At 36.8% G+C, this 1,153,433-nt stretch overlaps 6 protein-coding genes, 3 long non-coding RNA genes, 1 other non-coding gene and 1 pseudogene across 33 annotated transcripts; 5 read left to right on the forward strand and 6 right to left on the reverse strand.

Annotated features, from left to right (window-relative positions):
• The first annotated feature begins 33,274 nt into the window (after positions 1-33,274).
• Positions 33,275-547,798, forward strand: LOC105484596 (hemicentin 1). Of its 10 annotated transcripts, XM_024793711.2 has the most exons (111): positions 33,275-33,617; positions 34,587-34,639; positions 35,849-35,955; positions 39,825-39,930; positions 87,572-87,778; positions 199,397-199,467; positions 217,682-217,840; positions 218,926-219,048; positions 269,043-269,214; positions 271,800-271,906; positions 282,438-282,558; positions 283,452-283,715; positions 285,243-285,387; positions 288,725-288,846; positions 294,058-294,333; positions 309,236-309,377; positions 310,482-310,609; positions 312,849-312,962; positions 317,702-317,860; positions 325,786-325,980; positions 328,954-329,049; positions 330,255-330,382; positions 332,447-332,591; positions 335,939-336,051; positions 337,711-337,870; positions 338,486-338,654; positions 341,392-341,519; positions 342,991-343,263; positions 345,605-345,700; positions 348,222-348,416; positions 349,448-349,578; positions 349,744-349,891; positions 351,869-351,995; positions 354,850-355,004; positions 370,190-370,468; positions 370,989-371,270; positions 371,997-372,105; positions 373,212-373,381; positions 374,580-374,740; positions 378,107-378,230; positions 397,379-397,480; positions 398,279-398,455; positions 399,172-399,323; positions 400,452-400,575; positions 405,131-405,306; positions 408,195-408,291; positions 412,429-412,551; positions 413,300-413,461; positions 414,846-415,127; positions 418,314-418,481; positions 423,032-423,145; positions 423,708-423,794; positions 426,302-426,493; positions 428,904-429,077; positions 430,755-430,868; positions 431,694-431,839; positions 435,788-435,938; positions 437,473-437,667; positions 439,143-439,256; positions 442,173-442,360; positions 443,831-443,927; positions 447,180-447,341; positions 448,085-448,198; positions 448,309-448,511; positions 448,796-448,877; positions 449,018-449,149; positions 449,499-449,648; positions 451,663-451,822; positions 454,016-454,140; positions 454,369-454,552; positions 455,162-455,259; positions 456,134-456,412; positions 464,102-464,298; positions 467,482-467,563; positions 468,878-469,014; positions 472,972-473,113; positions 474,134-474,278; positions 474,975-475,102; positions 475,414-475,570; positions 477,163-477,284; positions 477,619-477,783; positions 479,355-479,462; positions 479,911-480,048; positions 480,184-480,318; positions 481,291-481,560; positions 483,952-484,142; positions 486,376-486,589; positions 488,197-488,331; positions 488,703-488,893; positions 490,513-490,594; positions 494,262-494,531; positions 495,096-495,266; positions 495,400-495,570; positions 507,751-507,921; positions 508,112-508,282; positions 508,978-509,148; positions 509,319-509,489; positions 514,922-515,071; positions 515,361-515,498; positions 516,497-516,618; positions 517,448-517,685; positions 522,522-522,584; positions 523,599-523,718; positions 524,202-524,336; positions 528,569-528,682; positions 529,232-529,357; positions 531,662-531,790; positions 535,384-535,734; positions 539,104-539,223; positions 544,777-544,903; positions 546,367-547,798. In XM_024793711.2, the coding sequence occupies exons 5-111, from the start codon at positions 87,664-87,666 to the stop codon at positions 546,731-546,733; spliced, it is 16,761 nt and encodes a 5,586-aa protein (XP_024649479.2). In that variant the 5' UTR covers positions 33,275-33,617; positions 34,587-34,639; positions 35,849-35,955; positions 39,825-39,930; positions 87,572-87,663; the 3' UTR covers positions 546,734-547,798. The 10 variants fall into 10 exon arrangements, with proteins under 10 accessions (XP_024649479.2, XP_024649476.2, XP_024649481.2 ...); XM_024793708.2 differs by having other exon boundaries at positions 33,275-34,639; XM_024793713.2 differs by lacking the exon at positions 87,572-87,778 and having other exon boundaries at positions 33,275-34,639.
• Positions 72,485-72,601, forward strand: LOC112427239 (U6atac minor spliceosomal RNA; annotated as a pseudogene).
• Positions 276,883-306,442, reverse strand: LOC139357969 (uncharacterized). 3 transcript variants are annotated; one of them, XR_011612103.1, is made up of 4 exons: positions 306,264-306,442; positions 301,615-301,707; positions 287,445-287,562; positions 276,883-277,017 (listed from the first exon to the last, which is right to left on the reverse strand). It is a non-coding gene; the product is annotated as an uncharacterized lncRNA (long non-coding RNA). The 3 variants fall into 3 exon arrangements; XR_011612102.1 differs by having other exon boundaries at positions 306,252-306,333; XR_011612104.1 differs by lacking the exon at positions 301,615-301,707.
• Positions 506,289-578,055, reverse strand: LOC139357968 (uncharacterized). Its single transcript, XR_011612097.1, has 4 exons — positions 576,719-578,055; positions 533,769-533,848; positions 513,732-513,844; positions 506,289-506,358 (listed from the first exon to the last, which is right to left on the reverse strand). It is a non-coding gene; the product is annotated as an uncharacterized lncRNA (long non-coding RNA).
• Positions 578,056-611,121: 33,066 nt separating this feature from the next.
• LOC105484599 (proteoglycan 4) lies at positions 611,122-656,864 on the forward strand. Of its 5 annotated transcripts, none has more exons than XM_011746411.2 (13): positions 611,122-611,263; positions 640,130-640,235; positions 643,340-643,462; positions 644,844-644,963; positions 647,352-647,501; positions 648,036-648,164; positions 649,551-652,229; positions 652,885-652,962; positions 654,082-654,218; positions 654,484-654,640; positions 655,206-655,403; positions 655,808-655,933; positions 656,729-656,864. In XM_011746411.2, the coding sequence occupies exons 2-13, from the start codon at positions 640,160-640,162 to the stop codon at positions 656,824-656,826; spliced, it is 4,071 nt and encodes a 1,356-aa protein (XP_011744713.2). In that variant the 5' UTR covers positions 611,122-611,263; positions 640,130-640,159; the 3' UTR covers positions 656,827-656,864. The 5 variants fall into 5 exon arrangements, with proteins under 5 accessions (XP_011744713.2, XP_011744718.2, XP_011744715.2 ...); XM_011746412.3 differs by lacking the exon at positions 611,122-611,263 and adding an exon at positions 639,498-639,576; XM_011746416.3 differs by lacking the exon at positions 648,036-648,164.
• LOC112427258 (U6 spliceosomal RNA) lies at positions 654,858-654,965 on the reverse strand. Its single transcript, XR_003018766.1, has one exon. It is a non-coding gene; the product is annotated as a U6 spliceosomal RNA (small nuclear RNA).
• Positions 656,865-656,873: 9 nt separating the features above from the next.
• Positions 656,874-719,410, reverse strand: LOC105484598 (translocated promoter region, nuclear basket protein). 3 transcript variants are annotated; one of them, XM_011746409.3, is made up of 52 exons: positions 719,272-719,410; positions 718,592-718,900; positions 716,749-716,853; positions 713,479-713,552; positions 710,401-710,497; positions 705,886-705,989; positions 705,381-705,545; positions 704,833-704,925; positions 704,332-704,412; positions 704,165-704,252; positions 703,296-703,436; positions 702,812-702,903; positions 702,336-702,533; positions 701,056-701,163; positions 699,901-700,127; positions 698,798-698,961; positions 698,139-698,272; positions 697,914-698,062; positions 696,197-696,359; positions 694,489-694,623; positions 693,843-693,983; positions 692,718-692,883; positions 690,089-690,255; positions 688,943-689,095; positions 688,390-688,506; positions 687,181-687,384; positions 686,726-686,910; positions 686,150-686,297; positions 684,068-684,205; positions 683,844-683,975; positions 682,434-682,564; positions 680,791-681,001; positions 679,770-679,913; positions 679,262-679,460; positions 678,095-678,300; positions 677,823-677,884; positions 677,084-677,292; positions 675,872-676,144; positions 674,916-675,064; positions 674,226-674,309; positions 670,242-670,442; positions 669,251-669,382; positions 668,912-669,002; positions 666,757-666,941; positions 665,581-665,649; positions 665,377-665,471; positions 663,382-663,488; positions 661,813-661,908; positions 661,527-661,683; positions 660,551-660,669; positions 657,688-657,783; positions 656,874-657,074 (listed from the first exon to the last, which is right to left on the reverse strand). In XM_011746409.3, exons 1-52 carry the CDS (start codon positions 719,339-719,341, stop codon positions 657,019-657,021), a joined length of 7,320 nt encoding a protein of 2,439 aa, XP_011744711.2. In that variant the 5' UTR covers positions 719,342-719,410; the 3' UTR covers positions 656,874-657,018. The 3 variants fall into 3 exon arrangements, 2 of the variants coding, with proteins under 2 accessions (XP_011744711.2, XP_011744712.2); XR_989070.3 differs by lacking the exon at positions 656,874-657,074 and adding an exon at positions 659,418-659,518 and having other exon boundaries at positions 719,272-719,405; XM_011746410.3 differs by lacking the exons at positions 656,874-657,074; positions 657,688-657,783; positions 660,551-660,669; ... (1 more) ...; positions 661,813-661,908; positions 663,382-663,488 and adding an exon at positions 663,521-664,239 and having other exon boundaries at positions 719,272-719,406.
• A 49-nt stretch (positions 719,411-719,459) lies between these two features.
• Positions 719,460-761,898, forward strand: ODR4 (odr-4 GPCR localization factor homolog). Of its 5 annotated transcripts, none has more exons than XR_011612118.1 (14): positions 719,460-719,687; positions 723,204-723,321; positions 726,222-726,356; positions 729,155-729,250; positions 731,256-731,362; positions 732,416-732,452; positions 733,542-733,682; positions 734,528-734,623; positions 736,615-736,683; positions 740,781-740,909; positions 741,431-741,519; positions 749,064-749,251; positions 754,724-754,806; positions 760,410-760,520. XR_011612118.1 is itself a non-coding variant. In XM_071077284.1 (14 exons), exons 2-14 carry the CDS (start codon positions 723,223-723,225, stop codon positions 761,739-761,741), a joined length of 1,365 nt encoding a protein of 454 aa, XP_070933385.1. In that variant the 5' UTR covers positions 719,465-719,687; positions 723,204-723,222; the 3' UTR covers positions 761,742-761,898. The 5 variants fall into 5 exon arrangements, 3 of the variants coding, with proteins under 3 accessions (XP_070933392.1, XP_070933385.1, XP_070933395.1); XM_071077284.1 differs by lacking the exon at positions 754,724-754,806 and adding an exon at positions 761,674-761,898 and having other exon boundaries at positions 719,465-719,687; XR_011612119.1 differs by lacking the exon at positions 754,724-754,806 and having other exon boundaries at positions 719,463-719,687; positions 741,431-741,520; positions 749,066-749,251.
• A 24,004-nt stretch (positions 761,899-785,902) lies between these two features.
• LOC105484601 (phosducin) lies at positions 785,903-791,935 on the reverse strand. 2 transcript variants are annotated; one of them, XM_011746423.3, is made up of 3 exons: positions 791,857-791,935; positions 788,858-789,009; positions 785,903-786,853 (listed from the first exon to the last, which is right to left on the reverse strand). In XM_011746423.3, the coding sequence occupies exons 1-3, from the start codon at positions 791,915-791,917 to the stop codon at positions 786,326-786,328; spliced, it is 741 nt and encodes a 246-aa protein (XP_011744725.1). In that variant the 5' UTR covers positions 791,918-791,935; the 3' UTR covers positions 785,903-786,325. The 2 variants fall into 2 exon arrangements, with proteins under 2 accessions (XP_011744725.1, XP_011744727.1); XM_011746425.2 differs by lacking the exon at positions 791,857-791,935 and adding an exon at positions 791,066-791,199.
• Positions 791,936-792,345: 410 nt separating this feature from the next.
• LOC139357978 (uncharacterized) lies at positions 792,346-920,051 on the forward strand. Its single transcript, XR_011612127.1, has 3 exons — positions 792,346-793,728; positions 915,302-915,488; positions 915,937-920,051. It is a non-coding gene; the product is annotated as an uncharacterized lncRNA (long non-coding RNA).
• Positions 920,052-1,033,572: 113,521 nt separating this feature from the next.
• Positions 1,033,573-1,043,570, reverse strand: LOC105484600 (prostaglandin-endoperoxide synthase 2). 2 transcript variants are annotated; one of them, XM_011746422.3, is made up of 11 exons: positions 1,042,783-1,043,570; positions 1,042,318-1,042,537; positions 1,041,408-1,041,524; positions 1,041,144-1,041,287; positions 1,040,346-1,040,489; positions 1,039,737-1,039,918; positions 1,038,622-1,038,705; positions 1,038,252-1,038,498; positions 1,037,684-1,037,970; positions 1,037,036-1,037,183; positions 1,033,573-1,036,549 (listed from the first exon to the last, which is right to left on the reverse strand). In XM_011746422.3, exons 2-11 carry the CDS (start codon positions 1,042,367-1,042,369, stop codon positions 1,036,140-1,036,142), a joined length of 1,815 nt encoding a protein of 604 aa, XP_011744724.1. In that variant the 5' UTR covers positions 1,042,370-1,042,537; positions 1,042,783-1,043,570; the 3' UTR covers positions 1,033,573-1,036,139. The 2 variants fall into 2 exon arrangements, with proteins under 2 accessions (XP_011744724.1, XP_070933418.1); XM_071077317.1 differs by lacking the exon at positions 1,042,783-1,043,570 and having other exon boundaries at positions 1,042,318-1,042,587.
• Between the last annotated feature and the right edge of the window lie 109,863 nt (positions 1,043,571-1,153,433).

Consider the following 1,153,433-nt stretch of genomic DNA (forward strand, 5'->3'; position numbering starts at 1 on the left):
CTCACAGGTAGCAGCCCTCAGAGAAAATAAATGGACAATGTTTCTTTTGGATCTTTAAGAGATGTCACTCTCTCAGTTAATCTTTCCTAGATCTGGACTAGGGAAGGCCTGGCTGCGTTAATGCAGATTGTCTAATGATGCAAATTTCCCCCACAAAAGACAGCTTTGCAGGGCCATTTCTATTTACTGACCCTCTGACAGCTATCACAAAATATGTCAAAGAAATATATTTGGGGCTGAAATATTTTTATTTCCTTTAGCTGCCATGGGAGCCTGGATGAGAAAGCAATTCATCTTGAAATGGAGATTGCTAAATGTGAGCCTTAGAGAGGATGGATGTCTGAGTATGTCCGGAATTAGTGGGTTCTTGGTCTCGCTGACTTCAAGAATGAAGCCGCAGACCCTCACAGTGAATGTTACAGCTCTTAAAGATGGTGTGTCCAGAGTTTTTTCCTTCAGGCGTTCAGATGTGTCTGGAGCTTCTTCCTTCTGGTGGGTTCGTGGTCTCGCTGACAGGAGTGAAGCTGCAGACCTTCATGGTGAGTGTTACAGCTCTTAAAGCCAGCATGTCTGGAGTTGTTCATTCTTCCCAGTGGGTTTGTGGTCTCACTGGCTTCAGGAGTAAAGCCACAGACCTTTACAGTGTTACAGCTCTTAAAAGCAGCGTGGACCCAAAAGGTGAGCAGCAGCAATATTTATTGTAAAGAGCAAAAGATTAAAGCTTCCACAGCTTGGAAGGGGACCCAGGCAGGTTGCCCCTGGCTGGCTCCCGCAGCCTGGTTTTATTCACTTATCTGGCCCCACCCACATCCTGCTGATTGGTCCGTTTTACAGAGAGATGATCAGTCCGTTTTACAGACAGCTGATTGGTCCGTTTTGACAGGGTGCTGATTGGTGCATTTACAATCCTCTAGCTAGACATAAAAGTTCTCCAAGTCCCCACTAGATTAGCTAGACACAGAGCACTGATTGGTGCTTTTACAAACCTTGAGCTAGACACAGAGTACCGATTGGTGCGTTTACAATCCCTTAGCTAGACATAAAGGTTCTCCAAGTCCCCACTAGACCCAGGAGCCCAGCTGGCTTCACCTAGTGGATCCCAAGCTGGGGTTGCAGGCAGAGCTGCCCGCCAGTCCCAGCCCTGCGCTGGCATTCCTGAGCCCTTGGGTGGTCAATGGGACCCGGCGCTGCTGCGGCACGGGGCAGCTGCGCTCGTCAGGGAGGCTCAGGCCTTGCAGGAGCCCCTGGTGGTGGGAGGGGATTTCGGGCATGGCCGGCTGCAGGTTCAGAGTCCTGTCCTGCGAGGAGTCAGCTGAGGCCCTGCGAGAATTCAAGCACAGCGCCTGCCGGCCAGCACTGCTGGGGGAGCTGGCACACCCTCTGCAACTGCTGGCCTGGGTACTAAGCCCCTCATTGCCCTGTGCCGGCGGCACCGGACAGCTGCTCCCAGTGCGGCCGATGAGCACGCACCCCCGCCCGCCAGAACTCACGCTGGCCTGCGATCACCATGCGCAGCCTCGTTTCCACCAGCGCCTTTCCAGCCATACCTCCCTGCAAGCAGAGGGCCCTGGCTCTGGCCTAGGGCAGCCCAGAGAGGGGCTCCCACAGTGCCATGGCGGGCTGAAGGCCAGAGTGGACTCCAAAGCCGAGGAGGCGCTGAGAGCTAGGGCTGCTAGCATGTTGTCACCTCTCATGAGCAGAGCCTTGAATCACATGCTGGGGAGGTAGAGTTTGGAAGGAGGAAGGCATGATGCTATGAGAACAGGGTACTTCTGGGGAGTGGTCAGGGGAGAGTGGCTAGAGAAAGAGGTGGACATAGTGAAGGGCCATGAGTTTTGAACTTTGGACTTCCTTCTGTAGATAGGAGTCTTCAGAGAAAGTAGCATAATCACAGCCAGGTGCCACTTGGAATTTTACGAGTGAGGCATCCAAGCATTTGTTCAATGCTTGTAAACCAACCTCAATGTAGGAGTGGATTCATAAACTGATTTACACACTTAGATAATGGGTTATTATGAGTCAGTTATTTCTCAGAGACTGAAAAAGTTCTTAGTAACTGAAACCCTTTGCCTCAGGACATAGGAAGGGCGGGATAAAAGTAATCAGGCTTAGAATGTTTCTCACCAAGACCAGTTTGAGCAAGATTAGACATTTTAATAGTCACATCTTCTCTCTTCAGGGCAGCTGCAGCAGCATAGCAAAACTCAGATGTGAGTGCCAGGGTCTGTTTGAAGCTTCCTCATCAGCTGTGAACTATTTGGCAAGCCACTTGACTTCTTTGATTCTCAATTCCTCTGTCTATAAAATGAGGTATATACTCATACCTATTTGTCTCAGAGGTGGTTGTGAGGATTAAACAAAATTAAATGAACTAATATAAGCATTTTTTGGATGTCATAAAATATCGCGAGAAGTATGGGGTTATGGTTATGACTATCAAAAGTAGAAGTCTAACTGATTATAAAAATACCAATAATGATTATTATTTATTGAAGATGTGTTTTATGCTGGCACTATTCTAAATTCTTTACATATGTGATCTCATTTGTCCTTATAGTAATCCTATAGGGGAGGATTTTACAGAGAAGGAAACTAAGGCTTGACAAGGCTGAACAATTCATGAGCAATAGAGCCAGAAATCAGAAGTCATACTTTCCTGACTACGAGCCTGGGCTTTTAATCACTACTTTTCCAATCAATCTTTTATATTCCTTTCTTTGTTTTTTTTTATTATTTCTTTATTTTTATAGATAGGTCTTACCTATATTGCCCAGACTGGTCTTGAACCCTTGAGCTCAAGTGATTTTCCCACCGTGGCTTCCTAAGTTGAATCTATCTTTTCAAAATACTTGTTTTTTACTTTAAAGTTTAGGCAACTGACAAAAAATTATCAACACACGATAGTTGCAGAATTACTAGGCTAAAGTTTATCGTGTTCCTTCTCACTACCAGAACTAGGAATCTAGAGATAGAAAATGTGATCCCTTGCTTTTTTTCTTATATACAAACAAAAGCTATTGTTGTTGACTACAAATAAAATACGCTATGAGTTTTGTTGTCAAAATATGACTTGAGGAATAGTTTAATATGAAAGTCATTTCTTTTTTTAGGGAGGCAAAACCACACCGTCTTTCCAATTATGTTATCTATAATTTTGTCCTTTAATGACAACACTGTTTAAGAAGAATAGAGCAGAGAAAGCCTGGAATACTGTTCCTCACCTCCTATTCCAACATTAAAGATCCATCTTCCCTTGAAGAATGAATAAAGAGGACACAGTTTGTTACTTTCAGGTCCAAGAGATACTGAGAAAACTAAAATAGGGGCAGCTGTGTTTCCATAATGTTGTTGACTATTCAAAGGGGCTATATAAATTGAGCTTTTACTCCAATAGTGTTGAAGTTTTAAAAAGGGGTGGACTATAATTAGTTATACATACACCATATTAGAAACCCTGATTTGGTCTAATTATTAAAGGGGTTAAATCAAACCCAGTGTCTGTTCTATGTTGATGGAAACCTTGCTGCATCTCTAGGATATAATCTCAGTGGCTTTCATCCCATCTTTCTCTAACTGGGTGTCAGTGCCCTAGCAATGACCTTGGGTGCTGGAATAGACATAGGTCTCCCCCACACATGGTTTTACTGCTAGGCAGTAGATGGCAGAATTGAGCTTGGCTTTTGTAGTTGCCTTTCTTCTCACTTGCCTTCATTGGTGAAGTTGAAGTACTCTTAAGCTACTTGTTAAAATAGCTTTTTTTTTTTTTTTTAAATCACAAATAATTCTATGTGTCTGTTTTATTCCACTTGAATCTCATACATTGCATACCATATAATGCTTTTTTTAAAAAAAGCTTATAGGAACTATACTTCATTTCTGCCTCTTGTTCCAAGGTTTTCTAATCTCAAAAGAACATCACCCTCATTTTAATACTTTTTTACCTCTATTTTCTGCTATCCAATGTTATTAAAGCTTTCTTTTATCCTCTTCCCCATCATTTAAAAATTTTTTAAAAATCAACACTAGATTTTTTCTTTTATGTCCTTCAGATTATTTAGACAACTCTACTGGTCTTAAGACTATTATAAAAATTCCTCTCTCCACAGCATGGGAGAATTGTCAAAGAAGGCAGGATCCTCTTTTGATGTAGTAAGTTTGTGCAAAAGTAATTGCGGTGTTTGCTATTTCAAGGCAAAAAGACACAATTACTTTTGCACCAATCTAATAAATGTGGGCTTTGATAAAGCTGCTGTTTTAAGGGACATACAACTTGAAACCATGAAGTGGCCCTCAGGACAAAATTTAGGGGTTGATTGAGAAAGAACAAATGGAAAGTTTGTGAAAGCAGAACTCTTCAAGTAGGATATTTTGTTTAAAGATGGGAGTGTTATGGGAAAAGGCAGAAGTCAATAGACTCAACCCTATTATTGAAGACTGAAAAGAACATATATTTTTTAAAAATCTACCATTGAAGTCGTTTAGGAAAAATGACTGTGAGCTGCAAACCCCCAAAAGGAAAGAACGAACTGAGAGGAATACCTCTGCAAGAACATGTTGAGATGACTAGGGTACAAATTGGGCCTAAAATTCAATGTATATTCTGGAGAGACTAGATAAACACTTAGTACTTTAGCATTAGTAGAACTAAAAGAAGACACTTAAATCAGCTTAGCATGGAAGTAGACTGCAAAAGTTCAGCCTTGAGTAAATTAAAATAGTCAATTGTTTTACTTACTTATACATAATATGTACCCTGTATTTCTCCATGCTAATAGATAATATGATTTTTGCAATTTATCTGCCCTATGAAACATTTTATGAAAGATCTCGGGTAGGAAGGTTATTTAAGAGGGGAAAAAAAAAGCAAAAGGTACTGATATCAAGGTGGGGATAGCCAAAAAACTAGAGAGCCTTTCCTGTGAGACTGCCCAAGACTTTTTTCTTTTCTTTTTTCGTTTCTTTTCCTTCCTCTTCCCCTTCCCCATCCTCTTCCCCTTCCCCTTCCCTTCCCTTCCTCTTTCGAGACATAACCGAGTCTTATTCTGTTACCTAGGCTGGAGTGCAGTGGCATGATCTCAGCTCACTGTAACCTCCACCTCCTGCGTTCAAGTGCTTCTCCTGCCTCAGCCTTCTGGGTAGCTGGGATTACAGGCGTGCGCCACCACACCTAGCTAATTTTTTGTCTTTTTTTGTAGAGACAGGGTTTTACCATGTTGGCCAGGCTGTTCTTGAACTCCTGACTTCAAGTGATCAACCTGCCTTAGCCTCCCAAAGTGCTGGGATTATAGGCATGAGCCACCGTGCCAAGCCCAAGACCTATTTCTTTGCAATAATTTACACAGTAAAATCCAAGATTAACACTTGAATTATTCCAATGCCTTCCTTCCATTTTTCCTTCCTTCCTCCTTTTATTCCTTCCTCACTCCTTTTCTTCTTTCCTTCCTTTCTTTTTGTTCTTTCTCTTCTTCCTTTCTCTCCTCCCTCACTCCTGTCCTTCCTCCCTTCTTTCCCCTTTCCTTTTCCCTTCCCTTTCCTTCTTTTCTTTCTCCCCTCTTTCCTTCTTCCTTTCCTTTTTTTCCCCTCAAAAAAATTTTAAAAAGGTTTAGTGGCACTCATGTACTATTAAAAAAATGATAAAGATTGTGAGGAAGAAAAGGTCCATGAACACTATTTTAAATGCCATGTCTTAATATCAGTTTCCCTTGTTATTTGCCTAGCCAGTCTTTGGCAGGGAAATAGCAGTCATTTTCCTAAGCCTATATTTAACAGACACCTGATAACTCTGTATAGTACTTGCTGATAGGAACTAAAGTAAACAAGAGTGGCTCATAGCACTGTTGTCATTTCCACTCTACTGAGTCTATGCGGGTATGGAGATAGAAAGAATGTGACTTGATTGGAAAGGAATTGGTTGTTGAATGAGAGGTTAAACTATGTTCTATAACTTTTAATCCTATATGCAAAGCCTTTTAAATAATTTGGAAATAATATTACAAAGGAACAATTTAACCTAAGTTAGCTGTACTTTACCGTTACTTTTTAAGAGAGAAGAATCAGTAGAGCTACATTTTCCTGGCTTTCCAAAATGTCGATTTCAAAACTGTTAGTTCAGAAGTGTTCAACTTTTGCTGCCCGTTGGAATTAACCAGAGAGTTGTAAAAGGACATTGATGCCTGGGCTGTACCTCCTGGAGGTTCTGATTTGATCAATCCAAGGGAACGCCTGGGCAGTAGATTTTTAAAAGCTCCACAGGTAATTCCAAGTTGGGAACCATCGGTAGCTGGAGTAGAAGATATTTATTAAGTAATGGCACAAAATGAGGTTTGGGACAAACTTTGTATATCAAGTGAAGAAATTTATCCTGTAGGTAATGGTCAACCTTTGGGGTAGACAGATAAGTGCCATAATTTTGTTAGTTTTTAAAGTGGATTGATGTGGGGATCATTGAACAGCAGGCTTCAAATGTTGCCCCCAGAGTTCATGATCCTGCAGTTTGCAGGCTTGCTCTCATTCTTGCAATCACTTTTCACATTTTGATTCTGTCTTCCCTCCCTTGTCTTTTAAACTCAGGTGGTCTTGTTAGTATGCCTTACTATGGCATCTCCTTCAAGGATGATTTGTTCTATTCAGGATGTTCTCTAAGTTATACCATTAAAGAAGTTTCCTAAACCTCAATAATTGTTTGACAGTAAAGGTAAAGCCTTAAGTCTATTTAGTCTCTAAGACTCTTCAGTTTTGAATACATATGTGTGTGTGTGTGTGTGTGTGTGTGTGTATGTATATATTTATCCTACTTTTTTGGAAACATGTTGCTCTTTCAAATAACCTGAAACTGACTCCTTTTCAAGAAGATACAGTGAACAGATTTTTATTTTACATGAGGAAATTTATGGTTCATAAACTGGAAAATCAAATGACATTGATTTTATCAAATACATTACAATGAGAATCACCTTTAAAAAACAACTACTCTACTTAATTTAAGCCTTGAGAGAGTCCTCATTGCCAGGACCAGGGACTTCCTTAAGAAGTACTGGTTTAATAAATGTGTCAGAAAAAATTATAAAAGTCTTTGAAATGAGCAAAAATACTACTAAGTGTCTTTTCAATAGAATGCTGTGCTTTGTCTAGTATATCCTCCAGAGTTATTTGAGTCTATAAAGGTCTATATCTTTCATTGTTTTGAATCCATTTTACAACTCTCTAAATTGAAAAAAATGGATAGTATTGCAAATTATTTTGTTCAGTGGAAATGAAAATGAACTTCATCCATCCTGTAAAAGGCATCTTTAATAGATGTAAATTCGTTTTCAGCATTTCTGATGGCCTCACAGATCAGGAGTCTGCAAGGCCACTCTCAGGCTTCATGCACTAAAAGGACTCACAGGACTCAGAAAAAGCTGTCATACTCGTGTTTATGGTTTATTAGAGTGAAAGACTACAGATTAGAGTCAGCAAAAGGAAAAGGTGGATAGGGCAGAGTCTAGGAGAAACAGGGCACAAGCTTCCAGTTGGCCTCTCCCAAAGGTGTTGCATGAACAGCACTTAATTATCTCAGTAACAATGTGACACACATGTAAATTTTTCTATCCTATGAATCTCATCTGAGCCTTGGTGTCCAAGGATTTTTATTGGGGTTAGTGGCAAAGGCATGTAGCGGCTACAGGACAACATTAGCTACTCAGTCTCCAACCTCCAGAGGGCAGTGTGGTTCAACAACTGATGCAGTGTGGTTCAACAACTTAGACCTACAAAAGCACTCCAGGCAGGTGGGAGATTTCAAGAGAGCTCAGAGGTCACCTCCTGGATGTCAGCCAGGGAGCAGTCCTTTTTCTTGGAATGTGCAGGGTTTGAGTAACCCAAGATTGCTGTGTTAACCTTTTCCCGAACACCTATATGCATATGTTTGTCTGTTCTTTGGATTCTCCATTGAACTGGGTAGTGCTGTTACTGTTTTTGCCTTCCTAGTTCCTCATTAATGGGCTAAAATAAATCTTTGACACATTTATGTTTGCATATGAGTCATTATTTTACTTTTTTTTTTTTTTTTTTGAGGCAGGGTCTCACTCTGGGTCAGGCTGGAGTGTAGTGGTGCGATCCCGGCTCATTGCAGCCTCGACCTCGTGGGCTCAAGTGATTGCCCCGCCTCATTTTTTGATTTTCTGTAGAGAAGAGATCTCACTAAGTTGCCCAGGCTGGTATTGAACTCCTGGACTTAAGTGATTCTCCCTCCTTGACCTCTTAAAGTACTGAGATTACAGGCATGTGCCACCATGCCCAGCAATTTTACCTTTTTTCTTAAAAGTTAACCTTTAACAAATATATGAGCATAAAAATTGCTAATTTTTTTTGCTTATTTCTCCTGCCTACCTCCTTTCTTTCTGCTCCCTCTCCCCTTCTCCTTTCTCCCTTTCTCCTCATCCCCTTCTCCCCTCCCCTCCACACCCCCCCATCCCTGCATCCCTCTGTCCCTTCCTTCCTGCTTTTCTTTTTTCTTTTCTTTTGTTTTTCTCTCTCCCTCCCTCTCTCTCTTTCTCTCTCTCTTTCTCCTTCCTTCCTTCCTTCCTTCCTTCCTTCCTTCCTTCCTTCCTTCCATCCATCCATCCATAAATGAATGTATATTTGCCAGTTAGGGTACATGGGAATGCTGAAACTTAGTGTATGCCCTTATTTCACATTTCCCTTATCAACGTGAAAAGTTATCTGTGACTAAGTGCTCTTGCACATCTATACTGAATTATAGTTTAGAGAGACCGTTCATAGATGCTGCCTCATCTGTCTTTCTGTCTGTCCTATTGAGGCAAACAGATGATGGGTTTGCTTTTGCAGATAGTGAAATGGAGTTCAGAGTCGTAAGTATTTTGTCCAAAGTTTCCAACTGAAAAGGAGTCAGACTTCTTCTTGCTAGGTACACATACTCAGCAGCTTTCTAGTGTTTACCTGAATGTCCTGCAGCCATCACAAATTTAATGGACAAAATGGAAAATTTTCTCTTTCTCTGTCCTTCTTCCCAATTTCTTTCTGCTCCAGTTTTTAATCATCTATTAAATAGCACTTCCTACTTAGTTGCTTAAACCACAAACCTGGGAGCATTCCCTGACTACCCTTTCTTTCTCTCTTACTTCCCATATCCAGTCTATTACCAAGTCATTTGGATTCTGTCTTTACAATCATATCTCTACTCCATCTCCTTCTTTCCATCTCCACTGTGTCCACTCTAGGTCCAGACACCGGGTTCTTCTGTAGTTTTTCTTTTCTTTTTTTTTTTTTTTTTTTTTAATCTTTAATTTGTTTCCATACTGCAACCAGAGTGCTCTTTTACTAAAAATAAATCTCATCGTTATATTTTAAATCCTTCCATGCCACAATAACTGACGGCCTGATATGCTCAAAAGTCCGTGTGGTTTACTTCTTCAACTCTCCTCCCTCTTTCTGTCTACCATGTTCTAGCCCATGAACCTCTGTGTTCCTCAAACATGCCAAGCTTGTTTCAGCTTCAAAGCCTTTGCCATGCTGTTTTCTCTGACTGAATATTCCTCCCCGCTGCTCTTCGTCACCCAGTTGCCTGGCTAACTCATGTCCATCCTTCAGTTTCAATGTCACTTCCTCAGAGAGGCTTTCCTTAAACCCTCCAATTCAGTGTAAGTACCTCCTGTCATTTTCTAATTACACCCTGTAATTTTCCTTGTGGTACTTACTGTAATTGTAATTAAATATACTTTTGTTTCATGTTCCACGAGCTCCATGAAGGCAACAATTAAGTCTGTTTTGTCCACAACAAAACAGACTCCCAGTGATAGGCCCAGAAACTATAAAGTTAGAAAAGGGCTTGGCATACAGTAGGTACTTAATACATCTTTTTTGGAAGAATGAAAGCAAAACTTCTCATTCCAAATTCAGGGATGTTTTCCTGATGTTATACTGCCTTTCTGAGTAGCCCTTTTCACATTTTTACTATCTCTTCTTCAGTTTTCCTTTTATAAATTTAATTTTTTCTACCCCAAGTAAATTATAAATAACTCTTTGATCATTAATATTTTCAACTACTTGCATTAAATGTTTGAAAATGACCATGCCCTAAAAGGTTGTTAAGTCAGTGAAGGATGTTTGAGGGTCTTATTTTTGTTTTTTTTAAGACAGAATCTTGCTCTGTCACCCTGGCTGGAGTGCAGTGGCATGATCTCGGCTCCCTGCAACCCCCGCCTCCAGGGTTCGAGCAATTTTCCTGCCTCAGCCTCCCGAGTAGCTAGGATTAAAGGCATCCACCACCGAGGCTGGCTAATTTTTGTATTTTTAGTAGAGACAGGGTTTCACCATGTTGGCCAGGCTGGTCTCGAACTCCTGACCTCGTGATCCGCCCGCCTCGGCCTCCCAAAGTGCTGGGATTACAGGTGTGAGCCATCTCGCCTGACCCCAAGGTTCTTATTCTTAAGGTATTAAATACTAGTCCATATTGGACATTCCCATTTTCCATACAATCCTGTTTTCTTCCTTTATTGCCTCAGTGGAGTCTATGCTTTTCAAATATCTGCCAATTGGCCTTTCTACACAAAACAATTCCCTTCATTTCAAATTTATTTTAATTTGAGGTTGAAGGTGACCATTTTTTCTCTAACCTAGGCTGAATTAAAAATTATAGATAGGTAAGTGATGCAGACAGTAGCCCCCCACATAGAGGAGGCTTGGTAATAGTGAGAGCTACCATTTCTTAAGGAGAGGCTCTGTGACAAACATAAGATATACATACATCATCTCCAACCCTCACAACAATCTTGGAATAGAGGTGTTATTATTTTTATTTGCTTTAAGTTATTTTCTGCTGTGTAACACTCACCCAGTCCCCAGTTTCCAATTTAGCAGCTTAAACAACACACATTCTTAAAACTCACAGCTTCTGTGGGTCAGAAATGCAGGCCCTGCTTAGCTGGGTCCTCTGCTTCGAGGTCCTCCACAAAGCTGCACTGAAGATGTGGGCTGATGCTGCAGCCATCTCAAGGCTCAATTATGGAAGGTCCACTTCCAAGCTTTCAGTAAATTGTATTTCCATCTTATGTGGCTCTTGGCAGACCTCAGTTCATTACTGGCTATTGGTCAGAGACATTAGTGTGTGTGTGTATGAGAGAGAGAGAGAGAGAGAGAGAGAGAGAGAGAGAGAGGCAGCACTAGATGGAAGTTACATTACTTATGTGACCTAAGCTTGCAGGTGATAGCTCACCACTTTTGCCACATTCTATTCATTAGAAGCAATGTACTAGGTTCGACCCACCCACACTGGTAGGGAATTACACAAGGGCATGAATACCAGAAGGTATGCATTGGGGGCTATCTTAGAGGTTGCCCACAACATACTTGGACAGAAAAAAAAGAAAAGAGGTGCAGTTAAATTGATCAATGATGAGGCTGGAATTCAAGCCTAAATCCATCAGATCCAGGACCCTCATTCCTTCAATTGCATTTTGAAGTCTTATGGTGTTCAAAAAATGATTGTTGTTGAAGATGAGTCTAACATCACAAATTGATGCCATAAAATAAAACCAGGTATTTTTCATACCTATAGACTAAACTTGTAGGCCATTCATTTAATAATGGCCTACATTTGTTCTGAAGAAATACCGGGTTAGTTCATCAATATAGGAGAGAAACATGGGCAACAATGCAGAGGGTGCAACCTAAGAGTGGTGGGTGGTGTTGTGAGTGACAGACATAGCTAATGATTACTGTAGGATCATAGAAGACTGACACAGCTTCTACCCAAATAAACAGTAAATATAGTCGGGGTTGTTGGCCTAAGTAATCAAGTATCTAATAATTCCATAGGTTCCTGCTTGGTGTAGAAATAAGTCTCTCAGGCCTAAGATTATTTATTTATTTTTCTTTTTTACATAATTAAAAAAAATTTCTGTAGAGATGGAGTGTTGCTACATTGCACAGGCTAGTCTCGAACTCCTGGGCTCAGGTGATCTTCCTGCTTTGGCATCCCAAAATGTTGGGATTACAGGCATGAGCCCCTGCACCCTACCTAAGATTATTTCATTTATTTCTATTTTTTTCTGTTCAATTGTTGAGTGCTGTCCATTCTGTATTTTCTGTACTCCAACTCTTTAGATAGATAATAGAGTCACCCTTGCATATTCCCCCCTTACTTTTCTTTTAACCTGTGTTCGATTCATTCAGAACCTTTTTTTTAAGCCTGTGTTCAGATTCACTGTGTTCAATTTCCGCCTTTACTCAGGCAGAAAAAAAGGTCAATTAAAAAATCTTTGGGCCGGGCGTGGTGGCTCATGCCTGTAATCCCAGCACTTTGGGAAGCTGAGGCAGGCCGATCACCGGAGGTCAGGAGTTCAAGACCAGCCTGGTCAATATGGTGAAACCCTGTCTCTACTAAAAATATAAAAATTAGCTGGGCATGGTGGCACACGCTTGTAATCACATCTACTTGAGAGGCTGAGGCAGGAGAATTGCTTGAGCCTGGGAGATGGAGGTTGCAGTGAGCCGAGATCATACCACTGCACTCCAGTCTGGGTGACAGAGCGAGACTCTGACTCAAAATAATAATAATAATAACAACAATAACAACAAAATGTCTTTGGGTGCTGACCACTGGAGATAACAAGGAATGACAGGGCCTATCACCATCCCTTCTGTCCTTGACTTCTATCCCAACTTCTGTCCCTCTGCTTCTGCACTCCCAGAGGCTCCAGAGGAGACAGGCTGTAGCAACTGCCAGGCTCTTCTTCCTGCAAGCATTTATGGCTTGAACTCAAGATTTTCGAGGGCTTTAAATCCTAATTGTAAAGGTTATTCTTCATATCATTAAAGCTAGTGCTGAAACAAAATGGGCATAACATTGCTTGATGTCCACTAACGGGTCATCGACTGTCATGGAAAGCTGGGTGTTGTGTTATTCTTTAGAATCTGGGGATGAGAATCTGAATAGACTAGCATTTTGTAGTTCACATACTTTCTCCTAACCCTTTCTTAGAGCAAAAATGAAAAAAGGGGGAAGTATATTTTTTAAGTGAATAATATTCTTCTCTACATGTAAAAAATCTTGGGAAATATGCTATTTAGAATATATGGATTCTGTCTTCTTGACGCTTCTATGAATTCATTACAGGTCACAGAATATAATTCACTCTGCATGAAACTTAGAGAACAGCTTGGTCTTCATAATAACCCTTCCAAGGTGCTCTCTCAATGTCAAATTGCAAAGAAAATGCTCTTATCAGATCCGTTGAATGTTTCTACATTAGAGAAATAGAAGAAAGGCCAAGGATTTTATGCTAATCTCCTGTTTAAATCTCATCTAGAAGAAATAACTTATGTGTAAGTGAAAAGAAAATTAGCACCTTTTCTCGATAAGTGTCAAAGTACATGAGCCCTTTGTTAGAATAAAGTCTAGGGAAACAAGATAACCATAGTCAGCTTGATGGCAGGTAACCAGCCCTGTGTAATTTGGCTTTCTTTGAGATTTCCTTTTACATAAGTGCTAAAAACCAAACCAAAACAAAAAAACTCCTGGCAATTGTGCAACTGAATTGCCAGTGTCTTTCTTTCTTAGACAAGAATGACTTCTTATTCATGTGACAGTCATGAATAAGAAGAGAATACACTCTGGTACACTTAACTCCCTTGAGGGCACTTGAACAAATAGCTCTACAGATCATTAAGTTGAGTTCAAAGAACATGTTTCTCCCTCAACTCAGTAACACATATAGTGGTATCTGTGATGTGGTCAGCCGATGGTCCATAGATGTTTTACAATTCTCAGGGTTGGCCTTAATATAATTTATATCACAAAAAGTCCAGAACTTCTCTACTGACCAAAGTTCTTAAAAGACAACAGCAGCACTGTAAAAATTGTGGTGTCTGATCTTTTCATCTGGAAGGCACACATGGTATTTATATGCCTTACTGAAACTGCCCCAATGGAATCAAAGAATTTTAGAGCCAGAAGGAAATTTAGACATATAGTCAAAAATGGTGATGTTTCTAAAGAAATAATCTTTTAAAATCCCATAGTTCTTAGGTGAACCTGCCATTCTATTGAATAGTGGTGAAGCCCAGCTGGACTCAGAAGGATTCTAGTTATGGGTACAGAAATAAATCTTGGGTGATTTAGGCAGAAAAAAAAAAGATTGACAACTCACAGCTCACATCTCCAGGAAGGTTAGAGAGCCAGGATCAGAAAGGAGTTGAAAGAAGGGATTGCTGGGCTGCAGGCAGCACCATATTTCAGAGCCAGTCCTGTGAGGTCACTGGTGTAACTCTCACAGACCTCTGGACGCTGTTGGGTAGATAATGCTGGTGGCACTGCCCCCCTTGGAGAATGAATGTGTCAGTCAAGGCTGCCTCTGCCACCAACATGATGGATTCCCCCGTGTCTCTGCTTGTAGTGTCATGATATCCCAATTTGAAAGATGTAGCTTATTGGGAGATCCGGTTACCAGGGGCTCAGGGAAGTGAGTATCTAGCTTTATACAGAGGGACATTCTTTAAACATATGAAGAGGGTTTAGATCATTGGAAATAATAAAAAAAATTGATAAATGTCCAGTATTCAGGTCCCTTGTCTTGCAGTTTTCCCGAACTTCACTTCATGGTTTTATATATAGTTCATTCAACATAAGTTTATTGAGAGGCTAGAGGATTCTGAGAATATAACCATGAATTAGGTACTTCCTGTTCTTCAGGATCTTATAGATACTCAGCCCTGTAAAGAGATAAATCATAATAAAACAGAAAGAATGTAGTAATAGAGGTATGAGCCAATGGTCCAACAAAGTAAATTCCTCCCTAATCTAGTAAATAGACTATATTCTTCCAGTTACCCAGGAAATTAAATTATTCTACAATAATTTTCTAGGTTAAATAAATTATATAGTTATTTGTCTGCTTGGTAGTAGTTTAGGAGTTCTCACACACACACACACACACACACACACACACACACACACACCCAGAGGGACAGGTATTGTGTTCTTATTGGAAATCAACTTACCATTTTCATGCCTGGTAAAATAAACATTATTATTTTTCTCTTTTTGTCCAATAAACATTTAACAAATGAAAATACTGGATTGTAGTGAATTTTGCTTGGTTTGAAAATATAAATTTGGATTTAATTTATTCTTATCTTGAAATTTAACAATAAAGGTTAAAAGTAATCTATTTCACTTATTCTTTTCTTTCTTTCTGTACAAAGATATGTACGTAATAAAGTTTTCATCAATTGTGGTCTTTGCTCAGACATTTATATTAGAAATAATAAGATCAGACATGTTTTTAATATACTGAAAGGAAATACGTTTTATTTGCTGAAGGCCCATGGGAAAATTGTGAAAGGAAGTTTGTTTTCAGTTCCACTGCGCACGGACCCTGTCGCGCTTTTAAAAGCCTTTCCAGGCCAGTCGCGGTGGCTCACGCCTGTAATCCCACCACTTTGGGAGGCCGAGGAGGGCGGATCACGAGGTCAGGAGATCGAGACCATCCCATCCCGGCTCACACAGTGAAACCCCGTCTCTACTAAAAATACAAAAAACTAGCTGGGCGTGATGGCAGGCGCCTGTAGTCCCAGCTACTCGGGAGGCTGAGGCAGGAGAATGGCGTGAACCCGGAAGGCGGAGCTTGCAGTGAGCCGAGATCGTGCCACTGCACTCCAGCCTGGGCGACAGAGCGAGACTCAGTCTCAAAAAAAAAAAAATTAGTCAGGCGTGGTGGTGGGCACCTGTAGTCCCAGGTACTCAGGAAGCTGAGGCAGGAGAATGGTGTGAACCCGGGAGGCAGAGCTTGCAGTGAGCCGAGATCTCACCACTGCACCCCAGCCTGGGCAACAGAGCAAGACTCTGTCTCAAAAAACAACAACAACAACAACAACAACAAAACCTTTCCCTCCCGCCAGGCACCACTCCCTTGTGCTCTGTGTCCTGGGCTTGACTGCAATGGCACAGGCTGGAGTAGCTCCAGGGCTCCTCCTTTCTGTGCTGTTTGCTGCTGTTTCTACCATCATTTTTCTTTAACCAATTTTGTATTTTTTCCCCTGGGTTTGGTTCCAGGTGGCACTTAGCTGAACTAATATAGATGGATAAATAGATAACTTTTTCTAGAGACAGGGTCTCACTATGTTGCTCAGGCTGGTCTTGAACTCCTGGGCTCGAGTTATCCTCCCATCTCACTCTCCTGAGTAGCTGGGACTACAGGTGAGCGCCACTGTATCCATGAACTGATAAACATTAATTTTGTAATGAATGAAAGGGGACTAGAGGGGAGCTGAAGAAATTATGCTCCATGTCCTTTGATGTCCTTCGTTCTCTCTTCTAAATATATATATATATATATATATATATATATATTTTTTTTTTTTTTTTTTTTTTTTTTTTTCTTGAGATGGAGTCTCGCTCTTTTTGCCCAGGCTGGGGTTCAATGGTACGATCTTGGCTCACTGTGACCTCCGCCTCCCGGGTTCAAGTGATTCTCCTACCTCAGCATCCCGAGTAGCTGGGATTACAGGCACCCGCCACGATGCCCAACTAATTTTTTGTATTTTCAGTAGAGAGAGGGTTTCACTATATTGGCCAGGCTGGTCTCAAACTCCTGACCTCAGGCGATCCACCCTTCTCGGCCTCCCAAAGTACTGGGATTACAGGCGTGAGCCACCCCACCCCACCGTCTTCTAACAATTATTGTTACCATATACTGAATGTTTCTGACAGGCTGCTGAACTCTTTATAATCCTCACACCAACATTTGTAGGCAAGTATTAACAGTAGTGTTTCCATTTTACAGAGTCATGAACATTATATGACTTCTTTAAAATCACACATATGTTACTGGGATTTAAATTTAGATCAGTATGATCACAAAGTGATGTATTTCTGTTAAGAAATAACTTCATTCCTGCAAACTCGTGTGCTTTCCCTCTAATTTAAGATTATTCATAATAAACTCTGTGTCTGTATATTTTCTTTTCTTTTCTGGGGTTTTAAGTTTCCCTCTTTTCATTCATTTTGCAGAACTGTTTTCATTCATTTGTTTCTTCTTTTACTTTATAATTCCTTTCCTTGCTATCTGTAATAGTAAACCATGCACCAAATTTGAGGTAGCTGTGGGTAGATCAATTTAGTTTTATACATAGGCAGTGGCCTGCATGTCCTGGATGCAAAAATGAATCAAAACAAAATGAAACTGCCCCAAAAAACCCCTAGTGTATGTAAAAGTATAAGAAGATAGGCTGGCTAGGGCTCTCATAACAAATTATTGTAAACAGCGTGGCTTAAAACAACTGAAATTTATTCCCTCACAGTTCTGGAGATGGTTTGAAATCAAGGTGTTGACAGGGCCAGACTTCCTCTGAAGGCTCTAGGGAAGAATCTTTCTTTGCTTCTTCTTAGTTTCTTGAGGTTCCTTAGCCTCTGACATTCCTTGGACTATAGATTCATCAGTACAGTCTTTGCCTTTGTTGTTACATGGCCCTGTGTGTGTGTCTCTGTGTTTCTTCTCTTCTTCTTGTAAGGAAGTCAGTCACTTTGGATTAAGGGCCCATGCTACTCCAGTATGACCTCATCTTAACTAATTTTATCTGCAATTACATTTATTTTCAAATAAGATCACATTCTGAGGTTCTAGGGGTTAGGACTTCAACATATCTTTTGAGGGGACACAATTCAACACATAACAAACAGCCTGCTACCAGTTAAGTTAACATTAATTTTCCTTCTTGTGATTCCTTAGAGGTTTGAGTTTGTGCTGTCATTTAAAAAAAAGTGTGAAAAGTAGCCATAATATATAATTATATGGAGAATAATGTAGGTAGGCCTTGAAAAATTATTTAATGAGCATCTAATTGTGCCTGGAGCTAGGCATTATGGAAGATATAAGAGTAGTAAAATCACACCATTGTTAGAAAAGCAAATTCTCAGGATCTAGCACAGATCAAATGAATCCGAGTCCGCATTTTAGGAAGAGCCTAGACTGCAAGGATCAAAATGGCTGGGTAGCTTCACTGACAGCAGGGCAGCTGTTCTTAAACTCTGTCGCAATTTAGGAGAGTCATGATGGCTGGGCTGCACCCCATGAAAATTAAATAAAAATTTCTGGGACTGGGATCCAGGCAACAGTATTAAAAAACAAAAATAAAACCCTATATGCAGTTACAATGTTGCTTCTCAAATTATAAAGTACATACAAATCACCTGGGATCTTGCTAAAATGCAGATTCTGATTCATTAGGTCTGGGTGGACCCTAAGAACTTGCATTTTTAACCAGTTCCCAGGTGATGCTGTTGTAATTTTATTTATCTTGTATTCTCCACAATGTCTAGTTCCAAGCACAAGTAGATGCTAATTAAATATTTTTTGAAAGGCAAAATTTTCTAATTTCAGAATTAGTAAATATTTCAGATATAAAGGAAGAATTACGCTTCACAATGTTTAATTTGGAAGTACTTCAAAGGAAAAAAAATTTTTTTCTCCTACTTGAGGAAGGCAAAAACACTTCAAACAAAATGTCTTTTGTTTTCTCAGGATTCTCTATGAGAAAATAGACTCAATAAGAGATAACAGCTTGGGTTGTTTTTCTGTTCCTCTTACACAGTTGCTTCAAGTTTCATTATTAGGTTCCCTGGGTACAACACTCAAGAATCATTCCCAGACTGTGTTAAGTTCCTGCAGAGTGATTATTTCATTACAAGCGATGTATACAGATTCATGGCTTGATAAACAATAGATCTCCCAGAACTCTCTATTACGGTTCACACCAGTAATGTATTGTTTTCTGTTTCATAGGAAATACATCCCAGATTTGTCCGAGAGATGCTGTTTAGGATAAGAGGTATGTGATTTCTCAGTCCCCAGTCAAAGTTTAAAGTGTTTGACTTGATTTAAAACCATTCTTCTTTAAAACAGAATCCATTGCAGACAATTTCAGATATTTGTTCTTAGACATTCTAGGAGTAAGACTATAAAACAAACTATTCTGTAGATGTGGCTTATCATTCTTACTTCCCTTATCCTCTTTGCTGTAAACCTCCACACACTTTTTTTTTTTTTTTCCCCCAAGAGACTTGGTGTTGCTGTTTTGTCCAGGTTGGTCTTGAACTCCTGGGCTCAAGAGATCCTCCCTCCTCAGTTTCTGGAGTAGCTGGGACTACAGGCGTATACCACTTTGTGGTTGATTTTTTCCTATTCTCTTTTTTAAAGATGTTTTTTACCTCTGCCTTAGAGCAAGGATGGTATAATTCATCTGGTTTTATAACAAATGCAAACCAGATACAATAATAATCTACTCAGCCCTATGTGTTCAAATGCAGTTTGCACTCAGCACTGCACTAGATGTCCCTGCCCTCCATTCCTCCCTCTGTTTTCCCCTCCATCCCTTGGGCATTTGTCCAAGTCCACATTATTCTATTTGATTGTCTGGGTATTGATATGTGTTATCTATATGTTCTAGGTACTGAGCCCAGGGCTAAGTATACTGTGATGAATAAAACACACCATTCCCTAAAACCTTCCTTAGTTTTCTCTTTTGTTGAACTCCTCAGGTATTTTTAGTGAGTACAATGACATTTAGGATTAAATTGCTCTCTAATTTTTCTCCTGTGATCTATTTTTGACTTGCTAAGTAGATCAAAGGCTTATCGAAGATTTTGCATTGGTAATATTCACAAAGAAAATGTATATCTGAACTGCTGAAGAGGCTCTGGAAAAGTATAGGAGCACCTGTCATAACTTCTAGGGTCATGGAAGACTTAGGAGAGGACATCTAAGCTAAGTAGGATGAGTAGGATGTAATCAGGTGAAGAGTAAAAGTGGGGAAAAGGCTGGCAGAGTGTAGGATCCCATTCCATATTCAAGAAGTGGTTTTGCAAAGAGAAGATAAAGTATAGCATGTTTATTTTTTATTTTTATTTTTATTTTTTTGAGATGGAGTCTTGCTCTGTCACCCAGGCTGGAGTGCAGTGGCGCAATCTCGGCTGACTGCAAACTCCACCTCCTGGGTTCACGCCATTCTCCTGCCTCAGCCTCCCAAGTAGCTGGAACTACAGGTGCCCACCACCACGCCCAGCTAATTTTTTATATTTTTAGGAGAGATGGGGTTTCACCGTGTTAGCCAGGATGGTCTCGATCTCCTGATCTCGTGATACACCCACCTCAGCCTCCCAAAGTGGTGGGATTACAGGCGTGAGCCAACGCACCCGGCCAAAGTATAGCATGTTTAAAAGATGTGTAGGTACTTCAGAATCACCAAACACAAACTGCAAGGGGGTAGACATGGAGAATGAGGTACACCATGAAAAATATATAGGGACAATACAAAAGAGCAAGATGAAGGGTCAACATTGTGCTATAGAAACAAAATTCGCTAAAGTAAGTTTTCTGGTTTTGTCAGTGACTTTACAGGGCTGTGAGATAGAGGAGGTCAATGCTAGTTGGAGCAGTATGCAAAGCAGAGATGGCCTTAAATTGCAGAGTGCTTTGGATAGCCAGAGAGGAGGAGGGATCCACTTCAGGCTGCGAAGACCCCCTGAACAAATGCCTAGTGGTTGGCAGTCATGTTTGATGGGCCTGCCTGAAACAAGGATTTCTCCTCAAAGGTAAATGAGATACAAATTTACCCAATGGTACCTCATAATAACTGAAGCAGGAAAACAAAACATGTTCCTCAAGTCCCCACTCAAGCAGCCATTTGCTAGAACACAAAATTATCTGCATCCAAATGCCAGTTTTCTTGAGTCACTGAATATGCTTTCTTTGCCTTTTCATTATTTCTTAATAATAATCATATACCACTGACATCATTTATATCCAAGTTTGCAGTTAAATAGATCAATTGATGAGTTGTACAAAGAATAGTGTGTTCTATACTGAAATAACTAGCAATGATCTTATCTTCAGAGTATATCATCATCTATTTGGTTCTCAAAAATATTGTCATCATCATCATCATTATAATTACTTTATTAATTCCTTTAGCTACTATTTTTTAAAGTTCTTTTTATGTTCCAAGCACTGTGGTAAGTGCTTTACAAACTATAAGAGACATAAAGCTTTTCTGTGTGTCTAACATCCCTTCCTTCTTTCAGAAATAATGTCTTTTGTTGGGAACAGGCCCCCAAAATCTAGCCATAAACTGGCCCCAAAATTGGCCATAAACAGAATCTCTGCAGCACTGTGACATGTTCATGATGGCCATAACACCCACGCTGGAAGGTTGTGGGTTTACTGAAATGAGGGCAAGGAACACCTGGCCCGCCCAGGGCGGAAAACCATTTAAAGGCGTTCTTAAACCACAAACAACAGCATGAGCGATCTGTGCCTTAAGGGCATGTTCCTGCTGCAGATAACTAGCCACACCCACCCCTTTATTTCAGCCCATCGCTTTGTTTCCCATAAGGGATACTTTTAATTAGTAGAATATCTATAGAAACAATGCTAATGACTGGTTTGCTGTTAATAAATATGTGGGTAAATCTCTGTTCAGGGCTCTCAGCTCTGAAGGCTGTGAGACCCCTGATTTCCCACTTCACACCTCTATGTTTCTGTATGTGTGTCTTTAATTCCTCTAGTGCCACTGGGTTAGGTTTTCCCCGACCGAGCTGGTCTTGGCAAGTAGTGTCCATCGTGGGAGCTCAAATCCGGGTCGAAGGGTCACTGGAGTGACAGTTGGAGAACGTGGAACTAGCTAGAGGACACCTGAGTACTCTTAAAGCAATCCTTGTGGTGAGTAAGAAGGGGAGCTCAGAAGTATCAGAGTAACAATGAGACAAGTGTGGGATCTGGTTCGTTCCACCTTGGAACATTTTCACACTAATGATGAAGAAGGAGGAGAGTATAATGAAGTAAAAGAAGAGGTTACAGAGCAGGTTTGTTTGCCAGCTAACGCTAAAGTGGCAAAGGAGGGAGAAGTTCATCTTTACCCTTCTGCACCCCCTCATTATTATTTTGAAGAAAAAGAGTGGCCTGACCCTCCAGATCTTTATTTTCCGGAGGACACTGGGTGAAAAGTAGTTGCCCCAGTGACTGTTCGAGCAGCGACTTGAGCGACCGCTCTTAGTTCTATTCAGGCAGGAATTCAGCAAGCTAGATGAGAGGGTGATTTAGAGGTTTGGCAGTTCCCTGTTAGAATACACCCCCCCAGATCAACAGGGAACTATTATAGCTATATTTGAGCCTTTTCCTTTTAAATTACTCAAAGAATTTAAACAAGCTATTCATACTAAAAAAAAATATGTAGAAAATATCAGCAAGTCAGGCCACCAGATAAGGAAGAAAAGAAAACTGCTGAGCCTGAAATATGTCCAAAATGTAAAAAAGGAAATCATTAGGCTAATCAGTGTCACTCTAAGTTTGATAAAGATGGGAACCTGATTTCAGGAAATGCCATGAGGGGCCCGTCCCGGGCCCATTCTAAACTGGGGCATTTTCAGCTCATGCTATTTGCTCACCCCTGTACAATGTCTGTCTTCCGCCACAGCCCGTAGTGCTGCGGTAGATTTATACTGCACAAAACCTGTGAGCCTTCTGCCTGGGGAACTCCTGCAAAAGGTCCCAACAGGAGCCTGTGGACCCTTGCCAGCAGGGACGATAGGATTACTTTTAGGAAGGTCTAGTTTAAGTTTAAAAGGGGTACAAATATATACAGGAGTCATTGATTCAGATTCCAATGGGGAAATTCAAATTGTTATATCTACTTCTGTTCCCTGGAAAGCAGAGCCAGGAGATCGCATAGCACAGTCCTGATTGTGCCATATGTGGGGATGGGAAAAAGTGAAATTAAACGAACAGGAGGATTTGGAAGCACAAATAAACAAGGCAAAGCAGCTTATTGGGTAAATCAAATTGCTGATAAATGTCCTACCTGTGAAATAACTATTCAGGGAAAGAAATTTAAAGGTTTGGTAGATAAAGGAGCGGACATTTCAATCATTTCTCTACAGCACTGGCTGTCCGTGTGGACAATTCAACTTGCTCAATTTAACATAGTTGGAATTGGTAAAGCCCCTGAAGTATATCAAGGTGGTTACATTTTGCATTGTAAAGGGCCCAATGGACAACCTAGGACCATTCAACTAATTATAACTTCTGTACCTATAAATTTATGGGGGAGAGATTTATTACAACAATGGGGGGCACGAGTTCTAATTCCAGAACAATTATATAGCCCTCAGTGTCAACATACAATGCATGAACTGGGGTATGTCCCTGGTATGGGACTAGAAAAATATTTGCAAGGTTTGAAAGAACTGCTTCAAGTGAAAAGACAAAGTTCCCATCAAAGATTAGGATATCATTTTGATGGTGGCCATTGTTAAGGCTCCAGAACCTTTAACAGATAAGCCAATTTGGATAGAACAATGGCAGCTAAGTAAAGAGAAACTGGAGGCTTTAGAGAAATTAGTTACTGAACAATTAGAAAATAGGCACATAGCTCCAACATTTTCCCCTTGGAATTCTCCAGTTTTCGTAATTAAGAAAAAAGTAGGTAAATGGAGAATGTTAACTGACTTAAGAGCCATCAATTCAGTTATACAACTTATAGGAGCATTACAGCCAGGATTGCCTTCTCCTGCTATAATTCCAAAAAATTGGCCTTTAATAGTGGTAGATTTAAAAGACTGTTTCTTTACTATCCCCTTAGCTGAGCAAGACTGTGAACGGTTTGCATTTACAGTTCCTGCAGTAAACAACCTGCAGCCTGCTAAGCGTTTTCATTGTTTTACAGATGGGTCTAGTCATGGTAAAGCTTCTTATTCTGGATCAAAAGGTAAAGTTTTCCAGACGCCATATACTTCAGCTCAAAAAGCAGAGCTTGTAGCTGTAATTGAGGTATTGACTGCTTTTGATATGCATATTAATGTGATTTCTGATTCTTCATACGTGGTTCATTCCACACAGTTAATTAAAAATGCTCAGTTATGATTTCATACAGATAAACAACTAACGACAAAAACAAAAAAGGGGGAGAAACAAGGATTATGGGACAGCTCATACACAGTTGAATCTAGCATTATTAACTTTAAATTTTTGAACCTGCCCAAATGCCAGATGTTATCAGCAGCTAAACAGCATCTACAGAAACCAGCTGCAAAGACAGAAGCAGAACAACTGATTTGGTGGAGAGATCCGATAACAAAAAGTTGGGAAGTAGGTAAAATAATAACTTGGGGTAGAGGTTATGCTTGTTTCTCCAGGCGAAAATCAACAGCTGATTTGGATACCACCAAGACACCTGAAACCTTATCATGAGCCAGATGCAGAGGAAGATATTCCGGGAGGATCCTGAGGACTCCCTGGTTGCAGCCATGTCGAGACTGACACTGAGGAGGATCCCAGCTGTCATGAGCAACACCCGTTGAACACAGCCACCCACCTGGGGACAGATCAAGAAGCTGTCACAGATGGCAGAAGAAAACCTGAGGAAAGTGGGACCGCCAGTCACAATGAGTAATTTAATGGTAGCTATGATAGTAGTTATCACCACTGCCGTAAGTATTCCTTCAATAAGGGCTGACGCAGAGAACAATTATACTTATTGGGAATATTTATCAATCTTAGCTGGCAATAATGCCTAGATGTAATCACTCTATGACACAGTTACACATGCTTTCTGATCTCAGTATTTACCATAATAAATCTGCTCCTATAATTGAGGCATACCGCCCTCGAAAACCTATTGGTAAACAAAATTGAACCTGGCCAGAAAAAAAGAACGTACTTGTTTAGGAAGATTTCACTGCAGAACAGGCAGAGGTGCTGCACAACAATTCTTATGGAATCATTATTAATTGGTCCACTGAGGGTATGTTTAGCTTGAATTGCACTCTTAGTCTGCATGCCATGGCCACACTATGTTCAGCTGATCTGAACAAAATGGTCAGAGGGTAGAAATGATAAGTACAGCAAAAGTTCCTATTATTTGGAACCATGGCAGTATAGTGGCACCTCAACCTCAAATGATATGGCGTTTTGTAGGAGCTAAATATAAGGATTTGTGGAAACTATTAATAGCTCTTAATCAGATCAAAATTTGGAAAAGAATAAAAAAGCATCTAGAAAGACACTCTACAAACTTGTCTTTGGATATTGCAAAATTAAAAGAACAAATATTTAAAGCTTCCCAGGCATACCTGACCTTAATGCCGAGAACTGGAGTGCTTAAAAGGAGCTGCAGACAGATTGGCAGCTAGTAACCCATTTAAATGGATAAAAACACTTGGAAGCTCTGTGATTTCAATGATGATTGTGCTTTTAATATGTATTGTTTGTCTTTGTATAGTCTGCAGATGTAGATCCTGACTCCTGCGAGAAGTAGCTCACTATGACAGAGCTGCCTTTGCTTTTATTGCTTTGCAAATCAAGGAAAGGGGACGTGTTTGGAACAGGCCCCCAAACTCTGGCCATAAACTGGCCCCAAAACTTGCCATAAACAAAATCTCTGAGGCACTGTGACATGTTCATGATGGCCATAATGCCCACGCTGGAAGGTTGTGGGTTTATCAGAATGAGGGCAAGGAACATCTGGCCCACCCAGGACGGAAAACCGTGTAAAGGCGTTCTTAAACCACAAACAATAGCACGAGCAATCTGTGCCTTAAGGGCATGTTCCTGCTGCAGATAACTAGCCATACCCACCCCTTTATTTTGGCCCATCCCTTTGTTTCCCATAAGGGATACTTTTAGTTAATCAAATATCTATAGAAACAATGCTAATGACTGGCTTGCTGTTAATAAATATGTAGGTAAATCTCTGTTCTGGGCTCTCAGCTCTGAAGTCTAGGAAACCCTGATTTCCCACTTCACACCTCTATATTTCTGTGTGTGTGTCTTTAATTCCTCTAGCACTGCTGGGTTCAGTTCTCCCCAACCGAGCTGGTCTCAGCAGTCAGTTTTTTTTTTTGTTTTTTTTTTTTTTTTTTTTTTTTTTTGCTTTTTAGAGACCAGCTCTTTCTTATTCTCACTCTATGCAGTCAGCTCCATGCATTTACAGTTTTACCATTCTCTCTCTCCAGGTTTTATAACGTTGGTAGTCATAGGAGAGCACAGGATGCAGGCCTGGCTTCAGTGGACACACGTCCTAAGGTGGTCTGATCCATACTGAGGCCTGCACTTTTGCTGGAGCTATTGGAAAAGAGGTCCCTGGGTATAAGAGCCATTTAAACCCGGAACTGACTGGGCCTACCTGGTACCATGAGAAGAAAATCTGCCTGCCATTGAAGTTAACACATAAGAAAGTAGAGCCAGGAGATGGAGACAAGGCAATAGCATCCTCAAGATATTAAATTCTGAAGCTGGCTGTTCCTGAAGAGAGTATATATCTGGGTCTTTCAGCTATGTGATCCAATGTATGTCTCTTTATCTCTACTAAACTACTTTGAGTTGGGCTTTTGTTCTTGGCTATTGAAACGGGCAGAACCATTATATGACTAAAAAGCTCCTGTTCTTAACTACCAGTATCTCCAAGGATACTGGAGAAATGCTGGTGAAATAACGTGGGTAAATTTAAAAAGGAATCCCTCTTCACCTACACCCAAGTTTCGTGAGCTTCTTTAAGGGTACATTTTCCATAAGGAATGTGTTTAGTATTGCAGCTTAGCAATGTGTTAGTTCGTCCATACAAAAGAAAGTAGCACTTATTTCCTTGTGGTCAAGGTCAATAACGTGACATGAACAGCTGCTGAAGGTGCTGATGAGCTATTCATGGATCCCCTGCGCTCCTGCCAGTACTATTTCAGTCCTAATAGGGGTGATCAAGGGTTTGAGGCACCCTCACAATATAAGCCCCAGCCAAGGGAGGGTCCTAGCTCTTCTCATTTGAAAATGGTAACCAAGCACTTCTCACTACTAGATGGGAAGCCTATCAATAACAAAAAATAGTTTTACTTAATTATAGGCGGGCTTGAATTTGATGAAATGGCCCCTTCCGGTGGTTAGAGCAACTGCTGTGGTCGCCTTCCTCCTTAAGGTGGGAGACCTAAAATGAACCTTACTTAGTCTGTCGCTTGTAAAGCCCACTGTTCTCTGAAGTTTACCGCGTTGGTAAAATCTGCACAACTTAGACTGCGGTGACAGCTGTATAACCACAACGTTCAAGAAATCCTCGGTGCGAATGACTTCTAAATATTGGATGGATTGCCTTACATTCTGGGAGTGTTACTTTCACACTCATTTATAAGGGAAAGCTCATAAAATAAGTTTCTCAGGAGTATACATTAATAAGAACAAAACAACCCTAACACAGCAGACTAATTTATCAATGTTTAATCTGTCTTGTAAAATAGCAAGATTAAAATGGAGGTACTGTCACAGAAGATCAAAACATGTAGGCTCCTCGAAGTCCCTGCACATTTGGCCTAAATGCTTCCTAGCTTGTTTTTAAATCAGCTGGTGTGAATGAGAAGTTATTTTTAAAAATCGAACAGAGTGCCCTGCACTAGAGAGAGACAACCTGTATGTTGGCTGAACATTGTTCTAGTGCTCGCTAGGGAAAGTTACCTGAAATTAGTAATAGAAAGAAAAGAATCCATTATGGATACTAAGAATAATTATTCTTCTCTCTCTTAAATTTCATGAGACTTAAAATGTGATTCTACAGTTTTTGACGTGATTCATTAAAATATTTTCAGAAATATTTTTTTTGTTTGAAATGGAGTCTCTGTTGCCCAGGCTGAGAGTGCAGTGGCATGATCTCAGCTACCTGCAACCTCCACCTCCCAGGTTTAAGCTATTCTTCTGCCTCAGTCCCCCGAGTAGCTGGGATTACAGGCATGCACCACCATGCCTGGCTAATTTTTTGTATTTTTAGTAGAGACAGGTTTCACCATGTTGGCAAGGTTGGTCTCGAACTCCTGACCTCAAATGATCCACACTCCTTGGCCTCCCAAAGTGCTAGGATTACAGGCATGAGTCACTGTGTCTGGCCCAGAAATATTTTAACTTACCACTCTGGTGTCAGATTCACAGGAGCCAATGCATACAAAATTATTTATTTCTTTTGAAAAATAATTCTGTAGAGATCATTGCAATGTTGAGTTCTTGATCTTTAAATCCTTTTCTTGTTCTAAAATTTTAGATGGGCATTGCTAACGGGAGAGATACAGTTCACACCAAATAGATACCATTGATCCTTCTCTTTTTAAAGTGTTCTTCTGACTTTGAGATTCCCCATCCCACCTCCCCCTACTTTGCTGTCCCTCCATTCTCAGCAAGCATCTTAAACATTGTTTATCCCCCATCCTCTGTCTTTGGCCGTCTTCTCATTATATACCCTCCTTCTGAGTGTTCTCATCCAAACTCATGACTCTATTTACTGTCCATCTACTGCGGTTTCCTAAATTAATATTGCTATTTAAAATTGAGCTGTACCCTGACCTTCGGAGCTATACATAAAATGGGCTGCCCAACATCTTCCTGAATGTCCCATAAGGATTCAATTTCAGTATAGCAAAACTGAACTTAATATGTCTTCTCTCTGAATTTAGTTCCAGTTCATTTCATGGTCTCAAAACCCCATATCTGGGAAACACACCAGAATCTTTCCTTACCTTCTTCCACAACCAACCAGTTACTATACACTATAATATTTACCTTTTTGGCATTTCTGGTATTTGTCTTCTCCTTACCATCTTCACTGATGTTACCCTCATTCAGGCACTTACCTGGACTATTATAAGAGATTCTACTTTCAACTGAACCTACGCATTGTAGCCAGAGTTGCTTTTCCAAAATGCAAATCAAATCATGCTCTTCCCCACCCTCCACTTTTTTTTTGAGACAGAGTCTCATTCTGTCAAGCAATTCTCCTGCCTCAGCCTCCTGAGTAGCTGGGATTACAGGCAGGCGCCACCACGCCTGCTAATTTTTGTATTTTTAGTAGAGACAGAGTTTGACCATGTTGACCAGGCCAATTCCCAACCTCGGGTGATCTGCCTGCCTTGGCCTCCCAATGTGTTGGTATTAGAGGTGTGAGCCACTGTGCCCAGCCTATGTTCTTCCCCTTTTAAGACACTTCAGAGTTTGTTTTTTTTTTTTTGGAAGCATAAATTTAAATCCCCTGATGCATCATACGTGATCCTCCACATCTGACTACTGACCACCTGTCTATATCAGTTGTCTATTTCTCAGATAATACTATGTAACCAACAACCACAAAATCTCAAGGACATATTTAAGAAACATTTATTATTCCCTCGTCTAGGCTGGTCTACTGTGGACTCTGCTTGAGCTTGACTGGAGTTGCTCTTATGTCTGGAGGTTGGCTGGCCTTGGCTTGTCTAGAGTAGACTTAGCTGGAATAACTGGGGCAACCTGGCTCTGCTCTATGTGTTCCTTGTCCTCTGGCTGACTAACCTGGGCGTGGTTTATGGGGATGACAGAGGTGCAAGAGAGAGCATAAGCAAAAATATACAAAGTTTCTTGATGCCTAGGTTCAGAATTGGCGCATGGTGATGTTTGCTAAGTTGTATCAGCCAAAGGAAGTCCTAAGACTGGCTCAGATTCAAGGGTTCGGGTGACAGATTCTGCCTCCAATTAGGGGAACTGCAAAGTCACATGACAATGGGTTGACTACAGGAAGTGTGGGAGAATTAGAGTTTTTATTGCACTGTCCATCATATATTTCAAGAAAGCTTCCACTTTCTTCCTTCCTCAGAACAAACAAGGAACAAAGAAACTCTCCACTGAAATTTTCAAATTTCATTACAGATAATACAAGGAAAAGGAGAAAATGTCAAAGGAACTGTAATTTCAACACCCTTGTAGAGAAAAGAATGTACCTATGGAGGGAAAAAAATGTACAGGGTACTATGAGAAAATAAACATTAGGAGAATAGAAAAGAGGCATTGGGAATTGAAAATATGATGGCAAAATAAGAAATTCAGTGAAAAGTTTGGAAGACAGAATTGAGGCATTTCCTGGAAAGCAGAACAAAAGAAAAAAAAAACACTAAGAAATAAAAAGTCAGTTCAAAAATATTTAAATCTGATTAATAAAGTTTTTAATTTTAATTTTAATTTTTCTTGATACAGAGTTTTGCTCTTGTTGCCCAGGCTGCAGTGCAATGGCGCGATCTCGTCTCACCGCAACGTCCGCTTCCTGGGTTTAAGCGATTCTCCTGCTTCAGCCTCCTGAGGAGCTGAGATTACAGGCACCTGCCATTACACCTGGCTAATTTTTGTATTTTTTAGTAGACACAGGGTTTCACGTTTCACCATGTTGGCCAGCCTGGTCGCAAACTTCTGACATCGGGTGATCCGCCTCCCTCCACCACCCAAAGTGCTGGATTACAGGCATGAGCCATTGCACGTGGCCCTTGATTAATAAAAGTTTTAAATAAGGAAAGGCAATTATTTAAAAAATAAGAAAATGCAGATGCCCAGGGTTTGCCACTGGAGAGATCTGATTCAGAAGGTCAGTAAATTGAATTAATACATTAATTTTGTATCTTTCCTTCAGCTTATTTGAAACACCGAATATGAAACACAGACAAAGTAGAACTTCAGAACTGATGAACTATTATTAGAAGTGGTTTGATTTGAAAATGTGGAAGCCGATTGTGGGAAGAGAGCATAAGGATGGAGATAACTATGTTTAAAACTTATTTTGAAAGTAGACAACAGCTAACATTAGTGTTCCGTGATGACGGGAAGTGGAGACAATGCAGCTGCTAAATGAGTCCCTTTAAATATTGACATGACTGACTCTAGTGTGACATGTTTAGTAGGAAGTGGAAGAGGAAGTAAAAATAGACCAAAGCAAACATTTGCTCAAGATAGATGAAGAGCGATACATCCTCTCTGTGCCCCTCCACCCCTACGAAAACATGGCCCTAAGCTTCTGACAAGTTTTTTTCTCACGTTTCTGTTGTTATGGTCATGGTCATGATTTAGCACATTCTAGTGACTTTCATATGTGCTCCTCTGTCTGACCAAATTCTAGATAAATGTTTTATGTTTACATTGTCACAACTCTTCAGGAATGAAGATTACTCTCTGCCTTCATTAGAGACCGAAAATAAATATTAAGCAGTAGAATCTTTTTCGGCATTACTTTAAAAGCGCAATCTCAAGGGGTCTCAGTTTTAAAGATGATGGAATTATGTATAGACTTCTACAAAGTAAATGGGAGAAATGGAGGCAACTGCTTAGGTTCCTGAGGACAGATATTGTTTTTCTGAAAGTTTTAGGTAGTTGAAGAGACAGTCAATAAGTTCTGAGGCAGTTGGATGATAGCTCTGTTCTCTACTGTGTCTTTCATGCATGATGTGGATGAAAATTCCTGTAGAGAAATTGAAAAACAGAGGAATGAACAGAACTTGAAAGAAGTTTCTTTTATCTCTCTTTTAATAAGTGAAAAGAATGGGCTATGACAGTTAACTCACTCAAACTATATAGGATGTTAGGCAAGCAATTTTTCTATGTAAAGTAACTGAATTCATTGCATCTCAATTTCTATTGTCTGAGAAAATATTTCTAGAGGCATGTTAGGTAGGATTTGCAGAAAGTTGGTAAACACTTTAAGAAGGGTTCACTTATTTCTCTGTCTCTTCTCACTGTGCTGACTAGATACATTTAGAATTAGATTGCATTAAAAATTTTTAAATTTTTAAATTTTTAAAAATTTTTAAAATTTTAAAAATTATGATTTTCTACTTGACTTTCTGCTTCATCTTTCTAAAACTGCGTGTTTTATTTAAAACTAAGTCCCTAAAAATGAACAATGTGCTGGTGGGGGTATCCGTTCTTCTGCCTAAGCGCACCTTCGTGAGGAATGATAGGAATAAACCCTGAGAATATATAGGAAGTGCTGTTCTAAAATGAAATCATAAAACTTACACAGAATTACAAGCAAGCAGCAGCTGTGTCCCTCTCCTTGCTTGAAGGAGAGGTAAATGGTTCTGAAATACAGGCAGAATTCTGGCTTACATCTTGGCACTTTCAGGAGTTGCGGTATGGAGGAAAAAGCAGAGTTGATGTGAATTATTTGAATTTTGCTAACTGGGATAGGCTGGGGAAGGTGTGTCATAGTGAGATTAGTAGCATAGACTTTGAAACTTGACCAACTTAGATTTGAATTGTAATAGGCTCTATCTTCTAGAGCTGGTGTAAATAAGGTGCTTAGCACAGTGTAGTATGCAGCAAGCACTGAATAAATGGCACCTCTATTCACAAGGGAGCAGATACAGACGTGAAGTAATCTGATGTTAACTGGTGGAGTCCTCCTGTCGTCCACCCTCAGCATCTCATTTCACAGTATATGAAATGCCATCTTAAGTTTTAATTTCTTCACATCTTAAAGCCTTTTTAATATTCCAAAAGTCAATTTTAAAAGGTTCTGGATCTCTTCTTATCATTAGCTAGTATAAATAGAGGTCAGTTTAATTTTCTACTGTGTATTTTAAATGATCAAAATAACAATTCATTTTATTAATAATTATTAAAAGTACCTATATTTTTGGAAAGTATGCATCCAAGATAAGCTCATTAGGAATTACCTTGTGTCACAGTGTTTCTCAAATTGTGTTTCACTTTATTATAGCGTCTATGATATCTGCTTTGTAAAAAAAAAAAAAAGATGCCATAATCTAATAAGGTTGACATATGCATACCTGAAGACTCACAATGCACATCAGGCCTGAAACTATTCTATAGAAAAGAAACATTTGCTTAATCTAGAATTTTCCAAACCAATTTGACCAGAGACTACTTTTGTCAGACAACATCTGTTAATATGCCAGAGCTACATTGTGGTTTAAGACTGCACTCTAGTTTAAGAGATTATTTTCCAAACTTAATAGTTAACTGGGAACGTCAGACTCTTTAGGAACAGATCATAGATTAGGCACTTGTAACAAGCGCATAGCAGAGAGGATCCTAAACAGGAAGGCAAGAGGATGATGGTGAACTATATCCTACATAGAAAGAGTAGAGAAGAGATTCATGCAACCATTAGTCTACTTCTAGTTTAGTTACATGCTAGCCACTGACCTGTGTCTACCTCAAATCAGTGAACCTATCTGCTCCCCAGTTTTTTTCTCCATCAAATGTCAGGGGGCAAGGTGAGATACCTTCTAGGGTCCCATCTAGATCAGCTATCCTAGTCTTTAACTATTTGTTTTGAAAAAGAGTATGGTATTTTTACTTTGGTGGAAGTAGTGGAGGTGTACATTTATGTTATCTTTATAGAGGTCTATTTGTTTTCTTTCAGGAAACCTAGATTGTCTTATACATCAGTGAAAAATTTTGATATAAAGAATTTTAGTCTTTTTGTATAGTTTGAAGAATACTCTTTATTATAACTCAAAGTTTCCATTCAAATATGTTTTATTAAAGCAAAGACTGAATTAATTTAGGTTTTTTTTTAAGTAATGGGAGTTATTTTAGGTGGACCAGATCAACTCATGATTTCATTGTTTCTTCTTTTGTGTCCACTTGGCTTACGGGCAAACAAACAGAATGAATCTTTAAACAATGGAAGAATTAGAAGATACCTCATGTTCAGTGGCTAACTGGAATTACTCCATAAACCAACAATTGTATTTCACTAATGTGTTCACTGTTGACTCAGGTTATCACGGTCTTGGAGAGGGATTGTTGTATTTTCACACAACCAGCCCTGCATGTCAGGTGGTTAGCTTTTGTTTTGAGATGAGCTGTAGAGGATTCAGAAGCTTTATGGACTTAATAGCCATAAAGTGGGTTGGCTGACAAAGGTGCAGAATAAAAAGAGAGATCTAGAGGGCATTACTAACTTCTGAATAAAAGGTATGCATATCACTGGATTTTTAAAGTAGCAGGTGATCATGAGTTACTGTTTTTAAACTTGCTCACTTTTGCCTTACATAGGGGAGGTATTCTGGTAAAATCCATGGTTACATGGTAAAATAATTATTCATCCATTAAAGCAATTCCAATGATACCATTTTGGACATAAAGCATACCAATACTGTTTGTAGCCAAATTTAATAATGATACTACAAGAATTATTTTTTCTACCCAACAACTGTTTTTTGTTTTTTTATGTTTTTGTTTTTTTGTCTCTTTTCCCTCCTTTCAATTCCTGGCATGGGGGAGAGAATACTTTCTATAAAACTGAAGTCTTTTCTCAAGACAACATGATTATACAGAACATTAGGTCTTCGTTTTTACCAAACAGGAAGTGCTTTGAACTTGTATGATAACATGTCAGCATTTATTTTTGATGAACATCTCAAGAATATGAAATTGATTTGAATTAAAAATTATTAAATATGTTTCATTTAATACTCATCCTTTGGAGCTGTAGTCAGACTGGAGAAATGAACTCTAATAATCTTTAAATCTGTTAAATCACTTTATTAATCTTCATCTTTTAATTTAATTGATATGTTTATTGTCTTTTAATATCCAGAAAGATAACCATTTCTTACCTCGGTGAAAGGACATTAGGATTAGATACCTCACTGGCTGAGTTTAGAGAAGTGATAGTTATCTTTAAGTGACAACAAGTGTATAGCTCACAATAGAAGAATTCATATTTCCTAAGATTTTTAAAGAAGTACTGCTCAATTTAGCAAAATTGTTACAGTTTTACAATTTTACCTCTTCTCTTTTTAGGTGTTAAATTGCATTTGGACTTTCATGGCTAAACAAAACAAATATTTCAAGAGGTAAGAAGGTACATGATGAACACACTTCCTTAGTTAAATGAAAATAAAGGAGTTTTAAAGAGGAAAATTGAACTAACCAAGAGGAAATAAGATCTAAGGAAAATCTAGATCTCAGACACAAAGGAAATCTCTATCTTTTAAAAAATTCCAAGAGGCTTGCACTTATACCAAGCTTTTGAGTTGAGAATAAAGGCCAAATGCAATAAGTTAAAAAACAAAAAACAAAAAACAAAAAAACAGTTGGAAATGTTTAAGGAAATACATGGAGACATATCCTTCAATCCGGATATGAACTTGGAAATTTAATATGAAGTTTGTATTACTAAATGTACAATTATAAAAGGGAGGATGTGCAGTGGCCTACAATTTTCTGTACATAGCCTTGGACTTTGGGGAATAGAAGATTCATGTTTGTGTCCTGGTTCTCCATTCATGAGTTTTGTCACCATGTACAAATCATGTCATCTGAGCAGCCTTAGCTTCCTCATCTGCAAAGGGACAGGACTATCAATTATTGCACTGACCTCTAAGACTATTTTCACCTTATTATTTTATAATTCCATGATTTTTATGGGTAGTTTTTCTCTAGATAGCATTTTTCTGAGATCCAATTGGATCCTTTGAGGTAAAATATTTTTGCACTTAAAATAGCATATGGCATCGTTTCAATTACCTGAAGAGACAGAAAAAGGTTTATTGCAACTTTAGGAAGCCTTATTTTTAATTATCCTGAAATTTTGAGACATTGACTATTACTAGACACAGGCCAGATTAGGAACTGGGGCTTATTAACATTTTGCTCTTCTGAAAGTTTTATCATTAAATCATTTTTTGAGGAAATTTCAAGTAACATGGTTAAAATTCTCAGAGAAAAACAGAAATGAAAATGAGTAAGATCAACATCAAACCACCACTATTCATCCTGATAAATACCTTATAGTTCCAAAAATTCTCACAAACCGTTTCATAGATTTGGGCCTTGATCCCATCACCATTCCAGGAAAAAACAAATACCTACGTGAAGCAACTTGGTAACTTAGTCATAACTCTTAAGATAGCTCTTGCGTTAGGGAAGCTCAAGTGTGAAAAGACAATGAGGATTTCCTTTCATTTGGCAGGACAAATAGGATTATAGAGTAAATCCATTGAAGAGGAAGAGAAACAAGCCACCTTGACCCTGACTGAACTTCCTTATGTGATTCCCTCCAGGGGTGAGGAGAATGAGCTGACAGATTCTCAGTAACGCAGCCAAGGATGTGAAGAGGCAGGTCCAGAGCTCGCTGGAAGGACCAACTGTGCACACTCACGTTGGCAAGGTAATGAGTGGGAAGACAATACGTGCTCCAAAGCATCAAGTGGCCTTGCTGTCCCTCTAAGCTTCTTCCTCTATTATATAACATCCTAACAAGGCTTTAATGAGAACCCAAATAGCATTTTATTTAGCTGTGAACTGTAAACGACTTGGATACACTCTCCACTGGCAAAGTAAAATAACAGTTTTTATTACACCTGTGGTATAGATGGAAGGATAATGTAGCCAAATGAAAATCTAAAACAATTGATTGTTTCTGCAGGAAGTCTTTTGCTATGATTTGCCCCAAATACGCAACTTGATGGCTCAGCTTCACTCCCTTTCCCTTCTTTGGCTCATGAGATTCAAAGAGCTCTAGAATGTTAAGGAGAGTCAGAAGGAACAGGAGAGGAAATAGAGCAGTAAAAAGAAGAAAAGGTGCTAGATTTTATACAACCTGGGCAATCAGGACAGAAGTTTCTAAGGCTTACTGCTTCAAATACTCCTCAAGGATCAAACTAATTAAATCAAACAATGTAAAAGGGAGGACAGTCATATTCATTCATTCATCATTTGTTAAGTTAGTCAACAAATGAATGTTTTATTGCCCACTCTGTTCTTGCTACAGCCTAGAGGTGAACTTGTGTCCAAGAATCTTTCCTTCCTCTATGAACAGGTTCAGCTCCTCGCCTGCCCTCCCCCTTGGGCTCAGACACCTGAAGGACACACTTCCCTGCAGGCACTGCTACCTCTGCCCATCTTCCCAGGCTGGCTTCCTGAATGCCACTGGCTCTTCTTATCCGTTCACTGAATCTTTGCTCCTACCCTTGGTTTGGGTCCCTTTCTTGTCTTCATTATTTCCTGTAGCTTAACAACTAGCTGAGCAACCCCTGGCAAACATAATCTTCAAAATTCTGTTCTTTCCTTCTCTAACACTCTCGTGCTTATGAAGGCTCTCTTTCACCATGAGGTCACAGGGCCCTGGCACAGTGCTTAGTACACATTAAGCACCTACTGTATGTTTATTGAATAAATGAATGAGAGCTTTAGAGTCTCTTTGGCTCCTTCTACCCTTTCCCTGAGCCATAGATGTCACTTCCCCTCTGCTGTCACCTATAGCAACCAGTCTCCCCCACAGACTCACTTCCTTTATACTTTCAGCTCCCGAATCCCAGCTGAGCCAAGGCCCGGGCTTTACCTTCCCTGGGAGAAGAGATCAGACCTCTACCCTTCCAAATATCTGACCATTCATCTGGCAGATAATGGAACACCCTGACTGATTTCCTTGAGTTGGCTGTGTTAAAATAGCTTAAAAATTTCTGTGCAACAGAACTCTCTTGAGTAAATGTGAGGTTCAGACCCACCAGTGTTTGTGGCAATTATTCTGAACTGTTTTCCTTTAGTTAACCTGCTCTCATTTCCATCCTTCCCCTCACTTCCCAGATCTTACTTGCTCAGCATTCCAGGTACCCTTTTAATCTGATCCCTTGGAGCTAGTGTTTCTTACCTCTGATTCCTGATTTATGGCTCCCTCTTGTGGATATTGGCTTGGGTTTGCTCCACCAATGTATTCAGTTGAATTCATCTGAACAGCCGCTTCCCAAGAAAGGAGAGGTTTGAATAATTATAATATAATGGTATAGTAATTATGATACAACAGAAATATGGCTAAGGTATATTACACATAAGGAAGGCCTAAGTCTGTCTGGGAGAGTCAGGTTAGCTATACAGAATTGTGAATTGGAAGGAAAAGTGGGAGGTTTCCAGGCAGACAAAAGGAAAAGATTGTTGGGTCATAGGCACAATACTCTTTGGTAATTAGGGTAATGGGGCCAGGCAAAAGGGGAGTCCAAGACAGAGTTCAAGCCAGGTTTCTGACTTCAGCAACTAGGTGCTAGCCCCATGTTAGAGAAGGCTGCAAGTTAGGAGTTGATAGGCACTTATCTTGGTTTAATACGATACTTCATAGATAATGGAAATTACTACTAATACTATAAATTACTAGCCTTAAATATTTTGAACACATAGTTGAATATTTATAAATATCATTTACATTCAGGTAGTTGATAAAAATATTATTTTGGCCACCACTAAAAGAGTTTTTCCAATCTTTTTTTTTTTTTTTTTTTTTTTGTTCTGTAGACCTCCTCTGTGGTCATCCAAAAACATTGATCAAGATACATATTTTGGCTTTAATGTACTCTTAGAATAGTGAAACTATATATGGATGCTCTTGTACAATATAGGCTTTTAGTATTTGACCCTGCTTCATTAGTCCAAACTTATGAGATTCATTCACTTGTTCATTTCGTAAGAATGTGTTCGGCTTCTTCGAGGTGCATGCCCTGTGTAATACATGATGGTGACGAGCATGTAAAACTGGGCTTATCGAGTGCAGCTGTACTGGAAAATGTGCAATAGTGATCCTGCCTTCTGCTTTGTTATGCTTTATGAATGGTTAATAACTTTTGCAAAGCATAGTTTACCTTAACATTTATGGAATTAAATGTGTTGAAGGATAGCTCTAGCTATTGGGCTGTGCCATCACTGAGCAAGATTTTCATAGGTTCTGAAATATTGTCATTGCAGCGGCACCAATAAAATTAAGTTCAAAGTTGTGGTAAGTGAGCAAAGTGAGTTAAGTGTGTATTCTTTGAAAATACTCTTTATTTGATGTGAACTCTTCTTGACAGACAATGTAATTTTACTCAAAATTGAGGTAGGTAATCTACCTTGAAGAAAACAATGCCACAAAACTAGAGCATATTATTCATCTTACCTTATCATGAGGTTGATTTGTTTATCTGTACTTAATTTGGGATTGGGAGAGGGTGAGTAGGGACCCATGTCACCCACTTACTTACTTAAACTTGTCAGAATTTACAACTTTCATATCATTAGTAGAACAAATAGTATGCATATATATTTTGCTTTTAACTTTTTTAAAATGGAAATAAGCCTCAGGGAAGAAACAAAAGTTGTTTTATCCTCAGCTAACTTAATATTTGACTTATATTGGCCTCACAACCATTTAAAATATCAATGCATTTAATTTCATTTATGAATACAGTATGTAAAACGAACAAACAAATGCTAGATTACTACAAGGATACTAACTTTGTTGTTTATTTCAACTGGATCCTAAAGGGAATAATAACAAGAAAATAATTTTATGTGTGTGTGCACATGTGCATAGCCATTTTTTCCTGGGCTTTTATGGAGACCCCAAAGAAAGAAGACAGTTGTTAATAGGGAGCATATGGTACCCAGCACAGTGTCTCTCACACAGTGGGGGACTCAGTAAATGTATGCTGAGCCAGTGGAATTGCATCTGTCAGATCATTTTGGTTAGTAGAGAAGGCAGCTACCAAGCTTCCCTTCTGCTGAAATTAATGTTGCTTTCATTGAAATCTGATTTTCATAGCCTTTGGTTTTTCATTTGCAGAGATGATGTCCAGTGTCTATTTTTTCACCAGGCATTGTAATTGTAGCTGATGAAAAGAATGATTAGACAGACACACACAGTCCTTGCCCTTAAATGGCTGTCTCATTGGGGTGATATAGACCAACAGGGGAAAAATGATGTAATGATGGAATGAGTCAAATGACTAGGAAAGCAAGCAGGCCCCTTGAGTTCCAGAGAATGGGCCTGGGAGTATGGAGCCCAGAAAAGACTTGATGGAGGGCAGGAGTCCAAATGCATCTTGACGTTTTTCTTTTGTTCCTTTTTAAAAATCTTTTGTAATGGAAATTTTCAAACGTATACGAAGTAGAGAGATAATTTAACAGCTATCCACACATAACCAATCTTGTTTTATCTATACTTCCTCACTCCCTACAACCCCCAATAGGCTATTTTATTTTAATTAATTTAAAGGAATTTATTTCTTACAGTTCTAGAGCCTGAGAAATCCAAGGTCAAAGGGTCACATCTAATGAAAGCCTTCTTGCTGGTGGGGACGCTGCAGAGTCCTGAGTTGGTCCAAGGGAGTATCATATGGTAAGGCGGCTGAGCATGCTGCTGTGTTAGCTCAGGTCTCTCTTCTCTCTTTTCTTTGATGACATGAAACAGAGTCTTGCTACATTGCCCAGCCTGGACTTGAACTCCTGGACTCAAATGATCCTCCTGCCTCAGCCTCCTGAGTAGCTGAGACCACAGGTGCATGCCATAGAGCCCAGCTAAACAGAATATTTTAAATCCAATTTCAGACTGCATATTATTTCATCCATAAGTATTTTAGTGTGTATCCATAAAAGATCAAGACTCTCATTTTTACTAAAAAACATAATTACAATACTGTTATCTCACCTAGAAATAACAATTTCTTAATATTTTCAAATATCCAGTAAGATTCAAGTTTCTTCTGTTGTTTCATGATTTTTTAAAAGGTAGTGTGCTTGAAACAAGATTTAAACAAGGTCCACACCCTACTGTTTGTTACTATGATATCAGAGTGTGTTTTGAATAGCATGAAGAACTATCCAAGGAATGTATGCCCTATGTAGGCAGGTGCTTATTTTGTGTTTTGTTCACTGTTTCGTTATTGTTGTTGTCATCATTGTTTACTGTTTTGGTTACTCATAACCTAGAACAGTGCTTACCACATAATAGGTGCTCAATAAATGTTTGTTGTATGAAAGGATGAATAAAAGAATGAGGTAGGGAGGCATTTCAAGCTGAGGGAGCAGTGTGAGTGTGAAGGTCTGAAGGCCTGTGAGATCACAATGCATCTGCAGAACAATCCATTACGTGTATGGCTGGAGCATAGAATTTAGGTGATAGCTTAGGACATGTGACTGAACCTAATTCGAGACCAGCTCATCCAGTGCTAAGCAGACTGATTTGGAACTTCTGAAGAATTTTCAGGAGAGGAGTGACATGATCAGATTTGCATTTTGGAAAGATTGTGGTTTCAAGTTGTGCCTGAGAGACCGAGAGATCCCTTGTAGATGGTGTCACATTCAAAACAACACCAATCAGGCAATGAAAATTAATTCAAGGGAATTTAAATGTTTATCGCAATGTCCCAAGTAAATTTCTTGCTATGTCGCCCATGCTGGAGTGCTGTGGTGCGATCTTGGCTCACTGCAACCTACAACTCCCAGGTTCAAGTGATTCTCAAACCTCAGCCTCCTGAGTAGCTGGGACTGCAGGCACACACCACCATGCCCAGATAATTTTTGTGTTTTTGGTAGAGACAGGGTTTCGCCATGTTGGTCAGGCTAGTCTCAAACTCCTGATATCAGGTGATCTGCCTGCCTCGGCCTCCCAGACTAATGGGATTACATGGGTGAGCCACCTTTCTTATCATAGTAAACCTCTTGAAATTTTCTCTCCCACATCTCTCTCCTGCCGAAATCTGTCCTGTGAACTTCATTCATATGTGCTGTCTTGAATTCTTCACCTTTTATCCTTTGCTCATCTATTTTGTATTCCTGCTTCTGGCCAGTAGTTCTCTAATAGAAATCCAGATAAACTTCAGGCTTTTCCCATTTCCTCTTGGCCCATCAGGCCAGATGGAAGTATTGTCAACTGAATGGGGGCAGGATGAAAGTTATATAGTAATGTCCATTCTTTGTCACTCTTACATGATGCAAACTTCCATAGATCCTACAGCATCTATTTGGATGATGGTGAGATTCTGCCCAGTGCTGTTTCCAAGAGTGCAAATCCTAATTATTACAGTTGAAATTGGTTTTTCTCCTTTTTCTGCTGGAACACAGTTCTGCCACATACTTCAAAATTCCATCATCAGTGCCTTGACAATGTGTACAGTTAATTGGAATGCCAATGCCACTGTTTAAGACTCCAAATTTTGCCTGGGTGCTTCATATACAGTAGGCAGCATTCTGGGGCTTTTTGTTGAATGCAGGTCCTCAGTGAAAAACTGCTGGGCGGGAGGGGAGACAATGTGAAAAGATGTGGGGCTGGAAGCCACCAGGGGACTGCAGAAAGCTGATTTCTTGTAGAATTCAGATTTTAGAAATGCATAAAAGTATATCCTCTTGGGATTAAATTGAAGACTGGATTGCTTTGGGTGAAATTTAGAGTAGCTGGTGGCAGTATAGTGATTATACATTCTAAGCCAGTCATTTTAGATTTGTGTACATATTTTAGAGTCTACTAATTTGCATAGAAGTATTGAAATCTTGATACTTTTAGAATTTCATTTAAGCAGCATGAGCTTCCCAGAAGAAACCATTATAGACCAATTATGATGGCTTTTTTTCTCCCAAGTAGCTGCTGTCATACTATCTTTGCTTTTATTGGATTTCTTTTGAAAGTTTATTTAGAAACACACTTCTTTTGAAAAAGCCTTGGGGAGAACTCATGTACTAAAAATATTCTGAGTATCACTGTGAAAGACACCAAAAATGTCCTCTAATAAATTGCTACAAGGAAGGTTTCTTTATATGTAGAATTAGGACAAACTTGAATTGCTTCAATGTGGTAAATTGTTAAAATGAACTTTTTGTAGTTCAGTTGAAATTTAAAAGACTTTTCTCAAATGAATGTTTAAGGAAACAGATGGGTAAAGTGCTAGGAGTTTTAAAAACTTATGTTCCCATAAAATAAAAGAGAGCATGAGTTTCACTGCTTGCTTTCTGCTGCCAAAAATTCCCTTTTCCATTCTAAAAAGGTATCAATATTCAAACTACTAGCAGTTACTTCTTAAATTTATATTAATCCAGGGCACAGTTCATTAAAAAATGATGTGAAACAGACCAGTGATAAGCCTTGTTGACATACTGAGCAATTCCATCAATGAAGCAAAAATTCTAGCAGATTAATGAATTGTTAGCACCAGCTACCATCTATTTTCTCTCACAATTTCATAGATGACCAAAGTAACTTGTACAAAGTCAGTGGCAAAGTGGACACTAGAACTTCATTCCTTCCATCCCTCAGAGCAGTGCTTTCTTTTCCTTTTTTGTGATATTAGGCTCCCACATGCTTTGCTTTGCTTTTCAAGTAAGTGTTCAAAATACATTAAGATTTGTCAGTTTTCAAAAGGTCAGAATGTGAAAGGAGTTGCAGGACATCTCAAGGAACTTGAATTTTATCCTAAAGATGATAGGAGTTGCTGATCACATTTGTATTTTAGAAAGTTTATTTTCTACACCTCACTATTCTTTGCTTGTGTAATTTATGTCTTCTCTCAATCTCTAATTCTTGTTACTTTTATATTATCTTGCAGGATAAATTATAGAATTGCCAATTGTATCATGTGGAAGTGTGGGTTCAGACTTCCTACATTTAGATTTTAGACATGCTTGTAGCATATGTGTATACTTATAGCTTTGAAGTTCTTTCTTCTATTGAGGAGGAAATAAATTGCAGAATGGCATATAGCTTCTGGCAAGAATACCATTTCAACTGCATTTTTGGAGCAAGGATTTTTTTTCCCTGAGTCTGGTGCAAATTATGAATCCTAACACTGGATTTATTTTTATAGAAAACACAATTTATCTTAAAAACTACTGTTAACAGCCGTGAAAGCTAAGGCCAAATATTAATGCACAGTGTTTCAATGAAAAGCACTCTATCTTCCCAACTTTCAGCAAAATTTTGTGTAATCCATTGAATAGTTTTTTTCTCAGCTTTACTGAATTAACAAATAATAAATTGTGTATATTTAAGATGTACACCTTGATGTTTCTATATATATCTACATCGTGAAAATAAAGCTAATTAACATACCGATCACTTCACGTAGTTACTATTTCCTTCCTTCCTTCCTCCCTTCCTCCCTTCCTTCCTTCCTTCCTTCCTTCCTTCCTTCCTTCCTTCCTTCCTTCCTTCCTTCCCTCTCTCCCTCCTTCCCTCCCTCCCTTCCTTCCTCTCTTTTCTTTTCTCTTCTCCTTTCTTTCTTTTCCCTTCCTTCCTTCCTTCCTTCCTTCCTTCCTTCCTTCCTTCCTTCCTTCCTTCTTTTCTTTTCTTTTCTTTTCTTTTCTTTTTTCTTTTCTTTTCTTTTCTTTTCTTTTCTTTTCTTTCTTTCTTTCTTTCTTTCTTTCTTTCTTTCTTTCTTTTTCTTTCCTTCCTTCCCTTCCTTCCTTCTTTTCTTTTCCTTCCTTCCTTCCTTCTTTTCCTTCCTTCCTTCCTTCCTTCCTTCCTTCCTTCCTTCCTTCCTTCCTTCCTTCCTTCCTTCCTTCCTTCCTTCCTTCCTTTCTCTTTCTTTCTCTTTCTTTCTCTTTCTTTCTTTCTTTCTTTCTTTCTTTCTTTCTTTCTTTCTTTCTTTCTTTCTCTTTTTTCTTTTATCTCTCTCTATTCTTTTTCTTTCTTTCTTTCAAAAGTTTAATGTTGTTAGTGATAATAATGGAAAGTTGATGAGGAATTCTGGTCTAACAGATGCTGGACTTTCCTGAAGTCAAGAGGTTTCATGCCAACTTTCTAAGTTAAGACAGGTGATATCACCCTTCTTCCGTTGTTTTTTTCACTCTAGATTGTATTCAAATTGGCAAGCCCCAGGAAAAATATAATCATTATAATTAATCCTCCTCTACCATTTATTTTCATTGATCAAATCAATGTAAATCTGAAAAGAGCTATCTAAAGTAAAACAAACACTATACTATGAACTTTATGTACATTCTCTTCAACAACATAGAAATACACATACTAAACTCAGTGTAAAAGAAAAAGAGGGGATTCCGTGCCAGATATCAAATATCTGCATCCAAATTCATGATAGAGTCTTTAAAACAGAGGAATTTAATTCTCAACCTAGGGTATTATTGACATTTGGGCAGCACAATTCTTTTTTATGTGAGAGGTCACCCAAAGGCAGGAAGTTTAGCATCTTAGACCCCTGACCACCAGGTGCCCACAGTACCCATCAGTCAGCAATGTGACTCCCTCCCTCACCTCTGACATTTCCAAATGCCCACCAGAGCGGTAGCTCCATCTATGTGGAGACTAGATGATAATCATCCTCCCTTTACTCAAATTTCACTCCTAAAATAAGAGAAATTATTTTAACCTTTTTGACCAAGACAAAATTTTGGACCAACCTACTTGACTAACCAAATGAATGGAACACTTTAGGCTGCCTCATGAATGAAGGCGGCTGACAGTGATACACACCCCACTCCCTTCCCTGCCACTAACATGAAATAGAGCAGTGCATCCGTATAGTGCTGTAACATAGCTACAATACAGCAGGAATTGCTTGGAGTTTTTATCAGAATAGAGATTTTAATCCAGTAGGTTTGGACCAGGGCCAGTACCTGCATTTTTACTTGCCAGTGAACAGGTGACAACTTGAATCACATTTATCTGGAGTGATCCTGTAAAATCACTCCAGATAAATGTGATTCAAGTTGTCACCTGTTCACTGCCTTAGAAGATTTTAACTCCAGGAAAACTCTTATAGACCCACTGGCAATAAAATTCCCTATAATAACAGCATGCAGAATACAAGAAAGGTTCTCGTAGAAGTTGAGAGCAATATTAGAGGAAGTAAAGCAGTGGTTTTATGTTAGGTATAAGTCTTTTGAATAAAACAAGCACTATGCTATGAACTTTATGTACATTATCTTCAACAACATAGAACTATACATATTAAATTCAGTGTATAAGAAAAAGAGAGGATTCTGTGCCAGCTATCAAATATCTTCATCCAAATTCATGATAGAGGCTTTAAAACAGAGGAATTTAATTCTCAACCTAGAGTATCTTGGCAGTGGCTCAGGGCTCAGCTGTACCTTAAGGGAGAGAAAATAAACAGCCTGATCCCTTGGGAGTGCCACAGTTTTGGGGACTTGTGTATCACCTTCAAAAGATAGGAACCATGGGAATCCTCTCACCACAGGAATAAATTGAAAGGGAGAGGAGGAGAAGTGGCCTTCTGAACTGTCGTGGAGAGGAAGTCCATGTTCGTGAACACATCTTTCCCTCTGTCTCCTGGGCTCAATCGATCCTCCTGCCTCAGTCTCCTGAGTAGGTGGGACTACAGGTGTATGCCACTATGCCTAGCTTCTGTTTTTACTGAGATTGCTTTCAATAATGAAGAGTCTAATTAGAATATATATGGCTAGGATTTATTGTCATTCTTGGCTGATCTTCTATAGAGGGAAGGCGTTGTATAAAACCAATTAAAAATGACAGCATACTTCCTGTAACAACCTCCCATAACTCCTCATTCGCAGGGATGGCAAACTTGAGGAAAGAGGTGAAGTTTGTCTTTAGTGTCTCATTCCCTCTTTACCTACTCTGTTTTGCACCCCTCCCTCTTCTGCCACATAGGCCTACTAAGGAAGGGTTTCGATCATAATCCCAAAAGACACAATTCCAAACAGCATAATTCTGAATGTTGAAATCCCAAAAGTTCAAAATCCCTAAGCAGAAGATGGTAAAATTTTAATAGGGAATGTTCATGTCAATGTATATATAGAATCACAGAAGAATTTCCCAAGGAGCAGCACCATATAGAAAATGAATGTAAATGTATTCTCCAAGGAGAGTCTTCTCTTAAAAGAAAAAAGCAGGTATTTATTGTGATGCCAGACTTCAAAATATAGTTAATAATCATGAAAGTTGGCCAACTCTTATGGACTATCTCCCTGCAATTGCCCGTAATCTATTCCTGTAATTCACTTTTTCATATGTCAAATTCTGTTTTTAATTTCTTTTTCTTGGCTGGGCATGGTGGCTCACACCTGTAATCCCAGCACTTTGGGAGGCTGAGGGAGGTGGATTTCTTGAGGTCAGGAGTTCAAGAGCAGCCTGACCAACATGGTGAAACCCCATCTCTACCAAAAATACAAAAATTAGCAGGGTGTGATGGCTGGCACCTGTAATCCCAGCTACTCAGGAGGCTGATGCAGAACAATTGCTTGAACCCAGGAGGTGGAGATTGCAGTGAGCCAAGATCGCACCATTGCACTCCAGCCAGGGTGACAGAGTGAGACTCTGTCTCAAAAAAAAAAAAAAAAAAAAAAAAAAAAAAAAAAAAATCTTTTTCTTTTTTGTTTTTTTCCACTAAATTGTCAATTTTTTTTTTTTATCATTCTATATGCTATGTATTTCATGTTCACATCATTTCGAATACTGGAGGGATAAACTGTGTAGAATTTTTAGAGACTTCTGATTCATTTCATGCATTTTTTAAAAAATTGACTCCATGAAAGTGTGTTATAATGTGTGTTACAAGTGTGTTAAATTGACTCCATGAAAGTGTGTTATAATGTTCACTTTGCAGATAAGCATTGTGCATGTATGTAAAAACATTGAAACTTTCTCAATAAATGAGTTTATTCTCAATAAATGATTGTAAACTAGTTTACAGTCCTGCCAACAGTGTAAAAGTGTTCCTACTTCTCCACATCCTCTCCAGCACCTGTTGTTTCCTGACTTTTTAATGATCACCATTCTAACTGGTGTGAGATGGTATCTCATTGTGGTTTTGATTTGCATTTCTCTGATGGCTAGTGATGATGAGCATTTTTTCATGTGTCTGTTGGCTGCATAAGTGTCTTCTTTTGAGAAATATCTGTTCATATCCTTTGCCCACTTTTTGATGGGGTTGTTTGTTTTTTTCTTGTAAATTTGTTTGAGTTCTTTGTAGGTTCTGGATATTAGCCCTTTGTCAGATGAGTAGATTGCAAAAATTTTCTCCCATTCTGTAGTTTGCCTGTTCACTCTGATGGTAGTTTCTTTTGCTGCGTGGAAGCTCTTTAGTTTAATTAGATCCCATTTGTCAATTTTGGCTTTTGTTGCCATTGCTTTTGGTGTTTTAGACATGAAATCCTTGCCCATGCCTATGTCCTGAATGGTATTGCCTAGGTTTCTTCTAAGGTTTTTATGGTTTTAGGTCTAACATTTGAATCTCTAATCCATCTTGAATTAATTTTTGTATAAGGTGTAAGGAAGGGATCCAGTTTCAGTTTTCTACTTATGGCTAGCCAGTTTTCCCAGCACCATTTATTAAATAGGGAATCCTTTCCCCATTTCTTGTTTTTGTCAGGTTTGTCAAAGATCAGATAGTTGTAGATGTGTGGTATTATTTCTGAGGTCTCTGTTCTGTTCCATTGGTCTATATCTCTGTTTTGGTACCAATACCATGCTGTTTTGGTTACTGCAGCCTTGTAGTATAGTTTGAAGTCAGGTAGCATGATGCCTCCAGCTTTGTTCTTTTGGCTTAAGATTGTCTTGGCAACGCGGGCTCTCTTTTGGTTCCATATGAACTTTAAAGTTGTTTTTTCCAGTTCTGTGAAGTAAGTCATTGGTTGCTTAATGGGGATGGCATTGAATCTATCCATTACCTTGGGCAGTATGGCCATTTTCACGATATTGATTCTTCCTATCCATGAGCATGGAATGTTCTTCCATTTGTTTGTGTCTTCTTTTATTTCAGTGAGCAGTGGTTTGTAGTTCTCCTTGAAGAGGTCCTTCACATCCCTTGTAAGTTGGATTCCTAGGTATTTTATTCTCTTTGAAGCAATTGTGAATGGGAGTTCATTCATGATTTGGCTCTCTGTTTGTCTGTTATTGGTATTAGAATGCCTGTGATTTTTGCACATTGATTTTGTATCCTGAGACTTTATTGAAGTTGCTTATCAGCTTAAGGAGATTTTGGGCTGAGATGATGGGGTTTTCTAGATATACAATCATGTCATCTGCAAACAGGAACAATTTGACTTCCTCTTTTCCTAATTGAATACCCTTTATTTCTTTGTCCTGCCTAATTGCCCTGGCCAGAACTTCCAACACTATGTTGAATAGGAGTGGTGAGAGAGGGCATCCCTGTCTTGCGTCAGTTTTCAAAGGGAATGATTCCAGTTTTTGCCCATTCAGTATGATATTAGTTGTGGGTTTGTCATAAATAGCTCTTATTATTTTGTGATATGTTCCATCAATACCAAATTTATTGAGAGTTTTTAGCATGAAGGGCTGTTGAATTTTGTCAAAGGCCTTTTCTGCATCTATTGAGATAATCATGTGGTTTTTTTCTTTGGTTCTGTTTATATGCTGGATTACATTTATTGATTTGCATATGTTGAACCAGCCTTGCATCCCAGGGATGAAGCTCACTTGATCATGGTGGATAAGCTTTTTATGTGCTGCTGGATTTAGTTTGCCAGTATTTTATTGAGGATTTTTGCATCGATGTTCATCAGGGATATTGGTCTAAAATTCTCTTTATTTGTTTTGTCTCTGCCAGGCTTTGGTATCAGTATGATTCTGGCCTCATAAAATGAGTTAGGGAGGATTCCCTCTTTTTCTATTGATGGAATAGTTTCAGAAGGAATGGTACCAGCTCCTCCTTGTACCTCTGGTAGAATTTGGCTGTGAATCCATCTGGTCCTGGACTTTTTTTGGTGGGTAGGCTATTAATTATTGCTTCAATTCCAGAGCCTGTTATTGGTCTATTCAGGGATTAAACTTCTTTCTGGTTTAGTCTTGGGAGACTATATGTGTCCAGGAATTTATCCATTTCTTCTAGGTTTTCTAGTTTATTTGCGTAGAGTTTATTTTCCAGAATTATATTTTTGGGATTTTGATTTTTAAGGATTTCAACATGTGGGATTATGACATTTGAGATGGTATCTTTCAGGATTATGATTATAATAAATTCCTCCCCAGGGAAGATCCTCAGTCCTATGTTTCCAGAAGTTTGTTCTTAGCTAGTTCTTTTGTAATCCTCATTGGCGTCTTACCTAGAAAACATTTTCCTCTGGGAAATATTTATTCAAGTGGTTCCCGAGAACTGATAAGCCTTTATCACACAAAAATGAAATATCAAATGATGAGTTCAGATACCCATGTGAATGGATCTTTTGGGCCATCTATTTAGCAGCTTCAAAACAAAACAAAGTGCCACTCTGAAGGCTGATTGTGCGACCATGTGGGTTTGAAATTCATCTAAATCATGTCAAAGTATGGAAGGGACCTTCAACAATTATGTGATCCATCTATAGGTTTTCAGGCATATCAATATTTTGACATCTGAAAAAATGATATTTTTTATTTGCACAAATTTCCACTAAAGAAGGTTACAATGAATAACTAAGCTATTTCATCACAACAAGTTACAATGTACCATCATCTCTCTCTCACCTGGGCTATAACAGTAATGCCCTAAACTGCACTGACTCTTGTTACCATTCTTGCCATTCCTTCCCCCTTTTATTTTATACTCCCCTACACCCAGTAACCTATTTGGCACATTGAAGCCCAAATGATCTTTTAAAAATGCGAGTTAGATCATGCCAATTCTCTTCTTCAAATCCTTTGGTGGCTTCTCATCCTTCCTAGGATGAAAACGCATATGGTTGACAAGACACTCCGTGATCCTGACTTAGCCATCCTTCCTCCTCACTCTCACCTCCAGCATCTCTGGTCTTTAGTATCTTCCAATGTGCCATCATGTTCCTGTCACTTTATGGCCTTTCCATAGCATCTGAGTGCTTTTATCTGTGCTGCTCCAACCCCCAGTGTCCCTGTGTTACTTAACCTGTATTTTTGGTCCATTGCACCTATCACTCTTTCTCTTTGTTTATATATTTGTGTGCTTATTTGATTAATGTTTGTTTTCCCAACTAGACTATAAAGCTCCATGAAGTAAGGCCTTTGGGCTCTTCGACTCACCAGTATATCCCCAGTGTCACAGAAAGAGTCACATAGTAAGCTCACAGTGAATATTTGCCTAATATATGAATGAGCTATCCCTTTTATCAGCAAACATGTTTCATGCATTAAGTTGAGCCCATTTCCAATTATTAGAAGAGATGGAGAATTGCTATTCACTTTCTTCTAGTTCTGTCTTTGCTTTGGGATGCAATATACTGTTACTTTGGTGAAAATGCACAGATGTCTCATTAACAATGAAATTGGGCAGTATACATTAATTTAAATATCATTAGTTTAGTTAACAGGTGTTGTTAATTTTATTCTTTTTTAAGTTAATTAGTTATTCTTTGTGTTCAAATTCTGATTTGGTGGTTATTGGAAAGGGTTAACTCCACTACATAAGAGCTTTAGTGTTATTCAAATTTTTCCTTGCTAGAAGAAAAAGTTCAGTTTTTGTTGTTGTTGTTTGTTTTTGGTGTAAACAGCAGCATACAGAAATAAAGCAGCAAGGGACATCTTAATAAATGTTAGAATAAACTTTAAAATGACAATAAAGAAATGGGAATTAGGGATAGGTTTCAAGAAAGAACAAGGGATCTTACGAGAGTTATTTATTTGAAAGGAGAAAGACTGTTCTTTAAGTTGTATCAATCTGTTTTCATTTAATCTAAATCCAAAACAAATACAGATTGTATCCTGACTAAACTTTCTCCCATGACTAGATCTCAGAAAGTATTGCCTACATGTGACCATTTTTCTAATAGTGTATGTAATCTTAAAAATAGTAATCATTTATGAGGTACCATATGCCAGACACCTACATAGAATACTTTATTTGGTTCTCAGTGACAGATATGATTATTATTTCACATTCTAGAAGTAAGGAAACTGTGGTTCAGGGAGGTTAACCAATTTGCCCAGACTCATGACTTTGGGCAGATCCAGATTCAAATCCCAAGTTTTGCTGATTGTGAGCCCTATGCTCCTAACTCTTTTGTCTTATTTCCTCTTTAAAATGAGATCCTAACATTTGCTAAAATTTAAGATGTTTTCCCATTTTCACAGGCAAATTACTTAGAGCAGTGGTTCTCCAAATGTAGTCTTCAGATCAGCAGAATCAGCAACACCTAGGAATTTACTAGAAATGTTAATTTTCTGACCTAGCACCAAATTTACCGAATTAGAGACTGGGGGGTGAGAGTGGGATGGGCACAGCAATTTGCATTTTGAGGAGCCCTCCGTGTGATTCTGATGCATGCACAATTTGAGTACCGCTACCTAAATGGAAAATTGAACAGCCCCTATTGCCATCTAAGCTAGTAACTGATCATCTGGCCCCTTGCATTCCAGGGGTCACTTTTGGATAATGTTTCTCACTCACTCACGTTCCTCTGCAAATCAGTAATGGTGATCTGAACGCTTCCTACAGATTTTTGTTTTGAGCCGGTGTTGCTATTTTTGCAAAGGCTCTGCTGGAACTCCTGATCCTCCCGCCTCAGCCTCCCCAGTAGCTGAAACTACAGGCCTGTGTCATTGCACCCGGCTCAAGGATAGATTTTTATTTGTTTGTTTTGTTTTTAGAGATAGGGTCTTTCAACGTCGCCCACGCTGTTTCTACAGATTTTGTTTTGGTTTAATATGGTGTCACATAAACTTACACTGGTTAAGTAAACAGGCAACATTTGAACTAAATTTAACTTCAATGTTGTGGTGGTCTGCAAAAGGTCATTGTGCTTCTTGGTTAACATTTTCATGTTTCTCCACTTCTGCTTTCGTCCAGAACAGGAAGCGGAAGTTCTAAACTACTGCGGAGTCGTCTCTTGGTATTTCCGGCCTCGCTGAGACCAGAAAGTAGCGGAAGGGACAAATGTTTCTTGTTAGAGTCCCAATTTGATTTCTAAATCAAGGTGTACAGGATCAAAGGTCTCTTAAGTGCAGATCTCAAACTTTGATCGTTATGTAAATAAGCAACTTGAAACTCTCCTTCACCACTTGTAACACAGGCAGGTGACTGAATGAGATCAATCAGAGCTGAGGAACGAGGGGAAATTTCCACCTAATAGCCGAGAGCAACAATACTTGAGTTTGTGCTTGCCTTCCCTTTTAATTTTCTAAGGTATAGGTGATCAAAACTCTTAATAAATTGAAGATTGAAGGTCTTAGAATCTGAGTAAGCTAAGAGGATATACAGTTTCCACAAATGAATTCTTTCATTACAATAAAAAATAACAGAGGAACTTTAAGGCATTCGTTCGCTGCCAAGAATTTCAGCTGAGGTTGTGGGTGGCGGAAGAGGGTAGTTAATTTAATTAACTTCTGTTTTGTGATCTCTGAATAAAGGCACCTGGAAGTAGAAGCAGAGAGAAAAGATCGTACCATGTTTTCTATCTGTTATTTAGCTTGGATTTTCTGTTTCGATAGTTGGTTGTTTCTATAGGGAAGAATACTTATTCACACTGAAAGAAAGCAAAAGAAATGGATTTTTTAAAAAAAATAATGAAACTTCTAGATGAGTAAACCCGGAGGATAGTTTGTGAATTAAATAAATGTGTTTGGTGTATAATCAGGGAAACTGATAAAACCCATTCATCTAAAAAGAAGGTGAAAGTTTTCGGCTGTCACCAGGGTCTAACTTGGTAAGTCAGTCCCATTATCACATACCAATGAAATAAAACTAGAGGCGTGTTTTATTCATTCGATTTAGAATCTTTAGAACCACTAGTCCAGTAGTGCTGTCAGGTTAAAGGATTAGTTGTTCAATATAAACCATATATTTGGACTAAAATAATCACATTAGCCTTTGTTAAATGTACTCATGATGAAGTGATATAACAATAGTGTTCTCCCTACTTGAGATTTAAAGCTTGAAATTTCTAATATGATCAATGTCTCCACTTTGCTGTCTGACATAGTACTGCTTAAACCTTCCTCAAATACTTGTATGCCATATATGTTTCTAATCTATATACAATACTACTGATATATAAGCACTGTGTTTTCTTCTAGCTTAAAATAATAAGTCAATTTCCTTAGGATAGGTACAACTCTAACCTTAGATAAGAAGTTTTGGATTCTAAATTGAGCCCTGCTGTGAAAACTAATCTTTGCTTTAGATCTCCACCTTGTGGTTACATGTTTAAAATGTAAATTCTTGTGATTTTATGATCCTGGCTTATAGATTCTTTCAAAAAGAAAGGTAGAATGGATGAACATTTTCTGACAATAACTTGAGACTTATGACTGGATATTTAGAAATTTATAATTCAGATTCAGTGCACTTCAGAATGTTTTCTCTCTGAGACCCTTGTTTACCACTTTTTATTCAACTACCTTGAAAAATTGGTTTTGGGTTTCTTAAGGATTGAAGAGGCTTTTAGAGATCATCTTTTGGATTAGTGCTAGTACAGCAGGAGCTAATAGGAGGAACCTCATTAGCATATCTTTAGTAAACTTGAATGAAGGGAACATATGGGTTTAGAACTTACCACTTCAGAACATTGAGGAAATCTGTAAGAAATACTCCAACATTTCCCTACCACCGTGTGTTTTTTAAAAAAAAAAAGAAAAGAAGAAATACCCCAACATGGGGTTTACATTGGTCCAAGAAAAGAAGACAGGTTTCAACTATAACATCCTGTGACTTCATTTTCTAAGTTTCCTCATCACAATATAGAAAAGCTATATGATGTCCGCTGGGTATACAGCAGTGCTCTGTGTAGCTTAAAGAACATGTAGTTCCAGCATGAAGTCCTGCAAGAGTGGGCCTGGTGTGCTGTGTGAGAATCAACTCTAGAGCTCTTTGGATTTATATGAGACTTGATTTACAGAATTTAGTTACAAAGCACAATAATATTTTATTATGTTCATTTGTTTATATATTGTCTTTTTTTTTTTAACATTCAACAACAAATATTGGTGACTCCACCTTAAAAACAGACTCAGAATCTACAAACTTCTTGTAATTTCCTCTTTCACAGCAACCAGCTTTATCCTATTAGAACATGAATCAGATTACTGTTACTCCCCTGCTTAAAAACAGGGATTTTCCCTCACTCAGAGGAAAAGCCTACGTTCTCATGGTGGCCATCAAGACCCACTCTAACTGGCCTGTGTTCCCACTCCAACCTCAACTCCTCTATCACCCGTCCTCCTTCTGCTGCAGCTACATGGCCTCCTCGGTGGTCTTGGTACATAAAGGCCTTTGAATTACAGTTCAGTCGACTTGGAATACTCTCCTTCCATACACTCACATGGTGTGCTCCCTCCCTCCTTCAGGGTTAGTCAAAACTCATACTTCTTTCTGGCCACCCACCTAAAATTGCAACACTCCTCCTACACTTACAATCCTACTTGACTGCTTTACTTTCTAAGCTTTATCCCACATACTATACATTTTTCTTATGTGTCTCATGTATCATCTGTCTTCTCCCCTACCATGTAAGCGCCACAAATAGTGATTATGCTTGTGTTTTTCACTCTTACTTCTCAGCCCTCACAACAGTGCCTGGCTCAATAAACAAATATTTGCCAAGTGAATGACTGTCTCACCCATTACATCTTTAAGTCCCTTAGGGCCATGTCTTGTTTGCATTTCTAGCACCTAGCATAGTGGCTGGCATTTAAAAGAGTTTAAATAAATGTTTGCTGGTTAAACGAATCACTGTTGAAGTACCCTCTTAAGGACTGCCAACATATTGTACATATAAATATGAGATGATTGTATTTATTCTTACTGATTTTAAATATTATTTAATATTTTAAATATCATTTAAAAATCTTAAAATCATCTTGGCTACATTTCATTTTTTTTTATTCATTTGATTATTGAGTCACTCTTATTTGAGTACTTAAGACTGTTCGTTTGAAAACTTTTTCTTCTCTTTCTTTTTTTTTTCTTTTCTTTTTTTTTTTTTTGATGGGGCCTTGCTCTGTCACCCAGACTGGTGGCAATGGGGCTATCATAGCTCACTGCAGCCTTGAACTCCTGGGCTCAAGTAATCCTCCTTCCTTAGTCTCTAGTAGCTAGTACTGTAGGCACATGCTACCATGCTTGGCTAAATTTTTTTGGTTTTGCTTTTGCAGAGATGGGTCTCTCTATGTCGCTCAGGCTGGCCTCAAACTCCTGGCCTCAAGCGAACAATTCTCCTGCCTTGGCCTCCCAAAGTGCTGGAATTATAGACACAAGCCACCATGTCCAGCCAAAAACTTCATTCTTAAATATTATTTAAGACTTCTTCCCGTTCCTTTCCTTGACACTATCTACAAGGTGATCTGAAATTTGATGTATGTCGATTTTTGTTTTCTTTTTAAGACAGGGTCATGTTCTATTGCCCATGCTGGAGGGTGGTGGCACCATCATGGCTCACTGCAGCCATGACCTCCCAGACTAAAGCAATCCTTCCACCTCGCCCTCCCAAGTAGCTGGGACCGCAGGTGCATGCCACCATGCCTGGCCAATTTATTTTTTATTTTAAAATTTTTTGTAGAGATAGGGCCTCCCTGTGTCACTCAGGCTGGTCTTGAACTACTGGTCTCAAGCAATCCTCCTACCTTGGTCTCCCAAAATGATGGGATTACAGGTGTTCAGCCTTTCTCTCTCTCTCTATTTTTTATAAAAATAAATTTTATTGTATATATTTGTGGTTTATACCGTGTTATAGGATATATACAGATAGCAAAATGCTTACTATAGTGAAACAAATGAACATATCTATCATTTTACATAGTTTTTTTTGTGTGTGATAAGAGCAATTAAAATCTACTTATTTAGCAAAAATCCCAAATACCATGCAATTTAATTAACAGAAATCCTCATGTTATACATTAGATTTCTAGGCTTCATCCTACGTATTTACTACTTTGTATCTTTTGACCTATATCTTCTTTTATCCCCCACTGCTGTCCTTGGTAACCACTGTTTTATTCTCTGTCTCTTATACTTGACCTTGTTTTCTTTTCTTTTTTTTTTTTAAGGTTCCACATATAAGTGAGATCATGCAATATTTTTCTTTCTGTGTTTGGCTTATTTCACTTAGCATAATGTCATCCAGGTCTATCAATGTTGTGGCAAATGCAGGATATCCTTCTTTGTAAAGGTTGAATAATATTCTTCTGTGTGTGTCTCTCTGTGTGTGTGTCTGTGTGTGTGTTTGGCATATTTTCTTTTTTTTTTTTTTTTTTCTTTCTTTCTTTTTTTTTTTTTTTTTGAGATGTAGTCTCGTTCTTTCACCCAGGCTGGAGTGAAGTGGCATGATCTCAGCTCATTGCACCCTCTGCCTTCTGAGTTCAAGTGTTTCTCCTGCTTCAGCCTCCTGAGTAGCTGGGACTACAGGCATGTGGTACACTTTCTTTATCCATTCCTCTTTTTGACAGACATTTAGGTTGTTTCCAGATCATGGCTACTGCGAATAATGCTGCAAAAAATATGGATATCTTTATGAAGTGGTGACTTCATCTCCTTTGGATATATACCCAGAAGAGGGATTGCTGGGTTATATGGTAGTTCCATTTTTAATTTATTTTGGAACTTCTATACTGTTTTCAACAATGGCTCTACCAATCTACATTCCCAATAACACTGAACTAGGGTTCCCTTTTCTCTACACCCTCAGCGACATTTGTTATTTCTTGTTTTTTTGATAATAGCTACCTTAGTGAGTGTGAGATCATATCTCATGGTGTTTTTAATTTGCATTCCTTAATGATGTTTCCCCAGTGATTAGTGATGTTGACCACCTTCTCATATATTTGTTGATCATTTGTATGCCTTCTCTGGAGAAATGTCTGTTCAGGTCCTTTGCCCATTTTAAAATAAGGTTATTTGTTGTTTTTCTGTTGAATTGTTAGAGTTCTCTATAAATTTTGGGTATCAACCCCTCATCAGCTATGTGGTTTGCAAATATTTTTTTCCCAATCCATAGATTGCCTTTTCATTTTGTTGTTGTTACCTAAATGGACAGATACCCTGTATATATGGATTGAAATAATTAATATTATTAAAATCTTCCTACTACCCCCCAAAATATAGATTTAACACAGTGCCTATCAAAATTCCCATGGCATTCTTCTGAAGTAGATAAAACAATCTTAAAGTTTGCACAGAACCTCAAATAATCCTGAAGAACCACAACAATACTGAGAAAGAAAAACAAACTTAAAGTCACTGCACTTCCAGAATGTAAATTATATTACAAAACTATAATACTCAAAACTGTATGGTACTGGCATAAGAACAGAGACATAGACCAATGGAACAGAGAGTACAGGGCCCAGAAACAAATCCAAACATATATGGTCAATTTATTTTTAACAAAGCCTCTAAGAGGACACAATGGGGAAATGATAATCCTGTCAATAAATGGTGCTGGGAAAACTGGATTTCCACAAGCAAAAGTGTGAAATTAAAGCCTTATCTTACACTATATACAAAAATGAACTCAAAATGGATAAAAGACCTAGATGTAAGACCTGACACCATAAAACTATAATACAACATAGGGAAAAGTTCCTTGACATTTGCCTTGGCAATGATTTTTTGACTATCACACCAAAAACCTAGGCTACAACAGCAAAAATAAATAAATGGGATTATGTGCACTTTTTATACACTCTTTCTTTTTTTCTCTTCCCTTTGGAACTTCCCTCCCACCTCTCCTCAGACCCTAGGTTCCTATGTGTCCTCACAGTGCCTGCTGGAGGCAACTCAGTGGAAAGGGAGAGCAAGCTTCTCAGTAGCTACAGCTACTGATGACACCTGTAGTTTACAGCATTGTTTCTCAGACTTTCATATGCATATGAAACCCCTACTGGTCTTGACAAAATGCAGATTCTGATTCAGGAGGTTGATGGGTGGGGCCTGAGACTCTGCACTGCCAGTAATTCCAAGGTGATGCTGATACTGCCTTTTGGAGGGTCAGACTTGAATAGCAAGTGATAGAGGAGTCCTCTCCTTATTCAGGTTTAGCCTGTCTCTGTCTGCTGCTGCTAGCCTTTGCTGATATAGTAGTCTCTGTTTAGGGACTATAGGTGGCTTTTAGGGGTCACTGTTCATCTTTATTTTGACATCTTTATTGCTGCCAAGAGGAAAAGTTCTAAACTCTTCTCTGGGTCAGGCTGTCTGGGTATCCCCTGATGTTCCCGCTCTTCTGCTAATCTCTGTACACCTTCATATGAAGTCAAAGGAATGAGAGGAGTGATACTGTATTATATATCCTCTAAGGGTCATGGAAAACTGGGATGGGTGGGGTTTTCCCTGTTTTCTTCCTAGATACATCACAAAACAATCCCATCAATCCTTGCAGATGTAGTTTCCTACTTCTGGGATCTCTTAGTCTAGGAATAGATGTTAAGTAACCCTCCCTTCTTCCCCAGATTGGGAAGCAGAATGTAAAGGCAAACATACTACATGCTTTTTTGCTGAGAATGCTCTTTATTCAAGGATGGCCTCAACAAGCCTGGCTCCTGAGCCAGGATGAATGTGAACTTGTGGTCTCTACAGTCTAGTGTGGATCTTGCCAGAAAATAATGCCCATTCCTGCAGCCACCTTTAAGGATTTTCTCAGAGCTTCTTTCACTTGCCTTCTGGAAAGAAAATCTCCCACTACCTCCCCAGTAGAAGGTGGGGTAATAGCACTCTTTTCACAGACATTTGCTCCTCAAAACCATACATGACGATTTCTCTCAGTCTTTTTATAAGACCTGGCAGTGCCCTCACCCCATGACCTTTGCTTTCATTTGTTGCTCCTCCTTTTTCTCTTTGTTTCTCTCTGGCTTCAGCCTGGACTTAAAACTGGGTCCAAGGAGCAGAGATGCTTCCTTGGTCCTCTGCCCCAAGAATGAAGTAATACCTCATCACCCCTTCTCTCACCTACTGATATTTTCCTCCTTTCTCTCCATACAAGTGATGTGAGCTCTGCCCTTCTTCCTCCAATCCAGTTCCAAATGACAAAGTGCCACCACTTTCCCTGGCTCAGAACCTACATTTACTAAAATTCAAATCCTTACTGTCACCACCACCAACCCATAGTCATCAGTTCTGCATCACCTAGAGCCTGACTCTCCAACTGCAGTCTCACTCCAAGATTTTGCACAGGTTGGTGCTAGTTATGTCCTGCTCTGAAACCTTTCAATAGCTTCCCCTTACCCAAATCCAGAATAAAGCCCAACTTTAAATCTACTGCTAGGATTATGCTTGTCCCTTCCCCAGTGCCGAGACCAGCTCGGGGAGACCCTAACCCAGCGGCACCAGAGGAATTAAAGACCCACACACAGAAATATAGAGGTGTGAAGTAGGAAATCAGGGGTCTCACAGCCTTCAGAGCTGAGAGCCCTGAACAGAAATTTACCCACATATTTATTAACAGCAAACCAGTCACTAGCATTGTTTCTATAGATATTAAATTAACTAAAAGTATCCCTTATGGGAAACGAAGGGATGGGCTGAATTAAAGGAATAGGTTGGGCTAGTTAACTGCAGCAGGAGCATGTTCTTAAGGCACAGATTGCTCATGCTATTGTCTGTGGTTTAAGAATGTCTTTAAGCGGTTTCCACCCTGGGCGGGCTAGGTGTTCCTTGCCCTCATTCCCGTAAACCCACAACCTTCCAGTGTGGGCGTTATGGCCATCATGACCATGTCACAGTGCTGCAGAGATTCTGTTTATGGCCAGTTTTGGGGCCAGTTTATGGCCAGATTTTTGGGGGCCTGCTCCCAACACCCAGCCCTCTCCCACTCCCTTTAGGGCCTCCATGACACTCCATCAAAAGAAGGTCTGGCACACAAGACAGTTGAATAAAGGGATGGATTTTTAAAGATTATGATCAGTACTCTCTGGGGTTTGGTGGTGGCAGGGATTATGCCAAACACTGGTAGGAAATTGGAATGTAGAACATATGAGGTGTCTTCTACCCTCAGTTCTGGACTTAAGACTTAGACAGTATTGCGGGATGGCAGGAAAGATCACATTCTATATGCTAGCACAGTTAAATAAATAAACCGGAGCAACCCAGCTCTCTCTCTTCTCATTTTCCCCTCCTCTCCCAGAGATGAGCCAGAAGATACAGCTTGTGACAGGTATGGGGGTAGAGTGGAAATGCAGATGAGAGGTTCCAGAGCTTTGCTGTGATCTATTAAAGAGGAGTGTAAAGAGAGCATAGACTTTAGGTCAAAAAATACTCCCTGCCTTGTCATTTGAAAGCTTTGTAGCTGTGGGCAAGTAACTAAACTTCCTGTCTTGTTTTCTTATCTGATAAATGGAGAAAATAATTTTTATCTTTCATGGTTGTTAACCAAGTATGGAAATATTAACTTAAATGCTCATGTACTTAATATCTGACTCATAGTGAGTGCTCAATAAGAGGTAAATATTCAACAAATTGTAGTATTGTCATTTTTACCCCTGTTTTTATGATTTTGAAGTTTTATTTTAGTCTTAAAATCTAAATGTCCTTTGGACACAATGCACTTAAGAGAGATTTTTTTTCTCCCCTCACAACAGTAGTAAGTTCCATAATAGAGTCAGGCATTGGAGAGTGATAAATTACTGATACACTGTTAAATGAAAATATCTGTACAGTAACCAAAGCTGAAATGTTACCAACGTTAAGCTTAGAGTTATTTATTTTGGACTTTGGACAACAATTTTATGAATCAATTTATAAAATTGGGCAATTCTTAGCTAACATTAATTTCACATTTCTTGAGATCTTATGCTTAATGCTTACATTTTAAAAATTGAAACTCAAATCAACTTCTAAAAGTCCACACCACTCACATTTTTCAGGGTCTATAAACAATAATACATCGTTGAATTAACGTTAATACTGACATTATACAAACATTATTTTGAAACATTTATTTCAACTGAAGAGACTTTACAGTTTGCTTAGGGAACATTCTTCTTCAATAGTTCAACCCTAATCCTCTCTTATTGTCATCCTATATAATTGTCAATGCAAACATTTAGCTTAGTGACTTAAAAAAATATTATGAAAAGCCTCAGACAGGTATGTAGTGTTTTCCATTTGCAGCTAATAAAATATTATAAATGTATTATTAAATCTTTGTACACTCATGAAACAGAATTATTGTGACAGGCAAAATTTAATTTCAATTCTAGACAGAGTATCTTGAATTTATAAGCAAGTTGCACTGAATCAAAAAGAGCATACACAGTTTTGAAGATAGAGTTTAAAACATAATCATGCAAAATTTTTCTTCAGCTCAGAAGTCTTACCGTATCTTGACTGTAACATTGAAAGCAACTACTGCTTATTGAGTGAAAACTACATACCAGTTACCGTATCAGGCAGTTTAAATAACTTAACCATTTAATCTTTAAAATATACGCTATAAATAGCATCTTTGTTCTCATTTTACAGATGAGGAAGCTGAGGGTCTACAAGTTTAATTGATTTGCCCAAAGTTATAGGGCTTGTAAGCGTCAGAGCTGGGATTCATGCCTCTAAAGCCTACTAGCAGTGCCAGTAAATGGAAAATATAGGCTAGATCTAGCTACCCCTGCAACTAACTGAATATCTTTCATTTGAGTAGACAATGAAAATTAGTGCTGGAAGAGAGAATTAATTCAAGTCTTCATTTTATAAGAGGCAAAGTAACATGCCCCAAACCAGACAACTAGTTATTGGTAAAGCTCTGATTAAGACCCTTAAAACTTGCTTCATTTGGTGTTCTTTTTCTGTTCTGTCTGTTAGACAAAAGGAGTTACCAGCATGAGTAGATCTATCACAGGACATGGTCCTTTCTTCTTAAGTCAAATGAGCTGACCCTGTGGACATCCTCTGGCAATTATTTTCCTCACATTACTTCAGGAATATATTATTTTATGTAATGTGTCCTCTGAAAAAGCTGTCTGTAAGTCATAAAATGGAACTTGCTAAATGGAACACCAGCAAGTTTCACTTAGAGTCTTAGAATCCTACTAGGCCTGCTGCTTTATTCCTCGGATAAGGAAATCCTATCCGAGTGAGATGAATAGGTTTCTCTAAGGTGGCACGTTACTAATAGTGCCAAAGTCTTGCTTAATGTACCACACTACTTTAAGCATTTGTGTTGAGAAAAAGAAAAGTTTGGAGAATTAGGGAGTTTTGCTCCTTCAAAGGCCTTTTATGAATTATTTTGTACAGTAGAGAATCCTTCTGTGAAGAGAATAACTTTCCCTTTTATACCTTTTCTGTTCTTCCTATTTTGAATCTATGGAATTCATCATATACCTCATCTTTTTTGTCCATGAAAATATGCCTCATTTGACTTCGAATAATTCACACAATAATAAATTCACATTAGAACTGTCCACACCTTTGTTTCTTCTAAATTTTGAGGATGTAAGCCTTTGATAATTCACATAACTTATTAAGCAGAAATCTGGCTCCAAGTGTTGCCAAATGGTGACTACGTGGATGAGTATGACATGTTAACAAGGTGCAAGATGGCCTAAACCTACAAGCCCATTCCTTCAGAGTCCACCTTTGTTGTTTATTTCCCCTGGTGGCAGGAAAACTGGAATGAAACTGTATCTCGTGTGTGTGACGCTAGCCAGACATTGTGTGCGTGTGGTAACAGGAGCCTTATCTCTCAGACCATTAATAAGGATTGGAAGAAGCAAAGAAAGGGAAGCCAATAGCAATTGTTAGAGTGATTTTTGAATTCATTACTAACACAGCTGTATAAGAGACTTTAGAGCTTCAGCCAACTTATCTTGCTGCGGCAAGTGGCAGTCGTACTTGCTCATGCCACACAAGAATGCCCAGGTATGAGAAAACACATATAAAAGGCTGGTATAAGAGATTAATTAGAAAGTGATCATTCATGTTGCTAAATAATTTTTCACTTCGTAAAATATTAACTGTGGTAATTAGTTTTTCTACTAAGCTTTCTCAAGGCTGCTAACATAATTTTAAGAAAATGAAAACCATGAGTTGCATGCAAATATAAAATAAACATGACAAAGATTTTATTCAGCTCATTTATTAAAGAAGGAATCAGCAAGATGTTTATGCTGGTTTCAAAAGCATTTGAGGACTTAGGCATTTATAAGCAATTTAATAAAAGAATGTCGGGATAAGATTGCTGCACTGCATTAGAAAATTCTGGTTAATATCCTACAGGGCAGTAAATCATTACCTTTGGGATAATCTATTCAACAAACCAGACTTTATTTTCATTTTTACTGGACAAAAATCTACAAGTTTCATGGTAATGTCACTAAGTTTGAGGCTTTTAATCAGTAGTACATAGTAAATCAAATTATATTTTCCTAGATAATCCCTTGGATAATCCCTCGGGTGAATCTTAAACCCATAAAATATTGGAAAGAACCTGCAATCTACTTTTTTGTTTCTTCCTTTTTTCAATTTTGGATGCTTTTCCTTATCAGGGCATTGAAGACCTTTAAAAAATTAATTATGTGCTTTTTTAGTAATATAGGTATTATATAAATATGTAATAGCCATCTGGGGGAAATCAAATTATTGGATAAAAATAAGAGTTGTATACAGAATGACAAGTACTTAGAGGAATCCTTTGAGATGAGACAATATGGACTGAAGCCCTCTTGGATTTACTGCTACTATTTATTGAATGCTTACTGTGTGTTGGCTGTCACATTAGGTGCTTTATAAACACTATCTCTAATGATTCTGGAAATAATTCTTTAATGATAACTGAAGATCTGGGAGTCAGATAACTTACCTGAGGTCATACAGTTACTGAGTATAAGACCCATGGCCCAAACCCTGACTGTTGAACTCTAAAGCTTGTGTTAACTTCTGTGCTCTGCCACTTCTCACCATATCACTACAGGGGTAAGAATCTTACAAATTTGCATATTTAATTTTAAGCATAAATATTGACCCTTAATACTTGTTTCAGTATCAAACCTGGAGCTGATATTTAATGGAGATTTACCGATTGCTAGACACTGTGCTAGTGCCTTGCCCTAGCTATTGTATTTAATCATGCCAACAACCCCATGAGGGGGATCGAAAAGCACTATTAGTTGCAGGTTATGACAAAACACAATGACATTTAACTAAAGCACTATTTACTGTATTTAAAAATTCTCCAAGTATCTTATGTCATGTTGTATCTATAAAAGAGAGTCTCTTTCTCTCTCATAGTTTACAATTCGAGAGAGACTATGTAAAAGTGAGAACATATTGACATATATAAAACTATGTAAATATGAAACAGAAACATAGATTAAACAGAGATGTAAATCATGTACTATTAAAAGTTTTCCTAAAAGATTGTGAATGTTTCATAGAAAAAAAATGTATCAATGGTACCTTCTATCTTTTGGGAAATCATGAGCTTGCTTTATTATGATGGTGCAGCGAACAGTTGAATAATTTGGACTCTATGACTCCCGGCCCTAAATTCAGAAGTGGAGTTATATACCCCAATTTTTTTTATTTTTTAAAAAAACCTCTAGTCAGGAGATATTTTGGTAGGACAGAAGACCACAAATTTGTCATAATATTCTTATTTTATTTTCTATTTTTACTGTAGTGGGTAATCCCCAAATGACTATTGTGGAGTTACTCTATCACCATCTCCTTCCTACATTTTTTCCGAGGGAAGGCTGGAATTAATGGATTAAGATATGTAGACATCTATGGTGTTCTGGGAAGCCGAGCACGTCTGATATAAGGCATGTGAGGTTTAAATGCATGCATGTATTAGATGTGTTGTCTAGCCTTTCTAGTCCACTAACTATAAACTACATATCTATCTTATGTGTCTACTGGTGTGGAAACTTTACTGTATGAGAATTTGGAGAATCTTAGAGTCAGGAGAGATCTTTAGAGATCATCACATCCAAATGCTCTTTTGAAGAAGATATTTGTTTCACAACATTGCTGATGTACAGTTGTCCATTCAGTCATAGGGAACTAGCTATCCCTCCTTGGGCTCTTTATGACTTACAGTATATTTGTTTCCTGGAGCTGCCATAACAAATTCCCACAAACTGGGTGACTTAGAACAACAGAAATTTATTATCTCACAGTTCTGGAGGCTAGAAGTTTGAAATCAAGGTTTGGTAGGGTCACGTTACCGTGAACACCTGTAGGGGAGGATCTTTCCTTGCTTCTTCAAACTTCTGATAGCCCCAGGTTTTCCCTAGTTTATGGTAGCATAGCTCCAATCTCTGCCTCCCTCTCAACAGAGCGTTCTTCCTGAGTGTCTATCTCTTCATGTGGTCATCTTTTCTTCTCGTAAGACCATCTGTCATATTGAATTAAGGGCCCACCCTAATGACCTCCTCTTAATTTGTTTACATCTGCAAAGACTTCATTTCCAAATAAGGTCACGTTACAGGAACCACAGGTTAGGGCTGCAACGTTTGCTTTTGGAGGTCACAATTCAATCCATAACACTCAGTATAACCAGAAGAGCTAAGAGATTTGCCTGAATATATTTGATTACTTATGCCCCTATTTTTGGCTTTTTGGCTAAGAATCTTCCATATCGTCTCAGGCTTGAAGCCCAACCCATCATTCTCTCTTTGTGACTTTTATCTGCCTGACCTGGTTTTGTAGGAAGATCTCAGACCCTCACAGATCAGCCATAATCCAGACCCACCTTCACTTGGCCATTCTAGGAAGCTTGTTCTATTGTTGGATAGGTTAAATTGTTTAAAGTTTGCTTTTGTCTTTGGTCAAAATCTGAGTCACAGTACTTTCCACTCTTTGGTATGAACTATTTTTTTTTCCCTTGTAGTAACACAAAAACAACACATCTATTCTTAAAAATAATGTCATATTTTTGTTGCGCTTCAGATTGCGAAGAGATTTCACATTATTTGATTAAATCTCAACAAAAATTTCTTGTAAATTAACATGCAATAAATTGTCTGTGATCTTACAATCTTTGAGCTATGAAACTTGAATTCCTCTCAAAGTCATCTGACTCCAGGGCTAGGTTTTTACATTGTACCTGCATTGTAGTTCTCTTCCTTGCCACACTCTTCTAAATATTTGACCAAGCACGTATATAGACTACCTTCTAGTAGTCCCATTCTCACAGACACACCCAAGGTAAATTCATACAAATACTCCAGGAGACCTACGTTAGAATGCTCACAGTAGCTCTATTCACATTAGCAAAAACCTATGACAGCCTAATATCCCATTGACAGGAGAGTAGATGATCACCTATTGTCTATTGATTCAATGAAATAGTATTTAGCAGTCAAAACTATTAAAAAACAAGGATAGATATTACAAATATAATATTAAGTTAAATATAAGTTCCAAAAGAATACATTAAATGTGATACTTTTTAAATAAAGCCAGAAAAACTTAAAATGAAAAATATACTTTTAAGCTTATACGGAGATGAGATCAAACTATATACAATGAAAGGAAGGGATAGATAATCATAGGATTCAAGACGGTAGTTACTTTAGGTTGAGTGAGACAGGAAAATGCAGTGGTGCTGACTGCGTGTTGGTCTTCAGTTATTATTGCTGTATAAGAAACCAGCCAAAACTTAGTGCCATAAAATAACCATTTAATTATTTTCACAGATTCACTGAGTCAGGGATTTAGACAAGGAACTATGGGGATAACTTGTGTTTGCTCCATGATGTCACTGCCGCAGCGGGGAGGACTTGAAGCATAAGACTGACTAGAACCATCTGGAGATGTCTAGCAGTTGATGCTGACTGATGGCTGGAATGCCTATGTGTGGCCTCTCCACATAGATTTTCAGGGTGGGCTAGTTTGAGCTTCCTCACAGAATGATGGTTAGATTTTAAGAGTGAGTATCCCTGGAGAGAAAGGCAGAAGGGCATGGCATCTTTATGATCTACCTTTTGCAAACTCTGTTGGTCAAGGCAGTTACAATGGTCCTTTCAGTTTCAAGAGGAGGGTACATAAGCCCCATTATTCAGTGGGTAGGGGTCATTGTCACATTGTAAGAAGGGCATGTGGGATGGGAGTCATCTCTGTGGTCTCTGCCAGAAGTGGAAGTAAGTTATTGTCAAAGTTTTGGTTTTTTGTTGGGTGGTGGGTTCATGGGATCTTATTGCATTATCGAAAATAGACATCAAATAATCATATAAAAATAAGTTAAAACATTCATGGATCAGTGATGAGAATGTGTCTTAAACCAACGATTATGATTATTATATTTTGGTGTCCTTGAAGTCCAATAGAAACCTGAAGGTTAATATTCATCTCCTTTACTTTGTGCCCCAGCTTTCTTAAATGTTCTTCATACGATGGGCCTTTAGACCCTCTCATCATCTTGGTCAGGCTCCTCTCAAAGTTCTCCAGTTAGTCAACATTTCTCTTAAAGAATCACACCAGAGGGCAAAGATGGATTATGTCTATTCTATCAGTGGACTATTTGCTTTTATAATCTGTATATAATATGGCTTTTAATATTAAAATTTATACTCACTTTTTAGTACTCATATCATGGCTTGTACTGAGTTATGGTCAGTTGAAAACTCCTGCATTATTTTTCAAGCCATATCATACTATAGTTTTTATACCATTGAGTCCAGATTTTCTCATCTTAAGTTTTCAGATTGTTTTCATGAGTCTCAATATAGTCATTTACATTTATCCTTGTAAAACTTCAAATGGATTATTTTCAGTTCATTTTTCTGAACTTTGACATAAATTAGAATCTCTATTTTGTTATCTAGCATATTGACTGTCCTTACCACTCTTGTAATATTCACAAATTTGATTAGCATGCTGATTATGTTTTGATCTAAGTTGATCAGGACAGGGCAAAGAACAGAATCCTGGTGAGGTTAACCTGACATGATTTGTTTTTAGTGAATCCAGGCTCTCTTTTAAAGAGACCAAAATTTATCAACTTATTTCTGTTTTCGATGGAATGTAGATGCTATATTTGCCAGGGTTTTAAGAACCTATTTAAATTGATTTCCTTCCTTCCTTCCTTCCTTCCTTCCTTCCTTCCTTCCTTCCTTCCTTCCTTCCTTCCTTCCTCCCTTCCTTCCTTCCTTCCTTCCTTCCTTCCTTCCTTCCTTCCTTCCTTCCTTTGCTCCTTCGCTCCTTCCCTCCTTCCCTCCTTCCCTCCTTCCCTCCTTCATGTTACAGAACCTATACTAGGTGCTGCCAGTCATAAAGTGAATAAGATGTAGTCTTTAACTTGAAAGATCTACTTGTGTTTCTGCTGTTTTCCACCCCTTTGAAAATCAGGGCTTTGCCTATCTTTGGCCTTCTGGCACAGCTCCATTATTTCCATAAAAGTGCTGACAGAAGAGTCAGATTTATGAATGTCATATTGAAAAAATGAGGACAGGGTGAGAGGGCAAGAAATTACCACCTTACACAGAAAAGTCTTTGTGAAGGACATAGAATTTCAGGATGTCTTAAAACACCTGATGAATTTTGTTTAAATCTTGACTGAAGTTTGTTAGATTTGACATATACAGTAGTAGAATTCAGAACAAATTATTAGCTTGTCCCAAACTGTATAGTAAATGTGAACATTTTTACTGCTGCTAGAATAAATCTTAGCATGAGAGGACTATTAGCATGCAACTCACACTAAAACTAGTTTTCTTTTTAAAAAAATAACCTTACTAAAATTTTCACTTGAAGTTTTATTTTGATATTTTGTATGTACACACAATGCTAGGGTAAAAAAAGCTGGAAACAGTGCCTCAGGTATTGAAAAGACAAAGTATACAAATTTTATTGTAGAACTCACCTTTTTTTTTCAAAGCAGTAACTTTTTAATGCCTAGTTGTGTTCCATTATTGTGGTAATAAATCTATAGGCATAAGAAATTGGGATTTTACTAGAAGTAAGCCAAGTGTAACTTTTTTCCAAAACTAGGTTGCTAAAATTGTCATTTGATGATTAAGACGGACCTCATTTTACCATTGTTAGTCTTTTCAACCAAAATGTTGCCCATAATGCTCTGTGTGTGTGTGTGTGTGTGTGTGTGTGTGTCTGTGCACATTTTACTGCCACTGCTTTACTTGTCAACCTCTTATCCCTTGCTAACAGTTTCTGTCTTCTTTCAGGGTGAAAAAGGGGAAAAATACACATTTTTCAGTTTTCTGTTGTTTCTTTTTTCTTTTCTTTTGAGACAGGGTCTTGCTCTGTTACCCAGGCTGGAGTGCAGTGGCACAATCTCACCTCACCGTAGCCTCTGCCTCCCAGACTCAAGCAATCCTCCCACCTCAGCCACTGGAGTAGCTGGGACCACAGGTGTGCGCCACCACACCCAGCTAATTTTTGCACTTTTTAAGATGGGATTTTACCATGTTGTCCAGGCTGGTCTCAAACTCCTGGGCTCAAGCGATCTGTCCTCATTGGCATCCCAAAATGCTGGGATTACAGGTGTGAGCCACCATGCCGGGCCCTGTTGTTTCTCTTCTCAGATAATTTATTATTAGCCAAATTGAAGGTGGTAAGATGCATTAGATTTGGGATGGCTTGAGTGACAGGGTTGTTTTCCTTAGGGCTTCTTAGAAGAGAATCCTTAGAGAGATTCTTAAGAAAAAAGAAACAGAAGTCATATCAAGAAGATAGAAATGATGAGGTTGTAAACATTATTGCCACACATTCAAGAATATTTCTTTTTTTTTTTTTTTTTTGTTTGTTTTTTGAGACGGAGTCTCGCTCTGTCGCCCAGGCTGGAGTGCAGTGGCGCGATCTCGGCTCACTGCAAGCTCCGCCTCCTGGGTTTACCATTCTCCTGCCTCAGCCTCCTGAGTAGCTGGGACTACAGGCGCCCGCCACCGCGCCCGGCTAAATTTTTGTATTTTTAGTAGAGACGGGGTTTCACCGTGGTCTCGATCTCCTGACCTTGTGATCCACCCGCCTCGGCCTCCCAAAGTGCTGGGATTACAGGCGTGAGCCACCGCGCCCAGCCAAGAATATTTCTTCAGTTACTATGTAAGTTAGCCCTGGACTGACTTCTTTACCTCCAGAAAAGGTACACTCTTAATATTATTATTTTTCTCTGTTTTTGTGGGAGAAGAGCTTGGGCAAGTGCGAGGAACAGAGGCAGAGGAGGGAGAAGCACTGAAGAAGGGGAAAGGATAAAGGTGGCGGTAGGATGCCTTGTATAATTAGAGGGAGGCTTGGGTAGGAGCTTAAATGAGATTTCTTATTAAATTCTGTGATTGAAGACAATTTTGGGGAACAGCATTAGTGATTTTGGTCAATACAATGTGCTATTTTGGTGTTGGGCATGATAAAACAAATTCAGACTTTCTGTGACGCTCTTTCTCTCTATCTGTGCTATGCTGGAGAAGGGAGATGGACAATGGCTCTCAACTGGCTGCTTTAATTGGCTAATGGGAAGGTGAAGTAAGAAAAGTAGTAGAGAAGGCAAATTATAATCAGTTCATTTATAAATTATTATTTATTAAAATTAAATCACTACTGTACTTTCTTTTTGGACACAGCATGAGCTTATAAACTTAAAGATGACCATTGCTTCCTGACCATTGCTTCCCTAAAAGCCTCTTCTAGGAGTCCATCCATATACTTATTGTTAGTATGTGAAATGTTCACTAATATGATGGCAGTATATTTTCTGTTTTATAACCTTCTCTTTTCAAGCAATTTGTCATCTGTTGCCTGCTACTATTTGTACTTCTCTTCCCCATGTTTTATTTCTACTTTATTTAGTCTTTAGCTTACCTCTAGAAGTCTTCCATTGTTGAGATTTTTAAGATAAGAAACAATTATTCATTTATTTCCACTGAAAATTGATCTAAATGGGTACCTGTCTACAGTCAATTTTCTTTACCCCCTTTCTGAGTGAATTCATGTGAGAATCTGTTGAAAGTGTGAACCTTTTCTTCATAAGAATATACCTCTATAATTTTACATAAGTTTCAGGGAGATAAATTTCCCTTAAAGGTACAGGGATCCCAAATTAATAACACTTTTGTGGGGGATGGCAAGGGTAAGAATGGATTATATTGTTAATGTCTACACACGTGTTTAAGGTCTAGACAGGAAAAACAGCAGATAGGTATTACATGTCTTTGCACAGATCATTTCTTGATGGTGTGGGAGCTTCTTTAATTAAAATATGGTAGGGACAGCTGGCCACCAGCTAGCACTGGCAATGCAACAAGAATGTCAATAAATGCATCACAGAAAAAAACTTATGGGCACAGCTGTTTCTAATGGAGACTGTGAGTCTGTACCCCTATAGATGAGAGCTTCAATTTTTCCATTCCAGTAACACTTGCTGTAGCATCCTTAATGTTGAAAATAAACTGAGAACTTCACCAGAATTGTTAAAAATACCACCATGGGCATTTAGTCTTTGTAAAACCTTGGAAAAGTAGTTAATTCTGAACAACTCACCACATGTCTTATTGTGAGTCACTGAGAAAGCAAAAAAATGAACACTACTTATGACTTGGTTGTCTCCTTTAACTAGTAGACCACAATTCCGTTGGCAACAGGAGAGGGCTTGCTTCCAAGATGCAACGTCCAAAGTGGAGGGCAGGGAGCACTAGTGAGCATGTAATGACAGTTCCCAAGGAGAACACGGGATGCAGTGCATCCTAGGGTGGGGCTGGGAAAGATCCCAGGACAAGTCAGAACTCACGATGTCTGGTTTTATTCTGTACATTTGGCAGCTCCCCTTTTTTCCTCCCTCAGTTTCCTTAGCTTTAAGGAAAGTGGGGGCTAATGTGAGCTTGCAGTGAGAGAATATAGATCAGTGTTTTGAAGTCTGTGAATCGTTAATCTAATGGAAAGTGTTGTAATTTTCCACTTTTACTTAATTGGAAAATGATGGTAAATAAAGTAAATTCCCCTACTTCTTTTCCTAGTGTTGGTAACCTTTTCTGAAGTCAATAGAAGCTCTTTTGAAGCAGGCAAAATATGGGAGCTTGGACGTACATATTCTGGTGGGGGAAAAACAGGTTTGAAAATTTGAACAAATAGTGTAACTACCACAAATTCTTTCTTCTCAAAATGGATCTGAGCCAATTTTGTTCTGTAGTACTGATTGAAAAGAAAGAAATTAGCAATGTACCTGAAAGGAAAGGGAAGATAATTAAATGTTTCAATACTCATTATGTGCCAGGCACATTCTCAAATACTTTACATATTTTATCTTATATAATTTGTATAACAACACAAGAAGAAAGCTGCAGTTCAGAGAGATTAGGTGGCTTTCCTTTCACACAGCTGGGTATCAAAGCTAGGATTTAAATCTATCTGTCCCACTCAAAAGCATCTGCTCTTCCTACCATACCATACTGCATTCTACCCTAAGCATTTTATTGGGAAATAGGCTTAATCTAATTAAGCATGGTGAATGGAATAGACCACTTCATTTATCCACTCAATAAGCTTTCCTTAAATATGTATTATATACAGGGCACTGCTAAGTATTAGGTATACAAAGAATAAGAGAGCACTCACTCTCAAGGAGCTTAAGATCAAAGCTTCTTCTATCCATCCATATTTACCAGCAAAGAGAAACTCATTACATAATGATAGAAGCAACTCCAAACCATGATTCAAATCTTTTTAATTAGCAAGGAGCTTTATTCATAAAGCCTCTCAAACTGAGAGTTTATCAAATATCCTGGGATAGTCATGTCCCCAAATTTCATGCCACATCTGAGACTTTAACTGGAGTGAATTCATATACCACAATGGTTAAAAAAAAAAAAAGAGAGAGAGGCATAATTGTCTACTATATGCTCTGATAAGGACTACTTAAAAATTTCAGAGCTATCTAGTTTGTAGAAGCCTGGAGAGTCTTGGAGAATTAGATTCAGATTCAATTAAATGATATTAAGATATCCCTGAATTTTAAACTGCTGTGCTGTGAGACAATGCCTTTACATCACGTGGGTAGAGCTATATTTTTTAAAGTATTTATTTTGGTTGGTGCTAATGAGATATTTATCTCCCTTTCCCAGACATTTTGGACTTTGTTTCAGAAGAAATTCCAAATGTTACTTACAAGAAGCAAACTCTAATCTCTTAATGTTAAAATGTACCACAAGAGAATGAGGAATAAGCTACAAATAGCAAAACACAATGCTTTCTACTTGAGGAATCTGCCAGCAGAGGGCAATATTAGTTTTCACACTCCTAATACCTCTACTGATTTTAAACCGTTAAGTATAAAATAGCTATTTGGTAGAAATCTTAGGCTATAAAGTATTTTTGTTTCTGGCAGATACGAGCAGGAACATAGTAGAAGCGAAGATAAACTATGGTGTTGAGTATTAGAATTCCAACATCTCTGATAAATATTAAGCTTATTTATTTTCATTGCTATGAAAACTCTAGACATTTGCTGGTTATAATTCAGCTGGAGGGTTACCATCTCTTTATGGTATGTCCCTATTCTCCAGCACACAGAAAGTTTTCAGTGACTATTCATTGAATAACTTATAAGTAAATAAATGCTGATCCAATAGATATGTGTGTATGGGGTTGGGTGGAGGCCAAGGGTAGGATGAAAACTTCTTACACTCTCCTCTCATTTAGAATGCAATCATTTCTGTGCATGCCTTCTTTGAATGTTTCAGATAGCACTTTGGAAAGTGATTTTTGGTCTTTCCAGCAATTTTAGAGTAACCTTAAATCAATGAATTTAATCACCATAGCTTAGATTAGTAAAAGATGAAAGCTATTGCTGAACTTTCCATAGGAGAGTTCCAAGGCTTACTTAATATTGGTAAGGATATTTGGCTAGACTGGATTTATGAAAAGTAAGATTATGAAAATTAAAATATTATTTATCAAGTGCTGATTGAATTAAACAAGCCACTTGACAGAACTAAAGTCAGAAAGACTCAAATTGATATTTTTAGGCTGAATTAAAAGGAGAGATACAATATAAATTGTGAGTGAGTCCATATGTGTCTGCTCAGTATCTATGTATCTTATTTTCTCAATTTTGGTATGCAGTTATTATTATTTCACCTACATAGGATGTTAGCAACTATGTTGGCAGTTTGAATTAGTTGGCATTATGCCAGATTTTTGTTTCAACATCTGTTAAATGCATTTCTAAATCTATACTCTGTTTCACCATATAGATAAATATTTAACATGAGGGAATGGACTTTGGGGATGACTGAATGAGTCTTATGTTTCCAATAATTCATTATACATTTGTTTTTAGAAACTCCACCTTAAGGCAAAAACTACAGGTCTAGTGGGAAGAAACCTTCTTCTGTGTACTCTTGATGTTTAGGTTTTTGGCCAGACTAAAAGTCGCAGTAAAAGAAATTTGCAGAGATGCCTTAAATATAGTACTGCAAATCCTCTACTGGAAGATGTGAGATTAGTTGCAGTGTGCGTGGAAGGATTTTTCTGAAATTTGCCCATCAAATCTCGGCACAGTTTTCCCATCAGAGTCATTTAGAGTAGCACTTTCTTTGCTCTGCTCAGGATTCTTTGCCTGGGTTAATAAGGTCAAGTTCCATAAGAAAATAACAACATGATCTACCATCAGTAACGCATTCTGTTTAGGTAATTTTGGGTGGGAATGTTTGGGTTTATGCTGATGTAGGCACACTCTTGTTCCGCGTTGACTAACAGCTGCAAGGCAACAAGCTAGTATTGAGCTGGAGTTTGTCATCAAATGTAATCAAACGAAGTGATCCACATTTTAATGACTTTAGCCTCGTTAGCAAACTCTTCTGATTAAAGCAGTTGCAATTTATTATGTTAATAGATAAATTTTTTGAAAAAAGTATGAATCTCTTCTACTCCCAGTGTTTCAGTAATTTAATGCTATACTTTTGAAGCCTTGACTTAGTGGCAATAATTTGCCGTATGGCCATAAGCAACAACAGCAGTATTGTTTTAGGGCACATTTCCAATGTTTATTTGTGCTATGTAGTGCCTTTAGTTTGATTTCCCATAGGACTGACAGAATTTCTTTTAGATGTTTTGTCTTCTAAGTGTAAGACTTTATTCCAAGGGTAAAATACACTTATGAATGTGAAAGTTGTCAGAATCAAAATGGAGTCACTTGTGTTGTCAAAAGCCCTGACAAATAGATCCAGGGAAGCTTATGAAGGGAGGGTTCTCATGCACAAATGCCAGATTAAAAAAAAACTATCACAAAAGACTGCAAAAATTTCAACCTTGCAAAAGGCCATAATAGCCTTACACACACAAAAAATTCTTCGTTGAGGACATCTGCCCATTAACTGCCTGTCCAGTCTTGAACTGGTGATACCCTAGTTATTTATTGATCTTTGCAGCAAGAATAATTACCTCAAAAATTATGTAATTCTCTTCATTTTTCCTTTAAAAATTTTTGTCTTCCTTTACCTCCCTGAATACACCCTGAATACACACATATTTATTATGACATGCCTATTCCCATTGCAATGCCCTATTCTTGAATAAATATTATTTTCTTTTAGAGAGCCTCTTTCTGTCTGTTATTTAGGTTGACATAAATTTTGATGGATTATTTAATTCACTTCATTGTGTAGATGACAAATGACTATAAAAATAATTTGTATTTCTTGATATGATCATATTTATGCCTCTTTAAAAATGATTTGGTGGCTACTTTTTACAACTTATTTATTTAATTGTATATAAACTTGAACTTTACAATAGTTTCAGGTTTATAAAAAAGTTATGAAGATAGAACAGAGAGCTACCATATATGCTACACCCAGTTTCCAGTATGGCTAACATCTTATATTGGTATGGTACATTTGTTATAACTAATGAACCAGTATTAAACATTATCATCAACTAAACTCCATACTTTATTCATGTTTCCTCAGCTATACCTTTTCTGTTCCAATATTCTATCCAGGATACATTACACATTAGGCTTCTCTAGATTATGACAAGAAATCTTGAGGGGATTCCTGAAAGGAAGGCCACAGATGCTATTCTCATCACATGATATCAAGAGTACATGCTATTGACATGACTTATCCCTGTTGTTAAACTTGATCATCTGGTGGAGGTAGTGTTTGACAGGTTTCTCCTCTGTAAAGTTATTTTCTACCTTTCTTTACTGTATTCTTTGGGAGCAAGACATCATGTGCAGCCCACACATCCTCCATCTCATTGAAGTGGGAATATGATATATACTATTTTGAATTCTTCTGCTTGGGAGATTTGTCTATATTTCTTTATTTATTTACTCAACTTATATCCTTATGGACTCAGCGTATTTATTTTATATTTTGAGTTTTAATTTAATATTATTTTATTTATTTTGTTGCTTAAATTGTTACAGCTTTGTTCACTGGGCATTCTTTTAACTGGCAGCTGTATCTAACATATCCCACCATTGTGTGCATTGTGCTTTACATTTTTATGTTTTGCATTTCCTTCATTTTCGGCCACAATAAAATGCTCATCTTATATATTCCTTGTCCCAGTCTCAGAATCTAGGAATTTATGCAAAGAATCCTGGTTTCTTTTATGGGAAATTGGCATTAGAAATCAGTATTTGATGTATTTTGAAGTCAAGCTGGTAAAAAGAAAAATCAATATTTGGGCACTAATTGTGCTCATTGCCATTGAGATGTCATTAATTTTAGTCCATCTCAGCTGACAGAGCAAGAATATACATGTGTATGCTAAATATATATACATATATCTATGAGTATTTATTAATATATACTCATGTTATTCTGCATTAAGTCAAACATGAGTTCATGCTGATGTGACCAATTCTACTCCATCACCAAAGGATCACTCTATCCTTCTGGGGACTTGTTACTTAAAAATATAAATATATTTTTTAACTCAGTGTAGGCTGAAAATAAAAAGGAGAGAAAGAAAGAAGACTGGTGTTTATGATGTATTCTACTATTTCTCCAGAGCAACCTGGAATTATTTACTGCCTTTTGATTAGTATGGTTTAAATGGACTAAGCTATTTTTTAAGTAAAGACAGAAGGCCTGGACACAGTTTATTATTATTGAAGCCAAAACTTTTCTTCTTTCATTAATTGGTATGGAAAAAAAGTATGTGAAAGATTGCGACCAGCTCTAGTTTTTCTGTAAACAGAACAAGAAGAAAGAGGCTAAAATTGCGTTAGAAGAAATGTAAGGGAAAACATTGTGCTATAGAGAGTTACTGAATGTTAGAATGTAAGATAAGAAGAGAAATTGGTGACTGTTCCTTAAAACTAGGATGGATTCCTACTTGTCTAGAATAGTAGGTGTTTTTCTGATTTTCAAAATTCTTTTTCTTCTCTGAATTCTGGGATTTTCCCATGTATAATTAAAGCCTTTGCCTAGGAAAATCCCTACTTTGAAGATATGAGAAGGAGATCTGAAAAAGGAGAAAAAAAGAATAGATTATACCTACTACCCAACCTGTACTCTAATATCTTTTCATATTCTTCAACATCAAGTAAATCCATGTTAGCATATTGATCTGCCCCTTTTTCAAGCTCCTTATGTTTAATGAAATCTGGTCATAGGCATGAATGGATGTTTCCTTTTCATAAGCAGATGAGTGCCTAGATATTTACAACTTCATACTATGTTTTTTAAAAAAAGCTTTTTGAGGCCGGGCGCGGTGGCTCAAGCCTGTAATCCCAGCACTTTGGGAGGCCGAGACGGGCGGATCATGAGGTCAGGAGATCGAGACCATCCTGGCTAACACGGTGAAACCCCATCTCTACTAAAAATACAAAAAACTAGCCGGGCGAGGTGGCGGGAGCCTGTAGTCCCAGCTACTCGGGAGGCTGAGGCAGGAGAATGGCGTAAACCCGGGAGGCGGAGCTTGCAGTGAGCTGAGATCCGGCCACTGCACTCCAGCCTGGGCGCAAAGCGAGACTCCGTCTCAAAAAAAAAAAAAAAAAGAAAAAGCTTTTTGATATTTTAAAAACTACATTCTGCTAAATTGTCCTCACTTCTTTCATTACCTATCTGGAAGTAAGTAATGATGTTTCACCTAAACAAAATGATTTAAACAATGATTTTGGACTTAGAATGATTACCTTTCTCTACAGAACATTTATTTTACTAGGAATATCATATTTAGGCTAATAATAAAATTATTTTGCATGGTGGCAATGGAGTGTATTAGAAAGAGTCCTCCAAGACCTGAGTTTTACTCCTGCCTGATAGTACTACATGCCATGGAAGTGATCTTGGATAAATTGCTTGTCATTCTGAGTTTAGTTTGCTCATCTTTGAGATGGTTGTAGGAATACTTATCTTACAAGGTCGTTATGAATATTAAATGTGTTTGTGAGTTCACTCATGTGCTAAGAATATGCTTAAAGTTGTTGTGCATGGAGACGCGTGCCTAGCTATGGGGTATGGGGAGTTGGGGCAGAGGTGGAAGAGTTACTTGAGCCAAGGAGTTTGAGACCAGCCTGGGAAATACAGCAAGATCCTGCATCTGAAAACATATATGTATGTATGTATATATGTGTGTGTATATGTATATACACACACACAAAAAATATGCTTAAAGTACTCAGATGGCAGTTATTATGGTTATCATTATTAATCATAATGAATTCAGCAACTCATCAAAGAAACATTATTGAGTTCCTACTGTATAAAAATGAATAAAACACTATGTGTTTATAAAAATGAATAAAACACAGTCCTTATTTCCAAGGAGTTCATGGCATTGGAGGAAAAATATGAAATTACTTTGAATTTGTAAATAAGAGAGAAAGCTCAGAAAAATACTCATGAGCAGGAAAAGCTCATTCAAGAACAAATAATGCTTCATGGATAATTCACAAAGCAAAAGAACCCAAAACTCTGTCGTTTTTTTTCCTGAAAAGATCAATATAATTATAATGTATATATCATATTAATGATGAAAGTTTGCAATATACTATAAAGTAATTGTATATTTCAAAGTTTAAAAATTTTCAATTTTACTCTAAAGTCATAGGGAAAATGTAGACTAAAGGCAAAAGAAGGAGAATAAAAGTGAAGAGGAGAAGAATGAGCTGTGAGAACTTGAACAGATGACTTAACCTCTTTGTGTTAATTTCATCTTTTATTTCCTCTTCTATGAAATGGGGATCATTCTATTAGCTATCTTATAGTTTTAGAATGAGAATTAAAGGGGATAGTGCGTTAATACATATAAAGCACTTAAGGCTGGGTGCGGTAGCTCACGCCTATAATTCCAGCACTTTGGGAGGCTGAGGTGGGCCAATTACTTGAGGTCAGGCATTTGAGACTGACCTGGCCAACATGATGAAACCCCATCTCTACTAAAAATACAAAAATTAGCTGGGCATGGTGGCATACGCCTGTAGTCCCAGCTACTTGGGAGGCTGAGGCACGAGAATCACTTGAACCTGGGAGGTGGTTGCAGTGAGCCAAGATAATGCCACTGCACTCCAGCCTGGGCAACAGAGTGAGACTCTGTATCAAAAAATATATATATCATATATATCTGGTAAGGTGCAAGAGTGATCATCACAAGCTCGAAATATACTTCTGCACTGTCTCAAATTTTTTTTGTGAGATCTTAGACAAGTCATCCTCTGGGCCTCAGTTTTCTCTCTGTATAAGATCCTAGAGTAGAAGAACGATCTTTAAAATTTTTTCCAGCTTTTGAATTGGGGTAAAGGAGCAGAAGAGACTGGGTGTGAGAGTTGCCTGGGCCCTGACTTTATGGAGATAGCAGCTACCTGTGAGAGTAATGGGGACGTTTGAGAGGACATCTCGAGAAGGGTCATTGAGAATAAATTTTAATTTCTTCTATCTTTGTTTCAGAAAATGAAGCAGAGATATTTTTGGTTCTAGTCTCTATTCCTCATTAAGCATTTAGTTAGAGTTTACAAGACTTTTCCTCAAGTAGTATGAGAACAGCCTGAAGGTCTTAATCTTTATTTGGGGGTATGTAAGCTGGGATGGAGAGCTGAGGTCCTTGTAGAGAGGGCCACAACTGATAAACAATTCAGAATCACAAGTCCTAGAAAACTAGGGCCCCAGCTGAGCCTAAAGAGTGGCTCCTTTTGGATAAGCTACCAGACCCATGTTTTCTATGTCCTCTTGGATTTGTTGTGAGCCAGTTTTCTCTTCTGAGGCAGCATGCTTCCTGTTTTATGATGGAAATGTTGCCTATATAAGGAGTAAAAGACCAGGCCCTTGGTGCTTTTCCCTCTTCTGCTTGTTCGCCTAGCTGACCAAAGGCTTCCTGGCTTCATTAAAAAAAAGTAAGAGGCTGAGTATTACATTCCCCGAAGTATGCCATGAGAGTTATTCTGTGCTTTTTTTCTCTTTAGTACCAAAGGAGAATAAGAATGTAAACATCTGTTTTATATAAACTAATTCCAGACTTAAACTTGATTAGTATAAGAGAATATTCTATGTGATTAGTTTTCCAGTTATAACATGATGACTTTCTGTCCTTTTATTGCCTTCTTAAAGGAGAAAAGAGAAGAACAAATAATCTTTCTTTTTTTTAAAGTGTCATAGAATTGCCAAGTATAACCATTATGGTTGGTGCAAAAGTACTGTACTTTAAAGTCAATGGCAATAGCAAGTTACTTGCCCTGTAGAAATATACTAAAGTAAACATAAAATAATGGTGGGCCTCGTTACGTAGAGAACAAGACATTTTGGGAAGGATCGTTGAGAATAACATCAAACCATTTAGTGATTTGCAGGAGGCAGTTTACAACAAAGTGGTGTTTTTGCATACTGCTTTATAGCAATCATCTTCACAACCCTTATTAATTCAAAGTTTTTCTGAACTAGGCTTTATCAGGCCCAGTGTGATGAATGCTTCCAATTAAACAATCACTTAAAATATTTAAACAGTAAGCACAGTCTTATCTTCTCCAGAGCAGGTAGAAGAATTTCAAGGGAGAAAACTGAATTGGAGAGAGGATTTTAGCAATGACATTATTGGAAATGTGCTGGACTACAGAAAAAAACAATGTTACCTTTTCCTTTGCCTCATTCCCCCATCCCTACCATCCAATGTAACATTAATGATGAGAATCTATGTTAGGAGACTTTTGAGAATAATTCGGTGATTGTATCATGAAACTAGAAATGTCCCATAATCTGCTACATGTTGCTGCAAAGTCCAGCATTGCGTATGTAAACTTTAGAAGAGGGAACTCCCTTCTCTGCTTTCATTTCCTCCCTCTTAGGACTTCTAAGATCAAAGATAGGTATCAGTTCCTGATAAACTGAAAAGGTCTTTTACTTTTCTCTTTTCTCCCTGTCTCTGTCCCCATAGCCTTTAAAGAGTATTTTTGGTTTGTGCTTCTTTGGAGCTACCTATGCAGCTCTTTTCATAAAAAGCAACTGAAAATTACCAAATCACGTTGATCTTGAATTCATGTCACTTTTTGCATTATCCATTACTATTATTTTAGTTCACCTCCTTGTACTTATAGCCAGAAGGCTGCTTTGCAAAGTAGTGAACAGCAGAGGCTCTGGAGTGAGATTGCTTGGGTTCAAGTCTTGGCTCTACTGCTTGCTAGCACAGAATTTAGGCAAATTGCTTAACTCTCCAAGTCTCAGTTTCCTTAGATGAAGAATGTCATCAATATTATTATTGCAACCTACTCCTATTTTTGTTTTGTTTTTTTTTTCCAATTTATTTCCCTTATTCCATCTCTCACACATCCAGTGGTTTTGTAATGAATAACTCCTTTTACTCTTCAGCTTAAAGTCCTTTGGTGTCTTTAGGATATAATCCAAGCCTTTACAACTGGTTTCAAGGCTGCAAATGATCTATGCTCGGCTCCCTTTTGTACTTTCTCCACACTTGAACCTTACCTGTAGTCCTATAAATGGGCCATGTCCCTTCACTCCCAACCCCAACTGAGGCCTGGTAAGTTTCTACATATTCTACACTTACTTGAGATGCCATATTTTCTGGAACACCTTCCCTGATTTGCCTTTCCTGAGAGAGATGTCTGCCCTATTCGCTTCCTAAGACTGCTAGGTTTCATTTTTCAGGACATTCTTAAGCTGTTTGCTGAGCCCTACAAAACTGTAAGTGCCTTGAGGGCAGGGACTGAGTTTTCTCTCTCTAGTACATAGTATAATCCCTGGCTAAATAACAGGTATTCCAGAAATTTCTTGAGGAATGAATAAGTAAACAACTGAGTACAGTTTGGGGTTAAGAGACAATAGAGGGTTCAGGTTATTAACTATGCCATTTTTATGGATTTTAATTACTCTATCTGTCAAATAAGGGGTAATATTGGATAATACCCAATAATTACTTGTATTAGTTCAGTTTATTGGATACTTGTTATTCACCACTTCATATATTGTTATTCCTGAGTAATACTTTCACTTAAGCTTCACTATTGTTTTTTATCCCAACCCCTCCTACTCTTTTATCCCAACCCCTCCTACTCTCATCCTGGTCTGGGCCCTTTTCCTAACTGAATCATGTTCTCTTGATTTATATTCTTGGTATTCTCAGCTGACTGCTTGTCAAAATCTAATTTCAGGGGTTCATTTATTCTAAAGTGTAAGTAAGATTTCCATCCAGGGACTACTTTGTCCCAGAAAGCTACATTTTAATATAAGACTAAACTTTATTGAAAAGGAATAAGAGACCCTCCTGTGTCCCAAGTCATACATTCATCAATATATGAGACTTAAGAGATGGATTTGAGATTATGGAAGATATAAGTCTATTTCTACATATATACATATGCACGTAAAAATGCCATTTAGGTATTAGATGTTCCTTTTTTCTTTCCCAACTATGGCACCTTGTGGATCTTAAATACATTCATAAGTGCTATCACCCACTTGATGGTAGTGAAGCTACAAAAGACCTACAAGCAATCAACTTGATAATGTACTATTATATTGGCTATCCTTTCTTCCTTACTTCATTACCTCTACCCCTCATGCCTGTACCCTGGGGTCACACTCCAAACCATCTCTAGTCAGACTAGAAAACCCCATGATTCATAGAGTACTTGGCAGAGTATACAGAAGGGTCTTTTCTCAGTAGTGGAAATACTTAGGCATAGACTGAATACTGCTTTGGTTTCACCTAACAAATTTTAAAAGCAAACCCTAAAAGGATCAAACTGTTTCTAAGCAACTTAATTCTGTCCCAGAATAAAGCTCAAGCATATTGATGGGAATACAAAGATATCCTTGTTATCCTAACAAGGTTAAATTCACTATGTCTGATAGGTAGTCAAGGATTATGAGGTCTGAAAAGACAAGAAAATACAATCCATAACAAGTAGGAGTACTGACCAATTGAAACTGATCCAGAACTGACACAGATATTAAAATGATCAAATGCACACATTAAAGTTATTATAACTGTGTTCTATCTATTTATACACTTAAAGGGAGAAAAGGAATACATAAAACAGATCCAAATTAAACCTCTAGAGTTGAAAACTACAATGCCTGAGATGAAAAATATATTGGACGAGGCAATTGGCAGATTGAATAGTGGAGAGGTAAAGGTTAATGAACTTGAAGAAATAGCTATGGAAACTATAAAAAATGAAGCATAGTGATCAAAGAAAACAATATTTAAAAAAATGAACAGAGCATCAGTGCACTGTGGAAGAACTTTAAGTAGCTTCATATATGTGTAATTGGGGCCCCTAAAGGAAAGGAGGTTGAAGACAGAAAAAATAATGGCCTCAAATGTCCAAATTTGATGAAAACAGATGGAAGAAGTACAAGAAATATGAGGGGAGCCACATCAATGCACATCATAATCAAATTGCTCAAAAACAGTAACAATAAAAAAAACTCTTAACATCAAGAGAAAAGAGACATTGTTTATATAGAACAAGTAAGTACAAAGATGATAGAGATTTTATTTTTATTGGAAACAATACAAGCAAGAAGACAAATGGAAGTGCTAAAACAAAAACAAAAACTTGTCTACCTAGAATTCTTTACTCTGCAAAAAAAAAAAAAAAAAAAAAAAAAAAAAAAAAAAAAAAAGAAAAAAATCTTTGAAAAACCAAGTGAAATAAAAACTTTTCCAAACATACAAAAGTGAAAGAATTTGTCTCTAGTAGAACTGCATTACTGGAATTATTAAAGAAAGTCTCTCAGGGAGAAGGAAAATGATACCAGCTGGAAATCTGGATCTACACAAAGAAATGAACAGCACAAAAAGTGATAACTACATGGGTAAATATGCTAAATTCTTCTTATTTAGATCTCTTTAAAAGATAACTGACTCCTTATGCAAAAAAAAACAATGTAATATGGGATTTAAAATATAGTAATATGCAACAAAAATGGATGACAAAAGTAGTAAAAAAGTCAGGAAGGGAGAAATGGATGTATACTAGTCTACGGTTCTTATACATGAAGTGGTATAACACTGCATGAAGAAAGGCTGGTAAATATGTATACTATAAAGTGTAAAGCAACCACTAAAATAAACAGTCTTAGCTAATAAACTAGCAATGGAAATAAAATGGAATCATAAAAAATATTCAAAAAGAAGGCAAGAAAAAGGAACAAAGAATAGATGGGACAAATAGGAACACATATCATGATGGCAGATTTAAACTCAACCATATCCATAATCGCATTGAGTGTAAAACGTCTAAGCACACAAATTAAAAGGCAGAGATTATTAGACTGGATGAAAAAGTAAGACCCAATTTTAGGGTGACTACCTAAAATATACTTTAAATATAAAGAAAAAAATAAGTTAAAGGTGAAAGGATGGAAAATGATACACCATGCAACACTAATCAAAAGAAAGTTGGAGTGTTAATATCAGACAAAGTATATTTTGGAACAAAGAATACTACCAGGGACAATGAAGGCAACTTCATAATGATAAAGGCGTCAATTCATCAAGAGGACATAATAATCCTAAATGCTTATGTAACTAACCACAGAGTTTCAAATACATGAGCTAAAACTCATAGAACTGCAAGAAGAAATACACAAATCCTCAATTATCAGAGATTTCAATGCCACTTTCAACAACTGATAGAACAAACAGGCAGAAATCACTAAGGATATAGAAGATTGGAACATTATTAAACAACTGGACCTAATTAACATTTACAGAACATTCTACCCAATAGCATTCTTTTCAAGTGCACACGGACCACTTACAGATCATTTAATCCTTAATAGGTGGAAGCTATCATTATTCCCATTTACAATTGAGTAAACACAGGTCTGGAAAAGTTTGGTAACCTTCTGAAGGTCACACAGTTAAATGTCACAGCTGGGCTTTGAACCCAGGGTATCTGACCCAGAACTCTTAATCACTAGGCTCTGTGGCCTCCCTTGAGCACCTGGAATAGCTCAGGTCTCTGTGACTTAGAATGAAATCCTTTTTAAATAAACAACAGAATGGGAGACTCAAATAGCATTCTCTAAATACTGCTTGGAAAGGAAGTACCTTCCCCCTTTCCTCTCATATTCCCACTCAGCCCAAATGGCCTGTCTGCTTCCTTTAAGTGACATGACTTATCGGTATCATAAACTCGGGTTCCACAGCCGCTGGGGCTGAAAAGAGACGACAGTTGTAGACTACAAAAGGTTGGTGGGAGCTGACTCTTTCTCAGGCTGCATCCCCGTCGGATGGGCGGTCTAATATACATCCAAACAGAAATCAAGATGCCTGTTTGCCCCTCTTTAAATGCTGGGATCTGGACAACAACTCCTTTTCCAGGAAGGAAATGTGTTTTTATTCAAATGACACAAAGAATCGTTAGTTCATGGTAGACTTTCTTTGCTTATCCTCTTATCTCTGTTATTAGTACTGTATAGCAATCACAACACGGAAAAACGTTGGCCTCTCTTCAGGGTGAGGTTTCCTTCTTGACTGGCAAGAAAATGCCATAGAGGGGAGCACCTTTCTAATGGATCTTTGGCTGAGACCTGAGACATGACTGTTCTAGCGGAGGAAATCTGAAACGGGGATATTATTCTGCCTTACTATGCTGCGTGTAGGATTCAAACTGCTCAGCAAATGTGAATCTTCATAATACAATTAAACAATCAATTTTCTCTTTGAATGCAATGTCTCACTCTTTCCCCACACCTCTCCCGCCCCTCCTCCTTGTCCTTTCTACGGGGCTTCCATCCTGTATTCACATTCCCCCCTACAATTAGTGACTACCCAGTTCTTGTCTCTCATTTCCCTCATCAGCCCCTTTCCTCTTCCTGGGCGTCTTGCCCCTACAGCGTTCTCCTCCCTCCCTTCCTCGCAGTCCACGGTCTCTGAGGAGATCAAAGAGCCATAGTGTGGCTGCCTCCCAGCTGAGATAATTTTCCAGCTCCCCCTCCTGGCTGGGCCGAGTTGTGGGCTGAGAGGTAGGAGGCTGGGCTGGGGCGTCTTGACTTCTGTGGGGAATTAGGAAAGAAGTATCCGAAGCTGCGTTGTACACGATAGAAAAACAAAATTCCCTTTGTGCTAGTGTGGTGTCCCTCGGTTTGGGTCTTTGCCACACATTCTTGAAAGCCATTGTTTACACTAGGGTTTTGCAGGTTAGGAACGGTGCCGGTGGGAACCGAGCTGACACTGCAAGCGCTTCCCTGGCACTGAATTGACCCTACAATCAGTTGAGGGGAAAGTCACCCTCCAGGGGGGCCTCCAGAGCAAAGGAGGGAGGACGGCAACTGGCCAATCAGGAGGCGAGGCCGAGACAGGCTTCCCCTCGTCGCTCGTGAGCTGCAAACAGTGGAAAGTTGGGAACCTCAGTCGCCGGCCCAGGCGGAGAGCAGCGGCGGCGGCGAGGGCAGCGGGACTCCGGCCGCGGCGCCGCAGGCTCAGAGTTGCCCCCGGGGCATGGACCCGGCGCGCCGCCAGCACTCCGCCACAGGCTGTCCAGGGCCCGCGGGCAGATAGCCGTCCAGCAGGAAGCCGCATCCAGACAAAAGCTGCCGCATCCTTGCCCTGCCCAGCCCCTGGAGGGATTCGAGTTTGGTGCTTGTCCCCGTCTGATTCTCAGCGCCAAACTTTTTGCTAGTTCAGAGATTCCAAGAGTCTGATGAGTTACTCTGAGAGGAAACCCCCTGCCTGTTGTTGAGGAGGACTAAGCACAGTGCTTAGGCGCTCAGGGGGAAAAGAAGTGGAAAAAAAAGAAAATGATTTCCAGGGAAGTTGTCCATACAGTATTCCTGTTTGCTCTTCTTTATTCTTCCCTAGCTCAAGATCCGAGCCCCCAGTCAGAGATCAGAGCTGAGGAAATTCCCGAGGGGGCCTCCACGTTGGCTTTTGTGTTTGATGTGACTGGTTCTATGTATGATGATTTAGTTCAGGTGATTGAAGGGGCTTCCAAAATTTTGGAGACATCTTTGAAAAGACCTAAGAGACCTCTTTTCAACTTTGCGTTGGTGCCTTTCCATGATCCAGGTAAGGGAAATATTTATACTTTGTCTTTGCTCTGTGTCATGATTACATTATTTCTTATGCTGTGAATGAAATTGTTTGTCAGGAAGTTTCAAAACCATTTTTAAAAAAACGTGCAGCTGAATATAGTTGTAACAAAGAATTGCTTGCTGGCGTCTGGGTTTGCTCATTGATACCTACTTAAATCTCAGCCCTGGTGGAGATGGCTTGTTTAGGGAACTTGTAGAGTGGTCCTCAAACCTGGAAATGTGGAGTTATGAAAAACAAAACCAAAAATCTTGGGCAACGGCATCAAAATCACTTAACTCACTTAGATTTTAGAACTAAAGCATGTTTAATTACGAAGGCAGACTTGGACACGAATTTATAGCAGCAAAGCTTTAGGGGTTAACATCCGGATTGAAAGCACACTCTGAGGATAACTCTCATTTAAGAGGGGAAAAAACCTGTTGTATGAGGCACAAGGAAGCCTGTAAGTAGTAACTACTGGTGGAACTGAAGACATGAAAAGAAAAGAGAGAAACCAATCATTTCTTAACTGAATCTATTCATCTTTGCACCCGGGCATCATTAGATAGGTTCACGGATGGGTATAAACATTACATCCGTGTCTCCTGCAGTAGAACTGCATGTAATTCGGAATGTCTGTGCTTTTTAAAGGTAGTTGAAGCGAAATAACTTCATTTTTTCCCTAAAGCCATGGGTTTCAGCGGCTCCACTGTAATATGATCCTATTTACTTTTTTCAGTTTCTCTTTAAAGTAGCACCTCTCTGTGAGGCTTATAGGAGCCCTCATTGCCATAGCTGAGGGTAGCCTTGCAAGGGGAGCCCTGGGGCTGGCAGTCTAATGTCCACCTGAGTTTCATTAGCACAAGTTGCTGCCCAGTTAAAGAAATAAAGCAGTGGTTTCTTAACAGCCCACCCCCACTGTTCTCCCACACTTTTCCTGCTTTTGAAATTCTCCCTTCACGAGAAGAACTTGACACAACCTCTTCACAATGAGAGTGTGATATCGGCAATCTCGAATTCTTTCCTGTGCATTTAGCAAAGGTATATAAGTTCATATTATTGGTAGGTATTAAATGTGGCAGGTTTTAACTATTAAACAATGGCACTGGGAGAAATTTAAAGAGAAATAGAACTCTCGGATTTTCATGCTCTTCAAATGATGAAAGCAATCTGTCCTCTTCTGGGATATGTAATATATGTATACACACATACACATACATACATCACATATATGTAATTACACATATTTGTAATTTCTACATTAGTTAAACATGAAATATTTATATTTAAATAAAGAATGATTATTTACTGTGTTTACTGTCTTAGTAAGACACGTCATATGTTGTGATTTTCAATGTATTAAATGTCAAGATGCCAACTGTGATGCAGTTTGAGGTTTTTGTTATTTCGGGATACCTTGAATATGTTTCTTCTATATGGATGAATCTGAAGTTAGCTAAAAAATGAAGTAAAATTTTGTTTTTTCTCTAACACTACGATTTGCTTTTCACCAAAGAACTCTTATGAAATTATATTGCCGTAAACAGAATACAAAAATTGCCCCAAGTTATAAATGGCTACTGGACTATCCTGATATTTTGAAGTGATATGAAAAATTATTGGAATGAATTGTATTGTGGTGCCCTGCTTTTAAGTTGTTACCAAATGGTAAAGTTTGTGTATTGTTGTAGTTGACTTTCCTGTAGTTTAGCAATCATGATTTAAAGTGGGGGGAAACTTGACATGCTAATAACAGATGAATGAATAAATTAGAGCTTTTCTAATATGAGAAAATGGTTAATTTAAATTGGTTTCAAAAACTTAATTGTGTATATAATTAAAAAGAATTATTAATTCTGTTTACATTGTGATTCAAAGTAGAGAGAAGTGGCCAAATGTTTATGTTATGTAAGGCTGTTTAAAATATAATATTTTTCAAGATAAAGAGAGAAATTGAAGTTAAAACATACTGTTAACATTAGTATTTACTTTACTAGATTGTGGTACTTTATTTGTGTGATATCTTTCCTCTGTGTGTGTATGTGGGTATAATTCTTAAGAGTTTTTGGCCTCTTTGTGTTTTTTTTTTTTTTTTTTTTAAGACAGGGTCTCACTCTGTCACCTAGGCTGGAGTACAGTGGCACTATCACGGCTCACTGCAGCCTCAACCTCCTAGGCTCAAGCAGTCCTCTCACCTCAGCCTCCCAAGTAGATGGGGCTACAGGCACATGCCACCACACTTGACTATTTTATTCGCAGAGACAGGGGTTCCACTATGTTGCCCAGGTTGGTCTTGAACTCCTGGTCTCAAGTGATTCTCCTGCCTTGGCCTCCCAAAGTGCTGGGATTATAGGCATGGGCATCTTGGAATGACAGGAAGGACCTTAAATGGGAATTGGCTGTCTTAGTGAGTGACATTAGAAAAGTACATTTACTGTTTGAGTGTTAATATCATCAACTATATAAATTGACAGAATTCTATGTGAATATCTCTAAGGTCTCTTCTAATTGTGACAGTTAATGACTCTGTTTTACATATGGTTGTTTTCATAGTCCCTAACACATATTCCTATGGTTGAGTGACACAACCAACATGGAAAGAAATAACGTATGGGATTTAATATGATTATATAATAATCTTGAATGCTTATAAGCCCTTTGACATCTATCACATTTAGCTAGATGAAATAATGGATACATTCTGGGATATATTCTATGTCTTTTGATATAAACCTTTAGATCTTTGCAGATGTTTGCTTTGGAGCCCTGCATTACAGTTTAGAGCAAGGTGTGTGTTTGCAGATGGAGTAAATTTAAAACACATGGAACACATAGGTGTAGAGGAGGCAGGATGTCTAACAAGTTGAAAATGAAATAAGACCATTCAGAATACGTGCATGTAAGAAGCACTGTGTTGAACTAGCAGCACATGTGTCTAGAGTAGGAGGAGGTACCAGAGATGACCAGGGGTCATGGAAAGGTGGGCCAACCTTTTGATTTTGATGTAACTTAACTATGGTTAAGATGGATTTTCCACTTTCACAATCACAATCACAGTTAATGTATTGATTTTTAATGGTTTTGTTGAGATGTAATCCCCTTACCATACAATTCATCCACTTAAAATGTACAATTTGATGTTTTTAATATATTTACAGATAGGTGCAAACATTGCGACAGTCCATTGTAGACATCTTTATTACCACAAAACCAAATCCCATACCCTTCAGCTATCAGTCCCCTATACCCCAATCATCTTCCCCTCAGTCCTGGCCAGCCACTAATCTATTTTTTTGCTTCTATAGATTTTTCTGTTCTGGACTTTTATACAAGTAGAATCATATTCTATAAGGTCTTTTATGACTGGCTTCTTTCACTTTAGCATAACATTTTCAACATTCATCCATGTTGTAGCATGTATTAGCACTTCATTCCCCTTTTTATAGCCAAATAATATTCCATTGAATGATACACCACATTTTGTTTATCTGTTAGTCCATGATGGATATTTGAGTTGTTTCCACCTTTTGAAACATTATTGTGAACAATGCTCCCATACATATTCATGTACAAGTTTCTGTGTAGACAGTTGTTTTCATTTCTTTTGGGTATATACCTGGAAGTGGAATTGCTGGGTCATAGGAACTCTATGTTTAATTGTTTGAGAAACTGCCAAGCTGTTTTCCAAAGCAGCTGTACCATTTTATATTCCCACTAGCAGTGTGTGAGCAGTTCCGATTTCTTCACATCCTCAATATATTACGATTATTATCATTATTTGAAAAATGCACATGTTCTTTGTTATATCACGTAGATTTATAAGGCTCTTATTACTTATAGTTAAAATAATTTAAAAAAATAGAAAGTAAACTCATTCCGGAGATTATTCTCTTTATGTAGCATACAACTTCTTTTTTTCTTCCAACTTTCATTTTAGATTCAGGGGCCACATGTGCAGCCTTGTTACATGGGTAAATTGTGTGTCACTGGGGTTTGGTGTACAAATGATTTCATCATCCAGGTAGTGAGCGTAGTACCTGATAGCTTTTCAATTCTCAGCCTCCTCATATCCTCTCATCTCAAGTAAGTTCCAGTGTCTGTCTACCTCTTTGTGTACATGTGTACTCAGTGTTTAGCCCCTACTTATAAATGAAAACATATGGCATTTGGTTTTCTGTTCCTGCATTAATATGCTTAGGATAATGGCCTCCAGCTGTATCCATGTTACCGAAAAGGACATGATTTCACTCTTTCTTATGACTGTGTAGTATTCCATGGGGTATCTGTACCATATTTTCTTTGTCTAGTCCATCATTAATGGGCATCTAGGTTGATTCCATGTCTTTGCTAGTGCAACATGCTGTTATTGAAATTTTTGATTCTTATGTATTAATTTTTACTGTGCTTTTTACATAACACTCAAAATGTATTCCTCTCTTCCTTGAAATACAACGTTGAGGAGGGCTGATCATCTCTCTTTCACTATAGCTTCTTTTATCACTCACTCTCTTATATCCCCTCCTCTCTTTAAGGCAGGTACCAGAGACAGGAGGAGAGAGAACAGGACAGTGTTTTAATGAGTTACTTCATAGAAAGAAAACTCTTTTTTTCTTCTCTTTCACAATTGTGTCTCCACTTTCTTCCCAGGATATCTTATGTGAGTCTTCATGCATGCATTCATTCATTCACTCACCTGTGTTTCAGACCTTGCTTCACATGAAAGGGAGTAAAACAGATAAAAGCTCCTACATTCATGAGCTTACATTCTATTGCAGGGGTGGGGAGTGACACAGGCAATAAAGAAAACAATTAAAATATATATGGTATTTTTGATGATGATAATTGGTATGGAGAAAATAAAAAGCAGGAAAAGGGATGGGGAGTTTGAGGTGGATTGAAGGTGTTGGGATTTTAAATATGGTCATTAGGGAAATCCTCAGTTGAAAAGTTACATTTGATCAAAGACTTGAAGGAGGTGAGAGAGGGAGAAATGAGGATATCTATGGAAAGAATGTTACAGGTGGAGAAACAATAAATGAAAAACTCTCCTGATAAGAGCATCCTGACATGTTCAGGGAACAGTGAAAAGACCAGGGTCTGGAACACAATGAGTGATAGGAAGAAGTTAGAGGGTGAAGTCAGAAATATGTTAAAGTCATTTCAGGAAAGGGCTCGTAGTCCATTGTGACTTTGGCTTTTACTCTGAGTGAGATGGGTTGCCATTTTAGGGTTCTGAACATAGAAGTGGCATGATCTGACTTATGCATCTACATAATCATTCTGTTGTTTGAGAATAGTTGGAACAGAGCAAGGACAGAAACAGGGAGAATAGACGGGACACTATTGTATAATTCAGACAAAACAAGATGGCATATCTTGCATGAAGTTGGTGGCTGTGGGAGGTGTGAGAAATAATTGGATTTTCTGTATATTTTGAAGATGAATCCAAAAGGATTTAATGAAGAACTGGATGTGAGGTCTTAGAAAAATAAAGAAGACAAGACAGGTTCTGAGGATTTGGCTTGAATGATGCTATGGTTTGGATGTGGTTTTTCCATGCCAAAAATTTTATGTGGAAATTTGATACCCAATGTGTCAGTGTTGGGAGGTAGGACCTAGTAGGAAGTGTTTAGGTAGATCCCTCATGGACAGGTTAATGTCTTCCCTTGAGGGCAAGTTCTTGCTCTTACGTGAATAAATTAGTTCCTTTTAAGAGTAAGTTGATTGAGGGGGGGGGGTGGGGAGGAGCTCAGTGTTTCACACCTGTAATCCCAGCACTTTGAGAGACTGAGGCAGACAGATTGCTTGAGGTCAACAGTTCAAGACCAGCCTGGCCAACATGGTGAAACCCTGTCTCCACTAAAAATACAAAATTAGCTGGGTATGGTGGCACGTGCCCGTAGTCTCAGCTCCTTGGGAAGCTGAGGCAGGAAAATCGCTTGAACCCTGGAGGCAGAGGTTACAGTGAGCTGAGATTGGACCATTGCACTTAAGCCTGGGCAATAGAGCAGACTCCATCTCAAAAAAAAGAAAAAAAAAAAAAAAAGAGCAAGTTGTTTAAAAAGAGTCTGGCTTCCTTGGTTTTTCTCTCTTGCTGCTTCTCTTGCCATGTGATCTCTTTGCAATGCCCCACCTCCCTTCCATCATCCACTATGAGTGGAAGCAGCATGAGGCCCTCACCAGTTGCAGCTGCCCAATTTTGAACTTTCCAGTCACCAGAATCATGAGCCCAATACACCATTTTTCTTTAAAAATTACCTAGCCTAAAGCATTCTGTTATAACTACAGTGAATGGACTAAGACAAGTGAATAGAAGTGTAGCTTGGCCTTTCACTGAGATGGAGAAGAATGAGCAAGAAGCAGGTTTGATAAAGGGTGGTAGGATGAAGTTTTGATTTTTAGGTGTTAAAGTCTGAGATGCCTTTTGATACTCAAGTAGAGATAAGAAGATAGTTGGATATGTGAGATTTAAGTTCCAGGGGAGATGTCTTGGGATCCAAAGACATACATGTAGATGATATTTAGGACAATTAGACTAGACAAGATCATTAAGGGGGACTGACTATAAATGAAGAAGAGAAGAGGTCTGAGAACCTAGCCCTGGGTCTCCAAGGTTTAGCAGTCAGATAGATGAGGATGAATCAGCAAAGCAGCCCAAGAGATTGAACTCAGGGTAGGAGGAGAAGAGTATGTTATACTAGAAATCAAGGAACTGTTTCAAAGAAGAACTAATTGGTCACTTAAAAGGAGGATCAAGAATTGGCTAATCAGTTTAGCAATGTGGAAGTCACTGGTGACTCAACAAGAACAGTTTCACGGAGGAGATGGGAGTGAAAGCTTGTTTGGAGAGAATTCAAAGAGAATGGGAAAAGAGGATTTGGAAATCTTTGTAATTGTATTGCTGCGTCCAACTACTGGAACAGTTGCTTTGTTCAGAGGCTAAAATTGAACTTAGTTTTGATAAACGATTCAACCAGTATTTTATGAAATACAAATAAAAATAAAAAGAACATCCAGTTTGGAACAGAAGACTTGTGTTCTTTTCCTTATTCTTTTCACTTCAGCAAATCATTTAACCTTGCTCGAGTCTCTGTTTCTCCACCTAAAAAATTAGTGCATTGGTAGGTTATTATCAAAGTTCATGATTTACATCATTATAATATAGAGAAAAGTAAGCGACTATAAAGAGGTTCAAAGTAGCAAGGACTTGATTCATTGGGAGAAATATTGGCATTATATATCTTTGTATATAAAAATTTTCATTTTAATACAGTTCATCAGCCTTCAATAACTTGGTATAGTTTGACTGTACCTACACAGTGTTAAGAAAATCCTCCAGGATTTTTTTTTTGGTAAAATGATTCTCTTAGAATATTTTTCTGAGTGATAGCAAGATCATTTGAAACCATAATGAATAGAAAGATTTTGACATGGAAGATATTACACATTTGGACCTTGACAACCTATGCACATCTATATGAACTGAACTTCAAATTGAAATGTTGTCAGTTTCAATATATATAGGAAAAAGAACCAAAAAGTTAGTCTCTGTGCCTCTCGCACATCCTACAGGAAGGAGGATTTTCATGAGCAAAATGATTGGTCTGTTATGTCCAAGAGAAATTCAACTGAACGGAATGCACTAAACTTTAAGAGTTAGAGACTTTGGACAAGGGCAACTCTTCTTTCTTAGGATAATAAATATTTCAACTTTGGTGAGTGAGTCTTATGTCACTGGATGTCTCCTGAGGATATGTAGAGGTGTTTTGCTATGCATAACAAATACTTTCTCTTAAAGTATAGGGACCAAAGTTTGGTAAATCAGATATTTTAAATGTGTTAGGGATGTTTCCCATTTAACAGAATCCTCTGTGACTCCAAGAAATGAAGTATTCCCCGCCCCCCTTGTTGATTAGTTAAGGAATAGCCTTCTACTTTATTGTTGATAAATCAGAATTTGACATTGCTTATGATTTGTTTCTGATCACACAGACAATAACCATTCTTGATGATCTTTATAATTTTGCTTACTCATCTTTCTCCCTGACTAGACATTAAGCTCCAAAAGACTACTTGATTCACCTTACAGCCACACAATAGACACTCAAGAAATGTTTCATGAATGAATGAATGAATGCTGCAGACAAAAACTGATAATTTCTCTGGGTATTTTTATCCTGCCTTTCATATCTATGATTTTACTTTTTAACTCATAAGTAGAAGAATACATTTTACAATATAATAATTTGCTAATTAGGCCTTTTTGGTGATAATATATTTCCCATCCAAGCTTGAATATGAAATGGAAGGATAATTATGACCCAGATAATGCCTGACTGAGTCTTGGGTAGTGATTGAATGTTTCTAAAGCAGGTGATTTTGTTGGGGATTTAAATGCAGTCTGGAATGTTTCAGCTGTATGCTATAAGGCAGTCTGCCTACCTTCCAGTTTTAACTGGACTGACTGAAGGAGTGTTAGAACAATTAAACTGATTTCCAAGGAGCACTGTGCAACCAGAGGACCCGTGTTGTAGGTCTTCTCACAAATCTACGGGGATTCTCAACCTTGGTTTTTGTGGTTTCTGATAATCCCATGAGGAGTCTTCATCACTGTGGAGAATAGGAAAAATTTAAAAATGGACTTATGTCAACTATAAGATGTCATGCTATCAGTGTTTCCTACCTTAGTGATGCTACTGTGGTTAAGTAAAACATTATGTGTGAAAGTCATTTAAAAGTACCATAGAACAAATGGTGTTGCTGTAACTTATTTGTCTATAAATATTGAATAGGTACTGGAAGGAAGGCAATTATCAAGGAAAATAGTACAACACTTATATAGTCAGACTAATAAAATAAATAGAAAAAGATTCTACTCGATGACTGTTAACCTATAGGCAAAGGATGATTCAAACTAGTTCAGTTATATAACTATTCTAATATATTTCCATATATTCAGTGCTTTGAGAAGCATGTATGCTTTACTATATTATCCCTTTGAGCCCTAGGCTCAATTGGAGCCTCATAATTGGAAAACTAGCAAGAGAATCTAAAACGTCAAAGATATGCCATTAGATCCATTCATTCATTCAGTTATTTAGTCTGTCAATTACAGACTTCTTACCATTTGTCAGGGACTATGCTAGATGCTCTTGATTCAACTCTATGAGAAATAGGGCAAGATAAATTACATTATACAATACTATGCTACCTTTTATAGCAGTAGGAAGCATAGGGTGCTGTGCAGACCTGGAGCAGTGCACCTGATCCTGAATTAAGATGGTGGTGGTAGCAAAGGTTTTCTGGAAGAGTTGTGGCCTGGACTGAAATCTGAAGAAAGTGCATGAATAAAAGCAGTTTAATCAAGCATTGAGGAGTTTGGATTTCATCCTGAAAGCTATCAGGAGCCTGGAAGGATTATAAGTAAGGAGTGACATGATTGGGTTTTTATTTTAGATCTCTATCTCCTGGATGGATTGGAACAAGGGAATCCTGAGAGCTGGGAGATGAAATGTGAGGCCATCACAGTTCAGGGGGAAACATTGAGGGGACTTGGGTGTAGAGATAAGGGGATAGATTTCTGAGCTATTAAGAATGTCCAATGGACTGGACATGGTCCTAAGAATGTAAAAAAAAAAAAAAAAAGAGAGAAATATAATTGCCTTTTGGAGGTTAAAATTTGAAATTAGCATATGATGGAAGAAAAAGATATGCAAAGTTAGCTTTAAGACACAACGTTACTCCCAGGCCAGTAAGTGCTGATAGCAAGCTCCTTATACATTAACTTATCCAAGATAAAATGTCAACCTAAAGTTTAGGGAATCGGCAATGAAAAAGAGAGTCACAGAAACAGACTTAAGCAGTGTACAGCCAAGTTCTAACTAGGGTTCAGGATGTTAGTTCATTCTATACTTGAATAACCAGCCCACGCATCAGCAGTCTTTCTAACTGTGGTGATAGACTGTTTATCCTTATAAATATGTAATGATGTCATTACATATTTGGATCATAATATTAACTCTCCTTTTTCTGGTTGAATGCTCACCAAATAGCCTCCTGCAAATGTAACCTCATGCACTTTCCTTATGGGGAGAGAAGGCTGTAGTCAGACTGGCACATACATCAGGTTCACCAGGCAGTTATATTTCTCATTGTTAACTCATATTTTGGCACACTAGTCATATCCATCAGTCTCTTTTGTTTAAAATATTCTGACAGTGTCAAGTTCAAGTTTCTGAATTTGCAAGTCCAAGAGCCAGTCCTTGATCAATGATGGTGAATTTATCAAAGTCTCTCTGTGTGGATCTGTTTGGGTGGCCTGTCTGTCTCCAGGTATCACTCCTCAGCATTTCCAACTGTCAGTGTTAGTATGACTAGTGCCAAGTAGCTGTTCTGTCCACTTGAAACTTACATAGATGACAACTGAAGCCATCGGAATAAATGAGATCATCCAAGGAGAGAGTGCAGACTGAGAAAAGGAAGGAGACAGGATAGAACTTAGAGAACACAGTCATTTAAAAGAAGACAGAAAAAGAGAAGTTCATTATGGACTCTGGAAAAGGGAGTCCAGGAAGACAGGGAGAAAAACAGGAATGAGTAGTGTTTGGAAATCTAAAAAGTTGTTAGTTCTAAGCAGGAGAAGTTGTCAACTCCGTGCATTTATAGAGTTACTGAAAATAAAGGGTAAACAATATGGAGCTAATTAGGACAGTTTTACTGGAGTTGTGGAGCTTCCATAGAAGACTAAAATGATGATTTAAGAAAATGGAGTTGGTGAGTACAGTATGTTTCTTTCATGAAAGAAAAGCATAGGCCCTGGAATCTGAGGTTTGGTTTGGAAGTCTGACTCCACCAATTACTTGCTGTGTGATCTTAAGTTCTTTGTGCTTCTATTTCAGTAAGCCCAAGAAGACAGGGCATACTCCTAGGGCTGCCATAGCAAGCTATCACAAAATGTGTGACTTAAACAGTAGAAATTTATTGTCTCACAGTTCTAAAGGCTGGAAGTCCAAAATCAAGATGTTGGTAGGGTAATGAAGGCTGTGAGGACAAATCTGTTTCATGCCTCTTCCCTAACTTCTGGTGGTTTGCTGGCAATCTTTAGCGTTCCTTGGCTTGTAGATACATCACCCTAATCTCTGCCTTTGTCTTCACATGGTGTTCTCTTTGTGTGCTGTGTCAGATTTTCCTTTTCCTTTTTTTTTTTTTTTTTTTTGTGAGAGTCTCGCTCTGTTGCCCAGGCTACAATGCAATGGCGTGATCTCAGCTCACCGCAACTTCTGCCTCCCAGGTTCTAGCGATTCTCCCTGCCTCAGCCTCCCAAGTAGCTGGGATTACAGATGCCCGCCACCATGTCCAGCTAAGTTTTTGTATTTTTGGTAGAGGTGGGGTTTCGCCATGTTGGCCAGGCTTGTCTCAAACTCCTGACCTCAGGCGATCCGCCCGCCTGGGCTTCCCAAAGTGTTGGGATTACAGGCGTGAGCCACCGCAACTGGCCAAATTTTCCTTTTTTGTGAGGACACCAGTCATATTGGATTAGCAGCCCACGATACTCCAATGTGGTCGCCTCTTAATTACATCTGCAAAGACTATTTACAAAGAAGGTCACATTCTGAGGTGCTGGAGGATAGGACTTTAACATATGAATTTTTGGAGGACATAATTCAACTCACAGCAGATCACTTAGCAATTAACATTAAAAAACCAAAAGTGTAATTCTTTTACTAGGAAAACTCTGTTCTAAAATTTCGGATCAGAATGCTTGCATTAGGGATTATCATAGACTCTAAACTCTGATCTCTTTTATTTGATAGGGACAGAGTTCTCAGTGGCAGTTATGGAGACAGGCATTAATGTTTGAGGTGCTATTTAAGTCCTCAAAATAATTTGTATTGTTAAAAACCTGTTACTTTTTTTTTTTTGGAGACAGAGTTTTACTTCATCACCCAGGCTGGAGTGCAGTGGCATGATCTTGGCTCACTGCAACCTCCACCTCCTTGGTTCAAGCAATTCTCATGACTTAGCCTCCCAAGTTGCTGGACCTACAGGTGCATGCTACCATACCTGGCTAATTTTTTGTGGTTTTGATACAGACGGGGTTTCACCATGTTGGCCAGATTGGTCTCGAACTCCTGACCTCAAGTGATCCACCTGCCTTGGCCTGCCAAAGTGCTGGGATTATAGGCAAGAGCCAACGCACCTGGCTCTGTTACTTTTAAGCATGCATTTAATAAAGTTGTATTTAATCTTTTGTTGGTGATGTTGAGATATTTAATTTTGAGATGGGGAAAATTACATGGAGCTAGGAATTCTGGGAATTATGTATGGGTTCTAAAATATTTTGACATTGTATACTCCCAGCTTTCTTTTCTTCAAAACGTTAAACACTAAATGGAGCAATTTTTCCATTAGCACCATGTCTCTGAGAACTTCGCTTTAAGCACTGTTTTATAGCAGGTGGAAGGAATTCCTTGATGTTCTCAGGCTGTAAGGCATGCTGATTACCACCAAAAGTGCTTCAGGGTAACCTTTATGCTCTTGCCAAGTTCTGACAGGGAGAGAGTGAAGTGAGAAGCATGGGTGATGGGGAGGAGATAAATACAAGAAAGGGTACTTAAAATTTTTTTTCTTTTTTTTTTTTTTTTTACAAATAGAAGGTCAAGAAAATACATTATTTCACTAAGTAATAGAGAACAAAATTTTAAAAAGATATTGTGCTATCTGGAATTTCAGTTTTTAAAATTCAAAGCAAAATCTGTTATGCTTTTTGTTTAGCTCCTTATTTTCACTTCAAAGCCTTTTACTAGAGCACACAGAAAACCTCATTTCTATTGTTTTCATATTCCCCAGAGGGTCTTCCCTGCTCTTCTTAGGTGAACATGCTCACCACCTCCTTGATCAGGTCATCACACTTTTGCCTTGAAGTTTTCTCTCCAGCCACACCCTATGTTGGAATGTCCCCTATGTGTAGGACAATGTCTCACTCATAATCAAAAGAGTTTCCAAAATTTCACATCTCCCAAGGAACTTTCCTGGAATATTAGAAAAGTGTCATTCTTTTTAATATTGAGATCCCTTTCTATATTTATTGTATTTCATGGACTTAATTTGTGCCTTTGATAATATTATCCCTTCTTAATCCTTCTACATCATAATGAAAATTAACAAGGGATTTGATTTATTTTGACAAAGTAAAATTTAGTAGAGTTAGAATAGCATAGGTTTTGAGTGAATGGATTCTAATATCAAATAGATCAGCATTTGATTATTAGTAAGTTACTAACTTCTTAAAGCCTTAGTTTCCTTATCATTAAAGTGAGTATCAGTAAAGTGAGAATAACAGTCATACTTCCTTTGCAGAATTGTTATAAGGCTTAGAAGAAAAAATCCATGTAAAGCTTTTGGTGCAAAAGCTGACACAAACCCAAGAGTGTCCTATAAGGGAAATAACACTCGACTTCAAGAGTCAAAACACTTGAGTACTGGCTCTGTATCTGGGCAGATAACTAGACTCTTAGAACCTCAGTTTCTTTCTGCAGAAAATAAGGATAAAACCAGTTTTGTGTACTGATAAATGTTAAATCTCTGGCTCTGGAGTTTGGGGTAGGGAGAGGGTTTTATTTGTAGCATTTGCCAGTTTGTATAATGTTGTTACTCCTCCATGGCCAATTTCAAACACCAACATGAAGCCTGGATGTAGAGTTGGGAAAAGGTGTGCACAATCATCTCTCATTCACCACCTAAAATTCCCTCCACAAAGAAGGATATTTATGTTTCAGTGAGTCTGTGTACTATTTATGAAAGGACTTAGTGTAATTGTCATTCACAAAATGTTAGTTTAATTGTGCTTGGAAAAGTCTATTACAAGGGTAGAGTTAGTGAGAGTAGAATTAGTTCTGTGATGGAGAAAGCAGATTGAGTGTTTTCTTTTGCATGATGGTTTTGGGAAGTTTCAACATTAAATGCCCAGTGAGGCTAGGCAGGCAACACCAATACAGAAGCGGGACAAGGAGAAACCTACTGCCTGCTTAAATCTTCATGGGGCATCTAATAGGTACGTCACATTGATCATCAACCCTCCCCACCCTACATGTGTCTTCTCCAGTGTTCCCCATCTCAGTACAGGCGCCAGATTTTCTTACTTATTTAGGAGAAGGCCCTTTGAGACCTCCTGTTCTCCTCTCTTTCTTTCACACCCCGCATCTGATCCCTCCACAAATTATTTTCGCTCTGCCTTCAAGATCATTTTAAATTTGACCAGTTCTCATCTCCCTCTACGGGTACTCCTCTAGCCTGAGCCACTTTAACTGGTCTCGCTGCTGTTTTCCCCAGAGTTGTCAGAAGGATCCTTTTAAAGTGAAAGAAAGATGTAATTATTCCCAGCTTCCTTTTCTGATGTCCTTATTCACATTACTTTTAGCATATTGGCCTCATTATTGTTTCTTACATGTCAGGCACTGTTCCTCTCCAGAGCCATTGCCCTTGCTGTTCCCTCTTTCCTCAGACCCTTGATTTGCATGACTGGCACATCACTTCATATGGCTCTTGGCTAAAAGTCACCTCCTAAGGGAAGCTTTCCCTGACTACCCATCTAACATAGTTCTGCACATGAGTCTGTCTTGTTAACTTGCTTTATTTTTCTTTATAGAATTTAGCACTGGTTGTCTTTAAAGATGATGTGAATTGGTTCATTTAAGTTCTATCTTCCTGACTATATATAAACTCCATGAGGGCAGGAACTTAATTTTCATGACTGTATTTGGTAGAGCCTCATGTAAGTTTCCTGGCATACAGAAGGCACTCAATAAAGTGAGTGCCTTCTTTTATTTAAAGAAAGAATGAATTTTTTTGTATTCTTTTTGTACTAAAAAAAAAAGTTCTAATCATTTTCTGTAGAGTTCTACCTATGTCCAAAAGATCAAACTTTTTATGTTGCTCAAATATTCTCTTTATCAGTTATTGCATAATTGATCTATCAGGTTTTTAAAAAAGTTATATTAAATGTTCCCATTACGATTATGGTTTTGTTAATTTCTCTTTATAATTCCAGTCAATTTTGGGCATAAAGGCCATGTTGGTAGGTACGTACTGGCTAAGGATTTTTGTATCTTTCTAGTGAATTGTTCATTTTATATTTAAATATATGGCCATTTTAATCTCTAATAGTACTATTTGCCTTTAAATGCACTTTGCTTGGTATTAATAATACTGTTCCATATCTGATTGGTATTTATCAAATACATTTTCCCTTCCTTTATTTTCAAACCATTTTTATAGTCAAATTTAATCCTGTTACTTTTATTGTGATTTTTAATATAGACTTATTTCTATGATCTTATTTTATGTTTTCTGTTTACTGTGATTTTTGTTGATCTTTCCCCCTCTTTTCCTACTGTTGAGTTTTTTTAAAATTCTGTTTTTCCTCCTGCTGTTGGCTTAGAAATTACACATTGCATCTTTCTCTTTTAAAAATGCTTATCCTTGATTTGGTTGTCTTGAAGTTAATCACTGTTTTTATGCTTCTGTGTAGCATAAGGACCTTAGGGGGCTTTATTCTGATCACCTTCCTCCTACTCTCTGTAGTATGGTTATTTCACTTTGTTTTTATTTATTTTTTATTTATTTTTTATTTATTTTATTTTATTTTATTTTTTTTTTGAGACGGAGTCTCGCTCTGTCTCTCAGGCTGGAGTGCAGTGGCGCGATCTCGGCTCACTGCAAGCTCCGCCTCCCAGGTTCCCGCCATTCTCCTGCCTCAGCCTCCCGAGTAGCTGGGACTACAGGCGCCCACAACCGCGCCTGGCTAATTTTTTTTTTTGTATTTTTAGTAGAGACGGGGTTTCACCGTGGTCTCGATCTCCTGACCTTGTGATCCGCCCGCCTCGGCCTCCCAAAGTGCTGGGATTACAGGCGTGAGCCACCGCGCCCGGCCCTTCACTTTGTTTTTAAACACACCCAAATTAGTCATTTTGTTTACATAGTCAGTGTTTCCTTAGATTTAACTTGTCTCTTGATTTCTTTACTCATTGTTGCTTCTAGCTCCCTACTCCTTCATTTTGGATTCTTATTGCCCCACCAACCCTATGCATTCTTTACATTCTCTAGTAGTTTTTTCAGGGATGACATACAAGTAGGATATCCTTTTGGTCTTTATTTGAGAATCTATGTGTACTTCTTTCTTGATTAGTAGTTTAGTTAGGTGTAAAATTCTATATCTAACTTAGCCCATGGACGATAGCATTTTATTGTTTTCTGACTTCTTTTGTTGTTGTCTTCTCTCAGTCTAATTTTTGTCCCTGTTCAGGTAAGCTGTGTTTTCTCTGTGGTTATTTTAAAATTATCTCTGTCTTCCTATTTCTGCAGTGCCTTTTTCAGTGTCTAAGCATAGTTCTGATTTTGTCTTTCCTGACTGGAACCTGGTTTGCCTCCCCAACTCACTCAGATTTTTATTAAATTCTGGACAATTCTTGTCTTTCAGTTATTTCCTCTCCACACTGTCTGTAATCTCCCCTTCATAAAACCTTGTTGAGTGTATTTTAGATCTTCTCATTCTCTAAGCCTTTTTACCTTTCATATTTTCTGTTTTTTTCTCTTTGCTGAATTTGCGGTGATTTCCTCAAATCTTTCATACGTTTCTCTTCAGTTCTGTCCAATTTACTCTTTAAGCCATCCATTGAGTTTTCAATTTCAATGATCATAGTTTTTTTTTTTTTTTCAGAAGATTCATTTGGTTCCTTTTCAAATCTGCTTATTTTATTTTTTTTATAATATGCTCTATATTACTAGAGTCTCATATTGTTCTATTATTTCTACTTCTTACGGTGGTACAAATTCTCCCATCTATTTGGTCTACTAATTCTCTGTCATTGTGGTTTATTTCCTTGTGTGGTTGCTAATTGCCTCCTGTCAGTGCATCTTGAACAGGGAGTCTGGTGCACCTTGGCTTGTGCACTACTAATCTTTCTACAGAAGGGTTTGCATTTGCTTTTGTTGGGATTCCAAAATTAGCCTGTGGACTAATTTTTGGGCTTTGGAGTCCAGTACCATACAGCTAGTATAACCTCTATTATCTGTTACATGTTTCTGGCTTAGGGTTTCAATTTCTGTCAGGAGATTTTTTTGACAGATGGCAAGCTTTCTTGACAGTTTTTTTTGAGTTAGTGAGAGGAATTCTTCCTTGTTTTACTGATAGGGCTCAGCTTTATAAAAGAGTACTCTATTGTAGCTCTCTAACCCAAAAATGCTGATACCATAAAAATCATGCCCACATGGACATTAACACTTTAAAATAATCAAATCCTATGTCAGGATTTTTGTGCTGCTGTGGTGACAATTGAAGTTTATTTCTGTTTTGAGCTTCTTTTTTATTTTGGGCATTGAGATATTTCCCCTTATTCTTACCACTCCATCGTAACTATTTATTAAAAAGGAAATTCTGTATTTTGCTCAGTGTTTCTATTTTGGAGGAAGACTGTCTTCCATGTCAACTTAATCTGTCATGTTACTGAAAGGTCACTTCTCATATCATCACACATTTCCTTGCCTCTATATTCTTTCCTTATGTCCAGATTGCTCCCTTTCAAACACAGGTCTTTCTCATAGTAAAATATTTGCTTACACAGAAAACTGTAGGCCCAGGTGATTTCTCAGAAGATCTTTACCAAGTATTCAAGGAAAAATAATTATAACTGTACTGAACTACTTCCTGGCAATAGAAAAAAAGTAATACTTCCCATTAGGCTAGCATAACCCGGGTACCAAATATCTGATATGAATGTTACAAGAAATAAAAATTATAGTTCAACTTCCTTTAGAAACCTAGAGGCAAAAATTCCCAATTCAATATTAGCAAACCAATTCAGCAATATATAAAAAGGAGCAGATGTAATGACCAGGTTGTTTTTATCCCAAGAATAAAAAGATTAGTTTAACACTAGAAAACAAATAATTATACTAGTAGATAAAAAAAGAAAAATCATATGATCATCTAAATAGTTACATAAATAGTATTTTATATAATTATATATTCATTTATTAGCAAACAAATAAGCAACTCTTACCCAACTAGGAATATACAATAACTTCTCTAATCTAAAAATAATTCCTCAAAAAACTCAAAAATAGTCATCATATTTGATGGTTAAACTAAACTTTTTCCCTTTGGAATTGCAATGAAGATAAAAAAATAGCATAAAGGAAGTTTAACTCTGGTGTATCTATACCAATGGCTCAGTTTTCATTTCCAATATTACTTGTGACTTCTGTTTTTCTTATGATTAGTCTAGATCAGTGTTTCTATTGGGAGGAAACTGCTTTGGTTTTATTGATCATCTCCAATTTTTTGTTTTCTGTTTTATTAATTTGTGGCCCTATTTTTATTATTTTTAAGATTCTCCTTTGCTTAGTTGTCTTCTCTTGTTCTTTTCTAACTTTAAAATTTATATGTTTCTTTTTACTTTCTAATGCAGATATTTGAAACCTTTTAATTTTGTCGTACATTTGTTTTCATGAGCCACTTTAGTCCATCTTAGAGTTTTGATCTCTTGTACTTTTGTCTTCATCTGATTCTAAATACTTTGTAATGTCTACTTTAACTATTTCTTATTTAAGACTGTGTTTTTTTAACGAGAATGAGATATCAGCTTACACCTATAAGGATGGCTACTATTAAAAAGATGAAAGATAAGTCTTGATAAGGATGTGGTGGATAGGGAACCCTTGTACATTGTTGGTGGGAATGTAAATTAGTACAGCCATTATGGAAAACTGTGGAGATTCCTCAAAAAACTAAAAATAGAATTACCATATGATCCAGCAATCACACTTCTGGGTATATATCCTAAGGACTTGAAATCAGTATGTAGAAGAGATATCTGCACTCTCATGGTCATTGCAGTGTTATTCACAATAGCCAACATATAGAATCAATCTGTGTCCATGGATGGATGAATGGATAAAGAGATGTGGTATATGTGCACTATGAAATACTATTCGATCTTGAAAAGAAAGGAAATTTTGACATTCGTGACAACATGGATGAACCTGGAAGACATTATGCTAAGTGAAATAAGGCACAGAAAGATAAATATGACATGTTTTCACTTATATGTAGAGTCGAAAGCAATCAAATTCGTAGGAGCAGAGAGTAGAACGGTGGTCACCAGAGACTCGGGAGTGGGAGGAATGGGAAGATGTTGGTGAAAGGGTACAATGCTTCAATTAAAAGGAATAAGTAAGTATTTGAAAAAAAAAGTCTTCAATGCTTAATCAATCAGACCATTCTAAGTTAAATTATTTGCCTTAAAAGTTTCCATTTTAATAAATCTTTGGTTTAAAAAAGTGATCTTTGCTTTCCAAACATACACGTATTTTTTTTTTAATTGTTGAGACTTCTTTGGTCAACCAGTTTGATCAATTATTGTTTTTTAAATATTTCGAGTGTGTTTGAAAAGCATAGGTATCCTCCACTTGTTGGATGTATAATTCTTTATATATATTTTAGACCAAGTTGTTAATTATATTGTAAAGAGAGGTGATATAACAATAGTTAAGAAATTTGAGACCAGCTTGAGCAACATGGCTAAACTCCATCTCTTTAGAAAATACAAATTAACCAGGCATGGTGGTGGACGCCTGTAGTCCCAGCCTCTTGGGAGGCTGAGACAGGAGAATTGCTTGAGCTTAGGAGACAGAGGTTGCAGTGAGTCATAATTGTGGCATTGCACTCCAGTGGGCAACAGAATGAGACCCTGTCTCAAAAAATAATAAAAGAAAAAACAATAGTTAAGAACATAGGTTATGGAGTAGACTATCTGTGTTTTAATCCTTGTTCTGCTGCTTACTAGTTCTGTTAATATGAGCATTACTTCTCTATTGTCAGTTTCTTTGTGTGTAAAATGTAGATAATGTTAGTACCTTCTCATAGAGTTTTTTTTTGGTTAAATCAATTAATATATCAAATGCTTAGAATAGCTCCTGGAATATTAGTCTATATTGCTATTATTCAAATCCATATTTCTAATTATTTTTATTTTCTTGTGCTATCAGTTTGTGATAGAGATATATTGAAATCACTCACTATAATCTGTTTTTCTCCTTATACTTTGGTCCATCTTTCATTCTCTATGTTGTAAATCTAGATGTGTACATTTAAAATTATTACATCTACTTGGTATATTTATACAATTTTGTTATTGCATGGTAACATCTTTCTTAATCCAAGTGCCTTTGTGGAGATTAGAAAAAGCCACACGTTGTGGGGCAGGCAGATTGGCCGAAGGCTGATTCAGGGGATTGTCCAGAATGGCTCAGGGATATCTAGACCAAGCAGCATCACCATCGGTCAGATCTTATCTGGAAGGCTGCCATTCACTGGTTTTCCACCTGAGAGTGCGGCTAGGCCTCATGGTGTAGTGCTGGGGTAGGCTCCAGAACTCCTCCTCAGCCACTGTGAGACCCTTGTGAGCTGCTTGGGCATTTCTGTATGAAGCTGGGAAACCTGGAGAAAAAGTCTCAAGTATTACTCCATCAGCTAACTGAGGAGAACACAACTGCTCTAAAAACCACATCTGGAGTTCAGGTGTGGGCTGAGGACTGTGACAGACCAGGGCAGCCATACCTGATGAGGGTGAGAAGGGATTAGGAATTTCCATTATTCTTTGGGATGGGATGGGGAAGGGAATTCCAGAAAGCTGGGAATGGGAGTAAAGGGGCCACCTATGAGTGGAGCAAAGGAGAACCAAAGTTCTATTCCCAGTGTTACAGCCTTAGAAAGCGTGGGCTCTTTTTGAAATCTTTCAGCTTGAGGTCTCCCTATGTTGCCCAGGCTGGAGTGCAGTGGCTGTTTACAGTTGTAATCATGGTGCACTGAAGCCTCAAGTTCCTAAGCTAAAGCAGGTCTCCTGCCTCAGCCTCCTGAGTAGCTGGCACTATAGGTGCATGCCAACTGTACCTGGCTTTTTGGGCTCTTACGGAATATTAGATCTACAGGATGGGCGAAAAGCACTCACAAATGAAGGATTGACAGTGGAAGTCAATAAGACTGTGTGAATGGATTTAGAATCTGGAGAGATTATTTAAACCAATTTTTTAAATAGGATAACCATGGTGAAATTTTGGGAGAAGAGATAGTTGTTAAAGGCTGTAGCCAGTTCAGTTTCTTACTATTCCCCTTTATACATGTATTTTCTAGTCAAACTGAGTGATGTCTGTTTCCTGTTCATGCCTTTTCTGCCATTGTGTCTTTGCATTCACCTTTCTCATTGTCCCAGGGAAAGACAGGAGATCAAAAAAGGACACATGCTTTGAGTTAGGTGAACCCGGGTCTGGAACTGTTCTTTCCTAGTCATTTGATCTTGGGCAATTTAACACATTTTCTCCTAATTTGACCTCAGCGTAAAACAAACAAACAAACAAAAAAAAAAAACAAAAAGAAAAAAAAAAAAGAAGGTATGATAATAATATCTTTCTCTATAAGTTGTAGTGAAGATTAAATGAAGAAGTTTACAGACATAGCAAGTGACCAATAAATATTAATTCGTTTTCCCTTTTCTCTCCTTAGGAAATATTTTCTACCAATATTCTACCAATATTCATCTACCCATAGTCTAAATGGTAGGATATTTGCACTCTTTCCCTACCAGTCTTCTAAATGGTCAAGTCAAACTGTTTTCAACACACACACATATAATCAGAAGTTTTGCTCCTTCTAACTTCAAAATGGACTTGGAAGCTGTCCATTTCTCTTAGTTTCTGCTATTGCCCAGACACTATCATTTCTTTTACTTCTGTGATAACTTTCCACTTGGTCTCTGCTGCTCTTTTTCCATCCACATAATAATCATGGCAGTCTTTTAAAAATGAATATAAATCTCATCATCTGTAAATTAGAAACCTTCCAGCAGCTTCCCATAGATTTATTTTATTTTATTTTATTTTTGAGACAAAGTTTCACTCATGTTGCCCAGGCTGGAGAGCAGTGGCATGATCTCAGCTCACTGCAACCTCCGCCTCCTGGGTTCAAGCGATTCTCCAGCCTCAGCCTCCCGAGTAGCTGGTATTACAGGTGCCTGCCACCATGCCTGGCTAATTTTTGTATATTTAGTAGAGACAGAGTTTCATCTTGTTGACCAGGCTGGTCTTGAACTTCTGACCTCAAGTGATCCACCTCCCTCAGCCTCCCAAAGTGCTGGGATTACAGGCGTGAGCCACTGCGCCCAGCCAGATTTTAAATAAAATATAAATTTCTTCCTATGGCCTGTAAGAGCCTGTGAGATCTGGCCCGATTGCTTCTCTGTGCCCTCTCCTTCTATCCTTCCCCTCTTCAATACATTTCATCTTCCTATGAATGCCTATTATATGCAGCTCATTCTCCTTTCAAGACCTTGGCTTTATTCTCTCTGCTGAGAATGTTTTCAGGTCTCAGCTAAAATGCTTGAACTTCAAAGAGATCTTTCTTGGCCGCTTTATCTGAAGTTGCCTCCTGCTGCCCCTAATTGTTCTCCATCAGATTACCCTATTTTAATTTATTCAAAAACAATTGTCATTATTACTCAAAGACCAATTATTATTATAATATTTTCATGTATATGCTTATTTATTGTTTTCTTCCCCTAAAGTGTAAGTTTCATCTATCTTAATCAACTGAGATATGTTTCTAACTCTTTAAATGATATCTGATACATGGGAAAATGCCAAAATATATTGGCACAATGCATGAATGGTGTTTTCTTCATGAAACCTTTCAGAGTACTCCCATTATAGGTAATTCTTCCCTCCTTGGAGTCCCCAGTGTGTTTAATTTCCATTTCTTACTGTATTGTCATGTTCCTTGGATTTTGGTTATTCATAGATATTCTTATACATCCTCTACTCCACTGCAGGGTGCTGGAGTACAGAATTGAAGGTAAAGTGTTCGATAATTGGTTGAATTGACGAATCAAGTAAAAATGATAAAAAAAAAAAATCAACCTTATTTAAAATACAGATAGAAGAGGCAGTGCTGAAAGTGTCTGCTGCCTGACTCACCAGCACTTCTCAACACGTCTTGGCAGCCATGTCGTTTGGATGGTAACTAGGCTTGTTGGAGGATATGTACATTTTTCAGGATCGTCTTCAACATGCCCATGCCATTTTCTCAGCCCCTTTAGGTTTGTAAAATGAATTCACTCTTTATTCACTTATGCACTCAAGAAAACTGCCAGCAAATGACTTTTAAAAGAATTATTTAACTTTATAGCAGTTGTCCTTTTGAAGCCAGGGGATTACAATTTCCATTCTTGATGACATTCATGATTTAAAACCTCTTCCAGGCCAGGTGTGGTGGCTCATACCTGTAATCCCAGCAATTTGGAGACTGAGCTGGGTGGCTCACTTGAGCTCAGGAGTTCGAGACCAGCTTGGGCGACATGGCAAAACCCTGTCTCTACAAAAAATACAAAAATTAGCTGGGCATGGTTGCACACACCTGTAGTCCCAGCCACTCGGAAGGCTGAGGTGAGATAATTGCTTGAGCCTGGGAGGTGGAGCCTGCAGTGAGCCTTGATCACACCACTGCATTCTAGCCTGGGCAACAGAGAGAGACCCTGTCACAAACAAATAAACAAACAAACAAACACAAAAAACCAGAAACAAACAGAAACTCTTTTATTGTCTTCCTGCTATTCCTCCTTTTTTTCTTCCTCTTTCTTTTCCTCATATTTTTCTTCCTCTTTCCATTCTTCTTTTTCCTTTTTAAAAAATTAATTTTTGACTCAATAGAGAGTCAAAATGTATTAGGCATCTTCATGCAGTTTTTTAAAAAATTAGTTCCTGTAACAAATCTGTGACTTAGTTGTTATTTCTTTCATTTTGTAGAGGAAGGTCAGAGAGGTTAAATAGCTCATCCAAGACCTTCTCAGGTGGTGGATTCAAACCTGGGTATTCCTGCTAATGTCAGGCTAACTCTCTAGTGTTCCTTGGAACTATATTAATAGATAGAACAGAAATACTTCTGCAGGTGATGGTTGAAGATTTAGAAGCACAAATTACATCTGTTCCTGAAAAGCTATAGCTGTACTAGAAGAAAAATGTAGACATATAAACATAACTTGGCTGGAACCTGTTTTTTGTACTGTCTGTGATTATAAACACTTGAGAATGTTGTCCTTCCCCTATTTCCTTCTTGCCATATGAACACATTTTCACTGTTTTAACTGTATCAGTAATGTGAGTACACTGCACAGATGGGGAGAATTGTGGAAAGGTCAGTCATATGGCTGTTGAACTTTCCTTCCCTCGCCGCCTTTCCTGTGATGTTTCCTGGAATGTTAAGACAGGGACATTATCATGAATTGGTGATTCTATTAGATTCTATCCTGACCAAAGCATGAAGGGTCATAAGTAAAGGGAATCCTTTTGCATATGTTCTGTATAGATTTAGGGAGATTTAATAGAAATAATAGACTTCAAAAGAGATGATTTTGAGCAGCTATCCTTTAAGGTCAGGATGGCACCAGTTTTTTTAAGTGTTTGAAGAACAAAATTGGAAAACTATGCTTTTATTGCAAATGCTTAAGTAATATTTTAACCTAAATTTAAATTCACTAACTTGTGAAGTTTGAAAGTCATGAAATATAATTTATTCATCTTTCTATCTCTATCCTTTATCTTACTACATGGCAATAGTAGGAATTCAATACATTTTTTAAAATTGACTGATGAAATAACATTGTTTTAGTATCTTTGGTATGGACTTTTGTCTCTAACCTGCTAATGTCATCCCATGATTTTGTTAGTGTGAAATGCTTTTCACTACATGTCATGGACAATGTAATGGGATCGTGAATATGGACAACTCTTAAACATTATAAGTAATAAAGCACAGAAGAGTAAAATGATACTGAATGCACTGAATCAGGCCATTATTAATAATACCAATTGTTACTGTACTATAATGATGAGAAAATAACAAATGATGGAATTCTAGTTGATATTCAGAAGTAATTCTTTTCTTCTTTTTTTTAGAGCTTCACATTGGTGAGCAAAGTCATGTTTTGGGGTATGATATTGCCAATTTCTTCATTTACTGGTGGGAATAGGATATGGACTAGATGTGAGGAAATACTTGCCCAGGTGGTAAGCTGGAACAGGCATTTCTTTTGTGGAGTTATGGTGCAAAGTTGTATAAATAGTCCAGAAAAGAAACCAAGTTCAAACACCTAGAAGGTGTAAGAATTGAGTGGTTTTGTCTAGGAGCCAGTCATCAAGTTGGATAGAGAGTATTCCAACAGCCGACCCAAGTCAAAAAGTCTCAAAGGTAATGCACAGTGGAAGTCAGTGAAGGAGAATCCAGGGAGTAATTCTAGAGTCATTGAGCCCAGGTAGTTGTAAGTGGAGAACATGTCTGACAATGGGGAGTGGGCTTGCAGGGTTACAGCAACAGTTCCTCAACATGGAAGAATAGACCCATGGTGTGGAGGCAGAGCCATTGTTTGATAATAATTCACTTTTTTTTTAACATGTATTTATTCATTGAATATTTATTGAGTGCCTGCTCTATGTCTCATACTGTATTCTGTGCACAGAATGCAACAATTAATGAGACAGACAAGGTCCTTTCCCTTATGGAGCATACAGTGTGTGGAAGGTAACGTCAAGAAAATTGGAATTATAGTATAGTATTAATATGATACATCATATTATAGAATGTGGAAAATCCGGGTTTCATGGAAGTAATACTAATAAGTAATGCTGTTTGAACAGTTACTATGCATCAGGCACCATTCTTAGTGCTTTATATGCGTTAACAAATTTAATCCTCATGACGACTTTACAAAGTATTATTATTATTATTTACATTTCGTGTATGAGGAAATAGAGTCTCAGGAAGGTGAAGTTTTACTGTCAGGTTCTCGTGACTAGTACATGGTAGATCCAAGATTTGAAACCAGTTCGTCTCCAAAATCTGAAGCTGTAATCATTATATTCTCTTATTTTCCTATTGTTTATTAATTTCTCCACTTCCAGTGGAAAGTGAGTATGAGGCTAGGACAAGGAGCTGGGAAGTTTCCCCAAGCAGAGGTATTGTAGTAAGACCTGGGGGAAGGGGCACAGGTGTAGTTGGGGAGAATGGAAGTAGTGGTAGCAGGAATTAAGAATGGAGACAGAGGTAACATGTTCAAGACTCAAAGGCAAAAAGGAGATGGTGAAGTGGGAGAGCAGTCAGACACTCAAGTTGGGAGGTGGTAGAGCTTTTTTGTTGTTGTTGTTTGTTTTTGGTTGAGGTGTGAGCTTCTTCTGAGGCCCAATGTAGATGTGCTAAAGATGGTTAGACTTGTGATCTTATTAATAGTCAAATATCTGTCTCCTGAGACCCTACCTGCCCATCCCATTTTCCTTGTCACATTCTTTAGTTTGTATGTGTCTGCAGTCAAAACCTTTTCTCCATGGGCCTGTTAACTTCAAGTGGTATTACAGTGGTATCTCAACTCTTTCACTTTTCATTTTTACTGCTGCCTGTTTACTGGTACTTTCACTGTTTATTAATTTCACCATCAAAGAGTCAGACAAGTAAAGTAAATGAAACATTGCTAAAATGACAACTGTCTTTTATCTAGACTAGGAAACCATTTTATGGTTTAGGAAGTAGATACTATATAAAAATCAAGATTACTATATGAAAGTGTATGAAACATGACTAAACACAACTCTGGTTTGTCTACACAGGTAAATCATTTTGATGGTATACGACATAAATACTTTGGCACAAAACAGAATTTTGGGATAATTTATCCGTGGTTTCTGACCATAATTTTTAGATTAATTTTTAAGATTTTATTAATAGTAATCTAATTAATCCCCCCAGGTGCTAAGTTTAAGTATAAGAGAAAGCATAACGCTAAATATGGAATCATATTTTAAACTGGTATCCATCTTTAAAACTGACCATGTACATAGGATAAGTTTCTGGATCGTCACCCTGTTTAAACAAGCTTGCAGCAGGCATTCCAGCTTTACTAGTTAGGGAACAAAAAGAATTTCTGTGTAGGATACTTTGTGCGATTTGCACTCGAGGGAAAAAAGAGGTGAAGAGTATTTTAGAACAATGGTTTTCTCTGTTTCTATGAGAAGACTTACACTCTAGTTTATATTTCAATTTTGCCTGGAAAGGAATAACTGACATTGTCATTACTTTTCAAAGGGGGCTGCCTTGATAAGTTTTAAGATCTCCATATATTTTTTAAATGAATGGCAATCATTTGTTTTAATTAAGTTGTATTTTCAGCAAGGCAAGCTTTGCTGATGTCATATAGAACTTTCATTTACACTTCATTAGTGTTTATTTGAGTGCCTATCCTCCGGGTACTTGTAACTTGTATTAAGGTGCTCAAAATATGACTTGGATACTGCTGTAATAAAATAAACTGAACAAAATTTGTGCTTGTGTTATTTTAGCTTGATCTTGAAACTTTAGCTCTGATAGTCATGGTTCCCAATAAATAAGAAAAGTGGGGAAGCCAGAAGTAATCATGCCATCAGTTTAGGAATAGACTCATCAGAGGAGAAAGAAATTTTACCCATCTTAGTGATGAAGTCAGGCAGAGAGGCTAACAAGATAGGATAGATGAATTTCAGCAGTGTTGACCATAACCCAAAGATATGTAGTTAAGTGAATCAGTTTTGACACTGTCCCTGATAATAAAAGTGTCAACAATATCCTAAAGGAATAAAACACCCTGGTGTCCTAAATTGAAAGCTTTTAGTGTGGAAGAGATTTAGATGTTGGTTAAGAGCACAGGTCCCAGGTATTTTAACACTGATGATGTTTATGCAAAACTCTCAGACTTTTAAAGGATCTTTGTTCTTCTGTCCAATGTTAGTGTCCATGTCCTTCTTGCCTCCCTCAAATCACAGAAGTTTTTCCCTTGGCTAACTTATTTGTTTCTTTCTTTATACTCACAGCTATCATAACCCAAAGGTTAAGGAACAGGGTTAGGGGCGTGAGAAGAACAGAGATCTGTCCTCTGAGTGAGATTGTCTGGAAAAGGGCAGCATTGATTCCAGGAGTACCTAGGCCCCAAAACCCAGGACACTGGTAAATTGATCATGCCTGGAGAGATTCTGTTTTCTGCAGCAAAATGTGAGGGAGAGCTGATACCAGATCTGGGTGCAAACGCACAGAGGCAAATGGCGACATTGAAGCAGACACCGGAGAACCAGCTCTGGGGCCGCCAGAGACAGGCTGACAACCACAAGGTGAACTTAGGCCTAAGGGAAAATTCCAAGGGTGAAGTTTGGGGTCAAGGGCTGGCAGAAATTACAGGGAAACAAAGGCAGATTTCAAAAATGAGGATTTAGTTGCTGGAAGGATCCACTTGAGGGAGGATCTAAGCTGAAGTTTGAGACAAAAATGATTTTATCTAAAATGATATATTTTACCAGTGTTTCTACTCTTTGCTGCAAGATGGCTCCTCATATTAATTAGCTTTTGGAATAAGTTCATGGTAGTTTTTCCAGGAGCTTCACAGTATCTTTTCCTAAATGCCTGGTTAAAAATAAAGAGCTACTTTACATTTTAATGCTGGCTCTGTTATAATATATTGTAGAAGGAAAGAAATTTTTATTTCTTAAAAATAAATATTCTGCCTGATGCTCTTGTATATTATCTCATTTAACACTCACAATTTTGGCATGGGGTAGGTACTTTTATGTCTGTTTTACAGATTAGAAAGGTAAGGCTCTGAGAAATGCTGTAAATCACCTAAAGTCACTTACACATAGCTCTCTGTTATCCAATTACTCATGTTCTAAGTTTTATGTGCTATAACATTTCTAACATTCTTACTAAATAAAAGTTTAAATTATATGAGACAGTCTCACCTAATAGGAGGAACATGTGTATATAATTGATTGTGCAAGTTGTTTGTTCAGGTCAAAAAGAGAAAATATGTTCTAGGACCCAGGAACTGTTAACTCTGTGATAGAGTCTGTAAAGATATAGGTCCTCATTCTTCATGGGAAGGGAGCCAGTTCCTGAATGAAAAACAAATGTGTACAATTAAGAATAGTTTACAACTCTCTTAACCAACTTGAATTAACTCATGGGATTATATAAAGTAAATTCAGGAGAGAGAATTACTTGTTAATGGACATTTTGAGAAGAGAAGCCTATATTATTTACTACTAGTTTGCATGGTGAAATGGAGGGTGAAGGAGAAAAAAGTTGTGCATGTTGAGGGTATGTTTCAACAAGACAAATAAGTTAAGTAAAGAGTTTGAAAAATTCATAGCTGAAGGATCCATAACCAGTATTTCTGTAAGAAGTTAGGGTTATAGTGGTTAATATTTCAAGTGGTGTTTTTAAAGCAACTACTACACTTTATATAGAATTCTTATCTGATGCTATTTTTTTAGGAAGAGTTGGATTATTGTTTTGACCCATATTGATATTTACTGTGCTCCTCAAGATTGTAGCATGGATTTTCTTTTGAGTATCACTCTGTCAGGCAGTATCCATAAATTATCCCTTTTATCATGCTTTCTGACTTATGGATCTAATATTAACTTAAAAACAGGTAATATAAATATATAGTTACTGGAACTTTATCCTTGGGTGGTTAAGTTTCTTCCTGGTCTCTTATTCACTTACTGAGGTGTGGCTATACTTAGTACTGACAACCTCCAGTGATCTTAACATGAATGAACCACATGAAATGAGAGCTCAAGAGTATATTTGAATAAAGTCTATATGAAATAGTAAGTAATTTCATATAAATAAATTTAATTACAGTGTTTAATTTTAATGAGAACAGATAGAGCAACAACATGTAATATTTTTTAAACTTATAATGATACTTCTTAGAGGTGTCAATCTGTCACATGCTCAGACCTTTCTAAGTGACTCCTTGCCATTCATAGGCAATGCCTGAAGAGCGTCCCTATGCAGCCTTACTTTCTTCTAACTCACCCTCCCGCATCCTGCTGCACCGCAACTGATTGCATGGGGAGAGTGACCTACTGCAAGGGCAGGGAATTAATGGACTCAGTAATCTGTGACTTGGCGTGGTACCAAATGACAATCTGGACTAGTCAGATTCCATTTTTAGAATTTAAATTGGGAAAGATGGACATAATTAAGTATATAATGGGTGATTAATCAACTCTTAAGATTGGAAAGGAATAAACCACAGAGTAAAGACAGTCAGGAGAGGCATACTGAGTCTATTCTATGAGGTTATGGTAAACTAAAGTTATAAGGAGGTGATGCTATATATCTTAAATATATCTTAAAGATATATATCTTATATATATCTTAAAAGCATGAAAGAGGGAGAAGGAGAGAGAGAAAGAAGAAAGAGAGAGTTAAAAAGGAATTTAGTAGTGGGAAGCAAAATTAGACATATACAAGGAAGTGTAAATACGGAAATATGATTTATTTAAGATGGGTGAGTGATAGTAATAATCATAATACTATGATAGTAATAATCATAGCTGATATTGCCAAGTGCTTGCTCAGTACTAGGTACTATTTGAAGCATTTCACATCTTTTATTTCATTTAATCTTCTCAGCAAAACTCTTGAGGTAAATACTACCAGTATCCCTGTTTCACAGATTAGGTAGCTAAGTCACCAAGATGAGGAAACCAAGGCATAAGGAGGCATGATAACATGTCTGAGTTCATATATCCAGTAGTTGGGTAATTAGGACCAGAATCTGAGTAATTTAACTTGAGACTTCATTCTTGAACAATAATGCAGTAGGGCAATGGTTCTCAAAAGGTGGTCCCTGGACCAGCAGCATCAGCATTAACTGGGAACTTAGTATAAATGCTAGTTATCAGGCTTTACTTAAGAAACTGGATGGGGACCAGCAATCTGTATTTCAATCTATATGATCCTTATTTTCTCTTAAGTTGGAGAACTCTTAAGGTAGGGCAAAGACCAGTCTTCTGCTGTTCTGGATCTTCTTATCTCTATGTGGTCCAATGTAAAAAGCTCCTCCTCTTCCTGTGATCTGGATTGTTCAGCTACTCCTGGGGTTCTGTGTACCCATATCCTTATAACTACCTCCAGGTATTTAAGGTAGCTTGAGTTATGTTTGTGATTTGCAATTAAAATATATAATTAAAACAAACACTTTAGACAACTGGAATATGTTCGCTTTAATAGAGCTTATTAAACCAAAGCAAAGTTCTATTTCTGGAAACATGGTAAACTAGGATAGTCAGAACAACCTTGCTACTGAAAACCACCAAAAAATTTTTTGATGAATACTTGTATAATCTTAAAAGCATGAGAACGATGAAAAATAACAAGGAATTGCCTGGTCAAAATCTCAGAAGAAAATGAGAACTCAGAGGTTGGGGGAACACTGAAGCTGCTTCTGTCTGAGGACATTAGCCAGTTGCATAACCTGGCCAACCTGAGTCCAAGGCCTACCCATGGTAGGGGTTTTAAGAGGGGACATACTCCCTGCATGAAGCTGAGATTCCAAGGGCTATACCTCAGGATAATGAGTAAACTCTCCTGGCCCTCTCAGGAAACTGCTTGATTCATTTTAGTGCTTAGCAGAAGATGGCCCCAAAATCAAACCAAATGAAATAAACACATCTTTGAGCAAAGAAGTTTTAGCCAATCACTGGTGTTTTCAAGGACTCATTGCTTAAATACACCTTCCCTAGGCAGTTAACACAGAGCTAGGTGTGGATTTAGTTTAAGGTTGTTCTGAACAGGTGGTACTTTTGTGTGTGTGTAGCAGAAGGAAATGCCAGTCCTAAGCCTCCAAGAATTCCAAAATAGTTCCATGAATAACTTGGGCAGATCACAGTCAAATTTAAGCAAGCATACAAGGAATCTAGGAACCCAGGATAAGAACCAGCAGAAACAACCAACCACTGAAATAGAACCACACAACTTAAGGTTTTATAATTGTCAGACAGATTATACAACAAAACCCTCGCTTTAAAGAAATAAGACAAGCTTCAAAATGTTTTAAGGGAATAAGAAACTAAAGTCCTAGCACATTTGAGAAAAAATAGAATTCAGAGAAATCGTTAAAAAAAAAAGAAAAGAATTAAACCAAGGGACTGATAACAAAGGCTCAATGTGTTTCATACTCAGAATAACCTTGTTTATTTTTTGATAAGAGTAGATTTTGTGAAATGTATTTTGTGCAGTTAATTTTAGATTCAAATTTATTTGAAATTAGTGAATAACATACTTCAGTTAATATTTGCATTCTAGATTGTCAATATATAAAGGTAATTTAAAGTACATTAAACTTACATTAAGTTTATATTTCAATGTCTGCATCCAACTGAGAGATTGATTTAGATAGTGATTTGTGAGCTCTCCAATAATTGAGCAAAGGCATAATATTGATCTCAATTATCTGAATATGTCATGAACACTTATGAGTTTTGAGAGTAAATATTTCAGCTAAATGGTGTCAGTTTTCCATTTTAGTTTTCAACTTCAATTAAAGTGTTTAGAGGGAATAAGTAACTTTGGAAGCAATGCAAAGATAAGACAATAGTGACAATTTTACAAGTATGCAAGTAGAAAGTTTCTCGGTTCCACTAGCGTATAACTGATTTAAAAGTAACACAATCTTGGTTCCCCAGAGAATAATTTTAATGTTCAGGATTCGTAAAATTTATAACTGAGGCTTCGTGTGTGGAAAGGAAAGAACCACTGTGTTTTAACAATGTGAATAAAGGTATCTGCAAATGTTGGATATGTGCTATCCAGTTCATCCCTAGAGATGCTAATTATTCTTTAAGAATGTGGTAATGAGGTGAAACATACTGTTTGCCAGCAGGCATAATAGATCATATTTCATATCACTCATTTAAACCAGGGCATTAATTTTCATTACAAGATAAAGTCAGTGATAGAAACAGAGGCAAACTATGGGGAATGACAAGTTTAGCAAGTATAGGCAATAAGCCACACAATAGTTGGCTCTTGAAATGCTGATCTCATTTACTTGCAGCCAGACTTGTTGAAAGATGGCTATCAGAAGAAAAACAAAAATCCCCTCTGTGGTGCAATATTAATGTTAATAGCCCTTAGCAAGGAAAAAACATGAAGTTCAAGTTAACTGCCATAAAGGATAATTCCTTTGAATGCAACATGAAGCCAGAGAGGGAAAATATAGTTTCTACTTTTTGCATTATTATTAATCCTCAACATACATTTACTAAACACCTATCATGTCAAAATATTGAGAAAGAAGCCCACTTTGTCCAGAAGGCTTATAATTGGTATAACCAAGGGCCAGGGTGATTCTCATAGGTGACAGTAAGTTGGCTTCTTAGATTTAATGAATATTTTCGTGTTTTGATTTGCATTTTATCTTTTTCCTCCTCTATGTATTTCAGTCATAGATTAGAAGATGGGCTGGAAAAAAGTAATAATTTTTAGAGGAGATGGCTGATTTGTTTGGCAGGAAAGCATGTAGAAACAGGTGGGAGAAGGTGGCTTAATCCCCATTGTCATGTCCTCTGAGAAGAGACAAAGCAGAAACAAAAGGTAGGCAAACCCCAAGATTCAAGGATCAAGAGAGTGCATATCCATATGCTGCATCTGCCACCTGAATGAATGAGTAAACAAAGACACTTAAGGAATGTGTTCTACAAGTTGATGCAAAACTTAGTATATCTAAGGCATAAGGAATTTAGGGCAAGTTAATCACATACTCTTAAAGTCAAGATGGCCAGTATGGTTTGACTGGGTGCGGTGGCTCACACCTGTGATCCTAGCACTTTGGGAGGCTGAGGTGGGAGGATCACTTGAGCACAGGAGTTCAAGACTAGCCTGGACAACATAGTGAGACCCTGTCTCTATTTATTTAAAATTGTATTAATAATAATAATATAAAAATGGGCCTGGAATCAGAAGATATGAAGTTAAGTATCCTATCTGTTACTCACTTTTTGACCTAGAACAAAATATTTATTAAGATTATTTATTATTATTTATTAACAAAATAATCATTAAGATTATCTTCTGATAGAAAAGATGAAAAGAGATATAATTTACAAAATATCTGGTACATAGCAGGTTAAAATCCTAAAAGGAAATATGAAAATATTTGTTTCTACATTATATGACAGTTGTATGAATTAGAATTTTAAATATTTGATTTGAGGGACATTTTATACAATACCTCCTTTAATATCATTTTGACCAAGAATGCCCTTTCTAAATACTTTGGGAATAGGGAGACTTTTTGTGTTGCATTTTAAGACTTTATAATAGGCCAGGTACAGTGGCTCACACCTGTAATCCCTGCACTTTGGAAGGCTGAGGTGGGAGGATCACTTGAGCCCAGGAGTTTAAGACCAGCCTGAGCAACATGTCAGGACTCCATCTTTACAAAAAATGAAAAAATTAGCTGAGCATGATGGCATGCACCTGTTGTCCCAGCTACTCAGAAAGTTGAGATGGGAAGACTGCTTGAGCCCAGGAAGTCAAGGCACAGTGGGCCGTGACTGTGCCACTGCATACCAGCCTGGGTGACAGAGTGAAACCCTGTCTCAAAAAAGGAAAAAAAAAGACGTTATAATATATGTTTGGATAAACGGATAGCCTAATTGATGAGAAACATTTTGCCTATCATATAAAAAGAAAAATGGCAGGGAGAGAAGAGTTTGGATTGTTAAAAATGTATATGGGCAGCTATATTAGTTAGCTTTTGTTGTGTAACAAATTATTCCAAAACTTAAATGGTGGTTGTTTAAGACAACCACCATTTCATATGGCTCCTGGTTCTGTTGGTCAAAATTTTCAGCTGGGCAGTTCTTCTGATCTTGTCTGGTTTTACTGATGATGCCTGTGTGATAAGCTGCTGAGTCAGGTAAGCCCTGGCTCTAGGATGACCTCAGCTGGGGTTTCTTACTCCATTTCTTGTGGGCTCCCATCATCACAGATGCTAACTTAGGCTTTTTTACATAGTGGCTAGCACGATTCTAAGAGAGCAAGGGGAAGTGTGCAAATCCTCTTAAGGTCTGTTCTTGGAACTGGCATACCATCCCTTTCATCATATTCTGTTGGTCAAAACAAGTAAAAAGACCAGTCCAGAGTCAAAGGGAGGGGAGATAGACTTTGCCTCTTGATGAGAGGCAAAGTTACATTTCAAAGGGTATGCATTTAGACAGTTCAAGCTATTTTTGCAATCTCCTACAGTAGGGAAGTGAGTTCTAGTAGATTTTATAATGTGGAGAGTGAACTACAAGAGACAGATTCCACCAAATCTCAAAAACATCACCACTGTCTCTATAGAGAAAGGACTGAAAGGGTAATGTGAAGCTTGAAAGGAACTGTGTTTGTGATGAATACTGAAGAGAGGAACAAACGAGGATTTAGACTTTTTCGGAGAGAGTATCTATTAAAGCTATTCTCAGCAAAAAGTAAATAATTTAGCTTTTAACTTTAAATTAGATAAAGTGTTGAAAACCACAATTTGGTAATTGCAATATAGAAAATATAAAGTGCGCTGTATCAATGTTTTTTAAAAAAGAGAAAGGGAACACATAAAGAAAAAGATCCAGATTCTGTTGAAAAATATAAAGATGACATATGGCTAGCTATGATTTTCTTGTCCTGAAGAAAAATGGAGCTTTTGTTTTATAATGCAGTAGCTCCATCTTAGACTACCTAAATGTAAACAGGAGTTTCTGAGAAACCTGATTTTTTTTTCTTTCTTTTTTTTTTTTTTTGCACTTGTAAATAGGGTGAGGGTCAGCGGAGAAGTAATGTCTCTTCAGCCCAATAAACTGTATCTAAGATATGGCAGTGTGAGAATACGCCTTAATCTGTTTCAACATTTATGCTTTTTATGTACCCATCACTAATATTCGCTTGCTTCCTCTATGGAGCAGTCATTTAGCTGGAACTATCATTTGATTCCAGCTGGCTGGGCAGGAAACAAAAATAAAATTGATGTTTAAGTGCAGTGCCTTATTAAGGCAGTGTTTGTGGTCACCAGATTATTAGTGAAAGGTAGGACTGTCATGCCACACCCAGTGCTCGCACTAGCTTTTTTCTCTTTCTTGGGGCCTATTGCAGTTTTGTCATTACAGGTAAAAGCTGGGTCCTGGGATGTTCCTGGAATATGAAGCTAAAAAAGAGCCTAAGGGACAGAGAGGACAGGACCATGTTGTAGCGTTGTTATTCAAATCCCATTTTTAGATATAGGATTTAGCAATGTGTTATCAGGGCACTAATTATGTCTTTTTAATGTTTGAGAGATTGGTTTTATGTGTGCTAAAAATTAGGAAGTCCTTGAAACTAGAGCATTCCAGAATACTGTACCGTACCCTTGCATCGTGGCCAACAGGCTAATGCAATTAAGGTTCTCTACAAAGGACAGGAGGGGTCAGTAAGGTTTGGCAGATAACCACAGGTGCTGTTCACCCTGATCAAAGTAAGCTGTTAGACACTGGGGCTTTCAACATGAGCATGAAATATAACCTGTTCATTATTTGGTGTGAAGTATGAGGAGGGATTTGGTTAGGCTCTAGGAATGCACATATGTAACAGGCCCTCTAAATCATGCAGAGAGTTGGGAATTATCATCCCTCTTAATGTTTTGATGATTTGGTAGGTGTTGTAGCTGACTTTTTGTTACACTGCTCTTCACCTTTTGGACTTAAGCTATTTGACTGTTAAGTAAACTTTTATTAACATTTCATAAGAGAAATGCATTTTTCAGATACTTTGGATAGTTATTAGAGATAAATATATTTAATTGACTGATTGGATTTAGTCACTGATTGGATTTGTACCACATTATTAAAATTTGGTACAGATATTCAAATGAGTTCAAGTCAATCCGTTTCAAGACCCATACTTAGAGCTGTCCTATTAGGTTCCAAGCATGGTGGCAGAATCTGTTGATACAGATAGAGGTAATTCATCACCTTTAGTAGCTCATGATCTTGCTATGCAGACTCACAAATAAAGCTATAATTTGATACATTATGTGCTTCAATTAGAATTGTAGTTTTATAAATGATATAGTGCTACAGCTGTTACAGTAATTAATTTTCTCATGGGGAGAATAGAAGTAACCAAAAATGAAATAATGCATGAGAAGTTTGGAGGACCCAAAGAAGGATGAAGATTTAAGAGTGTGAGGCCACTCAAGGCAGTGGACTTAACACAAACAAGTTACCGATGTTTTGACACATCTTGTTTGAGGAACAACAAGTAATCTAGAATGGCTAAAGAATACAATAAGCAAGGTGGCTGGAGTTGGAGCCATAGTAGTGGGCAAGAGATAAGTCATTAAGGGCTTTATATAACAGGCTGAAGATTTTCCGTTTAGTTCTGTGAGTGATGAAGAACCATAAAATAGTTTTAAGTTGGGGAGTGATTAGATCAGATTTGTCCTTTAAAAGATAACTGTCAAAACTGGAGGAAAGCCTAGGAAGCAACAAACAGTGAGGAAGTAACCCCTGAGATATGTAGGTGACAGTGGAAATGGAGAGAAGAGAACAAATTCATGGAGTGCTTCATAGTAGTAGTGCTAGGAGTTGCGGATAATTGAACATGGGTAATGAACTTCATCTTGAACTTCATGAACTTCAACTTGATTGAAGTATCAAGACGAGGCCAGGGTTCTTAGTTTAGTTTGGGCCATTGAATATCTAGACAGTTATATGTTCATATTGGGTATTCAGAAGAAGAAATATATTTCTGGAGGTGTGGAGTAGAAAAGAATTTTGGTTTTGGACATCATAGTGGTAACTACTGATTGCTTACCCAACATTTATTTCTTATCTTCTCTATTAAGGGAAGATGACTGTTGTAGTCCATTTGTGCTGCTATAACAGAATGCCACAGACTGGGTTGTTTATAAGGAACAACAATTTTATTTTATGACAGTTCTCGAGGCTAGGAAGTCCAAGGTCAAGGTGCTGGCATCTGGTTGGTAAGAGTCTTCCTTCTGTTTTCTCACATGGCAGAAGGTAGAAGGGCCCACAGAGATGAATGTTTCCTTACATGGCAGAAGAGCAAAAGAGTGAGCTCGTTCTCATAAGCTCTTTTTATAGTGGCATTAATTCATTCACGAGGGCTCTGCTTTCATGACATAAATACCTCCCCAAAAGCCCCACCTCCCAACACTGTTGCACTGGAAATTGTTTCCAACACATGAATTTTGGGGGACACATTCAGACCATAGCAATGACCCTCATTTATATTCTAAGGATAGATCATGGTTAGTGTATGCCAGTGATTCTCCGTTGGGAGTGATTTCACCCTCCAGGAGACATTTGGCATTGGCTGGAGACATTTTTGGTTATCACAAGTGGGGAGTGCTACTGGCATGTAGGATGTAGATGCCAGGCATACTACTAAAAATACTGCAATGCATAGAATAACCCTCCACAACAAAGAATTATCTAGTTCCAAATGTCAGTACTTCAAAGACTGAAAAACCTTGATCTAAGCTAACTATGGTAATCTCATTTCATTTGCCAATCATTGATTTAGGAATGAGCATGGGCCTAATTTCATAGAACTTTTGTAAAGTTTTTCTCTTAAAGTAAGTGATACACTTATTTTTATGAATGATGTTATATCTGCACATGACATGTAGAAGTGTTGCATCTATCTTTTCATCAGCTTGAGGATGAAGCCAGAATGTAGAGGAGGGCAGAACCAAGGAAAATGCAGACAACAGGATTCAGAGCTTTGATGTACATTTTAACTGTGCCTGCAGCCTGTTCTATGTCTTGTTACATGGGGCTATAAATCTACTTATGGTCTAAGATAGAATGAGTAGAGTTTTCCTATTACTGGTAACCTAAAGCATCCTAACTGATACTGCCATGTTGAATTGCTTGTGGATGATTCAAAATGGTGGTGTTAAGTAAAGTATAGAACATGTAACATTAGAGCTTAGCAAAAAGGTTACAATTTGAGTTAGAGCTGTAAAAGATTTCATAGAGAGGTGACAGGTGCGTTATGGAACTGGTGATCTAGTCCAATCAGATTGGAGAGCAAGAAGAAAATTCAGTAGAAGTAGAATTTTACAATATAGCTCTTAAATTATGAGTGTGCAAATAAGAAAATGTAATGAAAGCCTTGTTGCAAGGATTCAGAAAAGCTATGCATGGAGCTCAGTGAGTGATATGATGTGATAGAGACAACTTGCTGTCTACTGAAAAGTTGTGCTTTTTGTTCTGTACTATAGAATAATTACCAGGACGTAGATCCTCAGCCAGAAACTACCTTTCCAGATCCCCTATCCTCAAGAAAGTCTAATGAAAAATAATTTGTTTTTTTAAAGCTTGGGGGAGTTGAACATATATCCTAAGTGGAAGGAGAAACAAGACTTTGTAGAAGAACATTGATGAAAGAAATAGAAGATGTCATTGATGGGATGGCTTTGGAATAGACGTGAAGGGCTGCATTTAAATTTACTTAAGAAGGATATAACTTTGGAAAGGAAAAGCAACTCTAACACCAGTTTATCTACTACAGGAGGAAAGAACGCATATGATATAAATAAAGAAGAGGGCAGTTAAAGGAGTTCATGGCTAACTTTTTTTCCCCCCCTGGCAGTGTCTGTTGAAAATGAGGGACTCTGGTGCTTCGTCTGAAAATGGCTGACTAACTGCTTTTAGGCAATGGAGAAGAGCAGCAGAGGAGAGATAAACAAATGAATTGCTGAGCTGTTGGAGTTGAATCTCATAAATTTGTGATGGATCAAAATTAGCATATATGTGTAATCCCCCGTGGAATGCACAGCAACCCTTGAAATAGTTTTGTTAATGCAAGCTTGGAGTTTGGAAGGAAGAGTGGAATACATTAATTGGTAAAGTAGTAACTAAAAAAAATGCTGGTCAGAATGTTGATGAAATTGTTGAGCATCACATTGTCAGTAGGAATGCATTCATATGACTTTGGAAACTTAGGGTATTGAAGAAAATATTGGAAATTGAGAGTGGTTAGAATAAATCATTAGACATCCATATGTCTTTCAGGGATAAAGCTTAGAGGTAGGTGAACACTTAATTAAAATGAGAGTGATGTGGGATAAAGTATGATTGACATCAAAAGGTCACTTCTTGGATGTCTCTTGTGTCACTAAATCATCCCATTTTGAAATAGAAATGAAATTACCAAAATTCACCCACTTTGCAGATGAACAATCTGAGGTTCGGAGATGCTAAGGGCAGAGTGAATTCTCAAGGTCAGGTAGCTTTTTAGTGACTAAACTGAGATTATCACTTGTATATTTTTGTTCTTAGCTGAATGTGCTCTTTTTTGAGCAGTTCTAGAGTATGTGAAAGACAGAGACTTCATAAAAACTTCAAGAATAAATAAGAAGAGAAATAAGCCAGCCCATCATCATAGCACACACCTCTAGTTCCAGCTACTTGGGAGACTGAAGCAGGAGGATCACTTGAGCCCAGAAGTTCGAGACTATAGTGTGCTATAATCATGCCTGTGAATAGCCACTGCACTCCAGTTTGGGCAACATAGTGAGTCCTGTCTCTTAAAAAAAAAAGAAAAAAAAAAAAAGGAATGAGTGAGTCTCTTCAATTAAACAAGTATAAATGCCTCACTGAACTGGGAACTATTTTGAAAATATTTTTCTATCATATTATGGAAGTTCTAGGAGGTTGGTCACATATAAACAGGCTGGCTCCTATGGTTTGGGAGGAACATACTTTGCAGGGAATCTGGATGAAAGCCAGGTAGGGCAGTTGTTTAGGAGTCAAATAACAGGGTGATAAAAAGTCACTGGAGGGAAACAAAAAGGGATTTGATGTAACTAATTGATTGTGAATGCAGCCTGAAGCATGTGAATTGGGGAAGACCTTCACAGTCCGCTGACTAAATATGTGCTTTTTAATCAAGAGGTTAGTGTTTCTGTGAGTCCTGTTTCTCTTTTGAAAGGGGCTTATTCATTGGGGGAGTTATTGGGAACATGTGTTTATTGGGCTGGAGTAGGGAAAGCTTTAACATTGTTGAAAGAGGTCAGCCCTGTTACTCAACCTCTGCTGTACCCTATGGTAATTGACAATGCTCTAATAGGAGCAGGCTGCAGAGAGAAGTGCTATCTCCCTTTAGGGTTACATTGACTGTTCTATATGTTGAAATGTAAAGCTATGAAGTCTGAGGTTTTTTTTATATGTGACCCAAATCATGGCTCAGAGGGTGTGGTTTACTAGGTGATAAGCCATTGGCATTTCCTATTCATTTATTAGTATTTCCTATTTTATGTATTTCCTATTTATTTTTATTAGATCTAGTTTATTATTTTCATATTTAAATTTTTTGTAAACTCCAGTTTTCTTAGATATTTTTATGAATCTTTAAATTGTCTCTCTTGTGAAATTAATAATTGGAGAGCACAGATGTCTTTCTGCATTTTGATTAGATAGCTTGTTTTTAGCGACCATATGCTATCTTCACTCCTTGCATGGAATGTTTGTTTCTGTCATTAAATTTTCCCACCCCTGGGTAAGTGAGGAACATGCCCTTCAGGTGGTGATTAACTTTAAGTATTAACAATAATTGTATAGGATGTGTGTGTGTGTGTGTGTATTCAGTCTTTACTCAATGAAAATAGCCATGTTGTAATATGGAGTAAATACAAATCTCTTTTTTAGTAATTACATTCTTGTTACTTTCTCTGTAATAAAAAAAATATTCCTAAGGATGACGCTGGCTTCATTGGGTTTCTGCTGGGGATAAATTGTTTTGAAAGCTTGGTAAAATAAATGGGGTCATTGTGAGAGTGGGAAAAATATATGTGCTTTTAGCATCACAGATGCTTCATTTATTATGGGATAACAGAAAGCATGATTACATAAAAATGCATAATATGAATGGGATTTATGTTGCCCTATAAGTGGTTGCCTGTTTCAGATGTTTGTGTTTCTATGATCTCCTTCCTGATGGAATATTCACTTTTTATAAGATTTTACAGATTTTCTTTCAGTAATTGCTGCTTTCATTTCATTAATTACATTTTGTTATATTATTTATTGTTAAGAATATAATTGCCTTTAAAAGTATGGTTTGCTCATAGCCAATTAAACCATAAATACAAGAGACAGTGCAGTCATGCAGCAGGTCTTACTCTTATGACTTACTGTTCAAGTGTAAAAGTGAGTTCGCTAGATCCATACAGGACAATACTTATTATTATAGTCTTATTTTGCATAATTTTCAATACCCGGAAGCTGCTACAAGTTCCAGCGCCTTTTCCAATCCTTAATTTCTGCTTTTCTCCATTGGCTAGTTATGTGATAAGGACACAGAGAGATAATAATGAAGAGTGTAGATAAAAATTTCTTGCTATCTCCTCTCCATCTTCCCCTGTTCATTTCCCCTGTTCAAAGGCATCAATGCAGAATATTTTATCCTCTTATACTTCTATAAGGTATCATTCAATACATTCAATAGCTCACTCTCCAGAATCTTAGAGTCTTGCTACAAAGCAATCTGCAATTTCAAATGTTTGACACAATGTTAAAGTAGGATTATTGGGATCTCAGTATGCACAACTGTGGTGCACTTTTCTTTCTTTTTTTTTTCTCTCTCTCTCTTTTTCTCTCTCTCTCTCTCTCTTTTTTTTCTGAGATGGAGTCTTGCTCTGTTGCCAGGCCAGAGTGCAGTGGTGCAATCTCGGCTCACTGCCACCTCTACCTCCTGGCTTCAAGCGATTCTCCTGCCTCAGTCTCCTGAGTAGCTGGGACTACAGGTGTGCGCCACCACACCCAGCTAATTTTTGTATTTTTAGTAGAGACAGGGTTTCACCATGTTGGTAAGAATGGTCTTGATCTCTTGACCTTATGATCCGCTGGCCTCAGCCTCCTGCCGGGATTACAGGCATGAGCCACTGTGCCTGGTCCACTGTGCTTTCTTTACATTTTATTTAAGTTAGACGTAGGCAGTTCTCTTATCCTCCAATTGGTTGTGATATGGTCTAAGTGAATTCTTGCTTCCACCCTTTTTGAGGCATATTTGCCATGTTCTTAACTGCCTTTCCAGGACTGGGTATATTTGGGTATTCAATATGCTTTTCTTGTCCTGACATTATGATTACAGGGGAGAGCAGAACTTGAAAGGGGTTGTGGCTGGCTATGGCAGTGGATGGACTAATCTGTTTGCCTAAAGGCCATTGAAAACAAAATGAGCTAGGGTTTCCTCCCCTAATTGGGGAACTTTCTTACTCCTTTGGGTTTCAGGTCTTCTTCCAGAGTCAAGATGAACTCCCAGAACCTTCACTGCTCTCAAAGATAATTGGCCCTAAGTGTTCACTTGCCCTGATTAATCCCAGCAGCTCTTAGTCGGTGAGGGACTCCTGACTCCTTTTAGTCAGTGAGGAACAAACTGTGGATTTTGGACACGGTGTATAGTTCACAGAGGTATGGGGACTTCCATAGAGAACCTCTGTGTGTTTCTCTCTGAAGGTTTCCCATTTCCTTGGAAAATTGTGTCTTATTTTCTCTTTCATTTTTTTCTTTTTCTTTTTTTTTTTTTTTTTTTGCCTCTTTATTGCTGGAAATGGAGTGGGTTGGCTTTGATAGTTCTGCTTTTTCATCTTAGCTTTCTTCCTAGACAGGAAAACATGAGCTGGACAGACTTGGTGGAAATTTCTGAACCTGTGACATACTGTCATGGTAGGGAGGCCTATTTGTCTGTTGGGGATTTCTACATCTTTCCCTTGCTTTGTCTGCTTATCCTCTCAGTCTACTTCTTGTCTTTATTTATTTTGTGTCTTAAATAATTAATCATGGTATCAATTACATGTTGTACCATGTACCATGTACAGATCTTAAGTGTATGTTTTGATGAATTTGACAGATGTATATACCATGTAAGCCCAGAATTTTCCCTTTATGCCCCTTCTCTGCCAATCCTACCAACACGTAGGCAGCCATTGTTCTGATATCTGTCATGGATATGTTTGGCATATAAGTGAAATCATAGAGAATGTACTCATTTGTTCCTGACTTTTTTCACTTACTTCAATGTTTTGCATGTAACAATTTCTTTTTAATTATTACGTAATATTCCATTGTATAAATATACCATAGTTTGTTTATCTATCTTCCTGTTAATGAACATTTTGATTGCTTCTGGCTTTGGGATTATGGACATTCTCGTACAAGTCTTTTTGGGGACATGTTTTCATTTCTCTTGGATAAATATCTGAGAATACAGTTGCTTGGAAATAGGTAGACAGGTGTTGCTCAGGCTGCTTCTTTAAAATAAATTGATGACATTAGTGGAAAATTTGGGATTTTGTCCATTCACCTCTCTTCCTTACTTCTGTGGTGTATGTAGGAGTAGGATGTGTTTGAGATAACTGTACACCTTCTAGAATCTTCACTTTCTCTTTTCTGGTGACCATTTCTTAAAAAGATAGTGACATTAAGATTGTGCCTCCTACTTAATTTGATTGCTGTATTTTTCTTGGTCAGTTTTAATCTATTTTTTTCTTTTGTTAGGCTTGTGGGAAGGAAGAGTCTCTGCTCAGTTTCAAACTGCTAATTTTCCCTGGAAGTCCAATTTATAACAGACAAAATATTGAAAATTGTTTGAATAATTCAGCTTCCTTTTCTCCATCCATGTTTTATATATATTTCTCAAAGCAGCCATATGTTTTAAAATCAAATTTGGCTTCATTCTGCCATCTTGTCCCAGAACTCCAACAATTCTGTTTTGAAGGCCAAATAGGAAACATTTTTCTTCAGTGTGACAAATGTAATGTGATCCTGTTTGTGGCTGATAGCAGACTCTCTGTCTTTAAAAATCAAACATGTCATTGACATGAACAAATCCCGGGACAATTCTGGGAAATAGTCATTTTCTTTAGTGGGATATTTTAAAAACGCATGGATCATGCTGCTCGCTTAGGGGACTTTGAGTGATTTTGCTTACTCCACTTAGAAACGACATTGCCTACTGGATAGAAGTCTGTTATATAAATTGAGTGACCTGGTACCTAATCTTGTCTCCATTTACCAGCTATCACTGGCAAATCATACTGAGATCCATAATCAGTAAAATACTGCATGTATATCTCAGGGAATAGAGATTAACAAAACAATGTTTGTAAGACATTGTGAGATATTTTAGAAGAAGAATGCATTGTGATTTTATAACATCGTGACGATGTTGTTGTTTATCAGGCTCCAAGGAGGCCTCTTTTAGTTTCCAAATTGAAGGCCCAGAAATCCTTTTCCCTAACATGAGGTTTTCCATGGAAATGCAGAAAACAGTGTTTGGAACTTACATTTACATAGTACATATTCTTCCATGTTCTCTCTGCATGCCCATTACTTTGTATTTAACCTTCCTGTTTTCCCATTAATGTTGATTACGCTTTTCTTCTGTCATTTATGTCTTTGCAGGGAGCTCGTTATTTGGCCAATAAGAAATCTGATTTTGTTTTAGGATGAAAATATATATAGGCAAAGGGAGGCTGGGCTTTGGATTAAAATTGGCATCTTGGCTTTGTTGCCTCATCTGGAGTTCTCTAGCATCTTGACTTTCTTTGACTTCCTTGGAAATCTGTCCTATGGTTTAGACTGGGTCCAGCAGTTGCAATGGATCATTGTGCAGACCTTTGCTAGTTGCAAATACCCTCTTAAAAATGTATTTAACCACAGATTTCAGTCCGCAAATTATTAATGTTAAAACTATTTGAAGAGGAACACATTTCCAGATATAAAGCCAACATGAAACTATTACATAAATCAAATATGGCAGAACTAAATTAAAACTGTTGCATTTTTCCCAGTCTCTAGGTTTTGGGCATGCTAGCGGCCTAATTTCCCATCTGTGGTTAGTGTTATCATATCCTATACTATGTGTCACCCCAATGCTACATCTGCCAACATTTCATAGGGAGACTTTTTACCTCCCATACTTGTTAAAAATTACATGTGCAATGACGGGACATACTTTTTTGACTTACTTCTGTTAACATGAGATAACTTTGTTTTTCACCATTTTCTCTTTATTTTTCTCCATTTTAATGTAATTTAGTAAGCTAAAATATGTTCCTTTAAATTTGAACCTATGAGGTGAATGTGTTTATCTGTGTGCATTTGTGTATGTCAGAGTGAGAAAGAGAAAATTGTTTGAAGTGGTATGATTGTGTGTGTGTGTGTGTGTGTGTGTTTTAATGAACAATGGGCCTGAAAGGCAGACAGAAAATATATAAATCTTCTGGGATACCCTCTGTATCAGGAATGAGAAGAATTAGATTAAGGCTGGGGTTGATGGTGGCAGAGAATGCCCTTCATAAGCTGCTTTAAACTCCAGCATGGCTTGGTCTTTTACTCTGGGCTGGGAGAGTGGGAATCAGCAGGCGCATGCCATACTCAATCAGAGTCTGGAGAGATTGGCAGAAGCACACCCAGTGCCCAGAGACGCCAGTTGACTGAAGCTCGTGGCATGCTAAGATTGCAAAATCCACACTGCCTATTGTCTGAGAGCTCATCGGGAAGTATGTTGGGAAGGAAGTCACCAGTGTGGGAACAAGCAAGAGAGAAAATCATAAAAATCCTTAGCACTTTCATTGTCATCTTCCAGCTCCCCATCTTCCAGCAAGTCCTTATGCTCTTTATGACTGAAAGCTTGAGGTTAACAAAATGCTGAAATCTATTTTACCTATGTATCTCAGGGTATAAGGAGCAAATGCTGGAAATGAGAGAAGGAAGGAAACTAACATCCGTTGTGTAACTCTGTGAGGCAGTTTTATTTATTTTCCCATTTTTATGATACTTTTTTCTATATTTCTATATTTATTTTTACCATATTACAGATACCAAGGTAAAGCTCAGAGAGGTCAGATAACTTAGTAAAGGTCAAAAATCAGGTAGGCAGTAGCTATAATTGAGGCCCAGTTGCTTAGATTCCGAATGTATGCTTGGGTTAAAATATACTAAATCTTTATCTTCTACCCATCCACCCCCAAATACTGATACCCAGACAGTAGCAGGTCTGTCTAAATTAAAAATCACTTTAGCTTACTCTCTCCTGCAGCTCATGACCCAGCAAATTAAATTATATTTATTTTAGGCTAATAATTTGGTGAGTTTGAAATGTATGCTGTTATCTTCTATTTTGATTTTTGGTTTTGAAATACTTCAAGGATTATTTGAAAGTTTTGGCATTTCTCTTATGCCAATGCAGCAGACACAAAGAGGACATAGCTTCATTTATGCATTTATTTAAGTGGCATTATAAAATTGTCAATTCAACACATCTGTAGTATATGTACGGTGTTATGCCCAACCGTCTCCTCCTTCTTACAAAGACAACAAGAAAACTGAGATAGTAAAAATTAATATTACATTAGAATACCTTATAGTTTCTTTTTATTTTGTGGAACATGTAAAACATGTGGAACTTGAAATAGAAAAGATGTACTGTTGACAGATAAATGCAGAGATTAGCTTTTAAATCATAGACATTTTAACCTATGCATGAGGTTTGGTTGCAGTTTTGCCATGTCGTTTAAATTAGCTCCATAGCCTAGAGGGGGCTTTTACAGGAAGCCATTGTAATTTTCATCCCTTAGACCCTGGCATTTTCATGAGCTGAAGTTAAGTGTCTCAAGGGATAATAGAATATCACTGAAACATTTCCTGAGCTCGCTTGAGCTGTACCTTGGTATGTCCAAGTCTGTTCTTAGAAGAACAGAGCTTTTGTTTCATTTTGTGAGGACATGAGGTTGTCCCCAAGTGCAATTTTTCTTTTTAATGGATTTTTTCTCAAGATTATATTCAGAAAAAAGAGTTTAATTTATTCAGTAAAAATGTCCCATACTGAGTTTGAAGAAATCATGAGAATTTGATTATTATTTGCCTTCTAGTACCTATGTAATAAAGTAACAAATTTAAAATATTTGACTAACCCAAAGTTTTCTGAGAAATTACAAAATAAGGTAAAGCTTTATAGGCATTTTGAGATAAAGAAATAAAAACATTTTAACTACACTTGTTTTTATTAAAATTTCCAAAGACTTGTACATTACTTTTATAAAATTAAAATTCACATGTAGTATTTGTCACTACTTTCCCACCACTGAAATCTATAAAGCAATAAAAAAGCAGTCATAAACAATGGTACCTTATTGAGTATTAATGTGACTTGAAAGACATCTATTTTATGTTCCTAGCTTTGGCAGTTGGGTGAATGGATTTTCTGTTAGTTAAGAGAAGGAATAAGGGTGGAAGGGAGGTAGTGTGAGGAAGTAGTGAGCTGTAAGCAGCTTGTCAAGTTTCAGGTGGTTTGTGAGCACTCACTAGGAATCACAGAGACCCTGGCACAAGCAGGTTCAGGGAGGTTTAACATGACATGGTATTCACACCTCACTATAGCTCAAGTAACACCAATGTGCCTTCTAATTACCGTATTCTCACTATGATATAATGAAGAATGTTTGATTATGTTAATTAGAAAGCGTGTCACGCACATTTATCACTTTGTGATTTTTTATGTCAGAAATATCATTGTAAATTTTATGCAACAAAAATACTATCATAAATTTTATCTAAATTATGCCACAGATGCCGCAGATTGTGGTAACAATCTGATGAATGACATATGACATATGAATGAAGAATAATACTTTCTCTACCGCGTTTCTCAGTGAAGGCCATTTCTGTGATTTTTGTTGCTGTGATTACATTAGATGTACCTTGTGATGATCTTTCAGTAATTCTAGTGCCTCTGCCCTAGGTGTTTTCAGAGGCAGTTTGATTATCTCTTAGATACTATAGGCTCAGGCAAACAGCCTCTTTGCTAGTGTCAGAGATAATCTCAAAGTTTACCACTTACTGGTGCAGTCAGTTACTGTACTTTCTCCCCCCATCTCTGGGCTGAAACTGCTAAGAACTATAGATGCCACCTAAATCTTTCTGTTTAAAAGAGCTTCAGTACTTGGTGTTTGTCAGATCTCACCTTCCCAGAAGATCTGTTCCTGTTCCATTCCTCTAAGACACTCTCCTTCAGTTAGTCTTGGTTGTCACTTGCAAACAGTCTGTCCTGTCATTTGTGAAACACACAGACACACACCCTACTTACCGCAAAGAAATAGTGTCCTGACCAAACCAAAAATAGTGAGAACAAAAACTTGTTGCTACAACTAACAAGCCCTTCAAACTACTTTAAAATATGCATGCTTTCATTGTCAAATTTATTGAAAGCACACATTTAACCTATTCGAAATTTCCACTTCCTAATCAACCCTTCCTGTATTCCTTGTAATAAAGCTACTATTCTCCAACTGTTGCCAACAACATGCTTGTTGCCAAAGCAAACAGTGATTTTGTCAGTCTCATTTTTCTTCTCTTTTCCATAGACTGTGATGCTACCACTGCTCTGTTCTTAAAACATTGTCTTTTATGCTTGGTTTTCATATCACTGCTTTATCCTGACTAATAGAAGGAACAGGACTTTGAGGTCAGACAGACACAGTTGTGACTCTTACTATCCGCATATGGGCACCTTATTTAACTGCTGTGCCTCCAGATCATGAGGCACCAAAGGAAAAGTGGAGAGGAGAGACGTTTGATGTCACATGGCCTAGAGCACTGTTTGTCAATGGGGCCTTGTTGGCATTTTGGGTGGAACAAGTTTTCTTTATGAGGGACTCTACTAAGCATTGCAGGATGTTTGGCATCCCTGGCCTCCAGGCACTAATTGCTGATTACATCCCCCATTATGCCAACCAAAAATACCCCACACATTCTCCAATGTTCTCTCCAGAGTGATACTGCCCTGGGTTGAGAGGCAACTGTAGGTTATGATTAACTTTTTCTTCCAAGAGTCCTTAGCATGATGTATAAGCCTTAACTTATTTATTTATTTGTTTATTTGTGAGAGACTAGTGGTGTATATAAGGTTCAGCATACTTTACTTCCATTACCCATGTTACAAAATGTGCACCTCCTGTATTACCCTATGTAAACTTTTCCAAACTTTTTTTTTCTTCACTTCCAAGCCTCTAACTTTATGGATGTGGAACTGTTGTACCTAAAAAGTTCCCAGTCATACTTTGGATTCAGCTTAGAGTTAAATTTATAGACACCTAGGTATCAGAGCTTCCTACCATGGGCTCCCTGACTACCTACATTTCACATTGAAATGCACAGCTCATTTTCATGTTTATCTTTCTCAGTACACTTGAGAACAGAGATAACCAGTTTGTTCATGCCTATTACAGTGTCTGGTGCATAGTAGGCCCTGAATAAATATTTGCTGTTACGTGAATAAAATAAACTGGAAGGAAAGTATGGTAAGATTCAGAAATATTTTTAGGTTGAAAGGAAGTAGAAAAGTTTGTGTTAACTGACCATGAACATTGTAGACTGATGTGGGTTACACTGAAAACTAAATTATTCTACTTACATAAAAAATTTGACTGGGCATGGCAGCTCACACTTGTAATCCCAGCACTTTGGGAGGATGAGGCGGGCAGATCACTTGAGGCCAGGAGTTTGAGACCAGCCTGACCAACATGGTGAAACCCCGTCTCTACTAAAAATACAGAAAAATCAGCTGGGTGTGGTGGCAGGCTTCTGTGGTCCCAGCTACTCAGGAGGCTGAGGCAGGAGAATCACTTGAACCCAGGAGGCAGAGGTTGCAGTGAGCCGAGATTGTGCCACTGCATTCCAGCCTGGGCAACAGAGCTACTCCGTTTCAAAAATAAACAAACAAACAGGAGTACTCAGGAAGATTAAATTAGTCATTATTTCTTCATATATTCAAATTGAGTGATATAATTTTTAATACCTTATAAATGTGTAGGATAATCTTAAATAGCTTAAGCAAACCCATATAAATTCTGAGCTTGCAATAGGTGTCATTTGCTCCAGGATATGCTTCACCAGGTGTAGGCCACCAGGAAATTGAAAGTACTGGTGGGTAGATGGATTAATTTAATTAACATTCATCAAATGCCTACTATCTTCCAGGCAATGAAGGTAGAGAGATAAATGAGACAATAAATCTTGCCCTCAAGAAACTCGCCATCTGGAAAAGGAAAAAGACATGAATAATAACTATAATAAATATTCAAAAGAATATAGAGGTCATTTTAGAAGGATAACTCTGAAGGTAGTATGGTGATAAGAATGGTTATCTTACCTTGTAAGGGGCCGTCACCATGCTAGTAACAACAATTATTTTTACTTGAATAGACCACATAGCATTCTTCAATTTTCTAGCCACAAACTGTATTCCCAATCACAGACTTATGGTAAGTGAAATATAAAGTTTTAATGGACTAACATAAATCATTCACAGCTATAAAGAAAACTGTTCAAAGCATCCTGCTAGTTTTTATTGGTGGCTTAGTCCTATTATCTTTTTAGTAGAAAATAGTTTTCCCAGAATGTCCAGGACAGGAACTATTTGAATTAATCATATGTTTGGTATTTAAATGTCTTAGCTCCAAAAAGACACAATGTCAAAAAATAAATTTGACCTATTCAGCCCCAGAATCTTCTTTGTGCATTTAAAAAAAAAAATAAAAATAAAAATTTAAAATTCATTATATGGATTAAGGAATAACATTTATCATATATGATTTTTCATAGTTAAAGCTCTGAAAGTGATTATTACCTACTAAGATATAGAAATGACAGAACGGTTCCTACTGAGGAGTTTCCAGTTAGCTCACAATCACTTCTTGGCCTCCTTGTGACTGTACCTCACATTTGTATTTCATGGTTGAGGCTGCTGTGATGTCACCTACCAATTACTAGTAGGTCTACAATTACCACCCCCACCCCACATTACAGCAAACTGTACCAAAATTATTTAAGTTAAGGAATTCTAAAAATGGGTGATTATTAATATATTGTTTTATAACAATTTTTAAATTGTGATTAGTAATGCAGTTCTACAGCAATGCTTTCAGTCTCTAGACTCAAGAATAAACTGTCTAGTGTATAAGAGGAACCATCATTTCATTGGAAAAACAACTTATAGACAGTTACAGTTTCAACACCTTTTGTTTTGGTTTTGTGTAGATACATTTAGGTTGCTACAGTTGAAGTTAATTCTAGCATGGCTCTGATAGATCTTACAGTTCTTTTTTTTATTATTTTTTTAATTTATTTATTATTATTATACTTTAAGTTGTAGGGTACATGTGCATAACGTGCAGGTTTGTTACATATGTATACTTGTGCCATGTTGCTGTGCTGCACCCATCAATTCGTCATTTACATCAGGTATAACTCCCAATGCAATCCCTCCCCCCTCCCCCCTCCCCATGATAGGCCCAGGTGCGTGATGTTCCCCTTCCCGAGTCCAAGTGATCTCATTGTTCAGTTCCCACCTATGAGTGAGAACATGCGGTGTTTGGTTTTCTGTTCTTGTGATAGTTTGCTAAGAATGATGGTTTCCAGCTGCATCCATGTCCCTACAAAGGACACAAACTCATCCTTTTTGATGGCTGCATAGTATTCCATGGTGTATATGTGCCACATTTTCTTAATCCAATCTGTCACTGATGGACATTTGGGTTGATTCCAAGTCTTTGCTATTGTGAATAGTGCTGCAATAAACATCCGTGTGCATGTGTCTTTATAGCAGCATAATTTATAATCCTTTGGGTATATACCCAGTAATGGGATGGCTGGGTCATATGGTACATCTAGTTCTAGATCCTTGAGGAATCGCCATACTGTTTTCCATAATGGTTGAACTAGTTTACAATCCCACCAACAGTGTAAAAGTGTTCCTATTTCTCCACATCCTCTCCAACACCTGTTGTTTCCTGACTTTTTAATGATCGCCATTCTAACTGGTGTGAGATGGTATCTCATTGTGGTTTTGATTTGCATTTCTCTGATGGCCAGTGATGATGAGCATTTTTTCATGTGTCTGTTGGCTGTATGAATGTCTTCTTTTGAGAAATGTCTGTTCATATCCTTTGCCCACTTTTTGATGGGGTTGTTTGTTTTTTTCTTGTAAATTTGTTTGAGTTCTTTGTAGGTTCTGGATATTAGCCCTTTGTCAGATGAGTAGATTGCAAAAATTTTCTCCCATTCTGTAGGTTGCCTGTTCACTCTGATGGTAGTTTCTTTTGCTGTGCAGAAGCTCTTTAGTTTAATGAGATCCCATTTGTCAATTTTGGCTTTTGCTGCCGTTGCTTTTGGTGTTTTAGACATGAAGTCTTTGCCCATGCCTATGTCCTGAATGGTACTACCTAGGTTTTCCTCTAGGATTTTTATGGTATTAGGTCTAACATTTAAGTCTCTAATCCATCTTGAATTAATTTTCGTATAAGGAGTAAGGAAAGGATCCAGTTTCAGCTTTCTACTTATGGCTAGCCAATTTTCCCAGCACCATTTATTAAATAGGGAATCCTTTCCCCATTTCTTGTTTCTCTCAGGTTTGTCAAAGATCAAATGGCTGTAGATGTGTGGTATTATTTCTGAGGACTCTGTTCTGTTCCATTGGTCTATATCTCTGTTTTGGTACCAGTACCAGGCTGTTTTGGTTACTGTAGCCTTGTAGTATAGTTTGAAGTCAGGTGGCGTGATGCCTCCAGCTTTGTTCTTTTGACTTAGGATTGTCTTGGAGATGCGGGCTCTTTTTTGGTTCCATATGAACTTTAAAGCAGTTTTTTCCAGTTCTGTGAAGAAACACATTGGTAGCTTGATGGGGATGGCATTGAATCTATAAATTACCTTGGGCAGTATGGCCATTTTCACGATATTGATTCTTCCTATCCATGAGCATGGTATGTTCTTCCATTTGTTTGTGTCCTCTTTGATTTCACTGAGCAGTGGTTTGTAGTTCTCCTTGAAGAGGTCCTTTACATCCCTTGTAAGTTGGATTCCTAGGTATTTTATTCTCTTTGAAGCAATTGTGAATGGAAGTTGATTCCTGATTTGGCTCTCTGTTTGTCTGTTACTGGTGTATAAGAATGCTTGTGATTTTTGCACATTAATTTTGTATCCTGAGACTTTGCTGAAGTTGCTTATCAGCTTAAGGAGATTTTGGGCTGAGACAATGGGGTTTTCTAAATATACAATCATGTCATCTGCAAAGAGGGACAATTTGACTTCTTCTTTTCCTAACTGAATACCCTTGATTTCTTTCTCTTGCCTGATTGCCCTAGCCAGAACTTCCAACACTATGTTGAATAGGAGTGGTGAGAGAGGGCATCCCTGTCTTGTGCCAGTTTTCAAAGGGAATTTTTCCAGTTTTTGCCCATTCAGTATGATATTGGCTGTGGGTTTGTCATCAATAGCTCTTATTATTTTGAGGTACGTTCCATCAATACCGAATTTATTGAGCGTTTTTAGCATGAAGGGCTGTTGAATTTTGTCAAAAGCCTTTTCTGCATCTATTGAGATAATCATGTGGTTCTTGTCTTTGGTTCTGTTTATATGCTGGATTATGTTTATTGATTTGCGAATGTTGAACCAGCCTTGCATCCCAGGGATGAAGCCCACTTGATCATGGTGGATAAGCTTTTTGATGTGTTGCTGAATCCGGTTTGCCAGTATTTTATTGAGGATTTTTGCATCGATGTTCATCAGGGATATTGGTCTAAAATTCTCTTTTTTTGTTGTGTCTCTGCCAGGCTTTGGTATCAGGATGATGTTGGCCTCATAAAATGAGTTAGGGAGGATTCCCTCTTTTTCTATTGATTGGAATAGTTTCAGAAGGAATGGTACCAACTCCTCCTTGTACCTCTGGTAGAATTCAGCTGTGAATCCATCTGGTCCTGGACTTTTTTTGGTTGGTAGGCTATTAATTATTGCCTCAATTTCAGAGCCTGCTATTGGTCTATTCAGGGATTCAACTTCTTCCTCGTTTAGTCTTGGGAGAGTGTAAGTGTCCAGGAAATTATCCATTTCTTCTAGATTTTCCAGTTTATTTGCGTAGAGGTGTTTATAGTATTCTCTGATGGTAGTTTGTATTTCTGTGGGGTCGGTGGTGATATCCCCTTTATCATTTTTAATTGCGTCAATTTGATTCTTCTCTCTTTTCTTCTTTATTAGTCTTGCTAGTGGTCTGTCAATTTTGTTGATCTTTTCAAAAAACCAACTCCTGGATTCATTGATTTTTTGGAGTGTTTTTTGTGTCTCTATCTCCTTCAGTTCTGCTCTGATCTTAGTTATTTCTTGCCTTCTGCTAGCTTTTGAATGTGTTTGCTCTTGCTTCTCTAGTTCTTTTAATTGCGATGTTAGAGTGTCAATTTTAGATCTTTCCTGCTTTCTCTTGTGGGCATTTAGTGCTATAAATTTCCCTCTACACACTGCTTTAAATGTGTCCCAGAGATTCTGGTATGTTGTATCTTTGTTCTCATTGGTTTCAAAGAACATCTTTATTTCTGCCTTCATTTCGTTATGTACCCAGTAGTCATTCAGGAGCAGTTTGTTCAGTTTCCATGTAGTTGAGCGGTTTTGATTGAGTTTCATAGTCCTGAGTTCTAGTTTGATTGCACTGTGGTCTGAGAGACAGTTTGTTATAATTTCTGTTCTTGTACATTTGCTGAGGAGTGCTTTACTTCCAATTACGTGGTCAATTTTGGAGTAAGTACGATGTGGTGCTGAGAAGAATGTATATTCTGTTGATTTGGGGTGGAGAGTTCTATAGATGTCTATTAGGTCTGCTTGCTGCAGAGATGAGTTCAATTCCTGGATATCCTTGTTAACTTTCTGTCTCGTTGATCTGTCTAATGTTGACAGTGGAGTGTTGAAGTCTCCCATTATTATTGTATGGGAGTCTAAGTCTCTTTGTAAGTCTCTAAGGACTTGCTTGATGAATCTGGGTGCTCCTGTATTGGGTGCATATATATTTAGGATAGTTAGCTCTTCCTGTTGAATTGATCCCTTTACCATTATGTAATGGCCTTCTTTGTCTCTTTTGATCTTTGATGGTTTAAAGTCTGTTTTATCAGAGACTAGTATTGCAACCTCCGCTTTTTTTTGTTCTCCATTTGCTTGGTAAATCTTCCTCCATCCCTTTATTTTGAGCCTATGTATGTCTCTGCGTGTGAGATGGGTCTCCTGAATACAGCAGACTGATGGGTCTTGACTCTTTATCCAGTTTGCCAGTCTGTGTCTTTTAATTGGAGCATTTAGCCCATTTACATTTAAGGTTAATATTGTTATGTGTGAACTTGATCCTGCCATTATGATATTAACTGGTTATTTTGCTTGTTAGTTGATGCAGTTTCTTCCTAGCCTTGATGGTCTTTACATTTTGGCATGTTTTTGCAATGGCTGGTACCGGTTGTTCCTTTCCATGTTTAGTGCTTCCTTCAGGGTCTCTTGTAAGGCAGGCCTAGTGGTGACAAAATCTCTAAGCATTTGCTTATCTGTAAAGGATTTTATTTCTCCTTCACTTATGAAACTTAGTTTGGCTGGATATGAAATTCTGGGTTGAAAATTCTTTTCTTTAAGAATGTTGAATATTGGCCCCCACTCTCTTCTGGCTTGGAGAGTTTCTGCCGAGAGATCTGCTGTTAGTCTGATGGGCTTCCCTTTGTGGTAACTCGACCTTTCTCTCTGGCTGCCCTTAAGATTTTTTCCTTCATTTCAACTTTGGTGAATCTGGCAATTATGTGTCTTGGAGTTGCTCTTCTCGAGGAGTATCTTTGTGGCGTTCTCTGTATTTCCTGGATTTGAATGTTGGCCTGCCCTACTAGGTTGGGGAAGTTCTCCTGGATGATATCCTGAAGAGTGTTTTCCAACTTGGTTCCATCTTCCCCCTCACTTTCAGACACCCCAATCAGACGTAGATTTGGTCTTTTTACATAATCCCATACTTCTTGCAGGCTTTGTTCATTTCTTTTTCTTCTTTTTTCTTTTGGTTTCTCTTCTGGCTTCATTTCATTCATTTGATCCTCAATCGCTGATACTCTTTCTTCCAGTTGATCGAGTCGGTTACTGAAGCTTGTGCATTTGTCACATATTTCTCGTGTCATGGTTTTCATCTCTTTCATTTCGTTTATGACCTTCTCTGCATTAATTACTCTAGCCATCAATTCTTCCACTTTTTTTTCAAGATTTTTAGTTTCTTTGCCCTGGGTACGTAATTCCTCCTTTAGCTCTGAGAAATTTGATGGACTGAAGCCTTCTTCTCTCATCTCGTCAAAGTCATTCTCCGTCCAGCTTTGATCCATTGCTGGCGATGAGCTGCGCTCCTTTGCTGGGGGAGATGTGCTCTTATTTTTTGAATTTCCAGCTTTTCTGCCCTGCTTTTTCCCCATCTTTGTGGTTTTATCTGCCTCTGGTCTTTGATGATGGTGATGTACTGATGGGGTTTTGGTGTAGGTGTCCTTCCTGTTTGAAAGTTTTCCTTCTAACAGTCAGGACCCTCAGCTGTAGGTCTGTTGGAGATTGCTTGAGGTCCACTCCAGACCCTGTTTGCCTGGGTATCAGCAGCAGAGGCTGCAGAAGATAGAATATTTCTGAACAGCGAGTGTATCTGTCTGATTCTTGCTTTGGAAGCTTCCTCTCAGGGGTGTACTCCACCCTGTGAGGTGTAGGGTGTCAGACTGACCCTGGTGGGGTATGTCTCCCAGTTAGGCTACTCAGGGGTCAGGGACCCACTTGAGCAGGGAGTCTGTCCCTTCTCTGTCCGTGTTGGGAGATCCACTGCTCTCTTCAAAGCTGTCAGACAGAGTCGTTTGCATCTGGAGAGGTTTCCGCTGAGTTTGTTATTGTTTACTGTGCCCTGTCCCCAGAGGTGGAGTCTACAGAGACAGGCAGGTTTCCTTGAGCTGCTGTGAGCTCCACCCAGTTCGAGCTTCCCAGTGGCTTTGTTTACCTACTTAAGTCTCAGCAATGGCGGGCGCCCCTCCCCCAGCCTCGCTGCTGCCTTGCCGGTGGATCACAGACTGCTGTGCTAGCAATGAGGGAGGCTCCGTGGGTATAGGACTCTCCCGGCCAGGTGTGGGATATGATCTCCTGGTGTGCCTGTTTGCTTAAAGCGCAGTATTGGGGTGGGAGTTACCCGATTTTCCAGGTGTTGTGTGTCTCAGTTCCCCTGGCTAGGAAAAGGGATTCCCTTCCCCCTTGCGCTTCCCAGGTGAGGCAATGCCTCGCCCTGCTTCAGCTCTCGCTGGTCGGGCTGCAGCAGCTGACCAGCACCGATCGTCCGGCACTCCCCAGTGAGATGAACCCAGTACCTCAGTTGAAAATGCAGAAATCACCGGTCTTCTGTGTCGCTCGCGCTGGGAGTTGGAGACTGGAGCTGTTCCTATTCGGCCATCTTGCTCCGCCCCCCGATCTTACAGTTCTTGATACAGTGGTACTATATTTTTTTTCTATTGTTGCTGTAATAAATTACCATGAATTTAGAGGCTTTAAATAATACTTACTTATTATCTTACAGTTCTAAAGCACAGAAGGTCAAATATCAAGGTGCCAACAGGGATGCTTACCTTCTGGAGGCTGGAGGGGTGAATCCATGTCCTTGCCTTTTCCAGCTTTCAGATGTCACTTGCATTCCTTGGTTCATGGTTCCTTCCTTGCTTCATGCTGGCTTCTGCTGCTATTGTTAAATCTTCTCTGACTCGACCTTCTTGCCTCCCTCTTGTAAGGTCTCTTGTGATGACTTTGGTCCCACTTAAATAATCCAGGATAATCTCCTCAAGATCCTTAATTTAATCATATTGGCAAAGTCCCTTTTGCCATATAAAGTTACATATTCATAGGTTCTGGGGGTTAGGATGTGGACATCTTTGGGAGGCCATTATTCTGCCTATCATAATTACCTTAATATAGAAGTGCCTAAGTCATTGAGTTGTTTTAACTAACATTTTAAATGCTGATTAAAGTCAAAAGACAATGTCAAATATTTAAATTTGTGATTTTTAAAACAGGAGATGGGGAGGCATTTAAAGAGTCATCCAGGGTTTTCAGGGGGCATTTTTCAAATAATATATGCTTCCAGGGAGATTCTGATATACTTCCTTTAGAGGTAAAAGTTGCACTGCTCAGTTGAGAATACTGGAATGCCATATGCAGATGAACTATATGAAGACCTAAAAAACAACTCACAGTTCAGAACCATTGAGTTGAATTTTTACTAAGAACTATCAGAAAGTTGAGGGATTAACTGGATTTAGATACGTTATACCCATGTATTCCAAATGCTAATAATTTCTGACTTTAATGGCATTAATTTTTCACTGCCAGTGCTGTTACTTGATTTCTGGAAAACTTCTTGATAAGTAGACAACTCTGGGAAATGTTAAGATTTGTTTCAATTATCCGGTGTTTTATCTCTATTTGATAGATTCTTTTGCCATTTTGGTTTTCATCTTCTAAAAGGAAAAAAACAAACTTTTAAAATACTTTGTTGAAAATAGCAAGAACATCCTAACAAGTCTGTAACACAGCTACATTCTCAAGCCCCAATTATGAATTTAGCTAAGTTTTATTGAATGTGTATACTATATTTGTATTTGTCAGGGTTCTCTAGAGGGACAGAACTAAGAGGATAGATTATATATATATATATGTGTGTGTGTGTTATATATAAATATATAAAAATATATAAATTTATATATAATTTATGTATAAATATATAATATAATTTGCCTGCTTTATATTCTAGCTGGGCTGGCAGCTGATTAGGTGGTACCCACCCAGATTAAGTATGGGTCTGCCTGGTCTGCCTTTCCCAGCCCACTGACTCAGACCTTAATATCCTTTGGTAACACCCTCGCAGACACACCCAGGATCAATACTTTGCATCCTTCAATCCAATCAAGTTGACATTCAGTATTAACCATCACAACATTGATTTTAAAAAACTGTTGTGATAATATTGCCAAAATATGACTTTTATGAAGAAAATGAAAGTAGTGCCACTGTATTTGTACATTCTCTGTATATTTGGAGTAGAAATTTTTAGATTAGAACCTCAGCTTTTGGAATATTTATATCAGCTCTGGAATCATTTACTTTCCCAGTTAAGGTCCACTGTCTATTTCTGGGAGCAGTTAAAAGTCTTGGTTTTCCATTGAAGGAACTATGCACGTTATGTTGCATTAGGAAGAAGTAAAAGTACCTAAATAAGTGAACTACACACTGGCTTTCACAAAAATTATTCTACAACTGAGTGTCTAATAGTAGAGTTTTAAAGGTAGAGTGGTCATAGTTGAGCTTGTGAAATTTCTTTCCCATAGTAATTGGCCACTAGCTGACAGAAGCTATAGTGCCTTTGATTTACTTGTAACTTTCTGTTGCCAACCCAAATATTTCAGTTTCCTAACTGTCCAAGAAATGTACATTTTTATCTTTTTACTTCATATAATCATTGAGTCCTAAAAAAATAAAGAGTCATTTTAAATTATCTTCCCAAGAGAAACCTTTTTTTCCCAAGAGCTGCATGTTGAGTTGGTTGTATTACAAATCATCAATTTCTGACTGTTGAAATGGCACACAAAATTTGGTGCCCTCATGCCAAGGACGCAACTCAAGAAATCGTGATGAGTGTTTGGGTGCCAAATTCTACTTTACTACTTCTCATAGGAATGTCCTGAGTGTGGGGATGTTTTCTGATTGTTTCAAGTTCTCAGAAAAAGACATGGCCTCTGTTTACACTGGTAGGTCATGAAGAGGAGCACGTCTAGGATATAAAAAAGACTTTTCTCACCTCCAGAATGCTAGAAAGCAGCAGCTTAAAGAATCAAGGTCTTGGGATTTCCCTTTTAAATTGCAACACTGATTTCTTCCTCTTAATGGATTTTAATAAAATATACTAAGTAATTTCAATGATGAAGGCCAAGGATCTTGTCTCTCTTGTTCACTGTTACATCACAAGGTCTAACACATATTACATAGCAGATACATGCTAAAAGTTTGTTGATCAATGAAATGAATAACCTTGTGGTGCCTGCTATAGCTATGCTACCTTATTATTTTTTAAATTTTACTTTACAGATTTAGGGGGTAAAGTGAAGTTTTGCTAACATGGATGTATAATGTAGTGATAAAGCCTGGGCTATTAGTGTAACCATCATCTTAATAGTATATATCAGTGGTCCTCAAACTTTTTGGCACCAGGGACCGATTTTGTGGAAGACAGTTTTTCCATGGACAGTGGAAGAATGCAGTTTGAGGATGAAACTGTTCTACCTCAGAACACTGGGTATTAGTTAGATTCTCATAAGGAGTGAACAACCTAGCTCCCCTCCATGCACAGTTCACAATAGGGTTTGTGCTCCTAGGAGAATCTAATTCTCTCATTGATGTGACAGGAGGTAATGCTGCTTACCTCCTGCTGTGTGGCCCAGTTCCTAAGAGGCCACGGACTGGTATGGGTCCACGGTCTGGGGGTTGAGGACCCCCGGTGTACATTGTGCCCATTAGGTATTTTCTCATCCCTTACCCCTGTTCCACCTTCCCACCTTTCTCAGTGTCCACTGTCTATTATTCTACTCTCTATGTCCATGTGAACATATTATTTAGCTTCCACTTATAAATGAGAATCTGACTTTCTGTTTCTGAGTAATTTCACTTACGATAAGGGCCTCCAGTTCCATCTATGTTGCCACAAAAGACATAATTTAATTCTTTTATGGCTGAGTCGTGTATGTGTGTGTGTGTATGTGTGTGTATATATATACACTCACATATATACCCTTTACACATACATATGTACACACACTGCGTTTTCTTTATCTAGTCGACTATTGATGTACAATTAAGTTGATTCCATATCTTTCCTATTGGGAATAGTGTTGCAATAAACATGAGTGCAGATACCCTTTTGATATAATGATCCCTTTTCCTTTGGGAAGGTACCCAGAAGTGGGATTGCAGGATCAAATGGTAGATCTATTATTAGTTCTTTGAAAAATCTCCGTACTCTTTTCCATAGACGTTGTACGACTTTACATTTCCACCAGTAGTGTATACATGTTTCCTTTTCTCTGCATTCTCGATAACATCTGTTATTTATTGACTTTTTAATAATAATCATTCTGACTGGTGTAAGATGGTATCTCATTGTGGTTCTAATTTGTGTTTCTCTGATGATAGGTGATGTTAAGCTTCTTTTCATGTTTGTTGGCCATTTGTATGTCTTCATTTGCAAAATATCTGTTCATGTCCTTTGCCCGTTTTTGTTAATGGGGTTGTTTTTTTCTTGTTGAGTTGTTTGAATTCCTTGTATGTTCTGGATATTAGTCCTTTGTCAGATGCATACTTTGCAAATATTTTCTTCCATTCTAAAAGTTGCCTTTTTTTGTTTTTCGGTTTGTTTTGAGACTGGGTCTTGCTCTGTTGCCCAGGATACAGTGCAGTGGCACAAATCTCAGATCATTGTAACCTCAAACTTCTGGGCTTAAGCAGTCTTTCTACTTCAGCTTTCTGATTAGCTGGGACAGGTGTGTGCTACCACATCTGGCTAATTTAAAAAAAATTTTTTTTTGTAGAGATGCAGTCTCACTATATTGCCCAGGCTGGTCTTGAACTCCTGGCCTCAAGCAGTCCTCCTACCTTGGCCTCCCAAAGTGCTGAGATTCAAAGTTAATATTGATATGTAAGGTTTTGTTCCTGTCATAATGTTAATTGTTACCTGGTTGCTTTATAGTCTCATTTACGTAATTGCTTTATAAGACTTGTTTTATACTTTTATGTTTTGTTTTTTTTTTAAATAATGGTGGGTATTGACCTTTAATTTCAATGTTTAGACCTTTTTTGTGCATTTCTTCTAGGACCAGTCTGGTGGTGATGAGTTTCTTTAGCATTTACTTGTCTGGGAAAGGCTTTATTTCCCCTTCATTTGTGAAGCCTAGTTTAGCAGGATACAACATTCATGGCTGACAGTTTTTTTATTTAAGAATTTTGGGAATAAGACCCTAATCTCTTCTACCTCATAAAGTGTCTGCTTAGAAGTCTAGGTTAGTCTGATAGGGTTTCCTTTATAGGCAATTAGATGCTTTTCTCTTGCTGACTTTAGGCTGATGACTCTATGTCTTGCTCAAGTACTTCTTTCAATGTGTTTTCCTGAAGTTCTTTAACCTCTTAGATCTGGGTGTCTAAATCTCTAGCAAGACTTGGGAAGTTTTCTTCAACTCTTTTCTCAGATATGTTTTACAAACTCTTTACTTTTTCTTCTCCCTCAGGAATACCTCTGACTCCTAGATTTGAACATTTTACATAATCCCATGCTACTTGAAGTCTTTGTTCATTTTAACAAATTTTTTTTTCTTTATATTTGTTTGGATTAATTCAAAAGACCTGCCTTCAGGCTCTGAGATTCTTTCTTCTGCTTGTTCTAGTCTATTGTTAACACTTTCAACTGTATTTTGTATTTCCTTCAATGAATTTTTTGTTTCTAGAAGTTCTGGGGTTTTAAATATGTCTATCTCATTGGTATATTTTTCCTTCATGTTCTAAATTGTTATTTTGATTTCTTTGTGTTGGTTTTCAACTTTCTCTTGGATCTCATTGAGCTTTTTGAAAATCAACAGTTTGAATTCTTTATCTGATATTACAAGAATTTCATTTTGATTAGGATCTACTACCAGAGAGTTAGTGTGAACCTTTGGGGTGTTGTAACACTTTTTCATACTTTCAGAATTGTTTCTTTGGTTCCTTATCATCTGCTTATACTGTTTCTTATTTTGGAATTTAATTTCATTTAGATAAAACTTTTTTCTCCCTTTTTAGGATGTGACTATAATATATGTTGTTCAGGGTCTGTTGGCTTTGGTTCTAAGGGTGCTTTTGGTGGCAAAGTATCTGTATAAATTCCTTGGTTATAGATAGCTTCAGTGTGGTCACTTTCTTCAAATGCTGGTTGTAGTTGGAATATACTCAGCATGTGTGCAGGCTCATCGTCTCCTGCAGAGCTGGGTTGGTGGAAGTCTTAAGGAGCTTATCTTGTCCCCAAGTGCTATGCATTTGTGTCAGCGGATTTTATATGGAATTGTGCAGGTTAACCTCCAGGCCAGTAGAGGAGGAAACTCTCTGACCTTAGGCAGTGGGCTGGTCTGTGGGATGCCCAATGGCTTGGACTCCACTCTCAGCCCCAGAGTGGGGGTGAAGTTAGTTGGAGCTGGACTAGGAAGGCTTACTTTCAGATCTCCCAATGGCAGACACAAGAACCAGCCCTGATCGTGGCGGGAGTGGGGGCAAAAGTGCAGGAATGTTGTAGACTCTATGATTTCTTAAGTTATGAATACCCTTGGTGTGGTAGCTTTCTTAAATGCCTGGTGTAGTGGCAGGTAGGTCAGTGAGCTCAGGGCCTGCTGAGTAGCTGGGGTGTTTAGGGGCATGCTGGTAGCTGAGGTTTCACAAAACTTTTCTCCCACCCAAGCACCATGCAATTGTGCCAGCAGATGTTATAATGGGCTGTGCAGGTGACCTCCTGGCCAGTAGGCAGCTCTTACAAGAGAGGCAGCTGTGGTAGTGCAATGGGGTTTATGCTTGACCTTTATTAACCAGAAATAATGTCTCAGGTGATGGGTGGGGCTATGGAACTCCCGGGAGTCCCTGTCCCATGTTCTACCACTGAGGTGGGTATCAGGGGCAAAGCTGGATAAGGTTGGGTTGGGCACACCATTTGCAGATTCCCCAGTGACGGGTACAAGTACCAACCCAGATGGGGTCAAAAGGCAGTTCTCAGGCTGCTGGGGCAATGTTCTAGGGGAGCAGCAAAGGTGCCTCTACCATGCCAAAGAGCCCACATGGAGAAAGAGGGGCGGCCCAGGCTCCACAGCTTACAAGGTGATAGTGGGACCCACTTAGCTCCCATGCACTTGATCGTGGCGTCTCTCACCTATCATTTGCTGTTGTCCAGAAGTTTATCCTAGCTCCAGCAATCTCAGGCAAGCAGGCTGCATTGTCTCCCTCTTTGCTTTCAGTGCTTCCCTTTACTTCTCTGTTGGATTCCAGTGTTCTCCCTGAGATGATCTAGTTGAAGTGTGTGTGAATATCTACTCACTATTTTGGTTCCTCTGTGTGGGAGAGGTGTGTGCTAGCTGCATCTAGTCAGTCATCTTGAACCCCTTCATCATGATCATCTTATTTTAACTACATGTTGGAAATCATCCAGTCATCTGTTTAGTCTTTCGCATTTCCAAGCTATAATTTCCCCCTCTGTAAATATGACTAATTATATTTTATATAATATTTTATTTTACAGGTTGTTTTGAAGATTAGTGATAAGCACCTAATACATAGGAAACACTTATTAAATGGTAGGAAATATTATAAATAATTATAAATGGAACAACTTCAACTTCAATTTCATGTTTAACTTGTTTTGCAAGTGAATTAGATCTTTCACTAAAAATATGTCTATTATTTGAATTAACCATACCCAGTTTATGAATTGTCTTAGTATTTATGAACTGTTATGCTAAAGAGAAAATAAGTGCACCTACTATAGAAAAAATATTTGGCCGTCTATGAAACATGAATATCTGATAGCATTTCCTCTGTCTTATATTTGTGGAAAATAAAAGTATTTAAAAATATGTGTCGGCCGGGCGTGGTGGCTCAAGCCTGTAATCCCAGCACTTTGGGAGGCCGAGACGGGCGGATCACGAGGTCGGGAGATGGAGACCATCCTGGCTAAAACGGTGAAACCCCGTCTCTACTAAAAAAATACAAAAAACTAGCCGGGCGAGGTGGCGGGCGCCTGTAGTCCCAGCTACTCCGGAGGCTGAGGCAGGAGAATGGCGTAAACCCGGGAGGCGGAGCTTGCAGTGAGCTGAGATCCGGCCACTGCACGCCAGCCCGGGCTACAGAGCAAGACTCCGTCTCAAAAAAAAAAAAAAAAAAAAAAAAAAAAAAAAAAAAAAAAAAAAAAAGTGTCAGCTAAGAAAGTAAAGCACTGTTTTTAATAATTTTCTTAAAGAAGTGTTTGTACTCTTCTTGGGTCAGTACTCTGATCTTGGCAGCTTTTAAAAAGTTGTACAAAGCAAAAGATGAGGTGCTTTGGATATATCTGAAAACAAAACAAAACTACAACAATGAACAAGCACGGTGCCACAATACCTGATATAATGCCTGTACACAAGAGATGCTTCATTTGTTTTCAGTTAAATTGAGTAGAAAAACAAATGAAAGAAAAAAATTAAATAATACTGCTATGAAAGACTTGCATAGTTAAGATTTGGTCAATAATTCAGATTTATTCGTGTTAGTGATGAGTGCCGAAACAGAAAGAAGTTAGTGGGCTAAGATATTATCACTTGTGTGCTAAGAAAAATAAGTGCTCTGGGAAAAAAATCACAGCCCAAATGATTAGATCCATCCTTCTTCCATTTATTTCATGAGATATCCAACAACCACAAGTTGTTCTAACTGTTCAGGGCTCTAGGTTTCTAGTTTGGTCATTTGCTCCTTTATTCAGCAAACACTGAGCTTCTGCAACATGCTAGGCACTCACTTGGCCCTGAAATGATTGAAAAGCAAAACCATATGAAGTCCCTTCTGTCTTTGGCTAACAGTCTTGTGGAGAGACAAAAATTGATTAAACAGTCAAATTAAACAGTTGAAAATGTAATTGCAACTTAGAGAGTATGAACTAGTTGAATGATTCAGGCAAGAATTTCCTAAGGGGAGTGAAGGCTGAATTAAATGACAAGTAGGAATAACAATTAATCAGAGGAAAAGTAGAGGGAAGAACAATCTAGGGGATGGAAGAGGGGAAAGGTCCTATGAAATAAAAGTGTGCAAGGCAAGTAAGAGAAACTAAAAGGTATGGAGGGAGTTAAGGATGGCTGGAGGCATAGGTGGAAACCAGACCATGCAAGGCATTGTTGTCCATGCTTAGGAGTTTCAGCTTTATCCTATGAGCAATAAAAAGTCATTGGAAGGATTTAATTGGTAGATTATATAATCATGTTTATGTCCCAGAAAACATACTTTGGTTCCCTGTAGGGAATGGATTAGAGAGGAATTAATAGTGAATGATGGAAGAAATGTTAGGGGCTCTTTACATACCCTAGGTTCTCTAAGAGATAAAAAGGACTAAGGTTGTGGTTGAGGAGATGAGAAAAAGTAGCGAAGTTCAAGAGCTATTTAATGGGTAAAATCGATAAGATTTAGTGATGGTTTGGGTATGGGAGGAGTGAGGCTAGGCATGGGGTGAATAATGTCAACATCTAAGTTTTTGGATTGTGCAATTGGATGAACATAGGTACTTTTCATAGATATGGGAGCCAGTAGAAAATAAACAGATTGGAGGGTAGAGGTGAAATGATAAATTTTTGTTTTGACACATCAAACTACAGATGATTTAGGGACATTTCGGTACAAATGTAGACGAGACATCTTGATATAAGAGATTCTGCGAAATTTGCCTTAGACTAGAATCACCATTGCATAGGTTTTAACAGAGGCCCACTGGCATGGTTGAAATGACCTAGGTAAAGTATAGTACAATGGCCTAAGAATAGGCCCTTAGGAGGTGTAGAATCCTTATTTGCCGAGTAAAGAGGAAAGAGCATACAACTGAAAGACCCAGAATGAAGGATGAGAGAAAACCAAGACAATGTTATATCAAGGCCACCAAGGAAAGAGAGTGTTTTAAGAATGAGGGAGTGGTGCCAAATGCTGTTGAGAGATCATGTGAGATGGAGACTGAAAAGTGCTTATTTGACTTAGTGTCATAAAGGTAATTGACTTGACTCAGGGTTGTTTTGGTGATGTGTTGGGAGAGAAGCCAGATTTAACTAAAATTGAGATTTGGTGGAAATGAAGAAATAGTGATCACAGATAAATATTTGGGCAAGTTGTTTATAAGGGGGAGGAGAAAGATGGAATGATAGTGAAAGAGAATAAGGGTTCGGAACAGGGAAGTGTTTCATTGTTTTGTTTTTGTGTTTTATAAATTGTAGAAACTTGAAAGGTTTAAAAGCTATGGAAAAGAGGGAGCATTTAGATATATGCAATAGGGAGATAGAACATTCCAGAAAAATAAAGCTCCTACTGCATATTTTTTCTCTTTGGCTCCTAGAATCTGAATGCTTATTTGCACAAATCTATGCATAGAGGATTGTCAGAATTCTCTGTGAACTTCTTGAGTCTCCCTCAAAATAACCTTCACACAAGAAAAATATCTTTTTTATTAAATGCCTCCACTAAAATTAGCAGAACCAAAAAAAGAAAAAAAAAAAAAAAGGAGGAAATTACTTTGGGGAGTAAATATGGTGAGATTGAAAAAAAAAAAAAAAGGAAAGATAAGGTCCTTTAAACTTACTTTAACCTTCATAAACACCTTAAATATATAGCTTTGACATTTTTATGACTACAGTTTCATTACAAACTCTCATCATAATAACTTAAGTCTATAGAAGCAAAGATGAATATTTATCTGTGGAATTCAAGTAACATCTGGTCATTTAAACTGAAAGAACCATTATTTTTTCTTCAATAGCATTTTTTCTCCCAGTTTTACTTTCCAAAAGGATTTGTGGTGAGGGAAAAAAGGGAGTTGAAAAGTAAATCTCTAACAAAAGATGTTCTTTCAACATTTAAAACATGAGACAGAAAAAGGATGAGGGAAAAGCACACTTTTGAATACTTAGTACCTGTTTAGGAATAGGGAAGTGGGATTAGGTAGAATTCTAGTTGTTCTTAAATTTCCTTATACTTCAGATACTACTTTTCATGCTAAAAATTTCTTTTCAATTTCTGTTAAAACCTTCTTATCCTCTCCTGACAACTTGTGTAAATTTAGGTAAGCCAACCCTTCAGTTTTGTCATCTGTAAGACAAAGGCATTGGAAGAGATTATATCCAAGTTGCCTTGCTGATCAAATATTCCAGGATTCTGCAAACTTTAGTCATTGCTTTTTGGCTATCACTCAATTGCTATCCTCAGAACGCATCTTCTTGGATCCTTTAGTTATCTGTCAACAAAAATAAATTATTTGTCTTTATTTTTGAAATATTCCTCTTACAGCCCCAGATGCATGAATTGGTACAGAAAAGAGACATATTTTTTTATTCATCTCTTTTCATACCTTCTAAATCAACCATTACAAAGAGTTTACTAGTCAGATTTTTAAAATTTTTTCATTTAAAAATTGAAATGCCTAAAGAGGGTGTTTTATATACTCTATGTTTTCAAAGTATAATTTTAGTTTTCCAAGCTAGTAACACTAACAAATTGCAAAGTTAATCACACAATTACCCATAGAGTATTACAAAAATGGTATTAACAAATCCTTAATTTGTATGTCTGCTTACTGAAACATTGACTGCTTTGCACATTATAACTGCAGTCATCGTGATTCTAGTGTTTGTTGGGTTGTGGTCTGTTTGACAGTCGTCTGGAATGTTTATTACCTAAACTCAAATAACTAGATCTTTTTCTTCTGAATACCTTCAGAGTGCTTCACCGACTAAAGGAAAAGGAAGCCTCATTTACTTTAAATTAATACTACAACTTCATTTCCTGCAAGATCTCAGGAGTGATCATGGAATCCCACAACTCAAAGTCTCTATGAATTTTTTTAGTAGTGTGAATTTTTAAAAACAGGTTTAGGACTTTCAACTCAAAGCTTTTAGGTTTTTTTTTAAAATGAGTTCTTTTAGCACCAACCAGATCTTCTACCTCTCCTTCCAACCATTACTTCATTTTGTGTCTGTTTTTCACACTTTTAGGACATTTCTTAAATGTGTCCTTACTTTGACCTGATTCTGCGGAAATTCTTATTCATGTCTTAATTGTTTCCTGTCATGGCTATAGTAGTTCCTTCTTTATAGTCTTCCTAAATCCTTGCTCTTTAAACTTCAGAGGGGGCTTAGAATGTTATGACGAGACTACAGATTCCTGCTGTTAGAAAGTAATGTGCTTTGTGTTGAAGTAATGTTTGTTGACCTAGTTTAAAAAAAAAAAACTATACTATTTCTCTATTGACTTGTTGTAGTAGTTTGGTTTAAAAATGGATGAGATTAGCATTTGGAAGGAATTGTACACCTGACAGATTCTATTGGAAAATGTATCTTGAACCATTTTAATTAAGTTTTTAGTGGGGAAAAATTATTCTGATGGCACATTTTCCTTACATTGATGGCAGTCTTTTATTTAAGTTTCAGTTACCTAACATTAGACTGGGACCATGAGAAAAGCTTGTGAAATACAATCACATTTTAAAAAAATTCTAAAGACATTAAAATACTTTCCACAGTTATAAGTACAGTATAATTTGTAACATTTTAAATTTCATTTCCCAAAATATTTTTTATTGATACGGCAGCCCCCAGACATGCTTATGAAATGGACAAGTGACAGTTTTGTATCCCCATCCTCTAATTATCAAGTGCAGAGGCCAAAAAGTTCAAATATCTTCCCTCTGGAAATTGTAAAAATTTTGTCGTTACATAATAACATTTAGGTAGAAATGACAATGTGGTGTGTGTGTGAAATGAAAGTGACTATCATATATAATTTGACTGGTATTTCTGAGCTTTATGGGAATTATAGTTGAGTTTTTGTCATATCTCATTATTAATAAAGGACAAAACAGGAATACATGTATTCTATATCCCTCAAAAATATTTAGGCAAAGTTACTTTTGTGAAACATTTTAACCATATGATCTTTTTGCAAATTTATTCTGGAAAGCAGGATTTTGCTGTAGCATATGTGCTATATCTCTCCCTCCCTCTCTCTGTCACTGCCTCTCTCTACCGCATATGTCTAACCCTGGCCCATGCTGCACAAAAGATACTTCTGACAGTTGTGTGAGCAGCACAGCATGTCAGCCTTGTGTCCTGCTCCTATACTGGTAGAGTAAATACTTGAGCTGATTCTGGTGCAGACAAAATATGCACTCTAATCATTACCATTTGGTGCCACATTCATGGTTAGGGCATGGTTCATTTTCCTTTTTTTTTTTTTTTTTACATGGAGCTAAAAAAGATCCTATCATTTTCATTCCTAGGGAAAATATTTCTCATTGTGGAAGAGTCATTCTAGCTTAAGAAATTATGAGCTTATTGTAGAGTGAATCCAAGCATGTACAAACTTCACATAATAATAATAACAATAGGTAACTTTTATTGAGAGCTTGTTACATATTATAGTTCTAAGTTCTTTAATTTGTTAACTCATTTAAATGTACAATAACTCTACAAAGTAGTTCTATTTTTACCCCCATTTCATAGATGAGGAAACTGTCACTAAGGATTAAATGCCTGAACAACTAAGAGACAGAAATGGGATTCAAGCACACTCTGACTCTAGAGCCCACATTCTTAAGCAGTAGTCTCTACTTCCTCCAGTATGTAGGGAGTGCTTTTCTCAGATTTACTTTGTATGTTTATGAGGCCTAACAGGAAAGTTTTATCCAGCAACAAATGCTGGATTTGGTGGCACACACTTATAGTCTTAAGCTACTCAGGAGGCTGAGGTAGGAGGATTGCTTGAGCCCAGGAGGTCAAGGCTGTCGTAAGTTGTGTGATCATGCCATTTCACTGTAGCCTGGGCAACAGAGTAAGACCCTGTCTCAAAAAAAAAAAAAAGAAAAAAGACATAAGACATCACTTAAAACTCAGCAAGTTGTCTTTGATTTTTTTCTTTGTTATCTTTGATTTGATCCATTTTCGAACCAAGCATCTCTCATGTACGATGGCATTGCATCTTGCTTCTTTTACCTTTACAAACTGGTTTGCATTTTAGAAAGAGCCTTTTTGAGTTTCAAAATTAAATGTAACCCGCTACAAAGTTTTGTACTGATGTATTATTATGAAAGAATTTATAAAATGCCCACTCTGTTTTCACTATATTTAATTTATTTAATGTGGCTTAATGTAGGCATTATGTGGAGAAGGTTAAATTAGTCTTGTTATGAAAGGCTTTCCATCCTCATTTCCTGTCTTATACATTTTTTCTTAACATTTCGTTTAATGACACAGTTGAAGTTGTTCTCAATGATTGAAAATCTGTAAAATTACACCTTTGACTTTGATGTAACTTTAACTCTCAAGAATTTGGGATTATAGTAGTAATTAGTAAAAGGGATAATGTTTAAAGTTTTAGCTCCTTGTGTGTTGAAGATTATACTAAAAAAGCAGTTTTCTGTTAAATAAATTTCCTATTTAAACTAAGAACATTCAAAACCCTGAATATGAAGACTTTTAACATTTCAGTGTGATGATTTCCTGTTGAAGGTTACTTAGTCCTTAAAAATAGAGTTACATTTTGGCACTGAAGAGTCAATATTCGGACTTTTTCTATGCTGTCACTTAATTTCCCAATAATTAATTACATGTAATATTTTGGAGCAACTTAGCTGTTACCCAGCCTACATAGTTCAATAGATGGGCTTCTCTTAACATGCAGAATAAATCTGATTGAGGAAAGCAAACTAGCATATTCACACATGTACTCACACAAATACTCAAGAACACATTCATACATATACACATATGGTCATATGCGGTAATATACACACGAATATACATAAACATGCACATATTAGCATACACACATATGCTCATGGGTTCATGCATACTTATTTGAAAGTAAGGCTAGTTCTAGCCAAAAGGCTTCTTTTGTATTACTTTGTTTTGGTGTTATGATTCAAAAACTCCTTTAAGCCTTCCAATGTTATTTATAATTTGTGAGAATAAGCCTTGCATTCCTATCTTTAGTATCACTTATTTCATGTTTATGAATTTTATATCTTTAGAGTGGATTCTTTCTGCAAAATTCTTTTATGATAATACTTTTTTTCCTTGCAGTCTGAAAGATAAGAGATAACAAATTAAGTGGTATAACTTTACTAATTTTCTAAAAAGTAAATAGCTTGAAAACTATTATGTTCAGAAAACAAGTGACAGGAATATTCTCTTTTTGAAATATTTAAGGTGTGGAACTTTCTGTTCTAATTTCTGAAGGTAGAGATACAGTTCTGCTTCATATTGAAATTTCTAAATAATTAAAAAAAAATTAACTTAAAAGTCACACCAGCCTGGGCAATATAGTGAGACCCCTGTCTCTACAAAAAGTTAAAAACAAACAAACAAACAAACAAAATCCTGTAATCCAAGCATTTTGGGAGGCTAAGATGGGTGTATCACTTGAGGCCAGGAGTTTAAGACCAGCCTGGCCAATATGGTGAAGCCCTGTCTTTACTAAAAATACAAAAAATTAGCCAGGTGTGGTGGTGTGTGCCTATAATCCCAGCTACTCAGGAGGCTGAGGCACGAGAATCCCTTGAACCCCGAAAGCAGAGGTTGCAGATAGCTGAGATCGTGCCACTGCACTCCAGCCTAGGTGACAGAGTAAAATTCTGTCTCAAAAAAAAAAAAATAAATAAAATAGCTGGGCATGGTGGTGCATGCCTGTCATCCTAACTATTCCAGAGGCTGAGGTGGGAGTATCACTTGAGCCCAGAAAGTTGAGGCTGCAATGAGGTGTGATCACGCTACTGCACTACAGCCTGGGCAACAGAGCGAGACTTTGATCCAGCAAAGTTACTTAAACCCAACAATTTATCTTTGATTTGTTTTTTGTTATTGTTTTATTACAGACTATTTATTAAAATTATGAATGGATTTTAGTACTTAGTATAGGATTTTCTTTTTGTGGCAATAAACCTACAGCTGTATTTTATATTATATTTTGATGTTTGCAATTTGATAAACTACATGGATAAGGGAATCCTTCAAAGTGAATTCTACTTCCTTTTCTCTTAAGACATCTGAATAAGAGGTTAACTGTTCTGTTTTCTTTGTGGCTCAATATTTATTTCTTTGACTATTAATAATATGATGGCATCCAACATGGATCTTTGGGCAACTCTTACAACAAGAGTCAAAAAAGTATTCAGAAGGGAAATAGCAATAGGCAGTATGTAATGGATTAGCTGTTTGGAATGGAGAACTATTAATTTATAACAGACCACTTGTTCAAGGTTGCTTTACCCACCCTCCTTTGTGATCCGGAGCCAGAGGATCCAAATGGGTAATTACCTTTTGTCAAATTATATTTCGACTTACCTAATGATAGTATTCGGTGTAATACTTTTCTCCCAAAGGACATATAAGCACTTTATTAACGTCTCTTTCATTCCTAACATATGTCTAAGAATGAGAAAGAGGCCAAGTATTTTCCTTCACCATAGTAAAAACCCCATTTTACAGACAGGGCTGGAGACTAAGGTCGTTTTCTGGAAAACAGATTTTGGCAGTTTTCTCCAAGAATTTCAACTTTGAAATAACTCTCTCTTAATATACTTTATTAGAATCTTTGAGATATTGTAATTAATAAAATATGTTTTCTTTGTCTCCATTCCATTAACAATGAATTTGTATACGCACACACATACATGTGATTATATATACGTCACTAGAATTCCTGGGCATTATATGTACCATAACATAATATGTGCATATGTATATACATGTGATTACATATATATATCACTAGAAATTTCTAGGCATTATATATATATAATTAATATTTCCGAAATTCCTACTATGCATCTTGTAGTCAGTAAAGTGATGAAGACAGGAAAACAGTGTTGAAAAAAGGTGATCCTAGACCTTGTACAGTGGCACTCCTGGAAATAATAGTAAGTAGTATCCTCACATACTTTTTAATATATAGATATGATATAGTATGATATAACATGCTTTTTGATAATATGGGATCAGCCAGGGAGGAGGTACTTCAAAAGTATTTAGGTCTGGTCTACACTTACCAGATTTAGTGATTTATTTTGTCACTACTGCCACTCTGAAAGGTTTAAGACACTTTTTGAAACAATTCAAATTCTCATCACTACCTAGTGAAAACTCCAAAATGTTTGTTGTAGGGTTTAGGTCATCCTTTTAGTACTGTTTTTCTTTTGGGTATCAATATTATTCTGTATTTTGGGATCTCTTTGGCCCCACTTATTAGTCTTTTTTAGTGAAATGATTAAAGGTGAGGAAATAAACTAATAAACAAACCGATCATTGCCACCCTTCTTAGGAATTATTGGTAACTGCAAAATAATCTTTTAATACTTTGGTTATATCTCTACAAAACAGGAGAGAGTCAAACTTATTTGAGCCTTCATCACACTATTAAACAGAATGAGGGGGAGACATATTCTGCGATTAAATGATCCAATCTAGTCTCTTGCCTCTGTCATTTTTTCCATTGATCAGTGAGTTCTTAGCTTTAATAGGGAAAATGTGTTATAGCTAAGTTTAGTTTCCCTTAATGATTGGGACAATTTTGCATTTTGCATACAGACCCTGGGAAGAGATTGAAGTGAAACTTGTCAAATATAATCAATAAATATTTTAAGTTTAAAAGGAAAAAGATTATTCCACCCAATAAAAAGATGCACAGATATCACATTAATGACTGAAAGTGAAACTCAGTTATAAGAAAAGCTGCATGAATGTTTTACTTTTTGAGTATTTTTTCTGATATGACAGTGAATACTTGAACATAGGTAGTTTTGCACATGACATTAAGATGAATCCAAACTGCTGCATGTAGTAAAATGGACTCGATTTAATCCCACAATCAGTTTATGTACAACATTAAATATGTTCCTAAAGAGGGACAACTAAATAAATATCAACACTGTGTGTGTGTGTGTACGTGTGTGTGTGTGTATCTCACATGTGCACAGCACGGGAAGACCACAAATTCTTCCCATAATGATTAAAATTTATAAAGTGCCTGGAAAATAAAAGTTGTATAAAAATGTTAATCTGAAATATTAGATATATAAGCTTATTTACAGTAAATCAGTAAATTTCATTTTTCAAAGTTCGGCTGGGTGATGGTTTTACAAAAAAATTCAGACATTTCAACATTGCTTATGGAAAACATTTGGCAATTCTGTTAGCAAAGAACAGTGTCAAAAATCTAAACATTTTTCCTTCAACATCTGCATTTGCTTATTAAAAAACAAACCCATCCCACACCCCCAGTGTCTCAAACAAGTTAAGTTTGCACGAAATGTTTTTCATTTGTCCTGATATTCAATCTGAAATTTTTTGTGTATCTGAGAGTTTTAGTCTCTTTATTTCATTTCTACATGTCTTTACATATAGGATTTAAGATAGGAGTGGTCTTACAGAATTTTGAGAAAAACGCTTTAAAAAAGTCATTGTATGCTCTCATTTTGAAAAACAAAGGCTATTAGAGGGAGAGGGCAGATTCTCTTACACAGCCTCCACAAAGAAATGTGTGCCCGCCCTCCACTGGTGCTCCATTAACTGAACTTAATACATTGATTTAGGGCTGTGATATGTACTGTTCTCCACATCACAGTCTACTTGAAACAGGTGATTCTCATAAAAGTGCGAGGACCAGCCTGGGCAACACAGTGAGACCTCATCTCTATTAAAAAGAATTTGAAAGTTAGCCAGATACAGTGGCATTTGCCTGTAAGTCCCAGCTGCTTGGGAGGCTGAGGTGGGAAGGATTGCTTAGGCACAGGAGGTTGAGCTATGATCACACCACTGTGCTCCAGCCTGGGTGACAGAGTAAGACCCTGTCTCTTGAAAAAGAAAAAAAAAAAAAAAAGGGTGTGTGGATTTGTTGGTATAACCCATTTTTCTCTGGATCTGGTTTTTAAGCTAGGAGACTGGAAAGAAAGAAAAGGCAATCTTCTTTCTCTTTCCCTTTCTCTAAAAGAAAAAATACACATATGTATATACATATGCATGTGCCTTCATAGGATTGTTTTAGCAAAAAGATTAAATGAAATCCTGAACATATTGAACTAACCTAACTATGGACCTTCTTTCTTGACATTATTTTTGCACATTTTTCTTTTTAGTACACTTTAGATATTTTGAGATTGTCTCCATTAATGAGGTGAACTACTTTCTAGGGCATTTTGTTAAGAATTGTGATGTTGTAGAAAACTGGAGACAGACATTAGCAATGTTTATGAAGATAATTTCCTTTCAACTTAAGGCAGATCCTCTCAATTAGAGTTTTAGAGTACTCAGCTTTAACTTACCCAGTCAGCTAATCTCTAGGTAGCATATAGTTTTTGCAGATGGCCAACATTAAAAGTTTGTATCTGCTTAATAGTATGTTGTTGATTTGTTTTTAGGGCAAGATATAAGTGATGATAAAAAGGAAGCAGATTGCTTCTGTGGCCTGTCTAGGTTATTTGACTGATTTCCTATTGATAAATATCTTTTACTGAAACATTGATTTTAGTGTTATTTTGACATGCTTGATTGAGAAATGTAACACATTCAAATCAACGGAAAATACTTACACAAGAGACTGCATCATCTTAAAAGCTACTTGATTTGAAAAAAATGAATATGATTTTGACTTACTGGTCCTGTTTCTTTAACAAAGTGTCATATGCAACTCTAAGAAAAATTAAATGGATTTCTTATTTGAAATGCCTTTTAGCTTTTTCACATTCTCTGGTTATCTATTGGTTATATAACACATAATATTTGGGATCTGAGAAGTGAAAATTGTAAGTATGATCTGCTTCACATGTACAAAGCCCACCTCTTATGAGTTTTTAAAGGTAAATATTTAGCACAGATATTAGACTTTTGAAACAGTTTATATGTTTGTATATTAAGTGAGAATAATTGAATACTGAATAATTGAGAGAAAGTATTAAAAATGATTCTAGCAATTTAGTTATCCAGCAGGTTGCTTTCTGGTTCTTAAATTATCTCAATATTTACACTTGCTTGGAATATATATACATATGTTTGCAAACCACTCCCCCACATTCCCCTCATTGATATGCATCATTCTCAATAAGATGGAAATGAGACCTAACTTTTTTATGTAAAGGAGAAAATATATAGCATAAAGCTTCCAAATTTATAATACTGTTGTTTTACAAAGATAACTATTATAAGTTTTCTCTACACATGTACATGAGTACAGTTTTCACATGTTTTCTCACAAGAGTACTTCCTGATTGTATCTGATTGAAGTGATAGTGACTACCTAAATAGATACTTGTTCAACTTTTGTTCCTTGGCTGCACTGTAAACTCCATGTCTGGCTTACTCAGTTCTGCTTTTCAGAGCCTAACATGGAACTTGGCCCCATAATAGTTGTTCAATTAATATTGTACATCAATGAATGAATAAGTATACTTACATAACTTTGGCTTCTTTTTTTTTTTTTTTTGAGACGGAGTCTGGCTCTGTTGCCCGGGCTGGAGTGCAGTGGCCGGATCTCAGCTCACTGCAAGCTCTGCCTCCCGGGTTTACGCCATTCTCCTGCCTCAGCCTCCCGAGTAGCTGGGACTACAGGCGCCCGCCGCCTCGCCCGGCTAGTTTTTTGTATTTTTTAGTAGAGATGGGGTTTCACCATGTTCGCCAGGATGGTCTCGATTTCCTGACCTAGTGATCCGCCCGTCTCAGCCTCCCAAAGTGCTGGGATTACAGGCTTGAGCCACCGCGCCCGGCCTAACTTTGGTTTCTTAAAATAAGAAAATAGCTGCATGGAAACAGGGTAAATTAATGTAATCACTGAGGTTTTGTTTGACTACCTAGTTAAAATATAAAAATAGAAACCAATTATATTGCCATTCCTTAAATTTGTTTGGTCATCAAAAGCAAATGGAATAGGTTGTGAACTGTATTTTCTTGAAGAGGAACAGTATAATGTCAGTGTAATTCCTATATAATTATACTTCTGGGAAAATTTTAAGTGAAATCAAATTCTGATTACTCTTGTAAAATATACTGCTGTAGGAGGCTTTAGGTCAGCTTTGAATAAGCATAAATTTAGTAACACTAGCCTCTAAAAGGTTTATATAACATATGGATCTGGCAATTCCAGCAGGTGGAGCTGTATCCAATGCTGAATAACATGGCCTCTTTCTAAAGGGTTGACTTGTGGTAGAATCAAAATCCTGGTAGAAACTTTTATAAGGAATTTTACATATCATGGTATTAAGCACACATCTTAAATTCTGCATGTAATAGAACCATAATTTATAGTTTAATAGAACATTTCTGACTTGTTTTCACTTATTTTTACTTGTGTTTGCTGTCACAGAAATAATTTTGCTGTAATACATTTTACTTACCTTAAATGTATGCTAACAAAATACACACACCAGAGACTGGAACAGAGGTAACTGAAAAGTCAAGTTTAGACTCATCTTGGGGAAAGAGTGAAAAAATGATGAGTGAATGAATAGGATATGGAGTTCACTTAAAGGCAACAGATAAATTATAGTGGGTTTTTAATGCATTAGTTCATGTAAGCATGTTTGGCTTACATATCCCTTCTACACTTAGTATTGCATATTTTGTCTGAGCGATTGGAATTCGAAAAAGTAAAACAAAGTTTTAGATATGAATAGTCAAGTTTAACCTCTTATTTGAAGAGAGATACAGAACCTAACAACTTGAAAATAGAAGAGGCCTTCACAATCAAGTCTTCTTTCTTCCCTTAAAACAATACTTGTATGCGCTACTCTTTTGAAGCAATTGCTGATGGATGATAGTCCCTGACTTAAATTTTTATTCCCTTGCCTTTCAAATAGATTACATTTTTTTTTCTGGAACATCTGTGTACTATAAAATTAAAAATTGTGCTAGAAACATAGTTGGTGGGATACTTCCCAATGTATACTGGTTTTCACGAGCCATTAAAATTTAATAACAGACAAACAAAGTTGAAGTCTTCTGAGAAATTACTCATAGTTCTACTAAGGTATAATGAAAGATGAATATCTGCTTTCATGCTCCTTTTCTTACTAAAACAATAACTTAACTTAGTCAGTAGAAGATAAATTTCATGTCTGGTGATATTTAGTCAGTTGGTCACTGGGGAGTTACTTAGTAATGAAGCCATCCACTTTATATTTCCTATTTGATGTTTCTCAGGAGGTTATCTTTTGATTATTTTATTGCACTTGATATTTATTTTATTTTTATTTTTATTTTGTTTGAGATGGAGTATCACTCTGTAGCCCAGGCTGGAGTACAGTGGCACGATCTCAGCTCACTGCAACCTCAACCTCCTGGGTTCAAGCGATTCTCCTGCCTCAGCCTCCGAAGTAGCTGGGACTACAGGCACACACCACCATGCCCGGCTAATTTTTGTATTTTTAGTAGAGATGGGGTTTCACTATGTTAGCCAAGCTGGTCTTAAACTCCTGACCTGAAGTGATCTACCCGCCTTGGCCTCCCAAAGTGCTGGGATTACAGGCATGCGCTACTTGTGCCTAGCCGAACTTTTTATGTAAGTAGAATAATTTAGGGGTTATGGAGGGTAAGAAAAATCAGTGTTCTTTGGTGAAAAAGAGAAAGTGAACAATGTCTGCTTAGAAAAGAAAAATATGTTTGAAGTCAATGGCAAATAGAGCTTATACTTCAATGCTTTTACATGTATAATGGTGGATCACTCAAATATACTAATTACATAATTTTGAAGAACCATATCCTGGGAACGATGTAATCAACTTGTAAAACATATTGTTTGACACAGACTGTGAGGGGATGAAGCATGGACCACTTTAATGTTTGAAATGTGATGAGAAATTTGTCATCCTAAAGTTTAGTTTTTTATATAGAAAGTTCTATGTCAGTTGTTTACAAGTCGAATAAGTTACTCTTATTTTCTTTTCATTAATAGCATTGTAAGTGTCTAGAATCACTTAGGATTCTTATAAGTGGCTACCATATTATCTCATCCATGCTGCCTATAAAGTACTTAAACATAGAAGGTACTCCAGGAAGATTTGCTGAATGAAAGAATGCATTTATATTGAATAGGAATTTTCAATTCTCCACTTCTATTATGTATATTATGTGCTGTGGAGATAATTTTGATATTTAGTGTTAAAAGCATCAGACCAAGAGTTCTAGGTCTTAATATCAACACTAGCAGTTTTGGCTGGCTATGCAACCTAGAAAAAAAAGGACTGATCTTAGTATATTCAGCAACACATTAGTGACAATGATATTGAGTAAGTTTCCTCTAATTTTGAAAATACATGTACACTAATTTATGAAAGTAAATATAACTGACAGTAGTGCCATTAGGCTGCTAGAATTACTTGTTAAAATATTTACTATATTGCTGAACATCAATTTGATTTGTTTGTTACTATAATTTAAAATACTGTGTACTCCATACCTTGGTGATGCTGTTTTTCTTTAGCAATATTATACCCCATGAGTAACATTGCTACCCACTTAGTAATGTCATACCCATTATTTGTGTAATGAATAGGCCCATGGTCAGAATCCAGGCAAGAATTCATGGACTAAGTTTGATATAGGCAAAACTTGGGACCAGTAGACTACGGAATTATTTTGCCTCAGCCAGAAAAATTCCATTTTGTTTCCTGCTTAAGACAGAACATGTAGCATAATCATGGAACTTTCACTTACTATCTGGTCAGAATGGAAGACTGAGGGACTCAGAGGAAGAACAAATTATAGGCAGTTACTAACACAGATCCACCAATCCATGTGCTGAGCTGACTTTGTAAAATGGCCAGTGATACCTCCTTTTACCACACTATTGTTTGAAAAGCAGTCACTGTGTGTTGAAGTACTCAGGCGACTAGTCTTTGTACTTTTGGAGATGTTTGTAATATTTAAATGGAAAGGAGGTTTCCAGAATTCCATAGCTTGATCACAGCTTTCAAATCTCTTGTATGCTCATCCCATTGTGATTTCCCAATGTATATCAATGTATTGGATATAGGAAAGGAGATTAGAACAATTTGTTTATATACACTGTGCCCATGACAGAATAAATTTTAAATAATGATGTATAATGTTTTTATGCTAATGTCAGCTGTATCTGATTAGCAATAAAGGCAGCTTGGAACATAACATGGAAAAAACAGTGGTCTGTATTGGGTAACATCCTAGCAAAGAAAATGACTCAGAACTAATGCCCCAATGTGGGGGTAAGGCATTTAAATACATCTTGTTTTAGGATTTTATGGATTTGGAAGCTCCCTTAGGAGAAGCACCTGGAATTGGATACTTTCTTGGGTCTATCTGAGGGGAAGCTGGGGGACAGAAAGAAGTAGAAAGTGGCAAGGACTTCAACTGTGATTACTGCATGGTTTGATGGCTGACCATAGCACATTCTTGATGCTGTGGCCTGGACTTCTTTTTGGTCTATTGCTTAGGCCTCTCTCCATATCCCATTGGAAACTCCATGAGGGCAGGGATTGCTCTGTTGTTTTTTGTTTGCCTTCCACTGTATCTTCAGTGTCTTGAACAGGGCCCGGCACATAGTGGAAGCTCAGTAAATATTTGCAAGTAAATACTAATGAGTTTGCTTACAGATTATTCTGTGCAAGGTGCTTTAGTAGGTATGATGGTAGAAACAGAGATGAACGAGAAACTCTTCATTCTTCAGCTCACCCAGAGTCCAGCAGGGATGACATGCTGTGTATACAAAAGACAAGTAGCATATCCCCAATGGCCGTAGGTCCACATGATAAATAAAGTCATTCTAATGGGGAAGGAAGTGGAACTACAGAACTCCTTGAGGTAAGGGACAGTCAACTTGGCCTTTAAGGATATGTGGGCAGCAATAGACAGCAGTGGAAAGGGGTGCCTCCAGGTTGATGGGAGAGTTGGAGCAAAGACAGGGGTAGAAACTTTGGGACCTGAGTGCATAGCAATAAGCAGAGAGATTGGGCCCAGGGTGGGGTATGTGAGGGGACAAGTTGGAAAGAAGGCTGAAGAGAAAGGCTGGGGCCAGTTTACGGAGGGGCAGCAATGACATGATAAAGCAGTGAAGAATTTATATAGAATTAGAAATTTGTGCATACTTAAGGATCATGAACAATGCTTAATTCTAAATTTTGAAAGTCACTGGCCACAGTTTATACTTTTTAGCTTATTACATAGTTTCAAGAATTGTTGATTTGATTGTTTTTAGCATTTACCAAAGCCTATGAAATATCTCCAATATATTTATTAAAAGAGGTGTGAGAATGGCCCTGACTTTCATTAGTGTGTGTACAGTCAAATTTTGAAACAGTATAAAAAGACTGAGAAAAGCCTAAAAATCGCCAGTCTGTGTAGAGCACAAAAAGCTGTTTTGGCTCATAGGATCTCAGCAGATAGAAGGCAATGTAGTCAGGCTTAAATACTTTTAGTCCTTTACAGCTACTATGTTTTCTCTCATATTGGTGCTTTTACCCATACTGTTTTCCTCTTTCATTCCTCCATTCCTCTACCAACTGTCTATCTCCTGCATTTGGCTAAGCCCAACTCCTTCTTCAAAACTTATATTATTTATTATTTGTTCTGGACTTGTCCAGAAGCCTTCCTTAGACTTCCCCACCTTTATGAGGCAGGGCACACCTCTATCTGCACCTAGATATATTTTCTTTATATATTTTTTTACTGCAACATAATTTTCTTTGCTTTTAAGAATGGATAAATCAATCATTCCAAGCCTCACTATAGCATCCTTGAAATTGATCACCTAAGTTGCCCCTAAATACTTCACATGACAGTGTGGGCTTATCACATAACACTTTTAATTGTTAGAAAATTCTTCATTGTGTTGAGTTGAAATCTGTTTGTTTCCTTCACCTATCAATTTAAGTTATTTTTTTTTTCCTAAATGGCATGGATGTAAGTGTTCAGAGATTATTAGCTTCTTATCACTATTTGTATGAATATTGGTTTCCAGATTAAGACACCTCAAAACTTGGTAGCCTTTCTATGGATCCATTTGGTCACTTTTTTCTTTTAAAATGTGTAATTTTATATAATTTTTCACATGTGAATTGAATAGAACTGAATATAGTTAATTCTTATCTTCTTTGATACAATATATATTTTTATTAACCCTGAGATTTTGGGCTTTTTTGGTAGTGATCTCACATTATTGACTGATGTAATGCTTGCAATTGGCTAGTCTAAATATGTTTTTCATAAGAATTAAAATGATATGTGCCCAATAACTACAGTTAGATGAATAAATGAATGGCACTAGCTTACCACCATTCTGTACCGTCAAAAACTTAAGTATGGAATGTAAAACTTATCCTAACTAAATCCAATTTTTTACATTTGGAAACTTATTTACCTTTTCTTTCTTTTTTTTTTTTTCCTGAAATCAAACTAACTTATGTGGTTCCTTGATCTGTTACCTGGAAGCCACGCCTGTAATCCCAGCACTTTGGGAGGCTGAGGCGGGTGCATCACAAGGTCAGGAGTTCGAGACCAGCCTGGCCAACATGATGAAACCCCGTCTCGACTAAAAGTACAAAAATTAGTTGGGTATGGTGGTGGGCACCTGTAACCCCAGCTAATCAGGAGGCTGAGGTAGGAGAATCACTTGAAATGAGAAGGCAGAGGTTGTGGTGAGTCGAGATTGCGCCACTGCACTCCAGCCTGGGCAACAAGAGCAAAACTCCGTCTCAAAAAAAAAAAAAAAAAAAAGGACCTGCTGTTAGCTTGATATATTTTGTTTTCATTCACAAGTAACTATGTCTTTATGTCTTTTTCTAAACATTCAGGACAATTGTAGGCATTTTCTTGATTTTAAAATTAAGTTTACCAACCAAACTATGCTTTCCAATATTTGCTACTCTTTTCCCTCTTTTGAGAAACATATTTTTTCCTATTTATCACTTTTTGTTACATTTTCTTGTTGTCCATGAGTTCTCCGATATTACATAAATCTGTGTCCTTCTCTATGTTTTTTCAGGAACTAAAACCTAGGTATAGTCAGAAATTGGAGAAAAATATCTCATTCAAATTGTCCAGGTATTCTTGTGGTCTTTTTAAATGATTTTGCACCTGCTTCTTTGATTACAGTAGTTTTCCTATAACTCTTTAAAGCCTTTCTTCTTAAATATTTTACTTAAAAAATTCATATTTGTTGTTTGGAAATAATTAGAGAAAGAAACAGTCTTATAAGAAATTTCCCCAAATATTTGAAAACATGAGGAGTCCAAAACAAATGAGGGAATTTTATAGAACCACTGGGTATTTCCATGGTGGAAAAGGCAATAAAACAATTCAATATTATGAACCCCAACCAACATTCTGAAATGTAGTTTTATTTCCCATTTATTAATAATGTATCGTGCCATATAGCATGTTTAACATGACCTCTTAAAGGCATGGCAAGTCACAGGAGAAGAAAAAGAAAGCCTAGAGAAGGTGCAGGAAGTAGATAAAGTGAGTAGCAGGAAGGAAAAAAGCACAATGAAGTATGATAAGGGGGCAAAAGGTTTGGAGAACCACTGCCAATGACCCTGACAAATATGTGCATGCTATTTGCTTTTGATTGGGAACTGTCAGCAGGAGAAAGTGTCTAAATATGTTTTTCATAAGAATTAAAATGATGTATGCCCAGTAACTACACATAACTACACAAAGTAATCTCTGAGGTTACTTTGTCTTTATACTGCAAGAAACATGGATCCTAAATAGATTAGCCTTTTTCATTTCTTCTGGACCACTTCACTGAAGGATACCAACTCCATATTTGTTATACAAGGGCATTAAAGCTATCAGGTCGTAAGGTATTTGGGATTGGATTTTGCTGTATCCATTTTATTACCTAAGGCATTCCTCAGTCATGTTTTTTTAAAACTGGGTCTTCAAATTAACAAGCTGAGACAGCCCCAAATAATAGATGTTTTTAGTTGGTAGAATAGTTCATCAATGAATCTAGATCAAACTATTTATAATAGACGTGAAAGACATGGTTCCTAGTGATTTCAATCTCAAATTAATTTTCCTCTGAACATAAAATTGTTTTCTGGTACTCAATAAGGTTATACATAGTAAATTTTAAGACAGTCTAAAAATATATTTAAACTTGTGGTGCATTTTAGTCTTGGAAGCTTTGGGATTTAAAGGATTGGTATGATTAAAATCAAGCTGAAGGCCATTAGCTAAAAGCATCTGTCATCAGAGAGTACTTTATGGGAAACAATGTCGATAGAATATGTAATATTTTAGTGGTGTATAGCAATATTTTATGTCTGCAAAGCACTTGCCATAAACTACAAGTGAAATGGACCATCTACCTCTACTGCCTTCAGAGGAATAAAGATATTTGCTTAGGTAGATATTAGAACACTCATTTTAATATGTGGATTTTGAATACAGACATTTTCTTCATGAGTTCTAATCATCTAATTTTAAACATTTAGAAATCAGACACCTTTACTGCTGAAAACATTACCTGTAATATATATATATGTACATGTAATATATATATATACACACACACACACATATATATGCTTATAAATCACAGGATGTGCTGTTGCTGTAATATATTTTGTCAACTTTAAAGCAAAAACTTAGAGATGGTTGAGAGTCAGTAAGAGCACAAATGTCTTCATACAGATATTTTTGTGTACCTTTTTGGGACATGTACACCCCTCTGTAAAGACCACCAGTATAAAGGATTGCATTCTCTAGTATAACTTAACCAAAGGTACATACATTGAGAACAATTCTGAAGAAGTTAGCTCTAAGTTTTGATTTCTCTTGTTTAAAGAAAACAACTATATGTCATTAGGTGTTGACATATGTTTAATGCAAAGGAAATGAGTTATCTTATGGGTAGAAAGGTTTAGGAAACTCATACTCATATTCTGTCATATAATAATAGATGACAGCTTAAGGGTAGCGTATTATAATCTCTACTGAGTTGCCAACGGTGATGGCCAATTTCTTATCACTAGCATGTAACTCTTGGAATTAAATCATGTAACTCTTACAATGTAATTCATATATCACATATATGAAAGTCTGATGACAATTATACTTGTGTATGTGTACACTACGTTTCAGCTCTGGTTTGGCTCTACTTTTTAGCCTTGCTGAGAGGTATGGGGCCAATGTTGTATCTTACTTTTTGAGCCAAGGAAGACTTTAGAGCAAGGCCTGTCCATGGGTTCTCTTCTGCTTGGTCAACTTGGAAAAAGGCTCAGTAAAGCCAAGAAGGCTGGCACTGGGGAAGTGCCTTGGCAAGCAGTGGTGACTCTGTAGGCATGAGAGATACTGTGCCTTACCCTGGAAAGTAAAGCTAATACCTGTTAATTGCTTTGCTCTTAAAAAAAAAAAAAAGCTTTATAACAATAGAAGAAGCTTAAATGAATATTGCTAAGTGAAAGAAGCCAATCTGAAAAGGCTATGTACTGTATGATTCCAACTACATAATTTTTGGGAAAAGGGAAAACTGTGGAGACAGTAAAAAGATCAGTGGTTGCCAGGGTTTGAGAGGAATGAACAGGTGGAACACAGAGGATTATTGGGGCAATGAAATTACTCCATGTGGTACTATAATGGTAGGTACATGTCACTATACCTTTGTCCAAACCCATACAATGTACAACACCAAGAGAGGGAGCCCTAAGGAAAACGATAGACTTTAGTTGATAATGATGTGTCAATGTAGGTTCATCAGTTGTAACAAATGTACCACTCTGGTGGGGGATGTTGACAATGGTGGAAGCTGTAGGGTGGGATGAGCAGGAGGTACCTGGGAATCTCTGTTCCTTCATCCCAATTTTGTTCTGAACCTAAAACTTCTCTGAAAAATAGTCTTAAAACATAAAATAAGCTTTATGTTCTCCATCTTTCCAGGAAACTAGGAGGTCCCCAAAACATCCAAACTGAGTGTTCAAGCTCCTGCCTGCCTGATCAACACTCTTATACTAACTTGAAGGGGTTGATAATGTTCATGTTCATGTAAATTAAATCAACTCCTTCCTCACACAGCTACATTAAAGTATTTGATTAAGTCTATGACTTCTAAGAGCACATTCTGGCTGCCAGTAAATGTTTTGAAATAAAAGGTTAAATTTAAAATTTTTTCTATTATTATTTTGTTGAATCTCAATTTTAGTGAGATTCAAGGGCACAGTAGTTGTCTGGAAGGAGTTAATGCATCCAAAGTAAGTAGTTTTGCTGAGAATATAGGCTTTCTCATTTATGACTTTATATTTCAAAACTTGGTAGTGTTTTTCTCAGGAAAACATCCCTGTTATGGGCAGGAAGTATCTTATTTGACAGAGAATACTTCAGATTCGGGATTTTTTGTTTGTTTATACTCCTTGTAGAAAACTTAGAAACTATATAAAATATGAATAACCAAACAAAATTAGCAAAATTTGAACAATCTCACTGTTAAAATTTGATAATATTTCACTTGTCTCTTCTTTCACTCTCCCTTCCTTTCACTTATCTCACTCATTTTGTTTCAAATGAAAGTTATATGGGATATTTTATATTTTACTTTTTTCAGCCATTATATCATGAGTATTTCCCCAAGGAATGAATACCAATAACATTATTGGTAAAATGTCACATATGGACCCAAATTTATTTCATTAACTCCTACTGACTATTAAATAACTTATTCCCTTTAAACTGGAAATTTTGAATAGATATGATAATTTCTCCAGAGCAATGCATTCTTGAGAGAGATCATTTTCTGGAAAAAGATAGTTCTTTTTCATAATCAACAGCAAAATTTTAAATATCTGTATGCTGATATTTTCATGAGCTCTCTGAAATATCCAAGGCAAACATGTAAAACAACTGTGAAAGTGTAGGCACCATTGTGGTGTTTAAGGTAAAGTGGTTTTTAAGGTAAAGTGTAAATAATGTTAATTTCATGGTAATAAATATTGATCGTTTTTCTATTATTTTTGATTTGGATGTCTCAATTGATTGCAAGTTTGATGTTGCCTCAGTTTACTATAGACTTCTGGCAAAGATGCTTATTTTCATGACCAGTCGGTCATGAGCTTCCCAAGTGGCCATCACTTGGCTTTGTGGTTTTAGTGAAATCCAAGTCAGCTCATTGAGCTGTTCACATGACTGAATGCCAGAAGATAGACATGAAATACAATATCCTGTTCTGGAAAAATAAACCACCCAAAGGACCTGTGTGTCTTTCCTTATTTCTTTTTATTTCTAACTTAAGACCTAAATTTAAAGAAGCAGCAGCATTTTGAATTCAGAACTGAAACAATACAGACTTCTAGAAATGAATAATTAAATTACCTAGTTTCATAGTGCAGTCAAGTGTGTTATATTTGTGTTGCTTTTCTAATGTGCGACTACTTCTATTTTTTATTTCTTTCAAACATATCTGAGCACTTTAGAACTATCAGCAAGTAGATTTTTGTTTGTTTATTTTATCACCATCATCACCATTCTGTGGGGAACTGACATGGCATATCTCTGATAGAAATGGGAGTCTATTTAAAAATATTCTGTGCTTACTGTGAGACTTAGATAATAGGATATTTTTATTAACTCACATGTCCTGAGTACTTGGCTTTATGCTTCAGCTTGTTTAATACTCTGAATAACCCTGAGAAGGTCTAGTCTAAAGATGAGGAATCTGAGGCTAAAAGAGTTTAAGTAAGTTGCCAAAATGGTTTAAGATGCTAGCAAGTGGTTGATTAAGATTGGAGCTCAAGCTGTCTCCTTCAAAGGCCATGTGTATAACCACTAAACTTATTGCCCCAGACAAAAGCAATCTCCTCTTTCTTTAAACTCTTGTGGCTTAAGAGAGCAAAGAGTGCAAAGAGAGTTTGTACCACATGTATCTCACACAGTCTGTCATTAATTTTGTTATGTTTACCCTCTGACTAAATTGTAGGCTTTTTGGGATCAGAGAATTCTCAAATTGTGTAACCCAATAAAGTACACCCTCTCTGCAAGCTACACAATGCCTTCTGATAAGATACTAATAAACACTCAAGTATTAACATCCTACTATGGTCTAAACTCTGGTTAGACTGTTGGGATGAATGGATACTATGTTGGTTGTAAGCATAACCACAATTGAAACTATAAAGACTTTTGGAGTTTTCATGGGGAAGAGGCTCACTTTTATTGCATATCTACTATATGTATTACTTTACATACTTTGTCCCATTCAGTTCTTAGCAATCTGTCAGAATCTTACAGATAAATAAACTGAGCTTCAGAGAGATTAAATAACTTGCCATAGTAACTACCAAAACCAGTACTGGTATTCATGTTTGTTTTATTCAATAGCCTGTGTTTTTTTCAAACGTTTTTATTCCATCAGAGCAATATATTTATTTTGTTAAAACACTAAAATAGTGTAGAAATCTTTCTGAGCAAGAGTTAACGCTAAGGTTAATGCTATTATTGTGGCCAAAGATAGAGAAATGAATAAGTGGAGCTTTGATATCTCATGATTACTATAATGGCTGATGTACTCCTCAAGGAAAGAGTTTTATTGTCATTATTATATTAGATTTTAATGTAATAGAAAGTAAAAACAAGAAGTTGTTCAGAATGTTATTAAGACTCAATAAATACTTACTGAACATCTATGTGTTAGGAGCTATGCTAGTTGTTTACACATATATTAGCCAGACAGAAACACTAAGGAGGGGTACTTCCAAGTGTATTTTACACAAAGGCAAACACCAAAGCTCAGAGAGTTAAGTAACTTGTCCAAATTCACACCACTAATAATGTAGAACTAGTATAATAACCAAGTTCTTCACTTTAAATATAGTGCTTTTTATATTATGTCTGGTTTTAGTGCTATCTTTAGGGGATAACTTTAAAAAAATTTAATAAAACCTCATTTTGAAAGAAGGAATGATTTGTGCAGTGCTTTCTTTGTTTCAGATGCCAAGAAAGTATGGTAGCAAGTGCTAACTTCTATTTGTAAAAGTGTCTGAAATATTGTGAGTCGGGAGTTTTTATAAATGTAGCAAGCTCAAAAAGTACATGAAATAATGATAATCAATTCTGCCCAAAACAAAGAATTTGTAATCTTACTCTCAAATTGTTTGTCACTTGAATTCTTGTCTGTTTGTTATTATATTTATGTTACATTTACTCAAAGTTTGTATTTTAGGTAGGGGGTGTATCAACATTCTTAATCTTTGTCAAATTCATTGGCAGGCAAATTTATAGTAGTGTTTGGTCAGTTGCTTAGGGGACAAAACCAAACAGCATATTGATTGTGTTATGTTGGGCTTTGTGGTTTTACAGCTTAGGAAGTCCAGTTCTTGTTTAATAGCATGCAACCATTTCTGTTCTAAAAGGTTTTTCTCTTACATATTGCTAGTGGTTTAAAAAAGTATTTGGAGGAGACGAAATAAATTTAGAATCCAAAACAAAGAAATAATACAGTCTAATCAGGAATTATTTTGTTTCTCTAAAAGTTAAATATTTAAAAGTTATCTTGGGAGAATGAGAATTTATTTCAGTGGGGTTCAGAGTAAAGACAAATCTGGGCTGTGCTATTCATTTGTAAAACGAAGATAATACCCAACTTGCAGGGCTATTTTGAGGCATATACAATAAAATAGTTTTATGTGTGTTTACAGTGCCAGATACAAAGTAGATGGCTATTATTGTTTCCTTGTATTTCCGACTCAATTCCTAAATGTATAAAATATATGGATTTTGAGAATATTTGATTGTTAAGACTAAAAATTAAAGAATTTAGGATAGAATATCTGATTTGAATGTGGTAGTTTAAAGTCACATTATCACCTCATCTTTCCAGAAATTATCCAAAGCAACAAGGTGAATGAAAAACAGAAATTTAAACAACCATATTTGGTGAAGCTAAAAGACTGCTAAACTCCAGATCCTCCAAAAGGAGGAATGTCTTCCCAAGGCAGTAGACATTGTAGATTAGGATGGGGAGATGGAAAACAGTGGAGCCAGTCCAACAGCTGTGCAGCTACGAGAGAGCCATTTATGAAGATGAGGGATACACACTGAGATGCAATTTCTGAGCTCTATTATTATAACAGGACAAACTAAGTGCACCAACTTTCTCAGACCTAGTTGGTTCTGAGCAGTGAAAAACATGGGCCAACCACATGAAAACATAGACCAGTCTTCATTGGTTGAGCAAACAGCCAGTCTTCATTGTAGTAGAGAAAAGATAGCTTGCATTAAGAAAACCATCTCAGCTGCCATGTCCATTGTTTGAGGAAGTGTAAAAAGGAAATAAATACACAATCAAAATCCTATATCATAAGAAAAATTGCTCTTAGCCTGGAATATGTCTCTGTACCCTTCCCCACCCACATGAACTTCCAACAAATAGCTGATATAGAAAAAACGCACCAGTTTCAATACTATATGATACAAAAAAGGATTAGCCTAAGATCTTTTTTAAAAAAATTGCTTGGTAGGCCAAGGTGGGTGGATCATGAGGTCAGGAAATTGAGACCATCCTGGCTAACACGGTGAATCCCTGTCTCTACTAAAAATACAAAAAATTAGCCAGGCCTGGTGGCGGGTGCCTGTAGTCTCAGCTACTGGGGAGGCTGAGGCAGGAGAATGGCTTGAACCCGGGAGGCGGAGCCTGCGGTGAACCGAGATCTCGCCACTGCACTCCAGCCTGGGCGACAGAGCAAGACTCCGTCTCAAAAAAAAAAAAAAAAGAAAAGAAAAGGAAAAATTGCAAGAAAAATATGAGGACATGAAGAAGGAAACCAAAAGCTCAGGAGAAAATAATAGCAAAACAAAGCAAAATAGTGTGCCCATGAAAGACAAAAATTGTTACTGAACATTGTGCTATGAATTTTAAAATAAAGGAAAACAAAACTTTAAAGAAGTAAGTGTGTTTATGAAGGATGAATGCAAATAAAAAATAAAAGAACTCAGAGAAGAGATGGTAGGTGAAGAGTGGTCTCAAAGAAATGGACAGAAAAAATAAAACCACCACAGAAATCAAGGAAAAGTTGACAGGAGCACAAGAAAGAATACCACTGCTGAAATATAGCAAAGACCTTGAGAGAGGATGGATATGAGGAAAGTGAGCAAAATGAAAGAGAAATTTAACAAGAGTTTTAAAAGATTAGAAAGAAAATGATAGGTAGCTATAGAAGACAGGCAAAGGAAATCAAGCATGCACATTTTTGGAGTCACAAATAAAAATGAAAATTATGTCACAAAATAAATATTTAAAGATATAAATTAAGATAATTTCCATAAGTTGAGGAAGACTTAAATTTACATGTTGAAAAACCATACTAAATCCAATGGAAATTGCCCCAGAGCCATAAACCTAAAAACATATCCAAGTAAAATTCAGAGATAATGAAAGACTCCCTTGGGTGGCCAAGAAGGATGTCTCTTGTAGAAGAAATAGATTAATGTGATCTTGAACTACTTTAGAACACATTGAATGCTACAAGATAATGGAACAAAATCTACGTGTTGAATGTGACTCAAGAATTTTATAACCAGCAAAAATGTTGTTCAAATACAGAGGCAATAGCAAACAATTTTGAACATGCACAACTTAGGGAATATTGTTTGCATGAGATATCAGGAAATTTTTAGAAGAAAAATCAAACAAGAGGTGTCTAAAAAATCTACAACAAAAATACTAACCATGAGCATTGGATTTATGCAATTGTTTGAGAGTAACATAAATATGGGGATTAGGGTAACAGAACAGACTGTAATGCAAATCATACTGACAATAAAAGTAATAAGCCTTCTAAAAATGGAGAAAACAGGGAAAGAAAGTGGAAGTATCATAAATACATGTATTTTAAATGCAAATTAAAAGTAAGTGAAGGTCATGGTCTTGATGTTAAACAAAACAAAAATAGCATTTTATAAAGATTGAGACATTCACAGTGAAAATACAGCAGTGAAATGTATCTGTATACTAACAGCATAACATCAACATTCATAGAACAAAACAATAACAGAAGATATAGAAACAGATTAGAGTAAGAGACTTGAATTTTCTTCCATAGTTGATGACAGATCAAGAAGACAAAAATATCTACATCTATAGAAGACCTGGTTAATGTAATAAATACACATCTAACTGGTATATGAAACATTGTTTCCTGAAAACACAATACTTCTTTTCAAGTAGCCATGGAGTGTTAACAAGAGCCAATCACATATAGTACCACAAGGAAAAGTGCACTCATCACAATGAAATAAAACTAGAAATTAATAACAAGGGAGGTGAATTTTTTTAAAACTTCATCAAATTTAAAAATCTCTCTAAAACTCATGTCAAACAGGAAACCCAACCTAAAATTTGTAAAATTTAGAAAACAAAGGTAATATAAACACAACATATCAGAATCTATGGGTTGTAGATAAAACTCTCAGAAGAAAAGTATACACTTAGTACTCTGAGTAGTGTATTAGGAAGTTAGAAGAAAACAATAGAATCAACCTATGCAAAGCAAAATGAAATAATAAAGCAGAAATAAATGAATTAGTTTAGAGATAAAAGAAGTACTTCTACTTTGGGAAACTAAACTATTAGTTAATAAAATAAAATGTACAGGGCACAAATACATCATGTAAAAAAGGATGATAGGGAGACTATCTTGAAATGCTGGAAATTTAGTCATAAAAGATTTTGTTTACTAAAGGTGAACAATTTGAAAAAATTGAATAAAATGGTTAAATTTCTTTGGAGAGAAAATTTTCTAAAATTTCCAAAGCATACAGAAAATACAATTGAAGGCTGGGCATGGTGGCTCACACCTGTAACCCCAGTACTTTGTTGCGTGTTTTTTTTTTTTTTTCTAAAAAAATTTTTTAGAAAAAATTTTTTTTTCTAAAAAAAAAAAAAAAGGGATACATGTACAGAATGTACAGGCTTGTTCCATGGTATACGTGTGCCATGGTGGTTTACTGCACCTATTGACCTGTCTGTCCTCTAAGTTCCCTCCCCTCACCCCCCATCCCCCCAACAGACCGTGGTGTGTGTTGTTCCCCCCGCTGTGTCCATTCGTTCTCAATATTCAGCTCCCACTTATGAATGAGAATATGTGGTGTTTGGTTTTCTGTTCCTGTGTTAGTTTGCTAAGGACGATGGCTTGCACCTTCATCCATGTGCCTGCAAAGGATATGATCTCATTCCTTTTTATGGCTGCATAGTATTCCATGGTGTATATGTGCCACATTTTCTTTATCCAGTCTGTCATTGATGGGCATTTGGGTTAATTCCATGTATTTGCTATTGTAAATAGTGCTGCAATAAACATATATGTGCATATGTATAGTAGAATGATTTATAATCCTTTGGGTATCTACTCAGTAATGGGATTGCTGGGGCAAATGGTATTTCTGGTTCTAGATCCTTGAGGAATCACCATACTGTCTTCCACAATTGTTGAACACTCCCACCAACAGTGTAAAAGCGTTCCTATTTCTCCACAGCCTTGCCAGAATCTATTGTTTCCTGACTTTTTAGTAATCACCATTCTGACTGGTGTAAGATGGTATCTCGTTGCGGTTTTGATTTGCATTTAGCTGATAATTAGTCATGTTGAGCTTTTTTTTCATGTATTTTTTGGCTGCATAAATGTCTTTTGAGAAATGTCTATTCATATCCTTTGCCCACTTTTTTATAGAGTTTTTTTTTTCTTGTAAATATGTTTAAGTTCCTTGTAAATCCTGGATATTAGACCTTTGTCAGATGGGTAGATTGCAAAAATTTTCTCTCATTCTGTAGATTACCTGCTCACTCTGATGATAGTTTCTTTTGCTTTGCAGAAGCCCTTTAGTTTAATTAGATTCCATTTGTCAATTTTGGCTTTAGTTGCAATTGCTTTTGTCATTTTTGTCATGAAGCCTTTGCCTGTGCCTATGTCCTGAATGGTTTTACCTAGGTTTTCTTCTAGGGTTTTTTATGGTTTTGGGTTTTACCTTGAAGTCTTTAATCCATCTTGAGTTAATTTTTGTATAAGGTGTAAGGAAGGAGTTCAATTTCAGTTTTCTGCATATGGCTAGCTGGTTTTCCCAGCACCATTTACTGGATAGGAGATCCTTTCCACATTGCTTATTTTTGTCAGACTTGCCAAAGAGCAGATGGTTGTAGATGTGTGTGGTGTTATCTCTGTTCTGCTCCATTGGTCTATATGTCTGTTTTGGTACCACTACCATGCTGTTTTGTGTAACCCCAGCACTTTGGGAGCCTGGGCAGATCGCTTGAGCCCAGGAGTTCGAGACTACACTGGGCCACATGGCATACCCTGTCTCTACAAAAAAATACAAAAATTGGCCAGGCGTGGTGGTGCATGCCTGTAGTCTGAGCTACTGGGGAGGCTGAGGTGGGAGGATCTGTTGAGCTAAGGAGGTGGAGGTTGCAGTGAACTGAGATCATGCCACTACACTCCAGCCTGGGTGACAGAGCTGGATGGAAAAATAATAAGCATGAATGGATGACAGAGCAAGACTCCAACTCAAAAGAAAAAAAAATAGTGGCTATATTGACTGAAAAAAACAAAACATAAATCTATGCCCCCACTATCATCAAAAGCACAAAGCCCTGATGGTTTTATTAGGGAATTGTACCAAAACTTCAAAAACTTGATAATGTTAATAATGTTTAAACTCTTTCAGGGAGGTGGTAAATGATGTGAGCATGATATTGACATTAAAATTTAATAAAAATTTCACTTCAAAGAAAACTTTAGATCTTTTATTTTCATGTTCATGCAAATAATTGCAAAAATTCTAAGTAAAATGTTGCCAAACAGAATTTAGCACATGTTAAAAGAATAAACATTCTGATCAAAGGTGTTATTTCAGGGGCATGATGATAGGTCAGTCAAAGGAAATTATTAACATTATATCTAAGGGAAGAGCACATGATTATATTAATGTATATATAAGGCATTTAACAAGATTAGTGTTAAGGCCTGATTTAATTTAAAGAAAAACCCCAAACCTATTAACTCAACAGGGAATAGATATATATTTTCATAACCTGATAAAATGTATCTGTTTCAATCTCAAATCCAGTATTATCCTTAGTGGGGAAACACTAGAAGCACCTGATAATTTTAGGAACAAAACAGTAACTCCATTCTCACTACATTAAACATTGTTCAGGAGTACTAGCCAATGCAATTAGATAAAAGAAAGAAATTAGAGATATAAAAGTAGAAAAACATTTAGAACATCTATGATTGTGTACCTGAAAAGCTGAGAAGTCTTAGAAACAGTAAACAACTCTGTACAGTGGTGAATGAAAAAAATATTAAAAAGTCAATAGCTTTTATATATACAAAAATACAACCATTCAGAACATATAATGGAAGAAATACCCCAATTCAAAACATCTACAAGAAAGATAAAGTAACTAGCCATAAATTTACCAAGAAATGTGCAAACACACGCCTGTAGTCCCAGCTACTCGGGAGGCTGAGGCAGGAGAATGGCGTGAACCCGGGAGGCGGAGCTTGCAGTGAGCTGAGATCTGGCCACTGCATTCCAGCCTGGGCGACTGAGCGAGACTCCGTCTCAAAAAATAAATAAATAAATAAATAAATAAATAAATAAATAAATAAATAAAAATAAAATCTTAAATAAAAACCCTTCTAAGATTCCTCCCAAAATATTACAATAATTGGAATAATACACTATAGAAAGCCTCAACATCTTGTCAGTTTCTCCTAATTGATTGTATAAATTTAATGTGACATCTGCAAAAGTACAGACAGGATATTTTTGGATATAGACAGGCTGATCTAAAGTTGATATGGGCTGGGCGTGGTGGCTCACGCCTGTAATCCCAGCACTTTGGGAGGTGGAGGCAGGTGGATCTCTTGAGGTCAGGAGTTCAAGACCAGCCTGGCCAACACGGTGAATTTTGTCTCTACTAAAAATTTTGGTCTCTACTAAAATACAAAAATTAGCTGGGCGTGGTGGCACATGCTTGTAATCCCAGTTACTCGGGGAGCTGATGTGGGAGAATTGCTTGAACCCACGAGGCAGAGGCTGCAGTAAGCCGAGATCACACTACTGCACTTCAGCCTGGGCGACAGAGTGAGACTCCGTCTCAAAACAACAACAACAACAACAACAAAAAGATAAAGTTGATATGGAAAAATAATAAGCATGAATGGCCAGAAAAATTTAGCAAAAGGGGAGTAATGATGTGGGACTAGTTTTACTAGATATTAAAACATATTACTAAGCCTCAGTTATTAAGACAATTTGGTTCTAAGTATGAAGGGAAAGAGTAGTGGATTAGTATATAGAATACATATGTGAATCATAGTGGTTTGTAATGTCAATGGAAGAAATGAGTTTTTCCATAAGTAATGAGGAGCCAACTGGGTAGCCGTCTGGAAAAAAAGAGGTTCCATACCTTATACCTTAAACTAGGATAAATTCCAAATGCATCATAAATGTAAATGTACATCATAAACCATAAATATACTTGAAGACATCATGAGAGAATTCTGTGCAACTTTAGAGGGAAGAAAGCTTTCTCAACTGTGATAAGAATCAGGAAACCACAAGAAATAGGTTAATAAATTTTACTTACTACCTAAAAGAAAGCTATTTCCACATGGCCAAAATTGCTATAAGAAACATCAAACTGGAGGAAATTTTTTGCAACTTTATCACAGACAAAACCCAATTTACTTGATATATAAAGAGCATCTACAAATTGGCACAAAATACCCAACAACCCAGTACAAGTGGACACAGACTGTAGACATTCATTTTATATGAGAGAAATACAATAGATATCTTCCATTGTTATAGTAAGCACCCCCTCTTCTCATTATTTCTGTCTCAGTAGCCTGCTTATTTCTATAGTAGCATTTATTTCAACTTGTTATTTTGTCTCTTTCCTTGTTTTATTCTTCGTTTTCTCTCCAAGATTGTGAATTTATTGGAGAAAAGGATTATATCTTTTTCTTCTGCAGTTGTGCCAAGCACAGTGCTATCAAATATGAAGCATCTGGTAATGTTTGATTCTATTCCAGGTTGTTCTCTTCCACCACCAGAAAAATACCTTCTAAATAGTGTTCCTTATCACTTTTATCAAACATATTCAGCTTTTTTATACTAAACTGTGTAGATGGGCAGACATTTACATAATTAAGAAGGCATCATATAAATTCACCAAGTAACTGGGCTGTATACAATGTGAACTGTCTAATTAGGCTTTAAGTAGTCAACTTCAAGTACAGTTCATGATTAGTTAGCAGGGACTTAAAAATTATTTGTTGAATTAAAACGTATCAGAAGTAGTGTGTTTGCCAGTAAAGATCTTAAATTTTTTTAGTTGATTTTTTGGCAGAGTCTTCATTAATAACTTCTTCAGAGTTTTGAACTCAATTTCAATTGCTTTGAATTTTCTTCATTCTTTCATCTCTCTTTCATTTTTATGACTAAATACCATGATGAGATTCATAGGCAGCATTTGAGATAATATATGAATGACTTCAAATGTTCTATTAATGTCTGTTATTTCTCTCATACTTTTTAGGATTAAGTACCATAATTATATATATTTTAAGGGATTTTATAGTACTTAGTATTTTCTTTTTCTTAATTTTTTTCCTGACAGCCATACTGTTTTCCAATTTCTTCATACATCACATTTTTCATTTTCTTAATTATTGCTTCAATGTTAGCCTCTTCTAAATTTGAATATTTATTTATCTGTGTATTTCTTATTATACACACATATACATAAACGTATTTATATTTTCTGTTTTGCAAATTAAACTACAGATTTTTTAACACAGAGACTGCACTTTATCTCATCTATAAATTGCTGTAGTGACTATTTTAAAGTAGTGATTTGTGTATATTGTTCAAAATTGTCTCTTTCTATAGCTTTACTGTCATTAAACAGTGAGGGTCACTGTCTAAGTGCTGGAGATTCAAAATGTCACAGTTGCTATCATCGGAGCAGTTTATAATCTAGTTTGGGAGAATGCATAAGTGAATATAGCTATCTACTGTTGCATAAAAAATATTCCAAAACTTAGTGCTATTTAATGCAATAAACATTTATTATTTGCCAGTTTTTATGGGCCAGGAGCCCTAGCACTACTGAGCTGGGTCCTCTGGCTCAGAGTCTCTTACAAGTCTATAATTAAGATACTGATTAGACCTTGTGATCCTTGCAAAACTTGACTGAAAAAGGATCCACTTCCAAGTTACTCATATGGTTGTTGGCAGGATTGAGTTCCTCTTGAGCTGTTGGACTGAGGGCCTCAGGTACATATCGGCTGCCCTCTGTTTCTTGTTATATGGGTCTCCGTAGGGTAACAGGGTAGCTCACATGGCTGGTTCACATGACTGATTTTCATCAGAGAGCAAGACAGGGCATGCAAGACAGAAACTAAGTTCTCTTTATAATTTAATCTTGATAGTGACATCTCATCATCTTTGCCCTATCCTTTTTTTAGAAGCAGGGCACTAGGTCCAGCCTATAGCCAAGAGGAGAGGATTACACAAGGGTATGCATACCAGGACATGGGGATAATTGGAGGCCATTTTAGAGGATGCTTACCACATTTGATAAATACTGAACAGGCAGCTAAGACATATCCTTAAGAGAAATTAGTTGAGTTAGCTCTAATTCAGAAGAGTGAGACATTCAGGAGGCTTTCCAAAACAAATTGAGACCCAAGTTGAATCTTGAAGTAAGATGTGATAAGTAAATGGGGAAAACAGCCTCTTATATAGAAAAAAATATAAACAAAAATGTAGAGATGGGCATTTTTCTAGATTACTTTGGGAACAATGACAGATAACATAACTTGACAGTAGTATTTTCATCTCCTTTTCAGTGTCTGCTAGTTGTTATGAATGGATGTCTGTAAAACACAGGTCAATTATTGCATTTTGGTTTGAGTACAGATCATACAACAAAGAAACAATCTCTGCCTTTTAGAGTTCAGGTTTTAAAGAGAAGAATTGATATAATCAGTTAACAAGAATGTGCTTCAGAGTGAAGAGGAGAAGCATGGGAATTGGGAGCCAGAGGTATTGAAACCCTGTGTGTGATATCGGTTGGTATGGGCGCACTGATCACAGTGATACCAGATAATGCCACAGAATGCTCTTGTTTCTCTTCTATAGTTTTTAGAAAGTTTTGGATATGTGCCACAGCTCATTGGTATTTGTGTGGAGACACTTGCCTCTCTCTGCAACTGCCTCAGTGCATTGGTGACTTGTAAGGGGAGGGAGTGGGATGGCTCAAATGTGGATGCTTTCCTATTATGTGTAAGCATAATGTATGTGTTCTGTCTTAGGCTGAAATGCCTTTGGAGAAGATTCAAACTGGAACAAAATAATTAAGTTCATTGACCTTAAAGAGACTAGGATAATTTCTAAATCTAAGATGCTTTTAGTTACCAACTAAAGTGGAGACTCTGAACTTGTTCATACTAGAAGTATTTAAATGTAAAATGGGCATTTACACTGATGATGCAGTATTATTTTCAGTATTTACAATTATATTGGATATTTCATATTTTAAATATTTATTCTATGAAGAGAAAAAAGCAAGACAGATATTTGTATGTATAATTGCAACAGTATATAGAGAAAATATAAATAATACACAGAAAAAAAGAACCAAAATTTGGCTGTGGTGGAGTTCAGTGTTAGAAGTCTGAACAGTGTTTCATTTCATTCAATGAAAAGGAATTCTTGTATATTCAATAAAGGCTAACAGTAGGAAGATGACATTGCCAAGACTTGTGTACTTGAAAGAGATGAAAGCTTGAAGTGAGAGGATTGAAAAAGAATACCATATCCAGACAATGACTGTTTTGATTAGACTCGAAATACTTAAAATATTTCATCTCACAATATTAACAAATAATGTCTTAAATTAATGCTTTCCTTGTTATCTTGCCTAATGCTCAGAAATACTTCTGTACTTTTTTTCCAGTGACCATTTTAAACAAATTAATAACCACACAGCCAAAATTCATGAACACATCAAGCTTGTATGTGATCAGGTGAAATTCCTTTTTTTTCTTAGATTATGTAACAGTACAATAAGTTGAAAATTTAGAAAAATAAAAAATACTCATTCTATTAGTTTCAAACATTAATTTTTACTCTGGTGTTACCTTTCAGCACTTGTCCTTATGTACATGTGTCTTTGCAAATAATTGCAATTAAAGTATATATACAATTCTGTGTTTTGTCTTTTTATTTATTATATAATAAACATTGGCTTATTTTTCTCCATTGAACAATAATTTAATTGATGCCTAATATTATTTAGAGAATTATGTTTTTAATCATTTCTCCATTTTGACTTTATTGATATTCTGAAAATGTCCGTGTCATTTTATTTCCAGTGAATTATAACAAAGAGCGAAATGACTTTATCATAAGATACTTTTATTTAGACCTTTATTTTAGGTTCAGGGGTACATGTGAAGGTTTGTTTTTAGGTAAATGGCATGTAGTGGGTGTACAGATTATTTCACCACCCAGGTGATAAGCATAGTACCCAATAGGTAGTTTTTCAGTCCTCACCCTCTTCCCACCCTCCGCCTTCAAGTAGACCTGGTGTCTATTCTTACCTTCTTGGTGTCCATATGTATTCAGTGTTTAGCTCCCACTTGTAAGTGAGAGCATTTAGTACTTGGTTTCTGTTTCTTTGTTAGTTTGCTTAGGATAATGGCCTCTAGCTCCATCCATGTTGCTATAAAAGACATGATCTTGTCCTTTTTTAATGACTGCATGGTATTCTATGGTGTATGTTCCATGGTGTGTGTGTGTGTGTGTGTGTGTGTGTGTGTGTATCTCTCACATTTTCTTTATTCAGTCTACTGTTGATGGGCATTTAGGTTGATTTCATGTCTCGGCAATTGTGAATAGTGCTGTAATGAACATATGTGTATCACAAAATACTTTGAAGGCTTGTAATAGATGTAACTGTAGTAAATTTCACAGATGTTGTAACCATTCACAATCTTACCAACACTACAAATATTCCAGGTTTATCATGACACTAGTTTGATTAATAATCTTTCAAAAAAGTTTTCTTTCTTTAAATTTGCTGAAGTTTGCATCTCTTTCACTATGACTAAATGTGACCTTGCTCCTGTTGTTTTTTTGCTTTTTTAAGAATTTTCCTTTCATGTAGTGTTTGGTATTTTATTTTTTTCTTATGAAGTTGAATAATCTCTTCAGATATCATAGGTTTTAATCTATTTTAATTGTTTATAAAAATGCTGCTGAATCTGGTTTTATATATTTCAGATTTTAATTTTTTTTGCTATATTTATATCTGTCAGTATTTTCCTTTGTGATCTCTTATATTGCTTTGAAAGGTAGAATGTTATTTTTATATAGATCTGATATATATTCTTTTATATAAACATGGTTTTTCTCTCTTCGTTAAAAAAAAAACAACAGATTTTTCAGTAGAGAGTACTATTTAACCCAATGTCATGATAAATTGGAACAACATACTATTGTTAGGATAATACGGTAAATGGTTCCTCTTTCAGTATTCTTAATCTGGTTTGTATTTGTCTTTCCTGGCCAGCTGTAGGCACCATCTGGGATCAGCCAGGAAACAGGAATTATATAATTTGAGTGAATCTACATACCAGTCAAATGCTCTGTTATTTGCATTTTAAAACTAGCATTGCACACAATGAAGGATAGTAAAACTCTTGCTAGTAAGTTAAGCCAGACTTCAGAGAGCTGGCACCTAGAAGAGAAGATCCTCTAGGCTTGGAGCCTGAGAGGGAGGTCCCTGGGCATCTGGATACTTCTTAGGCAAATGCAGACCCATGTGGGCACCAGAAGGTTCTTCCTCACGAGATAGGCTGTGCTTCACCTCTAGGCAGCCTGGGTTGCCAGTTTCCCCTTCCCACCAGCACAAGCCCTAGGCTCTGTGCTCTTTACAGATCCATTTGAAGCAGACATCCCCTCTTTCCATGGGCCAGCCACCCCAACTCTTGACAGACAGGCGACCCCCAGGGATCTTTAAGCCTCAGCGCTGAGGTGTGCTTGGTAGCTGGATTGGAAGTGAATGAAAAGCTTGCCCCACTGAGACTTGCCCTCTGGCTTCTACTAGTGTGTTATGGTGCTGCCAGCCTGGAGAGGGGTTTGCCACCTCCATGCCCCACTCAAAGATGGTGCTGGGCATTATACCCCCCAGTCTTTTCTGTTCCCATATACAGGTTCCTATTGGGGCAGAAGGTGACAGCCTGGGCCCGGCGCGGTGGCTCAAGCCTGTAATCCCAGCACTTTGGGAGGCCGAGACGGGTGGATCACGAGGTCAGGAGATCGAGACCATCCTGGCTAACGCGGTGAAACCCCGTCTCTACTAAAAAAAATACAAAAAACTAGCCGGGCGAGGTGGCGGACGCCTGTAGTCCCAGCTACTCGGGAGGCTGAGGCAGGAGAATGGCGTGAACCCGGGAGGCGGAGCTTGCAGTGAGCTGAGATCCGGCCACTGCACTCCAGCCTGGGCGGCAGAGCGAGACTCAGTCTCAAAGAAAAAAAAAAAAAAAAAAAAAAAAGAAGGTGACAGCCTGTAGGAACAGAGATGGGGCTACTGAGTAGGGCCTGGGCATCTAGAAGTGGGAGAGCAGGTAGCAGAGAATCTTGTGGTGGTGGGAGGTGGGACCATCCGTGAGCCAAGGTCAATCATCCCATTAAACTTCACTTACAAAACACAAATCCAAAAGAAAAAAAAAATTCCCTACAGTGACTGCAAAGCATTAGACCCCAAGGTGAAGCCCCGTTGAAAGCAGGACCTTGTCATAAATCCATGCAGCTGGTTCTTAAATTTGTAAGACACACCCAGATATTTCTGACTTTTATAATCGAGACTCCTTTCTTTAAGAGTATTTGTTTGCTTATACTTTCTTCTGGCAATTTGAACTCTGCTAAGTGTGTATACTGCCTGTTTGTTGAATGAATTGAAGCAAGTATTTAGGGAATACACATATTATATACACCCAGACATCTATCATACTTTTAGCAATGTCTCTGATTCCCCTATTTTTGTGAATAAAATGTTTGCTTCATAAATATGGTTTTGTTTTCTCTGAAAACACAGTCAAAGTGCTGCATACATTTGTTTGGTGGTTGTGGAAACAACCAAAGCTGAAGTTAGGTCTATTCTCCCAACATTTGGAAATTTCAACAATATTAATGATTCCTTTCTAAGGACTTGCAAACAGACTTTTTTCTTCTTCATCAACATTTTACCTCTCCCTTCATAATTTTTTATTTTCTTTATCCCTAACTAATGACTAGATTTATTTGGAAGAATATTAATGTTAAGGAATTGTCTAAGAGCAATTAAAACTTTGAAATGAATTACAGTATTCTTAAAATTTAAAGCACATATCCCAATAAGAATTATTTCAATTCAAAAATATTCTTGAAGATGGTATTTATTTTCTTTTTGTTTGCTTTCAGCGTATAAAACATTGGAAATGTTGGAAAGCTTGATAACATTGGAAAGCTTGTTAATGAAATCTTGTTAAATAGCATGACTTAAAATATATGTTCTCTTGTATCTCTGATTATGCCTTATCAGTGCATAGGTGTATTTTAATGTTAAAAATGTCATCTTACATTTAGGATTACATGTAAAACTGAGAGTCTGAACTTTGTTGGCCATAAAAATCCCATGACTGTTTTTTTGCAAGAGAGCTTTCTGCTGCTCTGGCCAAAGTCATCTAAGCAATAACATCCTACTCTATATACCTCAAAGCCCTGTGTTCATTATTAAGGAGTTCTTCTTTGCTTCTTGTTCTAAACATCTGTGTAACATTGCTGAATTTATGTTAACAATTTTTTCTACATCTCATTCAGCAGTCCGTAAAGCGAAATGATCCATGCATTATACATATACTATGTGCAATTTTGTTCAATGCATATATTTAAGGCTATCATGCCTCTTATTGTTAAGTGGATAATCCCTTTGGAAGTGGAACAGAATGCTATTTAAGCCATATTAGATAATATGCTGTGCATGAATTCACTGATTTTATAAAATACACAAAATACGTCATTTTATTGTCTGTGTTTGTCGATTAGATGAAGATCATTTAAAAATGGTGCTGGACAGCAACATTATAATTGAGTAAGGATGGAGAAATATGGAACGCATGTATTGTAGATAAATTGAAAACAGTAAGAGTAGATATAATAATCTGATTTTTTGCAGTATCCTAAAGCAGAAAACATAATTTATTATTTTTTTAATTCAGAAAACATCCCCAATGCTTTGAATATGTATATTTATACTAACATCTTTGCACATAAAGGACATTATAATCGATTTGTCTTACATTAAGTGACTAAGAGTAGAATTTTTAGAAATTGGGAGGGACATGTTGACTTTCAGCTCATGAATGGCATTTTAAGGAGGCCACTTCCCCATGCCTAGGATTTCTTTGTTCTTTTGTCACCCTCTATTAATTTGGTGTTCGCTTCATATTCCAACTCATACCCTGTCTCTTCCTGGATGCCTTCATGGTGTATTTTCCTACAACTCATGGATTTCACTATCCTCTTTGGACACAGAAAATTTACTGTCTTCTTGTATCTGTACTACTTGGCTCTTCTCAGATGCTGGTTTAGCTTTCTTTTAACTTAGCTTGCTGTTTTTAAAGTTTTCAACTGTATTTCAATTGTGGCAGATAATCTGATTTATATATTTCTTAGCTTCTTCTATAATGCCTTGAAAATATTGATTAGTTCATAATGCAGCTCAGGGGGTTCTTGTTTTAGCTTTTCATATATTTATTCATGTATATCAATATAAAGTTAAGAACAATATATTTTTAAAAAAAACAAAAAAATTGGGAAAATGGCTATTAAATTATATCTAGGCAGTGTTTAGACCCCAGAAGGCAGCAGTAAATATTCCTCTCATTATCAAGGAACCGCTTTGAGTAAAGAAAAACTACAAGTAGCAGAAGTCTGTTAGTGGAAAGGAAAAAGGAAGTGAGAGGCTGGATATTGATCTTGCCAAATGAAGCAGTGAAAGAAAATATTACATTGTGAATTTCTTTCCATTATTTTCTTAAGTACAACCCAGCAACTCAGATTAAGAGAACAATAGCTGAGATGCTGGAAATAAATCCAACCCATCTGATAAATCCCTAGGAAATGGGAAATAATAAAATTACTGAAAAGAGAAAAGACTTCCTTAGAGTTTCAGACATTATTTTTTTTAAAATAAAAAATGGTCTCTGAAGCACAAAAAAATTGTTTATTTTTGTATAATACATGTTGCCTTACTGTTTTTTAAAAAATAAGTTATATATGAAAAATTGTATCAGTTTTCTGTATCATCTTTACTTGATTAAACTAAAGAATAAACCATTCTGGTTACATAGGAAATTGAAATTTTTTCAGTTGATTAATCAGTGTCCTCACTGATCTTTAGCATGGTCTTTAGCTATAGCATTGAGGCTCCATGATGTAGTGATAAAGCAAGAAATAAAGAATCTGAAGGCCTAGGTTTAATCTTTATTCTTTTTATTGTCATTCTCCTCCTTCCTCCTATATTCAAGCACTTACTGGAAATCTGAATGTATACTGAGGCAGTTAATCCCCTCAAGGTGTTGACAGTCAAGTGAGGTATGAATAAAGCAATCAGGCAATCAATAGTATCATATGGTAGATGCTGGCTATCATGTCGCTGGCACTTGGTATAGTGGTAGCCCTTAAAGAGGCTGGGCCACTTTGGCTAATCACTTAAGCTTCTATTGTCTATATACTTATATCCTACCTACTCTATGAGGTTGTTATAAGACTTAAAGTGGGTCAGCATGTGTTATAGAGTATTGTGAATTATACAAGTTATTGCAAATATAGATAGTGATATGTAATAACTTATTTGATACAAGATGTGAATACCTTGTGAACTTGATATATAGAACTTAAAAAGAAATCAGTGTGAATAAATAACTTTTGTTTTAACTAATTTGAAATCCAGAACTTTCACATCCTTTTTTAAATCTCCGTTGGTTCTTTCTGGAAAAAAAAGTCTCTATCAATTAGTGCTTTTACACTACCTTTTCCACACTTTTATTTCTGCCCTTACTACGTCATACTATAATTACATATCTACATTTTAATCTCACTAGACTGGTGAGACTTTGAGGACAGGGTTCATGTTCATTCATCTTTGTCACCAGTGGCAACTGCAAACAGTAGGTGTTCAACGTCTTTTTGTTAAATAGATTTGAGAGGCAATTTTCTAGCGAAGTTGCTTAGTGTGGTTGATTATAGTATTTACAAGGCAAGAGGGATATTCAGTCTATTAAAAAGTATTCACCCAGCCAGCCTGGGCAATATAGTGAGACCTTGTCTCCAAAAAATATGAAAAAATGAGCCAGGCATGGTGACTCATACCTGTGGTCGCAGCTACTTGGGAGGCTGAGGCAGGAGGATTGCTTGAGCTTTGGGAGGTCAAGGCTGCAGTGAGCTGTGATCATGCCATTGCACTCCAGCCTGGGCAACATAATGAGACCCTGTCTCAACAAAAAATAAAAAAATTGGCTGGGCATGGTAGCTCATACCTGTGGTCCCAGCTACTTGGGAGGCTGAAGCAGGAGGATCACTTGATCCTTGGGAGGGCAAGGCTGCAGTAAGCTATGACAGTGCCACTGCACTCCAGCCTGGGTGACAGAGCAAGACCCTGTCTTAAAACAACAACAACAACAACAACAACAACAAATAACTTTAAAAAAATATAGGCATGTGACAACAAAGAATGCTGGGTACTGTGTGTATCATATTAAAATTCTGGACTCCAAAGAAGCTCATCCTGCCCATAGTCCAGAGGAAAGGAGAAGGATGTTAGTCTTGATATAATTCACAGAATGGAGATGTTGGAAAACAGGGAAAGTTAGCAAGCTGCATAGGTCACTCAACATAAAATATGTTATCAGATATCTTCACCTCTTTCTTCACTACCAAAGTTTTTCAATTTTATTGTCTCTGGACCTCAAGTTTTCTTGTCTGTGGGGTAAGGGGCTTGAACCAAACAATCTTTAATGCCCTTTCTAGATCTATATTTATATTTGAGATTGATGGTTATTTTCTTTTTTATGCGTGAGTTTTCTTTGTAAACAACTAGATAAAATAAAAGGAGTAACGTAGAAATGATCTCTGCATTTTGTTAAATATACAACTCTATTGTTTCCACTTCCTGTTATAACAATGTTATCAGGACGACCGTAAAGCAAATTAGAGAAAAGGCAAAATATTAAAAAAGATAAGGTTTAAGTCAGGCCTTATAGACTTGACAGGTACATGGGCAGGAGAAAGACAAAGGGGACAGTGATGGAAATGGTAAGCAAGTGCAATAGCTTCAAAGTTTGAAGTTTGTAGTGAGGGCCTGGATTACCTTTGAGAGTTCCCGTTTAATTCTATAAGCCCTGAAGGACCATGTTCAGGCAGGAAGAGAGGACAAAGTTGTACCTGCTGAATGTCATCAAAGGCTTGGCAGGGGATGAAACCAGCATGAGTGAAAAGGAAGAAAAGAGGAAATTGCTAATGACACAGCTGGCACAGGGCTCTGTTATGTGAAAAGAAAGACTGGAATGGAAGCAAGTTCTGAAAGGGAGGAGGGCTGATTTTGCCAAATAGTCATATCATTCAATTAAAATGAATTGGAAAGGATGCTTACAGCTGGAGGGATAGGACAGCTCAGCAAGCTGTTACCTCTCCTGAGTATGTTTCATAACTGATAAAGATTTATCTCAGCTGTCCAGTATGGTTTGCAAAAATATAATGAGCTTTAAGAAAGGTTTCCTATCTTTGTTGAAAACAGGTGGATATTTGAGAGTCTCTGGTTAACTAAAATGAAGGCTAATTGGTCCTCTTATTTTAATAGCATCCCTTGATCCCCACTCTTGAAGAGCAGGCATATATTCACAGATATTTTTTATTACTATAGGGAATGTCCTTGCATGTTTACACTCTTTATTATTATATAATTGTTTTTTTCTAGTATTCTTTGTATTTCTTTCTACTTCTTGAATTTTAAATTCTTAGATTATTTCAGTATTATGCAATGTGGGAATATAGAAGCTTGGCTTGACAATGCTACTGACAATTTATATGTCAGGGTGTAACTGCCTGGCATATTCTTTGCTGTTTTGCATTCCTTTGCAAAGTATGCCTTTGTTTAGTCTTGAGGGAGTAGGCTTCTCCCATTTTCCATATACTTGGGACGTGGTTAATGATGATTTTGCTTTGTATGGAATGCAGATGTTTGCGTTTTCACAGTTTCTCCAATTGCTTCTCCACTCCTTTTGCAAAATGCAAAGTGTCTAATCTATAGTGAAGGATTGAGGCATTTTTTCCTGTTATTTCTAAGAAAAATTACATGGGTTATGGCAGACAAATTGTACCTCCCTTCCAATTTGTCTCATTTACTTTTAAAATACTACAGTCTGTTTTTGTACCATATGTAGCTTGTTATGGAAGGTTTGGCTAATTAAGTATTGTTCTTTGGAGTTATAAGCTCTTTTTTGAGCAGTATGCCTTTAAAGCTAGAAAACATTTTGTAAAAGCTAAATGTTAAGTATCTTTATAATTTTGCATTGTAGTTGCACATTATAGTTTCGAATGAGTCTATACCTTCATTATATAAGATAGGAAGCTTTTCATCCACCCTGAGAATTTAAGATGATATATATAAGCTCATAGTACCCAGATGAATTTTAATACCATTACTTAAATACATGGATTCTCTCTGGGGAAAGTAATTGATACCCATAAATGGCCACTTTTAGTTTATCTATGTTAAGAATTGATTTATTTTTTAAAGAGAATAAGCTCGTGATTGAACTGTTTACTTTAGACATGCTGGGTCCAACCAAAAATACGAATATAGATGTATATACAGATTTCCAAGTTAACCTATGATATCTGGGATCCTTCTATTCACCTGACTTATGATCTAAGTCTTGGCTCTCCAGGGAAGGCAGTGGCCCCACATTTTCCTGTTGGAAGAAGTAGTTTTGTGTAGTACATCTGGGCAGTTGTGAGGATGGCCACAACCCTGAAGGTAGTTATGGTCAAAGCCAGCTCAGGAGAATGGCGATAGCCAGGTTCAGCCACCCCAGCCTTGAGAAAAAAAGTTATAGGGACTATTTCCTGCACTGTTAATGTCCTTGCAACTACATGTCTCCAAATTCTTTTTCTTTCTTTCTTTCTTTTTTTTTTTTTGAGACGGAGTCTCACTGTCTCCCAGGCTGGAGTGCAGTGGCATGAACTCGGCTCACTGCAACCTCCACTCCCGAATAGCTGGGACTATAGACATGTGCTACCATGCCCGGCTAGTTTTTTTATATTTTTTAGTAGAGATGGGGTTTCACCATGTTGGTCAGGCTGGTCTTGAACTCCTGACGTCAGATGATCTGCCCGCCTTGAACTCCCAAAGTGCTGAGATTACAGGTGTGAGCCACCGCATCTGGCCACATCTCCAAATTCTTAAAAACCTATGGGATAGGCAGTGAATGTTCACTTTTTTCTTTTTTTGTTTAGCACCAAACTTTTTATTTTGAATGAGTTAAGACTTACAGAAAGGTTGCAAACAAATTTTCACTTTAAAGTTGGGGAAACTGAATTATGGATGAATAAGTGATTCATCTAAATTCTAACAACAAAGTGGTGCTTAATAAATATTTACTGACTGGTGAGAGTAAGAAAGAACTGGAACTGTGCTCTCCTGATTCTTTGTCCTGTGACTATTTTACTCCTCCTTGCATTTCCTATGGTTAAAAATTTACCCTTTTAGATATGCATACTTTACAGTAAATTATAAGTTACTCCTTGGTAGCTACACATTGAGAAAGAGTATTTGGTATTTTACTATTTCTTATTAATAAGTAACCATGTAGTGCACAGTGAAAAGCCATCCATAAACACAATGAAGTCTTTAATGCCATTGATTACTATTTATTGACCTATGTCATTTTTATCTTCACAGAAATTGGCCCAGTGACAATTACCACAGATCCCAAGAAATTTCAATATGAACTCAGAGAACTATATGTTCAGGTGAGTGCTTGCTTTCAGTGTTCTCTTGGTGGAATGGAAAATCACCAGCCTTTAGCTGATTATCTTTATTTTTTAAATCTAAAAGAAATAATTGTTGGCTTTTTAAGGGACCCCATAATTGCCATACCCCCCAGCCCTCCACCTGAGTCCAGAATGAATTGAACAATAGATACAGAAATAGGACAGATGGGATTTGAAATATCACCAGTTAGTTACTCCCTATGGCTGGTTTATACTATCACGGCAGAGTTGAGTAATTGTGGCAGACTGGTCCCTTTAAGGAAAAAGTTTGCTGACCCCTGCTCTAGATAAGTCTTTTTGCTTAGAAATATAAGGAAGAGTTAATAATTATTTTCCCACAAAATTAATGGCATAACTAAGGTAATTTTGATATTCTGTGCTGCTGTAAGTCAGCCATATGAAATGTTTGATTGTACACATAACTTGGTTATTAGAGAAGATGGATCACATTGGTTTAAATGTTATTCTGAAAACAGAACTTAGAGGTAAAGTTGCTATGCACCTTTTGGTGCTGAATTTATTCATTTAAAAAATGTGCTTCTCTGAGGCTATTTCACTATACTACCTTCTGTGGTCTCTGCCCCTGTTATCTTCAGACTTTTTGGCCACTCTCCATCATTCATTTCTGATATTGGTACCTGCCTCATTGGCTGCCTTTTCTCTCCAGGGGTGCCATTATTGTGAGTGACTTCAACATTTATGAGAATGACCTAGTCAGAATAGTCCCTTTTCAGTTCCTTGAGCTACTAGTTATCTTCGATGACCTTTTCCTTACTCTGTCTTAGTCATCTATTTCCACAAACATCCAAACATCCCCTAGATCTTGTTATCATGTTTCCTCTCTCAGATAATTCAGACATCTTTATCAACAATTACCTGTGCACTGAGCGGGTTGGTGCAACTTTTTACACTACAACAATTCCCTTATCCTCAGCAAGCACTGCAGTCCACTGACCCCTGCACTGTCTCCCAGGTCATCAGATTTCTTATTTTTTCACTTCTTCTAATCTAGCTCAGAGTTTTTTAAATCATTTAAAACACTGCTTTTTCTCCTTTGTCCATTGCCTTTCTATTCAAAAGGCATAATCTCATTCCTGAATGACCTCAACTGTCTGCATTCTTCATGCTTGTCCACAAATGGCGAAATGTTGAAGTTTCACAACATGACGCTTTGATTCTCTGGTGAATTCATAGCCACCTAACTCAAATGGACTCTTAATACTCCCATGATGTTACTATGTTTCTTTGATCAATAAAATCTGCCTTTCTTCTCAATGACAATTGCAAATCTTATTCACTCTCCTTTAACCTTTATCTCACCACCCTTTTACTACTGGTTATTTCAGCAGATGATCTATTCTGAGAGAGTGACCTCGTTTTCACACGTAGTCACAAACAAAGGAAGCCCTCTGCTTCCTCGTATGTAACATATAACCCATTTCCATCCAGCACCTATCCTATCCTTATTCACTTGATCTAAATTCCTTGACTTTCTTGGGATTTAACGCTATCAAACTGTTTCTTTCAACTGTTAAAGAGTTCCCATTGAGGCTGGGCACAGTAGCTCATGCCTGTAATCCCAGTGCTGGTTTGGGAGGCAAAGGTAGGAGGATTATTTGAGGCCAGGAGTTTGAGACCAGCCTGGGCACATAGTGAGACCGTGTCTCTAAAAAACAAACAAACAAAAAAATCAGCCAGGCATGGTGGTGCATGCCTGTAGTCCCAGCTACTTGAAAAGGTGAGGGTGAAGGATCACTTGAGCCCCAAAGTTTGAGGCTACAATGAACTATTATCATACCGTTGCACGACAGTGTGGGTGACAGAGTGAGACCCTGTCTCCAAAAGAAAGCCAAAAAGGAGTTTTCATTGACTTTTAAATATATATGTTCAAGTCTCAAAAAACATACACACAAATCCCAACAAACAAAACCATAAAAAGCAAAACGAAATAAAAAAACAAAAAGTTTCTGTATTTTTCTCAAGTCCTCTTATCAATAATTTCTATTCTCTCAATTCCCTCAATGCCAACCACATTGTCTATGTTCACTGCTATCATTTCCTTACTCCCATCTCTGCCAGTCACTCTTCAATCTATTTCAAACTAGTTCCCATTCCTCCCACTGCATCAAAGTATCATTAGTTAGTGACCAGTGATATCCATTTTGCTAAATGCAATGGAAATGTTCCAGTCCTCATCATAATGGATAGACATCTCTGTAGTGTTTGACAACATTGGACTCTCCCTTCTGCTTGACACACTTCATTCCCTCATCCATGTTTCATTTTTTAATCTCATTTTTCCTACTCAACTTCTTAGGAAACTTCATTTCCTTCCACTTGGCCATTGAATATTGGTGTTCCTCAAGGTTTTGAAACTGGCTCCTTTCTGTTTCCTCATTTTCTATCCTCTCCTTAGGTAAAGTCATCCCTACCATGTAAATATGCTTTAGCCTTGACCTCTTTCCTGAGGAACAGACCCTCTTTTCAGTCTCTTGGATGTCACAATGGCCTTCTAAAATGAAATTCATGAATGTTATTTTTCCAGTACCCTAAATTTAGTGCTTAATCCTTGGCTTTTGTCTCCTCTTTGTTACCTTTGTGAGTGATGTTATAGTATTCTGGTTACCCAGACAAATATCTGGATAGTTCATTAATACACCCTGCGCTTTTACCCCTTATAGTCGGTCCAACTGTTATTAAGTGTTGTTTGTAACTTTCTAAATACCTTTTAAATCAATTGGCTCCTCTCCATTTCTTTTGACACCATCTGAGTCCCAATTACCATATCTTAAGTCTAAATGAATGCAAAAAGCTTCTAAGGGATTTTCTTGCATTTATTCTTGCTTCTATTTTCCAGGCCTAGCTTCTCTACTCTGCAGACAAAGGGATCTCAGAATACAGCTCTGAAAGTTTCTGCCTTGTACCATGTCTACTTGACTCTTTACCCCCACCTCATCAAATTCTTCCTATGTTTCTGGGTTCTGAGTGACCTGAGACCTTCCTACCTTTCGTTCCCATCTGGTGCCACTCTTTCTCCCAGGCTCTGTACTCTGCTGCAGGGGCCTTGAATAGAGCCTCCCCATATCTGTATCCCCACCCATCTCCTCAGGGCATTTTTGCACATGCTGTTCTTGCACAGAAAGTTCCTGTCCTTCAGTCTGCCCTCATTTCCACACTCCCTTAACCTAGTTTAAAATCCTGTATTCAAAGTCTCGTCTTGAATAATACCACTTCCTCAGAGAATCCTGCCCTATTTTCTCAGCTGTGTCATTTCTCACTACCTTTCTCTGTCATAAAGCAGTTGGGAGTTCACATTGAAGGACTGTGTATAATTTAGCTTATTAAATACCCCAGTAATAGGACTGGCATATAGAACCTGTTCACTTTTTAATAAATGAATGAATGAATGAATATACCAGAATATACAGATTAACAGAGTCCAAATCAGAGTTTGAAGTATAATACTTTCATGGATTCACTGTTGGATAAATGACTTGATTCAGATTTGCACATAGTAATAAGCATAATTGAGGCATAGGGTATAAAACTGGAAGTTTGGCATTCCAAATGTGTATTCAAGGGTGATTCTATTTTGTGCATGTCTCCATTTGTAAATTATATACTAAATTGAATTATATTTGATGAATATGTAAGTAGATTTATATAATTATCTCTTGACTATTTTTCTCTTTTACTGAATTTTTTTTGACCTTTTTTTCACCAACAGTCTTCCTTTTCCTTTCTCTTATACCATGGCATTTTTTCAGTCATTATTTTGCTACTTATTTACTATTAACTTTTCTCTCCCTCAATGTAGAAAATTCTTTGCCACTTTGGATGTCCAAATTCTCTGAAAAAAATTTCCATAGAAATTTATATTATATTCATGGATCTTGGAAATTAGAAATTGCATTGTTCTGGTTGTTTAAATGCTTTCATGTACCCTTATTGTGCTGAGTTCCTGATGACAAAAGCCCTGTAGCTCGTATTAGCCTGTGCTTCATCTGGAAGATAAACCAGTGTCTGCAGTAAACTTTCAATAGCTGTTGAATAAATGAGTGCCATTTGAGGTGGCTTCTTTTAAAAATGTACATTTAACAGTAAAACTGTATCAAATATTATTTAAACTTCACTTGATGGTACAGAAAATACCCCAAAAACCTAACTATCAGTTTTTATTACATTATAGATAATCAGAAGGGCCAAGTAATGGGGATTTCTAGCAGATAGAATGTCAGAAAGGCATTTACTGTATTCATTTTTTTTCCTCTGTGAGAATACAACTAGACAATATTCTTGAAAATCTGGCCAGAATGAAAATACCTACATTGTCAATGAGACCTGGCACAGGCTTCCTGATTATCTGCCTCTCCCCTTCTTTTGTTCTGAAGGATCTATAGGGAGTGCCCTGATCCTCCTTGCTCTGTTTGACTCCAGGGTGAAGGATCCTGATTCCTGACTCATACTGCATGACTGCCTCTCCAGAGGTCTCCCTCCACCCTCTGGAATTGAATATGATACAGACACTCTGTAAGATTATGTAATTTTACCTCTGTTCAGAAAAATAGTTTTTCTTTCTTTCTCCCATGCAATAAAAGCTGGGGTCTATTTCTCTGTAGGTTTCCCCTGGACAGGTTGTATCTTATGAGATTTTCTTTTTTCTTTTTTTCCCCTTTTTTGCACTTTCATAGGATCCAAAAGCATGCTTAATTAGAAAAACCAGCAAGGGAAAAAATCAAATATTTACTTTTTCCCTTCATTCAACATTAGGCATTGTTACAGGCATTGGGAATACCATGGAAGTGTTTTTGCTTTCAAAGATTTTAGTGAATTATTCGGTCTTAAATCAGTGACAAAAAATTTAAAGGTTAAATATGTCATCACTTAATACTACCCTAAAGCATATATTTTGTTCAGTGTTTACTTATAGAATATTATTTCATTAATCAGTTTGAGAAACCTCACAAATTTCATAAAATTTTAGTATGAGATACAAAATTCTGTTTTATGTATGATTTTCAAACCCTTCTTCAGTTAATTCCCTTTCTACCATTTTTAGTAACTCCCCCAAAATCACTGATATCAAGAGCAACAAGTATTGTTATCCTATTAAACTAACGTGAACTTTAAAAAAAGACTTTTAAAAATATTCCTTTCATATTTAAATTGGTTTTGAAAACAAGAGAAGTGAATTCAGTTTGAAGTGCATTAATCATCCATTCACATTACAGCAGGCTCGACTATTTTTCTTCCAGAGATATGGAATTAACTTGAGAAAAAGCAATCTAAAATTTTCCAGGAAAAAATCAGCAAAAAATTATTACACTTAATTTATTAAATTTATACCATTAATTTCATTTTCCTTTATCCTATTTCATCTGGAACACAGAGAAGTAACTTGAAAACAACTGTGCTTTCTCTCTGGGGAAAAGAAGGAAAGACAAATGACAACAAATGGTATTCAAATCACACAGAGCTTTGGAAATTAATATCCTTGTAAATATGCAGTGCAAAGACTTGCTTCGGGACACATTCTTTATAAGAAACTATAAAGCTTGTTGAGTTTTAGAAAATGGTATTGGCAGTGATATGCTTTCAAGCCTTTTATCCAAATGTTTTAAAGAACAAAAAGTACATTAGTCAAACATTCAAAGTGTAAACACACACACACATACACACAACCCCTCAAAACACCAATATATTTCTACAATAATGAGATTACAATGCCAACTTTTGTATACATTGTTGATACCCAAATCGAAAGCTTCACACATAATTTAAGTTTCCTTAGTAAAGTCTTTTAATAAAATAGGCTTTTTAAAAAAGTAGGAATATGATTAAAAATATCTGGAAAAGTATTGTCACATAGCAACATGATAGAGTTATGAAGAAGATAGGGTGAGGTCCAGAAGAATAAATAGGTTTAAACTTTGGAAGGTTAAGGTTAGGCGGAAAAGAATGTTTTGCTATAAAAGAACAGTTGATAGAATTAACTGCCTAAGGAGAATATGAAATACCCTGGCCAGAAAGGCAAAGACTGCTAAAAAGAGGAGAACAAAATAATGCTGATTTTAGAAGTATAATTTACTATGCCAATTTGGTATATATACTTTAATTTCTAGTATTTAAAAAATGCTATCGTGTAAAACTGTAACTTTAATTTCTAGATAGAGAATTCTTCCATATGAATTTTTAAAAATCAAACATATATGGCTAGAAAAATGAAGAAAGCAAATAAATTTTAAAAATGAACCAAAAAAGGAAAGAAAAGGCATTATATGTCAGCATGGACATAGATATAATGTAGAGCTATCAGAGGTTTGATTTTCATTTTTGGACATGGTTAGACATGATTCAACTTAGAAAAGCAGTTTTAATTTCCATTGAAGTTTTCATGATATGCAGTTTCTTACAAATACCACACACACACACACACACACACACACACACACACACACATACACACACACACACACATACACACATACACACACATACACACACATACACACACACACATACACACATACACACACACATACACACACACACATACACACACACATACACACACACACACACACACACATACACACATACACACACACACATACACACACACACATACACACACACACACACACACACACATACACACACACACACACTTTAAAGGAGGACTGGCTTGTATTTAATTTAGGGAAGAAAGTATGATAAGGCATCTAACTCATAGTATGTACAAACTTTTAAGCAGAACAGTGGCCCAAAGTACAAGCTCAATAAATGTTATCTATTGCTACTACTAGCTCTAGTACTCCAAAGTTCTTTAAAGGGAAGTAATTCCCAAATATTTATGTCATAAATGAGCAACAGTTTTGGAATATGTGCCTTGCAAAAGGTTTTGTAAGTGTTTTAAAATCATTTTCTCAATTTATACCCACATAAATATTACTATTTCTTTTTACAAATGAGGAATCATAAGCTTTTTGATATTAGGTAACATGTCTTACACAGGTCACAAAAATAGCAAGTAGCAAAGCTGATCTCAAAACTGGAGGTATTTAATGCCAAACCCAGTTTCCTTTATTGCTCTGCTACTTTCCTTCTAAATATCTGTTTAAACAACCTTATTGATCTAATCAAGTTAACATATTTATTTATATAATTTCTCTTTGTATGTTACAAAGTAGGAAAGAATTAAAGACAGATGTATGTCTAGGGCTGATCTCATCCTCCACAAAATGAATTTATTTCTTAAATGTTTTTACTTCATTCCTATCTCCAATCGCTTTGAGTAATTGGCCCACCAAAAATTACCAAGTAGCAAATGACAAAGTTAATAATAAAATCACTGGTTTTCCTCAGCAAATTTTCTTGGTACTAAGTATGATAAGCTTATTTAAGCTCATGCACACTTTGGAGAGAAACAAGAACAAAATATTTTTAAGATATTGAAAGGTACCGTGTGTACTGTAGGTACATTCATAGGTAGTGTTTTGATTGTTTTTATTTTTATGTTGAAACTTCTTTGGGCCCGAATGAAGCATCTATTAAAACTTTACTTTGCACTTCGAGTTTTCTATTAGAGTTTCTGCTAGAGTGAAGAATTCTCTGAGGGACAAACAGTCCTATATCCCCAGAGAACAAGGAATAGAGACTGCGACAAGACGGTGGAGGACAGGAATGGGAATGTTTGGCCCTTTTTTAGGTATCCATTTTGGTACCCTATCCAGAAGCAAATACGTGGTTGATTTTGTGATCTTTTGTGTAAACTCCAAAGGACAAAGAATATTGAAGCCTATTTTGACTGTTGGATTGCTTTTTCAAAATGGAATATACAGGTGGTTAGAGTGGGGTGGATATGGATTATAATGGGAAATTTCTTGAATTTCTCTTCAAAGTGTGCATCTATGGGAATATCCTTAAGGGTAAATATATGAGTCATTGCGTGGTAAATATGGCAGATTCCTGTGGCCAAATTACGTTTAAGAGAAAGAATACATTAACCTATGATGCCTGGATTCAATCCACATGTGCTACTTAGGCAAGCAACAGATTGTTCTGTTCCCCACAATAAGTACTAAATCTGATTTTGTTAGTTTTTAGGTGATGGTAAGGATGGAGATCAAAACAGTTTTCTTGGGAGAATGTTCCTTGACCTACAGCCAGGATTCCTAGAGAAAACTATAAATCTCATTTTTTTCAGAGTTGCTAGCAGCTGCAGTAAAAATACAAACTCATTTTCAGTGAAATGGACATAAAGGAAAATTGGAGTTTTTTCTCTATCCAAACTGGGTAGGAGCAGTTAGTTCTCAGGAAGCATCTTTTTTATTCCTAGACCTTTAAAAAAAATTTCAGGAGAACTGAGGAGTCTCAGTATTGGAATTGATTTTGAATATCATTTGTCCGGTTACCCCATCAGATGTTAGAATGCCTTCCAGCAACCTGTCAATACCCCAGACCTGAGTAACACTAGTTAAAGATTTGATAGCACTGGACTTTGTCGCCAGATGAAACCTGGGGGCCTCCTCTGGAGCAATGTCTGGGGAGCGTCTTTTAATGCTGGAGGCTGATTTCAGCTTTCTTTGGCAGGCATATTACATTATTGAATATTGGTTCCATCATCAGCTAAGTCCCCCAGGTTTCCTTATATAAATGTTTAAACTAGGTCTCTGTCCTTTTATATTCATGGTGATTTTTTAAAAATCCTGATTTATTTGCTCTATCATATATGTAGTCATCTCCTTTAAGATCTTATTTCATCATTTTTTAAATGGCTACTAAAAAAATGTAAAATTTGCGTATCTCAAACTTTCTCATAATATGATGTCTTTGTAAATCATAATGATTTTATTAGTAAAAATGCATTTTTCCATTTTGCCAAGAGAGGAAATAACACAAGCAGTATAAATATATTTTTACCACATTAAATAAGGAGTCACGGCATTACAATCTTCATTAACTAGGTAATAACAAAGATAATACCAAATGTGCTAGATGGCATACAGAATCCATATGTGAGTGTTGGAGCAGAAGAAAGAGAGAAATTTCTATGGCTAGGTAGAGTCTTGACTAGCAGAGAGGAAAAACAGAGAAGGGTCACAGGAGAGGAAGAACTGGGAGCAAGACGGTCTGCTCAGAGCAAGTATATGTATGGTGAATGCTTCCTCCTTCAATAAGCAAATGATGATTTGCTAGTAGGACCTTCTTAGACCCTGTCCCTGCCCGCTCTGGCTTTTGCTCCCTAAGCAAACAAGAGAGCCACTTGTTAGGTGGGACCAAGAATCCATTCCAACCAGGGCAATGGCAGTGTCTTAATTTTGAAGGTCACATTAAAAAGATACCGAATCCTCACGCTCAGGAGGCCGAGGCGGGCGGATCACGAGGTCAGGAGATCGAGACCATCCTGGCTAAAAGAGTGAAACCCCATCTTTCTACTAAAAATACAAAAAAATTAGCTGGGTGTGGTGGCGGGCGCCTGTAGTCCCAGCTATTGGGGAGGCTGAAGCAGGAGAATGGCCTAAACCTGGGAGGCGGAGCTTGCAGTGAGCCGAGATTGTGCCACTGCACTCCAGCCTGGGAGACAGAGCAAGACTCTGTCTCAAAAAAAAAAAAAAAAAAAAAAAGATACCCAATCCTTGAATGGGGGTAAGAAAGAATTCTCTAAGAAGCTGAGAAGAGGATGATTACTGAAGGGTGACTGAGAATACCAAGATATAATTTGTTAGTTTCCAATTTTTGCCTACGGTTAACCCTGTCTACTTCTACATGTCTTCTGATAAGTAGAAGGTATTTTTGTTATTTTTTTTTCTTGATTGACTCCATCCTATTTTCCTCTTCAAAGGACCACTCACTGTGCATTATAACTCATGTGAATTATGAAGTTTTTGATATTTTTTAAAGTATTAGGTACAACATTTTCTAATTTACTCATCAAATATTGAGTGCCTGGTACATAGTGCAGTTTTTATAAATATTTTATTTGAAGGGAACTGAACCTCCTCTGAAGACCCAACAAAACATATCCCCTGAAGACCTACCAAAGCTCTACCTCCCTTAAATGAAGGTCCAACGAGTGGAAAGATCAGTTCCTGATGAGTTAAATCCTTACCAGTGACAGGTGATAATCTGAAAGCATGGACATTGTTGTGATTGTTACCTTTACTGTGCCTGGAATTGTGGTCAGCAGTTCTTTGATGCTTTGATTTGGATTTCACCTTCTTTGAGCTTGTTTGGTGATCAATGAATGTGTAGCAAAGAGCAGCATAATTTGACTGCCTGGGATGTAACATCTTTTATTTTGATTTTGGAGATTTGAGGTTTGGGCTCTGCAATATTCTGATTGTCTCTCAGTACATCCCTGCAATATATTCTACAAGTAATAAAAGCCAGCACATGTCACTGACAAACTCTGTAATTATTCTAATTTATTTTATACTTGCTTTGATGCAACTGTAAATTAGACTCGATGTAATTTAATGGTTTTCACATATACATCCTATTTTCTTGGTAAAAGAATTGCACAACTGTATTTTAAGAAAGAGAACTGAGAGTTGTAAAATTGTGTTCAGCTTTAGACTGGGTGCAGTGGCTCACGCCTGTAATCCCAGCACTTTGGGAGGCTCAGGTGGGTGGATTATCTGAGGTCACGAGTTTGCGACCAGCCTGGCCAACATGGTAAAACTCTGTTTCTACTAAAAATACAAAAATTAGCTGGGCGTGGTGTTAGGTGCCTGTAATCCCAGCTACTCTCGAGGTTGAGGCAGGAGAATCTCTTGAGCACCAGAGGTGGAGGTTGCAGTGAGCAAGATCATGCCACTGCACTCCAGCCTGGGTGACAGAGCTAGACCCTGTCTCAACAAAAAAAAGAAAAAACAAAGAAAAAAAATGTTTTTTGTTCAGCTTGAAACTGAGTTTCATATCTAAATTTTATAGGTGAGGGATAGATTACACAAATAAGACATTTCATGCATAGGGGTTCCATGTGAAAAGGATACAGTCTGACTTTGAAACTAAGTGCAAACTTTAGTAGGTTATACTCATGTTAGAATAAGGGTAAATATTGTAATGCTAATGAGAATTATTTTGGACTTAGTCATGAGCCTATAAAAAGTTTCAATTTTTTATTGCTTAGAGTTAGGCACTTGGAAAACAATTGATATAAAAAAGAGTTCAATGAAAAGATGAGAAGAATTGAAATAGGTTGATTAGAAGATAAATGATAAGGCATGGGAACATGCTTGCTCTGAGATTAACATTCTTGGGTCTCTCTGATCCATCATTTGATGTACATTGTCCCATTAGGATTTGAACAGGGACTTCATTTTTTTCCCACTCCTCTCACAGTTTAAAAGTTCAGTTTATTCCAGTGCCACTCCTACACTGTCTTGTATTTAGAAATGACAGCATGATAATCTGTGTTTTAATACTCCCTTGAATGATAAGATTTCTATCCATTCTTATTTAATCTTGCTTTTCAGGAATTCATTTTGTGAACATAATTATCACTGTAACTCTGAAGTTACAGTTTGTTAAAAAAAATTTTTTATTCCAGGAGCAACATTTACTGTGAAAGTGCACATGCTTCTGTTTTTTTAGTACACGTTTTTCTATCTGAAACGTCTTTGGCAGTTTAATAAATTGTAGGCATCAGTAGAATTATAAAGATAAAATGTCAATCAAAATATTGAGCAGGACTGTGCATACTGATACTAATTATCTATATTTCAAGGTTCAAATAAAAGCACGGGTTAACAAAGTCAGACCCTTTCTAAAATGCATTTAGGGAGCTAATTCTATGCATTATACAGTTCTTCTCCATTATAACTTTCATTTGTGTGTGTGTGTGTGTGTGTGTGTGTGTGTGTGTGTGCGCGCGCACGCACATGTTTCTGTGGTTTTAGGAAATATATTTACATAGCTATGTTGGTTTTATCCTGTTAATTATTAATCCTGATGGTACGCCAGGACAGAGAGGGGTGTGGGGGAGAGATCTAACATAGGGAGAGTTAGCTTTATACACTTGTACTTTTAGAAGGTTTAGTTCTGGAATTATATTACTTGAAATGGGATGGGCTAGGCTTAAGTCAAGCTCAGGCTGAGTATGTTAAGTGTGCCTAGAATATGTCAAGATTGCTTTGAAAATCTTTCACCCATTTACTCACTAGTCATTTATCCATTCATTCGTCAAACAACAATGGAACACTTACTAAGTACTCCAAAAAACAGAGATCTAGTAGGAGGAAATATAAATTATAATACATCTTATTGAATACCACAAAAGAATAAACAATATTCTGTAGGTGTCTAGAAGAATGGGAATTTTCTTCCTCTGATTATACAGTGTCCCATAAAGCTACTTGCTTATAGTCACAGAAGTTCCAGAAGGTAATAAAATACCTCATGGGAGTTTGCATGAATTTTCAGGCCAGGAATAATTGAGTTCAAATCTCTGCTTTTTCACTTACTAGTTGTGTGACCCTGAAAAAGGATTTTCAAAATGAGTCAATAAAACATGTTAAAAGTGATGTTTACCTTATCCACTGATATAAAAAATAAATAACATAATGTTTGTGACAATACTCTCTCAGCACTTGGCTCAGAGTAGACATTTATTGAATTAACACAGGTAGAGTGTCTTATTACCAAGAAAAGTGCTGATTAAATCAATAAGAGCTTTTATAGAATTAAATTCTTCAGTTGTAAATTCTTCCATCATAAATGTTTATGGATTATGATTTTACATTTTTTCTATTTGGTATTCAGGTCAAAAACTGCTACAGACTTTTAAAGGACTTAATTAATTAGTTAATTTATTTTTTTTGAGACAAGGTCTTACTCTGTAGCCCAGGCTGGAGTGCAGTGGCACAATCACAGTTCACTGCAGCCTCCACTTACCCAGCCCTCTGAGTAGCTGGGATCACATACCAGCTGTGTGCCACCACACCCCACACCCAGCTAATTTTTTTTTTTTTTTTAAGAGATGGGGATTTTCTCTGTTGCAAGGCTAGTCTTAAGCTCCTAGTCTTAAGAGATCTGCCCTCTTTGGCCTTACAAACTGCTGAGATTACAGATATGAGTCACCATGCCTGGCAATTAACAGTCTAAAATGAAGTCTACATAAGTCAATTAAATGTATCATTCTAAAGTAGTACTATCCAACAAATAATGTGAGCTACGTATATAATTTCAAAAGCAGTTGAAATTAATTTCAATAATTTATTTATTTAACTGAATATATCCAAAATATTTCAATATGTCATCAATATAAAAATTAGCATTGCTTTAGTTTTTTAATTTAAATTTTAATTAAAATAAAATTTAAAAATTCAGTTTCTCATTTTTACTAGCCACATTTCAAGTGCTTAGTAACCACATGAGGCTAGGTAGTGGCTACTGTGTTAGTGCAGAGGTAAAGCATTTCTTTCATAGATCATTTTATTTATTATTATTATTTTGAGATGGAGTCTCACTCTGTCACCCAGTCTGGAGTGCAGTGGCGCGATCTTGGCTCACTGCAACCTCCACCTCCTGGGTTCAAGTAATTCTCCTGCCTCAGCCTCCTGAGTAGCTGGGACTAGGGGCATGTCGCCATGTCTGGCAATTTTTTTTTTTTTTTTTTTTTTTGTATTTTAGTAGAGACGGGTTTTCACCATGTAGCCCAGGCTGGTCGCGAACTCCTAAACTCAGGCAGTCTGCGCACCTCAGCCTCCCAAAGTGCTGGGATTACAGGTATGAGCCACTGCACCTGGCCTCATAGATCATTTTAATGGCCACTTATGATTTAAAATTATTAGGAAACCAAACTCAAATATCAGATAGGGAGCTTTTATAACAAGATAATACTGTATGTTAACTTCTTTTGGAAAAAGAATGAACTTACTTTTCTTTTCAGGACCTTCTATCCACAATGAGATAGACACATAGCTTTATTAAGATATGAATTACTAGTTAACATTTACTTTTAATTTTCAGTTAGCTAGAAGCAGAAAGGTAATAATTTAAATATACTGTATTACTTTGGGAAGAGTTTTATTCCTGAGAACACTTAAAATCAATATGATTACAATATAATCTGTGTTTGCAGATTATATTGCAAATGTAAAATTTGGGGCAGAACAGTCATTTTTATTATAAAGAATACATTGATTTCCATAGCAGGCAAAACATAATTAAGCTAGATAGAGCACTCCTAAAGGATGTATAAACACATCCAATCTTGGCTTCTGACATGTGTGAGTCAAAGTGTTTCTTTTTTAAACATTTATTTTATTTTTTAAGAGATAGCTTGCTATGTTGCCCAGGCTGGATGGGAATTCCTGGTTTCAAGGGATCCTCCCACCTCAGCCGCCCAAGTAACTGGGACAACAGGCATCTGCTACCATGCCTGGTTTAAAATGTTCTTTTTCCTTGACATTCTCCAATTTTCCTGGCTGCTTTGAGACTTTTTGTTAGTTCTTTCATAAAAGTTAAAGAATTCATTTTAGAGTACATGATATTATATAAGTCCAATAAATAAAACGATATTTGTGAAATTCTCTGTGGGGTTTTAGTTGTGTCAGCTCACCACGCTCTTTCCTTTGATTATTAACCACTATGAAGCCTCACATACATAAAGCTCCAGTGTTTCACAAAGTGGCTTTTTTATTTCAGGAAAATAAGGTGGTTCTAATACTTACAGAAAAGGTTGTGGACCATCTTGATTTTATTAATATGTGGTTAAACTGCTTTATTCAAATTTATAGGCTGAAAAATGTTTATAGTCTTAGGGACCCTATTTCAGTACATGATTTTTTTAGAGCTGCATTCAATTTTAGGTGGAGCCTGAAGTTCTGGGGAGATTCCAATCAGGCAAATTCATCTGGAGTCCCTTTCAAGGATTCTAGTGGTCTCTACAGTCTACTCCTGGGTAATGTTTCAGGATTCCTAGGGAAGTAGGCATCTATAGGTCCTCTTAGGGCAAATTTATACCTAAGTCAAATGGCTCAGAGAGGGTCTCTCCCTCAATAACGGGACAAGGTTTATCATTCCTTCTATTCCTAATATGTGCCTCTAGATCTTTCTTAGCTGTCCTCATGTTTGGCCTGTAGACAGAAAACTTCTCCTAGTGTGTTGGTATACACGTGACAATTAGTAAAAGACGTTAATCTCTCCTTAGAATTATACTACCATGGAGTTGTATTGTGTACTTGGCCACTCAACAAATGCTTGTAGAATGGATAAATTATATTGTGGTTCACACTCGGGTGCACAGTGTCAAGTGCAGCTGAGAAATGTTTTTCTTTAAACTTCTGAATATACAATAGGAATTTAAATTTTTTTGAGCATCCCAGAATATCCATTACAAATTATACAAAATTGGCTGCAAGTAAAGATTATTTCTATCCAATATACCAAAATTACTAACATGTCTGTCTATTTCCCACTTTCCAATTACATAAATTTTCATTTAGGGTCATTGTTGCATGATAACCCTCCAAATAACTGTTATGCAAAGGAAATATGTTAAGTACCACTAAAGTGTAAAGCAGAGTAGAATACATCTGAAGAATGAGGAAGCACATTTGACTGGAAACAAAGCTTTAAAGAGGGGAAGGCATATTATCTCAACCATTGTGAGATAATAGTTCAATTTGAAAAATATTTAGTCAGTGATGACTTTAAGCCAGAAATGTGCTATGAACTGAAGATTCAAGGACTCAGCAAAGCACAGTTTCTTGCCATCAATGAGCTTATACAATAATGGAAGAATTTAGGCATGCATGTTTTGTTGAGAAGTGTTTGATGGTAGAGATAGAACAGTAGAAAGACTACTTGAATGAAAATTGTTATGGCATTAAGGCATAAAGCCAGGGAAATATTAAAAGAAGAGAAAGTAATCTCAGCTTAAAGGGAGCAATTTGTGGAGAAGGGGCAACAGGAGATAGAAAGTTAGAAAGATTATTTGATCCAACACAAGTAGTGAAATATTTTAAGGAGGAACGTGATGTATATAGCTTTTTACTGCAGGCAAAATAAAGTGGAAGGAAAAGCAGAAAATCAGATAGGAGTCTGTACATGTATAAAATTCGTGTTAAGAAAAGTGACTAGTAGGAGGTGAAGAGAAAGGGAAGGGACAGATTTAAGTCGAATGAATGACCACTGATTAGATGAAAGTAGAAGGAGGAGTCAAAAATGACTCAGGTTTTGAAACTAAATATGCAGATAGTACTGTAAACAAAATAGGGATGACAAAGCAGAAAATATGAGTTCTGTTTTAGATGCACTAAATTGGAGATGCCTATAGAACACCCAGGAATAGAGGTCTAACAAGAAATTGAAAATGTAAAATTAGAACTTGAGAGATAAGTATGGTCAAAAGATACAAATATATAAGTTGTTGAGAGCGGTGTGATTTGTTAAACTAAATGCCTCGAAAATGCATATAAGTGATAGAAGGTAGGAGATAAGTTCTGCAAAAAGAGAAAGGACTGCTAACTCAATAAAATTTTGGGGAATCTATTGCTGGTATATTTTCCAAAGTGAAGATCTGGCTCCTACATCTGCTAGCCCCATGCAATTAAGAAAGTGACCTAATATTTAACGAGTCTCTCAGTTTTAGAGTCATTTTTTTAACAGCTGATGCTCTGTTTCAACCTATTTAACAAATAATACTCAAAGACTGTAAGTTTTGATTGGGATCCAGTACAAGAAAAGATTCTCTACTTCATCCAGGCTAGCTACATTGTAAACTATTCTAATACTTGGTTCTTATGACCCTGATTAGATCTATGGTATTCATGGTATCTGTATCAGAATATGAGACTGTTGGAGCCTGGCGAAAGACCCAATAGGAAAATCAAATAGGATTTCCAGAGTTTAATGATAAAGCCTTACTCCTTTCATGGAATAACCATTTTCTTTCTGAGAAAGAGCTCTTACTTGTTGGACTCTGCTGCCATAAAGCCCACATGATCCCAAGCTGCCCTGCTTTTTATGTGATTGCTTATTCTAGGCCTTGAACTCCTTCAGGACAGGATATTTTAGCTTATTTGTTGGATGACCAAATCTTAGCCAGGTGTTCAGCAATTATTAATCGCTCAAATTATATTGATCAAAAGTCCATTCCCTTGGCCCTATAGTTATTGCTATCAGTCTGTCTGTCTGTTTGTCTATCTATCTACCATTTATGATGGAGAAGTAAAATTGGAAGGAGCACTAATATTTCAACAGCAGAGAAATGGTTGACTAAAGTATAGAATATAGACATAATAGAATGTTATTCCATTATTCAAACCTGTGGTTTTAAACAATGCTGATGACATGGAACCAAACAGGATGTAATTCTAAAATATAATGCATAAAACTGTAAATACAGCAAGCTCACAATTTCATGTACAAATCCACATCATTATGAAGGAAATAAACATGACAAGAATTCCTCTGAGGATGGGAACAGTTTTTGCTTAGGAATACATATTGAGCCTATTCAAGTAGAAAATAAAACACACAGATCATGGGTTAATAGGAAAATGAAACAGAGTCAGAGTGAAAAGAATGACAAACAGAATGCATTTTATGTCAGATAGTCAGGGAAAGTTTCTCTGACAGGTACGAAGTGAGCAGAAGTTTGAAGGAGTATAGAGACATGCCATGCTGGAAAGATTTAGTAAAGAGTGTGATGGAGTAGAGAGATCACCTTGATTAGTTCCCAGGTAAGTAGTTGGCCTTAGCCATGGGTGCACAGCCATGAGTGCAAGCAAGTGGTTCACGATTAAGGCAGGCATCTGGCTGCTTCTGCAGGTAGGTTAACAGGTATTGTGGTGGGAGCTTAAAAACATTCTCTTCTAATTGCTCCTGTCTTCTCAATACAATAAGCAAGGTCATCAAATAAGAATGAGAAAAAGTAAGAGAAGAGGGGGTATATGAGATCATCATGTAAGAGAGGGGAGAGTAAATAGACATTTAATTTTGAACTTATATAGCTATTAGTTTGTGTGTTTTGGGTGAATTTCTAACTTATCCCTAAGTAAGCATTTTTCTAGTTCATATCACTTTACATCTCTTCCATCCCTTCTTGAACAAAGTGCCAAACTGCCAGAAAATAAAAGTGAAAACTTGCTCAGTTCTAAAACTCCCAAAGTACCTTGTTATAACCAAAATATTCAATTGTTTTTGCTGATGAGGTAATTGAATTTTTCTCTCCACTCAACAGGGTGGTGGTGATTGTCCAGAAATGAGTATCGGAGCTATAAAAATTGCCTTGGAAATTTCTCTTCCTGGTTCTTTCATCTATGTTTTCACTGATGCTCGGTCCAAAGATTACCGGCTCACCCATGAGGTTCTGCAACTTATCCAACAGAAACAGTCACAAGTGAGTAAGAATCAATCCCAACATACTGCATTATGTCTAAATGCAGTAAGTAAGAGATTGCCTATCTTCTTTGACTATTCCATATGTGGTCAATAACAAAAATTATGACTATCCACATGTATGTTCTCCAATATGTATATGTCATCTAATTTAAACATATTAAACATATATGTGATATTTATACATAGCATATGAATGCCTTGTTTTTCAGTATGGAGAAGACATGATTGGGGATTAATTAAGGTACTTGTTACCGTTTTTTCCTTATAACTGACAAAACATAGGCCTAACCAAAAAAGGCTTATATTCCAATGTTATCTCTGACGTGGAATCATGTCTGAGTCAGAGTTATTCTCTGTATCAGCTATTGCTGCATGACAAACTTTTCAAACACTCAATGGTCTAAAACAATAAGCATTTCTTTCTCACATGTTCACAGAGCTCAGTTGATCTAGGCCAGGCTTGCTCACTGGTGTGTCTGGGGAATAGTATGGGTTTTGCTTATCTAAGCTTGACTGTCAGGAGACCTGGTTTTGCCTCATAGTTGTCTTACCCTCTTTTTGAGACCAGTAAGTTAGTTTAGGCATGTCCGTCTCATGGCCATGGCAGAAACACTTGAGAGCAAATGGAAATACATAAGCCCTTTTGGGTCTCAGCCCAGACCTTGTAGAATGTCATTTTTGCCTCATGGTATAGGCCAAAGGAAGTTACATGGACAAGCTTAGATTCAAAGATGACAAAATAAGCTCTACCTCTTTTATAAGAAGAAATTCAGAATCTTTTGACAGAGTGATACAGGGAGGGGTGAGGAATTGAGGCCATTCTGTGATCTAGCATAGTCATGGTCTCATTTCTACTTCTACAGCTTTTAGCCTACACTTCTGAAATAGAAATCACTATGTTCCTATCTGAGTTCACTATTAAACAGAGTATAAAATCAATAATTATATATACACACATATACACACACACACTCACATATTCTACTTGCCTAGTAATGTGTTAACACAATAGGTACTCGATACATTTTTTTAATTTCTGGAAACTCTTAACACTTTGATTTTTTTTTTTTTTTTTAATCATAGGTGGTATTCGTACTGACTGGGGATTGTGATGACAGGACCCATATTGGATATAAAGTCTATGAAGAAATTGCCTCTACAAGTTCCGGTCAAGTGTTCCATCTGGACAAAAAACAAGTTAATGAGGTCAGTTTAATAAAAGGAGTCTACTTTATTACCAGCTGCCTTATCAAAATCGGTTAGGCCAGCCTAATTATGACAGATTTGATTTCAAAAACAATTTTAACAAAAAGGTATTACTCCTAGGCCACAGTTCAATAAAGGCATTGAATAATGTGAAGTAATGTAGATATATTTAATGTTAATTTTTAGATTGTATTACTTATAGCAACAAACTGTTAAATTTAATTTAACTGTTTAATTTTATGGGAATCAAAAATTTTTGTTGTTCAGTAAGGTCAATTTGTGTTTGTGATGAATAACTTTCATATGACTATTAAAATGAGGCTTAACTGGTTACTGAAGTAGAATGTGAAAAAGTTAATTACTGAGCAAAATTCTAATGTAAGAAAATTTAGTATTTTCATTTTTTTTTTGAGACGGAGTCTAACTCTGTCACCCAGGCTGGAATGCAGTGGCCCGATCCCAGCTCACTGCAAGCTCCGCCTCCCGGGTTTACGCCATTCTCCTGCCTCAGCCTCCCGAGTAGCTGGGACTACAGGCGCCCGCCACCTCACCCGGCTAGTTTTTTGTATTTTTTTAGTAGAGACGGGGTTTCACCGTATTAGCCAGGATGGTCTTGATCTCCTGACCTTGTGATCCGCCCGTCTCGGCCTCCCAAAGTGCTGGGATTAGAGGCTTGAGCCACCGTGCCCGGCCAGTATTTTCTTGAAAATTACTTTAGATAGGTTTAATTGTCATATTTTTTTTTTTTTTTTTTGAGACGGAGTCTCACTCTGTCGCCCAGGCTGGAGTGCAGTGGCACAATCTCAGCTCACTGCAAGCTCTGCCTCCCGGGTTCATGACATTCTCCTGCCTCAGCCTCCCGAGTAGCTGGGACTACAGGTGCCAACCACCATGCCTGGCTAATGTTTTTGTATTTTTAGTAGAGACAGGGTTTCACCATGTTAGCCAGGATGATCTCGATCTCCTGACCTCGTGATCTGCCTGCCTCGGCCTCCCAAAGTGCTGGGATTGATTACAGGCATGAGCCACCGTGCCCGGCCCATAATTTCTTCTTTGTCCATTTTGCTGTCTTTCCTTGGCCTCACTCAAGATAATGACATTATTTTAAACCGGTTTATATATTTGGCTCTCATTTAAGTTTCTAGGAACATACCAATACAAAGATAAAGGTATTTTAAAATTTATTTTATTTTTTGTTTAGTCCTATTTTTTTTTTAAGTGCTGGGGTACATGTGCAAGATATACAGCTTTGTTACATAGGTAAACGTGTGCCATGGCGTAATTCACATTTGATTCCTGTGGTTACCGTATCTCTACAAGTTCTATTAATTTCATGACAGACTCCTTTGTGTCTTAAATGAAATGGTTCACTAGTTCTCTTATAGCTTAAGAGTTCTTATTATATCAAGGTAGAACTAATAGGACATTACAAATTTCTAGAGGAAGCAATCTAGTGAAAAATTTTTAATCAACATATTGAAATATATAGATCTGTAAAATTAATCTAAAAAATGTATTCTTGGAAGAAACAGCTTTAGAGAGGGTTATGGCTTGATTTTAGATTGTGTCCACTCTAGTAACTCAGAAATTCCTGGGCAGGGTCTAATGACTACACAGCGAGCCCTCAACAGTTAATTTGCATCAATGTTTGCATGAGAATTTGGGAACCTGGGAAGAAAGGGTTTGGGGAACAGTGCAGGGCTGTCTCAGACACTGGGTTCCTTGCCCTATCCCATATACTGTACTTGAACCTAAAGAAGGAAAAGCTGCTGATAGAAATTGTCTTCAACATGGAATTCTGTAAGACTCTAGGGTATAGTGAGCAGCATTAAATGGGACTTAAGTGAGGAAGAGTATCATTTTCTCTTACATCAGCTTGTACATCACTTACTTAGAGTTTTGTGAGGTTCTGGGTGGGAGGTGGTGTTGGTGTGCAGTGGAGAGAGATAGTGTCGGGGTCAGTATGCTGAGTATGCCATGCCTAGTGGACATGGCCATTTTTAGCAGAAGTACTATAAAAGAGGCAAGAAGACACATGGCTGGCATCTAAGCTTTTGAAAGAATAGTTGCTCTATGGGACCTGTTTGTGTGTTTGTGAATAGTCAGACACCACCTAGAGATTCCCAAAACAGGCTGAGCACAGTGGCTCACACATAATCCCAGCACTTTGGGAGGCCGAGGCAGGTGGATCATGAGGTCAGGAGTTCGACACCAGCCTGGCCAACGTGGTGAAACCCTGTCTCTACTAAAAATACAAAAATTAGCTGGGCATGGTGGCACGCACCTGTAGTCCCAGCTACTCGGGAGGCTGAGGCAGGAGAATCGCTTGAATCTGGGAGGTGGAGGTTGCAGTGAGGCGAGACCACACCACTGCACTCCAGTCTGGGCAACAGAGTGAGACTCCATCTTAAAAAAAAAAAAAATCCCTCAAACAAATGGGGTTAAATTTAAGGAGAACCATAGGACTTTATTAGTAGTGGGTTTCAGAGCCAGATAAACAACAATGACGACAAAAAAAAAAAAAGTGTGTCCTGGGAATGTGACTCCATTTATGTCCATATAACCAAGGAAAATTGAGTTACATAAAATTGAAATAATATAGTGCGTTAAATGGAGAAACTAAGCCCTATAGAGAAACTATAAGCCCTAGAACCTTTATTAAATGGCATGTGATATTGTTTGGCTGTGTTTCCCCCCACCACCCCCCAATCAGTTCTCATCTTGAATTGTAATTCCCATAATCCCCACATGTCATTGGAGGGACCTCACTGGAGTTGATTAGATTATGGGAGTGGTTCCCCCATGCTTTTCTCATGATAGCAAGTGGAGTTCTCATAAGATCTGATGGTTGTATAAGGGGCCTTTCCCTGCTTCACTCAGCACTTCTCTCTCCTGCCACTAAGAAGGATGTGTTTTCTTCCCCTTCTGTCATGATTGTAAATTTTCTAAGGCCTCCCCAGCCATGCAGAACTGTGAGTCAATTAAACCTCTTTCCTTTATAAATTACCCAGTCTTGGGCAGTTCTTTATAGCTACGTGAGAAAGGACTAATACAGCATGATATTATACATAATTTTTATAGTTCTAATAATTTTTAATAATTCTGACAATTACCAGATACTTTGTAAGAATAATAATTTATAAACATTTGGTGTAAATTCAGAAAATTTTATAAATATGAATATATTACAGAAACTTCAACCCACTGGCTTGTTGTTAGTGTTTCTCTCCTGGATCAGCAACTGATAATGTAATCTTTAAATTTAGCTTTAGCAGAATAGCACTAGAAAGAAGCATTGCTAAAGTTGTCCATTTTTATAAACTAGAGTTTGATGCTGACAATAGGGCTGAGCCTTTATTTATCTATCCATCATAGCAATTCTTACCACCTCGCTAATTGATGCAGGAAAGGATGTTTCATTTACTTTGGGCTAATGAGACCAAAGGAGTTTTAGCTAGGAGTATCTTGGATGAAGTCAACAATCAAACCCATCCTACTGCTAAACCATCAGAGTTCAGGACATTATCTTTTTGTTCAAGCCAATTTGAGTTGAGTATTCAGTTACCTTAAAGTAAATGCATCCTAAATGATAAAACTTGTATATTTCTTTGTGACATGGGATCTGTGAGTCCCAGTTTCCCTGTTTGTAAAATGGAGACAATAGAATTATCCTTTTCAGAAATTTGCTCTAAGGTTAAGTGAGATAATGCACTTAAATGTTCCACACAAGGTCTGGCACAGAGCAGTGCCCAATAAATATTCACTAGTGTTATTATAACACTGGTAGTGTTGGTATTATGCTTTTAAAGTGAGGAAAATTGTGCCATCATGTTTGCTAGAAATTAGATGCCTGATTGTTACTGGGAAATAAATCTGAGTAGGAGAATCCAGGAAGAGGTTGGACGGTTTTCAATGTGTGTGAAAAAAAAAATATTGTGAAGCTCCTATTGGAACTGTATAAGTCAATATATTCCTTAAAGAAAGCTACCACCATGGAAGATTTTGTTAATAGGAAGCATTGTGACAGTGTTAAAATTGGATTTGCAAAATTTTGGCATGTAATTTAGTCATTTCTTTTTTCTCACTGTTCCAAATTATTCTATTATGTAAACATTACAAACTCTAGGGAAAATAGATGCTATACTGGAATCTTCACATTTAATAGACACAAGAACTGCAGGGAAGCCACACATGCACTGAGTCCTTTCATTTTACTCAAGACTTTTCATCTACTGTTTCTAAAGGAAAGTGTAGTGTTATATTTTACTCTCTTAACCTATTTAATCAGTTTCTTAACCTGGGGGATATATTTTATATCAACTCTCTCTTGAGCTAAAGTAAAGTTTTTACTGTGTTCTGTTTTTTCTTTTTTTTTTTTTTTAAAGAACAATGATTAAGTAGAAAATCTAGGACTCTTTCATCTTTATTTAACATAAAAGGGAAACCAAAGTGAAGAAATTATTTGGCCAAGCATCAGTGGTCTATAAATCACTGTATGGTATTACATTTTGGAAACGCAATTTACAATACATCTCAAGGATGTCCTTAATTCACCTTTGAATACAGACAAAGAACTAAACTATTGCAGTGTTACTCCTTTATTTATATGCTGGGTGCGTTGTCAGTTGATTTAATTAATGCTTCCTTTTGGTGTAAGAAAAAGTCCAAGCTGGAAATCTCAAAGTTTCTTACAGATGCTATATCCCTGTGTCAAAGAAGCTAACACAAAAGACCCGCTGTTATTTAGATAATTCGCTTGTCCTGAGCTTCCCTATCCTTTTTCCCACCTCCCCCAACTCATGTCCTGTAACATTCCCTTCCCTTGAAAAAATCTTACCAGCCTGTTTTATTGGTCTGATTCCAATAGATGCTAACATTACAATAAAAACATTTCTTTTTTTTATTTTTTAAAGTTTTGTGGGTGCATAGTAGGTGTATATATTTATGGGTCCATGAGATGTTTTGATACAGGCATGCAATATGAAATAAGCACATTATGGAGAATGGGGTATCCATCTTCTCAAGCAGGTATCTTTGAGTTACAAACAACCCAATTACACTCTTTAAGTTGTTTTCAAATGTACAATTAAGCAATAAATAGCATTTCAATAAATAATTAGTTCTGTAATTATCTATTACAGAGCCAGGGTATCAGTAACTGAAGCTCTATAACAATGGAACCAGGGGAATATGTACCCAACCCCTTCCTATTTCCTGGTGCCTTTCATTTTCGCAAATCCAACTGGAACCAAGGAGCCCTGTTGAGGCATTCCATAAAAGTCAGCATCCCAGGCTGCGGTCACGTCTGTAATCCCAGCACTTTGGGAGGCCGAGGCAGGCGGATTACGAGGTCAAGAGATTGAGACCATCCTGACCAACATGGCAAAATCCCATCTCTACTAAAATACAAAAATTAGCCAGGCATGGTGGCATGCACCTGTAGTCCCAGCTACTGGGGAGGCTGAGGCAGGAGAATCGCTTGAGCCCCCAGGAGGCAGAAGTTGCAGTGAGCCGAGATCGCGCCACTGCACTCCAGTGTGGGTGACAGAGCGAGACTCTGTCTCAAAAAAAAAAAAAAAAAAAAAAAAATCGGCATCCCAGGGTGCAAAGTCAGATGGAAATGATTATTAGAGAATGAAGCTGGAGGGGCAAGCAGAAAACATTCAGCACAAGCAGTATTGTGTGGTAGTGAAGACTAATGCTCTGGGACCATGGCACATATCCCAGTCATATGACCTTAGATATTTTCTGTGTGGCAGTTTCCTTATCTGTAAATGGAGAGAATGATAGTTCCTACTTCATAGTGTTGTTGGGTTTAGAACATATCGATAACTATTAACTGCTATTATTTTTATTTAGTGATACATGCTAGTCAAAATGTTCTAGTGATCTTTTTTGGTTTTCTAATAGGAAGAGGAGAGTTGAGCTTACTAGGTATTTCAAAGGAAATAAACTGAACCCAGGAAAATAAAGTGACAATTTGCAACACATCCATGAAAAATTCAAATCCTGGCAACAAAAAGCCTCATAGATTAGAGAGTACTGGACTTATTTCTCTTGTTAGTTTTTTCCCTGAGTTCAATACTTATATTAGAAAAAACGGTAAACTTTGCTGGAGTATGAATTTGGCATAGCCTCTTCCTGCTATTTTGGCTAATGGCCATTTAGGACTAGACTTTAGACCATTTAGGACTAGACTTTAGCTTTCTGCATATGGCTCAATGATGAGACTCTGAAACTTGGGGTTTTGGACAATTAGTGCTCTAAAATGAGGTATCTGCCATTTTGTTTTTTCCCCATTCCCGAGTTTCACTCCAGAAATTATTCTAAAAGCAAAACCTTACTGCTGACCTTGAAAATAAGTAGAAACAGGTGTTTCCTCTGAAATTTGAAAATGTATCAGGGACAACTATAATGTTCTAGAGAGCTACAGGAAATGTGTGGAAACAATGTGTAAATGTTTCCACTTATCCCTTCTTTGAATTCACCTGTGGAAAATAGAATGGAGATGTTCAGAGCCGATTCTTTAAAATAAATGTATGTCTCCACATCCACAAACACAACAGAAAAGGAATGCATCCCTGAACTTCAGTTTCAGTGGAATGCTTTCTTTCTCTTTTTTTGTGCTAAGATTGACATGTTATCTGTATGAGTATGTGCTAGGAATGCTAATGTTCCAGTCACATAGTTACCTTTTCACTCCCAGGCACCTGGGAGTGCTTATAGGTCACGAATATACTTAAATGAAGCCATGTGTACTCCATGTTTCCATTTGTTTAGATAAAATAAAACATGAAGTCCTAAATTGCTTAAAAATTATCTTTGCCTGTAGGTTTCTGAGCATGTGAACAGTTTTTGTAATGACATTTAAAGAGTACAAATATTTCTCACAAATGTTGGGGGGAAGGATGGATGGAGATGACTGCTCTCAACAGAATATCATTTAGAAAAAATATACCAGAAGTCAAGCAGAGCTCTCCTGCAGTCTGAAACAGCAGGGGATGGGACCAGATATGGGATGGGGAGTGGGGAATACATGATTTAAAAGGATAAACCCTGCAAAATGAGAGTGCCTATCTTTCATTTCATGATTTTGTATATGGGCTCTGGGAACTGTTTTGAAGCACTAGTTATAAACTGCAGCAATACATTCTGCAATGTGCAGTGGGATCATCTCTATACAACAGAACTCATTGCCTGTGAAATGTAAGTTTCAGTATGAAAGTATTATCCCATAAGACAACCATGGTATCTGATCCATAATATAAAAATCAGAAAACAGAATGGACATCACTCATTAAAGCTTCTTCCTAAAATACCAAAAAAGCACAGAAGACCTATCTTTAAGGAGAAAGAAGCTTATATAAATGCTTCAAGGAATATTTCTTAGAAAAGAAGGAAATGTTACTTAAGGATAAACACTAGCCAATAAGTTGGATGCTTTTCAACAGGACCAAATCAGATAGAAAAAGAAATAAACCTATTTGTTTAGCTGACTCTATTTTGATTAGAAGCTAAATAAAATATCAAGTTTGACTATGAGATGTTAGAGATAACTGAATCAGTCAATTACCTGCATAGCTAATTCTGGGTTTGTAAAAATCTTAACTACCAAAAAGTTACTGTGTCAACCTCAAAGTCTTTGAAAAATCTCAAGAAAAATCCACACTGTCTCGAAAGAGAGTACCTTTTCTCCCCATTTGGTCTTTGTTTTTACTGGAGTTGTGGTGGCAACTAAAGATTTGAATTGAGAAAAATAGTCCCAAATGCTTGATATTTAAAACTGAAACAACTTGTTAGCCTTTGAAATTGCTGACTGTGATCTCTTGAAGAGTTTACCCATTGGGAACTGCAAAGGAACACAAGGGAACATAAAAAAATTGCATCAATGATGAGACAAATAAAATTCTATTGAGCAGTTTTCAACAGCCGCAACAATTTGGATATTTCCTTTCGTATTTTATATATTTAATTTTAAGATATTCCTTTTCAAGTTTTTTTTTGTTAAAAAGCACCTATGATTGAATAATAAGCAACTAATTCTCAGAAAGTAGAAAAATGCAAACGGTTTGTTATTACATCTTTTCTGCTGAACAAGAATTGCCTGCTGCCCTTACATTTATGTAATTGAGGGGAAAACACAATAGTATTATTTCTTTAATAATGATAATTGAATAATTTGGGCCAAATTGCCTCTTGTTAATCTCTAGACATAGAAGATCTTATATAATTATATAACTTATGTAACTTACTTTTCATAATTACCTACCCAGGAACTCCATTACATAATTACTATTAATCTGAAAGAAAAAATTGTAACTTTTGTACCAAACACAGCAGGTACATACTGTTTTAAAGTAGGAAACTCTTGGTTATTATCTCTAGCAGAAATAATTGTATCAATTAAAGATAATTTAAACCTTTGGAAAAAACATGAATTTTTTTTAAAGCAATTTAAACCATTTAGTATACAAAGTATGAAGAAAACTGAAGGTCTTATTTTAAATATTTCTGTATATTATGAACCAATGGATGGCTTTGAAAACAGTGAGCTTATCTAATGAAGCAGTAAGCAGTTCCATGAAAATATTAAGTTGCAAATGCCATTTAAATACCAAGCATATATCGTGATTTGTCATTGCTTGCATTTGGTTCAACCTAAAAATATTTATCAAGGACCATCTGGTTTTGGCTTCTGATTCTGCAATAGCAAAGGGGAGATGAAAGAGTTAAGAGTCAAAGTAAGGGAAGTTTTATTTGAGAAATTTCCTTATGACCCAGGATAAATAAATGGAAACAGAGTCCATGCTTCGTATATTTTCCAGGTTTCCTTATGCATTCCAAGAGTGAATTGACTGTAATAGGGTTATAAAAGCAAAATCTTTTGAGAGATGGTATGAGCTACTTTTGAGAGCTCCATTGTAATATTTTGGTCATGATTTGGCTTTGTGACAAAAATTACAAATGGTTTTCTCTTTCTTGTTGCAGACCCCAGAAGAAAAATGTACTTTAAAGTAATATACCATAAAATTTAAACAGCTTTGGTATGAGTGATTGAATGAAGAGAAAGGAAAAAAAAATTCAGAATTCTAGTCATAATTTTAAATAGACACAAGAAACTTATGTACTTTAAAATATGATTGTTGGGTTATTTCATTAACTTCTTTTTATTATGAACTTAGGAAAAAGACACATGATATAGTTAAACCATTTAAAATTTGAGTATCGGTGCCATCTGCTGAAAGGAAGAAAGTCTTCAGGAACTAGTGAATGCATTTGTGAAAATTTGGCCATTATTTATTCAAATAATATTTATTAAATTAACAAATTAATGCAATAATATAATATACAATAAATTTAAATAATATATTAATAAAAACAAGTAAAATTATTAATTTGAACAGTGTTTCTTAAAAGTATATGTCTGGTAAGATTGCAGTTTAAAAATATATTCATTTACATTTATGTATGCATATTTCTAGACAAATGAAAAAGTCATACCTAAAAATGTTGATAATGGCAATCACTGGATAGTATGATTATGGATAATTTTAGTATTTTTTCTTTTATGTCTTATCTTATTGTTTACTGCGTAGGTATTATTTTTAAAATAAAGAAAAATAGTGAAGACATTTCTACTAACAAAAAAAATTTCAAACACACCTCATATACTCTTGTTACAGGTTTATAAGCAAGACTGTATGCTATGAGCTGTGATGATGTAAGAACAAATCAGACATAGATATGATGTCTCAAGATGCCAGATTTTGGAATCTCTGAGGAGAGGGATCAAGTCTCCCCTGTCCAGAAGCAAAATCATGAACCAAATTCTACTTTCTGTTTTGCTTCTTCCTTAAGTACAGGCCTTCCCTTCTTCACTCAATTAGAACTGTTCTCTTCACGTATTACAATAACTGTTGCCTCAGTCCTCATTTCCTTGTGTAAAATTTGACACTATTGATCATTTTGCTTTTTTGAAACCTCTTGCCCTGAGTATCTGTGATATGATGTTCTCTCCTGACAGATCTCTATTCCTTCTCTGCCTCCTTTACTGATACTTCTTACTCCTCTTATCCCAGATGTATTTCCCAATTTTGGCTAACCTCTGTTCTTACTCTATCTCTTGATATTACGATTCAATTATTCCTTTGTTTCTGGTCATAACTCCTTTCCTTAAGTCATCTAGTTATCTACTTAAATGCCTCTTTCTCCTGATAGCATTATTTAAAAGAACACCCCTCATTTTCTGTCCTATTCACATTATCCTACTTTTTTTTATTACTTTGATGGGGGCACATGTACAGGTTTGTTACCTGGAGATATTGCATAATGGTGAGGTTTGGGTTTCTAGAGTACCTAACACCCAAGTAGTGAACATATACCCAGTAGATAATTTTTCAACCCTCGCCACCACCCTACCCACATTTGTAGTCCCAAGTATCTATTATTCCCCTCAGTATGTTCATGTGCACCTATTGTTTAGTTCCTGCTCACAAGTGAGAACATACAGTATTTTATTTTCTGTTCTTGAGTTATTTAACTTAAGATAATGGCCTCCAATTCCCTCCACGTTGCTGTAGATGACATGATTTCACTCTTTTTTTATGGCAGAATAGTATTCTACGGGGTATATACACCACATTTTCTTTATTCAGTCATCCATTGATGAACACTGTGGTTTATTCCATGACTTTTTTCAATAGTGCTATGATAAACACAGGAGTGCAGGTGTCTTTTTGGTATAACAATTTTTTTTCCTTTCAGTAGATATGCAGTAGCGGGTTTGCTGGGTCAAATGGTAGTACTGTTTTTAGTTCTCTGCAATATTTCCATATTGTTTTCTGTAGAGGTTGCACTAATTTACATTCCCACAAATAGCGTGTAAGCATTCTCTTTTCTCTGCATCTTTGCCAACATCTGCTCTTTTTTGACTTTTTAGTAATAGCCTTTCTGACTGGTCAAAAATGGGATCTTGTTTTGGTTTTAGTTCACATTTCTCTGATGATTAGTAATGATGAACATTTTTTTCACATGTTTGTTGGCCACTTGTATATCTTTGGAGAACTATCTGTTCATATCCTTTGCCCACATTTTAATGTGCCCACTTTTGTTTTTTGTTTTTCTTGTTGAGTTGTTTATTTCTAGATTCTGGATGTTAGTCCTTTGTCAGATATATCATTTGCAAATATTCTCCCTTTCTCTTGGTTTTCTGTTTACTCCACTGGTTATTTCTTTTGCTCTGCAGGAGGTATTTTGTTTAAGTCCCATTTATCTATTTTTGGGTTTTTACATTTGCTTTTGAGGTCTTCAGTCAGAAATTCTTTGCCTAGATCAAGGTCTAGAAGAGCTTTTCCTAAGTTTTCTTCTAGAATTTCTATAGTTTCAGCTCTTACATTTAAGTATTTAACCCATCTTGAGTTAATTTTTGCATATTGTAAAAGATACAAAGGTTCTAATTTCATTCTTCTGCATATGGCTATCCAGTTTTCCCAGGACTATTTATTAAATAGAGTGTCCTCTCTCCATTGTATATTTTTGTTGACTTTGTTGAAGATCAGTTGGCATGTGGCTTAATTTCTGGATTCTCTATTCTATTTCATTGATCTATAGATTTTTTTTTTTAACCAGTACCACGCTCGCCTTTTTGTATGATTTGAAGTCAGGTAATGTGATGCCTCTGGTTTTGTTCTTTTTGTTTAGGATTACTTTGGTCATAAGGCTCTGTTTTGGTTCAATATTAATTTCAGTATTTTTTTTCTAATTCTCTGAAAAATAACATTGGTAGTTGGATAGAAATTACATTGAATCTGCATATTGCTTTGGGCATTATGGGCATTTTAACAATATTGATTATTCTAATCTATGAGCACAGGATGATTTTTGATTTGTTTATGTCATCTATAATTTCTTTCATCAGTATTTTGTAATTCTTCTTGTAGAAATCTTTCACCTCCTTGGTTAAATATATTCTTAGGTATTTTACTTTTTGTATGGCTATTTTTTCCTTTTCTTGACTTTTATTTTAGGTTCAGAGGTACATATGCAGGTTTGTATAAGCAAATTTGTGTCACAGGGTTTTGGTATACAGATTATTTTGTCACCTAGGTACTAAGCATAGTATCTGATAGTTATTTTTCCTAATCCTCTCTCTGCTCACTCCCTCCTCCCTCAAGTAGGCCCTAGTGTCTGTTGTTCACCTCTTTGTCCCCATTGGTTCTCATTATTTAGCTCCCACTTATAAGTCAGAACATGCAGTATTTGTTTTTCTGTTGAATGGCTATTGTAATTGAGATAGAATTCTTCATTTGGTTCTCATCTTAAATGTTACTGATGAATAGAAATGCTACTGATTTTTGTACATTGATCTCATATTCTGAAATCTTGAAACTTCACTGAAGTTGCTTATCAAGTCTACGAGTCTTTTAGAGTTTTCTAGGCATAAGATTATGTGATCAGCAAACAGAGGTAATTTAACTTCTTTTCTAATTTGGATGCTTTTCATTGTTTAATCTTCATTGATTGTTCTGGCTGGGACTTTCAGCACTATGTTAAATAGGAGTGCTGAGTGAGCATCCTTATTTTGTTCCAGTTCTTAGCGGGAATGCTTCCAACTTTCCCCCATTCAGTATGATGTTACCTGTGGGTTTGTTGCATATGGTTTTTATTGATTTGAGGTATGTTCCTTGGATGCCTAGTTTGTTGAGGGCTTTTATCATGGAGGGATTTTGGATTTTGTCAAATGCTTTTTCTGCATCTGTGAGATGACCATATGGTTATTGTCTTTAATTCTGTTTGTTTATGTATTTAGAGATTTGTGGATGTTGAACCATCTTTGCATCCCTGGAATAAGACCCACATGATTGTGATATATTATCTTTTTGGTGTGCTGTTAGATTTGATTTGCTAATATTTTGTAGATGATTTTGGGGTCTGTATTCAACACCATTATCTACTTCATTTTTACAATACTTCTATCTAATATTATATTACATATCCTTTGTCTTTGCCTAAAACAGTGTTTGATATTTGGCATGTATTTAATTAATAGTTACTAACTAAATGTTTTGAATGAATGGATCTTACTGCTTTCCTTTTTACTCTGTGCAGATGATGTCCAAGTCTTCAGCCCTGATTGCTTCTTCAGCTATCATCCTGTATTCAGACTGCCCTTTGGTCATCTTAATCTGACTATTCTCCCAATACCTGTAAGATAGAAGCTCCTCATTGGACATGTTCTTTTTTAGTATTCCTCTTTGCTCTTGATATTACCACAAGTCTTGCTGTTATCCAGGCTCAAGTGTCCTGAGTCATCCTCTTTTCATTTGCTGTCCACATTTAGTTAGTTGGTAAAATGCTTTCCATTCTATATTCATAATTGCTGTCCCAGTCAACCAATCCTTTCCTTTCCTAGTATCTTGCTTAGTCTCTGACCATATGGCCTTTTGTTTTGTTTGAGACAGGGTCTTACTCTGTTGCCCAGGCTAGAGTGGAGTGGTGTGATCACTGCTCACTGCAGACTCGACCTCCCAGGCCCAAGCAATTCTCCCACCTCAACCTCCTGAGTAGTTAGGATTACAGGTGTGCACCACCATGCCCAGCTAATTGTTAAATTTTTTATAGAGAGAGAATCTTCCTATGTTGCCTCGGCTGGTTTCAAACTCTTGGGTTCAAGCAATTCTTCCACTTTGGCCTCCCAAAGTGCTGGGATTAGAGGTGTGAATCACCTTGCCTGACCCATGTGATCTTTTGACTGTCTCCTTACCATTATCTCATTTATTTATATTTTTAATATTAAGTCAGTAATTCACTCATTTATTTATATATTCATTCCATAAAATTGTTGAGGCCTACTTACTATGTGTTAGACTTTAAGGATTCAATATTGAGCAAAAGTAGATATAGGGCAGGTTCTTATAGTGCAAAAGTGTTGTAGAGGAAGCATCTGAGTAAAGAGGCTGGAGGATTTGCAGATTGTTGTGAGAAAGTAAGGTGTCTGGAGCAACCCCAGTTGATGGCAAGTTCATTGGTTGCCTTGGGAATGTGTGGGCAAAATGGAGCAGTGAGGAGGGTTAGAAGAGTTGAGGAGGTCATTGACAGGTCAACGAGTTGGATAGGTCATCTATCTGAATGTGAAAATCACTGTAGTGACAATAAGACTTGCTATGGAGAGACAGTGAGCCAGGAAACAGAGTCTTCAATAAATGAGGAAACAGTGGTGAGGCAGCAATAAAGTGAGATGGTACAAGTCTAAAAGGAGCAGAGCTGTATCCATTGTGGAGCAGGCAGGAGTGAGGAATGAAAAGGCTGCGCTAGGTTCAATCTCTAAGATATATGGGGTGCAGGATAATGAATAACTTTCATCAAAAAGAGTTGTTGGAGATAAGACTAGCCTGGATGAGGGATATATTTTCCTTGGTGTTAGAAGGTATCTTGAGTTTTCAGTAAAGATTTGGCACAAGGAGTCCAACAATGGAATGGACATTTTGGAAGTCACAAAGAAGCACTTTGGTCTAGAAGAATCCATAAAAACTTAGGTTGATGGAAAAAAAGGATAGAACATAAAGCAAAAGTCAAAAAGGAGATTGATAATTGCAGGTAATTCCATACTAGGGGATGGCCAAATTTAATGTAGATGTGAATCATGGTAGGTCCAGTTATAATGTTTTTTGTTTGTTTTTTTTGTTTGTTTAACTTTCACTGATATATCATGCTTTTTCCTATGAGACTTTAAATGGGCTCTTCCTTACTCCTGGAAAACTTTCCAGCACCTGTTGCAATAACCAACCACCAACTAAATTTGAGAAAGTTGCCTGACCTTTGTCCTTCTCTCTTCATATTATCATGTTGTATAATAATAACAGTGCATTTGCTGTTCTAGGCTGTAAACTCCACAAGAGAAAGACCTGCTTCTGTGTTTAATTTTTAATATTTCTGCTGCCTACCAGAGTGCCAGGCATATAGTAGATTTCTAGATACATAATATTTGTTGAATGAATGTTTGAAGGAATGAAATAGGGGAATGAAGTTGGGATTTGGACCAGAAGAATCTGGAGTAAAATCTCAGTTCTACTGCTATGTGTTAGTTGTAATAACCCCCATGTAAATGGAAGAAGAAAGGAGTTGTCTTTCTGACAGCTTTATCATGTGCAGGGTGACCTTGTGTCCAAATATAATGACATCCACCCCTTGAGGGAGGGAGCGCGCAGGTGAGCATGTGCAGGAGCCGGAGTCAGGGCTTTTGGGCACCAGCAGGAGCAAAATCTTTGCGGCAGCATCGAGCCAGGGATGTCTGTGACTCCCAAAGTCCCAGAAGACCTATGAAGTGAAGCATATTTTATGAATTTTTTCATCTGATGCCATCACCTTGGGCTTTCAACCATGCGAAATAATTATTTATAATGTATTCAACTCTTCAAATATTATAAGAAGAAAATTTTTGCTCATATTTGACAAAATCAAGGCCTAAAAATGTATTCTTTATTTATAGCTGGTGAGGGAGAGCATTTACAAAGATGGCAAAAGGTAGAGTCCTCCATCATAGCTGCCTCTTGAATTCTTGCTCGTTTAGCTGTGCTGTTGGCAGATGGCTTACATGTTAACAGTTCAGCGGGCCCTTTGCCATTTTGCGTGAGGTGGCTGCCCTCTACCAGCGAGGGCAAAGGACCAGTGTGACAGCCTTTTGTATCTGCACTTGTGGCTCCAGAGCTCTTGTTCGGCATCCAGGAAAAATGAGGTTGCATGAACAAAATGAAGGATGGTAAATGTGGGGGATTTTGTTGCTGATGAAAGTGGCTCTCAGTGGGAAGGGGAGCTGAAAAGAGGATGGGATGGGAAAGCAATCTTCCCCTGAAGTCTGGCCATCTCTGATCAAATTCTTCTCCAAAGTTATGCTGTCAAACTGTCCCCCTGAAGTCAAGCTTTTACTCTCTGATGTCTAGGCATAGTCCCCAGTGTCCAGCTTCTTCTCCTCTCTGCCAGCTGAGTCTGGGGTCTTTATAGGCACAGGATGGGGTGGGCTGGAGCCATGCATGGTTTAGGAAAGGACAACATTCCAGTGGGAAAACAGGGATATAAGTTCTCACTTTGGCCTGCAGTTTCAGGCTTTTTGGCTTGAGGGTGGGACTTTTGCTGGGGACCTGCCCTGTTCTGCCTGGAATTTCTCTCCCTCTTGCCCCTATCACAGTGTCCATCATTTTTATTAGAAATATAGAATAAGACATAATGCTGAACATATGAATTTAGACAAAGTCATTTATGAATCCAGTCTGCAATATTAAACAGAATAAAGTTCATTTTCAGGTGACGTTTCAAAAGTAAGCTCAGAAGAAATAGCCAGTTTTTATAAAATAAAATCCCATTTGTACTCACATCCAAACTTGTTCTGAATATTTTTCCAGCTTCAAAATTATTTTAAGAAGTCTCTTAGTGTTTTCTCATTTTGGATTTTCCCTGTACTTCCTCTTTTAGATGGGGCCTGGAAGTTGAAATTCTGAATTTCATAAGATAATTTTTCTTTTAGAAATGTCTAGCCTAAACAGATGTAGAAAGGACTAGCATCCAAATGGAAAACTATTCATTTTGTATTTGAAGATCTATCAGTCTTAATAACTTTTTTTGAGAAAATTACATTTATTTTTGTTTTAGAAGATTAGTATATAAGAGTTATTTTAAAGGGCACATAAACTTACGGGGCTAGCTGCATTGACCATAGTAGACTTTACAGATAATCATTGATTTATATGCAGTTATGGAATGAAGCAATGCTAATGAAACTCACATGGAGCATTCACAGCTTATTGTTGCCTACCTGATAGAATACTGAGGAAATTAATGTGTTGTCAAATAAATGAATGTGGTTTTTTTTTTAGTTTTAATGTTATTGTTTGATTATGCAGCTAAGTGATTTTAAACAGAGCTCTGGAGAGTTTGTTTGGGGTAGATCTTGGAACAGTTTGGCTTTTACCTGTTTTACATTTTTTTCCGTGTACTATTTGATTTGACAAAAGTGTCCTGTTTTTTAAAAAAAGTTTGAAAAGCATTGATATGGGTTAATTGCCACAGAAAAATGAAATTGTTTGGAATTCATTTATGTAAAGCCATAAACCTGGAAGTCACCATTTTCCCACTTCAGAAATTATAATATAAAGAATGATAAAAATAATACTTAGCTTTTAGGATGGAAATAGCAAGTGAAGCATATTTTATGAATTTTTTCATCTGATGCCATCACCTTGGGCTTTCAACCATGAAAAATAATTATTTATAATGTATTCAACTCTTTGAAGATTATAAGAAGACAATTTTTGCTCATATTTGACAAAAATCAAGACCTAAAAATGTATTCTTTATTTATAGCTGGTGAGGGAGAGCATTTACAAAGATGGCAAAAGGTAGAGTCCTCCATCATAGCTGCCTCTTAAATTCTTGTACCTACTTGAATCTATCTTTTCTTTCATTATACTCTCTTATTTCTCTGATCTCTATTTTAGTGCCAGATTGTGAGCTCCTGAGGGCAGGGAGGACAAAGGTTTTGCTTTAAATGCTTGTAATAATTTACCCTAAAGTAATGTTCAATTACTATGCTTTTGAATAATGAAAAGAATGAGTGAGTGAATACAATATATACATATGTATGTGTTTGTGTGTCTTTCACTTCATTATAAACACAAAGAAAGAATACTTATGACATTTATCTTTGTATTCTTGTTGATATAAATCAGATTTCAATACATGCTAATATACTCACAAAATACTTTCTACAAGTATTATTTGGCTGCATGATCTAAAATGCATTCATATTAAGTGTGCATTTTGACAAATGTATATGCTTATGTATTCCACTACAATTATGATACAGAACATTTCCACCACCCTTGAAACTTCCCTTATGCCCCTTTTCACTCACTTCTGCTCCCTGTCATTCAGCCTGTTGACCACTGATTTGTTTTCCTTCAGTTGATTGATTTAGTCTTTTAAAAATTTCATATAAATGGAAATTTTTGGTCTAGATTTTTAAATTGAGTATAATGTTTTTGAAATTTACCCAAGTTATTGTGTGTATCATTAGTTTATTCCATTTTACTTAGTGCATTTGACTTTATGGATATACCACACTTTGTTTATCCATTTCCCTGTTGTTGGATATTGGAATTGTTTCTAGTGCTTATTTACTTTGGATAAAGCTCCTATGAACATTGCTGTATGGTTCCTTGTGCATTTTCAATTTCTAAAATTTAGCCATTCTAATGTATTTTAATTTCATTGTGATTTTCATTTGGATTCCCCTCATAAGTAATGTTATTAGTTGCTAGTTAAATCATTTCTGTCATTTCAGGATTTGTTTCAATTGACTAGATATAGGTCATGATTTTTTTTTTTTTTTGCTTTTTAATATGTCTAGTGATTTTGGATTCTAGGCTAGATATTAGTTATTGTTGAGTATTGGATTTTGTTGTATTCATTTAAAAATCATTGGACTTGTATGACAGAGAGTGGGTTACTTATAGATTTGGTTGATCCTTTGAGGCTTTAGAAAGTTATTATAGAATGAGTTTTAAAAATACTTTTATTCCATGGTTAACTTAGTTCTACTTATAAGATGTGGCCCTTTTTTTTTTTTAATTTATTTACTATTATTATACTTTAAGAACTAGGGTACATGTGCATAACGTGCAGGTTTGTTACATATGTATACTTGTGCCATGTTGGTGTGCTGCACCCATCAACTCGTCAGCACCCATCAACTCGTCATTTACATCAGCTATAACTCCCAATGCAATCCCTCCTCCCTCCCCCCTCCCCATGATAGGCCCCGGTGTGTGATGTTCCCCTTCCCGAGTCCAAGTGATCTCATTGTTCAGTTCCCACCTATGAGTGAGAACATGCGGTGTTTGGTTTTCTGTTCTTGTGATAGTTTGCTAAGAATGATGGTTTCCAGCTGCATCCATGTCCCTACAAAGGACACAAACTCATCCTTTTTTATGGCTGCATAGTATTCCATGGTGTATATGTGCCACATTTTCTTAATTCAGTCTGCCACTGATGGACATTTGGGTTGATTCCAAGTCTTTGCTACTGTGAATAGTGCCGCAATAAACATACATGTGCATGTGACTTTATAGCGGCATGATTTATAATCCTTTGGGTATATACCCAGTAATGGGATGGCTGGGTCATATGGTACATCTAGTTCTAGATCCTTGAGGAATCGCCATACTGTTTTCCATAATGGTTGAACTAGTTTAGAATCCCACCAACAGTGTAAAAGTGTTCCTATTTCTCCACATCCTCTCCAGCACCTGTTGTTTCCTGACTTTTCAATGATTGCCATTCTAACTGGTGTGAGATGGTATCTCATTGTGGTTTTGATTTGCATTTCTCTGATGGCCAGCGATGATGAGCATTTTTTCATGTGTCTGTTGGCTGTATGAATGTCTTCTTTTGAGAAATGTCTGTTCATATACTTTGCCCACTTTTGGATGGGGTTGTTTGTTTTGTTCTTGTAAATTTGTGTGAGTTCTTTGTAGGTTCTGGATATTAGCCCTTTGTCAGATGAGTAGATTGCAAAAATTTTCTCCCATTCTGTAGGTTGCCTGTTCACTCTGATGGTAGTTTCTTTTGCTGTGCAGAAGCTCTTTAGTTTAATGAGATCCCATTTGTCAATTTTGGCTTTTGCTGCCGTTGCTTTTGGTGTTTTAGACATGAAGTCTTTGCCCATGCCTATGTCCTGAATGGTAGTACCTAGGTTTTCCTCTAGGATTTTTATGGTATTAGGTCTCACATTTAAGTCTCTAATCCATCTTGAATTAATTTTCGTATAAGGAGTAAGGAAAGGATCCAGTTTCAGCTTTCTACTTATGGCTAGCCAATTTTCCCAGCACCATTTATTAAATAGGGAATCCTTTCCCCATTTCTTGTTTCTCTCAGGTTTGTCAAAGATCAGATGGCTGTAGATGTGTGGTATTATTTCTGAGGACTCTGTTCTGTTCCATTGGTCTATATCTCTGTTTTGGTACCAGTACCATGCTGTTTTGGTTACTGTAGCCTTGTAGTATAGTTTGAAGTCAGGTAGCGTGATGCCTCCAGCTTTGTTCTTTTGACTTAGGATTGTCTTGGAGATGCGGGCTCTTTTTTGGTTCCACATGAACTTTAAAGCAGTTTTTTCCAATTCTGTGAAGAAACTCATTGGTAGCTTGATGGGGATGGCATTGAATCTATAAATTACCTTGGGCAGTATGGCCATTTTCACGATATTGATTCTTCCTATCCATGAGCATGGTATGTTCTTCCATTTGTTTGTGTCCTCTTTGATTTCACTGAGCAGTGGTATGTAGTTCTCCTTGAAGAGGTCCTTTACATCCCTTGTAAGTTGGATTCCTAGGTATTTTATTCTCTTTGAAGCAATTGTGAATGGAAGTTCATTCATGATTTGGCTCTCTGTTTGTCTGTTACTGGTGTATAAGAATGCTTGTGATTTTTGCACATTAATTTTGTATCCTGAGACTTTGCTGAAGTTGCTTATCAGCTTAAGGAGATTTTGGGCTGAGACAATGGGGTTTTCTAAATATACAATCATGTCATCTGCAAAGATGGACAGTTTGACTTCTTCTTTTCCTAACTGAATACCCTTGATTTCTTTCTCTTGCCTAATTGCCCTAGCCAGAACTTCCAACACTATGTTGAATAGGAGTGGTGAGAGAGGGCATCCCTGTCTTGTGCCAGTTTTCAAAGGGAATTTTTCCAGTTTTTGCCCATTCAGTATGATATTGGCTGTGGGTTTGTCATAAATAGCTCTTATTATTTTGAGGTACGTTCCATCAATACCGAATTTATTGAGCGTTTTTAGCATGAAGGGCTGTTGAATTTTGTCAAAAGCCTTTTCTGCATCTATTGAGATAATCATGTGGTTCTTGTCTTTGGTTCTGTTTATATGCTGGATTATGTTTATTGATTTGCGAGTGTTGAACCAGCCTTGCATCCCAGGGATGAAGCCCACTTGATCATGGTGGATAAGCTTTTTGATGTGCTGCTGAATCCGGTTTGCCAGTATTTTATTGAGGATTTTTGCATCGATGTTCATCAGGGATATTGGTCTAAAATTCTCTTTTTTTGTTGTGTCTCTGCCAGGCTTTGGTATCAGGATGATGTTGGCCTCATAAAATGAGTTAGGGAGGATTCCCTCTTTTTCTATTGATTGGAATAGTTTCAGAAGGAATGGTACCAGCTCCTCCTTGTACCTCTGGTAGAATTCAGCTGTGAATCCATCTGGTCCTGGACTTTTTTTGGTTGGTAGGCTATTAATTATTGCCTCAATTTCAGAGCCTGCTATTGGTCTATTAAGGGATTCAACTTCCTCCTGGTTTAGTCTTGGAAGAGTGTAAGTGTCCAGGAAATTATCCATTTCTTCTAGATTTTCCAGTTTATTTGCGTAGAGGTGTTTATAGTATTCTCTGATGGTAATTTGTATTTCTGTGGGGTCGGTGGTGATATCCCCTTTATCATTTTTAATTGCGTCGCTTTGATTTTTCTCTCTTTTCTTCTTTATTAGTCTTGCTAGTGGTCTGTCAATTTTGTTGATCTTTTCAAAAAACCAACTCCTGGATTCATTGATTTTTTGGAGGGTTTTTTGTGTCTCTATCTCCTTCAGTTCTGCTCTGATCTTAGTTATTTCTTTCTTTCTGCTAGCTTTCGAATGTGTTTGCTCTTGCTTCTCTATTTCTTTTAATTGCGATGTTAGAGTGTCAATTTTAGATCTTTCCTGCTTTCTCTTGTGGGCATTTAGTGCTATAAATTTCCCTCTACACACTACTTTAAATGTGTCCCAGAGATTCTGGTATGTTGTATCTTTGTTCTCATTGGTTTCAAAGAACATCTTTATTTCTGCCTTCATTTCGTTATGTACCCAGTAGTCATGCAGGAGCAGGTTGTTCAGTTTCCATGTAGTTGAGCTTTTTTGATTGAGTTTCTTAGTCCTGAGTTCTAGTTTGATTGCACTGTGGTCTGAGAGACAGTTTGTTATAATTTCTGTTCTTGTACATTTGCTGAGGAGTGCTTTACTTCCAATTACGTGGTCAATTTTGGAGTAAGTATGATGTGGTGCTGAGAAGAATGTATATTCTGTTGATTTGGGGTGGAGAGTTCTATAGATGTCTATTACGTCTGCTTGCTGCAGAGATGAGTTCAATTCCTGGATATCCTTGTTAACTTTCTGTCTCGTTGATCTGTCTAATGTTGACAGTGGAGTGTTGAAGTCTCCCATTATTATTGTATGGGAGTCTAAGTCTCTTTGTTAGTCTCTAAGGACTTGCTTTATGAATCTGGGTGCTCCTGTATTGGGTGCATATATATTTAGGATAGTTAGCTCTTCTCGTTGAATTGATCCCTTTACCATTATGTAATGGCCTTCTTTGTCTCTTTTGATCTTTGATGGTTTAAAGTCTGTTTTATCAGCGACTAGTATTGCAACCCCTGCTTTTTTTTGTTCTCCATTTGCTTGGTAAATCTTCCTCCATCCCTTTATTTTGAGCCTATGTATGTCTCTGCGTGTGAGATGGGTCTCCTGAATACAGCAGACTGATGGGTCTTGACTCTTTATCCAGTTTGCCAGTCTATGTCTTTTAATTGGAGCATTTAGTCCATTTACATTTAAGGTTAATATTGTTATGTGTGAACTTGATCCTGCCATTATGATATTAACTGGTTATTTTGCTCGTTAGTTGATGCAGTTTCTTCCTAGCCTCGATGGTCTTTACATGTTGGCATGTTTTTGCAATGGCTGGTACCGGTTGTTCCTTTCCATGTTTAGTGCTTCTTTCAGGGTCTCTTGTAAGGCAGGCCTAGTGGTGACAAAATCTCTAAGCATTTGCTTATCTGTAAAGGATTTTATTTCTCCTTCACTTATGAAACTCAGTTTGGCTGGATATGAAATTCTGGGTTGAAAATTCTTTTCTTTAAGAATGTTGAATATTGGCCCCCACTCTCTTCTGGCTTGGAGAGTTTCTGCCGAGAGATCTGCTGTTAGTCTGATGGGCTTCCCTTTGTGGGTAACCTGACCTTTCTCTCTGGCTGCCCTTAAGATGTTTTCCTTCATTTAACTTTGGTGAATCTGGCAATTATGTGTCTTGGAGTTGCTCTTCTCGAGGAGTATCTTTGTGGCGTTCTCTGTATTTCCTGAATTTGAATGTTGGCCTGCCGTACTAGGTTGGGGAAGTTCTCCTGGATGATATCCTGAAGAGTGTTTTCCAACTTGGTTCCATCTTCCCCCTCACTTTCAGGCACCCCAATCAGACGTAGATTTGGTCTTTTTACATAATCCCATACTTCTTGCAGGCTTTGTTAATTTCTTTTTCTTCTTTTTTCTTTTGGTTTCTCTTCTCGCTTCATTTCATTCATTTGATCCTCAATCGCTGATACTCTTTCTTCCAGTTGATCGAGTCGGTTACTGAAGCTTGTGCATTTGTCACGTATTTCTCGTGTCATGGTTTTCATCTCTTTCATTTCGTTTATGACCTTCTCTGCATTAATTACTCTAGCCATCAATTCTTCCACTTTTTTTTCAAGATTTTTAGTTTCTTTGCGCTGGGTACGTAATTCCTCCTTTAGCTCTGAGAAGTTTGATGGACTGAAGCCTTCTTCTCTCATCTCATCAAAGTCATTCTCCGTCCAGCTTTGATCCGTTGCTGGTGATGAGCTGCGCTCCTTTGCCGGGGGAGATGCGCTCTTATTTTTTGAATTTCCAGCTTTTCTGCCCTGCTTTTTCCCCATCTTTGTGGTTTTATCTGCCTCTGGTCTTTGATGATGGTGATGTACTGATGGGGTTTTGGTGTAGGTGTCCTTCCTGTTTGATAGTTTTCCTTCTAACAGTCAGGACCCTCAGCTGTAGGTCTGTTGGAGATTGCTTGAGGTCCACTCCAGACCCTGTTTGCCTCAGTTGAAAATGCAGAAATCACCGGTCTTCTGTGTCGCTCGCGCTGGGAGTCGGAGACTTGAGCTGTTCCTATTCGGCCATCTTGCTCCGCCCCAAGATGTGGCCCTTTTGTGGCCTCTTCTAATTTCAGCATGTATTCAATGAGGTCTCATTATTTCAATGAGGCTGAAAAGAACTCATGTAATTACTGGTCCTGTGTGAACTCTAGGAATTTTTATCTTATTTGTATCAAGTAATTTTTCCATTGTAGAAAGTGGTTCTCTCTTAACCTCCTGGGGCTTACCTTTTGCATACACAGATTGTTATTTAGACAAAGAATCAAAAGGCTCCCTATGCAGATATCTGGATGCTCTTGTCTTCATAGCTCCCTTTTCTCTATAATTCTGCCCTTAAAAATCTAACTGCTTCAGCTTCCCCCAACTCAGATTTCTGTCTTTTTAACTGAATTATAATTCCAGGCTGGAAATTGCCTCCAGCTAGAAATCCTGAGCTCATCTCACTTTTTTGTCATCTCTCAAGGGTAACAATCCTATTCTATCTGTTACACCTAAAAAAAGTTACCTCTATATTTTGCCTAATGGCTTTAGTTATTTGTAGGAGGGCAGTTTCTAACTTGGCAGTCCCTCATGAAACAAAATTGGTTTGAAAGTGTCTGAAACAGGTTACTAAGTCATTCAATCAAACACTGTCACTTGTTTGGGAAAGCTGATCACACTTTGTGAGGAATATTTTATAAAGGACCCAAGGGGCACTAAAGGAGAAAAGTGCAAAGAGCATGATATCTCAAAATCAGAGCAGTTTTACTTTATTGTATCATATATTGATTATTCTGAAAAAAAGTCTTAAAGAATGGCATTGGTCATATCAAAGGATTGAACATTATTGATTTTGGAGACACAAATATGATTGTTTTGTATAAACTGGTAAAATAGTATAACTACAAATAACAGAAGACCTATACTCTTAAAATGTTATGAAGTTGAGCATTAATAATTAAAAAGAAAAATCACACTAATATATCTTTCAGAATGGTTCATAATGCCATCCTTGGACATGCCTTCATTTTATGTTTTTCTTTGGTAGTGGTCCTTGTTTGTCATGAGAACTGTGAAAAGTTGGAGAATTTCAGAGGAGCAGAAATTATTAAAGGAATTAAGAATTCAGTATATTAGAAACAAATTAGTCATTATTCTTAAGAATGAAGATACATTACTAAGTTACTTCATAAAGGTACTGTACAGAAAAGGATAGATAATATCTCTACAAACTCATACAAGGAGGTACAATAGCTAGTTTGCCCATATAAAGGCATACAGACATAAAGACCATGATTATATGGTTTTTGAAAATCATTAGGCAGAATAGGAACAGCTCCAGCCTCCAGCTCCTAGTGTGAGTGACATAGAAAACGGGTGATTTCTGCATTTTCAACTGAGGTACCGGGTTCATTTTACTGGGGTGTTTTGGACAGTTGATGCTGATCCACAGGTGCAGCCTGACCAGTGAGAGCTGAAGCAGGGTGAGACATCTCCTCACCTGGGAAGTGCAAGGGGGAAGGGAATTCCTTTTCCTAGCCAAGGGAAATTGAGACACAAAATACCTGGAAAATCCAGTAACTCCCACCCTGATACTGTGCTTTACCAAGGGTCTTAGCAAACGGCACACCAGGAGATTATATCCCACATCTGGCCCAGAGGTTCCTATGCCCACAGAGCCTCCCTCATTGCTAGCAGAGCAGTCAGAGATCTAACTGCAAGGCGGCATTGAGGCTGGGGGAGGGGCGCCTGCCATTGCCGAGGCTTAAGTAGATAAAAAAAGCTGCCAGGAAGCTCGAATTGGGTGGAGCACACCACAGCTCAAGGAGGCCTGCTTGCCTCTGTAGCCTCCTCCTCTGGGGACAGGGCATAGCTAAACAAAAAGCAGCAGAAACCTCTGCAGATGTAAAAGTCCCTGGCTGACAGCTTTGAAGAGAGCAGTGGATCTCCCAGCACAGAGGTTGAGATCTGAGAACAACTGACAGCCTGCCTGCTCAAATGGGTCCTAACTGGGAGACATCCCCCTACTAGGTGCAGAGTGACACATCACACCTCACACGGCTGGGTACACCCTGAGACGAAGCTTCCAGAGCAAGAATGAGACAGCAACACTCGCTGTTCAGCAATATTCTGTCTTCTGCAGCCTCTGCTGCTGATACCCAGGCAAAAAACGGTCTGGAGTGGACCTCAAGCAAACTCCAACAGACCTGCAGCTGAGGGTCCTGAATGTTAGAAGGAAAACTAACAAACAGAAAGGATACCCACACCAACACCCCATCAGTACATCACCATCATCAAACACCAAAGGCAGATAAAACCACAAAGAAGGGGAAAAAGTAGTGCAGAAAAGCTGGAAATTCAAAAAATCAGAGCGCATCTCCCCGTCCAAATGCAGCTCATCGCCAGCAACAGAACAAAGCTGGACAGAGAATGACTTTGACGAGTTGAGAGAAGAAGGCTTCAATCGATCAAATTTCTCAGAGCTAAAGGAGGAACTACGTAACCAGCGCAAAGAAACTAAAAACCTTGAAAAAAGAATGGATGAATGGATAACTAGAATAATCAATGCAGAGAAGACCTTAAAAGAACTGATGAAGATGAAAACCATGACACGAGAACTACGTGACAAATGCACAAGCTTCAGTAACCTACTCGATCAACTGGAAGGAAGATTATCAGTGATTGAAGATCAAATGAATGAAATGAAGTGAGAAGAGAAATGCAGACAAAAAAGAGTAAAAAGAAATGAACAAAGCCTCCAAGATATATGGGATTATGTGAAAAGACCAAATCTACGTCTGATTGGTATGACTGAAAGTGATGGGGAAAATGGAACCAACTTGGAAAACACTCTGCAGGATATCATCCAGGAGAACTTCCCCAACCTAGTACGGCAGGCCAACATTCAAATTCAGGAAATACAGAGAACGCCACAAAGATACTCCTCGAGAAGAGCAACTCCAAGACACATAATTGTCAGAGTCACCAAAGTTAAATGAAGGAAAAAATCTTAAGGGCAGCCGGAGAGAAAGGTCGGGTTACCCACAAAGGGAAGCCCATCAGACTAACAGCAGATCTCTCGGCAGAAACTCTCCAAGCCAGAAGAGAGTGGGGGCCAATATTCAACATTCTTAAAGAAAAGAATTTTCAACCCAGAATTTCATATCCAGCCAAACTAAGTTTCATAAGTGAAGGAGAAATAAAATCCTTTACAGACAAGCAAATGCTGAGAGATTTTGTCACAACCAGGCCTGCCCTACAAGAGATCCTGAAGGAAGCACTAAACATGGAAAGGAACAACATGTACCAGCCATTGCAAAAACATTTCAAAATGTAAAGTCCATCAATGCTAGGAAGAAACTGCATCAACTAACGAGCAAAATAACTAGCTAATATCATGATGACAGGATCAAGTTCACACATAACAATATTAACCTTAAATGTAAGTGGATTAAATGGTCCAATTAAAAGACACAGACTGGCAAATTGGTTAAAGAGTCAAGACCCATCAGTTCGCTATATTCAGGAGACCCATCTCACATGCAGAGACACACATAGGCTCAAAATAAAGGGGTGGAGGAAGATCTACCAAGCAAATGGAAAACAAAAAAAAAGCAGGGGGTGCAATCCTAGTCTCTGATAAAACAGACTTTAAACCATCAAAAATCAAAAGAGACAAGGCCATTACATAATGGTAAAGGGATCAATTCATCAGGAAGAGCTAACTATCCTAAATATATGTGCACCCAATACAGGAGCACCCAGATTCATAAAGCAAGTCCTTAGAGACTTACAAAGAGACTTAGACTACCATACAATAATAATGGGAGACTTTAACACCCCACTGTCAACATTAGACAGATCAATGAGACAGGAAGTTAACAAGGATATCCAGGAATTGAACTCTACTCTGCACCAAGTGGACCTAATAGACATCTACAGAACTCTCCACCCCAAATCAACAGAATATACATTCTTCTCAGCACCATGTCACACTTATTCCAAAATTGACTACATAGTTGAAAGTAAAGCACTCCTCAGCAAATGTACAAGAACAGAAATTATAACAAACTGTCTCTCAGACCACAGTGCAATCAAACTAGAACTCAGGACTAAGAAACTCAATCAAAACCGCTCAACTACATGGAAACTGAACAACCTGCTCCTGAATGACTACTGGGTACATAACGAAATGAAGGCAGAAATAAAGATGTTATTTGAAACCGTTGAGAAGAAAGATACAACATACCAGAATCTCTGGGACACATTTAAAGCAGTGTGTAGAGGGAAATTTATAGCACTAAATGCCCACAAGAGAAAGCAGGAAAGATCTAAAATTGACACTCTAACATCGCAATTAAAAGAACTAGAGAAGCAAGAGTAAACACATTCAAAGGCTAGCAGAAGGCAAGACATAACTAAGATCAGAGCAGAAGTGAAGGAGATAGAGACACAAAACCCTCCAAAAGATCAATGAATCCAGGAGCTGGTTTTTTGAAAAGATCAACAAAATTGGTAGACCGCAAGCAAGACTAATAAAGAAGAAAAGAGAGAAGAATCAAATAGATGCAATAAAAAATGATAAAGAGGATATCACCACTGACCCCCACAAAATACAGACTGCCATCAGAGAATACTATAAACACCTCTACACAAATAAACTAGAAAACCTAGAAGAAATGGATAGTTTTCTGGACACTTACACTCTTCCAAGACTAAACAAGGAAGAAGTTGAACCCCTGAATAGACCAATAGCAGGCTCTGAAATTGAGGCAATAATTAATAGCCTACCAACCAAAAAAAGTCCAGGACCAGATGGATTCACAGCTGAATTCTACCAGAGGTACAAGGAGGAGCTGGTACCATTCCTTCTGAAACTATTCCAATCAATAGAAAAAGAGGGAATCCTCCCTAACTCATTTTATGAGGCCAACATCATCCTGATACCAAAGCCTGGCAGAGGCACAACAAAAAAAGAGAATTTTAGACCAATATCCCTGATGAACATTGATGTAAAAATCCTCAATAAAATACTGGCAAACCGGATTCAGCAGCACATCAAAAAGCTTATCCACTATGATCAAGTGGGCTTCATCCCTGGGATGCAAGGCTGGTTCAACATTCGCAAATCAATAAACATAATCCAGCATATAAACAGAACCAAAGACAAGAACCACATGATTATCTCAATAGATGCAGAAAAGGCTTTTGACAAAATTCAACAGCCCTTCATGCTAAAAACGCTCAATAAATTCGGTATTGATGGAACGTACCTCAAAATAATAAGAGCTATTTATGACAAACCCACAGCCAATATCATACTGAATGGGCAAAAACTGGAAAAATTCCCTTTGAAAACTGGCACAAGACAGGGATGCCCTCTCTCACCACTCCTATTCAACATAGTGTTGGAAGTTCTGGCTAGGGCAATTAGGCAAGAGAAAGAAATCAAGGGTATTCAATTAGGAAAAGAAGAAGTCAAACTGTCCATCTTTGCAGATGACATGATTGTATATTTAGAAAACCCCATTGTCTCAGCCCAAAATCTCCTTAAGCTGATAAGCAACTTCAGCAAAGTCTCAGGATACAAAATTAATGTGCAAAAATCACAAGCATTCTTATACACCAGTAACAGACAAACAGAGAGCCAAATCATGAATGAACTTCCATTCACAATTGCTTCAAAGAGAATAAAATACCTAGGAATCCAACTTACAAGGGATGTAAAGGACCTCTTCAAGGAGAACTACAAACCACTGCTCAGTGAAATCAAAGAGGACACAAACAAATGGAAGAACATACCATGCTCATGGATAGGAAGAATCAATATCGTGAAAATGGCCATACTGCCCAAGGTAATTTATAGATTCAATGCCATCCCCATCAAGCTACCAATGAGTTTCTTCACAGAATTGGAAAAAACTGCTTTAAAGTTCATGTGGAACCAAAAAAGAGCCCGCATCTCCAAGACAATCCTAAGTCAAAAGAACAAAGCTGGAGGCATCACGCTACCTGACTTCAAACTATACTACAAGGCTACAGTAACCAAAACAGCATGGTACTGGTACCAAAACAGAGATATAGACCAATGGAACAGAACAGAGTCCTCAGAAATAATACCACACATCTACAGCCATCTGATCTTTGACAAACCTGAGAGAAACAAGAAATGGGGAAAGGATTCCCTATTTAATAAATGGTGCTGGGAAAATTGGCTAGCCATAAGTAGAAAGCTGAAACTGGATCCTTTCCTTACTCCTTATACGAAAATTAATTCAAGATGGATTAGAGACTTAAATGTTAGACCTAATACCATAAAAACCCTAGAAGAAAACCTAGGTACTACCATTCAGGACATAGGCATGGGCAAAGACTTCATGTCTAAAACACCAAAAGCAATGGCAGCAAAAGCCAAAATTGACAAATGGGATCTCATTAAACTAAAGAGCTTCTGCACAGCAAAAGAAACTACCATCAGAGTGAACAGGCAACCTACAGAATGGGAGAAAATTTTTGCAATCTACTCATCTGACAAAGGGCTAATATCCAGAACCTACAAAGAACTCAAACAAATTTACAAGAACAAAACAAACAACCCCATCAAAAAGTGGGCAAAGGATATGAACAGACATTTCTCAAAAAGAAGACATTCATACAGCCAACAGATACATGAAAAAATGCTCATCATCGCTGGCCATCAGAGAAATGCAAATCAAAACCACAATGAGATACCATCTCACACCAGTTAGAATGGCAATCATTAAAAAGTCAGGAAACAACAGGTGCTGGAGAGGATGTGGAGAAATAGGAACACTTTTACACTGTTGGTGGGATTGTAAACTAGTTCAACCATTATGGAAAACAGTATGGCGATTCCTCAAGGATCTAGAACTAGATGTACCATATGACCCAGCCATCCCATTACTGGGTATATACCCAAAGGATTATAAATCATGCCGCTATAAAGTCACATGCACACGTATGTTTATTGCGGCACTATTCACAGTAGCAAAGACTTGGAATCAACCCAAATGTCCATCAGTGGCAGACTGAATTAAGAAAATGTGGCACATATACACCATGGAATACTATGCAGCCATAAAAAAGGATGAGTTTGTGTCCTTTGTAGGGACATGGATGCAGCTGGAAACCATCATTCTTAGCAAACTATCACAAGAACAGAAAACCAAACACCGCATGTTCTCACTCATAGGTGGGAACTGAACAATGAGATCACTTGGACTCGGGAAGGGGAACATCACACACCGGGGCCTATAATGGGGAGGGGGGAGGGAGGAGGGATTGCACTGGGAGTTATAGCTGATGTAAATGACGAGTTGATGGGTGCTGACGAGTTGATGGGTGCAGCACAGCAACGTGGCACAAGTATACATATGTAACAAACCTGCACGTTATGCACACGTACCCTACAACTTAAAGTATAATAATAAAAAAAAAAGACACACGCACATGTATGTTTATTGCGGCACTATTCACAATAGCAAAGACTTGGGATCAACCCAAATGTCCATCAGTGACAGACTGGATTAAGAAAATGTGGCACATATACACCATGGAATACTATGCAGCCATAAAAATGGATGAATTTGTGCCCTTTGTAGGGACATGGATGCAGCTGAAAACCATCATTCACAACAAACTATCGCAAGAACAGAAAACCAAGCACCGCATGTTCTCACTCATAGGTGGGAATTGAACAATGAGATCACTTGGACACAGGAAGGGGAACATCACACACCGGGGCCTATTGTGGGGAGGGATAGCATTAGGAGATATACCTAATGGAAATGACGAGTTAATGGGTACAGCACACCAACATGGCACATGTATACATATGTAACAAACCTGCACATTGTGCTCATGTACCCTAGAACTTAAAGTATAATAATAATAAAAAAAGATAATGCTAATTAACAAGCAAAAAAGAAAAATCATTAGGCAACATTTATATCCATTGAGAATTATAGTTGAAGCAGAGAACTGAATAATACGATCCCATTATTTTCTGAAATTATCATGTTACATATGTAAATATTAAGTATTTCCTTATTACCTGTGTTAAAAATTACTTTAGTGACAAATTTCCTGAAGTTTTTTTTTTTCCTTTTCTCTAAACCACTAGTATGATTGCACTACATGTCACTATAGTAAGGGAGTATATTTCTATATTCAGTCCTCTGAATTAGCTTTCTTAAGGTATAGGCTTACTGCTTATTGCTCTGTTACTGAGATTTATAAACATCACTGTATGTCTATAACTAGGTGAATCAGAAGATTTTGGAGAAGTAGATAATTTGATTTCCCAGTGCCAGACACATTATCTCATTTAGTTATCTATCCTGAATAAAGGAGGCATAGCGGCCAGTCATCTACCAGCAATCCATAAAACTTCCAAGGAAAAATTGATTCCAGTTGTCTTTTTTGCTATGTCAGTAATACTATGCTTTTCATAGTATTATGGCTCAAAGGAATGATTCTATGGCATGCATATGATACCAAATTTGATTTAAAAGTAGTCTCTTTACAATTTTGTAGTCATTCTATAAGGATTCACCAACTGGTAATCTGCTTTTTTAAATTAGAAAAAGTGTCCAAATGCTTATTGTGTCCCTGAGAGTCTGTCTAAAGACAGATAAGGATCATTTACATAACTCAGTGATGAAGACTACATAGATTTTGTACCATCTGTCTCTCTTTTTTTCTGCTCTGGTTATTGTTTTCTTCCAATAGAACATGCAGGGCTCAGAGCTTCAAACACTTACAGCCTTTATACTGCATGTTCTACTGGAAGAAAAAGAAAAAGAGATGGGGGCAGTAGGTGGAAACAGAGAAACAGAGGAACAGCAGAAAAGAAAAGCCCAATTGTGTATGTGCTGGAATGACTAATAGTCATGTCTAATTTAAATGAAGTAAACATCCAACATATGTAGTTAAGTAGGTGAATACCTAAGAGGTTCCTTGATTAGGTGTTTAAGAAACTTAGGTCTTGAGAAACTTGAAGATAAAGCTACGATGCATCTCCTTTGAAAAGGTTGGGGATGCTTGTTTCTCATTATAAGTCTTTTTAATTCATCTCTTACTTGCACAAAATGTATTCAGAGATAAAAATATATATTCAAATTTTCTCATCTTAAATGTTTAACAAAAAAGAAAAAGCATGTAGTTTTTTATTTTTTAGAAAATTGTGTTCACCACATCAAATTTAGTTTTATATATGAATGTATCATAAAGATATATTATGGAAAATTTTATTTAATGCACTCTAATGTCAGCTCTCTTGCCCAAGTCTTCATCACTTCACACCTGGGTTACTGCAATAATTTATTCTTTCTTGACTGCTACTTTTCCCTACCCAATCCAGTAAGATAAGCTTCCTCAAATATCACTTTCATCATGCCCTGCCCCTGTTTGAAAAACCAATTCTACTGCCAGTTGAATGGTGTCCAAATAGTTCTTGTTGTAATTCCAGCCCTTCTATAATCTGGCCTGGCCTTGCCATCCAAATGTATCTCCAGGTATTTCCTAATACTCCATTCCCCACTCTAATTAGGCTATCTTTTGTCCGCCCCTACACAGTGTTGGGTACTTTGCTGCCTCAGCACTTCTGCTTCTTTAACCTGAAGTAACCTCACTTTTTAGCTTTTAACTTCTTTCCTTTCCATCTTTCAAGGGCCATCTTTTGTCCCTCTTAATATATAAGTCCTACAAGCACCTACCTGCCATGTGTATACTTTCCTAGTCTGACTTCCTAGTAAGTCCGCAGTACTTAACTATTTCTGTAGAAAATGTGTTATGACACATTTTCTCATCCATACTAAGCAACATTTTTTAAACAGTGAAACAATTCAATGGCTCCTAAATGAAATTTATTTTACAATCAGTGGCATATTATATAGGTTGATTGGAAGTGTTTTTCCTTTCTAACTCGCACAGAAAATAATGGTGCATTTTAGAATTTATGACATGTTAAGAGTTGGAAAATCAGTGTGTACTGTATTAACATATTTATATTAGCAATTAATATTAACAATTATTTATTGTTTCCTAATGGTTTTCTGAGTGTCTGATATATTGCCCAGCATCATTGTAAATTTTGCTACCATGAAAACCTTTTTTTTCCATCTTACTCCCTTAGAATACACTACAGCATCAGATATGTACTTGAGCTTCTTTGATTCAATTAGTGAAACTTTTAATTAAATTAAACTTGACAAATATAAGAAACATGCTTGTTTAGAAAAGTGCTTTTATGAATTATTGTTATTTTCTTTTATTTTAAAATTTTCATTGAAGTATTATATACATACAGAAAAGTACATGTAAGCATACAGCTTAATACATTTTCACAAACTCAACGTATCCTGGGTAGCTAGCACTCAGACTGAGAAACAGTACATTACCAGGACTCCACAAAATTGTCCTTCATACTGTTTTCTGGTCACATGGTTTATCATTATACTGGCATCAAAAAACATAGATTACAAAAAATCAGCCGGACGTGGTGGCGGGTGCCTGTAGTCCCAGCTACTCTGGAGGCTAAAGCAGGAGAATGGCGTGAACCCGCGAGGCGGAGCTTGCCGTGAGCCGAGATCGCACCACTGCACTCCAGCCTGGGCAGCAGAGTGAGACTCCATCTCAAAATAAATAAATAAAATAAAATAAAATAAAATAAAATAAATAAAATAAATAGATTAGTTTGGCAAGTTGTGTCCTTCGTATAAATGAAATCATACAGTATACTTCAGTTGCTTCTTTTGTTCAACATTCTGTTTGTGAGATTCAGGCACATCATTGCATGTGGTTGTAGATTGTTCATTCTCATTGATGTATAGTATTCTATTTTGTGAATATACCACAGTCTATTTCTCCTTTCCACTGTTGATATATACATGGGTAATTTCCAGTTTTGATCTAATGCAAATAGCATTGTTCCAAACATTCTAGGACATTTGATTTGTTATACAAATGTACTAATTTTTCTTGGATATGTATCTAGAAGTGGGAAAGATGGATCACTGCGCATGATTGTTCATCTTTAGCAGATGCCATGTAACCTTTTTCCAAAGTTGTTTCCATTTATATTCCCCTCACTTGTTTGTAAGAATCCTGACTGTTCTACCGCTGCACCAACATTTGGTGTTTTCTGTCTTTTTCATTTTAGCCACTCTAGTAGATGTGTATTGTATGATTATTTTATTTAATTTTTTGTATAGGTTTAGAAGAGCTTCCAACAAGGTTTTTGGATTTTCTTTGAGAAGTATGGTCACAGTTATAGAAGACAAGTGCTTTCGATTGAGCTATAGGATTCACATGAAAATAATTACTGAAGCTATTACCATTACTCATTTTTGTTTTTTTTCCTGACACTGTAGTTTGGGTAGTTTCTGGCAATATCTTTCTGTTGATATTTAACTACAATTACTTTTGGCTTTGTGGAAATCTACTGACCGTTTTATTTAGTCTCCAGAGTTATCCATTTGACTCTCCTGACTTCCGAGTCACAGAATTATGCTAATTCCTGGAAGTTGGGGGTGATTTAACAATTTGTTGGTTACTTTCTTAGATTAATATTATTTATTTTTTGTTTACACATATTTACAATTACTACTAGCATTGTTTATTGGGAAATAAAGTTAGAAAGAAAGCATTTGAGCCTTACCGATGCTGCAACTATCTATTGTAACTATATCTTGCAAGTAAAAGCCATGGTTTAAAATCTTTGCATTAAATCCCTAATGAATTAATAGTTCTGATTGATTTTTTGTATCTTCCAAGATATTTTGTGGGTTTTGAGTATTAGATAATTATCCTATACTTCCATTTCTTTATCCTGTGATTGCTGAGAGCAATACTGTGGTCATTTTTTCTTGGCAATATTCTTTCCTACTCGGGAATGTTCAGGCCAAGACATTTGGTCTCTTACTGAATCATAAAGCTGTATTTCTTAATTATTCTAAAATTAAAGGTGCTGACTTCAGTATATTTAATTCCAGAAGTTTGTACAGAGTGTGTGGCTAATTACAATAATAATTAATTATGACTCAGAAATAAGAAAGATCTATTCCCTTCTGTCTGTCACAATGTTTCATTTACAAAACAAGGCCTTAGAAAATCACCAAGGGATCAGTGCAATAGTTTTATGGAACCATGATGAATTTCCAAGTATTTCTTTTGCGGTCTGGAAACTCAAAGTGCTGAGTACAACCAGGCAGTGATGGGGTGCATGTTAAGAGCCTCATACTGAATGAGCATGTGTAAGACCTTTCTTACATTGTCATTGGGTAAAGAATATATAGTGTTAGGATTTGCCTTTTTCCTTGGTAAGCAAGACACTGATTAGTTCATAACTTATAAATTGCTGCATTTGGTATGTTCCCTAACTCCAACCTCAAGTATATTGTTATAGTCTCATTTAATCAATTTTTTTTTTTTTGGCGACAGTCTCGCTGTGTCACCCAGGCTGGAGTGCAGTGGGGCAATCTCAGTTCACTGCAAGCTCCCCCTCCCGGATTCATGCCATTCTCCTGCCTCAGCCTCCCAAGCAGCTGGGACTACAGGTGCCCGCCACCACACCCGGCTAATTTGTTTTTGTATTTTTAGTAGAGACAGGGTTTAACCATGTTAGCCAGGATGGTCTCGAGCTCCTGACCTCATGATCTGCCCACCTCAGCCTCCCCAAGTGCTGGGGTTACAGCCGTGAGCCACCGTGCCTGGCTAGTCTCATTTAATAATTCTAAAATATGCTTCAGGACATGAACTCTTTTTAATGTCTTTTGCATTTCCAAATGTCTACTAGATGGGTGAGTACCTAGTATTAATAATATGTATTGAAATAAGGGTAAACATTATATGTATAGTATAATAAGCCTGTGTGTAAGAACACACAAAAACTCATACATGTACACCCATATACATATGGAAAGAAAGACCAAAATATAGAAGACAATTATTTGCAGGTAGTACAATAATGTGTTATTTTTTCTATGATTCTTTATTTTACATTTTTACATAGCATTTATTACTATTATGATAAAACATTTAAAAACAAAATTTGAAACAGAAAAGGTAATATAAAATAATGTATTTCATTTGTCCTAAGCAGAGAAACAAAGTTCGTTGGAATTGATGCCTCAAAACTTTGGTCAAGCTGAATCTCAGTGTTAAACAATCAGTAGAGGAACTGGCATTCTCCTAATTGTTCTAATATATGGATGGGTCTAACAGTCATGAACAGAATAGTTTTGCAAACCTCTATTGTGAAGGAATCCAAAATGAATGAGTGTACCTACTATTTGATTTGTGGGTATACCATAACTTAAGAGTTTTCTTCTCAATAGTTTTTTAAAAAATATGATCATCCATAATCAGTTATAACATTTTGTTTGAAGTAAATTTCAAATATACCTTGATGGTGTTTTAATTTTCTATTTTCCTTTGAATTGGCAAAGTATTGATTCTTTAAGGTGATGCCTCATGAACCAACTTTCCTTTTGTAATTCTGGCCATAGTTAAATGGCATCATCATTCCTTTTGCTTCTCAAGCTAGGAAGCTGAGTCATTCTAGACTTTTTCTTCTTTTTCATATCTCGGTTTAAATTGTCACCTAGGGAACATTGAATCTAAGATATCTTTGGAATCTATTTTCTCTTCTTCATTTCCACTACTTTTCTTTATTTTTTCTATTCTATTCTAACTGCCTATTCTAACTGCCACATTATTGATCGTTTATTTATTTTTTGCCTGTTCTAGCTGCCACATTACAGATCATTCTGCTTACAGCCTTTCCCTCCAAATCCCTCCACCACATTCGTCCAGTAGGATCCTTCTTAAATACAAACTTGATGTAACATCCTGTTTCTGAACTCTTTCAATGGCTTCCATAGATCTTCAGGGTAAGATGTGCCATCCAGCACAGCATGTGAGGACCGCCACATACTTCCAAATTCTTCCTACCCTCATCACTTACCACTGTACACACACACACCAGCCATGACACACTTTAGTATCTTTTGTGATATGGCTGATTATATTGGCTTTGAACATGTTATTTCTTCTGTCCCACATGTTCTCCCTCTCCTCATCCATTTGCATCCTGCTCATCCTTCAATTTTCAATCTCAAGTATGCCTGGTCACCTTTCCAGATAAAAACAAACCAGATTTGACCATTTTCTCTGCCTTTATACCTGACATACATTTTCTATTATTTATTTACATGTCTTCCCCACTAGACTATAAACCCCTAAAATAGTTTAGCTACTCTTGATCCCTGAAAGATGTTCTCTCTCCTATTATTAGCTAGCTTTTAAGAGATAAGGTCCCCCCTCTTGATATTTAACTCATCTGCTCCCCTCTAGACTGACTGTTTGCATTTACTTTTCCTTGTTATGCATGTTAAAGATTACAGGAAACTAATTACCTATCCACCCCACCCACACCTCCAGTTGATCCTATAAAATGGAGGAAATAAGCAGATTTTTTCAATAGGGATTATAACAGTATTAATGGCAAAACTGAATTGCAAAATAGAAAGGATCTTCTGTTTCACACCTTATTTCATATTTACCCAACAACACTCAGACATAGGCACTGAAGCTGGAAAGTGGTGGACCTCCCCCTGTAGAGGGCACTTTCACCTGTGGGCGTAATACAGAGAACAGAACATGGATGGGGCTGGGATTCTAAAAGTTAATTAGGCCTAATGAGAGACAGAGACAAAATCACTGTGGGGAGTGACTCTTCTCCCAGGTAATCTGGGGCAATAAATTCACTAAGGTTGAACTGTTCACTCCATTACTTCCAGAGTGAGGAGATCAGAACCCTGTCTATTGTCTGAAAAAGAATGAAGGCTTGGAAATTTGCTAAGAGCAAAAGTAACAATACCAATTACACTATAAAGAGATGTTTTTTTTTAACTAGAAAGATACCTATTTTAATAGAAGTACCACATACATCAAGGGAGATGGGTCCTAGCTTATAGCGGTCTCAGTGATGATCAGGGTCTCAATGAACCCTGGTCCTAATTCCACAGAATGCTTTTGTAGATCCTGAATCCAAGCAACAAATCCTAGATTTCAGCACAGGAAGGAACTCAGAAGCAAGTATTCGGATGACAAGAAGGTCCACAGAGCCTGCTCTCGAGAGGTATACATATCTAGTTTAGTTCATTTTAGAGATTTTGTAGAACCTAATGCCAGTTACTTTAAATGGCCCTTGTTCATTTACTCAACAGTTAAGTCTAAGAATGTTATTGTATCTACAGCTACTGAAAAGTGAAGAAGATATTGAAACTCACTGTTGACTGGTCTTCAGACAGCTAAAAAACATCGGACATTGATGGTCGCCATTTGATTGGTGTGGTAAATGGGTTGCAATCAATGTGTCATCCAAAGAATGGAAGTGAATGCAGATCGATTAAAGGCAACAAAACTTAAGCTTCAGGGCCCTTCTTTTGTGTGGACCCCTTCCAAGGCTCTAAAAAGGGTAATAAAAATGTGTTCACAGAGTTACAAATTGAGGGGGAATTTGGCAGAAGTAAGATATTTAAGCTATGATAAGACCATTATATTCTTCGACTTCAACTTCTCCTCTGGTACACGTTCCTTAGTGTTCAGTGACACTGGGGAGATCTTCGCTATTGTTTTGGACCCAAATTTCTATCAATACTACAAACACAAGTATAGCTATATGTGAAGTTGAAAGTTTTGAAGCTTCCTGGAAAAGAATAAAAATTATCTTTCTGTTATTTCTGTAGAGAATATAAATATTACAACTTTTTTGTCATAGTAGCAGACATTCAAAGATTATATAGCCAAAAATCCAGCAAAAAAAATGCCACAGACTCTTGTCAGATGTTAACAAAATTGTTCTTAATTTCTAGATTTTGTGAGATTTGCAGTATTTGTTGGCTTTTAACAATTTGAAGTTTATGTGAACTATTTTCTTACTTGAGGAAACTCTTCATAATTTCATATTTTCTAAGGACTTCCCAGTTGTGTAAGCTTGAGGCCCACACAACCCAGATCTGCCACTGAAGAAAAGGCATTTTGGAGAACATTTATGTTCTATTATCTTTTGCTGAGACTTCTCTCTGTTGCCCTCCAGTTGGAGATACAGAACAGTTCTGTTCAGAAACACCGTTTAGCAGTAGTAAAACAGAGAGGAGATGTTATCCTAGTTTCTGTTGGCAAATCCCAAATGAATGAGTGTTCCAATTTGGCACTATAAGTTACTATAGGCAGGCAACATACTTTGTCACCTTTGTGTATCTAGCACAGAACCCACTATTTGGTGAAACCATACTTAAATGTTCATTGACTTAATATGAAACCCCTTTACAGGCCATACATCTGTCTCATTCTTGAGTTGTTAATATATGTATTGTGATAATTAGATTTAAAATAAATAGAAACAATATTTATTTCAAAGATCCTAACAAGCCTATGGGTTGGATGCTTTTTTCTTTTCCTTTTTTTCCTCCTCTCTTCCTCAACGTGCTGAAAATGTCCTCCTGCCTCTGTTTCTTCTTTACTTTCAAACTCTCCCTTTCTCAGGCATCTAGATCACCATTTGGTACACTGATGAGTCTGACTTTCTCTGATTTAATCCATTGCTTTCATTTATTTCCAAAATTTGGATTCTTGCTTTACTTTTTTCTTTTCTCATAGGATTTCTAAGATTTGTACAGTTGTTTCCAACTACCATCTCTGGAGTGATGATTTAGTTGTGAGAGCTAATAAAGTTTTGCCGTAATTTATTAAAGATGTCTGGCAACTGCTGAATATTCACCTATATTATTGCTAACGTTACCAGTAAAATCAAGGTTGTTATATAAATCGAAAAGTCCTTTATAAAGATTACAGGGGATCTGGAAAGAGTTAGTGTTAGTGAGATTTTTGTGCGTGGTGCCAGATTTTAAAAACCATATAATGTTGCATTTTTACCATCTCTATAAAGTATTTCTGAATAATTTTAGTCCACATAGATGGCTCATCTTTTTGACTGCCTGAAGGAAATATTGCCACTAGCATTTATGCCTCATGGAACGTCTGAAATGATTGGACCTTTGAAATCCTCCAATTTATCTGCATATCCAATGCACTATTATATGCTCTATTATATGACATTTGAATGTATACTTCCTAAAGCTCCTTGTTTTTGAAGAGATTATTAGTGTATTAGGAGACTATTTGGAAATACGGAGAATATGATGAGATCTTGAGAACTTCACTTTAGGATCAAGACATAATCAGAGTAGAGATATACAAAAGGTTCCTTTTATTGGCCGAAAGGCCCAGAAATTGATGAAACTTGCCTAAAATTTGATTGAATACCTTAAAGTATCTAAAGAGTATGTCAATCCAAATGAGTGCAAACCAACAGGAAAGCTTAAGAACAATTAAGTCATGAAGATAAATGTTGGTAGTTCCCATCCAACTTCTGTCTGAAAGTAAGGGAGCCTCAACCAGCACTTCTATTGGGAAATTGATTTAATCAAGAAAATTCTATTAAATGTTTAATGCATCTAAATCACTTCATCTGTATTATTTCTAAACCCAATAAGCACATGACAGGATAATGGATTTATATTCTAAATGGGAGTTGCATCTTAAGCCAGGACATAATTTGTTAATTGTGTAGTTAAAATTATACTCAAAATATGTTGAATCACCTTTAAATGATTATGACCTAGGCCCTTAGCAGCACAAAATCTATAATGTATTTCTTTCCTTCTCTCCCCAACTCTCTCTCTCTTTCTTCTTCCCTTCCTTATTTCCTTCTTTTTTCTTTCTTTTTCTGGGCCACTTGGAGTCGAAGTTTCTTTCAAAGGTAGAAATGAAGGGTAATGGAGGTACAAAGAAATTCACCCCATGTTATAATGTAACAATAGTTAAGAGAATAGGATTTAGAGTCCTGTGCCTTTTTTGAGTTTTATACTTACTAGAAATCTGTAATTTACTGAAAAAGTAAATATTAGTATTTATAGAATATAGAAAAAAAATGAACGAGGTAAAATTTGTAACATTCTTAGCATGGAGCTTAGCATATAAGTGCTGTTTAAATGGTAGCCATCAAAGCAACCATCCAGTTATGCTTTAGTTTCCAGCATCACTTTGCCTCCAGATGCCAATGGGGTAGTCAATGATTCTTCTTTACTGACATTAAAAGCCTTTGGGTTCAATACATATGTATCTGTATGAAAGAATAAGTTCTCCCCAAAATAGACCTAATCCCAGTTGAAATTAAGTGCCTAAACCTAAAAACCAGATCCTAGACCCTACTAAATTGTTCTTTGAAATGAGGTCTATATTTTGAGGTCTTTTGGGAAGGATTTTTCTAACCTTTATATATGCTAGAAGGAACTAATAGGATTTCTACATGTCAAGTATAAACCAGACAATTTTGTATTTTTATGTCCTTCCAGTATATGTTGGTGGTGGGAAGAGCAGATTAGAACATATAAGGATCTACTTTCCTTAGTAACTAAAAATTAAAAATTATTTTAGTACTCTGTAATACTTTAGTTCATAGTTTCTTCTTCTCTTAACTTTTTATTTAATAACTATAAAAACAACTTGGAAGGAGCCTATATCCACTTATGAATTGAGGAATCCTTTGCAGTGTGAATTATTTCATGCTCTAACTTATCTATTTTAAAAAAGATATTCAGATACTTTTTTTATAAATTTTTTTTTGTTTTAGAAATGTAAAAGACTTCTATGGAAGAGAGGATACCTCTGTAAAGTTGTTTTCTAAACTGTCCCTCCCATCTCCCTTTGAAAATCTGACCAAACTATGACCCTTCCTCCCATGTACTGTGTCCATATATATATATATATCTATATAATTTTGCAAATGATTTTGGGGATTTCATAGATGACCCTGAAGCCATTCATGGAATCCAGATTAGTCATTTCAAACATATGTGCAATAGTGTTTTATGTAACTACTATACCTGCATACCTTATTAAATGAGTGAGTGTGTATGCATATATGGATAGGTAAATAAATAAAGGATATGAATGAGGAGAAAAAGTCAGAGCTAGGCACCTGTAATATCAATAATGCTTATGTGCCTCCCTAACTAGGAGTTGTTTTTGTTACTCATAGCCTAAGTATAGTTTGAAGTTTTTCCTGCTTTCCGGGTAGCCAGCGATAAGACCATAACTGGCATATATGTATGTACATATATATATCTACGTGTATGTATGTATGCATATGAATGTATGTATGTGTGTTTTTATAGCTTTTTTTCCTTTTAAAACTAGCAAGTTTCAATGGAACAACTGAACTCACTGAGATTTGGCCATTCTAAAATAGACAGGTATTTAGTTGATTAAGGAAAAAAAAAATGTGAAACAAGCAAGCAAAAAAACCAAGCAAACAAAAAAAGATTCAGTGAGAGACATGAATGATAAAAGTAAATTTTCTATATTTGTATTATTTTAAATAAAACATTTTTCTGGCAAGCTAAATTTCCTCTCTCATTTGTAACACATTGAAATTCTGACACAATAATTTTATGAAGATAAATTAATGAAATATACCTTGACACTTTAAAATAAAACTAACAGGAATGATTTCACTGTTCAGAAATGTCTAAAGTGTGCTTTTATTTTTTCAGCTGTTGTGTATTATAAAACTTTCATCATGTAGAAGGTGTGGACGTTTTACACAAGTTTTGGGTGCTCACTGAGTTGAAATTGAGAGTTACTCTTTTCACTAATCCCCTCTAGAGTCCCCACTGAGCCCAGATTTTCTAATGCCATTCCAATTTCTAAGCTCCTCCAACCCATATTCTCTGTATAAACTGAGTAAAAGTTTAGTTCCAGCAGAAAGTCTTTTTTAAAAAATCCTGTAAATTATTTCTTATTTTGCATGAGCGTTTATGGCTATACAACACATCAACAGCCACACTTATTTATGAGCACTTACTATTGTTAAAACTCACTATAGACTTTTCCAAATTAAATAGGCACACAACACCCAAAGAGTAATATAAATGGATATTATCAGGGGAAGATCCTCTCAAAAAGTCTCAAGTGGTGATATTTTTTGGTGGATTTGCTAAATCTACCAACCATGACACTGGATTTGTCAGCCTCTGAGTGGATCCATCCTCAGGAATAGACTTGAACTAACTAAACTTAGAAGAGTGCTGTATAAAAATCTGAATGCCAGCTCATTCATCTACCATGAGAAATCTAATTGCTTGGAAGCCTAGAACACTTATGTTGGCACAAGTGATACATTTGCCATCTATAGGCACATGTACAAAGAGTAAATCATCATCCAAAATTTGCCAGCATCAGAACAAGGGGAGACTTGCTCCCAGGCTCTTTTCTGAGCCATTATATGTGGATGTTTAAGTTTATTTTCACAGGATGATGTATATCTTCTTTTGTCTACGTTCTTGTGGACAGGGCCTGCAAGGGGATTCATGGCTTTAAATTCCATTAGATCAGTGACCTGAATCTTTCAAATGAACGTCAGATTCAAATCTCTGAATTCCTCCTTCATATTCCCACCTGGATGCTCAGTAAATGCTTAGTGACTTCAAAGCAAAATTGGAAGCATGGGTTCCATGCTATACTGCAGGATAGGAATGAATTTGAACACAGAGAGATGGACTCTACTGGTTATCCAGATGGGCATCTCTCTTAGCCAGGTCAGAGGTTTGTAAAGCCTGCCATTGCTATAATGTAGGGTTTACTACAAAACGATTGTCTTGGAAAAGTAGCAAATCTTTTTCATATCAAATACAATATAGATTTAAAGGCTTTAATATTTTTATATAGTGTAACTCTTAACAATTTGCTGCCAAAATGGTGATAAAAATATACAGCTAATCTATTCATTATGTGTGGCATGCTATTTCATTTTAAAAACACCTGCATTGAATTTTTGTTTTTCACTAGCTATTATTTCAGATTCACTCTTGAAAACTGTCAATTTTTTTTTCCTAATGCTAACTCAGAAAATAGAAAGTGAAAGACAAGATTATGGGACCAACAGGCAAGTGCTGCCTTCTTATTAGTTGTGTGTCTTATGAACTTTGGCATGTTTCACTCGTTTTTATTCATCTGTAAAATGGAAATAAGTGTAGCTATGTACCTGTGCAAATGGCGGTTGTGAGGATCATTGTAAGACTTTTAGAAGTATCCAACATCTAATAAGCACTGCTGTGTGCTTACTGGTGTTAGTGTTAATTTTACACAATTTTTTTTCTAGATCAGGCTTCACTTGTCAGGTGGATGCATTTACACCTAATCAACTTTCTTTTTTTTTTTTTTTTTTTTGAGACGGAGTCTTGCTCTGTAGCCCGGGCTGGAGTGCAGTGGCCGGATCTCAGCTCACTGCAAGCTCCGCCTCCCGGGTTTACGCCATTCTCCTGCCTCAGCCTCCGGAGTAGCTGGGACTACAGGCGCCCGCCACCTCGCCCGGCTAGTTTTTTTTTTTTTTTGTATTTTTAGTAGAGACGGGGTTTCACGGTGTTAGCCAGGATGGTCTCGATCTCCTGACCTCGTGATCCGCCCGTCTCGGCCTCCCAAAGTGCTGGGATTACAGGCTTGAGCCACCGCGCCCGGCCTACACCTAATCAACTTTCTACCATCACTGAGCTGGAAAAATCTCTATCAAGTGTGACTGAGAAAAATGCATGAATTTTTGCATTTCTTAAAAACTGGCTTAATTATGTGACATTTTCAGCATTTAAAAATCCTAAGCTAAACAACTAAATAAAATAAAAATTCAATACAATGTGATGTTCACATTTAAAACCATGCGTACAGGTTTTAACTATTCAGCTTCAATGCAGAAAATTCAGTGCTGAGAAAGGACTGTCACAAATGCACACAGGGCCAAAATACTGTCTTTTAGCACACATTTAACTCCAGGTAAAGACCTGATTTAAAATTCTTCCCTCCCTTCCATTTTCTCTCTCTCTTGTCCTTTTCTTTCTTCTTTTATCTCTCCCTCCCACACATATTTAATTAAGGAATCTGCTATATTTCATGTACTATATTAGGTTCAGGAACTATAGTAGCAAACAAATCAGCTATGGTCTCTGCCCTCATAGAACTTACAATTTAGAAGGAAAGATGGATAAAAAGTAATAACAGCAACCACAAAATACAAATAAAGGCATAATTGAGAACTGTATTGAACACCTCACCATACTTCCCCTTTCTTGCCAGGAAGACAAAGGATGTCCTGGGGAAATTCATTCAGATGTAATGCATAACATAAGAAATGCTCTTCCAAACAAAGCTATTCTTCAAGTTCGGTTCATGAATATGTATGCAAAAATTGACTTCACTTCTATTCCTACTGTCTTAACATTCATAATAATGTGTGCTGGTTTTGTGCTTTAAAACTGTAATTGTATCTTATTTTAGAGTTGAGTAGATATATTTTTAAGTATTGGTTGTAGCATGGACCGCAAAATCTTTAAACTATGAGAGTACACAAGGGACTTACGTAAAAATATAACTGTTGAGCCAGAATCCAATTTGTTAGATGTTTTAAAGGTACAAGAACTCTGAAATATCAGTTTTTTCATCTATCAAATTAAGGAGGTGGATTAGATGGTCTCGGAGGCCCTTTGTAGATATAAACTGTTACAAATTGTCAGAGAACCATTTTTACATTAAAACTTTTAATGTACTGTATAAACAGTTATCTAGGGATTTAAAAAAGCTTTTGTGTTGATAAAAATGCATAATTTTTAGGCTCTCACATTATTCTAGTTTTATTCTTTCTTCTTTATAATAGAAGATGATTTCTAATCTCATGAGAACATTTCTCATAGTTAGACAATTAGAGATTTTTAATTTTCTTGTGTCTGGCACTCTAAGAAGCCAAAAACCTCACTTATGGTACATTCTGTAGCTTGCAGTGATCTACTTTTATTCACATATTGGTAGTATCTGTATTTTCTAATAAAACAAGTTGCATCTGTTTTCAATTTGATTTTTCTTATAAGTAGATAAAAAAAAGTGATTTGAGACTATTGACAGAAGTCTGCACTATGTCTTTCCCAACAAGTAATATTATGATACATGGTAATCCCTTTGTGAAAGCCTCATAAATGTTGATGAATTGGAAGCATTATTAAGAGTAAACCAAAGCCCGCTTATATTCTGTACCATTTGAACACACTTGCTTCACAAACATGCAGCCAAATTAGGAAGGCTTCCATTTTCCTATGAATACTCAAGACTTGGGGACCTTCATGTGTAACTAACAGACAACAAGATAGCTTTCCAGCAATATATCATAACCTCTCTGCATTGGGTTTGAAGGAAAGATATATTTGTGGAGCCACCCAGGCATAGACTATAAATTTAATGAAGGATGTATGTAAAAAATGACTTCCATCTTTATTAATGCCATTTCATTTCATTATTAAACTTGAAACATCTCACAATTCCTAGTGGTACTTGTTTTCTATTTTTTTTTCTTTTCTATTGAGAATCATTTATGACCAGATTATGTGTCTTGTCCTTAAAACAGATATTCTGTCCATTTGTTTAATTTCTCTTCTTTGCCCTCTTCAGTCTCTATATCAGACATTATCCTCAAAATTATTATCAGTTAAATTTATCAAATGCTTTCTGAGGACCAACAACAATCCTTTCTTTTTTTCTTTTCTTTTCTTTTTTTTTTTTTTTAGTTAGGCAGACCCTTACAGCCTTGTTTTATGTTGACATAAAAATGTCAACACTCTGATTACTAAAATATGTGTTCTATGTATGGTCAATGTTAGTTACAGTCAGTCTGGTCTCTAGTCATATGGACGGATTTGATAAGCAGAGTGATCCATACCCTTCTCTTCAAGCATGATAGATCATTAAGAACCCATTTTTCAAAAATGGCATCTGCTTCATTAAACAAATATGTTTTATTTCATATGTAAAATTCCATGTTCTTTGTAAGGTTAAATTTTGGGGAAATACGTCATATGATTTATGGGGTAATTAGTTGTATTAAATTTTGTTTTTTTGCTCAATTCATCCGTGATGACACTACAGATTTTTCTTTTTAAAATATCATTTCAGTGTGTCACTCCTCTGCTTGAAGCCCTTTAGTCATTTTCATGGGATCTCTAGGATGAAATCCAAATGTCATAGCCTGACTTAAAATTACCATCCATTGTCTGGTCCTGACACAGACTTCCAGCCTCATCTTCTTTTTTATCTGAGCACTTCACTGCAGCCAGATGTAGTCACTCATGTTCCCAACATATTTGGAGTACTTCTGTCTCTGTCTCAGTGTTCTTGCTCAGATTCTCTCTTCTGTCTGGTTTGAATTTGCCTCTTTCGTTATTTACAGAAAACTTTTCTGTCTTTCATAGTCAGATTACTTTACTTTGCCTGTGATGTCATTGCTGAAACACTTCAGCAATGGCCAAAACAACTAGGGGAAGGGAAGGGAATTTAGCTGGGGAGGGAGAAAGCTAAGATTATATAAGTATGTGGACTGTGAAAACACTGTGATGTGGCATTACTGTGTGGAAGTACTGTGAGGGCATTTTATGTACATTTTTTCAACAGCATTTCTTGTATTATGAATTTCTTTTATTTAATAAGAATATAAGTATTATTACCATTATGACCAGTTTCATTGACATTAGTATATACACACCTTTATCATGTATAGAGCACAATACTTTGTTTTGGATACACAAAGAAATAGGAGATACGGTTTTTGATACTGGAGCAAGGACAGGAATTTTTATGAAAAATATAAGAAATGCAAAACATTCGGGAAATCTGAGTCCTAATGACTAAAAATGTGGTAATCAATACTTAGTACCTGGAAAAGTATCTTGAACAATAAACATTTATTTTATGATGAATGTGATTGCTTCATATTGTTATGTGATAAGTCTTAGATGCTTCCCTTATCCTTAGAGGGAAAGAAAAGGAAAAACAATAAAAGAATACTTTTCACAGAAAATAAAAATGTTGCACAGTATTTATTGCTTGGTTACTTGATATGTGACCACCTATACTGAAATTTCAAAAAATGTTTTTGTTTAATCATTAATAGCTTGACTTTAGCTTACTATCCAGCTCTGTTCAGTGTCTTATGCCTCATTACAAAAGAAAATTTTCATAGTGATATGCAGTCTTAAGGGATACATAAACCAGAGAAAGATGAGGTGATCAAAGGTTATCGTGACTTAAAATTGTAAGATCATCCAAGGAGTACCTGTACAGACATGCAGTATTTGTCTAAAGGGAAATTGTTAGTACAGAAACTTTCTATGGATTCAAAGTTTTTCTTGTTCACAATGAGGCATTAACACCTTTTTATAACCCAATTTCTTAATGATTTTTAAAGACTATTTTTCAAGAATACACTACTTGGTATTAAATCCTAACCTGAAATATTTTTCTATTCTCTTTAATGCAGTGCTTTTCCCATTATATTGTTACTTATTCACTTTATTATAAAAATGACTATTTTAGTGACATTGCAATTATTTTTCTATAATTAGTATGCTGTAATATAATACACTATATATAATTACAGTATAATACAATAATTAATATGCCCAATTTAGTTAAATTGGATTTGATAATTTGCTAAGTGGATTTCTTTTACAAATTGCATCTGGAAGAAATAAAATCTGGAAAGAAAGAATAGAAGAAGGGATTGCACATGTTAGCACTACTGTGTTTTTAAATAGGTTCTTATCTCTTGAGACATAGCAAACTGTCAGTAATATCTCTGCGTGTCTCCCCTCACTGATTTTGTAGTCTCATTTCGAATGTATTATTCAAGATAGAAAACTTGAAATTTGAACATGGGTTAAACCAGCATTTTGTTTTGAATCTACACTAACCAGAATTAGAAAGAGTCCTATCTTCAGTAATGACTGAAATAAATTTCACACTAGTCCAGGATGTGCCGGAGTCATTTGATTACCCAAAGTACCTGAAACAGCAATGATATAAAACTGCGAATGTTTTCTGATAACACTTACACTTCTCTTTTTCTCTTATAGGTATTAAAATGGGTAGAAGAAGCAGTACAGGCCTCCAAAGTTCACCTCTTATCCACAGATCATTTGGAACAGGCTGTAAATACTTGGAGAATTCCTTTTGATCCCAGCCTAAAAGAGGTCACTGTGTCTTTGAGTGGACCTTCTCCAGTGATTGAAATTCGCAATCCTTTAGGTGAGATATATCAACCATCACATAATAAAATACAAAATACATAGAGGGTAAAATACTTTTCACACACTTGTTTTTGTCAAGTTAATGCCAACTTCATGAATAAATTCAATAAATTCGGATGTGGCTAAGGAAGGTGTTTAAAAAATGTAACATTTTGAAAGTGCTAGCTATTGTTGAATTAACATAAGATCCAAAAAGGTAAAACTTCTCATATTTAAGCAGATCACATTTAGTAAATTAATTATATTTAAATGATACAAAATAAAAATATTTAAATAAAATCTGAAAGTTTATATGAGGAGATATTTTACAGTAACTTATTCTGTCAAATTCAGTATTTTACATTATTTTTAAATGACTCACACCGAATAACTCTTAAAATAACTAATTTTCCACTCTATTATTTTCTTGATAAATTTTAATTTTACAGAAGATATTTGTTAAAAACCAAATTTATATTCTTAGTAAAGGGAACTTTTAATTCACTTTGCCTCTTTACTTAAGTATATTTTATAACCATATGATTTGTTTGGTACAATTGCTAGTTGATAACTACAATAAGATTTACATCGAATAGCAATCTAGTAAAGACAGAAATCTTTAATCTTTTCTTAATATTTTCATTTAGAAATTTTTTAACCTAATATTTGCAAAATAGTTATATTTCCACCGTGGCTTTAGTTGTGTATTTTTTCTCTGTATTTATAAATAGAGAGGAGGATAACTGGTTTTCTTACTTTGTCTTAGAAGAAAATAACTAATTTCCAAAAGAAAACAACCTATGAAATTGTTCTCAGAGGCCACAAACACATTAAAATTTACAAGACAAATACAATGTCTTTCTCAAGACTTCTACAAGTTTGACCTTATAAATGGATTTTCCTGTTGAAGTAGCATTCTACTCCAATAACATCCATGTTACCGAGGAAAGAGTTGTGTTTTCTACTACCTGGAGACTCAGAGTACCTGTACCCATTGCATTATTTTTCTACTACTTTAAAAAGTCATTGGGCATACAATGATTGTAAAACTTTTGATTCAAACATAGGATGCTTATAACTTCTTTCTTTCCTTCTTTCCTCCCTCCCTTCCTTCCTTCCTTCCTTCCTTCCTTCCTTCCTTCCTTCCTTCCTTCCTTCCTTCCTTACTTCCTTACTTCCTTCCTTCCTTCCTTCCTTCCTTCCTTCCTTCCTTCCTTCCTTCCTTTCTTTCTTTCTTTCTTTCTTCTTCTTTCTTTCTTTCTTTCTTTCTTTCTTTCTTTCTTTCTTTCTTTCTTTCTTTCTTTCTTTCTTTCTTTCTTTCTCTTTCTTTCTTTCTTTCTTTCTTTCTTTCTTTCTTTCTTTCTTTCTTTCTTTCTTTCTTTCTTTCTTTCTTTCTTTCTTTCTTTCTTTCTTTCTTTCTTTCTTTCTTTCTTTCTTTCTTTCTTTCTCTTCCTTCCTTCCTTCCTTCCTTCCTTCCTTCCTTTCTTTCCTTCTCTTTCTTTTTCTTCTTTTTCTTTCTTTTTTCTTTTTTGACATGGCGTCTTGCTCTGTTGCCCAGGCTGGAGTGCAGTAGCATGACCTCAGCTCATTGCAACCTCCGCCTCCTGGGTTCAAGTGATTCTCCTGCCTCAGCCTCCTGAGTAGCTGGGATTACAGGTGCACACCACCACACCTGGCTAATTTTTGTATTTTTAGTAGAGACGGAGTTTCACCATGTTGGTCAGGCTGTTTTCGAAATCCTTACCTTGTGATCTGCCCACCTCAGCCTCCCAGAGTGTTGGGATTACAGGCATGAGCCACCACACCTGGCCTAACTTATTTCTTTATATAACTAGAGAAGTAGTCCATGGGAAAGTCAAGAGTGAGGTGAAAAACTGAACTGTGGCTTAATTCCAAATTTGCTTTTCCTCTTTTCTAAGTTCCAACTATTGGACACTTTAGATAAATGTCAGGTCAGTAGGCGATGGTATCGTGCTACTTCATTACACTGCCTCCTTTAATTATTCCTATGACAGATAAAAGCCTTCTCCTGTGCTTCATGGGAAACCGGTTAAGGTTTTACACTTTGTGTAAAGATGCCCAGGGCTCTCATGTTAGTAATACTTTGATTGCTCTCCAGAATGACATTTATTCTGGTTTGCTGTGTTTGCCATCTATTTAATCTAAATATCTCTAGTGACTCTGTGTAACTTTTTTGATAACCGTAGTAGTTACTATTTAGGCTGGCTTCGGAAATATGATTACAGTCTGCTAATTGTTATTCTAATTTGATGATCAAATCAGCATAACAAATAGTAATCTGTTATTTCAGTTTCTAATGCCTGGACACCCTAAAATTAAGTATATTTTAGAAATAAATAAAATAATGTTTTGAGTTATGGGTATAAGTGTCAATCAGGTCATAGATACTGGAAATTGAATGTGTTTTAGCCACAGTATAGAAAATAAAGGCTCTTTGGGTTAGTTTGCAGCACACTTTAGTAAAACATGTGCCAGTGTTATTTGAAATTTGATCATGCTCTTAGTTTTGTGTAGTGTTAAATTAGCTAATATACATAGCTGAGAGAAGGATTGTGCTTGTTACCTTTATGTTCTGTCTTTCAGGGAAGCTGATCAAAAAGGGATTTGGCCTGAATGAGCTATTAAATATCCATAACTCTGCCAAAGTAGTGAATGTGAAAGAGCCAGAGGCTGGAATGTGGACAGTGAAGGTACTGTTACTTCACAAAGTTTGTTTATTATTTTATTTTGAAGTTGGCATGTTTCGTGAAGTATACACAGTGGTTTTTTTAAACATAAACTCTTGCTATCGTGGAGAGTGCTTGTAATAAAAAGCAATGTACATAGGTGTTTGTAGGAGGTGTCTTGATCACATGAATTTGGTAGTTTTCAGTTTGAGGACCATGAACATCATCATTGCCACATGATACACTTACAATTCTCAGATAGTTTTCCTATCATCAAATCTGTAGATTTATTTTATTATCTACTTCATGCTTACAAAATAATCAGAGATGGAGCCAACAGAGAATAACGGTTAGAGCCATAGGCTGTGTTGTGAAACTGCCTGGGTTTGGATCTTAACACCACGCCTTCACAGCTGCACTGCCTGGGGAACAGAACTTCTCTGTGCATGGCTTTCCTTCTCTGTCATGTGGGGATGGTAGTCACAGTCCTTTACTTTACAGAATTGGTCTGAGGATTAAATTAATATGATACAGCTGAAATAGTATTGTTTCTGTTTCAAAGCAAGCATTCAAGTGCTGTGTTGGCTTTTTTTATTTGGTGGATTTCTATTCATTTTTTTTCTTTAGCACAATGTGGTATTTGTATCCTAAACTTAAGTGGTATATATTTCCTTTAAGAAAGCATTGTATTTTGGCAGTATGGAGGAAAAAAATACACTCAAAATTCAAGATACCATAAATCAGAGATCTAGCTCTGCCGCAGATTCTGTGTGTGTCCCACTGTGGCAGATGCCCTGAGTGACTTGCCCATATTTCTCAGGCTTTTCAGCATACTTCCCGATCTAGTATCTGCATTTCTGTGTCTTCAGAGGTTTTTTCCTAGAACAGGAAAAGGTTGTTCTGCTGAGGAATTAACACCCCTCAGGAGCAGCTATTTAGCACCTGAAGGGAACACACTCCAGGTGTCCACTGTGGGAAAAGGCTTAAAACACACCCTTTGAGGGCCTCTTCCCATTCCTGCATTATCTCCCCTCTTGCTATTAGCATTCTTTCCAGCTGTCAAATAAACAACTTGCTCTAGAATCTTTCTGAAGATATCCTGTACATTGTTTACTCTTTCATTGTCTTTTTTTAACATAAAAAATTGAATTAATGGTATCATAATTCAAATGATAGAGCTGCTGTGAAAGTATGTGTAGCTGATATACTGTAGAAATTCAAGGAGCCATTTTTCATGCCAGTTTTTTTTTTAAAGAATATCTCTATTAATGTCCCCAGTTTAAAGAATGAATGTTTACCTTGTAAATCGATTCAAATCCTAAGATACTAGTTTTTTATTCTCAGAACTCTAAGCCCTGCAGGAAAAATAGAAACTCTTGTATAGATTATTTCAAGGTGGATAATATAAGGGTATAGGTGAAAAGGCATGTGAAAGAAAATCTGGTAATTTCTTAATGAATGGGCCAGAAACGACCCTACCTGCCTGTTTTTTTCCACCCAGTTCCTTGCACATAGTGCCTAGTATTTATTGAGTGTATTAGATTGACGAATTGTTTTGCTGCTACAATGTTTTAAATAAATGTGGCCAAATTTTATGTAATGGTTATTTTGACTAACTTGCCAAAAATATCACTAGCATTGAGCATTGAGTCTGACTTTTTGTGACCACAGTAGGAAGGAATTACAAGTGTCGAGTCTCTTCATCCCTCAAATACTTTAATTTAAGCATGACTTAGCCAACAGTATCTTGAGCTAGCAAGTCCACTGGAATAATTTTTTCTTGCTTTCTGAATATTGGCCTTAAGTAATCCATTATTGACTGTGAAATACATGCACGTGATGCCATTCTTCCATGTTAGTAGCAATTTATTGTGCAGTACTTGTACCTATTTCCAGGTGATTTGGATTGCTACCAGTGGTATTTCCTCTAGTAAAACTCTTGCCTAGAGGAGGGATATTGCATGTCTGTTATTTTACCTTGTGCCTCACACAAGTATTCATTCAGTCATCCATTCAATAAACATTTACTGACTGCTCTTGGCCATGTTCTGTGCTACTTACTTAATGGACATGAAGCACATTTTAATTGATAATTGGAACAGAGAAGTAATGAGGATTAGTTTTATGAGTGAGCAGAGGCTTTGATCAGGTGAGGAGGTGACGAGAACTCTGTTTAGACAAGTCTCTAAGCTCAGTCTCCTATAATTAAGGGAACAATAAAAAGACACAGTATCTATTATCATTTTATCTTAAATTTTTATCTAGCCCTCACCAAAAGAGCCTCCAGCTCTGATTTACAGTATTTCTAGTGTAGGATTAGTGCTTACAATAAGAAAACAAAGAGTAAGCATTATAATGAAACTGAAAAATAATAAACTTATTTTGCTTCTATATGAAATACCAAAAGAATGTATCAGGTTGATGCAAAGGAAATTGAACTGAATCTGATGACATAAAATCTGTTGACTTTGGATTTCCCTTTTGGATGTCTGATGAATGATAAATGTTTTACATGTGCACTTTCTCAAGATGGGAAATGTCTGAGATTAGATAGTGTATCCCTGGTGCTATCTCCCATGCGCTCGACTATCTGGAAAAGATCTGCTCTATCACTAAAATTAATAGTGGCTTTTTGAATGTTTCACATACAGTTTTTATCCCAAATATGGAGAACGATCTATTACTCAACATTACCATGGTATTCAAGGACCACCCAATTGAGCCTTAAGCCAGTCTTTCTAGTTATCTTCTATCACTTGTTTTTACATTCTTATCATATATAATTTTGTACTGTCTCTCTCCCCCCACCACATTCTCTTACCCCATGCTTTCTTCCAAGCTTTTCCTTCCCTTTATAATGCCTTTTCTTCCATTCTGACTTATAACTATCCCACAGAGTTCACCTCAAATAACAAAACTTTCATCAAACTTTGTCAGATGTTTTTTCCTTAAAATGCTCTTTTCTCTCTGGCTTTCTATTAAATTTTTCTGCACTTCCCTTTTGGATTAATTTCTCCCTTGTCATTTTTATTTCTATAAATATTTTCTGTCTCTCTTTTTCTATAGATCAGATTTTGCCACTAGTATATGCCACAGTGCCTGAGAAAGAACTACATAAATATTTATGAATAAAAATTAATACATTTATTCTGAGGATATCCAGGGAAGTAGGCAGAAGAACTGGTTTAGTTAGCCTATAGTGGAGGTGCTAGCATGGAACACTAATACGTTTAATGATTTAAAATGATAAGAGAGTGGCAGTTTCTTTTCTTTTGTGATTTTTCTGGTAAGTACTTTACTGTTCCGTCTTAGGGCACTTTCACTAAGCAGAGATAATGAGTCAACTCATTTGTATAATTCACATAAACACTCAAATGTTTTAGGTTTCCTCTGATGCAGGTAAAGCATGTTAAAAAGAAGTAACTGGAAATAACATAAAGTTTTATTAAAAACAGAAGAGAAGATTGTTTTATGCTCCTAAATTTCCATTTGTAGGAAAGCTACAGATCATGGATCTTATTTCTGAGAAGCAATATGTTTTTTCCATTCAGCAACTAATATAGAGTATTAGAATGTAACCACAGAAACTCTTGAGCCAAATTTTGTCCTCTGCTTTTTAAAGGAAACTCCCTGCAAAGACATTAGATAATTGTCAGCACCCAATGGGTTTAGGTGGTACAAATGTTTATATTAGTCTAGGATCATCAGTGTGATCATTTAATTTAACATATCCCCTGGGATATGTTTCTATTAAGTATATTTGGATAAACTGTCTTTAGATAATCTCCCAAGTACAGAAAGGCATGTACCCAACCACATAATTATACTGAGATTCTGAGACTAGTAGAAATATTTTGGTTTTGGATAGTTACGTTGGTAGCCAGAGCCTACTAATGCATTTTCTACAGGGTAAGGATATTTTAAAAATCCTACTCAAGTGGCATAAGCTTGTTTAGGAATCATAATTAAATCAACCTCAAGTCTGAAAGGACCACACATGAAGATTATTATGCTGGCCTCCTATTAGTCTTTCCTGGTGACTCTTATGAATAAGCCTGTAGTTTATACAAGGTGTGTTAAGTAAATAGATTAGGTGTAGCATTAGTGTTTTGGGTCAGGGGAATGTTTGATAATAGATTTTTCCTGGATAATTTTCCAGTTTTTTGGCCTGTCAATATCAGACTGTCAACTAAATAGAATGCTTCCTTTATAAAAAAGATATGTGTACACTTAGGTACACATGCATTTGGGTATATGTAAATTTATATGCATATGTGTGTGCATATATGTGTGTGTGTGTGTGTGTGTGTATTTAAGCAGAATTTATGTTTTGAATACATTTCCTTATCACACATTTCTCCAAGCGCATAATGCCCAACAAAATAATGGTATTTAAATCTAGCTTCCATGATTGTGTCTTTGTCTGACACAATGCCTAACTCACAGTAGGTTCTTAATAAATATTTTATTGGAACCATCTATTCTTTAATTTGGAAAGAATTTAAAACTTAAGAGCAAATTTTGAAAAGAGGTGGACATCTATTTGAATTCAAGATTCATTACTTAATGTCTTTTTGTTCGTGGAGAAATTACTTAACCTCTCTAAGTCTGAGGAAAGTGGGGTAAAATAATGGCTACTCAATATTGTCATGGTTAAATGAGATATTGGTAAAGTGCTTCAGCAGTTTCTGATTCATGAATTAGTTGTTGCTAATAATGTTGGCACATGAATTCTGACAGGTTAATTAGTTATTCTTTTGAATATATGTAAATCATACATTGTATCTTTACTTTCCTTTAATGCACATATACTTGAATTTTTCTTTAGTTTTTGTGTTTGTCTTACTTTGGGCACATTTACCATTTTATAAAACATTGAAACTCTGTTGGAGAGAGAAAAACCATCTCTATCAATCAAATTTTAATTCAATTTATAAAAGGTAAGGTTTCATATTTAGTGCTAGGAGGAATTCTCACTGGCTTAGTACAAGAAGGTTAATTCCTCACTAATGTTCTGTGTTCCATGGGGTCTGGTAGAGTATTCTGCTTCACAGTCACTCAGGAACCCAAGCTGATGGTGGCTCTACCATAATTTAGAACATGCAGCATCTTCAGTCACTTAATGAGGGAAAAACCTGGAGGATGTGGCAGTGAATAAATAAAAAGAAATTTGTTACTTTTGTCTCATCCCAGAAGCGACACATTTCACTCCCTTATTACCCAGTAGGCAAGCTGTTATTGTGGCCTAATGGTATACTAGAGCTGGCTCATAACGACTCCTGGAGAGTCAATGATACATTTCTCTTCTAGCTCTGTGTTCAGCAACATCATGTTGGGAGCTAGCAATCAGCTATGATGGGAACATTTACACCACAGAAATTGAAAAATGACAAAAATTAGGGTTTTTTTTTGTTAGAGAGGAATTTATTAGTACCTCACTGACCTGACTTTTCCTAACTGAAAGGGTACTCAGAAATGTAGAATGGCAAAGAAATAGTTGGAGAATGTTATTGTTTTATATGCCATAGGGTGTAAATCTACCCAGGAATTATGTTATTCCAAAATACCATGCACAGACTTAGGTACCTGAGAAAGACATTGAACTTGGAATAATTGCCATTTAAGTTGCTATCTATACCTAGATAAATATCATTCTTTTGAGCCTCTGTTTCTTTGTAGTTCCATAAAATTATCTTTGGATATAATAGGGTTTTAAGAGATAATGTGTGAACATACCTAGCATAATGCATCTAGAAACATTTAGTGAATTCTTGATGAGTATGGCATTAGCTGGTCTGAGGAAAATCTAAGAAAAAACATCAACACTAGGTGCATGGATGGTTTTCATGTCATTTATTAAACCTACAAAACCTACATTTATCACATGCCTCCTGAGTGACATTCTGTGGTGATGAATATGAAATAGTTACTGCCTTGAAGGGACTTTCAATGTAGGCAGGCATTTAACACGCCTTTGCCTTTAAACTAAGAAGTAAATCCATCTGCAGTAGAGCTGACCAGGAAGATCTGAGCTGAGATCTCAGAGGAGCAAGTAATTTTCCGCTGGAGCTCTCCATGGTGCTTGTTCCATTGTCCTTCAGCCTGTCCTGCTCCTTCATTCTTGGTAGTCTCACTCCAATTCAGAAACCTAGACTCTGGTTCACTCTGCTCCTTCTTTTCCCTTACTGTATTGTAGGTCAAGGCTACCTATTTACAACTTTAGGATACCAATATGTATCTCTGTATGAGGGTTCTCCAGAGGGACAGAAATAATAGGATACATACATATATGAAAGGGAGCTTATTAGGAAGAACTGGCTCACACAATCTCAAGTCAAAGTCCCACAATAGGCCATCTGCAAGCTGGGGAAGAAAGAAGCCAGTAGTGACTCAGTCCATGTCCAAAACCCTCAAAAGCAGGGAAGCCAACAGTGATGCCTTGAGTCTGACCAAAGGCCCGAGAGCCCCTTGGACTCAGTGGTATAAGTCCAAGAGTCCAAAGGCCGAAGAACCTGGAGTCTGTTGTCCAAGGGCAGGAGGAATGGAAGAAAGCATCCATCATGGGAGAAAGACAAAAGCCAGAAGACTCAGCAAGCCAGCTTATCCCACCTTCTTCCACTTGCTTTGTTCCAGTCGTGCTGGCAGCCAACTAGATAGTGCCCACCCACATTGAGGGGGGTCTTCCTCCCCCAGTACATTGACTCAAATGTCAGTCTCCTTTGGCAACACCCTCACAGATGCACCCAGAAAGAATACTTTACCAGCTCTTTAGGTATCCTTCAATCCAATCAAGTTGATACCTAATTTTAACTATCACATCTAGTGTAACCTCGTCTTTGCCATACCGTGACCTTACCTCACATCCGCTCACACTGCAGCAGCCTGTGTATTCCTGACTCAGACCCCTTCACAACTTAATGAACGTGATGCTACTCATTGAGAGGAGTAATGTGGCTCATTTTGTACGTTTAGAAATTTTATGAATAAATTGACTTTGAAACACAACTCTTCCTAGCTCAGATAAATCCTGTTCAACATCTGATATCTAGAAAGTTTCCTGTTATGCTCTGAGCCTGAATGCTGCTGCTAGATTACCCTCTTATCTACAGAAGCCATGAGGTTAGGGTAACTCTGCAGGAGTAAAAGTTCAAGACATTATGTAGTGGAAAGGTGCTTTTTGGAGCCATATTCTAATTTTAATATAACCCACAGGTTGAATCTAGATGATATAAAAGACCAAATAGAAAGACATTAAGACAGTAATTTTGACCTCACTAATTTTATGACATATATTTATATAATTTTATTACATTTATTAAAAATGTATTAAAATGGCTAAAATAATTTGGAAGAGAAGGGAAGGGAAAAAATACGGCTGGACCTCCTCTTTGCTTGACTCAGTTACAGAATTAGTTTAGTTTTCTTTGCCCCTCCAAGACCTTCATGTCATTTAGTTCTCCTCTAACCTCATCAGGTTCGTAACTCACGAGACTCCAAAGTCTTCTCCCAACACTCCTGCAGTTTCCTAAAAGCTTTCTTGCTTATGGTCTCATTGCCTTCTGATTATTTGTGTTGATTATAACCTTTTGTACTTTGATGTAGGGCAAAACTCAGCCCCTTCAAAATATCAAAAGAAATCTATCAATAGCAAGCATTTTGTGAATATGGTAGATTTGCTCGTAGATTTGGGGTCTATGTCATAAAGCACCTTATGCTTTTCCTGCTCTTTCCTCGGCCACCACCCCCTCGCCTCCCCATTACATTTCTCTGCTTCTTTTTTCTGGATAGTCCCAGATGTTCCATATAACTCTCCTCCTATTGTGTAAAGCAGTTCAGCATATTTCAACATTTACCCTCAAACCAGCATAATTAAATTCATTGAGATCATCATGAGAAACGCATGGGGTAGCTGTAGAGTTTGGTTTCTGGAGCTTCACCGAGTTCAGACTCCAGCTTTGCCACCTGCTGTATCTGTTACTTTGAGCAAGTCACTTAACCTCTCTGATCCATGAAGTGAAGGTGATAATAATACTCTCTCACGGGGACTTTTGTGAGGATTAAAAGTGAGAATTTGTATAAAAAATGAAGCTTTATATATAGTGTGTGCATTTTGTGCATGTTAGTGCTTTTTTCTCCTCCCTTTTCCATTTATTGGTGGGTTATACCCTCATTATACATAAAACCTGTTTGTTTCTTTTACACTGATGTTTTTTAAAGGGAGCTTAGATAAGAAAGAGATGAAAACAATAGCTTACTTTAATAGATATCAAACTATTGGTGCTTTCTCATGAAGAAATTTATGTGGTGTTTAGTGTGCCTAAAATACTGTTCAAGTATTAGAATTCTTTTAAGAGAATAATTAAATAATGATAAATGCATGAATTAACATCAGAGGCTATTTTAATACTAAACTATTTTAAAAACTTTAAATTAGCTCATTTTTTTTTCTTTTTATTGTATATTTTAACCACAGTGTTAGTTTATTTGGGATGTCCTTTGTTTCCATTACCCTGATTAGCCCAGAGTTGTATTAATTGCATATAAAAATGGACTCACTTGAAGATATCTTTTATTTACAAACACTTTTAAATTCATTGAAGACATTCTCACTGTCTACAGTATAGTATAGACACATGAAATTAAGATATTTTGTTATTTATTACTCTTCATATTTTAGCAGAGCAATATACTCTTCATATTTGTTCAGAGAATAGTAAACCTATATTCTTACTTTTGCATACTTTATTACTTGGTGTGGTCTTTGAAGGATCAAAGTTAATTTATATTACATTAATTTTATATAATTTATAAGGGGCTCCCTGTTCATCAAATCTGCTTTAACGTGTTATTTAGTAGTAGAGGTTAGCATATTTTCAAACATCTGTATAATTTCTGGGTTTTTTTTCACTCAGCTATTAAGCACCACATTTTTAAAAACCACCTTTGTTAGTTGATTTATGCATAGAACACTTGGCAGATGATTAGCACTTGATAGCAGGCATTTGGAAAATTACGTGTTAAATTTGTCCTTAGTAACCTCAACAGCTGTTTCATCATAAGGGACTTTCTGAGGAGCAAGGCAACTAACAGTGATATATGATGTTAGTGAAAAAATAAAAATTAACTCATTGTAATATCAAACATTCTGATTGACTTACATGAAATTAGTAGGTGATAGTGTCTTCGATAAAGCTCTACATTATCTAAAGAAATTGACATTAGAATTACCAAAGTTTTATATAACCCTATGGGGAATCCCTGATTTAAAATTGATAGTTTCCTTTTTAAATTTATTATGTGGAATTCATAATGTATTCATTGAGAAATAATGGAATAAGGGTGGTACTAAGATCCCTACACTTACACATATAATCTTTTGTAACCTTTATGCAAATGAGCAATAGTAACTAGCTGCATCATTTATGCTAAGAATATAGCAGCAGCTTTCATGATGATGTGTTTTTTTCTTCTTTCTCCCCTTCATTTTACTACCCTTTGAGTTCTTGAGATTCTGCTCAATAAGGAAGGAACATGGTAGCAACAGGGACAGATCTTCTCTTCCTTCTTCTCCACATTGCTAAATAACAAGGAGTAGCAGTGATTCAGGGAATATGGCATAGTTTGCACAGCTCTGGAAGTGGCCCACTGGTAACCATGGTGTGAATTCATCTGGCTGTCCACCAGGTTAAAATGTATATATGCAAATCTGGCTGTCTACCAGATTAAAATTTATATATATACACACTTCAGTGCATTCTGTCATTGCTATAATACCTCAATATGTGCCTTCTCAGTGTTGAGTTTGAGATTGATAATTGGTACATTAGTGTTATGTGAAGTTTTTCTTTCACTCCCATCTCCTACTTCTACTTAAATGCTGGAATTATGTGGTCATTTTATTTTGAGACAGAATCTTGGTAACCTATGTAATAAAATAATGGTGAACTCTTGTTCATAAGTCTTAGGTGGTTTTTGATATGCAAATTCCTAGACTGCCCTGACCTAATGTTCTGATTCAGTAAATCTGGACTGGAACTAAGGACTTTGTATTTTTAATAAATGCTGAGGACCTTTGCTGGAACACTGCTGAGCTGAGGGTGCCAGGTTGCCCACATCTGGAAAATGGTCAGCTCTATTGCTTGCACTCGCTGTAATGTCCTAGAATTGAACTTGGATGTATTTGTGGAAGATTTCCATATTTGCTAAACATCTACTATGTTAACAATAGTGACCAAAACAAAGATCCATTCCCTCATGGAGCTTTTACAGATTTATTTCCAGCCCATTCATTAGTGACTAAACACTTGTATCTTTTATCATTAGGCATGAAATATATGACTGAATGGTTTTTTAAAGCTGTCCCCATGGGGTATGTATTACAAAACTTGCATTTAAAATATAGAATCATATTTATGTTGAGAACATCCGGATCAGAGCCTCAGTTTTTGGACATCAATCCTAATTAAATATTGTGCAGTTTCCATACTGGCGAGGGTTGCATACGACCAGCATACTGGATCAACTGCTGACCAGGTTTGTCATTAAACATTTTCAGACCTCAAGCAGTGGAAGGCACTCTGTTCGCATTACTGGCCTTAGTACTATTGATTTCCGAGCTGGCTTTTCTCGAAAGCCTACCCTGGACTTCAAAAAAACAGTCAGCAGACCAGTGCAAGGTTTGTATGTGCATATTATTTAAATTGACATAATAGCTATCCAAATGAAAAATATTTCTCAGACTGTCTATAATTTTATAATTTTGTAGTATTCAATAAAATTGAGAAGCATAGCTTTAAATGTGACTATTCTCTTGGCCTAGTCACTTTCTCAAAACGTAATCCCAAGACCACTGATATCAAAATCGCTGAGGGTGCTTGTTAAAAATTAAGATTCCTGGACCTTACTCCAGATCTCCTGTCATGGAAGGTAGGGCCCAGGAATATGGACTTCAGTGAGCACCTCAGTTGATTCTTACACTTACTAAATTTTGAGAATTACTAACCCAGATCTTGAGATTTTTTTCTTACCAAAACCTATAAATTACCTATTGTCAAGGTAAAATGTGTATATATAGCTGAAAAATTAAACACATTACATATCATTGTATTTCAAAGATAAAGTTATTGATTTTTAAACCTTGTCCTCCTCTTATTTTATTCATACATTAAGATTTATAGTTTTCTAGCTGAAAAGAAGCTTAACTATAATGTAACAGTTAAAATTTGGGGGAGGTTATTGTTCATTTATTTTTATTGCTGCATTTCCTGGAAAGATACAAAATAATTTATCTTTAAAAGTATTCATGTGATCAAACATTATATAAAGTTCTCACAATTCTAATTTTTTTAACATGTAAACATAGTTAAAATACTATAAAAGTAATTTCTTAGGATTTCCTAAGTTTCTCTGGTCATGCATAAACGGTCTTTTATGTAGAAACAATTCTGCAACTGATCCAGAATTTGTAGGCATCCTTATGGTACTCATATATTATTATCATGCAAATACTTATTTGGTATATAACTTCAATTGCATGTTTCTTATAAATGATAAAATCTTTCTCTTGTAGGAATACCTACCTATGTGCTGCTCAATACTTCTGGAATTTCCACTCCAGCTAGAATAGATCTTCTTGAACTTTTGAGTATCTCAGGAAGTTCTCTTAAGACTATTCCTGTTAAATATTACCCAGATCGAAAACCTTATGGCATATGGAATATTTCTGACTTTGTACCACCAAATGAAGCTTTCTTTCTCAAAGTAACAGGCTATGATGAGGATGATTACCTCTTCCAGAGAGTATCAAGTGTTTCCTTTTCTAGTATTGTCCCAGGTAAGACATCATTTTATTCAACATTGGAATATTGACAGTTTAAGGGGGTGATGTTGTCCCATAGGTAAATAATGGACTATAAAATAAAAAGTATTATCTTCATATTATTACTGCATCACCAAATTGATGAACATTTACATGTAGGGCAATACAGTTTTTCTTAGCTGTTAAATAGCACATCCAAAGTTTCATGTTAAGTCTCACTGATTGCAGATCTGAGAATTTTGATTAGTCAGTGTAAGAGCTGGAACTGGAAAATTCTCGTACTCTCTTTCCCTCTAAAAAAAGCCTGGGGCATATATTTGCTTAAACTATCTAAATTGGCTAAATGTATACATACAATTGTCAGAAACTTTCTGCTCCATAGATGGTGGTTCATAGTAAACAACAGGTGATCACTGCCTTTATTTGTCTAGTTGGTTAGTTAGCTAGTTAATTGTACATTTGCTACTACATAGAGAGGAGATTACAGATTAGATATTATATGGAAGCATCAGCTAGCATTTCAGCTTAGCTGTACTTGAGCTATTTTTCAAGGCTCATGACTGAACTCTGACCCAATCTTTTTTTTTCTTTGAGACAGAGTCTTGCTCTGTCGCCCAAGCCAAGGTGCAGTGGCGTAATTTTGGCTCATTGCAAGCTCTACCTCCCGGGTTCATGCCATTCTCCTGCCTCAGCCTCCTGAGTAGCTGGGACTACAGGTGCCTGCCACCTCTCCTGGCTAATTCTTTGTATTTTTAGTAGAGACAGGTTTCACCGTATTAGCCAGGATGGTCTCGATCTCTTGACCTCGTGATCTGCCCGCCTTGGCCTCCCAAAGTGCTGGGATAACAGGCATGAGTCATCGCGCCCGGCCAGAACTCTGACCCAATCTTTAGGACTGTAGCTTGAACCATAGACTGACAGAGATATAAGATTGCTTATAAAATTGTACTATTAGGTGGAGGGACAAAAATTTATCATTTATACATAAGACAGTGATTTGGGAAATTCAGGAACAATTCTATAGCTTTTGTTTAATAGTTGTAGAGTGGTGAGAATAGAACCAACCTCAATATTTCCTCATATACAATATTCAAAGTTGGCTTAGCTCCTAATTTGAATGCTACAAAATCTGATGGATTCCTAAAAGTCATTTTTTACGTTTATTTTGGAAAAACAATTTGATTCTGAGATATGTGGGTTCTTATGTTTTTGAAATAAAAACATATTCTAGAATTGATGTATTATTACTTATTTGGTAGCAGTTTTTCTATCTTGGTGGTACAAAACAATACTGTGTCTTAAAAACTGTGGAGTCTTAGATTCAATGAATACTGTAGTAAGGGGCTTATAAAGATATCCAGAAATCAACCAGCTTTGAACAAATAAAGATAGAAAAAGTAATTTTTAGTGATCTGGGTTAATTGGAATGCAGAGGATTTACTGGAATAATTTAAGTATAAAGATTTTGAATGGATTAAGAGGCAGTACTTAACATCATTGTAACCTTTTTGCTTATGTTTTTTGTTTTTGTTTTTTTCCCAGATGCTCCCAAAGTTACAATGCCTGAGAAAACCCCAGGATACTATCTGCAGCCTGGCCAAATTCCCTGCTCTGTTGACAGTCTTTTGCCCTTTATCTTGAGCTTTGTCAGAAATGGAGTCACACTTGGAGTAGACCAGTATTTGAAGTAGGTACATGTTTCTGTCAGTAATAAGATTCAGTATTAAACATGTAAATATAAATAGCCTATTATTGCAATGTACTTTTTCACTGGAAATTCTCACTTGCTACATAGTCTGGAATATAGCAGGGAACAAAATGGAGACAAATCTGTGCCGTTGTGGAGCTTATATTGTCATAGAGGGAGACAGTAAACAGAAGATAAATATAATAATATAATAAATACTGGAACATATTCAAATGTTGACTCCTGTGTTATAGAATCTGAATGTTTCGTAATTTGATGGTCTGTTGTTAAGACAAATACAGAATTATGAAAATGACATTAAGTACAAAATCTTGAAAGGAGACTTTGCAAATGAGAGGTCCTGAAGCTTTAGCTTTATTGGCTTCATGGTAAAAGTGTTTCTGAATCTGATTTAAAGTATTATGATAAGTGAATCTGGTAAGCATACAGCAGGTTAGTTGGGTTGAATAATGCTGGTAGGTGGAGTGGATGTAGCATTGGCCAATTTGAAAGCCTAAAATTCAGAGTAAGGGGCATTGGAGCAAAGACATAAAGATGCCAAGAAAGGTGATCAACAAGGTATCCAGAGAAGAGTATTCAAACACCAGGAAGAGCAAGTGCAAATGCATGAAGGCTGGAGTGGACTGGGCATGTGGGAAGGACAGACAGAAGGAGGCCAGTATGGCTGAAGCCCATTGAGCCAGGAGGAGAAAGGGAGCAGAGAAGGTCAGAGAGGCACGGTCTGTGCTGCAGGTGGGGTGACAGGTGGCTCACAGCAGGTGTGGCGCCTGCATATAACAATCAGCAGGAGCGGGCTAGAGGGCACCAGCTTTTCCTTGTGAAGTTGGGTAACTTTTTTAGACAAATGCAAGTAATTTAATGATAAAAACTAAGTAAACCTTGAAAACTGGAGAAAAACGATTTCTGCAAAGTGTTGCCTTTTAACTTACTGTGAAACAACGTTTTGGGAAAATCTCTAGGAATTATTGTTTTATCAGACTTTTATACTATTAATTCAATATCAACATAACTTCCATAAGATGTTAAATGTTTGACAGTCTCAGCTTATACAATCACTTTATGGCAACTTATTTTAATCAAAAATTTATGGCAGGAATGTTCATCAGAACTAGGACATTTTCTACTCTTTAAAGATTAAACTGTATTATTTCCTGCCCCTTACATAGTATATCTTAATGATTTATTTAGCTGTGTATTTAATAACCAGCCACATAATTGACCAGGATATAAAACGATGAAGCTACATAACTAGCTGGTGAAATCAAATAATTCTGTTTTATGTTTAAACAGTAACATTTTTCAAAGACACTTGAAATTCTTTAGAAACATTAATTCATTAATTCCACACAATTCCTGGGAGGTAAGCCACGAGAATTCTTTTTCTCATTTTTCCAGCTCTGTGGCCCAGAGATATGACATGTTTTGCTGACATGTATTAAGCTCTTTGGATGTGAGAAGTTAGAGACAAAATTAGGTATGAGTGATGATAGACTGATACTCTAATTCTGATTCACTCTCATGTCCCTACCCTAGATTTCCTAATAACATGAAACATGTGACTTAATGTTTGTTTATGTCAGTCACTTTGGTCACCAGGGAATGTAAGGGAGAATCCGTTTGCATTAGCAGCAGGGTGCATTTTTATTTGACATGTTCTTTTCCCTATTCCAAAATCTACCCTTCAAAACTTTTTTTATTATGTCCACATAGTGCTTAATGTCAACTGAGAAGGCTCCATGAAAATGAGAATTATTTTCATGTAACATTCCATAATCAAGAAAGGAACAACTGTAAAGAACATTCTTCAAGCATTTAGTAAACTGGTTGTATGTCTTTGGACAAATTACTTGTCCTTTCTCTATCTCAACTTTCATTTTTAAAAAGGGATTTAGGACTCAAAGAATCTTCAGTTTCTGTTCTAAAATTTCCATCAATCTGTTCTTTATTAATCCTAATATATGCTCAGCTTTTAAGTAGGCTCTGAAGAAAACACCAAAGATGTATGTATTCCAAACCCCTACCTTCCTGAAACTTACCAGTACCTCCTAGATGATGACATTTACAAATTTGTACTTAGTATACTCCTGTTAAGCCTCGAAGATACAGCTTACATGATCAGTATGGTATGGAGTCAAGTGGTATTCTGCTTTCATTCTGAAAGTGACAAGAAGAACCACTGGCATGTAGTTAGTGCCTACAGAATTGAAAGGAAACAATGTTTAACTAAAGTGAATTTTCTCAGCTACTAAAACACATGGAACAATTACCTTGCTTTGTTTCTCACTTTCCTAAGGCACAGAAACCTGTTTTAACTTTTTCTTACAAACTCCAGTTGTACCAAATAGGAGTTAAGAGCTCAGTAAGTTCTTCTTGGTTTCTGATGATAAGTATGGTGTGTTTGGATGGGGAGAGATCTGGAGATATCACCATAAGGTATCATATTTTATACCACTTTCAGAATTCAGTGGAAAATCTCTTGTCTGCAGTGGGCTTTTTACCTTATCTGTATCTTGATTTTTTTAAGGTTATAAGTAGCTACAGATGATACAGGAGAAAAATTATGAAAACATTTTTGACATTTCAGCCACACTTTAAAACAGGACAATGCCTATTTTTGTAGATCATTGAGCTCTTTGAAACAAAGATTAAATATCTATTATTAAGACACTTCCAGAAAATGAGAAATAATTTGAACAGTGTTAGAGGACAAAGAATAAATATTTATTAAATGAATGAGTACATAATATAGTAGAGGGATTTTTTTTTTAGAGTTTAACTATAAAACTGATCATTTGTTTTCATTTCTCATTGTGTATGTAGGTTGAACGATATATGGCCTATCGCCCCATGTGGAGCTTATCTAAAAGAAAGTTAAGGAGAATGTATCTTCTTAGAATCAAAAAGTAGATTTCCTGCCTTCAAATTTGTATATTGCCTAATTAAATTGCTTTGTGTAAGATTCCTACTGACATGACCAAAAACTGGAAAAAATAAAAGGAGAGAGGATTAATGAGTATTTCTTTGCCAGCTCTGTTATCTTATATTTTGACATAGCTACAAAATATATCCCTAAATAAATTTTCAACCTCTATAATTATTGTTTATGTTGTGTCTTTTGCTCAGAGTAGAAAAGCCTCATGTTCTAGTAAAATATAAACGGTGTGTCATTTTAAGTTAAAAAGAACCCTGCAGTTTTATCAGTTTATTTTATTTACATTGTTCTTTTGAATGAAACTTCAAGAAAAATAGTGAATCATTGCTTTCAACTTGGTCTTATTTTGTAGTAACTAAAAGTTTTCCATTATCTTCCCTCCAGAGAATCTGCCAGTGTGAACTTAGATATTGAAAAGGTCACTTTGTCTGACGAAGGTTTCTATGAGTGCATCGCTGTCAGCAGTGCAGGTACTGGACGGGCACAGACATTTTTTGATGTATCAGGTAATTACCACTAATTTCTTTGCAGTTGCCCAAGTATTAATGCAGCTGTGGAAATGGGATGTTTGTTAACCAGTTTGTGTTTATACAGTTGTCTTTATGATTATTTTATTATTGTCTATCTCTCCACTGAATGGAGAACTCAAATCCTGGCTTCACCATGTATCAGATACATGACCCTCCTTGGGCTAATTATTTAAGGATAATAATTATGCCTTGGTTTCCCTAACTATAAAAAAAGCATAACAACAAGAACAGTCTATATTTCATGGGAAACAGTGAGTATTAAATGATATGTAATATATGCAAGGCACTTAGAAGAGAGCCTGCCACATAGAAACACTTCATAGACATTAGTGATTATTATTATTGTTGTTATCATTATTGTCGGGGACTAAGGAATAGTTTTTGAAATGATCATATAGCATTTTCCCGTGAGAAAATAAAATTTAAGTGAAGGATCTATTCTGATCAAAACAAGGTTAAATGTTCACTCTTCCTCTCCCATATTCATAATGAGCAGAGCATTTTTATGAGTAGATTCTGATATTTAAATTAAAGATAATAATGAAAACGATTATATTCTAAGAACACAGGACCTCAGTGGCTACAATATTCGCACTAAGAAGGGTAGAAGTAGTGCTAATTATTTTGCATTCAGATAGTATGTTTCCTATGAATAGATGGGAGATATAGTTCATATTATTTTATAAGGTAAAATACATTAAAGTGAAAAAAATAATTTTTCCTCTCATCTCACCTAATTTTTAGGGGATAAAAGACTACCATTTATAATCAATGATCAGGATTAAGTCATTTTCTTGGTGTTTATCTATAATGGAAAACTTTGTTTAGGCTGAATGATTTTCTACCTGCCTTGTGGACTAGTGTTGCTATGTGTTTAATTGTAACCTATTCTGACCTATATATTGCTGCTGTTGAATTTGTTACAATGTCTATATTTGCTTTTAGTACTGGGGTGCATTTTCTTCAGACAAGTTAAGACAAAAGAAGCTTATAATTATAGGTATATCATATATTTAGAAGTCTAGGATTTGTTGTTTGCTATCAGTAATTTCAAAACCTTAAAGCAGAAGCATGCAAGTCAGACAAGCATGTTCTTCTTGCAGTTAAACTATTTGTATTCTGTTACTGCTAGAAAACGTTTGTCTTCTGAAACAATTTAGCAAGTTGACATACATCACAAACTATTCATTTTTTCATGTTCAATAATTACAAAAAGCATTGGAGTTATGTCAACATTCCTCAGCTTCTGGGAAAACAAATACTTGAACACTTGAGTATTTTTCCCAGCAATACTTTTTAAGAGAAGGACAACAAGGAAAGAGGTTTGAGTGAGTTGATTCAGACATCTTGCATAAATAACTGGGAAGTGCCAGGAAGAACTTGTGAACTGACTGTCATGAATTGGGCTTGACAGTGTCAGGAACTTCCATATGTGTATTCTACACATGTCCTTCTAGTAGCCGTCTGTGATCTGTGCCAGCCAGGCAATGGAATAACTAGGAAATTGTACTGTGCCCGAGCTGACTTTCAGGAATTGTTTTCCACTCAGTCAATTTAAAAAGAATAGGGCAGAAACGGTGATGGCAAGGGCAATGACTGTAACAGCAGAAGTCACAAGTGAGTGCCCCTTTGAACTTGAAAGAGTGGACTTTTTGTTTTCTGGGTTAGCTGTTGCCTAATACGCCAGTCTTTAAGCTCCACCCACTTCCGAATTTCCCCTAGCCTAGGCTGAGGTCCCAGCTCAGCCACCGCACTGTAACTAATTATCAGCATACTGGAATCAGGTGCAAATTCACAGGATAATTAGATCTTATATTTTTTAAAGGGGTATTAGGAAGCAAAGCATTATTGAACACTAATATTCTCATGCCATTATGGATATTATTTTATTTTATAAAGTCAAGGAACACCCAAGAGCAGTTTAAAGAAATGCCCAAGTTCTACCAATATGTCGCCTCAGTTTTTGCCAGCACTTTTTTACTAGTTGACATGTTTGAGGACTTTTGGTTCATTTGAAATGTTGGTTATTGGGTTATTGATTGTTTTAAATGCACAATAGGTGTAGAAAGCATTGTTCTTCTCTTTTATTGAATATAAACACACAGAATCAAATGAGTGAAACTGCAGAAGCATGAAAAACTTATTCTTTTCAAATTACATTTGGTAGTTTGGTTTGATACTAAGTTATATTAATTATCTGTACTGAATTGTTTTACTAACACAATGACCTTCACCCAACACACACACACACACACACACACACACACACACACACACACACACACAGAGTACTAAAATTCTGAGTTTAGGTAAAAATCTGAAGAGAGAAAACTTGTCAAGGGCATGTCAGTGACAGGAAACCTTAAATTATAATTACAGAATATTCTTTTAGAAAGGCTAAGATTTGGAAATAATCTTACACCACCTTATCATTTTATAGCTAATGAAACAGAACCCAGAGGAAGCAGGTGACCTGTTTATGATCAAATGGGTAGATAGGTCGTAAGATGTAGATTCCTGGCCTCCTGATTCTCAGTCTCATGGTCCTAATGTCCCAAGCCTACGCTTGTCACTGTTCCTCCCTGATTATTGAGGTTTCCTTTCTGCTACCCTAATCCCAGCCTGCTTTCACTCAGGAATGGCTGCCCTTTGTACTCCTAGAACAGGTTATTTCTGATAATCCATAATCTTGGCCTCCTTCACAAACTGCTGTAATTCTCCCTCATCATTCCCCTATTCCTACCAAATTTATTCACATATGTCTAAATATTTCCATGTGTATAATATTTATTGTCTTGAAGTATTTATGCAGTGGTGGTGTCGTATGTCATTATTTCAAATCTCATCTGCTCATGTATGTTATTAGAAAGTTGGCAGGTACTTATTTGAATTTATATTCTAAGAGAAACTAGTATCTGGGGTGGAGTTTGTATGCAAGAGGGTTTTTGGAGAGTTCTCTAGGGAAAAGCACCTGTAAGGGAATGAGGGAAGTGGAAGAAGAGGAACTGAGCTACAGTTGCAGCAAGGGCCTACAGGCAGCTCTGGAGCTGGGAGGGCCCTGAATTGAGCGAGGAGAGCTAGGTCTTTCTTCCTTCATTAAGAAGTAATTGGATGTGAGCAGCACTGGAAAGGGGTGTCTAACCTTCAGCATGTTTGTTTCATAGGGATCTGAGAGCTAGAAGGAGTCTTTATGATAAATTAATCATCTTATTTTTCAGATAGAAAAACTAAACTATTAATATCACTAAATTGACTTATCTAAAGTCACACAACTAATTAGGGGTAGAACTAGGTGGCCTATTATTACCAAATTTAGCAAATTAAAAACACAGGATGCCCAGTTAAATTTGAATATCACATATGTGTGACCCAAATATTACACAAGGCATACTTGTACTGAAATATTATTGTATTTGTATCTGAAATTCAGATTTAACAAAGTGTCCTGCATTTTATCTGTGAACCCTAGCCAGACTCCAATCAAAGCTTCCTTTGTCCTGTATTCTTTCCAATGTATTCACTAGCTATTTTCATAAGAGATTTAAAAAATAACAAAATAATAAAACATTTTTTTAACTTAAAATAGCATATACTACTTAGAAACAGTTTGGAAAACAATGATAAATATAACAAAATATGGAAAACACACATATTATATCACTCAAAGATAACCACTGTGGTTTTGGTATACTTGTTTTCAGTCTCCATTCTAGGCTTATTATATTAATCTGCACTCATACATAGTTTTAAATAGCACGGGGATAAAGTTTGATCTTGAATATTTGACACACTTTCATATTAAACTAAAACAGACACATGAATTTCTAGCTAGCATAGATCACTGCAGTTTTTATTGCGGCATTATTTATAATGTATTGCTACAGGAGATCTTTTTTTTTTTTTTTTGAGATGGAGTCTGGCTCTGTTGCCCAGGCTGGAGTGCAGTGGCCGGATCTCAGCTCACTGCAAGCCCCGCCTCCTGGGTTCACACCATTCTCCTGCCTCAGCCTCCCGAGTAGCTGGGAGTACAGGCTCCCGCCACCTCGCCCGGCTAATTTTTTTTGTATTTTAGTAGAGACGGGGTTTCACCGTGTTAGCCAGGATGGTCTCGATCTCCTGACTTCGTGATCCGCCTATCTCGGCCTCCCAAAGTGCTGGGATTACAGGCTTGAGCCACCGCGCCCGGGGATCATTTTAAAGCATTTGAGCAGAGACAGCTTTGGAGAGAGAATTTAGATTCACTCTCAAAACTAACTAGAGCTAACTCAGGAAAAGGAAACCAAACACCGCATGTTCTCACTCATAAGTAGGAGTTGAACAATGGGAACACATGCACAGGGAGGGGAACAACACACACCAGGGCCTGTTGGGGGGTGGGGGGCAAGGGGAGGCAACTTAGAGGACAGGTCAATAGGTGTAGCAAACCACCATGGCACACGTACACCTATGTGACAAACCTGCATGTTCTGCACATGTACCCCGGAACTTAAAGTAAAATAATAAAAAGAACCAATGAACTAGAGAAATGTGATTTTCTGCAAAAATGTTGGTTAAATATTTAATTAGTAATTGGCCTTTGACCATATCTGAAACACATGCATTACTCAATGCCTTTTGCGTATATGGCTCTGTGTACAATTTTATTAATGGTCTGTTCCTACTGTTCACCTGAACTTCATAAATCAAACTGTTCCCCATTTTTGCTTGAACATTTATCTTACTCTTCTATTGTCCTATGTCTTCTTAATGAGACTGTAACTCCCCTGAAAGATGATACTGTCATTTTCATGTTTACTATCCTTTGTGTGCTATTTTCTTTACAATGCTAAATATATATTTTTAAAATTTAAAAGTTCGCAAATGCTACTTTCATCAATAAAAACTTGGCCTCATTTTGCAATCCTAAATCAGTCAAGTTATACTCTTTTGCCATGCCTCTTTGACTCTCATGTCTATAATTTGGCTTGAGTATCCTTTGGTATGTAATTGTGTACTACTTTCTAAAGCATCCTTTCAGTGATAATTTTGGGGGGGCTCATAGTCATATGCATTAATGGAGTAAGTTCTGTTGCACTGCATCTTTCCTACTGGATATTCAATACATCCTTATTCAGTTTTTAAACCACATCTGTAAGTGAGCAAAATGGCTTTTAGATCTCTTGATTTGAATTTTTTGATTTCACACAGAACCGCCTCCAGTCATCCAAGTGCCTAGCAATGTTACAGTCACTCCTGGAGAGACAGCAGTGTTAACATGTCTCATCATCAGCGCAGTGGATTACAATCTAACCTGGCAGAGGAATGACAGAGATGTCAGACTGGCAGAGCCAGCAAGAATTAGGACCTTGACTAATCTGTCATTGGAGCTGAAGAGTGTGAAATTCAACGATGCTGGAGAGTATCTTTGTATGGTTTCTAGTGAAGGTGGATCATCAGCCGCTTCAGTTTTCCTCACAGTGCAAGGTACAGTGCTTTTGGTAACTTCTGAATTATGACATCTTTCTGTCTTCTTTTTTTAAAATTTTTGTCCTCCCAAGTTGGCTATTTGAGAGTGAGAGTATCTACCCAAATAATTATCGTTTTGAGTGATGGAATGCTTAAGCGTATTCAGTGGTCTATGGCCAAGAAAACTGGAAACTAAAACATCACTAACAAATAGGAAACTTTAATACAATCATAACTAATCATAGTGGTTGAAGATGTTTATTTTAAGACAATATAAAAATTGTCTCTGGATAATTTAATAGTTTTAAATTCTTTAATCCATCTTGTGGATTTTTTACAAAGCATACTAATTAATAATTGGTCAAAAAACAATTTCTTCCCAATTTAAGTACTGTGTTATTGCATACATAACTAATTTACCTTTCGTTGTGAAATTGTGTGGTAATTCTCACTAATACCTTTAAAATAAAGGTTTAAGATGCGTCTCATCTTGGTGAAATTTTATTGAAACATAAGCAGAGTTGTTTTTAACATTATTTGTCTTACACACTCATGTACACACACAAGTGCCTATTGAAAATAAACTAATTGTGAGCCAATTTTGAATTATATATTCATAGATTACATGTTCCAATAGTTGAAAATGAATTTATGAGCAATGTGGTTAATGGCTACTAAATATATATTGTTCAGGATCATCAAATGACGAGGAGAAACCACTCCAAAGTTTCTCTTTCAGTGGAAACATATTTGGCTTCTAAATGTCTATAGACCAGCTGGGAGTCTTAATGTAATGAAAAAATTACTGTTGGCAGTTTTTCACTGTTAAGCTGAAAGGTTCAGTTACTGCCTCAGCAGAATATTTTATTTCAGTTCCTTGATGTGGGAGACTGATTGCACCAGAATTGGGTCTATTTGATTGTGGTATTAGAAACAATTTTATAACATGCCTGAAGTAACAGTCTCAGGTAACTTTTTAGCAAGGTTACCTAAGAAAATGACCATTGAGCTTCAAGGCTAACTCTTAGTATGTTATTAATGACAGAAAAGCGAAACTACCATGAGAATGAACAAAATGGTTGACATCTGATTATAGTTTTCTCCCTGGCAGTTGAAATATATGCTGCAATCAGAATGTGTGTCTTTTGTTAGTTGATCTGGGGAATCCTTTAGGGAAATGTTGCTTTTGTAAATGGTTCACCACATTTCCACATGAAACTGCCTAGATAATATGAGTCGATCCAAGTTCTAGCAACTTGGGTTACTAGAACTCTGGAACTATTTTACCGAACTGATTGTTTCGGATAAAATAAGTGCTAATGGACTTCTGAAATTTGATCTTGGTTCTTTATTTGAAGTCCCTTAGAATGAGATTGTAAACAAATCAGAGCCTTCCTTGTTTCTCCAAGTTAACATTACAGTCCATAATTTTTCTGTTTAGTTCATTAGAGCGGTGATTCTCAAACTTCCATGAGTAAGGAATTACCCAAGGACTTTTTTAAAAATGCATATTTCTAACCCCACATCAAGCGATGTTTTTTCTATAGGTCTGGTGTGTGACCTGGGAATCTGCATTTTAATAGCCTTCTCAAGTAATTCCATGGACATTTTCTGAAAACAGCATATATATCCATTCTACAGAATGAACCATATGATCTAGAAATGTGTATCTTTAAGGGAAGCCCTTGACTCTCTTCTTTCTAGTAAAATAAAGCCATTATTATCCAACAATTTACAAAGTGCTGAGGTAAAATGTTATATAATACACAAAACATAAATATAAAAACTGTATGACAGTACATCATTACTGGGTAATCTGTATTAGTGGTGTAAATCTGTCTAGAGGTGTTATTTTATGGCCTGTCTAGTTGGCCTTGAGTTTGAGGGGCCAATTTTGATGATAAAGGATGTTTCAAAAATCTAACAAAAATATACTCTAGAATTGATAGTACTGCTCAGTAAAAATAAGAGACTTTTGCTAATTGTACTTACCTAAGTGTATTATTTTATGGTTGAATGCACTATTGGAAAGCTATGGGTATTTGATGAAGTAAACTGCCATACCTAAAGGTAAAGTTTATGATAATATGAGAGCTGATAAACTATTGGCATTAAATCTTACATTACAAATTAATTTCACTTTAATGCAGTTAAATCTTTTTAAAAGCAGAAATAACAAATAGTTTTAGAAAACTTAAAAGACAAAATAATACTTGGATTGAATACTTTAGGAATAGTTTTCTTGTTTAAAGGGGAATCAGCAGCTTAATTCACAGCCTCATTTATGTTGTTATACTTCCACTGGTATGTTTGGGAACTATTTCTATCTGGAATACTTTTAAGAGTTAAAAATCTAGATTTTACAAGTTTTTTGTAGTAATTTTACAAAATATAATTAGCAAGAATTTTCTTCTTTAAGATAGTATATGTCTAGTATTGCAGCCTTTCTTTACCTGACAATAAATTATATATAAAGTCTTCAAAAAGACAAAGCTAAAGAATACTATAAACTAGCAGCAATTAACAGCAGCAAAAATCCTAGGAGGAATTTTATATGTATTACATATAAAGATTTTTTTCTTATATAAATATGTATATAGAATATTTATCTATATTTTAAGATCACTGGAATGAAAATCTTAACAGTGCTCCATCCTTTTTCTGTTCACATGAAAATAGGAAGTATCTTTGTCCTTGTTTTATAGTTTGCTCCAAAAAGAAAATGTTACTCTTTGAAGAAGCCAGAATGCTATTTTCTCATACTAGCTCTAACTATTCAGTTAGGAAACTAGCAGGATAGTAAATGAGCAGGCAACCTGGTCCCAGGTAGAAAATTGTAACCTTGGATATATGTAACCTGTGATGTATGTTTCCCACCAATGAAAGTATTTGAAAGCAAGAGAAACATCGATACGAGTGTCAGTTAGGAATTTTAGAAACAGATGGTTGCAGAGGGGAGCATCACATCTCAGCCAAAAGAGCTCCATAGATGAGGACTGGGCAAGGAGCCATGTACGTCAGACTCTCACTTAGCTGCAGAGCTGAAAAGGGGGTTCAGCTCCTCCAGAACAGAAGCAGAGTGAGAATGAAGTCAAGTCCATCCAAACACTTTGTTAAAAGACACTAGTTTTGGATGAATGTCACTTCATTTGAAGATGAATAAACAGAAAACTATTGAAATAAATAAAACAGTAGGGGGGAAATGAAGCATAGGACTTAAGTAGAAATGCTGAGGAACAAAACAAGGCAGGCAGGGAATACTTACAAGAAATGGACGCTTTGAAAGCAGCTTATTCTAGAGACAAGGGGAAAAAGTATTTGGTCTGCCCATTATCTTTCAAAAAGACTTCACTTCTTTTAGATGACAGTGTATATTCATACGGTATCTTAGTCTGTTTTTTTTGCTGCTGTAACAGAATCCCTGAGACTGGGTAATTTATAATGAACAGAAATTTATTGGCTCACAGTGCTGAAGGCTAGGAGGTCCAAGATCAAGACTGGGGCATCTAGTGAAGCCCTTCTTCCTGCGTCATCACATGGTAGAGGGCAGAAAGACAAAGAAAGCAAAAGAGCACATCTACTCCTGTGAGCTTTTTAATTAAGGGTATTAATGTTTTCATGTGGGCAGAAACCTAAACATCTCTCATGAGGCCTCATCTCCCAATGCTGTTACATTGGAGATTAAGTTTTCAGCACACAAATTCAGGGAGACACATTCAAACCATAACATAAGGCAAGAACCGGCTAAGACAAAAGGACAATAATAAGTGGAATGGGCTGAACACAGTGACTCATGCCTGTAATCCCAGCACTTTGGGAGGCTGAGGCAGGCAGATCATGAGGTCAGGATATTGAGACTATCCTGGCTAACATGGTGAAACCCTGTCTCTACTAAAAATACCAAAAATTAACCAGGTATGATGGCACACATCTGTAGTCCCAGCTACTTGGGAAGCTGAGGCAGGAGACTCTCTTGAACCTGGGAGGCGGAGGTTGCTGTGAGCTGAGATCACACCACTGCACTCCAGCCTGGGCAACAGAGCGAGACTCCATCTCCATAATAATGATAATAATAGTAATAATAATAAGTGGAATGGAAGAAGTCAGAAAAGATTTGATTTTTAAAATGCAATATTTTAGTGCAAATATGTAATAGAGGCACTGAAGAGCAGAATTTATACTATGTAAAAAATCATGGATGTGGTGCATAAATTTGAGAAGTCTTTCAGAATATTGAGGAAAAGAACTAACAGTTGAATAATATGATTTTTAAGTGGAAATAAAAAAATAAGTTTAATCTAAAATTTATAGGAGTTTAGGAAACAAAGACAATTGAAACTAAAGAAATAGTCCGAGATATAATTGAAGAAAACTGTTCTAGGGAGAAAAAGTTGTCTTGAGTGAGTAGATTAACCAAGGTAAATGAAGGGAGAACTTCATCTAGACACATCCTGGCTGAATTTGAAATTACTAGTAGGAACAATCTACTCATTCCCCATAAGCATATGACTAAACCCATTGTAAACCGAAAGATAAAATCAGATTTGTGTCTGACTTCTTATGCTAGAAGCTAGAAGATAATTGCAGTGGATATTTGTCATAATTTTGCTCTTAGGGTCTGAATACTTTCCCTAATTTGGGGAGGAATTATTTATTATCTTGGTGGGAAGCAGAAAACAAGGGAGGTCAGATAATTCATTTTCCTTATTCCCTAGATCACATGACCCACAGCCAGCCACTAATATGCTCCCAGTGGGACTTTCACTCTTGCCAAGACCATGAACACTGAAAAAATTCTAATTTTGGCAGCATTATGGAATTTAGAGTCCAACAGCAGAAGCAAATGTCCCAGTGGCCCTTCACCATCACTTTAACAGACTGATGTTGGCTGGGTTCTCAGCGGTCTAGCCACACCATTTCTATCTGATATCCAGTTTCCTTTTGATTCTGTACCTCAGGAAAAATTTTCCCAATGAATTCCTTTTCTACTTAAGTCAGCCAACCTGGTTTCTGTTGTTTGCAATTGAGAATTCCAACTGACACAATAATAAGAAAGATGCAAGTAGTTTAAAAAAAAAATGGAATCCAAGAATTTAATCCAGTTAAGTTGTCTTTCCTATAAAAAGCCATCAAAAGGACATTCTCAAATGTCCAACAGTTCAAGAAAAATGCCAAATATATAGCTTTCTTAAAATGATTTATTAAAAATGCAACTTAACGGCTTGAAGTAGATCTTAAAAAGGAAAAACAAAAAAATCCAAATTGGAGAAGCCATGGTATGAAGAACTGGTGAACTTCCCTCAGTGACTATTATCAAGCTCATTACCAACTCATCAAAAAAGCCTTGGGAGGCAAAGCTAACCTCAGAAACTATGACTGTTTGAATCAGCCACACTGATGAGCATGTGAGAATGTGAATGAGTTGATATGCTTACTTCATTATGAGAATTCCTTACCACGAGGATAATGATATCCTTAGACACAGGAAATTCCCCAGGAAAGGAATACCCTGAAGCAGGGTTTACCATAAGACTCAGAAGTCCAGCTATGCAAACAAACAAATGGAAGCCAACACTGCTATGCTAGGAGAAAAAAGATAACTAGATTGATATATACCAAATGTGTACATGATTGTTTGGGGGCAGCAGAACTATAAGTGACTTTTTGACTTGTAGTTTTTTTGTTTTTCCGTTTTAAGATCTACTTCAGGCAGTTAACTTGCATTTTTCATAAATCATTTCATGCTTTTCTGTACTTGAAAAAATACTTAAAAGAAATGGATTATTTTTAAACTTTGTGTAAATAGAATTTAAATTTTCCTAAATGCTCACATTAATTTTATTAGAGGATTGAATTATGTATGAGTAATTTGTTCTCTTTGTTTTCTAGATATTGAGAATGTGCTTTATCACTTTCATATTTAATATAATTGAAAAAATAAATGTTTAAAAATAAGAAATAACTAAGAACATAAATTAACAAATAATGCCTCTCAAAAAGAAAAGCAACAGTATTTAAGATAAAAATAGATTTTAGGTCAATTTTATAAGAAGAAACATCTCCTATCTGCTTTATATAAATGGAAGTATAGATTATAAAGTAAGGATCTAGTGATATATTCCCTTAAATATTAAAAAGTTGAGTTCTAAAAAGTTTATTTTGGAGAAAAAATAATTCTTTCCAAGGTTTATTTGTAGGCAGCTCCTAGTTCTGTTAGGTATAAGGATACGACAGCAGTTCCATCATTGCATGTTGAGTGGTATAAGTTCTTTTCAGTAGAGCGGTATAAGTTCTTTTCAGTAGAATGGTAAAAGTGCTTTTTAGTAGAAACAACTGAGGAATGGTATCATCTTATGCCACAAAATTGTTGCTTTTTAAAATGACTTAAAGCTTATTTAAATATGTTTATCAGAAAAACCAGCCCCCAATATTTCAACATAGGTTCTTTCTATTTTCCCTAAGTGTCGGCTGGTCTGAGAAATAAAGAGACAGGGTACGAAGAGAAGAATTTTACAGCTGGGCTTCTGGGGGTGACATCACATATTGGTAGGACCATGATGACCCCTGAGCTGCAAAACCAGCAAGTTTTTATTACGGATTTCAAAAGAGGAGGGGCTGTACGAATAGGGATTAGGTCACAGAGATTACATGCTTCAAAGGGCAAAGCAAGACCACAAGGCAAGGGCAAAATTAGAATTACTGATGAGGGTCTATGTTCAGCTGTGCACGTATCATCTTGATAAACATCTTAAACAACAGAAAACAGGATTCAAGATCAGAGAACTGGTCTGACCTCAAATTCACCAGGGCAGGAATTTTTCCCCACCCTGATGAGCCTAAGGGTACTGCAGCAGACCAGGATGTATTTCAGTCCTTATCTTAACCGCATAAGACAGACACTCCCAGAGTGTCCATTTATAGACCTCCCCCCAGGCATGCTATTCTTTTCCTAGGTTCTTAATATTTAATATTCCTTGCTAGGAGAAGAATTTAGTGATATCTCGCCTACTTGCACATTCATTTATAGGCTGTCTGTAAGAAGAAAAATATGGCTCTATTTTGCCCGACCCCTCAGGCAGTCAGACCTTATGGTTATCTTCCCTTGCTCCCTGAAAATCACTGTAGAGATGGGGTTTCACCATGCTGGCCAGGCTCATCTCGAACTCCTGACCTCATGATCTGCCCACCTCGGCCTCCCAAAGTGCTAGGATTACAGGTGTGAGCCACCGCACCTAGCCCTCTGAACACTTTTTAAAGAGTATGAGATGTATTTAAAAATGGTAAGTACATAGAATTTACCTGAAGACCTTTGGTGTTGAGATGATGACCTCACTTGGTCTTCAGAATGGATTACTTATAACTGTTCCACTTGTTGGGAAGTTTATCTCATATCTATAACATTTCAGAAGTTATTCTGCATATTTTAAAAATCTATTTGGTACTTAACAAGCATCCACCACATGGAATTATTTCTAAATTAAAAAGTATCATAAAGCAGTCAGACTTAAAATGTCAAGTTAGATCATCTGATTCTACAAACATTCATATTTGAAAGCTTAAGGATCTGGAATTTTGTAGGACTGTGTTACAGAGTAAGTCCTTTAAATTCTTTCTGAACCAAAATGGGGTCTATGAAAAGGAATAAATGTGGAATTTCAACTGATAACTAAATTAGGTTTTTCTATAGGAAAAATTGGGTATTCACTTAATTTATCTGCCAAATGTAATCTACCATCTCCATAGTTAGGGGCAAGTTTCTGGTATAAAACATTCCAATTTCATGCAATAACATGTATGAATGAATATCATGTTTCAGTTACTTTTGCCTTTCATCCAAGGAATCTGTGTACTATAAAGATGTTAGAGTACTTTAATTTTAGATGAAGAGAATGCTCTCTAAAACTTAAAAGAGAGAAATGTTAAAGGGTCTCTAAATAGAACTTAGAAGGAAAGACTAAAAAATTAGACTTATTTAGATTATAAAAGGAACAAAAAAAGGCCGGGTGCAGTGGCTCATGCCTATAATCTCTGCACTTTGGGAGGCAAAACAGGCAGATCACATGAGGTCAGGAGTTCAAGACCAGCTTGACCAACATGGCGAAACTCCATCTCTACTGAAAATGCAGAAATCAGCCAGGCCTGGTGGCACGTGCCTGTAATCTCAGCTACTCAGGAGGATGAGGCAGGAGAATCGCTTGAACCCAGGAGGCGGAGGTTATGGTGAGCTGAGATTGTGCCACTGCACTCCAGCCTTGGCGACAGAGCAAGACTCCATCTCAAACAAAAACCAAAACCAAACAAAAGTAAAAAAGGATGACTTAATAAGTAATTCAAGTGTATAAGAGAATTGTTATGAAGAAGCGATACACTGTGGACATTTTAATTTTCAGCAAAAATAGACTATGTGAAAATGTGTATTAAGCCAAACCTGGTGGCTTTAAGTGAGCTGGTGGAAAAGATGTCTAAGTGTTGGAAAGGCTAAATGATAGAATGCAGTAGCAGGGAAAACAATACTCCTTTCTCAGTGTTTTGACTCCTGGGAAGAGAGACCAAATGAGCAATTAGCAAGCATATCAACCCACTAAATTATTTAAAGAAAGCTACCAACTAACATTTTTTTTAAATTTTGGGAGTTGATAGCATACTTTACTTCATCTAATCCTCACAGACTGCTATTATTTACTATGGTCAATTTCAATTTACAGCACTTCTAAATGTGTAAGTTTTTTTTCCACACCAACAACCAAATCTCCAACTCTCTAGGCCCCAACTGGGTGCCCATGAATTTAATTCAATTCAGAAATCAACTCATTTAGCATGAGACCCCACAGGTTAAGGGCTTAATCCCACCAAACTGCACCTACTTTAAATGCCAGTCACAAGCCCTGGGCTTCCTATGCTTCTGATCAAACAGGCACACAGCTTCACACCATCCTCCAGGAACCTCTATGTGTTCAGCTATTCTCTGCATGTTTAGCTATTTTAGAAGCTCTCCAAACTCTGGCTTTTTTGTTTTTGGTTTTTAAGGAGATGTCCTTCTGTAGACATGATTGATGACATCACGGGCCATCAGTGATCATCTCTGCCTTCATCTCCTCTCCCTTCCCTGGATTTTGAGGGTGGGATTGAAAGTTCCATCCTGCCTTGGTCTTTCTGGTGATTAGCCCCATCCTGAAGCCATCTGGGTACCACCAGTCACCAATTAGCATGCAAAATAAACTTTTATCACTACCGAGATTCAAAGGATGTTAGGAGCTATATGTCAGGAAATGGGACAAAGCAAAATATATATTTCACAATATCACATTGTCATTTTTTAAACCCATAGTGCCTTGCACAGAGGGAAAATGCATAATTGCACCCAATAGATGTATAATTTCTTAATTGCTGAATGAACCTCAATGTAACAATAACACTATAGGGAAGTCTTGGTCATTACCCTTATCTGTCATGTTTCCATGTTAACTTCAATGGGTTATTTGAATCGCATCAGCAGTTTGAAATGTCATTATGTGAGTACTTTCTTTTCCAGTTGCAACACAAGCCAGCATATTACTGCTTGCATTTAAAACCATATTTTAGAACAAAATCTGGTAATTATCTCACGAAAAATTTATAGTTGTTATTTTTAAAATATTGTTTATATTATTAATTCACCCCAATTTAGAAATAAAATCATGTGAGTGACTTTTGCAAAATTTTACAAAATAGGCTAAAGCAATTTGTCACTGTTAAGTTGATACAGTGGCTGCTTAATTTTCAAATGCTTATACTGCTTCTGAGTAAAGCTTACATAAGTGTGGGAGAGAAGGGGAAGTTTTTACATATATAGTAGGAGTTTAAGGTTTTAAGATTGTTTTCCTATTTACCTGACAACATAAATAGTTTTCTGTTGATTCCACTGGTTGTTCCCTTATGAGGAGGATTTTTAAGGCTGGGGACCAACCCAGGAGTCCTTGTTCAATTTGAGTATATCTAGTGTGTAGCTGACGTCTCCTCCGTAATCACATGTTGTGACATAGAAATCAAAGTGCCAGACAAAGCCTCATTTTCTCCTTGATGTTATTTCTGTATGAACATGAGAAGTATTAATTTGTCTTCTGTGGTATCAGGAAAGGGTAGATGTCTGTCATTAATTAGGCCATGTCACCAGAGAGAACATTGCAACAAAAAAGGAAATATTTCTCAAGATGGTTGATGAAGTCAGTATTTAATGATGAGAATTACTTCACTAAGTATGAAAATAATATTATAACCACATGCTTGTTATATTATCATACTCTTTTTAACATGTGCCACGTGACATGGTAAGTAACACGCTTTTTCCATCAGTAAAACAGAGGAAAAAATCTAATTTTATCTATTTTATTGAAATTTGTAGTAAATTTTAAGTATCTAGAAATATTTCAGATTTCAGAAGAATTAAATAAGATATAACAAATATTGTTTTTAAATAGGATATATAATCTTTTTTTTTTTGAGACAGGGTCTCATTCACATCTAAGCTGGAGTTCAGTGGTGCAATCTTGGCTCACTGCAACTTTTGGCTCACTGCAACCTTCAGCTCACTGCAACCTCTGCCTCCTGGGCCGAGGTGATCCTCCTACCTCAGTCTGCCAAGTAGTAGCTGGGATACAGTTGTGCACCACTATGCCAGGCTAATTTTTGTATTTTTAGTAGAGAGAGGTTTTTACCCTGTTGCTCAGGCTGGTCTTGAACTCCTGGGTTCAAGTGATTCCCCCACCTTGGCCTCCCAAAATGCTGGGATTACAGGCGTGAGCCACCGTGCACAGGCTGAAATAGGGTATATAATCTAAATGGAGTATGTAAGTGTGAGGATTGTGTTGATCAACTTTCATTTGTAAATGTCTAGATAGTACATATGCACAGATGTATTTTAAATGCTATAGTACTTTATTTGGTCATTCTTTGTCACACTTTGCTATATAGAGGAATACTACTAATAATAGCAAAAGTTACATCATGCCTACTACATGCCAGGCATTGTTCTAAGTGTTTTATGTATATTAACCTAGCTAATCCATAATAATGCCATGAGGTAGGTACTATTATTTCCCATTAAGTTACGGACAGAAACCATGGAGCAAGCAATGTCTGCATTTGAATTCCAGCTCCACCTTTGAGTGACTGGGCAAATTATTTAACCATTTTGAGTCATAGTTTATTTGTAAAATGGCAGTAACACTTACTATATAGTGTTAGTGTGGAAAATAAATGATTGGTCTAGAGTTAGATACCTGGCATGTAATAGGCACTGACGGAAGGAAAGCACCACTTTCCTATTTCAATGAACTGACTACTAGAAAGAGATTTAGTTCCTAATTTTGCATAATATACTTTATAGTGTCTGTGAGATCTTTGAAGACATAAAGTATCTGAAACATAGTCAGTACTCAGTAATGTTTGTTGGCTGAAAAAATGAAAACACATAGAAATTTGCCCAAGTATTCTAAATATACTAGTGGTGATAAATATTGCTAATTGTGACTTAGGTAATTAAATCATTTGCAATATCTAATTAATTTGTTGGTGGTAATTAAATAACCTTAAATAAAAAGTCCTTAGATATTTTCTCTGAGAAATTTCCTACCGGAGGCTTAAGAGCAACAAATCAGACCCAGCTGACAGGAAATATGTCTCCTGAGCTTGAAGATAGTGTTGGCAGTTTCCAAGAGAATTAGGTGAGATTTTTTCTTCCCTAGTCTTTGTAGGCAGTGAGATAGCTGTTTTCATGGCCGCTTACACTTCATTTTTGCAAATCTTACCATTAATAGTGTATTAAGATACCCAATTCTTAAAGTAGTGTTGGTTTTTATTTTATATTTATATTTAATTCTTCTAAATTATTGATAGGAAATTACAAAAACATGTATTTTGCTTTTGTTATAATTAAAAAATAAAAAGCAAATTAATACCTTGCCACTTACTAGAGTGCTGTGTTCCCAATGCTTTGGCTATCAAAAGCAAGTTGTTCTTGATGATGATGGTGTTGGTTGCTCATGGTGGTGGTGGTGATGATAATGGTGATAATGATGATGGTGGTGATATGAGATTGGAAATCTCAAGTAAAAATGGATTACTTCTCTCCAAAACCTAAAATTGAACTCCGGACTTATAAATCCAACATTAGTACTATGTATTTTTCCTATCCGAATGGGGTTTTACATTGCAAATAAAGAGATGCAGATTCAGTTTGTTAGTTGGCAAATGATGTTACTCCGTTGATGGAGTTGAACTGTGGTTCTTCACTTCCATGTTCTTGCTCCATTGAAACTATTTCATTAAAGTAAGGAGGTTTTTCTAGGAATTAAAAAATTAGCAGTTGAAGTAACTATAGTGAGATCTATTATACCATTATTTAACCTGATTAAGTAAAGGCTAATTCATTTTGACCATTTTTATTCAACTGTTATTTGGTGGAAATCTAATTTTGCTCCTCTGAATTTGTTCATGTTCTTTCTAAGTATCTTATCAGCAGGAATATTCTTTTTTTTTTAATTTAATTTAATTAATTAATTTATTTTTTGTGAGGAGTTTCACTCTTGTTGCCCAGGCTGGAGTGCAGTGGCATGATCTTGGCTCACTGCAACCTCCACCTCCCAGGTTCAAGCGATTCTCCTGCCTCAGCCTCCTGAGTAGCTGGGATTACAGGCATATGCCACCACGCCTGGCTAAGTTTTGTATTTTTAGTAGAGACCGAGTTTCTCCGTGTTGGTCAGGCTGGTCTCAAACTCTCAAACTCAGGTGATCCACCGGCCTCTGCCTCCCAAAGCATTGGGATTATAGGCGTGAGCCACCATGCCCAGCAATCAGCAGGAATGTTCTAAGGGAATGGTAAATTTCTCACCTCCTGTGGTATGATGTCATCCCATCTGTGTGTTGCACACAGACTTATTTCATGACCCTGAGTAGCACCCTATATCCAGGCTGTATTTGCTCAATGACCTCTTAGCTCTCTGCATCCTGGTTTGGGTAACTGGCTTATTTTTACTTTGATATCTGAACTACAGAGCCTACCAGTGGGATTCTTGCTGGGAGAGATGCCAGGCCTTTTCTGGCAGACTATGTTGGAAGACACCAAGTTTGGACAAAAATTCTGAGAGTTTCTTGAATCTTTGCAGCAATTCCATGTCAATAGCTAGACACGAGAAACATTTTAGGAAGATGGGAATGAATAAATGTGCACTTCAATATATTCCAAAGAGAAAGAACTGTTCATTTTTTCCCCCTTATCCCCTGAAGATTATCTGCAACATCCCTACAGCATGTGCAGTCCTTCAGAATTTCAGAATTGATGGACTCCAGATGGAATCACAATTTGAACTTACTGGCCATAGTCAGTCTGCCCTTGACCTCACACATTTCTCTAGCCCTATGCTCACCATCAAGAATCCGTGGAATAATGGGGCTATCAACCAAATTCATGGACTGGAAAAAATCCTGCAAACATTAACTTCAAAGACTGGATCATAATTTGAAAAACACAATGTAAACAGGAAAAAAAGAGGAGGGGGACAATTGTAAGCTGCTAGCAATTAGGCACTAATTAACTTCCTTCAGTTGTGTAGCTGCTGCCACCCAGCAGTACCATTTGTATCTCTTTCACATGTATAGAGATTCCCCAAGCTAATGGTTCCTTAGTGAAACTAAGCCACAATTTGCAGACCAACTTACAGGAAAGATATATCATAAATATATTCACATCTAACTGACTAACTGAATTCCTCAATTTTATTTATAGTAAAAACCAAATTAAATGGAAAGCAGACAGCATGCCTGTTAGAGTCATCTGTGTGTCCCTGCAAGTTAGCACAGTGCCTGGCACATAATAATTGTGCAAAAAACAGATGTCATTGAATGAATTTATTTATTTCTGTTAATACTCATGAAATCTGACTGTTTCAAACACTGGAAATTAATTTACTTTTGTTTACCTTATTGAGTGGTGGATATTTACATTAGGAGTTACTTAATATCTCTTTGATGGTACCTTCTTTGAAGATTAATTCTTATTGTGTAGCAACATAGATGTAAAACATGTAATCTATTAAGACAAATATATCAACATCCCAGAATTATCTCAGAGAATTGTTTTCTTTTTGATGATAAATTCCTGATTTAGTGTTTCATTTTCAAAAGTCGTTTTCCTGTCATAGAAGTGTAATGAAACAGAAAGTTTGAATAACTGATATTTTTTGTTAAGTTGAGGTCCTGTGGATGCACGGACATGAGTCAAATGACCAGTGTAGCAGGATCTTGGGAGGGACTGGCAGAGATTACAATTCAGAGCCAGGTTACAGTTGAGGAAACTGCATTCCATCAAAAGTTTTAAGTGTCTTTTATATACAAGCCACTGCATGATATACAAGGGATGTTAAATGCTATAGAATGTAATAGAATATGGAATAATATGAGTACATGGTTTCTGACCTTAACAAAGTTACGATCAAATAAATAAAAATAGAAAGATCAAGTTGAACAAAGCAGACAGCATAGTCAGGACAAGCTGTGGCTCCAATCCTACATTCGTTGTCTAGAAAGAGCCAAAAGTTCTATCTAGAGACTTTGCCTTGGAACAGGTTCATAGAGAAGTATCAGATTAGTGGCACAAACTGTAGGTTGGCTAGGGGAAGCAAGCCAGCAAGGGGCTTCATGGTAACCAGTGGAAACACAACAATATAACATCGGGATCAAATTCATTTAACTTTCAAAGAGAGTTTTACTTCCTTTATTTTCATTACCACTGGTTTCTTTCCTGACATATCTATGATGTGGGTCATCCATAGAGGAAGGCAATGAAGGTGTGGTGGTGAAAAACCTACAAATCTGCTAACATAGGAAGCTTCTAACATCAAGATAAATTGGCAATTTTTCTACATACATATACTTTTATTTGCAGAACCACCCAAAGTCACTGTGATGCCCAAGAATCAGTCTTTCACAGGAGGGTCTGAGGTCTCCATCATGTGTTCTGCGACAGGTTATCCCAAACCAAAGATCGCCTGGACCGTTAATGATATGTTTATTGTGGGTTCACACAGGTACTGGGTTTGTATCATGTTCTTTGTTTTTATTGAGTGAGGAAAACTGATGAGACTTCTAGACCAAACTAATATGACCAAATCCCTAATATTAAGGGAAGTTTGACCAACATACGTAGCTTTACATTTTCTAAACAGGCTGTGAATGTCAAAAATAATATAAATGATGACTTTATAAAGTTTGAGGTTATTAAGTCTTGAATTCGATAGCTGGGACCAAGTGCTTCCCAATACTTTGAGTTGCAAACATAGCACCAAAACAGTTTAACTTGAGTAATTGAAATGAGGATAATAAACTTTTTGTGAGGTAAAATAACATATAGTTTTAACAAATCCATTAAAGACATTGTCCTGGATTTAAGAGAAGAGAGAGATCAAGAACAGACCAGTAGCTCTAATTAAAATGTGTACAGACATTCTTTGTAATTACTTCCATTTTTGCCAAACTATTGTGGGAAGTATTTAATTCCACTGGGTGCTTTTTAAAGGCATTGAATCCACTCATGCTCCTAGAGTATAATAAACACGTGGAATATAAACAACAAAGTATCCAGCCATGGGGCTTCCATTACTCTGGGTTTGGCAGTGAAGAAGTCATAGGTATTATCCAGCAAGTTGAGTCAGAGTCTATTCCTAGACTCCTCACAGACTCACTGTGTGACATGAGACATTACATCTCTGGAGTTTTCATTTTGAAGAACCGTCTAGTATAGCAATTCACCACATGGAGCAAGATTGCCTGGGTGCAAATTCCAGTTCTTCCATTTACTAACTCTGGCTTTGGGTGAGTTCTGTAACCTCTTTGCTCACCTGTAAAACAGAGATATTCATAGTATTTAACTCATTAGGGTATTAGGAAAATTTTAGATGTAAATAAAAGTAAAGTTTCTAGAGCAGTGACTGGCATGTATCCAACAGTGGGTACATGATATTATTATTATTGCATTTCCGCTTATAAAATAATGATGTTAACCATTTCTGCAATCAACACCAAAAATATAACTCTAAAACATTTGAAAATATTTTAAAGGAAAGCACTGTATTATCTTGATATTACTATTATGGTATTTTCAATTTTATATTCTTTTTGTTTTTTATTCATAGGTATAGGATGACCTCAGATGGTACCTTATTTATCAAAAATGCAGGTCCCAAAGATGCAGGGATCTATGGTTGCCTAGCGAGTAATTCAGCTGGAACAGATAAACAGAGTTCTACTCTCAGATACATTGGCAAGTATAATCACTTTAAAAGGCAATTAAAATAGGATGAATATCACATCAAGCAATGCAAAAGTACTGTTTTGAAAAATTGATATTAGTATTGTATACATAGTATTATACTTTATTCATTCACACACTGATTGGAGCAAACATTGTAAATAATTTAAGTTAAAATTTCATAGAGTGAAAAGCTTCATTAGTCAACAGAAATCAAGGAAGCTTCCAGGTTAATGGAATAATTTCATATTGTCCACAAAGTTCTGTCTTTCCACTGTTCATCTGTTCTCTGCAATATTTTACTTTTAAATTAATAAATTCTATATCCTTTCTAGCTTAACTTCCATTTTATAATTTCTACTTATATTCAAAACTGTATATAATATAATTTTTACTTTTTATCTTCAATTTCCCCCTCCAAACTTAAACATTTATTGGAAGCGTACTCTATGAAAATTATCCTATAGAATATTTCTATTTAATTTTGTCTGTCTTAGTCAAATAAAGGATAAAGGTATCATATACTCAGATCCAGGTTATAAATTGTGAATAATCAATTGCTAGCAATCCACCCTTTCATTCATTCTTATTCAGTCTCATTCATAGTAAGATAATGAAACTGTCAGTAGAGAAGAAAGGATTCAAAAGAGATAATAAAAATAGAGAATTGTACTTGAAGGTATAGGTGAGGGAGAGAACAAAAATGTCACAAGTATTGAATTGAGAGTCTAGAAAGAAGTGGTCTCATTTATAGAAATAAAGAAGGCACATGGTGAATACGTTTAGATGGAAAGTGAGCTCAGATTTGGAGATAAGTGAATTAAAAATGTTCACAGAATACCCCAGTGTAGAGGGAAAAACAGTTGGGAATGTGGAACAAGTGACTGAAACCGAATTCTACTTCCATTGTGAAAACAAATTTTGGTTCATTCACATAGAAGCCTTAATGTTAAACATTTATTTTAACTTATTAAGCACCTCTAGAGATGCAGCATGCAAACTGCTGTGCTGGAGACTGTGGAGTGTAAAATTTTAAAAATGTATGTCATGTAGCCTTTACTTTTCAAGAATTTACACAATGGGGGTGGATATATATAGGAATATAACAAGGCAGACAGACAAATACTACAGTGGGAGGTTGGCAGAGGGAAAGATTAATTCAGACTGAGGAATTAGCAAAGATTTCTCAAAGGAGACAGGATTTAGGCTCAGTCTGGAGGAATGAGTGGGATTTGAAGGATTGTGGCAAAGGGCATTTTACAAAGAGGAAATAGCTTTGGGAAAGGCAAAGAAGATAGAAAAGTAAAATTCTGTTGTGTTTTGGACTATCAGTGAAGCTCTGTACCTTGTGATAAGTGAGGAAGTGTAACGGAGGGTAAGGCTAAAAAAAAAAGCTATGCACCCATTTATGATTTTTGAAAGAGATTCTATGGAATTTTGAAAGCAGTGGGAATCACTGAAGGTATTCTAGCAGAAAAATTACATGATCTGTGAGAAGTTAACTTAGCTTTGTTTAAAAATACCTCAGCTGAAGCTAGGAAGTCCTAAAATATCTCGTTAAGACAAAATGTGTGAGTAAACTGAACCATTAGGCAAGCAAGTGAAGCAAACAGAGTGAAGAACAGAAATTTAGAGAATGTCTGTATTTAGCATCACAGGAAAAAGAAGGGTCAAAACCAGGAGACTCTTTTTTGTAAATGCAAATTTTAGGCTTGGACTGCAAATATCTTCCTGTAGTTAGACATGAATATCCTTAAAATGATGTAGAAAATGTTAACAAATTCATCTACAGTTATATCATCCTCAAGTCTTAATTTAGCTGTCGGTCTTACCATTATCCCTCTTTTGACTATATTTTTCTTAGAATTATTCCTCTCTCTGTTCTTGTAGTATTGTTTCTCTAAGATGTATTCTGATTTCTAAGATGTTTCTTTCCTTAAATAACTCTTTTTCTTAAAGAACTTTCAATTAGTTTTGTAATTTTTTTGGAGTTTGTTTTATCATAATTATTTTTTGTTTTAGTCATTATTTTTTTCCTGATATAATTTCTATGACCTTGATAAGTGATCTTTTTATCACATATACATATGTGCATGTGCATTACAAGAGTTTCTTTTGATTTATAAATATTGAAATGGCCACAAGCACATAAATTCTGATAGATTTTTAAATTGGTTCATTTAGTAAACATAAACAAAACCCATCTGGTCTTGTGCTAAATGTTGGCTATTTGCGTGTTTGTTTTTTTCAGAAGCCCCTAAGTTGATAGTAGTTCAGAGCGAGCTCCTGGTTGCCCTTGGGGATATAACCGTTATGGAATGCAAAACTTCTGGTATTCCTCCACCTCAAGTTAAATGGTTCAAAGGTACATTTCTTCAGTATGTTTGTGTCTGGTTCACTTAGTTTTGTTTTCTTTTTTAAAAAATGATTTGTTAAAACTTTGTGTTGGTGTGTGACTTAGCAGCCCCATAAAATGTGTTTATGATCTCACTGGAGACAATAGTTCAAAATGCTCAACTCTGAATTTCAGGATTTGACATCTGGTATGGATTACAGGACTGTGAAAATCAAAGCAGGAAAAGTTCGCCTTTGCTAATCCAGCTGAACATTCTCTTTATTAGTTTAGGATTGTTTCCTGAAGAAAATTATCCAAGAATACTCAGTTCACATTTAAAATAACTCCACTGATTTTAGTTCACTTTTCTTAGAGATGATGGCTCTCACTATTAAAAAGTTTTCTAGATTCACAAGGGCACTTTCTATAAAGTGTTCAACTAAAGATACACATTGAAGCTTACAGATAGTTGAAAGACAAATGTATTTATTGATAGGTCAGCTACATCATACATGGTAAATGCTTGTCTCAATTATAGAAATTATCTTTCTATAGTTGTGTCATAAAGATTGCACCTCTGTGATTCCATAATGAAATAATAGTTATATGCCACTTGACCTTGATGAGAATACACTTGGATCCTGGTTCAGGCTCAGATGCTGACAGTAGATATCTGTGTAAAAAGCCCTGCTTCTGCTTCTGTTTCAGTTCTTCCAATTACGGGAAAAAGGAAAAAAATCCTGCAAACACCCTAACAGGGAGGTTGCTAGGATTATTGAGATACTGTTTGCAAAATACTTTTTAATCTTCAGATGAAAAGTGTTAAATAATACAAAACACTATTGTTATGATTCTGTTTGTTAAATCACAAACATTTCCATAGCAACAGGTTGATGTCATAATCACAAAATTAGGAATTCACCTCAAGTTCAAACTCTTAGGGAACATGAGGTGAAAAAGAAAGGCTTTATGTAGAAAATAAATAGTTTTAAATAATATAAATCAAAAGCAAGGTGGAAGCTAGGAAGTAATGCCATTTTCCTGGTTGTCCATACTGAAAGGATTTGTAGTTTTCATGTTTTCTCTGATAAGAAGGCATTTCTGAATTTGCTCCTTAATCAGGTTTATGTTGGTTAACATAAACTAATTTTACTTTCTTAAAATACTTAAATTTTTGAATTGCCAAAGAAATAAGTACCGATTTCAAATTTACATTATAATTAAATATATCAAGAAAATATGTTATAGAGATAGTATTTCTTTATTTTAAATGTCATTCAATAGTTTATCATGAAAATAAAAATTCAAAAAAGTAATGGTAATGCCAACTTCTATATACGTGTATATAGCAGAATCTCACAAAAAGTATTTTATTCTCCCAAACTGGGACTGTGCTCCTGAATCAATTAGTCTTCATGCCTGTCTTAAACCCACAAATAGCTTGGAAACTAAAGAGGAGATAGAGAACTATGTACCCACCACATGAGAGATTCTAGAATTTACTCTCTGTTCCTTCTGTCAACTATAGATATTACCACTCAGTGAGTTCAATAATATATCATTTTGCTGTCCAAGTTATGAACCAACAGAGATAGAATATGGGCATTTGATACATTGTAAGACATGTTCCCTGGGTTCATCAATAATAGGCAGAGCTGCCCTGACCTCCAGGATCAGGTCAACTAACATACCCTCCTAAGTCACAGGCAGACAATTTATGCATAAACAGAGCAGAGTTAGGAAGACCAAGAACAAATCTAGGGGACAAACTCCTGTGAATGCAAACTGGCCTCAAAATGGAGGGGGTTAGGAGCAGGTGGGCTTTCCAGTCCCCTCTCTGCTGAGAACAAGACACCAGGAAGGTTGGGAAAATGCTACCTTATGGAAACCATAGGGGTGAGGAGGAAGAGTTCCTGCCTTCACCATAAGAATCTGTTTTTCCTCATACCTTCCTTGAGGTGATTCTGATTGAATAAAGTATGTGTTTGAAAGAAAAAAATGAACAAACTGTATTCCAGTCAGACCATCAGAGAAAAGGAATTCCATAAGCACAAATGCTCTCTGAAATTTTAGATCTTTTATTTTTAGAAATGAGCAACATAAAGTGGATTCAAAGGAAAATCAAAACAATATTGAAATCTTATAAAAAGAACATGTATGGTAAAATATTAAAGAAATTAGATTTATTCATTTAGATCTGTTGTTCTTAAAATGTGTTTTGGAGACTTCCCACAATTGTTTTAGGGGATTCATGAGATCAAAACTATTTTCATAATAATACTAAGATGTTGCCTTTTTCATTCTTATTGTCTCAAAAGTGAATAATGGAGTTTCTAGAGGCTATGTGATATCCAATAGAGTCAGTGGAGAAGCAAATGTGAGCTTCGGCCGTCTTGTATTATGCTACATGAGAGATTATAGAGATTTGCAAAAATGGGAAACACTGCCACTCTTCTCACTAAATTTCTCATGTTTTGAAAATACAATTTTAAAAATATAATCATTATACTAAAATGTCAGGCGTTTATTAAAAATAAGTGAATGCATATTTTTAAATATCTCAGTTTTATTTGTAAAATGATATATATATGTGTGTATATATATAGTATAGATAAATATAATCTACATAAAAATTCACCAGGGTACCCATTAATTTTTAAGAGTACACTTAAGAAGTTTTTAAACAAACGTTTTTTATAACTACTTACTTATCAATTATTTGAAAGGATCTTATACCAGAGATAATGATCTGTCCTTTAGTCTTTATATCCACAGAAGCCAGGATTGAATTTAAACTGCAGCAAAAAGAGAACTCTCCTCAATGGTAATGACTGTTAATCCTAGAATATATTGTCAGTAAAGTTTATATATTTTACTATGTATAACATTCTTCTGGTCTTACCTAATATTAAAAGTAAATAGGCCGGGCGTGGTGGCTCACGCCTGTAATCCCAGCATTTTGGGAGGCTGACGTGGGCGGATCATGAGGTCAGGAGATCAAGACCATCCTGGCTAACACAGTGAAACCCCGTCTCTGCTAAAAAATGCAAAAAAATTAGCCGGACGTGGTGGCGGGCACCTGTAGTCCCTGTTACTCAGGAGGCTGGGGCAGGAAAATGGCATGAACCCAGGAGGCGGAGCTTGCAGTGAGCTGAGATCGTGCCACTGGACTCCAACCTCGTGGACAGAGTAAGACTCCATCTCAAAAAAAAAAAAAAAAAGAAAAAAAAAAGAAAAAAAAAGTAACTAATCACTATTTTACTTCCATCTGAAAGGTTCTGTATTTATAGCTCCTCAATAATTTGATGAGTAACTTTTCAGTAGAAATCAGGAAAGGAGAATCTATCAAAATGTGATTAAAATAGAAACTTAATTGAACTAATGTTTTCCAATTTATATTTTGTTTCTTGACTGCTATTCTTTAAACATTTTTATTCTGATAGAAAGCTACTAGAAAAAAAAGGTCGTTATCCTGTTAATGTCCTCTGACACTTACAGAAGATATATAAGGGAAAAGTAAATTTCAAAAATCTGAATGCATTTTAGTCCAAACATTTTAATAGTTGATGAACAGTGGGGTCACATTGCATCCTCCCATGGTGTGAGGAAAGTTTATGTCAACATCATCTGCTTTTATTTATAAAAATTTCTCAGAGGCACATCAACACAGCTTTAGTTACTGCTCTCATTTTCACGTGGTATGTAGTAGCAGCTTAAAAGGATGATTGAGGTTTTAAATATTGGAATGCTGAAAAATACTTTGTTTTAGGCACTGACAGTTGGTTGCTGATGTAATTTTTTTTTTTCAAATTTAGACCTCTCGTGACCTCCTTGCCTTTGAAAATTATATAAATGGAAAGGGAATTGTCCATTTGTTGCCCCGAGTCTGTTGACTATTGCTGTTTGCAGTGTCCTAGAGAATTTTAGTACTAGCTCCTGAGTTGTGTTTGCTTCTTAGAAGCTAAGACAGTTACTTCCATGGTCCTCAGGCCAAGGTCAGATGGCTGGTGTATGACATTTTGGAGAATACCTTTTCAGGCTTGACATCTGGGAATACTATGAAACTCTAAGAACAATGGCTCTCAAAGCTCCTGGAAGTTTTTAAGATCCTGACATGTTTGATGTCACCCTTTACAAAAACAAACAAAAGAGATGTGGACACTGAGCTGGCACTAAACATCCAGTATTATGTACAGTACTATGTATTTTTTTATGATAGTGGTCATCCTGATTAATTCCATTCTTTGGAAAGGAGATGCCCTGGAGGAGGAGGAGGGGGAGCATAAGGAAAAGCCTAACATAAATCATAGCTTTGTTGAGGCATCTTCTGCCTTCAAATAAAAGTCATTCTCGGGAAATTCAAGGCACTGGTCATTAGCTGAAATAAAATTCCTCTGGTCTCTCAAACATCTACTGAGTAACCAAATGCATCCTGCCACAAAGATGGTAGAAACCTCCTTTCAACCTTCATTTCCGCACTCCCTTCTTACCTAAGCCTTGGTTGTGACTCCCAGGCTTTCCCAGTTCTAGCTTCAAAGAGCTCCTTATTTTTTATTTAGTTGCACATACAGATATAAATAGAAAATATTCATACACAGTTTATTACAGGTCTGGATTTTAGACTGTAGAAAGTGTCTTTGTTGTGCCAAACACTTGTGTTTAAAAACTTTGCAATCAACTTTATTCAGAAGTTTTGAAATTAAACCAATAACTGCATAAACAATTTTAATACTTTAGTATTTAATATTCTCCCCTTTGTTTTGACCTAGGAGATCTTGAGTTGAGGCCCTCAACATTCCTCATTATTGACCCTCTCTTGGGACTTTTGAAGATTCAAGAAACACAAGATCTGGATGCTGGTGATTATACCTGTGTAGCCATCAATGAGGCTGGAAGAGCAACTGGCAAGATAACTCTGGATGTTGGCTGTAAGCCTCCAGATCTTACAGGCCAATTTGTTTTGAAATTCATCTGTTATTTTTCATGTTTAATAACCTTGAAATGATTTGGTAGAATTATTCATCAGAATGGCAAAATTAGAGGGTGCATTTCAGATTAATATCATAACAGTAGTTGGCATTTACAAGGTGCTTTCTTTCTTTTTTTTTTTTTTTTTTTGATACAGAGTCTCACTCTCACCCAGGCTGGAGTGCAGTGGTGCTATCTCGGCTCACTGTAACCTCTGCACCCCATGTTCAAGCAATTCTCCTGCCTCAGCCTCCTGAGTAGTTGATATTGCAGGCGCCTGCCACCATGCCCAGCTTTTTTTTTTTTTGTATTTTTAGTAGAGGCAGGGTTTCACCATGTTGGCCAGGCTGATCTTGAACTCCTGACCTCGTGATCCACCCGCCTCAGCCTCCCAAAGTGCTGAGATTACAAGCGTGAGCCACCGCACCGGGCCACTTTCTATGTACCATTTGCTATGTCAAAAACTTTTATATGGAGAGATCCTAAAATTATCTCCTTTTTATAGATAAGGAAACTGAGGCTTATAAAGGCTAAGCAACTTGATCAGGGTTACAGAGTTAGGGAGGGGCAGAACCTGGATATTTGAACTCAAGTTGCCATTTCCCTACCAAGAGTCATCCATTCTGCCACCAAATTTCTAAGTATCAACGTTTGGAGGCCAGCAATTCTACTTTGGCCCTAGACCACAGTTTGAAGATGTTGATGACAGCAAAGGTATCAGATTGTGCTTTTACTTAAAAAAAAATCCAATAGTAATTACTCTTCAGTGTATAAAATAAAGTACTACAAAAACATGTCAATCATAAAATGAAGATACAGTGCATGCAAGGCAACCAATATATGGGTTACTCAAGAAGTTTGGTCCTCCCTTCTTCTTTTTTTTTTTTTTTTTTTTTTTTTTTTTTGAGACGGAGTCTCGCTCTGTCGCCCAGGCTGGGGTGCAGTGGCCGGATCTCAGCTCACTGCAAGCTCCACCTCCCGGGTTTACGCCATTCTCCTGCCTCAGCCTCCTGAGTAGCTGGGACTACAGGCGCCCGCCACCTCGCCCGGCTAGTTTTTTGTATTTTTTAGTAGAGACGGGGTTTCACCGTGTTAGCCAGAATGGTCTCGATCTCCTGACCTCGTGATCCACCCGTCTCGGCCTCCCAAAATGCTGGGATTACAGGCTTGAGCCACCGCGCCCGGCTGGTCCTCCCTTCTTTTTGTCTACCTAATGTCTCTCTTAAAGAATAAATACCTTCACATTGTGGTCAGATATAACAGAGTTCACTTTGTATGAAATGTAATCTGGCATTTAATTTTTAAGACAATTTAACATTTGTGTCACTTAGAACTTATAAAATACGACATTGCATTCAATTTTCCTATATTTTCACTTGTATATGATGATATTATTCATGCCAGACTGTTTTTGTAAAGCCAAAGTTAGAACTGTAAAGAAAATGCTTTTTGTTTTTCTTAGAATACAGTAACACAAAACATTTTAGTTCTACTGTTTTAAGTCTTTCAATGAAAATTATGCCCTGCTAAACTTGATATTTGTTTCGTGTAAGCTAAATTTTTGCTTTCTGGGATCTTTTATGATCCCCTTGCCCCTGAGCTGTCTGGTGAACACTCTGCATTCTTAGTGATTATGCCCTGGGGGAGAATCAACAAAGCTGGAAATGACCACAAAGACCACTATAGAATCTGTCTAGGACACTGTAAGACGTGTTTGAACCATGACTAAACTCTGTGGTTATTAAGAAAAATGCCTTGAAAATAAGATTGGAACCTTGGGTGGAGGGTAGCTCTGAATCTACTAGCCAGCAGGATGTAAAACACAGTAAAGCTTTTAGAAATATAAGGCCCAAATAAAGAGGGTCACTACATAGAGAATTCTTGTTTACAAGAAATATACTGAGTACAACATTTTAATTCTCAACATTTTCTAGTTCTACTTCTACCTCCTTCCTGCACAGATATTTTATGTTTATTCAACATTCTGTTAGACTTGTCTAGCTCTAGAAGAAGAAACAGTTTCAGTAATTTTTCCCAGCAAAAAGGTAATTGCACCCTCAGTCCCCTGAAAGTTTGTAGAAATCCTAAGAATCTTTTGCACAGGCTTCTTTGCTTACTTGCTGCCTTCTTGATAATCCCTTTTAGCTTCTGGAATTTCCAGATTCCTTCTTCTGTCCAGTGATACACCATATAAGGGTTCACGCTATCTGTACTGGGGTGACTTGCATTGGATTAGGAAACATCCTAACAAATGTTTCATATTTATACTTTATTTCTTGAACAGAAGTGAATTTTGTTTTATCTTCACTTATACTCGAAATCTTCATTCCCCGTGACCCTTTCTAAAACAATGGCTTTTTCAACTTTTATTCCAGTAATTGTCCTGACAGAACCATCAACATAAGCCAAATTATTTGTTTATTGTAACCTTGACCATTGTTCACAATTGCCAAAAAACTTAGTATTAAAGTCAGTACCATTCATGTTTCTGTTTTGCATTAACTATTACCATATTCGCTGTTAGATCTTTCTCATTGTAGCTCACAATGTTAGGAGTTGCTTCATTTTTGAGGTTTGCTTGTCATCGATGCTACCTTAGCTTCTTACCTACTGCCTGGTCTTCTCATTTGCCTTGTTTTGTGATACCAGTACCTATATTCTTTGACCTTCAGCTTGTTTTCTTGAATAACAAAGGTTGAATAGACCTTGTCTGTTCACATCACACTGTGGTTACATATTCTAGCAGATGTAATATGTAAATGCCAAGAACCATGCAAATCACAGTTGTAGTGATAATTATAGTTATCACTATTAGGTTTAAAGGTAAACACACATGAAATCAAAACTTTCCCCAGAACTTATATAGTGGTTAAGTAAGTGGTGGACTCTGACAGAGAATGGGTTTTCTGCCTAACTTTTCTCATCTATAAAATAATGATCTAAGTGGTACCTACCTCATTGGTTGGTTGTAAAGATAAAACGAGATATCATCATAGCGTACACCTAGCATATCAGCTGCTATTGCTGTTCCCCTAAAGCTGTTTAATGAAACATGTATCATGTAAATGAATATTAACTTCACACCTTAAGTGGCCATTATGATTCTTTGAACCTTGAAAAATCATATGGAAATGCCTATATAATAGCAGCTTAGTATTTAAGATTAAGCATTGGGATTTTAATGTGAAAGTCACTGTTTCAGCTTAACTTTTTAAAGAAAGGGCTTGACACAAGTTAAGTATTAAGCTTAGTAGTGCATAAAATTGTTCATTTGAGTTCCAAAACTATTGGGCATAAATTTAAGTAGCTATGACTTAGGAAGAAAAACATGCTTTTATCCATATCATTTGAACTTTCAGGTTGTTTTTGTGGGCATATTACTTCATATCAACAATACTAGATCAAAAAAATAATGAAAAGGCTATTTAATATGATTTTTGAGTTCTAGCTTCTTGTAGTGAATGCCCTTTTTTCTATTACTTATTATCATGGTTTTAAATTATGGACATTTCAGGTCAACAGGGAAAGTTACCAATGATTTTTATCCTTTGTAAAAAGGGATAGTGAATTGTGAAGTCATTTGGAAGGAAAGAGGACTGGCTACATCAAACAAAAAGTTGGCTTAGCAGTGATTTTATTTGTAGCATTCCATACCACACAGGGTTTGAGTCTTAGACTGTGGTTTCATGCTTTGTGGTTTGGTGGAACCAAAACAATGTGTCCAGTCATTTTAGGAAAGAAAATCTCTGACTAAAATAATGCAAGAGTCACCATATGGAGTACATATATTTAATTGTCCCTAAGGGAACTAGAATAATTTTATGGAATAATTTTTGGAGCAAGATGGTCAATCTGTTTCTGATTTTTGTATTTGCAGAATAATGTGTGTACACAACCATATCTATATGTAAGTTACAGAAAAGTTATACTGTGGCATTAACCCTGTGCAGATCTCAAGATGCTTGCAAACAAATACTTAGGATCTCAGAGGATCAAACATCATCCTAACAGACTCTATGAAGAAGAAGCCAAAATTGAAATTAACCATTGATACATTAACCACAGAAATTAACCTAGATATATTAAACTGCAGTTGAGAGTAAGTTAACTCTACAATTTTTTTTTTTTTTTTTTTTTTTTTTTTGAGATGGAGTCTCGCTATGCCGCCCAGGCTGGAGTGCAGTGGCCGGATCTCAGCTCACTGCAAGCTCCGCCTCCTGGGTTCACGCCATTCTCCTGCCTCAGCCTCCCGAGTAGCTGGGACTACAGGCGCCTGCCACCTCGCCCAGCTAGTTTTTTGTATTTTTTAGTAGAGACGGGGTTTCACTGTATTAGCCAGGATGGTCTTGATCTCCTGACCTCATGATCCGCCCGTCTCGGCCTCCCAAAGTGCTGGGATTACAGGCTTGAGCCACCGCGCCCAGCCTTACAATATTTTTAATGAAAGTTTATATCTGAATGATTATTATATACTAAATGATTAGTAAAGATCATCTCTTTTAACAACATAAGGTAGGAAATGTTATGCCTTTCTTGTTGATGGGGATATTTTAACTGGAGGAGGTAAAATCATTTTCTCAAGCTTAGAGTTGCCATTTGAAGCCACTTAGTGTGCTCTTCACCTCTCTAAGCAAACAGCCTCCTCTGTAGAAGCACCATACATGGTAGTACACTCACTGCTGTTCTCCTTTCCCTTAGTTTCATTAATGTATTTACCATCTACCCACTGTAATTCACTTGGAGTTCATGTTGGCTACATTCAGGAGTAGGAAGTATTTAAAAAGCTTCTTGGCTGTGTTAGGAGTTGCTTCATTTTTGAGGTTTGCTTGCCATTGATGCTGCCTTGGCTGCTTACCTAGTGCCTGGTATTCTCATTTGCATTGTTTTGTGATACCAGTACATATATTCTTTGACCTTGTGCTTGTTTTGTGCATGATGCTGTTCTCAAAGCTGCTTTTATGACGGATGACTTCTCCGGTCTTAACTGAGTTTTGTTGGTACAGGTTGAGGTTTGCTTACCCTTTTTTATTCCAGTTTGCTCTTGGCTTTCTTAGTTCTGAAAATTGAAATCTGCCATCATTTTCACTGATGCCTGTGTTGTAATGTGTCAGTAAACTGGGTTTTCTTCCAAGTACTTGGTTGATTCCAGGCTTCTGCATATCTTCATGCTGTTCTGGAATTTATTTTCTGTCCATCACTGCATTTACCTGCCCATGCTCTGAGCCTAACGTATCTGGAAACTTTTAAACTTAACTTCCATTTTTCAGAACAGCCACCTGCTTTAGAATAAATGACTTCCATTTATCCAGAGAAAAGTAACTAGGTCTTAGACACTTTGTATATTAGTCTGTTCTCACACTGCTATAAAGAAATCCCAAAGACTGGGTAATTTATGAAGAAAAGAGGTTTAATTGGTTCACCGTTCTGCAGGCTCCACAGAAGGCATGGCTAGGGAGGACTCAGGAAACTTAAAATCATGGCAGAAGGCAAAAGGGAAGCAGGCACATCTTACATGGCCAGAGCAGAAGGAATAGAGCAAAGGCGGAGGTGCTACACACTTTTAAATCACCAGATCTCATGAGAATTCACTCACTATCCCGAGAACAGCAAGGGGGCAATCTGCCCCCATGATCCAATCACCTCCCACCAGGTCCCTCCTCCAAAATTGGGGATTACAATTCGACATGAGATTTGGGCAGGGACACAGATCCAAACCATATCACTTAGAATAAGCAAGCTATGAGCTATTCTATTAACTATGTTTAAAATATGTTTATTTTGCCTATTATTTTTATAAGTCAAATTCCCATATAGATGGATTAAGAAAAATATAAACACTGATACACCATTTATTTATAAAATCATATTGTTCAATTGTGGTATTTAACCTAATTTAATTTGTTTGGGTTCAATAAATAAATAAGAGGGCTTCTGAAATTGCCATGTGAAAGTTCAATGTACTGGGTCAAGGTTGTTATATACACTTATGCACCAGACACACACACACACACAAACACACACTGGGTTATTACTGAAGTGTTGTCATACTGATTCAAAAATTCATTCACAAATATCCAGTGGCCATGAATAACGCACAAAGTACTATGTTAGCTGCTGTAAAAGATAAAAATATGGTTACAAATATAAACTCTCTAGGAAATAAAAAACAAACATAGTATAACAACAGGTTGAATGTGGTGATTGCTATGAGAATGGTAGAGAGTGAGTTCTCTGAAACTTTAGAGAGGGAAGAAATCATGCTCATCTCAACTGGTAAGAGATGGCGTCATAGAGGAGGGGGCCTTTTAAACCAGATTAAAAGATTGCCAATATTTCAACAGCTAGAGATCAATAGCAGACATTACACTTATGGGAGGTGGTAATAACAAGGTACTGATAAGAGAAAGGTCAGTCCTTGTTTGGAGAAGAACAAGGGATGCTGATTGCCCAGGTAGTAACATTTATAAGGGGAAATAATAGGAGATGAGGCTGCAGAGTTGGAGGAGGTTCTTTAACCTATGCTAAAAACCACTAATGCTGCTGAAGAGACAACTGTACATCAAATCCAGAATTCCCATGGGAAGACAAGTGATCTCTGTAAGAATATTTATGAGCCTGCTAACTAGTATGACTATGAGTAGTTGTGAGAAGCCATAGAAAAGGGGAAGTTAATATAATAGCAAAGAATGGTGACTCCAAAGTTGAATTGACTTGGCTTTTAATCCTGCTTCCATAATTCAACTCCATGTGACACTTAGCAAATTAGCTATCTGTGTTTCAGTTTCTTCATCTATAACATCAGAGTAATAACAATATCTACCCCATAGAGATATTGTGAAGATTAAATGAGATAAATGATGGACAGCACTTAACACAACCTCTGACTCTGTAAGTGATAATTATCACTTCTAACCAAGATTTAACCTTGACTTTATCAAGGAGCCTTCCCTAGGGTACACCTCTTAGAGTCCTGTATGAGCAGGTTTCATCCATTGCCTCCAGAAGTACCCTCTGTAGTTCTCCTTACCTGATGTCTCATCACCCATAGGTTTCTAGGATGTATTGAGAGCCTCATCTATTTGAACTTGCTGACAGTATCCTCCCTAAACAGGATTCCTATGTTTGCCAAGATGTGCCTCTGATGTATTTCTATGTCTTCCTCCCTGATCTCTGTGGTTACCTGAATTATGTGGATATCTGTAGCCTCTTATCTATAATTTTTATAGTTTCTGAATCATTTCTTAATTCTAAGACATTAAACTCTCCCTATTCTCTTTTTATCAAATACTACATTCTGTTACTTTAATTTGTATTATTTATTCTCAAATTTAAATTTCTCTAATTCAAAAATGTGAAAGGTATGAGAAGCAAGAATATGATCTTGAACAAGGATATAATTTAGGAGTAAACAGTGTTAGCTTGTTATATAGTGATTATGAAAGAATGAACTCTGGTATAAATTAATTTAAAAATTCAACCAAAGGAGCAAGTTATGGAAAGTGTCAAAAATATCTTATTATAAGGCCCACTTATGTATAAGATAGTCTTAAAGTTTGAGCAATTTGACAGAAACTAAAATCGAAAACAAATTTTTAGAATGAAACATTCTCTTTATTTAAGGTAATTATAATTTGAACTCCCACTCTTTTTATCATCTATCACTTTAAGGAAATGGTTGGGCTTCTAAGTGTCTCTCTTCATTTATAAAGCAAAAAAGAAACACTCACTGTTTTTATGTAAGAGAGGAATATCAACGGGGTAAATTTACAATATAATATGAACAATAATTCAAATTAAATCAGTTGACAGTTTAATATTTAAGTTTATGTTTAATATACCTGGATAATATACCAATGACTTTTTTGTTGTTTGTAATATCTTCCAGCACCTCCAGTTTTCATACAAGAACCTGCTGACGTGTCTATGGAAATTGGCTCAAATGTGACATTACCTTGTTACGTTCAGGGTTATCCAGAACCAACAATCAAATGGCGAAGATTAGACAACATGCCGATTTTCTCAAGACCTTTTTCAGTTAGTTCCATCAGCCAACTAAGAACAGGAGCTCTCTTTATTTTAAGTAGGTTGAAGGAAATATATTTTGTATGAATATGTACTTTTATATTGTACATTTATGTTTTATACATAGGTATTGCTATTTAAAATAATATATTAATCTTGCCAACACATTTTATGTTCATTGCCTTTTACTTTGAAATAGTACTGGCATTTTATATTTGGGAATTATCATAAATGAGTTATATTTTATTCAAATGTATGTCATTAATTTATCGTAAAGGCTCATGAAACAATATGACTTCTTCATCCCTTACCATTTCTTATTGCAAATAGAGTCACCTGAGCCTCTACATAGATAAGTGGTCACATTACCTTGATTCTTGAAACAATTGTTGTATAGAAAGGTAAAATATTACTATTAGTTTACTTATTTTGTCCAACAGTACATAACAACATAGGGATGCGTTGGAAACTCCTTTATTAAAAGCTGTATCTGCCTGAAGCAAAAGATCCCTGCCACCCCCACAAAAGCCAAATACTTTCTCATCTAAATATTTTATAAGCTATTCAGTATTCAGATATTTGGAAGCACCTTCTATTTTTTCAAATAATGCTAAGAATAATTGCATGGTGTTACCACAGGAGGAAAAGCATTTAGATAATGAATTGCATTTTTAAAAATAATGGGATGTTTGGGGTATTTTATAGAAAGCTTTCAATCAGTTACTGCTAAGTTAATTATTTTGTTTTTATATTTTGGGTGGGCACATGTTCTCATTCTGTTGCCCAGGCTGGAGTGCGGTGGCATGAACTTGGCTCACTGCAAACTCCACCTCGCAGGTTCAAGCAGTTCTCCTTCTTCAGCCTCCCGAGTAACTGGGATTACAGGTGTGAACCACCACACCCAGCTAATTTTTGTATTTTTGGTAGAGATGGGTTTTACCATGTTGGCCAGGGTGGTCTCGAACTCTTGACTTCAAATGATCCACCCACCTCGTCTTCCCAAAGTACTGGGATTACAGTTGTGAACCACCATGCCTGGCCCAAGTTTATTAACAGTATTAAATGTACATTGGCCACTTAAACTTCTAGATATCAATTACATTGTCTACTAACAAGTGCTTCAGTGTTCAGCTCTGTGGTGAACTCTATGGTGGACAGAGTCAGATATAGAGTCCCTCACCCAGGTAGTTTGCAGTCTGTTCTCTGAGTGGATGCCCATAAAAGGAGCTACTGGGAAACACACATCAGATTGGGTCAGATTGTGCATGACTTGAATGTCCAGGTGAAAAAAATGGATTTGATGAACTAGAAGTTAGAGAGCCCCATTTCAAGTTTGATAGGCAGGAAAAGGTACATGAAAGTACTGTTTCAGAACAACACTGCTACAAGGTAGGAAGAGAGATGAGAGAAAGGGAACATTGAAAAGCTCAAAGAGTGATGATGAGAAACATCATCAGTGATGATGATAAAAAGTGAGACCTGAAAACAAATTAATTAAAGGAGATGAAAGGAAAGGAAGAATAAAAGAGCTCAATATCTTGAGCAACAGTTGCCTAATTGTCAAAATTAAATTGTCTGAAAGGAAATTAGTGATTAGAAACTTGATTCTCATGGTATGTTGTTTTTCTGCACAAATTAGCCCAAGAATTCGGAATACAAAAAATATCCTGGGTAGAACTAATGTATGATTTATTAATCGGGTGGTTTGCTGAATTTTTATTTCCAAATGAGTGTCTGCTATTTAGAGTGGATGCTGACTTAGTTTACCAGATGCAGTTCTACAATTAGATGCATATGGTTAGCAGAGGAGTGGAATCTTTGTCATGGTTCTTTATCTGAGATAATATGGAACTATTCATACTGGAAAGCTGTACTTCTCTCTGTTCAAATCTTATCAATAGATTAAACTGCTTATTTTGGGTCATATATTTACAAGGTTACACTCATTCCCCTATTTAAAATTCTCTCCTTCCTTCCTGATTGCTCACAAGACAAAACCATGCTCTTGAGAAGGTACCAGCCCACCTCTTCAACTTCAGTCTCCTGACTATCCCCACACAACCTATAGCTCAGTAGTCCCCATCCTCATGGCTCCAATACCCTCTTTAATTACAAATATTTTGTAATATCATTTTATTATCTGGAAAAATTTTATATATTTGATCTAACTACATAAAAAATTATGTTAATATCTAACACATACAAATGAAAAATGAGGGAAAGTAATTTATATTAAAATAATGTATATTTCATTATGTAAATACTCTGGCATTGTCTGCACAATATGAAGATACATTTATGTGACATCATTATGAATTCAATAGCTCAAATGCAGGCTCACGCAGGAGTATAGGATTGATGACTCAAAAACTCCAAGCTGGTGAAGTGATTTTCTAAGATGATGTGCAGTTATTATTAAAGTTCTGCCTTCTGTGCATACAGAATTAGATTGTAGACTCATGTAGTTACAAACAAAGTTATGAAATACACACAGTTCAGTTGGAGCTTCAAAATCGTGCTGGACTTGGGAAAATTGTTTCTTTGCGAATCTGCCCCATGTATCGTCTCTCTAGTTTTTACCCACTGAATGCCAGCAGACTTCTCCAGTCATTGCATCAACTAAAAAATCTCCCCTGCAAGCTTCTAACAGGGTGGTGGTGCAGAGTTCATTGATGGTGCAGCTTTCCATTCTTTGTACGGGCCATGATTTTTCTAGTCATGCTCTTGCTTTTGTAATCTATTAGATTTGGACTGCCCTTCCTCTATTCTACTCACTCAGATATTACCTCAGTGTGAATCCTTCTCCAATCACCTTCATGCAGTCACTTCTGTCTCTGTTTCCAGAACTCACTGTCTGAAACTCTTTGTTAGTACTTATTTCACTGTGGTGTGACTGATGGTTTCTGTGTATGTCCCCTCCTCTACCAGAAGGCAGTGCACACTTTCCATCCACAGATCTCAGCACTGTTTCTGGCACGTAGTTAATGCTCCATAGATGGTATTGGATGAGTAAATGAGTTCTTCCTTTTAGACTTATGGGCAAGCGATAAAGGAACCTATATTTGTGAAGCTGAAAACCAGTTTGGGAAGATCCAGTCAGAGACAACAATAACAGTGACCGGACTTGGTAAGATCAATTGAATGTCTACATACCACGGTCTTCAAAATCATCAGACCTCTTTTACTATGTCATCTCTTGCCTGTGCCACTTAAAAAAAAAGGATAAATAACTAATTACTAGACCAACCTTCCCTTCCCTACCACATTTCATATTTCTTAGAATGTTAGTCCTGGAAATAACCTTAGAGATTATCTGCTCCAAAATGAAGGGCAATATAAATAAATTGTTTTAAATCTAAATATGAATACACACATGCACACGCACACACACACACACACACACACACACACACACACACATATTAGAGTCGTAGTCTTTTCTGATTCCCTTTTTACATTTGTTATTTTAGTCAACATGGAATTATTTTTGTGTATGATAGGTAAAAGTATAATATCATTTATTTCCAAGTAGTAAGACATTTGACGCAATATGCATTATTGAATATTATCTTCCCACTGACTAAAATACCCATTTGATCACATAGTAAGTTTATGTCCCCATGTCTAGTCCTCAGAATTCTATTTCTGAAATAGTACTACATTGCTTAAATTATTATAGCATTTAATGTGTTTTTATATCTGTCAGTACACGTTTCTCATTAATAACCTTTTACACAGTTTTAAAAATATGTCTTCATTTGTCTATGTATAAATTTTCCAAGTAAAATCTCTTAGGGATTTTACTTTATGTTAAATTTATTCATTAATTCTTAGAGAAGGGCATATTTACAATACTCCTTTACCATTCCATCTAAGAGAGTCAACCTCGTATTATTTGCTTGAGCTATTACAACAGCATCCTTATTGATCCCATTTCTTCCAGTGTACTTAGTTTTCAGATTAATATTTCCCCCAGAAATGATCCTGATGATTCCACTTTTCCATTTATAAATGTTTTCAGTTACTCTCCATTTGTCTACTGAATATATTGCAAATATCTTGGCTTGACATTTCAGGCCTTCCATGTCATAAGCATTCCTTTTTACCTTCTTTACTTCTACACTAATGTATTACCTATCCTTTTGCATTCCCCCTACTTAGAAGGAGACTTTAATTTTTACTTTCAAAATCATACCCATTTTCATGTAAATATTTTGTTTCTGAAAACTCAAATTTTTATAGCATAACTCATAGTCTTTGGGGCCTGTAAAGTGGTTTACCTTTCTTTTGGGTGAAATAGAGTTGAAAGTGCCTGTACTGTCTCTAATTTAGTTGCTCCACTTATTGGAATCAGCCCTTCAGTGGCCAATGTTATTGAAGGACAGCAGCTTACTTTGCCCTGTACTCTGTTAGCTGGAAATCCCATTCCAGAACGTCGGTGGATTAAGAATTCAGCTATGGTAAGAACATTTTAAATGCATGCATTCACATTCCTAATTTTCCTTTCTTTTTTTTTCCCCCCTTTGAGATGGAGTTTTGTTCTGTCGCCTAGGCTGGAGTGCAGTAGTGGGATCTAGGCTCACTGCAACCTCTGCCTCACAGGTTCAAGGGATTCTCATGCCTCAGCCCCCAGAGTAGCAGGATTACAGGTGCCTACCACCATGGCCAGCTAATTTTTGTATTTTTTAGCAGAGATGGGGTTTCACCACGTTGGCCAGGCTGGTCTCAAACTCCTGACCTCAAGTGATCCATCCACCTTGGCCTCTCAAACTGCTGGGATTACAGGTGTGAATCACCACACCTGGCCCACATTCCTAATTTTCTTGAGTAACAAGTAATGTATTCCAGTCACCAAAAGTATCAATTTAATAAATATACAAAAATATGTTTTTATAAGTATACCAAAGCTTTTCTTTATTATTAACATTTTTGTTATTCATATTATTTTGACATTAATGAAATGGAGAAATAGTGTAATTTTCATAATTTTATATTAAATTCAGTGTCACTAGTGAACTTTTTTCAGAATATAGAAGAACTGAAGCAAATATTGTTATTTTCATAGCACTTAAATATTTTTGTGCTCTTCTTTTTAGTACATTATTAAACGTTAATATTCCCATAAAATTCTTCCATTTTGTATATCAGTCTTTATTATTATTAGCTTTAAACATATCTTTCATTATGAACTATATAAAAATGTAGATATATATTGTCATTGTTTTTCAGTGTAAATTTTTTTATGAAAGGATGCGAAAAATGTTTACAGTTCTATGAAATTTTTTCTGTAAATAAGCTATCTATGGAAATAAATTTTCTTCTGGTTCAGAGCATTTTTCTTTCCATTTTCCAGAATATTGGGACTCACTCTCTTGCAGTACTCATTAGAAGTGAATATGCTGAACCCAGGAGGTAGAGGTTGCAGTGAGCCGAGATCGCGCCACTGCCCTCCAGCCTGGGTGAGAGAGCAAGACTCCGTCTCAAAAAATAAAATGAATTGACTCCATCTAAGAAGATGTAAAATTTCATATTTGCATAAAAACCTGAGAAAAAATAGCAAACCTCACTTAAAAACAAATGCCCTTGTAGAATGATAGTATTTGAGCACACAAGTATCTTCACACAAGTATTGTTCAAGAAATAAGAAATAACAATTAAGAGAGACTGTAATTAGAGTCTCAAGAAATATACAAGAAGTATATTTTTGTATATTTACTTCTTACTCAAGAAAATTAGGAATGTGGGCCAGGTGTGGTGATTCACACCTGTAATCCCAGCACTTTGAGAGGCCAAGGTGGATGGATCACTTGAGGTCAGGAGTTTGAGACCAGCCTGGCCAACATGGTGAAACCCCATCATGTGTGCTCAAATACTATCATTCTACAAGGGCATTTATTTTTAAGCAAGGTTTGCTAATTTTTTCTCAGGTTTTTATGCAAATAAAAAGCAGTGTAGGTGGATGATACAGATTTACAGGCGATCATTCTTAACTGAAAATATTACCAGACTTCCCTGACACAATTCATATATCACATATTGTCCACTAATATTTGTATCTGTTACCTAACAAGGGCGGATGTTGAGATTAAGTCCTTCTCCCTTGGTGTAAATAAGGGCCTATGTGCCAAAATAAAAATATCAAATGGCTTGCTAGTGGTAATAAGGCCTTCTTGGAAAAGAACAAGTTAAGCCAAAAGTAAAAATTATAGTGAAATTTGGATTTTGATTGATGACAAAATTTACAGGAACATTAAGCAAGTCATATCTGTATCTTTCTTTTTTTAGCTTGTGCTTAACTCTCTGATAAATATTAATAGGTATAATATTTGGAGGTATATCAGGATTAAATTATACAGTCACACTCTTGGTAACATTTATGCTCATCATTTTTCACTTAAGGACATTAAAATATTTTGTGTATAGACTTTTAGTAACCCGATTAAAAAAAAAAAAAGATTCTTTTTGACTCTCACAACTCCTTTCTTTTTAAATAAAAATTTCCTTTTTTTTTTTTTCCCTTTAAGTTGCTCCAAAATCCTTACATCACTGTGCGCAGTGATGGGAGCCTCCATATTGAAAGAGTTCAGCTTCAGGATGGTGGTGAATATACTTGTGTGGCCAGTAACGTTGCTGGGACAAATAACAAAACTACCTCTGTGGTTGTGCATGGTAAGAGACACACCCAATGTTATTGTTTTCAAACTGTGTACAAAGTAGTTGTTCCTATATTTTAATCAAATAACTCTGTTCCTCTAATTACAGTCTCTCTTAATTGTTATTTCTTATTTCTTGAACAATATCTACATTGTTAATGTTGTTTCCAGATTTCCCTTTTTTATGTACACAAAAAGACATTCTTGGGAGTCACCAGCTGAGTCTGGCCAAGGGCTTTTGTAAGTGGTTTCTTAATTGTTAAAAGTGACCTCGGCTCTCAAAGAATTATGTTTAAAAATACATTTTAATTTCAGACAAGCTGAACTCATTATACCCTCCAGATTGCCTTTTTTTTTTTTTGGATTGTGCAACAAGCATATCCTTACTAATGACCCCTTTGTGTTTGAGCTAGAAATGACCTAAGCTTTTCTAAAGGTCACCTCATGTGCTCCAATCTTCTTGCATGTTAAATAACTTAAAGGTCACAAATAAGAAAATCCAGAAACAATCTTTTTCCATTCGTGACTAACAGTAACCAGCTTTTTACATCTCAGTAATTGACAGCTTCATAGTTTAAGAAATTGTCATAACTTTTTTGTATACTTGCTTTAAAGACTGCAACACTACTTTTAAAAAAAAAAAACAAAATCAAAAACAAAAAAACCATTGCATTAAAAATAGCTTCGTGTACAGAGCTGAATATCTGAGGGAAGAAAGTAGCACAAAATACTTATTTTTAGTAGTTGATTTATTCTTTATTTAGAGTGTGAATTGGAGAGTCCAGTAGTTTTCCAATTCTGTTTGGTCTGTTGACAATATCACTGAATGCAGACTATTTTCTTCTATTTTGCCTGCTTCTCTTAAACAGCCTCTTCCACCTTTCTCAGTTTTACATTAAGTATCCACCAACATCACCATAGATATTCTTGAAGAAATATTATTTTGAAGAAATACTAAAGCAACACTAAATTAGTTATAACCTAGAGGAATAAATGCATACTGACAGATTGGATATGGTTGTGTAACTATTTTTCAAGAAGACCAGACCATAGATTTCCTGAACAGTGCTTATAGACTGGTTTGAGAATCTAGTGTAGAAATGCCCTCATGTTCTCCCTATCTGGCTTCTAGTGACTGCCTAGAATATTGTGTTGAATAGGATTCTGAGGCTGAATTTCACTTGAAAAAATGACAGAATTAATTTTGATGTCTTTCTTGTCAGAGGGGCGAGGATACCGACAAACCAATGATATGGTATATTGTGATACAAGCAGTTTTAATATTAAAAATTAAGAGATCATTTCACAGCATTCATTGGTCCATTTTAGTCCAAAATGAGTAACTAATTTAGTCAATAGAGTTAAAAAATTAGTGCAGCCATTTGCCATTAACTAAATCTAGCGGCCATTTAGCAGATGGATGTGATGCAGCCTAGCAGCTCTCTATACTTCTGTATTTATGTTAATTAGCAGGACCGTTCCTTCATCATTCTGTGTCTCCATTTTTAAGAATACTCATTAAAGGCTGTCAATCCAGTTCTTAAAATAATGAATGAATACAAGTATAAATGTAAATTAAAATGACAAAACAGTTTAATTGTCATATTGGTTTATATAGATTGACAATCTGAAAAGAAACTTCTCTTCCACACCCAAATGTCAACAGATTTCAAAACTGTTGCCTAAATTTGCCACTTTTCTTTATTGCTGTCAAACTCAATATGTTTGTATCAAAATGGCTTATTCCATGTTGCCACAAATTGACAGCATAGTTGAAAGATGAATATCCCATGATTAGTCTGAAAACTAAATTTCTTGCTTTAGAGAGTAGCCTGGCATTGTTGTTTAGGGCTGGGGATTTGCTGCCAATTCTTTAAGAAGAAATTATCTAAAGAGTAAACCCAGCCATAGGAAAATATGAGTATGTAGCATATCTAATCTAAGCCCCCCAAGGAATGTTTTTGCACTGAGTTTTCTGGTGTCTCTAGTTCTAAAAAACTTCTCCAGAGTAGTTATGATAATCCTTGAAAAATCTGATTTTAAGGAAGAGAAATGATGAGTGATTGAGCTCCTGGGAGCAGTTCCAGTCTCATCTTTCCAGAGGATGGAAAGGAAATGCATGTTATAGATTGGGCTTTTATTGTCTTCTTCTCACTATGTTAGGAACTTTCATATATGCAAGCTTCTTTAATCAAAATCACCATTTTAAGAACATTGAGTATTGATAATTTCTGTTTGTGAGAGTTGGTTCTGATTATGATTTACACAGAATGGAGGGCACTTTTCTTTTCCTTTTGCTTCTACTCATGTTAATTCTTCAGTTGCTTTCTAAAGTCAAAGATATGTTATTCTCCTTACTGAAAAATATCGAGTTAGAGTCCTTTTAGTCTTTTAAACATAAAATACTTGACTGGGCATGGTGGCTTATGCCTGTAATCCCAGCACTTTTGGAGGCCATGGCAGGAGGATCATGTGAGCCCAGGAGTTCAAGACCAGCCTGGGTAACACAGCAAGACCCCGTCTTAAAAAAATACATACATACATACATACAATAAAAAATACACTCTTTTTTTTTTTTTTTTTTTTTTTTTTGAGATGGAGTCTCTCTGTGTCTCCCAGGCTGGAGTGCAGTGGCGTGATCTCGGCTCACTGCAAGCTCCGCCTCCTGGGTTCACGCCATTCTCCCGCCTCAGCCTCCCAAGTAGCTGAGACTACAGGCGCCCGCCACCACGCCCGGCTAGTTTTTTGTATTTTTAGTAGAGACGGGGTTTCACCATGTTAGCCAGGATAGTCTCGATCTCCTGACCTCGTGATCCACCCGCCTCGGCCTATAGTTTTACCATTGAATTCTTCTTAACAAAACAAATCTTTTTATCTAGGTTAAATGTAGTAGCTCACTAAGTGATTCCTGAGTATAGATAGATATTTAATAAGCAGTAGCTAAAGAGCCCATTTCTCTGAATGTACGCTTATGTCAGCTTATTGCAGCTTAATGAATAAAGGACAGTGATTGGAGATTCACATTAAATGTGTAGCTCTTAGAGTGCAATTCCGTCTTGGGTTTCCAGCAAAACAAAATGAATTTTCTTCAGTCCTCTCTTATTTTTGTCAGGAAAGTCAGCTTATTAGACATCACTTACTACTTGATTTTAAGTTTTTATTTCATTTTTCAGATCATAACTACTTTATTGACTTTGTTTAGCACACTCCTTTACAGAGATTATCCTACATTTTTATCATAAAATGTTAAATAATTGCTCATTTTTACAAACATTAATGTTATATTGAAAATGTTCAACTTTAAATAATGATGTTAAATGGAAGAACAGGTGCTCAGATTCCAAATCCTACTTACCTTTTCAGTTCTGCCAACCATTCAGCATGGGCAGCAGATACTCAGTACAATTGAAGGCATTCCAGTAACTTTACCATGCAAAGCAAGTGGAATTCCAAAACCGTCTGTCATCTGGTCCAAGGTAAATAATACATCTAGTCATATTTCCTGAAGAGCAGAGTGTGAAGTTTACCTGCAGGTTATCCCAGGTCTTGAGCAGGAGGCTGGGGGAGTGAGGCATGGAAAGAAGATAAGTTAATAAAGGGTTTCCTCTGTGGCTGTACAGACATGCTGGGAACTCTCCAAGAAACCGTACAGATGCACCTCAGAAGGCTCTCTTGGATGTACAGGAAGTGGAGCATTTATACATGACATATTCCCTCCATTCCCCAGTGAAGCTTACACTGCTGCACTTCCTGGCTGTGGCCTTCTGGGGCTTTGGATAAAGCCCTGGTCCAAAAAAAAAAAAGAAACAAACAAAAGAAAAAACATAAGTGCAAGAAGGATGACCCTGGTGGATCATGTGGAGCTGTCCACTAGAGCTGCGCTGAAATTAAGAGGGAAGAGGGCTTAGGGATGTGGCACGGGATAAAAAGGATCTGCTATAAGATGTAAAGTGCTTAGAAATGTTCCGGGCACACAGTCTGTGCTATAGACATGTTCACTGTAATGTTTCTAATACCATTCAAGTCTCAAGTAGGTGATTTCACTAAAGACCTTTTAAGGTTCCTTCTAAATGATATGACTGCATGGATTTTCTTATTTATAAAGTTCTATGGTGTAGTCACCATTTCTATGGGTGACTAAAAATTGTAAGACACATACACAAACTAATTTATTCCCCTCTATATCCCTGTTATGTTGTTCAGCTTTTACTTGTATTCTTGCAGTGAAGAAAAACCCATTTCCTGAAGAAGTCCTTTCATCCTTGAACAGCCACAAAGATGGCACATTTTCTGTAAATGTATTTGAATCCAGCAAATATAAAGTAATGACATGCTAATGAAGTATGGCATTTGTATAATTAGCACTACTAGTGTTTTGCCATACCATCTAGTTTTATCTATCTAACAATCTCTGAAATATGGAGAAGTTGGTGTTGACATTTGTAAATAAATTAAAAGGTTAACTTTTTTTTTTTATTCTGGACAGAAAAGTCACAGCGGTAAAGCTAATCCCTGAACTGCACAGTAGCCAGCACTGAGTAGAAGTTTAATGCATTTTAAGGAAGATGCAAAAGTGAAATATTTCCATGTTGACCTCTGTGCTGTGGTCAAGCACAGAGGTTAAGAACGTGGTCTCTAGAGCCTGGCTGCTGGGTTTCAACCCCAGCTCTACCACTGAGGGGCTTTGTGATCTTGGGCAAATTCCTTTACTCCCCTCTCCCATGCTTTGATACTCGAAACTGTAAAATGAGTGTTGTGGTAGTTGCTATTCATAAGACTGTTGTGAGTGTTAAAATGGTTAATTCAGGTAAACTGCTCAAAACAGAGCCTGGCATAGCATAAGCATTCACTGTTCCATCCTTACCATTACTGTTATTCTCTGCCTTCTTAAGTAGCTCTGGAATGAAGATGACATGATTTGATATGGAGAAATACCACTTTTAGTACTTTTATTTGTCTAATGTTTCTTATAAATAACTTTTTTCAAGTTAGCATTTTAAAATTTACTCTATTCCCCCGTTGGAGATGTTTTTTTCTCTCTATTCCTCTTCTAGACATTGTCACTCTTTTATGATCTTAAAAAAAAAAAAAAAAAAAAAAAAAAAAAACCCTTTGCTTTTTGCTGTGTTTTTCAGAAAGGAGAGCTGATTTCAACCAGCAGTGCTAAATTTTCAGCAGGGGCTGATGGCAGTCTGTATGTGGTGTCACCTGGGGGAGAGGAAAGTGGCGAGTATGTCTGCACCGCCACCAACGCAGCCGGCTATGCCAAAAGGAAAGTGCAACTGACAGTCTATGGTGAGAGCTGGTGGAGGAATGGTTTTTATTGACATTGTCTATCTGTGCCAAAACTCACAGTTCTTTCCCCAGTACTGTTACCAGATGCATGTACCCCTAAAGTGAATTGCTCCCCCAAGTTGATATATTTGTTTACAGAAATGCATTTTTTACTGCCAACCAAAATCACTTCTACTTAGACTCTGATTTTAAGGAATGCAATTGTATAGTCTTTCGGAAAATTTTTATGGTATTTTCCCAAGAAGTATGCTTATTGCACCCAACCCTCTTCAGTAACACCAGTTAGTTAACACTCCTAGCAAAGCCAAACCTCAGCTATGTCTTGGGTAGGAGTCTGCCTTGAGGGTTTACTTTTACAGATGGTAGACTCTGAGAGGGCATTGAAGCCGATCTCTTCATTGTGTTCTAAAAGGAATTACTGACTAGAGAAATTTTTTCATCATTTTTCTTTTAGTTCTCACAATAAATGTATTAATGGAAAGTTTTAGCTTATGTCCTGAACAGCATCTTTTTATAAATTACTTAAGAACATTAGTAGTCCACATTTTAATGTAAATTAAACTGTGCTTTGTTTTCAATATACTATTTCCCTTCCAAAACATGTGTTTATTTTAGTAAGGCCCAGAGTGTTTGGAGATCAACGAGGACTGTCCCAGGATAAGCCTGTTGAGATCTCCGTCCTTGCAGGGGAAGAGGTAACACTTCCATGTGAAGTGAAGAGCTTACCTCCACCCATAATTACTTGGGCCAAAGAAACCCAGCTCATCTCACCGTTCTCTCCAAGGTAGGAGATCTGGGATGAATTGCAACACATGAAAACATAATCAACCTCTTGGGACAGATGGCCATGCCTATTCAGGTTATCAAATGTCTCAAAAAATCACTTTTAAAATTGAGATAATGCACATGTACATCTGAGTCTACAAGAAGTATTTATAACATCTGAATCATGCTTCTGACATCTTTAATGTCAGAAATGCTAACATTCAGCTTTGCCATAATTTTCCCCTGGTGCATTTTATAAGGTAGTTATTAAAATGGAGCAGAATTGTATAAGATTCCTGTTAGCCCAATGTGTAAACACACATAGAATTCCATTAATCCCATAAGAGCAATAAAATACAATAGGCACACTCTAATGTCTAGGATTTGGCTTTCATTGGATGATTTTGTAAGTCTTCTTGCTTAAATCCTTATACAAATATGAGCACATTGAGACAATGTACTGTATTTGATAGGCTAAGTGACGTAACAAGAAGAATACTGGAGCTTTGAAAGCACAACCTTCGTTGCCAACCAGCTATGAGTTTATATTTATCTCTTCCACTTAAAGTTTGCCTGAAACCTTTGAAAATTTTTAAGGGGTCTCTCTGAACCTCATATTTCCTATTTATAAAATGGGGATGATACTTATCTGAGAGGATTATGTAAGATAATGTACATTTCACATTCATTGTCTCTAGTTCTTGTTTACTATTTTAACCCAACATCAAGGCAAAAGTTACTGGTGAAATAAGAATTAGTCACTAGACTATAATTAACTTTCTATTAGAATCATTGATATATAATTATGAAGACATAAATTCATGCTAGTGTCATTTCCCTACTGCCAGTGAAGGAAAACAATTAAGAAGGACTTTATATAATTTTACTATTTGAAAAAATTTTCTTTGAATGTTTTTGAGTAAAAAATTATAGTAATACAGATCAGAAAGTTTTATTGTTCCCTTCCACAGTCGCAATTTCTTCTCCCTCTTCCCAGGGGCAAACACTGCCACAAACTTGGTAGGCATTCTACACATACATCCTTAAACAATGTAGATTACTGTTTTCTGTGTTTTCCATTTTGTTTTGTGTGTCTGTTTTCAATTTGCTATTGTAAAAAATAGTATATTATTATTTTATTAGTTGCTTTATTAAGTCAACATTTGTCTACTATTATACATAGGGATTCCATTTATTCATTTTAACTCCTACATGCATATTCTACATTTTATTTTTTCATTCCTTTATTTATGGACATTCTAGTTTGTTTATTCTTTCTATTTTTTTTGTTTGTTTTTAAAACAAGGCTTTTCAGTGAATAGCTTTGTATATTTCTCTTTGTATACTTATGCATGACTTTCTTTAGGACCTACATACAGAGCTACAATTCCTGATCAAAGCAAACTCCTGCTTCCAGCTTCATAGGCATTGCTAAATTGCTTTCCAAAGGGACAGTATTGATTATCCATCCACCAGCAGAATATGGGTGTACTTGTGTCCATGTTCTAATTAGCGCATGGTATTGACTGACTTAGGAATTTTTGCCAGTTGATGGGTGTAAAATGGTATCTTGTGATTGTTTTAATTTTCATGTGATTGACTTCAAGTGAACTGAGAATCTTTTTATGTGTTTGTTGGCCATTTGTGGTATTGAATAACCTATAAATCTGTTGCACAGTTTTCTGGTGACTTGTCTTTCTCTTATTGAATGTAGAAATTTGGTCTTTATTTTTGATAATAATCTTTTGTCTTTTATATGTGTTGAAAATATCTTCTCTCAGTCTATTGCTGTGGTGTCAAGTTTATGTGTGGTGCGTTTTGTTGTACAGAAGGTTTCAGTTTTTAAGGAGCACAATGTATTAATCTGTTCTTTTTCAGATGTGTACTTTTTGTATCTTAACATGAAGCAGATTATAAACATAACCTTCAGTGTTTAATTCTAATATTTTAAGTTTTGTTTTTCACATTTTGGACTTCAATCTATCTGAATTTTAAATTTTGTAAGTAATATCACGTAGTGCTCTCATTTTATATCTTTATTTTTCCATTTGAAAAGTCAGTTGCACAACATCACTTTGAATAGTCAATACGTTCCTTACTTTTTGTGATATAACCTCTGATGTTACATATTACATGTTGAGTTCTCAAATATGCTGAGGTCTTTCTGGAGGACTCTGTCCTTAACTGTTTATTCATTTGCATGTCTCTGGGCCAATAGCCCTATTCATTTGACTTATCTGTGTAAGAAATCTTGGTATTAGGTAGGTGTACCTGGCCTCCACTACCTTTAAAACTATTTTAACACAATGCAATAAATTTTTATATGTAGGTCTGGCTCACCCAGCTGCATTGCTACTCAAAAGGAGGAATATATTCAACTATTTTTGAGAACATATATATCTTCTTTTTCCTTTACTTTAACAATGTAGAAAATAATAACAAATTGCTGAAAATAAATTCAAAGTTAACTCAAATACACATTTGCTTTGTAGAGCAGAAAGATGTACAATTATTTGGCAATTTCAGACCATTAAGATTTAAAAGTAAAATAAAACTGTTTTTCTGTTTGCGGGAACATCATACACAAGATAATTATGAAAAGTCCTGGCTTTTAAGGTGTATAGATAGACATTGCAGATGGGAAAATGATTGTAAAAACTACTTGCAGAGTAGTAATTTCATACTGAAGTGTAGCTGCATAGGGGATATTTAAATTCGCCTGTTCCATGGTCTACTATATGGTTTCTTTCTTTTAGACACACGTTCCTCCCTTCTGGTTCAATGAAGATCACTGAAACCCGCATTACAGATAGTGGGATGTATCTTTGTGTTGCCACAAATATTGCTGGGAACGTGACTCAAGCTGTCAAATTAAATGTCCATGGTGAGTTTTGAAATGAGAGCATATGACAACCCTGTGGACTGGCCACAAGAAAACCCATAATCCTAGTTTATTCGATAGCTAATTTCCAAATTGTTTATGGAGTAATTAAAGAAAACATTCTCTAAAATCTGAGACTTGTGATTTTCTTTCATTTACTCTGAAAAGTTTTTCTGCTATTTATAAACAATCTTTTGTTTCTTCCTTTATCAAATAAACTATATTAAATTTTTGGATCTCGATTTTTCTAAAGGTCAGCAGTCACTTATTGCTATTATTGTTGATATATGGTAGAAAGAAAATGTGTTTAAGCTGGTAACATTTTATAGAAGCTAATACAAATTTTTAAATAATAATTTAGTAGTATTTAAATGATCATGTTCAATATTTAAAGATCTCAGCAACTGAAAAAATTCTGTTTTCTAGGACTCTTTGACTACACCTCCCTAGTTAGTTTGCTTTATTCCTCCAATCCACACAGTCCATCCAGTTCTTCATTCATTCAACACACTGAGTGCATACTCTACACCAGGCATTGTTTAGATGAACGATATTCAAATATCAGAAGAAATTAGCTCAGATAGTATTGATCTGATTTCACTCTCAGATGATCAGGACAATTGTGTCCGCATTGATTATGGGGTGTGAAGTCATATAAGAGTCCTGTCATTTACTAGCTCTAGGGCATCAGGCATATTCACTAACCTTTCTTATCTTTAGTTTTCTCTTTCATAAAATGATGATAATACTATCATCAAATATATAAGGTTCTTGTTAGTGACAACCTTTAGAAAGTGTTCATTAAATATTAAGTTAAAGAATGTATGGTGCATTAATTATAATTATATCCTTGTGGCTCAACTTGATTCTACAGTGCACAATGCAAGTATGTGGAAATCAGGAATCCTTTTCTGGTATTTTGATAAACTACTGCATTTAAATTTCTAAAGGAAGTTGATAAAAGGAAGAGATAGAGGCTCTTTGTGGTTTTCTTATCTGAAATTAGCAAAGGCTTTCATGAGAAACTTTTCTTATTGTCTGATCCTTCTACAAAGAGAACAGAAACTGAATACATGGAGAGAAATGCTTTTTAACCCTTATAGAAATTACCTGGATTGCCTTTTAAGAGAGTTTTTAACCTCAAATTATTCACAAATTAAAAGATGCTTAACATTTTAAAATGCTTGCTGTTCCTCAAGTTTGGAACTAAGAGTTTTATATTTATTATTTCCTGTAATCCTTGCAATGTACTGGGATTACAGGCTATTTTCCCTGGATTATCAAGGAAACAGGCCTCAGGAAGTTTACTGACTTATCCTAGATCACCTAGCTAGTGAATGGTCCGAGCCTAGGTCCAAATCTTGAAATTGTTTCACTTTTCCATGCTGCCTGTTGATAAGGAGCTCTCATTTAAAGTGAGTAAAGGAAGGAATTTGTAAAAGTTGGATTATTAATACCCAATTATTATTTCTAGTTCCTCCAAAGATACAGCGTGGACCTAAACATCTCAAAGTCCAAGTTGGTCAAAGAGTGGATATTCCATGTAATGCTCAAGGGACCCCTCTTCCTGTAATCACCTGGTCCAAAGGTGGAAGCACCATGCTGGTTGATGGAGTGCAGCATGTTAGCAATCCAGACGGAACTTTAAGCATCGACCAAGCCATGCCCTCAGATGCTGGCATATATACTTGTGTTGCTACTAACATAGCAGGCACTGATGAAACAGAGATAACGCTACATGTCCAAGGTGATTTTTGACACAGGAAAATATATGTATATGGGGTGGGGAGTGAGGGAAAAGCCCTAGAGCTAAATAGATTATCTTGGATAATCTTAAATTACTTCAGAAAGAGCTCTATATAACTTTTGTTACTCTTTGAAAGGAGAACCATTCCCAAAAGAAGTGAAACATACCATTTCTAAATCTGCATCAATTTTTGTATGCTTACTTTTGAAACAAAGTTGCCATGGATCATGTAGATAACAGAAACAATCCTAGATGATGCTCCACCCACTATTTTTGGTTTGGAAGACATTGCGGGAAGAGTGAATTAGAGTAGATTGTCACCTCACAGTGCTGGGGTGCACTCAAAATAGAGCCCTACGAAATCTAGATCCACTACTTCTCTATTAATACTGTATTTGCTTTGAAGATTTAAAGATCAGTGTTTACGTATTCAAGCAACAAATATTGATTGAGCTCTTGCCAGTCATCTGTCATATTCTAGATGGTGATGAGAAAGTAGTAACAAAGGCAAAACCCCTGCTTTCATGAGCTGTTCTAGTGTGAGTAGATGGAAAACAGACCAACATATAAACAAGAAATACAGATTATGAAAAGTGCTTTGTAGGAAGTTAAAATAAGGCAATGGTCCTGAGAGTTGCCTACTTTAGATTCAACTATCAAGCAGGACTTCTCTGAGGAGGTGATCTTTAGAGTGAGATCCTCTGGACTGGAAAGAACCGGCCACATGGAAATCAGGGGGAAGAACATTCTTGTCAGAGGGAATACTAGTACAAAGACAAGAAGAAAAGATAAGCAGGTATGGCACTTAGCACAGTATTAGATAGTTCTTAGTGCTGTACTGAGTATTAGTATTAATTAGTACTAATACTGTTCTAAGTATTAGTACAGTACTAAGGTACCTGACCCATTGCCAGGTTTGTTGGATGGTTGGCTAGGACACTAATGGAGAAGTTTTCGGGTTCATTCCACAAACTTTATTGGGTATTCATGTTTATAGTTGAATGGGAAAGATAATAATTCATGAAATAATCTCATGATTACATAACTAAACATTGGTTAGTGCCCTTATGAAATGGTGGAAGGCTCTATATAAGCTTTTAACAAAAAGACAAATCACAGAAGGCTTCCCTTGGGGTAGGGACATGTCAGTTGAGATTTGAAGGGTAGGTAGAAGTGAGGGGCAGCCCTTCCAAGAGAATGTGAAGAGAACTTTCCAGGAAAAGGACATAGAATATGAAGAGAAGGGCATGTAATATTTTGGGGACACTGGAATCAGTCATCGTCAATGAAGGCCAGCTAGCTGCATTCCAGACTGAGGACTGAGTAATATGTGATGAAACTGGAGATGTGGTCATGGGTCAGGTTATCCAAGACCTAGGAAACCAGACTAATAAAGTTAGACTTTATTCTAAATGCGATAAAAAGACTTTAAGAAGTCATAGTTGGGAAAGTGATGTGGCTGATTTCCAGTTTTAAAATCACTCATTTGGGAGGGAATCATTCAGCTATAGAAGATAAGGGAAACTAGTATAGACTAGTATAGTAGCCCAGGTAAAAGATGGCGGTAGTTAGAATGGGGAAAAGAAGGGAATGGGCTAAAAAATAATTAGGAAAGGAAATACTCAGGACATGGTGATGGATTGGATATGAGACTGAAGGAGATAGAGTTCTCAAGAATAACTCCCAAATTTCTTCATACAATGAATGGATGATGAAGCTTTTCAGAGACATGAGATGCACTGACAGGGGGCACTTTGGAAAGAACAGGTCTGAAACTTTATCTTATAGACAAGATGAGTACAAGTAATGATTTGAATTAGATAAGTCAGCGATGAGATTTGTATTTCAGAGAGAGTATTCTGGGGACTGTGCAGAATATCAATCTAAAGGGGAACATGTTTGAGAAAAGGATCCCTATAAGAAGTCTATTGGAATAGTCTGGTAAGAGAAAATAAGGGTTGAAAATAAGCAATGGTCTTAAACATAGAGAGGAAGACACAGATATGCGAACATATATGGTACTATATGATTAGATATGGAGGCCAAACTTAAGGGAGAAAGAAAAATGACTGGGTGGACCATAATGCCTTCATTGAGGGAATAAGGGAAATAGAACAGGATTGCGGGAAGCATAATATAACGAATGTTGTTCGGAGAATTTTCAGTTTAAGGCGCTGTGTCACATCTAGGTAGAAATGTTTGGCAGCTGGAAATAGGAATCATATTTAAAAGAAGAATCAGCAGAGATAGCAGCTCATCAGTGCAGGTGGTTCATTGTGCCTTAGGAGAGTTTGAAATTGCTCAAATAAAGCCTGTGATAAAGCATTTATTTTCCTAATAGAACCACCCACAGTGGAAGATCTAGAACCTCCATATAACACTCCATTCCAAGAAAGAGTGGCCAATCAACGCATTGCATTTCCATGTCCTGCAAAAGGTATGTAATACTCAAAGATATAGGCATTGGCATAATGTTATATTGTTTCAGAATGCTATATTGAACCCAAATTGCCATCCTTATAAAATTCCACATCAATCCTTGGTACAACATTTGAGCATAGTAGAAACTAACCCATCTTTTGGATAACAACTCTTTGAATAAATATTTTTTTTTCTTTCAGGTATTTTATTTCTTTTAATGTAAAGACTTTCCATTCTTTCAAACTTGCCTAGTCTCACATGTTTTCCAGGTAGTTCAGATCCTTCCTGCTACTTCTTATTTCATTCTTTTTTTTTATTTTTTAGCAGGTTTTCTCTTTACAATGTGATAGCTGGAGCTATTCAAAATATTCCAGATTTATCTCAACCTGGCAGAGGTATAATTAGGACTATTCCTTTGTTTGTTCTGGACACTTATGAAAACCTCTTTTCCTAGATCTCCTCTCAACTGTTAATTCTAGGACCAGATTGTAAATTGTCACTTGGAGGCTTATTCAAGCCCTTCTTTTCCTTGGATTTCTGGGCTTTCTATCCTACCATGTTTTCTGCCAGGAGATTGATATTATTTCTCCTCAGGGGAATATGAAAAGGACTGTCACTTTCACCCTAACTCTGCTGAGTAGGTAATCAAGAACATCCTCTCTCAAGCGTGTATTCATCAGCAGTGATTCAAAGCAGGTTTGTAGCAGTTCTGGCAAAGTCCAAGCAGTAGTCTTTCTGTAACCTCCTGAGGGCCTCCAGATGGCTAGTACCATTTGTGCCCCCTCATGTGCCTTTTAGCAGTTATTCCTGGGCGGCAGCAACTGAAGGTCTTCATGGCTGTCTCTGTTTCTCTGGCAAGCTTTTCAATCGCAGCAGTCGCTGTCACCAATGATTACTTTATTTTCTACCAATATTAAAAGAAAAATATCTTTAGCAAGCTTTCCAGATACCTAAAGAATTAACAATAACTATTCCAAGAGTCGCTGAGAATTAGGGAGGTGAAGCCTGGAGAGGAGGCCTTCTTTAGAAGGGTTTAAGTTCAGGGAAGTACTATGACTGCTCACTCCCACTGGACCCGCTGGTGGCCCTGTTGCTTCTTGTTCCCCTCTGGATTCCTGACTCCCAAGCTAATTTCTTGTTTTGACTTCCCTTTTCCACCTAGAAAAACATGTCTTCCTTACTTCTTCATTTTCACCTGGAATATAGTGCTTGAATTCATTTAAAGTTACTAGACATCTTTTTCATTATCTTTTATTTTGAATTTCATCTCACTCATGATTGTTCTATCATTTAAAAATTAAAGATAATGCAACTTCTTTCTTTTGTTTGTTCATTTACATTTTTATTACCTCAACAAATATTAATTAAGTAGTCTGATTAAAATTCATGAAGGAATGACTGGGACGAAAGGAAATGATTACAGCCTCCTTTTTTCTTGACAACATGCACAGGCAACTAGAATCCGTCAGTTTAACCTTTTTGTTCTCATCAGTCGACATTATACTATGAGCACAATTAAATAGGCCAGTCTTTAATTTTTTTCCATAAATATAATTTTCATAGTCACTGTTTAAGCCTTTAATTCAATTTAAGTGTAGCTTCAATGACATATTCTATGTATTTCTGCTATTCTTTTATATATATCCTGGGTTATATATTCATCCTTTAATATTTTACTATCATTTAATACAGGATTATTAACAATGTCTTCTGTAGTCATGTAATTTTTATTTAATGTGTTTTCTTCTTCTTATAGAGATTAAATAATTTTTTTAAATGCTTAGAATAATACCTGGCAAAATGTTTGCTAAATAAATACATCGTTAGTATAGATTTAATGTTTACTTATTTCCAATATTCCTTTTGATTCTATTATACACTCAAAGATTGTTGTATCATTTTTTTTCTCCAAGAGTACATAATTTCCATTCATTCTGTTAGTCATAAATGAATCCAGGAAAGCTATTTGTCTCACTACTTTCTCAACTACCATTTCAAGAATTGAGCTATTATCCTTTGTTTAACAGAATGAGATCTCCAAAAGATGCATGAACAGTAGAGTTTCCTCATCTCTACAATATCAGGCCTTTTTAAAAAAGGGAATTATAAAACATCATGTCTCCACATCATGTATACACTCTGTTTGGTTGGCAATCTTCATGTTGTATTTCTGTGACAGTGTCTTATTTTTGCTCTGTCTTTATTTCACCCTAAAACTCTCCCCACATCCAGTCCGTAGGATTAATATAGTTCCTGCCCCACCAACAAAGCACTGTGAACTCACTAGGAAAATGCTTTACTTACTATCATCTGAATGTTTAGATAAAAACAACTTTGTTCAAACTTTACCATAGGTCTCTTAAGACCCACTGGGATTTAGAGGCATTAACTAACATAATCTCTTCATATTTCCATACCAGGAGAAATATCTTGAAATTATTGTCATAAGAAAAACTTTATTTCTCTTTGATATATTTGATATTTAATAATTTCTGATTTTGTGGTAAAATATCACAAGACTCTAATTTCTTATTTAGGTACCCCTAAACCAACCATCAAATGGTTACACAATGGTAGAGAATTGACAGGCAGAGAGCCTGGCATTTCTATCTTGGAAGATGGCACCTTGCTGGTTATTGCTTCTGTTACACCCTATGACAATGGGGAGTACATCTGTGTGGCAGTCAATGAAGCTGGAACTACAGAAAGAAAATATAACCTCAAAGTCCATGGTAAATATTGCTAAAATCATGTAACTGACTACGTTTGTCAGTCTCCCGTTCTTAAATGTTTAAATTATTCTCTCAGTGTGGTATCATTTAATATTAATGTGAATAGCAGTAGTACCAAACAGAAATCTGGTGGTCTGATTGAATTTATTATTGGATTTAAACTTTCATGTAATTTTGTATTGTGACTTTACATCATTCAAAATTCAAATGGTAGAAAAAGATACATGATAAAAAGTCTCCTGACCCTGAGCTGAGCCATCTACTTATCCTCTATTTGGGATAAAGGAAAGTTATCTCTGTGTGTGTGTGTGTGTGTGTGTGTGTGTGTGTGTGAGTGTGTGTGTCAGAGATATTTTATGAATATACAAATACAATGTTTTATCCTCTTTTTATTTATAAAATGTACACATATAATAGAACATTATATTCACATTTTTCACCTTCTCTGTCTCATTAAACAATCTATCTTGGATTTTATTTAATGTTCCTAACTCTATAGCATCTCATTGTATACATACACATTTATTTGATCTTCCTCTATTAATGATGAGCATGTAGATTATTAACAGTTGTTTTTATTAACCTTTAATGAAAATACTGTATATATGCCATTTTGCATAAGTGAAAGTGTATATATATTTTAAAATTTGATGAATATTGGTTTCTTTAGACACTGGGCAATATTCGCCCTCATCAACAAAGTAATGAGTCTCATGTGACTTAATTAAGACCCCATAAGCTTATATTTTGATTAATATGTGGAATAAAAGTAGATTCTCCCTTAAGCTTATCCCAAATTTCATCCTAAATTTAAAACCTTGAAATAATAAAGTAAAAATCCAATAAGGGTTGTTATTATGAATACATTGGTCAAAACTTTTTAATTTTGTAACAAAGCGTATGCTTAAATATGTCTAGCTTTTCTAGCCATCAAATATTTCAGAATTTGCTGTATAAAGGCCATTATGAATAATCTCTATAAATAATATTTATTATAAAACTACCTAGCTATGACTCCTCTCTTTTTGCAGTTCCTCCAGTAATTAAAGATAAAGAACAAGTTACAAATGTGTCAGTGTTGTTAAATCAGCTGACCAATCTCTTTTGTGAAGTGGAAGGCACTCCGTCTCCCATCATTATGTGGTATAAAGATAATGTCCAGGTAAATAGAGTCATCCAAATATGTGTAATTCCTTGCCTCTGCATCTGAAGTAAGTTGTTCAGATGTTCATTTCTTACTACTAATAAAATAAACTTTCTACTTCATTTTTTAATTATGCATTTTTATTAGGATTGGAAATAACACTGACCATTTTGGCCCTTAAAGGTGACTGAAAGCAGCACTGTTCAGATTGTGAACAATGGGAAGATACTGAAGTTCTTCAAAGCCACTCCAGAGGATGCAGGAAGATACTCCTGCAAAGCAATTAATATTGCAGGCACTTCTCAGAAGTACTTTAACATTGATGTGCTTGGTAAGAAATAACATCCTTTTAAAAAACTACAATTCAGAGGCATTTCTTACCTAAAATAGAGCTGACTATATGAAAAAGAGAAAAAGATAAATTGACAGAAAAAAAATATAGTTTCATTCTATTATTTTTGTCCTTATTATTTGTTAATCAGAACCATATGATATAGAAATTTTGAAGATTTTCATTATTTATAATAGAGAGATGCCTTTGAATCATATATACAATAGTATCAAATACTCAAAAGCGGTACTGCTATATTGTGTAAAATAAGAAATTATTACTCTTGTCAATTTCTCTGGTTAAGTAGGCAGGATATTCTTTGGGAAGTGGCTACAACAGGGTGATGCAGAATATATCACATTCATGCTGTGTACATCCTGAAGCTGCTAGGCTGTACTTGAACAGAAGGTAGTAAATCCCCTTTCCTCTGCATTCTAATTGACTCTTGTAACTAAGTCAGTCCTGATTCTAATTAAGTAGGTAGCAGCTGTAATAAATTAGGATGTGAGACATTTTAATGGTAATCATAAATTTAAAATTCTATAATTTTAGTTTGTGAAATTATATTTGCCATTTAAAGTTCACTTTGTGAAAAAATGACTTTCTCCATTTTCAATATTTTGCTCCTTACAATGGGCACATAATTTGTAAGTCTTGAGTAGAAGTGAGGTGGAGGAATGATACTGCATAAAAATTATATTCATAAACTGCTATAACATAAAAATAATTCCTCCCATTAGGCTTCTCAAAGCCTGAAATTTTTCTTTCCACAAAATCACCATTATTATATTTAAGTATAAGTTATAAAAACAAACTAAGAAATCATTGTTATCATGAGTCTTATTGACATTATTTCTCCTGGTACTCATCTGCTCCCTTGACTTAATTCCATCTGCGTGCTGATGACTCCCAAATTTTTATCTCCAATTCAGACTTCTTCCCTGAGCCTAGGGATAGATAGCTAATTTTCTCCGTAGTATTGTGACTTGAATATCTTAGTTTTATATCAAACAAAGAGGTCCCAGTGAAAGCCAGTTCCAGATGCCTTCAAGATCCCCATTCTAGGGACGGATACCTCCATCCACTCACTTGCTTATTCCGGAACTTCCAGGTTCTCACTACTACCTTCTCCCCAACATTTCAAATCTATACATTTCCTGTTATGTCTACTTCCTAATTCTTTGGTGATCTACGTCTTTTCATCCTTCTGTGAAAGTCTATCATCATTCATGAGCTGAATTAATGTAATAGCCTAAGGTCTCACCTGAATCCACTTCTTGCTACTGTAATTCATTCTTCACTTAAAAGCATGTGGTCTTAAAACACAAATATGATTACACCCCACTCCTCCCCTACTGAAATCCTTTAGTGGTTGGTCATTTTTCTGAGGATGAAGACCAAACACTTTAACATGGTGTGAAGGGGGATGACTAGACCGAGAAGTATCCAGAAGCTCTTTAATAAGCTTGATAATCCCAAGAATAAAAACTAGCACATTATTTTTCATGTTATATTGCATACCAAATTTACCATCTTAGTTGTTTAAAAGACAAAGGTAATATATTTCAAGTAACACAACAGTATATGTAGAATTTGAACATTATAAGAGTGATGTTAATTGTCATTCATTATCCAAAATGTATCGCGGTAGCAAATTACATTATATAAGCATCACTGATCACTTACATTCTAAGCTACTTTTGCGTATGAGTTTAATACACCCAAAAATGAATCCTATACTATCATAATTCTTGCAGGTAATTGTCTTGCTAGCAAATATTTTATAAATATGTTTCTACATTTAAATTTATCGTTTGGGTACACAGAAATGATATGAAAAAGTGTTGTTGTGTGGTATTTTATGTTTGACATTAAGATCTTGTTGAAATACTATAGAAATCATTGACTGCTTTCTAACCCCATGCCTGCTCTTTTTGCTGAGTAACAGAGTTTCATAATACACTGTCTTTGTTCAAGTTCCACCCACCATAATAGGTACCAACTTCCCAAATGAAGTCTCAGTTGTCCTCAGCCATGACGTCGCCCTTGAATGCCAGGTCAAAGGCACTCCCTTTCCTGATATTCATTGGTTCAAAGACGGCAAGTGAGTGTCTTTTCTATATTTGTTGCAAGGGTTCAATTGATAGGAAAAAGATGTATAAAAATGCATGTGGACTTTCTCCCTCTTAATTATTTTATTACATAGAATATTATTAAATGAGCATACAGGAAAAACAATATTGCTCAAAAACTAGTCTAAAAGTCTTGTAATATTTTTCATTCTTATGGATTCAAAGCTCCCTATAAATGTTGGGAATTCATTTTAGAAACACAGAGAAACTCAAATTTAATATACACTAAATATCCTCTGTCTAAAGGCTAACAGTGAAAAATACAAGATCCAAATGTGAGATGATTTTCTCTTTACATGGAATTTACTTTTTAAAAAGGAAAATGTTTTTATGACAGTGAGATGAATACTAAGCTAGTTCTGTGTACCGGCAAAAAGGAACTACAGATGTTTCTCCAACTCCAGATCTCAAGGGCTGCTGAGGTGTGCCTACATAGAAGTGGCTGCAGTGGTCTGTATTGGTTGTGAGAATTTATTTCTCAAATGGTGGTTACAGTTTGTGTTTTACAGTTTCTGGGAGCAGATATCTAAGGCCTAAGTAGAAAATAGTCAAGATTTTTGGTATATAAAATAAAAGATTGTATTCAAGCTTTTTATAAATCACTAATAAATACAAACAGCAACAGAGAAAATATATGGAGGATATGAACAGACAAAGTATACTAAGGCAATAAACATATTAAAAGATACCATCAATAATTTGATGAATAATAAAATTTTGTTATTTACAGGTCATATAGGCAAAAACATAAAGGTTTGAAATTATCAAGTGTTGACTAGAGTATGGGAAATCAAGATATAGTGCTCTGACAGGGAAGATGTAAATTAGTACCTTAAAAGGCAACTTGTTGATATCTATTAAAATTTGATGCACATACACTGTGATGCAGTATCCCGGAGATGGAAGTAGTCATGCATATCCACAGAGAGGCTTGTATATTGATATTCACTGCGACACTGTGACGGCAAAAAAGTGAAAGCTGGCTAAAACCCAACATTGGGAGAATAGGTAGATACTTTATGGCATAGTCATATTATGGAACACTGTGCATCAATTAAAAATAGTAAGATCAAGCTATGTGTACCAAAAATATCTCCATACCTATTATAGAGTGAAAGAAAAGCAGAACAATAACCTGATACCATTGATATATTAAAACTTTAGATATCTTTGGGAGTATATTTATAAATATTTTTGTTTATAAATGTTTATAAACAATTTTAATTGTTTAAATTGTTTATAAATATAAAACAAAAACAAAAATATTTATAATTTTGTTAAAAACAAAAATGTTCATAAATGTAAAAAATGTGGAAGAATACAAATCAAACTGATAAAGAGAAGTCTCGAAAGCAGACTCACATTAGGGGTCATAGACCAAGGAGAATTTTTCTCATCATAATGCTTTTTTGTTTAAAATTTTTTGTCACTTGCACAATTAACAATCAATAAAAGTTTCAAAGTTACTTAAATTTGAGTAGCATATTATCAAGTATTTCTTTAAAAACTTAAAATGCAGCCAGGTGCGGTGGCTTATGCCTGTAATCCCAGCACTTTGGGAGGCTGAGGCAGGTGTATCACCTGAGGTCAGGAGTTTGAGACCAGCCTGGCAAACATGGTGAAACCCTGTCTCTACTAAAACTGCAAAAATTAGCTGGGTGTGGTGGCAGGCACCTGTAATCCCAGCTACTTGGGAGGGTAAGGCAGGAGAACTGCTTGAACCTAGGAGGCAGAGGTTACAGTGAGCCAAGCTAGCTCCATAGAACTACATCCTGGGCGACAAGAGCGAGACTTCGTCTCAAAGAAAAAAAAAAAAAACAAAACTTAAAATGCACTAAATAAAGGTACTTTATTCTCTTAACTTTTGAGAGCTATATACAAAGTGTCATACTAAGAAATAATGAAATATACTACCATAGGAAGTGAAATGTTTGTCATTTAATTTTGTAGTGTCTTATGAATCTTACTAGTGTCTTGTGAATATGGCAATGCATTTAATTAATCATTATGTGGCTAAGTCTTTGCAACTTCTAAAAAACTAGCTATGGATATTCCTGAAAACGACTGATGGACTTCAAAGGCATGAGTCTTAGGATATCATAGACTTTAACAACCAAATTTTAAAATAAATCTGCTGCCAATTACATAAACTGAGCATTTTATAGTGTTCAGCAAATGACTCTGTATAGTAGAAAAAGACTTCCTTGACAACCATATACGAGCTTCTTTGACATAAATATCTTTCAATATTTATAATTATGTAAGCGTTTGTATTTATTACAATATTTATTTTTAGAGAAGTTGGCATAATTATTGCCTCCAGTAAAAATAACCATTCATGATATTGTGAATACTCTTCTAGATATTATAATGATATTATTTTAAAATAATATTATTTGGTCCAAAGTTCCTATACTGTAATGTTTAAAACTCTTAATTATTCTTTTCCAGATAATGTTAGAAATTTTAGCTATGCAAACCAAAAAATAAAATTAAAAAAACTAAAAAATGAATAAGAATGGATGAATGAATAAAACAAATAATGACACTGCTGGATTTCTATTAATATTGTTACATAATTTAAGTTTGAAATGGAGAAACTTTTCGTCTCAAAGAGATATTTATGATTATCTAACTTCCGTTAGAAAAGTGGTTTAAAACTTTCATTCTTCTGAACAGGAGTGCTAATCATATCGTTTTATGTTTTAAATGAACTTTCACTTGTATTTTTAACTTGTACTAATGATTTTTGTTGTGATAAATAAGAAATATGGAAAACTGAAAATAGACCCATGGAATAATAAAATAAAATTTTATTTTTTCTAGGCCTTTATTTTTGGGTGATCCTAATGTTGAACTTCTAGACAGAGGACAAGTCTTACATTTGAAGAATGCACGGAGAAGTGACAAAGGGCGCTACCAATGTACTGTGTCTAATGCAGCTGGCAAACAAGCCAAGGATATAAAACTAACTATCTATAGTAAGTGTGATTTTCTTATGCTTTTTATTGTCAGCTCTCATTTTAAGTTGAAAAGCAGGGTTTACTCTACTGGTAACTACTCTCTTGTTTAATACTGAATAATTTGGAATACTACATACTTCAAGAGAAGAAGGAGCCTATCTTCATGTGTTTTAAAAGGCTAGAATATTGGATCAAATTTTAATGCCTTTTTAAATTAAATATGGATTTCTTCAAAGGATCTAGTGATTTTTATATAATCTCACTTAAAGAGAGCAAGAATTTCCCAATTGGTTAGCATATACACAAACCAAATGTCTGCATCTTTGAAAGGAACAGAACAAACTTCAAAACGTATAGAAATTTATGAAATAGAACAAAGTTGATGATATGCAGACAATTCAATTATTCTATTTTAATTCCACCATGGCCTTTATCCTGACCATGTGATTATCTTTTAAATACCTTATGTGTTTGTGCTACTATTTTCTCCCAGCTATGTCCCTACCAAATATATGTAGCTCTTTTTTCCCTAACATTATCAGCCTCTTCTGAGGAATGTGATTGCCGAATTCATTTTAATTTTTACCCGTGGAGTCAGAGGTAGGCACATGAATATTCTGTCTCTAGCACAAAGATTTATACAATAGAAAGGAATAGAGCTCAATAGACCTGTAGTGCTCACTGCACTGTCTTCTGTCTTTCCATGGTGTATGATGCTCAAGGAAAGTTCAGATATCTCTTAGAATGTCTCCTCTTACGATCTTCCCAATTAAAAGCAGTCACCTACTTACTGTCTTGTTTTCACGGCACACGTCACTATCTGATATTTGATTGCTTAATTATAGGTTTATTTACTTATGATCTATTTCTTTCCCAGGAATTTAAACTCGATAAGAGCAGACTTTTGTTTTGCATGTTCCCTCCTTTAATGTCTGATACATAGCAAGTCTCAAGAAATATTTGCTAAATGAATGAATGGTCTAGTGTTACGCTGTCTAATATGGTAGCCACAAGCCACGTGAGGTTATTGAGTGCTTGAAATGTAGCTAGTCCAAACTAAGATGCACTGTTATAAAATATACACCAGATATCAAATAATATTTTGGATATATTGGGCAAAGTAAAATGTATTATTAAAATTAATTTCCTCTGTTACTTTCCATATTTTTTAATGTGGCTATTAAAAAATTTAAAATTACATATGTGAGTTTGCATTGTATTTCTATTGGACAATACAGATTGAATAATTAATAAGAGCTTGTGTTGAGGCCCAACCACTGCCACTGACTAGCTTTGTGACTGTGGATAAATTTCCTAAACCCTCTGGGCTTCAGTTTTCTCAGTCTTAAAATGGGGATAATAATAGCACCTATGCAGTAAGTGTTATTGTGAAGATCAAATGCTAGATACTTTACATGGATTATTGAGCTTATACTAAGAACCCAATAAATGTTATTCATTTATCATTACCTAATTAGTGATTGTATCTTCTTAAAACTTAATGTAGATATAGAATCTAGCTTGATTTCTATATAATTTAATTGCTTTCCAAATCTACCTTTTTAAATGTTACTGTCTTCATGCAAAGTTCAAATAGCTTTCTTGAATCAAAGAAATTATATTTAATGCAGGCTTTTAAATCATTTGTATCTATAAATAAAAGCCTTTGGAAGAAATTAGTCATGAAAAGACATGTTCTCTAAAAAAGAATAACATTGCTGAAAGATTAACTATACAAGCATCCAAGTTAAACAGAAGTACTATTGGTACCATTGGCTTCCCACCAGAGCCAGGCATTTAAACAATAGGTGCAATATTTTTCCCAAGCTGTTGAGTAGCCTTCTCTGCCCTATTGTATTTTTGCCAGGATCTGTGATGAATACATTTTGGTGATTCAATAAGACTCTTATTTCCATGGGACTTGGGTTCTTTCATTTCAGATCCTCTTGTTCACTCTTGATGAGTGAACACTCATCACTCTTGTTCACTCTTGTTCACTCTTGATGCCCCCAAGCACCCAGAAAAGTGGGCTCTATAATAATTAAACCTTCTGGGATTGTCTGAGATAAAAGGCATTATAATATAGCGAAGTTTTGAGTATTATAATTCAGGAAATAGTGCCATTTCCTCCTTATCAATGCTCACCTGCATCTCTTAAGCTTAAATTTATTTCACTTGTGAAAATGCTTTTGTTCTTAAAATGGAAAAAAAAAGTAAAACAGGTATCATGCTTTGGCTAACTGTGAAGAATATGTATGTAGATTTCAGATTGAGAGTGTGTTTCATACTACAGTTGATTCATTCCTTTTCCTTACTTACACACTGATATGAGAATGAAGCAGGTGGGTTCATACACTTGCAAGGTATAAATGAACATTGTGCCTGAAAAAGGAAAGAAACTGAGACAAAATACAAGAAAAAAATAAAAGAGATGGCAGATAAAAAAGAAAAAGAAGAATGTCAAAGAGGGAAAAAAGTAAATGAAGTTTTTTTTTTTTTTTTAATACTTTAAGTTCTAGGGTACATGTGCACAATGTGCAGGTTTGTTACATATGTATACATGTGCCATGTTGGTGTGCTGCACCCATTAACTCATCATTTACATTACGTATATCTCCTAATGCTATCCCTTCCCCCGATCCCCTCTCCACAATAGGACCCGGTGTGTGATGTTCCCCTTCCTGTGTCCAAGTGACCTCATTGTTCAGTTCCCACCTATGAGTGAGAACATGCCATATTTGGTTTTCCATTCTTGTGATAGTTTGCTGAGAATGATGGTTTCCAGCTGCATCCATGTCCCTACAAAGGACACAAACTCATCCTTTTTTATGGCTGCATAGTATTCCATGGTGTATATATGCCACATTTTCTTAATCCAGTCTGTCACTGATGAACATTTGGGTTGATTCCAAGTCTTTGCTAATGTGGAAACATACATGTGCATGTGTCCTTATAGCAGCATGATTTATAATCCTTTGGGTGTATCCCCAGTAATGGGATGGTCGGGTCAAATGGTATTTCTAGTTCTAGATCCTTGAGGAATCGCCACACTGTCTTCCACAATGGTTGAACTAGTTTACAGGCCCACCAACAGTGTAAAAGTGTTCCTATTTCTCCACATCCTCTCCAGCACCTGTGGTTTCCTGATTTTTTAATGACTGCCATTCTAACTGATGTGAGATGGTATCTCATTGTGGTTTTGATTTGCATTTCTCTGATGGCGAGTGATGATGAGCATTTTTTCATGTGTCTGTTGGCTGTATGAATGTCTTTTTTTGAAGTGTCTGTTCATATCCTTTGCCCACTTTTTGATGGGGTTGTTTGTTTTTTTCTTGTAAATTTGATTGAATTCTTTATAGGTTCTTCCCCAGCCTCGCTGCTACCTTGCAGTTAGATCTCAGACTGCTGTGCTAGCAATTCGGGAGGCTCTGTGGATGTGGGACCCTCTGGGCCAGGTGTGGGATATAATCTCCTGGTGTGCCATTTGCTAAGACCCTTGGTAAAGCGCGGTATTAGGGTGTGAGTTACCCGATTTTCCAGGTGTTGTGTGTCTCAAATTCCTTTGGCTAGGAAAAGGAATTCCCTTCCTCCTTGTACTTCCCAGGTGAGGTGATGCATTGCCCTGCTTCAGCTCCCGCTGGTCGGGCTGTACCCGCGGACCAGCGCCAACTGTCTGACATGCCCCAGTCAGATGAACCTGGTACCTCAGTTGAAAATGCAGAAATCATCCGTCTTCTGCGTTGCTCATGCTGGGAGCTGGAGGCTGGAGCTGTTCCTATTCCATAAATGAAGTTTTAATATCCTATCAGGAGATTGTGCAGATTTACTAGTAGTTCTGAGGCAAAGATTTGTAAGCGGAGGTCCATGGATGAGTTTTGGAGGTTTCAGAGCTTCCCTAAGTCAGCAGTCCCCAACCATTTTGGCACCAGGGTCAGTTTTGTGGAATGAAACTGTTCCACTGCACATCATCAGTCATTAGTTGGATTCTCATGAGAAGCCCGTAAAATAGGGTCTGTGCTCCTATGAGAATCTGATGCCCTCATCGAGCTGACAGGAGACAGAGCTCAGGTGGTAATGCTTGCTCGTCCATCACCTCCTGCTATAGGGCCCAGTTCCTAACAGGCCAAGGATCCGAACGCTTCCATGGCCCAGGTGTTGGGAACTCCTGCCCTCAATTATATATAAGTCTTAGAGTGATCCGCACCAAGATAGCTGAATAGGAACAGCTCCAGCCTCCAGCTCCCAGCATGAGCAACACAGAAGACAGGTGATTTCTGCATTTCCAACTGAGATACTGGGTTCATCTCACTGGGGCGTGTTGGACAGTGGGTACAGGACAGTGGGTGCAGCCCAATAAGTGAGAGCTGAAGCAGGGTGAGGCACCTGAGAAGTTCAAGGGGGAAGGGAATTCACTTTCCTAGCCAAGGGAAACCATGACACACAACACCTGGAAAATCAGGTCACTCCCACCCTAATACTGCGCTGTACCAAGGGTCTTAGCAAACGGCATACCAGATTATATCCCGCACCTGGCTCAGAGGGTCCCACGCCCACAGAGCCTCCATTATTGCTAGCACAGCAGTCTGAGATCTAACTGCAAGGCAGCAGCAAGGCTGAGGGAGGGGTGCCCGACATTGCTGAGGCTTTAGTAGGTAAACAAAGTGACCAGGAAGCTCGAACTGCGTGGAGCCCAGTGCAGCTCAAGGAGGCCAGCCTACCTCTGTAGACTCCACCTCTGGGGACAGGGCATAGCCAAACAAAAGGCAGCAGAAACCTCTGCAGATGTAAATGTCCCTGTCTGACAGCTTTGAAGAGAGTAGTGGTTTTCCCAGCATGGAGTTTGAGATCTGAGAATGGACAGATTGTCTGTTCAAGTGGGTCCCTGACCCCTGAGTAGCCTAACTGGGAGACATCCTCCACTAGGGGCAGACTGACACCTCACACCTCACATGGCTGGGTACACCTCTGAGACGAAGCTTCCAGAGGAACGATCATACAGCAACATTTGCTGTTCAGCAATGTTCACTCTCTGCAGCCTCCACTGCTGATACCCAGACAATCAGGGTCTGGAGTGGACCTTGAGCAAACTCCAACAGACCTGTAGCTGAGGTTCCTGACTGTTAGAAGGAAAAATAACAAACATAAAGGAAATCCACACCAAAACTCCATTTGTATGTCACCATCATCAAAGACCAAAGGTAAATTAAAACCACAAAGATGGGGAAAAAGCAGTACAGAAAAGCTGGAAATTCTAAAAATCAGAGTGCTTCTACCCCTCCAAAGGAATGCAGCTCCTCACCAGCAATGGGACCAAGCTGGACGGAGAATTAATTTGATGAGTTGAGAGAAGAAGACTTCAGACAATCAAACTTCTCTGAGCTAAAGGAGGAATTATGAACCCAGCACAAAGAAACTAAACACCTTGAAAAAAGATTTGATGAAGGGCTAACTAGAATAACCAATGCAGAGAAGTCCTTAAACGAACTGATAGAGATGAAAACCATGACACGAGAACTACGTGACAAATGCACAAGCTTCGGTAACTGACTCAATCAACTGGAAGAAAGGGTATCAGTGATTGCAGATCAAATGAATGAAATGAAGTGAGAAGAGAAGTTTAGAGAAAGAAGAGTAAAAAGAAATGAACAAAATCTCCAAGAAACATGGGACTATGTGAAAAGACCAAATCTACATCTGATTGGGGTACCTGAAAGTGACGGGGAGAATGGAACCAAGTTGGAAAACACTCTGCAGGATATTGTCCAGGAGAACTTCCCCAACCTGGCAAGGCAGGCCAACATTCAAATTCAGGAAATACAGAAAATGCCACAAAGATACTCCCCAAGAAGAGCAACTCCAAGACACATAATATCAGATTCACCAAAGTTGAAATGAAGGAAAAAATGTTAAGGGCAGCCAGAGAGAAAGGTCAGGTTACACACAAAGGGAAGCCCTTCAGACTAACAGTGGATCTCTCAGCAAAAACTCTACAAGCAGAAGAGAGTGGGGCCAATATTCAATTCTTAAAAAAAGAATTTACAACACAGAATTTAATATCCAGCCAAACTAAGTTTCATAAGTGAAGGAGATATAAAATTCTTTACAGACAAGCAAATGCTGAGAGATTTTGTCACCACCAGACCTGCCCTACAAGAGATCCTGAAGGAAGCATTAAACATGGAAAGTAACAACCGGTACCAACCACTGCAAAAACATGCCAAAATGTAAAGACCATTGATGTTAGGAAGAAACTGCATCAACTAATGAGCAAAATAACCAGCTAACATCACAATGACAGGATAAAATTTACATATAACAATATTAACCTTTAATGTAAATGGGCTAAATGCTCCAGTATAAAGACACAGGTTGCCAAATTGGATAAAGAGTCAAGACCAATCAATTTGCTGTATCCTGGAGACTGATCTCAAGTGCAGAGACACACATAGGCTCAAAATAAAGGGATGGAGGAAGATCTACCAAGCAAATGGAAAACAAAAAAAGGCAAGGGTTGCATTCCTAGTCTCTGATAAAACAGACTTTAAACCAACAAAGATCAAAAGACACAAAGAAGGCCATTACATAATGGTAAAGGGATCAATTCAACAGAAGAGCTAACTATCCTAAACATATATGCACCCAATACAGGAGCACCTAGATTCATAAAGCAAGTCCTTAGAGACTTACAAAGAGACTTAGACTCTCACACAGTAATAATGGGAGACTTAAACACCCCACTGTCAAGATGAGAAGGATCAACGAGACAGAAAGTTAACAAGGATATCCAGGAATTGAACACAACTCTGCACCAAGCAGACCTAACAGACATCTACAGAACTCTCCACCCCAAATCAACAGAATATACATTCTTCCCTGCACCACATCGCACTTATTCCAAAAGTGACTACATAATTGGAAGTAAAGCACTCCTGGCAAATGTAAAAGAATAGAAATTATAACAAACTGTCTCTCAGACCACAGTGCAATCAAACTAGAACTCAGGATTAAGAAACTCAATCAAAACTGCTCAACTACATGGAAACTGAACGACCTGCTCCTGAAGGACTATTGGGTACATAACGAAATGAAGGCAGAAACAAAGATGTTCTTTGAAACCAAAGAGAACAAAGATACAACATACCAGAATCTCTGGGACACATTTAAAGCAGTGTGTAGAGGGAAATTTAAAGCACTAAATGCCCACAAGAGAAAGCAGGAAAGATCTAAAATGGACGCTCTAACATCACAATTAAAAGAACTAGAAAAGCAAGAGCAAACACATTCAAAAGCTAGCAGAAGGCAAGAAATAACTAAGATCAGAGCAGAAGTGAAGGAGATAGAGACACAAAAAACCCTTAGAAAAATCAATTAATCCAGGAGCTGGTTTTTTGAAAAGATCAGCAAAATTGGTAGACCACTAGCAAGACTAATAAAGAAGACAAGAGAAAAGAATCAATAGACGCAATATAAAATGAAAAAGGGTATATCACCACTGACCCCCCAGAAATACAAACTACCATCAGAGAATACTTTAAACACCTCTACACAAATAAACTAGAAAACCTAGAAGAAATGGATAAATTCCTGGACACATACACTCGCCCAAGACTAAACCAGGAAGAAGTTGAATCCCTGAATAGAACAATAACAGGTTCTGAAATTGAGGCAATAATTAATGGCCTACAAACCAAAAAAAAGTCCAGGACCAGACGGATTCACAGCTGAATTCTACCAGAGGTACAAGGAGGACCTGGCACCATTCCTTCTGAAATTATTCCAATCAATAGAAAAAGAGAGAATCCTCCCTAACTCATTTTATGAGGCCAGCATCATCCTGATACCAAAGCTTGGCAAAGACACAACAGAAAAAAAACAGAATTTTAGACCAATATCCCTGATGAACATCGATGGGAGAATCCTCAATAAAATACTGGCAAACCAAATCCAGCAGCACATCAAAAAGCTGATCCACCATGATCAAATGGGCTTCATCCCTGGGATGCAAGGCTGGTTCAACATACGCAAATCAATAAACATAATCCAGCATATAAACAGACCAAAGACAAAAACCACAGGATTATCTCAATAGATTCAGAAAAGGCCTTTGACAAAATTCAACAGCCCTTCATGCTAAAAGCTCTCAATAAATTTGATATTGATGGAACATATCTCAAAATAATAAGAGCTATTGATGACAAACCCACAGCCAATATCATACTGAATGGGCAAAAACTGGAAGCATTCCCCTTGAAAACTGGCACAAGACAGGGATGCCCTCTGTCAGCACTCCTACTCAGCATAGTGTTCGAAATTCTGGCCAGGGCAATCAGGCAAGAGAAAGAAATAAAGGGTATTCAGTTAGGAAAAGAGGAAGTCAAATTGTCCCTCTTTGCAGATGACATGATTGTATATTTAGAAAACCCCATTGTCTCAGCCCAAAATGTCCTTAAGCTGATAAGCAACTTCAGCAAAGTCTCAGGATACAAAATTAATGTGCAAAAATCACAAGCATTCGTATACACCAGTAACAGACAAACAGAGAGCCAAATCATGAATGAACTTCCATTCACAATTGCTTCAAAGAGAATAAAATACCTAGGAATCCAACTTACAAGGGATGTGAAAGACCTCTTCAAGGAGAGCTACAAACCACTGTTCAATGAAATAAAAGAGGACACAAATAAATGGAAGAACATACCATGCTCATGGATAGGAAGAATCAATATCATGAAAATGGCCATACTGCCCAAGGTAATTTATAGATTCAATGCCATCCCCATGAAGCTACCAATGACTTACTTCACAGAACTGGAAAAACTACTTTAAAGTTCATATGGAACCCAAAAAGAGCCTGCATTGCCAAGACAGTCCTAAGCCAAAAGAACAAAGCTGGAGGCATCATGCTACCTGACTTAAAACTATACTACAAAGCTACAGTAACCAAAACAGCATGATACTGGTACCAAAACAGAGATAGAGACCAATGAAACAGAACAGAGCCTTCAGAAATAATATCACACATCTAGAACCATCTGATCTTTGAGAAACCTGACAAAAACAAGAAATGGCTAACGGATTCCCTATTTAATAAATGGTGATGGGAAAACTGACTAGCCATAAGCAGAAAGCTGAAACTGGATCTCTTCCTTACGCCTTATACAAAAATTAATTCAAGATGGATTCGAGACTTAAATGTTAGACCTAAAATCATAAAAACCTTAGAAGAAAACCTAGGCAGTACCATTCAGGACATAGGCATGAGCAAGGACTTCATGTCTAAAACACCAAAAGCAACGGCAGCAAAAGCCAAAATTGACAAATGGGATCTCATTAAACTAAAGAGCTTCTGCACAGCAAAAGAAACTACCATCAGAGTGAACAGGCAACCTACAGAATGGGAGAAAATTTTAGCAATCTACTCATCAGACAAAGGGCTAATGTCCAGAACCTACAAAGAACTCAAACAAATTTACAAGAAAAAAAGAACCCCATCAAAAAGTGGGCAAAGAATATGAACAGACACTTCTCAAAGGAAGACATTTATGCAGCCAACAGACACATGAAAAAGTGATAATCATCACTAGCCATCAGAGAAATGCAAATCAAACCACAATGAGATACCATCTCACACCAGTTAGAATGGCGATCATTAAAAAGTCAGGAAACAACAAGTGCTGGAGAGGATGTGGAGAAATACAAACACTTTTACACTGTTGGTGGGCCTGTAAACTAGTTCAACCATTGTGGAAGACAGTGTGGTGAGTCGTCAAGGATATAGAACTAGAAATACCATTTGGCTCCGCCATCCCATTACTGGGTATATACCCAAAGGATTATAAATCATGCTACTGTAAAGACACATGCACACGTATGTTTATTGTGGCACTATTCACAATAGCAAAGACTTGGAACCAACCGAAATGTCCATCAATGACAGACTGGATTAAGAAAATGTGGCACATATACACCATGGAATACTATGCAGCCACAAAAAAGGATTAATTCATGTCCTTTGTAGAGACATGGATGCAGCTGGAAGCCATCGTTCTCAGCAAACTATCGCAAGAACAGAAAACCAAACACTGCGTGTTCTCACTCATAGGTTGAAATTGAATAATGAGAACACTTTGACACAGGAGGGGGAACATCTCACACTGGGGCCTGTTGTGGGGAGGCAGGAGGGGAAGGGATAGCATTAGGAGATATACCTAATGTAAATGACAAGTTAATGGGTGCAGCACACCAACATGGCACATGTATACATATGTAACAAACCTGCACATTGTGCACACGTACCCTAGAACTTAAAGTATAATAAATAAGAAAAAAAGTCTTGGAGTGTGTGTGTGTGTGTGTGTGTGTCTGTGTGTGTCTGTGTGTATGCATGTGTAAGTGGGGGGTACATGGGCGTATCTATACATGCATATATATGCACATATATGTACAGTTTAATGGGCAGTGTATTCATAATTTTTATTTGTATTCCCTTCTCCCAAATGGAAGTTTAGTTCTCTGGCAAATACGTATGCATTACAATGAAACAGGAAGTGAAATATTTATGTAATTGTCAAATTTAAGCAGTGGATACTATGTTATTATACCATCAATTACAAATATTCTTTGAGTAATTTTTCTCGTTTTCATAAATACAGAGTTTTAAAGTAGACCCTTTCTGATACAAATAATATTCCTTTCTAAAGCATTCACAAAATATGTGGATTTGTCTGAACCTGTGTTCTTGGTTTCATTAATATATTATCCATCTACTTAGGCTAGCCAATGATTTACACAATTTGAGCCAAAGTTTGATAGGCATTTATAGATTAACATACAATATAAATAATCTCAATCAAAATTAAAATTTAAAGCATGAGTAAAATGCTCTTTCTTAGGATTTCAAAATAGTAGCTTGAATTTGTGTTAATTAATTACGTATAGCAGGACTTGGCAAACCTTTTTTATAAAGGGCAATATAGTAAATATTTTAGGCTTTGCAGACCATTAGGCAAAATCAAGGAGATAATATAGATACTTATACAATTAGAGAGAAACATATTTCTACAAAATTGTTTGTTCGTGAAATTCCATTTATTTGATAGTTTTTTTAATTATAAACTTTTCATAATACAAGTCTACTAATGAGAAAAATAGTTATTTTGTGGGGAAACATTTCACTTAATTGAAATTTGAAGTTAGTATTCTCTATCATCAAAATCAATTGCAAATGTTCATCTGCTACTGGTAGTTTGTTTTGTTTGTTTTTTTTTTTTCCTGAGAGGGACTCTCGCTGTCACCCAGGCTGGAGTGCAGTGGCGTGATCTCGGCTCACTGCAACCTCCACCTCTTGGGTTCAAGCAATTCTCCTGCCTCAGCTTCCCGAGTAGCTGGGATTACAGGTGCCCGCCACCATGCCCAGGTAATTTTTTGCATTTTTATTAGAGATGGCATTTCACTGTGTTAGCCAGGATGGTCTCGAACTCCTGACCTTGTGATCTGCCCGCCTCAGCCTGCCAAGTGCTGGGATTACAGGTGTGAGCCATCGCGCCCAGCCTACTTTTGATTTTTAATGAGATTTTTCCTATTTCATCTTTGAAAATGTCTCTTCATACAGATAAGTACTGCCTAGTACTGATATCATTTCACAGGCATATTTTAATTGTGCATATTCATTGCTTGGAAGCCATTTACAGAATGTTATTATATTCTTCTTTTGATATTTGACTGCGAATTAATAAATTCTAGGTGAAGGTTAGGTGGAAAGCCCTCATTTTCAAAGATAACTAGATTTTGAATGCGAAAATTTTCTTTGCATTTGCCTCAAGGTGTGACACCCTGCTAGAACTGTAGTTAAAGCTCAGAAAATATATCCACTACACATTTGTGGAGGAATCTAGATCTCACTTTTTGCTTGAACTTTTGGCAGCATGGAGAATGTATAAAACTGCTTGACATGTGACTAAAACAACACAGTAACTACCATGGTATATATTTTGCGTATATGTACTTTTTTGGTCTGGTAATTTGGGGTTGGACTCATTTTGAAACACTATCAAGTTTACAGCAAAACCTAATTTCCAAAAGCATTCAGTATTCGATAAGAGTGTTTAAGAATGATTCTTTTTATTGAGAAAGAAGTTCAGTCTCAGCCCTGAGCTCAAAAAAAGTGCAATGAAACTTCATCACCACTAATGCATTGACCTGCTGTGTGGTAAGGCAAGTCAGGATATTCAGTTCGACTTCTGACAAAAAGTCATAGAACTGATGATGTTTATATGAGAGCAAACAAAGTATAGCATTTAACACTACTGGTTCAATGACACCTGAATCTTTTACACGAAGTGCCTGCTGGGGAATAATACAATGAAAAAACATAGATTTTTTTAAACACTTTACATTGTAATAAGCTTTGTAAACTTGTCTAAGCCTGTTTTTTGCTTCACGTATATTTTTACCAACACCAATTGTAACAAATCTTAGCAGATTCCACTTCAGGTTGTAATAAATTAGTGTTTTTTTCAACTTTTCTGAAAATATTTTTGTCTGTTGTTTCTCAGACTGCTCTAAGAGGCGAATTCTTCAGTGTATGTTTTTGTTTTTGTTTTTGTTTACACTTTCATTGGTTCCTCAAATAAACAAGAACAGGTGAGCAGTGTCAGTAACATCTGTCAACTTGTCAAAAGCCAAGAATACTATTGAATAAAAAGTTGTCTTAAAAAAATTTGACTATTGATGTTGCTCCCAGTGTTCTCAACTCTTCAAGCAATTATTTTCACTAAGAATAATTTAACACATTCTAAGTAAGAATCTTTAACACATTTATTTTCTTTAGACACGTTTCTTTTGCCTCTGAAATCATGTCTGATTTAATTAAATCACCATTGGTAAATGGCTTTCCTTGGTTGGCTAACAAATAAGCCTCTCAGAAATTTAGTTTGGTTGTAGCCTTATTTTGGATTATTTTTGTGAAGAAATTTGCTATGATAAAACATTTCATTTTATGTTTTCTAATTTTTCAAACTCTTGATTTTTAAAATTGGGAATATTTTGATGGCTGCTTAGTCTAGTGATTATTAGAATAGGTATAGTGTTACAAAATAAACACAGTATTTTGCCCTTTAATTTGATAAAATACTCCGCACTGTGCTGTGTCTTAAAAATGAGATATTTTACTATCTTTTCTTGTTCTGACATAAGGAGTATTCACTGCTGATAAAATTAAATCAAATATCACGGTATGGTGATATACATAGCACTAAAAATGCTATCAAGTTGTAACTATGCCACCAAAATTTACAGTAAGCTGAACAGCAGCAGAAGCAATGTGAACACCATATTGGTTTTTGCTTTAACTCTTTACTCTGCTACTGTTGAGTAAAAGCCTTAGACAATATGTAAATGAATGAATGTGACTATATCCCAGTAAAACTCTATGGACACTAAAGTTTGAGTTTCATATAATTTTCAGATGTCACAAAATGTTATTATTTTGATTTTTTTTCAACAATTAAAAAATGTAAAAGCCATTCTTAGCTTAGCATCTCCTGGCCTGTGGGCCACAGTTGACTGACCCCTGATATTTATAGTAAGCCTCCTGAGAGAAAAATGATTCTATCATCGAATTCACCTCAAAGTATAGTAGATCTTGCCTTAAGTTATGTGAGAGAAAAAAATGTGTACATGAATGTTTGTCAGTATGGACTGGTTCTAAGAATGATTACCAGAAAATATTAAGGTACTCTACTCAGCATCCAGATCTTGTTTTCTAATATCCTTGCTTTCTAATATCCATTAAAAGGGACCAGGCTCCTTGGAGAAATAGTTAAGTCTGGAGCTAGGGCAGGGAATACACAAGATGATCCTGGAGCATGTAGTAAGGCTGGAAAGTAAGGAAGTAAGTGCAAATAATAAAACAAAATAAAATAGTGAGGGTATATTGAAGGGACTTAAGAGGCAACTGAAAGACCTCCCAATAGCCCAAACTGGATAAATAATGTAGTATTGGATGTAAACCAAGGCATATAAGTTTTTATGAGTCCATATTGATAAAAATAAGTGATTGACTCAATAAATAAAACGAGAAGAAGAGACACATCTTCATAGAGAAGAATTATAATTAAATTATGTAGGTAGTCTCCTCTCATAGAAGTAGAACATAACTCCTCACTTCATTTGTATGGGCTGGAATAAGGACTCCCTTCAAAGGAAAGAGGAGGAAAAAGAGTAACTTTACAGTAGAGAAATATGGCAAACACTACCTTAGCCAGGTTACCAAAGGTACATGCTATCAACATAACTTAGCACATTTCTCAGTGATAAATCATGTTGATAGCATGTACGTTTGGTAGCATATGATGAAAATGGCACTTTACCTATATGGTCTCCCTCTCAAAACCCATAATCCCAGCTTAACCATGAGAAAAACATTCTATCAAGTATGCTATTCTAAAACTTTATTAAGATTATATTGATACTCAAATTCATACACATGCCATTTGATTTCTTTTAAATTATTGCGATGATAGCATGATCCTAGAATGACCATATTCAGAATTTGCAGCAGAGACCGAGTGACTTGAGTTGTTTTTACAGCAGTACAGCCCTTATGTAGTGTGAGAGGCCAGACATGTGGTTGCTGAATTGTAGGAGATACACATGTAGACAACTGGATGAGTAAAGTTGAGTGAATGGAGTCTTGGCAGTACCCACCACCCCCCAAAAAAGAAAAAAATAGCAAGAAGCAAATATTGAAGACTCCGCAGCTATTATGAATAGCTGGTTCTGATAGCACTTAGACCTTTAGTATTTCTTGGGGAGAGGGCATACAGTTGTACCACATGTGACATTTTTGCTCCCTTGGTCTGATTTGAAACTTGCTGTGTCTACTTTGAGTGGGGTTTTATTTTGTTTTGCTTTGTTGGTTAAACATAACTATCTTAGTTATTCTAATATGATCTCTTGAACCTAAATGACTCCCTGAAATGGAATCTGTGACTTTCTGTTTTTACTGAAATCTGAAACCCAAACGGGGAATGATAAAGATGGTTTTGACAATACAGGAAACTCATTATCAGGAGATAAACCACAGACTTCCCAATTGTCTTTAATTTACTTTAAATGCATTGTATAAACATCTATAGCATTTACGATTTTGATGAAGATGCTGAAACTTAGATGACTTGTTTTTGTTCTGAAATCCTTTGTAGTTCCACCTAGTATTAAAGGAGGAAATGTCACCTCAGACATATCAGTATTGATCAACAGCATTATTAAACTGGAATGTGAAACACGGGGACTTCCAATGCCTGCCATTACTTGGTATAAGGACGGGCAGCCAATTATGTCCAGCTCACAAGCACTTTATATTGATAAAGGACAATATCTTCATATTCCTCGAGCACAGGTCTCTGATTCAGCAACATATATGTGTCATGTAGTGAATGTTGCTGGAACTGCTGAAAAATCATTCCATGTGGATGTCTATGGTAAGGAACAACATTTGCTTTAATTATATACCTTTCTACCTATGCTTTCTAATATGCAAATATCCAATTTATTCACTAATAATCCTTGGTGGGTTTGTCTTTTTCAATATACATGGATAGGAATTGGAAGAATTTGTTCCATGATTTGAAAAAATATTTTTAAAACCTAAGGTTAGCAAGAGGGTGTCCATTCATTCAACTAACCTTTGCCATGGCACTTGGAGCATCTAGACAATTTGGTTGTTACTGAAAAGGCAAAGTAGTTGTTGGGACTAAGATCATTCTCTACTATTGGTCTTTTATAAGCCGGACAGTCCAGAGTTTCCAGAATAATTAGGACAGTTACAGATTAGCTGAACCAATAAATTCTTTCCTCAATAGCTTAGAGGGAGACAGGCATACAGATAGATTTTAATGGTCAAACTTTATGAGAAAAAACAAAAACTCTTCTTTATTTCATTAGAATGTATTTTGTGACCACACAAATAATTGCCTGAAATGTTGCTATGTTTCTCCCTAGTTCCTCCAATGATTGAAGGTGACTTGGCCATGCCTTTGAATAAGCAAGTAGTTATTGCTCATTCTCTGACACTGGAATGCAAAGCTGCTGGAAACCCTTCTCCCATTCTCACCTGGTTGAAAGATGGTGTACCTGTGAAAGCTAATGACAATATCCACATAGAAGCTGGTGGGAAGAAACTCGAAATCATGAGTGCCCAAGAAATTGATCAGGGACAGTACATATGCGTGGCTACCAGTGTGGCAGGAGAAAAGGAAATCAAATATGAAGTTGATGTCTTGGGTAAATAAGGATGCCACTGCCTTGGTTCTCAGATTCATAGCAAAACCTGATTAGTTTGTTAAATGTTTTTGTTGTTCGTGCAATAATAAAACAATTAAAAGAAGGTATAGTCCTCTGTGCAACTGTGGATTGCACATTACCAAGGGGTGGATTTGTCACCAGAGTCTCAGGATCTAGAATCTTACATAAATCTTCCACTAGTTTTGATAGGTATACTTGATATTTGCAAGTGCATAGATACATTTTTACGTCTATGACAATGTCTAATCGCAGTGAGCAACAACATGGTCTTTTGCCATAAACACTGTGCCAGGTAACAGGAAACCTAGTCTCTGGGCCGTGGAAAGTCATCTTACAACCTTGAAACCCAGTATCTTTATCTATAAATTTAAGGCTTTTGAATAGATGCCCAATTTTGGGAGTTTCTTTCTCTTGTGCTTATGAAAATAAACAGTATAAAATATGAATCAACTTTATATTCACCTGGCATCAGTGGTACCATAGTACTAGATGGAGGAATAGCTATGATATGTAAAAAGTATGTTTATTGATCCTGACAAGTGTTTACTGTAAAATGTATTTAAAATGCATTTCAAGTCCCCTTCGTGTATCAAACTACTATCATACTTATCAACCTTCTGAACTGCTATGTATTATTGCTTCATGTGATGGTGTGTTTCTTGTTGTATACATTTCTTTGTGTGTTACATTCCTGTTGTTTTCTAGCGCCACCAGCTATAGAAGGAGGAGATGAAACATCTTACTTCATTGTGATGGTTAATAACTTACTGGAGCTAGATTGTCATGTGACAGGCTCTCCCCCACCAACTATCATGTAAGGGTTTTGGTATGTCTTCTAAATACCGCTTTTTGTTTTGAGTGTTTTAGAGGTATCTTGAAAGCTGTTCTGTACCATTAAAAAGGATTGTATGAAATTGTATTCTTTATATTCCTCTTTTAAGACATACTCTATCTATATACAAGGCAATGTCTACTTGATAGTCAAAAGGCACCTAAATTTGCTCAGTTAGAGGAATTGCATTGTATGGACTTAGAAATTACATATTTTGAGGAATTCCATTGTATGGTCTAGAAATTACATATTTAGTTCGCAGAGACAGTCTATTAAGCAGTATTGTCAGACTCTCCTGAGGTACTGAAATGTTTGACAGACTACTAAATAAAAAGAAGTATACCAGACATATTAGGTAAACAGAGAAAGTTAACATGAGTATGTGTTTACCAATTCTTTTTTTCTTATTCTTTAATTTTCAAAGCATGTATTAAATACTTAGCTTTTGTTTCCAAGTCACAATGGGATATGCAGAAGAAGAGTTAGTCAGTGAAGGAAATGAAATATGTTCACACATGATTATAAAACTAACTGGAATGTATAGAAATGTAAAAATATAATGCTATATGATTTCAAAGTTTTGTTTACAGTTGTTTTAAGATTGTGTATGTTTTGCTGGTTATTAAACATTGAAGAGGGTAATATTTAGGAGCACTTGTCTCTTTTCTAATTAATTTGTTTTTCTAATTTTAAATTTTTTTGTACATAGTGGGTGTATATATTTATGGGTTATATGAGATATTTTGGTTCAGGTATGCATACATAATAATCATGTCATGGTAAATGGGATATCCATCACCTCAAGCATTTATGCGTTGTATTGCAAACAATCCAATACTTCTCCCTTTTTTGTAGCCTAAAATTAGTAGAAGAATAAAGAACTCAACACATAATTATTGGGTTCCAGCAATATGCCAACCTCTATGTTAGGCCAGGTTTCCTTTTTGTTTCTCTTTTTCATTTACAATTTATTTTACAGAGTAAGCAACTAGGAAATTAGACAAATATACAATAGAAACTTTATATATCTTCTAGGATACGATTGACTTAAAATATTTATCCAGACTTCCTTTTGCCTTTTTCTATAGGTGGCTGAAGGATGGTCAGTTAATTGATGAAAGGGATGGATTTAAGATATTGTTAAATGGACGCAAACTGGTTATTGCTCAGGCTCAAGTGTCAGACACAGGCCTTTATCGGTGCATGGCAACAAATACTGCTGGAGACCACAAGAAGGAATTTGAAGTGACTGTTCATGGTATGCTGAATGAGAGACAGGAGCTTTGCATTTTAAATTAATTTATGCATTGTTTTATTATCTAACTCAGAATTGTAGCTCAATAATGTGAATAAATCCTGAGTTGTGGAAGGTAGTGTAAAGGATATGAATTTCAGTTGTATAATGACAGATTTTTTTAGTTACTTTATTGACCCAGAGACTCAACCAAGATGTATCATGTGAACACATGCAGACAGTAGCCAAAATAATTCTGGGAAATAAATAAATAAATAAATGTAGACAGAATTTAAATGTTAGGAAGTGTGTTCTACATAGAATGCCAAGGTCTGAGGAATTAGACCAAATAAGATAGAAGAGGCATGGAACAACTTCCAAGTAAAGAGGTTATGTAAGCGTTTAAGGTTTTAGCCAAAGCAAGAGGGATGGTGAATACAGTAGTTTGCAGAAATGGTGGCTGAAGATGTAATTGAAGGATCTGAGGGACATAAGTACATTCACAAAACTGGCACATTAGGAGTATAACCATTACTCTAATGACAGAAGCAACCCTCTGCCAGGGTATTGTGTGTCTCACTTGCTGGCAGAACTTGGGAAGGGAGTACTGGAACGAGAAACTGGACAGCCACTTGGAAACCACAAGGAGTGTCTATGAATGTCAACTTTATTCTCCCTCTGTCTCTGTAGACTGCTGTTTTCTTGATTTTTAGCCCATATCCCATGATGGAATATAGATAACCCTGTTTTTCAGTCTCAGTCCCAATTCCTGAGGGAGGAAATCTGGCAGGCCCAATTTAAATAAAGTTACCACTCCACATTCAATCATCCTTGCAGGGGGCAGAGTCATGCAGTATAAATATGGCTAGAAATCCACCTTGATTTAATGAAGTTGTCCTAGAGAAAGGGAGGGTCATTATAGATTAGTAAAACCCATCAAAAGACATAAGCCAAATATACATGTGGATTACGGTAGCCATAAATACATTTTACTTATTCTTTGGAGATTTAAAAATCCATAGTTAAGAAGTAACTAATCTATAAAGTTGCTAAAAAATTAGAAATTAAATGCATGGAATGAAAGTATTTCATTGTTTGTTAAAATAGGGATTTGCTTTTTTTTTTTTCCTGAATTTTAAGGTTTCAGGTTCTTGCATACAGATTTTTAAGTTCGACCCCACTGATTATGGTTTCATTCCCTCTCCCGCTTCCTTAAATATAGTTCCTCCAACAATCAAGTCCTCAGGCCTTTCTGAGAGAGTTGTGGTAAAATACAAGCCTGTCACCTTGCAGTGCATAGCTAATGGGATTCCAAATCCTTCCATTACATGGTTAAAAGATGACCAACCTGTGAACACTGCCCAAGGAAACCTTAAAGTAAGTGTAAGTATTACTCAGCCTAAACTGGGAAAGCTACATAGATCTTCCTGGAAATATCAAATTATTCTTTCTTAACTGTAGATTTTCCTGTTAGACAGATTTTGCAGAAAATTTATTAAAAATATCCATTTTTCTTAGAGTTTTTAAGAATTTAACTTAATATTTTGATTTGAAGAATGGAATTAAAGACTAACTTTAACAATGATACTGATTTTAAGATAGTGGTCATTATTTATACTATTTTGATTTATGCCTAATTTAGCTGTTAAAAAACCGGTGTTTCACAGATGAACGATGTTCATCACTAATAAGCCAAAAATGTTCACCATTGAGTTAAATTAAGATAAAGTCATATTTACGTAAATGTAGGTAAAATAAGTCTTGAAAAATATTTTTAGGAATTAGTTTATAAGCTTCAAGAGGTCAAAGACTCAATTTTTTAAAAAGTGAATAAGTTCACATTTTTATCCTTCATAGTGAGTATAGTCCCTGGCATATAACTGTATCTCAGTACATTTATCTCAGTTGTTAAATTAGTAGATTGATGATAGATAGATGATAGATTTCAAATCTGGATAATCTAAAGGATGCATTTGAAATAAGAATTAATAGATTTTGCTAATAGGGTCAAGTTAATTAACTAATGTGGGCTTGAATTTTACTCGTGAGTTTTCCCTAATGAGAGATATGTTATGTTCCTTTTTTAGTAGAAGTGAATACTGTAGTAGTAGTGAATATCTGTTAATTTTTAATTCCTATTCCAAATCCAATGGAAATAATCTCACATCTTTGTGCAAGTGAAAGATTCAGTTTTTAGCCTTCGGCCATAGTGAAGGTAAACAATTGTTTACCTGGGAGACAGGTATTTATTGTGTTATCATACAAAAGTAGGATTGCAAACCATAATGAATGATTTTAAGAGAAAACCTAGAGGTGTAAGAACATATCATGAGAAAAGCAAAGACTTCTAGAATGAGAAAAATTTATGGGAAAAGCCCTGAGTAGAGTTCAGAAGACTTATAGAAGTTAAATGGGTGAATTAATGAAATAGAACTGAGTAGAGTGGTTCAAGAATATGTGCATGGGCAAACAAAGCAAAGGTGAGCATGGCACCTCTTAAGGACCAGCAAGCCAGTGGACTGAGGAAGAGACCAAGGGAGAGGTGGTATTAAAGACTGGAGACTAGGTAGGAGGTACTTAAGTACAGTTAATGATTTTATTTTTACTTTAAGGCAATGAGAGACCTTTGAAGAGTTTTAAGAGAGGAGTGACATGATCAGGTTTGCATTTTAATATAGTTATCCAGACCCATTCCAAAGAATAAATTGGAGGAGCCAATGATAGATATGTAGAAACCAATCAGAAACTAGTTACATTTGTCTAGGAGAGAGAAAAGATAGAAATTGAGACTCATATGCTGGTCATGCAGATGAGGATACTTGGATAGATTGGTGAGGTATTTATTAGTTAAATCACTGGGGGTTGATGAAGGACTCTGTGAAAAGTGAAGGAGAGGGATGTGTCAAGGAAGACTCCTAGGATTCCAACGTATACAACTGTATGGCTAGTATTGCCATACAGTGAGTTTAAGAGACTGGAGGGGGACAAGTGTTGCCATATAGTGAGTTTAAGAGACTGGAGGGGGACAAGTTTGAGGTGAGAAAACTGATTTGAGTTTTAGATTTTAGGTGGCTAAGGTGACTATGAGATCAACTAGTGGAGATGTCATTGAATATATGGTCTTGGAGCTCGAAGGAGAGTTCTGGCTGGACATATTGGCATATCAATGATATTTGAAACCATGGGCATGGATGAGTTAATCCAAGGAGAGAGTAAAGGGTAAGAAGAAAAAGGAGAGAGGACTGACCTAATTCAGCCTTAAAAAATTATGGCATTTAAAGACCATGTAATATAATAGTCCCGACATGAATATAAATGTATGAATGTTTGCTTAACATGTTTATAACAGTACGAATGGAGAATAGGTTAAGTGGGAGTTTACATGGGAGAGTTTGGAGAGATCATTTGGGGTCAGAATGTGGTGAGCCTGGAGGGCTATGCTGAGTTCAGATTTCATTCTGGGAAAGGTGGAGAGCCATGAATGAACTTTGATGGGAAACTAGTTAAAGGATCAAATTTGAATTTTAAACAAATTATTCTGGCAACAATATGCAAGATAGATTAACAGTTGGGGAGGTTGGAGACACTGGAACATCAGTTAAGAAGCTATTATAATCCCACAGTGGCTGTGGAAATGGAAAACAGGCGATCTGAGAAACATATAGTGGCATAATTAATAGGATTCAAAGTAGGCTCCAAAACCTAGATGACTGGAAAAATAGTGGGTGCCATTAAACAAGACTGGGAACATGCAATCAGAAGTAGACTTCAGAAATACAAGGAAAAATATATGAGCTTAATTTTGTGCAAGTGAATTTGACGTTAAATTTGATGTACTAACCTGTTCAGCAGATTGCTGGAAGGACACATGTAGAGCTCAGGAGAGAAAGTGAGGCTATCCTGTAAATTTAGGAAGCATTAAAGTTTTTCACTGATGCCATGAGTTTAGATAAAAACTATCAGACAGCTATGTTCCTTGGGTGTGGAACAGGAAAAGGAAGCAGATTCTGGAAAGTAATCTCCTAAGAAAGTCAGAGAATTAGAACTGAGGGAATGCTTATTTTTTAACACCCAGAAGGTAGAGAGTTTCAAGGAGTTGGTAGTCAACCACTCCAAATGTTATAGATGGTGGAGGAGAGTATGAGCTTACTACCTAGGCTGATGGATATTGTGACTGGAAGTTACTAGTAACCTCTGAATAGTATGTTTCAAAGAATAACCTCTGAATCACAAGTTTCAAAATGGCAGAGACCAGTTGCAGTGGGTTTAAGAGGGAAATTGGGAAAAATAGGAAGAAATTTATCTGCATTTCCATTATCCATATTTTATAATTTTATTGTTTTTTTGGCTCTCATGACCATTTAATAAAAAGTCATTGTTTTAAAACTATTTATGAATTGTTACATAAATGTGGCCAGTTTTTTTTTTTCAAATAGCTTAACTTTTCATCACATACTTCATAGTTCAGTGCTAAAGTCTTTTATTCACTATGACTATACCAGTAAGCTGGCCTTAGGTTATTTTATTTTGTGTTTTCCAATGAATAAGAAAAGGCTTTCCAATCAAACTAATCTATTGTCTTGTGCATGATGATGTGAACTTGCTCTAGTCTATCAAGAGTTTATTAAGATATTGGCATGAAAATATTGTTAGGTATTATACATTTAAATGAAATTTTCTGTCTCAGTGAATGTTTTCAAATCCAAGTATAAACTACAAAAATCATCTGTGCTTTCTGCTCCCAATTAGATACAGTCTTCTGGTCGAGTTCTACAAATTGCCAAAACCCTGTTGGAAGATGCTGGCAGATACACATGTGTGGCTACCAATGCAGCTGGAGAAACACAACAGCACATTCAACTGCATGTTCATGGTAATGTAATTTCTACATCTTAACAAAAGAATATTTGTATGACTTTTTAAAAAATAGTGGGCTCATTTTTATTGAATTACAGTATGAAAGAAACAGGTGTTTATTTTATTAGCCTGTATTAAAAAAAAAACCTAGTTTTTTTCTTACATTATTGTAATTATCATTGCTCATGTTAGGATCTTCAGTTTTCAGGTTGTCAAATAGGACATACTGGAGCTCATAATTAAATACACCATCCTGTATTTTAAGTTATCTGTATTCTGTTAACTTATAGCTTTCTACAGATAACTTTTGTTGAAAAGACAGAAGTTGGCAGCATTATTTCTTAATCTTGTCTGCGATTTTCTTGCCTGCCTATAAGAAGGATTTCGTGAGTAGAAGCCATCTTTGGCTCAGGATCTTCTCCAATGTGCTGTAATAAAAAGTCTGGGTGGCCATGGAGTACCTCAATAAAATCATAGCTTCACAGTAAACTTGAAAGACTACATAACCTTGAATATACCACTTCAGATCTCTAGAGGCTCATCAGAAAAGGCCAATAATTAGAGGCTTGAACTTTCCTAATTTAGCCAGAATATTTGCAGAAAACTGTTCAAGATTTTAATGTACACGTTATTCATTTTCTCTAATTCACATGATTTATTGTTCAGCCCTTTATTAATTTATTCATTCATATATTCACTTCACATTTACCAAGCAATTAAATGTAGAATAATGTCCTAGCACCTAGCTTAATTCCAGGTGTATAGTAGGCAGTCAAAAATATTTAACAAATAAAAGAGTAAATAGTAGGTGAATGAAAAAGTTTTCGTTGGATATTGAATTCATCTAATTTGCTTCTTTGCACATTTTCTTCCATTTGAATCAACCAGTTAAAAAGATTCAAATCATCAGTTTCCTAAATGTTTCCAATAAATCAATTTATTCTTTTCCCAGTCCCTGAAATATGAATGCCTAACTTAGGGATGTCTGCATACATACCGTAACATACATAACCGCATAAACCATGTGGGTCTTTATTCTTTCACTGAATTGTTAGTTGGGAGACCAATATCTGAATGTAATCATTTTACAATTGGCTGACCTTGCTAGTGGGGTTAGGGGACAGGCTGACCCTGCTCTATTGTAAGTTGCCTTGCATTTGCTTCGTTCCCCATAAGGCCATTATCTCTTCCTAGGGCTCTTTTACAGCTGTCTCCAGCATCTACTCAGACTTACACTTCCATCTGAGAGTATGCTTGTGCGGGGGTTCTCTCTTCTTTCTTATTTCCCTACCCTGAGGCTCCTTCTCTTCTCCTTCTACAAGCTGTTTACCTTCCTTCTCCCATCAAGTTAAGTTCCTGTCTGGTCTCTGTTACTGGCTAAGAGGAAACAGTTAAGTGGGATACAATGGCATGATGCAATCATCTTACGCACTTAGGAGTCAGGCCAACTTTGGTTTAAATGCTATGCTAAACATGATACATGTTACCTTGAGTAAACTACTTAATTTCTATGAGTATCTGACTTCCATAGTGATTTTGGGGTTTAGAGATGATAGGTGTAAAACATCTCCCACTTCATAGACACTAAATAAATGGTAGCAGCTAGCTTTGCTGACTTCTACTTCTTGAGGTGTTTTAAAAAAGGAGGATGTTTTGTTCTCTAGACTGTTTTAAAATGCTTAAATGAATGCTCTATAATAGCAGCCTCCAATCTTTTTGGCACCAGGAACCAGTTTCTTGGAAGACAATTTTTCCACAGACTAGGGAGAGGGATGGTTTCAGGATTATCCAAGTGCATTACACTTATTGGGCACTTTATTTCTATTATTATTACATTGTAATATATAATGATATAATTATACAACTCACCATAATGTAGAATCAGTGGGAGCCCTGAGCTTGTTTTCCTGCAACTAGACGGTCCCATCTGGGGTGATGGGAGACAGTGACAGATCATCAGGCATTAGATTCTCATAATGAATACGCAACCCAGATTCCTTGCAGGCACGGTTGACAATAGGGTTCGTACTCCTGTGAGAATCTAGTGCTGCTGCTGATCTGACAGGAGGCAGCACTCAGGTGGTAATGCTTGCTCTCCTGCCACTCACCTCCTGCTATGTAGCCCAGTACCTAACAGACCATCAACTGGTATCAGTCTGTGGCCCAGGGCTGGGGACCCCTGCTGTATAATAAAGAATAGAGTGTATGTCTCCAGTCCTGGAAGAATCTGCCTAGAACAGATGCTCTAAAATTTCAATATTCTTAAAAGACATGTGAGTTACATATTAAAAATACAGCTTCCTAGGCCTAGTCCCAGATCTCCTGAAACAGCACCTCTAATATAGGTGGTCTGTGAGCCAGTATTTGGTAAAACATTGGCCTAGACACTAAAGACAGTCCTAAAGACTTGCCAGTATAGTCAAGACTGACTGAAAACCAGCGTCTGTGAGAGAAATCAAGCATCCCATCAAATAAAGAGCAACAACAGAAGAGAAAAAGCATAATTGATACCTAAGAAGGCACAAGTCTGTAAACTTGAATATTATAACAAAATGTTGGTTGACAGAGATGCAATTAGGGTGCACATCTACATGGAAAATCATCAAAGAGAAGGGGGCAGACTGGTAAACATATGAGTTAATGCAAAAAGAAAGAGAAGCAGAACGTTAGTCATTTTAAGAGCTTATTAAAAATTGCTTAATCAGAGGGAGAATATAAAACTACCTTCCTGATACAAATCACAGGATAGAGGTAAGGTATGGTAGTAGCTTAAAACATTTCAACTAATATGATCATGGCTTGTGTACATAGCAGTTCATCTCCCTGAAGGGAGAATAAATGCTGAAGTGCACTTCTAATCTGATACTAATTGTGATCAGCCTGGAAAAAAGCAGTTGACTGAGTGCATGTGATGGGAATCTAGAAATCTAGACAGAAAACTGGCATTTTGACATTCGTGACAATAACATCACATTGGACACATAAGGCTGCAAACCTGACTCTGTCCTCTTCAATACTTGTATTAATGACTTTACTGATAACTGGAAATGTTAAAAAATGTAGGAATTTCTAAGAGACTGGTTGATGATAGACTTCAAAAATACCTCAGTGGTTAAAATGACAAGTTAATATAATGTGGAAAACTATGCACGAATGGGATGTGAAAAGCATGGCTTAAAAGACACCATGCATTGAAGTACTTGAGTATTTGAATTTGGATTTGGTTTGTTCCAATTACTGTAGATATGACAATTTAGTTTCATAAAAAAGTTAATGAAACTTAGCAGTCAATAGCAGAAGTTACAGTAGGAGGAAGAGGAGAGGAACTAGCCCCATTAATACTCTTGCTCTTTGAATGCTCCCAAAGTATTGCATACAATTCTTATTCTATGTATTTAAAAAGGCATTACAAAACCTATAGGGAAGCAATCCTCATTTAATTAGGTTCAGTTATTAATTTATCAGCCATCCCTATAGTTACTTTTTAAGTTAGAATTTTTTGTTTTTATTTTTGTTTTTAGAGACAAAGTCTCACTCTGTCACCCAAGTTGGAGTGCAGTGGCATGATCATGGCTCATTACAGCCTGAATCTCCCTGGGCTCAGGTGATCTTCCCACCTCAGACTCCCTAGTAGGGAGGACTACAAGCAAATGTCGCCATGCCTGGCTAACTTTTGTACTTTTTGTAGAGATGGGATTTCACCATGTTGCCCAGGCTGGTCTTGAACTCCTGGGCTCAAGACGTCTGCCGACCTCGGCCTTCCAAAGTGTTGGGATTACAGGTGTGAGCCACCATGCCCAGCCCAGGTTTTTTTTTTTAATCCCAATCTTTATTGAAGGGTAACAGATTCAGCAAATGTTCATTTACTACAGTTGTCATCCAGAAATGTCTAATCCTAAAATATTCAGTGTTTCAATTGTTTAATGTTTTCCTTTCTTATAAAAATATCTTAGATACTACCATTCTTCTTAATCATAGCAAAAGTTGTTTCTAAAAGCTATAGTAAGGGTGCCTGGTCTCCTGGACTAGGAGACCACGTCATGATCAAGAGAAGAGGAACATTCTCATGGGGTTTTCCAGAAGGGGGTGTTCTGTCATTTATAAAGGGCAGGAGCCCTCAGTAGGTGGTCTTTTGGATCATCAAAGTTTAATAATTCTGGAAGTTTTTATTCCCTAGACCAAACTATGAAATTATATCTAAACCTCATTTATTTGCCAAGTGCGACAGATGTTTCCACAAACAAATGATTATTTGGAGTCTAATAGTCCAAGCATTCATTTTATCTGCACACAATTATTTCCCAGGAAAAAAATCAACCAAGGTGAAGCACCAGAAAAAGTAAAATATTGTTGCTTCAAATTTCCTTTTCTATATTGCCAGTTAATAACTGCAGGATAAAAACACACATTCCTCATCTGTAAAATGGGAAGGATAGAGAGAGTGCACCACAGTTATGGAGGTTATGTGAGGATCAGATGAAAGATTACATGTGAAAATCTTAGCCTGGTGCCTGGTTCCTAGTCAGCATCTGTAAATGACAACATAAAGGCTGTCTGGCAAAACACATATTTGATTTCTGGCCCTTCTCACTGCACCATTTTGATAAATATCTGTAAAGTCCCTCCTGCCTTTACTCTTGGCCAGGAACTCTCTTGGGTCTGTATTAGTTGTCTGGTAAAAACATTAGTAGAGCACTCCTTATTTTTATTTTATTTTTTAAAAAGTATTTGCTTGGCTAACATCTGCTAACACCCACTCAAAAATGGTTCCTCTATCGTTTCTGTGTTTTGTTTAATAGCTCAAATGTAGCTTAAAGGAGACTTGGGATTGTTGTAGGGAACCTTTTTCTTTTTTCATGGATAACTTCAGTTCAGGACTCTATGATTTTCTTGGTATAGATTAATTTATTCCTCCCTATTTCATAATTTCACTAGATAGAGAATATTAACTCACCAAAATTACATTTAGATCACTTATATAATACCTGAAATTTAACCAGGATTTGAAAGACTCTATTCATGACCTGAGTGATTGAAGGAATAGGCAAAATCTAGCACACAATGTGTCAAGAAGAAGGTATTGTAGTTTCACCATGATATGTACATGTGGCTTTTGGAAAAAGGAAAAAATACCCAGCAAATTGAATGGAATTCAACCTTCTTCTTGGAGAATGCCGACATCTTATTATTAAAATAAGATCATAAGATATTGTTACCTTATTGCTACTCTATCTAGAACAGTGTTTTCCTAAATTTCAAGACTATGCATTTCAATGCTAGAAGGGAGCAGTGGAATTTATATTTGTATTTACTTTTTTTTTTGTTTTGTTCCAAACATTTATTTATACATAGACACTTCCAAAATACTTTTAAGATAAATGCATAATTTTTTTATTATTATTTTTATTTATTTATTATTATTATTATTATACTTTAAGTTCTAGGGTACATGTGCATAACGTGCAGGTTTGTTACATATGTATACTTGTGTCATGTTGCTGTGCAGCACCCATCAACTCGTCAGCACCCATCAACTCGTCATTTACATCAGGTATAACTCCCAATGCAATCCCTCCACCCTCCCCCTTCCCCATGATAGGCCCTGGTGTGTGATATTCCCCTTCCCGAGTCCAAGTGATCTCATTGTTCAGTTCCCACCTATGAGTGAGAACATGCGGTGCTTGGTTTTCTGTTCTTGTGATAGTTTGCTAAGAATGATGGTTTCCAGCTGCATCCATGTCCCTACAAAGGACACAAATTCATCCTTTTTTATGGCTGCATAGTATTCCATGGTGTATATGTGCCACATTTTCTTAATCCATTCTGTCACTGATGGACATTTGGGTTGATTCCAAGTCTTTGCTATTGTGAATAGTGCCGCAATGAACATACGTGTGCATATGTCTTTATAGCAGCATGATTTATAATCCTTTGGGTATATACCCAGTAATGGGATGGCTGGGTCATATGGTACATCTAGTTCTAGATCCTTGAGGAATCGCCATACTGTTTTCCATAATGGTTGAACTAGTTTAGAATCCCACCAACAGTGTAAAAGTGTTCCTATTTCTCCACATCCTCTCCAGCACCTGTTGTTTCCTGACTTTTTAATGATTGCCATTCTAACTGGTGTGAGATGGCATCTCATTGTGGTTTTGATAAGCATTTCTCTGATGGCCAGCGATGATGAGCATTTTTTCATGTATCTGTTGGCTGTATGAATGTCTTCTTTTGAGAAATGTCTGTTCATATCCTTTGCCCACTTTTTGATGGGGTTGTTTGTTTTTTTCTTGTAAATTTGTTTGAGTTCTTTGTAGGTTCTGGATATTAGCCCTTTGTCAGATGAGTAGATTGCAAAAATTTTCTCCCATTCTGTAGGTTGCCTGTTCACTCTGATGGTAGTTTCTTTTGCTGTGCAGAAGCTCTTTAGTTTAATGAGATCCCATTTGTCAATTTTGGCTTTTGCTGCCGTTGCTTTTGGTGTTTTAGACATGAAGTCTTTGCCCATGCCTATGTCCTGAATGGTACTACCTAGGTTTTCTTCTAAGGTTTTTATGGTATTAGGTCTAACATTTAAGTCTCTAATCCATCTTGAATTAATTTTCATATAAGGAGTAAGGAGAGGATGCAGTTTCAGCTTTCTACTTATGGCTAGCCAATTTTCCCAGCACCATTTATTAAATAGGGAATCCTTTCCCCATTTTTTGTTTCTCTCAGGTTTGTCAAAGATCAGATGGCTGTAGATGTGTGGTATTATTTCTGAGGACTCTGTTCTGTTCCATTGGTCTATATCTCTGTTTTGGTACCAGTACCATGCTGTTTTGGTTACTGTAGCCTTGTAGTATAGTTTGAAGTCAAAACAAATATACAACATACCAGAATCTCTGGGACACATTTAAAGCAGTGTATAGAGGGAAATTTATAGCACTAAATGCCCACAAGAGAAAGCAGGAAAGATCTACAATTGACACTCTAACATCACAATTAAAAGAACTAGAGAAGCAAGAGCAAACGCATTCAAAAGCTAGCAGAAGGCAAGAAATAACTAAGATCAGAGCAGAACTGAAGGAGATAGAGACACAAAAAACCCTCCAAAAAATCAATGAATCCAGGAGTTGGTTTTTTGAAAAGATCAACAAAATTGACAGACCACTAGCAAGACTAATAAAGAAGAAAAGAGAGAAGAATCAAATAGACGCAATAAAAAATGATAGAGGATATCACCACCGACCCCACAGAAATACAAACTAACATCAGAGAATACTATAAACACCTCTATGCAAATAAACTAGAAAATCTAGAAGAAATGGATAATTTCCTGGACACTTACACTCTTCCAAGACTAAACCAGGAAGAAGTTGAATCCCTGAATAGACCAATAGCAGGCTCTGAAATTGAGGCAATAATTAATAGCCTACCAATGAAAAAAAGTCCAGGACCAGATGGATTCACAGCCAAATTCTACCAGAGGTACAAGGAGGAGCTGGTACCATTCCTTCTGAAACTATTCCAATCAATAGAAAAAGAGGGAATCCTCCCTAACTCATTTTATGAAGCCAACATCATCCTGATACCAAAGCCTGGCAGAGACACAACAAAAAAAGAGAATTTTAGACCAATCTCCCTGATGAACATCGATGCAAAAATCCTCAATAAAATACTAGCAAACCGGATTCAGCAGCACATCAAAAAGCTTATCCACCATGATCAAGTGGGCTTCATCCCTGGGATGCAAGGCTGGTTCAACATTCGCAAATCAATAAACATAATCTAGCATATAAACAGAACCAAAGACAAGAACCACATGATTATCTCAATAGATGCAGAAAAGGCTTTTGACAAAATTCAACAGCCCTTCATGCTAAAAACGCTCAATAAATTCGGTATTGATGGAACGTACCTCAAAATAATAAGAGCTATTGATGACAAACCCACAGCCAATATCATACTGAATGGGCAAAAACTGGAAAAATTCCCTTTGAAAACTGGCGCAAGACAGGGATGCCCTCTCTCACCACTCCTATTCAACATAGTGTTGGAAGTTCTGGCTAGGGCAATTAGGCAAGAGAAAGAAATCAAGGGTATTCAGTTAGGAAAAGAAGAAGTCAAATTGTCCCTCTTTGCAGATGACATGATTGTATATTTAGAAAACCCCATTGTCTCAGCCCAAAATCTCCTTAAGCTGATAAGCAACTTCAGCAAAGTCTCAGGATACAAAATTAATGTGCAAAAATCACAAGCATTCTTATACACCAGTAACAGACAAACAGAGAGCCAAATCAGGAATGAACTTCCATTCACAATTGCTTCGAAGAGAATAAAATATCTAGGAATCCAACTTGCAAGGGATGTAAAGGACCTCTTCAAGGAGAACTACAAACGACTGCTCAGTGAAATAAAAGAGGACACAAACAAATGGAAGAACATACCATGCTCATGGATAGGAAGAATCAATATCGTGAAAATGGCCATACTGCCCAAGGTTATTTATAGATTCAATGCCATCCCCATCAAGCTACCAATGAGTTTCTTCACAGAATTGGAAAAAACTGCTTTAAAGTTCATATGGAACCAAAAAAGAGCCCACATCTCCAAGACAATCCGAAGTCAAAAGAACAAAGCTGGAGGCATCACGCTACCTGTATTTACTTTTAACCTCAAAATGAGAAATCAGGCTATACCCAAAGAGCTTCTCTGTACAAGGCCTTTAGTCATTAGCTTTCCTCTTTTAGTTACTGAATTATGTTTTGACATTTCTAAAGCATATATATATTTTTTGAGACGGAGTCTCACACTGTTGCCTGGGCTGGAGTATAATGGCGCGATCTTGGCTCACTACAACTTCCACCTCCCGGGTTCAAGTGATTCTCCTGCCTCAGCCTCCTGAGTAGCTGGGGTTATGGGCACTTGCCACCACTCCTGGCTAATTTTTTGTCTTTTTAGTAGAGATGGGGTTTCACTATGTTGGCCAGGCTGGTCTCGAACTCCTGACCTCATGATCCATCCACCTCGGCCTTCCAAAGTTCTGGGATTACAGGCGTGAGCCACTGCACCTGGCCTAAAGCGTGTGTTTCATATGGAAACTACCTTGAGGGCATCTGAAACAATTAGCGAAGATAACATCTTTATGTTTGCTATATCTGGCTGTGAAGACTTAATAGAAGCCTTTTAGAAAAAAAAAAAATGCCTAGCAATAATTTTTATCTCTAATTATTTGGAGTAGAAAAGCAATTGGCTTATTTTTTTTCAACCCTCTGAGGCTATAAATTAAAATAATGTTGAAATACAATGAGCGTCAAATCAGACTATCTGATTTATTATGAGATTTTTGTAGGTCAGTTATGGGTGCTTCTTTTTTTTTTTTTTTTGAGACGGAGTCTCGCTGTGTCTCCCAGGCTGGAGTGCAGTGGCGTGATCTCGGCTCACTGCAAGCTCCGCCTCCCGGGTTCATGCCATTCTCCCGCCTCAGCCTCCCGAGTAGCTGAGACTACAGGCGCCCGCCACCACGCCCGGCTAGTTTTTTGTATAGTTTTTTGTATTTTTAGTAGAGACGGGGTTTCACCGTGTTAGCCAGGATAGTCTCGATCTCCTGACCTCGTGATCCACCCGCCTCGGCCTCCCAAAGTGCTAGGATTACAGGCTTGAGCCACCGCGCCCGGCCTATGGGTGCTTCTTGATCCCAATTGTTTCTTGAGTTGCACATTAAAAATTCTGAGCTCGTTATTCACAAAGAGATCACAGATATAATTCACACACTAGAAAAGTCATCCTTTTAGAGTATACAATTCAGTCAATTTCAGTAGTTTGCATCTTTCTAAGATTGTTTTTGTTTTATCTAAGTTATCTAATTTGTCGGCATACAACTGTTTGTAATCTTTTCCTACAGTTTTTTTTTTTTAATTATTATTTTTGTAAGATTGGTAGTAACGATCCCTCTTTCATTTCTGTTTATAGTAATTAGGTCTTCTCGCTTTTGTTTTTCGTAGTCAGTATAGCTGAAGTCTTTTTGATTTTGTTGATCTTTTCCAAGAATCAGCTTTTGGTTTTGATAATTTTCTCTATTGTTTTTCTATTCTCTATTTAATTTGTATATGCTCTAATTTTTTGTTTGTTTGTTTTTTCCTTTTGCTTACTTAGGGTAGAGTTTACTCTTCTTTTTTTCTGGTTTTAAGGTAGAATGTTAGGTTATCAATTTGAGATCTTATTTTTTAATGTGCATGTTTGCAGCTACAAATCAGTCTAAGCTCTTCTTTATGTACATCCCACAAGTTCTGGCATGTTGTTTTTGTTTTCATTCCTCTCAAAATGTTATCTATCATGTGATTTCTTCTTTGACCAATAGTTATTTAGGAGTGTGATACTTCATTTTCACATATTTGTGAAGTTCCCAAATTTTGTTTTATTATTGGTTCCTAAATTTCACTGTGCTGGAGAACATATACTGTAAGATTATAGTCCTTTTAAATGTATCAAGAGTTGTCTTATAGTCTTATATATAGTCTATCTTTGAGAATAGGACATGTGGACTTGAGAAGAATGTGTTTTCTGGTGGAGTAGTCTATGTGTGCCAGTTGCATTATAGGTTGTACAAGTCTTCTATCTTTTTATTGATTTTCTGTGTAGTTGTTGTATCCACTATGGAAAGTGGGATATCGAAGTCTCTAACTTTTGTTGTTGTATTGTCTGTTTCTCCCTTTGAGTTTGTCCATTTTTGTTCCATGTATATTGGGGATCTGTTGTTATGTACATATATATTTATAATTGGTATATCCTGATGAATTAACCTTTTGTATTATTGTTTTTAAAGTCCTACTTTGTTGCCAGTAACAGTTTTTGTTGAAGTCTATTTTGTGTGATGTTAGTATAGCCCCTTCAGTTCTTTTTCCATTACTGTTTGCATCATATATTGTTTTCCACCTTTTTACTTTCAATTTATTTGTCTTCAAATCTAAAGTGTGCTATTATAGGCAACATAGAGTTGGAATTTTTAAAAAATCCATTCTGCCAATCTCTGCCTTTTGATTGGAGCATTTAATCCATTTATATTTAATTTAACTACTGATGTGGTAGAGTTTATATCTGTCATTGGTTATACATTTCAATATTTATTATGTCATTTTTTGTTTTTCTCTTTCTCCATTGCTGACATTTTCTTGGGTGCCATTTTATTTACCTTATTGATTCTTTTACTTTTTTTGAGTTTTATTTTTAGTAGTTTTCCTGAGTATTATAATTAGAATCTTAATTAATATAGTATTTGGATACTTCAATAGTATACAAAAATTTTGTTCCTAATTAGCTCTCTCTGTTTCCCCTCTTTTATGCCATTATTATTAAACAAATTACATTTTAAAGTGCCCATTATTGCTTTATATTATCATCTTTTAAATCAATAGGAGAAAAAATGAGTTATGAGCAAAATATACAGTTTTTTACATCTTACACATTTACCTATGTAGTTACCTCTACCAGTGAACTTTATTCTTTTGTGTATACTAGATTTATTGTTTCATTTCAACTTGAAGAACTCCTTTTAGTATTCCTCACAGAACAGTGGTCTAGCAATGAATTCTAGAAAGAATTCAATTTTTGTTCTAGAAATATCTTAATTTCTTCTTAATTTTAAAAGACAGATTTTCTGCATATGAAATTCTTGATTGGTCGTTATTTTCTTTCAGCACTTTGGCTATGTCATCCTACTACCTTCTGGCATTTGTCTTTTTTGATGAGAAATTGGCTGTTGGTTGTATTGAGGATCTTTGCACATAAGTCACTTCTCTCTTACTGCTTTCAAGATTCTTAGCTGTTGGTTTTAAACAGTTTGGTTTTGATGTCTTGGTGGGGACTTCTTTGAGTTTATCTAACTTAGAATTTTTTAAACTTCTTAGATATATAGCTTGATGCTTTTCTTCAAATTTGGGAATGTTTCAGTTATTACCTTTTAAGGCATTCTTTCTGTACCTTTCTCTTTCCTCTCTCCTCTGGTACTCACATTATGTTTGATGGTGTTTCCACAAGTCGTAGAGGCTCTATTCACTTTTCTTTCTTCTTTTTTCTTTGATTCTAAAATTGGATTATCTCAACTGATCAATCTTCAAATTTGTTGATTTCTTTCTTCTTCCAGCTTCCAGCTTTCTTCTTCCAGGTGTTGAGTCTTTATTACACTTTAGAATCTTTATTTGGCTTTTAAAAGTAATTTCTGTCTCTTGATTAATATCTATATTTAATGATAATTCAGCTACTTTTCTTTGGTTCTTTATACATGGTTTCCTGTAATTCTTGGAACATTCAGTCATCCCTCAATATCCACAGGGGATTGATTCTAGGACCCCACATGGATACCAAAATTTGTTGATGCTCAAGTTCCTTATATTAAATTGTATAGTTCTGACAAAGGGCTAATATCCAGAACCTACAAAGAACTCAAACAAATTTACAAGAAAAAAACAAACAACCCCATCAAAAAGTGGGCAAAGGAAATGCAAATCAAAATCAAAATGAGATACCATCTCACACCAGTTAGAATGGCAATCATTAAAAAATCAGGAAACAACAGGTGCTGGAGAGCATGTGGAGAAATAGGAACACTTTTACACTGTTGGTGGGACTGTAAACTAGTTCAACTATTGTGGAAAACAATGTGGCGATTCCTCAAGGATCTAGAACTAGAAATACCATTTGACCCAGCCATCCCATTACTGGGTATATACCCAAAGGATTATAAATCATGCTGCTATAAAGACACATGCGCACGTATGTTTATTGCAGCACTATTCACAACAGCAAAGACTTGGAATCAACCCAAATGTCCATCAGTGACAGACTGGATTAAGAAAATGTGGCACATATACACCATGGAATACTATGCAGCCATAAAAAAGGATGAGTTTGTGTCCTTTGTAGGGACATGGATGCAGCTGGAAGCCATCATTCTCAGCAAACTATTGCAAGAACAGAAAACCAAACACCGCATGTTCTCACTCATAGGTGGGAATTGAACAATGAGATCACTTGGACACAGGAAGGGGAACATCACACACTGGGGCCTATTGTGGGGAGTGGGGAGGGGAGAGGGATAGCATTAGGAGATATACCTAATGTAAATGACAAGTTAATGGGTGCAGCACACCAATATGGCACATGTATACATATGTAACAAACCTGCACATTGTGCACATGTACCCTAGAACTGAAAGTATAGTAATAATAATAATAATAATAATAAAAAGCAGCACATCTAAAAAAATTTGTATAGTATTTGTTGCAAAAATAATAAATGGGACCAATTAAATCTAAAACCTTCTGCATAACAAAAGAAATAATCAGCAGAGTTAACAGACAACCCACAGAGTGGGAAAAAATTTTAGCAAACTATGCATCTGGCAAAGGACCAAAATTTAGAATTTACAAGGAACTCAAGTAGATCAGCAAGAAAAAAGAAATAATCCTATCAAAAAGTGGTCAAAGGATATGAATAGACAACAAAGATATACAGGCAGCCAACCATTTTTAATATATGAAAAAAAGCTCGACATCACTCATCATTAGGGAAATGCAAATTGAAACCACAATGAGATACCACCTTACTCCTGCAAGAGTGGCTGATATGGTTTCACTGTGTACCCACCCAAATCTCACCCTGAATCATAGTTCCCATAATTTCTATGTGTTGTGGGAGGGACCCAATGGGAGGTAATTGAATCATGGGAGTAAGTTCTCATGAGATCTAATGGTCTTATAAGGGACTTTTCCCCACCTTTGCTCTGCACTATTCCTTGCTGCTACCATGTGAAGAAGAATGTGTTTGCTTCCCCTTCAGCCATGATTATAAACTTCCTGGGGCCTCCCCAGCCATGCTGAACTGTGAGTCAATGAAACCTCTTTCCTTTATAAATTACCCAGTCTTGGGTATGTCTTTATTAGCAGCATGAGAATGAACTAACACAATGACCATAAGTAAAAAGCAAAAAAAAAAAAAAAAAAAAAAAGATGTGCTGTGGATGCAGTGAAAGGGAACACTTATACACTGCTGGTGGGAATGTAAATTAGTACAACCACTATGGAGAACAGTATGAAGATTCCTTAAGGAACCAAAAGTAGAATACCATTCAACCCGGCAATCTCACTACTGGGTATTTATCCAAAAGAAAAAAAGTCGTTATATGAAAAAGACACGTGCACATGCATGTTTACAGCAGCACAATTCGCAATTGCAAAGATATGGAACCAACCTAAGTGCCCATCAACCAGAGTGGATAAAGAAAATGTGATAAATAAATATATATATAATATATATATTATATATATTATATATATGTACACACACACACCATGGAAACTACTCAGCCATAAAAAGGAATGAAATAATGTCTTTTGCAGCAACTTGGATGGAGTTGGAGGCCATTATTCTAAGTGAAGTAACCCAGGAATAGAAAATCAAATATTGTATGTTCTCACTTATAAGTAGGAGCTAAGCCATGAGGATGCAAAGGCATAAGAATGATATAATGCACTTTGGAGATTCAGGGGGAAGTGTGACGGGGGATGAGGGATAAAAGACTACATATTGGGTACAGCATATACTGTTCGAGTGATGGGTGTACTAAAATCTCAAATCACCACTGAAGAACTTATCCATGTAACCAACACCACCTGTACCCCAAAAACTATTGAGATAAACATTAAATTGTATAGTATTTGTGTATACACATCCTCTTATATAGTTTATTGTCTCTAGATTACTTAATTCCCAATACAGCATGAATGCTATGTAATTAGTAGTTATACTACATTTTTTATTTGTATTAATTTTTATTGTTGTATTGTTATTTTTTATTTAAAAAATTTCCAATCTGTGGTTGATTGGCACTGCAGATAGGGAGGGCTAATTGTATTTAAAATAGCAGATTTAAAGTTTTTGCCTAGTAAATCCAATATCTAGGTTCTAAGTTTCCTGATGGACAGTTTCTATGCTGCTTCTTTTTCTATGTATGAGCAATGCTATCTTGTGATTTTTGTTGAAAAAGTAGGTATTTTAAATAATATAATGTGGCAACTCTGAAAATCATATCCTTCTCTCCTCATGATTTTTATTGTTATTGTTTTTTGTTGCTGGTTTTCATTGTTGTGTCTTGATTCATTAGTGAGTAGGCAGAATACTGGCATCCTCCCAAATTTTCATATCCTAATCCTTGAACCTGTTAATATGTTAGGTTACATCATAAAGGGGAATTAAGGTTGTTAATCATTTGACCTTAAAATAGGAAGATAATACCTAATTATCTGGATGAACCCAATGTAATCATAAGGATCATTAAATGTGGAAAAGGGAAGCAGCATATCAGAGTGATATAATGTGAGAAGAAGGCTCCACTCACATCCTCACATGGCCTGCCCATTGCTGGCTTTGAAGATGGAGGAAATGGCCTGTAGAAGTTGGAAAAGGCAAGGGAACAGATTCTCCTCTAGAGCCTCCAGAAGGGAATTCAGCTCTGCTAACACCTTAATATTAACCCAGTCAGGCCATGTTAGACTTCTGACCTAAAAAACTGTAAGATAAATTTGTATTGTTTAAGCTACCAAGTTTGAGGTAATTTGTTTTAGAAACATAAGGAAACGAACTTTTCTATATAAATTCTATGAAGTCTGTTTATACAGACTTTACCCCTGGGGAAAAGGTTTGCACTGACAGAACATTGAGTCTGGTTAAATAAAGAAAAATCTTGCAAATAGGAACTTTCACAGAAAGGCCAGACAGGTCAAATAATGACAGTTCTCTCAGAATGGTACTTTCGGGTAGCTTGAAACCTATTGTACTTCCTTCAGTGTCTGCTAGGCTGCTTTTTTCACTGCAATTATTGGACTATTTGTTTTCAAGTTTGAGCTGGAGAGAGGGTGACAGGGGTAGGTCAGTTAAAATGCCACAAAACTCACTGTTTTAAATGAAATTTAGCTACTTATTTTTTAATAAATACTTTTTGGATTTTTGCAAGTCTTTGGTTAATTTCCCAAGTTCTGAAAAGGTTGATTTTGACAATGTTTCCAATGTTTTTGTTTCTTTACTGGAGGAGTAGATTTTTTGAGTCCTTAGTCTGGCATTCTTGCTGACATCCAATCTTTCTTAAAGTTCTCTAGTGAAGTGAGAAATTGCCAACCCATTCCATAGCTCTGTATTTCTTATTCCCATCGTAGTGTTTTATTGTAGCAGCTACATAGTCTGTCAAATTCTTCAATGAGCACTTCAGTCCAGAAGGCTTCAAGTATTTAAAAAGCTGTTTTGAAGGAATGTGCCATGGACTGATCATTCTTCCTTTTTTCTTTTCCAGTTGGAAAAGTTAGATAGCCATATTTAGAGGTCTTGTGTCCTTAAATACTGTGTTGATAATCAGAATTCAGTGCAGAAAACAGAAGCATTCTAGGCATTTCAAACAGGCAGGGTTAATACATGGAATTAAATGAATACAAAAGTAATTGTAAGAGTGAAGGAGGGGTGGTTCTAGGGTGAGCCTTTAGGAAAAACTCCCAGGACAAAAGAGATTTGACCCAAAGGACATCTACTTCTGAAAACAGACTTTATTTTAGACTTTTCAAAAATCAACTTTGAGTGTTATTATCTTCTTTGATTTTGTTTGTTTTCTGCTTTTATATTTATTATTTATTTCTAGCCTGTTTTGGTTTATTGTATTGGTCTTTTAAATTCTGGGTTGAGTGCTTAGGACTTTTTTCCATTATTTCTTGTTTTTCATATATGTTAATTATGGCTTTAGATTTTCTTTAAGTACTGTACTGCTTTAGTGACATCCTACAGGTTTTAACATTAATCAATTTCACTTTACGTTTTTCTAAACTTATACTCTTATTTTAATTTCATCTTTAATGAGATTTTCCCCATGTAGATAACTTTGTATTTTTGTTGTTGATTTACATTTTGTAGTTTTTTAAAATTGTGATTATAAAACACCTTATTGATATTTTGTGGGCTAATATTTCATTTTGAAAATATTCCATTGTCATTTAAAAAACATATATATTCTTTGGTAACTACAAATCCCCAAACACACACATACACATATGCATACATAATCTGGATGGGTACTTTATTTTTCATATTCTTTACAACTGTATTTTTTGTTTCACTACACAGCCAGTTTCTGAGGAAGACATATTAAAATACACCACTTTTAGAGTTTTTGAATTTTTCTTGCTTTCTAACAATTTTTGCTTTGTTATTCAATGCATAAGGTATTGTCATTATAAAATATTATTCATTAATTGTAACATGTTAATATAAAGCATGCTGTTTTGTCATGTTTAATAATTTTTGCTTTGTATATTTATCAGAAATTGATGTCAAATTATTGTATATCTTTGTCTAGCTCCTTATTGTAACGTTTTTGTGGGTTTTTATTTGTGCTCCTTATCCACTTAGATATTTTAATTAAAAAATAGTTTTAACCCATTGTATTAGTCCATTTTCATGCTGCCGATAGAGACATACCCAAGAATGGGCAATCTAGAAAACAAAGAGGTTTAATGGACTCACAGTTCCACATAGCTGGGGAGGTCTCACAATCATGGCAGAAGGCATAAGGCACATCTCACATGGTGGCAGACAAGAGAAGAGAATTAGAGCCAAGGCAATCTGACGGATCTAAAACCATCAGATCCCATGAGATTTATTCACTACCATGAGAACAGTATGGGGGAACCGCCCCCGTGATTCAGTTATCTACCAGTGGGGACCCTCCAAGCCAAAATTCAAGATGAGATTTGGGTGGGGACATAGCCAAACCTTGTCACCCACACAAGTTGTTTTTTTGTTTGTTTTTTGTTTGTTTGTTTGTTTGTTTGTTTGTTGAGGTGGAGTTTCACTCTTGTTGCCCAGGTTGGAGTGCAATGGCATGATCTCAGCTCACTGCAACCTCCACCTCCCACTTTCAAGTGATTCTCCTGTGTCAGCCTCCCAAGTAGCTGGGATTACAGGCACCCACCACTATGTCTGGCTAATTTTTTGTATTTTTAGTAGAGACGGGGTTTCACCATGTTGGCCAGGCTGGTCTCAAACTCCTCACCTGTGATTCGCCTGCCTCAGCCTCCCGAAGTGCTGGGATTACAGGCATGAGCCACCACACCCGGCCACCCATACAAGTATTAACGTGTCAAAAAGTCACTATTTTAAGTGTCAAAAAAATTCTATTAAACAATTAAATGAACTCATTCATATTTATATATTTGATTTTATTTCTGCCATCTTACTTCTATTTTTTCTTGTTTTCTTTCCTTCTTTCCCCCTTTCCCGTTTTTGGTAGATTAATGGATTGATGGATTTATTGATAGTAAGTGGGTTGAGGGTCTCTAGTGCATTGAATTAGTTAAATGTAGCAAATTCTTAAAATATGTTTTTCTCTGTCAACTTCAGATACTAATTTACAACATCTTTTTCAAACAAGACAGAACTTTTAATTCCCTTGTAATTTTCTTATCCTGGTATGCCTCTCACACTCCTTGAGATATTGTTGAAAACATGGAATTAATGTTCCAAGTTATTTCTTTTATATTACGCCTCTCAGACTTCACGAATTCCTACTTTCCAACTGTGGTAAATAACAGATCATCCTTATCAGTAATTACTTAAAGTTGAAAATGTACTTTTCTGTTTTATTTTGTGAATAACTTAAGTTTAAATTTTATATCAAAGGAAAAAAGCTGCCAAAAAACACACAAAAATTACTCTGCTTTTCCTGAAATAGCTTAAGACAGTGGTATCCAAAGATAAAGTAAGATATTTTGAGATGTTGATTTCTTCTTCACTGGAAGAGTTCAAATTTAGTAGACTAATTACTTCTTGGTAAAGATAATTACTTACCAAATCAATCAGATTAAGTACAATAAAAAATCTTTCTTTAACTTTTTTTACTCCTCTACTAATCTATATAATTCTAAGGATTTTCCTATCTGGACACAGAGAAATGTGTGATCCAGAAAACTTATTTAGATTTTTTTAAATCTTGTTCTTCAATCTATTTAATAGTATACTTTTATTCCAAATAGGTCAGTGTATATATGTGAAAAAAAGAAGAAAGGAAGAAAAATTATAATTTTAATTGAGCAAACAATTTCAGCTTAAATATTCTACTTATAAGTATCTGTTTGGGCCTCTTGCAGAACCACCTAGTCTGGAAGATGCAGGGAAGATGCTGAATGAGACTGTGGTGGTGAGCAACCCTGTACAGCTGGAGTGTAAGGCAGCTGGAAATCCTGTGCCTGGTATGTTTACTTGTGGACTCTATAACTTAATATTTTAAGATTTCTGGGAATAACTGAAACTGGTTTTGAGCATAATATACTAATTACTCATAAAGAACAGGTTATAGAATACATTTCATGGGTGAAACATTGATAAGAATATTATCAGTTAGATAAAATTTTTGAATTTTTATTGCCTTTAACTGCATGAAACAATTTATTTAAAAAATATAGAAATATGTGAATACCTTAATCATCTTATTGTCAGTATTGTGGCCACAAGACCCACATGGTGGTTTATATCCATTTATGCTGAAACTTTTTTTTAACTTAAAAGCATCTTAATGAAGCTACATCAAATTGTCATTCTAATGAGACTACAACTTTGTTTTGTATATTCCCACCACTGGTAGATTATTCATATGAATCAGTAACAACATACATTTTTGAGGTCAATAATGTGTATGGTATTTGGTTTGGTTAGGCATATAGCCAACATTTTATGGATGAGAGGAAACATACAACAACAACAAAAAAATAGATAAGTTGAAAGTTTGCTCTTAAATAATACTGATATATTAGAGATACTAAAGAATATCTTTCTTCTAAATTCATTTTCAGGACTCACTGACTTGGCTCTTGGTGTTTTTCTAAGGGTTACCTTCTCTAAAATCAAAGCTAAAGAGATGATTACTTAAACAGATTAAATTCAGATGATAAGTATAAGAATAAAGTAATTGCGACTTAGCTAAGATACAACTTAGTATATTTAATTAAAAAAAATTTTACATAGATCATCTTCTCCCCTTCTTCTTTCAGTTATTACATGGTACAAAGATAATCGTCTACTCTCAGGTTCCACCAGCATGACTTTCTTGAACAGAGGACAGATCATTGATATCGAAAGTGCCCAGATCTCAGATGCTGGCATATATAAATGCATGGCCATCAACTCAGCTGGAGCTACAGAGTTATTTTACAGTCTGCAAGTTCATGGTTAGTGCCACTTCACCTAGATTCATTCTGGGGTAAAGAAGCATTCAAAATGATTAAGTGCTTCTATAAAATTTTTGTGTAAGTATTTAACAGAGTGTGTTATTGTCATCTTTATGTAAGGGCATAGTGTTCTAAAACTTATAAATGTGCTTATTCCTGATTCCTATTAAAATGCTCAATTTCCACATGCTGTTGACTTAAGTTTGCTTTCAATGAGTTGTTGAAATAGTCATTGATACTGTTAGCTAACGACAAAATCACTGCTTGTAAATGCTCTCTAAAAGAATCATAGGTATTAGTGAAATGTTTCTGAGTGATTATCTCTAATAATGCTTTTAAGAGGAGTTGGTAGTTAACATACTACAGTGGATGCAGTGAAGGGGGGTACACATGTGTGTTCCTGCACACACACATACACAAGCCTAGAAATCAATAAATAAAATTCCACTCTGGTATAAAAAACTGATTTCTTAAACAAACTGGCAAAACTTGTTTTTCCTTATCTGTGAAATGGAGAAATTGATACTTGCTCGATTTATCTCACAGGATGGCTGTGATTAGATCTTAAATAAGAGAGGTGAAAGAACTTACCAAAAAACAAGTAAACAAACCCTCCAATAAGAACACAATATTGTAGACATTACATGTAGTTTTCGTCATTTGAGATCACAAATCCTGTGATATTAACATGTCTTACCTTCATTTGTTTTTTTCAGTGGCCCCATCAATTTCTGGCAGCAATAACATGGTGGCAGTGGTGGTTAATAACCCGGTGAGGTTAGAATGTGAAGCCAGAGGTATTCCTGCCCCAAGTCTGACCTGGTTGAAAGATGGGAGTCCTGTTTCTAGTTTTTCTAATGGAATACAGGTACCTTCATTCATTTCTTTGGTGACATTTACCACCTGATTATTCAGTACAGGAAGTACACACGTAAAACTGTTGAAGAGATTTAGAGAACAAGGATTAATAGATACTATTTTTTAAGTACACATATGCAGCCATAAAATCCATGGACACATAACTGGGATCCCCAAATAATTCATTAAAAGCTCACTGTTTCTAAGAGTTCCCTTATCTTACTTTTAGGTGTTATATTTTGACCATTTGTTTTAGATATTTGTTGTTTTCTACCTGCCCCACTCCACTTTCTGCTACTACCACAATAGATACTTTACACAAAGAAATGTTAATCAACAAAACAGGAATTTTCTGGTAGAATTTAGGTTTAAATGTCTTCAAATAGTTATGAATCAGAGACTACACGGAGCATATATACTTCTACAAAAACATCAAGTAATATAATAAGAAAAAATATAATGTAAACATCATGAGAAGTAAAATTTGAGTCCTAGAAAAATTTTAAATGCATTATATTGAGTCAAAATTAAAAATATAGAAGTGCATGTATACCTAGTTTAATTTTTATCTTGTCTAACAGAAAGCATAGTTCTCCTAACATTCTACTTCTTCAGGTTTTCTTGCAAATCTAATGCTTTCAAAATTTGGGATCATAGAACATCCAGAGTTAATGTCAGTATTTTAGAAATACGACTGAATCCATGGGATGAAGGATAATCAATGTAGCTTATTAATTAATTTGGCTACTACTTTGTTGTTAATTTCAGTTTCTTACCTTTTTACCCAAAGAAAAATTAGAAAGAGAATTAGTGCCTTTTATTCCAACTCATGTTTCTCCCCTGGCATCTTTCTCTCTGTTTGTAGTGCGTATGGATGAAAGTTGACTTTCATCTGATGCCGTATGTAAAGACTTATTTTCGGTAGTCATTACCAAATTTAATTCTAGCCTCTTACATTCTTCCACTGAGAAGATGAAAAGAGTATTATATGATGTTTGCCTACTTAAAAATATCCAAGGGAAAATCTTCCTAAAAGGCAAATGTTAACTGACTAACCTCAAAAAAATAAGAGAAAACATCTATTACACCTACCATTCTCAGAGACATATTGGTTATTCAGCATTCTTATCATTAATAGGTTCTCTCTGGTGGTCGAATCCTAGCATTGACCAGTGCACAAATCAGTGACACAGGAAGGTACACCTGCGTGGCAGTGAATGCTGCTGGAGAAAAACAAAGGGACATTGACCTCCGAGTATATGGTGAGACATTTTAGTAATTAATTTTGCTCTGATAGACATGTGTTTGGGTCCTAAAATCATTGAGAAAGTTAAGAGAAGTTGTTGACAATAAAGAACAATGAACCTTAGAAATGATATTACAGGATCAATTCAAATCAGATTCTCTTTCTGTCTTATATCTGACTTTGGACGATTTTCCTTTTTTAAAGTTCTGAGAAAGTAAAATGCACACAGCCAGCATGTAGGGTGTTGGTTTTATAGAGTACTCTGAAAACCATGACTGTGGATAGCAGCTCTGCCATTTAGAAGAGATAATCTTCTCATTGAAGCAAGTATCTGTTCAAGTAGCTCTCTTCATTCATTCTACTCAAAGCCATGCTTTTATTACTTTCTAATTATTTGTAATCAGCATATTTGTGATCAATACTATGTTTGTGCATTAAGGGCTCTTTGAGAAGCAAAAAGTTAATATAAATGTAGGCAAAATTTAAGTTTTTCCCACTCTCAATGCTGCCCACAATGATCACAAAAGGAAATATCCGATCCCATCACAGCAAAAGAGCCCCAGAAGAAAGTTGGGGCCTCTTGATCTCCGTTTATGTATTATGCTTGTCTATCCACATTCCAGTATACCTTTACATTCAGAACTCTTTTAGACTTTTTTTCTGTGGCTTATTTGCATTATATTTCTTAGTTCACGGAATAATGAAATTATTTCTTTTATGACCTCTTGAAGAGTTTCTGTTTAATGCAGAATGCAAGCCTTCTCCTTAAAGTCCTACCTCACTTCCAAATAATTCATTCCTTTCTGAAATATATTACCTTTTTAAAAAATTTTACCTCCAGACAATGTGGACCATGTTGTCTTCTCTTATATGTTTGCCAATGTAAATGTAATGATCACAACTAACATATATTGTTACATAATGTTTTCGTAAAAAGACCCCTTGTTATGGATATCATACATATTTAATGAAAGTAAAAGTTTTAGTTGGCATCGGTACACTACCAAAGGGTTCTCTATGCTCTTTCTTTTTTGTTGCTATTGCAATTGACATGAGTTCACATCCAGCCTCCAGATTTGCTTAGGTATTTGAGGTAACAGGTCTATAATGCCCAACCCCAGGAATTTTAACTCCTTCCCTGAATTGAGTCGCTTTTATGCTTTATGAAGAACTGGAAAGTTTCCATTCTAAAATATCCTTTGAGACTGATTCATCAATTAATCAAGTGTGTAACACAGTAGTTCTTCAGTCATTAGGAAGCAAGCAGAGGGGTGACATTGGTCTTGACAGGGTTTTAGTCAACACAGAAATCTGAGATGGTCTCCTTACATTTCTACACTGGCTAGTGTCAAGAATGAACCTGGGAGATGATAAAGAGTTGATATTTTCCAGGAATTACAGAAACATGCATCACTATTCCTTATCATTTGCTAAGATACTTCTATACTACTTTCTTAGGCTGAAAATCAGTATCTTTCTCTGATATAAAAGTCAAGTGGCTAGCTGATATATATGTTTGGGAATGTTTATATGTGTTAAGCCATTGAAATACACATGCAGCAAGCTGCTGAAAAAGTATAAAAGTAAAACAGGTTTTTAATCTAAAATCAGTGTCCAATCTGTATTTCACTATTAGTATTATTTCCATAAATTTTATTTTTATATTTGTAGTAGTAACCTTGGTGATGTGTGTCTAATTAGAGCCTAATGAATGTTAATTCCCAGAGATAAATCACCTTCAGATTTACACTGGGGGGTGTGGTGGTGTTGGGGGATGGAATAGGAGAAGTAGATAGTAGGCAAAGTAGCTTTTCCTACAATTATGAGTAGTTCATTAAAATTTTTCTCCCTGGTATAATTCAGAGTATGTTTTGCCATACCCTGAGATATTGAAACAAGAGAATTGAGTTTTTAAAAGATTTGGATTCATATAGTACCTTTTCTTTAAACTTAAGCTTAGAGAACTTTCCTGGAGATCATACATTCTTCAGCTTCCCAGCAATGACAACCCTATGACAAGTCTGATTTTAGTAATTAAATTTAACAAACATAACGCTTAGGATGAGAAACAGGTCCAGAACACATCCCTTCCTAAGCAACATAACCACAAAGCAAAATAGGGATAACATCTAAGGAAGCTGAGGATCTACAGGGTAGAACCCTTGTTCTCTTCTCAGACTAAACAAAAAGTTGGAAATGAGAGACAGGACAAAAAAAAAATACATGTTTTGGTAATATATATCCTCGGCTATAATTAGATTTGCTTCAGTTTTTATCCCTTAAACAAATACTCCATTGTTTTTGCATTTTTCCCTCTCATTTAAAAAATCTGGTTTCCTTTTGAACTTGATTCAACTCATTTAGTGTAAAAAAGAAAGTAACTGAAGGAAAATATATTTGGAAATGAATTAGCATTCTGTAGTCTTGAATTGTTTCCGACTTTCACTTCTGCAGTCATAATGAACTCATGCTGTTTTGTAGATTCTACAAATAATCTAAGACAAACATTTTTATACAGTTATGGTACTTTTTTATTCAATGAGGCCAAACTTTACCTAAAATTATTTGCAAGATGTGAAATCAGCTGTTCTATTTAGGGCTTCCTGAGTGCTAGGACTTGTGAATCTGTTTTCATGGCATCTTTAGAAAGTGGCACTAATTAGGCCGGGCTCAGTGGCTCACGCCTATAATCCCAGCACTTTGGGAGGCCAAGGCAGGTGGATCGCCTGAGGTCAGGAGTTCGAGACCGGCCTGGTCAACATGGTGAAACCCCGTCTCTACTAAAAATACAAAAAAAAAAAAAAAAAAAATTAGCCAGTTGTGGTGGCACATGCCTGCAATCCCAGCTATTTGGGAGGCTGAGGCAAGAGAATTGCTTGAACCTGGGAGGCAGAGGTTGCAGTGAGCCGAGACTGTGCCATTGTACTCCAGCCTGGGCAACAAGAGCGAAACACCTTCTCAAAAAAAAAAAAAAAAAAAAAAAAAAAAGGAAAGAAAGTGGCACTAATTGTGCTCACTTTGCTATTTTTATAGTAGTTTTAATCTCAGACTAATCATGTATCTTTTATTGAATGTGTCACACATCAACAATGTCAGTGTTTTCTGTTTCTCAGATTACTTTAAACTTATCAAGAGCCAGATGTCTGTGTGTACTACTAAATTTAGCAGAAGGAACATCATGAATCTCTGCACAAATGCTCCATTGGTCAGTCTCAGCCATTGTGCAGTGTGTTTCTTCCTTCAGCATCAATTTCTTTGAGTTTAACATAAGTCCTGCACCCCAAAACAGCGCATGAAAGTGCTCTTTAGTTCATACCCTTTCCCTCTGTAGCAGACATAGTAACAGAGAAACCTCATGGTTACAGAGGCACAATACTACTACTATAGTCAAAGTCTATTGCCTTCTTTATCTTGCCACATGCTGATGGAGTATCAAGCCTGAAACAATGGCTGATAAACGATAATAATATTTTTACCACAAAAATCTTGTTTCTACCAAAACATTTTAGTACAACTTAACCTTTTTTTTGTAGTTAAAAAAAAAATGCTACAAATATGGCAAATTTTCTATAGCCCTGCATAGTGATGGGATTTTGTGATAAATGGCCAAGGAAATTCCCCTCTGTGCTTTGTTGGAGTGGCCTTTTATAACAGGCCTGATTTCATCATTAGTTTGTGTTTCTGAATAATTATATATACAGGCCTAAAAGAGTCTTTGAGAAGTTATGGAGCCCACCCTCTCATTCTTGGCAGGACTGTACCTAAACCATCTAAGATAAATGATTGTTTACTGTATTCTTTAATACACCCAAGGGAAAGAGGTTTCTTAAACTTTTCAGAAAACACATTTCAGCATCTAAGGAGCTTTATATAGCCAGGGAATCCTAATTTTAATCTCATTAAAATTTCTACTTATTTCCTCTTATGCAATTGTGAGTATGTTGTGCAGCTGGTCATTGAATTGATTTGTTCTTTATTCTGTCACCATGGAAAACCAAAAAGAACACTAAACTGCAAGTCAGGAGGCTCCTAACTTTACCACCAATTAACCATATTATTTTGCACAAGCTATTATCTGACACCAATTTTATGTTTTGCACACTGAGAGATGGGACTGGATGAGCTCTATGATATCCTCCAACTATTTTTTAATGTTGCCTCTGTGACTATGACATCTACTTCTTTTGCAAAAATTACAAATAAATATTGGAGGTGTATTCACTCTTAGCTTATTGTTTCTAAAATATTTCATGAGTGATTTGTTACTTTGAAAACCTTACGCAGTAACATCTAGTTCTAAAAGTTTCTTATTTGGGCACTTGATGAGAACTTCCCATTCTAAACGTTTTTTAAATAAAAAGTGAGAAGCATTGTTCAACAAGAATACATTAATCAGTGATTTACTAGTACTTGATTCTGAACCAAGTGATGCAAAAGGGTATGTTAGAATGATTGTGATCCTACATCTTAAAAGAACCAATAAAGGTATTCAGTATATGTCCTGATAATGAATGAATATAAATAGTGTGCTGGCCTGTTTTATCCTGAAAGAAAACCCATCTTTCATGTAGTTCCACCAAATATTATGGGAGAAGAACAGAATGTCTCTGTCCTCATTAGCCAAGCTGTGGAGTTACTATGTCAAAGCGATGCTATTCCCCCACCTACTCTTACTTGGTTAAAAGACGGCCACCCCTTGCTGAAGAAACCAGGCCTCAGTATATCTGAAAATGGAAGTGTGTTAAAGGTAAGGATATGGATTCATTTATTTTATCTTATGTTATTGTAAGTTCATGGTTTTGGTACTACCCCTATTTAGCGTGCCTGTCTTTCACAAGTGTTGGACTAATTTTCTCTTACAAAATTCTAGGAACCCTTTTATTGATGAGGTTTGTAATATTTTTAAATTTTGTGCTTAGTGAGATTCAATTATTTGTCATCCATATCCAGAAACGATCTCAAAAAATGCTTCCAGGAAAATATCATAGAAATAATCCAAGGTGTGCCTCACCTTCAGTCTTCCAGCCAATCACCAAGTGCCCATTTTAGGTGCTCTGGACAAAGATGCAAAAAGTCATGGTGGTTCACACCTGATCCCAACACTTTGGGAGGCCAAGGTGGGCAGATCACTTAAGGTCAGGAGTTCAAGAGCAGCCCGGTCAACATGGTGAAACCCTGTCTTTACTAAAAATACAAAAATTAGCCTGGCATGGTGGCATGCACCTGTAATCTCAGCTACTTGGGAGGCTGAGGCAAGACAGCTGCCTGAACCCGGGAGGTACAGGTTGCAGTGAGCTGAGATCACACCACTGCACTCCAGCCTGGGTGACAGAGCAAGACTTTGTCTCAAAAAAAAAAAAAAAAAAAGAAAAGAAATGCAAACAAGCATGACACACTTCATGTCCTTGATGTCTTCCAACCTCATGTAAATACATAAAAAATTAACAATTTAGTTGAAAAATGCAACGAATACTATAGTCTGAGTCAATTACCAAGTGGATGATACAGATAATACATTTTGGGGGGTGGCAAAAGATGAGGCTCTCATTGCCAGGATTAGTCTTAAAAGACTACTTAGTGTTTTAGAGGTAGATGAGATAAAAGGCAAGGGAAGCAAGTCGGGTAGTTTGGCTCAAGCAGAGAATTTAACAAAGTGAATATTTGGAAATAATGTTGAAAAGGTTGATTTGAATGAAATAAAGTGTGACATTGAAAGTCAGCCTAAGGAATTCGGATTCAGGAGGACAGAAGACTGCCAAATGTTTATAACATCCTGATAATAACCCAACTGAGAAATCAAAAGACCAGCTAAGTAATCTGCCTACAGTTACTGAAAGACAGAAATTGGATTAGAACACTGGGAGTATGGCTTCAGAACCCGTGCTACTAACCACCACATAGCCTCTTGCTAAAGGAAGGTTTATTACTGATAAACAAAGAGTCTTGAGAAATAGATGGCAGACAGTAAGCTGGGCAGCTTACCTAAGGAAGACAGAAGCATGGGGTTGAGTGAAAGGGAGCGTGAAGGAGTATGTTAGAGGCAGAGGATGGAGATCTTGGGTATTATGATTGTATAACAACGGAGCTGGGTGAGAAAGGAAAGACCAGAATCACTGATGAAAAAAAGAGGGATGAACTAATTGAACTACACAAGAAAAAAAGAAGAAGAAGAAGAAGAAAAGTCATTGTCCATTCGCAGGGGCAGAGCCTAGCATTCTAGAAAGCATGCGGTAAAATTCCCAAACCTTAACTCTGACGAAATGACGGAGGTAGACAATTGCATAAATGCAAATCTCAGTGAGTACAGAAGTTTGTCCCATTGAGGGGTTTAGGGAGATCAGAGAAATGAAAACTTTTTTGGAATGCAATTCTTATTAGTCAGTTAAAAGTATCTTACCTACGTACTACCATTCACACACATCTCTAACAAAATCAAGTAATAGAATATTGCCATTTTGTTTTACCTGGTACACACTAGGTGCTCAATAAATATTAATCCCTCCTCTCTATTATTCCCTCCCCGACTCTTTCTATGAGACATGCAGGCCTGTGCATACTGACCTTAAGGACTTGGAACCCCAGATTTGAGTGAGCCTGCCACGAATTATGTGACTCTGAGCAATTTAGATATCTTAATTGATTGAGTTTCCTTATCTGTAAAATGAGGAGGTTGGATTTTATTTCCTCTTTCAAGTCTAATATTCTTAGGTTTTCCATGTGTTCTTTTAGCTAATTCCATCTCTATTGTTCACACCAATTGATTAATAAATGTTTATTGACTGCCTTCTGTGCACCCCTCTAAGCGAAATACTTCAAATGATCACTCTTACGTCAGTGATCATTGAATGTTTTAGAAATTATTGATTGCAAACTTAGTTGGCAATAAGTCACATACTGCTTGTTGTATCTTTTGTATTATCTTGTATTATTATATATTATTTATTATTAAATTCTTTTTTATGTTCACATCCTTTATATTCTCAATTAGATCGCAAACTTAAATCAGAAACCATATGTGACATTATATCTGTTTATGTCTTCTACCTACAGTACCTAGTACAAGTGCTGTAATAACTGCAAATGGTTAATGGATGAATGAGCATTGATGCATGTTGTACATAAATACATGAAAAATATTTACTGATACTAATTCATCTACCAAGCAACAAACTGGGTACTAGGAGAATGAGGCTAATGTAATATAATACTTAGCTTAAAGAAGCTTACAGACCCAGCATGGGAGAAAGATATATTACTGGTCTCAAGAATAAGGCTGTTATTTTACTGGACAGTTTCCTGGATGTATAAGGATTTCATATTTTAAAGTCTTAAATTACTTCCACAGAAATTGTACCTTTTCATTATTTTTTTCTGAATTATATTTAAAAAGCTGTTCTAGACCCTCAACCCCTAATATAAACCAGATTAAAATAAGGTATGGCATAGATGAAAATGGTTGAACCTTGTTGTGTTGAAACTGGGTGATGGGCATATAGCCATTTATATTGCTATTTTCTCTATTTTTGATATCTTTGTAAATCTTCAGAATAAAAATAATAGATCACAAGTAGTATTAATTTAAAAAACCTCAAGTGAAATAGAAAGTGTGATTTCAAAGGATGATTTTGTTTTCAGATTGAAGATGCTCAGGTTCAAGACACTGGTCGTTACACTTGTGAAGCAACAAATGTTGCTGGAAAAACTGAAAAAAATTACAATGTCAATATTTGGGGTAAGTGTAATCAGCTCTTGAAAGCAAATGATGCAGGCTGTGGTTTTTGTGTCACTTAAAATGACATTCATCCATGTAACTAAAACTGATTATAATAGGTAGATGAACAACAATTAGTACGTTTACATGGTTCTGAACTGTCCTGGGTATCAGTTCGTATGACTACTTCGAGAGCAACTCTAGATGAACTTTCTTGTAACTTTGATGTTGAAGGATTCTCCTCATCTGCCTGAGTAACATGCCCTTTGTCTTCCACAGCCAGCGTCTCGTAATGATTGGGCCTTCTCTAGTAACTAGTGGTGGGCTCGTCAATGGAAAGAAAATAAGTCAAAAAGCCAAATTATATATGTGAACTGTGTGTGTATGTGAGAGAAAGAACACAGGTGCTTGCGTGGTGGGAGATAGGATTACTATGATAATCAGGGAGAAAAGCTATTCTCAGTTGAAATTTTACCGTTTGTTACTAATTAAGGTAATTCTTATAGTCACAACTTGAGCCTCAGCTGTGGCTATCAGCTAAAAAGCATTCCCATTTCCAGCATATTCACCTGTATTTCGCATACTTTAAAAAACTCATTTATAATGTACTCATTTGTGTGGTGGGAGATTAGATTACTATAATAACCAGGGAGAAAAGCTATTCTCAGCTGAAATTTTACCATTTGTTACTAATTAAGATAATTCTTACAGTCACAACTTTTGCTTCAGCTGTGGCTGTCAGCTAAAAACCATTCCCATTTCCAGTACATTCACCTGTATTTTACATACTTTAAAAAACTCATAACTTAATAAGCCCTCTTCATTTTGATTGTATTTGTTTAAACTTTTTAATTATTGAAATTATAAGCTGAATTTACCTTTGATTTATAGTTTATTCACAAACATTTTTTAAATAAAAGTAAAACTGGATGAAATAACTTTATTCCAATGGAGAAGAAATACTCTTTAAAATTTTGAAAGCATGCACTGATGTAGAAAATGACTTATTAATAAATGACTATCATTGTTAAAAAACCCTCCAGGCAGGTTATGAGAAACGCTATTATACACCCTGTAAAATTTACTATTAAATAGTAAAAGTTACTATATGGTAAATTTATTTCATTATATACCACTTATATGTCGTTAACTTCTGTTCCTGCCTCTTTTTACCCATTTTCCCTCTCCATTTTCCCTTCCCTTCCATCCTCATTTCTTTCAAATGGGAAAAATATTTATTATTTATATCTAGTTCATTTATTTAATAATTTAATATTTTTATCTAGTTCCAAATATGGACAAGACACTAGACTAAGTGTTATCAAGTAAAGATGACAAAAAAGAAAAAAGAAAAATTAGGAGTGATGATCAATTAGAAACTGAGGTGAAGAATTCCTTTTTCATATGTGATATTTGAGGTACCTGTGGACTATGTGAAGCTGTCCACCCTGCAGCCAGAAATACAAGTCTATCATTTAGGGGAGATAAGAGTGAAAAACATAAGGTTGCAGACATAACTATATAGGTAGCAGATGAAATCACTTGGAGAAGGTAAAAAGAATGTATACAGAAGAGTACTAGATAGGATGGCTCTCAGGTGTACCATATAAGAAGAGAGCTAGTAAAAGAAACTCTAGATAAGAAACTGAGAAGGAAGAGCCTGAGAGGTCGGAGGAGAACCCAGTAAAAAAATGTATCATGGAAACTATTGACAATGTTGTTCTCAGAAGAACACAAGTAAGTTTGATATGGATGAATGGATGAGTGAATGAGTAATATTACATATTGCAGAGAATTCAAATTAAACTAAAAAATATAGTTTACAAATATGCAGACCAGTACCTCTTAAAGAAAAGCAATGTAATAGTGGAAAGCAGGATGCAGTAGGTATAAGAATGAATAAGGGAGAAAGTTGAGACATCAAAGATAGATTAACTAAAAAAAATACTTATATGCTTCCATCTTCTAGGCGCTATGCCATGTGTGGACATAGAGCAATTAGTGAGAAAGACAATGATGTTGCTCTCACAGAACTTATAGTTGGCTGGTGGAGAAATTTCTTTAAATAGTCAAAATTAAAATTAAACCTCCTAAGAGCTATCATAGGTGGTTATGTAGAAAAGCATATGAGAAATGTTTAACTGAGCCCTTAAGGATGCTCAGGCATTAACTCTGAAGAGGGTAAAAGCAATGCAAAGCTCTGGAGAATACTGTCTGTATTCAATGAGCTTAATATTCTTCACTATGGAGCCTAGTGTGATGCGAGGAGAGAGAGGAGATATTAGGTAAAAAGGTAAAAATAGGCATATTGAAGAAGGCCTCTTAAATCAATTTAAAACATATAGATTTGATTCTAAAGGTGATAGAATAAACTAAAGAGATTTTAAAAAGGACCGGATGCTCAGGTCTGTATTTTAGAAGAAAGCAGACATATTTAATAAATTGAATCAACATGGTTCAGTTGATTAGATGAAGTTTGGAAACAAGAAGAGTAAAGGATGGATGTCTGTGTGGCTTAGCCGACTGGGCCGTGAGGATAATAGTGTCCTTTTCTCAGAGAAGGAACAAAGAGGGCTCAGTTCAGTTTTGGACAAGTCAAATTTGACAATGCTTCTAAGGCATCCAACTTGAGATGTTAAGTAGTTAGTTGGATATAAAAGTCTAGACCTCAGAGAGGGTCTCCATTACAGATATAGATTTTCAAATATTTGTATTAATGAGAAGCCCTGGGGGTAGAGAAGGGTAGAGTTTAGAATGGAGATCATAAATTTATAGTAGTGACAATCTATGCAATTGTGTCATTTTCTTTTGGAACTTTCAGTTTGTGGTATCAGTGACAGAGTAAACTGTAGGATTCATCCAGAGTAAGGGTATTGACAAATAAGAAGGGCAAAGGTACAAGGCAGTTGAGAATATTGACAAAGGAACAGTTGAAATTATTAATTATGAAATCTACTCTGAGTAGAGAAGTCGGTAAACAGAAGAATAGGCAGCTGGATAGGGGGACTTCTGAGAAATGAAAACACTTGAGATTCAATTAAGTCAATGGGAATTGACTTGAGAATTGGGAATAATTGAGAGCAAAAAGAACAGAGAAGTTGTCAGAAAGAGGCCTAAATTTATAAACTTACAGGAGGAATGTTCTAGATGATGGGAAGAGCCATGGTATGGCTTCTGATGGAAAATGGGATGGGTATATCAATAACTGAGTAGACAGGGTATTTAGACTGGTTATACATGTGGATGTTGGGTTCATACAGAGTGATGGTAGGACTTAGTTTGAAAAGTATAAGAACACAGACTGTTCAGTGAATAAAGGAAGAATGACAGGTTTACAGATGGGATTTAAAAAAAGAGAGAGAGAGAGAAAAATAAATTGGTTATATGAGCCTCAAAGGAATAGAGGCTTTTACATGGGATGGTTGAACAATGACCGGAAGCCGCACTAGGGGTGCAAGAGGATTCTCCCACTCCTCAACTCTCAGGAGTTTGGAAGAACAAGCCATCTACCAGCTGACAGTCCTGCAGCCAAAGAAGTGTCCTCAAGGAGAGTTCAGCCAGCAACTGCAGATTCCAGCGCCTTTGAGAAAATCTTGGGTAGTCAGTATTCACTTTGAAGGTTCCAGGGTGAAGCTGTAGGCCACTAGAGAAGCAGACTGTGCAATCTGAAATAGGTAATATGTCCTTTCTTTAGACAAAACCCCTTGCCTCTGTTCTTTAGAATATGTTATATGCCTTATGTTTCCTGTTCTGTTCACTATTTGAGATATCAAAGCTAGCCAGGCAACAGTGACTGGGCTAAGTTTAAACTTGGTAGGTACTTTAGCTTTTTGATGCAAGGTATCTAAATATCTTGCATCAAATATACATTTTATAATAGCTAAATATATGAGATAACATATTTTGTAAGTTATGATAAAGTAGCTTCTCTTTATGCCATTCTGAATATTTTGATAAATTTCTATCTGTGTACATGGGAAGTCTGCTATTAGCTATTTATGCTACATCTTACAGGTGACTTTTAATTTGATGTTGATGTCAACCTCATATGCCAATTTCTTCATTATGTCATTTGAGTAGAAGCCTTTTATCTTACATGTAAACTGTTAGGAAAATTCTATATGAAATGAGTGGAAAAATATTTTTATTTTTTTCCAGTCCCCCCAAATATTGGTGGTTCTGATGAACTTACTCAACTTACAGTCATTGAAGGGAATCTCATTAGTCTGTTGTGTGAATCAAGTGGTATTCCACCCCCAAATCTCATTTGGAAGAAGAAAGGTCAGTTTTCATCCTTGAAATTTATAAAATTAAATGAAAATAGAAGATGGATATTGACTTTGTTTGACAAATGTGTTAGATTATAAACAAATTTTCCTGGAATTTGCATACTAAATGCTAGACAGCAAAATTGCTTTATATTAAATGTGCAACATGTGATCCTTCTACACTACCCAGCTGAAATTTTTTTAAGACTGTTAACTCCTCCCTAGAAAAAAAAAAAATTCTGCATTGATTGATTATTTTTGAATCAAATGCATTATAGGGCAGCTATAAACATTGAGAATGCACCATTCAGGAACTACATTTTCTTCTTTAAAATAAGTTTTAAACTTCCTGGGTGATTGGTTCAGTCATACCCCAAACCTCAGCATCACACAATACATCCATGTAATAAACCTGCACCTGTACCTCCTGAATATAAAATAAAAGTTGATATTATTAAAAAGTAACATTTTTTCTCTGTGACAGTTTTCAATGTACATTAAGAATGAATTCTGTGTTTGACCAGATTTTCAATTTATTTATCAACAGCTCCTTAAGCCCACTAAGTAGCAGAAAGATCATTTAAATTTTTAGTTCATTTAAATATTAGTGCTCCTTCATTTTACATACTAGGGCAGGATTATTTTACAGTGTCATTTGCCTTTTATATACTTGAACTAAGTAAACAAGTATCATATTTAGTAATGTATACAAAATGCTTTACATTTCTGCCTCATATTCTGCCATTTGGACTTCTTTGCAGGCTCTCCAGTGCTGACTGACTCCATGGGGCGAGTTAGAATTTTATCTGGGGGCAGGCAATTACAAATTTCAATTGCTGAAAAGTCTGATGCGGCACTCTATTCATGTGTGGCATCGAATGTTGCTGGAACTGCAAAGAAAGAATACAGTCTGCAAGTTTACAGTAAGTTGTTGATTAGCCAGGCTTTGGCACAATTTTCTTTTAAATCTTTTCATCCTTCTCATTTACTTTATAAAATATCTTTAATATTCATTCAAAATGGTACGGTTGTAACTATCATATGACACACACATTTAAATTGTGCTGACATAACTGGAGAGCAATTACTTCCTTCTGGCTGTTATTCGGCATTACAGCTGTCCACTCTGCATTAGGTCACCAATGACAGAACATCAGTGTGGCTGTAATTTGTTGGGGGCAGATAGTGGACACATGGAGGGGGAAGGGAGAGCATTTTACCATAGGGGATATTTACAATATGTGAAAACATTTTATTTTAAAGATTATTTTACTTGTATAAGATCTTAGAGTGCTTAAGATAGTTGTATACTCATTTAATATTCACATGAGCTGTTATATAAGACAAAACTGTCGCCTCCATTTTGTGTACGTGGAAATTTAAGCTCCGAGAGGTTTTGTTGGTTGAACAAGGTCATGTGGCTTGTGTGTGGTAGGACTGACACTAGAACATCGGATTACTGACACGGGCCTACTTTTCTTTCCACACATATATGTATTAGAATTGATCTAATTTTTGTTCCTAGCATCAATGACACGTGAATTCAGCTTCAAACAACAGAATAAATGGCTATAAGTGGCTTAACCAAGTAAAGGTTTATGTTCTCACATAATAAGAAGGCAGAGGTTAGCATTAATCACTGGAGTTGGTCAGCGGCTTAATTGTGTCAGCATAGGAGCTCTGGCATTCTACTGATCCCTCCTTCATGGTCTCAAGATGGTAGCTGTTATTGTGGTATCAATTCCACGTGGAAGGCAGGAGGAAGGGAAAGGGCTGGTATCTTTCCCTTTTGTTAGGAGAGCAAAATTTTCCCCAAAATCCGCAGCAGACCTCTGTTTAGGTTTTACAGGCCTAAATTCATTCATGTGGTTACCCCAGTTTCCCAACAAGACTGAGAAACCATCTCAGCTTTTCCAACTCATACTGTAAAAGGGAGAAGGAAGAAAGGAGTTAATAACAGACATTGGGTTGTAAGCTAGGCTACTGTATCTGTTTTAAATGACTACTAGGAAGACTTATGTAAAGCAGGGCTACAAGTGATAAGTTCAAATATTTGTATAGCTTCTCAAAAGTGGGAAGTTAGTGAACTGTGTCAATAGCTTCATTTTAGGTAGGAACCCACTTAAAACATTGGAGAAGAATTCCACCTCTCAGCATAACATCATGTCTGTTAGTCCTGGGTCTTTTCTTTAGTTGTTTATATTTTAACATAAAAATATATTTAAGTTTGGCTGATGAAAATTCCTATGTAAGACTTGAAACAAACATTTCCTATTTTGTTTCTTTTAATCTTCCTCCAACCCTCAGTTAGACCGACCATAACCAACAGTGGCAGCCACCCTACTGAAATTATTGTGACCCGAGGGAAGAGTATCTCCTTGGAGTGTGAGGTGCAGGGTATTCCTCCACCAACAGTGAGTTGGATGAAAGATGGCCGCCCCTTGATCAAGGCAAAGGGAGTGGAAATACTGGATGAAGGTCACATCCTTCAGCTGAAGAACATTCATGTATCTGACACAGGCCGTTATGTGTGTGTTGCTGTGAATGTAGCAGGAATGACTGACAAAAAATATGACTTAAGTGTCCATGGTAAGTAGAAAGAAGCTCAATATGTTCATTTACTGGCTAATATAATCTAACATCCTGGATGGGAGATATAGGCCCCAAGTTATGAAAGTCATTTATTTATAATCCATCATTTTAAACATATATACCTTTTCCCCAGGTCAGTCTCATTTATCCTTCTATACCTGACCTCACATTATTTACCTTGCTGAAATAAGCACATATTAGATATTCTTTAAGGAAAGCACACAGTAAAGTAGAAAATTGTTGTCTTCAAATGCTTTTGGTCTGATGCTGTCCCAAGTAAAATCTCTATTTTATGTTTTCCAAATTAGCTGACTTAACTGGATTTGTATAAAGGTAAGTGCCTTAGAATTTACTGACTCATCATCAGTTAGACATGAGTTATACTGAAGTCAGCTTTAATATTCCAACTCTAATGAGTCATAAATGTCAATAAGAATAGAGCAAACATTGTAAAAGTGTTCCTATTTCTCCACATCCTCTCCAGCACCTGTTGTTTCCTGACTTTTTAATGATTGCCATTCTAACTGGTGTGAGATGGTATCTCATTGTGGTTTTGATTTGCATTTCTCTGATGGCCAGGGATGACGAGCATTTTTTCATGTGTCTGTTGGTTGTATGAATGTCTTCTTTTGAGAAATGTCTGTTCAAATGCTTTGCCCACTTTTTGATGGGGTTGTTTGTTTTTTTCTTGTAAATTTGTTTGAGTTCTTTGTAGGTTCTGGATGTTAGCCCTTTGTCAGATGAGTAGATTGCAAAAATTTTCTCCCATTCTGTAGGTTGCCTGTTCACTCTAATGGTAGTTTCTTTTGCTGTGCAGAAGCTCTTTAGTTTAATGAGATCCCATTTGTCAATTTTGGCTTTTGTTGCCATTGCTTTTGGTGTTTTAGACATGAAGTCCTTGCCCATGCCTATGTCCTGAATGGTATTACTTAGGTTTTCTTCTAAGGTTTTTATGGTATTAGGTCTAACATTTAAGTCTCTAATCCATCTTGAATTAATTTTCATATAAGGAGTAAGGAGAGGATGCAGTTTCAGCTTTCTACTTATGGCTAGCCAATTTTCCCAGCACCATTTATTAAATAGGGAATTCTGTCTTCATTTCTTGTTTTTGTCAGGTTTGTCAAAGATCAGATGGCTGTAGATGTGTGGTATTATTTCTGAGGGCTCTGTTCTGTTCCATTGGTCTATATCTCTGTTTTGGTACCAGTACCACACTGTTTTGGTTACTGTAGCCTTGTAGTATAGTTTGAAGTCAGGTAGCGTGATGCCTCCAGCTTTGTTCTTTTGACTTAGGATTGTCTTGGCAATGCGGGCTCTTTTTTGGTTCCATATGAACTTTAAAGCAGTTTTTTCCAATTCTGTGAAGAAAGTTGTTGGTAGCTTGATTTGGGATGACATTGAATCTATGGTGGGATTGTAAACTAGTTCAACCATTGTGGAAAACAGTATGGCAATTCCTCAAGGATCTAGAACTAGAAATACCATATGACCCAGCCATCCCATTACTGGGTATATACCCAAAGGATTATAAATCATGCTACTATAGAGACACATGCACACGTATGTTTATTGCAGCACTATTCACAATAGCAAAGACTTAGAATCAACCCAGATTTCCATCAGTGACAGACTGGATTAAGAAAATGTGGCACATATACACCATGGAATACTATGCAGCCATGAAAAAGGATGAGTTCATGTCCTTTGTAGGGACATGGATGCAGCTGGAAACCATCATTCTGAGCGAACTATCACAAGAACAGAAAGCCAAACACCGCATGTTCTCACTCATAGGTGGGAATTGAACAGTGAGATCTCTTGGGCACAGGAAGGGGAAACTCACACACCGGGGCCTATTGGTGGGGGGGAGGGATGGCATTGGGAGTTATACCTGATGTAAATGACGAGTTGATGGGTGCTGACGAGTTGATGGGTGCAGCACACCGACATGGCATATATATACCTATGTAACAAACCTGCATGTTGTTCACATGTACCCTAGAACTTAAAGTATAATAATAATAAAAAGAATAGACCAAACATACACATACATAGGGACAATGACTTAGATGTGTACATTTTGAACTATAATTTTTATAGCTATAGAAACAATGGTAAATTTAATGGACACAGATCTTGTAACTTGCCCTCAGTTAAGACACACATGAAGTTCAGTGTTAATATCCTGTAGTTTGCAGCCAATGTTTGTGCCAAAGCTATAGGAATCACAACACAATAGGGAAGATGAATTAATCTTAAGTACTTTTTTGTTGGATTACTCTTAATTTTTAGGATTAGATGATTGATTTTTTTAGGAAATCTCTATATGTAGGTTATAAATCCGTATCACAAATTTGCAAGAAAAGATGAGTGATTCATATTCACAGTAGCAAAGACATACAATCAGCCTAGGTGCTGATTAATAAATGGTGGATTGGATAAAGAAAATATGGTACATATGCACCATGGAATACTACACAGCCAAAACTCATGTCCTTTGCAGCAACATGAATGTAGCTGGAGGCTGTAATCATCAGTGAATTCATGGAGGAACGGAAAATCAGATGCCCCATATTCTCACTTATAAGTGGGAACTAAATATTGAGTACCCAAAGACATAAACATGGCAATAGTAGACACAGGGGACTATTGAAGGGGAAGGAGGAAAGGAGGCAGGGGTTCAAAAACTAACTCTTGGGTTCTATGCTTACCACCTAGGTGACAGGATCAATCATACCCCAAGCCTCAGCATCACAGAATATACCCATGTAACAAACCTGCACATGTATCCCCTTAGTCTAAAATGGAAGTTTAAATTGCAATTAAAAAAAAAGGGGGGGGTGAGTGACTCATACAAAATCACTCACCACTATTGGAATAACAATATGAAAATAATTTACTGCTAAGATTGAGGAAGAAGTGACATTTTTACTTCCAGGAATATCTCTCTCTCTCTCTCTCTCTCTCTCTCTCTCTCACACACACACACACACACACACACACACACACACACAGAACTGGTTGTTGTGATTGCTTATTTTGCTTACTGTTAATCAGAAAATGGAAGTCTTATTAACCATACACTGTTTAGGATTTGATGTTTGATATACAACATCAGGTATATCAAATGTATAGCAGGCAACTAATATTTCCATTCCCCATTTGTTTTATTTTGTCTTACAGCTCCTCCAAGCATCATAGGAAACCACAGGTCACCTGAAAATATCAGTGTGGTAGAAAAGAACTCAGTATCCTTGACTTGTGAAGCTTCTGGAATTCCCCTGCCTTCCATAACCTGGCTTAAAGATGGATGGCCTGTCAGCCTTAGCAATTCTGTGAGGATTCTCTCAGGTATTAGAAATTCTGGTAGCCTTATAATCTTGTAAGCTTCATGAGGCTACAATTTCTCCTTAATTTCAAGTTTCTCAGTGTTTTTATTGTTTTATTTTTTTTAACCTAGCTGCTTACTATAATACTCACTAATCATATTAAGAAAAAAATATTTGAAAGGACGTAAGAAGCTATATGAAAATGGGAAATCTCCGAATATCTCTAGACCCCTTTTAAAAACAAATCTTGGCACTTGTTGATTACTTCAGTCATGGGATGTCAAAGCATTCATGCTACAATGAGCATCAACCAACTTGAAAAGAATTACAGGAAGTGCTGAAATTGAATCCAAAGTCTACAGTGAATCCTAGAATATAAAATACCTCTATATCCAAATATTAATATTTCAACGTATTCATGACTAATCTCAGTTTACATTTCTAAAATGGGATAGTTTCCTATGAGCTAAGACTTTATTGTCAAGAGATATTGATCATATTCCTCATATAATTTTGTGGGAAAATCCAAATAGCTTGTCATTTGTGGATCAATATAAGCGTAGAGAGAGATTTTTAAGGCAAGCCGCATAAATCTGCACTTGGCCCATTTTAGTAATGACTTGGATACAGACTAAGATAATCTTGCCAAGTGTTTGGTTAATAAAAAGCTTAGATACTTAGAAAAATACCTAATGTGTGATTGAAGGCTTCCAAATTCAAACACACCTCATGCTGGAACTTTTGGGTTAAACCTAACAAGATGAAGGTTAAGTAAGGCTCGTGATGACCCTCTATATAATTACTAATTATGCTAGTTTATGATCTCTTTGCACTTACAGTCAAACCAGTGATGAGATTATGATGAAGTATAGCTTCAGCACTCTTAATATGAAAAGATGTCTGAATTGTGTTAGTTTCTCAGTATGCTTTAAAATACGATGTGATTATCCCGACAACAAATGCAATATTTTGCCACATCAATAAACTATATTTTCTCCAATAAGAAAAGCAGGAGATATTTTGCACTATAAACTTAGCAGAACTTATTAGAAAGACAAGAAGAAAGGCTTAATGACAGTATTTTCAGAGAAAAATATGATGGGAAATTATCACATAATGATTAATATATCTGTATTTAACCTGGAGAAACATTTTGTGGTATATTTAGTATATAATCCAAAGTAAATTTAAATATTTGATGAGCCATGGTGTAGAAAGGATTATGTTGTTTTTTTCTAGTTCCAGAGGTTAAAAGTAATGTCAGTATATGGAAGATTCTAGGGACAGATTTGTATCTGAATATAAACAACTTAACAGATACTTAGCTTGCTTAAAGTCAAGATGAGCTACTTTACGTGGCAGTAAGCTCCCTTCACCTAAATGTGCTCAAAATTTACCACTACTGAAGGCATATTCAGAAAAGATTCTTTCCTAGTGCTGGAATTAAGTCTAAAAAACCTAAGTTCCACTTGTTTCTTCCCAATCTTGGTTTATAACTGATAGGAGCTTGACGAAGAATGTACATTGCTATTAACCACATTTATTGTCTATAATACTCACTATATTTATGACCTCAGACTAGTTACTTAACTTTGCTAACTTCAGTTTGATCACTTGTAAAGTGATAATAATATTTGCTTCAGGGTTTTTGTAAGGATGAAATGAGATCTCTAAAACAGTTAACACAGCACTTGCTTCTATGGAAGCATCCAATACCTGTTTCTTGTTATTGTCATAGACAACCTGGTAAAAGATTTGTGGTCTGTCTGTCCTGGGAAACTTTCCTATGTCCTTACTATGATGTTTTTACTTTGACAGGACTCTCAGTCTCTGTTGATCTTAAGAAATACATACTAATGCTGGGAGGTGGAGCTTGCAGTGAGCCAAAGTCACGCCATTCCACTCCAGCCTGTGCTACAGAGCGAGACTCTGTCTCAGAAAAAAAAAAAAAAAGAAAAAAAGAAAAAGAAAATACACACACACACACACACACACACACACACTAATGGCAAAGATTGTATTAATATGTGGTTACCAAAGCCTAAACGCATTATCTTCTTGGCTTGAAATTATATTTATCTTTCTGGCTTTTTAAAAAATGTTCAATTGCTAAGAAAGTAGAGACTCTTATTAAATATAGTAAGTGTAGCAGAGCTCCTGGAAGTGAAAAAGGCAAGCTAAAGTGATGTGCTCTAGTTTGTTACAAATTTACAGAAGTGGTGTTTTGGTTTTATCTATCTTTGTTGTGCTTGACTAGCAGCTGGAGATCCCTGAGTGAACACATGATAAGTATTTCACCTTGTGGTGCTGCCAAATGAGTTATTCAGTTTTACAATCTGAACATGTTGCGTTGTGCAATAGATAAATGAGAATCAAATGAATGGCATATGACTTGCTTGGTCTTCAGTCTCCTGTACATGCCTATTTCATTAATATTAGTCCTCCTGAGAATTTAAGTATAGCTTTTCTAAAAGCAGTACTTTGATGAAGACCCTATCATGGTTATGAAGTTATCTGCCAGAAACAGATAACTGCTATAAAAATTTAATAGGTACAAGAAACGTCTCCATATAATTTACTGTCAGAACCCATTTTTGGTTTTCACTGGATTAAGTGAGAAGGCCACAAAACCAAGAGAAAAGGAAGATCATGAAACTTATGAGGCTGAGGTTTGTAGAGCCAGCAGTGATTCATAAAAGTTGTATTGCTTTAGTATTCTCAACTGGAATCATATTATGATCTCACTAATCTGAAGTGGCAGTGAGTGCTTGAATCCTTCCCTAATTGATATAAGTTTTTAAAGCACTTTTACTTCTTAAGTAAACATAATTTCTGTTTACTAATTCAATTGGGGAAAAAAGGCTAGATTCAGGTAATTAGCTTTGTTTGTCTAAATAAGATACTACTAAGTTCACCTTTCAGTAGGTTGAGGATGGGAAAGTTGCTTATAGAAAAAGTTTAATGTCAGCTTGTGTTTACATAAACAGAAAACAGATTGAATACTCCTGGGAAACCAGACCCAGGTGAATATTTACATGAAAATTTCATGTTAACCATTACACTGTTTTTAGTTCAAATTCAGGGTGCTAAGCAAAAATATACCAGCTAGAAAATTATTACACAATCCAATAAATGAACTACTTCTTTTGTTGGACCTTACTCCTCAAATGGTGCCCAGGACTTTGTTCTCTCAGTGTCTCTTAGTTCTCCACAGGTTTTGTTTCATCTTATTTGTTGACTCTTCTGCCTTTATCTTTAAGAGTTTCCCTCCAAATTACACCCCCAGTATATCAGAGTTTCACTTTCAGTCTACTTGCATTTCTTAGATGAATATTTCTTCAAACAAAATGTTACATAGATGTTCAAAGTACAAAAAGAAACAAAAGCAGTGTATCACTAGTGCGTGAAGTAACCCCATAACATTTTATATAAATGTAGGATTCCATGAAGCTCAATTGAAAGCTGGTAGTCTTCATTCTCCTATCTTCCTTATATTAGGTTGGTGCATAAGTAATTGTGGTTTTTGCCATTGAAAGTAATGGTAATGTATTGATGTCACCCAAATCTGGGTGTCTGGTCTGGTTATCTTTCTGACATTCCCATATTATATGTTCAATGGAAAACTAAGACTATTTTTCCAATCGTCTGATCACAGTTGTCTTTCTAAGCACAAATTGGATCATGATCCCTGTTTGTTTATACACTCCATAGTCTTTCGTGAACACAATAAAATCTAAATTCCTTAGCACAGCATTCACAGGTCCACACAATCTGGCCGTACTCCATCAAGCCTCATCTCTTACCATTTTCTCCACCTGCTCTGCTTTTGGTACCACTTCTCACACCGACTTTCTACCTCTGTCTCTTCATTAGCATCCGTATTAGTCTGTTTTCATACGACTATAAAGAAATATTTGAGATTGAGTAATTTATAAAGGTGAGAGGTTTAATTGACTTACATTCTGCATGGCTGGGGAGGCCTCAGGAAACTTACAATCATGGCAGAAGGGGAAGCAGGCACCTTCTTCACAAGACGGCAGAAGAGAGAGTATGTGAAGGGAAGACCTGTCAAATGCTTATGAAACTATCAGATCTCATAGCAACTCACTCACTATCATGAGAACAGCATGGGGGAAACCATTCCCGTGATCCAGTCACCTCCCACCAAGTCCCTCCCTTGACATGTGGGGATTATGGGGATTACAATTCGAGATGACACTTGGGTGGGGTCACAGAGCCAAACCATATCAGCATCTCTCAACTTGTGTGTAAAGTATACTTACCTTTTAAGATCATATTCAAACATCACCTTCTCTGTGAAACAACATTTCTTGCTTGCTGTCATCTAACATTATATATTTTTTTAATCTATTGAACTAGAAGATTTTTCTGAGTTATTTTGTTTTATACAGGTTTAAAATGTGATTTTTGTAAAAGCTTGAAATAAATTCACTTTAAGGGCCTCTAAAGCGTACAGATTAAATTTTTACCTAAATTGAGCATCACTTGGATGGCTTATAAAGTTTCATTTTTCTTTTTAAGTCATCTTAAAAAGATGGTTTGCTTCTGCAGGAGGCAGGATGCTACGGCTGATGCAGACCAGAATGGAAGATGCTGGCCAATATACTTGTGTTGTAAGGAATGCAGCTGGTGAAGAAAGAAAAATCTTTGGGCTTTCAGTATTAGGTACCTATATAGTTTGCAATATCTAGGAAAAAACTTTAATTGCCTTAAATCCTGGAAGCAGAGTTAAAATTTATTTACCACTTGATCTCATACCTGTGTTATTTAGACCCTGGACTGTGACTCTTGGCAAGAATTCAATATTAGAATTGTTTGGAGGCAATCAGGCAATTGTTTGGAGGAATTAAAATGCCTGTTTTAATTCACAATTGCTCAACAATATTCTGAGAGGCTGAATGACTTGTTCAATGTGAATGCATATTAGAGTTATAGTAGAAGAAATAAAAGTCAAATAAATATTCCTGGTGATTTGTTGACATATTTTTATGCAGACTTTATAATTTACATTACAATAAAATTCATTATAATTGGATTTGTGACATATAACTTTAAAAGTAGACTTAATCAAAATAATATTATGACATTCTAGCAGTCAGATAATGAATGTGGATTGGGGGATTTGTTTTGAAGGTTATGACTTAATAAAACCATACATAAATACCTATAAAACAGCAACCTTGCTGTTAAGAGCTGTTATTTTGTTGTTGTTGTTGTTGTTTTTCAGTACCACCTCATATTTTGGGTGAAAATACATTGGAAGATGTGAAGGTAAAAGAGAAACAGAGTGTTACGCTGACTTGTGAAGTGACAGGTATGGGGCTCAGCTCTCAGACTTTTGATGCTCCCCCCATTCACTGATAGTCATTGTCTCCACTATATATCTTATTAAATTTTTAAAATATATTTAGGGGGTATAAGTGCAGTTTTGTTACATGGATATATTGAATACTGGTGAAGTCTCAGTGATGGTAAACATTACCCAAGTAGTGTGTATTTTACCTATTAGGTAATTTCTCATCTCTCAACCCCTCTCCCACCCCCGCACCCTTCCTAGTCCCCAAGGTCTATTATTTCACTCTTTGTGTGCTAAGTAATTTATACACATTACTTAGCTCCCATTTGTAAGTTAGAACATATGGTATTTGACTTTTTGTTTCTGAGTTACTCCAGTTAAGATAAAGGCCTCCAGTTCCATTCATATTGCTGCAAAAATATGATTTCATTCTTTTTATGGATAGGTAGCATTTCATGGTGTGTACATATATATATGTGTGTGTATACAGATACGTATCTTTGCTATTGTGAATAGTGCTATGGTAAACATACTAGTGAAGGTATCTTTTTGTTATGATTTATTTTCCTTTGGATAGATACTGAGTCCCACTATATATTATTAATCAGTTGAGAAAAAGTCCAGCTACTATAATTGGCATTTGAAATTGAATTCTAGTTCAGTATAGCTGGCAGAAATGTAGGAGGAAACCTTTCAAATTCTGTGGAGACAAAAAGGAGATACCAACAAGAAAGGAAGAAAGAAAGAGTGAGGGGCGGGGAGGAAGAAAGGGAGGGAGGGAGGAAGGGAAGGAAGAAAGAAAAAGAAGGAAGGAAGAAAGAAACAAACTGGTCTTTTCTTTCAGTTCAATAAATCATTCTTTTTTGAAAAATTATTCTGCTTCTACTTATATGTATGTTTATCTTGCCCTACCTTTTTAAATTTTTGTTTCCTTCCCTGTGTTTGTGCCTTCCTTTCCTTTTCCTGTTTACTTAAATTTCATTTCAAAGAAATGGGTAGGAGTTTTGGTGAAAGAATGGCATTATTTCATAGTGGGGATTTTCCAAGAACAATATTGTTACTTTTTGTTAGCATGTTTGAATATTACAAAGGGAATATAGACTAGGAAAAATAAAAATTCTAATACCAGTTTCACCATCTTTACCAGTAAATTGATTTCTTGCGTATAATCAAAATAAACACATCTCTAAGAGCATATTTTCAAGGCTGTCTTTTTATTGTAGATGGCCTTGCAGTTTTAAAGTAACAATGAAAGTAGCCCATAACATTTTATGGAAAGCCAGAGTTTTAAGGAAGATTCAATGAGTTTCTTATTTCATTGTTTGTCTGCCTTATGTGAGCAATAAATTTAAATAAGCAGAGAGGGGAATGTTTCCATTTTAAGAAAAGCAGATATAAAGAGTGTGATATTACTTACCCTGTTAATTTTTTCCTAGAAATAATGTAGTAATTAACAACAGTTGCATAGATAACCATTGCCTAAATTTTATAAAATCCTGTCTTCAAGCTAGTATATCATCCTAGCCCTCTTTCCTAACATAACTTGCTTTTATGGTTTTAAAATTTTCAAAGAGTATTTGAATAACTTAAAGCTTAATATTTAACATAGATCTCATTTGAAAACAAAAATACAGGATCTCTTCCTAGAGGCTGTAAATATCAAAGAATGATTAATATATTTATATGTCTACTGATCTGTTCAATATTCTACCATCTGTCTATGATAGAATCCTGGTATGGACTCAAAATATCTGCTTGTTGAATTAAAGGTTTTGCTTTTTTACAGCTTTTTATCAAAAATATAAAATCTTTTTAAAAATTTTTATATGAGGCTGGGTGCAGTGGCTCATGCCTGTAATCTCAGCACTTTGGGAGGCCAAGACGAGCAGATCACAAGGTCAGGAGATCGAGACTATCCTGGCTAACACGGTGAAACCCCGTCTCTACTAAAAATACAAAAAAATTAGCTGGATGCGGTGGCGGGCGCCTATAGTCCCAGCTACTCAGGAGGCTGAGGCAGGAGAATGGCGTGAACCCAGGAGGCAGAGCTTGCTGTGAGCCGAGATTGCACCACTGCACTCCAGCCTGGGTGACAGAGAGAGACTTTGTCTCAAAAAAAAAAAAATTATATGACTACAAAGGTGTTCATGAATAATACTTTTAATAAAAATGAATGCTGCATTATTTTAAAACTGTACTATCAAAATGCTTAGTTGTAATAGTCTAAAAAATAGCATAAATTTAGTTATTTAGTTAAACATGAAGGTCAGTTTAGAATCATTTCACTTATAGATGAACACTAACATACATTTGAAAATGATTTATAATCTATGCATATTTTTAAAGTCAGTACGATCTTATTATAAAATAAGTTAGTTTGCATCGTTATTTTTCAGTGAATGGATACTGCAGTGTTTTACATGTGGGATATGTAGGAAGACAAATGAGTGAAAGCCTCCTCTTTCGAAGTTTATGCATTGTATACATGTCACTATCAGCCGACTCTCAGAAATGGCTTTTTACAGGGAATCCAGTGCCAGAAATTACATGGCACAAAGATGGGCAGCTCCTCCAAGAAGATGAAGCCCATCACATTATGTCTGGTGGCCGTTTTCTTCAAATTCCCAATGCCCAGGTGTCACACACTGGAAGATATACATGTTTGGCTTCCAGTCCAGCTGGCGACAAGAGCAGGAGCTTCAGTCTTAATGTATTTGGTAGGCGTGGGCTTTTCTTCATATCTTAAAGAATCTGACTTGACTGTAGGCTACATTTTTCTTTTCTTTCTCTGTTCAAATAATGTTTCCATCATAGAATTTCCTCGTGGAAGGAGGACCAGTGCTTGTGTACATTTACTATTTTTCCTAAATTAATTTATAAATTCATTTGTCATGTATGGAGTACCTACTATGTTCTAGGCACAGTGTTTTGTGCTAGGGACACAACTCTGAATAAGGTAGACTAATCAGTAGTAAAGGATAAAGATATGTTGGTCAAAGAGAAGCTGGTAAACAGTGATTGGGTCTCAACCTGAGATATTCTATCCTTTTTTTTGTGAGACTTTGCCATTATTGGAAATGGCCATATTATAGTCTTTGTGGACTAAGAGTGATAAAATAACTGTATGTTGATATATTCAGTTCTTATGTCTCAGGAAATACATTAAAATAGATTTTTAACTTGTGCTCACTTTTTGAAATTTGTACCACTTAAATTTATTGTATTAGATTCCTAGTATCAAATAATTCTACTAAAATCAACTGACCTATATGTGAGTATGAAAATTTATATAGTTGTTTGTTTTTATAGTTATTGGTAATACCACTTAAGGAGTACAAAGATACTACCATAGATAGAAACTTCTCATATTGAACACAGGCCTCAAGGAGCTCATAGTCTAATTAAGTAGCAGAGATATATGTGCAAGAAAAATTAAATCAAAATACCAGATACTGTATAAGTGTCAATATTGTATTGTGTATAAGTGTATAAATTGATAATTATAAATGTCATAAGTGTATAAGTGTATAAATTGACATACAGTATCTGGTATTATATATATGTTCATTCATTCGTTCATTCATTGAAGACTGAGGGGTCTAGATCTGAATCAAAGCCCTTCTCCACCAACTTCATAAAGTAGAGGCTATTTAAGTGCATGTGTTTGCAACTTCCAATCTACCCAGCCAAAAATTCAGTGCCTTTACCCTTTCTTTTCTCAGAGGATAAATTATCCTTCTTGTTCACAGTTACTCCTTGCACTTACACCCTCCACCCTGTATCTTTCCACCGTCTGCCTTACTTGCAGCTTCACCATCTACTGTCTCCACCACTTCATATTTTAACCATGCCCAGATATCTATACTTGCTGTCCTACTGAAAACAGGCTTTGTCTGACACTACTCTGGCAAGCACTTCCCTTTTGCTAGGTCCAGCAAATATCTTGCAGTCCCAATTTTAATGTTTTGTACATTTTGATCTCTTTTTCCTTCACAATGTTCTTTCCCAGTTATCCTTGCATATCTTTGTTTGCTCCCTTTCTCTGCCCTTTATGGAAGCTTGAGCCACCTCTTAAATACTGGGTTCCCTGGTGTTCTGTCCTTACTTCACTACTTGTGTTACTCTAGATATTCTCTTCAAGTAATAGAATTCATTCCCAGATGTTTAATCATCTTTTATACACAAGAAACTTTTAAAAATGTATACCTGTAACCCAGATCTTTCTTGCAATGTTTGAATTCCTATATAGAGTTACTTGTTGGGCATTTCCACCTGAAATTCCCATAAGCACTTAAAATACAAGATATTCAGAACTGAACAAACTATTTTCCCTTCCTAAATGATCAAATCTTTCTACATTTTATATTTTTATGTTACTTCTCTACAGTTTAGTTCCTAAGCAAGCAAACCGGAAGTTATATTTGACTTCAGTTTCCTTTAGCCCCCAGTTTCCATAATCAAGTCTTGTCAGAAATGCCCTAATTCTTTCTTTACTTTCTCCTTCTACTTTATACCTTCCTTTAATGCTCTAGTTCAGTTCCTCATTATCTTTTATAAAACAAAGTACCTGTCTCAGCTATCCTTGCTTCCAATATTGATCCACTTCAGTTCATCCTCTTGATACACCCTGCTTGCCCCTCATTGCTTACAATTTAATACTACCATGCTCCCAATATGTTCCCTCTTACTAGTCTCTCTGCTTTCACCTGGTAACTACCACTGATCATTTAAGGTTCACTTTAAATCCTCTTCCTCCTTTAAGAGGCCTTCTCTAATGAGACTCTTCACACCACATACCTCAAACTGGACTGAATGCTAACTCATTTCCAAAAAAACCTCCATTTACCTTGCACCAACATTCCCATTATTGTCCTTAATATATTATGTTCTTTTATGTGTTATGGTTCCTTTTTTATGTGTCATCTCCTCCATTACCCTATGAGTTTTTTGAGGGGTCACTCTCTTTTGTGTATAATAATAATAATCATCATCATCATCATCATCATCATTGTTTTCTGTAACTGCTAGGGAATGACATTATAAAAATACATATAATGGAAATTTAGAAATGCACAAATATACAAATTTCTACATATATTTCTTCAATCAAATTCTCATCTTTTTCAGTATCTCCTACAATTGCTGGTGTAGGTAGTGATGGCAGTCCTGAAGATGTCACTGTCATCCTTAACAGCCCCACATCTTTGGTCTGTGAAGCTTATTCGTATCCTCCAGCTACCATCACCTGGTTTAAGGATGGCACTCCTTTAGAGTCTAACCGAAATATTCGTATTCTTCCAGGTAATTCATTTGCTTCAGATGCCCAAGGTGCATCTGTGTCATCCACTATTCTAGAAAAGGCGAATCATTAGTTACTTTTCATAAAAACACCTCTGTTTTGTTGGTCGTGTTATGTTCTGTGCAGCCTGGTTCCTAATAGGCCACAGGACGGTACCAGTCCATGGCTTGGGGATTGGGACCCCTGCTGTAAAGTACTGAAAATTACTTTTTAAAAGATCAGAAAAATACCTAAGTTAAAAGGCAAATAAATAAATGCCACAAAGTAATTAACTGCTAAAATATATTATAATGTGAATGCCGAAAAGGGTAGAAATTCACTCGTGATTAAATATTAACTCTCCTTCAAAGTTCAGTTCAAAGTGAGAGAGTTTGTTCCTCTTTACCGCATGGAAATAGATAATGCAAATAGAAAGAAAAAGGATTATTGCTGGCTTTAAGAGACTGACAGTCTTATGTTGAGGAGAGGTAATATGTGCAAAGAGTTGATTAAGAATATGAATCTGTGAAAAATCATGGATTCTGAATACTCAGGTATGGTAAATAGGGAGTGAGTTTTATAACAATTCAAATGAAGAAGCTGGGTGCCGTGGCTCACGCCTGTAATCCCAGCACTTTGGGAGGCCGAGGTGGGCAGATCACGAGGTCAGGAGATCGAGACCATCCTGGCTAACACAGTGAAATGCTATCCCTACTAAAAAAAATACAAAAAATTGGCCAGGCATGGTGCACATGCCTGTAGTCCCAGCTACTCAGGAGGTTGAGGCAGGAGAATCTCTTGAACCCGGGAGGCAGAGGTTGCAGTAAGCCGAGATCGCACCACTGCACTCCAGGCTGGGAGACAGAGCAAAACTCAGTCTCAAAAAAAAAAAAAAAAAAAAAAAAAAAGGAAGAAAAAAATAAAGAAAACTGACTTCAAATGAAGAAATGGCCACTGTGGGCTGAAGTGGTCAGAAAAAGCTTTGTTGCTTAGTCAGAACTTGATGAGACTTTAAAGAAAATTCTAGAATTTAGTTGACTGGAAATGAGTTAGGAGAGGTTTCAGATCCATCAGGGTAACCAGGGTGGGAAAAGTACAAAGTGAGAATGGCCTAGCCCTGTGCAATAGAATTCTCACCCACTCCCCGAAACTTGATAGAAATATTGTGTGTACGTATGTTGGCGGAGGGGCAGGAAATAAGATCAGCAAGAAAAGCTGGAGTCATGTTTTGAATGCCTGAAATAAGAATTAAGAGTTTTTACTTTATATATTGGTCAATTGAGAACGACTGAAAATGTTTAAGGAGGACAGTACCAAAATAAAAACTTTGCTTCAGCACAATTAATTTCTCCTGTAGGCTAGGTAGATCAGAGGAAAAGATGATTACGGCAGAAACCTATTTATGAAGAGGATAAAAGACCTTATGAAGGACCTTAGCTGGAGTGGTGTACAAAGGCATGGCAGGTGCAAATGATCATGAGAGTCATCACCACAGAGCACCACTGGGGACTCAGCAGCTGTCCTCAGATACCATGCAATCCCCATCAGTATTGTAATTTATCTTACATCATATGTCCATCACAGAATTGTCATATGTAAGAAGAAATATGTTAACAAGAAGACGTAAACCCCCGATAGCCTGTGTGTACTCCGCTGTCACTGTGATTTTAGAGATTCTTTGATGTTCCGTGATTTTACAGGAGGCAGAACTCTGCAGATCCTCAATGCACAGAAGGACAATGCTGGAAGATACTCTTGTGTAGCCACGAATGAGGCTGGAGAAATGATAAAGCACTATGAAGTGAAAGTGTACAGTAAGTTCTGAAAGAATACTATGTTTCATAGCTTCTCCATTTTTCTCTTTCAATCCTGTTTTTCATTGTGGGTTCATAATTATTTATACTCATCATTAAAGACTTGTTTGTACAGCTTACTTTATTAAGGATGGAAGTTGAATTAAGCATTGTGTCTATGGCCTCAATTGCTTAAAGATGTGAAGAGCCCACTAAATCTGCTCATTACTCTCTTGTTGGAGACTTTGTCAGTGGCATTTCTTTAAGTTTCTCTGTTTTTCCTTCTGAATTACCCTCTGGGTTGAGGTATAGTACTTTCATGTACAAAACTGTTGTTAGACGCATATGTTCTAATCAACAGCCCAAGATGAGATCATTAGTGATTTTGAGCTATTCCAATGTACATTGACCTATAAATAAAAGGCAAAGCTAACACTGCCATTAATAGGACTCATATTTCAGGATTTTGCTTTTGTGTTTGTAAAGGAAGAGTATCTTTCTGATTATCTTTTGTTCTTTGACTTGGTTCCCTTAATGACCAATAAAATACATTTTATGGATCATGTTCAGACTATGTCTGTGGAACTGGAACAAATGAGGCTAACTGTTCTGTAAAGGACATTAGCTTTATTGGCAGTATTATAATGATAAAGGGAGAAAGATTTCCCATTCCATCTTGCATTTGAACACTCTTTCATGTTAACTTAGATACTTAATGAAAGATCAGCATAGAATGCCTCTGTTATTTCCTTGTTTTCTTGATAAGTAATCCTCAGTGTGATTTCTGTGGTATTCCATGTATTGAAAATAACCAATGTCTAACTCTTTAATATTTATTTTACGCAGTCCCACCCATAATCAATAAAGGGGACCTTTGGGGGCCAGGTCTTTCCCCTAAAGAAGTGAAGATCAAAGTAAACAACACTCTGACCTTGGAATGTGAAGCTTATGCAATTCCTTCTGCCTCCCTCAGCTGGTACAAGGATGGACAGGCCAGTCACAACTTTTTTCATTTGCTAATGATTTCTTAAAGACTAAAATAGTCAATTGAAAAGAAATAATAAAATAGACACAGGTGACTGAGAGAATCACTGTGATCTTAAAACTAGCAAATTCCATGCTCCTAGAATCTAAAACTGAAAAAAAAAACCCAACCAACCTGAACAATGTTCAACAATTTTAGCATTATTCCATCACTGGAAAGACTGCACAGTAATTTTTGTATATATTAGCAGTTTTCTATAAAAATCTGGCCACCCTCACACTGGAGAATTTAGGGAAACCAGGTTTTTGTTTTGTTTTGTTTTGTTTTGTTTTTTGCTGTTGTTATTTTGCAGTTTTACAGAATAAGTAAACTTGGTAAAGAACCAACACATAAATGGTGCTATCCCAGGTGAGAATGACAGGTATAACATGGGTACTAAATTTACTAAAGTTACTCAGATATTCTTTAAGTATCTTTAACTCTTTTACAAAAGGTATATTTTTAAATATTCCAAAATAAAGAAAAAAAACTAAAAGAGATGATGACGTTCCCAGTACAGTTAACTGGGAACAGAGAAGCTTTAAATAAAAGATCGTTCAATTCTGTAATCTGGTTTTCAGGCCACACATCCTTATTTCTCATTCAACTTATATTCTTCCGTGTGTGTTTTAAAGACATATGTGCTGTTGATCTTAGACCAAAATAGATTTTTAAGCAGCTGTTAACACCGTACTTAATACAGATGTGAAACAGCTAAGCTGCTGTTCATTCTGTTTTACACATAATCAACCAAATGGTCAAATTCCAGTTGTAGAAGTTCACATCATAATCATGATTTAAGATGCAAGAAAGATAAAGCTTTATTTTTTCAGATCTCAGATGGATTTTGCAATCCTGGCAGCTAGAAAAAAAGTCATCTCTTATAAAATAAGCAAGTTTCATCTGGAAGCCATTACAAAAGGGAAAATATAGAATTCCCACTATGCTCTGTTTATAGTTTCTTTTCTGACTACAAGCACACTTCATAGTACAATATCGATTCTTTATGAATTTACTTGGAAACAAATAATCCTTTCTCCTTTGAAATATTATTTTATTTTTAATCTTTTCTAAAGTTGTTTCATTCCTTATAGTTACGACATATGCTCACGTGTACACGAACACATACACACATTAAAAACTGGATAAAGACTAAAAGTGCACAGGAAATTAGGCATTTTTGTCTTATTTTTGAAAATTTCATTATAAATAGCTAAATTACAGCTTCAAGTTCAGGCTTCGAAATTGACCCAATTATGATGCTTTACACTGCTAGATTTTTTAGAGTTTGCAATTGGTCTCCTAGAATGTGAACAAAAAAGTACTATTTTAAAATTTATTTTCCATATTCATTCTCCTGTTATTTCAGTCTTCAGATAAGCAACACTACTTAAGTAGTGTTTTCAAGAAAACAAACACAATATATATTGACAGACATTAAAAACTGGACAAAGTATTGGCCACATTAAGTTTTGAAAGAATCTTGAGTTTTATTTATTCATACCCTGAAGTTTTTCTTTTAGCAAAGGAAATTTAAATTATGCTACTTTTATAGATAAGTGATACAATGTTAATAATGATTAATTGCATTCTGAATTATTTGTTGAGCATCTCCTATTTGTCAGACGCTGTTTTAGATGCAGGAATATAGCTATGAAAGAAACAGACACAAAGTTCTACTCATGTGAAGTTTAGGAAGGCGAAAACTAAACCAAACCAATAAAGACATAATGTGTCAGGTGGGACAGGTATCATGGAGAAAACTCAATATGAGAGAAGGAAACCAAGAGTGAAGAGTGTGATGTCTTACTTAAATAGAGAAGACCTCACTGATAATGTGACATTTAAACAGAAACCCAAAGAAAGTGAAGGAAGCAGACATAAAATAATAGAGGGCAAAATATTCCAAAGTAGAGAGCATAGCAAGGGCAAAGGCCCTGAGGCATTTAGGCTGAAGTGCAGTGATTGATGGGAATAGAAGATGTGAGCAGAAGACTAATGGAGAGCCGGATCATGCCACCCCGTGTGCCAGTTGGTCTTTATTCTGATGGAAAGCCAACTGGGAAATTTTGAACACAAGAATGATATGACATAATCTGACTTAAGGTTTTAAGCAGATTGCATTTCTTTCTGTACTTGGAGAATAAAGGTCCAATTATGAAGTTATTGCAATGGTTATTGCAATTGCATCTCCACCAAAAGAGTGATGGTTGTTGCTTGGACCAAGGTGGTAGAAGGATGTGTGGGATGTGTAGGAAGGAGATTAAAGATAAGTCCAAGATAAGTGAGAGTAGATAGAGAAGAGGTCTAAGGATTAAGCCTCAGGGTACTCCTTTAAAGGTTAGGGAGTGTAGTGTCCCAAAAGATAAGTGAAAAAGGTACTTCAAAATGAACACAAGTTAAACTGTGTTAAATGATACTGATCAGGTAAAATAAGTACTTAGAATTTTCCAACAAATTTAGCAACATGAATGTCATTGGTGACCTTGACAAAGTCTTTTTGATCAAGAAGAAAGAGTGAAAGTCTGATTGTAACATATCAAGAAATGATGGAAGGAAAAAACTGAAGGAAAGTAATTGGAGAACACAAGTGTAGAAAACATTTTTAAGTCATTTGGCTACAAAGTGCAGTGGAAAATGTAGAGGTGGGCTGCAGCAAGAGAGGTTTTTGTTTTTGTTTTTGTTTTAGGTTGAAATCATCCAGTGGAAAGAAACAAGTTAATGATGATGTAGGTGAGAGAAACGCAGTTGCTGGAGGGATGTCCTTGAGTAGACCAGCAAATTCTCAGAATGGGCAGAAACTGATTTTAACCAGTTCAGGTTTTGCCAGGGGAGTAAAATAAAGGGAGAGGAGTCAAGGGAGTTGAGAGTTTATACAAGGAATGATTATCATGACAGAACTTCTCTGGGTAAGAAGGGAAGAGAGGTTAGGAGGAGACTGAGTGACAGTGAAAATATTGCAAGATCAATGGATTGTGGGGCTCCCATGGGATTAAAAAAGAAAAAAAAACTTAGAGAAAATTAGTAATAATAGAAAATTAGGAAGTGGTAGTCAGCAGATGAGAGCTTGAAAGTGAGATTATGAAGGAGCGCAGTTATTGGTAATTATAAGGTCTAGGTATGACTCTCCTATTTAGTGGCTGAGAAAGGGTGAGGGACAAGAAAATTAAAAGAAGGAGATCAAGGAGGTAAGAGAACACAGCATTGGAATCACCAAGAATTATGAGAAGAGTATCATTAGAAGGAATGACACTGAGCCTGGAGCTAAAATTTTCAATGAATGAGGGGGAATTTAGTATAAATGAAAATGTTGAGAAGATGGGAAATATTCTATTAACTATATGTAATGTTATTGATAATACATCATAATACAAATATATGTAAGTTAATATCCTATTTTATAGTAATAATTTCAATAAAACATAATATAAATATCTTTAGGTTAAAATTTTTTATTTATAAAGTAATAATGTTTCGAATAAAAAATAATTTAGGTCAAATCAGATTATACTAATGTGCTCAATCTTTCATAAAGAAATTCTAACCTTTTCTACAAAATTATAAAAGACATGCTTTTTAAATATTACATGAGATCAGTGAAAAATATTTTCCAACATGAATACATGTGGTAACTAAGAACACATATTTATCATAAAAAATGTATAAATGCATCATGCACAAATGCCTGGTACAAATATAAACTATAACTGTGGCAATTTTCAATAAATAAAAATTTGATTAGTCAAAAACAATGAGTTTAATCAAAGTAAATCAATTATTTTGATTAAACTATTGTGAATGTTCTGCATACAATTTTATTTTCATTTATTTAAAAAATCACAAACTATCAATTGCATGGCCTCTTAGAGGATTCATTATAGCACTTAATGCTAACATTGTTATAATTGAATCACAGCCCCTTAAATCCGATGATCATGTTAATATTGCTGCGAATGGACACACACTTCAAATAAAGGAGGCTCAAATATCAGACACTGGACGATATACTTGTGTAGCATCTAACATTGCAGGTGAAGATGAGTTGGATTTTGATGTGAATATACAAGGTAATACTAATATGCTTATTGTATATAATGTAATTTATATGATCTTTCAAAGTAAAAGAAAAGAGATTTGACTTATTTTAAACAGTGTTTTTTTTCTGTTAACAATATAAATTCATGATTGAAAATTTAGACTTGGGAATTAAAGAAGGAAATAATCCCATCATTCAGGATTGCCCCTGTTATTTTTATGTGTTTCCTTCTTGTATTTTAAAATATATACCTGTTTTACAAAGTTGGGGTCACATAATACAGATTTCTGTGTTGCATTAGCATTCCCTTAATTTTATATCGTGAAGTTTTAAAAACAGCATTTACATGAAAGGCAGGAAAGTAGTACAGTATGGAATTCAGAGTAATAAAAAACTATCTGTCCACTACCAGGCATATTATCTGAGTGATGAAATAATATGTACACCAAACCCCCACAACATGCAATTTACCCACATAACAAACCAGCACATGTACCCTGTGAACATAAAATGAAAGTTGGAAGAAATAAATAAGTAAATGTAAAAATAAAAACAAGCAAACAACAAAACAAAACAGACTTGGAATTGAATGATGATTATGGCTTCTAAAAGCTTTGTGACTTGGTAAAGTAACCTAAATTTTAAGACTGTTTCCTCAGTTTTAACATGACTGTCTTGTAGAATTTCAGCGAATACTAAATGAGATAAAGTATATAAAGCTCTTAGCAAAATGATTGAGAAATGATACCTGCTATTATTATTGTTTATGTTGTTACTGTTGATGTTGCTATATTTGATATGATTTGTAATAATTATGTCTTTCACCAGTTGAATATCCAAAAACTATTTAACCAGACTCCTACTGTTGAATGTCTGGGTTGTTTATAAGCTTTCACCACTCATAAATAATACTGCACTGAACATCTTTATACATAAAACTTTTGGACATCTTTTATTTTTCATAATTTTCTAAGAATGGAAATTTTAGGTTAAATGTTATGTACTTTTTTCTGTGATAAATTTTATGTTATGCACTCTTTTAATGCTTTTGATGTGCAGGCAAATTGCCTTCCATAAACTTCATACTTGTAACCAGAAAAGTATGAAAATTCCTATTATTTTTGTTAATGGAATTTTTAATCCTGATTGCATAATTTCTTTTGCCTTCTTAGTAAGCCAAATCACTGTGAAATGCTCTCAATTGAGCCAGTATTTTTTAATGGTTTCTCAAAATTAGTCTTTCCTGCTGTGTATCATTTAGCAATGCTCCTTTCTGAGAGTGAGCCCCTTTATTGTCTAAGTGCCAGAGCCCTTTAACAGGGAGAGCAAAGCATGAGAACAGCATTCTGAGCCTCATATTTCTTGTTCTTCCACATGAGAACCAGCTCTGACTTTCGTCTACTACTTTTTTGGCTAAGGACTAGAGTTGGTAATGGTGTCAGTACTTGAAATTATTTTCACATTGTCTAATCTATTGCTTTTACAAATCACTCTGGTGAAAACACATCCAAGATCTTTGTTTAAGCATTCATATGTGACTGACATTTAATGCGTTTCCTCCATAGTTCCTCCAAGTTTTCAGAAACTCTGGGAAATAGGAAACATGCTAGATACCGGCAGGAGTGGTGAAGCCAAAGATGTGATCATCAACAATCCCATTTCTCTTTACTGTGAGACAAATGCTGCTCCCCCTCCTACACTGACATGGTACAAAGATGGCCACCCTCTGACCTCAAGTGATAAAGTATTGATTTTGCCAGGTAAAGATTGCTACCAAAAGGGTGAAAAGCTGACTCTCTGCCAAATGTGTTTCCTCTCATGTATTAGATGAATTAAATTGGTTGAGTCTCTGGCCAAGTAATTTAACTGGCAGGCTGCTGAATGCCGCTGGCATCCACATAGCTTCAATCTAGAATAAATAGTCTTGGTTGAGAATTAGACAGTAGAAGAGCATAGCTTAGTAAACTTTTCAGATCTACTACACATCACTCTATCAACACAACAAAGTCCTTTGGCTTCCTTGTGCCTCCATTTCTCCATTAGTGCAATAAGATAATCAGTTTGGTTTATATATATTATTAACATAAATGCTAATATATATTTACAGATCACTACTACTCAGTTTATTAAATGCACCTAACATAAATAGGGAAGAATATTAGTTTCAAATATTTAAATTGTTACCTGGTTTATTGATAGCAAAGATGTTTAAACTGTTATGGAGTAATATTTTCAAGGCTTCTATTTAATTTTAACAAGCATTCAAATATACAGGGCTTGTCAAAATTCATCAGATTGTACACTTTCGGTCAGTGCATTAAGTAATTGAATGTAAATTTGACCTCAATGAAATAAAAGATATCCTGAAAATAAAAATGAAAAGAGACTAAGTAGACATGGCAACTCTAATATGTGATTCTAAATTAGATCTGGGTTTGGGCAAAATGGCTGTAAAAAACATTATTGCAACAATAATGAAATATGATTATGGACTGTGGATTCAATAGTAGTTTTGATTTTAAATTTTCTGTTTTTAATCGTAACACGGTTATATAAGGGATTACCCTTGTTGTTATGAAATACGGATTTATGAGTATTTTAGGGGTGAAAGGGCACCATGTCTCCAACTTACTCTTGAATGGTTCAGAAAAAGATTATATACATATGACAGAGAGAGATAAAGCAAATGGAGTGAAATATAAATAATTAGTGAACATGAGTAAAAGTCTTTACATAATTATTGCAACTTTTCTCTAAATTTGAAATTATGTCTACATGACGTTTAAAAATACACAGCTATCCTCATAAGAACGTATGTAAAATAGTACACTTTATACTTTTACATCTTTGGATATTGCTTTCTCAAACAAGTACTTGCAGCAAATGGTGTAAACTTATATTAAAAGTGTTCAAAACAATAAAAGCAAGAAGTTACTACATAGTAACATTGCCTAGGAAACATGATGAAGCACATAGAGTAGCAGTCTCCCTTCTAGGAAAATCTACATGAGCTATTCATTTCTCAGGAGATCCGATTCATATGTTGGGTCACTTTTTAATAATGCAGTGTTTGTTGTAAAAGTGGTATCTGAGATTAAAACTGAACCATTGGATGAAACAGGAACCTTGAAAGAAAATGTAAGGCAGTCATTAGACCAGAAAATTTGTATCTTTGTTTATGGCTTGTGTTCACTCTAAGATTAGAGAAGTAAACATAGTGGGGTATTATTTTCAGGAGGGCGAGTGTTGCAGATTCCTCGGGCTAAAGTAGAAGATGCTGGGAGATACACATGTGTGGCTGTTAATGAGGCTGGAGAAGATTCCCTTCAGTATGATGTCCGTGTACTCGGTGAGTTTTTCTTTTGTTTATTGTTCATTCTTTTACTGAAAAGTATTTTTGAGTAACTAATGTTTGCAGGATGTTACACTAAGCTCTTTGAGACTATAAAGATAACCAGAAACTAACTGATAGTTCTCCGAAGGAGGTAATTATCTTCTACATATTGACAGCACATTAGTCAGGACTCTTGAAGTATTAAGAAACAAATTGACTTAAATAAAAAAAAAAAAAAAAAGAATTAATAGACTTATGAATCAGGAAAGTCCCAAAACAGAGCTGGCTACAGTCATGTCTGACTTCTGTCGTTCAAAAAAGGTCAACAGACTTTACCTGTCTCTTGACTCTGCTTTTCTTTATTCATGTCACTCTTAGGGAGGGGGATCCCCTTGGATAGCAAGGTGGCCTCTAGCAGCTCTAGGCTTGCATCCTGCTAGTTCCACATTCAAATGAAAAGTTTTTCTCCTAGTATTTACAACTGAAGCCCTAGAATTGAATTTCCATGGTTTTCATTGGTCAAGTGTGAATCACTTATCCATCCAAAGCCAATTACAGAGAGCAAGAGGTTGCAATGTTCTGATTGATAAGGTATAGTTCATGTGTTCATCCTTGAACCAGATCACCATCTGAATACATGAACAGAGAGTTGAAGAAGTATTGTTCCCGTAAGGGAAAAGATAAGTGACATAACAGTTAACATAGATGACAATTAAAAATCAGTGCTGACGATGTCAAGGACACTGAAGGAATATCTTGGACCACCTGGCTTAACTTGACCTTGTCAGATTCACAACTATGCCATATGTCCTGCTTGGGGTCAGCTTCCAGCCCCAGCTCTAGTTGTGTTTAGCAGCTCTCTCAGCAGCAGCTTTCTCACACTAGCTCTCTTACACTGTCCGCCTTTATCTTGGCTTTTTGCTCCACCTCTGTGGCTCCTCTCAGCAGCCAGCTCCCATGCATAGCTGTATGGCTGGCCTGCAAGGCCAGCTCTCTCTTGCAGTGTTAGCAGCTTAACTCTTTCTCTCTGGGGATGAGCTGGTTCCTGCCTGCCTTAAGGGAGCCTGACTCTCCCTTACAGTAGTCTCTCTCTCTCTGGGCGCCTGCAAGCCATGTCAAGCCATGCTATGCCATACCAAACCGAGCCCTGAGCACAGTGCCACAGGGCAGCTATACCTACTATAGACAATAGTGGCTCAGAGCCAAGTATGAACTTACACAAACACTTGTATAACAAGTGGAGGTGTGTGCCCGCACATCAATCTCGCTGTGTCATGCAGGCCTGGATGTCTGCCTCCACCTATTCCTTGACCAAACACATCCATGTACCTTACAGACCTAAATTTGGAAAGAGTTTAATTTAGGGTGAGTAGAAGGAGTTGATAATATAGGTAGGGAAACACTGCGATTCAGTGAAATTGAAATGAAACTATGGGATTGGATGGTCAAGGGTAGATGTTCATGCCTCAGGCTGTTATTTTCAATTAGGAAGTTAGCGAACAAGTTGGAGATGAGTTTAGAAGGTAGAACAAAGAAAGAACAACTAACTGACCCCCAAATTCTGAATTAGGGCTGTTTCATGTTCTGCTGCTCATCTCCTAGGTGCATGGACGGCCACTGAGAACAATTCTGAGTGGTATAACCCAACTGGTAGGGTGTGGCAGCTGGAGCAGGTGGAAGCAAAGAGCTGAGGTGGGGGCCTCTGCATGTCAGTGCCTGAATCTCCTACCCCTCCTAATGCTTCAGCTCTTGATTAGTTTTCTTGATGTTGGGTAGTGATAGTCTCATTTAATCTAAAACTCAAGTTTATTATTTATTAATCTGCAGTTCAAATTATATATTTTACATTATCTGTAGCATAGTAAAAATCAATCATGTAGCTTTGAATGTGAAAGTATGCATTCAAAATAACATTAAAATTCTATTATGTGCTTTGTGGCATTGAGTATTTTCTTTACAGACTTTCAGTTTAGTTGTTGGAAACCCAGATACCATAAGATAGCATCTACATCAAACTTGCAGTCTTTACTGATTGCTAAAGATAAGGCATATTTTTTAAGTGGGAGAAAAATAACCAAGCTTTCAAAACAAAAATGATTATTTATTTTAAAAATCAATTTCTACTTTTACCAAGGCAGTCAACATGTGTCCCTAGTTCATTTAACATTTTCATTTTTGAAATTCTATGGGTAACATGATTTTTCATAACTAATGTGTAGCTGGATTATACAGTATTATTTTAAGCAAGAATGAACACATGTAGAAAAATCTAGAGTGAGACTTCTCAAACTTTAGCATACATAAAGATCACCTGGAAAGCTTGTTAAGACACAGATTTATTGGCCCTTCCTCAGAGATGCCTATTGAAGTTAGTTGGCGCCCAAGAATTTGCATTTTTAATCAAACTCCCAGGCGATGCTGATGCTGATACCACCAGTGCTGAAGCTGGGAAACACACTTTGAATCGCCCAGGCAATTCCATTCCGAATAAGGCCAAATCTGAACTTTTCAAATACACTTTAAAGGGTATAATTTATCTGTCCCCTCTGGATAACCATATAGACTTAAATATCTATTTATACAGATGCTTCTTATATGTATGCTTGAAAACCCAGAAGGTGTAGTGGGAGGGGCTGAGAGAGAAGTAAAAGATATATTGGAGAAGAATTGAGATTGGGCTAAATGGGAATGATACTATCTGAGGGATTAGTCTAGCATAAGTGAAGAGAGGGAAGAGAATAAACTCAAATTCAAATACTGTTTTCACCACCCCAATTTATTAGTATAAAATGTTACCTGGGGATCATGGTTTCTCCTTCAAGTTTTGCTTCTCTATTATTATACCAAACTTTTTAAAGCTGTCAGAAAATTAGAATAATTTAGAAAAGACTGTTGCCCATTTTTTATACCTTTGTTACAATCCTTTGTTAGTGCCACCAATTATCAAGGGAGCAAATAGTGATCTCCCTGCAGAGGTCACCGTGCTGGTGAACAAGAGTGCACTGATGGAGTGTTTATCCAGTGGCAGCCCAGCGCCAAGGAATTCCTGGCAGAAAGATGGACAGCCCTTGCTAGAAGATGACCATCATAAATTTCTATCTAATGGACGAATTCTGCAGGTAAAAGTAAAGATCTAATTTTAAAAAGAGCTATTTGACTTTGCATTTTGTAATAATTGTTTTTGACTTTTAAAAATAATGTTATTAGCTTATAAATATTATATTTGTAAAAATAACCAACCATCAAAGGTATATGAAATAAAATTTTTCCTCCTCATTCTATTCCCACTACCAGAGATTACCACCATTAATAGTTTTGTGTGGCTTTTTCCAGAAATGTTCTACACACACACACACACACACACACACACCTCAATTGACTACAATATGGTCTTTGTGGTAAAAATTGTATTATAAACAAATCATTATTGCAATCCTTTCCATTATATATTTCAGGTGGTAAAATTCTAAATGGTAGAAAGTTCCCTATAGATGTAAATTTGTATATAGGCAAAATGTTGACAATAGTAAAATTTATGAAGATCACATAAATATCCTGGATTGTCATTTACCAGTGGTGTGTCCATATTCTTCTTTTCACATGTCCTGAAAGAAAGGCACTTATAGAAATAATACCAGTTCTTTTGTTAGGATACAATCTGATAAATTACTTTTGAGCAAAATAAATACTATTCTGTTGGCTCAAGAATCCAAACATAACCATCAGTGTACCCAACATAGGACATATCTCATGGAATTCCTTATTCAAAAGAGAATGAGGTTTATTACCTATAAATAACCTTAAATTTTCAAAGTATCTTCTAAATATTGTGACTGTTTCCATGTGATAAGAATATAGCCTCTACCAAATACTTCAATGGTTCTGTGTCCAAGTCCAAAAGATATATAGATGGATAGAAATTTCTATGTAATAAAATGAAGAAAACATAATTGTTATATTAGCTGCATAAAACAAACCACTCCAGAACTTAATGACTTGAAACAATAAGCATTTATTTAGCTCACAAGCCAGCTGGTTTGCTAGATGATTCTTCCGGATGTGGCCTTGGCTGACTTTGCACACATATCTGGGACCTCAGTTGCAGTAACCTGTGATGATTCCTCCCATGATCTCCACCCTCCAGCAGGCTAACCCTGACTTCCTCACATGGTGCTGGAAGGATTCCAAAAGAGTAAGCAAAAGTGAATAGGCCTCAGTTTTGAAATGACTGTCACTTCCATCACGTTCTGTTGACCAAAACCGGTCATAAGAGCAACAAATTCTACTTCCTGATGGGAGGGGTGTCAAAGTCACAATGCCAGAGGCAGAGAGAGGCAAATGGGAGAATAATTTGGGACATTTTTTCTAGTCAATATCCCACAAATATGTATAGAATTTTTCCTGATTAGAAATCTTAGTAAATATTTATTTGATTTACCTAATAAAAGCTAGCATAGGCACTAGTATGTACAACACTTTTTTCTATCTGGTATTAAGTAGAAATAATATATATTATTCTAAAAAATAGGAAAATATGACAAGTTGCTTTATTCAAAATTTCATTTGGAATTTCTTCATTTTTCCCTTAGATTCTGAATACTCAAATAATAGATATCGGCAGGTATGTGTGTGTTGCTGAGAACACAGCTGGGAGTGCCAAAAAATATTTTAACCTCAATGTTAATGGTAAGAACTCAGTTCCAAAACCATCTGTTAGGGTATGCCTGGAAAAGCAGAAAATTTCTGTTTTAGATTATGTAGGCTTATTTTGTGTTTTTTAACTTACACAATGTGAGGAGCCTGTCCTCATTCAATCCCCTCTCTTCTTTCTTTCCATGATGGCTAGTATGATTTATAAAGTATAAAACTTCCAGGAAGACAGTTTTTATATTACTTCAGTCTCTCAAGAGACAATAATTACTCCTGCATATTTGAAAGGAAAAACAGAATTTAAAATATTAATGATTACAAGTTTATAAAGTTACAAGCAAATACAGGTCTTCTACTCATAAAAATGTATCCACTAGTCCTGATTGAGACTGGTTTCTGTCCTTAAGTGCAGAATTCATGTTGAGCTATGTCCTCTAGTAACTAATATACTCCCTGGAGAAGAAAAAGTACTTTGTGGAGTTAAATAATTCCTTTAAAACTACCAGCACACCTAAATGATTCATCAGACTCTTAAATACATGCTAGACACTCCATAAATACCATTTTTTGCTAAAAAACAAAGTAGTTGAATATCTACTGCAAAAGAGTAGTTTTTATTTTGTGAGATGCTGGTGCTTCCAGAATATTAAATTGGAAATGGTGAATAATCATTATAAAAGATCTCCTTTACATAGGTAATACACACATAGAATTCCAGCTCATTTTGGAAGTAACTGAAATTTGAAATGTCACAAAAAATTTCTGCCTTCAAAAGGACTTTTATGTAGCATGATAAATATTCTTCTTTGGTGTGATATGTAGTGAGTATTGGTATCTAGCAGTATTTGGTGTTTGTGTAACAGATATTTGAAACACTTTTATCTTTGTAATTCCAGTACTTAGCACAGTGAGTAACACACTGTAGATACTTAATAAGTGTCTTTGAAGTTTTTTGAATGGATAATCTAACCAGAGCAGGAACACATGTGTTATGAATTCTCAGGAAGAATGAATTAAACAAACAGAATCATTGTGAAAGCACACATTCTAATCTGTAAAGTGCAGTAAATATTGGAAAACAAAATACTGATTGGTTTTCCTGATTGCTCAAGGCAAAATTCATTTTTCCTTCTCTATGACAAAAAAGCATCTTGTAAATACCCCAATTGTAGCAGTTCCATATGTTGCCTTGTGTTGTCTTCATATATCTGTATCTTTGCCTCTATCCCATAACTTTATTGTAAGTGCTCTAGGCAGATGGTCATATCTTACTTATCTTGGTCTCCGTAAACCTAGAATGGTGTCTATAGTTGTGGTAGTTGCTAACTAAATGTTTTCTGCATGTTTAGTATATATTTTTCATAATCGTTGTCTTTTTGCAATGTGCAGTAGAAACACCTGAAGTGGGACAGTGACTTGTGAGGAAGTAATCACTAGTGTTTTACTACTAAGGATTGGAGTTCAGGAATGTGTTTCTTCTTTTACCAGTTAATGATGTTTTCAGTTCCTGACGGCAATCAGGAACTCATTATTTAAATATTGGAAAATTTATTTGAGGGGAAATAACGTAAATTATTTTCATGCAAAACAATACCATTTGTTATCTCCCTCTACAACTATGCTTGCTTCCTTTGTACTCCTTCAGTCTGTTGGTATCTTAGGTTTTAGCTCTTTTCACTCTCTCATAGCCAGCTTAATTTTTGTGGAACAGTGTTTCAATCACTTCTCTTAGCCCATGGCTTCTCATCACTCTTGCTCAGGAAAAGCTCAAATCTGCATATAACAACAAGGACAACAAACTGACTGCTTGAAACCTACCAGGTGCCGTGCCAAATGTTTTATATAGTTTATTTCACTTCATTATCTCAGTAACCATATGTGCTCAGTAACCATTTTATGCCTCCCTTGGAGGTGAAAAAGGCAAACGAGGCTCAATGAGATTAAGTAACATACTCAAAGTTACACAGCTTGCAAATGCTGCACCAGGATTTTAATGCAGGCAATTTTATTCCATAAGTTTTATACCTGCTTCTCTCTAATACCTCTCACTAAATTCCACATCTGTACGCTACCTGCACTTAGGTGGCTCACCATGGCTGAAGGAAATCTTGAAGTCAGGAATATTGATGTCATTGTAAATTCATAGTACCAGCTTGAACTGAGCTCTCCATGCTGATTACGACTTGTCGTTTTGTCTCTACACTATAGTGATTCTCTTAAACCTTCACGCCCTCCTCAAAAATATCAAGTGGCCACTGTCTTGTTCTGCTCAGGCTGCTTTAACAAGACCAGACACTGTGTAGCTTAAAGAACAGAAATTCATTTTCTCAAAGTTCTGGTGGCCGGAAAGTCCACAATCAAGGTACTGACAGGGTTCGGTGTCTGGAGAAGGCTCTCCACCTGGCTTGCAGACACCTGCTGTGTCTTCACGTGGCCTCACATAGCCTTTCTTCTGAGCATGCTTGGTGAGAGACAGCCAGTTCTCTGGTGGCTCTTCTTAAAGGACACTAATCCTAAGGAATCATTTGACTTTAATTGCTTCCTTAAAGGCCTCATCTTCAAATACAGCCACACTGGGACTTAGGGCTGCAACATATGAATTTGCCGGGACAGAAACAGTCAGTTCATAACAGCCCCCTCTCACTTTCTCTCAGTAAATATTAACACTTTCACCTTCTCTTTTGCAGGGAAAAGAGAAAGCATATTCTAGAAATCCACCTCAAATTCCTACCATCAAATTAAGAGTACGGACCACATCTGTTCCTGCCATTTCTTTCTTCCTTCTTGTTAAGATAAGAGAAATGCATTGCTCTACCTTCCAAAGGCCAAGGTCTAACCTGACTCTAGATCCCTGCCCCATTATCTCCTTAAAAAACCCACCATCTCCTCCTGTCTCTTTAATATTGAAATTCTCACTATTATCTCCTTCTCTACAGCACTTAAGTAAAAATAAAATATTACAAGATTATTCAAATATACTTAATAAAAAGCACATTAGGTCTCCTTTGTACATTTACAAAATTATCTTAGCAATTGTCAACTATGTTTTACAAATAAAATGCAGAGTAATTCTGTCTGAAAATTCTGGTGCTCTCTTTCAATTGGGAAGAATAAACTCCAGCGTGAGTTTGATGAAGTCATTAGGGAATTCTAAGACAGCCAGCTAGATAATGAATAGAATCATTAACTCAGTCCTTTAGCAGAGTATAGTGGTTGGATTTATATTTAGTAAATGGGAATATATGTTGATAACACCTGCTTTCACTTTTAATACATTTACTATTATAGTTCCTCCAAGTGTCATTGGTCCTAAATCTGAAAATCTTACTGTCGTGGTGAACAATTTCATCTCTTTGACCTGTGAGGTCTCTGGTTTTCCACCTCCTGACCTCAGCTGGCTCAAGAATGAACAGCCCATCAAGCTGAACACAAATGCTCTCATTGTGCCTGGTAAGGAACTTCTTATTATAAAGTAGGCAAAATTTTCTCATCTTTATTTTAATACACATGGCATTTCAAATTAGTCTCTTTCCAAACTTTTTTCGTGCTTCGTTTATTTATTCACAGTAAATGCCTCTCTTTGCTCATTTGGGGTCATTAAGATTGTGTAGACTTCTCTGATTTTAGTGGGAATGTACAAATAACAAAGTCTCCTTCAAGAAATGATACAATTTAGAAAGAGAACAGCTTTGAATGGCCTAGTAATACCAAGTGGTAGATGGCAAATAGTACTTTCATTGGATACATCTGCTGGTTGTTTAAATCAATCCTAAAGTTCCTTAAGGATAGATGATAGACTAGATAGATAGATAGATAGATAGATAGATAGATAGATAGATAGGAAGGACACCTCAGCGTTTTGGGAAATTTAAACCTAGAAAACACTTCTTAACATATTTTGACCATAGTACAATTACTGTTTGCTCACCAGAGCCTGTATCAAACAGTTTTACTGTCCATGTTTGGATGCTGCAGAGAAAAATTCTATGAATTTCTTCCTGTATAAGGAACTATGTGAATAATAAAGGAAAGATCAAAGAAAACTGATCCAATCATTTTATTTTAAATAGGAAGGCTTCTCTATAAATTTTACTCTAAGGGGAAGGATATATGTTGCTATTTATCTGATTGGTAAAATAGTTGTTAGAACAACCTGTATACCACTCTACAATTTGCATTCTATTTGCCTACAGGTGGTCGAACTCTACAAATTATTCGGGCCAAGGTATCAGATGGTGGTGAATACACTTGTATAGCTATCAATCAAGCTGGCGAAAGCAAGAAAAAATTTTCTCTGACTGTTTATGGTTTGTTTTTATTCTCTTCATAAAATTCTTTTATTTTAAAACTGGTATTCAGTATTTTCTATCTGAGCACCTTAATGAAAAAAAAAAATCCTTCTGTTTTCTTCCCTCAGTGCCCCCGAGCATTAAAGACCATGACAGTGAATCTCTTTCTGTAGTTAATGTAAGAGAGGGAACTTCTGTGTCTTTGGAGTGCGAGTCGAACGCTGTCCCACCTCCAGTCATCACTTGGTATAAGAATGGGCGGATGATAACAGAGTCTACTCATGTGGAGATTTTAGCCGATGGACAAATGCTACACATTAAGAAAGCTGAGGTGCATCTTTTATTCTTGTTTGAGTGTCATGACACCTTGGTGGGGCGGTGGAAAAGATGCTTGGAAGTTGCACTTTCCCTTTTACTACAGTGAAAAATGATTTTCATTAAAAAAACATAGCGAATACCATTGACTATTTTTATAAAAAATAGCAAGATTGCAGAAGGCAATTAGAACTGGGGCACTGAGCATACAGATGACTGATGATTTAGTCTAAATGCAAACAGTATGATTGGTCATCTATAACTTAATGGAGCACATACAATAGTATCTTTTTCTTTTAGGTATCTGACACAGGCCAGTATGTATGTAGAGCTATAAATGTAGCAGGACGGGATGATAAAAATTTCCACCTCAATGTATATGGTGAGCATTTGCCTCTAATACAACTCTTTTTCCCCCAGATATGCAAATGAAAGAAAGTGTTCCAAATTAGCTTAATGAGGACAAATAATTTTCTTCTGTTTTTTTTTGTTGTTGTTGTTGTCGTCGTTGTTTTTTTACAGTGCCACCCAGTATTGAAGGACCTGAAAGAGAAGTGATTGTGGAGACAATCAGCAATCCTGTGATGTTAACATGTGATGCCACTGGGATCCCACCTCCCACGATAGCATGGTTAAAGAACCACAAGCACATAGGTAAGTCAACCATGCATTTTTGTGTGTGTGTGTTTTTTTCTTTTACTCTTAATTCACTAGACTTTTAAAATAGCACATTTTAAGTACCATGCTCATAGGGGTGTTTAGTTCAAGAAGCCTAATGCACTGAAATACAAATTTACAAAATAGACTCATTGTAAAATGATTAATCATTTTATAAAGAATTTTTTTCTTTTTTTAAAAAGACTCATTTAAAATGAAAGTACACTCGGAGAACTGTTAAGAAATACATTTATCACATAAAGCAAGACATTTTATCATGAATTTTAGAGATGTTGCAGTTTAAAGGTTTTTTAAATGTTTTATTGTGCTTTGTTTCTACCTCTAGAAAATTCTGACTCACTAGAAGTTCATATTTTGTCTGGAGGTAGCAAACTCCAGATTGCCCGGTCCCAGCGTTCAGATAGTGGAAACTATACATGTATTGCCTCAAATATGGAGGGAAGAGCCCAGAAATATTACTTTCTTTCAATTCAAGGTATGTATTGTCCACCGTGATCTATCTTCAATTTCTTTGTTATTCCATGTATAGTACAAAATCCACATTTAAAGGGATCAGTAGTAATTGATTCAACATATCTTTAGATCATCAAAAACTATCATCAGTTTTCTGTCTTGTATTTACCAGTAGATTCTGTTTTCATGGAAATGGACATAAACGTGGAAAAAAGAATAGTGGAAATTTGGTAATCTCTACTTTTTCCAATTTTCCATTTCCACTTCCATTATTATCTTTCTATAGAATATATTCTACGGAGTTATACTTATTTTAAACTGGTATAATTTATTTTGATGCTAAGCTTATAGATCTGTTCTCATTGGTATAGATAAGATTTAATTCACAAAGAAGTTGTACTATGATCTGACCATAGGTAAATTAGGTAAATTTGAATGAATGATGAATCTTATACTATTTTAAGATGATAATAAGGAGCAGTTCATCAAATATTTAATTAATGCCTACTATGTTCCAACATAGTATTAAGCATTTCAGGGACAAGTTGTTTTCTTTTGATTTTCAGTAAACCCTTTGATTATTACATTTGGCTCAGTATTGAAACTGAAATGAAGGTCTAACTTGAAACTAAGTTGAAATACTTTTTATTCCAGTCTTATTAGGGAAATAATTTCTCATAAATTATGAATTCTATTATGAATATTATGTATCTGTTGTGTGCTCTGCTAAAGATAGCTCCAAAAAAATACAATTAGAAGAATTAATTTCACAGCTATCAGTAGGTCTTTCTGTGATGATTAGTGATGCTTTGGGATTTCAGAAGCTAAAGGAAAAACAGCTAGTTAGAGATTCAGTATCAGAAGTTGCATATTTAATTATGTTTAATGCATTAATAATAACAGATGCTAATCATGAGATATGTGGTAGAACTAAACATTTTACTAGATATTTATATACTTTATTATGTCTTAGAACTAGAAATAATATATGTATATAGGACCTAGTCCAGTGCTTGTCATATATTAGATACTCATTGTAGGATGTCTCTTATTACTAATGTTCTTATTGACTCAACTTCTTTAATACTCTAAATTCTGCAAATGTGGTATAATTATTATTTTCTGAATGACTAAAATTAGATTTATAGAGATTATTCAGTGATGTGCTGGTAAATGTTTAAGAATTGTCTCTCCAGACAAAAAGATTATGATTTGTAGCCAATTGTTTGCCAGTGTCCATGGTATAAATATTCCCACCATGATCTAATATATACAAGATTTCAACCTACCAAAGGGATGTTACTGAACACAGAGTGGGGAAAACATGTACAAAATTGGCTTTGTGACCTGGTGTGAACTACTTTCTGCACATCACTATGATCATATAGAATAGAAATTCAAACATGTTTCTATCTGATACCATTGGCAGTATTTTTATTACACAATATTTCTCAGTGAAATCAAAGTGAAAACCAAAGATGGCTAGAAAAAGAAAATAGAAACTATTGCCTCTTCAGAACTACAATAAACCTATCAATTTTTCAGAATAAATAATAATTAAATTCAATAATGGAGAAAGAAATAACCAACTTAGATACTTTCCTCAGATCTTTATGCCAAGGTTTTATAAGACAGAGTCTATAAGTCTAGCGAATTAAGAGCAAAAGAAAAACACACACACAAAAAATGCATGGCTGCCTTACCTATGTGCTTGTGGTTCTTTAACTGTACTATCCATTGAGGATTTAATCTAAGAGTGATTTAATTTGGCCAGAAAGGGTGATCACGAGGTAGCTCTATCACTAACCTCTATGACTAAATAATTATATCAACTTACAAATGCACCAGAAATATTGAAGAGTTCCTTTATCTTCATCATTTAAAAGTAATTCATGAAGATAACAATAGTTTGATCTTGAACCATAATCTACAAAGAATATGAACTAGAAATGGCATATTGTTTTATGACTCTGTTATATTTATTAGAATTTATATCCTGTGTCTTGTTAATGAAATTCCTAATTATTTCTCCAAAGTTCCTCCAAGTGTTGCTGGTGCTGAAATTCCAAGTGATGTCAGTGTCCTTCTAGGAGAAAATGTTGAGCTGGTCTGCAATGCAAATGGCATTCCTACTCCAGTTATTCAATGGCTTAAAGATGGAAAGCCCGTAGCTAGTGGTGAAACAGAAAGAATCCGGTATGTTTAAAAATAACCTTCCATTATAAATTGTAAGGCCTTCTGCAATGCTTTATGCTTCAAATTTCACATGAATAATAATACCAAATTCCATCCCATTGGAACTTAGCTATCATTATATTCACAACGAAACAGAAAACTTTTGAGAACTGGACATAGACATTCTCCTTAGAGAATCACTCAGAATTGTGTATGTTTCTTATCTGTTAACTCTGTAATGTTAATTAACTCATTAACTTTGACTAACTTTAATTAACTCATTAACTGTAATGTTAACTGTTGCTGATTTTGTTCTTGTAATTTCAGAATGGTTATACTAAAGCCCATGCCATAAAAATAATTAGTGCTTTCCTGCAAATGCCAAACCAACTTTATCTCACAAATGATTCATCAATAATTCTAGATATGATTTTGTATGCTGAAACAACCAAACTGTGTACATGCTATACTAATTGGCTCCTTTTGAGAAAAGATACAATAATGTCATAACTGTTATAGTGGTTTGTTCAGATGCCATTTTCAGCTGACACTTGTTACCCATGCAACAAACCACATAGACTTGGACATGCTATCCTGATTGGCTCATTTTGAGAAAATATACGATAATGTCATAACTCTCATAATGGTTTGTCCAAATCCCATTTTCAGCTGGCACTTGTTACCCATGCCACAAACCACATAGAGATGGAATAATAATGTGGTAAGGGCCTCCTCCTACTTTCAACAACAAATTCCTTTGGAAGGACAATCTGGAATTTGATATTATACTAGATTTTTCATCACAAAATTCCATTACCTACACCAGATTAATTATATGCATAAGTAGGCATTAACTACATGTATTGTAGACTTTAACATTTTGGACCAATATGTAAATTTAAGGGTTTGGAGTATATTTTCTGGTCAATAAATTGAATATATATAATTTAAAGAGATAAATGTTATTTTCTTTGTATTCATTGTGTATTAAAATTTCTAGTCTTTTAGAGGATACATTTTAACTTTTATTTCTCTGGTGTGAACATTTTTGAGTAAATAACAAGTATTTAATTATTTTGTTAAATCAGCTGGTATTTGCCATATTTCAGACCAAGTACATATTCGATGGCATCTAAAGATTTTATAAGGGATATAAAGATAAGATCTTTTATATATGGATATCTTTTATATAAGATAGTATTTGTAGCTAGGAATTTGGAGTCTATCATTCCTTCTCCTACATTAACATTCTAAATTTACTTATTCTTATATCTTTATTATTCATTCATTCCATAATATGTATAGATTTGTATACATATTATATACATATATATATTGTATACATATTGTATACTATCAACTACAATAGTTTTTCCAAAGTCAGTGTACTACTTTTTTTGATCACGGCAACTTGCTTTTTGCTTATTAATTTAATTAAACTCATGCAATTTAAAAAATTTTAGTTTGAAAAAAAAACACAACTATATCCAAGATAATAACATAGCTCTCAATAAACATTTAATAACAAAATATAATAGAAATGGAGCTTTTACTTTTGACACAGGGTGATTCTAATGAAATCACTATCGTACAACTGTAGATGGCAATTTAATCTCTACCAAAAACACAGGAAATTTTGATTTGGAATTAATGGTGTGTGAAAACAACCAATAATGAAATAACCTTAGCTCAGAGATCTTTAATTATCTCATTGTACATTTATTTTTTACTATTATGTAATTCAAAAGAAAAGCTTTATTTAGCAACTTGTAGAAAAAATGTTTGCAAAATATAAACACATATATTGTTGTCACAATTTAAATGATCCTGTTCTGTTTTTATTAAGGTATTGTTTATAACTAGATTTTTATGTGTAATTTTTTCAGTTTCTCATTGTCTGTAACAGTCTTCAACTTTCATGCCAGAATTTTGTATAACATGAATTCGAACCTTATTTTGATAACTAAGAATACAGTATTCTATCTCTGAGAAAAACATGTCTTTGCCTGTGATTTGAATAGAGAAGTATTCCTGATTTTGTTCGTTTTCTTTTTTCTCATAAGGAAGTGGTGGATATGAGACTCACTACTGTAGAATTTCAGTTGGTTGCTTGAATTTTCCATCACTTTCAGCAACTGATTTTTAATAGGCTTTCATGTACTTAGTGCAATAGATTCAAACTCATTTCAGCCCCTGTTACGATCTTTTCCATAGTGTGAGCGCAAATGGCAGCACATTAAACATTTATGGAGCTCTTACGTCTGACACGGGGAAATACACATGTGTTGCTACTAATCCCGCTGGAGAAGAAGACCGAATTTTTAACTTGAATGTCTTTGGTAAATATGAAATATCCCCCTCTTTGGATAATGCTGCCTTAAAGAATCTACCAGTAGAAGTGAAGGTCCAGTAGCAGGTGTCTGGAGCATTTCGTTTTAAATTTGATCCCTCCGTTATTTCCTTTTGGGATACAATTTTGAAATGAGAGCAATTGTAGTTGAAATTATTTGAACTAGTAATACATAATACATCCATTTTCCCTTTCCCTCACTTTCTCCTCGACACAGTTACACCTACAATTAGGGGTAATAAAGATGAAGCAGAGAAACTAATGACTTTAGTGGATACCTCAATAAATATTGAATGCAGAGCCACAGGGACACCTCCACCACAGATAAACTGGCTGAAGAATGGACTTCCTCTGCCTCTCTCCTCCCATATCCGGTTACTGGCAGCAGGACAAGTTATCAGGTCAGCTTTTATTGTGTCTGATTTCCTAAACAGATGAAGTAACTGTGATTGTAGACTTTTCCTTCATTTAAACAGTGTTGAAGAAATGTTTTTTTCTAAGCCTTTACAGTTTTTTTCCCCTTTAAGTATATTTTTAGTAGAGGGAGGACAACAAATATACACTTGAAATGATTTTTTTAATCCTTATTTAATTGCTTTCATTTTTTAATAAATGTGTAAAGTGTTCTTTTATAGACAGGTTTGTTATCACATATGTATTTCCAGGAATTACTGTTTTAGCTAAAACTTTATGTGGCAAGGTAGTAGGAAGATGCCTACTATGATAATGTGATTTTCATGTTAGCAGCACTCTCTATTAATATATATTTGAAAAATATTCACCTCTTAAATTGTGCTATATTTCCAGTGGTTTATTGTCATTGCCTAATCAGCTTTGTAGAATAAATTGCATTTGAGGCCCCTATATTTTGTGATGGATGGCTATAAGCCTCATAATTAAAATTTCCCAACATAAATTACCACCTATAGCCTATTTATAAATCATAACTATTTTATGTGTATTTGTTGCATGGGATCACGTGATGAAATGTTGGATCAATTGTTCCTCAGGATTGTGAGAGCTCAGGTGTCTGATGCCGCTGTGTATACTTGTGTGGCCGCCAACAGAGCTGGGGTGGATAATAAGCATTACAGTCTTCAAGTGTTTGGTATGTGTCACAGAAATGACCCTATTACTTTACTATGTCAAGTATTAAGCAACAGACTTATCTTCAGAAACTGACTTCCTCAGAGATTTAGAAATCTGATTTTATCAAAAAGGATTAGTGAAATAGGATCTTACTGACTAGAGAATGTATTTTCTTCCAAAGGGTCCATATTATTGGACCATACTGTCTGTCTGTCAAAATACTCTACTGATCTAGAAATTTGCAATAAATCAAGTCTAATTTTTTGAAATAGCATTTCAATCCAGACATGACACCAGTCTTTTCACGTAAAGAAAAAGTGAAAACTTTTCTAACAATATTAGCAGCTTGTTTAGAGTATTCAAACTATGAATGGATGTATGTGAATATATGCATGTGTGTGTATGTATATATATGGAGAGAACACAATACCTTCCATTTCGGAAATACTGAAGTTTGCTGATCCACATTTCTCAATCCCCAAGAGCACCTCATTTAAGTAACTCTTTATTATAATCTACAAATGACTTACTCTATAACTTGATATTATTTTATTTATACTGTATAAAGTAGTTAAAAGAATACTACTAAAACTATTATATACATTACAACAAATTAAAGAGATGGACCAAAGAAGTTGAAAAATCACCAAAATTTAAAACACATTGTGTGTTCTGTAAGAAAACAATTTTTAAGTTTTATTACTAATATTTGGAAGGTTAATAATTAGCATACCTAATAGATATTTTTATTGTAAAGTCCTTAATTACACAATTTTAAAGTATATATTTTTATCAACCACAGAAACATTATAGAATTATTCAAATGTTTTAATTTAAATTGATCTCAAACTCCAATAGACATCCAAATTTTGCCCATGTTGTTTTCTATGTAGCCCCACCAAATATGGACAATTCAATGGGGACAGAGGAAATCACAATTCTCAAAGGCAGTTCCACCTCTATGGCATGCATTACACATGGAACCCCAGCTCCCAGTATGGCCTGGCTTAGAGATAGCCAGCCTCTGGGGCTTGATGCCCATCTGACAGTCAGCACCCATGGAATGGTCCTGCAGCTCCTCAAAGCAGAGACTGAAGATTCGGGAAAGTACACCTGCATTGCCTCAAATGAAGCTGGAGAAGTCAGCAAGCACTTTATCCTCAAGGTCTTAGGTATGTAAACATTGTGGTCAATGTAGAATAACTGGAAAATAAGTGATAGTGAATATTTAGTAAAAAAGTATAATTCTTAGAATCAGTTGCGATGAGACAATTTTTTGAACAAATTTTATTGCATTTTTATTTTATAATTCACTTTGACTTACTCTCATCTGAAGCATGTTAAATTTAAATTGTATTCTTTATCTGTCTGAAGAGATGAAAACTCCAGCTCATAAAACATTATTCATTGATAAAATCTTATAACCCATTGATAAGTAGCTTTTTAAACTTTTGCCAAGAATTGAAACCACATCTGATTATAGAAATTTGATGAAAAAGCATAATATGGATACTATTATATATTATCCCAGCCTTTAAATAATCCAGTCTAGAGATTATAGCTGGAATAATCATTTCAAATAGTCTAGTTCTATTTATTCTTATGTGCATTTAAATACTTAAAATATGTATTCCAATGTTCTCAATGCAACAGTTTAAAGAGAAAACACTTTTCTTTGAAGTAAAAAATGTTAACCTCCGAAGACAAAGGAAGATAATGAAATGAATTATTTCAATAACCAAGACCTTTTGGCATTTTGTTCGATTTTTTCACTATGAAGCAAGTGAGACCCCATGCTCCTTACATAGCAGAAAATACACCCTACAGAGAAGAGCAGAAGTAATTTTGGCAAAAGTCTTGGTTTGGTGGAAGTTAGCATATGTGTCAGAGTGTGTCATAATCTTTCTCAGAGCACCTATTAAAATTTAATTATTTGTGTAACCCTAAAATTCTGCTTCATCCCTAGTTAAGCTTTATGAGGGCAGATGTCTTCTTATTGCTGCATTCCCAGTGCTTAGCATGACATTTAATACATTAGAGATTATTAATGTGCTATTTGTTGGATTAAATTGAACCAAATTAGTTACTTTCCAGATGGATTAAAGGGAGTTTCGTCTGTAGAGGGAAACAGAACAATGATTCTCTGGAGTAGATGCTACTTCCATAGAATGGAAGCTGAGAGTAAAGGAAGTTCTCCAGGATATTTAGAGGCAAAAGAAAACTACAACCCAATATCCCTTTTCAATATAGTTGCAAAAATCCTCAACAAAATACTAGCAAACCAGATTCGACAGTATATTGAAAAGATCATTCACTCTGATCAAGTGGGTTGCATTCCAGGGATGCAAGGATGTTTTAACATACACAATCAATAAATGTGATACATCACGTTAACAGATAGGACAAAAATCATATGATCATTTCAATAGATGCAAAAAAAGCATTTGACAAAATTCAACATTCCTTCATGAGAAAGACGCTCAACAAATTAGGGATAGAAGATACATACCTCAACACAATAAAGACTGCTTATGATAAATCCACAGCTAACATCACACTAAACAGGAAAAAGTCGAAAGCCTTTCTCCTATAAGGTCTAGCACAAGATAAGGATGCCCACTTTCTCTACTTCTATTAGACATAGTATTGAAGTCCTAGCTAGAGCAACCAGGCAAAAAAATAAAAGACATCCAAATTTGAAAGAAGTAAGTCAAATGCTCTGTTTGCAGACAGCATAGTTTTATATATAGAAAACCTCTAAAGACTACAGCAAAAACTCTTAGAAATGATAAACAAATTCAGTAAAGTTGCAGGATACAAAATCAACATACAAAAGTCAGTAGCATTTCTATTTGCCAACAGCAAATTATCTGAAAAAGAAATCAAGAAAATAATCCCATTTACTGTCAGCCCTTCATATGTGTTGGTTCCACATCTGTGGATTCAAACAACTGCATATCAAAAATATAATATTCATTGGATGTGGAATCCGTGGATACCAAGGGCCAACTTTGTATCTATGGGTTTCTCAAGGCCTGCTGCCAGGCTTAATTAAGCATCTGCAGATTTTGGTATTCACAGAGGGTCTGAAACCAATCCTCTGGAGATACTGAGATACAATAGCTATCCAAAAAAAAAAAAAAAAGATACGTAAGAATAAATTTAAACATCAGTGAAAGAAATTGAAAGGAAACAAATAAATGGAAAGATATTTCATGTTTATGGGTTGGAAGAATTAATACTATTAAAATGGCCATACTCTCAAAACAATGAGATTCAATGCAATTTCTATGAAAATACCATTGACATTCTTCACTGAATAAGAAAAAAAAAAAACCTAAAATTTGTATGGAACCACAAAAGACTCTAAATAACCAAAGCAGTCTTGAGTACAAAGCTTAAGGCATCAGACTACCTAACTTAAAAATATGCTACAAAGCTGTATTAATCAAAACAGCATGCTATTGGCATAAAAACAGACAGATAGACCAATTAAGCAGAATAAGGAGCTCAGAAATAAATTCATGCATCTACAGCCACCTGATTTTTGACAAAGGTCCCAAGAACACATACGGGGAAAGGATAGTCTCTTCAATAAATAGTGCTGGGAAAATTGGGATGCCCACATGCAGAAATATGAAACTGGACCTCTATCTTTCACTGTATACAAAAAACAACTCAAAATGGATTAAAGAGTTAAATGTAAGTCCCCAACTACGAAACTACTAGACGAAAACACAGAGGAAATACTTCATGATACTGGACTTGGCAAGGAGTTTTCTGGATAAGACCTCAAAAGCATTGGCAACAAAAGCAAAAATAGACAAATGGTATTATATCAAAGAAAAAGCCTCTGCACAGCTAAGGAAACATTCGATAAAGTGAAGAGACAACCTACAGAATGGGAGAAAATATTTCAAACTATACCTCTGATAAGGGGTTAATATCCAATATATATAAGGGACTTAATAGCAAAAAATGAAAGAGCACAATTTTAAAATGGACAAAAACCTCAGCAGACATTTCTCAAAAGAAGACATGTAAATGGCCAACAGGTATATGAAGAAAGCCTCAACATTACTAATCATCAAAGAAAGGCAAATCAAAACCACAATGAGATATCACCTCACTCTAGTGAGGATGGGTATTACCAAAAAGACAAGAGGTAACAAGGGTTGGCAAGGATGTGGAGAAAAGGGAACACCTGCACACTGTTGGTGGGACTGTAAATCAGTATAGCCATTATGAAAAACAGATTCCTAAAAAAATTAAAAATAGAACTACCATATGGTTCAGAAATCCCACTACTGGATATATATATATATATATATATCCATCCAAAGGAAATGAAATTGGTATGTCAAATAAATCCACGTTTATCACAGCACTATTCACAACAGACAAGATATGTAATCAACCTAAATGTTCAACTATGGATGAATGAATAAAGACAATGTAGTAGATATACACAATGGAGTACTATTCAGCCATAAAAAAGAGTAAAATTCTGTCATTTATGACAACATGGACGAACCTGGAGAACATTAAACTATGTGAAATTAGCCAGGCACAGAAAGAAAATACCACATGGTTTCACTCATGTGAAATTTTAAAAAGTTGATCTCATAGAAGTAGTGAATAGGACAGTGGTTACCAAAGACAAGGGAGATGGGGAGTTGGTCAATGGGTACAGTTACAATTAGAAAGGAAGAATGAGTTCTGGTGTTCTATTGCAAAGTAGGGTGACTACAGTTAACAATGTACTATTGTCCCTCTCAGAATAGCTAGTAGAGAGGAATTTCAGTGCTTTCACCACAAAGAACTGATAAATGTTTGAAGTGATGGAAATGCTAATTACCCTGATTTGATAATTACACAATGTATACACGTATGGAAACATCACATTGTACCCCCTAAATATGCATAATAATTATGTGTCAATGAGAAAAAAAACAAACAAACAACTGTGTGTCTGGGAGGTGCAGGGTGGGATTGGGTAGCAAATTCCTGTACATCAATTCACAGAACGTGAGGAGTAAGAGGAGATGACATAATGTGATCCTGTACATTCATTATTCACATATCAACTATTACTGAATATACATTATATGACAGGTATGTTTCTAGCCATCATTTAACTATCATTATGAACATGTATGGTGTGGCAAACACAAAAATGCATCACTAAGAAAGATATGATCTCAGCCCTCAACTTCCTGCATCTGTGGAAGACAGATACGAAACAAGTAATTACTTTTCAGCGTGATGAGGATTATGTGGATAAAATAACAGATACGAAACAAGTAATTACTTTTCAGCGTGATGAGGATTATGTGGATAAAATAACATTCTGTGGGATGGTAAATTTCAGATTCGATCTCCTCAAGCATAAATCTGAGCCCTGAAGAGTAGGACTGTAGAGATGAGTGGGGGATTTTATATACATTTCTCACCTAGAGATTATACAATTTGAATTGTCAATTTACACTCCCTGAAACTGAGTGTAAGAGGAAGAGTAGCAAGAGACAAGACAGGAACTATATATGGGCAGAGGACAAACTATGCAAAGATCTGAGAACTTTGAGGAAGTTTGGACCTCATTATCAAGGCAATGGAAGAATCTTAAGGAGAAATATGTTACAGACGGATTTCACTTCCAAAAAATCCCTCTGACAGAGTGAAAAATGAATTGAAGAGGCTGCTGTATTCATACAGCCCTGTAAATGCAGGGGCCTGGTCTAGCATGTGGCAGGGGGAAGGGGGGGAGGGAAAGAAAGAACCCAGGAGCAGAATCATAGACTGGTGCATTTCTGGATGAAGCAAATTAAGGAGAAAAACAACAATGTTATTCTTAGTGGAATTCTTAAAGAACAGCCTGCCATTTATAAAGTTGAGTTTATAAGCAATAATTTCTCAAAACAGATTTGAAAACGGGCTTAGAAGAACGATGAGAAGTTTTAGCATTTCAGCATCTGTTGAAAATTAATTCCATTAAACTCTGGAAAGTTCTTCACTTGAAGCAGTGCTACCACTCAGAATGCAAACATCTTAACTTGGGGAAATACTCTTTATTTAATTCTATCCATGTGGTGGGGAGGTATCATGGTATATTAGTGGTTCTGAAAAGTCCAATGTGGCTAGACCACTGAAAACAAGGGAGAGCATTATACAAAATAGGGGTTTTTCATAGGGCCAGGTCATAAAGGACTTTGTTGACCACATTAAGAAGTCTGCTTTTTATCCTGTAACAATGAGAAATGAGTCAAAGTTCTAAAAATGGAATAACAAATAGAACTACAGTTTGAGAAGAGCACTCTGGCTATAAAATGCAAGGCTACTTGGACCAGGACAAGAATGGATTCTGAGAGACCAGTATAAGGAATTGTGCTTGGCTGTGAATTACAGAGTTGAAATACGGCGAGTTAAACAAAGTACTTTCGTTTTTCTCACTGAGATGGCTGGAGGTAGGCAGTTGTTGCATTGGTTCAGCAGTTCAAATATTTTCAGTTCTTTTGAACCTTTACAACATGGTTGTTTGGTGATCATGCAGTATCTGCTCACCCCTAGCATAACTAGATGCTGTTCTAGATGCAACAATAGAGCAGGAAACTAGGAAGGGCAAAGCATTGCCCCCTTAGAAAAGAATTAAGACTTTCTTACAAGCCCCACAAAACCACATCCACCTACATCTCATTGGTCAGAACTGTCATATATCACTCCATCTACTCCATCTACTCTCTGCTAAAGAGGCTGGGAAATGTAATTTGTTTAGCACATTGACAACCCCAACAAGATTTGAGTCTGTTAATCAGAAAGAAATCAATAATTTTGGGTAGGCACCTACAACCAAGAAGAAAAAAAACATTAAGTAAATGGTATTGTAGCTCAAATTAGAGTGAGGGAGATGAGAGAAAAAGGTGTATTCTGGAAATAAGTCCAGTGGAAGTATTAGGACTTGGTTGTGGATTGGAACACCAGGAAGTGATGAAGAAGGTATCAAGGATGACTCTTAGTTTCTGGCTTATGTGACTAATTGGCAAATTCATCACTTAGATGCAGAGAATACTGGAAAAAAAAGAAACAGGTTTTGAGAAATAAGACAATAGATTCAGTCTGAATACATGTTGAGTTTTAAGTGGTTTTCAAACATCCAAATGGAGATGTTTATTTGATAATTGCATTTAGGAATCTGGAGCTCAGAAGAGAGTCTAGGCCGGAAATGTAAATTCTGGAGTTATTGGAGTATAGACAACTCTTAATTCTGCCCAAAGTACAGGATATATGGACAAAACGCAGAGTAAAATAGGTCACAATCACTTAACACAGGTAAGATCTGGACAGTCTGGGGTTTGAACCACTCAAGAACATGTTAATACTATTACTGCTGCTACTGTTTTAAATCTAGTGATTATAAACTTTGGGGTGGGGGCAGCGAGCATGCCAAATTAATCTTTGTATTCATGGTGACTGACATATATTAAATAACCAATAAGTAAGAGGATTGAAATTTTATAATTGGTTGAGAGAATCAAGAAATGATTTATGGTTTTCACAAAATGAACTTGAGGACAATATAACTTTGATGGTACTTCAGCATGCTCGGTTGGGGGACTATGAGGAGCAAGAAAGGACTGAGCTTGTTGACGGATTTGAAGTTTAGGTTACATATAAGTATGTTAAAAGTTAATAATGACAACGATAGATTTAGACCATCCTGTGGAAGCCTTGGAAACCATGATGAGTTTTTATTTAATTTTAGGAAAGCAGATTTAGGAAATTTGAGGAAGCAAATTTTAATAATACCAGCAGCTGGGGTATAAACACTGCAGCAGTAGTAACTTTTTAAAAACCTTTAATTGTAAAATAAAACATACAGAAACACACAAAAAAGTGTATAATGTATCTCACTGACGCCACACACGGATCCTATTAGGTAAATAATGTTGGTATCCCCATTTTAGAGGTTTGCTCAAATACATGAAGCTAATAATTGTTGACACCAGCATTCAAACTTAGACTCCAGATCTTCTGCTATGAGTCACCGTTCTAAACTATGTGCCTTATTAAGGAAAAACAAACCTGCTAACCCCTGGAGCTGTCCAACAGCTATTTTGGCTGCCTTGTCAAATACTAAGCTGGAAGCTTGAATTATGAAAATGTCATAGAAAACTCGAATGGTCATTGTAAGGGGAATGTGTTTTAAAGGAATTACCAAAGTTGGTAGTAGACTAAAGAATCTTAATGTTTCTTCCCAGTGTTTAGATTGTTTGACCTTCTCTTGAGAAAGGTAATTTTAGAAGTATAAGTAACAAAAGAGGAAGTTACTGCCATCCAGACATAACAAATGTGTTTTATACAGAAATTATCTCCCAGTGTAACTATTTTTTCTTCTGCTTAGTCATTGTATCCTCTCAAAGCTCTTCATGGAAAAGATGATAGCAAAATTCCACAGTATTTACACATTGCTTTTGTAGAAACTATTGGTATTTAAAGATACAAAAACATAGTAACATGCTAAGTCCCTCTCAAAAAAAAAAAAAAAGTGGCACAAGTTGGGTTTGGTTTTTATTGTTTTCAAATCTTTCAGTCAAGACTGCTCTAATTAACTGAGTTCGATCTGTTGTTCTATAATTACATGGTAATGAATTGCCATTCACTTCATTATCTCTTATGTGCATGATCCATCCCTTTTGAAAGTGTGTCAATGAGAAACGGTAATGACATCTAGGAATTATTTCACTTTCCTTGTTCTAATCAATTTTTATGTGAATGTGAATTTGTGTTGGATTTTCAAGTTTTTCTAACGAGAAATATTTTTATGAAATAGAGGGTTTATTATTTTTTTTATTCCCTTTAAATAGAACCACCTCACATTAATGGATCTGAAGAACATGAAGAGATATCAGTAATTGTTAATAACCCACTTGAACTTGCCTGCATTGCTTCTGGAATCCCAGCCCCTAAAATGACCTGGATGAAAGATGGCCGGCCCCTTCCACAGACAGATCAATTGCAGACTCTAGAAGGAGGAGAGGTTCTTAGAATTTCTACTGCTCAGGTAAGTGTCAAAGTTCACACAATTATTTTAGGTTAGGTCAAACTTCTCATTGGCTAATATATGAGAATTGTTAAAGAAATCACGTCTTTGAATCCTTATATATCACAGCTCTGTGTAACTTGAGCAGGATAGATTAGTCCTATGATATGCATGATTGGGTAACTTAATTAAAAGGAAGACAAAGCAGTATCATATTAAACTCTGAAGAAAGCAAGATACCTTTCCATTAACTTTTGCAAGTTTTCACAGTGCTATAAGTGTTAGTATATTTCCCGAAGGTCTTAATTTGTGTTATGTGGCCCTTAATGGAACTGGCAAAAAGCAATCTGACATGCACATATATAAGGTTTCAAAGAACACTTGATCTCCAAAATGAACTAGCAGATATGGAAGTCTGAAGATACAAAATTTTTCAAATAATGATCAGTTCAATAAAACTGACTGGTTCAGTTTAAGGAAATGGATCTGAAATGTGAATATATTAAAAGAGAAGTGTGCCTGGGATGTCTTATTGTAGCAATCTTCTATTCTACTAATAAAGGCAAACCTTATGTTGTAATTATTCTCCATCTGAGCCCCAATGCCATCATTTATAAACTGGGGATAAAAATAATAATCATGCCTCATTCATACACTGAAGTATTTAAAGAAATATTCCAACATAATGTGCCACAGGCATGTAGTAAATGCTTTAAAAAATAAAAAGGATTGTTCCTGCTGTTGCTGCTGTTGTTACCATAATCATCATTCCTCTGAATGTAGAATAACAAATTATTTGATCATATTTTGTTTGCATTTTTCACTGAGAATGGAAGAAAGGGAACCGGAAGAAGAGAGCTAAGAATTATAAACTGTCTACTATGTCCTGTTGTGTTCATATCTGGGCTATCTATCCTACCCATTCCCCTCATGGCAACTCTGTGAGGCAATGTGTCTATCCCACAAATCCAGAATCAGATGCAGAGAGATTAAGTACTTATCTGCCAAGTTATTCACTGTTGCTCAGTTATGGAGCTAGGCCTCAGTCCTTAGTCTGATTCAGAAGCCTAGCGAGTGCATCTCAGCACAGTGCATTTCTAGTGTCTTGGAGCACATACCTTCCATTCCCCTTTTTTCTCTCCATTTCAAACATTGCAGTAACTTAGAGTCAGGTTAAACTAAAACCATGTACTGAATCAAAACTCTTAAATGATATAATTTCAACAAACAAAAAGTAGGCAAAAGAATTTTGTGACATAGGAACAGCATGGAGACAGGAAAGTATGTGGAATAGAATAATGAATATTTTAAAAATGACAAATAAAGCTTGAAAGGGAAGTTAAGGCCATTACTGTAGGTCTTAAAGGCAAGAACAAAAAGGCGGGTTGTAACAAAACAAGATGAAGGTCTCATAGAATGTTAAATGATGGCCAGATTTCCCATGTGTTCTAGCTATTGTGGAGAATCCATAAGACCTAAGATATATGACATGTATCAGCCTTCAAGAAGGTGCTCGATGTCTAGGGCAGAAAAATGACTGTATACATAAGATACAATTGGATATGAGTCAATAATAGAACCATTAAAAACAGTATGGAAGTGGAAAATTAAATATGATCAAGTCCCCAAACTGATTTTGGTTACTCTGCTCCTCTGTTTTCATAGCGTTTCGTATATACTTCTGTAGTAACACTTACTGCATTATATTTTGCTTATCTCAACTTTGGTTCTTTGTGTATTTATCTGCAACATCTACTTATGCCTGGTACATAATGGATGTGGATGCTTTGCAAATTGCAAATTGTGTGGTATAGATAAGAATTTCCTAAAACATCTTTTGTCAAACACTACTTCTGTAATTTATCCCAAGAGGGGAGGGGACTACTCTATGACTAATAGATTTAGAAAACTTTATATACTGTACTCTCCTTTGTGAACCATAATGCATGTCCACCTCTGCAAAATCTTCCTCTAAAGATACATGCTTAACTGTAATTTTTCTGACATTCTATTAGTAAAACAAGACTTTAGAAACTAACTACAGGTGATGTCTGTGGGTAGCCAGAAGGGCAGAAGTTGTCAGGAAATATTTTGTGGAAGAGGGAACATTTAAGAGCGGTCCTGAATGATGGTTCAAGTTTGGCTGAGTCAAGACAAGTGAGGGGATTGTGAATGAACAGAGTTGGTAGAGAAGAGTTAGTTTTTAGAGATTTTAAAGATATGATGAGAAATTTAGAAATTATTCTTAGGAAACAGCATATCATTTTAAAATTCTTTATTGAATAATGATGTAAGCATTGTTCTTCTAAAATCATATTTAAGTGTTTTCCCAAACATTCTAGTCTCAATGTTTTTGAAAGGAGTTTTTGCAGCCTATCAAAAAGTGTTTCCATAACCTGTAAAGTAAGTTTGAATGTAAGAATTTTTTAAATGCCAATATTCTGGGAATGTTCAAGTACTAAAATAAATGAGAACAGGATATTTCTATTTTTCCAAAATACATTTTTCGCAGTCGTAAAAGCATCTGTTTTCCATAGTATCCTCTACGTGTACATGATTATGGGTTGTGTCTACACAATGTCAAACATATGAATGAACCCTAGCGTTCCATGGAAGCCGTGCTTGGGGATTTTTAAAGTAATGATTTTGGTTTTAGTTAGATAATTATAGATCCTGCTGTCAGTCTGACCCTATTTCTAACACATTACATAATATAACTCTTTTGTTTCACCATGTATATCAAAGGTAGAGTCAAGATGAGATATTATATATTTGATTTTAATAGCCAGGTATTTTATTTATCTGTTTACTTATTTGACATTTGATTTTCTTGAGAAAGGCTTTGTTTTAACTTTTCAGTCTGCAATTTAAACCCATGAATATTTGTAACTTCAATGAACATTGAGGATATAGCCTATCACATATGATGCTAGGTCCTATATATATCTACCTTTTCAGATATCATTAAATACACTTAATATACAAACATTCTTACATCAATACCAAAATCCTGTAAAAACAGGTTTGCATATAATGTAGATAACAACCTAGCTTTCTATCAGAGTGCTAATCATAGTGTTAACAGTTTGCTTTAATTATCTTGCTTTTGGTCTGGGATTATTTACATTCATTCTAGTGGATATTTATTTTAATAACAAAAACTTACATGTTAACATTGTGTAATTCATTATTTGGGTTTTGTAGGTGGAGGATACAGGAAGATACACATGTCTGGCATCCAGTCCTGCAGGAGATGATGATAAAGAATATCTAGTGAGAGTGCATGGTAAATTTGGCAAAAGCTCCTACAGTCTATCATACACACACCTGATTAGAAAAACCTGGGACAACACCGCAGCACATCACAAGATATGTTTATAAGTTAGGGAATATATATTTTGCAAATCTGATTCTTATATTTGACTAATCAAATGTTGTTGGGGGCAGTTCATGGATTTTTTTGAGTTATTTGATTAGTTTCTGCACTAATAATTTGTATTCATTGGTTTAAAATAATAGAAGATAAACTACAATGAATAAAATTTAAAAATCCAGAATCTCATCAAAGACTTTTTTGCATATAAATGTTTTGTCACAAAAATATGATAGAAAATGTATGTTTATATAGTTTACCTATAGAATTTAACTTGCTTTTACCTCAATAGTTTGGTGAACATTTTCATGTCACGAAATATATTTTTATAACATATTTTTTAGTGATTGTTTAGTATCCCATTTTGCTCCATATTTTTGGATGTTTAGGCTATTTCTATATTTTTTCCAATATAAACAGCCCTGCTGTGGATAACTTTGCATGCACGTGTTAGCCCATTCCCTTTGAGAAATTTCTGTAAGTGTACTTGCTTGGTTACAAACACACACACACACACACACACACACACACACACACACACACACTCTTCTAAGGATTTTGAAACTTATTGTCAGATGACTTCCTAGAAGAATTGGGCCAGTTAGACTCTGTCCAATATAGTTTTGACATTGAAATAGGAATTATTCGTCATGGGGAGGAATAATTTAAAAACTAACAGAAGATCTTTGGTTCATTCTCATAGCCTGAATGACTAGGCAGTGCAAACTATCTGGGATTTAAGTGCCCCCATCATCCCCACATACAAATTAAACCTGCCATTAATTGACATGCAAATTCTGCTTTAAAAAAGAGCCACATGAAAAAGACTTTCAGTATATTATGATGGGCACTCTCTGATTCAGTAATTTTTAAATCTTATGTTCAGATAAAATTATTACCAAGTGTGTAACCTGGACAAGGGATCCCTTCTTTGTGCCTCCATTTCTTTACTGTCAAATGGTGAAAATAATGCAATTTTGTTACTTCTATCATTCATGTAGTTGTTGAAAGGATTTCTTTACTTAGTGTACATGAAAGTGCTAAATAAGGTAAAAAAAACTTCCGTTTGTAATTATCTAGGCTATAAATTAAATGAGTAATGTTTTAATTTTATGACTCTTATTATTTCATATAGCAGAACCAACATTTTTTGGTTAACTATGATAATATAGATCATGTTACAGCTCATTTTTTTAAAGCTTTTGTTGTATTTGTTCTCATACCCAGTACCTCCTAATATTGCTGGAACTGATGAGCCCCAGGATGTCACTGTGTTACGGAACAGACAAGTGACATTGGAATGCAAATCAGATGCAGTGCCCCCACCTGTAATTACTTGGCTCAAAAATGGAGAACGGCTACAGGTAAATTTTTTGATAAGCTCCACAAATTCCTTTTTGAGATTAAAAAATAAAAAATCAGCTCTAGGGCCTTTGCTAGGTACTCAAAACCAAGTAACATCAGGCTACTAATTATTCAACATTGCAGCAGTAAGCACAGGGTTTTTAAATTAGCTTTATTATTTGCTTTATTATTTGCCTTTGCCGGGGTAGTTAATAGTTGGTCATGGGTCAAAGAAAGGTATTTAGATTCATGACACTCTGGAAATTTGCCAAAGTATGTATTTCCTTGTGCCCTTGCATTGAAGTCTGATTTGAAATACTCACCTATTTCTTAAGACAGAAGAAACCAACAAAGTCTCAAAATAACTGCCACATCTCTAGGGAGAATGCTTCTTTTACTGAATTTCCCTTGTCTAAGCTTGGACCTCATGAGTGACCCCAAAGATACCAGGTGTCTGAGACTGGAATCCGTGAAGAACCAGTTACTGGCTGTCTAAAACTTGCCATGCTCAGATGATACCTACCTGCTGTCATAGAGTGTCAAAGGCCAGGATCTTCAGTAGCCTTTTAGAGACTACTGAAAGCTTTGACTGTGAATGTTTTGATTGTGATTATCCTAGTGATTTTTTTCTTCTTTGTTCTTCCTCATCCTCTTATTGTAACCTATACTTTGTTTCTAATAGTTAATTACAAAAGGGGATTATGTCCCCTAACATCTAAGACATAAAGACTTCCACCATCACTAAACCACACAAACACCAAACATGGAGGGGCTGGGTTCTGAGAGTTACTAACATGCTAAATCATCATGCATATCACTTAACCCTCCGGTACTTCAGTTTCTCTATTTATTGTGTGCCTACTAGAATACCAGGTGCTATGATTGCTACTGAAAATAGGCTTTACCCTCAAGGAGCTCACACACCATCTGAGAAGACAGGTTAGTCAAAGATTATAGAATGGACACCACTAATAAATTGTATATTAGAAGTATGTGTAGAAACAGAGATGAGAAGCAAAGAACCCAGACTAAAGGGTAAGGAACAGCCCATGGAAGTCTTTAAAGATGAGCTCAGTTTTAAAGGATCAGTATATAGTGGGTAAGGCCGGAGAAGAAAGTGATTCCAATTACAGGTAATGGCATGTACAAGCTATTACAAGAAAAGGAAGGCTGCTGGTCTGAGAACTGCAAGTAGCTTGGTATACCTGAAATAGATCTTGGTTAAAATCTTTGCTGATTCCCCATAGATTTCAGGATTCTGGTTAAACCACACAACTGAGCTCACAAGCCCTTTCATGCTCTGACTTTGCCTCCATAGTCTGATCTCCCATGTGTGCACTTTACTCCAGACCATTAGGGGTAAAGGTAAAAACTGAGTGAATGTTGATGATGGAGAAGTCTAGGTTGATCCCAGGTTGACCAAGTGATGGCAATCCTAGGAAAGGGTAAGTTCACTAGTGATGAAAAATGAAAAAAAGATGAGTTCAGGTTTAGACATTTTGAGTTTGAATTACCTATATTTTCCAAGAGGAGATTGTAGAAATCATTTAAAAATATTGGCCCATATTTCATCAAAAAAGGCTTTGGTTTCATGGTCCATATTTACTTAAAAAAAAAAAAAGCGGCCTTTGATGTAATCATCATGGTATAATCTCTTGTTGAAGTCATAAGTTTGTAGGAGGTTGACTAGAAAGCAGAGTAAGAGAGTCCCAGTTAAGTGAAAATAAAGCTTTAGGCAATAGTAACAATTACAAGGTGAGCATAGGAAAAAAGATGATGAATGAGACTGAGCAGGAGGACTCAGAAATAGGATTAAAAGTAGGAAACACTGGTGTATTAAAAGTCAAGGAAAAGGTCGGGGGTGGTTAACAAAGGCCACAGAAGGTACAAAAGTTGTGTCCATTAGCTTTGGTAATACATATAGGTAATTAAAGACCTGAGCAGTGGTTCTTCAAAGAGTGATCGAAGTAGAAGGCAGGTTACAGTTGTTTGGAGAGTAAATGGAAGAAGAGGAAGTAGAAGCAAGCGTGAACCGTTCTTTAAAGATTTCTGTATGTGTATTTGCTGAAAGAAAGAGATTGAAGACAGAGGAGAGAGAAAGATCAGTTTATGTGACAAGTTATGTTGGATAGGGGAGGTATGAGACCCAGGCACAGTTGAATGGGTTAGTCTTGTCGAGAAGGGTCATCCATTTTCTGCAGAGATGGGGAAATAGAATAGAAGGTTGCATTCATACCCAAGGTGGGAGGAGGGGAGAACTGCTGGTGTGGGGCTTTAATTTTCTCAGTGGAACAGGAAGTGAGATTATCAGCTAAGAATGAGGTTCTATCAGGAGACAAGTTAAATTTGGAAGAATTATAGGTAGTCTATGGAAGGAAAACCAGAGAAAATTATAATGAGACTTAATAAGTTAGCAGAAAGTACTGATATTCATGGAAGAAAAACATTATGAGAATCAATCTGAGCCAGATATGGTGGTTCACGCTACAATCCCAGCACTTCGGGAGGCCAAGGCAGGATTGCTTAAGGACAGGGGTTCAAGACCAGCTTAGGCAACATAGCAAGACCCCACCTGCATAAAAAAAAATTAGCTGGGTATGGTGGCGCACATCTGTAGTTGTAGCTACTGAGGATACTGATGTGGGAGGATTGCTTGAGCCCAGGATTTTGAGATTACAGTGAACTATGATAGCACCACTACTGCAGCATGGGTGACAGAATAAGAATCTGTCTCTTAAGAAAAAAAAAAATCACTCTGAAAGTTTTTATTAGCCTAAAACTCTGCTATACCCATATAAAAGTTAAAAATTAAAATATTTTTTATAGAACTTACTATACATATTTAAGAAATCGCTTATTCTCATCAAAGGTAACATAATTTTATCACTAATAGCACCAATAGAAAGGACTAGAGAAAATGTGTGAACTTTTAAAATGAATGAACCTGAACTGCATATTTTACTTCGAGCAATGTTTTATTAGAAAGATATATGTATCTGGGACCAAGCTCATATGGTAGAGAAATCTTATTTGGACTATTCCTGAAATGCTTTCATCTTAGGTACAATGAGAGAATATCAATCTTTGATGCTATCTGGAATTTTTTAACAACTATGATCATATATTTTATCCTTAAACTACTTGTCCATATATGTAGCTCTCCAGTTAGACTTAATAGCAGACATTAGGTTTCATTGTGCTATGTTTTCATAATTTTTGGTCTATGCCTAGTTAAGAATAAATTCTTAAGAAATATTTGTGGTAGTTTACTTATTTTTTAAAAATGTTGGAATACAATGTTTTCCTCTAAGTTAACCAAAGTTAGTCAGCAGGCTTTCAGTTATAAGTGACAGAATTCAAATTCAAACCAACTTAAATGAAAAGGAAAAACAAAAAGGAAATGTATTGGCTACAATAATTGGTGAATTTCCAGAGGCTCTAACTATGTAATGAGGCATCTATCCTTTCTCTGAATGAACTCTACTTGTATTGCCTTAGATTCAGGACAGGCTGTTTCCACATGATAAGACTGCCACTAGGCTTAGGTCATCCTCACAACCTGTGATTCTAGGAAAAAGGGCACATCCTTTCCCTGACACTCCCAGCAGAGTCTAGAGGAGGACTCTGGTAGGCCTGACTTAAGTCACCTGCCCATTCCTGAATGGATCATAATTGTCAAAGGAATTGGGGGCATAACGTCACTCATTAAAACAGTTCCCAGGGATTTTTGATACTACGAAAATGGTGGAGGAGCAGACAAAAGCATGCTGACAGACAGCAGCTCCTTTTACTTAGCATCGCTCGTTAAAACAGTTCCCAGGGATTTTTGATACTATGAAAATGGTGGAGGAGTAGACAAAGCATGCTGACAGACAACAGCTCCACAGTTCACTATAGTTACTTTTGATGCTGTGAAATAATATTTACTCTCTTTTCCTGACATTTTAATGGTAAATTTATTTACTTGCTGAATCCAGGCAACACCTCGAGTGCGAATCCTATCTGGAGGGAGATACTTGCAAATCAACAACGCAGACCTAGGTGATACAGCCAATTATACCTGTGTTGCCAGCAACATTGCCGGGAAGACTACAAGAGAATTTATTCTCACTGTAAATGGTAAGAAAAGGTATTCATTGTTCCACAATTTAAAAATCTGACCAAGGGCATTCAAAGAGATGATAGCTTTTTCTTATGTGCATACTAAATGAAGCCTTGTGCTTATCTTACTGCTTTTGAAAAAGGCAACATGGAGTATTTGTATTAGATCTATACTGCAAATTAACTCAATTTCCAAAAAACACAACTAGAGATATTTTAGTCTATCTTAGAGAATATGTCCAATTACTGTTAGCATATCATGATGTTTTATGTCATTCAGAATCAGAACCATTGAGGAAGTCAATACACTAAATCACTGGATGACAAATAGCCCATCATTTAGTTCACCTTCATTGATGGTGGCTTGAGAGTACATATGTGCCAAACAGAGACTGCCATAGGACTGTAATTTTGTTAAATATAGTATCTGAATGCCAACATTTAGGAATATAGACTTTTCCTCAAAACAGTCTATTGGATATTTAATATATAAAATTTTACAGAATAGTGGGTGACCCACACAACTAATATCTCTAATACTAAAATTAAAATTCAGGCTGTCTATTCCCATATGAACTCAATGATCAATAAAATGCATGCTCTGAGAATTGCATGATTGATCACAGATGTGCTTTTTGTTAAAACAGCCCACTTTCTGTTCTTCATTTAAAGTGAAGCTGTTTCAGTGTTAACATTCTCTGACCATTATTTGGCCAAAGAGAAATAAGAAATATCATCTTTAATTTGCATCAGACTAGAGCTGAGTTTCATTTAAGCCTCTCTCACAGTAAGCCAGATTTCATACACCATATTAGAGATTTAAAATCCCCCTGCCTACCTACCCTTTATTTTTAAAGGCAAAGTATCTCGAGTAAGACTTCAGTAATTAAACCTCAATTATATTTATACTAACCTAGATTCATGTAGACAAAGCTATACATTTGACTCAAAGCTCATCTTATATTACATCTTCAGTGTCTTCATGCAGGCTGTGTTATTTAGTATCACTGAATTTTTTCATGTGCATCTCTTGTTCAGTTCCTCCAAACATAAAGAGGGGCCCCCAGAGTCTTGTAATTCTTTTAAATAAGTCAGCTGTATTGGAATGCATCGCTGAAGGTGTGCCAACTCCAAGGATAACATGGAGAAAGGATGGAGCTGTTCTAGCTGGGAATCATGCAAGGTAACAATACTGGAAAATTTAAAAATGCTGTAAGACTTGACATACAAATTCTTAAATTTTTTTTCTAGTGCACTATTTTGGTCTCATTATGTTTAGAATTAGCATTTCATCTTAATACAATAATCAAAATGTAGTATTTTATTATTTTTCTGAGACAGAGACTTGCTCTGTTGCCCACGCTGGAGTGCAGTGGCATGATCTTGGCTCATTGCAACCTCCGCCTCCTGGGTTCAATTGATTCTCCTGCCTCAGCCTCCCAAGTAAACTGAAATTACAGGTACATGCCACCACGCCCAGCTAATTTTTTGTATTTTTAGTAGAGATGGAGTTTCACCATGTTAGTCAGGTGGGTCTCAAACTCCTGACCTCAGGTGATCCGCCCACCTCAGCCTTCCAAAGGGCTGGGATTACAGGCATGAGCCATCACTCCAGGCCCAAATTTAGTAATTTAAAAGCATAATCCCTGAGGCTTATGTCTACCTAATGATTATAATCCATTCAAGATCACAAGCCCATCTGTTATGCACCTTTGCGTCGTAACTTTTTCTTCCACCAAGGGTATTGTAAACATGTGTCATCTGAAACAGGAAAAAAACTGAATGGATTTCACTAAGTGTTTAACATTTCCCTCGGTCAAAATATGAATAATCAAAAAAAGGCTGATTCAGAAGACTTCACTTGTGGTTTCTCTTGCAGATATTCTATCTTGGAAAATGGATTCCTTCATATTCAATCAGCACATGTCACTGACACTGGAAGGTATTTGTGTATGGCCACCAATGCTGCTGGAACAGATCGCAGGCGAATAGATTTACAGGTTCATGGTAAATACACTTTATAGATGACATCCAGTCTCTGTGTCAAATGCTCTTTGATAGCCTAAACTAGTGAGGTCATAAAGATCTTGACATTGAAGGCTAGTTAAGCAATTTACATTGTATTATGAATAGTCAAGCCCCAAGTTTTCTCCTTAGTATAGTTAATATCATCACAGCACTATTAAAATTCACAGAGCCTTGTTTGCTCATAACTATGAAGCCAGTTAACAATGACTAATTTCAATTCAGCAGAAATATTTCAGATGGCACACTATTTGTTGACTGTGTTTCCTTCTTATTTGGTGACATTGTCTTAGTTCCTCCATCTATTGCTCCGGGTCCTACCAACATGACTGTAACAGTAAATGTTCAAACTACTCTGGCTTGTGAGGCTACTGGGATACCAAAACCATCAATTAATTGGAGAAAAAATGGGCATCTTCTTAATGTGGATCAAAATCAGAACTCATACAGGTAAGGATAATTTAATTGAAAACTCCCACCAACTATTTAGAAACAGTTTGTAATGAATCAACATTTTAATTCTATCAGTGGGGCCAGCAAATCTATGGACTATAACAAATTAGCTAGCATATAGAGGGTTTTTTCCCCTTAATACGGACTTAGGTTTTCAGCCTAAAATATTTTTCTGAATTATAGGTCATCTTTTCCATACATAAACCCTGTGGATGAATGTCAGTGATTATATATAGGATTAGATTTATATCCTGCCTTGTTTAGTACCTTTTAGAATTTTATAAAGGTAAAGAATAAGAACATCATTTTATATAAAAGAAAAACTATTCTGTAAAAATAAATATAAGCTTTAGTTATAGAATAAAAGTCAAATTTTACACCTTCAGATACAATTTAGATATTGGCAGAGTGTGTGTAGGGAGGAAAAACAGCATTTCCTCCAATTTTTTTTTTTTTGCCTTTTTCCAAGCTTTACTGCCATAGCTCATAATATGGCAATATCTATTTTTCAAAGGCTAAACTTTAAATCACTAAGAATTTCTGATGTTATAGGTGAGCATCATTTTTTGGATCTTACCTGAGCTATTAGATCGTTACTCTGTCAAACATTTGCTGTAGCACTAAAAACAAATGCTCTCTTATGTCCACTTTGACAAAAATCAGTTCCAACACATCAGGAAATATAAAACTAGGAGTGCCTCAGTTGAAATTCTATCATGTCTCTTTTTCACCCTTTTAATCTTTTGGCATTGGGAGGTTCAGTGACTTGCAAGTATACACTGTATGGAAAATGTACTATGCTTTTTAATAAAAAGGTGTGTCAAATATGTTTTTATTAATGTTTTTATTAAACCATTTCTATCATGCATAGTGTGAAGTAAAGTAGATATTCTAATTTAGATTTACTTTAAATCATGTATGTGTATTTACTAAACCTCCTAAAATGTGAAGTGTTCTAGATTTTAGTTTTTATATATATATATACACACACACACACACACATACACACAGTTATTCAAAACTACATATAGATAGATATAGATATATAGATATTGCCATATTATCTACAAAGTAGCCACACATTTAAGGAGACATGTGAAGTACGTAAAGGGGTGAGACACACAGACTTGTCATTAGTCATCTGTCAGTGGAAATAAACAAATATCAACCTGCTAGGTTATTGTGAAATTTAGAGATAATTTATGCAAAGCATTTAAGATGGTGCCAGGAGTGAATTTGATGCCCAGTAGACAGTGGCTTTTATCAGTATTCTCATTGTACTGTATTTCTCCTAGGAGAGCAAGGTTGATCATGATATAAGCATTCAGAGAATGTAAGATTCCCTCTTCAGACAATCCTTCCAACAATTACTTCCTGTAAATATTATACCAAGTTTGAGGCTCTAGAAAGCCACTGCCATATAAACACACTGTAATGCATAAAGTTTGCCTCAGGCACATGATGTTAATTTTAACATGAGGGAAGAGTACTGTTTTCATCAATTTACAACATGGTACCGTGTTACACTAGCTGGGAAAATTTATGAAAACCTACATATAGTATCTCATGCTTTGAAATCTGTCTTCTAGGCTCCTTTCTTCAGGTTCACTAGTAATTATTTCCCCTTCTGTGGATGACACTGCAACCTATGAGTGTACTGTGGCAAACGGTGCTGGAGATGATAAAAGAACTGTGGATCTCACTGTCCAAGGTAGAACTGGCTTGGAACATGGATTGAAACATGATAATGCTATCACTTCATCATTCCACTACTTTACAAAAGGGATCCCTTTTCTTTCCTTTTTTTAAACATTTATTCATGGGTACATGTGCGGGTTTGTTATATGGGTAAACTTGTGTCATGGGGGTTTGTTGTACCGATTACTTCATCACCCAGGTATTAACCCAGAAATAAAAGGAGGAATCCCTTTTATACTTACCTAACTTTCACTTTCAGCACAAAAAGATGATGTATGATAAGTCTTTGGAATTCTTTAACAGTTGGAAATGTGTAGTTTTTTCCCTTTTTGTTGTTGTTGTTTTAGTTCCACCTTCCATAGCTGATGAGCCTACAGATTTCCTAGTAACCAAACATGCCCCAGCAGTAATTACCTGCACTGCTTCAGGAGTTCCATTTCCCTCAATTCACTGGACCAAAAATGGTATAGGACTGCTTCCCAGGGGAGATGGCTATAGAATTCTGTCCTCAGGTAAGACCAAGCTCAGTGATTTCACATCTATCGATTGTATTAGTTATTGATGCATATTCTTACCTGGTCTTTGTTGCACCAGAATAAAAGAATAAAATATGCATGCATTCTTAGACTTAAAAATCTGGAAAACAGATTGTTAAAACATATTTTTCACATAGGAAGGGGATCTAGGGAATGAAAGAAAAAGAAGTCTGGAAACAAAATAATATTTAAGACTGATCTGAATATAATAAACATGATCACCGGTATTTGTGTATATTTACCAAACCTAAGGTTTAACAAATTCCTGAGTTACCTGAGAGTGAATCACACTTATTTCATTGGCCAAATGGAATGTCTCTTCATTTAATGAACATTCAGTGCCTCAGACAGGTTATATACTCTACTAAGATTCTGAGACTATATAACTAAAACAGGGTTCTAGGTTTCAAGGCTTTTAAAATTGAGTATGTAAGACTGAGTAGTGAGTTCTGTGAAGGAAAAATGTTTATAGTGGTAGTAACCCTCATTTATACAATTTATAGTATTGAAGAAAAAAAAATCACCTAAAGTATAGGTGATTCACATTGGTATTTCTAAAACTTATCCTACACTGGGGAAACACAATAGAGATAAAGTGAGTAACTAATATCCTGGGACTTTATGAGTATGTGCATATTATTCTAAGAGAATTTGTATGGAAGGGAAATAGTGGAAAATTTGTTCCCAGGATGCAACTTGGCTTTCAAGACAAATTATTTTGACTATAGAGTGATAGCCATTCAAATCATAAAATATATATAAATATATGTATATTTAGAATAAAGTATCAGGCTAAGAAAACAACTTAGAACTTTCTCAAAATATTAAACCCATCAACTTCATTCCTAGGTATTTACCCAAAGAAATGAAAACACTGGTCTACACAAAGACTTACATGCACATCTTCATACAGCATCATTTGCAATAGCCAAAAAGTGGAAACAATTCAAATGTCCATCAGCTGATAAATGGATAAATAAAATGTGGTATATCCATGCAATGGAATTCTGTTTGGCAATAAAAAGGAACAAAATATTGACAAATGCTACAGCAGATGAACCTCAAAAACATTATGCTCATAGTGAAAGAAGTCAGACACAAAGGACCACATACTGTATGATTCAATTTATATGAAGTGTTCAGAAAAGGCAAATCTGTATAATCAGAAAGCAGACTAGAGGTGGGCTAAGGCCAGGGTTGGAAGTGGGGAATGACTGTAAATGAGCACCAGGTTTCTTTTGGGGGTGATGGAAATATTCTAAAATTTGATTGTGGTGATGTTTGTATAACTCTATAAGTATACTAAAAATCATTGAATTGTGCATTTAAATAAGTGACTCTTATGGTATGTAAATTATGCCTCAATAAAGCTGTTAGTAATAATTTAAGTACTGTGCTAGGCACTTCAGGGGATACAAGTATGAATATAAGCCAAGCACCACCATGCTAGTTGCAGAAAACACACAAAAGAGAGTCAAATTTTATTGAACAAAAAAAAAAAAAAACTGAGATGCAGTATACATTAAAAGTTTTTTTTTCCTTTTTAGGAGCAATTGAAATACTTGCCACCCAATTAAACCATGCTGGAAGATATACTTGTGTCGCTAGGAATGCGGCTGGCTCTGCACATCGACATGTGACCCTTCATGTTCATGGTATGGAAGGCTATTTACTCACTCATTCAAAGTTCGCTGGGTTTGGGGAGGTTTTTCTGTTCATATTTATTCTGAAAGGTGGTACTGTCTAGAGCTATGAATCATAGTAATATCTTGGGGACATGAAAGCCTGGTAGATATTTTTAATAGGCTAAAAAAGGCGCACAAATGACAAACTACTCAAAGTAACTCCAAAATAATTTTTCTTCTTGGATTTTTATAATCTGTTCCTGCCTCTAGTCTTCCAGCGGAGTTCTTCTAACGGAAACTGGCTACTGTAGCAAGACTCAAAGAATGCAGTGTGGCCAACATTCACTTTTCTCTTGGGCAATCAAATCACTAATATTTTAGAATTATGAATTTGGGTATTTTTAAGCTCATTACTATAATAGACATGGTTTCCATTAACTAGTGCTATTACTTCTTTTTGTTGATTGGTTTCTTATAGAGCCTCCAGTCATTCAGCCCCAACCAAGTGAACTACAAGTCATTCTGAACAATCCTATTCTATTACCATGTGAAGCAACAGGGACACCCAGTCCTTTCATTACTTGGCAAAAAGAAGGCATCAATGTTATCACTTCAGGTACCTACCACTGTTTCTATCAAGAAAATCATAGCACATCAGTGTTTTATAATTCAAATCAGCGTGATTGTTTTTAATGAAAAGGTTTTTTTTTTTTTTTTTTTTTTTTCACTCTGCTTTTGTAATGTGATGTAGGCAAAAACCATGCAGTTCTTCCTAGTGGCAGCTTACAGATCTCCAGAGCTGTCCGAGAGGATGCTGGCACTTACATGTGTGTGGCCCAGAACCCAGCTGGTACAGCCTTGGGCAAAGTCAAGTTAAATGTCCAAGGTACCTAAATAATTCATCTCTGTTTTCAATTCAAAGATGTTTGTAACAATGTCTACCAAATATTTATATATCTAAATTGCTTATGCTGCTGTTCCCCCATAGTTCTCAACATTCTTAGTTTGTATTATCCTACTGGTTTTTCTATCACTTTTATGAAGAAAGTTTAGTGTATTTTATTTTTCTGGCCATTGTTTGTATAAGAAAACACAGGCATCTAATCCTATTTTGAACTTCTATGAACCTCTATTTGATACTCTATTTCATTATATAAGTAAAACTCTTCCCACTTATTTGGAAACCTATGAAAGGGCTCATAATAAGGATTTTCTTTCCAAGTGTTTACAATAGGCTAATCACCACTTAGCTATTAGCCTGGATATTCTATTGAGTTGTAATGCATCACTATAAAGAAGATTATGAAATAACTGAATAATCATATTATTTATAGCAACAAAATTATTTGGTTGAATTTGTGCTTGCCATTACATTTGTATTTCCAAGGGGACAGTCTATTCAGAGCAGTTAATTTTTTTCCAAAATATTTTCCAAAACTTGGTGTTCATTTTGGAAGTTTAAATACCTAAAGTGAATCACATAATTTATGTAAATGAGTGACATAAGAGTCACTCATTTAATTTATGAATCACATAAATTATGTAAGTGTATCAACATAATTTTGTTGATACAGCTTAAATTTTCTAGACATGCAAGCCCTCATGACTATATGTTTATCTCCTCATCTAAAATCGACTATCACTTAACATTTATTTGTTAGCTGGGGACTAGTTTTCTGAAGTGTGCCCAGTTACTTTTTTGTTCCCATGAAAAAGTGTAGTGCTCCTTTTCTAATGATATGATGAAGTCAGGATTTTGTTTCTTATCAATGTTTGCTAGAGCAGTACTGTAGTATGTAATATGTGCACTCACGCTTCTAAGATGAACTTTGAACTTTATATTTTTTGTATCTTTTAGTTCCTCCAGTCATTAGCCCTCATCTAAAGGAATATGTTATTGCTGTGGACAAGCCCATCACATTACCATGTAAAGCAGATGGCGTCCCACCACCTGACATTACATGGCATAAAGATGGGCGTGCAATTGTGGAATCTATCCGCCAGCGCGTCCTCAGCTCTGGCTCTCTGCAAATAGCATTTGCCCAGTCTGGTGATGCTGGTCATTACACCTGTATGGCAGCCAATGTAGCAGGATCAAGCAGCACAAGCACCAAGCTCACCGTCCATGGTAGGTTGTTTAACATGAATTATTTCCGTCTGCTACACTACCATGGCAAAGATAAAAGGCTACCAAGAGCAAATCTGATAGAAGTCAAAAACCCTTAAACTCAGTAATCCAAAGTGTGTGTTGGGGGGGGGGGGGTGTGGTATGTAGGTACACTTCAAATCTGTTTTCTGTGGACTGTGTTTATGTGTGTTTGTGCACATAGGTGTGTGAGAGAGACAGATTTTATTAATATTGCCAGGATTTTTAATGTGTTGCTGGTATCCTCACATGTTGTGATTAGTTGACTTATGAGGAGTCTGTTTGTGTTTTGTGACTTTTCTGCTTTACTTTTCAAGCTTCAAGTCATCTTGGTTCAAAATGAAATCACCATATGGCCTACATTGTATGACTTGACCCTAATGAGAATTAGGAGATCTATTTGATTCTTTATATTAAAGTGGCAAAATATTTACCTATACATTTTTATAACAGAAAAATATCTTTCCTTTATATTAAGACAACAAAATATTGAAAAATCAGCATTGAAATATTTTTAGTTTTTATTGTATATTTTGACTAAGGATAGAATCCATGTTAATATCAGTGGTAGGAAACAATAGCAGATGAAACTGCTTCCAACCTCTCTTTTCAGAGGTAATTATAATGAGGAGTTTCTGCTTTTTCATTTTTCAGAAATTTGTGAAAGCTGTTTTATTTTCAATTGCATTTTAATTTTCTGTAACTTCAGAATAACAGAGATAATTTTGAGTGGAAACATTTTTGGTTGAATAATTTAGCCAAAATTAAAAATCACCATTTATGAGTTTTCCAAATAAATCCCCTGCTTTCAGTTAACATAATTAATCAATATACACTATCCATTTGCCTTCAAATAAATAATACTCCTTCTTTTCAAGTGTCTGTAGAAAATTTACCAAAATTGACCTAAACAAAGAAATTGTTAATAAGTTTCAAAAAGATAGACCATAATTTCTACCCACCATGCAATAAAGCTAGAAATTTGTAATCAACTTTCAATGCCAAAACCCCAAACCCAGACGACTTTAAAAACACTCTTCCAGCCAAAAAGTAGGTCAAAGAATAATTTTCTATTTTCAGATTATTTAGAAAATAAAGACATGACATATCAAAATGTACAGTGTGTGCTCAAAGCTAAAATCAATAGAAAGTCATAGCCATAATTCTTTCATTTTGAAAAAGAAAGAACTGAAGTAAATATACAAATGCTGCAACTTTGTATCCCCTAACAAAAGACAAATTGCAATGCAAGGAAATCAGGATAAAGAAGATAATGAAAATAGAGCATGAATTAATTAAAAATGAATATTTATGATGCACCATTGAGCAAAATCAATTTTTGTGTTTTCCAAATTATAATGTTTATATCTATTATTAATGTTTGTATATTTAATCATATCATAAAAGATAAAAATTAACTATTTTAATTGAAAGCAGTTAATTTAACTGAAACCAGCTAAAGTTTATATAGCAATTTTATTTTTACTAAGGTCAACTGTTCTCCTGTCACTCTTTAAAATGTCATTAAGATGGGTCCACTTCTCACTGATTTGTTTGAATAATTCCACATTCATTGTTTTGGGAAGGGAGTGTATTTTTACTTTTGAGCCAAGAATTCTTAATACTTTTTGTCTTTTCTTTAGAAGTAACTATCTTAGTTCTAAGTCCAGTCGAGTATTTTTTATTACACTAAAATATTCAGTTCATCTCTATATTGCCTAAATTCTAGTTAAAAAAAATTTGAGTCACAGGAAGTATTTGGTACTATAATGTACCAAATGTGCAGAGTTATAAAGTCATTATGAAAATTTCCTGACAGTATAAAAACTGAATTAAATGTCTTGATCTGGTTTACTTGTATTCATTATAACATGTAAAATACTGCAATAAGTATTTTTTTCTACAGCACTTTGTGATATTCAATATTGGGTGTCTTATAGTGTTTTCTGGTAGCTATTATTAGTTCATCCTCATAATATATCTCTGAGACAAATATAGCAGTTATACAACCATAGAAGCATTTTTTGGTTTTGTTGTTGGTTTGTTTTACTTCACTGCAATAAACAGAAGTAACTCAAAGATGGAAAAGTCAGGAAGCCAAATAAAATCTAAAGATCTTCTACCCAGTTCTGTCATTTGCTCAGAAACTGAATGTAAATATATTCAGTAAGTTCAAATACATTAGGATTCTTGCTAGCACCAAAAATACTGATTTCTTTCATAGCAGGAAGCAAATCAATATCGTAATATTTCATTTTTAATATTTCTAGCAAAGTTACCATGAAGAGAGATTTTTGTGTGTTAATTTTTATTGTGAATAAAGACATTATTGAACTCAGCTTCCTGGATGACTCTTTTTTAAACTCTTCATAGTACCACCCAGGATCAGAAGCACAGAAGGACACTACACGGTCAATGAGAATTCACAAGCCATTCTTCCATGCGTAGCTGACGGAATCCCCACACCAGCAATTAACTGGAAAAAAGACAATGTTCTTTTAGCTAACTTGTTAGGAAAATACACTGCTGAACCATATGGAGAACTCATTTTAGAAAATGTTGTGGTAAGTTTAATGGACATGAACAGATACGTTAAGCCAGATTATAAATTTGCTGTCATACTTTTAGTAATTTAGCATGGAAGTATATTCTTTAATAATTAAAAAAAAATTCTTATAAAATCAGGTCACAAAATTAATTTTACACATATTTCATTTTATGTCCCTTGAATAATATTTAACAAATGATAGGAACTCACAAATGCCCTCCTTCTAAAATTATGTTTGTGGAAATATGTGTTTATCAGGAAAAATTTTAAGTACCATTGCTATATTCTCTGCTCTTAACCTTACAGGGCAATGATAAGTATCTAGAGTAAATAACTTTCAATTCTTTAGTACTTCAAGGGGAAAAAATGTTAAACATTTTTTTAAAAAGGAAAAAAGTCTATATGTCTCAATGCACTCAGAAGCAGTCATTAATATTCAACATAAGTATTCATATATATTCATATTTGAATATTCCTATTCAAATATTCAACAAATGTTTATCGAACACCTTCTCTGCAACTAGCACTAGTTTAGACACTGGGAATACATCAGGGAACAAAAGAATCAAAGATCTTTGCCCTTATGGAGTTTATATATAGAGGAAGGAGACAATAAAAATGAAAAATAATGATGTCAGAAGAAAATAAGTCAGAAGAAAAAAAAAATGGCATGAAAAATAAGAGAGGGGTAAAGGGTGTCAGGAGTTGGAGCAGTGAAGATTACAGTTGTAAATAGGGTAGTCAGAGTAAGTTCTCTTTGGGAAGGTGACATTTGAGCCAAACTTGAAGGAAGTGAATTAGCCAAGCAAATATGTGGAGGAGCAGACCAGGGGAAAAAAAAAATAGGTGGAGCAAAGCATTTGAGGTGGAAACATGTCCAGTGTATTTGAAAAACAGGAAGCCAGTGAAAGCAAAGCAAAGAATGAAAGGAGAAAGACGTCAGTGATAAATGGAGGCCAAATCATGTCAGGTCTTACAGGTCATTGTACAATTTTACCTTTTACTCTAAGTCAGAATCCATTGTAGGTTTTTGAGCAGGTTTTTAGATGCCTTACATTTTTAAAGCGTTATGTTGGCTGTTGTGGTGAGAATCAGAGGTAGGGAGACAAGGACAGGACCAGTGAGACCTCTTGGGAAGACTGTCTGGAGGCAGATGAGAAATGATAGAACTCAAAGCAGGATGTTAGCAGAGAAGAGGCAAGAAGTAAGATTCTGCATATACTTTGAAGCTAGCATTTTCTGATCGATTGCAAGTAGGGTGTGAGGAAAAAAAAAATAAGAATGACTCAAATGTTTGAGACTGAAGGCATGAACAATTGGAAGGGTGAAATAGCCATCAGCTGCGATGGTGAAGGCTACAGGCAGTACAAGAAGGGGCCGTTGGAAGGAATTGGGAGCTCAGTTTTGGGGCATGAGTGTGAGACATATCTTCGGCATCAGAGCAAAGAGTTAGAATAAGAAGTTCAATAGACTTTGAGTTTGTAAGAAAGTATCAGTATTTGGGTTGGAGATGCTGATAGTCATCAGCATAAAGTTTATATTTAAAGCCATAGCACTGTATGAGATCACCAAAAAAATGAGTACAGATATAGCAGAAAAGAGGACCAGAGGCTGAGCCTTCTCACATGCCAACATTAAGATGTTAATGTTGAGGAGAAGCCCCCAAAAAAGTTGGAGAAGCAACCAGTGAGATAGGAGGGAAACTAGGAGAGCATAGCGTCCTGAAAGCCATGTAAAGGTGGTTTCAGATAGAAAGGACTCGTAATTGTGTCAGGTGCTACAAATGCATCAAGAAAGATGAGTCATGAGAGCTGGTCATTGAATTTAGCAAGTGAAGCCTCAGAATTGTAGGTAATAGTGCCCTTTCTCTTACCATTTCCTCTGATAGTTTTGGTGGTCTTTGATACCACCTTACTCAGAGAGCCAACTATGCTGTCAAGATGCTGTCAGCTTTTGGGATTATTTGCTCTTTATTTGTGCAATGCAGAGCATCTATACACTTGATATCTAGTAAACCACAGAATCTACAGTTTTCTGAAATCTTACCACTGTAGAATGATTATGGGCTTATATTTAAACTTCCATACATTCTAAATTATGTTATGCAAAAGCTAACCTGATGGTTAAAAGATGGAGATTTAAATTGTCTTTGGATAAGAGAGTTTCTTGAGGGCCTAGCTATGCAACTTGATGTATTTTATGTACTATGATGGATGATTATGAAATTTTAAATGCTACTTTTATTTTAGCTGGAGGATTCTGGCTTCTATACCTGTGTTGCTAACAATGCTGCAGGTGAAGATACACACACTGTCAGCCTGACTGTACATGTTCTCCCCACTTTTACTGAACTTCCTGGAGACGTGTCATTAAATAAAGGAGAACAGCTACGATTAAGCTGTAAAGCTACTGGTATTCCATTGCCCAAATTAACATGGACCTTCAATAACAATATTATCCCAGGTTGGTCATTTAATTCTCAAGAAGTGAATAAATACACCTATGTAGAACTCTAGACCAAACTCTATTTCCTCCAGCTGTGAAAATTAATTGAAAAGTAACAAGAATTGAATTGATTGCTTTAAAATCTGTAAAATGTGTGCCTCTGCTTGGATTTTACCCTCTACCCAATATATATGTTTTGTTCCTTCTTTTGGAAGTGTAAGTTGATCATAGGGCCATATATTGCAGGTTGTAAGTAGCTTTTTTAACCTAAATATAATTCCCCCTACTCCATGAGAAGGCAGTATGTTTATATAGGTGCCTAAACTTATCACAGCTGGACCCCCTGCATCACTGATCAATGGATTAAGATGGCCACTGTTAGAGCCCTGAAGATTCACTTAATGTTACAGAGAAGAATTCTACTTCTCACTGTTTGCCTCAACCTCTATTATAGTGTAGATTAATTTATTTGGAAAATTTCTAGTCACTGTGTATACTACAAGTTAAGGTCATGTCTGGAACCCAGGAGTACCCGTCCCTGGGTGAACAAATATCTACTTGTTAGACTTTGTCATCAGTATAAAGACTTTGTCGGTACTGAGAAATTGTCCTATCCCAAAATTGAGTCCTGAAGTATTATACTATTAGCATTTACTAAGTGTCTTGCTAGAAAAGTAGTAATAAGCTTGAGGGGATTTTTTCTATTATAAAGAGTTATGTTAATGACTGAAATTTATCAACTGCATTACCTTAATAACAACAATACATCTCACTAAGAAAAAACAAACACTAAAAAATCTAATCAATATTGTTTTCTGAAAGTGCAGTAATGTAAATATATTTTTAAAGCTTAATTTTCCACTTAATATTCAGCAGTAAAATATTTTTTTAAAAAAACTTGAATGGGGAGAGCATGCAAGGTAAACATGCGTATTTAGATATGGACTGGTTTAGTCAGAATTTTATTTAGTCTTAGTTGTTTTAGGATTAGCATATTTGCCTTATATTTTCTTCTAAATGTTACACATTATGTTATAAATATTACTATCATAAATTTTTAATATCTGCCTTTGTAAATATTTATATAATCACCATTTATGATTTACAGAGAAGTTTAAATTATTACAAATTTGACTATGTTGTTATTACCTAACTAGCATAGGTTTTCATAATTTTCCCCTTTGACCTGCCAAGTCAGTTGAATTATAAGGTGAAAAGGTTTTCATGTGTTTGATGTAAATTGTTTGGGAGGGAAAGTGGTAGTGAGATAAATGAAATGGAAAATGTAATATTTCTGAATGAAATATTTTTGAAACTCAGACTACGAGCCAGCTTTAAGCAACACATTTAGATGAAAGGTTTACTTTAAGCCTAATTTTTAAAAGATGTTTGTTTTCATTCTCTTTTCCTGTTCCTTCTGTTGTTTTTTGTTCTTCAAACAAGTGTCTATAGACATAGTAAATAGCTCAGATGAAGAAATCTGTGGAAAAGGCTCTCTTCTCCAATGTCATCTCTTTGGTTCAATTGTTGACCAACTCATAAATCTAATGTGCAAAATATGGAGCTGTCGTGAAATTTTTCCTAGGTTCCTGAGAGGCATTTGTGTTGTTTCTTGTTTCCTTCAGCCCACTTTGACAGTGTAAATGGACACAGTGAACTTGTTATTGAAAGAGTGTCAAAAGAGGATTCAGGTACTTACGTGTGCACCGCAGAGAACAGCGTCGGCTTTGTGAAGGCAATTGGGTTTGTTTATGTGAAAGGTAGGTAAAAGCACTGCATTTTTAATTTATAATATATTCATAATGAATGGCTCAGGTTTTGCTTCTTAGTTTTTAATCCACTCAGTCCTATTTCACAGATGTACAAACTCATGAGGAAAAAATTATGAGCATTCAACTCAAAAGTAGATAAGAAGTGAAGAGATCATTTCACACAAAGTGGAATCATTCCCTTAGAATATTGAAATTGACAAAATTATCTGGTGATTTAGCAAGATTTGATTCTGGAAAATTCATGAGGTTTTAAGGTGGCTTTACTCCCCTCTTTACTAAATTATTTTTCCAAATAGATCAAAAATCACAAATTATCAGCACTTACTTTTACGTTGTACCTGTCTTATGTTATTTTCCAGAACCTCCAGTCTTCAAAGGTGATTATCCTTCTAACTGGATTGAACCACTTGGTGGGAATGCAATCCTGAATTGTGAGGTGAAAGGAGACCCCACCCCAACCATCCAGTGGAATAGAAAGGGAGTGGATATTGAAATTAGCCACAGAATCCGGAAACTGGGCAATGGTTCCCTGGCCATCTATGGCACTGTTGTAAGTCACACTGGAATGATTGATGCACCTTTAAACCCCCACAGCCAATACCCCTCTGTAAGTGCCATAGATAGGAAAAATTTCTCTTACATTCCTATTTAAATCATAAAATCTGAATCAAATAACTTCTTTTAAAAAACTGAAACAAGGATTGAAATAGATATTTTAGCCCTTTCAAATAAGTGCAGTGGGATAATTTGGCTGCCTTGTTCCTTATCATTGACTTACTAATTAACATTTGGAGATAACTTCCTCAGATCTGTTTTAGGACAAGGAAATTGAAGAATTACAAACACAGTTACATATAGAGTAGATTTCATAGTAAGCTGATAACTATGTTAGGCTTTTCCAAAGTTCAGTAATTCAGAAAATGAGTGGTGCTTTTGGTTATTATTCTAATTTTGGGGTCATTACCCCAAAGTGAAATATTTTATCCCAAAATGTCTAAACTAGAATACACATGAATTTGTTAAATCACATTTGGTGAGACCACTTATGTGCTGTCATTGTTTAAGTAATTGAAAAAATTAAAATATACTATCTAATTACCCAATCCAGTGGACCAGTCTCAGTCTTTTAGTCTCATTGATTTTACTTCAACATTAGATGTCATTTGTTGATTGTTCCTTCTATTATGAATTTCTACCTTATGTGCCATAATACTAATACGGCTCAGCCTTCTTCATTACCACTTTTCCCCTTTTCCTCTATTACTATTTCTGAAGTCCTTGGTACTTCTAATACCAATGTTAATACTAATTTTTTTCATCATTCAATTTAAGATTCCTAAAACTGTAGTATCACCAATGCTGAAACTCTTCCAAGTTCCATTTCCAGCTGTTGACTAGGAACTTCTGTTTGGATAATACACTGAAACCTCAAATTAAACATCTAAACCAACATTTATTTTTCCTTCTCCCAATCTACTACCTGCAAATCAGCTCCCCTTTATTGACTTACTGTTTGTTAAGGAGACTTGAATTCTTCCATTCACAAGACCTTCGGCAAAATCTGTGCCTCTAGTCACCAAATTGAAATTTATTTAGTGCAATCCTACATAAATTTACACACAGACACATACATATGTATATATAATGTGACCTACAGTCTGTGATTTATTATAAGTAAATTAGTTTTTCACTTTCTCTCCTAAACTTCAAACTCCCTAGACAGAGGTCCAGCTGAATGTAGTTTTAATAATCCCCATTAGAAAGGACTCAATATTTATTAATTTGTCCTGATTATTTTAATGCTTTTTAAGATATCTGTAAGTATAGTATTAGTATTTTTCTTTATTAAAATAATTCCAGATAGATGATCAGAAAATAATGTAATTTTTGCTTTGGTTTCTTACCAGTTAGTATTCCTGGAGATCAATGATAGGCTATTTTGAGAAAGTTTAGGCTTGGAATTTGTTTTCTCCCCTCGCCCTCCTCTTTCTCTTCCTCTTCCTCCCTCCTTTAAATCTATTTAAGAGGTTAGACATATGTAGGTTTTCTTATTTCCATTAAAATTCCTTCTCAAAAATGAAATTTCAAATAAACTAGCATATGGTGAAAAAAGTGATTGCCCTGCTCTGTAGGCTCATATTTTTGTAAAAATGCTGCTTGTTTCCATAGAATGAAGATGCCGGTGACTATACATGTGTAGCTACCAATGAAGCTGGGGTGGTGGAGCGCAGTATGAGTCTGACTCTGCAAAGTAAGTTGCTTAATGAAACTAATTAAACACTTGATTTAGAAAATATTACCTAATAAAGAGTGTTTATTTTCTTTAACTCTATAGCAAGTTCATTAGTGGTAGCTCTCAGAGTGTGCCTGATTTAGTTTGCTGCTGCTGATGGAGCAGTTGTCATCAAATATAGAACTGATAACACAGAGATATTTTTCTGTATTTTATCTAACATATGTAGTATAAGATTGCAATTGATTGGTGGCAGAGCTTTTTTATTACAACGCATTCAATGGGGTGCCCCTTCTTACAGTTCACCACAGTTATTCCAACATGCTTAAAAAGATTGCCATTTATGGCATTTTAAGATATTTATTAAAAATAAAGACTAATGTAAAGGAGCTCAAAAGTGCTCCAGCTTGATGGCTGTACTCTAACTGTAACTAAACGTTCTGGGTGAGATCCTCATGCTCATCAGGAAGCCCTTTAGTAAGAGTCATTGGAAAACAGAGTATCCATAATTGAATAAACATAGAATACTCCAATGGCCCACTGGAGAGTTTACAGAATCACTTAAGGGGCTGACCCTAAGACAATGTCATTGGGTTGAGAATTTAAGCAAGTCAAGTCATTTTGTGACTAGGCTCAGTATTTAACAGGATGAGTTTACATTTTCTTTATCACTATTGAGAGATGCTCTAGATTAGTTAGCTGTTTGCCAAACTAAATAATTCTGTAAGACATTGAATAGATGATAGTATCTAATACAATGTTTCACTAAAGAACATGTCTATCAAATGATAACATGGGATGTCATTAGGAAAAAATAGGGTTCTATGTTCAAACAATTCTGAGAAAAAATGAATTAAACAGAGTTCTTTTATTTATTAAATATATAAAGAACAGTTACTATGTGCTCAGCCCTCCTTAGGCATACCAAATTTCTTTACTGCAAATTTTCTAGAAATGTTAATATGTTGATGTGAATTATGGCCCAACAAGGGGAGAATATAATATGCCACATTTTCCAATAAAAAGTGAATGTAGGTAGGACACTACACAATAGCACTGACCCAGTTTAAGAAAAGCTACATGAGAGCAGCTCATCTGCACATACTGACAATAAATTCATTTTAGTAAGTGAGGCATATTAGTCAAAAATATAATTTGATTCAAATTAGGATTAAAGTACCAGAAGCTATATTATTATTTAAAGTGTTTGTAATTATTATGTGAATGATGGAATTAATTCAATCGAAGTATGTACATGTGGAATTTTATTGTATTAATTTATAGCTTTATATGCAATTGGGAATGTTCCATATGGTATCTAAATTAAGGTTCTGAGTTTATTTGATACTTTGGACATTTTGATATGAGCAGACAAGCTTATTTAGTCACGTTGTCACTTAGTGTGGAGAGATAAACCTGAGGTATTTACTTTATGCAGCAACGGTTTATTGAATACATAATGTAATCTGGAAACTAGGAGAGAAATAAAGGCACTGGCCCTGAAAGTTTCTGGAGGTTAATAAAAACATCAGTTAGAAGGCATTGTGTAGGGTGATGAGCATAAGTCAGAATAATGCTTTATATGACACTTGCTAAGAGAGTCAAACCTCACGTGAAGTACTTTTTTAAAAGACAACATGTCACTGATACCTTTGCAGAAAAAACTAACATGTTAATATCACAACAAAACACATTTTTATTCTATTTTTGTCTTATTTGTATTCTATTTATTCTAGATGCACTTCTCAGTCTAAAATATGCAGCCACCACCTTGGATTATCAGATATTATCACTCACTGAACAAATCATTCCACCTTTCAGTTCAATGTCACTAAAACACCGCTCTCATCCCACCATGATCCTTCTCAAGAATGTATATGCTGCCCCCTTTGCTTTCTTATTTAAATGAAAACCTTTCTTATTTTAAGATTTGAACCAATGTTTAAAACCCTGTATGCTGTTACTCTTCAGGGTGAACCATCCTTTCTATTCGTTCATTGTCTTGAAAAAGAAAAAGAGCTAAATCCATCTCCATGTTGTGTCTTTCTCTCCAAGTGTTCTCCCCTCTCCTCTCTGTTCAAATAACCTTACTTATTTTTGAAAATCCAGTTCAAGTCTCTTCTTCCCAATGAAGTCTGTCATATTCTATCTTTCTTGGGACTGTAGACCAATATAGATAAACATTCTGCCAGCAGTTGCATGCAGTTCCTTTTACAATCTTTCCAAGGGCTTTACTGGAACCACTGTCATTCACTGTAGACACTGTTAACATCTCCCTCCTTCCTTTTTGGTTACCAGAATACCATTTTTCTCCTGATTTTCTTCCTACCTCAGTGATTGGTTCTGAGTATCATTTATAAGCTTGCTTCTGTCCATCTCTTAAATAATGCTGTTGCAATTGTTTCTGTCTTTGGCGCTCTTCTCATTTTAGACTCTCTTCTGAAACAATCTTATTCACTATGAAAGACTCACACATATATATTTCTTGCTCATCTTTATTCTGAGCTCTAGATATGAATATCCCTGTTACGTAGACATCTCTATATGAATGTCTTACAGATACCTCAAGCTCAATAGTCCTAAATGGATGCAAATTATCATTCCTTACTCCCTATCCACAAATCTGTTCTTCTGGTGTATGCTATTGCATTGCCCAAATATACCATATTCTCCAAATCAAAACCCTGTAGTCATCAGTTCTTCCCTTTAACCCATACCAGTCTGTAACAAAGTTCTATCATTTCTACTTTCTTACTAATTATTGGATATGTCTTCCTTTTCCTCTCTATTTCCAGTGGCATGCTTTTGTTTGATATATTGTTACTGTTGTTTATGCTCCCATGTTAGTACACATTAATTCTATAGGTATGCTATAGCACAAGTCTATCCTATCAGTGGTCCTATGAGCTCCTTGAGACTAGAAATAATATCTTTTCTCTATATACTCTTAGCACCCAGCACAATGCTGGCAAATAGCAGGCTTTCAGTACATGTTTACTGAATAAATGAATGATGGCCAGTGATAAAAGAATGAGTTAATTAGCCAGGCATAGTGGCGGGCACTTGTAGTCCCAGCTACTCGGGAGGCTGAGGCAGGAGAATTGCTTGAACCCTGGAGGCAGAGGTTGCAGGGAGTCAAGATCATGCCACTGCACTCCAGCCTAGGTGACAAAGGGAGACTCTGGCTAAAAAAAAAAAAAAAAAAAAAAAAAAGAGTTAATGACTCTTTACCTCAAAAATGATCAAAAGAAAAAAGTGAATATTCACCATATAAAACACAGACAAAAATAACAATAGTAACTAAGAGTACTGTATGCAAAAGTTGTAGTCACATCCTCTTGTTGAGTCTAACAGGAATCCTCTGAAGTAGGCACCATTTTTAAGGACACGGGGCTGAGAGAGGCAGTAAGGAGCAGATACAGAATTTGAATCCGGGAAACGTGACTCTAGAGCCCATGCTCTAGGCTAATCTGCTCAGGAATTTTAAATTTTTGACATTTACTAAATAAAAAAGAATTATGAAAATTGTATCAACAGCAATTTTAATCTACAATCTTAGTTGGGAAGCAAGAGTGTTTTATAAACAAATCAACCACTTTTTTCAAAATAATGTTACTGTATAATACATGATAAAAAATGTTATAACTCCACAAAAACTGAGACACTATGTGCTTTTTTTCCATAGGTCCTCCTATTATCACTCTTGAGCCAGTGGAAACTGTTATTAATGCTGGTGGCAAAGTCATATTGAATTGTCAGGCAACTGGAGAGCCTCAACCAACCATTACATGGTCCCGTCAAGGGCACTCTATTTCCTGGGATGACCGGGTTAACATGTTGTCCAACAACTCGTTGTATATTGCTGATGCTCAGAAAGACGATACCTCTGAATTTGAATGTGTTGCTCGAAACTTAATGGGTTCTGTCCTTGTCAGAGTGCCAGTCATAGTCCAGGGTGAGTGTGATCAGAGGAATATTCATAGTAAACAGTACCTGGGGTGACTCAAATCATGGAAATTATTAAGCACTTTAGTCCAAGTCGCCTGTCACCTTAAGATACTTTTAGGTGTTGGGGAGAGGAAAAAATCATCAAAATTTACAGATTGAAGGGCCTAAACCAATACATATTTTAGAGCTTCAAAATGTCAAGGTTTTAATTTAAAATCCCAAACTAAATTTCTGATTCACAACTAAGTCAAATCTATTCTCAGAAATCAATGTATATGTTTTTGCTTTAAAGAATGACTTATGTCCAAAAGGTAAGCAGTTTGTAAACTCGTTGGTCTCTAACTCTTCCAGCAGCCATGTGCAAGTGAGTGAGGATGAGATCTGAGAAGAAACTCTAGCTAACAGAAGTTCTTCTCTGTTGGATTTTAATTTTACCTTAAAGGAGAGATTTCATAAGCTATTTCTCAACAACTATATATTTAGCTCTGTAACCAGCGCATATCTTAAATGAAATCTCCTTTACAATATTTTATTTGCAAAGCTAAGACAAAGGACAATGTTTTACTTGCAGTTCATGGTGGATTTTCCCAGTGGTCTGCATGGAGAGCCTGCAGTGTCACCTGTGGAAAAGGCATCCAAAAGAGGAGTCGTCTGTGCAACCAGCCCCTTCCAGCCAATGGTGGGAAGCCCTGCCAAGGTTCAGATTTGGAAACGCGAAACTGTCAAAATAAGCCGTGTCCAGGTACACCTCCTTATTTAACTGATAGGCATGTGTTTAATAGACCTTCATTTCTGTTTTCTACCTATGGATTACCCCAGTGTGAGTACTCCCGATTGAAATATACCTGATGGTGTAATGGTTCACCTTTGTATAGTGGATGGTAGCTGGTCGGAATGGAGTCCCTGGGAAGAATGCACAAGGAGCTGTGGACATGGCAACCGAACCAGGACCAGGACTTGCAATAATCCATCAGCTCAGCATGGTGGGCGGCCATGTGAAGGGAATGCTGTGGAAATAATTATGTGCAACATCAGGCCTTGCCCAGGTGAGAACCCACCAATAATACTAGGATAAACAAAACTTTTCTATCTTAACTCCTAGGAAAAAATTACATTTGCCTTTTCTTCTTCATTGTAAAAAGATGTTATGGCCTGTACCCTTGAGAATATGTTCATTCACTATATTCTTAGCTCTCTTTTATGGAGAAACTTGTAAAAGTATGGCATTCATTGATGTTAAGCAAAATACCTGCTTTAATTGAACATGAAGAAAAGGTCCAAACTGGAGTGTATTTCTCACTCATGTAAAGAAAACATAAGTATTGACAAGGTCATAAAGTAACATCTAATCCAGCCATCCATTTTGAGGTGAGGAAAATGAACCCTAGAGAGGTTAAAGACTTGCGCAGAAACACACAACTGCTGAGGGGTAAATGCTAATCGCTGTCATTCACTAAATACTTACCATACAATAGGAACCATGCTAAGTGCTTTATATTGTTAATATTGCATATTATTATTGATTTTGTGTCTTAGCACTCTTTCCAAGTAAAGTGACAAATCAAACTTAAGTCTAAGTAGAAAACTTTTCAGGTGTAATTGAATCCAAGGATTTGGAGAGTGCTTTTACTAGCATGTCCATCTCTTATCTCTGCTTTCCTCTCTTTGGCTTTATTCGCTATTAAACTCTTTCCATGTGGTGGAAACAATGACTGCTGACAGCTACTGGCTCACAGGGGCCTTATAATATCAGTGAGGCCTCAGAGAAAAAGAGTTCCCTTGTCTCTCAGAATTCCTATCAGTCTCTGGGAAGGAACCCTGTTTGCTTTTGTTCGGGTCACATGCTTACACCTGAACTCAAGTGAGTCCAGGGTATTCTAATAGCCAGCTTGGGTGAACTGTCTACCTAGTGTAAAGTGGGGCAGAGAAAGAAATCATGCAAAGTAGAGGAGCTGTTCATTTATTTATTCATTCATCCAACAAATATTTATTGAGTGCTTACTTTGTCATCAAGACACTGTTCTAGTTGCTAGAGTTAAAATAATAAACAGTATCTTTCCAGTTTTGATCAGCATACCCAAAAAACTCAGAGACTTGAAATGATGGAGTACAACTTGGAGAGATATCTTAGCTGGAATGTCAGAAAAAGAAAGAGTGACAAACCAAAATGGGACAGGTATTCACTACATTGGGTATTGCATCCTATTGTGCAGATGAGGAAAGATTTAGAAAATAATGTTCAGTGATTCACTAAGGATAGATAGCTAATAAAAAGCGAATCAAAGTTTTGAACTCAGGTTGATCTAATTACCAAGCTTATTTAAATTGTAGGTATCTGGATTTGCAATTCGGAACTTTGATTACATTACAAAAACGAAGTACTGTCCTGAAATCTTAAAATAAATGAGAAGCCATTTATTTTAGTCTTAAAGAATTTAAAAGCTGGTTGTAATAACATTATGTTCTAAACTTAAAAGAGCAGGAAATACTTGATTGAGCAATTTTGTGTAATTTGTCATCTATAATAACTATATAATAACTAAATGATACTTGTAAATATCCTAAAATAAAAATCAGTCTTTTCTCTTCATGTTGAGTAACACTTCGCTTACTACTGTCTGTTTGCTTAGTTGCTGTTGTTTTGTTCACTATTTTATTGGCTTGTATTTTTTTAAAAGGCTTTCTCTAGTTATTTCCCCTAGCCCCTAAACCAATTGAATTTAGCTATTTTTTTAGCACAGTGTTGGTGGTGTCCTAGAGCCATTCAATGAAAGCATGTATTTCTTCCCGATAAGAGCATGTATGAAAATTTACTGATGCCATATTGGTAGGTAAGTATCAGCTGTAGTAGGAGTATCTATACCACAAAAATTAGCAATGCTACAAGTTTTCCTCCTCACCCCTAGAGAGCTGGTTGTTAAACATTTCTCAGCTCACCACTGCAAAATGGGCGCCAGCCTAAGATAGCCTTTCTCATCCAGGAGGTACGTGAAAATATCAGGGGCAGAAGATACTTGCTTTTGGTACAATTCATTTCTAACAATGTTGAATCTACAAAAGAGTTGCAAGAAGAGTACAGATAATTTCTATATAACACTATCTAGGTGAAATTTTGTGTATTTCCTGAAACAAGGACATTCTCTTTCATCAACATAGTACAGTGATCAAAATTGGGAAATTTAACATTGATACTACTGTTACCTCATTTCATTATCTAATCTTGTTATGTAATCCATAGGCCATATTCAAATTTTGCCAGTTGTCCCAGTAATATCATTTATAACTCTTTTATCCCCCATTCCAAGATCCGATCCAGGATCACACTTGTACTTATTTGTTGTGTCCCATTAGTCTCTTTTAATTGGAAAATTTTCTCAGTCTTTTTCTTTCATGAATTTGATATATTTTATTGTAATTATACTTTAAGTTCTAGGGTACATGTGCACAATGTGCAGCTTTGTTACATATGTATACATGGGCCATGTTGTTGTGCTGCACCCATTAACTCGTCATTTACATTGGGTATATCTCCTAATGCTATCTCTCCCCCTTCCCCACAATAGGACCCGGTGTGTGATGTTCCCCTTCCTGTCTCCAAGTGATCTCATTGTTCAATTCCCACCTATGAGTGAGAACATGCAGTATTTGGTTTTCTGTTCTTGAGATAGTTTGCTGAGAATAATGGTTTCCAGCTGCATCCATGTCCCTACAAAAGACACGAACTCATCCTTTTTTATGGCTGCATAGTATTCCATGGTGTGTATGTGCCACATTTTCTTAATCCAGTCTGTCACTGATGGACATTTGGGTTGATTCCAAGTCTTTGCTATTGTGAATAGTGCCGCAATAAACATACATGTGCATGTGTCCTTATAGCAGCATGACTTACAATCCTTTGGGTATATCCCTAGTAATGGGATGGCTGGGTCAAATGGTATTTCTAGTTCTAGATCCTTGAGGAATCGCCACACTGTTTTCCACAATGACTGAACTAGTTTACAGTCCCACCAATAGTGTAAAATTGTTCCTATTTCTCCACATCCTCTCCAGCACCTGTTGTTTCCTGATTTTTTTAATGATCACCATTCTAACTGGTGTGAGATGGTATCTCATTGTGGTTTTGATTTGCATTTCTCTCATGGCAAGTGATGAGCATTTTTTCATGTGTCTGTTGACTGTATAAATGTCTTCTTTTGAGAAGTGTTTGTTCATATCCTTTGCTCACTTTTTGATGGGGTTGTTTTTTCTTGTAAATTTGATTGAGTTCTTTGTAGGTTCTGGACATTAGCCCTTTGTCAGATGAGTAGATTGCAAAAATTTTCTCCCATTCTGTAGGTTGCCTGTTCACTCTGATGGTAGTTTCTTTTGCTGTGCAGGAGCTCTTTAGTTTATTAGATCCCATTTGTCAATTTTGGCTTTTATTGCCGTTGCTTTAGGTGTTTTAGACATGAAGTCCTTGCCCATGCCTATGTCCTGAATGGTATTACCTAGGTTTTCTTCTAGGGTTTTTATGGTTTTAGGTCTAACATTTAAGTCTCTAATCCATCTTGAATTAATTTTCGTATAAGGAGTAAGGAAAGGATCTAGTTTCAGCTTTCTACTTATGGCTAGCCAATTTTCCCAGCACCATTTATTAAATAGGGAATCCTTTCCCCATTTCTTGTTTTTGTCAGGTTTGTCAAAGATCAGATGGCTATAGATGTGTGGTATTATTTCTGAGGACTGTTCTGTTCCATTGGTCTACATCTCTGTTTTGGTACCAGTACCATGTTATTTTGGTTACTGTAGCCTTGTAGTATAGTTTGAAGTCAGGTAGTGTGATGCCTCCAGCTTTGTTCTTTTGGCTTAGGATTGTCTTGGCAATGCAGGGTCTTTTTTGGTTCCATATGAACTTTAAAGCAGTTTTTTCCAATTCTGTGAAGAAACTCATTGGTAGCTTGATGGGGATGGCATTGAATCTATAAATTACCTTGGGCAGTATGGCCATTTTCACAGTATTGATTCTTCCTATCCATGAGCATGAAATGTTCTTCCATTTGTTTGTGTCCTCTTTTATTTCACTGAGCAGTGGATTGTAGTTCTCCTTGAAGAGGTCCTTTACATCCCTTGTAAGTTGGATTCCTATGTATTTTATTCTCTTTGAAGCTATTGTGAATGGGAGTTCATTCATGATTTGGCTCTCTGTCTGTTACTAGTGTATAAGAATGCTTGTGATATTTGCACATTGATTTTGTATCCTGAGACTTTGCTGAAGTTGCTTATTAGCTTAAGGAGATTTTGGGCTGAGACAATGGGGTTTTCTAAATATACAATCATGTCATCCACAAACAGGGACAATTTGACTTTTTCTTTTCCTAACTGAATACTCTTTCTTTCTCTTGCCTGATTGCCCTAGCCAGAACTTCCAACACTATGTTGAATAGGAGTGGTGAGAGAGGGCATCCCTGTCTTGTGCCAGTTTTCAAAGGGAATGCTTCCAGCTTTTGCCCATTCAGTATGATATTGGCTGTGGTTTTGTCATAAATAGCTCTTATTATTTTGAGATACGTTCCATCAATACCAAATTTATTGAGTTTTTATCATGAAAAGCTGTTGAATTTTGTCAAAGGCCTTTTTTGCATCTATTGAGATAATCATGTGGTTTTTGTCTTTGGTTCTATTTATATGCTGGATTACATTTATTGATTTGCATATGTTGAACCAGCCTTGCATCCCAGGGATGAAGCCCACTTGATCATGGTGGATAAGCTTTTTGATGTGCTGCTAGATGCGGTTTGCCAGTATTTTATTGAGGATTTTTGCATCGATGTTCATCAGGGATATTGGTCTAAAATTCTCTTTTTTTGTTGTATCTCTGTCAGGCTTTGGTATCAGGATGATGTTGGCCTCATAAAATGAGTTAGGGAGGATTCCCTCTTTTTCTATTGATTGGAATAGTTTCAGAAGGAATGGTACCAACTCCTCCTTGTACCTCTGGTAGAATTCGGCTGTGAATCTGTCTGGTCCTGAAGTTTTTTTGGTTGGTAGGCTTTTAATTATTGCCTCAATTTCAGAGCCTGCTATTGGTCTATTCAGGGATTCAACTTCTTCCTGGTTTAGTCTTGGGAGAGTGTAAGTGTCCAGGAAATTGTCCATTTCTTCTAGGTTTTCTAGTTTATTTGCATAGAGGTGTTTATAGTATTCTCTGATGGTAGTTTGTATTTCTGTGGGGTCGGTGGTGATATCCCCTTTATCATTTTTTATTGCATCTATTTGATTCTTCTCTCTTTTCTTTATTAGTCTTGCTAGTGGTCTATCAATTTTGTTGATCTTTTCAAAAACCAGCTCCTGGATTCATGGATTTTTTTGAAGGGTTTTTTGTGTCTCTATCTCCTTCAGTTCTGCTCTGATCTTAGTTATTTCTTGCCTTCTGCTAGCTTTTGAATGTGTTTGCTCTTGCTTCTCTAGTTCTTTTAATCGTGATGCTAGGGTGTCAATTTTAGATCTTTCCTGCTTTCTCTTGTGGGCATTGTGTCCCAGAGATTCTGGTGTGTTGTATCTTTGTTCTCATTGGTTTCAAAGACCATCTTTATTTCTGCCTTCATTTCGTTAGGTACCCAGTAGTCATTCAGGGGCAGTTTTGATTGAGTTTCTTAGTCCTGAGTTCTAGTTTGATAGCACTGTGGTCTGAGAGACAGTTTGTTATAATTTCTGTTCTTGTACATTTGCTGAGGAGTGCTTTACTTCTAACTATGTGGTCAATTTTGGATTAGGTGCAATGTGGTGCTGAGAAGAATGTATATTCTGTTGATTTGGGGTGGAGAGTTCTGTAGATGTCTATTAGGTCTGCTTGGTACAGAGTTGAGTTCAATTCCTGGATATCCTTGTTGACTTTCTGTCTCGTTGATCTGTCTAATGTTGACAGTGAGGTGTTAAAGTCTCCCGTTATTATTGCATGTTGAAGTCTCTTTGCAAGTCTCTAAGGACTGGCTTTATGAATCTGGGTGCTCCTGTATTGGGTGCATATATATTTAGGATAGTTAGCTCTTACTGAGGAATTGATCCCTTTCCCATTATGTAATGGCCTTCTTTGTCTCTTTTGATCTTTGATGGTTTAAAGTCTGTTTTATCAGAGACTAGGATTGCAACCCCTGCTTTTTTTTTGTTTTCCATTTGCTTGGTAGATATTCCTCCATCCCTTTATTTTGAGCCTATGCATGTCTCTCCATGTGAGATGGGTCTCCTGAATGCAGCAAACTGATGGGTCTTGACTCTTTATCCAGTTTGCCAGTCTGTGTCTTGTCATTATGATATTAGCTGGTTATTTTGCTCGCTAGTTGATGCAGTTTCTTCCTAGCATCGGTGGACTTTACATTTTGACATGTTTTTGCAATTGCTGGTACCTGTTGTTCCTTTCCATGTTTAGTGCTTCCTTCAGGATCTCTTGTAGGGCAGGCCTGGTGGTGACAAAATCTCTAAGCATTTGCTTGTCTGTAAAGGATTTTATTTCTCCTTCACTTATGAAACTTAGTTTGGCTGGATATGAAATTCTGGGTTGAAAATTATTTTCTTTAAAAATATTGAATATTGGCCCCCACTCTCTTCTGGCTTGGAGAGTTTCTGCCAAGAGATCTGCTGTTAGTCTGATGGGCTTCCCTTTGTAGGTTACCCGACCTTTCTCTCTGGCTGCCCTTAACATTTTTTCCTTCATTTCAACTTTGGTGAATCTGACAATTATGTGTCTTGGAGTTGCTCTTCTCGAGGAGTATCTTTGTGGCATTCTCTGCATTTCCTGAATTTGAATGTTGGCCTGCCTTACTAGGTTGGGGAAGTTCTCCAGGATGATATCCTGCAGAGTGTTTTCCAACTTGGTTCCATTTTCCCCATCACTTTCAGGCACACCAATCAGACATAGATTTGGTCTTTTCACATAATCCCATATTTCTTGGAGGCTTTGTTCATTTATTTTTACTCTTTTTTCTCTACACTTCTCTTCTTGCTTCATTTCATTCATTTGATCTTCAAGCGCTGATACTCTCTTCCAGATGATCGAGTTGGTTACTGAAGCTTGTGCATTTGTCACGTAGTTCTCGTGTTATGGTTTTCATCTCTATCAGTTCTTTTAAGGACTTCTCTACATTGATTATTCTAGTTATCCATTCATCCATTCTTTTTTCAAGGTTTTTAGTTTCTTTGCACTGGTTACGTAGTTCCTCTTTTAGCTCTGAGAAGTTGGATCTACTGAAACCTTCTTCTCTCGACTTGTCCAAGTCATTCTCCGTCCAGCTTTGTTCTGTTGCTGGCGATGAGCTGCATTTCTTTGGAGGGGGAGATGTGCTCTGATTTTTTGAATTTCCAGCTTTTCTGCACTGCTTTTTCCCCATCTTTGTGGTTTTATCTGCCTTTGGTCTTTGATGATGGTGATGTACTGATGGGGTTTTGGTGTGGGTGTCCTTTCTGTTTGTTAGTTTTCCTTCTAACAATCAGGACCTTCAGCTGCAGTTCTGTTGGAGTTTGCTTGAGGTCCACTCCAGACCCTGTTTGCCTGGGTATCAGCAGTGGAGGCTGCAGAAGATAGAATGTTGCCAAACAGCAAGTGTTGCTGTCTGATTCTTGCTCTGGAAGCTTCGTCTCATGCATGTACCCCGCTGTGTGAGTTGTCAGTCTGCACCTAGTGGGGGATGTCTCCCAGTTAGGCTACTCAGGGGTCAGGGACCCACTTGAGCAGGCAGTCTGTCAGTTGTTCTCAGATCTCAACCTCCATGCTGGGAGATCCACTGCTCTCTTCAAAGCTGTCAGATGGGGGCATTTACCTCTGCTGAGGTTTCTGCTGCTTTTTGTTTAGCTATGACCTGTCCCTAGAGGAGGAGTCTACAGAGGCAGGCCAGCCTCCTTGAGCTGTGGTGGGCTCCACCCAATTCGAGCTTCCCAGTGGCTTTATCTACTTAAGCCTCAGCAATGGCCGGTGCCCCTCCCCCAGCCTTGCTGCCGCCTTGCAGTTAGATCTCAGACTGCTATGCTAGCAATGAGGGAGGCTCCATAGGCATGGGACCTTCTGGGCCAGATGTGGGATATAATCTCCTGGTGTGCCGTTTGCTAAGACCCTTGGTAAAGCATAGTATTAGGGTGGGAGTTACCCGATTTTCCAGGTATTGTGTGTCTCAATTTCCTTTGGCTAAGAAAAGGAATTCCCTTCCCCCTTGTGCTTCCCAGGTGAGGTGATGCCTCACCCTACTTCAGCTCTCACTTGTCAGGCTGCACCCACAGACCAGCGCCAACTGTCCGACAAGACCCACTGAGATGAACCCAGTACCTCAGTTGAAAATGCAGAAATCACCGTATTCCGTGTCGCTCACGCTGGGAGCTGGAGGCTGGAGCTGTTCCTATTCGGACATCTTGGGCACACCCCTAGAACTTGATATTTTTTAGTGTACAGGCCAACCATTTTAGAGAAGACAATTGAATTTGGATTTGCCTAACATTTCCTCATGATAATATGTAGGTTTTGCATTTTGGCAGGAACACCACAGAAATGATTTTGTGTCCTTCTCAGTGCATCATTTCAGAAGGTACATAATGTCAGTTTGTCCCATACTGGTGGTTTTACCTTTCTTTACTTGTTTAAGGTGGTGTCTGTCATTGCATAGTTACTATTTTTACTTCTAAGTATTTTGTAGGGAAACTTGGAAACTATATAAACATCTTATCAACCTTTCACCCACTAGTTTTAGCATCCATTTCTGATTTCTACTTGAATCAGTTATTACTGTGATTTTTGCAAAACAGCTATTTTCTAACTCCATCATTATCTTCCATATCTGTTATTGACCTCTGTCAAGAACTTTCTCATTTTTTTTACTTTATGATTTATAGCAATAAGGACTCAGGTATTATTCAATGGGTTATCACAGTGGAACCCAACCTTTTTGGCACCAGGGACTGGTTTTGTGGAAGACAATTTTTCTACAGATCGAGGGTTGGGGCGATGGCTTCAGGATGATTCAAGCACATTATATTTATTGTGGATTTTATATACAATGAAATAATTATACAACTCACCATAATGTAGAATCAGTGGAAGCCCTGAGCTTGTTTTACTACAACTAGAAGGTCCTTTCCGGGGTTGATGGGGGACAGTGATAGATTATCAGGCATTAGATTCTCATAAGGAGCACACAACATAGATCCCTCACATGCGCAGTTCACAATAGGTTTCATGCTCCTATGAGACTCTAATGCCACTGCTGATCTGACAGGAGACGGAGTTCATGGTAATGTTAGCAGTGGGTGATAGCTGTAAATACAGCTGTGAAGCTTGGCTCACTTGCCAAGTGATCCATGGCCCATGGGATTGAGCACCCCTGGTTTATCATACACTGTCATTATTTATCGTGATGTTCACGTTATCCTAGAATAGGTTAGTGGAGGAAGGCCTGTCCCGGCTGGCTTCAGTGTTCTCTTGGGATGTCCTCATGATTCTTTAAATATTTTCTTACTTTCTGGTACAAATAGTTAATTCAAACTTATTTTGTACTTTCCCTGCCCCAGTTAGAAGAGTGTTTTTAAACTGCAAATCTTTTTTAAAGATTGATATATTTGGGGATGGCCTATCCTGACATTTGAGAATCATTGTCATTAAAATACATATATAGCTACAGATTAAAGAATGAGCATTTTTTCAAATGTCTGTCTGAAAATTGTTGAGAACTTTGAGCAAAGCTCATCATACCTCCTAGCTTACACTTTTATGTAGGATTTACTATGTGTCCTGTACTGTTCCAAGCACTTTTCTTCTACAAATTCATTGCTCACCTCAACTCTAATAAATTATCTTTTATTATTTGCATATTGCAGATGTTGAAACTAGGCACACAGAAGCCAAGTCACTTGTCAGGATTGCATGGCCTCTATAAGGGCAGAATAGTTATTCAGGCCCAGAGTGTCTGCCTGGAGACCCCGCCCCTAGCATTGTGCTCCTCTACCCTTCCATAATTAAAACTGCAACATAGTATAACAAATTCAGTTATAAGATTTTGCATGTTTCTTACCTACTAATCCCTCTGTAGTTTTTTGTTTTTGTTTTTTTTTTAATATTTTAACTTTCATTTTAGTTTCAGAGGTACATGTTCAGGTTTGTTATATAGGTAAACTTATGACTCAAGGATTTGATGTACAGATTATTTTGTCACTACCTGGGTACTAAGCATAGTATCCAACAGTTTATTTTTCTAAACCTCTTCCTCCTTCCACCCTCCTCCCTCAGGTAGGCCCCAGTGTTTGTTGTTCCCCTCTTTCTGCCATGTGTTCTCATTATTTAGCTCCCATTTATAAGTGAGAACATGTGGTATTTGGTTTTCTGTTCCTGAGTTACTTTGCTGAGGATACTGACCTCTAGTTCCATCCCTGTTCCTGCAAAGGACGTGATCTCATTCTTTTTTATGGCTGCATAGTATTCCATGGTATATATATACCACATTTTCTTTATCCAGTCTACTGTTGTTTGCTGTTTTGGTTGCTTCTGTCTTTACTGTTGTAAATAGTGCTTAATGAACACACACGTGCATGTGTCTTTATGGTAGAACAATTTATATTGCTTTGGGCATATGCCCAATAGTGGGATTGCAGGGTCAAATGGTAGTTGTGTTTTTAGTTCTTGTTTTTTTTGCGTCATCTAGATAGCATGATGTTTTATGCCTTCTCCAGTTTATGTTATCATTCTTCCTTTTTTCTTGCTGTCATTCCATTCTTATAAAAGAAACACTTGAACTCTACAACATTTTGTGTCATGAAGTCCAATTCTAGTTAGGATTTTCCATATTGGTTAAAAAATAAAAATAAAGTCTTTAGCTGAAAACCTATAATTATATGTAATAGAAATAACACAGAAATGAATAAATGTTACCCAATTGTTAACCCTCCAATTAAAAATGCATCTATATTAAATGGCATTATAGTATAAGCAGTTGGGACTTTTGTTATCCAACAGTCTTGAAAATAAAATGTATTAAAATAGTTGGAACCTCAGAATTTTTGAAATCATATAGTCTATATTTGAGGGCTATGAGCATCCACAGCCTGAATTAATACAGAAGTAGTTTTGAATATCTGCCATATATTTAAAGGCTTTCTTCTTTCCTCTGAGGTTTAGCCAAATACTTTTTAGTGCAAATTCTTCTTGGCTAAAACAGATTTGTGTGACTATGTTTTTGTCTACAAAGCACAAGGATAATTAGTCAACTCAGTAAGAAACCCGTTAATTATAAGAAACTGTAACATGCATTTTAAAATATTTTTCTAACCAAAGCAGACAAATGAGTTTCATTACGTGGTTTTCAACTTGTTCTGGAGAATATTTACACTCATTCTTTGAGGCTCTTATTTTTGCTCATATTTTAGTTAAACCAGGTGATCACAAGACATACTTTATGAGCTCCATATCTAGCAAGTTCCCTGAAAACAAAAATATGACTTGGTATTCACTTGTATATAAGGAAAGCCATAATGTTGAATCTCAGCCCATGTACCTGGTAAAACATAAGATTGTTTCACTCTGTGGTCCAATGGTGTAATGTGTTAGTTACCAAAAGGAAGGCCCTAATATCACTCCTTGGAAACTACTGGTCAGCTTTTTATGTTGTTTAGGAAGCAGGTTAGTATGTTATTCAGAACTTTAATTCATGAACACATGTAATGGAGAAAGTTTTCCAAAGAATTACAGCTGTGCAAATCATCATGTTGTTGAAAAATCCAAGTACATATGTAGATACGAAGCTGAATCAGGCTTAAGGATGTGGTCTCGCTGTCTAGGGTCCAAATTATCTTTGTGGAAATATTTGTATTATCCATAACCACATCTCAATGTGTTATACAGCCTTGTTCCCAAGCTCCCAATTCTTTCTACTTTCTCCAGAGCAAACAGCACAGACAAATACTTAGCTAGGGCTTAAACACTCAGACTGTATTTATATATGGTAGTTTGAGTAAATTTAATTGTAATAAAATAGCTCCTTTGGGTGATTTTAAGCATTTATTTTTGGCATCAGGTAAGCCTTCTGAATTTCCCTGTAGACACAAATTCCTCTGAAAATCTAACCAGAAGGAGAAAGATCATCATTTGTTTTGTTTGGTTCAGTTTCAATTCTCTTAGATTGTGGGCTAATTAGCTCATTACTGAGTTTATTTATATAATTTTGGTTTTAAACAAGCATGGTTCTGTGACTTGAAACTGTCTTTTGGGGCATTTGTAGTTCATGGAGCATGGAGCACTTGGCAGCCTTGGGGAACATGCAGTGGAAGTTGTGGGAAAGGTGCTCAGACAAGAGCAAGACTTTGTAATAACCCACCGCCAGCACTGGGTGGGTCCTACTGTGATGGAGCAGAAACGCAGATGCAAGTGTGCAATGAAAGACATTGTCCAAGTAAGAGAAATATACTGTTTATATCTTTAACAAATTAACATCTACCTATCTTATCAAGGTAGTATGTCGACAAGAATCTATCCCATTCTAACTGTGCCCACAAGTACATCTCTCAAACTAACAATGCCCAGAGTGTAACATGATGGTTTCTAGGTAGTAAGAAAGCATGTACATTTTTCCCTTATTCCAGTTGATGGCAAGTGGGCGACTTGGGCCAGTTGGAGTGCCTGTTCTGTGTCGTGTGGAGGCGGCGCCAGACAGAGAACAAGGGACTGCTCCGACCCTGTGCCCCAGTATGGAGGAAGGAAATGTGAAGGGAGTGATGTCCAGAGTGATTTTTGCAATAGTGACCCTTGCCCAAGTGAGTGTTGGAAATAGTGAGTCAACATTATACTTTCGTAAAGTTTCATTATGACCTGAATTCCTTAAAGTTGTAATATTCTGTTACTTAGTTCTTCAACCTTTGGTTTGGGATGTCAGAATGTTATAAGGTTGCTGTCGTGTCTGTGTAATACCATAGATGTCTTCGATTCATAGGGACAGGAGCTGTGTCCTATTTCACTTGCTCTGTATAGGAGTAGCCCCAGAGTATAAGAATGAGAGCACCCCTGCAGGCTGACTCTTCATGATGCTTACGAGTCTTTTATGAAGGCAAGCAGGCAGCTCTCTGCCTTAATTCAGTCACCAAGCTCGATTTTTAGACCCCTGCAGCAATTTGATATCTGGAAATCCGAGTTACATTGTATCCTGAATTTTACAGCCTTGGCTCATCAAAAGCAGAGACCCTGTCTCATTTATACCCTCCAGCTCCTGCAATATTTTAAGACTCAGTAAATATATGTTAAATGGAATCACACAAATACAGGAATGTATACTCAGTTTCTAGCCAAAACTGAATTAAACTGTCTTCCTTGGGAAGTTGCCTATTTATAGACTTTTATGTTTTGTTTCAGGTGCTGAGAAGAGACTTTTTTAATACTTTTTAGATGAATGTCATTGTTGACCACTTCTCATTTTAGGGGCTCTGTTTTCATCTCAGATTATTCTGTCTTGTAGCCCATGGTAACTGGAGTCCTTGGAGTGGCTGGGGAACATGCAGCCGGACGTGTAATGGAGGGCAGATGCGGCGGTACCGCACATGTGACAACCCTCGTCCCTCCAATGGGGGAAGAACTTGTGGGGGACCAGACTCCCAGATCCAGAGGTGCAACACTGACATGTGTCCTGGTGAGTCTCTTGATTTCTGGCAGTTGAATAAGTAAAGCATTTAATTTAGTGCTCACTGTAGCAGCCCTATTGCTTCAGACTTTAAAATTAAAGTTGTATAGGCAGGAGCACCCCAAGTGTAGATTTTGAAGCCAATTTGTTAACAGTGACCATTCCATTCTTGTTCACAGTGGATGGAAGCTGGGGAAGCTGGCATAGTTGGAGCCAGTGCTCTGCCTCCTGTGGAGGAGGTGAGAAGACTCGGAAGCGGCTGTGTGACCACCCTGTGCCAGCTAAAGGTGGCCGTCCCTGTCCCGGAGACACTACTCAGGTGACCAGGTGCAATGTACAAGCATGTCCAGGTAAGCAACTAAATTGGACTTTGGTAGCACATTTAGAGCCTTTGTGCACATTAGAGAAAGGTGCCACAAATTACAAAACACTGCCAACCCTGAGAGGAGGAATTAGAAAAAAAAAAAAAAAAAGTGCATTCTTGCTCTTAATTGGTACAGTTCTGTATGAACTCAAGGCTGGGTTCTAGCCTCTGCTTTTGCCTTTCCAGGCTTCCTGGTAAAAGGATATAGTCCTGGCCTTGACAGGAAAAAGTGTGAGACAGAGTGGGGAAAAATGGGCTGAGATTCCAGACTAAAGGTAAGGTGGGGCAGTGGCTAAATATCTAAAGAAAGCCACAATTGGAGGCTGTTCATCTGTGGATGGGAAATTGAAGGACATGAGTGTGTGAGAAGTAAAGTAAGAATCAGTTCAGTCCTAGGAGAAAGAATAAGGGGAGTTCAAGTATGAAGTTCAGCCTGAGTCATGCATTGCATCTAGCAACTGATGTAAAAATTCAGAAGTCTACAACTCATGGGCCTTAGAGTTTGCTGGGATTCCAAGAAATGGTAGCTAATACTCAATACCTTGTCTCAGCAGGCAGGCTTCTAAAGGTTATAAGAAGACCAACAATAACAGTTTTATATTGTTGAAGTGTCAAGATATCAATTAGACTTTCCAAAGCTTTAAGGTTTTCTTAGAAATAAAAAGTTCCTGAAAAATCAAGATCATTTGACAGAGTGAGAGAGATTTACATTTAAAAATGTATAGGATCTAGACAAGCTAAAGGAAGTTGATGGGTCTACTACCATCAACAACTGTTCAACATATTGACTAATTAACAAGGACTTTGAGGCTCCAACTGAGGCGTGGTGTCAGCTTCAGTTGATGTACTTTGTAGCTCAGCTTTTGTTAGTAGCAGGGCCCCAGTGGCATCAGGAATTCCAAATAGGTTGACAGTTTGTGCTGCAGAGTCTGTCAGAGGATTTCAGGGATCTCAGCCAGGTATTCAGAACTAGGAGTCTTTTGAGCACTGCGACTCAAGTCCCTCTATGAGACTACAGAACCAGGGTCAAAATGTCAGCAATGACCTGGAGAGCTAAGTAAATTAGTGGTCCTAATACTCCCCTTTCTCCCTGCTTAGGACTAAGGATGAGAACCAGAATGGCCTACTGGCCCTGACTGGCTCTCTACGTTCCTGCATCATCTTGCAGCATGGTTTCCATTACTCTCTACACTTTCTGCTGCTTTTGCCCTCTCAGATGTGGCAAGCCACTACCCACAAAAGAGTGGCACACATTCCTTCCCTACCCAGAAAGCCCTTCTGCCCTCCCTGGCTTAGTTAAGACTTAAAACTTTCTTTAGGTTTCTTCTTTATTTTTACTTCCTTCTCAAACTTCCCTAAATAGTAGATAGCAATGCATTTCAACCTTACTTTTGTTTGTGGGATTTAGATTGTTTTTCTCCCCAATTCAGACATAAGCTCTATGAATGCAGGCTTCATATCTTTTTTTTTTCTCACCATTTTTTTTCTTTAATTTGTGACAAACACATGAATGTAGCACAGACCAGGAAGGCTGAATCAACACAAAAAGATGTTTTCTCAGTATTAATAATAAAAGTAGTGTAAATTAAAATGTAAAGTACTGTACTTACTGATTTTTCTGAGGCTGAATACAATTGTATTTCTCTCCAATATATAATACAAGCATACCTCAGGGATGTTGCTGATTCAGTTTTAGACCACCACAAGGAAGTGAATATTGCAATAGAGCAAGTCACACCAATGTTTTGGTTTCCCAGCGCATATAAGTGTTATGTTTGCACTATTCTGTAGTACTATTAAGTATTCAATACATCATGTCTAAAAAACAATGCACATACCTTAATTTTAAAATACTTTATTGCCCAGGCTCGAATGCAGTAGCGTGATCTCAGCTCACTGCAACCTCTGGCTCCTGGGTTCAAGCGATTCTCATCTCAGCCTCCAAGTGCCCACCACCATGCCCAGCTAATTTTTTTGTATTTTTTTTAGTAGAGACAGGGTTTCACCATGTTGGCCAGGATGGTCTGAGCCTTCAGCAAGTCCATCTTTTTGCTGACAGAGGGTCTTGCCTTGAGGTTGATGGCTGCTGACTGATCAGGGTGGTGGGTGCTGAAGGTTAGGGTGACTCTAGCAATTTCTTAAAGACAGACAAGAATGGCATTTGCCACATCAATTGATTTAATGATTGATTTCTCTGTAGCAGACAATGCTGTTTAACAGCACTTTACCCTCAGTAAAACTTTCAAAGTTTGAGTCAGTCCTCTCAAATCCTGCCACTGCTTTATCAACTAAGTTTATGTAATATTTTAAATCCTTTGTTGTCATTTTAACAATGTTCACAGCATCTTCATCAGGGGTAGATTCCATATCAAACAACCATTTTCTTTGTTCATCTGTAAGAAGGAACTCCTCCATTCATTCAAGTTTTTTCATAAGATTGTAGCAAGTCAGTCCCATCTTTAGGATATACTTCTAATTCTCTTGCTCTTTTAACCACTTCTGTAGTTACTTCCTCCACTGAAGTCTTGAACCTTCAAAGTCATCTATGATGGGTGGAATCAACTTCCAATATCCTGTTAATGGCATCTAGAATGATGAATTCTTTCCAGAAGGTTTTCAATTTACTTAGCCCAGATCCAGCAAAGGAATCACTATGGTAGCTGTAGCCTTAGAAAAATGTTTGTTTGTTGTTGTTGTTGTTGTTTGAGACAGAGTCTCATTCTGTTGCCCAGGCTCGAATGCAGTAGCATAATCTCAGCTCACTGCAACCTCTGGCTCCTGGGTTCAAGCGTTTCTCATCTCAGCCTCCAAGTGATTACAAGTGCCCACCACCATGCAGAGCTAATTTCTATTTTTTTAGTAGAGACAGGGTTTCACCATGTTGGCCAGGATGGTCTCGAATTCCTTTCCTCAAGTGATACACCAGCCTCAGCCTCCCAAAGTGCTGGGATTAGAGGCGGGAGCTACCAGCATCTGGCCTATAAAATGTATTTCTTAAATAATAAGTCCTGGAAGTCAACATTACTCCTTGATCCTTGACTGCAGAATAGATGCTGTATTATGCATGAAAGCAATATTTCTCTCCTTGTACATCTCCATTAGACCTCTGCAGTGAATATTCACATCGTCAGGGGCCAGTAATACTTTGAAAGGAATCTTTTTTTCCTGAGCATTAGGTCTCAAAAGTGGGCTTAAAATATTCAGTAAACCATGCTATAAACAGAGGTGCTGTCCTCCAGGCTTTGTTTCATTTATAGCACAGAGGCAGAGTAGATTTAGTACAATTCTTATGGGCCCTAGGATTTTCACAATGAGCATTGATTGACCTCAACTTAAAGTCACCAATTGCATAAGCCCTTAACAAGACAGTCAGCTTGTTCTTTGGAGCTTTGAAGCTAGGCACCGATTTCACCTCTTCCTAACTGGCATCTTCTTCCAAGAGAAGGCTGTTTTTTCTAAATTGAAAATCTGTAGTTTAGTGTAGCCATCTTTATTAATGACCTAGCTACCTCTGAATAATTTGCTCCAGTTTCTACATCAGCTTGTGCTGTTCTACCTTGCACTTTTATGTTACTTAAATGGCTTCTGTCCTTAAGCCTCTTGTCTTCTGCAGCTTCCTCATCTACCTCAAGCTTCATGGAACTAAAGAGAGTTAGGGCCTTACTCTGGATTGGGCTTTGGTGTAAGGGAACATTGTGACTGGTCTGATCTTTTATCCAAACCACTCAGACTTCCTCCATATAAAAAATAAGGTTGTTTCACTTTCTTATTTGTGTGTTCACTGGAGTAGCACTTTTAATTTTCTTCAAGACTTCTTCCTTTGCATTCACAACTTGGCTAACTCTTTGGTGCCAGAGGCCTAGCTTTTGACCTACATCAATTTTCTACATGCCTGCCTTACTAAGCTTAACCATTTCCAACTTTTGATTTAAAGTGAGAGACATGAGACTCTTTCTTTCACTTGAACACTTAGAGACCATTGTAGGGTGAATAATTGGCCTAGTTTCAATATTGTGTCTCAGAGAATAAGGAGGCTTGTGGAGAGGAAGAGAGTCAGGGGAATAACTGGTGGTCGATGGAGCAGTCAGAACACACAAAACATTGATTAAGTTCACCGTCTCATATGGGCACAGTTCATGAAACCCCAAAACAACAATAACAACATTCAAGATCACTGATCACAGGACACCCTAAGAGATAATAATAATTTGAAATATTGCAACATTACCAAAATGTGACACAGGAACACAAAGTGAGCAAAGGCTGTTGCAAAAATGGCACTGGTAGACTTTCTCATCACAGGGTTGCCACAGACCTTCAATTTGTAAAAATACACGGTGTCTGCAAAGAGCAACAAAGCAAAGTATGATAAAACTAAATATGCTTGTACATGATAATAGTATCTGAAATTCCTAGTAATTGCTTTAAAAATGTATTTAATTAAAAGACATCAGATAATGAATATTTATGAATTTGACTATCAGCTACTCCCCAGTATGTTGCCCTCTCTTGTCAAAGCATGAAATTCATTTTGAGAAACATTCATTAACCGCCTATTCTGTACTAATCACCAATAATTTTGTTGAACAATAGAAAGAAGTAATGAAATTAATGTTGAGGCCCTTTTTTAAAAATAATTGTTTTGCAACCAGATTACCTTGGTATGAATTTTATAGCACTGGCAAAAGCACAATCTCTCTCAAGTTAAGCATCTTTCAATATATTTGTAATATGAAGAACTTGATAAACCCTCACTCTAAAACCCAAGACTGAACAATATCCTTAGATAATCCACGTTTACATTGGCAGTGGCCTAGAAGCTGTTTTGTTGATGAAGTCTCTCCTTTTCCTGGATGTTCTCATGAAGGAGGCAATAAATAAAAGAACACAGGGTTTGATGCCAAGCAGATCCACATTCCACCACTTTCTAGCAATGTAATGATGAGAAAGTTGCTTAATTCCTACAAACTTATTTTTCTAGTCTGCAAACTATGGCTGTTTAAAGCTACCTTATAGAATTGTTGATAGGATTAAAAGAGTTAACACATATTAAATGTTTACCATCATGCATAACATGCTCATAAACTCTCATTGTCGTTTCATCACCACCACCAACACATTCTTCATTTTTAGTTTGGGAACTGGACACTGATTGTATTCTTTGGCTTATGAAATATTAATAACACTATGATGTGCATAGATTAGAAGGATCCTAGATTTATGGGGGATGATGGGTGTTACGTGAAAGTCGAATGTTTTAAAAGTTTATTTATTTCACTATTAAATTCAGATGTCGTATGATCTTTTTGATGTTTGAGAAAAGATTTGTAGCATCTCTGAATACTGGCCTTCTTTTCTCCCACGTAATGTTGATGAAATTGCATGCTTATCCAGGAATGTTTTTTTTTCCCCCAATAGGTGGGCCCCAGCGAGCCAGAGGAAGTGTTATTGGAAATATTAATGATGTTGAATTTGGAATTGCTTTCCTTAATGCCACAATAACTGATAGCCCTAACTCTGATACCAGAATAATACGTGCCAAAATTACCAATGTACCTCGTAGTCTTGGTAAGTCTTTGCTTATAGAAGTTGTTCATAAGCGTCTTTTTAAAAACTTATCTATTATTCTTTATTATTACTTCCATTTAAAGTTCTATAGAAAGATACTACTAAGTCATAAGTATAATAATCCTTAGCTCTATTCCAATGGTAAGCTTTTAAAGATACATGAGGTACTGTTATTTGTTTCTGGTATTCAACATTATTTAGAATTCATCCTTGTGAATAATGTGCTATGAAGACAATAAAATAGACTGTAAAATTTTGCTATCACCTTATTTATCCTTTTTTTCTTTAGGTTCAGCAATGAGAAAGATAGTTTCTATTCTAAATCCCATTTATTGGGCAACAGCAAAGGAAATAGGAGAAGCAGTCAATGGCTTTACCCTCACCAATGCAGTCTTCAAAAGAGAAACTCAAGTGGAATTTGCAACTGGTTAGTGTCAGCTGAATTTAATATTCTATTACTATAAAAAGTACCATAAAGATTGGTGGTTAAGAAAAATACATGTTCACAGAGAATAATTTGAAACTTTTGGATGCAATCTTATTCATAAGTGATATAAAAGAAATTTCATATTTTGCTATAAACTTGTACTAACATAAGATCGTAAGAGGCCATGTGTTCTCAAGCAGTCATTTGTATACCCTAAAAGTTTTTCTCCTCTCCTCCTTTCTTCTCTTTTTAAAAATATTTTATCTTTAAATCCTTAGAGAGGATTTTAAAGACCAAACAAAGAAGGAAAATGAGTTACTGTTATTAATTAAAGACCTTTGTCTTTAAACCAAGATCCAATTAGCAATTCTTTATGAAAAAGATAGAAACAAAACAAACAAACCTAAAGGCTTTTCACTTATCCCTAGTCTTAAGGAGTATGGGTTAGCTATTCATGACCCTTTCCATGTACATATAGATGTTTAGAGAGCTCCATTTCAAGCCTCTTCACAGTTGGTCAGCCTCAATAGCAGCGACCTTTAAGGAAGAGGGGCTTATCTTTAACCAACATTTAATCAGCGGAGAAGACAATTGGATCTTTTCATGGGCATCCACTTACTAAGATGTCCTTTGTTACTTTTAGAAGCATCAGAAAGAACAAAGCACTGTGGCCAGACTAGTGGTTTTTGCCAGTCACAGACAATTCGTTTTTATAAGGCTGCTTTGTTATTGCCTGTGAATTTAAAGTATGAAATTTGTATAACCATATGCCACATTTTTGCTACATGAAATGTTAAAAGAAACTGAATTCAATAAACCTAACTCTTGAATTGGGAGGCTAAGTGCTAATTCAGTTCTCATCACCTATACTTATTCAAGTTGGAACTCAAATAGCATAGCTGACCCGGTATGTAAGGTAAATCTGCTCTGTGCTTCCAGAAACCTTTTTTTTTTGTTTGTTTGGTTTGCTGTCAAAATGAATATCTTGTAATTCCCAGGAGAAATCTTGCGGATGACTCATATTGCCCGGGGCTTGGATTCCGATGGTGCTTTGCTGCTAGATATCGTTGTGAGTGGCTATGTCCTACAGCTTCAGTCACCTGCTGAAGTCACTGTAAAGGTAAAATGCCAGGATAACTTGTCTTTGCTGCTTATTAGAGTAATGATGAGTATGAGTGAAAGGTCCATAGAAGGAGCACAGATAACTTGTCCACTTTGTGGGGGGAAAATGTCCAAACTACTAAGCCTTTAAGTAACTATCTGATCTTTGTTTAAGAATCTTCAGGGACAAGTTTTTACAAACTCTCTTAATGGTTTTACCACCCTCCCTATCAGGACCAAGATCAAATACTTGATGTAACGCATTTGTTTAATTTTCTTTAAACAAAGATGATAGTAATTCTTGCATAAACGTTTTTGTGTATCATCCATGAAATATTTAAGAAATTAAAGGCTAACAATCACCCTTTCACATCTGTTTATCTTTGAGTCTCTTATTAAACTGAAATTTATGACAGCAAAATTATGAAACAACTATGTTATAATTAAAGAGTTCAAACCTTATGTTATTTCCTGAACACTACTGTACAATTACTATACAATTTTTCTCATGAAGGAGGCAATAAATAAAAGAATATAGGGTTTGATGCCAAGCAGATCCACATTCAGATCCTCATTCCACCACTTTCTAGCAATGTCATAAGAAAGTTGCTTAATTTCTACAAACTTACTTTTCTAGTCTGCAAACTATGGCTATTTAAAGCTACCTTATAGAATTGTTGATAGGATTAAAAGAGTTAACACATATTAAATGTTTACCATCATCATGATGTGTATTTTTTAGCTCCTAATCCTTTTTCCCCCCTCATTCTGCATTTCATAGTCCCCTTAAGGGGACAAAAAATTAGTATGAGCCATATTGATCTTCAAATCCACATTGTTCTCCTTAGGATTACACAGAGGACTACATTCAAACAGGTCCTGGGCAGCTGTACGCCTACTCAACGCGGCTGTTCACCATTGATGGCATCAGCATCCCATACACATGGAACCACACCGTTTTCTATGATCAGGCACAGGGAAGAATGCCTTTCTTGGTTGAAACACTTCATGCATCCTCTGTCGAATCTGACTATAACCAGTTAGAAGAGACACTGGGTTTTAAAATTCATGCTTCAATATCCAAAGGTAATTTGATTAAAAGAAAATCCGTATCTTTATGCCATCCAGTCTAAATGGTTAAAAAAAATTCAAAATAAGGACATTGAGGCTTACATCTAACATGATGATATCAGGTTTTTCATGTGTGTTGTCTATGCTTTTTTGTTAAGTAAAGCCCTATGGAAAAGCCAACCCAATTGGAGTTCCAGTACATTTATTTTACTAATATACTTCTTCACACTACACAGTGGGGTTGCTGTTGTTCTATTCCATACGTGCAGAGAGGGTTAAAAACATAATATGGTGGGGTGCAGTGGCTCACTCCTGTAATCCCAGCATTTTGGGAGGCAGAGGCGGGCGGATCACCTGAGGTCGGGAGATCCAGACCAGCCTGGCCAACATGGTAAAACTACCATCTCTACTTAAAAAAAAAAAAAAAAAATTAGCCAGGCGTGGTGGCGGGTGCCAGCTACTCAGGAGGCTGAGGCAGAATTGTTTGAACCCAGGAGGCAGAGGTTGCAGTGAGCCGAGATCACGCCACTGCACTCCAGCCTGTACAACAAAGAGCAAAACTCCATCTCCAAAAAAAGAAAAACATGTGTCCAAATGCTTTTTCTTCAAATAATAAAATCCATTTGTTATTGTTTTGAATTTTATATTTGTCAAGAAATTTTTTAAATTCCTGAAACATAATACAAAGGTGTGTCTTAAACTAGTCAAAAATAATTTCTACATTTTAAAAGCAGCTTTTTAAAACTATGCGGCGATAATCAGGATTCCAGCTGTCATTTCTTGTTCCTGGAAGTTATGATTTTTTAACTGCTTTCATTTTCCAAGCATGGTTCTGCAGCTCTTGATCTAAGCAGTCCATCTGTGCTATGTGGTTCTTTGATGTGTCCGTCTCCTGAGATTCCCTTTTCAGTCATAAAGAGCCACCACAGCAATTAACATTCCATATTCTGTGGGGTTTTAATGCTGGGATGATTCTTGTATGTAGTCATGTTAGACATTAAATGTTTATGTTATTTAACATAACATAAAAGTTCAATTTAACGTTGAACTTTAGGCTCCCATGAGTTTACTTAAAAGGATTCACATTGACCTTGTGAATGTGTTTTCCTGTGTGCCATATTTCCTAAAATAGAGCCAAGTAAATTTTAAAAATCACCATTTTATGTTTAGCAGATATGCTAAAAATTTATTTTCAGTGTTTACTCTTGCTTTCATCAGTAACTTTTACTATTGCCATGCATGCCATGCCACTTGAACAAAAGAAATGAGCTACCAGAATGAGGAGTTACATTTTCTTTCCCTAATTATGCCAGGTTTTTTTGGGTTTTTTTTGAGATGGAATTTCGCTCGTCGCCCAGGCTGGAGTGCAGTGGCGCGATCTCGGCTCACTGCAAGCTCCACCTCCCGGGTTCACGCCATTCTCCTGTTCCAGCCTCCCAAGTAGCTGGGACTACAGGTGCCCGCCACCATGCCCGGCTAATTTTTTGTATTTTTAGTAGAGACGGGGTTTCACCGTGTTAGCCAGGATGGTCTCGATCTCCTGACCTCGTGATCCGCCCGTCTCGGCCTCCCAAATACCTGCTTTTTAAATCTAACTTCTGTTTCTACTTTTTTCAGTACTCCATCTAATTTAAAAAAAAAAAAAAAAAAAAAAAGATAACTGGGCACAAAATAAGTGAATTTCTACCATCTGGAACTACATGAATTGATTTCTGAAAAGTCATGTACACTTTCTACCTAATCGTGTACATTTCCCAAGCCCAAAACTGCTTAAAGGTCTTTGTGGTGTCTTTAAGTGGGTTTGTTGAGGGATCTGGGTCCCACAATATAAAGAAACACACTGTATGACTTTTAAAGGCCCCTTACTATCCTTGGACACTGTGATTCTATGAATTACATATGATACATATGTCATGGTCCTTGTCAATTTTAAGAATTGTGTACTTGCAATTTGTTTTTGAGCAACCATTAGGGGGCAAGCTTGCATTCCTGGTAATTTAACTAGCAAATCGTGTTAGGTCTATACTAGAGCTAAGTATGGTTGCAGTGAAATTAGAATCTTCCGGAGAGCCTGATGAAAGTTCAGATTTCTGGCCACAAAGATTTTTGGTTTAGCAAGTCCACGGTCGGGTCTGGGAGTTTGTATTTTTAACACAGACCCTAAATGATTCTAATATATCTGGTCTGCACTCTTGCTTTTGGAAAGTACTGGTCAGGAAAACTCTCAAAGTCAATCTCCTATTTTTATATCTTTAAAGTCTAATGTCTTTTTAAAATTAATTATAAAGTATATATTTTACAAACCAATCAGAGCGTATCAGAAATTATAAAGGAATATATAAATTTAACTACAAATACATTTTTTAAAACTTCTTCATGGGAAGAAAAAAAGTGAAATGAGAAGGTAAAATATGCACCAAGAAAAAATATTTGCATCACATGTTATTGACAACCATGATTAACCTTAATACATACAAAGGCACTTCAAAATCAGAAAGAGGCAAATATCCTCAGTAGAAAACTGCATAAGGGAAACTCACAAAAGAGTAAATAATGACAAATGTGAAGAAACTGTTTACCCTCATTAGTAAGCAAGGAAATGCAAATTAATAAGTTATTTTCTGACTATAACAAGGGTGATGACTGCCTAGTGTTACAGAGGTATGGGGAAATGAACACCCTTACACACTGCTGGCAGGGGGATAAATTAGTTCAACATTTCTGGAAGGCAGTGTGTCTCCAATAGCCTTTCAAATATTCATATCTTTTCAGTTATCTCATTTTGGGAGTCTGTCCTATGAAAATCACAGAAATAGCCAAAGATGAATGCTTAGGAAGTTTTATCCAGTGTTATTTATAATAGAAAAATAATAAATATCCTCAAAGTAGGAAACAAATACGTAAGTTATGGCACAGCTATATAACAATAACTTAAAATCACTGAAATAGGAAATATTTAGCTCATTTATTCATTTAACAAATATTTGTTGAGTGCCTACTGTGTACTAAACATTGTTCTAGGTGTTGACAGCATCACTGTAAACAAGTAACAAAGGGAAATGTTCATGACAATAATAACTGAAAAGCACTGTATGAGCCAAACCTGGCTTGCCCACCCCTGGGTGATTATAAGAAAATCTTTACACCCATTAAAAACACAGATTCCCAGTTCTCTTTCTTGGCAATTCTAGTAGAAATGGGACCAAGGGAACCTATATTTTTAATAAGATTTTCAAATGATTTTTATGATTAGTCAAGCTTGGCAATTATCAGTCTGTATATCCTAAATTTAATTTCTAAGTATATATTCACAAAATTGACTGGAAGGAAAAACATCAAAATCTCAGCAGTAGTTCGTTCAATTTGACAAGACTACCAGAATTTTATACTTTTCAAGGTTTCTACTGTTATCATACATTATTATAAACAAATATTTTTTATTGCCTTTTACTATCTTGAAATAAAAATTGTAACATAATTCAAAATAACACACTTTATAATATGAAAATCAACAAAAAGAAAATAACTCATAACATTACATATTTTAATATGAAAATCTTTGGACAGAAAGAAGTAGTTGTATACTCAAACATACACTGAATCCTAGTATGATTATTTGGGGAACATTAAGCAACTCTTAGTAATGTTCTATATGAAACAGTCCAATCAGCCATCAATTTTTATGAAAACTGCATTCCTAGAAAATTCACTATATATTTAAATCGTGAAAAATGCATAATATACGGCAGACACATTCAAAGCTTAGATAATTATAGATTTCTTACTTTCGTGAAAGTCTTGCAAGGCAAGGGACAGATCATCATCTTTCAAGACTACACATTGCATTCTTGTAAAACCTGCCACGGGACCTGTCCCACTCACTGAATTTTAATAGTCTTATTATGACAACAAAAGTATCTCCCAAAAAACTTCCCGAATTCCACCTAATAGAAGATATCTCCCCTATTTATAACCAAAAACCTAAAACTACTATCAGGTAACAAATTAATATGTTTACATGACATGTTTTTTCCGCAATTGTGTCCCACACAACGTAACTGGTTGGATTAAAGAATGAACAAATGACTAAGTGGAAACTAAATTGTGATACACACACAGTAACCATGCAATGATCACTTAGCAAGCAATGTGCCCTAGATGTTTCTGTCCCATCTATCCTAGTACGACCCCACTGCATGAGCAGGAAGACTAGGATGCTTTCAGGAAAAGAGGTTTCTTAACTAATCTGTTCTTGTTCGCTTTTTTGTTTCTGACATCTAACTTAAGTCTTTTCTATCACAGTATGCCTGTTTCCCCTTATTTTGACTAGATGAAAAGGAAAACACTTGGTCACACATGGGAGATTTTGACCCAAATGCTCAATGATGCTAATGGAGGAGATCCACAAAAGGAGGGAGCTTCTTCACAGAGTTTCTATTTTTCACTGGCACGAATTATTTTAAGTTGCTTGAAAACAGCATTTCTCTTTCTAGAGTAAAACAGGGTTAGTAATGGCTGGAAGAATAGGACTTTGCCCGTGGTTATACCTGGCATATACATTTATCTTGGACCCTTTTTAGTTATCACAGAATAATTTTTTTATTGATGTGAACAACTTACACAAGAAACCCGTTTCCAGTGGCAGCTTGTCAACAATCTCTGGACTGGGATTCATTTACTTCTTGGTTGAGAAACAGGCAAAATTTTCCATGCCTGCTTATTTTCACCTATTGCATTTTTGCATTATGTGTTTCATCTTTGGCATATATTCCCAGGAAAGATGCTAATGGAAAGAAACCAGGGGCAACTATTCTAATAAGCCAGTTAACTTTGCTTTCCTCTCTGTGGTAGGAGATCGCAGTAATCAGTGCCCCTCCGGGTTTACCTTAGACTCAGTTGGACCTTTTTGTGCTGGTAAGTACAGAGATAAAGGGTTTTATTGTAATGAAAATGTCAATGTTGGATAGCATTTAATGGATATCTATTGCCCTTTCCCTAGGTATTTAATCATCACAACAGTTCTGTAAACATCCCATTTGACAGCTAAGGAAATAGAGATGTAGAAAAGTCAAACTACCAAAAACCACTCAGCATCAAGTGGCAGAGCTACATTTGAATTTAAGTTAATTGCAAAGCCCGTGTTCTCTGAATTTGGCCACAGCCAACTGTGTCAGAGATAGTGACTAACTATAGATGTGGAGCGAGCAGACAGACAATAAACACTATACTTCATCTGGTGACTTGATTGCTGTGGGTGTGAGAGCCACAATCCAACATTAAGCCACTGAACCCTAGAATTAATCAGAGGACAGGCAGGATTGTGGACTTATCACTAATGTAAACCAATTTTATCCCACCAAAGTACCAGCACAAGAGATGTACAGATAAGTTAACTGCTAAGTAAATGGCTTGAGGAGCTTACATTTACATACACAGCGCTTTTCTTTCATTAGTAGGCAATGTAATATAGTCTTATGATAAAGAGGTGGTCTTTTGACTACCGAGGTTCAAATGACAGCCCTGCCAGTAATGACTTATATGACCTTAAGCAATTTATGTAACTTCTTTGTTCCTCAGTTTTGTCCTGCAAAAGGAGGACAGTAATAAAAATACTTATCTCCTAGAAATTCTGCAATGAAACAGTTAAAGCAGGTAAAAGGCATTTAGAGCACAGTAGATAAATATATTTTAGCTATTATCATTGTTGTTTTACGATGTAATCTAACCATCTATTCACTATCAAGGATAACTCAGATGCCTCAAATTATTTTTATTTAGTGAATTCATTTTGTGGCACTTAAAGTATTTTCTATTATAGTTGATTCAACTTCTTGGCCTCTATAAGCAATTATTTTTACTGGCTTTAATAACTCCCAGAAAGTAGGGATTTTATATATTGATCTGGGCCTTCTTGTTTTTTTCTTTCAGATGAGGATGAATGTGCAGCAGGGAATCCCTGTTCCCATACCTGCCACAATGCCATGGGGACCTACTACTGCTCCTGCCCTAAAGGCCTCACCATAGCTGCAGATGGAAGAACTTGTCAAGGTATTCACAAATCTAATAGACACATTTAAGCAATGGGTCAAGGCAATCTTTGACCTAGAAAAAGTGTGATAGACCCATTCTCTTCTTTCCTACTACTTCTGCCCACACTTTGGCAACAAACAGAAGGTTGGGCTGAAAAAACAAGAACACTGCTCATGCACTGCCTGCATGTAGGGCACTCTCAAGGCAGGAATGCCTGGAGCATCTCACTCAAGATCTCAGACAGGAGAAGTAACTTCTTAAAAGCCACCTAATTTGTAAGTGGTCTGATTAGTCAGTCTATGAAGATACTAATCACACCGTGCTGCTGTGAGTTTGTCAGCTATTTAGCCCACCGGAAGTGACTCAACCAAAAACTTCAGTCCTTCTTGTTCTTTTCTGGTTTCAAGTGTCCTTCATGGCTTTTCATATCCCTATTTCACAGCAGGTTCTTGGGCTGGTGTTCTTCAGTTCACCTCAGTTGAATGATTCCTTCTGTTGCAGATATTGATGAGTGTGCTTTGGGTAGGCACACCTGCCACGCTGGTCAGGACTGTGACAATACAATTGGATCCTATCGCTGTGTGGTCCATTGTGGAACTGGTTTTCGAAGAACCTCTGATGGGCTGAGTTGTCAAGGTATAAAAATGGAGGCCTTTTCTTTATGTTCATGACAGTAAGAATTAGACCCCCCTTTTGACTCCTCGAAAGTTAACTGTCTCAGAAACTCCAAGAGGAAGGGACCACATAAAAGGGAGAGAGTGAGGAGATATCCAGCAAGTGGGACTCCTGTCTCTCTGGAGAACTTAAACCTGAACTTCATTTTATACGTTTTATAAGTTGAGCTTCTTCATGAGCTCTTATTCAGATACATTCCACAGCTATTTTAAATATGTATGGCACAGTGGTTTTGAATGACCATTTGCCTGTTACCATTTGATTGAGATCATACTGCACAGTCCAATAAAATCTATTTCATAAAATTCCATTGCATAAGACTGCCAGAATGTTTGTTGAAGGATATTTTTAGTAGGCTATTTTTAAGAACAGTTTTAGGTTCACAGCAAAATTGAGCAGAAAGTACATAGATTCCCACATAACCCCTTCCCTCCACACACACAGCCTTCCTCACTATCAACATCCCACACTATCAAATGTACCAGGGCGGTACATTTGTTACGGTCAATAAACCTACACTGACACATCATTATCACTCAGAGGCTAGCTTATATTAAGCTTCTCTTGGTGTTGCACATTCTATAGGTTTGCAAAAATTTATAACAACATGTATCTGCCATGATAGTGTCGTACAGAATAGTTTCACTGTCCTCAAAATTCTCTGTGCTTCACTGAATCATTTCTGTTTCCTCCAACCTCTGACAAACACCGATCTTGTTACTATCTTTGTGGTTTTGCCTTTTCCAGAATGTCATATAGTTGGAATCATACAATTGTGCAGCCTTTTCAGATTGCCTTCTTTCACTTAGTAACATTTAAGGTTCCTCCACCCCTTTTCATGGCTTGATAGTTCATTTCTTTTCACTGCTCAATAATAAATATCTAGATACAAAACAGTTTACCTAGTGAAGGACATCTTAGTTGCCTCCAAGTTTTGGCAAATATAAATAAAGCTGTTATCAGGATTTTTCATAAAGGAAAAGACAGTGGATCCAAAACTGAATGTTTATCAACAGAATAAATGAAGCATGGTACATACACCATGAACCACTGTGCATCCATGAGAAAAATCCAGATGTAGGAAAGTATGTATAATTTTGCAGAAAAGAGTATGTAACTGGAAAAACAACCAAAGAAAAAAAGGAAATGGATCTATATATTTCGGTGGAGATATTTATGTGGCTGCAGTAGAAATAAATTATTATTCATACTAGATTGTTAATGTTGTTTGCCTTTGGTGGGTAAGAAGGGTAAAAAGGGAGAAGGGAGCCCAACCAAAAGAGGAAGAAGGAAAAAAAAACTGCACTAAGAAAAATATTTTAAAAGTTTGTGATCACAGCCGGGTGCAGTGGTTCACAAATGTAATCCCAGCTATTTGGGAGGCTGAGGCAGGAGAATCACTTGAACCCGGGAGGTAGAGGTTGCAGTGAGCCGAGATTGTGCCATTGCACTCCAGCCTGGGTGACAGAGAGAGACTCTGTCTCAAAAACAAAACAAAAAAGTATATCATCACATCTGTGTTTATGTAAGTTAACACATTGTAGATTTTGAGTGGTTAAATTAAAAGATGTCAAATAGAAAACAAGTACAAAATAAGAGACATTGGCAATCCAGAATGTAAGGTGAGGAAGTGAAGAGCTCAACTATGGTGATTTTTCTTTTGAAGGGTTTGGAATATAGCAAGAGAGAAGTGGCAGGAGCTTGAGATGAGTATGGACTTATGAGAGGAAAATTTTGATTATATCTACAGGTTTATTGGAAAGAAAAAGTATAATTTTTTTAAAAGTACTTCCTTCTTATACTTAAGTTTTGAGATATATGTGCAGAATGTGCAGGTTTGTTACATAGGTATGCACATGCCATGGTGGTTTGCTGCACCCATCAACCCATCACCTACATTAGGTATTTCTCCTAAGGCTGACCCTCCCCTAACCCCCTCCCAACCCCTCGACAGGCCCTGGTGTGTGATGCTTCCCTCCCTATGTCCATGCATTCTCATTGTTCAACTCCCACTTAGGAGTGAGAACACACAGTGTGTGGTTTTCTGTTCCTGTGTTAGTTTGCTGAGAATTATGGTTTCCAGCTTAATCCTGCAAAGGACATGAACTTACCCTTTTAATGACTGCATAGTATTCCATGGTGTATATGTGCCACATTTTATGTGAAGGACCTCTCAAGGAGAACTGCAAACCACTGCTCAAGGAAATAAGAGAGGACACAAACGTTCCATGCTCATGGATAGGAAGAATCAATATCGTGAAAATGGCCATACTGCCCAAAGTAATTTATAGATTCAGTGCTATCCCCATCAAGCTACCACTGATTTTCTTCACAGAACTAGAAAAAACTACTTTAAATTTTATGTGGAACCAAAAAAGAGCCTGTATAGCCAAGACAATCCTAAGCAAAAAGAAAAAAACTGGAGGCATCATGCTACCTGACTTCAAACTATACTACAAAGCTACAGTAACAAAAACAGCATGGTACTGGTGCCAAAACAGATATATAGACCAATGGAACAGAAAAGAGGCCTCAGAAATACCACCACATATCTACAACCATCTGATCTTTGACAAACCTGACACAAGCAATAGGGAAAGGATTCCCTATGTAATAAATGGTGAGAAAACTGGCTAGCCATATGCAGAAAATTGAAACTGGACCCCTTCCTTACACCTTATACAAAAATTAACTCAAGATGGGTTAACGACTTAAACATAAGACCTAAAACCATAAAAACCCTAGAAGAAAACCTAGGCAATAGCATTCAGGACATAGGCATGGGCAAAGACTTCATGACTAAAACACCGAAAGCAATGGCAACAAAAGTCAAAATTGACAAATGGGATCTAATTAAACTGAAGAGCTTCTGCACAGCAAAAGAAACTATCAGAGTGAGAAAATTTTTGCAATCTATCGATCTGACAAAGGGCTAATATCCAGAACCTACAAGAAACTTAAACAAATTTACAAGAACAAAAAAAAATCCCATCAAAAAGTACACAAAGGATATGAACAGACACTTTGCAAAAGAAGACATTTATGCAGCCAACAACCATATGAGTAAAAGCTCATCATCACTGGTCATTAGAGAAATGCAAATCAAAACCACAATGAGACCATCTTACGTAAGTTAGAATGGCAATCATTAAAAAGTCAGGAAACAACAGATGCTGGAGAGGAGGTAGAGAAATAGGAATGCTTTTACACTGTTGGTGGGAGTGTAAATTAGTTCGATGATTGTGGAAGACAGTGTGGCGATTCCTCAAGGAACTAGAACCAGAAATACCGTTTGACCCACCAATCCCATTACTGGATATATACTCAAAGGATTATAAATCATTCTACTATAAAGACACGTGCACACGTATGTTTACTGAAGCACTATTCACAATAGTAAAGACATAGAACCAACCCAAATGCCCATCAGTGATAGACTGGAAGGACTTTAAAAATGCACAGGAGGAGGGAATGATTGATGGACCACAGTCCTCATCTTGGTGAGGAAGGGTAAGATGGGCTGCAGAGCTCAAAAGCTCAAATAGAGGGACTTTTCTTCAGTGAGAGAAGAGGGATTTCTTCCTCTGGGACTGGAGGAAAGGAAAGGAAAGAAGGTACAAACCACAGGCAATTCCCCAAGAGTTTGAGGAGTTCATGCCTGCAGAGTTTTTGTTACACTATGACCCAGATGGTGTTTGGGAAGTACAACGTAGCAGTGACTGCAAATGTAGAGAAATGCTGATGTTAATGCAGTCAGGCACAGGGTGATAAAGACCTGCACCAAGTTAAGGAGCAAGAAAGGGGAAGAAAGGACAATTGCAAAAGACCTTAGTAGTGTTGGAGTTTTTTCCTCTGTATTCAGCATCCCAGTCTGTCAGTAACATTCCAGGACTGGAACTTCCTAGAAACAGGAGTGAGAGCCATATGGCAAAATACTTAAAGTAGAAGAGTGTTTCATTGACAGTTCTGTATCATTAGCAGTTGTCTACTTTTAAGAGTATTGAAGAGAGATATCCTCTCCAGCAATTAATTCTGTCAAGTATTTGGCAGATTACATGAGTGTGAATACATTGGATAGGTTTTAGAGATCTTAAACATGGTAATGATCAAGATCATTAAAATGTTAAATATTTGGGATACATTAACTCAGGTTTCCTAATAGCATATAATGAAAGTATTGTTTTATTTAACAGATATTAATGAATGTCAAGAATCCAGCCCCTGTCACCAGCGCTGTTTCAATGCCATAGGAAGTTTCCACTGTGGATGTGAACCTGGGTATCAGCTCAAAGGCAGAAAATGCATGGGTAAGAAAAGGGCTTTGAATTTAAAGGAATGACACCTCTACAACTTCTTAATGATGTCTGATCTAAATGCATAAAGTGTGTCTTGGTACTGGTTCCCATTTAGGACATCAAGCATGCAGCATGTATGCAATCCATGCAAAACCAAAATGACAAAAAATGCTATGTTTTATGAGTTTCTTTTTCTAATTACATACCCATTCTTCATGACATTTCCTCTAATTTTTTTGCAAAAGTATACCTATACATATAAATATATGTACATATATATGTATACAAATGAAATTAACAGTGTATATAAATTTTATTTTTCTAAGAAGAGAAAATGGTATGGCTACCTGCTCTATAAAACAGTATTTGTTTTTGTTTTTGATTTTTATTCTATTTTAAAGTGTGTTACATACATTGTTGAATTTAAGCACTTTAACCTTACACAGTGATTATGCAATGAATATATGTAAATAATATCCCTAAACTCCAAAAGTATGATTTCCCTGGAAAAGCTGAATACATAATTTTCTTAATCTACATTACCTTTGTTCTTTCATCAAGATGTGAACGAGTGTAGGCAGAATGTATGCAGACCAGATCAGCACTGTAAGAACACCCGTGGTGGCTATAAGTGCATTGATCTTTGTCCAAATGGAATGACCAAGGCAGAAAATGGAACCTGTATTGGTGAGTGTCTGGCTGTTTCCATGACTGAGATCAGTTTGCCATCAACAAGTCAAGTAAGGCATTCATTTTAAAACTAGTGATTACAGTAAATTTAAGCTACCAAGGAAATCTTTCTTTTTCCATAAGTACTCCCAACTTCTAGGATAATTGAGCTCCAGGTCCCAGGGTCATGGCTATACCCGGAAATGGAAGCTCACTATGAAAACTTACGACCATTTTGATCTCCCATCAATTAAATATTTGGTTTACATGGTTTAATATCCACAAGCATTAATATTATCTCACATAATTTCTAATATGAAATTTAGCATATATGTTAAGAATTTCATGGAGGAAAGAAAAATTATGTCTGTAGAGATTTATTAAAATTCAAAATATAATTATTTTGGAGCTGTATATTCTTTAAATATCAAATCCATGACCAGACAAATAAATAATTTGCCCAAAATTTATGCTTTGTCTATTCTACATCAATGACCAGACACAATGGTACACTATATTTCTCCCTACATTTTTTCTGTGTATGTCTATTCTGTACCAGCCTGGTTAGCAGAGCTAGCAACTGTAGGATTTATAAAAATAAAAGAGATACCATTCCCGTTCTCATTCCTGCTAAAGAACACAGGAGAAAGAAATAATGTATGGGTTAAATTGGCCTACTCTAGTCCCTCCACTATACCCCCTCCCCCCCAAAAAAGCAAAAACCTATAATACAAGGTGAATGAAACACCATAAAGAGGAACAAATTCTACAAGAATACCCAAGAAAGTGACTGTATCCAGTAGGAGTCACTATGAAGGAGGTCGTGGAAATGATCACATTTAAATATAGGTTGGGATGTTACTAGATGGAGATGATAGGAAAAGGAAAGCAAGAAAGCCTTGTATAAGGGAGAAAGAGCTGAACTTAGGGATAAAGTGTTAAAATTCATTGTTCCTTCTTGATAGCTGTCTAACCTTTGGACACGTCTTATGATTACACAGAAATTTGAGTTTAAGTTTCTCGTTGTAAAAATAACAGTTTTTCTTTAAAAAAATCAATTCTAAAATATTAATAAAATTATAGTGTCTTGGATTTGTTTCAAAACAATATGATAGGATTGTGGGGGATAGATATAGATGAAGGAATATTGGCCATCTGTTGATAGTTGCTAAGTTCATTAGTATAATTTAAAACAACAACAACTGGTGATGGGAGTTGAACTATTAGATTTCAAAGACTTGTTTCAGCTCTCACACTATAGATATTGGTCAATACTTTCCTTATCATTTAATAGCAGCCAACTCTATCAGGAGTTTGATGCCAGCCTGGCCAACATGGTGGAACCCCATCTCTACTAAAAATACAAAAATTAGCTGGGCAAGGTGGCGCATGCCTGTAGTCCCAGCTACTCTGAGGGCTGAGGTGGGAGGATCACTTGAACCCAGCAGGCAGAGGTTGCAGTAAGCTAAGATCATGCCACTGCACTCCAGCCTGGGTGATAGAGCGATACCCCATCTCAAAAAAAAAAAAAGGGTAGCAGCCATCTCAGAGCATCATGTACAGTTACATGCAACTATAAACATTTTTCAGAATACTGACCCTAATTATATATAAGATTAACTAGGCATGAGATGAGTTGAAAGAGCAGAAACTTTTTAAGAAGCTACAGCAAAAATCTAGCTAAGTGGAAATGTAAATGTAGAGATACATGGTTTTGATTGAGGAAATAGAACTACCCAATCTTTGTATATAGCAAATGTTCAAACTATTATTACTAGAAACTCTTTTAAAAGAAATGCTTTTCAATAGCAGGAATACAGAACATCATTTATCATTTAAAGCTTGATGGACTTGAAACACAGGCATGCTGTTATCACAAATAGGGGAGTAAGGTTAAGGCACTGAGGGTGTGCTGGGTTTGAAGTAGTGGTAAAACAAAGAGATGGGGATGTCCAGCTAGCAGCTAGAAACATGGGACTGTGGATCAGAAGCAATATAGCACTACTGTTCTCAGTCTGTCTAAACTCTAATCACTTGTACAAAGAAGACGACAAAAGGAGGAAGGGATATAGAGGAGAAAAAAGAAATCTGAGAATAAAACTCTCCATAATAGGGAGCAGGAGGAGGAAAAGCAGCCAGTTAATAAGTGGCAGAGCTGGGACTTGAACCCAGGTTTTCTGATTCCAAGTTGTAAGTTGGTATGATCTCAACCACTTGGTGAGAAATGCAACCTTTGGCAATCCTACAGAATGCTGATTTCAGATACAATGACTTTGGGTTTGAAAGAGGAAATGTTACTTCTTATTGCCTCCATGTCTGTAGATATTGATGAATGTAAAGATGGGACCCATCAGTGCAGATATAACCAGATATGTGAGAATACAAGAGGCAGCTATCGCTGTGTATGCCCAAGAGGTTATCGGTCTCAAGGAGTTGGAAGACCCTGCATGGGTAAGTTAATAGGAACTTGTTGAGCAATAAAGCTACTGATACAGTTACCTAGCCTTACCAACTCGCTTAGGGCCACTTTCTCTATCCTCAAATGGTCTCTTGTTACAATAATAAGGTATGTAAATTGATTGACATCATTCAACACAATTTGGATACTTCTTTGGAGACTTCATATTGAGCTCAATTTACACTGACATTTCAAGTGATAATAATCACTTACTGTGTGCTTGCTGTACACCATACATACCAAAGTGAGGTTCTGATATAATTGCCATCACAACTTAATTACCAAGATTATCTCATTGATTATATCTCTATGCACATGACATAAATGTTTGCATAGATACATTTTATTTGAGCATGACATATACTTGTATGTAGTATGAAAGTTTAGGTGTGAGGTTTTAAAATAGGGACACACAATTTAAACAAATGGATAATTATTACTTTATTGCATATTTAATGCTTAAATATCTCATTCATTTCTCCCCACTTGCCTACTTGTTTCCATCTTAGTCATATTTGAATATGAAGGCAAATAGAAAATATCTGTAAGAAGATAACCACATACTTTTGGTAAAAATTAATGCATTTATAATCAAGAAACTGATCTATCAAACTGTAGTCTTCCTTAGAATATTCAATTGCACTAAAATAATTGTGTGGGCTTTTCAATACTAGCTTCTGGGTTACATGCTGTTTTTCAAATTGGTTGCCTTGTTGTCTACTTAACGATTATTTATAGCAAATTCTCCCAAAAAGACGTAGCTCTGTCTTTATGCAATCCCTAGCATAGTATTTTGTATGTAGCAAATATTCAAACTAATACCATTACTAGAAACTCTTTTAAATGTTTTTTAATAACAGCAATACAAAGCATCATTTTAGTCTTCTATTTAGATATTATCATTTATATATAGTTTAAAATCTTGATTAGCCATAACAGTGACTTTTCAGAATGAAATACAGGTATTTGTTCACCAATTTGGCCACCAGTTGGATCTCAGACATTGTGCTAGGGAATAAAACAAGGAAGGATGCAGAACCATTGCCTTAAAACAAGAGTTAGAATGGCTGGGCGTGGTGGTTCACACCTGTAATCCCAGCACTTTGGGAGGCCAAGATGGGTGGACCACCTGAGGTCAGGAATTCGAGACCAGCCTGGCCAACATGGCGAAACCCCATCTCTACTAAAAGTACAAAAATTAGCTGGGCATGGCGGCAGGCACTTGTAATCCCAGCTACTCAGCAGGCTGAGACAGGAGAATTGCTTGCACCTGCGGTGTGGAGGTTGCAGTGAGCCAAGATTGCACCACTGCACTCCAGTCTGGGCAACAAGAGCAAAACTCTGTCTCAAAAAAAAAAGAAAGAAAGAAAGAAAGAAAAGAGTTAAAATATTAATTTTTACCTACTAAAAGTTTTTAAAGCAATATTTACTATTTTATTCTACCTTCCTATATTGTTTTCTTTCATGCCACTGTGGTAATGAATTAAAAAATTTGGCTTTCATTCCCTTTTCCAATTTATAGGAAGAGTTACAAGTACAGATTCCATGTGTTGACCTAGCAATAGAAAGCAAATAACTTTTTAAAATTTTACATGTTTGGTGAGTTTATATCTTGGTAAGAACTGATTCTACGTCCTTGTTTCCTTGTTTTTAATCTATTGGGGGAAAATGTGCTTGGCTTGTTCATTAATTCAAAATTACTAATTCAGAAAATAAAAATTTAAAGTCTGTAGTTTTGCCAGCATTCCTACCTCTAAAACTTGTAATTAAATGCAAACTAGAGATGTGATTTCATTTCTCTCTCTACTGATAGAATTAAGATCTATATTAGCTTTGAACTCTGGTTTTCATGTATTTAAGACCACATTTTCCCATATGATCTTTTTCGTTTCTACTGTTCATGGCTTGATTTGGCACACGGTATCAAGCCCATTCCTTCATTAATTCAACAAATGTTTATTGAGCACCTACTTTGTGTTGGATGATGTTCTAGGTTGTGGGAATACATCGCTAAACAGGGCAGACCAGGTCTCTGTCCTCGTGGAGTTTACCTTTCAGAGAGAGAAAGAAGAATCACAAAATATACAATTTCAGATAGTGATAAGCACTTTAAGGAAAAATAAAACAGTAAGGAGAAAGAGAGACCCAGACTGGGGTGGTAGCACTGTGACCCAGGCAGCCTCTCTGAGAAACTGGACAAAAGGAAAGAGCAGGCCAGGCGTGGTGACTCACGCCTCTAATTCCAGCACTTTGGGAGACCGAGGCGGGCTGATCATGAGGTCAGGAGATCTAGACCATCCTGGCTAACATAGTGAAACCCTGTCTCTATTTAAAATACAAAAAAGATTAGCTGGGTGTGGTGGCACACGCCTGTAGTCCCAGGTACTCAGGAGGCTGAGACAGGAGAATCCCTTGAACTCAGGTGGCAGAGATTGCAAGTGAGCTGAGATCATGCCACTGCACTCCAGCCTAGGCAACAGAGCAACTCTATCTCAAAAAAAAAAAAAAAAGGAAAGAGCAGCCACGACGGGAAGCTCTGAGCAAGTGTATTTCAGGCTGAGGAGAAGCCAGGTCAATGTCATTCATAAAAGAATGCACTGACCATAATTAAGGAAGAACCAAGGGGTCAGGCTATTGGAGCAAAGGTAGGCAGAGGGTAAGGAGGATAAAGAGCCCATAATAAAGAATGTGATGGGAAAACATGAAAGGTCTTGGGCAGACAAGCAATATGATATGGTTTACATTTGGAAAAGTTCTCTCGCTGCTATGTGGAGAATTAGGAGGGCAAAGATGCTTGCAGAAAGACCAAGTCATTTAAACAAACATAAAAGTAGTTACATTTTTTTAAATTATGTATGGACATATTAGAAAGCTTCTAACATTGTCAACCAGTAGAAAAGTCAGAATTCCATCTGAAATATTTGTCAAAAGAAAGAAAAAACAAGAGAGAAATTTCCCAAATGTACACGTATGATTGTATTAAGAGGTATTATCTTGAGACATTTTTATAAGTGAAGTTTGATGAAAATTGTATTCATTTGTGATCCCACACTCTCTTGTACCTTTTATCCCCCAGAGGAAGAGACACAAATTTTAACAATTTAGGATGTCTCTGCCTAGCTGAACTGAGAAAGCTTAGTGTAGTATTTCTAAGATTTAAAATCTTAATGTTACTCGTAGAATTACATGTAAAAATGTATACCAAATTAGCTTAAACTGATCAAGGAGACAAGGCTGAAAACAGAGTTCCCTAGATCTTAAGGCCATAAGTGAAAGTCAAAGGAGTATGAATTCACAGAACTAATGTGTCTCGTTTTCTGAGCCACTTGCTCCAATGTGAGTGTTCAAATAAAATGTGTGCATTAGTATTTAGGGGGAAATTTACAGAATCTGTCTTTATGTTCATAACTGAATGATTAAAGCTTCCTCAAAAGTTCACAACAGTTGAGGAGAAATTACTGTATGCCTGGCTTTAGAGGGTAACAATATCTTCGGTTTGTTTCACAGATTCATTCTATATTCCTGTGTTTTGTGTGTGTATGTATGTGTCTTTTTTTCTCTTTTTTATGTCATGGCACACGAGCAGACATTAATGAATGTGAACAAGTGCCTAAACCTTGTGCACATCAATGCTCCAACACCCCCGGCAGCTTCAAGTGTATCTGTCCGCCGGGACAACATTTATTAGGGGACGGGAAATCTTGCGCTGGATTGGAGAGGCTGCCAAATTACGGCACTCAGTACAGTAGCTATAACCTTGCACGGTTCTCCCCTGTGAGAAACAACTATCAACCTCAACAGCATTACAGACAGTACTCACATCTCTACAGCTCCTACTCAGAGTATAGAAACAGCAGAACATCTCTCTCCAGGACTAGAAGGACTATTAGGAAAACTTGCCCTGAAGGCTCTGAGGCAAGCCATGACACATGTGTAGGTAAATGTCAGCCATATTACATTTCCTTTCTGTGGGCTCTTACTGATCAAAGTATGTGTACAGCACCTGTGATTGTTTGGGTGCAGTGAACTACATCTGATCTCAAGTCCGGAATGACTCGAAATTTTAAGACATTTATTTTGGCACCTAAAACTATTACAGACTTGAGTCAAGTAAATTATGGATTTACATGTGGGCATTCTGATAATTTATTGTGTTATAGTAAGTTTCTCTTTTTGGTCATCCTGAAGGTGTTACTAAATTTAATGCTACATAGAAATAAATTTCGATGGCATCCAGAATATAGTTTATTTAAAAGAGGATGTAAATATTGCCACATAATTGCCACATAATATGCCATCAGATTATAGCCACATCGGACTGATGGAAAAGCAGTGGTTCAAAAGTGAAAGTTTCAGCTTCTCAGTCGACTGTTCTGTATGACAATCAACATCCCATTGACTGTTGCTCCACAGTCCCCATGGAATTGCTGTTTGATTATTGTATATGTTTGTATGTCACTGAAAAGATAGTATGAGTTGGGACAAAATTAAATTACTTCTATCGCTCTAACATATATGCTTTCAGTATCTATCTAAATTCACAAGTCTATAATTTCATTTGTTTGCCAAAGTGAAGTATAATTTCCAACTTAAGAATTGAGACCTTGTTTTCACTCAAGTTGCAAACATTACCATCTGTCACTCATTTAACTCAATTTTCTGTGAACATCTACAATTTGCATGTCATTGACCTACTCAAGGGGAATTAGCAAGCAGGAATTAGTTTTACTATTTGTTAGCTGGAAAAAGAAAGCACAGAGGAGGGAAGTAAAGAGGGAGGGAAAAAAGAAATTCTGTTTAAATTCAAAGACCACTATGCCAGCCTCATTTTCTTACATTTCTCGAAAGCGTTCTACACTTTGCTTACTCTCTCCTAACTATGCTTTTTGCTAAATATTTTTTAAACATTTCTTCTCCTTCTATCTTCAATTTTTGTTGTTTCTTTTTCCACCCTTGCCCAAGCCCTGTTATTATCTTCTCAGATGTACTTCTTGGTCAACCTTAGGTGGATTCATCTTCCCATATCATCTCTACTCAGTTGGACCCTCAGTCCCTCTGGACACTCAAACTTTACCCTTTGCTTTTTAGGTTCATATTTTTTTCCAGCACTTTTCTGTCTTTTTTCACCCTGATGTACCTGCAGCTTAATATAAGGGATATGGAAACTTCTCCCGTGTGATTAGCTTACCAGAATTGTTGACAGTGCTCACTCCTTCTACCACCAAACATTAATGCATTCATTAACAATTGTCTACATTTTGTCCCATGTGGTCAAATACTGTTTAATTGCTAAATATGTAGACTCCAGTATTCTTGCTAGTATATTAAACAATACTGTCAATCTGCTACAAACTGTTCTGAGTTTTGGTAATTTTTTATGCCCACAATTTTCATCTGACTCTTCATTAAAGTTGTTCACTATTCTTTTATTGACAGAATTAACATCTGACATTTTGTCTTTCAGTTTCTTCCAAACAGTCATTCCCACTAGAGGGTTTTCACAGACTAGGTGATAGGTTACCATCCCATTCTCGGCCTTCATTTTAGACAAGCACTTTCTTTTGTTCTACCTTTACTTTCCTGCGCAAACGTCTGTGTTATGAAAAATGAATTAAACCACACCCTCCACACTATACACCATTAGCTGGTTTCTTCCAAATTATCAGAAGGTCCAAGTTATTTTAAGAAAGTTTCCTGATGAATAACCCATTTCCCTACTTCTTCATCACTGTCTATGGCTGCAGCTTCATCACAGTAGAGTCTTATAAATGTTTTCTGTCTTCTGTTTATGTTAAACCTATATTATGTTATCACAATCATCTTCCTCAGTCATCTGCTATTTGAGGCAGCCACTATTTCACAGTAAGGGTCAATCTTGGAGAATCTAAAGTAAAAATGTACAGTTAGTCCATTACTGGATATTTAAGTTTCTTTGGGGGCAATTCATAGGCTTAAACATTTCTTAAAATATGGTATTTTATAGTATTGGGACTAATGAAGAAATTTACAGTAAGATTGTAGACAGCTTTGGAACTACACAACAAGACCAACTTGCAATAAACACCAAATGCTTTTCATTAACTATCTGGGACAGACAAGTTATGAAAGATTCAAATTAACAAATGAAATCTTATTAGACTTGCGCTAAAGTCTAGTTTTTGAAGAAATTGATTCCAAAGCGTAACAGGGAAAATGACCATTGCATTGCATCTGAATGCAGAAATCACACTTGGGGGCACTGTAAAATTCATACTTGCAAAAGCTCTGTTTTAACTACTTGGAGTTCAATATCATTTACATTTCTGTTATTTTAGGTTAAAGCTGATTTTAAAGAAGTAAAAACTCACATAAGTCATAGAATCAACACTTTGGTTAACTAGTCTTCCACTGGTTGGTGTATGATCAAAGACTATGAGCAAATTTTAATTTTAGTCAAAGCAAAACACCACTGGGACAAGAAATTTTCAGCCTCCCAAATCACATACCTTAAAGCAAATATCAAGTAATTTTGAATTATCAACTATTCTCACACTCCTTGCCATTTTCATGGCTTTGTTTAATAATAGCAGATAGCCCTTTATAGACTATTTTCCCACATATTACTGTATAGAACCTTTCAGCAAAACTGTGAATTAGGGCAGATAGTCTCAAGTGTCCCTTTTGACAGAAGAATAAATGAGATCTTGAGAAGTTAAATGGCCTGCCAAAGGTAACACAACTATATATGCATGTACTTGTCATTAGTGCATTCAAATTGTGTAAAAAACGTGAGGAATATTTTTTGTCACAAAAACGAAAAACATTTCCATATGATATCTATGTATGGGAAAGCTATGCATGGGTAGGCCTGCTGCGAGAGAGAAAGAGAGACAAAATTTGAATACAATAAAAACAAATACTCCTTTTTGCAATTAATCTCAATAGGAACATTATATTTTAGGAAATTTCTACTGTTCCTTAAAGAGTTTCATATTTTGGTGGTTTAGGATCCTGTCCACATTTGTTTCCTCTGTCATGTCTCTCTTAATACAAAAATTGATCAGGTTGGGACTTCAGCATATATATGCTTATACATAGAAGAAATGTCCATATTTTGTAATATGGTAATGTGTATATAGTACTATATTCAATATTTTTATAACATAAAAAAACTTGATAGAAAATAGCTCTGAGCATTTTTTAACACACGAGTATAAAATCACCAAGAAGTTTTTCTAATGTATATCAACAACTTGATGAGAGTTGGCTCTGTCATAATGTCTGCTTTTTTCTTGTGTGGTGATAACTCTGTCGTCTTCCTGAACAGATATTGATGAATGTGAAAATACAGATGCCTGCCAGCATGAGTGTAAGAATACCTTTGGAAGTTATCAATGCATCTGCCCACCTGGCTATCAACTCACACTCAATGGAAAGACATGCCAAGGTGAGAAAACATTGGGATGTTTATTGTTGCAACTTGACTAAAAACCAACAGAGAGTGTGAGAAGTTTTTTTTTTTTGAATAATCATTCTCCTAGTGGCTTCCCCTTCTTGCCCATTCCCATGGGTCAGAATTATGTTCAAACATTGCTTTTGCAAGCAGGAGAAGCAATGGGAGAGGAAGTAAGCAAAGAAAATAGTTGAGAAACATTTTTTGGAACGGTCTTACTAGAAGGAGCAAAAATGCCTAAGCCAGTTCATATTATATATTTGTTAAGCCTTAATGGGAATAGATCTCTTCAAACTTTTTTTTTTACAATTCCACTAAAATGGAAGTGAAAAATGAGAAGGTTACTCAGTAAATTTACTTCAGTGTTAGACATTATTTTATATGTGGTCCCTCTTATTAAACTTATTTTTAGAGTGATCAGTTTGGTAGTCAATTAAATGATTCATTCATTCATTGAGTCTACATTGATGTGGAACAATTATGTGCTAGCATTGCAAGATTTAAACAGATAAATAAGATAGAGTCTTCCCTTTAAGAGTTTACAGGCTAGTAGAGACAGACATGTAAATAAATCAAAATATAGCTTATTGGTTCTATAACAGTTTTAGGCAAGTGTAGCAATGACAAAAAAAAAATGAATCTCAGTAGTTCCCTTTTTACACAAAAATGTGAAAGGAGCATTGTAATTTGGTAAGGTTGATTATATTGCAACATGTACTTATATTAAGGAGAAATAAGAACTTGTATAGCTCCTAAAAATCTTCTAAGAAACCCTTGAATTTTGTAGACAAAATCTAGGAGTATTATGTAGGTCTTAATAAGCTTTTGAATTGTATTAATTTGTGTCATGGAAAATTATATCCTTTTGTAAAGTATAGCAAATAAATGCTCCGAAAGAGTGCTTTATCAGCAGCAATCAAATTTCGATTGAATTTTTTTCTCTTTATGGGATTCACAAAAGACTTGCTGGGATGCAGCTCATGGAAAATGAGTTCCAGGAGGCAAAACCAGTATGGGCAATGGCTTCACCCTAGTTACCATGAGCACTGCCACCTTACCCCACACCACCCTACCCCACCCATTCACTCATTCACACTCCCTGAGAGCCCCAACTGGGTCATGTGGGCTGGAGATGAAACATCAAGTTGAGCAATAACTTTTGCTTTGGGCCATCAGTCACCAAACATTTTTAAGAACCTACCCCATGCAGAGAATTTTACTCAGATTTGAAGTACTGGAATAATTTATTTAATCATATTGTTATCTTTTTCCAAAGCAACTGTTATTTCATTTTAATCAGCAGTATAAATATGTCAAGGGCAATAATTTGCACCCATTCTAATGGACACCCATTAGATAATTTGTACCCATTCTGAAACTAATTCTCAGAGTGATTATGTGAGCCTTGATGTCCTGGAATAATCAAGAGCAGAGGTAGGACTTGACCTCAGATCTATGTCTAGAATAGTCCTTTGTCTCCTGGGATGCTGTGAGCACCAGAAGCATTGCACTGAGGCAGCAGGATGGGGTGAGAGCAATTTATCCAGATGTGATCACTTTTCCCAGTTCTTCAACCCAAGAGTCTTCCTGAAGGAGTGGCGATGCCCATGCTAAACCCACACCCCCTCCGGGTACTCCAGGCACCAAGGAAGGCAACAGGGCAGATACCAAAGCATTTGGAATAACCACTGAAACGCAAAACCCCTTAGCCAGATTTTAAAGGGTTATATTTTATTCTCATTAAAGAATTTTTCTCCCTTTCTAAATTGTGCCCATTTTTTTAATTGCCTTTGTCCCTTACTTAGTTCAAAACATTCTTCAGCTTTCAGTTGTGCTACAGAGAGTGGAAAATAACGTGGACAAATCAGAAACAGGTGTCACTTGAAATGTTTGCAATTTAAATGGGTTACATATTTTTGTGGTTTTAAAAAGACTTGAGAGAAAACAATTATGCCTTTTTCTTTGCCCTAAAGAATAACTTGCATTCTTTTTATAGTTTTAGAAAGTGTTTGAGGCATTTATAAGGAACCAAAGACTGCTTTTTATTTGCATATGGTTTTTTAAAAGATTTAGAAATTACTGATACAAATGTCAATAATAAAAGGGAAATTAAAGTGAATTTGACATTGAACAAGGACGGAAACTCTAGTCAAAAGTGAAAGTCACCAGACTGCAAAATGAAAAAAAGCATGACCAATCAAGAATTGCCTAAGATGCAGAGAGGAGAAACTAAAGGATCCTTATGCTAATTTTATGCACCACTAATCTACTTCTAAAAATTTGGAAACATATGAGCACTGCATTTAAAATGAGTGCTCTTATTCATCCGTGTTTTAAAAATGCAATGCATGTTTATCAAGAATCTAAATTACTTATATTTTCTATAAGACAGACGTTTCAAGTATATTTATCCTAAATTATTTTTTTTAGTATTCAGAAGCACTTGGTTAAATACATTCATATGTTCTAAAGCTGTTAATATAAAAATTTTCAGCTCATTTTGGGATTCTTGTAGCAGTATGTTACAAAATACTTTCATTTCAATCGTGATTTTCTTATATTTAATAGAAACCAGACATCACATCATCCATGAACAGAAGACAACACAATTTCTATTTATTTTTCTGTCTTTTTTTTAAGAATAGTGAGTAGAGTAAATGAGTAGAGTGAGTGAATTTCTAGAGAGAGTGCTTCACCCTAAGGAGAGGGTAATAGACCAGAGACAGAAGAGGTCTACCTGCCCAGCACCTCAGTACTTAGGAAAGCTTTTTAATAGAAAGTGTATATTTCTATATTAGATTCTGATATTTCTTTATAGATTCATATTTACCCAATGAAAATATATCATAAGGTAACTGCTAAATAACAACTTATTATGCACACTGATGTTCATCCAGCTTCTAGTCACCACACCACCACTATCATGGTCCCCTGCAGCCCACTGGCTTCATGTTTCTGCAAGAGTTCATGATGAAAATGAGATAAAATTCATGTGGACGATGAATATGAAGAGAAAATTTTTTAATGAGAGAAGGAAGATAAGGCTAATTGAATTTCACATTTTTCTAGAAGGCTTTTCACATCACTGAGACAATCTCATTTTGTCAGGGAGATTAAGCCCTCCTGACTGATAAAATCATAATTAGAAATTGTTTCACAGAGCCAGTAGGCAAGACTTAACTGAAATAAAAAGTTGTTTCACATTGTGTTTCATTCCTGTAGGAAAACTAATCCTAGTATAATACTAGTAATAGCATACTACATCATTGTCAGCACATATAACTAAAAAGTTATTTACTCCATATCATTCTAACCCAGTATCTTTTTACTTTGTGCAGACTTATTGTTTTCAGTAAATAATTACATTGTCTGTGTTTTCCTTAGAAAACAACATATATGGAGCCAAATCTAAAATGCTTATTTTTGTATCAAGTCCCAATATAAATACCATTATCCAACTACCAGGTTATGTACTACTGTACAGTGACGTCATAGTAACACATGCCCATTGTTCTTAGCACAGCTTCCATGATAGAAGTGCATTTGACCTTCAGGACCCACCTCTGGAGAACCAATTCAGTCCATTTAATTGTCACTTTTCCCTCTTTTATATCAGGACCAATGCTATATGCAGCCAATTGACTTAGACTTTGAAAACCTTATACTTTACTCATACTTTTAAAAATTAACCACTGAAGTTTCTTATAAGTTTAAATAGTTGTAAAGGATGTGAATTCTGGCACTGTTATACAGATTGTTATCTTAATGTGCATAAGCTTTAAATATATTTTCATCAACACTTCAGAGCTGCAGGTTTAACTCCCTCGGTTAATGGAAGGTGGCCACTATATATGAAAGTCTATATTCTTGTCAAATTAATCAGATCTACTGTCAGAAAAAGTCGAAGGTGATTTTTCTGTTCAAACAAAAATGTTAGTAAGTGTCCCCATGACAGCCAACTCACTTCCGAAATCTAATTTAAAATAGCAAGCTAATGGGAGGCTGAGGCAGGTGGATCACCTAAGGTCAGGGGTTCGAGACCAGCCTGGCCAACATGGTGAAATCCCATCTCTACTAAAAATACAAAAGTTAGCCAGGCATGGTGATGCATGCCTGTAGTCCCAGCTACTCAGGAAGCTGAGGCAGGAGAATCACTTGAGCCCAGGAGGCAGAGCTTGCAGTGAACCAAGACAGCACCACTACACTCCAGCCTGGGCAACAGAGTGAGACTCCATCTCAAAAAATAAAATAAAATAGCGAGCTAAGACCATTGGTTTGTAGCCATGATAAAGTAAGGCCTGCCACCATCAGTCTTTATTACCAATATGCTTACTCTGTTTATCCTCTGAGATTAGTTGAAACCTGTCTTTGTAAATCAGAAGAAGGGTGGAAACAGGGAGAAGGGAATAGAGACCTCCAGGCCATGAGATGTTCTCAGGCAAACTGAGCGGAGAATTATGGAAAATGAGAATATGGGAATCGATTCCCTGAAATATTCGCCTGCATTCATACTGCTAGAAAACATTCGTGCATCACCAAGGGAATGAGGATGCCCCAGTATGAAAACCACTGCTCTAAAATACCATTCTTACCTTTGGGCTCTTAAAATTCCTTAAAAATTGTGTTGTATTCCATGGACCCTCTTTCCAGAAAATCCATCCATCAATCAATCTCACATTCTCTGTCTCTCTGTCTCACACACACACACACGCAAACATTTTCATTTACAGATCCCCTGATGCTCAAAAATAAACCCCAAATTAAGAATCATGGCTCAAAAACACTCATTTTCATGAAGCACTTAAAGTATGTTTCTACTTAACAACTTAGTGTAGAAAACAACAAAATAAAGAGTATTTCATTTGCATATTTTCCCCATACCATTACCCTAAGGAGAGCATCCCACTAGCATAACAACAGAGGATAGACTCAACACAGTCCAGATCCAGGTAAACTGTTCCATTTCATCAGCTTACTTTGTGGTGCCTGGGCCACGTATTTGATCCTGTTTTGTTTGTCTCTCTCCTCAAGATCTGACTAGCCTGTACCATCTCTCCTGAATTTATAACTTGACTCCTTTCATATCTCAGACCCTATTTTCCACTCAACAATTTGACATTATAAAATAAAACAGTAATTTTAAGAAGATTCTTCACTTTGCAAAAAATATTCACAACTGTCCTTTAAATTTTTGGCTTGTTCATAGTGCATTTAAAACATTACTTGCTTTATAAAACTCAAATGCACGGTATTGCCCAAATATAAAAGACACCAGAGAGCTCTTAATATCTCCCCATCTACTTTTATAGCTCTCATTTTTTGATGTCCTTTCACATAAAGAAATATGTGCTCGAGGCAATCTGGGAAAAAACCCCCCCAGGTGTCATGATCCCTATTTTGTGGTTGAAGAAGCTTAGACAGGACTAAGTTCATTCATGGGAGGAGAAGGCTAGCCCTCCACCTTCCAGTCACACATCCACAGTGCCTGCTCTGATGGCCTCTCTCACCCTCATTGCTGATGCTGCATGTTCCCTGTACTGTCCCTAGATATCGATGAGTGTCTGGAGCAGAATGTACACTGTGGGCCCAATCGCATGTGCTTCAACATGAGAGGAAGTTACCAGTGCATCGATACACCCTGTCCGCCCAACTACCAACGGGATCCTGTTTCAGGGTATGTCTTGCCTTCTCATCCCAGACATGCTTTCGAAAATCCTTCCTCCCACTCCTTGACCAACATAAACTGTCTCTTGTCATGTGTAACTCACAGGAAGTCACTAACTCCAGGAAGATGTGTGGTGACAGTAAGTATTCTCTTCAACGAGTGGCCAAGAAATGAGCTCATCCTGCAGCAGCCACTGCCACCCAAGCTCACTCTTGGCTGCCAGTGTTGCCTGAAGCAGTCTTCCCAGCATATAACATGTAACATGGTGGGTTCTGCCTCAGCAGCAAGTTTTTCGTTTCTGTTGTGTTGCCTCAGGGTGGTAAGGGCTCTGCAGACTTAGAGCCCACCATGAGGCACCTTTTCTGTTGTTTCGCTGACTCACCACTCCTTGAGAATGGAGATGAGCGAAGATGAGTCAGTCGTCTGCCCATTCATACATCATCTTGCTTATATTTCCTTCTGTCTGAAACAGGCTTTTCTGCGTTCTGAATAAACTACCATTCTATTTTCTCTCTTTCCTTCCAGAAATGTTGTACTCTGTCCAGGTACCAAGTTAACAGGGTGATTGAAAACAAGTGATAATGTTCCTCTTGGATAGGTCCAGCTAATAGGAAGGTGTTTCTGAAACCAAATACTGGCTGGAGCTCACTTTGTTTTCCTCTTGGTAATGCTTACCAAGTTACTGCAGCATAGTCAAGTGTGGACTGCCCAGAAGCCACCAAAAACCTATTTGCGATTGGTCTGATGAGATGTGGAATAGGAAGGAGAAAATTGAAAATACAGACTTAACGAAGCCTCTAAAAATACTATGACTGCAGAATCCTATCTTCATAAAACGGTCCTCTGTGCATTTTTCCCCCTCTTGATTACCATCGGTTTCTGGCAAACAATTTAAAAGTCATCAGACTCAAAAAGCAGTCAACATGCGCTCTGGTAAAAGAAAATAAAGCTTTTTAATCTACAATAATGTGAACGACAATTACAAAAGAAGTGCCCCTTCCCCACCGGAAATCCTAATTGACCTTTTATTATTTTTAGAAAAATAAAATATCAATATATTTTGTTTCACCTTTCAAACAGTGTTAGGATATTATATAATTAAAAAGTAGTTTGTATTCCTCTTTAAGAAGTACATGTTTCCAATATATATGCAGATGCTTTTATTTCCAAAACTGACTTTTCATTTTAAAGAAAATACTCTTGTGGCATTCATACTTACTTCAATGGCTCAGACACTTCTGCTTTTAATGGAGCTGCAAGATAGATATTTGACTTCACACCAGCATCTTCTCCTAGTCATCTGGTGTCTGGTTTGAGTTAGTGACACGGAACACGACTGAGTCTTACCGCTTTTTACAACCAGGCTGCCTCCTGCATGCAGTGCCTGAAAGTTGTCATGGATCACGATCATCTGCATCATGCCACCTCCTGCTTCCAGATAACTATGTATTTCATATGTTTGTTGTTCTTAGGTTCTGCCTCAAGAACTGTCCACCCAATGATTTGGAATGTGCCTTGAGTCCATATGCTTTGGAATACAAACTCGTCTCCCTCCCATTTGGAATAGCCACCAATCAAGATTTAATCCGGCTGGTTGCCTACACGCAGGATGGAGTGATGCATCCCAGGACAACTTTCCTCATGATAGATGAGGAACAGACTGTTCCTTTTGCTTTGAGGGATGAAAACCTGAAAGGAGTGGTGTATACAACACGACCACTACGAGAAGCAGAGACCTACCGCATGAGGGTCCGAGCCTCATCCTACAGTGCCAACGGGACCATTGAATATCAGACCACATTCATAGTTTATATAGCTGTGTCTGCCTATCCATACTAAGGAACTCTCCAAAGCCTATTCCACATATTTAAACCGCATTAATCATGGCAATCAAGCCCCCTTCCAGATTACTGTCTCTTGAACAGTTGCAATCTTGGCAACTTGAAAATGGTGCTACACTCTGTTTTGTGTGCCTTCCTTGGTACTTCTGAGGTGTTTTCATGATCCCACCATGGTCATATCTTGAAGTATGGTCTAGAAAAGTCCCTTATTATTTTATTTATTACACTGGAGCAGTTATTTCCCAAAGATTACTCTGAACATCTAACAGGACCTATCAGTGATGGTTTATAGTAGTGTAGTACCTAGGATCATTTTCCTGAAAGCCAAACCAAACAACAAAAAACAAAAACAACTGATTCAGAGTCAAATAGAGTTTTTGAGCATTTGACTATTTTTAGAATCATAAAATTAGTTACTAAGTATTTTGATCAAAGCTTATAAAATAACTTCTGGCAATTTTTGTAAGTATTGATACAATATAATAGGATTTACCTATTTTCATTTTAAGGAGAAAAACACCACTCATTTTTAAAAATATAGTACAGTTACTAGAAGTCTTGTTTGATCCCAAATGGTGCTTATCTTGACTGAACATTCAGAACAAGGATATTATTTTCAGTGATTTTGTGAGATCAGCTGAACCACTTATGAAAATAATTTTTTAAAAAAATCGCTTTGCCCTCACAACAGTTGTTCAGGGCATGGAACTTTAACATTTTAATATAAACTTTCATCCAGTTAGCTTCATAACTTTTACATTCCAGAATTTTTTATTTTCCTGTCAATGAAAACAATTTTTAAAGATACCAGTGGGACAGGCTTGTTTCTTAAAAATCTCATATGTTCAAATTAACATAAATGTTAAACGTCAATACACTGTACATGGTGGTAATAGACTAAGCAATTGCCAAGATGTATTCTATTTTTATGACGTGTATATATATATTACCTTAGTGTGCATTTTCTATGTAATATCTTGATGGACTCTTTTATAAAATTATTTTATAAAAAAACAATATTACACTAAAATCAGCCTCAATAAATTTTCACATTTTTTCATAACCTTTTGAAGAACCTAAAATTTGTTTCCTTACAGCTAAAACAGGGATTAAATTTAAAGTCATACACATAAACAGACACACAATCATGAGATCCCTTGAGATAGAGGTAGCATTACATTTTACCACATTTTATAGGCCAGGATCCTAGGACAGACATAACTTAAGTAACTTTCTTAAGACAGCTAGTGAGTGACATGTCCTACCTTACCTGTCATGACTCCCACTACATAAGTTTTTTCATCTACCTAAACAGTGTTTTCTATATCTTATCTCAAGTGAATTCATCTCCTGTGATATTAAACTAGTGAAGGCCTAATCGTGAGCTATGATCGAAGGATTTTTAACCTAGAATCACATCATTCAAAGAAACCTGGAAAAAATATCCACTCCACAGTCCAGCTGTCAGCCAGGTGATTGACTAAATCAGTGTTTACCAAAGAATGTTCTACAGAATACTAGTCTAGTAAAGGTGTTTTTAGTCACAAGTGTTCTATGATCAAACAAGTTTGAAAAATACTACATAACATGTCCTCCTATTAAAGATTTTCTGTCAACACTAACAATTAAAGAAACTTAGAAGTTCAGCAGTGAACAGGTTGAGTTTATTCAAGCCAACATTTTCTGACAGATTTAATACCAAACCTTTTTTTCCCTCATACATTATCTCACTGAACACTTGGGGAAATGCTGATGCAATACAGTCAAGACATCTACTTCATGCCTAAATCCTTAGAAAGGACATTTTTATAACTAAATACTTTGGTAAACAACTCCAACACCTGACCCTGACCATTGAGCTTCTTTCTAAAATTAAACCACATTAGTTTTGCTCATTTCCTCTGTCCAATATTCTACAAGCATAGAAACTGACAGGACAGTGACCAGACATGAGCTACTGTATAGTCATTAGTAGGAACAGACTTCTGGTTACTACAGTATTTGATTTGGAAATTCCTATTTGGGGAGCCAGAAGATCCAGTCAGAATCTTGACTTTAACCAAGTACTTTTGACAACATTTCCTTGAAAATTCTCAAGCATGCCAGTGGTTGAGCAAAGGTAGGCAATGAAATCAATCACCAACCCTGAAAGTTCCCTCAGGATACACAACAGAGTGAGGAAGCCCTCCTTCATGACATCTAGCAGAGCTGCGAGGAACAAGCCTCCATCTTGTATATTGCGATGACAGTCCTCTGAGCTTGCACATTCCACAGATACCCTAGATAGGATGACTAGCAGAAAGGGGAAGGTCTCCAAAGGAAGGAAACTAAGAGAGCAAACTAGAGTTTCAATAGGTAATCTTTGACTCGCACACATTCAATCCAGATGAAGTCTACCTACAGTATAATTACTTAACCTGATATTAACCTAAACAGAAGTGTGATCTCCACCAACAGTCAACAAACTTTTTCTATAAAGATACAGACAGCAAATATTTTAGGCCCTCTAGGCCATGCGGTCTCTGTTGCTACTACTCAAGTCTGCTGTTTAGCATGAGAGCAGCCATGGACAGCACATAAACATGTGCTCCAGTAACGCTTGATTTACAAAACCTGGCTGGATTTAGCCTGCAAGGTCATAGTTTACCTCTGATCTACAAACTGGGTATACATCTTTTTGACATTCACAACAGCCCAATCTGAGCTCCAAGCACGCATGACAGTCAAGGCTCTGACCAGTTTCGTAGCAGGCTGCTGGCCTCAGCATGTGCAAGCCTTCCACATCTCTAAAACTTGTTCTCATTCTTTACATTAACCCAGCGGCAGACTTAGCTGTTAGGCTGCAGTCATATTCAAGCCCCACTCTCCCTTCATAAACACACACGTGCACACAGCAGCATGCTTTGTAGGGTAGGATAACAGCACACTTACCGGAACTTATTTCACATTTCAGTTCATCTGGGTGAGCCAGGTAGGCCAAAGATTGACACTCCCAAGATACAGACCCATTTGTCCAGCTGGCTACCTGACATTTTCACTTGGCTCCCTAACTAGTAACTCAGACTTACACATCCAGCATATGGTTGATCCAAACCGCAACCACATATCTCCTGCTCTCTAGCAACTGTCTAGTTGCAGTGGTCATGTGACTCCAGTCTGTCCAATAAGATGTAAGCAGAAATCACTTGGTGTTGCTTCTGGGAAATTGCTTTAAAAGGGGTAGTCTTTATGGCATGCCAGTTTGGCCTGCATTTTTCAATCTTTCCATGTTCAGAATGCGGACAGAGATTTGCCAAGCATCTTGCAACAATGAGGCAACCACCCTGAGGATGAGAAGGAAGGAAGGAAGAAAGGGAGGAAGGGAGAAAGGGAGGAAGGGAGGAAGGGAGGAAGGGAGGGAGGGAGGGAGGAGGAGGGGAAGCGTAAGGGAGGGCGAAGGGAGGGAAGAGGGGGGCTGAAACCTTTTATATATATGACTTTGTTGAACCATTCTTCAGCACTGAAATAACTACCCCAGGACTTGCAATCGTTTGAGTCTTAAAAACTCCTTACTTATTTAAACAATTATTTGTTGGACTGTCTCTATTTACAGCTGAATACCTGAATGCCTACTGAATGATCCTTCAAACCCTTTTCCTACCCTAGTCTTTCCTAACTACATTAATTGTACTACCATTCATCTAATCACTCCAACTGAAGCCCTGGGATTCACTAACTTCTCTCTCATCTAAAATGTACACATTCAGTCCATCAAAATGGAACTCTCCATCTCCCGGGCTACCATCCTAGGCAAGGCCACCACTGTCACATGATGCACTCCTACCCAAGTTCCTCTGCCACACCTGCTCTGCTGTACTCTGTTTTCTACAAGACTGGTCTTTTAAAAACACCTATCAGATCACGTCACTCCATCAATAACTCTCCATTCCTCTTTCCTTTTATGACCTAAATGTGTTAGATGATCTAGTTTCTCCCTACTATGTCCGCTTAGGTAACCTGGAACTACATTTCCTGTCTCTGAAAGTTTCAGAGCATAGGCCACAAGAGACATGTAGCATGAGATCTGAAAAGTATAAGTAAAGCTGCAGCCATATTGCTTTTACATTTGGAAAGTCACTGCAGAGGTACCAGGTACTGTTGCAAGTCACAGACCCCATCATTATCTGCTAGCTCCTCTTGGTGGCTCAGGACAATGGTGGGCCCACAGCCATTCTACTTCCCACTGGATCCATCTTCATCTTTTACAACCCTTGAGCTAGATGTGTGTCTACACTCGTAACAAAGAACCCCAGCTTTTCCTGCATGAGACCTACATCATTGAAGTTGGAAAATTACAGATGGTGAAAGATTGCTGTGGACAGAATTGTCTCCCCCAAGATGTACACATAGAAGCCCTAACCCTCAATGTGACTGCATTTGGAGATAAGGCCTAAGGAGTAACTAAGGTTAAATGAGGTCATAAGGGTGGGACCTTAATCTGATAGGATTAGTGCCCTTATAAGAAGAGACACCAGAGATCTCTCGCTATGCCTACCATGTGATGACACAGTGAAAGGCAGCCACCTGCAAGCCAGAACATGTGCTCACCAGAAACCAAACTCTGCCAGACCTTGACTTGGGCTTCCCAGCCTCCAGACCTGTGAGAAAATACATTTCTGTTGCATAAGCTGCGCAGTCACTGGTACTTAGTGATGGCAGCTGAGCTGACTCATACAGAGACCAGCACAGGTTCCAGTCTATCATGGGTTCTATCCATGTTTATGGGCTTCAGTTCCCTCTCATGGATTATTTTAGTGAAAATAGAGAGTACAATAAGGTTGCTTGCTTGCTTCTAAGTGCACTGGAGAAAGAAAATAATGAGCTCAGGGCTTTATTTCCAACACAAAAGGGAGATGAAGTAGAATGGTGACCCAAAAGAAATCTTTATCTCTTATAACTTTATAACTGCAGGGCCAAGGTTTCTAAACACACACGCACACACAACAAAACAAAACAAAACAAAACAAAACAAAAAAACAAACAAACAAACAAACAAAAAACACCTATTCCTGAGAGTGGCTGAATTACAGCACAAGTTGAATTCCCAACCTCATGATGCCTCTTATGATAAAGTTAGGACACGGACTGAAAAAGAAATGTGGCCCTAAAATTTGGGATGGAGACACATGAACAGATTCTGATGAAGCTGGAAACCTTAGACTCCAAATTTGATATGTTTTCCTTGCCAACAGAAGCTTTCCCTCTTCTCTGAATTTAGTCTTCCTTGCCTAAATAACCTGTAATGGCCTCTCTTGAGGTCTGTTGCAAAAACCAGATGACCCTCCCTGGAACTGTCCCCATTACCCCTTATTGCTCCTAGACCTACAGTCAGACTCGTGTCTGTGGAATCCAGTAACAAAACTTTTTCATTTTACTTTTCTAGTGATTTCTATTATATTCTATGAAAGTAACCATCTATAATAGACTACAACTTTAAAAAAAAAAAAAAAAAACAGCTTGGAACTTTAAAAAAGTTACCACAGGTAATTTGAAAAGCATTGCATGGCACAACACCACAAACTAAAGATTATAAGCCAGTATTTCACAGAGAGGGAAGCTGAAGTTCAGAGATTAGAAAATTTGCTGCAAAGTCATCACTAGTAGGAGATGCAGAGTTAAGATCTGGACCCAAGTCCATCTGACTACAAAACCTAACACTTGCCAATACCCTGAATAAGGAAACTTCTCTTAGTCTGTTGAGAAACATCTGCTTACTTCCAACCATTACCACTGAAGTGTGAAGGTGACCATACTGCTCAGGTTGGTGCTTTGTCAAAGTGCCTTCAAATCCTCAGGTCTCCCAATAAAGTGGGATATCAGCTCTTAAGATTATCGTGGTTGCAGATATTACTCATCCTTCAGAACCAACTGTTGGAGTTCAGCTATGCATACTCTGTGGGTTTGGTCTAACCATTTTATTAACACTTTCTGAATTCCTCTGATGAATCTGAAGGAATGAGATTTGATGTCAATAAAAATTTTTAGCACTCCACCTTCTCTATGCAGGAGGCTGAAGTTTGACAGTCATGATTAAGTCAACTGAAATCCCAGGGAAAGACTGACAGCTTAACTGGTTGGTTATTTATCTGAAAGGTCTCAAGACATGAGACACTGTAGCCCTCACAGTCACCCGAAGTGGCTCCCCTTATCTGGGGTAATCCCGGATTTCCCCATAACTGGACCCTAGCTTACCTTTTCAGTATTTATGTCATAATAATTCTGTTGTATGTACCTGTTTTCCACGTAATGACACCACACACTTTCCATAATCCAGTTTTTTTTTCTATTTTTACATATTAGAATGCTCTGCTTCCAATTCCATATACTCAATTCTCACATCTTCAAAGCCCTATTTAATGCCAGATCTTCCATAGAGTCTTCCCTAATCTTTTAAACAAAAGGCCTCTCCTTCCATCTCTGAAGTCGGCCTCTCTCTGCACCTCTCATTCTTACCTTCTGCTTTGTATTATGGTTGCCTGGCACATGCATTTTCTTGTCCACTAAACAGCAAGAGACTTGAATCCAGTTCATCCCTTATCCTGCACTGCTGTTAGCACAGAGCACTGTAACTAATACTTACCCCATACACTAAGTGCAAGGATGACTAATCAATGGATTAAGATAAAAAGAAATCCAAAGTTTATCATGATTGATATGGTTTGGCTCTGTGTTCTCACCCAAATCTCACCTTGAATTTTACTAATTCCCACATGTCAAGGGCGGTACCCAGTGGAAATCATTGAATCAAGGGTGTGGTTTCCCCCATGCTGTTCTCATAATAGTGAATTCGTTCTCATAAGAGCTCATGGTTTTGTAGGGGGCTTTCCCTTTCAGGGAGAGGGGGCTCTCATTCTCTCTCTTGCCACCCTGTGAAGAGGTGCCTTCCACCATGATTGTAAGTCTCCTGAGGCCTACCCAACATGCGGAACTGAGAGTCGATTAAACTTCTTTCCTTTATAAATTACCCAATCTCATGTATTTCTTCATAGCAGCTTGAGATTGGACTAATACAATGATCAAAGCAATCCATAGGTTCAATTATTCATCTATTTATTCAAGGACTATAGATTGAATGTCTACTATGTGCTGGGCTCACTGATAAAAATGAGGAATCTAAACATTAAAATATATTTATAGCCCAGTAAATTTTACATTCACATGTAAAAATTATAAATCATAATGGTAAATACAATAAAAGTCAGTACAAAGTGCAATGGAAAGATAGGGAACAGAGTCCTAAGTCCACTTGGGAAAAGCAGGAAAGAGTCCACATTTCAGACAGTAAGGAGGACAAAAGGACATGAGACACACCCTTCCCTTTAAAATTTCTCAGAAATTCCCACACAACATTGTTATTTATATCTCATGAGCAAGAACTTAACAGAAGAAAAGCAAAGAAGATAGTTTTTTGGTTGAACTCCATGCTCTGTTCTATGAAGAAGACAAGACAACTACGAATCTGCTCCAAGGTGCTGCAGGAACTGGAAATGGGTACCAGAAAGAGGGGGAAGGGGTTCCTTCTTCCCAAACGTGAAAGAATGGGGAGATGTTTGTTGATAGAGGAAACACCGGGTCTATTCTGTTTTGTTTTTAATATGAGAAAGAGCCGGTGATTAAAGATAAAAGAGAGAGTAGAGCAGCATTCTAAAAGACATGAAAAGATTTTACTCTAAAGCATAGAAGAGGGGATTATAGATGAACAAGAGGAGTTGACTTAGTCTTCTAGGGCTGCCATAACAAAATACCACAGACTGGGTGGCTTAGACAACGTTTATTTACTCACAGTCCTAGAGGCTGGAAGTCCTAGATCAAGGTGTTGGCAGATTTGGTTTTTCCTGAGATCTTGCTCCTTGGCTTACAATGGCCGACTTCTCACTGTCTTCCTATGGCCTCTCTATGCACCCACATCTCTGATGTCTCTTCCTTTTCTACAGGGACACCAGTCTTAGGGCCACACCCTTATGACTGCATTTAACCTTTATTACCTCCTTAGAGGTCCTATCCCCAAATAACCTCACTTTGGAAGTAGGGCTTCGACAGATGAATTTTGAGAGGACACAATTCAGTCCATCACAGGAGTAAATGGCAGAAAGAACCTAAGTATAGGTGAAGTGGAGGTGGGTTGCCAAGAGTGTGAGTGAAATAAAGCCATATGCTGAGGGTTTGAGAGACAAGGATGGTGTAAACTTTTGTGATAGCTCCTATGGAAAACAGAAGATGGAACGAATTAGAAACATCTAAAGGATGACTTAGTAGTGACAGAGATCAAGCTGACATTGAAAAATCATAAATATTTCTGACTCCAATGCATTCATGTGACTCTTAGTATTCAATCAGTGCCCAATGGCCTGAGTGTAAACACACATAGAAGAAAACAAAAACATAGATAAGTTGATGCAGAGCTAAAGATTTACAGGATTTGAGAGAGGATAGACACTGCAAAACTCAAGTAAGAATGTATGGAATGACAATTGTGCTACAAATAAATATATCTGTCACTATGAAGACAAGAAATTAAGGGAGTTCATATTAGTTCACACCAAATGGTCTCTTCTGTGAAATAGAGGTCAAAACAAAGGTAGCAATTTGAAATCAGGGGTTTGAAAGAAGAATTAAGTTGTAAAATCACAGGTGAGAAGAGTCAGAAAAAGACTTCACAAGACATCTGTACTAACATTGGCAAATGTTGCTGAGAGAATAATAAAGATCAGATAACTTGAATACTTACTGACAATGGCATGTATAAGTCTATACAGAGTAGAGAATGTACGTGGTTCAGTTTGTCATAATCCAAACTTCTAAGCAGGTAAAGTGCAGGAAAGTTGGGACAATGGAATTGATGATGCTACTGAGAGTCATGTCTGAAAAACTGGATGGTGGATTCTAGGCCAGCAACGACTAAAACCAAGAAATGAATAACAGACCAAAAAAGCAAACATTAAGGGCCTGAAGACGTATTCATTTACCCATTGGAAAACTCTTTTAACAGATTTAATTGGGTGTATAATTTTAAAACCATGTATTTTTCCATCTTAAGTATAAAATGCAATGTTTCGTAAATTTATAGGGTTGTACAATTATCACCACAATCTAATTTTAGAGTGTTTCTGTGACTCCAAAAAGATCCATCATGCTCATTTGCAGTCATTCCCTGATTTTATCTCTAATCCTAGACAACCACGAATCTATTTTCCATCTCTATAGACTTTCCTTTTCTGGACTTTTCATATAAATACAATCATAAAATATATGATCTTTTGTGTCTGGCTATTTCCATTTAGCAGAACATTCTTGATGTTTATCCATGTTATATTTTATTCTTTATCACTGAATTGTGTTCCACTGTGTGGCTACTTCATTTATTAAAATTTTTATTTTAATATTTTGTAGAACTAGGGCCTCACTGTATTGCCAGGCTGATCTTGAACTCCTGGCCTCAACTGCTCCTCCCACCTTGGCCTCCCAAGTGCTGACATTACAGGCGTGAGCCACTGCATCCAGTCATATACGACTCTTATTTATCCATCCTCAGCTGATGAACATTTGAGGGTTTTTTTTTTTTTCATTTTGGGCTATTATAGATAATCCTGCTACAAAAAAATTTATATGTAAGCTTTTGTGTGGACATGTTTTATTCCCTCTTGCATAGACACTTGGGAGTAAAATTGCTGGGTCCCTTGGTAAATCTATATTTAAATTTGTAAGAAATTCCCAAACTGTTTTTCAAAGTGCTGCACTATTTACAGTCTCATCAATAATATATGAGCGTTCCAGTTTCTCCACACGCTCACCAATACTTATTGTCTTTCTTTTGTATTATAGCTATTCTAGTAGATATAGAGTAGTATCTCATTTTAATTTGCATTCCTCTAATGACTAATAATGTTGAGTATCTTTTTATGTGCTATTGGCCATTGGGATATCTTCTCTGGGGAGATGTCTATTCAAATAATTTGCCCATTTCAAGCTGTGTTGTCTCTCTTCTTTTTGTTGCTTTGTAAGAATTATTTATATATTCTAGATCCAGGTTATTTATCAGATACCTGATTTGCCAATATGCTTTTCCAATTATGGCTTATCTTTCCTTTTTCTTAATGGTGTCTTTTGAAGTGCAGAGGTTTTCATTTTTAAGTCCATTTTATCAATGTTTTCTTTAATGGATTGTGCATTTGGTGTTCTAGCTAAGAAATCTTTGTCTTAACACAAGGTCACAAAGATTTTCTCCTATGTTTTCTCATAAAACTTATAGCACTTTAAGGCCAGGTGCAGTGGCTGACACCTGTAATCCCAGCACTTTGGGAGGCCAAGGCTGGTGAATCATGATGTCAGGAGATCGAGACCATCCTGGCTAACACGGTGAAACCCCGTCTGCTAAAAATACAAAATAAAATTAGCCGGGCGTTTTGGCGGGCGCCTGTAGTCCCAGCTACTTGGGAGGCTGAGGCAGGAGAATGGCATGAACCCGGGAGGTGGAGCTTGCAGTGAGCAGAGATCGCACCACTGCACTCCAGCCTGAGCGACACAGCAAGACTCCATCTCAAAAAATATATATATATATATGTGTGTGTGTGTGTGTGTGTGTGTATTGTGTGTGTGTGTATATATATATACATATATACACACACATATATAGCATTTTAGTTCCTATATTTAAGCTTATGATACCTTTTTGTGTTTGTTTTTTTGAGACAGTCTCACTCTGTTGCCCAGGCTGGAGTACTGGAGTACAGTGGTGTCATCTGGGCTCACCACAACCTCCGCCTCCCAGGTTCAAGCAATCCTCCTGCATTAGCCTCCCTATTATGATACATTTTTATTTAACTTTTGTGTACGATGTGGGGGGAAGGAGCTAAATTCATCATATTTTCCATGTATATCCAATTGTCCCAGCATTATTTTGGAAAAGGCTATTTTTTCCCATTGAATTGCCTTGGCACTTTTGTCAAAAATGAATTAACTATAAATTGATTACTGTAACTTTAGAATAAGTTTTGTAATTAAAAAGGGTAAGTCCTCTAACTTTATTTTTTCTTTTTCAAAAGTATTTTGGCTACACTGGGTCCCTTGCATCTCCATATAAATTTTAGGGTTTATCAATTTCTGCAAAAGGGCTTGTGGGAATTTGATAGAAATTGCAACCAATCTGTAGATCAATTTGGGAAAATAAATACTATTTTTGAATCATACAAAAATGGCTGGACTGGCCATGGTGCCTCAGCACTATAGGAGACTAAGGCGGGAGGATCACTTGAGCCCAGGAGTTCAACACCAGCCTGGGCAACAGTGAAATGACACCCTGTCTTTACACACACACAAAATTGTTTAATTAGCTGAGCATGGTGGTGTGCGCCTGTGGTCCCAGTTACTCATTAGGCTGAGTGGGGAGAATCACTTGAAGCAAGAGTTTGAGGCTGTCATGAGCCATGATATGCCACTGCACTCCAGCCTGGGCAATGGAGCAAGACCCTTTCTTGAAGAACAAAAAAGAACAACAACAAAAAAACAAGAACAAAAAAGAAGAATGGAGGAGGAGGAGGAGGAGGAAAATGATTGCAAGCATAGGTTCTGAAGTCAGGTGATCTGAATTCACAAGTAGCTACACTTTCTAACAACATAATCTGAGGCAAATTAATTTCTCTAAACCTGTCTAAACCTCAGTTTCCTTCTTTTTAAAATAGGCATATTAATACAATAATACTAGCTTTTACTTCAGAATCAAAAGATTTATTTTCTACTGAGTCCTTAGGACAGTACTGTTTATTATATTATCATTGTTTATTCTGTGCCAGAAACTATGTAGGCTTTAGAGATAAAGAGTTACAAGTTGAAGAATTCTCTACTAAAGAGTAGGATTGCCCTGGGTCCCATGTTTTTGTTGTTCTAGGCAGGTGAGGGATAAGCAAGTAGCCTTGGTGTTGATGGGGACAGGGAAGATGATTCTAATAGAAAGATATGTGGACAGGAGGAAGGACTGACTCTACCAGCTACCTTTAGAAAAGCAAACAAAGCATAGCTTTCTATTCATTCAACTAACACACAAATTCCCTACTATTTGTAAGTAAAAGATGAAAGAGGTGGCTTTTTCTCTCATCTCTCTCCTGTTGACGTTTTTCTCTTTAAAACTGATGTTCATTTTCACTTGATTTCACAGAGTAATAAAGTATCCATAGATAGATGGGAGGAAGGTGGTATATGACTCATGTTCCAAGGAGAAGCCCTGTGTTTTAGCCACCCTAAGAATGTTCCTGATGGTAATAATACACTTTGGTCTGTGGAATGATTGATTTCTCTCCAGACATTCTGCAGGGGACAATGGGACATGCAGAAAGTCTTTAGTTCCTACATAATTTTCTGGTGGTAGGGAGCTGTTCTTGTGTACTGAGTCCCTCTGTTCTTGTTCTATTGGTTTGCAGACTCCCAGAATGTCTGATTTTCAAGCTTCTAATCTACCATGTCCTGCTATGTCCAGTTGCCTCCACCTCTGAGTCAGACAGCAGGAAGGAGACAAGCTCATCACACTCTGGCCTGGGCTCCCAAACAAAATGGTTCCATGTGCGGAGGCAGTGCCTGACACGTCCCTTTGGCCACCGGTGGTTCCAGCTCTGTAGGAACACTGAAAGAATGTATCAACAGACTTTCCCAGGTATCTAAAACACATTTTCAAAATGTCAAGTGACCCCTGATGACCAGTCTGTTGATTAACTCCAGCCTTCCAGGGGTCCTTGGACGGGACACACTGGGGCCAAATTTTCAATGTGTAATCGCCTCTCCTGAGTCAGAAATCTCACTGCCAAGCTGGAGCAGCCGTACAACATGTAACTGGTCAAAGCGATTGCCGTTTCCCAATCACCATGCTCTGCCAAGACTCTGTTTCAGATTTTCTACTCAGAGGAACAGCCTGGGAATTTGCAAGTTCTTCACAGTGGTTTCTGGGTGAGTTCCTCCCTCCCCACGTCTAGCATCTCAGCCCTCACGCTGGCCTTCACCACCTTCGCTGCATCAGCTGGCTTCCACCTTTGTCAGTTCTTCCTCCTTTTGTGCCAGCCTGTGCTCAGTAACATAATCATCTATTAGGATTTGTCTATCTTTCTTGGGACCTTTACTGATACTTACTAGTGATGTACAGAAGGTATTAAGCCAGTAACCAAGATCCTCAGCCAACTGTCTGCCACCCAATCACAATCAGTTTACATGGAGAAATATACAAAGTTTAGACAAATGCATGCTTTTTATTGCTAGCTCAGTGTTTTGCCCCAATTAATAATACAAGTTTTTCTTGAACTGGCACGCCTTCTGCTTATACTGTGGGTAGAACCAGGGTCCTTACCAAAATCAGGCTAAGGGATATTTAGGCTCCTTTTTCCTGGCCCTTTCCAGGGAAATGTGCCTCTCACAGTTTCATTGGACTACAGAATTCAAGAACAATTGTGAGTCTCAAGGGAGAAAGCTTAAAGAAAGAACACATCAGATAGAAACACAAACTGTTAATCTTTCTGTTCATCCCCTTAAATGTACCACTGCTTAGCACCAAGACCCATTAAATTCTTATACTTGACCACCCATATGAGCAATCCCCTTTCTTCAAGGGTAAATTGGGGGTCAGAAGAGGTAAAGTCTCTTAGAAGTTCTCAGATGTGAGAGATCCATGTAGAGGAGTAAATAAGATTTACAGAAGAGTTGATGGTCAAGGAAACCAATTGGTAATAAAATTAGAATAGGCACATGAACACGTAACCAAAGCTTATAGCTTACAAGAAGACTTAGCATTGGAATCACAGAAACCATCTGGAGTCAGTGTATTCACAAAGTGTAGGGGTGAGTACAAAACCAGACAACCAGAGAAGATGAAGAAACCACATTCCAGAGTTCAGAAAAATGCCCAAGGTCCAAAATCCAGGGAAATAGCTAGTTTCTAGGATTGATATGAAAAATCATCAGTAAGGGCTTTGAGAGTGTCTACTGATTCTGTATATGCACAATAGTCCACCTCTTCTTTTAAAGGTCTACATACATATGACCTCCAGGCTAGTTTATATCCCAATCCATTGTTTCTTAGCACCTTTCAACCATTCTTAGCTATCTTTCTCATCTCTCACAGCTAGAATTCCCACTTTACTTCCTTCTAACAAATGGAGTGTCTTTCTCCTTTCAAGCTTTACTCAAAACTTATTCTTCTAGGAACATGTACTAGTGCAAAACCAGGCAGTGAGAAGAGTATTGGTGAAGTCCTTGGCTCAAGGATGGTAGTGGATGGCCATTTTCTCCCTCTGGTCCTCTTTTGTTTCTTTGTTCTAAGTCATCTCTACAGCCCAGGTCAGGTGGCTTCACACTGTCCTACAACATGCCAGGCATCCATGGAAAGGTCACTTCTGACATGAAAGCTTATATTTTTTGAAGAGTTTTCAGTCTCTGTCTATAAGTGAGTTGAACTCCAACCTTGGCATGGAGAGTGTTCAGCCCTGTGCTATCTAGATGAATAACTTTCCTTAGAACCTTGGGATAACCAAAAGTGCCTCATGAATTATTTTAGGGAGTGAGGCTAAGTGGATGGGACTTGGGCCCCACTACCCATTTCAATGGGAACAATTTAAAACTTGTTTTCTATGTTGAGGATATGCGTATAATGTCAGTTAAAAACAATGTTGGACATCCCTTTAAAAAGATTGAAAACTACTTTCTTCAATCAGACATTTCTCTGTTTACATGTTAATAGAAAAGGCCCATGCAAATGCTAGAAATGTGTGTACCGCTGAATTCTCATTCAATGTGAATATATTCTTCTATGCCAAAAGCCTGATAGAAGATGCCTTTAAAATGTGCCTGCTGCTTATAAAAGTACCTTTTAATATTTAGCTGAGGTATCACCTCTTCTTGTCTCTCTTGAATCCTATCCCCAGTCCCAATTAGATCAGGTTCCTCTTCTCCATACTCACACAGGACTATATACTTATCAGCAGTTGTATTACTCTGCTAGGGCTGCCATACAGACTGGGTGCCTTAAACAACAGAAATTGACTTTCTCACAGTTCTGGAGGCTAGAAGTCCAAGATCATTATGCAAAGCAGGTTTACTTTCTCCTGAGGCCTCTCTCTTTGGCTTGCAAAGGGTTTCTGTGCACACATGTCCCTGGTGTCTCTGAATGTGTCCAAAATCTTTCATCTTATAAGGACACCAGTCAGACTGAATTAAGGCTTGCCCTGATGACCTTGTTTTTAACTTAGTCACTTCTTCAAAGGCCCTATCTCCAAATACAGTTCCATTCTGATATATTGGCATTAGGGGTTCAACATATGAGTTATTCAGGGACAAAATTCAGTCCATGACAACAGTATACGGTAACTGTTGACATGTGTCCTCCAAGTCCATACCAATGCATTTGTTAATAATGTATCTTCTGCACTTACAGGAGTGGCATAGTGCCTGTCATATAGTAGGCCTGAACAAATGTTTGATAAGTCTATGGGTGAATATATATAAGTCTAATACAGTGGGGGTCACTGAGGAGAGTTTTATTGATTTACCTGGCTTCACATAGGAAAAAAAAAAAAAAATCTTCTATGTTGAGTATTAAAGACACTTGAAAATTGCTCAGAAGTTCTTCATGATGGAATCTGTGAATTCACATCAAAGATCTCTAAAGTTGTCACTAATGAAATTTAAAATGCTGATTGACTGCCATGCTACAATATGTTCATTTAACACTTTCATGCTCATGGACGTGTGAACTGCAGTACCAGAACTGCTGAAAGAGTTAATTAGGCTGGGCACAGTGGCTCACGCCTGTAATCCCAGCACTTTGGGAGGCCAAGGCGGGCGGATCAGGAGGTCAGGAGATGGAGACCATCCTGGCTAACACGGTGAAACCCGTCTCTACTAAAAACACAAAAAATTAGCCAGGCGTGGTGGCGGGCGCCTGTAGTCCCAGCTACTCGGTAGGTTGAGGCAGGAGAATGGCGGGAACCTGGGAGGCGGAGCTTGCAGTGAGCCGAGATGGCGCCACTGCACTCCAGCCTGGGCCACTGAGTGAGACTCCATCTCAAAAAAAAAAAAAAAAAAAAAAAGAATTAACAATTAAAAGGAACAGGCAGGAGCTTGGGAGGACAGAGTAAGACTAAAAGAAAAAATTAATGAGGAAAGGAAGAGTGGCTACTGAATGGATCAGCTGTTTTGTTGCCAAGGAGACAAAGTGAGAGTAAAGAACTTGGACCTGTACATAGAAACATCTGGATGGCAAACAAAAAGTTTAGTCAATTTTCCCAACTGTTTGATCTACACAAATCTTCACGCCCTGGTGTCTGAAAGCATTTGGAAGAGTGGCTGAAGGCTTCATATTTCTCCTGCGGTCACGGTTAGGCCTCTTAGACCCTTGACTCCCAATAAGTCCAGGGCCTGAAAAAACAGTGATTTACTAACAACAAATGACCATAGCTGCTAACAGATCAAGATTTTGTTGTATCCTGTGTATTTCCAACATACGGGCAATGGCATTAGAGCATCAGTAAAAGATATGTAATGAAACATGTGCCTGCCTGGGCGTTTTGCACATCTGAATATTTATCACTGCATGTGTGGCCATGCTGGACACAGATCTACAACAGAAGTAGAATTCCACCAGAATGAACCCTGCAAGGCATCCTATCCTTTTTGTATAGAGAAATTGGGGTAAAAAAAAAAAAAAAAAAAAAAAAAAAAAAAAGAATGTAACATGTGCCAAAGAAACCAAACAGCTTCCCAGATTCACAGCAGTAAATTAGCATGTAAAAACAAGTGCCATGGGCCCAGTAAGGAAAGAACAGGATGGGATGTTTCACAGGCATGGTTTTCATCTTCTCCTCCTTTGAAAGCTAAACTTTTTATGTGGTATCTTTGAGGGTTCCTGGTTTGGAAATTTAAGCCTTTTCACATTTGCCCTGAGAATACCAGTGGTGCTTGCAGCTGCAACGTTTACCCCAAGAAAACTTTGCCACGAAATATCTCACTTTTACTATTATTTTTGCATCGCTCTAGTATATTAACTTTGGAAGCAAAAGACATCATTCTATTCATAGCATTCTGTTTCTAGTAGTGGTATTTCCATTTACGAAATATAGTAACTCTCAATTGCTGAAGATGTCCAGTCCTGGAAAATGTAGCATATTCCTATGCATATTAACATGGCTCTTGAACAGTTGTTGGCCAAAGATTTTGTAGGAATCCAATTTTTCCAAAATAGAAAAGTCTGATGATCCAGATGATTCTGGTGTTAGTTCTGTTTAGAAAAACTCCAAGAACAGTTTTTATATTTTATTTTCACACTGAAAATCAGTCAGATTTGCTTCGGCCTCAAAGAGCGTGTTTATGTAAAATTAACGGAGTGCTGGCTGCCAGCTGCATATTTTTTCTTTCTAAACAGGATTAAGGGGCATTGTCTAAGTGACTGGGGTACTCAATCCAGGAGCATGTAAAAAAGACGAAGCATAAGTACTCTGTGGTGGCAGTATTACATACCTACACACAGGACCACTCTAGCCCACCTCAGCATACACTTCCTTCCCACACCACCATACTGCGTGGTGAGTGATATATAAGGAAAAGAACCAGCAAGCAGGGCATGTGCAGGGGCACTACTCCAGGACTAAAAGGCCCTGGGGAATGTGGCAGCCAAGCGAAAACCTGAATTGTAATAATATTAGCTAACTCTTATTGAGCCAGACACAATTCTACACGATTTAACATATATGACCCAAGTTAGTTACTGCATACTTTAAAACCCCTTGCTGCAGATACTGTAATTTATCCCCAATGAATAAATAGAGACATAAAAAGGGAGGTAATCTGCCCAAACATATTATGGATGGTAAATGGCAGAGCCTAGATGTAGGACCAGGTTACCTGGGGCTGTTAACCTCTGTGCTCCACAGTGCAATGAATGGCTGAGTGTTATCCAAGTGGCAAGGAAGGGGAAGGGGCAGGAAACATGCCAGTGGGGAAAAGTCATTCTCTACAGAGATCATTAGATTCAGAGGTGAGTGAGCAGTTCCATATGGCTAGAAGCCTGGAGAATAGAGCAGATATAAAAATATGAAGGTTCTCGTAAATTATTTTAGGAAGTTATGACTTTATTCCAGAGTAATGTGAAACAGAATTTGTTTTGAGAGAAGCTGAAAGGCTGAACTCAATGACACCAACCCTAGGAACTTAGTCCTTATCCTAAATTGAGGGTTGTTATAGGAAATTTAGGAATGGATTGTTTATGATAGAGTTCATTTGTTTTCTTTAAGGCAATATGAGCAAATGCCCTTCTCCTAGATGGTGGGGTCTGATGAGTTTCAGCCTCATCCTTCCTAAATGAAAGTGTACCAGGACCTTTAGCAAGGGGTTCAGGAGACCAGAGGTGGCCTTCCTAGAACAAGAAAATCAGGACTGACTGGCTCATAATGTAATTCACTTGGGAAATTGAGGTTGCTTAACCGTTGCTTCTCACACAAAGCCTGAACCTCACCATTGAAAGGCCAACATGGTCCATACTACAGCTGAACATGAAAGTTTGTCTTCATACAAATTCTCATTCCTGGTCTGAGATCAAAGGTACCAACATCACTCTGGTGGAAGAATTGCAATAGGAAACAGAGCACTTGGTAGCATTCAGAATGCCATTACACCAGGGAGGCAAAGCTCCCAAGTACTTGTTAAGTAAGATTAAAAGCGAGGATACAACTTGCTAAATTGACACTATCAAGATATATGATGTTCTATCTTTCTTGCAATTTTTTATTTCATTTTGAAATAAAGCACAACTCAAACTATCTGATGATTGCACCCTAGGAAAACGTTTCTTAAAAAAAAATAAGTAGCTTTATTCCCAGGTAGCACAAAAACTAGCTTTCATTCAAAGCAGATGAGAAAGAGAATGGACAAGAAGTAATGGTTCTCTGTATCCATTCAGCTTCCTGCCTGTAGGATACTGTTCCACAGACTAAAGGTAAAAACATAGAGACACTTTAATCTTTCTCACACCCTGGGAGCTTTGATCCCATAAGCTGATTTTTGAGAACCAATCGTTGTATCTGGATTCTGAACAAATGAAACTGAGCCTTCCCAGCCTCCAGTTCGAAGAGGCACAGGCATCTGTCCTCAGTTGACACACACCCAGCTAAAACATTGCAGCTTGGCTGGCCTTTTGTCATTGCTCTCTTGACAGCAAAATAACTATCATCTGGCTTGGCTGGATCAAAGAAGGACATGCATTTGAGTCAGGGCTGTTCCTTTACAGAATCACACTTCGTTATTATTACCTCTTTGGCAACATGATATGGAAATTAAAAATAGGCATCTTTTGATATGCAGCAGAAACAATCACCAGACCTGCAGACTGAACTTGACTTTTTGCCTAGCAGTCTCTTTGAAAAGCAACTGCTGCTTCTACAGTTCCTCCATGTTTTAGTGGTTGCTTCAGACGTTGGGTTTGAACAAACCTTGAGGTATGAGTCACCAACAAGATAGAGGGGTTGTTGATGTGTCTACTCCAATAGGGACATGAAGATGCACTGCAGTTTATTTGCAGGTCCTAATGTGCCAAACGGGAGGGCTTGTTTCAGCCTGTCCTAATCTCTGCCCCCAATCAAAGGCCCCCACATCAGAATTGTTGGTTACTGTAGTTTGTCACACGTATTATTAGTTTTCAAGCTGGGAAGTGTGGAGGTGATTGTACATATGAGGAAGCTGAGGTGCAGAAAGCAGGATTAGAAACCTTAAAGTTTGACCAAGTACTTAGGTTCCATCTCAGGCTCCATGCCACTTAAGAAAGCATGTCCCAATTAATGCATTACAGTTGTCAATTTCAAAATTTTAGCTTGATCACCTGAGTATGGATGGATAACAGAAATAATCCTACTCATAAAAATAAATGTGGGAAAGAGTTTGGAGGTGGTAGTTTATAGAAGCAGACATATGGCATATGATTATAGACTAGAAGAAATAGACCACACAATATAGAACAAGATAGAATAAGATAATGAAAAGATAAAGAAAAAGAAGAAGGTGTCACTATGGATTGAATTATATCCCCCAAAAGACATGTTGAAGTCCTAACTGCTAGCAGCTATGAATATAACCTTATTTGGAAATAGAGTCTTTGCAGATGTAATCAAGTTAAAATGAGGTCATGAGGGTGGGCCCTAATCTAAATCTGACTGATGTCCTTAGAAGACACACAGGGAATGTGCCGAGTGATGACAGAGGAGTGATACATCTGCACACATTGGAGTGATACAGCTGCAAGCCTAAAAACATCAAGGATTGATGGCCACACCGGAAGTTAGGGAGAGGCAGGGAAGGAGTCTCCCCAATAGCTTTCAGAGGGAGCACGGCCCTGCTGACACCTTGATTTTGGACTTCAGGACTTCAGAAGCATGAGAGAATAAATTTTTGTTGTTTTAAGCCATGCAGTTTGATTCTGGACTTCAGGACTTCAGGACTTCAGAACCACGAGAAGATAAATTTCTGTTGTTTTAAGCCATGCAGTTTGTGGTACTTCGTTATGGCAGCACTAGAAAACTAACACAGGGTCAGAAGGAGAAGCCTGAACCTGAGGTCACCCAACTGTACCCCGATGTGAAGCAGAATTAAGATACTTCACCTGTTGGCTCAAAGGCTAACATTTTCAGAATTTTTTTCACCCTTCAGAAAATCAAAGCAATATTTACTTGTGCTCCATTTTCCAGCACCACTCTACTTTTTGTTGTTGTTGTTTTAACAGAGCTCTCTGAAGCTAACTTGATTTCATTTGCCAGTTCTGTGAGTAGTCTAGAATTTAATCTGTCCTATCCTAGGGACTTGAGCTCATTTAGGACAACCAGGTAAACTCAACTATCTTCATGCTGTAGTTTCATCTTAACGATGTTCCATCTTCTTTAACCGGAAGTTCATTCTTGTCAATAGGCAGAACTAAACCAGTTAGGATTTGGAGAAGTCCTACCTCCCTGTGTCTACTGTAGTGGACTTCCGTTAGGTTTTGGCAAACACACAATTCTCCACCTATGTTGTGGGGCATCCCGCAGTGTGTGTAGTATTACTGATACATGGCGCCTTATCCACTCCCTCCTCCTGAAAGTCAAAGGAAAGAGAACCCACTGCTTGACATTTTCCTGCCTGGGAACTTGCAAAGGGCACAAGGGATGCAAAGCAACCCAAAGGTGAAGGGCTAGTCAGGGACGTACTCTCTTTGTGCTTTGGCAACAGCTGCCTCCCGGCCACACTGTTCTGCTAAGGGAGTGATCACTATATTTCCTCTTTCTTGCTTCTGATTTTTCTCCAATATACATAGTTCTTACTAAAACTTTCTTGTACATACCTTTCTAATACACCTTTCTCACCTGAGAATGATTTCTAGATGTGGAATTGCTGGGTCAAAAATAATAACTCCTGAGGTTTCAGAGATGTCTCAACAAATTGCTCTGAGGACATAATTACACTCCCAAGTAGAAACCACTTAATTTTGCCAACTTCATGATAAATTTTTACTCCGATAAAATTATAAGCTACATACTTTTATTATAAATCTACCTATTTGTAAATCTACCCATAAACTAGAAACCAGACACGTGATTTTAAAGGCCCTGTATTTCTTATTATTCTCTATAATACTAATGCATATCAGTTTTTGTTTTTTTTTTTGAGATGGAGTTTTGCTCATCAACCAGGTTGAAGTGCAATGGTGTGATCTCGGCCTCCAAGATTCAAGTGATTCTCCTGTCTCAGCCTCCCAAGTAGCTGGGATTATAGGCACATACCACTACGCTCAGCTAATTGTTGTATCTTTAGTAGAGATGGGGTTTCATCATATTTGTCAGGCTGGTCTCGAAGTCCTGACCCTCAGGTGATCCACCTGCCTCGGCCTCCCAAAGTGCTGGAATTACAGGCATGAGCCACCAGGCCTGGCCTCAGTTCTCTTTTTAAAAATTGTATCTTCATGAAAAATGCTCATCATCACTGGCCATCAGAGAAATGCAAATCAAAAACACAATGAGATACCACCTCACACCAGTTAGAATGGCAATCATCAAAAAGTCAGGAAATGACAGGTGCTGGAGAGGATGTGGAGAAATAGGAACACTTTTACACTGTTGGTAGGACTGTAAACTAGTTCAACCATGGTGGAAGACAGTGTGGCGATTCCTCAAGGATCTAGAACTAGAAATACCATTTGACCCAGAGATCCCATTACTGGATATATATCCAAAGGATTATAAATTATGCTGCTATAAAGACACATGCACACATATGTTTATTGCACCACTATTCACAACAGCAAAGACTTGGAACCAACCCAAATGTCCATGAATGATAGACTGGGATTAAGAAAATGTGGCACATACACACCCTGGAATACTAAGCAGCCATAAAAAAGGATGAGTTCATGTCCTTTGTAGGGACATGGATGAAGCTGGAAACCATAATTCTCAGCAAACTATTGCAAGGACAGAAAACCAAACACCGCATATTCTCACTCAAATAGGTGAGAATTGAACAATGAGAACACTTGGACATAGGGTGGGGAACATCACACACTGGGGCCTGTTGTGGGGTGGGGGAAGGGGGGAGGGATAGCATTAGGAGAAATCCCTAATGTAAATGATGAGTTAATGGGTGTAGCACACCAACATGGCACATGTATACCTATGTAACAAACCTGCATGTTGCACACATGTATCCTAGAACTTAAAATATAATAAAAAAATAAATAAAAATAAAAATTGTGTCTTATTTGCCCTCATGCCCTAGTGACTGTACAACATCTAACATACAGGTACATAATAAATATTGAAATAAATAAATCTGAATTAATGTCTGATGAGAAACCGGTTTTGAAAACCAGTAACTTTACAGAGAATGTTATCAGTATTTTTTTTTTTTTCAAAATAGAAACGTCCTTAGTAATAGGACAAACAATTCAAGGAAGCAGGATTTTGCTTCCTTGAATTATACTTCCAAGATTTTGCCAAACAATTTATGTTTTAATCTTTACTTTTGAATGAGTGATTTATTGACAAAGTACAAACAAAACAGCACACACCAATACAGAAGTGAAAGGAGAACTCCCCATGCCTAGGCCTGAATCCTCCATTTTCCTTTCCAGAGGCAAGTGCTATTACAGCCAAACATTTTTCAATGGTATCCATTCACTACGAGGCATTTTCAAAATTCCATCAATCAACGAACACCATTCCTATAGATAAAGGCAAAGTATTCTGCAAGTGCTCTTTCTGCCTTTGGATGAGGATGTAGCATGGAGGGCTCCATGATGATGAATGTCACCTGGAGATCAACATCATTGTGATCTCCTTGTGAAAGGAGCAAACATCTGTGGAATATCTGTCTGGCCTTCTCAAAGCAAGCAGGACAGCACGCTTGTGTGTTCCAAGGGTGACATCCACTGGTATGCAATTATAACTGCAGGTGGCAGGCCTTCCAAGATCTTCAGATGAGAAATCCTTAACTTCAATGCTGTCAGAGACACGGTGATTCTCAGACATTCACCCGTTACTCCTGACTTTCTAAACACAGTAGCCAGCCTTACCTATTTGGGATCACAGAAGAGAAGGTTGAATTGTGCTGCATCAGCAATAAAGATGTGCCTCTGGACATCCATTCGTTTGTATCACAAGTAATATTGAGAATGAACCAGATACATGCCAGTTACTGAACACCTCACACAGTATTAGGAACAATGATGAAAAAAAGCACAGTCCTACTCTCAAGGGCATTTTCAAATTTGAAAAAGAGGTGAAACGTACACAGATAACTACTGGATATGGCAGTCCATGGCAACTTCTGCACTTCCATGTGCATGAATTTCGCCTTTATTTGTTATTTCATCTAGTCTTCACAACAATTTTTAAATATTGAAAATTTTACCATATTTTCAGCAGACTTAACAGGTCAAAAAACCAAGGTTCAGAGAGATTAAGTGGCATGTCTATGGTTTTGTAGCAATAAATGTCTGATTCCAATTTTGCATGATTCCAAAATCCAGACTTTCAGCACCACCCAGCACAATCCACCAGCTTAGCTCACAGAGCAAAAGCAATCCAATATTTTCCAGGATTTCTAGCCTGCATCTTATGTTTTAAAATGGTACCTCTATCACAGATTCAATAAAGAATTTGTATTCCAATAAAACTATCAGAGATAAAGATTATAAATATATAGGAAAAGAAATCTTCAAAGTCATCAAACTTAGTAGAGCCTTCACTCTCTATATTCAGATTCTCACATTTTCTGCCAGCTCCCCTGAACAGAAGACTTATTATGTCAATACAGGTCCTTAAGCTGGGCAACATGGCAAAACCCATCTCTACAAAAAATACAAAAATTAGCCAGACATATAATTAGGTCCTTAGATATATATGCCACCTCACCTAGCTAAGATATATAGGTCCTTAGTTTGTAATTCTTGTGAGTCAAACATTTCTAGAGAAAGAAAATCTGGCTTTTACACTTGGGCACCAAAACATACTGGTTGTATCAATCATGATTTGATCAGAGAAGGAAAAGTCACTGGGAAGTCACGTATGTAATAGGAGATTATCATAGAGATTTGATCTCACACAGTCGTGAGAGCTGGTCAAATAGTTGACTTTCTGCTGTTATTTTCACATTTCTTACTGTGCCTCAGGTCAGCAAGGAAGACATCCAGGGAGGAAATATAGTTGTGAGGTGAGGGAGAGCAATGGCAAACCAGAACCAAGAGGACAAGCTGGAACCCGTACTGGCCCCTTACGGCCTCCCAGCCTCCAACTTCAATGATGAGAGTAACCTACAGGAGGAGGGGTGCTCTTTATAATGCAGCTAAACATGCACTTGGCCCACGAGAAGCAGCAGCTGGAGGAGTGGTCCAGTGGGACCTGGAGGTGCCCAGTTGCTGTCCATGACAACAGCATGAGTCAGCAGACCCCGGACCATGTGTGTGACCTGCACCAATTATCTGAATGTAAAAAATCACATGGCCCTGGCTATTTTTACCTTCCAAACTGTATGCAAAGTGTCCCCTATGACCCAACACTAACCTGGAATTATGCAGTGAAAGAAATTCTGGGAAATGTAGCTCCAGCTTAAATACATCAACACGAGACAAAGCAAAACACAACATACATGTAGAATTATTTTGATGGTGTTTTATTTAAATGTGAATTATTTCTTTCTCTAAACAACAGATAAAGCCAATTTTTGCCTATTTGGTTAAATTAATATGTCAATTATTATCTAATGGCCAGACAATAACGAAGAAAATAGGTTCTGAGTCATGAGACACAATAACATGAACACTTTGTTTTACCTGAGGAAGGTATCTTGCAGGTAGTGAAAGAAATGGAAAATGGACATAAAATCCACATGCATTCTGAGAAAACCCCAAATTCTTCACTAATCTCAACATGTGCTTGAATTTCTCCTATACCTCTATGCCCTCATACCCAGGAAGCAAGGATCATTTTAGCCAGAGCAGCAGGAGACCCGTGCTGGAGGCCTAGGCTTTTCTTCATTCGGCCATTGACAACATGAGATTCTGTCAGCTTATGACTTGATGAAGCTGGAATCTGAGGCTACACCTTCCAATTATACATGGCATGGCTGTATACATGGTAACCATGAGCAGGGCTTCCCACTCGCCCCTCTCTGGCATTACTGAAGTAACAACCACAGCCAATGATCCTGGAGGCTTACAGAATTTTTCTTCAAGGAGACACTCCTCATCAGGATTTCAGATAGGACAGGACTCTAACAGCAGTGAATGAATGTGTCTCTGGTCATTACAACACAGCCTTTCACATTCAACCATTTCCAGACTCTCTTCTGGAGAGCTGGTGGGCTAAATACCAACTCTTGATTAATCAAAAGCAGCTTAATTCTTATAAAAAAAACAATGCGGTTTTAGCATAGAAATTAAATACTAGCTACAATCTTCTGGTCTGAATACTCCATCTAAACTCTGGGTCTACTTTCTGTTATATTCAATTCATAATATCAGTTTTCAGAATAAGTCACATGACAGATCAAAAATATACTGTCAACCATTTGCAAATACGTGACTATTTAAGATAACGGGATATCATACTTTTTAGGAATCTATACTTTAACGGGCAGGAGACCTATTAGTAGCAAAGGAATAACAATGCTAAATCTCATCATAGACATTGAACTCTGACTATGTTTGTGAATTATCATGACCTAATTAGGTTGATGGCATCCTTGTCTCTGGGGTACTCCAAGTTGAAACACTGAATCTTTGACCCTGTAAGCTAATTATGATTGCTTTGGAATCTGAGCAAAGTATTGAGCTTGTTATTTTTAGAATACATAGTAACTTATGCACAATGTATGAGATTAAATAATTTTTTTGTTCCACATTGAAAGCGATTACTGGTGGAAAGTAAATTATTAAAAAGTCGTCACTGTATCGCGTAAGAAGGTTCACATGAATAGGTTACTAAATACCAGAATGCTGATCATAAAAGAACAAGGCATTGCTGTGTTTGACCAGGGGAAATTTCTGTGCAGTAAGTTCATGCTTATGTGACAAACAAAGCAGCCTTCCAATTGAAGTCAAAATAATTTTTTAAAAATATATATTGTATGCATAGCACTAAAGCATCAATCCAAATTCATGCCTAAACATCTAAAAGGCATTTAGAGTTTGGAGACTCAGACAATACTAAAGGCCTGAAATAAATGGCCACCCAATCCTAAAGATAATCATCTGAGAGAAAGCCCAGAAAAAATGATATTGTGGAAGATTACACATTAAAAAGAGGTAATGTACATATGTTATAGGGGTCTCTGTGGATGTATTTAACTGGTGGGTGCCTTAGTCTCCCCTTGGGAGGTTGAATACAAAATTGTTCACAAATAGCACAGGAGAGCAGAGCCTTATTCCTTCTATCCACCGGGAAGGACCTGTACCAACAGCACTTTCCTCTGACATGCTCAACAGGATACAGCCATGTTCACATTGAGATCACAATTTACACTCTTGAAAGAGAAAGTGATATTGAGTGCCTAGTCTAAGCCAAGTGCCCAGCTTTACATCTCTTATAACTTTCTTATAAGTTTTACTTATCATTATCTCTGTTTACTTGCGAGGAAGTTGAAACTCAAAGAGCTGAACTATCTTAGGGCTGATGTATGGAAGAGCCGGCCTGGAACCCACATCTTCCTGACTCTAGACTTACGACATATTCTTTGTGAGGCACCATTTTGCTCTTAATAGCAACACTATACTGTCCACTGGCCTTGGCTCTGCCCAGGTGTTCACTTGGCCAGAGCCCTTTGATGCCAGTTCTCTGCTGTGGAACCTAGCTCAAGTCCCCTGGAGACTGTGGAATCTCCAGAACTCTGTTACCTTTTATTAAATTTTATGTTATCCAGGGGGTGGGGGGAATTCATGCCAAGTTTCCCGCATAAACACTCCTTCTGTTCTCAAAGCTACCAGAATACCTCACAGAATCTCCTCTATGGTACTTTTGAAAAAAGAAAAACAAAAATACAAGGATCCATGTCACACACTTCCTCAGAGACAAGGAAGACCAGAGCTGGCTCCCTCTTCAAATGGAGCAAAGGAAAGGGAAAAATACTAAGAAAAAAGTCCATCTTGCCACCAAAGTGTTGAATTTTGCAGTTCAACAAGTGCAGTGACCTGCTCAACTTTGCTATTTAGGACAACCACTTTAGCTGCAGGATGGAGACTAGGGGGGCTACAAAACAAATACGAGGAAGTCAGCCAGCAGGTCTTTGCAGTAACAGGTGAGAGCAGATAGATGGCAACTGCTTATAACGTTGTAACGAACCACAGCACCGGAGGTGGAAAAACAGCAAAAATACTCAAAAGGTAAAACCTAAAGATGTATTTAACATGAATTCGTGTTTTCCAAAGCCATTCTCCCGTAACAGCCATTGAAAAGCAATATTCTTGTTCTTTGTTAAATTTTTTTTAAAAATCCAGACTTAGTAAGAAGAGACGTTACTCAAGAAGGATTCTTCAAGGGGAAGAGGCTATTGGAAGAGGGGATGGGGCATTTTTGAACAAGGAAAGAGCTGTTAGCATAGATCTGCAACAGTCTCAAGAATTAGACAAGAGGGGGTTTTCTTTCACGGGGAGTTGTGCACAGACTAGAAAAAAAACTGGATGTGAGGAAGTGGGATAAAAGGGGGCATGGTCAGACAGTGGACCAGAGAGTGGTTACCCTAAGGCTGACTTCTTCTTAGCAGGGGTGATAGGCTGGGCTGAGTGCGGCAACATTCAGGAAACTGGGAGGAGGAGAGAAAGAATAAACCAAAGTGTGGTTAACAGTCATTTTGATCTCACTGACCAGTGATGACAAGCAGTGCAGCTATTTATGAGGAAAAGAATGAGGATTTGGAAAATCTGTGTCTGCCCTTGTCATGGGTAAACAAGGAAAGTGTCTCCGAGTCTTATCTAAGTCATATGAGGAAGGGTGGTTTCTGCAGTAAGCCATTTTCCCTAACATGTGGGTTGGGAGGATATTTCCCCTCATCTTCACTGCTTTTCAGGATCAGTTAACATCGTCTTTTCTCAGGCTGGCTAACCCATCGAAGCAGTTAGTTGGGGTGTGAGGACAAGGGTAAATACCCTGGCTCAAGAATTAGAGGTAGGCTTTTAGGCCTGGGCTCTGAACTGCCAACATTGGACAGTCCTACTGGGTTATGCCATTGTCTCTTCAGATAGCCTCCCTTAAATGCACATATTCTTGGAAAAACGAACGAAAAACTGTTAATAGCTTTAATGGGACACCAGAAAGAGAAAAAAGTTAATGTTTTCACAATATGTACTTTGAGTTAAGCACATTAATTTTATTCATTTGTTTCTTCATTCATGCAAAAGTATTTAATGCCCCTCAATTGTATGCCAGGTGCTCTCCTACACCATAAGGATTCAGCCACAAAACAAAAAAAATCCTACCCCCTTGGATCCATCAGCCTCATGGGAGAGGTGGTTAAACAAGTATATAAATATATAAATTGTACAATTTCTTTCCATAATGAAGGCTATGAATAAAACAGAAATTAGGCTACAGAGACAGTGAAGGGTGAATGTTCCTTGTTTTATAAAGTAAAGTCCAAGAAGGCCACTCCAAGGAGGAATTTTAACAGAGATCTAAACGGGGGGGAAAGAGGAAGCCATGCGAAGATATAAGGAGGAATGTTACAAGCAAACAGCGGGCATTTGCAAAGGCCCTGAGGCACCAAGCAGCTGAGCAATTTGAGGAAGAGAGAGAAGACCAGTGTGGCTGGAGCAGAGCCCCATAGAGAAATGGGGAAAGACAGAATTAGAACAAAAGCATTTTTTGTCTTTTTCTCTGTATTTCTGTCATTTCTTTTAATCTTCACAATTATCCATTTTACCTATGGGGAGAAAAACCTGAGATTCAGAAAGGTTTTGTGGACTTCTCAGGGTCACACAGCTAATAAGGGCAGAACTGCAATCTGCTTGCAAGTCAGTCTAATCGTCGCCAACTGGAAAGGACATTAAAAAGGCAGGTAGAGCACACCACAGCAATTTCACCAACTTTACATCCTTGCCTAAGCCTGGTTGACCCAGTCTTGTAAATCTCAGGGTAGTCAATGCACATTGTAATTTGACTGCAACTTGGGCTCTTGAACTCAATTTTTTAAGACTCTAAGCCCCTTTTAAGCAGCAAGCATCAACAGCAGAACTTCTAGCTCATAAACCATTCGTGCCTCTGCAGGAGTCAGTTCTGGCTCCTTGGGGCTAGCTTGAAGCACAACAGTGAAAAGGGAATAACCCCTTGGGATTAAGATGGCAGATAGGAGGCAGGACTAGCTTGCAGATCCCACTCAGACAGAACAGCGTGTGGAGACTCACATCATGAGCTTTTGTTCCAAGGACTACCCCAGGAACATATCAGGAAATCCAAGAGAATCCACAAACCCTTTGAAGAAACTTGATTGCCACTTCAGTCTCCCTGAGATGCTGAAAAACTGAGTTGGCTTGCTTTCTCAATGGGGAGGCTCATGGTCTGGGGCAACTTCTCAGCCCTGGTCACCAGCTGCCTGGAAACAGACTCGGTACTGGTGGTAGGGGCACAGTGGGATTGACATTGGCCTTTAGGCATGGGAGCAGGGTGAGGCCTGTGACTGCTGGCTTTCCTCCACTTCCATGGGGACCTGTATGACTCAGCAGAAGCAGCCATAAAGCCCCTGGGAACATGACTCCGTTGGCCTGGGAACCATACTCCCATCCCCCATAGCAGCCCCAGCAAGCCCTGCTCAAGGAGAGGCTGAGCCCAGAAATACCCATCCCTGCACCCAACCTGGAGGTCTCTCTCTACCTGCCTTGGTAGCCAAAGACAAAGGTCATAATCTCTTGGGAGCTCTATGGCCCTGCCCACCACACCTGAGAAACCTGAACAGTTAACCAGGTGACCCTAGGACAAGTTTGCATTCTCCCTATAGTACCACAGCTGATGAACTCTTGAAAGCACCACCTCCTGGCTAGAGGTTGAACAAATGGTGAAATGGTAAAAATCACTCTTTATCTCCTCTGTAAAGTTTTGATTAGTGGGAAAAAGGATTTGTGAGGCTAGTCATCCTCTAGTGTGCTTTGTGTCTTCACGTATTGTTCTGTCATAATAAGGGGTACCTCAGGACAAAATGAATGCCTAGGACCCCAATGGCCTGCTCTTCAAGACGGTCCAGCAAACTGGTCAGTTATAAACTTTGCTGCAGGTCCCTAAAAAAAACTGGATGAGGTTTCCTTCTTGTGTTGTATGTCCTTGGGAGCTCGACCTTATAGTTTCGCGGTTGTGCTTTCTCTATTCACAATGGCAGCCCCGGTTCAGGGTTCAATTCCTGGCTTAGAAAATAAGTGCTTTATCTTCTGTCTATGTATTTATATGTGTTGTGTGTGTGATGTTTATATATGAAAGGCCTTTAATTAATTGGCTTAATAATAAATCAAATACTTTCTCATAAAAGTAAAAAGTGTAATGCCTTTTATTTAGTTCATGTGACTTAAGTAATCTTTAGGAAATAAAGACAGTTTTAAAGATTATTGGTAAAATGAAAATTGTTTCAAAAATGTAAACATTTGTTCTAAATTATGCAGGTCAGATTAAGTTTGCTAAATGCTTTAAGATCATAAACTGCTTCTTTGACTTTTGAAAATTGTTCAGCTTATCTACTTTGGAGCATTAGATTCTAGATAAGGCTGGGGGACACATGGAATTAGCCCTGCCCCCTAGTTATGTAAAGAAGGTTATAAAGAAAAGAGATTTTATATAAGACAGGATCTTGTATGACAGATTCTTGTCCTAAAGTAAAATGACTGGTTGTTCAAAAAAAAAAAGATGTTTAGGAGAAGTCAGAAAGTCCAAGCATGGTCTATGTAAGTTGTGAAAGAATTTATGACAGGGAAGTTATGCAAGAAATGTACAATTTAAAGATGATTAGGCCTCCTAAATGCTTCATAAAATGCCACTATGACTTTTACTGTACAACTTGGCTTCTTTACAGCTAAGGCCTGGGACATGTGGAGTTAGACATTAGAAAGAGTTAGATCTTATCTACATTTGTGTCTGGGTGTAGGTTCCATATCTAGTACATAATTAAAATCCTGAACTTAGCAACTTTTTTCAAGAAAATCTTGGTAAGAGTTAACAGTGTAACATGTGTTTGAGACTACAAGAAAAAAAAACTGTTTTACACACAAGGCATAAGGCATGTAAGGACAGTAGAATGTGCTTTTGGTAAAAGTTAAGAAGCATGGGAATGTAGATTTCTCGCCTAAGTGTAGAGATTTAATTACAAGTGTAGGATTACATTACATAGAATAAAGCTGAAGGTTTAAGCAAGTTGTGGAAAGTTTCTGAAAAAAATTATTTGTAAAAGAAATTTTGCGTGTAACATATTGCCTAAAGTTAAATGGACATTATTCAGGTTTTTTTTTTTTTTCGAAAGTAAACACTGGAATAAAAGTACAACAGGTTTTTCGTAGAGCAAAAACCTGCTTATGATCTGCTCTTTAACAAAAAATTGTAAAGGTTATAAAGGTTTATAAGAATCTTACCTTATGGTCAAGTGATGAGACTAAATACATTTGTCTATAGGGCTTAAGAGCTGGGCTTAACATTAATAGTGCACTAATGCAGCAGTGACATTTGGCTTATTTGGTATAAAAATCATACATGGGGCATTGTCAAATATGAAATGGTGTTTGGTTCTCTTTGGGCTGTATTTGTATAAATGTGTTATTGGTATGTGTTCTAAAATCATAAAAACTGATAATGATATGCCTCAGTATATGTCATCAATAATTATAATTGTTGAGTTGAATTATTGTGTGCCACAGAGGTAACAATTTCTTTGTCCATTGTGTTTTTGACTGTGGCTGTCCTAAGATGTTTTGTCATCCACAGACAATTGTCGTCTTGTTTTAATCCACTTTGAAAATCAGCTATAGGACTTCAACAGGTGTTCTTAAATATAGATTTCTGATAACTCTGGAAACTGTGACATCAGAATAGAGGAAGCCACTTTCAAAACTCTCAGAGAGCTATAATGTTCATGAATATCAAACAGAAGTTAACTGCATGGACTAAACTGAAGTCTAAAGTAATCTTTTTAACTTTGCTTACAATGTTCCTGACCCTTTGTTTTGTTTTTCAGAGTTAAGAAAACTTTTAAGCTATTTACAGCTTGTAGCAATTAAATATACTCCTGTAATAAAAATTTGGAGCATATTTGTTTCTCCCTACCCAATTTCTCCAGAATTTGGAAACTATTTGTATTAACTTATAGCAATATAATATAATAAGTGCAATACTTTTTTTTTTTTTTGTATCAGGACACAATTGGAAAAACTGAGTATTTTACCAAGACTTTGACTGGAGTGGTGTGTTTTCCTTTAAGAAATCAAACTTGACTTGTAAAGCCAATAAAAGCCCCTTGGGAAATGCCTCATACCTTGTCTACACAGTCTCTGTATAAGGTTTCTGACCTGTAGTAAGTAAAGAACCACTTTCCATCAGGCCCAGAAGCACCAAGTTAGTAGGAATTTACTCAACTCAGGTATGTGAGGGTACAAACCCATGAATGGGCTCAACTTTTAAAAGAGTCTTATTTGAGATTCCTTATGGAACAGAGTTCCACCAAAGCCAATTTAAAAAGCTTACATGGCAAATAATTATTCTTGCTGCACTTTATACAAATAATTAGGCAAAGTATAATAAAGCAAATTGGTCTTACCATAATTTGTCTTTAGTAAAAATGGGAAACTGGAGACATGTGTTTCAAGAACTATGGTACACTTATTAAATTCTAGTCTCGGCCGGGCGCGGTGGCTCAAGCCTGTAATCCCAGCACTTTGGGAGGCTGAGGCGGGTGGATCACGAGGTCAGGAGATCGAGACTATCCTGGCTAACATGGTGAAACCCCGTCTCTACTAAAAATACAAAAAAAAACTAGCCGGGCGTGGTGGCGGGCGCCTGTAGTCTCAGTTACTTGGGAGGCTGAGGCGGGAGAATGGCGTGAACCCGGGAGGCGGAGCTTGCAGTGAGCCGAGATCACGCCACTGCACTCCAGCCTGGGAGACACAGCGAGACTCCGTCTCAAAAAAAAATAAAATAAAAATAAAAAAAAAAAAATTCTAGTCTCATCAGTTATTTTTTAAGTTTGTTTCTGCATTTTAGACTAGCCCTGCTTCTTCCTGTGAACCAGCCATGATCTCTGACTGCTGCTTAGAAGAAACAAAAGAGATGGGTAATGTAAAAAATCTGAATCAATATTCTGATTCTGGACACATTGTAATCAGCTAGCGACCCCATATCAGCTTGGTTCCCACAGTTGCCCAGTTCATGGAAAGCTTTCTAATTTAGTTTACTTGGAATAAGTTTCCTTATTTTGCTTTACTGTTGCGGAACATACTGCTGTTGTACTCTTTGTGTAGGAATGCAGGATAAAGTTTACTGTTTTCTTAAATTGAACACTTATTATTCTTCCAGGTATCACCTTTTGCTGAAACGGAGTTATGAATGGCCCTCACCATACAGTTACTTTCTGACTAAGCTTCTCTCTACGCTGAACACAAGAAACCCTCATAGTTAGGCAGGAATATCATCAGCCCTCTTCAGCCTGAAGAAGTTACAGAAGATGAATCTTCATCCCTCTGCAACTCTTAGGATTAAGGGTTCTTTTATAAAAAGGGAGAGGGGAAATGTCAGAAGCGTGTGAACAGAGTAACTCTGTCTTGAATAGGGACTAGGTAAAATGAGGCTGAGACCTGCTAGGCTGCATTCCCAGATGATAAGACCTTCTAAGTCACAGGATAAGATAGGAGGTCAACACAAGATACAGGTCATAAAGACCTTGCTGATAAAACATGTTGCAGTAAAGAAGCCACTAAAACCCACCAAAACCAAGATGGTGATGATAGTTTTGCTGCACCCCCACCAGTGCCATGACAGTTTACAATTGTCATGGCAACATCAGGGAGTTACCCTATATGGTCTAAGAAGGGGAGGCATGAGTAATCCCCCCTCGCCCGTTGTTCAGCATAGCATCAAGACATAACCATAAAAATGGGCAACCAGCAGCTCTGTCTATGGAGTAGCCATCCATAGTTCAAGGATGACTCTGAAACTCATTGCCTCTAGGTATTCTGTTGCAAGGAAGAATGGTATCCCCAGTAAGAATCCTGCTGGAAACCTAGACTGGGTTTGTTCTGTAATAACTTGTTATTTGACAAAGCGGATGTTGCGGAGCCCAGACAAGACGAAAATCTTTGGGATTTGGGTGTGTTCAGAAAAACATTTGCAGCAGAGCGTAGTAAAGAAACCAAATCTGGCAGAGTGAGATTGTCTCAGCTTATGTCATTGGGTTGGGTCTGACCATGGGCCGACGCCTGTCACTGGCTCACCAGTGTTTTGGGTTTCCAATCCCTGAATGCCTCGAGACAGTAAAAATTCTGTGGAAAAAAATAGAAACTCTTGGTGCTTCACTGTACAAAGAACAAAAGAGGAACATTAAGAAGGGCCAGAAATTCGTGTCTCCTCCAGAGAAAGCCAAAATATGCCTCAACATTCAGAACGTATTACTTCACTATAGTCTTACAAAACAAACATTAAGCTACATGGGGCAAGGAGGGGATGGAAAACAAGGTGGATGTACTTCTCTAAAGAGGGACATAATTATCCTTATTAAATAATTGCTACCTGGTTGTTTCCATATAGCTAAAGAAAATTTATACATGACCAACAGGACTCTTCCCCCACAGAGGAATAAAGAACGATTAAAACCTCTCTAATCGGCATTTCAACACTCCCTTTTTATAGCTTTTCAAACAATGTGTGATAAAATCTTAGAAACTTGACACAGAGAATGAAAGTGTCTTGGGGTTAGGACAATCCAGCATCTAAATTCTGACTCTGACATTAAGCTGTTGCCCCTTGGACAGCCAAGCTAATCTCTCTGCTCCTTGGTTTCTGCTGGTGTGAAATAGTGAATAGGATATCTGCTGTGAGGATTTTTATGAAGGTGTAAAAAGATAATATGGGTAAACTTATCAGGCACAGATCCAAGAACATAATAGGTACTGTGCCAGATAATCTCTAAAAACTTTTATATGTTCATAATCAATTAAAAAGTAAAAGCAAGTAATCATGTTTTTCTTTTTCTGACACCATCAATTTGATGTATTTTCAGCCAACTGGACAAATTGTCCAGTTGTTTGAAATGATGAGATTCAGCAGTTGATTTGGCATCATTCTGACTCAGCCTTTTAATTACTTGGTCTACATTCTTCCTTGATGCTTCTTCTTTAAAGGTTAAGTAAAAATAAGATAATTATTCTTTAAAATAAACTCAGCCTTTTAATTACTTTGTCCACAGTTTTCCTCAATGCTGCTTCTTTAGAGGTTAATTAAAATTAATAATTATTCTTCAAAATTCCTTCTAGACACATTTTTGTACTTTCTAACACCCGTGGCTTTGGTCGCATCCTAGAGGGAGCTTCACGACATCTTTAAAGTAAGGTGCTCTTCATCAACCCCATCTTCCATCCCATCCCTTTTGTTGCCAAGTTATAACTCAAGACAGTCTTGTACCCTGGTATAACTGTATTTCCTCACAGCCTTGGCAGGATTGAAGTATGTTACTGCAGAGCTAGTATACCAACTACTTTACAGAATCCTGTTTTCAGCCTGGCAGAAAAAAACTGACGAAAACTCTTAGAAAACTGAGGGTGACATATCACACAGGATAGCAAAAGCTAGCTCGTTATAGATTCGTATTCATGCGTCTAATATTTTTGGAAAGCTGCTATGGTAGGCAGAACAATGACCCTACAAAGATGCTCATGTCCTAACCCCTGGAACCTGTGAATATGTTCTTTATGTGGCAAAAGGAACTTCACAGAGGTGATTAAATTAAGGATCATGAGATTGGGAGATTATCCTGGGTGACTCTGGTGGGTTCACTGTAATCACAAGGTCCTTATGAGGGAGATGGGTCAGAAGCAGGAACTGGAAGATGAAATATTGGTGGCTTAGAAGATAGAGGGGCTGCGAGCCAAGGAATGCAGAGGGCTTCTAGAAACCGGAAAAGACAAGGGACAGATGCTCCCCTTGAGCCTCCAGAAGGTGTGCACACCTGGCAACACCTTGATTTTACCCAGGTGAAACCCATTTCAGACTTTTTCCCTCCAGAACTGTAATATAAATTTGTATTGTTTTAAGGCACTAAGTTTGTGGTAATTTGTTGTGGCACCAAAGGAAACTAAAGCAGCCACTAAATTTTATATTTTCAGCTTAATATTTTTTTGAAGTAATGATGTCTATATAGGGTTGCCAAATTTAAAAAATAGAAACGTAAGGCACTCAGTTCAAATTTCAGATAAGCAGCCCGGGTGTTGTGGCTCATGTCTGTAATCCCAGCACTTTGGGAGGCCAAGGAAGGAGGATTGCTTAAGGCCAGGAGTTTGAGACCAGCCTGTGCAATACAGTGAGACCCTATCTCTACAAAAAATAAAAATTAGCTGGGCATGGTGGTGCATGCCTGTACTCCCAGCTACTAAAGAAGCAGGAGAATGGTTTGAGCCCAGAAGGTTGGGCCATGATCAGGCCACTGCACTCTATCCTGGGTGATAGAGACCCTGTCTCTAAAAAGTAAAAGAAAAAAATAAACAGAATAAATTTGAGATAAGCAACAAATGGTTATTTCCTTTAAGTATGGACCATGCAATATTTGCAACATACTAAAAATATAATCATTATTAAATCTATAGTTCATTTAACTGAGCATCCTGTATTTTATCTTGCAGCTTCGGGTCTGTAAATTAACCATCTTTTGGGGAAAGAATACTTTTCTATCTTAAGCCTACTTTTTTCAAGTTTTGAGATTTCAATTCACCTAGAACTATCATGTGAATATTTAAGAAGCCAAACTTCATCTTACCTAGTTACTATAGGCTTGGGTTGTATGTTTTTTCCATGTTTTAATAATAAATTTCCAATTATATCCACATGGAAAATGCCTAGTGCCTAACACCTGCTCCTTTGATCATGGCCTATCTCTTGGCCTTCCAGGAAAACACTTTCTGGTGTGAAGCGCATAAGGGAGAGGGAAACTGGGACTGAAATGCACGAAGAACAGACTAGTTTTGTAACATACGAGAATATAGTATGCTCTCTGTGTTTTCATTACAGGGCATGTCTCTATTTGGATGTCCCAAACCTCAAACAGATTCAAAATTTAGCTCATCATCTGTTTCCTACCTTTCCCATATCTACCTCCTTTTTTCCCTATTTTAGGGAATGACATCATCATCCACCAATTCACCCAAGCTGTTCTGCCTTCCCTATCTTGCCTTACTCTTGCCTCGAGCCATGAGAACATGCTACTGGTCCAAGAATGATGAGACACACGAACAGCAGATCCACATCCAACCTGTAGCACAGAGCCAAGCCCAGCTGGGATCAGACAACCCCTCTCAGCCTACCGGTCAACATGGAATAGAGAAAAGCCAGTGTGACATGCCACTGACATTTTGTGGTTGTTTGCTAGGAAGCAGTAGCTAAAACATTCTCTAAGTCAGATTTAATCATCCTTCCCTCTGAGTCAGGAAAAGTTAGACTGAGTCACTACTGCTACTACCTTTGCAAAGCTCTTAGGAGTTTTATATGTCATGTCCAGAGCATTAGAGACGTCCCTTTGGTGATCAGTCTACATATATCACTGCTGGTAAATACTTTTTCACGAAAGCATGGTCCCCCAATGGCAGTTGACGTCACTGCTCCAATGCCAAATTTGTGTACTAGAATCTTTTTTAAGGTTGAAAGCCTGATTCCCAGCATCTGGCTACCCTAGGAACAGCAGAGATAGGCTAGCTATTCTCTAATCCCACTCCTCTTCGTCCTGGACACAAAGATTATTCTCAACAGCCTCTGTTACAGTTACATGTAACCATACGCATTAGGGTTCTCCAGAGAAACAGACCAATAGCAGCTTATACCTAAGGAAATTTATCGTAAGGAATTGACTCACATAATTATGAAGACTGGGAGGCCAACAAACTGCTGTAGAACCAGGAAGAGTCAACATCCCAGGTCAAAAACCCGAAGGCTGGGAGAGCCAATGTTTCAGTTCAAAGGCTGGCGGGCAGAAGAATTCTCTCTCAGTAAGGGGAGGGTCAGTCACTCATTCTAATCGGGCCTTCAGTTGATTGAAACACACACACACACACACACACACATACACATACACACACACTATGGAGGACAATCTGCTTTACTAAGTCTACCCACTTAAAATGTTAATCTCATCCAAAACCATCTTCATAGAAACACCCAGAATAATGTTTGACCAGATACCTGGGCATCCTGTAGCCCAGTCAAATTTACACATAAAATTAACCATCATACCATATAACTGAATTCTAGCCAATACAAGGTAGGTAAAAGTGAGAAATGGCAGTTTCAGGCTTGGCTGGTGGAAATCCCCATATGACCCTCCATGCTCTTAACCCACCTACTGGCTGGATGCAGGTGAGTATGCTACTTTGTTAGGTATATGTTGAAGACCGTACAACCATGGGATGGAAGGAGCCTACAGCCCCCAAATCACCACCTTCTGAACATTTTAGATGCTAAGAACAAACTCCTATGATGATGTTCGAGTCATTTTACAGTTAGAGTTTGTTACAGCACGTAGCATTATCTTAACTAACATTCCAGAAACCATGACTTCATCTTTTTTCTCTCGCTGTACTATCTTGAGTTTTTCCACATTAATTCTGTTTTCTACTTTTTGTTTAATTACATGCCTGAGATATGTTCCTGTAGTATGTCTCCTTTATCTCAGTACTTCCCAATCCAGGAAAAAAAAATGCTTTAGCTGAAAATCCATAAATTTCACTGTATACTTACTGTTGGTGTAATGTGTACAATTTCATATATGCCCTGATACTAAGCAACCCACTCTTACTCTATGTAGCATTCACACATGATTTTGCTTATCTTTGTTGTTTTTGCTTCCTTGCAAATATTGTGGAATTTTGTGGAACCTCAACAATATTTTCTATCTATTGGCATATATTTATGGAAATTCTAAAGATGCACTGCTCTTCTAAAAATAAACATCTTTTTTTTTTTTAAATTTTAGATTCAAGGGGTACATGTGCTGGTTTCTTATAAGGATATATTGCATGATGTTGAGGTTTGGGCCTCTATTGATCCCATCACCAAGATAGTAAACATAGTATCCAATAGGAAGTGTTTCAGCCCTTGCTCCACCCCTCTTGTTTTGGAATCCTCAGTGTCTATTGTTTCCATCTTTATGTCCATGTATATAAATATTTTTAACAATACATTAGTCACTTTTTAAAAAACAGCATTGAATGGGTTATAAGAACAATTGTTTCCAGCCCCACTTTCCTCATCCCTTGCTCATCTCCCCTTCAAACTACTTTTAACTCTTTTTTCTAAGTTTTATAGTAATTATCGCATATAAATATGCCTGTAATTCTATTCCCTGATTTATCAGTTTTAGACACTATCTGTATTTGTTATGATGAGGATATGACCTCTTTGTTTTTTTACACCAAGCCCAGCCTCCTTTTGCCACGTATCCAATATAATTTTATCATTTGTGTTTATGCTGTTATTTTACTTATATGTAGTTGACCTAAAAGCCAAGACGTTTATTATGATTACATCTACTTGTAGAGCCTTTTTTGAGATGGTTGAGATGGTCTTTTGTGTCTTGTAATATACTACTGATAATAATGCTCAGTTTTCTCAAATGTTTCATCATATCAGATATTTGAACCTGCTCCTTTTCTGAAAAATACCTCTCAAGAGCACTCCATTTTCCTGCTCTTGTCTGGGTTGAAAGGCTGATGCCTACCCAACTGCTACAAACTTCAGCACACATCCCTGGAACAGGCTCTCTGACCTTCCCGATGTGGTACCCTTGGCAAGCAGATAGCACAGTTAAGCTGAACGTCTTCTCTGCCAAGCAGTGGGTAAGAACAACCCCACTCCACATCTTCCTGATGAAAACTGAGTACTCCCTGATTTTTAAGAAATAGTTCCTGTTGGGAAAGATTCAGTGGAAAAAAATAAACTGCTAAATGGCTATAAAAATAATTCCTAAGAACAAGCAAGCAATTTTGAAAGGAATGATCAGAGAACAAAAATCTTTGGGGAAAATATTACATTGCATGTTACCAAATCACTCATTGCAATCTATTTCTGTATATTCAACAGAATCTATATATATATATATATATAGATGTACCTGTATATTCAACACAATCTATATATGTTGATGTACCAAAGACTACTCACTATTAAATAAGTTCTTTCTGAAAAAAGGACTGCCTTTCCTAGTCATTCTTGTAGGTAAGTGTTTCCATGTGTCTGACTCTAGCCAACTGAAGAAGGGAAGAAGTGATATATGCCACTTCCAGCATTGGCCAGAAAACCTTCCATGAAATCTTCCATGTTCTTTTCTGTTTCTAGTTGGAAGGGAATGGATACAGCCCTCAGGGCAGCCTTGGAAGTCAAGTGATAAAGTTGTTGAAGCCATAAGATAGAAAAAACCCAGGTACCTGGATCCCAGTTTCAAAAAATTTGTTTGACCAGTAAGATGACCAAGTTGTCCTGGTTTACCCAGAACTTCCCCAGTCTTAACACTGAAAATCTTGTATTCCAGGATCCCCACCCCCTCCATTCTGGGCAACCCAGGATGATTGGTTACTTCATCTACCAGGAATTGCAATAGTATGTTCATAAGCTAGAAATAAGTTTTATTATAAGCCACTGAGATTTGGGGACTCATTTGTTATAGGAGCTAGTGTTCCTTTGACTAGTATCAACATGTCAACATGTAGGGCAATGTTTCACATTTAGCAATATGAAAGAAAGGAAAGAAGATACATAACTTATTTATGAGATTTCATGTCTGAAATTTTGATCCACTTTGTGTTTTTGCTCAGTCATGATTCTGATGTTGTGCCAACACAGGTGTTCATGAGTTAGAGTCTTAAATAGGACTTTGAATTTATTCTAATAACTGTTCTGTTTTTATAGAGAATCAGTTATGTACACACTTCGAAACCTTAGTCTGATATCTACTCTATTTTTCATATCAAGGATATGTTAATATTCCAAGTATCCTTTCTCCCCCTCCCAACATATACATAAATATGTGCACAGTCACATGCGTACATACGGCTATAAACATATAGCATCTGCGGTGTCTGCTCATCCTAGCTGCTTCTTATCTATTCACAAAATGCAAATGCTTGAGCCTGTACCTGTGGCAATAGCAGGTTTTCACAAATCCAGCCCATCGCCCTCTAGGCTCCTACCTCCAGAGATTCTCTGAATGCTTAAAAGAGTATGAAAGAGAGAAATCAGTCCTTCTTAGATCTCTCTTGATATATGCAATGATGGCAGAGGGTCACTAGTTTTTATTAGAAATTAGCCTTTGTGAATCATGTCTTAAAATTTAGAAAGCCATGCAAAGCCCCTAACCCTGATAAAAGTCACATCCATTGGAATAGCATAGTCATCTACAGAAGCCAATCTTTATATGGTAGGCCACCCACAGCCAAGTGTTATGCTCAGTGGAGGGGCTCCCAGCCAAGCCGGCCAGGGTCTTATTGTTAAAAGTTATTTATTTCCAGTTTCCCTATAGATGTAAAGTTGTGGAAACTTTGGCTGTGGTAGAACCGGGATATATGACAGCAATGGAATTGCCTTTTCAAAAGACAGAAGGCAATCCAGCATGGATGGAAGATGCCAGAAAGAAAAATATTTTACTCGCCAGCAAAGCTGTTCACACATTTTGAGTCTAGAGCCCAATGGTAAAGACAGAATCCTATGCCTCAGCTGCTGCTGTGAGTACCAGGAGAGTGCTCTTTTCCCATGATGCTTTAGGAAAAGAATATCTCCAGCATTATGGACCTTTTCTCAATATCGGATCTGAGTACTCACTCTTGATATAGCCCCTATCAAAAACCATTCACTTACATAGTAACATGCCTGAACATAACACTCCAGGAGAATTGGTTGGCATTAGACGCAATGTTTGCTACCTCTCAGAGTTGAACCACCAAATTTTAATAGATCCTCAAAACACAAGAGCCCTCAGAACTAAGGGAGCTATGCTCAGCTATTCCAAGGTGACTTCTGTCCTGCGGTACTCTAGTGGAGACCTCTAGTCCCACCACCTACAACTACACAAAGAGAATACAGAAACATGAGCATGATCTGCTCGGGCAGAAAACATATGAGAAGTGTGGAGAATGCATGATGATTATTAGAAAAGGCACTGTTTGTTTTGTATATGGGTTCTTGGTTTGTATGAAGCATGTCAACCTTTCATGAAAGTGAAAATTCAAGACAGTCAAACAGTTCCATTGAGACATCTACCTATTTTTGAGCACAGCTGAAAGAACAACAGAGTTGTCACCTTAAGTGAAGAAGCAGAGAGTGTGAGGTCTAGGCAGAAGCAAGACAAGAAGAGATCCAGAGGAGAGAAGTGTGTGATTCATTGGACAGGCATCACATCTCTTATCCCTGACACCCTCTCACCCTAGGGTTGGGTGAGTCATTCCTAATGAGGAAATATACAAGCAACTCCCAGAGGAAGCCTCCATGAAATGACTCCTTAGGTCCCAGATGTGCTCCAGAGCAGCAGAACCTGAGTGGCCAAGGCCAACAGAAAGCAATAATGGACCCAAATAATCTTCAAGTGATGCCCAGGGTTCCTTAAGAAGGGCAGATAGAAAAAGGCAGAAACAAGACTATCTTCAACCAAGTTGCATAGAACAGTCTATAACTTCTGATATTAAAATTCTTCAGCCATTTGAGCTGAGTACTTGGAGGTGAAAGTCAAATAGAGGGAATCATTTGAAAGCATGAGCTCCAGAATCACACAGACTGGGCTCAAATTCCAGCCCATCCCTTACCTTCTCTGTGCTCTGGGCAAGTTCCTTGATCTTCATGTAGAAGGAATCTTAATTCCTTCATCTGTAAAATGAGAATAATAGTTCCTAAACTCATAAGACCAATTTTGAGGTTTAAAAGGTAGTACATTCAAATAACTTAGAGTTCATGACACATAGTAAGTCCTCATTACCTTATCAGCTACTGTATCATCATCATCATCATTATTATCAGGAGGCCACTATGTGCAACGGCATCTATTTCCCAGCTTTCTGGGCCAGGAAGTTTACACAGCTTAAAAGGAAACAAGATGAACTGATTAAGACCTAGAAGATGGCTCACAAACTCAGGTCATCCCCAGTGTGGGCCTGTACAACCACAGCGCAAGGAAGACTTGAACACTTAGATTAGCAGCAACAGCAGGCAGGACACTCATTCACATTCACAGGCACAGGTGAGTCAATGTGTGTGGCAGGCGGGAACGAAATGAGTTGTGATACAAATGGAGAAGTGGAGGGGCAAAGGGTAGGCAGCAAAACAAGAGGCAGGCAAGAAGTAGAAAGTAATACAGAAACTTAGCTGGGCTCTGGACTCAACTGTGACATTTCACTGATATTTTTTACACGTAGTAAGTTCTCACTCTCTATCAGCAACTATATCATCATCATCCATTGACTTCCAGTATTTTCCTCCTACGACTCCTTCCCAGGGTCCTATTAAATATTTTTGTAACTACTTTGCTGTTAGACTCATCCTAAATACGAGGCTAGTCAATAACTCTACCCATTCTTTGTGTGATATATGTGTTATAATAAGGAATTTTATTAAGGGAATAACATCCTTCATGACCCAGAGACTTTCCCCAGCATCCACAAATTACACCACGCTCATGCTCTATGAGCTCCTGTTAGAGTCTTGTTTGGCAAAACAAAAATCACAGGATACAAGCTCATGTGTAATTTTTAAATCATCTTCTTCTTCAGTAATAAAGTACAAGATGTTCCTCAATGTGCTGACATCCTCTAGATGACCATAGAGCTCATGGAGGGAGTGGAAGAGGGAGCTTGAATTTTCCACAAAATTAAAATTCATCAAAATTCATTAAGATTGTTAAGCTAAGAAATCATACATGGATAAGGGATGCCTTCTTGATGGAAGTCCTTGTTTCAAATACCCAATAAAATGCTAACCTTATTTTCCCTACACTGTATGAAAGTTTTAAAATTTTTTAATTTTAAAAAAAGGAAATATAAGTTATCCAAGCACAAAATATAAGTTATCTAAGCACAGATGAGGGGAATGGCTTTTTCCTTCATATTTGCCTTCATGAATAGGTGGCTACATGTTTTTATTATTGTCCTTTAAGAAGTGAATTATATATGTCTCTGAGCTGTTACTCTAAAAGAAAAAAAAATTATTCAAGTGTAGGGCCAAAGACACTAACAGTTTTCACCACCAACAACCCAACCACTGATTTATTTAATATAATTAAGGCTTCAGTTACCCAGTAAGAGCCAAAGAACATTTGCTTTCCTCTAAAATGCCTCTTCTATGATCCCAAGAGGTCTACAGGGTCTCCCAGAAATATATTTTTTCTCCATAGCCAAGTATTTTGCCACAAGTGTTTATTATGATTGGCTGAGCCTGTGGTGACCACTATTTAATTAGGGCAAGATTGAACCTCCTCAAAGATGATGTGTCTCATGTTTTCAAGAGCTGGCCATCTGAGAGTGCCCTCACACATATAAACCAAAGAAGCCACAATTCTTCTAGTGAAACAGATTTCTATTCATGTAAGGAGTGGACAATGTTAATATTCTCAAGTAATATATTGGTACAAATAATTTCAAAACTCAGGACATCTGTTTTTGAACATGAAAAAATGTATGTTTTACTATTATATTTCTGTGTGTTTCCAGATGACAAGATTTCATCATGGGTACATTTAACTGTGACTTCTAGTTCAAGACATTTGATAAAAATGTGTCAAATAACTCATAATTTTAATCCTAATGTGAATTCCCTCCAGGCATATTTTTATAATTGTCTCCATTTTAAAAAATATTGCCTCAGAATTATTTTCTTTGCTTTGCATTCTATTTTATACCTTTTCATAAATGAGGAAGGTATATTGTATGCCTTCCTCCTATAATTCTTGTTATATGTAGCAGAATTATGACAACAAAACTATCATCCTCAAAATTATACTAGAAGTATTTTTTTGCCATAAATAATTATTATACACTATATAATAATAGAGTGCTTCCTCTGAGACAGGCACTATTTGTTTTTTTTTTTATTTTTTGTTTTGGGATATGGGGTCTCTCATCCAGATTGGAGTGCAGAGGCACTATTATGGCTTACAGCCTTGAAGTCATGGGCACAGGTGATCCTCCCACCTCAGCATCTCTCCCAAGTAGCTGGGACTACAAGTGTGCACCATTACGCCTAGCTAATTTGGTGGGGGTTTTCTTGTTTGTTTTGGTAGATGGGTCGGTGTGGGTCTTACTATGTTGGCCCAGGTTCGTCTTGAACTCCTGGAGTCAAGTGACCTTTCTGCTTCAGCCTCCCAAAATGCTGGGGTTACAGGCATGAGCCACCATGTCCTACTCTGGCACTATTCTAAGTGCTTTTTATCAATTTATTTGATACTCAAAAACAGCCCTGTGGAAAGTCTACTATAATGATCTCCCCTTTTCAGATGGGGGCTTGAGGCACACAGGGGTTACATAACACACACCAGTCACACAGCTAATAAGCAGCAGAGCCAGTTTTCAAACACAGTAGCACTCAGGGACCCATTCTCTTATCATCAAGCAGAGCTGCCTGTCTGAACTTGTATCACTTTACACTACTGCCACAAAGATATTTCAAATATACCAAAATGATCTTGTCATATCTCTGTGGACAGACCTCTGATACCTCCCATTGATTCAAATGTCCATGTCTTAAAAATTTTACACGTTTACCTAATTGTATGGCATTTATGTTTGTATAAATCTCCACGTAAGAATCATATATTCTGTTTCTAAGACTCTTTGTGAACTATAATAGGACTTGTTACGTGTTTGTGCGATGAAAGAGCAGAAGGACTGCGAAGGACCAGTCAGATCCTGCTAGCTGGACCCCACAGTGAGGTGAGCAGCTACAAGGGAACAATCGTGGGAATAAGGAAGTTCAGTCAGGTTCCACCGAGAAGCAAATACATTTATTCTAAAGGCCAGAGGAATTATTTGGTTGGAAAAAATTAAGAAAATGCAATAATGGTGTAATATTGGGTACCTCAATGTACTTAACAATCGTTCCTCTCTCTCATGCACTGCAAAACCTGGAAAGAATGTTCAAAATTAAATATTCTATACCTTCATTTTACAGACGAAGAAATATAGGCCCATAGAGATGAAGTGACTTGTCTAGTTTCATTCACTCCCTAGAGGCAAGGCCAGGTCTAGCATCCCTTTCTCCTGACCTCCTTCCAGTTCGCTTTCTCTGGTTATCACACAAGTACTTTTCAATCTGCTCTGCCTGTCTGAAACTGCATCTCTTGGTTTCCTGTTTAACTTCAACTAAATGAGATTTGGTTTCATCAAGCATCTATCATCACCTCAGGCTTTTAAAACTGGAATTTAGGGAGGGGTCAAGGCATCAGCATTTTTTTTTTTTTTTTACATTTTTAAAGAAAATTTCAAGTATATTCAGAAGTTGAATATAATTTAATATTTAGTAGTAGAGGATCAACCCATTTCCTCAACTACTAATTCTTCGACAGTCTTGCTTTATCTCTACCCCAGCTTACTCCTTCTACCTTCAGATGACTTTTAAGCAAATTCCAGACATCATATTCTTTCATCTGGAAATATTTCATTATGAATCTCTAAAAGGTAGGAACTGTTAAAAAAACTAAATCACAATATCATCACACCTAAAAATAAATAATAACCCTAATTTCTTAATATTCCAAAATGTCCAATCAGTGTTCAAATTTTCCTGATTAGCTCACAAATTTTTTAAGGAAAAATCTAAATAAGGCCTATACCTTGTGATCAGTGGATATACTTTTTCAGTCGCTTTTAACTTATAGGTTCTCCCACTATCATTCTATCTCTTAATTCTTTTTTGAAGAAACCAGGTGGTTGTCCTGTAGAGTTTTCTAGTCTGGATTTTGCTGACTACATCCCTGTGATATTCAACATGTTTCTCTGTCCCCTGTATTTCCTTTCTGTACATCAGAAATTAGATAAATAACTTTATTTAGATTAAGCTTTAAGCCTCTACAAGAATATTTCATAGGTGATGGTGCATATATGTCTGGATATCTCTGGGTGATGCTAGCTACTAATAACCATTACCAAGATCTACTAATTCACCTGGGGTTGCAAAATGGTAAGATGCTAATCATATAGCTTCTTCCACAACCATTAGCTGGGATACTTTTATAAAGAAACATTTCTCTTTACTAACTGTGTGGTTACCTTGAGGAATATTTCATACAGAAAGGGCAATAAATAAATACTTATTTCCCTTTATTCGTTCCCTTCAAATAAAGTTATTCTACAAACTACTTGTAAAGGTGATCCTTTTGTTTTGTCTTTTGGGATTATTATGAGCTTCAGGACATAAACATTTTATGTGCTTTACTATATTGCAACTATAATTCTATTGATAGATTGTACCATTTTGGCCAGATGTACCATCTTCAGGTCAGTTTGGGCTCCTTTTTGATATGACCCTAGTAGTATTTGATAGTAGTACTATCTTGCCTTCCAAAGTCATGAGACATCTTATCTTGTACATTTTCTGCCCCAGAGCTGAAATCAGCCATTTTTCAAGAAACTTGGGTATCTTTTAAAGGAAAAGTAAATTTAGAAGACTTTTAGCACTAGAGGTATTTAACATCACTGTTACTTACTCTTTCAGGACTTTTCAGTGAACAGAACTACAAGACACTTCTATTTAACATAAAGCACATCATGAATTTATATTTTTAACTCCAGTCAAGTTAGGACTACAAGGTATTTCACTTAAATCTTATGTTTTATTCTTCCATTGAAAGAAAAATTCTCATTCTAATCAATACCAAAATATATAACCCATTAAGTCTATCCCACAATTACATACACCCCCATCTATGACAATACCAACACCACCACCAATAGATTATTGAATTTTTTTTTTTTTTTTTTGAGACAGAGTCTCAGTCTATCACCCAGGCTGGAGTACAGTGGCATGATTTCGGCTCACTGCAACCTTGGCCTCCTGGGTTCAAGCAATTCTAGTGCCTCAGCCTCCTGAGTAGCTGGGATTACAGACATGCACCAGCACACCTGACTAATTTTTGTATTTTTAGTAGAGACAGGGTTTCACCATGTTGGCCAAAGTTGTCTCAAACACCTGGCCTCAAGTGATCTGCCCATCTTGGCCTCCTAAAGTGGTGGGATTACAGGCGTGTGCCACTGCACCTAGCTGATTATTGAATACGTTTTAAGATACCCTTGCACTTATTTTTGTTCTCAGAGTATATCACACAGTGTATCCACAAACACATTGCTGTGCTACGAAGTCATCTGAAATATCCTTTCCCGGTTTGGTTATACCACTTACTCAATATACAATATTCAATTGTTTTAATTTGCTTTTATATTTAGGACTTTTTAATTTATGTTCATAAGTATATAAAATATTTGTGTCTTTAAGTGTAAATCTACCCAACAAGGTAGTCACATTAATTATGTGTTAATATATACACCACATATATTTGTGATTTATAGTCCATATATTTTCATAGTTCTAGTTTTTGAAAAAAAATAAGCAAAAATGAGAAAGTACAAGTAAAAATAGCTTAAACAGGATAGAAAATTTTCTTTCTCTCATGTAAAACTGCATAAATGACCTGGCACAGTTACTCTCTTCCACAGAGTCCTCAGGGAACCAGCTCTTTGAAGCTCATTGCTGTGACATTCTACTATGGGGAGTTCTTATGCTCATGGCCCAAGATGATATTATCCATGTTACAAGCAGCAAAGTAGATGAAAAATTGAAGTATCAAAGAGTACACATGAACAACCTCTTAAAGATCTTTGTGCAAATGCTACATGACGCTTCAACGTCTATCCCATTGACCAGAACAAAGTACCATAGCCACACTCACCGCAAAGAGAAGCGTATCTTTACTTTGACCATGTTCCAGCTTAAAAAAGTAATGATTATGGAAAAAAGAGAGAAAGCAAGTAGCAAATTCTACCACGCCTTTTCCTACCTCAAATGGTTATTGTATAGCTCAAATACACAGCAAATATAAGAATTTTCATAAACTGTAAACTATTACTGAATATGAATTATTAGCTGTGCTCTGCTTCTAATAAACACAAACTTAGAAAACGTAAATAAAGGCTTACTATAATTTTGATGTTCTTCTTGAAAGTACACCTTAAAAAATCACTCCAATATAGAGAATTTCATAAATAGAGAAGAACTTTCTTGTATTAGTCCATTTTCACACTGCTATAAAAATACTACCTGAGAGTGGGTAATTTATAAAGGAAAGAGGTTTAATGTACTTACAGTTCCACATGGTTGGGGAAGCCTCGGGAAACTTGAAATCATGGCGGAGGCGAAAGGGAGGCAAGCAGCTTCTTCACAAGTGGCAGAAAAGAGACATGAAAGCAGGAGGAAATACCAAACACTTATAAAATCAGCAGATCTCGTGAGAACTCACTATCACGAGAGCAGCATGGGGGAAACCCCTCCCCGTGATTCAATGATTTCCACCTGGTCTCTCCCTTGACAAGTGGGGATTATGGGGATTATAATCAAGATGAGATTTGGGTGGGAATACAAAGCCAAACCATATCATTCCGCTCCTGGCCCCTCCCAAATTTCATGTCCCTTTCACATTTCAAAAATCAATCATGCCATCTCAACAGTCCCCCAAAGTCTTAATTCATTCCAGCATTAACCCAAAAGTACAAGTCCAAAGTCTTATCTGAGACAAGGCAAGTGCTTTCTATGTAGGAGCCTGTAAAATCAAAAGCAAGTTAGTTACTTCCTAAATACAACGGGGGTACAGGCATTGGGTAAATGCTACCGTTCCAAATGGGAGAAATCAGCCAAAACAAAGGGGCTGCAAGTCCCATTGAAGTCCGAAATCCGTCTGGGCAGTCATTAAATCTTAAAGTTCCAATGTGATCCATTTTGACTCCATGTCTCACGTCCAGGTCACGCTGATGCAAGAGATGGGCTTCTACAGCCTTGAGCAGCTCCACCCTGTGGCTTTGCAGGGCACAGCTCCACTTCCCGCTGCTTTCACCAGCAGGCGTTGAGTGTCTGCGGCTTTTCCAGGCACAGAGTGCAAGCTGTTTGTGGATCTACCATTCTGGGGTCTGGAGAACAGTGGCCCTCTTCTCACAGCTCCACTTGGCAGTGCCCCAGAGGGGCCTCTGTGTGGGGGTTCTGACCCCACATTTCCCTTCTGCACTGCCCTAGTGAGGCAGGAGAATAGGGTCTGAAGGAAGGGAACTTAAGGCCAATACTTGCTGAATCAAGGAAAAACACCAAGATCGGGGGCAGGGATCTCATTCCAATTTGCGCTGACTTCCCACAGCTGGATCAAATGGAAAACACCTGGGTCTGGGGGCAGGGAACCTAAGGCCAATTAACACAAACTTCCCAAGGCTAAACCAAAAGGAAAAACCCATCTCCCCACACCTGAGTAACAAAGGATCAAAGGCTACTCTCCCTACAACTCTCCCCTTCCACATCTCAGATGGAAAGGGAAAGTGCCTTGGACTGGCCCCAGGTGAAATTCATCTCAGCCTTTAATTAGCCACAGACCAAATCTTTCATCCAGATAGGGGGATGCCAACAGGAGCCTCAGAGTACTTAAAGCCCGGAAAACTTTGTAACTGGGTCCTTGAACTGCTTGATCAGGCCCATTCTCATCCTGTGGAGTACTTTCTCGCTTTGGTAAATTCCTGTTTTGCCTGTTTCATTCCTGTGTTTCACTTCTTTGTTACTTTGTGCATTTTGTTCAATTCTTTGTTCAAAATGCCTAGGACCTGGAAAACGTGTTGTCAAGACCCTCCACTGGTAACACTAACAGAGGTTCTCCATGAGGGCTCCACTCCTGCAGCAAACTTAGCCTGGTCGTTCAGGAATTTCCATACATCCTCTGAAATCTAGATAGAGGTTCCAAAACCTTAATTCTTGACTTCTGGGCACTGGCAGGCCCAACACCACATGGAAGCTGTCAAGGCTTGGGGCTTGCACCCCCTGAAGCAATGGCCTGAGCTTTATATTGGCCCCTTTTAGCCACAGCTGGAGCCGGCCACCAAGCTTGGGCGCAGGGCACCAAGTCCTGAGGCTGCACAAAGCAGGGTGCTCTGGGCCTGGCCTACAAAACCATTTTTCCCTACTAGGCCTCTAGGCCTGTGACTCCTGGTTACTTATGCAAATTTCTGCTGCCAGCTTGAATTCTCCTTAGAAAATAGCTTTTCTTTTCTACGACATGATCAGGCTGCAAATTTTCCAAACTTTTACACTCTGTCACCTCTTGAACACTTTGCTGCTTAGAAATTTCTTCTTCCAGGTGCCCTAAATCATCTCTCTCAAGATAGAAGTTCCACAGATCTCTAGGGCAGGGCAAAATGCCACCAGTCTCTTTGCTAAAATATAGTAAGGGTGACCTTTACTCCAGTTCCCAAGAAGTTCCTCATCTCCATCTGAGACCACCTGAGCCTGGATTTCATTGACCATATCACTATCAGGATTTTATTCATAGCCATTCAACAAGTCTCTAGGAAGTTCCAAACTTTCCCACATTTTCCTAACTTCTTCTGAGCCCTCCAAACTGTTCCAACCTCTGCCTGTTATCTAGTTCCAAAGTCGCTTCCACATTTTTAGGTATATTTATAGCAGTACCCCACTCTCCATGATACCAATTAACTGTATTAGTCCATTTTCACAGTGCTATAAAGATACTATCTAAGACTGAGTAATTTATAAAGAAAAGAGGTTTGACTCATAGTTCCACATTGCCGGGGAGGCCTCAGGAAACTTACAATCATGACAGAAGGTGAAAAGGAGGCAGGTACCTTCTTCTCAAGGCAGCAGGAAAGAGAAATGAATGCAGGAGGAACTACTAAACACTTGTAAAACCATCAGCTCTCATGATAACTCACTCACTATCATGATAACAGCATGAAAGACACTGCCCCCATGATCCAATTATCTCCACCTGGTCTGTCCCTTGACATGTGGAGATTATGGGGATTATATTTCAAGATGAGATTTGGGTGGGGTCACAAAGCTTAACCATATCATTTCTTAAACCTAAAGTGTATATGAACAAAAAGTTCAGCAAATATTATATTCAGTAGTGAAACATTATAAGCATTCCTTTCAAATTCAGGAACATGTCAAAAATGCCACTATTATCACTTCTATTTAACATTGTACTGTAAGTTCTATTCAGCTTAAGAAGGCAATTAAAGGGAAAAAAAAACTGTGTAAGGATTATAAAGAAAACAAAAGACAGACATATCACCTGTTATTATTCACAGGTGATACAATAGTCAGCATAGAAAACCAGAAGAATATACAAACTAGAATTAATAAGAAAGTTTATCACAGTTGCTAAGTATGATATCAATAAGCAAAATTTCATGGCAATTCTATGCACTAGTCATAATAAGAACATTCCATTAAAAAAGTGCTATGCGTGATGGTGTGAGAAAACATTTTAAATGGTCCATTTTCAAGGCATGATAAATCTAAGTACTGGCAGCCAGCCTGCAAATGTAACAAACCACATGGGTCATGCAACTAGAAGGTCACAATAAGTGAACAGAATGTAGAGGAGGGATCAGCCCATAAAAGGGGAAAAACTTTTGTTATTCGGAAATTGAAATTTAAGCATGGAAGGAGGCTGGGGTATAACTTTATAAGGGGGATAATGAAACTTAGGAGACGTCTGGGAAGATTGTAACCCCATAGTACTCAACCAATGAGGAACTGGGGAAGGGACTTTCATGCTAGGAGATAAATTACCTGTTGTGACCATAAATTACCTGTTGTGACTGCCCTGGATTTGCCTGCCTACCAAACACCCGATATTGCAAGACAGATATTAAAAGTCTCACTTTCACTGTCCTCTGTGCCTCTAAGTCCATTCATTGGGTTTGAACGGGTGAGCGTGTTTCTCACAATTGCGTGCCAGATCTACCCTTTTTTTGTCTTGCATTATAATTTTGGATATAGAGTATTAAATATTTCTCCTTTCCCAGCTGGAACAATGTTAGAATTTGTCACTAGAGCTTCTCTTCCTGTTTTCGGTGTGCCTTCCTTCTTTCCTGCAGTGTGGTTGTCAATGATTTGCAAAAGACTCAGTGGTCATCTTTCAACAAGTTTGACTGGGCTCCGAGGAAGCCACTTCCTTGCCAGTGATGTGTGGCAGATGCAGAATGGCACACTCACCAGCAAATTCCATTTACACCTTAACAGATAGGTTCTTGTTTAAAAGATATCTTCAAATTTAAGCCAGATGAGAAAACACTTATTATATAATTTTATGTGAGGGAAAAATAAAAATTCTATAAACATTATCTCAATGTGTCTTAAAAGCCATAAAACTTAATCTTCTTCAACACTAATTCATCTTTTAAGGATCTGTTGGAAAGCATATAACATTCACTTTTAGATTTCTAGAAGAAATATATCAAATTATTAATAGTGATTTTCTCTGGATACAAACATTATAGAGACCACCATTTCATTCTTTGCACTTTTCTGTACATTTCAAAATCTCACCTAATCAACAATGTATTAGTCCATTTTCACACTGCTGATAAAGACATACTTGAGACCAGGCAATTTACAAAACAAATAGGTTTAATTGAACTTACAGTTCCAAGTGGCTAGGGAATCCTCACAATCGTGCCACAAGGCAAAGAAGAGCAAGTCACATCTTACGTGGGTGGCAGCAGGCAAAGAGAGGTAGCTTGTGCAGTGGAATTCTTCTTTTTAAAACCATCAGATCTTGTGAGACTTATTCACTATCATGAGAACAGCAAGGAAAGACTTGCCCCCCTAATTCAATTACCTCCCACTGGGTCCTTCTCACAACATATGTGAATTCAAGATGAGATTTTGGTGGGGACACAACCAAACCATATCATACTGCCCCTGGCCCCTCCCAAATCTTATGTCTTCACATTTCAAAACCAATCATGCCTTCCCAACAGTCCCCCAGTCTTAACTCATTTCAAAATTTACTCAAAAGTCAAGAGTCCAAAGTCTTATCTGAGACAAGGCAAGTCCTTTTAGACTATGATCTTGTAAAATCAAAAGCAAGTTAGTTATTTCCTAGACACAATGGGGGTACAGACATTGGATAAATACAGACATTCCAAATGGGGGAAATTGGCCAAAACAAAGGGGCTACAGGCCCCATGCAGGTTCAAAATCCAGCAGGGCAGTCAAATCTTAAAACTCCAAAATTATCTCCTTGGACTCCATGTCTCACATCCAGGTCATGCTGATGCAAGAGGTGGGTTTCCATTGTTTTGGGCAGCTCTGCTCCTGTGGCTTTGCAGGGTACAGCCTCCCTCCTGGCTGCTTTCATGGACTGGAATTGAGTGCCTGTGGCTTTTCCAGGTGCACAGTGTAAGCTGCTGGGGGATTTACCATTCCGAGGTCTGAAGGATGGCAGCCCTCTTCTCACAGCTCCACTAGGTGGTTCCTCAGTAGGGACTCTGTGTGGGGGCTCCAAACCCACATTTCCCTTCTGCACTGCCCTAGCAGAGGTTCTCCATGAGGGTCCCACCCCTGCAGCAAACTTCTGCCTGGGCATCCAGGCGTTTCCATACATCTTCTGAAATCCAGACGAAGGTTCCATAACCTCAATTCTTGACTTTTGTGCACCCTCAGGTTCAACACCATGTGGAAGTTGCCAAGGCTTGGGGCTTCTAATCTCTGAAGCAACAGCCTGAGTTGTACCTTGGACGCTTTTAGTCATGGCTAGAGCAGCTGGGACGCAGGACACCAAGTCCCTAGACTGCACACAGCAGAGGGACCCTGGGCTCAGACCATGAAACCACTTTTTGAGCCTGTGACGGGAGGGGCTGCTGTGAAGACCTCTGACATGTCCTGGAGACATTTTCCCCATTGTCTTGGTGATTAACATTCAGTTCCTTGTTACTTACGCAAATTTCTGCAGCCAGCTAGGATTTCTCCTCAGAAAATGGGATTTTCTTTTCTATTGCATTGTCAGGCTGCAAATTTTTCAAACTCTTACGCTCTGTTTCCTTTTTAAAACTGAATGCCTTTAACAGCACCCAAGTCACATCCTGAATGCTTTGCTGCTTAGAAATTTCTTCCACCAGCTACCCTAAATCATCTCTCTCAAGTTCAAAGTTCCACAAATCTCTAGGACAGGAGCAAAATACTGCCAGTCTCTTTGCTAAAACATAACAAGTGTCACCTTTGCTCCAGTTCCCAACAATTTCCTCATCTCCATATGACACCACCTCAGCCTGGATTTCATTGTTTCACGTCACTATCGGCATTTTGTTCAAAGCCATTCAACAAGTCTCTAGGAAGTTTGAAACTTTGACACATTTTTCTGTCTTATTCTGAGCCCTCCAAGCTATTCCAACCTCTGCCTATTACCCAGTTCCAAAGCTGCTTCCACATTTTTGGGTATCTTCTCAGCAGCAGCGCACTCCTGTTACAAATTTACTGTATTAGTCTGTTTTCATGCTGCTGATAAAGACATACCAGAGACTGGGCAATTTATAAAAGGAAGAGATTTAATAGAACATACAGTTCCACATGGCTGGGGAAGCCTCACAATCATTGTGGAAAGCAAGGAGGAGCAAGTCACATCTTACATGGATGGCAGCAGGCAGAGAGAGAGAGAGAGCTTGTGCAGGTGAATTCCTCTTTTTAAACCCATCAGATCTCATGAGACTTACTCACTAGCATGAGAACAGCAAGGGAAAGACTTGCTCGCATGATTCAGTTACCTCCTGTTGGGTCCCTCCCACAACACATGGGAATTCAAGATGAGATTTCGGTGGGGAACACAGCCAAACCATATCAAACAATAAGAAAATAATCCAATTTAAAAATAGGCCAAAGACCTTAACAGATACTTTACCAAAGAAGATATGCAGATAGCAAATAAGCATATGAACAAATACTGTAAATCATAGCTATCAGAGAAATGCAAATTAAAACAAGATACCACTACACATCTATTAGAATGGCCAAAATTGACAACACCAGATGCTGACAAAGCCATAGAATAACAGAAACTCTCTTTCATTGCTGGTGGGAATACAAAATGGTAGAGTCACTTTAAAAGACAGTATGAGAGTTTCTTTCAAAACTAAGCAATGAAAAGAAATGAACTATCAAGCCATAAAAAGAAGCAGAGGAACCCTGAAAGAAGTAATATTACTAAGTGAAATAAACCAATCTGAAAAGGTCACATAATGTATTATTCTAGCTATATGACATTCTGGAAAAGGCAAAACTATGGAGACAGTGAAAAGATTAGTGGTTGCCAGGGGTTATAGGAGAGGAAGGGATGATTAGGAGGAGCACAGAGGATTCTTAAGGCAGTGAAACTCCTCTTTATGATACTGTAATGGTTGATACATGCACAAACCCATAGTATACACAATGCCAAGAGGAAACCCGAATATAAACTATGGACTCTCAGTGATAATGATGTATCAATGTAGGTTCATCAATTGTAACTAATGGTGGGGATTTGATATTGCGGGGGAGGCTATCATCTGTGGGGGAAGGGGTATAAGTATAGAAGAAGTCTCTGTACTTTCTTTATAATTTTGCTGGGAACTTAGAACTGCCCCTAAAAATAGTCTATTGAAAGAAAATATCACCAAAGACAATGAATATTTTATACAAAAAATTATTTAAAATATTATTAAAGCTTTTATTAATTCATTCAATAAATATGCATTTAATACCTACTCTGTCTAGACTCTGTCTAGTCCTAAGGATTTGTTTATCATCAGGACTGAAAGGATCCCTACTCCCTCAGAGCTTACATTCAAGGAGAGCAGACAGAAAATAAACAAGAAAAGCCCTGCTGGTTTGAATGTGGGGCTGTGACGGGAAGAGAGGATTCAAGATTATCTGAGCTACTGAGGCTATGATGTCATTTACTGAAGAAGTGTTTAAGTGTGTCAAATGCATTGAGAGGGTATGGGCCAAGTAATACAGGTAAAATACATGTATGAAGGGAAAGTGTCAGAGGAACTGATATATGGCTAAAATATACTGTGAAAAGTCAACTCACCATTTCTCTCCAAGTCATGAAAAAAGGAAAATGTTCATTATGAAATTTTTGGTTTAATGTGTTAAGCATTATTTACCAGAGAAAAGAACTTTTAATAGTGAAGGATTTCCTGATCCTATAGTTCTTTGCAGTTTCAGGTTTGAATTTCTTAACTTGCCTAAGACGCTGAAATAGGTGTGGAAGCTTTTGCAAAACATCTTATACTATCTCTTAAATTCAAAACATCTTATACTATCTCTTAACTTTCACTATTTGCATACATCTTTTAAAAGGGTTCCAAGCCTCTTCTGATTACAATCATTGACTATACCTGGATGATGGATTAACTATCAAAAATCGGCATTTTGCTTTGAAGATGAATGAGAGAATACTTCAATCTAGGAAATAAGAGGTCATCTTCAAATGTTTTAATCTCACACAGCTCAAACTTTTCTTCGTTAGTTATTTGTAGATTCATATAATGCTATTGAATGACAACCTATAGTATTATGGCTTATCAATATCAAGTAGGTATATTTATACATTCATGAACCTGAGGAAACAATCTGCCCTCCTTAAATTCAAGTAGAGAACATTTTAAATAATATTTTATGTGGCAAAGTCATAGGAAGCTGTCTACAACGTACTTCCTGTTATCTTCTCCCCTTTTCTTCTGATGCCTTTCTCCATCTCCACCTGGTTTATTCTTTTTTTTTTTTTTTTTTTTTGAGACAGGGTCTAGCTTTGTCACCCACACTGGAGTGCAACCAGCTCACTGCAACCTCTACCTCCTGGGTTCAAGGGATTCTCCTGCCTCACCCTCCCTAGTAGCTGGCATTAAAGGCACCCGCCACCATGCCCGGCTAATTTTTGTATTTTTAGTAGAGACAGGGTTTCACCTTCTGTCTTCCACAATGTCAGCCTTGAAATTATTTTTCCTCAATGCCCTTTATAATCCAATTTTCCCAACTCCCTAGTATAAGCCTGCTACAATACTAAGACCCCAAATATTTTGGTTCCCAAATCGCATACCCTAGGTTGTCATATCCATAGGAGTGTTCCCTGTGCTTCCTTCTCTCATAGCTGCATCAAACATGTTTACTTACCTATGTCGAAGAATTATTGATTATTGATGTTCAAGGCTCTGTGGTAGGGACTGGAGAGTCAGGGATAAAGAAAATAGTCTCTATCTGAAGACCCCTTGAGGAATTAAAGTTTTTATAGCTAACACTCAATGTTTTTTAATTACATGAATAAATACATTTATTTGGAAACTAAATAGAATCACTATTATCACAGAGTTACTCATAAAAACTGAACTTTGGTGATTATAAGACTGCCAGAATAATTTACTGTTTTTTCTAGCCAATACCTGGAGATTTGGCCTCTGTTTCCCCATCTCTGTGGGAGAGCAGGAGCCACATTTCAACAAGTGCCAGTTAGCAAACCCAGATGGGTTTCACATGCACCAATCCCCCTTCCCACCTACTGTAATTGTTCACTTCCCTAATTCTACTCAACCCCTGACATTCCCTCTCCCTATTCCCTCATTCTTTCTTTAAAATACCCAATCACCTCTGCACAAATCGGAATGGAGCTGGGCTCTTTCTCCAACACTCAGTGGTTTTTGAATAAAATCTGTATTCACTGCTTTAATGTCTGGCTGTGTTTATTTTTGACAGTGGTTCGATATAAAAATCATGAGGGTCCTTACAAGAACAGAGAGGCAGGAAGGTCAAACAACAGATGTGATGACAGAAGCAGAGGTCAGAGTGGATGCAGCCAGGAGCTGAGGAATGTAGGCGGTTCTAGAAACTGGAAAAGGCATGGAAAGTTTTCTCCCCCAGAGCCTTGAGAGGGAACTCAACCTTGCCGATACCTTGATGTTCACCCCAGAAGATCCATTTCTGGCCTCTGACCTCCAAAACGTCAATTTACTAAGATAATAAATTTGCATTATATTAAGCCACTAAATTTGTAGTAATTTGTTACAACAGCAATAGGAAACTAACATACCATCCATGCTACATGATTAGCTCAACAAAATATACAACCACCCACAAGATAAGATTAAATTGGGCATCTATGTGGACTTTGGTGACCATGGAAGACCATGAACATGTAGCAGAGTGGCATCAACTTTTTTTTAAAAGAATATGTCTTCGAGCAGATCCATGACTCAAAATCAAATACCTTTCTTTGGGAACATGTAACACACATTAAATGCTAGAGCCCTTATAAAAGACTGAGTAGACCTTCTTGCCAAGCATTTAAAAGTGTTAAATCATGATCATTTTCCTCAGGAGTTTTAACCAGCCTTATTCATCTTTACTGAACTTGATTCATTTCACAATTTTTAAAGGAAAAATTTTGGCTATAGGATAATGCACTCAATTAGCTCTGCTCATAGGAACAGAGTAACACAATTATATACTGTACACCCATGACCAGCTTCTTATGAAACCTTCAAAAGTTTGCTCATATGTGCTTGGTGTGCTTACCCTGGAAGGGAAAGAAGGATGGGCTATTCTCCCAGAAACAGTGTAGAAATTGGGCAAGCAGAGGTCAGCAATTACATGTTGCCTCTATGTGGAGACCAGATATGATTTCTATTTGGTAATTCATTTTCTCTCTGGAGTTTAGAGTGACTAAAGATGGTTCAATTTCAAAGTGTTTTTATTGTTGTTTGTTTGTCTTTAATCCCAACAGGAAAAATATAACCAATTTCACCACAGTTTTTTTCCCTATACTTTAATTTACTGTTTTGATAGCTTTCCATAATGTCTTTCTAAATTAATATTATTTAAAATATGCCTCTGTTCCAAGCTTCCCCAGTCATTAAGATGGCTCTTAACATTCCCATTAATATGAGATTTCTCTAATGTCCTTAACTGTATACTTTATAATTTCTAATAGTAATACTGGTTTCTCACAAAGCAGTTTCCCCGAGGCACACTTAATATAATGAGATTGGGCCCATTTGTATTCAGCTGCATTTTTGCCTTCCACATCTAGGGAAATAACTGGAAAATCACTTATATTCAGGGCACTTCTGATGTTGGTCTAGGTTCAGGGATATTAACAATTCAAACTGGGTGAACACTTGCAGTAAGGGAAATGGAAATTATATTTTTCTGGGAACTCATGTTTTGTCATCATTAAATCATACTATGAAATGATTTCAGGTTGGAAAGATTCCATTTCTGCTATGTTGGCTTCACAGCTTCAACTGGGTATTTTCCTTCTAACTATAAACATCTTCTAGCTTAGTTTAAATTTAAATAAATTTCAGCTGGAAAGCAGGTAAAGAAAAATATTTTGTTTAAACTGCAAGTTTGGAAGAGACTGTTGTTGTGTCCCTTTGCAGATTTTGTAATGGCAAAATTGTATTGACTCTGCAAACAACTCTCCTTTTTAACAGATGTGCATGATACACATGGACTAGGAAAGGAAACCAATTACAGTCTCAGATCCATTGGTAATGAAGTAATGTCTCCAAATTACCATTGCCACTCTACCTTCTTTGATGACAAGTCTTACAAAAGCAAAGGCTAAATGAATAAATCTATTACTTCAGTGTGTGGAGGGTTATAACCAGTATTTCCCCTCATGAGTGTCTTAATCTTTGATTAATTAAAGAGGACCCAGTAGGAGAAAACAGAACTGGACAACTTAATTGTGCAGCATTGGGCTGCAACAGCAAGTTTCTAGTAAACTCTCCCTTTAAAGAAATGCAAACTATTCATCTAGAAAGGCAAATTAGTTTGGTTATCCACATGGATAACCATGGTGGATCCAACTAAACAAATAAGCCTAACTTTAACTACAAGTGCATTTTTTGTAGTCTTTAGCTAGGAGTTTTGACCCAATTCAGTGAGAGTTACAATCATTTTTCTCCATAAGGGATAGGTGGGAAGAGAGAGAGAGAGAAAAAGCTGTAAATTCTAGATGATAATTACCATCAATTTAAATGATGCAAGACTTAAGTGACAAACTATTAGGACTAAATGAAATAAATGGCCCTACAGTACCATGTGGCTCCTGCTTCATTACTTTCCAACTCTGGGGGCCAAACCACACCAAAGTTCATTCCGTTTCTTGAATGTCCTTCTCTTGATACTTAAAGTGTGGAATGTGGACCAGCGATATCAGTATTACTCGTAAGCAGATTCCACTTCAGATTCATTGTCTTTTAATAAGATCCCCCCAGAAAATTCTTATGCACATTGAAGTGTGAGAAGCCCTACCCCGCACAACTTTGCATCATAGGAACATTGCAAATGCTCCTTCCTTTCCTAGGAAACAGTATTCTTGCCCACCTCCCTTCACCTTATTAATTTATCAACTCAAATATTTCAACTAAAACTCAAACTTCCCTGACCTTTTAGACTATGACAGGAGCCTCCCATGCATGCTTTCTGAGCACCTGTACTGTTTTGTCATAGCATTTGCCACAGATCATTTTTAAACACTGACTTGTATGACTATGTACTTAATGTCTGGCTCCTCCAGTTCATAAAGTTCTTAAGGGACCATGACTTTTTTGTTCACTTTGGTTTCCAGTGCACACAGCCTAGATTATAGTAGGCATTCAATATGTTTTTGTAGAATGAAAAAATATAGTAGAAAGTCTGCTCTACATGCCATCCTTCTAACGATTATTAAAAGGACTCATTATTATAACTCACACCTGGCTTCAATTATATAGTTAATTCATATGACAAAATAATTTAATCTGCAAAAAATGTCCTTTATTATTGATTATCCTAAACAGTTTCTGTTTGATTTTGTTTTCAGATATAATAATGACTTTTCAATCCTAATGATTTTTTTTTCTTTTTTTCTGAGAGGGAAGTCTTGCTCAGCCCAGGCCAGAGTGCAGTGTCACAATCTCAGCTCACTGTAACCTCCGCCTCCTGGGTTCAAGCGATTCTCCTGCCTCAGCCTCCAGAGTAGCTGGGGTTACAGGCACCCACTACCATGCCTGGCTAGTTTTTGTACTTTTAGCAGAAATGGGGTTTTGCCTTTTTGGCCAGACTGGTCTCCAAGTCCTGGCCTCAGGTGATCCGCCTGCCTCAGCATCCCACAAGTACTGGGATTACAGGCGTGAGCCACCGCACCTGGCCCTGATGAACTTTAAAATCACCTGAAGCTTTAAAATAGTCCAGTGCCTGGGCTCCATTCTCAGAGATTCTGATTTCATCAGCCAGCCACCTTTGAAAATGTTACCCTTAGCACTCAATTGGACAAGACTTCAAAGTTAACTGAAAGTAATAAAAAGTAATGCTACCTTTCAGTATTCAATACATTATAAAGTAGTAATAAAGGCAAAATTTGTCTTAAGCCAAAGTTGCTAAATTACTACCTAAAAATGGTGAAGTCAAAAAGAATTATATAAAACTTCAAGAGTCAGTCTTGCATTGCCTATTGTACAAAGTCTGAAAACAGTTATTTCCTATACTGTGTCTAATTGTCTAGTTGTTGAGAGTGAGAGGGTTAGTTCAGCATCAAATATTCCCTTCCGCCCGAAAGCAGACGTCTCACTATTATTTTGTTTCAGGAGTATCTTTTTATACAGCACATAGAAAAATTTAGCTTTTATTTTGTTTGTTTTTTAATAATCACCTAAGAATCTCTGTTTTACAATGGGTGAGTGTAACTCATTTATAGTTACCGTTTTTATTGCTATATTTGGATTTGGTCTTGACATTTTAATATTTGGCTTTCTACTGACATTTTTTTTTCCTGTTTACCTATCTCCTGCCATTTGTTGAATTCAAATTTTCTTTGTTCCATTTTCTTTTTTTCTGTTTATTATTATTATTATTACTATACTTTCAAATTCTGGGGTACATGTGCAGAACGTGCAGGTTTGTTACATAGGTATACAAATGCCATGGCGGTTTGCTGCACCCATCAACCCGTCACCTACATTAGGTACTTTTCCTAATGTTATCCCTCCCCTACCCCCCCACCCCATGACAGACGCCACTGCGTGATGTTCCTCTCCCTGTGTCCATGTGTTCTCATTGTTCAACTCCCACTTATGAGTGAGAACTTTAATTTTATGTTACGTGAATTTTACCATAATAAACAAAGTTTACCTGGTGACTGACTTCTACTTTCATTTCTGGACAAGATGGAGTAGACACAATTTTCCCTTTCCTCCCATTAAATATACAGCTAACAACCCTGGACATTCAATATTAAACAAACATGAGAAGACTCCAAATGGTGGAAGAAGAAAGTCAGACTGTCTAGGGACATTAGGGCCTGAGAAGCAACACGGGAGTATGTTTCCTAAGTTTTCATTTTGCTTCATACATCTTGGATGGGGTGATAGAGATGGAGATGCCAGCAACTTGGAAATCCCAACAGCTACAGACAACAACAACAACAACAACAACAACAAAACAGCTTTCTCTCTCTAGCCAAAGGAGTAGGAAAGGGGCAGCCTAGCAAGACAAACTATTTGACGATAATTGCCCTACACCTGCCAAACATAATAAAAAAAAAAAAAAAATGCAACCCCCCCACCCACGTCAACAAAGGCTGAATAGGGAATCTAGATTCCACCCCCAACCAGCAGTAAAGGCGGATCCCTCCGCTCCATGTTGTGGTGGTGTCAGAGCAGGCCTAGTACAGGGTCAGGACTTCCACTACGGTGCTTTGTCAGCGGAGACCATGTGGGGTGCAGGGATGAGATAGTCCTGTTCTTCTCAGCCAGGTAATATCAGTAAAAGCCTAGTTGGGCTGGAACACCCATCCCCATTAAGCTGAGAGGAGGAGCACCTTCCCACCCTCTATGTCAGTGGAGACTGAGTGGGTAATCTGTACTTCCGCCTCCGTCTAGCAATGATGAAATAGCATTCCTTTCCCTCCACTAAAGAAAGCAGCATCAAATAATACTTGCTTTCAAAAAAAAAAAAAAAAGGCCGGGCAAGGACTTTGGGAGGCCGAGGCGGGCGGATCCCGAAGTCAGGAGATGGAGACCATCCTGGCTAACACAGTGAAACCCCGTCTCTACTAAAAAAACAAAAAATTAGCCAGGCGTGGTGGCGGGAGCCTGTAGTCCCAGCTACTCGGCAGGCTGAGGCAGGAGAATGGCGTGAACCCGGGAGGCGGAGCTTGCAGTGAGTCGAGATCGCGCCACTGCACTCCAGCCTGGGCGACAGAGCGAGACTCCGTCTCAAAAAACAAACAAACAAAAAACGGCCAGGCGCAGTGGCTTGTGTCTGTAATCTTAGCACTCTAGCAATTTGGGAGGCCGAGGCGGGTGTATCACCGAGGTCAAGAGTTCGGGACCAGCCTGGCCAATATGGTGAAACCCCATCTCTACTAAAAATACAAAAATTAGCCAAGCGTGGTGGCGGGCGCCTGTAATCCCAGCTGCTCGGGAAGCTGAGGCAGGAGAATTTATTATGCTGAGATAGAATAATAGATGGAATAATAGGTGGAATAGATAGTTTTGCTCTTTCGTCCAGGCCAGTGTGAAGTGGCACGATCTTGGCAGAGGTCGCACTGAGCTGAAATCCCACCGCTTCCCTCCAGCCTGGGCGAAAGAGCGAAACTCTGCCTAATAAATAAATAAATAAATAAATAAATAAATAAGAGAGAGAGAGAAAAGAAAATATGTTTTCTGTATGATCTAGAGTCTCTGAATAGAATATCAAAATGTCAAGGCTTCAAACAAAAATCACTTGTCATTCAAAGAACCAGGAAAATCTTAATTTGAGTCAATAGACACAAAAACCAAGATGACATTGATATTAGGTTAGGTTTTTCTGAGAAGATTTTTGTGGTAGTCAGATGAAGAACCAAATGAAAATTTTAGAACTGTAAAATACAAGAATCTCAAAACAAAACAAACAAAAACAAAACAAAACAAAAACCTAATGGATGAGCTCAACAACAGAATGGAAGGAGTAGAGAAAAGAACCAGCAAAATTGAAAAAGAACAGTCGAAATGACCCAATCTTAATAGAGAAAATACACTGAAAAAAGTGAATAGGGCCTTAGGGACCTGCGGTTCTATAACAAAAGATCTAACATTTATGTCACTGAGTTCAAGAAGGAGAGAAGAAAGAGGAAGGGCCTGAAATGTTATTTAAGGAAATAGTGCCTGAAATTTTCCCAAATTTGAAGACAGACAGAAACCCTCAGATTCGAGAATCTGAGTGAACCCCAAAGAGGATAAACAAAGATAACACAGTAGAACCTCTTCAGGACCTAGGTCTTGGTGAAGAGTTTAGACTTGAAACCAAAAGCACATTTCATAAAATGAATAATTTGATAAATTGGATTTCATCAAAATTTAAAATGTTTACTCTTTGAAAGATCCTATTAAGATGATGAAAAGACAAGCTACAGACTAAGAAAAAAATCTGTAAAGCATGTATCCTACAAAAGACTTGTATTTAGAATATAAATGAACTTAAAATGCAACAGCGAAAAAAAATCCATTAGAAAATAGACAAAATACGTGAAGATACAATTTATTGAAGAGTATATGCATACAATAGAGAAGCACATGGAAAGATGTTCAACACTATTACTCATTAGAGAAGTACAAATTAGGACCACAATGAGTTATTAGTATACACCTATCATAAAAGCCAATATAAAAAATAGTGACAATACCAAATGTTCATAAAAATGCAGAGAAACTGGATCACTCATACATTGTTGGTGGGAATCTAAATGGTGCCACCACTCTGAAAAATAGTTTGGCGGTTTCTTTCAAAAACAGAACATACACTTACCATGTAACTCAGCAATCATGCTTCTGGATATGTATTCCAGAGAAATTGAAACATGATCACACAAAACCTTTATTGCATGTTTATTTGTAATCATCAAAAATTCAGATAACTCAGATGTACTTCAACAGGTAAATGGTTAAATAAACTGTGGTATAGCAATACTATGGAAAACTATGCAGCAATAAAAATGAGTGAACTATTGACATACAGAGCAACCTCTCTGGCTCTCCAGGGAATTATGCTGAGTGGAAAAAAAGTCAATCTCAAAGAGTCACATACTACATGATTCATTTAGACAACATCCTTAAAATGACAAAATTGTAGAGGTGGAGATCAAATTAGTGGTCAGCAGTGGTAGGGAAGAGGAAGATGAGCGTGACTATAAGAAGGTATAGCGTGAGAGAGTTACAGTTGTTCCTTGATTTCTGTGGAGGATTGGTTCCAGGACCCCTGTGGATATCAAAATTTGTGATACTCAAGCAGCTTATATAAAAAGACCTACTATTTGCATATAACCTAAGTACACCTACCTGTATACTCTAAATCATCTCTAGGTTACTTATAATACCTAATACAATGTAAATGCTAAATGTAAATAGTTTTTATGCTGTATTGTTTAGGGAATAATGACAAGGAAAAAAGTCTCTGCATTTTTAATACACATTTTTTCAAACTTTTTAGACTTTTGATAGTCTTTTTAAATTTTATTTTTGTTTTTAAATTTGTGCATACACTGTAGGTAAATATATTTATAGGATACTTGAGATTTTTTGATACAGGCATGTAATAAGTAATAATCGCACCATGAAAAATGGAGAATCCATTCCCTCAAGCATTTATTCCTTGTGTTGCAATCCATTTATGCTCTTATTTTTAAATGTACAATTAAGTTTTTATTGACTACAGTCACCTTGTTGTGCTATTAAATACTAACTCTTATTCATTCTTCCTATTTTCCAAATATTTTTTATCAGCAGTTGGTTGAATCCATGAATGCAGAACCCATAGATATAGAGGGCTGACTGTATTTGGGATAATGAAATATTTATGTATCTTGATTGTGATGGTGGTGATGCAAAATCTACATGTATGATAAAAAGACATGGAACTATAGATACATTGTTCCAGTGTTAATTTCCTGGTTTTGATAATGTACTATAGTTTTATAACTATCAGTTACATTAAAAGTAACCTACAGTACATTAGATGAAGGGTGCACAGTGGAAAGTTAGATGAAGGAAAATTAGCTAAAGGGTACACAGACCTCCTTGTACTATCTTTGTAACTTCCTCTGAATCTGATTATTTCAAAAAAGTGATGACTATACTTTAACAGTCATTTAAGTTGGAGAAGTTAGTCATACTCTCTAATAACTTTAGCATAGCCCTCTGGGGTATTTGGTTGAAATTTAGATGAATTGCCACTAGATGACACCGTTGATTGCATAAATAAACCATCAGACTATTCCCTAAGCATCTGAAATTTACTTAAGCCTCTATTGCTTTCAAAAATGTGATTTTTAAAAATGTAAAATATGAGATTTATAATCAGACAAAATTGTACTCTCTGTTGATAGTAGAAATATTATTTAACTGCCCTAAGCCTCACTTTATGTCTAAGAACTTATAAGGATGTCTGTGTGTGTGTGTGTGTGTGTGTGTGTGTGTGCATGCATTTATCTGATCTCACTAAAAACCATTTTTAAGAAAAAACTTCTAACTTTTTTTATTGAGATCAGATACTTCCTTGCAGGTGCTAAGTTTTCTTTGTTGCTATGATAGAAGATGAGTAATGGTGGAAATATCACTAAAGAACTCTGAGAGCGAGCTGAGCTATGAATCCTTAGTTAAGTATCAAACCTAGTTACAAACTAACTTTAGATCAAATGTATCTGCATGGATCTTCACTATTTGCTTGTATTAATCATTTTTTACATTTTTTTCGGTATTTTACGATGTTTTGACATCTTAAGAGCTTGCTGACCAGAGAGACTGTCCCAACCAGGGATAGCCAGTTTTCAGAGACAGCAAAGGACTCACTGGGCGTGTCTTTCAAATGCAAACCAACCAACCTCGGGTGCCAGGCAATTAGAGACCACTCCTACAGCCCTAAACCCTATGTGTCTCAGAGTGCTTTCAGGCCAAGTGGCCTTACATCACGAGGTGATAAATGCATTTCAACCTCAGAAATTGTGCACTTGTTACCTTTTCCATCTCTTCTCAGATGTCCGTAACGTCTACTTCCTCACTTTATGCAAGTCTCCCAAATGTCATTAGAGATGTCTTCCCTGAGCCACTCTGTCACATATAGCAGCCCCTTCATTCCTCCTTTCTTCCTAGTGCTTGTATCACATTGTCACACATTTTTTCTTATTTTATTTTCTTCTTGCCCCATTACATTAGTTTGCTAGGGCTTCCATTTAAAAAATGCAGCCAGGTGCAGTGGCTCATGCCTCTATACCCAGCACTTTGGGAGGCCAAGGTGGGTGAATCACCTGAGGTCAGGAGTTCAAGACCAGCCTGGCCAACATGGTGAAACCCCATCTCTACTAAAAAAATACAAAAACTAGCCAGGTGTGGTGGCACATTCCTGTAATCCCAGCTACTCGGGAGGCTGAGGCAGGAGAATTGCTGGAACCCGGGAGGCGGAGGTTGCAGTGAGCCGAAATCAAGTTATTGCACTCCAGCCCGGCTCGTTCAACAGTGAGACTCCATCTCAAAAAAAAAAAAAAAAAAAAAAAAAAAAAATGCAACACACTGAGTGGCTTAAACAACAGAAGTTTATTTTCTCACACTTCTGAAGTCTGGAAGCCCAAGATCAAGGTGTTGTCAGGTTTAGTTTCTTCTGAAGCTTCTCTTTGGCTTGTAAATGACCACATTCTGTGGCCTTACATGGCCAAACTTCAGTGTGTGTTGTCTGTGTCCTAATCGCTTCCTCTTACAAGGACACCAGTCATATTGAATCAGGGCTAACCCACATGACCTAATTTCACTTTAATTACCTTTTTAAAGGCCCTATCTCCAAACACAATCACATGTTTCCAGGCATGTAGTACATGCTCAATAAATACGAGTTCTAAGACTCCCAAGTCTGATGTGGAGACTCAGGACATCCCAAAATATGACTATAGGACACCAGAATATGCTACCACAAAATATGCCTTTTTAGCATGTTTTGAGCTGCTTATTCTGAGACACTGCAGACACAGAAGTAGCTCTGAAAACCCATCCTTTTATACAAGAAATTTACATCTATAAAGGAAATCTACATCAGTAAAAGTATCTGTAACAGAAAGAGGGCTGCTCTGAGACAACTTTATTACCTGACTTTTAATCTGCATAACAAGACAACATTTATTCACCATACATTTCCTCACCTCATCCTTCTGAAACTTATCTCCACTGCCCACCAGAAGCCCCAAGTCCCAATTCTTTTCTGTATGTAGTTCAGGATGCTATATAAGCTTAAATCATCTATTTTCATGGGACTCCTGTGTGTATGCATTTAATTAAACATGGTTTTTCTCCTGCTAATTTGTGTGGTGGCAATTTAATTTATAGCCCAGCCAAAGAACCTAGAAAGGTGAAGGGAAGACATTTTTCTCTCTCCTACACTAGCAAGCCACTTTCTGGCATCCTTTCCTGGTGTCTAAAATCTATAAGCAAAACATGACTCTTTGAAACTCTTAGCAGCTTAATATTAAAATTTTGATGGCTTTTCTATAAATTTGTATAATTAAACTAATTTTTATAATTCTCATATTTTTAAAGGGCAGAACATATCAAAACACAGAGTAACTGGTTGTCAGTGAAATTTATAAATTTATGGAAGAGTAACAACCTTAATTAAATTTTTATATTGCCTTTACTTTCTGCCAGTAAAAACCAAAACATCTGGGTTTTGGCCTGTTCTTATGAAAACAAGTATTTTTAAACATAAAATAAGTATAAATTAACCCTAATATTATGGTTTATTCTCATGTAGGTAGAGTTATAACAAAGTTGTTCCATAATATCAACATAAAAATGTAGGATTTATATTTACCTCTTCCTTGTCAATGAGTAAGAAATACAGCCTGTAATCCCAGCACTCTGGGAGGCCAAGGCAGGCAGGTCATGAGGACAAGAAATTGAGACCATCTCTACTAAAAATACCAAAAAAATGTACCCAGGTGTGGTGGTGCTCACCTATAGTCCAGCTACTCAGGAGGCTGAGGCAGGAGAATCACTTGAACCCAGGAGGTGGAAGTAGAAGTAAGCCCAGGTCACACCATTGCACTCCAGCCTGGTGACAGAGTGACATTCTGTCTCAATAATAATAATAATAATACCAGAAATACAACCAACACTGTAGAACAGCAAGCAGAAGATAGGTGTTAGCTAATCAGGGCTTTAGGAATTGCAATTTGAGAGACACAAATCTAGCAAGCAGCTAAATCATGTTCTATCTAGGCAAGGTAAGGCAGGGCTTTTAACGACTATTGTAGGTTCATACATCTGGAGGGTTTTAGCACAGTCTATGATTGATTATGGTTGGTTATCAGCTTAGGATGTCTCTAGTTGAAGATCAATTTAGTTTTGTGTAGCTGTTTCTCCAGGATGTTGGTGATTGGGCCCAGTCGAAATAGCTCAAATCAAATGCAGCTGGTTTTATAATTTGGCCCCAGTTAAACAGGTCAAATTCCATCTGGGTGTGTATGTGACTGAGCTCCAACTCCTCATGCCCTCCCAGCTCCATTTTAGCAACTCTGACATAATCATCTCCATTTTCAATTTTCTTTTCACATCCTCATCGCTAGATTCTACTGTACATTGAAAAGTTGTATTTTCTGTCATACAATTTTGCCATCTCCTTTATTCAAATCATATGTACACCAAAAAGGTGAAATGAGGATATAATTTATATTCAGAGCAAAACGTGATTTACAATTCTACAGCCCAAAAGATTTTTGAAAAATGAAAGGTTTATATATATATATATAATCTGTAAGATATGACCTGGGAAGCGCTTCTGGAATGGCAGGATAAGAAGCTCTGCAAAGCAGACTCTCCACAAAAGTTATGAAAACATTGGCAAAAACATTAAAAATCTAACTTTTTCAGAACTCTACACATTAACCAAAGGCTTGCAACAATACAAGGGGCACTTATGAAGAATTGTTATACCTCCATGACAAAAAGAGAAATAACTCAATGTTTTAAATGAGTGAGTGATTTGAATAAATATTTCTCCAAAGAAGAAATAGAAATGACTAATAAGTACATGAAAAAAAATCAACCTCATTAGCCATCAGGGAAATAAAAATCAAGACCACAATTAAACACTACTTCAAAGTCACAAGGATGGCTATAATAAAAAAGATGAACAAGGACAAGTATTGGCAAGGACGAAAACAAATTGGAACCATCATGCTGGTGGGAATGGAAAGTGGTGCAGCTGTTTTGGAAAAAAAAAGTTTTTCAGTTCCTAAAAAATACTTAAACAGGGTTGCCATGTGACCCAGAAATTCCACTCTTAGTTATATTCCACTATTAGGGGTGTGTGTGTGTGTGTGTGTGTGTGTGTGTGTGTGTGTGTATTTTAGGTATAATTCCACACATGTGATATATATACTTGCCCACTCTTACGTATATATCTATATGTTCACACAAAAACTTGTCCGATCTTATGTGTATATCTACATGTTTACACAAAAACTTGTGGCCAGGTGCAGTGGCTCATGCCTGTTATCCCAGCACTTTGGGAGGCTGAAGCGGGCAGATTACAAGGTCAGGAGATCGAGATCATCCTGCCCAACATGGTGAAACTCATCTCTACTGAAAATACAAAAATTAGCTGGGTGTAGTGGTGCATGCCTGTAATCCCAGCTATTTGGGAGGCTGAGGCAGGAGAATTGCTTGAACCAGGGAGTTGGAGGTTTGCAGCAGTGAGCCAAGATTGCACCACTGCATCAGCCTGGTGACAGAGCAAGACTCTGTCTCAAAAGCAAACGAACAAGCAAACAAATAACTTGTACCTACTGGTTTATAGGAGCATTATTCATAATAACTGAAAGGTGAAGAACCCAAATGTTCATTGATTGATGAATGGAGGAACAAAATGTAGTATAGCCATAAAATGGAACATTATCCAGCAACATAGAGTAATGAAGTACTGATATATATTACTGCATAGGTGAACCTTGAAAACATTATGCTAAGCAAGAAAAGGCAGACACAAAGGGCCAATATTGTATGATTCCATTTATATGAAGTGTCCAAAATAGGTGAATCCATAGAGACAGAATGATTAGTGGCTACCAGGGGCCAGGAGGAAAGAAAAATAGAGCGTGATGGATACAATCTAAAATTAGATAGTGGTGATGGTTTGCACAGTTCTGTGAATATACTAAAGAACTCTGAATCGTACACTTTAAAATAGTGATTTTATGGAATGTGAGTTAAATCTCAATCAAGCTATTTTTAAAAGTTAAAAGAAAAAATATGACTTGAACTTATTTGGTAGCAAAATGTAACCATTATAAAACTGTTGATTGTCTTTATTTAAGCCACTTAGTGTGACTATGTGTATCTTTTTCTGTAGAAATGTTAATTCATTTCTTTATCAGGTGCTATCCTGGACCCTGCTGGAAATGTTATATATATATTGCAAAATGTGTTCACTGTTTATCATTCCAAAATGGTAGAAATTCTGAATTCTTAATTTTGAAGCACATCTGGTTCCAGGAGTTTTTGAATAACAGATATGTACCAGGACTGTTACTGATAATCACTAGCATAATAATAAATGCTGAACTTCAATTTTGGTTTCCTTCTGGTACCCCAAGACCAAGGAGAACAGGTGCATGTTTAATGAAAACACAAGTTTGGGATTAGTTGGCCTGAAAGCACTCCTTAGATATTTATAGCAAATAGAGAATATTTATACACATATATTTGATTTAAAATTGGTTTGTAAACCAGGTTTGGTACTTAATTCACTGGATTCACAGCTCTCAGAGCTGTTTTTGTTTTCTTCTTCTTTCTTTTTTTTTGTTTGAGACAGATTCTCACTCTGTCACCTAGGCTGGAGTATAGTGGCGCAATCTCACCTCACTGCAACCTCTGCCTCCCAGTTCAAGTGCTTCTCCTGCCTCAGCCTCCCAAATAGCTAGGATTACAGGCGCCCGCTATCACGCCCAGCTAATTTTTGTGTCTTTAGTAGAGACAGGGTTTCACCATGTTGGCCAGGTTGGTCTCGAACTCCTGACCTCAGGTGATCCACCCGCCTTGGCCTCCCAAAGTGCTAGGATTACAGGCATGCGTCACCGCATGGAGCCGTTGGAACTCTTTATTGATATTTCCACCATCTCTTATCTTCATGGCCGCAGAGAAACTTTAGCACCTCTAAGAAGTGACTAGAAGTTAGTTTTTTTCCCCCGAGACCAAAAATTTTAACAAAAAACAAATCCAAACACCTGTACAGAGAGTAACCTTCTGATGCAAAAAATCCCTGCCATAATCTGTAAGAAGACCGCTTCTCTTAATGAATCACCAGTGGGATGGAATCTGAAACCGTAAAATACTATAAGTCGATGTTTCTTATTTGTTGGAAACCCAGATGTTGTCATATTATACACACAATTTTATAATAAAACAACCTGTAGGCCCCTGACAGAATTGCAATAGAGCATTAGTCATTCTTTGTTTACATTTCTGAAAACACTGGATGGAGGTTTAACAACAGCAAAAATTTCCAGTGAGCTGAGACCTATTTTTTAATTTGTCTCTTATTGGGAATTGAAAGATATAAAAGACCCCTAAAGACATATTTAAACCAAAATGGTTTGGGTACCATATACCTAGGCCAGTGGTCCCCAAAATAGTTCCTGGACTAGCAGCATCAGCATCATCTGAGTACTTGTTAGAAATGCAAATTCTAGGCCCCACCACAAACCTGCTGCATCGGAAACTACAGAGTAGGGTAGAACAGCAGTTCCTCTTTAAACAAGCCTTGCAAGTGATTCTGATGCGTGCTAATGTTTGAGAACTACTGGCCTGTGCAAATGTCCCAACATATTACAAGACACATTTGGAAAATACTTTACATAACACTCCCCATTCAGAAAGTCATGCTATATGTTAACTCATATTAAAGGCTCTGAGTAGATCTGCAGTAAAGGAAACTGATGAAAGCATAGGAATTTGGAAGAACGAAAGCAGGATATTACAGGGCCCCCAGGGCAGGTTGTTGCTTTCCTGGAGATATAGTAACTTCAGTATGCAGACACCGCATTTGTTTTTCCTTTAAGCAGTGCAGTAAAAATTGTTTTTAATGATTATTTGTGTTTTCTTGTTGACTTGCTAGGCAGCTATTGGTCTTTATGTAGGGCATATCTGCCTGCCTCTAATAGGGTATGGTAAACTGTTCTTGTCCCCAGAGGGACTCCAGATGGCTTGGCAACCTTTTCCTGTGGGAGGGCATGATTTTAGGCTGCTGTTTTCCATAAAAGAAAAATCAGGGATGTGAGTCCAACCAGAAACAAGTTGTAAAGACTCAGAAGCCGACACAGATGGGGCTCATTAGCAATATTCTTGAAGAACCAAAAGAAGCCAAGAGTAGAACATTCTCTCTCTTGTTCTCTCCCATTCTTTGTGTGATATTCTCTTCTTGTGGTATATTAGATTCATCCTTTGCCCTTTAAACATCTGTTTAAGTGAAGAAGGCAATTTAAGATTGAAGATTATGATCATTATACTGCCTTTTCTAAAAACAAACAAACACATTTACTACTTCATCCCAGGCTTGAAACCTGAGTCTCAAATTGACCTTGAAGAAGTCAGCAATCGTCTTCATTGTTGTCACCATAAGTGCACTACATTAAGCAAACAATTCTACTGCCTATTCTCAACAATTGTGTAGATCGTTATACATTTTGAGCACTCACCTTATTCTTATTTCCATCATATATTTCTACTTAGTTTCTTCTTTGCACCAACCTTCTCTCTTATTCTAATTTATATTATACTTTTAATTGTGAGTTCCTTACCATGTTGCTATAAATTTTCTAGAAACAATCTATAAATAAAAGTTAATTCATATTCTTTTCTTCATTCTTATATATAAATAATACATTCTGGTTTTTTCCTTTAGCATCGTTCACTACTTAGCAAATATTTTTTGAGTATCCACTATGTCTGCCCTATGGAAAGTGCTATGGATATACAAAATTATGATATCACTTTAACCTCAAATCTGGAACAGTTTGAACAAGAAATAATGAAAGTCGTGGATTGTAACCTGTTTATTAAAATAAGATTCCATGAATAAATACATAAGTAAATAAGAAAGCTCTTCAGGAGAATTCCAACTGACAGATGTAGAAAGAATAAGAAAATTAAGTGCTACTGGGCCAGGTACAGTGACTCATGCCTGTAATCCCAGCACTTTGGGAAGTCGAGGCAGGTGGATCACGAGGTCAGGAGTTAGAGACCAGCCTGGCCAACATGGTGAAACCCTGTCTCTACTAAGAATACAAAAAATGTAGCCGGGCGTGGTGCTGGGTGCCTGTAATCCCAGCAACTTGGGAGGCTGAGGCAGGAGAATTGCTTGAATCTGGGAGGCAGAGGTTGCAGTTAGCTGAGATCGCGCCACTGCACTCCAGTCTGCATGACAGAGCAAGACTCCATCTTGGAAAAAAAAAAAAGAAGAAGAAAAGTAAAAGCTACTGTCTTTCAAGCATCATAGTAATAATTGTGTTAGGTGGAGATCACCAATGGATGCTGCCATTAGAGGATGAAAGTGTGATGAGAAACAAAATATTTGTATAGTCTTAAATTGTCTCCCCACAAGATATTTACTAATTGCAGAGGAAAATAAATAGTAACTTTCCAGTGAAGAAACCTGGCAGATACTGGCTTAGCCAAGTGATCACATTGATAAAATGTGCCTCCTGATATGATATATTGAGAAGAATACAACATCATTTCTGTGGTATTTTTAACAAAAATGCATGGCCTGAATTTAATCACAAGGAAAAATCAGACAAACCTAAACATAGGAAAATTCTACAAAATAACTGGCCAATAATTTTCAAAGCTGTCAATGCCATTAAAGACAAAATAATTGAACAGCTTTTCTAAAAAGGAGGATAAGTATATCTAATGTCTAAATGCAATGTATGTTACTGGATTGGATCCTGGGCCAGAAAAGGACATTAGTCAAGCCATTAATGAAATTTGAAATAAAGTCTATAAAATATATACAGTGCTATTTTATAACAATAATAATTTCTTGATTTTGAAAAGTGTAGTGGTGTAAGATGTTAGCATTTAGGAAATCTGGGTGAAAGATATATTTGAAATCTTCGTACCTTTTTGTAACTTTTGGTAAGTCTGAAATTATTTTCAGTGAAAAGTTAAAATGATATTTTTATAGTAGTTTTTTATTTATACCCTCTTTCCACATGCTCTTTGAGTTATATGAATATACATTTTTTTCAAACAGAACTTTTCATTTTTAATCCAAAAGTATAAATCATAATCTCTTTAATTTTTTTCTATATTGCATCCACATGCCTAAAAAAAGAAAAAGGAAAGAAAAAAGTTTGCCATTATTATAGTTAATGAGCATCCCCTAAGCCAGAACAGAATTCTGTGGGTAAAATACAGTATATATTCCATTTACTGATGTATTTTAATACATAAGATATAAATTCTAAGTGAGTCAATGGCAGCATCAAAGAGACAAGATGTCATTAAAAAGAAGTAACATTTAGGCTGGAGCAGAAAAGTAGGTGGATGGGGCTGTTTCAGCTACTTAGTTTGATGACGGTGGCAGATGCATTCATTTAATCATTCAACAAACCCCTAAGCACTGAGGCCTGAGAGATAACAGGAGCAGACAGGGTTTGAGTACTGTTCTCATGAAGCTCTTCGGGGTGTGTGTGTGTGTGTGTGTGTGTGTGTGTGTGTGTGTGTGTGTGCTGGGAGTGGTGGAGGGTGGGGGTATACTAGGAGTAAAGTGCAATGACTGGAATACATTGGCATAGGGACGCTTGGAGGAGGACATAGATGAAGCAACTAACCAGATGGCTTCCAGGTGGAAAGGATATCTAAGCAGAGGCTGGGAAGATCAAAACTGCTAAACATTTCTTTGAATCCTCTCAGAGCACCACTTCTTTCATGCCACTCAGTTGCCTCCTTGAATCTCTGTTCAATTAACAAGTGGTGGAGTAAGTAGAGCAGATCTTTAGCAGCTCTGAGAAGGGAAACACTATGTGTAAAGAAAAATGAAATTGAGAAAGAACAGGGACAATTGAAGAAACTTTAAAAGGTTCAGCATGGCCAGTATAAATTGTGAAGGGAGAGTGGAAAAAGGTGAAGCTGTAGGGTAAACAAATGCCAGAACATGAAGGATCTTACGTTTTGTACTGAGGTATTAGATAATGTTTTGAGCACAAAGGGGCATGACTCTTTATAGATAATTTTTATTCAGTGTATGAATCTTTAATGGTTTGCAGTTTAGTTTTTGGGCTCTCTATTGGAGCAACTGCCTTCTCACTACACTGCCCCTTCACCACACTGCCCCAAGGATAATAGAGATCATCCCAAGCTTGTTGAATCCTACAGAAACCTGCGATGATTCGATCAGTTTCAAGATGGAGAGCAGAGGAGATTTGCTTGTGGAAGAGTCTTCTGCTTGGGATAACAGCACTTGGAGACTGTCTCCAGGTTTCTTTCCCCTCCTGTTGGAAATGGGCTCTGCTTCTGTGTCCAGGGACTTGTGACAAGTAAATATCCTCTATATCTTTACAAAAATAATGGTGAAAATGGTACTTAAAAAAACCGTAATACCGTGTGAAATAGTATCATTGAAACTGCTCATCACATTTTAAGGTTTACAAAATGGGGAAGTTGAGGATCAGTTTTGGATAACTAAGCTACTCACAGCTTGATTCAAGGGGATTTTCCACTCAGCAGCCTCTTTTTACCAAGTGCCACAGGCACTCATAAAATTACTCACCAGAGATGAGAGTGCTTTTCTACTTTATCTCAAGGGTGTACTCTATTTCGCCAGAAGAAAATTCAATTTATGTCTTACTAGTTTTGTCAGATTTCTGTTTTAGTCAGGCTATGCTAACTGCCATTTAAGAAAAAAATAACTCCTCTCATATTTTTAATACACAGTTAAAGTTTATGCTTCATGGCACAGTCCAATGCAGGGAAGGGGAGAGGGGAGTCTCTGGTTGAGGGTCATTCATGGATCCAGACTTCTCCCATGAAGGGGCTCTGCCGTTATCTAGGGCACTTGAGTCCTCCACTTTGTCCAAAGTAAAAGGGGTGTACCTCACTTCTGCCCATAATCCATTACACAATCATGTACTCCCCCCACCCCCTGCCCCTGCAATTATATAGAACGCTGGTAAATGCAATCCAACTGTGTGCCCAGGACAAAGAGAACGCAAGTTTTCTCTTCCTCAATTTCCATGCTAAAACTTAAACTAACAGATGCTACATTTTAAATTTATTTCAGTGATGTTTCTGTGACAGTTGTTTCCTTACTCTTTCCTCCCCAGCTTTGTTTGTAGGCTATCATTTGGATATTGATTGGAGATTGTCATATTTTTTACAGTCATATCATTAATATTTTTAATTTACTTGCTGTCTTAGTCAATTTGAGATGTTATAACAAAGTACTGTAGATTGGGTGGCATATAAACAAAAGAAATTTATTTCTCACAGCTCTGGAAGCTGGAAGTTTCCAATGAGGGTGCCAGTATAGTTGGCTTCTGGTGAGGGACCTCTTCCAAGCTGCAGACTTCTGACTTCTTTTTGTATCTTTAGATGGTGGGAGCAGGGGTTGAGAAATCTCTGGGGTCTCTTTTCCATTCGTGGGCACACTAATCCCATTCATAAGAGCGCCACCATCACAACCTAAATTACCTCCAAAGGCCCCAGCTCCCAATACCATTATACTGGGAGTTAGGATTTCAACATATGAATTTGGAGGGGGAACATGAACATTCAATCCATTATATTTGCTTTCTTAAAAACCACTGTTGGTACAAGTTTTATATGACAGACAAGAAGATGAGTAGTATTTATAAAACCTATTTGAACATATCTCCTATGTCTATTTTATTTCCTCCCAGAGAAGTTATTTTATTGAAGCATTTGAATTACACATTACTTTATAGAACAATTATGTGACTCAAGAGACTCTTGTTAGATCTAAGCCATAAATAGAGTTTTAAACTTCATAGTGGTCAATATGAAAAGTTAAGTGTTATTTTATCGTATATACAGCCTAATTACTTATCATTATAATCGTCATAAGATATTTGGGTCAGCTATGGAGAATGGAGGAGAGAACCAGTGTGTTAGCAGGAGTTAATGAAAAACAACAAAAATCCCCTTCGTACTTTTTCAGAAATTGTCACAAAAGTTTAAAAACATAAAAATGCTGTATTTACAGATTATAATTTTTGTGAAAAAGACATTGAAGGTGCTCAGCTTTATTCACATCAAGGTTTGATCTGGGGGTTGGATGGGTAGAGGGGCAAGTAGAATCTAGTAAAGATTGAGATTCTGTGGCAAAATTTTATGATATACCAGTGAACTGTTGTGATTCCAACCTAGATCTTTCCTTCTCTACCATTTTCTACGACAGAATGCCATAGTCTTCCATGTGATAATCTGCTAAGTCTCTGAAGACAGTCATTTTACCATGAAATTTGATGGCACACCAAATAACTCTTAAACTCATGTAATTAAAAGAATACCAATAATAAAAGCTAACTTTTGCTGAGTATACATTATGTAGCTAGTATTGTTCTAAGTGCTTTAGATGCATTAACCTGTGTGGATCATTACAACATCCTTCCACAATAGGTATTCTTGGCACAGAGTGGTTACATAATTTACCTAGGTTCACATAGCTAGTGATTGACAGAGCCTACACTTGAATTACTTTGTTATATGATTTTCCAGATAATAGTCATATCCACAGGAGAATTTTTCAACAGCTTTCAAAGTTTATGATAGTCCACCAATTAGATTATGAATTCACATTTTCCCATTAGTTCAAAGTATACCAAAATGCCTTTTTAAAGCTTGTGTGGAACAAGACAAATGCCTCATCATGTGTTATTCTATTGATTTTTACTAAATATGCTGAAATATTAGGTATCATACAGTATGTTTAAATTTATAAACAGTTCTATTGTATCTGGATTTGCCTCCAAACTTTATATTCCTGTGCCCTATTTTATGATTATATAAGTAATAGTCTAGTAGTCAGGAAACTTACTCACATCTACTAAATCTCTGCTTAATGTTGAATTGGTCCAAAGCAAGACATGACTCCCTTCCCCAGAGTTTAAAATCAAGATGTGAAGCCTAGCTTAGGCTTCATGATAAAGGTTGAAGTCATAATAAAGGTTGATGCAGTTGCAGTTATGAGTTTCCACGTTATTTATTTATTTATTTATTTATTTATTTATTTGAGACAGATTTTCACTGTTGATGCCCAAGCTGGAGTGCAATGGCACGATCTCTGCTCACCGCAACCTCCACCTCCTGGGTTCAAGCGATTCTCTTGCCTCATCCTCTCAAGTAGCTGAGATTACAGGGATGCACCACCATGCCTGGCTAATTTTGTATTTTTAGTAGAGACGGGGTTTCTCCATGTTGGTCAGGCTGGTCTCGAACTCCCAACCTCAGGCGATCTGCCCGCCTCGGCCTCCCAAAGTGCTAGGATTACAGGCGTGAGCCACTGCGCCCGGCTCCCATGTTATTTTTTAAAATATATTTTTCTCATCCTTAATTGGACAATTTTTTTTAATATCTAAAAAATAAAATCAAGGAAAAGTATTAAAAAATTCAGATTATATATGAGAAAAAATAGCCCCCAGTCCTGAGCTGGGGCAGAAGTTTGAGAACTGATGTGATTAGCCAGCGGTTCCTCCTGAGCTGGAAGGGTGGCCCTTGCAGGGTGTCTGATTGAACGTCCTGTAGATGCCATGCCACCTGGTCAGGCCTCGTTGTGTGCTCACTTCCTTGTCCTGGACCCTTTGGTCCCATTTCTATCCTGAGGTAACTGCCAGATTTAACATTTCCATTCACGACTGTTACTCCTGGACTATAAAAGGGGCGGGGTTGTCCCCTTTACTCCAACCTGCCACCCTGGGGAGGAATTGCCTTCCTATATCCAAGTCTCCAAGTGCTGATTCCTTCTTTCCTTCCTTAATCCTCCCTCACTGATCTTTCCTTTTTCTTAGGTTCTGCAATTCCCTGTTGATACTTTCTCTCTAAAGCTAAGAGTTCTGGAATTGGCTGCTTTTAGGCAAAATATACATTTCTACAGATATTTTTCTGAGATTCCTCTTGGGATTCCCCCATATAATTTCCATACTCCCACTGTCTTTGGTTTTAGTAGGATTTGGCCAATAACCCCATATAGGCTGGTCAATCCGTCAGACTCCTAGGGTGAGCCCATCAGGTTGTTACAGCACGGTCAGCAACAGCTGCAAATAATTAGCACTCACAACTTCTATAAAGAAATCTTCCGAAGGAGGGAATGGGTTGGTGGGTTGCCAATGGCAGGAAGCCGGGACCAGCCATTAGGTCACTCTATTAGTTTTTGATTCATAGGTTTGCTTCCTGTAAGAGGCTTGAAAAAAATCAGAGTTGAGCCTAACTTTCCTTGATGTAATAAAGCAGAAAAGAGATGCCCAGGTGAAATTCTAGCGGCAAAGGGAGGAGTGTGGCTCAAGTCAGAAGATAGAAATTGACCTATTACTCAAAAGTTGTTGTGCGTTGTTGACTAATTTCCCATCAGTGAGTCACTCTGGCCATTAGATGTTATTCCAGTTTATAACAGCGCATCACTTATAAGAATCACCATCAAGGAAGGAAGAACTGGCTATAATCCATGAACAACAAATAGCCATCCTCATCTTTTTTTCCCCTTGAAAACAGCTTTCCTATATTTTAAAACTTTCGCTTGCTGTTAGAATTGTTTTCTTTATATGATGCCTAAGTATTGTTTTATTCAATGATAAAGCAAAATATAAGCAAAAAAACCAAACTGCTATCTCTCCCATCATTAGATACCTCAACCCAGGATTCTAGAACTGCCTCATGGAACAGACAAAGAATCAGCCCAGACAGACTGCACCGGACAGAGGCCCTGAAGAGATGGCAGGGATCTGCCCCATAGGCCTCTGTGTCAGTTTCCCAGTCAGAGATGTTCTGTCAACTATCAAACATTTCGATTACCTCCAATTATTCCTTAATTTTTAGGGACATTTATACTTTCAGCCCATAACCTCCTTGTGACTGGCAGCCTCTGAAAGCAGCTCTGACAATATTCCTCTTACTATATTTTACACGTTGCATGTAATGTCATTGTTTAGTATCCTTAGCAACAAAGGATTAGAGTAGTTTCTAGTTTTGCCCAGTGTCAGTCATGACCCAATATGTATATAGCAAAAGAATCTTCTTTTTAATTTCTACAACCACCATAACAAATCCATTGAAATCAAAAGCTTTTGTAAATGTATAGGATTTACTAAAGATTGTATCAGGAACAGGGAAAGGAGTTATATTTCACACCACACAGCACGTATCTTAATAAATCTCCATTGCTGTTTACCTAAATTCCGCCTTCAGCCTTTACCATCATTCTATCCAAGATCCCTTCCTCCCTCTCTCCCCTTTTCTTCCAGCCCACAACTTCCTCCCTCTGCTTCCTCCAACCTTTCTTTATTGTGCAGAATCTCTGGGTGCTGGCCAGCTTCTATTTAGCTGAGAGATTATTAAAATCTTGTTTCACTAAAATCAGTCTTTCTTCTGGAAGGCACGAGGAGGGCAAAATGAATTGTTGCTCTCAAAGATATAACATTTTATCCAGATAATTACATTGCATAATATATAGTTTCTTTACTTTCCTGTGTTAAACTAATTTTTTAGATCCAAAAGCAGAACCACAAAGTAGTTCAATTTCCACAAAACCTTATACAATCCCAATTATAGTCTTACCAGCATTGATATAAATGACTCTACTTTTTTCCCTTCTGACATTCCTGCCTCCTCTACCAGGTATAAGATAGATGGTTTTGTGTAAGCTGTGTCATCTATTTACATCAGGACTTATTTTTTTTGGCCTTTCCTTTATCTTCTCCTTAAGGCCTTCACATTCCTCTTCTGCAAGAAGCATGGAAGAGATAAAGGGTGTTGGGAAATAAATTAGTTTTTGGCTACTCTCCTCAACTTTCACCTCCTGTGTTCTTCTGATATGATAAGCACATTCATATCTATAGCAATGTGCTTTAAGATTAAAAAACCAGAGGGCCGGGCGCGGTGGCTCAAGCCTGCAATCCCAGCACGTTGGGAGGCCGATATGGGTGAATCACGAGGTATCCTGACCATCCTGGATAACACAGTGAAACCCCGTCTCTACTAAAAATACAAAAAATTAGCCAGGCGTGGTGGTGGACACCTGTAGTCCCAGCTACTCGGGAGGCTGAGGCAGGAGAATGGCGTGAACCCGGGAGGCAGAGCTTGGGGTGAGCCGAGATCGCTCCACAGAACTCCAGCCTGGGCGATAGAGCGAGACTCTGTCTCAAAAACAAAACAAAACAAAACAAAATAAACAAAAACAGAAAAAAGGATCAAAGTAAAGAGCAGTTCCTGTTTTCAGTGCTTTGGAGGACTGATACTTTTCTGAGTTCTGAGAAGTCATTTGTTTCCCAGCACTGTTTCTTACCTTACTGGGTTTTTCAGCCTACACAGGCCACATCCATCAGTTCAGTCTCATGCCTATTAACGCACGCTGTTGGGAAGAAGAAACAGTATGTGTCTCTAAGCACCAACTTCATTTTTAGGAGAAAAAAAAATTTTAATGACAATCCTACAGTTTCATTAAATTCAATCTGATATTTTATCAAACACTTATGTGCCAAGTCCTCTGCTAGGTGCTGGGGATACAACATATTCTTGCCTTTGATGAATTTACAATCTAAACTGCAAGATAATTTGTTGATATTTATTAAGAATTATGAAGATGTTCCCACTCCTAAGATTTTATTTTAAAGGTAAAATTCAATACAAGCCGCATGAAAAAGGGAATTTATTGAAGCGTTAGTCATTAGCAAAAACCTAGAAACAACTTGTATGGAGGTCAATAATAGAATGATAGTTAAGTAAAGATCAAAATACTATAGCATCATTTAGAATAATAATTGTGAAGATAAAACAGAAAGATTGACTCTAATGACCTACACTACTGCTATTTGCAAAATTCAATTTTACTATGAAGGTATTCTCATTTTTATACCTCATTCGTTAATATATCTCATTTTTTGTGGTTAGAAAAATTTAGGACAAATATTCCCTAAGAAGTATAATATATAGGGTCAAAGAGTTTGAAGAAATTGGGGCAAGGAGAGACTATTTTTTTTTAAGTAAACCAGAATTATACATTGATCACTGAACAAGGAGAGTCCATAATATACCATGAACAGATTTGGGAGAATAGTTAATTATAGGCTGCATGGAAGTAAAAGTTTTCTTTGGGACACAAAGTTTATGTAGCTGGAATTCAGGCTATTTCTATGACTGCTTCTTCCAACCTCCAAAAATGCAAAAAAAGCACAAGTTACCTGTATATTTTCTATGTATGCTTCTCATTATCTTTAATGGAAGAGAAAAAGCTAAATGTACATTTTTATTACAAAAAAGCTAGAAATGTCTTATAACAGAGAATTTGCTCAATAAAATTAAATTATGGTATCTCAAGTGCATGGAGTTTCTGCAATAATTATGACACTTATGAAGAAAACAAACATGTTGGCTAATTGAATAGTAAGTTGATAGTAAACAATAAAAAATATGAATTCTTGATTTTGAATATGTTTATGCAATTTTAATTGCATAAGGACTAATTTAATTGCATAAGGACTAATTAATTACATAAGGACTAAATCTGGAAGAGAATAGGTAAGAATGTAAATACTATGTTAGGATGGTAAAATTATAGGTGAGTGTTTTTCTTGTATTAAAATATTTTTATAATTAAATACAAAAGAAAATTAGAGGCTTAGAGTTACTTGCCATATTCTACTGAATTCGTCATAATAACAGGCCACCTATGAAGGAGGAAGACTTTTTAAGGAGGAAGACATCTTTTAAACTGAGAATAAATTTAAGTCTCCAAAGCTTCTTTGGATCCTTATAGTAATTTGGTGTTGGAACTTGCAATATAATATTAAAAGGAATCTACTGCATAATTTTTGGACACATGTAGGCTGGGATCCTACTGCTGTCATTTTCACAGAAAAAGCTACTGAAATTTTGATGCTCAGTTTCTTATTTGTAATATGAGGACAATAACAAAAGCTACCTCACTGTTTTTTCTTATTTTTATTTTGTTTATGTTTGTTTCACTTTAATCAGAATAAATGTCTGGTACCTAGCTGATACTTAATAAATATTGATGGTTTGTGGAGGAGTTGTCTAAAGCCTAGTATAGGACTCCTCAAGGCATTGCTGTGACCCTGAGTTTGCCTCTGTGAAGGACATAGCTTTCTACTATATTACTTTAAGGAGGACTTGGAGGAACAAAGGGTCTGGTCTCTATCAGTGCCCCTCTCGTGAATATTTTCTTTGCACAAACAGCAGAGTACAAATAAGAGGATAAATAGGTAACCATTTGTTCCGTGTCTGCTCTCCATCCCTTCAAAAATCTTGAGGGTCTAAGTGACACATACAACGAACCCACGTGTTTGTCAATACCAAGGCCCTTTTCCCCAGTCCAAGGCACAGGCAGAGCAAGTGCTAATATTAGCAGTGACATTTATTCATTAATTTATTCAGGAACATTTACTGAGCCACCAGAGATATAGAGATCCTCTGGGGTCTTGTTTCATAAGCAATCAACCAAAAGAAAGGAGGAAATGTTGAATTTTAATCTTCTGATTGAGTTTTCTGTATCAAGCTTAACATAAGCTCCATAGAGACAATTGTTGCAAATGTCCTGCTTCTTAATCCTTTTGACAGAAATTAGCTGCCATCAGGGGGAAAGGGATTTTAAAAGGATTATTATGCAATACTATACAATCAGCCAATACTGCATTATACTCAATATCTTTAAAGAGCCTGGTGTTCCTGCTTTGGAATGACTCAATGAAATGTCTTCTACAGTGTCTCTGGGGAGACTTCCCTCTTATCCTACCTATCTATGGGTCCTTCAGCCACACCCAGGCTCTGCTCCCACTCTCTGAATTTCCCAATTCTGAAGTATTTGTCACACTGAGTTATAGCACCCCAATTCACTTTCACTCCCTCATGTTGGAAATTACTCATGTTGTTGGCTACTGGAAAATAAGTCAGTAATGTTCCTGTCTGAGCTGTCACATAGTATGCTTCCTTGACATCTGGAACCCAAGTGATGGGGACTTGAATGATCACAATACTGGATTAGAAAACAGATATGTGATGGCAAAGTGGCCGTTAGAAGAAAGACAGTAAACCTAAGTTTATCATGTATGAGAAGAAACCATGCTAGCTGTGAAAAAGCTACAAAATGTAATCATTCTGAAACCTTAAGAAGCTTACAGCATAGTGAGAAAGATAGATATTGATAAGAGTGAGATGCTGTTTTAGAGATGCAAACAGTTATGTAGGAGCACAAAGAAGGAAATTACTAACCATGGATATTATAGCACATGGGTCATTGAGTTGGTTAAAATCATGGGCTTTGGAGTCAGACAAAGCTTGGGTTAAGATACTAACTTACCATTTGTTGGCTTTTCAGCTTTTTAATCTTGAGAAAATTACTTTTCTATGCCTCAGATAATCTCAAATGTCAAATAGCTTGAATAATAATAACTATTATGTCATAAGATTACTGTGAGGCTCAGCCGGGCACAGTGGCTCATGCCCGTAGGAACGTGGATCACTATCTCAACATAGTGAAACCCCATCTCTACTAAAAATACAAAAATTAGCTGGGCGTGGTGGTGCGTGGCTGTAGTCCCAGCTGCTCTGGAGGCTGAGGCAGGAGAATTGCTTGAACCCGGGAGGCGGAGGTTGCAGTGAGCCAAGATCACACCACTGTACTCCACCCTGGTGACAGAGTGAGACTCCGTCTCAAAAAAAAAAAAAAAAAAAAAAAAAAATTACTGTAAGATCCAATAAAGTCATACATTTATGCCATGTAACAAAATAAACACTCAACACATGTTTTCTATTATTATTAGGTTACTAAAATGGCCCGTTAGTAAAAGGCTATACTAGAATGATTATAAGGTTACTTTTTATCTCCCAAAGCTCTGTTTTGGAGGAAGAAAAAGCCATATTATCAGGAACTAAAGAACAAGGAGGTAAGAAGAATGAAAAACTGTAGCTATATTATTTTTTCCCTTATTGTCACCTTTGGCTACTGTCCCAGTTATTAGCTGTGGGAGCCTTCAGACTCCAGATTATATGTCATTCATCTGCGAAGAATTCCTTGGGTAGAGTTGGCACTTCCTCATCTATGTTTCCATAAGAGTTTGTGTGCAGCTTTAGCATGATAATCAGCCATAACAGTAACACTTATAATTTATTCTGTATATGTCACTAATGTTCAGTATAATTCTCTGATTTTTTTATGCATCTCGACAATGCCAACTCATTGGGATTATTGCTCCCACTTTCCAGATGAGGAGACTGAGGCCTAGATAAGTCAAGATAATTGCATGAAGCCACCAGGTAGACAATTTTGTAGTGGAGATTTGAATAATGTTCTCATCCATTCCAAAGCCCAGCTCTATGCTCACCACCCTGCCTACTCCTTTCACGTGATATTTGAACTATTTGTTTGTTTCTGGCTACCTGAATAGTCCAAGAAATGCTAGGGACCAGGGATTCTCTTTTGCACACATATGTATCTCTAGAAATTGATACTAGGTTTGGTGTGTAGTGACCACTATTTGATCATTTCCCCTCAATAGAATGAACAAATTGGATGAACTTTTATTCTTAGAAAATTCAGTAGAGAAAATTCTTTATTCGTACACATTTAAGTTTATGCATTAAAATGGCCTCAGTATGAATCTGGATATAAGATCGTTGATCTTATATCAATCTTGCTGAATTCACTCAGTAGTTTTTACAGCTTTTAGATTCTTTAGGATTTTAAAGCTACATACACAATTATGTCATCTGCAAATAAGGATAGTTTACCTCTGCCTCTCCAATGCCAATAGTTTATTACTGATAGGTCATTTAGCTCATTCTTTTTTATTGTCGTAGAGAATTCAAATCAAATTTTGGAATATAATTCCTATAAATATTTAGAAATTTCCTATGATCTCTGTGTTAGGATAGTGTCTAAAAAGACCTAAAGTGAGTGTTGTTCAAATAAAATAGAAATGTATTTCTTTTCCTGAAACTTTCTGACTAGTGCAGAGAGTGAGACAGCATCTGGATTCCACCAAGAATACTATTCCCTAGGCTGCTAGCCTTGTCTGCATAATCAAAGCTTGTCTCTGATGCCCCCTTTCCATTCTGCAAGAAGCAGGAAAAAGAGAAAGTCCAGATCAAGCAGTTTCCTGTTAGAAAAATAAGTGCAAGTTGCCCATATTACTTCTGTCCCTATTTTACCAGAGAGACCACAGTTGTACGGTCACAACTACCTGAAGGAGAAGGTGGGAAATGTAATCTCTAGCTGGGCAACTAGAAAAAGTTAGAAAAGATTGGGATCAATGATCAGACTGCCACAATCTCAAAAGTGAATCTAATAATACTTTCACTGATCTAATAGTGATACTTTTGAGCAAACCTGCAAAAAAAAAAAAAAAAAAAAAAAAAGCCACGTCACTTTCTAATATGTGAAAATGCCTGAACAGAATGGGCAGGAATAGTCCCAAAGTCCTACACTCTGGTTCATGTGAGAGGCGGGGAGTTATTTCGTATCTAGAGCACACTAACTTAGCATTGTGAGCAACATTAGGGCAATAAAGAACAAGCTCACATCTGTGGTTTTCCCCTGGCATGCTTCAGTTTTTCCTAGGCTGCTGCTGGAAGGAAATGAAACACATCAAAGATGTGGAAAGGTGGAGGGATGCCACTAGGTGTAGACACTCTGGCTACAGGGCGAAGTGACAGCTAATGGGCAGGCATGGAGACGAAGTATAAAGGCACCACAGTCCAGGGTAATCTAGCACAGGAAAAATACCCCTGAACTTGCTTTAGTGTTCTCTAAGGTATCACTGTGCTGCTGCCAAGCATAAAACTGATGCTTATGAGGTTGAACCCTGTGAAAATCATCCCTAGAAGAGGTCTCTAGGATTTAACATTGTGTATGTCTTTTCCATGTCTCTTTACTTTCCTCATTTCCCACGCATCAAAAACCAATTCTGGAATAGCTTTTATCCAATTAAATGAGATTTAAATGAACATTAAGAAAATACCTTTAAGAGAAGGGAAATCTTAAAAGAGGAACCTATAAACGAATGGGATGATTGCAGTGTGATCAACAAGGAAGGTTAAATGGATCAATATTCACTAATGGAGTATTTAGTACAGTTTATAAAAATATATTAATAGGCTGGGCGCGGTGGCTCACACCTGTAATCCCAGCTACTCGGGAGGCTGAGGCAGCAGAATTGCTTGAACCCGGGAGGCAGATTGCAATGAGCCCAGATCGTACCACTGCATTCCAGCCTGGGTGACAAGAATGAAACTCCATCTCAAAAAAAAAAAAAAAAAAAAAAAAAGTGATATTAATCAATTCAAGAATTTTATTTGCCATCACTATTATAAGATCAATTCAAAGAAGGAAAATGATAGTGCATACAGTTCAAAAGGCAATGATTAGAAAACAATTTATATCTTATTTAAAAATATGTATCTATGTGTATATTTGTATCTGATTTGGGCATTCCCAATATTCCAAATAAATAATAAAGTAACACTGTAGAGGTCTTACTTGGAAAAGCTTGTAGCTGACCCACTCTTGGCCTCAGTAGAGCTAAGAATTCACAGAATTCTGTTTAATGTTCAACTCCATATATGATCTTTTGTGTATCTATTGTATATTGATTTCAAGTAGCAAAAGGCATCTATAACCAGCTTCAGCTCCAAAAGGGAAACTTGCCATAAAGATGCAGAGCAAGAAGTTGGGTCTAAAAAACAGAGTAACTGAGACTTAGAAAGTTATCAGAAATTTCTCTCCGCGTGGTTGCTTCATTTATATGGAACGACTTTCTCTAATCCTTTAGACCATGGGCAGAAATGTACACATTATTGGTCTACATAGACCGACAAATTTGTAATCTCTGAACTATAATTTCAGTTTTCCAGGAGAAGAAATCATATTGGCTCAGGTTGTTCAAGTTCCGACTCCTAATCCTATTGGCTGTGGCTGATGTGGGAAGGTAACATATAACCAGAGCTAAAAGGAGAATACCCTGATAGAAAGGGAAGTAGTTTCCAGAAAAGGGGGATTATTTAGAGATGAGCAGGTGTCCTCTAAGTTGTCTTTATATGTTTAGTCCTGTGAAATAAGCACTGTGGAAAGAAAATAGATGCTTATAATTCCTAGTCTTAAAAAAGTCACAATCTCACAAACCTATGTATACATGTGGAGTAAAGGAGTAAAATGTAGTATAATGATTACAAACTAAGTGATGGTTTTGATCAAAAGGGAGCTGGATATAGTGCAAACATGATGGAACTTAAAATGCAAAGACATGGGTTCAAGTCTTTGTTCTGGCCTCTAGTCTTTATAGATCCTTGGATGGGTCACACATTCTTCATTTGTGGGTCTTCATCTTCTTATTTGTAAATGTGGATGATTATATTTAACTTTAAGGCATTTTGTGAAAATTAACTGCAGCACCTACTAAATGAATAGTAGACAGCAGGATCCAGCCTTCAACCATGTGGTTCACTGAACATGTTTTCTTTCCTTTTCTTTTTTTTTTTTCTTTTTCTTTTTTTTTCTTTTTTTTTTTGAGACTGAGTTTTGCTCTTGTCGCCCAAACTGGAGTGCAATGGCGTGATCTCAGCTCACTGCAACCTCCACCTCCTAGGTTCAAGTGATGCTCCTGCCTCAGCCTCCCGAGTAGCTGGGATTACAGGTGCCCACCACCACACCCGGCTAATTTTTTGTATTTTTAGTAGAGAGGGCGTTTCACCTTGTTGGCCAGGCTGGTCTCAAACTCCTGACCTCAGGTGATCCACCCACCTCCACCTCCCAAAGTGCTGGGATTGCAGGAGTGAGCCACTGCACCCGGCCTGACCATGTTTTAAACATATAAACTTGGTGAAACAACTGGGCTGTTTGTTGGCAATAGACTAAGATATATGTGTTGGTTGTCCTTAGGGAAATCATAGTCTGTTGGGGGTATGAGACAGATGAACAGATGCTTTCAGTAAAATGTAGTACAGTTGTTGACTATAATTCTAGATGTGATTTGAATTTGATCTGGAAAGGTTTCAGGGAGGTGCTAGGACATGAGAGAGGCCTTATGTTGGTGGGTAAGATTTTACACCGATACATTCCATATGAAAATGGGGGAAAGCCTTGGGCTGAGCTGACTTAGCTGTGCAATGGTGATGGTTCACATTTTCATCGTGGAAAGGAAGCAAAATTAGTAATTTAAAAGACCTTTTCCAAGCATGCTTATCTTAAAGGAGGGATCTAAGGAAAATATCAATATGGTTTTAAAGCAGGTTTTTAAGATGATAAAGGAAGCTAGAAAATCCAGTGTCAATAATCCACCTGCAGGTAACTGAGAGCATGTTTTCTGTGCTCAGAGAAAATGAAACTACTCAAGAAATGCACATTTGATATAATGGTATAAGTATATAAAATGTATACCACAAGCTAACACTAGGTAAATGTCAAAGCCAACTTTGCTAGATTTAACTGGAAAACGGAAGAAAGAAAGAAGTGATACCAGTATGTGAATGTTTTACAGTTGCTGCTTCAATATATTAGTCGAAGCCTGCCAGAGCTATTTACCATCTCAGGACAATTTGTTCACTTCACTTAGAAATTAGAAATGTGCTCTGGCCAATAAATCTAAATTTATTTTGTAGTAGTCATTTTGCTTAATGGAAGTGTTTTCCAGATGTTGCCTAAGTCTAGTCGTCTGGGCCCTCTTCCAATAAATGAGGAAAGTTTGATTTCATAGGTTGTCACTGTTGATTTTGTCTAACCTTTGGACTAATTGGTTCATCCCACTATATTTGCACTGATATATAAGACTTCCAGGACATGGGATAAACTCATCTATCCTTTACGGGTAAGTGTCAAAGTTAACTTGCTTCATGGAATTAAATGTGTTTTCATTAGAGGTATTTGAAAAAAATATATAAGGATAGTAGTTGGAAATTTTTGAAAAGGATTATATTTATGCAATACACCTGTTGGAAGTCTCTGAATTTATATTGAGAGTTAAGGAAAAGTTGGAACAGTAACTCCATGATGCTTATTAAATTACATTTCAATGACACGGGTTATTATTTTCCTTAAGATAAAATTTTAACATTGCACTGGTAAGTACATGATATACTTTGACTAGAGTTTTAAGATAAGTCTATTCTATGTTAGAGATTTCTTAAATATCAAAACTGTCAATAATATGGCTGAGGGTGACGTGATTTGTTCTGCATAAAATTAAGTCTAATGGTCAAATATTTTCTATAGAATTAAAGGTGATTTAAAGTCTTGTTTCAAGAATAGCATGGTTTTATTATTAAGTTACATTTTTAAAATTACTGAAACATGTATAGTGCAAGCCTAAGTTAGTGGTGAGATGAAAGAGCAGTTTTCTGATACCTTTATTTTATTTTCAGGAAGGGTACCTACGGTACCCGAAAACAACCATGGCGTGGAAAACACTTCCCATTTACCTGTTGTTGCTGCTGTCTGTTTTCGTGATTCAGCAAGTTTCATCTCAAGGTAGCTTAACCATCGAACATACTGTTATTTAACAACTATTGCTAATCATTCAGTCTTGATTTTTATAACAACAGAAATATATTTCTAAAAATTTATATTTGCTTGAGTTTAATATATCGTACAACCTTAAAATAATATACAACATGTAGCCTGTTTATAAGTGCTTCGGAATTCTCATCTTTTTCTCCTTTTGAGAGTTTTGAGCTTCTGTAAATAATAATTTTGGTACTTGTTATTTCTATGGTTCTCCCAAAAGTTTAAAAAGTGCAGACAGTTCATCATAAATTTATGCTGGAGCTATATAGTATCATAAAAATAACTAAAAAGAACAATATTTAGATAACATATTTTTTGCCTATATGTTGAACAATTTGGTCTTTTAAATTAAATAAATTATTGATAACTTATTTTGGCATCATTTAGGCATAGATACCATATTATTATAAACTACAGCGTTTTAAATGGCATTTTATTAGTCTTGAAAATGTTCTCTTTTTCTTACAGGAACTATTCATCCAGGTATGGACAAATACAGACGTGACTGTCATTTTGTATTATAACATTAAACTTTTCACAGTCCTCTAAAATAGGTCCTGGATGAACAGTTCTTGTTATTCATTTTTTAGAGAATGTTAAAGTACACTCAGTGTAATCACATTAGTAGAAGATGCTATCATGCCATCTAGGTGGATTAAGAGTAACAATGCCAAGCTTTGGATTTTTCTTTTCTTTTCCTTTTGTTCCCCTTTGATAAACAAAAGCTGAGAGAATAAAAATCAAGATTCATGACAGTTATGATGAAATTCCATTTCTAAAGTAAACATTTCCAGTAAAATACGAAGATTCTGATGAAACCTGAACAAGAGTGGTAACTGTCTGCATAGGCATAAGTTGCAGAATTGTTTAGATAAGAAAAGATGGGAAAACACATGAAAGCAAATGTGAATAGTCAATGAGAATGATGACTACTCCAGTATCTCCAGACCCTTCGGCTTTCGCATAACAATATGACAAGGTTCAAAACACTGGGGGCACTTTCTAAACTGCTTTTTGCTCTGTAATACAATTGGTTGTTCACTAAAACAGTGCTACTTTAATTTTAATTTTCATTAAATAAATGAAATTAAAATTAACGGGGCTGAGTGCAGTGGCTCACACCTGTAATCCCAGCACCTTGGGAGGCCTAGGCAGACAGATCACCTGAGGTCAGGAGCTCAAGAGCAGCCTGGGCAACATGGCAAAATCTTGTCTCTATACAAAATACAAAAAATCAGCCGGGTGTGGTAGCGTGTGCCTGTAATCCCAGTTACTCGGAGGCTGAGGCAGGAGGATCTCTTGAATTCAGGAGGTGGAGGTTGCAATGAGCCGAGCTTGCTCCACTGCACTCCAGCCTGGGCAACAGAGTGAGACTCTGTCTCAAAAATAAATAAATAAAGTAATGGTTATAATTAATAGCAATAAAAGTAGGACAGACACCTAGTCTATGAAAACAAACCTTTCCTGTAAGGATGATTTCCTTTTTTTTTTTGAAACAAGATCTTGCTTTGTCCCAGGCTAGAGTGCAGTGGCATGATCTTGGCTGACTGCAACCTCCACCTACCAGGTTCAAGCGATTCTCCTATCTCAACCTCCTGAGTAGCTGGGATTACAGGCCCCTGCCACCATGCCTGGCTAATTTTTGTATTTTTAGTAAAGATGGGTTTTCACCATGTTGGCCAGGCTGGTCTCACCTGACCTCAGGTGATCCGCCCGCCTCTGCCTCCCGAAGTGCCAGGATTACAGTTGATTTCTTATTTCAGAAATCTGCCAACCATAAAAAACAAATCTCTTGATACTGTCTTGTCTGCTTCTCTTGCTTTCTCAACCTCATCTCATTCTCTTTTTTCTTTATATATAATATATGTATTTATATACATACACTATATATACATTTTTGTATGTGTTATGCATTCATGTATGCAAAATGTTCTGAAAGTTGTCCTATAATTTACTGTTTTATTTGCATATTCAGACCTTGGCATTCCTGGACTCTATTAAGATTTGTTTTCAGTGTGTTTCAACATTCCTCTGTGGATTTAGGACATTGCACCTGCCAATTTCTGTTCCAGAGATGGATTCCATTGTCACATTCCTGCAGCCATTTCTCAGGGAGGGTTTTAAGGTGGTGTTTTCCAAATGACTTTTTAAAAATATTTGAGAATGAGTATGCTTTTATTATTGTTTGCTTATTTGTTGCCTGGAGAATCTCTGTTCATGACCTTTATAGTTATGCCCAGTTATTTTAAGTGTTCTCACTTTAGCAGTGGTTGTAAGCATCTGGCTTCCCTGACATTTTAAAAATCCAGTTATCCCCACCAATTAAGAAAGAAAAAGCTCAGTAAAGTTTGTGCTGGTGCAACTGGCTTGCTTTAAGCTTATCATCAGGAATGGGAGGCGATGCGATGGGTGGAAAAATCTCAGGCTTGAAATAAGATATATCAGAGTTCAAATTCTGGATGGATTGTTTACTTAAGGTGATCATAAAATGTATTATCTAAATTAGGACAATTATAAGAGTAAATGAGTTCACTACAAATAATTGGAAGGTATTAATTAGCCTACGATGCAGATACACTGGAACTATTAACTAGCCGTGTGATAATGAGCAAGTTGTCAAAATTTCTGTGTTTCAGCTTTCTTATCTCTAAAAAAGGGCTATTAAATCCTGGAAACATTTTCATAAGCATTAGAGATAATGTATGACTCAGTACCTGGCATAGAGAAGCTCAATAAATGTCAACTGCTAATCATCATAGCCACAGCGTTGGTAGTAGCTGTAGCTGCCACCTCTCCCTTAGGAATATCACCCTCTTCAGGCAGAGCCATTACTTTACCTGCTTTTCAAAAGTGTATTTTTTATCTCGATCTAGTGAAGAATAAAGTGACATAACTGAGATCACCTAAGACATCAGCCAAATATCAGCTGGGCCTATTGCTAACATCATTCCAACACCTTCTCGGTCAATAAAATTCTCTCTCACCAAGCAGCTTCGTCCCCCTCATTAGATTGCTCCCTTTCTATAAAGTGGTTTGGCCATATTTACGCCAGTATTGTATAATTTTAGATTTATCAAGCTGTGCAGGGAGATGTGGGGAAGGGTATTCTAGAGATGCCACCTGCAACTGTGATTATAACTGTCAACACTACATGGAGTGCTGCCCTGATTTCAAGAGAGTCTGCACTGTGGGTAAGTCCTGAGAGCGAGTGTCTCCTCTGTTAAGCAGCTCTGTGAGTCTGTGAGTGCCCCCATGCACCCTCGTGCAGTGCTGTCTGTGAGACTGAGCCTCCCCTTGCACCCACTTGCAGTGATGTTTTCCCACTGTATCACTTCCTTTGCTTAAGTGCCTTTTCCTTCACTTGCATAAATGTTGCAGCGCGTTGTACCTAAGGATGGTGTCAAAGCTTGTGATTACTGGGGAGGGTAAGGGGAGCCTGGAAATCTGTCACTTGCACAAGGTTATTGACTAGTTCCAAGTAAAATGTCTTATTTTAAATAGAGAAGATACGGTGAGTCAGCAGTCATTAAGTATATAGTAAAGAGTAATTATTTACAATCAGAGATGTCCTCGACTAGTGATGAGGTCTTTCAATAGTTTCGTCCAAAGAATACATGAGCGTGGAATAATTTTGTCTATTATTTGACTTTTTGATGTTAATACATTTCTAAATTACCTGGAAAAGGCACTTTAAAGATAACGTGCTAGTGTTTAATGATGAATTTCAGTTAAACTTGAAGGTCTGAATTTTAAATTGTGAGTAGTGTTTCACTTGAATATATTTTGGACCATTTTGTTATTAACACAGAAACATTTCCTATTCAATTTAAGAAAATTATAATTAAAATTATTTGAAAGGTATATTTGCTTTAGAATTTGAATGTGAAGGTGAGGAATACATTGTACAATTTATGTATTGGGTGGGTAATTATTTCAAATAGGCCTTGGTAAGTCCTGGTACCTCTAACCAAGGCTTTTTAAATTTTCCTGTTTTAAATGAGTAGTCCTCCCTAACATAGTCCACACTATAAGATTAGGCTGAAAGCTTTCAACTATACACGTTTCTCAGTTTGTCATAATAAGGGTCTCTGCATTACAAATGATTTTTAAGCCTCGAAAGTGGCCCATTTATAGGAATATATATATATATATACAGATATATATTTATATGGAATATATTGCTGAGATCTGTACATTCAATTACTGTGAATCTATTACAAAGCAGTGTGTGAAGAGGAGAAGGATGAAGAGATTTCATATTAAGTGTACCTCACTATTTAGACATTTCCCGATTTTTCATTGTTCATAAATGTGAATAACTCAGGCAGCATCAGGACGTCTTGAACGGCAAGAAGAGTGGCCCTCAGTCACCATATTTCTTTTTTGACTTGGGCTGTCTCCATCTGGGATACTATCTAATTTTTCCTGGATGATGTACTTCAAATTTTAAATAAAAGACTTAGAAATGAACTTTTGGAAACCTAGTCGAGTCTAAGGTGGGAAATGGCTGTCAAATACACGGGCCTGGCTTCGCAATTAATAATCTGTAACTTCTTGTTTTGCTCTGGGTAGAGCTTTCCTGTAAAGGCCGCTGCTTTGAGTCCTTCGAGAGAGGGAGGGAGTGTGACTGCGACGCCCAATGTAAGAAGTATGACAAGTGCTGTCCTGATTATGAGAGTTTCTGTGCAGAAGGTAAGCATCACAGTACCAACCAATGCTTCTCAGTACAGGCAGATCTATGCACCGACCTTAGCATCACTGCTAATGTCTAACATGCAGTCCATCTCATGCCTTGATTCTACTAACATATAAGCTATTTCATAACAATTTTGTGTTGTGGAGATTAATTAAAGAAGAAAAGCGCCTTGCAACAGCAGCACCCCCAGGCTCAGCCAGGCTCCAGGAGCACAAGATGTTGCTAGAGGGGAAAGACAGAGGATGAGGCTGAATGCACATGTCTTTTTTTTCTTCAGATATGGTTCAATTTCAGGTTAAATCAACAGTAATTAACTCACTTGATGATTTCTTGTCTCACCCTTGCTGACTTCACAAAGTCAACTATCCTTTGAGCTATCTGTGCTTATGGCCTCAGTGTTTGAGTATATATTTAAGGACACAAGCAACACTTTCAGCTTCCCTAAGCAAGTAAATTTATGAATTAGTTTAAGCCATTAAATTTACAGGCAAATCTACGTAACACGTTGTTAACTGGCATGTTCCTTCCCATTTCTGCAGTCTCTTCAACAGTCTCTATTCCAATACATGTGCATGGTAAAGTCAATAACAAGCGATATTCCCATCTTAAAATCATCTTCTCTATTTATAGGTCTTGAAGGACTACTCTAGAATATAACAAAAGGCTCCAGATTTTATAGAAAAAGATTTTAAAAACATACTTAAATACTGAATTACTTTCCTTTACCAAATGGTTGTTCTTAAATTCTACTTTGTTAAAACAAGAATATTTGTGGAGGTGAAGACAAGCTTTGCTTGCATAATCAATCTTATCATTTTATTTAAACAAGCCTTCACCTCCTGCTTGTTTAGAACAGTGAAGAAACAGAGTGGAAAACTGTTAATCAGCAGAGTTGAGAGATGTTTCTTAGCCGTTCAATGTTTTCATGGGAAAACATTCCAAAAATAATGAAGACAACACCCTTGTAATAAAAAACTCAGAGCTCACCCTTCCTGCAGCTTTTAGCAGGTCCCATGATGAGTGACACATATTTACTCATTACCCTAATTGTTTTGGCTGTGAGACAAGAAAGCTAAGAATTTGTTTTGGGCAGAGGATGTGTAGGGAGGGAAGATGATTAGAAAGTGATGAGACATTGAGAGAACATTTTGATAAAGATAATACTTTATGCTAAGAAATGTTTGGTCAGCTTACTTAAAGTTTAGGTAGAACTCAGTGAAAAAAAAGATGAAGGAAATGCTGGCCAACTTTCTTTACAGAATTCATAAGATAGTCAGGGTCCCAACTTAAAATAATAAAACCACTCAGAATCTCAATACTTTATTGTTTAAGTATAATAACCCAACTATCTTGAGATTCACCACCTAGTTGTTTCAGTATAGATACCACTTACAGGTGTCTATACATCTAAAAATCATAACATTTCAAGAATTGAAGGAATCCCAGCCATCCAAGTGTCTCCGAATGGGAGAGAGAAAACAGAGTTCAAGAGGTTAACCGTTCTGGCCAAGAGCACGAGCTAGTACATGGCAGATCTGTTTCTCAAATTGAGATACTTGACATTTTTGTTGGGTGGCAAGAGAAATGAGAGGGGCAGTGGCCAGTTCATGGAGACTATAGCAATAGGGTTCTGGGGCGATGTTGCTGGGAGCAGCACAATTTATCACAACTCTTCTGTACCCAGAGAGTCCCCAATACTCTCTGTTTTCGTATCCTTCATTAGTCCCTCTTGTTCCTAATGATTAAAAAAAAAATTTTAAAGTTCCGTGTTTTCTCTTCTAGACTGAGAAGCAGAAGAGGGAAGGGGACTAAAAGGTTAAAAAGATACACTCCAAACCATTAACAGTTGTATCTTTGGGAAGGGAAGCACATTTGAGGAAAAGCATAATGTGAAGGTGTGAACTTTTCACAAGAATATTCATGTGGAACTTTTGTAATTAAAAAAACAAAGGACAAATTGGTATCATTTAATTTAAATGAATATTAAAACAAAAAACAAATACTAAAACAGAAAAAAAATTCTGAAGGCAAAGACTTTTAGAAATCATCTTGAATAAACATCTTAGTTTGTAGACAGGAAGATGAAGTTCAAGAGAATTATTTGCCTAAGGTCACAATGGTAGAGGCTCGTAGGTCTAGGACTGGAATTCAGGTCTTCTGATTCCTGAGACTTTGCTCCCTGTCATAACTTACAACAATCTGAGAACTAATATTTTATAGCAATGCATCCTTAGAATAAAATGGAGTCATTCGTGTTGGGCTGGAGCCTGCCTGCACTGGCTGTCACCAGCATCTACTCTTGAAGCTAGATGCATCTGTGCTTTTCACAGTTAGAGCTGCTGATGAAAACAAGATGTTAACTGACTTGTCTTGCTTGGCCTCAGTGCATAATCCCACATCACCACCATCTGCAAAGAAAGCACCTCCACCTTCAGGAGCATCTCAAACCATCAAATCAACAACCAAACGTTCACCCAAACCACCAAACAAGAAGAAGACTAAGAAAGTTGTAGAATCAGAGGAAATAACAGAAGGTAGGAAGATGACAGATATAATCAAAGGAGCTTTCTTAGATGAAATAACTTGTAGGTGACTGCTTATCTAAGCCCATTCTCAGAGAACAGGGTAATCTTAGGAATCATGAGGCTCATTACACTTGAAGGTTTTAGACTTTGCTTTTAAGTAAAGTTTAAGACAAAGTATAAACTCTCAGGTCTTTCTGTATTTACCAAACCCAGCATGAGTCTGGGTTAAAACAAATCAGAAGGGACACATCTTACTGTAAAAAACAAAAACCATCCCATGAGTTTCTTTGCAGAATAATTTGATTCTGTGTTTTGGAGGATATGGGAAAGTTGAGAGATACTAGTAATACTGCTAGTATCTGTGATAAGCCCAGGTGCCTTGCTTTTAACTGACAGTTGAAAGGCAGTTGGTCATATTACTAATAAAAGCAAAATCCAGATACTTGTAGATTAGTAAATAGCACTTCTTGCTGTATTTAGACTGTCAGTTCTTTTTTGTTTTAAATCAAGTTGGTGTGATCAAACTTTCTATTTGATTTATAGAACATTCTGTTTCTGAAAATCAAGAGTCCTCCTCCTCCTCCTCCTCTTCCTCTTCTTCTTCAACAATTCGGAAAATCAAGTCTTCCAAAAATTCAGCTGCTAATAGAGAATTACAGAAGAAACTCAAAGGTTTGAGCATTGATAAAGATCAAAGACTATATCAATGCCATATTAACAATGATTATATTTAAAAGTAGTGCGTGTTGGTAGAATGAAGACATCTCAATATGGGGTGGGGGAATATAACTTTAAAACTATTATCTTAGAAAGTACCAAATGAATACTTACTACAGGAAATTAGTGCCAAGCAGCTCAGAAGCCACTCTAAAAGCAAAGGATAAGAAGATGCTGTAGCAGTGACTGTGGAACCACAGGATGGCACCAGAGATGATTATTTATGGCGTTCTATTGTCACTCTTATTTACTTGATATCATTTTGCTTCTTGCCCTTCATCTTCCTTGCATCTTCATTTTCCCTTCCCCAGCTTTATTTTAACAAACATTTATATACTATTGTTCTAAGTGTTTTACAAGTATTAATTCATTAAATTCTTACAAACCTCTATGGAAAAAATGTTATCCATATTTTACAAATCCTCTTTATTTTCCTAGTAACTTATATATCTGGCTGATTTTTCTCTAGTAGAGACTGTGCTACAGAGTAGGCTATTATTGCCTGAAAAGAGATTTCCTTTGCTGTTTATTATTTCCTGAAGTTCTGGTTCTAAAATATATTCTCTTTCTCCAGGAAATACTGAATTTTTGGATAAGGGAGTTTTAAAGAACTCTAAGTGGTTGTGATTTCCTCCGAAGCATTCTCTCTAGATAAATAGCCAGATATTTAATCTTTTAGTCACCCAGAAAATCATGCACAAAGCCACCCTTGGGCTTTGTAGTTCACCTGTGGGGTAGCTGCTATGGGAAAGCCTTGATAAATACTATCTTTTTGCTGCCATGGCACCCTAATCTCCTACTTATGTCCCCTGGGACTTGCAAGTTTAGCTGCACAGAAGAAAAGGAGTGGCTAATAGCCCTATGTATGGGAACAAGCCTCAAGCAGGGACTGTGCGGGTGACTGGGGCAGATTGCTCAGAGGTAGCTGTAGAGGCCTCTGAGATAATTGTTGCAGCAAGATGGTAGTACTAGGTTTCCAGGAGGAAGGAAGGGACACTGGGCACTGAAGAATAAGACTAGAAAAGTGGGGGGTAAAGAACATTAATATAAACAGATGAATTAGTGTTATTTGTTGTGTTGCTAATTTCAAAGTTGCCACTGACTTACATGTATTAATTGTATAGAGTTTAATTTGTGCTTTCTCATCTCTCATCTCATTCATTCCCTAAAACAACTCAATAAGATAGGTTGAGTATTTACCATTTTACAACAAATTAAAGGACATAGTAGAGGTTAGCAATTTGCTTAGAAACACACAACTAGTCAATGATAAAAATGGGATCTTTATCTCACTATTAAAGAAAAAAAATTCTAAAATAACAAGATGTGTTTTTTCTCCAGGAAAAGATAACAAGAAGAACAGAACTAAAAAGAAACCTACTCCCAAACCACCAGTTGTAGATGAAGCTGGAAGTGGATTGGACAATGGTGACTTCAAGGTTACCACAACTCCTGCCACGTCTACCACCCAACACAATAAAGTCACCACATCTCCCAAAATCACAACAGCAAAACCAAAAAATCCCAGACCCAGTCTTCCACCTAATTCTGATACATCTAAACAGACATCTTTGACAACGAATAAAGAGACAACAGTTGAAACTAAAGAACCTACTACAACAAATAAACAGACTTCAACTGATGGAAAAGAGACTACTTCAGCTAAAGAGACACAAAGTGTAGAGAAAACATCAGCTAAAGATTTAGCACCTACATCTAAAGTGCCGGCTAAACCTACACCCAAAGCTGAAACTACAACCAAAGGCCCTGCTCTTACCACCCCCAAGGAGCCTACACCCACCACTCCCAAGGAGCCTGCATCTACCACTCCCAAAGAGCCTGCACCCACCACCACCAAGTCTGCACCCACTACTCCCAAGGAGCCTGCCCCAACTACCCCCAAGGAGCCTGCACCCACCACTCCCAAGAAGCCTGCACCAATTGCACCCAAGGAGCCTTCACCCACCACTACCAAGAAGCCTGCACCCACCACTCCCAAGGAGCCTTTACCCACCACCACTAAGGAGCCAGCACCCACCATCCCCAAGGAGCCTGCACCCACCACTCCCAAGGAGCCTGCAACCACCACTCCCAAGGAGCCTGCACCCACCACCACTAAGGAGCCTGCACCCACCACCCCCAAGGAGCCTTCACCCACCACTCCCAAGGAGCTCACACCCACCACTCCCAAGGAGCCTACCCCAACTCCCCCCAAGGAGCCTGCACCCACCACTCCCAAGGAGCCTGCCCCAACTCCCCCCAAGGAGCCTGCACCCACCACCACCAAGACGCCTGCACCCACTACTCCCAAGGAGCCTGGCCCAACCACCCCCAAGGAGCCTGCACCCACCACCACTAAAAAGCCTGCACCCACCACCCCCAAGGAGCCTGCACCCACCACTCCCAAGGAGCTCACACCCACCACCACCAAGAAGCCTGCACCCACCACTCCCAAGGAGCTCACACCCACCACCACCAAGAAGCCTGCACCCACTACTCCCAAGGAGCTCACACCCACCATCCCTGAGGAGCTCGTACCCACCACCCCTGAGGAGCCCACACCCACCACCCCTGAGGAGCCCACACCCACCACCCCTGAGAAGCCCACACCCACCACCCCTGAGGAGCCCACACCCACCACCCCTGAGGAGCCCACACCCACCACCCCTGAGGAACCTGCTCCCACCACTCCCAAGGCACCAGCTCCCACCACCTCTAAGGAGCCTGCTCCAAAAACTGCTCCAACCACCCCTAAGGAGCCTGCTCCAACTACCCCTAAGGGGACTGCTCCAACGACCCTCAAGGAGACTGCTCCAACTACCCCTAAGGAGACTGCTCCGACCACCCCTAAGGGGACTGCTCCAACTACCCCTAAGGGGACTGCTCCAAAGACCCTCAAGGAGACTGCTCCAACTACCCCTAAGGGGACTGCTCCAACTACCCTCAATGAACCTGCACTCACTACTCCCAAGCAGCCTGCCCCCAAGGAGCTTGCACCCACCACCACCAAGGAGCCCACACCCACCACCTCTGACAAGCCCGCTCCAACTACCCCTAAGGAGCCTACACCCACTACCCCCAAGAAGCCTGCTCCAACTACTCCTGAGACACCTCCTGCAACCACTTCAGAGGCCTCTACTCCAACTACCACCATGGAGCCTCCCACTAGCCACAAAAGCTCTGATGAATCAACTCCTGAGCTTTCTGCAGAACCCACACCAAAGGTTCTTGAAAACAGTTCCAAGAAACCCAGTGTACCTACAACTAAGACTCCTGCAGTGACTAAATCTGAAATGACTACAATAGCTAAAGACAAGATAACAGAAAGAGACATACGTACTACACCTGAAACTACAACTGTTGCACCTAAGATGACAAAAGAGACAGCAACTACAACAGAAAAAACTACCGAATCCAAAATAACAACTACAGCCACAGAAGTAACATCTACCACTACTCAAGATACCACACCATTCAAAATTACTACTTTTAAAACAACTACTCTTGCACCCAAAGTAACTACTACAACAAAGACAATTACTACAACTGAGATCATGAACAAACCTGAAGAAACAGCTAAACCAAAAGATAGAGCTCCTAATTCTAAAGCGACAACTGCTAAACCTCAAAAGCCAACCAAAGCACCCAAAAAGCCCACTTCTACCAAAAAGCCCACTTCTACCAAAAAGCCCACTTCTACCAAAAAGCCAAAAACAACACCTAGAGTGAGAAAACCAAAGACGACACCAACTCCCCCCAAGATGACATCAACAATGCCAGAATTGAACCCTACCTCAAGAGTAGCAGAAGCCATGCTCCAAACCACCACCAGACCTAGCCAAACTCCAAACTCCAAACTATTTGAAGTAAATCCAAAGAATGAAGATGCAGGTGGTGCTGAAGGAGAAACACCTCACATGCTTCCCAGGCCCCATGTGTTCACGCCTATAGTTATTCCCGGCATGGATTACTCACTGAGAGTACCCAATCAAGGCATTATCATCAATCCCATGCTTTCCGGTATTTAGAATCAGTTATTTTCATTTTTAAAGCTGGTAATGTTAGTTTACATCTATATGAACCAGAATGCCTTAGTTTAGTATCACTCGACTGAGATGTATTACCTGACCTGATTAACTTGTGAAGTTTTACAGCTTCCGTGTAGGTAAGCAGAGGCGTATAGTAAGCTTATTCATTCTTTAGGAAATTAATAATTTAGGGTTGGGAATTTAGCATGTGTGTGTCTGTGAGCAGCAGAGATGGTACATCGAATGTCAAAAAAATTTAGTTGGGAGTCTATTCTTAAAAGTACAATGCAAAGCAAAAATGTGTAGTATCATTTTCCAAACTAACCCAAAGGGAGGGCAATCAGAACTGAAAGATGCAATTTCACATTGAGTTCATACATCCAATAAATGTCTAGTTTACATGAAAATCTAGGTAACCTGGCCCATTCCAATTCATCATAATTTATTTCATGTAATACTTTTGAAGAGTAGCATCTTTAAGTAAAATGGAATTATCAAGTATATAACTATGCAAACGCGTCAAATTCTGTTCTTCAAGATCTTAGAAAAGGTAAACAGGAAATGGAACCCTGTGGAAAGACTTGAAAAAACATACATACTTTTCTCATTTTGTTCTATATTTGTTTTGTTTTTGTTAATTTGTTTAGATGAGACCGATATATGCAATGGTAGGCCAGTAGATGGACTGACTACTTTGCGCAATGGGACATTAGTTGCATTCCGAGGTGAGCTATGTACACGTTTATTTTTCTTCTCATCATTCTGTTTCGGCATTTATGAGAACCAAAGTCATGGAAGAGTGCTAGTTTGGGTTGTTTTCTGGAGGGGAATCTGATTGATAAACATACCTCACAGGAGAATCTGAGAGTAATAATGGAAATATTGGATTAAGAAAATTAGACAAAGTAACAAAACAAAATCAAGACCCTGAACTGATACTACTGAGGTTTTTTTCCTACTGTTAAGATTTAAAAGGTAGTTCAATTTTTTTTTTTGGGCGGTTGTTAAAATTTTAATTTCATACCAAATGAAATGACATCAGCATGCATATTCGCTGCTTTATTTGAAAATAACATCTCAATTGTGATGTGTTTAAGTGTTACACTCTGTCGGAGGGTAACAGAAGAAAAGTTATTTCATGTTAATTCTCTGCTGTACTCTCTGCTAGTCAGTCTTAACACATATTTAGATTAAATGTGAAAATAATTCCTTTTTGTATAGTAGAGGCTAAAGAGATGTTAGCCATTAAATTATAATTCTTTAGTTCTAAGAGATAAAGAAATTGAGAACTAAAGAGATAGTAAGTCACAAAGCCGAAAGGCTTTCTTGAGACAGGGTCTCCCTCTGTCACCCAGGCTGGAGTAGAGTGGCACAATCACAGCTCAATCTCCTGGTCCCAAGCGATCCTCCCGTCTCAGCCACCTGAGTAGCTGGGACTACAGGTGTGCGCCACCATACCTGGCTAATTCTTGTATTTTTTTTGGTGAAGACAGGGTTTTGTCATGGTGCCCACACTGGTCTCAAACTCCTGGGCCCAGCCATTTACCCACCTGGACCTCCCAAAGTGCTGGGTTACAGGTGTGAGCCACTGCACCTGGCCCAACCAATAGCTCGTTCTAAAGAAACTAGAAAACTAAAATATCTCAAAGGTTATGCTAAATTTCGGACTTGGGAAATACCTGCTCTCAGAAATGTTCAAACACTACCTTTTGGATCTGACTAAACTTCCAGTCATACAATGCATAAGAAAACTACATTTTTTTTTTTTTTTTTTTCCATTTTGGTTTCTTTTGTGATAGGTTTAGCATTCAGCTTGTAGGCTGATGTTTTTCCTTAAATTTTAGGTCATTATTTCTGGATGCTAAGTCCATTCAGTCCACCATCTCCAGCTCGCAGAATTACTGAAGTCTGGGGTATTCCTTCCCCCATTGATACTGTTTTTACTAGGTGCAACTGTGAAGGAAAAACTTTCTTCTTTAAGGTAACACAATTATCTTTGTGAGAGAAATTTAACTATAATTTGTAAATGCATTGTTTATTACAACATATATCACCTTAACCTCCAATATGTGTCCGCACTTTAAACTATCATCAAAATTTAATCATAAGCAAGTTTGATAACATTAATGGTCAAAATTCAACCATTCAACTAAGTTAACATGTTCTCTCTATACTTAAATCTAGAAATGAGTTCCTAATCTTTTTTCCCAAAGCTGGTAACATAATTTTCTCTTTTAAATTATCAGGATTCTCAGTACTGGCGTTTTACCAATGATATAAAAGATGCAGGGTATCCCAAACCAATTGTCAAAGGATTTGGAGGACTAACTGGACAAATAGTGGCAGCGCTTTCAATAGCTAAATACAAGAACCGGCCTGAATCTGTGTATTTTTTCAAGAGAGGTATGTGCTACATAACTGACAAGATTACAAAACTTTTAAAGAATTACACTCAGCATTTTATTATTGAGTTTACTGTTAAAAGATATCTTTAATGGCTGGAATCAAATATTTTCAGTGACAAAAATCAAAATTGAGGGTAGTATTCTTATTGTCCTCAATTTTTACTTAGATTTCTTCACAGGCAAATCACAATTCATTTGAGTTTTCAGGTCACTGATAGAATGTTTTACTTTCGCTTCACAAATGTGCATGTCATCCTTGCACAGGGGCCATGCTAATCTCTGTATCATTCCAATTTTAGCATATGTGCTGCCAACGTGAGCACCTGTCACTTTCAATTGAAATTAAATATATAACCATGTAATTGGCTGCATCTATTCATTCAACAAGTATTTCAGGGTTTAATAATTATTTTTACAATACCCTTGACTAACAGCCATTAATATCGACATATTATATGAAAAATGAAACAAAATTTTTTCCTATACATTGTAAAAGTTGCTTTCCATCTTTTCTGAGGGGATTAAAATTTTCATTTTCCATGTGATATTCTAACACATAACAGGTGGCAGTATTCAGCAGTATATTTATAAACAGGAACCTGTACAGAAGTGCCCTGGAAGAAGGCCTGCTCTAAATTATCCAGTGTATGGAGAAACGACACAGGTTAGGAGACGTCGCTTTGAACGTGCTATAGGACCTTCTCTAACACACACCATCAGAATTCACTATTCACCCGTCAGACTGGCTTATCAAGACAAAGGTAACATTTTTATTCTGTTAAAAAAATCCTTAAACATAAGTAGATGTGATACAGTTTCTTATACAGTAAGGCTTATGAAATATAGATACTGATCAAACAGCCCTAATAATTTAAGCTTACTGATGAAAAACTCATCCACTTGCCTTAGTGAATAACCAAAGACCAATACTTTCTTTTTCCTTGTGGGTAAGGAAAGCAGTTTGTTCAGGTTTGTCAGTTATAACCAATACTATTTATCAACTACATCTTACCAAGAACTATTTTTATATACCAATCTATAACCTTCAATAGTTCTACATCAGAGGGCAAAAACTGAGATTAAAACTCAGATCTGTCTGGCCCTTCCCAAGATAGTACATTGCCTTTTAATCTGGTATCATTATTATTAAACATGTCATCTACAGGTTTCCTTCATAATGAAGTTAAAGTGAGTACACTGTGGAGAGGACTTCCAAATGTGGTTACCTCAGCTATATCACTGCCCAACATTAGAAAACCTGATGGCTATGATTACTATGCCTTTTCTAAAGGTAAGTTATTAACTAATAGTTTCCCAAGGAGGTGATATCATTTGTGAAAATAATGAAGATAAAGTAAAAATGCTGGCTGCAATGATGACTGAATGTGAGAAGTTACACTACGATACTTAATTCTAATTGCTGTGGAAAAGAGTTAAGACTTTTGCTTTAATTTCAATTAAAATGAATGGCACTGCAATTCAATTCTGCTCTAACCTTTATGAGATTACGATAAAACATCCAATTACTAGAGTAAAATTGCTACTGACGATAATATTTTACTTCTATCATTTGTGGCATTTAACAGATACCTTGTTTGGCACAAGATTATACTGATTTGCATTATTGCAGTCTGTAAGATCAGAAAAGAAGTGCCTGAGAAACTAACTTTATCAATTAAATTGTGTTACTCAGGATGCTTTTCTTTGAAATGCCCAGAAATCTAAGTTATTTTGCCTGTAATTCCATAATATGAATGACACTGGCATGTATTTTTTAAAAAGAATAAACCCAAGTAAATTATTTTTCAAACTTGGTTACTCTTTAATGCTTATTTCATAAACGAGAGTTGAATCTGATTTTACAAAAAGATGGTGAAATGTCAATCTTCTGAAACATCAAAAAAGCTGAAAGGTTGGAAAGTCTAGGCAATTGTTTTTCTTTCTGTTATAAAGTTCAAATTAATTAGTAAAAACATCTCTATTAAAATGATAAACATTGTCTTTGAGCATAATAGTCAATATAAGTTATTTTTTAGTTTGGGCATTGTTTTCTTTTAACTAAAAAAATGTTTTCTCTTCCATTTAGATCAATACTATAACATTGATGTGCCTAGTAGAACAGCAAGAGCAATTACTACTCGTTCTGGGCAGACCTTATCCAAAGTCTGGTACAACTGTCCTTAGACTGATGAGCAAAGGAGGAGTCAACTAATGAAGAAAAGAATAATACATTTTGACACTGAAAAACATTTTATTAATAAAGAATATTGACATGAGTATACCAGTTTATATATAAAAATGTTTTTAAACTTGACAATCATTACACTAAAACAGATTTGAAAATCTTATTCACAACTGTTATTGTTTACAGACCAATTAATTAATATTTCCTCTATTTATTCCTCCTCTCCCTCCCATTGCATGGCTCACACCTGTAAAAGAAAAAAAAAAATAGAATCAAATTGAATATATCTTTTAAGAATTCAAAACTCATGTATTCACTTACTCTACTTCATTATAAAAAATATCTAGGCATTATGGATATAAAACTGTTGGGTATTCTACAACTTCAATGGAAATTATTACAAGCATATTAATATTTTTGTGACATAAGTACAATCTAAAAGTTATATTGGAAAACATGGAAATATTAAAATTTTACACTTTTACTAGCTAAAACATAATCACAAAGCTTTATCCATTGTATAAAAAAAATAACAATATAATGGCAATAGGTAGAGATGTAGAGATACAACAAATGAATATAACACCATAACACTTCATATTTTCCAAATCTTAATTTGGATTTAAGGAAGAAATCAATAAATATAAAATATAAGCATATATTTACTGTATACCTAAGGTATACAAATCTGTCTACATGAAGTTTACAGATTGGTAAATATCACCTGTTCAACATGTAATTATTTAATAAAACTTTGGAACATTAAAAAAAATAAATTGGAGGCTTAAGGATTAGAAAACTTGTTCCATTTATTACTATTCCACGTTCTATCATGTAATCCAGTTATGTCAGAAATTCACCTCTCTGTCTGTTAAACTGACGACCACGGACACCTTGTCTCAATGTTGTCTGAAGTCTTACTCGTCTGAAAGGCTTTGGTTGACTACTACTTGTATCTACAAAAAACATTAAGATAAAACAAAAGCAAGTGAAAAAATGAGAAAGCATTTATAATGATACAAACTGATTACTAAAAGAATGAATAAGATGCAGACTTGTCCATTTGTTTTCAATTCTTTTTTTCAAACAATGAAGAACATTTAACAAACCAAAAAAGGGTAAATGGTTGAACAACAAAAAAAGCAGTACTTTGGGAGGCTAAGGTGGGAGGATCACGAGCTCAGGAGTTTGAGACCAGCCTGGGCAACACAGCGAGACCCTGTTTCTACAAAATTATAAAACAATTTGCTGGGCATGGTGGAACATGCCTACAGTCCCAGTTACTCAGGAGGCTGAGGCTAGAGGATCACTTGAGCCCAGGTGAGGCTGAGGCTGCAGTGAGCCATGATCAAGCTAACTGTACTCCAGCCTGGGAGACAGGTGAGATCCTGCCTCAAAAAAACCCCAAAAAAACCAGGCAGACCGAGGCCCTGTCTCAAAAACAACAACAACAACAACAAAAAAACCCAGAAGTGCTTGACTTTTTTCATTTATTCACTTATATTAATATTTACTTGTTGACTACCCATGTATCAAACATAGTACCAGGTGCTAAGAAATACAACAGAAAACAAAATATCAAGTCCCTCAGCAAACCGCCTACAATAGAACACAAATTATATCTGATTCTTCTTTGTCAGACACCCCAAATGCAATCATTAGCAAATCCTGAATGGTCAAATTTAAATATATGTCCCAAATCTGACAACTTCTCACAACCCTAACTCTACCATCTCACCTAAGCCATCACTATCTTTTCCTGAATTACTGCAGTAGCCTCCAAAGTTTCTCCTTGTTTCTGTCCATTATTCATTTTCAATCTCTTCAGTACACAGCAGCCAAACTGATGAGATCATGTCGTGTCATTATTCTGTGTGAAGCCCTCCAGTAGCTTCCAGTATCCATGACAGCCAAGGCAATTACAATGATCTACTCTATCTTCTCCCGCCTCTAACATATCTCCTGCTAGTCTCTGTTCTCACTCACTGTGCTTCAGCCACAGTGGCCTCCTTGTTGACCCTGAACACAAGCAGACACACTGCTGTCTTATGGACTTGGCATCTATTAATATTTTCTTTGATCTAGTATGCTCTTCATTAAGTAACTGCACAGCTTTGATCCCTTTCTTCTTTCAGATCTTCACTTAAATGTCGCCTTCTCTTAGTGATGCTTCCTATGATGCTTCCTATGAGACTGCCTGCTGCATTGTCAAATATTTGTTGACAATGTAGCATGAGTATTGTTGACCAAATACTCAGATGGGGGAGGTCCAGTTTTACATTATCAAATAAATTTAAAGACATCGTAATTTCATATTATACTTTAAAGGGAACAACCACCATTTTTTCTCATACAAGCTCTGATAAGATATAACAAGTGCCAATTGTGTTGAGGAAAGCCAATTTTTATGGGACATCAAAATATAACTGGGGGCACAAAACCTCAGTAATCATGAATATGATAGTTATAAATTTTTTGAGCTTTACCGTGTATGAAATGGTTCTGTATTTTACATACATTATTTTAAATACTGATTGCAAGATTAGTTATGAGTATCCATATTGCATAACGTATAGAAATGTAAAGTTACCAGATATGAAACGGTAGATATAAGGGATGTTAGCCAATAGGTTGATGTGTCACATCAAAGCAGCTGAGAAGCAGGGGAAGAGATCTTGGGATAGCAAAGTTCTGTGATTTAAAAAAGTAATAAATAACTGAGCAGGTCTGCCCTAAAATCTGAAGGTTCCATGGCAGAGTTTAAGAATTACCACTGTAAGCAATTAAAAATTAAAATAATCAGACTGAATGACCAAGTACTGTATATCCTTAATAATAAAGGTAATTCTCTGTCTAAAAATTTGAGATAGATGAGCTAGTACACTGTATTGTTTAAGAGTGGAGTCTCTGGAGCCAGACTTCTTCAGTGTAATCGTTGCTTGTCCATTACTTATTAGCTATTTGACTTTGAAGAGGTTATTCACCCTTTCTGTGCCTCAGCTTCCACATCTATAAAATGTGGATGAATATCTACCACATTGAGTTGTGAGAATCAAATAAGTAAATATAAGTAAAGGGCTCAGAATACTGCATGATACACAGTTAAGTGTTCAGTAAATGCTAACTGTTATTCTAAAAAATAACTTCTATTACAGGAATACATATCCTTTTTTCAAAATTAACTTCAAAAATTTGAAAAGCCAAACTCTGAAACTGTTTACATAAGTAAATTTCAAATAATTTTTTTTAAGCAACAGAGCTCTTACCCTTTAACTCTCCACATCAAATCTCATGTAGAACCCCAATATGTAGAACAAATAAAAATGGAGCTGTTGTGGTTCAGAGTCAAGAGGCCTGGAGTGCCCTAGCACTCCTTAGCCTCCCTCCCAGTATACCCATCCACTACAACCCCTGTAGCACCTCTAAAAGACCCAAGAGCTCTACAAAACACGTTGACAATCATTAGTCTAGATGAAACATGAGTGAGCTATTCTTTTAGGATAGATCCACCATGTCCATATTTCTCATTATCGATGCCAGAATATTCTTAGAATAATGATTTCAATATAAATCAAGTTCCCTTTAATAATAAAATTTCTCCTTTAAATAAAGCATTTTAAAATAAAGGAAAAAATGATTATTAATTTGTTACTAATAAAGCAGTGTTTTCACAAACAAGTTTGATGTATAAAAGCTGTATTGCGGTCAAGGGCAGGGACTCACCTACAGATGAGCTAGAAGGAGGATCCTGGCTGGTGGAGGGGAGATCTGACTCATCAGATGCTTGAACAGGCTCTTCTTCCTGCTGGCTATCAATTTCTAGACCTGCTTCTGAACTAATACTAAGGAAAAGAAAAATTAATTAAAAAATACAAAACTGATCCTACAGTCTATCCTAAATTATATCCACTCTTTTAAATCAATTTTATCACTTAAATAATCCAGAGCTCCCTTAAACAAAAAATTACAGACTGATTTGCTAACCATATATATTTTTCAAAGGAACGGGGGGAAGAGAGTTCAAGTTGTTTTTTCCTCACTCCTTTTCTCACTTTGACATGTTCCAATTTTAGTTTATGATTTTCCTCTTCTTCTGTTTCCTTTTTCCTTTTGACAAGGATGTTCACATTCTTGACACTCATAAGAAATATATGGTCCAGATTTTGATAAATCTCAAAACAACATTTTAGGAAAGCACAGTACTAAAAAGTTCACAATAGTCACACTATAAAATAGTATGCCAGTAACTAAACCATGGGCTCTAGCCCAGATGAGATAGGCTATGGGTATGTAAAATTCCTAGCTCAGTGGCTACATCCATCTTTCTCTCTTCCATTCAAGACACAAATGAGGGAGACAGTACAAGAATAACATGAATCTGCTCCAGTTTAAGTCATTTGAAAACTTCAGTATAAAATGACTACAAAAATTAGCCAGGTGTGGTGTCAGGCGCCTGTAATCCCAGCTACTTGGGAGGCTGAGGCAGAGAACTGCTTGAACCTGGGAGGTGGAGGCTGCAGTGAGCCGAGATCACGCCACTGCACTCCAGCCTGGGTGACAGAGCGAGACTCCGTCTCAAAAAAAAAAAAAAAAAAAAGAAAAAGAAAACGGCTTAGCTGATTGTTTCTTGGCTAAAGGAAAACAAATGTAAAAGTCTGCTAAGACTAAAGCAAGCAAAAACAACAAAATAAACTTTTACCCTTCAGATTCTGCCTCCACAAATACTTCATCTCCATCATCACCTGTTGCTGTTTCATTTGTTGTAGATAAAGTGCCAGTGGATGTAGTCACCATTGGAACAGATTGAGAGGCATGTTCCGAAGCATCAGAGGTGGTGCTCTCAGTAAATACAGTCACTTTAAAAAGAAAAGACAAGTAAAAGAACTTTTAAACTTTGTCGTTTATCAAATTTTTAGCCAGAATATATTTCATAGGTTTTCATTTTACCAATAAAACAGAACCTATTATCTGCCTTTGATCCCTACCTGGGGCTGCTACTTGTAGTGGAGTAGTGGGAACACTTCGGCCACCTGACTCCTCTTCATGAGCTAGGAACAGGGGTGTTTCGTACATTCCTAAACCTAAAGACAATTCTGAATATTAATGACTGAAAAAAACATAAAATTGTCAACAAGCTAGGGATCTGAAAGAAAAATATTAATTATTGGAGATACACAACTTTACTAAAGACCACAATTTAATTATTCCATCAAGCAAAAATCCATCTCTCAAACTTTTATTTTTTATTTTATTTTAGAGACAGGGTCTCATTCTGTCACTCAAGTTAGAGTGCAGTGACACCACCATAGCTCACTGTAGCCTGAAACTCCTGGGCTCAAGTGATCCTCTCACCTCAGCCTCCCAAGGAGCTAGGGCTACCAACACAGGCCCAGTTAATTATTTTTCATTTTTGTAAAGACAGGGGTTAGTCTTGTTATGTTGTCAAGGCTGCACCTGAACTCCTGACCTCAAGTGATCCTCCTGCCTTGGCCTCCCAAAGTTCTGGGATTACAAGTGTGAGCCACTGCACCTGGCCTCAAAATTTTAAATACAATTTAAAGACATCCTTTAAACTTTCTAACACTAAAGTGCCCTTAAAACATTAGCTAAAATGCTGTTAAGACTTTCATACAAGCTAATTTTATTGAGTATACAACTACGGATGTTACTATGTAATTAACAAAAGTAATTACCAAGGTTACAAAGTTTAGTAAGTGTTGGCATTCCAATTTAAGCCTAGATCTGATGCCCAAGTCTAGGAAATTGTATTAACATACAGTCACAAAATCAAATAACATTTTAAATTTATAAAGTCAACTTACAATTTCATGTAAGAGGCCTTCAGTGTTAGAACTAATATCCTAAACAAGCAGATGTTACATTGTATGACTTTTATGAGGGCTAAAGATTGAGCTTATTATAACAGTAGTATGCATTCTCTATTCATTTACCAAGTGCCAGACAGCTTCCCAGAAATAAAGAGGGTCATATGGATTCCAACTGAGGATTAAAAGGTAATCAATTCCACAAATTGCATAATTCACATGTGGAAAACTAATTCTACTACTTAATGTGGTGACCATTTTATTCCACATATTTTGATCTTTTATGTTTTGTTTTTCCAAGTAATGTTAATACAAAAAATATAACTAGCCTTAGACATTTAATTAGGAATGTTACAAGCGTCAAACTGTAAACAGAAAACATGCCGCATTCCTTCCAACAACTTTAAAATGGCTAGTAGTACCCATATTTATTGGTTCAACATATATTCCTGAATACTTAAACTACATGTATGACATTACACCAGGAGCCAGAAGAAATACTAATGTAAAAGCTAATCCTTATGCTCAAAGAAATTAGAACTTTGTCAGAAAGGTAAGATGTAAGGCAGTGCTTAATAAGTATATTACAGCATTTAAAAAAGTAAATTAGCAAACAATATCAATTTTAAAAATATTTATATTCGCTCTTTTATCCCCCTTAAATCACATCACAATAGTTTATTACCAAATACATACAAATCCAGGAGATCTAAAGGTTTAACTATTTACCTCCTTGAGAAGCAAGCTGGCCAAGATCAGAGTGACTAGAACTTGTTTGTGGCATATCTTCAGGTGGCCCAAACCGGAATCTAGGGACACCAGCAACCTGTGGTGAACTAAATGGACAAAAACTAATTTAAGATGAAATTTAAAGTTAACCTATTTAAAGCACAATGGTGAAAATAATATAGGAAGAAGGAAGAATGAACACCAACAAACTGGGAAGGAAACAGATCGAAAATAAAGTCTATTTATTTTAAAGGGTTTCTTACTTATAAAAATCCTTTTATACTATCAGGTGTCAATGAATTTAGCAATAATATGAATAACCTGTGACTTACATGTAAATAATTTTCAGCTCTCCTGAACTATGCCTCACATTTCTTGAATGTCTCAGATATCCTCACATAGATATATTGAAAGCAACACAAACTCAACATGAAACATAAGAGTTAGAATGAAGTCATGAGACAAAGTTTTATCTTAGTTTTCACTTAGTCATAGAAAAATCAAGTCACCTGTCTAGCTTATTAAGAGTTTACTAGCTAGCTCCCAAGGTTTAGGAAAATTCTAATATTAGATAGCTAAAAACTTGCTTTTTTCCTTATCCTAATACCACTATCATTTATTTTTCTGTCTATAATTCAGGACATAAAACTTAGCATTATTTAACTCTGCCTATCTTTCTTTAGCTAGTGAGCTATTAATGTCTTCAGGAAACATGGAGTTCAGGAAGTGGTGACTTCTAGAGGCGTAGGAGTAGTGACATTTGTTTGAGTGAAGATGCTGTTGATTGCTGGTACTCAGAATTCTTCATGTTTATTGGAGTGAGTCTCTTCCTGAGTGCTGACTTTCAGAAGGAGGGAGCTGAAATTGATTGGTTGGCTTGTAAAAATGTGTTAGCCAAGGTAAATTGCGGCTAACTGAGCAAGTTTAAAACTGGTTCTAACTGCCACATGTTACCACATCTATAGAACAATCAACCTTTCCCCAAGTTTGTAGAAATTTGTAAGTTCTGATCTTCGAATATATCCTGTTATGCAACTAATACCTCAGCCATAAATAAATGTGTATACTTTCATATGGAGAACCTTTCAACCCTTTAAGAGGAGTGGTATAGCACAACACTTAACACAGGTCCTACAGCCAGACTAATTGGTTTGAAACTAAAAACTGCTACTTTGTTGCTGTCTGACCTCTAGCAAATTTGTTAACATGTCTGTGTTTCAGTATACTATAAGATGACAACATTAATAATGTCTACCCTCATAAGGTATGAGAATTAAATAAACTAACGCATGAAAATGCTCAGTAAATGCTAAGTATTCTTTCCCAAGACTGAATTCAATATCATCCCCATTAAATCATCTCATATTCTTTCTCCTTAGTTGTTGAAATAAATTACTACTTTATTTGTATTAACAAAGCCTACTGCTTATTTCTCTATTATCCTTCTACATTGTTTACATTAGTTAGTTGCTCATTTGCTTAGCTTCCACAAGAATACTATAAATTATGATCATTGTAATTACTAACACTTAACAACTATAAAGCAATTTATCATGAGTCAGGTAATATCCTAAACATGTTAACACAAATTAACTGATTCACCTAATTCTTTTAACTTATGCAACAGAAATTATTCTATTGTTATTCCCATTTTTAAAATGAAGGTGCTCACGAACAGAGAACCTAAGGAACTTGCTACTACTAGTTAACAGTAGAGTTAGGTTTCAAACACAGGCATTCTGACTCTAGAGGCCATGTTCTTAAACATTCTTATATTGTCTTTTACTTTAAATTCTTGGTAGAAGTAACTGTATGTCATTGACCTCTGTATAATTTTCCCCAACAATACATCCTCAACTGACCTACCACAAGTACTTATTAGTACATAATAGAGAGGGACTCAACAAATAATGAGTTAACCAAATGATAAACAAACTAACAGAGAAAGACTAAAAGTTTGATTAGTTACAAAATGTTTCCCTTTCATTAACTTACTGAATTGCTTCAGCAAATCCATCAGTACGATGTGGCACCACAAGAGTTGGAGTACTTGGAACTGTTCTGTCTTCATCATCAAAAAAATGCTGTTGCTAAAACAAAGATAGAAAACAGAGTTAACAGGCAAAACACCACACATATGGACTATACAAATATCTGCTGAAGAAATGAATTTCTTTTACATAATGGGTAAGTACTTACCATGCCACCTATTCCTGGAGTCAACTGAAGCCCACGTCCTACAGACTGCCTTCGGGTCATCTGAATTCTCTGCATGTCAAGAAAAAGGAATTACATTTGCTTTAAGAAATGAGGCAATGAAACAAACACCAAATATCAACAGATACAGCTTATTATGCTGCCAACAAAATAGTTAGCAGATAGGTAATTAGGACATTTTCCCAGGAAAACCTGCCAAGAAATCACTTTTAGTCAATGACAAATTTTTAACTATAGTCTCTAATATTAACCAATACAAATCATTCTATTAACCAACAGATCAATTATTAGCCAATACTTAAATAAAAACAGATCTAATACCATCTTGCATGTAAACAAATTTAATTCCTATTTCCTTAGCTGGAAGTGTTAGCAAGTATTCTTTTGGAGTTCAAACAGCAGTATTGCCTTTTAAACTGTTTTCCAGTTAAGACAATTCTAAATGGATAGATTGTATATATTTTTGCAGCCTCCATACATGATCCTTTAAGACTTGATATTCTCCCATCATGAAGTTATTTTCACTAGTGATATTTTAGTAGAATCTATATTTGACAGTGTTTATACATACTATTTTATAGGGTAAAATTTAAGCTAAATTAACAGAACCTTTGTGCTTTTCCTACTCTTTTTGCAAGTGCTTCTGATTAAGAGATGACCGACCCTACTATATGCTAAATATAAGGGGTCATACATACCTTCATTAAATTTAAAAGTTAAAATATGTGATTATCAACAAATGAGAAAAAATATTCTTAAGTACGACAGAAATTCCTTTCTCTTTTATAAATACATGCACCGTACAGAAAGAAACCTTCAAATCAGACAATGGTGAGGTGCTGAAATGTACTTTAATTAAAACCCAAGAAAATCTTTCTTTTCTCACTTGAGAAATAACAAACAGAATTTTATTTGCTATAACTATAACCATTTCAACGTATGCACAACTTTTAGTAATGCTTGCCTTTCTAAACATCCCTCAGAGATTAGTTTCAGTTCAAAGAATTTTATAAAAATGTGCCAAAATACCCAAAAGTTCATGGGATTGCTAATTTAAAAAATCGAGAGAGAGAGAGAGAGAGAAATACATAATGGAAAGGGAGAAAAGCCAAGATTTTTTTCAAGTTCATTTTTCCTAATGACCAGTACTTTTAATACCTGAACTGGTGGTCCCAACTCCTGAGGTGGAGCATGAATGGTCAGTCTTGGGGGAAGTGGATGTGGTGGGCGTCTAGGTGACTGAGGTGCTCGAGGGGCCTGTCTTTCAGATGCTGATGATGGCTGTTGTTCTCTAGAAACTTCCTGAGAAAAGGAAGATTCTGCAGCACTTGTACTTCCTTCACCTACAGGAAAAGAGAAATTTACTTTTGAACTGCTAAATTTACGACAAAAAAACTTGGACTATCCCTAGAAGTATAAATCTTGCCAACAGGAATGTTCCGCTCTAATATTTTCAGAAGTAAAGTAGTGAGATGTGATGGAAACAAATGTGGGCTTTTATACGCAGAGATAATGGGATCTGTACTTATTAGCTGTGTGGCTTTGGGCATGTCCCTTAACCTCTTTGAGTCTATTTTTTGGTTGGTTAATAGAGCAAATGTAACCTCCAGGTATGGTCTTTCTAAAATGGTTTTTCTAAAGAGTTCAGATAATGAACATAAAGCCCTTAGTTCAACACATGATAAACATCTAATAAATTAAAATTAAAGTAAACATTTAATAAAATAAAACTAAAATTAACATTTAATAAATTTGGGTTACATAATTTTTAATAAAGTAGGCAAGTTGCCTAAAGATTAGACTACTAGAGAATCAGTATAAAAATCAAATAGGATAAAGACAGAGGAAAAGCCTTACAAATACATTTTTATCTTTTGGTTTCCCCGAATTTTGAATTTTCACAAATGTCTCTCAAATGTCTGGGTATTCTTCTACATACACTGTAGCAACAAAAGAAGCCATCTTCTACTATGAAAAGTTGAACAGGATGCCACAGAATTTCATAGTTTAAAAGTCTGAGGTCTAGATTCAGATCCTTGCTCTAATATCTAATACTTAAGCTACTTAGCTACTTAGTAAGCTATGTGACACCTCAAGTGACCTTACTTCTGCGATTCAGATTTTTCATTGGTACCTAAACCTTATTAAGTTTACTATAAGACTTAAACAATTCAATACAAGTGTAGTTGCTTGAAATGTACTCAAATCCATCCATTAATTTTATTTGGGCCACTAGGCCTATTTTTGCTTGGCTGCAAAAATAAAAATAAAAAAAAATAGGAAAAGGAAGGAAGGAAGGAAGGAAGTAAGGAAGGAAGGAAGGAAGGAAGGAGGGAGGGAGGGAGGGAGGCAAGGCAGGCAGGCAGGCCTAGAAGAGCAAAAATTGTTCCCTCTATATTTCAACTATGTGATTCACAAAAAATGTTTCTTAATCTATGAATTGTTTATAAAATGTAAATAGTTGTTCAAAGTATATCAATTTCTCATCTCTCTTTAAAAGTAAGAATAGTATTACTTATTATATGGCTTAATATTCATTAATGTATTTTTTCTCTTAAAAAATTTAAAAGTTTAAATTTTTGTCTGTTCTTGCTTTAGTTAAAATGAGAATACACCTTGCCCTTTTAAATACCCAGGCCTCTACAGAAACCCAGATACAATATTTTCCCATTAGTCTAAACAGCTAAGGTTTTATTTACTATGTCAACACTAACGATTTTGGCTTCATATCAGTTGTTAGTTATCTATTATCCAGATAATCACTAATTCTTTAAAACACATTTCAAAATAAAATTATTTTCTACAACTTCCATACTATTTTAATGCCCACAACTTTTCAGTGGACCTCTAGGATTTATCCTTTCCAAGATTTAACAAAATATGTGCTACATTGATCCAAAAATCTTTTATTCATTGGAAAACCAGAACATACTGCAACGTTCCAATAGTCCCAAATGTTGAAGCATGCAGCTTGATTAGACTGACCTCCTCTGGTTGTGAATTGCTGTTACAAGTAGTCCCTAATTAAAGTTTTCCTCTTAATGGCAGCATACAGCATCTACAATACTGTAAGGGTTACAAAATGTTTGCATCTTATAGCAGTCCAATGAGGCAGAAAAAGTATAATGACAGCACCTAACAGTCATAAATATAGTAGACTTTTTATGACAGCATAACAGTCACAAAGCTAGAGCAGGGGCCAATCTCTTTCTTACCAATTCGCTAAATAAATTTATATATTATAATTAAGTGCAATTCTAGTTTAGAAAATACCAGAGATATTCAATTCAAAAAAGACTAATAAAAATCTCACCAATGTTTTGCGAATCAGCAGCTCTCTGATTACCTTCACCTCCACCCATACTTTCTTCTGTTTCTGTACCTGGATCAGTCCCATCACCACCCTAAAAACAAAACGTGATAACATAATGCGCAAATAAAATAGGTACGTTAAAAAAACCAGACAGAATAATTAACCAAACCAAACCACAACAAAACAAATAACTAACAACAACAACAAAAAACAAAACAAATGAACAAAACCCCCAAAGGTTTTAGTGAATTTCATAAGCCTTTCTATATCCTTGGAAAACATCAAATTCAAGAAAGCTCTCAGAAAGAACTATGAACGGTCAAAATTCTAGCCAGTTACCTCAGCATCATCAGCTTCATAACCATCATTGCCATCGGCACTACCAGTTCCTTCATTACTATCTTCACCCTCGTCTCCCATCCCTGTGTCATCTTCATCATCATCATCGTCTTCCTCATCCTCTTCATAATCCTAGTAGAAAGTTCCCCAGGTATAAATAAAAGTTTAGAATATGGCCTATATGCTCTGCATATCTAGATACCACACTTAGAAATTTAAGTGACGCATTAATCAGAAGATAGGAATTGTCCTGAGAGTTGTATGGGATTAGTATAGCTGTACCAGATATCACAACTGTGATACTTACTGGAATTAGTACAATAATGATCAATTCTGAATTCTGTTTGCATGAGATTGTTCAAAGATAATATAGACCTTAGGTGTCAGCAAAATGTCAAGTGGTCCACTTTATTCTAAATTTAAACAGGTGGAGCTGAAGAAAATGATAAAATTACACTATATCAGGAGCTTTTAAAAAAATGTTGCTTTATTAATCTAAAATGAGAAGCTGTCAATATAAGATTTAAACCCCAAAATAAAATACACAATTTGACTTTATATACATAAAATACACTTTATATATAAAAAAATGACAAAAACGACTTATGGGGCTCCAAGAGGAAACAAAAATAATTCTTGTTTCTTCTTTTTATCTCCAGAAACCATAGCACTTACATTTAAAGCCATACAGTCACTTACCAATAAGACTTAAAATTAGGTCTAATTGAGAACAAATCCTAAAACACTCATGAATCATCAAAAAACCAAAATGAAACAAAATTTTAAAAATGGGCTTTCCATCACTGGCTCTACACTACTTTTCATTATAAAATGTTGATTTCTGAACTAATTAAGATAGAAGAAAAAAACAATACAATCTACTTAAGGTGACTGGGAACCAGAATTTACAGCCAATGCATTAGTATCCCAAGGATCTGAGCACTTTCATCCAATAGTTTAAAAACACTAGATGATTTCAAATCAAATTTACCTCATGTTCTCCATCATTTTCATCATCATCCTCTTCTTCATCATCACTGTCAATTACAATGACATCATCTCCTTTGCCTTGACCATCCTGGGATGAAGTTGTTGTTTGCTGATCTGATTGAAGTGGTCCAAGATCTATTTGTAGAGACTGAGAGGTTTCTTCACTGTCTTCCATAGGTGTATAATCTCCCTGGGTAACTCCCTTTGAAAATAAAAAAGCAAGAAAAAAATTAAGAGCCCTATAAAGATACCTAAAACTATATGTGAGGTATTATTATAGGTCAAAGTAAAGAATAATGAGTACTTATGGACTAGCAGCATTTAATTTAATTTATTTTTTTTGAGACAGAGTCTTGCTCTTGTCACCCCGGCTGGAGTGTAATGGTGCAACCTCACCTCACCGAAACCTCCGCCCCGCTAGGTTCAAGCAATTCTCCTGCCTCAGCATCCTGAGTAGCTGGGACTATGGGCACCCCCCACCACGTCTGGCTAATTTTTTGTATTTTTAGTAGAGACGGGTTTTCACCATGTTGGCCAGGCTGGTCTCGAACTCCTGACTTCAAGTGATCTGCCCACCTTGGCCTCCCAAAGTGCTCGGATTATAGGTGTGAGCTACCTCAGCCAGCTGCATTTAATTTTAAAAATGGTACTTCAAGTATTTTTGAAGAAAGAAGACGAACCTTTGAGTTTCCTTAATGTCTTCCTATAGAAGAAGATTTATTATCATAAATCTTATTGGTTAATACTCCAAGAAGAAAAAGAGAAAAAAAATAAACAAATATTTATGTATTCAAAACTACTAGTGTGATATCGTACATCAGTGCTGTGAGACAGAAATATGTTATGTAATTTTAAATTTTTTAGTAGCCACTTTAAAAAAAGGTGAAATCAATTTTAATAATATACTTAACCAATATATCCAAAATATTTCCACATGTAATCAATGTAAAAATTATTAACCAGATATTTCACATTTTAAAATTTCTAAGTCTTCAAAAATCTGATGTATATTTTATATTTATATCAATCTGGACAGTCATTTTTCAGTTGCTCAATGACCAGTGCGGATAGTGTACAATACAGCTACAGACCAAAGTCAGAAAAAAAAAAAAAAAAACTCATAGGTCTGCAATGTTTTAAGAGAAGGTTTTCCCAAACCAGACCTAATTTGGAAATGCACTGAATAAATAAGCTATTACCATTGTCTTTTCACAAAGAAAAGCACTGAATACATAAGTTATTATTGTTGTCTTTTTACAAAGAACTTCTTCCCTCCCCAAAACTCCAATTATTCCAAGCCTTCACACCAAAATAAATGTATCAGCTACTAGACAATTCCTTGCTCAATCTATTTCCACAATTCTATTTTGTTAACTACTGAAATAAACTATTATTTTAACTTCATTTATAACATTTACTATCAAAAGTTAAATGTCGTTTTGGCTTAAGCACTCACTAAAATCATTTTTTCATATAAGCCAGCAACAGTATCTTTTAAACTAAGACATTCATAAAAAATTACACATGCCATAATGGAAAAAATGAGTAAGTCATGATTTAATTTAAAAAGTGCCTCAAAGTGACATGCTTATTTCAGAAAAAGCATCACTTGTAAAGAACATCTGCTTCACTGTCAGAAAATCAGAAAAATAAACTGTTACACATTCAGTAGACAATGCTAGAAGGGTAGAATAAAAATCCAAATGGTATTTTGGAGTCACAGACAATTTTGCCAATTTCAAGAAAAAGCTTTCGCAGAAGATTTCAGTATAATTTAACCAAGTCTGACAAGAAAGCAGAAATTCACATCTTATTATTTTCAAATTATTATGTTCTTCAGAAATAATGCTCTCTAAAGGATAGATGAAAAAGATATCATTTATAGTACGCTCTGAATAACTTATCTAAAATGCCTGGGTCCAGAAGTGTTTCAGATTTTGGATTTTTTAGGATTTTGGAATATTTGCATATCCATAATGAGATATCTGTAAGATCCAAGCATAAATGCAAAATTCACTTATGTTTCATATATACCTTATACCCATAGCCTGAAGTTAATCTGACACAGTATTTTTAATAGTTTTGTGTGTAAAATGAAGTTCTGACTGTTTTGACTGTGGCCCATCACATTAAGTCAGCTGTGGAACATTACACATGTGCCTTGCACATTGGCACCTAAAAAGTTTTGAATTTTCAAATTAGGGATGTTCGACTTGTACTACATATTCATCTGAAGATTTAGTGTAGTGTTTTCAGTCAAAGAAAGCTGGTAAAATTAGCTTACAAAATTAACGCAGCTAAGAAACTAAAATTTACTTGCGATATGGCTATTTATGGTTAGCTTGAGATAATTCCTTAATTTTACATGGATAAAATAATTATAGCATAAGATGATTCAGAAAGTTTATCCAGAGAAAAGTACTGTTTCAAGCTTAGGACAGTTGAAAACTACCTAGCCTGGGTTTGAATCTGAGTTCCAATGCTATGTGAACTTCGGTACACTACTTTATCTGGGTATCGGTTTCTGTAACTATGAGGTATAATGAAGATTAAATTAGTCAATAAATAAAAATTTCTTAGATCAACATTTGGCATATAGTAATGAGTTCGGTGTTAAATATTGATATTTAATTACTATCATATATTGTGATCTGAGAGACCAAAATAGATGCCATTTTGTCAACTAAGACAAACCCAAAGGTTAAGGAAACAAAAGTTACCTGTAGGTCAAGGGTTCAGGGCCTGGTTGGCACGGCAAATTTCTAAATTCGTACGTACAATTAAAAAAAATACGACTTTGCTAAACTCCTCTAACTGGAGCTATCGGGCAAGTTATCAGACTTCTATCTCTGATTTACAATACAACGACTACAACTCTGACTGTAGAGAGGACTGGCAAACAACTGCAGCAGACACCTTAAGCTAGTTTCAGCCTGCTTAAAGAGGCTGCGCACAAACTGTCTTTGTGTCCTGTAGTTCACCTTTTGTTCACTCTTCACATAAAGAGCCAGATTCCAGATCATTTTAGTGCTAAAACCCTGCCCCAAAGTGAACACAGGATGTATATTATATAGGTTTACCTATTGTTCATATGCTCAGTTCCCCTCATAAATATGTATAGCTTTTTCCCCAAACCTGCTGAATATGTATGATTCTACTGTGTAATAAGGACCCTGTGAGGCATACAACCACACCTGTCCCTGCCCTGTGTGAAGACAAAACACCTCTGGTCCATGCTGGAGACTATCTCTTCCTCATTAGCAAAATGATATCACTAATAAAGCTCTCCTTTCTATTAAACAGTATTTAGCCACCCTGGGGGTCTTCTGGATGACAATATGAATTCTCATTTTGTGGGACAGAGGGAAGAAAGGAAAGTAATAATACCCTGAGTGCCTAATATGTGGCAGGTACTACTTTGTATTTTTTGACAAATGAGACAATGCAGGGAATTAAGGACATGCTTTACAGTCACAAAGCTCACCTCATGCTTTGTAATTTCAGGGTCTATATTCTCTCCACTAGTAAAACTGCTCTAGAGGAAACTCAATGAAAGATAAAAAAATGAAGAGGTGCATAAATGCATTTCCTCTTATGGATTACTTTAATTCCGTAAGGGAAATAATACAGGGGAGTAAGAGAGAAGCAGCAAATGGGGTACTATGAATTAACTCCAGACGCAGCTAGCACTCTTGTATTCCATGTAATTAAAATAGTGAAAAATCTTGGCTCACAACTCTAAAAAATCTGGAAATCTGTGCTATATATGAACAAAAACATTTCTTTAATATAAGTTTAGAAGGCAGTACACTATACTCATAGGAGTAAAAGAAAGCAGACTCTGCAATGATTAATTTAATTTCATTAAATATAATAAGAACAAGTAAAAAAAAAAAAAAAAAGACCAAATAATGTTTCAATCTGTCAAAGCTAATTTCATTCATGAAAAGCAACAGTTTGCTACGTTAGGTATGTTTTTACTTACTTCTCCAATGGAATCTTGAGAATCCTGGTTGTATACCTGAGTCTCCACCTCTCCATCAGTACTTTCTTCTGCCATAACTTCTTCCTGCGTCATAATACACTAATATATTAACCATATCAGTGTAGCAGATGAAGATGAAGGGTTACCTGTTTTTCTTAGTTCTCTCATTTGAAAAAACCCTTCAAATCTTTAATTTTATGAAACTATAGAAAAATAAAATTTTATTTAAAAATTATAATCACATTCCTCCTCAGTATACACAAAGTAAGGTTTATGAACATTAATACATGCTAATACAATTAATTTAGTAGCCTTAATGTTTGATTTGAAACCTGCTTCATTATAATTTAATCTTAACAACAAAAAGGAATATAATTTTGGTTAATCTTAGAAAAAGACAGCAGGTAACAGTTTATGTCCATGATATTTAAAAGCTGAGATGAAATTCAATTGTTTTTATAACTGTGTTTTTTTATTGAAATAGAAACAAATTAAAGATATGCAAGAACATAAAACACTGTTGGCAACAATACCTGGGTTGTCAGTGGAATCTTTGTAGAAAGTTCAATAAAAGTGTTTTCCAGATAAAACATTTTGGTCCCAAAAGATTAATTTTCTCTAGGCTATAACTGAAAAGAGTACCTTAACTCTACTGGTAAAGATTAAAATCGACAAAAGAACTTTATGCACCTCAGTTCCTACAGGTGTAACGCTTTTCAACTTCTTTGGAAGAGGCATTTCCACAGTATCATCAGAGACTTGGTCTGATGCTTCTATGGTGCTATCCTCTTCCTCTTCACGTGTACGCTTTGGCAAAGAAGAACTGGGGGTAGCTGAAACTTTGAAATTACATAAATCTTGAATTAGAGCATGATCATAACTCGATTTAGATAAAGATAATTTACCCAATACAGTCACTTAACTAAAGGAGAACACAGTAAACATTTAATTGTACAGATTACTAAAATACACTCAACCAACTCCTAGATCAATGCATCAACATAATTTGTTTCTGCTAAGCTATGGGTAAACAAAGAGCAACTTACGCTCTGAGTCAATGTTTTTATACCAACCCACGCTTTGCTTAATAAAGTCAACCAATTTTTACAATATATCTGATTCACTGAGATTATACTAATATGTTGTTATTTACAAAGTTTACATGGGACCTTCTACAAAACTCAGGACTCCTTGAATAAGAAAAAATGTACACTACATGTAAATCAGTATATAGTCTTATCTTAGGTGTCTTTTAGTCTTCTGGACCTCCGTTAAATTACATACAATATGTTTTACGTTAATAGGTAAAACCAGTAAAAAAAGTAACTGGAGGGGGAGAATCATCTTAATGACAAACAACTGATCTAAAATAGTCATATTCAGCAGTAAACATGAAATAAAATGTTAGTAATATATTCGTTCATTCTACTATCTGGTAGAAAGCAAGTATGCACAAAGAGTACTTGTGATATGTATTATAATACATATAAGATATCATAATTGTATAGGTTTACTTAACTTCATTTGTACAAAGAATACTCAAGATATATATACTCAAGATATACTCAAGATATGTAACTCAAGATATACTCGAGATCTTATAAATGCGTAGGTGTACTCTGACTTCATTTTAAAATTAATCTTACCTGTGCCAAATACTGCTGTGGAAGTAGAAGGCCGCTCAACTGGTGAACTCTGAACAACCTCTACTATGTTTGAAGATAACTCCTGATTGATAGGCTCAATCTGAGGATGACTCTGTTGAGTGGGTTGCACAAAAGCTGTAGCCTGTGTTTGTTGCTGAACAGTTAAAATAGGTTGAGAGATAGAAGGCTGGACATTAGGACTAGTAGAACGAACGGATCCACTTGTGCTTCCAAAAACTGGAACATGTTCCACAGGCCCTTCTGACTGCATAGCTGAAAAAATAATTATAATGCTGAATATAAGACTTCTACTTTCATCAAAACTGAAATTATCTTTCCCTATTCTGCGGTAAACGTCACCTTTCACAAGGATTCTCTTGGCACTTAGTAGACAAATACACTGTGGGTAAAGGTAATGTATTATGGATTTTTATATTCCCTATGTAATTGATATGTAGCACGCAATAAAATGTTGGCTCAATTAAATAAATAAGTATCTGAAACTGATTTTGCATCTACTCATTTAAATTACTGTTGAATAAAATTAATGAAATTAAGCTCGAAGTATAATTAGAATTTTTCATTAAGCATCATTTGTTTTTAATTGATATAACAGTAAATGTAATTAGTAATATATTTAGTTTATTGGATGTAGTTGAAATAAAACATTCTGTATTTTCATAGCACAGATACACTTGAATAATTTACTGAATTCTAACATTTATCAAGATAAGAATATAAGGAACTATGCAGGTAGCAAAGTTTTACTGAACACCTACTGTGGAGTTAGGTAAAGGGATTAAACAATAAGAAGCCAAGATTTTTGCCCTTGAGGAGCTCAATGTAGTGGAGTAAAAAGGCATGTATACCACAGAATAAAATACAAAGTTGTAACTGCTGTAATGAGTAACAGAATGTCATGGGAAAAAATTGAAGAAAGCAATGAAATGGTCAGGTTCAGTGAGAAAGCAATGTTGGGTTGAGCCAGTAATTCAGTATGATTTTCCAAAGTGGATTTCATATATTCTTTGTCATTACAAGTGAAATTTTTGGTCCTAGAAGTATGTACTGCAAATATTAAGCATCCATTTTTATAATGACATTGACTTCAGCTGTACTGGACGCTTCACTTATCTTTGAAATTACTGTCATTTTCTCATAATAAATCTAAATAAGCAATCAGTCTAATCAGATCTGTATTATTTTACTAACCTTCCTGTGATTCCACTTGTGTAGTGGGCATCACTGTAGCTGTTGGGGTAGTAGTGGGATTTGTAACAGTTGCAGGTGTAACCATTGGGCGGATACTCGCCCTGGGTGTTGACTTATTTCCAGCCAAAGCTGCAGCTGTCACTTTACTTGGAGTAGACACAACAGGAGTTGGCTTGATATTGGCTGTTGGTGGGTCTGAGGTGCTGGCACTAATAGAGGAGAAAATGCAAGAATAATTAATAACAAATTATTACACAAATACTTTTAAAAACACAGTGAGTACAGGTCTCTATTTTTTTGTTCACTAAGTATTTCAGAGCCTTATTAAAGCTGTTTTGAATTTAAGCATTAAAAACTATACAGGGAATGCTCCAGTGTGGTGCATCCTGACAATGCAGAATGTATCCAGCTGCTGAACTGCTGAACCCAAGTCTCAGCCCAGCATTTTATATCTGTCATCATGTAACATCACGGGGAAAATCAGTAGCAGCCTTAGAAACCAACTGTAAACTAAAAGATGAGAGATGTTTTCTCTGTCACAAAGCTTCATCTGATAGGACTGAAAGTATGCTGAAAACAAGTTGGCAAACACATGATACAGTTTTGCAGAGAAAATAACTCTTTAGTGTATGTTTTTACAATAGAATACACAGATTTCTGTTTCCTAAACAGAAAGATCACTAGATATTCCCTGAGCTTTAAAAGAAAAATAACAGACTATGAAATAACTAAAACTCACATTCCTCTTTCACCAGAAGCTGGAGTTGTTTTCAACGTGATCTGTCTCTGCTGTTCAGGGACCTATAAAGAGAAAGCTCTTGATTGTTGTTCCTAGCCCACAAGAGTCCACTAAAAATGCTACAAAAAATATTTCACTATTGTTAATTCTCTCTGCATACATTGAATTTTAGCCAAAATTCACTCTGACAAAGGCTCCTATGTCACCAGGCACTTTCAAGTAAAAGGTACAAAGAAAAACAATTTGTTACTTAAGCAGAATTAGCTAATCACCTTATTAGAAGGTTCTTGAGGCTCATCTCTCTGCTCAAGGTGTCTCTCTTGATGCTCCCTGAGTTCTCTTTCCAAGCGACTAATTCGACCTTCATATTGGGACTTTAGAGCAGTAATACGAACATCCAATTCATCTTTCTGCTGATCTAAGGCTCCATTCCTTTGTTTAAGCTCCTCATTTTCTTTAGTTAGCTGATCTTTTACACCTAAAGAAGTAATCAGGTGATTATATTAATATTACAATCAAACATTTAAAACAACATTTATGCACTTAATTGACACATGGTCACATCAGATTCTACTACTATAACATCTACATTAGTTATGATATTCTATACATCTCAATGAGCAAAGTTCTAAGTACATTCATGTTTTCACTTATTACTAGAATATAAAATATACTTACTCCAACATAAAAATTTAGTTTTTCCTAACTAAAATCTCAACAAACTAAAGATCTGAGTTAGCAGAAGCCCTTTTATATTTCAATGTATCATTCAATTCATTTATGAATTGCAAAATTTTTATTTCATATAATCTACAGCACTGTTTAAAAATAATTCAAGAACTTTTAAAATCAAGTAAGTTGTTAGGGCATTGTCTTAAAGATCATTTAAAAAAAAAATGCCTGTAACAAAACCCAACTGATTTGACATTTTATTTAACTACTCAGCAGACTGACAGGCAAGGCTGAATAAACCCCTGATCCTTGAAGAACTAGGTTCTTCATAAATTTGACATGATACTCTCCCCAAAGAGCTAGAGGGGCCCACTACCATATGAGGCACAAAAAAATCCCTGGACTGGTAAAGATCTTTATGCAGTCTACATAAGGTGTGTAGGCAGCATGGTCTGGGCTCAAAGGATCTCTGTCACAAGATAAAATTGTTATTCATGAAAGCAGAAGGATAGCAGTACTCCATTATCTATTGCCAGCCAACAATTGAGAAAAATTTCATCATATCAAGGACGTCCTCATCACTTGAAAATTAGGATTGCTCTTTGTGTCCAACTAATTATTCCTAATATTTAAAGCGCACACACACACACACAGACACAAACACACCCTTCATAGTAGATACCTTTTATTTCTATTCCATTTAATTTTAAGCCTGCAACACACAACCAACTTTCACTACCAAGTTCAAACTTTAAACAGGTATTTACCAGCTAAGTGTGCAATTTTTGATTTTGCTGCTACAATAGCTTTTCTGGTTTTTTCTTCCTTTTCAGTTATCTGTTGTCGGAGCTGTTCCTCCTGTGTGGTTCTATCTTGAAGATCCTGACGAAGTCGTGAAAGTTCAGACTGAAGTTGCACAGTCTGTTCCTGGAGATTTCTTGCTTCTGTCTCTTTTTCAGATAATGTCTTTAAAGGAAAACAAAGTATTCACCATGGAATTCAATCATTTCAATATAAACTGTATGTGGTAGCAACTTAAAGTATAACTTATTAATTTGCTCTTTAAAAGATTAAATAGCATAAAAATGGTGGTCAGACCAACTAAATGCACACCTGAAGATGACTGGGTACTACTTACTTACAGGAGCCATTCCAAGTAAAACGAATAAAATGTATCCATTCCCACATGGTAAGAGAAACTGTCAGTAGTTAGTACATATTTCTTCAGGTGTATAACAGGAAAGAATTAGGAACAGACTGTTCTCACACTCATACCTTCTGCAGATTCTCTACTTGACTCTCGAGTGATTTTGATTTTGTTTCAGCTTGGTTGAGCGTTTCTTTGAGTTCCTGCATTTCCTGGACTAAAACATGCTGTTCCTGATGGTCTCCAGAGGACTGAGCCGATGTCTCCATAACCTAAGACAACAAACAGTAATAATACACTTAAATATTTACGTTCAGTAATTCCATTTCTGCAAGTTTGTCTAAGAAAATAATCACAGCTTTGCAAAGAAACTTTATCCTTGAAGGTATTCGAAACAGAATTTTCTATGAAACAACTGTAATCTCCAAAAACGGGGAACTAGTTGTGGTTTTCCACATAACTGAATACTAAACAGCTAATCAAAATGATGCATTATAGTTGAATTTTCAACACTGAACTGCATTTTCATAATAATGAATCAAGTGAAAAAAGCAGACTACAAAATAATATAAGCATATAATATTATTTCTTTGAAAAAACACATCGCTTATATGTATGAAAAGGGATACTAATGTACTAATAGTGGCTAAAACAAAGGGGTAGTAATTGCGAATTTTTTCTTTATTTTCTAATCCAACATGTAATAAATACGTAATTCTCAATATACAAATTCCTTACCTTCAGGAATTAAAAACAACATTTAGATTCAAAATATAAACATAATAAAGATTTCTGAATTTTTTTGATAGGTGGTTAACATAAATAATTTATTTAAAACTATACAAAACCTGATTAGTCATCATTTTTTAATATCCAATTGTAATTACCAATGAGTTATAAGAACATAGCTTTGAAAATGGAAAGTACTTGAAAGGTGAAAACTGAACCAAAATATATCTAGTATTTACCAAAATTTGTGAGTTTATAATGCATTTTCAGCATATTAAAGAACTAATCTTAAATAAAGATATCATATATGGTTACACGAGTTTAGTATCTGAAAGCTAGTAATATTCAAAATTACAAAGAAATAAGATTTCATAACATTCATCCTAATTTTTTTTTGTAAGAAAAGCTTCTTCAAAATACCTTATCCTGTTGTGCTTTAAGTTCTTCATATTGAGTCTTGTACCTACGTCCAATTTTCTTTACTTGAGTAATAGTTTTGACTTTTTCTTGGATATCAATTATTTTGGCATCTAAGTCCTTCTGGATGGTTTCCTTTTCAGTTCTTACTTTATTTAGATCTTCCTTCAGACTCTGAATTAAGTTCTGGTTGTTAGTCAAAGATGCATTTGATCTTTAAAAAATGGAGGAAAAAATAAAGATTTTTCTTTCAAATTTTGAAGTTCAATGTAACTTTACGTTTTACTGCTTTAATAAAATTTTTTTTTTTGAAAATCCTAAAAAATACCCACATACTTCAAAGGTAAGAACTTACAAATTTACAGCCCTTAGGCAAGATCTTATTACATAGGTTTACATGTGCATTTTAGAGATGAGAAAAACGGAGTTACCAGTGGTCAAGTAACATGCGCAATTTCACAAACTAAAATCAAGTGATGGTACTCAGATTTTAATTCAGACTTGCTTGAGAGTAAAACCCACCCTCTTTCTACTGCATTGAGTATTGTCAAATTTCTTCTGTAAAGGGCCGGATATTAGAATATGCTATACTTTGCAAGCCACAAAGTCTTTGCTGCATTTTTCTTCAACAATGCTTTAAAAATATAAAAATCAGTCTTGGCTTATAGGCTGTACAAAACCAAATCATGGGTCACATTAGGTCTGTGGGCTATAGTTTGCCAATGCCTGTACTATATCCTGGACTGAACTTGAAATCAGATGGCCTGAATTAAAAGTACGGGTTAATTTTGAACTGAACTTGAAATCAGATGGCCTGAATTAGGTAGTCAATCTTTTTGAATCTTAGGTTCTTCATTTTTAAGATTAAAATATAACTCTCCTACTTAACATGCTAGACTATTGCTACAAAGAGAATATATATACACATGTATGTATAAAAAACACACAAATTTGTAAGTTGTAAAGCAATATATAAATGGGGTCATGATATGGACAAATTACACTAAAGCTTCAGAAAAGGTAAACCAGAAACATTAATATTTAATTTCTTAATTTTAAAGGGGCAACACTTTGCTATTAGTTCATGCAAGAAAAAATTAAGACTTAAAAACTTCCCTTGGCCAGGCATGATGGCTCATGCCTGTAATTCCAGCTCTTAGGGAGGCAGAAGTGGGAGGAGAGCTTGAGCCCAGGAGTTTGAGACCTGCCTGGGCAACAGAGGGAAACACTGTTCTCCACAAAAAGGAACAAAAAAGCCAAAGCAATAAAACCCACTTCCCTTACAGAGTCACAAATATCAGCTAACCAAAACAACAACAATAACAACAACAAAAACTACTTGTAAAAGTCTTTGATAGCTATAAACTTAGCTTTAGACTTCTACTGAGTAGCTCTTTAAAAAATAAAATATAGAGAAATAATTATCTATAATGAGGATATTCTCATACATACTTTATATATGAAGGCATAATATTAAATCACTGCTTGACTCTACAAAGTAGACGCAAGTCAGATAGGAGTGCTCTAGCACGTTCCATTCTTTCTTAAACCACGAGGCAGGCACTTGGGGAGTCATATAAGTAAGTAAAATAAACTTCTTTAAGATTTTATATATTATATATGATTTAAGGCTTCTTTCAATATACCTTGCAATTTCAGCTTTAAGTCTACCAATTTCTTCTGTCAACTGTTGAATACGCTTAGTATGAACTTCCTTTTCAGAAAGGAGCTTCCGATATTCTTCTGTATCTGGATCTTTCTGTTGACTTACTAGATGCTAGAATAACAAAAATGCTTACTTGATTTTTTTAGGTTTTATGAAACAAATGTGCTATAATAAAATGGAAGAATATCTGATTATGTTTACATTAGGTTACTTGCATGTAAAGTAATCAAGCATGGAACTACAAGATACTAAGATCAAACTTAGCTTTGGTTTGGCTAAGAAGTCTAGCCAAAACGGAAGAGGAAAACAAATCAAATGTCATTAACTGCTCATTATATTTTCATATTTGTGAATAAACATTTCAGATTAGTTAGAAGCCAAATAAAGGGATCCAAAGAATCAAAACTTTCAATATTAAGTATCTAATTTCATTGAAGTGACATTTAAAAGAAAAAAAATGTAGATAATGCATTACAAGTTAAACACACAAACCTTCTGTAGAGGCCAGGTAACGTGCTTTATGTGTATTACATTTTTTATCACACGAAAGGTGATAAGAGTTTCCCTCATTTTACAAATGAGGAAAACTAAAGCTCCAAGAGGTTAAGAAACTCTCCCAAGTCATATAACTAGTACATGCAAGGCAGATTTCTAACCTTTTGTTTGAATAAAGAGCTGAGTTTCTAATCACAGTATGTTAACATGGTTTCATCTCCCTAAAAACGTTCCAGTGAACAAGTCTTTTTAAAGTGCTTCAATAAATACAACAAAGTATACACATTCCTAGTTTGTTTTTGAGACAGCATCTCCCTCTCTCACCCAGGCTGGCATGCAGTGGCATGATCACAACTCACTGTAGCTTTGACCTCTTAGGCTCAAGTAATCCTCTGGCCTCAGCCTCCCAAGTAGATGGGACTACAGGCATGCACCACCATGCCCAGCTAATTTTTAATTTTTTGTAGAGATGGAGTCTCACTACATTGCCCAGGCTGGTCTCAAACTTCTGGGCTCAAGCAATCCTCCCATCTTGGCCTCCCAAAGTGCTGGGATTACAGGCATGAGCCACCATGTCTGGCCTCAGATTTCTATTTTCATGTATAAAAATATTTTAGAGATAAAATGAAAGCCTAAAACTTTTAAATTATGGAAAATAAAGTAACTGCTTTTTAGAAATGTATATAATGTAACAAAAATTTTTAATAAATTGGGTTATAAGTTTAACATGTCAAATATTTACATGTGTTAATAACATAATACATGTAAATAATAGACTTCCACTAATAAACACAGTAATTTTCACTAGTTCCTCAAATATCTTTATCCCCCTAAGTTTCCCCTATTATGAAAAACACACGTTTCCATGTTTTGGAAGAGTTTTAACTGCATTTACCTGGTTACGTGCTTTCCAACGTTTGACATCCTCTTCTAACAGCTTCTTTTCTGCCTGCAACATACCGCTTTTCTCACTCAGCTCAGCATTTGCTTCTTGTAAGGGTAAAATATCTAACTCCAGTTTCCTTACCTGAAAGTCATGCCAATATTTAACAACAAATGTAAAAATTCATTTATTATTAAAAATAACATGCTTACACTCTTGATAACCAAGCAACAAACCTTTGCTTGCATTTGCTGTAGATCCTGTTCTAGTCTCTCCTTTTCTTCTCTTAGCATTTTATTGGTCTCCATAACTACATTCATTGTTTCAGTTTTCTTCATCAGTTCTTCATGCTGAGCCATTGTTTTTGCAGTTACCTAAACATTTCAAATAAATATACATACCAACATCTAACAATAGTTGAAAGTCTACCTGTTCCTATGAGCTCAAATCCTCCCTACAACAAAGTAAAGAGGATTTAAGTTTCAACTTTTAGAACTAAAATTTTTGAAAGTTCATGTTTACTTTTCTGTGAGGCATGCTAACTGCACAGTTTAAACAAATACAAGAATTACAAAGATAAAAGTGAAAAGATGCTACAAATCCCACCAACAAAGTATTAACATTAGGTAAAAACATCAATCCAAATCTCTATTTTTTTTTCTTTCTGTATCTTTTTTTTCCTTGCTGCACTAAATTCAGTATTAGTTCTAAAATGTTATTTTAATCTCAGTTTATTCCCTCTTGTTCAGAAATCTCTTTATTTTGATCCTTTGTTTCATCACTTTGGTTATGAGAAATTTTACCGAATTATCTGTGAAGAATTTTTTCCTTCTCATAGGGTATAATTATCCATCTTTTGCATTTGGTATATTACTTTCTTCCCCCACTATTTTTAAAGCTATAGCATATTTCATGGTTGCCATGCTATACTGTTCAAGCTTAGACAGACATTATATTATTATTATTATTATTGTTTGATTATTTTTTGAGATGGAGTCTCGCTCTGTCGCCTAGGCTGGAGTCCAGTGGCACGATCTTGGCTCACTGCAAGCTCCGCCTCCTGGGTTCATGCCATTCTCCTGCCTCAGCCTCCCGAGTAGCTGAGACTACAGGAGCCTGCCACCACGCCCGGCTAATTTTTTTATATTTTAGTAGAGATGGGGTTTCACCGTGTTAGCCAGGATGGTCTCGATCTCCTGACCTCATGATCTGCCTGCCTTGGCCTCCCAAAGTGCAGGGTTACAGGCGTGAGCCACCGCGCCCGGCTCATTATATTACTTTTTATATAATCTATGTTACTTATTGACTCTCTTCTTCCTATATTTAAGAGTTGGTTTCCCCCTGTGAACTTGTTGGTGGGCAGGCATTTTCTAGTATTTACTTTCTATAGCCCAAAGGAAAAAAAAAAGGAAGCAGAGAAGACTAAAACAATATGCAATCTTTGTTACAGACTCTGATTCTGTCCCTTTTCCTCCAAGTATTAACTCCATTGAACTGGAGGCTCTATTATTTCCATGGTGAGATACATTTGAATTAAACAGGATATAATTCTGGAAACTTTAGCTTCTGCTGAACACACAAATCCCATAAACTTCATTATTTACTTTTCCCTGTTCAATGGTTTCTTAACAGTCATTTTGACTACTTATCAGTTAAAAGAGGTGAATGTTTTAAGAACTTAATTTCCTTCCTTCTAGATGTGGGGGTATATTACTGTAGTTCCTAAGAATGAAGTAACTCAACAATAAGCTTTGGGTGGTAGTGTGCCGTAAGAAGTCAAGCTTGTGTTATTACCATACATTTCACTACCACAGCTTCTTTTCCTTTGGTTGTTAGTTTCTACTACTTTTTGCTCCTTGGGTGAGAAAGATATTCTGTAGCAGTTTAAATCACTTTATCCTAGAATGACTATCCACATGTATAAACCATAACGATAATAAATTAAGACAGCTGGAATTTATTAAGCACCCACTACATACCAGACATGCTTTTAAATGCTTCATGTGCACAAACTCAATTAATCCTCATTATTATCCAAATATTACAGAAGAAGAAACTAAGAGCAGGGAAGTTAAACAATGTACTCAATGCCACAGCTAATGGTATGAAGCTAGAATCTGAAACCAGGCAGTGTGGTTACAGAGCCTTTACTTTCAAGCACTATACTATATTAGTGTTTAACAAAAGCTTAATGAATTTATAAGTTTAGAAGAATGCTTACTTCAAGTTAAATTTTACGTTATGCTAAATAGTAGAGATACAAATGAGTGTTTCTCTTTTGATTTAACAAATGCTTTCTTAAAGCTTACTATACCTACCTGGACTTTCTCCCTTTCAGCATTTAGACTATCTTGCAGTTCCTGCAGCTCTCTTTCTAAAAGTTCAACCCTTTGTCGATAACGCAGACTCTCAACCTGAGCCACCTCAAACCTAGTTTCAGCAATTTCTTTTTCTCGTCGTATAAATCTACAAAAATACAGATATTAAAATTTTCTGTGAATTTTAAAAAGCCAACATTTCAAAACTTGGATAATTTGGTAAGATGACAAAAATCATTGACTTTAATAACTATTTCACATGTTTTTATTAATAATAAACAATAATGGGAAATGCATTTCTATTTTCTTTTATAGACACTGGCTTTAGAATGTTCATCTCTAAAATGATCTGAAAGGCATTTAGTTTTTCAAGAGAAATCTGCTCTAGTTCCTACTATCAGATTCAACTTATTAGTCACTTATTAGTATGTGTAAATGTTAAAAGTTATGAGTTTTTTGACAAATAGAAGAATGAACTCTGTATCAAAATTATGTATAATCTCTTTAATTTATGATTTGTAGTTTTATTTCACAGTTGTTATACCACAGAAACGAAGCAGTAAGAACATGATTTACCTGAGAATTTCCAAAATTTGTTCTTGAGATTTTCCTTCTTCACTGAGAGATACATTCAGTGGTCCTTGTACACCTTCTTTCACAGAGGCCACGACCTTGTCACTTAATTTTTCGATCTGATCATGAAGTAACTTGTTTTGTTTCTCCAGATCTTCACAGCGACATACACATTTGGAAACTTCATCCTGCAAGCCAAGAGTCTATCAGAATAGCAGATTTTCCAATACACATTTTAAAAAACAACTTGGTCAGGCACGGTGGCTAATGCCTATAATCCCAGCTACTTGGGAGGCTGAGGCAGGAGAATTGCTTGACCCCGGAGGCAGAGATTGCAGTGAGCCAATATCACGCCATCGCACTCCAGCATGGGTGACAGAGCAAGACTCCATCTCACACACACACAAAAAAAATTCTTTGAATTCAACTGAACATTCTATTCAGATTTACAATTATACCTTTAACATTCTCTCTCTTTCCTCCCAAGATGCTTTACACTCCAACAACTGTGATTCTGCTTTCTGTGTTGTTTCTTCCAAATGCTGACGGACTGATGCCATTTTTGAAACCTGCTCCTTCGCAGCTTGTAGAGCTTCAACATCAGCAGCATGCAGCATCAATTCTCTCTCATACTTATTCTGAGCTTCCACAGCTATTTTAGCCTATAAGAAATTATTTCCCAGTTGATACCAAAGATCAAAAATCCATAAAGCTAGCTAGCACTTTTGGAAAAGATACACATTGAACTTTTTAAATAATAAAAGTAAAGACAATCTAAATGTAGCAAAATAAGAAATTAAAAGTTAATGCTTTAGCTACTTAATGAAATATAATAAAACTGTCAGAAATGAAACTTAGAAGATGGTAGCAATTTGGACAAACTTTCCGATATAAGAAACTAAACATAACTCAGCTATATAAATACTAAATTATAGATCCACTGATTTTAATGAAATTTACTTTGAAGCAGTTCCCTGTATTACATTTTAAAATAGTGGTATACATGTTACATATATATAGGCAATAAAGAATAGTAACCAAATGAATAGCTATTAACATGACACCCAACTTAAAATAAGAACATTACCAATATCCTCAAACGTATTCCTATCCCATCCTACCATTTTAGTAACTCTGACTCCTGAATTTTTATCATTTCTTGTTCGTAAAAAAATTATAAAAAGCTTCAACACGTGTGCACATACATACACTCAAACTAATGAGACTTTTTTTTAACATTTTATAAAAAGCAGTATACAGATATATGTGCAAACTTAGTAATGCATTAACAGTGTTATCAAGAGGTTTTTGTTTTGTTAAGGAAAGGCTGTCTCTAATCAATTGTATCTATAATTTTATAACCAGATCTAGTGAAGGACAATAGTAAAATAATTTTCGCAAATAAGAGCCAAGTACAAATTTTAGTCTCCTACTCCTGTTTTTGTTTTCCCATTGTCAAGATTGCTTTGTTAACAAATATTGCACTATGTATTTATTTTTAGCCTTCATCTATACTTTTCAATTTGTCCTAAGTTCCACAAAAGTGGAAATAATCTTGAATTTTTCCAAGGTCCACCAATTCTCACAATGCATAAATATACTTCAAGAATCATTCTCTAGGATCAAAACTCATTTCTCAATTAACTGGCTATAAGAGCACCACTTACTTGTTCCTGACAGTCACGTCTGGCTTGCTGCTCATTACTTAAAGCTGTGCTTGCTCTCTGAAGAGCTTCTTGTACTTCATTCTGAACACTAGAAAGTGTTTTTTTCAATTCAGATAACTAAGTAGAAAGAACAAGATTAAAACCAAAATTAATTGCAAACTTACTTGGAAAATACTGTATTGTAGTGTTACTATACTGAAGGCTCATTTTTCAAGATCCAATTAGACCAAAAAACTGCTGCTAAATTTAAAATGCTCACACCCTGATAAAATCAGTTTTGCAACTCTATCCATCCCCTAATATTTGCAAAAGTCATCTCAGGTAGGGGCTTTTAAAAAGAACCACTGATACCTATTTCTGTAAAGTAGTCTAAACATTTCAATGGGAAATGTATATAGAGGTACAGAAAAGAGTAAAACATAATTTTGCCTATGTTTTTAATAAATTTCTGCTGAGATGAACTAAATGGCAACTAATGACCTAGTTAAAAGAATTCAAATCCTTACAACAACAACAACAACAACAACAACAACAATATCATTAACCTATTTACCTGTTGTTCCATGCTCTCTATGGCTCTTCTCTTATCATCCTGAAGTTCTTGTTTTTCCTTCTCTACTTCCATCAACTTCTTTTCCAACTGTGTCTGAAACTCAGCTGACTCTTTTAAACGAACTTCAATATTCTTACGCACTTCTTCTGTCACCTTTACCATATTACAAACCGTAGGATATAAAAATTACACACATTTAAAATCATATAATTACTTTCTCCAAATCAAAACTAATTTGATAAGAAAATTAATGTTTGCATTATATTAGAAAAAGTATCCAGTAAAGGTGATTAGAAGATTCGACAACAAGCAAAAACACCATATAAATCTACAAGCATTTACCTTTCAGCTTGGCTACTGGCCATTTTTCTTTTTTGAAATGAAATTTCCAATCTCTCATTTCTCCCTCAATCCTCACATCCACTTGCCAAATCCATCTATTCTACAATTGAAAGGTATTTTCCTCACACATTGTGATGTCTTTACAGTGATGTCAACTACAAAAGGATCTTTTAAAATTGCAGCCCTAGACTACTGCTACAGCCTTCAAAATGAGCACTGTATCTTCCAATCTACTACATTAATTTTCTAATCAAAAAAAAAAAAAAAAATCTGATTATGACATGTTAAAAAAAATCAATGGCTCTTAATAAACCTACAGAATATAATTTAACATATTTAAAACCTTTCACATTTGGTTATCAACTACATTTATAACTGTATCCCTTCACTACTCACTTTACAAACTGTCATCTTCTGAAGGCTTTCTACCATGGCTGAGGGTTCCCAGTATGTAAAATACCTTTCTACTCTATTTGCCTACACAGATACCTTCATTCAAGGCTTTATCTGCACAAATGCCATCTCTCGTGAAGGCATGCATACCCAGAAAACAAATAACATTCCCGACCTCTCATTCTCAACATTTGATCTGGACCATTCCAACAGCAAGGATAACCTCCTTGCTTCATGAATTTTTTGTGTTTTTGTTTTATCTGTCTTATGAGACTCAAGTACTTTCATAAGGTTAAAGGCAATGACGTTGGTCTAATTCATACCAGTGCCTTACAAAGCAGTCCTCTAATTAATAAAAACAAAGTTAACAAATGTGTTCAGATTGAATTCTGAGTTCAGAATCATACATACCTGTTTTTCCTTGTTGAGGGATTCTTCTAAACTAGTAACCATTGCTCGATATTGTTCCACATTGCTAGTACTTGTTTTGAGTCTCTCCTTTAAGTCATTCACCTGCTCTTCTGTCTGTCTTAGCTGACTCACAAGATCATCTACATCATCTTTGTTGCTAGGCTGACCTAAAAGATACAACAGCTCTGTTAAAATTAGTATTTTCAATAGTATCCGAGATGACTGTTATAAAGAGCTTGTGAAATTAGCATTAAGGTTCAAATATAGATATATTTAGAAAGTACGTTTCAATGCATGTCAAATACAAAAATAAAAACAGGTACTTTGTTATGTTACTTCCTCAAAAACAAAATATTCAAATATTAATATTTGAAATCTGTTACAAAAATTAAGAAAAGAATATTCAAAAGAGAACAATCAAATATTTCCACTAAACTGAGGTAGCTATATGAAGAAATGACAGAACTCTTAATTTATTAAATATTACAGGAAGTCAGGGACCCCGAATGGAGGGACCAGCTGGAGCCACAGTAGAGGAACATAAATTGTGAAGATTTCATCTTAACATGGACATTTATCAGTTCTCAGATAATACTTTTATAATTTCTTATGCCTGTCTTTAATCTCTTAATCCTGTTATCTTCGTAAGCTGAGGATGCACGTCACCTCAGGACCACTGTGATAATTGTGTTAACTAACAAATTGACTGTAAAACGTGTGTTTGAACAATATGAAATCAGTGCACCTTGAAAAAGAACAGAATAGTGATCTTTATGGAACAAGGGAAGACAACCATAAGGTCTGATTGCCTGCGGGGTCAGGCAAAAAGAGCCATATTTTTCTTCCTTCAGAGGGCCTATAAACTGACATGCAAGTAGGAAATACATCGCTAAATTCTTTTCCTAGCAAGGAATATTAATATTAATACCCTGAGAAAAGAATGCATTCCTCGGGGGAGGTCTACGAATGGCCGCTCTGAGAATGTCTGTCTTGTGCAGTTGAGATAAGGACTGAGATAAGCCCTGGTCTCCTGCAGAACCCTCAGGTTTACTAGGGTTTGGAAAACTCAGCCCTGGTAAATTTGTGGTCACACAGGTTCTCTGCTCTCGAACCCTGTTTTCTGGTTTAAGATGTTTATCAAGACAATATGTGCACCGCTGAACACAGACTCTTATCAGTGGTTCTGCTTTTGCCCTTTGCCCTATTCCCTCAGAAGCATGTGATCTTTGTTAGACCCTTATCAGTGGTTCTGCCTTTTGCTCTTTGAAGCATGTGATCCTTGTATCTATTCTCTGTTCCTACACCCCCTCCCCTTTTGAAACCCTTAATAAAAACTTGCTGGTCTGAGACTCAGATGGGCATCATGGTCCTACCAACACATGATGTCACCCCTGGCAACCCAGCTGTAAAATTCCTCTCTTTGTACTGTCTCTCTTTATTTCTCAGTCGGCCAATAGTTATGGAAAATAGAACCTATGTTGAAATACTGGGGGTGGATTCTCCCAATAATTAAACATTATTTACTCTAAAACACTAAATCTTAAATCTAAAATTTAGCCCAATTTTTATCAGAAGTACATAAAATAGGCAGAAAACTGTAAGTTGGAAAGAATGTTTTATCACGATATCAACAAGAAAGTATATACTTATCTCCTAGATAATTATATACCCATTATTTATATGGATCAGATATTTATGAGTCTGTATATATGCACATATACAGAGAGATGTTTCTGTACTCCCAGTGGGGGCACATCCTGATAAACTCATCATAATTTGAAACTATCGTTGAGTTGAAAACGCATACAATATACCTAACTCACTGAACACCATAGCTTAGCTTATAGCTTATAGCTTTGCCTAGACTACCTTAAAGGTGCTCAGAACACTTACGTTAGCCTATAGTTGGTCAAAATCATCTAACACAAAGCCTATTTTATAATGAGGTGTTGAGTATCTCATGTAATTTCCTGAATAAATACTGTACTGAAGTATTTTCTACTGAATGTGTACTGCTTTTGCACCATAGGTTGAAAAACTGTGTAAATCAGAAAGTCTGCATACACTTATTATTTATTTCCCTTGTATTAAGAAATAAAACCATATAGAAAGATTATTGAGACACAAAGGCTTTGACCTTGAAATGATGTATTTAAAAAGGGAAGCAAAATCTAATGAAACAAATGTTTTACCTGAGGCTACCAATAAGCAAAAATTGGGAATACTACTTTAAAGGAGATCACAAATCAACTCTTTCTTTAAGAGAAACTTATTGTAGATTTGGTATGTAACCTCATTTCCAAGGGGCCCGGGTTAAAAATCAAATAACTCTCTTCAGAAAGAATAATTTTTAAAGTATCAATAAATAGTTTCAAGGATTAGAAAACTGGGTACATACCTTGATCAAAGGCCAAGCCAAACTATTCTGAATCTTTTAAAACAGCGAATTTACTATTGTAGGCCCCAAACTGAGTACCACTGTATAAAGAAAAAGCTGCGTTTTTTTGGTTTTTTTTTTTGTTTCATTTTACTAGCATTCATAAAGAATAAGGTTATTTACTGACAGAATATATAATACTAAGAAATACTTATTTATTTACAATTATATTGGTCTATTTATTTTATTTACCTTTACCAGTTCTCTGTGAAGACTGAGAAGCAAGTTGGACTTCCATATTACTGAGGTGCTGTTTCAATGTAGCAATTTCTTTTTGAGCATTTTTAAATAGTTCTTTTGTGTTAAGATGAAGATTTGTCTCTGTATCCAGTTGTCTCTTTGTATCTAAAAGTTGAACCTATAAAATACATCAACCTTATAACACTCTCTTTAGGTTCCTAAGCAACTAAAGGTTCAAACTATCTCTTTATAAACCTTTGGAGCTCAGCCAAGAGAGAGTAACAGAAAATAGATATACTGTCACACCTGAAACAGCCAAAAAAAAACAGAGAAAACACATGAAACAACTGAGATCCCTGAGATGGAAAACAAAAGAGGTGAACCTTATATTGCCTCGGTTTACTGATTTAAAAGTTTCCAGGCTATGACACAGGGAAGAGGAAATGAGGCAGAGGCCAGGAGACTCTCTGAATTGAGAACACAGATCTGAGTCCAGGGAGACCAAAGCAGCTCAAATTTGTAAGACAGAATGTAAGACAGGAGAGGTGCATACACAGAGTACCCTGGAGCTCTACAGAGGGTCCTCCTTAAATATTCACCAGAGTAGTGATCGCTGCATATATATATGAGGCGCTTACCCCAGACAGGGGAAGAATTGTCCAAAGGAATTAAGAGTGAAGAGTATCTGTCACTCAAAGAAAGTCAAGAATAATGACTCTTCCCAGCAGCCAGACTAAAAAAAAAAACCCACAATTACACTGGACACTGGCACTAGAACTCATGAAAGTCTTGGCCTCAGTAGTGCGGAATAATAACTCCAGAATGCACACTGTTCTGGGCCCACCTAATACATCATAAAAGGCAAAGTCAAAAGAATCAAACCATTTTAAATTAACTTTACTGCATCTCAGAATAAAGCTCAAGAAGATTTAAAGGAATACAAAAATTGCACCCAACACAATAAAACTCACAATACATGGCACCCAGTAAAAAATTACTGGGTATAGAGTGAGGCAAGAAACTTAGTGAGAAAGTTTTTCAAAATCATGCTTCATCTTAGATGGCAGACTGTCCACACACCAGATTAATTACTGAACATAAACACACTACAGAAATTCAGAACTCTGATGGACTCACATCTAGATTTCTAGTAAGTGTATGCCTTTGTTCCACCTCATTTCCCAACTTCTTCTTTAGATGAGAGATCTCATGTTCCAGTTTTTCTATCTGGCTACTAAGTCTTTGTTTGGTTTCTGTTTCAGATCGCTCCAGTATTCCCTAAAGTAAAGAAAAGATTTTTGGTTATGCTTAAGAAAAAGGCAATACAAAACAATAAAAATTAAAGGCAAGAAATAATTACAGTATTAAAACCCATTTCTACATGAAGAAGCTAAAATCCAGAGTATTTATCAAGAAAGTATTCTGGTATTTTTCAATATTAAAACATCTATTATACACGAAAGAGATGGAACATATTACGATCATCACTCAGATTTCCCAGTTTTAAAGAAAATAAAAACCAAAGAATTAATCTTATAAATAGTAAAACTGCACAGGACGCTGTAAATATAACTGAGGACTTACCAATGTATGGTTTCAATCAATTTTCTTTCAATATGTTATTTAAAATACTGAAATGTCTTAATAAACTCCAAAATTCAATGATTATAATGGATGACAAAAGTGATGGATAAATTTTCTAATTAAGGAAATTGAGAGAATACAAACATAATCTAAATTTAACTTTTATAAATTTTTTCTACATAGGCTTTTTATTGGTTACCTGAATTGTTTGCAGATTAGTTAGCAATAAGTTTTGCCCCCTTTGTTCAGCTAACAAAGACTCCCTTTGCTGAGAAAGACGAACTTCAGACAATTTAAGCATTTCCTTTTCCTTCTTCAAATTTTCTGCTCTTACCTTAACATAAGTAGAAATGAAACAAAAAATGCTGAAAAACATGGTGTAAAATGTATTAAGATTATAAAATGATTCATACATCACTACATTTTTTTTAATGCTCTTAGAGACTATACCTCCTCATTGTACAAGGAAATATATAACTTAGTTTCATGTGCTAAAATATGAAGCAAAAATTATTGGGGATGATCAATGAAAAAATCTTTTGACTACTACAAATACTTATGGTTCCTTGCTCTAACAATCCAGACTTTAAAAAATAACAGCAAGAAAAATTTGATATGCAAGAATAAGAAAGCAGAATTGCTTGACTGCTATAATCATACCTGACTACTATTAAATTATGTAAGTTTTAGAATCCAAGCTGGTTTCTAAGTACCTGTTTAAAAGTGATGATTCATCTATTTAAATCATCTCCCTCCCCTCAACCCAGAGAGTACACTCTGAGTCTCAAGGGGACCAGGGAGAATGTTTTGAAAACCAATAATCTCAAAGTACTCATATTTACACACAATGATTCATAAAAATAATCAACCATAAAATTCACTCTACCAGTTTGAAAAAGTGCTGCTGCCCACTCCTCACAACGGAGATGGAGCAAGATAAAAACAAAGAATACAGCCTTATAAGAGTATTATAAGACATGGGTTCAAGTCCTAACCAACCCATCTCTCATGACTGTCCCAAAATAGGCAAATTACATATTAGCTCTTGAGTTTGTTTCACACAGGTAAAATGGGGGACAACCATACCTTGCTTACAGTAATGATCAAAGACAGAAGAGATAACTAAGTAATAAAGAAGACTATATAAAAAATTTATCATCACTGAACTAAGTAGTTAAAAATATTGTTAATTTCAAATGGACATTTATAGTCAAGTTAAAATTCAGAAATAAAATTCAATGCAATATAATTATTATATTGCCTTTTATTTCAGATGAGCAAGAATGAATAAAACATATTCGTCTGGCCGGGCGCGGGGGCTCACACCTGTAATCCCAGCACTTTGGGAGGCCGAGGCGGGCGGATCACGAGGTCAGGAGATCGAGACCATCCTGGCTAACACAGTGAAACCCCATGTCTACTAAAAATACAAAAAATTAGCTGGGTGTGGTAGCGGGCGCCTGTAGTCCCAGCTACTCGGAAGGCTGAGGCAGGAGGATTGCGTGAACCTGGGAGATGGAGCTTGCAGTGAGCCGAGATAGTGCCACTGCACTCCAGCCTGGGTGACAGAGGGAGACTCTGTCTCAAAAAAAAAAAAAAAAAAAAATTGTCTTTGTTATCTTTGTTAGAACCGAACACTGACCTACAAATTTATTTTGAAATACAAGACTTGCGAGTAAATCTTAGTCCAGCAGAAAAACAAATTCCTTTCCCTTTTCCATCTTAATAGAAACAATCACCTCACTAACGCACACTGGCTATTTGCAGACTATGTATTAATTACTTGGATGTAATCTATAAACTTCTTAAATACCTAAGTCCTATCAGTGAGTAAAATTCAAAGTAAAAACTAAACAAATGTCAAATGCAACTTATAATGCAAGTCGGATACGGGATATTGGACTCACTTCTGCGACAGCTAGCTTCTCATTTGCTCCTCTCAAATCTTGAGTCATTGTATTGATAATCTGTTCTTGCTTTTGAGTCGTGGCAGTGAGTTTCTGATTTCTCTCATGAAGTGATGTTATTTCTCGACGATATCCTTCAACGTTATCTTGCAGCATTTCATAACTGGTATGAAAAAAGTAATTCTATAAGTAACCGAAATGATATCCTAGCTTAATTCCTTGAAGAAATTTCACAATAGCTTAACCCATTTCCCCAATTGCCCTGAGAATATTGTCTCTAATCCTAATGTAACATCATATATATTTCTGTTACATTGAGTTCTCTTTAGAAATAACTCCAGGAACAGTTTTTATATTTTATTTTCACACTGAAAACCTGTCACATTTGTCTTAACCTCAAACAGCATGCTTATGTAAAATTAAATGAGCACTGGCAACAAGTTGCACTTTTTTTTTCTAAATGGGAAAGGGGTTAATTTTATGATTCATGAAAAAGTGGCTTGTGTAATAAGGTAAAACCTTCATTCTTTTTTCCCAAATCCAAATGTAGTAGTCCAAGTTTTAAATAAACAAAGTATTTCATGCTAAATAACTTCCTAATTTTTTTTAAAAAACATCAATTATATTTAAAATAATGTCAATACAATATTGATAACACCAGACACCCACTACAATGCAGTATGCAAATTAAGATATTATACAAGGTTAGTGATGGATTTTTGCTAATCCTTTTTTCTTCTATAACCCTCAGTTTTATTTTCTTATGTGCTTGACAGCTTAGATAATGGCTGGCCAGAGCTAACACCACAAAAAAAGAAGGGCTTTAATTGGGGTTGCTGAACTATTAGATATATAGGGGTAACTGTCTGCAATATATCCTGTCTGCTATAAAACAGAAATGGTTTTATCACGTACTAAAAAAAAAAAATGCTGTCCTAACAAACTAAACTAACAAGTATTCAATGAATCTAATCACAAATAACCATGAAATATTTATTATTATTTCTTTGGATGTGACCAAGAAAATTAATTCTCCTAAAACTACGTGGCACTCGCTTCTCTTCTACCTAGAACAGAAAAGGTGGAATAAAATTTGCTCCCATTTCTCTCATTGTCTGGTGCATTTATAAAAGAATTAAGTCCTACTGAAACAGGTCCTTCAATCTTAGGAAGGGAAACTACCAACATTCCTCACATGAATTTCAACTTATTTCTATTTTATTTTATTTTTTTGGGACAGATTCTCACTCTCTTGCCCAGACTGTAGTGCAGTGGCCCGATCTCAGCTCACCGCAACCTCCGCCTCCTGGGCTCAAGTGATTCTCCTGCCTCAGCCTCCTGAGTAGCTGAGATTACAAGCATGCACCACTGCCGCTCAGCTAATTTTTGTATTTTTAGTAGAGACGGGGTTTCACCATATTGGCCAGGCTGGTCTTGAATTCCTGAGACAAATGATCCCCCTTCTTCGGCCTCCCAAAGTGTTGGGATTACAGGCATGCGCCGCCACGCCAGGCCTCAACTTATTAAACAAGCTAAACCCTTAGCACTGCCCAGAGAATCAATTAATATGAAAAAAATGAATTACCAGAGGTTCTCATTCTAGAAGACGGTTCACAAAAAAAGTAACGCTATTGCAAATTAGCTCTTGAATTTAAATGATTTGAATTGTAAAGCATACAATTTAGACTTAATTAATTTGAAACAAAAGAAAACTTACCGTTTCGAAGCAAAATCTAGCTGGGTAGAAATTTTGGTATTTTGTGATCGCAAATCTGTAACTTGTTCTTGAAGTTTCTCAAGCTGCTCATTTTGTATTTTTTCATTTTCTGCTTTTTCTTTTTTGTAGTTCTCAAAAATTTCCTGCAACTAAATATTGGAGATTATGAGAAGGTAACACTGTGTTCTCTAAAAACCTAACCCAGGGCAAAGGTGTGATCTTTACCTGTTTAAGGGCAGCCTTAGCCTCTATAGCCTCTGTTGATTCAATAACAGGTACTGGAGCAGGAGTGGAAACAGTCTGTGATGTACTTGGACGTTTTGGAGTTGATGCAAGAGAAATATCATCTAAGCTTGAAGCTTCAGGAAAGTAAAAAGACTAATAAAATGCTTTGTTGGCGTTCATGGATCAGTTTTAATCTAACAATTCTTTGCAAATACACTATTACCAAATAAACAAGCTACACTTATTGAAATGAAATAATAAAATTATAGGAGTTTTTAAATAAGGAATCCACTAAACAATGTATTAAGATTTTTTGATGATTATTAGAAATAACTCAGTATTTATGGGTTAAAACATAATCCACATTTATGTTTTATTAAAACATATTATCTGCTTTGGTCATCAAAACATAATCAAAATAAACACTGTAATTCATTGATTCTGAGATGCACCTTTTTCAACAACAGAAAGCATTTCTTCTTAGTAATAATACACAAAATAATGGTATGTTTTACAGTTGATGGAATGTTATAAGCAATCATACATGGTAGTCAAATTTGAACCTACCATCATTAGAGTAGCTATTGCTTATGTTGCAAAATTAATCCCTTAATGTACATTTCTAAATTATTCCTTTAAATAACTTTATAAAAACCTACCATGTAATGGAATGGCAACTCCTGTTGTTTGGGACAATAAAATACGGTACATATCACGCTGACGAACTATGGAATCAACAAGCTGCATTTGATGCTGTCGTGATTTGCGGAGTTGTTCTAGTTCAGTGAGGGCACTCTCAAGTTTGAGCTGAAGCTCAGTGATTCTGTAGAAAAAGTCGGCCTATTTCACAGGACTGAACTGAGAGTTAGCTGATTTTAATTTCCACTGTAATTAACCAAGCATCTTTGCCTACCATTAAGCATACCATTTTCGTCTCTCTCATCCTTTCTTTGATGCTGAGTATTTTATGAACTACTTTTTAAATCCCTACCACACAGGACTCAGGTATTTATACTTACCAATGCAATCTGAAAAATATGTTTGTAAAAATTAAATCAGTTCCACTCACTCCAAACTCTAGTCTTCTTGCTTTCTTAGCCATTCTTCCTTTTCTAGCATTATACATGTGTTTTGAAAAAATCTCTGATTAATTCTTATATAGGTTCTCCATGAAGCTGGTCTGCTCCCTGAAATCTAGGACAGGTCCTTCATCTCTATGCTCCCACAGATAGGCACTAACCACATTGAATGGAAATTGTCTACTTGCCTATCGTATTATCTATTTATTACATCTGTCTCACCCATAACCTGAGGTCCTGGAGTAGAAATTTTTTGTCTGGTATTGTTGCTCAATTCTTTCCTCTCTATATCACTATATCCCAAGTATCTAGCACTGTTAGGGACACATAGGAGATTTTTTTTTGCTGGCAACAGGGTCTTACTCTGTCGACCCACTTAGAGTGCAGTGCATGACCATGCTTCACTGCAGCCTAAACCTCCTGGGCTCAAGTGATCCTCCCACCTCAGCCTGCCACCTGAATAGCTGGGACTATAGACATGTGCCACCACACCCAGCTAATTTTTTACTTTTTTTGGAGAAACAGGGTCTCACTATGTTGTCCAGGCTGGTCTCGACCTCCTGGGTTCAAATGATACCCCATTCAGGCCTCCCAAAACGTTGGGATTACAGGCATGAGACACTGAGCCTAGCTGAAGTTTTCATAAATGTCTGCTCTACAAGCTGAGGTATTCGACTGCTTACTTGGATGAAGTTGTTTCTTGTTCTTCTCTTTCTCTGGTTTCCCCAAGCTCTCTAAGGGCCACTAACAGACGTTGATTTTGTTGTTGAAGCTCTTCAATATTTCTGTAAGATACTAGATGCTGTGATATTACCTCAGATGAACTACTTATATCAGCAGAGCTTACTTCCTCATCACGAATTACGTGGTTACCCCTTGCTTCTTCAAGTTCCATCAAAAGCACTCTAATCTAAAAACAAAGTTTTCATATGTTATAAAATAGTATTAGTTTCAATTCTGGAAAAGTTTAGAATGAAAGTTTTCAAATTAAAACATTACTTATAAAACCTTCAACTTGTATTGCCTCAAATTATCTTTAAAAACAAAGCATCCTTAGATATTAAAATCTAAACAATCAAATTTGAATAGAATAAAGTTACTTTTAAGTATATATTGAAGGATATTTATTAAAAAGTAGCCAAATTACAATTCCCAAAACATGGCTCCATTTTTGTAAAACAATGATCAAATAAAACCCACAGAGATATAAACATCTATTTTTTGTGTGTGTGCTTTTGTATATATAATAGGGAAGAGCATGAAAAATGGACATTTAAACAAAAAGCATATATATAATGTCATTCATGTGAAATTTTTACATTTGTGCGTTGTGTGGATATACACACACACACACACAAATTAGGGTAAAATATATGAATGAGACGTTAAATTTATTGATTTGCTTTTTAAAAAAGTGTCAGAGCAATGCATACAGTCCAATTTTATTTCAGTAAAGTCAAATAATTCTTACATATGTTTATATATGCTCATGTATATACATATACAGAGAAGGATGTGAAAAAAATATACAACAGTCTGTTAGCTACACTTTGGGACTTTGGAGGGTAGAGGGGTAGAAATTGGAGAAAGCTTTTATTTATCTTTGAATTATTTATTCATTTATTACAACCAACACATATAATTTAAAAATTTATCAAACATTTGAAAAAAGGGAGGGGCTATGAAAAGAAACAATAACGCTACAATTCTGCTTGAGTACTATTCCTAATTAATTAGAATTTCATACATGGTAGTTCTATCTTAGATACCTTCAGATTCAAAGATTAATGGGCAGTCAGGATTTTAAAAGTAAGAAAACAAACAAAACAAATTCTAACCTGTTGTGAAAGATCTTTTATTTGTATTTCCATTCTTTGATTATCTCTCTCCAGTACAGATGACTGCTTGTTGGCTTTATCAGTGTCCTCCTGCAATCGCTGAATCTCCTTTAAAATGTAAATTCAAGTTAAAATTTTGTACTTCCTTCTAGGATTCATACAAATAATCAAGACATGTAATACTCAAATACCACCAGTAATCAACTTATACACTAAATAAAATTCTATACCATATTGTAGCCACTAAAAAAGAAGTTCTGTATAAATTTGAACACATTATTTTTTTATTCAGACAATAACAAGCTTTAGGTAAAACCCTCACTTTCAACAGAGAGAAAAATTCAAGGAAGATCTAATTGGACCCAAGGGCTCTCTTGCAAACTACACTGCTAGTAAAAAAAAAAAAAGTCAATTATTCCCAGTCAGGCGGGACTGCTAGACTTCATTTGATGAAGAAGGAAAAAACCAGTTGATATAATAAAGTACTTGGATTTAAGCTGACTTCTAAAATATAACAGCAACAGAGATTTAATTTTGAAATAGGGATATAATTTATTTATATTCTTTTCCAACAAAAGGAAAACAATTTATCAGTTTAGAAGAGTAGATATAAATTCATTTAACTGAATTTCCTCCATAAAACTTCTTAAAGAAATCTTTACATTTCCCTCAGTAGTTAATAATTGTACCGTAAAGCAAAACATTCAGAGTATAACCTCTTTTTCAATCAATATCTCTTAAAAACAGAAAAAATCTTTATGAATTTCATTAACACTTTTAATAAGCAAAGGAGCTATAACAAAATAATGTATACAGAGACATGCCAAATTGTGAAATGGTATAAAAAAGGAGTTCTACTTATGGTCAAACAATATTATTATTTTTAGGCAGGCTATTACAACTGTCTGATAAAGAACGATTACGCAAAATAGGAGAGTTTTATTACACACAGATTATCTGAATTTGAAGAGCAGTCTTAGGAGATTTGGCTATTATTCTCTAGTTGAGAATCCTAAGGAAAACATACCAAATGCATTAAAAAAAGGTTAAAATGCTTTCATAATTTTATATAAAAATTGTGAAATAAATAAAAATTGCTAAATAAAGGTAGGACGTTTTGTGATTAGTAGTGTTTAATAACATAGTGAGAAGTTTCAAAATGTATTTACTGAAAATCATATTTAGATTTTTCTGACTCAATTACCTTAAGAAAAAAATACCTAGTAAATCGTTTCTCATTTGTATTGTTACCACAGCTAAATTTTAGGAATGGAACCAACCTTCATAGCTTGTTCAAGCTTAACAGATAAACTTGCTACAGCTTTCTGGGCACGTTCATATTCCTCACGTTGGCGTTTCAAAATTGGTGCTTTGGCTTCCACTTCTTTCACTATTTCATCTAGGTACTTATTAATTCTTTTGTTTTCTAGTTTCTCCAAAAGCAACTGATCCTGAGTTTCCACATAAGCATTATAGAGCTGAAAGTAGACGAGGGGTTGTTTCAAATCTAACCACAACAACACAAATATTTAGTCTATCTAGTTTTATGATAAACATTCTTTAACACTAACACAAAACGGCAATATTTATTATATGTTAGTTACACAGAACTAGGAACTAAAGAAAGTATTTCCTAGAATGATCCATTAATTTTAAGATGATTTTAAAAATAAGTTTTGGGAGAATTAAATTTCAAAGAGATTTGTATACCTTTGCTGAAGAAAAATAATTTAACAACATTTCATACCATTCTTACCTCAGTTAGTTTCATCCCAGGTTTCACTATCTTAGCTACAGCTGCTGCAGTAGGAGACATGGCTGCAAGTTCTTCTTCAGACAATATGGCTCCTGTGCCAACAAATATACATCTAGTATAATTTTGTAAAATTCCAAACTAAAAGTCATTAATAATTATTTCAAGATAAGTGACATGTACTGTACATTATATAGTGATTCCTATAAAAATTTTAAATATATGACATCAAAAAGTCATGTAACACATCTAATTCTAAAAATCACACAATAACCTGGGAATTTACAAGACTGTGTGTGATCAAATGGTATTTATATACTTGATTCTATAAAGATACAGAGTATTAATTTTAAAACAAATTCTATTAATATAACTTGATGGAGTTTCCTACATCACAGCATGACAAATACTATTAATGAAATTAAATGACTTTTATGTAGGAAAGCTGTAGTATTTCAAGTCACTAACAAGCATCTATTAGGCATACCTTTACGTTTTGTGGCAGAAAGAAGGTCATTTACATTCTCTAATTCCTTCTCCAATTTCCCTATTTTCTCGAGCATTTCTTTTTCCATTTGATCTTTGGATTGCTCCACCTCTAGAAGATGATCTTGTATTGCTTTGTTGGCTAAAAAACAATTTTAAAGACCAAATATTCAAATATACAGTTAAAATTTTAGTTTACAAAATGCAATAGATCAGTCACTTCTCTCCTGAGCAGATAATATTAAATTTCTAGAGAGGCTTCAGCTGACAGTATCTATTGAAAGTTCTTGCTCTACTTTTAATTTTGTAATTGTCTTGGCCTGGTGTTTCTCCTTTTGATGTCTCTTACCCACAATGAAAATAAGGAAACCCAAAGGGTAAAAAGTGGTTCTAGGCATATCTTTGATTTCGATTTTGATCTTTAATCCTAAGCAAAGGAAATTATTGGAAAAGACCATAAATATTGTACACTGAAAAAAGCAAAAATTTGAGGAAATAAAAGACTTTACAAAATGCAAATGATAACTTAAAGAGGATGTCTTATTTATAAACCAAGAGTACTCAAACATACTTAATCAGAGTAAATGTTTCAAAAAAGAAAACTTTCTGATTAGAAATCAGGAAATTATACAAGATTATTAGATGAAAAACGAACAAAACCCCCTGCTGTCTTGTATTTTCAAAAATACATAAACTTACTTTTGCTTAAGATATAATTCCGAATTTCCTAATCCAAAATTCTTTCTTCTGTACCTAATTTCATCCCAAATAAAGTCTAACACTTAAATCCAATAATCTATACAAAACAAGGGTAAAAAGAAAAAAGACTATAATAACAAAAATAATGTTCCCATAATCGAAAACACTTACCTTCACCAGCTTCTTTCAAAAGTTTGTGTAGTTCATCCACTGCCCGGGTTAGTTCATTGCTCTTTGCTTCTGAGTCATCAGCAGCACTCTAAAAGTTAATTTTAAAAAGTTACCTAACAGTCAACAATGCAACATTTAGATACTAACATGTGTGGTGGGATATTTACCTTGTACAAGTTAGAAAGTTTTATGTGTGCATTTAACTCATTGTGGAATTTCTCTTCCATACTGGCCTGTTGTTCCTTGGCCTGAAAAAATATAGCCCAATTATAGCAGTCTACTTTGAACTAAATTTAGAATGCTTATTAAATGACAAGATGAAAAATTCCATTTTTGTAAAGTCAGAGCTAAATCTAAAACACTCAAATTCAAATCGGTCTTCATGACAAAGATAAATTATGGATAAAATATTACTGATATTTTAAATTCAAAGTAAAATAATTAAACAAAAAAAATTAACCCATACTCATTTTTTACATAGTATTTTCGATATAACATATAATTGCTATTTCTGATTCTATTTTAGCCTAGCTACAGCATATGGAAGTAGTACTCTCACTGCTTTATGGACTCAAGGACAGATTAAAACATGACATCATTTTGTGAAATAACAGCTTCATAAGTTCTTTAATATTTTGTAAAAAAGACTTTTTAATGGTCATATATACCTCTTTTAATTTGGTCAACAGATCCTCCACATGCTTTTGAAGATGTTCATTTGATGTTTTTAAGCCATTCATTTGTTCTTCCAGTCTAGAAACCTAAAAACAAAACATAGAGCAGAGTTAAAGGATGTCATATCAATTGAAATTACTCTGACATGAGGTTTATGCTGCTAAGGAAAAGCTGAGTAACTCCCCGTCCCCACCTGAAAAAGCAATTCAAATGTGCATATTTAAGAAAACTAAGAATAACTGCTCACAGAACAATGTTTAGATTTAGCTCACAAAAACTTATCACCACTTCTTAAACAAACACATATTTTAGGAAAGATACAACAAAACACAGTAGATACTATCCAGATTCAACAATGAATCTTAAATTTTTTATGCAAATGCAATTGGTTGATTTCCTATGCCAAATGCTAATGCATTATTCACATTTAACCACTAATCTTACAACTAATCAGGTACACAATACTGAATACATATTTAATAAACTAACACACAAATGTAAGTTATACTCAACATGAAGAAAAACAATTTTACTAACTTACCTCCTCTTTTTTATTTTCAAGATTACATTTAAGCTCTAGAATCTCATTCCCTTTTTCTCTTCCAAGGGCCAGAAGTTCATCAGTTTTGGTTTTCAACTCTGTATTCAGCCATGTATTCTGACTATGCAGCAATTCCTTTTCTTGCTCCAAGCGTTTTTCTCGATACTAAAGAAATCCAAGAAAATAACATCTACAGTTAAAGAAGATATACGATTATTCAAAAGATTTTGTCTGTAGCTAAGGGACACAAGCAGAATTTTATTTCAAAACAGAAATAAAGTATTTGCATAGATCCTTAACTAGAAAACATTAAGAACTGTAACAAACTTAAATTTCAAACAAGCAAAACAGTTGAAATAGAATTGTCCTAATGCTTAATTTTCTGACATTAAAAACAAAACAAAATGCAGCTTTTAATTACTTTATTGCCTGTATTTGAAATTTAATTTAGGTGAGTTTTAATCAAAAGCTACAGTTTATGCATTAGGAATCATCTGTTACTTGCCTTAACAGAAACATCAGAAGCTTGAAGTTCATCCAATTTTAACTGAAGTTCACCCTTTGTTGTATTGCTTTCTTTAAGTTTTTCATTTAGACGTTTAACATCCTCTAGAATGGTGAAAAGAGAATTAAAAAATAATGACTAATTAACACTCAGGGGAACCAAATATCAAAAATATATTTCTAGGAATATAAATCTTTAATACAAAGTATGCACAGCTGGCCCCTGAATAACAGAGTATGGAACTGTGCAGATTCACTTCCACTCATATTTTCTTCAATAAATATATTGGACCTTTTTCACAAAAACTTACAACAATTTGAAAACCTCAGAGACCACAGACCAATCCAGGCAGCCCAGAAATGGAAACAAACTAAGAAAAAGCTACTGTAAGTGCATAAAATATATGTAGATATTAGTGTATTTTATCATTTACTACCATTAAGATATGCACAAATCTATGAAACAAACTTAAAAATTTTATCAAAAGTTATACCAACAGTACACAACCTCATTTGTAATCAACAGAAATATAAACAAATGTACAGATGCTTTATTAAACCATAACTGCATAAACTGTAATACATACTATATTATTGTAATACTTTCATAGCCACCTCCTGATATTCCTGCAGTAAGCGCAAGTGTTTTGAGTATCTGTATGGAATGCTGTGTGACTCTTAACGTGAGCAGTTTCTCTCTAGTAAATTGCATAATGCAGAAAACAGTAATCTTTTGAAGTTTTTGCATATTTGTCATTGTGTTTAGTGCAATACCATAAACCTTGAAACCTTTTGAAGTTTTTGCATATTTGTCATTGTGTTTAGTGCAATACCATAAACCTTGAAATCTTTTGAAGTTTTTGCATATTTGTCATCGTGTTTAGTGCAATACCATAAACCTTGAATAACAACACGGGTTCCATAAGAAGTGCCACAAGTGATGCTGGAAGTGCTTCTAAGAAGCAGAGAAATGTCATGACAATATTTTAAAGAGTTGAATTGCTTGATATGTACCATAGATTGAGGACTGCAGCTATGGTTACCCACCATTTCAAGACGAATGAATCCAGTATAAAGACCGTTGTTTTTTTGGAAAAAAAAAAAAAAAAAAGGGAGAAAATTCATAAAGCCATCACTGCAGCTACTCCAGCAAGCATAAAAAAGTGCATTTCTGCAAAATACCTTCCTATCTCATATTGAAAATGCAGCTTTTATGGGGTGCAGGATTGCTATCACATACCTATAGACTCTAATATGATTCGAGGTAAAACAATTATTATATGACAATTTAAAGCAAAAGGAAGGTGACAGATCTAAAGCTGGAGATTTTAATGCCGGCAAAGGATGGTTTGATAATTTTAGAAAGAGGTTTGACTTAAAGAAAAGTCAAGAAAACAGAAGCAGCACGTTCTGTCAACCAAGAAACAGCAGATGCTGTTAAGAAAATCATTGAGAAAGGTTATATCCCTGCACCAGGTTTTTAATGCAGATGGAAGTGTCCTATTCTGGAAAAAAAAAATGCCACGAAAGATATTTATTAGTAAGAAAGAGAAGGGAGTACCAGGATTAGGGCAGGAAGGGATAGGCTAACTCTACCACATTGCACAAATGCAGTCAGGTTTATGATAAGGACTGCCCTTATTTATAAAGCTGTTAACCCCAGGGCCCAAAGGAAAAAGATAAAAACCAGCTGCCTGTCTTTTGGTTACACAAGAAGAAGACCTGGACAGTGAGAGACGCCTTTCTCTGAACTGGTTCCACTCATGCTTTGTCCCTGAAGTCAGAAAGTACCTTGCCTTTTTTTTTTTTTTTTTTTTGGAGACAGAGTCTCACTCTATCCCCCAGGCTGGAGTGCAGTGGCATGATCTCCGCTCACCGCAACCTCTGCCTCCCTGGTTTACACAATTCTCACATGAGCCTCCTGAGTAGCTGGGACTACAGGCGAATACCACCATGCCCAGCTAATTTTTGTATTTTTAGTAGAGACGGGGTTTTGCCATGTTGGCCAGGCTGGTCTCGAACTCCTGACATCAGGTAAGCCACCTGCCTCGGCCTCCCAAAGTGCTGGGATTACAGGCATGAGCCACCGTGCCAGGGCAAGGGGCTACCTTTAAAGTTCTTTTGATTTTAGACACTGTCTCTGGCCCCAGAACCCAGGAGTTCAACATGGAAGGTGTCAAAGCAGTCTACTTGCTCCCAAACATGTTTCTAATTCAGCCTTTAGATCGGGGTCATAAGGACCTTTACGGCTCAGTAGAGATGACACCTTGTGGAAAAAAAATGTCAACACTGTGGAAGAGTACCCCAACAGAGAAAATACCATGAAAGTTTTAAAGGATAACACAATTGAAGAGGCCATCTCTGTTACAGAAAAAGTTATGAAAGCCATCAAGGTAATATAATAAATTCCTGTTGGAGGAAACCGTCCAGATGTTGTGCATGATGTCACAAAATTTATAACAGAGCCAATCAAGGGAATCATGAAAGAGATTGTGGATATGGCAAAAAAGGTGGGATGAAGGGTTTCAAGATATGGACCTTGGAGAAATCCAAGAGCTAACAGATACCATATCAGAGAAATTAACAGAAGATGACTGGATGGAAATGAGTGCTTCAAAACCAGTGCGAGACAATGAGGAAAAAGAACGTAGAACTAGCAGTGTCAGAAAACAAATCGATAACAGACTATCTGGCGGAAGGGTTCTGATTATCCAAGACTGCTTTTGATTTCTTTTATGACATAGACCGTTTTCTTATACGGGCACTGAAACTACAGCGAATGGTGGAAGGAAAGTTACATTCAGTGTGCCTCCCTCTCCTGCCTCCCGCTTCTACCTTTGGCACCTAAGCCAGCAAGACCAACCCCTATTCTTCAGCCTAGGTAAAGACAAGGAGGATGAAGATGGTTGTGATGATCCATTTCCATTTAATGAACAGTAAATGTATTTTCTCCTCCTTATGATTTTCTTAACATTTTTTTTCTCCACTTTATTGAAGCAGCACAGTAATACAGATCACAAACAAAACGTATGACAATCTGCTGTATATGCTATTGGTAAGTTATTTCTAGTTAACAGCAGTAGTTAAGTTTTTGGGGAGTCAAAAGTTACACATAAATTTTCAACTGGGGGGGGGTCAGCAGCCCTAACCACTGTGTTGTTTAAGGGTCAACTGTAGCTCTCCACTCCCTTATTTTAACTTGTTTCTGCCATAGTTAATCACAAATTCAATTTCTACAAATAGATGACAAAAAAAATTGAAATTTGTGTATCCAAACCTGTGAATTATCCAAGTTTCTTTATTTTAAATATAGTATCTTAAGTAAGTTAAATATTCAACATCAACCTTAATTTTCCTGATACATATCCGAAGAGCTATTAAAATTTTATAAATAACCATTAAGCTAAAAAGCAATGATAAATATAAAAATCTTCTACTCAATATAGAATATACATTTTTTTAAAACTACCTATTAAATATCTAGATTTTATGAATTCCTTTAATTGTAACTACCACTTGTTGATCAACACACTCAGCAAGTATTTTGAAGGAACTCTCGTGAGACTGGGAAAGTATACCTAACTAATGGAATATTATTGTATAATGACATAAATATCTGAGAATTCTTTCTTTTATAGAAATAAAAAGGTTTCAAAAACCACACACACACACACAAAAGGACCCCAAAAACTTCTTTTTTTTTTTTTTTAAACACAGAGTCTCGCTCTGTCGCCCAGGCTGGAGTGCAGTGACACAATCTTGGCTCACTGCAACCTCCACCTCCTGGGTTTCAGCAATTCTCTGCCTCAGCCTCCCAAGTAGCTGGGATTATAGATGCGTGCCACCATGACCAGCTAATTTTTGTTATTTTTAGTAGAGACAGGGTTTCACCATCATGGCCAAGCTGTTCTTGGACTTCTGACCTCATGATCCACCCGCCTCGGCCTCCCAAAGTGCTGGGATTACAGGCGTCAGCCACCATGCCCAGCCACCAAAGGAAACTTCTTACCATTAACTGCTTCAGAGTCAAGTTCACCTGACTACATCAGTTGTATTATATACTATAGTCTATGTTTATATATTTTATGTCCCTGTCTCCTTCAATTTGTTTATAAATAAAAGCTGAGTATAGGTTCTTATATTGCATGTTTATTATATAGCAAGGATGTCCATATGAAATGAAGAACAGTAGTTCAGTCTTTGCAAATGAACATTTAAAGTGCTTCCAATTTGATATTATGTATAGCATTATAGTAAAAATCTTTGCATGGAAAATTTGGTCCAAATTACTACTTCTTTGAGATGTTCTTCATTTCTTGCACTTTCTAGACACTTCTTTAAACACTTGATAATGATTTAAAGATAAATGAGTATGAGAAATAATAGGATATTACAACTCTATACTCAACCATAACAAAAAAATATTAGCAACAGAAATAGGCTGAGTATTAACTCCTAGCATTATCAGAAGAAAAATAAAGCAATGGAACTAAAAGCTAAAAGCACTTCTTCATACCTGTTGAGTATTCAAGTTCTTGAGATAGTCTCTCATTGGTTCTAATTAAGTCTCTTTTCTCAGCTTCTAATTCTTCTTTTGTTCTTGTGAATTGGCTCTGCCATATAAAGGAGTAATAAATAAGAAAATCAAGTAGAGCAATACAGGAAAGTGAACATAGAATTGTCACTTTAGTTAACATCAGCTGCAGTTTAAATGATTGGCTTTCTCTTATAATTTACACATCAAAAAATTAAAAATATCCATAATTCCAATGTTTCTATTTAAGTTTTGGATTTTTAAAACATTTTTACCAGGCTTATGAAAATTTTTCTCATATCTCTTTTAATCACAAGGAAATGTCCTAATAACTTAGAATATCACTGTATTTACACCTTAGTTCAAACTATTTTTCAAGAAAGATTTCTAAAAATTGAATTACTTAAAACTTTTAATATATTTTGTCAGCCGGGTGCAGTGGCTCATGCCTGTAATCACAGCACTTTGGGAAATCAAGCTGGGCGGATCATTTGAATCTAGGAGTTCAAGACCAGCTTGGGCAACATGGCAAAACCCCATCTCTACAAGTAGAAAAAAAAAAGCCAGGCATGGTGGCATGTGCCTGCAGTCCCACCTACTCAGGAAGCTGAGGTGGGATGATCATTTGAGGCCGGGAGGCGGAGGTTGCAGTGAGCCGAGACTGCATCACTGCACTCTAGCCTGAGTGACAGAGCGAGACCCTGTCTCAAAAACAAAAAACCAAAAAACTTGTCAAACTGCTTCCCAGCAAGACAATGGCAATTTATATGCCGTTGAGAAATACCAATCTCAAGCTACCTATGCCAGAACTGTAGGTTGCCTTTTAATATTCTTGTTTCCTGTGTAGGAGCTTTTTAATTTGATACAGCTCCATTTAATTCTTTTTGCAGCTTGAACTACTGATGTAATATCCAAACAATCATTATCAAGGCCAATGTCAAGAATCTTTCCCCTATGTTCACTTCTCTGAGTTTTATGGCTTAAGATCTTACATTTAGATCGTTCATCCATTTTGGCTCAACTTTGGTATATGATGCACAAACATCCAACATTCATTTCTTCAAATGTGGAAATCCAGTTTTCCCAACACCATTAATGAGGAGACAATCCCGTCTCCTTTGTATCTTCTTGGCACCCTTGTTGAAATTAGTTGACCATACGTTTGGATTGATTTCTGGGCTCTCTATTCCATTGGTCATGTTTCTGTTTTTATGTCAGTACTGTACTATTTGGATTACTATAGTTTTATAACAGTTTTCTAAATCATGAAGTATGATGCCTCCAACTTTGTTTTTCTTGCTCAATATTGCTTTGGTTATTCAGGATTTTTTAACTGATTCCATCAGAAGTTTAGATTTTTTTCTCTATTTCTGTGAAGAGTGCCACTGGAATTCTGACAGGATTGGGCTGAATCTTTATACCACTTTATATAGTGTGGACATTATAGCAATATGAATTCTTCTTAACTATGAGTATGGGATATCTTTCCAATTATTTGCATCTTCAATTTCTTTCATCAATGTTATATCATTTTTAGTATACGAATCTTTCACCTCTCAGGTTAAATTTATTCCTAAGTTGTTTTTTGGTTTTTGGATGGTACCCTAATGAAATTGCTGTCTCGATTTCTTTTTCAGCTAGGTCATTATTTGTGTATAGAAATGCTACAAGATTTTTTAATATTGATTTTGTATCCTGCAACTGTATAAATTTACTTATTAGCTCTGACAGGTTTTTGTGGAATCTTTTGAGGTTTTCTACATATAGGATCATATAATCTATAAGTAGAGATAATTTTATTTCTTCCTTTCCAATCTGGGTGCATTTTATTTCCTTGTCTGATTGCTCTCGCTGGTACTTCCAGTACTATACTGAATACAAATGGCGAGTGGGCATCCCGGCCTTCCATTGGATCTTAGTGAAAAAGTTTTCAGTTTCTTTTTTTCAGCCATCAAGCAGTTAAATAATTTCTATTACTTTTTAAGTTGCTTCATGGATTTTTTTCCTGCAAAATTTTATGTGACTGTGTGCACACTATTTTCTTGGGCTACAGATCCATAGCTTTTATAAGATTTATAAAGATTTTGTGACAGTTCTGCTTTCTTTCCAAAAGATTAAGAACCTCCGTATTGGGTTTTATTTCTGGACTGCCTTTTATTCTCTGTACTGATTCTTATATCAGCATTGTAATGTTTTAATAACCATAGCTTTATAAAACATTTGAATATGTGGCTATGCAAGTATTTTTAAACTGATACTTCCTTTTTTAGAAGCATCCTAGCTACACTATGCTTTTTTTTCCCCAATCATCTTTAGAACTACATTAACAAGTTTCTGGCTATCTGACTTGGATTTAAGAGTCAAAATGTATTACCAACACATTAATTTGGAAACCATTTCCATCCAGAAATTTGTAATATCTTCATTTATAAAGGTATATTCTCACAGTTTTCAGAAAAGTATTTGAGTTTTATTGGGTATTGAGTTTTTCTTCATATAAATACATTTCTTACAAAGCCTTTCTAGGCATATTACGAGGCTTTTTTGCTCCTATTCAGATTTTGGAAGTAAATTTTTTTTTTCCCTTCAGAAATTTGAAGAAATTATCTTTTAACAGCAAATAAAATGTAAATTTTAAAAAAGCAATGGCAAAAGTATAAAGTTGTATCTGGCTAAAAAATAACTGCATGTGACCACTTTAACAAATTTGTCAGCAATCCCTGGGATCATATTCAAACTGTTATTCTTACAAAACTACCCTAAAGAAATGATTACCAATGTGGATTCACCCAAATCCCCAACTGTATCACATCTGGTGTAATACCTGGACTACAGTAAGCATTCAACAGATAATTTCTGTTGAGTAAAAGAAATGTCCAATCTATCAATAAAACATATATCCAATTAAGGAATTTATATATACTTATTTTTGTCGGTAGCTTCTCCTAAGACGACATCAGTTACATCTTCCCATGGACTAATAACTAATAAACAATCAGAATAGAATGTCTCTTCAAGTAACACATCTACAATGAGCTTATTCAAAGAAATATCTCTTACCTGAATGGCAATATTGCGATCCTGAGCAATTTCAAGTTCTTTGTTTTTCTCAGTTAGTGCCTTCAGCTGATTGCCTGGATAAAAGGAATTTTTTATGAATACATACACATTTGCTTAAAACTTGCAATGAGTATTTTTATGCAACTGCCAACCTTACACATTTTAAAAATGAAAAAACAGAAGCCCAGAAGGACTGCATGCACATCACATTTCAAATTCATGAATACATTCAAAATTTACTGTGTTCTAGACCAAAATTTTAAATATGCTATCCTGTCTCCAAATCAAATGTATAATAATCCTAGCCAACATTTATGGGGAAAGTCATATGCAATTAGTAATTCCTTTATTTTTCAATGCCATCTTCTAAGTCAACATATATCATAAGAAACAGTGACCTGTATTTAGCAACAAGAAAATGCAGTTAAAAAGATAGGATCAAGAGAGAAAATAGCATTTAAACTATATAACATGTATATACAACAAATCACAATAATGAATATTTGCAATTCCTATCGTGTTTATCACTCTACATACAGCCTTTAAAGAAAAAAAATATTATGCTTGATAACACACTTATCAATTTCTCAATTGCCACTCAAAATGGGCTCTTTTCCCTTACACACAGTTTCTCTTCTAAACATAGGCTAACTAGAAAAAATATAATTTTTGAAATTTTTCCAAAAATATACATTGTGAAACTGTATTTCACTAAAATACATATGCTGGTAATTTAATAAGCAAATACATTATAATTAATTCTAATCTTAACTACTATTTAAAGAGGACCCCATTAAATGGGTCTAAATTTTCTATTTTGTTTTAACATTATTTACTGCTTTCCAGACTTACTGATCCACAGTACATAAACACACACACACATATTAACTGTATACCACAGGAAGGTATCTGATGTATCTGTAGGTTCCTCCCTTTTTCTCTTCTCCCAGATCTCATAAAAGCTGTCTTCACAATCATTTTTCTGAAATTCCTCGGCACTACTACCAAACAGATCTTCCTATTATGCCTAGGCAAAACTACATAGATAATGAACCAGATCTAGCTATATATGCTCCATCACACATGTATGCATATACATTATGTTTTTAAAATGAGGTGTACCAAAAGTAGCTGAAAAAAGTTATAACCTAAATAGTTGATGGTCATGAACCCATTAAGAAAGAAAGTTGCAATTTTAATCATTCCTTTGATTATGAACTTCCTGTGTTCCTTCTCCAACAATCACATTAAAACTGAACTATATTAAATATCATTTAATTATGCCAGCCAGGGACGGTGGCAATCCCAGCACTTTGGGAGGCCGAGGCGGGAGTATCACTCGAGGCCAGGAGTTCAAGACCAGCCTGGCCAACATGGCAAACCACTCTATCTACTAAAAATGCAAAAATTAGCTGGACCTGGTGGTACATGCCTGTAATCCCCGCTACTCAGGAGGCTGAGGCACAAGAATCTTCTGAACCCGTGAGGCAGAGGTTGCAGAGAGCCAAGATCGCACCACTGCACTCTGGCCTGGGCAACAGAGTGAGACTCTGTCTCCAAAAATAAAAATAAAAAAAAATTAATTATGCCTCTATAGAGATTTTTCCTAATGTTCTGACGTTTGCTTTCTTGAATCAGAAGTAGTCTACAGCCAGACCACCCTGAGGCACCCAATCTTGTCTGATCTCGGAAGCTAAACAGGGTCGGGCCTGGTTAGAACTTGGATGGTAGAAGCAAAGCACAGGACATATCATCCTCCTAAGAAATGTCAGGATCTTTAACATCTTGTGGGGAAAAGAGAGATCAGACTGTTACTGTGTATATATAGAAAGAAGTAGACATAAGAGACTCCATTTTGTTCTATATTTGTGATGCTGTTAATCTGTGAACCTACCCCCAACCTTGTCCTTGCAAGAGACTGTGCTGTGGGGGCTCAAGGTTTAAAGGATTTGGGGCTGTGCAGGGTGTGCTTTGTTAAACAAGTGCCTGAAGGCAGTATGCTTGTGAAAAGTCATCACCATTCTCTTAATCTCAAGTACCCAGGGACACATACACTGCAGGTTGCAGGGACCTCTGCCTAGGAAAGCTAGGTATTGTCCAAGGTTTCTCCCCATGTGATAGTCTGAAGTACGGCCTCGTGGGAAGGGAAAGACCTGATCATCCCCCAGTCTGTCACCCATGAAGGGTATGTGCTAAGGAGGAAAGAAGAGGAAAGAAGTATAAGAGGAAAGAAGTATAAGAGGAAAGAAGGCCTCTTGGCAGTTAAGATAAACAAAAGCATCTGTCTCCTGCCAGTCCCTGGGCAATGGAACACCCTGGGCAATGGAACATCTCGGTGTAAAACCCTATTGTATGTTCTGTTTATTGAGAAAGGAGAAAACCGCCTTAGGGCTGAAGGTGGGACGTGCTAGCAGCAATGCTGCTCTTTATGCACTAAAAAGGTTTATGGAGACGTCTGCGTATGTATATCAAGGCACAGCACTTTTCCTTAAACTTATTCATGTCACAGAGATCTTTATTCATATGTCTTACTGCTGGCGTGGGTCCTCTGTATGGTGAGCAGGGTCCCCTGGGCCCACTTTTTCTTCTCTATACTTTGTCTCTGTGTCTCATTTCTTTTCTTAAGTCTCTCGTTCCACCTAAGGAGAAAGGCCCACAGGTGTGGAGGGGCAGGCCACCCCTTCAAACATCTTGTGAGGTTTCTAAAACTTAATGATGTAAGAAAACTAAGAAAGAGATTAGCTATCAATCTTTTATAGGAACTAGGCCTTAAAGGGGAAATATCCTGAGATTCACAGATATTTATAAAAATTATTTAAAAAGTTAAAACATAAATATAATGAAATCAATAGGCTTTGATTCTTCAACATAAAAACAAGCTACTCTCTACTTCTTTAGTTGCATAACGCTTCCACCTTTTAAAAAATATTTCAAGAACTCTTATTTGATTTACAAAGCTGTCTAAGTAGACAGGTATGTGGGTCTAGCCATTTTATAAACAATAATCAGATACTGTTAAGATTTACATGTGGCAAAAGCGTTTTTAATAGCAAAATCAGAATAAGAATCCAGGCCTCCCGTCCATTAAGTTCTGTGTTCTTACAAAATCTTTACTACTAAGTGAAAAATCAAAATATCACCATAATAAAAACCAATGATGCTTAATCAATATCTTCATATTTAGTAAGTAAATGTTTCCCAAGTATATAAAGGAGTCTCTGAAGATTTCAATACTCCAAGAATACTTACAAAGACGAACTAAATACTTACTGAGTTTCTCTAGCTCAAGCCGCAAGCTTTGACACTCCCGGGTTTCATTCACAAGTCTCTCCTGACTGTGAGACAATCTCTTTTCTATTTCAAAATACTGTTGTTCTACAGCAGACAAGCAAAAAACAACAAAATCAAACACATGTACATACATTGTCAATACTGTTATTTATTTCTAATAACCTCAAATTTAAAATTTAAGGTATAGTACTAGAATTGCACTTCACGTAACAGAATCTGAGTAAAGATAAATAGACTGAGCACTGAAAAGGACTTAGAGTATTTCCAAATGACTTACATGACAAAAAATTAAAATAAAAATAAGGCCTAAAAGGGACTTTACAAATGAATGTCTTTAAGGCAGGTAACATGTCTCATTTATCTTAGTATTTTCTCCAGACATCAGTAAACTGCTTACCATGAAGTATTTATTAAACGAGAAAAAATTTAGACAAAAAAAAATTGCTTTGTTTTAAAAGGCTTCTTTTATAGTAGTCAAGATATTACCTGAAAGCATAAAACTACTAAATTTACGTAAATGTGTAAACTTCCCAAGGGAAGGGATTGAATATCGTGCTCAGCATAGTATCAGGAACATGTAAGACACTCAATATTTACGGTGCAAATTAATATATAGAATGCAACGTACTACTCAGCTCTGAGATCAGAGAACTAATTTTCAAAGTCAATTCTGCTTGACAGTTACACTTATTTTTACTTTTTTTTTTTTTTTTTTTGAGACGGAGTCTCCCTCTGCAGCCCAGGCTGGAGTGCAGTGGCTGGATCTCAGCTCACTGCAAGCTCCGCCTCTCGGGTTCACGCTGTTCCCCTGCCTCAGCCTCCCGAATAGCAGGGACAACAGGCGCCCGCCACCACCTACAGCTAATTTTTTTTTTTTTTTTCTTTTGTATTTTTAGTAGAGACAGGGTTTCACCGTGTTAGCCAGGATGGTCTCGATCTCCTGACCTCGTGATCCGCCTGCCTCGGCTTCCCAAAGTGCTGGGATTACAGGTGTGAGCCAATGCGCCCAGCAGACAGTTACACTTTTTTTGAAGTAAAAACTTGTTCAGAATTTCCAGTCAACTTAGCAAGAACAGCATTAACTTCCCCAAACAAATGGTAAACCAAAACACATTATCAGTAAGTTTGTATTTTACTAATGGTAATTACTATATTCTTCATATTTTTTCAAGGATGTTCAAGCCATTATTGTCAGTAACTTTCTTACTTAAAGGCCTACTTTAGGTAATTACAAGAAAATTTTAATGTTTTCTATCAAACTCCAACTTTTTGAGAGAAATCAGATACATTAAATTTATGTACTGCACGTTCACTGTGTTTCCAGCGCTCTTATGCACCTAATATTCATTTTCGTAAACATCTAATTCATTCTGGGGCCACGGGACGACGCACACACTAAGAACAAGTGCACAGAGTGGTCAATTTGGCAAAGGCCTAGAATGCAGGTGACTAGAAAATAGGGCGGAGCCACTACCAGTTGAAGTGCAACAAAACATACAAGGTACTCCAGGCTCAGAGAGATGGGTTAGCAGACTCCAGCCAAGTCTGTTTCCCGTTTGTCGGACGAAGAGAAATAAGAGTCCCTATATGAGCCTACCCTAACGACAAAGAAAATGGTACTAAACTTAGATTCAGATTTTATTTTTCAAAGGCTTCTTATCAAACTGTAAGGAGCAGGAAAGCGAAGGCTCAAGATATCCAAAGAGCCCAGGAAGTGAGGTTAACAGCGTGGTACCCAGTGCCAACTTGATAGGGGGGAAGACCAGACCCAAAGGGCGAGAGTCAAGCTCATAACCAAGTGCGGAAAGAGCATCTCACTTACCGCTCTCCACCTTAAATTTCTCGTGCCGCCCCTTCAGGCCATCGATCTCGGATTGCTGATCAGCAAGGAACTTTTCAAGTTTGTTCTGGACAGACTTGGGCAGCTTGTTCAGCTCTGTGCGCTCCAGGACTTGCTGCAACACCGCCGCCATGTCGGTGGGGCCAGGGGCCCCAGTGGCAGCGGCTGACGGGGTAGAAGCAGAGAAGAAAGGCGAAGACCAGGAGGACCCAGACGCCTGGGCCGCCGCCTCTACCACCTCGCTCGGTGGCTCGCGCGCGCCCGCCCGCCGGAGACTCCCGCGGCGGGACCCTGGGAAATCGAGTCCAGCCTAAGCGGCGGCGCTTCAGCAACAGCACCTCACCGCCCGCGACCGAAGTGCGCGCGCAGCCGTTGGAAGCTACGCACCCTGGGAACCCGACCTCAGCTGCTACCCCGATCCTATTGCGCACTCAATTTTCCGGCTTCCAGCTCCACCCACTTCAGGCCTTGTAGGCCTCTGGGAAATGTAGTGTTTTTCTCATTCCCTTCCGCGAGCCCAATCCCGCACCGCCCTTTCAGTTTCCGTTTTTCTCCCCGCCCCCCTGGCTCTCCTATCTCTGCTCCGTAACCGCTGTCCGCACGGTGGCGCCACATACGTACTCGTCACCCCATGGCCCTCCCTGAAGAGCTGGTGACCTTACCATCAAAGCCCCGGGATGCCATGGATCGTCCTCTTTGGCGGCTTCTGGACACTGAGCCACTAGAGGGCATCGGTCCCGGTAGGGGCGGACGGCAGGCTCCAGGCTACCGCCACGCTCTCTATGGCGCCCAGAAGGGGGCGGGGTGGCGACCGCAGTCGCTTTGGCTGAGGCTCTGCGGTGAAGGGAGGGGGGCGTTTTACGTCATCAATCTGCGCCACCTGACTCCCAAGACCCTAGCTTTGGAGTGGGAAGTGAGGTGTGGGAAGTAGGTCGCTTTTTGATGAATTAAGTGGCAGTGAATTGAGACCGGAGGGAATCTGGCCCCTAGAGGCTGGTACTTGCGCCCCCAAACCCCATCTCCAGCAGACAGACTGTCCGAGGTAATTGTCGGCCACGAGTGCACATTCTGAAAACAGGTAAGTCAGCCTAAATGTAGTGTATGTGTGTGTGTGTGCGCGCGTGCGTGTGCACTAGAGCACACAGCTCCCTTTTCAAGAGAAAAAGGAAGGGACAGAGTGTTGGAAACATATGGACAGTCACTCCGGCACACACTTCTGACGAACTTACCTTGTGTGAAACGGCGTACCTAAATGGTTTTTGGCGGTGGAGAGGTGGTACTGAGTGATACAGTACCCGGGAATTTAAGGACCCGGGTTAATTCTTCAGGAGGAGAATTAAAAGAAACCGTTAGCACTTTGAGTGTAGCCTGTGTTTTAAATTTTTCGTTGCAGAAATTGCTACCTAACATTATATTGTTTTTAAAATTGAAAACTGTTATAACTGAAGTTTTTAAACACAGTGTTAATTGCTACAGTAATAGAACTTGCATGTTTCCAGATCATAATTCTGTAATTTTAAAGCTCAATCCGTAGATTGCTTCGTGTTTAATTACTCTTCAGAAAGAATTTATTAAATTATTCATTGTAAATAATGCATTCCCAATGTCTTCTCTCTGCAGTTCCCACAGTCGTGGGCCTTCTGTGAATTGGAGATTTATTTCTTATATGAAATTTATTCTTTTTCTCTAGTTCCTACTTTTGAATCATGTTGTGAAGCCATCTAAGAAATATAAATGGAAGCATTTTGTGATATTTTGTAATAACTAAGGAAAAATAAATCAGCAGCGGAGCTTAAGGTTGATTTTTCCCCCAAAATACTTTTTAGATAAGCACTGTAATTAAAGTTGCTGGTATATGAAGTATTATGCTATGTCCTAAGCGCACAGTATTATCATACTGTTGATCTGTCATTTGGGAAATGTAGATTTTCTGTATTTAGATTCACAGAATCCTAACATTAGATAGGTTTTCAGATCTGCTAGGATTCAAATGCTTTATTTTATAGATTAGGAAACCGGAGCCCAGGAAGAGTGAGTTGTGTCAGTCACAGTGCTTGGATCACAAAGGCTTTGGCTGATATACAACATTTCTGGAAAATTATGACCCTATAAGGCAAAATACAGTGGTCCCTTAGTGTCCGTGGAGCATTGGTTCCAGGACCCTCTCACCTGCCCACCCCATGGATACCGAAATCCATGGATGCTCCAGTTCCTTATATTAAATGGTGTAGCATTTGGATACTTTAAATCATCTGTAAATTACTTATAATGCCTAATACAATGTAAATGCTATAGTTGTTGTATTGTTTAGGGAATAGTGACAAGAAAAAACATCTTTGCACTAATGGTACAGATGTAATCATGCTTTTTTAAAATAGAATTTCTTTCAGTCTGTGGTTGGTTGGCTACATGGAAGTGGAAACCACAGATATGGAAAGCTGACTATATATATTTTTAGTACTGCCTTTTATAAAGTATGGTTGACTACATTTAAACATTTTGAAAGAGCTCTAAAGAAAAATTTATCTGACATTCAATCCGATTTCATAATTGAACAGATTTTCACCTCTCTATTGCACTGAGTTTCTTACACATTAATATGGCTATTAGTGACACCCTAGAAGAACTAAGGTTAAAAGGGTAAATATAACTTTGGAATTATTTGTATTTGTTGCAAGAATTAAGAATTATTAGAGCAGAAGGAAAAGGAGTATAATATGATGAAGTAGAGGAAAGTTTATATATAGAATTTCGTACCTTAAGGCATTACTAAAAGGTAAAAGCCCTTAACTTCACAGAGGCATCAGTGATATTTAGACAAGCATTCCTAGACTTAGTCTCTAAAAAATGATATGCAAATCTGATTCACGTCTATTGTTGTCAAAAAAGAGCTAGGAAGAAATTAACGTATTTTGAGACAAAACTGAGCAAGCTCATTGAAACAATAATGAAACAGCCTCTAGTAGGACAGTTCAAACTTGAATCCATTCTCTGGGCTTTAATTTTAAAATGCAAAACCATCTTGTGACTGACAGTTTACTGGTATCAGATATACCATCCCAGCATATCTCTGGTAGCCTTAACTTTGTGGTACTGAATAAGATTCACATTTTTTACAGAACCCAAATGATGATTATTCCTAAATTGCAGTGTTCAAAATACTGTAACTGTGTTCCTGCAGTCTCTGTTTGTTTTATAGCTCTTTTGGGTATCATCTCTTTTACATTTTCATCCTCACCAATTATGAGCTCCTTGATTTAATCATTCATTATATTGCCTAGCTCTTTTATTGAGTATCTTTGGTTTTAAGCTACAGAAATGCAAATCGAAGGAGCATAAGGCAATAGAGGGAATGAATATACTGATTTCCTTCCAGAAATCAGAGAGAAAGCAGAACAAGAGCTATGCTTAGTAATGATTTAATTGAAGGACTGGTTACGATTCCTCATTACGAGAATGGTGTTGAAAAACAGGGATTCTAGAGCTGGAGTGTCTCCTTTGCCACTTAACCAACTTTGTCACTTTGGCAAGTTATTTAATCAACTTTTCTCATTTCAGTTTCTTCATATATAAAATGAGGATTATAATGGTACCTACTTCCTGGGGTTTCATGAATTATTGTTACATGGAACGTATTTACAATAATGCCTTGTTCAAAATAGAAGCTATATAAATGTTGTTGTTGTATTGCTATTTATCTACTTAAATAACTCTTACTGTAGTATATATTGCTCAAGGACAGAGACTGTGTTGCTCATCTTTGTGTTATCCCACTTAGCATAGTTTCTAAGCAAAAGTATAGTTCTTTCATATATGCTTATCAAGTAAATGAATTTGACTCTACTTCCTAATGAACTATTCAGAAATTCATGTTTACTATTTTAGCAATGAGAACACTGAGACTTAGCAATATGTTATCAAAGACAATACAACTAGGAAGTAGATCTAAAATAAGAAATCTGATGTGTTGGCCGGGCACGGTGGCTCACGCCTGTAATCCCAGCACTTTGGGAGGCCGAGGCGGGCGGATCACCTGAGGTCAGGAGTTCGAGACCAGCCTGGCCAACATGGTGAAACCCCGTCTCTACTAAAAATACAAAAATTAGCCGGGCATGGTGGTGGGTGCCTGTAATCCCTCCTACTCGGGAGACTAGAGGCAGGAGAATTGCTTGAACCCGGGAGGCGGAGGTTACAGTGTGCCAAGATTGTGCCGTTGCACTCCAGCCTGGGTGACAAGGGCAAAACTCCATCTCAAGAAAAAATAAATTAAAAAAAAAAAAGAAAGAAAGAAAGCAATCTGATGTATTGCCTACTAGTTTAGTATCCTCTCCCTTATCCCAGCTTTGAGAAAAAGGTTTGATCTCTCATGTCAACTCTGGTTGATTTGTGGTTGTTTCCTGCTGCACTGTATTGAGAACTCTGGAACTACATCTGAACTTTGCAAGAAGGAATACACTGTGTAATAAGCATTTGCTGCAAGGCCTGGGATGGCCTCAGGATAGTATCACTTCTTTTGCTGTACTACTCTCATGATAAAGACATTGCAAATGATATTTTACCTAAAAATACTCTATCTTTTTTTCTTGTAATATAGGAGATTTTAGTTCCTAAAAATGGGAAGAACCTACATTGTAGAAGAGACTGTTGGCCAGTATCTTTCAAACATAAATCTCCAAGGAAAGGCTTTTGTCTCTGGCCTTTTAATAGGACAGGTATGTATCTTTTACTCTGTATTTATTACTAAATAATTACTCTGTAATTTATTAAAACAAATTACTTGTTTATTTAAAGTTAAAAGATGCTGTTTAATAATAAACTCAAGGTTGGGGGATGGAAGAAGGAATGTAGAAGAAGTAATTTTAAAGTAGATCTTTGGGGAAACATGGAAAAGTGACAAACCTAGCCCAGTTTTGCTCAAGTCAGGACACCTTCCCCTTTCACCATGTAAAAGTAATTTATTACATGGAAACTTCAGAATTAGAATGTTCATTGACCAGATTATTCACATTTTGTTGTCTTTCCAGAGTGTTTTGTACTCCCTTCTAATCTTTCTAATATCTGGTTATTCAATTCTTTACAAAGGAAGCTTTTGGAAATTTTATTCCTATTCTGATTTGTGTTGTCTTATATTAGACATTATAGCAACAGTGGTCATATTTTTATATGCTATAGTACCCATCTTACTGCATTTTTTTTTTATGTTGGATCAATAAGGAGGGAGAGGGATTGGGAAAAATTTGGAAATTAGACAAATTCTAATTTCTTCTTAGAGCTGTGTCTTAAAAATAGACACAAAATCAAACAGAGATTCAGGTACTTATTTGAAAACCTATGCCACTGATTTGTTACAGGTGAAAGAAGAACCTGTTAATCAGCTGGAGGGACTGGTCAGCATTACAAAGCAAACAAACAAACAAACAAACAAACAAACAAAAAACGAGTCACACAGGCAAGCTGACTGTGTCTATCCAAAAACACTGGGGAGAGTGCACTTTGGCCCAAGGACTTGATTTTGAGGCCTACTAGCCAATAAAGCTCTTATTGGGACAATTTTCTTTCTAGATAACTTAGCCTGATGCCTTAGAATCTTCAAATTACGTAATTAACTTTTCTTATTCTGATTCTATCCATATCCCCAAGCTACTTTCTTTTATAGTTTGATGCCCCATGTTATCTATTTATGAAGAATACACTGTCCAGAGGACTCGTGTTCAGATGCCTTCATGACATTTTAGCTTTCTACATCATTCTGAATAAACTCTGTTAATGTCAGTCTAGCCATGAAAGACAGGCTCATTTTCAGAATTTTTATTTTTATTTTCATTTCTTAATTTGCAAAACAGAGGGCACGTCTACATGGATCAACCAGGTAGCACCACCCTGTGAAGCCTCTCATTAGACAACCAGACCACCTCTCTTGAGAACAGTGTGAATTTCTTTTTAATTCAGTTACTTAGCATGTAATTCGGGGCGCTTTTTGTTAGGAGTTTTCTGTTTAAGTTTTTTTGTTTCTCTTTGTTTAAAATATTAAAGAGAAGAAGTCTTAGAGAAAGATGTGATCGGTAGAGATAAAAAGTCAGGGAGAAAGACCCTCTTCTAAATTTGTCTTAACTGGATAAAGGTTGTTTCTAAAGCTCAGGCAAACTGCCATCTTACAAATGAGTGTCTCATAATTTAAGGCCTTCCTTCCATCTGTCTTTATGCTTTAGTATGTATTGCTCAAGGACAGAGGAATTCATTCCTTTCAGTATTCTACATGCTTTTTCTTCGCTTTTCTTCCAGAGTTTATTGCTTTTTCCTCTCCTTCCCCTTAAGCTTGCTTGTTTCCTGGTCTCTGTCAGTTTTTCTTTTCAAAGTTATACATTTTATTAAGAAAAGAGAAGCCTTCTTAACTGAGACCTACCTTCTTTTCCTGTGTTTATTTGAATGTAACTTCCTGAAAATAACTGGCAGGAATAATTAATCTTATTTTCTATCCCAAGGTGATACTAATGATCATTTCAGGTCTAATACATTTCAGGTCATGTGTGGGGATGATACAATGCTAACTTGCATTAGCAGTGTTATTTTCACTCTTTTTTGTAGGAAACTTTCACTCTAGTGAAACTAAGCTATTAAATGTTCCCTACATTTATTTTTAGATCTCCCACCTTTGGTCACTACTTAACTGATCTTACAACTGAAGAACAGATTGGGTGTGGTGGTTCATGCCTGTAATTCCAATGCTTTGTGAGGCCGAGGTGGGAGGATTGCTTGAAGCTCGGTGTTTGACCTAGCCTGGGCAACATAGCAGGATTCTGTCTCTACAAAAAAGTAAAAAAAAAAAAAAAAAAAAATTAGCCGGGCAATTGTGGCTGGTTGTTCAAGCCTTGTAGTCCTAGCTACTTGGGAGACTACTCGGGAGGATTGCTTGAGCCCAGGAGTTCAAGGTTGCAGTGAGCTGTGATCACGCCACTGCACTCCAGCCTGGGCATTAGAGCAAGACCCTGTCTCTAAATAAATAAACACACACACGCACACACACAAAGAACAAAAAACAAAACAGAAAAAACCCTTGAAGAACATAGAATCTGGTGTCACTTTGAATTGTGTCCCAAATCCCCTTTGTTATTCTGTGGAAATGTATGTGGAAGTTTCCCACTGTCATCATTTCAGTTAAAATAAGATACAAAAGGTCACTTGTTTAATATCACTGATATTTTCCAATCTGTTCACTTACTATTTATAAAACAAATATATCTAGAAAATATAACAAATATAACTAGAAAACTGAATAAGCATGTTACTTTTTAGTTAATGTAATTCATTCACTCATCCTGTAAACCATTTTTAGGGACCACTCTATGATTTATATTTGAGTTGTCCAAATAAATAAGAAGCTGATATTAAATACGTTAAAAGATAAACAACATGTGAGGGAAAGGTTGTAAGGCCACTCTTGAAAATTAGCCTCCCTTTAGCTTCCACTATAATATTGGTGTTAATGATTTAACCTGTTAACAAATATTACTCAGTTTTTGCATGTCATAAAAGCTAAGGAATTCAGGTATCACTCAAATTAGATTGAGGAATCAGATACCACTCTAACAAGCTTTTAAATTTGTTTTTGAAGTGTTCTTCACAAAAGGATTATGTGATTCTTGCCACTAGAACGCCCCCCAAAGAGGAACAAAGTGAGAACCTCAAACATCCCAAAGCTAAGTTGGATAACTTGGATGAAGAATGGGCCACAGAACATGCCTACCAGGTTATCTTATTTTTCTGTTTATATGTTTTAGTTTTATTTCAAAAAAGCTAGAATCAAGAAGATTTAGTGACTGAGTAGAGAGAAGAGACATAGGGAGAAAGTAGCTAAACATGACTGAGATTGTTAGCTGGGGTGTCTAGGAGGATAGTGTTGGCATTATACAAGGAAGAAACAGATTTGGGATGAGTGAGTGGGAATAATGACTAAATTCACTTACAAGTATTTATTGAATGAATTATGTATCATCAAATACATAATGTTAGAATAAGCTAAAAATAGAATTATTTCCTTTTCTGGGGTTGGGGGTGACGGGAGGGAACTTAGAGGATGAGTCAATAGGTACAGCAAGCCACCACAGCACACGTATACCTATGTGACAAACCTGCCCATTCTGCGTTTTTGGGTTTTTGTTTTTTTGAAGAAAAAGAATTTTCTTTAAGAAATAAAAGAATTATTTCCTTTTCCAATCAACTTTAAATCTTTTAAACTCAAACGTGTGTGTCTGTGTGTATATATATAGATACACAGACATATATCTGTATCTGTGTTTGTGTTTGTGATTATGGGGCAGTGCGTAGTTATATACAACAAAAATCCTGCCTGTAATCCCAGCACTTTGGGAGGCCAAGGCGGGTGGATCACCTGAGGTCAGGAGTTCGAGACCAGCCTGGCCAACATGGCAAAACCCTGTCTCTATTAAAAATACGAAAAATTAGCCAGGTGTGGTGGCAGGTGCCTATAATCCCAGCTACTTGGGAGGCTGAGACAGGAGAATTGCTTGAACCCGGGAGGCAGAGGTTGCAATGAGTCAAGATCGTGCCATTGTACTCCAGCCAGAGCGACAAAGCGAGACTCTGTCTCAAAAAACAAAACGAAACAAAACAAAAAACAAAGAAATTCAATATTTAATTATTATTGTTTTAGTCCGTTTGTGTTCCTATTAAGGAATACCTAAGACTGAGTAATTTATAAAGAAAAAAGGCCTTTTTGGCTCATGATTCTGCTGGCTGCAAGATTGAGCATCTGGTGAAAGCCTCAGGCTGCTTCTGTTCATGTCAGAAGGCAAATTGGAGCTGGTGTGTAAAGATCACATGGCCAGAGAGGAAGCAAGGGGTTGGGAGGTGCCAGGCTTTTTGTTTTTTTTAACAACCAGCTCTCCTAGGAACAAATATAGCAAGAACTCGTTCGTTGGTGTGAGGATGTAACCAAGCCATTAATGAGGGATCTGCCCCATGACCCAAACAGCTTCCATTTCAACATGATGTTTAAGGGGGACAAACATGGCAACTATCTTCTAAAAAAAATATTAAGTATTGTAAAGTTCAATTCCCAATGGTTTGTAAATAACTTTCTACTCTAATTTTGCTTTTGGTCTCTCGTGAAATTGTATATGACACACACGCACACACACACACAGAGTATTAATGAATTTATATAGTAAATTAGCTTAACCTTTTACCTCTAGAAAGAAAAGGTTGATATTACTTTTTCCCCTTTCTTGCTGTCACCTCCATCTCCTAAAAAATGGTTAATTTTTTGTGTTGGTGATTTTGAAAAGATAGCAGACTCCCTATGCTAAATATGAAAACTTTGTCAGATTGTGCTACTATAGTAAATAGAATTTATTAAATTAGAGGAAACCACCAGCAGACATAATGCAAGTAGATTAAGGATTAGAGCATGGTATCTAATTTTTTAAGACTCTACTCTGATTAATTGCTTATACATTAACTAATGAAAAGCTAACCAAAGCACTCTAATCTCTGAGTGTAGATGATAGAAAAAAATCCATGTGTTGTTAAGAACTAGCCACAATCATGTGAAGGGAAATACAAATATGGAGATATCATGGTAGTATGTATCGAAAACCTTGAAAATATGTATAACTTCTTAAACCAGTTGTCCATCTCAAGGGATTTGTCCTAAACAAATAATTCTATGAATGCAGAAAGACGTACTAGGATTTTTAATCTATATTATTTTAAGGTAAAATTAGATATAACATAAATGCCCAATATCAGTAAATGGGCTTAAAAATTTGAGGTTAATCTATGCGATAGAAAATAATGGATTTTCAAGTCAGACTCCCTCTGTTCAAATTCCAGATCTAGTATGCTGCTAAAAATAGGGATACAAAGGTAGAATTACTTACTCCCTTAAGGGGCTCCCTGACCAACTAGTAGGGTTCACAGATAACTATAATATAAGGCTGTGTGATAAAATCCTTGGGAAAACTACCCCAAAGCCCTATGGGAGTTCAGAGATCAAAGGATCAGAGAAGGCAGCTTCCTCAAGCTGCCTTTGAAGTATCCAGTAGAGTTGAGACACGTAGAAATATAAGAGAAAGTCATTTTTGGCCTAGGGAGCACCCTGAGTAAAGACATAGGGTTAGGAAGCCTAGGATGTATATGGGAAACAGTTTATAGCTCATTTGACTCTGCTTTTCAAGTAGTTTTTGACAAATATTTGAATTACTTGAGGAAAAGTAGTGTCAAATGAGGGTATAAATATCAGATTGACCAAATTCTAGAAAGTCTGAAATATCAATCTAAAATAAAACTTAATTTTATTTAGCTGATGGTGGGACACCATTGAAAAAATATTTCAGTCTTCGATCTCCTGAGAAAGGGGTTTATTTATTGATGTAGCTAAAGGATGTTGTTATCAGATAGTTTTATTTATAAAGTAGTTTTAAGGTGAAAAGCTAAGGACACTCTAAGAAGACAGTTTCTCAAACGGAAAGGATTGCGTATAATGCCAAATGCTTTTGTTAGCTAATACTATATTTCTATTTTTAGGTATCCAGAATGCTACCAGGGGGACTTTTAGTTCTTGGAGTATTTATTATTACTACTTTAGAACTGGCAAATGATTTTCAAAATGCCCTGCGTAGAGTAAGTTTGATATATCGAAAATCTTAATGAAATCAGTTATATGTTATTTTTATTGATTATGAGTATATATAATGATTCTAGGCATATTTAAATTTGTTTTCCATAATTCTTTTTGCTGGGGTTACATTGAAAAAGCTTTTTTCACTCGATTTCTTGGATATCTTGAGTGTAAAAACTGTTTATATATTTAAAAACTACATATTTTAAAATAGTCTTTATTTTAGAGACAATTCTGACTATTAGGAAACAAGTTATAATGCTTTAACAGTTTTTCTTGTACAATAGCAGTATTCTGTCACACATTCCATTTAGCACCTAGTGATTATTGTAACATGAAATTAATAGGTGCTGAAATTCTTTACCTTCTTTTCAATTCTTCTTGGATCCCAAGAGTAAAAACATAAAGAATCAGATTATTCCTGGACACAGTATCTATCAGGAATCTCCTGTGTTTTTTGCTTAATTACTGCACCAGAGAATAGGGTAATGTAGTGTAAAAGTAAATATGAAGTTGCACAAGCTGTTTTCCCTTAAACCCAAACCTAAGGTAAACTCTGTGTAGCCAGTTCTTTCAACATTCAGGATCCACATGAACTTTTTGAAGGGTATTTCATACCCCAAAAGGGGGGGACCTTTTAATCTTGAGACATATAAAACCCAACCTCAGCAGTATCCCACAAAAAGTGTGCAGCTGAGAACTTAGATGTTACAGATTTTTTCAGTCTTGTAACCTGTCCTGTCAGATGTCCAAGCCTCAAGCCTCTGATATTTGCACCTAAGGGAGTAAGGGAAGAAAATGGAGATATTCTCCCTGCTAAATTGTTTGACCCTCTGCCAATTTTTCCATCTTAAATAAATTTACCTTGTTCACAATTGTTCATTCCCTTTGGCATTTTGAAATTTAACCTAAATCTATGCGTATTTAATATTAATAGCATTGATTGTGCACTCTTTTGTGGCTGGTGCTGAATTGAGTGGGTTGAATGTGGGCCCAGTGCTAGAGGGATATAGCCAGACCCACTTTCCTTGCTTTTGTATCTTTTGTTCCTAAAAAGTATATAAAACTTTAGAAATGCTTATCTGTAAAATTACTGAGTATCAATTATCTAATTGTTTCCATTGGCTTACATTGACCAACACTATAAGAAACAGCCTTATAAAACTTGTCAGTGTCACCCATTGTTGTTAAGAACTTTATTCATCATGTTACATTAATATTGTGTTTCCGGAAGAAATTTCTTTTTATATCATGAAGAAAGTTGTGCCTCCTCTGATGATTGTTTGTCTTCAGCTTACAGACCATGTGAATTAGGTTACAGATTAGATTTCTCTCTGTGCATTATTGTTAGAAAGCTTAGAGCGAAATGTGTTACCACCCCTTATATCAAGTATGCATTTTTATAATTCTTATTTCTGACACAAATTTATCTCACTCTTCTACTTTAACTTTTAATTTATGTTATTACTATATTTTATATGTTGTTATATATTGCCTTAAGTCTTGTGTGACATTTAAACAAGAAATGCTAATGACATGCTTGATTTCTTTAGTTAAAATCACTTGTCATTTCTCATTCTAATGAAAATAAAGTCTCTATTCTATAGTTTATGTAAATTCTAGTTGCCCCAAATTAATTGTTCATGTCCAGTTAATCACTAATGACAGTGAATTACATTTTTTTATTTAAACCCAATTTTTTTGTAATTTCCTAAAAGGGACTCAAAAGGTTAGTAATTAGCTCCAGTCTTTAATTTGAAGAAAAGAAAAATTAATGGTGGCACACACCTGTAGTCTCAGCTACGTGGGACGCTGAGGTGAGAGAATTGCTTGAGCCCAGGTATTGAAGGCCAACTTGAGCAACATAATGGGACCCCTTCTCCAGTAAATAAAGAATCATGAAATTTTAAAGCTAGATGAGAGTTGGGGACATTATAATTGCCTATTTCAACACTCACTTTTTTTTTTTCATTTTGCATTCAATTGATGTGTATTTTTCTCTTTCAGCTAATGTATGCTGTGGAAAAGTCTATAAATAGAAAGAGATTGTGGAATTTCACAGAGGAGGAGGTCTCAGAACGAGTGACACTTCACATTTGTGCTTCTACAAAAAAGTATCTTTTGTTCAGTTTATGGTTTAAAAGTACAAAGTACCAAAATAATATTATTGCAAGGTTTTTTTGCTATTTAAATCATCATTTAAAAAATAGGCATAGTTTTGTAAGATTTTTCTGTAAATAACATGGAATTAGAGCTGCTAATAATAATAATAGCAATAATGGTTGTTAATCATGTCTCAAGGTCATAAAAAGCTTGAGATCTGAAATATGAAAGTCTCAGGATTTTGAATTTTTTACCTATCTGCCCCGGTACATCCAAGCACAGTAGGTTCTCTACAGAGATAAATGCCTAACTCATGACTTAGGCAAAGTAGTGTTTTTATTATGTGAAAGTTTTCACCTCCAGTTTCGATAGATAATGATGTACAATTCAAAGCACAGGTGCACAGAGCTGGATAGTATAGGACATCCGAGAAATTCTTATGTCTTTGGCTAAGATGAAATGACACTAAAAGCCAGTTACAGGGCCTCCTTACCTTTTCTTGTCTACACCTTGCCAGGGCAAGGGTACCTCCCAAGCAAGGGTCAGCCTCACCGAAGGAGTGACACGATTGATGGACTTCCAAAGACAGAATTTTAAAAGTGACCATTCCTGCAGATGCAGGGCTTTTTTTTTTTTTTTTCTTTTTGTATCTTTAGTATTTAACTGCAAAGTTTCATGTACAAGCCCTTTAATCCAGTAAATAGTCTCAGGTTTGACCTCATATAAAACAGTGCTACTTTTTTTAATGGAGAATGTGTATTTGAGCAGAATTTCACAAGTGCTTTGATTCTATTTATTGCAATTAGCGGGATTCATAAAAGGTAGGAAATGAGTTTTGAAGCATCTCAAGTACTATAGTGACAGCAGTTTACATGTATGACTACATACACACATATATTTATACACATGCACACATGTATACATATATGTACGCATATCTTTAAAGTTATGATTTTGTAAGAACTTTTGGATGTGTGCATTTTTTAGTTTATTTTTTGATGGTTTATATTCTTTTAGTTATCAATAATGCCTTTTTTGGTTATTTCTTTCCTTAATTAGTAAAGAATATTTTGTCGAACTTATGATATGCATGATCCAAAGGTAAGAAATTTACTCTTTAAAGATTTTTCTGTGTCACAAAGTATTTTCAATCAAAATTCAGCTTTATATTTAGTTTTAATAATTTCCATTGCCATCACTTCCTACTGATGTCTACAGCTAACTATAGTTTTTACTTTGAACTATGATTAATTTTATTAAAGGTAAGGAAAACTTGTGTGTGTGTGACAGGGTCTCACTCTGTTGCCCAAGCTAGAGTGCAGTGGTGCAGTCATGGCTCACTGCATCCTCCACCTCTTGGGCTGGAGGGATACTCCCATCTCAGCCTCCTGAGTAGCTGAGACTACAGATGTGCACCACTGCACCGTAATTATTTTTGTTTTTTTGTTTTTTTGTTTTTTTTTTGATAGAGATAGGGTTTTGCTATGTTACTCATGCTTGTCTTGAACTTCTGGGCTCAAGTGATCTGCCTGCCTTGGCCTCCCAAAATGCTGGGATTGCAGGCTTGAGCCACCAGGCCCAGCCAACTTTTAAAAAAATTGTTAAAATATCTTTGTTAATCTCCTCCTGCCTTGTTTGTGTATTTAGTTTTATATTTGAGAGGCTGGTAATAAAAGTGACTGAGGACTTTGGTAGCTGCAATGCCTACTGAACAAGCTATGTGTATTCAGCAAAACCCAGACTAGCACTTTGCTAATGCATCTAAAAGGGTTGTGAAAAAGTAACTTTGCAGTGTCATTAGCAAGGATGGGACAGAAGGAGAATGCCTGCCACCTAGGAGTTGCTCAGTGATTATTTGCTTCACATCAGAATCTTCGATATTGATATGTTGAAGCTAGAGGATCAAAGGACCTTTCAGAATTCTAAACATGGAAATTTCTGGTTCTTTTTCTGTCTACCATTGGGAGGAGCAGTGATGCCAAGGATGCCAAGCTTGAAGAGTACTGAACTTAACACATGCTTTCTTTTGTATTTAGTTCAACCTGTAGTCTTTTGATCGAGGGTTTAGCCATATATGTTAGATATCAGCTTGTATGCGTTATTTAGGTTATATACTTAATGATGTTTTGTTGATCCATGTATTTTATCTAGACCACATCATAGTTATTTTTCTCCCTTCTCCACTACTAGGGTTCAGCAAGACCAGCAGATTGGAAGTATCAAAGTGGATTATTATCCTCATGGCTTTCTTTAGAGTGTACAGTTCACATTAATATTCATATCCCACTTTCTGCTACTTCTGTCAGCTATACTCTGGAGAAAAATACAAAGGTATCAGGGTAAAATGAATTTTCTTCAGTGATTGCTAAGTGAACAATCTGCTTTTATTTTGCTTGCATGTGTCATTCATTTTACAATCCTAAAAAATTACATTCTGTTTATTATAATGTTATATGAGTGAGTAACCATAGCCACAGCCAAATTAGAAATTTTTAGAAGTGGAACAATGTCATAATACTAGTGTATTCAGTTTAATAATAACTAATAATTTAGTTATTGAACTAAATACACTAGTATTTATTATGTGCCAATTAAGTATTATTATGTGCTTTGTCATTAAACTAAATACACCAGTATTCATTAATTAACATATGTAAAATGTAATTAATGTACGAAGTTATAGTGTTTGGACTTTCAGCTTTCTCTTGGTACTTAGATTTTTTGTCTTTTTCCAGTTCTTTTTTGTATTTCTATACCATTCTTTTATTTTTATCTTATTTTTCTTCATTTTTCCCATTGAAGATGTCAAATGGAGCTTTTTTAAAAAAAATTATTTAGACATATTATTTGAGGTTTTTTTCTCACTTTTTTTTTTTTTAAGGTAATGGGCGTTACATTTTATTTAACTGGTCATGTACTTAATAACCTCCCGAGTCTGTGACATAAATGTTATTCTGGGATAAAGATCAGAAAAAAACTTTATTATTAGATATGATAAGGTACCAAGAATTGCGGGGTATAATTTTTTTTTAATTTGTGAAACTAGATTTAAATGCTGCATTAATGAGACTTTTAGGGATTTTAATATTTCAGTTTATTAGGTGAAAAAAGTAGATTATAGGAAGTTTAATTGAGATAGGAAATCTGAAAGATTTCCATGTTGTGTTTCTCTTAAGAATGGACTTACACGCTGGGCCAAGGAAATAGAAAATGGTGTTTATTTGATTAATGGACAAGTTAAAGATGAAGATTGTGACCTATTAGAAGGACAGGTGAGTTAAGAGAAAAATCATCTTATTAAATTGTTAATGCTTAAGGAAAAATAAAAGATAACTTATTTTTAGTCCTTGCCTACAAGAAAACTGATTTCATCTACCTCTTATTCATAATTTCTTTTAAAATAAAGGGCAAATGTTTTTCTTCGAAAAACAACCCCATTAAAAAGTAGGCAGAGGACATGAACAGACACTTTTCAAAAGAAGACATACATGCAACCAAGAATCATATGAAAAAGAGCTCAGCATTACTGATCATTAGAGAAATGCAAATGAAAACCACAGTGAGATACCATCTCACACCAGTCAGAATTGCTGTTATTAAAAAGTCAAAAAATAACAGATGCTGGTGAGGCTGCAGAGAAAAAGGAATGCTTACACACTGTTGGTGGGAGTATAAATAAGTTCAACCATTGTGGAAGGCAGTGTGGTGATTCCTCAAAGACCTAAAAACAAGGATACCATTTGATCCAGCAATCCTGTTACTGGCTGTACACCCAAAGGGATATAAATTGTTTTATTGTAAAGACACATGCATACATTACGTTCACTGCAGCACTATTCACAATAGCAAAGACGTGGAATCAACCTAAATGCCCATCAATGATAGACTGGATAATGAAAATGTGGTACGTACACACCATGGAATACTATGCAGCTGTAAAAAAAGAACGAGATCATGTCCTTTGCAGGAACATGAGTGGAGATGGAGGCCATTATCCTTAGAAAACTAATGCAGGGGCCAGGCGTGGTGGCTCACATCTGTAATCCCAGCACTTTGGAGGGGCTGAGGTGGGTGGATCATTTGAGGTCAGGAGTTCAAGATCAGCCTGGTCAGCATGGTGAAACCCTGTCTCTACTAAAAGTACAAAAGTTAGCCGGGTGTGGTGGCAGCTGCCTGTAATCGCAGCTACTCAGGAGGCTGAAACAGAAGCATCACTTGAACCTGGGAGGTGGAGGTTGCATTGAGCTGAGATCGTGCCACTGCACTCCAGCCTTGGGCTACAGAGTGAGACTCCATTTCAAAATAAAAGAAAAGGAAAAAAAGAAAACTAGCAGAGAAACAGAAAACCAAATACCATATGTTCTGACTTATAAGTGGGAGCGAAACAATGAAAACACATGGACACATAGAGGGGAAAAACACACACTAGAGCCTATCGGAAGGTAGAGGGTGGGAGGAGGGAGAAGGAGAGAATCAGGAAAAATAACTAATGGGTACTAGGTTTGATACCTGGGTGATGAAATAATCTGTATATCAAACCCCTATGACTCAAATTTACCTATGTAACCTGCACATGTACTGATGAACTTAAAAGTTAAAAAATAAGTAAGTCCAAGAAAAAAAGAGAAAATGATGTAATTGAAATCCCGAAACTTATGGGAGAGTCATCTGAATTTCATTTAATTTCCAAATTGCAAATTGCTGACCTGCAACCAAAGGCCACATGTTGTTCTGCCCTCATGGCAGTTCAAAAGCTATGGCAATTTTATAAAAGAAGTCTATAGAGGCTTCTAAAATAGCTTTGACCTGAAGGAAGCAGAACTTCTGTGATCCCTCCCTTTTCAAAGCAGGGATCAGCAAACTTTATGTGAAGAGAAAAATACTACATATTTAGATTTCACAGTCTGTATTTTTATCTCTACTGTGTAGCATGAAAGCAGCTACAGGAAATATACATAAGTGAATGATCCTGGTTGCATACCAGTAAAACTTTATTTACAAAGACAGGTAGCAATGTGGGCATTTGCCCACAGGCAATGGTTTGCCAGTTGTTACTTTAGAGGAATGAAAGTATGGAATTAATTGTTTTAAAGACTGCACATTGATCCAGAATACATAAAGTAATATCTATGTAAAAAACTAAATTAAAATAATTAAAAGACTTGTTTTTTCTAAGTTACTTAGTACATCTACAATAGTCTAAGTTGTCTTTTATGTTCTGTAGTCTTAACAATTTGGCTTTTTAACTTTTGTGTTTTTTCAGAAAAAATCTTCTAGAGGAAATACTCAAGCAACTAGTCATTCTTTTGATGTCAGAGTGCTAACGCAGTTGGTAAATATTTTAAAATACCACTTATTTAAAATATTTATTAGACTAACCATAATGAAACTTTCTGTTTTTATGTTTCTCATTAGAGAATAAAAGGATTTTAGAGCTGTAAGAGACTGTATGAAATGGCTGGTTATAGGAACGTTATTCCCAAGAAACGTCATTTTAATAAAACCTGTTTGGGTTTTTTGCCTTAAGGATATTAAAATTTTAACATCAATGGCAGTTGAAAAAAATATGTACATATACATACATACATACGTGATATGTATGCATGTGTGTAAATATTTTGGGTTGTAGCTTTTATAGTTAAAGTTGCAATTTTAACAACTTAAAAGTAAAAGATGTGTATGCAGAGGTGCAAAGAGTTTTCATATGCTTAATTTGAAGTAGATTCATTAGATTTATACCCCTTGATTTTATAAAAATTACAAAGTATTAATTAGCAAGTTTTATATTTCTGTATGGTTGCATTAATTTACACATCTTTTCGAAAATTTAAAAGTTGGATATCTTGAAGAATAAAAAGTTAAAGCCACTAATTACTCCTAAAAATATACATGCCTTTGATTTTAATCCTACTTGAAATTATCCTAAAGAACAGACAAGGGTATAAAATAGCACACGCGTGTTTGTAGGAAACTTTATTTCAATATTATACTGAATTTTGAAACAGAGGTACTCTCAGGACTTGTCTTTTTTTGAACTGAATAGAATAGAATTAAAAGCAATTTGGCATTTGAGGATGTTTTAGTTTCTTCTTTTTCTGTGTGTAGCAATAGAGCATTAGTAAATTGTCTTTGGACTTATGCCACTCAATGTGAGTTCTCAATTTCATTTTTCAATACCTTAGAAGTATTTTAGTCTTGATTTTCTACTTTGTCTTGATTTTAGAAGGGTCCTTTGTTTTGAGGCTGGCTATTCCTCTACTTATGTGCTCTTCACTAGTTAGGCTTACTACATGGTTTATTAAACAATTTGGTTAAGATTATTTTATTAATAGTATAAAATTGTAGTTGGGAGATGTATAGAGTGTGGGAATATAGAGAGATGAGTGAAAGATAATCTCATGAGATAATTTATTGTAGTAATATTATATAGTATATTTTTGGCAGTCACTCCACCGATCACTTAACTGGAAATTTTGAAGTGACTAATATACAATAAGTAGTCAGTACTTATTGCCACTTTTCTCCCAGTTAAGTCTCATTGATTCCTTATTTGTAGTATTAAGCTTTTCTTTTATTTTTCATACAGTCCTGCTGTTATTAGCCTTACAACACTATTATTTTACCTAAATTAGCACAAGTAACCCTTAACTGGTCTCTCTTCATCTATACATTCTTGTCCAAACTGATTGTTTCTCTAAAAACCCTTCTACCTTTGTTAGTATATCTCTTGAAATACTTTCCATTTATCTACTCTATCCTGTTTATACACTCAGATGATCATTTCTGAATCATAGTTTATGTTCAGTTATTAATTTTTTTCAAGAAGTATTTATTGAGTTTGTACAATGGCCAGACACTGATTATGTTATTCTTCTTGCTCAAAATTTCTTAAGTGTTCTGTACTGACTAGTTAGAGAAGTCCAACTCAGGGTTCTTCATAGCCTCAGCATACCTTTTTGTTCTTTCTTTCTACCTCTTATTTTCTAGATGTATGCTTGCTGTACCTTTAAAACTCTGTATTTCCTGAACTATGTGTTATGTCTTTGCTCTTTTCTCTGTCACCCAAACTGTCAAAATCCTATCAGTACATTAAGATCTAGCCCAAATGCCATTACTTGTGTAAGATTTCATTTGGTTCCCATAAAAATGGGGAATCTTCTCTTTTTCAAATGCCGTGTTAGCATCACAGAAGTTCCTTTACCTAAAGGCTGTTTGTCAGCCAGGTTATTCCTAAGTCCAGGTAATCAAGAGGAGTTTACATTTATAGACCCCAACTAGTTTACATTTCCACCTAAAAGGAATGAGTCAGACCTTATATTCTTTAAAACTTTTCCTGGCTGAGCATGGTAGCTCATGCCTGTAATCCTAGCAATTTTGGGAGGCCTAGGCAGGGTGATCGCTTGAGCCTAGGAGTTCAAGATGGAGTCTGAGCAACAAGTGAAACCCTGTCTCTACAAAAAATACAAAAATTAACTGGGGGTGATGGTGTGTGCCTGTAGTCCCAGCTACTCGGGAGGCGAAGGTGGGAGGATCGATTGAGCCTAGGATCTTGAGGCTGCAGTGAGCTGTGATAACACCACTGCACTCTAGGCTGGACGACAGAGCGAGACCCTGCCTCAAACAAAACAAAACCAACCAACCAACCAAAAAATACCTCTTTTCTTTAATATGTGTGTATATGATCTTTAATAGTCTAGTCTATTTTGGAAAACAGTGCCCTAATTAAATATAGATAGATAAATAGCTAGCTAGCTCGATAGATGTATATACACACACACACAAATATTTACATATACTAATATGTAATTGTGTTATATGTTAAAAAGATATACGTTATATATTAAATATGTAAAATAGGGCATTCTTTTTAGAGTAGTTTTGTCTACAGTAAAAATTTATGGAGTAGATAGAGAAAGCCTGTTATTCCTCCTCCAACCCCACCTTATTGATATATCAGTGAACTCTACATGTGTCATATGGAAGCTTATTCCACATATCGTATCAGCATGGTCAGACTGCTGCTTGGTTTGATGATAGCCATTTTTGAATGGACCCAGGACCTTTGGAGCTGTGTGTTCTGTGGCTAATTTTTTATCAACAAGTCCTCGACCATGTTAGAGTTTAAATTGTTTAACAACACCTAGAAGGTTTACATTACCTTAGATATTGCCTGAATTACACTAGACATCAAATAATGCTCTTTTGATAGCTATGCATTTAAATATTCTACTCTTCATTATTTTTCCGCATTTATTCCTGATTGCGTAAGCAGATAGGCACAGAGCACTTTTCACAAGTTGTGTAATTTGACTCTTGTTCTTCAGAATTGATTTTGTTGTTGAATGACTTATACTCCAAGTGTTCTTAGAACATAAATTACTTCCTTACCATTTCCATTTTTTGGTTATCTTTTTAAGTCATGATTTTTTGTTTCCATTATTATGAGCCTCTATTACAGGTTGAGTGTGCCTTATTTGAAACACTTCTTAGGACCAGAAGTGTTTTGGGTTTGGGATTGTTTTAGATTTTGTAATATTTGCAGAATACATACCAGTTGAGCATCTCTAATCCAAAAATCTAAAATCTTATATGCTCTAATTAGCATTTCCTTTGAGCATCATATTGGTGCTCAATGAGTTTTGGATCTTGGAGCATTCAGGATTTTCAGATTAGGGATGTAGTACTTTAAAGTTACTTTAAAGTTAAAGTACCTGTAGTACTTTAACTATTTTGATACTATCCTTGTTTTTGGCACTTATTAAGATGATGAGGTTGAAAATATATGTGAAACACCTGAAAACCAAACAAGAGCACTGGCATTCCTTAGACTGAAGAGGATGGGACTGTGAGATGAAAGTGACTGCTTACCACCACTGATACCATTTTCTGATAGTAGGCATAGTTGACTTGTTTCAGTTTTGCTCTGGAGCATAGGATTACTTTTAGTCTATGAAAGCTTTTGGTTGAAAGTGTGTAAATATATGTGTCTGTGCATTGCTTATAGTTTTACCATAGTTCTCACATCCCACTTTGTTATTGTTGAACTTATTTTGCATTGCACAACTTACATCTACTACATCATGTCTTTGTACATCTTTTAATCATCACAGTACTGATGTGAGTAGTTTGCAAATAATATATTTTTAGGAACATATTGAGTGAATATTGAACCATTTTAGATGGTTATGTTAGAAAAATTTAGATGTAGTTGTGTTTAATTTCAGTATACTTTCAAAATGCCTGGAAAATAATATATAACTTATAAAAACAAATATGAAGGCCTTTAAATAATTTGCGGCAAATAATTTCAAATGCTTGGCTCAGTCAAAACTTTCTTCTGTCTTCATAAAATCTCTAATATAATGTTTAAGTATTTCCTGTAGTTAATCATTGTTGGCTATTAGAACTTAAACAGATTTTGTCTTTCAGCTCCTGAATTCAGACCACAGATCCACAGCCACAGTCCAGATATGTAGCGGTTCTGTAAACCTTAAGGGTACTGTGAAATGCAGAGCTTATATCCATAGCAGTAAACCCAAAGTTAAAGATGCTGTGCAGGTAAAAAAAGGAATAACTAGTGAATGAAAACATGTTAACTATTAACAAAAACCTAAAATTTTACCTTTTTTTATCTTATATTTTATAATTATTCATTTGATTTTAACTGATAATGGCCTATTTTGCAATCCAAATGTACCATATAACTGGTGTCAAGATTTTCATATGTAGAGGATCTATTTTGTGCCTTTTTAAAATGATGGCTATATAAGTTTAGTAAGTGTTTCACAGTTGTACATATTAGTATCTAATTTGGAACACTGCAATTATTTTTTTAGATGTGAAACTTTATTCATTTATTTGGTTTTAATTATTTAGATATGGTCTAGGCAAATTTGTCATTAAACTATACATTTGTTAATAAGTGTGCTAAATAAGTGGAAATAAAACATTGAATGATATATCAGTTATTTAGTGGGCATGATTGTACTGGAAAGCAAATTATGTTTTTTTGTTAGTTAAATAATGTAAATCCAAAGTATTTTATTTCTTACTGTGTTTTTGTGTGTTTCTCCCTGTAGGCAGTAAAGAGGGATATATTGAACACAGTTGCTGATCGTTGTGAAATACTATTTGAGGATCTGCTTTTGAATGAAATTCCAGAAAAAAAAGTTATGAGTATAAAATAAGTACTTTTTTGCCTAACTTCGACTGATATAGTAATAAGATTTCAAGATATAGCAAATACATCATCTTTTATAGCTACCTATCTGTGTTTTCAAACAGTGTATCATCTTTTATCATTGGATGAACATTTTTCAGTTGCTGCTCAGAAAAATTTTTTTTTTTTTTTGAGACAGAGTCTCACTGTGTTGCCCAGGCTGGAGTGCTGTGGTGCAGTCAGGGCTCATCTGAAGCCTCAGCCTCTTGGGCTCAAGCAGTCCTCCTACCTCAACCTCCCTAGTACGTGGGCCTGCAAGCATATGCCATGATGCCTGGATAATTTTTAGTATTTCTTTTTTAGAGACAGGGTTTCGCCGTGTTGCCCAGGTTGGTCTCAAACTCCTGAACTAAAGTGATCCACCGTCCTTGGCTTCCCAAAGTGCTGGGATTACAGGTGTGAGCCACCATGCTTGACTCTAGAAAAATGTTTTTGAACACTTTATCAAATTTAGCAAATTTGTCGACACTTAACAATTTTAGGGAGGATTTTTAAAAAAATTAATTCCAAGTGAACTTCTCCTGCCAGAATGAGTAAACCTTGTTGACATTTTAAAGTTAATATTTTTTGTTAATATCTATGAGTATTTTAAATAATTTAGCCATAATCAAAATATTATTTATTAGTGTTTAATACTATATAATAGGTCCTTTAATAGGTACTATTTACATAAACTACATGAGTTTATATGCTTCTCAGCTATTACTCTAACAGACTTCATTAGGTTTAAAAAAGGCTGAGTCACAGTATCTTACCCTTTAATAACGATTGCAACTTTTGGGAAACATAACAATTTATACCATCGCAGTAATTGGTATTAAAAATTTTTTTAATCAAAAGCAAATTCAAATACTGAGTACACTTTTTAAAGCTATATCATCATCTCCCCATTCTTATTATTCCAATGTCACTGGATTTGAGATTCACATTTAGATATGTACATAATTGAAACATTCATATTAGCTTCGGGTCCAGCAATTCTCCTGCCTCAGCCTCCGAGTAGCTGAGATTACAGGCACCCGCCACCACAGCTGGCTAATTTTTGTATTTTTAGTAGAGACAGGGTTTCACCATGTTGGCCATGCTGGTCGTGAACTCCTGACCTCAGGTGATCCACCCACCTCGGCCTCCCAAAGTGCTGCAATTACAGGCATGAGCCGCCACGCCTGGCCCACATTAGCTTTTGAAGGGAATATTTTTATGTTTGTACGAAAACACAGCTCCTCTATTTAACCAACTTCTTTTAGTAGTACTGATAGCTAGTATATTAAGTTTGATGGGCTAATTATAATCTTTTTTTATATTCCTAGTATGCTAGATTCTGCGGATGCCAGATTTCACATTTATCCTTCCCTTAATTCACAATTCTAAAGTTCCATTTACTAATAATTTATAATTTTATTTGACTCTTACATGAAGCAATTGGATAGAGAGTTTTGGAAGGGCAGTATGTGGGACCTGTTCACATGGTCCGTCAGTTTAGCAGCCCCATGTCAGTGTGGCTTTGTTTTTGCAATTTGACTTTGAGTTTGTGGTAACTCCTGTGGTGGAAATCATTGCTTCACTTTCTGAGCAACAGTGTATGTTATAGCTGCATAGCGAGTTTCAGGATTTTCAGGGTATGGGGATGTATCCACCATTAATGTTAAAGATCTACCTCATCAGACACATTAGTATACTCTCTTCTATTTAAAAATCCTTTATAAAAGTGGTATTATATGGCTATCATGGTATTCTTTCATGTTCAGTTAGTATTTTGAAATTTTTGCTGATGTTCAATTAATAAAATTAATGGCCCCTAACAGCAGTTGTACTGTTCTTATGTTAAACTTGATGCATTTAGCAGTTAATGTTATAGCCTAATCCTAAATTTTTAAAAAGTGAAAAAGTTTTTACTGGTAATTGAATGGCCTTGGGACCTGTGTGAAGAGCATAGACTGTAGTTTGGTGGAAAGAGTAAAGACTTTGAAGTTCTCAGGTTCTGTGTTTATTCTGCTCCTAGCAGAGTGACCTTAGGCAAACGACTTTATAGGCATTGAATTTTGCCTGCCTGCCTGCCTGCCTGCCTGCCTGCCTGCCTTCCTGCCTTCCTGCCTTCCTGCCTTCCTGCCTGCCTGCCTGCCTGCCTGCCTGCCTGCCTGCCTGCCTTCCTTCCTTCCTTCCTTCCTTCCTTCCTTCCTTCCTTCCTTCCTTCCTTCCTTCCTTCCTTCCTTCCCTCCTTCCCTCCTTCCCTCCTTCCCTCCTTCCCTCTTTCCTTCCCTCCTTCCCTCCCTCCCTCCCTTCCTCTCTCTTTCTCTTTCTCCTTCCTTCTTTGTTCCTCTCCTCTCTCCTCTCTCTCCCTCTTTCTATGATCACATAGGTTTTGACATTCTTTTGATGTGATATATCACATTATTCGCTTTTATATGTTGGATCATCCTTGAATCTCTGGAGTAAATCCAACTTGATTATCATGTATTATCTTTTTGATGTACTGTTGCATTTGGTTTGCTAGTATTTTGATGAGGATTTTTGTGTCTGTGTTCATTGGGGATATTGTGTAGTTTTCTTTTTTGTGTCTTTGGTTTGGTTATTAAGGTTATGCTGATCTCATAGAATGAGTTAAGAGTTCTCTGTGCTTCCTTTTTTTGTAATAGTTTGAGAATAATTGGTATTATTTCTTTTTTAAAGGTTCGGTATAAATCATTGTTAAAACCATCCAGTCTTGGAGTTTTCTTTGTTTGGAAATTTTTCATTACTGATTCAATCATGTGATTTTTTTATTAGTCTGTTCAGGTTTTCTATTTCTTCTTGTTTTCTTTCTGTCTTTTTTTTCTTTCTGTCTTTCTTCTTCCTTTCTTTCTGCAAAGACTTCGAGGTTCTCGGGTTCTGTGTCTATTTTGCTGCTAGCGGGGTAACCTCAGACAAATGACTTTATAGGGATCCTCCCTCCCTCCCTCCCTCCCTCCCTCCCTCCCTCCCTCCCTCCCTCCCTCCCTTCCTTCCTTCCTTCCTTCCTTCCTTCCTTCCTTCCTTCCTTCCTTCCTTCCTTCCTTCCCTTTGCTTCCCTTCCCTCCCCTCCCCCCTCCTCTCCTCTCCTCTCTCCTCTCCTACCCTCTCTTCTCTTCTCCTCTCCCTCTCCTCTCCCTCTCTTCTCCCTCTCCTCTCCCGCTTCTCTCCTCTCTCCTCTCCTGTCTCCTCTCCTCTCTCCTCTCCTCTCTCCTCTCCTCCTCTTCCCCTCCTCTTCCTTCCTTCCTTCCTTCTTTTTTTTTTTTTTTTTTTTAATGAGAGGGTCTCTCTCTGTCACCCAGCCTGGAACGCAATAATGCAGTTATAGCTCACTGCAGCCTTGAACTCTTGGTCCTAAGCAGTCCTCCTGCCTCAGCCTCCTGAGTAGCTGGGACTACAGGCAAGGGCCACCGCACCTGGCTGATTTTTTTTTTTTTTAACTTTTTTGTAGAGACAGAGTCTTTGCTGTGTTGGCCTGGCTGTAGTCCCATGGCTGTGCACACGTATGATCATAGCTAAATACAACTTTGAACTCCCGGCTGTAAGGGATCCTCCTCTCTCAGCCTCCCAGGTAGCTGGGACTACAGTTGCACGGCAGTATGCCTGGGTAATCTTTTAATTTTCACTTTTTTGTAGAGATGGGGCCTTGTTATGTTGTCCAGGTGGTCTCAGATTCCTGGCCCCAAGTAACTTTTTAATCGTATCTGTTGCTGAAAGAGGTCATTCTTTTCACAAAATTTCTATCTTTCTGATAGTTCATAAGAATCATAGTGTTGAACTTAAAAGTAATTATTTATTTACATGCAACAGTGACTATATTAGAAATTAGGAGAAATAATATATTCCAGTTTGTAAGTATTCAAAGGAGAATGAGATATTTATTTAATTTATTTAGATTTATTTTTTTCTAAAAATGATTTAAGCATATAAATCTTTAATTTATAAATTAAACCTATAATTCCCAAAGCACTGGGAATTATAGGCATGAGCCACTATGAATGGCCCTATTTTCTTATATATAAAACAGGAATTATGGTAGCTACTTTTTGAGGCTGCAAGATTAAATGAGATGATGTTTGTAAGGCCCCTAATAAAATTGATTTAAGCCAAGCCCTCAGCAAGTGGTTTTAATACCATGTTGGAGATGGTGAAGGAGAACTACTTATGTTAATTGTCTTTAAAATATCTTAACTTCAATTTTTGGGAAATTTAGCATATCTCAAACAGAAATAAGATGTAAATATATATTCAACACTTTAGTAACAGGATAGTTATTCCAACAATGTATTATTTGATCTTAGGTATCAAGATAAAAGAATATATTGTAAGTGTGATAATATAAATAAATGTAAATTCTTTAAAATTTTTTTTAATTTTTAACTTTTGTGGATACATAGTAGAGATATATATATATATGAGGTATATGAGATGTTTTGATACAAGCATGTGATATAAACTAATCATCATGGAGAATGAGTTATCCATCCTCTCAAGCATAAATAAATTAAATTCTGATGTTGAATTTATACACCAAATTGTTAGATTTTAGATTTTGTCCTCATTTTTCTTAGCTTAATTTTCTTATATACTGGTAAGATCTTATAGATGCTGTAATACAGTAAAATGTAGAATGTATGCCATAAAATTAACCTGAATTAGAGTATTTTTGCATGCATGTGGAAGTCTGTAAAGGACATTATAACTTTCTATTTCTGATCTCTGAAGTAAACCTAGGCTTTTAATTTTGGCTATCCAGATAAAAGAACTTAGTATGTTAATGTCAGTTTAAAAAACAAAACAAAACAAAAAAACCCTCCAATTAATCCTTATACTTGTTGTGATCTTCCTCTTTGATTCCTCTTAAGATATAGCCTAAGCCTTCTTCACTGTTTTAAGTCTTCATTTGATCCTGCTCAACTTACTCTCATACATGACCTACTCATTGTGAAAATGGAGGTCATCAGTTATGAAACCTCTTACTTTTGCCCATCCCTACATCAGTATCCTCTATACCAAACTCCACTGTCTTCCCAGAACATTTGTAATCCTCTTTGCCTGTGCCCATGATTCCACTCTCTGAATAGCACTTTTCCTATCCCTTTATGCAGATGTCCTCCTGTCCTTTAATCTTCAGCTCTGCTATCACCTGTTCTAAAATAGTTTCTATAAAAAATAAATACATAAATAAATTCAAAGCTTCTATAGTACTGTGATACCAGCTAGGACATTTGACCAATAGAAACCCAATTCTTATTTATATTGGCTTAAATTTAGTTTTTTATTTGTTTTGAATTTATTCAGATAATTTTGAACTAAATACCGTGACATGAGGATATTCCTAAAGGATTCTGCTTTTGAATGCTTTTTGAGATGTGTCTTTTCAAAAAGATTTCTCCTCCCATTTAAACCTCAGACCAACAGAAAACGAGTCTTATTTAGATACTGAATTACTAATTTAACGTCTTAATTTGAAAGTTATAAGTGCTTTTTTAAATTAGTAATTTAAATTTATTGGAACCAGTTATTTAATGTTTAATTTTTTTAGCTTATTTTTCAGATAGACCAAGAATTGATGTAGTTTGAAATGGTTTTAAAATTTTGCATGCCAATTGCACATGCACATTATAGTCATTTTTAAGTTTTTATTTAATCTGTTTCAAGTAACTGTGGCCCAAAATAAAATAATATAGTCCTAATTTCAATGTGTGGATAATTTTTGTGCTACAGTACAAATTGCAGTACTATTCTTCCACAGCTAGGAGGCAGTCTGGTCAAAGAGTAAAATTTCTCTCCCAGTTCTCCTGTGCAAACAAGATGATACACCGAATCTGGAAGGAACACATAGTTTAAGCCATTGCATTTCCCGTGGCACTTAAGGCATTGTTCCTCATCTTCTGTTTGTAGTTATGTAAAGTTACCACTAGTTTCTTGATAACGAAGTCTAGGTTACTATTAAAGTAAGCCCTAGTTTTCCACTTGATCTTTACATTAGTAACTTTTTAATCATATCTGTGGCTGAAAGAGGTCATTCTTTTCACAAAATTTCTATCTTTCTGATAGTTCATAAGAATCGTAGTGTTGAACTAAAAAGTAATCATTTACATGCAACAGTGACTATGTTAGAAATTAGGGAAAATAATATATTCCAGTTTGTAAGTATTCAAAGAAGAATGAGATATTTATTATTTACTTCTATTTATTTTTTTCTAAAAATGATTTAAGGCTTTTTACAAAGAAGCATAAGTAAACAAGTGAAAATAAGTATTAGTAATAAAGAGTCAAAGGGAAGTTAAAGAAAGCAAAATGGAGTTGGTGGTGAGATTGGTACACAAAAAATGTATGTATGACTAGATGTCCTAAACATGCTTGATATAGGAAGGGGGCTGCATCTAGTAAGACCAAATTCATGGTGAGATTAGTACAAAAATGTATTCTGTCAGATCCTGTGCACTTGATGTAAGGTGGGTGGTAATTTGGCTCCAAACTTGGATGAAGAAGAGAAAAACCAACTGTAAAATGTACAGCGCCTATGAGGGTAAAACAAATAAGAGGGACAATGTTTCTGACATTAGGGACAAAATTGTCTCTTGAGTGTTCTTCATAGGACAGTGAGTCATATAAGAATGTGTAATCGGCCGGGCGCGGTGGCTCAAGCCTGTAATCCCAGCACTTTGGGAGGCCGAGGCGGGTGGATCACAAGGTCAGGAGATCGAGACCACAGTGAAACCCCGTCTCTACTAAAAATACAAAAAATTAGCTGGGCGCGATGGCGGGCGCTTGTAGTCCCAGCTACTCAGGAGGCTGAGGCAGGAGAATGGCGGGAACCCGGGAGGCGGAGCTTGCAGTGAGCCGAGATCGCGCCACTGCACTCCAGCCTGGGCAACAGCGTGAGACTCCGTCTCAAAAAAAAAAAAAAAAAAAAAAAAAGAATGTGTAATCAACATCTTTACATTGAAGGCAATGATAAGTTTATTCTATTTTTATTTTTATTTTGAGATGGAGTCTCGCTCTGTTGCCCAGGCTGGAGTGCAGTGGTGCGATCTCGGCTCACCGCAGCCTCCACCTCCTGGTTCAAGAAATTCTCCTGCGTCAGCCTCCCTAGTAGCTGGGATTACAGGCACCCGCCACCAAGTCTGACTAATTTTTGTATTTTTAGTAGAAATGGGATTTCACCATGTTGGCCATGTTGGTCTCCAACTCTTGACCTCAAGTGATCTGCCCACCTCAGCCTCTCAAAGTGTTGGGATTACAGGCATGAACCACTGCACCTGGAGATAAATTTGTTTTTCATAGGAGTATCATTTAGGTTTCTTGCAAAGACCAGGGATTTTGAGGTAAAGCACAATTTGGTAAGAGCAGTTTTGTGCCAGATCAACTAGAAAATGAAAAAATACTGACCTTTTTTAAGCTTTATTTCTATTAGTTTTTTTATGTACTTCTGAAATATGTATCACTGATACCAGTGACAAACCTATCTAAATATTCATAATATTTTTTCTCCTTTTAGATTCTGAAAAAGAGTTCCACATCCTCCCTTATCGAGTCTTTGTTCCCCTTCCTGGATCCACTGTAATGTTGTGTGATTACAAATTTGATGATGAGCCGGCTGAAGAAATCAGGGACCATTTTATGGAGATGTTGGATCATACAATTCAAATAGAAGATTTGAAAATTGCAGAGGAAATAAACACAGGTCATTATATGATGCTATTTAATAATCTGATTAAATTACAGCTAAGATTTTACCTATGAGATGTCTAGTTTAAATGGCATGTCTTTAGATTTTTTAAAGCTAATTCTGTTTGACACTTCAAAGTATTAACTGAGACATTTTAAAATGTATGTTTAATTTCTACATGTCTAGACATAGAGTGAGTATTTCCTGGGAAATTGTACCAAAATTTAAGATACTAAGGTATTTTTCAAGCTTAGCAAGTAAATCTTAATAAAACAAGTTCAGCATTAAGTAGGTAAAATTACATGTCAGACTTGGTAAGTCTTACTTACTTGGTAAGTAAGCACCATGTCAGAACAGAAAGTTTTAAAACACTAATTTACTAAACATTTTCTCCATATTACTTGCCTTTTTTTTAATATCCCTTTCATGTAATTGGGATACTACACCAAAATGGACAGTTCCAGAAATTAGATTACTTTCCTAGAGCATAGATTTGCTGTACTATCTGGGTTTGATGACACATTTTTTTCCCCTAGCCATCACTTTCACATTTGAATTTACACTTTGGAAGACTGTTTTGTTTTGTTTCACTTTCTTTTTGTTTCTAGTGAGTTCAGGGTATGAAAACATGTCTATAAATAAATATGTAAATTCCTTTTCTGATTTCTTAGTTATTCCTCTTTGCAAAGTTAATTCTCCCTTCAGGAATAGGGTGTTTGATTCAGAGTGCACTTGAGATTATAGTGAGTCAAGTTAGTATTTGATTGGGGAACTTCAAATCATAGTAAACTGCCTCAAGTTAGTTGCAAACCACCCTTTAGTTTCAGCAATGCCAGATCATGATGTAAAGCAATAAGCTTGTTTCAGTGGGGAAAATAAAATATACTAAATTACCCAGTACGTGGTGTTAAAATAAAGAAGCAACTACTTTCTAATCCCATGAAAACTAATAATTTTAAAGATATAACTGTAGCAGACGGAAAGTATTGGCTTTTTGAAAGTAGACTGTTAAAAATGTTTACTGCTTTCCAAAATTTATTTTCCCTGGTTAGTGACTGCATTATCTCTGCCAATGAAACTTAGAATCACGAGGACAGGGATTTTTGTTTGTTTTGTTCACTTGTCTATCGTTAATGCCTAGCAATAGTTCTTGAGCCATTCTGTTGTTGAATAGATCTTATAGTGTTGGTAGGATTATTCGAATTGACCTAATTTAACCTGTTAATACTGAAAACTATGTCCCTAGCAGATATAGTTCTATTCACCTTCTATTCTTCATTTTACATACCAATCTGCCTCCCTGTAACCTATTCTTTCAGTAATACACAGCAATAAAACATGAGTACCACTTCCTCGTTGAGACCATGCTTTAAATTTGAGAGCAACTGTTATATTCTAAATATTTCAAAGCCCGATATTCTCATCTACCTTAAGCTGTTCTTTTTATTATAGTTTCCAGACCACATTTTTTTCTTACCACCTTGTTTGCCTTCCAGTAGATTAGGAATTTTTAACCAGTGAGCTCCAAAACCTTTGGTGTCAGAGCTGAACTTTTAGAAGGTTGACAAACCACTTGAAAGTAATTGTATGATTTTTTTCTGAAGAAAAGGTTTATCGCTTTCAAAGAGTTGGTAACTAAGAAAAATTAAAAATTACTTCTTAAATATACTCTGGTTTGCCTTTCTTGAAATATGTTACCCTGATGAAGCTAATGCTCTAAAACTAATATCAGCCATTATTTACATATCTGCCAGGCACAGTTTTAAGAGTCTTACAAATACCAAATTATCATTCCTTATAACAACCCTCTGATGTAAATAATATTATTAATCCTATTTTCCAGATGAGAGAATTAAGGCTCAGAAAGGCCAGGTAACTTTTCAAAGTTACATCGCTCATAATGGTGGAGCTGGAATTTAAACTTAGGCAGTCTGGTTTTAGAGTCTGTGCCTCTTTTCTAAAAATTTTGTTTTACTGACTTTCTGTGGGAGCTAAATAATGAAGTATAGTACTATTACTTTCCATGATCTAGATACATATTTTAGCCTGGCGTTCTTCATTCCATCCCTTTAAACATTTTCAAGTGTAAATGGATGATGTTACATTATCTTGGTTTAATTTCATCTAGATTATGTCAATATAATTTCTCATTTGTTGGCTGGAATCTTGGATCTCATGTTTATATAAACATAATATAAATGTATGTTATGTTTATATATAATATAAACATATACATGTATATAAACGTGTAATATAAACATTTTTATGTTTATATATAAATATAAGTTATAGTTATAAACATATTTATATGTTTATGTGAATATGTTTATAAAATACAATATAAACAATATATAAAAATGTTTTCTTATAAAAATATAAAATATAAATATATATCATGTTTATATATAATTTTTCGAATTACTTGTCATATTCTTAGTGCATATCACATTCTTAAACTAAGAATGACTAAGGGTAGCACTCTATGCAAAACTTGCCCCATTCACAAGTTACTTTAAAAGTCAGATATAAAAGAATAGGGAGAGTCATTTCATCTAGGTTTTTCAAATAATTCTTAAAAATATTTCTGTCTTAAGTATTTTTAACTCATTTAATTTCATGTTGTATGTTAAACACAAGTATATAGACTAACACTATTTTATTCAGTTCTCTTTAAGTTATAATTTAACAAACAGTTAATAACAGAGGTTAATATTCTTTCTTTACATTGCTAAGACATTTAAAAAAATTTAACTTGGGCAACATGGTAGAACCCTGTCTCTACAATAAGAATACAAAAATTAGCTGTAGAGGTTTCAGTGGGCCATGTTTACACCACTGCAGTCGAGCCTGGATGACAGAATAAGACCCTGTCTCAAAAAAAAAAAAAAAAAAAAAAAAAAATTAGGTAGCTTCGACCACTGTAATGTATTCCTAAGAGGTAACTATGGCAACCTGGCATGACAGCCTCCCAAAACCAAAACTAAAACCCAATAAATTTGAATTCTCATGAAACCATTATATTTAACCATTGCATTTCAGCAAACATCTGTTGAGAGAGCAAAAAGGGCCTTTGCCTCTCTTGCTTACTGTTATATTTCTAGCACTTTACTAAGAGCTTAGCCTTAGCACGTCATAGGTTGTCAGTAGATATTTGTTGACTGAATAAATTATTTATTTTGTCAGTCCTGTGGATTGGGATCCAAAGAACAACAAAATGCTGATCCTGTCTTCAAGGAGCTAAGTAGATTTTTGTTTGTTTGTTTGTTTTTTGAGTCAGAGTCTTGCTCTGTCTCGCAGGCTGGAGTGCACAGGCGCATTCTCAGTTCACTGAAACCTCTACCTCCCAGTCTCAAGCGATTCTCTTGCCTCAGCCTCCTGAGTATCTGGGATTACAGGCGTGTGCCACCAAGCCTGGCTAATTTCTGCATTGTTAGTAGAGATGGGGTTTCACCATGTTAGTCAGGCTGGTCTCGAACTCCTGACCTCGTGATCCACCCACCACAGCCTCCCAAAGTGCTGGGATTACGGGTGTTAGTCACCACGCCCAGTCAATAGAGTTTTTAAAAAAATGTCTGTGTAGATACTATGTTTTTACTAACTTCAGGCTAGTTCAAACTAGGTAAACTCCTTCACTAAACTTTCTTGTAGTTCGCTCTTCTATGCTGTTCTTCTATAATACTTTACATACTTGTAATTATTTAAATCATCAATTGCATATTTAATGTTGATCTTTCACATTAGACTATAAGATTTTTGAAAGTAAGTAGAGTATTTATATATCTGTGCCTAAAACATAGTAGGTGTTCCTAAGTATTTGTTACTGATTCATAAATACTGAATAAATGATTCTTAGGAAACTACAGCACATCTTGTTTTCACATTTATTTTATACTTGACAAATTATAAGCTTATGCCTGGACAGACAAGGTTTTTAAGGTTTGTGTAGTATAGTATACTGAACATGTTGAAGGTTTAAAAAGGCTATAATATTCGTAGATGTTTGGCTGAGAATGTATAGTTCAGAACATTTTCAGGAGTATTGAACATTTAAGACATGAAATTATGTCTTTTATATGAAAATATGTAGCACTAGTTGTTGTCCCAGAAATTTTAATCTAGTTTACAGCATTTAGTATGTCTATTTATCAGATGTTTATTAAGCTTACGCTCTGTTCAAGACAATATAATAGATATGAATCAATAACTTGATTGCTTTCCTTTAGAAGCCTAGAGGAAAGATAGAATGTATATGCGTGATTAGTTATGCAGAGAATGTAGTAAGGTCCTAAGAGTACCTAAGTACTCCATCAAGATTAGTGATGAGAATTTTAGGGTCTCCAGTGATTTGGTTAGTAATTTAATCAGAAAAAAGTCTCTCTTATAGGCATTACCAGAAATCTACAATATACAGTAACAAAGTTTTGGCATTCCTATATTAAAATTTTAGTGGACCAGGCACGATGGCTCATGCCTGTAGTCCCAGCACTTTGGGAGGCTGAGGCGGGTGGATCACCTGAGGTCAGGAGTTCAAGACCAGCGTGACCAACATGGAGAAACCCCGTCTCTACTAAAAATACAAAGTTAGCCGGGCATGGTGGCGCATGCCTGTAAACCCAGCTACTTGGGAGGCTGAGGCAGGAGAATGGCACAAACCCGGGAGGTGGAGCTCGCAGTGAGCCGAGATCGCGCCACTGCACTCCAGCCTGGGCGACAGAGTGAAGACTCTGCCTCAAAAAAAAAAAAAATTTAGTAAATTATTTCCCTTTTTGTATTCTTTATTACAGTTGAGTATCCCTAATCTGAAAATCTAAAATCTGAAATGCTCCAAAATTTGAACCTTTTTGAGCACTGATATACTCAAAGGAAATATTCAGTAGAGCATTTCAGATTTTGGATTTTTGGATTAGGAATGCTAAATTGATGTACTGCAGATATTTCAGAATTCAAAAAAATCTGAAATCTGAAACACTTACGGTCCCAAGCATTTTGGACAAGGAATACTCAACCAACTGAAAGGTCACTGAAAGCACATAGCAGTTTTATAAATTGATGCTCTATACAGTGTATAATCCTTCTTGTGTTGAAAGTTTCATAGTTTTGAATGATGTTTACTTTTGCAAATAAATAAAAGTTTTAATTTTAGCCTCAAAACAATACACTTTTTATCCATTATTGTCAGATATAAATGCTATTCTCTAATGAACTGTTTATATATATACTAAATATATTTTAATCCTCTTTCTTGAGTTCCCTCAGTGAACTTTATCATTAGCATTATTTGCACCTTGTTAAATATTCGCATGAACCAGTAAATATGAAATACCTTAAAATAACTTTAAAATCTTAGATAATATATAAATATTAATACATATGTCTGATTTATGGATTTTAATTTTCATAAACCTTTACTGTTAAAACTTAGTTATATGTTTCACACTGTATTTAAAAATTATTTACTGTCTATATTTCTCTTTTTTATGCTGACAGTCTAGTATAGAGATGGATTAACAGTAGGAAGAGTTTAATATTACAAGAACAAAGGAAGCAAAACAGCAATTTGGAAAGTTTAGGTGTGTATACTTACATGTATGCCATATTAAACTCATGGTTTCTAGATGATATTATACATTTTTCTAATATTGTATAACGTATTGAAGATATTTCAGTATGGTAGGTATGATCCTTTCAGGACTCTGCCCTGTTTTTGAAACTTACATGAATCTCGAGTGAGTGAGTGAGTGAGCGAGTGATGTCTATTCTTGGTTGCCTATTATGTATTAGGATTCTACAGATAAAATATATAGACCTGACTCTCAAGAAGCCCACAGTGCAATGGAAAATACAAAGAAATGAGTTATTCCAAAACAAAGTGGCCCATGTGCTATAATGTGCTGATCTGTCGCTTTATTATTAATATCTAATTATTTGAAATTATTAATTGCTAAAACCACTAATAACTCTCTAACAAGAATGAACAGAGAAGCGTCAGAACTCTTAGCAGAGGCACTATCTCTGTAAGGGACTCAGGGAAAGCTTCTTAGAGCAGATGACATTTGAGTTCATTTTGAAGGATGAATACAAGTAAAAGTAGCTTTTTAGGAATTGAACACTGGTATGAGATATATTACAACCAAGAATATGGCTTACCTAGAAGTATATTAGTTTTGCTTCATCAAGCATTTGTTAAATTGGAAGGAATGATTTAGTAATTATGCATATTTATTATAAAGAACACATTCTCAAACAATAGAATAAAAACATACATTTTAATAGAAAAATTATGTGCCTTTACATAAACATCCTATTTTTTTTTAAGAATTATACGCACTTATTCACTCATTTACTCATTTATTCATTTACTCAAAGATATTAGATGCCACAATTTTACGAAGATAATGTCCAGGAATCCAGGCCTGCCACTTAGAACTAACCTTAAAGAAGTGCCCTCTGAGTCCTAGATTCTCTTGGGGTTGCTGTGAGAATTTGGTAAAACTGTTAGGGAAAACACTTTCTAAACAGAGATGATATTAATACATTATTAGGCTTTTAAATACTGAACCTCTGACTTGTAATGAAAAATATTAATGTTAAAGTATGAAAATGTTTTATAATATGTGTAAGTTTTCCTAAATATTTGAAATTAGAGTTTCCATATAAAATAAACCACAAAAAAGTGGAGCTCAAATGTTCAAATTCAGAAATTGGAATCAATTACTACACATTTAGGAATGTTAAATTTGCTATAAACATTTTGCTTTATCTTCTAAGTATTTAACATTACAGGTTGAGTATCCCTAATCTGAAAGTCTGAAACACAAAATGCTCCAAAATTAGAAACTTTTTGAGCACCAACATGATACTCAAAGGAAATATGCTCATTAGAACATTTTGGGTTTTGGATTTCAGATTAGGGATGCTCAGCCAGTAAGTATAATGCAAATAATCCAAAATTTGAAAAAAAAAATCATTTCAGGTAAGGGATGCTCAACTTATATTATTTACCTGGTTATTACTTATTTCTGTTCTATAGTATGGTTGCCAAATAGTTGCTATGTTTAAAATACATATTTGCCAAGTAAATGTCTTAAAATAACATACTTTTAAATGACTTAAGAGATGAGGAACAATTTGTTTGTCAAAGTGACTCACTTGAGGTGAGGGATAACTGGCTTTAAAATTTCTTAGCTGTGTTAGTCATCTCCTAGTTGACATTAACTTAATAATTTCAATGTACTTTTATCAACAGTACCATCTAAAAAATTTTGAAGTCACACCTTTAAAATCTGGTGAACCTCATCTTTGCCAATATCAGAGCTGAAATTAATTTTTGTCATTTGGTTAAACATTGACAATTATAAAAGAAAAATGAGTAATACTGAAGATACAATTTTATGGCTACATCGCTGACTATAATTATACATCAGTAATTTAGGATTTAGGGATAGGAAGAACACAGCCAACGAAGGAGTTCAAGTCTTCACATTTCATTTTAAGCTTTTAAATAGTCCTTCTTACCTATCAGCAGCTTGGAATGAAATCTGAACATGTCTGCAACTTTTGCATGCACTCACAGCCTTGTTTTGTCTGTCTTTTTGACAGCTGCTCAAGAAGAATACTTTCTTAACAGTAATGATCAATTTTCGATTTGTCTGAATTTAAAATTACTTGGTTTTAAGGAATGGTTGAGATCTAATGTTGTATTGAATCACTGTGTTATTTGTATTTAAATTTCATGTAATATATTAAAATATTGGTGAAATAACACAGTGCCTGAGATTTGATTTAAAAATCCTACAAGCCTCCACCAAAAATAAACAAATAAATTGCTATTTTCATTATTGAAAAACATTCTGCTTCAGTAAAATCATCTCAAATTTGTATCAAACCACATGATTTTATATGACAGATTTAAAAATGGAAATAGCAGGGCAATGGAATGCCTTTTATAAAAGTATATTATTTGTGCAGAGTACGATCTTCTAGAGCATGATCTTCATATGTAATATTCAATGTTAAATATATAAGTAATATGACAACTAAAACAATTTTGTTTTTTTTTTTGTATGCAAGTATTCAAGTAATAAAGTTCCTATAGCAAATAGGTATAATTCACACCATCCATTATTTTTGTTTGTTATCTGATATAAGGATTTTATTGGCCCAAATATGGGGAAAAAAAAAAAAACCTTTTTTTTTTTTTGAGACGGAGCCCAGGCTGGAGCGCACTGGCACTATCTTGGCTCACTGCAAGCTCCGCCTCCTGGCTTCACGCCATTCTCCTGCATCAGCCTCCTGAGTAGCTGGGACTACAGGTACCTGCTACCACACCCAGCTAATATTTTTTGTATTTTTAGTAGAGACGGGGTTTCACCATGTTAGCCAGGATGGTCTCAATCTCCTGATCTCGTGACCCACCCACCTTGGCCTCCCGAAGTGCTGGGATTACAAGGGTGAGCCACCGTGCCCAGCCAAAAAATACCTTTTTAACAGAGATATTTGCTCATAGAGCCAAATGTTGTTTTTGTTTTTATTTAACGTAAAATTGTATTAGCCATTCAACTTTTAGACCTATGGACTGAAGTTGGAAGAAATTTTAAATTACTAGGCTAATATAGTCTGGAACCGAGGTATTATAGCCCTTGAGAAACCTAGAAATTGGAAATATAGAAAACTAGATATTCCTAGAGACAGTTCATAAGAATTTGTTGTTCTTTGTGACTGGTTTCATGTGAGAATAGAAAAAAAAAGGCGGGGAGGGTGTTTTTGTTTTTTGTTTTTAAAGTATTTTAGTTGTATACTTGAAGAAGAAAAAAAAGAATGGTGGCGTCCTTGATTCTAATAAGATAGTTACTAGGAATTATTTATGAAAATCAAACTTTATGAGAAATTAATGACAAGTAGGTAATTTTTTTTTCTTTTTCATCCGTTTTGGTATCATAGATGCTTATTTCAGTAAGTTTATATGTCATTCTTTTGAACTTGTGCTAGTATATTGGGGTGCGAAGATGTCTGTAAGAACATTGTAAATTCAACAATAAGCTATTTTACTTTAAATTTAAACAATAATATTTACTATCTCTCTTGAGTTCTCTCTCTCTTTTTTGGGGAGTGGTGAGGGTAAATAAACAGATCAATCTAAAGTAGTTGCTTTCATAACCTAGTTCCCTAGAGTTCTATAGAGTAGCATTCTTCTGTCACCTCTAGGATAGAAGTAAGGAGCTGGTCTGACTCCAGGAGTCCTCCCTCCCGGCTTCAGCCTGGCTAGCATACTTTCATCTTTTTTACACACTGGGAATTTCTGTCAGATTTTCTTTGTTTTCATAGGATTCTTCAGTCCTAGGAGAAAAAAAATTGAAAACTATTAGCCTGTGTGGTCTTTGAGGATGTTATCAGTTCACACACTTTCATTGAGCATTAAATAAATTCAGATAGGCTAACCTACATAAATTGCTGTCAGCATAATGAAGTAGAAAGAGAACTTGTGTCCAAATCATCAGTCAAATTCCTGTGATGGTCAAATACGCACTTTAACCTTCCAGGTTATGTTTTCCATTTGTAAAATGTGATGATGTCCTTGCCTTGCTTACCATTCAGAGTTATTTTAAGGTCAAAATTTTTATCATAGTTTAAATTTCAAGTTGGATCAAGAGTCAGCAGATTTTTTTTTGTGCAAATAAATATTTTAGGCTTTGTGAGCCACATAAGGTCTTTTTCACATATTCTTTTTTTTTTACAGTGTTTTAAAAATATAAAAAAATAGATTTTTAGTTTAAAAGCTTTTACAAAAATAGGTCATGAGCCAGAGGCCCATGTATTGCAATGTGCTAGTCACTGGTTTTATTATTAATATCTAATTATTTGAAATTATTAATTGCTAAAACCACCAATAATGATATAAATTAGGCTCGGCACGGTGGCTCCCACCCACTGTGTGATCCCAGCACTTTGGGAGGTCGAGGCGGCAGATCCCTTGTGGTCAGGAGTTGGAGACCAGCCTGGCCAATATGGCGAAATCCTGTCTCTACTAAAAATACAAAAACTAGGCCGGGCGTGGTGGCTCATGGCTGTAATCCCAGCATTTTGGGAGGCCAAAGTGGGCGCGTTACCTGAGGTCAGGAGTTGGGGACCAGCCAGACCAACATGGCAAAACTCCATCTTACTAAAAATACAAAAGTTAGTGGGGCGTAGTGGCGCACCCCTGTAGTCCCAGCTACTCGGGAGGCTGAGGCAGGAGAATTTCTTGAACCTGGGAGGTGGAGGTTGCAATGAGCCGAGATCACGCCATTGCACTACAGCTTAGGCGACAGAGCAAGACTCTGTCTCAAATAAATAAATAAAATAAATTAAAATGCAAAGATTAGCCGGGTGTGGTGGCAGGCAGCTGTAATCCCAGCTACTCAGGAGGTTGAGGCAAGAGAATCACTTGAACGTGGGAGGCGGAGGTTGCAGTGAGCTGAGATCATGCCACTGCACTCCAGCCTCGGTGACAGAGTAGGACTCTGTCTCAAAAAAAAAAGTAAATCTCAGGAGTGAAGTTTACTCTGCTATGAATTTTGGTATAAATTTACTACTATATAGTAAACAAATTATTATTATTATTATTATTATTTTTTGAGACAGAGTCTCACTCTTTCACTCAGGCTGGAGTGCAGTGGCATGACCTCGGCTCACTGCAACCTCCATCTCCCAGGTTCAAGCAGTTCTCCTGCCTCAGCCTCCCAAGTAACTGGGACTACAGGTGCATGCCACCACGCCCGGCTAATGTTTTGTATTTTAGTAGAGACAGGGTTTCACCATGTTGCCCAGGCTAGTCTTGAACTCCTGAGCTCAGGCACTCTGCTTGCCTCAGCCTCCCAAAGTGCTGGGATTACACACGTCAGCCACCATGCCTGACCAACAAATTACAATTTTTGAAAGTCATTCAGAACTGGCTGTGTGGCCCTCTGATTTAGTTCAATGATAAAGCTATATTGTTTTGAAAACTGTCAATTTGACATATATTCTATTAAATTTAATTCACCTACAATTGATAATGAGCAAATTCATTATTATATAAAAAACAAGTAGAATGAAAATGGTGTTGATTGTATGGTTTTTATAATGTTCTTTAAAACTCAGTTTCATGTGTTAATCCTTATTTTATGTGAAATTTATTATTATTATACTCTTTCAGCTTGTATGAGTTCCTCTATGAATAGTCAAGCTTCATTGGACAACACAGATGATGAACAACCAAAACAACCAATTAAAACTACAATGTTATTGAAAATTCAGCAAAACATAGGTATTTAATTTTACTTCTTTGATAACACTGAAAACATATTTAGATTTGAGTTTTCTTGTTACTTTAAAATTTGTGTATTTCATTTCGCTTTCTTAAGATTGCTAGACTTAACAGTATTTATTGGGTATTATGGAAAGTGCCAGGCCCTAGAGATAGAAAGATTTATAATTCATACATTGTCATCCAAGTGCCCTCAAAGATGACACATCCTATTAATTTTTAAAACATTCTTAAAAGAAAAAAATGCAGAGTTTTGGGAATCAGTTAGTATAGTAGGGCTAATGTTTTACAAACTGGTATTCCTAGAATTAGTATCACAGGAGATTTTGATGTGTGTTCTATGACAAAAAATGTCAAATTCAAGTCAGGAATTTTATAATGTATTTTTATATTTTAAAGGCTCTAAGAAATGCAGAATTATTTTAACATTTTCAGACTTTTTGAACAAGGAACATGCAGACTATTGTTTAATGGGGTAACAATTTGAGAAATACTAAGTATTAAGACTTCTGACTGAGAGGAGCCAGAAGATTTAATTGTAGTTCTTGTCATTCATTAGATAAATTTAATTAATTTTTTTGTACGTGTGTGTGTCTGTCTGTCTGGACTACTATGGCCAGTTTCTTTCTTTAGCTTACTATAATCAGGAAAAAATAAAAGTTACAACTTAGACACACTAATTCTTAGATTTTATAATGGTTGAACATGGACTTCTGCAGTTTTCAGTAGCTACACAAGTTACACAAGTGGCTTTACATTATAATGGTTGAGAACTGCTGCCTACTGGAACTGCCTTTTTTTTTTAACCTAAGTAGCATAAGACAGCTGGTATGCCAATAAAAATATTTATATAAGCCCTTTAAAGTGTTTGTTATTTTTTCTCTTAGATACGTCTCAGTGCACATTTGTGCAAGAAAGATACTTTGTCCAACATTCGAAGTCTAGTTTTTCAACTTATGACTATATTTTTCTCTAAGATGTTGCTGCCTTTTAGTATATACCTATGTATGTGTATGTAAGATTGTGTGTTTGTGTGTTTGTGTATTGTTGTTTTTTAGGCCCATCAGTTACCCACATTTCAGAGCCTAGGATTAGTTTGGCCTTTCTTTTGCTCATTCCATTTTCATCTGTTCTGTGTTTGTTTTACTTTTAGGTGTGATTGCAGCATTTACAGTTGCAGTGCTTGCTGCTGGTATCTCCTTTCATTACTTCAGTGATTAGGGTGAGGCACAAAGAGTTTCTTGATCATCCAGAGAACATTGACAGATAATTATGAATAATAAAGATGTTAATCCATCTGTATTTAAAACAGTAGCAGCCAGATCTGCTGCCATGATGCCTATTTGATGTGTTTCTGATTAAAATGAAATCACAAGCTGCCTTGTTTAGTCTGCTTTACATTGTAGGTGGCCCACATTTCCAGAAATAAAGTTATGCATCTAGATGGAAGCTGCATGTAACAAATCATTATTATCTATTTTTTAAAAGGTTCAAAATGATGGGATATGATCAAGATTTTAGTCTTACTAATCTGAATCACATATTAATCAGGACATTAAAAAGTTGAACAGAGGCATGGTGGCTCACACCTATAATCTCAATGCTTTGGGAGGCTGAGGCAGGAGGATCAACTGGGGCTAGGAGGGAGTTGGAGACCAGCCCGGATGACATAATGAGATTCTGTCTCTACTGGAAAAAAAAAAAAAGTTAGCTGGACATGGTGGCATGCAGCTCTAGTCCCAACTACTTGGAACTACTTGGAGGCTGAAGCGGGAAGATCACTTGAGCCCAGGAGTTTGAGGCCGCAGCAAGCTATGATCGCACTACTGTACTCCAGCCTGGGTGACAAAATGAGACGTTGTCTCTAAAATAAATAAGTAAATTTAAAAAGTAAAAAAAAATAGTAATTTGAACAGTCAATGTTGATGCAATGTCTTAGTAATAGAGCACTAGGAGAAATTTCTACCAAGTGAAACAACAACCTTATGATAAGCTCATCTTCTAGGAGTTTTCTGACGTGCACTCAGTTCCTATATACTGTGTGTTTTGTTCTGATCAAGGGGTAGGGAACCTTTCCAGAGAGGTCCCATTAGTAAGAAATGACATAAAATATGTGCTTTCTCAGGTTACTATATAACTGTTTTAGTATACTTAATATACAAAATAAGACTTTGCTTCCAGCAGGTATGTTAGACTAGATATTATAAAACAACTAGATCCTGAATAAAATCTGCTTTTGAATAGGTTCACAGGAAGTAGGAGAACTTTCAAGAACCATACTTCTATACTTCTGCCTTTCCTCTGCCACAAGAAATGGATGCATTTTAAGTTAGGAGTCATGAATACTGTATTGACCATACAAGTGGACTATGCTTGTCTGGATGGCAGATACCAATAGCAACACTGCCATATTCAGTTTGCCTCAAATCAGAAACAAGAAGACATCTGAATCTGAGATGCTGCCTTAGAGAGGACAGTTAAAGAAGGTTCAGTGGCCCTCAGTTTGTAGTGCTGTAGCTCCTGGCAGAGGCAAGAGGGAAACATTCCTAATTTAGTTCCAAGATTCCTATAGATTGTTATCGAGTAGTATTATATTATGACTAGAGATCACAGGCACAAGTTGAAACAAACTAGCATGACAAGGAAGCTGTAGAAAAAATAAACATTGAACTCAGTTCTTCAAGGTTTCATCACCAACATAAGAAATGAAGTTGGAACCACAGGCAGATCTGAAAAAGAAACAAATAGAATTCCTAGAAATGAGAAATATTTATTGAAATAAGAAAAAAGCCCTCAGACATGGTGAATATTTTATTAGACTCAACTGAAGAGACAAGTGAACTATAAGCTGGATCTAAAATTACCCAGTGAGCAGTGAGGAGAAAGAAGGAGCTAGAAAACATTAGAAAGTTAAGAGAGTTGGAGGGAAGAATTACAAAGACTAGGAGTACTAGAAGGAGAGAATTTAGAGAATGAAGGAAAGGCGTACTTGAAAAGATAAAACAATTTTCCAAATTTGTTGGAAAAACATGAATTCATAGCTTCAGAAAGCACAATATATACCAAACATATATTTAAATAAAATCCAGGCCTAGACTCAAGGTATTGTAAATGATAAGATACCAAAGAGAAAATTTTAAAAGCAACCATGGGGAGAAAAAGATCATCATCAGTGAAGGCAAGACAGTCAAATACTTAGTAGGCTTCCTAACAGCAACGATATACCCAAAAGAGGGTAGACTTCTGAGAAAAACTGTTAGCTTAGAATTTGCAGCAAGTGAAACTGAAACAAACACAGGCTGAGATGAAAAACAGATGTTATCCTCAGCAGAACTTCAGGAAAGAGACTACAAAAGGATGATCTTCAAGAAGGAAAATGATTCTAAAAGGATGATCTGAAATTGAAAAACTAGCATAAGTAAATTTAAACTGGTTGGATAAAACAATTATAATGAAAAGTGTTTATAAGAAATTGTAAACAAATGTAAAACTAAATAAGCGTTATGCAACATTAATAATGTGGAATTTTTAAATAAGGATATAATTGAAAAACTGGATAATAGCGGTTGGCTGGCAGAAGGGTGATTGGAATTAGAGGGTTCTGAGGTTCTTTTATTCAGAAAACTGGTTAAGATACTGTTTAACCTTAAAATTGACTATGTTATAATAAATATATGTAATCAGAGTTCAGGGGTGACTGCCACAAGAATAGATAGGGGATTGGCCAGGCACTGTGGCTCACACCTATAATCAGCATTTTGGGAGACTGAGGCGGGCAGATCACTTGGGGTCAGGAGTTTGAGACCAGCCTGGCCAACATGGTGAAACCCCGTTCTACCAAAATACACAAAAATTAGCCGGGCGTGATGGCAGGTGCCTGTAATCCCAGCTACTCTGGAGGGTGAGGTGCGAGAATCACTTGAACCGGGGAGGTGACAGTTGCAGTGAGCCGAGATCGTGCCACTGCACTCCAGTGTGGGTGACAGAGTGAGACCCCATCTCAAAGAAAAAAAAAGATAGGGGATGAATCATTCCAAAGGAAAAGAACTTTAAAATACAGAATAGGTATGCAATAACCTAGTACAAATAAAGGAAGAAATAATGGAGGTGGGGGAGTGAAGTTAGAAAGTAGGATAATAATAACAAGTCTAATATTAATTATGAATAGACAATTACCCGATTAAATGATAGCATTGGTCAGATTTTTTTAAAAACCCAACTAGGCTTTTTAAAACACCTAAAATATTAGACATGAGGAGGTTGAAAGTAAATATTTTTTAAAAATGAAGTAGGTAAATACTAAAAACGTGTAGCTTTAGTGATATTAAAATAATTAGATTTATGATATTAAAGATTGAGAAGTCCATTAAAAATAGTTAAAGGATCAATTTACTAGGTATATATAACAATTTTCAGTGTGCCTTTACCATATGAAATGGCCTCAAAATGTATGAACTGAAGCAACTATAGGGCTGAAGCAACAAATTGAACAACAATGGGAGATTTCAACAACTAATTAATGATAAAGAATTAGTGAAAGCATTCTTAATATTGAGTCAATAAACATTTAGAACAATGTATTAAACAGAGAATATTTTTCTTAAGCATTGTATATTAGCAAAAATTGACCATGTATTTTAGGCATAAGCAAGTTACAAAACATCAAATAATTGGTATTAAATGGATAATCAGAAGCCAGTGGAGGTCAGTAATAAAGGTTAAATTTTTTAAAGTCTTACATTTACATGTTTAAATCGTCACAAAGGAAAAAGGAAATACTTGAAACCTAGTTACAAGTAATATATATATATATTTTTAATTGGGTATTACAGCTAAAACAGCACTTTGAGGGAAGTGGCTTTAAATGCTTAAGGGAAAAGACTAGATGTGTAACTTAGAAAATAGTAAAAGCAATGTAGAAGCAAGAAGATACAGGCAAGGGAATAAATCAATGAATTAGAAAATGATGAAGAATTACATGTCAAAGTTGTTTTCATGACAAAACAGTAAAAGTGGCATAATTGAACAAGATGAAATGGGACACAAACAATGTAAAGATTGAAAAAGCGGTCTGAATCCATTGATACAGCAGGGATGAAAAAGTGACTACCAGGAACATCTTAATGCTAATGAATTTGAAAACTTAGACAAAATAGACCAAACTCCAGAAAATTACAATTTACTTAAATTGGCTCAAGAAGAAATAGAAAAGCTGAATATACTTATTCATAGGTTGAATAGTAAACAATAATTAACTTTTTGACAAGACCTGGCACAGGTTTACAGGTAAGTTTTACCCCTCTTTCAAGGGGAGTAAAATTCCAACATTTTATACAAGCTCTTTCAGACAAAAATAGCTAATGAGGGAATACTTGCCAGCATATTGTGTGAGGTTGATATAACTTACTGATTCTAAAATCAGAGACATTCAGTAGGAGAAAAGAAAATTACAGGCTAATAGCACTTATACTTGTAAAGTCAAAAGCACTATTAATAAACGTTGACATACTAAAACTGCATCATGACCAAGTTGTATACTTTGAAAATCAGGAACATAAGGGTGGCTATTATCACCACTTCTTGTGCTATTTTTTTTTTTTTTTAAATGGAGTCTCGCTCTGTCGCCCAGGCTGGAGTGCAGTTGCGTGATCTCGGCTCACTGCAATCTCCACCTCCCGGGTTCAAGCGATTCTCTCGCCTCAGCCTCCCAAGTAGCTGGGATTACAGGTGTCTGCTCCCACACCCGACTAATTTTTATATTTTTAGTAGAGACAGGGTTTCACCAAGTTGTCCAGGCTGGTCTTGAACTCCCGACCTGAGGTAATCTGCCTGCCTCGGCCTCCTAAAGTGCTGGGATTACAGGCGTGAGCCACTGCACCCGACCACCACTTCTATTTATCACTGTCCTATAGAAAAATAAGCAAAAGACAAACCAGGTATTTTCAGAGGATGTGGCTGAACACATGAAAAGATGTTTTACCTCTTAAGTGATTGGCTAATTAAAACCATAATGAATAATATTTTGCATTCAATAGATTGAAAAATTAAAGGATATGACAATACCAATAAAGATGATGGGCCTCAGTTTTTCACGCTGCAGGTAGGATTTTGAACTGATAGGCTCCTCAGAAAGCAATTTGGCACTCTCTCTTAGCATTAAGCATTCACATACCCTAACCAGTCTACGTTTACATAAATGCCTTCGAGAAATTCTTGGACCTGTGTACCTCAAGAGTGCTCGTGGCAGCTCTGTTTTTAACCACTCAAATGACCACTGACAACAAAAAATAAATTAGGGGTTTTGTAATTTTGTTTAGTAGGGAGAATGACCTACATGCAACAACCTAGAGTAATTGTAAAAATGATAAAGCAAGTCTCAGAAGTCTACGTACAGTATGCTACAGTTTTTATAAAGCTGTAAAAGAAACCTAAAGTGTATTATGTAGGAATATGTATATTTGTGATAAACTTTGACAAGAGTCATAAAATTCAGGATAGTGGCAAGGTGTAACACATGAATACATAAAACAATATTAGTGATACTTTGGTTCTTGAGTAATAGGTTTCTTGATCTTCATTTCATTTACTTAATGGCACTAACATGAATTTTGGGGGGTTGTCTGTTACTAACAAACTACCCTCAAACTTAATTAGCTTAAAATAACCATTTCACTTGCCTCATAATTGCTGTGAGTTCATAGGAATCAGCTGGGTGGTTTCGCTCCACATGATGGTGACTTTAGCTGCAGTTATCTAGGGGCTGGACTGGGCTTGAAACATCTGAGATACTCATGCACATGACTGGCAGTTAATGGTGGCTATCAGCTGGGAATTCAGCTGCCACACCTCAGTTTATGTGGCTTCTCCATGGGACTTGGAGTTCTTCCAGTCGTGGTGGCTGGGCTTGCTATCATTTATGGCTGGGATCCAAGAAGCAGCACCCCAAGTATAAGCATTTCAAGAAGAGGAAAGTAGAAGCTAAGTCCTCTTGGGGCCTTAGCTTGGAAGTCCCAGAACATTATTTTCACCACATTGTATTGGTCAAAGTAACCCACAGGGCCAGCCTAGATTGAAGAAGGAAAAAAAAAAAAAAAGCAAACAAATCCTTTTTTGATGAGAAAGGGACGTGCATACATGAGCAAGAAAGAAACGGCAGAAATATTTGGTAGTTATAATGTACCCCCTGGTCATAGTAATTTATGTTCCTGATGGAAAATTATTTCACCATCTCCCAGGAAACCTTAAAGTCTCATCTCAATATGACATCAGGTTCAAGCTCAAGACCCAGAATCTCATCATCTAAACCAGTTTCAGTTACATATGAGGTGCCTTTACTACAGTTTCCCTCAATCTGAAGATGTGTTTTCTTTCCCATATTCACCTAGACAAGTTTTCTTTCTCATATTCACCCAGCCTACAATGGTGAGTCAGGGAATATACACTCTTGTTTAAAAAAGAGGAAAAATGAGAGGTACATAGCAGTGAATGGTTCATAGCAATTCTGAACCCCAATTGGGCACGTCTAATTATGATTCTGGGAGCAGAGAACGTATGTCAGTTAGGGCCTAATTCTACCTGAGAGTGGTTCTCAGCTCTTGGTTCTTCCCTGTAAGATCTCGACTTTGCTCTGAGTCATTCTTTTCCATGAGAAATGGCTTTGTGTTTGAAGCTGAGTAGCCTTCTCAAACCACTTCCTGATTTGGGGACGCTGAAGGCCCAGAAGACTCTTCAATTTGAACTGTCTCTGTCTTTTAGTATAAGCTGATGTAATTCATTTTAAAACATCTTGTGTTCCCTTTGAATTGAATTATAATCTGCTCCATTAGACAAAATCCATACTCGTCTCTTTAAGACAGGCCTCTCTCCAATTTGAACTGAGAGATGTTGAGGAACAGCACCTTTAACAGTCTTAGATACTCATTATCAAGCAGAGTGATCTACAAAATGTGCTCATAAGATTCTTAGAAGTGTTTTTGTCTAGCTAAGAGGTCTTTGAAGCACTGGCTTAAATATTTCTGAAACCTTAAAGGATATTACAGATGCACCATTGATCCTAAATTATCCTAATTCTATGGTTTACTAACAATTCTTGATTTGATCTTTGCCGTAAGGTGATTTCTTCCTTGAGAACCTCTTGCTGGCTGGAAAAGATGTTCTACATGCTTTATATATTCTATAAATTTTGCTCCAAAACTGAACAGTTTCTTATTTAGTTTATTTTTCTCTTCTCCTATTTGATGATAGGCAACTAGAAGTAGTCAGGTGGCATTTTCAATGTTTGCCTGGAAGTCTCCTTGGATAGATTCACAAATTTATTAGGTTATGCTTTCCCTTTAGCAATTGCCATGAGCTTATTAGTTCTACCTTTCACATTACTGCAAAGGAAAGTGTTGCCCTCCTGTTTTCTCTTTGATCTTCTAGCCACCACTGTCTGCATTTCCTGTTCAATTCCAAAGTTGAGGCTACATAAGTTTTGGGTTTGACCCAGTGGCACCCTATTTCTAGCTACCAGTTTCTATTTCAGTTATCTTTTGCTACACAACAAACAAGCTCAAAACTTAGTGGCTTAAACCAATCATTTTGTTAACTCATGACTCTTTGTATAGATAGAGCTTAACTGACCCAGTTGGGTGGCCCTGCTCCACATGATGCTGGGTGGGATATTCAGTTATCTAAAGGCCATGATATCCAAGACAGTTCATCCACATGGTTGACAGTTTATCTGATTTTCCTTCATGTGATTTTTCCAAAGAGCTTGGCTCCCCACAGCATGGTGATTAGATTCCAAAAGGGAGTGTTCCAAGATTCAGTGTTCAGAGATGAAAGAAGTGGAAACCGTTAGTCCTCTTAAGGCCTGGTCTTCTCAGAAGTCCCAGAACGTCACTCTTTGCGTTCTACTGGTCAAAGCAAACACAGGTCCAGCCCAGTTTCCATAGAAGGGGAAAAAGTAGCCCATATCTCATTGGGGAAGCGGCACATGCTTGTAGAGAGAGAGAATTGATGGCAGTCATTAATGGAGATTTGTAACTACATATTTTTAGTATATGTCAAAAAAAAAGAAGATTGAAAATACAATCATACCTCAGAGATATTGTGGGCAGGGTCCCAGACCACCAATACTAAGCTATCATAATCAAGTCACAATTTGTTTTGTTTTCTCAGTGCATATAAAATTACTTTTATACTGTAGTCTAGTAAGTGCACAATAGCATTATGTCTAAATAACAATGTATATACCTTAATTTAAAAATACTTTGCTGCTAAAAAAAAAAAAGTGGCAATCATCTGACGTTTCAGCAAATCATAATCTTTTTGATGGTGGAAGGTTTTGCCTTGATATTGATGGCTGTTGACTGATTAGGGTGGTGGTTGCTGAAGGTTGGGGTGGCCATGGCAATTTCTTAAAAAAGACAATGACATTTGCCACATCAATTGACTCTTCTTTTCATTAAAGATTTTTCTGTAGCGGGTGATGCTGTTTGATAGCATTTTACCCACAGTAAAACTTTCAGAATTGGAGTCAGTCCCCTCAAACCCTATGGCTTCTTTATCAACTAAGTTTGTGTGTTATTCTGAATCCTTTGTTGTTATTTCAACAGTGTTCATAGCATCCTTGCTGGGAGTAGATTCTATCTCCAGAAGCCAGTTTCTTTGCTCATCCTTAAGAAACAACTCCTCATTCATTCAAGTTTTATCATGATATCGCACCAATTCAGTCACATCTTTAGCCTCCACTTCTAGTTCTAGTTCTTTTGCTAATTCTACCACATCTGTAATTACTTCTTCCACTGAAGTCTTGAACCCCTCAGTCATTCATGAGGATTGGAATAAAATTGTTCCAAACTCCTGTTAATGTTGATATTTTGACCTGCTTCCATGAGTTCAAATATTCTTAATGACGTAGAACGATTAAGTTTTTCCAAAGTATTTTCAATTTAGTTTGTCCAGATCCATCAGAGGAATCATTATCATTGGCAGCTATCACCTTACAAAATGTATTTCTTAAATAATAAAACTTGAAAGTCAGAATTACTTCTTGAACCATGGGCTGAAGAATGGATGTTATATTCGTAGGTATGAAACAAACATTAATCTCTTTGCATATCTCCATAAGAGCTCTTGCAATAATATTTTGAAAGGAATCATTTTCTGAGCATTAGGTCTCAACAGTGGGCTTAAACTATTCAGTAAAATATGAGGACAGCAGACGTGCTATCATCCAAGCTTTACTTTTCATTGATAGAGCATGGACAGAGTCGATTTTGCATAATCCTTAAGGGCCCTAGGATTTTCGGAATGGCAAAGGAGCTTTGGCTTCAACTTAAAGTCACCAGGTGCATTGGCCCCTAAAACAAGAGTCCGTCTATCCATTGAAGCTTTGAAGTCAGGCATTGACTTCTCCTCTCTAGCTATGAAAGTAGATGGGATCTTCTTCCAATAGAAGACTTTCATCTACGTTGAAAATCTATTGTTTAGCCCCCTTCATTGGTTATCTTACTTAGATCTTCTGGATAACTTGCTGCAGCTTCTACATCAGTACTTGCTGTTTCACCTTGCACTTTTATGTTATTGAGATAGCTTCTCTCCTTAAACCCCATGAACCAACTTCTGCTAGCTTCAAACTTCTTCTGCTTCCTCACGTCTCTTAGTCTTCATGGAATCAAAGAGAGTTAGGGCCTTGCTCTGCACTAGGCTTTGTCTTAAGGGAATGTTGTGACTGGTTTGATCTATCTAAACCACTCAAACTTTCTCCATATAAGCAATAAGGCTATTTCACTTATTCATATGTTCACCGGAGTAGCACTTTTAATTTCTTTCAAGAACTTTTCCTTTGCACTCACAACTTGGCTCTTTGTTGCAAGAGGCTTAGCTTTCAGCCTGTCTTGTCTTTCGACATGCCTTCCTCATTTAGCTTAATCATTTCTAGCTTTTGGTTTAAAGTGAGAGACATGTAACTCTTTCTTTCACTTGGACACTTAGAGACATGTAACTCTTTCTTTCACTTGGACACTTAGAGACCATTGTAGGGTTATCAAGCGGCCTAGTAATAATAATATTGTGTTTCAGAGAATAGGGATAGGGAGAAAGACAGGGAAATGACTGAGTGGTTGAGTAATCAGAACACACAGAATTTTATCAATTAAGTTTGCCCTCTTATATGGGCATGGTTCATGGAGCCCCAAAACAATTATAATAGTAACATCAAAGTCACTGATCACAGATCACTGTAACAGTTATAATGAGGCTGGGCATGGTGGCTCATTCCTATAATCCGAGCACTTTGGTGAGTAAATCACTTGAGCCTGGGAGTTCAAGACCAGCCTAGGCAACATGATGAAACCTCGTCTCTACAAAAACACCACCACCAAACAAACAAAAATTAACTGGGTATGGTTGACATATGCCTGTAGTCCCAGCTACTTGGGAGGCTGAGGTGGGAGGCCCACCTAAGCCTGGGAGGCCAAGACTGTAGTAAGCCATGATTGTGCCACTGCATTCCAGCCTGGGTGACACACTGAGACTCTATCTCAAGAAAAAAAAAAAAAGATATCATGTAAATGAAGAAGTTTGAATTATTACAAGAGTTACCAATTTGTGATACATAGACAGAAAATGAGCATATGCTGTTGGAAAAATTACGATAGACTTGCTTGAGGCAGGGTTGTCAAAAACTTTCTATTCCTAAAAATTGCAGTATATGTGAAGTGCAATAAAGCCAACTACAATAAAATAAGATATGCCTGTAAACTTTAGGAGAAAGAAGAGACAAAAGAGTTCCCTAAGGAAATAGTTATTACACAAAAAATAATCCACATATGACTCTTATCACAGTCTGTCTTTTATAGTGCCTCTGTCTTCCTCTTTTTCACTGTGACAATTCTGGGGACAAATAAAATGTCTTTTACCTACCCCTACAATCCTCAATAGTCAATAGGTTCATGACTACATCACCAATATAGTTAGGAATAATCAAGCCCTATTGTAATATAATGTCGTTATGTTTGCTGGCTCTTACCTAAAAGATTTGTCTAAATATAAATTAGCCAATGCACAATAAATATCTGGTAAATTGTTCTTGATTTCTGACTTTAACCTAATAAATAATTATGTTGGAAATATCAAGTCTATTAATGAATATTAATCAAAGGTGGTCAATGAGGTCTCATAAAATTTATAACATATTAAAACAAATTAATATGTTAATAGGTATTGATTTATTATTTGTTAAGAACAAAGGATGAAAGTAGAGTTAGAAGTTACAGTCGTTTGTTTTTGCCATTTTGAAAGTGTTTCAGATTCATTACTTCATTGGATTTTTATAACAGTTTGTATTGTAAGGGCAAAGATTTGTTAAATAGATTCAAATTTTATTAATATAATAGAAATAGACTTTGATTATTATTCACAAGGATGCATAGAGTAGATATTTGGGTAAATAACTGTTATCTTTATCTCAATAATCAGAAACATTATTCCTTCTTTTTTCATCTTTGTAAAAATATTTTATAGGTATTTTATTTACTTAACACCATTAAATGAAGCTAGATTTTGTACTATACTATGGAACTTCTGATCCCAAAATAGCACTGTAAAAAAATCCTTAATTAAAAAGGCTTGATATTTTAGAAAACTATCCTTTATTCAACTTGTTCAATTTGTTGAGGAGATTTTTTGTTTACAGAATGGTGAAGAGGAACTTAATGATAGGGATGAAGGTAGTTTAATCAGGTCTTAGATTCTATTTTAGGCAAATCCAATTTAGTTGTAGAAACACCAGATGCCTACCCCCATGATTAAAATTCTGAATGTCAATAAGCTAAGATGTTAGACTGCAATTTCTATGTCTAAACAAAAATAACCAACATAATTTTAATAGATTTTTTCCGTGCTTTCAAGTTAGCACTATTAAAAATATTTTCTAGTTTTAAATTATAAATAGCTAATAATTATGGAGAATTGAGTTATATTCCTAGATCTGCCAAAAGAAAAATAATAAAACCTTGCGAAGTCAGTTAATTCCTTTGATCTTTAAGTGGGAACAAATTCTAACATTACACTAACTCTCAATAAATAGTGTTTTACTGTTTGCAAAGTACTTTCATTTCTATCATGCCCTCCCTCCTTTTTTTTTTTTTAACCATTCAGAAAAATGTTCAGGAAAGTCATTTTCTAAGCCTAAAGATTACTGTACATATACAGATTAAGGGAAAACATACTGATGAAAGGGAACAATTAAGTGTGTAGAAACAAGACAGATGACTGTACACAACTAAGAAAACATAAATGTAAGATTTTTGGAATGTGGGAGAGGATAGACTCTAAAGTACAGGTGGCTCTTGGCCTTTAGAGAAGGAACACCCCTTCTAGCATAATAGCTCAGAGGGGGAAGAAAATAGGTGTAAATATATACGAACTTGTAGGTGTGCTGGTGAAAAGTTGAAGATAATCTCATCTGATGCCTTAGATTTCTATAAAATTGTCAAGGTCATCTTCCTAGAGTGAAGGATGATGAAAATAAAGATTTGTAAGAAGTATTGCAAAGAATGGTATATCGAGTTGACCACAGAAATATCGTGGAATTGCCAGAGAGTGGTAAAACTCCTTTTGAGGTTAGTAATCACTAATGAATAAGTTGTGTATTTTTCCCCTAGCAATCCTTGTCTTCTCAGATTCAAGAATAGAGAAAATGAAGAGCAATATTTGGGAGGATTGTCTAATAGACAGATGAGTTGAAATTAAAGAAAGTCTTAGAAATTTAGGCTAATGATGACCACAAAACTTAAGCAGAAAAGTACAGTAATTAGAAGGTCAATATTTGTCAGTTGCAAGGATGGAAAAATGTGATACATACAAATAGCATGAGCCTAAAAGATATGTAGTATTTTTATGGAAGCCAATGAGAAGAATAATCTGGGGTAAGGGAGAGTGTCACTAATGATATTTGAATTCTGAAATAGTACACAATCACCACTTGCAAGCTATAAAGAGAAAGTGTGCCCTCTTTGAAGAGGCAGGTTTCAGTAATGGCAAAGATGTGGAAGGAATTCTTGGAAAAAAGGTTGAAAATAGAGGGAAATTCTGATTTCAGAGAGCAAGGAAGCACAGACTTTCATGGGGATGGTGTAGTAGATTATTAAAGCAAAGGGCAAGCTGGGAGTGGGCAGAAAGTAGGGAGTGGGAAAAGTTGGTAGGGGGCTTATATTTTAGATATTGACTGTGATTAATGCAAGATTAAGAGTCATAGTGGGTTCAATTTCAGAGTTTTTGAGGAGGCTGGATTCTCGTTCTAATAAAGGATTTGACTCATTCAGCCTAAGTGAGTAATTATTGCAGTTGGAACAAGTTTGGGTAGCTTCTCCTAAATGGCTTGGAGGTGGGAAGGGACCTAGGTATTGATGCCAGCAACTAAAGACATTAAGGCTACAGTAGGAACATAACCTATAGCTACGAGCTATGAGCTTTATGTATCCAACCTTATATTCCAGGGAGAAATCCAACTTGATCATGTTTTCTCTTTTACATACACTGTTGGATTTGACTTGCTAATATTTAATTTTTTTTTTGTTTCCATACTTATAGCAATATTAGCCTGTAATTTTCCCTTCTCATACTGCCCTTGTCCAGTTTTGGTACAAAGATTATACAAGTTTAATAAAATGAGTTGATAATTATTCTCCTTCTCTGTTCTCTGAAAAAGCCTGTGTAAAGTAATGTTTCTTTTCATATTGATAGAATTAACTTATAAATACATCTAGGCCCTGTGGTTTTTTTGTGGGGAGTAATATTTTGTTAATTACTGTTCTGGTTTCTTTGCTGGTTACAGGGCTATTCAGACTTTCTATCTGTCTTAACTCAATTCTGGTAAATTGTATTTTTCTAGAAATCTATTGATTTTTTTGTTTCCAAATTTGTTGGCATTAAGTTGCTCATAATATTTTATATCTTTTTCATCTCAGCTCTATCTAAGCATGAGTTTTAAAAAAATTTTAAATGTTGTTTATTTATGCTTTTCTCATAGCCACCACACCCCCTGCAGTGAATCTGGAAGTTTTTATTATGATTATTATTATTTTTAATTTTTTTTGAGACGGAGTCTCACTGTCACCCAGGCTAGAGTGCAATGGCGTGGTCTCAGCTCACTGCAACCCCCACTTCCCGAGTTCAAGCAATTCTCCTGCCTCAGCCTCTCGAGTAGCTGAGACTACTGGCAACACACCAGTAGCATGGCAACACACTAGGCTAATTTTTGTATTTTTAGCAGATATGAGGTTTCACCCTGTTGGTCAGGCTGGTCTCAAACTCTTGACCTCATGATCCGTCCACCTTGGCCTCCGAAAGTGCTGGGATGACAGGCGTGAGCTATCGCACCCGGCCAGATTTTTTTCAAATCTTATTAAAGAACCAATTTTTGGCATGTGAATTCTATCTATAAAATTTGTATTATATTATATTATATTATATTATATTATATTATATTAATTTCTGCATGTACTTATTTCCTTATTTTTCTACTTTGTGGGCTTGCTTTATTTTCTCAGTTGGAAACTCAAGCTATTTGTTTTAAGTCTTTCTTCTTTTGTAATTTATGTTTTTAATAGTAATATTTTCTTGATATTCCAAAGTTTTGATATAAAATACAGTTATTCTTCTTAAGTTTTAAGAATTTTAGATTTCCAGTATAATTTATTCCTTGACACAGAAGTTATTTAGATGTATGTGTATTTGTGATTAATAGTAAATACATATATGTTATTAATTTCTACTTAATTGCATTGTGGTCCTAAAGAGTAATTTGTCTTACGGTGTCCTAGTTCATTATTAACTTTTGAAAATGTTCCTTGTGTGTTGGAGGGGGAAAAGTGGCTACTTTACTAATTATTAGTTGCAGTGCTTTATTTTTATTATTTTGTTATTATTATTTTGAGACGGAGTCTCACTCTGTGGTCCAGGTTGGAGTGCACTGGTACGATCTTGGCTCACTGCAACCTCTGCAGCTCGGGTTCAAGCAATTCTCCTGCCTCAGCCTTCCGAGTATCTGGGATTACAGGTGCCCGCCACCACACCCAGCGAATTTTTGTATTTTCGGTAGAGACGGGTTTTGCCATATTGCTGGGCTGGTCTTGAACTCCTGACCTTAGGTGATCCACCCACCTCGGCCTCCCAAAGTGCTGGGATTATAGGCATGAGCTACTGCACCTGGTCAGTTGCGGTGTTTTAAATATGTCCTTTAGATCAAGCTTGTTAATTCTGTGGCTAATATCTACGTAGATACTAATTTTTTTTGTTATGCGATCTAGCAAAGGTTGAAAGAACTGTACTGAAATTTTTGGTGGTGGATTGCCACTATTTTCTTGTAACCTATCAATTTTTACCATGTATATTCTATGACATTTTATTAGCCATATATATGTTTAAAATTTTTAGATCATCCTAGTGGTACTGTACCATTTTATACTTATGTAATAATGTAAGTAATATTACATTATGTATGTCAGATATATTTCTATATCTAATAATGCTTTTTCTCTTTAAATGTATTTGTCTGATATTAATTGATACTTGCTTAAGAATTGTATTTGCTAGATATGGGTTTTCCATCATTTTATACTTTGCTTTTCTGTATCCTTATGTTTTGTATGTATCTCTTTTGAATAGCCAATACCTGAGTTTATAAAAAGTCTAATTAAACAATATATGCCTCATAACTGTTAAATTGAAATCGTTTATGGTTTTTGTCACTATTATTATGTTTGGAATTATTGCCTTTTTAAATTCTTACTCTGGAACTGGAAAGAATGGCAAAATAACTCTGTTTTCAAATAGAAACTCCTTGCTGCTCCTTCAAGGAAAGCCAAATGGAGGTTTAAAAGTCCTCTCCATTTCCCTACCAAAACAAAAGCAACAAAAAAGAAAATTAAAAATCCTCATTCTCCGGAAATGCTTGAAGAAGGGAAAAAATAAGTTGGAGAGACAATGATTGGCAAAAATGACATCTGTATTTATTTTTAATAAAAAATGTAATGTAGAGCCATGGCCTTATTCTTCTAAACTTCTGTGGGACTTACACAGTTTATTATGTAAGTCTCTGTAATTCAAGTTACCCAGAAAGTTCAATTTCGTGGTGATTATCATTGCCTATTGAAAGTGCATCTAATTTGTTATAACAGGAACCCTGTAGGGGAGATAATTGTATATTGTTAGCAATGAATATATGTAAACCTTTAAAAATGAATTACTGTTTTTGATAGAACATGTTTAAATTAAGGTAGTCTGTGTTCAATTATTGGAAGCAGGGAGTGAACACTCTAAGATATAAAATAGCCTAGGGTGAAACACCTTATTTTATGAAAAACTAATTTTTAGGAGCATTTTCTTTCATACTGTGGAAAAAAATCCCTGAAAGATGAACAGACTTTGACAGCTGTTACAGGTGAGAGCCTCAAGTAAAGATAATATTAAATGTTTTCCTTAAATGCTATTGCCCAGATAATGAATATACATAATTGAAAACTGAGATTACTGTATACTTTACTTTGTTCTCTCTGCCAGAGTCCTACACACTGTATTAGTTGTTAGAGTTGTGGAACTTAACTGAAGCTTTCTCTGGATTCCAGGTAACTTTGTTCTTTTGTTTTTGTTTTTGTTTTTGCTTTTTTCCTGCAGAATTGATATATGGGCCTGAAATATATTAAGGTAGATCTTCCAATCTTAGATAATCCTGAGTTTTGTTGTTAATGCATTCTTTGCATTGATGATTGCCAGTAAGAAGTATGCTGTGATGTGAAAAGCATAGGAACCAGGGATGAGAGGTCCAAGGTTAAATTTAAACTCTGTATCTTCCTAGCTGCATAACCTGGACAAGTCAGCTAACCACAAACACTTCAATTTTGTCATCCTTGAAGAGGACATATTGAAAACATTGTTCTACCTACCTCATAGAGCAATTGTGTCTTGTAGTTATTCAGATGAGACAATGTATGTGAAATAATTATGTAACATAACACACCATAAAAATGTTGGCTATATTTGGTGCAACAAAGCTACTATTCCACAGCATGGATTCTATTGTCTTTACATCAATTCTTTAGTAATTATGAACTTACATAGTATTTGACTTTTATATATGTTTCAGGAATGCAATATCTAACTTGTTCATGAGGTGCTTTATTTTCATAGCAAAGCATATAAACAACTACCCATGACAAATGTATTTGTTCTTAAATGATTTTTCAAAATTTTCTTAGTAAAAGCACAGGAGTTACTGAAGTAGCACCTATCTTGAAAAGTCAAATTAAAATGATTATTGTTTGTGTAGATATATAAATGTGTGTACGTGTGTGTGTGTGTGTGTAATTTTTTCGTATGTGATTGGTATAAAAGATAACTGTTTTGTCATAGAACCTGCATATTTTTATCTAAATATATGTTAGTGCCATTTTAGTCATTATACTCTTTTCACGTTTTAAACTTCCAGTTAGAGACAAAACTTTTGAAAATTGACTAGAGAAATGCTGCTGTTGAGTTTACTTTCTTCTGAAAGAATATCTTTTCCTGTAATGGGAGGTACAATGTTTTTGTACAGAGCTACTTCACTCCCACAGTCATAGGTCATCAAGAAGAGCATCTACATCCCCAAATGTTTCAGAGTGTAAGTCAAAAACTCTTACAGTTTCACTTCTTTTCATGTGTCTCGTAGATGTTTTCAGAATATTTTCAGCTGCATGGCTTGACAGCCTTGGGATTCCCTCACACATTCAGTCTTTTTTGGATCAATCTGGTGTGAGCGTGAAGACTGGGAGTTGTGGAGCCCAGTTAGCCAATGATTGCAATTGTCCAGGAGACAGATGATAGTAATTAAGTTTCCATCAGCCTGAACTCAGGGGACAGAAGATAGATATTCTGTATGTAGAAGTAAGCACTTCTTCCCTGGGGGTGATTTTTACCTTCCAGAGGACAATCCGCAATGTCTGAAGATAGTTTTAGTTGTTGCAACTGAGGGAGGGATGCTAACAGTACCTAGTGGTTAGAGGTCTGGAATGCTGCTAAACGTACTATAATGTGCAACTCCCCGCAGCAAAGAATTATCCGGCCCCAAATGTAGATAGTGGTGACTTTCAGAAGCCTCAGTGTAGATAGTACCTGAAGTCCTCAGAGGGAATAACAGCATCTGAAGTGTGAGGGAGGAGTCTAATCCAGAAAACACCAATAGACAAGGAGCATGCCCCTGGTCACAGAAGCAGAGAAGAATCTGGAGAGTGGTATTACGAAAACCAAAGTGAGGAAAGAATTTCAATTTGGGAGTAGTAATCAACATTCAATGGAGCCAAAATTTAAGTAAAATGAGGACTGTTGAGTCTAACGGGGTTAGGTGGTGTATTGGATATTTTTCATTTGCCTCTTAAAATTCACGTTCTATCTTTCTCCATCCTGTTTTATTCCTAGAGAAGGTTGACCTAACAGACTTCATCAAGGGTTCTCTTGTCCTCTGGCTTTCAGCTGGATTCTGACAATGAGAGGTCCTGAAAATAGAAGAGTACGAGGAGAGAGTGCAAGTTGTTTCTGCCTGAAGCTCTGTCCCTGCTGGGCCTCAGAGTGACGGGGGCAGTATTTCTCTTCCAAAAGCTAAAGCTCCCATTGGGCAGCTCTTTCCTATAACTGCAGGTCTCACTGGTTTCTTGACCCCTCCAGGCCTGTGGGTAGTAGTCACTTTCACCTGTTAATAAGTGGTGCTTCAGTATCTCTTGTTAGTTTCCTGCCTACACCCTTGTAAATCGACTTTTCTTTAAACTCCCTTCAATCATACCTTTTCTGTTTTGTGCTGTTTCCTGCCAGGGACCTGCCTGACACAGAGGTCATTGTTGATCTGTCAGAACCACTTTCAGTGGAATAGTTGAGGCAGATAGGTGGAAAAATAAATAGAAAGAAAGGAAGATTAAATACATTGTTTTTCTTTTTTTTTTTTTTTTGCACGGAGTTTTGGGAATGAAGAGAAGGAGAATACTAGAGACAATAATAGGTAGTAATAATTTGGAAGAACCAGGACAAGTTTTTAAATAAGAGATGGAAAGTTGTTTTTAGGTTGTGAATAAAAAACATAGAGGGAGGGGACAGAATTATAATATGAGTAAAAAAGAAATTTGAATGTGTTATAATCCTATTAAAAGCACAGATGACAATATTAGTCTCACGTAGAAATACATCTTTGAGAACAATAAAATGGAAAATAGATGAGCTAATAGATGTGGGGTAAAAAATGAGGCAAGTTCATGCCTGGTAGGCTTGGTTTCTACTGAGATGTTGAAAGAAAGTCGTTTAAGGATTTAAGAGAGGCAGACTGAGGAGAATAATGAAGGTTTGGAAGAGCTGCTTTGGGAAACGGAAGAGGGATCTGTTTGTGGAACAAGCTATAGGCCCTAGTTGAAGAGCACTGACTGGTTGATACATGTATGAAATATTGAGAAAGATACAATTTTGTTGAGTAGGACTTACCAGCTAGTAGTTAGGAAAAGAGAGATCAGATGGTTGAAGTGATTGGAAGTTTGGGGATTTAAATGATAAGTGCTTTGGAAGAATAAGGGGATAAAAATGCGGGAAGTGCCAGTAGCAAGGTGATTGATGACATCTGTCAAGTGTTTAGGCTGCACGGGAAGGTGACAATGGAGAAAGGCAGTGTCGAACAGGCAAGACTGAGAAATTGCAGGTCTTAAACAACATGTGGTTTGGTAGAAAAGAATTGAGAGGGATGGGTGCGGTGGCTCAAGTTTGTAATCCCAGCACATTGGGAAGCCGAAGCGGGCGGATCACTTGAGGTCAGGAGTTCGAGACCAGCCTGGCTAATGTGGTGAAACCCCGTCTCTACTAAAATACAAAAAATTAGCCAGGCTTGGTGGCGGTGGCCTGTACCCCAGCTATTCGGGAGGCTGAGGCAGGAGAATCGCTTGAACCTGGGAGGCAGAGGTTGCAGTGAGCCGAGATAGCACCATTGCATTGCACTCCAGTCCAGTTGACAGTGCAAGACTCTGTCTCAAAAAAAAAAAAAAAAAAAAAAAGAATTGAGAGAACTGGAAGGGTAGATAACTATCATCAGAGAATGGGATATTGAAGTTGAAGGGAAGTTGGCAGTAAAAGTAAAAGGAAGAACTGCATGCCAGAATATGTCAGCTAATCAGAGGGGCATGAGTGGATGACATTTTCTTCACTGAAATCCAATATAAGCTGGGTTCCAGAATATAAGATTTCAACATTAATAAATAAGTAAAATTAAAATGTCACTATATCTTTTAATTTAAGAAATGTGTGCTCCTCTCTTAGACTAAATCCGTTGAAAAGAAAGAACGATTATATCTTACACATTTGCATCATCTTTTCTATTATTTAACATAATTCTTTGTATGTATTAGACACTCAGATAATTGTAGAATATTTGAAAGGGAACAAAAATATATAAAATTTGTGTCATGAGATAATATATTAGATATATTTGAATAGATAAGTATATGATTAAATTTTATTCTATAATACATTCAGTATAAAACTTCAAAATGAATTTCTTATTTATGGGCTAAGCTTTATTTTGTTTTCAAACTTAATTTAATTTGCTTATTGTGGTATCTACAGTCATTCTGAAATGGCAGTTTTTTTCGGACTTCTCTCTTTCAATTCACATACATAAAAGTTTGAATAAGTTTCTAATATAGAGAAATGTGAGTGGTGTGTTTGGCATAGATTAATTGAATCCCAACTTCATAATAAATTAACTTTTATTTACATAAGCTGATCCTTAAAGTCATATATCTATGTACTGCATGCACCATTTTACTTCATGTATATCTGTTAATTATAATGAAAACTAACATTGGAGTAATGTCAGTGTCAGGTACTGCTCTAGTTTACATAATTTACTCATTTTTCCTCTCACAACAACCCAATGAACACGTGCTATTATTTTTCTTACTTTACAGATGAGGAAACAGTAGAGAGGTTAACTAATTTGCCCAAAGTCACAAAATCAGTGAATGAATTCAAACCTAGGAGATCTAGTGTTCAAGATATTAACCACCACTACAGTATAGACATATGAATACAAATGTCGACATGTTTATCTTCTATTGCTTGTTTGAATGTTTGTTTTCTTTACCTTAAGATTCCTGAGATCAAGGACACTGGCTGGTAAATGGCATCTTATCAATAAGTATTTTATGAACAAATAAATGAATGAGCTTCTGACTTTACAGGATAATTTTGCTATTTCCTCCAAAGTTTCCTATTAGTTTACAACTAACACTCTTGGCTTTTCCTTCAAGTCCATTCCAGTTATTATTTGGGTGATTTGTTATGAGACATGTTATGACATTTTAAGCCTTTACATTTAAAACGTCATTCTTTTGCTGAGACAAAAATGATCTCTTCTCCTCTTCCTCCTCCTGCCAAAAGAATTGCAGATTAAGTGTTTACATGAGGGGAGTTTGTAATCCAGGATTTCTGCAGCAGCGGGCTTCAAATATTCTAGGCAAATCCTGCTTTTTGTTCAACTCTTCCTGATGAGTGTTGTGATAAAAGCTTCACCTTGGCATCTATTAGTCATCGAGTGCTTACTTTGAGAATGGTTGCTATCATCATTTACTCTCTAAACAGGTGCCACCTAGTTACTTTTGTTTTGGCAATTACGGGTTAAATACATTCCTGAGCCTAGTCCTGCTTAAGCTTGCTAGTTCTCTATTTTAAATTAAGGCATGGTAGGTTATTTCTTTCAAGAGTAAAGGTTTCTTTAAGCAGAAATCTTTCAAATTACTCATTTTTTTTCTTGTTTTTGTAGATGAGTCTTTCACTGTTCAGCCTTGCTTTACTGCGCCTGGCTGACAAAACTGCATTACATTGCAGTTAACAATGGCTAATGATTAAAAAGGGCTTATATTTTATTCTTAAAGTATTGCTCTCTTTTAAGATGCTTATTTGACTATTCTTCCTTACTACCTTGCTACCATTCTTTTAAGTATTTACTTTCAGTCCATGGAATTAATGTCAATTTATAAAGAGCTGTTCCACTGAGGAGTTTTTGAATTATAACTATATTATGCAAGGATCCCATTTTTTGCTACAGTTTTTTAGGTCCAGTAATTCCTTAGCAAAGAATTCTGTATTGGATTAATACATTTGTTAGCAATTACTTGATAGGAGAAAACATGTTGAACTATTACTTTAAAGTTACTTATTTTATATATAATTACCCTGAATGTCTCCTTTCTAGCACTTTTTCTCCGTGTGATATGCCTGTTCTTCATCAAGTTAGAAATAGTCCATGGGGCAATTAAAATTACTTTCCCAATTGATAAAGAAGAATAGAGAATGGAATTTTAGATTAATGAGCAAAAACACTCAGTACCTATTGAAGTGACCATATGTTAGGAAGTAGTCAGAGTCAGGAATTCTCTCACCCACTTTTGTTTCACCAAAATCTAGTACAATCGCAGACCTTCTTCCCCTCCACCGCCATCCCATTTGTTTCCTCCTTTCTTCCCTTCCTGCAATTGAGACATAGGATTTTAGAGTCTAGGACAGAGATAAAACTGGAGATGTGAATTTGAGAGTGGCCTTAATATAAATGGTAGTTAAGATTATGAACTGGAGGACATTACCTGGGGTGTTTAGAGGATAAATCAGCAAAGGAAACTTGGAAGGAATAGTCAGTGGAATAGAAGGCAAACAAGCAGTGAGTTTTCAAATCAGCCAAAGAAGTGACTTGAAAAGGGGAAGAGGCCAGACGCGGTGGCTCATACCTGTAATCCCAGCACTTTGGGAGGATGAGGCAGGCGGATCACTTGAGGTCAGGAGTTCGAAACCACCCTGGCCAACATGGTGAAACCCCGTCTCTACTAAAAATGCAAAAATTAGCCAGGGGTGGTAGCACATGCCAGTAGTCCCAGCTACTCGAGTGGCTGAGACAGGCAAATCACTCAAACTCATGAGGCGGAGGTTGCAGTGAGCCAAGATCACACCACTGCACTCCAGCCTGGGCCACAGAATGAGACTCCATCTCAAAACAAAACAAAACAAAACAAAACAAACAAAAAACAGGGTGGGGGGTGGTGTAGAAAATAGTCAACTATGACACATGCTTTTAAGAGGGAGACAAAAAAATAAGGAATAAGAATTGGCTATTAAATTTGACTCTAAGTACTTGGAACAAAGGCCTGATTGGAGTGAGATGAAAAAAAAAATTGGAAGTGAGGAATAAAGATGGTGACTTTAGATACCTCTTTTGAGAGAGATGATTGTAAAGGAAAGCAGAGAAGTGAGTGATAGCTGGAAAATTTAAGTTATAGGTGGGTATATTTTAAACAGTGGGCAATTTAAAAATTCACATGTAAGCCAATATAAATAATACAACATAGACAAGGAAGAATGAGATGATGCAGAGAGGGGTGTAATAATTACAGGAGAGTAATTACTACATGGATAAAAAGAGTAGGATTCACAGTACAGTTTGATCAGTTGGCATTAGATGGAATGGACACTTCTTCCATTGTGATGTTAGCAGAAACAGTGTTTCCTTCAGCTGTGCACTTCAGATCTGGTGATGGAAAGATGAAGTAGGTCTCATCTGATATGTTCTATTTTCTCAATGAAGTATGAGTAAGATGAAATGTTTGAAGTGGAGGAAAGTGATATAAAAGGCTTATGGAAAGGAGAGAAGCTACAGCAATAGTCATTTAGGAGAGTGAAAAGTAGACTTTGTGGCAAATGTCTGATTTCAACATTGAGCTGCCACAGGAAAACATGCAAATCTGCTTTAAACAAGTAAAGTACCCTTTTCTGGGTACTTATCAAGTGCCACATCTTTAATTGTAGGCCATATTATGTCAGCACCATTATTTCTCTACTGTGATTCAGAAACCTAGGAATTTCTTTTATCTTGCTCTTCATCTCATTGTTCATTTAGACATTTTGAACATATTTTATTTTTCACTTCCATGTTTCTGTGTTGGAGGAGAGACTTCCAAATGTTTTCAAGGGAAATAAAGGTAGAACTTACACTTCACTTCTCTGATTCTCTGTTTTACTGTTTATAAAATGGGAGTAACACTTTCTATGTACAGATTTGTGGTTAAGAATTAGAGATGATATGTATAAAATACTGACCCATAATAGGCAATCAACAAATGAATATTGTAATTTTATTACCACTAAATATTATTCTTCCACCCAGAGAATAAAAAGATCTTGCTTCCTCTTTAAAATACAACTTTAACTTGGCACAGTGTTTCTAAGTTTCTTACGCATTAATTTGGTTGGAACATAAAATATTTTACTGAATGATATTTTGTATTTTGGGCTTTATAATGTTTTTAGGGCCTTGGTAATGTAATACTTGAGAAAGAACAGACTTCAAACAGAAAATTTATTTCCTTATGAGATTTTATTTTTATTACAGAAAGAAAATTATAATGAATAATGTAATTTGAAAAGCCCAAACAATAATAACAGTGAGGAGGGAAAATGTAGTAAAAAAGACAAAACGTAACTTGAAAGGGATTTTTGAAAAATGTCGTAAATATTATCCACATCCTCTTTGTTTATTAATAATGTTGCTGAAGACAGCTGTGTTTTGTAATCAAGCATTGTATCAATTTGAGTAACTAATACTAAGAAATGCTAATAACTTGATTGTTGCATCAGTCATTTTTGTCAAATTAGCATAACCATGCCCATGCCCATACTCTGTGTTCACTAAAGCAATATAGATACTACCAAAACCATCATCCAATGCCTAAAGGATAAACATGAGATATTGACATAGTGAATCTTCATTCAATATCTTCTTCTTCTATTTTGGTATGCTCTAGGGCATGTACCTCTCTTTCAGGTAGTAACCCATATTCATTTAGGAAAGACTCCACATCCCCAGCAAAAAATTCTTCAGCAAACTGATCAGCAACACTAATAAAATTGCTTATGAGTTCCCCACCTTTATAGATGAGCAGTGTAGGAAGTACATCTAAGGAAAAGCGGTCCCCAGCACCTGTATTCGAAGCTTTTATTTTACAAAACTTAACTATAGGGTATTCTGCTGCAAGACATGTTAAACTACTGTTTAGAGCATCACAGCCCTTAATACCATCTTCATAAATGTGAACAACTATTGTGGTGATCTTCTGTTCCTTTTCAATTGTTTCTAGGAATTGCTCTCCAGTTTCCAGCTCATACACAAACCCATATCTAGGCCCAAAACTCAGCTTCTGGTGCATATCCTGCATACACTGTCTACGGTATTTACGAAGGCAGTTTTCATCCTCTTTCTCTTTATGGATTAGTTCATATTCTTGAATGCTCATCTGAGAATAAAGAAATGATAGAAATTATTAAGTCAGAAGTTTTATTCCTTAGATATACCAAGCCCATTCTCAACCAAAGGAGTTTACTTTTGCTCTTTTCTCTGCCTGGACCACCTACCTTTCACTCCTGATGTGCCTTTCTCTTTCACCTCATTCAAGCTTTTGTTTAAATGTCACCTTCCTTGATTACTTTACTTAAAAAGTCCCCATCTCATGCTCTCCACTCTTTATGTTGGTTTATTTTCTTTATAGCAACAAACACTATTATATCTTATAACTTACTGATTTTTTGGAATATGCGGGATGGAATTCAAGTAAGACAGCTTTTCCTACTATTTGGAGTTCATCAGATCATCCAAGAAGTTAACTTTTGGACCAGCAGCATCAGCTTCACTTGGGAACTTCTTGGAAATGCTAATATTTGGGCACCACCCTAGGTTTACTGAATTAGAACCTATAAGACCGAGGCTAAGTAATCCGTATTTTAACAAACCCTCCAGGTTATTATTATTCACTAGTTTGGGCTGAAGTAAGAAAAGGCCCAAATTCCATTTTCTAAGATAGCTACTTTTCCTTACAGTTGGAATATAAAGTTACCTGCAAGGCCTTTCATAATAGCTACTCCATTATTAATGTATTTAACAGAATATTAAGTAACCGTTCCCCCAGCCAAAAAAGAGAAAAAGATAAAAAGGAACAATGGGACATAGTGTGATTAATAGATGTGGAGCAGCTCAGAACCATGCAAGTTAGATGGTTCCCATGTGGGATCATCTGCTGCCTCTTACTCATGTAACCTCTCAAACAGCAAATGCTATCAATTTTTAAAGTAGAGGAGAATTGAGAACACATGAAACTAATGTTTATGAAAAACATTCATAAGTGTTGGGCACGTCACATAGATTATGTTATCCAATCCTTACAAATAACCTCTGAGATAGGTATCATTAGTGTCATTTTACAGAATACACTGAGATTTAAGTTAAGTAAAAGTTTATGATGCTTTCATTACTTCTTTCTTTTGTTTCTGTTTCTTATATTTGTTTCCCTAATGTCCTCATTATTTTCCTTATCATATTTTTTTCTGTTTTAAGATTACTGTCTCAGGATGGGTATGGGAGTTCATGCCTGTAATCACAGCACTTTGGCAGGCCGAGGAAGGTGGATTGTTTGAGCCCAGGAGAACAGACTGGGCAATATGGTGAAACTCCATCTCTACAAAAAATGGTGGCGCATGCCTATAGTCCCAGCTACTTGGGAGGCTGTGGCAGGAGAATCGCTTGAACCCAGGAGGTGGAGGTTGCAGTGAGCCAAGATTGTGCCACTACACTCCAGCCGGGGTGACAGAACGAGACTCTGTCTCAAAATAATAATAATAGTAATAATAATAATAATAATAATATTGTCCCAATTTAGTTTTAACCCTAAAAATTTCCAGTGTTTTATATAATTTTTATGTTGCTGCTATAGTTCTGTTAATTTAACAGACCAAACCACACAAATTTGACTTGAAGATGTATTTGAGTATTTATATGAAAACTTGTTTCATTCACATATTCAGGCATATAGATATGTAGGCATTCAGATACATTTCCAAAGTTTAACCTTGGCATAAAATTTTTAATAATGATTATGTGTCACATTAGTGTAGTATTTTACATGTTTCAACATAGTTTTACATTTATTTTTCTTTATATGTTTTCAAAACAAGTGGAGCAGGTTTGTTATGATTCCCCAGATGGAATTTTCTGTATTTTGCTTTCTCATATTGTGAAACTACCTCTAGATCAACTCATGTATTTGTAACTAATTCTTTCCATAACTGTAGGTATTCTTGGTATGGAAGGCCACAATAGGCATTCACTTCATTTCCATTTTTTTTTTGCCAGCATAAGCAATATTGTAATCAATATATTTTGTAATAGTCTAAAATGATTCTCTAGATTGATTTAGATTAGAAAACACATTGTAAATTATTTATTACTGATTTTTGTATTATCTTACCTTTCTGCTGACTCGTTCCTTTGAATCTTTGCCATTCCTACTCTGAGGAGAAGACATTTGCCTGAGAATCTCCTTCTTGCTAGGTGGAATTGAATCACTGTCTTGACTCTCTAATTTAAACTTTCTCCAGTCGTTTATTACTCCTTTAGGTCCTGGAATGAAATGAAAAATAAATTGTTTTCCTTTATATTTTCAAAAGGACTATTGGGATAACTGAAATTTGTATAAGTATCGTCATGGAATAAACTTATTATCTCCTGCATCAGAAACAAACATCTTGTTTGGACTAGAAATTTCTGACTGCCCTGCTCATAAAAATATGCTCCCACATTAATCTTGTTAAATGGGTTTTGGTAAAGAATCTTTTGGAAACATTTGCACTAATGAAAATATAAATTATGCACCTTGAACTACTGGCAAAAGGTTGGGGTTAATATGTTTAAAAATTAGAGTCCAGGTAGAAGACTAGAATTTTGGAAAAAATAGCACTTTTATTACCTAAGAAAAAAACTTCAGCAACAAACTAATATTGGCATTACAGTATTAATAAAGGAAACCAGGAATGTTGGGGAAACAAAATAACAATAGTATATAAAGAACAACTGGTGAGCACGGGGCCTGACCTCAATAAAACTAAAATGGCTTAGGAAAATTATTATGAGACCATCCCATTCTTCTAAGATTCTAGGACTATTTTACAAACATAGAAAGAATAGGATTGGCAGATATTTTTTTTTTTTTTTGAGATGGAGTCTTGCTCTGTTGCCCAGGCTGGAGTGTAGGGGTGTGATTTTGGCTCACTGCAACCTCCACCTCCTGGGTTCAAGTGATTCTCCTGCCTCAGTCTCCTGAGTAGCTGGGACTACAGGTGCATGCCACCACGCCTGGCTGATTTTGGTATTTTTAGTAGAGATGGGATTTCACTATGTTGGCCAGGCTGGTCTTGAACTCCTGACCTCAAGTAATCTACCCACCTCAGTCTCCCAAAGTGCTGGGATTACAAGTGTGAGCCACCATGCCCGGCCAGATTGGCAGATTTAAGTAAAACTAATTAAATGAAGAATGATTCAACTGGAATTCCGATATTCAGTTGACCTGATGACTAACAACATTATTCACTTAAGAAAGTCTTAAATTCTTTAAAACAAGGAATATTAAACTGATTATCATTCACTAAAGCTTAGCTATATCCACACCTTTAATGTCTGTATTCTATATCGTATTCTATATGTGGATGTATTCCTTCTTTCTCCTCCATATTACCTAATAATTTTTATTTGTTATATATATGGTATATATTTAATATAAATTTGTTATGAATGTATGTATATTATATGCAGGCAATCAAAGCTTTTGGTTTTCCCATATAGTGTTCATATCAATATTTTTAAATAAGTTTTATGCATATTCGAAATATACATGTGTACATGTTTGTTTAAAAAAGAGAATCCATTTTGTTCCTGTTTTCTACAAATGGTGGTGTATTATATGCATTTTTCCTTACCTTGTTTTTTCTGTTTCATACTATATCTTGGAGAGTTTTTTGGTATACACACATGAAGAAGTTCTTCCTTAATTAGAAAATGGAAGCATGGTGTTCCATTGTGTAGATATACATAATTGACTTAAACAGTTTCGTAGTGATCTACATTGTTGTTTCCAGTTTTTTCTATGACATATGACGCTGAGTGAAGAATCTTGTGCATACATTTTTAAAACTCTGTGCAGGTATAGTTATGGTTATATAAGTAAAATTCCCTGGTCAAAGGGCATATACATTACTAATTTTGATATTGCTAGGTTGCCCCTACAGAGATTGTACCGGTTTACACTGCTATTAGCAATGTATGAGGGTGCCAAAAATGTGTTATTAAACTTAATTACTTTCACTATAGTTTTTTGTGTTACTATTTTCTTTTTCTTTTTTCCCCCATGAATAGTCTGTCCTATCTTTTGCTCATTGTTCTATTTGGTAATTGGTTCCTTTTCTTATCTATTTGTAGGAGCTCTTCATATATATTAGGAAACTGACGCTGTCGATTGAGTTGCAAATGTTTTTCCCCTATTTGTTAAATGCTTTTTGACTTTTGTTCGTGGTGACTTTTACCAGACAGCAACTATTTCTTCCTTTTTTTCCCTGTCTCCCACTTTCCCTCCATCCCTTCATCTATCCATCCTTCCTTCCTTTTTATAAATGAATTTACCAACCTTTTCTTCAGTGGCCTTTTTGTTGTTGTTTTTGTTTTTGTCATACTTAGGAAGGTATTCCTCACATTGCTATTATAAAATAAATCTCCACACATTTTGGCTGGTAGTCTTGTGAATTCTTTCAAGCTTCTGGCTAAATTTAATGGCTCAATCCAAATTAAAAGAGAGAGGAAATTACCATTCAAATAAGATTCAATAGAGTTAAATCGGAATTTTTAAATTTAAGTCATGATATTTAAGTTTTTTAAGCTCTTAGGAGTGGCATATAGATAGCCAAACATAATTTAACAGATTAAGAAAACAGACTCTGGATGAAGTGAAGTGTTAGGTTTTCTGGAGGAATACTGAAACTTATTTATTCAAAAAAAATAACGGGAATATCTTATCATTCCCTTTTTTTTTTAAGATTAGAAAACTGAAATTAAAGGCCATTTAGTTACCTTTTGGTCTAACCTTGTTTACAGTGAAAGTTTGTAGTGAGGGTGGGGTATAATCAGGAGAGGGGAAAGTGACTTAATTATAGTGTAGATAAGAGGTCTTGTGATAACTGGTCAGCAAGAAATTACCAATAAGTAGTGTTTTTTTTTTTACTCTTTGACATCTAAATAAAACTGTTAGGAATTATTTGATTTCAAAAACTAATTTTCCCACTCAAATATTTTTTAGATTAGTCTAACAATTTATATAAAGATATTACTTAAAGTACATACTGAATAATGTCAATAAGAACATTAGATATTGCCATATTTAATTTTAAGTTAATAATTATTTTTTCTTCTTGCTTTGCTTGCCTGTATGTGTGGCCTGTCCTTCAAAGTCTTCCTCCAAACTTTGACTTTTGGCTTCTTCCATTTTAGGGATTCGATTTGATATAATCTATAGGAGGAACAAAGAAATAATAATGACACAAGAATTCCAGGATGTACATACATATATATATATATATATATACAGATAAATATATAGGTATATGCATATTTATAGTCTCCTGCTTCCAGATTCCGTAAGTAGGCTAAGGATAATCACTCAGTGATAAAGTATTTAGAATGTTTCTGTCTGCAATGTAAAAGGACATTAATTTAACATGTATTATTAAAGATGTCTGGACTTAAGGATTTTATATAATTCATCATTTGTCTTTTCTTAAGTGTTCCAGTTAAGTCTATGTGGTTAGTGAACATTATTTATTACTGATTTTCCTAATTTCATAATATTATGTGAAATTTGAATATATAAGAAGTAATATATGTTATTTATTTCATATAATAAAAATTAATAATTATATACTTGCTATGAACACTATGTGTCAGGCATTGTTTAAATTATTTAATGTGTCAAAACTCATTTAATTCTCATATAGCCATATGTGGTAGGGACAAATGTTAATGACATGTTATAACCGAGGAAGCTGAAGGGCAGGGAGTTTAAGTTGCTTGCCCAAGATCACACAGTAAGTGGTGGAGCAAAGATTTGAACCTACATTGTCTGACTTTGGAGCCAACTCTTAATCATTACACTATTATGGAAATTAACATACTATAATAGAGTCATTTTTCTCAGTATGATTTGGCCAATCGAATCTTTGAATTGGCATTAAAGAATGATGGTCTAAGGAACACTATTCAATAGCATCTCTCCATACCATGGGGCAAGTTTTCATGACAACAGTATCCACCAAGCAAATGAAAATAGCCAGTAGCTAAGCCTATAGTTTTTTATTTATTTATTTATTTATTTTTAAGTTTTTTGAGAGAGGGTCTAACTCTGTTTTCCAGGCTTCATTCAGTACAATGGTGCTATCTTAGCTCACTGCAGCCTCAAACTCCTGGACTCAAGTGAGTCCATGTCAGTCTCCTGAGTGGCGGGGACTACAGGTGTGTGCCACCACGCCCTGCTAATTATTTTTTTATTTTTTGGTATGTTGCCCAGGCTAGTGTCGAACTTCTGGCCTCAAATGATCCTCCCACCTTGGCCTCTCAAAGTGCTGGGATTATAGGAGTGAGCCCACACTCTGCCAGTTTATAGTATTTTTTACAGGCTAAAATAGAAAATCACTAAAAGCACTTGGATTTTTATTCATATGAAACTCCTTGGTGCCCTCATGTAGAATCTATTTATTCTTTCATTCTATCTGGTTCACACTCACATCAGATATATTTCCTATTATAGCTTTGAACTATCTGGAAAACTCAATTATTATACAAACTAACATATTCCCTCAAGTGTTCATATAGTTGTGATTTTCCTGAAGTTTTCAAGTCAGGGAGGATATACTAACAGTAGATAAATTATCTTATTTTTACACTTTATTCTTTCACTTTTTTGGCTTTGCCTCCTTCTTTTGAAGTCAGTTTTAGGCACTAATATCGCACAGTTTATACTTTGAAACTCATCTTAGTTTTCTGTTGATTTACACTTCAATCCTGCATTTGGTTTGTGTGGTGCTTTCCCAAGGCGCAGGGTGGTAAGACAGAACTCTCTCTTAATTTCTCTTCTGCCTTTACCTTTGGTCTCCACACTTGGAGTGGTCCTGTAATTTTGTTTCTCTTTTTGCAATCCCTATCCAGAATCACTGGAGGTCAAATGTCTTTGCCAATTTAATTTTTTCCATTTGAACAAGAAAAGACTGTGAAGGGAAAGCCAATCAATTTCACAATGTTTAGGTAAGTATAAATGTAATAAAGAATATTATATTTGAATGGATTTAGTAATTAAAAAGTATAATGGAAAATAGAAAGTAAAAGCTGCTGGACAGAAAAGCCATTTTATTTCTTACTGCAACTATTTACAAATAAATTTTGATCTGAAAAGACATGAAAATTTTTGCTTCAAAAGAAAACTACAAAACAAAGAAATGTAAATTTATTTGATAATTTCAATAGCTTTTCAGTTCTCAGAAAAATAGAGACTCAATCCAGTCTCTTTACTTTTTAAGACTTGATTGTTAATTTGGGGTAGCTACTATTCTCAGTAAATATACATAAGTTTAAGGAAATCTAAAAATAATTTTATTTCAAATGCTGAAGATACAGGGCACAGCTTCCTTCTTGAATTGCTTGCTGTTTACCTAGTTGACAATCTACTGGGAAAAATAAATTCCTTTTTCAGAAAAGGTTTTCACCAATTTCAAGGAATCCCTTTATTAAAAGATAATCCAGTTACTTAGGACAAAACTTATTTGTTGATTGGATTAATATATGTTGAGAATAGACTATATGCTAGACATTTTCCTGGGCTCTGAATTACATGAAGAACAAAACTCTTCCAGTATGACACTCACTAATACTAAGACTTAAATCAGCTGGGTTGCCTGTTTAAGTCAAGGACAGAGTCCATCCTTATCTAATATCTCCATTTGAGTTAGAGTACAAGGATTGGCAAACATTGGTACTGTTTACTGCCAGGGAAGCAGTGAATAGATTGAAAGAAAAATATTAAGACATGAATATGTTTGTCTGCACTGCTTGAAGCACCTAGAGGAAGGCACAAGTAGAATATTATTAGCTATTAATAGATTTCATCTACTTTCCTATTAATTTATCCTGTCACCAACTCACTATGGGGTTTTCTGATTGTCCCCAAATCTTATCTTTTTCAAAATTTACATTAGCATCATACAAGTAATTTTTTAAAAATCTTTTTTAGACAGACTCTCACTCTACTGCCCAGGCTGGAGTGCAGTGGCATAATCTCCCCTCACTGCAACATCTGCCTTCCAGGTTCAAGAATTCTTGTGCCTCAGCCTTCCAACTAGCTGGGATTACGGGCATGGGCCACCACACCTGGCTAATTTTTGTATTTTTAGTAGAGATGGGGTTTTACCATGTTGTCCAGGCTGGTGTCAATCACCTGACCACAAGTGAACCGCCTGCCTTGGCCTCCCAAAGTGCTGGGATTACAGGCGTGAGCCACTGTGCCCGGTTGGTATAAGCAATTTAATTGGAATATTTGCAAGGTGCTTAGATCTCGGCACATGGTAACTGCTTTAGGAGTCGGTTAGATAAAATAAAAATACATCTTTTACATATGTGTATGCAATGTATCAGTCATTTAAAAATATAAACATTTCATTTACAATGCTATTATTTCGTGGTTAAAAGATTTCATGTCTACTTTAGGCTAAAACATTTAAAATGACAATAGGATTATTACAGGGCTTTGGGTAAGCACATTTTCGTGTGATTGGAAATTGGTAATAAAGTAAGGCAAGAAGACAGAAGGTAAAAATCTTGCCTTCACCAAGATTTACTTTGGTTCAAAAGAATTATTGTATTTTCCACATCACAAAATTATGAAAAACTGTGATTTTGTATTTTTTAAAATTTTTAAATAGTTATATTACTGTTTCAATTAAAACCTGTAATAAGTAAAAATTGTATATGGATCCTTTGACAGAATAATGTGCATTTAAAAGAATATTATCACCCTCTTCAAAAGTAATAGTAAAAACTAATATTGGGGAGAAACACAGCTTAAAATAGAATTTTACCAAGTTAGGGTTTTATTTTCCTCTTAATTTAGGATTTTAATACTTTTAAATAGTAGTTTATAGAGGATAACACTTCTCAAACCTTGTCCTCAAAATTCTAACACCTCCCAACTATGGCTTAGTAATTACCAAGAAATAAAATGAGACAAATATAAATGGTCCTGCATGTTGTTCCTGTTTCATATATGATAGCGAGGATCTAGAATACAAAGGAAGTGAGTAAAATTTTTAAACATTAGTTTTAAAAGACTTTTTTTTAAAAAAAAATCTACTCCTAAACATTTCATTATCATCATTATCCTTGGTCACATGACAATTGTCAGTCACTTCAAACCTGTTTAATCTAATCAGACTATCTAGTTTTAAATTAACTTGTATATTCTCAGGATTGCTTAAGAAGAGCTTAGCTGTCAAGACTAGCTATTGTAGTTTATTGGTAGATTTTCAAATAGTTGGAATTATCTAATCACTGTGTGATATAGACTGACTTCTCTCCTAGCATCCACAACAACTTATAGCATTTATTTTTACATGTTTTTCTCCACTATTGTAAATTCTTTGAGGACGGAGGCAATTTTTTACTTGTTGTTGTACCTCTTATAATCATTTCATACATTGTAAATACTTCATAAATGACAGTGGCAAATTTTGAAGAACCTACTATGTGCGGGGTACTCAAGACACTATTTTTAATCCACACAAAATTATTATCCTTGTTTTTCAGAGGTAAATTGTAGACTCTGAGAGATTCAGTGACTTACCAGAGCTCACAGAGGTATAGAGGGGGTATAGAGCCAGGTTTCAAATCTCTGACTCTCAAATCTCCAAAATTTCTATTTTTTCCATTACACCATTCCACTTCAATAAAATGCTTAATGAATGAATGTGTTAACCACAGAAGCCGACCTAATTTTTTTGTATATGCATTAAAACCAAGATGAGGAAATGGAAAGCAATAAATCAATAAGTCACCGTGTCTCTAAATTCCTTGAGACAGTATTTATTTGAATGATATATTTTTGCTTTGGATTAAACCTCATTAGTTTATACTGAATGTAATAGGATAGTTTCTTTCTTTCTTTCTTTTCTTCTTCCTTTTTTTTTTGTTTTTTGAGACAGAGTCTCGCTCTGTAGCCCAGGCTGGAGTGTAGTGGCGTGATCTCACTCACTGTTACCTCTGCCTCCCGGGTCCCTGTTCAAGCAATTCTCCTGCCTCAGCCTCCTGAGTAACTGGGATTACAGGCACACGCCACTATGCCCAGCTAATTTTTGTATTTTTAGTAGAGACGGGGTTTCACCATGTTGACCAGGCTGGTCTTGAACTCCTGACCTTGTGATCCACCCACCTCAGCCTCCCAAAGTGGTTGGGATTACAGGCGTGAGCCACCGCACCTGGCCTATTTCATGTTAATGGAATTAATTTTAACTGACTAATAACGACTCTGGAACGTCAGTATAAAAGACCTGCTGTTGGTTTTTGACAATCATATGAATTGATTGAGAACTTATCATCAGTCTTGCATCTCTAGGTCATTTGTAAAAGCAAGTGTAATATGCAGTATGCATCAATTATACATAAAAATAAAGCTAGGAAATGTTCTTTCTAGAACTACTCTTACACGTGGCCAAGTTATGGAAACATTACACTGTGAGCTTTGTGTGGAGATTTATATTGTAAAGTGAGATATTTCACTCATAGATTCGTATCAACCAATAAAAAAATTAATCCTATATTCCAAAGAATAGTATTTGATTTTTAAAATGTATTTGAAGTTACAATTCTACAGATTCAGAGATCTTTAAGATCATTTTCTAAAATAAGTCTATTTGTTTCTTAAGCTTCTTATCATCTAGCCCAAGTTTTGTATAAAATCTCAGTGTGTGGCTTATGTTTGAAAACTAACACTTCAGTCTCTCAAACTTTCTGCCACTCGTCTATTCGTCAGAAGTCATAAATAAACACAGTTCCTTGGTACCTTTGTCTGCTTGGGCTGCTATAACGAAATATAGACTGTGTGGCTTGAAAAACAGAAGTTAATTTTCTCATAGTTCCAGAGGCTAAACGTCTCAGATAAAGATCTAGTAAAGCTGGCTTCTGGTGCGGGCCTGGTTCCTGGCGTGCAGATGTCTGCCTTCTCACTGTGTCCTCATATGACCGAGAGTGGGTTAGCTCCCCGGTGTCTTTTCTTGTAATCCTATGGGATCAGAGCCATACCCGTTGACCTCATGTAACTTTAATTTCTTCTACAAAGCCCCTATTTCCAAATACTGTCATATTGGGGGTTAGGGGCTCAATGTATGAATTTTGAGGGAATATAATTCAATTCATAGCGCCAGGATCTGACTTTTGCAAAGAATGACTTTACACAGATGTCCACTATTTCTTTATCTCCATAGCCTGCCTTTTCTTTAATTCCTAAAGCTTTGAGCTTCTGGATTTTTCAGGGTTCCCCACCTACCCTTTAAAATTGCAGTTGGGGAAATGAGGCATACCTAAAATTAACTCTTTCTTTTTTTTTTTTTTTTTTTTTTTTGAGTATTTACTAGTTCTTTCCATGCCTGTGGACCCCCAATCCTGGGATGCCATAGAAGAGCCCACAAAAATATAGGCCAGTGGCCGGGTGCGGTGACTCATGCCTGTAATCCCAGCACTTTGGGAGGCCGAGGCGGGCGGATCACGGGGTCAGGAGATAGAGATCATCCTGGCTAACACGGTGAAACCCCGTCTGTACTAAAAATACAAAAAATTAGCTGGGCGTGGTGGCGGGCGCCTGTAGTCCCAGCAACTCGGAGGCCGAGGCAGGAGAATGGCGTGAACCTGGGAGGCGGAGCTTGCAGTGAGCCGAGATCGCGCCACTGCACTCCAGCCTGGGCCACAGAGCGAGACTCCAATTAAAAAAAAAAAAAAATTATATATATATACATATATATATATGCGCGCCAGTATTCCCCTGCATGTTAGGTAATACAAATGCCAGTTATTTATTTGGCCAGTTTCTGGCTTGTTTTGAAGTTAAGGAAAATATTAGTATTCTATACTAACTGCAGTAAAATTAAGGATATTGCTCTAAAAAAGTAAATCAGAAAAGTGGTGTACAGACTTAGTATAGAGCATATATACTCACTTTAGTCCAGGTAAGATCAAGTAACTAGTAGAATATCTAAAATATATTTCATATGCAATATTTTCCACACAGAGAAAAATATTTTTAGCATTTCAATAACTTATTATCCTTAGCAAACTAAAAGGTTGATGCTCAGTAGAAATAATAGACTTTATTTAGAAGGGCTGAGGTTCAGGTAAATGTATCCGCATTCCTTTTTTCTTTTTCAATTATGATGAAAGGTTTTCACAGTCTTATTCTGATACTGGTTTCCCCAAGTACAAAGTAAAGAAATTAAACAGCCAAACATTAAATTATCTGTTTACTTATAGCATACCTGACATCTTTCCATGGATGTACAAAACGCAGAAAACATAGAGCACTGAAGTAGCTCCAATGTAAAATTTTCAGAGTAAGATTGTTTTTTGTTTTGTCAAATTTAAAATAAACAATCTTTTTTCTTTCGTTTACGTGAAAGCATATATTCATATTCCCTTTTGGAAACACATAGAGTAAGAAACTGTTTCAGAGAAGGTGCTGCACTAAAAAGGCATTATTATGACTGAACATGATTAAACATGGGATAGAAATAACAGACTGGAAATCAAGTACGGAAGTGAAATGCCTGTTTAACTCAACTGAAGTGAAATTTAGTAAGTTATCTAGCTTGAAGGCACTATCTGGCACATATTATGTTTTGAGATGGCTAAAACTAAGAAAAATTGCTATGTGGGCAAAACTGACAAAAATTCTACTTCATTTTATTGCTAGAAATCTACATTTGGCATCTTGATCTGTGTCCCACAGAGTGTCACACTGTGTTCTAGTCACCCTTGCAGGGCTTTATGCCCTATTTTTCTCTGCCTCTAACTGTACATCTCCTTAGGTCTCTGCTTTCCTGTTTTCTAAGGTGACTGTGAGCTAATCTGATCAACTAAGCCAAGCTAATGTGCTCGCCAATACAGATACATTAATATGAAGTGTTTTAACCCCTTCCATGAATATCTTCCCCAATGCCATATTGGACTCTATAGAAAGTAGTTCTGCCTTTCCTTTCTTATTACAATAAATTATCAGTGGTGAGAATTTCATATCAGATAGCTTTGACAACACCATGTCAGATCACAAAAGTATTACTGGGCTTGTGGAGACTTTCAGTGTCTCTACAAGAGACACAAAGGAGATTTTATACCTCATAACAATTAATTTCTTGAATTAATTGGAAGTGAAAAATGGGAATGATTATTTGATTTGAATGTAGCATACTTGTTTTCCAACGAATTGTCTTCCTTACCCATGATTTTGCAGATCATAAGTGATTTTCTGTTTGATTTTCCTTTTTGCATTTATGTTGTAATGCTTTATATATCTTTTCTGAATTTCAGTTCTCTAATGGAGTAAGACAAAACTTAGGATTTTTGTTACTACCTTCAATTATGTTAGTTGTTAATTTTGGGATAGATCAACTTTTACATTTTGTGGTATCATAATAAGAGTTTTCTTTAAAATTAAATTTTGAGACGGATAGTGGAATACAGGACACGTGGTCCTCAAAATGCCTATAACAAATTAGAAAATTGTTGGCAGTCAGCAAATGTTAGTTTTCTTTCTTTTAAATACAAAACACTCATCTTGATGCTGTTGAAAAATTTCCTTACTTTATGCCTGACTTCCCCCTACCCCCAGTATGTAGATAAAGTTCATAAGAACTTTGATAGAAAAACTATGATAGAAATTTTGACATAAGACACTATAGAACAGATGTAATATTTTCTGTTTCTACCCTACTCAAATAGTTTTGCTTTTTCAACATCTATGGGACTGGGCAGGGGAGTTGTAGGGAGCCTTTTAAACAATTTGTATGTCAGGAATGCATAGCAAATATCAATTTCCTGTCTGTTATCCTGTATCATCAATAAAAAAAATTTACTCTGGAAATATGAGCTTTAAAACTCATAACTGAATTCTTGTTCCTAGTGAAAAGACATCCACCAATCCAATTTTGCTATTACAACATACAGATATTCTTTTACTTGTTCTGGAGAAAATAGAATTTTAGAATTTATAACCGCCATCTTTTTAAAAGTGTCTCTTTATCTTGTAAATATACATATTCCTGTACATATTGTTTGAATTCCATTGCAGACATTATTATGAATGGTTCATATATATTTTGATAATGACATATAATGTCAAATCCACTTATAAACATAATATTTCGGCAGAAATCGTCTTGATGAATTAGATGATCTCTAAGTTTTTTCTAGCTTTAATATTAGGTGATTCTAAGTAGCACGTACAATGGACAATATGTATATTATATATATTTAAATGGATTCTATAGTGAGAAGTTATTTTTGCAGTTAATAAAAATACTTCATTGCAAATCAATTACTGCACTCATTTTCATAATGCAAAACTGTAAGGTTTATTGGTAATAATAATAACCTCCATGGGAACAAAATAGAAAAAAAAAAAACAACTGAAAGAAAATTTTCACTGAATTTAACAAATATCAACAAACTCTCAGTGTTCTTTTCTTTTAAAACCATTATTTCTGTTCCATTAAATTTCTAAAGTAACCTTTCAAAACAAACATTATTTCTACTTTAAAAATTAAAAACCACCAACAAACCACCGCCACAATAACATACTACTAAGGAAAAGCCTCAAAACATGCCTTAGCGCTGGATGCATATAGTAGTCCTCACTTACCTGAGGTTTTGCTTTCTGTGATTTCAGTTACCCTTGGTCAACCTTGGTCCAAAAATATTAAATGAAAAATTCCAGAAATAAACAATTCAAAAGTTTTAGATTGTGCAGTGTACTGAGTAGCTTGATGAAATCTCACACTATCCTGCTCTGTCTGGCCTGGGACATGAATCATCTCTTTGTCTACCATATCCACACCATACGCATTACTCTCTTGGTTATCGGATTGACTATTGCAGTGCTTGTGTTCAAGTAACCCTTATTTACTTAATAAGGTCCCAAAGCACAAGTGTTATGATGCTAGCATATTGTTATAAAGCTTCTATTTTATTATTAGTGATTATTGTTAACCTCTGACTGTGTCTAATTTATAAATTAAACTTTATCATAGGTATGAATGTTTAGGAAAAAAACATAGTATACACAGGGTTCAGTTCTATCTATGGTTTTAGGCATCCAGTGGGGGTCCTGGAACATATCCCCCTTGGAAAAGGGGCAACTACCGCACTCCCTTTCCAACTTGGGAGCCAGATCTTCCAACATAAAGTTCAAGGACTCATCATTTATTCCCTTAGTTTTCCCTTCACCAAAGGAAATTTAAAATTGCAAAATGAGTTCTCCAATCATGGTCTTATTTTAACAGTCTAGAATATCAGGCTAAACATTGCATGTTTACTCTGAATCTGTATTAGTGAAGATGACTGGTGGAAATCACTGAAAAGAGAGAAGGATACACTGTATTTAATTGTCTTTGTAGTAGAGAATTCAAAACTTTATGTACTTTGAACTATTTTAAATTAACACAATAATATATAAACAGTGAATCACTATTCTTTCCCCTAAGGTAAAATTTTAAAAATTATATTATCAAAAGGACTACTTGTGGACTCACTGTTTGGATCTCTGTGCCTGGTGTCCTTGTTCAGTGGGTGAGAATCCCTGTCTACTGAACTCCTCTTGAACTTCAGTAGGTTTAAGCTCAGATTTAAAATCCCCAGATATTGATGACCCTTGCAGAAATAGCTCTGAACAAGTAATAGGATTAACAGAATTAGCAAGACCTATTCATTTATAATAAGGCAAAGCCAAACAAAGAGTAGTCAGTTTATATTTTACAGAACACATTGAATGGATGAGAGACAGAGATCATTATGAGTACTTATTTATCACAGTAACATGAGTTGTATTCATTAGTCCCATAATCCTCTATTGAGCACTTACTTTGTGTGAAACAAGCAGTACCTAGGCACCAGGGTACAAAGACAAGTAAACCCCATTTCCTATATCGTGGGGCTTGGAGTCTAGTGGGGGAGATAGGTAAGTAAAAAGGTAATCACAATGAAGTGCTATGATTACTACAACATTGGGAGGAGTAAGAGAGATACTATGATTTTCATCTTCTCTTACTACAGGCTTTTAATACAATTTTTTTCAGATTGGCTTTGTTTTTTTTTTTTGTTTTTTTTTTTTTTTACAGATCTTGCTTTCTGGATTCTAGTTTTATTGGCATTTTCTCCTTTTCACTTCTCCTTATTGTTTCTGGTTTTTGCCATTAAAAATTCCTTTCCTGCTGTTTTTTAATGGAGTTTTGAGATGTAAGGGAAGTAGATGCATGTGTTTCATCTTTCGTCTTTTCCTAACATCTTTAATTCTTACAACCAAATTCTCATCTAACTTTGCCAAAGTAGGAGATTTAATTTACTCTAGGCTTAAAACTGGAAATTTTTAATTAGCAAGAGGACAAAATTTTAATATTAATGGCAATTAAAATGAATACATTTAGATATTTAAATTATAAGGTTTAGTCATACATAGCTTCACCCAGAAACTTTAAGTAGATCTTTTTTTTTTTTTTTTTTTTTGAGACGGAGTCTTGCTCTGTCACCCAGGCTGAAGTGCAGTGGCCGGATCTCAGCTCACTGCAAGCTCCGCCTCCCGGGTTTACGCCATTCTCCTGCCTCAGCCTCCCGAGTAGCTGGGACTACAGGCGCCTGCCACCTCGCCCGGCTATTTTTTTGTATTTTTTAGTAGAGACGGGGTTTCACCGTGTTAGCCGGGATCGTCTCTCGATCTCCTGACCTCGTGATCCGCCCGTCTCGGCCTCCCAAAGTGCTGGGATTACAGGCTTGAGCCACCGCGCCCGGCCTTAAGTAGATCTTAATGCAATTTAAACAGTGATAGTGTCTAAATAAATTTTAATAGTTATGTTTTATTATACTAAATTAATTTGTTATTTATTTACTCTGTTAGTAGGAGGGAAATCTGTCACATTTCAGAACTTTGTTGGCTTATACATTTTTTTATCGTAGAATTTGATTTGAAGAATAGACAAGAGTACATAAAATTTACAATATTTAAGAGTCACAACCATAAATATTTTCATAGAGATTCTTCCAGAAATCAAAGTATTTTCTAAATTAACTTTCATTTTCATCCTTAAGTCAGATTTTTACCTCCCATTTAGCAGGTTTCATGTTTACCTCCCATTTAGCAGGTTTCCAGTTTGTGTGCTATACATGTGCTTTTCAACAAAGTTTCTCAGGGCAATTCACTTTCAGTTTTTATGAACTGAGTGTTTTTTCTCTAGCTAAAGAATCTAGAATGTAGTCAGGTACAATACAAATGTAACTTAAAAGATGCCTTCTGATGGCAAATGTGAAGAAATTTAATATTTCAGTTTGATGATAAAAAATGTCATAGTGGTTTTAACATTCAAAAAATATGTTTTAAGTTACTGTCAAATATAGTGTGGTACTCATATGTTCAAATATGTAATATAGGTACAAGTATAGAGACTTATGGTTAAAAAAAATTACTATAGCAATTCCTATGCTACCGCCACCTTCCCAACACAGATATTTCCATAATTTGCTTTTTATTTTGTGCTATCTCTGGCACTTGTTTACTGGAAGGATTTGGGGTCATTATGGACCTCACACACTTGCCTCCATTTTGGACAAGCATATTTGATCTAATTGCTTCAATTATGAATTGAGTAATTTTTGTAGATCATGAAAACTTGTCAAGAAAAGAGTCAAAGCCCAAAAGGTCATTATTTCACACATATGATTCTTGATTGATGTAAAAACATTTAAAAGTATCAGAATTATATGTTGATGTACTGTTTAGATTTTTATATATGATTTTACATCCAATTTTAAGAATACTAAATACTTTACAAGGCACAAACATTATAAACCAGCTGAAAATATCTTAGAAAACAGGAATAAAAATATTAATAATTAGGACACTTCCTGAGTGCTCATCATGCCAGGTGAGGTACTAATTGTTTACTTTGCGTAATCTTTACAACAATCCTTGGAGGTAGGTCAAGTATAATTTTATAGATGAGGAGACAGGCTTGGATAAGTTTTGTAACTTATCTAATTGATGCATTTATTCCCCAATATTTGTGGAATGCCTACTGTGTGAAAGCACTCTTCTATGGACAAGGTATTTCTATATACAGCAGCAAGAAAACAGTTTTTATGTTTCAAATGTTGACATTATGTCCATGCAGACCCCAGCGTTCGAATTCAGGTATGACTTAATTCCATGTTCCACACTATTAACCAGTAAAGTCTCCTGTTTAGGGCAGATTAAATTACCTGCTCTAAAAAGATGAAATTATAGAATTTTCTTTAACTTCTAAACAGCCTTCAATGGAGATTTTTCTGGTTCCAGGGCTGTCATACATATCTACTTCCTCTTTTTTTTTTTTTTTTTTTTAGTGTGAGAAAGTTAATTGTAAGGACAGAATTGACAGAAAAGTGTGAATTCCTTAGGAGTTCAAGGACAGCTATACACTCTAGTCCTAGGAGAATGGAATGTCAGCTCAGAATCTTGGAGGATACAATGCTGCGTAAATACCTTAGCGGCTGGGAGGGGTCTGTTGATCTTCCCAGAAGGACTCAAACACCAAGACTGCGGCTTTCCATCCCACTAACAGCATGCACTGCCTGCCCCCAACCCTGCTCCTCCTGCCATGGCTGATCTTCTGTCACTAGTTAACACTCTTCCTAAGGCCTTCCATATCACCTTTACTTTACAGCCTGTGCTTCCTCAGTATTTATTTTCTTATTTCTTCTGTTTTCCATAACCCCCCTCATGGCCTTGACTCTACTCAAGACACCTATCTATAGAAATTTTTTAAGCCTCCCATCTATTGATAACAGCTTGGCTATTTCCATGTTTCCAAATGAGTATTCTGGGAGAATCTGATTTGTTTAGCCCAAACCATTTTGTTTCATTATGCCATTGGCATAATTTGGCCAAGGTCACACCCTTGGTCTAATCAGCTTTAGCCAGATGGCAAGGTTATGTGACCTACATAGGGCTACCCTTTCAGTAGGGGCTGGGGCATTTTTAGTAATAAAGGGTGTCAGTGAAGCAGATGCTCTGGCAGACATGGTTTTTACTAAAAATAAACCTTATCTTACTTTGAACTTGAAAACATGTCCCTCAATCTTCAAATAGCAGAATTAAATTTAGAGCTGGAAGGGCATGTTGGAAACAAGACCATACTGCTGAAAAGACTTACCAGAATGAGATAGTGCTGTAATTTATTCTGTTTAGGATTTTATTTCCCTTTTCCGATATGTGTTCTACTCTTTCTTGTCTGAATTTTATTCTTCTTGATTGAGAAGAGGAAAGCAAGGTAAGAATTCCAGTTTCTCTTTCTCTTTGCAATTTATTATTCATGTAAAGAGGAGACATGTCTTCCTTCATTGTCTTCTTACTATATGCATAATTTAAAATCTTTTTATTCTTAACATATTTTTGAAACCTAGTTTACTTTGGATTATAGTATTCTTAATATTATTTTATCATATTTGATTGCATACCCTTTTTTCCATCTTTTTATGGTATCCTTTAACAAATCATCTGGGCATTCACTGAGATGTTACAACATCAGCCACTTTATCTTTCTCCTTTCCTAAAAATATGTGGAGATAGTTATTATCAGAATTTTATTATCTCTTGATGTTTTTTCTTTTAAAGAGTCTTTGACAAAAGAATATATAACTTTTTTTTTTTTTTTAAGAGAAGGGGGTCTCATTATGTTACCCAGGCTGGCCTTGAAGTCATGGGGTCAAGTAACTCTTCTGCCTCAGCCTCCCAAGTAGCTGGGATTACAGGCGCCTTTCTTCTGTAATGCTCATTGCCTTCTATATATCTGTAGCACTTATTCTTCTATAGTCAGCCTTCCTTTTCTTTTCTTTTTGTAGCTTAAGTCCCTTAGTGGTTTCCTTTTGAAGGTTTACAACACATCCTTGTTACTGGTTGGTTTTTTCTTTGCTGGACAGAATTAACTCTGGAGTAGCAATTTGATGTTTTATCCTCCATCTTTTGAAAAATATTGTCAAAAGATGGAGGATAAAACATTATCCTCCATCGTCAAGAAATTTTTATTTGTACTGAAGGAAGTTTCCATGATAGTCCAATATCACTAGATATTCCTTTATACCCACCTGAGGCTGGGTAATTCATAAAGAAAAGAGGTTTGTTTGACTCACGGTTCTGCAAACTGTACAAGAAGCATGGCATCAGTAACTGATTCTGGTGAGGCCTCAGGACGCTTTTATTAATGGCAGAAGGCAAAGGGGAGCTAGTGTGTCACATGGTGAAAGTGGGGCAACAGAGACAGGAGGGAGGTCCCAGACTTTTTAACAACCAGATCTCATGTGAACTCCTTACTGCTAGGAGGGCCCCAAGCCATTCAGGAGGGATCTGCTCCCATGACCTAAACACCTCCCAGAGGGCCCCAGCTCCAACTTTGGGGATCACATTTCTTCTCTCTCTCTCTCTCTCTCTCTCTCTCTCTCTCGACAGAATCTTGCTCTGTCTTCAGGGGGGGGGGTGCAGGGGTGCAATTCCAGCTCACTGCAAACTCTGCCTCCCAGATCCAAGCAATTCTCCTGCCTCGGCCTCCCGAGTAGCTGGGATTACAGGCCTGCACCACCATGCCCGGCTAATTTTTGCATTTTTAGTAGAGACAAGGTTTCACCATGTTGACCAGGCTGTTCTTGAACTCCTGACCTCAAGTAATATTCCCACTTTGGCCTCCCAAAGTGCTGGTATTACAAGCATGAGCCACCATGCCCGGTCCACATATTCTTTTAAAAAATCTGAGCATATTTCAATTTTACTCCACATATTTTGCTATCTTTACAGGGAATGCATACCGAATGCAATAAATAATATGCTTTTCACATTCCATTATGCATGTTTTTCCAGAAAATGAATGTTATTCTCAGAAGAGAACTCAAAAAGGATTTCTATGAAGTTTCTGGCAGAAAACCAAGAAATTTACAAATGCAAGTGGTATTTTCATTTTTTTTTAAAGACCATGATGTAACATAAGAAAACAAAATACTAGAAGTGAAAGGCTGGCTCCACTGAAGATGTTCAATAATAAGATTTGATTTTTTAAAATCACATCTTTTATGGGCTCTCAGGACATGGAAACAAGATAAAAAAAGGTGGTTTTCTGGAGACTTTCCAATCAAAGCAATGAATATTTAAAGTCAAATAAAAGGTAAATGGAAAAAAATACAGTAAGGTACAAAAAGATGATTCCTTGAAAGACATCAGAAATCAAGCCAGAAGAAGAGCAGTCGTAAAGATTCACAGGAATTAGGAAGAAATTTTGAAATAATTAGGAAGTGGTTTTAAATAATGATATGAACTGTTTTACATAGGACCTTAAAAATTGTGGTGCTATATTATTATATCATTTAATCCTCATAACAAGATATGAAGGGTACTATTGCCTCTATTTTACTGTGCAAGCTGTTGTAGAGAGGTCTAGTAGCTAGTTAATGGTCACACCTCTAGGAAATGAGAATCAGCATTCTAACCCAGGTTGCAAATCCACTGTTCCTCCACTAAATAACACACAATCTATTTCTATACATCACTGTATGGATCATAGGCAATAAAATTAAACCTAAAATGTCAACAAAAGCAAGTAAATGCATCTTGGCATTTCCCACAAACATTTGGTATGATTCAAAACACAGGGAAAAATGATAATAAAAGAATAAAACAGGCCGGGCGTGGTGGCTCATGCCTGTAATCCCAGCACTTTGGGAGCCTGAGGGGGACGGATCACAAGGTCAGGAGATCGAGACTATCCTGGCTAACACGGCGAAAACCTGTTTCTACTAAAAAATACAAAAAATTAGCCAGGCGTGGTGGCGGGTGACTGTAGTCCCAGCTACTTGGGAAGCTGAGGGAGGAGAATCGCTTGAACTCGGGAGGCGGAGGTTGCAGTGAGTTGAGATCACGCTCCTCACTCCTCCAGCCTGGGAGACAGAGCGAGACTCCATCTCAAAAAAAAAAAGAGGCGGGGGGTTGATTTTGCCAAATTTACCTTTTAATTTGTATGAGTTCAAATATCTAATTTGAGATATAGACAACTTAGCAAAATTTTCTATGACATGTATGGCACCAGATATTTAAAATCTCATAACTATTATTTTGACTGGTATGCAGCACATCACATGACCATAAAATTGTCTAAGGAAATAATCGATGCTCCATTGCTTAACTATTGCTTAATTTGTTTCACTTAGTTTACATTTTCTACTGTTTTTTTAAGAGATAAAGAGATAGAGACAGGACATTATCTTAAGTGAAACAAGCCGAGTACAGAAAGACAAATATCTCATGTTCTTACCCATAAATGGGAACTAAAAAGTTTATCTCATGGAGGTAGAGAATGGAATGCTAGTTCACAGAGGCTGGGAAGGGATAGGAGATGAAGAGAAGTTGGTTAATGAGTTCAAAACTAGAGTTAGACAGAAGGAATAAGTTTTGATAGCACCGTAGAGTGACTAATGTTAATAGATTGTCTAGAAGAGATGTGAAATGTTCCCAGCCGAAAGAAATGATAAATATTCAAGTATATGCATATCCTAAATACCATGATTTGATCGTTAAACATTGTATGCATGTATTAAAATATCACACGTACCTCATAAATATGTACAATTATTCTGTATCAATAAAAAATAAACCCAACTGTTAGAGCTAACAAATATATTTAATGATATTGCAGGATAAAAAATCAACATACAAAAATATGTTGTGTCTCTATACACTAACAATGAACTATGTGAAAGGGAATTAGAGAAAACAATCTCATTTACAATTGTATCGAAAAGAATAAAATACTTAACAACTAAATAGATAAAAGACTTAGATCCTGAAAACTACAAGACATTGCTGAAAATAAAATGTAAAGACATCTCATTTTCCTAGAGTGGAAGATTTAATAATGTTAAAATTTTAATACCACCTAAACCAATTTACAGGTTGTATTTAATCTTTATCAATAATCCAATTTTTTATGTAAATAGAAAATCAATCCTAAAATTCACAAAGGACCCTAAATACCCTAAACTATCTTTAGAAAGAACAAAACTGTAGGCATAACACTTCCTGGTTTCAAAGTTGATTAAAAAGCTACAGTAATTAACGTAGTATGGTACTCACATAAAGACAGACACATATAGCAATGCAACAGAATAAAGGGTCCAGAAATAATCCCACACATATATGGTCAACTGATTTATAACAAGGGTGCCAAGAATACATGATGGGGAAAGAACAGTTTTTTCAACAAAATGGTGTCGGGAGAGTGGATTCCACATGTAAAAGAATGAAGTGAGACCTTTATCTTACACTATATACAAAATCAACTTGAAATGGATTAGACTTCAATATAAAACCTGAAACTGTAAAACTCCTAGAAGAAAACGGGAAATTTTTGTGACATTAGTCTTGGCAATGATTTCTTGGATATGTCGCCAAAAGCACAGGCAACAAAAGCGAAAGTAGACAAATGATACTACATCAAACTAAAAAGTTTCTACAAGCAAAGGAAACATTTAACATAATGAAAAGCCAACCCATGAAGTGGAAGAAAATATTTGCAGGCCACTTATCTAATTAGGGGTCAATATCTAAAATATATAAGGATCTCCTTCAACTCAATAGCAAAAAGCACATAACCTTATTAAAAAGTCAAAACCTTTACAGAGCAGTCATAAATTGAAAAAATAAAAAATAAAAACATAAGAAATAAAAACTGGACAAAGGATTTGAATAGATATTTCTCCAAATGAGACATACAAATGGCCAATAAGTATATGAAAAGATGCTGAACATTACTCATTATCGGGGAAGTGCAAATCAAAACCACTTTAAAATATCACCTTATATCTGTTAGGATGGCTATTATAAAAAAAATGTCTCTTGTAAATACCATATAGGTATATACTGTCTATTCTATCTAAATTGCTAATGTCTCTCTTTTAATTGGATAACGTAGTCCATGTACATTTGTTGTGATGACTGATAGATTTAACACCTATCATTTTATGTTTTAATTTTTTAATGACATTTATATGATTTAATTTTTGCCTTCCTCTCTTATTACCAAATTTCCTTTTGATTGATTATATTTTCCTTAATCCCTATAAATTCCTTCTTCTATTTGGAAGACAGTCATTATTAAAAAATATCTTTCAATGAAATATATTCAAAAAGTGCATATATCATGAGCTCATTGAATTTTCACATTTTACTGCCAGTCACCATTTGTCTTTCTCTGAGAGTAATCATTAATCTAACTTCTAACACCATATAGTCTATAATATGTATATTATATATAAAACATGTCTACATACATAGATGGCTCTTAAACATAAGGAAATATGTTCAGTTTTACTCATAATATGATAAGTGAGAATATGAGAAAGTAAAATTATACTGATACCCTTCCTGACTTATCAGATATGCAAAAACTCAAAAATCTTGGCGACATATTCTGCTGGCAAGATGTGGGATAGCACTTTTATACATTCCTGGTAGGAATAAAAATTGGTACAAAACTTATAAAGGAAAATTTGACATTATCTAACAAAATTACCTGTTATTACCTTTTGACCTAGCAATTCCACTTCTGAGTATTTACCCTGAAAATATATATCTAACTGTATGAGAATTTATATGCACACATTTATTTATTGAAGCATTGTTTGTAATTTTACAATATTAGGAACAACCTAAATGTCCATCCATAGGAGGTTGGCTAAATTAATTATGGCACATTCATAGAATGAAGTACTATGGAAATTTAAAAGGAAAAGATCTCTAAGACTGATATGAAGTGATTTGCAGAATATATTGTTAAGTTGGAAAAGCAAAGTTAAAATTGTATGAAGTATATATAGTATGCTATCTTTTGGGTAAGAGAAAGAAGGAGATACAAGAAAATATACATATATCTGTTCATTTTTGCAAAAAGAAACGCAGGAATGAAAAACCCAGAAACCAATAAGATTGGTTACCTACTAGGAGTGAGTGAGCATCAACAGTTGAGAATGAGGGAGTGATGCCTCCCCAAGTATAATTTTTCATACAGTTTTAACTTTTGTAATCTTGCTAATATTTTACATACTCAAACTAAACCCACAAAATAAATCTAATAAAAATCAGAGGAATCTAAAATGGAATTCAAACAGAAACAAGTGAAAGTATTTCAAATAAAAATACAATCACATTGAAGATGGGGGCAATGGACCCAAGTTATTTTTTGATATAGTGTTTTGGAAACTTAACCTAGGAATAAAGACCAAAAGAACTACATATAAGTACTGAACTTTAATAAGTAGCACTGTTGTTTTTGATGTTGTAAGTTAGTAATATGTTACGCTTTATGTGTTTTTAAGGATTGGGCAAACAAATAAATTGAGTGTAAAAGAAGTCTGATTCCTCATTGTTGAAAGGAAGACAGCCATGGGATTGGGAAAAGAGTAGAGTGAATCCTGTGATTGGGATTGAAGATATCAGTATGAATTCACAGCTTGTTCTATGTACCTGTCTATCAGCTATCTGAGTATCTCTCTGTTTATCTATCATCTATCTATCTATTTATCATCTATCGAACTTATCTATCCACCCACCTATCTATCCCTATCATCTACCTATGTATGTGTATGCATTTCCCAGCTCTGTGCACTAAGAGGGCCCAAAACAATGATACCCCAGTAGTAGTGAGTATATTTAGTACTCAAATCTTGATAAACAATGTCTTCGCTAAAATAAATGAAGGCATGTTGGGAAAGAAACTAGCTAGGGCTGGAACAGAAAAGTACAAAATGAGCCTAAGATACAATCTTATGCCGAAAATTAAAGCATGCTAAAAAAATCAGGGTGATGTACCAGAAGGATACAGGAATCAGCTCGAAAGGGCTCCACTGGTCAAATTTGGAAAAATTTGAGCATCAAAATGACAATAATAATGGATTTAATCTATAGAATAAAGTAAGGACTTATGGGTATATACTGATATAAATAAATGGGGGAAAAGGAAAATCCCTTCTTTATAGTAAAATGCCAACCAAGATGTAGAAGGAATAAAGAGTTAAAAAATGAGCTATTAGGTAACCATCATGGTAATATTTCATTCAGGTAAGAATTATTAATGGATGCTAAACCTATTGTGTGGCAGTTTGATGAGGAGCAGGATATTTATATAGCCTCAAGTTATTTCCCCACAAATTATGTATAAATTACAAAGAGAAAAAAAATCAAATTTACAGTGGAAAAACCCGATAGAAACCATTTAATGACTTGATCAGTTAAAAATCACCAACAATGAGACAAACTGACATCATGTGCATTCTGATTGTGAAAAAGACACAGCACAGCTTCTGTGATATTCTTACCAAAAATATGTGGTCTGAATTTAATCATGAGGAAATATCAGACAAAAACAAAACTGAGGGGCATTCTACAAAGTAACTGGCCTTCCATGGGAAAGGTTGTGAAAGAGAAAAAGAACTATTTCCGATTAAGGAGATTAAAGAGACATGGCAGCTAAATGCAATATATGATCCTGGATTACAGGATTCTGGATTACAATAGTTCTTGGGTTTTAAGGACATTATTAAGACGATTAGTGAATGTTCTTACTCTTAGGAAATACACACTGAAGTATGTAGAGATAATGGGGCACCACATCTACAAATTTACTCTCTAATGATTCTGATTAAGGAAAAAAATGTGTAAAAATACACAGTTAAATTTTTTTGTGACTTTTAAATTTGAAATAATTCTAAACATACCTAAAAGTTACAAGGATGATACATGGAACTCCATAATATTCTTCTCCCAGATCCTTCAATTGTTAACATTTTATCACATTTGTTTAATAATTCTCTCTTTTGTAATATTCTTCCCTCTAGGTGTGCTTGAAATTATTTCAAAATAGAAAACCACACAAAATTAAAAGAGTCATTTTTTTTTCCTATTTCTTTTTGCTTGCTAAGTAGGTTAGCACATGGCAGCAGTTAAGAACATTATTTTTAGAGTAAGAAATGCCCATGCTCAAGCCCTAGTTCTTTTGCTCATTGTTGTAGTGATATCCTTCTCTGAGCCTCTGATTTCTAATCTATAAAAGGATAAGAATATTGACTTTATATCATGGATGTGAGAATCTAATAAATATAAATTACTTAACACAATAGCATATAATGAGCAGCTAATAATTTTATTATCAGTATTTTTATTTTTGCTTCCTCTGCTTCCCTCATTTTTATGTATCTTTTCTTGTGTCTTAATTCAAATAATTTTAGTGCCTACTTTTAAAACCTCATTGTTTTCTTTACCTCTGGGATGTTCAGGACTTATTTCTTTTATGGGAGACTACAGTTTAGCATGCTCAGACATCTATATATCTTGCCTTTGAATATTAGAAATATATACCTTTATAATGAACGTTTTTGTATTATTTCTTTTTGGGGTTATTCATCTGATTTTTTTGCTTTGCATTTTGAGTCTATAGTTTGGAACCTATTATTAAAATTTTTTATTTGTATAGGACCTGCACATTTATAAAACTTGACAAGCATTGAAAAATAAGTAGAAAGTATGTTTTTTTTTTTTTTTAGAATCTGAAAATTTAATTTGATATGCAGAAGAGAATGGAAGGTAGAGATGTAGTTAAACTCACAGACTATGGAGTCATACGAACTGAGGTTCAAGTCATAAGTCTACCTCTTAGTTGTATATCTTCTTTTTTTATTGTTGTTATTATTATTATTATTTTATTATACTTTAAATTCTAGGGTACATGTGCACAACGTGCAGTTTTGTTACATATGTATACATGTGCCATGTTGGTGTGCTGCACCCATTAACTCGTCATTTACATTAGGTATATCTCCTAATGCTATCCCTCCACCCTCCCCCCTCCCCACAATAGGCCCCGGTGTGTGATGATCCCCTTCCTATGTCCAAGTGATCTCATTGTTCAATTTCCACCTATGAGTGAGAACATGCGGTTTTTGGTTTTCTGTTCTTGTGATAGTTTGCTGAGAATGATGGTTTCCAGCTGCATCCATGTCCCTACAAAGGACACGAACTCATCCTTTTTTATGGCTGCATAGTATTCCATGGTGTGTATGTGCCACATTTTCTTAATCCAGTCTGTCACTGATGGACATTTGGGTTGATTCCAAGTCTTTGCTATTTGTATAGTGCTGCAATAAACATACATGTGCATGCGTCTTTATAGCAGCATGATTTATAATCGTTTGGGTATATACCCAGTAATGAGATGGCTGGGTCAAATGGTATTTCTAGTTCTAGATCCTTGAGGAATCGCCACACTGTCTTCCACAATGGTTGAACTAGTTTACAGTCCCATCAACAGTGTAAAAGTGTTCCTATTTCTCCACATCCTCTCCAGCACCTGTTGTTTCCTGACTTTTTAGTGATCGCCATTCTAACTGGTGGGAGATGGTATCTCATTGTGGTTTTGATTTGCATTTCTCTGATGGCAAGTGATGTTAGCATTTTTTCATGTGTCTGCTGGCTGTATGAATGTCTTCTTTTGAGAAGTGTCTGTTCATATCCTTTGCCCACTTTTTGATGGGGTTGTTTGTTTTTTTTTTTTGTAAATTTGTTTGAGTTCTTTGTAGGTTCTGTATGTTAGCCCTTTGTCAGATGAGTAGATTGCAAAAAATTTCTCTCATTCTGTATATTGCCTGTTCACTGTGATGGTAGTTTCTTTTGCTGTGCAGAAGCTCTTTAGTTTAATTAGATCCCATTTGTCAATTTAGACTTTTGTTGCCGTTGCTTTAGGTGTTTTAGATATGAAGTCCTTGCCCATGCCTATGTCCTGAATGGTATTACCTAGGTTTTCTTTTAGGGTTTTTATGGCTTTAGGTCTAACAGTTAAGTCTCTAATCCATCTTGAATTAATTTTCATATAAGGAGTAAGGAAAGGATCCAGTTTCAGCTTTCTGCTTATGGCTAGCCAATTTTCCGAGCACTATTTATTCAATAGGGAATCCTTTCCCCATTTCTTGTTTTTGTCAGGTTTGTCAAAGATCAGATGGCTGTAGACATGTGATATTATTTCTGAGGGCTCTGTTCTGTTCCATTGGTCTGTATCTCTGTTTTGCTACCAGTACCATGCTGTTTTGGTTACTGTAGCCTGGTAGCATAGTTTGAAGTCAGGTAGCATGATGCCTCCAGCTTTATTCTTTTGGCTTAGGAATTTCTTGGCAATGCGGGGTCTTTTTTGGTTCCATATGAACTTTAAAGCAGTTTTTTCCAGTTCTGTGAAGAAAGTCATTGGTAGCTTAATGGGGATGGCATTGAATCTATAAATTACCTTGGGCAGTATGGCCATTTTCACAATATTGATTCTTCCTATCCATGAGCATGGTATGTTCTTCCATTTGTTTCTGTCCTCTTTTATTTCACTAAGCAGTGGTTTGTAGATCTCCTTGAAGAGGTCCTTTACATCCCTTGTAAGTTGGACTCCTATGTATTTTATTCTCTTTGAAGCTATTGTGAATGGGAGTTCATTCATGATTTGGCTCTCTGTTTGTCTGTTACTGGTGTATAAGAATGCTTGTGATTTTTGCACATTGATTTTGTATCCTGAGACTTTGCTGAAGTTGCTTATCAGCTAAAGGAGATTTTGGGCTGAGACGATGGGGTTTTCTAGATATACAATCATGTCATCTGCAAACAGGGACAATTTGAGTTCTTCTTTTCCTAACTGAATACCCTTTATTTCTTTCTCTTGCCTGATTGCCCTAGCCAGAACTTCCAACACTATGTTGAATAGGAGTGGTGAGAGAGGGCATCCCTGTCTTGTGCCAGTTTTCAAAGAGACTGCTTCCAGTTTTTGCCCATTCAGTATGATATTGGCTGTGGGTTTGTCATCAATAGCTCTTATTATTTTGAGATAAGTTCCATCAATACTGAATTTATTGAGCGGTTTTAGCATGAAGGGCTGTCGAATTTTGTCAAAGGCCTTTTCTGCATCTATTGAGATAATCATGAGGTTTTTGTCTTTGGTTTTGTTTATATGCTGGATTACATTTATTGATTTGCATTATGTTGAACCAGCCTTGCATCCCAGGGATGAAGCCCACTTGATCATGGTGGATAAGCTTTTTGATGTGCTGCTGGATTCGGTTTGCCAGTATTTTATTGAAGATTTTTGCATTGATGTTCATCAGGGATATTGGTTTAAAATTCTCTTTTTTTGTTGTGTCTCTGCCAGGCTTTGGTATCAGGATGATGGTGGCTTCATAGAATGAGTTAGGGAGGATTCCCTCTTTTTCTATTGATTGGAATAGTTTCAGAAGGAATGGTACCAGCTCCTCCTTGTACCTCTGGTAGAATTCAGCTGTGAATCTGTCTGGTCCTGGACTTTCTTTGGTTGGTAGGCTATTAATTATTGCAGAGCCTGCTATTGGTCTATCCAGGGATTCAGCTTCTTCCTGGTTTAGTCTTGGGAGAGTGTAACTGTCCAGGAAATTATCCATTTCTTCTAGGTTTTCTAGTTTATTTGCGTAGAGGTGTTTATAGTATTCTCTGATGGTAGTTTGTATTTCTGTGGGGTCGGTGGTGATATCCCCTTTATCATTTTTTATTGCATCTATTTGATTCTTCTCTCTTTTCTTCTTTATTAGTCTTGCTAGCGGTCTATCAATTTTGTTGATCTTTTCAAAAAACCAGCTCCTGGATTCATTGATTTTTTTGGAGGGTTTTTTGTGTCTCTATCTCCTTCAGTTCTGCTCTGATCTTAGTTATTTCTTGCCTTCTGCTAGAAAGTATGCTATTTATTTTATTAAGTTGGATTATATTTCTTTTAGTTATTTGTTTTTTCTTATTCTGGCTTAAATCTTTGGCTAATATAAAAATAACATTGAAGAGTTGCTTTATTGAATTAAGTGAATATTTATTTCTTACTACCATTGCAATACATTGTTGGCTTACCAGGGTTTACAGTTTTTTAAATATCAAATTGCTGCTGAGAAAACTTGTCAGAAAAGGGCTAGTCAGTGCTATTACAGACATTGTATTACATGAAATGCTTCACCCAGAAAAAGTGAATTCTTTGTATTAGTAAAAATATTACTTATGAAGTTGAAAGTATTTTGTGGTTCAGTTCTCTGGAACTGAGCAGATGCTGAGTCTGTAATTCAGTTAGTTTTACCATGGTTACTCATTCATTCAACTTATAATAGTAAAACCATTAATAGTCCTTGGATTAAATTGTTCATGGTTTTTTTCCTTTACAATCCCTGTCGCCCAGGCTGGAGTGCAGTGCCACGATCTCAGCTCACTGTAGCCTCCACCTCCCAGAATTCAGGTGATCTTCCCACCTCAGCCTCCCAAGTAGGCTGGACTACAGGTGCATGCCCCCATGCCTGGTTAATTTTTGTATTTTTTGTAGAGGCGAGGTTTCACCACGTTGCCCAGGTTGCTCTGAAACCACTGAGCTCAAGCGATCCTCCTGCCTTTGCCTCCTAAAGTGCTTGGATTGCAGGCCTGAGCCACCAGGCCTGGCCTTTCTTTTAAGCTAGATTATATAACAGTTGGTTAATTGAAACAACCACCTGGTGGTGAGCAGTTGGTAAAGAAAACGTTAAATAAGGAAATAGACGTTTATTTTTGACCCCAGCCAAGAATGACAAAACTTAGGAAAACAAATACATTTGATGTTTAAAAATATCTAAACTCAGCAAATTAAGAAAGCATTTGCTTGGAAATGATTTATCTGACCATCTCTTTGTTATACTTACTCATGGCATTTCTTTGGTGGATTGTTAGCTCCTCAGTGGCCAACTCTACTGCAGTGGTGTCTTGTACGTAGAAGGCTCTTTATTTGTATTTGATAAATAAATACATTTTAAAGAATGTAGTATCAATTATATCTCACTACAATGGGGAACTTGGAATTGATGATTAGGTATTATATCTTTTGTAAGTCTAAATATTGATAATTATTTGAAATGATTCTTCAGACTGGTACCTCAAAAAATAGCCAACTTACATGGAAAGGGTTTACCTATTCAAGGGAGAAAAGCACTGTGGTGCCTTCTCAGAGTGCATTGGAGGACAGGGCTTAGGCAAATTGCTTAACATTTCTGTGTCTGTAAAATGTCCCTAAATCCTGTGTCTCACAATTAACAGTTGTATTAATCCATGTAAATGAGTTAATCCATGTAAGCAAATTTACAAATGGTAAGTGCCTATAACCTCATTTCTATGGCAGTTTAAAGAAGAATTGATTTTTTTTCAGTTTGTTGAGTTTTTTAAAACTTTTTAGGACACAGGAGCAACTTTTAAGCTCCTTACATACTAGACTGGAAACCAGAAGTTCTCTCACTTCATTACTTAACTTTGAGAATGCTGGTTTTGAAAGATTAGTAAATTGACTTTAACATATTTGGCAACAATTCTCCTATTTATAAAATGCAGCCATATATGTAAAATGTTGTCTTAGTTTTCTTTTTTTTGTTGTTTCTTTAAACATGTTTTATTAGCTTTCTAAATTATGAAAGTAAATATAACTGGAAAAATACAAAATCCAAAGTCAATGGAGTAAAAAATGTAACTCCCTTGTTTCCCCTACCCGCGAAACGTGGTTAACAGTCGGTGTGCACCCTTACAGATGTTTTTTCTATGAATATACAAACATTCGACTTGTTTCTTGGACTTTACGTGGCAGTCCAAGGAGAATCATGTGAAAGGCATAAAAGCAGCATGTTCTGAAGACTGCAAACCATAACATTTCCATATCTACTGACTCAGAATTCCTGTTTCTAAAGGACCGCACCCAGGTGGCTCTGTGCATCCTCAGCAACTTGATCTTTCTTCCTTTGCTGAGTTTGGTTAAGAGTAAGGGCTGATTGTTGAGTAGGCTCAGTTCACAGGTGCCTGAAATTCCTACTTAGCAATGTTCCTTTCCAGCTGATTCCGCCTCCGAGAGCCTTAGGAAAAAATGCTAACAGTTGAGAGTGAAGCGTCCTTAATTGCTCAGTCCAATTATCTAGATGGGTCCAGGTTCGGGTTTCGATTCAGAGATAAGGACCAGGGGGCTGGAGCGCTTCCAGGTGCGCCCCTGGGGAGGCTTGCTTCCCCGCGGAGCGCACGCGGGTCTCGCTGGCTTAGCTGGGCCTTTCAAAACCAGGTAACGTCTCCATCCCGTAGCTCCAGGCTTACCTGGGGGCCTCAGAATTGTGTCAGCTGCGTCTCTGAGTCACCTCGGAACTCCCCGAAGGAGCAATGGGACTAGGAGGGCGCATCGTGGGGCCCGGGGGCCCTCGCTGGTAGGTGTGGTTGGCGCCAAGGCCGCCTCTGGCCGGCGGAGCCCTGCAGCGTCCGGAAGGGGTGGTCAGAGTCCGGCCCTTTAGGCCTCGCCTGGGTATCCGCCTTGCCCCTTGGGCCGCGTCACGGGTTTGGGCCGAGGGTCCCGCATCTTGCGTTTCCGGCTTCCTGAGACTGGCGTGGGACCTCGAGGAAACCGCTCTGCATGACCCGACTAAGAGAACTAAGGACCACCACCCCCCAATCCTGTCCTGGACGGCTTCATAAGCCAGAGGATCCAGTGGCAGTGCCAAGCAGGGCACCACTCTGGGTCGTGAGCACCTAAGAGGTAGAGCAAAGGTCAGGCCCCACAGTGGCCCAGGCTTCCCTCCCCCGCCTCCCCGGCGTGGCCGTTCCTCACCCGCTCCAGCACTGGAGGGGGCGGCCGGGGTCGGTCTAGTTCCGGTTACAAACTGGCCAGAAAGGCCACTGGAGTCTCGCTAGGCGATGCGCCTAGTCCCCTAGCCTCACACGAACCGCAAGAGGGACCACCAGCAACTGGAGGGGCGGAGGCTAGAGCTGAGTTTCATTCGTGTTTTTCGAGCTGCCGGGCTTTTCCAGGGGGGTCTCTTTCCTAAAGGCCCCCTTTCCCCAGCTTAACCCTCGGCTTTGCAGGCGGGTGGGTGGGGGCTGCAGGGTCCCTGAAAGCCGCGAGGAGCGCAGGCCCAGTGGGTCCTGGTGCCGGGTGCGAGAGCGGAGTCCTCCCAAAACTTGGGGTGCGGGGCAGGCTTGTCTTAGTTTTCTATTGGCGCTGTAATAAATTACCCCAAATGTACTGGCTTTTAATTTCTGTTGTCTTAAAAATAGAAATTTATTCTCTTACACACCTGGGGGCACGAATTCCAAAATGAATCTTACCGGACAAAAGTCAGGGTAGTCAGAGGGCTAGTTCCTTCTGCAGTCTCTAGGGGAAAGTGCGTTCCTGGCCTCTTCCAGTTTCTAGAGGCTGCTGGCATTCCTCCTCTCTTGGTCACAGCACTCCAGTCTCTGCGTCAGTGATAAGATGGCCTTCTTCCTTTCTCTAGTTAGGGCTCTCTCTTTCTTCACACTTAAAATTACATTTAGGGCCACCAAGATTGTCCACGAGGATCTCTCCGTCTCAAAATTCTTAATTTAATTAAATCAGCAAAGTCTCTTTTGGCCAAATAAAGCAACATTTACAGGCTACCGGGATTGGGATCTGAATATCTCTGACGGCCATTATTCAGCCTACCATGTGTTTTGGAAAGGTATTATCTCCTGTTTCTATTATTAAATGTAGTTTGAGCAGTTTTTATGAATTGATGGTGCTGGATTTCGTTTAAGACAGAGTAAGTCTGTTTTGAAACGTGCAATAATTGCACATTGGAGAATTGTGCAAGAATAACTTTACAAGGGCCACATAGTTGGTGGGAGGAAATACACCGCTATACCTTCTTGACTGACCAAAATGATGGTTTAAATTAAAATAAAGGCTTGATTCTAACAACAAGAAAATATAGCAGAACCTCTAATAACTTCGTTCCATTAAACGTTATTTCATAACAATATTGATGAGATAAAAATAATAATAATTCCCAGTCAGGGTCACTGTCTGTGTGGAGCTTGCAGGTTCTCCATCTGCATGAGTTTTCTCCAATTACTGCTGTTTCCTCCCACATCACAAAGATGTGCAAATTAAGTGAATTAACATGTCTACAAGGTCCCAATCTGAGTGTGTGTGTGTGTGTAAGTGTGTCCTGCCACGGGATAGTATCCTGTCCAGGGATGGTTCCCGCCCTGTGCCCTGAACTGCTGGGAGAGGCTCCAGCCAGGAGCCACCCTGAACTGGAATAATTAGGTAAATAATTATCTTGTTTTTATTAATATTTTTAAAATGCATGTATACCTCACACTTATTTAAATGTTTAATATGGGAAGTATTTTGGTCTTTGTTTAGAGGTTGGTGATGTTTTTGTGACCAGAAATATGCCATATAACTCCTGTTTATATCAATTAGCCTATGGTACAATCAGTTTTGTTATATATTGTTTTGCTTTAAGTTCCAGTTTCCAAAAACCTATCAATGATGTTAAGCGAGGACTTAGTGTAAATTGACACACACAGATTTTGATGGTTGGTTAAGTTTGTATTTCTTCAGCTGGTTAAAAAAAAAATTAGTGGGGAACTCCTATTTATGCACTTAGAGTTCAACATATCCTATTTTTTTCTCTTCCACATACACTCTTCTGAACAGGTTTTTCATTTTGTAACTTTTCAGTTTAAATGTTAAATATTTCATCCAAATAAAATATTTTAGGACAGAATATGTAAAAAATACCTTGCAGAGTGATTTGCTGAGGATCTTAACTCTCTTTTAGAATAACTTTAGACTTTAATTATGTTAGGACCGGCCAAAAAATCAGAAATACAAAGCTAAAAAAGATGAAAGAGTAGTGGTACAAAAACCTAACAGTTCAAAGCATGTAAGGGGAAAAGCATTTTTTAATGGGTGTCTCTGGAGTTTCAAGATAATCACTGAGAAACAGCATTTGAGATGTCTGACTAATAAAAATAACTTTATGAATAGTTGAAATTTAGGTTTAAATAAAAACTTTGACTCAACTTCAAAAATACTAAATTTGGCAAGAGAAGCCTATAATTACTATCATCTGATGCTGGGGCCCCCAAACCACCATCATGTTAAATCAAACCTCTGAATTCTGTGTTCCTATTTCTGCTTCTTTATGTGGTGGAGGAAAGGGATGTCACAGCTAGTTATGGTAAAGCCTAAGTACTTCCTTTCATTGTACACATTTTTATTTCATTGCACAGATCCAACATAAATATTTAAAACTTAAATTATTCTATAAAGGATGAAATTATCAACTGAACAATTATTTATAGAGGAATTTTTTTTTTTTTAAAGTAAGGACCGAGACTATATAGGAGACAGCGGTGTCAAATTAGACAAAGAGAATTACCCAGGAAATGACAGTGCAAATATGTAGATGTAAAGACTGGACAATGTGGCTGACTTGGGAAGAGCTGAAGTTTTAAAATATCTTATTTGATGTGTTACCCGTATGACCTTTATTTAAAAATTAGATAATAACATACGCAGAACACATCACCATACAGTCATATGCTATGAAGTTAGTCTACCCCCCAATGATGTCATTGTTGGTTTTCAGACCATTCTAGGAAAAGACTGTGGATTGAGAAGTGTACACTGTGCTTTCTGGTTTTATGGTAGTGAAATTCAGACTACATAAATTGTAATTTGTTTATGTCTGCTGTTTTTGTTAAAAGAAGTTGGATTGCCTAGACAATGAGTGTTTTGCTTGAATGAAATTTTTTAAAAGAAGCCAGTATTTATAATGTAATGAATCACACAAAAAAATGTCCCTTTGTAAAAGAAAATTCCAAAACAACAGTAGATTATAGACTGAGCAAAAACAGCCTGAGTGGTAAAGAGGTCAGACTCCAGAGTCAGACAGTTGTGTACTTGAATCCTGGCTATGCTACTCACAGCAGTACAATTTGGAGCAAATTACCTAACCTCCACACCCTGGTTTCCTCATTTGAAAAATAATAATAATAACAACAATAACAGCACCAACCTAATAGGTGATTTGTGAGAAGTAAATGTGTTGAAACATACGAACTGCATTGCCCAGTGTCTAGCACATTGCTCAAGGAATGATTATTGCTATTGGATCAATTTCATGGTCCAGGTCTCACATAGTCCAGTGCTGTATTTCCAGCAGAGAAGGAGAGGAATGTATTGTGGGATATGATGTTATTTCCTGCCATCGGCCTTAAAAGCTAAGATCTCTTGATCTAAAAGGCCATCATTCATAACTTTGTCCAAACAATTATTAATCCATTCATATTTTCTATCTATATCAGATATGCTGAGAAATGTTTTATAAATTTATTAAATTTATGTGTAAATTTAAAACAATACTTCCTTTTGTCTGACACTTAGGCCACTATGCATTGAAAGCACATCTCCTTGCCCCAGGATTTTGTGATGTAGGAAATAAGTCTGGGTATAATTTCTGTACTATTCACAACTGAGAAAATAATATAAACATTTTACTTTTAATGGCAAAACTGTAATTACTTTTGCACCAACCTAGTATTTCAGCTCCTACTGTGTTCCAGGTACTGTGCTAGGCATTTTATATATTGCATTTCACTTGTTCTCCAAAATAGTCTTATGAGGTAGGAAATAGTATTCTTTAAACAGAGTTTAAATTTATGAATTCTAGCCATAATACCTTTTAGACACCAATGCTCTAGAGTAAAGCTTCTTTATGTTTTTAGTCAGTGTTCATATATAGCCTTTTAATCCACTATATATTTTTTTGTATTTGACTACCCAGAGATAGACATTTAAGGCTACCTAATGAGTTGGTTGAGGAAAGACCTTGATTCCTGTCCTGATACCAGATAGTGTTGACATTGGGTAAGTTGCTTAACTTTGTAGGGCATTTGCTACTTTACTTGTAAAATTTAGCTACTTCATAGATTTATTTTGGGGATTAAATGACTCAATTAACATAGTGTAAAAGATTGGAGATAGAGTCTAATATTTAATAAGCACTCATTTAAGGGTAGTCGTTATTTTTAATGAACATGCAATGAGCTACTTATGAATAAAACACACACCAAAGATCATAGGGGATACCAAGCTAAAAATGACATGCTTACAGTGTTTGGACTTACAATTTAGTAAGAAAACAATATGCATGTGTTAAAAGAGTCCTCTTTTAGGGATATAAATAGGGCTTTGTAAGGGTATAGGAAGCACTGACAAATTCTTACTTTGGGGTACAGCTTGAATGAAAGGAGATGGAGAAAATAGTACCTGAACTGGATTTTTTAAAATAAATGCATGCTAGTATTTAGAGAAGGGAGTGAGGATTTTCTAGATGCATGGAATGATATAAGTTAAAAGCTCAGAACTATGAAGTACAGTACTCAGGGAAGGGTGACTATTATGGCGTATGGTGGAACTAGGGAATAGAATTTGTGGAGACATCAATTTAGAAATAAGACTAAAAGATATACCCTAGTTTGTTAACTACCTCGCTAAAGAGTTTTAATCTTACTGCCTTATTGTTTAGAAGATTCCTCTATCAGGAATGTGGAAAGTACATTTGGAAAGGTGATAGAGTCAGTGAAAACAGTTAAGACATTGTACAGATAGTTTAGTTGAAATATGATGAATCTCTGGACAAGGGTAGTGGCAAAAGCAATGGAACAGAGGAATGAATGAATGAATACAAAAGACATTTCAGAGATAGAAGCCAAAGGGATTAATTAATGACAGTGGTGGGAAGGGGGATGAGGAAGGAGTCAAAGATGGTGATATTGGTCACTCAGCATCACTGAATGATACTATTCACTGAGATCAAACCCTCATGAGGAAGGTTTGAGAACAAAGATGATTCTGAACATAATGATATGAAGTACATTTGGGTAGCCCAGGGAGAGATGCCCTAAATACAAATGGAAATTTGGCCCTGAAGCGTAAATGAAGAATCAAATATTGTATGTAAAAGAATATTATTATAATTGACAAATATAATGTACATTGAGATACCCTTGAAAACCTCAGGTTGCCTTTTGAACTCTTAGTATTAATGCAATTTTCAAAATCTAGGTATATAGAACACATATATTCTCTGTATAACCTACAAAGCATTTTAGGTGGAATCTGTCTTTTAATAGCAGACTCTTATTTTTTGTTCTAACCTAAATCCATCTATTTAATATAAGCTCTTACTTTTTGTTCTTTTTTTTTTTTTTTTTTTTTAATAAAGAATACGGTATGGGAGGGCCAGTGATTCTGGAATTCACTTTTGCAAGTGCTTTGCCAGAACCTGTTTTATCAGCTCACATAAACCCCACCTGCTGGGGCTTTTTCTTGATTGGCAGTCTTGTAATCCACTTGTGAGATTTAACCGGGCAGCTTTATCTATAAATAACATTCATTTTCAAGGGTGAGGTACAAAGCTGCAGTCATGGTGATGAGAGATTGTTGAGGCCTACCTGCCTTTTTAATCCAGTGTTTGTCCCTAAACCATTTGTCAAGCTTTTAGATTCTTATCACATATCTAGTACCTTAAGGAATGGTTCATGAAGAAAACTTCTCTTAGAGGGAATCGGAAACTGCCTTAGAATTTAGCTTAATAATATTATTGTTATTTTAATGCTTAAATTAGGTAATATTTGGATTACTTTTAATAATTTACAAAATACTTTCACTGACATGATTTCATTGTGATTGTCACAAACTGATGGGAGGGAGTATTATTATCATTTAATTGATGAAGAAACAGATTAAGAGAGGTTGAGTAACTTGCTCAAGATCCCAGAGCCAATAAAAGTTGGGACCAAGATGTGGACATTAATTTGATTCCAGATGGGTTTTTATTCCTATTACTTATATATAGCTATTTCTCTAGTAATATTGCTACATCTGAGATATAATATTCCTCCTTACATAGTATCAAATATATAGACTATATATTTTCTTGTTTTCCACCTTAAAAATGCTTAATATCTTTCAATATGTTAAATGTGCTATTCAAATGTGATCAGCACCTCAGGAAGAAATTTGTATGTTAACTCACCATGTTGATGGTGTCGAGCTTGTAAGATTCTTGTTTGATTTTCTTTTTAAAAATATTCTGTGTAACTACATGACTAAGTGAAGCTTAAACTAAGTTATGTTCTTTGGCGTAATCATAAACAACACATATTTTGGCTTTATTTTAAAAATATTGGGATTATTTTAAGTTATGGTATTTAAATTTTACTAAAATAGAAAACTAAGAAGAATGAAAAATGACCCTGAAATGGAACAAGAGGTAGAGGAAACAATATGGTACGTAAATATTTTTGTTTACATCCTGAGTCTGTTCTGGTTAGACAGAGCACCATCTTGCCTTTTTTTTTTTTTCAAGAAAATATTTTGAATATCATCCTTAGGGATTGAAAACTAAAAATTGATCCTTCACCTAAATTATGTTGTCTTCTGAGTGGAAAAAAGGTCAAAGACTAGAAGAGAACCCAGTTTAGGATTCTGCACTGGCCTTTACTGGAAGGAGCAGCTCCACCAGCTGTGGCTGCTTTCTTTACCCTGGTTCAGATGCTAGAGCCGTTCAAGGAATTGAATACCATTTCCCTCCATGTCTAAATTTGTATTCCTACAGTAGGAATACAAAAAGAGAAAAAATTGCTTAAATTTTAAAATTCTACCTACTTAGGAGGTATCCAAAGGAATCTCAGAATGTTTGTTTTATATGTTCGTAATCACTCTCAGAAGCAAGTGGTTCCACAGGAGATTGAGTGTAGATACTGAATGATATCTCCTGTGGAAAGAAGAGCTTCTCCTATGGAAAGAAGAGCTATTACATTGCGAATAAGCATGAACCTGAAAAAGAGATCACCAGAAAAGAACCAACTAACAACTGCTTTCTCAGAGATAAGGAAAAAACATTTATATGATCACTTACTTGGTTAACTTTCTAATGTTCGTTTTTACAGTTTGGGAAGGTTGGACTTAGATTTTTGAGAGTTGTAAAAATCTCTTCCTTATCTGGGAGCACATTATTTTGGTGATGTTTCTTGTTTTTACATTTATTTAGTGTATTCTAAACATTTCAAGATATACAGTCAGTAAGATCCTTAGAAACAGAATATGGCCCTTTCCTCATCCTGGCCACAAAGAGATAGAGTACTCTATTTAATATTTAGCAGACGCATTAGTATTTTAATACTATTTGATATTTCTATGTGCAGAATTTTTTGTTTAAAAAAGTGAGAGTTTTTGTGGTAAAGTCGTAAATTTTAAAGTCCTTTGAAAACAAACTTGGTCATTCTGATATTGGCTTTATTTAATCTATAAAGTCTGATAATTTTTTTCCTCTTTATTGGATAATTTTTATATTTTAGTTTCAGTTAAAGAGCCTGTCTTACACGCAATTCTCCAGCAGCCCAAGTTTATCTTCAGCTTCTTCCCACTTTCCCTGTCCATGTTTGCCCTCTCTTGCTAAACGATCTTTTCTTGCCCAGGCTGGGCACTCTTTTCAGCAGTGCTGTATCCTTTGGACCACACCTCTATCCTCCTGTCCATAAATTACTACCTGTAGCTTGACCTCAAGGTCTTACTTACTGCTTTCCTTTTGACATTAAGTATTCTGATTAATTAATCTGTGCTAAGGAATTTGTGATTTATAGTGTCTTATCTCTCCAGATAATGCTGTATTCTGATATTTCAAAACCAAACTACCAGAGACATCATATTGTAAGTAGGAAAAAATGTATTAATGGCAGGAATCCTAGGCTCTAGGGCAAGCCAGTTCGAAAGATCATTTGGAGCCACTGAGAGGTCTTTTGGCGGCTTCGGATCACATATTCTAGGCAAGTTCCTACATCATCTAGGGTGGAATTTTGATGCTCTGTTTTTAGTTTTTAACTCCATAGTCAATGAAACTACCATAAAAATTTATGGTCAAAGGAGAATTTTAGCTATTTCCATTTCTTTTGCAAGCCAATGAACTGTTTATCAAGGTGAGGAGGACCACACTAGAGATTTGCCTTGATTTTTGTTGTATGGCACATTTTATCTTACCAAAGCAGTCTTTGTTCACATTCATAATTATTTTTATTTTTATTTTATTTATTTATTTTTGATACGGAGTTTCACTCTTGTTGCCCAGACCAGAGTGCAACGAACCACGCATTCTGGGCTCAACTCAACCTTCACCTCCTGGGTTCAAGTGATTCTCCTGCCTCACCCTCCCAAGTAGCTGGGATTACAGGCTTGCGCCACCATGCCCAACTAATTTTGTATTTTTAGTAGAGACGGGGTTTCTCCATGTTGGTCAGGCTGGTCTCGAACTTCCGACCTCAGGTGATCCTCCTGTCTCGGCCTCCCAAAATTCTGGATTACAGGTGTGAGTCACCGTGTCGGGCCACATTCATAATTATTAATAAAGGTCTTTAAATTTAGTCTTACATGCCACGTTTCTAGAAGGATTTAAAAATGGTAGCACTTGTCAGGTTGTATGACCAAATAGGTAAATTATATATGCCCCTGGAGAAATTTCAAGGCTTTTTTGGTTATTTTAAAATATTATTATGTGCCACCTTTCTCTATTAGCATATTAAGTCCAGAGGAAATAGAGCATTTCTGATACTGCCTACTACTAAATTGTAAATTCATGTAAGACCTGTAAATACACAGTATTGTAAACACCTGTACACCTTACTTAGAAGTAAGCTAAGGACATGTGAAAATCACATTGATGTTTTGAGGTCACAGGTAAAAGTGGCTTTGAAAATGGTTAGCGAACAGCTGGGGGAGTAGCTACTCTCGGCTCCTCTGAGTTTTCGGGCTTGGTGGTCTTTGCTAGAATCCCACTCTACTTGCAGTTCACAATGTCTGTCACGTGAGGGCAGCATAATCACATACAGGCCGGCTGTCTGGTTTGACCTTAAGTCGAAGAACTGATTCCAAAGGAAACCACATAATAACATGTAAATGCAGTCATTTTTTCCTTTTATACACATTGCTCAACTGATTAAAATACAATATGAAATATTAGAGAGAGAGAAAAATACTTATATTTGCTATGATTGAATATCCTTATCAAAAGGATATGTGTGATTTGCATTAGAAAAATAATTTGCAATTATGACTTTTAAAAATTGTGTTTTAAAAGGAATGCACACATAAACACACCCAGAGAGTGAGAGACTCTCTTTCCTGTTTTTTTTGTGGATGGAACAATACATAGCATTTGAGCACTGTTGTCAGACTATTTATGCTTCGCTCACCATGGTATTTTGGCAAGTTAACATTTCTATGCCTTAGTTTCCTCAACTACATGGGAGTAATCATAGTATGCATTCATAGGATTGTTAAGGATTAAATGAGATAATGCAGGTAAACCAATTTAAATATACTCTGTGCATAAGTGCAGTATAAATAGTTTGTATTATATTGTTATACACTGCATAATGATGGTTCAGTCAACAACAGACTGCAAATATAACAGTAGTACCCTAAGACTATAATGGAGGTGAAAAATCCTATCACACAGTGGCATTGTAGCCACTGTAACATCTTAGTGCAACACATAACCTTTTCTATATTTAGATATGTTTAGATACACACATATTTTCTATTGTGTTACAGTTGCCTACATTATTCAGCAGGGTAATATGCTGTACAGGTTTGTTGCCTAGGGGCAATAGGCTATACAATATAGCATAGGTGTGTAGTAGGCTAGTATCTGCACAGTATGTACATCTAGGTTTGTGGTAAATCTACCCTTTTGTGTTGGCACAGTGACAAAATTGCCTAATGACACATTTTTCAGAACACATCTTCATTGTTAAGGGATACATGAATATTCAAATGCTGAATTTTTAAAGTATGGATTTTGAAAAACACCTTCTTCCATTTGGAACTAGGAAACTATCAGAGACCAATGCACAAGAAAGAATTGAGTAAGATTCTTAGACTGTATTTTCTGATATTTTGTCACAAATATTCTGGAAAAAAATATGTTTGAAGGAGCTACTGAGCAGATAAAGATGGGGAAGTAAAGATAGAAAGCTTAAGATTTAGTGCAAATTAGAGTAGAGATTTCACATGTGCTTTTTTTGTTTGTTTGTTTCTGTTTTTGTTTGTTTTTTTGTTTGAGACGGAGTCTCACTCTGTTGCCCAGGCTAGAGCGCAGTGGCACCGTGTTGGCTCACTGCAACTCCTGTCTCCTGGGTTCAAGCAATTCTGCTTCAGCCTCCCAAGTAGCTGGGATTACAGGCATCCACCACTACGCCCAGCTAGTTTTTATATTTTTAGTAGAGATGGTGTTTCACCAGGTTGGCCAGGCTGGTCTCGAACTCCTGACCTCAGGTGATCCATCCACCTTGGCCTCCCAAAGTGCTGGGATGACTGGTGTGAGCCACTGTGCCTGGTCTCACATGTGCTACAAAAGAATTTTTTCTCCTTAAAGACTTGAACCTTTACTTTTTAGTTGGTAATGGGGTAATGATTCTTTCCTACTTAGAAATTTAATTATTACTCAGGAAAGCAATATCATAGTAAATAAGACCCTGAATAGATATTTTTAAAAGGAGAAAATTCAGGTTTAGGAAAATCAATGTTTTCAGTTTGTTCAGGTTTTTACTTGTTAAGACAGAGTGGTGACTTCAGGTTTTTCACATGCCAGACCTGAAACTGGAAGTTGGACTCAGTCTTGTTCAGCTTTTAATTCATATTCAGTAAGCAGTTAGCAAGAACCTAGAGTGCTTAAAAGAGCTTAAGCTTTCTGGAGACAGAAGACCTGCACCCAGGAAGGTGAAACTGTTACAAGTGCCAAAGTGAATGGGATATAGTTTAGAGGAGGAAGAAGGAAAGGCAAGGCAGAATGATTAGGAGGTATAATTCAAAGTAGGATTTAAATGTGCCCTTCAATATTGATTAGGATTTGGAGAGAAGCTGGAGGAAGAAGAATACTTAGGTGAGACAGGCTAGAGTTCGTGGCTAAGAATTCCATGTTGATGCTGGAGCTAACAGAATGAGTGGAATCTATGGGAGAGTTTAAAAAAGTGCAGAAGATCAAACAGGATTGCTAAAGGACTTCTAAGAACAGGGTTGCCTACTATATAATTTTACAATGATACCTACTATATAATTTTAAGTCATTTTCATTCCTACAATGTACGTTTCCTCTGTTGCACCAAAACTACAATAAATTTGATACAAACACAAATGCTTTGTGTGATTGGTTTTGGGAAAATCTAGGACAGGGATTGTGTTTAATATTTGAGTTAGTACTAAAGACAGAGCAAAAAGAGAACATCCACAGAAAGTGTGAATCAAATAAGATAAAATATTCACTGAAAACTCAGGCTCTGAGCTTGGGGAAACCAGGAGAAAAGTGAGGTCTCAACTCCTTTCATCCAAGAATCCCTGAAGACAACTGGGGGTATGCTCCAACTTTTGGGGATTGGAGTTTAAGTCAAATTGTATTTAAATCTCCAAAGATAGACTGCTCACTCTTCAGTTATGCTCAAGTGTCAGAATTACATTGTTTTCTCATCTTTGGTTAGGCTAGATAGTTCATGTATCTTAAAATGAGTTCAAAGGGAAGACTGAGGGAGAAGAGGGCAGCTGTCTTCAGTATGTGAAGGGATTTTTTTGTGGAAGACAGATTGGACTTGGTTTGTGTTGCTTCAGATGAGAGCAGTGTGGAAGTTACAGGAAGGCAGGTTTCAGTTTGGCATGAAAACTAACATCTTCTAGTTGACCTCTGCCAGTGACTTTTCCACCACTTCATCATGCCCTTCTGTCTTAGGCAGAATTCAGAATTGTCCATAATGGCCCTTTCTTTTTTGGAAATGTACAACCAAGTAAACCTGCCTAGCTGGACATTTTTTTTTTTTCATTGGGTAGGTTGTATGGAAATAGCTATCATAAGCCTTCATACCGTTTTGTATAACAATTCATTTCTTGACAACCTTCCATATGTACTTGTAGACTCTATGTGTATAACCAATATATTGAAGGACTCTCAAGGACCTGAAACACAATCAACCAATCTGACAGTGACTTATTAAAAGACTTTTCTTATTCAGGAAAACCACTTGTTTCATAAGAGTGTTGCTAATGAACTCTATTCAACTATTGAGTTTAATTTGGAGCTTAAATTTTTTTTTTTCATGCCTCTCATTCCCACCAGTACTGGCTTAATGGCATGTGAATTCCTGGCATTAAAAATAACAGGCTGAATCTTTAAACTTTAAATAAAAGGAGAATTACATAATTGATCAGAGGCCAAAAATCATAGCCTTTTTGTTTATTTTTATTCTTAGTAGAATGGCCAAACAATGGAGATTGGCAATGTGAATTACTAGAAATATTGCCCAAACATTTTAGCTGGAAAAATAATAGAATAGTTTGTTATCCTTTCCCGCTTCAAAACTTATTTTCTATGAAACCAGTGTTATAGTAGATAAGATTCTGGAGAAGTTAAAAACATTAGAAAGAGAAAGTAATATATATAGTTAGTTTCTGAATATAAAGTTATCTAATAGTTTTATCATGGAACACAAATTACAAAAAGGGAAGACAGAAGTGTCAGCAGTGAATAAAAATATGAACATTTGATTCTTCAACACATCTTTAAGATAAGTTACTATCAAATCTAAATTATACATAAAAAGTCCAACTTGTGAAGATGCCATCATTGGTTGATCCAAGAAAACCTCGTGAAAAAGATCATAGCCTTAGTTGGGCCTCAAAAGATAGATATGATTCCCTGAAAACTGCATTTAGTCTATGATTGAGCACAGGGTTTTCAACCTTGGCATTATTGACATTTTGGATAGGATAATGTTTGTTGTGGGTTCTTTCCTGTGCATTGTGGGATGTTTAGCAGCATCCCTGGCCTTTATCAACTAGATGTCAGTAGCAAACCCCCTCCCCACCCCCAGTCGTGACAACCAAAATCATCTCTACACATTGTCTATGTCCCCTGGGGGCGAAATTGTCCCTAGTTGAGTAACACTGATTTAGCACAAAGGGATAGTAATGTATAGTTAGAGAAACTGTCATTATTTCAATATCTTCACAAGCAAGCAAAGGAATAGTAGTTCAGTTTTGGCATGGTTAAAGAAAATTGCCAAGTTCTTTGAAGGCGCTGACTTGGCTCACACTCTGGGTGGTGTTGATAAATCCTAGAAGAATAACACTAGGTAATGCCAGTGGTGGGGGACTTTGGCTCTCATAGAAGAGATATCAAAATGTTGCATCCATATTCCTGAGGGCTCAGTGATGACTACTTTTCCTGAGATTCCCTGAATGATATATACAGATGCAATAATTTCTGATGATTCATTAAAATTACAGCTTAGGAAATATGAAGCACATAAAATATATTTTAAAGCCTACTCATGTTTTACTTTCCCACCTCAAATACCAAGTGAATTTATACATTTTCCATTTTCATTGATTTCAGTAAACTTGTTAGGCAAAGGTTTAGTCATATGCCCAGCTGAACAGCAGGGGGTATGACTGTCTTGATTGACTAGGCAGCTTTGCATAGCTTTTAAAGTTTATATTCAAAGAATGATGAGGTGATAAATGGAGACTTCAACCTTGGGAGAAATAAAATAACAAAATGGAAGGTGGATCAGGACAGCATAAATACTTGTGGATGGATATGCATGATATAAGATATGTCCTTACCTTTGTCACTGATTTCACAGACACTGTCAGAATTTAATACAGGAAATTATTTTTTTCTGGCTTAATTTCTTTAAATTATAACATGAACTTGGGATGAATTTTGTATTTTAGCTAGAATAACATATCGAAATAGGAACTCTGGACTTCACGAATTCATTTAGCAAACACCTCTTAAGTACTTAAGTAATTACTGTGAGTCAGACACTGTGATAGATGCTAGAAACTAACGAGTATAGAGAGTAGTCAAACCTTATAAGCCATATAGAAGAAGAGCTATATACGAAGAATATAAGTACAATTAAATGTTGCAAATAGTATACAGTGGGGCCACAGAGAAAGAGGGGATTAGTTACACCAGGTAGATACTAGGAAGAATGTGGAATTGTGTCATATTTCTATCAGCAGTGTGTGCTGTCTCACTGTACCCTGGCCAGCATGAAGCGTTATCATTTAAAATAAAATTGGTATCTAGTTTTAGTTTGCATTTGTGAGCTAGAGATGTCAATTTTAAAATACATATTTATTTTCCATTTGTATTTCCTTTTTTGTAAATTGTCTGTTTAGCCTCACCATTTTAATATTTAATGCCCTCACCCCCTACCTTGCCATCCCTGTATGAGTGTGTGCCCTCACCTCCTACCTTCTCATCCCATTTAATGCCTTCAGCCCCTATCTTCTCATCCCATGTATGAATGTGTACATACATCCATGTGCACACTCACATAGACACACATGTTTGTTCGGGCAAATGTATCCAAAAGAACCTGACTGCTAAATTTAATGAATTATTTTCTTTTTTTTTTTTTAATTATACTTTAAGTTCTAGGGTACATGTGCACAACATGCAGGTTTGTTACATATGTATACCTGTGCCATGTTGGTGTGCTGCACCCATCAACTCGTCAGCACCCATCAACTCGTCATTTTATTTTCATGTCTCACTTAACTAGGCATCTTCTAGTACTATCAGTCTGATCCCTTCTTTAAAAATTCTCTATCCAGTGCTTCCTCACCAGCTCTGTTTTGGTTCTTATTTTATGTCTCTGACCATTTATTCTCAGCCTTCATATGTGGGTTCTCTTGCTACGTATATCCCTTAACTAATATTTTGAGGTGTTTTTGATGGCCTTGTCCTTTTTCTGATTCTAGATCATTTTCCTGTTTCCTTTTTCATGGTTAATTTTACCAACTTGATCCATTCTGGCTTAAACTGTCCACCTATCTATTGGAGGCTCTCGAATCCTCATTTCATCTTGGAACACTTTCTTGATTTCTACACTCATGTGTTCCACTGATTACTGAACAATTCCACAAGAATATCTCACATGCATGACACTTAGGTGTGAAATCAAAGCAATTTTTACTGATATTTTAAGAGTCAGCTAACGTACCCCAAACCTAAGAAGAAAATGGACTGCCCTCATTTGTGTCTCTTTAGTACCTTGTATACTCTCAGACTATTCAGCATACTTTTTCTCTTATTTACCTTTCCTATTTTCTTTACCAGACTGTACGATTCTTAAGGCAGAATCAATGTCTTTATGTACTCAGTGCTTGGCATAGAGTAAATGCTCAATAAATATGTGCATCCTTGGTTGTATAAAAAGCATTCAAATGATAGTGATCATCCTATTGTATTAGAACACGTGTGGAATAGTATGTTTAGTTAGCAGCTCCAATATATGTACATTTAAAAGGACATTAATGAACAGGAGTATAGGAGAGGGGCCATGATGGTAGATATCAGACCATGTGCAATACCATCTATAATGCCCCCAAACAGAAAGCACCACTGCATACATTTTGAGGAACTTTCTTCCAGTACTTCCAGTTTCTTTTCTGTGCATACTTTTTTTCATAGAAACTATGGTTTTATGTCCTTATTTTTACTTGACATTATATCGTTACTATTTCACTGTTTATTCTTTGAAAATATGATTTTTAGAGACATGTTCTATTACATGGATTATTTAGGATCCACTTTTTATTTCTTTTACTAACAATTTATTGTGTGTACTTTTGAAATTTTCTGTACATTCTGTAAATTTAAAATTTATTGTACATGTACATATACATAAATATTGAAAACATTGAATATTTTTGAATATAAATATAAATATTAAAATATATTTATATACATATATGTATATGTGTGTAAATATATGTATATGTGTGTATTTACAATACATATGTGTGTAAATATATGTATATGTGTGTATTTATATATGTATTATATACATATATGTATATGTGTGTAAATATATGTATATGTGTGTATTTACACACATATACATATATACATATGTATATGTATTTATATAGGCATGTACACATATATGTACCTATATATGTATATAGGTACATAGATACAAACATGTCTATATGTGTCTATACATGTACATGTACATATATATATAGGTATGCATATAATGGTTAATGTTTTGGAGGCTTTATATACAGTAGATATGATGCTAAATGCATTACAGTTATTATTTCCTTTAGTCTCCATAAAACCCTAAAAAGTAGATATCATCCATTCCCATGTACAAAAGAAGAAACCGAGGCTTGGAAAGATTATGTAAATTATTCAGGGTGATTCAGAGTGGTGTTACAAACAAGGACTTTCTGCCTCTGGGGTTTGCACGTTGTCTGCCATGCTCTACTCCACCACCTAACTCTGTCCCAGTATCAGTTCTGTGGTTATCTGAAGAGTTAAATCAAGGTTTATGACTAAATAAACACTACTTGTTTACTTACGACGTATTGTAACACATTATTCTTAAAACATACACTCTTTGCAGAATGTTTTACTTCTCTGTTCTCTCTAAAATGGGGTTCTAATAGGGTATATTCTAGGAATAATTATTTTCTCTTCTGAACTTGTTTAGAGCCACAAAGCAAAACTTCTTTTCTAGACTAAGCAAAACTCACCAAGCCAAGTAAAATATAAAATCTATAAATTTTAAGAGGTTCGTAACTTAAGACAAAATGTGTTCTGGTGAATTGAAGTAACCTTTTCAAATATTCCTGATAGAAGTTTTTATAACCTTCTAATGTTAACATTTTCTTTATGTTTCATTGGAGCCTAAGGGGAATTATAAAAATGAAATTATATTTTCTTCCTAGTGTTTTTTTAACGTTTTTAAAAAAATAAAAATGAGGGGTCTCACTATGCTGCTTAGGCTGGTCTCGAACTCCTGGGCTCAAATAATCCTCCTGCCTTGGCCTCCCAAAGTGCTGAGATTACAGGCCTGAGCCACCAACTGGCTGAGAGTATTTTGTTACTCTTATCCCAATTAAACAATGCCCTTAGAATATAAACTAAGGCAGGCATGAAAGATAACTAATCTATGTGATAATTTGACTATTCAAATCCAAAACACAGATTAATAGTAAAATTCAAAATCCCTTGATTGGGAATTTTTGATAATTCAGGCAGGATTTGGACCTGGTCTGTTTATAGAATAAATTGCAAAAACTTAATTGAGTAATATTAATTATTTTTATTTGCTTTTTTGCTCTTGAAAAGGTTATATATGCTTATTACCATCATTTCACATTTGAAATTTGGTATCCTATATATTATTGAAAATATTTAAGATTTTTAAATGTTTAATTGTTATTTTAATTGTTATGGGTAGATAATAGATGTATATATATTTATGGAGTACATGTGATGTTTTAATGCAGGCATACAGTGTATCATGATTACATTGGAGTAATTGATATATCTATCATTTCAAATATTTATCATTTTTTGGGTTAGAAACATTCCAATTCCAGGGCTGGGGCAGTGGAATTCCATTTCAATTCCTCATGCCTGTAATCCTAGCACTTTGGGAGTCCAAGGCAGGGAGATCATTTGAAGTCAGGAGTTCCACACCAGCCTGGGCAACATGGTGAAACCCAGTCTCTACTAAAAATACAAAAAAATTAGCTGGGCATGGAATCCCACCTACTTGGGAGGCTGAGGCAGGAGAATCGCTTGAACCCAGGAGATGGAGGTTGCAGTGAGCCAAGATTGCGCCACTGCACTCCAGCCTGGGCAAGAGTGAGACTCTATCTCAAACAAAAAACAAAACAAACAAAAAAATTGAAACATTTTGATTCCACTTTTATAGTTATTTTAAAATATAAAATAAATTATTGTTGACTATAGTCACCCTGTCTACCAAATGCTGCCAAATACTACATCTTATTCATTCTAACTAATGGTTCATACCACTAACCATTGCACTTTATGCCACCATTCCTGCTACCCTTCCCAGGCTTTGGTAACCATCATTCTACTCTCTATCTCAATGAGTTCAATTGTTTTAATTTTTAGTTCTCACATATGAGTGAGAACATGCAAAATTTGTTTTTTGTGTGTGTGCCTGGCTTATTTTACTTAACATAGTGTCCTCCACTTCCATCCATGTTGTTGCAAATGACAGGATTTTATTCTTTTTTATGGCTGAATAATATTCTGTTGTGTATATGCACCACATTTTCTTCATCCATTCATTCATTAATGTACTTGTAAGTTATTCCAAAATCTTGGCTCTTGTGAATAGTGCCGCAATAAATGTGGGAGTGCAGATGTCTCACAGAAAATAATATTTTTAAAAGCCTTATTAACCACCCATTCTTTTTATAACATTTGAACTACCTTTCCCTCAATTAGCACAATTTGGCCAGAGTTTTACTATTAATTAATTATGTATTTTTAATATGCTACAATTAAATCCTTTTCATGATCTTTTAAAGAACATTGTAATGGAAGAAATGGGAGGTGAGATTTTTAAATCTTCAAATTTGCTTATGCAATTTTACACCATAGGACAAATGGTAGAGTAGTTATGGGTTGGTATACAACCAAATAGTTATTATTTTTACAGTAAAATTGAGATGATTCCCTTGGATTTCTTAACTTGCATTCTGTGGTTTAGGTTGCCAATGTGATCTGAATACTGTGTTCTTTTTAAATATCAAATGGAAACTAAAGCAGCTAAAGTACTCATAGATTCATATCTTAAGCAAACATTGCTGATAAGTGAGGCTTTGTTCACTTGATGTTCTTTGGTGAGACAAAGGATTTGGGAAAGATTATTTTTAGTAATTGGAATGCTCATGAAAACAGAAAATTGTCTGTTGCAAGGAAAAGGTGAAAGAAGATTTTACATACTGCAAGTTTATTCTCCAAAGGTGGTCGGATGCTTAAATAGTGTTCAAAACACTTGTGAGCTTAACTCACTCCTTAAGGAACAAGTAACTATATAACAGCAATCATAACTCCAAGTAATCCTTACTGGTCTGTCTTTTCAGTAGGAATGTCAAGGATTAGAGCAATGGCTCACAAATTGCAGTGAGTACGTCAGTCACTTGGAAAGCTTGTTAAATATGCAGATTTCTGGGCTCACCCATAAATATTCTTTTTTTGTTTTTTGTTTGTTTGTTTGTTTTGTAGTTTTGAGGTGTGGCCCAGGAATCTGAAAGTTTAGTAAACATTTTAGAGCTTGTGATGTGGATGCCTCCAGAGCCAAACTTTGCAAAATGCCAAGCAAGTGAATGAAGCCCTGGCTGTGGTCTTGGGAAGGACAAAGTTCATTGCTGGAAGAAAGTGAAAATTTTACCTCTACTGAAGATGCTGCATAAATATGGAAAACTTTCCCCGAAAGTCATTGACCCATAGGATCGAAGTTAGAAGGGTCCTTAAAAATCCACCTGACCCTTCTAAATTGTTGGCTAGTTTATTTTTGAACATTTCTAGTAATGGAGGTTTATTCTATCCTATGGCTGTCCGACCTCACTTTGGACTGTTCTAACCATTACAATGTTCATCCATATAGTAAGATAAAATTTATATCTCACAATCATCTATTTTTTTCTAAAGCTTAAAACATAACTGTTTCTAGATTTTTTAAGTATTAAGAAAGAAGGAAGAGGAGTGAAATATTACTTTTAAGTCAAAAGGGAAACTCCAAACATTTTTCTCAAATTAAGGTTGTGCCAATGCTATAAGTTTAAGTGACATTTACGCGAGTTTAGACTTACATGTTGCCAATATAGATTTTATTTAAAATCTAGATTTCATAATCCAAACTACTACAGAATTTTTTTCTGTATCTGTATGATACCTGTTTTCCTTCTCTATCAAATCATAATAAAATGTAGGTAAATAAATACCCTTTCCCGGAATTTATTATATTATGGAACTGTTATATTGTTAGGAATGTAAAAATTAAGTTGACCTAAAACTTAATAAATGCTATTTCCATGCCTTCTTGCACATTCCATGTTCTCTATCCTGAATGTACTTTCCTTCCTTCAGGAAGGCTTCTTATATTTATTTCATACAATTTTGGGCATTCATAGGAATCTTATTCAACACGATGTTACTATTTTTCAGTCCGCTAATTTTCCTTGAGTTGTTATTTTTGTGTGTGTGTGTATGAAACAAATATCTATGAAATATATATCTGTATTTATATGTATATAAATATGCATATAAATGTATATAAATACACACACACATATATTCTCCTTTATATGTGGTACTGCCAAGGATAAAAGCCAAATCTTTGGTTTCATTTGTTCTATTTATTCAGGGAATAAAACATGGTTTCGCTAATAGAGAAGCAAGCCATCTCTATTTCTTTACATCCAGTGTCAAATTTTCTTTTTTTTCTTTTTTCTTTTTTATGAGACAGGGTCTAACTCTTTCACCCAGGCTGGACTGCAGTGGTGTGATCTCAGCTCACTGCAACCTCCATCTCCCTGGCTCAAGCAATCCTCCCACCTCAGTCTCCCAAGTAGCTGGCACCACAGGTACACGCTGCCACCCCCAGCTAATTTTTTGTATTTTTTGTAGAGATGGAGTCACGACATGTTGCCCAGACTGGTCTCCAACTCCTGAGCTCAGGCGATCCACCCACCTTGGCCTCCCAAAGTGCTGGGATTACAGGCATGAACTGGAGCGCCTCGCCTCCAGTGTCAAATTTCCAATACATGCCCATTAGAATAGAATGGTGTGCTGTGTTAGCAATCTGTGAAATGAGAGAGGAAAATAATCTACTGGACAACTCATCATGTTCTGAAACCGGTAGTAATAGTAGTGGAATCAAGTACTGCTAGTGTAGTTATGCCAAAGGGGACTGATTTCTGGGGAGGCAGTGTTGGCTGAGTGTTCTCAGGATCCTGATCTAGGATCCAGGGTCATGATGACCACAGGAACCCCCACAAGTTGGGGGTTGAAATGCATGCTTGTTGAGACAAACTGGTTCAGAGAACACTCATTTCTGTCCTCCCTGAACTTAAGGTTGTTGTTTTTCCAATATTTGTGAAACCTAAGTAAGGGTCCACAAGGTTTCTTTGATGGGTACTTCCTCCTTACTTTTGTAGATGTGTTCATGTTTCTAGCATAGGTATTTTTAAAGCAGTCTCAAAAGCCATGAGTTAAGTATGTTGGAATGTCTAGCTTTGGTGGAACTTTGTGAACCAAGGTTTTATAGGGCTGCTACCAAAATTGGAATTTCTACTTCCCAGAAAACATTTTAACTCCTTAAAGCTTTACTCTCTTATACTAATTTTCTTTCTCTGATAGTAGTTGACATTTAGTAGATGCTGGCTTGTTCAAATAAATATAAATTTGCCTCTTTTGAAATTATTATACCTTGAATTAATTCAAAATTATTTTTGTAAAATACTCTCCAATAATATGTATTGAAAATGAGGTGATGAAGGCTGTCATCAGACTCATTTCCTGGGCATTGTAGTCCAATAACAGGATTATGCATTTTTCTTTGTACTACTTCCAAAACATTGTAGAATTATCCAGATCAAGGATTTTTTTTTCTTGAACTTTGGTCATCCTTTAGTTTCCCAAATCTAGTCTTTAGGTCTATGAATGATACCTGTAAAACTTAAAAGATCTTTATGAAGTATAAGCCCAGATAATGCGTGCTTTGGGGAAACATGATGTGTTTTTTTTTCTTTAAATTTTTTTTATCTTCTGCTATCATAAAACAGATGTGGCGTTTAATAATTCCTTAGATTCAAACTTTTAGGCTTTGTAAATTAACTATTATTTTATCCACTTGATTAATATAACAATTTACATAGTAAGCCTCCTTATTTAACTGAGAAAAACTAAAAGTAAAGCTAGACAAGCAAAACAGTTAAATTGTTCCATGAACTATGGGAAACCAGTGCATCACTTTTTAGAAGAAGTCATAGGCCAATGGAGAACATGCAAAAATCATTAATTGAGTGGATCAGGAGCAACAGGGCAGATAGCACCTCCCTTATGTGAGGTTTTACCTGCTCCCATATTTCTTGAAAGGGAGATAGGAAAAGAAGGAGTGAAGAACTGACAAGGAGAAGGTGAAAGGAGGAAAATGGACTTGGTTCAGACTTCATGCTATTTCCTATTCATAAGAAAGAAACTAAGTTCTGCAACTGCCTTTTATGTCCTTAGGAGACCTTAGGACATCACGTAGACCTCCAGGAATGAGGTAATGAGACATAAGCTTTCTCTTCTTTAGAATCTTGTTCACATTATGACTGGAAAATTTTACTTCACACACAGCTACACACATACACATCTATGCACATAAATATACATACTCCTGTATCTATATGTACAAATGCACACACATTTACACTTACATATACATACACAAACATATGTTATTCTCCCCCAATCTCCAAACCCCACGCCCACAAAGAATCTTGTTCTTGCCATGCCAAACCACTTTCTCTGCTTATAAGAGAAAGGAGAGCAGTTCTTTCTATTGTAGAAATGTGTCTGATACACATTACGTTCTGCATCAGCATCATATTTAGTTGTTCTGCTAGCTCTAGTAGATTTCAAGACCCTGATTTTATATTATTGAATTGTCAGCATTTAAAATATTTAATTCTCCTTCTCTTTCACAATTATTGACTATATTCCCTTGGACTTGGAATGATGATATAACTTACAGGACAGGATTTGCCTCCTTTTTTTTTTTTTGAGACAGGATCTCACTCTGTCACGCAGGTTAGAGTGCAGTGGTGCAATCTCGGCTCACTGCAACCTGCGCCTCCGAAGTTCAAGTGATTTTTGTGCTTCAGCCTCCCAAGTAGCTGAGATTATGCCCAGCTAATTTTTGTATTTTCAGTAGAGACAGGCTTTTGCCATGTTGGCTGTGTTGGCCAGGCTGGTCTCTAACTCCTGGGCTCAAGTGACCTGCCCACTTCAGCCTCCTAAAGTATTCTTTTTTTTTTTTTTTTTAGACAGAGTCTCACTCTATCCCCTAGGCTGAAATGTAGTGGTAGGATCTTAGCTCACTGCAACCTCCACCTCCTGGGTTCAAGTGATTCTCATGCCTCAGGCTCCTAAGTAGCTGGGATTACAGGTGACTGCCACTACACCCGGCTAATTTTTGTATTTTTAGTAGAGACAGGGTTTTGCCATGTTGGCTGGGCTGGTCTTGAACTTTTGACCTAAGGTAGTCCGCTTGCCTAGGCCTCCCAAAGTGCTGGAATTACAGGCATGAGCCATGGCACCTGGCCTCTTATTCTTACATTAAACAGAAGCATAAGAAATTGCCATTTTCATAGGTTAAAAATGGTCAAAAAATAGCAGTTTCATGTGGTTAAAATTCAAATATTACATTAATTTTCATTTAGTGATATTATTTTGATCACTTATATTATTAAATTTCTTAGGTATTTTGTTTCTTTGCTGTAACCATTTACCCCCGATAAAGGCTTGGGTTTTTGCTTTTTGTTTTTTTTTTTTTAAATCATCTATTGTTGATGAAGCCACTAGGTACAGATAAAAGAGGAGGAGATTTATTTCTTAGTCTTTATCTTTTTGGACAAAGTCTGGATAATCTTTTCCTTCTTGACCTGTAGCTGCTTCTCCAAGCACTAGTGGCCTTAGCATAGTCATTTTATGAGACCATTTTCTGTTATTTATAACAGACCTGAAACTGGGTAATTTATAAAGAAAAGAAATGTATTTCTGACAGTTATGAAACCTGGGAAGTCTAAGGTGGAGAGGATGCATCTGTTGAAGGCCTTCTTTCTGATGGGGACTATGAGGAATCCTGAGCATCACATGGCAATAGGGAGGCATGTGCTAATGTGCTTGCTGTGATCGCTCTTCCTTTTCTTTGAAAGCCTCCAGTTCCTCCCCCATGATAACTCACTAATTCATTAATCCATGAATGGATTAATCTGTTCATGAGGAAAGAGCCCTCATGATCCAATAACCTCTTACAGGTCCTACCTTTCAATACTGTCATATTGGGGATTAGGTTTCCAACACATGAAATTTGGGAGACAGTCCAACTACAGTGGTCATCCGGGAGCCTCTTGTGAACCCTACCTGCTTTCAGCCTGGGGAATATGTTTTATGATAATCTTGCTTGTGAATATTTGTTCATCTTTAGGTATGTGTCATGTTACCTAAAGCCATTAGTCTTCTTCAAACAGTGTTTCTTCTGAGAAGTACTTGCAGAGTTATCTTTCTCATCTGTGTCATCCTCATGCATTTGAATTCTCGGTAGTAAACATTTTGCTTATCTGTGTTTGCAGGCCTGACCTGCAGTTGGCTAACGTGCTATTCTGACATTGTTCTAGGAGTGGACAGTCACAAGCTTTCAGATAATGAGCTCATTTTTTTAAAATCAGGTTAAAGATTTGCTGATAGAAGTTGGTGTTGGTGATATCACCATTTTCTTTGGAGTCTAGCCATACCTTTTTCTTGCTATAGCAAAGGACTCCCTGAGAGTGAGCCTTTTCTAAAACTTGAGTATTTGACCTCTGGGACCTGCTATTTCGTATCTCACACCTGGTACCCCTATCACTACCATGGGTCCAGTCTCAGGCACCTTTTTCCCAACTGGTTTTAACTGAATATAAAGTGCTTTGCTGAATCCAGAAAAAGATAGACTATTTTGTGGAATAATAACATCTCTTAGGGTGAGATGGCTTATTTTATATGTCAACTTGCTGGGCCACAGAGTTGAGATATGTAGTCACAAATTATTCTGGATATTTCTATAAGGTTGTTTTGGGATGAGATTAATGTTTAAATTGGTGAACTTTGAGTAAAGCAGATTGCCCTCCATGATAAAGGTGGCCCATATCCAATCAGTTGTTGGACTGAATAGAACAAATGACTCACCTCCCCTGAGCAAGATGGAATTCTGCAGGTGGCGACTTTTATGTTTGAACTACAATACTGGCTCCCACCTGAGTCTTTAGCCTGATGGCCTTTGGACTTGAACTGTAGCATTGGCTCTTCTCTGGGTCTCCAGCCTACTGGACCGCCCTGTAGATTTTGGGCTTTTTAGCCTCTATTCTCATGTGAGTCAATTCCTTAAAAATAAATTTCTTTATATATAAAATAAATCTATCTGTCTATCTATCTATCAATGGTACACATACACACACACACACACACACACACACACACACTATTGGTTCTGTTCCTCTGACAAACCCTGACTAATACACAGGGGATGAAAACTAATGTTTATTTAGTGCAGGATATGTGTCAAGCATTCTATACATATTAACTCAGAATCCCCAGACAACTCTCAGGGGTAACAGAGATGTAAAGAGGTTAAGGAACTTGCCCCAAAGCATCCACTTAATGACAGACCCTGATTTGAATTAAGGTTTGTATTATTCTAAAGTGCCTTCAACTACATGACCCTGCATGAAAGAAATGCATTTGATAAGTGAATACTTCCTGCGTTCTTACAATAAACTAAGAACATAATGAAGCTATAAAACTCTCTTTTATGAAGGACCATATTACTCTCTCCTTTTCTCACTTTCTAGCAAACAACTATCTTTTTTGATGGTGGTGTCGATGAGCATCTATTCTTCTTTCTAGTAGAACTCTGATTTAGTTGAGGATTAACCTTTCTCCCATTGTGTATAATTGTGTTAGAAGGGAATTTCAGGCCCACCTCTGCCTGTAACTTTAATAGGTCAGAACAATTCTTTCCCACTTCTACAGAATGCTAGTGGGAAAGCTTGTGATTTAAGCTCCACTAATTGGAAAGTTTTTCCCAAGGCTTTAAGGTCTGAGCAAGTGATACAGGGACACTGAGAACAGCCAAAAGTCTTTCACGGAAGCAACTGCTATTGCAATTCTAAGGTAGTTATTATCTCCTGCTTCTTCATCCCTTGTCTTCCAGAGTTCCCTTGGTTTCTTTCCCATATCAATTCTGGTCCCCTACCTTCCTGTCTTCTCTGAGAGGCCCATATCCTTCTAACAGATTCCCTTTTATTTATAGTAAAGTCAGTTTCTGCTGCTTTTAAGCAAGGGACATCGTGATGAGGAATCTTAGGACAAAGATCCTGAGGGAAGGGTGAGATATCAAGTATGATGCCATGTGATAATGAGGCTAGGCAAATTATCACCTACAGTCACTTGGGAAAAAATATCTAAAAGATAAAGTTTGAAGACTTAGACTAGTTCTACCATGCAATAACATAAAGGTTGTGAGGAATTCAAAAACAACAGTGTAAGGAGGCTCCTTCTGATGGCATTGGATGAATCAAAGCAAAAAAAATGATAAGCCCAGGATATTAAAATATCATTTTTAAAAATGGATGTAAACCTAGGGACTTTAAGTAAAGTTGTTGAAAATATCTCCTATATCTTGTACATATTGAACTGAGAGAGCCAACATTTAAACTCAGTGTTTAATCACCAGTTGAATTTACAGTCATATCAGTCAGGATGAGCTGGGCTACACTGTGATAACAAAATAACTCCACAATGTCAGTGGCTTAAAACATTAAGAATTTATTTCTCATTTGTACTGCGTATCCATTGCAGGTTGGTTGGCAGTTCTGCTCTGCATCATCCTTACTGCAGGACCCAGCCTGATGCAGCAGTTACTATCTGGGGCATTGCTGGTCATTGTGGCAAAGGGAAACAAAGGAAGTGTGAGGAATTGTGCACTGGCTCTTAGGGCATCTAAAGGAAGTGAGAGAGGTCACATTTGCTCATATATCTTTGGCTAAAGCAACTTATATGCACGTTAGTAATTTCAAGGGGGAAAGAATGTACAATTCCATCCAGTATAAGAACTGAAAATTTTTGGTGCACAGCAAAAATGACTACTATCAGAATCTACTATATTTCTTACATGAAAGTTAGTGCATCAATTAGGAAAAAGTAAACCCGAGGCATCAGAGTAATTCAAACCCCCAAACCCCTCTAAGTCCCCACTGAGCCTTTCTTGACAGAAAAGTGACAGTTTTTTGTTATTCAGAAAGCTAGTTTGTTTTCATGCTGGTACATGCCCATGTAGCTTCATCTGAGGGAGTTCACATTTAGAAAAAAGTCAACAGTCTTGCTCATGCCTCACATATTTTCATCCATAAGTCATTAATTAGAATTATACCCTAACATGCCCCAGAGTCCAAAATCAATCTTGGAAAATGAAATTTTGCACAAAAAAGAATGGCAAGCAGGAAAATGTCAATGTATGTTAAACCTAAAGTGGAAAATATATGTGGGAATGGATTTTATGGATGCTTGGCCAAAGAGAGTGCAGCATGATTTTAGTTTTACTGAATTTGTCAGTGTCGTTAGTGTACCAGAGATTCCATATAAAATAGACTAGCTAAGTTGATTGTAACAGTTATTTTTGTCTTAGTTAACACACACACACACACAAACTGAAACATGAAAATGCATTCAGGTGTCAAAGAAAATTGAGATGTTAGAATCATAGAAATGCTTAACTTTAGAAATTATAGACATAGTCAAATCTAAAGGGTCTAGAGGATAGCCTATTCAACAAACACCTAAAATACATATTGAAGAAGACAGAAGTATCTTTAAAACAACTGTTTTAAGACATCTGTTTAAAATACTGTTCTCTCTAGTCCAGAAATTCTGTTATGAAATACTTAATTGACAGTGAGAAGCACCATGGGAGTGGGACAGAGCAGGCAAGACCTTCACAGGCAGTGGTTTGGCATGGTCATCAGACTGGCCTGCCTGGAAAAACTATCTGACTCCTTCTAATTGATTGTGGATGAGTTCCCTAGGAAAAAACTGGGAGTAGAGCAACCACATAACATAGAAAAGAAACAAAAACTCTAGGTCTAACAAACAAGCCTTGAGCCATGAAAAGAAAAGTCATCAGATCCCTTAGCCAATTTCTAAAATTACTTGTTTACAGGATCAGATTCCCTTGAATGAAAGGAAGGCCAGACAACCTGGATACTAGATCCTTCTGTAACATTAAAAGAATATCTGGAAGATGTCAAGGTATGCCCACCAAAGGGAAAAACAGTTTACAGTACTTTGGGCCTTGTACCACTGAGAAAGAATCCCAACACTTGATATGCCTTGGAAGGAGCATATACCCACTTGTGTATCCTGCTTTTGCCATTTGCCTGGTGACTGGAAAGCCTTCCGGTTTTGATTGAGGCCCATGGCAGGAGAAGATGCCCTAGGCAAATAAAAGCATAACATGGTACTGAGCTATTAGTAACATATTCTCATGGCTAGAACAGAGCTAAGAGTGAAAGGAGGAAATGAGTGGGTTATAAACAGTGTAAGACAGTATAAGCAATTACATGTGCAAATAATTTTTTTTTCTGGAAACACTGGCAGAAGTCTCCCTATATTGCAAGATTGGAAGTACATGTTCTCTAAATTGGGAGTTCATAAGAATAATGACCTTAATTCCTGAATTTTTTTCTGATGAATGGAGAATTAGAGCCATTTGTCTACTCTGAAATAGAAATGTCCATTAAAAGGAGAGGCTGAATGCAGTGGTTTGAACTTTTCGATAGCCCCACAATTCCATAGAACTTTCATACTAGTTTTAGGTCATCATCTAGTCATCATCTAGTTTCCAGCCAGTAAATTCGGTTACTAAGTGTGAATTTTCAGGTACAAAAATTCCTTTATCTTGGGATGTTACAGTCTCAATATAGATCACTAGTGTGGTGCACATAGAAATGCCTTTAGCTTAATGTTTCAGAATTCTTAACTGTTCAGTTTGGTTATTGTTTTAGCTTCATTTTAGATTTTACTGAGCTTATTTGTATTTTTCTGATGTATCATGATCAATTTAGGGTTTTTCTAGTTACTTTTTGAGTCACAGGATATACTTTTGGCTCATTAGGCATTCATGTCCATTCTCTTTTTTAGTCACAATTTTTTTTTGCATTGAATTAATCCCTTTAACATTTAAAAAAGTTATATGGGTTATCCTGTTATTTAGGGTATATAGGATATATAAGTAGCACATATAATTTTTCTTATTAAACATTCATGATATTTTAATTAAAATAGAAGTAACAAAGATTTTTTTTGTCTCAATGTATAGCAGTGATATTTTATTCATATTTACAATGAAAAGTAATGTGGAATTTATCAGACTCTGTGACAGAAATATTTCTGGAGAAAAATGGTAGGATTTCTGAGACATTATTTTAAGGACAGTTAATCTGGACTTTTTGTTTTTGTTTTGTTTGTTTTGCTTTTAAGAGACAATGATCATGTATATCTGAGGGAGTAATAGTATGTTGTTGATGTGTGGGTGTTTTATGATCATGCTTCACTTGAATTCTCTTCCCTGTTTCATTCCACTTATTGGAATTCTTCTATTTACTTATGAGAAGAATGAGTTTCTAAGAGCTATTTTGAGAAGGGCAATGAATGAGTGTGGAATGAATCAAGGGTAATTGACATGCTTGGCATATAAGTTTGCAGAGACAAAACTTTCATTCCAGACAAATGACAAGGTTTGCCATATGAAGTGGACAGCAGATAGTATACTGTCATTAGCAAAGGTTTATTTGCGATACATGAGATGCTATGGAAGGCACAAGAGAGAAGGATTTATATAATTTAAAAAGTAAAAATATGTCTAGATGGACTATGTAAACAATGACTAGAAGCAAAGCACAGGGCTTTGAATCCTCAGGGTGAAAAGGGGAGGAACAGAAGACTTCAGTATGAACTGGCTTCACGTCAGAGCATCTAAGACAACAGTTTCTCACTGTGAAGATTAACCTCTTGTTAGCATTTCTCATGTCATTTTATTCAGAAAAGTTTGTCTACTCAAATTTGACTCACATCGTAAATTCTCCGCCTTTTAACTCACCTAAGCTTCAGTATTTGCAGGGTCTGAGAATGGGGAAAGGGAACTAGGTAGGCAAAGCTAGAAACTTTACCCATCAGGTAACCATTCATTCATTCACTCAATATTTATTGAGCATTCCTCCTCATTTCCAGTGTTGTGCTCATTGCTGGACAGCCAGAAGTGAACAAGCCACACTCATCTCTGCCCTCCTGGAACTTAGAGTCTGGGAGAGAAGACAGAAAAATAGTACTTTATAATAATTTAATTATAAGTCAGATTAATGTTCAAAAATACAGATGTTGGGTTGCTTGGAAACAGTGGAATCTATCCTAGAAATTCAGGGTCATCTGCAAGTAGTAAAATGTATATTAAGAGCTGAATGGGGAGTTAGACCTAGGCAGGTAAAGAGTAGAAGGGGAGAGTTAGCCAAGGGCAGTGGAGCGAGGAGGGCCAATGAGTTTTAAGGAGAGGAAACATATATAAGACGTAAGACTAGACAGCACAATGAGTGTAAAGAAAGAATGAAGATCCATTTTAGTAGCACATCACATTTGAGGGAACTAGTGGTAGGAGCTGAGTCTGGATAGGAAGGCAAGGTCCAGATCAAGGAGGGATTTATAAGCCAAGTCAAAGAATTTGCACCTTATTTAAAGGCTATGAAAGACCATTGAAGGGTACACGTTAGGTAGTGGGGCAGAAGGATACTAGATTGAGGTCAGAAAGAAGGCTCTGGCTACAATATGTAGAACAGTCCTGGAGAACATTTAGACTGACCAAACTTAAATCCACTTAATTCCAAGGCAAAGCTCACTTGGGAAAGGTTGGAATCCCTTGCAGAGCCCTATAAATTTCTCTAAGTTCAGAGTGGCAGAATTGAGGGTAAGGATGGGTCACGAGGAACTGGGAGGCAGTAAAACGCGATACTTCAAATAGGATCTCCCTATATGTTGTTTGCTTATTTTCTCTTCCTGCTTTCAGGATCTTCCCTTTGTGTTTGACCTTTGTGAGTCTGATTATAATACACCTTTAGTTACTCTTATTTGGGTTGATTCTGATTGATTGATCTTCCTGTGCTTAAATATTTATCTTTCTGTTATTATTATTGCTATTATTTTTCAGTTTAGGAAGTACATTTGGTGAGACCCACAAGAGCAGATGACTTCAGTGCTTCCCCCTCAGTTACTCTAGGCCAGCAGTTCTCAATCTTGGATGCACATTAGAATTCCTTAAGAATCTTTATGAAAATATTGATTCCTGTACCTTATTTCTGGACTGATGAATCATAATCATGAAAAACTCATGAAATTCTAATGAAAGAAGGATTGAAAACTACCATGAGACTAGTGAAGAGAGTATACAAGCAAAACAAGAGGAAAGGAAGTAGAAATTCAATGGCTTTTTCATTGGGGCACTGAGAAAGGAGAAGAAAGTCTGAAAATATTGGGACTGTTACACAGACTTGCAGAAGAAAGAGTCCATTTAGCTCAAGTTTAAGTTCCATTGCTACTCTTATTGTCTATCCCTACCAATATTTCTTATATTATAAGCCTGTTTTATATTTTATCAATATGACTCAGTTTTCTTGTGATTAGCATTTGCCTAGTACATCTTTGTTTACTTTTACAAACTAACTACAATAAAAATTCCTTTACACGATAACTCCCTTTTCCCCTCACACTTTGAATTTTTGATGTCATAATTTACTTTATATTGCCAATCTCTTAACAAATCATTATAGTCATTAGTATTTTTAATAGTGTTATCTTTCAGTCTTCTTAGTAAAAATATTAGTGGTTTACACATCATGATTACAATATCAGTGTAACAATCATGGTAGCATCCTTTTCTTCTGGTTTGAAGAAATTCCTTTATTGTTTATTTTAGGACAAGTCTGGTAGTAATAAATTCCCTTAGCTTTTTTTGGGAAAGTCCTTATCTCACTTTTATTCCTGATGGATAGTTTTGTTGGCTACGGTATTCTTGATTTGCAGTGTTGTTTTTCTTTTTTTTCCTTCAGCACTCTGAATATATTGTCCCACCCGCTCAGGTTTTGCTGCATAGTCTGCTGTCAGGTGTGTTGGATCTCCCTATATGTTAATTTGTTTATTTTTTCTTGCTGCTTTCAGAATCCTCTTTGTCTTTAACATGTGTGAGTTTGATTACAATATACCTATGGGTATTCTTATTTGGGTATTCTTATTGGGTATTCTGATTGATGACCTTTGACCTTCCTGTACTTAAATATTTACATCTTTTTCTAGGTTTGGAAAGTTACTATTATTATTACTATTATTTTTAGAGACAGGGGCATGCTGTGTCCTCCAGGCTAGAATTCAACAGAGTGATCACAGCTCACTGCAGCCTTGAACTCCTGGGCTAAAGTGATCCTTCCATCTTACCCTTTTTCTTTTTATTTATTTATTTTTTAATTTTTTTTGTTTTTGAGACAGGGTCTCACTCTGTTGCCCAGACTGGAGTGCAGTGACAAGATATCAGGTCACTGCAACCTCTGCCTCCTGGGTTTAAGTGATTCCCATGCCTCAGCATCCAAAGTAATTGAGATTACAGGTATTAGGCACCACTGCTGGCTACTTTTTGTATTTTTTATTATAATTATACTTTAAGTTCTGGGGTACATGTGCAGAACATGTAGGTTTCATACATAGGTATACACATACCATGGTGTTTTGCTGCACCCGTCAATCCATCATCTACATTAGGCATGTCTTCTAATGCTATCCCTCCCCTAGCCCCCCAACCCCCGACATGCCCTGGTGTGTGACATTCCACTCCCTGTATCCATGTGTTCTTGTTCTTCAACTCCCATTTATGAGTGAGAACATGCAGTGTTTGGTTTTCAGTCCTTGTGATAGTTTGCTGAGAATGATGGTTTCCAGTTTCATACATGTCCCTGCAAAGGACATGAACTCATTCTTTTTTATGATTACATAATATTCCATGGTGTATATGTGCCACATTTTCTTTATCCAGCCTATCATTGGTGGGCATTTGGGTTGGTTTCAAGTCTTTGCTATTGTGAACAGTGCCACAATAAACACACATGTGTATGTGTCTTTATAGTAGAGTGATTTATAATCCTTTGGGTATATACTCAGTAATGGGATTGCTAGGTCAAATGGTATTTCTAGTTCTAGATCCTTGAGAAATTGCCACACTGTCTTCCATAATGGTTGAACTAATTTACACTCCCACCAACAGTGTAAAAAGGTTCCTATTTCTCCACAACCTCTCCAGCATCAGTTGTTTCCTGACTTTGTTTGTTTGTTTTTGTTTTTTTTTGTTTTTTTGTTTTATTTTTTATTATTATTATACTTTAAGTTCTAGGGTACATGTGCATAACGTGCAGGTTTGTTACATATGTATACTTGTGCCATGTTGCTGTGCTGCACCCATCAACTCGTCAGCACCCATCAACTCGTCATTTACATCAGCTATAACTCCCAATGCAATCCCTCCCCCCTCCCCCCGCCCCATGATAGGCCCCAGTGTGTGATGTCCCCCTTCCCGAGTCCAAGTGATCTCATTGTTCAGTTCCCACCTATGAGTGAGAACATGTGGTGTTTGGTTTTCTGTTCTTGTGATAGTTTGCTAAGAATGATGGTTTCCAGCTGCATCCATGTCCCTACAAAGGACACAAACTCATCCTTTTTTATGGCTGCATAGTATTCCATGGTGTATATGTGCCACATTTTCTTAATCCAGTCTGTCACTGATGGACATTTGGGTTGATTCCAAGTCTTTGCTATTGTGAATAGTGCCTCAATAAACATACGTGTGCATGTGTCTTTATAGCAGCATGATTTATAATCCTTTGGGTATATACCCAGTAATGGGATGGCTGGGTCATATGGTACATCTAGTTCTAGATCCTTGAGGAATTGCCATACTGTTTTCCATAATGGTTGAACTAGTTTACAATCCCACCAACAGTGTAAAAGTGTTCCTGTTTCTCCACATCCTCTCCAGCACCTGTTGTTTCCTGACTTTTTAATGATCGCCATTCTAACTGGTGTGAGATGGTATCTCATTGTGGTTTTGATTTGCATTTCTCTGATGGCCAGTGATGATGAGCATTTTTTCATGTGTCTGTTGGCTGTATGAATGTCTTCTTTTGAGGAAAACCTAGGTAGTACCATTCAGGACATAGGCATGGGCAAAGACTTCATGTCTAAAACACCAAAAGCAACGGCAGCAAAAGCCAAAATTGGCAAATGGGATCTCATTAAACTAAAGAGCTTCTGCACAGCAAAAGAAACTACCATCAGAGTGAACAGGCAACCTACAGAATGGGAGAAAATTTTTGCAATCTACTCATCTGACAAAGGGCAAATATCCAGAACCTACAAAGAACTCAAACAAATTTACAAGAAAAAAACAACCCCATCCAAAAGTGGGCAAAGGATATGAACAGACATTTCTCAAAAGAAGACATTCATACAGCCAACAGACACATGAAAACATTTCCTGACTTTTTAATGATCACCATTCTAACTGGCATGAGATGGTATCTCACTGTGGTTTTGATTTGCATTTCTATAACAACCAGTGATGATGAGCTTTTTTTCACATGTTTGTTGGCTGCATAAATCTCTTCTTTTCGGAAGTGTCTATTCACATCCTTCACCTGCTTTTCGATGGGGTTGTTTGTTTCATTTTCTTGTAAATTTGTTTAATTTGTTTGTAGATTCTGGATATTAGCCCTTTGTCAGATGGATAGATTGCAAAAACCTTCTCCCATTCTGTAGGTTGCCTGTTCACTCTGATGATAGTTTCTTTTGCTGTGCAGAAGCTCTTTAGTTTAGTTAGATCCCATTTGTCTATTTTGGCTTTTGTTGCCATTGCTTTTGGTGTTTTAGTCATGAAGTCTTTGCTCATGCCTATGTCCTGAATGGTGTTGCCTAGGTTTTCTTCTAGGGTTTTTATGGTTTTAGGTCTTAAATTTAAGTCTTTGATCTATCTTGAATTAATTTTGTATAAGGTGTAAGGAAGGGGTCCAGTTTCAGTTTTCTGCATAGGGCTAGCCATTTTTCCCAACACCATTTATTAAATAGAGAATCCTTTCCTCATTGCTTGTTTTTGTCAGGTCTGTCAAAGATCTGATGGTTGTAGATGTATGGTGTTATTTCTGAGGGTTCTGTTTTGTTCCATTGGTCTGTATATCTGTTTTGGTACCAGTACCATGCTGTTTTGGTTACTGTAGCCTTGTAGTATAGTTTGAAGTCAGGTAGCATGATGCCTCCAGCTTTTTTCTTTTTGCTTAGGATTGTTCTGGCTATGCAGGCTCTTTTTTTTCCATATGAAATTTAAAGTAGTTTTTCCTAATTCTGTGAAGAAAGTTAATGGTAGCATGATGGAGATAGCACTGAATCTATAAATTACTTTGGGCAGCATGACCATTTCACTATATTGATTCTTCCTATCCATGAGCATGGAATATTCTTCCATTTGTTTGTGTCCTGCCTTATTTCCTTGAGCAGTGGTTTGTAGCTCTTCTTGAAGAGGTCCTTCACATCCCTTGAAAGTTGTATTCCTAGTTATTTAATTCTCTTTGTAGCAATTGTGAATGGGAGTTCACTCATGATTTGGCTCCCTGTTTGTCTATTTTTGGTGTATAGGAATGCTTGTGATTTTTGCACATTGACTTTGTATCCTGAGACTTTGCTAAAGTTGCTTATCAGCTTAAGGAGATTTTGGGCTGAGACAATGGGGTTTTCTAAATATACCATCCTGTCATCTGCAGAGACAATTTGACTTCCTTTCTTCTTATTTGAATATCCTTTATTTCTTTCTCTTGCCTTACTGCCCTGGCCAGAACTTCCAACACTATGTTGAACAGGAGTGGTGAGAGAGGGTATCCTTGTCTTGTGCTGGTTTTCAAAGGGAATGCTTCCAGTTTTTGCCCATTCAGTACGATATTGGCTGAGTTTCTCATACATAGTTTTATTATTTTGAGATACGTCCCATCAGTTTATTGAGAGTTTTTAGCATGAAGGGTTTTTATTGAGAGTTTTCGCATGAAGGGGTGTTGAATTTTATTAAAGGCCTTTTCTGCATCTATTGAGATAATATGTGGTTTTTGTCATTGGTTCTGTTTATGTGATGGATTACCTTTATTGATTTGCATATGTCGAACCAGTCTTGCATCCCAGGGATGAAGCTGACTTGATCATGGTGGATAAGCTTTTTGATGTGCTGTTGGATGCAGTTTGCCAGTATTTTATTGAGGATTTTTGCATCGATGTTCGTCAGGGATAGTGGCCTGGAATTTTCTTTTTTTGTTGTGTTTCTGCTAGGTTTTCATATCATGATGATGCTGGCCTCATAAAACGAGTTATAGGGAATTCCCTCTTTTTATATTGTTTGGAATAGTTTCAGAAGGAATGGTACCAGCTCCTCTTTGTACCTCTGGTAGAATTCAACTGCAAATCTCTCTGGTCCTGGACTTTCTTTGGTCGGTTGGCTATTAATTAGTGCCTCAATTTCAGAAGTTGTAATTGGTCTATTGAGGGATTTGACTTCTTCCTGGTTTAGACTTGAGAGGGTGTATATGTCCAGGAATTTATCTGTTTCTTCTACATTTTCAGGTTTTATTTGCATAGAGGTGTTTATATTATTCTCTGATGGTAGTTTGTATTTCTGTGGGATCAGTGGTGATGTCCCTTTATCATTTTTTATTGCATCTATTTGATTCTTCTCTCTTTCTTCTTTTTCAGTCTGGCTAGAGGTCTATCTATTTTGTAGATCTTTTCAAAGAACCAGCTCCTGGATTTATTGATTTTTTGAAGGGCTTTGTGTCTTTATCTCCTTCAGTTCTGCTGTGTTCTTAGTTATTTTTTGTCTTTTGCTAATCTTTGAATTTGTGTGCTCTTGCTTCTCTAGTTCTTTTAATTGTGATGTTAGGGTGTTGACTTTAGATCTTTTTTGCTTTCTCTTGTGGGCATTTAGTGCTAGAAATTTCCCTTTAAACACTGCTTTAGCTGTGTCCCAGAGATTTTGGTATGCTGTGTCTTTCTTTTTATTGGTTTCAAAGAACTTATTTATTTCTGCTTTAATATAGTTATTTACCTAGTAGTCATTCAGGAGCAGGTTGTTCAGTTTCCATGTAATTGTGCAGTTCTGAGAGAGTTTCTTAATCCTAAGTCCTAATTTGATTGCACTGTGGTCTGAGAGATTGTTCGTCATGATTTCTGTTCTTTTGCATTTGCTGAGGAGTTTTTTAACTTCCAATTATGTGGTCAATTTTAGAAGTAGTGCCATGTTGTGCTGAGAAGAATATATATTCTGTTGATTTGGGGCAGAGGGTTCTGTATATGTCTCTTAGTTCTGCTTGGTCCAGAGCTGAGTTCAAGCCCTAAATATCCTTGTTTATATTCTGTCTCGTTGATTGTCTAATGTTGACAGTGGGGTGTTAATGTCTCCCAGTATTATTGTGTGGGAGTCTAAGTGTTTTTGTAAGTCTCTAAGAACTTGCTTTATGAATCTGGGTTCTCCTGAATTGGGTGCATATATAATTAGGATAGTTAACTCTTCTTGTTGTATTGATCCCTTTACCATTATGTCATGCCCTTCTTTGTCTCTTTTGATCTTTGTTAGTTTAATGTCTTTTTTATCATAGACTAGGATTGCAACCCCAGCTTTTTTTTTTTTTTTTTGCTTTCCTTTTGCTTGGTAAATATTCCTCCATCCCTTTATTTTGAGCCTATGTGTGTCTTTGCATGTGAGGTGAGTCTCCTGAATATAGCATATTGATGGGACTTGGCTCTTTATCCAAGTTGCCAGTCTGTGTCTTTTAATTGGGGCATTTAGCCCATTTACATTTAAGGTTAATATTGTTATGTGTGAATTTGATCCTGTCATTATGATGCTAGCTGGTTATTTTGTCTGGTAGTTGATGCAGTTTCTCTATAGTGTCTATGGTCTTTACAGTTTGGTATGTTTTTGCACTGGCTGGTACCAGTTGTTCCTTTTGATGTTTTGTGCTTCCTTCAGGAGCTCTTGTAAGGCAGGCTTGGTGGTGACATAATTTCTCAGCATTTGCTTGTCTGTAAAGGATTTTATATCTCCTTCACTTAGGAAGCTTAGTTTGGCTGGATATGAAATTCTGGGTTGAAAATTCTTTTCTCTAAGAATGTTGAATATTGGCCCCACTCTCTTCTGTCTTATAGGGTTTCTTCAGTGAGATCCACTGTTTGTCTGATGGGTTTCCTTTTGTGGGTAACCCGACCTTTCTCTCTGGCTGCTCTTAAGATTTCTTCCTTCGTTTCAACCTTGGTGAATCTGATGATTATGTGTCTTGGGGTTGCTCTTCTTGAGGAGTATCTTTGTGATGTTCTCTATTTCCTGAATTTGAATATTGGCCTGTCTTGCTAGGTTAGAGAAGTTCTCCTGAAAAATATTCTGAAGAGTGTTTTCCAGCTTGGTTCCATTCTCCCCGTCACTTTCAGGTGCACCAATCAAATGTAGGCTTGGTCTTTTCACATAGTCCCATGCTTCTTGGAGGCTTCATTTGTTCCTTTTCATTAATTTTTCTGCAATCTCTCTTCATACTTTATTTCATTAAGTTGATCTTCAATCTCTGATATCCTTTCTTCCACTTGATCAATTTGGCTATTATTACTTCTGTATGCTTCATGAAGTTCTCGTGCTGTGTTTTTCAGTTCTATCTAGTCATTTTTATTCTTATCTAAACTGGTTATTCTAGTTAGCAATTTCCCTAACCTTTTATCAAGGCTTTTAGCTTCCTTGCATTGGTTTAGAACATGCACCTTTAGCTTGGAGGAGTTTGTGTTTACTCACCTTCTGAAGCCTACTTCTGTCAATTCATCAAACTCATTCTCCATCTAGTTTTGTTCCTTTGCTGGTGAGGAGTTGTGATCCTTTGGAGGAGAGGAGGCATTCTAGTTTTTGGAATTTTCAGCCTTTTTGCACTGGTTTCTCCCCATCATCATGGATTTATATGCCTTCGGTCTTTGATATTGGTAACCTTCAGATGTGGTTTCTGAGTTGGATGTCCTTTTTGTTGATGTTGATGTTGATGCTATTTCTTTCTCTTTGTTAGTTTTCCTTCTATCAGTCAGGGCCCTCTGTTGCAGGTCTGCTGGAGTTTCCTCAAGGTCCACTCCAGGCCTTGTTTGCCTGGGTATCATCAGCGGAGGCTGCAGAACAGCAGAGATTGCTGCCTGTTCCTTCCTCTGGAAGCTTCATCCCAGAGGGGCACCCACCAGATGCCAGCCAGAGCTCTCCTATATAAGGTGTCTGTTGACCCCTGCTGGGAGGTGTCTCACAGTCAGGAGACAAGGTGGTCAGGGACCCACTTGAGGAGGCAGTCTGACCCAGAGCTCAAACGCTGTGCTGGAGATCCACTGCACAGAGCCAGCAGGCAGGAATGCTTAAGTCTGCTGAAGCTCTGCCCACAGCCACCCTTTCCCCCAGGGTGCTCTGTCCCAGGGAGATGGGAATTTTATCTGGAAGCCCCTGACTGGGGCTGCTGCCTTTTTTTCAAAGATGCCCTGTCTAGAGAGGAGGAATCTAGAGAGGCAGTCTGGCTACAGTGCTTTGCTGAGCTCCAGAGGGCTCCACCCAGTTTTTACTTCCCCATGGGTTTGTTTACACTGTGAGGGGAAAACTGCTTACTCAAGCCTCAGTAATGGGGACACACTTCCTCCACCAAGCTTGAGCGTCCCAGGTCGACTTCAGACTCAGGTGCTGGCAGGGAGAATTTCAAGTCAGTAGATCTTATCTTGCTAGGCTCCATGGGGGTGGTATCTGCTGAGCTAGACCACTCAACTCCGTGAGTTCAGCCCCCTTTCCAGGGGAGTATCACTTCTGTCTCAATGGCATTCCAAGCACCACTGGGGTATGAAAAAAATTCCTGAAACTAGCTCTGTGTCTGCCCAAATGGTTGCTCAGTTTTGTGCTTGAAACCCAGGGCCCTGTTGGCATAGGCACCTGAGGGAATCTCCTGGTCTGTGGTTTGCAAAGACCATGGGAAAAGCATAGTATTTGGGCTTCGGTGCACTGTTCCTCATGGCACAGTCCCTCACGGCTTCCCTTGACTAGGGGAGGGTGTTCCCTGACCCCTTGTGCTTCCTGGGTGAGGTGACACCACACCCTGCTTCTGCTCTCCCTCCTTGGGCTGAACCCACTGTCTAAACAGTCTCAATGACATGAGCCAGGCACCTCAGTTGAAATGCAGAAATCATTCGCCTTCTGCGTTGATCTCACTGGGAGCTGCAGAACAGAGCTGTTCCTATTTGGCCATTTTGCCAGGTCTCTCCTAATTTTTGAATTTTTAGCAAAAATTGGTTTTGCCATGTTGGTCAGTCTGGTCTTGAACTCCTGGTCTCAAGTGATCCACCTGCCTCAGCTTCCCAAAGTGCTGGGATTACAGACATGAGCCACCATGCCTGGCTCACCTCAACCTTTTGAGTAACTTGGACTACAGGCATGTGCCATGATACCCAGCCAAAATAATTATTTTTTGAATAAATTTTCTACCCCTTTGCCCTTCTCAGATCCATGTATCACATAAGTTTGTTCATTCCTTTTCATTCTTTTTTCTCCTGTCACTGTATATTCAGATTATTTGCCTTTGACCTCACTGATTCTTTTTCTTTTTGATCCATTCAGTTGTTGATGCTCTATTGCATTTTTCATTTCATTTATTTTATTTTTCAACTCCAGGATTTTTCATTATTTCTAATTATTTCAATTTCTGTTAAATTTCTCTGACAAATATCTGAATTAATTGTCTGTGTTTTTTTGAAGTTTGTTGAGCTTCCTTAAAATAACTAGTGTGAATTCTTTTTGAGATCACACATCTACATCATTTTAGGGTCAGTCTCTGAAACCCTTTATCAGTTTGGTGAAGTCAGATTTCCCTCAATGTTTTTGATGCTTATGGATGTGTGACAATGTCTGTACATTGATTATGGATGTGTGACAATGTCTGTACATTGAGGGATTAGGTATTTATTTTAGTCTTCACAATCCAGCTTTTGTGCCTGTTTATTTTTCAGAGGGCCTTCCTTGGTTCTAAGCATACTGATGGTTGTGTTACTTGAGCTTGTGACCAATGCAGCTGTCTCAGCAAAAGGAAACACTCTTAGCTTGCCACAGTCTCACAAGGACTCTGGTTGATATGGCTTTCCAGCACAGATGGACCAGGGAAGACTCAAGGAATGTACCGGGCCTGTAAGGGAATACTGTTCAGGGACCTGAGTCCCAAAAACTATACCAGTGGCCCAGCAGGCATGCCTCTCAGCAGGTCTCTGCACTGGCAGTATGGGTCTCAGGCTATAGCTAGAGGGGCTGAAGTTGAGACTGGCCCCTTCAGGATCTGCTGTGGGGAGGAGCCTAGTTGGCCTGTCTTATGGCTTAGATGAATGTGCATCACCCAGCAGATACTTGCACACGCAGAGTGGTTTCTTGACTGCAATAGGAAGAGCTGGAGCTGAGACTGGGCCCTTTGGGATATATTGTGGAATGGAGGCTGCCTTTTCTGTCACATTGTCTTAGACAAGTCTGTGCCTCTCAGCAGGTCCCTGCACAGACAGGATAGTTGCCAGACTGCAATAAGAGGGGCTATAACTGAGGCTGGGCCCTCTTCAGATTTGCGTGAGATGGAGGCTGGAGAGCTCAGTCTCCTTGGCTCAGAGGGGCACACACATCTCCCTGGAGGACCCTGAAGAGGCCAGATAGTTCTTCCACTGCAGCAGGACAGGCTGGAGCTGAGAATGGGCCATTCCAGGATCAGCTGTGGGCTGGAGGTTGGTGAGATTGTCAGGCTACCTCTGGGTCCTTGTGTGAGCAGCTCTGAGCTGGGATCTCACCTTACTGGGGCTAGAGCAGAGCCACGAGCTAACTTTCAGGTTCACTGCTGAGACCTCCGTCAAAGGGCAGACAAGCCTTTACGTCAAGGCACCAATGTGCAAGATTCGTTCTGGACTCCTTAACAGATTGGTTTTGGTTCCAGGCTTAATGCCAAATGGGGCTATAACTAAGTTCCTTAAAGGACTGGACCAATTCCAGGCTTGAACTTTGGAGCAAGCTTGCCAGATTAGCTACCTGGGTGTTGGTGTGCATTCTCTAAACCACCCTCCTAAGTCTTGGGCTCCTCCAGGATTTCACAAACTCCCCCTCGAAGCCTAAGATTCCTGTGGAGAGACTTTTGGCCATAGATAGGTGCAGAATTGTTGTTGGGGTATGTAAGTGGGTTACCTTCTATTTTGCTGTCTAGCTATTCAAACTTTTTTTTTCCAGACAGCGTCTCACTCTGTCACCCAGGCTAGAGTTCAGTGTTGTGATCTTGGCTCACTGAAACCTCTGCCTCCCCAGGTTCAAGAAATTCTCCTATCTCAACCTTTGGAGTAGCTGGGATTACAGGTGCCCGCCACCATGCCCAGCTAATTTTTGTATTTTTAGTAGAAATGGGGTTTCACCATGTTGGCCAGGCTGATCACTATTCAAACATTTTTTTGTTAAAGACAACATCTCGAAAATAAAAAAGGTCTCACCTCCCAGAGTAAGTGAGATATACTTTAATTGGTATTCAGAACCTACCACGGAAAAAATCATGAACACATTCTTTCCAAGACACTGTTTAAATTGGTAAAGGAAAACAAAGATTTAAAATTAAAATCTTCAGAAGAAAGTCCACCTTCAGCATCCTTCTTATGGCCCTCATTGGCAGGACTCCTGTTTGCAGACTCTAAAATTTCTCCCCTCTTTCCTCTACAGCTACCCAAACAGCTGAACCTAAACTTGTTCCACAAACCCCTAAATTGACAGTCCCCACAGTGGCCTTTCCTACTCCTGCTCTAATTCTCGCATATCTTTTTAAATACTGCTCAAACAACAAAGGGAATTTACTAGTGGCATCTTACACCTTCTAGTTTTATTTTGAGTTGGGCGTGATAGCCAAATAATTTCCCAGGGTGACTGAGGACACCCTAAGATTTGCTGAGAAATTCATAATGGTGCGCATGACTTATGTCCCTGGATTTTCTGATTTTTATTGGCTAATAGCTTTGCTCGTAGGCCTACAATGAGCAAGCTATTGGGCAAAAATGGCAAGATGAAAAAATCCTTCTGGTGATTTAAATTTAAATCTTCCCCAAGATACAGAAAAAAACTTAAAACATTTGCTGACAAAATAATTAAAGCTATTCCCACAGCTTTGCTAAAGCCAGTGGTTTAGAGTATAATTCAGGGTGGCACTCAGAGAGAAGGCAAATGAGCTCATGATTATTATAATAGACTAGAGGTGTATTCAAAGAAAATTCTTGTCTCACAAAAAAGAGTGATGCCACTAAAGTAAACTCCATGTTTGTCAATAGTGTTGATGAAGACTTAGCCATATTGGCTAAGACAGCATAGCTAAATTGAGAAACCATAAGTACTTGGTAAGTTTGGCTAATCACTTGTCTCAAACCTTAATTAAATAGGGCCCATCAATCAAAAGCTAGATGGATAATGAATTTATAGCTGCAATAATTAACCAGTAATACAGACTCTCAGAATTCTTCTACAGGAGTCTAAAACTATTGCAAAAAGCCTGGACATTAGGTTAAAGATTGCAAAATACTAAAAGCCAAACTGACATCTAAAATTACTTCCAAACCCTTAGATTCCCCATTAAAAGACTAAGAAGATTAGGAATGACAGGGCTCAAAAAGAAAAAAAAAAAAAAAAAGGCTTTCCCTGTAATACCTTTGAGCTCTGAAGGCTAAGTATCAGCACTAACAAATAATAAAAAAGTTTTCATGCTTATTGACACTAGAGTCACTGCATCAGTCTTAAAGCCCACCCCAATTAATTGTCTGTTGCCTTGGACTGCAATAACTTCCCATGGCAAAAATCTCAGATACCACCAGTTAAACACCATTATCTATTCCTTTGCCCATGAAACTACACAGTTTATGTCTTGATTATTCATTTTTACTAGTACCCCATGCACCAGCATACCTGATGAGTCAGGAACTTCTATTAAAATAAAAGCTGCTATCCTCTTCTCAAGAGGAGGGACTTTGTCTTATTCAGAATTCGCAATCTTACCAGAAGAACCAGAAGCTTTTTATAAAATGATTACTACATAACTTTCTAAGTTAGCTACTGGACCCTGTACTTATCTTCAGTCCTAGATGTCCCCTAGGCAACAGATAATGCAGACATTATATTGACTAAATCAGATGAGCCCATAGATGTCCAGTTAGATCTTAAAAAGCCTTTGCCCTCTCTTTCTCAACATCCTCTTCCACAACATGCCATGTTCCACAACATGCCTTTATCATCAAAGGGCATTTAAAATGAGGATGGATTAGACCCTGTACTAATCCCTGTAATACCTCAATTATTCTACTCAAAAAGCCTGGAGACTGGGTATAGTGGCTGATGCCTGTAATCCCAGCACTTTGGGAGGCTGAGGTGGGTGCGTCACTTGAGGTCAGGAGTTTGAGACCAACCTGACCAACATAGTGAAACTCCATCTCTATTAAAAATACAAAAATTAGCCAGGCATGGTGATGCACACCTATAATCCCAGCTACATGGTAGGCTGAGGCACTTGAACCTAGGAGGCAGATATTGCAATGAGCTAAGATCGTGCCACTGCACTCCAGCCTGGGCAGCAGAGTGAGACTCTGTCTCAAAAAAAAAAAAAAAAAAAAAAAAGGCTGGAAATAGAAGGTAGTATTTTGTCCAAGATCTTAGAGCCATCAATAATAGAGTAATTCCCCATCACCCTCTTGTGCCAAATTCCTATACCCTTTTCTCTTTCATTTCTCAGGATAGTATTTTCTTTTGTGTTGTGAATCTCTGTAGTGCTTTGTTTAGCACGCCAGTACATAAAGACAGATAATTTTTGTTTGTCTTTACATGGAAAAATCAACAATATACCTGGACTGTAATGCCCCAGGGATATACTAACAGTCCTATATACTTTTCTCAGACCCCCTTAGCAAAGATCATAGAGATCTATCTTTTATACATGGGTTTTCTTTGCTAAAATATGTAGATGACCTTTTAGTGTGTTCTCCCTTTTAGTGTGTTACTAATCTTTTTAGCTGAACATGGACATAAAGGGAGTAAGAAAATACTAGAAATAACACAACCATCATTTAAGTTTCTAGGATATTTAATATCTGCTAAAGGAAAGTGATTAGACTCAGAAAGAATAAAAGGAGTCCAGCAATTCCCCAAACCTAAAACTTCTCAATTGTTACAAGATTTCTTGGGATTGGTTGGATATTGCTGGTAATGGATACCTGAGTTTTCTGTTTTAGCTAAATCCCTTCATTAAAGGGAAATCCTGAAAAATAATAATAGAGATAGAGGAAGTTTTTTTTTTTTTTTTTTTTTTTAATTAAAAACATCACTCTGCTTTCCCCCCCTATTTTGGGATATCCTATGATTTAGAATTTAATTAATATGTGTATAAAAAGTAGGGGCGTGCTTTGGGTATTCTAACCTAGAAACATGGCAATAGCCAGAGACCTCTTGACTATTTCTATCAGAAAACTTGATCCAGTTCCTCAGTCCTCTCTATCCTCTCTCTGATACTATCTCTGCTACTTATCTTATGGTCAAGGCAGTATCAGAGAGTATTTTGGATAAGTCTTAAACCTTTATGTTCCACATGCAGTTGAGACTCTCTTAAATTCCCAACATACTCATAATCTACCTAAAAGCCCCCTCACACAGTGAGTTCACTTTTCTCTCATCACTGAATATAACATTCTTTAAAACCACCAATCTTAATACTGCTGATGTTTAACCATCAGGTTTACAAGACCTCTTAGAATGTGATTGTGTAGCCTATACCAATCACATAACCTGTATTAGGGTTCTCTAGAGGGACAGAACTAATAGGATAGATTCATATATAATGGGAAGTTTATTAAGGAGTATTGACTTACATAATCACAAGGTGAGGTCCCATAATAGGCTATCTGCAAGCTGAGGAAAAGGAAGCCAGTCCGAATTCCAAAGCTGAAGTCCTGTGTTCGAGAGCAGGAAACATCCAGCATGGGAGAAAGATGTAGGCTGGGAGACTAAGCCAGCCTAGTCTATTCACATTATTCTGCCTGCTTTTATTCTGACTATGCTGGCAGTTGATTAGATTGTGCCCACCCAGATTAAGGGTGGGTCTGCCTTTCCCAGTCCACTGACTCAAATGTTAATCTCCTTTGGCAACACCCTCACAGACACACCCAGAAACAATACTTTGCATCCTTCAATCAAGTTGACACTCAGTATTAACCATCACATAACCATATCAAGACCTGATTTAAAATAATTACAGTTTAAAAAATGCTGATTTTTGGATGGTTTACAAACGACTGCTGACTTAAAAAACAAGGATGGAGATTTACAAACCAGGTAGGCTATAGCCTCAAAAGAACATGAAATTGAGTGTGGGACTCTTCCTTCATATATGAGTGTTTAGCAAGCTAAATTATATGCAATAATTTGGGCCTGCACTATGTCCAGAAAACACACCATATGTGTGTGTGTGTATATATATATATACACACACACAGATAATTGACAGACTTTTGGTGTTGACCATAATTTTGGAATGCTTTGGAAACAGAGAGGTCTCTCTCTCTCTCTCTCTCTCTCTCTCTCTCTCTCTCATGGTCTTGTCTGAATAGAGAGGTCTTTAACTTCATCCAGACATCACATAAAAAATGGTGCTCTACTTAATGAATTACCAAGTGCCATTCAATTACCAATTACCTAAGGAAATGGCTATTAATAAGGTACCAGCCCACTGCACTAAAGATACTAAAGAGGCAAAAGGAAATGCATTAGCTGATCATAGGAATAGCTACGACTCCTGGTTTTGTTACAAACTAAGTGTAAATATGTGCCCCATGACCTCACTGGCATCCCCTCTCATTATGCCCCCTGAGGAATCCATGGAAACTATAACAAGACATACACAACAACATACATTTGTCAATGAAATTAATAAATGAAATAACAAGACTACTATTTAAATACACAAAAGGATCTCTGGAAAGGTCTCAATGAAAAAACCTATATTACCTAAAATGTTAGCAAAGTGTTTGTTAGAAAAACTCCATGATTTAGCTCACTGGAGAGATGATAAAATGTTTGAATAAGCAAAACAGTATTGGTGGGGAAAATTCTGTTCTGAGCCAGAATAGGTATATAACACATGTACAACCTGTCCAAAGTTTAACCTGGGAAAACCCATAAAAGTTTCGAGGGGAAAATTTGACCTATTAGAAGTCCTCTTTGAAGTATTTCCATTGTATTTTATCCAGTTACCTCCCTTTTGAAGTTACAAGTATGTTTTGGTTATGGTCTGCATGTATTCAAATTGCGCAGAAGCCTTCTCTTGTCATCAAGCAACTGCCATGGCAGTAGTGAAAGTGTCACTAGAAAAAATAACAACTTTTTGAGGTGTTTCTAAAGAGTTACACAGAAACCAGCATACACATTTCACGAGTCAGAGTCTCCAATTCCAACTATAGGCAAGGCATAACCTATATTTTAGTACTTTCATTGTGTATACAATCTTCAGGCTTCATTAAAGAATTAATGGAATAGTAAAAACCCAATTGGGAAAATATGTGTATGATTAAATTGCCTTGGCCAAACTGTTTACCATTAGTATTGATGAATCTGAGAGCTACCCCCTTAAAAAAAATCACCTAGCCTCTTGTGAGACAGTTATAGGCATATCTATGCCATCACCCTTAGTTCGTTCTGACTCCATCCTTATTAAAGGACCAATACTTCAGTACTGCAAAGGACTAATCACCCAAGTGAATTGTTAACTATCAACTTGTAAATAATGCTTTATGATAGAACTTCTAGGAGATGATGACACACTACATCATATCCAATCAGGAGACTTTGTTTATAAGAAGTACTTTATATCCAAATCTTCTCTGGAAACTTGATGAGATGAAGTTTATCAAGTGTTGTTAACTAATCTTTGTACTTCCAAATTACAGAGAATAAACTCCTGGATCCATATTTCACACCTTACGAAAGCACTCCAACCCTCAAGGACAACTTCAACAGGAAACCTTACCTTTCAACTTATCAAATCTTCAAAGTGACTAGTTGTATAGTACGACAAGCAGAAAATTTGCTATGGAGGTTGTGTTAACTGTTGACATTTATGTGAGATTTTTGCTGCATATTAGAAAAGGCTCAACAAAATTATAATAAACAATGATTGTGTTATTAATTTCTTTAACTGTTATATCAGTTATAAATGCTTGGAATGAAAATGCCTTAAGGAAATTAGTCAATAATGTCACATATGTTACTTTTTCTAATTGGATCTGCCATGATTGCTATAAAACTTTGTCCTTCCACTATGACTCATGAGTAACTTCAATAACAAACTGCTTGGGAATTCCCAATGCCACAGTAGAACCAGTATATGCAAACATAATTTAGTATCAGGATGCACATAAAGGGAAACTAGGACAAAAAACCTACCGTTTCAATTTGATCTTGTTCTCGTAAGCATGGAAAAAGAATACTTTTTGCTATAACTCAACAACTAAAACTCTTGTTTCTCAGGAGAAAATGCAAAAAGAAAACCAGCTTGTCATTTTTGGTTTTGCAAATGCTAATCAAAGTTGGTCTTTATGCAATTTTTCCCACTCTGAAAACTGACTGGTAACAGCAAATCAGACTGTACCTCAAAATGACCCCTTCAAAAGTGCTAAAAGCCTGTGTGCTTATGTTTATGTATTTGTCTGTGAATGAGGACCAAATCCTTTTGTATGCTGGGGAAGAAAATTCCTTGACTCTTGGTCATTAGCAAGTCAGTGTACTTTGGGTGCTCATGTCACTAAAATACCTCATTTTTCCCTCCAATAACACCTTCTTCTGGCCAGAAGGATTACATTTACCCTATTTCAAAAGGGAAACTCCTAGAGGACCTGAGGCATAAATATGTCATCTTCTGTCCAATTAGTGTTTTTATTTTGCCTGGAGTAGAGCATGGAGAAATATGATCATGATTACTAATTTCTCTCAAATCCTAGGCAACCTAGCTGATATGGTTTATCTCTGTGTCCCCACCAAATCTCATCTCGAATTGTAATCCCCACATGTTGAGGGAGGGGAGTGATTGGATTATGGGGACTGTTTCCCCCATGCTGTTCCTGTGATAGTGAATTCTCATAAGATCTGATGGTTTTATAAATGGTAGCTTTTCTTGTGTGCTCACTTCTCTCTCCTTCCACCATGTGAAGAAGGTCCTTCCTTCCCCTTTGCCTTCCACTATGATTGTAAGTTTCCTGAGGCTTCTCCAGCCATGTGAAACTGAATCGATTAAACCTTCTTCCTTTATAAATTACACAGTCTTGGGAAGTTCTTTATAGCAGTGTGAAAACGTAATAATACACTAGCCAATTCAACTGTCAACAATATTGCCACTCAGCAACAATCTTTAAATTCATTAGCAGCAACTGTATTAAATAACAGAATTACTTCAGATTATCTGTTGGCAGTACAGGGAAATGTTTGCGGGATAGTTCACAACTTATGTTATACTTGGGAAAATGCCTCTGAAGTAGTTGAACTGGATCTCAATAAAATTAAAGTTTAGGCAGGTTGGCTAAGACAAGTGCCATCTATTGGTAAGCCATCCTTTGACTTATTTAGTTGTTACCAGAAAGGATATGTTCCTGGACTAGATCCCTGTTACAACTTGGTATCATTATAACATTATTGTTTCTTTTTTAAAACTGTTCACTAAGTTCTTGGAAAACATTATTGTTTCTGATATTTTTGTTGATCTGTGTTTGTGTCAATGCTTAGAACAAGCACTAATACTGCCACTGATTTGATGTTGGCCCAGATTCCTGTAGCCTGTTCTAAACATCTAGAAGGAACTTACAGCACCTAGAATAATAAGCTTGACTGAGTCTATGAAATAGCTTGTAAATTCACTTCCCTGTGAGCCAGGGACCCAGAATGGATAGGCTCACTTCGCCCTGGCTTTTGCAGGACAAGATGGAACTCATGCAGCATTGTTTTCGTCAGTGTCTAGGGACCTATTGTGATCACAGATATTCTCTCCTGGGAGAAATATCTTGATCAAATGAGGAAAATGTAAGCTTATCAATTTTCCATGCTTGACATCAGTAATTTCATCTTGGTCTTATGACTTCACATTAATACAGCCGATGAACTTTGAGATCTACAAAGTAACACTTCCTTCACAAATATTTGTACTCTCAACCATACACATCACAAAGAAACTGGTCACTATCTTTAAGAACTTTATTTTTATAGCCTTTCTGGCTAATTGATGTAATTTCTTCATGTTTAATCAACTAATTAAATAATCTGACAAAAATCTAAACTAAATAAGTTTTTCTCAATGTAAGCCCTCTTTCCTCTTTCCGGTGGTGTATCTCTGGCTGCTAACTGGGTTGTAATCCCTGTTTCTGAATAAATGTTTATTTGCTTCTAACCTGTTCATTCTTCCTTTTTAGGTTAACAAATATTATCAGAATAACCTAGCAAACCATTACCAGGAGTCAGAATTATTATTATATTAGCCCTCTCCTAAAAAATATATAAAGACTTTATAATACTTTAAGAATTATCATTATCTTAACCCTCTACTAAAAAAAAAATACAAAGACTTTATGATACTTTAATCCTCCCTAAACATATGTGCTAATTTTGTCCAGAATTTTAATAGTATCCTTTTTTTCAGCTCCATAATTTTGACATTACTTAATATAGTTAGGCTTTGTGTCTCCAACGAAATCTCATCTTGAATTATAATCCCCATAATCCCCACATGTCAAGGGAGAGACCAGGTGGAGGTGATTGGCTCATGGTGGTGGTTTCTCAGGATAATGAGTGAGTTCTCTTGAGATCTGATGGTCTTATAAGAAGCTCTTCTCACTTTGTCATTTTTCTTCCTGCTGCCTTGTGGAAAAAGTGCCTTGCTTCCCCTTCACTTTCTTCCATGATTGTAAATTTCCTGAGGCCTCCCCAGCCACGCTGAACTGTGAGTCAAACCTCTCCTTCCATTATAAATTACCCAGTCTCAGCAGTTCTTTATTGCAGCATGAAAAGGGACTAATACAGTAAATTGGTATTGTAGAGAGTGGGGTACAGCTATAAAGATACCCAAAAATGTGGAAGCAACTTTGGAACTGGGTAACAGGCAGAGGTTGGAAAAATTTGGAGGGCTTAGAAAAAGACAGGAAAGTGTGGAAAAGTTTGGAACTTCCTAGAGACTTGTTGACTGGCATTGACCAAAATGCCAATAGTGATATGGACAATGAAGTCCAGGCTGAGGTGGTCTCAGATGGAGATGCAAAACTTGCTGGGAACTGGAATAAAGGTGACTCTTGCTATGCCTTAGCAAAGAGACTGACAGCATTTTTTGTCCCTGCCCTAGAGATCTGTGGAACTTTGAATTTGAGAGAGATGATTTAGGGTATCTGGAGAAAGAAATTTCTAAACAGCAAAGCATTCAAGAAGTGACTTGGGTGCTCTTAAAAGCATTCAGTTTTATGCATCCACAAAGAGATTGTTTGAAATTGGAACTTATGTTTAAAAGGGAAGCAGAGCATAAAATTTGGAAAATTTGGAAATTTGTAGCCTGACAATGCAGTAGAAAGGAAAAATCCATTTTCTGGGGAGAAATTAAAGCCAGTTGCAGAAATTTGCATGGCTAACGAGGAGCCAAATGTTAATTGCCAAGACAATAGGGAGAATGTCTCCAGGACATGTCAGAGGTCTTCTAAACAGCCCTTCCCATACAGACCCAGAGGTCTAGGAAAAAAAAAAAATGTTTTCATGGGCCAGACCCAGGGCCTTGCTGCTTTGTGCAGTCTTGGGACTTGGTGCCCTGGGTCCCAGCCTTAGCTAAAATAGGCCAACATGCAGCTCAGGCCATTGCTTCAGAGGGTGCAAGCCCCAAGTCTTAGCAGCTTACAGGTGGTGTTGGGCCTATGGGTGCAGAGAAGTTAAGAACTGAGGTTTGGGAACCTCTACCTGGATTTCAGAGGATGTATCAAAATACCTAAATGTCCAGGTAGAAGTTTGCTGCATGGGTGACACCCTCATGGAGGACCTCTGCTAGGGTGGTGTGGAAGGGAAATGTGGGGTCAGGGCACCCACACAGAGTCCCCACTGGGGCACTGCCTAGTGGAGCTGTGAGAAGAGGGCCACCATTTTCCAGACCCCAGAATGGTAGATCCACCGATAGCTTTGCACTATGTGCCTGGAAAAGCCACAGACACTCAATGTCAGCCTTTGAAAACAGCCAGAAGGAGAGGTGTGCCCTGGAAAACCATATGGGCAGAGCTGCTCAAGGCCATGGGAACTCACCTCTGGCATCAGTGTAACCTATATGTGAGATATGGAGTCAAAGGAGATCATTTCAGAGCTTTAAGATTTGACTGCCCCGCTGGATTTTGGACTTGCATGGGCTTGTAGCCCCTTTGTTTTGGCCAGTTTCTCCCATTTGGAATGGTTGTATTTGCCCAATGCCTGTACCCCCATTGTATCTAGGAAGTAACTAACTTGCTTTTGATTTAACCGGCTCATAGGCAGAAGGGACTTTCCTTGTCTCAGATGAGTTTTTGGACTTGGACCTTTGGGTTAATGCTAGAATGAGTGAAGAATAGGGAGCTGTTGAGAAGGCACAATTGGTTTAAAAATGTGACAGGGACATGAGATTTTGCAGAGACCAAGGGTAGAGTAATATGGTTAGGCTTTCTGTCTCCACCCAAATCTCATATTGAATTACACTTTCCATAATCCCCATGTATCAAGGGAGAGACCAGGTGAGGTAATTGGATTATGGAGGTAGTTTCCCTCATGTTGTTCTCAGGATACTAAGTGAGTTCTCATTAGATCTGATGATTTTATAAGGGGCTCTTCCCCTTTGTTTGGCATTCTCCTTCCCAATGCCTTGTGAAGGAGGTGCCTTACTTCCACTTTGCCTTCTGCCAAGATTGTAAGTTTCCTGAGGCCTCCACAGCCATGCTGAACTGTGAGTCTATTAAACCTCTTTCCTTTATAAATTACGCAGTCTCAGGCAGTTCTTTATAGCAGTGTACAAACAGACTAATGCATTCATATTTTAAAATTATTATTTAGTCAATGTTTGCTTCTATTCACAAAACATTTATCACTTTATTTGTTCATAGCTCATCTTTTATTATTGTATTTCAGATCATCCTTCTGGGGGTAATTTCTCTTCTTCCTATCTATTAATATACTGAATATATATTATTGATACAGCTTCTCAGTTTGGGTTTGTCTAAACATCTTTATTTTGTACACTCTTGAAAGGCAGGTTAGCTGAATACATTATTCTAGGTGGACAGTTTTTTTCTCTTAATAATTTGAAGAGATTTTTCCCACTTTCTCATAACGTTCATTTTTACTGTTGTCATTCCAACTGTTTTTTTTTTTTTTTAGCTTTGTGTTTCCAGGATTGGATTTTCTTTTCAATTGAACTTACTTGGAATATATTGATTTCTCTATCTGTGAAGATTCCTGCTTTTATTGGATCTCAAAAATTATGACATGTCTTTAAATTATGCCTCTTCACCTTTCTGTCATTCTACTATTCTAGAACTCTGGCTAAGTCTATGTTAACCTTCTCTTTCTGTCCCCTATACCTCTTTTAAGTTTTCAATTTTCTTATTTATTTGTAATGCATTCTGTGTAATTCCTCAAGACCTATCATTATTAATTCTTCCTTTAGATGTGTTTACTAGTTAGCCTATTGGTTGAGTTTTTAATTTCAACTCTTATGTTTTCATTTTTAGATGTTTCATTTTCCTTCTCAGATCTATGGGTTCATAGATTTAATTGCTATCTTTGTAATAGAATCCTTTATTTCTTCAAATATTTACTCAGAATTTTTTCTTTTCAAACCTATTTTAAATTCTAGTTTTAGTTTAATAAAAAAGCAGCATCTTTTTATTTTTTTCTTTTTTTTTTTCAACTTCTATTTTAAGTTCCAGGGTACATGTGCAGGATGTATAGGTTTGATACGTAGGTGGATAAGTGTCATGATCAACCCATCACCTAGGTATTAAGTCCAGCATACATTAGCTATTCTTCCTGATGCACCCCCTTCCCATCTCCTCCCACAGGCCCCAGTGTGTGTTGTTCTCCCACATGTGTCCATGTGTTCTAATTGTTCAGCTCCCACTTACACATGAGAACATGCAGTGTTTGGTTTTCTGTTCCTGTGTTAGTTTGCTGAGGATAATGACTTCCAGCTCCATCCATATCCCCCAATTGACTTATCTCATTCCTTTTCATGGCTGCATAGTATTCCATGATGTATATGTACTCCATTTTCTTTATCCAATCTATCATTGGTGGGCATTTGGGTTGATTCCATGTCTTCACTATTATGAATAGTGCTGCAATGAACATAGGCATGCATGTATCTTTATTAAAGAATGATTTATATTCATTTGGGTATACACTCCATAATGAGAAGGCTGGGTCAAATGGTATTTCTGCTTCTAGATCTTTGTGAGAAATCACCACACTGTCTTTTACAATGGTTGAACTAATTTACACCCCCACTAACAGTGTAAAAGCATTCCTTTTTCTCTGCAACCTCACCAGCATCTGTTGTTTCTTGACTTTTTAATAATTAGCCATTCTGACTGGTGTGAGATGGTATCTCATTGTGGTTTTGATTTGCATTTCTCTAATGATCAGTGATGTTGAGCTTTTTTTCCCTATGTTTGTTGGCTGCATGTATGTCTTCTTTTAAGAAGTGTCTTTTTATGTCCTTTGCCCACTTTTTAATGGGGTTGTTGGTTTTTTCCTTGTAAATTTGTTTAAGTTCCATGTAGACTCTGGATATTAGACTTTGGTCAGATGAATAGATTGCAAAATTTTTCTACCATTCTGTAGGTTGTCTGTTCACTCTGATAGTTTCTTTTGCTGTGCAGAAACTCTTTAGTTTAATTAGATCCCATGTGTCAATTTTTGCTTTTTTTGCCATTGCTTTTGGCATTTTTGTCATGAAATATTTACCAATGCCTATGTCCTGAATGGTATTGCCTAGATTTTCTTCTAAAGTTTTTATAGTTTTGGGTTTTACATTTAAGTCATTAATCCATCTTGAGTTAATTTTTGTATATTATGTAAGGAAGGGGCCCAGTTTCAATTTTCTGTATATGGCTATCTAGTTCTCCCAGCACCGTTTATTAAATAGGAAATAATTTCCCCACTGCTTGTTTTTGTCAGGTTTGTTGAAGATCAGATGGTTGCTGATGTGCAGTCTTATTTCTGAGTTCTCTATTCTGTTCCATTGGTCTACATGTCTGTTCTTGTACCAGTACCCTGCTGTTTTGGTTACTATAGGCTTGTACTAAGGTAATGTGATGCCTCCAACTTTGTTCTTTTGTTTAGGATTGTCTTGGTTATTTGGGCTCTTTTTTGGTTCCATATGAATTTTAAAATAGCTTTTTTCTAATTCTGTGAAAATTGTCAATGGTAGTTTAATGGGAATAGCATTGAATCTATAAATTACTTTGGGCAGTATGGCCATTTTCACAGTATTGATTCTTCCTATCCATGATCATGAAAAGTTTTTTCCATTTGTGCCCTCTCTGATTTCTTTGAGCAGTGGTTTATAGTTTTTCTTGAAAAGGTCCTTCACTTGTTAACTGTTGATATGGTTTGGTTGTGTCCCACCCAAATCTTATTTTGAATTGTAGCTACCATAATTCCCATGCATTGTGGGAGGAACCTGTTGGAAGGTAATTGAATCACGGGTGCAGGTCTTTCCCTTGCTGTTCTCGAGATAGTGAATAAGTTTCAAGAGATCTGATGGTTTTATAAAGGGAGGTTCCCCTGCACATGCTCTCTTGCCTGCTGCTATGTAAGATGTTCCTTCTGCCATTATTGTGAGGCCTCCCCAGCCAGGTGGAACTGTGAATTCATTAAACCTCTTTTTCTGTATATTACCCAGTCTCAAGTATATCTTTTTTAGCAGTGTGGGAATGGACGAATACAGCTGTATTCCCAGGTATTTCTTTTTGTAGCAATTTGAGTGGGAGTTCATTCATGATTTTGCTCTCTGCTTGCCTGTTGATGTATAGGAATGCTAGTGATTTTTCACATTGATTTGGTATCCCAAGAGTTTGCTGAAGTTTTTAATTAGCTTAAGAATCTTTTGGGCTGAGATGATGGGGTTTTCTAGTATAGGATCATGTCATCTGCAAATAAAAATAATTTGACTTCCTCTCTTCTTATTTTAATACACTTATTTCTTTCTCTTTCCTGATTGCCCTGGCCAGAACTTCCAATACTATGTTGAATAGGAGTGGTGAGAGAGCGCATCCTACTCTTGTGCCAGTTTTCAAGGGGAATGCTTCCAGCTTTTGCCCATTCAGTATACTAGCTGTGGGTTTGTAATATACGTCTTATTATTTTGAGGTTTGTTCTTTCAATATCTACCTTATTGAGAATTTTTAGCATAAAGCAATGTTGCATTTTATCAAGGGCCTTTTCTGCATCTATTGAGATAATCATGTGATTTTTGTCTTTAGTTCTGTTTATGTGATGAATTACACTTATTGATTTGTATATGTTGAACTAACCTTGCATCCTGGGGATGAAACCAACTTGATCGTGATGGATAAGCTTTTTGATGTGTTGCTGGATTTGGGTTGTCAGTATTTTATTGAGGATTTTTGGCATTAATGTTAATCAAGGATATTGACCTGAAGTTCCCTTTTTTTTGCTGTATCTCTGTCAGGTTTTGGTATCAGAATATTGCTGGTGTCATAGAATGAAGAGTGCCTCATTTTCAATTGTTTGGAATAGTTTCAGTAGAAATGGTACCAGATCTTCTTTGTACCTCTGGTAGAATTCAGCTGTGAATCCATCTAGTCCTGAGCTTTTTTGGTTGGTAGGCTATACTGCCTCAATTTCAGACCTATCAGTCTGTTCAGGGATTCAGTTTCTTCCTGGTTCAATCTTGGGATGGTGTATATTTCCAGGAATTTATCTATTTCTTCTAGATTTTCCAGTTTATTTGCACATAGGTGTTTATAGTATTCTCTGATGGTTGTTTGTATTTCTGTGGGATCAGTGGTGATATCCCTCTTATAATTTCTGATTGCATTTATTTGATTCTCCTCCCTTGTATTCTTTATTAGTCTAGCTAGCAGTCTATCTATTTTATTAAAAATTTCAAAAAACTAGCTCCTGGATTTGTTGATTTCTTGAAGGGTTTTTCATGTCTCTATCTCCTTCAGTTCAGCTATGATCTTGGTTATTTCTTGTCTTCTGCTAGTTTTGGGGTTTGTTTGTTCTTGGTATTGTAATTCTTTTAGTTGTGATATTAGGTTGTTAACTTGAGATCTTTCTAGATTTTTGATGTGGGCATTTAGTGCTATAAATTTCCCTCTTAACACTGCTTTAGCTATGTTCCAGAGATTCTGATACATGGCCTCTTTGTTCTCATTAGTTTCCAAGAACTTCTTGATTTCTGCCTTATTTCTTCATTATTTACCCAAGAGTCATTCAGGAGCAGGTTGTTCATTTCCATGTAGTTGTATAGTTCTGAGTGAATCCCTTAATCTTGAGTTCTCATTTGATTGCACTGTGGTCTAACAGACTTTTCATTCTGATTTCAGCTCCTTTGCATTTGCTGAGGAGTGTTTTACTTCTGATTATGTGATTCATTTTAGAGTAAGTGCCATGTGATGATAAGAAGAATGTATATTCTGTTTTTGTTTGTTTGTTTTTGTTTTTGTTTTTTTGATGGAGAGTTCTATAGATATCTATCAGGTCCACTGGATCCAGAGCTGAGTTCAGGTCCTGAATATCTTTGTTAATTTTCTGTCTCAATAATCTGTCTAATATTGTCAGTGGAGGGTTAAAGTGTTCCACGATTATTGTGTGGGAGTCTAAGTCTCTTTGTAGGTCTCTAAGGACTTCCTTTATGAATCTGGGTGCTCCTGTATTGAGTACATATGTATTTACATTAGTTAGCTCTTCTTGTTGAGTTGAACTCTTTACCATTATGTAATACCCTTCTTTGTCTTTTAAAAAAATCTTTATTGGTTTAAAGTCTGTTTTGTCAGAAAGTAGGATTGCAACCCTGCTTTTTTCAGTTTTCCATTTGCTTGGTCAATTTTCCTCCATCCCTTTATTTTGAGCCTATGTGTGTCTTTGCAGGTGAGATGGATCTCTTGAATACAGCATACTGATGGGTCTTGATTCTTTATCCAGTTTGCCATGCTGTGTCTTTTAATTGGGGCATTTAGCCCCATTTACATTTAAGTTTAGTATTGTTATGTGTGAATTTGATCCGTTTTCATGATGCTAGCTGGTTATTTTGTAAACTTATTTATGTGATTGTTTCATAGTGTCACTGGTCTGTGTACTTCAGTGTGTTTTTGTAGTAGCTAGTAATGGGTTTTCCTTTCCATACTTAGTGTTTCCTTCAGGAGCTCTTGCAAGGCAGGCCTGGTGGTGACGAATTCCCTAAGCATTTGCTTGTGTGAAAAGGATCTTGTTTTTCCTGTGCTCATAAAGCTTAGCTTGGCCGGATATGAAATTTGGGGTTGGAAATTCTTTTCTTTAAAAATGTTGAGTAACAGCCCCCAGTCTCTCCTGGTTTGTAGGGTTTCTGCTGAGAGTTCTGCTGTTAGTCTGATGGGCTTCCCTTTGTAGGTGACCTGACCTTTCTCTCTGGCTGCTCTTAACATTTTTTTCTTTCATTTCAACCTTGGAAAATCTGAGGATTATGTGTCTTTGGGTTGGTATTTTTGTGGAGTATCTTACTGGGGTTCTCTGCATTTTCTGAATTTGAATGTTGACCTGCTTTGCTATGTTGGGGAAGTTCTCCTGGATGATATTCTGACATGTTTTCTAGCTTGGTTCCGTTCTCCCCGTCTCTTTCAGGTACTCCATTCAGTCACAGGTTTGGTCTCTTTACATAATCCCATATTTCCTGGAGGTTTTTTTCTTTCTTTGTTTCTTTGTTTCTTTGTTTGTTTGTTTGTTTGTTTGTTTGTTTCTTTCTTTCTTTCTTTCTTTCTTTCTTTCTTTCTTTCTTTCTTTCTTTTCTTTCTTTTCTTTCTTTTCTTTCTTTTCTTTCTTTCTTTCTTTCATCAATTCTTGTCCACCTGTCTTATTTCAGAAAGATGACCTTCAAGCTCTGAGATTCTTTCCTCTGCTTGGTCTTTTCTGCTGTTGATACATGTGATTACATTGTAAAGTTCTCATACTGTGTTTTTCAACTCCATCAGGTCAGTCATGTTCCTCTCTAAACTGTCTATTCTGGCTCTCAGTTCCTGTATTGTTTTATCATGATTTTTAGCTTCTTTTCATTGGGTTACAATATGCTCCTTTAGCTCAGTGAAGTTCATTGTTACCCACCTTCTGAAGCCTACCTCTGTCAATTTGGCCATCTCAACCTCAGCCCAGTTCTGTGCTCTTGCTGGAGTGATGTTGCAGTTATTTGGAGGAAAAGAGACACTCTGGCTTTTTGAGTTTTCAGTGCTTTTACATTGATTTTTTTCTCATCTTTGTGAGCTTATCTACCTTTGATCTTTGCGGTTGCTGACCTTTGAATGGGGTTTTTGTGGGGTCTTTTTGTTGATGTTGTTGTAGTAATTTTCCATTTGTTTGTTTTTTATTTATTTTTTTTTAGCAATCAGGCCACTCTTCTGTAGGGCTGCTGCAGTTTGCTCAGGGTCTGCTCCAGACCCTAGTTGCCTCAATTTTTCCTGTACCTGGAGGTATCACCAGTGAAGGATGCAAAACAGGAAAGATGGCAGCCTGCTCCTTCCTCTGGGAGCTCCATCCCAGAGGGGCACTGACCTATTGCCAGCCCAAATGCACCTGTAGAAGGTGGCTGTAGACCCCTGTTGGAAGGTCTCACCCATTCAGGAGGAATGGGATCAGGGAACTGCTTAAGGAATTAGTCAGGCTGCTTTTTGGTAAAGAAGGTGTGCTGAATTGTGGGGGGGAAGCACTTCCTCATCCGGACCATTTGGATTCTCCTAAGCAGGCAGGCTGGAACAGCTGAGTCAACTGATTTCTCCCTGGGATGGAGCTCTGTTCACATAACTCTGGTTGGAGTGGCTGAAGCCCTGGCAGGCAGGTCCTGCCCTGTGAGGAGGAATGTATTGAGGTCTCACCTAAAGAAGCATTCTGGCCACTATCTGGCAAAACAGCTATGCTGTGTTGTGGGGGTTCCTTCCTCATTCAAACTGTTTGGAGTCTCCAAAGCTGGCAGGCTGGAATGGCTGAGTCAACCAAACCACAGAGGTGGTGGCTGCCTCTTCCCCTGGGAACTTAGTCCCATCTCAGACGGACTCCAGCCTGTTGTCATTAGCTGGCTGGAATTCCAAGCCAGTGGGTCTTAAGTTGTGAGGTGCCATGGAAGTGGGGTCCACAGAATGATGCTGCTTGGCTCCCTGGATTCAGCCCTCTTCCTAGGAATATGTGCAGATGGATCTCCCACCTTGCCAGGCATCTTGAGGCTGAAGTATGTAAAACTCCCAGGTCTCTGTATATGCCTGAGCAGCTACTCTGCTGAGACCCCACAGAGCTCTGTGTATTGGACCCAAGGCCCTGGTGGCATGGGTTCACAAGAGGAGCTCCTGATTTGCGGGTTGCAAAGATCTGTGGGAGAAGCATGGTTTTCCTGGCAGGGTGGTACATCACTCACCACTTTCTTTGGCTGGGGGTGGAGTTCCTTTGGCTCCATTCCACTCCAGGATGGGCCAGCACCCCACCCTTGTTGTCTTTGTTCTCCGTGAGTTGAGTTGTTTGCCTAGTCAATACCAATGCGAGGACTCAGACGTTTCAGTTGAAGGTGTTGAACTCACTTGCCCCTTTCATTTCTCTCCATGAGTGCCACAGACTACATCTGCTTCTAATCAGCCATCTTCCAGCATTCTTTCTTGTGACTCCATACATAAAGTCTAGGGGGTATAGATCTGTTGTTTATTGGTTTTGCTAGCTTTAGCTAATGTTAACTTTGCCTTTTCTTTATAAGCTTTCATTGTGAGCTAATCTTATTTTACTATGTGGCATTGAAGTAGGTCTAAATTAGGCAATAATTTCAACAGAGGGGCTTTGCTTGTGCTGAGATCCAAGGGGTTCTAATAGTCAAGGACTTATTAAATTCTCTGTAAGTATCCTAAATCAGCTGAAAGTGAAGGCTCAAGCTGACACCACAGTGCTAGTCTAAGGCTCAGAATCCCAATAGTGTTATTCTACCAGTATCTGCCTCAGGGCAATCCAACTCCTCTGGGCAGCCTACTGCTTCCAGCTGTCAGCACTGGCCACAGTTAACTCTACCCACCACCACTCCTCTCCTCAGAAAGATACTAACATAACTTCCAACCCTTCTGTAAGACTTACAGTGTCTCAAAGACTCCATTCTATTCACAATGTGTAATTCTATAGGGAGAAGATCTCACAAAAAAACGTATTATACTACAGTGCTAGAAACTAAAAATTTAAAGTCAATGATTAAACTTGATTCTATAGACAGAGAGGCATCTGTACTGTTATCAACCTCTTCCTCTATCAGGGGCATTAAGATAAGACTACTCTGAAAAATTGCTGCATTCACAAAGAAAATTAACATTTTGGGGGGGTACCTCCTAAGTGCTAGGAACTCTGGTTGTTAAACACTCAATAAACACCAGGTAATATGTCAACACTTAATAACATTTATTTTTTCTATTTTCTACTGTTTCTAGTTTTCCTGATGTTACTTCTAACATCTCTACCTCTGATCATGGTTTTATTCTATATTCCTGTTTGATTAAATAGCAAATAAAAGAAATCTAGAAGCAGCCTTTAAGGAAGAAAGGAACAGATGATTGTGTAAAAATACCTTCCATTTCTAAATACACAAATGGGCAAAATGGAGCAAAATCTCAAATTATTAACAAACTATTCCAGAACTTCATATGAAAATTTAGCTTTCAAATAGACCCATGGGAACTTATTTAACTCATAATGCAGCAGATTACTCATGTGTTCATTCATTCAATAAATTATTACCAAATACCTGTTATTTGCCAGACACCGAAATAGGTGCTGGAGATACAATTGTAATAAAAATAAAGTAGTTCCTGTTCTTGCGTAGCTTACAGTTTAGCTTGAGGTACAAAGTATACAAATAATAACAATTAAAATGCAACCTTCCATGAAAACAATGGGAAAATAGGGTGATATGGATGCGTACAAAATGTGGAAGGGTTGGCCTGGAAAAGGAGAAGGGACAATGAAAGGTTGGGAGAAAAGACTTGAAAATATCCATAGGTAAGAAAAAATATATATTACCTTAGTGAAATAAAGAGGAGTTATGGGTGATAGAATGGAAAAGACTGAAGGGCCACTTTTGGGAAGGATGATGAATGATGAATCTGGAAATATAAATGAGAGTGGGGTCATTGAAAGCAATATTGAAACATTTTGATTTCTTTAAGAACAATGGAGAGTCATTGAGGGATTTTATATATGGAGGTAACTTGACTAGATATGCATTTTTCAAAGATTATTTGTCTACAGTGTGAAAAATGAAATGAGAATGGGGGTGGATAGGAGCCTGGGAAACCAGGTAGGATGTGTTTTCAGTAATTTAGGTCAGTGATGATGGTGATCTTTGCCAGGTTACTGAGGATAACAACAGAGGGAAATTGATGGATTCAACAATTTAAAGGTAGGATGTATTGCTTGTAAGGAAATGAGAGTTCAGGAGAACGGTTTAAGAGGTTACTCTATGACTGATTTGACTTAATCACTTCTCTGTTGGGGGAAATTAGATCTTGAGTTGCAGCTGGGAAATTTGGATCTTAGGAACACAGAAAATCCTTGCTGCCAGCAAAACCTCCATAACATATTTGTGTGAAGTAGGCTTCCCTCCCCCTTTTTTGTTTCTGACCCAAAAAGAGAGAGAGGATTCCTTATTTGCTCTCTGCTATTACTCATGCCCAGTTGAGGAAAGAGTGTTGTCTACAATAAAAGGCATTAAGAAGGAGAAGAAAAAGTCAAGGTTTCAGTCTGACTTGATGAAGGTGAAGGAAAAAACAAGAGAGAACTGCGAGGTCACTGTTTCCAGGAGTTGGAAAAACAGGGGTCCCAGCTTGAACTAGGTCAGTTACTGATATCCAGTTATGTCTGCTCGTACTCGTGACTGATAGGATGTATCCACCAGGGGCCTAATTTCATGACTGACCAGAGGTCACCTAGAAAACAGCACATTTAATGAAGTCAAATATTACAGAAAAAATGTGACTCCAAGTACAGCAGAATGTTTATCACGTGAACTTCAAAGTGTGGGCTCTGGAGCTATAGAGTGATGGTTAATAGCAAGGTTTTAAATTCCACCTTCACCACTTGCTGTATTTGGCCATCGGCTGTTAACTTAATCACTATATGGCTCGGTATTCTTATTTGTAAAAGTGATAACTTCCCAAATTATTTGATAGGGTTATTGTGAAGATAAAAGGAACTAATACATACAAAGCACTTTTAATAGTCTCTGATACACAATGACTCAATAAATATTAACTATTTAATATTAGCCATTTAAAATAACAAAAGTATTATTACTTTAGCTCAGCTCTTCATGAACTCCAGGTCTCAATCTTGAGATAGAGATGAGAATAGTAGGGAATAAAGTGAGACTATGATAATGACATAATATTCTTGACTAAAATCTTGCTAATATATTAGGACAGAAGAATCACCAAATAAAAAAGGAGTTTTCAATGCTGTCAGATGTGCCATGGTGCCCACTGCTCCAGACTGGACCTGGAAGGCAGAGACTTACCCTGGACATCAGACACAGTGTCCACACAGATCCCAGGCAATGAAACTTACTAAAGGAGGCTAGGTCTCCAAAATGCAGGTCAGCCACCCCTTGATAGTGTTTCCTTGGTGTTTTAAATGAACTTTCAGTGTTTGTCATATAATATTTAGTTTTAGAGAGCCATATTACTGATTAAAAATAGTATGACTTATTTTTGAGAAGTAAATAAGATAATTGGGGGCAATCTGAGCAAAGTCCTCAATTGTGTTTCTGCTAAAGTACGTGAAGTACATGCCACTTGCTCAGTAGGAAAGACTGTTGGCAGACTGACAAGATGAATCATTGCTGAAATGTATTCAAATAGAATTATAGAGCAGAACCAGGGATAGAATCTAACAGGAAATAAGCCCCATGGGTCATTCTGAGTTATGTCCTTTTTAGTGAGTCTGTTTTAGTTTAAGTTTATTTGAATAATACTAAGATGTAATGTATTGAGCAAGGGAAAGACTCTTCTGTAACATACGGGAAACTTTTATCACTCCGGTTTTATCATCTGGTTTTTCACTTTTTATGCAAGTTTTTTTCCCCTTCATGTTAGAATAATTTTGGTCAATGTTTTCTCAAGATATGACTAATTTTTATTTTATTGTCTTTAGAGAAAGTCGAAGAGTCACAATACCTTTCTTTTATCAGAATAGAATGTATTATACACAAAATTTAAAATGTATCTTTGGTTTTCATCTGAAGCTTTGCAATATAATGCAAATTAATACTTTTTCATCTCCAGCTTTTTGAAATTCACTTTCCACACTGCATCTAGAAAAGCATTTTTAAAACTAAAATATGAGCATGTAATTTCCCTGTTTTAATCTTTTCAGTGGCATCCATCGACCTAAGGCTTACTAGACCTGCCACATCTGGCACTGTGATATTGTGAAATATTGGATACATTTGGTTTTCCTTCCCTTTTCCTGGCATACAGCTCTTAAAACTCTTGGTCTCTTAAGTGATATGTCTCTTTGTAAGCGAATCAGATGACTGATGGCTGGGGACTCCTGAAAAACAGGACTACTAGATAGCCTCAGAATGGAGAACTGTTGCCAAGGGAACCAACCCTGCAATTAAAGATTTGGAACTTTTAGCTTCACCCTCCAACCAGGGTGAATGAAAGTTGGGTCGATCGCAAGTGGCTAATGATTTAGTCAGTCATGCCTACACAATGAATCTTCCATAAAAACCTGAAAGGACTGCATTTGAAGAGCTTCTGAGGAGCTAAACGTGGAGGTTCCTGGAGGGTGGCACTGAAACAGGGCAGGGAAGCTCTCACACCTCTTGCCCTATGCATCTTTTCCATCTGGCTGTTCATCCGTATCCTTTGAAGTATTCATAGTAATAAATGGGTAAATGTAAGTGAAGTGTTTTCATGAGTTCTGTGAGCTCCTCTAGCAAATTAAACTCTAAAGAAGAGGTCATGGGAACCCCTGCTTTATAGCCAGTCAGTCGGAAGAAAAGGTAACAACCTGTGGTTTGTGATTGGCATCTGAAGTGAGCGGCAGTCTTGTGGGACTGAGCCCTTAACCTAAGTTTTCTCCAGGTATTATAAGTGAGAATTGAATCGAATTCCAGTTCACCCCTCTAGTGTCTGCTGGAGATCTGCTTAGTGTGTGGGGAGCCTCTCTCTCACATCTGGTCACAGAAGCATTCTGTGCTGTATTGAATGAGTGTTAGAGAAGGAAAAACACTTTTTTTTTCCTGTCTCTATCAGATACCTACTTACCACTTCAGCTTCAGCTCCCACTCTGATTCTTCTTTGTCTCTTGCTCAAGACACATAGGATTTACTTCCCTTCTTTAGTGTACAGTACAACCTTCCTTTTAGATCAGATATTAAAAATCCAAATGTAGCAGAGACAGATTAAAGTGAAGCAGATCAGGTATAATAGTCAGGATTGCTGGTACCTGTGGCAAAATGGAGAACGCATACTCTCAAAAAGCAGCTGCTACTTGGTTCAACTGATTGCTGCCATGTCTTAGATCCTCTAATTTTTGAAGAACACTAGAAATTTGATTTTTTTTTCTGTAATCTCAAAGTTTTTAAATATTGGCAACTAATTTCTTAAGCACACTAAAAGTCAGTAAAGCATGTCCTTTTGCTATTTTTATTCCTATATGCAACCAAGTTGAAAACTCTTAAAGATATTCGTCTTCTCCGTTATACCTCTCTTCCTAGGCCTTAGCCCTTCATCTTCTCAGGAGATTCCCCCACAGACTTAAATCCCCTTGCTCTTAAGCTCTCATAGCTGCCTTTATATTTCCTTTTGTAACATTCATCATATTTTTGTGAGTCATCATTGTCATTAATCTCTTATGAATTCTATGAAGTTAGAGACTGTGCACATCTTTTAAAAAATTATATCTAGAAGAATGCTTGTGATATAAAAGGGTTAGTAGGCTGGGCACAGTGGCTGATGCCTGTAATCCCAGCACTTTGGGAGGCTGAGACATGTGGATCATCTGAGCTCAGGAGTTCGAGACCAGCCTGACCAATTTGGTGAAACCCTGTCTTTAAAAAAATACAAAAATTAGCCAAGTGTGGTGGCATGTACCTGTAGTCCTAGCTACATGGGAAGCTAAGGTAGGAGGATCACTTGAGTTTGGGAAGCAGAGTTTGCAGTGAGCTGAGATCACACTACTGCACTCCAGTCTGAACAACAGAGTGAGACCCTGTCAAAAAAGAAAAGAAGAAGACGACGACGACAAAGAAGAAATATTTGTGAATCTAATTGAAACATTATATTCATTATATTAATGTTAGATATACAGGATAAATATTATGCCCATTTTGTAGTTTGTAAAACTGTAATACTGTGGACTTAAATGACCTTTTTGAGGTCATTCAGCTTTTGGTAGTAAGTTCAGCTTCTGACTCAGAGATCATAGCTCTTGCCACCAGGCCTTGCTATGTTTCTTAGCCATCTTCAGATTTGTCATAATATTGCAAGTCTGAAAGTTTGAAGACTATAGATTGTTTAAAACTAATTCTGAATATATGTTTTAATATTTGCTATATAGTCATAAAATTAAGTTAAAATGAAATTTAGGAAAGAAAAGACAAATAGCATTGCTAAAAGACATGAAGAATTTGTTTAATTTGGGAAAATGCTTTTTTTCTAGATTCAGTGCTTTTACCTAATATTAATATTTGATTAGCTTAAAGTAAGCATTAATTGTCCAGCCCATTCATACATTAATCTGACAGTTTTTTCTACATTGCATTAGCTAAGAATAAGTCTTGATCATCTAAAAAGCCTGTTTTTTTTTTTTTTCTCATACTAGTTATGTTATTGGCATCCATCAATATGCTGGATGGATGAAAGGAAGAAAAGAGAAAAAGAAAAATTATATGGGAAGTGGAAGAAATAAAAGAAGTTGTAGAGCTGCTAACATAACTGGATTATCAGAAAGTGTAACTGGCAAACTGAGTTCTTTCTCTAATTTATATTGGTTGAAAAGAAAGAACACCCAGTTGGAAAGACCAGCAAGCCACTGGAGAGAAATGGAGGAGTGTACTCTCACTCTAAAGATCCCTTTTCCTCAAACCATGAAGGAATGGGGTTTTTAAGGACTGTGTGAGAGGTGGGAGAGAAATGTTAGTATGTGCTGGGTGGGACTCCAGATGTGCAGGCTCAACTCACAAACATACATCTTCCTAAAACTCATACACACAAAATACAAAATAGCAGAGACTTTCTTTTTGGGGGAGGTAATGTTACATTATAATAATATATTAATGACTGAAGCCAGCTAAAGGTAATCTGCTTCAGTTTGTGCCAGTTTGGGGGTCTTATCTCCCTCTGGTATCTGGTCATGGGTCATAAAGCTCTGGTGCCATCCCAGTCCACATGGTTTCTTCAAGCAGCTGTGCCTATAAATAAGAGACTAAAGAAAAACAGTAAGGAAAAGAACTTTCCCAGCTATTTCATCAGGGCTTCCCTGGTAACAAAGTTAATAGGGGATTTTTGGTCATTTTCCAGGATTATTTTAAAATCACAGCTGGAAGGCACCAACTATTTCAAGGAGGTTATTTATTGCTACACTTCAGGACCCATAAGAAATATTTATATTACTTAAATCAATATTTCAAAGAGGGGCCTTCAAGATAGCTGACTAGCAGCATTTCATGCCACCTTCTCCACTTAGAAGAACCAAAATAGTACATGGACAGTGTGTTAGTCTGTTTGTGATGCCATAAAGAAATATCTGAGGTTGGATAATTTATAAAGAGAAGAGGTTTATTTTGGCTTACAGTTCTGCAGGCTGTACAGGAAGCATGGTGCTGGCATCTGCTTCTAGTGAGGCCTCAGGAAGCTGACAATCGTGGCAGAAGGCAGAGGGGAGCCAGCATATCACATGGCAAGAGAGGGCGCAAAAAAGAGAGGGTGAAGTTCTCAGACTCTTAAACAACCAGATCTTCTGTGAACTCAGAGGAAGAACTCATTACCAGAAGGAGGGCACTAAGCCATTCATGAGGGATCTGCTGCCCTGACCCAAACACTTCCCACCACATCCCGCCTCCAACACTGAGGATCACATTTCAATGAGATTTGGAGGGGACAAGCATCTGAACTATATCAGAATATGTTATCCCAGAGAGAATACTTGAATTCAAGAACACATTGAAGGCAAGAAAGGGAAAAATAGAGAGGCAGCCTGCTTGGCAGGGATTGCCTGGGTTGTAAGAGTGGTTTCCCAGAACGAGGAAAGGATGAGTGAGAGACTTCGGGCAGCTAACATTCCCAGGGTGGAATCATGTAATCCTGGTCATGGGAGAACCCTTTGACCCCCCCCAACCCCTGAAATTAACATAGGTAGCTACCAGGAGATGGTGGGATGGAACTGTAGTAGGGAGAGAGCTTGCACTGGGTTCCACATCCTATCTGAGACATAAGTGGTTAAAGCAAGGTGCTGTTATCAAACCTAGCCTTTGGCAGACTGCATACTGCCCGGGGGCCCAGTGGTGCCAGAATTGAGATGTTATGGAAATTCAGGCTACTGCTGCTAAAACTAGGGAATGAGCTGAGTGTGCTTCTGGGGCTAGAGCTAAGAAGCAAGAAAAGTGTGGGCTGCAGCTGCTGATGCCAGGAAATAAGCACTACTAGGATTGAGACTGGGAAACAAGTGGGGCATGAAGTGCTGCTGGGACATTGTCACGAGCTGGGTGGGGGCTCCTGCAGCTGGGTTGGAAGAGTGAGCTAGGCATGGGCTACCGCTACCAGGGCTGGGGGAAAGCACCAAGTATAAGAGTGATGCGCGTTCCCCACATGCTGGTTCAGGCTGTGGCCACCAGTGATGGTCACACTCTCTCTAGTGGCGTTCCTCAGCATATCTGTCACTGCCTCTCATCCTAGCACTCCACCTGGGACCTCAAGATTGTTATGCCCTTGCCCACCACAGCTGGTCCCTGCTGTCACCATTGGGTGGCCTGAACACAAGCCTGTCTACCCTGCCTTCAGCCCTCCCTTCAGGACAGAGAACATAGCTTGGGGTCCTGGAGATTGCCCAATCCAAGCTACCACTTAGGGCATCTCAGCACTCCTTGTGGAGCCTGAGGTTGGACCTAAACTCCCAGCTGCTACCACTTCAGCTGGCACCTACCTGCAAGTGCCATCTTTAGGCTTGGATACTGGCCTGTCTAGTCCACCACAGCCACCACCACTATCAAGGCACACTGCTTGAACCGGAGAATTATTCTCCCACAGTTACTGTCATTGCCCAAACCACACTAGTTGCCCAGGGGCCTGAGAATCCACTCATTCATTCACCTGGTCCACTGCTGCCACTACGAGCATCAGAGCAAGCCACCTGGAGTCCCAAGAATTTGCCCACTGATAACTGCCAACACAAATACCAGTGTACACCACCCTGGGGCACAAAAATAGGCATGCTCAGCCACTGATGCCACCACTGGTACCTGAAAACTGGCCCACCGGGCATCTCAACCCCCACACAACTTCACCACAGCATCCTCTAGTAACTGTACTTTCGCATACTGAGGAAATCACAGATGCCATTAATGCTGTTTGCAGCCCAAGAAATCATACCGAGACTACACTACTGCACACACACACACAGAATCAAAGGCAAAGTACCCTACCCAACCAACACCATAGATATACCTTCAGGAAAAGTCCTCTTTTACAGGTGTTAATTCAAAAATAGGAAGAAATGACTCTTACACCAGATGCACAGACATCAACATAATGACAGGCAATTTTAAAAGCAAGGAAATATGACACCTCTAAAGAAACACAATAATCCTTAGGGAATAGACACACCTTAATAAAAAAGAAATGTTTGAAATCCTAGATAAAGAATTCAAAATACTGATTTTAAAGAAACTCAGTGAGATACAAGAGAATTCTGAAAAACAATCCAAATACATCAGAAAAATATTTCAGGAACTGAATAAAAAATGTATAAAAGATATATATATCTCTATCTATCTATCTATCTATCTATCTATCTATCTATCTATCTATCTATCTATCTATCTATCTATCTAGAGACAGAGTATCACTCTGCTGTCTGTTGCCCAGGCTGGAGTGCAGTGGTGCAGTCTTGGCTTACTGCAACCTCTGCCTCTGGGGTTCAAGTGATTCTCTTGTTTCAGCCTCCCAAGTAGCTGGGAATACAGGCATGTGCCACCACTCCTGGATAATTTTTTATATTTTTAGTAGAGATAGGGTTTCATCATGCTGGCCAGGCTAGTCTCAAACTCCTGACCTCAAGTGATCCACCTGCCTTGGCCTCCCAAGTAGCTGGAAATACAGGCATGTGCCACCACTCCTGGATAATTTTTTATATTTTTAGTAGAGATAGGGTTTCATCATGCTGGCCAGGCTAGTCTCAAACTCCTGACCTCAAGTGATCCACCTGCCTTGGCCTCCCAAGTAGCTGGGAATACAGGCATGTGCCACCACTCCTGGATAATTTTTTATATTTTTAGTAGAGATAGGGTTTCGTCATGCTGGCCAGGCTGGTCTCAAACTCCTGACCTCAAGTGATCCGCCTGCCTTGGCCTCCCAAAGTGCTGGGATTACAAGCATGAGCCACCATACCCAGTCATAAATTTTTAAAAGTAACCCAGTGAAAATTCTGGAACTAAAAAAATTCATTAAGGAAATATAAAATACATGTGAAATCTTCAGAAATAATCTAGATCAGGCAGAAGAAAGACTCTCAGAACTTGAAGACACGTTTTTTTAAATAATCTGTTCAGAGAAAAATAAAGAAAAAAAGAATAAAAAAGACCAAGCAAAGCCATTGCTACATTTGGGACAACAGAAAGTGGTCATATGTTCAAATTTATTAGTATTTTTAGTAGAGATTGGGTTTTGTCGTGCTGGCCAGGCTGGTCTCAAGCTCCTGACCTCAAGTGATCTGCCAACCTTGGCCTCCCAAAGTGCTGGATTACAAGCATGAGCCACCACACCCAGCCATATATTTTTTAAAATAACCCAATGAAAATTCTGGAACTAAAAAGTTAATTGAAGGAAATACAAAATACATTTGAAATCTTCAAAAATAATCTAGATCAGGCAGAAGAAAGAATCTCAGAACTTGAAGACAAGTCTTTTGAAATAATCCATTCAGAGAAAAATAAAGAAAAAAAAAAGCCATTGCCACATTTGGAACAACATAAAGTGGTCAAATATTCAAATTATTGGTATCCCTGAGTGCAAAGAGACAAAGAAAGGATTAGACAATCCATTTAATGAAATAATAGATAAAAACTTCACAGGTCTAATAAGAGATTTAGACACTCAGATACAGAAGGCTCAGTGATTTCCCAGGAAAATACAGTGCAAAAAGATCTTCTGTATGGCACATTACATTCAACCTGTATAAAGTCAAAGATAAAGAGAAAATCTTAAAAATGGCCAAAGAAAAGCATCTGGTCACACCTATAAAGGAAATTTCATCAGACCAACAGCAGATTTCTCAGCAGAAGCCTTACAGACTAGAAGAGAATGGGGTGATACAGTCAAAGTGCTGAAAGAAAACTACTATCAGCCGAGGATACTACATTCAGCAAAATTATGCTACATAAATGAAGGAGAAATAAAGTCTTTCTCAGATAAGCAAATGCTGAGGAAATTTGTCCTAAAGGGTAGCCCTTTAGGAAATGCTCCAGGGAGTCCTAAACCTGGAAACAAAGGATATTTACCATCATGAAAACATACAAAACTATAAAACTCACTGATGAAGCAATCACACAAAGGAGAAGAAGAACAGATTCAAGTGGTACCACTACAGCAATCCACCAAACCACAATAACCATCAATAAGAGAAAAAGAAAAGATATATTTCTATATCTTTTATATATCAATATCTATATCTGTATCTCTCTATCTATATATGCACATGTGTAACAACCAGAAAATAATTAATATGACAGGAACAAAACCACAGATATCAATAACAACCTTGAATGCAAATAGTTTAAGTTCTCCACTTCAAAGATATCCACTTCAAAGATATCTCCACTTCAAAGAATTTATCTATTTCTTCTAGGCTATCCAACTTTTTTGTGTTTAATTAGTTCTTGTTTTTCTAATTTCTTGAGGTGCACTAACGTTTTATTAGAATTTTTTTATTCTATTGTGACATAAGCATTTATTGCACTAAACTTTCCTCTTAGAACCGGTTTTGCCATGTGTAATAGGCTTTCATATGATGTGTTTCCATTCTTCTTGTTTGTCTCAATAAGTTTTAAAATGTCTCTTTTAATTTTGTTATTGACCCAGTGGTAATTTAAGTGTATATTGTTAATTTCCATGTATGTAGAAAGGTTTCAAGATTTTTCTTGTTTTTGGTTTCTAGTTTTATATCATTGTGGGGAGAAAAAAATACTGGATATGATTTCTATATTATTAAAGAGTTGTTTCATGGCCTAGTATATGAACTATCCTGGAGAATGTTCCATGTGCTTTTGAGAAAAATGTACATTCTGCAGCTATTGAATAGAATGTTCTCTAAATGTCTGTTAGGTGCATTTGATCTATGGTGAAGTTTAAGTTCAGTATTTCTGTTGATTTCCTGCCAGTAAACCTATCCATTGTTGAAAGTGGGGGCATTGCTATTATTGCAATTATTGTATTGCAATCTATCTCTCCTTTTAGATTTAATAATATTTGCTTTATATATTTGTCTGCTCTGGCATAAGGTGCATATATATTGAAATTGTAATATACTCTTGTTGAATTAATTCCTTTAAAATTATATAATATTCTTTGTCATTTTTACAGTTTTTGACTTAAAGTATATTTTATCTTATGTAAGTATAGCTATGCCTGCTTGCTTTTGGCTTTTATTTGCATGAAATATCTTTCTCCATTCCTTCACTTTCACTCTATGTTTGTCTTTAATGGTGAGATAACTCTGTTATAGGAAACATATAGTTGGGTTGTGTGTAGGGGTGTGTGTGTGTTTAATCCATTTAGCCGTTCTTTATCTTTTTTTTATTATTATACTTTAAGTTCTAAGGTACATGTGCACAACATGCAGGTTTGTTACACAGGTGTACATGTGCCATGTTGGTTTGCTGCACCCATCAACTCATCACTTACATTAGATATTTCTCCTAATGCTATCCCTCCCCCAGCTCCACAGCCCCTGACAGGCCCCAGTGTGTGATGTTCTCTGTCATGTGTCCAAGTATTCTCATTGTTCAATTACCACCTATGAAGTGAGAACATGTGGTGTTTGGTTTTCAGTCCTTGTGATAGTTTGCTGAGAATGATGGTTTCCAGCTTCTTACATGTCCTTGCAAAGCACATGAACTCATCCTTTTTTTTTTTTTTTTTTACTTTTAATCATCATGTTCTTTTTATTATTATTATTATTATTATTATACTTTAAGTTCTAGGGTACATGTGCATAACGTGCAGGTTTGTTACATATGTATACTTGTGCCATGTTGCTGTGCTGCACCCGTCAACTCGTCAGCACCCATCAACTCGTCATTTACATCAGGTATAACTCCCAATGCAATCCCTCCCCACCCCCTCCCCATGATAGGCCCCAGTGTGTGATGTTCCCCTTCCCGAGTCCAAGTGATCTCATTGTTCAGTTCCCACCTATGAGTGAGAACATGCGGTGTTTGGTTTTCTGTTCTTGTGATAGTTTGCTAAGAATGAGAACTCATCCTTTTTTATGGCTACATAGTATTCCATGGTATATATGTGCCACATTTTCTTAATACAGTCTGTATCATTGATGGACATTTGGGTTGGTTCCAAGTCTTTGCTACTGTAAACAGTGCCACAATAAACATACACGTGCATGTGTCTTTATAGTAGCATAATTTATAATCCTTTGGGTAAATACCCAGTAATGGGAACGCTGGTTCAAATGGTATTTCCAGTTCTAGATCCTTGAGGAATTGCCACACTATCTTCCACAATGGTTGAACTAATTTACAGTCCCACCAATAGTGTAAAAGTGTTCCTATTTCTCCACATCCTCTCCAGCATCTGTTGTTTCCTGACGTTTTGATGATCGCCATTCTAACTGGCATGAGATGGTATCTCATTGTGGGTTTGATTTGCATTTCTCTGATGACCAGTGATGATGAGCATTATTTCATGTGTCTGTTGGCTGCATAAATCTCTTTTTTTGAGAAGTGTCTGTTCATTTCCTTTGCCCAATTTTTGATAGGGTTATTTGTTTTTTTCTTGTATATTTTTTAAAGTTCTTTGCAGATTCTGGATATTAGCCCTTTGTCAGATGTAGAGACTGCAAAAATTTTCTCCCATTCTGTAGGTTACCTGTTCACTTTGATGGTAGTTACTTTTGCTGTGCAGAAGCTCTTTAGTTTAATTAGATCCCATTTGTCTATTTTGACTTTTGTTGCCATTGCTTTTGGTATTTTAGTCATGAAGTCCTTGCCCATGCCTATGTCCTGAATGGTATTGCCTAGGTTTTCTTTTAGGGTTTTTATGGTTTTAGGTCTAACATTTAAGTCTTTAATCCATCTTGAATTAATTTTTGTATAAGGTGTAAGGAAGGGATCCAGTTTCAGCTTTCTACATATGGCTAGACAGTTTTCCCAGCACCATTTATTAAATAGGGAATCCTTTCCTCATTTCTTGTTTTTATCAGGTTTGTCAAAGATCAGATGGTTGTAGAGGTGTGGTTTTATTTCTGAGGTCTCTGTTCTGTTTCATTGGTCTGTATATCTGTTTTGGTACCAGAATCATCCTGTTTTGATTACTGTAGCCTTGTAGTATAGCTTGAAGTCAGGTAGCATGATGCCCGTAGCTTTGTTCTTTTTGCTTAGGATTGTCTTGGAAATGAGGGCTCTTTTTGGTTCCATATGAACTTTAAAGTAGTTTTTTTTCCCCAATTCTATAAAGAAAGTCATTGGTAGCTTGATGGGGATGGCATTGAATCTATAAATTACTTTGGGCAGTATGGCCATTTTCACAATATTGATTCTTTGTATCCATGAGCATGGAATGTTCTTTCATTTGTTTGTGTCCTCTTTGATTTCATTGAGCAGTGATTTGTAGTTCTCCTTGAAGAGTTGCTTCACATCCCTTGGAAGCTGGATTCCTAGATATTTTATTCTCTTTGTAGCAATTGTGAATGGGAGTTCACTCATGATTTGACTCTCTATTTGTCTGTTATTGGTGTATAGGAATGCTTGTGATTTTGGCACATTGATTTTGTATCCTGAGATTTTGCTGAAGTTGCTTATCAGCTTAAAGAGATTTGGGGCTGAGATGATGGAGTTCTCTAAATATACAATCATATCATCTGCAAACAGGGGCAATTTGACTTCCTCTTTTCCTAATTGAATACCTTTATTTCTTTCTCTTGCCTGATTGCCCTGGCCAGAACTTTCAATACTATGTTGAATAGGAGTGGTGAGAGAGGGCATCCTTGTCTTGTGCTGGTTTTCAAAGGGAATGCTTCCAGTTTTTGTCCATTCAGTATGATATTGGCTGTGGGTTTCTCATAAATACTCTTATTATTTTGAGATACATTCCATCAATACCTAGTCTGTTGAGAGTTTTTAGCATGAAGCACTGTTGAATTTTCTCGAAGGCCTTTTCTGCATCTATTGGATAATCATGTGGTTTTTGTAACTGGTTCTGTTTATGTGATGGATTATATTTATTGATTTGCATATGTTGAACCAGCCTTGCATCCCAGGGATGAAGCTAAGTTGATCGTGGTGGATAAGTTTTTTGATGTGCTGCTGGATTTGGTTTGCCAGTGTTTTATTGAGGATTTTTGCCGCAATGTTCATCAGGGATATTGGTCTAAGATTCTCTTTTTTGTTGTGTCTCTTCTGGGCTCTGGTATCAGGATGATACTGGCCTCATAAAATGAGTAAGGGAGGATTCCCTCTTTTTCTATTGATTGGAATAGTTTCAGAAGGAATGGTACCAGCTCCTCTTTGTACCTCTGGTAGAATTCAACTGTGAATCTGCCTGGTCCTGGACTTTTTTTGGTTGGTAGGCTATTAATTATTGCCTCAATTTCAGACTTCGTTATTGCTCCATTCAAAGATTCAGTGTCTTCCTGGTTTAATATTGTGAGGGTGTATGTGTCCAGGAACGTATCCATTGTTTCTAGATTTTCTAGTTTATTTGCATAGAGGTGTTTATATTATTCTCTGATGGTAGTTTATTTCTGTGAGATAGGTGGTGATATCCCCTTTATCATTTTTTATTGTGTCTATTTGATTCTTCTCTCTTTTCTTCTTTATTAGTCTTGCTAGTGGTCTGTCAATTTTGTTGATATTTTCAGAAAACCAGGTCCTGGATTAATTGATTTTGTGAAGGGTTTTTGCATCTCTATCTCCTTCAGTTCTGTTCTGATCTTAGTTATTTCTCACCTTCTGCTAGCTTTTGAATTTGTTTGCTCTTGCCTCTCTAGTTCTTTTAATTGTGATGTTAGGGTGTCTATTTTAGATCTTACCTACTTTCTCTTGTGGGCATTTAGTGCTAGAAATTTCCCTCTACACACTGCTTTAAATGTGTCTCAGAGATTCTGGTACATTGTGTCTTTGTTCTCATTGGTTTCAAAGAACATCTTTATTTCTGCCTTCATTTCCTTATTTACCTAGTAGTCTCTCGGGTGCAGGTTGTTTAGTTTCCATGTATTTATGCGGTTTTGAGTGAGTTTCTTAATCCTGAGTTCTAATTTGATTGCACTGTGGTCTGAGAAACAGTTTATTGTGATTTCTGTTCTTTTACATTTGCTGAGGAGTGCTTTACTTCCAATTATACGGTCAATTTTAGAATAAGTGAGATGTGGTGCTGAGAAGAGTGTATATTCTATTGATTTGGAGTGAAGAGTTCTGTAGATGTCTATTAGGTCCACTTGTTGCAGAGCTGAGTTCAAGTCCTAGATATCCTTGTGAACCTTCTGTCTCATTGATCTGTCTAATATTGACAGTAGGGTGTTAAAATCTCCCATTATTATTGTGTGGGAGTCTAAGTCTCTTTGTAGGTCTCTAAGAACTTGCTTTATGAATCTGGGTGCTCCTGTCTTGGGTGAATACATATCTAGGATAGTTAGCTCTCCTTGTTGAATTGATCCCTTTACCATTATATAATGGCCTTCTTTGTCTCTTTTCATCTTTGTTGGCTTAAAGTATGTTTTATCGGAGACTAGGATTGCAACCCCTGCTTTTTTTTTCTTTCCATTTGCTTGATAGATCTTCCTCCATCCCTTTATTTTGAGCCTGTGTGTGTCTTTGCATGTGAGATGGGTCTCCTGAATACAGTACACTGATGGGTCTTGACTCCTTATCCAATTTGCCAGTCTGTGTCTTTTAATTGGGGCATTTAGCCCATTTACATTTAAGGTTAATATTGTTATGTGTGAATTTGATCCCATCATTGTGATGTTAGCTGGTTATTTTGCCCATTAATTGATGCAGTTTCTTCATAGCACTGATGGTCTTTATAATTTGGCATGTTTTTGCAGTGGTTGGTACTGGTTGTTCCTTTCCATGTTTAGTGCTTCCTTCAGGAGCTCTTATAAGGTGGGCCTGGTGGTGACAAAATCTCTCAGCATTTGCTTGTCCTTAAAGGATTTTATTTCTCCTTCACTTAGGAAGCTTAGTTTGGCTGGATATGAAATTCTGGGTTGAAAATTATTTTCTTTAAGGATGCTGAATATTGGCCCCCACCCTCTTCTGGCTTGTAGGGTTTCTGCCAAGAGATCCACTGTTAGTCTGATGGGCTTTCCTTTGTGGGTAATCTGACCTTTCTCTCTGGCTGCCTTTAACATTTTTTTCTTCATTTCAACCTTGGTGAATCTGACAATTTGGTGTCTTAGGGTTGCTCTTCTTGAGGGAGGAGTATCTTTGTAGTGTTCTCCATGTTTCCTGAATTTGAATGTTGGCCTGCCTTGCTAGGTTGGGAAAATTCTCCTGGATAATACCCTGAAGAGTGTTTTCCAACTTGGTTCCATTCTCCCTGTCACTTACAGGTACACCAATCAAATGTAGATCTAGTCTTTTCACATAATCCCATATTTCTTGGAGGCTTTGTTTTTTTCTTTTTACTCTTTTTTCTCTAAACTTGTCTTCTTGCTTTATTTCGTGAATTTGATCTTCAATTACTGATATCCTTTCTTCCACATGATCAAATTGGCTACTGAAGCTTGTGCACGTGTCACGAAGTTCTCATGCCATGGTTTTTAGCTCCATCAGGTCATTTAAGGTCGTTTCTACACTGTTTATTCTAGTTAGCCATTTCCCTAACATTTTTTCAAGGTTTTTAGCTTCCTTGTGATGGGTTAGAACGCTCCTTTAGCTCAGAGAAGTTTGTTATTACCGACTTTCTGAAGCCTATTTCTGTCAACTTGTCAAACTCATTCTCTGTCCAGCTTTGTTCCCTTGCTGGCAAGGAATTGCGATCCTTTGGAGGAGAAGAGGCACTCTGATTTTTAGAATTTACAGCTTTTCTCCTCTGGTTCCTCACCGTCTTTGTGGTTTATCTACCTTTGGTCTTGATATTGGTGACCTACAGATAGGGTTATGGTGTAGATGTCCTTTTTGTTGATGTTGATGCTATTCCTTTCTGTTTGTTAGTTTTCCTTCTAACAGTCGGGTCCCTCAGTTGCATGTCTCTTGGAGTTTGCTGGAGGTCCACTCCAGACCCTGTTTGCCTGGGTATCACCCACGGAGGCTGCAGAACAGCAAATATTGCTGCCTGATCCTTCCTCTGGGAGCTTCATCCCAGTGGAGCACCAGCCTGTATAAGGTGTTTGATGGCCCCTGCTGGGAGGTGTCTTCCAGTTAGGCTACACAGGGGTCAGGGACCCACTTCAGGAGGCAGTTTGTCCATTCTCAGAGTTCAAACGCCATGCTGGGAGAACCACTGCTCTCTTCAGAGCTGTCAGACAGGGACGTTTAAGTCTGCAGAAATTTCTGCTGCCTTTTGTTGAGCTATACCCTACCCATAGAGGTAGAGTCTATAGAGGAAGCTGAGCTGCAGTGGGCTCCACCCAGTTTGAGCTTCCTGGCCACTTTGTTTACCTACTCAAGCCTCAGCAATGTTGGATGCCCCTCCCTGGTCTGGCTGCAACCTCACAGGTCGATCTCAGACTGCTGTGCTAGCAGTGAGCAAGGCACTGTGGGCAAAGACCTGCCAACCAGGCACGGGAGAGAATCTTCCAGTCTGTCAGTTGCTAAGACTGTGGGAAAAGCACAGTATTTGGGCAGAGGTATCCCATTTTTCCAGATGCAGCGTGTCACGGCTTCCCTTGGCTAGGAAAGGGAAATCTCCCGACCCCTTGTACTTCCTGGTGAGTGATGCCCCACCCTGCTTCAGCTTACCCTCCATGGGCTGCACCCACTGTCCAACCTATCCCAATATAATGAACCAGCCTCAGTTGGAAATGCAGAAATCACCTGTCTTCTGCGTTGATCATGTTGGGAGCTGCAGACCGGAGCTGTTCTTATTCAGCCATCTTTATTTATCTTTTAATTAGACAATTTAATCCCTTCACCTTCAAGGTATTACTGATAGGTAAGAACTCATTTCTACCATTTTGTTAATTTTTTGTTGCTGTTTGATAGATCCTTTGTTCCTTTCTTCCTCTGTTGTTTTTTACATTTGTGGTTTTCTGTGGTGCTGTTTTTCTTTCTTCCTTCTTTTTTTTTTTTTGAACAATTTTGACTTTAAACCTTCACACTAGATAATTGAAACACTTACATAGCACCATTACATCCCTGGGGTATTCTGAGATTCATTATGAATTTACCTATACTGGTAAGTTTACATTTTCATATGTTCTCGTGATAGTAATTATCATCTTTTCATTACATTTGTATTACAGCGTTAAGCATTTCTTATAAGGCTGGTGTAGTGATGATGAGCTCCCTCTGCTTTTGTTTGTCTGGGAATGTCGTTATGTCTGCATTATTTCTGAAATATTTCTTTGCTGGATAAAGTGTTTTTGGCTGACAGTTTTTTTATTCTGTCCACACTGAATATTTCAACCCATTCTTTTCTGGCCGGCAAATTTTCTGCTGAGAAATTTCTGATAGTCTAATGGATATTTTATTATATATGACGTGATGCTTTTATCTTGTAGTTTTAAGAATTGTCTCTGTCTTTGACTCTTTACTGTTTGCTTATAATGTGCCTTGGAGATAATCTTTTTTGTTTGAATCTAACTGGGGGCTTTTGAGTTTCCTGGATCTAGATATTCCTATATCTTTCCAGACTTGCAAAGTTTTCAGTTGTTATTTTGTTAAATAGGTCTTCTGTGCATTTCTCCATATTTTCTCTTTTTGCCACTCCTTTAATGTCAATGTTTTTTTCACTTAATGGTATTCCATAAGCCCTGTAGGCTTTCTTCATTCTTCTTTCTTTTATTAGCTCTGAGTTATTTCAAAAGACTTGTATTCACATTCAAAATTCTTTGTTCTTTTTAATCTAGTCTGTTATTGAATATTTCAGTTGTATCATTTTATTTTTCTCATTGAATTTTTCAGCTCCAAGATTTCTGTTAGATTCTTGTTATGATATCTATCTCTTTATTGCATTTCTCATTCAGCTCATGATAATTTTCCTCCTTTTATTGAATTGTTTGTCTATATATACTTGTATCTTTCTAAGTTTCCTTAAGATCATTAATTTGAATTTTTAAGGCACTTTGTAAATAACTTTTTCTTTGGGATCTGTTACTGGAGACTTATTGTGTTCCTTTGGAGGTGTCATTTTCTTGCTTTTTCATATTTCTTGTGTCTCTACATTGATATATGCACATCTAGTGAAACTGTCACTTTTTCCAATTTAATGGAGTAGCTTTTGTATGTAAGTACAGACTTCTTTATGTAGATGGAGAGTATTGGTTGGGTATGGTGCATTGACTCTGGTACTTGATGGACTCAGTAGCATGGCCCTTGTACAGTTTCTTCAGCATTAATAATCACCAGCAATGTCTGTGATTGCCTCAGTAGCCTAGACTGCAAGAATTTATGACAGTGATGGTGTGATTTTGCTGAAGGTGGGGTTGCTGGGGTGTTTGTCAGGCTGGGAAAATATAGGCCCATGCATGGCAAGATGAGCAACTATATGGTGATCTTTACAGGGAGGCAGGCCTGTTGAACTGAATATCAGGAAAGGCACAGATGCAGGCATAAGCTGACATTGTGGACTCCCTAGATGTGTAGTGGCTTCCTCACTGTGCAGGTCCACCTTTTTCCCAAGGGGGCTGGGTGCTGCATGGTTTCACATGGCAGGTTCTTGGTCATTCGTTTGGACCTAGGCTCCAGGCAGGTGGGGTCTTGGTGCTGTAGGTACCCATGTGAAAGTGATGAAATAATGGCAGACATTCAGGAATGAATGCAGCCCGTGGCTACTGGCCTCCAGTGCAGGACACACTCTTAAAATGGGTTCAGTTTCAATATGGCACTATGCTGTAGCAGCTTAAGTCAGGGGTATAGGGGTATTCAATTTGGGCTTCTGCTCTGATGCCATTTAGCCATGCAAACTCTTGGTAACTCTGCAAACTCGATTTGTCATTTGTGAGGACTAGGGGACTCTCTGTAGCAAGGACTTCTGGCATCTGTGGTGGTAATGAGGATCACTGGGGGTCTCCAGTTTACCTTTTCCCTATAAGAAGTCTCTCCTGACTGATGGCAAGGGAGACTGTGACAAAGGCAGGATGCCTCATTCTTCTTTCTATGGTGCTATCTTTGGTGTTCTTGCTCCACAGCGTTTTTCCCACTTGTCTGATACTCTCCAGTATACTTTCCCAGTTACTCAAGTCAAAATATAGTTATTTCTTCATTGTTTTGGTCTCAGTTTTCTCATGGATAAAGGCAAAAAAATCATCTCATAGGTCTGTTTGGAGAAGAATAAATTTAAATGTTTGGTGCTGTGCCTGAAACACATGTAAATGCATCCCAAAGATTTTTTTTTTTTTAACTATCATATCCATGCATGGAGAGAAAAATCTAGGGCTAAGTCAGATTGTTTCCATTTGCCAGATATTGACCCATCCATATCTTTATTGAATTGAAGATGGACTTAACAAAATACATGGGAATTGAAGAATGGATAGAAAAGGGAAGTGTGAGAACAAGCAGAATAGTCATATCATTTTTTCAAAAAATATAGCAATGTTGTGAGCTGATATTATCTGTATATTTATAAATATTGCATAGATAACACAGGTTTAGTTTATTTTAAGTACTTAACAGTAATAAACTGATTGGTGAAGTCAGTTTATTCCTAGAGTAGTTTACCAAATACATACTATTATGAATAATATTTTAAATTATAAATTTAAAAGATAACAAAGCAATCTGACAGTTTGGGAAATAAAGTGAGAAAAATCACACACACCCCCTCAATCCATAAGCTGAACACAACCATTTCTAACATTTTGAAGTCTCTTCCTTAAGATTCCCCAACCACCTACCTCTCAATAATCTTTTTTTTCCACATTTGGAATAAAAATACATATACAAGTTTATATCTTGCTTTGGGGAAATTAATTAACGCAAGCATTTTTTACATTGGTGCAGTCTTTTGAACTCTGTAATATTACATCTAGCCTAATATTTATAATATTTACTATACTTTTAGAATCTGAAGTTGTATTCAACTTTATATTTTGCATAGTAATATGATAGCTTTGTATGTATATTTTTTATAGTATAGAATTGTTTCCTTAAGATAGATCACAGATATTCCAAATTACAAATGATTCTAATCAGAGATGTTAGCCAGCAAGGAAACTATTAAGAATTAATCTTCAGCCAAAGTTAAATAGTCAAAAATTCTAAATTATTGAAAATAACATTTCTCATAAATGTATGTAAAGGGAACAGAAAAGCCCCCAAGCCCACTTGGGTTTTTAAGTATTTCCAGTGATTTTTAAAAAGATAAAAATCTTTCAACTTTAGGTAAAGTTTTTAGATAAGCAGAATCGATCTGGTTTTATATTATTTTTAAAAAACCAGCATTTGTTTTATGTAAACAAATAGCATACACAGGGTGCTAAGATTTTATTCAGATTGTTAGAACTGGCATAAACTATGGTAACATTGGAAACTCTAAAATGATTAAAATTTATTGGCTGATATTTTCTTTATTATAAAACTAATGAGATTCATATAACTAACAGCATTTCTGTGATAACTTAAAATGAGAACTTTTTAAATTTGTTGTGTCATCCCTGAGATATTTGTCTACTTCTTACATCATCATTATGGGAAAAATCCCCCCAAATTGTTAATATATTCAAATCGCATTTTCATTAAACTGTGGAATGACCACACAACAGATTGTATACAATTTTGGTATGTTTATACAGAAGTGATTTAAAAATTCAATTTGGGAATCAAATTTTGAGGTAAAAGTGGTTTATTGAGTTTAAGATTATTATTTAATTCAATCTGACTCTTTTGAGCACCTCACCTCTAAAAATGTATAGTCTTCCTATTGGGCAGACTAGGCTTGAACACACTAAGCAATTGAAGACAAATAGAACATGAAATCCATTGTTAAAAGCATTTGTAAAGGTTAGTAATTAAATTTTTTTAGAGAGACCATCTTTTAAAGAAAAGTGTATTGAATACTCACTGTATATCAATGATAAGAATCCAATTGAATGGACAGTGAACCAAGCGAGGTTGCTGTCTTCTGTGAACTCACAGTTTAAGGCAGGACTCAGATCAAGAGCTAATTTTTCATTCTCCTTTTCACTCTATATAGTTTATCAACCACTACTATAGTGCTTTACTCACCATGTTTAAATTAACATTTGTTAAGGTCAATATTTTGTAAGTACTATGAATGAGGTCTATGGACAAAAGGGAGGGTATGGTTAATTTCACTTAGGAAGAAAAATCAAATCACATAGGAAGTGATATTTATGGTGAGTTTGAAGAATCAGAAGATATATGTAGAGAAGACAGAGAACAAATTTCTAGGCCAAATGAAGCAAATAATTAAAGGTAGCTGGTTGTGAAAGAGCATGGCATATTCAGGGGAAGATAAATTCAAGGGTCTTAGAAATGATATCTGCTTTTTATACAGGGTTAGGAATATAGGGTAAACAAAAATAAAGGTATCATACATCAGTGGAGGCCAGCTCTGAATTTCTACGCCAATGAGTGACAGTTTTGCCTCAAAGGCAAGAGAGATCCAATAAAGGATTTAAATTAGAAAGTAATCAGATATGACACATAGATGTTGAACAAGAAAATAAAAATACTATTTAGCAGGAGATCAGCTAGAGGCTGTTCTTATTATCTTGGTGAGAGATTATAAGTGGTATAAATTAAGGCAGTAGGTAAGATAGAAACAAGATTTTCCTCCTTGTTTCTTGTTTGTTGGAAGGAAGGGGTTACGAAGAGGTAATGGTAGAGGCCTAGAGCTTGGATGAGCAAACACAACTGGAAATGAAATTTAGAATCAGTCATTAAAATGACAGTTGATACAGTGTGATGATTGGGAATGTGAGATGTGGATGGGGAAGGAAGGAACTTAGTAAACTAGAGTGGATAGACAGGAAGAGAAGAAATACCACTACATTTTTCTAAACATTCTTTTCAAATTAAATTTCAGAATGTATTAAATGTTGACTGTATTTTTAAATCACCAGCTATTCATAGGCCAAATATTAACCATTCTCAGATGTGTTGAAATCAACAGTGCCCCTACAACAGATGTTCTAAGGTAATCTTGTGACAAAGATGGAAAATTCCTTCCTTGCAAGTGTAAACAAAAAAAAAATCAATACATTTTAAGGGAAAGTTTGTACTAAGAAATTACACATTTTTTTTTTCTCAGTGAATAGCTTATCTAAATTTCCTATTAGCACCAGCACTTCTTGGTTTCTTGGCCTTCTACCTGGTTTATTAGAAGTAAAAACATGTTTTGAATGAGCTGACTCTTTTCAAGATGATGTTGAAACAGACGTTCTGTATTAAGGTATTTGAACACACTATTATATATAAACAAGATATAGTGTTTTGGGGTGATTTCCACTAGTCAGATATATGTCATTATGATTAGAGTAAAAGTACAATATATAAAAATGTGTAATTTATTCTGAAAATTTAATGTTTTAAATGGAAGTGATAAGAGAAACTCTCTAGGTTTAATTTTGACAAAAATAAGTGGCTGAGAAATGTATGAAGAGCATAGAACTGAAGAAATATGTCTGTGGCAACTTGGAGTTCATAATCAATGAAGAATTGTAAAATGATAAACAACAAAAATTTTTCTTTATTAGCTCTTTCCCTCTCTCCCTCCCTCCTTCCTTCCTTCCTTCCCTCCCTCCCTCCTTCCTTCCTTCCTTCCTCCCTTCCTTCCTTCCTTCCTCCCTTCCTTCCTTCCCTCTCCCTCCCTCCCTTCTCTTCCCTCCACCCTCTGTCTCTTCTTTCTTTTCTTTCTTTCTTTGTCTTTTCTTTCGCTAGTGATGTTCACAATAAGAAGAATTAGGTAGAGACAGGTCTACTATTTAGAGATCGAGAACTAATATTAACCAATCACAGAAAGAAAACAAAACTATTTTGCTTTCATCTTCTTCTAAGAGAATGGCATTTACATTCTACTGATATGTGTTAATTGGTGACTATAAAGAGAAAACTGGAACTTGAGAAAGGGGACTAAGACAAGCAATGCCAGTATAAAATAATGGAAAAATTATAGGGTCTGACATTAAACCAGAGTTTGATTTATGTCCTACTAGATATGTGACTAGGGAAGATGTTTGATTTAGTCAAGCTGAGTGTATTGAAAGTTTCATTTTCTTAGTCTTTAAGATGGAATAATACCTACTGGACTATTGATATAATTGGGTCAAATGAAATAATATGTTTGAAGCATATTGGACAGTGCTTAAGTTTTCTTCTTTTTCCAACTAGTAAGTAATACCTAGTATCTTCACACTGTATTCAAACTATATACATCCAGTGGAATTACATCCTGGTTTCTGAAAATACATATGTGACCATAAAGCTCTCTATTGGTAGTCTTTGGAAAATTGTGTAGGAATGGCAGAGGTTTAGAGAGGAAGAGTGGTTCTGATTTTTTTAAAAAAGGAAATATGGTAGAGTTGGGAGAGTTCTAAAGAGTAAAATTCACACTAATCCTTGGGAAAATTTTCTAGAATATATTACTAAATGAATAGCTTAGGAAGACTTAAGTAATGTTATTTTGAGTTAGAATCCAGCATGAATTCCAAGAGAACAGGTCATGATAAACAAATCAGTTTTATTTCTGCTAAGGTTGCTAGGTTGATAGAAAAAGGTAATGCTATGGACACCTAAGATATTTGGTAAAGTGACAATAGCAAACTGCTCATAATTATTCTTGACAGATAGGGTTTTGCCCCTAACCCATCACTTATTATTCATTTAATTGTGGTTTTTAAACTTAAATATGTCATTACATCTATCCTTATAATGATTTAATCTTGCTGATTTTTGATTTGTTCTAGCTTGCCAAGTTCATTTGAAGCTTTATTAGCTTTCATTCCAGCTTTGTGCTACTTACTCATTTGATGTGCCTCCTTTAATGAAATGCAAGGACCCAGATGATTCCTTCTAGGTAATGAATCTATTTGATAGACAAGATACTGATTGCCTTATTTCATAGGAAGAATGTGGTTTGTTTCTTGCAAGCTATGTGACTTTGGCCAAGTTATCCAAAGTGATGGAGAACTGGTCAGTCTGGCAAACAAACAAGCAAACAAACCCACAGAAGTGTTCTGTGTTATGCTGAGAGTAGCATAGGAAAAACAAAACGGGTTCTTTTTTCCTGCTATATCTAATCCCTAAGGTAATTCTAAAGAATATTACCTTCTATAAAGCATATCATGAAATGCCCATTATAATTTTCCATTCCAGGTTCTAGGGAAATTCATTTATGGTATAAACTTATTTTTAAAATGTAAAATCTCTTTTTAATAAAAGGAATGTACACGCTCCATCCATGACTACATCAATAGCCCCAAATTATACTGTTTCCTGCAGTATCCGGGAAAATGAGCCATACCATACATCATTATCATTTTTGATCATATTAATGACCTTAATTATGACATTTTATATACAATGGTATGGATTTCATTAATTTCCTTATGTGCAGAATCAAGAATTTCAGTTGAGATCTTATAAATGTTGTAATCAACATATATATAAATTAATATTTAAAACTATATATAGGTTCAAGGACAAATATTGTGTTAATTTCACAAAGGGGAAAAGTCAAAATGGATGCCTATACTTTGTATTTTTCACCTCTAGAAATTTATGATTATGTTTACTAAAATCACATATTCATGTAGTGATTTGGTATAAATACAAATACTTTCTGGACATAAAGATAGGGACTACGTTATTTCAGATCATAGGTGTATTCATTTTACACCATTTCTCTGAATTCTTTATGTATTAGAGAAAACTTAATCATCCAAACAAGATTTTTGGCTTGGTTCACTCAGTTCCACAGCTTCCGTTTTCATCATCCTGTCTATGAGAGAGGCATTTTAGGCAAAGTACTTGCCTGAGGCCAAGGAGGTTACGTGGGCTCAAGTACCTGCATGTTCATTCTGAGTGAAAACATCTTGCCTCTGAAGAAGTTTATAATTAGTAACAGTTTGAAAGGTCTCACGCTAAGGTGGGAGAAGCCATTTGAGGATTAGGTCAGGTATGTGTAAGAAACGAGGTGATCTCCAAGTTTGGTGATAAGATCTTTTGTCACAGGCACCCAGTCTAATATTCATACTACATAAGATAACTACAAATGTTATCGTTTTTTTTGGTCTTTCCTTTTCCAATGATGAAAGTGACCCATCTCTTTGGAATGGGAAGTTACTGGAGAGGGATTGGTTTATGAGAAAAGGAGGTTTCGTGTGTGAGATCACGTCCTGTACCCAGTAAAGGTGGAGTTTACCCTAGCACTGCTTTATTACATACCAAACCAATAGTTTCACATGAAACTGATATACTCTGCCCTTTTGGGATCCTTAGCCCCTCTTGTCAACTTTCAGGGTTGGATATAGTATGATCCTGTAAGAATTAACTTCTGTAAACTTCCATTGGCTTAAAAGCCCAAAATGTTTGTAATAAAATCTAAACTTTTGGGCATAATTTTAGGTCAATCATACTCAGTTGATGATAATTTGATCCCCCAGAAGGCATCTGTTAATTCCTGGAGACTTTTTTTTTAATTAACACCATTTGGTGGTGGTGGTGTTATGGGTATCTAGTGGGCAGGGCCAAGGACGGTGTTAAACACACATTTCATAGGATACTCTACAACAAAGAATTATCTGACCCAAAATGTCAGTAGTGCTGAAGTTGAAGAACCTTGAATCAAATAAAATAGTATTTTTTTTAGACAGAGAGTGGGTTGTTTCTGTACACATGCAGTCTTATACTAAACTCAGAGCTCCTTTTCTTAAGGTGTTCAGTTTTCTGGAGAAGCAGAATAAAAATTAATGTAGTATGGACTTTGATAGAAGAATACAGGAAGAAATTTCAGAGTCACAAAGGAAAAAATGCTTACCTTTGAGAGATTAAAGAAGACCTATAATGAGTAGAAATAAAATGTAAAATGTGATATCATATTTAGCTGTTTTCAGTTGCAAGTAACATTTAAAAAAAAAAACACTTCTCAATAAAGGTTATTGATTGGTGCACATTATTGAAAGGTCCAGGTAAAGTGAGCTTCAGTGTTGGTTTGTTTCAGTAGCTCAATGAAGTCATTGAGGACCTGACATCTCCCTTTATCTTCTCTGCCTTCCAGAGTGTAAAGCTTTAGTTTAAGACTCATTCTCCCTCTTGTTCATAAGATGTTTACCAGCTACACATCAACGACAAGAGAGTCAATTCCAGAACCACCTCAGAGGAGTCAGGAATTTTTTTTCACGTAAACCTTACCTTAAATCTCACTGGCTATAATTGAGTTATCTGACCCAAGAACTGTAACTAGAGTGTAAAATAACACTGATTAGCTAGAACTGTGCCAAGTTCAAGCATAGAATCAGAGAAGTGTGGATATTTAAACAAAAACGGGAGTAACTATTAAAAGAAACAAAAACAGATGTTAGCAAGATGACCACTCCTCTATGTGTGGGAAGAACATTCAAGTAAGAAGAAAGAGCAAGGATAAAGGCATGGAGGAAGGAAAGAGCACAGCCTGTTCAGATTTAGCTCTAATGCAATTGATATGGCTTGTGTGGTGGAAAGCAGGAGCAAATGGAGTTTGAAAGGTAGGCGAGGGCCAGTTCACAAAAAAACGATTAAATGTCATGATAATAAATTTATTTCTTAGCCAAATATGAACATTAAGGAATTTTAAGCAGCAGAATGACATGATGAGAATTGTATTTTTGACACATGTCTATAATGATATTAATGGAAGCATAGAAGGAAGACTATGAGCAATGGGAGCTCTGTAATTTTTGGCAACTGGCCTAGAATGTGTCTATGAGCTTTATTTATAAGATAATAACAATTATACTTTCTGGTTACAAGAATTAAATGAGATAAAAGGTGGAAAATGCTTAACACATAGCACATCATCAAAATGCTAGTTGTCACTTGTTCACATAATTTAATTTCTGGTTTTGCATTTCATCTGCTCCACTTATTGTGTGAACTTGGTCAGATTACTTAACTTTGAGTAAGAATATGTTTCTTCTCTAGTTCCCATCATATTCTTCTTATGAGGATTATATAAGATCATGCTTATACAAATCACAGTGTAACTGAAAGAGACTATAATGCTACAAGTCACTTAATTGATTATTTGTAATAGAGGGGATGGAGAGAGGCAAGCAGGGTGAATATATATGTTAGAGAAAGAGTCAATAAGATTTGCTGATATATTTAATATGGAGGCTAAGGGGAAAGGAGAAATAAGTTATGACTTCTAGATTTTTTTGGTGTGATCAACTGGGTAGATTGTAATTTCATCTACTGAGGTAGACAGATTTGGAGTACAGGTGAAGACCAGGTTTTATTTCATATTTTGGACATTTTAAGTTTGAAAAGTTGATAAAACATATACATCGAGATGTCAGAAAGAAGTTGAATGTCCAAGTCTGGAGCTTAGAGAAGTGTGCACCAGAAATATAGACATCGGTTGATAGCATATATGTGGTAGTCACACCGAGGCAACTATGAAATTAGCCAAAAACAGAAGAGAAAAGAAGACATTAGAGAGAGTGCAAGATCTAAAGAGGCTTCCCATTTAGGAACTTATCAAGATGGAGGAATCAGCAAAAGAGAATGAGGAGGAGAAGCCAATGCAATAGGGAAAAAAAGTTTCTGGAAAGGAAGAAGGTGTGACCAGCTGTGTTAAACTCTAATGAGAAGTTAAATAAGGGGAAAACAAAATCCATTGAGCTTAGTAGTATCTAGGCTCTGGTGTCTTTAACAAAAGCAATGCCAGTGGACTTCTGGGGAGTGGCATCCAGATGGAAGTGGGCTGATATATGATTGGGAAGTGAGGAACTAGAGACAATAGGAGCAGACAATTCTTGTTTTGTTTTTTTTTTCTCAATACATACTAGTGAAGGAAGAGATTACGTCTTGTTTAAACAAACATCTACAGCAAAGAAAAGTGCCCAAGAAAAGCTAAGAAATTGGAATCTAAAATAGAATATAATAGGAGAATTTTTGTTGTTGCTTTTGGGTAAGATTCTCAAACATATTTGCCTGTTGATAGAAATGATATAGCTGGAAGAAAAGGGGCTAACTGAAAGAACACCTGGAATATATGTGAGTTTTCATATCCAGTGTACGAGTGAAAGATTAGCTTTTGAGAGAGGGATAGATGGGTGGATGCATCCTCCTTAGTAACAGGAGAGAAGGAGAAGTAGATGGTGCAGAGGCAGGAGGACTTACAGGTTTAGAAGGGAAGATCAAGGAATTCTTGTCTGATTGCCGGGCTGTGGGTCTGTCTTCATTTACCTTGCTTGGCACTTGGGGCCCTTTCAAACTGAAAACCTGAGTTTTTGTTGTTTTGTTGGGGGTAGGTGTTGGGGTCCGCGTGTTTCCTAAACAAAGGAATGAACACACAAGACAAGACAAACATGGCAGCCCCCTCGAATGGTGCGCTCTGCTTTATTTTATGCAGTCGTTTGTGGAATGTTACCAAGTCACAAGACACATTGTTGTTTTTCTGACCTTTCCCTGACTTTCTGGATTTTCAAGATGTTTACACATAAACAAGCCCCCAGGATCTGCTGTTAGCAGCTGGCTCCTTAGTCCTCCCTGTAAACAGGGAAGGAACGCCCTACTTTGTTTGCAAGAGCAGGACTTATGGGGAACGCCCTGCTTCGTTTGCGAGAGCAGGACTTATCGGGAACACCCTGCCTCCTTTGGGAGAGCAGGACTTATCGGAATACCCTGTTTGTGAGCGTGTAGTCCTCTACAGGTAGGAGGTTAGGAAAAAATATTTAATTATAGTTACTTTTTATTTCCTTGCTTCATTTTTCTCTGTTCTCTTCTACAGTCATCTCTCTGAGATGAATGAAATCCCTTGGGTTTCTCCTTTCTATTTTTTAAGTGTCCCATGTTTCTTTATTGTTTTAGTCTACATTCTGGAGTATTTCTTTGTCTTCCAGATGGATAATTTAGTTTTGAAGCATGTTAATTCTCTTAATTTGTCTTTCTGTTTAATTTTTTGGGACAATATTTCAGTATCTAAGATCTATTACTTTTTCTCTGATTGCTCCTTTACTATAACACTCTTCTTGTTTTGTGTATTTCCTCTCTAATTCTCTGTGTATAATAATTAAACATTTTTTTTTGAAACAGAGTCTCACTCCGTTGCCCAGGCTGGAGTGCAGTAGCATGATCTCAGCTCACTGCAACCTCCGCCTCCCGGGTTCAAGCGATTCTCCTGTCTCAGCCTCCTGAGTAGCTGAAATTACAGGCATGCACCACCACGCCCGGCTAATTTTTTGTGTTTTTAGTAGAGACAGGGTCTCACCAGGTTGGCCAGCCTGATCTCAAGCTCCTGACTTCAGGTGATCCATCTGCCTCAGCCTCCCAAAGTGCTGGAATTACAGGCCTGAGCCACCGTGCCCGGCTTAATTTTTTAAAAATGCTTTACATTATCTGTTTCCTTTGGGATCAGTTGTGTTTATTCATCTTGATCTTCTCTTTCACTTTCTTTGCTTTCTTAAAATGTCTGGTGATCCTAACCACTGACCAATTAAATTTATAAATAAAACTCTATGTTGATTAATGCAGGTAGTTGGCAGGGGTGCTTCCTTTACAATTGTGCAGCATGGTTTAAACAAAAAAGTCTGTTTTCAATTATAAGGGCCGTGGGTAAGTATACAGATCCTATAGACAGAGAGATTTATTTTTATGGCCTGTAACTCCTCAGAACAGTCTAATTCTGAAAAATTCTTACAAGGACCTGCTTAGTTACACACACACACACACACACACACACACACACACACACACACACACACTTTTACTTCAGAAGAGTATGCAGGTGTGTACTTCAGGCTTAAGCTGCTTATTGCAATTTGTATGGATTCTACCCTGAATTGGAAATGTCTCCAATTCATTGCAAATGTCTCCTCTATTCTATTTAATTTGTTCTACCTGTACTTTCAACAGAGCAAACTTTAGTACTTAAAGGACCTGTTTATGTCAACTGTCCTTTTCCAGCTCCTCTTCTGTGAAGCCTATGGAGCTGTCTTTCCTTCTTCCCATACTGCCACATAAATCATTCAAATTTTTAAACCTTCTCTTTCCCACAAGCTAACGCTATGAAACTAGGTGTCAGACTTCTAGGACTGCCAATCATTCAGCTTCTATTTTTTCTTTTTTCTTTTTTTTTTTTTTTTGAGACGGAGTCTCGCTGTGTCGCCTAGGCTGGAGTGCAGTGGCCGGATCTCAGCTCACTGCAAGCTCTGCCTCCCGGGTTTTTACGCCATTCTCCTGCCTCAGCCTCCCGAGTAGCCGGGACTACAGGCGCCCGCCACCTCGCCCGGCTAGTTTTTTTGTATTTTTTAGTAGAGACGGGGTTTCACTGTGTTAGCCAGGATGGTCTCGAACTCCTGACCTCATGATCCGCCCGTCTCGGCCTCCCAAAGTGCTGGGATTACAGGCTTGAGCCACCGCGCCCGGCCTAGCTTCTATTTTTTCTAAGTGGAGTTTTATAATCAGAGTTAAGTTGTCATCAGTTTAAAATAATGGGTAATATGATGTTATTTGCAAGCCTCATAGTAACCACAGAACAAAAACTTACAATGGATACACGAAAAATAAAAAAGCAAGGAATCTAAGTGGAGCTCTTCAGACCTTTGATCCATGAGATGTCTCCTCTCTCTCTCTCTCTTTCTCTTTCTCTTTCTCTGTGTGTGTTTGTCTGCCTCCCTTGATTATTGTAGTCAGAATCAGCAGATGTTGTTATGTGTTGTGAGGGAGAGGGAACTATCAACTCAAGCTAGCATGAGTAGCAGTCTCGTTTCATGCTGTTTGTGGTAGAAATAGAAAAGAATGAGATAATTTCTTCACTAATGGTTTTCAAGAGATAAGGGTAAAACATCCTAACATGATTATTATATGTACCTTCTTACAACCTTTTTGTCTATATTTCATTTTATGTAGGAGAAAGCTCAATTTTGTTAATGCTAGTTTTTTTTTCTTTTTTCTTTAAATGTAGTAGTATTTTCATCTATTTTCATATCCCAAATAAATTATAAGACATTGTTAAGGTTGGGTGTGTGAGGGAGGGGTTTGTTTCATCCATTTCCAATATAATCTGGAGGGAGATGACCTCATGCCAAATTTAGTGACATTTAATCTAAAAATTTTACTAGAGGCATGGATAAGAACAACATACTTACATTACACTTGTTGGTCCTATTACTTCCCAGCTGAAACTATATATTTTTCAATGGAACTTGGCTGCTATTTTGAAATGAATATGACCCTTGCTGCCAATAAATCCTTATGGTATGTTATAATGTTTCTGTTGCATTCCATTTCTAATTCTCTCCATTCTTGTTCAAACACTTATCCCATTGAAAGTAGGTCCCAATATTTCTTTTAACTGTTGTTTCTATTTTAAAAATATTCCTCATATTGGGGGGATTATTGGGACCAGGTAAAATTTGAAAAATTAAGGGAATAATGACTAAAAGCATTACTGTGCTTACTATTTTATTGCTATGGAAATAGTAAAACAATCACTCAGAGAGAAACATAATAGCATTTCTCATTGTCAGAAGAAGAACCAGACAAGGTCCCAGGGTCCAAGCAATGTTGGTTTGGAGAAGAGAGCAGAGAGACCAGGGCTGAGTCCTTACTCCATTGCTCACAGTGCCGCTTACCTCTATTTCCTTCTATGAACTTTACACTATTATTATCTGTAAAACAAAGACCACAATATCTGACTTAGACAAAAATTGTGAATATTAGAGATAAAGCAATAGCCTGGTAAGTGCATGCTAAACTCAGAATAAATAGCAATTACTACTACTACTACTACTACTACTGCTACTGCTACAACCACTACTGTTATTCCTACTACTCCTACTATTTATTGGCAGGTTTTTTAAAGATTCTAGCAGAGACTTAATATTGGCAGTTTTGAATACTTCAGTTGAAATGTATACCACAGAACTTGTGATGTTGATGATGACCACGAGCATATTTCTGGATGCCACTTCTCCATGACAAAGACTTGTTACTATATCTTCTTTCCAACTGATGTAATAAATTGATGTGAGCAAAGAGGTGAGATAACCTGTCTTTGTAGTTAAAAACTGTCTTAAAAACAGTAGGGAATTGTGTTCGTACTTGCCCACTCCCCACAATTATTGTTTTATACCCTAATGACATAAGTATAAAACACAGGTCTTTATTCTTTAAAATGAAGCCCTGGCTCAAACACTTCAAATATGATAATACTGAAAACAATGCTGTTTCTTTTCCTCTTTTAATATTTATATGTCACTGTTTGGAGTCAGTGATGGTTGCCTAGTAAGTGACATCACCATTTAATGTAAATGGCATGAAATATGACTAATAAACTGACTAGACTCCTGTGAAAGCTTAAGCAGGAGTTTGAACTAGTTAAAAAAAAAAAAACTTTCTTCCCAGTATTTATAATAGTTATTATTTAAGCAATGAGTCTTTATTTTTCCTTGTATCTCTACCTAATTAACATCTATTTCTCTTTCAGATTTCAGCTCAGATGTCACTTCCTTAGGGAAGACTTTCCTGACCTTCTCGAGGCTAATACAGGTCCTCTGTTAGGCTTTCTCACAGTACTTGGTCTTTTTAATGACACTTGGAACTACTTCTTTATTTGTATGATAGCTTGGTTGATATCTATCTCTTTATTCCATCAAAGCAGAGATCACGTTTATTGGCAAATAGTTGATGATAAGTAAAATTTGTTGAATAAGGAAATAACATTTGACCTTTAGACTAAAATCAGATATCTCCAATAAAAATTTCAGCATTAATGTTTTACCTCAAAAAAGATCTCCTTACTCATGGCAGGCTTTTTATTTTAAAATGTGTCCCATTGCATTAGGACACACGGGACCAATCCTTGGCAAGCAGAAATACAGGAATTCTCTTGGTAGTTGAGAGTCACACTTTAAATTCAGAATCAATGAATGTGCAACACCCACCTCATTCCATAGTAAATATAACCTCTAAAGCTACACTTTAGAGATTGAGTAAGGAGAGAAAATATTTTTCTGATATGAACACATATATACACTTTAGAGATTGAGTAAGATATACACATAGATATACACTTTAGAGATTGAGTAAGGAGAGAAAATATTTTTCTGATATGCACATATAAAATTCACACCAATGTTCAGACAATTAGTATTTTTTGTTGTCATTGTTGAGGTTGGGTTATTAGTCGCTATAATTCTTATTAGCATAACTAAGAGAAATGTGTTCCACTACCAAGAATTCCTATATTTCTGTTTGCCAAGGTTTAGCCTTGTATCTTCTAATGGAACAAGTTTTAAAATTAAAAAAAAAAAAGCTATGAAAAACAAATTGCTTCTAGTAAACCACTTCAAGTTTAAAAAGGGAAAAATAAACTAAAATCAGATGAATGAATAAAATGAATTATAGTATAGCCACAAGAATTATTATGCAAATATTAACAGAGTGTTGTCAAAGGATACTTACTGGCATAAAAATTTACTAAAATATAATTTTAAATTGATGAGGTAGTAAAATTTCAGTTTTGCTAAACATATATTACAATGATTAAGAAAGATTGAAAGTAATGTTATTATAGGTGATTCTTGTTTTTTCCTTTGTACCTTTCTGTAGTTGCCAAGTTCAGTAAAATTAGCATCTAAAGAATTTTAACCAAATAATGTATATTATTAACTTCTGCTTCAGAAAGCCTTTCTTAACCTGAAGACATTAAAAATTAATCAACTTCTGAAAACTTCTTATCACCAAACAACTTCCTTTGCATCAATCGTTCCTTAGTCATGATCTATACACATTAATCACTTCAAAATGTAAACTCTTAACTTTCCAAATAATATCTTTTAAAATTATAGCTGTATTTAACTTTATAGCTAAGCTCTTATATCTTCAAGAATTAGACAGAGCATGGAAGAAAGATGTTAAGATTTCATAGTGAAAAAAACTTCCACAAAAGAATCTATAAACTTCATAAGCATTAGTTGACATCTTAAAATATTTGTGACTTCATTTTATGTTGTTAGCCTCTGAGTCCAATCAGGAAGTTCAATGGTTTACCATTGCATTTTCAATAAAATGGAAATTCCTTACAATAACCCCTGAGCTCCGGTTTCCTCATCAAGCTGATTTCACACTTCTCTCCTTCTTCCTACTAATGCCGCAGCTACCCTGGACTATCTTCTGTTAGAAGATAGAATGAAATTCTAGAGCAGAATGAAATTCTTTTGCTTCTTGAGGTCTTAGCATTTGCTGCTCCGTGTAACTAGAGCCCTTTACCCAGGCTTTTTCATGTGGCTGGAGCTATGTCTCGATTCAAACATCACTCCTCAGATAGATTGAATGTTTTTGTGTTATCCTATTTTTTTTTTTGTTTTTAGCTCTTGTCACAATCTAGTTACCTTGCTTAAATTTGTTGCTTGTTTACTTAACTACTTTTTCTCCCCGATAGAAGGTGAGCTCCATGAGAAAAAGGACCTTGTCCTTTTTCACCTCTATTTACAGCATGATAAGAATACTGACTCATAGAGAATAAGGTAGAGACTCAATACATATGTTTTGAATATATAAATAAAGGGAAATTGCTTTCCAATCCATCCTCCACCCATGACATCCAGATTATAAAGAACTTGAATAAAAAGTCACTATGCATAAATGCAGGTGACATACAAATAATTTATGAAATTTAGCCTCAGCATTTTCAGTTTCAAAAAGAAGACAGTGAAGATTAAAGTTCCTGTAAGATAAATACAGGAGACATTAAATCTAATCATTACAACGTATTTCCAAATACTTTTATTAGGAAGGAAGTCACAGGACTCAATAGGACTCCTAATATTTATTCTGAAACATTTTTTGCAATTAATTCTATATGTTTTTATTCTATAGTCACATGTACAGATTATAGCAAAAATCTTTTTCTTTGTATACTGCAAATATACTCATGTTTAGAAATCCATCCGTGTCCCCACCCCATGAGTTTATTTGTCTTACAGTATCTACCTGGGCATGATATACACCTATACTGATCACTTATTTGTGACTTCTGTTTGGATATATCCTTTATTTGTTTGTTCAGCTAATGGGGGTTTTTCCAAATCAAGGGAAGCATTCGGGATTTTCCAATCTTTAATGTTCAAATATTTTCCTTTAAATTTCTTATAGTCATGTAATTGCGGTGTGGGATAGCCTCATGACCCCTTTTTATAAATTACATATTAGAAAACACCTGGCAAGAAATGTTCTCAGGGTCACTAAGTTCCTTTTGTGTGCTTGGTGACTCAGAGGTAACATTTTAGACCCAAACACCAGTGAAAGAGAAACGATTCAACCTAACATCGTTTTAAAACTAACTATAAAATTTCTTGCAACTCTGTTTCATGGCAAAATTCTGTCTTCCTTTTTATATAAAATATATTTATTAGTTTCCTATGATGTGACAGGCTTCGTGTCACCGTGCCTTGTAATATGATGACTTAATATTTGTTGAAATATAATATGTGCTTAACTTTTAAACAGATGTCACCTTCCATGTTAACTCTTTTAAGGGTTTTCAAAAAAATAAACAAAGCTTTACAGGGAAGATAACAGAGTTGGAAATTCCCATCTGATTTTGGAGTTCAACAAGAAATTCTGAATGTAGTAGATGATTCTATTGCCCTGACTTGCCCTATAAAAATATTTTATGCCAATTTTTTTTTCTGTTTCTTAGAGTAAATTGATTTAATGAAGATTTAACGAAGTTCCAAAGTTTCAACAATAAAATATTTATGAACCCACAAATGCAAATTTAACATTCTTACAAACAAATCCGCCTAGATACATGTTTAGTCCTTAATCTGAAAACTAGCTTAACGTTCGTTTGTTAAATTGCATCAAATTTCTTCAAAATCCAAGTTGCCTCAGCAATAAAATGAGGGTAAGAAAGCACCTAGAACTTTAAATAAGGTGGGATTTGTCAAAGAGTCAGACAAAGGGTTTATTAAAGGTGAAGACGCTGACTGTTCCTTAGTGAACACATAAGCTTCTCTTAAGTTTCTAGACTTGGTCTAAACCCTTTGGAAATTGTCTAATGAGCCCAACACTCTTGCCCATCCTAAGTTTAGGCAACATTCAGTGACTAAGAGCATAAAATGATGTGAGGCTTAATAGAAATATCATAAAGATAACATAAAACAGTAGCTAGAAAAAGAGTAAGTTCAAAATCATTAAAAAGGGATTAAGTTTAGAATGTGAACAATTTCCTGGAGTTTATAGATAATTACTTCTCCAAAGTTCTTAGAACATAAATACATATCATGACTTTCCAGGCGAGGACTGCAGTATGCTGATATTTTTTCAAATAATTTTGTCCTGGGACATTTGATGGCTCTAGTGCTTCAGTGAATACCCTTTGATATCTTCTGCTGTGCAGTCCGTTTTTGCTTATTCAGCTGTTGATTAGTCAACTTATAATATATTCTGTTTCTTTGATCATCATTTATTCTATTCTTCTTCTTATCATGCCAAGAAGTCATTTCAACTAAATTGTAGTTAGAGAAAGAAGGAAATAAAATGATAGAAAATAATTCAGTTTATTTCAGTAATTATTTGTAGGTTTAGCTTGTGGTTTCTTTTGTTTTGTTTTGTTTTCACTTGGTGAATTATTTATTTATTATTAGCCATTTATTTCATTGGCTAATAACTGCCTCCCTTCCCCACACCCTTCCTAGCAATTTTTTTCACTCCTTTTTTCCCAGGGAATTGCCTTTCTCTATCTCCTGCAACATGGGAGTCGTGCTTTTCCTACAGTAGGGTCCTGCCTCCTGGCCATAGGTGACAACCTGACTCAAGTTAGCTCAAAAAGAATATGATATTAGACTGTAAAAAAGAGAGAAGAGTTACTTACTGAATTACTAAACCTCAACCTTGGGTGCTGTTGGAAGCCATGTTTTCTGTCACATGGGCCTGAAAACAAGAAAAGTAAGGGGTAGCAGGGGAGACAGAGAAAAAGAGAGAGAGAAAAAGGGGAAAGGGGAGAAGAGGGGAGGGGAGGAGCAGAGGGAATAGTGAAGCAGTTTCACAGGGATAAGCAAAGATTAAAGTTGGGGAGAGACTCTTGACTGACTTAAATTTCCATCTCAGTAGCTCTTGAGGAAGCTGTATTCTGTCCTTGTGTTCAGTGAGACAATTTACTACTTATGCTATAGTCCCCTTTTTTCTTCACTAGTCACTCAGTTTCAATTACTATAACCAAAAGAATTATACTTATTTCATCTAGACATAAATAATTTAACTGTTGGGTTAAATCATAGGCGTTATATCTAATTTATGATGTTTTGATAGCCATAGAAAATTCACATGTATTTATTTATTTATTTATTTATTTATTTTTGAGATGGAATCTCACTCTGTTGCCCAGGCTGGAGTGCAGTGGTGCAATCTCAGCTCACTGCAGCCTCCGCCTCTACGGTTCAAGCAATTCTCCTGCCTCATCCTCCTGAGTAGCTGGGATTGCAGGCTTCTGCAACCACGCCTGGCTAATTTTTTTTTTTTTTTTTTTTTTTTGCATTTTTAGTAGTGACAGAGTTTCACCATGTTGGTCAGGCTGGTCTTGAACTCCTGACCTCAAGTGATCCACCTGCCTCAGCCTCCCAAAGTGCTGAGATTACAGGTGTGAGGCACCGCTCCTGGCCCATATTTATTTTTTAACCTGACATTTAATATATAAGTCCAGGTCCTTTAAATAGATTCAGTTTATATAAAATCCTAGGGAAGCCTTTTTTTTTTTTCGAGGTGGAGTTTCACTCTTGTGCAATAGTGCGATCTCGGCTCACCGCAACCTCCGCCTCCCAGGTTCAAGCAATTCTCCTTCCTGCCTCAGCCTCCTGAGTAGCTGGGATTACAGGCATGCACCACCATGCCCGGCTAATTTTGTATTTTTAGTAGAGATGGGGTTTCTCCATGTTGAGGCTGGTTTCGAACTCCTGATCTCAGGTGATCCACCCACCTCGGCCTCCCAAAGTGCTGGGATTACAAGCATGAGCCACCATGCCCAGCCGGTAAGCCATTGTTTTAAGGAAACTAATCTTTTAAATCGATTAGCACAAATATTAATTGAGTATATACTTCTGAAGGATGTGTAACAGAGAAAGGGAAGGAGATATTCCAAGAGAGGTAACAGCATAAAGAAAGGCAGGGAAGGATAAAGGTGAATAATATGCTCAGGAGATGATGAATGGGCTTTTTTAATGAGATAAAAAAAACCTTGAGTGATACGATGGTGGAAAGATTGGTTGGAAACAGATTGTAAAAGACTATGCATAATGGAAACTAGTAAAGGTTTTGAACCAGAAGAATGACACAAATTGATGTGGTTTTAGAGGTAATGTTGGGTTTACTGTGAAGAATACCTGAATGGGAAGATACTGGGCAAAATTCATTGTTGATTATTTGATAAATGACGATGGCCGAACTAGGGCTACAACAATAGAATTAACAAGAAGGCTTGTATTTCAGAGGCACTTTAGAGGTACAATCAGCATAATGTAATAACTGATGTTAGAGGTTTGATGTTGGGAGTGAAAGTAAAGTTGAAGTGTGAGGCCCTTAAACGGGGGAGTAGATGCGTGACAATATTGATACAAGACAGGAAGGAAGAGAAGTTGGTTTTGAGCATGTCAGATTGAAATGTTTTGAGACCACCCAGGTTGACATATGTAAAAGGCAGTTAGGAATATGATAATGAACATTTTCCCTGTAGTAATCATGGCTAGAAAGGGAGACATAGAAATTATTACCTTTGTCTGAGAAACCATGAAACTAGAAAGAAAAGCAGGAGAGACTGGCTTTGGCAAAGGCAAGGAAAACAAAGTTTCAATGATGGTGCCAGATACACAGCACCAAGGTCAAGCAAATGAAAATGAAAAAGGCCCGGTGGATCAGGCAATGAGGGCTTGTCGGTATGTTTTGCAAGAGTATACTCAGTGGCAGAGTGGAGGGGACACACTAGATCTCCTATGCTATATTTTGAGGAGCATTTCCTCTTTCATATGATATAGGACTCTTAGACTGTGGAGCCTATCTCTTGGATTCAGATATGTTTATGTTCATCTGTAAGACTGGGACAGGAAGCCTCAAAGGAGTCATTTTCTATAAGTGACTGAGGAACCATTCAGAACAGAACTCATTCTGAGAACAGAGTGTGAGTCACTCCCAAGTAAAAGGGTCAGTGTCATAATGGAAGGGTAATTTTGAGGAAAGCTGGGGATGTGCTCCTGGGCTTGCCCCTTTATTTTACCGTTGTCCCCAGAGAATTGTGTTGGAGCCCCAAAAGAGGGGATGGTAAAAAAAATAAAGGAAAGAAAGAGAGGGAAGAGAGTGAGATTTAAGAACTCGAGACAACAAGGCAACCCTCCCTTGTATCCTATGCAACAGAGTATGGCAGTGCTGTGGGTTAAGGGAAATTTCTGCACTGTGGTTGCTTTTGGAGCAGGTCAAGTTGTGGAACAGACACAACACTTGGAAAAGAGAAGAGGCAGGACAGAATGTTGCACTCAGGGATAACAGAACAGTAACCAAGGAGGTGAAGAGGAGAAAGCCTTGTGGTACCAGAGAGCTGATTGTGAAGCATAAATATGATAAACTCAGAAGCCTGGGAGAATCTGGAATCCCAACATTTATAACTGAGGGCCAAAGACAGAAAAATACGATTTCATTACTATTTTTATGGCCTTTTTTCTATTTCTATGTTTTTCTGGAGAAATGCTCCACTGCTATATTTTTAAAAATTTAGATATAGGCCAGGCGTGGTGGCTCATACCTGTAATTCCAGTGCATTGGGAGGCTGAGGCAGGAGGATGACTTGAACTCAAGAGATTGAGGCCACCCTGGGCAACATAGTGAGACTCTGTCTCTACCAAAATTAAAATAAAAAATTAGACTGGCATAGTGCTGTGTTCCTGCAGGCCTAGCTACTCAAGAGGTTGAGGCAGGAGGATTGTTTGAGCCCAGGAGTTGGAGGATGCAGTGAATTATGAGTGCACAACTGCACTCCAGCCTGGGTGATGGAGTGAGACCATTTCACACACACACACACAAAATCTGGATATATAATTATCTTCATAGACTCAACTTAAATAGAAAAGAGAATAATATCACTTCCCCTTTAGCCAAATCAGGAGAGACTCATAATACACAGTTAATGTATTTCCTAGAAATTCTACAGAAATTATAGCTTGGATTTAAAAAAATGGCTTTTTAAATCTATGCATTTTATTTCAGTGTTGCACTACAGAAAGTTTTATCTTTGCATTTAGCAGGTTCTTCTGGGTCTTTGGTGTTAGGTTGCACCGTCATTGGGTGTCTCTATGAATAGTATTCTGTAAACAAATATTCAGTTGACATATTAATAACTTCTTTCATGTCATTAATTGTTTAATGAGCTTTACACATACTGTGTGACTAATGCCTTCAGCAACTCTTTAAAGAAAGCATTATTTCCATGTCAAGACGAATTAAATGTGAAACCTTACTTAAAGCCACAATCTCAATAGTAGAGCAAGAATTTAACCTAAGTTTGTCTAACCCTTCACTGCTTTGCTGTACTGCAGTCAGGCAAGCCATTAAAAGCCTCTCAGGTACATAAACATTTCAACGTTGCTACATTTTACTCTTTTTACTGTTCTGAGATAAGATTCTCTATCATTCTGATTTAGTGGAAGCATCAAATTCTCCTTATCGTTCAAGGAAACTACATGGGCAACACTTCCACCCTTAAACCATGACTGCATCCCTTTCACTCTGTCCAGTGTTTCATAGTCTGAAATTCACCTAATCACACCTGCTTTTAATAATTATTCATCAAGAGTTGAAAAAAAACAACTCTGAATATGGATGTCATTATGAGTTTTGTCATTTCCTCTCATGTTACTTTCAACAAGTTAGGGATGGCATTATAATAATCAGTAATTCCAACGCTTTGGATAAACCTCATGGTTATCATGCCAATGCCATATAAATAATGCATTAAAATAATATAATGTATTTTTATTTTTGTAAATGAAACGTTTCACTCTTCACAGCATTCCATCATATCTCGTTTTATGTGGATCTAGCAAAAGGTAATTTTTTTTTTTTTTTGCTTTTTTTTGTTTTGTTTTGTTTTGTTTTTTAGATGGAGTCTTGCTCTGTCGCCCAGGTTGGAATGCAGTGGCAGGATCTCGGCTCACTGCAACCTCCCCTTCCCAGGTTCAAGCGATTCTCCTGCCTCAGCCTCCCAAGTGGCTAGGACTAGAGATGTGCACCACCACACCTGGCTAATTTTTGTATTTTTAGTAGAGATGGGGTTTCACCATGTTGGTCAGGCTGGTCTCGAATCCCTGACCTTGTGATCTGCCCGCCTCAGCCTCCCAAAGTGCTGGGATTACAGGCATGATCCACTGCACCCAGTCCAAGGGTTTCAAAATAGCAAATTGTTGAACTTTAATAGTAAATGCTATCCTTATTTACATGACTCAGTTGAGGAAATGTTTAATAATGTTATACTCTGAAAGTTAAGAATTTGGGGCTGGGTTAAACCAGGGAAGAAGATGAATTCCAGAATGAAGCAAGGAAGCAGAAAAATAATAACATAAGAGAGATTATTATCACGTTAGAAAATAATCTCTTCGTTGCTTTCCGAGGAGGAAAGAAAAGAATGGGGAATAAAAAGAGGAATTTATAAACAGCTGCAACTAGTAATAAAAAAGCAAGGCACATAAATAGTATCCCAGAAGCCACATTAACTTTACAAAGTAGGAAATAAGGAGATAGGGAGAAAGGGAAGAAATCATGGTTTAGCATCTCAATTTTATTAAATATAATTTTACCTTGGCCACTTCCTTTTTTAAAATGCTGTTGGATTACACAACATTAATTACAGGATTTCCTGAGTATTCAGAACGCAGTAAAATCTACTATATTCTTAGCATTTTTTAGATGTTGCAAATATTTATTGTTTTTTTGGCTGCCCTATATCTTGTTCTGCTTCTGACATGAGATTTACTTTTAGTGAATTAACCTTTTCCCCCTTGGATATAATCCAGCTGGACAGAAATCACATGTTCTGTGCTAACTAAAGGTTCAGCAACTTTTGAAAACTGAACAAGTACTCATAGAGACTTCACTGTCTGAGCTGTGTTCTTGGTGATAGAGTTTTAGCCTTAATTATAGTTAGGTATTTCACACAAATTGTGCCAATTAGATTTTATTACCTTGTAATTTGATCTTGAAAAAAGTGACAAAGAGAATGTATTTATTTCGTTGGTGATGTCTTAATGCTCTAACTCAGAATGTTTTATAATTCTTATATTTTTGCCTTCAAAGATTTGTTTTACTTCCTGTGTTTTTTTGCCAGCCTTTCTATAGATTCTGTATCTCCTATTGAACTTCCAATACATTCCTATTGCTTAGTTAAAAACCTTGCTGATTAGCCATACAACCTTTACCCTCTTTCCTTATTACAACCCCAAAGTCTTCATTTCTCATTGTCTCCTCAGAGATGGTTTCTGTACCTAGCAACAAAGAACTCTAGCAGATATAGTAGACCTTCCAAATGTAGTTAAAGGGAAGCCAACCATTTATTTATTCAGCAAAAATATACGGAGTACTTACTGTATGCTGGACACTATTGCCAGACATTTGGGTGATGAACAAGCAAATCTTGGCTTCATTTCTCAAAGAGCTTATAGTCTTCCTGACATCATGGTGGCTAAGTGGTATGTTAATATCCTGGGAAGAATTTGAAGCCAAGAACACAGAAAAAGAATGCATGTCAGGAGTTTGAGACCAACCTGGACAACCTGGTGAAACCCTTTCTCTTTTTTTTTTTGACAGAGTTTCGCTCTTTCGTCCAGTTTGGAGTGAAGTGGCACGATCTTGGTTCACTCCGTCCCCGGGTTCAAGAGATTCTCCTGCCTCAGCCTGCCAAGTAGCTGGGATTATAGGTGTGCATCAGCATGCCTGGCTAATTTTTAATAGGGACAGGTTTCACCATTTTGGCCAGGCTGGTCTCAAACTCCTGACCTCAGGTGATCTAACTGCCTCGGCCGCCCAGAGTGCTAGGATTACAGGCATGAGCCACTACATGTGGCCTGAAACCCCTTCTCTACTAAAAACACAAATTAGCTGGGCATAGTGGCATGGGCCTTTATTGTGAGCTACCCGGGAAGTTGAGGTAGGAGGATCGCTTGAGTTCAGGAGGCAGAGGTTGCAGTGAGTGGTGGTTGCACCACTGCACTCCAGTCTGGGTGACAGAGAGAGAGACCCTGAATTTAAAAAAAAAAAAAAAAAAAAAAAAAATGCGTGGTGAGTGACAAAGAGAAATTGAGATGTTCGTGAGGGTATAGTAAGGAGAGAAGGTAAAGGTCATGTGACTAATTAACAGGGTTTTGTTTTTAAAATAAACGGAACCATATGTATAGGCTCTTGTAAATATAGTTATGTACTTATATAGTTAATTATTTACCAAATCTGCTCCAACTTTCTATTCCTAATATCATTGCCTTAATTCAGGCTCTCTTTATTACATATCTTGTTTATTAGCTTCCTCTAATGCAGTGATACCATCAACCTTCACCTACTCCTCCTCGCTACTCCTAACCCAACACCCACAATCCACTGCTTCCAGGATTGCCTTTCTACTCTGCAAGCTGTTCATATCAGTCCCTGCTCAAGATTTTTCAGTAGCTCTTCAATGCTTTTCTAATGTCTGGCATACAAAAGACTTTAATACCATGACATTTACCTGCTTATTTCAATTTCATACCTTGGCACTTTTCCCAGACCACTTACATTGTATCCCTTTGAAAGTAATTCAGGTTACTTGATCTAATCTTGTCTTCTCTGGCCTCCTTACTCTTTCAACTCTCTACTTCTGGATTACAATTTGAGATTCAGTTGATTTTACTATTATTATATTGTGGTATCCTACCATAGACTTGATAGGTTAAAAAAAAATCTAAATTCTACATCCAAGAGGTAGAAATCCAAAGCAATATTTGTAGGTGTTGACCTTGCTTTAATGCAGATGAAATGCTCAATTCTAAAATTAACCATTGCGAAGGCACAAGAGGAATTGTTCTGCTGTAGAGGCAGATCCGAGGCTCGGTAGCACTGTCCACTGTCCAAGGTGACATGTGCCAGAGCCAGGATAGACACCCTTGTACCTTGGCCCCCACAATGGTCGCCTGTGGCTCCTGGCCTTGCTCTGGCCACAAAGTTCAATGGTGGCAGTCACGCTGGAGCTCAGGTGGCTGGAGTGGAGCTGAAGATACAGAGGCACCCTTTGAACTGAGTGTTTCTGTATATTTGTTACAGACCGGGACTGCCAAGGCAGGTTTTTTCCTCCCAGAACATCCAGCCCTATGCTATGTGTAGTTTGATCTTGAGAGACATATTCCACTTGACTGAACACCCAGGAACACAATTCATTTAGAAACTGTGCATGTGTGGGCCGTGTATGAAATGATTTTATTTCAGTGCAAAACTTCAACAGCACCAGAAACAGCAAATGGGAGAAAATTCTTCCAGAATCATTGTGGACAGGGAAGATCTGCACATTCAGTGAGTCACAGAAGCCCTTTACCTGCTGGGAGGTTAGGGAAGGCTTTCAGGGCACCTTGGGATATCCCCAGCAGCAGACCACTCACACTGGGGAGAAATCAGTCACAATCAACTAGTTCAGGGCCTACTTTCACAGTGGAAAAGTCATGCTACATGGGGAGAGTGCCTTTAGCTGCAAACACACACTTGTTCAGGACCAGGATGTCCACCCTGGAAAACAGCATTTTGCGTGTAGTAGATGTGGGAAGGAATTCAGCTACAAATCCTCACTCATGCATCACAGAGTCAACAATGGTGAAAGCCTTTATGTGTGTAGCAAATGTGGAAAATCCTTCAGACAAAGCTCCACCCTCGGTCAACACTGGAGAAATCATACTGGCACAAGGTGTTAACAAGTGCAGAGAATATGGGAAATAGTTTACCCAAAGAAATCTCCTCGTTGAACACCACAAAGTTCACACAGGAGCACAGCCTCATGCGTGCTGCGAATGAGGCGCATCTTCTCACCATAGTTCTAACCTCAGTGAACACTGGACAGTTCACACTTGAGAAAGGCCCTTTGAATGCAATGAATGTAGGAAATCCTTTACAGAAGGTACTGGTCTCATTCAACTACCAGAATGTTCACACAGGTGTTAAGCCTGTTGAGGGTGGAGAATGTAGGAAATCATTTAGGGGAAAATATGACCTCATGAGTCACTAGAGAGAGAAAGACCTTATGAGTGTGGTGAATGTGGGAAATCTTTTACCTGTGCCTCTACCCTCCATTGCCATCAGAGAGCTCTCACTGGAGACAGGCCTTATGAGTACAGTGAAAGCAGAAAGTCTTCTACCACTAGATCAACAGGAGTTGACATGAGAAAGTTCATCCTGGAGAAAGCCTTTATGAGTATAGCGAATGCGGGAAATCTATTACCCAAAGGAATCACTTCAGTACACACCTGCCAAATCACATAACAGAAAGGCCTTAGATGTGTAGGGAATGTGCACTTTCCTGTTCAGTGCAGCAACCCTGGAGGAAAGTCTCCATGAGGAGTCTTCGGCCTGAATTGAATCCAAATGTTCACAGTGGGGAGATACCCTATACGTTTCAGTTATGCGGGTAGCATGTGTAGCTATGTTGTACTTTATAACCTACCCCAAGCTCTTGCCAGAGTTATGTCACTACTGGTTTTTGTGGCCAAGCCCATTTTACCTCCACCATCTGGTAGAACCACAAAGTATGCATCAGTCATCACCCCCAATATGCTCAAGAAAGCTGACCTTTGTGCCCTCCCATTTGATTGAGGGAAGTAGGAGTACCCTGAGCCCTTAGGGGGTTCTCATTTCCAACTCTCTGACTAGACAGGGTATGGAACTGACCAATTTTGGGCCCAGAGAACAGCATATCTGTTTGGCTGGTAGGTTTCAAGGAAGGACTGCCTTTTCAAGGACATGTTGGTTTCCCATGATGCTTGTTTATGATGAATTTTTTTTCCAGCTCCCAAGTTCCCAACCCAAGAACTGCCTGCTGCACATTGTTTTGGTATGTACAATAATGAAAGCCTTACTATTTAAGTCATCTTTAATCTCTAGGCTCTATTCATTGTTTAGGGGATTTTTTTGAATGTGAAACTTTTAACTTCTGAATATCTCTTTAAATTTGTATCTTGGGGCTAGAATATACAAAACTAACGTTTATTTAAATAGAATTAACACCTAAAGTTCAGATATTTTTAACAAGTTGTAATAAAACAATAAACTTATAAGAAAATGTATGCATTTTTAAATTTTTCTTGAATGAATTACTCTGGGAGGAAATTTTTTTTTCCCAGAAAATGCAGAATTCTGCACTGTAGAATACATATTTACAAAAAATAACTAGCAGTGAATTCACAAATATTTGCTAACTATTGTAAGTTTCTATAGCCTTCATAAATATAAAACACAAGTAAGCACAAAATATCTATAAAGATGAGTGCAAGCTAGACATTGATTGCAAGAAGGATATTATAAATAAGTCACACTAGAAAACAGAAAGACATCTGATCTTGTAACCTCAGTCATGGTTTTTTGCATACGTGATAAAAATATGAAAAATAATCCCCATAATACTTTACTATTATAGAACTTCTTCTAATAGCTTACCATTATTAACTATTCTTTTTTGTTGATGAATCATTTTACTATGGTTCAGTGGGATTGTGTATACTCATTTTAATCTAGTAAATAATGAATAGTGGCTGTGATTTACAAAAGAATACACTGAACTGAATGAAGACGGGCACTGTTTAATACCTGTCACCAGGTAGTAAGATAATTGCTGGCTCTCTTATTCAACAGTATGTGAAGCAATATGTTGGAATTTTAGATTTGATGATGACAGTACTTCTATTTCCATCATGCTGCCCCAGCTTTTGTAATTCCCTAGCAACTGGCTCTTTGAATTTATTATCCACTAGTTTCTTGAAAGGACTTGTAAGCAGAAATTTCAGGTGATCATTTAGAGAAGGACTAACCAATGACACTTAGGTGTACCATTACGTTCAATCCTCTTTCAAAGCTTCATCATCTGAATGGACCAGCCATTATTTTAGCACAGAAATCAGTCTAGGCTGCAAAGGTACAGCAATTTTTTTCAGGACGACATTTGAACAAAAGTAATTATCTAAAACCTTCCTTTGGCACAAAGGTATATGGATGTTTATCGCTTACGTCTTCAGCTAAGATAAGAAGCTCAAATGCAAGGTTTTCAGGAGACAGTCCCACTGTGATCTGTGTTTTACTGAATGGTGTGCCAATCTGCATGGAACAGCCCCTGTAGAGTAAATAGCTTCCAATGCAGAAGGGGCTCATGACTGTTCACCAAATAGGTTAATTATTTTAGGAAAAATTTATCAGTTGAGCATAAGCTTTTCTTGCAGACTGTGGAGAAGTGTTTGACAATAAAAATGCACTTTGGTGAACGTAGTCCTGTATTTTATTCATGTGTTTGCTGATTTCCTTTTATCATAGTTACTACATCTCTCTCCTACCATGACCTCTCCATGAGCCAGTGCCCCAAGTGAGGCATTGCCTGGTACTACTTGGTCAACAGCCACCATTCCTGTCACTGGGGTTCAGGGAATATCTGGAGTGATTTATGAAAAAATTGGGGCTCTGTAATAATAAATGTGGGAACAGCTTTTATGGAGTCCCAAAATTTCTGTGCCTTCCTTAAATAGGTAATATGATGGCAGAAAATAGCTCTCCATGTTTGACCAAATTTGTTATTCTCAGCCATTGTTTAAGCCTTATGAAGGTATACTTTACATGTAATAAGCTGAACAGATTTAAAGTGTATAATTTGATAAATTTTGAAATATGAATGAACTTATTAAACCATCATCATAACCATGAAAATGTCACCATATATTGGGAGCTGATCATGATCTCAAAAAATATAATCTCAAAAGCCATAATCCCAAAAAATCAAAGTCCTGCATACATAATTCCGGAAAAAAATAATTTAAAAGATATTTATTGACATTTTTAAAACGGAATTTGAGAAACATACAAAAACATGACAGAACACTTTCATAGGCCACTTTACACAATAAAATAGACAATAATAACATACCTATTTTTGGAAGCTTAAACACACTCATGTATTCTAATGAGAGTCACATGGGTATAACCATTATGATCATACCAACCATATTCATAAATTGGTCAAAAAATAAAATGTGTAAATGTATATCACTATAGTTGGTAATTTATACCTGCAGTCCTTTGAAGCACCATTGATGAACAATGGTGCTTTTAATCTTTTGACATGACTAATAAAAAATCATGTTGGGTCACCACTGCATCACTACTGCCCCACTCACCAAAAGAGCCAAGATCTCACAAAAATTTAGTTCTCACACACGCAGGTGTACAAAAAGGATATCTCTTCATTTATTGAGGAGGTCTCAATGTTTTTACATATACACACAATGATTAAATATGAATTAAATGTTGTAATAATGCACTTTTATGGAAGCACATTTGCAAAAAATGCATGAAATGAATTAGAACTCTTTAAAACTTTTTACACAATTTATACCTGTGGTATTGAAAATGATGCAAAGATGAACTATATAGCATAGCAAATTGTAAAAATGCTGACAATGTAAAATAGTGAATAAATTTAAAAAAAACTAAGAAGAATATCTGATATGTAAAAAGGTATATTACAAGGATAAATTATGAGCAATTGCACATATTATAAGAGCTGGCCAACATTCATGATCATTAACTATACTTTGAAGGCTTGCATCATGAAGAATAGTGGCTTTTTTTTTCTTTTAGCACATGGCTTGCCTCAGAGAATACATTTGATATGGTTTGGCTGTGTCCCTGGCCAAATCTTATCTTGAAATGTAGCTCTCATAATTCCAATGGGAGGAACCTAGTGGGAGGTAATTGAATCATGGGGGCGGGTCTTTCCTGTGCTGTTCTTGTGATAATGAATAAGTCTCACAAGATCTGATGGTTTTATAAAGGTGAGTTACCCGGCACATGCTTGCTTCACCTGCCATCATGTAAGACGTGACTTTGCTCCTCCTTTGTGTTTCACCATGATTGTGAGACCTTCCCAGCCATGTGGAACTATGAGTCAATTAAATCTCTTTCCATTATAAATTACCTAGTCTCAGGTATGTCTTTATTTGCAGTGTGAGAACCAACTAACACAGTAAATTGGAACCAGTAGAATGGGGTGCTGCTGTAAAGATACCCAAAAATGTGAAAGTGACTTTGGAACTGGGTAACAGGCAGAAGTTGGAACAGTTTAGAGGGCTCAGGAGAAGACAGGAAAATGTAGGAAAGTTTGGAACTTCCTAGAGACTTGTTGAATGGCTTTGACCAAAATACTGATAGTGATATGGACAATAAAATCCAGGCTGAGGTGATCTCAGATGGAGAGGAGAAACTTGTTGGGAACTGAAGTAAAGGTTGCTCTTGCTATGCAAAGAGACTAGTGGCATTTTGCTTCTGCCCTAGAGATCTGTGGAACTTTGAACTTGAGAGAGATGAGTTAGGGTATCTGGTTGAAGAAATTTCTAAGCGGCAAAGCATTAAAGAGGTGACAGCATAAAAGTTTGGAAAATTTTTGTCCTGACAATGCAGTAGAAAAGAAAAAAAACCATTTTCTGGGGAGAAATTCAAGCTGGCTGCAGAAATTTGCATAAGTAACGAGGAGACAAATGCTAATCACCAAGACAATGGGGAAAATGTCTCCAGGACATGTCAGAGAACTTCATGGCAACCCCTCCCATTTTTTCCTCCTCTCTTCCAGCCTAGGAGGGAAAATTGGTTTTGTGGGCCAGGCCCATGGCCTCCCTGCTCTATGCAGCCTCCCACCATGGTGCCCTGCATCTCAGCTGTTTCAGCTCAAGCCATGGCTATAAGGGGCCAATGTACAGCTCACACCATTGCTTCAGAGAGTGCAAGCCCCAAACCTTGGCAACTTACACGTGGTATTAGGCCTGTGGGTACACAGAAGTCAAGAACTGAGGTTAGAAACCATCTTCCTAGATTTCAGAGGATGTATGGAAATACCTGAATGTCCAGGCAGAAGTTTGCTCCTGGGGTGAGGCCCTCATGGAGAACCTCTGCTAGGGCAGTGTAGAAGGGAAAAATGGGGTTAGAGCCCCCACACAGAGTCCCCATCGGGGCACTGCCTAGTGGAGCTGTGAGAAGAGGTTCACCATCCTCCAGACCCCAGAATGGTAGATCCACCGAGAGTTTGCACTGTGTGCCTGGAAAAGCCACAGATGCTCAACACCACTCCATGAAAGCAGCCAGGAGGGGATCTGTACCCTGCAAAGCCAAAGGGACAGAGCTGCCCAAGGCTATAGGAGCCCACCTCTGGCATCAGTGTGACCTGGATGTGAGACATGGAGTCAAAGAAGATCATTTTGAAACTTTAAAGTTTAATGACTGCCCTATTGGATTTCAGACTTGCTTGGGGCCTGTAGGCCCTTTGTTTTGGCCAATTTCTTCAATTTGGAGTGGGTATATTTACCTAATGCCTGTACCTCCATTGTATCTGGGAAGTAACTAACTTACTTTTGATTTTACAGGCTCATAGGCAGAAGAAACTTGCCTTCTCTCAGATGAGGCTTTGTACTGTGGACTTTTGAGTTAATGCTGAAATGAGTTAAGACTTTTGGGGACTGTTGGGAAGACATGATTGGTCTTGAAATGTAAGGACATGAGATTGTGGAGGGACCAGAGGCTGAATGATATGGTTTGGCTTTATCCCCACCCAAATTTCATCTTGAATTGCAGCCTCCCATAATTCCCATGTGTCATGGGAGGGGTCTGGTGTGATGTAATTGAATCATGGGGGTGGTCTTTCCCATGCTGTTCTTGTGATAGTGAATAAATCTCACAAGATCTGATGGTTTTATAAAGGGGAGTTCCCCTCCACATGCTTTCTTGCCTGCTGCCATGTAAGACATGACTTTGCCTCTCCTTGTCTTTCATCATGATTGTGAGGCCTCCCCAGCCATGTGGAACTGGGAGTCCATTAGCCCTCTTTCCTTTATAAACTACCCAGTCTTGGGTATGTCTTTATTAGCAGCATGAGAATAGACTAATACAACATTCACATTCATTTTATATGTGACACTTCTCTTTTTGAAATTCTTCAATGATTCAGTGTACACTGACATGAGCATTCCCTACTAAAATTTCCTGTCTTCTGTGACATGCCTCTGTGTTATTTTGGGTATGTGGAAGTCCATTTTGCATGCACTGTGATATACACCATAAATTTGGCAGAAACAATACTGGTAATCGATCAGCAATGCTGTTGTGTCAAGTGTCTTCTTAACATTGCACATAGGTTCATGGAAAAGTAACTGTGGTTTTTGCCATTACTTTCAATGGCAAAAACCACAGTTACTTTTGCACCAACCGAATAATTATTTTGAGCCAGTCAGTAAATTTATTGGCTTCTTTGGGCAAATTTGGATTTAATTCACTAAAGTCTCCTGGAATATCATCAGCTGAAAGGAATGTTGATGAGAAAAATAATATATTTTTAAACTGAAGTTTTTGCATTTTTAAACTGAAGTTTTTGTCATTGCCATACCTCATGGCCAATTCAGTCACCCGAGTTTTCTGCCAAATGCATTGGGCTGCATGAAAAAAAAAACTTTATTAGTAATACCTTGAAATTCACTTTGAGAAGGCTTGATCACACCCAATTTCAAATTCATCATTTGGGTTTGGGGATTCATTTGAAATCTGCATAAAGACAGTAACAAGGTAATAGTTCCACGTAACATGATGCAATCTTGTTATTGTAATTTTCAGGATTTTACATTAAAGATATAGACTTTAGCAATTTTAATTTTTACAGATTTTGGGATTTCAACATTTGAGATTGTGTCTTTTGGGACTATGATCCAAACGCTCACATATTGCCTCTTGTTTTTTTAATCTTTCTCTCTTGCTGCTCTTCCCAGCTGTCTAATAACTATTGATGTACTTTTTCTCACAGGAGATACCTTTGCATTTTTTAGATTTTTAATGATTAGGATCATAAAATATTCTCTTTTTGCATGTTGCATGATTTAATCAAAATTAGATTTGAAAATTACTTTTGCTTTAATTTTAAAATTAAAAAATGTAAGCACTATCAGATACAGTAAAATGTAACAGAATTGTCTAAATAGCATTTCTTTAATTTTTTTTTGAGATGGAGTCTCATTGTTTTGCACAGGCTGGAGTGCAGTGGCGGAATCTCCCTACACTGCAACCTCTGCCTCTGGGTTCAAGCGATTCTCCTGCTTCGGCATCTTAAGTAGCTGGGATTATAACTGCATGCCACCATGCCCAGATAATTTTTGTATTTTTGTAGAGACAAGTTTTCACCATGTTGTCCAGACTGGTCTCAAACTCCTGGATCTCAAGTGATCCACCTGCCTCGGCCCCCAGAGTGCTGGGATTACAGGCATGAGCCACTGCGCTCGGCCCTAAATAGCATTTTAAACCAGTATGCTTATGTAACATGGAGGCTCTGAATAAGTAATGCCTAAATAAATTAAATTCCTTCTCTCCAACTAAAACAATTAAGTTAAATTAACCATTGCTGTATGTATTAGACAGTACTACAAATCTATAAACTGGCATTGTGTGACACTGGCCTCACTCATGCAATCATATACATCATGATTTCAAATTTTATAATAAATTTCACCACCATATATTAAATATGATAAGAAATTTGGCTATCATCAAATTATATTGGCCACCATTTTGTTTTCATATTACTAAACTTCAAATCAAATTTAATAAGTATCTTTTTCCTCAAAGAATATCAAAATTGGTGAAATTTATTTGATTATTTTCAAATGTACTAACAAACTAATCAGATAACTGAAAAGTCAGAAAAAATTTTAACAGATACTATGTACAATAAAAGTTCTTCAAAGTTATATGTAACTTGTCAAAATAAGTTTTTCAGAATTTTTTCACAGTGCAGCATATGGGTTGTGCATATGGGTTTTAGATGTAGACTACTTGGACTTAAATTTCATCCTACACCTACTAACAGGTTGCTTAAATTTTTGTGACTTGGTTTTTTTAATCTTTAAAATGAAACAGTGGCATCTACATATAGCATGTATCTATATATAACTATAATCACATAGTTTTACTTTTTGTAAAGATAACTTATTTATTTATTGTAAAGATTAAATGAATTAATTCATGTAAAGTGCGTGGAAAAAAATACTGCCACATAATAAGCATCAGTAAATGTTATCTATGTGTACTGTTTCATTAAATGAACTCAGTGAATATAATTTAGAATTTCTGGATGTCTTCAACAATAGACTACTATTAAACAATAACAAAATGTTCAGTTAGACCCAAAGAAATAGAAAAAAAGTCAATAGTTATCACAGGATGAATGGATAAAAATAGATTTTATTTTTATTTTTATTTTTTGAGATGGAGTCTTGCTCTGTCACCAAGGCTGGAGTGCAGTGGCACGATCTCGGCTCACTGCACCTTCTGCCTCCAGGTTCAAGCGATTCTCCTGCCTCAGCCTCCCAAGTAGCTTGGACTACAGGCACACACCACCACACCCAGCTAATTTTTGTATTTTTCGTAGAGACAGGATTTCACCATGTTTTGGCCAGGATGCTCTTGATCTCTTGACCTTATGATCTGCCTGTCTCAGCCTCCCAAAGTGCTGGGATTATAGGCGTGAGTCACCGCGTGCAGCCAAATAGATTACTTTTTTAGTGTCAAGAATGAATATAAGAATCTTGAGGAGTAACATCAGCAAAATGGCAGAATAGGCGGTCTCCTGCCCTTGTCAGCCTACAAAACATGAATTTGGCAAGCATCCATGATAATAGTGCCTTTGAAAAGAGCTTTGGGATCCTAGTGAAAGGTTGAAACAATCTGGAGGAGCCAAAGGTCAAGGAAAGCTGCTTTTAGAAGAGTGGCCCATCCCCATGGTAGCATCAATCAACTGAATATAGGGGACAACTATAGCTAATTTATCTGAAACCAGCAGAATACACTTTCTTCTCATGCTCACATGAAACACTCACCAACACTGACCACAGTCTGAGCCACAAAATACACATTATCAAATTTAAAAGAATAGAAATCTTACAATATTTCCTCTTAAACCACAAAGAAATTATTTAATGATACAGCATACACTATTTTGGTGATGGCTACACTAATAGCCCAGACTTCACCATTACACAATGTATCCATGTAACAAAAACTGCACTTATACCCCCTAAGTCTATAAAAATAAAAATAAATAAGCAAAGACATCTTAAAGGAAAAAAGGGAATTAATAACAGAGATAACTGAAAAATCCCAAAATACGTGGAGCTGAAACAACACACATTCAAATAACACATAGGTCAAACAAGTACTGTAAAGGAAATTATAAAAATAGTTTGAACTAAATGAAAACAAAAATACAACTTATCAAGATTGATGGGACACAGTGAAAGTAATGCTAATAGTAAAGTTGATAGTATCAAATACATGTATTAGAAAATAAGAAAGATCCAAAATCAATAATCTAAGTTTCCACCTTATAGAACTAGGAAAAAGGAGAAGAAAAGAAGTAATACAAAATGTAGAATAGACATCAATACAATTAAAAATGGGAAATCAACACGGAAAAGCCAACGAAACTAAAAACTAGTTCTTTACAAAGAGCAAAAAAAATCAATAAGCCTCTAACCAGGTTAAGAAAAAAAAAAAAAAAAGACACAAATGACCAATATCAGAAATAGAAGACATCACTATAAACCCTCTGGGCATTAGAAAGACAATAAAGGAATACTGTGAACAACTGTATGCCGACAAATTTGATAACCTAGACAAAAATGGACCACTTCTTTGAAAAACACATTCTGTCAAAATTCACATAAGAAATAGGCAACCCTAATAGACCTATATCTATTAAAGAAATTGAATTGACAATGAATAATCTTCTAAAACAGGAAGCACCTGAGCCAAACGTGTTTATTGGTGGATTCTGCTAAACATTTATGGAAGATACTACACAAATTCTGCATAATATCTTCCAGGGCATAGAAGCAGATAGGCTATTTCATAACTCATTCCATGAGGCCAGCATTACCCTAATACCAAGACCAGACAAAGACATTACAAGGAAAAAAAAAAAGACCTACAGACTAATATATCTCATAAACATAGATCCAAAAATGTAAGCAAAATATTAGCAAATAGAATTCAACACTATATTTAAAAAATTATACAACCTGCCAAGCACAATCTGACCCTATGATTCAACAATTACACTTCTGGATATTTCCCCAAAAGGAGCTAGAAACTTATGTCCATACAATAACCTGAACATCGATGTTTAGAGCAGTTTAATTCATAATTGCCAAAACTTGAAAGCATCCATGATGTCCTTTAGTAAGTGAAATGATAAATTATGGTACATCCAAGCAGTAGAATGTTGTCCAACACTAAAAATAAACTATGAAGCCAAGAAAAGACACGGAGGAAACTTACATACATTTTACTAAGTAAAAAAAGGTGATCTTAAAAGGATACATAACTGTATGTTTCAAACTGTGTGACTGGTAAAGGCAAAATCACAGAGACAGAAAAAGAAAAAAATGAAAATCTGATTTTCAGGGGCTAGTGTTCAGGGAGGGATGAATAAGCAGAGCATAGAGGATTTTTAGGGCATTGAAAATTCTCTATATGATGTTATAATGGTGAATATATGTCACTATACATTTGTTCAAACCCATAAAATGTAAAATGTCAAGAGTGAAAGCTAATATAAACTATGGAGTTTGGGTAATTATAATGCGTAAATGTAAGTTCCTGGGTTATGACTGTGTTCCAGTGTGGTGGGGGATTTTGTTAATTGGGAGGCTATGCATGTGTAGGGGTAAGGAGTATATGGGATATCTCTGTACCTTTGTCTATATTTTGTTATGAATCAATCAAAAACTGTTCTTAAAAATTAAAGTCTTAAAAAAACAATAACACCCTGCCATGCTGCTGTGGCTTCTGGCACATGTGAATGAACATACATCCCACTGCCATCACCTCGATGAAGTATTTTGGCTACCACTACCAAGTGAAGTGGTGTGACCAGGGGACTGGGAATGCCTTGGCCCCTCCAGTGCAGCAAGTTCTTAACTTCAAAGGGCTAGAGAACAAATCCAGGAGTCCACTACCAAGCCCCAAGAGTTAGAGCATGCAGCAGCCCAGGAGTGCTAAACTGAGCCTTGGCCCCCTAAAGTCTTCCAGAAATGAAGCCAGCTGACTGAAACCACATTTTGCCACAATCAAACCCCCAAAGTCACCAAAGAAGATAAAAGCAAAAGACCTCATCCAAAGGACAGCAACTTATAATTGCCAAAGGACAATTAAAGGAACATCAGCCCATACAAATGAGAAGAACCAATGCAAGAACTCTGGTAACTCAAAAAGCCAGAGTTACATACTCCAGATGGTTACATTGAATCTATAGCAATGGTTCTTAACCACGTTGAAATGGCTGAAATGAAATATAGAATTCAGAATATGGATACAAATGAGTGTCACTGAGATTCAGCAGAAACTTGAAACCCAATCCAAGGAATTTAAGAAATACCATAAAATGATACAGGAGCTGAAAGACAAAATGGCAATTTTAAGAAAGAATGAAACTGATCTTACAGAGCTGAAAAACTGACTTCAAGAATCCCGTCTCTACTAAAAATTCAAAAATTAGTCAGGCATGGTGGTGAGTACCTGTAATTCCAGCTACTTGGGAGGCTGAAGCAGGATAATTGCTTGAACCCAGGAGGTGGAGGTTGCAGTGAGCCAAGATTGTGGCCTTGCACTCTAGCCTGGGCAACAAGAGTGAAACTCCTAAAAAAAAAAAAAAAAAAAAAAAATTTCATAATACAATCAGAAGTATTAATGCAGAATAGGCCAAGTTGAGGAAATAATCTCAGAGCTCAAAGGCCGGTTCTCCAAAAGAACTCAGTCAAACAAAAATAAATAGTGAAGAATTAAGAATGAACAAAACCTCTGATAAATATGGGATTATGCAAAGGGACAAAAATCTATGACTCATTGGCATCCCTGAAAGAGAAGGAGAGAAAGAGAGCAACTTGGAAAGTATAATTGAGGATATAATTTATGAAAATTTCTTAAGCCTCACTAGGGAAGACAACATTTAAATTTAGGAAATGCAGAGAACCCTTGCAGTACACCATACAAGATGACCATCCATTCCCAAGACACATTGTCATCAAATTCTTGAAGATCAAAATGAAAGAAAAAAATGTTAAAGGCTAGAAAGCTAGAAAGAAGGGGCAGGTCACCTACAAAGAAAACCCCATCAGGCTGACAGTGGACCTCTGAGCAGAAACCCTACAAGCTAGAAGAGATTGGGGGTCTATATTCAGCATGCCTAAAGAAAATAAATTCCAACCAAGAATTTCATATCCAGCCAAACTAAGCTTCACAAGCAAAGGAGAAATAAGATCCATTTTAGACAAGCAAATGCTAAGGGAATTTGCTACCACCAGACCTGCCTTAAGGGTGTGCTACTACCAGAGGTCCTTAGGGGAGTGCTAAATATGGAAAGGAAAGAATGTTATGGGCCACAACAAAAACATACCTAAGTCCATAGATCACTGACACTATAAAGCAACTGCACAATAAGCTCTGCATAATAAACAGATAACAACACAATGACAGGATCAATATTAAACTAGAATGTAAATATGCTAAATGCCCCCCAATTAAAAGGCACAGAGTGACAAGTTGGGTGAAGAAGCAAGACCTAGCTGCATGCCATCTTCGAGAGACCCATCTCACATGCAGTGACACTCATAGGCTCAAAGTAAAGAGATGGAGAAAAATCTACCAGGCAAATGGAAAGCAGAAAAAAGCAGAGGTTGCTATTCCAATTTCAGACAAAACAGACTTTAAACAAACAACAATCAAAAAGGACAAAGAAGAGCATTACATAACAGTAAAGTGTTCAATTCAACAACAGGGCATATCTATCTTATATATGCACCCAACACAGGAGCACCACACAATAATAGTGGGAGATTTCAACACTCCACTGACAGTATAAGATATATTATTGAGGCAGAAAACTAGCAAAGATATTCAGGACCTTAACTTGACACTTGACTAAATGGACCTAACAGACATCCATAGAACTCTCCACCCCAAAACAACAGAACGTACATTCTTCTCATCTTCACATGTCACATACTTTAAAATTAACCACACAATTAACAATAAAAAAATTCTCAGCAAATTCAAGAAAACTGAAATCATACCAGCCACAGTTTCAGACCACAGTGCAATAATAATAGAAATCAATGCTAAGAAGATTGCTTAAAACTACATAATACGTGGAAATTAACCCACCCGTGAATGACTTTGGATAAACAATGAAATTAAGGCAGAAATTAAGAAATTCTTTGAAACTATTGAGAACAAAGATACAACATACCAGAATCTCTGGGACATAACCAAAGCAGTGTTAAGAGGAAAGTTTATAGTGCTAATCAACCAAATCAAAAAGTTAGAAAGATATCAAATTAACAACCTAACTATAGATGAGGAAACTAAGGCAAAAAAAAGAAAGAAAGAAAAGAACCTAACATTACACTGAGAAGAACTAGAAAAACAAGAGCAAACCAATCCCAAAGTTAGCAGAAGACAAGAAATACCCAAAATTGGAACTGAACTGAATGAAATCAAGATGCAAAAAATCGTATAAAAGATCAGAGAATCCAGTAGTTGGGTTTTGAAAGAATAAGATTGATAGATTATTAATTAGACTAATAAAGAAAAAAAGAAGATCCACATAAATACAGTCTGAAATGGCAAAGGTGACATTACTACAGACCTCACAGAAATACAAAAATCCCTCAGAGACTACTATGAACATCCTAATGCACGCAAACTAGAAAACCTTGAAAAAAATGGATAAATTTCTGGAAATACACAACCTCCCAAGATTGAACTAGCAAGAAATTTAATCCCTGAGCAGACTAATAACAAGTTCTGAAATTGAATCAGTAATAAAAAGCCTACGAACCAGAAAAAGTCCAGGGATTCACAATCAAATTCTACCAGATATATAAAGAAGAGTTGGTATTATTACTACTGAAATGATTCCAAAAAATTGAGGAGAATTTATTTCTTCATAACTCATTCTATGAGACCAACATCATTCTGATACCAAAACGTAGCAGAGATACAACAAAAAACTAAAACTTCAGGTCAATGTCTTTGATAAACATAGATGCAAAAATCCTCAACAAAATAATAGCAGACCAAATTTAGTAGCACATCAAAAAGCTCCTCCACCATAATTGAGCAGACTTCATTCCAGGGATGCAAGTTTGGTTCAGCATATGCAAATCAATACATGTGATTCATCACATAAACAAAACTAAAATTAAAAACCACATGATCATCTCAATAGATACAGAAAATGCTTTCAATGAAATTCAACATTCCTTAATGTAAAAATCCTCAACAAACTAGGCATTGAAGAGACATACCTCAAAATAATGAGAGCCATCTATGACAAACCCACAGCCAATATCATACTGACTGGGCAAAAGCTAGAAGCATGTTCCTTGAGAGCTGGAAAAAGACAAGGATGCTCACTCTCACCACTGCTGTTCAACATCATACTGGAAGTCCTAGACAGAGCAATCAGTCATTAAAAAGAAATAACAGGCATCCAAATAGAATGAGAGAAGGTCAAATTATCTTTGTTTGCAAATGATATGATTCTATACCTAGAAAACCCACAGTCTCTTCCCCAAAACTCCTAGATCTGACAAACAACTTCAGTAAAGTTTCAGAATGCAAAATCAATGCAAAAAAAATTAGTAGCATTTCTATACATTAACAAAATCCAAGCTGACAGCCAAATCAAGAACACAGTCCCATTCACAACAGCCACAAAAAGAATAAAATACCTAGGAATACAGCTAACTAGGGACGTGAAGGACCTAAACAAATTTCTTGTGGCTTTTCAGGCTGACGACATCAATTACTGTCTCACATTTCTATATGACTGGTCTGTTTATTTGTCTTTTAAATATAGTGAGACATCCTTCTGTTATCCTTAATATGAAGTACTAGATTTATCTGCCTGTCATAAGGCTACATAGCATCTTAAACTTTTACAAAGTGCTCATTAAAATTGTAATTCACTCATTTTTTAGCAGATGTTCATTGAGTGTCTATTATCTGTCAAAGCACTAATGTTGGCGGATTCAGTAGAGAATAAAGCAAATATTTTAGTAGGGGAGACAAACAAACTAGGTAAATAGGCCAAGAATACTGTAGAGTTAAGGAGAAAAAGTAAGAAATAGGGACCCTTATAATTAATTATTTGGTAGATGCCTGTCTTCTCTGTGAGATTCAGAGACCATGCATGACACATTCAGAGCTATATGTCCAGGACCTGGCAGGGCCTGGCATGTAGTAGGTACTCAGTAAATATTCATTGGATATACTCTTGCTTTTAAAAACACATAACTTGGAGGCTGGGTGTGATGGCTCATGCCTGTAATCCCAGCACTTTGGGAGGACAAGGTAGGAGAACTGCTTGAGCCCAGGAGTTCAATACCAGCCTGGGCAACATAGTGAGACTCTGTCTATACAAAAAATACATAAATTATCTGGGTATGGTGGCATTTGTGGGTGGTCCCAACTACTTGGGAGGCTGAGGTGGGGGGATTGCTTGAGCCCAGGAGGTTGAGGTAGTAGTGAGCCCTGATAGCACTACCGCACTCCATTCTGGGTGACAAAACATGATCCTGCCTCAAAAAACAGAACAACAACAAAAAACCCCCAAACCTTAGAGTCATTAACAGTGTGATTGATACTTATTGTTTTGCTCTAGTCAATCAACAAGAGTGTGTTCCAAGGATCATCCTTATGGAGGAGATTCAGAAAAGAGGAAAGAAAGGGAACTATATTAGTTGAATTCTATTAGATGCTGGGAACGGTGCCAGATGCTTTATATCAACTATTTTATTTGTTACTTTAACAACTGGAGCTGGACAGTATTGCTCCTCTCATGTAATTAATTTATTTATTGACAGGGTCTTGCTTTGTTGCTCAGGCTGATCTTGAATTCTTGGGCTCAAATGATCATCCTGCCTCAGCCTCCCAAAGGGTTGGGATTACAGGTATGAGCCACAGAACCCAGACTCTCTTTTCTCATTTTAAAGATGAGGGATTGAGGGTATTTTTCAAAGGTTTATTAAAGATTGTCCTGGCTGGGCGCAGTGGCTCACACCTGTAATCCCAGCACTTTAGGAGGCCGAAGTGGGAAGAGGCCGAAGTGGGAGGATCACAAGGTCAGGAGATCGAGACCATCCTAGCTAGCACGGTGAAACCCCGTCTCTACTAAAAATATGAAAAATTAGCCGGGCGAGGTGGTTGGCGCCTGTAGTCCCAGTTACTCGGGAGGCTGAGGTAGGAGACTGGCGTGAACCCAGGAGGCGGAGCTTGCAGTGAGCCGAGATTGCGTCACTGCACGCCAGCCTGGGCTACAGAGCAAGACTCCATCTAGAAAAAAATAAATAAAAAGATTATCCTTTAACTAGACTAGCAATTTCAGTTTCATTTTTATCTTTAGTATAATTTCCTGTCACAAAAATTTTTGTCTCTGAACTTTTCAATTAAAGTTATGACACTTCTTCCTTATGTTTGGACTCACTCTCCTCTTGTTTTCAATTTGACAAGCATTCGTGTAGCACCTGCTTTAAAAAAAGTAGAACATACAGTAGCTACAAATATGAGCACAAAAAAATACCTGCTGTCCAGTCAGGCAGTTTCTCTTATGAGTAGTAATAATTGATTTATATTTTTAGGTTGAAATTTTAAGGAATACAACCTGAAAACAACTTTTCCATAGTTCTGATTAAGCTATGTCTTCTCATCCAGATTAGAAAGCTATGCTATTTAATATATAGTTGAACATTATAACACAGTGTTGACTAAAGTTAAAAAACATTGGCAAGATACAGGAAATCATCAACCACAGAAAGTATATGGGGTTTTCCCGATTTCAAATCATTCTGGCTTAGTTAATGTAGAGAGAGTTCAGGGAGTTGATGTGTGAGGTCACCTTATGAAGTAATAGTTTATTATAAATTTGTGCCTGGAAGAATAAAAAAAGTTGGAGGTGATACAGCAGATTCTGGAATTTTTTGAAAGAAAGATGATGGCATCTGGCTTTAATGCATGAAGATGTTAGAGTTAAGAATCTATATGGGTGGTTTATTGTGATGGTGGTAGTAATAAAGCAATACAGAAAGTATGTGTGTAAACAATTTTAATTGCCCTCCATTTACTCGCATACCCAAGAAAGTGTCATTTGTCTTTTCTGTGGAGAATAAGTTCTATCTAGCATGATTTGGGATGGAAACTTTTTGGTTTACAAAATATTTGAAGGGGGTGCAGAGAAGGAAATATTTCCCACACAGTATCTTTATTAAGCCAAGAGTTCTCAGGTAATATGTTAAAAATGATGACCTCTAGAAGAAAAAGGTCATGTTAAATCATTTTTTTTTGTCTCCATCTCATAAAAAAATGACTGACATATGCTAACAACTCACTACATATCTGTTAAGTTTCATAAATAATTCTATGTGACACAGCTGTTCTCCAAGCATGCTCTAGGAAACACTAGGCATCTAAATCAGCTCAAAATCATCTACGGATAAAAGATTCATTCAAAGTACAAGACAGATCAATGGATTTTAATGTAACAATATGAAAAGTTTATTTGTGTAGTTTCAGACTCCACATTGCACTATACCTTTAAGAAACTCACTATTCAAATTTTGGTGTAGTATCAAAGAATATCTGTAATTATCTAAAAAGGCTACTAAAACAATCCTCATCTTTCCAACTACATATTTATGTGACGTTAGATTTTTTCATGGACTACAACTAAAGCAATATATTAAAATGGATTAAAGAAGCAGATTTAATAATCCAACTATCTTTTTAATGGATACATAATAGTTGTACATGTTTATAGGCTATATCTGATATTTTGATACTTGCATACAATGCATAATAAACAAATACAGATAATTGGAATATCCATTATTTCAAACAATTATTTCTCTCTCTCTCTTTCTTTCCTTCCTTTCTTTTCTTTCTTTCTTTCTTTCTTTCTTTCTTTCTTTCTTTCTTTCTTTCTTTCTTTTCTTTCTTTCTTTCTTTCTCCTTCTTTCCTTCTTTCCTTCTTTCTTTCTTTCTTTCTCTCTCTCTCTCTCTCTCTCTTTCTTTCCTTCCTTCCTTCCTTCCTTCCTTCCTTCCTTCCTTCCTTCCTTCCTTCCTTCCTTCCTTCCTTCCTTCCTTCTTTCTTTCCTTCTTTCTTTCCTTCTTTCCTTCTTTCTTTCCTTCTTTCCTTCTTTCTCTTTCTGAGATGGAGTCTTGTTTTATCACCCAGGCTGGAGTGCAGTGGCACAATCTCCACTCACCACAACCTCCACCTTCTGGCTTCAAGCGATTCTTGTGCCTCAGCCTCCCAAGTAGTTGGGACTACAGGCGCAGGCCACCACGCACTGCTAATTTTTGTTTTTTTTTGTTTTTTTTTTTTTTTAGTAGAGATGGGGTTTTGCCATGTTGGCCAGGCTGGTCTTGAACTCCTAACTTCAAGTGATCCACCTGCCTCAGCCTCCCAAAGTGCTGGGATTACAGGCGTGAGCCACTGTGCTCAGCCTCAAACAATTGTCATTTCTTTGTGTTAGAAATATTCCAAAGGTTTTATTCAAGCTACAACTAATTGTTAACTATAGTTCTATTGTGCTATTGAACACTAGAAATTATTCTTTCTGTTTTTGCACCCACTAACTAAACTCTCTTTATCACCTCTCCACTCACCTTTACAGTCTCTGATAACTACCATTCTATTCTCTACCTCTGTGAGATTAACTTTTTTGGTTCTCACATATGAAGGAGAATATGCAATATTTGTCTTTCTGTGCCTGGTTTATTTCACTTAACACAATGCCCTTTGGTTCCATTCATGTTGGTGCAAATAACAGGATTAATTCTTTTTTATGGCTGAATAATATCCATATATATTTATAAATATACATATATCACATTTTCTTTATTCATTTATTCTTCAATAGATACTTGAGTTGATGCCATATCTTGGCAATTGTGAATAGTGCTGTGGTAAACTTGGGAGTGCAGACATCTCTTCAATATACTGATTTTCTTATTTTGGGTATATATCTAGCAATGGGATTGCTGGATCACATGGTAGTTCTATTTTTAGGTTTTGTAAGGAACCTTTATAATGTTTTCCATAGTGGCTGTACTAATTTATAATTCCCACCAACAGAGCAAGAATGTTAGCTATTCTTTTATGCACCCTCCTCAGCATCTTCTATTTTCTATCTTTTAGGTAAAAGCCATTTTAACCTGGGTAAGATGATACCTCATTGTAGTCTTGATTTGCATTTTTCTGATGATTAGTGATGTTGAAGATTTTTCATATACCTGCTGGCCATCTGTATGTCTTCTTTTGAGGGATATCTATTCAGATCTCTTGCACATTTTTTATTTGAATTATTTGAGTTTTTGCTATTGAGTTGTTTGAGTTCTATATATATATTCTAATTATTAATCTCATCTCAGATAGTTTGCCAATATTTTCTTCCATTTTATAGGTTGTTTTTTCACTTCGCTGATTGTTTATTTTGGTGTGCAGAGCTTTTCAGCTTGATGTAATCCCGTTTGTGTAATTTTGCTTTTGTTGTCTTTGCTTTTTAATGACTTACCAAAACAAAATTTGCCCAGACCAATGCCCTAAGGTGTGGTTCCCCCACGTTTTCTTCTAGTAGTTTCATAGTTTCAGGTCTTGCATTTAAGTCTTTAATACATTTTTATTTGATTTTTACATAAGGTGAGAGATAGGGATCTAGTTTCATTCTTCTGCATATGGCTATCCAATTTTCCCAACATCATTTATTGAAGAGACTGTTCTTTCCCCAATGTATTTTCTTGGTACCTTTGTTGAAAATGAGTTGTCTGTAAATGCATTGGATATATTTTGGGGTTTTCTATTCTGTTCCATTGGTCTATGTGTCTGCTTTTATGCCAGTACCATGCTGATTCAGTTATAATAGCTTTGTAGTATAGTTTGAAATTGGGTAGTGTGATGCCTCCAGCTTTGTTCTTTTTACTCAGGATTGCTTTGGCTATTTGGGAGCTTTTATGGTTCCATACAAATTTTAGGATTTTTTTTTCTCTATTTCTGTGAAGAATGTCATTGGCATTTTGATGGGGCTTGCATTAAATCTGTAGATAATTTTGGAAAGTATGGATATATTAACAGTATTAAGTGTTCTAAACCATGAGCATGAAAATCTTTACACTTTTTAGTGTCCTTTTCAATTTCTTTAATCTATATTTTATGGTTTTCTTTGTAGAGATCTTTCACTTCTTTGGTTAGACTGATTCCTAGAAATTTTTTGTAGCTATTGTAAATGGGATTGCTTCTTGATTTCTTTTTCAGATTGTTTACCTCTCTTGCCATTTTTAATGTTTATTTTGTATCCTGTAACTTTACTGAGTTTGTTTATGAGTTCCAATACTTTTTTTTTTGGTGAAGTCTTTAGGTTTTTCTAAGAATGAGATTATGTTATTTGCAAACAAGAATAATTTGAGGCTGGGTGTGGTGGCTTAGGCCTGTAATCCCAGCACTTTGGGAGGCTTAGGCAAGCAGATTGTTTGAGCCCAGGAGTTTGAACCAGCCTGGGCAACATGGCAAGACCCTGCCTCTACAAAATAAAAAAATAATTTGACTTCTTTCTTTCCAATTTGGGTGTCTGCCCTTTATTTCTGTCTTTTGCCTAGTTATTTTGTCTAGAACTTCCAATACCATGCTAAATAAAAGTGGTGAACATGAGCATCCTTGTTGTGTTCCAGATCGTGGAAGAAAGGCTTTCAATTTTTCCCCATTTAGTATTATAGCTGTGGGTCTGTTATATATGGCCTTTATTGTTTTAAGGTATGTTTCTTCTATATCCAGTTTGTTGAGAGTTTTTGCCATGAAGAAATGTTGAATTTTATTGAGTGTATATTCAACATCTATTGAAATGATCATATGATTTTTATTCTTGATTCTGTTAATGTAATGTGTCACATATGATCTGTGTTTGATGAACCATCCTTGCATCACTGGGATGAACTTACTTGATTATGGTAAATAATCTGTTTAGTGTACTGTTGAATTTAGTGTGCTAGTATTTTCTTGAGGATTTTTACATGTATGAACATCAGGGATTGGCCCGTTGTTTTCTTTTGTTGTGTTGTGTCTTTGTCTAATTTTGGTATGAGAATAATGCTAGCCTTGTAGAATGTTTGGAAGTATTCTCTCCTCTTCAGTTTTTTTCTGAAGAGTTTAAGTAGAGCTGATATTAATTCCTCTTTAAATGTTTGGTAGAATTCAGCTGGAAAACCATCAGGTTCTGGGCTTTTCTTTGATGGGATACTGTTGATTACTGCTTTTATCTTATTACTCATTATTGGTCTGCTCAGGCTTCCTAATTTTTTTGTAGTTTAATCTTTTAAGGTTGTATGTCTCCAGAAATGTATATTTTTTTCTAGGTTTTCCAATTTGTTGGTGTATAGTTATTCAAAATAATTCCTAATAATCCTTTATAGTTCTGTGGTATCGGTTATAACGTCTCTTTTTTTTATTTCTGATTTTCTTTGAGTCTTCTCCTTTGTTCTTAACCTAACTAAAGATTTGATGATTTCATTTATAATTTCAAAAACCCAACTTTTCATTTTGTAAATATTTTGTATTTTTTTCAGTTTCAATTTTATTTACTGATATTTTTGGTATGTTTTTATTCTGTAAATCGTTTACTTTTGCTTGAATCTTTATTATTTTCTACTTTCTGTTAATTTTGGGTAAAGTTTGCTCTTCCTTTTCTAGTTTCTTCAAGTATAAAGGTAGGTTGTTTATTTAATATCTTTCTTCTTTTTTAGTGTAGGAATTTATTGCTATAAACGTCCCACTTAGTACTGCTTTTGCTGCATCATGTAAGTTTTGGTATGTTGTATATTCATTTCATTTTTCTTAGGATATTTTTAAAATTTTTTTTTAATTCCTTCTTTGACCCAATATTTGTTTGAGTGTGTTGCTTAATTTCTGTGAATTTGTGAATTTGTCCATTCCTTTTATTGCTGATTCCTAGTTTCATTCCATTATGGTCAGAAAAGATACTTGCAATGATTTCAATCTTCTTAGAATGTGTTAGGATTTGTTTCATGATCTAGCATTTGATCTCTCATATTGAAAAAAAATGTTGGGAAGAATGCCTACTCTACTGCTCTTAGGTGAAATGTTTTGTATATGTCTGTTGGGTCTATTTGGTCTATTGTTCAGTTCTGCTATTCCCTTATTGATCTTCTGTCTGGATAATCTATCCAAAATGAGAACGAGATATTAAAGTCTCCTGCCATTATTGTATTGCTATTTCTCCTTTCAGGCTTTAATGTTGGGTGCATATATAATTGTTTTATCTTCTTTTTGAATTGACCCTTTCATTATTAGAGAGTGACCTTTGTCTTGTGATAGTTTTCGACTTAAAGCCTATTTTCCATGATGTGAGTGTAGCCACCCCTGCTCTCTTTTGGTTGCCCCTTGTGTGTAATATCTTTCTCCACCTGTTCACTTTCCAACTATGTGCATCCTTAAATCTAAAGTAAGTCTCACAGAAACCATATATCTGGGTCTTGTTTCTTTATCCATTAAGCCACTCTACGTCTTTGGGGGATTTAGTCCATTAACATTTGAAATAATTGATGGGTAAAACTTACTATTTTGTTAATTATTTTCTATTGTATAATTTTACTGTTTCTCTCTTCTTCTCATTTTCTTTATATGTGGTTTGATGATTTGTTTTCTAATAGTATGCTTAGATTCTTTTCTCTTTATCTTTTGCATACCAGTTGTGTATTTTGTGTGTGTGTGTGTGTGGTTACCATAAGGCACATGGTAAACATTTTATAGGTATAGCATTCTGTTTTAAGCTGATAATGAGTTAACTTCAATTACAGATAGCACCTCTACATTTTACTGCCCCACTCCAACTCTATGTAATTGATATCAGATATTACTTGTTTCTATATTGTGTCTCCATTACAATTTTTTCTGTGGTTATACTTATATGTAATGTTTTTGTCTTTTAATTTATATACTAGTGTTAAAAAATGTGTGCTATCATTACAGTATTACAATATTCTGTATTTGTCTTTATTCTTAGCTTTACAAATGAGATTTATACTTTCATATGCTTTCATATTGTTATTTAGGACTTTTTTATTTCAGTTAAACTCCCTTTAATACTTCTTGAGTGAGAGGTCTAATGGTGACAAACTCCCTAATTTTTTTTTCTAGGAGTCTTTGTCTCTATTTCATTCTTAAAGGATAGTTTTTCTGGGTCGAGTAATCTTGGTTGCCAGTTCTTTCTTGGTACTTTGAATATATCATCAAACTGTCTCTTGACTTGTAAGGTTTCTGCTGATAGTTGTGTGGGGGTTCACTTATACGTGACGAGTGACCTTTCTCTGCTGTTTTCAACATTCTCTTTGTCCCTGACTTTATATAATTTTATAATGTTTCTTAGTTTAGGCCACTTTAGAGTCAATCTATTAGAAGATTTCATAAATCTGGATTTTTTTTCCCTTCCTAGACTTTGTAATTTTCCACCCATTATTTCTTTTCCACTTGTTTGTACTTTCATTGTTTTATTATTATTCTTTAAGTGGTGAAGTCAAATTTAATTTTTTTAACTTTTATTTTAGATTCAGGGGTACATGTGAAGGTTTGTTATATAGCTAACAATAACAATAATTATTTCTTTCATTTTACTAATTTTGGGTTTGGTTTGTTCTTGCTTTTATAGTTTCTTGAGATATATCATATTCTTGTTTATTTAAATCTTTTCTACTTTTTTGACATGGACATTTATTTTTATAAACTTCCCTCTCAGTACTGCCTTTGTTGTGTCTCATAGGTTGTGATATCAGGTGATTCCATTTTCATTTGTTTGAAGACATTTTCAATTTTTTCTTCTGAATTTTTTCATTGCCCCATTGGTCATTCAGGAGCATATGGTTTAATTTCTATGTATTTGTTATGTTTCAAAAGTTCTTGTTAATGATTTCTGGTTTTATCCCATTGTGGCCAGAAAAGATACTTGATATAATTTTGACTTTTTTGAATTTACTGAGACTTGCTTTGTGGTCTAACATATGATCTATCCTGGATAATGTTCCACATGCTGCTGAGAAGAATGTATATTCTGTATCAGTAGGAGAAAATGTTCTCAAAATATCACTTAGCTCCTTTAGGTGTAGAGTGTAGTTTAACTCAAATTTCTTTGTTGATTTTCTGTTTGGATGATCTGTTCATCATTGAAAGTGGGTTGTTAAAGTCCCCACTATTATTGTATTATAGTCTATTTCTCTCCTTAGATCTATTAATATGTACTTTACATAGTTGGGTGGTCTGGTATTGGTTGCATATATATTCACTATTGTTTATATAATGAACTTGTCTCTTTTTACAGGTTTTGCCTTAAAACCTATTTTATCGAAGTATAGCTAGCTCTGCTTTTTTCTTTTTTGGCTTCCATTTTTGCACAGAAAATCTTTTTTCATCCCTTTACTTCCAGTCTGTGTGTGTGTACACATATGAGGTGAGCTTCTCATAGAAAGTATATAGTTGAGTATTATTTTCTAATCCTCTCGACTAGTCTATGTCTTTTAATTGGAGAATTTATTGCATTTATATTCAATGTTATTATTGATAATAAGGACTTACTACTGCCATTTTGTTACTTGTTTTCTGTTTGTTTTGTAACTTTTCCTTTCTTCCACTCTCACTGTTTTCCCTTGTGGTTAAGTGATTTTCTCTGGTAGTATGTTTTAATGCCTTATTTTTATTTTTAGGATATTTATTATAAATTGTTGCTTTATGGTTACTACGAGGCCTATAAAATTATCTTATAGTTAAAACAAGTCTTTTTATCAGCAGATAACTACTTCACTTTGATCATAAAGTAAAGAAAAGAAGCAAACACAAATAAAAACTTAAAAACTTTACAGTTTAACTCCACGTCCCCATATTTCGGCTTTTTGTTCTCTCGGTTTACATCTTTTTACAACTGCATCTTTCTTAACAAAATTTTGTTGTTATTATTGTTTTGATAGATTTGTCTGTTAGTCTTCATACTAAAGATATGAGTGATTAACACACCACAATTATAGTATTAGAATATTCTGAATTTGTCTCTATATTAACTTTTACCAGTGAATTTTATACCTTCTGATGTTTTCTTGTTGCATGTTAGCTTCCTTTCAGACTGAAGAACTCCCTTCAGCATTTCTTGTAAGACTGGTCTGGTGGTAAGTCATATCCTCAACTTTATTTTTCTCAGAAAGTCTTTATCTGTTTTTCACATCTGAAGGCTAGCTTGCTAGATACAGTATTCTCATTTGGCAGTTTTTTTCATTAAGCACTTTGAATATGTCATGTCACTCCTTCCTGGGTATGATTTCTGCTGAGAAGTCTGTTGCACAATGAACTTGAGTTTTTTCATACGATGGTGCTTCTTTTATTACTGATTTTAGAATTCTCTCTTCAACCTTGACCTTTGAGAGTTTGGTTATTATATGCCTTGGTGTAGTCTTATTTGGGTTGAATTGATTACATAATCCTTGACTTTTCTGTACTTGCATATTTATATTTTTCTCTAGGTTTGGAAAGTGTTATTGTATTATCTCTTTAAATAAGCTTTCTACCTTTTGCCTGTTTCTCAATTCCCTCTTAAATGCCAATGACTCTTAGGTTTGCTCTTTTGAAGTTGTTTTCTAGATCTTGTAGGCATATTTCATTTTTTAAAAATCAGTTTTTCTTTTTTCTTCCCTGACTGTGTGTTTTTAAATACCCTATGTTCAAGCTCACTGAATCTTTCTTCTACTTGATAAATTCTGCTGCTGAGACCCTCTGATACATTTTTCAGTTCAGCCAATGTATTTCTGAGTTCTAGGATCTCTGTTTTTCTTTAAAATTATTCTAATCCCTTTGTTAAATTTGTATGATAAATTTCTGAATTGTTTCTCTGTGTTATCTTGGAGTTCACGGAGTTTCCTCAAAATTGCCATATTGAATTGCCATATTGAATGCTTGATTTGAGAGCCCACGCCATTGCCCCATTGCCTGTCACCGGATCCTTGCTCTGTCCATTTGGGGAGGTCATGGTTTCCTGTTTGCACTTGTGACTTATTGATATACATTTCTGTCTTTGCACTAAAGGCTTAGTTATTGATTCCAGTCTTCACTGTCTGGATTGCTTTGATCTTTCTAGGCTATGCATGTTTAAAGATTCTGTGTGGTTTGCATGTTGAGTTCCCTTAGCCCCAGATTGCTGCCTCCTTTTTGGCACTAGATGGTGCCCTAAGTCCAAGTTTGCCATAGCTCTCAAGAAAGTTTGGAGGACTGCCTGTGTCAGATGGGGGACTGTGTGGTGGGAGGAGTCTCAAAGGAGATTCCTTGGTTGTGTGGGGAGGCTGGGTAGAGGTTTGTGTCCTGAGGACCCATGAGGAATGCGTCTTAGAGCATGGTGCTGCTGAACCGTTCTTCTGGTTTGGTATCTCTTTTTGCTGAGCTGAAGAGCAGCCCTACATTTTGCACCCTGGGGTTGCTATCCCTTCTCCACTCTTTCTTTTTTTTCTTTTCTTTTTTTTTTTTTTAGTCTAGCCGCCTATAGGATATTTCTCTCTACAGGCCCTTGTGATGCTTCTTGAGTTGAGGCAGGAATGGCAGTCCTGCTATAAAAACCCCAAGATGGTGGGGAAGCCTTCTGTCTTGCCTGCCTTGATCTTGCTTTTTCCAGTGTTGAAACCATAAGTCTAAAAGGACTTTTCCATGCAGTGCTTGGCAACTTAGGTAGGGGAAGCATATCAAAGAAACTGAAGTTCATTTCTCTTACCTTCTGCTTGTAGTTTTTCACTTTTCTGTGATCTCAAAGATCATCACAGGCCCAGTTATTGGTTACTGGTGATGATAATCTTGGTACTGGATAGTTGTTTTTGGTTTTTTGTGGGGAACATTGAAGCTAGATTATTTCTATTCTCCCAGTTTGATGACTGTCATTTATTAAGCCAGACATTAATGAGATTTTCAAAATGCAACACAATGCCTTGCCTCTCACTAAATTTTTCTCTCTCTTTCTTTCTCTCTTTCTTCTTTCTTTTCTTTTTCATTTTCTCTTTCTTTCTTTCTTTTGTTCTTTCTTTCTTTTCTTTCTTTCCTTTCTTTCTCTCTCTTTTTCTCTCCTTCCTTCCCTCCCTTCCTTCCTCCCTTCCTCCCTTCCTTCCTCCCTTCCTCCCTCCCTTCCTTCCTTCCTTCCTTCCTTCCTCCCTCCCTCCCTCCCTCCCTCCCTCCCTTTCTCTTTCCCTCTTTCTTTTCTTTCTTTTCTTTTTGTCTTTTGTTGCTGTGGTCTAGTCTAGAATTTCTGGCCTCAAGCAATCCTCCCACCTATAATCCCAAAGTGCTGGGATTATAGGCAAGAACTACCACATCCAGCCTCACTAAACATTTTTTGTTTAGGTAAATGCTTTTCATAAAATACAGTATTTAAAAAATATGTTATTTATACCAACATGCAATAAATATATTATTTTGATTTTAAATGAATTAGAAAATACATATTTTAAATATTTCATTTTAATTTCTAGTATATACACAAGTTTGTGTGAGTGCATCCCACATAAGCAAAAGCATTTTAAAATTTATTCAATGATTTTTAAGAGTATAAAAAAGCCCTGAGACCAAATTTTGAGAACTACTGATATACTTCATAAATTTTACATGCATTGTTTCAATTTAACCTCAAAAAACAGATTTGTGAAATAAACAGGTCTAATCTTATATCTTATTCTGAATTGTTTAATGCTTTATCCTCAGTGCTTGAACAGTGCCTGTATATTCTAACTGCTCAATAATATTTGTTGAAAGAATAAATATAAGGAAACAGGTTTAAGGAAATGAAGTCAATTACTACTATGTACAAAGACCTGTGCTAGGTCTTGTTTTATATTCATCATTTCATGTAATTGGTATGAAATTAAATGATCAAGAAGGTATTGCTACCGTATTTCACAGATGTGCAAAAAGTGGCCTAATTCCTGTTCTAACAAATTATTTCTTTCAATAATTTCTTCCAATTGAAATCAACATGGAGAAAAAGTTATCAGTGAATGAAATTATCATATCTTCTTTCCAGGAAGTTATTGACCACGCATTTATTCACTGAGGCAATGAAGTTTTGAGTAAGTAAATTTTTTTATAGTTTATTTTTAACTCAGAGTAAATGACTGTCTCAAAATTGCTTGAATAATAAAATTAAGATTAATCAAATAGATCTTTGGAACACATGACTCATTAAAAGATGGCTGTACCTGAGGTACCAAGGCCCACATTTCCACAGCTCTTTCTGAAAAATTTTCTTCTGGCACATAGTTCTTGCTGCCTTATGCTACATGACCCTCCCACGAGCCACTATTGACTGATGAATTGAAACCTGACCAGGGAGAATCAATCAATGTGCAGGTCAAGCCAAGCTAATCAGATCCTTTTTCTGAAAACATTTGCTCTAAGAGATAAAAGATTGTATCTCTGAGGTCTTTAGTAGCTCATGGACGCAATATTGCCCATAGGTAGTGTTTTTAGTCATGGCTATATTTCTTTGTTACATTTTATTTTATTTTATTTTATTAATTAATTAATTAATTTTGAGACAGAGTCTCACTCTGTCACCCAGTGTAGTGGCGCCCAGGTTGGAGTACAGTGGCATGATCTCAGCTCACTGCAAACTCCGCCTCCTGGGTTCAAGCGATTCTCCTGCCTTAGCCTCCTGAATAGCTGGGATTACAGGTGTGTGACACCATGCCTGGCTAGTTTTTGTATTTTTAACCCACCCACCTCAGCTTCCCAAAGTGCTGGGATTACTGGCGTAAGCCACCATGCCCAGCCTATTTGTTACATTTTAATTACACCTTTTCACTTTATGCATTTATGTCTTCTGCCTGACTCATGAAGGCATTTATTTTTAGGGCTTCGTATCTATTAGGATGTTATTGGGAATTAACAAGTCTGTGGCTTTAGGGTCTAGTAGCCACATTGAGTTATGTGCAGGACAACTGAGAAAGAAGGATAAGACAGAAGGGAAAGAGACAAAAAAGAAAAAAAAAAAAAAAAAAGGAGCCAGAGCTTGAATCTTCATAATAGGTGAAGGTTGTAGTGTAGCCTTGGTTCTTGACAGAAGTTCCAGCTCCATCAAAATTTGATTTTACTTTATTTCTGTATTTTGAGAAATGACGAACTTCTTTTAAATTATTCCAATAAACATGACTTTTTTATGTTATTCAGAGCAGGAATTGTTATCTGTACCCAGATACATACTAACCTAGCTAGTGACCTTTATTTTAGAGAATAATATGGAATACTATGACAATATGCAATAAGGTAAACAAATTTTACATTCTGTCAGTCATGGAAGTTATTTGTTTTACTTTTCTAAAATGTGTAGCTCATTATTCTGTTTTACTTTTGATATTCCATAATAATTTTCTCATTCCAAAAAGACTGAATTTAGTTTCATCATTTCCTCCAAAGCCCTTTCTTTCTTTCCTCCTATTTGACTTACATAGCTTGCTTGCTTTCTCTCTTTCCTTCCTTTTTTTTGGAGTCTTGCTCTGTTGCCTAGGCTGGAGTGCAGTGGCAGGATCTTGGTACACTGCAACTTCTGCCTCCTAGGTTCAGACAATTCTCCTGCCTCAGCCTCCCAAGTAGTTGGGATTACAGGCATGTGCCACCACACCAGGCTAATTTTTGTATTTTCAGTACAGCTGGGGTTTCACCATGTTGATCAGGCTGGTCTCAAACTGCTGACCTCAAGTGATCCACCAGCCTCGGCCGCCCAAAATGCTAGGATTACATGAGCCACCGTGCTTGGCCTGACTTACATAGCTTTCTGATCCATACTTTTCTTTTTAGTGGAATAGCTTTTCAACAAATACTTAAAATAAAACTATAAGACTTTATTTTTAAAGATTCACTAATCATAAAAACAAAAGCTCTTATACAACTACCCAATAGGACAGAAAATATGTAATTAGAAATCATAATGTTGGGTTTTCATGTGGCCATCTCCTGCCTTCCCCAAAACAGTTCAGCTCATGTAGTGATATAATCTTCTTTTAGAAAACTAGTCATTTCATTTTCTAAGCCGTTTTATGACCAGGCCTAGGAATATCAGGAACCTCAGTGTTTCCCATGAGTGTAGAATATTAGACTAGATGATGCTACTGTAGCTCAGTAATCTGGTTGGTTAAAACTAAGATGTGGGCCACCTGTGCACCAATATTACTGCAGCCTGATTAGGCTTCAGCCTCGGTCTCTTGCTTAGTAGTCAACTTATCTGCTGGTTCTAGAATTCTTGCTAAGACTCATACTTCTGGAAGCCTTTTGGTAAAATGCTACTGCAAGTAATCTGAAAAAATTTATTAATATTTAAAGTACATATCATTTGACTCACTGAAGCAAATCCTAAGAATTTCTTTGACAGAAAGTAAAATTGAAGGAATCAAAGAAATAGGTACAAGGATATTCGTTATATCATTATTTGAATTGCTAATGTTACCTGGTTTCCAAGTAACCATATTCTTCAGGTCTTCTTCCTACCTCTGTTTTTCTTTGTCTCCTTTGCTGGATCCTTCTTCTTTTACCTCCAGGCTCAGTTCTCAGCATTGGTCTCTATGCATTTTCTCTTGTGATACTAACCAATTCCATTACCTTTTCCCAGCTCCAACCCTAACCTCTCTGTAGAGCTCTAAACTCAAGAATCTATTTGCTTTCTTGTTTCCATTAGAATTTACTAATTGCCAAACCAAACCTGTCATATCCCAAGTGGACTTCTGAATTTTCCTCCCTTCTAAACTTGCATCTTCTCAGTTACTCACATTTCAGTTAAAAGGTGTTACCAATTAACCATTCGCTCAGAATCCAACCTGTGAGTTATCTCTGATTCCTGACTTCTTCTCCTCCTCCTCTATATATTAATCAATCAGAAATATTTATGAGCTTTATCTTACATTTTTGTCCTCCTTCATTGTTCACAACACTCATTGCTATCATTTTTGCCTGAGTCAACAATGTCTCTCTTATAGGTGACTGTAATAGCCCTTTAACTTATGTACCTATCTCTACTCTTGACTCCAGAGAGTTCTTTCTTTGTAAAGCAGCCAAAGTGCCCTTTATAAAACATCAGACAGATTGTTTTATTTTCCTGTTTAAGAAGTTCCAATATCTTCCCATCACCCTTAGAATAACATCCAAACTCTTCTATGACCTTCTTGGCTCTGCATAGTCTGCTGACCTCTGACCCCATATCCTGCCACTCTGTTACTTTTACATTATACTCCAGCCACAATGAACTCCTGCAGTCCTTCAAACTGTCAACTCTTGCATCATTCATATTTCAGTTCAAATGTTACCACCTCAGAGAAGGTCTACTTAATCTTATTTACCCAATAGCCCCCATTCCCTAATTCATACTGTTTTCATAGCATTTATTAATTTTATTTTATATGTATTTATTTTTATCATCTGCATCTGTGCTCTAGACGATCAACTCCATGAATGAAGTAAGGTCCTTGTTTGTCTTGCTTACTACAATATCCCTAGTGGTTCAAATAATATGTGACATACAGTAGTTTCTCAATAAATATTTATTAAATAATAAATACAAAAACAACAAAACATACAAACAAGACCACAAATATCAAGTGAATTAAGGCATGGTTAAATAAAATTATGGTATAACCATCTGTGTCAGTCAGAGTTCAGTTAGAAGAAAGAAACTACAACAGTAATTTGAATGGAGAAAATTTGATATGAAGAATTACTAATGAGTAAAAGGTGGTTAACTACTACTAAAAAGAAGAAAGAGAACATAAAGAAATGTAGAAGTGGCAAATGCAGAAAGCATCTCCTATTCTTTGGGCTGAAGGAGAATGAAAAAGGACTGTACTAAGACATTAGAAGAGCTCTCCTCCCTCTGCCCAAGACTGAGATTCAGGTCTGTGCTGAGAGTGTGACTGCCATAGAAACATGCAGCCTGCTGATGGTAAGAAACTTGCTGGGGGCATGACTACAGCTTGCCCACAGGATCAACTTGCTGGGTGGCAAAACACTTGTCCGTGGGTCTATGAGGTGAATGGCTAAAGTGAGCAGTACCAGGCCTCTTCCAGGCCATCAGCTGGCTGCCATGCCAAAAGCAGCAGGCTGAAAGCAGTAAGGAAGGCCCCTTTCTCCAAATCTGGCCTTGCAGTGTCTCTGCAGCACTTTCTACTGACTAGGCCTAACATTGAGGTGAATGGTAAAGTTGAAATGTTTAAAGAAGTAGCTCCAGGTTCACAAAACATGGAAAAGAAGAGTGGATGTGTTGAAAGGCAATAAATTGATAACCGGCACACTATACTGTGAAAAGAATGTGCATCTATTAGAAAGGAAATGTTATAGAATATATACAGCATATTTCAGTTTAGGGAAGCCAATTTCTCAACATATTCTTATTTCTGTATAAGCAAATGAAAATAAGAAGCATACATATCTCCCAAACTGTTAACTGTCAGAGTAAAATTAGAAGCCAAAAGTGAAGAATAGTAATGTTACTGTAGACACTCTTGATGTATTGAATTATAACAGTGTGTATGCATTACTTTGGAAATGCCTACAAAATGCAGCAGGCTTCATGTTTTGCCAACACTAAAGCCATTCTTCCTCTTTTCTGTATTGGAAGGGTCTCAACTCCGTTTGAAATCACACCATTCTTCTTTAATTTGAATACATCTTGCATGGTGTATGTAAATCAAAGTGGTCTCACTCTGACCCAATTATGACCAATGATATGTATGTAGTAGTAACTGGCTGAAGAAAGACTTCTGTGAAAAATTTCTATCATCTTAAAAAGAGATCCATGAAAAGAAGTATCCCTTATTCTGCCTCTAGGCAACTGGTATGTGAGAATGTGCTCCCAGAAGCCACATCAGCTCTCTTGTGATCATGAACAGAACTAGCCCAACCTCTGGGCATGACAAAACAGAAAGATGGAAATAGTCTGGATCCTTAATTACTTCTTTCAGTCAGATAATTAAAGATTTCCTTATTGCCATGTGGCTTCTAGATGCCTTGCTATGTGAGATAATAAATCCTCTTAAGATTAATTTACTTTTAGTTGGCTTTTCTGTAACTTGAAGGTAAAAACATTTTCTCTTATAGCAGTCATACATATGGACCTTTTCTGTACACTGGATTATGAGTTTGGCAGTTTAAGCAATGATTATAAGTAGCTTTTACAACTTTGTAACAATCCCCCCCAACCCCAATACTTATTGATAGTTTACATTGTCTTATCAGTACTATTATGGAAGGGAATGTGAGGAGCACAACAAAGGTCCCTTAGGGGAATCTGGGCACAATAGACCAACTTTATTTTTCCACAAATCAGAATTAAAATAGCATCCTGGCCGGGTGCTGTGCCTCACGCCTATAATCCCAGCACTTTGGGAGGCCAAGTCGAGTTGATTGCCTCACTAGCCTAGCTAACATGGTGAAACCCTGTCTTATTAAGAATATAAAAATTAGCCGGGCGTGGTGGCTTGAACCTGTAATTCCAGCTACTTGGGAGGCAGAGGCATGAGAATTGTTTGAACTCAGAAGGCAGAGGTTGCAGTGAGTAGAGATCACACCACTGCACTCCAGCCTGGGTGACAAAGACTCCATCTCAACATAAAATAAAATAATAATAAAATATAATAAAATAGCATCCTTCTCATCCTCAGTCTTCTTTTTAATTCTTAGGACCATTTTGTTGTCCATAGTCAACAGTATCTGGGCGTTAAGGGATGAAGTCAGGTTCAGGGAACAAGTTTAATATTTCTAGCTGACAGATTTAAATAACATATCTCACAGAACTGTGTAATGTTTTTGGCATGAAAATCGGCTAGAGCACTTCCCTTGTATTCTGGCTGAGTTTCTTTGTATGAGTCTCTATTTTTATTAATTTGTGTTTTTAGAGACAGGGTCTTGCTCTGTCACACAGGGTTGGAGTGCAGCAGCACAGTCATATCTCACTGAAACCTCGAATTCCTGAGTTCAAGCAATCCTCCCACCTCAGCCTCCTGAGTAGTTGGGGCTACAGGCATGCACCACTATGCCCGGCCAATTTTTGAAATATTTTTGTGGAGACAGGATCTCACTATGTTGCCCAAGCTGGTCTTCAACTTCTGGCCTCAAGCGATTCTCCTACCTCTACCTCTCACAGCACTGGGATTACAGATGTGAGTCATTGCACCCAGCCAATCCTCTTTTTTCTTTTTTTTGAGATAGAGTCTCATTCTGTCGCCCAGGCTGGAGTGCAGTGGCATGATCTCGGCTCACTGCAACCTCTGCCTCCCAGGTTCAAGCAGTTCTGTACCAGCCTCCCAAGCAGCTGGGACTACAGGTGTCTGCCACCATGCTCAGCTAATTTTTGTATTTTTTTAGTAGAGATGGGGTTTCACCTTGTTGGTCAGGCTGGTCTCGAACTCCTGACCTTAGGTGATCCACCCACATCGGCCTCCCAAAGTGCTGGGATTACAGGCATGAGCCACTGCACCCAGCCCCTCTATTTTTATAACAACAATCTTTTTAGACAGCAGTATAGCAGCACGGAGCTCATTAGCATGGAGGCCATTTGTTTTATTGGTGGTCCTGAAGAAGTGAGGAAACCTCTTTGCTTCCAAAGTATTCCAAAATCACGAACAACCCCAAAGGCATAGAGACTGCCAGTGCAAATGTTGACAGACTGGTTTTTAGATAAAATACAGGTACGAGTAAGAGCATAAAGTTTTGCCTGCTGAGCCAACTTCAGGTGGGGCAGTTTGATGTTTGCAATGAGCGCAATCACCACCCATTGATCTGAACTCTAACGTGCCTGATCTCTAGCATAAGATTCATCCACAAAAAAAGATCAAATCCGTATTTTCTAAAGGAATGTTATGCAAATCAGGATGGGGAGTGACTAGTTCAGAGGTTACCATTTTACGGTCACCTTCATAGTGTGATAAAGACAACAGAGTAGCAGGATTAAGAATGTTGCATTGCAGATGAAGATTAGGAGGTGAGAGCAAAAGGATTCCATGAAGTTAGGCTGCTAGCAGAAAGATATTGGGAATCTTACAGTACTTCCCTGGCTTATTTAATTTAACGCAATGTGGATCATCCATACAGTTGCACAGGACAGAATGTCCTTCCCTTATTAAAGGCAAACAACATCACATTGTATGTGAACACCACATTTCGTTTACCCAGCCATCCACCAATGGATATCTGACTTTCTTTTTGTCTCCTGACTATTGTGAATAGTGCTGCTATGAACATGGGCATGCAAATATCTCTTTGAAACTCTGCTTTCAGTTCTTTTGTATACCCAGAAGTAGGTTTACTGGAAAATATGGTTATTCTATTTTTAAATTAAAAAAAAAATAATTCCAGCTTTTATTTTAGATTCAGGGGATACATGTGAGGCTTGTTACTTAGGTACACTGCATGATGCTGAGGTTTCGGATACGGGTGATCCCCTCACCCAGGTAGTGAACATAGTACCCAATAGGTAGTTTTCCAGCCCATGGCCCCCTCCCTCCCCTCCCTAGTCCCTAGTGTCTATTGTTCCCATCTTTATGTCCAAGAGTACCCAATGTTAAGCTCCCACTTATAAGTGAAAACATGCAATGTTTGGTTTTCTGTTCCTACATTAATTTGCTTAAGACAATGGTCTCCAGCTGTACTCATGTTGCTTCAAAGGACATGATTTCATTCTTTTCCTATGGTTGCATAGTATTACATGGTATATATAGATATATACCACATTTCCCTTATCCAATCCAAGTACTACATGATTCCACTTATACGGGATATCTAAAGTAGTCAAATTACGGAAATATAAAGTGAAAAGGTGGTTACCAGGGTCTGGAGGAAGGGGGAAAGGGGAATTGTTTAATGGGTACAGTTTCAGTTTTGCAAGATAAAAACAAAACTTATTGAGATCTGTTTCACAACAACGTGATTACCCTTAACACTATTGAAATGTACACTTTAAAATGGTTAAGATACAAAATTATGTGTCTACTTTTCTTTATTTATTTTTTTGAGATGGAGCCTCACTTTGTTGCCCAGTTTGGAGTGCAGTGGCACAATCTTGGCTCACTGCAAGCTCCGCCTCCCAGGTTCACGCCATTCCCCTGCCTCAGCCTCCTGAGTAGCTGGGACTACAAGCTCCCGCCACATGCCGGGCTTTTTTTTTTTTTTTTTTTTTTTTTTTGTATTTTTAGTAGAGATGGGGTTTCACCATGTTAGCCAGGATGCTCTCAATCTCCTGACCTCGTGATCCGCCCGCCTCGGCCTCCCAAAGTGCTGGGATTACAGACGTGAGCCACTGCGCCTGGCCTTATATGTCTATTTTTTAACCACAATTTAAAAAAAAGAAAAGAAAGATATTGGGTAAGGTTAGAGTTGAGAAGACTTTTCACCTTATGTGGTATGTGGAGATAAGCATTATTACCTGAGGTTAGATCCACAGTTGCTTTGGCAACAGTCTAATCAAGCACTACAAGAGGCAATGGGCCTAAGCTTATTATCATGTTCTTGTGCAAGGATTCTCAAGACCTGATTATGTCTTTCAGGTAGAAATAGGGTGAAGTGTTTTTAGTAAGTGGGCAATCTCAAAGCAGCAAGTTTTTATAATGCTTCTTTTAATTTTACAAAGGCCTGTTTCATGTTTTTCTTCCCAAGAAAGGGGTTCAGGGACTAAGTGTTTAGTGAGTTCATACAGTAAAGACCCTAAGAGGGGAAAACTAGAGACCCCTTGTTGACAACACCTAATTAAACCTAAGAAGCTGCAAAGTTGCTTCTTAGTTACCAGTCTAGGAAATTCCTGGGAAAGTTTAACTAGGAGACACCTGATCTGGATGCCTGTGGCACTCAGATCATGTCCTAATTAGTGAACAGCAGCTATTGATAATTTTAATGTATCTCAGGAGATCTTAAGTCCCTTTTCTGCTAACTGCTATAATAAATAGAAGGAATCCTTCTGGGATGCCTCCTTAGTAAGTGAACAAAGTAAGATGTCATTGGCATATTGCAGGAGTCGACCTTCTAGGAAACTGGAGGATGCTCAAGTCTCACTGGAGTACTTGAGAGAAATAGAAGGGAGTTTCAATGAACCCCTGAGACATGACCATCCAATACTGTTGATTATTCCAGGTGAAAGCAAACAGGATTGACAGAGTCACCTGGAATGTTAAAGAAGGCTGAACATGTTACAGTTTACAACTGTAAACTATTTAGAATCTGGGGAAACTTGTGACTAATGACTGTCAGGGTTTAGAACCACTGCGAAACAGCATAACTATCCTGTTGATGGCTCTTAGATTCTGAACAAATTGCCATCCTCATCCATTAGGTTTTTGTACAGGTAAAACTGGAGTGTTACAAAGGCTGCTACATGGAATAATTAATCTTTCAGCAATTAAGTCTTCTGTTATTGGCACTGGGACAAGACTTTGTATGGCCTCAGGCTTTAATGGGTATTGCAGTTATTGGGGAAGGGGCTCAGTAAGGTCTACTTGAATTTGAGTGCTCTGCACTTTCAATTCTTCCAAGGTCACTATTTAATGTGGCTCATAGCAATTGGGTAGTTCAGTTAGATTATGGGCATTTAGTGGACTATCCTCTTCCTCTATGCCTAGGACAGACCGCAAAGTACATATGAGATCTGGCTCAGGTGGGTCAGAAAATTCCAGAGTCACATCTCCGCTAGAGGCAAACGATATCAGACCTTTTAACTTAGACAGAAGGTCTCTGCCCAATAAATTGACTGGAGCTGTGTCAAACAACAAAAGAGAATATTTTTCAGTAAAAGGGTCTAGAGTCATTTGTGTAGGTTAAGACATGAATTCCTTTTGAACTCAGTTTGATAACCCCACAGCTGAAATTCTGTTTTACTGCTAGGGAGAAGTTATTCTATAAAAGTGGTGTTTAAGCTGGAACCAGTAGTTCTGGTGTCAACTAAGACTGGAAAAAAAAATCTTCATTAAGTTTTATTTTTGTATCCCCTTGATTTTTTAAATGAATAAATGACAGAAGCTTATTGGATCTTCCCTTGGAGGTCTGTCTGTCCGGTGGTAACATGGAGATTATTATCAGAGGGTGGGCAACCTGTATACTGGGGCTTCCCTTAAAACATTTTTGGGGGCAGTCCTTTTAGCAGTGCCCAGTTGTTTGCACAAATAGCAACAATTTTTTGGAAATGGTTGTTTTAGGAGTTGCATACTGGAAAAGTGCCCTGGGGAAGGTCCAAAAGTCATTCCAGTTTGCTGGTTGCCATGAAATTGTTATAATCGCTAGGATATTAATTTAGAAGCCTTTTGTTTCTTATCTTGTTCTCAGATCATTTCAAAATGTTCAGCTATAATTATTAGTTCAGCTGGTCTTGTAGTCTCCCATCCTATCTTTTGTTTTGTTTTTATGAGTCTGCTAATCTCCAGGAGGAGCCCATTTACACAGAAGGCAGCTAGGGCTGGCTGGGCTGTATCATCAGTTTGGTGGAAGCTGGAATACCTTGAGAAATAGGGCTTCCAAGCCAATTTAAAAATCAATGACAGACACATTTTTCTTTTACCTGCAGGCCTACGTGATATAGACCAGTCAGTGTGGGTGGGCAACACATTAGGAATAGCTTTCAAAGGTCATTTGAGATTTTTAAGGCTTTGGCCCAAAAATAGATGAGGTGGGGCTTTTTGGGTCCTTGATATCATTCTCAGGAGAATACTGTTCTGCTTCCTACATCCATTTTGGGGCTTCGTCAGGTCCCGGCAACATGTGCATTTGTTAATAGAGGGTAAGTATCCAGGAGTCATAGGTTCCAATAAAGACTGAATTCCTGAGAAAACTTTCGAGGGTCTTCCCTGGGATTGGGAAATTCTTTATAGCCTAAGCTCCGTTTTTTGTCCAGAGAACGTAAGTGACTCAGGGATTATCTCCTGAATTTTCAGGTAGTTTTATTTTATAAAGAAGCAATTTGACTACTTTTTCAGAGTCAAAAAAAAAAAAAAAAGCAATTCAGACGGAGTTACTAGACTGTGAATATTCAGGAATAGAATGTATTAGACATATTCAGGCAAAGTAAGAGGGGAGCAGTAGGAGCATGCCAGTTCTATTGTCCTTGGTATGGGGAATAGCTTGCATTTTTCACTTCTCATTGGTTTTTCTTTTTCCTTTTTTGTGACAGAGTCTTGCCCTGTTGTCTGGGTACAGTGGCGCAATCTCGGCTCACTGCAACCTCTGCCTCCCGGATTCAAGCAATTCTTGTTCCTCAACCTCCCAAGTAACTCGGACTATAGGCACACACCACCACGCCTGGCTGATTTTTGTATTTTTAATAGAGACAGGGTTTTACCATGTTGGCCAGGCTGGTCTTAAACTCCTGACCTCAAGTGATCCCCTCACCTTGGCCTCCCAAAGTACTGGGATTACAGGCTTGAACCATGGTGCTCAACCTCTCATTGATTTTTCATAATGGATCTTTTTAAAAAGCTATTTTTTAAAATCCTGTTGTCTCTTTGAAGTTTTTTGAATGCCAATAGAAATAAGAATCATATTCCCTATTCTTAATTTAGGAGGCTTGGGATTTGAGTGTATGTCTTAGAGGAACAATCTTGTTCATCTGGAACATTCCACTTAATGACCATTGTAATTCTGAGTTAGCTTTGGTAAGATTTGGTCACTTTTGTAAGTATATGCAGCTTCTGAAGCTATAACTCTTATACATGAAAAAGGCAGGCATACAAGAAAGTGGAGTACTCAGATCTTTAGAAACTATGAAACTGCCTTTGCAGAGATTATGACAGTGAGAGAAGCCTAGCATGGCTCACTCCACCTGGCTTCTAGCCTCACAGGCTGGCTGTCCTCGCTCATTCCTAGGTGTAGGCTGAGCTAATTGTAGGAGGAATTTAGTTTATAGTTTAACATTGAAGCAAGGATCATAATAATCCTTCCCTAAAATAAACCCTGTCCTTGTTTAGGTACCGAAATCACCTTTGTAAGACAAATGAAAGGACGCAAGATTAGGATTATGGGAGGTGCCTGGATTCTGCCAAAATGGAGGTGTAGCTAAACAATAAACAGTCATTACCTTCTAGCCTGATGTTCTATAATCTCTTGCTGCTCAGGAGTCATGTGGCCATAGCTCATAAGTTTTGTTACTTGCCCAATTGCTCCTAAAGTTATCATCACTATTGTAAAACCTAAGATTGGTCTTTTAATGTGCTTTCTTCATACTTTTGCATTCTCACAACCGACTGACTCCATCTGGACCCAGAACTCAGACTCAAGCTATCCTGTGGCCTACTCAGAGGTGGACTCAGCACATGGGGACCATTTTTCACATTCCTATGATTTCACCCCACAAAAATTAGCAGCACCCATTTCCTAGCCCCTTGCCCACCAAATTATCCAAAAAAACCCTAGCTTCTCAGTTCTCTTGGAGGTTGATTTCAGTAATAATAAACACCTGTCCTACCATTTGGCCAGGCTTATATTAATTCAGTTATTTCTTTACTGCAAGATCACTGCTTCAGTGAATCAGCTTTATCTGTGCAGCAAGCAAGAAGAATCTGGCAATTACAATTAATGATCCCACTTTTATGTTGGATTTTGGGTTTCTCAGAGCTGTGATATTTAGCTTTGAGATATTCTTCACCAACTTAGTCAATATTTTTCTTACCTTGGTGTACAAAAAGAAAAGAAGAATAAGCCTTGCAATAATAACCACTTACTACAACTGCCATCATTTACCTTAAAAACTGGCTTTTTGCCAGTGACTCAGCAGTCACCGCAAACCCAAATGTCATATGCCCTGCCATAGAACCAACTAACCCTTGGTACTCCAAAAGCCAAAGATATCAGAGAGCTCAAATGCAAAAGAGAGCAGAGCTCGGACCTAAGAGGAACTCACAACTCTTAGGACTCCATGAGGAAGACAGAGTACCCGAAAGGGGATCAGTGACCCCTTTCCTGTGTTCTACAAGGGGTCTTAGGGTCATCAGCAGTCTCCTGCACTTCCCTTCATGGTTGCCAGATCTGTCAGAAAACAAAATGTTTACAAGAAATTTAAAGTTCTCACTTAGCTTCATTTGTGATTCTAGAATTAGACAACACTTCATTCCATAAACAGCATGAGTGTTTCAATGAGCCAAGCAGAAGAGGGGTAAAGAGCACCTAGACAAAGAAAAAAAAAGTAGACTGTCATTTTAAAGTTACTTTCCTTGTAGAAGGGAACACGGTGGTTGACATCAGGTTATTTCAACTTACATTTTTGTAAGGAATAAAACAGAAGAAACTTTACCATTATGCCAGCTGAAACTGACTTGTTTGAGATTTTGACTGCTACCTCTCGCTCCTGATTTCTTGGAAGGTCACATAACGACTTAGTTTTGGTTTGGTGACACAGAACTTTAATACGAGTGACTCCATTTTGATTTTGTCTGGTCTTTGTGGCCCAGTGCAGAAACTTAGTCCAAAACAATGACCTCCTATAATTTTAATTTAACAAAGTGAAAATTGAGATGTTCTTGATGAAATAATAATTAGCTGGACTGAGAAGTGAGAAAAGGGATGGAAAATAATGAGAAGGCATGGAAGGAGAGAATATGTCCACTAAACTACAAGCTGTTGAGTGTGGCCAGATCTTGGGTTACCTATGAAGTTTAGAGAGAAGATAAGACTGGGGAGGTTGATAGGAGTCAGATGATGTACAGCTTTGGGCTTGGGTTTGATCTGGAAGTTGATGGGGAGCTACAAATTTTCATATTAGAAAGTTTATTGTGATGGCATTGGGGAGGATATATTGGGAGACATGAGACTAACAGCGGAAGTTCAGTGAGGCTTTGATAGGAATCTAGCAAGAAGTAGAAAAGCCCTAAACTGATACAAGGTGAGCATCCCTTATCCAAAATGCATGGTACCACTGGGCACAGTGACTCATGCCTGTAATGCCAGCACTTTGGGAGACCAAGGCAGGTGGATCACTTGAGGTCAGGAGTTCGAGACCATCCTGGCCAACTCGGTGAAACCCTGTCTCTACTAAAAATACAAAAATTAGCCAGGTGTGATGGTGGTCTCCTGTAGCCCCAGCTATTTGGGAGGCTGAGGCAGGAGAATTGCTTGAACTTGGGAGACAGAGATTGCAGTGAACCGAGATTGTGCTATTGTCCTCTAGCCTGTGTGAAAGAGTAAGATTCCATCTCAAAAAAAAAAAAAAAAAAAAAAGAAAGAAAGAAAGAAAGAAAGAAAAAGAAAAGAAAAAAGAAAGTATGAGTCCTCCAAAATGCATGGGATCAAAATGTTTCAGATTTCAGAATTGAGGATATTTGCATATACATAATGAGATATCTTGGGGATAGGACTCAAGTCTAAACATAAAATTTATTTGTATTTCATATATACCTTATACAAATAGGCTGAAGGTAATTTTGTACATTATTTTAAGTAATTCTGTGCTTGAAATGAAGTTTGTGTATACTGAGCCATCAGAAAGCAAAGGTGTCACTATCTCAGCCACCCATGTAGACAGTCTGTGGTTGATTGGCATCACTATCATGCTGTGTGCAGAAAAGGAATATCGCAGCTGAAGGGGGCATCTTTTTTCCCTGGGGGGACACTGAATAAACTGTGTGTGCCCCTGTATTTTGACTGCCACCTATCACATGAGGTCAAGTGTGGAATTTTCCACTTGTAGTACTCAAAAAGCGTGGGATTTTGGAGCAGTTCAGATGTCAGATTTTTGAATTAGGATGCTGGGCATTTGAAAAAGTATTTAACAAGCAGAGCTGCCTGGCACGATGGCTCACCCCTGTAATTCCAGCACTTTAGGAGGCTGAGGAGGGAGGATCACCTGAGCCTAGGAGTTTGAGACCAGCCCAGGCAACATAGTAAGACCTTGTCTATACAAAAAATAAAAGTTTAGCCAGGCATGGTGGTGCACGCCTGTAGTTCCAGCTGTTTAGGAGGTTGAGGCGGGAAGATCACTTGAACCCAGGAGATCAAAGCTGCAGTGAGCTGTGATTGCACTATTGCACTCTAGCCTGGGCAGTAGAGTGATACCTTGTCTAAATAAACAAATAGACAAGTAAGCAAATCACATGAATAAATACAATTGTCAGGGCTTAATGATCGATGGATATGGAAGGTGAGGAAAAAGGAAGTCTAGGAGGGCTTTGTATTTCTGATGTGAACAACTGGTTAGTGTCAAGTGTCATTTGCCGAAAAGACAGCACGGATGATAAGAGGGTTTGTAGAGCCACATGATGATTTCAGATGAATTCAGACTGGTACTCTAGAAACAAAGCTCAGCTCAGACTCAAACAGTATGATCGCATGAGGTAGAAGTAGTAGTTGAGGTCTTGACCAAGGAAGAGATAATCAGGATAAATGTGTAGAATGAGAAAAGAAAAGACTTATGGTGGAGCTTCAAGTTAAAAATGATGTCTTTGGGCCAGGCGCAGTGGCTCATGCCTGTAATCCCAGCACTTTGGGAGGCTAAGACAGGTGGATCACGAGGTCAGGAGTTCAAGACCAGCCTGGCCAAGATGCTGAAACCTCATGTCTACTGAAAATACAAAAATTAGCTGAGTGTGGTACACCTGCCTGTAATCCCAGCTACTCGGGAGGCTGAGGCAGGAGAATCACTTGAACTCTAGCGGCAGAGGTTGCAATCAGCCAAGATAGCACCACTGCACTCCAGTCTGGGCGACAGAGCAAGGCTCCATCTCAAAAAAAAAAAAAAAGAAAAGCAAAAAAAAGTCTTTGAAATACACAAAAAAGAAACAGGAGGTGGAAGGAGAACAAAGAAGGTGTGGTTTCACAGAGACCAAGGTAAGGTTTCAAGGAGGAAGTGGTGAGGAGTGGAGAAATGTACAATGCCAAGGAAGTGAAGTAAGATGCTTGAAAATTACGTGCTGGATTTGGAAAATGGATGGTCATTAGTGACCACGATTGAAACCATTTCACTGGAGTCACTGAGGCAAAACTCTGAATGCTGTGGCTGGAGAAGAATACGAGCATAAGTTAAGAGGGCAGGTAAAGATGACTTGATCGAGAAGATTGTTTAAGAGAAAAAGTTGGTCAGAAGCTAGAAGAAGACCTAGGGATCAAGATTCGCTCTTTCTCTGCCTTTCTTTCATCATGTCTTTCTGTTTGTCTCTTTTTTTTTTTTTTTCCAAGTTTCAATGGGAATGACTTAAGCTCCTTTAAATGTTGAGGGGGTAAAAGCTAGGTGAAAACACAGGCTGATAGTAAGGATGAATGGATCTAAATGGTGGAACGAATTTCTGAGAGTGTGTTGAGAGATGAATCCTGGACAGAATTGTTCACTAATGAAGGAAACATACACAAGCCACAGTGCAGAGCTAGATGCATGTTGGAGGTGGGGCAGGAAGTTGAGAGTGTTGCTGCATCTGATTTCAACTTGAAGTAACAGCACTTTTAAGATCTGCTACTTATTATTATGCTGATAACTATGACAGACTTAAATATATATATATATATATATTTTCATTTCAAAGCAAGAATGAGTTATAAGGTATATAAGTGAGATACTTGATAGGTGAATGTTACTAGCTAGGCATGGTGGCTCACGCCTGTAATCCAAGCACTTTGGGAGGCTGACGCAGGCAGATCACTTGAGGTCAGGAGTTCGAGACCAGCCTGGCCAACATGGTGAAACCCTGTCTTTACTAAAAGTAAAAAAAAATAGCCGGGCATCATGGCACATGCCTATAATCCTAGTTACTCGGGAGGATGAGGCAGGAGAATCGCCTGAACTGGGAGGTGGAAGTTGCAGTGAACCATGATCACACCACTGCACTCCAGCCTGGGTGACAGAGGGAGACTCAATTTCAAAAAAATAAAAATAATAATAAAAATTACGTATAGAGGTGAAGTAATAACAGGAATATTATTATTAAAGAAGTCGGAAAAGAACTCTAAGGTGATCAGTAATCTATCTAGTAACATCCAGATTGATGGAATTATTGAAAAGTATAAAGATTCATTCTGATCGGCAACTTATTAGAATGAGACCTGAGTAGTGAAATTTAGATACGCAAATAGACTGCCAGAACATTGCAAAAATAACAAAATCAATAATAACTAACAACAACAACAAAAATCTTGACCACAGTAACAATTTCTGAGATACTTGTGGAATAAAATTCAAGTGTTGAGTAAATTATATGAAGTTCTTGATTTTGCTAAAATCTTTCAAGGGACAATAGATTTAAAAATTAAAAATTAATAAAATGTTTTAATCTTTGATAGGTGAAGAAATGGGGGCATTTCTATTATGACCTTGAAACTAAGAAAGTCATTGGTTACACTGGTGCATAAAATTACAAATGAAGTCAGTGCTGATTTATTTTTTTATATTATGCACACTATTCATGCTGATTTCTTCCTACAATGCATAATCAAGCCTATTATTTTGAAATAGACTTTGGAAACATTTTTGAAGCTCTGTGTCCTGTAAAAGGAGTGAAGTGTCGCTTCTGAAATATCACTTAAAAATTACAGTTCTTTGAATAATAATGAGAAGTCTATGATACAGTTTTCACTAAAATTAGAATTACCCAGACTGATTAGCAATTAAAGTCATAAGCTGTGATGACAAATGACCATTGTCTGTTAAAAAGGAAAATCAAACATCCCCAAAGTAGAAATCTATACTCTCATTGGAGATATTCAGAAAAATGCAATCCTGACTTAGTTGACAGTTCTTCAAGGGGTACAGGAAAACTATTTTTAAAATTATGATTGGAATTAAGATAATTTCTAGCCAAAGTTTTTATTTTCATGAGCACAACACTAATTTACCTAAATTGTCAGTTCTGGTATGTTTGTTAAAATCAGGTTTTCTTTTTTTATAGTCATTTTTTCTATTCATTCTGTTTTTAAAATAATCACTGAAAAATTAATCTATACAGATGTATAAATACATGGTTTGTGAAAATTCAAACTGTATATGTGTGCTTGTGTAAATGTATAGATAGATCTATAGATATAAACAGAGAGAAATGTTATTTATATGTCTAATGTAATTTTAATGTAAGTGATCATGTTATATTGTTCTGCAATTTGATTTTCTACTTATTATTATAGCATCAATACAGTTTCATGTTATTACATCTCTTTTTTTTTTTTTTCTTTTTGAGGTGGAGTCTCACTCTGTCACCCAGGCTGGAGTGCAGTGGCCTGATCTCGGCTCACTGCAAGCTCTGGCTCCCGGGTTCACGACATTTTCCTGCTTCAGCTTCCCGTGTAGCTGGGACTACAGGTGCCCGCCACCACGCCTGGCTAATTTTTTGTATTTTTAGTAGAGATGGGGTTTCACTGTGTTAGCCAGGATGGTCTCGATCTCCTGACCTCGTGATCCACCCGCCTCGGCCTCCCAAAGTGCTGGGATTACAGGTGTGAGCCACCGCGCCTGGCCACATCTTATTCTTTTTAATGGCTACTTAGTATTCTATGGTATGGATACACTAAAAATTAATCACTCTTCTACATTATTGAAACATTTGTTATACATACTCTTAAGAGAGTGCCTGGCATAGAGTAAGCTCTCTATGTGCTAGATCTTACGATTATTGCGCTCTCTCTCTCTCTCTCTCTCTCTCTCTCTCTCTCTCTCTCTCTCTATATATATATATATATATATATATATTTTTTTTTTTTTTTTTTTTTTTTTTGAGACGGAGTCTCGCTCTGTCTCCCAGGCTGGAGTGCAGTGGCCGGATCTCGGCTCACTGCAACCTCCGCCTCCCGGGTTCACGCCATTCTCCTGCCTCAGCCTCCCGAGTAGCTGGGACTACAGGCGCCCGCCACCTCGCCCCGCCAATTTTTTTGTATTTTTTAGTAGAGGCGGGGTTTCACCGTGTTTGCCAGGATGGTCTCGATCTCCTAACCTTGTGATCCGCCCGTCTCGGCCTCCCAAAGTGCTGGGATTACAGGCTTGAGCCACCGTGCCCGGCCGATTATTGCTATATTTTATTGTCATTATTAACACATTGCAGATGAGAAGACAGTATCAGAAAGATTAGGTGAGTTGAACAAGATTGCATGGATAGAAGAGGCAGAATTGGAACCCAGGACTTCTAAATTTTGTAAGAGGCAGTGACAATACCTGTGTCAGGTTAAAGGAAAAAAAGGAAAGAAAGAAAGAGAGCCCTAAAGCATACTCTGGGAGAATGCAGAGAAAAGCAGCTGTGTGATGGAGTCAGGAAAGGACCTCGTTTGAGCTGATCACTATTACCCTCAGACTAAAACAAAGTGTTTGTCGATCTGACAGTGCTGATCTACACTTTTGAGACAGATAGAGGGCAGTGGATGGACAGTGGATGGGTCAGGTTTTGGCAATGAGAGGGAGCTGATTTGAATTTAAGGAAGTAAAAGAAATCTGGGAGAGTTCTGTGGGGACTCGTTAAGGACTCCTCAGGAGATAACAGAGGATTCCAAGCAGCAGGTGAGGTGAAGTCGAACTTGACTGGACCTGTGGTGGGTGTGGCCGGCGTCATCCAACCAGAGTGAACCCCAACAGGAGCCACTCGGGGGCTGGGTCAGGCGGATAATCTGCAGACGAGGCTTTTAATGTGCTATGTTTGGGGAAAATATATTTTATATATAGTAGATTATATTTGTAAAGACTTGTAGTTTCAGGATTTCATACAAATTAGCTTTCCAGTATTGAGCCACTGCAGTCAGGGGCCCGGTCTCTGTCCAGCAGGCTGGGTGCCAAGTGCAGTGTCACAGCGTTCAGCAGGTGAGACACGCTTAACAGGCAGACGCGGTGTCTCTGACCGCACAACGTGCGGTAAAAGAAAGGCAGGCAATCCCTGTAAGGAGGAAGTGGTTAAGGGATCGAAAGCAGCTTGAGACTTGTGCAATGCAGTCATTGTCACAGAAAACTCCAAATGCGTTTTCATTTTCAAACGCTGAATTACACACAGGATTGCACAAGGAAAGTCTCAGAAGACTTCCAACCAGACAGCCTTGATTCCAACTGGCTTTGCTTCCAAGAGCACATTTGGAACATTTTGAAAACCTGCCCCCAGAGACAAAGAGGAAGTATTTTGTTGTGGAAATCTGGTGGGGTTGTGTGTGTGTGTGTGTGTGTGTGTGTGAGAGAATGGATGAGGAAAACTGCATGCTCTTTTAATTCAATAAGTTAATATCATCTGGCAAAAGGATCTCTCATTCAGGAGGGATTGAGGGTTTTTAACAAAACATTTTCCCTATGGACCTAATTAATGATTCACTCATTTAGTGTTAATGCACTTACTCATCCTTTGATTTATTACTGATATACGCAGATATGTTGACCCCTCATGTCCCGTTTTGCTGTTAGAAACAGTCAAGTTTGCCCAAATATGAATAAAGCTGTTCATTATTTGAGACTTGTTTTGATTTTAATTGTTTTCATCATAAAAATTATGCATGCAAATAGGGACTAAATTTCTTACACTTCCTTATAGTTTTTATACAACACAAAATAAAGTCTATAAAATAGAAATCCAAGCAAAAATTGAATCATTAATTTAATCAGATGAACAATATTGTACTGCCCACAATAGGCTAGATGCTGACAGCTATGGCCCAGGTCTTTTTATTTTTATTTTTAATATATGAATTGCATTGTGTATATTTAAGGTATTTAGCAAGATGTTATGGGATACATATAGATAGTAAAAAGATTACTAGAGTGAAGCAAATTAACATATACATTGTCTACATTACCTTTTTAAAAAATTTAATCCCAGGAGTTTGGGAGGCTGAGGTGAGCAGATCATGAGGTCAGGAGATCAAGACCATCCTGGCAAACACAGTGAAACACCGTCTCTGCTAAAAAATACAAAAAGTTAGCCGGGCGTAGTGGTGGGTGCCTGTAGTTTCAACTACTCGGGAGGCTGAAGCAGGAGAATGGTATGAACCTGGGAGGCAGAGTTTGCAGTGAGCAGAGATCGCACCACCGTACTCCAGCCTGGGCAACAGAGCTAGACTCCGTCTCAAAAAAAAAAAAAAAAATCATTTTGAGGGCAAGAGATCTACTCATTTAGCATGAATTTCAAATACAATGTTATTACCTACAGTCCTCATGTCATATATTAGATCTCTAGACTTGGCCATCCTACATATCTTCTACTTTGTATCCTCTGACCTACATCTCCCTATTTCACACCACTCCACCCCCACTAAACCACTGTTCATTCTTTACTTCTGTATATTTGAATTTTTTTTAGATTCCGCATATAAATGAAATCATACAGTATTTTTTCTTTCTGTGTCTGGCTTATTTCACATAGAATGATGTCTTCTAGGCTTATCCATGTTGTGGTAAGGCCAAGTTCTCATTCTTTTTCAGGGCTGAATAATATTCCATTTTTATGTAAGTGCCACACATAGTTTCTTTATCCATTTGTCCATTTACAGACACCTAGGTTGTTTCCATGTCTTGGCTATTGTGAATAATGCTGCAATGAACACAGGAAAATACAAAAATTAGCTGAGTGCTGTGGCAGGTGCCTGTAACTCCAGCTACTTGGAGGCTGAGGCAGGAGAATTGCTTGAACCCAGGAGGCAAAGGTTGCAATGAGCTGAGATCGTACCACTGCCCTCCAATCTAGGTGACAGAACAAGACTGTTTATCTTAAAAACAAATAAATAAAATAAAATAAATAAAATGAACACAGGAGTGCAGGTATCTTTACAAGGTGGTGATTAAATTTAGGGGGTATATGCACAGATGAGGGATCACAGGGTGATGTGAAAGTTCTATATTTAATTTTTTGAAAAGCCTCCATCTTGTTTTCCATAATGGCTATACCAATCTACATTCCCACTAACAACTTACAAGGATTTTTCTCCACATGCCCAGGTTCCTTTGCAGTTGGCCAATATCAACTGCAATGTGGCATTTATTGACTCCATTCAGCTCCAGCTTTTCTCACATTGTCACACAGGGTGCTGGCAGGGTCTAGTGGGTAAGGGCAGAGGCTCCACAGCAAGATTGCCTAGTGGTGTGAATCCTGCTTCTGTTATTAATTATTGGCTCTATAACTTTAGGCAAGTTATCTAACCATTTTGGGATTCAGTTTCCATTTCTGGAAAATGGTAACAATAATAGTCCCTGCAGCACTGAGTTGTGATAATTCAATGGGTTAATGCCTAAAGAATAGAACTTACATAGAAATTTCAATAAATAGTAATTATTATTACTTGTACAGCAGGCTGTGATGTCATCTGGTATATAACATATTATTTATAGTTTACTATTCATAAGCCTGTGTGGTGGCTCTGCAATGTGTTGGCTAGGCTAAGTCATCTTTCCTGTGTGTTTCTGGTTAGAGTAAACCACAAGAAACATTCTCGTGCAAAAGTTAGAGGGCATAAGTGACATAGCAATTATTTGTAACTCACATGCATTGTCATTTATGTACTGCCTCATGCAATTTGTGTGAGTCAGTGGCTGGGCCTACTACTCTTGTACCTTCCCCCGGATCTTCTTAGAGATTCTCACAGATTCTCTGACTCCCAGCATAGGTGTGTTTGTTTAGCTCCATGGTGAAGCACCCTGACTTCTCCAGGACACCCACACCACTGAGGGCAGAGACAAGAACTAACACAAGTTTTAGTCCATCTTCACAGGTTCCAGCTTGTGCTTGTGGGTTCCTGCCTATTCTTAATATCCTGACTTTACATGTATCTTCCCTTCTTCACTGTCAGCCTCATGGATTTTCTTTTTTCTTTTTTTTTCTTTTTTTTCTTTTTTTTGAGATAGGGTCTCACTCTGTCACCCAAGCAGTGGCACTATTATAGCTCACTGCAACCTCGAACTCCTGGGCTCACGTGATCCTCCCACCTCAGTCTCTCAAGTAACTAGCACTAGAGGTGCATGACATTAAGCCCGGCTAATTTTTGGATTTTTTGTAGCGATAAAGGGTCTCACTATGTTTTCCAGGCTGTTCTTGAACTCCTAGGCTCAAGTGATCCTCTTGCCTCGGCCTCCCAAAATACTGGGATTATAGGCATATGCCACTGCTCCCGTTCCCGCCTCACAGATATTAAGGTCCAGCATCAGATGCAAAGACTTATGAAGACTGATTCTTAACTAGCTCCCATAATTGTGTAAGATCAAATCCCTGTAACAAATCCTTTTAGAGAGAGAGAGAGAGAGAGATCCCTAATGGTCCTTATTCCCCGATTGAACTCTCTGACTGATATGCCCAACATAACTAAAATAGTTCCACTTGGCAGCAACATGATTACAAACAAAAATGAAAACATGGGCAATGAAATCCTGTGGGATATTTGGTTGTAACAAAGTCACTCATAGAACTCAGAATAAAATTAGTTTTGGATTATTATGAAAATGAAATTTTATAATAAAAAATTCTCATAAGATATCCTATATTATGTTGAAAAATATTTCTGGTATTCATTCTTATTTGGCTTTTTACATAACAAGTTTTGGAGACACTGAATACCTGATGTTCTTGTACTTGCCATTCCCAACTTCTTTTGTTGCAGACACTGTTGACTTGAACTTTTTGGAGGAAAAAAAGACATACCATTACTCATCCTTTTCTGTTTCCAAACTTATCTCCTGACTCAAAAGAATCCCACCCATCTCTCACAAATTTACTCATTCTTTATTCAGTCTATCATTTAAAAACATTATTGGGTATCTGCTATGTGCTAGACATAGAACTGTTGCTATATATACAAAGACAAATCACTGTATTTTTCTTGAAGGAGGTGAGTTTCTAATATGGGAGAGAAGCAAACAATCTAACAATGACAGTACAGGGCAATGAGTGCCATGATGGGGCCATGTACAGCACTGTATAGAAGAGGTTGCCAGATCACAATAGGATGCTGGAGACAGCTTTCCAGAGAGGGAATACTTGGGTTAAATATTTATTTATTTGCTTTTTTTGAGATGGAGTCTCGCTCTGTCGCCCAGACTGGAGTGCAGTGGCGCGATCTTGGCTCACTGCAAGCTCCGCCTCCCAGGTTCACACCATCCTCCTGCCTCAGCTTCCTGAGTAGCTGGGACTACAGGCGCCCGCCACCATGCCCAACTAATTTTTGTATTTTTAGTAGAGATGGGGTTTCACTGTGTTAACCAGGATAGTCTTGATCTCCTGACCTTGTGATCTGCCTGCCTCGGCCTCCCAAAGTGCTGGGATTACAGGCGTGAGCCACTGTGCCAGGCCTACTTGGGTTAAATATTACAATCTGAATAAGGATTAGACTGTAAAAGGTGAAGGATCTTTTGGACCAAAAGAACAGGGTTATAAAGTTCTGGAGTTGCACGTCCAGAAACATGGAATATTTTAGAAAATATCTAGTAGGGACTCACAAGTTCGAAGGTCGGGAGCAAGATCTAGGTTAGAATCACACTGCAGAATTATCTTCACTCAGTAAACACTTGAAGTCACGCGCAAGAGAATACAGGCTGAGCACAAACAGAAGGAAGATGATAGTGGCCAAGGACAGCACTCAGGTGGGCCACAGCACTTTTCAAGGTGAAAAGGAAGGAGAGCATGGGAAGCATACAGAAGGGGAGACCAGAGAAGATGCAGGAGAGAATTATGTGCTAGAATCCAGATCTGCAAGAAAATTGATTTCTATTGTTTATACCAGTCTCAGGTATTTTGTTGCACAGCACAAATAGACTAAGGCAAGGTGAAATGCCAGGCATGGTGGCTCATGCCTGTAATTCCAGCATTTTGGGAGGCTGAGGCGGACAGACCGCCTGAGGTCAGGAGTTTTAGACCAGCCTGGCCATCATGGTGAAATCCTATCTCTACAATTAGCCAGGCATGTTGGCAGGCACCTGTAATCCCAGCTACTCAGGAGGCTGAGGCAGGAGAAATCGCTTGAACCCGGGAGGTGGAGGTTGCAGTGAGCTGAGATCCTGCCATTGCACTCCAGCCTGGGCGACAAGAACAAAACTCCATCTCAAAAAAAAAAAAGTTTTATGAATCATTGCATGTATCCACCAACTTCCTGCCATGAGATGCATGCCCCAGTAGGGACTGGACCGTAATCCTGGGTCCTATAAAAGGAGGAGCAGAGTCCTTGCAGATGACTTACTGGTCCTGACATAGACCATGAGGAAAATTTGATGTTTGTTGTTGTAAGCCACTCGGTTTGAGTTGTTTTATCACCTCAGCAAAGCTGATTAGTATAGAATTTGCTGATGGATTTGAAGTACTGCTATTACAAAGTACGTAATAAGAGGAGTATGGCATTTAGACTTGTATTTAAGGCTGAGAACATTAACAAATTTGGGGCACGGGGTAATACTTTTATGACAAGAATAAACATTTTTACAGCCCTCTCTCAGTCAGAAGTTATGAGTCTTCTTACGTGTTAAGCATCCATTATTATATGGCATAAATAAATAAATTTATTCCAGCTTTTAAATGAATTTTTACTTTTGGCCTCTTCTCTGGAGTAGTGACATTTCAACATGATCATTATTTAGGTTGTCATGAATATATTGATTTTCATACTTATTTTGCAGCTAAAATATTTAAATGTTGACATTTTAAATTTACCATGTAATTTATGGGTGACTGGAAAATAATTATTAATATATGACTGTTCTTAGGCTTTGCCCACTTCATCTATACAAAAGGAGATTCTGTCACACCCACTGTGATTCTGAAGAGTGTTATGCAGAATCCTGGAATCTGGGAAAAAGTAGCAAGAATAAAAGTCACAGACATTAACAATTTATTAACATATTTTTAAACAATTATTATTTAGGAAAAGGAGTAAAAAAGGAAGACAAGCTAAACTCTTCAGGGGCTTGGCAATATCTGAACATGTGACATATTATTAGCAAGATGTGGAAGCTTTAGGTGCAGAAATGAGAGATGTGATCAGGGAGATTTGGGGAACAGACTAATACTTTGGAGAAAAAGAGTCATCCTGGGTAAGAAAGTGATAACCATCTGGGATTTTCAGGGTGTTGGAGAACTGAAAAGGACAGAAATTGGATTTTTTTTTTTTTTTTTTTTTTTTTTTTTTTTGAGACGGAGTCTCACTTCTTCGCCCAGGCTGGAGTGCAATGATGAGATCTTGGCTCACTGCAACCTCCGCCTCCCGGGTTCAAGCAATTTCCCTGCGTCAGCCTCCCCAGTAGCTGGGATTACAGACAAGTGCCATCATGCCTGGCTAATTTTCATATTTTCAGTAGAGATGAGGTTTCACCATGTTGGCCAGGCTGGTCTCGAACTCCTGACTTCAAGTAATCCGCCTGCCTTAGCCTCCCAAAATGCTGGGATTATAGGCATGAGTCACTGCGCCCGGTCAGAAATTGAAATTTAATGAGTTATTGTAGACCTATGTACTTGGGTTTCTCCTGCTGACCTGGGGGAACAACATAACGAAAAATCAAGGCCGGGCGCGGTGGCTCAGGCCTGTAATCCCAGCACTTTGGGAGGCCGAGGCGGGCGGATCACGAGGTCAGTAGATCAAGACCATCCTGGCTAACACGGTAAAACCCCGTCTCTACTAAAAGCACAAAAAATTAGCCGGGTGTGGTGGCAGGTGCCTGTAGTCCCAGCTACACAGGAAGCTGAGGCAGGAGAATGGCCTGAACCCAGGAAGCGGAGCTTGCAGTGAGCCGAGATCGTGCCACCGCACTCCAGCCTGGGCCACAGAGCGAGACTCCGTCTCAAAAAAGAAAAATGAGAAAAAAAGAAAAATCACAATTCTTGTTTTTCTGCTTCTTTGAATTAAAACTCCTGAATGAACCGTGTGGGTAATGGTTTCCATATAGATTCACATACATGTTAGCTTACTCTCAGCCCATCCCTGATCCCCTTCATCCCTAAGATTTACTCAATCCCCAAGACACACTTAGTCACTCCTCCTCTGTCCAAGTATAACTTCCTCTGATCCCCACCCTAACCTGACCCTACCCCATTCCTGAGCTTCACTGCATTTCACAACTAATGGTGAAAATCAAGAATGAAATTTAGATGTGTGTAAAGATGAAGGTGTTTGTGGTGTGTTATTGAATAGTTTTTTTAATTGTATTTTTAAAGTTTTCTCAAAATTCAACCTAAAATTCTTATTGGTATGTAAAAACTGCCATATCAAAATACTTTCTTCTATTTATTTCTGCTGTCCTCGGTTATTACCATTTTTGATACATCAGGGATTCTTCTCTATAATTTGGAATACATGTTTAAAGAAACATATCTGACCTCTCTGAATTTTGTCCTTGGCCTATGTGATGCCACCAACAGTGAGTTGACCTGAGATTTAAAGCTCAGTAGAGGGCAGAGCCACTGAAATTAGATGTGAAGACTGCTAAATTTCAGCCAACAGTAGGTAGGTTGGTTTAAAAATGAAAAAGAAAGCAATTAATTAATTCACTTTAATCCTAAACAAATGATATTAATTACAACAAACTCATATCTGGGTTGTATTCAAAATCAGTCAAAATTCAAGCAACACAGTTCAAGAAACGGTTTGATCAAATATTATTTGTTATTTTCTTCATGATCACAGGAGGCACAGATTTGGGAAGGACTTTAGTTATTCTTTCTCGGAACAGTGGGAAACACTGCACTGAAATGCTGCTTTTCTGGAAATCCCTTTTCATCACAAACCCTTCCCTTCTTTTCTTTCCTTCCTCTGTAGCCATGTCAAAAATAAAATTCTAAGCAAGTTTCTTTTGAATCTGTGTCTTTTTTCAACTGAGCTTCTGCAATTCTCTTATCTGCTTAACCAGCTTGGCTTTGTGGTTCAGCAAAGCTTTGTTTCTTAGTTGTCTTAGTGACAAAGCGATATTAATAAACACAAATTCTAAACATAGTCTAAACCAATGAATAATAGTTATATCTCAGTGCTGTGACTTTAGGTCTCTGAACTCACCTGCAGGTATTTTCAAGTTTTCTCTAATTGTGAACTCACATGTTACTAGTTTTCTGCCACTGCTCATCAAATTTTGGAATTACTTTCTACAAGCCTTGCTTGAGTTCTCTGATTTAAAATGTCACTTTTTCTAATTATAATATGGTTTTATTTTTAACCCTACCTAATTAGGGACATTTAATATCATCTGTCCTTATTGGGCTATTCAATAAAACTGGCATGCTATTGCTATTTTAGGGCAACCCCACTTTCAACTGTGCAGCATGTTTATACAACCTACTTTATGCTTTCATTAACAGAAGCCAGAACTGCTCATATGTTCCTGCAGGAGATGCCAAGGCCCTTCCAGGTCTGGTCCTCAGCTTATAATCAAACAAATCTGGACTTTTTCAGGGTAGACCTTATGCTTTCAGATTTTAAGTCCTTTCCTGAAATTTCTTATCAACACAAAAGAAACGATACCAAAACAAAACACTGATAAAGTGAGTCAGGCAACTGGTTAAAACAGGAAAAGAAGCTGATTGCAGTTTTTACTTTCTACATAATGAAAACTTTTCAACAAATTAATGGACTCCCCTGATGATGCATTTCAGACTGTTTTATATCAAAATGATTGAATATTCCCTGTCTAGTTTGATTTTTATAAACTTTCATTATGGTTGTTCATATGAAAGTATCAACTTTTCTTTCAAACTGGTTACTTTTGTTTTTCTCCTGAGAAAGGCTTAATTTTTTCTGGATGATGATTTTGCTACCCAAACAAGTTTTTCTTAAATAAAAAAACAGATCACTTGTTTTAATAAAATTTTATAAAAATCAATATGAAAATATATAAATATTGAGGTACTTTCTATTGGTTTTTAATATAGTGATTGAGTAGCATAAATTCGGTGTAAAATATAACTAACAATAAAGCTAAGAGTAGAAACAACATTTTTCCGATCAATGTAATAGGATGACATTAAAAAATTAAGTATTTATAATGCCACTTAATAATTTAGCAGATCTCCATTTCTTTCTTCAGATCGTTAATCATGTTACTTTCAAAGCAAACATGTTAGAAAAATAAACAGAGTATTAAAAAACAACAACAACAAACAACAACAAAAACCTAAGTGCAGCCAGGCATGGTGGCACACCTATAATCCCAGCATTTTGGGAGGCTAAGGCTCCCAGCATTTGGGAGTTGGCAGATCACTGGGCATCAGGAGTCTGAGACCAGCCCGGCCAACATAGTGAAATATCGTCTCTATTAAGAATACAAAAATTAGCCGGTCATAGTGGTGTGCCCCTGTAGTCCCAGCCACTTAGGAGGCTCAGGCAGGAGAATCGCTTGAACCCGGGAGGTGGAGGCTGCAGTGAGCCGAGATCATGCCATTGCACTCCAGCCTGGGTGACAGAGTGAGACTCCATCTCAAAAAGCAAACACACAAACCCAAAAACTAAGTGCTAAACAATCTTCCTCATTTTTGCTCACTTTTTACAAACTTTTTAAAAAGTGTGACATTTCTCAAATCCACTCATATCTTGCTGGCCTCAGAGAAGCTCTGTAACTCCTGTGTAAGAGAACACCATTTTCTATCAGGTAATGGAAACTATCCATTCTATAATCATCTATGATTTACAGAAAGCTTTCATATGATAGCCCAGGTCTTCCAATTATGGCTTTTCGGCTCTTTCTTCAAGACTACATTCTTGCTGGGCATGGTGGCTCATGCCTGGAATCCCAGTACTTTGGTACGCTAAGGTGGGAGGACCACCTGAGCCCAGGAGTTCGAGAGCAGCCTGGGCAATATAGAGGGAGCTTGTTTCTATGAAAAACTACAAAAATTAAGTGGGCATAGTGGTACATGCCTTCCAGCTACCTGGAAGGTTGAGGCAGGAGGGTTGCTTGAGCCTGGGAGGTCAATGCTGCAGTGAGCCGTGATCATTTCACTGCATTCCAGCCTGGGAGGCAGAGCAAGACCAAGTCTCAAATAAATAAACAAAAAGGAGAAATAAGGTTGCTTCCCCTTAAAAAAATTAATTTGTTCAGCAGCAATAGAAAACAAGAAAAAATACATATATAAAGAAAAAAATTTTAAAACATCACATTCTTATCTTTGCATTCATTTTTTTAAAAATTGTTGTTTATTTTTTGAGAAGTAAGTAATTTTCATGGCCTACATACAAAACTAAGGTTCACCTATAGATTTAGGTAACTATACCTTCTATAACCTCTAATCTTGTCATACTGCAACCTTCTGGGTCAATGCAGTAGAAACATATTACAAGTGAAGTATTGTCAAAGGAAACCCATGAAAGAAATGTAGATCAGGTCCAAAAATGAACCTGTTAGTCCTTGTAATAAAAGTAGAAGTTTGAAAAATAGAAGGTTGGGTATATCCTATTTTTAAATCATGAGTGGTTTCACACATTACTTTTGGTTACATTTTTTTTTAGCCGAACTTAGTTACATGTTCACATTTAGCTACAAAATTAAAAGCTAAGAAATACAATCTTTAGCTCTGAGGCCATATTCCTATCAAAATTTCTATTATTATAGAAGTAGAGGACAGATACTGAGGGCACAACTAGAAACCACTGCCAGTCTGATATTTTAGTGACCAAAAAATCTCTGTGCACTACTTTTTCACCTATAGAACATATTCATCTCTTAGGTAAGGGAGAAAATCCCCAGAAATTATTCATTTACTACATTTAGCTTAAAGTCCAGGATTGCAGGATGATGCAAAGTGCAGTATCTCTGGGTGTTCAGCTGCCTTTCAATTAGGGCTGGATGCGGATCTTATGATCCAGTGATTGATAAACTAAAAGAAATATTTTCTCCACACACCTCTGCCCCAACTGGTATACAAAGATGGGGAAGAAACAAAGTAAGTGCAGTATATACTCCCATTCAGGAGATGAAAGAATTGGAAATGCATAAAAATGACAGGTCCTTAGCAATTTTCAAGTCCCACTAGCAGGAAAAATTGAGTAAACGCCCTACCCTGAAGGTAGAGTTAGTTTGGTTACTCTTTCAGTTACTTGTTTTGCTCTCTGAAAGGAATTGCCCTGTCCACTGTTTTCTGTGTTTACCTCTGAAGTGGGTAGTGGGGCTATGCCCTCCATAGCAGGCTGAATATCTTTTGAACTTGCTTCTTGAACGTGCAGATATTCAAATCCAGGAATTTCTTTAGAGATTAAAAAAAAAAAAAAAAAAAAAAAACAAGTCACAGGACTTGTGAGCCAGTCTAATAGGTTTTCAGTAATACATTTTCCTCAAAAACTTGATAAGCTTCTAGTGTTTACAGGCAACCACAGAAATGCATATCATGTAGGCACAGTATGATTGAAATCTCTACTATTTCCCCCCCTGCCTTTGATGCTCTGTCTACCCCAACTCCAACCCCCAAATTGAAGTTGTCTGAAAGAAGAGCCTTGTATAGGAAGGCAATACTCTTAATCTGACTTTGCCAGTGTAAAGTTTTGCCATGAGCAAGCTCCCCATTATCTGCTTGCAAAATGTTAATGGAGATGCCTTAGAAAGGCTGGGCTACAGCCTGTTTTCCTCCATGTTACCTCCCTAGAGCCAGAATCACCTCTTATAACAAGCATGAGTTCATGTCTTTCTTGTGACTTTGGTACAAGAGGAAAGAAGCAGCTGGCTCACATTAATATTATGATTTTTTTCTGATTATTTCCACTTGAAATATAAGCTCTGTTAGCAAATAGTTGGTATTCAAGATTTTGTGACAGTTTTACCAAAACTTTTTAAAAATATAAAACAAGCATTCCTGTTTTAATTCTAAAATATCTGTCCTTTTGATACCAATCACCCAGCCACCAAGCTAATACTACACATTTTTAGTTTTGTTATAATACTGCCCTGATTCTAGGAATAAAATTATCAAATTATCTGTGTGTTTCAGAAACAGAAATCCTTCTAATTATTTCAGGCAGAAAAGGATTGAAACCCAAAGAGGTAGATGTTTAATAAATTGTTGGATGAGCAGGAGAAATAGACTTTAGGCAGAATTGACCTCTATGGAAGCTCTTACCTCTGACAGAAAGAAATTATAAGGCTTCCACTAGAGATACTGAATCCAAGAATATACCCCTGTACCTGCGATCCAGAAATCAGGAAGCCAAATTAAGAAGTTACCCTTGCTGCTGCCATAATATTTTATAACATCCATAGAGCTGGAATGCTGATGCAGAATACCACGCTTCCACAATGTTGCTTGCCAGAAGAAACAGTCAAAGCAACAGGAAAATGGTCTTCACCTACTCTGCCTTCCAAATCTCTTGCTAATGTATCTATTTCATAGAATTTAATTCACATAAAACATCGAGAAGCAAGTGAATCTTGGAAATGTCATCACTTTCAGCCTCTGTAATAGATGAAGAAATACCTGGAAGAGTTGAGTAATAGATGCTGACTGCAAATTATCCACAATAAGCAAAGTACAAAAGGACTTTAGATAAGATATGAGAATCATCAGCAATAAGATGGTAACTGAAGCCAATGCAGAGCATGTGATCAAGGGGAAGATGGCAGTGGATGAAAAAAGTGTTGAGGATAGAAAGAATTCAAATTGAAGGGATGATCAGAGAAAGAAAAGCTCCTCCTGCAGACTGAAATGGGAAGGCCAGAGGGAGCTCAGAATCAAGGTTTGAGGAAAAAAAATATATATAAATGAAGAAGAAGAAAAATGCCAGAGAGAGAACAAGAAGAAGAGGAAGAGGAGGAAGAGAAAGAAGAAAGAAGAAGAAGAAGGAGGAGGAGGAGGAGGAGAAGAAGAAGAAATAATAATAAAAACACAGGAGAGTGAGTCCAAGAAAAGGGAGGATTAAAAGAAAGAGAAGAGTAACAACATGGTCAAAGAATGAAGATTTTCAAATCCAGGAATTTATTTAAAGATTAAAAAAAAAAAAAAAAATCACAAGCCTTTGTGACCCAGTAAGAAAAGGATTAAAATGGATACTGGGTTAAGTAACAAAGACATAACACTGGTGCTTTTGTTTCACTGGAATGATGGGAGTAAGAGACAGACTCAGTGAGCTGAAAAATGAATGCGATGTGAGAATGAGGAGGTAGGGAGTGTCAATGATCCCAGCAATATCTCTGCCCATAAAACTACAGGGTAGGTGTAGGATATTAGCTCAAAGTAGATTTGGAGAAAAGGAGATGAATATATTCTTGCCCTTTTTAAGATGGGAGGTAGTTGAGAATATATAAACATTAAATGGGAAAGACAAAAGAAGGGATTGAGAGGTTGAAATGTAGAAAACAAGAGAAAAACTAATGAAAGGTGATTCTTGAGGGCAGATAATGGAAATCAGAGCAGAAGTAAAAGAAATGACTTTGCATGGTGTGATGGTTAATTTTATGTCTCAACTTGATTGGATGAAAAGATATCCAGATAGTTGGTAAAACATTATTTCTAGGTGTGTCTGTGAAGGTGTTTTTAGCATGTGAATCAGCAGACTGAGTAAAGAAGATCCTCTTTCACCAATGTGGGCAGACATCATTCAGTCCATTAAAGGCCTGGATGGAACAAAGGAGTAGGGGAAGGTCTCTCTCTTTCTCTCTCGGGGGAAAGTTTCTCTCTCTCTCTCTCTCTCTTCTTTCTTTTCTCTCTCCTTGAGCTGGGACATCCATCTTCTCCTGCCCTGTGAATGTTGTTGCTTCTGGCCTTTGAACTGTGGTACTTAACACCATCTCCTCACTCAGCCCCGCAGGCCTTTGGCCTCAGATTAGGAGTTACATCACTGGCTTCTTAGGCCTTTGAACTTGGACTGAATTATACCACTGGCTTTTCTGGATCTCCAGCTTATAGGTGACATTTCATGAAACTTCTTGGCCTCCAAAATCATGGCCAATTTCCATAATAAATCTCCTCCTATACGTATATCTACAGATACTCTATTCATTCTGTTTCTCTGAAGAACCCTGACCAATATAGGTGGGAAAGAGGACAGCTTTCCTATTGTTTCAGGAGAAATGGAAATGAATGGGTTCAGATGCATGTAAGATTGTGGATAGTGAGACATGAGATGGAGAAAAACTCACTGCTGATTTCTATTTTTTTCATACATGAAAATAGAAAAGATCCTTTGTTATATTGAAGAGACATGTAGTGAGTTGTAGGATCCTTGAAAAGTTGAGAATATCTGAATCTATACTTATATCACAGATCAATAACCTTCTAGTGAAGAGGAGCTGCTTGATATTGATTAAAGTCTTTCAGTCACTAGGTGAGTGGAAGGGAGGAGATGCTGAGAGTATGTATCAGTTTCCTAGGGCTGCCATCACAAAGTGCCAACTGGATGGCTTAGAACAACACAAATTCATTGTCTTACATTTCCGGAGGCCAGAAGTCCAAAATCAAGATGTTGGCAAAACTATGCTTCCTCTTGAAACTGCCATTGCAAACTATAACTGAGTCAGTGAAAGAGGTCTGACCTAACCAACTCCATCTTGCTCTAACCTCCAGGCTGTCTTGTTCATTCCTGGGCATAGGCTGAACTAACTTCCGGAGGAACTTAGTTTTAGTTTAAAACAAAGACAATGGATAACAGCCCTTTCCTAAAACAAACCTCCTTCTTGCCTGGGAACTAGATTGCCTTTGTAGGACTAACGAATTAGGCACAAGATTAGCAATTATGGTTTAGGAGTCATGCAGCTGGTGGCTATGAGATTCTGACCTTCCCTAAACTGCTCCGAAGCCCAGTGCTTGAGCTACTTTGCAGACCCTGAACTTGATGAATCAACTGGCCCCACCCAGATTAATAAACTGGCTCATCTGATCTTGTGGCAACCCCCTCGCCCCCCGCAACCCAGGAACTAACTCAGTGCAGGAAGACAGCTTTGACTCCCTAAGATTTCATCTCTGAACTGACCAGTCAGCACTCCCAGCTCACTGGCTTCCCCCAACCCACCAAATTGCCCTTAAAAACTCGGATCCCCGAATGCTCAGGGAGACTGATTTGAGTAATAATCAAACTCTGGTCTCCTGCACAACCGGCTCTGTGTGAATTACTTTTTCTCTATTGCAATTCCCCTGCCTTATAAATTGGCTGTGTCTAGGCAGTGGGCAAGGTGAACCAACTGGGCAATTGCACTCTGAAGGTCCTAGGGAAAGGTGTGTTTCAGGCCCCTCTCCTTGTTCCTGGTAGTTCCTGGGTAGTTGACAGCATAACTTCAGTTTTCACATGATGTGTGTGTCTGTGTGCAAATTTGCCTTTCTATACAGATACCAGCCAGATTGGATTAGCGTTCCACCCTACTCCAGTATGACCTCATTTTAACTTAACTAATTATGACTTAAAGGATTCTGTTTCCAAATAAGGTCATATCAGGTACTGAGGGTTTGAACTTCAACATATAAATTTGGTGGGAGGGGCGCAGTTAAACCCTAGCAATGTCGGAGATGTAGTAGAGTCAGTCATTTATTAAATACCAATCTCCTAGGGATATGATGAGGATTAAAGAAGGTAATACATGTAAAACACTTAGCACAAACTCTGGAATATAAAAAGTGCTCATTAAATCAGTTCAGAATCCTGGCTTTCTGTCAATAACTAGCAACTATTACTATAAATATAATAATGAGTATTCAGGTGGCTCAAGCCTGTAATCCCAGCACTTTGGGAGGCCAAGACGGGCAGATCACGAGGTCAGGAGATCGAGACCATCCTGGCTAACACGGTGAAACCCCATCTCTACTAAAAAAAAAAAAATACAAAAAACTAGCCAGGCGAGGTGGCAGGCGCCTGTAGTCCCAGCTACTCGGGAGGCTGAGGCAGGAGGATGGCGTAAACCCGGGAGGCGGAGCTTGCAGTGAGCTGAGATCCGGCCACTGCACTCCAGCCTGGGTGACAGAGCGAGACTCCGTCTCAAAAAAAAAAAAAAAAAAAGTATTCAATATATTCTTTAATTTATAAATTCTGCACTCTCATTTGTGCTAGGCCTTGTGTTCATAGAAGGCATATAAAGATAAAGGAGATTAAAAACAAATATTTGTTGAATGAATGAGCTGACAGTTTAATGAGGCAGAAAGGCGTAAAAATAATTATGGGTCAGTGAAGCAAGTGCAAAAAGGCTACAGTGTCCTATAGGAAGGACTGGAGGACCAGAGATGCTTTTAGCAAGACATGATAGGCAAATGTTTGTCTCCGCCTATAGGCCCTGGAGTAGTAGAAGATGAGCACCACGACACTGATTTTTTTTTTTTTTTTACAATTACTTCATAGAAAATAACAGTGAGTATGCCATCTCCCTCAAAACTGTGATAGAATGTTTTTATCTTGACAGTTACCAAAAGCTAAGCAATTGATTTTTCAAGTTTGGAAGATTTAAGTCAAAACACATGTAGCTCAGAGGAAGAATTTAGAATATTAGTAACAGAATCAGTACATTATCATAAATATTTGATGAGGATACTTATGAAGTGTATCAGAGTTTAAAAGCTGGACTTGTCATTTGTTCCTTTGTGACCAATAGAAAGTAGGGAAAGAACTCACTGGTCACAGATGTCTTTGGTTATTGTCACTCAGGAACACAAGCTGATGAAGCTAGGAAATGTTTCATTACCATTGGGACAAAGAAAGCAAATGTGGTTTATCATGCTCTGACTTTGGGAGTTTCTGTTTGGAAGTGACAACTATCATTTCCACTCTTTCTCCCTTACCATGAAGTCCTGTTCGATTAATAGATGGATTTTCCTAACTATAGAAAAGACCTCTTAATCTACAGCTTATATAGGATTACAAAGGTTTTGTTATTTCCTGAAAATGTAAACAAAATTTGAGGTTTTTATTTTTTGCCATATGAATATTTTTCTGAAGAGAACTGTTCATAGTTTTTCTAGTTTCCCATGAAGCTCATAACCCATAAAATATCCAAAACAGGCTGGGCGCAGTGACTCACACCTGTAATCCCAGCACTTTGGGAGGCCGAGGTGGGCAGATCACTTGAGATTAGGAGCCTCGGGACCAGCCTGGCCAACATGGTGAGACCCTGTTTCTACATAAATACAAAAATCAGCCAGGTGTGGTGGTGGGCACCTGTAATCCCAGCTACTGGGGAGGCTGAGGCAGATGAATTGCTTGAACCCAGGAGGTGGAGGTTGCAGTGAGCTGAGATCGCACCACTGCACTCCAGCCTGGGCGATACAGCGAGACTCAGTCTCAAAAAAAAAAAAAAAAAGAAGAAGAACAGCCACTATAAAAGCCCATATTTGCACATTTTTGTATCAGTGAACACTTGCATGACAACTTAACATTTATCAGTAAATAGTAGCTATAATCAGGATGTGAGTTGGAGAGTACACTGATTTGAAGAGGAACAAGAGGGAGGCAGGCCTTGGAGCTCACTGTTTGTGCCCCCACTCCTGCTCCTGCTTCAGCTAGAACATCTCTTCTTTCATGACTTTTATATGATAATATTCCATGTTCTCTATCCCTTTCTCTCAGTCTCAACAGAAATCCTGCTTTAAAAATATTCAGAAATCTGGCTAGGCACGGTGGCTCATGCCTGTAATCCCAGCACTTTGGGAGGCCAAGGCGGGTGGATCACCTGAGGTCAGGAGTTGGAGACCAGTCTGGCGAAACCCAGTCTCTACAGAAAATGCAATAATTACTTGGGGATGGTGGCGGAAGCCTGTAATCCCAGGTATTTGAGGCAGGAGAACTGCTTGAACCTGGGAGGCGGAGGTTGCAGTGAGCCGAGATCATACCACTGCACTCCAGCCTGGGCAATAGAGCAAGACTCTATCAAAAAAAAAAAAAAAATTCAGAAATCACTAATGTAAATTGGATATGAGAGCACAGTGAGCTGTCTTTAAGAACTTGGAAATGAGGTTGACTTCTGACAGTTAAACTATAAAATCCAAACTAAGGAATAAAATAAGAAATATATGATAAAGAAATTGACATAATCATTTTGAAGAAAGAGGGTGGTTCTCAGGCCTGCATAAGAATTGACTCTGTCCAATCAATAAATATTAATGTTTCTAAATAAATGATGTGTCCCTCAGAAAAGACCGAGGGAAACACAGAGAGATCAGCAACAGACAACCACGGAAAAACGACAGTCAGAGGACTTCTCCATCCCCGGTCCTGAACAGAAAAACGGATGCAAATGAATCCATCACATTGGATTTGTTGAGCTTCATATTCCGTCCTTCTCTCTTGACTTTTCTGTCTCCATCCAAAGAGAAGGGATTTTCCTACTCATACTTCTGGCTCGTCCCCAAGGAAAAGGGAATTACTAATCACTCTGCCTAGGGGAAAGCGTAAAGGTGTGGAAAGGACTCAAGGAGAAAGTGAAAAAGCTGTCTTTAAGCATGACTAAGAAAGCCCAGTGGAAAAGGCAGGGCATGAGGTGTGGCAAAGACGGAGGAAAAGTCATTCCAGGTAGAGGGAAAAGCTGTATGCCTGCAGAGAGGCATGACAAAGTTTGGCACTTCTGGGGAGCTGACAATCCTTTTTGCCTAGAAATTAGAAAAGAAATGAAAAAAAAAAAAAAAAATTAAGGGACAGAATGGTGGGGAATGAAGTTAGAAAATTAAACATTAAACAAGAGGTGAAATAAGTGATAGTCAGGAGAGTTTCTGGTGATTTCTTTTTTCTTTTTTTTTGAGACAGAGTCTCACTCTGTCGCCAGGCTAGAGTGCGGCGGCGCAATCCTGACTCACTGCAACCTCCGCCTCCCAGGTTCAAACAATTCTCCTGCCTCAGCCTCCCCAGTAGCTGAGATTACAGGCACACGCCACCACGCCCGGATAATTTTTGTATTTTTAGTAGAGACGGGGTTTCACTATGTTGGCCAGGATGGTCTCAATCTCTTGACCTTGTGAGTTGCCCGCCTCGGCCTCCCAAAGTGCTGGAATTACAGGCATGAACCACCACGCCTGGCCAATTTCTTAATTTAAAATAGAGAAAGGAAGTGAATAAAAAATTAATTGTAAACATTAGTGTGCTATGGTACTTTGACAGTGGAAACTGAGGGAAGGAAATGTTTAGGAAGTATTTATAAAAGGAAATATTTACACAAGAACAGGATAGTGGGACAGATTAGAAGCTGCTGGGGAGGAAGAAAGATCACATAAGATGAGTCTCTACTAGGATATTAATTAATGAATTATAGAAATACAAGGATGATCAAATTGGTGGGGGAAGTCTATGAATTCGACTTTGACTATATTGAGTTTGAGAAACATCTGAGAAAACCAGGTGAAACTAGTTCATTGTCAGTTAGGTAAAGGAGTCTGTAACCAAGAAAAAGGTATGAGCAAAAGATAAAGATTTGGAAGGCACTGACATTCAGTTGGCAGCCTAGGTGACAGAAATGGAAAAGAGAGCCAGAAAGAAAATATAGATTGAAGAGAAATGAATCATTGTCATTGCATAATAGCTGAATCATCAGATAGGATTCTCTGGTCTGTCTACTAGTTGTATTTTTGAAAGACCTAGGCAGGGCTGAATTGTCCCAAAAGGCAAGGAGTAATCTCATTAGTGACCCTTCTTTTTTCTTTCAATTCTTCCCATCCTTTCCATGCCTTTTGTTTTCAATACTTCTCTACCCCCATAATACCTGCATCTACATAGTGCTAATTACCTTATTACAAAACCATTCTTTGCTTTATAGACTGTGTATTTTGAGGGTCATGTCTTGAACAGATAAATGAATGAGGGAGTCTGAGACAATTTTATTTTTCTTTTATGATTTAAAACTATCTGAACAATTGATGAACCTACATTGACACATTATCACTAGAATCCATAGTATACATTAGGGTTAACACTTGGTGTTGTGTATTCTATGGGTCTGGAAAATTTATAATAAATATTTATGTATATGTTTGTAGCAAATATGCCACTCTGGTGGGGAATGTTGTTAACAGGGGAGTTATACCTGGGTGTGGGCAGTGGGTAGATGGAAAAATCTCTGTACCTTCCACTCAGTTTTGCTGTGAACTGAAAACTGCTCTATGAAATAAAATCTGTTATAAATAAAAAATAATAAAGTAGCCAGGTGTGGTGGCTCATGTCTGTAATCCCAGCACTTTGGGAGGCTGAGGCAGGCAGATCACTTGAGGTCAGGAGCTCGAGACCAGGCTGGCCAACATGGTGAAACCCTGTCCCTATTAAAAATACAAAAATTAGCCGGATGTGGTCACGGGCGCCTGTAGTCCCAGCTACTCAGGAGATTGAGGCACCGGAATAGCTTGAACCCAGGAGGCGGAGGTTGCAGTGAGCCAAGATTGCACCATTGCACCCCAGCCTGGGTGACATAGCGAGACTCTGCCTCAAAACCAAAAACAAAAACAAAAAAACAAAAATAAAAACTTTGGAAAACCAAAAATTGAAGTGTAACTAATATTTCTAGAAATCTGTCAAACCCTCACAATTGCTACAATTCAACCACAACAAAGACTAATTCAAAAATGGGCACAAAAGTGAGACAGAGGAGGAACGGGCCTCAGCCCCACTTCCGGGAACAGGTAAGTTTTCCCATACATACCCTCTAACCACCACTCCCACTGGTGCCGTACTCAAAGACTAAAGACCTTGCAAACTATGTGAGGAACCTAAGGTAAGCAGCATTGCACCAAATCTTACCTAAGGAAGTTAACTCTATTACCCACGTGCAGGCAAGACCAGGGGAATGACCAATTCTGACCCCTACCTCAGTCTACAACTAAAATCCCTGCCTGGGGAGGGCTTTGTCTGCCATTTATTGATTATGTAATGTACCTACTAACATGATTTCTCACTGCATCTGCACACTCTGTGCTCCACTCTGCACCTGTAATGACACTCGCATACCTCTTGTTTCTTCATGTCATTCTTCTTAAAGCATCATAAAGACCTGCCTTTCGGGAGCCAGCCAGGGAACTCTTGCTCCTATGTTATATCCCTTGCGCTCAAGCATAAGCCCCAACAAAGCCTTGTCTGGGAAACTTTCTCAGCCTCCTGTCAATTTCCGTTGCCTGAGAGCCTAGGAACCCATGGTTGGTAACAAAGGTTCAGTTCTATTCATTTTGTCTTCTTGTTTTCTGTTAAATAAGAAAATTGTTTCCTTATTAAATAAGGAAAATCTTGGGATAGTCTTTCTGGTACTTTGTCTTGCAGTCTACAGAACTTTTGAAAATATATTTAACATTCAAAACAAAAAAAGATTAGAGTAAAATTGCCAATTATGGCTATGTTTTAGAGAATTGTCAATTATGGCTACGCTTTAGAGAATATTTTTCTACTTGGTTGTTCATTATCTTTACAGACTTAGTTACTGGTCAAGGATCATTATGCTGACTTCACACCCACACAGACAAAACAAAAAACATTTTATTTTTCCACTTTCTTTTGGATTTTGAAGCCGCCAGAAAGGGTTTATATCTTCGTGCATATAGAAATATTTGTTGATGACTAATCACTACATTTTGTTGATTAAACTAGAAATTAAGGTCTTAAAAAATCATTTCCTGTATATTATCCACAGTTCTTGGATCCAGGAAGGGATTTTTTTTTTCCCCCCAGAAATGTTGGGCCTTTTTAGCTAGTTCACAAAAACATGATTTCCTAGAGTGCTTAAAAGTCAAGAGCTCAAAATTCTATTATTATTTTTAAAACATTCTTGAGTGATTATGCTTTCTGGATGTATTGGAAAGTTGCATTTCATTTCTCTTTAACTTATAGGCTTAAAGAGTTATTTAACTACTGGTTGAGAAACAAAGTAAAGGAGAATCTCTTGTTCCTTCTTCCAGAGAAATATTAACTGTCCAAGGGAATGCTAATCTGATTGAAGTCAAATTTTAGACATTGTTGAGCCACACTTACCTGTAGATGGGGTTAAGATATTATGGCGTATTAAAAGGACCTGACTGGGTGTGGAGGCTCATGTCTATAATATCAGTACTTTGGGAAGCCAAGGTGAAAGGATCATTTGAGGCCAGGAGTTTGAGACCAGCCTGGGCAACATAGTGAGACTCTATTTCTACAAAAAAAAAAAAAAAAAAGAAAAAAAAGAAAAATTAACCAGACATTGTGACATGCACCTGTAGTCTTAGCTACTCAAGGGGCTAAGGTGAAAGGAGCGCTTAAGCCGAGGAATTCGAGGTTGTGGTGAGCTAGGATAGCACTACTGCACTGCAGCTTGCATGACAGTGAGACCCTGTCTCTAAGAAACTAAAAATATATATTAGCAGAATATTTCTTTTTTATTGCACCACCTTACAGTGTGTGGTTCATTTATGAACTCAAAACCAGGAATAGTTTGGCTTCTCTTCATTTGAGGTTTATTCAGCTCCTATGAACAATGACTTACATTGCTGGTTATGTTTCTGTTTTTCTTTCATTCTATTTTATAGCATTTGGGCAAATTTAATAGTGTCCCAGTATTTTGGGGCACCAGTAATAGGAGAAATGAAGTCATGGAAAATTGTAATACTCTAGACCCTGGTAGAACTATTTCTAACCATTATTTCTTGGATATCAAGACTTTGGTTAGTAATGCTACCCGTAATAAACTGTGGTGCGAAATAGATATTCTTAGAAGGCATAATAAAATTGACGGACTTATTTTTAAAGAGACTGAATTATGGATTTCAAGTTTTTCATCTTAAGAGCTACCTATATGGCCATCCCCTCTGCTGCTGTGTACCATTACATATTAACTATGTGATTGCATTCAATAATGCATTTCACATATCAACTGAATATTTTTGACTTATGGAAGACTCACTAAATATACTTTTTTTTGAGTCAGAGTCTCACTCTGTCACCCAGGCTGGAGTGCAGTGATGCGATCTTGGCTCACTGCATCTACATAGTGCTAATTACCTTACTGCAACCTGCAACCTCCGCCTCCCAGGCTCAAGCGAGTCTCCTGCCTCAGCCTCCTGAGTAGCTGGGATTACAAGCGTGCACTACCACGCCAAATTAATTTTTGTATTTTTAGTAGAGACAGGGTTTCACCATGTTGGCCAGGCTGGTCTCGAATCCCTGACCTCAAGTGATCCACCTGCCTCGGCCTCCTAAAATCCTGGGATTACAGGCGTGAGCCACCTGCACCCGGCTAAATATACATTTTTTGAACAATGTAGTGAATGACCACGTGGAAGAGACAATTGTGAATTCGATTTGAAAGCATGTCTTTAACTGCAGTCTACTTTAGGACTTTCATGAAAGGTCACTTCTCTTGTTAGGATGACCATCACTTTTATTTGTGCAATGTTTGTACGATTATATTTAATATTTTAACTTTAAACAAGCATGTAGTGAAATGTTTGTATGATTACATTTAATATTTTAACTTTTCTAATATTGCTAACAGAAATTTTTGTCTTAATTATTTTTCGAAAGGATTTAATTTATACACACAAAACATGTCCAAGAATACCAAAACAGAAAATCAGAGAAAAGGGAGAAAAGAAAATTAAAAATACACACATTTCATGATATTATATGTAGTTGAACTTTACAGTTGTTTCAAAGCTTCCTGATATACAAGAAAATAAAAAGGAAAATATGATTAGTTACAACAAGGCTTCTTCTTATTATATCACAACACAGACAGAATAATGTAATTATTTTAAGGAACATAGGAAAAATTATTTATCCTGGGTTCCAGCTAACCTGAGGGCGGAAAGAATCAGTGTTTGGGCATACTCGTAAACACTCTGGGGTTTACCTGCCAGCCAGGGCATCATGATTGAAAAAATATAGTTTGCATTACCAGGAAAAAGGGTACCTCTTAGTTCCTCTGAAGGAAAAACACTTTTTCTAGGTCAAAATTCTAAAATACTAAATTTATCACTTTAGTTAGACATTAGGATAGATTTCTTAGATTTGGAGTTAATTTTTACATACTTGATCACTTTTCTATTTATTTATTTATTTATTTATTTATTTATTTGAGACAGTCTTGCTCTGTCACCCAGGTTGGAGTGCAGTGGCACGATCTCTGCTCACTGCAACCTCTGCCTCCCGGGTTCAAGTGATTCTCTTGCATCAGCCTCCCGAGTAGCTGGGATTACAGGCGCCTGCCACCACGCCTGGCTAATTTTTTTGTATTTTTAGTAGAGACTGGGTTTTGCCATGTTGGCCAGGGTGGTCTCAAACTCCTGACCTCAGGTGATCCGCCCACCTCGGCCTCCCAAAGTGCTGGGATTACAGGCGTGAGCCACCACGCCCGGCCTACTCATTCACTTTTGATGTTAATTAGTGTAATGATTTGCCATTAATAAAGAAGATTTTTGTTTACACTATTGTTTGACTTTCACTGTTTCTAGGCAGGATATTATCCCATGTGGCAGGTTACAGCATCACCCAGTTCTCCTAAGGAATTTCTTGGAGTAAGAGATGTAGGATTTCCCTCCCTGCCTTCTAATAGAAGACACATAATTCCCCCTGGGGAGCATTAAGACCAGCTAGTTCTTCAGCCAAGGCAATGATGCGTAAGTGTGTGCTCTGCCCTTCCAAAACCTATGAATGGTTCAGAAGGGCAGGTCACTGCAACTTGACGCCTGCAGGAAAAGGAGACAAATTTTCATGTAAATATAGACTTTTGCATAATGATATGGTTGTTTCCAAGTTATGCAAGTTGTAACGGGCAGTATTTTGGAAACAAACATATAGGTATAATCAGCTACTAAGAAACATAATCAGAATATGTGGAAAATGTTTTTCTCCTAGAGGACCTGGTGAGGGGCGTGGACAACAGCTTTTTAAATGAGGGAAGATACCAAATCCTGTTGCCATGAAGGCTGTAAAAAGTAAACAGTATATACATTCAAGGACTTTTCTTTAAAGACCCTGAGTTAGAATGAGAACAGCACATATCATAGCCAACTGTTGCCATGTAAAGCAGAGGAACTGACCTAAGCCCAGAAACTCATGCCAATATGCAGTTTGACTGAAAGTTGAAAGCATTCCATTGTAAGTGCTAATATTTATTAGGTAGATGACATTTCTTCCTAGGTAAGTTTGGAAATGGTTTGGCTTGAAATAATGTGATCTTTTTCCAATTTCTTTAAAAATAAGTTGTCTGGTGAATTAGAAAACAATTTCATCCATGTAGAATATCCACCACTTTTTATGGATCATACTAACTTGGCTGCATAAATCATTACATTGTGTGGAATTGATTTTCAGAGTGTGATGGGTTGAAATATGCTTCCCCCCTCCAAATTCATATATTGTAGACCTAACCCCCAGAACTTCAGAATGTGACTGTTTTCAAAGATTGGGCCTTTAGGCCTGGTGCAGTGACTCATGCCTGTAATCCCAGTACTTTGGGAGGCCGAGGTGGGTGGCTCACCTGAGGTCAGGAGTTCAAGATCAGCCTGGCCAACATAGCGAAACCCCATCTCTACTGAAAACACAAAAATTAGCTGGGTGTGGTGGCACACACTTGTAATCCCAGCTACTCAGGAGGCTGAGGCAGGAGAATCGCTTGAACCTGGGAGGCGGAGGTTGCAGTGAGCTGAGAATGCACCATTGCATTCCTGCCTGGGTGAAAGAGTGAAACTACATCTCAAAAAAAAAAAAAAAAAAAAAGAAAAGAAAAAGAAAAAACAAAACAAAACAAAATAAAAAACAAAAACAATAACAAAACAGAGATTGGGCCTTTAAAGAAGTAATGAAGATAAATAAAGTCATTAGGGTGGGTCCTAATCCAATACGGTTCGGGTCCTTATAAAAAGAGGAGATTACGACGCTGACACATATGAGCACAGAGGAAAACCACGTGAGGCCCCTGTGAGTGGATCACTTGAGGTCAGGAGTTCGAAACCAGCCTGACCAATATGGTGAAACTCCGTCTCTACTAAAAGTACAAAAATTAGCTGGGTGTGGTGGTGGCAGCCTGTAATCCCAGCTACTCAGGACGCTGAGGCAGGGGAGTCGCTTGAACCTGCGGGGCGGAGGTTGCAGCGAGCTGAGATTGAACCACTACACTCCAGTCTGAGCAACAGGGCGAGACTCCCTGTCAAACAACAACAATAACAACACGGAGCACACAGTGAGGAGGCAGCCAGCCACCAGCCAAGAAGAGGGGCCTCAGAAAACACCAAACCTGCCAACACCTTGATCCTGAAATTCTGACTTCCAGAACTGTAAAAAAAAAAAATAAAATAAAATAAAAATTTCTATTTAAGCCACCAAACTTTGTTGTATTTTGTTATGGTAGCAATATAAAAGTAATACACAGGTGTGAAATATGACCTAGTGTTTTCTGATAGTTAAAAGAATTGTTCCAATACATCTGCGGTAGATGATAAAAGTCACGACTTTCTCCTGAAGTTGGCAGAAGATCCAGAGTTCCTCAATTTAAATCAGAAGGTTCTCCCTGACTGACCCATAGGTTCCTTCAGAAAAGGAGCTAAGCCATATTATTGTTTTCTGTGCATTTTCTGGGCATTAGCATGAATCTGTCATCTATTAGATACTACTGCTTTAATTACTTGATTTTTTATAAAGAAGACTAAAATAAATTCTGTAAACTATAAATCAGGAATCTTGCCCTCAATCTTAATCAGGAATTTAGAAACAAATTATTGAAAGGATTTCTTGGGTGTGGGGGTATTTATAAAATGAATCATTAGTTACAAACGTTTAACCTGGGGCGACTAACAAGTCATCATCCTAATCATTCACTCTAGGTAATTCATTTGATGGCATTGAAGGTTACTGCACAGTTCTTGAAATTCTCTCTGCCTTTGACTTCTGGGACATTGTTCTGATCTCCTTTGACTCTCTGGCAAAAGCTTCTCTGCCTCTTCTCCTGGTTTTTCCTTCTCCAAACTCCTCTTCAAAAATGTTGGAGTAACTGTTACACTGAACATGTACTTATTGACAAAACATAACATTTGTCATGAAAAGATCCTACTTTCAATGCTCAAACCTGAGCCAGTTAAAGAAAAAAATCCTTTAAAATCCCTCTCCCCTGGCCGGATGCGGTAGCTCACGCCAGTAATCCCAGCACTTTGAGCGGCCGAGGCAGGCGGTTCACGAGTTCAGGAGATTGAGACCATCCTGGCTAACACGGTGAAACCCCGTCTCTACTAAAAATACAAAAAATTAGCCGGGTGTGGTCGTGGGCACCTGTGGTTCCAGCTACTAGGGAGGCTGAGGCAGGAGAATGGTCTGAACCTGGGAGGCAGAGCTTGCAGTGAGCAGTGATCGCAACACTGCACTCCAGCCTGGGCAACAGGACTACATCTCAAAAAAAAAAAAAAAAAAAAAAAAAAAAAAAAAAAATTTCCTCTACCCCTGGGCAGATATTGTTGGAGATCCCATTCCTTTTTCCTTGGAATGTCAGAGTCTTAGAAGCTGGGCAATGATAGTGCTATGACTCTTACTCCTGTTTATTTCTGGTGTTGTCTTTGGTCAGGGTTTTTCTTGTGCTTGGGACATGGCTGCCTGGACTTCGATCAATCCTCACCACAGTATGGGTTGAGAGGAGAAAAAGATTCCTATTGATCTGGATTTCCAAGTGAAATCCAGCTTGGATCATATACCAGGATTTTACCTATTGACCCATTTGTAAGTTTCAACTTTTATACTCTGCTGTGTGATGCTGGGGTTGGGACTCAGCTAATATTTCTCAGACTCCTTTGTAATTTAGTTTCTTATTAGGTTTTATCAATGGGAAATAGTAGCGGAGGATTAGCAGGGAAGAGGTGGGCAGGAAGGAATTCCTTCCTCATTTTTCAGTTCCTACCTTATTACTCCAGCAGCAACATAAATGTAACTCTAGTTTCCATATTCTTTCTGAACTTTTAGTAATATACGTTAAGAAAAAGTTACTTAGGCAGATAGTGAGGGTATGGGAGTCCCCCGTAAGGGTTTCCTTTTAATGAAAACCAACCCCCAAATCATTTTCTTTTCTAACAAAGAGCAGCCTGTAAAATGGAGCTGCAAACACAGACAAGCAAGCTGGAAGCTTGCACTGATGAATGCCGGCAATTGTGCCAACAGGAGAAGGCTAGCTGGGATTAGGCATGTTCAAAATGGCGGCTCCATCTTCCCTTCTCTTTGCCAGCCACGTGTGCAGTAAGGAGCAGGCAACAGCGTGCGGGCCAGGCAAAGACTTCATTTGCATAATAAAATTAGGGTGGGGCCCCTAGCTTCCCTGTGTGCTATGTAAATGTCACACCTGATCCAACCAATCTTTGGGCCCTATGTAAAGCAGACACCCACTCCTCAAATCTGTCTGTAAAATCTGGTGCACTCCACTTTGAGCAGAATTCCCATTCAGGCACACCTCTCTGTCGCAAGAGAGAGAACTGTTCTCCTTTCTCTCTCCCTCCCTCCCTCTGTCTCTCTCTCTCTCTTTCTCTGTTTTTTTCTTTTTCTTTTCTTTTTTTTTGACAGAGTCTCACTCTGTTGCCCAGGCTGAAGTGAAATGGCACGCTCTTGGCTCACTGCAACCTCCACCTCCTGAGTTCAAGTGATTCTCGTGCCTCAGTCTCCCGAGTAGCTAGGATTACAGATGCATGCCATACACCCGGCTAATTTTTGTATTTTTAGTAGAGACAGTTTCACCATGTTGTACAGGCTGGTCCGCCTCAGTCTCCCAAAGTTCTGGGATTATAGGCGTGAGCCACCATACCTGGCCTCCTTTCTCTTTCTTTTGCCTATTAAATCTCTGCTCCTAAACTCACTCCTTGTGTGTGTCCACGTCCTTAATCTTCTTGGCGCCAGACTGTGAACCTCGGGTATTGACCCTAGACAATAAGACTGCTTCATGAGCATCTCCTCTATTATGCTCCTTAGAGGAACCAGCAACTGCCAGGCTTCAACCTCTATACAGTTGGAAGTGTAGTTGCTTGGCTGCAGCTCCTGGGCTGTCCAAACATCTGCTCCGCCAAGTCTTCTCAGTTATCCATAAGCCACATGTGGAGAGCTTCCTGCTACAGCTTGGAGTACCAGGTCTACAGGACCCACTCCAGTGAGTTCCTACGTCACTATCCTCACCCTTTTTCTTTGGTGTCTCCAACCCTAGGGAATAATGACTGCTTTCTGCAGTTGTTAATTTCCTTTTTGCTCTTTTGACCTTCCAAACTTGTAGAAAAACCTCTCTGGATTAATTCCTCTCTTTGAAAAACTCCGAGTGATTTCTGTGGAGTTAAAAAGTTTGCAGGACCAATCACCAATTTCTGAGGTCAGAGAATGACCATGATTGGTTAGGCTTGGGGCATGTGTTCATTTCTGTAGTAGAGGGTGTGGTCATTTACTAGAAAAGGGATAGGCAGGGAGGATGGCACTAGTGGATAGCTATGGGGCATAAACTATAGTCATTGTAGCAAACAGCTTTTTATTTTTTCATGGTAAACTAGGGAAGGAAGGAGGGATAATGGTAACTGAAGGAGGAAGTGAGATTAAGGGAGGAACTCTGCGTTCTGAGATAAACACGCATGTTTAAGTGCTGATGGGAAGGACTGATTAGAGGGGAAGTAGTAAAGAGACCAGAGAAAGAAGGTGCAATGGGTGGCGTTGGGTTCAAAAGAGACTAGGAGCCCAGGTTGAGGCTAGGCCTTGAATAGGAGGAGGGACACATTTTCTGAAACAGGAGGGAAGGTGGTTGTCATGGGTCCAGGAGCAGGAACATTTTCTAGGTATGACAGGAGGAACATGCTGGCGTCCATCTCTGCTGCTTCCATTTTCTCTATGAAGTTACAGATAGGTCATTTTCAGGGAGCAAGAGTTAAGAATGGGGCAAGGGCAGAAGTTTGAGGAGAGACAGGGTGTGAAAAAGCCTTCTTGGAAAGGAGAGGAGGAGTTGCCCAGAGAAGCACAGTGGGATTACTAGGAGTACTGAAGGCATATTTGAACTTAATAATCATAAGGGTACCAAGCCAGGCACAGTGACCCTTGACTGCAATCCCAATACTCTGGGAGGCCAAGGCAGGAGAATTGCTTGAGGCCAGGAGTTTGAGGCCACCTTGGGCAACATAGTGAAATTTCATCTCTAAAAAACAAAACCAAACAAAAGTATCTTAAAAAAAAAAGGTACCAGCTTTCTCTCTTGTGTGACTTTTTCACTTAAATTCTGGTGCATGAGTATACAGAAAGTATGAAGAAATTGTGGAGTAAATGTGAAGAAAGCATTGAGAAAGTAGATAGTTTCTTCCAGAGATTTTACCATAAAAAAAGAGATAAGGAGAGTGACAAGGGACTTGAAGGTTTTGGCAAAAGAACTATTGAGGGGATAGCACATTGTCTTTATTCTGGAAAGGAAGAGAACAAATGACTGAAGGGAGCTAAAGAAAAGAGAGACACAGGCCAGGCACGGTGGCTCATGCCTGTAATCCCAGCACTTTGGGAGGCCGAGGCAGGCGGATCACAAGGTCAAGAGATCAAGACCATCCTGAACATGGTGAAACCCCGTCTGTACTAAAAATACAAAAATTAGCTGTGTGTGGTGGCGTGCACCTGTAGTTCCAGCTACTCAGGAGGCTGAGGCAGAAGAATCGTTTGAACCTGGGAGGTGGAGGTTACAGTGAGCTGAGAGTGCACCACTGCACTTCAGCCTGGCAACAGAGTGAGACTCCATCTCAAAAAAAAAAAAAAGAAAAAGAAAAAGAAAGAAGAGAGACACAGCAGACATGTAAAGGACTGGAGAGGATCATGCCCAGGCATGATCCCACAAGGAGTTTCAGCAAGCAATATGGAAGGATAAGAGGAAATGGTCACAGAGCAGGATGTGTGATTTAATAGTGTGATGGCTCTGTTTCAGTGATGACCGTGAGAATGGCCAACTAAGGTAGAATGAGGAAGAGGATGTCAAGGAACCAAGAAATATTTATTTATTTATTTTATTTTCTTCCTTTTTTTTTGAGACAGAGTCTCACTCTGTCACCCAGGCTGGAGTGCAGTGGCATAATCTCAGGTTTAAGCAATTTTCCTGCCTCGGCTCCACAAGTAGCTGGGATTACAGGCGAGTGCCATCATGCTCAGCTAATTTTTTTGTATTTTAGTAGAGACAGGGTTTCATCATGTTCTCCAGGCTGCTCTCAAATTCTTGAACTCAGGTGATCAGCCTACCTTGACCTCCTAAAGTGCTGGGATTACAGGAGTGAGCCACCATTTCCGGCAGAAATATTTATTTTTAATTGCTAGAATAATTCCATTTGTATATATTTTATGTTTTATACATTCAACTCTGGCTTTCTATAGTTAAATTGTGAGCCCACTGAGAGCAGAGACTGTATCTAAAATTTATATTTGTTCACCTAGGGACTTTCTCTTTTTCATAGAATATTTTGGCAGAATACTATTTTAATGAAATAAGAAAAGTAGCAGTTCAAGGAGTTTTATTTTTACCTGTTTTATTGTCTTCAGGAAGAGAAAGTGATTCTTCTGCTTGACAGGTATAGTAACTGATGTTAAGATAGGGTAAATTCTTTACCCAAAGTGGACTAAAGCTAACTTCAAATACATACAAACTTAGTTGATTTAAAAAAGAACACATTCAGGCTGGGCTGGAGGCTGAGGCGGGAGAATCCCTTGAATCCAGGAGGCAGAGTTTGCAGTGAGCCAAAGGTTGCAGTGAGCTGAGATCGTGCCACTGCACTCCAGCCTGGGCCACAGAACGAGACTCTGTCTCAAAACAAACAAACAAACAAACAAACAAACAAACAAACTCTTCTGAATTTGTTCTAACACAGAACATTGCCATTTTTTGTCTTCTTTCTATATATAGCTTTGTAAAATTGGTAATCGAATGTTTATTATGAGGCATAAAGTGCAGGCACAAAGGGGCAGGCGTGGTGCTGAGATGAGAGTGGCAGCCCAGCCAGTGATGATCTGAGGGAAATGGGAAGTGGAAGTGATGCATATGTGCTCATCTTTCCTGTTTCAGAACCACAGGAAAGGTATGTTCTACTCATTCCCACACCATTTCCCCCGTCATCCCTCCTCTTTATGCTTATGTAACATTTCCAGTAGACCAACCCTCTTTGCCTCATGCTCACCATCTCTGGTTCCCTCCTCCGACAGCCACCTAAGACTTGACCCAATTTAGAATTAAGCTATCAGTTAATTCGTGTTCAGATAATTTGAAAAGTCACCCTTACAAAGTCATGTTTACACAGAGTGACAGCCTATGTGATACTCATTATAAATGGTAGCAGCTTTCATGATCTACCTGCTGTCACCTCCAACTGCATTCACCTTGCTCCACAACTCTCCGTCCATACCAATCACTACTGAGGTAGATTAAAAGTTCTTTGTAAATGTGAAAGACCTGAAGTTTGCAAATTTTAAAGGTAAAAATAGAGTGGAAACAACTGAAATGTCTTTCAGTGTGTGCATGGTTATGCCAACATTGGTACATCCATATAATGGAGAACCACTCAACAATTTAAAAAGAATGAACTATTGATACATGAATAACTTGGATGAATCTCCGGAAAAAAAAAAAAAGCCAATCTCAAAAAGTTTCCTAGTATAGGATTCTTAAAAATGACAAAACTGTAAATGTAAGGAACAGATTAGTGGTTGCCAGGGATCAGGATTGGGGTGGGAGGGTGACTGACTACGTAAGAGGAGTGCGAGGAGTTTCTTTATGATGATGAAACAGTTTTGTATCTTGATTGTGATGGTGGCTACATGAATCTGAATATACTATCAAATTGCATTGGAGTATACACATACACACACACACGCACAGACACACACAAATGACTGCATGTGAAAACTGGATAAGGTCTGTGGTCAAGTTAGCAATATTGTGCCAATGCCAGTTTCCTGGTTTTGATATCATATGACGTTTACACACAATGTCAGTATTAGTATTAGGAGGAGTTAGGCAAAGGGCACAGAGGACTCTGCATACTGTTTTTTTGTGACTTTCTCTGAGTGTACAATTATTTAAAATAAAAAATTATTTTGAAAAGAGCCAAGATTACCCCTCAAATAATGTTATCCTTACTTATTTGCATTTTAGTGGAGAGGTAAAGAGCGAGCCCCATTTTGTTCCAAGAACAATTTTCTCTAAGAAAGATTGTTTGTAAGAAGGCCCACCGATTAGCTCTCAATAAAGCACTGAATCAGTCTCATTTTTGGTTATGCTCTGATCTTACTAGACTAGTTCCCTTTTAATTGGATTCCCACATACACTGAATTTCCTGTTCTTGACCTCCAATCTACCAGTGACTGGGTGCGTCTGAACATTCCACAGGCTGACTTCTTCCCTGCCTGACTCTCAGGTGACTGTTCATTATCATTCTATCTCTGATAGGTTAGATAATGGGTCTTGGACATGGTCTATACTTTCCAATTATGTTATTTTCTTTTTTTTTTTCTTTTTTTGAGACAGAGTCTCACTCTGTCATCCAGGCTGGAGTGCATTGGTGTGATCCTGGCTCACTGCAACCTCAACCTCCCGGGTTCAAGCAATTCTCCTGCCTCAGTCTCCCAAGTAGCTGGGACAACAGGCAAATGCCACTATACCCGGCTAATTTTTTTGTGTTTTTAGTAGAGACGGGGTTTCACCATGTTAGCCAAGATGGTCTCGACTTTCTGACCTTGTTATCTGCCCACCTCAGCCTCCCAAAGTGCTGGGATTACAGACGTGAGCTGCCTATGTTATTTTCATACCACTCTTACTTTCATGATGTTTCCTTGTGAGGCCCTGCCCTTGTCCACCATTCAGAATTCAGTACTTCCATCCTATTATTTTCTCCGAGAGTATAGACATTTCGTATTATAGTCTTATCGGTCTTGTTTGTTTATGCATTTAACGCCCATCTCCCTTCTAGACTGTCAGCTCAATGAGGGCAAAGATTATGTCTATTTCCTTCCCTCAGTGGGGAGTAGCCAGGTACATGCATGAGCCTAGAGTCTTTTTGGCAGTGGGAAAAGCAAGGGCAAAGGACCTGAGGTGAGAGCTTTTATAAATGTTTGATGCAAGGTAATGAGGCTAGTGTGGCTGTATAATGTCATGAAGGAGAAAATCACAGGGGATGAGGATAAAAGGTAACTGAGATTTGGGGAGTGGTGAAGATGATTACAGGGCCTTGTGGGCCTATAATGACTTTGACTTTTTTTTCTGTGTGAGATGAGAAACCCCTGCACAGTTTTGAGCAGAAAGGCATGACCTGACAGGTTTTAAAGGTATTTTCATTCTCCTGATTGCTGGGTGTATCTCTAAATTAAACAAACATGGAGGAGGAAAAGAGGGGTGCTGTTTATAAACTTCCTAAAATCTCACACTTGCCACCCTATGCCACATGTTTTACTTGCATCATTTCCTTTAGTTCTATTATTTATCATATTTAAGAAATTAAGAAACAAGCACTAGAGAGGTTAAAAAATTATTCAAGGTAATGTAATGAGTAAATTGTAAATTTCTAATGCAAACCTAGATATGCTAACCTCAAAGGTCATACTCTGAACTACTCTGGTCATTTCTGGAACACAAAGTTCAAATTAATGAGTGGAACAAGATAAGGGCTGGAGAAGTAGGTGGTCATCAGATTGTCAAAGGTTTTGTATGTCATTTATATTAGATGCTTGTATTTTTTTGTATGCCTTGTCTCTCCTCCTCTTCCTGCTAAGCTATCCATCATAGCACTTTCTCCTCAGGGCTGGGAAGGGCACCTGAGCTGGACCTGGCCTGTCAGAGTGACTCATTCATTCCTCTAGCCACAGTAATTAAGCCAAGGATGAACATGTGATCACAGCTAGGCCAACCAGAAGCTTTCCTTTTGGAGTTTTATTGAAATTAGAGAAGAGGATTTCTCTTTTGGGTCTTGGAGATGGAAGTATATTATCAGGAAATTCCATCAATCATCTTTCTTTCCACATGGGGAAGCCAGTCCACAATCATAAAAAAAATAGTTTGAGCATAGCACTCTTTGTTGTCTGTCAACTCAGGAAAACTTTTCAGTAAAACTCAGAGCAGGGATGGAAAGAGGGAATGCATGTACTTTTGCTTATAATTATGTAAGGCATATTAATATTAGCTCTCTCAAAATAAAATCAAAGACATGTAAAAAAAAACTACTCATGAGAAACCACCCCCAAGGTCCAATCACCTCCCACCAGGACCCATCTCCAACATTGGGGATTACAATTTGACGTGAGATTGGGCAGAGACACAGATCCAAACAATATCACCCTCATGGCTTTCCCACTTGTTTCAAGTATCTGCTCAGATGTCACCTAATCATTGAGGCCACCACTGGCCTTTCCAAATAAAATAATCTACCCCAGTTCATATGCTGTTTTCTTTTTCTTTTTCTTTTTTTTTTTTTTTTGAGATGGAGTTTTGCTCTTGTTGCCCAGGCTGGAGTGCAGTGATGCCATCTCAGCTCACTGCAACTGCCACCTCCCAGGTTCAAGCGATTCTCCTGCCTCAGCCTCCTGAGTAGCTGAGATTACAGGCATGTATCACCACACCCTGCCACTTTTTTTTGTATTTTTAGTAGAGACGGTGTTTTTCCATGTTGATCAGACTGGTCTCAAACTCCCGAACTCAGGTGATCCGTCCGCCTTGGCCTCTCAAAGTTATTTTCTTTATAGTATTTACCACTACTTCATTGTATGTGGAAAACTTCTCCCTAGTGCCATCTATTGTCTTGAGGAAAGAAGGTTCCAATCTCTTGTTTAGAGGGTGTATATTTGTTCTGAACAAGGGGATTAGCTGGGAATCTTACTATTTAGTATGTAGAGATTCACTTATTCCTTCTATTTTGACAAATACTTTTACCTCTTTCTGCAGCTCTTTACCCCTTTCCTCTGCTGTCTGGAGTCCAAAATCCATCTAGTGTAACTTCTTCTGAGAGTAGGCCTATGGTTTCCTGCCTGGGAAGTAAGGGCTGGGTGTATAGTGCCCGGCTGCAGACAGTAGGGAAGTCTCATGTCCTTAGCTCACCTGCATAATCCACGCCAACGGCACTCCCTGATGCTTCTCGGATCTGAGGTCCTCGAGTTTTCACTCCTACTCCACTTTTACGAAGGTGAACTCCTGATGGATTAAAACCCAACTGTGAAACTTAAAACTATAAAATTAGTAGAATACAATGTAGACTTTAAAGTAAGTGGTATTTTAACAAGATTTTAAAATTACAAAAATAAAAGTTTCAGTTAGACAGGATGAATACATTCTGTAAGTCTATTGTACAGCATTTAGCTAATGATAAAGTACTGTATACTTGAACATTGCTAAAAGTAGATTTTAAATGTTCTCACTACACACACACAAAACTATGTGAGATGATAGACATGTTAATTAGTTTTATTGTGGTAAGCATTTCACAATGTATACATACATCAAAACATATTGCACACCATAATATATACAGTTTTTATCAATTATATCTCAATAAAGCTAGAAAAATGTTTATATATATAGTAGTTTTTATATATAGTTATATAAAAAGTAAGATTTCTATTCAAGTTAGAACATTTTAATGTTCTTATTTTTCAAAATATTAGGAATAATTATCACTAGACAATGAGAATATATGATGGAGAAGAAAGAAAACTGAAAAGAAGACTAGTTAAGTGAAATAAAATAGAGGAATATGAGACTAGGCCTACATGAAGTGAGAGTGTAATGTGGCATAAGCTAAGATAGGAATAATTATCACTAGACAATGAGAATATATGATGGAGAAGAAAGAAAACTCAAAAGAAGACTGGTTGAGTAAAATAAAATAGAGGGATATGGGACTAGGCCTACATGAAGTGAGAGTGTAATGTGGCATAAGCTAAGACAGGAGAGAATTGTTGATCTAAGAGTCAGGTGAAAGACTGGGTTAAACTTTAGGAGATGGGACGGTGCTGAATGATGATAAAGGTGGACTTGGAAAGGGGTGGATGGTGACTGAATGGAGTAGAACTGAAAATCATTGAACTGAAAATCACTGAATGGGGTATCTACACAGCCCCTGAAACCTTCTAAAAGGTGGGCAAGAGTTATGGAAAGATGCAAGACTCTGAGCCAGGTGTCAAAACCCTCAATGTCTAATTATAGATTGTTCAAGGATAGTATGGACTAAGGAGTCTATAGACCACACCTCTAAGAGTTGCTACTTTATTCTGAGACATATGCAATCATATTCTCCTGTAACTAAAACTTTCTATTCATAAATGATAGCTCTTAGGATCAATCTAGGAGAAATCATATTTTTAACAAAGAATCTTTATGTTGTATTTAATGTAATGGTGTTTCTCCTCTGTTTAGCTTTATCTACGTAGTAGACATGTTCTGTAGTGTTAAAAATCTCTGCTTTCTTATTAAATTGACTTTTCTGAATATTTCTACCTCTTAATTTGTGTGCATACATAATTGTGTCAGTGAATTTAGGGTGAAGGAAGATGAAAAGGTGGGGAGAGCCTCTGAGATGACTAGCAACATTTTAAGTACAGAAATTTTACAAATCCCCTACTGATTTATAGGAGAAAGCTTTTAGCTATTTACATACCAACCAATTGTCTTGTCTTGCCCCAGGTCTGGCTGACCTACTTCCTGGTTTGATAAAGATTGCGTGGAAGCCAAGAAAACACTGGCAAGATTAGTCAGATTCATTCAGAGGAAGTTACTTAAGAACAAAATTTATTTATGTTTTTTAATAAACATTTCCACTCCCACCCTTTACCTAAACCATTCACACTCCTTCCTCCTCCCCCCGGCACACACAAAAACAATTATAATAAAAATAAACATATTCTGGCTGTTCGTGGGTGGTCCTATGTTTATGATCAGTGTCAGTGATTAGTGCAGATTCTAGGACTATTTTTTTTCCTTCCAAAACTTGCAGTGAAAATAATAAAAACAATCCTGCTAATATACAACTTCCTTGATCCCAAAATTTATTTCTTCTTCTGACTCCAAAGTCCTATAATATTTTGTAAATATTAGATTCTCCTTCATAGAATCCAGGAAGCCATATGGTTTGAGAGAGTCGAATTAACTACTTGAAGCTAAGAAAACATCCAAGGGAGACCTTTTGCTGCCAGAACGCTTTCAGTTCTGCTGACATCTATTTCCGTAAATGAATGAAGACTCAGACTGACTTTCGTATGTAATACACATGCATGCACACACACCATGTACTTTTTGTAAGGGTAATTTTTAGTGTCTGCAAATTAGACTTAATAGTTTTCTGGTATCCTTTCAATATTGTAACTTCATTTTTCTCCTTGATAATATGCAGATTTAAGTTTCTTAATAGATTCACAGTTTCAGGGGAATTTACTTACATGAACCTGGTGCTTTGGGAATCTAATATTCCAGTGGGACATAGTTCTATTTAATCCTAAAACTGTGCCAACAATATTGCAGACACATGGACATAATTTTGTTATGTCACCTCTTTCAGGATGACAGAATATATTTCTTCAGTTAACATAGTCTCTTCAGTGATTTAGAATCATCAATTAGGCCATAGGTTTCTTTCACATTTAGTCATATTTTGTGATTCTAGACCCTTGCTTTCTTGTCTTTTAACTGATTTCTGCAGGTCATGAATTTTAAACAATAAATATTAACTTTATAGCAGTATTTCATAGATTCTTAGATGCATATTTTATGTTTACATTTTAACATAAAAGAAACTATATGTATCTTATGCTTGATGTCATCTTACAATTAATTCATTTGTTTTCATTTTCTTAGCTGTACATAAAACAATGGTGTAGCTTAGAATCAGTAGCATCATAGGTTTTATGAAATATGGTAGTTATTAGAAGATAGCTTTTATTACTGGTACTTGGATATCTTTTCAGTACCCTTGTTCTTAAAATTGTTAGGGCATTAGAAAGGATATAAATTTCACTTATAAAACCTTGGATTGAGCTCATGCCTATAATCCCAGCTTTTTGGAAGACCAAAGCAGGTGGATCACCTGAGGTCAGGAGTTTGAGACCAGCCTGATCAACATGGAGAAACCCTGTCTCTACTAAAAATACAAAATTAGCTGGGTGTGGTGACACATGCCTGTAATCCCAGCTACTTGGGAGGCTGAGGCAGGGGGATTGCTCTAATCAGGGAGGTGGAGGTTGTGGTAAGTGGAGATCATGCCCTTGCACTCCAGCCTGGGCAACAAGAGCAAAACTCTATCTCAAAAAAATAAACAAAACAAAACAAAACAAAAACCTTGGATTATACTTAATTGTTGTTATATGCTTGCTGCTTTTATAAGTCTGTTCCCATGATGCTAATAAAGACATACCCAAGACTGGGTAATTTATAAAAGAAAAGAAGTTTAATGAACTCACAATTCCATATGGCTGGGGAGGTCTCACAATCATGGTGGAAGGCAAAGGAGAAGCAAAGGCACATCTTACATGATGGCAGGCAAGAGAGCTTGTGCAGGAGAACTCCCATTTATAAAACCATTAGATCTCATGAGACTTATTCAATGCCATGAGAACAGTATGGCAGAAACCACCCCCATAATTTAGTAATCTCTGCCTGACCCCTCCTTTGACATATGGGGATTATTACAATTCAAGGTGACATTTGGGTGGAACATAGCCAAACCGTATCACTGCTTTTTTTTTTTTTTTTTTTTTTTTTTTTGAGACAGAGTTTGGCTCTTGTTGCCCAGGCTGGAGTGCAATGGTGTGATCTTGGCTCACCACAACCTCTGCCTCCCAGGTTCAAGCGATTCTCCTCCTCAGCCTCCCTAGTAGCTGGGATTACAGGCATGTGCCACCACACATGGCTAATTTTGTATTTTTAGTAGAGATGGAGTTTCTCCTCATTGGTCAGGCCGGTCTCAAACTCCCGACCTCAGGTGATCCACCCGCCTAGGCCTCCCAAGGTGCTGGGATTACAGGCATGAGTCACCGCACCCAGCCCTTATCACTGCTTTATAGGAGTAAGGCCATTGGTATCTCTCACCAAGAATTGTAGGCATATTTATTTGTTAAAGGTTTATATGTTATAGAAACTTCATATGTCATTAAAGGCATTCAGAATCCTTTTCTAGTTTGAGCCCTTTTCCATTTTATTAAGAAAGATGGACATTGTTAGACATATTTATTCTTGGAGATTTATCTATGTGTGTGAATCATACAATGTTAGCTCTGGATAGACATGTCTTAACAGAAATATATTGAATATTATGTGGATGATTTTTATTCAGAACTTTTGTAAGAAACAGCCATCTCTGGAAAATATCTCTGTATTTTGTCAAACTGTTCTCCAGGCCAACACAAATTAGTTTGTTCAAGATACCTTAATAGATAATATTCTGAAAAATGCCTGTCAAACATTAGGGTTAGCTCAACTTTTTTTGTTCCTTTTCTCTTTTTTCTTTTCTTGGTTCTTGTTAGACTTGTTTTATTTGGTGTTTATTTGTTTATTATTTTTGAAAAAATGTAATCCATTCTAACTGTTGTAATCAATATAAAATTATCTTTGGGAGCATGTTGGGTGTGATACTGTGATATAATAAGAGATATATATTCAGTCTCAGTTCCTGGTTCTTAGCACATAGCTCCTAAAACCCTTGGAATACTGGGAATGAGAAAAGTCTTTAGTATGTTAATGAGATGACTGGGGTTTGGGGGCTGCTAGATAACTTCAGGATGGAGGCTGGACTCCAGAAAGACCAAGACATGATTAGAGGATTGGGATTTTCAGCTCCACTTTCCAACCTCCAGGTAGGAAAAAGAGGCTAAAAGTTGAGTTGATCACCAATGGCCAATGATGGCATCATGTCTATGATGTGAGGCCTCCTTAAAAACCCCAAAGGATAGGGTTTGGAGAACTTCTAGGTTGGTAAACAAGAACATATCCAGTTACCAGGAGAGTGGCACCTCTCAACCCCATGGGGTCAGAAGCTCCTGCACTCAGGACCCTTTCAAATCTTGCCCTATGGATTTCTTCATCTGCCTGTTTATTTGTATCCTTTAAATTATCCTTTGTAATGAATGAGTAAATGTAAATAAAATATTTCCTTGAGTTCCATGAGATGTTCTAGCAAATTAATTAAACCTAAGCAGGAGGTTGTGGGGACCCCAATTTATAGCTGGTTGGTCAGGAGAACAGATTCACAATATGAGGCTTGCAATTGGTGTCTGAATTGGGAAACAGTCTTTTGAGACTGAGCCTTTAGCATTTGGTATCTGACACTATCTGCAGGTAGATACTATTAGAATCGAATTAAATTATAAGATACTCATTGGTGTCTGCAGAAGAATCTAGTCTCAGAAATGTGTTAAGTGGTGTGTGAGAGTGAAAAAATACCTGTTTTTTCTTTCTATCTCTAATAATTGGGTTTAGATCAACATAGACTATAAAAAAGACTGGATACAGCAAATATAAATTTATACATCATATAATGTGTAATGGAACTATTGTAGTAGTACAAGATAAAGTCTAAACTGATTTTTCTTAAAAAAAGTAAATTGTAATGAATACTTGTGAATAAAATTGCATATGTGAACACAGTTAACATTTTGTGAATCTTACCAACAAACTTAATGTGTGTTTTCTGCCACTAGACCGTAAGTACTATGTGTCCCTTTTTACTTTTCTCAAAAATTATTTTTGTACACAGTTAGTTACAACTCTTAAGTAATGGAATATTTGGCATAATTTTTATATTTATTCTTATAAATCTGATTTTATAATTAGTGTAGAAATTATGTTCTTTTTCTTATATTCATGTAAGACAATAGACACTATAAAATTATCAGTGATAAACTAAAAACAAAATGTTTTTTTGATAAACAAAATGTTTTATTTTGAGTGACATAGTGAATACCCAGGCATATAGACATAGGTAAACCAAAAATAAAATTCTAAGCCCCAACCAACTGATGGACCCTTCCCTTGGCTAAGGGCATTCCAAAATTAACCTGAAAAACTAATTCAAGCCATGATGGGAAGGCAGCGGGGGTGAACATGCCTCATTATTCCCTCCCCTCTGTTGGAGTTCAGGCACAGCTGACCACCATTAACATTAAAACAGATCTTTAGACTGACAAAGTAGACTCTTTGTAGCAATGGGATACCAAATTCCACCTGACTCTAACATAGCATCATGTGATAGGTAGCAGGTCCTGAAAGAAATCAAAGCATTTTACCCAAATTATATTTCTTTGCCATATTGTGCAATAGTTCTGCAAAGCTATCTCTTATGGGGAAAATCTTCATTCTGAATCTACATTCAGGAAATGTATACTCTCTCCTAGATCAGGGAAATGTACATTCACTAAATGTAAATAAAATATTTACATTTTACAGGAAATATACATTTCCCTGATCCAGCAGAGAATCTACCCTGATAAGAAACATTTACAATGGATTTTCTCTGAAGTCTTTTATCTGGAAGCTTCTTCTTCTTCATAATGAGAACCTTGGTCTCCAGAACCCCTTATCTTAGTCCAGACATTCCCTTCTATTGATTCTAGGTTTTTAGACAATAACTTAACTCTTTCAACCAATTGCCAATCAGAATGTCTTTGAATCTACCCATGACCTGGAGCCCCCCACTTGGAGTTGTCCTGCCTTTCCAGACTAAACAAGTGTATATCATACATCTTACATCTTACATGCGTTGATTGATGTTTTGTGTCTCCCTAAAATGTGTAAAACCAAGTTGTAGTCTAACTACCTTGGCCACATATTCTCAGGATCGCTTGGGGCTGTATCACAGGCCATTGGTCACTCATATTTGGCTCATAATAAGTCTCTTCAAATATTTTACAGAGTTTGACTCTTTTCATTGACACATATTTCAGGTTTGCTGCTTTTTTGGGGGAAGCTGGATAGTTTTTATTATTGGATTGGACATTTTAAATGAAAGTTTCATATCTAGAGTTTAAAAAATATACAGCAGAGAAAATATATGAATTTTTAAAGACATTTTATGACTAAAGTTGTTGTCGTAAAGGACGTGTTTTAAGTAGTTTTATAATTTAAAAAAATCTTTATTTTTAGATGTAATACCTTATAATGCGAAAATTAAAAAAATTTAAGATGCTTACCAGACTGTCTAGAAAAGAAAACCCTCAAAAAACGATATCTGTTAAGCTTGTTCATTTTATTGGTGCATATTCTATAAAAATAATCTTTATACCAGTCTATCATATTTGACTTGATTTAGGGCATTAGAATATCTTAATCTAGCCCTAACTACTCACACAAGAATACTTCTCTTCTGCTCTTCAACCTTTAGTTCACAAATACCAAGGAGTTACAGTGATTTATATTGTTATATTTAGAACAATGTGTAATAGCAACATGTTGAAAGGCGTTTTAAATGATGAATCTTTCTCCCTTAAATTATTATCTTTAACTAATCTAGCACATACTATTTTCTCATTGGTAAGAGCACATTAAGAGATAGTAAAGTCTACCAAATACAGACAAACTAATGTGCAATACACCAAGGAATCATTTTACAAAAGATGCAAAGGATGCCTGTCTATAGTTGGTTTTTCTAATGCCTTGCCCCCAAATAGGATTAATTATAGATTCATGACATTATGTAAATAGAAATGGTAGTAGAACCATAGCGATTATTTAATCTAGCTACCAGCTTGGGCTGCCACAACAAAATAAAACATATTGGGTGGCTTAAACAACACAAATTTATTTCTTGCAGTCCTAGAGGCAGAGAAGTTCAAGATCAAGGTGCCAGCAAATTTAGTCTCTAGTGAAGACTTCTTTCCTAGCTTGTATAAGGCTGCCTTCTCACTGTGTGCTCACATGATCTCTTCTTTGTGTGTCTTAGTTTGTTTTCTGTTGTTATAACTGAATATCAGAGAGAGGATAATTTATAAAGAAAATAAGTTTATTTTTTACAGTTGTGGAGACTGGGAAGTCAAAGTCTACGTGCTACATATGGTGAGGGCCTTTTTGCTGGTAGGGGACTCTCTGCAGAGTTCTGAAGCAGTGCAGGGTATCACACAGGGAAAGTGCTCATGAGAGGCAGCCAAACTGGCCTTTAAAACAAACCCACTGTCACGATCACTAACCTACTCCCTTAATAATCCATTAACCCTTAATCCATGGATAGATTAATCCATTCATGAGGGCAAAGCCCTCATAACCCAATCACCTCCCAAAGATGATACCTCTCAACATTGCTGCATTGGGGATCAAGTTTCTAATACATGAATTTTGGGGAGATACATTCAAACCATAGCACATTCAGGGATAGAGAGAGAGGGAGGGGGGGAGAGAGCACATGTGAGAGAGAGCAAGCTCTTCAGTGTTTCTTCTTAAAGACCTAAACCTATTGAATCAGGGCCTGAAACTTATTACTTCATTTAAGCTTAATTATTTCCTTAGATGCTGCATATCTCAGTATAGGCATACTGGTGATTAGAGATTCACCATATGAATATTAGGAGGACACAAACATTCAGTCCATAGCACCAATATCATAACTTTATGAAGTAGAAATAGATCAGTCAGAATGACAGAAATTCAGGATTAAAAGAGACCTAACATCTCTTGGTTTTCCTAAAATCTTTTAAATAACTTGACAAAGAGAATTCATGGCAAAACTGGAACTCTTAGTTACTTGATTCAAAGCTAAAAGCTCTTTCTATTACATTACTATCTTCTCTCCTTGTAGAGTTCACTTAAGTCTTTTCCAAGTTACTGGTTTCCTTTCATTGCAAGAGAATGCACAACCCTAGGTTCTTAAATTGGATCATGTTTAAGGGCTTAAAAGAGCTATTATAAATTTTGTGGTATTTTTGGTGTTCCTGTTGCTTGTTTTCTTCTTTAGGTTTATGGCTTTTATCAGATTCTTAAAGTAGTCTATGATAGCAAAAGGGTCCATCCACTAAGCAGTAACTTTCTGCATACTACCAGAGTGACAGCCTTTTCATTCACAACTCTCTTTTTATGCTAAATGTGGTTTATCCACTCAATCAAAAACCAATGAAGAGTATTCTGGATGTTTCTAGTACTGAGTTTCATGTTATTATTAGAAAAATGAATACCATGATTCAGCTATAAAGACTTAGTGAAAGGCTGAGCAAGGTGGCTTATGCCTGTAATCTCAGTGCCTTAGGAGGCCAAAGCGGGAGGATTCTTGGGACCAAGAGTTCATGACCAACCTAGGCAACATAGTGGGACCTTGTTTCTACCAAAAAAAAAAAAAGAAAAAGAAAAAGGAAAATTAGCTGGGTGCAGTGGTGCATGCCTGTTGTCCTTCCTAACTACGCAGGAGACTGAGGCAGCAGGATTGCTTGAGCCCAAAAGTTTGCCACCAACCTGGGCAACATAGAGAGACCTCGTCTGTACTAAAAATAAAAATTAAAAAAAGATACTGGATGCGTTGGCTCACGCCTATAATCTCAGCACTTTGGGAGGCCGGGGTGGGCGGATCGCTTGAGCTCAGTAGTTCAAGACCAGCCTAGGCAACATGGCAGCACCCCATCTCTACAAAAAATACAAAAATTAGCTGGGTGTGGTGGCATCCACCTGTAGTTCCAGTTCCTTAGGAAGCTGAGGTGAAAGGACTAATTGAGCCCAGGGGTTTGAAACTGCGGCGAACCATGATCATACCAGCCGGTGCTGGTCTTGAAGCCTAGGTTGGTCTTGAACTCCTGGGCTCAAGCAATCCTCCTGCCTTGGTTTTTCTAGAGCACCAAGATTACAGGTGTGAGCCACCTTGCCCAGCCTAGGTGACGGAGTGAGACCTTGTCTCTAAAACAAACAAATGAATGAATGAACAAACAAAACAGTATATTCAAATTGAAGGTGGAGTTGAGGAACAATTGTGATTTTTAAATCTTATTTTTAAGGCTCAACTTTGCTGAAACTTAAGGAAAAAAAGCAGCTCAGAGTCTCTAAAGTTTGTAATATTAATTGGATAAAATATTATTATCGGACTTCCAGTTTCTGGTTTCACATATGTGAAGCTTAGAAGTCATAACTTTACCTTCACAGTAAGTAAAAAGGTGAACTAGGGCAACAGGCAGAAAACATAGACATGGATTTTGTGTTGTAGTCTTAAGAAGAATTTCTTCTCCTTCAGGGAACTTTGATCTTTGTTCTTTTGTTTTTTTTATTCAACGTTTATTTTAAGTTCTGGGGTACATGTGCAGGATGTGCAGGTTTGTTACATAGGTATGTGTGCCAAGGTGGTTTGCTGTGCAATCAGCCCATCACCTAGATATTAAGCCAGTGTCCATTAACTATTCTTCCTGATTCTCTCCTTTCCCCGTCCCTCCCAACAGGTCCCCGTGTGTGTTGTTTCCCTCAATGTGTCCATGTGTTCTCATTATTCAGCTCCTACTTAGAAGTGAGAATATGCAGTGTTTGGTTGTGCAATGTGCAATGTGCAATTGTTTGGTTTTCTATTCCTGCATTAGTTTGCTGAGGATAATGGCTTCCAACTTCATCCATGTACCTGCAAAAAACATGATCTTGTTCCTTTTTATGGCTACATATTCCATGGTGTATATGTACCATATTTTCTTTATCCAGTCTATCGTTGATGGACATTTGGGTTGATTCCATGTCATTGCTATTGTGAATAGTGCTGTAATGAACATAAGCATGGAAGTATCTTTATAATAGAATGATTTAAACTCCTTTGGGTATATACTCAGTATTGGGATTGCTAGGTCAATGGTACTGCTGCTGCTACATCTCTGAGGAATTGCCACACTGTCTTCCACAGTGGTTGAACTAATTTACACTCTCAATAACAATGTAAAAGCGTTCCTTTTTCTCTGCAACATCACCAGCGTTTGTTGTTTCTTGAAGTTTTAGTAATAGCCATTCCGATTGGCATGAGATAGTATCTCACTGTGGTTTTGATTTGCATTTCTCTAATGATCAGTGATGATGAGCTTTTTTTCATATGTTTGTTGGTTGCAAGTATGTCTTCTTTTGAGAAGTGTCTGTTCATGTCCTTTCCCCACTTTTTAATGGGGTTGTTTGTTTTTCTCTTGTAAATTTGTTTAAGTTTCTTGTAGACTCTGGGTATTAGACCTTTGTCAGATGAATAGATTGCAAACATTTTCTCCCATTTTGTAGATTGTCGGTTCACTCTGATGATAGTTTCTTTTGCTGTGCAAAAGCTCATTAGTTTAATTAGATCCCATTTGTCAATTTTTGCTTTTGCTGCCATTGCTTTTGGTGTTTTTGTCATGAAATCTTTGTCCATGCCTATGTCCTGGATGGTATTGCCTAGATTTTCTTTTAAGGTTTTCATAGTTTTGAGTTTTACATTTAAGTTTTTAATCTATCTTGAGTTAATTTTTGTATAAGGTGTAAGAAAGGGTCCAGTTTCAATTTTCTGCATATGGCTAAGCAGTTCTTCCAGCAGCATTTATTAAATAGGGAATCCTTTACCCATTGCTTGTTTTCGTCAGATTTGTCAAAGATCAGATGGTTGTAGGTGTGCAGTCCTATTTCTGAGTTCTCTATTCTGTTCCATTGGTCTGTGTGTCTGCTCTTGTACTAGTACAATGCTGTTTTGGTTACTATAGCCTGAACATGCTCTTACCATGTAGTTCAGCAATTGTATTCCTTGTGAAACCATTGCTATACACTTTATAAAATTAATCAAGAAAGGGGAAGAAACAAAAATAAAACAAGTTTGCAGTACACTCAGCAGTAATCTTCAAATCAGCTTGCTCTCTGACCTGCTTCCTGATAGTTGTTTGTCTATTGCCCTTGAATCACATAAACCCTGTCACAAGAGTGCAGCTGTCTTAACTGCTCTTATAGATAGCAATTTAAACATTGTGAAACATTAAGTTTTCCATTTGAGATATTCTTTCAGGTCCTGCATGCTGGTGAAACTGCTGATACCAGCTGGTTTGAAGGGCCCCACTGGCATCAGCTGGTCTAAAGGACCCCATGAGAAGCATACTCACCAAAGAATGCACTTTCTATGTTCTGATTAATTTATCTCCCTTGCTGTGATCAAACAACATCCCTAATATTCCAACCTTTCGCTCTCCATGATCCCCTTAAAAATCTCAGCCCAGAACAGCTCAGGGAGACAGATTTGAGGGTTTCTTCCATTTCCTCACTCAGCTATCCTGTGATAAACTCTTTCTCCGCTGCAAACACTGCTGTCTCAGTGTATTGGTCTATTACTGCACAGCACCCATACACAACTGGTGGTCCTGTAACAGATGCTATTTTTCCAAAGGAGCTGAAAAGTTAGGTTCATACAAAAACCTGCACAGAGATGTTTCTGACACATTTATTAATAATTGCCAAAACTTGAAGGACAGACAATATGTCCTTCAGTAGATGAATGGATGATAAATTGTGGTAAACCTAGGCAATGAAATACCATTCAGCACTAAAAGAAATAAGGTATCAATCCATGAAAAGACAAGGAGAAATCATAAATGCATATTACTAAGTGAAAGAAGTCATCTGAAAAGGCTACATACTGCAGAATTTTGACTATCTAATATACTGGAAAAGGCAAAATTGTGGATATAGTATTAATAAAAAGATCAGTGTTTGCCAGGAATTGGTGGGTGGCAGTAGGAGGGTTGGAGAGGTAGAGTAAAGAGAATTTTTAGGAAAGTGAAAACACTTTGTGCACTGTTATAATGATGCATACATGTCATTATACATTTGTCCAAACCTATAGAATGTACAACTCCAACGGTGAACTCTAATGTAAACTATGGCTTTTGGATAATTATGCTGTATCAGCATAGATTCATCAATTGTAACCAATGTACCACTCTGGGGCAGGATTTTGACAATGGGATGTGTGTGTGGGTGTGTGTGTGTGTATACATGTGAGTTTGTGTGTGTGTGTGCGCGAAGAAAAAGAGAGATAAAAAGAGTGACTTTAAGGACTTGGCTTATGGCTTATGGCTTATGGACTGTCTGAAATCTGTAGGGCAGGCCAGCAGACTGACAATTCAAGTAGGAGTTAATATAGTTTTGAGTCAGAATTCTGTAGGGCAGCAGGTTGGAAACTCAGGCAGGGATTTTTTTTTTTCTTTTTTTTTTTTTGACAGAGTCTTGCTCTGTCACCCAGGCTGGAATATAGTGATGTGATCTCAGTTCACTGATGAGATCACCTCTACCACCTGGGTTCAAACAATTCTCCTGCCTCAGCCTCCCAAGTAGCTGGGATTACAGGTGCCTGCCACCACACCTGGCTAATTTTTATATTTTTAGTATAGATGGGGTTTCACCATATTGGCCAGGTTGGTCTCAAACTCCTGACCTCGTGATCCACCTGCCTTGGCCTCCCAAAGTGCTGGGATTATAAACATGAGGCACCGTGCCCGGCCCTCAGGTAGCGTTTTTATGTTCCAGTCAGTCTTAGTCCATATGAGCTGCTATAACAAAATACCACAGCCTGGGTAATTTATAAACATCAGATATTTATTTCTCACAATTCTAGAGGCTCATATTCTAAAATCAAGTTGCTGGCAGATTACATGTCTTGTGAGAGTGTTCTTACTGCATGCTAAGATGGCAGAAGAGCAGAAGGGAACTCACTCCCACAGCCCTTTTATAAGAGTGCTAATCCTATTTGTGAGCATAGAGCCCTCATGACTTAATCACCTCCCAAAGAACACAGCTTTTAATACTATTTGTTGCATTGGGCATTGAGTTTCAACATGAATTTTGGAGAGGGCACCATCATTTAAACCAGAGCACAATCGTAAGGAGAATTTCTTCTCCTTTGGGGAACCTTACTCTTTGCTTTTAAGGGCTTCAACTGATTGGTCAAGGCTCATCATATTATGTAAAGAAATAAGTTTTACTCAAAGTCTACAGATGTAAATGTTAATTATATATTAAAAAATATCTTCACAGCAACATCTAGACTGGTGTTTTACCACACAAATAGATATCAAAGCCTAGTTAAATTTACACACAAAATTAACTATCACAGTAGGTCTTTTAAACTTTAGTGACTCTAGTGGGTGTGTAGTAGTATCTTACTGTTGTTTTAATTTGCATTGTATTGGTGACTGATGGTGTTGAACATTTTAATTTACTTATTGAGCATTCTTATGTTTTCCTTTGTAAAGTTCCTTCTTAAGTCTTTTGTTTATTTTTATTATTTGTCTTTTTTGCTATTGAGTTGAAGAAGGTATTTATATGTTCTATATTCAAATCCTTTGTTCTATATGCATACTGCAATTATTTTCTATATGTCTGTGGTTTGTATATTTATTTTCCTGATATAGCCTTTCTTTTTTTTAAACAGGGTCTCACTCTGTTGCCCAGGCTGGAGTGCAGTGATAAATCTTGGCTCACTGCAGCCTCTACTTTCACTTCCCAGTTTCAAGCGATGCTTGTGTCTCAGCCTCCCAAGTAGCTGGGATTACAGGCACCTGCCATCATGCCAGGTTAATTTTTGTATTTTTAGTAAAGACAGGGTTTCACCACATTGGCCAGGCTGTTCTTGAACTCCTGACCTCAAGTGATCTGCCTGCCCTGGCCTCCCAAAGTACTGAGTTTACAGGTGTACGTCACTGTGTCCGGCCCCTAATATAGTCTTTCGATGAGCAATTTTATTAATTTTATGAAGTCCATTTTGTTAATTTTTTCTTTTATAATTAGTACCTTCTGGATCCTATCTAAAATTCTTTGCTTACCCCAGGCTTATAAAGATATACAATATTTTTTTCCAGGAGCTTTATAGGTCCAGCTTTTACATGTAGATATACGAACAATTTGAATTAACTCGTGAGTGTTGTGAGGTAGAATTAAGGTTCTTTCTATTGGTGTGAATGTTCAGTATTTCCTATACTATTTACTGAAAAGAGATTTTGTTTTACCAATCAGATTGCATAGTCATCATTGTCAACTGTAAAATTGTCAGTCTGAACTAGGTTCTTCATCCTAATTGCCAAACTCCTAAGAGAAGGAATTTTATTTTTCTAGCTCGGGTTCAGTGTTCATTCTGGGATAATTCGTTCTGGCAGAAGAACCTTGGATCTTTTCCTTTCTTGCACTCCAGCCTGGGCGACAGAGCGAGACTCTGTCTCAAAACAACAACAACAACAACAACAACAACAAAACTTTTTATTTTGAAATATCTATAAATTCATAGAAAGTTGCAAAGAAATGTATAAGGAGGAAAGATGCAAACTTCATAATACCTCCCCCCAATGTTGACATCTTGCATAATTATAGTACAATATCAGAACCAGGAGACTGACCTTGGTACAATCCACAGAACATATTCACGTTTCACAATTTATATATGCATTTACATTTTTTTGTGTGTGTATAGTTCTATGCCATTACCCCATATATATATAGATTTGTGTAACTACTACCTTAATCAAAGTAAAGAACTGTTCAATCAGCACACGTTTCCCTTACACTACTCTTTTATAGCTTCTAATCCTCCCACCAATTGCTAATCTTGCAACCACTATATTTTCTTCATCCCTATAATTTTGTTATATCAAGAATGTTACATAAATGGAATTACACATGGAACTTTTTAACACTGGCTTTTTTTATTCAGCATAATTTACACATAATTCCCTTGAGTTCCATCCAAAGTGCTGTGTGTATCAGTAGGCTTTTTTTCCTTTTGCTGTATAGTATTTCATTGTATGGAGATACCACAGCTTGCTACGGTTAGTTTAATCATTCACCTATTGATGGACTTTGGGTTGTTTCCAGTTTTTGGTTATCATGAATAAATATGCTACAACTTTCATGTATAGGTTTTTGCATGAACATAGATTTTTATTTTTGGGGAGTAAATGCCAAGGAGTACAATTCTTGGATAATTGGCCAAGAGTGCAAATACAATTGGGTTGTGTGGTATGGTAAACAAAATAATGGCTCCCCCAAAATGTCCATGCCTTAATCCCAAGAACCTGTGAATGTTATCTTACATGACAGAAAGGACTTTGTTAATGTGAAGAAATTAAGGATCTTGAGCAGGAGAGAATTTCCTAGATTATCTGCATGGGCCCCAGGGTAATCAGAAGGGTCATTATGAGAAGGGAAGGTAAAACAATCTGAGTTAGAAACTTTGGAAGATGCTACCCTGTTGGCTTTGATGATGGAGAAATAAATTATGAGCCAAGGCAGCCTTTAGAAGCTGGAAAAGACAAGGAATAGATTCCCCTAGAGCTTTCAGAAGAAACATAGCCCTGCTGACATCTTGATTTTAGTTTGTAAGACCTATTTCTAACTTCTAACCTCCAGAACTTTAGATAATAAATTTGTGCTGTTTTAGCTTATAATTTTGCAATATTTTGTTAATAACATAAGCAGAAAGTCATTACATGTAAGTAAGTGAATTTTTAGTTCAAGAAGAAATTACCAAACTTTTTCATTGTGGATGTCTCTGCTCTCTAAGATCTTACTATGTCTTTAAGAATCACCACATATTCTACTTCTTTCATGAAGCCTGTTATGATTTATTAATCATATATTTTTGAGTGTCTTTTTAATGTCGGGCACTGTTCTGGAACCTGTGAATAATACAGGTAGGATCCTTGCTTTCACAGACACAAAATTCCAGAAAGGGTACTCAGATAGTAAACACACAAACAAGATAATATCAGATAGAAATAAATGGTATAAAGAAAATGAAACAGCCTTAGTAGTTGCTTTAGTTTGGTGGTTGGAGAAGCTCTTTCTAAAGAGGGGAAATTTGAGCTGAGATCTGAATGTTGAGAAGGATGTGAAAATCCGCATATGAAATATTCAAAATAGGGACAACACCTGAGAATCACAGCTACTGAGGAAATCACAAGAAAGCCACTGTGTCTGGAGCATAATGAATAAGAGTGTGGAATTTTAATAGATTAGCTCAGATAGGCAGGGAATAGACCATTGAGATCCTCACAGGGTAGGACAAGCAGCTTATATTTATCCATTGTGTAGTAGGAAGCCACTGGAAGATTTTAAACATGGGAAAGGCATGATATGATTTATGTTAAAAAATAATTACTGCCTATATAAGGTGTAAGGAAGGGGTCCAGTTTCAGTTTTCTACGTATGGTTAGCCAGTCTTCCCAACACCATTTATTAAATAGGGAATCCTTTTCCCATTGCTTGTTTTTGTCAGGACTGTCAACGATCAGATGGTTGTAGACGTGTGGTGTTATTTCTGAGGCCTCTGTTCTGTTCCATTGGTCTATATCTCTGTTTTAGTATCAGTACCATGCTGTTTGGCTTACTGTAGGCTTGTAGTATAGCTTGAAGTCAGGTAGTGTGATTCCTTCAGCTTTGTTCTTTTTGCTTAGGATTGTCTTGGCTATATGGGCTCTTTTTTGGTTCCATATGAAATTTAAAGTAGTTTTTTTCTAATTCTGTGAAGAAAGTCAATGGTAGCTTAATGGAAAGTCAATGGATATCAGTGAATCTATAAATTACTTTGGGCAGTATGGCCATTTTCAAGGTACTGATTCTTCTTGTCCATGAGCATGGAATGTTTTTCCATTTGTTTGTGTCTTTTCTTATTTCTTTGAGCAGTGGTTTGTAGTTCTCCTTGAGAGGTCCTTCACATCCCTTGTAAGTTGGATTCCTTGGTATTTTATTCTCTTTGTAGCAATTGTGAATGGGAGTTCACTCATGATTTGGCTCTCTGCCTATTATTGGTGTATAGGAATGATTGTGACTTTTGCACATTGATTTTGTATCCTGAGACTTTGTTGAAGTTGCTTATCAGCTTAAGGAGATTTTGGGCTCAAATGATGGGGTTTTCTAAATATACAATCATCATCTGCAAAGAGAGACAATTTGACTTCTTCTCTTCCTATGTGAATACGTTTTACTTCTTTCTCTTGCCTGATTGCCCTGGCCATAACTTCCAATACTATGTTGAATAGGAGTGGTGAGAGAGGGCATCCTTGTCATGTGTCAGTTTTCAAAGGGAACACTTCCACCTTTTGCCCATTCGGTATGATATTGGCTATGTGTTTGTCATAAATAACTCTTATTATTTTGAGATATGTTCCATCAATACCTAATTTATTGAGAGTTTTTAGCATGAAGGGGTGTTTATTGAAGGCCTTTTCTGCATTGAATAATTAAAGACTTAAATGTAAGACCTAAAACCATAAAAATCATAGGAGAAAACCTAGGCAATACCATTCAGGACATAGACATTGGGCAAAGACTTCAAGACTAAAACACCAAAAGTAATGGCAACAAAAGGCAAAATTGACAAATGGGATCTAATTAAACTAAAGAGCTTCTGCACAGCAAAAGAAACTATCATCAGAGTGAAAAGGCAACCTACAGAATGGGAGAAAATTTTTAAAATCTATGCATCTGACAAAGGGCTAATATCTAGAATCTACAAAGAACTTAAACACTTTTGCAAGAAACAAACAAACAACCCCATCAAAAAGTGGAAGAAGGATATGAACAGACACTTCTCAAAAGAAGATATTTATGTAGCCAACAAACATGAAAAAAAGCTCATCACTGGTCATTAGAGAAATGCAAATCAAAACCACAATGAGATACCATCTCATGCCAGTTAGAATGGCGATCATTAAAAAGTCAGAAAACAACTGATGCTGGAGAGGATGTGGAGAAATAAGAACGCTTTTACACTGTTGGGATTGTAAAGTAGTTCAATCATTGTGGAAAACAGTGTGGAGATTCCTCAAAGATCTTGAACCAGAGATACCATTTGACCCAGCAATCTCTTTACTGGGTATATTCCCAAATGATTATACATCGTTCTATTATAAAGACGCATGCACACATATGTTCATTATGGCACTGTTCACAATAGCAAAGACTTGGAACCAACCCAAATGCCCATCAATGATAGACTGAATAAAGAAAATGTGGAACATATACACCATGGAATACTATGCAGCCATCAAAAAGGATGAATTCATGTACTTTGTAGGGACATGGTTGAAGCTGGAAACCATCATTCTCAGCAAACTAACACAGGAAAAGAAAACCAAACACCGAATGTTCTCACTCATAAGTAGGAGTTGAACAATGAGACCACATGGACACAGGGAGGGGGACATCATACACTGGGGTTTGTCAGAGGGTGGGGGACTAGGGAAGGGATAGCATTAGGAGAAATACCTAATGTAGATGACCAGTTGATGGGTGCAGCAAACCACCATGGCACATGTATACCTATGTAACAAACCTGCATGTTCTGCACATGTATCCCAGAACTTAAAGTATAATATATATATATATATATATATATATATATATATATATATATATATATTTACTGCCACTACCATAAGGAGAATGGTTTGGGCTGAGGAAAGAATAGACAAGAGAACACCAATTAATAGACTATTACACTGCTAGGTTGGTAGTAGTGAAGTTGGAAAAAAGGTGACAGATTTAGGATTTATTTGTGGGTTGTAGTCAACAGGATTGCTGTTGGATTGGCTATGCAAGTGAAGGAAAGAGTATGGTGGTGTCTTTAACATTGGACAATTATTATTTGGGATATATGGTGCTGGGAGGGAATAATGTAAAAGAAGCAATTAAATTGATGACTTTGAGTGGAGACGTTGTCAATTGACAATTAGATGTTGGTCCTGGAGACATAAATTTGTGACTGCTTATTATTTCAAATAATGAGCTTGAATGTGATTAATCTGGAGGAATGCAGACAGAGAAGATATCAAGACACTTCAACTTATAGATATAGTAGAAGAGAAAGAGCTTAAAAAAAGAGAGAGAGAAGACTGAGTAGTAGTGCTCTGAGAAATGTAGAGAAAGACCAGGAGAGGCCGGGCGCGGTGGCTCAAGCCTGTAATCCCAGCACTTTGGGAGGCCGAGACGGGCGGATCACGAGGTCAGGAGATCGAGACCATCCTGGCTAACACAATGAAACCCCGTCTTCACTAAAAATACAAAAAAATTAGCCGGGCGTGGTGGCGGCGCCTGTAGTCCCAGCTACTCGGGAGGCTGAGGCAGGAGAATGGCGGGAACCCGGGAGGCGGAGCTTGCAGTGAGCCGAGATCGCGCCACTGCACTCCAGCCTGGGCGACAGAGCGAGACTCCGCCTCAAAAAAAAAAAAAAAAAAAAAGAAAGACCAGGAGAGTATCAAACCATGAAGCCAAGGTGGGGGCAGGGATACGTTCAGTAAAGAGACTATAGCTATTTGTGTTGAATGCTACTGGGAAGCCAAATAAAAAACAGATTAGGAGAATGGCTGGATTTAATCAAGTTGTTCCAATTCAGCACAGTAGAGGGAGAGTATACAGAGTGGAAGGGAGTGATTAGAATGATGGACGATAAAATCTGAGCTAGATGCATATAGAAGTAAATGGAAAGATAAAAGAAGTGATAAATAGTGAAGTGATGAGGTTGGTAGATGAGTAGGTTCAATGAGACTGAGAGTTAGATGTTAGAGTGTAAGCACTAAAAGAGGTGAGCTGGAAGATGCTTGGAATCAAGATTTTGGAAGTGGTGCTGTAATTAATAATAATAATATCAAGATATATATGATTTGGGAAAATGTGGTGGAGGAAGGCATCCCTGGAAGGGAGAAGGCCAAAGAGGAGAGGCCAGGGAAGATGCTAAATATGTGGTCCATGTAGTTGTTGAAATTACCAAGATGTCAAGGATAGAGGTACAACAAAAGCCTATGAGCTTTTATATCAATGATTTGCCCAACTTTGTATAATTTACTCCTCTTTGAACTGCTTTATTTTGTGCCTCCTTCATAATATTTGTCTAGTTCTTTGTCTTATTGTGTATTTTTTTCTTCTTCTTCTAGACTAGGCAATGAAAATAAGCTTGTTTGTCGTCTTCTATAAAGATACACAAACTAGACATTTTCCAACACAATGTCGTAGTGAATAAGAGATTATGAGATTTAAATAGTGACTCTAGGAAGCCTCTATATAACTGAGGACAAAACCATTTCATGAAGGGCCAGCCCTAGTTTTGAATAGGTGGAGAACGCAAGATAATGGTTTAAGAATAATGCTTCAGAGAAATCATATGTCATATGACAAAGATATATAGAAACAATCAAAGTTTATTTTCAGAAAAGATCTGTCAATTTTTAAATAGTACAAAAATAAACAGACATTTGTTTCCAGACTTATCTTTTACATAAGTTAAATACACATTTGTCTGAGGCACTGAAACATTCACATACACAACCCAAATTCCCAGGTTTGGTCAGCAGATCAATATTAATAACAAATCAAGTTTAAAAAAAATCAGTGAACAGTGTTTTATACAAGCATATTGACTCTTTCTTTCTTAACCTTAAACCTTCTAAACATAAAATCGTAAAGAAGATTCTCCTGAGTTATTTATCTTTAATGATATTTATTTCATTTTCTCCCTCTTCCTAAAAGACAATTTTTTTCAATCATTTATGTAAATACAAATATTATCTGTAATCAGTGTTTGATTTAAAAATATTAAAACCCACAGTGCTTGACCCAGAATATTTTCTCAATAAACTGTGGCTGAACAAATTAATGAAGCATCCACAGATGCCTCAAAACATTTTAAAAGGTCAGTCTTATGGCACCTTCAGGCTAATGAGACAATATTCTTTGTGGGCTAGCACACAGGCCTATCCTAAGGACAAACATTCAACCTTAAATATCTCAATACACCAGTAAGATTTCTAAAAATTTATTCACAAATCTCAATACAATCATTTCTTTGGATTGTTTACATGATAATTCAGAGAGGTAACCCCAAAGAAAATATACTGATTGTGACATAACGAAAAAAAAATCAATGATTGTAGGCTTAAACACAGTTTATAACACTAGTGTCCTAATAAGACATAAATAATAATCTTCAATAAATTAAGTAATATACAGTACCATTAAATGTCAGTAACAATGAGATGTGGAAAAGAAGTATTATCATCATTACTATTATTGCTGAAAACTACTTAGATATTGTTTGGTTTTGTTTTTAAACAAGAAAGGGCATTAATTAGAATGGGAATGTAACATTTTTCCAGTCACGAACCCTGTACAGTTCTCTCTGAGGCACTAGCCTCTTTGCAGGCATCTTGATTACAGATAGCTAAAATTAGCTATAAATGAAATTCTCTGCTTTTCACTTAAAACAAGTGTTTACTACTTTTAAAAGGGTCCTTTTGTTTTTCTTTTAATCTTCTTAAGAGGAGCAAAATACAGTCCTGATCTGAGGTTTCCCTGAAAACTTGCAAAAGTTCAGGTAAGAAAATACAGGCAGAGTCCAAAGAAAGTGAACTCTGATCTTAAAACCAGTGAAGCAAAATAGGAGAAATAAAGTGATGAGAAGACAGTGTCTCTTAGCAAAATGGCTAAAAGAAGAAAAGAAAAGGAACAGCATGCAGGTAGCCAGGCTTGATTCCAATGCACCTACTGAACTGGCTTCAAGACTGAGAAAAAATTAATGTGTGAAATGAATTTAAGCATTTTGAAGAGGTATTTTATGAGGTCATTGCTACCTTTTGCAATTGCTATGGACTGCTAAATGAAACTGTGCAACAGAAAATCTGAGAAACATATCATTATCCAAGCACAACTTGGTACTTTATTAACCTCACAGCAAAATCTGAGTACCAGGCCTGCAGTACACAAGGATAAGAAAAAGTTTCCTTCAAAAGTTTAAACCTAAAGTTGAACTATAATTTGTTTTTCTTCTTTGTTATTGCTTATTTTAAAGGTAGACTCTTTGGCTGCTATAGATTTTACATGTAACCAGCCATATAAACAAATTCTGGAATATCTCAACAAATATTCTTATTGTAAGATAACACTGCGGTGGCTCCACCACCTTAACACATTTGGCATTTTGATTTAAAAGGAAGTTGTAACAGTCACATTAAAAAGATTTACACTCTTGGTGAAAAAGGAATATCACTTATACAATATTTTAACAAGCGATTCTAGTATAATTTCTACTGATTTTACAGATTTAAATCCAAGACAGCTTCTTTTTGGTATATGTACAAATTTAATAACGTTAAGAAATAAAACAAGCCTTTATAAGTGATTCTACCTTGTGAATTTAGAAATTTCAAATTATTGTTTCATTACTGATTTAAAAAAGGAGACATGAAATTACTAGTAATGTCTAATTTAAATATTCATTTAGCAATGCACTGGTACCTGTTTTTGTTAGTTTGATGACAGAAAAATGTCGAAAAGTACTTTAAAATTTCAGACATTAGTTTCTTCTAATGCATCATGGAAGATGCATTGGAAACATCGACAGTGTAAAAACTTTCAGCATTTTGCCATCTTGTGACAGCGTTTAAGTATTCAAACATCTTTACTTTTGTTCTTATAATATAAGTTGAAATTCAAGTAAAAAGGCATCAAAACTCATTTCTCTCTGGTTTATAAAAGAGAATGAAAACTGTTTTCCAAACTTAACAACAACAGCAAAATCTTTAGAGTAGTGACATAAAAGTCTTCACAAGTATGACTCCTTTCTCCGCAACAGGAGTACTGACTTCTGTTACAGAAGATGTTAAGTAACATAAGGAGTTTAATATAAATATTATTAAATAATTAAATTAATAGACATGGTTCATATAAATAAATAAATATGATCATTAGACTTCTACAGTTCAGTTGAACGTTCTTTTAGTAGTACTGTGGGATTGATATCATCTAGTCTGGAGCGAGAAGAACTTGCATTGATGGTAACTGTTTTGATGAGCTCTGGATCTGGAACACTGAATGAAGTAAAGGGACAGCCCTTCACGTTATTGCAGATGAGAGACTGAATTGAGGCAGTGTTGATGATTTGAAAACCCACTTCTCCACCAAAAGTGCTTGGCTTCCAGTAGGCAGGAGAACATATAACATTACCCATAAGTCCTTTCAAGGAGAACGGTGCTCCAACTTCTACCATGGTCTCACCAAAGATGGCATCTGGACGAGGCTTTTCTACCAGAAGGGCAGGATACAGCTCCACAGCATCGATGTCACCATAGAGTGCTTCCAACTCTGCAGACATTTCCTTTTCTCCTGTGAAGGCAATGAAGACAGAGATACAACCAATGTCAAACTTCACAAAATAAAACACAATTTGATTCTTTTGCTCAATTTGCTGCCAACTTCTCTGTTTCCATTTGACCCCTGATTCTTTTAAGAAGTTTAGGGGCCAGGCACGGTGGCTCACACCTATAATCCCAGCACTTTGGGAGGCCGAGGCAGGCGGATCACTAGGTCAGGAGTTTGAGACCAGCCTAACACAGTGAAACCCCGTCTATAATAAAAATACAAAAAAATCATTCAGGCGTGCAGCGTGTGCCTATAGTCCCAGCTACTCGGGAGGCTGAGGCAAGAAAATTGCTTGAACCCAGGAGGCGGAGGTTACAGTGAGCCGAGATGGCGCCACTGCACTATAGCCTGGGTGACAGAGCACGGCTCCATCTCAAAAAAAAAAAAAAAAAAAGGAAAACAAAAAACAAACAAAGAAACAAACAAAGAAGTTTAGAAACTGTTTCTTACCTGTAAGTTCTTCAAATGATTCATAGGGCTTCAGCATAAAGCGTTTGCGGTACTCATTAAAAGACTGGTATTTCATCTGCCTGCTCTGGTCAATGGAAGCCTGTGATACTTTTTGTACTGCGGGTGGAACATTCCTACCACCAGCAACCTGTGGAAAGTAAAATTAGTTGTAAAACAAGAATTTTAGGCATATTTGCTGTTTGTATTTAGCTTGCCTTAGGTATAAACCAGGTAAGACTGAAACTCCCAGCTGAGACAATTTTTATTTGCTGGAAAGATGCTTACATACATTTCAACAGGAGCTCTGCTTAAAATTCAATGGGACACCAGTCTAGAACTAATTGGCCTTTTTAAATTTCAAAAATGAAACTAGTATTCAAGCCTAAAATATTTATTCCTGTAAGATTATAGATACTTTTTGAAAATATCTATTTTTAAGGTAGGGGTACAATTTGCTATTTGTTTGACAACTGTAGACTAAAAGTTTAGACTTTTCAAACAAAGTTAGGCTTCTTATATCAATAAAATAATTTTACTAGCAATATAACTAACTACTCTTTTAGTAAGTTTAAGAAAAATAATTTCTGTGGCAGAAATTCTAAAGTTACTGACTAGTCCTTTGTTTTGGTTTTCAATAATAATGCTTACCCTGCCAGCAATTTGCCTGGTGAATGATTCAACAAACTGGGTAATTCCATGTTCCAGTAATATAGAGTTGTTGTAGATAAACTGTTGATAGTTGTATTTCTGGTCATGAATTTGAAAGTTGTCAGGCAGAAGGGGATGCCAGTGATAGAGGGTGTTAAACTCAGCAGCAATACGATTTTGGTACTGGAATTGTTTGTTGAAAAGTAGTTCTGGGTCAAATTTCAGTTTGAAGTGATAGCCACTCAAGTGTTGTACATAATCTTCAATCACAATCTTAATAGTCTCTCCTATTTGCATAAAATAAAGAATAAAAACATTTATTTTTCTGATCACAAGCTTTCAAGCAATTGGAATGCAATTTTTAAAATTTGCTACTCCTTCATTTCTGTTTTCTTCCTTGTCAATATCAAAAGATAGCTATATGATCAGTCATGCTTACATATTTAATGAATATAGAGTGTGTGAGTTTTCTTTTACCACATCTTGTCAGTTACTCAAAACATAACAAAAGTAACACATTAGTTTTCCCCGGGGAAGAGGGTTTTATATAAATCATTTTCTTGTTTACCTATCAGTATTAGCCTGCTTGTCTGGAACAACTGCTCATCACCCCATTCCGGATGCTCCTGTTTAAGCACATCGCACACTCTGTTGTGTTCTCGCAGCCAGATTGTGGCATACATCATCAGACCAGGCACCAGACCAAAGACCTCCTGCCCCACAGCAAACCGCAGATGCTCAGGGACTTGAGGAGGGTAGATCATCTCTGCCTGAGTATCTTTGACTGTGGGAGGATACATCTCTCCATCAATTATCTAAAAAATAACAGTAGTAAATAAACATTAGTTAAAAAGTTAAGGAACACATTTTTAGGGATTTTAAAATATGGGTGTAAGTGGTAAGTAATAACGAAGTCTTAATAGTCAAAGGAAGCATACCTGATATTTCATTTTTCCATCCTTGAAAAGGCGCAGTTTATGCTGTCTATCCAGAGTTTCACCATAAATATGATTTAAGTCCACCTATAAAACGATGAAAAAATTTAATTTGTTGCTGTTGAAGTTTTTCTTAAAGTGTCTATCATATAATTCATCATTAAATAATTTGATGATTTAGCTTTCTTTAACATTTTTAAATAAAATAGACATTTTTTTCATAGCCACAAATTGCTACATTAATTTGTTTATCCACCAAAGCTACAAATTGATATGTCTTTGTGTTTAATGGACTTAACATACTATAAGGAGCTTATATCATATATATTACATACTTCACTATGATATGGTAATTCTAAAAAAGTATAAAAATGTGTTATTTATAAAAAATTCTTATGAATAACTTGAAGCTATGCTATTGAAATCCAAAAGAGAATAATGAGGCAGAAACCTCACCTTACAATATTGAAAGCAGCATAATCAGGGTACAATGTGTTTTTGAGGACACAACATTTTGCAGTACTAACATTTTAAACTTAAAAAATACAAGGGTCAAATTACAAATAATAATACCTGCACATATGTATGTGTGTGAATGTTTCTATATGTGTGTGCATGTCTGTGTACTAGACCAGAGAAGTAAATGGAAAATTCTCTTAAGAATTTTATAGATTGGCCGGGCACGGTGGCTCAAGCCTGTAATCCCAGCACTTTGGGAGGCCGAGACGGGTGGATCACGAGGTCAGGAGATCGAGACCATCCTGGCTAACACAGTGAAACCCCGTTTCTACTAAAAAATACAAAAAAACTAGCCAGGCGAGGTGGCGGGCGCCTGTAGTCCCAGCTACTCGGGAGGCTGAGGCAGGAGAATGGCCTGAACCCGGGAGGCGGAGCTTGCAGTGAGCTGAGATCCGGCCACTGCACTCCAGCAAGGGGGACAGAGTGAGACTCCGTCTCAAAAAAAAAAAAAAAAAAAGAATTTTATAGATAAGACTTTTTTTTTTTAAAAAAGTGGGTAAGTTATTTGGATCTATCTATCTGTTTATCTCCTTTAATGTTAGCCCTTGACTATGATTTGGTATAATTTTACTAACTCTAGGATATTAACTCTATCTTACCCCATGGCCCAGCCCTTTGGTGAAAGCTGGCCCTCGCTTATGATCTGTCTTGAAAAACTGATGCGTGAAGTGCTGGGCAAAGAATGCAAACATCATGTTTGTGCCCTGGGGATCAGGGATGAACTTTCTTCTTAGAAGAAATTTTTCCACAATCTCATTTGAATCAGGAAGCTGCTTCTTACCTGAAAAATGAGAAAGCTAAGATAAGAATCCATCTATGTATTCAAGAAAGCAGATAGTGACTGTCAATCTACCAGGAATTCTTCATTTATAAGAGAGTTACAATTGTGAATAGGATCGTAATATAAACAATAGTTCTAAGATATGGGGGAACAACTTCTTACTGAACGATTTTATCTATTTTAATTAGAATTATTTAATTTCTAATGAAATAATTTGAAATTATTAAGACATTATACCAAGATGCTCATTTGCTTTTACAGAAGAGTTTACATAGACTCATACTTTAAAAAATACCCATAGATATCCATGATAAAAGTAAAAACTGCTTTTGTTAATAAATAAATGGTAGTCTAAGGTCAAAATTTTTTTGGCAGCAATGCAGCCCGTCTTATAGTTAATACATCTCTAAGGATTCTTATTAGTCACCTTTCACACCCAAGGGAGTTGGGCAGTCATCAGGCACAGGAGGAAGGGCTCTGGTATAATAGGAGAGGTTAGAGAAGGCTTCCCAGCTTTTGTAGCCATAGTCAACATTGTAAGTTGGTGGACTGTCAATCAAATGTGATCTGGCTGAAATTTTCAAAGAAAAAAAGTTGTATTTATTCTCATTTGCTAAGTAAATCAACCATTATTTTTATTGTAAAATGTGGAAAGTGGCACTAGATGTTGAATTTAACTCCAAAAATCAAAAATAATCTAGTTTAAAACAACTACACTTTAAAATCTAATGGCCATTTGAAATGCATCTTTAATAAAATACATATACTCTGCACATTATAATCTGACAATATTGATTTTTCAGGTAGCCATCTGCTCCCTGTCCAAGAGGCCTATGAAGGGAATGGCTGAGCATGGAACCTACTTTAGAATCATGGAAAGTTATTTTCTTGCTGATCCAAATATAAATTTATTTTAATGGGTGCTACATGTTCAGAACAATTCTGTGACCCATGGGCATTTAATAAACAGCTGGACCGTGCTACCTCCACAAACTGACCAAATAGTAAAAGTTGGAAGACGTATACAGAGTTGTGAGTAGACTGTATAAACTGGATGGGACTAAATGTCAATAGTTTTGGCCGTTAAGATGGAAGGCAAACTTAAAAGGTATCTTAAAATTCATTTTGATAAACTAGGAAATATGTTTTTAGATTAGGCTTACAGTATTATAAAGCATATTTTTCTTTGAGAAAACTAAAACCTTAGAAAGACACTTGTACTTACACGTCAACACATAACTCATAATTGCATTTCGAAGGAAGGGAATGTTATTCACAACGTTCCAAAATCCCTTGAAGTGGGTAAGTATGTAGTGCACTGTGTTTGGAGTGGGTTTCAGAAGTAATTTTATTCTTGTCAGAAATTCCGCTTTAAGAAGAGGAAGAAAGGGAGGGAGAAATTAATGGGACTCATTATAAGACACAAATCTATACAATTATAACTGTATCCAGTCCCACTCCTAATGAGGCAACCAAAGGACAAACTTACGTGTTGAGCAGTTTTCACCATAGAATCCTGTCCGGGTACAATCGCACTTATATTGGTCAAATCCCACACTCATACATACACCTCGGTTTTGACATGGGTAGGAACAGCAAGGATTTGCTACAATTAAAGAACAGCAAATAAATAATTCTCTAGTGTCTTAATCTTAATTTAAACATTTAATTGTTTTACTATGAATCAACTTTACAATAATAAATTCAAGAAATATATAGGTAGCCATGAAAATATAATTTTTTAACCTGACTTAGAATGGATAAAACGTAGAAATACCAATTTTCTATTCTAAATAAGGATAACAGCATATTCAACTTGGTACATCATGTTACTAAGCTTTTGTTAGTTAACTCTTTAGATGTGAAAATTAGCATTTTTAAGAAGTTCAAGTAAGTAGCACTTTGCTTTCCAAATTAAAATGGATCTAGTACACTAATCAACATTTAGAGAAAAATTCAAAGTAAAACAGCTTACTTATTTTTGCTTATCCTAAAACATAATCCGGGCTTTCCTGGGGGCAGGAAAGAACTGACTAGAGTATTTAAAACAACTTCTTCCACTCAATAAAAAGAGGTTCCAAATAAAAACAATTCACATATATTGATCAGATCCTATCTTACAATGACAACCTGCAAATTAGCATCATCTATCCCTCTTTAGCAGGTGAGAGTGTCTCAGATCGGTTAAGTAACTGGCTCATAATGATCAGGGCTTGTGGGAAAGCTGGAATATCCACCGAGTTCTTTCGGACTCTAGCGGTCCAAGTTCTTTCCCAAGTCACGTAGCTTCTCTATTCGGAGAGAAGTTAGAGTACTGGGATAGACCCAGGAGGTCAGAGCGGAAACTCTGCCCGGGTGCGTGGAACCGGAGTCCCCGGTGCGCGGCGCCAGGTACTCACCTGCGTGGCCGAGTGCCAGGACTGCGCACAGCAGCAGGGCGCGGGCGAGCATCGCGGCGGTGGGCAGGGCGCGGCGCGGGCGTAGGCTTTGCTGTCTGAGCGCGTCTGGCTGTGGAGCTGAAGGAGGCGCTGCTGAGGAGTTCCTGGGCGTGCTCGTGACGCTCACTGCAAGTCGTTTGACAACTGGTCGCCAACAGAGAGAACCTTCCTTTATATAAGCCTGAAAACCAAGCCCATGTGACGAAATGACTATTTCTTTCCGCCTTTTCGTACCCCCCACAAAATTTTCCCTCCTCTCCCCTTAAAAAAATTGCGTAAGCCCGGGTGGGGGCAGGGTTTTTTACCCACGCAAATGAGAAAATCGGAAACCCAGGAAGCTGCCCCAATTTGGGAGCAGAGAGGGTAGTCCCCATCTCCTCTCTGATCCCTCCCTCTCCTCCCCGAGTTCCACCGCCCCAGGCGCACAGGTTTCCGCCAGATGTCTTTTCTTCCTCCCAGTCTTTGCCCGAGCGCTTCTGAGAGCCAGTCCTGGACTGATCGCCTTGGATGGGATACCGGGGGAGGGCAGAAGGACACTTGGCTTCCTCTTCAGGAATCCGAGCGGCCCTGAGGTCCGGGGGCGCAGGGAATCCCCTCGCCCGCTGCCGCCGCCGTGTCTGGTCTGTACGTCTTTAGGGGGTCGAGGAAGTCACGTCGGGAGAGACTGGAGCGAATAAGGTTAAGAGAGGCTGACATGTTTTACGTTTTAGTGGCGACGCTTAATAGGCTGTATATCTGCTGTATATGCAGCACATACATACATAGCTTTTTAAAAAACTCTTATTTTGTGGAATGAAATAGCTACCCTCAGTGTACATAGCTGTAATTTATCTTTGTAGCTAAGTTGCTTTTAACAGAAGAAATACTGTTCTCCGAACCTTCACCCCCTCCTTGTTTCTTGGAAAGGGGGCGGGGGCGGGGAAAGGTAAATACTCCTCATAATACTGCTCCTAAGCAGTTACCCTGTAAATAGTTAATGTGAGCTCCACGGGTCACTGATATAAAATTTTCTGCCTTCTGATGGACAAAGGAAGCGGCGATGGCCAGAATTTGCAGGGGCGCTAAATATCCAAAACGTCTGCGTTAAAGCATTTCTCTCCCTGATGCGTGGATTATTTTGGTTACTAGCCCTTCATAGGAGATACCGGTAAAATAAATTCGAGGTTTAAAGTTCACTCTTTTGTCTTTTCTGTCCACTTTTCCAAGATTATGAGTTGTGACCATGGATCAAAGTACAACACAGCATTTACTTTTCAGTTGCCTGGGCTAATTTTCTATTCTCGTTTTGGAACATAGCTGGATGAGGAATTAATTAGAGGGAAGGGAGATTTTGACAGTTGGAATTTCATCTTTGCTTTTGTTTAACATCTAGCATGGGTAGTGCTCAGGGAGGAGTATGTGAGGGTGAGATACTAAAATATCTCTCTCTCTCTCTCTCTCTCTCTCTCTCTCTCTATATATATATATATATATATATATACCAGAAAAGACGTGGAAAATAGAAAATTCAGTTATGTCCTAAATCCTTAGCATTTCAGGAAAAGGACAACATAAAACCTGAAATAAAACTACACCAGATACCTCAATTCGTAGAAGTCTTATAAGAAAAAAATAAAGAAGAAACTCACTTGGAGTTTTTTTTTAACCATTTTGCTTAATGTACACATCTGATTCTACATGAGACACAAATGACTAAAATTCCATCTCATCTAGGAAGCCTTTCTCCTCCTCTCGTCATATTTAATCATTGCGTTTATGGCACTCCCATTTATTACATGGAATCTTACATGAAATTTCAACTAAGAGCATAGATCATTTTCTTTTTGATAATTTAATAATTTCAACTTTCTGTTTCATTTTAAAGGAGTAGGTTGCATCTACTGAAATTTGAAGTTTATAGTTAGAGCTACTAATGTTAGTTTGGGTTAGAAACCATGTTAGAATCCATACTGTGAGAGTGTACTAAAATTTTATATTACAATCCTGAATTCATTTTGAAGTGATCATTATCACTGTATTCCTTATCAGACATTAATTGTATAGCTAGTATGTATAGAAGTGTGTTCTGTTGTCTGAAAAGAGATTTTGAATACAAAAGTGAAGGAAAAACATGGCATAAAGAATAATCATATTTAGATTACTTTAAACTCAAAAGAATTGTACTCCATTTATCTCATAGTGGAAATTCTGTCACTTACATAGCAGGATAGAGTGAAGAGAGTTCCATGTACCTGGAAAGTCAAAAAAAGGTTCAAGGAGAATCTGAGACTTTAAGGATGGGCAGAGTTTTAGAAAGAAGTGCAAATCTGAGCATAAGGAAAAAAATGACATAATCTATTAAATAACTTTGACAATTCTGAGACAATAAAATAAAGTGGATAGGTACATTTGGGATGCTGGTCATGGGAGTATATTAAATGTGACAAACTAAATTAAGACAACTAAACCTGTTTTATATGGAAAAGTACTGTGACTATTGTGTACCATAAAAGAAAAAGGTTTGATTATGTAAAACTTATAGTTCTCGTGTTTGTATATATTCAGTGTTTCTGTCTCTATTTTAGGCAAATATATGGATCTGTTGTACAAAATTTTTATTAGCCTCTGAAATTTGTTGGGAAATACTCTACATGAAGAGAAAATAAGGAAGAATCTTAAAAATCTTCCAGAGCATTCTGTTGAGTTTTACTGCCCCCTTCTGCTGCTTGAATTTTTATCAACTTTTTTCCTAAGATGCTGGGAAGATCGCCAGACAGATTTTGTGTTTAATTTTATAATGTTCTAAACATTCACATGTTGCACTGTTCATTTCAGATTTAAGTTTCATGAATATATTGAAAAGAAATGAAATATTTATTAATTGAAGCGATAAGCCATTCATATGAGTTAAAAGAAAATGAACAATAAAGACTCTTAATGTCCAAAATTCCAAATAAGCTAACTTTTTTTTTCCCTTTCTTGTACTTTGAGCAGGGTTCTACTACTCAGACAGATAGATCCATTATCTCAGGCAAGGGTCTTCTTTCTATTTCCCTCGCTTCTTATTTGGTGGGTTTAGTGGTTCACTTAGAGAGTGGGATCGCCCCTTGTCTTTTTTCTTTCATGGCATGTTGGCTGAAAAAAGAGCTTTGTTGTCTGGTGTCAGGGTTATTCTTAACATACTGTGGCAAGGCTATGCCATGAAGTAGATCTCTTCCTTGAGTGGCAGAAATGCTACTTATAGAAGATTCTACTTTAGTGCTTTAGTAAAGCCCGATTATTTACCCATTCTTAGCTACACAAGATAGTTTTGAGGCTATAAACAAAAGCATGTAATTTGCTAAATTAATAAAAGTCCTTTCACAGAAGTCAATGAAGAAACACTTAAAAAATCTATTTCTAAGTTTTATAAAACACTGATCTCCTGTCTTTTTCTCAAATATCTCAATTCTTTGATGGATTTTTCTTTTACTTCATTTTTTTTTGTGATTGTTTATTATAATACTCAAATGAGCCAAAGTAGTTGAACGCAGTCTTTGTATTGGACCTAGAAATCTCACAGAGGGACAAGGAAGGGAAATAGAGTGTGAGGCGGGTGCACTGGAGCAGGCAGGATGTGAACATACTCACCCACAGAATATGAGGCTTAGGACTTTCAGTTTCTCATCTGGCATGTCAGGAAGGAGCTTGGAAATTGTGACTTCATCCTAAAAACAAGTAAAATCTAAGCAAACTGAAAAATCAACACTCTTAGAAGTGTCACAGAAGTGAGGTGAGGAGGTCAAAATCCTACTTAAAAATTTTGAAAGACAGGCCATACAAGAAGAACAACTTACCGGAGCAGAAATGCACAGGCAGAAACCTCCGTGAAAACCAGTACCTGGGTAGGAAAACCCGAACTGTAATTGATGAATTGCTGGAGGTTCAGCGCAGATAATTCTGCGAAGGAAAAACTCTGGAAGACTCCCACAGTTTTGTGAGTTTTGCTTCCTGGAGCTCTACTAGGTTCTCACAGTGAATATCAGAGAAAACTCCCCCTCAGCTCCATCAGAGTACAGTGTTCTTAACAAAGCCTATACTCAAGAGAAACTGTTTTATAATATTAGAGCCTAAACTATTGGGATTTTGTCAGAGCCTAACTGAACTAGAAGAAGGAAAATACCCAAATTTAACTGGCTCTAGGCTTCCATACGTGGGGAAGAAAAACACCCAACTCCAGCCCTCTCTTTAGCTTCTACATTGGAGAAGGGAAATATCCAATTCCAGCCCCCTCCAGTGATCTTGTCCCACTTAAGGAGAGGAAAGGAGTGGAATGAAAAACACTTGTGAAAGTCACTGTTCAAAGGCACAGGCTCACTAAAAGACTGAGACCTGATATAGGACTATAGAATGCTTCACTCCCCCTTAACTCTTATCATCACATTACTATTTATTGAGTTTCTTTCACTCAGTGCATCATGCTGGCATTCAACAAAAAATTAGAAGGCACACTAAAAGACAAAAATACAGCTTGAAAAGACAGACCAAGTATCAGAATCAATGTCAAATATGGCAGAGATGTTGAAATTACAATAACTATGAATTTAAAACAACTGCAATTACTATGCTAAGACAACACACAAGAATAGGTTGGTAATGTAAATAGACAGATGGCAATTCTAAGAAGTAATCAGAGAAATGCTAGAATCAAAAACACTGGAAAAGAAGTCAAGAATGCCTGTAAGGGCTCATTAATAGACCGGACATGGTGAAAGAAAGAATCCCTGCAACTGCAGATATATAACTAGAGACTTCTAAAACTGAGAATCAAAGAAAAAAACACTGAACAAAACCAAAACATAATCTCCAAGAAACACTGAGCAACCGTAAAAGGTGTAATATACATAGAAGGAAAGAATAGAAGGAGAAGAGAGAAAGGAACAGAAGCAATCTTTTAAGTAATAATGATAAGAATTACATCTGACTTCTTCTCAGATACCATACAAAGAAGAAAAGAGTGGAATGAATTAATTCACGTTGAGAGGAAACAACCCACCATCCTAGAATTCTCTACCCTACAAAATTATCTTTCAAAAGTGAAGGAGAAATAAGGTTTTCTCAGACAAATGAAAACTGAGACAATCTGTGGCCAGTAGATCTATTTTGTAAGAAAAGTTAAAAGAAGTTATTGAGATAAGAAAAATGATATGAGTTAGAAACTTGGATCTACATATTAAAGAAAAAAAAAGCATTAGAGAAGAAATAAGTGAAGATAAATAAAAATATTTCTTTTTCATTTTTTTGAGACAGGGTTTCACTCTGTCAGCTAGGCTGGAGTGCAGTAGCTTGATTTCAGTTCACTGCCACCTCTACCTCCCAGGCTCAAGCAATCCTCCCACCTCAGCCTCCTGAGTAGCTGTGACCACAGGCCCATGCCACCATGTCCAGCTATTTTTTTTTTTTTTTTTTTTTTTTTTAGTAGAGACAGGATTTCACTATGTTGCCCAGACTGGTCTCAAATTCCTGAACTTGAGCAATTCATCAGCCTCCCAAAGTGCTGGGATTACATGAGTGAGCCACCACACCTGGCCTATTTTTCTTATTTTAAATTGATGTAATAGATAATATTTTTTGAAATAATAATAGCAATAATGTATTGAAAGATTACAGCTTACATGCAAGTGAAATGAATAACAGTAAAGACACAAAGAATGAGAGAAAGAAATTAGGAATGACTTATTATTATTAGGTGCTTGCACTACCCATGAAACAGTATTATGTTTTTTGAAAGGAGAATTGGACTGGTTGTAAATGTACATTGCAACCTTCAGAGCAGTCACTAAAAAAGTCAAAAAGAAAGATAATTCATATGCTAAGAAGGGAGAGAAAATAGAATGATAAAAAATACTCAATGAAAACCTAAAATAACAGAAAAAGGAGCAAACAAGAGCAGAAATAAGGGCAATGAAAAATAGAAAACACTAACAAACATGGTAGATATTAATTATTAATTTGACTATAAAGGTAATCAATTTAAGCAGCTCTCCGGGTAATCACAGGGATGAGAAGAAAAAAAGTGTCAATGGTCTAAATACATCAATTAAAAGATAGAGATTGTCAGAGTGGATCAAACCAATACCCAAGTATTTATTTTTATTTTATTTCCCACCTGGCCATCCCTACCAAGTATATGTTTTCTATAAGAACCCCACTTTAAATACAAAGTCAAGTATAGATTAAAATAGTAAGAATAGAGGAAGAGAGAGCATGCTAACACTAATCAAATAAAGCCGGAGTAGTTCTGCTAATTTCCAACAGGGCAAATTTACGAGCAAGAAAAATTATCAGGAATAAAGGGAAATGTTACATGTGATGGAAAGGTAAATTCTCCAAGAAGATACAACAATTCTTAATGTGTATGTGCCAAACAATAGAGCATCAATATATATGAGACAAAACTGATAAAACTGCAAAGAAAAATAGATTAATTCATTATTATGGTTGGAGACTTCAACAGCCCTGTGTCAGAAATAGACAGATACAGCAGACAGAAAATCATTTAGGACATAGCTGAACTCAACAGCATCATTAATCAACTGGATGTAACTGACACCTTTAGGCTACTTTATCCAATAACAGCAGAACATACATTATTTTCTAAGGAAGATACATCAAGATAAACCACATTCTGGGCCATAAAACATACCTTAACACGTTTACAAGAATATAAATCATACAATATATGCTGTCAGGCCATAATATAATTAAACTAGAAATGAATAATAGAAAGATAGCTGGAAAACTCCCAAATATTTGGAGATCACACAGAACACTTCTGAATAACACAAAGAGAAATCACAATAGAAATTAAGAACCTCTTTTGAGCTAAATAACAATAGAGTTGAAATATTGTAGGATGCAGGAAAGCAATGCTTAGAGGGAAATGTATAGCATTGAGAGGTATTAGAAAACAAGAAAGATCTAAAATAAATAATATAAGTTTCCATTTTAGGAGACTACAAAAAGAAAAGTAATTAAATTCAAAGTAAGCAGAGGAAAATAAATCATAAAAAATTAAAATAGATATCAATCAAATCAGAAACAGAAAATCAAAAAAGAAAATGGGTAAAACCAAAAAACTGGTTCTTTTAAAAGACATAAATTAGATTAGTCAGGCTAAGGAAAAAAAGAGAAGACACAAATTATTAGTATCACAAATGAGAACTCCACTGTGGTGGCTCATGCCTGTAATCCTGGCACTTTTGGAGGTCAAAGCAAGAGGATTGCCTGAGTCCAGGAGTTCGAAGTTGGTGAACTATGATTATACCACTGCACTCCAGCCTGGGTACCAGAGGAGACCTTGTATCTAATTTTTTTTAAAACTAGAAATAATAGAGGAGACATCACTACAGATCCCATGGACATTGAGAGGATAATAAAGGAATGCTATGAACAACTTTTGACCACAGATTTGATGACCTAGATGAATTTCTAGAAGATAGGATCTGCCAAAATTCACACAATAAAAAATTGACAGTCTGAATTGGCCTATCTCTATTAAAAATTTGAAATAATAATTGATAGCCTTCCAAAACAGAAAGAATCAAGCTCATATAAGTTCACTGGTGAGTACTACTAGACATTTAAGAAAACATTATACTAATTCTTTGTAATCACTTTCAGAGGATAGAAGCAGAAAGAATATTTTCTAACTCATTCTATGAGGTCAGCATTACCTCATAGATTGTAAAGGCATTACAAGAATGTACAATAACATACTAATATCTCTCATGAACATATATGCAAAACCACTCAATGAAATACCGGTAATCCAATCAAACAATATACACAAATAATTATGCACCATGACCAGGTCAGATTTGTCCCAGTATGCAAGACTGGTTTAACATTGAGCATTTAATTTACAATCTATCACATGAACAGACTAAAGAAGAAAAATCACACAATTATATCAATAGTGCAGAAAAAAGCATTTGACAAAGTCCAATACCCATCGTAATTAAAACAAACAACAAAGTAGAAATAGAGGGAAGTTTCCTCAAGTTGATGATGAACATCTACAAAAAACTTATAGCTAACACTGTAATTAATGATGGGGGACTAGAAGCTTTCTTACTAATACCAGAAGTGACACAATTTTGTTCTTTCTCACCATTCTTTTTCTTTTTTATTTATTTAGTTTTTGTTTTTTGAGACAGAGTCTCGCTCTGTCACACAGGCTGGAATGCAGTGGTATGATGCTCACTGCAACCTCTTTCTCCCAGGTTCAAACAATTTTATTGAGTAGCTGGGATTACAGGCATGTGCCACCATGCCTGGTTAGTTTTTGTATTTTTAGTAGAGGTAGGATTTCACCATGTTGGCCATGCTGGTCTTGAACTCCTGACCTGTAGCCATCTGCCCACCTTGGCCTCCCAAAGTGCTGGGATTATAGACAGGCATGATCCACTGTGCCTGACTCATCACCCCCTTTCATCATCATACTGGAAGCCCTAGCCAATGCAATAAGACAAAAATAAATAAATAAATAAATAAATAAACAGATTGTGAAGGAAGAAATAAAACAGTTTTTGTTTGCAAATGATATGGCCATCTATGTAGAAATTTTATAAAAACTGACCAAAAAACTCCTGGAGCCAAGAAGTGATTATAGCGACATTGCAGCATACAAGGTTAACATACAAAAGTCAATCACTTTCCTGTATACCAGAAATCAACAAGTGGAATTTGAAATTAAAAACACATTACCATTTACATTAGCATCCTCCAACATTAAATATTTAGGTATAAATCTAACTAAATATGTATGAGATCTGTATGAGAAAAATGACAAAACTGATGAAAATATCAGAAGAACTAAATAAATGGAGAGATATTACATGTTCAGAGCTAGAAAGACTCGTGATTGTCAAGATTTCAGTTCTTCTTAAATTAATCTATAGATACAACATAATTTCAATAAAAATTCCAGCATATTGTGTTGTGGATGTTGACAAACTTATTCTAAAGTTTATACGGAGGCTGGGCACAGTGGCTCATGCCTGTTATCCTAGTACTTTGGGAGGCTGAGGCAGGAGGATTGCTTGAGCCTAAGAGTTCAAGATCAGCCTGGGCAACATAGTGAAATTCTGTGTTTACAAAAAAAAATTAGCTGGGCTTGGTGATGCATGCCTATAGTCCCAGCTACTCAGGAGGCTGGGAGGGGAAGATTCCCTGAGCCCAGGAGGTTGATGCTGTGATGAGCTGTGATCAACACCACTGCTCTTCAGCCTGGGCAATAGAGTGAGAACCCTGTCTCAAAAAAAGGAAGTTTAGGTGGGGAGGCAAAACACCCAGAATAGCCAACTGAATACTGAAGGAGAAGAACAAAGTTGCAGGAGTGACACTATCTTACTTCAAGACTTACTGTAAAGCCACAATAATCAAGACAGCATGGTATTTGCAAAAGAATCGACAAATAGATCAATAGAATAGATAGAGTCCAGAAATAGACCCACATAAATATAGTCAACTAATTTTTGACAAAGGATACATGGCAATACAATGGAACAAATATAGCGTTTTCAACAAATGGTGCTAGAAAAACTGAACATCAACAGCCAAAAAAAAAAAAAGACTCTTAATACAGACATTGCACTTTTAATAAAAGTTAACTCAAAATAGGTTATAGACCTAAATGTAAAATTATAAAAGTCTTAGATGATAACATAGAAGGAAAGCTAGATGGCCTTGGGTATGGCAATGATTTTTTTTTTTTTTTTTTTAGATACACAAGGGCATGATTCATGAAAAAAAGTAATTGATAATTTGGACTTTAGTAAAATTAAAAACATCTGCTTCACAAAAGACACTGTCAAAAAAGAATGGGAAGACAAGTCCCAGACAGGGAGAAAATATTTGCGAAAAACATTTCAGATAAAATACTGTTATCCAGAATATACAAAGATGCTTAAAACTCAAAAATAGTAAAACAAAAATCCAGTTAAAAAATAAGTCAAAGGCCTGAATAGACACAGTGCCAAAGAATACATATGTAATACATGGCAAACAAGCATACAAAAATATTTACCACAACACGTGTCTTCAGGGAAATGCAAATTAAAACAAAAATGAGACAATACACACCTATTGGAATGGCCAAAATCCAGAACATTGTCAACACAGTATACTGGTGAGGAAATGAAACAAGCAAAACATTCATTCATTGCTGATGGAAATGCAAAATAGTATAGCCACTTTGGAGGATGGCTTGGCAGATTCTTTTTTTTTTTTTTTTTTTTTTTGAGACAGAGTCTCGCTCTGCTGCCCAGGCTGGAGTGCAGTGGCGTGATCTTGGCTCACTGCAAGCTCCGCCTCCCGGGTTCACGCCATTCTCCTGCCTCAGCCTCCCGAGTAGCTGGGACTACAGGCGCCCGCCACCTCGCCCGGCTAGTTTTTTTGTATATTTTTTAGTAGAGACGGGGTTTCACTGTGTCAGCCAGGATGGTCTCGATCTCCTGACCTCGTGATCCGCCCGTCTCGGCCTCCCAAAGTGCTGGGATTACAGGCTTGAGCCACCGTGCCCGGCCTGGCTTGGCAGATTCTTACAAAAATAAATATACTCTTACTATATGATCCAGCAGTCACACACCTTGGTGTTTACCAAAATGAGCTAAAAAGTATGTCCACACAAAAGCTGCATGCAGATGTTTTTGGCAACTTTATTCTTAATTTCAAAAACTTGGAAACAATCCAGATGTACTTCAGAAGGGGAATGAACTAATTGTGATATATATTCAGTCAGTAGAGCATTACTCAGCACTAAAAGAAAATGAGGTATCATCCATGAAAAGACATGGAGGAATGTTAAATATTTATTACTAAGTGAAAGAAACCTATCCAAAAAGGATACCTACTGTAGGATTCCAACAATATGACATTCTGGAAAAGGCAAAGCTATGGAGATAGTAAAAGGAGTAGTGGTTGCCAGAAGTTGGGGTTGGGGGTGAGGATGAAAAGGCAGAACACAAATGATTTTTAGGGCAGTGAAACTATTCTCTATGATACTATAATGGTGGATATAAGGCCGGGCGCGGTGGCTCATGCCTGCAATCCCAGCACTTTGGGAGGCTGAGGCGGGTGGATCATGAGGTCAGGAGATCGAGATCATCCTGGTTAACACGGTGAGACCCGTCTCTACTAAAAAAAATACAAAAAAATTAACCAGATGTGGTGATGGGCACTGGTAGTCCCAGCTACTCAAAAAAAAAAAAAAAAAAAAAAAAAAAAAAAAAAAAAAAATGGTGGATACATGTTGTTATACATTTTCAAAACCATAGCTTGCACAACACCAAGCAGGATCCCTAATGTAAACTAGGGACTTTGGGTGATACTGATGTGTCAATGTAGATTCATTGATTATAATAATTGTACCACTCTGGTGAGGAATGCTGATAGTACATGAGCTTGCCTTGTAAAGAAAGGTACAGGGGTTCTGTGGGAACTCTCTGTACTTTCTGCTCAGTTTTGCTGTGACTCTGAACTGAGCTTCAAATGAACTCATTTCGCATGTTAATTCTACCTCTTATAGATATTACATTTTATTATTAGTGGTGTAAGAAAACGATGTCCACCACACGAGCCACAGGACTGTTTTACTGAAGGCGATGCATATTTGTTTGCTGATTCTTGATAATCATTGGGGAAAAGCTTCAAGGTTAAATGCTGTAGATTGAATAGTGTCAGATGCTCATTGAGGTACTCATGGAGAGTTTACTTCCTTTCTTAACTAAAACCTCACTCTACCCTAAGGACAAGGATTGCTTTCCAAACATCTGAAAAATTTATTCCTTCTCTCACCCTCTTCATTTCCAAAGATGGAATTTATGTGGAGCCTCTTTCTTCCTCTCTTGAATCACTACTCTCTTGTTTCAGAGGTTCACATCTTTCCCAATAGCTTCCACAAGCACTTCAGGGTTTCTTGCTTCCAAAGCTTTACCTCTAACCCTTACTCTAACCTGAAGCTCAAAACCATTTGTGAAATTGTCCCCTGGATCTTTTCATGTGACCATACTAAAAACTCAACTTATTCTCTTAACAAAAAATAATTTTCCTTTAATATTTTCCATAGGAATGAACAGGTTCACAATTCACCAAGATTTATTATTAGTATTCATCAACATCTAATGTGCTACACATTTTACTTTCATATTTTGTTTACTACCTGTCTTCCCCTTCCAAATATGTAAATTCCATGAAGGTCAAGCTTTTGTCTGCTTTGTTTACTGCTATATTCCAAGCACCTAGAAGAATGACTAGCATACACTAGTGCTCAATACTTGTTGAATAAATAGGTGACTCTATCTTCTTTGAAATCAACTTCAAAAATTAGATGACCTTCTTTTTATCATGTAGCTATTTCCTAAAAATATAATTTTAAAATCAGAGTCATCAGCATTTTTGAAGCCCTTAATTTTTTTTTTTTTTCAGATGTAAAGGAGTAAGACTAAAAAAGCTCTTTTTAAAATGCAATTGTTGTTGCAGACACTGCTGGAGTCATCTTGATGTGATGACTGGAGCTGTTGCAGCCATCTTGCACCTGAGGAACAAGTCAATTTACCATGATATAAGAAAAAAGTGCCAAAAAGAACCCTAGTTTTTGATGGTATTATTGAGAAGGAGTCCTGATCAATTTCCCATAGACCTTGCCCAACCTATACATTTATTGTTTAATAAGTCCCAACAGCTACACATAAGCAGTTGGGCTGAATGTATGTCAATTTTAAGGTCTCCTAGTTTTTAAACATATACAGATGGCCCTTGAAAAACACAGTTTGAACTACATGGATCCACTTATATGCAGTTTTTGCAATAAATATATTGGAAAATTTTTAAAGATATGTTTGGTAATTTGAAAAATCTCACAATCTAGCCAAGAAATACTGAAAAAAAGAGAAAAGGTTAGGTATGTCACAATTCACGAAATATACATAGATACTAGTTTATTACTTACTACCATAAAATGTATACAAATCTGTAATAAAAATTAAGATTTATCAAAACCTAGACACAAAAACACAGACCATACATGGTGCCATTTGCAATGAAGAGTAATATAAACAAATGTAAAGATGTAGCATTAGACTATAGCTGCATGAAATTAACTGTAGTACATACTGTATTATTGTAATAATTTCAGAGCCAGCTCCTGTTGCTATTGTAGTGCCCTCAAGTGTGGTGGTTACCTGCTTCAAACACCTCCCTGTGATGCTAACCACCTCCACTTGAGTAGTTCATCTCTCCAGTAAATTGTATATCCCAGTAAAAAGTAATCTCTGATGGCTCTTGTGTCTTTTTCATTGTATTTAGTGCAATACTGTAAACCCTGACTAACACCATGGGACCCACACAAAGTGCCATTAATGATGCTGGAAGTCATCTCAAAAAGCAGAGAAAAGTCATGACATTACAAGAAGAAGTTGAATTGCTTGATATGTACCATAGAGTTCTGCAGCTTCAGTTGCCCATGGTTTCAAGATATATGAATCCAACATAAGGACCACTGTAAAAAAAAAAAAAAAAAAAATAGAAAAGGAAATTCGAGAAGCCATAGCTGTAGCCATGCCAGCAGGTATGAGAAACTTGCACTTTTTGCAAAATATCATTTTATCTTTTATGGAAAATGCAGCTTTTATGTGGATGCAGGATTACTATAAAAATTCATATCTGTGGTTAGACTCTAATATTATTTGAGTAAAAAATGAAGTCTTTACACAACAATGTAAAGCAAAACAACAGTGAAGAATCTAAAGCTGAAGAATTAAATGCCAGCATAGAATGGTTTGGTAAATTTGGAAAGGCTGGCTTTAAAAAAATGTTGAGACAGCGAGAGAAACAACTTCTATGCACCAAGAGGTAGCAGACACCATTAAAAAAATCACTGAGGAGAAAAGACATCTGCCTGAACAGGTTTTTAGTGTAGATAAAAGTGCTCTATTTTAGAAAAAACAATGCCACAGAGGACATTTATTAGTAAGAAAGAGGAGCAGGCCAGATTCAGTGGCTCACACCTGTCTCCCAGCAATTTGGGAGGCTGAGGTAGGCAGATCACGAGGTCAGGAGTTTGAGACTAGCCTGGCCAACATGGTGAAACCCCATCTCTACTAAAAATACAAAGTTAGCCAGGTGTAGTCCCAGCTACTCAGGAGGCTAAGGCAGCAGAATTGCTTGAACCTGGGAGGCGGAGGTTGCAGTGAGCTGAGATCATGCCACTGCACTCCAGCCTAGGTGACAGAGCAAGACTCCGTCTCAAAAAAAAAAAAAAATCAAACTCTAGAATTTAGGACAGGAAGGAATAGGCTAACTCTACTGTTTTGCACAAATGCAGTTCCATTTGTGATCAGAACTACCTTGATCTATAAAGTTGTTAACCCTTAACTCTTGAAAAGAAAAGGAAAACACTAGCTTCTAGTCTTTCGGTTGTACTACAAGGTCTGTACAAGAACCCCTTTGCTGAATTGGTTCCATCAATGTTTTGTTCTTGAAGTCAGGAAGTACCTAGCCAGTAAGGGGCTACCTTTTAAAGTTCTTTGGATATTGGATCATGCCCCTGGCTACCCAGAATTCCATGAGTTCAACACTACAGGTGTTGAAGTGGTCCTGTGGTGTTGAAGTGGTCTACTTATCTCCAAACACAGTCTAATAGCCTAATAGATCAGGAGATCATAAGGATTTTTAACATTCATTACCCATAGTACTTTAGGGAAAAGACTGTCAATGCTATGAAAGGTAATCTCGACAGAGAGAACAACATGAAAGCCTGGAAGGATTATACCGTTGAAGTTATCATCATTGTTATGGAAAAAGCCATGAAAACCATCAAGGCCAAAACAATGAATTCTGACTGGAGAAAACTGTGTCCAGATGTTTTGCATGATTTCCCAGGATTTATGACAGAGCCAATCAAAGAAATCACAAAAAAGGTCATGAGTCTGGCAAAAATGGTGGGAAGTGAAGGGTTTCAAGATATGGATCCTGGAGAAATTCAAGAGCTAATAGACACTACACCAGAAGAATTAACAGAACAACTGGATGAAGATGAGTGCTTCCAAACCAGTGCCAGATGACAAAAAGGAAGATGTAGAAGCATCAGTGCCAGAAAACAAATTGACAGACAATCTGGCAGAAGGGTTCTGATTACTAAAGACTGCTTTTGACTTATTTTGCAACACAGACTCTTCTATGATATGGGGACTAAAACTAAAGCAAATTGTGGGAGAAAGATTGGTGTCATGTAGAAATATTTTTAAAGAAATGAAAAAGCAAAAATATTAGACTGTATTTCCACAGAGTCACACTGAGTGTGCCTGCCTCTCCTGCCTCCCCCTTTACCTCCTTTTCCTCTTCTGCCTCTGCCACCCTCAAGACAGTAAGATCCAATACCTCTTCTTCTTCCTCCTCCTCAGCCTACTCAGTGTTAAAGCCGACAAGGATGAAGACCTTCATGATGATCCATTGCCACTTAATAAATAGTAAATATATTTTCTCTTCTTTATGATTTTCTTAATAACTTTCTTTTCTCTAGCTTACTTCATTGTAAGAATATAGTATAACACATATCACATACAAAGCCTGTCTGCTGTTAGTCAACTGTTTATGTTACTGTTAAGGCTTCTGGTCAATAGTAGGTTATTAATAGTCAAGATTTGGGGGAGTCAAAATTACACTAATTTTCAACTGTGCGGGGATTGGGTGTTGGTGCCCCTAACATTGTTCAAAGGTCAACTGTACTATTAAAAGTTGATGTTACCCATCATATTTCATTGGTCAAATCTAACAGCTTCCCATTGCTCTTGAAATAAAATTTAAACTCTTTTCTATGACCTACAAGGCCATACCTACCTCTCTAACTTTTCCTCACCCAATTGTCTTCCTCCTTTATTATGGTCTAGTCATATTGGGCTTTTTATGTTTCTTAATCTCTCTCTCTCTCTCTATTTTTTTTTTTTTTTTGCCTAAAAGCACTTCCACTTACTGTTATCTCCAACCAGAGTGATTTTCCTCTAGATGGTTGAAATTTGTCTTATTCTCAGATATCAGTTCAAATATCGTATCTCCCAGGTGCTTTCTCCATTACATTTTCTTTTTTAGTTTTTTTATTTTACTTTTTGAAATCTAATTTTAAAAATTAACTTACTTGTTTATTGCTCCCTCTTTCAAATGTACTGATCATGGATGTATGATCCTGTCTCTCCAGTTTACCTGTGTATCTCTAACACCCAGAACAATACCTATTATGTGTACTTAATTTATGGTATGTGCTCAAAAGTATTTTTTGAACAAATGAATAAGAGCATGTGATGATCAAGACAAAGGTTATCCAAAAAAGATTGATTAGATAAAATTTACAGTATTTCTGTGTTTTTAAAATGCTTATAATAAAAAAATTAAAAGAAAAATGATGCTAGGGAAATTCATTTGGCAAATAATATTTACTAAATAAGGAACACATCCAAATGAATAAAAAAGGCAAACAAATACAGCTGATGTAGGAGGTGAAACATCTCTACAATGAGAATTACAAAACACTGTTCAAAGAAGTCAGAGAAGACACAAACAAATAGAAAAACATCCCATGCTCATGAATAGGAAGAATCAATATAATTAAAATGGCTATACTGCCCAAGCCAATTTACAGATTCAATTCTATTCCTATCAAACTACCAATGCCATTCTTTTTTTTTTTTTTTTTTTTTTTTTTTTTTTTTTTTTTTTTTTTTGAGACGGAGTCTCGCTCTGTCACCCAGGCTGGAGTGCGGTGGCTGGATCTCAGCTCACTGCAAGCTCCGCCTCCCGGGTTCACGCCATTCTCCTGCCTCAGCCTCCCGAGTAGCTGGGACTATAGGCGCCCGCCACCTCGCCCGGCTAGTTTTTTGTATTTTTTAGTAGAGACAGGGTTTCACCGTGTTAGCCAGGATGGTCTCGATCTCCTGACCTCGTGATCCGCCCGTCTCGCCATTCTTTAAAGAACTAGAAAAAGCTATTTAAAAATTCATATGATACCAAAAAAGAGTCTGAATAACCTAGACAATTCTAAGCAAAAAAGAAAAAAGCTGAAGGCATCACATTATCTGACTTCAAATTATATTACAAGGCTACAGTAACCAAAACAGCATGGTACTGGTACAAAAACAGGCACATAGACCAATGGAACAGAATACAGAGCCCAGAAATAAGGCCACGTATCTACAACCATTTGATTTTCGACAAAGCTGACAAAGCAATGGAGAAAAGACTTCCTATTCAATAAATGGTTCTGGGATAGCATTTGCAAAAGATTGAAGCTGGACCCCTTCCTTACACCATACACAAAAATGAACTCAAGATGGATTAAAGACTTAAATGTAAAACCCCAAACTATAAAAACCCTGGAAGACAACATAGGCGATACTATCCTGGACATAGGAATAGGCAAATATTTCATGACAAAAGCACCAAAAGCAATTGCAACAAATGCAAAAATTGACAAATGGGATTTGATCAAGCTTAAGAACTTCTGCACAAAAGAATCTAACAACAGTGGAAACAGACAACCTACAGAATGGGAGAAAATATTTGTGAATTATGCCTCTGACAAAAGTTTAATATTCAGCATCTCTAAGAAACTTACAAAAATTTATAAGAGAGAAACAAGCCCCATTAAAAAGTGGGCAAAAGGCATGAACAGACACTTCTTAAAAGAAGATAAACATGCAGTCAACAGCTTATGAAGAAAAGTTCAGCATCACTGATCATTAGAGAAATGCAAATCAAAATCACAATGAGATTCCATCTCACACCAGTCTGAATGGCTGTTATTAAAACGTCAAAAAATAACAAATGCTGGTAAAGTTGTGGAGTAAAGGAAACACTTATACACTGTTGGTTGGAGTATAAATTAGTTCAACCATTGTGGAAAGTAGCATGTCGATTCCTCAAAGAGCTAAAAGCAGAATTACCAATTGACCCAGCAATCTCATTACTGGGTATACACCCAGAGGAAAATAAATCATTCTACCAGAAAGACACATTCAGGTGAATGTTCATTGCAGTACTATTCACAAGAGCAAAGATAAGGAATCAACCTAAATGCCCATCAATGACAGATTGGATAGAGAAAATGTGGCATATATGCACCATGGAATACTATGCAGCCATATAAAAGAATGAGATCGTGTGTTTTGCAGGGACATTGATGGAGCCAGAGGCTTTTATCCTTAGCAAACTAATGCGGGAACATAAAACCAAATACCACATGCTCTCACTTAAAAGTGGGAGCTAAATGGTAAAAACTTATGAACACGAAGAAGGAAACAACAGACACTGGGGTCTACTTGAGGTGGGAAGAGGGAGAGAAGCAGAAAAGATCACTATTGGGTACTGGATGATGAAATAACATGTACAACAGACCCATATGACACATGTTACCTATGTAAGAAACCTTCACATATACCCCCAAACCTAAAATAAAAGTTAAAGAAAAACACATGAAAATGACAAGCACACAAATAAACAGGCAAAAGCAATGATCAACTAATTCAATAAAAACTTGCTTAGTACTCTTATGAAAAAATAGATTGCACTAAGAAGCAAGGGAATACAAATAAAATCAAGTGAACATTAAGTCTTGCAAATTAGTAATGTAATAATAAAATAAATGCTATATAGAGTGTGTATGTATTGCATTATAACTGTATGCCAAGAACTGTTCATCTTTTTACATCTTTAAGTACATAAATGTAATGGAGGGAAAATGGTCACTGTTGGAAATGTTCAAGAAACAACAAGCAGGCCAGTATGCCTGGTGGAAAGAGAATCAAAGGGATGCTGAGAGATGAAGTCTGACGCAGTGGTATTCGGCAGTTAGCAGGTTCTTAATATGTTTTTTAGGACCGGCTCTATCTAATTGGTGGAGCCAAAGGCCAATTTTATTTTCATCTTTTGCTTATTTGTATTTCTATATTTTCTAAATAAATGCTTGTTACTTTTATAATATAAAATAAATATTTTAATAAAATTTTATTTACAAATGAAATACCATAAAATACACAATGGTGGCATGCACCTATAGTCCCAGATACTCAGGAGGCTGAGGTAAAAAGGTCACCTGAACCCAAGAGTTCCAGTGAGGTATGATCAGTCTAAGTGATAGAGTGAGACCCTGCCTCTAAAAAAAGCAAACAAAAAGAGATAATAGATTGTGTTCTGTTAGCTACTAAAAATTAATCATTTTCCCCATAGATAAAATGAAATTCTTCCTTTCTTCTTTCATCAGGTACTTCTTACTTACATCACCTAACTTGATTTTATGTAATTTGATATAAAGAGATTTGAATTATCTTTATATCAAAGAGTTAATCAAAGATTAACTCTCTTTTTATCAAAGATTTTTTATATCTCTTTGTTATAAAAAGAATGTAAATCTCTTTATATCAAAGACCCTATCATTATTGCCAACATAGTTCAATGAAAGCAGCACGTAATTTGAGGCACTGACCACACGACCTTGGGCAAATACATACATTTATTATCCTTCAGTTTCTTCATCTACTCATGCTTCTCATGAAGATAAGTAAAATATATGGACTCCTCTGAGTTATCAGAAGAGTTCTAAACCTAATACATTCAGGCTTCCTGAAACCCATTACTTCAAATGCAACGTGGTCATTATTGTGCTCTGCTGTTGAGATTTAACCTGTCTTTTCATTTCCACTTTTCCATTTTAAATTTTATATTATATGTTTTCAATTTTATACTTTCAGCTGTTTTCAAATCAACCCTTGGGCTGTTGGCTATCACACAAAATTTTCTCTTCTACAGAGATGAACATAGGGCCTATAGAACATTCAATGGTCCAGAACATGTCTTCTTTCTGTGGTCCAGCTTGATTCCATTCTGGTGCTATTTGAAGAGTTGCAAATACTGCTTTTAAATTTAGGTTTTTCATTTGACGTTTAAGTAAAACTTTACTTTGTAAATCAGTTGTTTTCACTTATAAGTGCTGCATGTGATTTATTTTAGAAGCAAATGGGGAAAATTTTATTTAAAGATGACCACCCCCTCTTTTAAGTTTCTCGCCAATTTTTTTCAAAAAAAAAAAAAAAAAAACTTGGAAAAATAAAACAAAAAATGATAAAAATGATGTAATGGGTACATTTAATATTTACTAGACTATTGCTCACTTTCAAAATTTAACTTTAAGTAATCCTTATACATTAAGCTAAATCTTATATCTCATCTATATTTTTTTCATTATATGCAATGTTCATTCTCTGTGCTTCTTAATCACATTTTCATCCTCTATTTTCTCAAAGTATTTACTAAGTGTATTCTATGGATAGAAGCTTATGTCTGAGTCAAAATACAGAGCTTGGCTTTGAAGCAGAGCAGCAATCAAACAATGAAGACCTAATTTTGTAAGTCAACCTGCCACTGGGGTAGCTGTAAATCCATGGCTTCTAGTTATTACTCAATAGATGTTCAAGAAATGACCCATTGTGTTTGGTTTTTATTCTTCTGTATTCTTAGAACCACCTTCATTTAGTCATATATTTTCATTACAGGACTAGCAATTATCACTGATTATCAAAAATAAGAGCTGTGTTTTATTATGGAAGGGAAGGCAGAATATAAGCTAGTAAGAACGAAATGGATATATTTAAAATTTGAGGTAAGTTATATGAAAGCAAGGACTAAGGTTCAGTGATTATGAATTACAGGTTGGTCAGGGAGGGTTTGTTTATAAAAATGATAGCACACCTTCATTCTCTGATGAGGTGTTTTGTGAATAAATGAACCATCACTTGAGGTCAGGAATTCGAGACTAGCCTGACCTACATGGTGAAACCTCGTATCTACTAAAAATACAAAAAAAAAAAAAAAAAAAATTAGCTGGGCATGGTGGCAGGTGCCTGTAATCCCAGCTACTCGAGAGGCTGAGGCAGGAGAATCACTTGAACCCAGGAGGTGAAAGTTGCAGTGAGCCGAGATGGCGCCATTGCACTCCAGCCTGGGCAACAGAAGTGAAACTCCATCTCAAAAAAAAAAAAAAAAAAAAAGCAAAACCCCGTTCCAAAAAAATAAAAGAAATATACTGCATGTGGCAGTTTCAATACAAATATTTTGAGCTTTGTAGTAAAAAGTTCCACAGAAAAAGATAAAGAAAGCTAAGATTGCCAAGTTGTGTCATAAAACATTCCTTTTTTTTTGTATTGTTTGGTTAAAGAAGAAACCATTTTACTCATTATTTTCAGAGTTGTTACTCTTCTCTAAGCCAATAATTAACAGAGGAAAGTATACAGTGTCAAATATTTATTGTATTCCATAAATTTAAAGTAATTTAGAGGAATAAGTCAGGATTGCAATGCTTTTATGAACACTGTGCCATTTTATTTATTTATTTATTTATTTGTTTATTTATTTAATTTTGAGATGGAGTTTCCCTCTGTTGCCCAGGCTGGAGTGCAGTGGCATGATCTGGGCTCACTGCAACCTCTGCCTCCTGGGTTAAGCGATTCTCCTGCCTCAGCCTCCCAAGTAGCTGGGATTACAGGCACCCACCACCACACATGTCTAATTATTACAGTTTTTAGCAGAGACAGGGTTTCACCATGTTGGCCAGGCTGGTCTCAAACTCCTACCTCAGGTGATCCGTCCACCTCGGCCTCCCAAAGTGCTGGAATTACAGGCGTGAACCACTGCCTTTATTCTATTATAGCGTTCATTGAATATCTGTTTCAGGTGACTCATAGTATAGAGTGTAATTTAACCTTCACAAAGCTAGGTCTGATATACATATTAGTATCTTTTCTATGACTAATAACACTGGGTCTCAGAGAGGAACAAGGCCATACAGCAAGTTAATTACAAAGTTGAAATTTAATTATTTACATGGCTTTTGTTTGTTTGTTTGTTTCCCAACTGTACAAAATAAGCTACCTAGAAGTAGGACCCTGCATGGTTAAGGGTGTGGACTCTGGGTTAGGTTCTGCTGATTTCTTGTTGCCTAGTCATTGAAAGATTAATTCAATGTCCCTTAGTTTTCCGATCACAGAGTTGATAAAACATTTTAAATTACACTGATCTTTAGTAGGGATAAAAATATAATACCTGTGAAACACTTAGAACAGTGCCTAGTACATAGTCAACACTCTGTGAATCTTAGGCGATTTGATATTTATATATATTTAGGTGTTGTTAATGTTCATCACAGATGAAATCTATTTTACTCTTTTCTGTATGCAAGCCCTAGATGAGACACTCTGCCCATGTGTTCTAATGTCCTTTTGTTGATTGGTTTGAGGATCTCAATTATGCTTTCTGTATTAGTCCATTTTCATACCGCTATGAAGAAATCCCTGAGACTGGGTCATTTATAAAGAGAAAGAGGCTTAACGGACTCATAGTTCCACATGGCTGGAGAGGCCTCATAATCATAGTGGAAGGTGAGGCACATGTTACATGGCAGTAGGCAAGAGAGTGTATGCAGGGGAACTGCCCTTTATAAACCATCAGATCTTGTGAGACTTATTCGCTATCACAAGAACAGCATAGGAAAACAGATCAGATAATTAAATTATCTCCCACTGGGTCCCTCCCACAACATGTGGAGATTATGAGAGCTACAATTCAAGATGAGATTTGGGTGTGTTCACAGCCAAGTCATATCACTTTCTTATAGGAAATCTCCTCTCTCTATATAAATACTCAACTGTGTATAATGTTTATGTCCTGTACAAAGTTGAACAATAAAGTTTTTGGTGCCTAAAGCTTATATAATGAAAATGGTTCTTTTAAGTAAATATAATACAAAATATCAAATTAGACCGAAAGAGAATATTTACTTAGAATTTGAAAAGGAGTCACACAAAAATACCAAAAAATGTCACACACACTGAAGCAGGAAAATAGGGTCTGGAGGCAGGGAACATAAAGTCGATTCACACTTCAGCTATGACAGCAAACTCCATAGGGCATACCGTGTAAACAACTTTGCAACTTTACTTCATCCTCTCCATTTACATAGGGCGTGCCCAAATAACCAATGGAATCCTCTAGAGGGTATTTAAACTCCTCGAAATTCTGTAACGGGGCCCTTGAGCCCCTATGCTTGGGCCCATTCCACACTGTGGAGTGTACTACCATTTTCAATAAATCCCTTCGTTCCTTCCTAGCTTTGTTTGTGCATTTTGTCCAATTCTTTGTTCAAAATGCCAAGAATCCGGACACCCTCCACTGGTGACAACACCATAAGACTTAGAAAAAAGGAACACATTTCATTAATTACATGGCATATTTTTTTTTCCTATAGTTTTTGGTTGCATATTGTATACTTCTTGATCACTTCTTTCTCTTACACTGATTTTTCGAATATCATTTGCTATAGAGAAAACAAAAAGACAGTTCAGTTTTTTTTTTCTATCACAGTTTATTTTACTTTTAAATTCATAGTTTAAAAAGATTTCATTTAGCATCACAGCTTATTATTGACAATGTCATGCTAATTTTTTACCATTGATTCTAGTCAAAAGACTGAGAAGTGATTGAATTGTTATGAAATATGAGAAAATCAAGATTATTTTCTCAAGAGAAACTTGATAATATCAAGTTTCTTTCATAATGAGTGATGAGGTTTTTGGACCATATCAAATTTTCTTGTGCTAGGACTCATCAAATATTTTTTGAGTAGACAACATCCAGGTTCTACAAGGCTAGGGCTTCTCCCAATGCCTTCAAAGCAGCCAGTGCAAGCAAGGGGCACTGGAGCTTAAATTCTTGTCTTCACAGGGGACACAGATGGTTAAACTCTGTTGTCTCCACCGTAAATCAACCTCAGTATAAAGCCACATTAAAACTAAACAAAAGCAGTGCACACAAATTTTTGTGATTTCTTTTAAAGTGGCATTTTAATTTCAGTGTTTTAGGCTTTAGTTTGGGTAATAGGATCAAAGAGATTTATGATGGTGGGGTGAAAAATGTAGATGTCATAGACTATTTTGTTCCTTATTCGAGAACTACATTCCCATTTCAAGTTTGCAATTTCACAAATACACAGTTGTGTTGAGAAAGGGAATCAAGGTGGCCCTGAACAATTTTATCATGGATGCTAGAAAAATTAATTCAGTTCATGCCCCACCAAGGGCACTCAGTACAGGTAAAAAGTACAAATATATTGAAAATGAGAAAGATTACAAGGTGGGTTGTCCTTTCCCATAGAAATACATTTGTCTCAAGGGTGATAAGTATATTGAACCAACTAGGTGCTCAGTAAATCTTTTTTCTTTTCTTTTTTTTTTTTTTTGAGGTGGAGTCTCTCTCAGTCGCCAACTGGAGTGCGGTGGTAGGATCTCCACTCATGGCAACCTCCACCTCCAGGTTCAAGCAATTCTCCTTGCTTTAGCCTCCCCAATAGCTGGGATTACAGGTGCCCGCCACCACACCCAGCTAATTTTTGTATTTTTTTAGTAGAGACGGGGTTTCACCATGTTGACCAGGTTGGTCTTGAACTCCTGACTGCAGGTGATCCTCCCACCGTGGCCTCCCAAAGTGCTAGGATTACAGGCATGAGCCACTGCGCCCGGCCAAATGACTAGTTAGTAAATCTTTACTAAAGAAGGAAGGAAGGATCTGGACCACCATTTATTTCTCCTATTATTGCAAAACTTTAAGAGCATGGCCATATCTCTGCATAATAATAGATAACTCTTACACAGGCTTGGTATCTAACTGGTTCTATTATAATATTCCACAATTCACTAGTTTAATTTCTAAAACAACTAATAGAGATAAGTAGTATTATCATACACATTTTACAGATAAGGACACTGAGGCACAGAAATATCATGCAATTGACTAAGGTCACACATATATTAAGTGGAAGAACTGAGATTTGAGTAAGGGAAGTCTAACACCAGTCTGTGTGCTTCACCGTCATGCTAAAAGCAAAGGGCAAAAGCTTGTTGCTACAAAATAAGCTTTGGATCGCAATCGATTTTTGGAGAAAGCTTTATAGATATATACTTTCAAACACCCTCTTTAAACAGAAATATAAGCTATTTTAAGAAAAAAAAGTTCAAAAAATATATATATATATATATTTTTTTTTTTTGGCGGAGTCTCGCTCTGTGGCCCAGGCTGGAGTGCAGTGGCCTCAAAAATATTTAAATAAGGATTTATGTAACAGAATTCCATTAGAAAAGTTTTCTTAATTTTTCTCAGGAGGTTTGTACTATACAGATTCACACTGAAAAAAATCACCCTACTTAGCCAAGGAACAAACTTTTACCTAATGGATGATTATTTCAGCTGCTTTGTGTCTGAAAATAAATTCATACTAGGTTATTAATAGTTGTATTCTCACAAGTCAAAATTTATTTTTCAGCTGTCTCACCTAACCAAAAAAACTCATGCTAGATGAAATCTGAAATGATCATTTTGTACCAGAAGGAATACCTGATTGCTGTCAGATATGTGGCATTCTAGCACGTTTCTGGTATAACTACAGCTATGTCTTGCACAATGTCTGTAATTTCTGTGTGCCTAAGTTTCCTCATATCTAAAAGAGTGCCTAAAACCAGCAAGGATTACTGCAAGTGCATACTCGAAGTAAATATGATGTAGCTCTATGATTTTTGGGAGGGTGAAAAATCAGAAACCCTTTTAATAGGTGAGGTAAAAAACATGACAATATCCTTGATAAACCCAAAGAAATTTAGCAGGAAATCCTCACTTTGTTTTTTATCATGTTCTTACTTGATTTTTATTTTTATCTTTGTATCCTTTTTGTTTGTATCAAATGTGGGGACACTATAGCCACTGTTTTGTATCGTCCTTTTAGCACTGTAAAATATATGTTTGAGATAGTCTTTAGTTAGGGATTAATCTTTAGTTAGTTCCCTCTTTATAGACTTTATATTGTTTATAGTCTTAATATCATAAGTAATGCAGCAAGCAATATTCTGTCACACTTTTTTGCTCATCTATGTGAATACAACTATAGCAAAATTTCTAGATATACAATTATAAACCAAAGGATTTACACATTAAAAATATTGACAGATATTGGCCAAATAGTTGAAATAATTCTTTATATTTTAAGAAAGTTAAAATTTAATTGTCATTTATTTATGCATTTATTCATTCAACATCTATTAATTGGTCATATACTGAGTCTAAAGGTTTGTTCTGTGTAAGTATCTACAAGAATATAGCAGTAAACAAAATACAAGTCTAAGACCAAACACTAAACAGACGTGAATGACAAACCACACACACACACACACACACACACACACACACACACACACGCACATGCATGCATGCACGCATGCGTTTAGAAAAGAATTTTTATGCATTTGTTCATCTCTGCTCTTAGCCAAGGCTTGTTTGGGGCACTCTTGCTGTTTGTGGTAGATGCTGTAGAGAACTGCCCTGATCGCCCTTCGAGACTAAATAACTCATTTCTCAACTGCTGAGAGGGTTGGCTGCTACGAGTTTCCTGCAGTTCATGACCTCTTTCTATGCAACACTATTTCCTTCACCACTGCAGATGTTGTTTCCCAGATCATTCCTTCTTTGATAAGCATTCATTGTGAAAGTCTCCATCTCAGAAGCTATTTCCTGATAATCCTAAATTAAAACACTTCCTATTTGCACTTAGCAAGGGCGTGGCCGTTATACAGTCAGGACTGGAGCTTGAGAGTTTTCAATGGGCCTCAGCTCTACTAGAGCTCTTCCAGTACCTGCTTCTCACATACAGTGTGATGGTTCCAGCTCCCTGGTGGAACATGCCCCTCTGCAGAAGAGAATGAGAGAGACTGAGCTTCACCATCTTCCTTTCTATCTTTCCCAGGATTCAGCCTCCTGAGTGGCTCAAGCTTTCTCAGAGTAAGATCTTGCCAGACTCCGTTTTCAATGTGTTTCCTTTCTGAAATGATTACTGCTCTCTTTCCTTTCTCTCTCTCTCTCTCTACACACACAAAATAGATGCACATATATATATGTGGTTATTTATTTATATACTTATACATTTATTATGTATATGTATTTATATATACATAATTGTCATTGTTTAGGAATGTTTTATTTTAATGCATTTATTAGACTCTTTAATGGCTTCTATGTTTTGAATATCAAGAAAGGCCTCCTCACCAAAATCCACTCATGCTTTCATCTGGAACTTTAACTTTTTCATTTATTTACATTAAACACTTCATACATTTGGAATATATCATGGTCTAGGGAATTAGGTAGGAATACAACTTGGTTTTATCTTCTCCAAATAGGCAAACAGTTATCCGGTATTATCTCTTGAATACTTTATAATTTTTCACTATTGTAAAATGCTGGCCTTATCATATATGAAGTCCTCTCCTCTTTGGGTCTCTCTCTGAACTCCTCTATTCTACTGATCTTTCCATTGCTTATGTCACATTGCTTTAATTACTATACTTTTATAGCAGATTTAAATATCTGATAGGGCTATTTCTTCATCACTTCTTTATTTACTTGATATTCTTTAATTTTCTACATGAATTTTGTAATCTGTGTCTTGTTCCATCAAAAAACATATTTGGACCAGGTGCGGTGGCTCACGCCTGTAATTTCAGCACTTGGGGAGGCTGAGGCAGGTGGATTGTTTAAGTCTAGCAGTTCGAGACCAGCCTGGGCAACATGGTGAGACCCTGTCTCTACAAAAAATAAAATTTAGCTGGGTGTGGTGGTGCAAGCTTGTGGTACCAGCTACTCAGGAGGCTGAGGCAGGAGGATCACCTGAGCCCAGGCAGCTCAAAGCTGCAGTATCTCACCATTGCAATCCAGCCTGGGCAGGGGAGCAAGACCCAGTCTCAAAAAAAAAGGGTATTTTTATTGGGATTGCGTTGTATTTATAAAATAAATTAAGGGAAACAAACACAACTATACAGTGAAAATTTAAAAAATATGTATGCATTGCAATTTATTCAACTTTTAAAAATGTCTCTCTTTGGCTATTCATCACATAATTCTTACACCTTTACGTTTATTCCTAGGTTTTTTTTTTTTTTTTTTTTTTTTTTTTTTTTTACTGTTGTTACTGTAAATAAAATCTTTACTACATTTTCCTAACTAGTTGTAAAGAAAGTCATTGTAGGACAGCCATGATGTGTTGTGTATTAATTTGTATCTAGCCAGCTTAATGATTTTTTAACTTTACAATTGAATATCAGTTGATGCCTTTGAGCCTACAGGTATACAATCATACCATCTAAAATAAATGACATTTTTCTCTTGTTCTTTAGTTTTTGTGACTTATTTCTTCTTTTCTTCTAATTACTTTGTTTAATTCTTCAAAAATTGTAGTAACTAATGTTAAGGTTGTGGGATGCTTATCTTGTTCCTGATATTAGTCAGAATGTATAGTTTCCCCATTACGCATGATGCAATTTGAGATTGAAGAAACATATTATATGTTGGAAATAATCTATCATTCCAGTTTTGCAAAGGTTCCTTTTGAATCACTAATAAATATTAACCTTTATAATACGTCTTTTTGGCATCTATAATAATGATTAAATGGCTTATTTATTTTGACCTTTTAATTATGTTAATTATAGCAGATGTCCTAATACTGAAAATCCTTCTTTTGGAAAATCCCTCTGAGTCATGATGAAGTATTCTCTTAAGAAGTTGCTGTATTCTATTAACTGATTTGTTCTTTTTGTTGTTGTTTTTTTGTTTTTTGTTTTGAGAGAGAGCCTCACTCTGATGCCCGGGCTAGAGTGCAGAGTCACAATCTTGGCTCACTGCAAGCACCGCCTCCCGGGTTCACGCCATTCTCCTGCCTCAGCCTCTCGAGTAGCTGGGACTACAGATGCCCGCCACCATGTCCTACTACTTTTTTGTATTTTTAGTAGAGACGGGGTTTCACCGTGTTGGCCAGGATGGTCTCGATCTCCTGACCTCGAGATCTGCCAGCCTCGGTCTCCAAAAGTGCTGGGATTACAGGGGTGACCCACCGGGCCGGCAAACTGATTTTTACCTTAACATTGATACCTACATGTAAGATGGGTTTGTATGTTTAAAGATGTATTCATCAGCTTTTATTTACTTTTTTTTTTTTTTTCTTTTTTTCTTTTCCGAGACGGAGTCTCACTCTGTTGCCTAGGCTGGAGTGCAGCGGTGTGATCTCGGCTCACTGCAATTCCGCCTCCCAGGTTCAAGGGGTTCTCCTGCATCAGCCTCCCGACGAGCTGAGATTACAGCCATGTGCCATCACACCGTACTAATTTTTGTATTTTTAATAGAGATGGGGTTTCACCGTGTTGGTCAGGCTGGTCTTGAACTCCTGATCTCAAATGATCCTCCTGCCTCTGCCTCCCAAAGTGCTGGGATTACAGGTGTGAGCCACCGCACCCAGGCTCATTTACTTTTTATTGTGTGTCAGTCCAGATTATCATCCGTAAGAAATAAAAACATATTCTGACTGATATCAGTGGAAAATAGATTCATGAAAGCATTTGGGAGGCTCACAGAACCTCTTGGAATGCTCAGAACTAAACCAGGAGGCTACACGCCCAAGAGCAATGTTCCAAAGACCTTCTACCGCATGGCGAAGAAGACAGCACAGTCGATTACCAGATGTGGCTTGTGCTGCCAATGCAAAGAACAGGGACTCTCAACGGTACCACCACATCTGCTGCCCTTGCTATCTCTGGAAATCCAGAATAAATGCAACTAATTCTGCTGCTTGTTTTCAGAATTTATTTGGCATGAACCCTGGTTCTGGAAACACTGTCTTATAGTCTTTGGTGGGTACACAGTCTTGGGTCGGTACACACGATTGGAGGAGCTCTCCCCCAATTAGCATTCTTCAGAGAAACAGAGCCATTACTATGTATGTGTCTATCTACAATATATATAAATAGAAGATAATTTTTTTAATTTTTAAATTTTTATTTATTTATTTTTTAAATAAAGCTCTGTCGCCAGGCTGGAGTGCAGTGGTGCAATCTCAACACACTGCAACCTCCGCCTCCCAGGTTCAAGCGGTTCTCCTGCTTCAGCCTCCCAAGCGGGTGGGACTACAGGCAAGTGCCACTACGCCCAGCTAATTTTTGTATTTTTAGTAGAGACGGGGTTTCACCATATAGGCCAGGATTATCTCGATCTTTTGACCTCGTGATCCGCCAGCCGAGGCTTCCCAAAGTGCTGGGATTACAGACGTGAGCCGCCTTGCCGGGCAGAAGAGAAAATTTATTATGAAATTGACTCACGCAACTATGGAGGCCGAAAAGTTCCATGATATGTCATCTGCGAACTGGAAACCCAGGAAAGCCTGAGGTGTAATTCTGTTGGAAGACCTGAGAAGAGAGGGAGTAAGGGAAGTCTCAAAGTCCTTTGACCTGTGAAACAAGGGCTTCAATGTCTATAAGGCAGGAGAAGATAATTGTCCCAGCTCAAGAAGAGAGAGAGAATTTGCACTTCCTTCACCTTTCTATTTGACCCTAAACAGATTGAATCATGTTCGCACACACCGGTGATGGATCTTCTTTACTCAGATCACTGAGTCAAATGTTAATCTCTTCCAGAAACTCCCTCAAAGGCTCTCCAAGAAATAATGCACTCCCTCAAAGGCACTCCTAGGGATATCTGGTATCTTTTAGCCCAGTCAAGTTGACACATAAAATTAACCATCACAGTCCCTGTAATATGGTTATTATTTCCTGCTTTTTGCATATTGATTTCTTCTCTCTGCTTTCCTCATTTTTTCCTATTAGTCTTTTTCTAACTTGGATTGAGTGTTTACATTCATGTATTTGAAATTGCTCTTTCTTTTTCTTGTGTTCCAAAGATTTTTGTATGCAATATTTATATAATTTTTATTTTCTAAATTTGTCAATTTTGATTTGATAGGTTTTTTCCCCTTATTTCTACATTTTTTTAGTGGGCCAGAATGTTTATGTTGTTTGTATTATTACTTTAAAATTTTATTACATTTGGAATAGAGAATGTACAATAAACAGTTTGATAATTTATTGAACTTTATAATTTATTGATTTTTGTTTATTCTAGTATTTTATTATGAAAACATTTGAACATACAGCAAAGAAGACAGAATATTACAGAGAACACCATACACCCAGCCTCTAGATTCTACCGTTAACATTTTACTATAGGTGCTTTTTCACATATCTATCAATCTAGTCATACATCTATCTATACATTAATATATCTTATTTTTTCATGCATTTTAAAGTAAATTGTAAACATGAGTGAACTTTCCTCTAAATATTCAGCATGTATATCATTAGCTAGTATTCAGTACTTATTCAGGTTTTTTTTTTTTTCTTGTTTTGAGGTAAAATTTATACATAATGAAATACAAAAATCTTAAAATTATACATTAGCTAAAATTTAAGAAATTCATATATTGGTGTACTGCACACCATATTAAGATATAAATGTTACCGTCTATCTTTGTTCCTGCTGCTATAACAAAATACCTTAGGCTGGGTAATTTATAAGCAGCAGGAATTTATTCCTCACAGTTCTGGAGGCTGGGAACTCCAAGATCAAGGTGCCAGCAGATTCATTGTCTGGTGAGGGTTGCTCTCAGTTCCCAAAATGGTGCTTTGTTGCTGTGTCCTCATGTGGCTCAAGCAAAAGTGCAAAACAAAGTCAAATAGCTCCCTCATACCTCTGTTAAAAGGTCATTATATCCATTTATGAGGGCTTGCCCTTATGGCTTAATCACCTCCTGAAGGCACTTAACCACTTCCTAAAGGTACCACCTTCTAATACTATCATTTTGGTAGTTAAGTTTTAACATATAAATTTTGGAGGGATCCATGTATGCAAGCCACAGTACTACCCCTTTAGAAAGTTCCCTCATGTCCCTTCCCAGTCAATCTCCACCTCTCACCCTCAGAGACATCCACCATTCTGATACTTTTCCACCATAGTTTAGTTTGCCTGTTCTCTAAATGGAATCTAAGAGTATTTGCTTTTTGTGTGTGTGACGTTTTTAGTCTGAGCATGTTTTGGAGATTAATTCATGTTGTTGCATGTATCAGAAATTGTTTCCTTCTTATTATTGAGAAGTAGTCCATTGTAGGAATATGACAAATTTCTTTATTCTCCTATGATGCACACCTGGATATTTTCAGTTTGGGCTTTTTATTAATAATTTAGCTAGAAAACATTTTTATATAAATCTAGTTATGGATGTATGTTTTCATTTCTCTTGGGTTTTTGTCAGTTTTTACAAATAGTCCATTATCACTTGAAAAAGTTGTATTTTGTATTTGGTTACATTAGATGGTGCCTATATATTTTTAGCCTATTTATTATAGGTTAGAGTAAGTGTTATAGGTTGAATTATGTCCCCCACCCCTACCAAAAAAAAAAAAAAAGATATTGAAACTATAACCCCTAGTGCCTATGTATATTACCTTATTTGGGAATATGGTTTTTGAAGATGATCAAGTTAAGAAGAGGTCACCATTGTGGGCCCTAATTCAGAATGACTACTTCCTTACAACAAGATATAATTTAGAAGCAATGTTACACACAGAAAGAACACCATTTGAAGGCTGGAATTATGCTGCTATAAGCCAAGGAATGCTAAAGATTTCTAGCAAACCATGACGAGCTAGGAGGCAGACATGGAACAGGTTCTCCCTTCTAGCTATATGAAGGAATAAAACTATTGACACCTTTGTTTTTGACTTTTAACCACCAGAATTGTGACATAATAAATTTCTCTTGTTTAAGCCACCCAGTTTGTGGTACTTTGTTACAGTAGCCCTAGCAAATTAATATAGTAAGATAATTGAGGTTTCTTCATGTTGTTTTCTGTGTATTCATCCTTGTGTTACACTTGTTTTAATTTTGCTTCATACTTTTCATTACAATTTTATTTCATTATAAATATTCACATTTAGTGGATCTTTGTTTGTACTTGACTTCTATCACAATAAACTTTTCTTTTTTAAAATTTAATGCTTTTTTTGTCTTGCATTCCATTTTGACTGAAAATATCTTTTTCTTTGCATTTGCCTATCATGTCATTTCCTGTTCTTTTTTTTAAAATTTAATTTTATTTATTTATTTATTTTTTTGAGATGGAGTATCGGTCTGTCCCCCAGTCTGGAGTGCATTGGCATGATCTTGGCTCAGTGCAACCTCTGCCTCTCAGGTTCAAGCGATTCTCCTGCCTCATCCTCCAGAGTAGCTGGGACCACAGGTGCGCAGCACCATGCCTGGCTAAATTTTGAACTTTTAGTAGAGACGGGGTTTTACCATGTTAGCCAGTCTGGCTGGTCTCAAACTCCTAACCTCAGGTGATCCACTCATCTTAGCCTCCCAAAGTGCTGGGATTGCAGGCATGAGCCCCAGCGCCCGACCTCTGTTCTCTTATTATTAGTCTTTCTCAATTGCTTTGTTTTATATGTGTTTTACATATTGAAAATAGATAGGTTTTGTTTTTGTGATCTAACAGAGGTTATACACCTTTTATTTAACTTTTTAACAAATGCACTTGGCTCTGAGAAATTTTGAAATTCGTTTTAATGGTTTCCAAAATTCTTTTGATTTCACATGACATTTTACAACTGAGTGATTCTAAGATCATGTGCTTGTGTTATTAGTACGTGGTGACAACAATTAATTACCTACTCTGAGAAATATAATGAGGAAGCATGGCTTTATTATCTATTAGCTGCCTCCCAGGACCAAAACATTCCTTGCTTATAAAGGTTTCACATGCCTGGTTAGCCATAAAATGTTTTGGCAGTTAAATATATGTATATAAATATTTAAAGTAATAAAATGCAAGAGGCCACATATAATGGAGTAAAACAATACAACAGGTTTGGCCATGTTTTTAGACCTCATGATACTTGACCTCTGACCAGCACAAGTTGTGATAGATTTTTGCCTCTTTTAAACTACTTTCACCCTTTACTTTTTGACATAACCCTCCATGGCTTTTTTTTATTTATTTTGAGCATTTGTTTCCACTCATCTTTTTATGTTCATCTTCCTCTGTCCTATATTGTACTGGTCCAAATGTGATCTTAGCCCCTCTTTTCTCACTTTTTGTGCTCTTCCCCTAGACTCAATTATCAGCAGAGGGCTCAGATACTCATATCTCTACTAGACTTCTCCTCTGAGCTCCAAACTTGAATATCTAAAGGCCTATGTTTTCACCTGCATGTTTCAATGACACCTCAAACTTGGCATATCCAAAATGGAACTCATGATCTAAGCTCTCTCTGCCCTCTCCCTATTCACCTCACCAAATCTGCCTGCTTTGTTCCCCCCTTTCAGCAAATTATAGCACAATTCTTCTTTCGTGATTTTACTTCCTAAATATCTTTTGCATGTGTGTAATTTTTTTCTACCACCACTACCCTGGCTCAAACCATAATCTACTCGGACATATACCCTCTTGTCTTCTTCCTATTTATTACCCAAAGCAGCCAAAATGATCTTTTTCTTTTTTCTTTTTTCTTTTTTTTTTTTTTGAGATAATCTAGCACTGTGACCTAGGCTGGAGTGTAGTGGCATGATCTCGGCTCACTGCAACCTCTGCCTCCCAGGTTCAAGAGATTCTCCTGCCTCAGCCTCCTGAGTAGCTGGGATTACAGGTGCCTGCCACCACGCTCAGCTAATTTTTGTATTTTTTTAGTAGAGACTGGGTTTCACTGTGTTGGCCAGGCTGGTCTCGAACTCCTGACCTCATGATCTGCCTGCCTCGGCCTCCCAAAGTGCTGGGATTACAAGTGTGAGCCACCGTGTCTGGCAAATCTTTTTCAAATAAAATAAAATAAAATAAAATAAAATAAAATAAAATAAAAATTTGACAAGTCATTTTCTGGCTTGAAACCATTGCACGTCTGCAGATGCTCTTAGGATAAAGAAAAAAATTCTTTCTAAGCCTACCAGGCTTTGCATCATGTGTTCTCATCTCATTTCACCTCAGCTTCCTCTCTATTAGTCTTCTAGTTAGTACTTTTAGTTCTTAGAATGGAGCATTTACATAGACTCTTCTCTTTGCCTGCATATTAGTCCGACCACTATTTATCTAACGAAGTTTATTCATTGTTCAGACCTCATAGAGTGTCACTTTGTCATAAATTCTTCCAAATATGACTTCTTATGTTACCCTATGTGTTTTCTTAATGGTTCTTAAGATGGTTGCATTTTTATACTTACTTACGGGATTATATGAATAAGATCAATCTCTCTAACTAGAATGATAGCTTCGTAAAGAGGACCCTGATGATTTTGTTCACCTTTTTATTCTTAATACAATGTGTATACTCCATGTAATGATTGAATGAACAATTGAATGATAAATGACTATGAGTTCCATTCATGTAGATATTAAACTATCATACTGAAGCTTAATATCACAAATATGTCATCATAACCGTTAAACTTTCCACAGAATAATGAGTATTCTGAAAACATGAAGTATGTAAATTTACAACTACGTATTTTTAGTTATTATGTGGATGAGCTTTCTTTGCATATAAAATATGATTTCTTTGAAAGGGAGTTAAATTGTAGTATCTCCTACTTGAAGATGACATCTATAGTAAGTACTATTAGAAGAGATGATTCACTGTAGTCAAATGATCTATATTCAGAAGTCCAGTCTTGAGAAATAAGTAAACAACCATGGTCTTTGAAAAGAAAATCTAACGATTTACACAATGCTGTGTATTTCCATTCTATTCACCTCATGTGGCATTAATCAGAATCAACAATTTTATGGTTCAGAAGTACGTCATTGCCATAATCATATTAACTTTGAAGCCAGCTTCAATGACAACATATGTCATAGTTGCGGCAAACATGGATATGCAGAAACACAAAGTGTGCAGTGAAAAGATTTAGGGAGATTATGTTCTAATTCTGGCTCCATCATTTTTAATTTCTTCAAGTGTCAGTCTTGTTTCCTTTAAGTTGGGGAAAATAATTTCTATCTTGTAGTGACATTGTTATTAAGTTGTAATCAAGTGCTTGGCCTGGGTTCTTTCTTATAGACCCAGTTTAGAGAAACCAGCGTTTTCAAAGCTCCACAGGTGGTTCTGCTGATTCACCAAACGTTTTCTCCTCTGCTGAGGCATTTCACTCCTTTTATAACTCCCATTAATGAGTGTCCCTGAGGAGCCAGATATTTTACTTTTATTACTCACAATAATTTTGTAAAGTTTTGTTGGTACACAAAAGTTAAATAATTTTTCTGAGTTCCCAGAGTGAGAAAGTTCAGAAGATAGGGAAAGAATCAAGTGTTGACAGACCTCAAAGCTCATTTTCTTTACTATTCTATGTAGCAACGTCACCCCAATAATTGAAAAACCTATTCTTGGCAACTTGCTCAAGTTTTGCACCACATGTAGTTTCTAGGATAATATCTAAGAACCTGTCTGATCCTGGCAGTAGAGAACATGGGGCTTTCTTTATGGATAAGTAGCATCAGATTCTGGGTGAAAGTCCAGGAATGAGTCTCACACTTGACACGAGCTTTGCAGCTTTGGGCAAATCTATGAATTTGTCTGAGTCTTAGTTTGCTCAGTTGAAAAACATAGATAACACATGATTTTACAGGAATGCTGTCATGAGGTTTATAGTGATAATGAGAGAATATAATACAAAATGCTACATCTATATAAGTTGATGTTATATGGCTCTGTAAATCATGGAAATCTGTATACTACCTCTGATTCATTTCATTTGGTAATTAAGGAGTAAAGCATTACCGTTAAGGTAAATTATAAATACAAAGCAATATGGCTCCTCATTTATGCTTTCATTTATTCAGGCATTATTCTGGTACAATAAGAGAAACGTGTTTGTGTGTGTGTGTTTGTGTGTGCTTTAATTAGCTGTCAGGCAGTTTTAACATTCTCTTACCAGTAAGCATTTCCTAGGGCTTTAGAAATAGGCTGGTTAAATAAGTCTTTATATTTTACAAATCATCATGTATCATTCTTTTCAGACAGCTAACTACAAACTAAGGCATAAGGATGACCAGAGGTCTTCATTAAACTTAAAATTTTGGTTGTGTGCTAAAATAATGAGACATTGATGCATACTTTCTGGAAACATTAATTGTCCCTGAGATAAACAGAAACCACATCCTTCCTAGATAATGAATGGGGAAGGAAGTGAGCTTGGGAGGAGGGGATACTAGACATTTTACATTAGCCAGTAACAAAAGTTAATACTAAATTTATGAGGAATTGAGGGAGGGGAATTCTTGATTAAAGTTGCCACCTTTCATGATATGTTAGGTTAAAAGACCAGAGTTTAGCAATCACAGATGGTTTAGATTTTTCAGAGGTTTCTTAAAGGTTTGAGGAGAGAGATCAACTGATCATTTTAGGCTGTATTTAATATTTCAAGTGTATAGTCTTGTCTCTATGTTAAATTGGTATTGCATTTTAAAAAATTGATGGATACAAGCAACCGAGAGAATCAAAGTTTTGAGTTCTCTATAAAAGCGTTGTTTTTCTGATCAGTTGCTACCATCCCCAAGAATCCAAATGCTTTACAGGAAAATTTAGAGCTGTTGAAATTTTTTGAGAAATTTCCCTAAAATTCCAAATCTACTTACAAAGTCTAGAGGACAGAACTGATTAGAGGCAGGGAATCACTGGAACCCGAGAGGTGGAGGTTGCAGTGAGCCGAGATCGCGCCATTGCACTCCAGCCTGGGTGAGAAAAGCGAAACTCTGCCTCAGAAAACAAAAAAGAAAGAAAGAAAAAAAAAAGAAAAACATCTGAAATATGATTTTTAAGATTTGTCTAACTCAGCTGATAGGCACCAAATTTCCTATGACTTAGTTTGTCCTCCCTTGAGAACTCAATGGAGTAAACCAGCTGGAATTCCCCACCCCCCGACCGCAGCTCAATGGCCTGAGGCTGGTTATTTTAATAACATTTTTATCTGAAGATAAAATTGTATGTAAAAATGTAGTTTTATATCAGAAATGATGACAGAGAAAAAGAGGCTGGTAAAGGAACGAAGGAAAATATCTTACATATACTGAAATGCTGATTGTTAAGGGATATAATATTGAACAGGGAAGCTGAATATGGACATTTTCCCTGTTGTGGCTTAAGTTTACATTAAAAGATTATAGCGCTGGGCGCGGTGGCTCACACCTGTAATCCCAGCACTTTGGGAGGCCGAGGCAGGTGGGTCATGAGGTCAGGAGTTCGAGACCAGCTAGTCAATACTGTGAAACCCCATCTCTACTAAAAATATAAAAAATTAACTGGGCGTGGTGGTGCATGCCTGTAATCCCAGCTCCTTGGGAGGCTGAGGCAGGAGAATCACTTAAACCCCAGAGGTGGAGGTTGCAGTGAGCCGAGATCACACCACTGCACTCCAGCCTGGATGACACAGCGAGACTCCATTTCAAAAAAAAAAAAAAAAAAAAAATTATGATTGACTATAAAACATTTAGACTCTCATTAGTTTCACTATGCAATATTTATCAAATACTCACCAATCTAGATCCTAACTTCTTAGACTATTCAATGTCTAAGAAAATACATCTTCCTTACAATTTCTTACATGATATTAATAAGATTAATTTAAACAAGCATTTCCATTGTGTCTGAGGATTAGAGTGAGTTTTATTGTGGCATATGTCAACTATGGGATAGGGAAACACTGGCTTCTCCTAGAAGCACTGATATAAAATTCAATTTTTAGCCAAGGTATGGTGTCCAAAGTGTACTGCATCAAAACACAGCTTTTTCAGAAAACATAAACCCATTTTTGAAACACTCTAGCCCAGGTTCTTATGGATGGGCAGTGCATAGTAAAGGAGAACTGAAAGGAATGCTATGTTTGAAAACCCTGGCTGCCTAGCAATTTACTGGAAAATCAGAAAGCAAAAAATAAAGCTTTAATTCAAAGGTGGGCAATCTCTCAGGGTCTCAATACTCTGAGGAGGGAAGTGATATGGTGATATAATTCAGTGATATAGTTTGAATATATGTCCCCACCAAATCTCATGCTGAATTTTAATCCCCAATGTTGGAGGTGGGGCGTGGTGGAAAGTGTTTGGGTCATGGGGCCGGATCCTTCGTGGCATGGAGTTGTCCTCCTGATAGTGAGTTCTCGCGAGATCTCGTAGTTTATATGTGTGTGGCACCTCTGCCCCTCTCTTGCTCTCTCTCTTGCATCATAAGACACTGGCTCCCACTTTGCCTTCTGCTATGGATAAAAGCTCCCTGAGGTCTGCCAGACGCCAAGCAGTTGCTGGCACCATGCATGTACAGCCTACAGTACCATGAGCCAATTATACCTCTTTTCTTTATAAATTACCCAGTCTCAGGTATTTATCTATGTTTAGTTAAAAAAAAAAAAAACTTGGGGGACAAGATTAGGAATAGATTACATTAAGAATGGATTAGTATCACATTCAACCATAGGTTGTAATTTTTTAACATTTTTCTGGCTTTAAATCTTGACTCCACCAGGTCACGAGTTGGTCACCTCGGACAAATACCTTCTCCTTTTTTAGCCTTACTTTACTCATTTAAGTTCTTCACCATAATCTTATGAAATAATTAACTATTAAGTTAAAATTCCTTTTTATTTTTGTTGTTGCAAAATGAGCCTTCTTATAATGTTTTTAGTATTAAATGTCATGATGCATAAAAAATGCCTGATGCATAATGGGAAGTCAATGGATGGAAATACATGTTCTTTTCTCTCAAATACTATTTGACCTAGTCAGTTTGGTACTGAGGAGTAAAGAATGGGAGGAAGTAGCACATTCCATATTCTGAAGCTGGAATCTTTAAGACCAGTATTTGGAGTTGAGGTCTTTGGCAGGTCATGAGGCAGAGCCCTCATGATTGGGATTAATGCCTTTATTAAAGAAGCTCAAGCAATCCTCTTGACCTTCCACCATGTGAAGGAATAACAAGAAAGTGTCATCTAAACCATTACAAAACCACAGTGTGTCAGAGACTCTTTCAAGTGTTGGGGCTATATAAATGTAATGGTGGATTTGAAGTATTTTCAGAACTTCTGGAACAGGATGAATGACCTTTAGTGGAAAGTTGCAAATTCAGGGCAGGAGTTTTGGGTGGGGTAGGGGTTGGAGTTGCAGGAAACAGATTTGAGCATACAAAAGTGAGAGCAGCTTTGGCTAACATATATGTGAGAGCAGATTCACTAAGGGGCACAAGCAAAATCAAGCCTCCGAGCCATTTGTGTCTCACTCAAAATTCAAATGATAGCAAAATATTAATATCCATAATATATAATTCCTAAATATAACCAAGATCAATAACTCAATAAACATACAGGCAAAATAAATACACATTTCACAAAATGAATACGAATGGCCCATATATATGTGAAAGAAAATGCTCTAACTCTTTAGTTATCAGGTATATGCAAATTACAAACCCAAAGCCATACCATTTTACATTCATCAGATTGTCAAAAATTAAAAAGTCAATGGCTTGAGAGAAAAGATGTGGAACTAATCTGTTTGGAATTATAGAATCTGAATTTGTAATTTGATTTCAATAAAAGCCACTAAAACATCAAAATAAATAAATGTTTTTGAAAACATACTGTTTGAAATAAACAGCTTCGAAAACATGCTATTCTTACATGCTATTCACTACACTGTTTTTGCCACTAGAGCAAGATCTATTTCTGTTTTGTTTTGTTTTATGTTTGTTTCTGCTGTTTTATCCTTAGCATTTGGTACAATCCGTACACATAGTGAGTGCTCAATAAATCTTCATCGAATGTGTAATTCACAAATATTAGCTTCAAATGAAAGAAGCCCAACTTTACACATTTTGAATGGTAATGTGGTACCTCTGTGAAGAGGTTTTTCAATAAGTTTGTATTTTTCCATTCTTATTTGAACCTGGTGACAGCATGGAAGGTGGAAAATTCCAAATCTTAGGAAATGTGTTTTTTAAAAAATCATTTGATTAATAAAATTGCATGCTTTTAATAATCTCAGTCAAAAATTTATTGTTATACTGACATGCTCTAGAAGTTCTTAATAACAGTTGATGGATTGAGACAAATCTTAATAACAGATTGTGGAAAGCAAATGGTTTTAATGTAGCTCTATGTAATCTCCCATATGTAATGTTTTGATTTATTCATTCTTGTATAATACATGCAGCATTGAACTATATCTCACTTACATGCCCCTGCCACAAATTTCTGTGTAACTTTGTTTACTTAACTTCTCTGGATCTTTGTTTTCTCAAATGCAAGATGTTGTTGGGCTGGTGGAAGGAAACTTGTCTATTGTATACTTATTGTATAAAATGAATTTAGTTGAGTTTTTTTTTTGAGGCCCTTAAGACAGTATTGCAATAATTAAAGGTGTTTCTAATAATAATTTAAATGGAATTCTATCATTAAAGCACCCCATCCCTTCTAAGCATCCATTCTCTGAGTTTCTATTCCATTTTAAATCACCTTTTTGGGCCCCTGAGGCAAATTTGGGCCATTTAGGTCTCCAGGCATTTGTAAGCGTTGTCTCTCTTTCCTCTTAAGTTAAAAAATCCTGCAGTAAAAGTTTTATTGAAGTTAAAATGCAAATCTCCAGTTTCTTCATTGGTCTATGATACATCTCTGATAGTCTTATTTTACATCATCCAATGTTCTTTCCTTCTGCCCCCACTTAATCCAAATTTATTTATCCTTTAAAATTCGACTCGTATGTCACATTCTGCTAGAGTACTTATCCCATTTTACTTTCTGCTCTTCTTTCTCCACTGACATTCTTTCATGTGACTTTCTTTTTGTTGCCTCACCTGTCAGCAATCATTGAATTGAAAACTTCATAAAGGCAGATGTCATATCTTGTTCACTGTTCAATTCCCATATCAAATGCATTCTGACACATAACGAGCGCTCAATAACGTTGAATGGTTAAATTAATGAATGAAACAGGCAAATTGAGTCTTTGTTGTTTAAAGAGATTTTTCTTTGGTACTTTCCTCTTTCCAAATACTGACTCAATGTGCCCTTTATTTCTTCTAGTCCCTATAACGTGTACCTATTGGAGAGACAATGTTGCTAAGATTAAAATGTAAAATTTATGTTCCAGTCCAAGGTATTTGTGGAATGAATGAATGAAACAACCAGTCAAACCTTTCTCTAAATACCTATGCCACTTTTTAATTTCTTATGTCGTCTGTTTGTATTTTATTACTGAAATACAAGCAAATGATGCTGGGATGAACGTGGCCTATTCTGAACACAATGAGGATTGTGAATTTGTTTTGGTAGGTAACTGATATTAATGAGCACTCCAACCTCTAGGGGGAGCTCATGGAAACATACCCCTCTTCTAGTTATGGGGCTTTCTTTATTTTCTGAGAAAAAAATGTTTAATTGATAACATAGAAGTAAAAGATTGTGTGATTAAACTGGCAACAACAACAAAGATGAAGTACAAAATGAAGTCAATTGTAAGTGTAAGAAGTGTTGCAAGGGTATAAAATTAGACATGTGGAGAAAGGGGAATACCAAATTCCCCAATTTTTCCATTTAATTTAGCATCTGATTGAAGTCGTTGTAGCTAAATGTTTACATATGTTTAGCACATTTCAAGACAGGATAAGGAACAGCTTAATTGGAATGGGAGACATCCCAAAGGCTGAAAATCATCTAGTATCAGGCTGGAGTTTGGGTTATAGCTTTATTACTAACCAAAATATTAATTCTAGTTGAAAGTTTTAACTCCAATAAGACACAAGCCTGAATCTACTATGGTTCTGGCCCTAAATTCTTGTTCTAGTCATCATTTTTGGTTTAAAAGAGTGACTCTTGTTGTCATGCTAAGGTGAAAAGGAGCATTTGAGTATATTGTGGTGTAGCAAGAAGAGCATATAAAACCACTATTCTAACATTATTTTAACTACTACCTTGCCAGATGACCTTTGGGAAGTCTAACTGATCTTTCTGAGCTCCTCGTCTTTTTTTTTTTTTTTTTTTTTTTTTTAATAAAATGAAAGTAATTTTCCCACTTTCTTGCTTACTTCAAAAAATCATTATGGTATAAAATGAGCTAATGGAATGTGAACAACCCCAACTCTAAGCTGTTCAATAAATGAAAGGTATTAATCTATTCCAGGCCAACCACACTTGTAACAAAACATGGAGAGACTTCCCTGATGGAGTGGTACAAACTGAAGATTCATTGTGCACTAATTAGTGGGATGGCTAAAAGAGTGGGAGTTCCAGTTTATATGATTATTGTTCTTTCTTTTTAAATTTTTTTTTATTATACTTTAAGTTCTGGGATACATGTGCAGAACACACAGTTTTGTTACATACGTATACACATGCCATGGTTATTTGCTGCACCTATCAATCTGTCATCTACATGATCTACATTATGTATTTCTCCTAATGTTTTCCCTCCCCTAGCCCCCCAACCCTGGTGTGTGAAGTTCCCCTCCCTGTGTCCATGTGTTCTCATTGTTCAACTCCCACTTACGAGTGAGAACATGTGGTGTTTGGTTTTCTGTTCCTGTGTTAGTTTGCTGAGGACGATGGTTTCCAGTTTCATCCATGTCCCTGCAAAGGACATGAACTCATCCTTTTTATGGCTGCATAGTATTCCATGGTGTATATGTCCCACATTTTCTTTATCCAGTCTATCATTGATGGGCATTTGGGTTAGTTCCAAGTCTTTGCTATTGTGAGCAGTGGTGCAACAAACATACGTGTGCATGTGTCTTTATAGTAGAATGATGCATAATCCTTTGTGTTTATTCCCAGTAATATCATAATGTCAAATGGTATTTCTGGTTCTAGATCCTTAAGGAATCACTACACTGTCTTTTACAATGCTTGAACTAATTTACACTCCCACCAATAGTGTAAAAGCATTCCTATTTCTCCACATCCTCTCCAGCATCTCTTGTTTCCTGACCTTTCAATGATCGCCATTCCAACTGGCGTGAGATGGTATCTTATTGTGGTTTTGATTTGCATTTCTCTAATGACCAGTGATGATGAGCTTTTTTTTCATATGTTTGTTGGCTGCATAAATGTCTTCTTTTGAGAAGTGTCTGTTCATATCCTTTGCCCACTTTTTGATGGGGTTTTTTGTTTTTCTCTTGTAAATTCGTTTAAGTTCCTTGCAGATTCTGGATATTAGCCCTTTGTCAGATGTATAGATGGCAAAAATTTTCTTCCATTCTGTAGGTTGCCTGTTCACTCTGATGATAGTTTCTTTTGCTGTTCAGAAGCACTTTAGTTTAATCAGACCCCATTTGTCAATTTTGGCTTTTGTTGCCATTGCTTTTTGTGTTTTAGTCATAAAGTCTTTGCCCATGCCTATGTCCTGAATGGTATTGCCTAGGTTTTCTTTTAGAGATTTTATGGTTTTAGGTCTTATGTTTAAGTCTTTAATACATCTTGAGTTAATTTTTGTATAAGGTGTAAGGAAGGGGTCCAGTTTCAGTTTTCTGCATATGGTTAGCCATTTTTCCCAACACCATTTATTAAATAGAGAACCCTTTTTCTGTTGTTTGTTTTTGTCAGGATTGTCAAAGATCAGATGGTTGTAGATGAGTAGTGTTATTTCTGAGGCTTCTGTTCTGTTCCATTGGTCTATATATCTGTTTTGGTACCAGTACCATGCTGTTTTGGTTACTGTAGCCTTGTAGTATAGTTTGAAGTCAGGTAGCATGATGCCTCCAGCTTTGTTCTTTTTGCTTAGGATTGTCTTGACCATGTGGGCTCTCTTTTGATTCCATATGAAATTTAAAGTACTTTTTTTCTAATTCTGTGAAGAAAGTCAATGGTAGCTTAATGGAAAGTCAATGGATAACCTTGAATCTATAAATTACTTTGGTCAGTATGGCCATTTTTCACAATATTTATTGTTCCTATCCATGAGCATGGAATGTTTTTCCATTTGTTTGTGTCCTCTCTTATTTCCTTGAGCAGTGGTTTGTAGTTCTCCTTGAAGAAGTCCTTCACATCCCTTGTAAGTTGTATTCCCAGGTATTTTATTCTCTTTGTGGCAATTGTGAATGGGAGTTCACTCATGATTTGGCTCTCCGTCTAGTATTGGTGTATAGGAATGCTTGTGATTTTTGCACATTTATTCTGTATCCTGAGATTTTACTGAAGTTGCTTATCAGCTGAAGGAGATTTTGGGCTGAGATGATGGAGTTTTCTAAATATACAATTATGTCATCTGCAAACGGAGACAATTTGACTTCCTTTCTTCCTATGTGAATACCTTTATTTCTTTGTCTTGACTGATTGACCTGGCTGGAACTTCCAACACTATGTTGCATAGGAGTGGTGAGAGAGGCCATCCTTGTCTTGTGCCAGTTTTCAAAGGGAATGCTTCCAGTTTTTGCCCATTCAGTATGATATTGGCTGTGGGTTTGTCATAAACAGCTCCTATTATTTTGAGATACGTTCCATCAATGCCTAGTTTATTGAGAGGTTTTAGTGTGAATAGGTGTTGAATTTTGTCAAGGCCTTTTCTGCATCTATTGAAACAATCATGTGGTTTTTCTTATTGGTTCTGTTTATGCGATGGATTATGCTTATTGATTTGCATATGTTGAACCAGTCTTGCATCCCAGGGATGAAGCCGAGTTGACTGTGGTGGGTAAATTTTTGATGTGCTACTTGATTCAGTTTGCCAGCTTGAGGATTTTCGCATTGATGTTCATCAGAGATATTCATCTGACATTTTCTTTTTTTTGTTGTGTCTCTGTCAGGTTTTGGTATCATGATGATGGTAGCCTCATAAAATGAGTTATGGAGGATTCCCTCTTTTTCTACTCTTTGGAATAGTTTCAGAAGGAATGGTAACATTTCCTCTTTGTACCTCTGGTAGAATTGAGCTGTGAATCTCTCTTGGCCTGGCCTTTTTTGGCTGGTAGGCTATTAATTACTGCCTCAATTTCAGAACTTGTTTTTGGTCTATTCAAGGTTTCGACTTTTTCCTAGTTTAGACCTGGGAGTGTGTATATGTCTTGGAATTTAACCATTTCTTCTAAATTTTATAGTTTATTTGCATAGAGGTGTTCATAATATTCTCTGATGGTAGTTTGTATTTCTGTGGGATCAGTGGTGATATCCCCTTTATCATTTTTTATTTTGTCTATTTGATTCTTCTGTCTTGTCTTTTTTTTCTTTTCTTTTTTTTTTTTTTAAAAAAAAAGAACAGCTCCTGGATTCACTGATTTTTTTCAAGGGTTTTTCATGTCTCTATCTCCTTCAGTTCTGCTCTGATCTTAGTTATTTCTTGTCTTCTGGTAGCTTTTGAATTTGTTTACTCTTGCTTCTCTAGTTCTTCTAATTGTGATGTTAGGGTGTTGATTTTAGATCTTTCCCACTTTCTCTTGTGGGCATTTAGTGCTATAAATTTCCCTCTAAACACTGCTATAACCGTGTCCCAGAGATTCTGGTTATGTTGTGTCTTTGTTCTCATTGTTTCTTAGAACTTATTTATTTCTGCCTTAATTTTGTTTTTTACCCAGTAGTCAGTCAGGAGCAGGTTGTACAGTTTCCATATAGTTGTGTAGTTTTGAGTGAGTTTCTTATCCTAAGTTCTAATTTGATTGCGCTGTGGTCTGAGAGACTGTTTGTTATGATTTCCATTCTTTTGCATTTTCTGAGGAGTGTTTTACTTCCAATTATGTGGTCAATTTTAGAAGTAGTGCAATGTGGTGCTGAGAAGAATGTATATTTTGTTGATTTGGGGCAGAGAGTTCTGTAGATGTCCATTAGTTCTGCTTGGTCCAGAGCTGAGTTCAAGTCCTGAATATCCTTGTTAATTTTCTATCTTATTGATCTGCCTAATATTGACAGTGGGGTGTTAAAGTCTCCCACTATTATTGTGTGGGAGTCTAAGTCTCTTTGTAGGTCTCTAAGAACTTGCTGTATGAATCTTAGTGCTCCTGTATTGGGCACATACATGTTTCAGAGAGTTAGCTCTTCTTGTTGCATTGATCCTTTTATCATTATGTAATCTCTTTCTTTGTCCCTTTTGATCTTTGTTAGTTTAAAGTCTGTTTTATCAGAGTCTAGAATTACAACCCCTACTTTTTTTTTTTTGCTTTCCATCTGCTTGGTAAATATTCCTCCATCCCTTTATTTTGAGCCTATCTGTGTCTTTGCATGTGAGATGGGTCTCCTGAATACAGCACACCAATGGGTCTTGATTATCCAATTTGCCAGTCTACGTCTTTTTTTTTTTTTTAACCTTTTTCCAGCTTTATTGAGGTAAAATTGACAAATAAAAATTAAATATATTTAAGGTATACAACATGATGTCCCAACATATGTATACACTGTGAAATAATAACCACAATCAAGCTAATTAACATATCCATCACCTCACATAGTTATCTTTGTATGTCTGTGTATGTGTATGTGGTCAGAAAATGTAAAATCTCCTCTCAACATATTTCAAGTATACAGTACATTATTATGAAATATAGTTGTCATCCATTGCATTAGTTCCCTAGAAACTTTTCATCTTATAACTGAAAGTTTGTACCATCTGACCAACATTTTCCCATTTCCCCCTCCCCTTTGACCCCTGCTAATTACGCTTCTGCTCTTTGTTTCTGTGAGTGGGACTATTTTAGATTTCACATAGAATGAGAAAGAGATCAGTCTGTTTCTTTTAACTGGGGGAATTTAGCCCATTTACATTTAAGGTTAATAATGTGTGTGAACTTGATCCTGTCATTATAATGGTAGCTGGTTATTTTGGTTGTTGGTTGATGCAGTTGCTTCATAGCATTGATGGTCTTTACAACTTGATATGTTTTTGCAGTTGCTGGTACCAGTTGTTCCTTTCTATGTTTAGCGCTTCCTTCAGGAGCTCTTGTAAGGCAGGCCTGGTGGTGACAAAATCTCTCAGCATTTGCTTGTCTGTAAAGGATTTTTTTCTCCTTTGGTTATAAAGCTTAGTTTGGCTGGATATGAAACTCTAAGTTGAAAATGATTTTCTTTAAGGATTTTGAATATTGGCCCCCACTCTTTTCTGGCTTATAGAGTTTCTGCAGAGAGATCTGCTGTTAGTATGATGGGCTTCCCTTTGGGGGTAACCCGATCTTTCTCTCTGGCTTCCCTTAACATTTTTTCCTTCATTTCAACCTTGGTGAATCTGACTATTATGTGTCTTGGGGTTGCTCTTCTCTAGGAGTATCTTTGTGGTGTTCTCTGTATTTTCTGAACTTGAATGTTGTCCTGTGTTGCTAGGTTGGAGAAGTTCTCCTGGATAATATCCTGCAGAGCATTTTCCAACTTGGTTCCATTCTCCCCATCACTTTCAGGTACACCAATCAAATGTAGTTTTTGTCTTTTCACATAGTCCCATATTTCTTGGAGACTTTGTGCATTCCTTTTCATTTGTTTTTCTCTAATGTTGTCTTCATGCTTTATTTCATTAAGTTCATCTTCAATCTGATATCCTTTCTTCTGCTTGATTGATTCAGCTATTGATACTTGTGTATGCTTCATGAAGTTCTCATTCTGCGTTTTTCAGCTCCATCAGGTCATTTATGTTCTTCTCTAAACTGGTTATTCTAGTTAGCAATTCCTGTACCTTTTTTCAAGGCTCTTAGCTTCCTTGCATTGGCTTAGAACATGCTCCTTTAGCTTGGAGGAGTTTGTTATTACCCACCTTCTGAAGCCTACTTCTGTCAGTTCGCAAACTCATTCTCCATCCAGTTTTGTTCCCTTGCTGGCAAGGAGTTGCGATCCTTTGGAGGAGAAGAGGCATTCTGGTTTTTGCAATTTTCAGCCTTTTTGTGCTCATTTCTCCCCATCTTCGTGGATTGGTCTTTGATGTTGGTGACCTTCAGATGGGGTTTTGGTGTGGACGTCCTTTAGATTGATGTTGACGCTCTTCCTTTCTGTTAGTTAGTTTTCAGGTCCCTCTGCTGTAGGTCTGCTGGAGTTTGCTGGAGGTCCACTCCAGACTCTGTTTGCTTGGGTATCACCAGCGGAGGCTGCAGAACAGCAAAGAATGTTGCCTGTTCCTTCCTCTGGAAGGTTTATCCCAGAGGGGCACCTGCCAGATGCCAGCCGGAGCTCTCCTATATGAGGTGTCTGTCGACCCCTGCTGGCAGGTGTCGCCCCCAGTCAGGAGGCACGGGGGTCTGGGGCCCACTTGAGGAGGCAGTCTGTCTCTTAGCAGGGCTTGAGTGCTGTGCTGGGAGATCCACTACTCTCTTCAGAGCTGGCAGGCAGGAACATTTCAGTCTGCTGAAGCTGCGCCCACAGCTGCCCCTTCCCCCAGGTGCTCTGTTCCAGGGAGATGGGAATTTTATCTATAAGCCCTTGACTGTGGCTTCTGCTTTTCCTTCAGAGTTGCCCTGCCCAGAGAGGAGGAATCTAGAGAGGCAGTCTGGCTACAGCAGCTTTACCAAGGTGCGGTGGGCTCCACCCAGTTCGAACTTCCTGGCAGCTTTGTTTATGCTGTGAGAGGAAAACTGCCCACTCAAGCCTCAGTAATGGTGGATGCCCCTTCCCCCACCAAGCTGGAACATCCCAGGTTGACTTCAGACTGCTGTGCTGGCAGCAAGAATTTCAAGCCAGTGGATCTCAGCTTGCTGGGCTCCGTGTGACTGGGATCCACTGAGCTAGACAACTTGGCCCCCTGGCTTCAGCCCCCTTTCCAGGGGAGTGAATGGTTCTGTCTTGCTGGCATTCCAAGTGCCAGTGGGATATGAAAAGAATTTCCTGGTCTTCAGGTTGAGAAGACCACGGGAAAATCATTGTTTCTGGGTGGGAATGCACCATTCCTCACGGCACAGTGCCTCATGGCTTCCCTTGACTAGAAGAGGGAGTTCCCCAATCCCTTGTGCTTCCTGGGTGAGGTGATGCCCCACCCTGCTTCTGCTTGCCCTCTGTGGGCTGCACCCACCGTCTAACCAGTCGCAATGAGGTGAACTGGGTGCCTCAGTTGGAAATGCAGAAGTCACCCACCTTCTGTGTTGATCTTGCTGGGAGCTGTAGACTGTAGGTGTTCCTATGCGACCATCTTGCCAGCCGCCCCCTGGTCTGGGGCTTTTAGCAGGGTTAGTAAAGGAATTGTATAGAGGACTGGGCTGGGATCTTTCACCCATATATTTCTCTTGCACTTTTATCTTTTGGAATTCATCTTTTTAAGGAAGCTATGGGTAGGTTCCTCTTCAGATTAATCATTCACTTTCACACAAAACTGGGAAGGAACTGAAGCAGAGGCCAAGAAAAATACTGTATAGACCTTAGGTAGTTTAGGCTAAACAGAAGTTCAGTAGGCAGTAGGGTAGAACTAGATTGCGGCGTAGAGCCAAGGACTTGAGCTAAAAATAAATAATAGAACGGATTTTTTTCTGAATATTTGTTTCTTGAAGATTTAGATGTAACATCATTCATTTTTGCAAGTCAAGGTTTAGTGGTCTTGGCCTTAACTACTTCTCCCAGGAAATATAACTACTGGTAGGATGCCTTGGTAATTTTTTTGGATTAAAGAGTGATACAATAAAAACAGCGTGCTGTGAAGATTAGTTTCCTAGCAGTGTTCATGGACAAGTAAAAGAGGACAATACTAGGGCTGGGAAATCAACCAGAGATCTGTATTGTTTATGCAGAATATGGTAATAAGGAATAAACCAGCGAATTCATGGGAGTGGAGGTTAGAAGAGAAATTAAAAGGGGCACTGTGATTACATGAAACAAAGAATAAAAACAAAGACAAATATTATTTCATGTAATTTGCCCATTACGCAACAGACAAGAATGCAGACAGAAAATTTATTTCCAGTTTATGGAAAAGTTTGAAGAAGTTTTGTAATATATCCTATTTCTCTAAGTCAAATACATAAAGCACATTTTCTTAACTTACTGTTTCTTAATTTTAGAACCTTTTCTTACTACATTAAAAAATCTTGTTTTATCCAATGTTCAGATGAAAATACAGCTTAATTTAATATGAATTTTCAATCAGTAATTAGTGTAACTTCATAAGGTTGGGAGGAGAAGATGAAAAAAAATATGTACTCTAAAGTACATAGTATAGGAGATTGCATAGAGTAGGTAACCTAGAAATGTTATGTCTCCTCATGCTTGTACCTTTTGAAGGCACTATTACATTGGGATTCAGCATGTCTCCATTTTGTCTGAGATCTAAAGCAATAGGGGCAAACTAGCCCTGCATTCCAAAATGAGAAGTTGATTTCTTTTTTGCCAGTTTTCAAAATAAGTGATATAAAGTAGTTTCGCTATTCTTAGCTCCTACTCCCATTCAGATACAAACTGTTGAAAGTGAAGAGGCTTGGAGTTGCTAGAAACTGAAAGCTTCTTCTCTAAGGAGAATTGTTGCACTATGAGGCCCACCCTTGCCAAGGGGAAGCTATGAAGACCCCTTAACCATGAGCCTAAGGAGAGAGGATTTCAAAAGATCATTTAGAGTGCTATGATTGGGACCCTGGATTAAAGGGACATAGCCATGTCTGACTCATTAATGAATAAAGAAAGAGGCCAGAAGCTGGCTAACACATTCCATAGTGGAGGAGCTGAGGAAAAGTGTTTGGAAAGCGTATCCCCCTGAGGATGGCTCAAAGACGTATGGTGTTTTAGGAATCAGATATGAAATATGAAGTAGGAACTTTGTCCTGGAATTGTTTTGGAAAAGATTCCATTGAAGAAGGCTTCTTGTAAGAAGCGAGGCATCCTCAACAGAAAGATCCTAAAATAAAGCTTTGGATGCAGAGGGGACTCACACATGGTCAGTGAAGAGTGCTGCCTAAATCCAGGGAGGGACAGTGCATGGGGCCAGGCAGGAGGTCCTAGGATAAGCCCACTAGAGTGCTCAAGAGAAAATGAGACAGTTTTAACACTGGCATCACACAGAAGAAACCAATAGCAGATAATATTGGTGTCAGTTAAGTATGACTTTTCCTACCTTTTGCCTCGGCTACCTCTCCATTCCTTCGAAAACTCTAGACAAATGAGAGGCAGCCTAGTGAATGGGTGAAGAAAAATTAAAATTCTACGTAGAATGTTCACTTCCAGTAATGGTGGGCTAGGAAACAGAATCAATCTTTTCACTGAGAATAATGAGAAAGCAGGGTGAAAATGTTTTAAAATGATCTGTTTAACATGAGAAAGAGAGCAAGGCATTGGAGATGTAGAGACCTAATATTTGGGAGAAGATGACCACTGCAATAAAGTGAATATAGTGATTAAGTGAGTCACACAATTTAAAAAAAGTCTCCTCTGTCCATAAAAAGATACATTTACACTGTACTGTAGTTTGTTAAGTGTGTAATAACATTATGTCTAAAAATGTTCATTCCTTCATTTAAAATACAGTATTGCTAAAAAGTATTAATGATCGCCTGAGCCTTTGGTAAGTCATAACCTTTTTGCTGGTGGAAGGTCTTACGTCAATGTTGGTGGCTGTTGACTGATGAGAGTGGTGGTAGCTGAAGGCTAAAGTAGCTGAGGCAATTTCTTAAAATAAGAAAATAAGAATGTTTACTGCATCGATGGACTTTTCCTCTCAGGAAAGTCTTCTCTGTAGCATGCAATACAGTTTGTTAGCATTGTATCCACAGTAAAAATTCTTTCAAAATTGGAGTCAGTCCTCTCAAACACTACTGCTGCTTTATCAAATAAATTCATGTAATACCGTAAATTCTTCATTGTCATTTCAACAAAATTTACAGCATCTTCACCAGGAGTAGATTCCATCTCAATAAACCATGTTATTTGCTTACCCATAAAAAGTAACTCCTTATCTATTCAAGTTTTATCATGAGATTGCAGTAATTCAATCACATCTTTAAGCTCTACTTCTAATGCTAGTTCTCTTGCTAGTTCTACCACATTTCCCTCCACTGAAGTCTTGAACCCCTCAAATAAGCCACGAAGGTTGGAATCAACTTCTTCCAAACTCCTGTTAGTGTTGGTATTTTGACCTCCTCTCATGAATAATGGATGTTCTTAATGGCACCTAGAATGATGAGTCCTTTCTAGAAGGTTTTCAATTTACTTTGCCTGGATCTGTCAGTGGAATCACTAGCTATGGCAGCTATAGCCTTCCAAACTGTATTTCTTAAATAATAAGAAATGAAAAGTCAGAATTACTCCTTAATCCATGGGCTGCAAAATGGATGTTGTATTAACAGGCATGAAAACATTAATTTCCTTGTACATCTCCATCAGAGTTCATGAGTGATAAGATGCATTGTCAATGAGAAGAAATATTTTGAAAAGAATATTTGTTTCTGGGAATTAGGTCTCTCAAGCAGACATAAAATATTCAGTAAAACATGCTGTAAACAGGTGTGCTGTCATCCAGGCTTTGTTGTTCCATTGATAGAGCACAGGTAGAGTAGATTTAGCATAATTCTTAAGGGCCCTAAGATTTTTGAAATGGTAAAAGGAGCATTGGCTTCATCTTGAAGGCATTAGCTGCATTATCCCGTGGCAAGAGAGTCAACCTGTCCTTAGAAGCTTTGAAGCCAGGTGCTGACTTCTCCTTTCTAGCCATGAAAGTCCTAGATAACATCTTTTTCCAATGTAAGGCTGTTTTACCTACATTGAAGACCTGTTGTTAGTGTTGCCACCTTCATCAATGATCTTAGCTAGAAATTCTGGACAACTTGCTGCAGCTTCTACCTCAGCACTTGCTGCTTTACTTTCCCCTTTATGTTATGGAGACAGCTTCCTTCCTTAAACCTCATCAGCCAACTTTTCTTCTGTAGCTTCCTCATCTCTCTCAGCCTTCATAGGACTGAAGAGAGCTAGAGCATGACTTAGGATTAGGCTTTAGTTTAAGGGAATGTTGTGGCTGGTTTGATCTTCTATCCAGACCACTCAACCTTCCTCCATATAAACAAAAATGTTTCACTTTCACATCATTCATGTATTCACTGGAGTAGCACTTTTAATTTCCTTCAAGAACTTTTCCTTTTGATTCATGAGTTGACTAATTACTTGGTACAAGAGGCCTAGCTTTGAGCCTGCCTCAGCTTTCGACATGCCTTCCTCACTGAGCTTAATTTTTAGCTTTTGATTTACAGTGAGAGACATGTGACTCTTTCTCTCATTTGAAGACTTACAGATAATTGTAGGGTTGTTAATTGGCCTGACTTCAATATTGTGTCTCAGGGAAAGGGAGGCCCAAGGAGAGGGAGAGAGATTGGGAAATGACTGGTTGGTGAACTAGTCAGGACACATATAATGCTTATTGATTAAGTTTGCCATCTTATATGGGAGTGGCTCACAGTGCCCCCAAACAATTACAACGGTACCGTCAAAGATCATTGATCACAGGTTACCAGAACAGATAATGACCATAATGAATGATAATAACGGAATAACAATTATAATATCTCAATAATAATACTGAAAATAATGAATAATAATGAAAAATTGTGAAATATTGCAAGAATTTCCAAACAGTGCATCAGAGACACAAAGTGGGCACATGCTTTTGGAAAAAATGGTGCCGATAGACTTGCTTGCCATAGGATTGCAGCCACCTTTAATTTGCAGAAAATGCAATATCTGTGAAGCAAAATAAAGTGAAGTATGCTTGTACCATTCTGTGGGATATCCTGTATTGATGGAAGTATTAAATTATTTGCAATGAAAAACACTGATCATGAGTTGCCATGACTCATATGCTGAATCATTGAGGTGAGTCCTGTCATGTAGACTTTACAATGATTTAGAATAATTTTAGTATGAATGTATTTCTGGTAAGAAAAAGAGGAGACTTCTGATAGCCCCTCCCAACCACACCTTAAGCAGCATCTCTTGGGTGATTAGTGAGTGTCTCTGCAGTCTTCTGCTTTATAGGATGAAAAGTCAGGGGGAGGGGTACTTTGATATTAGCCAGTTATAGATGCTGTGTTTCTTTAATTCCTAGATACCTATTATTTTTCTGGATTAAATTTGGGAGGATTTTGTCTCAATTATTATTCCTTTTCTATTACCTCGACTCAAAATTCTATTTCTTAGTAATCAGTTCTTTGGCCCAGGCTTGTCTTCCAAATCTTCTATTTTATGTTATACTCCTGACAAACTGGAGCACTTTGTCTTTTCCCATCTTTTTCCTCAGCTTGCAATGTCCCTTCATCCACCCCTACCAATATCAAGCTCAAGGACAAGTTAAATACCACCACCTCCTTAAAGCCTTCTGTGTTTCCTGCTTTACCCTCAGTAGAGATCCGCCCTCCCCTCAACTCATGTCATACACTAAATCTCTCTAATGACTTCTCAGATATTCTATTTGGATTTTGTGGCAATGTGGCTGCGTATCTTATTGCCTCTGTTAAATTACAAGCTTGTTGAAAACAAATCATCTCTTATTCCTCTTTACATTGAACTAGGATATTGACTTGTATATATTTAACGCTCAGTAACATTGTTTAAACAAATGAATAAGGAAAATAAACTGCAAAGATTGTAAGGTAATGGCACTTTCATGTAAACAAATCAGGACCTAGGAGGAACATCATCACCCTGGTATTTTTTTTTTTTATTCATAGATAATTAGTTACAGTTACTAATAACCATAGAAAGTATTAAGTTACTTGAATTTCAGAAGTACCAAAAATATTCAAATTAGTTTTAATTTACTTAGAAAACAAGACATCAAATAAATGCATTTGGTTTCACTGAATGAATTTACTGAAATAGCGTTCTTTATGTTCATGAGATTTTTGAAAAATTTTACAGAAATAGGCTAGAGTATTAAGATAATGTACAATTGCTTTTTATCTTTGGGTCTGCCCGAATCATTCATTGAATACTTGCTTCATTTTTATATTTTTACTGTTCATCAGGCATCTTATTTATAAGATATTTGCTACATAACTGAAATAACTCATGTGTACAATTCCCATTGGTTTATTTCTTTTTTTAAAGGTATGTAAATGTTTTTGATTAATTACACAATCATTGAAAGAGCAGCACCCCTTTTTAAAACCAGTATTCTACATTTTCCTTTCTTTAACTGCCTTTTACGTAAAGATGAGAAGAAAATAATGGAAGAATTTCATTAATTACATAAGCTCAGAGCAATTAACGTTTTAAGTAGAAATTATTAATTAGGTGCCCACTGTCCAATTAAAATCATTCACAACTGGACTGTGAGCTGGTACACTGGATTGTGACGTACTTGAAGACAAACTTCATGTCCATATTTGTCTGAATTCCTGGTTCCTGATGTAAAATTGGTGTTCAGTAAGTATCTGCTGAATCAACCATGCATGAGTGAATGAGTAAGTGAATGAATGAATGTCATGCTTCCTGCCTGCTGTAAAATTGGAAGTGACATACCTGTCAGTAAAATAAAACAATAAGCTTCATCTCCAACTGTTAGACCAAAATTAAATTCGAGGCATGAGAAGGCCTGTGTCAATTAATTGCTCAGTGAATTTTTACAAAGTATGATTGGTTTTAAATAGGGAGAAATTTTACTTTTATGCTTCACCCATCCTCCATTCCCACCTATTCTAGTTGTGTAGAGACTGTTGTTTCTACCTGGGCATAGTTTGACTTTTGGTTGATGATGATTCAGATTGGCACCCTTAGCTGACTCAGAGATATGTGCTACACCTGGGTGATCTATCATTTCAGAATACCTTTTCCAATTCGGACACTGCCCAGTTTTGTCTAGAATATAAATCCCATTAAATCACAGGTTTTATGGCTACTGGCCAACAGGAATTTATTACTATTTATTGTACATGTAAAATTAATTTATAAAATTCAACTTTACATGGAAAAACCAGAATTGTTGTTAAACATATGAGAGTTTCGCATGGTATGATGGCTCACTCCTATAGTCCCAACCACTTTGGGAGGCCAATGCAGGTGGCCTCTCTCCTCTGTGTGTGTATGTGTGTGTGTGTGTATAATTACCCTTATATGTTTTATATATGATATGTATCATATACATATAAAATGAGAGTAATTAATGTGCTGTCATTATCACTGTCACCCATCCCTTGATGCTGTTGACCGTTGGCCATCCACTATGACACAGTTCTGTATTAGGAGATGATAAATATAAATGCTACTTTTGAGAGAATCGAAATCCATTCAGGAACATGTGACACAATACAAAAGAAGTGAAATTAGCAAAATATTTGTCTTTATATTCAGCTACAAATGAATGTGTATATGGAGTTATCTGTGAGAAGGCAGTTGCTGAGATCTCAGAGGTTACATTCAATTAAGACCAGTCTTATAAATGCTGTGAGCATTTTGATGAGTAGTCTTAACAGACTGTTATAATATTGACCTTCTGGGCCAAGTGTGGGTAAAGTCTTGCTACCTTGAATACTGCTGCCTGGATGCAAGAGTTGTCACTAGATAGGAGTCACCTCAAATTCTGATCTTATATTTATGAAATATCTTAAACCTATATACTTTCTATCCCATCAGTGGAGGGGATAAGTAACTGACATTTACTTCCTCCACTTTCACTTCAGATCCCAGGCTCTCTTTCCTCACAAGGAGCTTACTTCTCCAGTTTCCTGGTCCTGATTCTCTTCTCTCAACATTTAGATCTACTCAAGTCAAATTTTTTTTCTAAAATAAGAAAATCCCTCTCGACTCCATATCGCTATTTTCTACTATAATCTTTTACTTTTTACTCCACTTCAAAGAGTAGTTTTATTCTCTCTCCATCTGTAACACTTATCAAAGCACACTTAGCTGATCTAACCCCAACCTCTAAAGAAACCGTTGTCAAAAAGATTGCCAACGATCTCCTTGAAACTTAATTCAATTAATATTTTTTAGTTTTATCTTACTTAACCTCATGATAACATTTAACATTTTGTATTATTCCCTTCTTTTTGAAGCAGTCTTCTCTGGGTTTCCATTATAATAGCATCTCCTTATCAACATCTACTTCTTCTTTTATAATTAACCCAGGGTTTTTTCTAGTATCAGGTGGCACTGCATTCCAGGAAAGTCACCCCAGTTTCCACTGTGAGTAACTGACTTAGGGGAGGACATGTGATGTAGTTCTCACTAATAAGGCACAGGGAGAGCTCTGTTAGAGGGCTATGGGAAACTATCTTAGTCCTTAAATGAATTGTATGAGGAAGTGTGTCTAAAACTCTGATAGCTGTCTTATAAGAAAAAAGAAGAAGCAGTATAACATAGTGATGAAGGGCATGAACTCTAGACTCTAATGTTCAAGTTCCAGTTCCCTTGGCAGGCTGTCTTATGACTTGAGTAAATTACTTAATCTCTCTGTGCTGACATTTCCCCATCTGTAAGATGGGAAAATGATGATAATAATAGTAACGCTTTAAGAGGGTTAGGATGAGGTTTAAATAAGTTGATTTTTCTAAAACATTGAGCCTGGTACAGGAAAAATATTTAATTTTTTCCTGGTGCAGAAAAAAATAAATACACTTGAGAACAAAACCCAGTAGAGTGAAGTGTAGAACAAGAGAAAGAGTCTGTGCCCTAGAGGCTTCATTGAGCCATTGAACTGACTACTTCCCGGTAACTTGTCTTGTGAATAATTCTTGCCTTGAAAGCTACTTTCAGTAGGCTATTCTTTTATTTTTGAGACAATGTCTACCTCTGTCTCCCCGGCCTCAGTGCAGTGGCATGATCACAGCCCACTGCAGCCTTGACCTCTCAGGTTCAATTGATTCTGCTGTCCCAGCTCCTCTAAGTGGCTGAGATCAGATACATTCCATGATTCCCAGCTAATTTTTGTATTTTTTTGTAAAGACGTGGCATGTTGCCCAGGCTGGTCTCAAACTCTTGGGCTCAAGTGATTCACCGGCCTCGGCCTCCCAAAGTGCTGGGATTACAGATGTGAACCACTATGCCAGGTTGGATATTCTTTTATTTTATTTTCAACTAAAAGCATCCAAACTAATACTTTTCATTCACTGGGGTTTCTTTTGTATGTATTTGACTCCTTCTTTGTCATATTTGAATGTGAATTAAGTATTGTCCACCCCATTGGGTTATAACTGCTCCATTGTTAGGTCCACTCCCCCATTAACTCAAGTTTTATGGTTTTAATTACAATATGCTCATGACTCCCAGATGTAAATGTGCAATGCAGTTCTCCCTCTTGAACTCCAAACCCACACAGAAAAGGATTGTTGTATTTGTTTTGGTGTCTCAGAGGCAACTCAAATTCTACATTTTAAAAACTTGGTTCATTATTTCTCCTTTTAGCAATTCCAAAGTCAGTACCCCATCCATACTCTCTTTCTCAGTGAATGCATTACCATTCCTTGAGTGGCCTAAGCTACAAGTTTAGGTGTTATCCTAATTCTGTCTCTTCTTCATGTATCCATATCTAAATCAATTATTTGATCTTGTCAAAAAATTCCAAGAGCAGTACAGAGACCACTATGGCTGCAGCAGAGTGAGGAAAGGAGAGAGACAGGAAGGAGCTTAGGTCAGAGCAGTAAGGTATAGTCATAGCACAAAGGCTTCATAACCTTGGGCTTTCCTCTTGATGAAATGGGAAGCCATGGAGATTGTGGGGGAGGTGGTACTGAAACAAAAGCATAACATAACCTGGCTTCTTTGTCAATACTAGGCTGATGATAAGGAAGGACAAAAGTGATCAAACAAATTAAGTTATTAAAATAATGTAGACAAACCATGAAGGTGGTTTGGGCCAGGGTTGTTGCAGTGATATTGGTAGCAAGTGATTGCATTTTGGATATACTTTAAGAAAGCATCTATATGATTTGTTAATGCATTCATTGAGATGAAAGAGAAAGAGAGGAATCAAAGACTACATCAAGGTTTTGGTCCTGAGTAATTGAAAGTGCCAAGTTGCCGTTAACTGACATCAGGAAAGACTACACAAAGAGCAGATTTTAGGAGGAAGTGTTAGAAATTTATTTTAATATGTTAGGCTCATGATGTCTATTAGTAACTCAGGGGGACAGTTTAAGTAGACTGTTCAGTAGAAACTTCTGGATTTAGAGGAGATCAAGCTGGAAATATAAATTTGGAAATCATCAGCCCATAGATGACATCTAAGACCATGAAACTGGATGTAAATGAAGGGATTGAGAGTAGAGAGAAAAGAGGAATAGTTCAATAATTGAGCTCAGAGGTACTCCAATATTCTTGAGAGTATCTGAAGAACAAAGGAGATTAAGCAAAGGAGACTGAGTGAGAGAGATAGTAGGAAAGCCAGGAAAGTATGATGTTCCAGAATTCAAGTGAAGAAAGCTTTACAAAGATGTGGAAGCAAGCAACCATCAAGGCTTCTGAGAGTTGAAGTCAGATGAAGATTGAGAATGGACCATCAGATTTAGCAACATAGAAGACAATGGTGATTTATGTTAGTTAAATTCTGTTTACTTTAATGTCACTATTTGGACTTTATCTTCTCTGGACAGTTTTCCGTGACTGTATAAAGCTGGATTTAAAAGCCCTCAATGTAAACCATATAACACCTGTTATTTTACACTCATACTAATGTTTTGAAATTGTCCTTTTACTTATCTGTCTCCTCTAAACAACATATGCAAGGGCAAGATTTGTTTGATTACTGCTGTGCCTTGCACAGTATCTGGCAAAGAGTAGGGGCAACCTTTGCCAAATGAAATTTAATTGAATTGTCTGTCATTTGTGCCAGATGTCCACCCTTGGCTGGTTACAAAGAGAGAACAAAAAGAGGGTGGATAGGAGGGAGTAGCCATGTCTAAGTGGTATTAGTGATGCATCCTTTGATGACAAAGACTAACGTTGCTACCTCATTTGGTTTACTTTAGGTTCAGGGAAGCTTGTTAGGACAATCCAAAATGAGCTTCTGATAGAATATGTAGGTGTGCCGGTTACCTGAGGGCAGGAGAACAGCCCAAAATCAGCTAAGCAAGTTAGTGAGCAGTTGTTATTAGTCAGCCATGCCCAGTTCAACAAAATTTTATCAATGGATAGCTTGTAATTTTCCTACAGTTTTTATGAAAGAGCTGGTAACAAAGGGAATGAAATGTGCATAGCTCAATTCTATACATTTACTAACTGAAAAGTTGGCCAAGGGATGCTAAGTCTTTTTTTGTTGTTGAAATCAAAGATTATGAATTGGTCTTCTTATCATTTATAAACATTTATATTTTTTTTCATATTTCCTTTTAGGGTAGAAACATTCCTAAAAATAGGCTATAAGACTAGTTATAGCAGTTAAGTTAGTAATTATGTGATAATATTATTAATATTTAAATGATTAGACAGTAATTATAGTAGATTATTTTAACTTCAAGAAAAGTAAATGGTATACATTAATGGTGAAAACTAACTCTACAGGATTTTTAGAAGACTAGTTAAATTTTTTTCTATAGGCAAGAGTAGACCTCTAATTTTTAACTTTTATATGATAAGTTAATTTTATATTTGTAATAGGTCACACTTACTAATTACTAAGTTACTCTCTTAAAAAAGCATTTTCAACATACTGAGGTTTACATTTCATATCTGTGCAACTGTGCCGATATCTGTCCAATATTTTATATAAATAACATAATATTGGAGAGACATTGGTGCATATAAATTAAAATTAGAATCATAAAACTCTCGCTAGGTTGAATGTAAACATACAGTGTAATAAGAATGACAAAACATAGAAGTAAAAGATTTCTAAAGCTACTTAAGAATGGTTTATAGTAGAATATGAAGAATGGCTAGTAAAAGCAAAATGGTAAAGTAAAATGACTCATTTCTAAAAAATGAACTTATCAGGAATTATTCACCTGAATGAGTACTGGTTCCTGCAAGGTAGTAACTTTGCTGGCTAAAAAGTTCATTGTTTGTTCAACATTTTATGACCTCTTTGGGAATTTTGAGAGTGGCAGTATCATTTCATTAAATGTTTAATATGCTAAGGATATCAATTTACTAGAAAATATTCACTTGGATGGATTGGTACTTGTTTTAAAAATCTTTTCACCTCTTTATAGTAACGTAGGCTTCTTAAAGTATCTCTGTAGTGGGGTCTTAGTTTGACAATATAATTCTGTAATCATTCTACTTGCAAAAGATCAAGAAACTTTATGGCTAGAATTCACTTTAGGGTTTATATTGCTTATGCTACTCTTCTTTTTCAGGACTTGTGCCATAGCACAGTAAATGGAGAATACAAGAACAACAATATCCAGAAATAAAAACACAAACAAACCAAAGCACCAACAACAACTCAAACTAGGCCCTTAGCATCAGAGTTTCAGTCAGCCAACATAAAGTAGGCTCTTTCTACACCCGCCTCTGCTTTATTATCCACAGTGTTTTTCAGTCTTACTTCTATCAAAATCATCTAACTTACTGATTTGCTAACTTGTTTATTCTCCATTTCTGTGGTCCCAGTTTTCTTTTTCCTAAGATTTGTCTCTTCATAGAAGCAGGTGACCTCTGCAACTCATCTTGTCACTCTCTACCCTTTGTACCCAGAATAATGCCTAATATATACTAAGTGATCAACTTGGATACCTCACCTTTCTTCCCCAATGTCCTTTTCCTCTTTCCCTTTGTCCCATTCCTAACTTCCTCCCTTGAGTCAAAGCCTTTCTCTTCTATAGCAGGCAACAGATTAAAAAAGTCTCATCATCAGATTAGAGGAAATAAATTCCAACTTTATAATTGGAAATAAAGAGTAATAGCTTGATTTCTATTGCCTACGGTTGCTACAGGAAAATTGAGCAAACATTTTTTCACAAAACACTGAATCCTCCCTTTCTTCTTGAGTATAGGTTGGATTTAGTAAGTTGTTTGCAAAGAATAGAGTATAGGAAGGGGTGAAAAGTTACTTTGTGGTGCAGAAAATTGGCAGTCGCTATCTTAACCAAGTGATCAAAGTTAACTTTCCCAGTGATATAATTTTGATACTATGTACCCTTGATATGATGTGACTAGAATGGCACTTCCCTGATGTGATATTATTCCCCAGACCAATAGCCCCAGTCTAAGAATAAGAAACGCATCTGACAGGGCCAGGCGGGGTGGCTCATGCCTGTAATCCCAGCACTTAGGGAGGCCGAGGTGGGCGGATCACGAGGGCAGGAGATCAAGACCATCCTGGCTAACACGGTGAAACCCTGTCTCTACTAAAAATACAAAAAATTAGCCGGGCGTGGTAGCGGGCACCTGTAGTCCCAGCTACGCGGGAGACTGAGGCAGGAGAATGGCGTGAACCCGTAAGGCGGAGCTTGCAGTGAGCCAAGATCGCACCACTGCCCTCCAGCCTGGGCGACAGAGCGAGACTCCGTCTCAATACTACTACTACTACTACTACTACTACTACTACTACTACTACTACTATTACTACTACTAAAATAAAAAGCATCTGACAAACAGAATGAAGATCATTCTACCAAACACGTGCCCATTGCTTCTCAAGCCTGTCAAGGTCATCAAAAGCAAGGAAAGACAAGAAACTATCACAGAACAGAGAAGACTAAGGAGGCATGATATCCAAATGTGATGTGATACTGTGGATGGGATCCTGCAACAGAGAAAGGATATTAGAGAAAAACTGGTGGACTCCAAAAACAGTCTAGTGTTCAGTTGACAGTAATATACCAATGTTGGTTTGTTGTGATGAAGGTACTGTGGTGTTTATATAAGATGTTAACAATTAGGGAAACTGGATGTGGAAAATCTGTATACTATCTTTGCAACTTTTATGTAAATCTACAACTCTTCTGAAATAAAAAGATTTTATTTTACAAAAGCAACTAGGAAATTCTAGCTTGATGTCTCCTCCAACTTTGTAGAGATTTTGCCAAAATATTACATTCTTTTATAATCCCGTTTCTATGGGAATCATAATTTTAAAGTCTGTTTTTTGGTGGCATAGTAATGCATATAAAAATCTAGTACATGTATTTCAGCAAATGAACTTAATCAGCAAATTAAAACATTCTACAAGAATTGTCATTTTTACTGTTGTCCCGTTTTGTATATTTTGCTGATAGCTGCCATTTCTCCAGCGACTATTAGGATATCATTAAAATCCTGAGTTAACATGTTATTTGAATATCTCTTAGATACTTTGACACATTAATTCATAATGGACCGTGGTAAGACAATTACTACACTTATTGATGGAGAGGGAAAAGGAAAATATGGGTGACCCTTGAGCAACTCAGGGATTAAGATCACTGCCGTCTGTATAGTCAAAAACCCACATGTAACTTTTGACCCCCCAAAAATGTTAACTACTAATAGCCTACTGTTGGCAGAAGCCTTACCAACAAAACAGTTAATTAACATGTTTGTATGTTTTGTTTGTTCTTAGCTACTGGAGTTACCTAGGTTTTAATTTAGGAGTGATCACAGCAATTACTAGTTCAGGAGAGAGCTAAAGCAGCCAGTTTATTCCCAAATATTTCAGGACTGCTTGGGAATCCTGGCGAATGCCTTTGCTCATCTCAAGGTATTTCAGAAGTGAGCATTATTGACAATATGATTAAGTGACCAGGCTTTGATCTGAAAGTCAAATGGTATTGTGCTTCTTATGACAGAGAAATTAAGATGAGTATACTGTTTTCTTACAAGAAAACTAGAGAAAATAAAGTGATACTAAGAAAACCATAAGAAATAAAATGTATTTATTATTTACTAAATGAAAATGGATCATCACAAAGGTCGTCTTTCTTACTGTCTTCACGTTGAGTAGGCTGTGGAGGAAGAGGAAGAGTTGGTCTTGCTGTCTCAGGGATAACAGAGGTGGAAGAAGGGAAAGAGGAAGAGAAGAGGTAGGCACACTTATTATAACTTTTATTGAAAAAAATTCACATATAAGAAAACCCGCACAATTCAAACCTGTGTTATTCAGAGTCAGATGATACTAGTTTTTCTTTATTAATTCCTCTGTTGTTTGATTCACTACATAAACTTGTATTCCTAATGGAATATTGCTAATTCAAAAAACTTGTAAAGAAGGGTTATCAGTCGAGATAAAATTGAGCATCAATGGACATTATACTGTTGCTAAGCATTAACAATAGTCTGTTTTAAACGGGTTATATAATGAATAAGTATTGTAGATACAAGAAAGACAATTGCTTAAAATGGACATTTATAAAGCTCTATCTGTGAATTAATTGAATAGATTCACAGTGTCCTAAGATGGTACAAGTTACTAAAATTTTGAACTTCAATTTTGGCCTTAGTTAATAAGTAATTTTTTTGCTACATCAGTTTTTTAAAACATTTTTTCCATTAGCATGAGCTTTCAGAGGAACAATTATTTATGGTTTTTAAAATTGCTGGCTTGCTACTATTTACATTCATTAACTGCTAAGCACTCAGGGACTATGTGCCTCAGGGAACTGGGGTAATTGTCCATGCTAACCAAGTAGAGTGATAAAACGTTTAACAAATGAAACTTTCCACTTCTACTTCCCTTGTAGGAAGTTTATTAACATTTATAACCACCATGATGTTAGGAATCAACATTTATTAAAAACCACTTTATGTGACAATACTGCCAGCTTCATGCCAACTCTTGAGACTGAAGAGACTATTTGGCAATAAGAATGAATGAGCTTTTTTCTTAGCTACTGGAGTTTCCTAGACTTTAATTTAGGAGTGATCACAGCAATTACTATTTCATGAGCACTAAAGCAGCCAGTTTATTTCCAAATATTTCAGGACTGCTAGTGAATCTCGGTGAATGGTATTGCTCATCTCAAGATATTCCACAAGTGAGAAGTATTAACAATGATACAGTGGCCAGACTTTGATCTGAAATTCAAAGTGTCTTTTATGACAGAGAAATTAAGATGTGTTACTTTCATTTCCCTGTTACACAGCAGCTACATATATGTACTAGGTATAATATCTTTTACCATTGATTTAAAGGAGTGTAGAAACTTGGGAAAGTCACTGAGGCTTTCTGATTATTGTTCACTTCATCTCTAGTAAGTGGGGAAAACAATACAAATCCCATAGGTCACTGTAACAAAAAAATAATTAAATGTATATAAAAATGCTTTAAAAAATGTAAAGCATGCTGATACGGTTTGACTCTGTGTACTCCCTCATCCAAATCTCATCTTGTAGTTCCCATAATTCCCACACGTTGTGGGAGGTACCTGGTAGGAGATGATTGAATTATAGGGGTGGGTCTTTCCTGTGCTGTTCTTATGATAGTGAATAAGTCTCACAGATCTGATGCTACTATAAGGGGTAATTTCCTTGCACAAGCTCTTTTTGCCTGCTACCATCCATGTAAGTTGTGGCTTGCTCCTCCTTGCCTTCTGCCATGATTGTGAGACCTCCCCAGCCACGTGAAATTGTGAGTCCAGTTGAACCTCTTTCTTTTGTAAATTGCTCAGTCTCAGGTATGTCTTTATCAGCAGTGTGAAAATGGACTAATACAGTAAATTGGCACCAGTAGAGTGGGGTGTTGCTGCAAAGATACCTGAAAATGTGGAAACAGCTTTGGAACTGGGTAACAGGGAACTGGGTAACTGTTGGAACAGTTTGGAGGGCTCAGAAGAAGACAGGAAAATGTGGGAAAGTTTAGAACTTCCTAGATACTTATAGAATGGCTTTGACAAAAATGCTGATAGTGACATGAACAAAAGGTCCCGACTGAGGTGGTCTCAGTTGGAGATGAGGAACTTGTTGGGAACTGGAGTAAAGGTGACTCTTGTTATGTTTTAGCAAAGAGACTGGTGGCATTTTCCACCTGTCCTAGAGATTTGTGAAACTTTGAACTTGAGAAAGACAATTTAGGGAATCTGGTGGAAGAAATTTCTAAGCGGCAAAGCGTTCAAGAGGTGACTTTGGTGCTGTTATAGGCATTCAGTTTCAAAAGGGAAACAGAGCATATAAGTTAGGAAAATTTACAGCCTGACAATGCAATAGAAAAGAAAATCCCATTTTCTAAGGAGAAATTCAAGCCAGCTGCAGGAATTTGCATAACCAATGAGGTGCCAAATGTTAATCCTCAAGGCAATGGGGAAAATATCTCCAGGGTATGTCAGAGGTCTTCCCGGCAGCCTAGTCCCAGAAACCTAGGCAAAAAAAATGGTTTCATGGACTGGGCCCACGGTCTCCATCTTGTGTGCAGCCTAGGGACTTGGTGCCCTGTGTCCTGGCCACTCTAGCTCTGATTAAAAGGGGCCAAGATACAGCTCAGGCTGTTGCTTCAGAGGGTGGAAGCCCCAAACCTTGGCAGTTTCCACATTGTGGTGAGCCTGCAGGTGCACAGAAGTCATGAATTGAGGTTTGTCAATCTCCTCCTAGATTTCAGATGATGAATGGAAATGTGTGGATGTCCAGGCAGAAGTTTGCTGCAGGAATGGGGCCCTCATGGAGAACCTCTGCTAGGGCAGTGTGGAAGGGAAATGCTGGGTCATATCCCTTATACAGAGTCCTTATTGGGACACCACCTAGCAAAGCTGTGAGAAAAGGGCCAGTGTCCTCCAGACCAGAATGGTAGATCCACCAACAGCTTGCACTGTGCAACAGTTTACACCTGTAAAAGCTGCAGATGCTCAACTCCAGCCCATGAAAACAGCTGGGAGGGAGGCTACAGCCTGTAAAGCCACAGGGACAGAGATGCCAAAGACCCTAGGAACACACCTCTTGGATCAGCATGACCTGGACATGAGACATGGAGTCAAAGGAGATCATTTTGGAACTGTAAGATTTGACTTTACTGCTGGATTTTGAACTTGCTTTGGGACCTGCAGCCCCTATGTTTTGGCCAATATCTCCTATTTGGAATGGCTGTGTTTACCCAATGCCTGTACCCCCATTTTATCTAGGAAGAAACCAGCTTGCTTTTGATTTTACAGGCTCATAGGTGGAAGGGATTTGCCTTGTCTCAGAAGAGAGTATGGACTTGGACTTTTGGGTGAATGCTGAAATGAGTTAAGACTTGGGGGGACTGTTGGGAAAGCATGAGTGGTTTGAAATGTGAAAATATGAGATTTGGGAGGGGCCAGGCATGGAATGATATGGTTTGGCTCTGTGTCCCCACTCAAATCTCATCTTGTAGCTGTTATAATTCCCATCTACTGTGGGAGGGACCCACTTGGGAGATGATTGTATTATAGGGGTGAGTCCTTCCTGTGCTGTTCTCATGATAGCCATTAAGTCTTACAAGATCTGATGGTACTATAAGGGGGAGTTTCCTTGCACATGCTCTTTTTGCCTGCCACCATCCACATAAATTGTGACTACTCCTCCTTGCCTTCTGCCATGATTGTGAGGTCTTCCCAGCCACATCAAACTATGAGTCCAATTAAACCTTTTTCTTTTGTAAATTGCCTTTAGCAACAGCTTGAAAATGGACTAAAACACATGCATTGGCTTTTCTTCCTGATATTACCCAAAATACACAGGAAAAGGATGAAGAAAGAAATTGGTTTTTCAACCTTCTTTGTTTTGTTTTGTTTTACTACTTTTGCCACTTCACACATATGAATGCAATATTTAAAAAAGATATCTAAATTGTTTCAATCAAGAACAAAATCATCCATTGTTAATCTCTTTCAAGAAAATGGAAACAAATGAGTCAGTAGAGACCTCTGTGTTTTCATTATTTGCTTTGGTATATAAAGAGTGTGGGTTTGCAAAGATACCAGATTCTAAATATTTAACTTAATATACAGCATTTAGATTTGTAATTTAATTCAATCACTTCTGCACACTTGGTGCCTTATTGGTTTTTTTATTACATAATCATTTCTCCATTTGGATCTCAGAATGTAAACCAAAACCTTTCTTTGGGGGGTGTTTCTGCATGTCTGTGTATGTCTGTGTGGGCTTGAATGTTTTACAAATATTTGGTTCTTAGTAGATTATTTTTTTCCAAGCAGATGTTCATCAACTACTTCCATGAATTTGTGTTTACACTGATTAACGATAAGAACAACATTTATGGATGAAAAATAGATATCTTTATTATTTTAAAAAATGACTCACTGAATTCCTCTTGAAAAATTATAGTGTTTTTAATCCTGATGAAAACGTATAGACTGTATAGAGGTTTTTCAAAGTCATTATTCTGATGACTTTATTTAACAAGAATTTCAGGTAAGTAAAATTTTAAAATGCTAATTAACTCAAATTCTGCATCTGCATTATGTAGTTATAAATGTATATTTTACCCCTCAAGTGTTAAACACCTTTTATTCGTCAATTACAGACTGACCAAATCTCTATATTCATTTTGTCTATTTTGTCTGTTCAATACAGGTGAAGTATGTGCATGTTTCCTGGCTGGAGAACCACTTATTTGTTTAATATTTATTTTTAAACTAAAGAATAGAGAAAATAAATTTCAAAACATCAGAGTCCAATAAAATATGTGACTAAAATATGTATATAAAATACTGCACTAAAACAGTTCACAGTCATCAGTAAATGCATATCCATTAACTGGTAAGTTACTAAACTCATACCACTCAGCAGCACTGTAATGCTGACTAATAAAAAAATCAGCATTTTTAATAAGCATTATGGTATTCTCTGATCTGGCAGGAAAGTAATCAGGTGTTCACATGCCTAGGGTGAGGGCTAATAGGTGCCTCCCAAATTCTTGCACCACCTTTACTTCCCCAGGGAAAATATCACTAAAAGGTTAGACATGTAGAGGAGTACAATGTAATTTGAATTTTGAATCTCCTTTCCTTGTCCCTTCATAAACTGAAATCTACCTGTGGATCCTCATTTGATAAGCAAGTTGAATTATGACTTTGAGGCAGCTGATCATCACGTGTGGAGTCAAACTCAAGTCCTAGTTTAAGTCAAAACCTTTAAAACTAGTGACTGGTTGAGAAAATGAATAGACTACTACAACACATTGACAATTTTAAGCAATTCATTGATTGCTTAAGATCTAATGCATAGCATGTGTCAAGGCCAGATTAAGAAACATAATCTTCTAACAGGGAATCCATGTAACTGCCTTTAGTCACTAAGTATTGGAATTTCGGCCCAGCCCTGTTGTCATCTCTCTGAGGAAAACAAAGCAATAGGGGGCATGATTCTTGCCCTCAAGTGCTAGCTTCACATTCACAGAGATGACACAAGAGTGTGTTTAAGACTGAAACTGCATATTTCTCAAGAACAATCAGAATTTGAGAAATTGAAAGATATATTTGGGAAGAGTACCAGAGAAAGTTTCCTGAATAAGTTGGCTCTTTAAGGGGGTCTTAAAGAGTGAGTAAAAATTAGTGAGTAATTCTCAGCCCTGGCTGTACTTTAGAATTGTCTAAGGATCTTTTAAAAACTACCTGGGCCCCACCCTTAGAAATTGTGATGTAATTGGTCTAGGGTTGGGACCATGACTTTTTTTACAGTTTCCCCAAGTGATTTTAATATGCTGGCAGGGTTGAGAACTTTGTAGTAGGACAATGAAGAAGGGAAAGAGAAGAGGAAAAGTAAAAGTTTAAGAACATGTGGCAATTCGTCAATAAAAACATTTATTGAATATCTAATTGATGCTAGTCATTGAACTAGGTGGTGGGTAAAATACAAATAATTGAGAAGTGATGCTTGACGTTTTCTATCTAGTAGAGAGATTCACATATAAGCAAATTATTACAATGCCATATGATACTTGTATATGTGTGTGTATATATTTTTCTCCTGTGCTTCATAGCACGTTACAGGAGAATGATTATTGTATTTTTGCTGCTTAGAGCACTGGTTTTCAAAATTGGTTACAGATTGGATTCACTGGAAGAGCACTAAAAAGTACTGATGTTTCCGTCCCACACCCAGAAATTTTAATTTGATTGGTTTTGGAATCAAAATTTTAATATAAAAATGAAAACAAGCCCCAAACTTCCCTAGGTTATTCCAATACACAGCACTGGAATAGGGAGACTGGCCTGACAGAAGTGAAAGATGCATTTAGGAGTCAGGTTGCCAGGCAAAACAATATTGAATGAAGCCTTGATCCAAGCAGAGATCTGGGGATTACTACACTGAATGAGTTGCTGTCCTTGATGGTTCTCTGTGATCCAATGAAAGGGGAATTTTTAGAAGCATTCTCTGGCAACAAAATGAAGAGTAGATTATGGGAAGGGGTTCCCAAAAGTGATCTGTCCATTAGGCACAATAGCCATAGTGCTTAGGGGCCCAACAAAATATATTAATGTTCTTTCAAATCAGAAATAACAACTTCTATGTAGAAGAAACTGTTTTACACATAATAATAGCATATTGATCTTTTTTTTTTTTTTTTTTTTACCAATAATAGAAAGATATATTTCTTGGTAAGTGTGTGTGTGTTTGTATAAAATGGAGGAAAGGACCCACAAAGGCAAAAGTGCTTTCATCCAGTGGAAGTCATATCACAGCTCTGGATTACAGGAGAACCTGGTCTCAATTAATTTCAATTTCTGTCAGATATATTATTTGTACAAATAAACAAGCATTTGCAGTCTTATTTCTCTGAATTTTTCCACCTTGATTTCTCAGAAGTGGAATGCAAGGACCATGTCTTTTGTCTTATTAGAATATCTAGTTCCATGCTGGAGAGAACCAATTGAATGAAACAAAACGTCTGGTTTCAAAAGGCTATATGCTGTTACAGGACACATGATGGTCCCTCTGTCTAGATACTCTTAACTTTTAGGAGTTCCAACCATAGAACTCCTAATTTTCCTTCAAAACTTACCTAAAATTTTTGAGCTCTATGTGCAACTTTCTGTACTTTGTCCTGCCACCTGCCTGAAGTAATCACTGTGATGTCCATCCATCATCATTTTGTTCATCCATTGTTGCACATTCACCATGCATTATGGCGAGTTAAGTGTGGGTCAGTCTCTTCCAACATGACCCTCGATATACCTCATTCTGGTTTATTCACTCCTGTGTTCTTAGGCTCTTTCATAATTCCTAATATGTAAAAGATGCCCCTAAATATTTATCCATTAATGTAGTAGATAAATATGTTATTAAATGTAAAACTGTATAAATTTGGACTATTCTTTGGAGAGAAATCCAGCAAATGAATTGAAGTTCTCGTTAACAAATTTTTTTAACACAATGAAATGAGGTTACTTCTCAATTTATACTTCAATAAGCTAGGACATAAATAGATGAAGAATGTTAATTAAAACCTTACAATTCTTGATAAACCTCAAATAATTGTTTTCTCTTTAACAGTTAGACTTCATCATTTCAAAATAGAAAGGCCTTAGCAAGAAACCATCATTCCTTGAACTTTTATTTTGAGTAAGATTTTAGACTTTGCGGCATATGATACACTTACTTTTCTGCCAGAGCTGGAAGATATGTAGACCAGTATTGGCCACACATCTAAAGAAACTTGAAGAGTGTAAACAAATCATTCTACTATCAATGAAAATCTTTGTTCATAAACTTTTTTTAAAAAACATCTGTTCACATTTAAAATATGTTTTCTTTATCTCAAGTATGATCGGACTGAAGATCTGGCTGCTTATTTGTATTTTCCAGAAAGCACGAAGTTTCAGACTGCTATTTCAGCTGGAACACATATGTAAAAACTGATTCAATTAAAGGAAGAGGAATATTTGAGTTATTTTTAATCAATGGGGTAGCTATTTTTAATCTGTCCCCTAAAGAACAGTTGCACTGACTGTAAAGTAGTCCACCACAGTTGGATCTTAGTGTCAATTATGCTAGTTTCCTCTCTCTAGAAAGTATGCTGCTGCATTTTACAATGTATTTGTAGGTTGAGGTCAAAGATGATCTCCTCAAAAAGTAGACACTAAACTGAAATCGAGGAGGCAGGATAATTTATTCACCTGAGTTGGGAGTTTCACGCGTTGCTAAGGAAAGGTCTGGAGAAGGAACTGATGGAATAATAGATCAGATCAAATAATAGAAGAAAGATACCATAAGAGGAAGAGATGGGGAAAATAGGAAAGATTTGGATGATCCAGAGGAAATACACTTGAACACTGACTAACTACTCAATAAATGATAACTATGCTGATTTACAGCTGCAGAAATTGGGATAGACATTGGCAAGTATAGACTTCCACTCTAGCGTTGTTGATGCTTATACATCGGTTAAGTAATGGAGCTTAAAGTCTTAGCCCTGATTTTGATTTTTTGTTTGTTTTCTGGTTAATTATATAACATGATTAACTTATTAGAAAAATAAATAAAATTTTGTTCAATGAACTCTTAACTTTATTCTGAAGAAGACTATAAAAGCAATGACATTTGTATTTGTGGCAAAAGCAGCCGATGTACTGAAGTCTGTGGATGTTAGAAGGCCTTGACTATTAAGCTTTACATTTTTGGAACTTCCTCATAATTAGCAGAAATGGACCTTCTTGCAAGGGCAACCTGGGCTCAGAACATCCTGGGAACAATTGATCTGCCAGCTCCTATCTCTTGGGCTCAGAATTTCCTGCCTTTTTAGCAAATGAACAACTGAATATTGGCTCTAGACTCAGGGATATATGGAAGAAGGCCCCCACCTCATACACGCTCCACACACTCACGAATACATGCACTGACATCTGTGAGCTGAACTCTGTGTAGGAATTGCCATGAAGGACACATCATTATAATTTGCATATCAGCCAGGTCCCAGTAAAAAGCAGATTGCACAAAGTGAGTCATTTAAAGAGAGTTTAATAAAGGGACTATTTACAAATATGTGGACAATGTTTCAGAAAAGTAAACAAAAGTTAGTGCAATATTCTGGGAAGAATTTATCATCTTTAGCCCTGAAGGGAGGGTTAAAGGATGGAAGGAATTATCAGGACCCAGAGAGGGAGAGAGAGTGATTTAGAGAAGCCTCTTGAGTTTGTTAAGGGAATGCAGTCACCTCGGGGCAACTTTGCTGGGAGGAAACCCGAGAGGAAACTATTCTAAGCTCACCTTTCTCATGCCTTTTATATCTCTGTCAGTCTCCCAAGGGCTGAATCCAACCAGTCCTTATCGCACATATTGCTTTGGAAGAAGTAGGATATATATACTGTATGTATAAGGTCACATTCCAGCCACCTCCACCCTACTCCTTTTTTTTTTTTTTTTTCTTTACTTCGGTCTTGTGTGGGTAAAAAAATTTACATCCTTAACACTTGAGATAGACAAAGTCCTATTTACTACTGTTTCATTGTTGGATGATGTCAATTTTTGTCACATTGTCACCTAAACATAAAATATTAACCATAATCAGGGCTTTTCAAATAAAGTAGTAGAAAAGAAAAGGGAAATGGGTGACAGTGAAGAAAACAAGGAATATAAAACAACGACTATTCTTGTTTCTGTAGCTGGCACAAATCTTAGCTTGATTAATTATTGCTTATTTCCTCTACCACTTAGGTCCTGATGCCAGGTCAGAGTACTTCACCTAATAGGTTACCCAAGCCTTCTTTCCAGTTGGATCTGAATTCTTGGTAGACCTATCTTTATTGGGGTGCCATAATTTCCACTGTATTTCTGGTAGAAGCCATCCTCTTTATATATTGGGACTGAAAACCCCTCTGAGATGGTTCCTGAGTGAGGGGTGCATGGGGTGAGGCTGGAATATTCTTGGACATAAGCCCATTGTGCATTTTCTTTGCTGTTAAGATGTGTTTTCCGATTTTACACAATGTCCCCCGAGACAACTGATGAGGTGATAGATAAGATGTTCGCTAGATTTGCAAATGATACTAGCAGAAATGCTTTAGGAAGAGAAAACATTTTACAACAAGAATACGTGTCTACCTTTCCATGATGGGGGCGGGGGTTCAATATAAGTAGTCTGCCACCATGTAGCCAGCTGATCACCTGATGAGTGTAGAGGCCTGATGTTGGTGTCTCCTACTGGCAAGTTGGGTGCTCAACAATGACAGCCCGACTGACCTTCTTGAGTGGAAGTCCATGTTGTTGACTCTATTTATAATATCTGTTTCTGCCATCCTGGCCACTTTGGGCATGGACACTGAGTGAAAGCTGGTATTGTTGTGGAAAGATATTAGCTGACATTATGTTTGGCTCATCCTTCTGGTGGGTATGGAACACAAACAAAAATTACTCTGTGCTTACCTGATATGTCCATTTTCTGACTGTCTTATGACAAACTTCCAACCTTGCTCTTTTTAAAGTCTCTATCAGTTAACTAACCTCATAGTGGCTTAGCAGAAGAGTAGGTAAAAAAATAAATATTCCAACTTCACTCTGCTGTCCTCCACTCTCCCGCTGGTGTCTCCTACTGGCTAAACCATCTGGGAGCTGGGTGGCAGGGGTCCTATTGATGCAGTTCACATGAGTCGGACACCCAGGGCACAGAGTAAGATGGATAAGGGGGAAGGGGCTATCCAGAGGGATTCAATTTGCTTACCTGAAATTTAGTTCTAATACCAAGTACCACATTTAGACTTCCTTTGGGAAAAATAAACACAGACACACATACACTGCACCTTTTACACATTTATTAAGGTGAAACATATAAATAACATGTAAGCCAAAGGAGCGAGTACATCCGTACATTGTATAGTTCTTGAAAAAGACCAATATCTCAGGGTCACGGATGGAAATAAGATTTGGTGACACAGCACACGCTTTAGATTCAGGAGTCCTGGCTTGGAATTTTGGATTAAACATAAAATAGCTCAATGACCTTGAACAAATTATTTTCCTTTCTGGGCATCAGATTCTTCATATTTTAAACGAGCACAATAATGAGGAGGATTAGCAACATATAAAAGTAGCTACAAAGTATTTGACACATAGTAAATGACAGCTACTATTACCTAAGAAGGCAGTGCAGTTCTAAGTGGAAGCATAGAGTAAATTAGAAAAACAGCCATTATTTAGGTAGAAACAAAACAAATGTGTCAATATAGTTTAAGATCTTAAGAAAACATGTAAAAGAGGCCAATAAGAATAATATTGGCCTGGGTGTGGTGGCTTCTGCCTGTAATCTCAGCACTTTCGAAAGCTGAGACTGGTAGACTGCTTGAGTCCAGGAGTTTGAGATCAGCCTGGGCAACCTGGAAAAACTCCATCTCTACCAAAAATACAAAAAATTAGCTTGGCATGATGGTGCATGCCTGTAGTCCCAGCTACTAGGGAGGTTGAAGTGGGAGAATTGCCTGAGCCAGTGGAGGTCAAGGCTTCAGTGAGCTGTGATCACACTACTGCACTCCAGCCTGGGTAACAGAGTGAGATCCTATCTCAAAACAATAATAATAATTAAAAAATTACTTTTCAGACTTTTTTCCAATTTCCTTTCAGCTTAGTGTTTGCCAGAATCATTCATGCCAGCACAGGGAATCTTGAGTGCTATATGTGCTTATGCTCTACACTTAGAAAAGTAGGTCAGAATGGGTTCATTAAGGTCAGGATAGTGATGGCTTAATAACTGATGTGCTCAATGCACATTTGTCATAAACATCTGGATTGTTTTATAAATTGCTGGGTTTATAAATACGAGTTTCAAAATTCATTTTGTATAGCAGGTGATTTTTATATACACAAACACTAGTTTGAACTATTTTACTAGTTTAGCATGTCTAACGATGTTAGTATATATTCAGAACTATGCATAAAATTACAAGAGATGCTCCACAATACACTTGTGAAGATTTTTATACAAAGAACCTGAATATTAGTATACAAAGACATATAATTTTTGTGTCTAGGATTAATGATAAAAAAATCAGATAAAAACTGTCAAATAGCTTATTAACCTATTTAAAATGCTGAATTAAAAAAAAAAAGTCATGAAAGAATTATATGACCAGAGAAACTATCCTTTGAAAATAAGGCTAAAATGAGACAATTTCAGGTAATCACAAGATGAGAAATTTTGTAACTAGCATGTCTACACTATTAGAGATGCTAAAGGAAGCTGATGGGAAATGAAATCACATGGAAACTCAAAGAGGAACGAAGAGTTCCAGAAATAGTACATTGTGAATTATGAAAGACTGTACAACACACATGGGTGTACACACACACACCCAGCAATTATACACACATACCTAATAGTTTTCTTAATTCTTAAAAGGTAAATAGCATTGCTGAGTTTGTTGTGTATGTGCATGCAGTATGTATGGCAACGGTGTCACTGAAGATGGAGACAGTAAATGAAAATCTACTATTACAAGTTTTTTATATTTTAATGAGGCTAATTTGATATCAACTTTGATTACAATAATTTAGATTAGAAAAAATTAAAGATGCGTATTGTAATATTCAGAGAAACTGCTAAAACATAATGCATTAAACTAAAAAATAATTGACATAGAGTACTAGAGTAATTTGATTAAAAGAATACAAGAATGAAGGGATAGAGGAAGAAAAAAAGGTAAGACAAATCAAAAACAAATAGCAAAATGGCAGACATTAAAACAACCATGTCTATAGTCACCCTAAGTAAAACATATTAAACATCTCAATCAAAAGGTAGACATCATCAGACTGGATAGTATAGTACAAATATGCTACCTATGAAAGATCAACCATGAATATAAATCCAGTACCTCTGGGTAATGCTAATTCCTCTCCACTTAGTTTAGTTGTGAATCTTTATGTTCTGGTGATCTATAAACTATAAAGGACAAGTTATCTATACCATTCTGTCTGGCTAATATACCATAGTGAATTAGGGAAAGTACAGCCAGAAATAGAAATTCCCACCCAGTAATGAAAAGAATGAAAGTCCATGAAAATTATAGAATTCTGCTGTGCAAGCTCTGTGAAGTTCCCCTACCCCTACGGGTGGGGAATTTTCCTTGATTAGAAGCTAATTTTCCTCATTTTGAAGCAAAGATTGTTTTCATTGTTTCCTGGCTCTGCCTTTCTAGAAGTTATTCCTTGGCCAGTCTCCTCCCTGGCTGCCTCTGAAAGTGTTGGACACCTTTCCCAGAGCATTCAAAGTCCACTTAATGTGATGGAACTCTGGATTCCTGAAGATTGTTGTTGGCATTGAGCCATTGGAGGCATTTTTAGAATGGCCTCATGGTTCTCAGCTATGCAAGTCCCTTAAGAAAATAGGTTCCTAACCAATTTGCTTGCAGTCGGTACCAGGTGCAGTCAGAATTGTTAAGTTTATTTCTTTGCTTCCAGGCCCTACATGTTTGTTTCTCATTAATGGCAGCAATTGGGAGAACATCAAGCTTGGGGATACGAGGCAGGGAAGGTCAAACTCTTAGTTTCGTTTTTTGATTGTTTGTTTGTTTGTTTTTCTTCAAGCAGGGATGAGTCTTACTATACCCTTTGTAATAAAAATCTTTCCAAAGTTATTTTCCACTGCTTGAGTTCTAGAATCACTCAGTTTTCCAACACTCTGAGATCCCATATAATAGTAATGGTACTCTATTCCTCTTAATATCTGCTTGCTAAGTAGCTACTTCTTGCCTGAGCTTATTTTTTTTAATAACATGCTGCACATGGCCATTAATGACCAGCACACTTTCTATACTCTGTTATCCAAGTTCCATTACAGCTACAAGTCTACCTCAGAGCTTATCAACAGGCAATGGCTTTACTCAGTGTTTAGATGCCTAACCTCTAACTCATGCCACAGAGGTGGGGTTTTTGTGTGACAGCACCTGTATCTAACACCAATTTCTATATTATTTAAGGATGCTAGAGGCTGTGAAAGATAAGTCCTGAAACCTCACAGACTTAACAAGTGGTTTGATTCTTAGTCACATAGAGGCCAATCTGTGACAGGGGTAGGAGTCCTGCTCCACAGAATCATGTTAGTCACAAGCCTGTTACTTTCTGCTTTCTTCCATGTGTAGCATCTGAAGTCTTCCTGGGCATCGGCCTCCTGCTGGTTAATGAAGAGAAGAATGGCACATGAAATTTCTGCCCATATTTAACCACCAGAAACTGAGTTATGTGGCCACATTTAACTGAAAAGTTGTTTTAAAAAATGAGTCTAGCTGGAGAAGAAAAAGTTAGTCTCTGTCAAATAGTCTAATGGTCTGGTAATAAATTAGATACTTATTTAACGATATTCCTCCTAAAATGAAGTTCATTAAAAGAAATTGTGTTGGACTATGCGAAAGCTAAAGCAAAATCAGAAAAAAATGGCATCTTCCGATATGAAAATCAGTGAGAGTGAAAATACAAATGAAAGAGCTTGGCCTCCTGCAGGAATGATTTGCAAATGTGTTGGGCATAAATTTTCTAATTTACTCAAGGTGAAAAAGAATATCAACCGGAAGATATGAATGTAATATAGATCACACAGTAGAAAATATAACCTTAATTGTATTGTAATATACCCTACAGTTTGATGACTGCTTTGAAAGGGAAATTAAAGAGTAAAAATGTGTCAGTGTTTGTATAGCACTAAAAAAAAAAGCAGTAAGAGGCCATCTATACCTGGTGGTTACAAATGTTCAAATCACTTAGAAGAACATGTTTTCTATAGTTAAAAGGGATAATTCTCTGCATTTACCATAATCTGTAAATACAGAGACTTATCAACATTCTTCAGGTCCATTTTGCTGTATCTTTATTCTCATTATAATTCTGACTATTAATTTTAATAGAAATATTTCTATTAAATAGAAATGTAATAGAAATATTCAATGGCATGGCCATTGAATATTTGTCACAAGTCACTCATTACTTTATGCTCTTTGAATGAGTTAATTTGGTTTTCTAGCAACTCTCAGTTTTCTGTTTCACTGACAAAGAAGCTCAGAATCACACTGAGGAAGTGACTTTGACCACGGGGCTACTAGAAACCCAGCTGATGAGTTGCAGGGTTGAATTTCAGATAGATTTATCTGATGCTGAATCCCTTGATCTCAGCCAATGCAGTATCTTGCCTCTCATAGGAAATAGATGCTGCTATTGGAAAGGGGATAGTGAAAAGTTATATCTTCAATGAAAACAAATGGATTTACCTTCTTTTACATATCTTGTGTGAGTTTTGTTGGGTTTTGTGGTGTACCCTCTGTCTTTCAGGTGGAAAAAAAGTAAAGATCAAAAGCCCAGTATTATGCATTCATTGTTGGTATGACTTATATTGTTGTTAAAAGATACTTCATCTCCTGTCTACTAAATATCAGACATTACTCATTTTTGCTTAAGAAACATTTCCCAGATGGTTTCAATTTTATTTTGTGTGCTTCCTAGAGCTGACTGTATGTCCAAAGTCACTTGTTTCAAGAGTGCAATGTGTCTCTCTCTCCATTAGGAATAAACCATTGATCTCATCTTCAGTATTTTAAAGTAAAAGGATTAATTCTCTTTGGATCATAAAATACTAGGACCAATTTAAATGAAACATGTAACATTTGCATAAATTTGTTCTTGCTTTGGTTTTGGTCATCTCATTTTATTCAAACACAAAAATTCTTGTAACCCTAATAATAAACTCTATCCTCATGCTCTCTTGTGGCTGCTGCTAGTGGACCAAGATAGCTCTGGACTATCAATACTGGCACCAGATACTTCTATATAATTTTTTTTTATAACTTCAACATCTGAAATTTAATGGAGAGTATAGTTCATTAATGTCACTATTCTCTTTAAATATGGCTCCTGTTTATTTCTACCTGTTTTTACGGAACATTCATAAGACCCTATTCTGTTTGGACTTGACAGTTTAATCTGTGTGCTGTCTCCCTCTGAATGTGAGATTACTATATTTTGATCATTCTATGAATTGCTTGAAAATAGACCTTATACACTAGTATTTGAAAGTTTGTCTTGCAAAACTTCCTACCCTTTTGGTTATCATACTAACCAAAAAAAATATAAATGGAAGGGTAAAGATTGATAAATCAACTGGTTAAGTAAGTGATTGAGATTTCTGCTTTCTTTTATTTCTTCCCTCTTACAGATTCAAATTTAGAATTTCTATAGTTATATATGGAAATGAGGCCTGTTCATTCAACAGTAGTCAGTAGTCACTGAATTTCCTGCCCTGGGAATCACAGTCTAGCAGCGTAAGCAGAAAGGTTGACAAAGTAAACAACTAGAGTGGAAAGTCTAATCAGACAACTTTGCTAAGGTGACCACTTTTAACTCTCTACCATTTTTAATTCTATTCTTGTCTCTGAAGGGTGCTTGTACAGTCACATCTATGTTTTCTTTCGTGAAACAACTTACAGGGGAAAAAATTGCTGACAACGTTGTTCATTTACATTTAATCATATTTAAAACCAATTTAGACTAGCTTGGATATTAAGGAAATTCACTGATTTATATTATTCCATAGCAACCTGACATTAAAGAAAATATTAAACCAAGAAGCTTATGTGCACAAATAGACTTGCCTTTGCATTGGGGAATCCTAGAGAATTCCAGAAACATGAGCTGATATTTTAGTAACTATAACGATGTTATCAAACACAAACATACAAGGCATTCTTTTCCATAGTTGATCTGCAAACATTGGGATTTCCTACCTAAGGCTGTTTTCATTGGAGAGAGGTTTAGTAGGTGAAAAGTTTAAACAGTAAGAAGTAATGCAGAATGGGAGATAGAAGTCTCAATATCATATCCTCTGTTTTTCTTTTCTTGCTGTGATTGACTCATCTTATGACTACAGTGACTTACTTGACCTGTCTATGCCGCAGTTTACTAACCAAACTGTGACACAACCCTGCTGAGAGTTTGAGTTACCATCTCTTTGTGTATTTTTGGTAATCACCACTGGAGGATAAGTACTAAAAAACTATATTAGACAAGATATTTTGGGGGGGTCTAATTCCATTAATAAGAAATGTTTGGAAAAGGCAAAACTATAGAGATAGAAAGCACTTCAACTTTCTCTCTGATGCTGAAGATGGTTACGGTTGATGGTTAAATGGGAAAGTAACTGCAAAGGGAAAGAGGGAATGTTCTGAGGGGATGGGAGTGTCCTCAGAGGAAACTGTGGTGGTGCTTGCACTCCACAACTGGTACATGCACTAAAAGCCATTGAACTCTGTATTAACATCGAGTGGATGTCAAGGTATCTAAATTACAGCTCAAAAAACAGGTAACTTTCCGGTTGTTCCCACTTCAGTGAGAGCAAAGGCGGAGTCCTCACCATGATCCCAAGGGTTGGCATGATCTGGCCCCTTCCCTGCTTCCTTTCTCTCACCCTTCTCCCCTCACTCACCCACTCAGCCACCTCCTGCCTCCGTGCCTTTGCACTGACTGTCCCTTTACCTTAGACACTCATCTCTGCATCAGTGTGAGTCCCTTCCTTTCCCCCTTCAAGTCTTCATCCAAATGTCACCTCCTGAGAGAAGACTTTCCAGACAACTCTACTAAATTGCAACTTTCCCACCTATCCTCTTCCCCAGCTTGGTTTCTCTTTGTGGCACTTATCACCATGTGTGGATTTTTACATGTGTACTGTACATTTTCTTATTTGTCTTGTACACTGTTGGTCCCTGTCCATCTTCCACCTCCCTATCCTACCTTTAGCTAGAACCTGGGCTCCAAGAAAGCAGGGTCTGTTTTGTCCATAGCTGTGTCCCCAGCATTAGCACAGAGCCTAGCGTGTAGCAGGAGCTCAAAACACCTTAGTTAAAGGAATGAACGGCAGAATGGTGGGCTCTGTGTTCGAACCTCTGGAGAAGCAGGAGCAGGTAGGGTAGGGCATGAGTCTGGGCCCAGGGACTGCCAGATCTGTGCGGTAGTTTTCATGGAGGTAGAGGGGAGGATGGTGGTAGCTGTGAACACAGCAATGGCTAAGACACTTTCTGATCTTGGACCTGCATATCTCATTTCACAATTTCCAGGGACATCCCCTACAGGCCCCAGGAGGTAGCTGAAACCATGAGGGATGTGCAGGGGCCAGAGGAATCCAGGCTTTCTAGCACATCCTCACTGGTCATCTGAATATACCAGGAGTATCAGATAAACCCACCTCATCCCAAGATGCTTCACAGTGCCTTCATTATACACGTGAAGAGCACCCGCTGTGTGCCCGACCCTGAGCCTCACAGTGCTGAAGACAGCACTATTAGGGTGGTGACTGAGACAGTCCTGGCTCTGCCCTCCTGGGGCTCTCAGTCTGGCGTGGGGGAGAAAGACAGATCAGTCACCATACAGTGACTACCCAGAATGAGCAGAGCTGGGGTAGGGAAATCATGAGTTGGCAGGGCGGGGTGGGGGTGCCGCAGAAGCCCAGAGGTGGCACCTGATGAGTCTGAGAGGTTCAAAAAGGGGTTCCCAGGAAAAGGAACATCTGACATCTGCAGAACTAGTAGGATCCACCAGGTGAAGAGAGGAGAAACATGGGCAAAACCTGGGAGGAAAGAGATGATGAGGCAAACTCCTGGAAATAAAAGAGGTTTGCAACAACTGACACTCCTCTAGTCCATTGGATTCCAAGGAAGAGAAATTTTGTTCCCTGGGAGACATTTGGCAGTGTGTGAAGATATTTTTGGTTTGTCACAACTGGAGAGGAGTATGTGCTGCTAACACGTCATGTGTAGGGGCCAGAGACAGCCCTTTACAACGAACTTACCAACCCAAATTACCAATAGTGCTGAGGTTGAGAAATCCTAGTCTGAAGAAGAGAGTCAGGTCATGCAAAGTCTTCATCTGCTAAAGAATGTGTACTTTATCCTGAAGGCAATGAGTTTTAAGCAGACACGGGTCAAGAGAAGATCTGAATGTATCTGGAAGCTGCAGGCTATCAGGGCAATCCGAACTCTAGTCTCTCTCTCTGATCATCCCTTACCTCACCTATAATCAACAGAAACTAAACAGGAAAGAACTTTCAGCAAGACTGTGGTGCCCCTGAAGACAGGGACAGAGCCTTCATTCCAAAGCTTACTCAACAGACATTTCCTAAGCTGCCCCAAGGCATGCACTGGTTGAGAATGCTGAAAAATTCAGACCAGACATGATGGGCTCTTTATACAGATCTTATCCTTGTGTCATTTCCCATTTTTACTATTTGTCTCCTGCAGTTCCTGGCATAGACTTTTCTCACCTCCAGTCTCCTCTCCCATTCCACTGATGGCAAGGACATGGCTAGAGCCATCTTTGTGGCCCACCTCAGGGCTGGCCCTCCCGTTCAACCTCTCCATTTACCACCAGAGAAATGAAGGCCTGCAGAGGGAGGGGAAATTAACCAAAGTCACCCAGAGAGTCTCCTCCTGTCTGACTAATGCTCCTCTCCCCTGTGCTGCTACCTACATGTCAGTCACATCCGAGTGGGTATGTCCACAGCACTTCAGTTCCTCAAATACCTGAACAGTGGCTCCCTGAACTGTCTGATATGCTCTGCAGTTCAGTTTGGTTGACGAGACAAGTCAGAAGTTATCAACACTTGGGGGAGATTCCTCCATAGGATCAATTTATGCTCAAACCACACCCATCTCAGTCCTAATCACCTTGGGTCAGCAACGTCTGCCAACTTCTACCTGGAATGGTTCCCAAAACTAACCTGGGTGATCTGCAAATACCTTAGTCTCTCCATTCCTTGGATTCTCATCTGTAAAATGGGTCTGTTGACCTCCACAGCCTGTTCCCTTAACCCATGAATATTAACTGACCTGCCCAGAGCTAAAAAACTTCCAATAAATCATTGCCCATGCCTCAGTCACTGCGAGCAAGACTCTGAATGCCAGATTACTCTAGAAACCATTTTAGAGTCTGGAATTTTGGAGTTGAGAACCCAGGGTGCCTGTGCCACTGTATCCCTGGCTTGAGCACAGAGCCTGGTGGCTTCTGACATGAGCATGCAAAAAACCCAGTAAGCAGCAGGGCCCTACTATGGTACCATCCACTTCCCTGGCCAGGTACTGAAGATGGTGCCCAAGGCACTGAATTCCACACAAATGGAGAGGACACCCCAGTGGAAGGGTCCTCGCCCTGGGTGGAGCAAACCCTTTACTCTTATCTCAGCCTGGACGCCCTACCAGAGTCACCTACTGCACTGCTGCCATAGTCTGGATTGTTCGTATATTACTTCTAATTAATCTGAGACCCTCACTGCACTTTGAAACATCAGAGCATGGTTGCATTGCTGTTCTAAATTTCCAACTTTCTCTTAAAAATCAGTAGACAACCACGTACAAGGATAAATCTCAGGATAATGGCATCAGAAATGTATTTTTATGGTTAGACAATTTTCCATTTTATCTACCATTGCATTTTCAGAAATAACTTGCATTAAAAATAAAGTTGTTGTTATCCTTTATTAAATTTTTAAGATGTCTTTCACTAAAAATAAGTAGCCCTTTCTAAACTTATAAGTAAAGTAACTCCTTGAGTAATTGATTTAATAATAAGCCACTGTTCAGAATTTCCTAGCCTGTATCCTATGCTTAAACAGAACTTTATCTATGTTATCTACTACTAGTAAAGCACCTTATAAATAATTATCCCTTGAGCCTCACACTTTCCTATAAAAAAGCAGGATGGACATTATTTTTTCTCATTTGAAAAACCAAGACATTGAAACTCATGAAATTTTTTGCATGTTCAAACAACTCACAATAATGGAGCCAAGACTACAATGTAGACTTCTGTTAGGTGTTGATAAAAATAAAATGGTTAGGATCTTGAATTTTGTAGTAAGAAGAAAATGGGTTCAAATACTGCCCCCGTCATTTACTTGCTTTAGGGCACTGGACAAGCTATTTAATTCTTTCACTACTCAGTTTCTTTATCTATAAAATAGGGAAAGTAATAGTGTCTACCTCATAGTTTTGTTATGCTAATTAAATAAATACCTATGTAAAGTATGTAATGCAGTGCCTGGTTTATAAGCCCCATATGCTTATGTGGCTCATTCAATAAATGATTGCTATTGTAATCGGACTTGTCCTTCCTTTCTACTCTATAAAGGCAGCCTCAGCAAAGTGGCAAAATCCTGGCTTTGGAATCAGACAGATGATTTCTGATTTCTGCTTTATCACATGACCTTTGTATGACTAGCTTAACTGTAATCTCGTCCAGCTACAGTTTGGTCATCTGTAAAAGCTTAGGGGATATTATAAAGATAAAAGTCCTGACCTAGAAAAAAAGAGATTTAATAAATGTTAAACTTCTTTCCTTCCATCATGAATCTTCTTAAAAAAAATCTGATTTACAAAGTACATATTTTTAAACTATGTTCTTTGCCACTTGCTTATGTAAGCCATCTTATTCAACAGTGTATTACCAACACCTGGTAGAGTGGCTACATCTCATTAGGTGCCCAACAAATATGTACTTCATGGAGAGAGAGGGAGAATTCTCTGCAGCTTAGGGTGGTCAGAGAAGACTTTATGAAAGAGATAAGACTTAAGTGATGCTGGGCATTGTGGCTCACACCTGTAATCCCAGCACTTTGGGAGGCCAAGCCAGGCAGATCACTTGAGCCCAGGAGTTCAAGACCAGCCTGGGCAACATAGCGAGACCCTATCTCAAAAAAAAAAAAAAAAAAAAGAAAAGAAAAAAAAAGAAAAGAAAAGACTTAAGGGAACCTTGAATAACATTTAGAACAGATGATCAGTATATAAGAAGAGAGAATGGTATTTAGGAGACCTGCTCATGACAAACAGCCCATAAAACTTAAACTCTCAATATGAGGAAGAGTGATAGTGCTTGTAGAAACTCTAGTGATGATATTCTTTAAGTCTGACACAGGGAGTATTTGGAATTCTAAGGCAAGAATGATACATATTCTGGGAGGAGCTTGGGGAAAAGTGAGTATGGTGTAGTGTTTTTTAGAAATGGAAAAGACCAGTCAAAATGATCTTTTTTATCTCTTAAAACTAGTAACAGAATGACTCATTAGACTGGCTTCACAATTCTGATTTTAATAAAATGTAATAAAATGAGTTTTCCCTTCATATATTTTCTGAAATTTGATTCTAACTTTCCTATGGACTGGAATGATTCCATTACGTTGAATGATATTACACATATATACAAAAAGAAGCTTTGGAAATATTGTTACAAAACTGTCAGAAGATAATTTTTTTAACAACAGGGAAAAAGTGCATAGGCATTAGTGCTTTCATTGATCTATATATTGCCACTGGGGTGTCAACACATTGGGCTCTTAGTTGCGGTGGTGGTGGAAAAAAGGCTGCAGAAATTTTATTGAGTTTGCTTCTCCACAGTGTTCCTTGACTACAGGTGAAAAGTTATCTCACTGCTGAGGAAAGGCTGTGTTTGGCAGGAGTTAAAAGTGCTAAGGACATGGAAACTATATATAACACCAGTGGTTTGTCAAGGGTGTGGGTCCAGGTGTCCTGATTTTGAAATTTTCTTTTGAGGCTACCTCCTACTGAGTAGAACACAATGATTTCTTTCTCTCTGTAATATGCATGCTTGAACAGGAACAGGATAAGGTTGATGTGAGAGCTTCAGATTACATTATGACTACTTGTTAAAAGGGCTTCACCTATTTGTAAACTCTTTCACTTCCTTATTTCTTTTGTGAAAATCTCTTATTTCCATTCCCAGTGACCACACTCTGGAGCTTGTCACCATCTAGAACTGCAGTACATGACATCTTAAACTCAGTCATTCCACTCTCTGGCCATAATGTCTTTGTCGGTTACATCCTGCCTTACCTCAAAGGAACTTGTAATTCCAGAATCCTTTTCCTTCATTCTTACTTATCAGTTTTTCAGTAATTTCAACCTTCCTTTCCAGATGTTGTTCTCCTCTCACAAATAATCTAGATTCTAATCTATTGTCACAAATAAACTGCAAAACCTGAGACATGCTGAATCCAACGTTTCTATCACTTATAAAGTGATAGATTGTAGTTAAGTGCCACTGGAGAAAATGTTGTGACCTCCCTGATGGGGCTACCCCATGTTTATTTGTTTTGATTTTAAATCTCTAACCACAGCAGTAGCCTGCAATTCTGCCCAGAATTTCTTCATATTTCCTGATCTGCTCACTCTCTCCTTCTCCAGAGCTATTATCTTAGCATTTTTACAAAGTAAGCTTCTGTCCAATGCCTCCTCAACTTCCCTCTTATTCTTAGAATACCTTCCTACTTAATTCTCAGGGAAAATGTAAGCCATTGAAAAAGAGCCTCTCAACATCTATCTCTAAATCTAAAGACTCACTTGCATCCATACTCACTTTTCTCTTCTTTCCTCTCTTAAAAGAAGCAATGTCTTTCCTCCTAAACCTCTCTACCTGAACTCTCTGTATTTCTATCCACTTGACCTCTCAAGGACATTGTCTATTGATGATCCTGACTCTCTCAAATTCATTCTATTTGCTCCTTCCTATGACCATTAAGCTTACTTAAATCTCTCCTTTCTTAAAATCAAAAACTTCCCTTGACTCCATATTTGTCTACATTTATTCTCATGTATCTTCTCCAATAAAGCCAACCTTTTGTATGAGTTATCAACTCTCACTTCCCAACCTTCCTTTACTCTTTATATTTTTCTATATATCTATTTTTCTATATGTTTATACATCTATTATTCTCACTAAGGGTTACACTGACTTCTTGTGATTAAATTCAATGGATAATTGTTATTCCTTATAGCTCTCTGTAATATTTAATGTTGTTCCTCTGTTCCTTTATCCATAAACATTTCTTTTCTTGGTGGCTGTATTTCTATATTCTTTTGTTTCATTTCTCCATTTTTCCTTGCTAACTCTTCTTACCCAATCTTTTTTTCCTAGCTTATCTTCCTTTGCTCATTTCTTAAATGTTGATGCTTCTATGAGCTTTATTTTTAGCCTTGTCTTTGTTATATATAAGATCTTGGTCAATCTAATTAGGTTCCAAGGCTTAATTTTATACCTGTGTGCTGATGACTCTTAAATCTATATCTCCATTCCAGTGCCTCTTCTGAATGTTGATTCACATATGCAGTTCTTCTTGGGGTTCCCACAGGTCTATGTCTATTTTTGCTTGCTCAGGCTGCCATAACAAAATACCATAGACTGGGTGGCTTGCACAAAAGAAATTTATTTTCTCACAATTACGGAGGCTAGAAGTTTGAAATCAGAGTGTCAGCAAGATTGGGTTCAGGTGAGGCCTCCCTTCCTAGCTTGCAGACGGCTGCCTTCTCATTGTGTCCTCACATGACAGATCTCTCTACTCTCTCTCTCTCTCTCTCCCTCTCCCCGGCCCCTTACTCTCTCTCTCTCTCTTCTTATAAGGCCATAGACCTATTGAATTAGTGTCCCACACTTATGATCTCCTTTAAGCTTAACTACTTCCATAAAGGCCCTATCTTAGGATACAGTCACTTTGGGGGGTTAGGGATTTAATATATGAATTTGGGGGGAACGTAATTCAGTCCATAGCAGTGTCCAGGATTGAACTCATTAGATCTACACTAAAACCAGCTCAATTTTCTGTGTTCCCAAATTTCAGAGAATAGCACCAAAGTAGTGGTGAAGAAAACAAATCTTTCTAGACTAAAATCCAGGCCCTTATTACTAATAATTTACCCTTAGGCCTCAGTTATTTCATCTGTAAGTGGGCTTAGTAATCTATCTTATAGAAATATTCTTAAGATTAAATGAGTTGATTTAATTCTTTAGTGCCAGATGTGCTTTTTAAAACATTACTCGTAAACATCAACTACTACTATTGCATCCACCTAATTAGTTAAAAAAAATACCTGCAAGTCACCCTTGAACTTTACCTCTCCCTCCTTTGGAGGATTTATTTAATTTCCAGGTTCAGTAGTTTCTGTTTCTTTGACATTCTGGAACAGATTCACATTCTCTATTCTTTTTCTTATTACCCAGGGTCAGGCTAATAACTATTACTTTTTTGGCTTATGAAAATAACACAGTAGACCAGACGTGTTGGCTGATACCTGTAATCCCAGCACTTTGGGAGGTCGAGGCAGGTGGATCACCTGAGGTCAGGAATTTGAAACCAGCCTGGCCAACATCGTGAAACCCCATCTCTACTAAAAACACAAAAATTAGCTGGGCCTGATGGTGCATACCTGTAGCCCCAGCTACTCGAGAGGCTGAGGTGGGGAATCACTTGAACCTGGGAGTTGAAGGCTGCAGTGAGCTGAGATCGTGTCACTGCACTCCAGTGTGGGTGACAGAGCAAGACTGTGTCTAAAAAAAAAAAAAAAAAAAAAAAAGGGAAAATGAAAGAAAGAAAAAAGAAAACAACACATTAACTAGTCTTTCTTGCTGAATTATTTCCAAACTATTTTCTCACTGCATCCAGAGAGGTTTTCTAGAAATGCAAATCTTTTCATGTCTGTTTCCTGCCTGAATCCATTAGTTGGCTTCCCAAAAATACTTAAAACGAGTAACAAGGTTCTTCACGATATTTCCACGCCTAACTGCATATCTTCATTTCTCCTCACTTACCAATTTTCACTCAATGCTGTAGCCACATCAGCTACTTTATTTACTTTAAGGCACTGCTTCCCAAGAATCTCTTTTACTTCACAATACACGGAAAATGAGAATACACTGATGGCATACTGGGGTAAACCAGTAAATTTGGTGGTGTCTAGAGCCAATTGAACTAAGATCTCACCTACTCCCCAAAAGATAAAAGAATCATATTTAAACATGTCTGTAACTCATTCACAACACAGCAACATAACTAGGGAGCATTAGTTTGTCAGCTCTAGCATCGCCTGTGTTTTCAATTGCAGATCGCCATGACCAGTGCTATGAATTTCACTATCCCCTTCGAAAGTCATCAAACCACTACCAAAACTCCTCTAAAGAGCAAGCTAGTCATTCACATCCCAGTTTAGAAATCATTTCCTCTAGAAGCCTTCATATACTTTTTTTTTTTTTTTTTTTTTGAGATAGAGTTTCGCTCTGTTGCCCGGTCTGGAGTGCAATGGCGTGATCTTGGCTCACTGCAACCTCTGCCTCCTGGGTTCAAATGATTCTCCTGCCTCAGCCTCCCAAGTAGCTGGGATTACAGGCATGCACTACCATACCAGGTTAATTTTTGTATTTTTAGTACAGACAGGGTCTAACCATGTTGGTCAGACTGGTCTCAAACTCCTGACCCCAAGTGATCCCCCGGCCTTGACCTCCCAAAGTGCTGGGATTACAAGTGTGAGCCACCATGCCCAGCCTCACCTATCTTTTGTGTTTGGGTCAGATATTTTTCTTGTGCTCCATATTGCAGCCTGTAACTCTCCTTTTATAGCTTATATAAAAACATGCTCCTGACCGGGCATAGTGGCTCACTCCTGTAATCCCAGCACGTTGGGAGGCCAAGGTGGGCAGATCACTTGAGGTCAGGAGCTCGAGACCAGACTGGCCAACGTGGTGAAACCCCATCTCTACTAAAAATACAAAAAGAAAAAAAAAATTAGTCAGACGTGGTGGTGGGCACCTGTAATTCCAGCTACTCAGGAGGCTGAGGCAGGAGAATCACTTGAATCCTGAAGGTGGAGGTTGCAGTGAGCCCAGACAGCGACATTGCACTCCAGCCTGGGCAACAAAAATGAAATAAAACTCTATCTCGAAAAAAGAAAAATGCTCCTGATGAACTTTTCAGATACATTGACAATACAATTTTAAGTAAATACATAGGATCCAGTAAGAACATAGAAAAACATGCAAAGCGATAAGGATGCAATACCAGTATAAAACTAACACTCCATAGTGCCTAAAAGTTGTTACCAAATATTGTCACTTCCTATGTTTAATTAGGTAGATTTTTCATTGGCATAATAAAAATGAACACTTTTTAGATAGTAAACCAACTCCTCTTTTAGCTAATGTAGTTGCCTGTCTTAGGTACTAATATAAACTAGCAAGTTAATTGCTTTCCTCAATTAAGGAAGATGTAGCTTTGGGTATGATGGGATTTTGGCAGCAGCACTGGAATAAATGTAAATAAATGGTTAGATATTTACATTGGTTTTTTTTAAAAATATTTTAATGCACCCAAGCATCAGAATCTCCCATATACCAATGTAAATTTTCCCATATCTTCTAGAAACAAATGTGCTTTAAATGCATGATTAAGTTACCCTTTTAGAGTCTTGACTCAATTGTGTAAAAAAAAATTGAGAATTAACTTGACATTTTAACATCTCAATTCTTGGAAATAGCATTGTTTCTATTAATTCAAAGTGCTTTTTAAAGATAAATCCAGTTTACTTAACATTTAGCCTAAATTCTGTTTCATCTTCAGGACTGATACTATATACATAGCATAAATTAATCCCTTATTCTTCCTTTAAGCTAATTTATCTAATTTTGAATTGTGACCTATCTTTAAACAACATTTTTACACAAGAGGGACATATCAGATACGAGAAAAGTGGTCAGGAATTTAGGATTGTAAAGTAAATCCTTCAAAACAGGAACTTTGGGGGGTTTCTGCTAATACAACTCAAAATCGTATTATTACCTGACCTATTCATTATGAAAATAATGTCAAAGGGAAATTTAGGAAAATCTGTTACTTAAGAGATTAAAACCAGCTGACTATTTAGCAAAGTAGCTTTGAAATCTATTATTATAACAGGAGTTTGGTTTGTTTTTCCTGGAAGAAGAGGAGGTTGACCAAATAATATTCTGGGGCTCTCCCAAAGTTGTACTCTTACCCTTCTTCATCTCTCTTTGCATTCTTTTCTGTCAGCCTGTCCCTCTTTCCTCTGTATTTTCCTATTTTTTGACTCTTGCCCCTTAATTGCTGACATGTTCAAATGAACCAATCATCAAGATGAAAAACCAAACCAAATCAAAAAAACCCTTGGCCCTGTCTCCTCCTCTGGTCACAAGTGTATTTCTCTTTTCTTTTTCTCAGTCGGACTTATTTAGATGGCCACATTTTTCTGTCTTCTATATTTCCTCAACTTCTTTTTTATTCTTCCATATGTCACAGTCTGTTTTCCACCTGTCTTCCAGTTGAAACTGTTCAGTAACATAACTGAGAACCTTTTTATTAATATATGTAGGTAATTCATCTCAAAATTCTTTGGGCTCCCAGCAGTACCTAGTACTTCTGATATCATCTCTACTTCTTGACCCTCACTGTCCTTGAAATGGTAAAACTGAAGCGATGTCTCTGTATTCAGGCCCATCCAGGAATGGCGGGAGAAATAGTCGCTGACAAAATAGAACATTCCAATGGACTAAGGATTGCAGGATGGTCTGTCCTTAGGGCAGCAGTAGCTACTGCTCATTCTCAGATTGATCTCAAGTTCTCAAAGGAGATAACCAAGAATAAGAGGGAAAGAGAGCCTGGCTGATGAAACAAAACAAAACAAAACAAAACAAAAAACAGAGAAAATCTAGCAACCACTTATAATTTATGAGGTCATTCTCTGTTCTCTTAGACTGGAGCCAATAGTATGCTCACACGACAATAGAATGCCACTTGGCAATGACACAAGCCCATATGGTAGCTGTCAGAAAGTCATGGAAATCAGATATGACCCAAGATATTTGAATTATCTTCCTTAGTAAATTTATTCCCACTGCCAAAAACCTCCTTCTGCCCAAGCCCACATTATTTCTGATTTCTCATTTAAGTCTTTGCTGTAAGTTGGAGAGTTTACTTTGTACTTGAAACTGATTTACTGATTACAAACGATTTCTCCTATTACTCTTTCACACTCTTATTTATTCTAACTTTCCCTTAATTATTATTGATTTTTCTGCTCACTTGTATTTTCCTTGGAGTCCCACTATCTTTATCCTCTTCCTTTCTTACTTTTATTGGTCAATCCAGATGAGCACATTCTATTTATACTAAATCTGTGTATTCATTCCAGGCCTGTCTTCCAAACTTCAGACCCATATAGTTTAGCTCACTGAACTATTGAGCATTTCCATATTCCGATAGACCCCTCAAGCAAACATGGCCAAAAGAGATTTCCTGTACTTCTGTTTCTGATGACGTAGCAGACTAGTCTAATAGGGAGCTTTTCCCATTGCCACAAACATTAAACATAATAATAAATTTGTAATAGAATATAAAAATACATTCACATATACTTATATGCATATGGACATGTATGTACATACGTGCACAACTGTGCTCAAAATGATTTTTTAAAAAGTGCCAGAAATGAAGAGGGCAGTTAAAGTTGGTAGTAACAAGTGTATGCCTCCTCCCTCTGGCTTCAGACGCTCTTGAGCCTGAATATTTGCTTTAATGTCTAAGTGGTTGTGGTTTTCATGTCTATGTGAAGAAAGCAGACATGGCTTGGGCATGCAGAAGGTAAGCAGTTAAAATTGAGATGCCCGCAGATAAGCAGACCATCAAAAAGTCCAATTCCTCAATGAGGGAGAGATAAAGCCCCGAATGGAGAGCAAACAAACAAACATGGGAAATCAATACTTGAAGGCTGTGCCTTCATATTTATGGAACACAAATTGTGCAGTAAAACCTTAGCTGTATAAAACAAGTAAAAACTGGTTCTAGAACAATCAATCAGGAAAAGATTGCAACATTTAAAACACTTGGGGTATGTCAGACTCCTTAAAAAAAAAAAATCCCTTCTGAAGATGATTTCACAATAAAAGACACAAACCACAGTTTGGTGGCTCAGGATTCAAGCTTCATCTATCTTAGAACACTGCCATCTTGGAGCCCTTTCTTCCAACTTTGTAGACAGTAGCAAGAATGGAGAAAGTATACGTGCTCTTAGTTGCCATAGACAGGGAGTGACACATAACTTTCACTCACATTTCAAGTGATAATTAATCAAATGACTCCACCTGCACCTATGGAGCTGAATAATTTGGTCTATCAGCATACTCAAAAGAATGTAACAGCTTAGTGAACATATTTATATAGCAGTTATCTCTGCCATATTGTCCTGTCAAATCAACCAGTAAGAGTTATCAATTCTGCCTCAGATATCATTGACTAATCCAGCTTCTTTTCCTTCCCAATATATCCGTATTTGTCTAGGCTGTCATCATCTTGAAATACTCAATAGCCTCCTGACTTGTCTTCCTATCCCCTGTTTCTTCCTACTACTGTCAGAATCTTTTGATTGTAAATGACACTAGCTATGGCTAACAGGATTTCATCTTATGGACTCCAGAAGGAATCATGAAGTTAGCTCAGAAAAGGCCTAGAAAAAGAAATACATGAATATCAGGACTGCAGCCAATTATCAAGTTTTGACCTTTGTCTTATTTGGTCTCTCTTCGAGAGAACTTTTCTTTCTCCTAATCCTCAGTGGTGTTTCCCATTTTTATGTTGCAATATAGTATTTAGCTGTTTTTCTATATCTTCTTTCTACAATGGCAAGAACTACAGTAAATTTTCAACTACTTTATATGTCCTACAGATCTAATGTGAAATCTTACACCATCTAAGCAGAGTGAGTACTCTACAATTATTCAACAAATCTATAAATGGCCAAAGAGTATTATGACATTTTATTCTACTGTGAACATATTGTTAACAATCTCTAACCTAGAGAGTTCTTATCCTGGAGTAGTCTGGTGTGTCTTTCATTGTTCTAAAAGCTATCTCATGATATCTAAGTCTCTAAGCAGAGGGAAAGATTGATCCTTCATTTTCTTGACTTAGTGCTTGATAACCTACCTTATCTGGTTGTGGCATCATAAATAGCCTACATTATGTCCAGTGTTTGATTCTACAGGAAAGCTTCGTGTCCTTGCCATTCTGTAGCTCTCTGTAACTCAGTTTGCAAGGTTCTTTTGCGTACATTAATTACTTTGATTCTCAAAACTGTCTTGTAAAAAGTGGATATTATTACTAGAATTTAGCTCAGTAGATAACTGTAATTGAGTATATTAGAGATTATAAAATGGTTTTACATGACTTAATGCATTTTTTCCTTATGATTCCATAAGTTAGATAGGGATGAAACTGGCATTTTCCCAAAGCATTTTCCCACTGTTATTCTCCCAAACTCAAAGTTAGTAATTTATTTTTTGCTAATATCTATTTGTTAATAAAATCCCATATCCATATCACTGTTTCACATAGCTTTTAGTGACAGTTCTCCTTGTAGCAAAAGCAATTGTGTTCAAGAAAAGATGGAATATGGTAAGGAGGCAGCATACGGTTGTGGCAACAAGGGTAAGTGCTGAAGTCAGACTGCCTAGGATCAAGTTGAAGTTTACTAATTTCTTAGCTGAAGTGCTGTAAGATATTAATGCATCCTTAAAAATGGATATAATTGGCTGGCGCAGTGGCTCATGCCTGTAATCCCAGCACTTTGGGAGGCTGAGGCGGGTGGATCACTGGAGGTCAGGAGTTGGAGATCAGCTTGGCCAACATGGTGAAACCGTGTCTCTACTAAAAATATAAAAATTAGCCAGATGTGGTGGTGCATGCCTGCAATCCCAGCTACTTGGGATCCTGAGGCTGGAGAATTGCTTGAACCCAGGGAGGGTAGAGGTTGCAGTAAACCGAGATTGCACCACTGCACTCCAGCCTGGGCGAGACTCCATCTCAAAGAAAAAAAAATACATATATAAAAAGAGATATAATAACGGTACCTACTTTAGATCTTTAGATACTTTAGAGTTTCAGAGTTTGTGGAAAGGATTAGAGTATAATATATGAAAAGGTACTTAGTATAGTGCAAGTTGCATAGTAATCACACAATACCTGTTATCAAGGCTGCCGAGCCCACCTCTGGACCCATGACAGTAGAATTTGTATCCCAGTCTTTGCATTGCCTGTGTGATCTTGGGCAAGCTACCTAAATTCTCTGTGCTGTAGTTTTCTCCTCTATTAAAATTGGGACAACAATAGTACCCACCTCATAGAATTGTGATGGAGAATGCATGAGCTAATGCCTGGAAAATTCTCTGTAAAGTCATTAATTAAAAATTCCTTTCCATTAGGGGAGATCCTCATGATTTTTTTTCCAATGTTGAATTCTCAATGTAGTTAAGTCTGGTTAATTTTGTTGTTGTGTTCTTTAAATTGGCAAGTCAGCACCTGTGTGTTTAAATAAACACTAATGTTTCCAGATACATTCATTATTTTTATTGTTGACATTTATTAAATTTAATTTAAACTTATTATGCTTGCTCCAAGCAAAAAGAAACAACAGAAGGAAACCACCTAACCTCTAAACAGGCATTAGCAGACATAGCTACTTGCTCAAGCACGAGTAGGTGTATCTTTGCTTCTAGGGAATGATACTTTTCTATTTTTCTATTCTTGAAATTGCTATTTGAGTCTTTGAGGCATCAAATAGATGCAGATTAGTGCATCCCAGTTTCATTTAAAATGTTGCAGATCTAGCGTCTTTGTTCTTTTACAGTCTCTTCCAGTGTGACGGGTAGGTGAACAGATAGATATCTGCTGCTTTGGAATATTAGAAGGAAATAGACAGTAATGCCTTAGTCCACTTGGGCTTAGTCCACTGGAGGGTGGAACATCCAAGATCAAGGTACTCACAGATTTGTTTCTTAGTGAGGGCTTGCCTCCTGGTGCACAGATGGACAGATGGCCACCACCACGCTGTGAGCTCTCATGACCTCTTCTTTGTGTACAGGCAGAGAAAGGTCTCTGTCTCCTTCTGTCTTTATGAGGGTACAAATCTCATCATCAGGGTCCCACTTTCCTGTCCTACTCTAGACTTAATTATCTCCCACATGTTCCACCTCCAAATACCATCACATTGGGGGTTAGGGTCTTACCATGTGAATTCTGGGGAGACATAACTATTCATCTCATAACAGAGAGATGATTGGTAGATAGATCAAAATATTTTCAGCTCTGTTAAGCTACTTATGATGATCGAATGAACTTTCTCTTCCCCCTTTCCCAAGTAGCTTTCCAACTTAACACGTAAATTTAAGATTTCAGCAAATGCTATGTTGATCTGAAGTATTGCTTTCCATAATACATGTCTATTTAGGTGCAATGATTGCTTTTAGAGAGTGATTCTTCCAGAGATTTAGGTCAACGTAAATTACATTTTCATTGTGTGCATTACTTTTGAAATTAGATCTTCTTTTCTATTATTCTTCCTCTCTCCCTCTTCTCTGCTGTCTCCACTCCAGTCACACTGGCCTCCTTTCTATTCCTTGAACAAACCACACCTGCCACCTTAGATGTCTACTGGCTAACTCCCTTACCTCTTTTAAACCTTGGCTCAATTTTTATCATTGAGTTTACTTGAGATTACTCTGGGGATTCCCTTAAAAATTACCGACTCCCCACATCACACTTATGATCACCCTTACCCCATTCAGTTCTATTTTTTTTTCCTATAGCACTAATTATCTTTGTTGGGGCTCAGAAAATGATATGACATATTTTGGCATATCATTTTCCGATCCCCCAAAAAGATAAAGTGACATACTTTGGCTTGTTGAGGTCTTTTAACTAAAGACCATAGAAGACTTCAGAAACAGCGTCAGAACAAAGCTCTCTCTGATCTTTTCCTGACCATCTGTCTCTGGCCCCTCATTTTCCCCCAACGTGAGTCATAGAAACCCGAATTCTTCTTCCCCAAGGCAGGGTAGAAATGAGAACCTCTTTTCCCCAAAGCAAGCTATAAAAACTGAAATTATTGTGTGATCTTTGTCTACCTTTCTGTGTAGAAATTGGCCATAAAAAAGTTTGCTGACCTACCATGTCAGATAAGAGGTCATAAGACCCTTATTTCAAAGAGGTCTTACCCATAGCTGGGAGGAAGAGATGCTGCAACAAATAGGCCGAAAAGAATCTGAACAGATAAGCCTTGCTGGGTTTCTCTACCCAATCTACTAGTATTAGATCATATCCTTTTCTGTCCAAATTTTTACAAGGTCCTCCCTTCTTCATTGAACCAACACATAAAAATGTATCCTTGGCCAGGCTCAGTGGTTCAGGCCTATAATCCCAGCACTTTGGGAGACTGAGGTGGGCGGATCACCTGAGGTCTGGAGTTCAAGACCAGCCTGACCAACATGGAGAAACCCTGTCTCTACTAAAAATACAAAATTAGCCAGGCGTGGTGGTGCATGCCTGTAATCCCAGCTACTAGGGAGGTTGAGTCAGGAGAATTGCTTGAACCTGGGAGGCAGAGGTTGTGGTGAGCCGAGACTGAGCCGTTGCACTCCAACCTGGGCAACAAGAACAAAACTCTGTCTCAAAAAAAAATATGTGTGTGTGTGTGTATCTATCTATCTATCTATCTATCTATCTATCTCCTTGGGTCTTCATTCTAAAGGATCTCATGACACATAAATGTTGATTAAATAAATGTTAAAGTGTCTCTTGTTATAGGTGTGTCAGCCATGGAAAGGTTAGCACAACTTTTCACTCCTACGTCTTCTACATACTAAATAAATACTTGTTATATCTATGGTCATTGACCATCTTTTCCTATTCAAATGAAAGTTGCATGACAGCAGGAGTGTTTGTTTTGCTCACTGCTGTACCCCAAGCATCCAGCTCATAGTAAGCTCTTGGTAACTTTTTCTTGAATAAATCAGCAGAATAAAACATATAAAGAGCAAGTAGCTTACTGCTAGTCTAGCCAAAATTGAACAGATATACTTCTCTATGTTCACAAATGAATTGTGTAAAACCACTGTACTTCTCTTGTAGAGTATTAAATTGGAAGATAGGTATAATTCATTTTGCTTTATTCTAAATGAATTATTGTTGCTTTTCAGGCCATATGTAGCTAAAACCAATCCTCAAACTGTTGCTTTTTTAAAAAGTAAATACGCAGAAAAAAATCTTCATCAAATTTGATATGGTTAGTTAGAATAATAAAAGAGACAGTTACCTTCCAAAGTAAAACATTTTATTTATAAATCAAGTGAAAGCTTGGTGATGTTAAAAAAATTATTAGAGATGGAGTCTGGGCACAGGTTATTTCTTTTGTCGTTTTATTTAACTTGATAACTTGCTCTTTAGCTTTCTGTGCCTCCGTTTTGCTCTCTTTGTTTTCTAGTTTGCCAGATCTCTTCTCCATAGAGTTGAAACTACCTAGACCCTCATTTCATCCTGGTTGTCAGCAGAAGGGACCAAAGAAATAGCCTACTCATCTATCGCTTTCTGCTGGCATTACTCTTGCCCTTGTTCCTATTCTCTGTAACAGTCTTCTGCTGTGATCCAGCCCCACTGCTTTTCCAAATTCTGACAACTGCCAAGTGCTGAAGTCACTTTGTGGCTGAGAACTTCCTTTGGTCCTCCCAGTTTCGCTCTCTGGGTACGCCCCACTTCCCTCTGCCTGAATCTGACAAAATGAATGTAGCGCATGAGTCTTCCTTGCTGAACTTCCAAGTTACACCTCATCCTGTAGGTATCTAGTTCTGTGTGCTACGTCAGACATGGGAATAACAGCTCTTTCTTACACAGTTGATTCTGTCTTTTTACTGCTTAACTTTGAACTATCTCCTATTTTTCTTTTGCCATCTATTTTAGCTTTTTTTGTTTTGTTTTGTTTTGTTTACCTACCAGGGTAGACTTCCTACTTGCCTCACTCTAGTACATGGGGAGAATTACAATTTTCGGCCATTCAAAAAATGCTGCATCTTGCTATAATTATCCACAGTGTACCTGACTACACTTCAAGATATGAGTTATCTAATCTTTACATCTTAAAAAACATCAGGATAGACTATACAATTTGCATTCTTTTTCTGCCCTATCAGAGTTTATTACATGAATTTGTAAAATTAAACAACCAAACATGTCATCGATTTATCACATGTAGCAATAGCTAAGCCAAACTTAAGAATGAAGAAAAGACACAATTTTGCTCATTTGTGTGACACAGGGCCTGATATAGACTCCATCCACAAGATCTTCTTACTTGAAAACCATTCATTACATTATTCAGTATCAATAGAAAACATAGCGGTTGAATATTACATTATTATTAGAGTACAGTGAAACTGGAACTAAAAATATTTAAGGGAACTATTTGGGCAGCATATTTGGAAGAAAGGATGGAAAGATTTCATCTTAGGAGAACCAGTACAACGAAACGTTCTTGGTATAGGGAGTTGATTGTACTCTCACAATGTCCTGGGCACTTTTAAAACACTCTTTGGACCTGCTGCTGACTTGGAAGAAGGGATGCTCTCCTTACAGCCCTTGCTCTTTTGTGTAATTTCTTCCTGCTTTGCCTTCCCTGCAGTGAGAGGCAGGCCCCCACAGCAGGTCACAGGTAGAGATTCTGGAGGAAGGCTTCTTGTGCTGCCAGTCGTCTGGAAGTGCTCTGGTGTGTGAGTATGAGTCGGTTCCCTTGACATGGGAGAAGTGTGGACTGGATGATCCATTGCCAGGTTCTCATACAATGTCTATGATTCAATGTATGTGCATATGCTCATCTGAAGTCCACAATATGTGCTTTCTTTAAAGCTTCTTACTGTGTTTTAGAATGGAAAATGTACTGTAATGTATATCTCATACCTGCTGCACACAATATGTGCTTTCTTTAAAGCTTCTTACTGTGTTTTAGAATGGAAAATTTACTGTAAAATATATCTCACAACTGCCATACAAATTAAAAATTATGTTATCTACATTACAATCTCATAAGATAATTTCAACAGAATGCATACCCCAAAACAGGATAGGGTTATGCAGTGAAAAAATCATTTGCACAAAAAAGGAACCCACACTAATAAATGTGGTTCCTAACTTGGATTGGTTGTCAGGTACGTTTTGCTTAAGACTGGTTGCAGCCAGAACTCTGACCTGTCAGGCTGCATCTTGCCCTGTTTTGCTTTCTAGATGCTGTGGGTAAGCCCTCTATCTTGAGGAATCTTAAGAACTACATAAAGTGCTGGAAACAGGCTGCGCCTTCAATGCAGAAAGTAGCTGTGGTGAGACTCTGCATTTAGGAACTAGAAAGGAATCTTAGAAGTCATTTGGTTAAAGTCCCTCATTTTTTAGATGAGAAAACTGAGGTCTGGAGAAGGTTATGAGTTGCTCAAGGTCCCATTAAAAGTATGCGGCAAACCTGAGGAGACAGGCCTGCTTTCTTTACTGAAAAACAAATATATCTCTTAGTTTGCCATTGTTCTTTACCCATTTTCCATAAATATTTATCAGCTGGGTTCACGATTCTAAAAGACTGAGCTCTAAAATCAGCAACTAGTTTTATTCATTGGAAACATCAGGCTAGTAGCCAGACTGGCAGAGTTGGAACTGTATAGATTCCATAGCAAAATTCGAGCACTTGTACTTACTAGCTTGTGAGCTTTGGTAAATAAATTCTCCTTATAAGCTTAGAGTCATTATACATGAAATATATAAACCATATACATATGTAGTATAAATCATATATAAAAACTCAGATAGTATTTATACCTATTACTGAATAGGAAATATTTTTGTATCTTCCCTTCCCTTTGTTTCTCTTCACAAAGTTTCATGTCTTTAGTTGCAACTTCTTTATAACAAAAGCACACAAAAATCAGCTAAATATTATTATGAATTGTTTTTTAATGGCTGCTTTTGGGTGCAAATTAAGGGAACTTACATAAAATGCACATGTAACAATTAATGCTCATTTCCATTTTAGGCTAGGCTGAAAGAAAGCATCCACACTTTATATTTTACTGGAGATTTTAGAATTAGTGACCCTGAGTCTAGTTACAAACAACAACTGAACTGGTTCTATTACTCAGATAAGAAAACAAAATATAGTCTAGATTTCTCTAATTTCATTAATAAGCTCATGTCTTGGGGAGACCTTGCTTTTGTTTTCAGAAAAAAAAATTAGCAAGTTGGAACCAGTTTTGTCTGCCTCTTATCTATAAACATAGCCTACTGGTCTTCTTATTTTATAGTTTGAAAGGAACTTGCAGAATTTAAGCCTTACTTTTTTCTGTGCAGTTTCTGCTCATTAGGAGACCAACTCACTGCCTGTGCTCTTGAAGCCTTCCTTTTCTTTATTCAATAAACTGGCCTTTTTGTTTTCATTTCCTTTTTTCCACTTTGTCTAGAAACATTTTAGTGTTTCTCTCAAACTAAGCAAAAATAAAATTTGAACTTTCTTTTTCATTCACATATCATTCACACTTATCTCTTTCATATCCTTCACAGCTTTAAAAATATTGGTTTTTCCTACTCTGAAGCTGACCTCAGCTTCAAACCCTCCATGAAAACTATTCTTATTAAAATGTCAAAGACATTACTATTGCCAAAGTCAATGATTCTTTCCAGTTCCGAAAAATACTTAGTTTCTCTTTATGCATTTGATACTGTTCCACATTGCTTAATTTTTTTAAAAACACATTTTTTAAAACAAAAAGTAGAATCTCATTTTAGAGAATTAGAAAGTACAGAAAAGTACCTAGGATGAACTACTGAAAACAGCTGAGTGTGTATCTTTACACTAACACGTGTTCTCATTATGAGCATATATGCCCCTACATACATTCACTCTCCCTCTCACACATGAGAGTATGCTATTTATTGTATTTCGTAACCTGTTGGTTCAATAATGTATCATGAATGTTGTTCCATGACAAAAGGAAAAATTGTACTTTTGTCAACATTTCAGAAGTGTTTATTTTATTTTTATTTATTTTAGAGACAAGGTCTTATTCTGTCAGATAGGCTGGAGTGCAGTGGCACAATCACGGCTCACAGAAGCTTTGACCTCCTGCTCAAGCAATCCTCCCACCTCAGCTTCCCGAGTAACTGGAACTGCAGCTACCATGCTCAGTTAATTAAAGAAAAATGTTCGTAGAGGTGGAGTCTCACTGTGTTGCCCAGGCTGGTCTCCAACTCCCGGGCTGAAGCAATCCTCCTGCCTTGGCCTCCTAAATTGTTAGAATTACAGGCGTGAGCCACTGTGCTTGGTCCAGAAGTTATTTTTAAATAAACTAAATAACTCTTAAATGTATATCTTACAAATCTTTTCTAGTCAATTGTATATTATGCAAACAACAAGCAAAAGAAAGCTCATGTAGCTATATCAATATCATGTCAAATACTATTTTAAGCAAAAGTATAGCTAGAAATTAAATAAATTCATTTTATAATGATCACAATAAATTTTCTGGTTGAACTCACCAGAAAAATAATGTTTAATTTTCCTGCAAGTAAAATTATAACCTCAGAATAGATAAGACAATACTGCCAGAACTACAAGGAGAAAGAGAAAATTTCAGAACCATGGTGGGAGATTTCAAAACACCCCTTTCAGTAAATGGTAAAGCCAAGAGGGAAAACAGAGAATCAGTAAGGATATAGAAAATTTTAATGATAAAGTTAAAAGTTACCTGATGTAGAAATATGGAATACTATGCACAACAACTGCAGAATAATACATGCTTTTCAAGTACACATAAAACATTTACAAAAAGTTTACTATGGGCCATAAAATGAGTTTCTAACAATTTGAAATACTAACTTATGTCCTCTGACCTAATATTAATCATATTTTCTTATTATCAAAAACAAATGATAGTTATAGAAACTCTGTATATTTAGAAATATATTTGGAAATATTAGCAATAATGCCATATATTTTCCAAAATGTAAATGAAAATCTTCATATATTTGCAAATATCAATGATGACTATAGAATCTCCATGCATTTGGAAGTTAACTTCTCAATAAACTAAGAGTCAAAGAAGAAAAGACAATGGAAAATATACAAACGACTAAATTGAATGATAATACAAAATTACAAATTAAAACTTGTGGAATATAGATAAAGCAGTATTTTGAGGGAAATTTACATCTTTGAATGCACATATTAGCAATAAAAGACAATGATAGTTGTCTTTCATATTCATCTTAATAATTATCTGTGATTAGCTCATCTATTCTTTCATATTCACATCAACAAATTACAAAAAACATAAAAATAAAATAAAGGAAATAATAAAGATATGATTCAGAATTAACAGAGGAGAAAATAAACATAAAAAGGATGAAAGTAGTCACATTGCTCCTATGAAAGTTGTAATAAATTTTATAAATCTTTTGATAATTGATCAAGAAAAAGAGTTAAAGAACAAATAACAAATTAAAAATGAAAAGATGCTGCGGACATTTTAAACAAATAAGATATTGTGAACAATTAATAAATTTAGATGAGATGGGCCCATTCCTTTAAAAAATATCAAAATTGACTCATGAAGAAGTAGAAACCCGATACTAAAACTCATCAATAGTCAAAATCTAAAAATGACATTTTTATATTCAGTTTGCTTTCTGAAGATTTATATCAGTCAAATAAAAAATAATTCCAATTTAACAAAAACTTTTCCATAGAAGAAAAACAATGTGCAAAATAGTTTAACTCATTTTTTGGAGCAAGTGTGACCTAATAGCAAAATCAAAAAAAAAAAAAAAAAAAAAAAAAGAGAGGAGAAAATTATAGGCCAATCTCAAATGTTAAGTATGGATGCAAATATTCTAAACAAACATTATCAAATCAAATTTGGCATTATACAAATAGAATAGTTCATTATAACCAAGTGGGCATAACTTTTTATCATCAAGGTTCTACCAGAATACATTTAATCAATAAGTTATTTCTAAATATTTTAGGCTATTTCTCATGTTTGTCCACATATTTCTGTGTGTGTATACATGTGTATGTGAGTAAACATATCTGATTATCTTCGACTGGATTCTTTGAAGTAGAACTTTTGGGTCAAAGACATACAACTTCCAAAATTTTTATAAATTGCAAAATTTTTTTCTAGTAAACTTGTATGAACTTTTACTTTAAAACAGCAATTTCATAAATATGTCCTCATCAACTCCTAGTATTCTTTTAACATTTTTTCAAACTATAGGTAAGAAATTATTATCTAGCTTTTCAATTTGCATTATTTTGGTTACAAGTGAGGATAAAGTTTTCAATCTTATGATTATTGATGATTTGCTTATCATCTGAAAAAATTTTCATGAATAACCTTTACCCATATTTCTGTTGAGTGTTTTTTTTTTTTAATTATACTTTAAGTTCTAGGGTACATGTGCACAATGTGCAGGTTTGTTACATATGTATGCATGTGCCATGTTGGTGTGCTGCACCCATTAACTCGTCATTTACATTAGGTATATCTCCTAATGCTATCCCTCCCACCTCCTTGTTAAATGAATTCTCTACATATTAATGACAGGAATCTTTCACACTGTATGCTGTAATCATGTTTCAGTTTATCACTGAATTTTTTTTTTTTTAATTTGAGACAGAGTCTTACTCTGTTGCCTAGGTTGGAGTGCAGTGGCTCAATCTCAGCTCACTGCACCCCCTGCCTCCTGGGTTCAAGCGATTCTCCTGCCTCAGCCTCCTGAGTAGCTGGGATTACAGGTGCATGCCACCACACCTGGCTAATATTTGTATTTTTAGTAGAGATGGGGTTTCATCATGTTGGCCAGGGTGGTCTCAAACTCCTGACCTCAAGTCATCTGCCCACCTTGGCCTCCCAAAATGCTGGGATTAGAGGCATGAGTCCCACATGCCTGGCCTGTCGGTGATATTTTTGACATACAATTTTAAGTACTCCTGTTTCTACGTGGCTTCCTAAGGTGGTATGAGAAACAAATGCAGCATTTGGAAAGCAGATTAAGAGTATCAGTGCATGATACACCAAAACTTATGTATGATGTTGAAAAGTATAGCATATAATAGACAAAGTCTTCTAGCATCTGAAAGCTTTAAATACTTCATGAATAATTCAAAATAGGAATATATTGCATATGAAAAACACTGGGTGTAAAGTTGGAATTTCTGAGTTTGAATTGCAGGTCTGCTGTGTGAACTTGGCTAAGAAAGTGCCTCTCAGAGACCGAGTGCTTTGAAAAATTGCTACTTAAATGTAAGATAATGTGTCTAGTTTATGAGGTCTCTTTTATTTCTTTAAACAATAATTTTGTTTGACATTGAATTTTGTAGAAAACTTAGAAATGCCAATGTTACAATAAATTTCAATGCAATATTAATTTATAATGTATGTAAACAGCAACTGCGTGGTCTATTTTTTGTAATTGGTGACAAATTTTTTCTAAGAGACTTTAATATATCTTTAGGATTTGTATAATTAAAATACTTTTCAGGAGGAAGCTATTTTAAACCAAACAAATGGTGACATTTATTATACCAGCAGAGATAAACTTGGAAAGCAACGTGCTTAAATAATTTGCGTGTGTTGCGTGAGTGTGTGCATGTGTGTGTCATACTGATCTTAAATGTGTAGCAGAATTAGAATTTCAACTAAATGTGAAAGACACACCCCCAAATGAAAGAGGAATATACTTTTTAAAAACATATATGGCAAGACTGTTACTTCTTAAAACTCATACACTCATCACCATTACCCAGAACTAGAGTTCCTGATTGCAAAGGTAGGAGGCTTTTTATAAAGTTCTAACTAAAAGTAAAAAAGAAGACGAAGAATAATAGAAGTAATGTTTTCCACCTAATTTTATAAAGTTTGTATAACTCTGAACCAAAATATAACTAAAGATATTACAACAAAAGAAAAATTACAAATTAATATTTCTTATAAACATATATACAATAATTCTCAACAAATTATAAGCATATCAAATACAGCAATATAGAAAAAGAATAATACATTTTTGGTTTACAATTAAAATCAAACAATGTGATTTACATGTTAATTTAAGGAGAAAAATTGTATGATAATTCAACAGGTGCAGAAGAAACGTTTATCAAAATTCAACTGCATTTCATGATAGGAACTCTGCAAAATAAAAAGAAGGAAAAATTATCAGTCTAATAAAAGGCATGTACAAAAATGCTAGAGCTAATATCATTCTCAATTGTGAACTGCCAAACGCACTTCCTCAAAGAGAAGAAATAGGCAGGGTTGTCCACTTTTTTAAAATATACTTTATTTTTTAGAGTAGTTGTAGCTTTATAGAAAAATGGAAAGAAAGCTACAGAGATGGCCGGGTGCAGTGGTTCACGCCTGTAATCACAGCACTTTGAGAGGCCGAGGCAGGCGGATCACGAGGTCAGGAGATCGAGACCATCCTGGCTAACATAGTGAAACTTGTCTCTACTAAAAATATAAATATATATATATTTTATATATATATATATATCTCCAGGCATGGTGGCGGGCGCCTGTAGTCCCAGCTACTCGGGAGGCTGAGGCAGGAGAATGATTTGCTGTTGTACATTCTATCAATTTTGACAAATGTATGTCATGTATCCACCATTAAATTATCAATTATCACACAGAATAGTTCTATTGCCTATTCATCCCCTCTCCTCAATCCATGGCAATCATTGATCCTCTTACTGTTTCCATAGTCCTACCTTTTAATGAATGTCATATAGTTGAAGTAATGTAGTATGTAGTCTTTTCAGATTGACTTCTTTCACTTAGTAATATGTATTTAAATTTCCTTAATGTCTTTTCATGGCTTGATAGGATATTTCTTTTTAATCACTGAGTAATATTCTATTGTCTGTATGTACTAATTTATTTATCCATTCACCTACTGCAGGATATCTTGGTTGCTTCCAAGTTTTGGCAATTGTGAATGTAGCTGCTATAGACATTTGTGTGCATATTTTTGTGCAGACATAAGTTTCAATTCATTTGGGTAAACACCAAGAAGTGTGACTACTTGATTGTATTGTAGGAGTATGTTTAGTTTTGTAAGAAACTGCCAACTCTCCTCCAAAGTGGTTGTAGCATTTTGCATTTTCAGTAGCATTCTTCTTGTTCCTCAGCCTTGCCAGCATTTGATGACATCACCGTTTTAGATTTTTGGCCATTCTAATAGGTTTGTAGTAGTATCTCATTGTTGTTTTAATTTGCCTTTTCCTAATATCATATGGTGTGGAGCACCTTTTATATGCTTATTTTCTTTGGTGAAGTGTCTGTTCAGGTATTTGGCTCATTTTTTAAATTGGGTTGTGTGTTTTCTTATTATTGAATTTTAAGAATTCTTTGTGTATGTTGAGTAACAGTCCTTTGTCAGATACATCTTTTGCAAATCTTTTCTTCTAGTATATGGTTTGTCTTGTCATTCTTCTAAAAGGTTCCCACTTTTACAAATTTTATTCAAAATTGTGCTAGAGGCCTTATCTAGTACTATTGGCAAGAAAAACAAATCAAAGACTTACAAATTAAAAAGAAAACAATAAAGTTGCTTTCTTTCATTAATAACATAATTGTACATGTAGAAACTCCTGAGTAAAGTATATAAAATATACTAGAACTAATAAATATATTTAGCAATTTTTAGTATAAAAATCAAAATACAAAAATGTATTTCTACATTCCCAAAATTCAAATATTAGATAAAAATAGCATTTTAATAACATCAAAAAACATAAAATACTTACAAATAAATTTAATGAGTTGTGTAGTATTTATATCAAAAACTATAAAACATGATGACAGAAATTAAAGAAAGTACTAATATATGGAGCAACATACCATGTTCATGAATTATAAGACTCAATATTGTTATAATGCTCAATTGCCTTCACATTGCTCAGGTTTATCTATTGATTCTCCGCGGTCATAATCTTAGTCATTTTTTTAAAAGTAGAATTTGAGAATGTAATTATAAAATTTCTATAGAAATTCAGGAAACCTTGAAGAAACAAAATTTTTGAGAAAAGTTTGTTTAATTTTTCAATAAATGGTGCTGGAACCAGTGAACATATACATGGAAAAAATAAAAGAACTTTATTTCTGCTTCAAGTCATATCTATATTAAAAATGAATAATAGGCATAAAAGCAAAAGTCAAAACTATGAAAATTCTAGAAAAAAACATAGGATAATATATTTGCAACTTTGTGCTAGGAAAACATTTCTTAGAGTTGACACAGAAATAAAGCTAAACTTAAAAGAAAATAACAAAAAATTTAATATCAACATTTAAAGCTTCTGCTCATCAAGAGACACTATTGAGAAAATGAATATGGAAGCCACAGACTGGGAGAAAAATATTTTCAACACATATATTTGATAAAAGGGATGATATTTAGACTATAAAACAAATTTCCACATTTCAATGATTAAAAGACAACCAACCGAGTAAAAGTATGAATAAAAGACTTGAACAGATACTTCTCAAAGAAAGATATACAAATGCCCAATACATGCATGAAAACATGTTCAATGTCCTTAATCCTTAGAAAAATTCAAATTAAAACGACTATGTGAGACCGCTACACATCTACAAAATGGATGGATAACATGAAAAAATGTCTAAAATGAAACAAGACTGACAATCACAATCTAATGTTGACAAAGTGTAAGGTGAGTAGAACCCTCATACATTTCTAGGTGGGAGTGTAAAATGATACTATCATTTTGAAAAACTGGCAACTTCTGAAATGGTTAAACATACTTCTCCCCTGTGACCCACATTCCTTCTTTGGTTTTTATTCAAGAGAAATAAAAATATGTGTTTATAAAAATGTGTACAAGAACATTCACAGTGGCTTTATTTATAAGAGTCTAAAACTAGAAATAGCCTAGATTGCCATCCACAAAACAATGAATAAACACATATATAATGGAATAATATTCAGCTATCAAGATGAATAAATTATAGACACATACAACAAAATTATACAGAGTGAAGGAATTCTTGTAGTAAAAAATATATTCATATGAAGTCATAGAACAGGCAAAATTAATCTATTATGGTGATAGAAATCAGAACAAAGTTGCTCCTGGGCAGAAAGAGGTTGCCTAGAAAATGATTTCTTTGGGTCATGAAAATGTTCTGTTTTGATAGGATATGAGTTATATGAGTGTATCCATTTATTGAAACTGATGATACTGTATCCTTAAGGTGTATTTAATTCACCAAAGTAAAATAACCTCCAATAATTTTTAAAAATAATACAAAGCAAATATTAATGGGAAATTAATATTAGATATTCTACTAGGCTAGCAGACTGTCATAAAGGCTTTTTCTTGCCCCTTACCACCCCAAACCCTTCAGGATCTTGTTTTTCTACTCTTCGCATGCAATGGAGATTCATACAGAGCAGAGAATGACTGATACTGATGGTAAAGGTTGATACACAGTCTACCTTAGTAAGTCAGTGGAAAAGTGGGGATCACCTCCTTTGTGCTACTGTATCATTACAGGCTAACCTCAACTCTGATTCAGCACACTTCTATGCAATTACAAAACAGGATTTCTGGATATCATTCAAGGATTGGTCATTGAGTCTTTATTGCTAAGATACATTTCTTCCTGTTCTGTAGTTTACTCCTCTTGTGGTCAGGTCAAAATGGTCTTAGACACGATGTATCTTTTGCCGTAAATGCTGTCATAAGACTTAGATGTAATCTGTGGTGAAGGGGTTTTTTTCCCCCTCAATACATTTTTGTCATGTTCTCTTTGAT

This window comes from Macaca nemestrina, chromosome 1 (genome assembly GCF_043159975.1).
Source record: "Macaca nemestrina isolate mMacNem1 chromosome 1, mMacNem.hap1, whole genome shotgun sequence".
NCBI lineage: Eukaryota > Metazoa > Chordata > Mammalia > Primates > Cercopithecidae > Macaca > Macaca nemestrina.

Excerpts from the sequence above, each read along its gene's own strand:
- ODR4 (XM_071077284.1), top strand. The coding sequence starts at position 723,223 with ATGGGAAGAACCTACATTGTAGAAGAGACTGTTGGCCAGTATCTTTCA. Across the intron at positions 733,683-734,527 it reads CTCTGGAGAAAAATACAAAG|AATGGACTTACACGCTGGGC; the intron begins GTATCAGGGTAA and ends GTTTCTCTTAAG. Across the intron at positions 760,521-761,673 it reads GAAAATTCAGCAAAACATAG|GTGTGATTGCAGCATTTACA; the intron begins GTATTTAATTTT and ends TTTTACTTTTAG.
- LOC105484599 (XM_011746411.2), top strand. The coding sequence starts at position 640,160 with ATGGCGTGGAAAACACTTCCCATTTACCTGTTGTTGCTGCTGTCTGTT. Across the intron at positions 648,165-649,550 it reads ATTACAGAAGAAACTCAAAG|GAAAAGATAACAAGAAGAAC; the intron begins GTTTGAGCATTG and ends TTTTTTCTCCAG. Across the intron at positions 652,230-652,884 it reads CATCAATCCCATGCTTTCCG|ATGAGACCGATATATGCAAT; the intron begins GTATTTAGAATC and ends TAATTTGTTTAG.
- LOC105484598 (XM_011746409.3), bottom strand. The coding sequence starts at position 719,341 with ATGCCCTCTAGTGGCTCAGTGTCCAGAAGCCGCCAAAGAGGACGATCC. Across the intron at positions 702,904-703,295 it reads TTCTGCCACAAAACGTAAAG|GAGCCATATTGTCTGAAGAA; the intron begins GTATGCCTAATA and ends TTGTTGGCACAG. Across the intron at positions 666,942-668,911 it reads TGCTGATTCGCAAAACATTG|GTGAAGGAAGTACAAGTGCT; the intron begins GTGAGATTTTTA and ends CTTTTCCTGTAG.
- LOC105484600 (XM_011746422.3), bottom strand. The coding sequence starts at position 1,042,369 with ATGCTCGCCCGCGCCCTGCTGCTGTGCGCAGTCCTGGCACTCGGCCAC. Across the intron at positions 1,039,919-1,040,345 it reads AACTCCCTTGGGTGTGAAAG|GTAAGAAGCAGCTTCCTGAT; the intron begins GTGACTAATAAG and ends CTCATTTTTCAG. Across the intron at positions 1,037,971-1,038,251 it reads AAGCAGGCTAATACTGATAG|GAGAGACTATTAAGATTGTG; the intron begins GTAAACAAGAAA and ends TTATGCAAATAG.
- LOC105484601 (XM_011746423.3), bottom strand. The coding sequence starts at position 791,917 with ATGGAAGAAGCCAAAAGTCAAAGTTTGGAGGAAGACTTTGAAGGACAG. Across the intron at positions 789,010-791,856 it reads AGGACAGGCCACACATACAG|GACCTAAAGGAGTAATAAAC; the intron begins GCAAGCAAAGCA and ends ATTTCATTCCAG. Across the intron at positions 786,854-788,857 it reads AGGAACGAGTCAGCAGAAAG|ATGAGCATTCAAGAATATGA; the intron begins GTAAGATAATAC and ends CTTTATTCTCAG.
- LOC105484596 (XM_011746391.3), top strand. The coding sequence starts at position 87,511 with ATGATTTCCAGGGAAGTTGTCCATACAGTATTCCTGTTTGCTCTTCTT. Across the intron at positions 378,231-397,378 it reads CATTCAACTGCATGTTCATG|AACCACCTAGTCTGGAAGAT; the intron begins GTAATGTAATTT and ends GGCCTCTTGCAG. Across the intron at positions 448,878-449,017 it reads TTTCCACCTCAATGTATATG|TGCCACCCAGTATTGAAGGA; the intron begins GTGAGCATTTGC and ends GTTTTTTTACAG.